Source organism: Aphelocoma coerulescens, unplaced genomic scaffold (assembly GCF_041296385.1).
Source record: "Aphelocoma coerulescens isolate FSJ_1873_10779 unplaced genomic scaffold, UR_Acoe_1.0 HiC_scaffold_64, whole genome shotgun sequence".
Classification (NCBI taxonomy): domain Eukaryota; kingdom Metazoa; phylum Chordata; class Aves; order Passeriformes; family Corvidae; genus Aphelocoma; species Aphelocoma coerulescens.
The window spans coordinates 1023881-2167209 of NW_027183992.1; positions in this window are offsets into that span (position 1 = coordinate 1023881).

Sequence of the window (1143329 nt, forward strand, 5' to 3'; positions counted from 1 at the left end):
TGGATGTGGAGTATCACAAAGGCTCCTTGGTTCCACCAGGTCCTGCTGTGTCACAATGGGTCCTGTGGTCCCTGAGGCCCTCCAAAACCATCGTGGAGGCTTGCTTCCATGAGGTTCCATTATGTGCCAGTGGTCATCTTGGTTCCAGGAGTTTCCTTAGTGTCACAATGCTCTCCATGCTTCCATTAGGCCCTGCTTTGCCACAATGGTCCCCTTGTTTCCATGAGGCCCCGCTGTGTCACAATGGACCTATGGTTCCATGATGTTGCGTGGTGTCACCGTCCTCTTCTTGAATCCGCCGTGTAACCATGGACCATTGGTTCCATGCGGCCTGGCTGTGTCACAATGGGCTCCTTGATTCCATGATTCCCCACGGTGTCACAATGGAGCCTTGTTTCTAGGAGGTTCTGTACTGTCACAATTGCCTCCTTGATGCCATCAGCCCCTGCAGTGTCACAATGGCTCCTTGGTTCCATGAGGAACACAATAGCTTGGCATAAGCATTGAGCAACAGCTGCTGAACACACCTGGCAACATCTGCTTGCATCAAAAGAGGGCTTCAAGCTGACAATGGCACCAGCAGCTTCCATCTGCAACAGAGACCCAGGAAAGGACAGGCTGTGCCGGTTTGGACAAATGTGGAGGAAAATATCCTCTGATAGAAGGCAGGTTACACCCAGCCCTCCCCCACCAGGTTTTTGGAAAAAAGAACTTTCCTGGGAAGAAAGTGAAAGAGATAAAAACTATTTTTTTAACAAACACACAGGAAAAGGATAGCAATGCTAAATATTAAAAGCTCTCGCTGTGCAGAGAAAGCCGGGATAATTTGAGAGTCCTTCTGTGTTTCGGTGGGGTCTCCTGAAACATCCATAGACAGCGAGGCCCGTGCAAAGAAACAGGGAGCGATTCTTGAGAGAAGTTGCAGAGCTCTTTCTTCTCCAGCCACATGGGCGGGGCACTGCCAAAGAACTGAGCAATCACAGCACAACCAGGGCCCTCCTCGCACAAGGCAACACAAAATAAGCAGTGCTGAACAGGGTTAGGGCACATGTGAGCAGGGAGCAGGGAGACCCCCGTGCCCAGGCCATGCCTCTACCCCAGGGTCCCCTCTCCCATGACCTCATGGCAGGGGGGAGGAACCCCAACACTTCCGTAGGTGCAGTCTCTCTCCTCCTCCTTGCAGCTGGCTCATGGGCCCACATTCAGGGCCCCCACCTCGGGAGAAAATTCTCCCAATGTGCTCTGATGTTGAAAGAGTCAAGAAGAGAAGAAGGGAAAAAAAACCCCCGAAGTCCCAGGAAAACAAAGTTCAACTCTCCATCTCCCCCCAGAGAAAAGGAGCTGAAAACTGGCTAAAAAGAAACAAAGTTGCTTCCTCTGCTCTTGCTGCAAGCAGGATGCAGAGGAGTGTGTATGTGTGTCCTTGAACAAACGCTCTGAGAAGTTTGTCCGGTTTTTTTTCCTCTCCCCCCTCTCAGGCTCAGTTGAAAGGCACAGAAATGCACAAAGTTCACTTCTGGGCATAGAGCAGCAATAGGGGATACACACGATAAAGTCACCCCAAGACACAGGGACAGAGAATTCAGTGGAAAGACTCCGAGAATTCTGCTCCCAGAGATCATTCATTCCTGCTCACACTGACCCTTGTAGAAAGGGGACATCGTTCCAGGCAGCCTGTACTGAGCATGTGGCTCCTGAGTGGGGTTTGTTGTTTAGGAAACCTGCTCCGGCTTTTCCGTTCTTTCCTTCCAAACAGGAAAACTTCTCCTGGGGCTGTGTGCAGGCAGAGCCCTGAGGAGAGCAGGTGGCACATGGTGCGCTGGGCTGGGACAGCCAGCTGCAGAGCTCAAGGGAAGAAGCCCAAAGTGTCACAATGGCTCCTTGCCTTCCCATGCAACACCTGGGTCACAATGGTCTCCTTGATTCCATGAGGCCCCACTGTGTCACAATGGCTCCTTGGTTCCATCAGGTTCCGCAGTGTCACCATGGTCTCCTTTGATCCGCACTGTCATCATGGACAATTGGTTCCATGAGGCCCCGCAGTGTCACAATGGTCCCTTGCTTCCATAGCTTTTACGTTGTAACAATGGACTCCTTGCTTCTATGAGCTAGCCTGCTTTTTGCAGAGGTGTCTTTGGTTCCAACAAGGCCCCGCTGTGTCTCAGTGCACCCTGGCTTCCATGTGGATGTGGAGTATCACAAAGGCTCCTTGGTTCCACCAGGTCCTGCTGTGTCACAATGGGTCCTGTGGTCCCTGAGGCCCTCCAAAACCATCGTGGAGGCTTGCTTCCATGAGGTTCCATTATGTGCCAGTGGTCATCTTGGTTCCAGGAGTTTCCTTAGTGTCACAATGCCCTCCATGCTTCCATTAGGCCCTGCTTTGCCACAATGGTCCCCTTGTTTCCATGAGGCCCCGCTGTGTCACAATGGACCTATGGTTCCGTGATGTTGCGTGGTGTCACCGTGCTCTTCTTGAATCCGCCGTGTAACCATGGACCATTGGTTCCATGCAGCCGTGTCACAATGGGCTCCTTGATTCCATGATTCCCCACGGTGTCACAATGGAGCCTTGTTTCTAGGAGGTTCTGTACTGTCACAATTGCCTCCTTGATGCCATCAGCCCCTGCAGTGTCACAATGGCTCCTTGGTTCCATGAGGAACACAATAGCTTTGCATAAGCATTGAGCAACAGCTGCTGAACACACCTGGCAACATCTGCTTGCATCAAAAGAGGGCTTCAAGCTGACAATGGCACCAGCAGCTTCCATCTGCAACAGAGACCCAGGAAAGGACAGGCTGTGCCGGTTTGGACAAATGTGGAGGAAAAGATCCTCTGATAGAAGGCAGGTTACACCCAGCCCTCCCCCACCAGGTTTTTGGAAAAAAGAACTTTCCTGGGAAGAAAGTGAAAGAGATAAAAACTATTTTTTTAACAAACACACAGGAAAAGGATAGCAATGCTAAATATTAAAAGCTCTCGCTGTGCAGAGAAAGCTGGGATAATTTGAGAGTCCTTCTGTGTTTCGGTGGGGTCTCCTGAAACATCCATAGACAGCGAGGCCCGTGCAAAGAAACAGGGAGCGATTCTTGAGAGAAGTTGCAGAGCTCTTTCTTCTCCAGCCACACGGGCGGGGCACTGCCAAAGAACTGAGCAATCACAGCACAACCAGGGCCCTCCTGGAACAGGGCAACACAAAATAAGCAGTGCTGAACAGGATTAGGGCACATGTGAGCAGGGAGCAGGGAGACCCCGTGCCCAGGCCATGCCTCTACCCCAGGGTCCCCTCTCCCATGACCTCATTGCAGGAGGGAGGAACCCCAACACTTCCGGAGGTGTAGTCTCTCTCCTCCTCCTTGCAGCTGGCTCATGGGCCCACATTCAGGGCCCCCACCTCGGGAGAAAATTCTCCCAATGTGCTCTGATGTTGAAAGAGTCAAGAAGAGAAGAAGGGGAAAAAACCCCCAAAGTCCCAGGAAAACAAAGTTCAACTCTCCATCTCCCCCCAGAGAAAAGGAGCTGAAAACTGGCTAAAAAGAAACAAAGTTGCTTCCTCTGCTCTTGCTGCAAGCAGGATGCAGAGGAGTGTGTATGTGTGTCCTTGAAAAAACGCTCTGAGAAGTTTGTCCGGTTTTTTTCCTCTCCCCACTCTCAGGCTCAGTTGAAAGGCACAGAAACGCACAAAGTTCACTTCTGGGCATAGAGCAGCAATAGGGGATACACACAATAAAGTCACCCCAAGACACAGGGACAGAGAATTCAGTGGAAAGACTCCGAGAATTCTGCTCCCAGAGATCATTCATTCCTGCTCACACTGACCCTTGTAGAAAGGGGACATCGTTCCAGGCAGCCTGTACTGAGCATGTGGCTCCTGAGTGGGGTTTGTTGTTTAGGAAACCTGCTCCGGCTTTTCCATTCTTTCCTTGCAAACAGGAAAACTTCTCCTGGGGCTGTGTGCAGGCAGAGCCCTGAGGAGAGCAGGTGGCACATGGTGCGCTGGGCTGGGACAGCCAGCTGCAGAGCTCAAGGGAAGAAGCCCAAAGTGTCACAATGGCTCCTTGCCTTCCCATGCAACACCTGGGTCACAATGGTCTCCTTGATTCCATGAGGCCCCACTGTGTCACAATGGCTCCTTGGTTCCATCAGGTTCCGCAGTGTCACCATGGTCTCCTTTGATCCGCATTGTCATCATGGACAATTGGTTCCATGAGGCCCCGCAGTGTCACAATGGTCCCTTGCTTCCATAGCTTTTTCGTTGTAACAATGGACTCCTTGCTTCTATGAGCTAGCCTGCTTTTTGCAGAAGTGTCTTTGGTTCCAACAAGGCCCCGCTGTGTCTCAGTGCACCCTGGCTTCCATGTGGATGTGGAGTATCACAAAGGCTCCTTGGTTCCACCAGGTCCTGCTGTGTCACAATGGGTCCTGTGGTCCCTGAGGCCCTCCAAAACCATCGTGGAGGCTTGCTTCCATGAGGTTCCATTATGTGCCAGTGGTCATCTTGGTTCCAGGAGTTTCCTTAGTGTCACAATGCTCTCCATGCTTCCATTAGGCCCTGCTTTGCCACAATGGTCCCCTTGTTTCCATGAGGCCCCGCTGTGTCACAATGGACCTATGGTTCCGTGATGTTGCGTGGTGTCACCGTGCTCTTCTTGAATCCGCCGTGTAACCATGGACCATTGGTTCCATGCAGCCGTGTCACAATGGGCTCCTTGATTCCATGATTCCCCACGGTGTCACAATGGAGCCTTGTTTCTAGGAGGTTCTGTACTGTCACAATTGCCTCCTTGATGCCATCAGCCCCTGCAGTGTCACAATGGCTCCTTGGTTCCATGAGGAACACAATAGCTTGGCATAAGCATTGAGCAACAGCTGCTGAACACACCTGGCAACATCTGCTTGCATCAAAAGAGGGCTTCAAGCTGACAATGGCACCAGCAGCTTCCATCTGCAACAGAGACCCAGGAAAGGACAGGCTGTGCCGGTTTGGACAAATGTGGAGGAAAAGATCCTCTGATAGAAGGCAGGTTACACCCAGCCCTCCCCCACCAGGTTTTTGGAAAAAAGAACTTTCCTGGGAAGAAAGTGAAAGAGATAAAAACTATTTTTTTAACAAACACACAGGAAAAGGATAACAATGCTAAATATTAAAAGCTCTCGCTGTGCAGAGAAAGCCGGGATAATTTGAGAGTCCTTCTGTGTTTCGGTGGGGTCTCCTGAAACATCCATAGACAGCGAGGCCCGTGCAAAGAAACAGGGAGCGATTCTTGAGAGAAGTTGCAGAGCTCTTTCTTCTCCAGCCACATGGGCGGGGCACTGCCAAAGAACTGAGCAATCACAGCACAACCAGGGCCCTCCTCGCACAGGGCAACACAAAATAAGCAGTGCTGAACAGGATTAGGGCACATGTGAGCAGGGAGCAGGGAGACCCCGTGCCCAGGCCATGCCTCTACCCCAGGGTCCCCTCTCCCATGACCTCATGGCAGGGGGGAGGAACCCCAACACTTCCGTAGGTGTAGTCTCTCTCCTCCTCCTTGCAGCTGGCTCATGGGCCCACATTCAGGGCCCCCACCTCGGGAGAAAATTCTCCCAATGTGCTCTGATGTTGAAAGAGTCAAGAAGAGAAGAAGGGGAAAAAACCCCCAAAGTCCCAGGAAAACAAAGTTCAACTCTCCATCTCCCCCCAGAGAAAAGGAGCTGAAAACTGGCTAAAAAGAAACAAAGTTGCTTCCCTCTGCTCTTGCTGCAAGCAGGATGCAGAGGAGTGTGTATGTGTGTCCTTGAACAAACGCTCTGAGAAGTTTGTCCGGTTTTTTTTCCTCTCCCCCCTCTCAGGCTCAGTTGAAAGGCACAGAAATGCACAAAGTTCACTTCTGGGCATAGAGCAGCAATAGGGGATACACACAATAAAGTCACCCCAAGACACAGGGACAGAGAATTCAGTGGAAAGACTCCGAGCATTCTGCTCCCAGAGATCATTCATTCCTGCTCACACTGACCCTTGTAGAAAGGGGACATCGTTCCAGGCAGCCTGTACTGAGCATGTGGCTCCTGAGTGGGGTTTGTTGTTTAGGAAACCTGCTCCGGCTTTTCCATTCTTTCCTTGCAAACAGGAAAACTTCTCCTGGGGCTGTGTGCAGGCAGAGCCCTGAGGAGAGCAGGTGGCACATGGTGCGCTGGGCTGGGACAGCCAGCTGCAGAGCTCAAGGGAAGAAGCCCAAAGTGTCACAATGGCTCCTTGCCTTCACATGCAACACCTGGGTCACAATGGTCTCCTTGATTCCATGAGGCCCCACTGTGTCACAATGGCTCCTTGGTTCCATCAGGTTCCGCAGTGTCACCATGGTCTCCTTTGATCCGCACTGTCATCATGGACAATTGGTTCCATGAGGCCCCGCAGTGTCACAATGGTCCCTTGGTTCCATAGGTTTGATGTTGTAACAAAGGACTCCTTGCTTCTATGAGCTAGCCTGTTTTTTTCAGAGGTGTCTTTGGTTCCAACAAGGCCCCGCTGTGTCTCAGTGCACCCTGGCTTCCATGTGGATGTGGAGTATCACAAAGGCTCCTTGGTTCCACCAGGTCCTGCTGTGTCACAATGGGTCCTGTGGTCCCTGAGGCCCTCCAAAACCATCGTGGAGGCTTGCTTCCATGAGGTTCCATTATGTGCCAGTGGTCATCTTGGTTCCAGGAGTTTCCTTAGTGTCACAATGCCCTCCATGCTTCCATTAGGCCCTGCTTTGCCACAATGGTCCCCTTGTTTCCATGAGGCCCCGCTGTGTCACAATGGACCTATGGTTCCATGATGTTGCGTGGTGTCACCGTGCTCTTCTTGAATCCGCCGTGTAACCATGGACCATTGGTTCCATGCAGCTGTGTCACAATGGGCTCCTTGATTCCATGATTCTCCACGGTGTCACAATGGAGCCTTGTTTCTAGGAGGTTCTGTACTGTCACAATTGCCTCCTTGATGCCATCAGCCCCTGCAGTGTCACAATGGCTCCTTGGTTCCATGAGGAACACAATAGCTTGGCATAAGCATTGAGCAACAGCTGCTGAACACACCTGGCAACATCTGCTTGCATCAAAAGAGGGCTTCAAGCTGACAATGGCACCAGCAGCTTCCATCTGCAACAGAGACCCAGGAAAGGACAGGCTGTGCCGGTTTGGACAAATTTGGAGGAAAATATCCTCTGATAGAAGGCAGGTTACACCCAGCCCTCCCCCACCAGGTTTTTGGAAAAAAGAACTTTCCTGGGAAGAAAGTGAAAGAGATAAAAACTATTTTTTTAACAAACACACAGGAAAAGGATAGCAATGCTAAATATTAAAAGCTCTCGCTGTGCAGAGAAAGCTGGGATAATTTGAGAGTCCTTCTGTGTTTCGGTGGGGTCTCCTGAAACATCCATAGACAGCGAGGCCCGTGCAAAGAAACAGGGAGCCATTCTTGAGAGAAGTTTCAGAGCTCTTTCTTCTCCAGCCACATGGGCGGGGCACTGCCAAAGAACTGAGCAATCACAGCACAACCAGGGCCCTCCTCGCACAGGGCAACACAAAATAAGCAGTGCTGAACAGGATTAGGGCACATGTGAGCAGGGAGCAGGGAGACCCCCGTGCCCAGGCCATGCCTCTACCCCAGGGTCCCCTCTCCCATGACCTCATGGCAGGGGGGAGGAACCCCAACACTTCCGTAGGTGTAGTCTCTCTCCTCCTCCTTGCAGCTGGCTCATGGGCCCACATTCAGGGCCCCCACCTCGGGAGAAAATTCTCCCAATGTGGTCTGATGTTGAAAGAGTCAAGAAGAGAAGAAGGGGAAAAAACCCCCAAAGTCCCAGGAAAACAAAGTTCAACTCTCCATCTCCCCCCAGAGAAAAGGAGCTGAAAACTGGCTAAAAAGAAACCAAGTTGCTTCCTCTGCTCTTGCTGCAAGCAGGATGCAGAGGAGTGTGTATGTGTGTCCTTGAACAAACGCTCTGAGAAGTTTATCCGGTTTTTTTTCCTCTCCCCCCTCTCAGGCTCAGTTGAAAGGCACAGAAATGCACAAAGTTCACTTCTGGGCATAGAGCAGCAATAGGGGATACACACAATAAAGTCACCCCAAGACACAGGGAGAGAGAATTCAGTGGAAAGACTCCGAGCATTCTGCTCCCAGAGATCATTCATTCCTGCTCACACTGACCCTTGTAGAAAGGGGACATCGTTCCAGGCAGCCCGTACTGAGCATGTGGCTCCTGAGTGGGGTTTGTTGTTTAGGAAACCTGCTCCGGCTTTTCCATTCTTTCCTTGCAAACAGGAAAACTTCTCCTGGGGCTGTGTGCAGGCAGAGCCCTGAGGAGAGCAGGTGGCACATGGTGCGCTGGGCTGGGACAGCCAGCTGCAGAGCTCAAGGGAAGAAGCCCAAAGTGTCACAATGGCTCCTTGCCTTCACATGCAACACCTGGGTCACAATGGTCTCCTTGATTCCATGAGGCCCCACTGTGTCACAATGGCTCCTTGGTTCCATCAGGTTCCGCAGTGTCACCATGGTCTCCTTTGATCCGCATTGTCATCATGGACAATTGGTTCCATGAGGCCCCGCAGTGTCACAATGGTCCCTTGCTTCCATAGCTTTTACGTTGTAACAATGGACTCCTTGCTTCTATGAGCTAGCCTGCTTTTTGCAGAGGTGTCTTTGGTTCCAACAAGGCCCCGCTGTGTCTCAGTGCACCCTGGCTTCCATGTGGATCTGGAGTATCACAAAGGCTCCTTGGTTCCACCAGGTCCTGCTGTGTCACAATGGGTCCTGTGGTCCCTGAGGCCCTCTAAAACAATCGTGGAGGCTTGCTTCCATGAGGTTCCATTATGTGCCAGTGGTCATCTTGGTTCCAGGAGTTTCCTTAGTGTCACAATGCCCTCCATGCTTCCATTAGGCCCTGCTTTGCCACAATGGTCCCCTTGTTTCCATGAGGCCCCGCTGTGTCACAATGGACCTATGGTTCCGTGATGTTGCGTGGTGTCACCGTGCTCTTCTTGAATCCGCCGTGTAACCATGGACCATTGGTTCCATGCAGCCGTGTCACAATGGGCTCCTTGATTCCATGATTCCCCACGGTGTCACAATGGAGCCTTGTTTCTAGGAGGTTCTGTACTGTCACAATTGCCTCCTTGATGCCATCAGCCCCTGCAGTGTCACAATGGCTCCTTGGTTCCATGAGGAACACAATAGCTTTGCATAAGCATTGAGCAACAGCTGCTGAACACACCTGGCAACATCTGCTTGCATCAAAAGAGGGCTTCAAGCTGACAATGGCACCAGCAGCTTCCATCTGCAACAGAGACCCAGGAAAGGACAGGCTGTGCCGGTTTGGACAAATGTGGAGGAAAATATCCTCTGATAGAAGGCAGGTTACACCCAGCCCTCCCCCACCAGGTTTTTGGAAAAAAGAACTTTCCTGGGAAGAAAGTGAAAGAGATAAAAACTATTTTTTTAACAAACACACAGGAAAAGGATAGCAATGCTAAATATTAAAAGCTCTCGCTGTGCAGAGAAAGCTGGGATAATTTGAGAGTCCTTCTGTGTTTCGGTGGGGTCTCCTGAAACATCCATAGACAGCGAGGCCCGTGCAAAGAAACAGGGAGCGATTCTTGAGAGAAGTTTCAGAGCTCTTTCTTCTCCAGCCACACGGGCGGGGCACTGCCAAAGAACTGAGCAATCACAGCACAACCAGGGCCCTCCTCGCACAGGGCAACACAAAATAAGCAGTGCTGAACAGGATTAGGGCACATGTGAGCAGGGAGCAGGGAGACCCCGTGCCCAGGCCATGCCTCTACCCCAGGGTCCCCTCTCCCATGACCTCATGGCAGGGGGGAGGAACCCCAACACTTCCGTAGGTGTAGTCTCTCTCCTCCTCCTTGCAGCTGGCTCATGGGCCCACATTCAGGGCCCCCACCTCGGGAGAAAATTCTCCCAATGTGCTCTGATGTTGAAAGAGTCAAGAAGAGAAGAAGGGGAAAAAACCCCCAAAGTCCCAGGAAAACAAAGTTCAACTCTCCATCTCCCCCCAGAGAAAAGGAGCTGAAAACTGGCTAAAAAGAAACAAAGTTGCTTCCTCTGCTCTTGCTGCAAGCAGGATGCAGAGGAGTGTGTATGTGTGTCCTTGAAAAAACGCTCTGAGAAGTTTGTCCGGATTTTTTCCTCTCCCCCCTCTCAGGCTCAGTTGAAAGGCACAGAAACGCACAAAGTTCACTTCTGGGCATAGAGCAGCAATAGGGGATACACACAATAAAGTCACCCCAAGACACAGGGACAGAGAATTCAGTGGAAAGACTCCGAGAATTCTGCTCCCAGAGATCATTCATTCCTGCTCACACTGACCCTTGTAGAAAGGGGACATCGTTCCAGGCAGCCTGTACTGAGCATGTGTCTCCTGAGTGGGGTTTGTTGTTTAGGAAACCTGCTCCGGCTTTTCCATTCTTTCCTTGCAAACAGGAAAACTTCTCCTGGGGCTGTGTGCAGGCAGAGCCCTGAGGAGAGCAGGTGGCACATGGTGCGCTGGGCTGGGACAGCCAGCTGCAGAGCTCAAGGGAAGAAGCCCAAAGTGTCACAATGGCTCCTTGCCTTCACATGCAACACCTGGGTCACAATGGTCTCCTTGATTCCATGAGGCCCCACTGTGTCACAATGGCTCCTTGGTTCCATCAGGTTCCGCAGTGTCACCATGGTCTCCTTTGATCCGCACTGTCATCATGGACAATTGGTTCCATGAGGCCCCGCAGTGTCACAATGGTCCCTTGCTTCCATAGCTTTTACGTTGTAACAATGGACTCCTTGCTTCTATGAGCTAGCCTGCTTTTTGCAGAGGTGTCTTTGGTTCCAACAAGGCCCCGCTGTGTCTCAGTGCACCCTGGCTTCCATGTGGATGTGGAGTATCACAAAGGCTCCTTGGTTCCACCAGGTCCTGCTGTGTCACAATGGGTCCTGTGGTCCCTGAGGCCCTCCAAAACCATCGTGGAGGCTTGCTTCCATGAGGTTCCATTATGTGCCAGTGGTCATCTTGGTTCCAGGAGTTTCCTTAGTGTCACAATGCTCTCCAGGCTTCCATTAGGCCCTGCTTTGCCACAATGGTCCCCTTGTTTCCATGAGGCCCCGCTGTGTCACAATGGACGTACGGTTCCATGATGTTGCGTGGTGTCACCGTGCTCTTCTTGAATCTGCAGTGTAACCATGGACCATTGGTTCCATGCGGCCTGGCTGTGTCACAATGGGCTCCTTGATTCCATGATTCCCCACGGTGTCACAATGGAGCCTTGTTTCTAGGAGGTTCTGTACTGTCACAATTGTCTCCTTGATGCCATCAGCCCCTGCAGTGTCACAATGGCTCCTTGGTTCCATGAGGAACACAATAGCTTGGCATAAGCATTGAGCAACAGCTGCTGAACACACCTGGCAACATCTGCTTGCATCAAAAGAGGGCTTCAAGCTGACAATGGCACCAGCAGCTTCCATCTGCAACAGAGACCCAGGAAAGGACAGGCTGTGCCGGTTTGGACAAATGTGGAGGAAAAGATCCTCTGATAGAAGGCAGGTTACACCCAGCCCTCCCCCACCAGGTTTTTGGAAAAAAGAACTTTCCTGGGAAGAAAGTGAAAGAGATAAAAACTATTTTTTTAACAAACACACAGGAAAAGGATAGCAATGCTAAATATTAAAAGCTCTCGCTGTGCAGAGAAAGCTGGGATAATTTGAGAGTCCTTCTGTGTTTCGGTGGGGTCTCCTGAAACATCCATAGACAGCGAGGCCCGTGCAAAGAAACAGGGAGCGATTCTTGAGAGAAGTTGCAGAGCTCTTTCTTCTCCAGCCACATGGGCGGGGCACTGCCAAAGAACTGAGCAATCACAGCACAACCAGGGCCCTCCTCGCACAGGGCAACACAAAATAAGCAGTGCTGAACAGGATTAGGGCACATGTGAGCAGGGAGCAGGGAGACCCCCGTGCCCAGGCCATGCCTCTACCCCAGGGTCCCCTCTCCCATGACCTCATGGCAGGGGGGAGGAACCCCAACACTTCCGTAGGTGTAGTCTCTCTCCTCCTCCTTGCAGCTGGCTCATGGGCCCACATTCAGGGCCCCCACCTCGGGAGAAAATTCTCCCAATGTGCTCTGATGTTGAAAGAGTCAAGAAGAGAAGAAGGGGAAAAAACCCCCAAAGTCCCAGGAAAACAAAGTTCAACTCTCCATCTCCCCCCAGAGAAAAGGAGCTGAAAACTGGCTAAAAAGAAACCAAGTTGCTTCCTCTGCTCTTGCTGCAAGCAGGATGCAGAGGAGTGTGTATGTGTGTCCTTGAACAAACGCTCTGAGAAGTTTATCCGGTTTTTTTTCCTCTCCCCCCTCTCAGGCTCAGTTGAAAGGCACAGAAATGCACAAAGTTCACTTCTGGGCATAGAGCAGCAATAGGGGATACACACAATAAAGTCACCCCAAGACACAGGGACAGAGAATTCAGTGGAAAGACTCCGAGCATTCTGCTCCCAGAGATCATTCATTCCTGCTCACACTGACCCTTGTAGAAAGGGGACATCGTTCCAGGCAGCCCGTACTGAGCATGTGGCTCCTGAGTGGGGTTTGTTGTTTAGGAAACCTGCTCCGGCTTTTCCATTCTTTCCTTGCAAACAGGAAAACTTCTCCTGGGGCTGTGTGCAGGCAGAGCCCTGAGGAGAGCAGGTGGCACATGGTGCGCTGGGCTGGGACAGCCAGCTGCAGAGCTCAAGGGAAGAAGCCCAAAGTGTCACAATGGCTCCTTGCCTTCACATGCAACACCTGGGTCACAATGGTCTCCTTGATTCCATGAGGCCCCACTGTGTCACAATGGCTCCTTGGTTCCATCAGGTTCCGCAGTGTCACCATGGTCTCCTTTGATCCGCATTGTCATCATGGACAATTGGTTCCATGAGGCCCCGCAGTGTCACAATGGTCCCTTGCTTCCATAGCTTTTACGTTGTAACAATGGACTCCTTGCTTCTATGAGCTAGCCTGCTTTTTGCAGAGGTGTCTTTGGTTCCAACAAGGCCCCGCTGTGTCTCAGTGCACCCTGGCTTCCATGTGGATGTGGAGTATCACAAAGGCTCCTTGGTTCCACCAGGTCCTGCTGTGTCACAATGGGTCCTGTGGTCCCTGAGGCCCTCTAAAACAATCGTGGAGGCTTGCTTCCATGAGGTTCCATTATGTGCCAGTGGTCATCTTGGTTCCAGGAGTTTCCTTAGTGTCACAATGCCCTCCATGCTTCCATTAGGCCCTGCTTTGCCACAATGGTCCCCTTGTTTCCATGAGGCCCCGCTGTGTCACAATGGACCTATGGTTCCGTGATGTTGCGTGGTGTCACCGTGCTCTTCTTGAATCCGCCGTGTAACCATGGACCATTGGTTCCATGCAGCCGTGTCACAATGGGCTCCTTGATTCCATGATTCCCCACGGTGTCACAATGGAGCCTTGTTTCTAGGAGGTTCTGTACTGTCACAATTGACTCCTTGATGCCATCAGCCCCTGCAGTGTCACAATGGCTCCTTGGTTCCATGAGGAACACAATAGCTTTGCATAAGCATTGAGCAACAGCTGCTGAACACACCTGGCAACATCTGCTTGCATCAAAAGAGGGCTTCAAGCTGACAATGGCACCAGCAGCTTCCATCTGCAACAGAGACCCAGGAAAGGACAGGCTGTGCCGGTTTGGACAAATGTGGAGGAAAAGATCCTCTGATAGAAGGCAGGTTACACCCAGCCCTCCCCCACCAGGTTTTTGGAAAAAAGAACTTTCCTGGGAAGAAAGTGAAAGAGATAAAAACTATTTTTTTAACAAACACACAGGAAAAGGATAGCAATGCTAAATATTAAAAGCTCTCGCTGTGCAGAGAAAGCTGGGATAATTTGAGAGTCCTTCTGTGTTTCGGTGGGGTCTCCTGAAACATCCATAGACAGCGAGGCCCGTGCAAAGAAACAGGGAGCGATTCTTGAGAGAAGTTTCAGAGCTCTTTCTTCTCCAGCCACACGGGCGGGGCACTGCCAAAGAACTGAGCAATCACAGCACAACCAGGGCCCTCCTCGCACAGGGCAACACAAAATAAGCAGTGCTGAACAGGATTAGGGCACATGTGAGCAGGGAGCAGGGAGACCCCGTGCCCAGGCCATGCCTCTACCCCAGGGTCCCCTCTCCCATGACCTCATGGCAGGGGGGAGGAACCCCAACACTTCCGTAGGTGTAGTCTCTCTCCTCCTCCTTGCAGCTGGCTCATGGGCCCACATTCAGGGCCCCCACCTCGGGAGAAAATTCTCCCAATGTGCTCTGATGTTGAAAGAGTCAAGAAGAGAAGAAGGGGAAAAAACCCCCAAAGTCCCAGGAAAACAAAGTTCAACTCTCCATCTCCCCCCAGAGAAAAGGAGCTGAAAACTGGCTAAAAAGAAACAAAGTTGCTTCCTCTGCTCTTGCTGCAAGCAGGATGCAGAGGAGTGTGTATGTGTGTCCTTGAAAAAACGCTCTGAGAAGTTTGTCCGGTTTTTTTCCTCTCCCCCCTCTCAGGCTCAGTTGAAAGGCACAGAAACGCACAAAGTTCACTTCTGGGCATAGAGCAGCAATAGGGGATACACACAATAAAGTCACCCCAAGACACAGGGAGAGAGAATTCAGTGGAAAGACTCCGAGAATTCTGCTCCCAGAGATCATTCATTCCTGCTCACACTGACCCTTGTAGAAAGGGGACATCGTTCCAGGCAGCCTGTACTGAGCATGTGTCTCCTGAGTGGGGTTTGTTGTTTAGGAAACCTGCTCCGGCTTTTCCATTCTTTCCTTGCAAACAGGAAAACTTCTCCTGGGGCTGTGTGCAGGCAGAGCCCTGAGGAGAGCAGGTGGCACATGGTGCGCTGGGCTGGGACAGCCAGCTGCAGAGCTCAAGGGAAGAAGCCCAAAGTGTCACAATGGCTCCTTGCCTTCACATGCAACACCTGGGTCACAATGGTCTCCTTGATTCCATGAGGCCCCACTGTGTCACAATGGCTCCTTGGTTCCATCAGGTTCCGCAGTGTCACCATGGTCTCCTTTGATCCGCACTGTCATCATGGACAATTGGTTCCATGAGGCCCCGCAGTGTCACAATGGTCCCTTGCTTCCATAGCTTTTACGTTGTAACAATGGACTCCTTGCTTCTATGAGCTAGCCTGCTTTTTGCAGAGGTGTCTTTGGTTCCAACAAGGCCCCGCTGTGTCTCAGTGCACCCTGGCTTCCATGTGGATGTGGAGTATCACAAAGGCTCCTTGGTTCCACCAGGTCCTGCTGTGTCACAATGGGTCCTGTGGTCCCTGAGGCCCTCCAAAACCATCGTGGAGGCTTGCTTCCATGAGGTTCCATTATGTGCCAGTGGTCATCTTGGTTCCAGGAGTTTCCTTAGTGTCACAATGCTCTCCAGGCTTCCATTAGGCCCTGCTTTGCCACAATGGTCCCCTTGTTTCCATGAGGCCCCGCTGTGTCACAATGGACCTATGGTTCCATGATGTTGCGTGGTGTCACCGTGCTCTTCTTGAATCCGCCGTGTAACCATGGACCATTGGTTCCATGCGGCCTGGCTGTGTCACAATGGGCTCCTTGATTCCATGATTCCCCACGGTGTCACAATGGAGCCTTGTTTCTAGGAGGTTCTGTACTGTCACAATTGTCTCCTTGATGCCATCAGCCCCTGCAGTGTCACAATGGCTCCTTGGTTCCATGAGGAACACAATAGCTTTGCATAAGCATTGAGCAACAGCTGCTGAACACACCTGGCAACATCTGCTTGCATCAAAAGAGGGCTTCAAGCTGACAATGGCACCAGCAGCTTCCATCTGCAACAGAGACCCAGGAAAGGACAGGCTGTGCCGGTTTGGACAAATGTGGAGGAAAAGATCCTCTGATAGAAGGCAGGTTACACCCAGCCCTCCCCCACCAGGTTTTTGGAAAAAAGAACTTTCCTGGGAAGAAAGTGAAAGAGATAAAAACTATTTTTTTAACAAACACACAGGAAAAGGATAGCAATGCTAAATATTAAAAGCTCTCGCTGTGCAGAGAAAGCTGGGATAATTTGAGAGTCCTTCTGTGTTTCGGTGGGGTCTCCTGAAACATCCATAGACAGCGAGGCCCGTGCAAAGAAACAGGGAGCGATTCTTGAGAGAAGTTGCAGAGCTCTTTCTTCTCCAGCCACATGGGCGGGGCACTGCCAAAGAACTGAGCAATCACAGCACAACCAGGGCCCTCCTCGCACAGGGCAACACAAAATAAGCAGTGCTGAACAGGATTAGGGCACATGTGAGCAGGGAGCAGGGAGACCCCGTGCCCAGGCCATGCCTCTACCCCAGGGTCCCCTCTCCCATGACCTCATGGCAGGGGGGAGGAACCCCAACACTTCCGTAGGTGTAGTCTCTCTCCTCCTCCTTGCAGCTGGCTCATGGGCCCACATTCAGGGCCCCCACCTCGGGAGAAAATTCTCCCAATGTGCTCTGATGTTGAAAGAGTCAAGAAGAGAAGAAGGGGAAAAAACCCCCAAAGTCCCAGGAAAACAAAGTTCAACTCTCCATCTCCCCCCAGAGAAAAGGAGCTGAAAACTGGCTAAAAAGAAACAAAGTTGCTTCCTCTGCTCTTGCTGCAAGCAGGATGCAGAGGAGTGTGTATGTGTGTCCTTGAACAAACGCTCTGAGAAGTTTGTCCGGTTTTTTTCCTCTCCCCCCTCTCAGGCTCAGTTGAAAGGCACAGAAACGCACAAAGTTCACTTCTGGGCATAGAGCAGCAATAGGGGATACACACAATAAAGTCACCCCAAGACACAGGGACAGAGAATTCAGTGGAAAGACTCCGAGAATTCTGCTCCCAGAGATCATTCATTCCTGCTCACACTGACCCTTGTAGAAAGGGGACATCGTTCCAGGCAGCCTGTACTGAGCATGTGGCTCCTGAGTGGGGTTTGTTGTTTAGGAAACCTGCTCCGGCTTTTCCATTCTTTCCTTGCAAACAGGAAAACTTCTCCTGGGGCTGTGTGCAGGCAGAGCCCTGAGGAGAGCAGGTGGCACATGGTGCGCTGGGCTGGGACAGCCAGCTGCAGAGCTCAAGGGAAGAAGCCCAAAGTGTCACAATGGCTCCTTGCCTTCACATGCAACACCTGGGTCACAATGGTCTCCTTGATTCCATGAGGCCCCACTGTGTCACAATGGCTCCTTGGTTCCATCAGGTTCCGCAGTGTCACCATGGTCTCCTTTGATCCGCACTGTCATCATGGACAATTGGTTCCATGAGGCCCCGCAGTGTCACAATGGTCCCTTGCTTCCATAGCTTTTACGTTGTAACAATGGACTCCTTGCTTCTATGAGCTAGCCTGCTTTTTGCAGAGGTGTCTTTGGTTCCAACAAGGCCCCGCTGTGTCTCAGTGCACCCTGGCTTCCATGTGGATGTGGAGTATCACAAAGGCTCCTTGGTTCCACCAGGTCCTGCTGTGTCACAATGGGTCCTGTGGTCCCTGAGGCCCTCCAAAACCATCGTGGAGGCTTGCTTCCATGAGGTTCCATTATGTGCCAGTGGTCATCTTGGTTCCAGGAGTTTCCTTAGTGTCACAATGCTCTCCAGGCTTCCATTAGGCCCTGCTTTGCCACAATGGTCCCCTTGTTTCCATGAGGCCCCGCTGTGTCACAATGGACGTACGGTTCCATGATGTTGCGTGGTGTCACCGTGCTCTTCTTGAATCTGCAGTGTAACCATGGACCATTGGTTCCATGCGGCCTGGCTGTGTCACAATGGGCTCCTTGATTCCATGATTCCCCACGGTGTCACAATGGAGCCTTGTTTCTAGGAGGTTCTGTACTGTCACAATTGTCTCCTTGATGCCATCAGCCCCTGCAGTGTCACAATGGCTCCTTGGTTCCATGAGGAACACAATAGCTTGGCATAAGCATTGAGCAACAGCTGCTGAACACACCTGGCAACATCTGCTTGCATCAAAAGAGGGCTTCAAGCTGACAATGGCACCAGCAGCTTCCATCTGCAACAGAGACCCAGGAAAGGACAGGCTGTGCCGGTTTGGACAAATGTGGAGGAAAAGATCCTCTGATAGAAGGCAGGTTACACCCAGCCCTCCCCCACCAGGTTTTTGGAAAAAAGAACTTTCCTGGGAAGAAAGTGAAAGAGATAAAAACTATTTTTTTAACAAACACACAGGAAAAGGATAGCAATGCTAAATATTAAAAGCTCTCGCTGTGCAGAGAAAGCTGGGATAATTTGAGAGTCCTTCTGTGTTTCGGTGGGGTCTCCGGAAACATCCATAGACAGCGAGGCCCGTGCAAAGAAACAGGGAGCGATTCTTGAGAGAAGTTGCAGAGCTCTTTCTTCTCCAGCCACATGGGCGGGGCACTGCCAAAGAACTGGGCAATCACAGCACAACCAGGGCCCTCCTCGCACAGGGCAACACAAAATAAGCAGTGCTGAACAGGATTAGGGCACATGTGAGCAGGGAGCAGGGAGACCCCCGTGCCCAGGCCATGCCTCTACCCCAGGGTCCCCTCTCCCATGACCTCATGGCAGGGGGGAGGAACCCCAACACTTCCGTAGGTGTAGTCTCTCTCCTCCTCCTTGCAGCTGGCTCATGGGCCCACATTCAGGGCCCCCACCTCGGGAGAAAATTCTCCCAATGTGCTCTGATGTTGAAAGAGTCAAGAAGAGAAGAAGGGGAAAAAACCCCCAAAGTCCCAGGAAAACAAAGTTCAACTCTCCATCTCCCCCCAGAGAAAAGGAGCTGAAAACTGGCTAAAAAGAAACAAAGTTGCTTCCCTCTGCTCTTGCTGCAAGCAGGATGCAGAGGAGTGTGTATGTGTGTCCTTGAACAAACGCTCTGAGAAGTTTGTCCGGTTTTTTTTCCTCTCCCCCCTCTCAGGCTCAGTTGAAAGGCACAGAAATGCACAAAGTTCACTTCTGGGCATAGAGCAGCAATAGGGGATACACACAATAAAGTCACCCCAAGACACAGGGAGAGAGAATTCAGTGGAAAGACTCCGAGAATTCTGCTCCCAGAGATCATTCATTCCTGCTCACACTGACCCTTGTAGAAAGGGGACATCGTTCCAGGCAGCCTGTACTGAGCATGTGGCTCCTGAGTGGGGTTTGTTGTTTAGGAAACCTGCTCCGGCTTTTCCATTCTTTCCTTGCAAACAGGAAAACTTCTCCTGGGGCTGTGTGCAGGCAGAGCCCTGAGGAGAGCAGTGGCACATGGTGCGCTGGGCTGGGACAGCCAGCTGCAGAGCTCAAGGGAAGAAGCCCAAAGTGTCACAATGGCTCCTTGCCTTCCCATGCAACACCTGGGTCACAATGGTCTCCTTGATTCCATGAGGCCCCACTGTGTCACAATGGCTCCTTGGTTCCATCAGGTTCCGCAGTGTCACCATGGTCTCCTTTGATCCGCACTGTCATCATGGACAATTGGTTCCATGAGGCCCCGCAGTGTCACAATGGTCCCTTGCTTCCATAGGTTTGATGTTGTAACAAAGGACTCCTTGCTTCTATGAGCTAGCCTGTTTTTTTCAGAGGTGTCTTTGGTTCCAACAAGGCCCCGCTGTGTCTCAGTGCACCCTGGCTTCCATGTGGATGTGGAGTATCACAAAGGCTCCTTGGTTCCACCAGGTCCTGCTGTGTCACAATGGGTCCTGTGGTCCCTGAGGCCCTCCAAAACCATCGTGGAGGCTTGCTTCCATGAGGTTCCATTATGTGCCAGTGGTCATCTTGGTTCCAGGAGTTTCCTTAGTGTCACAATGCTCTCCATGCTTCCATTAGGCCCTGCTTTGCCACAATGGTCCCCTTGTTTCCATGAGGCCCCGCTGTGTCACAATGGACCTATGGTTCCATGATGTTGCGTGGTGTCACCGTGCTCTTCTTGAATCCGCCGTGTAACCATGGACCATTGGTTCCATGCGGCCTGGCTGTGTCACAATGGGCTCCTTGATTCCATGATTCCCCACGGTGTCACAATGGAGCCTTGTTTCTAGGAGGTTCTGTACTGTCACAATTGTCTCCTTGATGCCATCAGCCCCTGCAGTGTCACAATGGCTCCTTGGTTCCATGAGGAACACAATAGCTTGGCATAAGCATTGAGCAACAGCTGCTGAACACACCTGGCAACATCTGCTTGCATCAAAAGAGGGCTTCAAGCTGACAATGGCACCAGCAGCTTCCATCTGCAACAGAGACCCAGGAAAGGACAGGCTGTGCCGGTTTGGACAAATGTGGAGGAAAAGATCCTCTGATAGAAGGCAGGTTACACCCAGCCCTCCCCCACCAGGTTTTTGGAAAAAAGAACTTTCCTGGGAAGAAAGTGAAAGAGATAAAAACTATTTTTTTAACAAACACACAGGAAAAGGATAGCAATGCTAAATATTAAAAGCTCTCGCTGTGCAGAGAAAGCTGGGATAATTTGAGAGTCCTTCTGTGTTTCGGTGGGGTCTCCTGAAACATCCATAGACAGCGAGGCCCGTGCAAAGAAACAGGGAGCGATTCTTGAGAGAAGTTGCAGAGCTCTTTCTTCTCCAGCCACATGGGCGGGGCACTGCCAAAGAACTGAGCAATCACAGCACAACCAGGGCCCTCCTCGCACAGGGCAACACAAAATAAGCAGTGCTGAACAGGATTAGGGCACATGTGAGCAGGGAGCAGGGAGACCCCCGTGCCCAGGCCATGCCTCTACCCCAGGGTCCCCTCTCCCATGACCTCATGGCAGGGGGGAGGAACCCCAACACTTCCGTAGGTGTAGTCTCTCTCCTCCTCCTTGCAGCTGGCTCATGGGCCCACATTCAGGGCCCCCACCTCGGGAGAAAATTCTCCCAATGTGCTCTGATGTTGAAAGAGTCAAGAAGAGAAGAAGGGGAAAAAACCCCCAAAGTCCCAGGAAAACAAAGTTCAACTCTCCATCTCCCCCCAGAGAAAAGGAGCTGAAAACTGGCTAAAAAGAAACCAAGTTGCTTCCTCTGCTCTTGCTGCAAGCAGGATGCAGAGGAGTGTGTATGTGTGTCCTTGAACAAACGCTCTGAGAAGTTTATCCGGTTTTTTTTCCTCTCCCCCCTCTCAGGCTCAGTTGAAAGGCACAGAAATGCACAAAGTTCACTTCTGGGCATAGAGCAGCAATAGGGGATACACACAATAAAGTCACCCCAAGACACAGGGACAGAGAATTCAGTGGAAAGACTCCGAGCATTCTGCTCCCAGAGATCATTCATTCCTGCTCACACTGACCCTTGTAGAAAGGGGACATCGTTCCAGGCAGCCCGTACTGAGCATGTGGCTCCTGAGTGGGGTTTGTTGTTTAGGAAACCTGCTCCGGCTTTTCCATTCTTTCCTTGCAAACAGGAAAACTTCTCCTGGGGCTGTGTGCAGGCAGAGCCCTGAGGAGAGCAGGTGGCACATGGTGCGCTGGGCTGGGACAGCCAGCTGCAGAGCTCAAGGGAAGAAGCCCAAAGTGTCACAATGGCTCCTTGCCTTCACATGCAACACCTGGGTCACAATGGTCTCCTTGATTCCATGAGGCCCCACTGTGTCACAATGGCTCCTTGGTTCCATCAGGTTCCGCAGTGTCACCATGGTCTCCTTTGATCCGCACTGTCATCATGGACAATTGGTTCCATGAGGCCCCGCAGTGTCACAATGGTCCCTTGCTTCCATAGCTTTTACGTTGTAACAATGGACTCCTTGCTTCTATGAGCTAGCCTGCTTTTTGCAGAGGTGTCTTTGGTTCCAACAAGGCCCCGCTGTGTCTCAGTGCACCCTGGCTTCCATGTGGATCTGGAGTATCACAAAGGCTCCTTGGTTCCACCAGGTCCTGCTGTGTCACAATGGGTCCTGTGGTCCCTGAGGCCCTCTAAAACAATCGTGGAGGCTTGCTTCCATGAGGTTCCATTATGTGCCAGTGGTCATCTTGGTTCCAGGAGTTTCCTTAGTGTCACAATGCCCTCCATGCTTCCATTAGGCCCTGCTTTGCCACAATGGTCCCCTTGTTTCCATGAGGCCCCGCTGTGTCACAATGGACCTATGGTTCCGTGATGTTGCGTGGTGTCACCGTGCTCTTCTTGAATCCGCCGTGTAACCATGGACCATTGGTTCCATGCAGCCGTGTCACAATGGGCTCCTTGATTCCATGATTCCCCACGGTGTCACAATGGAGCCTTGTTTCTAGGAGGTTCTGTACTGTCACAATTGCCTCCTTGATGCCATCAGCCCCTGCAGTGTCACAATGGCTCCTTGGTTCCATGAGGAACACAATAGCTTTGCATAAGCATTGAGCAACAGCTGCTGAACACACCTGGCAACATCTGCTTGCATCAAAAGAGGGCTTCAAGCTGACAATGGCACCAGCAGCTTCCATCTGCAACAGAGACCCAGGAAAGGACAGGCTGTGCCGGTTTGGACAAATGTGGAGGAAAATATCCTCTGATAGAAGGCAGGTTACACCCAGCCCTCCCCCACCAGGTTTTTGGAAAAAAGAACTTTCCTGGGAAGAAAGTGAAAGAGATAAAAACTATTTTTTTAACAAACACACAGGAAAAGGATAGCAATGCTAAATATTAAAAGCTCTCGCTGTGCAGAGAAAGCTGGGATAATTTGAGAGTCCTTCTGTGTTTCGGTGGGGTCTCCTGAAACATCCATAGACAGCGAGGCCCGTGCAAAGAAACAGGGAGCGATTCTTGAGAGAAGTTTCAGAGCTCTTTCTTCTCCAGCCACATGGGCGGGGCACTGCCAAAGAACTGAGCAATCACAGCACAACCAGGGCCCTCCTCGCACAGGGCAACACAAAATAAGCAGTGCTGAACAGGATTAGGGCACATGTGAGCAGGGAGCAGGGAGACCCCGTGCCCAGGCCATGCCTCTACCCCAGGGTCCCCTCTCCCATGACCTCATGGCAGGGGGGAGGAACCCCAACACTTCCGTAGGTGTAGTCTCTCTCCTCCTCCTTGCAGCTGGCTCATGGGCCCACATTCAGGGCCCCCACCTCGGGAGAAAATTCTCCCAATGTGCTCTGATGTTGAAAGAGTCAAGAAGAGAAGAAGGGGAAAAAACCCCCAAAGTCCCAGGAAAACAAAGTTCAACTCTCCATCTCCCCCCAGAGAAAAGGAGCTGAAAACTGGCTAAAAAGAAACAAAGTTGCTTCCTCTGCTCTTGCTGCAAGCAGGATGCAGAGGAGTGTGTATGTGTGTCCTTGAAAAAACGCTCTGAGAAGTTTGTCCGGTTTTTTTCCTCTCCCCCCTCTCAGGCTCAGTTGAAAGGCACAGAAACGCACAAAGTTCACTTCTGGGCATAGAGCAGCAATAGGGGATACACACAATAAAGTCACCCCAAGACACAGGGACAGAGAATTCAGTGGAAAGACTCCGAGAATTCTGCTCCCAGAGATCATTCATTCCTGCTCACACTGACCCTTGTAGAAAGGGGACATCGTTCCAGGCAGCCTGTACTGAGCATGTGTCTCCTGAGTGGGGTTTGTTGTTTAGGAAACCTGCTCCGGCTTTTCCATTCTTTCCTTCCAAACAGGAAAACTTCTCCTGGGGCTGTGTGCAGGCAGAGCCCTGAGGAGAGCAGGTGGCACATGGTGCGCTGGGCTGGGACAGCCAGCTGCAGAGCTCAAGGGAAGAAGCCCAAAGTGTCACAATGGCTCCTTGCCTTCACATGCAACACCTGGGTCACAATGGTCTCCTTGATTCCATGAGGCCCCACTGTGTCACAATGGCTCCTTGGTTCCATCAGGTTCCGCAGTGTCACCATGGTCTCCTTTGATCCGCACTGTCATCATGGACAATTGGTTCCATGAGGCCCCGCAGTGTCACAATGGTCCCTTGCTTCCATAGCTTTTACGTTGTAACAATGGACTCCTTGCTTCTATGAGCTAGCCTGCTTTTTGCAGAGGTGTCTTTGGTTCCAACAAGGCCCCGCTGTGTCTCAGTGCACCCTGGCTTCCATGTGGATCTGGAGTATCACAAAGGCTCCTTGGTTCCACCAGGTCCTGCTGTGTCACAATGGGTCCTGTGGTCCCTGAGGCCCTCCAAAACCATCGTGGAGGCTTGCTTCCATGAGGTTCCATTATGTGCCAGTGGTCATCTTGGTTCCAGGAGTTTCCTTAGTGTCACAATGCTCTCCAGGCTTCCATTAGGCCCTGCTTTGCCACAATGGTCCCCTTGTTTCCATGAGGCCCCGCTGTGTCACAATGGACGTACGGTTCCATGATGTTGCGTGGTGTCACCGTGCTCTTCTTGAATCTGCAGTGTAACCATGGACCATTGGTTCCATGCGGCCTGGCTGTGTCACAATGGGCTCCTTGATTCCATGATTCCCCACGGTGTCACAATGGAGCCTTGTTTCTAGGAGGTTCTGTACTGTCACAATTGTCTCCTTGATGCCATCAGCCCCTGCAGTGTCACAATGGCTCCTTGGTTCCATGAGGAACACAATAGCTTGGCATAAGCATTGAGCAACAGCTGCTGAACACACCTGGCAACATCTGCTTGCATCAAAAGAGGGCTTCAAGCTGACAATGGCACCAGCAGCTTCCATCTGCAACAGAGACCCAGGAAAGGACAGGCTGTGCCGGTTTGGACAAATGTGGAGGAAAAGATCCTCTGATAGAAGGCAGGTTACACCCAGCCCTCCCCCACCAGGTTTTTGGAAAAAAGAACTTTCCTGGGAAGAAAGTGAAAGAGATAAAAACTATTTTTTTAACAAACACACAGGAAAAGGATAGCAATGCTAAATATTAAAAGCTCTCGCTGTGCAGAGAAAGCTGGGATAATTTGAGAGTCCTTCTGTGTTTCGGTGGGGTCTCCTGAAACATCCATAGACAGCGAGGCCCGTGCAAAGAAACAGGGAGCGATTCTTGAGAGAAGTTGCAGAGCTCTTTCTTCTCCAGCCACATGGGCGGGGCACTGCCAAAGAACTGAGCAATCACAGCACAACCAGGGCCCTCCTCGCACAGGGCAACACAAAATAAGCAGTGCTGAACAGGATTAGGGCACATGTGAGCAGGGAGCAGGGAGACCCCCGTGCCCAGGCCATGCCTCTACCCCAGGGTCCCCTCTCCCATGACCTCATGGCAGGGGGGAGGAACCCCAACACTTCCGTAGGTGTAGTCTCTCTCCTCCTCCTTGCAGCTGGCTCATGGGCCCACATTCAGGGCCCCCACCTCGGGAGAAAATTCTCCCAATGTGCTCTGATGTTGAAAGAGTCAAGAAGAGAAGAAGGGGAAAAAACCCCCAAAGTCCCAGGAAAACAAAGTTCAACTCTCCATCTCCCCCCAGAGAAAAGGAGCTGAAAACTGGCTAAAAAGAAACCAAGTTGCTTCCTCTGCTCTTGCTGCAAGCAGGATGCAGAGGAGTGTGTATGTGTGTCCTTGAACAAACGCTCTGAGAAGTTTATCCGGTTTTTTTTCCTCTCCCCCCTCTCAGGCTCAGTTGAAAGGCACAGAAATGCACAAAGTTCACTTCTGGGCATAGAGCAGCAATAGGGGATACACACAATAAAGTCACCCCAAGACACAGGGACAGAGAATTCAGTGGAAAGACTCCGAGAATTCTGCTCCCAGAGATCATTCATTCCTGCTCACACTGACCCTTGTAGAAAGGGGACATCGTTCCAGGCAGCCCGTACTGAGCATGTGGCTCCTGAGTGGGGTTTGTTGTTTAGGAAACCTGCTCCGGCTTTTCCATTCTTTCCTTGCAAACAGGAAAACTTCTCCTGGGGCTGTGTGCAGGCAGAGCCCTGAGGAGAGCAGGTGGCACATGGTGCGCTGGGCTGGGACAGCCAGCTGCAGAGCTCAAGGGAAGAAGCCCAAAGTGTCACAATGGCTCCTTGCCTTCACATGCAACACCTGGGTCACAATGGTCTCCTTGATTCCATGAGGCCCCACTGTGTCACAATGGCTCCTTGGTTCCATCAGGTTCCGCAGTGTCACCATGGTCTCCTTTGATCCGCATTGTCATCATGGACAATTGGTTCCATGAGGCCCCGCAGTGTCACAATGGTCCCTTGCTTCCATAGCTTTTACGTTGTAACAATGGACTCCTTGCTTCTATGAGCTAGCCTGCTTTTTGCAGAGGTGTCTTTGGTTCCAACAAGGCCCCGCTGTGTCTCAGTGCACCCTGGCTTCCATGTGGATGTGGAGTATCACAAAGGCTCCTTGGTTCCACCAGGTCCTGCTGTGTCACAATGGGTCCTGTGGTCCCTGAGGCCCTCTAAAACAATCGTGGAGGCTTGCTTCCATGAGGTTCCATTATGTGCCAGTGGTCATCTTGGTTCCAGGAGTTTCCTTAGTGTCACAATGCCCTCCATGCTTCCATTAGGCCCTGCTTTGCCACAATGGTCCCCTTGTTTCCATGAGGCCCCGCTGTGTCACAATGGACCTATGGTTCCATGATGTTGCGTGGTGTCACCGTGCTCTTCTTGAATCCGCCGTGTAACCATGGACCATTGGTTCCATGCAGCCGTGTCACAATGGGCTCCTTGATTCCATGATTCCCCACGGTGTCACAATGGAGCCTTGTTTCTAGGAGGTTCTGTACTGTCACAATTGCCTCCTTGATGCCATCAGCCCCTGCAGTGTCACAATGGCTCCTTGGTTCCATGAGGAACACAATAGCTTTGCATAAGCATTGAGCAACAGCTGCTGAACACACCTGGCAACATCTGCTTGCATCAAAAGAGGGCTTCAAGCTGACAATGGCACCAGCAGCTTCCATCTGCAACAGAGACCCAGGAAAGGACAGGCTGTGCCGGTTTGGACAAATGTGGAGGAAAATATCCTCTGATAGAAGGCAGGTTACACCCAGCCCTCCCCCACCAGGTTTTTGGAAAAAAGAACTTTCCTGGGAAGAAAGTGAAAGAGATAAAAACTATTTTTTTAACAAACACACAGGAAAAGGATAGCAATGCTAAATATTAAAAGCTCTCGCTGTGCAGAGAAAGCTGGGATAATTTGAGAGTCCTTCTGTGTTTCGGTGGGGTCTCCTGAAACATCCATAGACAGCGAGGCCCGTGCAAAGAAACAGGGAGCGATTCTTGAGAGAAGTTTCAGAGCTCTTTCTTCTCCAGCCACACGGGCGGGGCACTGCCAAAGAACTGAGCAATCACAGCACAACCAGGGCCCTCCTCGCACAGGGCAACACAAAATAAGCAGTGCTGAACAGGATTAGGGCACATGTGAGCAGGGAGCAGGGAGACCCCGTGCCCAGGCCATGCCTCTACCCCAGGGTCCCCTCTCCCATGACCTCATGGCAGGGGGGAGGAACCCCAACACTTCCGTAGGTGTAGTCTCTCTCCTCCTCCTTGCAGCTGGCTCATGGGCCCACATTCAGGGCCCCCACCTCGGGAGAAAATTCTCCCAATGTGCTCTGATGTTGAAAGAGTCAAGAAGAGAAGAAGGGGAAAAAACCCCCAAAGTCCCAGGAAAACAAAGTTCAACTCTCCATCTCCCCCCAGAGAAAAGGAGCTGAAAACTGGCTAAAAAGAAACAAAGTTGCTTCCTCTGCTCTTGCTGCAAGCAGGATGCAGAGGAGTGTGTATGTGTGTCCTTGAAAAAACGCTCTGAGAAGTTTGTCCGGTTTTTTTCCTCTCCCCCCTCTCAGGCTCAGTTGAAAGGCACAGAAACGCACAAAGTTCACTTCTGGGCATAGAGCAGCAATAGGGGATACACACAATAAAGTCACCCCAAGACACAGGGAGAGAGAATTCAGTGGAAAGACTCCGAGAATTCTGCTCCCAGAGATCATTCATTCCTGCTCACACTGACCCTTGTAGAAAGGGGACATCGTTCCAGGCAGCCTGTACTGAGCATGTGGCTCCTGAGTGGGGTTTGTTGTTTAGGAAACCTGCTCCGGCTTTTCCATTCTTTCCTTGCAAACAGGAAAACTTCTCCTGGGGCTGTGTGCAGGCAGAGCCCTGAGGAGAGCAGGTGGCACATGGTGCGCTGGGCTGGGACAGCCAGCTGCAGAGCTCAAGGGAAGAAGCCCAAAGTGTCACAATGGCTCCTTGCCTTCACATGCAACACCTGGGTCACAATGGTCTCCTTGATTCCATGAGGCCCCACTGTGTCACAATGGCTCCTTGGTTCCATCAGGTTCCGCAGTGTCACCATGGTCTCCTTTGATCCGCACTGTCATCATGGACAATTGGTTCCATGAGGCCCCGCAGTGTCACAATGGTCCCTTGCTTCCATAGCTTTTACGTTGTAACAATGGACTCCTTGCTTCTATGAGCTAGCCTGCTTTTTGCAGAGGTGTCTTTGGTTCCAACAAGGCCCCGCTGTGTCTCAGTGCACCCTGGCTTCCATGTGGATGTGGAGTATCACAAAGGCTCCTTGGTTCCACCAGGTCCTGCTGTGTCACAATGGGTCCTGTGGTCCCTGAGGCCCTCCAAAACCATCGTGGAGGCTTGCTTCCATGAGGTTCCATTATGTGCCAGTGGTCATCTTGGTTCCAGGAGTTTCCTTAGTGTCACAATGCTCTCCAGGCTTCCATTAGGCCCTGCTTTGCCACAATGGTCCCCTTGTTTCCATGAGGCCCCGCTGTGTCACAATGGACGTACGGTTCCATGATGTTGCGTGGTGTCACCGTGCTCTTCTTGAATCTGCAGTGTAACCATGGACCATTGGTTCCATGCGGCCTGGCTGTGTCACAATGGGCTCCTTGATTCCATGATTCTCCACGGTGTCACAATGGAGCCTTGTTTCTAGGAGGTTCTGTACTGTCACAATTGTCTCCTTGATGCCATCAGCCCCTGCAGTGTCACAATGGCTCCTTGGTTCCATGAGGAACACAATAGCTTGGCATAAGCATTGAGCAACAGCTGCTGAACACACCTGGCAACATCTGCTTGCATCAAAAGAGGGCTTCAAGCTGACAATGGCACCAGCAGCTTCCATCTGCAACAGAGACCCAGGAAAGGACAGGCTGTGCCGGTTTGGACAAATGTGGAGGAAAAGATCCTCTGATAGAAGGCAGGTTACACCCAGCCCTCCCCCACCAGGTTTTTGGAAAAAAGAACTTTCCTGGGAAGAAAGTGAAAGAGATAAAAACTATTTTTTTAACAAACACACAGGAAAAGGATAGCAATGCTAAATATTAAAAGCTCTCGCTGTGCAGAGAAAGCTGGGATAATTTGAGAGTCCTTCTGTGTTTCGGTGGGGTCTCCGGAAACATCCATAGACAGCGAGGCCCGTGCAAAGAAACAGGGAGCCATTCTTGAGAGAAGTTTCAGAGCTCTTTCTTCTCCAGCCACACGGGCGGGGCACTGCCAAAGAACTGAGCAATCACAGCACAACCAGGGCCCTCCTCGCACAGGGCAACACAAAATAAGCAGTGCTGAACAGGATTAGGGCACATGTGAGCAGGGAGCAGGGAGACCCCGTGCCCAGGCCATGCCTCTACCCCAGGGTCCCCTCTCCCATGACCTCATGGCAGGGGGGAGGAACCCCAACACTTCCGTAGGTGTAGTCTCTCTCCTCCTCCTTGCAGCTGGCTCATGGGCCCACATTCAGGGCCCCCACCTCGGGAGAAAATTCTCCCAATGTGGTCTGATGTTGAAAGAGTCAAGAAGAGAAGAAGGGGAAAAAACCCCCAAAGTCCCAGGAAAACAAAGTTCAACTCTCCATCTCCCCCCAGAGAAAAGGAGCTGAAAACTGGCTAAAAAGAAACCAAGTTGCTTCCTCTGCTCTTGCTGCAAGCAGGATGCAGAGGAGTGTGTATGTGTGTCCTTGAACAAACGCTCTGAGAAGTTTATCCGGTTTTTTTTCCTCTCCCCCCTCTCAGGCTCAGTTGAAAGGCACAGAAATGCACAAAGTTCACTTCTGGGCATAGAGCAGCAATAGGGGATACACACAATAAAGTCACCCCAAGACACAGGGACAGAGAATTCAGTGGAAAGACTCCGAGAATTCTGCTCCCAGAGATCATTCATTCCTGCTCACACTGACCCTTGTAGAAAGGGGACATCGTTCCAGGCAGCCCGTACTGAGCATGTGGCTCCTGAGTGGGGTTTGTTGTTTAGGAAACCTGCTCCGGCTTTTCCATTCTTTCCTTGCAAACAGGAAAACTTCTCCTGGGGCTGTGTGCAGGCAGAGCCCTGAGGAGAGCAGGTGGCACATGGTGCGCTGGGCTGGGACAGCCAGCTGCAGAGCTCAAGGGAAGAAGCCCAAAGTGTCACAATGGCTCCTTGCCTTCACATGCAACACCTGGGTCACAATGGTCTCCTTGATTCCATGAGGCCCCACTGTGTCACAATGGCTCCTTGGTTCCATCAGGTTCCGCAGTGTCACCATGGTCTCCTTTGATCCGCATTGTCATCATGGACAATTGGTTCCATGAGGCCCCGCAGTGTCACAATGGTCCCTTGCTTCCATAGGTTTGATGTTGTAACAAAGGACTCCTTGCTTCTATGAGCTAGCCTGCTTTTTGCAGAGGTGTCTTTGGTTCCAACAAGGCCCCGCTGTGTCTCAGTGCACCCTGGCTTCCATGTGGATCTGGAGTATCACAAAGGCTCCTTGGTTCCACCAGGTCCTGCTGTGTCACAATGGGTCCTGTGGTCCCTGAGGCCCTCTAAAACAATCGTGGAGGCTTGCTTCCATGAGGTTCCATTATGTGCCAGTGGTCATCTTGGTTCCAGGAGTTTCCTTAGTGTCACAATGCCCTCCATGCTTCCATTAGGCCCTGCTTTGCCACAATGGTCCCCTTGTTTCCATGAGGCCCCGCTGTGTCACAATGGACCTATGGTTCCATGATGTTGCGTGGTGTCACCGTGCTCTTCTTGAATCCGCCGTGTAACCATGGACCATTGGTTCCATGCAGCCGTGTCACAATGGGCTCCTTGATTCCATGATTCCCCACGGTGTCACAATGGAGCCTTGTTTCTAGGAGGTTCTGTACTGTCACAATTGCCTCCTTGATGCCATCAGCCCCTGCAGTGTCACAATGGCTCCTTGGTTCCATGAGGAACACAATAGCTTTGCATAAGCATTGAGCAACAGCTGCTGAACACACCTGGCAACATCTGCTTGCATCAAAAGAGGGCTTCAAGCTGACAATGGCACCAGCAGCTTCCATCTGCAACAGAGACCCAGGAAAGGACAGGCTGTGCCGGTTTGGACAAATGTGGAGGAAAATATCCTCTGATAGAAGGCAGGTTACACCCAGCCCTCCCCCACCAGGTTTTTGGAAAAAAGAACTTTCCTGGGAAGAAAGTGAAAGAGATAAAAACTATTTTTTTAACAAACACACAGGAAAAGGATAGCAATGCTAAATATTAAAAGCTCTCGCTGTGCAGAGAAAGCTGGGATAATTTGAGAGTCCTTCTGTGTTTCGGTGGGGTCTCCTGAAACATCCATAGACAGCGAGGCCCGTGCAAAGAAACAGGGAGCGATTCTTGAGAGAAGTTTCAGAGCTCTTTCTTCTCCAGCCACACGGGCGGGGCACTGCCAAAGAACTGAGCAATCACAGCACAACCAGGGCCCTCCTCGCACAGGGCAACACAAAATAAGCAGTGCTGAACAGGATTAGGGCACATGTGAGCAGGGAGCAGGGAGACCCCGTGCCCAGGCCATGCCTCTACCCCAGGGTCCCCTCTCCCATGACCTCATGGCAGGGGGGAGGAACCCCAACACTTCCGTAGGTGTAGTCTCTCTCCTCCTCCTTGCAGCTGGCTCATGGGCCCACATTCAGGGCCCCCACCTCGGGAGAAAATTCTCCCAATGTGCTCTGATGTTGAAAGAGTCAAGAAGAGAAGAAGGGGAAAAAACCCCCAAAGTCCCAGGAAAACAAAGTTCAACTCTCCATCTCCCCCCAGAGAAAAGGAGCTGAAAACTGGCTAAAAAGAAACAAAGTTGCTTCCTCTGCTCTTGCTGCAAGCAGGATGCAGAGGAGTGTGTATGTGTGTCCTTGAAAAAACGCTCTGAGAAGTTTGTCCGGTTTTTTTCCTCTCCCCCCTCTCAGGCTCAGTTGAAAGGCACAGAAACGCACAAAGTTCACTTCTGGGCATAGAGCAGCAATAGGGGATACACACAATAAAGTCACCCCAAGACACAGGGACAGAGAATTCAGTGGAAAGACTCCGAGAATTCTGCTCCCAGAGATCATTCATTCCTGCTCACACTGACCCTTGTAGAAAGGGGACATCGTTCCAGGCAGCCCGTACTGAGCATGTGGCTCCTGAGTGGGGTTTGTTGTTTAGGAAACCTGCTCCGGCTTTTCCATTCTTTCCTTGCAAACAGGAAAACTTCTCCTGGGGCTGTGTGCAGGCAGAGCCCTGAGGAGAGCAGGTGGCACATGGTGCGCTGGGCTGGGACAGCCAGCTGCAGAGCTCAAGGGAAGAAGCCCAAAGTGTCACAATGGCTCCTTGCCTTCACATGCAACACCTGGGTCACAATGGTCTCCTTGATTCCATGAGGCCCCACTGTGTCACAATGGCTCCTTGGTTCCATCAGGTTCCGCAGTGTCACCATGGTCTCCTTTGATCCGCATTGTCATCATGGACAATTGGTTCCATGAGGCCCCGCAGTGTCACAATGGTCCCTTGCTTCCATAGCTTTTTCGTTGTAACAATGGACTCCTTGCTTCTATGAGCTAGCCTGCTTTTTGCAGAAGTGTCTTTGGTTCCAACAAGGCCCCGCTGTGTCTCAGTGCACCCTGGCTTCCATGTGGATGTGGAGTATCACAAAGGCTCCTTGGTTCCACCAGGTCCTGCTGTGTCACAATGGGTCCTGTGGTCCCTGAGGCCCTCCAAAACCATCGTGGAGGCTTGCTTCCATGAGGTTCCATTATGTGCCAGTGGTCATCTTGGTTCCAGGAGTTTCCTTAGTGTCACAATGCTCTCCATGCTTCCATTAGGCCCTGCTTTGCCACAATGGTCCCCTTGTTTCCATGAGGCCCCGCTGTGTCACAATGGACCTATGGTTCCGTGATGTTGCGTGGTGTCACCGTGCTCTTCTTGAATCCGCCGTGTAACCATGGACCATTGGTTCCATGCAGCCGTGTCACAATGGGCTCCTTGATTCCATGATTCCCCACGGTGTCACAATGGAGCCTTGTTTCTAGGAGGTTCTGTACTGTCACAATTGCCTCCTTGATGCCATCAGCCCCTGCAGTGTCACAATGGCTCCTTGGTTCCATGAGGAACACAATAGCTTGGCATAAGCATTGAGCAACAGCTGCTGAACACACCTGGCAACATCTGCTTGCATCAAAAGAGGGCTTCAAGCTGACAATGGCACCAGCAGCTTCCATCTGCAACAGAGACCCAGGAAAGGACAGGCTGTGCCGGTTTGGACAAATGTGGAGGAAAAGATCCTCTGATAGAAGGCAGGTTACACCCAGCCCTCCCCCACCAGGTTTTTGGAAAAAAGAACTTTCCTGGGAAGAAAGTGAAAGAGATAAAAACTATTTTTTTAACAAACACACAGGAAAAGGATAACAATGCTAAATATTAAAAGCTCTCGCTGTGCAGAGAAAGCTGGGATAATTTGAGAGTCCTTCTGTGTTTCGGTGGGGTCTCCTGAAACATCCATAGACAGCGAGGCCCGTGCAAAGAAACAGGGAGCGATTCTTGAGAGAAGTTTCAGAGCTCTTTCTTCTCCAGCCACATGGGCGGGGCACTGCCAAAGAACTGAGCAATCACAGCACAACCAGGGCCCTCCTCGCACAGGGCAACACAAAATAAGCAGTGCTGAACAGGATTAGGGCACATGTGAGCAGGGAGCAGGGAGACCCCCATGCCCAGGCCATGCCTCTACCCCAGGGTCCCCTCTCCCATGACCTCATGGCAGGGGGGAGGAACCCCAACACTTCCGTAGGTGTAGTCTCTCTCCTCCTCCTTGCAGCTGGCTCATGGGCCCACATTCAGGGCCCCCACCTCGGGAGAAAATTCTCCCAATGTGCTCTGATGTTGAAAGAGTCAAGAAGAGAAGAAGGGGAAAAAACCCCCAAAGTCCCAGGAAAACAAAGTTCAACTCTCCATCTCCCCCCAGAGAAAAGGAGCTGAAAACTGGCTAAAAAGAAACAAAGTTGCTTCCCTCTGCTCTTGCTGCAAGCAGGATGCAGAGGAGTGTGTATGTGTGTCCTTGAACAAACGCTCTGAGAAGTTTGTCCGGTTTTTTTTCCTCTCCCCCCTCTCAGGCTCAGTTGAAAGGCACAGAAATGCACAAAGTTCACTTCTGGGCATAGAGCAGCAATAGGGGATACACACAATAAAGTCACCCCAAGACACAGGGACAGAGAATTCAGTGGAAAGACTCCGAGAATTCTGCTCCCAGAGATCATTCATTCCTGCTCACACTGACCCTTGTAGAAAGGGGACATCGTTCCAGGCAGCCTGTACTGAGCATGTGGCTCCTGAGTGGGGTTTGTTGTTTAGGAAACCTGCTCCGGCTTTTCCATTCTTTCCTTGCAAACAGGAAAACTTCTCCTGGGGCTGTGTGCAGGCAGAGCCCTGAGGAGAGCAGGTGGCACATGGTGCGCTGGGCTGGGACAGCCAGCTGCAGAGCTCAAGGGAAGAAGCCCAAAGTGTCACAATGGCTCCTTGCCTTCACATGCAACACCTGGGTCACAATGGTCTCCTTGATTCCATGAGGCCCCACTGTGTCACAATGGCTCCTTGGTTCCATCAGGTTCCGCAGTGTCACCATGGTCTCCTTTGATCCGCACTGTCATCATGGACAATTGGTTCCATGAGGCCCCGCAGTGTCACAATGGTCCCTTGGTTCCATAGGTTTGATGTTGTAACAAAGGACTCCTTGCTTCTATGAGCTAGCCTGTTTTTTTCAGAGGTGTCTTTGGTTCCAACAAGGCCCCGCTGTGTCTCAGTGCACCCTGGCTTCCATGTGGATGTGGAGTATCACAAAGGCTCCTTGGTTCCACCAGGTCCTGCTGTGTCACAATGGGTCCTGTGGTCCCTGAGGCCCTCCAAAACCATCGTGGAGGCTTGCTTCCATGAGGTTCCATTATGTGCCAGTGGTCATCTTGGTTCCAGGAGTTTCCTTAGTGTCACAATGCCCTCCATGCTTCCATTAGGCCCTGCTTTGCCACAATGGTCCCCTTGTTTCCATGAGGCCCCGCTGTGTCACAATGGACCTATGGTTCCATGATGTTGCGTGGTGTCACCGTGCTCTTCTTGAATCCGCCGTGTAACCATGGACCATTGGTTCCATGCAGCTGTGTCACAATGGGCTCCTTGATTCCATGATTCTCCACGGTGTCACAATGGAGCCTTGTTTCTAGGAGGTTCTGTACTGTCACAATTGCCTCCTTGATGCCATCAGCCCCTGCAGTGTCACAATGGCTCCTTGGTTCCATGAGGAACACAATAGCTTGGCATAAGCATTGAGCAACAGCTGCTGAACACACCTGGCAACATCTGCTTGCATCAAAAGAGGGCTTCAAGCTGACAATGGCACCAGCAGCTTCCATCTGCAACAGAGACCCAGGAAAGGACAGGCTGTGCCGGTTTGGACAAATTTGGAGGAAAATATCCTCTGATAGAAGGCAGGTTACACCCAGCCCTCCCCCACCAGGTTTTTGGAAAAAAGAACTTTCCTGGGAAGAAAGTGAAAGAGATAAAAACTATTTTTTTAACAAACACACAGGAAAAGGATAGCAATGCTAAATATTAAAAGCTCTCGCTGTGCAGAGAAAGCTGGGATAATTTGAGAGTCCTTCTGTGTTTCGGTGGGGTCTCCGGAAACATCCATAGACAGCGAGGCCCGTGCAAAGAAACAGGGAGCGATTCTTGAGAGAAGTTGCAGAGCTCTTTCTTCTCCAGCCACATGGGCGGGGCACTGCCAAAGAACTGGGCAATCACAGCACAACCAGGGCCCTCCTCGCACAGGGCAACACAAAATAAGCAGTGCTGAACAGGATTAGGGCACATGTGAGCAGGGAGCAGGGAGACCCCCGTGCCCAGGCCATGCCTCTACCCCAGGGTCCCCTCTCCCATGACCTCATGGCAGGGGGGAGGAACCCCAACACTTCCGTAGGTGTAGTCTCTCTCCTCCTCCTTGCAGCTGGCTCATGGGCCCACATTCAGGGCCCCCACCTCGGGAGAAAATTCTCCCAATGTGCTCTGATGTTGAAAGAGTCAAGAAGAGAAGAAGGGGAAAAAACCCCCAAAGTCCCAGGAAAACAAAGTTCAACTCTCCATCTCCCCCCAGAGAAAAGGAGCTGAAAACTGGCTAAAAAGAAACCAAGTTGCTTCCTCTGCTCTTGCTGCAAGCAGGATGCAGAGGAGTGTGTATGTGTGTCCTTGAACAAACGCTCTGAGAAGTTTATCCGGTTTTTTTTCCTCTCCCCCCTCTCAGGCTCAGTTGAAAGGCACAGAAATGCACAAAGTTCACTTCTGGGCATAGAGCAGCAATAGGGGATACACACAATAAAGTCACCCCAAGACACAGGGACAGAGAATTCAGTGGAAAGACTCCGAGAATTCTGCTCCCAGAGATCATTCATTCCTGCTCACACTGACCCTTGTAGAAAGGGGACATCGTTCCAGGCAGCCCGTACTGAGCATGTGGCTCCTGAGTGGGGTTTGTTGTTTAGGAAACCTGCTCCGGCTTTTCCATTCTTTCCTTGCAAACAGGAAAACTTCTCCTGGGGCTGTGTGCAGGCAGAGCCCTGAGGAGAGCAGGTGGCACATGGTGCGCTGGGCTGGGACAGCCAGCTGCAGAGCTCAAGGGAAGAAGCCCAAAGTGTCACAATGGCTCCTTGCCTTCACATGCAACACCTGGGTCACAATGGTCTCCTTGATTCCATGAGGCCCCACTGTGTCACAATGGCTCCTTGGTTCCATCAGGTTCCGCAGTGTCACCATGGTCTCCTTTGATCCGCACTGTCATCATGGACAATTGGTTCCATGAGGCCCCGCAGTGTCACAATGGTCCCTTGCTTCCATAGCTTTTACGTTGTAACAATGGACTCCTTGCTTCTATGAGCTAGCCTGCTTTTTGCAGAGGTGTCTTTGGTTCCAACAAGGCCCCGCTGTGTCTCAGTGCACCCTGGCTTCCATGTGGATGTGGAGTATCACAAAGGCTCCTTGGTTCCACCAGGTCCTGCTGTGTCACAATGGGTCCTGTGGTCCCTGAGGCCCTCCAAAACCATCGTGGAGGCTTGCTTCCATGAGGTTCCATTATGTGCCAGTGGTCATCTTGGTTCCAGGAGTTTCCTTAGTGTCACAATGCTCTCCAGGCTTCCATTAGGCCCTGCTTTGCCACAATGGTCCCCTTGTTTCCATGAGGCCCCGCTGTGTCACAATGGACGTACGGTTCCATGATGTTGCGTGGTGTCACCGTGCTCTTCTTGAATCTGCAGTGTAACCATGGACCATTGGTTCCATGCGGCCTGGCTGTGTCACAATGGGCTCCTTGATTCCATGATTCCCCACGGTGTCACAATGGAGCCTTGTTTCTAGGAGGTTCTGTACTGTCACAATTGTCTCCTTGATGCCATCAGCCCCTGCAGTGTCACAATGGCTCCTTGGTTCCATGAGGAACACAATAGCTTGGCATAAGCATTGAGCAACAGCTGCTGAACACACCTGGCAACATCTGCTTGCATCAAAAGAGGGCTTCAAGCTGACAATGGCACCAGCAGCTTCCATCTGCAACAGAGACCCAGGAAAGGACAGGCTGTGCCGGTTTGGACAAATGTGGAGGAAAAGATCCTCTGATAGAAGGCAGGTTACACCCAGCCCTCCCCCACCAGGTTTTTGGAAAAAAGAACTTTCCTGGGAAGAAAGTGAAAGAGATAAAAACTATTTTTTTAACAAACACACAGGAAAAGGATAGCAATGCTAAATATTAAAAGCTCTCGCTGTGCAGAGAAAGCTGGGATAATTTGAGAGTCCTTCTGTGTTTCGGTGGGGTCTCCGGAAACATCCATAGACAGCGAGGCCCGTGCAAAGAAACAGGGAGCGATTCTTGAGAGAAGTTGCAGAGCTCTTTCTTCTCCAGCCACATGGGCGGGGCACTGCCAAAGAACTGGGCAATCACAGCACAACCAGGGCCCTCCTCGCACAGGGCAACACAAAATAAGTAGTGCTGAACAGGATTAGGGCACATGTGAGCAGGGAGCAGGGAGACCCCCGTGCCCAGGCCATGCCTCTACCCCAGGGTCCCCTCTCCCATGACCTCATGGCAGGGGGGAGGAACCCCAACACTTCCGTAGGTGTAGTCTCTCTCCTCCTCCTTGCAGCTGGCTCATGGGCCCACATTCAGGGCCCCCACCTCGGGAGAAAATTCTCCCAATGTGCTCTGATGTTGAAAGAGTCAAGAAGAGAAGAAGGGGAAAAAACCCCCAAAGTCCCAGGAAAACAAAGTTCAACTCTCCATCTCCCCCCAGAGAAAAGGAGCTGAAAACTGGCTAAAAAGAAACAAAGTTGCTTCCTCTGCTCTTGCTGCAAGCAGGATGCAGAGGAGTGTGTATGTGTGTCCTTGAACAAACGCTCTGAGAAGTTTGTCCGGTTTTTTTTCCTCTCCCCCCTCTCAGGCTCAGTTGAAAGGCACAGAAATGCACAAAGTTCACTTCTGGGCATAGAGCAGCAATAGGGGATACACACAATAAAGTCACCCCAAGACACAGGGAGAGAGAATTCAGTGGAAAGACTCCGAGAATTCTGCTCCCAGAGATCATTCATTCCTGCTCACACTGACCCTTGTAGAAAGGGGACATCGTTCCAGGCAGCCTGTACTGAGCATGTGGCTCCTGAGTGGGGTTTGTTGTTTAGGAAACCTGCTCCGGCTTTTCCATTCTTTCCTTGCAAACAGGAAAACTTCTCCTGGGGCTGTGTGCAGGCAGAGCCCTGAGGAGAGCAGTGGCACATGGTGCGCTGGGCTGGGACAGCCAGCTGCAGAGCTCAAGGGAAGAAGCCCAAAGTGTCACAATGGCTCCTTGCCTTCCCATGCAACACCTGGGTCACAATGGTCTCCTTGATTCCATGAGGCCCCACTGTGTCACAATGGCTCCTTGGTTCCATCAGGTTCCGCAGTGTCACCATGGTCTCCTTTGATCCGCACTGTCATCATGGACAATTGGTTCCATGAGGCCCCGCAGTGTCACAATGGTCCCTTGCTTCCATAGCTTTTACGTTGTAACAATGGACTCCTTGCTTCTATGAGCTAGCCTGCTTTTTGCAGAGGTGTCTTTGGTTCCAACAAGGCCCCGCTGTGTCTCAGTGCACCCTGGCTTCCATGTGGATCTGGAGTATCACAAAGGCTCCTTGGTTCCACCAGGTCCTGCTGTGTCACAATGGGTCCTGTGGTCCCTGAGGCCCTCCAAAACCATCGTGGAGGCTTGCTTCCATGAGGTTCCATTATGTGCCAGTGGTCATCTTGGTTCCAGGAGTTTCCTTAGTGTCACAATGCTCTCCAGGCTTCCATTAGGCCCTGCTTTGCCACAATGGTCCCCTTGTTTCCATGAGGCCCCGCTGTGTCACAATGGACGTACGGTTCCATGATGTTGCGTGGTGTCACCGTGCTCTTCTTGAATCTGCAGTGTAACCATGGACCATTGGTTCCATGCGGCCTGGCTGTGTCACAATGGGCTCCTTGATTCCATGATTCCCCACGGTGTCACAATGGAGCCTTGTTTCTAGGAGGTTCTGTACTGTCACAATTGTCTCCTTGATGCCATCAGCCCCTGCAGTGTCACAATGGCTCCTTGGTTCCATGAGGAACACAATAGCTTGGCATAAGCATTGAGCAACAGCTGCTGAACACACCTGGCAACATCTGCTTGCATCAAAAGAGGGCTTCAAGCTGACAATGGCACCAGCAGCTTCCATCTGCAACAGAGACCCAGGAAAGGACAGGCTGTGCCGGTTTGGACAAATGTGGAGGAAAAGATCCTCTGATAGAAGGCAGGTTACACCCAGCCCTCCCCCACCAGGTTTTTGGAAAAAAGAACTTTCCTGGGAAGAAAGTGAAAGAGATAAAAACTATTTTTTTAACAAACACACAGGAAAAGGATAGCAATGCTAAATATTAAAAGCTCTCGCTGTGCAGAGAAAGCTGGGATAATTTGAGAGTCCTTCTGTGTTTCGGTGGGGTCTCCTGAAACATCCATAGACAGCGAGGCCCGTGCAAAGAAACAGGGAGCGATTCTTGAGAGAAGTTGCAGAGCTCTTTCTTCTCCAGCCACATGGGCGGGGCACTGCCAAAGAACTGAGCAATCACAGCACAACCAGGGCCCTCCTCGCACAGGGCAACACAAAATAAGCAGTGCTGAACAGGATTAGGGCACATGTGAGCAGGGAGCAGGGAGACCCCCGTGCCCAGGCCATGCCTCTACCCCAGGGTCCCCTCTCCCATGACCTCATGGCAGGGGGGAGGAACCCCAACACTTCCGTAGGTGTAGTCTCTCTCCTCCTCCTTGCAGCTGGCTCATGGGCCCACATTCAGGGCCCCCACCTCGGGAGAAAATTCTCCCAATGTGCTCTGATGTTGAAAGAGTCAAGAAGAGAAGAAGGGGAAAAAACCCCCAAAGTCCCAGGAAAACAAAGTTCAACTCTCCATCTCCCCCCAGAGAAAAGGAGCTGAAAACTGGCTAAAAAGAAACCAAGTTGCTTCCTCTGCTCTTGCTGCAAGCAGGATGCAGAGGAGTGTGTATGTGTGTCCTTGAACAAACGCTCTGAGAAGTTTATCCGGTTTTTTTTCCTCTCCCCCCTCTCAGGCTCAGTTGAAAGGCACAGAAATGCACAAAGTTCACTTCTGGGCATAGAGCAGCAATAGGGGATACACACAATAAAGTCACCCCAAGACACAGGGACAGAGAATTCAGTGGAAAGACTCCGAGCATTCTGCTCCCAGAGATCATTCATTCCTGCTCACACTGACCCTTGTAGAAAGGGGACATCGTTCCAGGCAGCCCGTACTGAGCATGTGGCTCCTGAGTGGGGTTTGTTGTTTAGGAAACCTGCTCCGGCTTTTCCATTCTTTCCTTGCAAACAGGAAAACTTCTCCTGGGGCTGTGTGCAGGCAGAGCCCTGAGGAGAGCAGGTGGCACATGGTGCGCTGGGCTGGGACAGCCAGCTGCAGAGCTCAAGGGAAGAAGCCCAAAGTGTCACAATGGCTCCTTGCCTTCCCATGCAACACCTGGGTCACAATGGTCTCCTTGATTCCATGAGGCCCCACTGTGTCACAATGGCTCCTTGGTTCCATCAGGTTCCGCAGTGTCACCATGGTCTCCTTTGATCCGCATTGTCATCATGGACAATTGGTTCCATGAGGCCCCGCAGTGTCACAATGGTCCCTTGCTTCCATAGCTTTTACGTTGTAACAATGGACTCCTTGCTTCTATGAGCTAGCCTGCTTTTTGCAGAGGTGTCTTTGGTTCCAACAAGGCCCCGCTGTGTCTCAGTGCACCCTGGCTTCCATGTGGATCTGGAGTATCACAAAGGCTCCTTGGTTCCACCAGGTCCTGCTGTGTCACAATGGGTCCTGTGGTCCCTGAGGCCCTCTAAAACAATCGTGGAGGCTTGCTTCCATGAGGTTCCATTATGTGCCAGTGGTCATCTTGGTTCCAGGAGTTTCCTTAGTGTCACAATGCCCTCCATGCTTCCATTAGGCCCTGCTTTGCCACAATGGTCCCCTTGTTTCCATGAGGCCCCGCTGTGTCACAATGGACCTATGGTTCCGTGATGTTGCGTGGTGTCACCGTGCTCTTCTTGAATCCGCCGTGTAACCATGGACCATTGGTTCCATGCAGCCGTGTCACAATGGGCTCCTTGATTCCATGATTCCCCACGGTGTCACAATGGAGCCTTGTTTCTAGGAGGTTCTGTACTGTCACAATTGCCTCCTTGATGCCATCAGCCCCTGCAGTGTCACAATGGCTCCTTGGTTCCATGAGGAACACAATAGCTTTGCATAAGCATTGAGCAACAGCTGCTGAACACACCTGGCAACATCTGCTTGCATCAAAAGAGGGCTTCAAGCTGACAATGGCACCAGCAGCTTCCATCTGCAACAGAGACCCAGGAAAGGACAGGCTGTGCCGGTTTGGACAAATGTGGAGGAAAATATCCTCTGATAGAAGGCAGGTTACACCCAGCCCTCCCCCACCAGGTTTTTGGAAAAAAGAACTTTCCTGGGAAGAAAGTGAAAGAGATAAAAACTATTTTTTTAACAAACACACAGGAAAAGGATAGCAATGCTAAATATTAAAAGCTCTCGCTGTGCAGAGAAAGCTGGGATAATTTGAGAGTCCTTCTGTGTTTCGGTGGGGTCTCCTGAAACATCCATAGACAGCGAGGCCCGTGCAAAGAAACAGGGAGCGATTCTTGAGAGAAGTTTCAGAGCTCTTTCTTCTCCAGCCACACGGGCGGGGCACTGCCAAAGAACTGAGCAATCACAGCACAACCAGGGCCCTCCTCGCACAGGGCAACACAAAATAAGCAGTGCTGAACAGGATTAGGGCACATGTGAGCAGGGAGCAGGGAGACCCCGTGCCCAGGCCATGCCTCTACCCCAGGGTCCCCTCTCCCATGACCTCATGGCAGGGGGGAGGAACCCCAACACTTCCGTAGGTGTAGTCTCTCTCCTCCTCCTTGCAGCTGGCTCATGGGCCCACATTCAGGGCCCCCACCTCGGGAGAAAATTCTCCCAATGTGCTCTGATGTTGAAAGAGTCAAGAAGAGAAGAAGGGGAAAAAACCCCCAAAGTCCCAGGAAAACAAAGTTCAACTCTCCATCTCCCCCCAGAGAAAAGGAGCTGAAAACTGGCTAAAAAGAAACAAAGTTGCTTCCTCTGCTCTTGCTGCAAGCAGGATGCAGAGGAGTGTGTATGTGTGTCCTTGAAAAAACGCTCTGAGAAGTTTGTCCGGTTTTTTTCCTCTCCCCCCTCTCAGGCTCAGTTGAAAGGCACAGAAACGCACAAAGTTCACTTCTGGGCATAGAGCAGCAATAGGGGATACACACAATAAAGTCACCCCAAGACACAGGGACAGAGAATTCAGTGGAAAGACTCCGAGAATTCTGCTCCCAGAGATCATTCATTCCTGCTCACACTGACCCTTGTAGAAAGGGGACATCGTTCCAGGCAGCCTGTACTGAGCATGTGTCTCCTGAGTGGGGTTTGTTGTTTAGGAAACCTGCTCCGGCTTTTCCATTCTTTCCTTGCAAACAGGAAAACTTCTCCTGGGGCTGTGTGCAGGCAGAGCCCTGAGGAGAGCAGGTGGCACATGGTGCGCTGGGCTGGGACAGCCAGCTGCAGAGCTCAAGGGAAGAAGCCCAAAGTGTCACAATGGCTCCTTGCCTTCACATGCAACACCTGGGTCACAATGGTCTCCTTGATTCCATGAGGCCCCACTGTGTCACAATGGCTCCTTGGTTCCATCAGGTTCCGCAGTGTCACCATGGTCTCCTTTGATCCGCACTGTCATCATGGACAATTGGTTCCATGAGGCCCCGCAGTGTCACAATGGTCCCTTGCTTCCATAGCTTTTACGTTGTAACAATGGACTCCTTGCTTCTATGAGCTAGCCTGCTTTTTGCAGAGGTGTCTTTGGTTCCAACAAGGCCCCGCTGTGTCTCAGTGCACCCTGGCTTCCATGTGGATGTGGAGTATCACAAAGGCTCCTTGGTTCCACCAGGTCCTGCTGTGTCACAATGGGTCCTGTGGTCCCTGAGGCCCTCCAAAACCATCGTGGAGGCTTGCTTCCATGAGGTTCCATTATGTGCCAGTGGTCATCTTGGTTCCAGGAGTTTCCTTAGTGTCACAATGCTCTCCAGGCTTCCATTAGGCCCTGCTTTGCCACAATGGTCCCCTTGTTTCCATGAGGCCCCGCTGTGTCACAATGGACGTACGGTTCCATGATGTTGCGTGGTGTCACCGTGCTCTTCTTGAATCTGCAGTGTAACCATGGACCATTGGTTCCATGCGGCCTGGCTGTGTCACAATGGGCTCCTTGATTCCATGATTCCCCACGGTGTCACAATGGAGCCTTGTTTCTAGGAGGTTCTGTACTGTCACAATTGTCTCCTTGATGCCATCAGCCCCTGCAGTGTCACAATGGCTCCTTGGTTCCATGAGGAACACAATAGCTTGGCATAAGCATTGAGCAACAGCTGCTGAACACACCTGGCAACATCTGCTTGCATCAAAAGAGGGCTTCAAGCTGACAATGGCACCAGCAGCTTCCATCTGCAACAGAGACCCAGGAAAGGACAGGCTGTGCCGGTTTGGACAAATGTGGAGGAAAATATCCTCTGATAGAAGGCAGGTTACACCCAGCCCTCCCCCACCAGGTTTTTGGAAAAAAGAACTTTCCTGGGAAGAAAGTGAAAGAGATAAAAACTATTTTTTTAACAAACACACAGGAAAAGGATAGCAATGCTAAATATTAAAAGCTCTCGCTGTGCAGAGAAAGCTGGGATAATTTGAGAGTCCTTCTGTGTTTCGGTGGGGTCTCCTGAAACATCCATAGACAGCGAGGCCCGTGCAAAGAAACAGGGAGCGATTCTTGAGAGAAGTTTCAGAGCTCTTTCTTCTCCAGCCACACGGGCGGGGCACTGCCAAAGAACTGAGCAATCACAGCACAACCAGGGCCCTCCTCGCACAGGGCAACACAAAATAAGCAGTGCTGAACAGGATTAGGGCACATGTGAGCAGGGAGCAGGGAGACCCCGTGCCCAGGCCATGCCTCTACCCCAGGGTCCCCTCTCCCATGACCTCATGGCAGGGGGGAGGAACCCCAACACTTCCGTAGGTGTAGTCTCTCTCCTCCTCCTTGCAGCTGGCTCATGGGCCCACATTCAGGGCCCCCACCTCGGGAGAAAATTCTCCCAATGTGCTCTGATGTTGAAAGAGTCAAGAAGAGAAGAAGGGGAAAAAACCCCCAAAGTCCCAGGAAAACAAAGTTCAACTCTCCATCTCCCCCCAGAGAAAAGGAGCTGAAAACTGGCTAAAAAGAAACAAAGTTGCTTCCTCTGCTCTTGCTGCAAGCAGGATGCAGAGGAGTGTGTATGTGTGTCCTTGAAAAAACGCTCTGAGAAGTTTGTCCGGTTTTTTTCCTCTCCCCCCTCTCAGGCTCAGTTGAAAGGCACAGAAACGCACAAAGTTCACTTCTGGGCATAGAGCAGCAATAGGGGATACACACAATAAAGTCACCCCAAGACACAGGGACAGAGAATTCAGTGGAAAGACTCCGAGAATTCTGCTCCCAGAGATCATTCATTCCTGCTCACACTGACCCTTGTAGAAAGGGGACATCGTTCCAGGCAGCCTGTACTGAGCATGTGGCTCCTGAGTGGGGTTTGTTGTTTAGGAAACCTGCTCCGGCTTTTCCATTCTTTCCTTGCAAACAGGAAAACTTCTCCTGGGGCTGTGTGCAGGCAGAGCCCTGAGGAGAGCAGGTGGCACATGGTGCGCTGGGCTGGGACAGCCAGCTGCAGAGCTCAAGGGAAGAAGCCCAAAGTGTCACAATGGCTCCTTGCCTTCACATGCAACACCTGGGTCACAATGGTCTCCTTGATTCCATGAGGCCCCACTGTGTCACAATGGCTCCTTGGTTCCATCAGGTTCCGCAGTGTCACCATGGTCTCCTTTGATCCGCACTGTCATCATGGACAATTGGTTCCATGAGGCCCCGCAGTGTCACAATGGTCCCTTGCTTCCATAGCTTTTACGTTGTAACAATGGACTCCTTGCTTCTATGAGCTAGCCTGCTTTTTGCAGAGGTGTCTTTGGTTCCAACAAGGCCCCGCTGTGTCTCAGTGCACCCTGGCTTCCATGTGGATGTGGAGTATCACAAAGGCTCCTTGGTTCCACCAGGTCCTGCTGTGTCACAATGGGTCCTGTGGTCCCTGAGGCCCTCCAAAACCATCGTGGAGGCTTGCTTCCATGAGGTTCCATTATGTGCCAGTGGTCATCTTGGTTCCAGGAGTTTCCTTAGTGTCACAATGCTCTCCAGGCTTCCATTAGGCCCTGCTTTGCCACAATGGTCCCCTTGTTTCCATGAGGCCCCGCTGTGTCACAATGGACGTACGGTTCCATGATGTTGCGTGGTGTCACCGTGCTCTTCTTGAATCTGCAGTGTAACCATGGACCATTGGTTCCATGCGGCCTGGCTGTGTCACAATGGGCTCCTTGATTCCATGATTCCCCACGGTGTCACAATGGAGCCTTGTTTCTAGGAGGTTCTGTACTGTCACAATTGTCTCCTTGATGCCATCAGCCCCTGCAGTGTCACAATGGCTCCTTGGTTCCATGAGGAACACAATAGCTTGGCATAAGCATTGAGCAACAGCTGCTGAACACACCTGGCAACATCTGCTTGCATCAAAAGAGGGCTTCAAGCTGACAATGGCACCAGCAGCTTCCATCTGCAACAGAGACCCAGGAAAGGACAGGCTGTGCCGGTTTGGACAAATGTGGAGGAAAAGATCCTCTGATAGAAGGCAGGTTACACCCAGCCCTCCCCCACCAGGTTTTTGGAAAAAAGAACTTTCCTGGGAAGAAAGTGAAAGAGATAAAAACTATTTTTTTAACAAACACACAGGAAAAGGATAGCAATGCTAAATATTAAAAGCTCTCGCTGTGCAGAGAAAGCTGGGATAATTTGAGAGTCCTTCTGTGTTTCGGTGGGGTCTCCGGAAACATCCATAGACAGCGAGGCCCGTGCAAAGAAACAGGGAGCGATTCTTGAGAGAAGTTGCAGAGCTCTTTCTTCTCCAGCCACATGGGCGGGGCACTGCCAAAGAACTGGGCAATCACAGCACAACCAGGGCCCTCCTCGCACAGGGCAACACAAAATAAGCAGTGCTGAACAGGATTAGGGCACATGTGAGCAGGGAGCAGGGAGACCCCCGTGCCCAGGCCATGCCTCTACCCCAGGGTCCCCTCTCCCATGACCTCATGGCAGGGGGGAGGAACCCCAACACTTCCGTAGGTGTAGTCTCTCTCCTCCTCCTTGCAGCTGGCTCATGGGCCCACATTCAGGGCCCCCACCTCGGGAGAAAATTCTCCCAATGTGCTCTGATGTTGAAAGAGTCAAGAAGAGAAGAAGGGGAAAAAACCCCCAAAGTCCCAGGAAAACAAAGTTCAACTCTCCATCTCCCCCCAGAGAAAAGGAGCTGAAAACTGGCTAAAAAGAAACCAAGTTGCTTCCTCTGCTCTTGCTGCAAGCAGGATGCAGAGGAGTGTGTATGTGTGTCCTTGAACAAACGCTCTGAGAAGTTTATCCGGTTTTTTTTCCTCTCCCCCCTCTCAGGCTCAGTTGAAAGGCACAGAAATGCACAAAGTTCACTTCTGGGCATAGAGCAGCAATAGGGGATACACACAATAAAGTCACCCCAAGACACAGGGACAGAGAATTCAGTGGAAAGACTCCGAGCATTCTGCTCCCAGAGATCATTCATTCCTGCTCACACTGACCCTTGTAGAAAGGGGACATCGTTCCAGGCAGCCCGTACTGAGCATGTGGCTCCTGAGTGGGGTTTGTTGTTTAGGAAACCTGCTCCGGCTTTTCCATTCTTTCCTTGCAAACAGGAAAACTTCTCCTGGGGCTGTGTGCAGGCAGAGCCCTGAGGAGAGCAGGTGGCACATGGTGCGCTGGGCTGGGACAGCCAGCTGCAGAGCTCAAGGGAAGAAGCCCAAAGTGTCACAATGGCTCCTTGCCTTCACATGCAACACCTGGGTCACAATGGTCTCCTTGATTCCATGAGGCCCCACTGTGTCACAATGGCTCCTTGGTTCCATCAGGTTCCGCAGTGTCACCATGGTCTCCTTTGATCCGCATTGTCATCATGGACAATTGGTTCCATGAGGCCCCGCAGTGTCACAATGGTCCCTTGCTTCCATAGCTTTTACGTTGTAACAATGGACTCCTTGCTTCTATGAGCTAGCCTGCTTTTTGCAGAGGTGTCTTTGGTTCCAACAAGGCCCCGCTGTGTCTCAGTGCACCCTGGCTTCCATGTGGATGTGGAGTATCACAAAGGCTCCTTGGTTCCACCAGGTCCTGCTGTGTCACAATGGGTCCTGTGGTCCCTGAGGCCCTCTAAAACAATCGTGGAGGCTTGCTTCCATGAGGTTCCATTATGTGCCAGTGGTCATCTTGGTTCCAGGAGTTTCCTTAGTGTCACAATGCCCTCCATGCTTCCATTAGGCCCTGCTTTGCCACAATGGTCCCCTTGTTTCCATGAGGCCCCGCTGTGTCACAATGGACCTATGGTTCCGTGATGTTGCGTGGTGTCACCGTGCTCTTCTTGAATCCGCCGTGTAACCATGGACCATTGGTTCCATGCAGCCGTGTCACAATGGGCTCCTTGATTCCATGATTCCCCACGGTGTCACAATGGAGCCTTGTTTCTAGGAGGTTCTGTACTGTCACAATTGCCTCCTTGATGCCATCAGCCCCTGCAGTGTCACAATGGCTCCTTGGTTCCATGAGGAACACAATAGCTTGGCATAAGCATTGAGCAACAGCTGCTGAACACACCTGGCAACATCTGCTTGCATCAAAAGAGGGCTTCAAGCTGACAATGGCACCAGCAGCTTCCATCTGCAACAGAGACCCAGGAAAGGACAGGCTGTGCCGGTTTGGACAAATGTGGAGGAAAATATCCTCTGATAGAAGGCAGGTTACACCCAGCCCTCCCCCACCAGGTTTTTGGAAAAAAGAACTTTCCTGGGAAGAAAGTGAAAGAGATAAAAACTATTTTTTTAACAAACACACAGGAAAAGGATAGCAATGCTAAATATTAAAAGCTCTCGCTGTGCAGAGAAAGCTGGGATAATTTGAGAGTCCTTCTGTGTTTCGGTGGGGTCTCCTGAAACATCCATAGACAGCGAGGCCCGTGCAAAGAAACAGGGAGCGATTCTTGAGAGAAGTTTCAGAGCTCTTTCTTCTCCAGCCACACGGGCGGGGCACTGCCAAAGAACTGAGCAATCACAGCACAACCAGGGCCCTCCTCGCACAGGGCAACACAAAATAAGCAGTGCTGAACAGGATTAGGGCACATGTGAGCAGGGAGCAGGGAGACCCCGTGCCCAGGCCATGCCTCTACCCCAGGGTCCCCTCTCCCATGACCTCATGGCAGGGGGGAGGAACCCCAACACTTCCGTAGGTGTAGTCTCTCTCCTCCTCCTTGCAGCTGGCTCATGGGCCCACATTCAGGGCCCCCACCTCGGGAGAAAATTCTCCCAATGTGCTCTGATGTTGAAAGAGTCAAGAAGAGAAGAAGGGGAAAAAACCCCCAAAGTCCCAGGAAAACAAAGTTCAACTCTCCATCTCCCCCCAGAGAAAAGGAGCTGAAAACTGGCTAAAAAGAAACCAAGTTGCTTCCTCTGCTCTTGCTGCAAGCAGGATGCAGAGGAGTGTGTATGTGTGTCCTTGAACAAACGCTCTGAGAAGTTTATCCGGTTTTTTTTCCTCTCCCCCCTCTCAGGCTCAGTTGAAAGGCACAGAAATGCACAAAGTTCACTTCTGGGCATAGAGCAGCAATAGGGGATACACACAATAAAGTCACCCCAAGACACAGGGACAGAGAATTCAGTGGAAAGACTCCGAGCATTCTGCTCCCAGAGATCATTCATTCCTGCTCACACTGACCCTTGTAGAAAGGGGACATCGTTCCAGGCAGCCCGTACTGAGCATGTGGCTCCTGAGTGGGGTTTGTTGTTTAGGAAACCTGCTCCGGCTTTTCCATTCTTTCCTTGCAAACAGGAAAACTTCTCCTGGGGCTGTGTGCAGGCAGAGCCCTGAGGAGAGCAGGTGGCACATGGTGCGCTGGGCTGGGACAGCCAGCTGCAGAGCTCAAGGGAAGAAGCCCAAAGTGTCACAATGGCTCCTTGCCTTCACATGCAACACCTGGGTCACAATGGTCTCCTTGATTCCATGAGGCCCCACTGTGTCACAATGGCTCCTTGGTTCCATCAGGTTCCGCAGTGTCACCATGGTCTCCTTTGATCCGCATTGTCATCATGGACAATTGGTTCCATGAGGCCCCGCAGTGTCACAATGGTCCCTTGCTTCCATAGCTTTTACGTTGTAACAATGGACTCCTTGCTTCTATGAGCTAGCCTGCTTTTTGCAGAGGTGTCTTTGGTTCCAACAAGGCCCCGCTGTGTCTCAGTGCACCCTGGCTTCCATGTGGATGTGGAGTATCACAAAGGCTCCTTGGTTCCACCAGGTCCTGCTGTGTCACAATGGGTCCTGTGGTCCCTGAGGCCCTCTAAAACAATCGTGGAGGCTTGCTTCCATGAGGTTCCATTATGTGCCAGTGGTCATCTTGGTTCCAGGAGTTTCCTTAGTGTCACAATGCCCTCCATGCTTCCATTAGGCCCTGCTTTGCCACAATGGTCCCCTTGTTTCCATGAGGCCCCGCTGTGTCACAATGGACCTATGGTTCCGTGATGTTGCGTGGTGTCACCGTGCTCTTCTTGAATCCGCCGTGTAACCATGGACCATTGGTTCCATGCAGCCGTGTCACAATGGGCTCCTTGATTCCATGATTCCCCACGGTGTCACAATGGAGCCTTGTTTCTAGGAGGTTCTGTACTGTCACAATTGCCTCCTTGATGCCATCAGCCCCTGCAGTGTCACAATGGCTCCTTGGTTCCATGAGGAACACAATAGCTTTGCATAAGCATTGAGCAACAGCTGCTGAACACACCTGGCAACATCTGCTTGCATCAAAAGAGGGCTTCAAGCTGACAATGGCACCAGCAGCTTCCATCTGCAACAGAGACCCAGGAAAGGACAGGCTGTGCCGGTTTGGACAAATGTGGAGGAAAATATCCTCTGATAGAAGGCAGGTTACACCCAGCCCTCCCCCACCAGGTTTTTGGAAAAAAGAACTTTCCTGGGAAGAAAGTGAAAGAGATAAAAACTATTTTTTTAACAAACACACAGGAAAAGGATAGCAATGCTAAATATTAAAAGCTCTCGCTGTGCAGAGAAAGCTGGGATAATTTGAGAGTCCTTCTGTGTTTCGGTGGGGTCTCCTGAAACATCCATAGACAGCGAGGCCCGTGCAAAGAAACAGGGAGCGATTCTTGAGAGAAGTTTCAGAGCTCTTTCTTCTCCAGCCACACGGGCGGGGCACTGCCAAAGAACTGAGCAATCACAGCACAACCAGGGCCCTCCTCGCACAGGGCAACACAAAATAAGCAGTGCTGAACAGGATTAGGGCACATGTGAGCAGGGAGCAGGGAGACCCCGTGCCCAGGCCATGCCTCTACCCCAGGGTCCCCTCTCCCATGACCTCATGGCAGGGGGGAGGAACCCCAACACTTCCGTAGGTGTAGTCTCTCTCCTCCTCCTTGCAGCTGGCTCATGGGCCCACATTCAGGGCCCCCACCTCGGGAGAAAATTCTCCCAATGTGCTCTGATGTTGAAAGAGTCAAGAAGAGAAGAAGGGGAAAAAACCCCCAAAGTCCCAGGAAAACAAAGTTCAACTCTCCATCTCCCCCCAGAGAAAAGGAGCTGAAAACTGGCTAAAAAGAAACAAAGTTGCTTCCTCTGCTCTTGCTGCAAGCAGGATGCAGAGGAGTGTGTATGTGTGTCCTTGAAAAAACGCTCTGAGAAGTTTGTCCGGTTTTTTTCCTCTCCCCCCTCTCAGGCTCAGTTGAAAGGCACAGAAACGCACAAAGTTCACTTCTGGGCATAGAGCAGCAATAGGGGATACACACAATAAAGTCACCCCAAGACACAGGGACAGAGAATTCAGTGGAAAGACTCCGAGAATTCTGCTCCCAGAGATCATTCATTCCTGCTCACACTGACCCTTGTAGAAAGGGGACATCGTTCCAGGCAGCCTGTACTGAGCATGTGGCTCCTGAGTGGGGTTTGTTGTTTAGGAAACCTGCTCCGGCTTTTCCATTCTTTCCTTGCAAACAGGAAAACTTCTCCTGGGGCTGTGTGCAGGCAGAGCCCTGAGGAGAGCAGGTGGCACATGGTGCGCTGGGCTGGGACAGCCAGCTGCAGAGCTCAAGGGAAGAAGCCCAAAGTGTCACAATGGCTCCTTGCCTTCACATGCAACACCTGGGTCACAATGGTCTCCTTGATTCCATGAGGCCCCACTGTGTCACAATGGCTCCTTGGTTCCATCAGGTTCCGCAGTGTCACCATGGTCTCCTTTGATCCGCACTGTCATCATGGACAATTGGTTCCATGAGGCCCCGCAGTGTCACAATGGTCCCTTGCTTCCATAGCTTTTACGTTGTAACAATGGACTCCTTGCTTCTATGAGCTAGCCTGCTTTTTGCAGAGGTGTCTTTGGTTCCAACAAGGCCCCGCTGTGTCTCAGTGCACCCTGGCTTCCATGTGGATGTGGAGTATCACAAAGGCTCCTTGGTTCCACCAGGTCCTGCTGTGTCACAATGGGTCCTGTGGTCCCTGAGGCCCTCCAAAACCATCGTGGAGGCTTGCTTCCATGAGGTTCCATTATGTGCCAGTGGTCATCTTGGTTCCAGGAGTTTCCTTAGTGTCACAATGCTCTCCAGGCTTCCATTAGGCCCTGCTTTGCCACAATGGTCCCCTTGTTTCCATGAGGCCCCGCTGTGTCACAATGGACGTACGGTTCCATGATGTTGCGTGGTGTCACCGTGCTCTTCTTGAATCTGCAGTGTAACCATGGACCATTGGTTCCATGCGGCCTGGCTGTGTCACAATGGGCTCCTTGATTCCATGATTCCCCACGGTGTCACAATGGAGCCTTGTTTCTAGGAGGTTCTGTACTGTCACAATTGTCTCCTTGATGCCATCAGCCCCTGCAGTGTCACAATGGCTCCTTGGTTCCATGAGGAACACAATAGCTTGGCATAAGCATTGAGCAACAGCTGCTGAACACACCTGGCAACATCTGCTTGCATCAAAAGAGGGCTTCAAGCTGACAATGGCACCAGCAGCTTCCATCTGCAACAGAGACCCAGGAAAGGACAGGCTGTGCCGGTTTGGACAAATGTGGAGGAAAAGATCCTCTGATAGAAGGCAGGTTACACCCAGCCCTCCCCCACCAGGTTTTTGGAAAAAAGAACTTTCCTGGGAAGAAAGTGAAAGAGATAAAAACTATTTTTTTAACAAACACACAGGAAAAGGATAGCAATGCTAAATATTAAAAGCTCTCGCTGTGCAGAGAAAGCTGGGATAATTTGAGAGTCCTTCTGTGTTTCGGTGGGGTCTCCGGAAACATCCATAGACAGCGAGGCCCGTGCAAAGAAACAGGGAGCGATTCTTGAGAGAAGTTTCAGAGCTCTTTCTTCTCCAGCCACATGGGCGGGGCACTGCCAAAGAACTGGGCAATCACAGCACAACCAGGGCCCTCCTCGCACAGGGCAACACAAAATAAGCAGTGCTGAACAGGATTAGGGCACATGTGAGCAGGGAGCAGGGAGACCCCCGTGCCCAGGCCATGCCTCTACCCCAGGGTCCCCTCTCCCATGACCTCATGGCAGGGGGGAGGAACCCCAACACTTCCGTAGGTGTAGTCTCTCTCCTCCTCCTTGCAGCTGGCTCATGGGCCCACATTCAGGGCCCCCACCTCGGGAGAAAATTCTCCCAATGTGCTCTGATGTTGAAAGAGTCAAGAAGAGAAGAAGGGGAAAAAACCCCCAAAGTCCCAGGAAAACAAAGTTCAACTCTCCATCTCCCCCCAGAGAAAAGGAGCTGAAAACTGGCTAAAAAGAAACCAAGTTGCTTCCTCTGCTCTTGCTGCAAGCAGGATGCAGAGGAGTGTGTATGTGTGTCCTTGAACAAACGCTCTGAGAAGTTTATCCGGTTTTTTTTCCTCTCCCCCCTCTCAGGCTCAGTTGAAAGGCACAGAAATGCACAAAGTTCACTTCTGGGCATAGAGCAGCAATAGGGGATACACACAATAAAGTCACCCCAAGACACAGGGACAGAGAATTCAGTGGAAAGACTCCGAGAATTCTGCTCCCAGAGATCATTCATTCCTGCTCACACTGACCCTTGTAGAAAGGGGACATCGTTCCAGGCAGCCCGTACTGAGCATGTGGCTCCTGAGTGGGGTTTGTTGTTTAGGAAACCTGCTCCGGCTTTTCCATTCTTTCCTTGCAAACAGGAAAACTTCTCCTGGGGCTGTGTGCAGGCAGAGCCCTGAGGAGAGCAGGTGGCACATGGTGCGCTGGGCTGGGACAGCCAGCTGCAGAGCTCAAGGGAAGAAGCCCAAAGTGTCACAATGGCTCCTTGCCTTCACATGCAACACCTGGGTCACAATGGTCTCCTTGATTCCATGAGGCCCCACTGTGTCACAATGGCTCCTTGGTTCCATCAGGTTCCGCAGTGTCACCATGGTCTCCTTTGATCCGCATTGTCATCATGGACAATTGGTTCCATGAGGCCCCGCAGTGTCACAATGGTCCCTTGCTTCCATAGCTTTTACGTTGTAACAATGGACTCCTTGCTTCTATGAGCTAGCCTGCTTTTTGCAGAGGTGTCTTTGGTTCCAACAAGGCCCCGCTGTGTCTCAGTGCACCCTGGCTTCCATGTGGATCTGGAGTATCACAAAGGCTCCTTGGTTCCACCAGGTCCTGCTGTGTCACAATGGGTCCTGTGGTCCCTGAGGCCCTCTAAAACAATCGTGGAGGCTTGCTTCCATGAGGTTCCATTATGTGCCAGTGGTCATCTTGGTTCCAGGAGTTTCCTTAGTGTCACAATGCCCTCCATGCTTCCATTAGGCCCTGCTTTGCCACAATGGTCCCCTTGTTTCCATGAGGCCCCGCTGTGTCACAATGGACCTATGGTTCCGTGATGTTGCGTGGTGTCACCGTGCTCTTCTTGAATCCGCCGTGTAACCATGGACCATTGGTTCCATGCAGCCGTGTCACAATGGGCTCCTTGATTCCATGATTCCCCACGGTGTCACAATGGAGCCTTGTTTCTAGGAGGTTCTGTACTGTCACAATTGCCTCCTTGATGCCATCAGCCCCTGCAGTGTCACAATGGCTCCTTGGTTCCATGAGGAACACAATAGCTTGGCATAAGCATTGAGCAACAGCTGCTGAACACACCTGGCAACATCTGCTTGCATCAAAAGAGGGCTTCAAGCTGACAATGGCACCAGCAGCTTCCATCTGCAACAGAGACCCAGGAAAGGACAGGCTGTGCCGGTTTGGACAAATGTGGAGGAAAATATCCTCTGATAGAAGGCAGGTTACACCCAGCCCTCCCCCACCAGGTTTTTGGAAAAAAGAACTTTCCTGGGAAGAAAGTGAAAGAGATAAAAACTATTTTTTTAACAAACACACAGGAAAAGGATAGCAATGCTAAATATTAAAAGCTCTCGCTGTGCAGAGAAAGCTGGGATAATTTGAGAGTCCTTCTGTGTTTCGGTGGGGTCTCCTGAAACATCCATAGACAGCGAGGCCCGTGCAAAGAAACAGGGAGCGATTCTTGAGAGAAGTTTCAGAGCTCTTTCTTCTCCAGCCACACGGGCGGGGCACTGCCAAAGAACTGAGCAATCACAGCACAACCAGGGCCCTCCTCGCACAGGGCAACACAAAATAAGCAGTGCTGAACAGGATTAGGGCACATGTGAGCAGGGAGCAGGGAGACCCCGTGCCCAGGCCATGCCTCTACCCCAGGGTCCCCTCTCCCATGACCTCATGGCAGGGGGGAGGAACCCCAACACTTCCGTAGGTGTAGTCTCTCTCCTCCTCCTTGCAGCTGGCTCATGGGCCCACATTCAGGGCCCCCACCTCGGGAGAAAATTCTCCCAATGTGCTCTGATGTTGAAAGAGTCAAGAAGAGAAGAAGGGGAAAAAACCCCCAAAGTCCCAGGAAAACAAAGTTCAACTCTCCATCTCCCCCCAGAGAAAAGGAGCTGAAAACTGGCTAAAAAGAAACCAAGTTGCTTCCTCTGCTCTTGCTGCAAGCAGGATGCAGAGGAGTGTGTATGTGTGTCCTTGAACAAACGCTCTGAGAAGTTTATCCGGTTTTTTTTCCTCTCCCCCCTCTCAGGCTCAGTTGAAAGGCACAGAAATGCACAAAGTTCACTTCTGGGCATAGAGCAGCAATAGGGGATACACACAATAAAGTCACCCCAAGACACAGGGACAGAGAATTCAGTGGAAAGACTCCGAGCATTCTGCTCCCAGAGATCATTCATTCCTGCTCACACTGACCCTTGTAGAAAGGGGACATCGTTCCAGGCAGCCCGTACTGAGCATGTGGCTCCTGAGTGGGGTTTGTTGTTTAGGAAACCTGCTCCGGCTTTTCCATTCTTTCCTTGCAAACAGGAAAACTTCTCCTGGGGCTGTGTGCAGGCAGAGCCCTGAGGAGAGCAGGTGGCACATGGTGCGCTGGGCTGGGACAGCCAGCTGCAGAGCTCAAGGGAAGAAGCCCAAAGTGTCACAATGGCTCCTTGCCTTCACATGCAACACCTGGGTCACAATGGTCTCCTTGATTCCATGAGGCCCCACTGTGTCACAATGGCTCCTTGGTTCCATCAGGTTCCGCAGTGTCACCATGGTCTCCTTTGATCCGCATTGTCATCATGGACAATTGGTTCCATGAGGCCCCGCAGTGTCACAATGGTCCCTTGCTTCCATAGCTTTTACGTTGTAACAATGGACTCCTTGCTTCTATGAGCTAGCCTGCTTTTTGCAGAGGTGTCTTTGGTTCCAACAAGGCCCCGCTGTGTCTCAGTGCACCCTGGCTTCCATGTGGATCTGGAGTATCACAAAGGCTCCTTGGTTCCACCAGGTCCTGCTGTGTCACAATGGGTCCTGTGGTCCCTGAGGCCCTCTAAAACAATCGTGGAGGCTTGCTTCCATGAGGTTCCATTATGTGCCAGTGGTCATCTTGGTTCCAGGAGTTTCCTTAGTGTCACAATGCCCTCCATGCTTCCATTAGGCCCTGCTTTGCCACAATGGTCCCCTTGTTTCCATGAGGCCCCGCTGTGTCACAATGGACCTATGGTTCCGTGATGTTGCGTGGTGTCACCGTGCTCTTCTTGAATCCGCCGTGTAACCATGGACCATTGGTTCCATGCAGCCGTGTCACAATGGGCTCCTTGATTCCATGATTCCCCACGGTGTCACAATGGAGCCTTGTTTCTAGGAGGTTCTGTACTGTCACAATTGCCTCCTTGATGCCATCAGCCCCTGCAGTGTCACAATGGCTCCTTGGTTCCATGAGGAACACAATAGCTTTGCATAAGCATTGAGCAACAGCTGCTGAACACACCTGGCAACATCTGCTTGCATCAAAAGAGGGCTTCAAGCTGACAATGGCACCAGCAGCTTCCATCTGCAACAGAGACCCAGGAAAGGACAGGCTGTGCCGGTTTGGACAAATGTGGAGGAAAAGATCCTCTGATAGAAGGCAGGTTACACCCAGCCCTCCCCCACCAGGTTTTTGGAAAAAAGAACTTTCCTGGGAAGAAAGTGAAAGAGATAAAAACTATTTTTTTAACAAACACACAGGAAAAGGATAGCAATGCTAAATATTAAAAGCTCTCGCTGTGCAGAGAAAGCTGGGATAATTTGAGAGTCCTTCTGTGTTTCGGTGGGGTCTCCTGAAACATCCATAGACAGCGAGGCCCGTGCAAAGAAACAGGGAGCGATTCTTGAGAGAAGTTTCAGAGCTCTTTCTTCTCCAGCCACACGGGCGGGGCACTGCCAAAGAACTGAGCAATCACAGCACAACCAGGGCCCTCCTCGCACAGGGCAACACAAAATAAGCAGTGCTGAACAGGATTAGGGCACATGTGAGCAGGGAGCAGGGAGACCCCGTGCCCAGGCCATGCCTCTACCCCAGGGTCCCCTCTCCCATGACCTCATGGCAGGGGGGAGGAACCCCAACACTTCCGTAGGTGTAGTCTCTCTCCTCCTCCTTGCAGCTGGCTCATGGGCCCACATTCAGGGCCCCCACCTCGGGAGAAAATTCTCCCAATGTGCTCTGATGTTGAAAGAGTCAAGAAGAGAAGAAGGGGAAAAAACCCCCAAAGTCCCAGGAAAACAAAGTTCAACTCTCCATCTCCCCCCAGAGAAAAGGAGCTGAAAACTGGCTAAAAAGAAACCAAGTTGCTTCCTCTGCTCTTGCTGCAAGCAGGATGCAGAGGAGTGTGTATGTGTGTCCTTGAAAAAACGCTCTGAGAAGTTTGTCCGGTTTTTTTCCTCTCCCCCCTCTCAGGCTCAGTTGAAAGGCACAGAAACGCACAAAGTTCACTTCTGGGCATAGAGCAGCAATAGGGGATACACACAATAAAGTCACCCCAAGACACAGGGACAGAGAATTCAGTGGAAAGACTCCGAGAATTCTGCTCCCAGAGATCATTCATTCCTGCTCACACTGACCCTTGTAGAAAGGGGACATCGTTCCAGGCAGCCTGTACTGAGCATGTGGCTCCTGAGTGGGGTTTGTTGTTTAGGAAACCTGCTCCGGCTTTTCCATTCTTTCCTTGCAAACAGGAAAACTTCTCCTGGGGCTGTGTGCAGGCAGAGCCCTGAGGAGAGCAGGTGGCACATGGTGCGCTGGGCTGGGACAGCCAGCTGCAGAGCTCAAGGGAAGAAGCCCAAAGTGTCACAATGGCTCCTTGCCTTCACATGCAACACCTGGGTCACAATGGTCTCCTTGATTCCATGAGGCCCCACTGTGTCACAATGGCTCCTTGGTTCCATCAGGTTCCGCAGTGTCACCATGGTCTCCTTTGATCCGCACTGTCATCATGGACAATTGGTTCCATGAGGCCCCGCAGTGTCACAATGGTCCCTTGCTTCCATAGCTTTTACGTTGTAACAATGGACTCCTTGCTTCTATGAGCTAGCCTGCTTTTTGCAGAGGTGTCTTTGGTTCCAACAAGGCCCCGCTGTGTCTCAGTGCACCCTGGCTTCCATGTGGATGTGGAGTATCACAAAGGCTCCTTGGTTCCACCAGGTCCTGCTGTGTCACAATGGGTCCTGTGGTCCCTGAGGCCCTCCAAAACCATCGTGGAGGCTTGCTTCCATGAGGTTCCATTATGTGCCAGTGGTCATCTTGGTTCCAGGAGTTTCCTTAGTGTCACAATGCTCTCCAGGCTTCCATTAGGCCCTGCTTTGCCACAATGGTCCCCTTGTTTCCATGAGGCCCCGCTGTGTCACAATGGACGTACGGTTCCATGATGTTGCGTGGTGTCACCGTGCTCTTCTTGAATCTGCAGTGTAACCATGGACCATTGGTTCCATGCGGCCTGGCTGTGTCACAATGGGCTCCTTGATTCCATGATTCCCCACGGTGTCACAATGGAGCCTTGTTTCTAGGAGGTTCTGTACTGTCACAATTGTCTCCTTGATGCCATCAGCCCCTGCAGTGTCACAATGGCTCCTTGGTTCCATGAGGAACACAATAGCTTGGCATAAGCATTGAGCAACAGCTGCTGAACACACCTGGCAACATCTGCTTGCATCAAAAGAGGGCTTCAAGCTGACAATGGCACCAGCAGCTTCCATCTGCAACAGAGACCCAGGAAAGGACAGGCTGTGCCGGTTTGGACAAATGTGGAGGAAAAGATCCTCTGATAGAAGGCAGGTTACACCCAGCCCTCCCCCACCAGGTTTTTGGAAAAAAGAACTTTCCTGGGAAGAAAGTGAAAGAGATAAAAACTATTTTTTTAACAAACACACAGGAAAAGGATAGCAATGCTAAATATTAAAAGCTCTCGCTGTGCAGAGAAAGCTGGGATAATTTGAGAGTCCTTCTGTGTTTCGGTGGGGTCTCCGGAAACATCCATAGACAGCGAGGCCCGTGCAAAGAAACAGGGAGCGATTCTTGAGAGAAGTTGCAGAGCTCTTTCTTCTCCAGCCACATGGGCGGGGCACTGCCAAAGAACTGGGCAATCACAGCACAACCAGGGCCCTCCTCGCACAGGGCAACACAAAATAAGCAGTGCTGAACAGGATTAGGGCACATGTGAGCAGGGAGCAGGGAGACCCCCGTGCCCAGGCCATGCCTCTACCCCAGGGTCCCCTCTCCCATGACCTCATGGCAGGGGGGAGGAACCCCAACACTTCCGTAGGTGTAGTCTCTCTCCTCCTCCTTGCAGCTGGCTCATGGGCCCACATTCAGGGCCCCCACCTCGGGAGAAAATTCTCCCAATGTGCTCTGATGTTGAAAGAGTCAAGAAGAGAAGAAGGGGAAAAAACCCCCAAAGTCCCAGGAAAACAAAGTTCAACTCTCCATCTCCCCCCAGAGAAAAGGAGCTGAAAACTGGCTAAAAAGAAACCAAGTTGCTTCCTCTGCTCTTGCTGCAAGCAGGATGCAGAGGAGTGTGTATGTGTGTCCTTGAACAAACGCTCTGAGAAGTTTATCCGGTTTTTTTTCCTCTCCCCCCTCTCAGGCTCAGTTGAAAGGCACAGAAATGCACAAAGTTCACTTCTGGGCATAGAGCAGCAATAGGGGATACACACAATAAAGTCACCCCAAGACACAGGGACAGAGAATTCAGTGGAAAGACTCCGAGAATTCTGCTCCCAGAGATCATTCATTCCTGCTCACACTGACCCTTGTAGAAAGGGGACATCGTTCCAGGCAGCCCGTACTGAGCATGTGGCTCCTGAGTGGGGTTTGTTGTTTAGGAAACCTGCTCCGGCTTTTCCATTCTTTCCTTGCAAACAGGAAAACTTCTCCTGGGGCTGTGTGCAGGCAGAGCCCTGAGGAGAGCAGGTGGCACATGGTGCGCTGGGCTGGGACAGCCAGCTGCAGAGCTCAAGGGAAGAAGCCCAAAGTGTCACAATGGCTCCTTGCCTTCACATGCAACACCTGGGTCACAATGGTCTCCTTGATTCCATGAGGCCCCACTGTGTCACAATGGCTCCTTGGTTCCATCAGGTTCCGCAGTGTCACCATGGTCTCCTTTGATCCGCATTGTCATCATGGACAATTGGTTCCATGAGGCCCCGCAGTGTCACAATGGTCCCTTGCTTCCATAGCTTTTACGTTGTAACAATGGACTCCTTGCTTCTATGAGCTAGCCTGCTTTTTGCAGAGGTGTCTTTGGTTCCAACAAGGCCCCGCTGTGTCTCAGTGCACCCTGGCTTCCATGTGGATCTGGAGTATCACAAAGGCTCCTTGGTTCCACCAGGTCCTGCTGTGTCACAATGGGTCCTGTGGTCCCTGAGGCCCTCTAAAACAATCGTGGAGGCTTGCTTCCATGAGGTTCCATTATGTGCCAGTGGTCATCTTGGTTCCAGGAGTTTCCTTAGTGTCACAATGCCCTCCATGCTTCCATTAGGCCCTGCTTTGCCACAATGGTCCCCTTGTTTCCATGAGGCCCCGCTGTGTCACAATGGACCTATGGTTCCGTGATGTTGCGTGGTGTCACCGTGCTCTTCTTGAATCCGCCGTGTAACCATGGACCATTGGTTCCATGCAGCCGTGTCACAATGGGCTCCTTGATTCCATGATTCCCCACGGTGTCACAATGGAGCCTTGTTTCTAGGAGGTTCTGTACTGTCACAATTGCCTCCTTGATGCCATCAGCCCCTGCAGTGTCACAATGGCTCCTTGGTTCCATGAGGAACACAATAGCTTGGCATAAGCATTGAGCAACAGCTGCTGAACACACCTGGCAACATCTGCTTGCATCAAAAGAGGGCTTCAAGCTGACAATGGCACCAGCAGCTTCCATCTGCAACAGAGACCCAGGAAAGGACAGGCTGTGCCGGTTTGGACAAATGTGGAGGAAAATATCCTCTGATAGAAGGCAGGTTACACCCAGCCCTCCCCCACCAGGTTTTTGGAAAAAAGAACTTTCCTGGGAAGAAAGTGAAAGAGATAAAAACTATTTTTTTAACAAACACACAGGAAAAGGATAGCAATGCTAAATATTAAAAGCTCTCGCTGTGCAGAGAAAGCTGGGATAATTTGAGAGTCCTTCTGTGTTTCGGTGGGGTCTCCTGAAACATCCATAGACAGCGAGGCCCGTGCAAAGAAACAGGGAGCGATTCTTGAGAGAAGTTTCAGAGCTCTTTCTTCTCCAGCCACACGGGCGGGGCACTGCCAAAGAACTGAGCAATCACAGCACAACCAGGGCCCTCCTCGCACAGGGCAACACAAAATAAGCAGTGCTGAACAGGATTAGGGCACATGTGAGCAGGGAGCAGGGAGACCCCGTGCCCAGGCCATGCCTCTACCCCAGGGTCCCCTCTCCCATGACCTCATGGCAGGGGGGAGGAACCCCAACACTTCCGTAGGTGTAGTCTCTCTCCTCCTCCTTGCAGCTGGCTCATGGGCCCACATTCAGGGCCCCCACCTCGGGAGAAAATTCTCCCAATGTGGTCTGATGTTGAAAGAGTCAAGAAGAGAAGAAGGGGAAAAAACCCCCAAAGTCCCAGGAAAACAAAGTTCAACTCTCCATCTCCCCCCAGAGAAAAGGAGCTGAAAACTGGCTAAAAAGAAACCAAGTTGCTTCCTCTGCTCTTGCTGCAAGCAGGATGCAGAGGAGTGTGTATGTGTGTCCTTGAACAAACGCTCTGAGAAGTTTATCCGGTTTTTTTTCCTCTCCCCCCTCTCAGGCTCAGTTGAAAGGCACAGAAATGCACAAAGTTCACTTCTGGGCATAGAGCAGCAATAGGGGATACACACAATAAAGTCACCCCAAGACACAGGGACAGAGAATTCAGTGGAAAGACTCCGAGAATTCTGCTCCCAGAGATCATTCATTCCTGCTCACACTGACCCTTGTAGAAAGGGGACATCGTTCCAGGCAGCCCGTACTGAGCATGTGGCTCCTGAGTGGGGTTTGTTGTTTAGGAAACCTGCTCCGGCTTTTCCATTCTTTCCTTGCAAACAGGAAAACTTCTCCTGGGGCTGTGTGCAGGCAGAGCCCTGAGGAGAGCAGGTGGCACATGGTGCGCTGGGCTGGGACAGCCAGCTGCAGAGCTCAAGGGAAGAAGCCCAAAGTGTCACAATGGCTCCTTGCCTTCACATGCAACACCTGGGTCACAATGGTCTCCTTGATTCCATGAGGCCCCACTGTGTCACAATGGCTCCTTGGTTCCATCAGGTTCCGCAGTGTCACCATGGTCTCCTTTGATCCGCATTGTCATCATGGACAATTGGTTCCATGAGGCCCCGCAGTGTCACAATGGTCCCTTGCTTCCATAGGTTTGATGTTGTAACAAAGGACTCCTTGCTTCTATGAGCTAGCCTGCTTTTTGCAGAGGTGTCTTTGGTTCCAACAAGGCCCCGCTGTGTCTCAGTGCACCCTGGCTTCCATGTGGATGTGGAGTATCACAAAGGCTCCTTGGTTCCACCAGGTCCTGCTGTGTCACAATGGGTCCTGTGGTCCCTGAGGCCCTCTAAAACAATCGTGGAGGCTTGCTTCCATGAGGTTCCATTATGTGCCAGTGGTCATCTTGGTTCCAGGAGTTTCCTTAGTGTCACAATGCCCTCCATGCTTCCATTAGGCCCTGCTTTGCCACAATGGTCCCCTTGTTTCCATGAGGCCCCGCTGTGTCACAATGGACCTATGGTTCCATGATGTTGCGTGGTGTCACCGTGCTCTTCTTGAATCCGCCGTGTAACCATGGACCATTGGTTCCATGCAGCCGTGTCACAATGGGCTCCTTGATTCCATGATTCCCCACGGTGTCACAATGGAGCCTTGTTTCTAGGAGGTTCTGTACTGTCACAATTGCCTCCTTGATGCCATCAGCCCCTGCAGTGTCACAATGGCTCCTTGGTTCCATGAGGAACACAATAGCTTTGCATAAGCATTGAGCAACAGCTGCTGAACACACCTGGCAACATCTGCTTGCATCAAAAGAGGGCTTCAAGCTGACAATGGCACCAGCAGCTTCCATCTGCAACAGAGACCCAGGAAAGGACAGGCTGTGCCGGTTTGGACAAATGTGGAGGAAAATATCCTCTGATAGAAGGCAGGTTACACCCAGCCCTCCCCCACCAGGTTTTTGGAAAAAAGAACTTTCCTGGGAAGAAAGTGAAAGAGATAAAAACTATTTTTTTAACAAACACACAGGAAAAGGATAGCAATGCTAAATATTAAAAGCTCTCGCTGTGCAGAGAAAGCTGGGATAATTTGAGAGTCCTTCTGTGTTTCGGTGGGGTCTCCTGAAACATCCATAGACAGCGAGGCCCGTGCAAAGAAACAGGGAGCGATTCTTGAGAGAAGTTTCAGAGCTCTTTCTTCTCCAGCCACACGGGCGGGGCACTGCCAAAGAACTGAGCAATCACAGCACAACCAGGGCCCTCCTCGCACAGGGCAACACAAAATAAGCAGTGCTGAACAGGATTAGGGCACATGTGAGCAGGGAGCAGGGAGACCCCGTGCCCAGGCCATGCCTCTACCCCAGGGTCCCCTCTCCCATGACCTCATGGCAGGGGGGAGGAACCCCAACACTTCCGTAGGTGTAGTCTCTCTCCTCCTCCTTGCAGCTGGCTCATGGGCCCACATTCAGGGCCCCCACCTCGGGAGAAAATTCTCCCAATGTGCTCTGATGTTGAAAGAGTCAAGAAGAGAAGAAGGGGAAAAAACCCCCAAAGTCCCAGGAAAACAAAGTTCAACTCTCCATCTCCCCCCAGAGAAAAGGAGCTGAAAACTGGCTAAAAAGAAACAAAGTTGCTTCCTCTGCTCTTGCTGCAAGCAGGATGCAGAGGAGTGTGTATGTGTGTCCTTGAAAAAACGCTCTGAGAAGTTTGTCCGGTTTTTTTCCTCTCCCCCCTCTCAGGCTCAGTTGAAAGGCACAGAAATGCACAAAGTTCACTTCTGGGCATAGAGCAGCAATAGGGGATACACACAATAAAGTCACCCCAAGACACAGGGACAGAGAATTCAGTGGAAAGACTCCGAGAATTCTGCTCCCAGAGATCATTCATTCCTGCTCACACTGACCCTTGTAGAAAGGGGACATCGTTCCAGGCAGCCCGTACTGAGCATGTGGCTCCTGAGTGGGGTTTGTTGTTTAGGAAACCTGCTCCGGCTTTTCCATTCTTTCCTTGCAAACAGGAAAACTTCTCCTGGGGCTGTGTGCAGGCAGAGCCCTGAGGAGAGCAGGTGGCACATGGTGCGCTGGGCTGGGACAGCCAGCTGCAGAGCTCAAGGGAAGAAGCCCAAAGTGTCACAATGGCTCCTTGCCTTCACATGCAACACCTGGGTCACAATGGTCTCCTTGATTCCATGAGGCCCCCTCCTTGGTTCCATCAGGTTCCGCAGTGTCACCATGGTCTCCTTTGATCCGCACTGTCATCATGGACAATTGGTTCCATGAGGCCCCGCAGTGTCACAATGGTCCCTTGCTTCCATAGGTTTGATGTTGTAACAAAGGACTCCTTGCTTCTATGAGCTAGCCTGCTTTTTGCAGAGGTGTCTTTGGTTCCAACAAGGCCCCGCTGTGTCTCAGTGCACCCTGGCTTCCATGTGGATGTGGAGTATCACAAAGGCTCCTTGGTTCCACCAGGTCCTGCTGTGTCACAATGGGTCCTGTGGTCCCTGAGGCCCTCCAAAACCATCGTGGAGGCTTGCTTCCATGAGGTTCCATTATGTGCCAGTGGTCATCTTGGTTCCAGGAGTTTCCTTAGTGTCACAATGCCCTCCATGCTTCCATTAGGCCCTGCTTTGCCACAATGGTCCCCTTGTTTCCATGAGGCCCCGCTGTGTCACAATGGACCTATGGTTCCATGATGTTGCGTGGTGTCACCGTGCTCTTCTTGAATCCGCCGTGTAACCATGGACCATTGGTTCCATGCGGCCTGGCTGTGTCACAATGGGCTCCTTGATTCCATGATTCCCCACGGTGTCACAATGGAGCCTTGTTTCTAGGAGGTTCTGTACTGTCACAATTGCCTCCTTGATGCCATCAGCCCCTGCAGTGTCACAATGGCTCCTTGGTTCCATGAGGAACACAATAGCTTGGCATAAGCATTGAGCAACAGCTGCTGAACACACCTGGCAACATCTGCTTGCATCAAAAGAGGGCTTCAAGCTGACAATGGCACCAGCAGCTTCCATCTGCAACAGAGACCCAGGAAAGGACAGGCTGTGCCGGTTTGGACAAATGTGGAGGAAAAGATCCTCTGATAGAAGGCAGGTTACACCCAGCCCTCCCCCACCAGGTTTTTGGAAAAAAGAACTTTCCTGGGAAGAAAGTGAAAGAGATAAAAACTATTTTTTTAACAAACACACAGGAAAAGGATAACAATGCTAAATATTAAAAGCTCTCGCTGTGCAGAGAAAGCTGGGATAATTTGAGAGTCCTTCCGTGTTTCGGTGGGGTCTCCTGAAACATCCATAGACAGCGAGGCCCGTGCAAAGAAACAGGGAGCGATTCTTGAGAGAAGTTTCAGAGCTCTTTCTTCTCCAGCCACATGGGCGGGGCACTGCCAAAGAACTGAGCAATCACAGCACAACCAGGGCCCTCCTCGCACAAGGCAACACAAAATAAGCAGTGCTGAACAGGGTTAGGGCACATGTGAGCAGGGAGCAGGGAGACCCCGTGCCCAGGCCATGCCTCTACCCCAGGGTCCCCTCTCCCATGACCTCATGGCAGGGGGGAGGAACCCCAACACTTCCGTAGGTGCAGTCTCTCTCCTCCTCCTTGCAGCTGGCTCATGGGCCCACATTCAGGGCCCCCACCTCGGGAGAAAATTCTCCCAATGTGCTCTGATGTTGAAAGAGTCAAGAAGAGAAGAAGGGAAAAAAAACCCCCGAAGTCCCAGGAAAACAAAGTTCAACTCTCCATCTCCCCCCAGAGAAAAGGAGCTGAAAACTGGCTAAAAAGAAACAAAGTTGCTTCCTCTGCTCTTGCTGCAAGCAGGATGCAGAGGAGTGTGTATGTGTGTCCTTGAACAAACGCTCTGAGAAGTTTGTCCGGTTTTTTTTCCTCTCCCCCCTCTCAGGCTCAGTTGAAAGGCACAGAAATGCACAAAGTTCACTTCTGGGCATAGAGCAGCAATAGGGGATACACACAATAAAGTCACCCCAAGACACAGGGACAGAGAATTCAGTGGAAAGACTCCGAGAATTCTGCTCCCAGAGATCATTCATTCCTGCTCACACTGACCCTTGTAGAAAGGGGACATCGTTCCAGGCAGCCTGTACTGAGCATGTGGCTCCTGAGTGGGGTTTGTTGTTTAGGAAACCTGCTCCGGCTTTTCCGTTCTTTCCTTCCAAACAGGAAAACTTCTCCTGGGGCTGTGTGCAGGCAGAGCCCTGAGGAGAGCAGGTGGCACATGGTGCGCTGGGCTGGGACAGCCAGCTGCAGAGCTCAAGGGAAGAAGCCCAAAGTGTCACAATGGCTCCTTGCCTTCACATGCAACACCTGGGTCACAATGGTCTCCTTGATTCCATGAGGCCCCACTGTGTCACAATGGCTCCTTGGTTCCATCAGGTTCCGCAGTGTCACCATGGTCTCCTTTGATCCGCACTGTCATCATGGACAATTGGTTCCATGAGGCCCCGCAGTGTCACAATGGTCCCTTGCTTCCATAGCTTTTACGTTGTAACAATGGACTCCTTGCTTCTATGAGCTAGCCTGCTTTTTGCAGAGGTGTCTTTGGTTCCAACAAGGCCCCGCTGTGTCTCAGTGCACCCTGGCTTCCATGTGGATGTGGAGTATCACAAAGGCTCCTTGGTTCCACCAGGTCCTGCTGTGTCACAATGGGTCCTGTGGTCCCTGAGGCCCTCCAAAACCATCGTGGAGGCTTGCTTCCATGAGGTTCCATTATGTGCCAGTGGTCATCTTGGTTCCAGGAGTTTCCTTAGTGTCACAATGCCCTCCATGCTTCCATTAGGCCCTGCTTTGCCACAATGGTCCCCTTGTTTCCATGAGGCCCCGCTGTGTCACAATGGACCTATGGTTCCGTGATGTTGCGTGGTGTCACCGTGCTCTTCTTGAATCCGCCGTGTAACCATGGACCATTGGTTCCATGCAGCCGTGTCACAATGGGCTCCTTGATTCCATGATTCCCCACGGTGTCACAATGGAGCCTTGTTTCTAGGAGGTTCTGTACTGTCACAATTGCCTCCTTGATGCCATCAGCCCCTGCAGTGTCACAATGGCTCCTTGGTTCCATGAGGAACACAATAGCTTTGCATAAGCATTGAGCAACAGCTGCTGAACACACCTGGCAACATCTGCTTGCATCAAAAGAGGGCTTCAAGCTGACAATGGCACCAGCAGCTTCCATCTGCAACAGAGACCCAGGAAAGGACAGGCTGTGCCGGTTTGGACAAATGTGGAGGAAAAGATCCTCTGATAGAAGGCAGGTTACACCCAGCCCTCCCCCACCAGGTTTTTGGAAAAAAGAACTTTCCTGGGAAGAAAGTGAAAGAGATAAAAACTATTTTTTTAACAAACACACAGGAAAAGGATAACAATGCTAAATATTAAAAGCTCTCGCTGTGCAGAGAAAGCTGGGATAATTTGAGAGTCCTTCTGTGTTTCGGTGGGGTCTCCTGAAACATCCATAGACAGCGAGGCCCGTGCAAAGAAACAGGGAGCGATTCTTGAGAGAAGTTTCAGAGCTCTTTCTTCTCCAGCCACATGGGCGGGGCACTGCCAAAGAACTGAGCAATCACAGCACAACCAGGGCCCTCCTCGCACAGGGCAACACAAAATAAGCAGTGCTGAACAGGATTAGGGCACATGTGAGCAGGGAGCACGGAGACCCCCATGCCCAGGCCATGCCTCTACCCCAGGGTCCCCTCTCCCATGACCTCATGGCAGGGGGGAGGAACCCCAACACTTCCGTAGGTGTAGTCTCTCTCCTCCTCCTTGCAGCTGGCTCATGGGCCCACATTCAGGGCCCCCACCTCGGGAGAAAATTCTCCCAATGTGCTCTGATGTTGAAAGAGTCAAGAAGAGAAGAAGGGGAAAAAACCCCCAAAGTCCCAGGAAAACAAAGTTCAACTCTCCATCTCCCCCCAGAGAAAAGGAGCTGAAAACTGGCTAAAAAGAAACCAAGTTGCTTCCTCTGCTCTTGCTGCAAGCAGGATGCAGAGGAGTGTGTATGTGTGTCCTTGAACAAACGCTCTGAGAAGTTTATCCGGTTTTTTTTCCTCTCCCCCCTCTCAGGCTCAGTTGAAAGGCACAGAAATGCACAAAGTTCACTTCTGGGCATAGAGCAGCAATAGGGGATACACACAATAAAGTCACCCCAAGACACAGGGACAGAGAATTCAGTGGAAAGACTCCGAGAATTCTGCTCCCAGAGATCATTCATTCCTGCTCACACTGACCCTTGTAGAAAGGGGACATCGTTCCAGGCAGCCCGTACTGAGCATGTGGCTCCTGAGTGGGGTTTGTTGTTTAGGAAACCTGCTCCGGCTTTTCCATTCTTTCCTTGCAAACAGGAAAACTTCTCCTGGGGCTGTGTGCAGGCAGAGCCCTGAGGAGAGCAGGTGGCACATGGTGCGCTGGGCTGGGACAGCCAGCTGCAGAGCTCAAGGGAAGAAGCCCAAAGTGTCACAATGGCTCCTTGCCTTCACATGCAACACCTGGGTCACAATGGTCTCCTTGATTCCATGAGGCCCCACTGTGTCACAATGGCTCCTTGGTTCCATCAGGTTCCGCAGTGTCACCATGGTCTCCTTTGATCCGCACTGTCATCATGGACAATTGGTTCCATGAGGCCCCGCAGTGTCACAATGGTCCCTTGGTTCCATAGGTTTGATGTTGTAACAAAGGACTCCTTGCTTCTATGAGCTAGCCTGTTTTTTTCAGAGGTGTCTTTGGTTCCAACAAGGCCCCGCTGTGTCTCAGTGCACCCTGGCTTCCATGTGGATGTGGAGTATCACAAAGGCTCCTTGGTTCCACCAGGTCCTGCTGTGTCACAATGGGTCCTGTGGTCCCTGAGGCCCTCCAAAACCATCGTGGAGGCTTGCTTCCATGAGGTTCCATTATGTGCCAGTGGTCATCTTGGTTCCAGGAGTTTCCTTAGTGTCACAATGCCCTCCATGCTTCCATTAGGCCCTGCTTTGCCACAATGGTCCCCTTGTTTCCATGAGGCCCCGCTGTGTCACAATGGACCTATGGTTCCATGATGTTGCGTGGTGTCACCGTGCTCTTCTTGAATCCGCCGTGTAACCATGGACCATTGGTTCCATGCAGCTGTGTCACAATGGGCTCCTTGATTCCATGATTCTCCACGGTGTCACAATGGAGCCTTGTTTCTAGGAGGTTCTGTACTGTCACAATTGCCTCCTTGATGCCATCAGCCCCTGCAGTGTCACAATGGCTCCTTGGTTCCATGAGGAACACAATAGCTTGGCATAAGCATTGAGCAACAGCTGCTGAACACACCTGGCAACATCTGCTTGCATCAAAAGAGGGCTTCAAGCTGACAATGGCACCAGCAGCTTCCATCTGCAACAGAGACCCAGGAAAGGACAGGCTGTGCCGGTTTGGACAAATTTGGAGGAAAATATCCTCTGATAGAAGGCAGGTTACACCCAGCCCTCCCCCACCAGGTTTTTGGAAAAAAGAACTTTCCTGGGAAGAAAGTGAAAGAGATAAAAACTATTTTTTTAACAAACACACAGGAAAAGGATAGCAATGCTAAATATTAAAAGCTCTCGCTGTGCAGAGAAAGCTGGGATAATTTGAGAGTCCTTCTGTGTTTCGGTGGGGTCTCCTGAAACATCCATAGACAGCGAGGCCCGTGCAAAGAAACAGGGAGCGATTCTTGAGAGAAGTTTCAGAGCTCTTTCTTCTCCAGCCACATGGGCGGGGCACTGCCAAAGAACTGAGCAATCACAGCACAACCAGGGCCCTCCTCGCACAGGGCAACACAAAATAAGCAGTGCTGAACAGGATTAGGGCACATGTGAGCAGGGAGCAGGGAGACCCCCGTGCCCAGGCCATGCCTCTACCCCAGGGTCCCCTCTCCCATGACCTCATGGCAGGGGGGAGGAACCCCAACACTTCCGTAGGTGTAGTCTCTCTCCTCCTCCTTGCAGCTGGCTCATGGGCCCACATTCAGGGCCCCCACCTCGGGAGAAAATTCTCCCAATGTGCTCTGATGTTGAAAGAGTCAAGAAGAGAAGAAGGGGAAAAAACCCCCAAAGTCCCAGGAAAACAAAGTTCAACTCTCCATCTCCCCCCAGAGAAAAGGAGCTGAAAACTGGCTAAAAAGAAACAAAGTTGCTTCCCTCTGCTCTTGCTGCAAGCAGGATGCAGAGGAGTGTGTATGTGTGTCCTTGAACAAACGCTCTGAGAAGTTTGTCCGGTTTTTTTTCCTCTCCCCCCTCTCAGGCTCAGTTGAAAGGCACAGAAATGCACAAAGTTCACTTCTGGGCATAGAGCAGCAATAGGGGATACACACAATAAAGTCACCCCAAGACACAGGGAGAGAGAATTCAGTGGAAAGACTCCGAGAATTCTGCTCCCAGAGATCATTCATTCCTGCTCACACTGACCCTTGTAGAAAGGGGACATCGTTCCAGGCAGCCTGTACTGAGCATGTGGCTCCTGAGTGGGGTTTGTTGTTTAGGAAACCTGCTCCGGCTTTTCCATTCTTTCCTTGCAAACAGGAAAACTTCTCCTGGGGCTGTGTGCAGGCAGAGCCCTGAGGAGAGCAGGTGGCACATGGTGCGCTGGGCTGGGACAGCCAGCTGCAGAGCTCAAGGGAAGAAGCCCAAAGTGTCACAATGGCTCCTTGCCTTCACATGCAACACCTGGGTCACAATGGTCTCCTTGATTCCATGAGGCCCCACTGTGTCACAATGGCTCCTTGGTTCCATCAGGTTCCGCAGTGTCACCATGGTCTCCTTTGATCCGCACTGTCATCATGGACAATTGGTTCCATGAGGCCCCGCAGTGTCACAATGGTCCCTTGCTTCCATAGCTTTTACGTTGTAACAATGGACTCCTTGCTTCTATGAGCTAGCCTGCTTTTTGCAGAGGTGTCTTTGGTTCCAACAAGGCCCCGCTGTGTCTCAGTGCACCCTGGCTTCCATGTGGATGTGGAGTATCACAAAGGCTCCTTGGTTCCACCAGGTCCTGCTGTGTCACAATGGGTCCTGTGGTCCCTGAGGCCCTCCAAAACCATCGTGGAGGCTTGCTTCCATGAGGTTCCATTATGTGCCAGTGGTCATCTTGGTTCCAGGAGTTTCCTTAGTGTCACAATGCCCTCCATGCTTCCATTAGGCCCTGCTTTGCCACAATGGTCCCCTTGTTTCCATGAGGCCCCGCTGTGTCACAATGGACCTATGGTTCCGTGATGTTGCGTGGTGTCACCGTGCTCTTCTTGAATCCGCCGTGTAACCATGGACCATTGGTTCCATGCAGCCGTGTCACAATGGGCTCCTTGATTCCATGATTCCCCACGGTGTCACAATGGAGCCTTGTTTCTAGGAGGTTCTGTACTGTCACAATTGCCTCCTTGATGCCATCAGCCCCTGCAGTGTCACAATGGCTCCTTGGTTCCATGAGGAACACAATAGCTTTGCATAAGCATTGAGCAACAGCTGCTGAACACACCTGGCAACATCTGCTTGCATCAAAAGAGGGCTTCAAGCTGACAATGGCACCAGCAGCTTCCATCTGCAACAGAGACCCAGGAAAGGACAGGCTGTGCCGGTTTGGACAAATGTGGAGGAAAATATCCTCTGATAGAAGGCAGGTTACACCCAGCCCTCCCCCACCAGGTTTTTGGAAAAAAGAACTTTCCTGGGAAGAAAGTGAAAGAGATAAAAACTATTTTTTTAACAAACACACAGGAAAAGGATAGCAATGCTAAATATTAAAAGCTCTCGCTGTGCAGAGAAAGCTGGGATAATTTGAGAGTCCTTCTGTGTTTCGGTGGGGTCTCCTGAAACATCCATAGACAGCGAGGCCCGTGCAAAGAAACAGGGAGCGATTCTTGAGAGAAGTTTCAGAGCTCTTTCTTCTCCAGCCACACGGGCGGGGCACTGCCAAAGAACTGAGCAATCACAGCACAACCAGGGCCCTCCTCGCACAGGGCAACACAAAATAAGCAGTGCTGAACAGGATTAGGGCACATGTGAGCAGGGAGCAGGGAGACCCCGTGCCCAGGCCATGCCTCTACCCCAGGGTCCCCTCTCCCATGACCTCATGGCAGGGGGGAGGAACCCCAACACTTCCGTAGGTGTAGTCTCTCTCCTCCTCCTTGCAGCTGGCTCATGGGCCCACATTCAGGGCCCCCACCTCGGGAGAAAATTCTCCCAATGTGCTCTGATGTTGAAAGAGTCAAGAAGAGAAGAAGGGGAAAAAACCCCCAAAGTCCCAGGAAAACAAAGTTCAACTCTCCATCTCCCCCCAGAGAAAAGGAGCTGAAAACTGGCTAAAAAGAAACAAAGTTGCTTCCTCTGCTCTTGCTGCAAGCAGGATGCAGAGGAGTGTGTATGTGTGTCCTTGAAAAAACGCTCTGAGAAGTTTGTCCGGTTTTTTTCCTCTCCCCCCTCTCAGGCTCAGTTGAAAGGCACAGAAACGCACAAAGTTCACTTCTGGGCATAGAGCAGCAATAGGGGATACACACAATAAAGTCACCCCAAGACACAGGGACAGAGAATTCAGTGGAAAGACTCCGAGAATTCTGCTCCCAGAGATCATTCATTCCTGCTCACACTGACCCTTGTAGAAAGGGGACATCGTTCCAGGCAGCCTGTACTGAGCATGTGGCTCCTGAGTGGGGTTTGTTGTTTAGGAAACCTGCTCCGGCTTTTCCATTCTTTCCTTGCAAACAGGAAAACTTCTCCTGGGGCTGTGTGCAGGCAGAGCCCTGAGGAGAGCAGGTGGCACATGGTGCGCTGGGCTGGGACAGCCAGCTGCAGAGCTCAAGGGAAGAAGCCCAAAGTGTCACAATGGCTCCTTGCCTTCCCATGCAACACCTGGGTCACAATGGTCTCCTTGATTCCATGAGGCCCCACTGTGTCACAATGGCTCCTTGGTTCCATCAGGTTCCGCAGTGTCACCATGGTCTCCTTTGATCCGCATTGTCATCATGGACAATTGGTTCCATGAGGCCCCGCAGTGTCACAATGGTCCCTTGCTTCCATAGCTTTGATGTTGTAACAATGGACTCCTTGCTTCTATGAGCTAGCCTGCTTTTTGCAGAAGTGTCTTTGGTTCCAACAAGGCCCCGCTGTGTCTCAGTGCACCCTGGCTTCCATGTGGATGTGGAGTATCACAAAGGCTCCTTGGTTCCACCAGGTCCTGCTGTGTCACAATGGGTCCTGTGGTCCCTGAGGCCCTCCAAAACCATCGTGGAGGCTTGCTTCCATGAGGTTCCATTATGTGCCAGTGGTCATCTTGGTTCCAGGAGTTTCCTTAGTGTCACAATGCTCTCCATGCTTCCATTAGGCCCTGCTTTGCCACAATGGTCCCCTTGTTTCCATGAGGCCCCGCTGTGTCACAATGGACCTATGGTTCCGTGATGTTGCGTGGTGTCACCGTGCTCTTCTTGAATCCGCCGTGTAACCATGGACCATTGGTTCCATGCAGCCGTGTCACAATGGGCTCCTTGATTCCATGATTCCCCACGGTGTCACAATGGAGCCTTGTTTCTAGGAGGTTCTGTACTGTCACAATTGCCTCCTTGATGCCATCAGCCCCTGCAGTGTCACAATGGCTCCTTGGTTCCATGAGGAACACAATAGCTTGGCATAAGCATTGAGCAACAGCTGCTGAACACACCTGGCAACATCTGCTTGCATCAAAAGAGGGCTTCAAGCTGACAATGGCACCAGCAGCTTCCATCTGCAACAGAGACCCAGGAAAGGACAGGCTGTGCCGGTTTGGACAAATGTGGAGGAAAATATCCTCTGATAGAAGGCAGGTTACACCCAGCCCTCCCCCACCAGGTTTTTGGAAAAAAGAACTTTCCTGGGAAGAAAGTGAAAGAGATAAAAACTATTTTTTTAACAAACACACAGGAAAAGGATAACAATGCTAAATATTAAAAGCTCTCGCTGTGCAGAGAAAGCTGGGATAATTTGAGAGTCCTTCTGTGTTTCGGTGGGGTCTCCTGAAACATCCATAGACAGCGAGGCCCGTGCAAAGAAACAGGGAGCGATTCTTGAGAGAAGTTTCAGAGCTCTTTCTTCTCCAGCCACATGGGCGGGGCACTGCCAAAGAACTGAGCAATCAAGGGACAACCAGGGCCCTCCTCGCACAGGGCAACACAAAATAAGCAGTGCTGAACAGGATTAGGGCACATGTGAGCAGGGAGCAGGGAGACCCCCATGCCCAGGCCATGCCTCTACCCCAGGGTCCCCTCTCCCATGACCTCATGGCAGGGGGGAGGAACCCCAACACTTCCGTAGGTGTAGTCTCTCTCCTCCTCCTTGCAGCTGGCTCATGGGCCCACATTCAGGGCCCCCACCTCGGGAGAAAATTCTCCCAATGTGCTCTGATGTTGAAAGAGTCAAGAAGAGAAGAAGGGGAAAAAACCCCCAAAGTCCCAGGAAAACAAAGTTCAACTCTCCATCTCCCCCCAGAGAAAAGGAGCTGAAAACTGGCTAAAAAGAAACAAAGTTGCTTCCCTCTGCTCTTGCTGCAAGCAGGATGCAGAGGAGTGTGTATGTGTGTCCTTGAACAAACGCTCTGAGAAGTTTATCCGGTTTTTTTTCCTCTCCCCCCTCTCAGGCTCAGTTGAAAGGCACAGAAATGCACAAAGTTCACTTCTGGGCATAGAGCAGCAATAGGGGATACACACAATAAAGTCACCCCAAGACACAGGGACAGAGAATTCAGTGGAAAGACTCCGAGAATTCTGCTCCCAGAGATCATTCATTCCTGCTCACACTGACCCTTGTAGAAAGGGGACATCGTTCCAGGCAGCCTGTACTGAGCATGTGGCTCCTGAGTGGGGTTTGTTGTTTAGGAAACCTGCTCCGGCTTTTCCATTCTTTCCTTGCAAACAGGAAAACTTCTCCTGGGGCTGTGTGCAGGCAGAGCCCTGAGGAGAGCAGGTGGCACATGGTGCGCTGGGCTGGGACAGCCAGCTGCAGAGCTCAAGGGAAGAAGCCCAAAGTGTCACAATGGCTCCTTGCCTTCACATGCAACACCTGGGTCACAATGGTCTCCTTGATTCCATGAGGCCCCACTGTGTCACAATGGCTCCTTGGTTCCATCAGGTTCCGCAGTGTCACCATGGTCTCCTTTGATCCGCACTGTCATCATGGACAATTGGTTCCATGAGGCCCCGCAGTGTCACAATGGTCCCTTGGTTCCATAGGTTTGATGTTGTAACAAAGGACTCCTTGCTTCTATGAGCTAGCCTGTTTTTTTCAGAGGTGTCTTTGGTTCCAACAAGGCCCCGCTGTGTCTCAGTGCACCCTGGCTTCCATGTGGATGTGGAGTATCACAAAGGCTCCTTGGTTCCACCAGGTCCTGCTGTGTCACAATGGGTCCTGTGGTCCCTGAGGCCCTCCAAAACCATCGTGGAGGCTTGCTTCCATGAGGTTCCATTATGTGCCAGTGGTCATCTTGGTTCCAGGAGTTTCCTTAGTGTCACAATGCCCTCCATGCTTCCATTAGGCCCTGCTTTGCCACAATGGTCCCCTTGTTTCCATGAGGCCCCGCTGTGTCACAATGGACCTATGGTTCCATGATGTTGCGTGGTGTCACCGTGCTCTTCTTGAATCCGCCGTGTAACCATGGACCATTGGTTCCATGCAGCTGTGTCACAATGGGCTCCTTGATTCCATGATTCTCCACGGTGTCACAATGGAGCCTTGTTTCTAGGAGGTTCTGTACTGTCACAATTGCCTCCTTGATGCCATCAGCCCCTGCAGTGTCACAATGGCTCCTTGGTTCCATGAGGAACACAATAGCTTGGCATAAGCATTGAGCAACAGCTGCTGAACACACCTGGCAACATCTGCTTGCATCAAAAGAGGGCTTCAAGCTGACAATGGCACCAGCAGCTTCCATCTGCAACAGAGACCCAGGAAAGGACAGGCTGTGCCGGTTTGGACAAATTTGGAGGAAAATATCCTCTGATAGAAGGCAGGTTACACCCAGCCCTCCCCCACCAGGTTTTTGGAAAAAAGAACTTTCCTGGGAAGAAAGTGAAAGAGATAAAAACTATTTTTTTAACAAACACACAGGAAAAGGATAGCAATGCTAAATATTAAAAGCTCTCGCTGTGCAGAGAAAGCTGGGATAATTTGAGAGTCCTTCCGTGTTTCGGTGGGGTCTCCTGAAACATCCATAGACAGCGAGGCCCGTGCAAAGAAACAGGGAGCGATTCTTGAGAGAAGTTTCAGAGCTCTTTCTTCTCCAGCCACATGGGCGGGGCACTGCCAAAGAACTGAGCAATCACAGCACAACCAGGGCCCTCCTCGCACAGGGCAACACAAAATAAGCAGTGCTGAACAGGATTAGGGCACATGTGAGCAGGGAGCAGGGAGACCCCCGTGCCCAGGCCATGCCTCTACCCCAGGGTCCCCTCTCCCATGACCTCATGGCAGGGGGGAGGAACCCCAACACTTCCGTAGGTGTAGTCTCTCTCCTCCTCCTTGCAGCTGGCTCATGGGCCCACATTCAGGGCCCCCACCTCGGGAGAAAATTCTCCCAATGTGCTCTGATGTTGAAAGAGTCAAGAAGAGAAGAAGGGGAAAAAACCCCCAAAGTCCCAGGAAAACAAAGTTCAACTCTCCATCTCCCCCCAGAGAAAAGGAGCTGAAAACTGGCTAAAAAGAAACAAAGTTGCTTCCCTCTGCTCTTGCTGCAAGCAGGATGCAGAGGAGTGTGTATGTGTGTCCTTGAACAAACGCTCTGAGAAGTTTGTCCGGTTTTTTTTCCTCTCCCCCCTCTCAGGCTCAGTTGAAAGGCACAGAAATGCACAAAGTTCACTTCTGGGCATAGAGCAGCAATAGGGGATACACACAATAAAGTCACCCCAAGACACAGGGAGAGAGAATTCAGTGGAAAGACTCCGAGAATTCTGCTCCCAGAGATCATTCATTCCTGCTCACACTGACCCTTGTAGAAAGGGGACATCGTTCCAGGCAGCCTGTACTGAGCATGTGGCTCCTGAGTGGGGTTTGTTGTTTAGGAAACCTGCTCCGGCTTTTCCATTCTTTCCTTCCAAACAGGAAAACTTCTCCTGGGGCTGTGTGCAGGCAGAGCCCTGAGGAGAGCAGGTGGCACATGGTGCGCTGGGCTGGGACAGCCAGCTGCAGAGCTCAAGGGAAGAAGCCCAAAGTGTCACAATGGCTCCTTGCCTTCACATGCAACACCTGGGTCACAATGGTCTCCTTGATTCCATGAGGCCCCACTGTGTCACAATGGCTCCTTGGTTCCATCAGGTTCCGCAGTGTCACCATGGTCTCCTTTGATCCGCACTGTCATCATGGACAATTGGTTCCATGAGGCCCCGCAGTGTCACAATGGTCCCTTGCTTCCATAGCTTTTACGTTGTAACAATGGACTCCTTGCTTCTATGAGCTAGCCTGCTTTTTGCAGAGGTGTCTTTGGTTCCAACAAGGCCCCGCTGTGTCTCAGTGCACCCTGGCTTCCATGTGGATGTGGAGTATCACAAAGGCTCCTTGGTTCCACCAGGTCCTGCTGTGTCACAATGGGTCCTGTGGTCCCTGAGGCCCTCCAAAACCATCGTGGAGGCTTGCTTCCATGAGGTTCCATTATGTGCCAGTGGTCATCTTGGTTCCAGGAGTTTCCTTAGTGTCACAATGCCCTCCATGCTTCCATTAGGCCCTGCTTTGCCACAATGGTCCCCTTGTTTCCATGAGGCCCCGCTGTGTCACAATGGACCTATGGTTCCGTGATGTTGCGTGGTGTCACCGTGCTCTTCTTGAATCCGCCGTGTAACCATGGACCATTGGTTCCATGCAGCCGTGTCACAATGGGCTCCTTGATTCCATGATTCCCCACGGTGTCACAATGGAGCCTTGTTTCTAGGAGGTTCTGTACTGTCACAATTGCCTCCTTGATGCCATCAGCCCCTGCAGTGTCACAATGGCTCCTTGGTTCCATGAGGAACACAATAGCTTTGCATAAGCATTGAGCAACAGCTGCTGAACACACCTGGCAACATCTGCTTGCATCAAAAGAGGGCTTCAAGCTGACAATGGCACCAGCAGCTTCCATCTGCAACAGAGACCCAGGAAAGGACAGGCTGTGCCGGTTTGGACAAATGTGGAGGAAAAGATCCTCTGATAGAAGGCAGGTTACACCCAGCCCTCCCCCACCAGGTTTTTGGAAAAAAGAACTTTCCTGGGAAGAAAGTGAAAGAGATAAAAACTATTTTTTTAACAAACACACAGGAAAAGGATAACAATGCTAAATATTAAAAGCTCTCGCTGTGCAGAGAAAGCTGGGATAATTTGAGAGTCCTTCCGTGTTTCGGTGGGGTCTCCTGAAACATCCATAGACAGCGAGGCCCGTGCAAAGAAACAGGGAGCGATTCTTGAGAGAAGTTTCAGAGCTCTTTCTTCTCCAGCCACATGGGCGGGGCACTGCCAAAGAACTGAGCAATCACAGCACAACCAGGGCCCTCCTCGCACAGGGCAACACAAAATAAGCAGTGCTGAACAGGATTAGGGCACATGTGAGCAGGGAGCAGGGAGACCCCCATGCCCAGGCCATGCCTCTACCCCAGGGTCCCCTCTCCCATGACCTCATGGCAGGGGGGAGGAACCCCAACACTTCCGTAGGTGTAGTCTCTCTCCTCCTCCTTGCAGCTGGCTCATGGGCCCACATTCAGGGCCCCCACCTCGGGAGAAAATTCTCCCAATGTGCTCTGATGTTGAAAGAGTCAAGAAGAGAAGAAGGGGAAAAAACCCCCAAAGTCCCAGGAAAACAAAGTTCAACTCTCCATCTCCCCCCAGAGAAAAGGAGCTGAAAACTGGCTAAAAAGAAACAAAGTTGCTTCCCTCTGCTCTTGCTGCAAGCAGGATGCAGAGGAGTGTGTATGTGTGTCCTTGAACAAACGCTCTGAGAAGTTTGTCCGGTTTTTTTTCCTCTCCCCCCTCTCAGGCTCAGTTGAAAGGCACAGAAATGCACAAAGTTCACTTCTGGGCATAGAGCAGCAATAGGGGATACACACAATAAAGTCACCCCAAGACACAGGGAGAGAGAATTCAGTGGAAAGACTCCGAGAATTCTGCTCCCAGAGATCATTCATTCCTGCTCACACTGACCCTTGTAGAAAGGGGACATCGTTCCAGGCAGCCTGTACTGAGCATGTGGCTCCTGAGTGGGGTTTGTTGTTTAGGAAACCTGCTCCGGCTTTTCCATTCTTTCCTTCCAAACAGGAAAACTTCTCCTGGGGCTGTGTGCAGGCAGAGCCCTGAGGAGAGCAGGTGGCACATGGTGCGCTGGGCTGGGACAGCCAGCTGCAGAGCTCAAGGGAAGAAGCCCAAAGTGTCACAATGGCTCCTTGCCTTCACATGCAACACCTGGGTCACAATGGTCTCCTTGATTCCATGAGGCCCCACTGTGTCACAATGGCTCCTTGGTTCCATCAGGTTCCGCAGTGTCACCATGGTCTCCTTTGATCCGCACTGTCATCATGGACAATTGGTTCCATGAGGCCCCGCAGTGTCACAATGGTCCCTTGCTTCCATAGCTTTTACGTTGTAACAATGGACTCCTTGCTTCTATGAGCTAGCCTGCTTTTTGCAGAGGTGTCTTTGGTTCCAACAAGGCCCCGCTGTGTCTCAGTGCACCCTGGCTTCCATGTGGATGTGGAGTATCACAAAGGCTCCTTGGTTCCACCAGGTCCTGCTGTGTCACAATGGGTCCTGTGGTCCCTGAGGCCCTCCAAAACCATCGTGGAGGCTTGCTTCCATGAGGTTCCATTATGTGCCAGTGGTCATCTTGGTTCCAGGAGTTTCCTTAGTGTCACAATGCTCTCCAGGCTTCCATTAGGCCCTGCTTTGCCACAATGGTCCCCTTGTTTCCATGAGGCCCCGCTGTGTCACAATGGACCTATGGTTCCATGATGTTGCGTGGTGTCACCGTGCTCTTCTTGAATCCGCCGTGTAACCATGGACCATTGGTTCCATGCAGCCGTGTCACAATGGGCTCCTTGATTCCATGATTCCCCACGGTGTCACAATGGAGCCTTGTTTCTAGGAGGTTCTGTACTGTCACAATTGCCTCCTTGATGCCATCAGCCCCTGCAGTGTCACAATGGCTCCTTGGTTCCATGAGGAACACAATAGCTTTGCATAAGCATTGAGCAACAGCTGCTGAACACACCTGGCAACATCTGCTTGCATCAAAAGAGGGCTTCAAGCTGACAATGGCACCAGCAGCTTCCATCTGCAACAGAGACCCAGGAAAGGACAGGCTGTGCCGGTTTGGACAAATGTGGAGGAAAAGATCCTCTGATAGAAGGCAGGTTACACCCAGCCCTCCCCCACCAGGTTTTTGGAAAAAAGAACTTTCCTGGGAAGAAAGTGAAAGAGATAAAAACTATTTTTTTAACAAACACACAGGAAAAGGATAGCAATGCTAAATATTAAAAGCTCTCGCTGTGCAGAGAAAGCTGGGATAATTTGAGAGTCCTTCTGTGTTTCGGTGGGGTCTCCTGAAACATCCATAGACAGCGAGGCCCGTGCAAAGAAACAGGGAGCGATTCTTGAGAGAAGTTTCAGAGCTCTTTCTTCTCCAGCCACACGGGCGGGGCACTGCCAAAGAACTGAGCAATCACAGCACAACCAGGGCCCTCCTCGCACAGGGCAACACAAAATAAGCAGTGCTGAACAGGATTAGGGCACATGTGAGCAGGGAGCAGGGAGACCCCGTGCCCAGGCCATGCCTCTACCCCAGGGTCCCCTCTCCCATGACCTCATGGCAGGGGGGAGGAACCCCAACACTTCCGTAGGTGTAGTCTCTCTCCTCCTCCTTGCAGCTGGCTCATGGGCCCACATTCAGGGCCCCCACCTCGGGAGAAAATTCTCCCAATGTGCTCTGATGTTGAAAGAGTCAAGAAGAGAAGAAGGGGAAAAAACCCCCAAAGTCCCAGGAAAACAAAGTTCAACTCTCCATCTCCCCCCAGAGAAAAGGAGCTGAAAACTGGCTAAAAAGAAACCAAGTTGCTTCCTCTGCTCTTGCTGCAAGCAGGATGCAGAGGAGTGTGTATGTGTGTCCTTGAAAAAACGCTCTGAGAAGTTTGTCCGGTTTTTTTCCTCTCCCCCCTCTCAGGCTCAGTTGAAAGGCACAGAAACGCACAAAGTTCACTTCTGGGCATAGAGCAGCAATAGGGGATACACACAATAAAGTCACCCCAAGACACAGGGACAGAGAATTCAGTGGAAAGACTCCGAGAATTCTGCTCCCAGAGATCATTCATTCCTGCTCACACTGACCCTTGTAGAAAGGGGACATCGTTCCAGGCAGCCTGTACTGAGCATGTGGCTCCTGAGTGGGGTTTGTTGTTTAGGAAACCTGCTCCGGCTTTTCCATTCTTTCCTTGCAAACAGGAAAACTTCTCCTGGGGCTGTGTGCAGGCAGAGCCCTGAGGAGAGCAGGTGGCACATGGTGCGCTGGGCTGGGACAGCCAGCTGCAGAGCTCAAGGGAAGAAGCCCAAAGTGTCACAATGGCTCCTTGCCTTCACATGCAACACCTGGGTCACAATGGTCTCCTTGATTCCATGAGGCCCCACTGTGTCACAATGGCTCCTTGGTTCCATCAGGTTCCGCAGTGTCACCATGGTCTCCTTTGATCCGCACTGTCATCATGGACAATTGGTTCCATGAGGCCCCGCAGTGTCACAATGGTCCCTTGCTTCCATAGCTTTTACGTTGTAACAATGGACTCCTTGCTTCTATGAGCTAGCCTGCTTTTTGCAGAGGTGTCTTTGGTTCCAACAAGGCCCCGCTGTGTCTCAGTGCACCCTGGCTTCCATGTGGATGTGGAGTATCACAAAGGCTCCTTGGTTCCACCAGGTCCTGCTGTGTCACAATGGGTCCTGTGGTCCCTGAGGCCCTCCAAAACCATCGTGGAGGCTTGCTTCCATGAGGTTCCATTATGTGCCAGTGGTCATCTTGGTTCCAGGAGTTTCCTTAGTGTCACAATGCTCTCCAGGCTTCCATTAGGCCCTGCTTTGCCACAATGGTCCCCTTGTTTCCATGAGGCCCCGCTGTGTCACAATGGACGTACGGTTCCATGATGTTGCGTGGTGTCACCGTGCTCTTCTTGAATCTGCAGTGTAACCATGGACCATTGGTTCCATGCGGCCTGGCTGTGTCACAATGGGCTCCTTGATTCCATGATTCCCCACGGTGTCACAATGGAGCCTTGTTTCTAGGAGGTTCTGTACTGTCACAATTGTCTCCTTGATGCCATCAGCCCCTGCAGTGTCACAATGGCTCCTTGGTTCCATGAGGAACACAATAGCTTGGCATAAGCATTGAGCAACAGCTGCTGAACACACCTGGCAACATCTGCTTGCATCAAAAGAGGGCTTCAAGCTGACAATGGCACCAGCAGCTTCCATCTGCAACAGAGACCCAGGAAAGGACAGGCTGTGCCGGTTTGGACAAATGTGGAGGAAAAGATCCTCTGATAGAAGGCAGGTTACACCCAGCCCTCCCCCACCAGGTTTTTGGAAAAAAGAACTTTCCTGGGAAGAAAGTGAAAGAGATAAAAACTATTTTTTTAACAAACACACAGGAAAAGGATAGCAATGCTAAATATTAAAAGCTCTCGCTGTGCAGAGAAAGCTGGGATAATTTGAGAGTCCTTCTGTGTTTCGGTGGGGTCTCCGGAAACATCCATAGACAGCGAGGCCCGTGCAAAGAAACAGGGAGCGATTCTTGAGAGAAGTTGCAGAGCTCTTTCTTCTCCAGCCACATGGGCGGGGCACTGCCAAAGAACTGGGCAATCACAGCACAACCAGGGCCCTCCTCGCACAGGGCAACACAAAATAAGCAGTGCTGAACAGGATTAGGGCACATGTGAGCAGGGAGCAGGGAGACCCCCGTGCCCAGGCCATGCCTCTACCCCAGGGTCCCCTCTCCCATGACCTCATGGCAGGGGGGAGGAACCCCAACACTTCCGTAGGTGTAGTCTCTCTCCTCCTCCTTGCAGCTGGCTCATGGGCCCACATTCAGGGCCCCCACCTCGGGAGAAAATTCTCCCAATGTGCTCTGATGTTGAAAGAGTCAAGAAGAGAAGAAGGGGAAAAAACCCCCAAAGTCCCAGGAAAACAAAGTTCAACTCTCCATCTCCCCCCAGAGAAAAGGAGCTGAAAACTGGCTAAAAAGAAACCAAGTTGCTTCCTCTGCTCTTGCTGCAAGCAGGATGCAGAGGAGTGTGTATGTGTGTCCTTGAACAAACGCTCTGAGAAGTTTATCCGGTTTTTTTTCCTCTCCCCCCTCTCAGGCTCAGTTGAAAGGCACAGAAATGCACAAAGTTCACTTCTGGGCATAGAGCAGCAATAGGGGATACACACAATAAAGTCACCCCAAGACACAGGGACAGAGAATTCAGTGGAAAGACTCCGAGAATTCTGCTCCCAGAGATCATTCATTCCTGCTCACACTGACCCTTGTAGAAAGGGGACATCGTTCCAGGCAGCCCGTACTGAGCATGTGGCTCCTGAGTGGGGTTTGTTGTTTAGGAAACCTGCTCCGGCTTTTCCATTCTTTCCTTGCAAACAGGAAAACTTCTCCTGGGGCTGTGTGCAGGCAGAGCCCTGAGGAGAGCAGGTGGCACATGGTGCGCTGGGCTGGGACAGCCAGCTGCAGAGCTCAAGGGAAGAAGCCCAAAGTGTCACAATGGCTCCTTGCCTTCACATGCAACACCTGGGTCACAATGGTCTCCTTGATTCCATGAGGCCCCACTGTGTCACAATGGCTCCTTGGTTCCATCAGGTTCCGCAGTGTCACCATGGTCTCCTTTGATCCGCATTGTCATCATGGACAATTGGTTCCATGAGGCCCCGCAGTGTCACAATGGTCCCTTGCTTCCATAGCTTTTACGTTGTAACAATGGACTCCTTGCTTCTATGAGCTAGCCTGCTTTTTGCAGAGGTGTCTTTGGTTCCAACAAGGCCCCGCTGTGTCTCAGTGCACCCTGGCTTCCATGTGGATCTGGAGTATCACAAAGGCTCCTTGGTTCCACCAGGTCCTGCTGTGTCACAATGGGTCCTGTGGTCCCTGAGGCCCTCTAAAACAATCGTGGAGGCTTGCTTCCATGAGGTTCCATTATGTGCCAGTGGTCATCTTGGTTCCAGGAGTTTCCTTAGTGTCACAATGCCCTCCATGCTTCCATTAGGCCCTGCTTTGCCACAATGGTCCCCTTGTTTCCATGAGGCCCCGCTGTGTCACAATGGACCTATGGTTCCGTGATGTTGCGTGGTGTCACCGTGCTCTTCTTGAATCCGCCGTGTAACCATGGACCATTGGTTCCATGCAGCCGTGTCACAATGGGCTCCTTGATTCCATGATTCCCCACGGTGTCACAATGGAGCCTTGTTTCTAGGAGGTTCTGTACTGTCACAATTGCCTCCTTGATGCCATCAGCCCCTGCAGTGTCACAATGGCTCCTTGGTTCCATGAGGAACACAATAGCTTGGCATAAGCATTGAGCAACAGCTGCTGAACACACCTGGCAACATCTGCTTGCATCAAAAGAGGGCTTCAAGCTGACAATGGCACCAGCAGCTTCCATCTGCAACAGAGACCCAGGAAAGGACAGGCTGTGCCGGTTTGGACAAATGTGGAGGAAAATATCCTCTGATAGAAGGCAGGTTACACCCAGCCCTCCCCCACCAGGTTTTTGGAAAAAAGAACTTTCCTGGGAAGAAAGTGAAAGAGATAAAAACTATTTTTTTAACAAACACACAGGAAAAGGATAGCAATGCTAAATATTAAAAGCTCTCGCTGTGCAGAGAAAGCTGGGATAATTTGAGAGTCCTTCTGTGTTTCGGTGGGGTCTCCTGAAACATCCATAGACAGCGAGGCCCGTGCAAAGAAACAGGGAGCGATTCTTGAGAGAAGTTTCAGAGCTCTTTCTTCTCCAGCCACACGGGCGGGGCACTGCCAAAGAACTGAGCAATCACAGCACAACCAGGGCCCTCCTCGCACAGGGCAACACAAAATAAGCAGTGCTGAACAGGATTAGGGCACATGTGAGCAGGGAGCAGGGAGACCCCGTGCCCAGGCCATGCCTCTACCCCAGGGTCCCCTCTCCCATGACCTCATGGCAGGGGGGAGGAACCCCAACACTTCCGTAGGTGTAGTCTCTCTCCTCCTCCTTGCAGCTGGCTCATGGGCCCACATTCAGGGCCCCCACCTCGGGAGAAAATTCTCCCAATGTGGTCTGATGTTGAAAGAGTCAAGAAGAGAAGAAGGGGAAAAAACCCCCAAAGTCCCAGGAAAACAAAGTTCAACTCTCCATCTCCCCCCAGAGAAAAGGAGCTGAAAACTGGCTAAAAAGAAACCAAGTTGCTTCCTCTGCTCTTGCTGCAAGCAGGATGCAGAGGAGTGTGTATGTGTGTCCTTGAACAAACGCTCTGAGAAGTTTATCCGGTTTTTTTTCCTCTCCCCCCTCTCAGGCTCAGTTGAAAGGCACAGAAATGCACAAAGTTCACTTCTGGGCATAGAGCAGCAATAGGGGATACACACAATAAAGTCACCCCAAGACACAGGGACAGAGAATTCAGTGGAAAGACTCCGAGAATTCTGCTCCCAGAGATCATTCATTCCTGCTCACACTGACCCTTGTAGAAAGGGGACATCGTTCCAGGCAGCCCGTACTGAGCATGTGGCTCCTGAGTGGGGTTTGTTGTTTAGGAAACCTGCTCCGGCTTTTCCATTCTTTCCTTGCAAACAGGAAAACTTCTCCTGGGGCTGTGTGCAGGCAGAGCCCTGAGGAGAGCAGGTGGCACATGGTGCGCTGGGCTGGGACAGCCAGCTGCAGAGCTCAAGGGAAGAAGCCCAAAGTGTCACAATGGCTCCTTGCCTTCACATGCAACACCTGGGTCACAATGGTCTCCTTGATTCCATGAGGCCCCACTGTGTCACAATGGCTCCTTGGTTCCATCAGGTTCCGCAGTGTCACCATGGTCTCCTTTGATCCGCATTGTCATCATGGACAATTGGTTCCATGAGGCCCCGCAGTGTCACAATGGTCCCTTGCTTCCATAGGTTTGATGTTGTAACAAAGGACTCCTTGCTTCTATGAGCTAGCCTGCTTTTTGCAGAGGTGTCTTTGGTTCCAACAAGGCCCCGCTGTGTCTCAGTGCACCCTGGCTTCCATGTGGATGTGGAGTATCACAAAGGCTCCTTGGTTCCACCAGGTCCTGCTGTGTCACAATGGGTCCTGTGGTCCCTGAGGCCCTCTAAAACAATCGTGGAGGCTTGCTTCCATGAGGTTCCATTATGTGCCAGTGGTCATCTTGGTTCCAGGAGTTTCCTTAGTGTCACAATGCCCTCCATGCTTCCATTAGGCCCTGCTTTGCCACAATGGTCCCCTTGTTTCCATGAGGCCCCGCTGTGTCACAATGGACCTATGGTTCCATGATGTTGCGTGGTGTCACCGTGCTCTTCTTGAATCCGCCGTGTAACCATGGACCATTGGTTCCATGCAGCCGTGTCACAATGGGCTCCTTGATTCCATGATTCCCCACGGTGTCACAATGGAGCCTTGTTTCTAGGAGGTTCTGTACTGTCACAATTGCCTCCTTGATGCCATCAGCCCCTGCAGTGTCACAATGGCTCCTTGGTTCCATGAGGAACACAATAGCTTTGCATAAGCATTGAGCAACAGCTGCTGAACACACCTGGCAACATCTGCTTGCATCAAAAGAGGGCTTCAAGCTGACAATGGCACCAGCAGCTTCCATCTGCAACAGAGACCCAGGAAAGGACAGGCTGTGCCGGTTTGGACAAATGTGGAGGAAAATATCCTCTGATAGAAGGCAGGTTACACCCAGCCCTCCCCCACCAGGTTTTTGGAAAAAAGAACTTTCCTGGGAAGAAAGTGAAAGAGATAAAAACTATTTTTTTAACAAACACACAGGAAAAGGATAGCAATGCTAAATATTAAAAGCTCTCGCTGTGCAGAGAAAGCTGGGATAATTTGAGAGTCCTTCTGTGTTTCGGTGGGGTCTCCTGAAACATCCATAGACAGCGAGGCCCGTGCAAAGAAACAGGGAGCGATTCTTGAGAGAAGTTTCAGAGCTCTTTCTTCTCCAGCCACACGGGCGGGGCACTGCCAAAGAACTGAGCAATCACAGCACAACCAGGGCCCTCCTCGCACAGGGCAACACAAAATAAGCAGTGCTGAACAGGATTAGGGCACATGTGAGCAGGGAGCAGGGAGACCCCGTGCCCAGGCCATGCCTCTACCCCAGGGTCCCCTCTCCCATGACCTCATGGCAGGGGGGAGGAACCCCAACACTTCCGTAGGTGTAGTCTCTCTCCTCCTCCTTGCAGCTGGCTCATGGGCCCACATTCAGGGCCCCCACCTCGGGAGAAAATTCTCCCAATGTGCTCTGATGTTGAAAGAGTCAAGAAGAGAAGAAGGGGAAAAAACCCCCAAAGTCCCAGGAAAACAAAGTTCAACTCTCCATCTCCCCCCAGAGAAAAGGAGCTGAAAACTGGCTAAAAAGAAACAAAGTTGCTTCCTCTGCTCTTGCTGCAAGCAGGATGCAGAGGAGTGTGTATGTGTGTCCTTGAAAAAACGCTCTGAGAAGTTTGTCCGGTTTTTTTCCTCTCCCCCCTCTCAGGCTCAGTTGAAAGGCACAGAAATGCACAAAGTTCACTTCTGGGCATAGAGCAGCAATAGGGGATACACACAATAAAGTCACCCCAAGACACAGGGACAGAGAATTCAGTGGAAAGACTCCGAGAATTCTGCTCCCAGAGATCATTCATTCCTGCTCACACTGACCCTTGTAGAAAGGGGACATCGTTCCAGGCAGCCCGTACTGAGCATGTGGCTCCTGAGTGGGGTTTGTTGTTTAGGAAACCTGCTCCGGCTTTTCCATTCTTTCCTTGCAAACAGGAAAACTTCTCCTGGGGCTGTGTGCAGGCAGAGCCCTGAGGAGAGCAGGTGGCACATGGTGCGCTGGGCTGGGACAGCCAGCTGCAGAGCTCAAGGGAAGAAGCCCAAAGTGTCACAATGGCTCCTTGCCTTCACATGCAACACCTGGGTCACAATGGTCTCCTTGATTCCATGAGGCCCCCTCCTTGGTTCCATCAGGTTCCGCAGTGTCACCATGGTCTCCTTTGATCCGCACTGTCATCATGGACAATTGGTTCCATGAGGCCCCGCAGTGTCACAATGGTCCCTTGCTTCCATAGGTTTGATGTTGTAACAAAGGACTCCTTGCTTCTATGAGCTAGCCTGCTTTTTGCAGAGGTGTCTTTGGTTCCAACAAGGCCCCGCTGTGTCTCAGTGCACCCTGGCTTCCATGTGGATGTGGAGTATCACAAAGGCTCCTTGGTTCCACCAGGTCCTGCTGTGTCACAATGGGTCCTGTGGTCCCTGAGGCCCTCCAAAACCATCGTGGAGGCTTGCTTCCATGAGGTTCCATTATGTGCCAGTGGTCATCTTGGTTCCAGGAGTTTCCTTAGTGTCACAATGCCCTCCATGCTTCCATTAGGCCCTGCTTTGCCACAATGGTCCCCTTGTTTCCATGAGGCCCCGCTGTGTCACAATGGACCTATGGTTCCATGATGTTGCGTGGTGTCACCGTGCTCTTCTTGAATCCGCCGTGTAACCATGGACCATTGGTTCCATGCGGCCTGGCTGTGTCACAATGGGCTCCTTGATTCCATGATTCCCCACGGTGTCACAATGGAGCCTTGTTTCTAGGAGGTTCTGTACTGTCACAATTGCCTCCTTGATGCCATCAGCCCCTGCAGTGTCACAATGGCTCCTTGGTTCCATGAGGAACACAATAGCTTGGCATAAGCATTGAGCAACAGCTGCTGAACACACCTGGCAACATCTGCTTGCATCAAAAGAGGGCTTCAAGCTGACAATGGCACCAGCAGCTTCCATCTGCAACAGAGACCCAGGAAAGGACAGGCTGTGCCGGTTTGGACAAATGTGGAGGAAAAGATCCTCTGATAGAAGGCAGGTTACACCCAGCCCTCCCCCACCAGGTTTTTGGAAAAAAGAACTTTCCTGGGAAGAAAGTGAAAGAGATAAAAACTATTTTTTTAACAAACACACAGGAAAAGGATAACAATGCTAAATATTAAAAGCTCTCGCTGTGCAGAGAAAGCTGGGATAATTTGAGAGTCCTTCCGTGTTTCGGTGGGGTCTCCTGAAACATCCATAGACAGCGAGGCCCGTGCAAAGAAACAGGGAGCGATTCTTGAGAGAAGTTTCAGAGCTCTTTCTTCTCCAGCCACATGGGCGGGGCACTGCCAAAGAACTGAGCAATCACAGCACAACCAGGGCCCTCCTCGCACAAGGCAACACAAAATAAGCAGTGCTGAACAGGGTTAGGGCACATGTGAGCAGGGAGCAGGGAGACCCCGTGCCCAGGCCATGCCTCTACCCCAGGGTCCCCTCTCCCATGACCTCATGGCAGGGGGGAGGAACCCCAACACTTCCGTAGGTGCAGTCTCTCTCCTCCTCCTTGCAGCTGGCTCATGGGCCCACATTCAGGGCCCCCACCTCGGGAGAAAATTCTCCCAATGTGCTCTGATGTTGAAAGAGTCAAGAAGAGAAGAAGGGAAAAAAAACCCCCGAAGTCCCAGGAAAACAAAGTTCAACTCTCCATCTCCCCCCAGAGAAAAGGAGCTGAAAACTGGCTAAAAAGAAACAAAGTTGCTTCCTCTGCTCTTGCTGCAAGCAGGATGCAGAGGAGTGTGTATGTGTGTCCTTGAACAAACGCTCTGAGAAGTTTGTCCGGTTTTTTTTCCTCTCCCCCCTCTCAGGCTCAGTTGAAAGGCACAGAAATGCACAAAGTTCACTTCTGGGCATAGAGCAGCAATAGGGGATACACACAATAAAGTCACCCCAAGACACAGGGACAGAGAATTCAGTGGAAAGACTCCGAGAATTCTGCTCCCAGAGATCATTCATTCCTGCTCACACTGACCCTTGTAGAAAGGGGACATCGTTCCAGGCAGCCTGTACTGAGCATGTGGCTCCTGAGTGGGGTTTGTTGTTTAGGAAACCTGCTCCGGCTTTTCCGTTCTTTCCTTCCAAACAGGAAAACTTCTCCTGGGGCTGTGTGCAGGCAGAGCCCTGAGGAGAGCAGGTGGCACATGGTGCGCTGGGCTGGGACAGCCAGCTGCAGAGCTCAAGGGAAGAAGCCCAAAGTGTCACAATGGCTCCTTGCCTTCACATGCAACACCTGGGTCACAATGGTCTCCTTGATTCCATGAGGCCCCACTGTGTCACAATGGCTCCTTGGTTCCATCAGGTTCCGCAGTGTCACCATGGTCTCCTTTGATCCGCACTGTCATCATGGACAATTGGTTCCATGAGGCCCCGCAGTGTCACAATGGTCCCTTGCTTCCATAGCTTTTACGTTGTAACAATGGACTCCTTGCTTCTATGAGCTAGCCTGCTTTTTGCAGAGGTGTCTTTGGTTCCAACAAGGCCCCGCTGTGTCTCAGTGCACCCTGGCTTCCATGTGGATGTGGAGTATCACAAAGGCTCCTTGGTTCCACCAGGTCCTGCTGTGTCACAATGGGTCCTGTGGTCCCTGAGGCCCTCCAAAACCATCGTGGAGGCTTGCTTCCATGAGGTTCCATTATGTGCCAGTGGTCATCTTGGTTCCAGGAGTTTCCTTAGTGTCACAATGCCCTCCATGCTTCCATTAGGCCCTGCTTTGCCACAATGGTCCCCTTGTTTCCATGAGGCCCCGCTGTGTCACAATGGACCTATGGTTCCGTGATGTTGCGTGGTGTCACCGTGCTCTTCTTGAATCCGCCGTGTAACCATGGACCATTGGTTCCATGCAGCCGTGTCACAATGGGCTCCTTGATTCCATGATTCCCCACGGTGTCACAATGGAGCCTTGTTTCTAGGAGGTTCTGTACTGTCACAATTGCCTCCTTGATGCCATCAGCCCCTGCAGTGTCACAATGGCTCCTTGGTTCCATGAGGAACACAATAGCTTTGCATAAGCATTGAGCAACAGCTGCTGAACACACCTGGCAACATCTGCTTGCATCAAAAGAGGGCTTCAAGCTGACAATGGCACCAGCAGCTTCCATCTGCAACAGAGACCCAGGAAAGGACAGGCTGTGCCGGTTTGGACAAATGTGGAGGAAAAGATCCTCTGATAGAAGGCAGGTTACACCCAGCCCTCCCCCACCAGGTTTTTGGAAAAAAGAACTTTCCTGGGAAGAAAGTGAAAGAGATAAAAACTATTTTTTTAACAAACACACAGGAAAAGGATAACAATGCTAAATATTAAAAGCTCTCGCTGTGCAGAGAAAGCTGGGATAATTTGAGAGTCCTTCTGTGTTTCGGTGGGGTCTCCTGAAACATCCATAGACAGCGAGGCCCGTGCAAAGAAACAGGGAGCGATTCTTGAGAGAAGTTTCAGAGCTCTTTCTTCTCCAGCCACATGGGCGGGGCACTGCCAAAGAACTGAGCAATCACAGCACAACCAGGGCCCTCCTCGCACAGGGCAACACAAAATAAGCAGTGCTGAACAGGATTAGGGCACATGTGAGCAGGGAGCACGGAGACCCCCATGCCCAGGCCATGCCTCTACCCCAGGGTCCCCTCTCCCATGACCTCATGGCAGGGGGGAGGAACCCCAACACTTCCGTAGGTGTAGTCTCTCTCCTCCTCCTTGCAGCTGGCTCATGGGCCCACATTCAGGGCCCCCACCTCGGGAGAAAATTCTCCCAATGTGCTCTGATGTTGAAAGAGTCAAGAAGAGAAGAAGGGGAAAAAACCCCCAAAGTCCCAGGAAAACAAAGTTCAACTCTCCATCTCCCCCCAGAGAAAAGGAGCTGAAAACTGGCTAAAAAGAAACCAAGTTGCTTCCTCTGCTCTTGCTGCAAGCAGGATGCAGAGGAGTGTGTATGTGTGTCCTTGAACAAACGCTCTGAGAAGTTTATCCGGTTTTTTTTCCTCTCCCCCCTCTCAGGCTCAGTTGAAAGGCACAGAAATGCACAAAGTTCACTTCTGGGCATAGAGCAGCAATAGGGGATACACACAATAAAGTCACCCCAAGACACAGGGACAGAGAATTCAGTGGAAAGACTCCGAGAATTCTGCTCCCAGAGATCATTCATTCCTGCTCACACTGACCCTTGTAGAAAGGGGACATCGTTCCAGGCAGCCCGTACTGAGCATGTGGCTCCTGAGTGGGGTTTGTTGTTTAGGAAACCTGCTCCGGCTTTTCCATTCTTTCCTTGCAAACAGGAAAACTTCTCCTGGGGCTGTGTGCAGGCAGAGCCCTGAGGAGAGCAGGTGGCACATGGTGCGCTGGGCTGGGACAGCCAGCTGCAGAGCTCAAGGGAAGAAGCCCAAAGTGTCACAATGGCTCCTTGCCTTCACATGCAACACCTGGGTCACAATGGTCTCCTTGATTCCATGAGGCCCCACTGTGTCACAATGGCTCCTTGGTTCCATCAGGTTCCGCAGTGTCACCATGGTCTCCTTTGATCCGCACTGTCATCATGGACAATTGGTTCCATGAGGCCCCGCAGTGTCACAATGGTCCCTTGGTTCCATAGGTTTGATGTTGTAACAAAGGACTCCTTGCTTCTATGAGCTAGCCTGTTTTTTTCAGAGGTGTCTTTGGTTCCAACAAGGCCCCGCTGTGTCTCAGTGCACCCTGGCTTCCATGTGGATGTGGAGTATCACAAAGGCTCCTTGGTTCCACCAGGTCCTGCTGTGTCACAATGGGTCCTGTGGTCCCTGAGGCCCTCCAAAACCATCGTGGAGGCTTGCTTCCATGAGGTTCCATTATGTGCCAGTGGTCATCTTGGTTCCAGGAGTTTCCTTAGTGTCACAATGCCCTCCATGCTTCCATTAGGCCCTGCTTTGCCACAATGGTCCCCTTGTTTCCATGAGGCCCCGCTGTGTCACAATGGACCTATGGTTCCATGATGTTGCGTGGTGTCACCGTGCTCTTCTTGAATCCGCCGTGTAACCATGGACCATTGGTTCCATGCAGCTGTGTCACAATGGGCTCCTTGATTCCATGATTCTCCACGGTGTCACAATGGAGCCTTGTTTCTAGGAGGTTCTGTACTGTCACAATTGCCTCCTTGATGCCATCAGCCCCTGCAGTGTCACAATGGCTCCTTGGTTCCATGAGGAACACAATAGCTTGGCATAAGCATTGAGCAACAGCTGCTGAACACACCTGGCAACATCTGCTTGCATCAAAAGAGGGCTTCAAGCTGACAATGGCACCAGCAGCTTCCATCTGCAACAGAGACCCAGGAAAGGACAGGCTGTGCCGGTTTGGACAAATTTGGAGGAAAATATCCTCTGATAGAAGGCAGGTTACACCCAGCCCTCCCCCACCAGGTTTTTGGAAAAAAGAACTTTCCTGGGAAGAAAGTGAAAGAGATAAAAACTATTTTTTTAACAAACACACAGGAAAAGGATAGCAATGCTAAATATTAAAAGCTCTCGCTGTGCAGAGAAAGCTGGGATAATTTGAGAGTCCTTCTGTGTTTCGGTGGGGTCTCCTGAAACATCCATAGACAGCGAGGCCCGTGCAAAGAAACAGGGAGCGATTCTTGAGAGAAGTTTCAGAGCTCTTTCTTCTCCAGCCACATGGGCGGGGCACTGCCAAAGAACTGAGCAATCACAGCACAACCAGGGCCCTCCTCGCACAGGGCAACACAAAATAAGCAGTGCTGAACAGGATTAGGGCACATGTGAGCAGGGAGCAGGGAGACCCCCGTGCCCAGGCCATGCCTCTACCCCAGGGTCCCCTCTCCCATGACCTCATGGCAGGGGGGAGGAACCCCAACACTTCCGTAGGTGTAGTCTCTCTCCTCCTCCTTGCAGCTGGCTCATGGGCCCACATTCAGGGCCCCCACCTCGGGAGAAAATTCTCCCAATGTGCTCTGATGTTGAAAGAGTCAAGAAGAGAAGAAGGGGAAAAAACCCCCAAAGTCCCAGGAAAACAAAGTTCAACTCTCCATCTCCCCCCAGAGAAAAGGAGCTGAAAACTGGCTAAAAAGAAACAAAGTTGCTTCCCTCTGCTCTTGCTGCAAGCAGGATGCAGAGGAGTGTGTATGTGTGTCCTTGAACAAACGCTCTGAGAAGTTTGTCCGGTTTTTTTTCCTCTCCCCCCTCTCAGGCTCAGTTGAAAGGCACAGAAATGCACAAAGTTCACTTCTGGGCATAGAGCAGCAATAGGGGATACACACAATAAAGTCACCCCAAGACACAGGGAGAGAGAATTCAGTGGAAAGACTCCGAGAATTCTGCTCCCAGAGATCATTCATTCCTGCTCACACTGACCCTTGTAGAAAGGGGACATCGTTCCAGGCAGCCTGTACTGAGCATGTGGCTCCTGAGTGGGGTTTGTTGTTTAGGAAACCTGCTCCGGCTTTTCCATTCTTTCCTTGCAAACAGGAAAACTTCTCCTGGGGCTGTGTGCAGGCAGAGCCCTGAGGAGAGCAGGTGGCACATGGTGCGCTGGGCTGGGACAGCCAGCTGCAGAGCTCAAGGGAAGAAGCCCAAAGTGTCACAATGGCTCCTTGCCTTCACATGCAACACCTGGGTCACAATGGTCTCCTTGATTCCATGAGGCCCCACTGTGTCACAATGGCTCCTTGGTTCCATCAGGTTCCGCAGTGTCACCATGGTCTCCTTTGATCCGCACTGTCATCATGGACAATTGGTTCCATGAGGCCCCGCAGTGTCACAATGGTCCCTTGCTTCCATAGCTTTTACGTTGTAACAATGGACTCCTTGCTTCTATGAGCTAGCCTGCTTTTTGCAGAGGTGTCTTTGGTTCCAACAAGGCCCCGCTGTGTCTCAGTGCACCCTGGCTTCCATGTGGATGTGGAGTATCACAAAGGCTCCTTGGTTCCACCAGGTCCTGCTGTGTCACAATGGGTCCTGTGGTCCCTGAGGCCCTCCAAAACCATCGTGGAGGCTTGCTTCCATGAGGTTCCATTATGTGCCAGTGGTCATCTTGGTTCCAGGAGTTTCCTTAGTGTCACAATGCCCTCCATGCTTCCATTAGGCCCTGCTTTGCCACAATGGTCCCCTTGTTTCCATGAGGCCCCGCTGTGTCACAATGGACCTATGGTTCCGTGATGTTGCGTGGTGTCACCGTGCTCTTCTTGAATCCGCCGTGTAACCATGGACCATTGGTTCCATGCAGCCGTGTCACAATGGGCTCCTTGATTCCATGATTCCCCACGGTGTCACAATGGAGCCTTGTTTCTAGGAGGTTCTGTACTGTCACAATTGCCTCCTTGATGCCATCAGCCCCTGCAGTGTCACAATGGCTCCTTGGTTCCATGAGGAACACAATAGCTTTGCATAAGCATTGAGCAACAGCTGCTGAACACACCTGGCAACATCTGCTTGCATCAAAAGAGGGCTTCAAGCTGACAATGGCACCAGCAGCTTCCATCTGCAACAGAGACCCAGGAAAGGACAGGCTGTGCCGGTTTGGACAAATGTGGAGGAAAATATCCTCTGATAGAAGGCAGGTTACACCCAGCCCTCCCCCACCAGGTTTTTGGAAAAAAGAACTTTCCTGGGAAGAAAGTGAAAGAGATAAAAACTATTTTTTTAACAAACACACAGGAAAAGGATAGCAATGCTAAATATTAAAAGCTCTCGCTGTGCAGAGAAAGCTGGGATAATTTGAGAGTCCTTCTGTGTTTCGGTGGGGTCTCCTGAAACATCCATAGACAGCGAGGCCCGTGCAAAGAAACAGGGAGCGATTCTTGAGAGAAGTTTCAGAGCTCTTTCTTCTCCAGCCACACGGGCGGGGCACTGCCAAAGAACTGAGCAATCACAGCACAACCAGGGCCCTCCTCGCACAGGGCAACACAAAATAAGCAGTGCTGAACAGGATTAGGGCACATGTGAGCAGGGAGCAGGGAGACCCCGTGCCCAGGCCATGCCTCTACCCCAGGGTCCCCTCTCCCATGACCTCATGGCAGGGGGGAGGAACCCCAACACTTCCGTAGGTGTAGTCTCTCTCCTCCTCCTTGCAGCTGGCTCATGGGCCCACATTCAGGGCCCCCACCTCGGGAGAAAATTCTCCCAATGTGCTCTGATGTTGAAAGAGTCAAGAAGAGAAGAAGGGGAAAAAACCCCCAAAGTCCCAGGAAAACAAAGTTCAACTCTCCATCTCCCCCCAGAGAAAAGGAGCTGAAAACTGGCTAAAAAGAAACAAAGTTGCTTCCTCTGCTCTTGCTGCAAGCAGGATGCAGAGGAGTGTGTATGTGTGTCCTTGAAAAAACGCTCTGAGAAGTTTGTCCGGTTTTTTTCCTCTCCCCCCTCTCAGGCTCAGTTGAAAGGCACAGAAACGCACAAAGTTCACTTCTGGGCATAGAGCAGCAATAGGGGATACACACAATAAAGTCACCCCAAGACACAGGGACAGAGAATTCAGTGGAAAGACTCCGAGAATTCTGCTCCCAGAGATCATTCATTCCTGCTCACACTGACCCTTGTAGAAAGGGGACATCGTTCCAGGCAGCCTGTACTGAGCATGTGGCTCCTGAGTGGGGTTTGTTGTTTAGGAAACCTGCTCCGGCTTTTCCATTCTTTCCTTGCAAACAGGAAAACTTCTCCTGGGGCTGTGTGCAGGCAGAGCCCTGAGGAGAGCAGGTGGCACATGGTGCGCTGGGCTGGGACAGCCAGCTGCAGAGCTCAAGGGAAGAAGCCCAAAGTGTCACAATGGCTCCTTGCCTTCCCATGCAACACCTGGGTCACAATGGTCTCCTTGATTCCATGAGGCCCCACTGTGTCACAATGGCTCCTTGGTTCCATCAGGTTCCGCAGTGTCACCATGGTCTCCTTTGATCCGCATTGTCATCATGGACAATTGGTTCCATGAGGCCCCGCAGTGTCACAATGGTCCCTTGCTTCCATAGCTTTGATGTTGTAACAATGGACTCCTTGCTTCTATGAGCTAGCCTGCTTTTTGCAGAAGTGTCTTTGGTTCCAACAAGGCCCCGCTGTGTCTCAGTGCACCCTGGCTTCCATGTGGATGTGGAGTATCACAAAGGCTCCTTGGTTCCACCAGGTCCTGCTGTGTCACAATGGGTCCTGTGGTCCCTGAGGCCCTCCAAAACCATCGTGGAGGCTTGCTTCCATGAGGTTCCATTATGTGCCAGTGGTCATCTTGGTTCCAGGAGTTTCCTTAGTGTCACAATGCTCTCCATGCTTCCATTAGGCCCTGCTTTGCCACAATGGTCCCCTTGTTTCCATGAGGCCCCGCTGTGTCACAATGGACCTATGGTTCCGTGATGTTGCGTGGTGTCACCGTGCTCTTCTTGAATCCGCCGTGTAACCATGGACCATTGGTTCCATGCAGCCGTGTCACAATGGGCTCCTTGATTCCATGATTCCCCACGGTGTCACAATGGAGCCTTGTTTCTAGGAGGTTCTGTACTGTCACAATTGCCTCCTTGATGCCATCAGCCCCTGCAGTGTCACAATGGCTCCTTGGTTCCATGAGGAACACAATAGCTTGGCATAAGCATTGAGCAACAGCTGCTGAACACACCTGGCAACATCTGCTTGCATCAAAAGAGGGCTTCAAGCTGACAATGGCACCAGCAGCTTCCATCTGCAACAGAGACCCAGGAAAGGACAGGCTGTGCCGGTTTGGACAAATGTGGAGGAAAATATCCTCTGATAGAAGGCAGGTTACACCCAGCCCTCCCCCACCAGGTTTTTGGAAAAAAGAACTTTCCTGGGAAGAAAGTGAAAGAGATAAAAACTATTTTTTTAACAAACACACAGGAAAAGGATAACAATGCTAAATATTAAAAGCTCTCGCTGTGCAGAGAAAGCTGGGATAATTTGAGAGTCCTTCTGTGTTTCGGTGGGGTCTCCTGAAACATCCATAGACAGCGAGGCCCGTGCAAAGAAACAGGGAGCGATTCTTGAGAGAAGTTTCAGAGCTCTTTCTTCTCCAGCCACATGGGCGGGGCACTGCCAAAGAACTGAGCAATCAAGGGACAACCAGGGCCCTCCTCGCACAGGGCAACACAAAATAAGCAGTGCTGAACAGGATTAGGGCACATGTGAGCAGGGAGCAGGGAGACCCCCATGCCCAGGCCATGCCTCTACCCCAGGGTCCCCTCTCCCATGACCTCATGGCAGGGGGGAGGAACCCCAACACTTCCGTAGGTGTAGTCTCTCTCCTCCTCCTTGCAGCTGGCTCATGGGCCCACATTCAGGGCCCCCACCTCGGGAGAAAATTCTCCCAATGTGCTCTGATGTTGAAAGAGTCAAGAAGAGAAGAAGGGGAAAAAACCCCCAAAGTCCCAGGAAAACAAAGTTCAACTCTCCATCTCCCCCCAGAGAAAAGGAGCTGAAAACTGGCTAAAAAGAAACAAAGTTGCTTCCCTCTGCTCTTGCTGCAAGCAGGATGCAGAGGAGTGTGTATGTGTGTCCTTGAACAAACGCTCTGAGAAGTTTATCCGGTTTTTTTTCCTCTCCCCCCTCTCAGGCTCAGTTGAAAGGCACAGAAATGCACAAAGTTCACTTCTGGGCATAGAGCAGCAATAGGGGATACACACAATAAAGTCACCCCAAGACACAGGGACAGAGAATTCAGTGGAAAGACTCCGAGAATTCTGCTCCCAGAGATCATTCATTCCTGCTCACACTGACCCTTGTAGAAAGGGGACATCGTTCCAGGCAGCCTGTACTGAGCATGTGGCTCCTGAGTGGGGTTTGTTGTTTAGGAAACCTGCTCCGGCTTTTCCATTCTTTCCTTGCAAACAGGAAAACTTCTCCTGGGGCTGTGTGCAGGCAGAGCCCTGAGGAGAGCAGGTGGCACATGGTGCGCTGGGCTGGGACAGCCAGCTGCAGAGCTCAAGGGAAGAAGCCCAAAGTGTCACAATGGCTCCTTGCCTTCACATGCAACACCTGGGTCACAATGGTCTCCTTGATTCCATGAGGCCCCACTGTGTCACAATGGCTCCTTGGTTCCATCAGGTTCCGCAGTGTCACCATGGTCTCCTTTGATCCGCACTGTCATCATGGACAATTGGTTCCATGAGGCCCCGCAGTGTCACAATGGTCCCTTGGTTCCATAGGTTTGATGTTGTAACAAAGGACTCCTTGCTTCTATGAGCTAGCCTGTTTTTTTCAGAGGTGTCTTTGGTTCCAACAAGGCCCCGCTGTGTCTCAGTGCACCCTGGCTTCCATGTGGATGTGGAGTATCACAAAGGCTCCTTGGTTCCACCAGGTCCTGCTGTGTCACAATGGGTCCTGTGGTCCCTGAGGCCCTCCAAAACCATCGTGGAGGCTTGCTTCCATGAGGTTCCATTATGTGCCAGTGGTCATCTTGGTTCCAGGAGTTTCCTTAGTGTCACAATGCCCTCCATGCTTCCATTAGGCCCTGCTTTGCCACAATGGTCCCCTTGTTTCCATGAGGCCCCGCTGTGTCACAATGGACCTATGGTTCCATGATGTTGCGTGGTGTCACCGTGCTCTTCTTGAATCCGCCGTGTAACCATGGACCATTGGTTCCATGCAGCTGTGTCACAATGGGCTCCTTGATTCCATGATTCTCCACGGTGTCACAATGGAGCCTTGTTTCTAGGAGGTTCTGTACTGTCACAATTGCCTCCTTGATGCCATCAGCCCCTGCAGTGTCACAATGGCTCCTTGGTTCCATGAGGAACACAATAGCTTGGCATAAGCATTGAGCAACAGCTGCTGAACACACCTGGCAACATCTGCTTGCATCAAAAGAGGGCTTCAAGCTGACAATGGCACCAGCAGCTTCCATCTGCAACAGAGACCCAGGAAAGGACAGGCTGTGCCGGTTTGGACAAATTTGGAGGAAAATATCCTCTGATAGAAGGCAGGTTACACCCAGCCCTCCCCCACCAGGTTTTTGGAAAAAAGAACTTTCCTGGGAAGAAAGTGAAAGAGATAAAAACTATTTTTTTAACAAACACACAGGAAAAGGATAGCAATGCTAAATATTAAAAGCTCTCGCTGTGCAGAGAAAGCTGGGATAATTTGAGAGTCCTTCCGTGTTTCGGTGGGGTCTCCTGAAACATCCATAGACAGCGAGGCCCGTGCAAAGAAACAGGGAGCGATTCTTGAGAGAAGTTTCAGAGCTCTTTCTTCTCCAGCCACATGGGCGGGGCACTGCCAAAGAACTGAGCAATCACAGCACAACCAGGGCCCTCCTCGCACAGGGCAACACAAAATAAGCAGTGCTGAACAGGATTAGGGCACATGTGAGCAGGGAGCAGGGAGACCCCCGTGCCCAGGCCATGCCTCTACCCCAGGGTCCCCTCTCCCATGACCTCATGGCAGGGGGGAGGAACCCCAACACTTCCGTAGGTGTAGTCTCTCTCCTCCTCCTTGCAGCTGGCTCATGGGCCCACATTCAGGGCCCCCACCTCGGGAGAAAATTCTCCCAATGTGCTCTGATGTTGAAAGAGTCAAGAAGAGAAGAAGGGGAAAAAACCCCCAAAGTCCCAGGAAAACAAAGTTCAACTCTCCATCTCCCCCCAGAGAAAAGGAGCTGAAAACTGGCTAAAAAGAAACAAAGTTGCTTCCCTCTGCTCTTGCTGCAAGCAGGATGCAGAGGAGTGTGTATGTGTGTCCTTGAACAAACGCTCTGAGAAGTTTGTCCGGTTTTTTTTCCTCTCCCCCCTCTCAGGCTCAGTTGAAAGGCACAGAAATGCACAAAGTTCACTTCTGGGCATAGAGCAGCAATAGGGGATACACACAATAAAGTCACCCCAAGACACAGGGAGAGAGAATTCAGTGGAAAGACTCCGAGAATTCTGCTCCCAGAGATCATTCATTCCTGCTCACACTGACCCTTGTAGAAAGGGGACATCGTTCCAGGCAGCCTGTACTGAGCATGTGGCTCCTGAGTGGGGTTTGTTGTTTAGGAAACCTGCTCCGGCTTTTCCATTCTTTCCTTCCAAACAGGAAAACTTCTCCTGGGGCTGTGTGCAGGCAGAGCCCTGAGGAGAGCAGGTGGCACATGGTGCGCTGGGCTGGGACAGCCAGCTGCAGAGCTCAAGGGAAGAAGCCCAAAGTGTCACAATGGCTCCTTGCCTTCACATGCAACACCTGGGTCACAATGGTCTCCTTGATTCCATGAGGCCCCACTGTGTCACAATGGCTCCTTGGTTCCATCAGGTTCCGCAGTGTCACCATGGTCTCCTTTGATCCGCACTGTCATCATGGACAATTGGTTCCATGAGGCCCCGCAGTGTCACAATGGTCCCTTGCTTCCATAGCTTTTACGTTGTAACAATGGACTCCTTGCTTCTATGAGCTAGCCTGCTTTTTGCAGAGGTGTCTTTGGTTCCAACAAGGCCCCGCTGTGTCTCAGTGCACCCTGGCTTCCATGTGGATGTGGAGTATCACAAAGGCTCCTTGGTTCCACCAGGTCCTGCTGTGTCACAATGGGTCCTGTGGTCCCTGAGGCCCTCCAAAACCATCGTGGAGGCTTGCTTCCATGAGGTTCCATTATGTGCCAGTGGTCATCTTGGTTCCAGGAGTTTCCTTAGTGTCACAATGCCCTCCATGCTTCCATTAGGCCCTGCTTTGCCACAATGGTCCCCTTGTTTCCATGAGGCCCCGCTGTGTCACAATGGACCTATGGTTCCGTGATGTTGCGTGGTGTCACCGTGCTCTTCTTGAATCCGCCGTGTAACCATGGACCATTGGTTCCATGCAGCCGTGTCACAATGGGCTCCTTGATTCCATGATTCCCCACGGTGTCACAATGGAGCCTTGTTTCTAGGAGGTTCTGTACTGTCACAATTGCCTCCTTGATGCCATCAGCCCCTGCAGTGTCACAATGGCTCCTTGGTTCCATGAGGAACACAATAGCTTTGCATAAGCATTGAGCAACAGCTGCTGAACACACCTGGCAACATCTGCTTGCATCAAAAGAGGGCTTCAAGCTGACAATGGCACCAGCAGCTTCCATCTGCAACAGAGACCCAGGAAAGGACAGGCTGTGCCGGTTTGGACAAATGTGGAGGAAAAGATCCTCTGATAGAAGGCAGGTTACACCCAGCCCTCCCCCACCAGGTTTTTGGAAAAAAGAACTTTCCTGGGAAGAAAGTGAAAGAGATAAAAACTATTTTTTTAACAAACACACAGGAAAAGGATAACAATGCTAAATATTAAAAGCTCTCGCTGTGCAGAGAAAGCTGGGATAATTTGAGAGTCCTTCCGTGTTTCGGTGGGGTCTCCTGAAACATCCATAGACAGCGAGGCCCGTGCAAAGAAACAGGGAGCGATTCTTGAGAGAAGTTTCAGAGCTCTTTCTTCTCCAGCCACATGGGCGGGGCACTGCCAAAGAACTGAGCAATCACAGCACAACCAGGGCCCTCCTCGCACAGGGCAACACAAAATAAGCAGTGCTGAACAGGATTAGGGCACATGTGAGCAGGGAGCAGGGAGACCCCCATGCCCAGGCCATGCCTCTACCCCAGGGTCCCCTCTCCCATGACCTCATGGCAGGGGGGAGGAACCCCAACACTTCCGTAGGTGTAGTCTCTCTCCTCCTCCTTGCAGCTGGCTCATGGGCCCACATTCAGGGCCCCCACCTCGGGAGAAAATTCTCCCAATGTGCTCTGATGTTGAAAGAGTCAAGAAGAGAAGAAGGGGAAAAAACCCCCAAAGTCCCAGGAAAACAAAGTTCAACTCTCCATCTCCCCCCAGAGAAAAGGAGCTGAAAACTGGCTAAAAAGAAACAAAGTTGCTTCCCTCTGCTCTTGCTGCAAGCAGGATGCAGAGGAGTGTGTATGTGTGTCCTTGAACAAACGCTCTGAGAAGTTTGTCCGGTTTTTTTTCCTCTCCCCCCTCTCAGGCTCAGTTGAAAGGCACAGAAATGCACAAAGTTCACTTCTGGGCATAGAGCAGCAATAGGGGATACACACAATAAAGTCACCCCAAGACACAGGGAGAGAGAATTCAGTGGAAAGACTCCGAGAATTCTGCTCCCAGAGATCATTCATTCCTGCTCACACTGACCCTTGTAGAAAGGGGACATCGTTCCAGGCAGCCTGTACTGAGCATGTGGCTCCTGAGTGGGGTTTGTTGTTTAGGAAACCTGCTCCGGCTTTTCCATTCTTTCCTTCCAAACAGGAAAACTTCTCCTGGGGCTGTGTGCAGGCAGAGCCCTGAGGAGAGCAGGTGGCACATGGTGCGCTGGGCTGGGACAGCCAGCTGCAGAGCTCAAGGGAAGAAGCCCAAAGTGTCACAATGGCTCCTTGCCTTCACATGCAACACCTGGGTCACAATGGTCTCCTTGATTCCATGAGGCCCCACTGTGTCACAATGGCTCCTTGGTTCCATCAGGTTCCGCAGTGTCACCATGGTCTCCTTTGATCCGCACTGTCATCATGGACAATTGGTTCCATGAGGCCCCGCAGTGTCACAATGGTCCCTTGCTTCCATAGCTTTTACGTTGTAACAATGGACTCCTTGCTTCTATGAGCTAGCCTGCTTTTTGCAGAGGTGTCTTTGGTTCCAACAAGGCCCCGCTGTGTCTCAGTGCACCCTGGCTTCCATGTGGATGTGGAGTATCACAAAGGCTCCTTGGTTCCACCAGGTCCTGCTGTGTCACAATGGGTCCTGTGGTCCCTGAGGCCCTCCAAAACCATCGTGGAGGCTTGCTTCCATGAGGTTCCATTATGTGCCAGTGGTCATCTTGGTTCCAGGAGTTTCCTTAGTGTCACAATGCCCTCCATGCTTCCATTAGGCCCTGCTTTGCCACAATGGTCCCCTTGTTTCCATGAGGCCCCGCTGTGTCACAATGGACCTATGGTTCCGTGATGTTGCGTGGTGTCACCGTGCTCTTCTTGAATCCGCCGTGTAACCATGGACCATTGGTTCCATGCAGCCGTGTCACAATGGGCTCCTTGATTCCATGATTCCCCACGGTGTCACAATGGAGCCTTGTTTCTAGGAGGTTCTGTACTGTCACAATTGCCTCCTTGATGCCATCAGCCCCTGCAGTGTCACAATGGCTCCTTGGTTCCATGAGGAACACAATAGCTTTGCATAAGCATTGAGCAACAGCTGCTGAACACACCTGGCAACATCTGCTTGCATCAAAAGAGGGCTTCAAGCTGACAATGGCACCAGCAGCTTCCATCTGCAACAGAGACCCAGGAAAGGACAGGCTGTGCCGGTTTGGACAAATGTGGAGGAAAAGATCCTCTGATAGAAGGCAGGTTACACCCAGCCCTCCCCCACCAGGTTTTTGGAAAAAAGAACTTTCCTGGGAAGAAAGTGAAAGAGATAAAAACTATTTTTTTAACAAACACACAGGAAAAGGATAACAATGCTAAATATTAAAAGCTCTCGCTGTGCAGAGAAAGCTGGGATAATTTGAGAGTCCTTCCGTGTTTCGGTGGGGTCTCCTGAAACATCCATAGACAGCGAGGCCCGTGCAAAGAAACAGGGAGCGATTCTTGAGAGAAGTTTCAGAGCTCTTTCTTCTCCAGCCACATGGGCGGGGCACTGCCAAAGAACTGAGCAATCACAGCACAACCAGGGCCCTCCTCGCACAGGGCAACACAAAATAAGCAGTGCTGAACAGGATTAGGGCACATGTGAGCAGGGAGCAGGGAGACCCCCATGCCCAGGCCATGCCTCTACCCCAGGGTCCCCTCTCCCATGACCTCATGGCAGGGGGGAGGAACCCCAACACTTCCGTAGGTGTAGTCTCTCTCCTCCTCCTTGCAGCTGGCTCATGGGCCCACATTCAGGGCCCCCACCTCGGGAGAAAATTCTCCCAATGTGCTCTGATGTTGAAAGAGTCAAGAAGAGAAGAAGGGGAAAAAACCCCCAAAGTCCCAGGAAAACAAAGTTCAACTCTCCATCTCCCCCCAGAGAAAAGGAGCTGAAAACTGGCTAAAAAGAAACAAAGTTGCTTCCCTCTGCTCTTGCTGCAAGCAGGATGCAGAGGAGTGTGTATGTGTGTCCTTGAACAAACGCTCTGAGAAGTTTGTCCGGTTTTTTTTCCTCTCCCCCCTCTCAGGCTCAGTTGAAAGGCACAGAAATGCACAAAGTTCACTTCTGGGCATAGAGCAGCAATAGGGGATACACACAATAAAGTCACCCCAAGACACAGGGACAGAGAATTCAGTGGAAAGACTCCGAGAATTCTGCTCCCAGAGATCATTCATTCCTGCTCACACTGACCCTTGTAGAAAGGGGACATCGTTCCAGGCAGCCTGTACTGAGCATGTGGCTCCTGAGTGGGGTTTGTTGTTTAGGAAACCTGCTCCGGCTTTTCCATTCTTTCCTTGCAAACAGGAAAACTTCTCCTGGGGCTGTGTGCAGGCAGAGCCCTGAGGAGAGCAGGTGGCACATGGTGCGCTGGGCTGGGACAGCCAGCTGCAGAGCTCAAGGGAAGAAGCCCAAAGTGTCACAATGGCTCCTTGCCTTCACATGCAACACCTGGGTCACAATGGTCTCCTTGATTCCATGAGGCCCCACTGTGTCACAATGGCTCCTTGGTTCCATCAGGTTCCGCAGTGTCACCATGGTCTCCTTTGATCCGCACTGTCATCATGGACAATTGGTTCCATGAGGCCCCGCAGTGTCACAATGGTCCCTTGGTTCCATAGGTTTGATGTTGTAACAAAGGACTCCTTGCTTCTATGAGCTAGCCTGTTTTTTTCAGAGGTGTCTTTGGTTCCAACAAGGCCCCGCTGTGTCTCAGTGCACCCTGGCTTCCATGTGGATGTGGAGTATCACAAAGGCTCCTTGGTTCCACCAGGTCCTGCTGTGTCACAATGGGTCCTGTGGTCCCTGAGGCCCTCCAAAACCATCGTGGAGGCTTGCTTCCATGAGGTTCCATTATGTGCCAGTGGTCATCTTGGTTCCAGGAGTTTCCTTAGTGTCACAATGCCCTCCATGCTTCCATTAGGCCCTGCTTTGCCACAATGGTCCCCTTGTTTCCATGAGGCCCCGCTGTGTCACAATGGACCTATGGTTCCATGATGTTGCGTGGTGTCACCGTGCTCTTCTTGAATCCGCCGTGTAACCATGGACCATTGGTTCCATGCAGCTGTGTCACAATGGGCTCCTTGATTCCATGATTCTCCACGGTGTCACAATGGAGCCTTGTTTCTAGGAGGTTCTGTACTGTCACAATTGCCTCCTTGATGCCATCAGCCCCTGCAGTGTCACAATGGCTCCTTGGTTCCATGAGGAACACAATAGCTTGGCATAAGCATTGAGCAACAGCTGCTGAACACACCTGGCAACATCTGCTTGCATCAAAAGAGGGCTTCAAGCTGACAATGGCACCAGCAGCTTCCATCTGCAACAGAGACCCAGGAAAGGACAGGCTGTGCCGGTTTGGACAAATTTGGAGGAAAATATCCTCTGATAGAAGGCAGGTTACACCCAGCCCTCCCCCACCAGGTTTTTGGAAAAAAGAACTTTCCTGGGAAGAAAGTGAAAGAGATAAAAACTATTTTTTTAACAAACACACAGGAAAAGGATAGCAATGCTAAATATTAAAAGCTCTCGCTGTGCAGAGAAAGCTGGGATAATTTGAGAGTCCTTCTGTGTTTCGGTGGGGTCTCCTGAAACATCCATAGACAGCGAGGCCCGTGCAAAGAAACAGGGAGCGATTCTTGAGAGAAGTTTCAGAGCTCTTTCTTCTCCAGCCACATGGGCGGGGCACTGCCAAAGAACTGAGCAATCACAGCACAACCAGGGCCCTCCTCGCACAGGGCAACACAAAATAAGCAGTGCTGAACAGGATTAGGGCACATGTGAGCAGGGAGCAGGGAGACCCCCGTGCCCAGGCCATGCCTCTACCCCAGGGTCCCCTCTCCCATGACCTCATGGCAGGGGGGAGGAACCCCAACACTTCCGTAGGTGTAGTCTCTCTCCTCCTCCTTGCAGCTGGCTCATGGGCCCACATTCAGGGCCCCCACCTCGGGAGAAAATTCTCCCAATGTGCTCTGATGTTGAAAGAGTCAAGAAGAGAAGAAGGGGAAAAAACCCCCAAAGTCCCAGGAAAACAAAGTTCAACTCTCCATCTCCCCCCAGAGAAAAGGAGCTGAAAACTGGCTAAAAAGAAACAAAGTTGCTTCCCTCTGCTCTTGCTGCAAGCAGGATGCAGAGGAGTGTGTATGTGTGTCCTTGAACAAACGCTCTGAGAAGTTTGTCCGGTTTTTTTTCCTCTCCCCCCTCTCAGGCTCAGTTGAAAGGCACAGAAATGCACAAAGTTCACTTCTGGGCATAGAGCAGCAATAGGGGATACACACAATAAAGTCACCCCAAGACACAGGGACAGAGAATTCAGTGGAAAGACTCCGAGAATTCTGCTCCCAGAGATCATTCATTCCTGCTCACACTGACCCTTGTAGAAAGGGGACATCGTTCCAGGCAGCCTGTACTGAGCATGTGGCTCCTGAGTGGGGTTTGTTGTTTAGGAAACCTGCTCCGGCTTTTCCATTCTTTCCTTGCAAACAGGAAAACTTCTCCTGGGGCTGTGTGCAGGCAGAGCCCTGAGGAGAGCAGGTGGCACATGGTGCGCTGGGCTGGGACAGCCAGCTGCAGAGCTCAAGGGAAGAAGCCCAAAGTGTCACAATGGCTCCTTGCCTTCACATGCAACACCTGGGTCACAATGGTCTCCTTGATTCCATGAGGCCCCACTGTGTCACAATGGCTCCTTGGTTCCATCAGGTTCCGCAGTGTCACCATGGTCTCCTTTGATCCGCACTGTCATCATGGACAATTGGTTCCATGAGGCCCCGCAGTGTCACAATGGTCCCTTGGTTCCATAGGTTTGATGTTGTAACAAAGGACTCCTTGCTTCTATGAGCTAGCCTGTTTTTTTCAGAGGTGTCTTTGGTTCCAACAAGGCCCCGCTGTGTCTCAGTGCACCCTGGCTTCCATGTGGATGTGGAGTATCACAAAGGCTCCTTGGTTCCACCAGGTCCTGCTGTGTCACAATGGGTCCTGTGGTCCCTGAGGCCCTCCAAAACCATCGTGGAGGCTTGCTTCCATGAGGTTCCATTATGTGCCAGTGGTCATCTTGGTTCCAGGAGTTTCCTTAGTGTCACAATGCCCTCCATGCTTCCATTAGGCCCTGCTTTGCCACAATGGTCCCCTTGTTTCCATGAGGCCCCGCTGTGTCACAATGGACCTATGGTTCCATGATGTTGCGTGGTGTCACCGTGCTCTTCTTGAATCCGCCGTGTAACCATGGACCATTGGTTCCATGCAGCTGTGTCACAATGGGCTCCTTGATTCCATGATTCTCCACGGTGTCACAATGGAGCCTTGTTTCTAGGAGGTTCTGTACTGTCACAATTGCCTCCTTGATGCCATCAGCCCCTGCAGTGTCACAATGGCTCCTTGGTTCCATGAGGAACACAATAGCTTGGCATAAGCATTGAGCAACAGCTGCTGAACACACCTGGCAACATCTGCTTGCATCAAAAGAGGGCTTCAAGCTGACAATGGCACCAGCAGCTTCCATCTGCAACAGAGACCCAGGAAAGGACAGGCTGTGCCGGTTTGGACAAATTTGGAGGAAAATATCCTCTGATAGAAGGCAGGTTACACCCAGCCCTCCCCCACCAGGTTTTTGGAAAAAAGAACTTTCCTGGGAAGAAAGTGAAAGAGATAAAAACTATTTTTTTAACAAACACACAGGAAAAGGATAGCAATGCTAAATATTAAAAGCTCTCGCTGTGCAGAGAAAGCTGGGATAATTTGAGAGTCCTTCCGTGTTTCGGTGGGGTCTCCTGAAACATCCATAGACAGCGAGGCCCGTGCAAAGAAACAGGGAGCGATTCTTGAGAGAAGTTTCAGAGCTCTTTCTTCTCCAGCCACATGGGCGGGGCACTGCCAAAGAACTGAGCAATCACAGCACAACCAGGGCCCTCCTCGCACAGGGCAACACAAAATAAGCAGTGCTGAACAGGATTAGGGCACATGTGAGCAGGGAGCAGGGAGACCCCCGTGCCCAGGCCATGCCTCTACCCCAGGGTCCCCTCTCCCATGACCTCATGGCAGGGGGGAGGAACCCCAACACTTCCGTAGGTGTAGTCTCTCTCCTCCTCCTTGCAGCTGGCTCATGGGCCCACATTCAGGGCCCCCACCTCGGGAGAAAATTCTCCCAATGTGCTCTGATGTTGAAAGAGTCAAGAAGAGAAGAAGGGGAAAAAACCCCCAAAGTCCCAGGAAAACAAAGTTCAACTCTCCATCTCCCCCCAGAGAAAAGGAGCTGAAAACTGGCTAAAAAGAAACAAAGTTGCTTCCCTCTGCTCTTGCTGCAAGCAGGATGCAGAGGAGTGTGTATGTGTGTCCTTGAACAAACGCTCTGAGAAGTTTGTCCGGTTTTTTTTCCTCTCCCCCCTCTCAGGCTCAGTTGAAAGGCACAGAAATGCACAAAGTTCACTTCTGGGCATAGAGCAGCAATAGGGGATACACACAATAAAGTCACCCCAAGACACAGGGACAGAGAATTCAGTGGAAAGACTCCGAGAATTCTGCTCCCAGAGATCATTCATTCCTGCTCACACTGACCCTTGTAGAAAGGGGACATCGTTCCAGGCAGCCTGTACTGAGCATGTGGCTCCTGAGTGGGGTTTGTTGTTTAGGAAACCTGCTCCGGCTTTTCCATTCTTTCCTTGCAAACAGGAAAACTTCTCCTGGGGCTGTGTGCAGGCAGAGCCCTGAGGAGAGCAGGTGGCACATGGTGCGCTGGGCTGGGACAGCCAGCTGCAGAGCTCAAGGGAAGAAGCCCAAAGTGTCACAATGGCTCCTTGCCTTCACATGCAACACCTGGGTCACAATGGTCTCCTTGATTCCATGAGGCCCCACTGTGTCACAATGGCTCCTTGGTTCCATCAGGTTCCGCAGTGTCACCATGGTCTCCTTTGATCCGCACTGTCATCATGGACAATTGGTTCCATGAGGCCCCGCAGTGTCACAATGGTCCCTTGGTTCCATAGGTTTGATGTTGTAACAAAGGACTCCTTGCTTCTATGAGCTAGCCTGTTTTTTTCAGAGGTGTCTTTGGTTCCAACAAGGCCCCGCTGTGTCTCAGTGCACCCTGGCTTCCATGTGGATGTGGAGTATCACAAAGGCTCCTTGGTTCCACCAGGTCCTGCTGTGTCACAATGGGTCCTGTGGTCCCTGAGGCCCTCCAAAACCATCGTGGAGGCTTGCTTCCATGAGGTTCCATTATGTGCCAGTGGTCATCTTGGTTCCAGGAGTTTCCTTAGTGTCACAATGCCCTCCATGCTTCCATTAGGCCCTGCTTTGCCACAATGGTCCCCTTGTTTCCATGAGGCCCCGCTGTGTCACAATGGACCTATGGTTCCATGATGTTGCGTGGTGTCACCGTGCTCTTCTTGAATCCGCCGTGTAACCATGGACCATTGGTTCCATGCAGCTGTGTCACAATGGGCTCCTTGATTCCATGATTCTCCACGGTGTCACAATGGAGCCTTGTTTCTAGGAGGTTCTGTACTGTCACAATTGCCTCCTTGATGCCATCAGCCCCTGCAGTGTCACAATGGCTCCTTGGTTCCATGAGGAACACAATAGCTTGGCATAAGCATTGAGCAACAGCTGCTGAACACACCTGGCAACATCTGCTTGCATCAAAAGAGGGCTTCAAGCTGACAATGGCACCAGCAGCTTCCATCTGCAACAGAGACCCAGGAAAGGACAGGCTGTGCCGGTTTGGACAAATTTGGAGGAAAATATCCTCTGATAGAAGGCAGGTTACACCCAGCCCTCCCCCACCAGGTTTTTGGAAAAAAGAACTTTCCTGGGAAGAAAGTGAAAGAGATAAAAACTATTTTTTTAACAAACACACAGGAAAAGGATAGCAATGCTAAATATTAAAAGCTCTCGCTGTGCAGAGAAAGCTGGGATAATTTGAGAGTCCTTCCGTGTTTCGGTGGGGTCTCCTGAAACATCCATAGACAGCGAGGCCCGTGCAAAGAAACAGGGAGCGATTCTTGAGAGAAGTTTCAGAGCTCTTTCTTCTCCAGCCACATGGGCGGGGCACTGCCAAAGAACTGAGCAATCACAGCACAACCAGGGCCCTCCTCGCACAGGGCAACACAAAATAAGCAGTGCTGAACAGGATTAGGGCACATGTGAGCAGGGAGCAGGGAGACCCCCGTGCCCAGGCCATGCCTCTACCCCAGGGTCCCCTCTCCCATGACCTCATGGCAGGGGGGAGGAACCCCAACACTTCCGTAGGTGTAGTCTCTCTCCTCCTCCTTGCAGCTGGCTCATGGGCCCACATTCAGGGCCCCCACCTCGGGAGAAAATTCTCCCAATGTGCTCTGATGTTGAAAGAGTCAAGAAGAGAAGAAGGGGAAAAAACCCCCAAAGTCCCAGGAAAACAAAGTTCAACTCTCCATCTCCCCCCAGAGAAAAGGAGCTGAAAACTGGCTAAAAAGAAACAAAGTTGCTTCCCTCTGCTCTTGCTGCAAGCAGGATGCAGAGGAGTGTGTATGTGTGTCCTTGAACAAACGCTCTGAGAAGTTTGTCCGGTTTTTTTTCCTCTCCCCCCTCTCAGGCTCAGTTGAAAGGCACAGAAATGCACAAAGTTCACTTCTGGGCATAGAGCAGCAATAGGGGATACACACAATAAAGTCACCCCAAGACACAGGGAGAGAGAATTCAGTGGAAAGACTCCGAGAATTCTGCTCCCAGAGATCATTCATTCCTGCTCACACTGACCCTTGTAGAAAGGGGACATCGTTCCAGGCAGCCTGTACTGAGCATGTGGCTCCTGAGTGGGGTTTGTTGTTTAGGAAACCTGCTCCGGCTTTTCCATTCTTTCCTTCCAAACAGGAAAACTTCTCCTGGGGCTGTGTGCAGGCAGAGCCCTGAGGAGAGCAGGTGGCACATGGTGCGCTGGGCTGGGACAGCCAGCTGCAGAGCTCAAGGGAAGAAGCCCAAAGTGTCACAATGGCTCCTTGCCTTCACATGCAACACCTGGGTCACAATGGTCTCCTTGATTCCATGAGGCCCCACTGTGTCACAATGGCTCCTTGGTTCCATCAGGTTCCGCAGTGTCACCATGGTCTCCTTTGATCCGCACTGTCATCATGGACAATTGGTTCCATGAGGCCCCGCAGTGTCACAATGGTCCCTTGGTTCCATAGGTTTGATGTTGTAACAAAGGACTCCTTGCTTCTATGAGCTAGCCTGTTTTTTTCAGAGGTGTCTTTGGTTCCAACAAGGCCCCGCTGTGTCTCAGTGCACCCTGGCTTCCATGTGGATGTGGAGTATCACAAAGGCTCCTTGGTTCCACCAGGTCCTGCTGTGTCACAATGGGTCCTGTGGTCCCTGAGGCCCTCCAAAACCATCGTGGAGGCTTGCTTCCATGAGGTTCCATTATGTGCCAGTGGTCATCTTGGTTCCAGGAGTTTCCTTAGTGTCACAATGCCCTCCATGCTTCCATTAGGCCCTGCTTTGCCACAATGGTCCCCTTGTTTCCATGAGGCCCCGCTGTGTCACAATGGACCTATGGTTCCATGATGTTGCGTGGTGTCACCGTGCTCTTCTTGAATCCGCCGTGTAACCATGGACCATTGGTTCCATGCAGCTGTGTCACAATGGGCTCCTTGATTCCATGATTCTCCACGGTGTCACAATGGAGCCTTGTTTCTAGGAGGTTCTGTACTGTCACAATTGCCTCCTTGATGCCATCAGCCCCTGCAGTGTCACAATGGCTCCTTGGTTCCATGAGGAACACAATAGCTTGGCATAAGCATTGAGCAACAGCTGCTGAACACACCTGGCAACATCTGCTTGCATCAAAAGAGGGCTTCAAGCTGACAATGGCACCAGCAGCTTCCATCTGCAACAGAGACCCAGGAAAGGACAGGCTGTGCCGGTTTGGACAAATTTGGAGGAAAATATCCTCTGATAGAAGGCAGGTTACACCCAGCCCTCCCCCACCAGGTTTTTGGAAAAAAGAACTTTCCTGGGAAGAAAGTGAAAGAGATAAAAACTATTTTTTTAACAAACACACAGGAAAAGGATAGCAATGCTAAATATTAAAAGCTCTCGCTGTGCAGAGAAAGCTGGGATAATTTGAGAGTCCTTCCGTGTTTCGGTGGGGTCTCCTGAAACATCCATAGACAGCGAGGCCCGTGCAAAGAAACAGGGAGCGATTCTTGAGAGAAGTTTCAGAGCTCTTTCTTCTCCAGCCACATGGGCGGGGCACTGCCAAAGAACTGAGCAATCACAGCACAACCAGGGCCCTCCTCGCACAGGGCAACACAAAATAAGCAGTGCTGAACAGGATTAGGGCACATGTGAGCAGGGAGCAGGGAGACCCCCGTGCCCAGGCCATGCCTCTACCCCAGGGTCCCCTCTCCCATGACCTCATGGCAGGGGGGAGGAACCCCAACACTTCCGTAGGTGTAGTCTCTCTCCTCCTCCTTGCAGCTGGCTCATGGGCCCACATTCAGGGCCCCCACCTCGGGAGAAAATTCTCCCAATGTGCTCTGATGTTGAAAGAGTCAAGAAGAGAAGAAGGGGAAAAAAACCCCAAAGTCCCAGGAAAACAAAGTTCAACTCTCCATCTCCCCCCAGAGAAAAGGAGCTGAAAACTGGCTAAAAAGAAACAAAGTTGCTTCCCTCTGCTCTTGCTGCAAGCAGGATGCAGAGGAGTGTGTATGTGTGTCCTTGAACAAACGCTCTGAGAAGTTTGTCCGGTTTTTTTTCCTCTCCCCCCTCTCAGGCTCAGTTGAAAGGCACAGAAATGCACAAAGTTCACTTCTGGGCATAGAGCAGCAATAGGGGATACACACAATAAAGTCACCCCAAGACACAGGGACAGAGAATTCAGTGGAAAGACTCCGAGAATTCTGCTCCCAGAGATCATTCATTCCTGCTCACACTGACCCTTGTAGAAAGGGGACATCGTTCCAGGCAGCCTGTACTGAGCATGTGGCTCCTGAGTGGGGTTTGTTGTTTAGGAAACCTGCTCCGGCTTTTCCATTCTTTCCTTGCAAACAGGAAAACTTCTCCTGGGGCTGTGTGCAGGCAGAGCCCTGAGGAGAGCAGGTGGCACATGGTGCGCTGGGCTGGGACAGCCAGCTGCAGAGCTCAAGGGAAGAAGCCCAAAGTGTCACAATGGCTCCTTGCCTTCACATGCAACACCTGGGTCACAATGGTCTCCTTGATTCCATGAGGCCCCACTGTGTCACAATGGCTCCTTGGTTCCATCAGGTTCCGCAGTGTCACCATGGTCTCCTTTGATCCGCACTGTCATCATGGACAATTGGTTCCATGAGGCCCCGCAGTGTCACAATGGTCCCTTGGTTCCATAGGTTTGATGTTGTAACAAAGGACTCCTTGCTTCTATGAGCTAGCCTGTTTTTTTCAGAGGTGTCTTTGGTTCCAACAAGGCCCCGCTGTGTCTCAGTGCACCCTGGCTTCCATGTGGATGTGGAGTATCACAAAGGCTCCTTGGTTCCACCAGGTCCTGCTGTGTCACAATGGGTCCTGTGGTCCCTGAGGCCCTCCAAAACCATCGTGGAGGCTTGCTTCCATGAGGTTCCATTATGTGCCAGTGGTCATCTTGGTTCCAGGAGTTTCCTTAGTGTCACAATGCCCTCCATGCTTCCATTAGGCCCTGCTTTGCCACAATGGTCCCCTTGTTTCCATGAGGCCCCGCTGTGTCACAATGGACCTATGGTTCCGTGATGTTGCGTGGTGTCACCGTGCTCTTCTTGAATCCGCCGTGTAACCATGGACCATTGGTTCCATGCAGCTGTGTCACAATGGGCTCCTTGATTCCATGATTCTCCACGGTGTCACAATGGAGCCTTGTTTCTAGGAGGTTCTGTACTGTCACAATTGCCTCCTTGATGCCATCAGCCCCTGCAGTGTCACAATGGCTCCTTGGTTCCATGAGGAACACAATAGCTTGGCATAAGCATTGAGCAACAGCTGCTGAACACACCTGGCAACATCTGCTTGCATCAAAAGAGGGCTTCAAGCTGACAATGGCACCAGCAGCTTCCATCTGCAACAGAGACCCAGGAAAGGACAGGCTGTGCCGGTTTGGACAAATTTGGAGGAAAATATCCTCTGATAGAAGGCAGGTTACACCCAGCCCTCCCCCACCAGGTTTTTGGAAAAAAGAACTTTCCTGGGAAGAAAGTGAAAGAGATAAAAACTATTTTTTTAACAAACACACAGGAAAAGGATAGCAATGCTAAATATTAAAAGCTCTCGCTGTGCAGAGAAAGCTGGGATAATTTGAGAGTCCTTCTGTGTTTCGGTGGGGTCTCCTGAAACATCCATAGACAGCGAGGCCCGTGCAAAGAAACAGGGAGCGATTCTTGAGAGAAGTTTCAGAGCTCTTTCTTCTCCAGCCACATGGGCGGGGCACTGCCAAAGAACTGAGCAATCACAGCACAACCAGGGCCCTCCTCGCACAGGGCAACACAAAATAAGCAGTGCTGAACAGGATTAGGGCACATGTGAGCAGGGAGCAGGGAGACCCCCGTGCCCAGGCCATGCCTCTACCCCAGGGTCCCCTCTCCCATGACCTCATGGCAGGGGGGAGGAACCCCAACACTTCCGTAGGTGTAGTCTCTCTCCTCCTCCTTGCAGCTGGCTCATGGGCCCACATTCAGGGCCCCCACCTCGGGAGAAAATTCTCCCAATGTGCTCTGATGTTGAAAGAGTCAAGAAGAGAAGAAGGGGAAAAAACCCCCAAAGTCCCAGGAAAACAAAGTTCAACTCTCCATCTCCCCCCAGAGAAAAGGAGCTGAAAACTGGCTAAAAAGAAACAAAGTTGCTTCCCTCTGCTCTTGCTGCAAGCAGGATGCAGAGGAGTGTGTATGTGTGTCCTTGAACAAACGCTCTGAGAAGTTTGTCCGGTTTTTTTTCCTCTCCCCCCTCTCAGGCTCAGTTGAAAGGCACAGAAATGCACAAAGTTCACTTCTGGGCATAGAGCAGCAATAGGGGATACACACAATAAAGTCACCCCAAGACACAGGGACAGAGAATTCAGTGGAAAGACTCCGAGAATTCTGCTCCCAGAGATCATTCATTCCTGCTCACACTGACCCTTGTAGAAAGGGGACATCGTTCCAGGCAGCCTGTACTGAGCATGTGGCTCCTGAGTGGGGTTTGTTGTTTAGGAAACCTGCTCCGGCTTTTCCATTCTTTCCTTGCAAACAGGAAAACTTCTCCTGGGGCTGTGTGCAGGCAGAGCCCTGAGGAGAGCAGGTGGCACATGGTGCGCTGGGCTGGGACAGCCAGCTGCAGAGCTCAAGGGAAGAAGCCCAAAGTGTCACAATGGCTCCTTGCCTTCACATGCAACACCTGGGTCACAATGGTCTCCTTGATTCCATGAGGCCCCACTGTGTCACAATGGCTCCTTGGTTCCATCAGGTTCCGCAGTGTCACCATGGTCTCCTTTGATCCGCACTGTCATCATGGACAATTGGTTCCATGAGGCCCCGCAGTGTCACAATGGTCCCTTGCTTCCATAGCTTTTACGTTGTAACAATGGACTCCTTGCTTCTATGAGCTAGCCTGCTTTTTGCAGAGGTGTCTTTGGTTCCAACAAGGCCCCGCTGTGTCTCAGTGCACCCTGGCTTCCATGTGGATGTGGAGTATCACAAAGGCTCCTTGGTTCCACCAGGTCCTGCTGTGTCACAATGGGTCCTGTGGTCCCTGAGGCCCTCCAAAACCATCGTGGAGGCTTGCTTCCATGAGGTTCCATTATGTGCCAGTGGTCATCTTGGTTCCAGGAGTTTCCTTAGTGTCACAATGCCCTCCATGCTTCCATTAGGCCCTGCTTTGCCACAATGGTCCCCTTGTTTCCATGAGGCCCCGCTGTGTCACAATGGACCTATGGTTCCGTGATGTTGCGTGGTGTCACCGTGCTCTTCTTGAATCCGCCGTGTAACCATGGACCATTGGTTCCATGCAGCCGTGTCACAATGGGCTCCTTGATTCCATGATTCCCCACGGTGTCACAATGGAGCCTTGTTTCTAGGAGGTTCTGTACTGTCACAATTGCCTCCTTGATGCCATCAGCCCCTGCAGTGTCACAATGGCTCCTTGGTTCCATGAGGAACACAATAGCTTTGCATAAGCATTGAGCAACAGCTGCTGAACACACCTGGCAACATCTGCTTGCATCAAAAGAGGGCTTCAAGCTGACAATGGCACCAGCAGCTTCCATCTGCAACAGAGACCCAGGAAAGGACAGGCTGTGCCGGTTTGGACAAATGTGGAGGAAAAGATCCTCTGATAGAAGGCAGGTTACACCCAGCCCTCCCCCACCAGGTTTTTGGAAAAAAGAACTTTCCTGGGAAGAAAGTGAAAGAGATAAAAACTATTTTTTTAACAAACACACAGGAAAAGGATAACAATGCTAAATATTAAAAGCTCTCGCTGTGCAGAGAAAGCTGGGATAATTTGAGAGTCCTTCCGTGTTTCGGTGGGGTCTCCTGAAACATCCATAGACAGCGAGGCCCGTGCAAAGAAACAGGGAGCGATTCTTGAGAGAAGTTTCAGAGCTCTTTCTTCTCCAGCCACATGGGCGGGGCACTGCCAAAGAACTGAGCAATCACAGCACAACCAGGGCCCTCCTCGCACAGGGCAACACAAAATAAGCAGTGCTGAACAGGATTAGGGCACATGTGAGCAGGGAGCAGGGAGACCCCCATGCCCAGGCCATGCCTCTACCCCAGGGTCCCCTCTCCCATGACCTCATGGCAGGGGGGAGGAACCCCAACACTTCCGTAGGTGTAGTCTCTCTCCTCCTCCTTGCAGCTGGCTCATGGGCCCACATTCAGGGCCCCCACCTCGGGAGAAAATTCTCCCAATGTGCTCTGATGTTGAAAGAGTCAAGAAGAGAAGAAGGGGAAAAAACCCCCAAAGTCCCAGGAAAACAAAGTTCAACTCTCCATCTCCCCCCAGAGAAAAGGAGCTGAAAACTGGCTAAAAAGAAACAAAGTTGCTTCCCTCTGCTCTTGCTGCAAGCAGGATGCAGAGGAGTGTGTATGTGTGTCCTTGAACAAACGCTCTGAGAAGTTTGTCCGGTTTTTTTTCCTCTCCCCCCTCTCAGGCTCAGTTGAAAGGCACAGAAATGCACAAAGTTCACTTCTGGGCATAGAGCAGCAATAGGGGATACACACAATAAAGTCACCCCAAGACACAGGGACAGAGAATTCAGTGGAAAGACTCCGAGAATTCTGCTCCCAGAGATCATTCATTCCTGCTCACACTGACCCTTGTAGAAAGGGGACATCGTTCCAGGCAGCCTGTACTGAGCATGTGGCTCCTGAGTGGGGTTTGTTGTTTAGGAAACCTGCTCCGGCTTTTCCATTCTTTCCTTGCAAACAGGAAAACTTCTCCTGGGGCTGTGTGCAGGCAGAGCCCTGAGGAGAGCAGGTGGCACATGGTGCGCTGGGCTGGGACAGCCAGCTGCAGAGCTCAAGGGAAGAAGCCCAAAGTGTCACAATGGCTCCTTGCCTTCACATGCAACACCTGGGTCACAATGGTCTCCTTGATTCCATGAGGCCCCACTGTGTCACAATGGCTCCTTGGTTCCATCAGGTTCCGCAGTGTCACCATGGTCTCCTTTGATCCGCACTGTCATCATGGACAATTGGTTCCATGAGGCCCCGCAGTGTCACAATGGTCCCTTGGTTCCATAGGTTTGATGTTGTAACAAAGGACTCCTTGCTTCTATGAGCTAGCCTGTTTTTTTCAGAGGTGTCTTTGGTTCCAACAAGGCCCCGCTGTGTCTCAGTGCACCCTGGCTTCCATGTGGATGTGGAGTATCACAAAGGCTCCTTGGTTCCACCAGGTCCTGCTGTGTCACAATGGGTCCTGTGGTCCCTGAGGCCCTCCAAAACCATCGTGGAGGCTTGCTTCCATGAGGTTCCATTATGTGCCAGTGGTCATCTTGGTTCCAGGAGTTTCCTTAGTGTCACAATGCCCTCCATGCTTCCATTAGGCCCTGCTTTGCCACAATGGTCCCCTTGTTTCCATGAGGCCCCGCTGTGTCACAATGGACCTATGGTTCCATGATGTTGCGTGGTGTCACCGTGCTCTTCTTGAATCCGCCGTGTAACCATGGACCATTGGTTCCATGCAGCTGTGTCACAATGGGCTCCTTGATTCCATGATTCTCCACGGTGTCACAATGGAGCCTTGTTTCTAGGAGGTTCTGTACTGTCACAATTGCCTCCTTGATGCCATCAGCCCCTGCAGTGTCACAATGGCTCCTTGGTTCCATGAGGAACACAATAGCTTGGCATAAGCATTGAGCAACAGCTGCTGAACACACCTGGCAACATCTGCTTGCATCAAAAGAGGGCTTCAAGCTGACAATGGCACCAGCAGCTTCCATCTGCAACAGAGACCCAGGAAAGGACAGGCTGTGCCGGTTTGGACAAATTTGGAGGAAAATATCCTCTGATAGAAGGCAGGTTACACCCAGCCCTCCCCCACCAGGTTTTTGGAAAAAAGAACTTTCCTGGGAAGAAAGTGAAAGAGATAAAAACTATTTTTTTAACAAACACACAGGAAAAGGATAGCAATGCTAAATATTAAAAGCTCTCGCTGTGCAGAGAAAGCTGGGATAATTTGAGAGTCCTTCTGTGTTTCGGTGGGGTCTCCTGAAACATCCATAGACAGCGAGGCCCGTGCAAAGAAACAGGGAGCGATTCTTGAGAGAAGTTTCAGAGCTCTTTCTTCTCCAGCCACATGGGCGGGGCACTGCCAAAGAACTGAGCAATCACAGCACAACCAGGGCCCTCCTCGCACAGGGCAACACAAAATAAGCAGTGCTGAACAGGATTAGGGCACATGTGAGCAGGGAGCAGGGAGACCCCCGTGCCCAGGCCATGCCTCTACCCCAGGGTCCCCTCTCCCATGACCTCATGGCAGGGGGGAGGAACCCCAACACTTCCGTAGGTGTAGTCTCTCTCCTCCTCCTTGCAGCTGGCTCATGGGCCCACATTCAGGGCCCCCACCTCGGGAGAAAATTCTCCCAATGTGCTCTGATGTTGAAAGAGTCAAGAAGAGAAGAAGGGGAAAAAACCCCCAAAGTCCCAGGAAAACAAAGTTCAACTCTCCATCTCCCCCCAGAGAAAAGGAGCTGAAAACTGGCTAAAAAGAAACAAAGTTGCTTCCCTCTGCTCTTGCTGCAAGCAGGATGCAGAGGAGTGTGTATGTGTGTCCTTGAACAAACGCTCTGAGAAGTTTGTCCGGTTTTTTTTCCTCTCCCCCCTCTCAGGCTCAGTTGAAAGGCACAGAAATGCACAAAGTTCACTTCTGGGCATAGAGCAGCAATAGGGGATACACACAATAAAGTCACCCCAAGACACAGGGAGAGAGAATTCAGTGGAAAGACTCCGAGAATTCTGCTCCCAGAGATCATTCATTCCTGCTCACACTGACCCTTGTAGAAAGGGGACATCGTTCCAGGCAGCCTGTACTGAGCATGTGGCTCCTGAGTGGGGTTTGTTGTTTAGGAAACCTGCTCCGGCTTTTCCATTCTTTCCTTGCAAACAGGAAAACTTCTCCTGGGGCTGTGTGCAGGCAGAGCCCTGAGGAGAGCAGGTGGCACATGGTGCGCTGGGCTGGGACAGCCAGCTGCAGAGCTCAAGGGAAGAAGCCCAAAGTGTCACAATGGCTCCTTGCCTTCACATGCAACACCTGGGTCACAATGGTCTCCTTGATTCCATGAGGCCCCACTGTGTCACAATGGCTCCTTGGTTCCATCAGGTTCCGCAGTGTCACCATGGTCTCCTTTGATCCGCACTGTCATCATGGACAATTGGTTCCATGAGGCCCCGCAGTGTCACAATGGTCCCTTGGTTCCATAGGTTTGATGTTGTAACAAAGGACTCCTTGCTTCTATGAGCTAGCCTGTTTTTTTCAGAGGTGTCTTTGGTTCCAACAAGGCCCCGCTGTGTCTCAGTGCACCCTGGCTTCCATGTGGATGTGGAGTATCACAAAGGCTCCTTGGTTCCACCAGGTCCTGCTGTGTCACAATGGGTCCTGTGGTCCCTGAGGCCCTCCAAAACCATCGTGGAGGCTTGCTTCCATGAGGTTCCATTATGTGCCAGTGGTCATCTTGGTTCCAGGAGTTTCCTTAGTGTCACAATGCCCTCCATGCTTCCATTAGGCCCTGCTTTGCCACAATGGTCCCCTTGTTTCCATGAGGCCCCGCTGTGTCACAATGGACCTATGGTTCCATGATGTTGCGTGGTGTCACCGTGCTCTTCTTGAATCCGCCGTGTAACCATGGACCATTGGTTCCATGCAGCTGTGTCACAATGGGCTCCTTGATTCCATGATTCTCCACGGTGTCACAATGGAGCCTTGTTTCTAGGAGGTTCTGTACTGTCACAATTGCCTCCTTGATGCCATCAGCCCCTGCAGTGTCACAATGGCTCCTTGGTTCCATGAGGAACACAATAGCTTGGCATAAGCATTGAGCAACAGCTGCTGAACACACCTGGCAACATCTGCTTGCATCAAAAGAGGGCTTCAAGCTGACAATGGCACCAGCAGCTTCCATCTGCAACAGAGACCCAGGAAAGGACAGGCTGTGCCGGTTTGGACAAATTTGGAGGAAAATATCCTCTGATAGAAGGCAGGTTACACCCAGCCCTCCCCCACCAGGTTTTTGGAAAAAAGAACTTTCCTGGGAAGAAAGTGAAAGAGATAAAAACTATTTTTTTAACAAACACACAGGAAAAGGATAGCAATGCTAAATATTAAAAGCTCTCGCTGTGCAGAGAAAGCTGGGATAATTTGAGAGTCCTTCCGTGTTTCGGTGGGGTCTCCTGAAACATCCATAGACAGCGAGGCCCGTGCAAAGAAACAGGGAGCGATTCTTGAGAGAAGTTTCAGAGCTCTTTCTTCTCCAGCCACATGGGCGGGGCACTGCCAAAGAACTGAGCAATCACAGCACAACCAGGGCCCTCCTCGCACAGGGCAACACAAAATAAGCAGTGCTGAACAGGATTAGGGCACATGTGAGCAGGGAGCAGGGAGACCCCCGTGCCCAGGCCATGCCTCTACCCCAGGGTCCCCTCTCCCATGACCTCATGGCAGGGGGGAGGAACCCCAACACTTCCGTAGGTGTAGTCTCTCTCCTCCTCCTTGCAGCTGGCTCATGGGCCCACATTCAGGGCCCCCACCTCGGGAGAAAATTCTCCCAATGTGCTCTGATGTTGAAAGAGTCAAGAAGAGAAGAAGGGGAAAAAACCCCCAAAGTCCCAGGAAAACAAAGTTCAACTCTCCATCTCCCCCCAGAGAAAAGGAGCTGAAAACTGGCTAAAAAGAAACAAAGTTGCTTCCCTCTGCTCTTGCTGCAAGCAGGATGCAGAGGAGTGTGTATGTGTGTCCTTGAACAAACGCTCTGAGAAGTTTGTCCGGTTTTTTTTCCTCTCCCCCCTCTCAGGCTCAGTTGAAAGGCACAGAAATGCACAAAGTTCACTTCTGGGCATAGAGCAGCAATAGGGGATACACACAATAAAGTCACCCCAAGACACAGGGAGAGAGAATTCAGTGGAAAGACTCCGAGAATTCTGCTCCCAGAGATCATTCATTCCTGCTCACACTGACCCTTGTAGAAAGGGGACATCGTTCCAGGCAGCCTGTACTGAGCATGTGGCTCCTGAGTGGGGTTTGTTGTTTAGGAAACCTGCTCCGGCTTTTCCATTCTTTCCTTCCAAACAGGAAAACTTCTCCTGGGGCTGTGTGCAGGCAGAGCCCTGAGGAGAGCAGGTGGCACATGGTGCGCTGGGCTGGGACAGCCAGCTGCAGAGCTCAAGGGAAGAAGCCCAAAGTGTCACAATGGCTCCTTGCCTTCACATGCAACACCTGGGTCACAATGGTCTCCTTGATTCCATGAGGCCCCACTGTGTCACAATGGCTCCTTGGTTCCATCAGGTTCCGCAGTGTCACCATGGTCTCCTTTGATCCGCACTGTCATCATGGACAATTGGTTCCATGAGGCCCCGCAGTGTCACAATGGTCCCTTGCTTCCATAGCTTTTACGTTGTAACAATGGACTCCTTGCTTCTATGAGCTAGCCTGCTTTTTGCAGAGGTGTCTTTGGTTCCAACAAGGCCCCGCTGTGTCTCAGTGCACCCTGGCTTCCATGTGGATGTGGAGTATCACAAAGGCTCCTTGGTTCCACCAGGTCCTGCTGTGTCACAATGGGTCCTGTGGTCCCTGAGGCCCTCCAAAACCATCGTGGAGGCTTGCTTCCATGAGGTTCCATTATGTGCCAGTGGTCATCTTGGTTCCAGGAGTTTCCTTAGTGTCACAATGCCCTCCATGCTTCCATTAGGCCCTGCTTTGCCACAATGGTCCCCTTGTTTCCATGAGGCCCCGCTGTGTCACAATGGACCTATGGTTCCGTGATGTTGCGTGGTGTCACCGTGCTCTTCTTGAATCCGCCGTGTAACCATGGACCATTGGTTCCATGCAGCCGTGTCACAATGGGCTCCTTGATTCCATGATTCCCCACGGTGTCACAATGGAGCCTTGTTTCTAGGAGGTTCTGTACTGTCACAATTGCCTCCTTGATGCCATCAGCCCCTGCAGTGTCACAATGGCTCCTTGGTTCCATGAGGAACACAATAGCTTTGCATAAACATTGAGCAACAGCTGCTGAACACACCTGGCAACATCTGCTTGCATCAAAAGAGGGCTTCAAGCTGACAATGGCACCAGCAGCTTCCATCTGCAACAGAGACCCAGGAAAGGACAGGCTGTGCCGGTTTGGACAAATGTGGAGGAAAAGATCCTCTGATAGAAGGCAGGTTACACCCAGCCCTCCCCCACCAGGTTTTTGGAAAAAAGAACTTTCCTGGGAAGAAAGTGAAAGAGATAAAAACTATTTTTTTAACAAACACACAGGAAAAGGATAACAATGCTAAATATTAAAAGCTCTCGCTGTGCAGAGAAAGCTGGGATAATTTGAGAGTCCTTCTGTGTTTCGGTGGGGTCTCCTGAAACATCCATAGACAGCGAGGCCCGTGCAAAGAAACAGGGAGCGATTCTTGAGAGAAGTTTCAGAGCTCTTTCTTCTCCAGCCACATGGGCGGGGCACTGCCAAAGAACTGAGCAATCACAGCACAACCAGGGCCCTCCTCGCACAGGGCAACACAAAATAAGCAGTGCTGAACAGGATTAGGGCACATGTGAGCAGGGAGCAGGGAGACCCCCATGCCCAGGCCATGCCTCTACCCCAGGGTCCCCTCTCCCATGACCTCATGGCAGGGGGGAGGAACCCCAACACTTCCGTAGGTGCAGTCTCTCTCCTCCTCCTTGCAGCTGGCTCATGGGCCCACATTCAGGGCCCCCACCTCGGGAGAAAATTCTCCCAATGTGCTCTGATGTTGAAAGAGTCAAGAAGAGAAGAAGGGGAAAAAACCCCCAAAGTCCCAGGAAAACAAAGTTCAACTCTCCATCTCCCCCCAGAGAAAAGGAGCTGAAAACTGGCTAAAAAGAAACAAAGTTGCTTCCCTCTGCTCTTGCTGCAAGCAGGATGCAGAGGAGTGTGTATGTGTGTCCTTGAACAAACGCTCTGAGAAGTTTGTCCGGTTTTTTTTCCTCTCCCCCCTCTCAGGCTCAGTTGAAAGGCACAGAAATGCACAAAGTTCACTTCTGGGCATAGAGCAGCAATAGGGGATACACACAATAAAGTCACCCCAAGACACAGGGACAGAGAATTCAGTGGAAAAGACTCCGAGAATTCTGCTCCCAGAGATCATTCATTCCTGCTCACACTGACCCTTGTAGAAAGGGGACATCGTTCCAGGCAGCCTGTACTGAGCATGTGGCTCCTGAGTGGGGTTTGTTGTTTAGGAAACCTGCTCCGGCTTTTCCATTCTTTCCTTGCAAACAGGAAAACTTCTCCTGGGGCTGTGTGCAGGCAGAGCCCTGAGGAGAGCAGGTGGCACATGGTGCGCTGGGCTGGGACAGCCAGCTGCAGAGCTCAAGGGAAGAAGCCCAAAGTGTCACAATGGCTCCTTGCCTTCACATGCAACACCTGGGTCACAATGGTCTCCTTGATTCCATGAGGCCCCACTGTGTCACAATGGCTCCTTGGTTCCATCAGGTTCCGCAGTGTCACCATGGTCTCCTTTGATCCGCACTGTCATCATGGACAATTGGTTCCATGAGGCCCCGCAGTGTCACAATGGTCCCTTGGTTCCATAGGTTTGATGTTGTAACAAAGGACTCCTTGCTTCTATGAGCTAGCCTGTTTTTTTCAGAGGTGTCTTTGGTTCCAACAAGGCCCCGCTGTGTCTCAGTGCACCCTGGCTTCCATGTGGATGTGGAGTATCACAAAGGCTCCTTGGTTCCACCAGGTCCTGCTGTGTCACAATGGGTCCTGTGGTCCCTGAGGCCCTCCAAAACCATCGTGGAGGCTTGCTTCCATGAGGTTCCATTATGTGCCAGTGGTCATCTTGGTTCCAGGAGTTTCCTTAGTGTCACAATGCCCTCCATGCTTCCATTAGGCCCTGCTTTGCCACAATGGTCCCCTTGTTTCCATGAGGCCCCGCTGTGTCACAATGGACCTATGGTTCCATGATGTTGCGTGGTGTCACCGTGCTCTTCTTGAATCCGCCGTGTAACCATGGACCATTGGTTCCATGCAGCTGTGTCACAATGGGCTCCTTGATTCCATGATTCTCCACGGTGTCACAATGGAGCCTTGTTTCTAGGAGGTTCTGTACTGTCACAATTGCCTCCTTGATGCCATCAGCCCCTGCAGTGTCACAATGGCTCCTTGGTTCCATGAGGAACACAATAGCTTGGCATAAGCATTGAGCAACAGCTGCTGAACACACCTGGCAACATCTGCTTGCATCAAAAGAGGGCTTCAAGCTGACAATGGCACCAGCAGCTTCCATCTGCAACAGAGACCCAGGAAAGGACAGGCTGTGCCGGTTTGGACAAATGTGGAGGAAAAGATCCTCTGATAGAAGGCAGGTTACACCCAGCCCTCCCCCACCAGGTTTTTGGAAAAAAGAACTTTCCTGGGAAGAAAGTGAAAGAGATAAAAACTATTTTTTTAACAAACACACAGGAAAAGGATAGCAATGCTAAATATTAAAAGCTCTCGCTGTGCAGAGAAAGCTGGGATAATTTGAGAGTCCTTCCGTGTTTCGGTGGGGTCTCCTGAAACATCCATAGACAGCGAGGCCCGTGCAAAGAAACAGGGAGCGATTCTTGAGAGAAGTTTCAGAGCTCTTTCTTCTCCAGCCACATGGGCGGGGCACTGCCAAAGAACTGAGCAATCACAGCACAACCAGGGCCCTCCTCGCACAGGGCAACACAAAATAAGCAGTGCTGAACAGGATTAGGGCACATGTGAGCAGGGAGCAGGGAGACCCCCGTGCCCAGGCCATGCCTCTACCCCAGGGTCCCCTCTCCCATGACCTCATGGCAGGGGGGAGGAACCCCAACACTTCCGTAGGTGTAGTCTCTCTCCTCCTCCTTGCAGCTGGCTCATGGGCCCACATTCAGGGCCCCCACCTCGGGAGAAAATTCTCCCAATGTGCTCTGATGTTGAAAGAGTCAAGAAGAGAAGAAGGGGAAAAAACCCCCAAAGTCCCAGGAAAACAAAGTTCAACTCTCCATCTCCCCCCAGAGAAAAGGAGCTGAAAACTGGCTAAAAAGAAACAAAGTTGCTTCCCTCTGCTCTTGCTGCAAGCAGGATGCAGAGGAGTGTGTATGTGTGTCCTTGAACAAACGCTCTGAGAAGTTTGTCCGGTTTTTTTTCCTCTCCCCCCTCTCAGGCTCAGTTGAAAGGCACAGAAATGCACAAAGTTCACTTCTGGGCATAGAGCAGCAATAGGGGATACACACAATAAAGTCACCCCAAGACACAGGGACAGAGAATTCAGTGGAAAGACTCCGAGAATTCTGCTCCCAGAGATCATTCATTCCTGCTCACACTGACCCTTGTAGAAAGGGGACATCGTTCCAGGCAGCCTGTACTGAGCATGTGGCTCCTGAGTGGGGTTTGTTGTTTAGGAAACCTGCTCCGGCTTTTCCATTCTTTCCTTCCAAACAGGAAAACTTCTCCTGGGGCTGTGTGCAGGCAGAGCCCTGAGGAGAGCAGGTGGCACATGGTGCGCTGGGCTGGGACAGCCAGCTGCAGAGCTCAAGGGAAGAAGCCCAAAGTGTCACAATGGCTCCTTGCCTTCACATGCAACACCTGGGTCACAATGGTCTCCTTGATTCCATGAGGCCCCACTGTGTCACAATGGCTCCTTGGTTCCATCAGGTTCCGCAGTGTCACCATGGTCTCCTTTGATCCGCACTGTCATCATGGACAATTGGTTCCATGAGGCCCCGCAGTGTCACAATGGTCCCTTGGTTCCATAGGTTTGATGTTGTAACAAAGGACTCCTTGCTTCTATGAGCTAGCCTGTTTTTTTCAGAGGTGTCTTTGGTTCCAACAAGGCCCCGCTGTGTCTCAGTGCACCCTGGCTTCCATGTGGATGTGGAGTATCACAAAGGCTCCTTGGTTCCACCAGGTCCTGCTGTGTCACAATGGGTCCTGTGGTCCCTGAGGCCCTCCAAAACCATCGTGGAGGCTTGCTTCCATGAGGTTCCATTATGTGCCAGTGGTCATCTTGGTTCCAGGAGTTTCCTTAGTGTCACAATGCCCTCCATGCTTCCATTAGGCCCTGCTTTGCCACAATGGTCCCCTTGTTTCCATGAGGCCCCGCTGTGTCACAATGGACCTATGGTTCCATGATGTTGCGTGGTGTCACCGTGCTCTTCTTGAATCCGCCGTGTAACCATGGACCATTGGTTCCATGCAGCTGTGTCACAATGGGCTCCTTGATTCCATGATTCTCCACGGTGTCACAATGGAGCCTTGTTTCTAGGAGGTTCTGTACTGTCACAATTGCCTCCTTGATGCCATCAGCCCCTGCAGTGTCACAATGGCTCCTTGGTTCCATGAGGAACACAATAGCTTGGCATAAGCATTGAGCAACAGCTGCTGAACACACCTGGCAACATCTGCTTGCATCAAAAGAGGGCTTCAAGCTGACAATGGCACCAGCAGCTTCCATCTGCAACAGAGACCCAGGAAAGGACAGGCTGTGCCGGTTTGGACAAATTTGGAGGAAAATATCCTCTGATAGAAGGCAGGTTACACCCAGCCCTCCCCCACCAGGTTTTTGGAAAAAAGAACTTTCCTGGGAAGAAAGTGAAAGAGATAAAAACTATTTTTTTAACAAACACACAGGAAAAGGATAGCAATGCTAAATATTAAAAGCTCTCGCTGTGCAGAGAAAGCTGGGATAATTTGAGAGTCCTTCTGTGTTTCGGTGGGGTCTCCTGAAACATCCATAGACAGCGAGGCCCGTGCAAAGAAACAGGGAGCGATTCTTGAGAGAAGTTTCAGAGCTCTTTCTTCTCCAGCCACATGGGCAGGGCACTGCCAAAGAACTGAGCAATCACAGCACAACCAGGGCCCTCCTCGCACAGGGCAACACAAAATAAGCAGTGCTGAACAGGATTAGGGCACATGTGAGCAGGGAGCAGGGAGACCCCCGTGCCCAGGCCATGCCTCTACCCCAGGGTCCCCTCTCCCATGACCTCATGGCAGGGGGGAGGAACCCCAACACTTCCGTAGGTGTAGTCTCTCTCCTCCTCCTTGCAGCTGGCTCATGGGCCCACATTCAGGGCCCCCACCTCGGGAGAAAATTCTCCCAATGTGCTCTGATGTTGAAAGAGTCAAGAAGAGAAGAAGGGGAAAAAACCCCCAAAGTCCCAGGAAAACAAAGTTCAACTCTCCATCTCCCCCCAGAGAAAAGGAGCTGAAAACTGGCTAAAAAGAAACAAAGTTGCTTCCCTCTGCTCTTGCTGCAAGCAGGATGCAGAGGAGTGTGTATGTGTGTCCTTGAACAAACGCTCTGAGAAGTTTGTCCGGTTTTTTTTCCTCTCCCCCCTCTCAGGCTCAGTTGAAAGGCACAGAAATGCACAAAGTTCACTTCTGGGCATAGAGCAGCAATAGGGGATACACACAATAAAGTCACCCCAAGACACAGGGAGAGAGAATTCAGTGGAAAGACTCCGAGAATTCTGCTCCCAGAGATCATTCATTCCTGCTCACACTGACCCTTGTAGAAAGGGGACATCGTTCCAGGCAGCCTGTACTGAGCATGTGGCTCCTGAGTGGGGTTTGTTGTTTAGGAAACCTGCTCCGGCTTTTCCATTCTTTCCTTCCAAACAGGAAAACTTCTCCTGGGGCTGTGTGCAGGCAGAGCCCTGAGGAGAGCAGGTGGCACATGGTGCGCTGGGCTGGGACAGCCAGCTGCAGAGCTCAAGGGAAGAAGCCCAAAGTGTCACAATGGCTCCTTGCCTTCACATGCAACACCTGGGTCACAATGGTCTCCTTGATTCCATGAGGCCCCACTGTGTCACAATGGCTCCTTGGTTCCATCAGGTTCCGCAGTGTCACCATGGTCTCCTTTGATCCGCACTGTCATCATGGACAATTGGTTCCATGAGGCCCCGCAGTGTCACAATGGTCCCTTGGTTCCATAGGTTTGATGTTGTAACAAAGGACTCCTTGCTTCTATGAGCTAGCCTGTTTTTTTCAGAGGTGTCTTTGGTTCCAACAAGGCCCCGCTGTGTCTCAGTGCACCCTGGCTTCCATGTGGATGTGGAGTATCACAAAGGCTCCTTGGTTCCACCAGGTCCTGCTGTGTCACAATGGGTCCTGTGGTCCCTGAGGCCCTCCAAAACCATCGTGGAGGCTTGCTTCCATGAGGTTCCATTATGTGCCAGTGGTCATCTTGGTTCCAGGAGTTTCCTTAGTGTCACAATGCCCTCCATGCTTCCATTAGGCCCTGCTTTGCCACAATGGTCCCCTTGTTTCCATGAGGCCCCGCTGTGTCACAATGGACCTATGGTTCCATGATGTTGCGTGGTGTCACCGTGCTCTTCTTGAATCCGCCGTGTAACCATGGACCATTGGTTCCATGCAGCTGTGTCACAATGGGCTCCTTGATTCCATGATTCTCCACGGTGTCACAATGGAGCCTTGTTTCTAGGAGGTTCTGTACTGTCACAATTGCCTCCTTGATGCCATCAGCCCCTGCAGTGTCACAATGGCTCCTTGGTTCCATGAGGAACACAATAGCTTGGCATAAGCATTGAGCAACAGCTGCTGAACACACCTGGCAACATCTGCTTGCATCAAAAGAGGGCTTCAAGCTGACAATGGCACCAGCAGCTTCCATCTGCAACAGAGACCCAGGAAAGGACAGGCTGTGCCGGTTTGGACAAATTTGGAGGAAAATATCCTCTGATAGAAGGCAGGTTACACCCAGCCCTCCCCCACCAGGTTTTTGGAAAAAAGAACTTTCCTGGGAAGAAAGTGAAAGAGATAAAAACTATTTTTTTAACAAACACACAGGAAAAGGATAGCAATGCTAAATATTAAAAGCTCTCGCTGTGCAGAGAAAGCTGGGATAATTTGAGAGTCCTTCCGTGTTTCGGTGGGGTCTCCTGAAACATCCATAGACAGCGAGGCCCGTGCAAAGAAACAGGGAGCGATTCTTGAGAGAAGTTTCAGAGCTCTTTCTTCTCCAGCCACATGGGCGGGGCACTGCCAAAGAACTGAGCAATCACAGCACAACCAGGGCCCTCCTCGCACAGGGCAACACAAAATAAGCAGTGCTGAACAGGATTAGGGCACATGTGAGCAGGGAGCAGGGAGACCCCCATGCCCAGGCCATGCCTCTACCCCAGGGTCCCCTCTCCCATGACCTCATGGCAGGGGGGAGGAACCCCAACACTTCCGTAGGTGTAGTCTCTCTCCTCCTCCTTGCAGCTGGCTCATGGGCCCACATTCAGGGCCCCCACCTCGGGAGAAAATTCTCCCAATGTGCTCTGATGTTGAAAGAGTCAAGAAGAGAAGAAGGGGAAAAAACCCCCAAAGTCCCAGGAAAACAAAGTTCAACTCTCCATCTCCCCCCAGAGAAAAGGAGCTGAAAACTGGCTAAAAAGAAACAAAGTTGCTTCCCTCTGCTCTTGCTGCAAGCAGGATGCAGAGGAGTGTGTATGTGTGTCCTTGAACAAACGCTCTGAGAAGTTTGTCCGGTTTTTTTTCCTCTCCCCCCTCTCAGGCTCAGTTGAAAGGCACAGAAATGCACAAAGTTCACTTCTGGGCATAGAGCAGCAATAGGGGATACACACAATAAAGTCACCCCAAGACACAGGGAGAGAGAATTCAGTGGAAAGACTCCGAGAATTCTGCTCCCAGAGATCATTCATTCCTGCTCACACTGACCCTTGTAGAAAGGGGACATCGTTCCAGGCAGCCTGTACTGAGCATGTGGCTCCTGAGTGGGGTTTGTTGTTTAGGAAACCTGCTCCGGCTTTTCCATTCTTTCCTTCCAAACAGGAAAACTTCTCCTGGGGCTGTGTGCAGGCAGAGCCCTGAGGAGAGCAGGTGGCACATGGTGCGCTGGGCTGGGACAGCCAGCTGCAGAGCTCAAGGGAAGAAGCCCAAAGTGTCACAATGGCTCCTTGCCTTCACATGCAACACCTGGGTCACAATGGTCTCCTTGATTCCATGAGGCCCCACTGTGTCACAATGGCTCCTTGGTTCCATCAGGTTCCGCAGTGTCACCATGGTCTCCTTTGATCCGCACTGTCATCATGGACAATTGGTTCCATGAGGCCCCGCAGTGTCACAATGGTCCCTTGCTTCCATAGCTTTTACGTTGTAACAATGGACTCCTTGCTTCTATGAGCTAGCCTGCTTTTTGCAGAGGTGTCTTTGGTTCCAACAAGGCCCCGCTGTGTCTCAGTGCACCCTGGCTTCCATGTGGATGTGGAGTATCACAAAGGCTCCTTGGTTCCACCAGGTCCTGCTGTGTCACAATGGGTCCTGTGGTCCCTGAGGCCCTCCAAAACCATCGTGGAGGCTTGCTTCCATGAGGTTCCATTATGTGCCAGTGGTCATCTTGGTTCCAGGAGTTTCCTTAGTGTCACAATGCCCTCCATGCTTCCATTAGGCCCTGCTTTGCCACAATGGTCCCCTTGTTTCCATGAGGCCCCGCTGTGTCACAATGGACCTATGGTTCCATGATGTTGCGTGGTGTCACCGTGCTCTTCTTGAATCCGCCGTGTAACCATGGACCATTGGTTCCATGCAGCTGTGTCACAATGGGCTCCTTGATTCCATGATTCTCCACGGTGTCACAATGGAGCCTTGTTTCTAGGAGGTCCTGTACTGTCACAATTGCCTCCTTGATGCCATCAGCCCCTGCAGTGTCACAATGGCTCCTTGGTTCCATGAGGAACACAATAGCTTGGCATAAGCATTGAGCAACAGCTGCTGAACACACCTGGCAACATCTGCTTGCATCAAAAGAGGGCTTCAAGCTGACAATGGCACCAGCAGCTTCCATCTGCAACAGAGACCCAGGAAAGGACAGGCTGTGCCGGTTTGGACAAATTTGGAGGAAAATATCCTCTGATAGAAGGCAGGTTACACCCAGCCCTCCCCCACCAGGTTTTTGGAAAAAAGAACTTTCCTGGGAAGAAAGTGAAAGAGATAAAAACTATTTTTTTAACAAACACACAGGAAAAGGATAGCAATGCTAAATATTAAAAGCTCTCGCTGTGCAGAGAAAGCTGGGATAATTTGAGAGTCCTTCCGTGTTTCGGTGGGGTCTCCTGAAACATCCATAGACAGCGAGGCCCGTGCAAAGAAACAGGGAGCGATTCTTGAGAGAAGTTTCAGAGCTCTTTCTTCTCCAGCCACATGGGCGGGGCACTGCCAAAGAACTGAGCAATCACAGCACAACCAGGGCCCTCCTCGCACAGGGCAACACAAAATAAGCAGTGCTGAACAGGATTAGGGCACATGTGAGCAGGGAGCAGGGAGACCCCGTGCCCAGGCCATGCCTCTACCCCAGGGTCCCCTCTCCCATGACCTCATGGCAGGGGGGAGGAACCCCAACACTTCCGTAGGTGTAGTCTCTCTCCTCCTCCTTGCAGCTGGCTCATGGGCCCACATTCAGGGCCCCCACCTCGGGAGAAAATTCTCCCAATGTGCTCTGATGTTGAAAGAGTCAAGAAGAGAAGAAGGGGAAAAAACCCCCAAAGTCCCAGGAAAACAAAGTTCAACTCTCCATCTCCCCCCAGAGAAAAGGAGCTGAAAACTGGCTAAAAAGAAACAAAGTTGCTTCCCTCTGCTCTTGCTGCAAGCAGGATGCAGAGGAGTGTGTATGTGTGTCCTTGAACAAACGCTCTGAGAAGTTTGTCCGGTTTTTTTTCCTCTCCCCCCTCTCAGGCTCAGTTGAAAGGCACAGAAATGCACAAAGTTCACTTCTGGGCATAGAGCAGCAATAGGGGATACACACAATAAAGTCACCCCAAGACACAGGGAGAGAGAATTCAGTGGAAAGACTCCGAGAATTCTGCTCCCAGAGATCATTCATTCCTGCTCACACTGACCCTTGTAGAAAGGGGACATCGTTCCAGGCAGCCTGTACTGAGCATGTGGCTCCTGAGTGGGGTTTGTTGTTTAGGAAACCTGCTCCGGCTTTTCCATTCTTTCCTTGCAAACAGGAAAACTTCTCCTGGGGCTGTGTGCAGGCAGAGCCCTGAGGAGAGCAGGTGGCACATGGTGCGCTGGGCTGGGACAGCCAGCTGCAGAGCTCAAGGGAAGAAGCCCAAAGTGTCACAATGGCTCCTTGCCTTCACATGCAACACCTGGGTCACAATGGTCTCCTTGATTCCATGAGGCCCCACTGTGTCACAATGGCTCCTTGGTTCCATCAGGTTCCGCAGTGTCACCATGGTCTCCTTTGATCCGCACTGTCATCATGGACAATTGGTTCCATGAGGCCCCGCAGTGTCACAATGGTCCCTTGGTTCCATAGGTTTGATGTTGTAACAAAGGACTCCTTGCTTCTATGAGCTAGCCTGTTTTTTTCAGAGGTGTCTTTGGTTCCAACAAGGCCCCGCTGTGTCTCAGTGCACCCTGGCTTCCATGTGGATGTGGAGTATCACAAAGGCTCCTTGGTTCCACCAGGTCCTGCTGTGTCACAATGGGTCCTGTGGTCCCTGAGGCCCTCCAAAACCATCGTGGAGGCTTGCTTCCATGAGGTTCCATTATGTGCCAGTGGTCATCTTGGTTCCAGGAGTTTCCTTAGTGTCACAATGCCCTCCATGCTTCCATTAGGCCCTGCTTTGCCACAATGGTCCCCTTGTTTCCATGAGGCCCCGCTGTGTCACAATGGACCTATGGTTCCATGATGTTGCGTGGTGTCACCGTGCTCTTCTTGAATCCGCCGTGTAACCATGGACCATTGGTTCCATGCAGCTGTGTCACAATGGGCTCCTTGATTCCATGATTCTCCACGGTGTCACAATGGAGCCTTGTTTCTAGGAGGTTCTGTACTGTCACAATTGCCTCCTTGATGCCATCAGCCCCTGCAGTGTCACAATGGCTCCTTGGTTCCATGAGGAACACAATAGCTTGGCATAAGCATTGAGCAACAGCTGCTGAACACACCTGGCAACATCTGCTTGCATCAAAAGAGGGCTTCAAGCTGACAATGGCACCAGCAGCTTCCATCTGCAACAGAGACCCAGGAAAGGACAGGCTGTGCCGGTTTGGACAAATGTGGAGGAAAATATCCTCTGATAGAAGGCAGGTTACACCCAGCCCTCCCCCACCAGGTTTTTGGAAAAAAGAACTTTCCTGGGAAGAAAGTGAAAGAGATAAAAACTATTTTTTTAACAAACACACAGGAAAAGGATAGCAATGCTAAATATTAAAAGCTCTCGCTGTGCAGAGAAAGCTGGGATAATTTGAGAGTCCTTCTGTGTTTCGGTGGGGTCTCCTGAAACATCCATAGACAGCGAGGCCCGTGCAAAGAAACAGGGAGCGATTCTTGAGAGAAGTTTCAGAGCTCTTTCTTCTCCAGCCACATGGGCGGGGCACTGCCAAAGAACTGAGCAATCACAGCACAACCAGGGCCCTCCTCGCACAGGGCAACACAAAATAAGCAGTGCTGAACAGGATTAGGGCACATGTGAGCAGGGAGCAGGGAGACCCCCGTGCCCAGGCCATGCCTCTACCCCAGGGTCCCCTCTCCCATGACCTCATGGCAGGGGGGAGGAACCCCAACACTTCCGTAGGTGTAGTCTCTCTCCTCCTCCTTGCAGCTGGCTCATGGGCCCACATTCAGGGCCCCCACCTCGGGAGAAAATTCTCCCAATGTGCTCTGATGTTGAAAGAGTCAAGAAGAGAAGAAGGGGAAAAAACCCCCAAAGTCCCAGGAAAACAAAGTTCAACTCTCCATCTCCCCCCAGAGAAAAGGAGCTGAAAACTGGCTAAAAAGAAACCAAGTTGCTTCCTCTGCTCTTGCTGCAAGCAGGATGCAGAGGAGTGTGTATGTGTGTCCTTGAACAAACGCTCTGAGAAGTTTATCCGGTTTTTTTTCCTCTCCCCCCTCTCAGGCTCAGTTGAAAGGCACAGAAATGCACAAAGTTCACTTCTGGGCATAGAGCAGCAATAGGGGATACACACAATAAAGTCACCCCAAGACACAGGGACAGAGAATTCAGTGGAAAGACTCCGAGCATTCTGCTCCCAGAGATCATTCATTCCTGCTCACACTGACCCTTGTAGAAAGGGGACATCGTTCCAGGCAGCCCGTACTGAGCATGTGGCTCCTGAGTGGGGTTTGTTGTTTAGGAAACCTGCTCCGGCTTTTCCATTCTTTCCTTGCAAACAGGAAAACTTCTCCTGGGGCTGTGTGCAGGCAGAGCCCTGAGGAGAGCAGGTGGCACATGGTGCGCTGGGCTGGGACAGCCAGCTGCAGAGCTCAAGGGAAGAAGCCCAAAGTGTCACAATGGCTCCTTGCCTTCACATGCAACACCTGGGTCACAATGGTCTCCTTGATTCCATGAGGCCCCACTGTGTCACAATGGCTCCTTGGTTCCATCAGGTTCCGCAGTGTCACCATGGTCTCCTTTGATCCGCATTGTCATCATGGACAATTGGTTCCATGAGGCCCCGCAGTGTCACAATGGTCCCTTGCTTCCATAGCTTTTACGTTGTAACAATGGACTCCTTGCTTCTATGAGCTAGCCTGCTTTTTGCAGAGGTGTCTTTGGTTCCAACAAGGCCCCGCTGTGTCTCAGTGCACCCTGGCTTCCATGTGGATCTGGAGTATCACAAAGGCTCCTTGGTTCCACCAGGTCCTGCTGTGTCACAATGGGTCCTGTGGTCCCTGAGGCCCTCTAAAACAATCGTGGAGGCTTGCTTCCATGAGGTTCCATTATGTGCCAGTGGTCATCTTGGTTCCAGGAGTTTCCTTAGTGTCACAATGCCCTCCATGCTTCCATTAGGCCCTGCTTTGCCACAATGGTCCCCTTGTTTCCATGAGGCCCCGCTGTGTCACAATGGACCTATGGTTCCGTGATGTTGCGTGGTGTCACCGTGCTCTTCTTGAATCCGCCGTGTAACCATGGACCATTGGTTCCATGCAGCCGTGTCACAATGGGCTCCTTGATTCCATGATTCCCCACGGTGTCACAATGGAGCCTTGTTTCTAGGAGGTTCTGTACTGTCACAATTGCCTCCTTGATGCCATCAGCCCCTGCAGTGTCACAATGGCTCCTTGGTTCCATGAGGAACACAATAGCTTTGCATAAGCATTGAGCAACAGCTGCTGAACACACCTGGCAACATCTGCTTGCATCAAAAGAGGGCTTCAAGCTGACAATGGCACCAGCAGCTTCCATCTGCAACAGAGACCCAGGAAAGGACAGGCTGTGCCGGTTTGGACAAATGTGGAGGAAAAGATCCTCTGATAGAAGGCAGGTTACACCCAGCCCTCCCCCACCAGGTTTTTGGAAAAAAGAACTTTCCTGGGAAGAAAGTGAAAGAGATAAAAACTATTTTTTTAACAAACACACAGGAAAAGGATAGCAATGCTAAATATTAAAAGCTCTCGCTGTGCAGAGAAAGCTGGGATAATTTGAGAGTCCTTCTGTGTTTCGGTGGGGTCTCCTGAAACATCCATAGACAGCGAGGCCCGTGCAAAGAAACAGGGAGCGATTCTTGAGAGAAGTTTCAGAGCTCTTTCTTCTCCAGCCACACGGGCGGGGCACTGCCAAAGAACTGAGCAATCACAGCACAACCAGGGCCCTCCTCGCACAGGGCAACACAAAATAAGCAGTGCTGAACAGGATTAGGGCACATGTGAGCAGGGAGCAGGGAGACCCCGTGCCCAGGCCATGCCTCTACCCCAGGGTCCCCTCTCCCATGACCTCATGGCAGGGGGGAGGAACTCCAACACTTCCGTAGGTGTAGTCTCTCTCCTCCTCCTTGCAGCTGGCTCATGGGCCCACATTCAGGGCCCCCACCTCGGGAGAAAATTCTCCCAATGTGCTCTGATGTTGAAAGAGTCAAGAAGAGAAGAAGGGGAAAAAACCCCCAAAGTCCCAGGAAAACAAAGTTCAACTCTCCATCTCTCCCCAGAGAAAAGGAGCTGAAAACTGGCTAAAAAGAAACAAAGTTGCTTCCTCTGCTCTTGCTGCAAGCAGGATGCAGAGGAGTGTGTATGTGTGTCCTTGAAAAAACGCTCTGAGAAGTTTGTCCGGTTTTTTTCCTCTCCCCCCTCTCAGGCTCAGTTGAAAGGCACAGAAACGCACAAAGTTCACTTCTGGGCATAGAGCAGCAATAGGGGATACACACAATAAAGTCACCCCAAGACACAGGGACAGAGAATTCAGTGGAAAGACTCCGAGAATTCTGCTCCCAGAGATCATTCATTCCTGCTCACACTGACCCTTGTAGAAAGGGGACATCGTTCCAGGCAGCCTGTACTGAGCATGTGGCTCCTGAGTGGGGTTTGTTGTTTAGGAAACCTGCTCCGGCTTTTCCATTCTTTCCTTGCAAACAGGAAAACTTCTCCTGGGGCTGTGTGCAGGCAGAGCCCTGAGGAGAGCAGGTGGCACATGGTGCGCTGGGCTGGGACAGCCAGCTGCAGAGCTCAAGGGAAGAAGCCCAAAGTGTCACAATGGCTCCTTGCCTTCACATGCAACACCTGGGTCACAATGGTCTCCTTGATTCCATGAGGCCCCACTGTGTCACAATGGCTCCTTGGTTCCATCAGGTTCCGCAGTGTCACCATGGTCTCCTTTGATCCGCACTGTCATCATGGACAATTGGTTCCATGAGGCCCCGCAGTGTCACAATGGTCCCTTGGTTCCATAGGTTTGATGTTGTAACAAAGGACTCCTTGCTTCTATGAGCTAGCCTGTTTTTTTCAGAGGTGTCTTTGGTTCCAACAAGGCCCCGCTGTGTCTCAGTGCACCCTGGCTTCCATGTGGATCTGGAGTATCACAAAGGCTCCTTGGTTCCACCAGGTCCTGCTGTGTCACAATGGGTCCTGTGGTCCCTGAGGCCCTCCAAAACCATCGTGGAGGCTTGCTTCCATGAGGTTCCATTATGTGCCAGTGGTCATCTTGGTTCCAGGAGTTTCCTTAGTGTCACAATGCCCTCCATGCTTCCATTAGGCCCTGCTTTGCCACAATGGTCCCCTTGTTTCCATGAGGCCCCGCTGTGTCACAATGGACCTATGGTTCCATGATGTTGCGTGGTGTCACCGTGCTCTTCTTGAATCCGCCGTGTAACCATGGACCATTGGTTCCATGCAGCTGTGTCACAATGGGCTCCTTGATTCCATGATTCTCCACGGTGTCACAATGGAGCCTTGTTTCTAGGAGGTTCTGTACTGTCACAATTGCCTCCTTGATGCCATCAGCCCCTGCAGTGTCACAATGGCTCCTTGGTTCCATGAGGAACACAATAGCTTGGCATAAGCATTGAGCAACAGCTGCTGAACACACCTGGCAACATCTGCTTGCATCAAAAGAGGGCTTCAAGCTGACAATGGCACCAGCAGCTTCCATCTGCAACAGAGACCCAGGAAAGGACAGGCTGTGCCGGTTTGGACAAATTTGGAGGAAAATATCCTCTGATAGAAGGCAGGTTACACCCAGCCCTCCCCCACCAGGTTTTTGGAAAAAAGAACTTTCCTGGGAAGAAAGTGAAAGAGATAAAAACTATTTTTTTAACAAACACACAGGAAAAGGATAGCAATGCTAAATATTAAAAGCTCTCGCTGTGCAGAGAAAGCTGGGATAATTTGAGAGTCCTTCCGTGTTTCGGTGGGGTCTCCTGAAACATCCATAGACAGCGAGGCCCGTGCAAAGAAACAGGGAGCGATTCTTGAGAGAAGTTTCAGAGCTCTTTCTTCTCCAGCCACATGGGCGGGGCACTGCCAAAGAACTGAGCAATCACAGCACAACCAGGGCCCTCCTCGCACAGGGCAACACAAAATAAGCAGTGCTGAACAGGATTAGGGCACATGTGAGCAGGGAGCAGGGAGACCCCCGTGCCCAGGCCATGCCTCTACCCCAGGGTCCCCTCTCCCATGACCTCATGGCAGGGGGGAGGAACCCCAACACTTCCGTAGGTGTAGTCTCTCTCCTCCTCCTTGCAGCTGGCTCATGGGCCCACATTCAGGGCCCCCACCTCGGGAGAAAATTCTCCCAATGTGCTCTGATGTTGAAAGAGTCAAGAAGAGAAGAAGGGGAAAAAACCCCCAAAGTCCCAGGAAAACAAAGTTCAACTCTCCATCTCCCCCCAGAGAAAAGGAGCTGAAAACTGGCTAAAAAGAAACAAAGTTGCTTCCCTCTGCTCTTGCTGCAAGCAGGATGCAGAGGAGTGTGTATGTGTGTCCTTGAACAAACGCTCTGAGAAGTTTGTCCGGTTTTTTTTCCTCTCCCCCCTCTCAGGCTCAGTTGAAAGGCACAGAAATGCACAAAGTTCACTTCTGGGCATAGAGCAGCAATAGGGGATACACACAATAAAGTCACCCCAAGACACAGGGACAGAGAATTCAGTGGAAAGACTCCGAGAATTCTGCTCCCAGAGATCATTCATTCCTGCTCACACTGACCCTTGTAGAAAGGGGACATCGTTCCAGGCAGCCTGTACTGAGCATGTGGCTCCTGAGTGAGGTTTGTTGTTTAGGAAACCTGCTCCGGCTTTTCCATTCTTTCCTTGCAAACAGGAAAACTTCTCCTGGGGCTGTGTGCAGGCAGAGCCCTGAGGAGAGCAGGTGGCACATGGTGCGCTGGGCTGGGACAGCCAGCTGCAGAGCTCAAGGGAAGAAGCCCAAAGTGTCACAATGGCTCCTTGCCTTCACATGCAACACCTGGGTCACAATGGTCTCCTTGATTCCATGAGGCCCCACTGTGTCACAATGGCTCCTTGGTTCCATCAGGTTCCGCAGTGTCACCATGGTCTCCTTTGATCCGCACTGTCATCATGGACAATTGGTTCCATGAGGCCCCGCAGTGTCACAATGGTCCCTTGCTTCCATAGGTTTGATGTTGTAACAAAGGACTCCTTGCTTCTATGAGCTAGCCTGTTTTTTTCAGAGGTGTCTTTGGTTCCAACAAGGCCCCGCTGTGTCTCAGTGCACCCTGGCTTCCATGTGGATGTGGAGTATCACAAAGGCTCCTTGGTTCCACCAGGTCCTGCTGTGTCACAATGGGTCCTGTGGTCCCTGAGGCCCTCCAAAACCATCGTGGAGGCTTGCTTCCATGAGGTTCCATTATGTGCCAGTGGTCATCTTGGTTCCAGGAGTTTCCTTAGTGTCACAATGCTCTCCATGCTTCCATTAGGCCCTGCTTTGCCACAATGGTCCCCTTGTTTCCATGAGGCCCCGCTGTGTCACAATGGACCTATGGTTCCATGATGTTGCGTGGTGTCACCGTGCTCTTCTTGAATCCGCCGTGTAACCATGGACCATTGGTTCCATGCGGCCTGGCTGTGTCACAATGGGCTCCTTGATTCCATGATTCCCCACGGTGTCACAATGGAGCCTTGTTTCTAGGAGGTTCTGTACTGTCACAATTGCCTCCTTGATGCCATCAGCCCCTGCAGTGTCACAATGGCTCCTTGGTTCCATGAGGAACACAATAGCTTGGCATAAGCATTGAGCAACAGCTGCTGAACACACCTGGCAACATCTGCTTGCATCAAAAGAGGGCTTCAAGCTGACAATGGCACCAGCAGCTTCCATCTGCAACAGAGACCCAGGAAAGGACAGGCTGTGCCGGTTTGGACAAATGTGGAGGAAAATATCCTCTGATAGAAGGCAGGTTACACCCAGCCCTCCCCCACCAGGTTTTTGGAAAAAAGAACTTTCCTGGGAAGAAAGTGAAAGAGATAAAAACTATTTTTTTAACAAACACACAGGAAAAGGATAGCAATGCTAAATATTAAAAGCTCTCGCTGTGCAGAGAAAGCTGGGATAATTTGAGAGTCCTTCCGTGTTTCGGTGGGGTCTCCTGAAACATCCATAGACAGCGAGGCCCGTGCAAAGAAACAGGGAGCGATTCTTGAGAGAAGTTTCAGAGCTCTTTCTTCTCCAGCCACATGGGCGGGGCACTGCCAAAGAACTGAGCAATCACAGCACAACCAGGGCCCTCCTCGCACAAGGCAACACAAAATAAGCAGTGCTGAACAGGGTTAGGGCACATGTGAGCAGGGAGCAGGGAGACCCCCATGCCCAGGCCATGCCTCTACCCCAGGGTCCCCTCTCCCATGACCTCATGGCAGGGGGGAGGAACCCCAACACTTCCGTAGGTGCAGTCTCTCTCCTCCTCCTTGCAGCTGGCTCATGGGCCCACATTCAGGGCCCCCACCTCGGGAGAAAATTCTCCCAATGTGCTCTGATGTTGAAAGAGTCAAGAAGAGAAGAAGGGAAAAAAAACCCCCGAAGTCCCAGGAAAACAAAGTTCAACTCTCCATCTCCCCCCAGAGAAAAGGAGCTGAAAACTGGCTAAAAAGAAACAAAGTTGCTTCCTCTGCTCTTGCTGCAAGCAGGATGCAGAGGAGTGTGTATGTGTGTCCTTGAACAAACGCTCTGAGAAGTTTGTCCGGTTTTTTTCCTCTCCCCCCTCTCAGGCTCAGTTGAAAGGCACAGAAATGCACAAAGTTCACTTCTGGGCATAGAGCAGCAATAGGGGATACACACAATAAAGTCACCCCAAGACACAGGGACAGAGAATTCAGTGGAAAGACTCCGAGAATTCTGCTCCCAGAGATCATTCATTCCTGCTCACACTGACCCTTGTAGAAAGGGGACATCGTTCCAGGCAGCCTGTACTGAGCATGTGGCTCCTGAGTGGGGTTTGTTGTTTAGGAAACCTGCTCCGGCTTTTCCGTTCTTTCCTTCCAAACAGGAAAACTTCTCCTGGGGCTGTGTGCAGGCAGAGCCCTGAGGAGAGCAGGTGGCACATGGTGCGCTGGGCTGGGACAGCCAGCTGCAGAGCTCAAGGGAAGAAGCCCAAAGTGTCACAATGGCTCCTTGCCTTCACATGCAACACCTGGGTCACAATGGTCTCCTTGATTCCATGAGGCCCCACTGTGTCACAATGGCTCCTTGGTTCCATCAGGTTCCGCAGTGTCACCATGGTCTCCTTTGATCCGCACTGTCATCATGGACAATTGGTTCCATGAGGCCCCGCAGTGTCACAATGGTCCCTTGCTTCCATAGCTTTTACGTTGTAACAATGGACTCCTTGCTTCTATGAGCTAGCCTGCTTTTTGCAGAGGTGTCTTTGGTTCCAACAAGGCCCCGCTGTGTCTCAGTGCACCCTGGCTTCCATGTGGATGTGGAGTATCACAAAGGCTCCTTGGTTCCACCAGGTCCTGCTGTGTCACAATGGGTCCTGTGGTCCCTGAGGCCCTCCAAAACCATCGTGGAGGCTTGCTTCCATGAGGTTCCATTATGTGCCAGTGGTCATCTTGGTTCCAGGAGTTTCCTTAGTGTCACAATGCTCTCCATGCTTCCATTAGGCCCTGCTTTGCCACAATGGTCCCCTTGTTTCCATGAGGCCCCGCTGTGTCACAATGGACGTACGGTTCCATGATGTTGCGTGGTGTCACCGTGCTCTTCTTGAATCTGCAGTGTAACCATGGACCATTGGTTCCATGCGGCCTGGCTGTGTCACAATGGGCTCCTTGATTCCATGATTCCCCACGGTGTCACAATGGAGCCTTGTTTCTAGGAGGTTCTGTACTGTCACAATTGTCTCCTTGATGCCATCAGCCCCTGCAGTGTCACAATGGCTCCTTGGTTCCATGAGGAACACAATAGCTTGGCATAAGCATTGAGCAACAGCTGCTGAACACACCTGGCAACATCTGCTTGCATCAAAAGAGGGCTTCAAGCTGACAATGGCACCAGCAGCTTCCATCTGCAACAGAGACCCAGGAAAGGACAGGCTGTGCCGGTTTGGACAAATGTGGAGGAAAAGATCCTCTGATAGAAGGCAGGTTACACCCAGCCCTCCCCCACCAGGTTTTTGGAAAAAAGAACTTTCCTGGGAAGAAAGTGAAAGAGATAAAAACTATTTTTTTAACAAACACACAGGAAAAGGATAGCAATGCTAAATATTAAAAGCTCTCGCTGTGCAGAGAAAGCTGGGATAATTTGAGAGTCCTTCTGTGTTTCGGTGGGGTCTCCTGAAACATCCATAGACAGCGAGGCCCGTGCAAAGAAACAGGGAGCGATTCTTGAGAGAAGTTGCAGAGCTCTTTCTTCTCCAGCCACATGGGCGGGGCACTGCCAAAGAACTGAGCAATCACAGCACAACCAGGGCCCTCCTCGCACAGGGCAACACAAAATAAGCAGTGCTGAACAGGATTAGGGCACATGTGAGCAGGGAGCAGGGAGACCCCCGTGCCCAGGCCATGCCTCTACCCCAGGGTCCCCTCTCCCATGACCTCATGGCAGGGGGGAGGAACCCCAACACTTCCGTAGGTGTAGTCTCTCTCCTCCTCCTTGCAGCTGGCTCATGGGCCCACATTCAGGGCCCCCACCTCGGGAGAAAATTCTCCCAATGTGCTCTGATGTTGAAAGAGTCAAGAAGAGAAGAAGGGGAAAAAACCCCCAAAGTCCCAGGAAAACAAAGTTCAACTCTCCATCTCCCCCCAGAGAAAAGGAGCTGAAAACTGGCTAAAAAGAAACCAAGTTGCTTCCTCTGCTCTTGCTGCAAGCAGGATGCAGAGGAGTGTGTATGTGTGTCCTTGAACAAACGCTCTGAGAAGTTTATCCGGTTTTTTTTCCTCTCCCCCCTCTCAGGCTCAGTTGAAAGGCACAGAAATGCACAAAGTTCACTTCTGGGCATAGAGCAGCAATAGGGGATACACACAATAAAGTCACCCCAAGACACAGGGACAGAGAATTCAGTGGAAAGACTCCGAGAATTCTGCTCCCAGAGATCATTCATTCCTGCTCACACTGACCCTTGTAGAAAGGGGACATCGTTCCAGGCAGCCCGTACTGAGCATGTGGCTCCTGAGTGGGGTTTGTTGTTTAGGAAACCTGCTCCGGCTTTTCCATTCTTTCCTTGCAAACAGGAAAACTTCTCCTGGGGCTGTGTGCAGGCAGAGCCCTGAGGAGAGCAGGTGGCACATGGTGCGCTGGGCTGGGACAGCCAGCTGCAGAGCTCAAGGGAAGAAGCCCAAAGTGTCACAATGGCTCCTTGCCTTCCCATGCAACACCTGGGTCACAATGGTCTCCTTGATTCCATGAGGCCCCACTGTGTCACAATGGCTCCTTGGTTCCATCAGGTTCCGCAGTGTCACCATGGTCTCCTTTGATCCGCATTGTCATCATGGACAATTGGTTCCATGAGGCCCCGCAGTGTCACAATGGTCCCTTGCTTCCATAGCTTTTACGTTGTAACAATGGACTCCTTGCTTCTATGAGCTAGCCTGCTTTTTGCAGAGGTGTCTTTGGTTCCAACAAGGCCCCGCTGTGTCTCAGTGCACCCTGGCTTCCATGTGGATGTGGAGTATCACAAAGGCTCCTTGGTTCCACCAGGTCCTGCTGTGTCACAATGGGTCCTGTGGTCCCTGAGGCCCTCTAAAACAATCGTGGAGGCTTGCTTCCATGAGGTTCCATTATGTGCCAGTGGTCATCTTGGTTCCAGGAGTTTCCTTAGTGTCACAATGCCCTCCATGCTTCCATTAGGCCCTGCTTTGCCACAATGGTCCCCTTGTTTCCATGAGGCCCCGCTGTGTCACAATGGACCTATGGTTCCGTGATGTTGCGTGGTGTCACCGTGCTCTTCTTGAATCCGCCGTGTAACCATGGACCATTGGTTCCATGCAGCCGTGTCACAATGGGCTCCTTGATTCCATGATTCCCCACGGTGTCACAATGGAGCCTTGTTTCTAGGAGGTTCTGTACTGTCACAATTGTCTCCTTGATGCCATCAGCCCCTGCAGTGTCACAATGGCTCCTTGGTTCCATGAGGAACACAATAGCTTGGCATAAGCATTGAGCAACAGCTGCTGAACACACCTGGCAACATCTGCTTGCATCAAAAGAGGGCTTCAAGCTGACAATGGCACCAGCAGCTTCCATCTGCAACAGAGACCCAGGAAAGGACAGGCTGTGCCGGTTTGGACAAATGTGGAGGAAAAGATCCTCTGATAGAAGGCAGGTTACACCCAGCCCTCCCCCACCAGGTTTTTGGAAAAAAGAACTTTCCTGGGAAGAAAGTGAAAGAGATAAAAACTATTTTTTTAACAAACACACAGGAAAAGGATAGCAATGCTAAATATTAAAAGCTCTCGCTGTGCAGAGAAAGCTGGGATAATTTGAGAGTCCTTCTGTGTTTCGGTGGGGTCTCCTGAAACATCCATAGACAGCGAGGCCCGTGCAAAGAAACAGGGAGCGATTCTTGAGAGAAGTTGCAGAGCTCTTTCTTCTCCAGCCACATGGGCGGGGCACTGCCAAAGAACTGAGCAATCACAGCACAACCAGGGCCCTCCTCGCACAGGGCAACACAAAATAAGCAGTGCTGAACAGGATTAGGGCACATGTGAGCAGGGAGCAGGGAGACCCCCGTGCCCAGGCCATGCCTCTACCCCAGGGTCCCCTCTCCCATGACCTCATGGCAGGGGGGAGGAACCCCAACACTTCCGTAGGTGTAGTCTCTCTCCTCCTCCTTGCAGCTGGCTCATGGGCCCACATTCAGGGCCCCCACCTCGGGAGAAAATTCTCCCAATGTGCTCTGATGTTGAAAGAGTCAAGAAGAGAAGAAGGGGAAAAAACCCCCAAAGTCCCAGGAAAACAAAGTTCAACTCTCCATCTCCCCCCAGAGAAAAGGAGCTGAAAACTGGCTAAAAAGAAACCAAGTTGCTTCCTCTGCTCTTGCTGCAAGCAGGATGCAGAGGAGTGTGTATGTGTGTCCTTGAACAAACGCTCTGAGAAGTTTATCCGGTTTTTTTTCCTCTCCCCCCTCTCAGGCTCAGTTGAAAGGCACAGAAATGCACAAAGTTCACTTCTGGGCATAGAGCAGCAATAGGGGATACACACAATAAAGTCACCCCAAGACACAGGGACAGAGAATTCAGTGGAAAGACTCCGAGAATTCTGCTCCCAGAGATCATTCATTCCTGCTCACACTGACCCTTGTAGAAAGGGGACATCGTTCCAGGCAGCCCGTACTGAGCATGTGGCTCCTGAGTGGGGTTTGTTGTTTAGGAAACCTGCTCCGGCTTTTCCATTCTTTCCTTGCAAACAGGAAAACTTCTCCTGGGGCTGTGTGCAGGCAGAGCCCTGAGGAGAGCAGGTGGCACATGGTGCGCTGGGCTGGGACAGCCAGCTGCAGAGCTCAAGGGAAGAAGCCCAAAGTGTCACAATGGCTCCTTGCCTTCCCATGCAACACCTGGGTCACAATGGTCTCCTTGATTCCATGAGGCCCCACTGTGTCACAATGGCTCCTTGGTTCCATCAGGTTCCGCAGTGTCACCATGGTCTCCTTTGATCCGCATTGTCATCATGGACAATTGGTTCCATGAGGCCCCGCAGTGTCACAATGGTCCCTTGCTTCCATAGCTTTTACGTTGTAACAATGGACTCCTTGCTTCTATGAGCTAGCCTGCTTTTTGCAGAGGTGTCTTTGGTTCCAACAAGGCCCCGCTGTGTCTCAGTGCACCCTGGCTTCCATGTGGATGTGGAGTATCACAAAGGCTCCTTGGTTCCACCAGGTCCTGCTGTGTCACAATGGGTCCTGTGGTCCCTGAGGCCCTCTAAAACAATCGTGGAGGCTTGCTTCCATGAGGTTCCATTATGTGCCAGTGGTCATCTTGGTTCCAGGAGTTTCCTTAGTGTCACAATGCCCTCCATGCTTCCATTAGGCCCTGCTTTGCCACAATGGTCCCCTTGTTTCCATGAGGCCCCGCTGTGTCACAATGGACCTATGGTTCCGTGATGTTGCGTGGTGTCACCGTGCTCTTCTTGAATCCGCCGTGTAACCATGGACCATTGGTTCCATGCAGCCGTGTCACAATGGGCTCCTTGATTCCATGATTCCCCACGGTGTCACAATGGAGCCTTGTTTCTAGGAGGTTCTGTACTGTCACAATTGCCTCCTTGATGCCATCAGCCCCTGCAGTGTCACAATGGCTCCTTGGTTCCATGAGGAACACAATAGCTTTGCATAAGCATTGAGCAACAGCTGCTGAACACACCTGGCAACATCTGCTTGCATCAAAAGAGGGCTTCAAGCTGACAATGGCACCAGCAGCTTCCATCTGCAACAGAGACCCAGGAAAGGACAGGCTGTGCCGGTTTGGACAAATGTGGAGGAAAATATCCTCTGATAGAAGGCAGGTTACACCCAGCCCTCCCCCACCAGGTTTTTGGAAAAAAGAACTTTCCTGGGAAGAAAGTGAAAGAGATAAAAACTATTTTTTTAACAAACACACAGGAAAAGGATAGCAATGCTAAATATTAAAAGCTCTCGCTGTGCAGAGAAAGCTGGGATAATTTGAGAGTCCTTCTGTGTTTCGGTGGGGTCTCCTGAAACATCCATAGACAGCGAGGCCCGTGCAAAGAAACAGGGAGCGATTCTTGAGAGAAGTTGCAGAGCTCTTTCTTCTCCAGCCACACGGGCGGGGCACTGCCAAAGAACTGAGCAATCACAGCACAACCAGGGCCCTCCTCGCACAGGGCAACACAAAATAAGCAGTGCTGAACAGGATTAGGGCACATGTGAGCAGGGAGCAGGGAGACCCCGTGCCCAGGCCATGCCTCTACCCCAGGGTCCCCTCTCCCATGACCTCATGGCAGGGGGGAGGAACCCCAACACTTCCGTAGGTGTAGTCTCTCTCCTCCTCCTTGCAGCTGGCTCATGGGCCCACATTCAGGGCCCCCACCTCGGGAGAAAATTCTCCCAATGTGCTCTGATGTTGAAAGAGTCAAGAAGAGAAGAAGGGGAAAAAACCCCCAAAGTCCCAGGAAAACAAAGTTCAACTCTCCATCTCCCCCCAGAGAAAAGGAGCTGAAAACTGGCTAAAAAGAAACAAAGTTGCTTCCTCTGCTCTTGCTGCAAGCAGGATGCAGAGGAGTGTGTATGTGTGTCCTTGAACAAACGCTCTGAGAAGTTTGTCCGGTTTTTTTTCCTCTCCCCCCTCTCAGGCTCAGTTGAAAGGCACAGAAACGCACAAAGTTCACTTCTGGGCATAGAGCAGCAATAGGGGATACACACAATAAAGTCACCCCAAGACACAGGGACAGAGAATTCAGTGGAAAGACTCCGAGAATTCTGCTCCCAGAGATCATTCATTCCTGCTCACACTGACCCTTGTAGAAAGGGGACATCGTTCCAGGCAGCCTGTACTGAGCATGTGGCTCCTGAGTGGGGTTTGTTGTTTAGGAAACCTGCTCCGGCTTTTCCATTCTTTCCTTCCAAACAGGAAAACTTCTCCTGGGGCTGTGTGCAGGCAGAGCCCTGAGGAGAGCAGGTGGCACATGGTGCGCTGGGCTGGGACAGCCAGCTGCAGAGCTCAAGGGAAGAAGCCCAAAGTGTCACAATGGCTCCTTGCCTTCACATGCAACACCTGGGTCACAATGGTCTCCTTGATTCCATGAGGCCCCACTGTGTCACAATGGCTCCTTGGTTCCATCAGGTTCCGCAGTGTCACCATGGTCTCCTTTGATCCGCATTGTCATCATGGACAATTGGTTCCATGAGGCCCCGCAGTGTCACAATGGTCCCTTGCTTCCATAGCTTTTACGTTGTAACAATGGACTCCTTGCTTCTATGAGCTAGCCTGCTTTTTGCAGAGGTGTCTTTGGTTCCAACAAGGCCCCGCTGTGTCTCAGTGCACCCTGGCTTCCATGTGGATCTGGAGTATCACAAAGGCTCCTTGGTTCCACCAGGTCCTGCTGTGTCACAATGGGTCCTGTGGTCCCTGAGGCCCTCTAAAACAATCGTGGAGGCTTGCTTCCATGAGGTTCCATTATGTGCCAGTGGTCATCTTGGTTCCAGGAGTTTCCTTAGTGTCACAATGCCCTCCATGCTTCCATTAGGCCCTGCTTTGCCACAATGGTCCCCTTGTTTCCATGAGGCCCCGCTGTGTCACAATGGACCTATGGTTCCGTGATGTTGCATGGTGTCACCGTGCTCTTCTTGAATCCGCCGTGTAACCATGGACCATTGGTTCCATGCAGCCGTGTCACAATGGGCTCCTTGATTCCATGATTCCCCACGGTGTCACAATGGAGCCTTGTTTCTAGGAGGTTCTGTACTGTCACAATTGCCTCCTTGATGCCATCAGCCCCTGCAGTGTCACAATGGCTCCTTGGTTCCATGAGGAACACAATAGCTTTGCATAAGCATTGAGCAACAGCTGCTGAACACACCTGGCAACATCTGCTTGCATCAAAAGAGGGCTTCAAGCTGACAATGGCACCAGCAGCTTCCATCTGCAACAGAGACCCAGGAAAGGACAGGCTGTGCCGGTTTGGACAAATGTGGAGGAAAAGATCCTCTGATAGAAGGCAGGTTACACCCAGCCCTCCCCCACCAGGTTTTTGGAAAAAAGAACTTTCCTGGGAAGAAAGTGAAAGAGATAAAAACTATTTTTTTAACAAACACACAGGAAAAGGATAGCAATGCTAAATATTAAAAGCTCTCGCTGTGCAGAGAAAGCTGGGATAATTTGAGAGTCCTTCTGTGTTTCGGTGGGGTCTCCTGAAACATCCATAGACAGCGAGGCCCGTGCAAAGAAACAGGGAGCGATTCTTGAGAGAAGTTTCAGAGCTCTTTCTTCTCCAGCCACACGGGCGGGGCACTGCCAAAGAACTGAGCAATCACAGCACAACCAGGGCCCTCCTCGCACAGGGCAACACAAAATAAGCAGTGCTGAACAGGATTAGGGCACATGTGAGCAGGGAGCAGGGAGACCCCGTGCCCAGGCCATGCCTCTACCCCAGGGTCCCCTCTCCCATGACCTCATGGCAGGGGGGAGGAACCCCAACACTTCCGTAGGTGTAGTCTCTCTCCTCCTCCTTGCAGCTGGCTCATGGGCCCACATTCAGGGCCCCCACCTCGGGAGAAAATTCTCCCAATGTGGTCTGATGTTGAAAGAGTCAAGAAGAGAAGAAGGGGAAAAAACCCCCAAAGTCCCAGGAAAACAAAGTTCAACTCTCCATCTCCCCCCAGAGAAAAGGAGCTGAAAACTGGCTAAAAAGAAACCAAGTTGCTTCCTCTGCTCTTGCTGCAAGCAGGATGCAGAGGAGTGTGTATGTGTGTCCTTGAAAAAACGCTCTGAGAAGTTTGTCCGGTTTTTTTCCTCTCCCCCCTCTCAGGCTCAGTTGAAAGGCACAGAAACGCACAAAGTTCACTTCTGGGCATAGAGCAGCAATAGGGGATACACACGATAAAGTCACCCCAAGACACAGGGACAGAGAATTCAGTGGAAAGACTCCGAGAATTCTGCTCCCAGAGATCATTCATTCCTGCTCACACTGACCCTTGTAGAAAGGGGACATCGTTCCAGGCAGCCTGTACTGAGCATGTGGCTCCTGAGTGGGGTTTGTTGTTTAGGAAACCTGCTCCGGCTTTTCCATTCTTTCCTTGCAAACAGGAAAACTTCTCCTGGGGCTGTGTGCAGGCAGAGCCCTGAGGAGAGCAGGTGGCACATGGTGCGCTGGGCTGGGACAGCCAGCTGCAGAGCTCAAGGGAAGAAGCCCAAAGTGTCACAATGGCTCCTTGCCTTCCCATGCAACACCTGGGTCACAATGGTCTCCTTGATTCCATGAGGCCCCACTGTGTCACAATGGCTCCTTGGTTCCATCAGGTTCCGCAGTGTCACCATGGTCTCCTTTGATCCGCATTGTCATCATGGACAATTGGTTCCATGAGGCCCCGCAGTGTCACAATGGTCCCTTGCTTCCAAAGCTTTTTCGTTGTAACAATGGACTCCTTGCTTCTATGAGCTAGCCTGCTTTTTGCAGAAGTGTCTTTGGTTCCAACAAGGCCCCGCTGTGTCTCAGTGCACCCTGGCTTCCATGTGGATCTGGAGTATCACAAAGGCTCCTTGGTTCCACCAGGTCCTGCTGTGTCACAATGGGTCCTGTGGTCCCTGAGGCCCTCCAAAACCATCGTGGAGGCTTGCTTCCATGAGGTTCCATTATGTGCCAGTGGTCATCTTGGTTCCAGGAGTTTCCTTAGTGTCACAATGCCCTCCATGCTTCCATTAGGCCCTGCTTTGCCACAATGGTCCCCTTGTTTCCATGAGGCCCCGCTGTGTCACAATGGACGTACGGTTCCATGATGTTGCGTGGTGTCACCGTGCTCTTCTTGAATCCGCCGTGTAACCATGGACCATTGGTTCCATGCAGCTGTGTCACAATGGGCTCCTTGATTCCATGATTCTCCACGGTGTCACAATGGAGCCTTGTTTCTAGGAGGTTCTGTACTGTCACAATTGCCTCCTTGATGCCATCAGCCCCTGCAGTGTCACAATGGCTCCTTGGTTCCATGAGGAACACAATAGCTTGGCATAAGCATTGAGCAACAGCTGCTGAACACACCTGGCAACATCTGCTTGCATCAAAAGAGGGCTTCAAGCTGACAATGGCACCAGCAGCTTCCATCTGCAACAGAGACCCAGGAAAGGACAGGCTGTGCCGGTTTGGACAAATTTGGAGGAAAATATCCTCTGATAGAAGGCAGGTTACACCCAGCCCTCCCCCACCAGGTTTTTGGAAAAAAGAACTTTCCTGGGAAGAAAGTGAAAGAGATAAAAACTATTTTTTTAACAAACACACAGGAAAAGGATAGCAATGCTAAATATTAAAAGCTCTCGCTGTGCAGAGAAAGCTGGGATAATTTGAGAGTCCTTCCGTGTTTCGGTGGGGTCTCCTGAAACATCCATAGACAGCGAGGCCCGTGCAAAGAAACAGGGAGCGATTCTTGAGAGAAGTTTCAGAGCTCTTTCTTCTCCAGCCACATGGGCGGGGCACTGCCAAAGAACTGAGCAATCACAGCACAACCAGGGCCCTCCTCGCACAGGGCAACACAAAATAAGCAGTGCTGAACAGGATTAGGGCACATGTGAGCAGGGAGCAGGGAGACCCCCGTGCCCAGGCCATGCCTCTACCCCAGGGTCCCCTCTCCCATGACCTCATGGCAGGGGGGAGGAACCCCAACACTTCCGTAGGTGTAGTCTCTCTCCTCCTCCTTGCAGCTGGCTCATGGGCCCACATTCAGGGCCCCCACCTCGGGAGAAAATTCTCCCAATGTGCTCTGATGTTGAAAGAGTCAAGAAGAGAAGAAGGGGAAAAAACCCCCGAAGTCCCAGGAAAACAAAGTTCAACTCTCCATCTCCCCCCAGAGAAAAGGAGCTGAAAACTGGCTAAAAAGAAACAAAGTTGCTTCCCTCTGCTCTTGCTGCAAGCAGGATGCAGAGGAGTGTGTATGTGTGTCCTTGAACAAACGCTCTGAGAAGTTTGTCCGGTTTTTTTTCCTCTCCCCCCTCTCAGGCTCAGTTGAAAGGCACAGAAATGCACAAAGTTCACTTCTGGGCATAGAGCAGCAATAGGGGATACACACAATAAAGTCACCCCAAGACACAGGGAGAGAGAATTCAGTGGAAAGACTCCGAGAATTCTGCTCCCAGAGATCATTCATTCCTGCTCACACTGACCCTTGTAGAAAGGGGACATCGTTCCAGGCAGCCTGTACTGAGCATGTGGCTCCTGAGTGGGGTTTGTTGTTTAGGAAACCTGCTCCGGCTTTTCCATTCTTTCCTTGCAAACAGGAAAACTTCTCCTGGGGCTGTGTGCAGGCAGAGCCCTGAGGAGAGCAGGTGGCACATGGTGCGCTGGGCTGGGACAGCCAGCTGCAGAGCTCAAGGGAAGAAGCCCAAAGTGTCACAATGGCTCCTTGCCTTCACATGCAACACCTGGGTCACAATGGTCTCCTTGATTCCATGAGGCCCCACTGTGTCACAATGGCTCCTTGGTTCCATCAGGTTCCGCAGTGTCACCATGGTCTCCTTTGATCCGCACTGTCATCATGGACAATTGGTTCCATGAGGCCCCGCAGTGTCACAATGGTCCCTTGCTTCCATAGGTTTGATGTTGTAACAAAGGACTCCTTGCTTCTATGAGCTAGCCTGTTTTTTTCAGAGGTGTCTTTGGTTCCAACAAGGCCCCGCTGTGTCTCAGTGCACCCTGGCTTCCATGTGGATGTGGAGTATCACAAAGGCTCCTTGGTTCCACCAGGTCCTGCTGTGTCACAATGGGTCCTGTGGTCCCTGAGGCCCTCCAAAACCATCGTGGAGGCTTGCTTCCATGAGGTTCCATTATGTGCCAGTGGTCATCTTGGTTCCAGGAGTTTCCTTAGTGTCACAATGCTCTCCATGCTTCCATTAGGCCCTGCTTTGCCACAATGGTCCCCTTGTTTCCATGAGGCCCCGCTGTGTCACAATGGACCTATGGTTCCATGATGTTGCGTGGTGTCACCGTGCTCTTCTTGAATCCGCCGTGTAACCATGGACCATTGGTTCCATGCGGCCTGGCTGTGTCACAATGGGCTCCTTGATTCCATGATTCCCCACGGTGTCACAATGGAGCCTTGTTTCTAGGAGGTTCTGTACTGTCACAATTGCCTCCTTGATGCCATCAGCCCCTGCAGTGTCACAATGGCTCCTTGGTTCCATGAGGAACACAATAGCTTGGCATAAGCATTGAGCAACAGCTGCTGAACACACCTGGCAACATCTGCTTGCATCAAAAGAGGGCTTCAAGCTGACAATGGCACCAGCAGCTTCCATCTGCAACAGAGACCCAGGAAAGGACAGGCTGTGCCGGTTTGGACAAATGTGGAGGAAAATATCCTCTGATAGAAGGCAGGTTACACCCAGCCCTCCCCCACCAGGTTTTTGGAAAAAAGAACTTTCCTGGGAAGAAAGTGAAAGAGATAAAAACTATTTTTTTAACAAACACACAGGAAAAGGATAGCAATGCTAAATATTAAAAGCTCTCGCTGTGCAGAGAAAGCTGGGATAATTTGAGAGTCCTTCCGTGTTTCGGTGGGGTCTCCTGAAACATCCATAGACAGCGAGGCCCGTGCAAAGAAACAGGGAGCGATTCTTGAGAGAAGTTTCAGAGCTCTTTCTTCTCCAGCCACATGGGCGGGGCACTGCCAAAGAACTGAGCAATCACAGCACAACCAGGGCCCTCCTCGCACAAGGCAACACAAAATAAGCAGTGCTGAACAGGGTTAGGGCACATGTGAGCAGGGAGCAGGGAGACCCCCATGCCCAGGCCATGCCTCTACCCCAGGGTCCCCTCTCCCATGACCTCATGGCAGGGGGGAGGAACCCCAACACTTCCGTAGGTGCAGTCTCTCTCCTCCTCCTTGCAGCTGGCTCATGGGCCCACATTCAGGGCCCCCACCTCGGGAGAAAATTCTCCCAATGTGCTCTGATGTTGAAAGAGTCAAGAAGAGAAGAAGGGAAAAAAAACCCCCGAAGTCCCAGGAAAACAAAGTTCAACTCTCCATCTCCCCCCAGAGAAAAGGAGCTGAAAACTGGCTAAAAAGAAACAAAGTTGCTTCCTCTGCTCTTGCTGCAAGCAGGATGCAGAGGAGTGTGTATGTGTGTCCTTGAACAAACGCTCTGAGAAGTTTGTCCGGTTTTTTTCCTCTCCCCCCTCTCAGGCTCAGTTGAAAGGCACAGAAATGCACAAAGTTCACTTCTGGGCATAGAGCAGCAATAGGGGATACACACAATAAAGTCACCCCAAGACACAGGGACAGAGAATTCAGTGGAAAGACTCCGAGAATTCTGCTCCCAGAGATCATTCATTCCTGCTCACACTGACCCTTGTAGAAAGGGGACATCGTTCCAGGCAGCCTGTACTGAGCATGTGGCTCCTGAGTGGGGTTTGTTGTTTAGGAAACCTGCTCCGGCTTTTCCGTTCTTTCCTTCCAAACAGGAAAACTTCTCCTGGGGCTGTGTGCAGGCAGAGCCCTGAGGAGAGCAGGTGGCACATGGTGCGCTGGGCTGGGACAGCCAGCTGCAGAGCTCAAGGGAAGAAGCCCAAAGTGTCACAATGGCTCCTTGCCTTCACATGCAACACCTGGGTCACAATGGTCTCCTTGATTCCATGAGGCCCCACTGTGTCACAATGGCTCCTTGGTTCCATCAGGTTCCGCAGTGTCACCATGGTCTCCTTTGATCCGCACTGTCATCATGGACAATTGGTTCCATGAGGCCCCGCAGTGTCACAATGGTCCCTTGCTTCCATAGGTTTGATGTTGTAACAAAGGACTCCTTGCTTCTATGAGCTAGCCTGTTTTTTTCAGAGGTGTCTTTGGTTCCAACAAGGCCCCGCTGTGTCTCAGTGCACCCTGGCTTCCATGTGGATGTGGAGTATCACAAAGGCTCCTTGGTTCCACCAGGTCCTGCTGTGTCACAATGGGTCCTGTGGTCCCTGAGGCCCTCCAAAACCATCGTGGAGGCTTGCTTCCATGAGGTTCCATTATGTGCCAGTGGTCATCTTGGTTCCAGGAGTTTCCTTAGTGTCACAATGCTCTCCATGCTTCCATTAGGCCCTGCTTTGCCACAATGGTCCCCTTGTTTCCATGAGGCCCCGCTGTGTCACAATGGACCTATGGTTCCATGATGTTGCGTGGTGTCACCGTGCTCTTCTTGAATCCGCCGTGTAACCATGGACCATTGGTTCCATGCGGCCTGGCTGTGTCACAATGGGCTCCTTGATTCCATGATTCCCCACGGTGTCACAATGGAGCCTTGTTTCTAGGAGGTTCTGTACTGTCACAATTGCCTCCTTGATGCCATCAGCCCCTGCAGTGTCACAATGGCTCCTTGGTTCCATGAGGAACACAATAGCTTGGCATAAGCATTGAGCAACAGCTGCTGAACACACCTGGCAACATCTGCTTGCATCAAAAGAGGGCTTCAAGCTGACAATGGCACCAGCAGCTTCCATCTGCAACAGAGACCCAGGAAAGGACAGGCTGTGCCGGTTTGGACAAATGTGGAGGAAAATATCCTCTGATAGAAGGCAGGTTACACCCAGCCCTCCCCCACCAGGTTTTTGGAAAAAAGAACTTTCCTGGGAAGAAAGTGAAAGAGATAAAAACTATTTTTTTAACAAACACACAGGAAAAGGATAGCAATGCTAAATATTAAAAGCTCTCGCTGTGCAGAGAAAGCTGGGATAATTTGAGAGTCCTTCCGTGTTTCGGTGGGGTCTCCTGAAACATCCATAGACAGCGAGGCCCGTGCAAAGAAACAGGGAGCGATTCTTGAGAGAAGTTGCAGAGCTCTTTCTTCTCCAGCCACATGGGCGGGGCACTGCCAAAGAACTGAGCAATCACAGCACAACCAGGGCCCTCCTCGCACAAGGCAACACAAAATAAGCAGTGCTGAACAGGGTTAGGGCACATGTGAGCAGGGAGCAGGGAGACCCCCATGCCCAGGCCATGCCTCTACCCCAGGGTCCCCTCTCCCATGACCTCATGGCAGGGGGGAGGAACCCCAACACTTCCGTAGGTGCAGTCTCTCTCCTCCTCCTTGCAGCTGGCTCATGGGCCCACATTCAGGGCCCCCACCTCGGGAGAAAATTCTCCCAATGTGCTCTGATGTTGAAAGAGTCAAGAAGAGAAGAAGGGAAAAAAAACCCCCGAAGTCCCAGGAAAACAAAGTTCAACTCTCCATCTCCCCCCAGAGAAAAGGAGCTGAAAACTGGCTAAAAAGAAACAAAGTTGCTTCCTCTGCTCTTGCTGCAAGCAGGATGCAGAGGAGTGTGTATGTGTGTCCTTGAACAAACGCTCTGAGAAGTTTGTCCGGTTTTTTTCCTCTCCCCCCTCTCAGGCTCAGTTGAAAGGCACAGAAATGCACAAAGTTCACTTCTGGGCATAGAGCAGCAATAGGGGATACACACAATAAAGTCACCCCAAGACACAGGGACAGAGAATTCAGTGGAAAGACTCCGAGAATTCTGCTCCCAGAGATCATTCATTCCTGCTCACACTGACCCTTGTAGAAAGGGGACATCGTTCCAGGCAGCCTGTACTGAGCATGTGGCTCCTGAGTGGGGTTTGTTGTTTAGGAAACCTGCTCCGGCTTTTCCGTTCTTTCCTTCCAAACAGGAAAACTTCTCCTGGGGCTGTGTGCAGGCAGAGCCCTGAGGAGAGCAGGTGGCACATGGTGCGCTGGGCTGGGACAGCCAGCTGCAGAGCTCAAGGGAAGAAGCCCAAAGTGTCACAATGGCTCCTTGCCTTCACATGCAACACCTGGGTCACAATGGTCTCCTTGATTCCATGAGGCCCCACTGTGTCACAATGGCTCCTTGGTTCCATCAGGTTCCGCAGTGTCACCATGGTCTCCTTTGATCCGCACTGTCATCATGGACAATTGGTTCCATGAGGCCCCGCAGTGTCACAATGGTCCCTTGCTTCCATAGCTTTTACGTTGTAACAATGGACTCCTTGCTTCTATGAGCTAGCCTGCTTTTTGCAGAGGTGTCTTTGGTTCCAACAAGGCCCCGCTGTGTCTCAGTGCACCCTGGCTTCCATGTGGATGTGGAGTATCACAAAGGCTCCTTGGTTCCACCAGGTCCTGCTGTGTCACAATGGGTCCTGTGGTCCCTGAGGCCCTCCAAAACCATCGTGGAGGCTTGCTTCCATGAGGTTCCATTATGTGCCAGTGGTCATCTTGGTTCCAGGAGTTTCCTTAGTGTCACAATGCTCTCCATGCTTCCATTAGGCCCTGCTTTGCCACAATGGTCCCCTTGTTTCCATGAGGCCCCGCTGTGTCACAATGGACGTACGGTTCCATGATGTTGCGTGGTGTCACCGTGCTCTTCTTGAATCTGCAGTGTAACCATGGACCATTGGTTCCATGCGGCCTGGCTGTGTCACAATGGGCTCCTTGATTCCATGATTCCCCACGGTGTCACAATGGAGCCTTGTTTCTAGGAGGTTCTGTACTGTCACAATTGTCTCCTTGATGCCATCAGCCCCTGCAGTGTCACAATGGCTCCTTGGTTCCATGAGGAACACAATAGCTTGGCATAAGCATTGAGCAACAGCTGCTGAACACACCTGGCAACATCTGCTTGCATCAAAAGAGGGCTTCAAGCTGACAATGGCACCAGCAGCTTCCATCTGCAACAGAGACCCAGGAAAGGACAGGCTGTGCCGGTTTGGACAAATGTGGAGGAAAAGATCCTCTGATAGAAGGCAGGTTACACCCAGCCCTCCCCCACCAGGTTTTTGGAAAAAAGAACTTTCCTGGGAAGAAAGTGAAAGAGATAAAAACTATTTTTTTAACAAACACACAGGAAAAGGATAGCAATGCTAAATATTAAAAGCTCTCGCTGTGCAGAGAAAGCTGGGATAATTTGAGAGTCCTTCTGTGTTTCGGTGGGGTCTCCTGAAACATCCATAGACAGCGAGGCCCGTGCAAAGAAACAGGGAGCGATTCTTGAGAGAAGTTGCAGAGCTCTTTCTTCTCCAGCCACATGGGCGGGGCACTGCCAAAGAACTGAGCAATCACAGCACAACCAGGGCCCTCCTCGCACAGGGCAACACAAAATAAGCAGTGCTGAACAGGATTAGGGCACATGTGAGCAGGGAGACCCCCGTGCCCAGGCCATGCCTCTACCCCAGGGTCCCCTCTCCCATGACCTCATGGCAGGGGGGAGGAACCCCAACACTTCCGTAGGTGTAGTCTCTCTCCTCCTCCTTGCAGCTGGCTCATGGGCCCACATTCAGGGCCCCCACCTCGGGAGAAAATTCTCCCAATGTGCTCTGATGTTGAAAGAGTCAAGAAGAGAAGAAGGGGAAAAAACCCCCAAAGTCCCAGGAAAACAAAGTTCAACTCTCCATCTCCCCCCAGAGAAAAGGAGCTGAAAACTGGCTAAAAAGAAACCAAGTTGCTTCCTCTGCTCTTGCTGCAAGCAGGATGCAGAGGAGTGTGTATGTGTGTCCTTGAACAAACGCTCTGAGAAGTTTATCCGGTTTTTTTTCCTCTCCCCCCTCTCAGGCTCAGTTGAAAGGCACAGAAATGCACAAAGTTCACTTCTGGGCATAGAGCAGCAATAGGGGATACACACAATAAAGTCACCCCAAGACACAGGGACAGAGAATTCAGTGGAAAGACTCCGAGAATTCTGCTCCCAGAGATCATTCATTCCTGCTCACACTGACCCTTGTAGAAAGGGGACATCGTTCCAGGCAGCCTGTACTGAGCATGTGGCTCCTGAGTGGGGTTTGTTGTTTAGGAAACCTGCTCCGGCTTTTCCATTCTTTCCTTGCAAACAGGAAAACTTCTCCTGGGGCTGTGTGCAGGCAGAGCCCTGAGGAGAGCAGGTGGCACATGGTGCGCTGGGCTGGGACAGCCAGCTGCAGAGCTCAAGGGAAGAAGCCCAAAGTGTCACAATGGCTCCTTGCCTTCCCATGCAACACCTGGGTCACAATGGTCTCCTTGATTCCATGAGGCCCCACTGTGTCACAATGGCTCCTTGGTTCCATCAGGTTCCGCAGTGTCACCATGGTCTCCTTTGATCCGCATTGTCATCATGGACAATTGGTTCCATGAGGCCCCGCAGTGTCACAATGGTCCCTTGCTTCCATAGCTTTTACGTTGTAACAATGGACTCCTTGCTTCTATGAGCTAGCCTGCTTTTTGCAGAGGTGTCTTTGGTTCCAACAAGGCCCCGCTGTGTCTCAGTGCACCCTGGCTTCCATGTGGATGTGGAGTATCACAAAGGCTCCTTGGTTCCACCAGGTCCTGCTGTGTCACAATGGGTCCTGTGGTCCCTGAGGCCCTCTAAAACAATCGTGGAGGCTTGCTTCCATGAGGTTCCATTATGTGCCAGTGGTCATCTTGGTTCCAGGAGTTTCCTTAGTGTCACAATGCCCTCCATGCTTCCATTAGGCCCTGCTTTGCCACAATGGTCCCCTTGTTTCCATGAGGCCCCGCTGTGTCACAATGGACCTATGGTTCCGTGATGTTGCGTGGTGTCACCGTGCTCTTCTTGAATCCGCCGTGTAACCATGGACCATTGGTTCCATGCAGCCGTGTCACAATGGGCTCCTTGATTCCATGATTCCCCACGGTGTCACAATGGAGCCTTGTTTCTAGGAGGTTCTGTACTGTCACAATTGCCTCCTTGATGCCATCAGCCCCTGCAGTGTCACAATGGCTCCTTGGTTCCATGAGGAACACAATAGCTTTGCATAAGCATTGAGCAACAGCTGCTGAACACACCTGGCAACATCTGCTTGCATCAAAAGAGGGCTTCAAGCTGACAATGGCACCAGCAGCTTCCATCTGCAACAGAGACCCAGGAAAGGACAGGCTGTGCCGGTTTGGACAAATGTGGAGGAAAAGATCCTCTGATAGAAGGCAGGTTACACCCAGCCCTCCCCCACCAGGTTTTTGGAAAAAAGAACTTTCCTGGGAAGAAAGTGAAAGAGATAAAAACTATTTTTTTAACAAACACACAGGAAAAGGATAGCAATGCTAAATATTAAAAGCTCTCGCTGTGCAGAGAAAGCTGGGATAATTTGAGAGTCCTTCTGTGTTTCGGTGGGGTCTCCTGAAACATCCATAGACAGCGAGGCCCGTGCAAAGAAACAGGGAGCGATTCTTGAGAGAAGTTGCAGAGCTCTTTCTTCTCCAGCCACACGGGCGGGGCACTGCCAAAGAACTGAGCAATCACAGCACAACCAGGGCCCTCCTCGCACAGGGCAACACAAAATAAGCAGTGCTGAACAGGATTAGGGCACATGTGAGCAGGGAGCAGGGAGACCCCGTGCCCAGGCCATGCCTCTACCCCAGGGTCCCCTCTCCCATGACCTCATGGCAGGGGGGAGGAACCCCAACACTTCCGTAGGTGTAGTCTCTCTCCTCCTCCTTGCAGCTGGCTCATGGGCCCACATTCAGGGCCCCCACCTCGGGAGAAAATTCTCCCAATGTGCTCTGATGTTGAAAGAGTCAAGAAGAGAAGAAGGGGAAAAAACCCCCAAAGTCCCAGGAAAACAAAGTTCAACTCTCCATCTCCCCCCAGAGAAAAGGAGCTGAAAACTGGCTAAAAAGAAACAAAGTTGCTTCCTCTGCTCTTGCTGCAAGCAGGATGCAGAGGAGTGTGTATGTGTGTCCTTGAACAAACGCTCTGAGAAGTTTGTCCGGTTTTTTTTCCTCTCCCCCCTCTCAGGCTCAGTTGAAAGGCACAGAAACGCACAAAGTTCACTTCTGGGCATAGAGCAGCAATAGGGGATACACACAATAAAGTCACCCCAAGACACAGGGACAGAGAATTCAGTGGAAAGACTCCGAGAATTCTGCTCCCAGAGATCATTCATTCCTGCTCACACTGACCCTTGTAGAAAGGGGACATCGTTCCAGGCAGCCTGTACTGAGCATGTGGCTCCTGAGTGGGGTTTGTTGTTTAGGAAACCTGCTCCGGCTTTTCCATTCTTTCCTTCCAAACAGGAAAACTTCTCCTGGGGCTGTGTGCAGGCAGAGCCCTGAGGAGAGCAGGTGGCACATGGTGCGCTGGGCTGGGACAGCCAGCTGCAGAGCTCAAGGGAAGAAGCCCAAAGTGTCACAATGGCTCCTTGCCTTCACATGCAACACCTGGGTCACAATGGTCTCCTTGATTCCATGAGGCCCCACTGTGTCACAATGGCTCCTTGGTTCCATCAGGTTCCGCAGTGTCACCATGGTCTCCTTTGATCCGCACTGTCATCATGGACAATTGGTTCCATGAGGCCCCGCAGTGTCACAATGGTCCCTTGCTTCCATAGCTTTTACGTTGTAACAATGGACTCCTTGCTTCTATGAGCTAGCCTGCTTTTTGCAGAGGTGTCTTTGGTTCCAACAAGGCCCCGCTGTGTCTCAGTGCACCCTGGCTTCCATGTGGATGTGGAGTATCACAAAGGCTCCTTGGTTCCACCAGGTCCTGCTGTGTCACAATGGGTCCTGTGGTCCCTGAGGCCCTCCAAAACCATCGTGGAGGCTTGCTTCCATGAGGTTCCATTATGTGCCAGTGGTCATCTTGGTTCCAGGAGTTTCCTTAGTGTCACAATGCTCTCCAGGCTTCCATTAGGCCCTGCTTTGCCACAATGGTCCCCTTGTTTCCATGAGGCCCCGCTGTGTCACAATGGACGTACGGTTCCATGATGTTGCGTGGTGTCACCGTGCTCTTCTTGAATCTGCAGTGTAACCATGGACCATTGGTTCCATGCGGCCTGGCTGTGTCACAATGGGCTCCTTGATTCCATGATTCCCCACGGTGTCACAATGGAGCCTTGTTTCTAGGAGGTTCTGTACTGTCACAATTGTCTCCTTGATGCCATCAGCCCCTGCAGTGTCACAATGGCTCCTTGGTTCCATGAGGAACACAATAGCTTGGCATAAGCATTGAGCAACAGCTGCTGAACACACCTGGCAACATCTGCTTGCATCAAAAGAGGGCTTCAAGCTGACAATGGCACCAGCAGCTTCCATCTGCAACAGAGACCCAGGAAAGGACAGGCTGTGCCGGTTTGGACAAATGTGGAGGAAAAGATCCTCTGATAGAAGGCAGGTTACACCCAGCCCTCCCCCACCAGGTTTTTGGAAAAAAGAACTTTCCTGGGAAGAAAGTGAAAGAGATAAAAACTATTTTTTTAACAAACACACAGGAAAAGGATAGCAATGCTAAATATTAAAAGCTCTCGCTGTGCAGAGAAAGCTGGGATAATTTGAGAGTCCTTCTGTGTTTCGGTGGGGTCTCCTGAAACATCCATAGACAGCGAGGCCCGTGCAAAGAAACAGGGAGCGATTCTTGAGAGAAGTTGCAGAGCTCTTTCTTCTCCAGCCACATGGGCGGGGCACTGCCAAAGAACTGAGCAATCACGGCACAACCAGGGCCCTCCTCACACAGGGCAACACAAAATAAGCAGTGCTGAACAGGGTTAGGGCACATGTGAGCAGGGAGCAGGGAGACCCCCCGTGCCCAGGCCATGCCTCTACCCCAGGGTCCCCTCTCCCATGACCGCATGGCAGGGGGGAGGAACCCCAACACTTCCGTAGGTGTAGTCTCTCCCCTCCTCCTAGCAGCTGGCTCATGGGCCCACATTCAGGGCCCCCACCTCGGGAGAAAATTCTCCCAATGTGCTCTGATGTTGAAAGAGTCAAGAAGAGGAGAAGGGAAAAAAACCCCCAAAGTCCCAGGAAAACAAAGTTCAACTCTCCATCTCCCCCCAGAGAAAAAGAGCTGAAAACTGGCTAAAAAGAAACAAGGTTGCTTCCTCCACTCTTGCTGCAAGCAGGATGCAGAGGAGTGTGTATGTGTGTCCTTGAAAAAACGCTCTGAGAAGTTTGTCCGGTTTTTTTTCCTCTCCCCCCTCTCAGGCTCAGTTGAAAGGCACAGAAATGCACAAAGTTCACTTCTGGGCATAGAGCAGCAATAGGGGATACACATGATAAAGTCACCCCAAGACACAGGGAGAGAGAATTCAGTGGAAAGACTCCGAGAATTCTGCTCCCAGAGATCATTCATTCCTGCTCACACTGACCCTTGTAGAAAGGGGACATCGTTCCAGGCAGCCTGTACTGAGCATGTGGCTCCTGAGTGGGGTTTGTTGTTTAGGAAACCTGCTCCGGCTTTTCCATTCTTTCCTTGCAAACAGGAAAACTTCTCCTGGGGCTGTGTGCAGGCAGAGCCCTGAGGAGAGCAGGTGGCACATGGTGCGCTGGGCTGGGACAGCCAGCTGCAGAGCTCAAGGGAAGAAGCCCAAAGTGTCACAATGGCTCCTTGCCTTCCCATGCAACACCTGGGTCACAATGGTCTCCTTGATTCCATGAGGCCCCACTGTGTCACAATGGCTCCTTGGTTCCATCAGGTTCCGCAGTGTCACCATGGTCTCCTTTGATCCGCACTGTCATCATGGACAATTGGTTCCATGAGGCCCCGCAGTGTCACAATGGTCCCTTGGTTGCATAGCTTTTACGTTGTATCAATGGACTCCTTGCTTCTATGAGCTAGCCTGCTTTTTGCAGAGGTGTCTTTGGTTCCAACAAGGCCCCGCTGTGTCTCAGTGCACCCTGGCTTCCATGTGGATCTGGAGTATCACAAAGGCTCCTTGGTTCCACCAGGTCCTGCTGTGTCACAATGGGTCCTGTGGTCCCTGAGGCCCTCTAAAACAATCGTGGAGGCTTGCTTCCATGAGGTTCCATTATGTGCCAGTGGTCATCTTGGTTCCAGGAGTTTCCTTAGTGTCACAATGCCCTCCATGCTTCCATTAGGCCCTGCTTTGCCACAATGGTCCCCTTGTTTCCATGAGGCCCCGCTGTGTCACAATGGACCTATGGTTCCGTGATGTTGCGTGGTGTCACCGTGCTCTTCTTGAATCCGCCGTGTAACCATGGACCATTGGTTCCATGCAGCCGTGTCACAATGGGCTCCTTGATTCCATGATTCCCCACGGTGTCACAATGGAGCCTTGTTTCTAGGAGGTTCTGTACTGTCACAATTGCCTCCTTGATGCCATCAGCCCCTGCAGTGTCACAATGGCTCCTTGGTTCCATGAGGAACACAATAGCTTTGCATAAGCATTGAGCAACAGCTGCTGAACACACCTGGCAACATCTGCTTGCATCAAAAGAGGGCTTCAAGCTGACAATGGCACCAGCAGCTTCCATCTGCAACAGAGACCCAGGAAAGGACAGGCTGTGCCGGTTTGGACAAATGTGGAGGAAAATATCCTCTGATAGAAGGCAGGTTACACCCAGCCCTCCCCCACCAGGTTTTTGGAAAAAAGAACTTTCCTGGGAAGAAAGTGAAAGAGATAAAAACTATTTTTTTAACAAACACACAGGAAAAGGATAGCAATGCTAAATATTAAAACCTCTCGCTGTGCAGAGAAAGCTGGGATAATTTGAGAGTCCTTCTGTGTTTCGGTGGGGTCTCCTGAAACATCCATAGACAGCGAGGCCCGTGCAAAGAAACAGGGAGCGATTCTTGAGAGAAGTTTCAGAGCTCTTTCTTCTCCAGCCACACGGGCGGGGCACTGCCAAAGAACTGAGCAATCACAGCACAACCAGGGCCCTCCTCGCACAGGGCAACACAAAATAAGCAGTGCTGAACAGGATTAGGGCACATGTGAGCAGGGAGCAGGGAGACCCCGTGCCCAGGCCATGCCTCTACCCCAGGGTCCCCTCTCCCATGACCTCATGGCAGGGGGGAGGAACCCCAACACTTCCGTAGGTGTAGTCTCTCTCCTCCTCCTTGCAGCTGGCTCATGGGCCCACATTCAGGGCCCCCACCTCGGGAGAAAATTCTCCCAATGTGGTCTGATGTTGAAAGAGTCAAGAAGAGAAGAAGGGGAAAAAACCCCCAAAGTCCCAGGAAAACAAAGTTCAACTCTCCATCTCCCCCCAGAGAAAAGGAGCTGAAAACTGGCTAAAAAGAAACCAAGTTGCTTCCTCTGCTCTTGCTGCAAGCAGGATGCAGAGGAGTGTGTATGTGTGTCCTTGAAAAAACGCTCTGAGAAGTTTGTCCGGTTTTTTTCCTCTCCCCCCTCTCAGGCTCAGTTGAAAGGCACAGAAACGCACAAAGTTCACTTCTGGGCATAGAGCAGCAATAGGGGATACACACGATAAAGTCACCCCAAGACACAGGGACAGAGAATTCAGTGGAAAGACTCCGAGAATTCTGCTCCCAGAGATCATTCATTCCTGCTCACACTGACCCTTGTAGAAAGGGGACATCGTTCCAGGCAGCCTGTACTGAGCATGTGGCTCCTGAGTGGGGTTTGTTGTTTAGGAAACCTGCTCCGGCTTTTCCATTCTTTCCTTCCAAACAGGAAAACTTCTCCTGGGGCTGTGTGCAGGCAGAGCCCTGAGGAGAGCAGGTGGCACATGGTGCGCTGGGCTGGGACAGCCAGCTGCAGAGCTCAAGGGAAGAAGCCCAAAGTGTCACAATGGCTCCTTGCCTTCCCATGCAACACCTGGGTCACAATGGTCTCCTTGATTCCATGAGGCCCCACTGTGTCACAATGGCTCCTTGGTTCCATCAGGTTCCGCAGTGTCACCATGGTCTCCTTTGATCCGCATTGTCATCATGGACAATTGGTTCCATGAGGCCCCGCAGTGTCACAATGGTCCCTTGCTTCCAAAGCTTTTTCGTTGTAACAATGGACTCCTTGCTTCTATGAGCTAGCCTGCTTTTTGCAGAAGTGTCTTTGGTTCCAACAAGGCCCCGCTGTGTCTCAGTGCACCCTGGCTTCCATGTGGATCTGGAGTATCACAAAGGCTCCTTGGTTCCACCAGGTCCTGCTGTGTCACAATGGGTCCTGTGGTCCCTGAGGCCCTCTAAAACAATCGTGGAGGCTTGCTTCCATGAGGTTCCATTATGTGCCAGTGGTCATCTTGGTTCCAGGAGTTTCCTTAGTGTCACAATGCCCTCCATGCTTCCATTAGGCCCTGCTTTGCCACAATGGTCCCCTTGTTTCCATGAGGCCCCGCTGTGTCACAATGGACCTATGGTTCCGTGATGTTGCGTGGTGTCACCGTGCTCTTCTTGAATCCGCCGTGTAACCATGGACCATTGGTTCCATGCAGCCGTGTCACAATGGGCTCCTTGATTCCATGATTCCCCACGGTGTCACAATGGAGCCTTGTTTCTAGGAGGTTCTGTACTGTCACAATTGCCTCCTTGATGCCATCAGCCCCTGCAGTGTCACAATGGCTCCTTGGTTCCATGAGGAACACAATAGCTTTGCATAAGCATTGAGCAACAGCTGCTGAACACACCTGGCAACATCTGCTTGCATCAAAAGAGGGCTTCAAGCTGACAATGGCACCAGCAGCTTCCATCTGCAACAGAGACCCAGGAAAGGACAGGCTGTGCCGGTTTGGACAAATGTGGAGGAAAATATCCTCTGATAGAAGGCAGGTTACACCCAGCCCTCCCCCACCAGGTTTTTGGAAAAAAGAACTTTCCTGGGAAGAAAGTGAAAGAGATAAAAACTATTTTTTTAACAAACACACAGGAAAAGGATAGCAATGCTAAATATTAAAAGCTCTCGCTGTGCAGAGAAAGCTGGGATAATTTGAGAGTCCTTCTGTGTTTCGGTGGGGTCTCCTGAAACATCCATAGACAGCGAGGCCCGTGCAAAGAAACAGGGAGCGATTCTTGAGAGAAGTTGCAGAGCTCTTTCTTCTCCAGCCACATGGGCGGGGCACTGCCAAAGAACTGAGCAATCACAGCACAACCAGGGCCCTCCTCGCACAGGGCAACACAAAATAAGCAGTGCCGAACAGGATTAGGGCACATGTGAGCAGGGAGCAGGGAGACCCCGTGCCCAGGCCATGCCTCTACCCCAGGGTCCCCTCTCCCATGACCTCATGGCAGGGGGGAGGAACCCCAACACTTCCGTAGGTGTAGTCTCTCTCCTCCTCCTTGCAGCTGGCTCATGGGCCCACATTCAGGGCCCCCACCTCGGGAGAAAATTCTCCCAATGTGCTCTGATGTTGAAAGAGTCAAGAAGAGAAGAAGGGGAAAAAACCCCCAAAGTCCCAGGAAAACAAAGTTCAACTCTCCATCTCCCCCCAGAGAAAAGGAGCTGAAAACTGGCTAAAAAGAAACAAAGTTGCTTCCTCTGCTCTTGCTGCAAGCAGGATGCAGAGGAGTGTGTATGTGTGTCCTTGAACAAACGCTCTGAGAAGTTTGTCCGGTTTTTTTCCTCTCCCCCCTCTCAGGCTCAGTTGAAAGGCACAGAAACGCACAAAGTTCACTTCTGGGCATAGAGCAGCAATAGGGGATACACACAATAAAGTCACCCCAAGACACAGGGACAGAGAATTCAGTGGAAAGACTCCGAGAATTCTGCTCCCAGAGATCATTCATTCCTGCTCACACTGACCCTTGTAGAAAGGGGACATCGTTCCAGGCAGCCCGTACTGAGCATGTGGCTCCTGAGTGGGGTTTGTTGTTTAGGAAACCTGCTCCGGCTTTTCCATTCTTTCCTTGCAAACAGGAAAACTTCTCCTGGGGCTGTGTGCAGGCAGAGCCCTGAGGAGAGCAGGTGGCACATGGTGCGCTGGGCTGGGACAGCCAGCTGCAGAGCTCAAGGGAAGAAGCCCAAAGTGTCACAATGGCTCCTTGCCTTCCCATGCAACACCTGGGTCACAATGGTCTCCTTGATTCCATGAGGCCCCACTGTGTCACAATGGCTCCTTGGTTCCATCAGGTTCCGCAGTGTCACCATGGTCTCCTTTGATCCGCATTGTCATCATGGACAATTGGTTCCATGAGGCCCCGCAGTGTCACAATGGTCCCTTGCTTCCATAGCTTTTACGTTGTAACAATGGACTCCTTGCTTCTATGAGCTAGCCTGCTTTTTGCAGAGGTGTCTTTGGTTCCAACAAGGCCCCGCTGTGTCTCAGTGCACCCTGGCTTCCATGTGGATCTGGAGTATCACAAAGGCTCCTTGGTTCCACCAGGTCCTGCTGTGTCACAATGGGTCCTGTGGTCCCTGAGGCCCTCTAAAACAATCGTGGAGGCTTGCTTCCATGAGGTTCCATTATGTGCCAGTGGTCATCTTGGTTCCAGGAGTTTCCTTAGTGTCACAATGCCCTCCATGCTTCCATTAGGCCCTGCTTTGCCACAATGGTCCCCTTGTTTCCATGAGGCCCCGCTGTGTCACAATGGACCTATGGTTCCGTGATGTTGCGTGGTGTCACCGTGCTCTTCTTGAATCCGCCGTGTAACCATGGACCATTGGTTCCATGCAGCCGTGTCACAATGGGCTCCTTGATTCCATGATTCCCCACGGTGTCACAATGGAGCCTTGTTTCTAGGAGGTTCTGTACTGTCACAATTGCCTCCTTGATGCCATCAGCCCCTGCAGTGTCACAATGGCTCCTTGGTTCCATGAGGAACACAATAGCTTGGCATAAGCATTGAGCAACAGCTGCTGAACACACCTGGCAACATCTGCTTGCATCAAAAGAGGGCTTCAAGCTGACAATGGCACCAGCAGCTTCCATCTGCAACAGAGACCCAGGAAAGGACAGGCTGTGCCGGTTTGGACAAATGTGGAGGAAAATATCCTCTGATAGAAGGCAGGTTACACCCAGCCCTCCCCCACCAGGTTTTTGGAAAAAAGAACTTTCCTGGGAAGAAAGTGAAAGAGATAAAAACTATTTTTTTAACAAACACACAGGAAAAGGATAGCAATGCTAAATATTAAAAGCTCTCGCTGTGCAGAGAAAGCTGGGATAATTTGAGAGTCCTTCTGTGTTTCGGTGGGGTCTCCTGAAACATCCATAGACAGCGAGGCCCGTGCAAAGAAACAGGGAGCGATTCTTGAGAGAAGTTTCAGAGCTCTTTCTTCTCCAGCCACACGGGCGGGGCACTGCCAAAGAACTGAGCAATCACAGCACAACCAGGGCCCTCCTCGCACAGGGCAACACAAAATAAGCAGTGCTGAACAGGATTAGGGCACATGTGAGCAGGGAGCAGGGAGACCCCGTGCCCAGGCCATGCCTCTACCCCAGGGTCCCCTCTCCCATGACCTCATGGCAGGGGGGAGGAACCCCAACACTTCCGTAGGTGTAGTCTCTCTCCTCCTCCTTGCAGCTGGCTCATGGGCCCACATTCAGGGCCCCCACCTCGGGAGAAAATTCTCCCAATGTGGTCTGATGTTGAAAGAGTCAAGAAGAGAAGAAGGGGAAAAAACCCCCAAAGTCCCAGGAAAACAAAGTTCAACTCTCCATCTCCCCCCAGAGAAAAGGAGCTGAAAACTGGCTAAAAAGAAACAAAGTTGCTTCCTCTGCTCTTGCTGCAAGCAGGATGCAGAGGAGTGTGTATGTGTGTCCTTGAAAAAACGCTCTGAGAAGTTTGTCCGGTTTTTTTCCTCTCCCCCCTCTCAGGCTCAGTTGAAAGGCACAGAAACGCACAAAGTTCACTTCTGGGCATAGAGCAGCAATAGGGGATACACACAATAAAGTCACCCCAAGACACAGGGACAGAGAATTCAGTGGAAAGACTCCGAGAATTCTGCTCCCAGAGATCATTCATTCCTGCTCACACTGACCCTTGTAGAAAGGGGACATCGTTCCAGGCAGCCTGTACTGAGCATGTGGCTCCTGAGTGGGGTTTGTTGTTTAGGAAACCTGCTCCGGCTTTTCCATTCTTTCCTTGCAAACAGGAAAACTTCTCCTGGGGCTGTGTGCAGGCAGAGCCCTGAGGAGAGCAGGTGGCACATGGTGCGCTGGGCTGGGACAGCCAGCTGCAGAGCTCAAGGGAAGAAGCCCAAAGTGTCACAATGGCTCCTTGCCTTCCCATGCAACACCTGGGTCACAATGGTCTCCTTGATTCCATGAGGCCCCACTGTGTCACAATGGCTCCTTGGTTCCATCAGGTTCCGCAGTGTCACCATGGTCTCCTTTGATCCGCATTGTCATCATGGACAATTGGTTCCATGAGGCCCCGCAGTGTCACAATGGTCCCTTGCTTCCAAAGCTTTTTCGTTGTAACAATGGACTCCTTGCTTCTATGAGCTAGCCTGCTTTTTGCAGAAGTGTCTTTGGTTCCAACAAGGCCCCGCTGTGTCTCAGTGCACCCTGGCTTCCATGTGGATGTGGAGTATCACAAAGGCTCCTTGGTTCCACCAGGTCCTGCTGTGTCACAATGGGTCCTGTGGTCCCTGAGGCCCTCCAAAACCATCGTGGAGGCTTGCTTCCATGAGGTTCCATTATGTGCCAGTGGTCATCTTGGTTCCAGGAGTTTCCTTAGTGTCCCAATGCTCTCCAGGCTTCCATTAGGCCCTGCTTTGCCACAATGGTCCCCTTGTTTCCATGAGGCCCCGCTGTGTCACAATGGACGTACGGTTCCATGATGTTGCGTGGTGTCACCGTGCTCTTCTTGAATCTGCAGTGTAACCATGGACCATTGGTTCCATGCGGCCTGGCTGTGTCACAATGGGCTCCTTGATTCCATGATTCCCCACGGTGTCACAATGGAGCCTTGTTTCTAGGAGGTTCTGTACTGTCACAATTGTCTCCTTGATGCCATCAGCCCCTGCAGTGTCACAATGGCTCCTTGGTTCCATGAGGAACACAATAGCTTGGCATAAGCATTGAGCAACAGCTGCTGAACACACCTGGCAACATCTGCTTGCATCAAAAGAGGGCTTCAAGCTGACAATGGCACCAGCAGCTTCCATCTGCAACAGAGACCCAGGAAAGGACAGGCTGTGCCGGTTTGGACAAATGTGGAGGAAAAGATCCTCTGATAGAAGGCAGGTTACACCCAGCCCTCCCCCACCAGGTTTTTGGAAAAAAGAACTTTCCTGGGAAGAAAGTGAAAGAGATAAAAACTATTTTTTTAACAAACACACAGGAAAAGGATAGCAATGCTAAATATTAAAAGCTCTCGCTGTGCAGAGAAAGCTGGGATAATTTGAGAGTCCTTCTGTGTTTCGGTGGGGTCTCCTGAAACATCCATAGACAGCGAGGCCCGTGCAAAGAAACAGGGAGCGATTCTTGAGAGAAGTTGCAGAGCTCTTTCTTCTCCAGCCACATGGGCGGGGCACTGCCAAAGAACTGAGCAATCACAGCACAACCAGGGCCCTCCTCGCACAGGGCAACACAAAATAAGCAGTGCTGAACAGGATTAGGGCACATGTGAGCAGGGAGCAGGGAGACCCCCGTGCCCAGGCCATGCCTCTACCCCAGGGTCCCCTCTCCCATGACCTCATGGCAGGGGGGAGGAACCCCAACACTTCCGTAGGTGTAGTCTCTCTCCTCCTCCTTGCAGCTGGCTCATGGGCCCACATTCAGGGCCCCCACCTCGGGAGAAAATTCTCCCAATGTGCTCTGATGTTGAAAGAGTCAAGAAGAGAAGAAGGGGAAAAAACCCCCAAAGTCCCAGGAAAACAAAGTTCAACTCTCCATCTCCCCCCAGAGAAAAGGAGCTGAAAACTGGCTAAAAAGAAACCAAGTTGCTTCCTCTGCTCTTGCTGCAAGCAGGATGCAGAGGAGTGTGTATGTGTGTCCTTGAACAAACGCTCTGAGAAGTTTATCCGGTTTTTTTTCCTCTCCCCCCTCTCAGGCTCAGTTGAAAGGCACAGAAATGCACAAAGTTCACTTCTGGGCATAGAGCAGCAATAGGGGATACACACAATAAAGTCACCCCAAGACACAGGGACAGAGAATTCAGTGGAAAGACTCCGAGAATTCTGCTCCCAGAGATCATTCATTCCTGCTCACACTGACCCTTGTAGAAAGGGGACATCGTTCCAGGCAGCCCGTACTGAGCATGTGGCTCCTGAGTGGGGTTTGTTGTTTAGGAAACCTGCTCCGGCTTTTCCATTCTTTCCTTGCAAACAGGAAAACTTCTCCTGGGGCTGTGTGCAGGCAGAGCCCTGAGGAGAGCAGGTGGCACATGGTGCGCTGGGCTGGGACAGCCAGCTGCAGAGCTCAAGGGAAGAAGCCCAAAGTGTCACAATGGCTCCTTGCCTTCCCATGCAACACCTGGGTCACAATGGTCTCCTTGATTCCATGAGGCCCCACTGTGTCACAATGGCTCCTTGGTTCCATCAGGTTCCGCAGTGTCACCATGGTCTCCTTTGATCCGCATTGTCATCATGGACAATTGGTTCCATGAGGCCCCGCAGTGTCACAATGGTCCCTTGCTTCCATAGCTTTTACGTTGTAACAATGGACTCCTTGCTTCTATGAGCTAGCCTGCTTTTTGCAGAGGTGTCTTTGGTTCCAACAAGGCCCCGCTGTGTCTCAGTGCACCCTGGCTTCCATGTGGATCTGGAGTATCACAAAGGCTCCTTGGTTCCACCAGGTCCTGCTGTGTCACAATGGGTCCTGTGGTCCCTGAGGCCCTCTAAAACAATCGTGGAGGCTTGCTTCCATGAGGTTCCATTATGTGCCAGTGGTCATCTTGGTTCCAGGAGTTTCCTTAGTGTCACAATGCCCTCCATGCTTCCATTAGGCCCTGCTTTGCCACAATGGTCCCCTTGTTTCCATGAGGCCCCGCTGTGTCACAATGGACCTATGGTTCCGTGATGTTGCGTGGTGTCACCGTGCTCTTCTTGAATCCGCCGTGTAACCATGGACCATTGGTTCCATGCAGCCGTGTCACAATGGGCTCCTTGATTCCATGATTCCCCACGGTGTCACAATGGAGCCTTGTTTCTAGGAGGTTCTGTACTGTCACAATTGCCTCCTTGATGCCATCAGCCCCTGCAGTGTCACAATGGCTCCTTGGTTCCATGAGGAACACAATAGCTTGGCATAAGCATTGAGCAACAGCTGCTGAACACACCTGGCAACATCTGCTTGCATCAAAAGAGGGCTTCAAGCTGACAATGGCACCAGCAGCTTCCATCTGCAACAGAGACCCAGGAAAGGACAGGCTGTGCCGGTTTGGACAAATGTGGAGGAAAATATCCTCTGATAGAAGGCAGGTTACACCCAGCCCTCCCCCACCAGGTTTTTGGAAAAAAGAACTTTCCTGGGAAGAAAGTGAAAGAGATAAAAACTATTTTTTTAACAAACACACAGGAAAAGGATAGCAATGCTAAATATTAAAAGCTCTCGCTGTGCAGAGAAAGCTGGGATAATTTGAGAGTCCTTCTGTGTTTCGGTGGGGTCTCCTGAAACATCCATAGACAGCGAGGCCCGTGCAAAGAAACAGGGAGCGATTCTTGAGAGAAGTTTCAGAGCTCTTTCTTCTCCAGCCACATGGGCGGGGCACTGCCAAAGAACTGAGCAATCACAGCACAACCAGGGCCCTCCTCGCACAGGGCAACACAAAATAAGCAGTGCTGAACAGGATTAGGGCACATGTGAGCAGGGAGCAGGGAGACCCCGTGCCCAGGCCATGCCTCTACCCCAGGGTCCCCTCTCCCATGACCTCATGGCAGGGGGGAGGAACCCCAACACTTCCGTAGGTGTAGTCTCTCTCCTCCTCCTTGCAGCTGGCTCATGGGCCCACATTCAGGGCCCCCACCTCGGGAGAAAATTCTCCCAATGTGGTCTGATGTTGAAAGAGTCAAGAAGAGAAGAAGGGGAAAAAACCCCCAAAGTCCCAGGAAAACAAAGTTCAACTCTCCATCTCCCCCCAGAGAAAAGGAGCTGAAAACTGGCTAAAAAGAAACAAAGTTGCTTCCTCTGCTCTTGCTGCAAGCAGGATGCAGAGGAGTGTGTATGTGTGTCCTTGAAAAAACGCTCTGAGAAGTTTGTCCGGTTTTTTTCCTCTCCCCCCTCTCAGGCTCAGTTGAAAGGCACAGAAACGCACAAAGTTCACTTCTGGGCATAGAGCAGCAATAGGGGATACACACAATAAAGTCACCCCAAGACACAGGGACAGAGAATTCAGTGGAAAGACTCCGAGAATTCTGCTCCCAGAGATCATTCATTCCTGCTCACACTGACCCTTGTAGAAAGGGGACATCGTTCCAGGCAGCCTGTACTGAGCATGTGGCTCCTGAGTGGGGTTTGTTGTTTAGGAAACCTGCTCCGGCTTTTCCATTCTTTCCTTGCAAACAGGAAAACTTCTCCTGGGGCTGTGTGCAGGCAGAGCCCTGAGGAGAGCAGGTGGCACATGGTGCGCTGGGCTGGGACAGCCAGCTGCAGAGCTCAAGGGAAGAAGCCCAAAGTGTCACAATGGCTCCTTGCCTTCCCATGCAACACCTGGGTCACAATGGTCTCCTTGATTCCATGAGGCCCCACTGTGTCACAATGGCTCCTTGGTTCCATCAGGTTCCGCAGTGTCACCATGGTCTCCTTTGATCCGCATTGTCATCATGGACAATTGGTTCCATGAGGCCCCGCAGTGTCACAATGGTCCCTTGCTTCCATAGCTTTTTCGTTGTAACAATGGACTCCTTGCTTCTATGAGCTAGCCTGCTTTTTGCAGAAGTGTCTTTGGTTCCAACAAGGCCCCGCTGTGTCTCAGTGCACCCTGGCTTCCATGTGGATGTGGAGTATCACAAAGGCTCCTTGGTTCCACCAGGTCCTGCTGTGTCACAATGGGTCCTGTGGTCCCTGAGGCCCTCCAAAACCATCGTGGAGGCTTGCTTCCATGAGGTTCCATTATGTGCCAGTGGTCATCTTGGTTCCAGGAGTTTCCTTAGTGTCACAATGCTCTCCATGCTTCCATTAGGCCCTGCTTTGCCACAATGGTCCCCTTGTTTCCATGAGGCCCCGCTGTGTCACAATGGACCTATGGTTCCGTGATGTTGCGTGGTGTCACCGTGCTCTTCTTGAATCCGCCGTGTAACCATGGACCATTGGTTCCATGCAGCCGTGTCACAATGGGCTCCTTGATTCCATGATTCCCCACGGTGTCACAATGGAGCCTTGTTTCTAGGAGGTTCTGTACTGTCACAATTGCCTCCTTGATGCCATCAGCCCCTGCAGTGTCACAATGGCTCCTTGGTTCCATGAGGAACACAATAGCTTGGCATAAGCATTGAGCAACAGCTGCTGAACACACCTGGCAACATCTGCTTGCATCAAAAGAGGGCTTCAAGCTGACAATGGCACCAGCAGCTTCCATCTGCAACAGAGACCCAGGAAAGGACAGGCTGTGCCGGTTTGGACAAATGTGGAGGAAAAGATCCTCTGATAGAAGGCAGGTTACACCCAGCCCTCCCCCACCAGGTTTTTGGAAAAAAGAACTTTCCTGGGAAGAAAGTGAAAGAGATAAAAACTATTTTTTTAACAAACACACAGGAAAAGGATAGCAATGCTAAATATTAAAAGCTCTCGCTGTGCAGAGAAAGCTGGGATAATTTGAGAGTCCTTCTGTGTTTCGGTGGGGTCTCCTGAAACATCCATAGACAGCGAGGCCCGTGCAAAGAAACAGGGAGCGATTCTTGAGAGAAGTTGCAGAGCTCTTTCTTCTCCAGCCACATGGGCGGGGCACTGCCAAAGAACTGAGCAATCACAGCACAACCAGGGCCCTCCTCGCACAGGGCAACACAAAATAAGCAGTGCTGAACAGGATTAGGGCACATGTGAGCAGGGAGCAGGGAGACCCCCGTGCCCAGGCCATGCCTCTACCCCAGGGTCCCCTCTCCCATGACCTCATGGCAGGGGGGAGGAACCCCAACACTTCCGTAGGTGTAGTCTCTCTCCTCCTCCTTGCAGCTGGCTCATGGGCCCACATTCAGGGCCCCCACCTCGGGAGAAAATTCTCCCAATGTGCTCTGATGTTGAAAGAGTCAAGAAGAGAAGAAGGGGAAAAAACCCCCAAAGTCCCAGGAAAACAAAGTTCAACTCTCCATCTCCCCCCAGAGAAAAGGAGCTGAAAACTGGCTAAAAAGAAACCAAGTTGCTTCCTCTGCTCTTGCTGCAAGCAGGATGCAGAGGAGTGTGTATGTGTGTCCTTGAACAAACGCTCTGAGAAGTTTATCTGGTTTTTTTTCCTCTCCCCCCTCTCAGGCTCAGTTGAAAGGCACAGAAATGCACAAAGTTCACTTCTGGGCATAGAGCAGCAATAGGGGATACACACAATAAAGTCACCCCAAGACACAGGGACAGAGAATTCAGTGGAAAGACTCCGAGAATTCTGCTCCCAGAGATCATTCATTCCTGCTCACACTGACCCTTGTAGAAAGGGGACATCGTTCCAGGCAGCCCGTACTGAGCATGTGGCTCCTGAGTGGGGTTTGTTGTTTAGGAAACCTGCTCCGGCTTTTCCATTCTTTCCTTGCAAACAGGAAAACTTCTCCTGGGGCTGTGTGCAGGCAGAGCCCTGAGGAGAGCAGGTGGCACATGGTGCGCTGGGCTGGGACAGCCAGCTGCAGAGCTCAAGGGAAGAAGCCCAAAGTGTCACAATGGCTCCTTGCCTTCCCATGCAACACCTGGGTCACAATGGTCTCCTTGATTCCATGAGGCCCCACTGTGTCACAATGGCTCCTTGGTTCCATCAGGTTCCGCAGTGTCACCATGGTCTCCTTTGATCCGCATTGTCATCATGGACAATTGGTTCCATGAGGCCCCGCAGTGTCACAATGGTCCCTTGCTTCCATAGGTTTGATGTTGTAACAAAGGACTCCTTGCTTCTATGAGCTAGCCTGCTTTTTGCAGAGGTGTCTTTGGTTCCAACAAGGCCCCGCTGTGTCTCAGTGCACCCTGGCTTCCATGTGGATCTGGAGTATCACAAAGGCTCCTTGGTTCCACCAGGTCCTGCTGTGTCACAATGGGTCCTGTGGTCCCTGAGGCCCTCTAAAACAATCGTGGAGGCTTGCTTCCATGAGGTTCCATTATGTGCCAGTGGTCATCTTGGTTCCAGGAGTTTCCTTAGTGTCACAATGCCCTCCATGCTTCCATTAGGCCCTGCTTTGCCACAATGGTCCCCTTGTTTCCATGAGGCCCCGCTGTGTCACAATGGACCTATGGTTCCATGATGTTGCGTGGTGTCACCGTGCTCTTCTTGAATCCGCCGTGTAACCATGGACCATTGGTTCCATGCAGCCGTGTCACAATGGGCTCCTTGATTCCATGATTCCCCACGGTGTCACAATGGAGCCTTGTTTCTAGGAGGTTCTGTACTGTCACAATTGCCTCCTTGATGCCATCAGCCCCTGCAGTGTCACAATGGCTCCTTGGTTCCATGAGGAACACAATAGCTTTGCATAAGCATTGAGCAACAGCTGCTGAACACACCTGGCAACATCTGCTTGCATCAAAAGAGTGCTTCAAGCTGACAATGGCACCAGCAGCTTCCATCTGCAACAGAGACCCAGGAAAGGACAGGCTGTGCCGGTTTGGACAAATGTGGAGGAAAATATCCTCTGATAGAAGGCAGGTTACACCCAGCCCTCCCCCACCAGGTTTTTGGAAAAAAGAACTTTCCTGGGAAGAAAGTGAAAGAGATAAAAACTATTTTTTTAACAAACACACAGGAAAAGGATAGCAATGCTAAATATTAAAAGCTCTCGCTGTGCAGAGAAAGCTGGGATAATTTGAGAGTCTTTCTGTGTTTCGGTGGGGTCTCCTGAAACATCCATAGACAGCGAGGCCCGTGCAAAGAAACAGGGAGCGATTCTTGAGAGAAGTTTCAGAGCTCTTTCTTCTCCAGCCACACGGGCGGGGCACTGCCAAAGAACTGAGCAATCACAGCACAACCAGGGCCCTCCTCGCACAGGGCAACACAAAATAAGCAGTGCTGAACAGGATTAGGGCACATGTGAGCAGGGAGCAGGGAGACCCCGTGCCCAGGCCATGCCTCTACCCCAGGGTCCCCTCTCCCATGACCTCATGGCAGGGGGGAGGAACCCCAACACTTCCGTAGGTGTAGTCTCTCTCCTCCTCCTTGCAGCTGGCTCATGGGCCCACATTCAGGGCCCCCACCTCGGGAGAAAATTCTCCCAATGTGCTCTGATGTTGAAAGAGTCAAGAAGAGAAGAAGGGGAAAAAACCCCCAAAGTCCCAGGAAAACAAAGTTCAACTCTCCATCTCCCCCCAGAGAAAAGGAGCTGAAAACTGGCTAAAAAGAAACCAAGTTGCTTCCTCTGCTCTTGCTGCAAGCAGGATGCAGAGGAGTGTGTATGTGTGTCCTTGAAAAAACGCTCTGAGAAGTTTGTCCGGTTTTTTTCCTCTCCCCCCTCTCAGGCTCAGTTGAAAGGCACAGAAACGCACAAAGTTCACTTCTGGGCATAGAGCAGCAATAGGGGATACACACAATAAAGTCACCCCAAGACACAGGGACAGAGAATTCAGTGGAAAGACTCCGAGAATTCTGCTCCCAGAGATCATTCATTCCTGCTCACACTGACCCTTGTAGAAAGGGGACATCGTTCCAGGCAGCCTGTACTGAGCATGTGGCTCCTGAGTGGGGTTTGTTGTTTAGGAAACCTGCTCCGGCTTTTCCATTCTTTCCTTGCAAACAGGAAAACTTCTCCTGGGGCTGTGTGCAGGCAGAGCCCTGAGGAGAGCAGGTGGCACATGGTGCGCTGGGCTGGGACAGCCAGCTGCAGAGCTCAAGGGAAGAAGCCCAAAGTGTCACAATGGCTCCTTGCCTTCCCATGCAACACCTGGGTCACAATGGTCTCCTTGATTCCATGAGGCCCCACTGTGTCACAATGGCTCCTTGGTTCCATCAGGTTCCGCAGTGTCACCATGGTCTCCTTTGATCCGCATTGTCATCATGGACAATTGGTTCCATGAGGCCCTGCAGTGTCACAATGGTCCCTTGCTTCCATAGCTTTTTCGTTGTAACAATGGACTCCTTGCTTCTATGAGCTAGCCTGCTTTTTGCAGAAGTGTCTTTGGTTCCAACAAGGCCCCGCTGTGTCTCAGTGCACCCTGGCTTCCATGTGGATGTGGAGTATCACAAAGGCTCCTTGGTTCCACCAGGTCCTGCTGTGTCACAATGGGTCCTGTGGTCCCTGAGGCCCTCCAAAACCATCGTGGAGGCTTGCTTCCATGAGGTTCCATTATGTGCCAGTGGTCATCTTGGTTCCAGGAGTTTCCTTAGTGTCACAATGCTCTCCATGCTTCCATTAGGCCCTGCTTTGCCACAATGGTCCCCTTGTTTCCATGAGGCCCCGCTGTGTCACAATGGACCTATGGTTCCGTGATGTTGCGTGGTGTCACCGTGCTCTTCTTGAATCCGCCGTGTAACCATGGACCATTGGTTCCATGCAGCCGTGTCACAATGGGCTCCTTGATTCCATGATTCCCCACGGTGTCACAATGGAGCCTTGTTTCTAGGAGGTTCTGTACTGTCACAATTGCCTCCTTGATGCCATCAGCCCCTGCAGTGTCACAATGGCTCCTTGGTTCCATGAGGAACACAATAGCTTGGCATAAGCATTGAGCAACAGCTGCTGAACACACCTGGCAACATCTGCTTGCATCAAAAGAGGGCTTCAAGCTGACAATGGCACCAGCAGCTTCCATCTGCAACAGAGACCCAGGAAAGGACAGGCTGTGCCGGTTTGGACAAATGTGGAGGAAAAGATCCTCTGATAGAAGGCAGGTTACACCCAGCCCTCCCCCACCAGGTTTTTGGAAAAAAGAACTTTCCTGGGAAGAAAGTGAAAGAGATAAAAACTATTTTTTTAACAAACACACAGGAAAAGGATAACAATGCTAAATATTAAAAGCTCTCGCTGTGCAGAGAAAGCTGGGATAATTTGAGAGTCCTTCTGTGTTTCGGTGGGGTCTCCTGAAACATCCATAGACAGCGAGGCCCGTGCAAAGAAACAGGGAGCGATTCTTGAGAGAAGTTTCAGAGCTCTTTCTTCTCCAGCCACATGGGCGGGGCACTGCCAAAGAACTGAGCAATCACAGCACAACCAGGGCCCTCCTCGCACAGGGCAACACAAAATAAGCAGTGCTGAACAGGATTAGGGCACATGTGAGCAGGGAGCAGGGAGACCCCCATGCCCAGGCCATGCCTCTACCCCAGGGTCCCCTCTCCCATGACCTCATGGCAGGGGGGAGGAACCCCAACACTTCCGTAGGTGTAGTCTCTCTCCTCCTCCTTGCAGCTGGCTCATGGGCCCACATTCAGGGCCCCCACCTCGGGAGAAAATTCTCCCAATGTGGTCTGATGTTGAAAGAGTCAAGAAGAGAAGAAGGGAAAAAAAACCCCCGAAGTCCCAGGAAAACAAAGTTCAACTCTCCATCTCCCCCCAGAGAAAAGGAGCTGAAAACTGGCTAAAAAGAAACAAAGTTGCTTCCCTCTGCTCTTGCTGCAAGCAGGATGCAGAGGAGTGTGTATGTGTGTCCTTGAACAAACGCTCTGAGAAGTTTGTCCGGTTTTTTTTCCTCTCCCCCCTCTCAGGCTCAGTTGAAAGGCACAGAAATGCACAAAGTTCACTTCTGGGCATAGAGCAGCAATAGGGGATACACACAATAAAGTCACCCCAAGACACAGGGACAGAGAATTCAGTGGAAAGACTCCGAGAATTCTGCTCCCAGAGATCATTCATTCCTGCTCACACTGACCCTTGTAGAAAGGGGACATCGTTCCAGGCAGCCTGTACTGAGCATGTGGCTCCTGAGTGGGGTTTGTTGTTTAGGAAACCTGCTCCGGCTTTTCCATTCTTTCCTTCCAAACAGGAAAACTTCTCCTGGGGCTGTGTGCAGGCAGAGCCCTGAGGAGAGCAGGTGGCACATGGTGCGCTGGGCTGGGACAGCCAGCTGCAGAGCTCAAGGGAAGAAGCCCAAAGTGTCACAATGGCTCCTTGCCTTCCCATGCAACACCTGGGTCACAATGGTCTCCTTGATTCCATGAGGCCCCACTGTGTCACAATGGCTCCTTGGTTCCATCAGGTTCCGCAGTGTCACCATGGTCTCCTTTGATCCGCATTGTCATCATGGACAATTGGTTCCATGAGGCCCCGCAGTGTCACAATGGTCCCTTGCTTCCATAGCTTTTTCGTTGTAACAATGGACTCCTTGCTTCTATGAGCTAGCCTGCTTTTTGCAGAAGTGTCTTTGGTTCCAACAAGGCCCCGCTGTGTCTCAGTGCACCCTGGCTTCCATGTGGATGTGGAGTATCACAAAGGCTCCTTGGTTCCACCAGGTCCTGCTGTGTCACAATGGGTCCTGTGGTCCCTGAGGCCCTCCAAAACCATCGTGGAGGCTTGCTTCCATGAGGTTCCATTATGTGCCAGTGGTCATCTTGGTTCCAGGAGTTTCCTTAGTGTCACAATGCCCTCCATGCTTCCATTAGGCCCTGCTTTGCCACAATGGTCCCCTTGTTTCCATGAGGCCCCGCTGTGTCACAATGGACCTATGGTTCCATGATGTTGCGTGGTGTCACCGTGCTCTTCTTGAATCTGCAGTGTAACCATGGACCATTGGTTCCATGCGGCCTGGCTGTGTCACAATGGGCTCCTTGATTCCATGATTCCCCACGGTGTCACAATGGAGCCTTGTTTCTAGGAGGTTCTGTACTGTCACAATTGCCTCCTTGATGCCATCAGCCCCTGCAGTGTCACAATGGCTCCTTGGTTCCATGAGGAACACAATAGCTTGGCATAAGCATTGAGCAACAGCTGCTGAACACACCTGGCAACATCTGCTTGCATCAAAAGAGGGCTTCAAGCTGACAATGGCACCAGCAGCTTCCATCTGCAACAGAGACCCAGGAAAGGACAGGCTGTGCCGGTTTGGACAAATGTGGAGGAAAAGATCCTCTGATAGAAGGCAGGTTACACCCAGCCCTCCCCCACCAGGTTTTTGGAAAAAAGAACTTTCCTGGGAAGAAAGTGAAAGAGATAAAAACTATTTTTTTAACAAACACACAGGAAAAGGATAACAATGCTAAATATTAAAAGCTCTCGCTGTGCAGAGAAAGCTGGGATAATTTGAGAGTCCTTCTGTGTTTCGGTGGGGTCTCCTGAAACATCCATAGACAGCGAGGCCCGTGCAAAGAAACAGGGAGCGATTCTTGAGAGAAGTTTCAGAGCTCTTTCTTCTCCAGCCACATGGGCGGGGCACTGCCAAAGAACTGAGCAATCACAGCACAACCAGGGCCCTCCTCGCACAGGGCAACACAAAATAAGCAGTGCTGAACAGGATTAGGGCACATGTGAGCAGGGAGCAGGGAGACCCCCATGCCCAGGCCATGCCTCTACCCCAGGGTCCCCTCTCCCATGACCTCATGGCAGGGGGGAGGAACCCCAACACTTCCGTAGGTGTAGTCTCTCTCCTCCTCCTTGCAGCTGGCTCATGGGCCCACATTCAGGGCCCCCACCTCGGGAGAAAATTCTCCCAATGTGGTCTGATGTTGAAAGAGTCAAGAAGAGAAGAAGGGGAAAAAACCCCCAAAGTCCCAGGAAAACAAAGTTCAACTCTCCATCTCCCCCCAGAGAAAAGGAGCTGAAAACTGGCTAAAAAGAAACAAAGTTGCTTCCCTCTGCTCTTGCTGCAAGCAGGATGCAGAGGAGTGTGTATGTGTGTCCTTGAACAAACGCTCTGAGAAGTTTGTCCGGTTTTTTTTCCTCTCCCCCCTCTCAGGCTCAGTTGAAAGGCACAGAAATGCACAAAGTTCACTTCTGGGCATAGAGCAGCAATAGGGGATACACATGATAAAGTCACCCCAAGACACAGGGACAGAGAATTCAGTGGAAAGACTCCGAGAATTCTGCTCCCAGAGATCATTCATTCCTGCTCACACTGACCCTTGTAGAAAGGGGACATCGTTCCAGGCAGCCTGTACTGAGCATGTGGCTCCTGAGTGGGGTTTGTTGTTTAGGAAACCTGCTCCGGCTTTTCCATTCTTTCCTTGCAAACAGGAAAACTTCTCCTGGGGCTGTGTGCAGGCAGAGCCCTGAGGAGAGCAGGTGGCACATGGTGCGCTGGGCTGGGACAGCCAGCTGCAGAGCTCAAGGGAAGAAGCCCAAAGTGTCACAATGGCTCCTTGCCTTCCCATGCAACACCTGGGTCACAATGGTCTCCTTGATTCCATGAGGCCCCACTGTGTCACAATGGCTCCTTGGTTCCATCAGGTTCCGCAGTGTCACCATGGTCTCCTTTGATCCGCATTGTCATCATGGACAATTGGTTCCATGAGGCCCCGCAGTGTCACAATGGTCCCTTGCTTCCATAGCTTTTTCGTTGTAACAATGGACTCCTTGCTTCTATGAGCTAGCCTGCTTTTTGCAGAAGTGTCTTTGGTTCCAACAAGGCCCCGCTGTGTCTCAGTGCACCCTGGCTTCCATGTGGATCTGGAGTATCACAAAGGCTCCTTGGTTCCACCAGGTCCTGCTGTGTCACAATGGGTCCTGTGGTCCCTGAGGCCCTCCAAAACCATCGTGGAGGCTTGCTTCCATGAGGTTCCATTATGTGCCAGTGGTCATCTTGGTTCCAGGAGTTTCCTTAGTGTCCCAATGCTCTCCAGGCTTCCATTAGGCCCTGCTTTGCCACAATGGTCCCCTTGTTTCCATGAGGCCCCGCTGTGTCACAATGGACGTACGGTTCCATGATGTTGCGTGGTGTCACCGTGCTCTTCTTGAATCTGCAGTGTAACCATGGACCATTGGTTCCATGCGGCCTGGCTGTGTCACAATGGGCTCCTTGATTCCATGATTCCCCACGGTGTCACAATGGAGCCTTGTTTCTAGGAGGTTCTGTACTGTCACAATTGTCTCCTTGATGCCATCAGCCCCTGCAGTGTCACAATGGCTCCTTGGTTCCATGAGGAACACAATAGCTTTGCATAAGCATTGAGCAACAGCTGCTGAACACACCTGGCAACATCTGCTTGCATCAAAAGAGGGCTTCAAGCTGACAATGGCACCAGCAGCTTCCATCTGCAACAGAGACCCAGGAAAGGACAGGCTGTGCCGGTTTGGACAAATGTGGAGGAAAATATCCTCTGATAGAAGGCAGGTTACACCCAGCCCTCCCCCACCAGGTTTTTGGAAAAAAGAACTTTCCTGGGAAGAAAGTGAAAGAGATAAAAACTATTTTTTTAACAAACACACAGGAAAAGGATAGCAATGCTAAATATTAAAAGCTCTCGCTGTGCAGAGAAAGCTGGGATAATTTGAGAGTCCTTCTGTGTTTCGGTGGGGTCTCCTGAAACATCCATAGACAGCGAGGCCCGTGCAAAGAAACAGGGAGCGATTCTTGAGAGAAGTTTCAGAGCTCTTTCTTCTCCAGCCACACGGGCGGGGCACTGCCAAAGAACTGAGCAATCACAGCACAACCAGGGCCCTCCTCGCACAGGGCAACACAAAATAAGCAGTGCTGAACAGGATTAGGGCACATGTGAGCAGGGAGCAGGGAGACCCCGTGCCCAGGCCATGCCTCTACCCCAGGGTCCCCTCTCCCATGACCTCATGGCAGGGGGGAGGAACCCCAACACTTCCGTAGGTGTAGTCTCTCTCCTCCTCCTTGCAGCTGGCTCATGGGCCCACATTCAGGGCCCCCACCTCGGGAGAAAATTCTCCCAATGTGCTCTGATGTTGAAAGAGTCAAGAAGAGAAGAAGGGGAAAAAACCCCCAAAGTCCCAGGAAAACAAAGTTCAACTCTCCATCTCCCCCCAGAGAAAAGGAGCTGAAAACTGGCTAAAAAGAAACCAAGTTGCTTCCTCTGCTCTTGCTGCAAGCAGGATGCAGAGGAGTGTGTATGTGTGTCCTTGAACAAACGCTCTGAGAAGTTTGTCCGGTTTTTTTTCCTCTCCCCCCTCTCAGGCTCAGTTGAAAGGCACAGAAATGCACAAAGTTCACTTCTGGGCATAGAGCAGCAATAGGGGATACACACAATAAAGTCACCCCAAGACACAGGGACAGAGAATTCAGTGGAAAGACTCCGAGAATTCTGCTCCCAGAGATCATTCATTCCTGCTCACACTGACCCTTGTAGAAAGGGGACATCGTTCCAGGCAGCCCGTACTGAGCATGTGGCTCCTGAGTGGGGTTTGTTGTTTAGGAAACCTGCTCCGGCTTTTCCATTCTTTCCTTGCAAACAGGAAAACTTCTCCTGGGGCTGTGTGCAGGCAGAGCCCTGAGGAGAGCAGGTGGCACATGGTGCGCTGGGCTGGGACAGCCAGCTGCAGAGCTCAAGGGAAGAAGCCCAAAGTGTCACAATGGCTCCTTGCCTTCACATGCAACACCTGGGTCACAATGGTCTCCTTGATTCCATGAGGCCCCACTGTGTCACAATGGCTCCTTGGTTCCATCAGGTTCCGCAGTGTCACCATGGTCTCCTTTGATCCGCATTGTCATCATGGACAATTGGTTCCATGAGGCCCCGCAGTGTCACAATGGTCCCTTGCTTCCATAGCTTTTTCGTTGTAACAATGGACTCCTTGCTTCTATGAGCTAGCCTGCTTTTTGCAGAAGTGTCTTTGGTTCCAACAAGGCCCCGCTGTGTCTCAGTGCACCCTGGCTTCCATGTGGATCTGGAGTATCACAAAGGCTCCTTGGTTCCACCAGGTCCTGCTGTGTCACAATGGGTCCTGTGGTCCCTGAGGCCCTCCAAAACCATCGTGGAGGCTTGCTTCCATGAGGTTCCATTATGTGCCAGTGGTCATCTTGGTTCCAGGAGTTTCCTTAGTGTCCCAATGCTCTCCAGGCTTCCATTAGGCCCTGCTTTGCCACAATGGTCCCCTTGTTTCCATGAGGCCCCGCTGTGTCACAATGGACGTACGGTTCCATGATGTTGCGTGGTGTCACCGTGCTCTTCTTGAATCTGCAGTGTAACCATGGACCATTGGTTCCATGCGGCCTGGCTGTGTCACAATGGGCTCCTTGATTCCATGATTCCCCACGGTGTCACAATGGAGCCTTGTTTCTAGGAGGTTCTGTACTGTCACAATTGTCTCCTTGATGCCATCAGCCCCTGCAGTGTCACAATGGCTCCTTGGTTCCATGAGGAACACAATAGCTTGGCATAAGCATTGAGCAACAGCTGCTGAACACACCTGGCAACATCTGCTTGCATCAAAAGAGGGCTTCAAGCTGACAATGGCACCAGCAGCTTCCATCTGCAACAGAGACCCAGGAAAGGACAGGCTGTGCCGGTTTGGACAAATGTGGAGGAAAATATCCTCTGATAGAAGGCAGGTTACACCCAGCCCTCCCCCACCAGGTTTTTGGAAAAAAGAACTTTCCTGGGAAGAAAGTGAAAGAGATAAAACCTATTTTTTTAACAAACACACAGGAAAAGGATAACAATGCTAAATATTAAAAGCTCTCGCTGTGCAGAGAAAGCTGGGATAATTTGAGAGTCCTTCTGTGTTTCGGTGGGGTCTCCTGAAACATCCATAGACAGCGAGGCCCGTGCAAAGAAACAGGGAGCGATTCTTGAGAGAAGTTTCAGAGCTCTTTCTTCTCCAGCCACATGGGCGGGGCACTGCCAAAGAACTGAGCAATCACGGCACAACCAGGGCCCTCCTCACACAGGGCAACACAAAATAAGCAGTGCTGAACAGGGTTAGGGCACATGTGAGCAGGGAGCAGGGAGACCCCCCGTGCCCAGGCCATGCCTCTACCCCAGGGTCCCCTCTCCCATGACCGCATGGCAGGGGGGAGGAACCCCAACACTTCCGTAGGTGTAGTCTCTCCCCTCCTCCTAGCAGCTGGCTCATGGGCCCACATTCAGGGCCCCCACCTCGGGAGAAAATTCTCCCAATGTGCTCTGATGTTGAAAGAGTCAAGAAGAGGAGAAGGGAAAAAAACCCCCAAAGTCCCAGGAAAACAAAGTTCAACTCTCCATCTCCCCCCAGAGAAAAAGAGCTGAAAACTGGCTAAAAAGAAACAAGGTTGCTTCCTCCACTCTTGCTGCAAGCAGGATGCAGAGGAGTGTGTATGTGTGTCCTTGAAAAAACGCTCTGAGAAGTTTGTCCGGTTTTTTTTCCTCTCCCCCCTCTCAGGCTCAGTTGAAAGGCACAGAAATGCACAAAGTTCACTTCTGGGCATAGAGCAGCAATAGGGGATACACATGATAAAGTCACCCCAAGACACAGGGACAGAGAATTCAGTGGAAAGACTCCGAGAATTCTGCTCCCAGAGATCATTCATTCCTGCTCACACTGACCCTTGTAGAAAGGGGACATCGTTCCAGGCAGCCTGTACTGAGCATGTGGCTCCTGAGTGGGGTTTGTTGTTTAGGAAACCTGCTCCGGCTTTTCCATTCTTTCCTTGCAAACAGGAAAACTTCTCCTGGGGCTGTGTGCAGGCAGAGCCCTGAGGAGAGCAGGTGGCACATGGTGCGCTGGGCTGGGACAGCCAGCTGCAGAGCTCAAGGGAAGAAGCCCAAAGTGTCACAATGGCTCCTTGCCTTCCCATGCAACACCTGGGTCACAATGGTCTCCTTGATTCCATGAGGCCCCACTGTGTCACAATGGCTCCTTGGTTCCATCAGGTTCCGCAGTGTCACCATGGTCTCCTTTGATCCGCACTGTCATCATGGACAATTGGTTCCATGAGGCCCCGCAGTGTCACAATGGTCCCTTGGTTGCATAGCTTTTACGTTGTATCAATGGACTCCTTGCTTCTATGAGCTAGCCTGCTTTTTGCAGAGGTGTCTTTGGTTCCAACAAGGCCCCGCTGTGTCTCAGTGCACCCTGGCTTCCATGTGGATCTGGAGTATCACAAAGGCTCCTTGGTTCCACCAGGTCCTGCTGTGTCACAATGGGTCCTGTGGTCCCTGAGGCCCTCCAAAGTCATCATGGATGCTTGCTTCCATGAGGTTCCATTATGTGCCAGTGGTCATCTTGGTTCCAGGAGTTTCCTTAGTGTCACAATGCTCTCCATGTTTCCATGATTCCCCACAATGTCACAATGCTCTCCAGGCTTCCATTAGGCCCTGCTTTGCCACAATGGTCCCCTTGTTTCCATGCGGCCTTGCTGTGTCACAATGGACGTACGGTTCCATGATGTTGCGTGGTGTCACCGTGCTCTTCTTGAATCCGCCGTGTAACCATGGACCATTGGTTCCATGCAGCCGTGTCACAATGGGCTCCTTGATTCCATGATTCCCCACGGTGTCACAATGGAGCCTTGTTTCTAGGAGGTTCTGTACTGTCACAATTGCCTCCTTGATGCCATCAGCCCCTGCAGTGTCACAATGGCTCCTTGGTTCCATGAGGAACACAATAGCTTGGCATAAGCATTGAGCAACAGCTGCTGAACACACCTGGCAACATCTGCTTGCATCAAAAGAGGGCTTCAAGCTGACAATGGCACCAGCAGCTTCCATCTGCAACAGACACCCAGGGAAAGGACAGGCTGTGCCGGTTTGGACAAATGTGGAGGAAAATATCCTCTGATAGAAGGCAGGTTACACCCAGCCCTCCCCCACCAGCTTCGGGAAAAAAGAATTTTCCTGGGAAGAAAGTGAAAGAGATAAAAACTACTTTTTTAACAAACACACAGGAAAAGGATAACAATGCTAAATATTAAAACCTCTCGCTGTGCAGAGAAAGCTGGGATAATTTGAGAGTCCTTCCGTGTTTCGGTGGGGTCTCCTGAAACATCCATAGACAGCGAGGCCCGTGCAAAGAAACAGGGAGCGATTCTTGAGAGAAGTTTCAGAGCTCTTTCTTCTCCAGCCACATGGGCGGGGCACTGCCAAAGAACTGAGCAATCACAGCACAACCAGGGCCCTCCTGGCACAGGGCAACACAAAATAAGCAGTGCTGAACAGGATTAGGGCACATGTGAGCAGGGAGCAGGGAGACCCCGTGCCCAGGCCATGCCTCTACCCCAGGGTCCCCTCTCCCATGACCTCATGGCAGGGGGGAGGAACCCCAACACTTCCGTAGGTGTAGTCTCTCTCCTCCTCCTTGCAGCTGGCTCATGGGCCCACATTCAGGGCCCCCACCTCGGGAGAAAATTCTCCCAATGTGCTCTGATGTTGAAAGAGTCAAGAAGAGAAGAAGGGAAAAAAAACCCCCGAAGTCCCAGGAAAACAAAGTTCAACTCTCCATCTCCCTCCAGAGAAAAGGAGCTGAAAACTGGCTAAAAAGAAACAAAGTTGCTTCCTCTGCTCTTGCTGCAAGCAGGATGCAGAGGAGTGTGTATGTGTGTCCTTGAACAAACGCTCTGAGAAGTTTGTCTGGCTTTTTTTTCCTCTCCCCCCTCTCAGGCTCAGTTGAAAGGCACAGAAATGCACAAAGTTCACTTCTGGGCATAGAGCAGCAATAGGGGATACACACAATAAAGTCACCCCAAGACACAGGGACAGAGAATTCAGTGGAAAGACTCCGAGAATTCTGCTCCCAGAGATCATTCATTCCTGCTCACACTGACCCTTGTAGAAAGGGGACATCGTTCCCGGCAGCCTGTACTGAGCATGTGGCTCCTGAGTGGGGTTTGTTGTTTAGGAAACCTGCTCCGGCTTTTCCATTCTTTCCTTGCAAACAGGAAAACTTCTCCTGGGGCTGTGTGCAGGCAGAGCCCTGAGGAGAGCAGGTGGCACATGGTGCGCTGGGCTGGGACAGCTATTTGCAGAGCTCAAGGGAAGAAGCCCAAAGTGTCACAATGGCTCCTTGCCTTCACATGCAACACCTGGGTCACAATGGTCTCCTTGATTCCATGAGGCCCCACTGTGTCACAATGGCTCCTTGGTTCCATCAGGTTCCGCAGTGTCACCATGGTCTCTTTTGATCCGCACTGTCATCATGGACAATTGGTTCCATGAGGCCCCGCAGTGTCACAATGGTCCCTTGCTTCCATAGGTTTGATGTTGTATCAATGGACTCCTTGCTTCTATGAGCTAGCCTGCTTTTTGCAGAGGTGTCTTTGGTTCCAACAAGGCCCCGCTGTGTCTCAGTGCACCCTGGCTTCCATGTGGATCTGGAGTATCACAAAGGCTCCTTGGTTCCACCAGGTCCTGCTGTGTCACAATGGGTCCTGTGGTCCCTGAGGCCCTCCAAAACCATCGTGGAGGCTTGCTTCCATGAGGTTCCATTATGTGCCAGTGGTCATCTTGGTTCCAGGAGTTTCCTTAGTGTCACAATGCTCTCCATGCTTCCATTAGGCCCTGCTTTGCCACAATGGTCCCCTTGTTTCCATGAGGCCCCGCTGTGTCACAATGGACCTATGGTTCCATGATGTTGCGTGGTGTCACCGTGCTCTTCTTGAATCCGCCGTGTAACCATGGACCATTGGTTCCATGCAGCCGTGTCACAATGGGCTCCTTGATTCCATGATTCCCCACGGTGTCACAATGGAGCCTTGTTTCTAGGAGGTTCTGTACTGTCACAATTGCCTCCTTGATGCCATCAGCCCCTGCAGTGTCACAATGGCTCCTTGGTTCCATGAGGAACACAATAGCTTGGCATAAGCATTGAGCAACAGCTGCTGAACACACCTGGCAACATCTGCTTGCATCAAAAGAGGGCTTCAAGCTGACAATGGCACCAGCAGCTTCCATCTGCAACAGACACCCAGGAAAGGACAGGCTGTGCCGGTTTGGACAAATGTGGAGGAAAATATCCTCTGATAGAAGGCAGGTTACACCCAGCCCTCCCCCACCAGGTTTTTGGAAAAAAGAACTTTCCTGGGAAGAAAGTGAAAGAGATAAAACCTATTTTTTTAACAAACACACAGGAAAAGGATAACAATGCTAAATATTAAAAGCTCTCGCTGTGCAGAGAAAGCTGGGATAATTTGAGAGTCCTTCTGTGTTTTGGTGGGGTCTCCTGAAACATCCATAGACAGCGAGGACCGTGCAAAGAAACAGGGAGCGATTCTTGAGAGAAGTTTCAGAGCTCTTTCTTCTCCAGCCACATGGGCGGGGCACTGCCAAAGAACTGAGCAATCACAGCACAACCAGGGCCCTCCTGGCACAGGGCAACACAAAATAAGCAGTGCTGAACAGGATTAGGGCACATGTGAGCAGGGAGCAGGGAGACCCCGTGCCCAGGCCATGCCTCTACCCCAGGGTCCCCTCTCCCATGACCTCATGGCAGGGGGGAGGAACCCCAACACTTCCGTAGGTGCAGTCTCTCTCCTCCTCCTTGCAGCTGGCTCATGGGCCCACATTCAGGGCCCCCACCTCGGGAGAAAAATCTCCCAATGTGCTCTGATGTTGAAAGAGTCAAGAAGAGAAGAAGGGAAAAAAAACCCCCGAAGTCCCAGGAAAACAAAGTTCAACTCTCCATCTCCCCCCAGAGAAAAGGAGCTGAAAACTGGCTAAAAAGAAACAAAGTTGCTTCCCTCTGCTCTTGCTGCAAGCAGGATGCAGAGGAGTGTGTATGTGTGTCCTTGAACAAACGCTCTGAGAAGTTTGTCCAGTTTTTTTTCCTCTCCCCCCTCTCAGGCTCAGTTGAAAGGCACAGAAATGCACAAAGATCACTTCTGGGCATAGAGCAGCAATAGGGGGATACACATGATAAAGTCACCCCAAGACACAGGGAGAGAGAATTCAGTGGAAAGACTCCGAGAATTCTGCTCCCAGAGATCATTCATTCCTGCTCACACTGACCCTTGTAGAAAGGGGACATCGTTCCAGGCAGCCTGTACTGAGCATGTGGCTCCTGAGTGGGGTTTGTTGTTTAGGAAACCTGCTCCGGCTTTTCCATTCTTTCCTTGCAAACAGGAAAACTTCTCCTGGGGCTGTGTGCAGGCAGAGCCCTGAGGAGAGCAGGTGGCACATGGTGCGCTGGGCTGGGACAGCCAGCTGCAGAGCTCAAGGGAAGAAGCCCAAAGTGTCACAATGGCTCCTTGCCTTCCCATGCAACACCTGGGTCACAATGGTCTCCTTGATTCCATGAGGCCCCACTGTGTCACAATGGCTCCTTGGTTCCATCAGGTTCCGCAGTGTCACCATGGTCTCCTTTGATCCGCACTGTCATCATGGACAATTGGTTCCATGAGGCCCCGCAGTGTCACAATGGTCCCTTGGTTGCATAGCTTTTACGTTGTAACAATGGACTCCTTGCTTCTATGAGCTAGCCTGCTTTTTGCAGAGGTGTCTTTGGTTCCAACAAGGCCCCACTGTGTCTCAGTGCACCCTGGCTTCCATGTGGATCTGGAGTATCACAAAGCCTCTTTGGTTCCACCAGGTCCTGCTGTGTCACAATGGGTCCTGTGGTCCCTGAGGCCCTCCAAAGTCATCATGGATGCTTGCTTCCATGAGGTTCCATTATGTGCCAGTGGTCATCTTGGTTCCAGGAGTTTCCTTAGTGTCACAATGCTCTCCATGTTTCCATGATTCCCCACAATGTCACAATGCTCTCCAGGCTTCCATTAGGCCCTGCTTTGCCACAATGGTCCCCTTGTTTCCATGCGGCCTTGCTGTGTCACAATGGACGTACGGTTCCGTGATGTTGCGTGGTGTCACCGTGCTCTTCTTGAATCCGCCGTGTAACCATGGACCATTGGTTCCATGCAGCCGTGTCACAATGGGCTCCTTGATTCCATGATTCCCCACGGTGTCACAATGGAGCCTTGTTTCTAGGAGGTTCTGTACTGTCACAATTGCCTCCTTGATGCCATCAGCCCCTGCAGTGTCACAATGGCTCCTTGGTTCCATGAGGAACACAATAGCTTGGCATAAGCATTGAGCAACAGCTGCTGAACACACCTGGCAACATCTGCTTGCATCAAAAGAGGGCTTCAAGCTGACAATGGCACCAGCAGCTTCCATCTGCAACAGAGACCCAGGAAAGGACAGGCTGTGCCGGTTTGGACAAATGTGGAGGAAAATATCCTCTGATAGAAGGCAGGTTACACCCAGCCCTCCCCCACCAGGTTTTTGGAAGAAAGAACTTTCCTGGGAAGAAAGTGAAAGAGATAAAAACTATTTTTTTAACAAACACACAGGAAAAGGATAACAATGCTAAATATTAAAAGCTCTCGCTGTGCAGAGAAAGCTGGGATAATTTGAGAGTCCTTCTGTGTTTCGGTGGGGTCTCCTGAAACATCCATAGACAGCGAGGCCCGTGCAAAGAAACAGGGAGCGATTCTTGAGAGAAGTTTCAGAGCTCTTTCTTCTCCAGCCACATGGGCGGGGCACTGCCAAAGAACTGAGCAATCACGGCACAACCAGGGCCCTCCTGGCACAGGGCAACACAAAATAAGCAGTGCTGAACAGGGTTAGGGCACATGTGAGCAGGGAGCAGGGAGACCCCCCGTGCCCAGGCCATGCCTCTACCCCAGGGTCCCCTCTCCCATGACCGCATGGCAGGGGGGAGGAACCCCAACACTTCCGTAGGTGTAGTCTCTCTCCTCCTCCTTGCAGCTGGCTCATGGGCCCACATTCAGGGCCCCAACCTCGGGAGAAAATTCTCCCAATGTTGTCTGATGTTGAAAGGGTCAAGAAGAGGAGAAGGGAAAAAAACCCCCAAAGTCCCAGGAAAACAAAGTTCAACTCTCCATCTCCCCCCAGAGAAAAAGAGCTGAAAACTGGCTAAAAAGAAACAAGGTTGCTTCCTCCACTCTTGCTGCAAGCAGGATGCAGAGGAGTGTGTATGTGTGTCCTTGAACAAACGCTCTGAGAAGTTTGTCCGGTTTTTTTTCCTCTCCCCCCTCTCAGGCTCAGTTGAAAGGCACAGAAATGCACAAAGTTCACTTCTGGGCATAGAGCAGCAATAGGGGATACACATGATAAAGTCACCCCAAGACACAGGGAGAGAGAATTCAGTGGAAAGACTCCGAGAATTCTGCTCCCAGAGATCATTCATTCCTGCTCACACTGACCCTTGTAGAAAGGGGACATCGTTCCAGGCAGCCTGTACTGAGCATGTGGCTCCTGAGTGGGGTTTGTTGTTTAGGAAACCTGCTCCGGCTTTTCCATTCTTTCCTTGCAAACAGGAAAACTTCTCCTGGGGCTGTGTGCAGGCAGAGCCCTGAGGAGAGCAGGTGGCACATGGTGCGCTGGGCTGGGACAGCCAGCTGCAGAGCTCAAGGGAAGAAGCCCAAAGTGTCACAATGGCTCCTTGCCTTCACATACAACACCTGGGTCACAATGGTCTCCTTGATTCCATGAGGCCCCACTGTGTCACAATGGCTCCTTGGTTCCATCAGGTTCCGCAGTGTCACCATGGTCTCCTTTGATCCGCACTGTCATCATGGACAATTGGTTCCATGAGGCCCCGCAGTGTCACAATGGTCCCTTGCTTCCATAGGTTTGATGTTGTAACAAAGGACTCCTTGCTTCTATGAGCTAGCCTGCTTTTTGCAGAGGTGTCTTTGGTTCCAACAAGGCCCCGCTGTGTCTCAGTGCACCCTGGCTTCCATGTGGATGTGGAGTATCACAAAGGCTCCTTGGTTCCACCAGGTCCTGCTGTGTCACAATGGGTCCTGTGGTCCCTGAGGCCCTCCAAAACCATCGTGGAGGCTTGCTTCCATGAGGTTCCATTATGTGCCAGTGGTCATCTTGGTTCCAGGAGTTTCCTTAGTGTCACAATGCTCTCCATGCTTCCATTAGGCCCTGCTTTGCCACAATGGTCCCCTTGTTTCCATGAGGCCCCGCTGTGTCACAATGGACCTATGGTTCCGTGATGTTGCGTGGTGTCACCGTGCTCTTCTTGAATCCGCCGTGTAACCATGGACCATTGGTTCCATGCAGCCGTGTCACAATGGGCTCCTTGATTCCATGATTCCCCACGGTGTCACAATGGAGCCTTGTTTCTAGGAGGTTCTGTACTGTCACAATTGCCTCCTTGATGCCATCAGCCCCTGCAGTGTCACAATGGCTCCTTGGTTCCATGAGGAACACAATAGCTTGGCATAAGCATTGAGCAACAGCTGCTGAACACACCTGGCAACATCTGCTTGCATCAAAAGAGGGCTTCAAGCTGACAATGGCACCAGCAGCTTCCATCTGCAACAGAGACCCAGGAAAGGACAGGCTGTGCCGGTTTGGACAAATGTGGAGGAAAATATCCTCTGATAGAAGGCAGGTTACACCCAGCCCTCCCCCACCAGGTTTTTGGAAAAAAGAACTTTCCTGGGAAGAAAGTGAAAGAGATAAAACCTATTTTTTTAACAAACACACAGGAAAAGGATAACAATGCTAAATATTAAAAGCTCTCGCTGTGCAGAGAAAGCTGGGATAATTTGAGAGTCCTTCTGTGTTTCGGTGGGGTCTCCTGAAACATCCATAGACAGCGAGGCCCGTGCAAAGAAACAGGGAGCGATTCTTGAGAGAAGTTTCAGAGCTCTTTCTTCTCCAGCCACATGGGCGGGGCACTGCCAAAGAACTGAGCAATCACAGCACAACCAGGGCCCTCCTGGCACAGGGCAACACAAAATAAGCAGTGCTGAACAGGATTAGGGCACATGTGAGCAGGGAGCAGGGAGACCCCGTGCCCAGGCCATGCCTCTACCCCAGGGTCCCCTCTCCCATGACCTCATGGCAGGGGGGAGGAACCCCAACACTTCCGTAGGTGCAGTCTCTCTCCTCCTCCTTGCAGCTGGCTCATGGGCCCACATTCAGGGCCCCCACCTCGGGAGAAAATTCTCCCAATGTGCTCTGATGTTGAAAGAGTCAAGAAGAGAAGAAGGGAAAAAAAACCCCCGAAGTCCCAGGAAAACAAAGTTCAACTCTCCATCTCCCCCCAGAGAAAAGGAGCTGAAAACTGGCTAAAAAGAAACAAAGTTGCTTCCCTCTGCTCTTGCTGCAAGCAGGATGCAGAGGAGTGTGTATGTGTGTCCTTGAACAAACGCTCTGAGAAGTTTGTCCAGTTTTTTTTCCTCTCCCCCCTCTCAGGCTCAGTTGAAAGGCACAGAAATGCACAAAGTTCACTTCTGGGCATAGAGCAGCAATAGGGGGATACACATGATAAAGTCACCCCAAGACACAGGGAGAGAGAATTCAGTGGAAAGACTCCGAGAATTCTGCTCCCAGAGATCATTCCTGCTCACACTGACCCTTGTAGAAAGGGGACATCGTTCCAGGCAGCCTGTACTGAGCATGTGGCTCCTGAGTGGGGTTTGTTGTTTAGGAAACCTGCTCCGGCTTTTCCATTCTTTCCTTGCAAACAGGAAAACTTCTCCTGGGGCTGTGTGCAGGCAGAGCCCTGAGGAGAGCAGGTGGCACATGGTGCGCTGGGCTGGGACAGCCAGCTGCAGAGCTCAAGGGAAGAAGCCCAAAGTGTCACAATGGCTCCTTGCCTTCACATGCAACACCTGGGTCACAATGGTCTCCTTGATTCCATGAGGCCCCACTGTGTCACAATGGCTCCTTGGTTCCATCAGGTTCCGCAGTGTCACCATGGTCTCCTTTGATCCGCACTGTCATCATGGACAATTGGTTCCATGAGGCCCCGCAGTGTCACAATGGTCCCTTGGTTGCATAGCTTTTACGTTGTAACAATGGACTCCTTGCTTCTATGAGCTAGCCTGCTTTTTGCAGAGGTGTCTTTGGTTCCAACAAGGCCCCACTGTGTCTCAGTGCACCCTGGCTTCCATGTGGATGTGGAGTATCACAAAGCCTCTTTGGTTCCACCAGGTCCTGCTGTGTCACAATGGGTCCTGTGGTCCCTGAGGCCCTCCAAAGTCATCATGGATGCTTGCTTCCATGAGGTTCCATTATGTGCCAGTGGTCATCTTGGTTCCAGGAGTTTCCTTAGTGTCACAATGCTCTCCATGTTTCCATGATTCCCCACAATGTCACAATGCTCTCCAGGCTTCCATTAGGCCCTGCTTTGCCACAATGGTCCCCTTGTTTCCATGAGGCCCCGCTGTGTCACAATGGACCTATGGTTCCGTGATGTTGCGTGGTGTCACCGTGCTCTTCTTGAATCCGCCGTGTAACCATGGACCATTGGTTCCATGCAGCCGTGTCACAATGGGCTCCTTGATTCCATGATTCCCCACGGTGTCACAATGGAGCCTTGTTTCTAGGAGGTTCTGTACTGTCACAATTGCCTCCTTGATGCCATCAGCCCCTGCAGTGTCACAATGGCTCCTTGGTTCCATGAGGAACACAATAGCTTGGCATAAGCATTGAGCAACAGCTGCTGAACACACCTGGCAACATCTGCTTGCATCAAAAGAGGGCTTCAAGCTGACAATGGCACCAGCAGCTTCCATCTGCAACAGAGACCCAGGAAAGGACAGGCTGTGCCGGTTTGGACAAATGTGGAGGAAAATATCCTCTGATAGAAGGCAGGTTACACCCAGCCCTCCCCCACCAGGTTTTTGGAAAAAAGAACTTTCCTGGGAAGAAAGTGAAAGAGATAAAAACTATTTTTTTAACAAACACACAGGAAAAGGATAACAATGCTAAATATTAAAAGCTCTCGCTGTGCAGAGAAAGCTGGGATAATTTGAGAGTCCTTCTGTGTTTCGGTGGGGTCTCCTGAAACATCCATAGACAGCGAGGCCCGTGCAAAGAAACAGGGAGCGATTCTTGAGAGAAGTTTCAGAGCTCTTTCTTCTCCAGCCACATGGGCGGGGCACTGCCAAAGAACTGAGCAATCACGGCACAACCAGGGCCCTCCTGGCACAGGGCAACACAAAATAAGCAGTGCTGAACAGGGTTAGGGCACATGTGAGCAGGGAGCAGGGAGACCCCCCGTGCCCAGGCCATGCCTCTACCCCAGGGTCCCCTCTCCCATGACCGCATGGCAGGGGGGAGGAACCCCAACACTTCCGTAGGTGTAGTCTCTCTCCTCCTCCTTGCAGCTGGCTCATGGGCCCACATTCAGGGCCCCCACCTCGGGAGAAAATTCTCCCAATGTTGTCTGATGTTGAAAGAGTCAAGAAGAGGAGAAGGGAAAAAAACCCCCAAAGTCCCAGGAAAACAAAGTTCAACTCTCCATCTCCCCCCAGAGAAAAAGAGCTGAAAACTGGCTAAAAAGAAACAAGGTTGCTTCCTCCACTCTTGCTGCAAGCAGGATGCAGAGGAGTGTGTATGTGTGTCCTTGAACAAACGCTCTGAGAAGTTTGTCCGGTTTTTTTTCCTCTCCCCCCTCTCAGGCTCAGTTGAAAGGCACAGAAATGCACAAAGTTCACTTCTGGGCATAGAGCAGCAATAGGGGATACACATGATAAAGTCACCCCAAGACACAGGGACAGAGAATTCAGTGGAAAGACTCCGAGAATTCTGCTCCCAGAGATCATTCATTCCTGCTCACACTGACCCTTGTAGAAAGGGGACATCGTTCCAGGCAGCCTGTACTGAGCATGTGGCTCCTGAGTGGGGTTTGTTGTTTAGGAAACCTGCTCCGGCTTTTCCATTCTTTCCTTGCAAACAGGAAAACTTCTCCTGGGGCTGTGTGCAGGCAGAGCCCTGAGGAGAGCAGGTGGCACATGGTGCGCTGGGCTGGGACAGCCAGCTGCAGAGCTCAAGGGAAGAAGCCCAAAGTGTCACAATGGCTCCTTGCCTTCCCATGCAACACCTGGGTCACAATGGTCTCCTTGATTCCATGAGGCCCCACTGTGTCACAATGGCTCCTTGGTTCCATCAGGTTCCGCAGTGTCACCATGGTCTCCTTTGATCCGCACTGTCATCATGGACAATTGGTTCCATGAGGCCCCGCAGTGTCACAATGGTCCCTTGCTTCCATAGCTTTTACGTTGTAACAATGGACTCCTTGCTTCTATGAGCTAGCCTGCTTTTTGCAGAGGTGTCTTTGGTTCCAACAAGGCCCCGCTGTGTCTCAGTGCACCCTGGCTTCCATGTGGATCTGGAGTATCACAAAGGCTCCTTGGTTCCACCAGGTCCTGCTGTGTCACAATGGGTCCTGTGGTCCCTGAGGCCCTCCAAAGTCATCATGGATGCTTGCTTCCATGAGGTTCCATTATGTGCCAGTGGTCATCTTGGTTCCAGGAGTTTCCTTAGTGTCACAATGCTCTCCATGTTTCCATGATTCCCCACAATGTCACAATGCTCTCCAGGCTTCCATTAGGCCCTGCTTTGCCACAATGGTCCCCTTGTTTCCATGCGGCCTTGCTGTGTCACAATGGACGTACGGTTCCGTGATGTTGCGTGGTGTCACCGTGCTCTTCTTGAATCCGCCGTGTAACCATGGACCATTGGTTCCATGCAGCCGTGTCACAATGGGCTCCTTGATTCCATGATTCCCCACGGTGTCACAATGGAGCCTTGTTTCTAGGAGGTTCTGTACTGTCACAATTGCCTCCTTGATGCCATCAGCCCCTGCAGTGTCACAATGGCTCCTTGGTTCCATGAGGAACACAATAGCTTGGCATAAGCATTGAGCAACAGCTGCTGAACACACCTGGCAACATCTGCTTGCATCAAAAGAGGGCTTCAAGCTGACAATGGCACCAGCAGCTTCCATCTGCAACAGAGACCCAGGAAAGGACAGGCTGTGCCGGTTTGGACAAATGTGGAGGAAAATATCCTCTGATAGAAGGCAGGTTACACCCAGCCCTCCCCCACCAGGTTTTTGGAAGAAAGAACTTTCCTGGGAAGAAAGTGAAAGAGATAAAAACTATTTTTTTAACAAACACACAGGAAAAGGATAACAATGCTAAATATTAAAAGCTCTCGCTGTGCAGAGAAAGCTGGGATAATTTGAGAGTCCTTCTGTGTTTCGGTGGGGTCTCCTGAAACATCCATAGACAGCGAGGCCCGTGCAAAGAAATAGGGAGCGATTCTTGAGAGAAGTTTCAGAGCTCTTTCTTCTCCAGCCACATGGGCGGGGCACTGCCAAAGAACTGAGCAATCAAGGGACAACCAGGGCCCTCCTCGCACAGGGCAACACCAATAAGCAGTGCTGAACAGGATTAGGGCACATGTGAGCAGGGAGCAGGGAGACCCCGTGCCCAGGCCATGCCTCTACCCCAGGGTCCCCTCTCCCATGACCTCATGGCAGGAGGGAGGAACCCCAACACTTCCGTAGGTGTAGTCTCTCTCCTCCTCCTTGCAGCTGGCTCATGGGCCCACATTCAGGGCCCCCACCTCGGGAGAAAATTCTCCCAATGTGCTCTGATGTTGAAAGAGTCAAGAAGAGAAGAAGGGAAAAAAAACCCCCGAAGTCCCAGGAAAACAAAGTTCAACTCTCCATCTCCCTCCAGAGAAAAGGAGCTGAAAACTGGCTAAAAAGAAACAAAGTTGCTTCCCTCTGCTCTTGCTGCAAGCAGGATGCAGAGGAGTGTGTATGTGTGTCCTTGAACAAACGCTCTGAGAAGTTTGTCCAGTTTTTTTTCCTCTCCCCCCTCTCAGGCTCAGTTGAAAGGCACAGAAATGCACAAAGTTCACTTCTGGGCATAGAGCAGCAATAGGGGATACACATGATAAAGTCACCCCAAGACACAGGGACAGAGAATTCAGTGGAAAGACTCCGAGAATTCTGCTCCCAGAGATCATTCCTGCTCACACTGACCCTTGTAGAAAGGGGACATCGTTCCAGGCAGCCTGTACTGAGCATGTGGCTCCTGAGTGGGGTTTGTTGTTTAGGAAACCTGCTCCGGCTTTTCCATTCTTTCCTTGCAAACAGGAAAACTTCTCCTGGGGCTGTGTGCAGGCAGAGCCCTGAGGAGAGCAGGTGGCACATGGTGCGCTGGGCTGGGACAGCCAGCTGCAGAGCTCAAGGGAAGAAGCCCAAAGTGTCACAATGGCTCCTTGCCTTCACATGCAACACCTGGGTCACAATGGTCTCCTTGATTCCATGAGGCCCCACTGTGTCACAATGGCTCCTTGGTTCCATCAGGTTCCGCAGTGTCACCATGGTCTCCTTTGATCCGCACTGTCATCATGGACAATTGGTTCCATGAGGCCCCGCAGTGTCACAATGGTCCCTTGGTTGCATAGCTTTTACGTTGTAACAATGGACTCCTTGCTTCTATGAGCTAGCCTGCTTTTTGCAGAGGTGTCTTTGGTTCCAACAAGGCCCCACTGTGTCTCAGTGCACCCTGGCTTCCATGTGGATCTGGAGTATCACAAAGGCTCCTTGGTTCCACCAGGTCCTGCTGTGTCACAATGGGTCCTGTGGTCCCTGAGGCCCTCCAAAGTCATCATGGATGCTTGCTTCCATGAGGTTCCATTATGTGCCAGTGGTCATCTTGGTTCCAGGAGTTTCCTTAGTGTCACAATGCTCTCCATGTTTCCATGATTCCCCACAATGTCACAATGCTCTCCAGGCTTCCATTAGGCCCTGCTTTGCCACAATGGTCCCCTTGTTTCCATGCGGCCTTGCTGTGTCACAATGGACGTACGGTTCCATGATGTTGCGTGGTGTCACCGTGCTCTTCTTGAATCCGCCGTGTAACCATGGACCATTGGTTCCATGCAGCCGTGTCACAATGGGCTCCTTGATTCCATGATTCCCCACGGTGTCACAATGGAGCCTTGTTTCTAGGAGGTTCTGTACTGTCACAATTGCCTCCTTGATGCCATCAGCCCCTGCAGTGTCACAATGGCTCCTTGGTTCCATGAGGAACACAATAGCTTGGCATAAGCATTGAGCAACAGCTGCTGAACACACCTGGCAACATCTGCTTGCATCAAAAGAGGGCTTCAAGCTGACAATGGCACCAGCAGCTTCCATCTGCAACAGACACCCAGGGAAAGGACAGGCTGTGCCGGTTTGGACAAATGTGGAGGAAAATATCCTCTGATAGAAGGCAGGTTACACCCAGCCCTCCCCCACCAGCTTCGGGAAAAAAGAATTTTCCTGGGAAGAAAGTGAAAGAGATAAAAACTACTTTTTTAACAAACACACAGGAAAAGGATAACAATGCTAAATATTAAAACCTCTCGCTGTGCAGAGAAAGCTGGGATAATTTGAGAGTCCTTCCGTGTTTCGGTGGGGTCTCCTGAAACATCCATAGACAGCGAGGCCCGTGCAAAGAAACAGGGAGCGATTCTTGAGAGAAGTTTCAGAGCTCTTTCTTCTCCAGCCACATGGGCGGGGCACTGCCAAAGAACTGAGCAATCACGGCACAACCAGGGCCCTCCTGGCACAGGGCAACACAAAATAAGCAGTGCTGAACAGGATTAGGGCACATGTGAGCAGGGAGCAGGGAGACCCCGTGCCCAGGCCATGCCTCTACCCCAGGGTCCCCTCTCCCATGACCTCATGGCAGGGGGGAGGAACCCCAACACTTCCGTAGGTGTAGTCTCTCTCCTCCTCCTTGCAGCTGGCTCATGGGCCCACATTCAGGGCCCCCACCTCGGGAGAAAATTCTCCCAATGTGCTCTGATGTTGAAAGAGTCAAGAAGAGAAGAAGGGAAAAAAAACCCCCGAAGTCCCAGGAAAACAAAGTTCAACTCTCCATCTCCCTCCAGAGAAAAGGAGCTGAAAACTGGCTAAAAAGAAACAAAGTTGCTTCCTCTGCTCTTGCTGCAAGCAGGATGCAGAGGAGTGTGTATGTGTGTCCTTGAACAAACGCTCTGAGAAGTTTGTCTGGCTTTTTTTTCCTCTCCCCCCTCTCAGGCTCAGTTGAAAGGCACAGAAATGCACAAAGTTCACTTCTGGGCATAGAGCAGCAATAGGGGGATACACATGATAAAGTCACCCCAAGACACAGGGACAGAGAATTCAGTGGAAAGACTCCGAGAATTCTGCTCCCAGAGATCATTCCTGCTCACACTGACCCTTGTAGAAAGGGGACATCGTTCCCGGCAGCCTGTACTGAGCATGTGGCTCCTGAGTGGGGTTTGTTGTTTAGGAAACCTGCTCCGGCTTTTCCATTCTTTCCTTGCAAACAGGAAAACTTCTCCTGGGGCTGTGTGCAGGCAGAGCCCTGAGGAGAGCAGGTGGCACATGGTGCGCTGGGCTGGGACAGCCAGCTGCAGAGCTCAAGGGAAGAAGCCCAAAGTGTCACAATGGCTCCTTGCCTTCCCATGCAACACCTGGGTCACAATGGTCTCCTTGATTCCATGAGGCCCCACTGTGTCACAATGGCTCCTTGGTTCCATCAGGTTCCGCAGTGTCACCATGGTCTCTTTTGATCCGCACTGTCATCATGGACAATTGGTTCCATGAGGCCCCGCAGTGTCACAATGGTCCCTTGCTTCCATAGGTTTGATGTTGTAACAAAGGACTCCTTGCTTCTATGAGCTAGCCTGCTTTTTGCAGAGGTGTCTTTGGTTCCAACAAGGCCCCGCTGTGTCTCAGTGCACCCTGGCTTCCATGTGGATCTGGAGTATCACAAAGGCTCCTTGGTTCCACCAGGTCCTGCTGTGTCACAATGGGTCCTGTGGTCCCTGAGGCCCTCCAAAACCATCGTGGAGGCTTGCTTCCATGAGGTTCCATTATGTGCCAGTGGTCATCTTGGTTCCAGGAGTTTCCTTAGTGTCACAATGCTCTCCATGCTTCCATTAGGCCCTGCTTTGCCACAATGGTCCCCTTGTTTCCATGAGGCCCCGCTGTGTCACAATGGACCTATGGTTCCATGATGTTGCGTGGTGTCACCGTGCTCTTCTTGAATCCGCCGTGTAACCATGGACCATTGGTTCCATGCAGCCGTGTCACAATGGGCTCCGTGATTCCATGATTCCCCACGGTGTCACAATGGAGCCTTGTTTCTAGGAGGTTCTGTACTGTCACAATTGCCTCCTTGATGCCATCAGCCCCTGCAGTGTCACAATGGCTCCTTGGTTCCATGAGGAACACAATAGCTTGGCATAAGCATTGAGCAACAGCTGCTGAACACACCTGGCAACATCTGCTTGCATCAAAAGAGGGCTTCAAGCTGACAATGGCACCAGCAGCTTCCATCTGCAACAGAGACCCAGGAAAGGACAGGCTGTGCCGGTTTGGACAAATGTGGAGGAAAATATCCTCTTATAGAAGGCAGGTTACACCCAGCCCTCCCCCACCAGGTTTTTGGAAAAAAGAACTTTCCTGGGAAGAAAGTGAAAGAGATAAAACCTATTTTTTTAACAAACACACAGGAAAAGGATAACAATGCTAAATATTAAAACCTCTCGCTGTGCAGAGAAAGCTGGGATAATTTGAGAGTCCTTCTGTGTTTCGGTGGGGTCTCCTGAAACATCCATAGACAGCGAGGCCCGTGCAAAGAAACAGAGAGCGATTCTTGAGAGAAGTTTCAGAGCTCTTTCTTCTCCAGCCACATGGGCGGGGCACTGCCAAAGAACTGAGCAATCACAGCACAACCAGGGCCCTCCTGGCACAGGGCAACACAAAATAAGCAGTGCTGAACAGGATTAGGGCACATGTGAGCAGGGAGCAGGGAGATCCCCCGTGCCCAGGCCATGCCTCTACCCCAGGGTCCCCTCTCCCATGACCGCATGGCAGGAGGGAGGAACCCCAACACTTCCGTAGGTGTAGTCTCTCTCCTCCTCCTTGCAGCTGGCTCATGGGCCCACATTCAGGGCCCCCACCTCGGGAGAAAATTCTCCCAATGTGCTCTGATGTTGAAAGAGTCAAGAAGAGAAGAAGGGAAAAAAAACCCCCGAAGTCCCAGGAAAACAAAGTTCAACTCTCCATCTCCCTCCAGAGAAAAGGAGCTGAAAACTGGCTAAAAAGAAACAAAGTTGCTTCCCTCTGCTCTTGCTGCAAGCAGGATGCAGAGGAGTGTGTATGTGTGTCCTTGAACAAACGCTCTGAGAAGTTTGTCCGGTTTTTTTTCCTCTCCCCCCTCTCAGGCTCAGTTGAAAGGCACAGAAATGCACAAAGTTCACTTCTGGGCATAGAGCAGCAATAGGGGATACACATGATAAAGTCACCCCAAGACACAGGGAGAGTGAATTCAGTGGAAAGACTCCGAGAATTCTGCTCCCAGAGATCATTCATTCCTGCTCACACTGACCCTTGTAGAAAGGGGACATCGTTCCAGGCAGCCTGTACTGAGCATGTGGCTCCTGAGTGGGGTTTGTTGTTTAGGAAACCTGCTCCGGCTTTTCCATTCTTTCCTTGCAAACAGGAAAACTTCTCCTGGGGCTGTGTGCAGGCAGAGCCCTGAGGAGAGCAGGTGGCACATGGTGCGCTGGGCTGGGACAGCCAGCTGCAGAGCTCAAGGGAAGAAGCCCAAAGTGTCACAATGGCTCCTTGCCTTCACATACAACACCTGGGTCACAATGGTCTCCTTGATTCCATGAGGCCCCACTGTGTCACAATGGCTCCTTGGTTCCATCAGGTTCCGCAGTGTCACCATGGTCTCCTTTGATCCGCACTGTCATCATGGACAATTGGTTCCATGAGGCCCCGCAGTGTCACAATGGTCCCTTGGTTGCATAGCTTTTACGTTGTAACAATGGACTCCTTGCTTCTATGAGCTAGCCTGCTTTTTGCAGAGGTGTCTTTGGTTCCAACAAGGCCCCACTGTGTCTCAGTGCACCCTGGCTTCCATGTGGATCTGGAGTATCACAAAGGCTCCTTGGTTCCACCAGGTCCTGCTGTGTCACAATGGGTCCTGTGGTCCCTGAGGCCCTCCAAAGTCATCATGGATGCTTGCTTCCATGAGGTTCCATTATGTGCCAGTGGTCATCTTGGTTCCAGGAGTTTCCTTAGTGTCACAATGCTCTCCATGTTTCCATGATTCCCCACAATGTCACAATGCTCTCCAGGCTTCCATTAGGCCCTGCTTTGCCACAATGGTCCCCTTGTTTCCATGCGGCCTTGCTGTGTCACAATGGACCTATGGTTCCGTGATGTTGCGTGGTGTCACCGTGCTCTTCTTGAATCCGCCGTGTAACCATGGACCATTGGTTCCATGCAGCCGTGTCACAATGGGCTCCTTGATTCCATGATTCCCCACGGTGTCACAATGGAGCCTTGTTTCTAGGAGGTTCTGTACTGTCACAATTGCCTCCTTGATGCCATCAGCCCCTGCAGTGTCACAATGGCTCCTTGGTTCCATGAGGAACACAATAGCTTGGCATAAGCATTGAGCAACAGCTGCTGAACACACCTGGCAACATCTGCTTGCATCAAAAGAGGGCTTCAAGCTGACAATGGCACCAGCAGCTTCCATCTGCAACAGACACCCAGGGAAAGGACAGGCTGTGCCGGTTTGGACAAATGTGGAGGAAAATATCCTCTGATAGAAGGCAGGTTACACCCAGCCCTCCCCCACCAGGTTTTTGGAAAAAAGAATTTTCCTGGGAAGAAAGTGAAAGAGATAAAAACTACTTTTTTAACAAACACACGGGAAAAGGATAACAATGCTAAATATTAAAACCTCTCGCTGTGCAGAGAAAGCTGGGATAATTTGAGAGTCCTTCCGTGTTTCGGTGGGGTCTCCTGAAACATCCATAGACAGCGAGGCCCGTGCAAAGAAATAGGGAGCGATTCTTGAGAGAAGTTTCAGAGCTCTTTCTTCTCCAGCCACATGGGCGGGGCACTGCCAAAGAACTGAGCAATCACGGCACAACCAGGGCCCTCCTGGCACAGGGCAACACAAAATAAGCAGTGCTGAACAGGGTTAGGGCACATGTGAGCAGGGAGCAGGGAGACCCCGTGCCCAGGCCATGCCTCTACCCCAGGGTCCCCTCTCCCATGACCTCATGGCAGGGGGGAGGAACCCCAACACTTCCGTAGGTGTAGTCTCTCTCCTTCTCCTTGCAGCTGGCTCATGGGCCCACATTCAGGGCCCCCACCTCGGGAGAAAATTCTCCCAATGTGCTCTGATGTTGAAAGAGTCAAGAAGAGAAGAAGGGAAAAAAAACCCCCGAAGTCCCAGGAAAACAAAGTTCAACTCTCCATCTCCCCCCAGAGAAAAGGAGCTGAAAACTGGCTAAAAAGAAACCAAGTTGCTTCCTCTGCTCTTGCTGCAAGCAGGATGCAGAGGAGTGTGTATGTGTGTCCTTGAACAAACGCTCTGAGAAGTTTGTCTGGCTTTTTTTTCCTCTCCCCCCTCTCAGGCTCAGTTGAAAGGCACAGAAATGCACAAAGTTCACTTCTGGGCATAGAGCAGCAATAGGGGGATACACATGATAAAGTCACCCCAAGACACAGGGACAGAGAATTCAGTGGAAAGACTCCGAGAATTCTGCTCCCAGAGATCATTCCTGCTCACACTGACCCTTGTAGAAAGGGGACATCGTTCCAGGCAGCCTGTACTGAGCATGTGGCTCCTGAGTGGGGTTTGTTGTTTAGGAAACCTGCTCCGGCTTTTCCATTCTTTCCTTGCAAACAGGAAAACTTCTCCTGGGGCTGTGTGCAGGCAGAGCCCTGAGGAGAGCAGTGGCACATGGTGCGCTGGGCTGGGACAGCCAGCTGCAGAGCTCAAGGGAAGAAGCCCAAAGTGTCACAATGGCTCCTTGCCTTCCCATGCAACACCTGGGTCACAATGGTCTCCTTGATTCCATGAGGCCCCACTGTGTCACAATGGCTCCTTGGTTCCATCAGGTTCCACAGTGTCACCATGGTCTCCTTTGATCCGCACTGTCATCATGGACAATTGGTTCCATGAGGCCCCGCAGTGTCACAATGGTCCCTTGGTTGCATAGCTTTTACGTTGTAACAATGGACTCCTTGCTTCTATGAGCTAGCCTGCTTTTTGCAGAGGTGTCTTTGGTTCCAACAAGGCCCCACTGTGTCTCAGTGCACCCTGGCTTCCATGTGGATGTGGAGTATCACAAAGGCTCCTTGGTTCCACCAGGTCCTGCTGTGTCACAATGGGTCCTGTGGTCCCTGAGGCCCTCCAAAACCATCGTGGAGGCTTGCTTCTATGAGGTTCCATTATGTGCCAGTGGTCATCTTGGTTCCAGGAGTTTCCTTAGTGTCACAATGCTCTCCATGCTTCCATTAGGCCCTGCTTTGCCACAATGGTCCCCTTGTTTCCATGAGGCCCCGCTGTGTCACAATGGACCTATGGTTCCGTGATGTTGCGTGGTGTCACCGTGCTCTTCTTGAATCCGCCGTGTAACCATGGACCATTGGTTCCATGCAGCCGTGTCACAATGGGCTCCTTGATTCCATGATTCCCCACGGTGTCACAATGGAGCCTTGTTTCTAGGAGGTTCTGTACTATCACAATTGCCTCCTTGATGCCATCAGCCCCTGCAGTGTCACAATGGCTCCTTGGTTCCATGAGGAACACAATATCTTGGCATAAGCATTGAGCAACAGCTGCTGAACGCACCTGGCAACATCTGCTTGCATCAAAAGAGGGCTTCAAGCTGACAATGGCACCAGCAGCTTCCATCTGCAACAGAGACCCAGGAAAGGACAGGCTGTGCCGGTTTGGACAAATGTGGAGGAAAATATCCTCTGATAGAAGGCAGGTTACACCCAGCCCTCCCCCACCAGGTTTTTGGAAAAAAGAACTTTCCTGGGAAGAAAGTGAAAGAGATAAAAACTATTTTTTTAACAAACACACAGGAAAAGGATAACAATGCTAAATATTAAAAGCTCTCGCTGTGCAGAGAAAGCTGGGATAATTTGAGAGTCCTTCTGTGTTTCGGTGGGGTCTCCTGAAACATCCATAGACAGCGAGGCCCGTGCAAAGAAACAGGGAGCGATTCTTGAGAGAAGTTTCAGAGCTCTTTCTTCTCCAGCCACATGGGCGGGGCACTGCCAAAGAACTGAGCAATCACGGCACAACCAGGGCCCTCCTCGCACAGGGCAACACCAATAAGCAGTGCTGAACAGGATTAGGGCACATGTGAGCAGGGAGCAGGGAGACCCCGTGCCCAGGCCATGCCTCTACCCCAGGGTCCCCTCTCCCATGACCTCATGGCAGGAGGGAGGAACCCCAACACTTCCGGAGGTGTAGTCTCTCTCCTCCTCCTTGCAGCTGGCTCATGGGCCCACATTCAGGGCCCCCACCTCGGGAGAAAATTCTCCCAATGTGCTCTGATGTTGAAAGAGTCAAGAAGAGAAGAAGGGAAAAAAAACCCCCGAAGTCCCAGGAAAACAAAGTTCAACTCTCCATCTCCCTCCAGAGAAAAGGAGCTGAAAACTGGCTAAAAAGAAACCAAGTTGCTTCCTCTGCTCTTGCTGCAAGCAGGATGCAGAGGAGTGTGTATGTGTGTCCTTGAACAAACGCTCTGAGAAGTTTGTCCGGTTTTTTTTCCTCTCCCCCCTCTCAGGCTCAGTTGAAAGGCACAGAAATGCACAAAGTTCACTTCTGGGCATAGAGCAGCAATAGGGGATACACATGATAAAGTCACCCCAAGACACAGGGAGAGAGAATTCAGTGGAAAGACTCCGAGAATTCTGCTCCCAGAGATCATTCATTCCTGCTCACACTGACCCTTGTAGAAAGGGGACATCGTTCCAGGCAGCCTGTACTGAGCATGTGGCTCCTGAGTGGGGTTTGTTGTTTAGGAAACCTGCTCCGGCTTTTCCATTCTTTCCTTGCAAACAGGAAAACTTCTCCTGGGGCTGTGTGCAGGCAGAGCCCTGAGGAGAGCAGGTGGCACATGGTGCGCTGGGCTGGGACAGCCAGCTGCAGAGCTCAAGGGAAGAAGCCCAAAGTGTCACAATGGCTCCTTGCCTTCCCATGCAACACCTGGGTCACAATGGTCTCCTTGATTCCATGAGGCCCCACTGTGTCACAATGGCTCCTTGGTTCCATCAGGTTCCGCAGTGTCACCATGGTCTCCTTTGATCCGCACTGTCATCATGGACAATTGGTTCCATGAGGCCCCGCAGTGTCACAATGGTCCCTTGCTTCCATAGGTTTGATGTTGTAACAAAGGACTCCTTGCTTCTATGAGCTAGCCTGCTTTTTGCAGAGGTGTCTTTGGTTCCAACAAGGCCCCGCTGTGTCTCAGTGCACCCTGGCTTCCATGTGGATGTGGAGTATCACAAAGGCTCCTTGGTTCCACCAGGTCCTGCTGTGTCACAATGGGTCCTGTGGTCCCTGAGGCCCTCCAAAACCATCGTGGAGGCTTGCTTCCATGAGGTTCCATTATGTGCCAGTGGTCATCTTGGTTCCAGGAGTTTCCTTAGTGTCACAATGCTCTCCATGCTTCCATTAGGCCCTGCTTTGCCACAATGGTCCCCTTGTTTCCATGCGGCCTTGCTGTGTCACAATGGACGTACGGTTCCATGATGTTGCGTGGTGTCACCGTGCTCTTCTTGAATCCGCCGTGTAACCATGGACCATTGGTTCCATGCAGCCGTGTCACAATGGGCTCCGTGATTCCATGATTCCCCACGGTGTCACAATGGAGCCTTGTTTCTAGGAGGTTCTGTACTGTCACAATTGCCTCCTTGATGCCATCAGCCCCTGCAGTGTCACAATGGCTCCTTGGTTCCATGAGGAACACAATAGCTTGGCATAAGCATTGAGCAACAGCTGCTGAACACACCTGGCAACATCTGCTTGCATCAAAAGAGGGCTTCAAGCTGACAATGGCACCAGCAGCTTCCATCTGCAACAGACACCCAGGAAAGGACAGGCTGTGCCGGTTTGGACAAATGTGGAGGAAAATATCCTCTGATAGAAGGCAGGTTACACCCAGCCCTCCCCCACCAGGTTTTTGGAAAAAAGAACTTTCCTGGGAAGAAAGTGAAAGAGATAAAAACTATTTTTTTAACAAACACACAGGAAAAGGATAACAATGCTAAATATTAAAACCTCTCGCTGTGCAGAGAAAGCTGGGATAATTTGAGAGTCCTTCTGTGTTTCGGTGGGGTCTCCTGAAACATCCATAGACAGCGAGGCCCGTGCAAAGAAACAGGGAGCGATTCTTGAGAGAAGTTTCAGAGCTCTTTCTTCTCCAGCCACATGGGCGGGGCACTGCCAAAGAACTGAGCAATCAAGGGACAACCAGGGCCCTCCTCGCACAGGGCAACACCAATAAGCAGTGCTGAACAGGATTAGGGCACATGTGAGCAGGGAGCAGGGAGACCCCGTGCCCAGGCCATGCCTCTACCCCAGGGTCCCCTCTCCCATGACCTCATGGCAGGAGGGAGGAACCCCAACACTTCCGTAGGTGTAGTCTCTCTCCTCCTCCTTGCAGCTGGCTCATGGGCCCACATTCAGGGCCCCCACCTCGGGAGAAAATTCTCCCAATGTGCTCTGATGTTGAAAGAGTCAAGAAGAGAAGAAGGGAAAAAAAACCCCCGAAGTCCCAGGAAAACAAAGTTCAACTCTCCATCTCCCTCCAGAGAAAAGGAGCTGAAAACTGGCTAAAAAGAAACCAAGTTGCTTCCTCTGCTCTTGCTGCAAGCAGGATGCAGAGGAGTGTGTATGTGTGTCCTTGAACAAACGCTCTGAGAAGTTTGTCCGGTTTTTTTTCCTCTCCCCCCTCTCAGGCTCAGTTGAAAGGCACAGAAATGCACAAAGTTCACTTCTGGGCATAGAGCAGCAATAGGGGATACACATGATAAAGTCACCCCAAGACACAGGGAGAGAGAATTCAGTGGAAAGACTCCGAGAATTCTGCTCCCAGAGATCATTCATTCCTGCTCACACTGACCCTTGTAGAAAGGGGACATCGTTCCAGGCAGCCTGTACTGAGCATGTGGCTCCTGAGTGGGGTTTGTTGTTTAGGAAACCTGCTCCGGCTTTTCCATTCTTTCCTTGCAAACAGGAAAACTTCTCCTGGGGCTGTGTGCAGGCAGAGCCCTGAAGAGAGCAGGTGGCACATGGTGCGCTGGGCTGGGACAGCCAGCTGCAGAGCTCAAGGGAAGAAGCCCAAAGTGTCACAATGGCTCCTTGCCTTCCCATGCAACACCTGGGTCACAATGGTCTCCTTGATTCCATGAGGCCCCACTGTGTCACAATGGCTCCTTGGTTCCATCAGGTTCCGCAGTGTCACCATGGTCTCCTTTGATCCGCACTGTCATCATGGACAATTGGTTCCATGAGGCCCCGCAGTGTCACAATGGTCCCTTGCTTCCATAGGTTTGATGTTGTAACAAAGGACTCCTTGCTTCTATGAGCTAGCCTGCTTTTTGCAGAGGTGTCTTTGGTTCCAACAAGGCCCCGCTGTGTCTCAGTGCACCCTGGCTTCCATGTGGATGTGGAGTATCACAAAGGCTCCTTGGTTCCACCAGGTCCTGCTGTGTCACAATGGGTCCTGTGGTCCCTGAGGCCCTCCAAAACCATCGTGGAGGCTTGCTTCCATGAGGTTCCATTATGTGCCAGTGGTCATCTTGGTTCCAGGAGTTTCCTTAGTGTCACAATGCTCTCCATGCTTCCATTAGGCCCTGCTTTGCCACAATGGTCCCCTTGTTTCCATGCGGCCTTGCTGTGTCACAATGGACGTACGGTTCCATGATGTTGCGTGGTGTCACCGTGCTCTTCTTGAATCCGCCGTGTAACCATGGACCATTGGTTCCATGCAGCCGTGTCACAATGGGCTCCGTGATTCCATGATTCCCCACGGTGTCACAATGGAGCCTTGTTTCTAGGAGGTTCTGTACTGTCACAATTGCCTCCTTGATGCCATCAGCCCCTGCAGTGTCACAATGGCTCCTTGGTTCCATGAGGAACACAATAGCTTGGCATAAGCATTGAGCAACAGCTGCTGAACACACCTGGCAACATCTGCTTGCATCAAAAGAGGGCTTCAAGCTGACAATGGCACCAGCAGCTTCCATCTGCAACAGACACCCAGGAAAGGACAGGCTGTGCCGGTTTGGACAAATGTGGAGGAAAATATCCTCTGATAGAAGGCAGGTTACACCCAGCCCTCCCCCACCAGGTTTTTGGAAAAAAGAACTTTCCTGGGAAGAAAGTGAAAGAGATAAAAACTATTTTTTTAACAAACACACAGGAAAAGGATAACAATGCTAAATATTAAAACCTCTCGCTGTGCAGAGAAAGCTGGGATAATTTGAGAGTCCTTCTGTGTTTCGGTGGGGTCTCCTGAAACATCCATAGACAGCGAGGCCCGTGCAAAGAAACAGGGAGCGATTCTTGAGAGAAGTTTCAGAGCTCTTTCTTCTCCAGCCACATGGGCGGGGCACTGCCAAAGAACTGAGCAATCACAGCACAACCAGGGCCCTCCTGGCACAGGGCAACACAAAATAAGCAGTGCTGAACAGGATTAGGGCACATGTGAGCAGGGAGCAGGGAGACCCCCCGTGCCCAGGCCATGCCTCTACCCCAGGGTCCCCTCTCCCATGACCTCATGGCAGGGGGGAGGAACCCCAACACTTCCGTAGGTGTAGTCTCTCTCCTCCTCCTTGCAGCTGGCTCATGGGCCCACATTCAGGGCCCCCACCTCGGGAGAAAATTCTCCCAATGTGCTCTGATGTTGAAAGAGTCAAGAAGAGAAGAAGGGAAAAAAAACCCCCGAAGTCCCAGGAAAACAAAGTTCAACTCTCCATCTCCCTCCAGAGAAAAGGAGCTGAAAACTGGCTAAAAAGAAACCAAGTTGCTTCCTCTGCTCTTGCTGCAAGCAGGATGCAGAGGAGTGTGTATGTGTGTCCTTGAACAAACGCTCTGAGAAGTTTGTCCGGTTTTTTTTCCTCTCCCCCCTCTCAGGCTCAGTTGAAAGGCACAGAAATGCACAAAGTTCACTTCTGGGCATAGAGCAGCAATAGGGGATACACATGATAAAGTCACCCCAAGACACAGGGAGAGAGAATTCAGTGGAAAGACTCCGAGAATTCTGCTCCCAGAGATCATTCATTCCTGCTCACACTGACCCTTGTAGAAAGGGGACATCGTTCCAGGCAGCCTGTACTGAGCATGTGGCTCCTGAGTGGGGTTTGTTGTTTAGGAAACCTGCTCCGGCTTTTCCATTCTTTCCTTGCAAACAGGAAAACTTCTCCTGGGGCTGTGTGCAGGCAGAGCCCTGAGGAGAGCAGTGGCACATGGTGCGCTGGGCTGGGACAGCCAGCTGCAGAGCTCAAGGGAAGAAGCCCAAAGTGTCACAATGGCTCCTTGCCTTCCCATGCAACACCTGGGTCACAATGGTCTCCTTGATTCCATGAGGCCCCACTGTGTCACAATGGCTCCTTGGTTCCATCAGGTTCCACAGTGTCACCATGGTCTCCTTTGATCCGCACTGTCATCATGGACAATTGGTTCCATGAGGCCCCGCAGTGTCACAATGGTCCCTTGGTTGCATAGCTTTTACGTTGTAACAATGGACTCCTTGCTTCTATGAGCTAGCCTGCTTTTTGCAGAGGTGTCTTTGGTTCCAACAAGGCCCCACTGTGTCTCAGTGCACCCTGGCTTCCATGTGGATGTGGAGTATCACAAAGGCTCCTTGGTTCCACCAGGTCCTGCTGTGTCACAATGGGTCCTGTGGTCCCTGAGGCCCTCCAAAACCATCGTGGAGGCTTGCTTCTATGAGGTTCCATTATGTGCCAGTGGTCATCTTGGTTCCAGGAGTTTCCTTAGTGTCACAATGCTCTCCATGCTTCCATTAGGCCCTGCTTTGCCACAATGGTCCCCTTGTTTCCATGAGGCCCCGCTGTGTCACAATGGACCTATGGTTCCGTGATGTTGCGTGGTGTCACCGTGCTCTTCTTGAATCCGCCGTGTAACCATGGACCATTGGTTCCATGCAGCCGTGTCACAATGGGCTCCTTGATTCCATGATTCCCCACGGTGTCACAATGGAGCCTTGTTTCTAGGAGGTTCTGTACTATCACAATTGCCTCCTTGATGCCATCAGCCCCTGCAGTGTCACAATGGCTCCTTGGTTCCATGAGGAACACAATATCTTGGCATAAGCATTGAGCAACAGCTGCTGAACGCACCTGGCAACATCTGCTTGCATCAAAAGAGGGCTTCAAGCTGACAATGGCACCAGCAGCTTCCATCTGCAACAGAGACCCAGGAAAGGACAGGCTGTGCCGGTTTGGACAAATGTGGAGGAAAATATCCTCTGATAGAAGGCAGGTTACACCCAGCCCTCCCCCACCAGGTTTTTGGAAAAAAGAACTTTCCTGGGAAGAAAGTGAAAGAGATAAAAACTATTTTTTTAACAAACACACAGGAAAAGGATAACAATGCTAAATATTAAAAGCTCTCGCTGTGCAGAGAAAGCTGGGATAATTTGAGAGTCCTTCTGTGTTTCGGTGGGGTCTCCTGAAACATCCATAGACAGCGAGGCCCGTGCAAAGAAACAGGGAGCGATTCTTGAGAGAAGTTTCAGAGCTCTTTCTTCTCCAGCCACATGGGCGGGGCACTGCCAAAGAACTGAGCAATCACGGCACAACCAGGGCCCTCCTCGCACAGGGCAACACCAATAAGCAGTGCTGAACAGGATTAGGGCACATGTGAGCAGGGAGCAGGGAGACCCCGTGCCCAGGCCATGCCTCTACCCCAGGGTCCCCTCTCCCATGACCTCATGGCAGGAGGGAGGAACCCCAACACTTCCGGAGGTGTAGTCTCTCTCCTCCTCCTTGCAGCTGGCTCATGGGCCCACATTCAGGGCCCCCACCTCGGGAGAAAATTCTCCCAATGTGCTCTGATGTTGAAAGAGTCAAGAAGAGAAGAAGGGAAAAAAAACCCCCGAAGTCCCAGGAAAACAAAGTTCAACTCTCCATCTCCCTCCAGAGAAAAGGAGCTGAAAACTGGCTAAAAAGAAACCAAGTTGCTTCCTCTGCTCTTGCTGCAAGCAGGATGCAGAGGAGTGTGTATGTGTGTCCTTGAACAAACGCTCTGAGAAGTTTGTCCGGTTTTTTTTCCTCTCCCCCCTCTCAGGCTCAGTTGAAAGGCACAGAAATGCACAAAGTTCACTTCTGGGCATAGAGCAGCAATAGGGGATACACATGATAAAGTCACCCCAAGACACAGGGAGAGAGAATTCAGTGGAAAGACTCCGAGAATTCTGCTCCCAGAGATCATTCATTCCTGCTCACACTGACCCTTGTAGAAAGGGGACATCGTTCCAGGCAGCCTGTACTGAGCATGTGGCTCCTGAGTGGGGTTTGTTGTTTAGGAAACCTGCTCCGGCTTTTCCATTCTTTCCTTGCAAACAGGAAAACTTCTCCTGGGGCTGTGTGCAGGCAGAGCCCTGAGGAGAGCAGGTGGCACATGGTGCGCTGGGCTGGGACAGCCAGCTGCAGAGCTCAAGGGAAGAAGCCCAAAGTGTCACAATGGCTCCTTGCCTTCCCATGCAACACCTGGGTCACAATGGTCTCCTTGATTCCATGAGGCCCCACTGTGTCACAATGGCTCCTTGGTTCCATCAGGTTCCGCAGTGTCACCATGGTCTCCTTTGATCCGCACTGTCATCATGGACAATTGGTTCCATGAGGCCCCGCAGTGTCACAATGGTCCCTTGCTTCCATAGGTTTGATGTTGTAACAAAGGACTCCTTGCTTCTATGAGCTAGCCTGCTTTTTGCAGAGGTGTCTTTGGTTCCAACAAGGCCCCGCTGTGTCTCAGTGCACCCTGGCTTCCATGTGGATGTGGAGTATCACAAAGGCTCCTTGGTTCCACCAGGTCCTGCTGTGTCACAATGGGTCCTGTGGTCCCTGAGGCCCTCCAAAACCATCGTGGAGGCTTGCTTCCATGAGGTTCCATTATGTGCCAGTGGTCATCTTGGTTCCAGGAGTTTCCTTAGTGTCACAATGCTCTCCATGCTTCCATTAGGCCCTGCTTTGCCACAATGGTCCCCTTGTTTCCATGCGGCCTTGCTGTGTCACAATGGACGTACGGTTCCATGATGTTGCGTGGTGTCACCGTGCTCTTCTTGAATCCGCCGTGTAACCATGGACCATTGGTTCCATGCAGCCGTGTCACAATGGGCTCCGTGATTCCATGATTCCCCACGGTGTCACAATGGAGCCTTGTTTCTAGGAGGTTCTGTACTGTCACAATTGCCTCCTTGATGCCATCAGCCCCTGCAGTGTCACAATGGCTCCTTGGTTCCATGAGGAACACAATAGCTTGGCATAAGCATTGAGCAACAGCTGCTGAACACACCTGGCAACATCTGCTTGCATCAAAAGAGGGCTTCAAGCTGACAATGGCACCAGCAGCTTCCATCTGCAACAGACACCCAGGAAAGGACAGGCTGTGCCGGTTTGGACAAATGTGGAGGAAAATATCCTCTGATAGAAGGCAGGTTACACCCAGCCCTCCCCCACCAGGTTTTTGGAAAAAAGAACTTTCCTGGGAAGAAAGTGAAAGAGATAAAAACTATTTTTTTAACAAACACACAGGAAAAGGATAACAATGCTAAATATTAAAAGCTCTCGCTGTGCAGAGAAAGCTGGGATAATTTGAGAGTCCTTCTGTGTTTCGGTGGGGTCTCCTGAAACATCCATAGACAGCGAGGCCCGTGCAAAGAAACAGGGAGCGATTCTTGAGAGAAGTTTCAGAGCTCTTTCTTCTCCAGCCACATGGGCGGGGCACTGCCAAAGAACTGAGCAATCAAGGGACAACCAGGGCCCTCCTCGCACAGGGCAACACCAATAAGCAGTGCTGAACAGGATTAGGGCACATGTGAGCAGGGAGCAGGGAGACCCCGTGCCCAGGCCATGCCTCTACCCCAGGGTCCCCTCTCCCATGACCTCATGGCAGGAGGGAGGAACCCCAACACTTCCGTAGGTGTAGTCTCTCTCCTCCTCCTTGCAGCTGGCTCATGGGCCCACATTCAGGGCCCCCACCTCGGGAGAAAATTCTCCCAATGTGCTCTGATGTTGAAAGAGTCAAGAAGAGAAGAAGGGAAAAAAAACCCCCGAAGTCCCAGGAAAACAAAGTTCAACTCTCCATCTCCCTCCAGAGAAAAGGAGCTGAAAACTGGCTAAAAAGAAACCAAGTTGCTTCCTCTGCTCTTGCTGCAAGCAGGATGCAGAGGAGTGTGTATGTGTGTCCTTGAACAAACGCTCTGAGAAGTTTGTCCGGTTTTTTTTCCTCTCCCCCCTCTCAGGCTCAGTTGAAAGGCACAGAAATGCACAAAGTTCACTTCTGGGCATAGAGCAGCAATAGGGGATACACATGATAAAGTCACCCCAAGACACAGGGAGAGAGAATTCAGTGGAAAGACTCCGAGAATTCTGCTCCCAGAGATCATTCATTCCTGCTCACACTGACCCTTGTAGAAAGGGGACATCGTTCCAGGCAGCCTGTACTGAGCATGTGGCTCCTGAGTGGGGTTTGTTGTTTAGGAAACCTGCTCCGGCTTTTCCATTCTTTCCTTGCAAACAGGAAAACTTCTCCTGGGGCTGTGTGCAGGCAGAGCCCTGAAGAGAGCAGGTGGCACATGGTGCGCTGGGCTGGGACAGCCAGCTGCAGAGCTCAAGGGAAGAAGCCCAAAGTGTCACAATGGCTCCTTGCCTTCCCATGCAACACCTGGGTCACAATGGTCTCCTTGATTCCATGAGGCCCCACTGTGTCACAATGGCTCCTTGGTTCCATCAGGTTCCGCAGTGTCACCATGGTCTCCTTTGATCCGCACTGTCATCATGGACAATTGGTTCCATGAGGCCCCGCAGTGTCACAATGGTCCCTTGCTTCCATAGGTTTGATGTTGTAACAAAGGACTCCTTGCTTCTATGAGCTAGCCTGCTTTTTGCAGAGGTGTCTTTGGTTCCAACAAGGCCCCGCTGTGTCTCAGTGCACCCTGGCTTCCATGTGGATGTGGAGTATCACAAAGGCTCCTTGGTTCCACCAGGTCCTGCTGTGTCACAATGGGTCCTGTGGTCCCTGAGGCCCTCCAAAACCATCGTGGAGGCTTGCTTCCATGAGGTTCCATTATGTGCCAGTGGTCATCTTGGTTCCAGGAGTTTCCTTAGTGTCACAATGCTCTCCATGCTTCCATTAGGCCCTGCTTTGCCACAATGGTCCCCTTGTTTCCATGCGGCCTTGCTGTGTCACAATGGACGTACGGTTCCATGATGTTGCGTGGTGTCACCGTGCTCTTCTTGAATCCGCCGTGTAACCATGGACCATTGGTTCCATGCAGCCGTGTCACAATGGGCTCCGTGATTCCATGATTCCCCACGGTGTCACAATGGAGCCTTGTTTCTAGGAGGTTCTGTACTGTCACAATTGCCTCCTTGATGCCATCAGCCCCTGCAGTGTCACAATGGCTCCTTGGTTCCATGAGGAACACAATAGCTTGGCATAAGCATTGAGCAACAGCTGCTGAACACACCTGGCAACATCTGCTTGCATCAAAAGAGGGCTTCAAGCTGACAATGGCACCAGCAGCTTCCATCTGCAACAGACACCCAGGAAAGGACAGGCTGTGCCGGTTTGGACAAATGTGGAGGAAAATATCCTCTGATAGAAGGCAGGTTACACCCAGCCCTCCCCCACCAGGTTTTTGGAAAAAAGAACTTTCCTGGGAAGAAAGTGAAAGAGATAAAAACTATTTTTTTAACAAACACACAGGAAAAGGATAACAATGCTAAATATTAAAACCTCTCGCTGTGCAGAGAAAGCTGGGATAATTTGAGAGTCCTTCTGTGTTTCGGTGGGGTCTCCTGAAACATCCATAGACAGCGAGGCCCGTGCAAAGAAACAGGGAGCGATTCTTGAGAGAAGTTTCAGAGCTCTTTCTTCTCCAGCCACATGGGCGGGGCACTGCCAAAGAACTGAGCAATCACAGCACAACCAGGGCCCTCCTGGCACAGGGCAACACAAAATAAGCAGTGCTGAACAGGATTAGGGCACATGTGAGCAGGGAGCAGGGAGACCCCCCGTGCCCAGGCCATGCCTCTACCCCAGGGTCCCCTCTCCCATGACCTCATGGCAGGGGGGAGGAACCCCAACACTTCCGTAGGTGTAGTCTCTCTCCTCCTCCTTGCAGCTGGCTCATGGGCCCACATTCAGGGCCCCCACCTCGGGAGAAAATTCTCCCAATGTGCTCTGATGTTGAAAGAGTCAAGAAGAGAAGAAGGGAAAAAAAACCCCCGAAGTCCCAGGAAAACAAAGTTCAACTCTCCATCTCCCTCCAGAGAAAAGGAGCTGAAAACTGGCTAAAAAGAAACCAAGTTGCTTCCTCTGCTCTTGCTGCAAGCAGGATGCAGAGGAGTGTGTATGTGTGTCCTTGAACAAACGCTCTGAGAAGTTTGTCCGGTTTTTTTTCCTCTCCCCCCTCTCAGGCTCAGTTGAAAGGCACAGAAATGCACAAAGTTCACTTCTGGGCATAGAGCAGCAATAGGGGATACACATGATAAAGTCACCCCAAGACACAGGGAGAGAGAATTCAGTGGAAAGACTCCGAGAATTCTGCTCCCAGAGATCATTCATTCCTGCTCACACTGACCCTTGTAGAAAGGGGACATCGTTCCAGGCAGCCTGTACTGAGCATGTGGCTCCTGAGTGGGGTTTGTTGTTTAGGAAACCTGCTCCGGCTTTTCCATTCTTTCCTTGCAAACAGGAAAACTTCTCCTGGGGCTGTGTGCAGGCAGAGCCCTGAGGAGAGCAGGTGGCACATGGTGCGCTGGGCTGGGACAGCCAGCTGCAGAGCTCAAGGGAAGAAGCCCAAAGTGTCACAATGGCTCCTTGCCTTCCCATGCAACACCTGGGTCACAATGGTCTCCTTGATTCCATGAGGCCCCACTGTGTCACAATGGCTCCTTGGTTCCATCAGGTTCCGCAGTGTCACCATGGTCTCCTTTGATCCGCACTGTCATCATGGACAATTGGTTCCATGAGGCCCCGCAGTGTCACAATGGTCCCTTGCTTCCATAGGTTTGATGTTGTAACAAAGGACTCCTTGCTTCTATGAGCTAGCCTGCTTTTTGCAGAGGTGTCTTTGGTTCCAACAAGGCCCCGCTGTGTCTCAGTGCACCCTGGCTTCCATGTGGATGTGGAGTATCACAAAGGCTCCTTGGTTCCACCAGGTCCTGCTGTGTCACAATGGGTCCTGTGGTCCCTGAGGCCCTCCAAAACCATCGTGGAGGCTTGCTTCCATGAGGTTCCATTATGTGCCAGTGGTCATCTTGGTTCCAGGAGTTTCCTTAGTGTCACAATGCTCTCCATGCTTCCATTAGGCCCTGCTTTGCCACAATGGTCCCCTTGTTTCCATGCGGCCTTGCTGTGTCACAATGGACGTACGGTTCCATGATGTTGCGTGGTGTCACCGTGCTCTTCTTGAATCCGCCGTGTAACCATGGACCATTGGTTCCATGCAGCCGTGTCACAATGGGCTCCGTGATTCCATGATTCCCCACGGTGTCACAATGGAGCCTTGTTTCTAGGAGGTTCTGTACTGTCACAATTGCCTCCTTGATGCCATCAGCCCCTGCAGTGTCACAATGGCTCCTTGGTTCCATGAGGAACACAATAGCTTGGCATAAGCATTGAGCAACAGCTGCTGAACACACCTGGCAACATCTGCTTGCATCAAAAGAGGGCTTCAAGCTGACAATGGCACCAGCAGCTTCCATCTGCAACAGACACCCAGGAAAGGACAGGCTGTGCCGGTTTGGACAAATGTGGAGGAAAATATCCTCTGATAGAAGGCAGGTTACACCCAGCCCTCCCCCACCAGGTTTTTGGAAAAAAGAACTTTCCTGGGAAGAAAGTGAAAGAGATAAAAACTATTTTTTTAACAAACACACAGGAAAAGGATAACAATGCTAAATATTAAAACCTCTCGCTGTGCAGAGAAAGCTGGGATAATTTGAGAGTCCTTCTGTGTTTCGGTGGGGTCTCCTGAAACATCCATAGACAGCGAGGCCCGTGCAAAGAAACAGGGAGCGATTCTTGAGAGAAGTTTCAGAGCTCTTTCTTCTCCAGCCACATGGGCGGGGCACTGCCAAAGAACTGAGCAATCACAGCACAACCAGGGCCCTCCTGGCACAGGGCAACACAAAATAAGCAGTGCTGAACAGGATTAGGGCACATGTGAGCAGGGAGCAGGGAGACCCCCCGTGCCCAGGCCATGCCTCTACCCCAGGGTCCCCTCTCCCATGACCTCATGGCAGGGGGGAGGAACCCCAACACTTCCGTAGGTGTAGTCTCTCTCCTCCTCCTTGCAGCTGGCTCATGGGCCCACATTCAGGGCCCCCACCTCGGGAGAAAATTCTCCCAATGTGCTCTGATGTTGAAAGAGTCAAGAAGAGAAGAAGGGAAAAAAAACCCCCGAAGTCCCAGGAAAACAAAGTTCAACTCTCCATCTCCCTCCAGAGAAAAGGAGCTGAAAACTGGCTAAAAAGAAACCAAGTTGCTTCCTCTGCTCTTGCTGCAAGCAGGATGCAGAGGAGTGTGTATGTGTGTCCTTGAACAAACGCTCTGAGAAGTTTGTCCGTTTTTTTTTCCTCTCCCCCCTCTCAGGCTCAGTTGAAAGGCACAGAAATGCACAAAGTTCACTTCTGGGCATAGAGCAGCAATAGGGGATACACATGATAAAGTCACCCCAAGACACAGGGAGAGAGAATTCAGTGGAAAGACTCCGAGAATTCTGCTCCCAGAGATCATTCCTGCTCACACTGACCCTTGTAGAAAGGGGACATCGTTCCAGGCAGCCTGTACTGAGCATGTGGCTCCTGAGTGGGGTTTGTTGTTTAGGAAACCTGCTCCGGCTTTTCCATTCTTTCCTTGCAAACAGGAAAACTTCTCCTGGGGCTGTGTGCAGGCAGAGCCCTGAGGAGAGCAGGTGGCACATGGTGCGCTGGGCTGGGACAGCCAGCTGCAGAGCTCAAGGGAAGAAGCCCAAAGTGTCACAATGGCTCCTTGCCTTCCCATGCAACACCTGGGTCACAATGGTCTCCTTGATTCCATGAGGCCCCACTGTGTCACAATGGCTCCTTGGTTCCATCAGGTTCCGCAGTGTCACCATGGTCTCCTTTGATCCGCACTGTCATCATGGACAATTGGTTCCATGAGGCCCCGCAGTGTCACAATGGTCCCTTGCTTCCATAGGTTTGATGTTGTAACAAAGGACTCCTTGCTTCTATGAGCTAGCCTGCTTTTTGCAGAGGTGTCTTTGGTTCCAACAAGGCCCCGCTGTGTCTCAGTGCACCCTGGCTTCCATGTGGATGTGGAGTATCACAAAGGCTCCTTGGTTCCACCAGGTCCTGCTGTGTCACAATGGGTCCTGTGGTCCCTGAGGCCCTCCAAAACCATCGTGGAGGCTTGCTTCCATGAGGTTCCATTATGTGCCAGTGGTCATCTTGGTTCCAGGAGTTTCCTTAGTGTCACAATGCTCTCCATGCTTCCATTAGGCCCTGCTTTGCCACAATGGTCCCCTTGTTTCCATGAGGCCCCGCTGTGTCACAATGGACCTATGGTTCCATGATGTTGCGTGGTGTCACCGTGCTCTTCTTGAATCCGCCGTGTAACCATGGACCATTGGTTCCATGCAGCCGTGTCACAATGGGCTCCGTGATTCCATGATTCCCCACGGTGTCACAATGGAGCCTTGTTTCTAGGAGGTTCTGTACTGTCACAATTGCCTCCTTGATGCCATCAGCCCCTGCAGTGTCACAATGGCTCCTTGGTTCCATGAGGAACACAATAGCTTGGCATAAGCATTGAGCAACAGCTGCTGAACACACCTGGCAACATCTGCTTGCATCAAAAGAGGGCTTCAAGCTGACAATGGCACCAGCAGCTTCCATCTGCAACAGAGACCCAGGAAAGGACAGGCTGTGCCGGTTTGGACAAATGTGGAGGAAAATATCCTCTGATAGAAGGCAGGTTACACCCAGCCCTCCCCCACCAGGTTTTTGGAAAAAAGAACTTTCCTGGGAAGAAAGTGAAAGAGATAAAAACTATTTTTTTAACAAACACACAGGAAAAGGATAACAGTGCTAAATATTAAAACCTCTCGCTGTGCAGAGAAAGCTGGGATAATTTGAGAGTCCTTCTGTGTTTCGGTGGGGTCTCCTGAAACATCCATAGACAGCGAGGCCCGTGCAAAGAAATAGGGAGCGATTCTTGAGAGAAGTTTCAGAGCTCTTTCTTCTCCAGCCACATGGGCGGGGCACTGCCAAAGAACTGAGCAATCAAGGGACAACCAGGGCCCTCCTCGCACAGGGCAACACCAATAAGCAGTGCTGAACAGGATTAGGGCACATGTGAGCAGGGAGCAGGGAGACCCCGTGCCCAGGCCATGCCTCTACCCCAGGGTCCCCTCTCCCATGACCTCATGGCAGGAGGGAGGAACCCCAACACTTCCGGAGGTGTAGTCTCTCTCCTCCTCCTTGCAGCTGGCTCATGGGCCCACATTCAGGGCCCCCACCTCGGGAGAAAATTCTCCCAATGTGCTCTGATGTTGAAAGAGTCAAGAAGAGAAGAAGGGAAAAAAAACCCCCGAAGTCCCAGGAAAACAAAGTTCAACTCTCCATCTCCCTCCAGAGAAAAGGAGCTGAAAACTGGCTAAAAAGAAACCAAGTTGCTTCCTCTGCTCTTGCTGCAAGCAGGATGCAGAGGAGTGTGTATGTGTGTCCTTGAACAAACGCTCTGAGAAGTTTGTCCGGTTTTTTTTCCTCTCCCCCCTCTCAGGCTCAGTTGAAAGGCACAGAAATGCACAAAGTTCACTTCTGGGCATAGAGCAGCAATAGGGGATACACATGATAAAGTCACCCCAAGACACAGGGAGAGAGAATTCAGTGGAAAGACTCCGAGAATTCTGCTCCCAGAGATCATTCATTCCTGCTCACACTGACCCTTGTAGAAAGGGGACATCGTTCCAGGCAGCCTGTACTGAGCATGTGGCTCCTGAGTGGGGTTTGTTGTTTAGGAAACCTGCTCCGGCTTTTCCATTCTTTCCTTGCAAACAGGAAAACTTCTCCTGGGGCTGTGTGCAGGCAGAGCCCTGAGGAGAGCAGGTGGCACATGGTGCGCTGGGCTGGGACAGCCAGCTGCAGAGCTCAAGGGAAGAAGCCCAAAGTGTCACAATGGCTCCTTGCCTTCACATGCAACACCTGGGTCACAATGGTCTCCTTGATTCCATGAGGCCCCACTGTGTCACAATGGCTCCTTGGTTCCATCAGGTTCCGCAGTGTCACCATGGTCTCTTTTGATCCGCACTGTCATCATGGACAATTGGTTCCATGAGGCCCCGCAGTGTCACAATGGTCCCTTGCTTCCATAGGTTTGATGTTGTAACAAAGGACTCCTTGCTTCTATGAGCTAGCCTGCTTTTTGCAGAGGTGTCTTTGGTTCCAACAAGGCCCCGCTGTGTCTCAGTGCACCCTGGCTTCCATGTGGATCTGGAGTATCACAAAGGCTCCTTGGTTCCACCAGGTCCTGCTGTGTCACAATGGGTCCTGTGGTCCCTGAGGCCCTCCAAAACCATCGTGGAGGCTTGCTTCCATGAGGTTCCATTATGTGCCAGTGGTCATCTTGGTTCCAGGAGTTTCCTTAGTGTCACAATGCTCTCCATGCTTCCATTAGGCCCTGCTTTGCCACAATGGTCCCCTTGTTTCCATGCGGCCTTGCTGTGTCACAATGGACGTACGGTTCCATGATGTTGCGTGGTGTCACCGTGCTCTTCTTGAATCCGCCGTGTAACCATGGACCATTGGTTCCATGCAGCCGTGTCACAATGGGCTCCGTGATTCCATGATTCCCCACGGTGTCACAATGGAGCCTTGTTTCTAGGAGGTTCTGTACTGTCACAATTGCCTCCTTGATGCCATCAGCCCCTGCAGTGTCACAATGGCTCCTTGGTTCCATGAGGAACACAATAGCTTGGCATAAGCATTGAGCAACAGCTGCTGAACACACCTGGCAACATCTGCTTGCATCAAAAGAGGGCTTCAAGCTGACAATGGCACCAGCAGCTTCCATCTGCAACAGACACCCAGGAAAGGACAGGCTGTGCCGGTTTGGACAAATGTGGAGGAAAATATCCTCTGATAGAAGGCAGGTTACACCCAGCCCTCCCCCACCAGGTTTTTGGAAAAAAGAACTTTCCTGGGAAGAAAGTGAAAGAGATAAAAACTATTTTTTTAACAAACACACAGGAAAAGGATAACAATGCTAAATATTAAAACCTCTCGCTGTGCAGAGAAAGCTGGGATAATTTGAGAGTCCTTCTGTGTTTCGGTGGGGTCTCCTGAAACATCCATAGACAGCGAGGCCCGTGCAAAGAAACAGGGAGCGATTCTTGAGAGAAGTTTCAGAGCTCTTTCTTCTCCAGCCACATGGGCGGGGCACTGCCAAAGAACTGAGCAATCACAGCACAACCAGGGCCCTCCTGGCACAGGGCAACACAAAATAAGCAGTGCTGAACAGGATTAGGGCACATGTGAGCAGGGAGCAGGGAGACCCCCCGTGCCCAGGCCATGCCTCTACCCCAGGGTCCCCTCTCCCATGACCTCATGGCAGGGGGGAGGAACCCCAACACTTCCGTAGGTGTAGTCTCTCTCCTCCTCCTTGCAGCTGGCTCATGGGCCCACATTCAGGGCCCCCACCTCGGGAGAAAATTCTCCCAATGTGCTCTGATGTTGAAAGAGTCAAGAAGAGAAGAAGGGAAAAAAAACCCCCGAAGTCCCAGGAAAACAAAGTTCAACTCTCCATCTCCCTCCAGAGAAAAGGAGCTGAAAACTGGCTAAAAAGAAACCAAGTTGCTTCCTCTGCTCTTGCTGCAAGCAGGGTGCAGAGGAGTGTGTATGTGTGTCCTTGAACAAACGCTCTGAGAAGTTTGTCCGGTTTTTTTTCCTCTCCCCCCTCTCAGGCTCAGTTGAAAGGCACAGAAATGCACAAAGTTCACTTCTGGGCATAGAGCAGCAATAGGGGATACACATGATAAAGTCACCCCAAGACACAGGGAGAGAGAATTCAGTGGAAAGACTCCGAGAATTCTGCTCCCAGAGATCATTCCTGCTCACACTGACCCTTGTAGAAAGGGGACATCGTTCCAGGCAGCCTGTACTGAGCATGTGGCTCCTGAGTGGGGTTTGTTGTTTAGGAAACCTGCTCCGGCTTTTCCATTCTTTCCTTGCAAACAGGAAAACTTCTCCTGGGGCTGTGTGCAGGCAGAGCCCTGAGGAGAGCAGGTGGCACATGGTGCGCTGGGCTGGGACAGCCAGCTGCAGAGCTCAAGGGAAGAAGCCCAAAGTGTCACAATGGCTCCTTGCCTTCCCATGCAACACCTGGGTCACAATGGTCTCCTTGATTCCATGAGGCCCCACTGTGTCACAATGGCTCCTTGGTTCCATCAGGTTCCGCAGTGTCACCATGGTCTCCTTTGATCCGCACTGTCATCATGGACAATTGGTTCCATGAGGCCCCGCAGTGTCACAATGGTCCCTTGCTTCCATAGGTTTGATGTTGTAACAAAGGACTCCTTGCTTCTATGAGCTAGCCTGCTTTTTGCAGAGGTGTCTTTGGTTCCAACAAGGCCCCGCTGTGTCTCAGTGCACCCTGGCTTCCATGTGGATGTGGAGTATCACAAAGGCTCCTTGGTTCCACCAGGTCCTGCTGTGTCACAATGGGTCCTGTGGTCCCTGAGGCCCTCCAAAACCATCGTGGAGGCTTGCTTCCATGAGGTTCCATTATGTGCCAGTGGTCATCTTGGTTCCAGGAGTTTCCTTAGTGTCACAATGCTCTCCATGCTTCCATTAGGCCCTGCTTTGCCACAATGGTCCCCTTGTTTCCATGCGGCCTTGCTGTGTCACAATGGACGTACGGTTCCATGATGTTGCGTGGTGTCACCGTGCTCTTCTTGAATCCGCCGTGTAACCATGGACCATTGGTTCCATGCAGCCGTGTCACAATGGGCTCCGTGATTCCATGATTCCCCACGGTGTCACAATGGAGCCTTGTTTCTAGGAGGTTCTGTACTGTCACAATTGCCTCCTTGATGCCATCAGCCCCTGCAGTGTCACAATGGCTCCTTGGTTCCATGAGGAACACAATAGCTTGGCATAAGCATTGAGCAACAGCTGCTGAACACACCTGGCAACATCTGCTTGCATCAAAAGAGGGCTTCAAGCTGACAATGGCACCAGCAGCTTCCATCTGCAACAGACACCCAGGAAAGGACAGGCTGTGCCGGTTTGGACAAATGTGGAGGAAAATATCCTCTGATAGAAGGCAGGTTACACCCAGCCCTCCCCCACCAGGTTTTTGGAAAAAAGAACTTTCCTGGGAAGAAAGTGAAAGAGATAAAAACTATTTTTTTAACAAACACACAGGAAAAGGATAACAATGCTAAATATTAAAACCTCTCGCTGTGCAGAGAAAGCTGGGATAATTTGAGAGTCCTTCTGTGTTTCGGTGGGGTCTCCTGAAACATCCATAGACAGCGAGGCCCGTGCAAAGAAACAGGGAGCGATTCTTGAGAGAAGTTTCAGAGCTCTTTCTTCTCCAGCCACATGGGCGGGGCACTGCCAAAGAACTGAGCAATCAAGGGACAACCAGGGCCCTCCTCGCACAGGGCAACACCAATAAGCAGTGCTGAACAGGATTAGGGCACATGTGAGCAGGGAGCAGGGAGACCCCGTGCCCAGGCCATGCCTCTACCCCAGGGTCCCCTCTCCCATGACCTCATGGCAGGAGGGAGGAACCCCAACACTTCCGTAGGTGTAGTCTCTCTCCTCCTCCTTGCAGCTGGCTCATGGGCCCACATTCAGGGCCCCCACCTCGGGAGAAAATTCTCCCAATGTGCTCTGATGTTGAAAGAGTCAAGAAGAGAAGAAGGGAAAAAAAACCCCCGAAGTCCCAGGAAAACAAAGTTCAACTCTCCATCTCCCTCCAGAGAAAAGGAGCTGAAAACTGGCTAAAAAGAAACCAAGTTGCTTCCTCTGCTCTTGCTGCAAGCAGGATGCAGAGGAGTGTGTATGTGTGTCCTTGAACAAACGCTCTGAGAAGTTTGTCCGGTTTTTTTTCCTCTCCCCCCTCTCAGGCTCAGTTGAAAGGCACAGAAATGCACAAAGTTCACTTCTGGGCATAGAGCAGCAATAGGGGATACACATGATAAAGTCACCCCAAGACACAGGGAGAGAGAATTCAGTGGAAAGACTCCGAGAATTCTGCTCCCAGAGATCATTCATTCCTGCTCACACTGACCCTTGTAGAAAGGGGACATCGTTCCAGGCAGCCTGTACTGAGCATGTGGCTCCTGAGTGGGGTTTGTTGTTTAGGAAACCTGCTCCGGCTTTTCCATTCTTTCCTTGCAAACAGGAAAACTTCTCCTGGGGCTGTGTGCAGGCAGAGCCCTGAGGAGAGCAGGTGGCACATGGTGCGCTGGGCTGGGACAGCCAGCTGCAGAGCTCAAGGGAAGAAGCCCAAAGTGTCACAATGGCTCCTTGCCTTCCCATGCAACACCTGGGTCACAATGGTCTCCTTGATTCCATGAGGCCCCACTGTGTCACAATGGCTCCTTGGTTCCATCAGGTTCCGCAGTGTCACCATGGTCTCCTTTGATCCGCACTGTCATCATGGACAATTGGTTCCATGAGGCCCCGCAGTGTCACAATGGTCCCTTGCTTCCATAGGTTTGATGTTGTAACAAAGGACTCCTTGCTTCTATGAGCTAGCCTGCTTTTTGCAGAGGTGTCTTTGGTTCCAACAAGGCCCCGCTGTGTCTCAGTGCACCCTGGCTTCCATGTGGATGTGGAGTATCACAAAGGCTCCTTGGTTCCACCAGGTCCTGCTGTGTCACAATGGGTCCTGTGGTCCCTGAGGCCCTCCAAAACCATCGTGGAGGCTTGCTTCCATGAGGTTCCATTATGTGCCAGTGGTCATCTTGGTTCCAGGAGTTTCCTTAGTGTCACAATGCTCTCCATGCTTCCATTAGGCCCTGCTTTGCCACAATGGTCCCCTTGTTTCCATGCAGCCTTGCTGTGTCACAATGGACGTACGGTTCCATGATGTTGCGTGGTGTCACCGTGCTCTTCTTGAATCCGCCGTGTAACCATGGACCATTGGTTCCATGCAGCCGTGTCACAATGGGCTCCGTGATTCCATGATTCCCCACGGTGTCACAATGGAGCCTTGTTTCTAGGAGGTTCTGTACTGTCACAATTGCCTCCTTGATGCCATCAGCCCCTGCAGTGTCACAATGGCTCCTTGGTTCCATGAGGAACACAATAGCTTGGCATAAGCATTGAGCAACAGCTGCTGAACACACCTGGCAACATCTGCTTGCATCAAAAGAGGGCTTCAAGCTGACAATGGCACCAGCAGCTTCCATCTGCAACAGACACCCAGGAAAGGACAGGCTGTGCCGGTTTGGACAAATGTGGAGGAAAATATCCTCTGATAGAAGGCAGGTTACACCCAGCCCTCCCCCACCAGGTTTTTGGAAAAAAGAACTTTCCTGGGAAGAAAGTGAAAGAGATAAAAACTATTTTTTTAACAAACACACAGGAAAAGGATAACAATGCTAAATATTAAAACCTCTCGCTGTGCAGAGAAAGCTGGGATAATTTGAGAGTCCTTCTGTGTTTCGGTGGGGTCTCCTGAAACATCCATAGACAGCGAGGCCCGTGCAAAGAAATAGGGAGCGATTCTTGAGAGAAGTTTCAGAGCTCTTTCTTCTCCAGCCACATGGGCGGGGCACTGCCAAAGAACTGAGCAATCACGGCACAACCAGGGCCCTCCTGGCACAGGGCAACACAAAATAAGCAGTGCTGAACAGGATTAGGGCACATGTGAGCAGGGAGCAGGGAGACCCCGTGCCCAGGCCATGCCTCTACCCCAGGGTCCCCTCTCCCATGACCTCATGGCAGGAGGGAGGAACCCCAACACTTCCGGAGGTGTAGTCTCTCTCCTCCTCCTTGCAGCTGGCTCATGGGCCCACATTCAGGGCCCCCACCTCGGGAGAAAATTCTCCCAATGTGCTCTGATGTTGAAAGAGTCAAGAAGAGAAGAAGGGAAAAAAAACCCCCGAAGTCCCAGGAAAACAAAGTTCAACTCTCCATCTCCCTCCAGAGAAAAGGAGCTGAAAACTGGCTAAAAAGAAACCAAGTTGCTTCCTCTGCTCTTGCTGCAAGCAGGATGCAGAGGAGTGTGTATGTGTGTCCTTGAACAAACGCTCTGAGAAGTTTGTCCGGTTTTTTTCCTCTCCCCCCTCTCAGGCTCAGTTGAAAGGCACAGAAACGCACAAAGTTCACTTCTGGGCATAGAGCAGCAATAGGGGATACACACAATAAAGTCACCCCAAGACACAGGGACAGAGAATTCAGTGGAAAGACTCCGAGAATTCTGCTCCCAGAGATCATTCATTCCTGCTCACACTGACCCTTGTAGAAAGGGGACATCGTTCCAGGCAGCCTGTACTGAGCATGTGGCTCCTGAGTGGGGTTTGTTGTTTAGGAAACCTGCTCCGGCTTTTCCATTCTTTCCTTGCAAACAGGAAAACTTCTCCTGGGGCTGTGTGCAGGCAGAGCCCTGAGGAGAGCAGGTGGCACATGGTGCGCTGGGCTGGGACAGCCAGCTGCAGAGCTCAAGGGAAGAAGCCCAAAGTGTCACAATGGCTCCTTGCCTTCCCATGCAACACCTGGGTCACAATGGTCTCCTTGATTCCATGAGGCCCCACTGTGTCACAATGGCTCCTTGGTTCCATCAGGTTCCGCAGTGTCACCATGGTCTCCTTTGATCCGCACTGTCATCATGGACAATTGGTTCCATGAGGCCCCGCAGTGTCACAATGGTCCCTTGGTTGCATAGCTTTTACGTTGTAACAATGGACTCCTTGCTTCTATGAGCTAGCCTGCTTTTTGCAGAGGTGTCTTTGGTTCAAACAAGGCCCCACTGTGTCTCAGTGCACCCTGGCTTCCATGTGGATCTGGAGTATCACAAAGGCTCCTTGGTTCCACCAGGTCCTGCTGTGTCACAATGGGTCCTGTGGTCCCTGAGGCCCTCCAAAGTCATCATGGATGCTTGCTTCCATGAGGTTCCATTATGTGCCAGTGGTCATCTTGGTTCCAGGAGTTTCCTTAGTGTCACAATGCTCTCCATGTTTCCATGATTCCCCACAATGTCACAATGCTCTCCATGCTTCCATTAGGCCCTGCTTTGCCACAATGGTCCCCTTGTTTCCATGCGGCCTTGCTGTGTCACAATGGACGTACGGTTCCATGATGTTGCGTGGTGTCACCGTGCTCTTCTTGAATCCGCCGTGTAACCATGGACCATTGGTTCCATGCAGCCGTGTCACAATGGGCTCCGTGATTCCATGATTCCCCACGGTGTCACAATGGAGCCTTGTTTCTAGGAGGTTCTGTACTGTCACAATTGCCTCCTTGATGCCATCAGCCCCTGCAGTGTCACAATGGCTCCTTGGTTCCATGAGGAACACAATAGCTTGGCATAAGCATTGAGCAACAGCTGCTGAACACACCTGGCAACATCTGCTTGCATCAAAAGAGGGCTTCAAGCTGACAATGGCACCAGCAGCTTCCATCTGCAACAGACACCCAGGAAAGGACAGGCTGTGCCGGTTTGGACAAATGTGGAGGAAAATATCCTCTGATAGAAGGCAGGTTACACCCAGCCCTCCCCCACCAGGTTTTTGGAAAAAAGAACTTTCCTGGGAAGAAAGTGAAAGAGATAAAAACTATTTTTTTAACAAACACACAGGAAAAGGATAACAATGCTAAATATTAAAACCTCTCGCTGTGCAGAGAAAGCTGGGATAATTTGAGAGTCCTTCTGTGTTTCGGTGGGGTCTCCTGAAACATCCATAGACAGCGAGGCCCGTGCAAAGAAACAGGGAGCGATTCTTGAGAGAAGTTTCAGAGCTCTTTCTTCTCCAGCCACATGGGCGGGGCACTGCCAAAGAACTGAGCAATCACAGCACAACCAGGGCCCTCCTGGCACAGGGCAACACAAAATAAGCAGTGCTGAACAGGATTAGGGCACATGTGAGCAGGGAGCAGGGAGACCCCCCGTGCCCAGGCCATGCCTCTACCCCAGGGTCCCCTCTCCCATGACCTCATGGCAGGGGGGAGGAACCCCAACACTTCCGTAGGTGTAGTCTCTCTCCTCCTCCTTGCAGCTGGCTCATGGGCCCACATTCAGGGCCCCCACCTCGGGAGAAAATTCTCCCAATGTGCTCTGATGTTGAAAGAGTCAAGAAGAGAAGAAGGGAAAAAAAACCCCCGAAGTCCCAGGAAAACAAAGTTCAACTCTCCATCTCCCTCCAGAGAAAAGGAGCTGAAAACTGGCTAAAAAGAAACAAAGTTGCTTCCTCTGCTCTTGCTGCAAGCAGGATGCAGAGGAGTGTGTATGTGTGTCCTTGAACAAACGCTCTGAGAAGTTTGTCCGGTTTTTTTTCCTCTCCCCCCTCTCAGGCTCAGTTGAAAGGCACAGAAATGCACAAAGTTCACTTCTGGGCATAGAGCAGCAATAGGGGATACACATGATAAAGTCACCCCAAGACACAGGGAGAGAGAATTCAGTGGAAAGACTCCGAGAATTCTGCTCCCAGAGATCATTCCTGCTCACACTGACCCTTGTAGAAAGGGGACATCGTTCCAGGCAGCCTGTACTGAGCATGTGGCTCCTGAGTGGGGTTTGTTGTTTAGGAAACCTGCTCCGGCTTTTCCATTCTTTCCTTGCAAACAGGAAAACTTCTCCTGGGGCTGTGTGCAGGCAGAGCCCTGAGGAGAGCAGGTGGCACATGGTGCGCTGGGCTGGGACAGCCAGCTGCAGAGCTCAAGGGAAGAAGCCCAAAGTGTCACAATGGCTCCTTGCCTTCCCATGCAACACCTGGGTCACAATGGTCTCCTTGATTCCATGAGGCCCCACTGTGTCACAATGGCTCCTTGGTTCCATCAGGTTCCGCAGTGTCACCATGGTCTCCTTTGATCCGCACTGTCATCATGGACAATTGGTTCCATGAGGCCCCGCAGTGTCACAATGGTCCCTTGGTTGCATAGCTTTTACGTTGTAACAATGGACTCCTTGCTTCTATGAGCTAGCCTGCTTTTTGCAGAGGTGTCTTTGGTTCAAACAAGGCCCCACTGTGTCTCAGTGCACCCTGGCTTCCATGTGGATCTGGAGTATCACAAAGGCTCCTTGGTTCCACCAGGTCCTGCTGTGTCACAATGGGTCCTGTGGTCCCTGAGGCCCTCCAAAGTCATCATGGATGCTTGCTTCCATGAGGTTCCATTATGTGCCAGTGGTCATCTTGGTTCCAGGAGTTTCCTTAGTGTCACAATGCTCTCCATGTTTCCATGATTCCCCACAATGTCACAATGCTCTCCATGCTTCCATTAGGCCCTGCTTTGCCACAATGGTCCCCTTGTTTCCATGCGGCCTTGCTGTGTCACAATGGACGTACGGTTCCATGATGTTGCGTGGTGTCACCGTGCTCTTCTTGAATCCGCCGTGTAACCATGGACCATTGGTTCCATGCAGCCGTGTCACAATGGGCTCCGTGATTCCATGATTCCCCACGGTGTCACAATGGAGCCTTGTTTCTAGGAGGTTCTGTACTGTCACAATTGCCTCCTTGATGCCATCAGCCCCTGCAGTGTCACAATGGCTCCTTGGTTCCATGAGGAACACAATAGCTTGGCATAAGCATTGAGCAACAGCTGCTGAACACACCTGGCAACATCTGCTTGCATCAAAAGAGGGCTTCAAGCTGACAATGGCACCAGCAGCTTCCATCTGCAACAGACACCCAGGAAAGGACAGGCTGTGCCGGTTTGGACAAATGTGGAGGAAAATATCCTCTGATAGAAGGCAGGTTACACCCAGCCCTCCCCCACCAGGTTTTTGGAAAAAAGAACTTTCCTGGGAAGAAAGTGAAAGAGATAAAAACTATTTTTTTAACAAACACACAGGAAAAGGATAACAATGCTAAATATTAAAAGCTCTCGCTGTGCAGAGAAAGCTGGGATAATTTGAGAGTCCTTCTGTGTTTCGGTGGGGTCTCCTGAAACATCCATAGACAGCGAGGCCCGTGCAAAGAAACAGGGAGCGATTCTTGAGAGAAGTTTCAGAGCTCTTTCTTCTCCAGCCACATGGGCGGGGCACTGCCAAAGAACTGAGCAATCACAGCACAACCAGGGCCCTCCTGGCACAGGGCAACACAAAATAAGCAGTGCTGAACAGGATTAGGGCACATGTGAGCAGGGAGCAGGGAGACCCCCCGTGCCCAGGCCATGCCTCTACCCCAGGGTCCCCTCTCCCATGACCTCATGGCAGGGGGGAGGAACCCCAACACTTCCGTAGGTGTAGTCTCTCTCCTCCTCCTTGCAGCTGGCTCATGGGCCCACATTCAGGGCCCCCACCTCGGGAGAAAATTCTCCCAATGTGCTCTGATGTTGAAAGAGTCAAGAAGAGAAGAAGGGAAAAAAAACCCCCGAAGTCCCAGGAAAACAAAGTTCAACTCTCCATCTCCCTCCAGAGAAAAGGAGCTGAAAACTGGCTAAAAAGAAACCAAGTTGCTTCCTCTGCTCTTGCTGCAAGCAGGATGCAGAGGAGTGTGTATGTGTGTCCTTGAACAAACGCTCTGAGAAGTTTGTCCGGTTTTTTTTCCTCTCCCCCCTCTCAGGCTCAGTTGAAAGGCACAGAAATGCACAAAGTTCACTTCTGGGCATAGAGCAGCAATAGGGGATACACATGATAAAGTCACCCCAAGACACAGGGAGAGAGAATTCAGTGGAAAGACTCCGAGAATTCTGCTCCCAGAGATCATTCCTGCTCACACTGACCCTTGTAGAAAGGGGACATCGTTCCAGGCAGCCTGTACTGAGCATGTGGCTCCTGAGTGGGGTTTGTTGTTTAGGAAACCTGCTCCGGCTTTTCCATTCTTTCCTTGCAAACAGGAAAACTTCTCCTGGGGCTGTGTGCAGGCAGAGCCCTGAGGAGAGCAGGTGGCACATGGTGCGCTGGGCTGGGACAGCCAGCTGCAGAGCTCAAGGGAAGAAGCCCAAAGTGTCACAATGGCTCCTTGCCTTCCCATGCAACACCTGGGTCACAATGGTCTCCTTGATTCCATGAGGCCCCACTGTGTCACAATGGCTCCTTGGTTCCATCAGGTTCCGCAGTGTCACCATGGTCTCCTTTGATCCGCACTGTCATCATGGACAATTGGTTCCATGAGGCCCCGCAGTGTCACAATGGTCCCTTGCTTCCATAGGTTTGATGTTGTAACAAAGGACTCCTTGCTTCTATGAGCTAGCCTGCTTTTTGCAGAGGTGTCTTTGGTTCCAACAAGGCCCCGCTGTGTCTCAGTGCACCCTGGCTTCCATGTGGATGTGGAGTATCACAAAGGCTCCTTGGTTCCACCAGGTCCTGCTGTGTCACAATGGGTCCTGTGGTCCCTGAGGCCCTCCAAAACCATCGTGGAGGCTTGCTTCCATGAGGTTCCATTATGTGCCAGTGGTCATCTTGGTTCCAGGAGTTTCCTTAGTGTCACAATGCTCTCCATGCTTCCATTAGGCCCTGCTTTGCCACAATGGTCCCCTTGTTTCCATGCGGCCTTGCTGTGTCACAATGGACGTACGGTTCCATGATGTTGCGTGGTGTCACCGTGCTCTTCTTGAATCCGCCGTGTAACCATGGACCATTGGTTCCATGCAGCCGTGTCACAATGGGCTCCGTGATTCCATGATTCCCCACGGTGTCACAATGGAGCCTTGTTTCTAGGAGGTTCTGTACTGTCACAATTGCCTCCTTGATGCCATCAGCCCCTGCAGTGTCACAATGGCTCCTTGGTTCCATGAGGAACACAATAGCTTGGCATAAGCATTGAGCAACAGCTGCTGAACACACCTGGCAACATCTGCTTGCATCAAAAGAGGGCTTCAAGCTGACAATGGCACCAGCAGCTTCCATCTGCAACAGACACCCAGGAAAGGACAGGCTGTGCCGGTTTGGACAAATGTGGAGGAAAATATCCTCTGATAGAAGGCAGGTTACACCCAGCCCTCCCCCACCAGGTTTTTGGAAAAAAGAACTTTCCTGGGAAGAAAGTGAAAGAGATAAAAACTATTTTTTTAACAAACACACAGGAAAAGGATAACAATGCTAAATATTAAAACCTCTCGCTGTGCAGAGAAAGCTGGGATAATTTGAGAGTCCTTCTGTGTTCCGGTGGGGTCTCCTGAAACATCCATAGACAGCGAGGCCCGTGCAAAGAAACAGGGAGCGATTCTTGAGAGAAGTTTCAGAGCTCTTTCTTCTCCAGCCACATGGGCGGGGCACTGCCAAAGAACTGAGCAATCACAGCACAACCAGGGCCCTCCTCGCACAGGGCAACACAAAATAAGCAGTGCTGAACAGGATTAGGGCACATGTGAGCAGGGAGCAGGGAGACCCCCCGTGCCCAGGCCATGCCTCTACCCCAGGGTCCCCTCTCCCATGACCTCATGGCAGGGGGGAGGAACCCCAACACTTCCGTAGGTGTAGTCTCTCTCCTCCTCCTTGCAGCTGGCTCATGGGCCCACATTCAGGGCCCCCACCTCGGGAGAAAATTCTCCCAATGTGCTCTGATGTTGAAAGAGTCAAGAAGAGAAGAAGGGAAAAAAAACCCCCGAAGTCCCAGGAAAACAAAGTTCAACTCTCCATCTCCCTCCAGAGAAAAGGAGCTGAAAACTGGCTAAAAAGAAACCAAGTTGCTTCCTCTGCTCTTGCTGCAAGCAGGATGCAGAGGAGTGTGTATGTGTGTCCTTGAACAAACGCTCTGAGAAGTTTGTCCGGTTTTTTTTCCTCTCCCCCCTCTCAGGCTCAGTTGAAAGGCACAGAAATGCACAAAGTTCACTTCTGGGCATAGAGCAGCAATAGGGGATACACATGATAAAGTCACCCCAAGACACAGGGAGAGAGAATTCAGTGGAAAGACTCCGAGAATTCTGCTCCCAGAGATCATTCCTGCTCACACTGACCCTTGTAGAAAGGGGACATCGTTCCAGGCAGCCTGTACTGAGCATGTGGCTCCTGAGTGGGGTTTGTTGTTTAGGAAACCTGCTCCGGCTTTTCCATTCTTTCCTTGCAAACAGGAAAACTTCTCCTGGGGCTGTGTGCAGGCAGAGCCCTGAGGAGAGCAGGTGGCACATGGTGCGCTGGGCTGGGACAGCCAGCTGCAGAGCTCAAGGGAAGAAGCCCAAAGTGTCACAATGGCTCCTTGCCTTCCCATGCAACACCTGGGTCACAATGGTCTCCTTGATTCCATGAGGCCCCACTGTGTCACAATGGCTCCTTGGTTCCATCAGGTTCCGCAGTGTCACCATGGTCTCCTTTGATCCGCACTGTCATCATGGACAATTGGTTCCATGAGGCCCCACAGTGTCACAATGGTCCCTTGCTTCCATAGGTTTGATGTTGTAACAAAGGACTCCTTGCTTCTATGAGCTAGCCTGCTTTTTGCAGAGGTGTCTTTGGTTCCAACAAGGCCCCGCTGTGTCTCAGTGCACCCTGGCTTCCATGTGGATGTGGAGTATCACAAAGGCTCCTTGGTTCCACCAGGTCCTGCTGTGTCACAATGGGTCCTGTGGTCCCTGAGGCCCTCCAAAACCATCGTGGAGGCTTGCTTCCATGAGGTTCCATTATGTGCCAGTGGTCATCTTGGTTCCAGGAGTTTCCTTAGTGTCACAATGCTCTCCATGCTTCCATTAGGCCCTGCTTTGCCACAATGGTCCCCTTGTTTCCATGCGGCCTTGCTGTGTCACAATGGACGTACGGTTCCATGATGTTGCGTGGTGTCACCGTGCTCTTCTTGAATCCGCCGTGTAACCATGGACCATTGGTTCCATGCAGCCGTGTCACAATGGGCTCCGTGATTCCATGATTCCCCACGGTGTCACAATGGAGCCTTGTTTCTAGGAGGTTCTGTACTGTCACAATTGCCTCCTTGATGCCATCAGCCCCTGCAGTGTCACAATGGCTCCTTGGTTCCATGAGGAACACAATAGCTTGGCATAAGCATTGAGCAACAGCTGCTGAACACACCTGGCAACATCTGCTTGCATCAAAAGAGGGCTTCAAGCTGACAATGGCACCAGCAGCTTCCATCTGCAACAGACACCCAGGAAAGGACAGGCTGTGCCGGTTTGGACAAATGTGGAGGAAAATATCCTCTGATAGAAGGCAGGTTACACCCAGCCCTCCCCCACCAGGTTTTTGGAAAAAAGAACTTTCCTGGGAAGAAAGTGAAAGAGATAAAAACTATTTTTTTAACAAACACACAGGAAAAGGATAACAATGCTAAATATTAAAACCTCTCGCTGTGCAGAGAAAGCTGGGATAATTTGAGAGTCCTTCTGTGTTTCGGTGGGGTCTCCTGAAACATCCATAGACAGCGAGGCCCGTGCAAAGAAACAGGGAGCGATTCTTGAGAGAAGTTTCAGAGCTCTTTCTTCTCCAGCCACATGGGCGGGGCACTGCCAAAGAACTGAGCAATCACGGCACAACCAGGGCCCTCCTGGCACAGGGCAACACAAAATAAGCAGTGCTGAACAGGATTAGGGCACATGTGAGCAGGGAGCAGGGAGACCCCGTGCCCAGGCCATGCCTCTACCCCAGGGTCCCCTCTCCCATGACCTCATGGCAGGAGGGAGGAACCCCAACACTTCCGGAGGTGTAGTCTCTCTCCTCCTCCTTGCAGCTGGCTCATGGGCCCACATTCAGGGCCCCCACCTCGGGAGAAAATTCTCCCAATGTGCTCTGATGTTGAAAGAGTCAAGAAGAGAAGAAGGGAAAAAAAACCCCCGAAGTCCCAGGAAAACAAAGTTCAACTCTCCATCTCCCTCCAGAGAAAAGGAGCTGAAAACTGGCTAAAAAGAAACCAAGTTGCTTCCTCTGCTCTTGCTGCAAGCAGGATGCAGAGGAGTGTGTATGTGTGTCCTTGAACAAACGCTCTGAGAAGTTTGTCCGTTTTTTTTTCCTCTCCCCCCTCTCAGGCTCAGTTGAAAGGCACAGAAATGCACAAAGTTCACTTCTGGGCATAGAGCAGCAATAGGGGATACACATGATAAAGTCACCCCAAGACACAGGGAGAGAGAATTCAGTGGAAAGACTCCGAGAATTCTGCTCCCAGAGATCATTCATTCCTGCTCACACTGACCCTTGTAGAAAGGGGACATCGTTCCAGGCAGCCTGTACTGAGCATGTGGCTCCTGAGTGGGGTTTGTTGTTTAGGAAACCTGCTCCGGCTTTTCCATTCTTTCCTTGCAAACAGGAAAACTTCTCCTGGGGCTGTGTGCAGGCAGAGCCCTGAGGAGAGCAGGTGGCACATGGTGCGCTGGGCTGGGACAGCCAGCTGCAGAGCTCAAGGGAAGAAGCCCAAAGTGTCACAATGGCTCCTTGCCTTCCCATGCAACACCTGGGTCACAATGGTCTCCTTGATTCCATGAGGCCCCACTGTGTCACAATGGCTCCTTGGTTCCATCAGGTTCCGCAGTGTCACCATGGTCTCTTTTGATCCGCACTGTCATCATGGACAATTGGTTCCATGAGGCCCCGCAGTGTCACAATGGTCCCTTGCTTCCATAGGTTTGATGTTGTAACAAAGGACTCCTTGCTTCTATGAGCTAGCCTGCTTTTTGCAGAGGTGTCTTTGGTTCCAACAAGGCCCCGCTGTGTCTCAGTGCACCCTGGCTTCCATGTGGATGTGGAGTATCACAAAGGCTCCTTGGTTCCACCAGGTCCTGCTGTGTCACAATGGGTCCTGTGGTCCCTGAGGCCCTCCAAAACCATCGTGGAGGCTTGCTTCCATGAGGTTCCATTATGTGCCAGTGGTCATCTTGGTTCCAGGAGTTTCCTTAGTGTCACAATGCTCTCCATGCTTCCATTAGGCCCTGCTTTGCCACAATGGTCCCCTTGTTTCCATGCGGCCCCGCTGTGTCACAATGGACCTATGGTTCCATGATGTTGCGTGGTGTCACCGTGCTCTTCTTGAATCCGCCGTGTAACCATGGACCATTGGTTCCATGCAGCCGTGTCACAATGGGCTCCGTGATTCCATGATTCCCCACGGTGTCACAATGGAGCCTTGTTTCTAGGAGGTTCTGTACTGTCACAATTGCCTCCTTGATGCCATCAGCCCCTGCAGTGTCACAATGGCTCCTTGGTTCCATGAGGAACACAATAGCTTGGCATAAGCATTGAGCAACAGCTGCTGAACACACCTGGCAACATCTGCTTGCATCAAAAGAGGGCTTCAAGCTGACAATGGCACCAGCAGCTTCCATCTGCAACAGACACCCAGGAAAGGACAGGCTGTGCCGGTTTGGACAAATGTGGAGGAAAATATCCTCTGATAGAAGGCAGGTTACACCCAGCCCTCCCCCACCAGGTTTTTGGAAAAAAGAACTTTCCTGGGAAGAAAGTGAAAGAGATAAAAACTATTTTTTTAACAAACACACAGGAAAAGGATAACAATGCTAAATATTAAAACCTCTCGCTGTGCAGAGAAAGCTGGGATAATTTGAGAGTCCTTCCGTGTTTCGGTGGGGTCTCCTGAAACATCCATAGACAGCGAGGCCCGTGCAAAGAAACAGGGAGCGATTCTTGAGAGAAGTTTCAGAGCTCTTTCTTCTCCAGCCACATGGGCGGGGCACTGCCAAAGAACTGAGCAATCACAGCACAACCAGGGCCCTCCTGGCACAGGGCAACACAAAATAAGCAGTGCTGAACAGGATTAGGGCACATGTGAGCAGGGAGCAGGGAGACCCCCCGTGCCCAGGCCATGCCTCTACCCCAGGGTCCCCTCTCCCATGACCTCATGGCAGGGGGGAGGAACCCCAACACTTCCGTAGGTGTAGTCTCTCTCCTCCTCCTTGCAGCTGGCTCATGGGCCCACATTCAGGGCCCCCACCTCGGGAGAAAATTCTCCCAATGTGCTCTGATGTTGAAAGAGTCAAGAAGAGAAGAAGGGAAAAAAAACCCCCGAAGTCCCAGGAAAACAAAGTTCAACTCTCCATCTCCCTCCAGAGAAAAGGAGCTGAAAACTGGCTAAAAAGAAACCAAGTTGCTTCCTCTGCTCTTGCTGCAAGCAGGATGCAGAGGAGTGTGTATGTGTGTCCTTGAACAAACGCTCTGAGAAGTTTGTCCGGTTTTTTTTCCTCTCCCCCCTCTCAGGCTCAGTTGAAAGGCACAGAAATGCACAAAGTTCACTTCTGGGCATAGAGCAGCAATAGGGGATACACATGATAAAGTCACCCCAAGACACAGGGAGAGAGAATTCAGTGGAAAGACTCCGAGAATTCTGCTCCCAGAGATCATTCCTGCTCACACTGACCCTTGTAGAAAGGGGACATCGTTCCAGGCAGCCTGTACTGAGCATGTGGCTCCTGAGTGGGGTTTGTTGTTTAGGAAACCTGCTCCGGCTTTTCCATTCTTTCCTTGCAAACAGGAAAACTTCTCCTGGGGCTGTGTGCAGGCAGAGCCCTGAGGAGAGCAGGTGGCACATGGTGCGCTGGGCTGGGACAGCCAGCTGCAGAGCTCAAGGGAAGAAGCCCAAAGTGTCACAATGGCTCCTTGCCTTCCCATGCAACACCTGGGTCACAATGGTCTCCTTGATTCCATGAGGCCCCACTGTGTCACAATGGCTCCTTGGTTCCATCAGGTTCCGCAGTGTCACCATGGTCTCCTTTGATCCGCACTGTCATCATGGACAATTGGTTCCATGAGGCCCCGCAGTGTCACAATGGTCCCTTGCTTCCATAGGTTTGATGTTGTAACAAAGGACTCCTTGCTTCTATGAGCTAGCCTGCTTTTTGCAGAGGTGTCTTTGGTTCCAACAAGGCCCCGCTGTGTCTCAGTGCACCCTGGCTTCCATGTGGATGTGGAGTATCACAAAGGCTCCTTGGTTCCACCAGGTCCTGCTGTGTCACAATGGGTCCTGTGGTCCCTGAGGCCCTCCAAAACCATCGTGGAGGCTTGCTTCCATGAGGTTCCATTATGTGCCAGTGGTCATCTTGGTTCCAGGAGTTTCCTTAGTGTCACAATGCTCTCCATGCTTCCATTAGGCCCTGCTTTGCCACAATGGTCCCCTTGTTTCCATGCGGCCTTGCTGTGTCACAATGGACGTACGGTTCCATGATGTTGCGTGGTGTCACCGTGCTCTTCTTGAATCCGCCGTGTAACCATGGACCATTGGTTCCATGCAGCCGTGTCACAATGGGCTCCGTGATTCCATGATTCCCCACGGTGTCACAATGGAGCCTTGTTTCTAGGAGGTTCTGTACTGTCACAATTGCCTCCTTGATGCCATCAGCCCCTGCAGTGTCACAATGGCTCCTTGGTTCCATGAGGAACACAATAGCTTGGCATAAGCATTGAGCAACAGCTGCTGAACACACCTGGCAACATCTGCTTGCATCAAAAGAGGGCTTCAAGCTGACAATGGCACCAGCAGCTTCCATCTGCAACAGACACCCAGGAAAGGACAGGCTGTGCCGGTTTGGACAAATGTGGAGGAAAATATCCTCTGATAGAAGGCAGGTTACACCCAGCCCTCCCCCACCAGGTTTTTGGAAAAAAGAACTTTCCTGGGAAGAAAGTGAAAGAGATAAAAACTATTTTTTTAACAAACACACAGGAAAAGGATAACAATGCTAAATATTAAAAGCTCTCGCTGTGCAGAGAAAGCTGGGATAATTTGAGAGTCCTTCTGTGTTTCGGTGGGGTCTCCTGAAACATCCATAGACAGCGAGGCCCGTGCAAAGAAACAGGGAGCGATTCTTGAGAGAAGTTTCAGAGCTCTTTCTTCTCCAGCCACATGGGCGGGGCACTGCCAAAGAACTGAGCAATCAAGGGACAACCAGGGCCCTCCTCGCACAGGGCAACACCAATAAGCAGTGCTGAACAGGATTAGGGCACATGTGAGCAGGGAGCAGGGAGACCCCGTGCCCAGGCCATGCCTCTACCCCAGGGTCCCCTCTCCCATGACCTCATGGCAGGAGGGAGGAACCCCAACACTTCCGGAGGTGTAGTCTCTCTCCTCCTCCTTGCAGCTGGCTCATGGGCCCACATTCAGGGCCCCCACCTCGGGAGAAAATTCTCCCAATGTGCTCTGATGTTGAAAGAGTCAAGAAGAGAAGAAGGGAAAAAAAACCCCCGAAGTCCCAGGAAAACAAAGTTCAACTCTCCATCTCCCTCCAGAGAAAAGGAGCTGAAAACTGGCTAAAAAGAAACCAAGTTGCTTCGTCTGCTCTTGCTGCAAGCAGGATGCAGAGGAGTGTGTATGTGTGTCCTTGAACAAACGCTCTGAGAAGTTTGTCCGGTTTTTTTTCCTCTCCCCCCTCTCAGGCTCAGTTGAAAGGCACAGAAATGCACAAAGTTCACTTCTGGGCATAGAGCAGCAATAGGGGATACACATGATAAAGTCACCCCAAGACACAGGGAGAGAGAATTCAGTGGAAAGACTCCGAGAATTCTGCTCCCAGAGATCATTCCTGCTCACACTGACCCTTGTAGAAAGGGGACATCGTTCCCGGCAGCCTGTACTGAGCATGTGGCTCCTGAGTGGGGTTTGTTGTTTAGGAAACCTGCTCCGGCTTTTCCATTCTTTCCTTGCAAACAGGAAAACTTCTCCTGGGGCTGTGTGCAGGCAGAGCCCTGAGGAGAGCAGGTGGCACATGGTGCGCTGGGCTGGGACAGCCAGCTGCAGAGCTCAAGGGAAGAAGCCCAAAGTGTCACAATGGCTCCTTGCCTTCCCATGCAACACCTGGGTCACAATGGTCTCCTTGATTCCATGAGGCCCCACTGTGTCACAATGGCTCCTTGGTTCCATCAGGTTCCGCAGTGTCACCATGGTCTCCTTTGATCCGCACTGTCATCATGGACAATTGGTTCCATGAGGCCCCGCAGTGTCACAATGGTCCCTTGCTTCCATAGGTTTGATGTTGTAACAAAGGACTCCTTGCTTCTATGAGCTAGCCTGCTTTTTGCAGAGGTGTCTTTGGTTCCAACAAGGCCCCGCTGTGTCTCAGTGCACCCTGGCTTCCATGTGGATGTGGAGTATCACAAAGGCTCCTTGGTTCCACCAGGTCCTGCTGTGTCACAATGGGTCCTGTGGTCCCTGAGGCCCTCCAAAACCATCGTGGAGGCTTGCTTCCATGAGGTTCCATTATGTGCCAGTGGTCATCTTGGTTCCAGGAGTTTCCTTAGTGTCACAATGCTCTCCATGCTTCCATTAGGCCCTGCTTTGCCACAATGGTCCCCTTGTTTCCATGCGGCCTTGCTGTGTCACAATGGACGTACGGTTCCATGATGTTGCGTGGTGTCACCGTGCTCTTCTTGAATCCGCCGTGTAACCATGGACCATTGGTTCCATGCAGCCGTGTCACAATGGGCTCCTTGATTCCATGATTCCCCACGGTGTCACAATGGAGCCTTGTTTCTAGGAGGTTCTGTACTGTCACAATTGCCTCCTTGATGCCATCAGCCCCTGCAGTGTCACAATGGCTCCTTGGTTCCATGAGGAACACAATAGCTTGGCATAAGCATTGAGCAACAGCTGCTGAACACACCTGGCAACATCTGCTTGCATCAAAAGAGGGCTTCAAGCTGACAATGGCACCAGCAGCTTCCATCTGCAACAGACACCCAGGGAAAGGACAGGCTGTGCCGGTTTGGACAAATGTGGAGGAAAATATCCTCTGATAGAAGGCAGGTTACACCCAGCCCTCCCCCACCAGCTTCGGGAAAAAAGAATTTTCCTGGGAAGAAAGTGAAAGAGATAAAAACTACTTTTTTAACAAACACACAGGAAAAGGATAACAATGCTAAATATTAAAACCTCTCGCTGTGCAGAGAAAGCTGGGATAATTTGAGAGTCCTTCCGTGTTTCGGTGGGGTCTCCTGAAACATCCATAGACAGCGAGGCCCGTGCAAAGAAACAGGGAGCGATTCTTGAGAGAAGTTGCAGAGCTCTTTCTTCTCCAGCCACATGGGCGGGGCACTGCCAAAGAACTGAGCAATCACGGCACAACCAGGGCCCTCCTCGCACAGGGCAACCCAAAATAAGCAGTGCTGAACAGGGTTAGGGCACATGTGAGCAGGGAGCAGGGAGACCCCCCGTGCCCAGGCCATGCCTCTACCCCAGGGTCCCCTCTCCCATGACCTCATGGCAGGGGGGAGGAACCCCAACACTTCCGTAGGTGTAGTCTCTCTCCTCCTCCTTGCAGCTGGCTCATGGGCCCACATTCAGGGCCCCCACCTCGGGAGAAAATTCTCCCAATGTGCTCTGATGTTGAAAGAGTCAAGAAGAGAAGAAGGGAAAAAAAACCCCCGAAGTCCCAGGAAAACAAAGTTCAACTCTCCATCTCCCCCCAGAGAAAAGGAGCTGAAAACTGGCTAAAAAGAAACAAAGTTGCTTCCCTCTGCTCTTGCTGCAAGCAGGATGCAGAGGAGTGTGTATGTGTGTCCTTGAACAAACGCTCTGAGAAGTTTGTCCGGTTTTTTTTCCTCTCCCCCCTCTCAGGCTCAGTTGAAAGGCACAGAAATGCACAAAGTTCACTTCTGGGCATAGAGCAGCAATAGGGGATACACACAATAAAGTCACCCCAAGACACAGGGAGAGAGAATTCAGTGGAAAGACTCCGAGAATTCTGCTCCCAGAGATCATTCCTGCTCACACTGACCCTTGTAGAAAGGGGACATCGTTCCAGGCAGCCTGTACTGAGCATGTGGCTCCTGAGTGGGGTTTGTTGTTTAGGAAACCTGCTCCGGCTTTTCCATTCTTTCCTTGCAAACAGGAAAACTTCTCCTGGGGCTGTGTGCAGGCAGAGCCCTGAGGAGAGCAGGTGGCACATGGTGCGCTGGGCTGGGACAGCCAGCTGCAGAGCTCAAGGGAAGAAGCCCAAAGTGTCACAATGGCTCCTTGCCTTCCCATGCAACACCTGGGTCACAATGGTCTCCTTGATTCCATGAGGCCCCACTGTGTCACAATGGCTCCTTGGTTCCATCAGGTTCCGCAGTGTCACCATGGTCTCTTTTGATCCGCACTGTCATCATGGACAATTGGTTCCATGAGGCCCCGCAGTGTCACAATGGTCCCTTGGTTGCATAGCTTTTACGTTGTAACAATGGACTCCTTGCTTCTATGAGCTAGCCTGCTTTTTGCAGAGGTGTCTTTGGTTCCAACAAGGCCCCACTGTGTCTCAGTGCACCCTGGCTTCCATGTGGATGTGGAGTATCACAAAGGCTCCTTGGTTCCACCAGGTCCTGCTGTGTCACAATGGGTCCTGTGGTCCCTGAGGCCCTCCAAAGTCATCATGGATGCTTGCTTCCATGAGGTTCCATTATGTGCCAGTGGTCATCTTGGTTCCAGGAGTTTCCTTAGTGTCACAATGCTCTCCATGTTTCCATGATTCCCCACAATGTCACAATGCTCTCCATGCTTCCATTAGGCCCTGCTTTGCCACAATGGTCCCCTTGTTTCCATGAGGCCCCGCTGTGTCACAATGGACCTATGGTTCCATGATGTTGCGTGGTGTCACCGTGCTCTTCTTGAATCCGCAGTGTAACCATGGACCATTGGTTCCATGCAGCCGTGTCACAATGGGCTCCTTGATTCCATGATTCCCCACGGTGTCACAATGGAGCCTTGTTTCTAGGAGGTTCTGTACTGTCACAATTGCCTCCTTGATGCCATCAGCCCCTGCAGTGTCACAATGGCTCCTTGGTTCCATGAGGAACACAATAGCTTGGCATAAGCATTGAGCAACAGCTGCTGAACACACCTGGCAACATCTGCTTGCATCAAAAGAGGGCTTCAAGCTGACAATGGCACCAGCAGCTTCCATCTGCAACAGAGACCCAGGAAAGGACAGGCTGTGCCGGTTTGGACAAATGTGGAGGAAAATATCCTCTGATAGAAGGCAGGTTACACCCAGCCCTCCCCCACCAGCTTCGGGAAAAAAGAATTTTCCTGGGAAGAAAGTGAAAGAGATAAAAACTACTTTTTTAACAAACACACAGGAAAAGGATAACAATGCTAAATATTAAAACCTCTCGCTGTGCAGAGAAAGCTGGGATAATTTGAGAGTCCTTCCGTGTTTCGGTGGGGTCTCCTGAAACATCCATAGACAGCGAGGCCCGTGCAAAGAAACAGGGAGCGATTCTTGAGAGAAGTTTCAGAGCTCTTTCTTCTCCAGCCACATGGGCGGGGCACTGCCAAAGAACTGAGCAATCACGGCACAACCAGGGCCCTCCTGGCACAGGGCAACACAAAATAAGCAGTGCTGAACAGGATTAGGGCACATGTGAGCAGGGAGCAGGGAGACCCCCCGTGCCCAGGCCATGCCTCTACCCCAGGGTCCCCTCTCCCATGACCGCATGGCAGGAGGGAGGAACCCCAACACTTCCGTAGGTGCAGTCTCTCTCCTCCTCCTTGCAGCTGGCTCATGGGCCCACATTCAGGGCCCCCACCTCGGGAGAAAATTCTCCCAATGTGCTCTGATGTTGAAAGAGTCAAGAAGAGAAGAAGGGAAAAAAAACCCCCGAAGTCCCAGGAAAACAAAGTTCAACTCTCCATCTCCCCCCAGAGAAAAGGAGCTGAAAACTGGCTAAAAAGAAACAAAGTTGCTTCCCTCTGCTCTTGCTGCAAGCAGGATGCAGAGGAGTGTGTATGTGTGTCCTTGAACAAACGCTCTGAGAAGTTTGTCCGGTTTTTTTTCCTCTCCCCCCTCTCAGGCTCAGTTGAAAGGCACAGAAATGCACAAAGTTCACTTCTGGGCATAGAGCAGCAATAGGGGATACACATGATAAAGTCACCCCAAGACACAGGGAGAGAGAATTCAGTGGAAAGACTCCGAGAATTCTGCTCCCAGAGATCATTCATTCCTGCTCACACTGACCCTTGTAGAAAGGGGACATCGTTCCCGGCAGCCTGTACTGAGCATGTGGCTCCTGAGTGGGGTTTGTTGTTTAGGAAACCTGCTCCGGCTTTTCCATTCTTTCCTTGCAAACAGGAAAACTTCTCCTGGGGCTGTGTGCAGGCAGAGCCCTGAGGAGAGCAGGTGGCACATGGTGCGCTGGGCTGGGACAGCCAGCTGCAGAGCTCAAGGGAAGAAGCCCAAAGTGTCACAATGGCTCCTTGCCTTCCCATGCAACACCTGGGTCACAATGGTCTCCTTGATTCCATGAGGCCCCACTGTGTCACAATGGCTCCTTGGTTCCATCAGGTTCCGCAGTGTCACCATGGTCTCCTTTGATCCGCACTGTCATCATGGACAATTGGTTCCATGAGGCCCCACAGTGTCACAATGGTCCCTTGCTTCCATAGGTTTGATGTTGTAACAAAGGACTCCTTGCTTCTATGAGCTAGCCTGCTTTTTGCAGAGGTGTCTTTGGTTCCAACAAGGCCCCGCTGTGTCTCAGTGCACCCTGGCTTCCATGTGGATGTGGAGTATCACAAAGGCTCCTTGGTTCCACCAGGTCCTGCTGTGTCACAATGGGTCCTGTGGTCCCTGAGGCCCTCCAAAACCATCGTGGAGGCTTGCTTCCATGAGGTTCCATTATGTGCCAGTGGTCATCTTGGTTCCAGGAGTTTCCTTAGTGTCACAATGCTCTCCATGCTTCCATTAGGCCCTGCTTTGCCACAATGGTCCCCTTGTTTCCATGCGGCCTTGCTGTGTCACAATGGACGTACGGTTCCATGATGTTGCGTGGTGTCACCGTGCTCTTCTTGAATCCGCCGTGTAACCATGGACCATTGGTTCCATGCAGCCGTGTCACAATGGGCTCCGTGATTCCATGATTCCCCACGGTGTCACAATGGAGCCTTGTTTCTAGGAGGTTCTGTACTGTCACAATTGCCTCCTTGATGCCATCAGCCCCTGCAGTGTCACAATGGCTCCTTGGTTCCATGAGGAACACAATAGCTTGGCATAAGCATTGAGCAACAGCTGCTGAACACACCTGGCAACATCTGCTTGCATCAAAAGAGGGCTTCAAGCTGACAATGGCACCAGCAGCTTCCATCTGCAACAGACACCCAGGAAAGGACAGGCTGTGCCGGTTTGGACAAATGTGGAGGAAAATATCCTCTGATAGAAGGCAGGTTACACCCAGCCCTCCCCCACCAGGTTTTTGGAAAAAAGAACTTTCCTGGGAAGAAAGTGAAAGAGATAAAAACTATTTTTTTAACAAACACACAGGAAAAGGATAACAATGCTAAATATTAAAACCTCTCGCTGTGCAGAGAAAGCTGGGATAATTTGAGAGTCCTTCTGTGTTTCGGTGGGGTCTCCTGAAACATCCATAGACAGCGAGGCCCGTGCAAAGAAACAGGGAGCGATTCTTGAGAGAAGTTTCAGAGCTCTTTCTTCTCCAGCCACATGGGCGGGGCACTGCCAAAGAACTGAGCAATCACGGCACAACCAGGGCCCTCCTGGCACAGGGCAACACAAAATAAGCAGTGCTGAACAGGATTAGGGCACATGTGAGCAGGGAGCAGGGAGACCCCGTGCCCAGGCCATGCCTCTACCCCAGGGTCCCCTCTCCCATGACCTCATGGCAGGAGGGAGGAACCCCAACACTTCCGGAGGTGTAGTCTCTCTCCTCCTCCTTGCAGCTGGCTCATGGGCCCACATTCAGGGCCCCCACCTCGGGAGAAAATTCTCCCAATGTGCTCTGATGTTGAAAGAGTCAAGAAGAGAAGAAGGGAAAAAAAACCCCCGAAGTCCCAGGAAAACAAAGTTCAACTCTCCATCTCCCTCCAGAGAAAAGGAGCTGAAAACTGGCTAAAAAGAAACCAAGTTGCTTCCTCTGCTCTTGCTGCAAGCAGGATGCAGAGGAGTGTGTATGTGTGTCCTTGAACAAACGCTCTGAGAAGTTTGTCCGTTTTTTTTTCCTCTCCCCCCTCTCAGGCTCAGTTGAAAGGCACAGAAATGCACAAAGTTCACTTCTGGGCATAGAGCAGCAATAGGGGATACACATGATAAAGTCACCCCAAGACACAGGGAGAGAGAATTCAGTGGAAAGACTCCGAGAATTCTGCTCCCAGAGATCATTCATTCCTGCTCACACTGACCCTTGTAGAAAGGGGACATCGTTCCAGGCAGCCTGTACTGAGCATGTGGCTCCTGAGTGGGGTTTGTTGTTTAGGAAACCTGCTCCGGCTTTTCCATTCTTTCCTTGCAAACAGGAAAACTTCTCCTGGGGCTGTGTGCAGGCAGAGCCCTGAGGAGAGCAGGTGGCACATGGTGCGCTGGGCTGGGACAGCCAGCTGCAGAGCTCAAGGGAAGAAGCCCAAAGTGTCACAATGGCTCCTTGCCTTCCCATGCAACACCTGGGTCACAATGGTCTCCTTGATTCCATGAGGCCCCACTGTGTCACAATGGCTCCTTGGTTCCATCAGGTTCCGCAGTGTCACCATGGTCTCTTTTGATCCGCACTGTCATCATGGACAATTGGTTCCATGAGGCCCCGCAGTGTCACAATGGTCCCTTGCTTCCATAGGTTTGATGTTGTAACAAAGGACTCCTTGCTTCTATGAGCTAGCCTGCTTTTTGCAGAGGTGTCTTTGGTTCCAACAAGGCCCCGCTGTGTCTCAGTGCACCCTGGCTTCCATGTGGATGTGGAGTATCACAAAGGCTCCTTGGTTCCACCAGGTCCTGCTGTGTCACAATGGGTCCTGTGGTCCCTGAGGCCCTCCAAAACCATCGTGGAGGCTTGCTTCCATGAGGTTCCATTATGTGCCAGTGGTCATCTTGGTTCCAGGAGTTTCCTTAGTGTCACAATGCTCTCCATGCTTCCATTAGGCCCTGCTTTGCCACAATGGTCCCCTTGTTTCCATGCGGCCCCGCTGTGTCACAATGGACCTATGGTTCCATGATGTTGCGTGGTGTCACCGTGCTCTTCTTGAATCCGCCGTGTAACCATGGACCATTGGTTCCATGCAGCCGTGTCACAATGGGCTCCGTGATTCCATGATTCCCCACGGTGTCACAATGGAGCCTTGTTTCTAGGAGGTTCTGTACTGTCACAATTGCCTCCTTGATGCCATCAGCCCCTGCAGTGTCACAATGGCTCCTTGGTTCCATGAGGAACACAATAGCTTGGCATAAGCATTGAGCAACAGCTGCTGAACACACCTGGCAACATCTGCTTGCATCAAAAGAGGGCTTCAAGCTGACAATGGCACCAGCAGCTTCCATCTGCAACAGACACCCAGGAAAGGACAGGCTGTGCCGGTTTGGACAAATGTGGAGGAAAATATCCTCTGATAGAAGGCAGGTTACACCCAGCCCTCCCCCACCAGGTTTTTGGAAAAAAGAACTTTCCTGGGAAGAAAGTGAAAGAGATAAAAACTATTTTTTTAACAAACACACAGGAAAAGGATAACAATGCTAAATATTAAAACCTCTCGCTGTGCAGAGAAAGCTGGGATAATTTGAGAGTCCTTCCGTGTTTCGGTGGGGTCTCCTGAAACATCCATAGACAGCGAGGCCCGTGCAAAGAAACAGGGAGCGATTCTTGAGAGAAGTTTCAGAGCTCTTTCTTCTCCAGCCACATGGGCGGGGCACTGCCAAAGAACTGAGCAATCACAGCACAACCAGGGCCCTCCTGGCACAGGGCAACACAAAATAAGCAGTGCTGAACAGGATTAGGGCACATGTGAGCAGGGAGCAGGGAGACCCCCCGTGCCCAGGCCATGCCTCTACCCCAGGGTCCCCTCTCCCATGACCTCATGGCAGGGGGGAGGAACCCCAACACTTCCGTAGGTGCAGTCTCTCTCCTCCTCCTTGCAGCTGGCTCATGGGCCCACATTCAGGGCCCCCACCTCGGGAGAAAATTCTCCCAATGTGCTCTGATGTTGAAAGAGTCAAGAAGAGAAGAAGGGAAAAAAAACCCCCGAAGTCCCAGGAAAACAAAGTTCAACTCTCCATCTCCCTCCAGAGAAAAGGAGCTGAAAACTGGCTAAAAAGAAACCAAGTTGCTTCCTCTGCTCTTGCTGCAAGCAGGATGCAGAGGAGTGTGTATGTGTGTCCTTGAACAAACGCTCTGAGAAGTTTGTCCGGTTTTTTTTCCTCTCCCCCCTCTCAGGCTCAGTTGAAAGGCACAGAAATGCACAAAGTTCACTTCTGGGCATAGAGCAGCAATAGGGGATACACATGATAAAGTCACCCCAAGACACAGGGAGAGAGAATTCAGTGGAAAGACTCCGAGAATTCTGCTCCCAGAGATCATTCCTGCTCACACTGACCCTTGTAGAAAGGGGACATCGTTCCAGGCAGCCTGTACTGAGCATGTGGCTCCTGAGTGGGGTTTGTTGTTTAGGAAACCTGCTCCGGCTTTTCCATTCTTTCCTTGCAAACAGGAAAACTTCTCCTGGGGCTGTGTGCAGGCAGAGCCCTGAGGAGAGCAGGTGGCACATGGTGCGCTGGGCTGGGACAGCCAGCTGCAGAGCTCAAGGGAAGAAGCCCAAAGTGTCACAATGGCTCCTTGCCTTCCCATGCAACACCTGGGTCACAATGGTCTCCTTGATTCCATGAGGCCCCACTGTGTCACAATGGCTCCTTGGTTCCATCAGGTTCCGCAGTGTCACCATGGTCTCCTTTGATCCGCACTGTCATCATGGACAATTGGTTCCATGAGGCCCCGCAGTGTCACAATGGTCCCTTGCTTCCATAGGTTTGATGTTGTAACAAAGGACTCCTTGCTTCTATGAGCTAGCCTGCTTTTTGCAGAGGTGTCTTTGGTTCCAACAAGGCCCCGCTGTGTCTCAGTGCACCCTGGCTTCCATGTGGATGTGGAGTATCACAAAGGCTCCTTGGTTCCACCAGGTCCTGCTGTGTCACAATGGGTCCTGTGGTCCCTGAGGCCCTCCAAAACCATCGTGGAGGCTTGCTTCCATGAGGTTCCATTATGTGCCAGTGGTCATCTTGGTTCCAGGAGTTTCCTTAGTGTCACAATGCTCTCCATGCTTCCATTAGGCCCTGCTTTGCCACAATGGTCCCCTTGTTTCCATGCGGCCTTGCTGTGTCACAATGGACGTACGGTTCCATGATGTTGCGTGGTGTCACCGTGCTCTTCTTGAATCCGCCGTGTAACCATGGACCATTGGTTCCATGCAGCCGTGTCACAATGGGCTCCGTGATTCCATGATTCCCCACGGTGTCACAATGGAGCCTTGTTTCTAGGAGGTTCTGTACTGTCACAATTGCCTCCTTGATGCCATCAGCCCCTGCAGTGTCACAATGGCTCCTTGGTTCCATGAGGAACACAATAGCTTGGCATAAGCATTGAGCAACAGCTGCTGAACACACCTGGCAACATCTGCTTGCATCAAAAGAGGGCTTCAAGCTGACAATGGCACCAGCAGCTTCCATCTGCAACAGACACCCAGGAAAGGACAGGCTGTGCCGGTTTGGACAAATGTGGAGGAAAATATCCTCTGATAGAAGGCAGGTTACACCCAGCCCTCCCCCACCAGGTTTTTGGAAAAAAGAACTTTCCTGGGAAGAAAGTGAAAGAGATAAAAACTATTTTTTTAACAAACACACAGGAAAAGGATAACAATGCTAAATATTAAAAGCTCTCGCTGTGCAGAGAAAGCTGGGATAATTTGAGAGTCCTTCTGTGTTTCGGTGGGGTCTCCTGAAACATCCATAGACAGCGAGGCCCGTGCAAAGAAACAGGGAGCGATTCTTGAGAGAAGTTTCAGAGCTCTTTCTTCTCCAGCCACATGGGCGGGGCACTGCCAAAGAACTGAGCAATCAAGGGACAACCAGGGCCCTCCTCGCACAGGGCAACACCAATAAGCAGTGCTGAACAGGATTAGGGCACATGTGAGCAGGGAGCAGGGAGACCCCGTGCCCAGGCCATGCCTCTACCCCAGGGTCCCCTCTCCCATGACCTCATGGCAGGAGGGAGGAACCCCAACACTTCCGGAGGTGTAGTCTCTCTCCTCCTCCTTGCAGCTGGCTCATGGGCCCACATTCAGGGCCCCCACCTCGGGAGAAAATTCTCCCAATGTGCTCTGATGTTGAAAGAGTCAAGAAGAGAAGAAGGGAAAAAAAACCCCCGAAGTCCCAGGAAAACAAAGTTCAACTCTCCATCTCCCTCCAGAGAAAAGGAGCTGAAAACTGGCTAAAAAGAAACCAAGTTGCTTCGTCTGCTCTTGCTGCAAGCAGGATGCAGAGGAGTGTGTATGTGTGTCCTTGAACAAACGCTCTGAGAAGTTTGTCCGGTTTTTTTTCCTCTCCCCCCTCTCAGGCTCAGTTGAAAGGCACAGAAATGCACAAAGTTCACTTCTGGGCATAGAGCAGCAATAGGGGATACACATGATAAAGTCACCCCAAGACACAGGGAGAGAGAATTCAGTGGAAAGACTCCGAGAATTCTGCTCCCAGAGATCATTCCTGCTCACACTGACCCTTGTAGAAAGGGGACATCGTTCCCGGCAGCCTGTACTGAGCATGTGGCTCCTGAGTGGGGTTTGTTGTTTAGGAAACCTGCTCCGGCTTTTCCATTCTTTCCTTGCAAACAGGAAAACTTCTCCTGGGGCTGTGTGCAGGCAGAGCCCTGAGGAGAGCAGGTGGCACATGGTGCGCTGGGCTGGGACAGCCAGCTGCAGAGCTCAAGGGAAGAAGCCCAAAGTGTCACAATGGCTCCTTGCCTTCCCATGCAACACCTGGGTCACAATGGTCTCCTTGATTCCATGAGGCCCCACTGTGTCACAATGGCTCCTTGGTTCCATCAGGTTCCGCAGTGTCACCATGGTCTCCTTTGATCCGCACTGTCATCATGGACAATTGGTTCCATGAGGCCCCGCAGTGTCACAATGGTCCCTTGCTTCCATAGGTTTGATGTTGTAACAAAGGACTCCTTGCTTCTATGAGCTAGCCTGCTTTTTGCAGAGGTGTCTTTGGTTCCAACAAGGCCCCGCTGTGTCTCAGTGCACCCTGGCTTCCATGTGGATGTGGAGTATCACAAAGGCTCCTTGGTTCCACCAGGTCCTGCTGTGTCACAATGGGTCCTGTGGTCCCTGAGGCCCTCCAAAACCATCGTGGAGGCTTGCTTCCATGAGGTTCCATTATGTGCCAGTGGTCATCTTGGTTCCAGGAGTTTCCTTAGTGTCACAATGCTCTCCATGCTTCCATTAGGCCCTGCTTTGCCACAATGGTCCCCTTGTTTCCATGCGGCCTTGCTGTGTCACAATGGACGTACGGTTCCATGATGTTGCGTGGTGTCACCGTGCTCTTCTTGAATCCGCCGTGTAACCATGGACCATTGGTTCCATGCAGCCGTGTCACAATGGGCTCCTTGATTCCATGATTCCCCACGGTGTCACAATGGAGCCTTGTTTCTAGGAGGTTCTGTACTGTCACAATTGCCTCCTTGATGCCATCAGCCCCTGCAGTGTCACAATGGCTCCTTGGTTCCATGAGGAACACAATAGCTTGGCATAAGCATTGAGCAACAGCTGCTGAACACACCTGGCAACATCTGCTTGCATCAAAAGAGGGCTTCAAGCTGACAATGGCACCAGCAGCTTCCATCTGCAACAGACACCCAGGGAAAGGACAGGCTGTGCCGGTTTGGACAAATGTGGAGGAAAATATCCTCTGATAGAAGGCAGGTTACACCCAGCCCTCCCCCACCAGCTTCGGGAAAAAAGAATTTTCCTGGGAAGAAAGTGAAAGAGATAAAAACTACTTTTTTAACAAACACACAGGAAAAGGATAACAATGCTAAATATTAAAACCTCTCGCTGTGCAGAGAAAGCTGGGATAATTTGAGAGTCCTTCCGTGTTTCGGTGGGGTCTCCTGAAACATCCATAGACAGCGAGGCCCGTGCAAAGAAACAGGGAGCGATTCTTGAGAGAAGTTGCAGAGCTCTTTCTTCTCCAGCCACATGGGCGGGGCACTGCCAAAGAACTGAGCAATCACGGCACAACCAGGGCCCTCCTCGCACAGGGCAACCCAAAATAAGCAGTGCTGAACAGGGTTAGGGCACATGTGAGCAGGGAGCAGGGAGACCCCCCGTGCCCAGGCCATGCCTCTACCCCAGGGTCCCCTCTCCCATGACCTCATGGCAGGGGGGAGGAACCCCAACACTTCCGTAGGTGTAGTCTCTCTCCTCCTCCTTGCAGCTGGCTCATGGGCCCACATTCAGGGCCCCCACCTCGGGAGAAAATTCTCCCAATGTGCTCTGATGTTGAAAGAGTCAAGAAGAGAAGAAGGGAAAAAAAACCCCCGAAGTCCCAGGAAAACAAAGTTCAACTCTCCATCTCCCCCCAGAGAAAAGGAGCTGAAAACTGGCTAAAAAGAAACAAAGTTGCTTCCCTCTGCTCTTGCTGCAAGCAGGATGCAGAGGAGTGTGTATGTGTGTCCTTGAACAAACGCTCTGAGAAGTTTGTCCGGTTTTTTTTCCTCTCCCCCCTCTCAGGCTCAGTTGAAAGGCACAGAAATGCACAAAGTTCACTTCTGGGCATAGAGCAGCAATAGGGGATACACACAATAAAGTCACCCCAAGACACAGGGAGAGAGAATTCAGTGGAAAGACTCCGAGAATTCTGCTCCCAGAGATCATTCCTGCTCACACTGACCCTTGTAGAAAGGGGACATCGTTCCAGGCAGCCTGTACTGAGCATGTGGCTCCTGAGTGGGGTTTGTTGTTTAGGAAACCTGCTCCGGCTTTTCCATTCTTTCCTTGCAAACAGGAAAACTTCTCCTGGGGCTGTGTGCAGGCAGAGCCCTGAGGAGAGCAGGTGGCACATGGTGCGCTGGGCTGGGACAGCCAGCTGCAGAGCTCAAGGGAAGAAGCCCAAAGTGTCACAATGGCTCCTTGCCTTCCCATGCAACACCTGGGTCACAATGGTCTCCTTGATTCCATGAGGCCCCACTGTGTCACAATGGCTCCTTGGTTCCATCAGGTTCCGCAGTGTCACCATGGTCTCTTTTGATCCGCACTGTCATCATGGACAATTGGTTCCATGAGGCCCCGCAGTGTCACAATGGTCCCTTGCTTCCATAGCTTTTACGTTGTAACAATGGACTCCTTGCTTCTATGAGCTAGCCTGCTTTTTGCAGAGGTGTCTTTGGTTCCAACAAGGCCCCACTGTGTCTCAGTGCACCCTGGCTTCCATGTGGATCTGGAGTATCACAAAGGCTCCTTGGTTCCACCAGGTCCTGCTGTGTCACAATGGGTCCTGTGGTCCCTGAGGCCCTCCAAAGTCATCATGGATGCTTGCTTCCATGAGGTTCCATTATGTGCCAGTGGTCATCTTGGTTCCAGGAGTTTCCTTAGTGTCACAATGCTCTCCATGTTTCCATGATTCCCCACAATGTCACAATGCTCTCCATGCTTCCATTAGGCCCTGCTTTGCCACAATGGTCCCCTTGTTTCCATGAGGCCCCGCTGTGTCACAATGGACCTATGGTTCCATGATGTTGCGTGGTGTCACCGTGCTCTTCTTGAATCCGCAGTGTAACCATGGACCATTGGTTCCATGCAGCCGTGTCACAATGGGCTCCTTGATTCCATGATTCCCCACGGTGTCACAATGGAGCCTTGTTTCTAGGAGGTTCTGTACTGTCACAATTGCCTCCTTGATGCCATCAGCCCCTGCAGTGTCACAATGGCTCCTTGGTTCCATGAGGAACACAATAGCTTGGCATAAGCATTGAGCAACAGCTGCTGAACACACCTGGCAACATCTGCTTGCATCAAAAGAGGGCTTCAAGCTGACAATGGCACCAGCAGCTTCCATCTGCAACAGAGACCCAGGAAAGGACAGGCTGTGCCGGTTTGGACAAATGTGGAGGAAAATATCCTCTGATAGAAGGCAGGTTACACCCAGCCCTCCCCCACCAGCTTCGGGAAAAAAGAATTTTCCTGGGAAGAAAGTGAAAGAGATAAAAACTACTTTTTTAACAAACACACAGGAAAAGGATAACAATGCTAAATATTAAAACCTCTCGCTGTGCAGAGAAAGCTGGGATAATTTGAGAGTCCTTCCGTGTTTCGGTGGGGTCTCCTGAAACATCCATAGACAGCGAGGCCCGTGCAAAGAAACAGGGAGCGATTCTTGAGAGAAGTTTCAGAGCTCTTTCTTCTCCAGCCACATGGGCGGGGCACTGCCAAAGAACTGAGCAATCACGGCACAACCAGGGCCCTCCTGGCACAGGGCAACACAAAATAAGCAGTGCTGAACAGGATTAGGGCACATGTGAGCAGGGAGCAGGGAGACCCCCCGTGCCCAGGCCATGCCTCTACCCCAGGGTCCCCTCTCCCATGACCGCATGGCAGGAGGGAGGAACCCCAACACTTCCGTAGGTGCAGTCTCTCTCCTCCTCCTTGCAGCTGGCTCATGGGCCCACATTCAGGGCCCCCACCTCGGGAGAAAATTCTCCCAATGTGCTCTGATGTTGAAAGAGTCAAGAAGAGAAGAAGGGAAAAAAAACCCCCGAAGTCCCAGGAAAACAAAGTTCAACTCTCCATCTCCCCCCAGAGAAAAGGAGCTGAAAACTGGCTAAAAAGAAACAAAGTTGCTTCCCTCTGCTCTTGCTGCAAGCAGGATGCAGAGGAGTGTGTATGTGTGTCCTTGAACAAACGCTCTGAGAAGTTTGTCCGGTTTTTTTTCCTCTCCCCCCTCTCAGGCTCAGTTGAAAGGCACAGAAATGCACAAAGTTCACTTCTGGGCATAGAGCAGCAATAGGGGATACACATGATAAAGTCACCCCAAGACACAGGGAGAGAGAATTCAGTGGAAAGACTCCGAGAATTCTGCTCCCAGAGATCATTCATTCCTGCTCACACTGACCCTTGTAGAAAGGGGACATCGTTCCAGGCAGCCTGTACTGAGCATGTGGCTCCTGAGTGGGGTTTGTTGTTTAGGAAACCTGCTCCGGCTTTTCCATTCTTTCCTTGCAAACAGGAAAACTTCTCCTGGGGCTGTGTGCAGGCAGAGCCCTGAGGAGAGCAGGTGGCACATGGTGCGCTGGGCTGGGACAGCCAGCTGCAGAGCTCAAGGGAAGAAGCCCAAAGTGTCACAATGGCTCCTTGCCTTCCCATGCAACACCTGGGTCACAATGGTCTCCTTGATTCCATGAGGCCCCACTGTGTCACAATGGCTCCTTGGTTCCATCAGGTTCCGCAGTGTCACCATGGTCTCTTTTGATCCGCACTGTCATCATGGACAATTGGTTCCATGAGGCCCCGCAGTGTCACAATGGTCCCTTGCTTCCATAGGTTTGATGTTGTAACAAAGGACTCCTTGCTTCTATGAGCTAGCCTGCTTTTTGCAGAGGTGTCTTTGGTTCCAACAAGGCCCCGCTGTGTCTCAGTGCACCCTGGCTTCCATGTGGATGTGGAGTATCACAAAGGCTCCTTGGTTCCACCAGGTCCTGCTGTGTCACAATGGGTCCTGTGGTCCCTGAGGCCCTCCAAAACCATCGTGGAGGCTTGCTTCCATGAGGTTCCATTATGTGCCAGTGGTCATCTTGGTTCCAGGAGTTTCCTTAGTGTCACAATGCTCTCCATGCTTCCATTAGGCCCTGCTTTGCCACAATGGTCCCCTTGTTTCCATGAGGCCCCGCTGTGTCACAATGGACCTATGGTTCCGTGATGTTGCGTGGTGTCACCGTGCTCTTCTTGAATCCGCCGTGTAACCATGGACCATTGGTTCCATGCAGCCGTGTCACAATGGGCTCCTTGATTCCATGATTCCCCACGGTGTCACAATGGAGCCTTGTTTCTAGGAGGTTCTGTACTGTCACAATTGCCTCCTTGATGCCATCAGCCCCTGCAGTGTCACAATGGCTCCTTGGTTCCATGAGGAACACAATAGCTTGGCATAAGCATTGAGCAACAGCTGCTGAACACACCTGGCAACATCTGCTTGCATCAAAAGAGGGCTTCAAGCTGACAATGGCACCAGCAGCTTCCATCTGCAACAGAGACCCAGGAAAGGACAGGCTGTGCCGGTTTGGACAAATGTGGAGGAAAATATCCTCTGATAGAAGGCAGGTTACACCCAGCCCTCCCCCACCAGGTTTTTGGAAAAAAGAACTTTCCTGGGAAGAAAGTGAAAGAGATAAAAACTATTTTTTTAACAAACACACAGGAAAAGGATAACAATGCTAAATATTAAAAGCTCTCGCTGTGCAGAGAAAGCTGGGATAATTTGAGAGTCCTTCTGTGTTTCGGTGGGGTCTCCTGAAACATCCATAGACAGCGAGGCCCGTGCAAAGAAACAGGGAGCGATTCTTGAGAGAAGTTGCAGAGCTCTTTCTTCTCCAGCCACATGGGCGGGGCACTGCCAAAGAACTGAGCAATCACGGCACAACCAGGGCCCTCCTCACACAGGGCAACACAAAATAAGCAGTGCTGAACAGGGTTAGGGCACATGTGAGCAGGGAGCAGGGAGACCCCCCGTGCCCAGGCCATGCCTCTACCCCAGGGTCCCCTCTCCCATGACCGCATGGCAGGAGGGAGGAACCCCAACACTTCCGTAGGTGTAGTCTCTCTCCTCCTCCTTGCAGCTGGCTCATGGGCCCACATTCAGGGCCCCCACCTCGGGAGAAAATTCTCCCAATGTGCTCTGATGTTGAAAGAGTCAAGAAGAGAAGAAGGGAAAAAAAACCCCCGAAGTCCCAGGAAAACAAAGTTCAACTCTCCATCTCCCCCCAGAGAAAAGGAGCTGAAAACTGGCTAAAAAGAAACAAAGTTGCTTCCCTCTGCTCTTGCTGCAAGCAGGATGCAGAGGAGTGTGTATGTGTGTCCTTGAACAAACGCTCTGAGAAGTTTGTCCGGTTTTTTTTCCTCTCCCCCCTCTCAGGCTCAGTTGAAAGGCACAGAAATGCACAAAGTTCACTTCTGGGCATAGAGCAGCAATAGGGGATACACATGATAAAGTCACCCCAAGACACAGGGAGAGAGAATTCAGTGGAAAGACTCCGAGAATTCTGCTCCCAGAGATCATTCCTGCTCACACTGACCCTTGTAGAAAGGGGACATCGTTCCAGGCAGCCTGTACTGAGCATGTGGCTCCTGAGTGGGGTTTGTTGTTTAGGAAACCTGCTCCGGCTTTTCCATTCTTTCCTTGCAAACAGGAAAACTTCTCCTGGGGCTGTGTGCAGGCAGAGCCCTGAGGAGAGCAGGTGGCACATGGTGCGCTGGGCTGGGACAGCCAGCTGCAGAGCTCAAGGGAAGAAGCCCAAAGTGTCACAATGGCTCCTTGCCTTCCCATGCAACATCTGGGTCACAATGGTCTCCTTGATTCCATGAGGCCCCACTGTGTCACAATGGCTCCTTGGTTCCATCAGGTTCCGCAGTGTCACCATGGTCTCTTTTGATCCGCACTGTCATCATGGACAATTGGTTCCATGAGGCCCCGCAGTGTCACAATGGTCCCTTGGTTGCATAGCTTTTACGTTGTAACAATGGACTCCTTGCTTCTATGAGCTAGCCTGCTTTTTGCAGAGGTGTCTTTGGTTCCAACAAGGCCCCACTGTGTCTCAGTGCACCCTGGCTTCCATGTGGATCTGGAGTATCACAAAGGCTCCTTGGTTCCACCAGGTCCTGCTGTGTCACAATGGGTCCTGTGGTCCCTGAGGCCCTCCAAAGTCATCATGGATGCTTGCTTCCATGAGGTTCCATTATGTGCCAGTGGTCATCTTGGTTCCAGGAGTTTCCTTAGTGTCACAATGCTCTCCATGTTTCCATGATTCCCCACAATGTCACAATGCTCTCCAGGCTTCCATTAGGCCCTGCTTTGCCACAATGGTCCCCTTGTTTCCATGCGGCCTTGCTGTGTCACAATGGACGTACGGTTCCATGATGTTGCGTGGTGTCGCCGTGCTCTTCTTGAATCCGCCGTGTAACCATGGACCATTGGTTCCATGCAGCCGTGTCACAATGGGCTCCGTGATTCCATGATTCCCCATGGTGTCACAATGGAGCCTTGTTTCTAGGAGGTTCTGTACTGTCACAATTGCCTCCTTGATGCCATCAGCCCCTGCAGTGTCACAATGGCTCCTTGGTTCCATGAGGAACACAATAGCTTGGCATAAGCATTGAGCAACAGCTGCTGAACACACCTGGCAACATCTGCTTGCATCAAAAGAGGGCTTCAAGCTGACAATGGCACCAGCAGCTTCCATCTGCAACAGACACCCAGGAAAGGACAGGCTGTGCCGGTTTGGACAAATGTGGAGGAAAATATCCTCTGATAGAAGGCAGGTTACACCCAGCCCTCCCCCACCAGGTTTTTGGAAAAAAGAACTTTCCTGGGAAGAAAGTGAAAGAGATAAAAACTATTTTTTTAACAAACACACAGGAAAAGGATAACAATGCTAAATATTAAAAGCTCTCGCTGTGCAGAGAAAGCTGGGATAATTTGAGAGTCCTTCTGTGTTTCGGTGGGGTCTCCTGAAACATCCATAGACAGCGAGGCCCGTGCAAAGAAACAGGGAGCGATTCTTGAGAGAAGTTTCAGAGCTCTTTCTTCTCCAGCCACATGGGCGGGGCACTGCCAAAGAACTGAGCAATCAAGGGACAACCAGGGACCTCCTTGCACAGGGCAACACCAATAAGCAGTGCTGAACAGGATTAGGGCACATGTGAGCAGGGAGCAGGGAGACCCCGTGCCCAGGCCATGCCTCTACCCCAGGGTCCCCTCTCCCATGACCTCATGGCAGGAGGGAGGAACCCCAACACTTCCGGAGGTGTAGTCTCTCTCCTCCTCCTTGCAGCTGGCTCATGGGCCCACATTCAGGGCCCCCACCTCGGGAGAAAATTCTCCCAATGTGCTCTGATGTTGAAAGAGTCAAGAAGAGAAGAAGGGAAAAAAAACCCCCGAAGTCCCAGGAAAACAAAGTTCAACTCTCCATCTCCCTCCAGAGAAAAGGAGCTGAAAACTGGCTAAAAAGAAACCAAGTTGCTTCCTCTGCTCTTGCTGCAAGCAGGATGCAGAGGAGTGTGTATGTGTGTCCTTGAACAAACGCTCTGAGAAGTTTGTCCGGTTTTTTTTCCTCTCCCCCCTCTCAGGCTCAGTTGAAAGGCACAGAAATGCACAAAGTTCACTTCTGGGCATAGAGCAGCAATAGGGGATACACATGATAAAGTCACCCCAAGACACAGGGAGAGAGAATTCAGTGGAAAGACTCCGAGAATTCTGCTCCCAGAGATCATTCATTCCTGCTCACACTGACCCTTGTAGAAAGGGGACATCGTTCCAGGCAGCCTGTACTGAGCATGTGGCTCCTGAGTGGGGTTTGTTGTTTAGGAAACCTGCTCCGGCTTTTCCATTCTTTCCTTGCAAACAGGAAAACTTCTCCTGGGGCTGTGTGCAGGCAGAGCCCTGAGGAGAGCAGGTGGCACATGGTGCGCTGGGCTGGGACAGCCAGCTGCAGAGCTCAAGGGAAGAAGCCCAAAGTGTCACAATGGCTCCTTGCCTTCCCATGCAACACCTGGGTCACAATGGTCTCCTTGATTCCATGAGGCCCCACTGTGTCACAATGGCTCCTTGGTTCCATCAGGTTCCGCAGTGTCACCATGGTCTCTTTTGATCCGCACTGTCATCATGGACAATTGGTTCCATGAGGCCCCGCAGTGTCACAATGGTCCCTTGCTTCCATAGGTTTGATGTTGTAACAAAGGACTCCTTGCTTCTATGAGCTAGCCTGCTTTTTGCAGAGGTGTCTTTGGTTCCAACAAGGCCCCGCTGTGTCTCAGTGCACCCTGGCTTCCATGTGGATGTGGAGTATCACAAAGGCTCCTTGGTTCCACCAGGTCCTGCTGTGTCACAATGGGTCCTGTGGTCCCTGAGGCCCTCCAAAACCATCGTGGAGGCTTGCTTCCATGAGGTTCCATTATGTGCCAGTGGTCATCTTGGTTCCAGGAGTTTCCTTAGTGTCACAATGCTCTCCATGCTTCCATTAGGCCCTGCTTTGCCACAATGGTCCCCTTGTTTCCATGCGGCCTTGCTGTGTCACAATGGACGTACGGTTCCATGATGTTGCGTGGTGTCACCGTGCTCTTCTTGAATCCGCCGTGTAACCATGGACCATTGGTTCCATGCAGCCGTGTCACAATGGGCTCCTTGATTCCATGATTCCCCACGGTGTCACAATGGAGCCTTGTTTCTAGGAGGTTCTGTACTGTCACAATTGCCTCCTTGATGCCATCAGCCCCTGCAGTGTCACAATGGCTCCTTGGTTCCATGAGGAACACAATAGCTTGGCATAAGCATTGAGCAACAGCTGCTGAACACACCTGGCAACATCTGCTTGCATCAAAAGAGGGCTTCAAGCTGACAATGGCACCAGCAGCTTCCATCTGCAACAGACACCCAGGGAAAGGACAGGCTGTGCCGGTTTGGACAAATGTGGAGGAAAATATCCTCTGATAGAAGGCAGGTTACACCCAGCCCTCCCCCACCAGGTTTTTGGAAAAAAGAACTTTCCTGGGAAGAAAGTGAAAGAGATAAAAACTATTTTTTTAACAAACACACAGGAAAAGGATAACAATGCTAAATATTAAAACCTCTCGCTGTGCAGAGAAAGCTGGGATAATTTGAGAGTCCTTCTGTGTTTCGGTGGGGTCTCCTGAAACATCCATAGACAGCGAGGCCCGTGCAAAGAAACAGGGAGCGATTCTTGAGAGAAGTTTCAGAGCTCTTTCTTCTCCAGCCACATGGGCGGGGCACTGCCAAAGAACTGAGCAATCAAGGGACAACCAGGGACCTCCTTGCACAGGGCAACACCAATAAGCAGTGCTGAACAGGATTAGGGCACATGTGAGCAGGGAGCAGGGAGACCCCGTGCCCAGGCCATGCCTCTACCCCAGGGTCCCCTCTCCCATGACCTCATGGCAGGGGGGAGGAACCCCAACACTTCCGTAGGTGTAGTCTCTCTCCTCCTCCTTGCAGCTGGCTCATGGGCCCACATTCAGGGCCCCCACCTCGGGAGAAAATTCTCCCAATGTGCTCTGATGTTGAAAGAGTCAAGAAGAGAAGAAGGGAAAAAAAACCCCCGAAGTCCCAGGAAAACAAAGTTCAACTCTCCATCTCCCTCCAGAGAAAAGGAGCTGAAAACTGGCTAAAAAGAAACCAAGTTGCTTCCTCTGCTCTTGCTGCAAGCAGGATGCAGAGGAGTGTGTATGTGTGTCCTTGAACAAACGCTCTGAGAAGTTTGTCCGTTTTTTTTTCCTCTCCCCCCTCTCAGGCTCAGTTGAAAGGCACAGAAATGCACAAAGTTCACTTCTGGGCATAGAGCAGCAATAGGGGATACACATGATAAAGTCACCCCAAGACACAGGGAGAGAGAATTCAGTGGAAAGACTCCGAGAATTCTGCTCCCAGAGATCATTCATTCCTGCTCACACTGACCCTTGTAGAAAGGGGACATCGTTCCAGGCAGCCTGTACTGAGCATGTGGCTCCTGAGTGGGGTTTGTTGTTTAGGAAACCTGCTCCGGCTTTTCCATTCTTTCCTTGCAAACAGGAAAACTTCTCCTGGGGCTGTGTGCAGGCAGAGCCCTGAGGAGAGCAGGTGGCACATGGTGCGCTGGGCTGGGACAGCCAGCTGCAGAGCTCAAGGGAAGAAGCCCAAAGTGTCACAATGGCTCCTTGCCTTCCCATGCAACACCTGGGTCACAATGGTCTCCTTGATTCCATGAGGCCCCACTGTGTCACAATGGCTCCTTGGTTCCATCAGGTTCCGCAGTGTCACCATGGTCTCTTTTGATCCGCACTGTCATCATGGACAATTGGTTCCATGAGGCCCCGCAGTGTCACAATGGTCCCTTGCTTCCATAGGTTTGATGTTGTAACAAAGGACTCCTTGCTTCTATGAGCTAGCCTGCTTTTTGCAGAGGTGTCTTTGGTTCCAACAAGGCCCCGCTGTGTCTCAGTGCACCCTGGCTTCCATGTGGATCTGGAGTATCACAAAGGCTCCTTGGTTCCACCAGGTCCTGCTGTGTCACAATGGGTCCTGTGGTCCCTGAGGCCCTCCAAAACCATCGTGGAGGCTTGCTTCCATGAGGTTCCATTATGTGCCAGTGGTCATCTTGGTTCCAGGAGTTTCCTTAGTGTCACAATGCTCTCCATGCTTCCATTAGGCCCTGCTTTGCCACAATGGTCCCCTTGTTTCCATGCGGCCTTGCTGTGTCACAATGGACGTACGGTTCCATGATGTTGCGTGGTGTCACCGTGCTCTTCTTGAATCCGCCGTGTAACCATGGACCATTGGTTCCATGCAGCCGTGTCACAATGGGCTCCTTGATTCCATGATTCCCCACGGTGTCACAATGGAGCCTTGTTTCTAGGAGGTTCTGTACTGTCACAATTGCCTCCTTGATGCCATCAGCCCCTGCAGTGTCACAATGGCTCCTTGGTTCCATGAGGAACACAATAGCTTGGCATAAGCATTGAGCAACAGCTGCTGAACACACCTGGCAACATCTGCTTGCATCAAAAGAGGGCTTCAAGCTGACAATGGCACCAGCAGCTTCCATCTGCAACAGACACCCAGGGAAAGGACAGGCTGTGCCGGTTTGGACAAATGTGGAGGAAAATATCCTCTGATAGAAGGCAGGTTACACCCAGCCCTCCCCCACCAGCTTCGGGAAAAAAGAATTTTCCTGGGAAGAAAGTGAAAGAGATAAAAACTATTTTTTTAACAAACACACAGGAAAAGGATAACAATGCTAAATATTAAAACCTCTCGCTGTGCAGAGAAAGCTGGGATAATTTGAGAGTCCTTCCGTGTTTCGGTGGGGTCTCCTGAAACATCCATAGACAGCGAGGCCCGTGCAAAGAAACAGGGAGCGATTCTTGAGAGAAGTTTCAGAGCTCTTTCTTCTCCAGCCACATGGGCGGGGCACTGCCAAAGAACTGAGCAATCACGGCACAACCAGGGCCCTCCTGGCACAGGGCAACACAAAATAAGCAGTGCTGAACAGGATTAGGGCACATGTGAGCAGGGAGCAGGGAGACCCCCCGTGCCCAGGCCATGCCTCTACCCCAGGGTCCCCTCTCCCATGACCTCATGGCAGGAGGGAGGAACCCCAACACTTCCGTAGGTGCAGTCTCTCTCCTCCTCCTTGCAGCTGGCTCATGGGCCCACATTCAGGGCCCCCACCTCGGGAGAAAATTCTCCCAATGTGCTCTGATGTTGAAAGAGTCAAGAAGAGAAGAAGGGAAAAAAAACCCCCGAAGTCCCAGGAAAACAAAGTTCAACTCTCCATCTCCCTCCAGAGAAAAGGAGCTGAAAACTGGCTAAAAAGAAACCAAGTTGCTTCCTCTGCTCTTGCTGCAAGCAGGATGCAGAGGAGTGTGTATGTGTGTCCTTGAACAAACGCTCTGAGAAGTTTGTCCGGTTTTTTTTCCTCTCCCCCCTCTCAGGCTCAGTTGAAAGGCACAGAAATGCACAAAGTTCACTTCTGGGCATAGAGCAGCAATAGGGGATACACATGATAAAGTCACCCCAAGACACAGGGAGAGAGAATTCAGTGGAAAGACTCCGAGAATTCTGCTCCCAGAGATCATTCCTGCTCACACTGACCCTTGTAGAAAGGGGACATCGTTCCAGGCAGCCTGTACTGAGCATGTGGCTCCTGAGTGGGGTTTGTTGTTTAGGAAACCTGCTCCGGCTTTTCCATTCTTTCCTTGCAAACAGGAAAACTTCTCCTGGGGCTGTGTGCAGGCAGAGCCCTGAGGAGAGCAGGTGGCACATGGTGCGCTGGGCTGGGACAGCCAGCTGCAGAGCTCAAGGGAAGAAGCCCAAAGTGTCACAATGGCTCCTTGCCTTCCCATGCAACACCTGGGTCACAATGGTCTCCTTGATTCCATGAGGCCCCACTGTGTCACAATGGCTCCTTGGTTCCATCAGGTTCCGCAGTGTCACCATGGTCTCCTTTGATCCGCACTGTCATCATGGACAATTGGTTCCATGAGGCCCCGCAGTGTCACAATGGTCCCTTGCTTCCATAGGTTTGATGTTGTAACAAAGGACTCCTTGCTTCTATGAGCTAGCCTGCTTTTTGCAGAGGTGTCTTTGGTTCCAACAAGGCCCCGCTGTGTCTCAGTGCACCCTGGCTTCCATGTGGATGTGGAGTATCACAAAGGCTCCTTGGTTCCACCAGGTCCTGCTGTGTCACAATGGGTCCTGTGGTCCCTGAGGCCCTCCAAAACCATCGTGGAGGCTTGCTTCCATGAGGTTCCATTATGTGCCAGTGGTCATCTTGGTTCCAGGAGTTTCCTTAGTGTCACAATGCTCTCCATGCTTCCATTAGGCCCTGCTTTGCCACAATGGTCCCCTTGTTTCCATGCGGCCTTGCTGTGTCACAATGGACGTACGGTTCCATGATGTTGCGTGGTGTCACCGTGCTCTTCTTGAATCCGCCGTGTAACCATGGACCATTGGTTCCATGCAGCCGTGTCACAATGGGCTCCGTGATTCCATGATTCCCCACGGTGTCACAATGGAGCCTTGTTTCTAGGAGGTTCTGTACTGTCACAATTGCCTCCTTGATGCCATCAGCCCCTGCAGTGTCACAATGGCTCCTTGGTTCCATGAGGAACACAATAGCTTGGCATAAGCATTGAGCAACAGCTGCTGAACACACCTGGCAACATCTGCTTGCATCAAAAGAGGGCTTCAAGCTGACAATGGCACCAGCAGCTTCCATCTGCAACAGACACCCAGGAAAGGACAGGCTGTGCCGGTTTGGACAAATGTGGAGGAAAATATCCTCTGATAGAAGGCAGGTTACACCCAGCCCTCCCCCACCAGGTTTTTGGAAAAAAGAACTTTCCTGGGAAGAAAGTGAAAGAGATAAAAACTATTTTTTTAACAAACACACAGGAAAAGGATAACAATGCTAAATATTAAAAGCTCTCGCTGTGCAGAGAAAGCTGGGATAATTTGAGAGTCCTTCTGTGTTTCGGTGGGGTCTCCTGAAACATCCATAGACAGCGAGGCCCGTGCAAAGAAACAGGGAGCGATTCTTGAGAGAAGTTTCAGAGCTCTTTCTTCTCCAGCCACATGGGCGGGGCACTGCCAAAGAACTGAGCAATCAAGGGACAACCAGGGCCCTCCTCGCACAGGGCAACACCAATAAGCAGTGCTGAACAGGATTAGGGCACATGTGAGCAGGGAGCAGGGAGACCCCGTGCCCAGGCCATGCCTCTACCCCAGGGTCCCCTCTCCCATGACCTCATGGCAGGAGGGAGGAACCCCAACACTTCCGGAGGTGTAGTCTCTCTCCTCCTCCTTGCAGCTGGCTCATGGGCCCACATTCAGGGCCCCCACCTCGGGAGAAAATTCTCCCAATGTGCTCTGATGTTGAAAGAGTCAAGAAGAGAAGAAGGGAAAAAAAACCCCCGAAGTCCCAGGAAAACAAAGTTCAACTCTCCATCTCCCTCCAGAGAAAAGGAGCTGAAAACTGGCTAAAAAGAAACCAAGTTGCTTCGTCTGCTCTTGCTGCAAGCAGGATGCAGAGGAGTGTGTATGTGTGTCCTTGAACAAACGCTCTGAGAAGTTTGTCCGGTTTTTTTTCCTCTCCCCCCTCTCAGGCTCAGTTGAAAGGCACAGAAATGCACAAAGTTCACTTCTGGGCATAGAGCAGCAATAGGGGATACACATGATAAAGTCACCCCAAGACACAGGGAGAGAGAATTCAGTGGAAAGACTCCGAGAATTCTGCTCCCAGAGATCATTCCTGCTCACACTGACCCTTGTAGAAAGGGGACATCGTTCCCGGCAGCCTGTACTGAGCATGTGGCTCCTGAGTGGGGTTTGTTGTTTAGGAAACCTGCTCCGGCTTTTCCATTCTTTCCTTGCAAACAGGAAAACTTCTCCTGGGGCTGTGTGCAGGCAGAGCCCTGAGGAGAGCAGGTGGCACATGGTGCGCTGGGCTGGGACAGCCAGCTGCAGAGCTCAAGGGAAGAAGCCCAAAGTGTCACAATGGCTCCTTGCCTTCCCATGCAACACCTGGGTCACAATGGTCTCCTTGATTCCATGAGGCCCCACTGTGTCACAATGGCTCCTTGGTTCCATCAGGTTCCGCAGTGTCACCATGGTCTCCTTTGATCCGCACTGTCATCATGGACAATTGGTTCCATGAGGCCCCGCAGTGTCACAATGGTCCCTTGCTTCCATAGCTTTGATGTTGTAACAATGGACTCCTTGCTTCTATGAGCTAGCCTGCTTTTTGCAGAGGTGTCTTTGGTTCCCACAAGGCCCCGCTGTGTCTCAGTGCACCCTGGCTTCCATGTGGATCTGGAGTATCACAAAGGCTCCTTGGTTCCACCAGGTCCTGCTGTGTCACAATGGGTCCTGTGGTCCCTGAGGCCCTCCAAAGTCATTGTGGAGGCTTGCTTCCATGAGGTTCCATTATGTGCCAGTGGTCATCTTGGTTCCAGGAGTTTCCTTAGTGTCACAATGCTCTCCATGCTTCCATTAGGCCCTGCTTTGCCACAATGGTCCCCTTGTTTCCATGAGGCCCCGCTGTGTCACAATGGACCTATGGTTCCGTGATGTTGCGTGGTGTCACCGTGCTCTTCTTGAATCCGCAGTGTAACCATGGACCATTGGTTCCATGCAGCCGTGTCACAATGGGCTCCTTGATTCCATGATTCCCCACGGTGTCACAATGGAGCCTTGTTTCTAGGAGGTTCTGTACTGTCACAATTGCCTCCTTGATGCCATCAGCCCCTGCAGTGTCACAATGGCTCCTTGGTTCCATGAGGAACACAATAGCTTGGCATAAGCATTGAGCAACAGCTGCTGAACACACCTGGCAACATCTGCTTGCATCAAAAGAGTGCTTCAAGCTGACAATGGCACCAGCAGCTTCCATCTGCAACAGAGACCCAGGAAAGGACAGGCTGTGCCGGTTTGGACAAATGTGGAGGAAAATATCCTCTGATAGAAGGCAGGTTACACCCAGCCCTCCCCCACCAGGTTTTTGGAAAAAAGAACTTTCCTGGGAAGAAAGTGAAAGAGATAAAAACTATTTTTTTAACAAACACACAGGAAAAGGATAGCAATGCTAAATATTAAAAGCTCTCGCTGTGCAGAGAAAGCTGGGATAATTTGAGAGTCCTTCCGTGTTTCGGTGGGGTCTCCTGAAACATCCATAGACAGCGAGGCCCGTGCAAAGAAACAGGGAGCGATTCTTGAGAGAAGTTGCAGAGCTCTTTCTTCTCCAGCCACATGGGCGGGGCACTGCCAAAGAACTGAGCAATCACGGCACAACCAGGGCCCTCCTCGCACAGGGCAACACAAAATAAGCAGTGCTGAACAGGATTAGGGCACATGTGAGCAGGGAGCAGGGAGACCCCGTGCCCAGGCCATGCCTCTACCCCAGGGTCCCCTCTCCCATGACCTCATGGCAGGGGGGAGGAACCCCAACACTTCCGTAGGTGTAGTCTCTCTCCTCCTCCTTGCAGCTGGCTCATGGGCCCACATTCAGGGCCCCCACCTCGGGAGAAAATTCTCCCAATGTGCTCTGATGTTGAAAGAGTCAAGAAGAGAAGGGGAAAAAACCCCCAAAGTCCCAGGAAAACAAAGTTCAACTCTCCATCTCCCCCCAGAGAAAAGGAGCTGAAAACTGGCTAAAAAGAAACAAAGTTGCTTCCTCTGCTCTTGCTGCAAGCAGGATGCAGAGGAGTGTGTATGTGTGTCCTTGAACAAACGCTCTGAGAAGTTTGTCTGGCTTTTTTTTCCTCTCCCCCCTCTCAGGCTCAGTTGAAAGGCACAGAAACGCACAAAGTTCACTTCTGGGCATAGAGCAGCAATAGGGGATACACACGATAAAGTCACCCCAAGACACAGGGACAGAGAATTCAGTGGAAAGACTCCGAGAATTCTGCTCCCAGAGATCATTCCTGCTCACACTGACCCTTGTAGAAAGGGGACATCGTTCCAGGCAGCCCGTACTGAGCATGTGGCTCCTGAGTGGGGTTTGTTGTTTAGGAAACCTGCTCCGGCTTTTCCATTCTTTCCTTCCAAACAGGAAAACTTCTCCTGGGGCTGTGTGCAGGCAGAGCCCTGAGGAGAGCAGGTGGCACATGGTGCGCTGGGCTGGGACAGCCAGCTGCAGAGCTCAAGGGAAGAAGCCCAAAGTGTCACAATGGCTCCTTGCCTTCCCATGCAACACCTGGGTCACAATGGTCTCCTTGATTCCATGAGGCCCCACTGTGTCACAATGGCTCCTTGGTTCCATCAGGTTCCGCAGTGTCACCATGGTCTCCTTTGATCCGCATTGTCATCATGGACAATTGGTTCCATGAGGCCCCGCAGTGTCACAATGGTCCCTTGCTTCCATAGCTTTTACGTTGTAACAATGGACTCCTTGCTTCTATGAGCTAGCCTGCTTTTTGCAGAGGTGTCTTTGGTTCCCACAAGGCCCCGCTGTGTCTCAGTGCACCCTGGCTTCCATGTGGATCTGGAGTATCACAAAGGCTCCTTGGTTCCACCAGGTCCTGCTGTGTCACAATGGGTCCTGTGGTCCCTGAGGCCCTCCAAAGTCATTGTGGAGGCTTGCTTCCATGAGGTTCCATTATGTGCCAGTGGTCATCTTGGTTCCAGGAGTTTCCTTAGTGTCACAATGCTCTCCATGCTTCCATTAGGCCCTGCTTTGCCACAATGGTCCCCTTGTTTCCATGAGGCCCCGCTGTGTCACAATGGACCTATGGTTCCATGATGTTGCGTGGTGTCACCGTGCTCTTCTTGAATCCGCAGTGTAACCATGGACCATTGGTTCCATGCAGCCGTGTCACAATGGGCTCCTTGATTCCATGATTCCCCACGGTGTCACAATGGAGCCTTGTTTCTAGGAGGTTCTGTACTGTCACAATTGCCTCCTTGATGCCATCAGCCCCTGCAGTGTCACAATGGCTCCTTGGTTCCATGAGGAACACAATAGCTTGGCATAAGCATTGAGCAACAGCTGCTGAACACACCTGGCAACATCTGCTTGCATCAAAAGAGTGCTTCAAGCTGACAATGGCACCAGCAGCTTCCATCTGCAACAGAGACCCAGGAAAGGACAGGCTGTGCCGGTTTGGACAAATGTGGAGGAAAATATCCTCTGATAGAAGGCAGGTTACACCCAGCCCTCCCCCACCAGGTTTTTGGAAAAAAGAACTTTCTTGGGAAGAAAGTGAAAGAGATAAAAACTATTTTTTTAACAAACACACAGGAAAAGGATAGCAATGCTAAATATTAAAAGCTCTCGCTGTGCAGAGAAAGCTGGGATAATTTGAGAGTCCTTCCGTGTTTCGGTGGGGTCTCCTGAAACATCCATAGACAGCGAGGCCCGTGCAAAGAAACAGGGAGCGATTCTTGAGAGAAGTTGCAGAGCTCTTTCTTCTCCAGCCACATGGGCGGGGCACTGCCAAAGAACTGAGCAATCACAGCACAACCAGGGCCCTCCTCGCACAGGGCAACACAAAATAAGCAGTGCTGAACAGGATTAGGGCACATGTGAGCAGGGAGCAGGGAGACCCCGTGCCCAGGCCATGCCTCTACCCCAGGGTCCCCTCTCCCATGACCTCATGGCAGGGGGGAGGAACCCCAACACTTCTGTAGGTGTAGTCTCTCTCCTCCTCCTTGCAGCTGGCTCATGGGCCCACATTCAGGGCCCCCACCTCGGGAGAAAATTCTCCCAATGTGGTCTGATGTTGAAAGAGTCAAGAAGAGAAGGGGAAAAAACCCCCAAAGTCCCAGGAAAACAAAGTTCAACTCTCCATCTCCCCCCAGAGAAAAGGAGCTGAAAACTGGCTAAAAAGAAACAAAGTTGCTTCCTCTGCTCTTGCTGCAAGCAGGATGCAGAGGAGTGTGTATGTGTGTCCTTGAACAAACGCTCTGAGAAGTTTGTCTGGCTTTTTTTTCCTCTCCCCCCTCTCAGGCTCAGTTGAAAGGCACAGAAACGCACAAAGTTCACTTCTGGGCATAGAGCAGCAATAGGGGATACACACGATAAAGTCACCCCAAGACACAGGGACAGAGAATTCAGTGGAAAGACTCCGAGAATTCTGCTCCCAGAGATCATTCATTCCTGCTCACACTGACCCTTGTAGAAAGGGGACATCGTTCCAGGCAGCCTGTACTGAGCATGTGGCTCCTGAGTGGGCTTTGTTGTTTAGGAAACCTGCTCCGGCTTTTCCATTCTTTCCTTCCAAACAGGAAAACTTCTCCTGGGGCTGTGTGCAGGCAGAGCCCTGAGGAGAGCAGGTGGCACATGGTGCGCTGGGCTGGGACAGCCAGCTGCAGAGCTCAAGGGAAGAAGCCCAAAGTGTCACAATGGCTCCTTGCCTTCACATGCAACACCTGGGTCACAATGGTCTCCTTGATTCCATGAGGCCCCACTGTGTCACAATGGCTCCTTGGTTCCATCAGGTTCCGCAGTGTCACCATGGTCTCCTTTGATCCGCACTGTCATCATGGACAATTGGTTCCATGAGGCCCCGCAGTGTCACAATGGTCCCTTGCTTCCATAGCTTTTACGTTGTAACAATGGACTCCTTGCTTCTATGAGCTAGCCTGCTTTTTGCAGAGGTGTCTTTGGTTCCCACAAGGCCCCGCTGTGTCTCAGTGCACCCTGGCTTCCATGTGGATGTGGAGTATCACAAAGGCTCCTTGGTTCCACCAGGTCCTGCTGTGTCACAATGGGTCCTGTGGTCCCTGAGGCCCTCCAAAGTCATTGTGGAGGCTTGCTTCCATGAGGTTCCATTATGTGCCAGTGGTCATCTTGGTTCCAGGAGTTTCCTTAGTGTCACAATGCTCTCCATGCTTCCATTAGGCCCTGCTTTGCCACAATGGTCCCCTTGTTTCCATGAGGCCCCGCTGTGTCACAATGGACCTATGGTTCCATGATGTTGCGTGGTGTCACCGTGCTCTTCTTGAATCCGCAGTGTAACCATGGACCATTGGTTCCATGCAGCCGTGTCACAATGGGCTCCTTGATTCCATGATTCCCCACGGTGTCACAATGGAGCCTTGTTTCTAGGAGGTTCTGTACTGTCACAATTGCCTCCTTGATGCCATCAGCCCCTGCAGTGTCACAATGGCTCCTTGGTTCCATGAGGAACACAATAGCTTGGCATAAGCATTGAGCAACAGCTGCTGAACACACCTGGCAACATCTGCTTGCATCAAAAGAGTGCTTCAAGCTGACAATGGCACCAGCAGCTTCCATCTGCAACAGAGACCCAGGAAAGGACAGGCTGTGCCGGTTTGGACAAATGTGGAGGAAAATATCCTCTGATAGAAGGCAGGTTACACCCAGCCCTCCCCCACCAGGTTTTTGGAAAAAAGAACTTTCTTGGGAAGAAAGTGAAAGAGATAAAAACTATTTTTTTAACAAACACACAGGAAAAGGATAGCAATGCTAAATATTAAAAGCTCTCGCTGTGCAGAGAAAGCTGGGATAATTTGAGAGTCCTTCCGTGTTTCGGTGGGGTCTCCTGAAACATCCATAGACAGCGAGGCCCGTGCAAAGAAACAGGGAGCGATTCTTGAGAGAAGTTGCAGAGCTCTTTCTTCTCCAGCCACATGGGCGGGGCACTGCCAAAGAACTGAGCAATCACAGCACAACCAGGGCCCTCCTCGCACAGGGCAACACAAAATAAGCAGTGCTGAACAGGATTAGGGCACATGTGAGCAGGGAGCAGGGAGACCCCGTGCCCAGGCCATGCCTCTACCCCAGGGTCCCCTCTCCCATGACCTCATGGCAGGGGGGAGGAACCCCAACACTTCTGTAGGTGTAGTCTCTCTCCTCCTCCTTGCAGCTGGCTCATGGGCCCACATTCAGGGCCCCCACCTCGGGAGAAAATTCTCCCAATGTGGTCTGATGTTGAAAGAGTCAAGAAGAGAAGGGGAAAAAACCCCCAAAGTCCCAGGAAAACAAAGTTCAACTCTCCATCTCCCCCCAGAGAAAAGGAGCTGAAAACTGGCTAAAAAGAAACAAAGTTGCTTCCTCTGCTCTTGCTGCAAGCAGGATGCAGAGGAGTGTGTATGTGTGTCCTTGAACAAACGCTCTGAGAAGTTTGTCTGGCTTTTTTTTCCTCTCCCCCCTCTCAGGCTCAGTTGAAAGGCACAGAAACGCACAAAGTTCACTTCTGGGCATAGAGCAGCAATAGGGGATACACACGATAAAGTCACCCCAAGACACAGGGACAGAGAATTCAGTGGAAAGACTCCGAGAATTCTGCTCCCAGAGATCATTCATTCCTGCTCACACTGACCCTTGTAGAAAGGGGACATCGTTCCAGGCAGCCTGTACTGAGCATGTGGCTCCTGAGTGGGCTTTGTTGTTTAGGAAACCTGCTCCGGCTTTTCCATTCTTTCCTTCCAAACAGGAAAACTTCTCCTGGGGCTGTGTGCAGGCAGAGCCCTGAGGAGAGCAGGTGGCACATGGTGCGCTGGGCTGGGACAGCCAGCTGCAGAGCTCAAGGGAAGAAGCCCAAAGTGTCACAATGGCTCCTTGCCTTCACATGCAACACCTGGGTCACAATGGTCTCCTTGATTCCATGAGGCCCCACTGTGTCACAATGGCTCCTTGGTTCCATCAGGTTCCGCAGTGTCACCATGGTCTCCTTTGATCCGCACTGTCATCATGGACAATTGGTTCCATGAGGCCCCGCAGTGTCACAATGGTCCCTTGCTTCCATAGCTTTTACGTTGTAACAATGGACTCCTTGCTTCTATGAGCTAGCCTGCTTTTTGCAGAGGTGTCTTTGGTTCCCACAAGGCCCCGCTGTGTCTCAGTGCACCCTGGCTTCCATGTGGATGTGGAGTATCACAAAGGCTCCTTGGTTCCACCAGGTCCTGCTGTGTCACAATGGGTCCTGTGGTCCCTGAGGCCCTCCAAAGTCATTGTGGAGGCTTGCTTCCATGAGGTTCCATTATGTGCCAGTGGTCATCTTGGTTCCAGGAGTTTCCTTAGTGTCACAATGCTCTCCATGCTTCCATTAGGCCCTGCTTTGCCACAATGGTCCCCTTGTTTCCATGAGGCCCCGCTGTGTCACAATGGACCTATGGTTCCATGATGTTGCGTGGTGTCACCGTGCTCTTCTTGAATCCGCAGTGTAACCATGGACCATTGGTTCCATGCAGCCGTGTCACAATGGGCTCCTTGATTCCATGATTCCCCACGGTGTCACAATGGAGCCTTGTTTCTAGGAGGTTCTGTACTGTCACAATTGCCTCCTTGATGCCATCAGCCCCTGCAGTGTCACAATGGCTCCTTGGTTCCATGAGGAACACAATAGCTTGGCATAAGCATTGAGCAACAGCTGCTGAACACACCTGGCAACATCTGCTTGCATCAAAAGAGTGCTTCAAGCTGACAATGGCACCAGCAGCTTCCATCTGCAACAGAGACCCAGGAAAGGACAGGCTGTGCCGGTTTGGACAAATGTGGAGGAAAATATCCTCTGATAGAAGGCAGGTTACACCCAGCCCTCCCCCACCAGGTTTTTGGAAAAAAGAACTTTCCTGGGAAGAAAGTGAAAGAGATAAAAACTATTTTTTTAACAAACACACAGGAAAAGGATAGCAATGCTAAATATTAAAAGCTCTCGCTGTGCAGAGAAAGCTGGGATAATTTGAGAGTCCTTCCGTGTTTCGGTGGGGTCTCCTGAAACATCCATAGACAGCGAGGCCCGTGCAAAGAAACAGGGAGCGATTCTTGAGAGAAGTTGCAGAGCTCTTTCTTCTCCAGCCACATGGGCGGGGCACTGCCAAAGAACTGAGCAATCACGGCACAACCAGGGCCCTCCTGGCACAGGGCAACACAAAATAAGCAGTGCTGAACAGGATTAGGGCACATGTGAGCAGGGAGCAGGGAGACCCCGTGCCCAGGCCATACCTCTACCCCAGGGTCCCCTCTCCCATGACCTCATGGCAGGGGGGAGGAACCCCAACACTTCCGTAGGTGTAGTCTCTCTCCTCCTCCTTGCAGCTGGCTCATGGGCCCACATTCAGGGCCCCCACCTCGGGAGAAAATTCTCCCAATGTGCTCTGATGTTGAAAGAGTCAAGAAGAGAAGGGGAAAAAACCCCCAAAGTCCCAGGAAAACAAAGTTCAACTCTCCATCTCCCCCCAGAGAAAAGGAGCTGAAAACTGGCTAAAAAGAAACAAAGTTGCTTCCTCTGCTCTTGCTGCAAGCAGGATGCAGAGGAGTGTGTATGTGTGTCCTTGAACAAACGCTCTGAGAAGTTTGTCTGGCTTTTTTTTCCTCTCCCCCCTCTCAGGCTCAGTTGAAAGGCACAGAAATGCACAAAGTTCACTTCTGGGCATAGAGCAGCAATAGGGGATACACACAATAAAGTCACCCCAAGACACAGGGACAGAGAATTCAGTGGAAAGACTCCGAGAATTCTGCTCCCAGAGATCATTCATTCCTGCTCACACTGACCCTTGTAGAAAGGGGACATCGTTCCAGGCAGCCTGTACTGAGCATGTGGCTCCTGAGTGGGGTTTGTTGTTTAGGAAACCTGCTCCGGCTTTTCCATTCTTTCCTTCCAAACAGGAAAACTTCTCCTGGGGCTGTGTGCAGGCAGAGCCCTGAGGAGAGCAGGTGGCACATGGTGCGCTGGGCTGGGACAGCCAGCTGCAGAGCTCAAGGGAAGAAGCCCAAAGTGTCACAATGGCTCCTTGCCTTCACATGCAACACCTGGGTCACAATGGTCTCCTTGATTCCATGAGGCCCCACTGTGTCACAATGGCTCCTTGGTTCCATCAGGTTCCGCAGTGTCACCATGGTCTCCTTTGATCCGCACTGTCATCATGGACAATTGGTTCCATGAGGCCCTGCAGTGTCACAATGGTCCCTTGCTTCCATAGCTTTTACGTTGTAACAATGGACTCCTTGCTTCTATGAGCTAGCATTCTTTTTGCAGAGGTGTCTTTGGTTCCAACAAGGCCCCGCTGTGTCTCAGTGCACCCTGGCTTCCATGTGGATGTGGAGTATCACAAAGGCTCCTTGGTTCCACCAGGTCCTGCTGTGTCACAATGGGTCCTGTGGTCCCTGAGGCCCTCCAAAGTCATTGTGGAGGCTTGCTTCCATGAGGTTCCATTATGTGCCAGTGGTCATCTTGGTTCCAGGAGTTTCCTTAGTGTCACAATGCTCTCCATGCTTCCATTAGGCCCTGCTTTGCCACAATGGTCCCCTTGTTTCCATGAGGCCCCGCTGTGTCACAATGGACCTATGGTTCCATGATGTTGCGTGGTGTCACCGTGCTCTTCTTGAATCCGCAGTGTAACCATGGACCATTGGTTCCATGCAGCCGTGTCACAATGGGCTCCTTGATTCCATGATTCCCCACGGTGTCACAATGGAGCCTTGTTTCTAGGAGGTTCTGTACTGTCACAATTGCCTCCTTGATGCCATCAGCCCCTGCAGTGTCACAATGGCTCCTTGGTTCCATGAGGAACACAATAGCTTGGCATAAGCATTGAGCAACAGCTGCTGAACACACCTGGCAACATCTGCTTGCATCAAAAGAGTGCTTCAAGCTGACAATAGCACCAGCAGCTTCCATCTGCAACAGAGACCCAGGAAAGGACAGGCTGTGCCGGTTTGGACAAATGTGGAGGAAAATATCCTCTGATAGAAGGCAGGTTACACCCAGCCCTCCCCCACCAGGTTTTTGGAAAAAAGAACTTTCCTGGGAAGAAAGTGAAAGAGATAAAAACTATTTTTTTAACAAACACACAGGAAAAGGATAGCAATGCTAAATATTAAAAGCTCTCGCTGTGCAGAGAAAGCTGGGATAATTTGAGAGTCCTTCCGTGTTTCGGTGGGGTCTCCTGAAACATCCATAGACAGCGAGGCCCGTGCAAAGAAACAGGGAGCGATTCTTGAGAGAAGTTTCAGAGCTCTTTCTTCTCCAGCCACATGGGCGGGGCACTGCCAAAGAACTGAGCAATCACAGCACAACCAGGGCCCTCCTCGCACAGGGCAACACAAAATAAGCAGTGCTGAACAGGATTAGGGCACATGTGAGCAGGGAGCAGGGAGACCCCGTGCCCAGGCCATGCCTCTACCCCAGGGTCCCCTCTCCCATGACCTCATGGCAGGGGGGAGGAACCCCAACACTTCCGTAGGTGTAGTCTCTCTCCTCCTCCTTGCAGCTGGCTCATGGGCCCACATTCAGGGCCCCCACCTCGGGAGAAAATTCTCCCAATGTGCTCTGATGTTGAAAGAGTCAAGAAGAGAAGAAGGGAAAAAAACCCCCAAAGTCCCAGGAAAACAAAGTTCAACTCTCCATCTCCCCCCAGAGAAAAGGAGCTGAAAACTGGCTAAAAAGAAACAAAGTTGCTTCCTCTGCTCTTGCTGCAAGCAGGATGCAGAGGAGTGTGTATGTGTGTCCTTGAACAAACGCTCTGAGAAGTTTGTCTGGCTTTTTTTTCCTCTCCCCCCTCTCAGGCTCAGTTGAAAGGCACAGAAATGCACAAAGTTCACTTCTGGGCATAGAGCAGCAATAGGGGATACACATGATAAAGTCACCCCAAGACACAGGGACAGAGAATTCAGTGGAAAGACTCCGAGAATTCTGCTCCCAGAGATCATTCATTCCTGCTCACACTGACCCTTGTAGAAAGGGGACATCGTTCCAGGCAGCCTGTACTGAGCATGTGGCTCCTGAGTGGGGTTTGTTGTTTAGGAAACCTGCTCCGGCTTTTCCATTCTTTCCTTCCAAACAGGAAAACTTCTCCTGGGGCTGTGTGCAGGCAGAGCCCTGAGGAGAGCAGGTGGCACATGGTGCGCTGGGCTGGGACAGCCAGCTGCAGAGCTCAAGGGAAGAAGCCCAAAGTGTCACAATGGCTCCTTGCCTTCACATGCAACACCTGGGTCACAATGGTCTCCTTGATTCCATGAGGCCCCACTGTGTCACAATGGCTCCTTGGTTCCATCGGGTTCCGCAGTGTCACCATGGTCTCCTTTGATCCGCATTGTCATCATGGACAATTGGTTCCATGAGGCCCCGCAGTGTCACAATGGTCCCTTGCTTCCATAGCTTTTACGTTGTAACAATGGACTCCTTGCTTCTATGAGCTAGCCTGCTTTTTGCAGAGGTGTCTTTGGTTCCCACAAGGCCCCGCTGTGTCTCAGTGCACCCTGGCTTCCATGTGGATCTGGAGTATCACAAAGGCTCCTTGGTTCCACCAGGTCCTGCTGTGTCACAATGGGTCCTGTGGTCCCTGAGGCCCTCCAAAGTCATTGTGGAGGCTTGCTTCCATGAGGTTCCATTATGTGCCAGTGGTCATCTTGGTTCCAGGAGTTTCCTTAGTGTCACAATGCTCTCCATGCTTCCATTAGGCCCTGCTTTCCCACAATGGTCCCCTTGTTTCCATGAGGCCCCGCTGTGTCACAATGGACCTATGGTTCCGTGATGTTGCGTGGTGTCACCGTGCTCTTCTTGAATCCGCAGTGTAACCATGGACCATTGGTTCCATGCAGCCGTGTCACAATGGGCTCCTTGATTCCATGATTCCCCACGGTGTCACAATGGAGCCTTGTTTCTAGGAGGTTCTGTACTGTCACAATTGCCTCCTTGATGCCATCAGCCCCTGCAGTGTCACAATGGCTCCTTGGTTCCATGAGGAACACAATAGCTTGGCATAAGCATTGAGCAACAGCTGCTGAACACACCTGGCAACATCTGCTTGCATCAAAAGAGTGCTTCAAGCTGACAATGGCACCAGCAGCTTCCATCTGCAACAGACACCCAGGGAAAGGACAGGCTGTGCCGGTTTGGACAAATGTGGAGGAAAATATCCTCTGATAGAAGGCAGGTTACACCCAGCCCTCCCCCACCAGCTTCGGGAAAAAAGAATTTTCCTGGGAAGAAAGTGAAAGAGATAAAAACTACTTTTTTAACAAACACACAGGAAAAGGATAACAATGCTAAATATTAAAACCTCTCGCTGTGCAGAGAAAGCCGGGATAATTTGAGAGTCCTTCTGTGTTTCGGTGGGGTCTCCTGAAACATCCATAGACAGCGAGGCCCGTGCAAAGAAACAGGGAGCCATTCTTGAGAGAAGTTTCAGAGCTCTTTCTTCTCCAGCCACATGGGCGGGGCACTGCCAAAGAACTGAGCAATCACGGCACAACCAGGGCCCTCCTCGCACAGGGCAACACAAAATAAGCAGTGCTGAACAGGATTAGGGCACATGTGAGCAGGGAGCAGGGAGACCCCGTGCCCAGGCCATGCCTCTACCCCAGGGTCCCCTCTCCCATGACCTCATGGCAGGGGGGAGGAACCCCAACACTTCCGTAGGTGTAGTCTCTCTCCTCCTCCTTGCAGCTGGCTCATGGGCCCACATTCAGGGCCCCCACCTCGGGAGAAAATTCTCCCAATGTGGTCTGATGTTGAAAGAGTCAAGAAGAGAAGGGGAAAAAACCCCCAAAGTCCCAGGAAAACAAAGTTCAACTCTCCATCTCCCCCCAGAGAAAAGGAGCTGAAAACTGGCTAAAAAGAAACAAAGTTGCTTCCTCTGCTCTTGCTGCAAGCAGGATGCAGAGGAGTGTGTATGTGTGTCCTTGAACAAACGCTCTGAGAAGTTTGTCTGGCTTTTTTTTCCTCTCCCCCCTCTCAGGCTCAGTTGAAAGGCACAGAAATGCACAAAGTTCACTTCTGGGCATAGAGCAGCAATAGGGGATACACACGATAAAGTCACCCCAAGACACAGGGACAGAGAATTCAGTGGAAAGACTCCGAGAATTCTGCTCCCAGAGATCATTCATTCCTGCTCACACTGACCCTTGTAGAAAGGGGACATCGTTCCAGGCAGCCTGTACTGAGCATGTGGCTCCTGAGTGGGGTTTGTTGTTTAGGAAACCTGCTCCGGCTTTTCCATTCTTTCCTTCCAAACAGGAAAACTTCTCCTGGGGCTGTGTGCAGGCAGAGCCCTGAGGAGAGCAGGTGGCACATGGTGCGCTGGGCTGGGACAGCCAGCTGCAGAGCTCAAGGGAAGAAGCCCAAAGTGTCACAATGGCTCCTTGCCTTCACATGCAACACCTGGGTCACAATGGTCTCCTTGATTCCATGAGGCCCCACTGTGTCACAATGGCTCCTTGGTTCCATCAGGTTCCGCAGTGTCACCATGGTCTCCTTTGATCCGCACTGTCATCATGGACAATTGGTTCCATGAGGCCCTGCAGTGTCACAATGGTCCCTTGCTTCCATAGCTTTTACGTTGTAACAATGGACTCCTTGCTTCTATGAGCTAGCCTGCTTTTTGCAGAGGTGTCTTTGGTTCCAACAAGGCCCCGCTGTGTCTCAGTGCACCCTGGCTTCCATGTGGATCTGGAGTATCACAAAGGCTCCTTGGTTCCACCAGGTCCTGCTGTGTCACAATGGGTCCTGTGGTCCCTGAGGCCCTCCAAAGTCATTGTGGAGGCTTGCTTCCATGAGGTTCCATTATGTGCCAGTGGTCATCTTGGTTCCAGGAGTTTCCTTAGTGTCACAATGCTCTCCATGCTTCCATTAGGCCCTGCTTTGCCACAATGGTCCCCTTGTTTCCATGAGGCCCCGCTGTGTCACAATGGACCTATGGTTCCATGATGTTGCGTGGTGTCACCGTGCTCTTCTTGAATCCGCAGTGTAACCATGGACCATTGGTTCCATGCAGCCGTGTCACAATGGGCTCCTTGATTCCATGATTCCCCACGGTGTCACAATGGAGCCTTGTTTCTAGGAGGTTCTGTACTGTCACAATTGCCTCCTTGATGCCATCAGCCCCTGCAGTGTCACAATGGCTCCTTGGTTCCATGAGGAACACAATAGCTTGGCATAAGCATTGAGCAACAGCTGCTGAACACACCTGGCAACATCTGCTTGCATCAAAAGAGTGCTTCAAGCTGACAATGGCACCAGCAGCTTCCATCTGCAACAGAGACCCAGGAAAGGACAGGCTGTGCCGGTTTGGACAAATGTGGAGGAAAATATCCTCTGATAGAAGGCAGGTTACACCCAGCCCTCCCCCACCAGGTTTTTGGAAAAAAGAACTTTCCTGGGAAGAAAGTGAAAGAGATAAAAACTATTTTTTTAACAAACACACAGGAAAAGGATAGCAATGCTAAATATTAAAAGCTCTCGCTGTGCAGAGAAAGCTGGGATAATTTGAGAGTCCTTCCGTGTTTCGGTGGGGTCTCCTGAAACATCCATAGACAGCGAGGCCCGTGCAAAGAAACAGGGAGCGATTCTTGAGAGAAGTTTCAGAGCTCTTTCTTCTCCAGCCACATGGGCGGGGCACTGCCAAAGAACTGAGCAATCACAGCACAACCAGGGCCCTCCTGGCACAGGGCAACACAAAATAAGCAGTGCTGAACAGGATTAGGGCACATGTGAGCAGGGAGCAGGGAGACCCCGTGCCCAGGCCATGCCTCTACCCCAGGGTCCCCTCTCCCATGACCTCATGGCAGGGGGGAGGAACCCCAACACTTCCGTAGGTGTAGTCTCTCTCCTCCTCCTTGCAGCTGGCTCATGGGCCCACATTCAGGGCCCCCACCTCGGGAGAAAATTCTCCCAATGTGCTCTGATGTTGAAAGAGTCAAGAAGAGAAGGGGAAAAAACCCCCAAAGTCCCAGGAAAACAAAGTTCAACTCTCCATCTCCCCTCAGAGAAAAGGAGCTGAAAACTGGCTAAAAAGAAACAAAGTTGCTTCCTCTGCTCTTGCTGCAAGCAGGATGCAGAGGAGCGTGTATGTGTGTCCTTGAAAAAACGCTCTGAGAAGTTTGTCCGGTTTTTTTCCTCTCCCCCCTCTCAGGCTCAGTTGAAAGGCACAGAAATGCACAAAGTTCACTTCTGGGCATAGAGCAGCAATAGGGGATACACATGATAAAGTCACCCCAAGACACAGGGACAGAGAATTCAGTGGAAAGACTCCGAGAATTCTGCTCCCAGAGATCATTCCTGCTCACACTGACCCTTGTAGAAAGGGGACATCGTTCCAGGCAGCCTGTACTGAGCATGTGGCTCCTGAGTGGGCTTTGTTGTTTAGGAAACCTGCTCCGGCTTTTCCATTCTTTCCTTCCAAACAGGAAAACTTCTCCTGGGGCTGTGTGCAGGCAGAGCCCTGAGGAGAGCAGGTGGCACATGGTGCGCTGGGCTGGGACAGCCAGCTGCAGAGCTCAAGGGAAGAAGCCCAAAGTGTCACAATGGCTCCTTGCCTTCACATGCAACACCTGGGTCACAATGGTCTCCTTGATTCCATGAGGCCCCACTGTGTCACAATGGCTCCTTGGTTCCATCAGGTTCCGCAGTGTCACCATGGTCTCCTTTGATCCGCATTGTCATCATGGACAATTGGTTCCATGAGGCCCCGCAGTGTCACAATGGTCCCTTGCTTCCATAGCTTTTACGTTGTAACAATGGACTCCTTGCTTCTATGAGCTAGCCTGCTTTTTGCAGAGGTGTCTTTGGTTCCAACAAGGCCCCGCTGTGTCTCAGTGCACCCTGGCTTCCATGTGGATCTGGAGTATCACAAAGGCTCCTTGGTTCCACCAGGTCCTGCTGTGTCACAATGGGTCCTGTGGTCCCTGAGGCCCTCCAAAGTCATTGTGGAGGCTTGCTTCCATGAGGTTCCATTATGTGCCAGTGGTCATCTTGGTTCCAGGAGTTTCCTTAGTGTCACAATGCTCTCCATGCTTCCATTAGGCCCTGCTTTCCCACAATGGTCCCCTTGTTTCCATGAGGCCCCGCTGTGTCACAATGGACCTATGGTTCCATGATGTTGCGTGGTGTCACCGTGCTCTTCTTGAATCCGCCGTGTAACCATGGACCATTGGTTCCATGCAGCCGTGTCACAATGGGCTCCTTGATTCCATGATTCCCCACGGTGTCACAATGGAGCCTTGTTTCTAGGAGGTTCTGTACTGTCACAATTGCCTCCTTGATGCCATCAGCCCCTGCAGTGTCACAATGGCTCCTTGGTTCCATGAGGAACACAATAGCTTGGCATAAGCATTGAGCAACAGCTGCTGAACACACCTGGCAACATCTGCTTGCATCAAAAGAGTGCTTCAAGCTGACAATGGCACCAGCAGCTTCCATCTGCAACAGAGACCCAGGAAAGGACAGGCTGTGCCGGTTTGGACAAATGTGGAGGAAAATATCCTCTGATAGAAGGCAGGTTACACCCAGCCCTCCCCCACCAGGTTTTTGGAAAAAAAAACTTTCCTGGGAAGAAAGTGAAAGAGATAAAAACTATTTTTTTAACAAACACACAGGAAAAGGATAGCAATGCTAAATATTAAAAGCTCTCGCTGTGCAGAGAAAGCTGGGATAATTTGAGAGTCCTTCCGTGTTTCGGTGGGGTCTCCTGAAACATCCATAGACAGCGAGGCCCGTGCAAAGAAACAGGGAGCCATTCTTGAGAGAAGTTGCAGAGCTCTTTCTTCTCCAGCCACATGGGCGGGGCACTGCCAAAGAACTGAGCAATCAAGGGACAACCAGGGCCCTCCTCACACAGGGCAACACAAAATAAGCAGTGCTGAACAGGATTAGGGCACATGTGAGCAGGGAGCAGGGAGACCCCGTGCCCAGGCCATGCCTCTACCCCAGGGTCCCCTCTCCCATGACCTCATGGCAGGGGGGAGGAACCCCAACACTTCCGTAGGTGTAGTCTCTCTCCTCCTCCTTGCAGCTGGCTCATGGGCCCACATTCAGGGCCCCCACCTCGGGAGAAAATTCTCCCAATGTGGTCTGATGTTGAAAGAGTCAAGAAGAGAAGGGGAAAAAACCCCCAAAGTCCCAGGAAAACAAAGTTCAACTCTCCATCTCCCCCCAGAGAAAAGGAGCTGAAAACTGGCTAAAAAGAAACAAAGTTGCTTCCTCTGCTCTTGCTGCAAGCAGGATGCAGAGGAGTGTGTATGTGTGTCCTTGAACAAACGCTCTGAGAAGTTTGTCTGGCTTTTTTTTCCTCTCCCCCCTCTCAGGCTCAGTTGAAAGGCACAGAAATGCACAAAGTTCACTTCTGGGCATAGAGCAGCAATAGGGGATACACATGATAAAGTCACCCCAAGACACAGGGACAGAGAATTCAGTGGAAAGACTCCGAGAATTCTGCTCCCAGAGATCATTCATTCCTGCTCACACTGACCCTTGTAGAAAGGGGACATCGTTCCAGGCAGCCTGTACTGAGCATGTGGCTCCTGAGTGGGGTTTGTTGTTTAGGAAACCTGCTCCGGCTTTTCCATTCTTTCCTTCCAAACAGGAAAACTTCTCCTGGGGCTGTGTGCAGGCAGAGCCCTGAGGAGAGCAGGTGGCACATGGTGCGCTGGGCTGGGACAGCCAGCTGCAGAGCTCAAGGGAAGAAGCCCAAAGTGTCACAATGGCTCCTTGCCTTCACATGCAACACCTGGGTCACAATGGTCTCCTTGATTCCATGAGGCCCCACTGTGTCACAATGGCTCCTTGGTTCCATCGGGTTCCGCAGTGTCACCATGGTCTCCTTTGATCCGCATTGTCATCATGGACAATTGGTTCCATGAGGCCCCGCAGTGTCACAATGGTCCCTTGCTTCCATAGCTTTTACGTTGTAACAATGGACTCCTTGCTTCTATGAGCTAGCCTGCTTTTTGCAGAGGTGTCTTTGGTTCCCACAAGGCCCCGCTGTGTCTCAGTGCACCCTGGCTTCCATGTGGATCTGGAGTATCACAAAGGCTCCTTGGTTCCACCAGGTCCTGCTGTGTCACAATGGGTCCTGTGGTCCCTGAGGCCCTCCAAAGTCATTGTGGAGGCTTGCTTCCATGAGGTTCCATTATGTGCCAGTGGTCATCTTGGTTCCAGGAGTTTCCTTAGTGTCACAATGCTCTCCATGCTTCCATTAGGCCCTGCTTTCCCACAATGGTCCCCTTGTTTCCATGAGGCCCCGCTGTGTCACAATGGACCTATGGTTCCGTGATGTTGCGTGGTGTCACCGTGCTCTTCTTGAATCCGCAGTGTAACCATGGACCATTGGTTCCATGCAGCCGTGTCACAATGGGCTCCTTGATTCCATGATTCCCCACGGTGTCACAATGGAGCCTTGTTTCTAGGAGGTTCTGTACTGTCACAATTGCCTCCTTGATGCCATCAGCCCCTGCAGTGTCACAATGGCTCCTTGGTTCCATGAGGAACACAATAGCTTGGCATAAGCATTGAGCAACAGCTGCTGAACACACCTGGCAACATCTGCTTGCATCAAAAGAGTGCTTCAAGCTGACAATGGCACCAGCAGCTTCCATCTGCAACAGACACCCAGGGAAAGGACAGGCTGTGCCGGTTTGGACAAATGTGGAGGAAAATATCCTCTGATAGAAGGCAGGTTACACCCAGCCCTCCCCCACCAGCTTCGGGAAAAAAGAATTTTCCTGGGAAGAAAGTGAAAGAGATAAAAACTACTTTTTTAACAAACACACAGGAAAAGGATAACAATGCTAAATATTAAAACCTCTCGCTGTGCAGAGAAAGCCGGGATAATTTGAGAGTCCTTCTGTGTTTCGGTGGGGTCTCCTGAAACATCCATAGACAGCGAGGCCCGTGCAAAGAAACAGGGAGCCATTCTTGAGAGAAGTTTCAGAGCTCTTTCTTCTCCAGCCACATGGGCGGGGCACTGCCAAAGAACTGAGCAATCACGGCACAACCAGGGCCCTCCTCGCACAGGGCAACACAAAATAAGCAGTGCTGAACAGGATTAGGGCACATGTGAGCAGGGAGCAGGGAGACCCCGTGCCCAGGCCATGCCTCTACCCCAGGGTCCCCTCTCCCATGACCTCATGGCAGGGGGGAGGAACCCCAACACTTCCGTAGGTGTAGTCTCTCTCCTCCTCCTTGCAGCTGGCTCATGGGCCCACATTCAGGGCCCCCACCTCGGGAGAAAATTCTCCCAATGTGGTCTGATGTTGAAAGAGTCAAGAAGAGAAGGGGAAAAAACCCCCAAAGTCCCAGGAAAACAAAGTTCAACTCTCCATCTCCCCCCAGAGAAAAGGAGCTGAAAACTGGCTAAAAAGAAACAAAGTTGCTTCCTCTGCTCTTGCTGCAAGCAGGATGCAGAGGAGTGTGTATGTGTGTCCTTGAACAAACGCTCTGAGAAGTTTGTCTGGCTTTTTTTTCCTCTCCCCCCTCTCAGGCTCAGTTGAAAGGCACAGAAATGCACAAAGTTCACTTCTGGGCATAGAGCAGCAATAGGGGATACACACGATAAAGTCACCCCAAGACACAGGGACAGAGAATTCAGTGGAAAGACTCCGAGAATTCTGCTCCCAGAGATCATTCATTCCTGCTCACACTGACCCTTGTAGAAAGGGGACATCGTTCCAGGCAGCCTGTACTGAGCATGTGGCTCCTGAGTGGGGTTTGTTGTTTAGGAAACCTGCTCCGGCTTTTCCATTCTTTCCTTCCAAACAGGAAAACTTCTCCTGGGGCTGTGTGCAGGCAGAGCCCTGAGGAGAGCAGGTGGCACATGGTGCGCTGGGCTGGGACAGCCAGCTGCAGAGCTCAAGGGAAGAAGCCCAAAGTGTCACAATGGCTCCTTGCCTTCACATGCAACACCTGGGTCACAATGGTCTCCTTGATTCCATGAGGCCCCACTGTGTCACAATGGCTCCTTGGTTCCATCAGGTTCCGCAGTGTCACCATGGTCTCCTTTGATCCGCACTGTCATCATGGACAATTGGTTCCATGAGGCCCTGCAGTGTCACAATGGTCCCTTGCTTCCATAGCTTTTACGTTGTAACAATGGACTCCTTGCTTCTATGAGCTAGCCTGCTTTTTGCAGAGGTGTCTTTGGTTCCAACAAGGCCCCGCTGTGTCTCAGTGCACCCTGGCTTCCATGTGGATCTGGAGTATCACAAAGGCTCCTTGGTTCCACCAGGTCCTGCTGTGTCACAATGGGTCCTGTGGTCCCTGAGGCCCTCCAAAGTCATTGTGGAGGCTTGCTTCCATGAGGTTCCATTATGTGCCAGTGGTCATCTTGGTTCCAGGAGTTTCCTTAGTGTCACAATGCTCTCCATGCTTCCATTAGGCCCTGCTTTGCCACAATGGTCCCCTTGTTTCCATGAGGCCCCGCTGTGTCACAATGGACCTATGGTTCCATGATGTTGCGTGGTGTCACCGTGCTCTTCTTGAATCCGCAGTGTAACCATGGACCATTGGTTCCATGCAGCCGTGTCACAATGGGCTCCTTGATTCCATGATTCCCCACGGTGTCACAATGGAGCCTTGTTTCTAGGAGGTTCTGTACTGTCACAATTGCCTCCTTGATGCCATCAGCCCCTGCAGTGTCACAATGGCTCCTTGGTTCCATGAGGAACACAATAGCTTGGCATAAGCATTGAGCAACAGCTGCTGAACACACCTGGCAACATCTGCTTGCATCAAAAGAGTGCTTCAAGCTGACAATGGCACCAGCAGCTTCCATCTGCAACAGAGACCCAGGAAAGGACAGGCTGTGCCGGTTTGGACAAATGTGGAGGAAAATATCCTCTGATAGAAGGCAGGTTACACCCAGCCCTCCCCCACCAGGTTTTTGGAAAAAAGAACTTTCCTGGGAAGAAAGTGAAAGAGATAAAAACTATTTTTTTAACAAACACACAGGAAAAGGATAGCAATGCTAAATATTAAAAGCTCTCGCTGTGCAGAGAAAGCTGGGATAATTTGAGAGTCCTTCCGTGTTTCGGTGGGGTCTCCTGAAACATCCATAGACAGCGAGGCCCGTGCAAAGAAACAGGGAGCCATTCTTGAGAGAAGTTTCAGAGCTCTTTCTTCTCCAGCCACATGGGCGGGGCACTGCCAAAGAACTGAGCAATCACAGCACAACCAGGGCCCTCCTGGCACAGGGCAACACAAAATAAGCAGTGCTGAACAGGATTAGGGCACATGTGAGCAGGGAGCAGGGAGACCCCGTGCCCAGGCCATGCCTCTACCCCAGGGTCCCCTCTCCCATGACCTCATGGCAGGGGGGAGGAACCCCAACACTTCCGTAGGTGTAGTCTCTCTCCTCCTCCTTGCAGCTGGCTCATGGGCCCACATTCAGGGCCCCCACCTCGGGAGAAAATTCTCCCAATGTGCTCTGATGTTGAAAGAGTCAAGAAGAGAAGGGGAAAAAACCCCCAAAGTCCCAGGAAAACAAAGTTCAACTCTCCATCTCCCCTCAGAGAAAAGGAGCTGAAAACTGGCTAAAAAGAAACAAAGTTGCTTCCTCTGCTCTTGCTGCAAGCAGGATGCAGAGGAGCGTGTATGTGTGTCCTTGAAAAAACGCTCTGAGAAGTTTGTCCGGTTTTTTTCCTCTCCCCCCTCTCAGGCTCAGTTGAAAGGCACAGAAATGCACAAAGTTCACTTCTGGGCATAGAGCAGCAATAGGGGATACACATGATAAAGTCACCCCAAGACACAGGGACAGAGAATTCAGTGGAAAGACTCCGAGAATTCTGCTCCCAGAGATCATTCCTGCTCACACTGACCCTTGTAGAAAGGGGACATCGTTCCAGGCAGCCTGTACTGAGCATGTGGCTCCTGAGTGGGCTTTGTTGTTTAGGAAACCTGCTCCGGCTTTTCCATTCTTTCCTTCCAAACAGGAAAACTTCTCCTGGGGCTGTGTGCAGGCAGAGCCCTGAGGAGAGCAGGTGGCACATGGTGCGCTGGGCTGGGACAGCCAGCTGCAGAGCTCAAGGGAAGAAGCCCAAAGTGTCACAATGGCTCCTTGCCTTCACATGCAACACCTGGGTCACAATGGTCTCCTTGATTCCATGAGGCCCCACTGTGTCACAATGGCTCCTTGGTTCCATCAGGTTCCGCAGTGTCACCATGGTCTCCTTTGATCCGCATTGTCATCATGGACAATTGGTTCCATGAGGCCCCGCAGTGTCACAATGGTCCCTTGCTTCCATAGCTTTTACGTTGTAACAATGGACTCCTTGCTTCTATGAGCTAGCCTGCTTTTTGCAGAGGTGTCTTTGGTTCCAACAAGGCCCCGCTGTGTCTCAGTGCACCCTGGCTTCCATGTGGATCTGGAGTATCACAAAGGCTCCTTGGTTCCACCAGGTCCTGCTGTGTCACAATGGGTCCTGTGGTCCCTGAGGCCCTCCAAAGTCATTGTGGAGGCTTGCTTCCATGAGGTTCCATTATGTGCCAGTGGTCATCTTGGTTCCAGGAGTTTCCTTAGTGTCACAATGCTCTCCATGCTTCCATTAGGCCCTGCTTTCCCACAATGGTCCCCTTGTTTCCATGAGGCCCCGCTGTGTCACAATGGACCTATGGTTCCATGATGTTGCGTGGTGTCACCGTGCTCTTCTTGAATCCGCCGTGTAACCATGGACCATTGGTTCCATGCAGCCGTGTCACAATGGGCTCCTTGATTCCATGATTCCCCACGGTGTCACAATGGAGCCTTGTTTCTAGGAGGTTCTGTACTGTCACAATTGCCTCCTTGATGCCATCAGCCCCTGCAGTGTCACAATGGCTCCTTGGTTCCATGAGGAACACAATAGCTTGGCATAAGCATTGAGCAACAGCTGCTGAACACACCTGGCAACATCTGCTTGCATCAAAAGAGTGCTTCAAGCTGACAATGGCACCAGCAGCTTCCATCTGCAACAGAGACCCAGGAAAGGACAGGCTGTGCCGGTTTGGACAAATGTGGAGGAAAATATCCTCTGATAGAAGGCAGGTTACACCCAGCCCTCCCCCACCAGGTTTTTGGAAAAAAAAACTTTCCTGGGAAGAAAGTGAAAGAGATAAAAACTATTTTTTTAACAAACACACAGGAAAAGGATAGCAATGCTAAATATTAAAAGCTCTCGCTGTGCAGAGAAAGCTGGGATAATTTGAGAGTCCTTCCGTGTTTCGGTGGGGTCTCCTGAAACATCCATAGACAGCGAGGCCCGTGCAAAGAAACAGGGAGCCATTCTTGAGAGAAGTTGCAGAGCTCTTTCTTCTCCAGCCACATGGGCGGGGCACTGCCAAAGAACTGAGCAATCAAGGGACAACCAGGGCCCTCCTCACACAGGGCAACACAAAATAAGCAGTGCTGAACAGGATTAGGGCACATGTGAGCAGGGAGCAGGGAGACCCCGTGCCCAGGCCATGCCTCTACCCCAGGGTCCCCTCTCCCATGACCTCATGGCAGGGGGGAGGAACCCCAACACTTCCGTAGGTGTAGTCTCTCTCCTCCTCCTTGCAGCTGGCTCATGGGCCCACATTCAGGGCCCCCACCTCGGGAGAAAATTCTCCCAATGTGCTCTGATGTTGAAAGAGTCAAGAAGAGAAGAAGGGAAAAAAAACCCCCGAAGTCCCAGGAAAACAAAGTTCAACTCTCCATCTCCCCCCAGAGAAAAGGAACTGAAAACTGGCAAAAAAGAAACCAAGTTGCTTCCTCTGCTCTTGCTGCAAGCAGGATGCAGAGGAGTGTGTATGTGTGTCCTTGAAAAAACGCTCTGAGAAGTTTGTCCGGTTTTTTTCCTCTCCCCCCTCTCAGGCTCAGTTGAAAGGCACAGAAACGCACAAAGTTCACTTCTGGGCATAGAGCAGCAATAGGGGATACACATGATAAAGTCACCCCAAGACACAGGGACAGAGAATTCAGTGGAAAGACTCCGAGAATTCTGCTCCCAGAGATCATTCATTCCTGCTCACACTGACCCTTGTAGAAAGGGGACATCGTTCCAGGCAGCCTGTACTGAGCATGTGGCTCCTGAGTGGGGTTTGTTGTTTAGGAAACCTGCTCCGGCTTTTCCATTCTTTCCTTCCAAACAGGAAAACTTCTCCTGGGGCTGTGTGCAGGCAGAGCCCTGAGGAGAGCAGGTGGCACATGGTGCGCTGGGCTGGGACAGCCAGCTGCAGAGCTCAAGGGAAGAAGCCCAAAGTGTCACAATGGCTCCTTGCCTTCACATGCAACACCTGGGTCACAATGGTCTCCTTGATTCCATGAGGCCCCACTGTGTCACAATGGCTCCTTGGTTCCATCGGGTTCCGCAGTGTCACCATGGTCTCCTTTGATCCGCACTGTCATCATGGACAATTGGTTCCATGAGGCCCCGCAGTGTCACAATGGTCCCTTGCTTCCATAGCTTTTACATTGTAACAATGGACTCCTTGCTTCTATGAGCTAGCCTGCTTTTTGCAGAGGTGTCTTTGGTTCCCACAAGGCCCCGCTGTGTCTCAGTGCACCCTGGCTTCCATGTGGATGTGGAGTATCACAAAGGCTCCTTGGTTCCACCAGGTCCTGCTGTGTCACAATGGGTCCTGTGGTCCCTGAGGCCCTCCAAAGTCATTGTGGAGGCTTGCTTCCATGAGGTTCCATTATGTGCCAGTGGTCATCTTGGTTCCAGGAGTTTCCTTAGTGTCACAATGCTCTCCATGCTTCCATTAGGCCCTGCTTTGCCACAATGGTCCCCTTGTTTCCATGAGGCCCCGCTGTGTCACAATGGACCTATGGTTCCATGATGTTGCGTGGTGTCACCGTGCTCTTCTTGAATCCGCAGTGTAACCATGGACCATTGGTTCCATGCAGCCGTGTCACAATGGGCTCCTTGATTCCATGATTCCCCACGGTGTCACAATGGAGCCTTGTTTCTAGGAGGTTCTGTACTGTCACAATTGCCTCCTTGATGCCATCAGCCCCTGCAGTGTCACAATGGCTCCTTGGTTCCATGAGGAACACAATAGCTTGGCATAAGCATTGAGCAACAGCTGCTGAACACACCTGGCAACATCTGCTTGCATCAAAAGAGTGCTTCAAGCTGACAATGGCACCAGCAGCTTCCATCTGCAACAGAGACCCAGGAAAGGACAGGCTGTGCCGGTTTGGACAAATGTGGAGGAAAATATCCTCTGATAGAAGGCAGGTTACACCCAGCCCTCCCCCACCAGGTTTTTGGAAAAAAGAACTTTCCTGGGAAGAAAGTGAAAGAGATAAAAACTATTTTTTTAACAAACACACAGGAAAAGGATAGCAATGCTAAATATTAAAAGCTCTCGCTGTGCAGAGAAAGCTGGGATAATTTAAGAGTCCTTCTGTGTTTCGGTGGGGTCTCCTGAAACATCCATAGACAGCGAGGCCCGTGCAAAGAAACAGGGAGCCATTCTTGAGAGAAGTTGCAGAGCTCTTTCTTCTCCAGCCACATGGGCGGGGCACTGCCAAAGAACTGAGCAATCACAGCACAACCAGGGCCCTCCTCGCACAGGGCAACACAAAATAAGCAGTGCTGAACAGGATTAGGGCACATGTGAGCAGGGAGCAGGGAGACCCCGTGCCCAGGCCATGCCTCTACCCCAGGGTCCCCTCTCCCATGACCTCATGGCAGGGGGGAGGAACCCCAACACTTCCGTAGGTGTAGTCTCTCTCCTCCTCCTTGCAGCTGGCTCATGGGCCCACATTCAGGGCCCCCACCTCGGGAGAAAATTCTCCCAATGTGCTCTGATGTTGAAAGAGTCAAGAAGAGAAGGGGAAAAAACCCCCGAAGTCCCAGGAAAACAAAGTTCAACTCTCCATCTCCCCCCAGAGAAAAGGAACTGAAAACTGGCAAAAAAGAAACCAAGTTGCTTCCTCTGCTCTTGCTGCAAGCAGGATGCAGAGGAGCGTGTATGTGTGTCCTTGAAAAAACGCTCTGAGAAGTTTGTCCGGTTTTTTTCCTCTCCCCCCTCTCAGGCTCAGTTGAAAGGCACAGAAACGCACAAAGTTCACTTCTGGGCATAGAGCAGCAATAGGGGATACACACGATAAAGTCACCCCAAGACACAGGGACAGAGAATTCAGTGGAAAGACTCCGAGAATTCTGCTCCCAGAGATCATTCATTCCTGCTCACACTGACCCTTGTAGAAAGGGGACATTGTTCCAGGCAGCCTGTACTGAGCATGTGGCTCCTGAGTGGGGTTTGTTGTTTAGGAAACCTGCTCTGGCTTTTCCATTCTTTCCTTCCAAACAGGAAAACTTCTCCTGGGGCTGTGTGCAGGCAGAGCCCTGAGGAGAGCAGGTGGCACATGGTGCGCTGGGCTGGGACAGCCAGCTGCAGAGCTCAAGGGAAGAAGCCCAAAGTGTCACAATGGCTCCTTGCCTTCACATGCAACACCTGGGTCACAATGGTCTCCTTGATTCCATGAGGCCCCACTGTGTCACAATGGCTCCTTGGTTCCATCAGGTTCCGCAGTGTCACCATGGTCTCCTTTGATCCGCATTGTCATCATGGACAATTGGTTCCATGAGGCCCCGCAGTGTCACAATGGTCCCTTGGTTCCATAGCTTTTACGTTGTAACAATGGACTCCTTGCTTCTATGAGCTAGCCTGCTTTTTGCAGAGGTGTCTTTGGTTCCAACAAGGCCCCGCTGTGTCTCAGTGCACCCTGGCTTCCATGTGGATCTGGAGTATCACAAAGGCTCCTTGGTTCCACCAGGTCCTGCTGTGTCACAATGGGTCCTGTGGTCCCTGAGGCCCTCCAAAGTCATTGTGGAGGCTTGCTTCCATGAGGTTCCATTATGTGCCAGTGGTCATCTTGGTTCCAGGAGTTTCCTTAGTGTCACAATGCTCTCCATGCTTCCATTAGGCCCTGCTTTCCCACAATGGTCCCCTTGTTTCCATGAGGCCCCGCTGTGTCACAATGGACCTATGGTTCCATGATGTTGCGTGGTGTCACCGTGCTCTTCTTGAATCCGCCGTGTAACCATGGACCATTGGTTCCATGCAGCCGTGTCACAATGGGCTCCTTGATTCCATGATTCCCCACGGTGTCACAATGGAGCCTTGTTTCTAGGAGGTTCTGTACTGTCACAATTGCCTCCTTGATGCCATCAGCCCCTGCAGTGTCACAATGGCTCCTTGGTTCCATGAGGAACACAATAGCTTGGCATAAGCATTGAGCAACAGCTGCTGAACACACCTGGCAACATCTGCTTGCATCAAAAGAGTGCTTCAAGCTGACAATGGCACCAGCAGCTTCCATCTGCAACAGAGACCCAGGAAAGGACAGGCTGTGCCAGTTTGGACAAATGTGGAGGAAAATATCCTCTGATAGAAGGCAGGTTACACCCAGCCCTCCCCCACCAGGTTTTTGGAAAAAAAAACTTTCCTGGGAAGAAAGTGAAAGAGATAAAAACTATTTTTTTAACAAACACACAGGAAAAGGATAGCAATGCTAAATATTAAAAGCTCTCGCTGTGCAGAGAAAGCTGGGATAATTTGAGAGTCCTTCCGTGTTTCGGTGGGGTCTCCTGAAACATCCATAGACAGCGAGGCCCGTGCAAAGAAACAGGGAGCCATTCTTGAGAGAAGTTGCAGAGCTCTTTCTTCTCCAGCCACATGGGCGGGGCACTGCCAAAGAACTGAGCAATCAAGGGACAACCAGGGCCCTCCTCACACAGGGCAACACAAAATAAGCAGTGCTGAACAGGATTAGGGCACATGTGAGCAGGGAGCAGGGAGACCCCGTGCCCAGGCCATGCCTCTACCCCAGGGTCCCCTCTCCCATGACCTCATGGCAGGGGGGAGGAACCCCAACACTTCCGTAGGTGTAGTCTCTCTCCTCCTCCTTGCAGCTGGCTCATGGGCCCACATTCAGGGCCCCCACCTCGGGAGAAAATTCTCCCAATGTGCTCTGATGTTGAAAGAGTCAAGAAGAGAAGAAGGGAAAAAAAACCCCCGAAGTCCCAGGAAAACAAAGTTCAACTCTCCATCTCCCCCCAGAGAAAAGGAACTGAAAACTGGCAAAAAAGAAACCAAGTTGCTTCCTCTGCTCTTGCTGCAAGCAGGATGCAGAGGAGTGTGTATGTGTGTCCTTGAAAAAACGCTCTGAGAAGTTTGTCCGGTTTTTTTCCTCTCCCCCCTCTCAGGCTCAGTTGAAAGGCACAGAAACGCACAAAGTTCACTTCTGGGCATAGAGCAGCAATAGGGGATACACATGATAAAGTCACCCCAAGACACAGGGACAGAGAATTCAGTGGAAAGACTCCGAGAATTCTGCTCCCAGAGATCATTCATTCCTGCTCACACTGACCCTTGTAGAAAGGGGACATCGTTCCAGGCAGCCTGTACTGAGCATGTGGCTCCTGAGTGGGGTTTGTTGTTTAGGAAACCTGCTCCGGCTTTTCCATTCTTTCCTTCCAAACAGGAAAACTTCTCCTGGGGCTGTGTGCAGGCAGAGCCCTGAGGAGAGCAGGTGGCACATGGTGCGCTGGGCTGGGACAGCCAGCTGCAGAGCTCAAGGGAAGAAGCCCAAAGTGTCACAATGGCTCCTTGCCTTCACATGCAACACCTGGGTCACAATGGTCTCCTTGATTCCATGAGGCCCCACTGTGTCACAATGGCTCCTTGGTTCCATCGGGTTCCGCAGTGTCACCATGGTCTCCTTTGATCCGCACTGTCATCATGGACAATTGGTTCCATGAGGCCCCGCAGTGTCACAATGGTCCCTTGCTTCCATAGCTTTTACATTGTAACAATGGACTCCTTGCTTCTATGAGCTAGCCTGCTTTTTGCAGAGGTGTCTTTGGTTCCCACAAGGCCCCGCTGTGTCTCAGTGCACCCTGGCTTCCATGTGGATGTGGAGTATCACAAAGGCTCCTTGGTTCCACCAGGTCCTGCTGTGTCACAATGGGTCCTGTGGTCCCTGAGGCCCTCCAAAGTCATTGTGGAGGCTTGCTTCCATGAGGTTCCATTATGTGCCAGTGGTCATCTTGGTTCCAGGAGTTTCCTTAGTGTCACAATGCTCTCCATGCTTCCATTAGGCCCTGCTTTGCCACAATGGTCCCCTTGTTTCCATGAGGCCCCGCTGTGTCACAATGGACCTATGGTTCCATGATGTTGCGTGGTGTCACCGTGCTCTTCTTGAATCCGCAGTGTAACCATGGACCATTGGTTCCATGCAGCCGTGTCACAATGGGCTCCTTGATTCCATGATTCCCCACGGTGTCACAATGGAGCCTTGTTTCTAGGAGGTTCTGTACTGTCACAATTGCCTCCTTGATGCCATCAGCCCCTGCAGTGTCACAATGGCTCCTTGGTTCCATGAGGAACACAATAGCTTGGCATAAGCATTGAGCAACAGCTGCTGAACACACCTGGCAACATCTGCTTGCATCAAAAGAGTGCTTCAAGCTGACAATGGCACCAGCAGCTTCCATCTGCAACAGAGACCCAGGAAAGGACAGGCTGTGCCGGTTTGGACAAATGTGGAGGAAAATATCCTCTGATAGAAGGCAGGTTACACCCAGCCCTCCCCCACCAGGTTTTTGGAAAAAAGAACTTTCCTGGGAAGAAAGTGAAAGAGATAAAAACTATTTTTTTAACAAACACACAGGAAAAGGATAGCAATGCTAAATATTAAAAGCTCTCGCTGTGCAGAGAAAGCTGGGATAATTTAAGAGTCCTTCTGTGTTTCGGTGGGGTCTCCTGAAACATCCATAGACAGCGAGGCCCGTGCAAAGAAACAGGGAGCCATTCTTGAGAGAAGTTGCAGAGCTCTTTCTTCTCCAGCCACATGGGCGGGGCACTGCCAAAGAACTGAGCAATCACGGCACAACCAGGGCCCTCCTCGCACAGGGCAACACAAAATAAGCAGTGCTGAACAGGATTAGGGCACATGTGAGCAGGGAGCAGGGAGACCCCGTGCCCAGGCCATACCTCTACCCCAGGGTCCCCTCTCCCATGACCTCATGGCAGGGGGGAGGAACCCCAACACTTCCGTAGGTGTAGTCTCTCTCCTCCTCCTTGCAGCTGGCTCATGGGCCCACATTCAGGGCCCCCACCTCGGGAGAAAATTCTCCCAATGTGCTCTGATGTTGAAAGAGTCAAGAAGAGAAGGGGAAAAAACCCCCAAAGTCCCAGGAAAACAAAGTTCAACTCTCCATCTCCCCCCAGAGAAAAGGAGCTGAAAACTGGCTAAAAAGAAACAAAGTTGCTTCCTCTGCTCTTGCTGCAAGCAGGATGCAGAGGAGTGTGTATGTGTGTCCTTGAACAAACGCTCTGAGAAGTTTGTCCGGTTTTTTTCCTCTCCCCCCTCTCAGGCTCAGTTGAAAGGCACAGAAATGCACAAAGTTCACTTCTGGGCATAGAGCAGCAATAGGGGATACACACGATAAAGTCACCCCAAGCCACAGGGACAGAGAATTCAGTGGAAAGACTCCGAGAATTCTGCTCCCAGAGATCATTCATTCCTGCTCACACTGACCCTTGTAGAAAGGGGACATCGTTCCAGGCAGCCTGTACTGAGCATGTGGCTCCTGAGTGGGGTTTGTTGTTTAGGAAACCTGCTCCGGCTTTTCCATTCTTTCCTTCCAAACAGGAAAACTTCTCCTGGGGCTGTGTGCAGGCAGAGCCCTGAGGAGAGCAGGTGGCACATGGTGCGCTGGGCTGGGACAGCCAGCTGCAGAGCTCAAGGGAAGAAGCCCAAAGTGTCACAATGGCTCCTTGCCTTCACATGCAACACCTGGGTCACAATGGTCTCCTTGATTCCATGAGGCCCCACTGTGTCACAATGGCTCCTTGGTTCCATCAGGTTCCGCAGTGTCACCATGGTCTCCTTTGATCCGCATTGTCATCATGGACAATTGGTTCCATGAGGCCCCGCAGTGTCACAATGGTCCCTTGGTTCCATAGCTTTTACGTTGTAACAATGGACTCCTTGCTTCTATGAGCTAGCCTGCTTTTTGCAGAGGTGTCTTTGGTTCCAACAAGGCCCCGCTGTGTCTCAGTGCACCCTGGCTTCCATGTGGATGTGGAGTATCACAAAGGCTCCTTGGTTCCACCAGGTCCTGCTGTGTCACAATGGGTCCTGTGGTCCCTGAGGCCCTCCAAAGTCATTGTGGAGGCTTGCTTCCATGAGGTTCCATTATGTGCCAGTGGTCATCTTGGTTCCAGGAGTTTCCTTAGTGTCACAATGCTCTCCATGCTTCCATTAGGCCCTGCTTTGCCACAATGGTCCCCTTGTTTCCATGAGGCCCCGCTGTGTCACAATGGACCTATGGTTCCATGATGTTGCGTGGTGTCACCGTGCTCTTCTTGAATCCGCAGTGTAACCATGGACCATTGGTTCCATGCAGCCGTGTCACAATGGGCTCCTTGATTCCATGATTCCCCACGGTGTCACAATGGAGCCTTGTTTCTAGGAGGTTCTGTACTGTCACAATTGCCTCCTTGATGCCATCAGCCCCTGCAGTGTCACAATGGCTCCTTGGTTCCATGAGGAACACAATAGCTTGGCATAAGCATTGAGCAACAGCTGCTGAACACACCTGGCAACATCTGCTTGCATCAAAAGAGTGCTTCAAGCTGACAATGGCACCAGCAGCTTCCATCTGCAACAGAGACCCAGGAAAGGACAGGCTGTGCCGGTTTGGACAAATGTGGAGGAAAATATCCTCTGATAGAAGGCAGGTTACACCCAGCCCTCCCCCACCAGGTTTTTGGAAAAAAGAACTTTCCTGGGAAGAAAGTGAAAGAGATAAAAACTATTTTTTTAACAAACACACAGGAAAAGGATAGCAATGCTAAATATTAAAAGCTCTCGCTGTGCAGAGAAAGCTGGGATAATTTGAGAGTCCTTCCGTGTTTCGGTGGGGTCTCCTGAAACATCCATAGACAGCGAGGCCCGTGCAAAGAAACAGGGAGCGATTCTTGAGAGAAGTTGCAGAGCTCTTTCTTCTCCAGCCACATGGGCGGGGCACTGCCAAAGAACTGAGCAATCACGGCACAACCAGGGCCCTCCTGGCACAGGGCAACACAAAATAAGCAGTGCTGAACAGGATTAGGGCACATGTGAGCAGGGAGCAGGGAGACCCCGTGCCCAGGCCATACCTCTACCCCAGGGTCCCCTCTCCCATGACCTCATGGCAGGGGGGAGGAACCCCAACACTTCCGTAGGTGTAGTCTCTCTCCTCCTCCTTGCAGCTGGCTCATGGGCCCACATTCAGGGCCCCCACCTCGGGAGAAAATTCTCCCAATGTGCTCTGATGTTGAAAGAGTCAAGAAGAGAAGGGGAAAAAACCCCCAAAGTCCCAGGAAAACAAAGTTCAACTCTCCATCTCCCCCCAGAGAAAAGGAGCTGAAAACTGGCTAAAAAGAAACAAAGTTGCTTCCTCTGCTCTTGCTGCAAGCAGGATGCAGAGGAGTGTGTATGTGTGTCCTTGAACAAACGCTCTGAGAAGTTTGTCTGGCTTTTTTTTCCTCTCCCCCCTCTCAGGCTCAGTTGAAAGGCACAGAAATGCACAAAGTTCACTTCTGGGCATAGAGCAGCAATAGGGGATACACACAATAAAGTCACCCCAAGACACAGGGACAGAGAATTCAGTGGAAAGACTCCGAGAATTCTGCTCCCAGAGATCATTCATTCCTGCTCACACTGACCCTTGTAGAAAGGGGACATCGTTCCAGGCAGCCTGTACTGAGCATGTGGCTCCTGAGTGGGCTTTGTTGTTTAGGAAACCTGCTCCGGCTTTTCCATTCTTTCCTTCCAAACAGGAAAACTTCTCCTGGGGCTGTGTGCAGGCAGAGCCCTGAGGAGAGCAGGTGGCACATGGTGCGCTGGGCTGGGACAGCCAGCTGCAGAGCTCAAGGGAAGAAGCCCAAAGTGTCACAATGGCTCCTTGCCTTCACATGCAACACCTGGGTCACAATGGTCTCCTTGATTCCATGAGGCCCCACTGTGTCACAATGGCTCCTTGGTTCCATCAGGTTTCGCAGTGTCACCATGGTCTCCTTTGATCCGCACTGTCATCATGGACAATTGGTTCCATGAGGCCCTGCAGTGTCACAATGGTCCCTTGCTTCCATAGCTTTTACGTTGTAACAATGGACTCCTTGCTTCTATGAGCTAGCCTGCTTTTTGCAGAGGTGTCTTTGGTTCCAACAAGGCCCCGCTGTGTCTCAGTGCACCCTGGCTTCCATGTGGATCTGGAGTATCACAAAGGCTCCTTGGTTCCACCAGGTCCTGCTGTGTCACAATGGGTCCTGTGGTCCCTGAGGCCCTCCAAAGTCATTGTGGAGGCTTGCTTCCATGAGGTTCCATTATGTGCCAGTGGTCATCTTGGTTCCAGGAGTTTCCTTAGTGTCACAATTCTCTCCATGCTTCCATTAGGCCCTGCTTTGCCACAATGGTCCCCTTGTTTCCATGAGGCCCCGCTGTGTCACAATGGACCTATGGTTCCATGATGTTGCGTGGTGTCACCGTGCTCTTCTTGAATCCGCAGTGTAACCATGGACCATTGGTTCCATGCAGCCGTGTCACAATGGGCTCCTTGATTCCATGATTCCCCACGGTGTCACAATGGAGCCTTGTTTCTAGGAGGTTCTGTACTGTCACAATTGCCTCCTTGATGCCATCAGCCCCTGCAGTGTCACAATGGCTCCTTGGTTCCATGAGGAACACAATAGCTTGGCATAAGCATTGAGCAACAGCTGCTGAACACACCTGGCAACATCTGCTTGCATCAAAAGAGTGCTTCAAGCTGACAATGGCACCAGCAGCTTCCATCTGCAACAGAGACCCAGGAAAGGACAGGCTGTGCCGGTTTGGACAAATGTGGAGGAAAATATCCTCTGATAGAAGGCAGGTTACACCCAGCCCTCCCCCACCAGGTTTTTGGAAAAAAGAACTTTCCTGGGAAGAAAGTGAAAGAGATAAAAACTATTTTTTTAACAAACACACAGGAAAAGGATAGCAATGCTAAATATTAAAAGCTCTCGCTGTGCAGAGAAAGCTGGGATAATTTGAGAGTCCTTCCGTGTTTCAGTGGGGTCTCCTGAAACATCCATAGACAGCGAGGCCCGTGCAAAGAAACAGGGAGCGATTCTTGAGAGAAGTTGCAGAGCTCTTTCTTCTCCAGCCACATGGGCGGGGCACTGCCAAAGAACTGAGCAATCACAGCACAACCAGGGCCCTCCTCGCACAGGGCAACACAAAATAAGCAGTGCTGAACAGGATTAGGGCACATGTGAGCAGGGAGCAGGGAGACCCCGTGCCCAGGCCATGCCTCTACCCCAGGGTCCCCTCTCCCATGACCTCATGGCAGGGGGGAGGAACCCCAACACTTCCGTAGGTGTAGTCTCTCTCCTCCTCCTTGCAGCTGGCTCATGGGCCCACATTCAGGGCCCCCACCTCGGGAGAAAATTCTCCCAATGTGCTCTGATGTTGAAAGAGTCAAGAAGAGAAGGGGAAAAAACCCCCGAAGTCCCAGGAAAACAAAGTTCAACTCTCCATCTCCCCCCAGAGAAAAGGAGCTGAAAACTGGCTAAAAAGAAACAAAGTTGCTTCCTCTGCTCTTGCTGCAAGCAGGATGCAGAGGAGTGTGTATGTGTGTCCTTGAACAAACGCTCTGAGAAGTTTGTCCGGTTTTTTTCCTCTCCCCCCTCTCAGGCTCAGTTGAAAGGCACAGAAATGCACAAAGTTCACTTCTGGGCATAGAGCAGCAATAGGGGATACACACGATAAAGTCACCCCAAGCCACAGGGACAGAGAATTCAGTGGAAAGACTCCGAGAATTCTGCTCCCAGAGATCATTCATTCCTGCTCACACTGACCCTTGTAGAAAGGGGACATCGTTCCAGGCAGCCTGTACTGAGCATGTGGCTCCTGAGTGGGGTTTGTTGTTTAGGAAACCTGCTCCGGCTTTTCCATTCTTTCCTTCCAAACAGGAAAACTTCTCCTGGGGCTGTGTGCAGGCAGAGCCCTGAGGAGAGCAGGTGGCACATGGTGCGCTGGGCTGGGACAGCCAGCTGCAGAGCTCAAGGGAAGAAGCCCAAAGTGTCACAATGGCTCCTTGCCTTCACATGCAACACCTGGGTCACAATGGTCTCCTTGATTCCATGAGGCCCCACTGTGTCACAATGGCTCCTTGGTTCCATCAGGTTCCGCAGTGTCACCATGGTCTCCTTTGATCCGCATTGTCATCATGGACAATTGGTTCCATGAGGCCCCGCAGTGTCACAATGGTCCCTTGGTTCCATAGCTTTTACGTTGTAACAATGGACTCCTTGCTTCTATGAGCTAGCCTGCTTTTTGCAGAGGTGTCTTTGGTTCCAACAAGGCCCCGCTGTGTCTCAGTGCACCCTGGCTTCCATGTGGATGTGGAGTATCACAAAGGCTCCTTGGTTCCACCAGGTCCTGCTGTGTCACAATGGGTCCTGTGGTCCCTGAGGCCCTCCAAAGTCATTGTGGAGGCTTGCTTCCATGAGGTTCCATTATGTGCCAGTGGTCATCTTGGTTCCAGGAGTTTCCTTAGTGTCACAATGCTCTCCATGCTTCCATTAGGCCCTGCTTTGCCACAATGGTCCCCTTGTTTCCATGAGGCCCCGCTGTGTCACAATGGACCTATGGTTCCATGATGTTGCGTGGTGTCACCGTGCTCTTCTTGAATCCGCAGTGTAACCATGGACCATTGGTTCCATGCAGCCGTGTCACAATGGGCTCCTTGATTCCATGATTCCCCACGGTGTCACAATGGAGCCTTGTTTCTAGGAGGTTCTGTACTGTCACAATTGCCTCCTTGATGCCATCAGCCCCTGCAGTGTCACAATGGCTCCTTGGTTCCATGAGGAACACAATAGCTTGGCATAAGCATTGAGCAACAGCTGCTGAACACACCTGGCAACATCTGCTTGCATCAAAAGAGTGCTTCAAGCTGACAATGGCACCAGCAGCTTCCATCTGCAACAGAGACCCAGGAAAGGACAGGCTGTGCCGGTTTGGACAAATGTGGAGGAAAATATCCTCTGATAGAAGGCAGGTTACACCCAGCCCTCCCCCACCAGGTTTTTGGAAAAAAGAACTTTCTTGGGAAGAAAGTGAAAGAGATAAAAACTATTTTTTTAACAAACACACAGGAAAAGGATAGCAATGCTAAATATTAAAAGCTCTCGCTGTGCAGAGAAAGCTGGGATAATTTGAGAGTCCTTCCGTGTTTCGGTGGGGTCTCCTGAAACATCCATAGACAGCGAGGCCCGTGCAAAGAAACAGGGAGCGATTCTTGAGAGAAGTTGCAGAGCTCTTTCTTCTCCAGCCACATGGGCGGGGCACTGCCAAAGAACTGAGCAATCACAGCACAACCAGGGCCCTCCTCGCACAGGGCAACACAAAATAAGCAGTGCTGAACAGGATTAGGGCACATGTGAGCAGGGAGCAGGGAGACCCCGTGCCCAGGCCATGCCTCTACCCCAGGGTCCCCTCTCCCATGACCTCATGGCAGGGGGGAGGAACCCCAACACTTCTGTAGGTGTAGTCTCTCTCCTCCTCCTTGCAGCTGGCTCATGGGCCCACATTCAGGGCCCCCACCTCGGGAGAAAATTCTCCCAATGTGGTCTGATGTTGAAAGAGTCAAGAAGAGAAGGGGAAAAAACCCCCAAAGTCCCAGGAAAACAAAGTTCAACTCTCCATCTCCCCCCAGAGAAAAGGAGCTGAAAACTGGCTAAAAAGAAACAAAGTTGCTTCCTCTGCTCTTGCTGCAAGCAGGATGCAGAGGAGTGTGTATGTGTGTCCTTGAACAAACGCTCTGAGAAGTTTGTCTGGCTTTTTTTTCCTCTCCCCCCTCTCAGGCTCAGTTGAAAGGCACAGAAACGCACAAAGTTCACTTCTGGGCATAGAGCAGCAATAGGGGATACACACGATAAAGTCACCCCAAGCCACAGGGACAGAGAATTCAGTGGAAAGACTCCGAGAATTCTGCTCCCAGAGATCATTCATTCCTGCTCACACTGACCCTTGTAGAAAGGGGACATCGTTCCAGGCAGCCTGTACTGAGCATGTGGCTCCTGAGTGGGGTTTGTTGTTTAGGAAACCTGCTCCGGCTTTTCCATTCTTTCCTTCCAAACAGGAAAACTTCTCCTGGGGCTGTGTGCAGGCAGAGCCCTGAGGAGAGCAGGTGGCACATGGTGCGCTGGGCTGGGACAGCCAGCTGCAGAGCTCAAGGGAAGAAGCCCAAAGTGTCACAATGGCTCCTTGCCTTCACATGCAACACCTGGGTCACAATGGTCTCCTTGATTCCATGAGGCCCCACTGTGTCACAATGGCTCCTTGGTTCCATCAGGTTTCGCAGTGTCACCATGGTCTCCTTTGATCCGCACTGTCATCATGGACAATTGGTTCCATGAGGCCCTGCAGTGTCACAATGGTCCCTTGCTTCCATAGCTTTTACGTTGTAACAATGGACTCCTTGCTTCTATGAGCTAGCCTGCTTTTTGCAGAGGTGTCTTTGGTTCCAACAAGGCCCCGCTGTGTCTCAGTGCACCCTGGCTTCCATGTGGATCTGGAGTATCACAAAGGCTCCTTGGTTCCACCAGGTCCTGCTGTGTCACAATGGGTCCTGTGGTCCCTGAGGCCCTCCAAAGTCATTGTGGAGGCTTGCTTCCATGAGGTTCCATTATGTGCCAGTGGTCATCTTGGTTCCAGGAGTTTCCTTAGTGTCACAATTCTCTCCATGCTTCCATTAGGCCCTGCTTTGCCACAATGGTCCCCTTGTTTCCATGAGGCCCCGCTGTGTCACAATGGACCTATGGTTCCATGATGTTGCGTGGTGTCACCGTGCTCTTCTTGAATCCGCAGTGTAACCATGGACCATTGGTTCCATGCAGCCGTGTCACAATGGGCTCCTTGATTCCATGATTCCCCACGGTGTCACAATGGAGCCTTGTTTCTAGGAGGTTCTGTACTGTCACAATTGCCTCCTTGATGCCATCAGCCCCTGCAGTGTCACAATGGCTCCTTGGTTCCATGAGGAACACAATAGCTTGGCATAAGCATTGAGCAACAGCTGCTGAACACACCTGGCAACATCTGCTTGCATCAAAAGAGTGCTTCAAGCTGACAATGGCACCAGCAGCTTCCATCTGCAACAGAGACCCAGGAAAGGACAGGCTGTGCCGGTTTGGACAAATGTGGAGGAAAATATCCTCTGATAGAAGGCAGGTTACACCCAGCCCTCCCCCACCAGGTTTTTGGAAAAAAGAACTTTCCTGGGAAGAAAGTGAAAGAGATAAAAACTATTTTTTTAACAAACACACAGGAAAAGGATAGCAATGCTAAATATTAAAAGCTCTCGCTGTGCAGAGAAAGCTGGGATAATTTGAGAGTCCTTCCGTGTTTCAGTGGGGTCTCCTGAAACATCCATAGACAGCGAGGCCCGTGCAAAGAAACAGGGAGCGATTCTTGAGAGAAGTTGCAGAGCTCTTTCTTCTCCAGCCACATGGGCGGGGCACTGCCAAAGAACTGAGCAATCACAGCACAACCAGGGCCCTCCTCGCACAGGGCAACACAAAATAAGCAGTGCTGAACAGGATTAGGGCACATGTGAGCAGGGAGCAGGGAGACCCCGTGCCCAGGCCATGCCTCTACCCCAGGGTCCCCTCTCCCATGACCTCATGGCAGGGGGGAGGAACCCCAACACTTCCGTAGGTGTAGTCTCTCTCCTCCTCCTTGCAGCTGGCTCATGGGCCCACATTCAGGGCCCCCACCTCGGGAGAAAATTCTCCCAATGTGCTCTGATGTTGAAAGAGTCAAGAAGAGAAGGGGAAAAAACCCCCGAAGTCCCAGGAAAACAAAGTTCAACTCTCCATCTCCCCCCAGAGAAAAGGAGCTGAAAACTGGCTAAAAAGAAACAAAGTTGCTTCCTCTGCTCTTGCTGCAAGCAGGATGCAGAGGAGTGTGTATGTGTGTCCTTGAACAAACGCTCTGAGAAGTTTGTCCGGTTTTTTTCCTCTCCCCCCTCTCAGGCTCAGTTGAAAGGCACAGAAATGCACAAAGTTCACTTCTGGGCATAGAGCAGCAATAGGGGATACACACGATAAAGTCACCCCAAGCCACAGGGACAGAGAATTCAGTGGAAAGACTCCGAGAATTCTGCTCCCAGAGATCATTCATTCCTGCTCACACTGACCCTTGTAGAAAGGGGACATCGTTCCAGGCAGCCTGTACTGAGCATGTGGCTCCTGAGTGGGGTTTGTTGTTTAGGAAACCTGCTCCGGCTTTTCCATTCTTTCCTTCCAAACAGGAAAACTTCTCCTGGGGCTGTGTGCAGGCAGAGCCCTGAGGAGAGCAGGTGGCACATGGTGCGCTGGGCTGGGACAGCCAGCTGGAGAGCTCAAGGGAAGAAGCCCAAAGTGTCACAATGGCTCCTTGCCTTCACATGCAACACCTGGGTCACAATGGTCTCCTTGATTCCATGAGGCCCCACTGTGTCACAATGGCTCCTTGGTTCCATCAGGTTCCGCAGTGTCACCATGGTCTCCTTTGATCCGCATTGTCATCATGGACAATTGGTTCCATGAGGCCCCGCAGTGTCACAATGGTCCCTTGGTTCCATAGCTTTTACGTTGTAACAATGGACTCCTTGCTTCTATGAGCTAGCCTGCTTTTTGCAGAGGTGTCTTTGGTTCCAACAAGGCCCCGCTGTGTCTCAGTGCACCCTGGCTTCCATGTGGATGTGGAGTATCACAAAGGCTCCTTGGTTCCACCAGGTCCTGCTGTGTCACAATGGGTCCTGTGGTCCCTGAGGCCCTCCAAAGTCATTGTGGAGGCTTGCTTCCATGAGGTTCCATTATGTGCCAGTGGTCATCTTGGTTCCAGGAGTTTCCTTAGTGTCACAATGCTCTCCATGCTTCCATTAGGCCCTGCTTTGCCACAATGGTCCCCTTGTTTCCATGAGGCCCCGCTGTGTCACAATGGACCTATGGTTCCATGATGTTGCGTGGTGTCACCGTGCTCTTCTTGAATCCGCAGTGTAACCATGGACCATTGGTTCCATGCAGCCGTGTCACAATGGGCTCCTTGATTCCATGATTCCCCACGGTGTCACAATGGAGCCTTGTTTCTAGGAGGTTCTGTACTGTCACAATTGCCTCCTTGATGCCATCAGCCCCTGCAGTGTCACAATGGCTCCTTGGTTCCATGAGGAACACAATAGCTTGGCATAAGCATTGAGCAACAGCTGCTGAACACACCTGGCAACATCTGCTTGCATCAAAAGAGTGCTTCAAGCTGACAATGGCACCAGCAGCTTCCATCTGCAACAGAGACCCAGGAAAGGACAGGCTGTGCCGGTTTGGACAAATGTGGAGGAAAATATCCTCTGATAGAAGGCAGGTTACACCCAGCCCTCCCCCACCAGGTTTTTGGAAGAAAGAACTTTCCTGGGAAGAAAGTGAAAGAGATAAAAACTATTTTTTTAACAAACACACAGGAAAAGGATAGCAATGCTAAATATTAAAAGCTCTCGCTGTGCAGAGAAAGCTGGGATAATTTGAGAGTCCTTCCGTGTTTCGGTGGGGTCTCCTGAAACATCCATAGACAGCGAGGCCCGTGCAAAGAAACAGGGAGCGATTCTTGAGAGAAGTTGCAGAGCTCTTTCTTCTCCAGCCACATGGGCGGGGCACTGCCAAAGAACTGAGCAATCACAGCACAACCAGGGCCCTCCTCGCACAGGGCAACACAAAATAAGCAGTGCTGAACAGGATTAGGGCACATGTGAGCAGGGAGCAGGGAGACCCCGTGCCCAGGCCATGCCTCTACCCCAGGGTCCCCTCTCCCATGACCTCATGGCAGGGGGGAGGAACCCCAACACTTCTGTAGGTGTAGTCTCTCTCCTCCTCCTTGCAGCTGGCTCATGGGCCCACATTCAGGGCCCCCACCTCGGGAGAAAATTCTCCCAATGTGGTCTGATGTTGAAAGAGTCAAGAAGAGAAGGGGAAAAAACCCCCAAAGTCCCAGGAAAACAAAGTTCAACTCTCCATCTCCCCCCAGAGAAAAGGAGCTGAAAACTGGCTAAAAAGAAACAAAGTTGCTTCCTCTGCTCTTGCTGCAAGCAGGATGCAGAGGAGTGTGTATGTGTGTCCTTGAACAAACGCTCTGAGAAGTTTGTCTGGCTTTTTTTTCCTCTCCCCCCTCTCAGGCTCAGTTGAAAGGCACAGAAACGCACAAAGTTCACTTCTGGGCATAGAGCAGCAATAGGGGATACACACGATAAAGTCACCCCAAGACACAGGGACAGAGAATTCAGTGGAAAGACTCCGAGAATTCTGCTCCCAGAGATCATTCATTCCTGCTCACACTGACCCTTGTAGAAAGGGGACATCGTTCCAGGCAGCCTGTACTGAGCATGTGGCTCCTGAGTGGGCTTTGTTGTTTAGGAAACCTGCTCCGGCTTTTCCATTCTTTCCTTCCAAACAGGAAAACTTCTCCTGGGGCTGTGTGCAGGCAGAGCCCTGAGGAGAGCAGGTGGCACATGGTGCGCTGGGCTGGGACAGCCAGCTGCAGAGCTCAAGGGAAGAAGCCCAAAGTGTCACAATGGCTCCTTGCCTTCACATGCAACACCTGGGTCACAATGGTCTCCTTGATTCCATGAGGCCCCACTGTGTCACAATGGCTCCTTGGTTCCATCAGGTTCCGCAGTGTCACCATGGTCTCCTTTGATCCGCACTGTCATCATGGACAATTGGTTCCATGAGGCCCCGCAGTGTCACAATGGTCCCTTGCTTCCATAGCTTTTACGTTGTAACAATGGACTCCTTGCTTCTATGAGCTAGCCTGCTTTTTGCAGAGGTGTCTTTGGTTCCCACAAGGCCCCGCTGTGTCTCAGTGCACCCTGGCTTCCATGTGGATGTGGAGTATCACAAAGGCTCCTTGGTTCCACCAGGTCCTGCTGTGTCACAATGGGTCCTGTGGTCCCTGAGGCCCTCCAAAGTCATTGTGGAGGCTTGCTTCCATGAGGTTCCATTATGTGCCAGTGGTCATCTTGGTTCCAGGAGTTTCCTTAGTGTCACAATGCTCTCCATGCTTCCATTAGGCCCTGCTTTGCCACAATGGTCCCCTTGTTTCCATGAGGCCCCGCTGTGTCACAATGGACCTATGGTTCCATGATGTTGCGTGGTGTCACCGTGCTCTTCTTGAATCCGCAGTGTAACCATGGACCATTGGTTCCATGCAGCCGTGTCACAATGGGCTCCTTGATTCCATGATTCCCCACGGTGTCACAATGGAGCCTTGTTTCTAGGAGGTTCTGTACTGTCACAATTGCCTCCTTGATGCCATCAGCCCCTGCAGTGTCACAATGGCTCCTTGGTTCCATGAGGAACACAATAGCTTGGCATAAGCATTGAGCAACAGCTGCTGAACACACCTGGCAACATCTGCTTGCATCAAAAGAGTGCTTCAAGCTGACAATGGCACCAGCAGCTTCCATCTGCAACAGAGACCCAGGAAAGGACAGGCTGTGCCGGTTTGGACAAATGTGGAGGAAAATATCCTCTGATAGAAGGCAGGTTACACCCAGCCCTCCCCCACCAGGTTTTTGGAAAAAAGAACTTTCCTGGGAAGAAAGTGAAAGAGATAAAAACTATTTTTTTAACAAACACACAGGAAAAGGATAGCAATGCTAAATATTAAAAGCTCTCGCTGTGCAGAGAAAGCTGGGATAATTTGAGAGTCCTTCCGTGTTTCGGTGGGGTCTCCTGAAACATCCATAGACAGCGAGGCCCGTGCAAAGAAACAGGGAGCGATTCTTGAGAGAAGTTGCAGAGCTCTTTCTTCTCCAGCCACATGGGCGGGGCACTGCCAAAGAACTGAGCAATCACGGCACAACCAGGGCCCTCCTGGCACAGGGCAACACAAAATAAGCAGTGCTGAACAGGATTAGGGCACATGTGAGCAGGGAGCAGGGAGACCCCGTGCCCAGGCCATACCTCTACCCCAGGGTCCCCTCTCCCATGACCTCATGGCAGGGGGGAGGAACCCCAACACTTCCGTAGGTGTAGTCTCTCTCCTCCTCCTTGCAGCTGGCTCATGGGCCCACATTCAGGGCCCCCACCTCGGGAGAAAATTCTCCCAATGTGGTCTGATGTTGAAAGAGTCAAGAAGAGAAGGGGAAAAAACCCCCAAAGTCCCAGGAAAACAAAGTTCAACTCTCCATCTCCCCCCAGAGAAAAGGAGCTGAAAACTGGCTAAAAAGAAACAAAGTTGCTTCCTCTGCTCTTGCTGCAAGCAGGATGCAGAGGAGTGTGTATGTGTGTCCTTGAACAAACGCTCTGAGAAGTTTGTCTGGCTTTTTTTTCCTCTCCCCCCTCTCAGGCTCAGTTGAAAGGCACAGAAATGCACAAAGTTCACTTCTGGGCATAGAGCAGCAATAGGGGATACACACAATAAAGTCACCCCAAGACACAGGGACAGAGAATTCAGTGGAAAGACTCCGAGAATTCTGCTCCCAGAGATCATTCATTCCTGCTCACACTGACCCTTGTAGAAAGGGGACATCGTTCCAGGCAGCCTGTACTGAGCATGTGGCTCCTGAGTGGGGTTTGTTGTTTAGGAAACCTGCTCAGGCTTTTCCATTCTTTCCTTCCAAACAGGAAAACTTCTCCTGGGGCTGTGTGCAGGCAGAGCCCTGAGGAGAGCAGGTGGCACATGGTGCGCTGGGCTGGGACAGCCAGCTGCAGAGCTCAAGGGAAGAAGCCCAAAGTGTCACAATGGCTCCTTGCCTTCACATGCAACACCTGGGTCACAATGGTCTCCTTGATTCCATGAGGCCCCACTGTGTCACAATGGCTCCTTGGTTCCATCAGGTTCCGCAGTGTCACCATGGTCTCCTTTGATCCGCACTGTCATCATGGACAATTGGTTCCATGAGGCCCTGCAGTGTCACAATGGTCCCTTGCTTCCATAGCTTTTACGTTGTAACAATGGACTCCTTGCTTCTATGAGCTAGCATTCTTTTTGCAGAGGTGTCTTTGGTTCCAACAAGGCCCCGCTGTGTCTCAGTGCACCCTGGCTTCCATGTGGATGTGGAGTATCACAAAGGCTCCTTGGTTCCACCAGGTCCTGCTGTGTCACAATGGGTCCTGTGGTCCCTGAGGCCCTCCAAAGTCATTGTGGAGGCTTGCTTCCATGAGGTTCCATTATGTGCCAGTGGTCATCTTGGTTCCAGGAGTTTCCTTAGTGTCACAATGCTCTCCATGCTTCCATTAGGCCCTGCTTTGCCACAATGGTCCCCTTGTTTCCATGAGGCCCCGCTGTGTCACAATGGACCTATGGTTCCATGATGTTGCGTGGTGTCACCGTGCTCTTCTTGAATCCGCAGTGTAACCATGGACCATTGGTTCCATGCAGCCGTGTCACAATGGGCTCCTTGATTCCATGATTCCCCACGGTGTCACAATGGAGCCTTGTTTCTAGGAGGTTCTGTACTGTCACAATTGCCTCCTTGATGCCATCAGCCCCTGCAGTGTCACAATGGCTCCTTGGTTCCATGAGGAACACAATAGCTTGGCATAAGCATTGAGCAACAGCTGCTGAACACACCTGGCAACATCTGCTTGCATCAAAAGAGTGCTTCAAGCTGACAATAGCACCAGCAGCTTCCATCTGCAACAGAGACCCAGGAAAGGACAGGCTGTGCCGGTTTGGACAAATGTGGAGGAAAATATCCTCTGATAGAAGGCAGGTTACACCCAGCCCTCCCCCACCAGGTTTTTGGAAAAAAGAACTTTCCTGGGAAGAAAGTGAAAGAGATAAAAACTATTTTTTTAACAAACACACAGGAAAAGGATAGCAATGCTAAATATTAAAAGCTCTCGCTGTGCAGAGAAAGCTGGGATAATTTGAGAGTCCTTCCGTGTTTCGGTGGGGTCTCCTGAAACATCCATAGACAGCGAGGCCCGTGCAAAGAAACAGGGAGCGATTCTTGAGAGAAGTTTCAGAGCTCTTTCTTCTCCAGCCACATGGGCGGGGCACTGCCAAAGAACTGAGCAATCACAGCACAACCAGGGCCCTCCTCGCACAGGGCAACACAAAATAAGCAGTGCTGAACAGGATTAGGGCACATGTGAGCAGGGAGCAGGGAGACCCCGTGCCCAGGCCATGCCTCTACCCCAGGGTCCCCTCTCCCATGACCTCATGGCAGGGGGGAGGAACCCCAACACTTCCGTAGGTGTAGTCTCTCTCCTCCTCCTTGCAGCTGGCTCATGGGCCCACATTCAGGGCCCCCACCTCGGGAGAAAATTCTCCCAATGTGCTCTGATGTTGAAAGAGTCAAGAAGAGAAGAAGGGAAAAAAACCCCCAAAGTCCCAGGAAAACAAAGTTCAACTCTCCATCTCCCCCCAGAGAAAAGGAGCTGAAAACTGGCTAAAAAGAAACAAAGTTGCTTCCTCTGCTCTTGCTGCAAGCAGGATGCAGAGGAGTGTGTATGTGTGTCCTTGAACAAACGCTCTGAGAAGTTTGTCTGGCTTTTTTTTCCTCTCCCCCCTCTCAGGCTCAGTTGAAAGGCACAGAAATGCACAAAGTTCACTTCTGGGCATAGAGCAGCAATAGGGGATACACATGATAAAGTCACCCCAAGACACAGGGACAGAGAATTCAGTGGAAAGACTCCGAGAATTCTGCTCCCAGAGATCATTCATTCCTGCTCACACTGACCCTTGTAGAAAGGGGACATCGTTCCAGGCAGCCTGTACTGAGCATGTGGCTCCTGAGTGGGGTTTGTTGTTTAGGAAACCTGCTCCGGCTTTTCCATTCTTTCCTTCCAAACAGGAAAACTTCTCCTGGGGCTGTGTGCAGGCAGAGCCCTGAGGAGAGCAGGTGGCACATGGTGCGCTGGGCTGGGACAGCCAGCTGCAGAGCTCAAGGGAAGAAGCCCAAAGTGTCACAATGGCTCCTTGCCTTCACATGCAACACCTGGGTCACAATGGTCTCCTTGATTCCATGAGGCCCCACTGTGTCACAATGGCTCCTTGGTTCCATCGGGTTCCGCAGTGTCACCATGGTCTCCTTTGATCCGCATTGTCATCATGGACAATTGGTTCCATGAGGCCCCGCAGTGTCACAATGGTCCCTTGCTTCCATAGCTTTTACGTTGTAACAATGGACTCCTTGCTTCTATGAGCTAGCCTGCTTTTTGCAGAGGTGTCTTTGGTTCCCACAAGGCCCCGCTGTGTCTCAGTGCACCCTGGCTTCCATGTGGATCTGGAGTATCACAAAGGCTCCTTGGTTCCACCAGGTCCTGCTGTGTCACAATGGGTCCTGTGGTCCCTGAGGCCCTCCAAAGTCATTGTGGAGGCTTGCTTCCATGAGGTTCCATTATGTGCCAGTGGTCATCTTGGTTCCAGGAGTTTCCTTAGTGTCACAATGCTCTCCATGCTTCCATTAGGCCCTGCTTTCCCACAATGGTCCCCTTGTTTCCATGAGGCCCCGCTGTGTCACAATGGACCTATGGTTCCGTGATGTTGCGTGGTGTCACCGTGCTCTTCTTGAATCCGCAGTGTAACCATGGACCATTGGTTCCATGCAGCCGTGTCACAATGGGCTCCTTGATTCCATGATTCCCCACGGTGTCACAATGGAGCCTTGTTTCTAGGAGGTTCTGTACTGTCACAATTGCCTCCTTGATGCCATCAGCCCCTGCAGTGTCACAATGGCTCCTTGGTTCCATGAGGAACACAATAGCTTGGCATAAGCATTGAGCAACAGCTGCTGAACACACCTGGCAACATCTGCTTGCATCAAAAGAGGGCTTCAAGCTGACAATGGCACCAGCAGCTTCCATCTGCAACAGACACCCAGGGAAAGGACAGGCTGTGCCGGTTTGGACAAATGTGGAGGAAAATATCCTCTGATAGAAGGCAGGTTACACCCAGCCCTCCCCCACCAGCTTCGGGAAAAAAGAATTTTCCTGGGAAGAAAGTGAAAGAGATAAAAACTACTTTTTTAACAAACACACAGGAAAAGGATAACAATGCTAAATATTAAAACCTCTCGCTGTGCAGAGAAAGCCGGGATAATTTGAGAGTCCTTCTGTGTTTCGGTGGGGTCTCCTGAAACATCCATAGACAGCGAGGCCCGTGCAAAGAAACAGGGAGCCATTCTTGAGAGAAGTTTCAGAGCTCTTTCTTCTCCAGCCACATGGGCGGGGCACTGCCAAAGAACTGAGCAATCACGGCACAACCAGGGCCCTCCTCGCACAGGGCAACACAAAATAAGCAGTGCTGAACAGGATTAGGGCACATGTGAGCAGGGAGCAGGGAGACCCCGTGCCCAGGCCATGCCTCTACCCCAGGGTCCCCTCTCCCATGACCTCATGGCAGGGGGGAGGAACCCCAACACTTCCGTAGGTGTAGTCTCTCTCCTCCTCCTTGCAGCTGGCTCATGGGCCCACATTCAGGGCCCCCACCTCGGGAGAAAATTCTCCCAATGTGGTCTGATGTTGAAAGAGTCAAGAAGAGAAGGGGAAAAAACCCCCAAAGTCCCAGGAAAACAAAGTTCAACTCTCCATCTCCCCCCAGAGAAAAGGAGCTGAAAACTGGCTAAAAAGAAACAAAGTTGCTTCCTCTGCTCTTGCTGCAAGCAGGATGCAGAGGAGTGTGTATGTGTGTCCTTGAACAAACGCTCTGAGAAGTTTGTCTGGCTTTTTTTTCCTCTCCCCCCTCTCAGGCTCAGTTGAAAGGCACAGAAATGCACAAAGTTCACTTCTGGGCATAGAGCAGCAATAGGGGATACACACGATAAAGTCACCCCAAGACACAGGGACAGAGAATTCAGTGGAAAGACTCCGAGAATTCTGCTCCCAGAGATCATTCATTCCTGCTCACACTGACCCTTGTAGAAAGGGGACATCGTTCCAGGCAGCCTGTACTGAGCATGTGGCTCCTGAGTGGGGTTTGTTGTTTAGGAAACCTGCTCCGGCTTTTCCATTCTTTCCTTCCAAACAGGAAAACTTCTCCTGGGGCTGTGTGCAGGCAGAGCCCTGAGGAGAGCAGGTGGCACATGGTGCGCTGGGCTGGGACAGCCAGCTGCAGAGCTCAAGGGAAGAAGCCCAAAGTGTCACAATGGCTCCTTGCCTTCACATGCAACACCTGGGTCACAATGGTCTCCTTGATTCCATGAGGCCCCACTGTGTCACAATGGCTCCTTGGTTCCATCAGGTTCCGCAGTGTCACCATGGTCTCCTTTGATCCGCACTGTCATCATGGACAATTGGTTCCATGAGGCCCTGCAGTGTCACAATGGTCCCTTGCTTCCATAGCTTTTACGTTGTAACAATGGACTCCTTGCTTCTATGAGCTAGCCTGCTTTTTGCAGAGGTGTCTTTGGTTCCAACAAGGCCCCGCTGTGTCTCAGTGCACCCTGGCTTCCATGTGGATGTGGAGTATCACAAAGGCTCCTTGGTTCCACCAGGTCCTGCTGTGTCACAATGGGTCCTGTGGTCCCTGAGGCCCTCCAAAGTCATTGTGGAGGCTTGCTTCCATGAGGTTCCATTATGTGCCAGTGGTCATCTTGGTTCCAGGAGTTTCCTTAGTGTCACAATGCTCTCCATGCTTCCATTAGGCCCTGCTTTGCCACAATGGTCCCCTTGTTTCCATGAGGCCCCGCTGTGTCACAATGGACCTATGGTTCCATGATGTTGCGTGGTGTCACCGTGCTCTTCTTGAATCCGCAGTGTAACCATGGACCATTGGTTCCATGCAGCCGTGTCACAATGGGCTCCTTGATTCCATGATTCCCCACGGTGTCACAATGGAGCCTTGTTTCTAGGAGGTTCTGTACTGTCACAATTGCCTCCTTGATGCCATCAGCCCCTGCAGTGTCACAATGGCTCCTTGGTTCCATGAGGAACACAATAGCTTGGCATAAGCATTGAGCAACAGCTGCTGAACACACCTGGCAACATCTGCTTGCATCAAAAGAGTGCTTCAAGCTGACAATGGCACCAGCAGCTTCCATCTGCAACAGAGACCCAGGAAAGGACAGGCTGTGCCGGTTTGGACAAATGTGGAGGAAAATATCCTCTGATAGAAGGCAGGTTACACCCAGCCCTCCCCCACCAGGTTTTTGGAAAAAAGAACTTTCCTGGGAAGAAAGTGAAAGAGATAAAAACTATTTTTTTAACAAACACACAGGAAAAGGATAGCAATGCTAAATATTAAAAGCTCTCGCTGTGCAGAGAAAGCTGGGATAATTTGAGAGTCCTTCCGTGTTTCGGTGGGGTCTCCTGAAACATCCATAGACAGCGAGGCCCGTGCAAAGAAACAGGGAGCGATTCTTGAGAGAAGTTTCAGAGCTCTTTCTTCTCCAGCCACATGGGCGGGGCACTGCCAAAGAACTGAGCAATCACAGCACAACCAGGGCCCTCCTGGCACAGGGCAACACAAAATAAGCAGTGCTGAACAGGATTAGGGCACATGTGAGCAGGGAGCAGGGAGACCCCGTGCCCAGGCCATGCCTCTACCCCAGGGTCCCCTCTCCCATGACCTCATGGCAGGGGGGAGGAACCCCAACACTTCCGTAGGTGTAGTCTCTCTCCTCCTCCTTGCAGCTGGCTCATGGGCCCACATTCAGGGCCCCCACCTCGGGAGAAAATTCTCCCAATGTGCTCTGATGTTGAAAGAGTCAAGAAGAGAAGGGGAAAAAACCCCCAAAGTCCCAGGAAAACAAAGTTCAACTCTCCATCTCCCCTCAGAGAAAAGGAGCTGAAAACTGGCTAAAAAGAAACAAAGTTGCTTCCTCTGCTCTTGCTGCAAGCAGGATGCAGAGGAGCGTGTATGTGTGTCCTTGAAAAAACGCTCTGAGAAGTTTGTCCGGTTTTTTTCCTCTCCCCCCTCTCAGGCTCAGTTGAAAGGCACAGAAATGCACAAAGTTCACTTCTGGGCATAGAGCAGCAATAGGGGATACACATGATAAAGTCACCCCAAGACACAGGGACAGAGAATTCAGTGGAAAGACTCCGAGAATTCTGCTCCCAGAGATCATTCCTGCTCACACTGACCCTTGTAGAAAGGGGACATCGTTCCAGGCAGCCTGTACTGAGCATGTGGCTCCTGAGTGGGCTTTGTTGTTTAGGAAACCTGCTCCGGCTTTTCCATTCTTTCCTTCCAAACAGGAAAACTTCTCCTGGGGCTGTGTGCAGGCAGAGCCCTGAGGAGAGCAGGTGGCACATGGTGCGCTGGGCTGGGACAGCCAGCTGCAGAGCTCAAGGGAAGAAGCCCAAAGTGTCACAATGGCTCCTTGCCTTCACATGCAACACCTGGGTCACAATGGTCTCCTTGATTCCATGAGGCCCCACTGTGTCACAATGGCTCCTTGGTTCCATCAGGTTCCGCAGTGTCACCATGGTCTCCTTTGATCCGCATTGTCATCATGGACAATTGGTTCCATGAGGCCCCGCAGTGTCACAATGGTCCCTTGCTTCCATAGCTTTTACGTTGTAACAATGGACTCCTTGCTTCTATGAGCTAGCCTGCTTTTTGCAGAGGTGTCTTTGGTTCCAACAAGGCCCCGCTGTGTCTCAGTGCACCCTGGCTTCCATGTGGATCTGGAGTATCACAAAGGCTCCTTGGTTCCACCAGGTCCTGCTGTGTCACAATGGGTCCTGTGGTCCCTGAGGCCCTCCAAAGTCATTGTGGAGGCTTGCTTCCATGAGGTTCCATTATGTGCCAGTGGTCATCTTGGTTCCAGGAGTTTCCTTAGTGTCACAATGCTCTCCATGCTTCCATTAGGCCCTGCTTTGCCACAATGGTCCCCTTGTTTCCATGAGGCCCCGCTGTGTCACAATGGACGCACGGTTCCATGATGTTGCGTGGTGTCACCGTGCTCTTCTTGAATCCGCCGTGTAACCATGGACCATTGGTTCCATGCAGCCTGGCTGTGTCACAATGGGCTCCTTGATTCCATGATTCCCCACGGTGTCACAATGGAGCCTTGTTTCTAGGAGGTTCTGTACTGTCACAATTGCCTCCTTGATGCCATCAGCCCCTGCAGTGTCACAATGGCTCCTTGGTTCCATGAGGAACACAATAGCTTGGCATAAGCATTGAGCAACAGCTGCTGAACACACCTGGCAACATCTGCTTGCATCAAAAGAGTGCTTCAAGCTGACAATGGCACCAGCAGCTTCCATCTGCAACAGAGACCCAGGAAAAGACAGGCTGTGCCAGTTTGGACAAATGTGGAGGAAAATATCCTCTGATAGAAGGCAGGTTACACCCAGCCCTCCCCCACCAGGTTTTTGGAAAAAAGAACTTTCCTGGGAAGAAAGTGAAAGAGATAAAAACTATTTTTTTAACAAACACACAGGAAAAGGATAGCAATGCTAAATATTAAAAGCTCTCGCTGTGCAGAGAAAGCTGGGATAATTTAAGAGTCCTTCTGTGTTTCGGTGGGGTCTCCTGAAACATCCATAGACAGCGAGGCCCGTGCAAAGAAACAGGGAGCCATTCTTGAGAGAAGTTGCAGAGCTCTTTCTTCTCCAGCCACATGGGCGGGGCACTGCCAAAGAACTGAGCAATCAAGGGACAACCAGGGCCCTCCTCACACAGGGCAACACAAAATAAGCAGTGCTGAACAGGATTAGGGCACATGTGAGCAGGGAGCAGGGAGACCCCGTGCCCAGGCCATGCCTCTACCCCAGGGTCCCCTCTCCCATGACCTCATGGCAGGGGGGAGGAACCCCAACACTTCCGTAGGTGTAGTCTCTCTCCTCCTCCTTGCAGCTGGCTCATGGGCCCACATTCAGGGCCCCCACCTCGGGAGAAAATTCTCCCAATGTGCTCTGATGTTGAAAGAGTCAAGAAGAGAAGAAGGGAAAAAAAACCCCCGAAGTCCCAGGAAAACAAAGTTCAACTCTCCATCTCCCCCCAGAGAAAAGGAACTGAAAACTGGCAAAAAAGAAACCAAGTTGCTTCCTCTGCTCTTGCTGCAAGCAGGATGCAGAGGAGCGTGTATGTGTGTCCTTGAAAAAATGCTCTGAGAAGTTTGTCCGGTTTTTTTCCTCTCCCCCCTCTCAGGCTCAGTTGAAAGGCACAGAAACGCACAAAGTTCACTTCTGGGCATAGAGCAGCAATAGGGGATACACACGATAAAGTCACCCCAAGACACAGGGAGAGAGAATTCAGTGGAAAGACTCCGAGAATTCTGCTCCCAGAGATCATTCATTCCTGCTCACACTGACCCTTGTAGAAAGGGGACATTGTTCCAGGCAGCCTGTACTGAGCATGTGGCTCCTGAGTGGGGTTTGTTGTTTAGGAAACCTGCTCTGGCTTTTCCATTCTTTCCTTCCAAACAGGAAAACTTCTCCTGGGGCTGTGTGCAGGCAGAGCCCTGAGGAGAGCAGGTGGCACATGGTGCGCTGGGCTGGGACAGCCAGCTGCAGAGCTCAAGGGAAGAAGCCCAAAGTGTCACAATGGCTCCTTGCCTTCACATGCAACACCTGGGTCACAATGGTCTCCTTGATTCCATGAGGCCCCACTGTGTCACAATGGCTCCTTGGTTCCATCAGGTTCCGCAGTGTCACCATGGTCTCCTTTGATCCGCATTGTCATCATGGACAATTGGTTCCATGAGGCCCCGCAGTGTCACAATGGTCCCTTGGTTCCATAGCTTTTACGTTGTAACAATGGACTCCTTGCTTCTATGAGCTAGCCTGCTTTTTGCAGAGGTGTCTTTGGTTCCAACAAGGCCCCGCTGTGTCTCAGTGCACCCTGGCTTCCATGTGGATCTGGAGTATCACAAAGGCTCCTTGGTTCCACCAGGTCCTGCTGTGTCACAATGGGTCCTGTGGTCCCTGAGGCCCTCCAAAGTCATTGTGGAGGCTTGCTTCCATGAGGTTCCATTATGTGCCAGTGGTCATCTTGGTTCCAGGAGTTTCCTTAGTGTCACAATGCTCTCCATGCTTCCATTAGGCCCTGCTTTCCCACAATGGTCCCCTTGTTTCCATGAGGCCCCGCTGTGTCACAATGGACCTATGGTTCCATGATGTTGCGTGGTGTCACCGTGCTCTTCTTGAATCCGCCGTGTAACCATGGACCATTGGTTCCATGCAGCCGTGTCACAATGGGCTCCTTGATTCCATGATTCCCCACGGTGTCACAATGGAGCCTTGTTTCTAGGAGGTTCTGTACTGTCACAATTGCCTCCTTGATGCCATCAGCCCCTGCAGTGTCACAATGGCTCCTTGGTTCCATGAGGAACACAATAGCTTGGCATAAGCATTGAGCAACAGCTGCTGAACACACCTGGCAACATCTGCTTGCATCAAAAGAGTGCTTCAAGCTGACAATGGCACCAGCAGCTTCCATCTGCAACAGAGACCCAGGAAAGGACAGGCTGTGCCAGTTTGGACAAATGTGGAGGAAAATATCCTCTGATAGAAGGCAGGTTACACCCAGCCCTCCCCCACCAGGTTTTTGGAAAAAAAAACTTTCCTGGGAAGAAAGTGAAAGAGATAAAAACTATTTTTTTAACAAACACACAGGAAAAGGATAGCAATGCTAAATATTAAAAGCTCTCGCTGTGCAGAGAAAGCTGGGATAATTTGAGAGTCCTTCCGTGTTTCGGTGGGGTCTCCTGAAACATCCATAGACAGCGAGGCCCGTGCAAAGAAACAGGGAGCCATTCTTGAGAGAAGTTGCAGAGCTCTTTCTTCTCCAGCCACATGGGCGGGGCACTGCCAAAGAACTGAGCAATCAAGGGACAACCAGGGCCCTCCTCACACAGGGCAACACAAAATAAGCAGTGCTGAACAGGATTAGGGCACATGTGAGCAGGGAGCAGGGAGACCCCGTGCCCAGGCCATGCCTCTACCCCAGGGTCCCCTCTCCCATGACCTCATGGCAGGGGGGAGGAACCCCAACACTTCCGTAGGTGTAGTCTCTCTCCTCCTCCTTGCAGCTGGCTCATGGGCCCACATTCAGGGCCCCCACCTCGGGAGAAAATTCTCCCAATGTGCTCTGATGTTGAAAGAGTCAAGAAGAGAAGAAGGGAAAAAAAACCCCCGAAGTCCCAGGAAAACAAAGTTCAACTCTCCATCTCCCCCCAGAGAAAAGGAACTGAAAACTGGCAAAAAAGAAACCAAGTTGCTTCCTCTGCTCTTGCTGCAAGCAGGATGCAGAGGAGTGTGTATGTGTGTCCTTGAAAAAACGCTCTGAGAAGTTTGTCCGGTTTTTTTCCTCTCCCCCCTCTCAGGCTCAGTTGAAAGGCACAGAAACGCACAAAGTTCACTTCTGGGCATAGAGCAGCAATAGGGGATACACACGATAAAGTCACCCCAAGACACAGGGACAGAGAATTCAGTGGAAAGACTCCGAGAATTCTGCTCCCAGAGATCATTCATTCCTGCTCACACTGACCCTTGTAGAAAGGGGACATCGTTCCAGGCAGCCTGTACTGAGCATGTGGCTCCTGAGTGGGGTTTGTTGTTTAGGAAACCTGCTCAGGCTTTTCCATTCTTTCCTTCCAAACAGGAAAACTTCTCCTGGGGCTGTGTGCAGGCAGAGCCCTGAGGAGAGCAGGTGGCACATGGTGCGCTGGGCTGGGACAGCCAGCTGCAGAGCTCAAGGGAAGAAGCCCAAAGTGTCACAATGGCTCCTTGCCTTCACATGCAACACCTGGGTCACAATGGTCTCCTTGATTCCATGAGGCCCCACTGTGTCACAATGGCTCCTTGGTTCCATCGGGTTCCGCAGTGTCACCATGGTCTCCTTTGATCCGCACTGTCATCATGGACAATTGGTTCCATGAGGCCCCGCAGTGTCACAATGGTCCCTTGCTTCCATAGCTTTTACATTGTAACAATGGACTCCTTGCTTCTATGAGCTAGCCTGCTTTTTGCAGAGGTGTCTTTGGTTCCAACAAGGCCCCGCTGTGTCTCAGTGCACCCTGGCTTCCATGTGGATCTGGAGTATCACAAAGGCTCCTTGGTTCCACCAGGTCCTGCTGTGTCACAATGGGTCCTGTGGTCCCTGAGGCCCTCCAAAGTCATTGTGGAGGCTTGCTTCCATGAGGTTCCATTATGTGCCAGTGGTCATCTTGGTTCCAGGAGTTTCCTTAGTGTCACAATGCTCTCCATGCTTCCATTAGGCCCTGCTTTGCCACAATGGTCCCCTTGTTTCCATGAGGCCCCGCTGTGTCACAATGGACCTATGGTTCCATGATGTTGCGTGGTGTCACCGTGCTCTTCTTGAATCCGCAGTGTAACCATGGACCATTGGTTCCATGCAGCCGTGTCACAATGGGCTCCTTGATTCCATGATTCCCCACGGTGTCACAATGGAGCCTTGTTTCTAGGAGGTTCTGTACTGTCACAATTGCCTCCTTGATGCCATCAGCCCCTGCAGTGTCACAATGGCTCCTTGGTTCCATGAGGAACACAATAGCTTGGCATAAGCATTGAGCAACAGCTGCTGAACACACCTGGCAACATCTGCTTGCATCAAAAGAGTGCTTCAAGCTGACAATGGCACCAGCAGCTTCCATCTGCAACAGAGACCCAGGAAAGGACAGGCTGTGCCGGTTTGGACAAATGTGGAGGAAAATATCCTCTGATAGAAGGCAGGTTACACCCAGCCCTCCCCCACCAGGTTTTTGGAAAAAAGAACTTTCCTGGGAAGAAAGTGAAAGAGATAAAAACTATTTTTTTAACAAACACACAGGAAAAGGATAGCAATGCTAAATATTAAAAGCTCTCGCTGTGCAGAGAAAGCTGGGATAATTTGAGAGTCCTTCTGTGTTTCGGTGGGGTCTCCTGAAACATCCATAGACAGCGAGGCCCGTGCAAAGAAACAGGGAGCCATTCTTGAGAGAAGTTGCAGAGCTCTTTCTTCTCCAGCCACATGGGCGGGGCACTGCCAAAGAACTGAGCAATCAAGGGACAACCAGGGCCCTCCTCACACAGGGCAACACAAAATAAGCAGTGCTGAACAGGATTAGGGCACATGTGAGCAGGGAGCAGGGAGACCCCGTGCCCAGGCCATGCCTCTACCCCAGGGTCCCCTCTCCCATGACCTCATGGCAGGGGGGAGGAACCCCAACACTTCCGTAGGTGTAGTCTCTCTCCTCCTCCTTGCAGCTGGCTCATGGGCCCACATTCAGGGCCCCCACCTCGGGAGAAAATTCTCCCAATGTGCTCTGATGTTGAAAGAGTCAAGAAGAGAAGAAGGGAAAAAAAACCCCCGAAGTCCCAGGAAAACAAAGTTCAACTCTCCATCTCCCCCCAGAGAAAAGGAACTGAAAACTGGCAAAAAAGAAACCAAGTTGCTTCCTCTGCTCTTGCTGCAAGCAGGATGCAGAGGAGCGTGTATGTGTGTCCTTGAACAAACGCTCTGAGAAGTTTGTCCGGTTTTTTTCCTCTCCCCTCTCTCAGGCTCAGTTGAAAGGCACAGAAACGCACAAAGTTCACTTCTGGGCATAGAGCAGCAATAGGGGATACACACGATAAAGTCACCCCAAGACACAGGGACAGAGAATTCAGTGGAAAGACTCCGAGAATTCTGCTCCCAGAGATCATTCATTCCTGCTCACACTGACCCTTGTAGAAAGGGGACATCGTTCCAGGCAGCCTGTACTGAGCATGTGGCTCCTGAGTGGGGTTTGTTGTTTAGGAAACCTGCTCCGGCTTTTCCATTCTTTCCTTCCAAACAGGAAAACTTCTCCTGGGGCTGTGTGCAGGCAGAGCCCTGAGGAGAGCAGGTGGCACATGGTGCGCTGGGCTGGGACAGCCAGCTGCAGAGCTCAAGGGAAGAAGCCCAAAGTGTCACAATGGCTCCTTGCCTTCACATGCAACACCTGGGTCACAATGGTCTCCTTGATTCCATGAGGCCCCACTGTGTCACAATGGCTCCTTGGTTCCATCAGGTTTCGCAGTGTCACCATGGTCTCCTTTGATCCGCACTGTCATCATGGACAATTGGTTCCATGAGGCCCTGCAGTGTCACAATGGTCCCTTGCTTCCATAGCTTTTACGTTGTAACAATGGACTCCTTGCTTCTATGAGCTAGCCTGCTTTTTGCAGAGGTGTCTTTGGTTCCAACAAGGCCCCGCTGTGTCTCAGTGCACCCTGGCTTCCATGTGGATCTGGAGTATCACAAAGGCTCCTTGGTTCCACCAGGTCCTGCTGTGTCACAATGGGTCCTGTGGTCCCTGAGGCCCTCCAAAGTCATTGTGGAGGCTTGCTTCCATGAGGTTCCATTATGTGCCAGTGGTCATCTTGGTTCCAGGAGTTTCCTTAGTGTCACAATTCTCTCCATGCTTCCATTAGGCCCTGCTTTGCCACAATGGTCCCCTTGTTTCCATGAGGCCCCGCTGTGTCACAATGGACCTATGGTTCCATGATGTTGCGTGGTGTCACCGTGCTCTTCTTGAATCCGCAGTGTAACCATGGACCATTGGTTCCATGCAGCCGTGTCACAATGGGCTCCTTGATTCCATGATTCCCCACGGTGTCACAATGGAGCCTTGTTTCTAGGAGGTTCTGTACTGTCACAATTGCCTCCTTGATGCCATCAGCCCCTGCAGTGTCACAATGGCTCCTTGGTTCCATGAGGAACACAATAGCTTGGCATAAGCATTGAGCAACAGCTGCTGAACACACCTGGCAACATCTGCTTGCATCAAAAGAGTGCTTCAAGCTGACAATGGCACCAGCAGCTTCCATCTGCAACAGAGACCCAGGAAAGGACAGGCTGTGCCGGTTTGGACAAATGTGGAGGAAAATATCCTCTGATAGAAGGCAGGTTACACCCAGCCCTCCCCCACCAGGTTTTTGGAAAAAAGAACTTTCCTGGGAAGAAAGTGAAAGAGATAAAAACTATTTTTTTAACAAACACACAGGAAAAGGATAGCAATGCTAAATATTAAAAGCTCTCGCTGTGCAGAGAAAGCTGGGATAATTTGAGAGTCCTTCCGTGTTTTGGTGGGGTCTCCTGAAACATCCATAGACAGCGAGGCCCGTGCAAAGAAACAGGGAGCGATTCTTGAGAGAAGTTGCAGAGCTCTTTCTTCTCCAGCCACATGGGCGGGGCACTGCCAAAGAACTGAGCAATCACAGCACAACCAGGGCCCTCCTCGCACAGGGCAACACAAAATAAGCAGTGCTGAACAGGATTAGGGCACATGTGAGCAGGGAGCAGGGAGACCCCGTGCCCAGGCCATGCCTCTACCCCAGGGTCCCCTCTCCCATGACCTCATGGCAGGGGGGAGGAACCCCAACACTTCCGTAGGTGTAGTCTCTCTCCTCCTCCTTGCAGCTGGCTCATGGGCCCACATTCAGGGCCCCCACCTCGGGAGAAAATTCTCCCAATGTGCTCTGATGTTGAAAGAGTCAAGAAGAGAAGGGGAAAAAACCCCCGAAGTCCCAGGAAAACAAAGTTCAACTCTCCATCTCCCCCCAGAGAAAAGGAGCTGAAAACTGGCTAAAAAGAAACAAAGTTGCTTCCTCTGCTCTTGCTGCAAGCAGGATGCAGAGGAGTGTGTATGTGTGTCCTTGAACAAACGCTCTGAGAAGTTTGTCCGGTTTTTTTCCTCTCCCCCCTCTCAGGCTCAGTTGAAAGGCACAGAAATGCACAAAGTTCACTTCTGGGCATAGAGCAGCAATAGGGGATACACACGATAAAGTCACCCCAAGCCACAGGGACAGAGAATTCAGTGGAAAGACTCCGAGAATTCTGCTCCCAGAGATCATTCATTCCTGCTCACACTGACCCTTGTAGAAAGGGGACATCGTTCCAGGCAGCCTGTACTGAGCATGTGGCTCCTGAGTGGGGTTTGTTGTTTAGGAAACCTGCTCCGGCTTTTCCATTCTTTCCTTGCAAACAGGAAAACTTCTCCTGGGGCTGTGTGCAGGCAGAGCCCTGAGGAGAGCAGGTGGCACATGGTGCGCTGGGCTGGGACAGCCAGCTGCAGAGCTCAAGGGAAGAAGCCCAAAGTGTCACAATGGCTCCTTGCCTTCACATGCAACACCTGGGTCACAATGGTCTCCTTGATTCCATGAGGCCCCACTGTGTCACAATGGCTCCTTGGTTCCATCAGGTTCCGCAGTGTCACCATGGTCTCCTTTGATCCGCATTGTCATCATGGACAATTGGTTCCATGAGGCCCCGCAGTGTCACAATGGTCCCTTGCTTCCATAGCTTTTACGTTGTAACAATGGACTCCTTGCTTCTATGAGCTAGCCTGCTTTTTGCAGAGGTGTCTTTGGTTCCAACAAGGCCCCGCTGTGTCTCAGTGCACCCTGGCTTCCATGTGGATGTGGAGTATCACAAAGGCTCCTTGGTTCCACCAGGTCCTGCTGTGTCACAATGGGTCCTGTGGTCCCTGAGGCCCTCCAAAGTCATTGTGGAGGCTTGCTTCCATGAGGTTCCATTATGTGCCAGTGGTCATCTTGGTTCCAGGAGTTTCCTTAGTGTCACAATGCTCTCCATGCTTCCATTAGGCCCTGCTTTGCCACAATGGTCCCCTTGTTTCCATGAGGCCCCGCTGTGTCACAATGGACCTATGGTTCCATGATGTTGCGTGGTGTCACCGTGCTCTTCTTGAATCCGCAGTGTAACCATGGACCATTGGTTCCATGCAGCCGTGTCACAATGGGCTCCTTGATTCCATGATTCCCCACGGTGTCACAATGGAGCCTTGTTTCTAGGAGGTTCTGTACTGTCACAATTGCCTCCTTGATGCCATCAGCCCCTGCAGTGTCACAATGGCTCCTTGGTTCCATGAGGAACACAATAGCTTGGCATAAGCATTGAGCAACAGCTGCTGAACACACCTGGCAACATCTGCTTGCATCAAAAGAGTGCTTCAAGCTGACAATGGCACCAGCAGCTTCCATCTGCAACAGAGACCCAGGAAAGGACAGGCTGTGCCGGTTTGGACAAATGTGGAGGAAAATATCCTCTGATAGAAGGCAGGTTACACCCAGCCCTCCCCCACCAGGTTTTTGGAAAAAAGAACTTTCCTGGGAAGAAAGTGAAAGAGATAAAAACTATTTTTTTAACAAACACACAGGAAAAGGATAACAATGCTAAATATTAAAAGCTCTCGCTGTGCAGAGAAAGCTGGGATAATTTAAGAGTCCTTCTGTGTTTCGGTGGGGTCTCCTGAAACATCCATAGACAGCGAGGCCCGTGCAAAGAAACAGGGAGCCATTCTTGAGAGAAGTTGCAGAGCTCTTTCTTCTCCAGCCACATGGGCGGGGCACTGCCAAAGAACTGAGCAATCAAGGGACAACCAGGGCCCTCCTCACACAGGGCAACACAAAATAAGCAGTGCTGAACAGGATTAGGGCACATGTGAGCAGGGAGCAGGGAGACCCCGTGCCCAGGCCATGCCTCTACCCCAGGGTCCCCTCTCCCATGACCTCATGGCAGGGGGGAGGAACCCCAACACTTCCGTAGGTGTAGTCTCTCTCCTCCTCCTTGCAGCTGGCTCATGGGCCCACATTCAGGGCCCCCACCTCGGGAGAAAATTCTCCCAATGTGCTCTGATGTTGAAAGAGTCAAGAAGAGAAGAAGGGAAAAAAAACCCCCGAAGTCCCAGGAAAACAAAGTTCAACTCTCCATCTCCCCCCAGAGAAAAGGAACTGAAAACTGGCAAAAAAGAAACCAAGTTGCTTCCTCTGCTCTTGCTGCAAGCAGGATGCAGAGGAGCGTGTATGTGTGTCCTTGAAAAAACGCTCTGAGAAGTTTGTCCGTTTTTTTTCCTCTCCCCTCTCTCAGGCTCAGTTGAAAGGCACAGAAACGCACAAAGTTCACTTCTGGGCATAGAGCAGCAATAGGGGATACACACGATAAAGTCACCCCAAGACACAGGGACAGAGAATTCAGTGGAAAGACTCCGAGAATTCTGCTCCCAGAGATCATTCATTCCTGCTCACACTGACCCTTGTAGAAAGGGGACATCGTTCCAGGCAGCCTGTACTGAGCATGTGGCTCCTGAGTGGGGTTTGTTGTTTAGGAAACCTGCTCCGGCTTTTCCATTCTTTCCTTCCAAACAGGAAAACTTCTCCTGGGGCTGTGTGCAGGCAGAGCCCTGAGGAGAGCAGGTGGCACATGGTGCGCTGGGCTGGGACAGCCAGCTGCAGAGCTCAAGGGAAGAAGCCCAAAGTGTCACAATGGCTCCTTGCCTTCCCATGCAACACCTGGGTCACAATGGTCTCCTTGATTCCATGAGGCCCCACTGTGTCACAATGGCTCCTTGGTTCCATCGGGTTCCGCAGTGTCACCATGGTCTCCTTTGATCCGCATTGTCATCATGGACAATTGGTTCCATGAGGCCCCGCAGTGTCACAATGGTCCCTTGCTTCCATAGCTTTTACGTTGTAACAATGGACTCCTTGCTTCTATGAGCTAGCCTGCTTTTTGCAGAGGTGTCTTTGGTTCCCACAAGGCCCCGCTGTGTCTCACTGCACCCTGGCTTCCATGTGGATGTGGAGTATCACAAAGGCTCCTTGGTTCCACCAGGTCCTGCTGTGTCACAATGGGTCCTGTGGTCCCTGAGGCCCTCCAAAGTCATTGTGGAGGCTTGCTTCCATGAGGTTCCATTATGTGCCAGTGGTCATCTTGGTTCCAGGAGTTTCCTTAGTGTCACAATGCTCTCCATGCTTCCATTAGGCCCTGCTTTGCCACAATGGTCCCCTTGTTTCCATGAGGCCCCGCTGTGTCACAATGGACCTATGGTTCCATGATGTTGCGTGGTGTCACCGTGCTCTTCTTGAATCCGCCGTGTAACCATGGACCATTGGTTCCATGCAGCCGTGTCACAATGGGCTCCTTGATTCCATGATTCCCCACGGTGTCACAATGGAGCCTTGTTTCTAGGAGGTTCTGTACTGTCACAATTGCCTCCTTGATGCCATCAGCCCCTGCAGTGTCACAATGGCTCCTTGGTTCCATGAGGAACACAATAGCTTGGCATAAGCATTGAGCAACAGCTGCTGAACACACCTGGCAACATCTGCTTGCATCAAAAGAGGGCTTCAAGCTGACAATGGCACCAGCAGCTTCCATCTGCAACAGACACCCAGGGAAAGGACAGGCTGTGCCGGTTTGGACAAATGTGGAGGAAAATATCCTCTGATAGAAGGCAGGTTACACCCAGCCCTCCCCCACCAGCTTCGGGAAAAAAGAATTTTCCTGGGAAGAAAGTGAAAGAGATAAAAACTACTTTTTTAACAAACACACAGGAAAAGGATAACAATGCTAAATATTAAAACCTCTCGCTGTGCAGAGAAAGCCGGGATAATTTGAGAGTCCTTCTGTGTTTCGGTGGGGTCTCCTGAAACATCCATAGACAGCGAGGCCCGTGCAAAGAAACAGGGAGCCATTCTTGAGAGAAGTTTCAGAGCTCTTTCTTCTCCAGCCACATGGGCGGGGCACTGCCAAAGAACTGAGCAATCACGGCACAACCAGGGCCCTCCTGGCACAGGGCAACACAAAATAAGCAGTGCTGAACAGGATTAGGGCACATGTGAGCAGGGAGCAGGGAGACCCCCCGTGCCCAGGCCATGCCTCTACCCCAGGGTCCCCTCTCCCATGACCTCATGGCAGGGGGGAGGAACCCCAACACTTCCGTAGGTGTAGTCTCTCTCCTCCTCCTTGCAGCTGGCTCATGGGCCCACATTCAGGGCCCCCACCTCGGGAGAAAATTCTCCCAATGTGCTCTGATGTTGAAAGAGTCAAGAAGAGAAGAAGGGAAAAAAAACCCCCGAAGTCCCAGGAAAACAAAGTTCAACTCTCCATCTCCCCCCAGAGAAAAGGAGCTGAAAACTGGCTAAAAAGAAACAAAGTTGCTTCCTCTGCTCTTGCTGCAAGCAGGATGCAGAGGAGTGTGTATGTGTGTCCTTGAACAAACGCTCTGAGAAGTTTGTCTGGCTTTTTTTTCCTCTCCCCCCTCTCAGGCTCAGTTGAAAGGCACAGAAATGCACAAAGTTCACTTCTGGGCATAGAGCAGCAATAGGGGATACACACAATAAAGTCACCCCAAGACACAGGGACAGAGAATTCAGTGGAAAGACTCCGAGAATTCTGCTCCCAGAGATCATTCATTCCTGCTCACACTGACCCTTGTAGAAAGGGGACATCGTTCCAGGCAGCCTGTACTGAGCATGTGGCTCCTGAGTGGGGTTTGTTGTTTAGGAAACCTGCTCCGGCTTTTCCATTCTTTCCTTCCAAACAGGAAAACTTCTCCTGGGGCTGTGTGCAGGCAGAGCCCTGAGGAGAGCAGGTGGCACATGGTGCGCTGGGCTGGGACAGCCAGCTGCAGAGCTCAAGGGAAGAAGCCCAAAGTGTCACAATGGCTCCTTGCCTTCACATGCAACACCTGGGTCACAATGGTCTCCTTGATTCCATGAGGCCCCACTGTGTCACAATGGCTCCTTGGTTCCATCGGGTTCCGCAGTGTCACCATGGTCTCCTTTGATCCGCATTGTCATCATGGACAATTGGTTCCATGAGGCCCCGCAGTGTCACAATGGTCCCTTGCTTCCATAGCTTTTACGTTGTAACAATGGACTCCTTGCTTCTATGAGCTAGCCTGCTTTTTGCAGAGGTGTCTTTGGTTCCCACAAGGCCCCGCTGTGTCTCAGTGCACCCTGGCTTCCATGTGGATCTGGAGTATCACAAAGGCTCCTTGGTTCCACCAGGTCCTGCTGTGTCACAATGGGTCCTGTGGTCCCTGAGGCCCTCCAAAGTCATTGTGGAGGCTTGCTTCCATGAGGTTCCATTATGTGCCAGTGGTCATCTTGGTTCCAGGAGTTTCCTTAGTGTCACAATGCTCTCCATGCTTCCATTAGGCCCTGCTTTCCCACAATGGTCCCCTTGTTTCCATGAGGCCCCGCTGTGTCACAATGGACCTATGGTTCCATGATGTTGCGTGGTGTCACCGTGCTCTTCTTGAATCCGCAGTGTAACCATGGACCATTGGTTCCATGCAGCCGTGTCACAATGGGCTCCTTGATCCCATGATTCCCCACGGTGTCACAATGGAGCCTTGTTTCTAGGAGGTTCTGTACTGTCACAATTGCCTCCTTGATGCCATCAGCCCCTGCAGTGTCACAATGGCTCCTTGGTTCCATGAGGAACACAATAGCTTGGCATAAGCATTGAGCAACAGCTGCTGAACACACCTGGCAACATCTGCTTGCATCAAAAGAGTGCTTCAAGCTGACAATGGCACCAGCAGCTTCCATCTGCAACAGAGACCCAGGAAAGGACAGGCTGTGCCGGTTTGGACAAATGTGGAGGAAAATATCCTCTGATAGAAGGCAGGTTACACCCAGCCCTCCCCCACCAGGTTTTTGGAAAAAAGAACTTTCCTGGGAAGAAAGTGAAAGAGATAAAAACTATTTTTTTAACAAACACACAGGAAAAGGATAGCAATGCTAAATATTAAAAGCTCTCGCTGTGCAGAGAAAGCTGGGATAATTTGAGAGTCCTTCCGTGTTTCGGTGGGGTCTCCTGAAACATCCATAGACAGCGAGGCCCGTGCAAAGAAACAGGGAGCGATTCTTGAGAGAAGTTGCAGAGCTCTTTCTTCTCCAGCCACATGGGCGGGGCACTGCCAAAGAACTGAGCAATCACAGCACAACCAGGGCCCTCCTCGCACAGGGCAACACAAAATAAGCAGTGCTGAACAGGATTAGGGCACATGTGAGCAGGGAGCAGGGAGACCCCGTGCCCAGGCCATGCCTCTACCCCAGGGTCCCCTCTCCCATGACCTCATGGCAGGGGGGAGGAACCCCAACACTTCCGTAGGTGTAGTCTCTCTCCTCCTCCTTGCAGCTGGCTCATGGGCCCACATTCAGGGCCCCCACCTCGGGAGAAAATTCTCCCAATGTGCTCTGATGTTGAAAGAGTCAAGAAGAGAAGGGGAAAAAACCCCCAAAGTCCCAGGAAAACAAAGTTCAACTCTCCATCTCCCCCCAGAGAAAAGGAGCTGAAAACTGGCTAAAAAGAAACAAAGTTGCTTCCTCTGCTCTTGCTGCAAGCAGGATGCAGAGGAGTGTGTATGTGTGTCCTTGAACAAACGCTCTGAGAAGTTTGTCCGGTTTTTTTTCCTCTCCCCCCTCTCAGGCTCAGTTGAAAGGCACAGAAATGCACAAAGTTCACTTCTGGGCATAGAGCAGCAATAGGGGATACACACGATAAAGTCACCCCAAGACACAGGGACAGAGAATTCAGTGGAAAGACTCCGAGAATTCTGCTCCCAGAGATCATTCATTCCTGCTCACACTGACCCTTGTAGAAAGGGGACATCGTTCCAGGCAGCCTGTACTGAGCATGTGGCTCCTGAGTGGGGTTTGTTGTTTAGGAAACCTGCTCCGGCTTTTCCATTCTTTCCTTCCAAACAGGAAAACTTCTCCTGGGGCTGTGTGCAGGCAGAGCCCTGAGGAGAGCAGGTGGCACATGGTGCGCTGGGCTGGGACAGCCAGCTGCAGAGCTCAAGGGAAGAAGCCCAAAGTGTCACAATGGCTCCTTGCCTTCCCATGCAACACCTGGGTCACAATGGTCTCCTTGATTCCATGAGGCCCCACTGTGTCACAATGGCTCCTTGGTTCCATCAGGTTCCGCAGTGTCACCATGGTCTCCTTTGATCCGCATTGTCATCATGGACAATTGGTTCCATGAGGCCCCGCAGTGTCACAATGGTCCCTTGCTTCCATAGCTTTTACGTTGTAACAATGGACTCCTTGCTTCTATGAGCTAGCCTGCTTTTTGCAGAGGTGTCTTTGGTTCCAACAAGGCCCCGCTGTGTCTCAGTGCACCCTGGCTTCCATGTGGATCTGGAGTATCACAAAGGCTCCTTGGTTCCACCAGGTCCTGCTGTGTCACAATGGGTCCTGTGGTCCCTGAGGCCCTCCAAAGTCATTGTGGAGGCTTGCTTCCATGAGGTTCCATTATGTGCCAGTGGTCATCTTGGTTCCAGGAGTTTCCTTAGTGTCACAATGCTCTCCATGCTTCCATTAGGCCCTGCTTTGCCACAATGGTCCCCTTGTTTCCATGAGGCCCCGCTGTGTCACAATGGACCTATGGTTCCATGATGTTGCGTGGTGTCACCGTGCTCTTCTTGAATCCGCAGTGTAACCATGGACCATTGGTTCCATGCAGCCGTGTCACAATGGGCTCCTTGATTCCATGATTCCCCACGGTGTCACAATGGAGCCTTGTTTCTAGGAGGTTCTGTACTGTCACAATTGCCTCCTTGATGCCATCAGCCCCTGCAGTGTCACAATGGCTCCTTGGTTCCATGAGGAACACAATAGCTTGGCATAAGCATTGAGCAACAGCTGCTGAACACACCTGGCAACATCTGCTTGCATCAAAAGAGGGCTTCAAGCTGACAATGGCACCAGCAGCTTCCATCTGCAACAGAGACCCAGGAAAGGACAGGCTGTGCCGGTTTGGACAAATGTGGAGGAAAATATCCTCTGATAGAAGGCAGGTTACACCCAGCCCTCCCCCACCAGGTTTTTGGAAAAAAGAACTTTCCTGGGAAGAAAGTGAAAGAGATAAAAACTATTTTTTTAACAAACACACAGGAAAAGGATAGCAATGCTAAATATTAAAGGTCTCGCTGTGCAGAGAAAGCTGGGATAATTTGAGAGTCCTTCCGTGTTTCGGTGGGGTCTCCTGAAACATCCATAGACAGCGAGGCCCGTGCAAAGAAACAGGGAGCGATTCTTGAGAGAAGTTTCAGAGCTCTTTCTTCTCCAGCCACATGGGCGGGGCACTGCCAAAGAACTGAGCAATCATAGCACAACCAGGGCCCTCCTCGCACAGGGCAACACAAAATAAGCAGTGCTGAACAGGATTAGGGCACATGTGAGCAGGGAGCAGGGAGACCCCGTGCCCAGGCCATGCCTCTACCCCAGGGTCCCCTCTCCTATGACCTCATGGCAGGGGGGAGGAACCCCAACACTTCCGTAGGTGTAGTCTCTCTCCTCCTCCTTGCAGCTGGCTCATGGGCCCACATTCAGGGCCCCCACCTCGGGAGAAAATTCTCCCAATGTGCTCTGATGTTGAAAGAGTCAAGAAGAGAAGGGGAAAAAACCCCCAAAGTCCCAGGAAAACAAAGTTCAACTCTCCATCTCCCCCCAGAGAAAAGGAGCTGAAAACTGGCTAAAAAGAAACAAAGTTGCTTCCTCTGCTCTTGCTGCAAGCAGGATGCAGAGGAGTGTGTATGTGTGTCCTTGAACAAACACTCTGAGAAGTTTGTCCGGTTTTTTTTCCTCTCCCCCCTCTCAGGCTCAGTTGAAAGGCACAGAAATGCACAAAGTTCACTTCTGGGCATAGAGCAGCAATAGGGGATACACATGATAAAGTCACCCCAAGACACAGGGACAGAGAATTCAGTGGAAAGACTCCGAGAATTCTGCTCCCAGAGATCATTCATTCCTGCTCACACTGACCCTTGTAGAAAGGGGACATCGTTCCAGGCAGCCTGTACTGAGCATGTGGCTCCTGAGTGGGGTTTGTTGTTTAGGAAACCTGCTCCGGCTTTTCCATTCTTTCCTTCCAAACAGGAAAACTTCTCCTGGGGCTGTGTGCAGGCAGAGCCCTGAGGAGAGCAGGTGGCACATGGTGCGCTGGGCTGGGACAGCCAGCTGCAGAGCTCAAGGGAAGAAGCCCAAAGTGTCACAATGGCTCCTTGCCTTCCCATGCAACACCTGGGTCACAATGGTCTCCTTGATTCCATGAGGCCCCACTGTGTCACAATGGCTCCTTGGTTCCATCAGGTTCCGCAGTGTCACCATGGTCTCCTTTGATCCGCATTGTCATCATGGACAATTGGTTCCATGAGGCCCCGCAGTGTCACAATGGTCCCTTGGTTCCATAGCTTTTACGTTGTAACAATGGACTCCTTGCTTCTATGAGCTAGCCTGCTTTTTGCAGAGGTGTCTTTGGTTCCCACAAGGCCCCGCTGTGTCTCAGTGCACCCTGGCTTCCATGTGGATCTGGAGTATCACAAAGGCTCCTTGGTTCCACCAGGTCCTGCTGTGTCACAATGGGTCCTGTGGTCCCTGAGGCCCTCCAAAGTCATTGTGGAGGCTTGCTTCCATGAGGTTCCATTATGTGCCAGTGGTCATCTTGGTTCCAGGAGTTTCCTTAGTGTCACAATGCTCTCCATGCTTCCATTAGGCCCTGCTTTGCCACAATGGTCCCCTTGTTTCCATGAGGCCCCGCTGTGTCACAATGGACCTATGGTTCCGTGATGTTGCGTGGTGTCACCGTGCTCTTCTTGAATCCGCAGTGTAACCATGGACCATTGGTTCCATGCAGCCGTGTCACAATGGGCTCCTTGATTCCATGATTCCCCACGGTGTCACAATGGAGCCTTGTTTCTAGGAGGTTCTGTACTGTCACAATTGCCTCCTTGATGCCATCAGCCCCTGCAGTGTCACAATGGCTCCTTGGTTCCATGAGGAACACAATAGCTTGGCATAAGCATTGAGCAACAGCTGCTGAACACACCTGGCAACATCTGCTTGCATCAAAAGAGGGCTTCAAGCTGACAATGGCACCAGCAGCTTCCATCTGCAACAGAGACCCAGGAAAGGACAGGCTGTGCCAGTTTGGACAAATGTGGAGGAAAATATCCTCTGATAGAAGGCAGGTTACACCCAGCCCTCCCCCACCAGGTTTTTGGAAAAAAGAACTTTCCTGGGAAGAAAGTGAAAGAGATAAAAACTATTTTTTTAACAAACACACAGGAAAAGGATAACAATGCTAAATATTAAAAGCTCTCGCTGTGCAGAGAAAGCTGGGATAATTTGAGAGTCCTTCCGTGTTTCGGTGGGGTCTCCTGAAACATCCATAGACAGCGAGGCCCGTGCAAAGAAACAGGGAGCGATTCTTGAGAGAAGTTTCAGAGCTCTTTCTTCTCCAGCCACATGGGCGGGGCACTGCCAAAGAACTGAGCAATCACGGCACAACCAGGGCCCTCCTGGCACAGGGCAACACAAAATAAGCAGTGCTGAACAGGATTAGGGCACATGTGAGCAGGGAGCAGGGAGACCCCGTGCCCAGGCCATGCCTCTACCCCAGGGTCCCCTCTCCCATGACCTCATGGCAGGGGGGAGGAACCCCAACACTTCCGTAGGTGTAGTCTCTCTCCTCCTCCTTGCAGCTGGCTCATGGGCCCACATTCAGGGCCCCCACCTCGGGAGAAAAATCTCCCAATGTGCTCTGATGTTGAAAGAGTCAAGAAGAGAAGGGGAAAAAACCCCCAAAGTCCCAGGAAAACAAAGTTCAACTCTCCATCTCCCCCCAGAGAAAAGGAGCTGAAAACTGGCTAAAAAGAAACAAAGTTGCTTCCTCTGCTCTTGCTGCAAGCAGGATGCAGAGGAGTGTGTATGTGTGTCCTTGAACAAACGCTCTGAGAAGTTTGTCCGGTTTTTTTTCCTCTCCCCCCTCTCAGGCTCAGTTGAAAGGCACAGAAATGCACAAAGTTCACTTCTGGGCATAGAGCAGCAATAGGGGATACACACAATAAAGTCACCCCAAGACACAGGGACAGAGAATTCAGTGGAAAGACTCCGAGAATTCTGCTCCCAGAGATCATTCATTCCTGCTCACACTGACCCTTGTAGAAAGGGGACATCGTTCCAGGCAGCCTGTACTGAGTATGTGGCTCCTGAGTGGGGTTTGTTGTTTAGGAAACCTGCTCCGGCTTTTCCATTCTTTCCTTCCAAACAGGAAAACTTCTCCTGGGGCTGTGTGCAGGCAGAGCCCTGAGGAGAGCAGGTGGCACATGGTGCGCTGGGCTGGGACAGCCAGCTGCAGAGCTCAAGGGAAGAAGCCCAAAGTGTCACAATGGCTCCTTGCCTTCCCATGCAACACCTGGGTCACAATGGTCTCCTTGATTCCATGAGGCCCCACTGTGTCACAATGGCTCCTTGGTTCCATCAGGTTCCGCAGTGTCACCATGGTCTCCTTTGATCCGCATTGTCATCATGGACAATTGGTTCCATGAGGCCCCGCAGTGTCACAATGGTCCCTTGCTTCCATAGCTTTTACGTTGTAACAATGGACTCCTTGCTTCTATGAGCTAGCCTGCTTTTTGCAGAGGTGTCTTTGGTTCCAACAAGGCCCCGCTGTGTCTCAGTGCACCCTGGCTTCCATGTGGATCTGGAGTATCACAAAGGCTCCTTGGTTCCACCAGGTCCTGCTGTGTCACAATGGGTCCTGTGGTCCCTGAGGCCCTCCAAAGTCATTGTGGAGGCTTGCTTCCATGAGGTTCCATTATGTGCCAGTGGTCATCTTGGTTCCAGGAGTTTCCTTAGTGTCACAATGCTCTCCATGCTTCCATTAGGCCCTGCTTTGCCACAATGGTCCCCTTGTTTCCATGAGGCCCCGCTGTGTCACAATGGACCTATGGTTCCATGATGTTGCGTGGTGTCACCGTGCTCTTCTTGAATCCGCAGTGTAACCATGGACCATTGGTTCCATGCAGCCGTGTCACAATGGGCTCCTTGATTCCATGATTCCCCACGGTGTCACAATGGAGCCTTGTTTCTAGGAGGTTCTGTACTGTCACAATTGCCTCCTTGATGCCATCAGCCCCTGCAGTGTCACAATGGCTCCTTGGTTCCATGAGGAACACAATAGCTTGGCATAAGCATTGAGCAACAGCTGCTGAACACACCTGGCAACATCTGCTTGCATCAAAAGAGGGCTTCAAGCTGACAATGGCACCAGCAGCTTCCATCTGCAACAGAGACCCAGGAAAGGACAGGCTGTGCCGGTTTGGACAAATGTGGAGGAAAATATCCTCCGATAGAAGGCAGGTTACACCCAGCCCTCCCCCACCAGGTTTTTGGAAAAAAGAACTTTCCTGGGAAGAAAGTGAAAGAGATAAAAACTATTTTTTTAACAAACACACAGGAAAAGGATAGCAATGCTAAATATTAAAGGTCTCGCTGTGCAGAGAAAGCTGGGATAATTTGAGAGTCCTTCCGTGTTTCGGTGGGGTCTCCTGAAACATCCATAGACAGCGAGGCCCGTGCAAAGAAACAGGGAGCGATTCTTGAGAGAAGTTGCAGAGCTCTTTCTTCTCCAGCCACATGGGCGGGGCACTGCCAAAGAACTGAGCAATCATAGCACAACCAGGGCCCTCCTCGCACAGGGCAACACAAAATAAGCAGTGCTGAACAGGATTAGGGCACATGTGAGCAGGGAGCAGGGAGACCCCGTGCCCAGGCCATGCCTCTACCCCAGGGTCCCCTCTCCCATGACCTCATGGCAGGGGGGAGGAACCCCAACACTTCCGTAGGTGTAGTCTCTCTCCTCCTCCTTGCAGCTGGCTCATGGGCCCACATTCAGGGCCCCCACCTCGGGAGAAAATTCTCCCAATGTGCTCTGATGTTGAAAGAGTCAAGAAGAGAAGAAGGGGAAAAAACCCCCAAAGTCCCAGGAAAACAAAGTTCAACTCTCCATCTCCCCCCAGAGAAAAGGAGCTGAAAACTGGCTAAAAAGAAACAAAGTTGCTTCCTCTGCTCTTGCTGCAAGCAGGATGCAGAGGAGTGTGTATGTGTGTCCTTGAACAAACACTCTGAGAAGTTTGTCCGGTTTTTTTTCCTCTCCCCCCTCTCAGGCTCAGTTGAAAGGCACAGAAATGCACAAAGTTCACTTCTGGGCATAGAGCAGCAATAGGGGATACACATGATAAAGTCACCCCAAGACACAGGGACAGAGAATTCAGTGGAAAGACTCCGAGAATTCTGCTCCCAGAGATCATTCATTCCTGCTCACACTGACCCTTGTAGAAAGGGGACATCGTTCCAGGCAGCCTGTACTGAGCATGTGGCTCCTGAGTGGGGTTTGTTGTTTAGGAAACCTGCTCCGGCTTTTCCATTCTTTCCTTCCAAACAGGAAAACTTCTCCTGGGGCTGTGTGCAGGCAGAGCCCTGAGGAGAGCAGGTGGCACATGGTGCGCTGGGCTGGGACAGCCAGCTGCAGAGCTCAAGGGAAGAAGCCCAAAGTGTCACAATGGCTCCTTGCCTTCCCATGCAACACCTGGGTCACAATGGTCTCCTTGATTCCATGAGGCCCCGCTGTGTCACAATGGCTCCTTGGTTCCATCAGGTTCCGCAGTGTCACCATGGTCTCCTTTGATCCGCATTGTCATCATGGACAATTGGTTCCATGAGGCCCCGCAGTGTCACAATGGTCCCTTTGTTCCATAGCTTTTACGTTGTAACAATGGACTCCTTGCTTCTATGAGCTAGCCTGCTTTTTGCAGAGGTGTCTTTGGTTCCCACAAGGCCCCGCTGTGTCTCAGTGCACCCTGGCTTCCATGTGGATCTGGAGTATCACAAAGGCTCCTTGGTTCCACCAGGTCCTGCTGTGTCACAATGGGTCCTGTGGTCCCTGAGGCCCTCCAAAGTCATTGTGGAGGCTTGCTTCCATGAGGTTCCATTATGTGCCAGTGGTCATCTTGGTTCCAGGAGTTTCCTTAGTGTCACAATGCTCTCCATGCTTCCATTAGGCCCTGCTTTGCCACAATGGTCCCCTTGTTTCCATGAGGCCCCGCTGTGTCACAATGGACCTATGGTTCCGTGATGTTGCGTGGTGTCACCGTGCTCTTCTTGAATCCGCAGTGTAACCATGGACCATTGGTTCCATGCGGCCTGGCTGTGTCACAATGGGCTCCTTGATTCCATGATTCCCCACGGTGTCACAATGGAGCCTTGTTTCTAGGAGGTTCTGTACTGTCACAATTGTCTCCTTGATGCCATCAGCCCCTGCAGTGTCACAATGGCTCCTTGGTTCCATGAGGAACACAATAGCTTGGCATAAGCATTGAGCAACAGCTGCTGAACACACCTGGCAACATCTGCTTGCATCAAAAGAGGGCTTCAAGCTGACAATGGCACCAGCAGCTTCCATCTGCAACAGAGACCCAGGAAAGGACAGGCTGTGCCGGTTTGGACAAATGTGGAGGAAAAGATCCTCTGATAGAAGGCAGGTTACACCCAGCCCTCCCCCACCAGGTTTTTGGAAAAAAGAACTTTCCTGGGAAGAAAGTGAAAGAGATAAAAACTATTTTTTTAACAAACACACAGGAAAAGGATAGCAATGCTAAATATTAAAAGCTCTCGCTGTGCAGAGAAAGCTGGGATAATTTGAGAGTCCTTCTGTGTTTCGGTGGGGTCTCCTGAAACATCCATAGACAGCGAGGCCCGTGCAAAGAAACAGGGAGCGATTCTTGAGAGAAGTTGCAGAGCTCTTTCTTCTCCAGCCACATGGGCGGGGCACTGCCAAAGAACTGAGCAATCACAGCACAACCAGGGCCCTCCTCGCACAGGGCAACACAAAATAAGCAGTGCTGAACAGGATTAGGGCACATGTGAGCAGGGAGCAGGGAGACCCCCGTGCCCAGGCCATGCCTCTACCCCAGGGTCCCCTCTCCCATGACCTCATGGCAGGGGGGAGGAACCCCAACACTTCCGTAGGTGTAGTCTCTCTCCTCCTCCTTGCAGCTGGCTCATGGGCCCACATTCAGGGCCCCCACCTCGGGAGAAAATTCTCCCAATGTGCTCTGATGTTGAAAGAGTCAAGAAGAGAAGAAGGGGAAAAAACCCCCAAAGTCCCAGGAAAACAAAGTTCAACTCTCCATCTCCCCCCAGAGAAAAGGAGCTGAAAACTGGCTAAAAAGAAACCAAGTTGCTTCCTCTGCTCTTGCTGCAAGCAGGATGCAGAGGAGTGTGTATGTGTGTCCTTGAACAAACGCTCTGAGAAGTTTATCCGGTTTTTTTTCCTCTCCCCCCTCTCAGGCTCAGTTGAAAGGCACAGAAATGCACAAAGTTCACTTCTGGGCATAGAGCAGCAATAGGGGATACACACAATAAAGTCACCCCAAGACACAGGGACAGAGAATTCAGTGGAAAGACTCCGAGCATTCTGCTCCCAGAGATCATTCATTCCTGCTCACACTGACCCTTGTAGAAAGGGGACATCGTTCCAGGCAGCCCGTACTGAGCATGTGGCTCCTGAGTGGGGTTTGTTGTTTAGGAAACCTGCTCCGGCTTTTCCATTCTTTCCTTGCAAACAGGAAAACTTCTCCTGGGGCTGTGTGCAGGCAGAGCCCTGAGGAGAGCAGGTGGCACATGGTGCGCTGGGCTGGGACAGCCAGCTGCAGAGCTCAAGGGAAGAAGCCCAAAGTGTCACAATGGCTCCTTGCCTTCACATGCAACACCTGGGTCACAATGGTCTCCTTGATTCCATGAGGCCCCACTGTGTCACAATGGCTCCTTGGTTCCATCAGGTTCCGCAGTGTCACCATGGTCTCCTTTGATCCGCATTGTCATCATGGACAATTGGTTCCATGAGGCCCCGCAGTGTCACAATGGTCCCTTGCTTCCATAGCTTTTACGTTGTAACAATGGACTCCTTGCTTCTATGAGCTAGCCTGCTTTTTGCAGAGGTGTCTTTGGTTCCAACAAGGCCCCGCTGTGTCTCAGTGCACCCTGGCTTCCATGTGGATCTGGAGTATCACAAAGGCTCCTTGGTTCCACCAGGTCCTGCTGTGTCACAATGGGTCCTGTGGTCCCTGAGGCCCTCCAAAACCATCGTGGAGGCTTGCTTCCATGAGGTTCCATTATGTGCCAGTGGTCATCTTGGTTCCAGGAGTTTCCTTAGTGTCACAATGCCCTCCATGCTTCCATTAGGCCCTGCTTTGCCACAATGGTCCCCTTGTTTCCATGAGGCCCCGCTGTGTCACAATGGACCTATGGTTCCGTGATGTTGCGTGGTGTCACCGTGCTCTTCTTGAATCCGCCGTGTAACCATGGACCATTGGTTCCATGCAGCCGTGTCACAATGGGCTCCTTGATTCCATGATTCCCCACGGTGTCACAATGGAGCCTTGTTTCTAGGAGGTTCTGTACTGTCACAATTGCCTCCTTGATGCCATCAGCCCCTGCAGTGTCACAATGGCTCCTTGGTTCCATGAGGAACACAATAGCTTTGCATAAGCATTGAGCAACAGCTGCTGAACACACCTGGCAACATCTGCTTGCATCAAAAGAGGGCTTCAAGCTGACAATGGCACCAGCAGCTTCCATCTGCAACAGAGACCCAGGAAAGGACAGGCTGTGCCGGTTTGGACAAATGTGGAGGAAAATATCCTCTGATAGAAGGCAGGTTACACCCAGCCCTCCCCCACCAGGTTTTTGGAAAAAAGAACTTTCCTGGGAAGAAAGTGAAAGAGATAAAAACTATTTTTTTAACAAACACACAGGAAAAGGATAGCAATGCTAAATATTAAAAGCTCTCGCTGTGCAGAGAAAGCTGGGATAATTTGAGAGTCCTTCTGTGTTTCGGTGGGGTCTCCTGAAACATCCATAGACAGCGAGGCCCGTGCAAAGAAACAGGGAGCGATTCTTGAGAGAAGTTTCAGAGCTCTTTCTTCTCCAGCCACACGGGCGGGGCACTGCCAAAGAACTGAGCAATCACAGCACAACCAGGGCCCTCCTCGCACAGGGCAACACAAAATAAGCAGTGCTGAACAGGATTAGGGCACATGTGAGCAGGGAGCAGGGAGACCCCGTGCCCAGGCCATGCCTCTACCCCAGGGTCCCCTCTCCCATGACCTCATGGCAGGGGGGAGGAACCCCAACACTTCCGTAGGTGTAGTCTCTCTCCTCCTCCTTGCAGCTGGCTCATGGGCCCACATTCAGGGCCCCCACCTCGGGAGAAAATTCTCCCAATGTGCTCTGATGTTGAAAGAGTCAAGAAGAGAAGAAGGGGAAAAAACCCCCAAAGTCCCAGGAAAACAAAGTTCAACTCTCCATCTCCCCCCAGAGAAAAGGAGCTGAAAACTGGCTAAAAAGAAACAAAGTTGCTTCCTCTGCTCTTGCTGCAAGCAGGATGCAGAGGAGTGTGTATGTGTGTCCTTGAAAAAACGCTCTGAGAAGTTTGTCCGGTTTTTTTCCTCTCCCCCCTCTCAGGCTCAGTTGAAAGGCACAGAAACGCACAAAGTTCACTTCTGGGCATAGAGCAGCAATAGGGGATACACACAATAAAGTCACCCCAAGACACAGGGACAGAGAATTCAGTGGAAAGACTCCGAGAATTCTGCTCCCAGAGATCATTCATTCCTGCTCACACTGACCCTTGTAGAAAGGGGACATCGTTCCAGGCAGCCTGTACTGAGCATGTGGCTCCTGAGTGGGGTTTGTTGTTTAGGAAACCTGCTCCGGCTTTTCCATTCTTTCCTTCCAAACAGGAAAACTTCTCCTGGGGCTGTGTGCAGGCAGAGCCCTGAGGAGAGCAGGTGGCACATGGTGCGCTGGGCTGGGACAGCCAGCTGCAGAGCTCAAGGGAAGAAGCCCAAAGTGTCACAATGGCTCCTTGCCTTCACATGCAACACCTGGGTCACAATGGTCTCCTTGATTCCATGAGGCCCCACTGTGTCACAATGGCTCCTTGGTTCCATCAGGTTCCGCAGTGTCACCATGGTCTCCTTTGATCCGCACTGTCATCATGGACAATTGGTTCCATGAGGCCCCGCAGTGTCACAATGGTCCCTTGCTTCCATAGCTTTTACGTTGTAACAATGGACTCCTTGCTTCTATGAGCTAGCCTGCTTTTTGCAGAGGTGTCTTTGGTTCCAACAAGGCCCCGCTGTGTCTCAGTGCACCCTGGCTTCCATGTGGATGTGGAGTATCACAAAGGCTCCTTGGTTCCACCAGGTCCTGCTGTGTCACAATGGGTCCTGTGGTCCCTGAGGCCCTCCAAAACCATCGTGGAGGCTTGCTTCCATGAGGTTCCATTATGTGCCAGTGGTCATCTTGGTTCCAGGAGTTTCCTTAGTGTCACAATGCTCTCCAGGCTTCCATTAGGCCCTGCTTTGCCACAATGGTCCCCTTGTTTCCATGAGGCCCCGCTGTGTCACAATGGACGTACGGTTCCATGATGTTGCGTGGTGTCACCGTGCTCTTCTTGAATCTGCAGTGTAACCATGGACCATTGGTTCCATGCGGCCTGGCTGTGTCACAATGGGCTCCTTGATTCCATGATTCCCCACGGTGTCACAATGGAGCCTTGTTTCTAGGAGGTTCTGTACTGTCACAATTGTCTCCTTGATGCCATCAGCCCCTGCAGTGTCACAATGGCTCCTTGGTTCCATGAGGAACACAATAGCTTGGCATAAGCATTGAGCAACAGCTGCTGAACACACCTGGCAACATCTGCTTGCATCAAAAGAGGGCTTCAAGCTGACAATGGCACCAGCAGCTTCCATCTGCAACAGAGACCCAGGAAAGGACAGGCTGTGCCGGTTTGGACAAATGTGGAGGAAAAGATCCTCTGATAGAAGGCAGGTTACACCCAGCCCTCCCCCACCAGGTTTTTGGAAAAAAGAACTTTCCTGGGAAGAAAGTGAAAGAGATAAAAACTATTTTTTTAACAAACACACAGGAAAAGGATAGCAATGCTAAATATTAAAAGCTCTCGCTGTGCAGAGAAAGCTGGGATAATTTGAGAGTCCTTCTGTGTTTCGGTGGGGTCTCCTGAAACATCCATAGACAGCGAGGCCCGTGCAAAGAAACAGGGAGCGATTCTTGAGAGAAGTTGCAGAGCTCTTTCTTCTCCAGCCACATGGGCGGGGCACTGCCAAAGAACTGAGCAATCACAGCACAACCAGGGCCCTCCTCGCACAGGGCAACACAAAATAAGCAGTGCTGAACAGGATTAGGGCACATGTGAGCAGGGAGCAGGGAGACCCCCGTGCCCAGGCCATGCCTCTACCCCAGGGTCCCCTCTCCCATGACCTCATGGCAGGGGGGAGGAACCCCAACACTTCCGTAGGTGTAGTCTCTCTCCTCCTCCTTGCAGCTGGCTCATGGGCCCACATTCAGGGCCCCCACCTCGGGAGAAAATTCTCCCAATGTGGTCTGATGTTGAAAGAGTCAAGAAGAGAAGAAGGGGAAAAAACCCCCAAAGTCCCAGGAAAACAAAGTTCAACTCTCCATCTCCCCCCAGAGAAAAGGAGCTGAAAACTGGCTAAAAAGAAACCAAGTTGCTTCCTCTGCTCTTGCTGCAAGCAGGATGCAGAGGAGTGTGTATGTGTGTCCTTGAACAAACGCTCTGAGAAGTTTATCCGGTTTTTTTTCCTCTCCCCCCTCTCAGGCTCAGTTGAAAGGCACAGAAATGCACAAAGTTCACTTCTGGGCATAGAGCAGCAATAGGGGATACACACAATAAAGTCACCCCAAGACACAGGGACAGAGAATTCAGTGGAAAGACTCCGAGCATTCTGCTCCCAGAGATCATTCATTCCTGCTCACACTGACCCTTGTAGAAAGGGGACATCGTTCCAGGCAGCCCGTACTGAGCATGTGGCTCCTGAGTGGGGTTTGTTGTTTAGGAAACCTGCTCCGGCTTTTCCATTCTTTCCTTGCAAACAGGAAAACTTCTCCTGGGGCTGTGTGCAGGCAGAGCCCTGAGGAGAGCAGGTGGCACATGGTGCGCTGGGCTGGGACAGCCAGCTGCAGAGCTCAAGGGAAGAAGCCCAAAGTGTCACAATGGCTCCTTGCCTTCACATGCAACACCTGGGTCACAATGGTCTCCTTGATTCCATGAGGCCCCACTGTGTCACAATGGCTCCTTGGTTCCATCAGGTTCCGCAGTGTCACCATGGTCTCCTTTGATCCGCATTGTCATCATGGACAATTGGTTCCATGAGGCCCCGCAGTGTCACAATGGTCCCTTGCTTCCATAGCTTTTACGTTGTAACAATGGACTCCTTGCTTCTATGAGCTAGCCTGCTTTTTGCAGAGGTGTCTTTGGTTCCAACAAGGCCCCGCTGTGTCTCAGTGCACCCTGGCTTCCATGTGGATCTGGAGTATCACAAAGGCTCCTTGGTTCCACCAGGTCCTGCTGTGTCACAATGGGTCCTGTGGTCCCTGAGGCCCTCTAAAACAATCGTGGAGGCTTGCTTCCATGAGGTTCCATTATGTGCCAGTGGTCATCTTGGTTCCAGGAGTTTCCTTAGTGTCACAATGCCCTCCATGCTTCCATTAGGCCCTGCTTTGCCACAATGGTCCCCTTGTTTCCATGAGGCCCCGCTGTGTCACAATGGACCTATGGTTCCGTGATGTTGCGTGGTGTCACCGTGCTCTTCTTGAATCCGCCGTGTAACCATGGACCATTGGTTCCATGCAGCCGTGTCACAATGGGCTCCTTGATTCCATGATTCCCCACGGTGTCACAATGGAGCCTTGTTTCTAGGAGGTTCTGTACTGTCAATATTGCCTCCTTGATGCCATCAGCCCCTGCAGTGTCACAATGGCTCCTTGGTTCCATGAGGAACACAATAGCTTTGCATAAGCATTGAGCAACAGCTGCTGAACACACCTGGCAACATCTGCTTGCATCAAAAGAGGGCTTCAAGCTGACAATGGCACCAGCAGCTTCCATCTGCAACAGAGACCCAGGAAAGGACAGGCTGTGCCGGTTTGGACAAATGTGGAGGAAAATATCCTCTGATAGAAGGCAGGTTACACCCAGCCCTCCCCCACCAGGTTTTTGGAAAAAAGAACTTTCCTGGGAAGAAAGTGAAAGAGATAAAAACTATTTTTTTAACAAACACACAGGAAAAGGATAGCAATGCTAAATATTAAAAGCTCTCGCTGTGCAGAGAAAGCTGGGATAATTTGAGAGTCCTTCTGTGTTTCGGTGGGGTCTCCTGAAACATCCATAGACAGCGAGGCCCGTGCAAAGAAACAGGGAGCGATTCTTGAGAGAAGTTTCAGAGCTCTTTCTTCTCCAGCCACACGGGCGGGGCACTGCCAAAGAACTGAGCAATCACAGCACAACCAGGGCCCTCCTCGCACAGGGCAACACAAAATAAGCAGTGCTGAACAGGATTAGGGCACATGTGAGCAGGGAGCAGGGAGACCCCGTGCCCAGGCCATGCCTCTACCCCAGGGTCCCCTCTCCCATGACCTCATGGCAGGGGGGAGGAACCCCAACACTTCCGTAGGTGTAGTCTCTCTCCTCCTCCTTGCAGCTGGCTCATGGGCCCACATTCAGGGCCCCCACCTCGGGAGAAAATTCTCCCAATGTGGTCTGATGTTGAAAGAGTCAAGAAGAGAAGAAGGGGAAAAAACCCCCAAAGTCCCAGGAAAACAAAGTTCAACTCTCCATCTCCCCCCAGAGAAAAGGAGCTGAAAACTGGCTAAAAAGAAACCAAGTTGCTTCCTCTGCTCTTGCTGCAAGCAGGATGCAGAGGAGTGTGTATGTGTGTCCTTGAACAAACGCTCTGAGAAGTTTATCCGTTTTTTTTTCCTCTCCCCCCTCTCAGGCTCAGTTGAAAGGCACAGAAATGCACAAAGTTCACTTCTGGGCATAGAGCAGCAATAGGGGATACACACAATAAAGTCACCCCAAGACACAGGGACAGAGAATTCAGTGGAAAGACTCCGAGAATTCTGCTCCCAGAGATCATTCATTCCTGCTCACACTGACCCTTGTAGAAAGGGGACATCGTTCCAGGCAGCCCGTACTGAGCATGTGGCTCCTGAGTGGGGTTTGTTGTTTAGGAAACCTGCTCCGGCTTTTCCATTCTTTCCTTCCAAACAGGAAAACTTCTCCTGGGGCTGTGTGCAGGCAGAGCCCTGAGGAGAGCAGGTGGCACATGGTGCGCTGGGCTGGGACAGCCAGCTGCAGAGCTCAAGGGAAGAAGCCCAAAGTGTCACAATGGCTCCTTGCCTTCACATGCAACACCTGGGTCACAATGGTCTCCTTGATTCCATGAGGCCCCACTGTGTCACAATGGCTCCTTGGTTCCATCAGGTTCCGCAGTGTCACCATGGTCTCCTTTGATCCGCATTGTCATCATGGACAATTGGTTCCATGAGGCCCCGCAGTGTCACAATGGTCCCTTGCTTCCATAGGTTTGATGTTGTAACAAAGGACTCCTTGCTTCTATGAGCTAGCCTGCTTTTTGCAGAGGTGTCTTTGGTTCCAACAAAGCCCCGCTGTGTCTCAGTGCACCCTGGCTTCCATGTGGATCTGGAGTATCACAAAGGCTCCTTGGTTCCACCAGGTCCTGCTGTGTCACAATGGGTCCTGTGGTCCCTGAGGCCCTCCAAAACCATCGTGGAGGCTTGCTTCCATGAGGTTCCATTATGTGCCAGTGGTCATCTTGGTTCCAGGAGTTTCCTTAGTGTCACAATGCCCTCCATGCTTCCATTAGGCCCTGCTTTGCCACAATGGTCCCCTTGTTTCCATGAGGCCCCGCTGTGTCACAATGGACCTATGGTTCCGTGATGTTGCGTGGTGTCACCGTGCTCTTCTTGAATCCGCCGTGTAACCATGGACCATTGGTTCCATGCAGCCGTGTCACAATGGGCTCCTTGATTCCATGATTCCCCACGGTGTCACAATGGAGCCTTGTTTCTAGGAGGTTCTGTACTGTCACAATTGCCTCCTTGATGCCATCAGCCCCTGCAGTGTCACAATGGCTCCTTGGTTCCATGAGGAACACAATAGCTTTGCATAAGCATTGAGCAACAGCTGCTGAACACACCTGGCAACATCTGCTTGCATCAAAAGAGGGCTTCAAGCTGACAATGGCACCAGCAGCTTCCATCTGCAACAGAGACCCAGGAAAGGACAGGCTGTGCCGGTTTGGACAAATGTGGAGGAAAATATCCTCTGATAGAAGGCAGGTTACACCCAGCCCTCCCCCACCAGGTTTTTGGAAAAAAGAACTTTCCTGGGAAGAAAGTGAAAGAGATAAAAACTATTTTTTTAACAAACACACAGGAAAAGGATAGCAATGCTAAATATTAAAAGCTCTCGCTGTGCAGAGAAAGCTGGGATAATTTGAGAGTCCTTCTGTGTTTCGGTGGGGTCTCCTGAAACATCCATAGACAGCGAGGCCCGTGCAAAGAAACAGGGAGCGATTCTTGAGAGAAGTTTCAGAGCTCTTTCTTCTCCAGCCACACGGGCGGGGCACTGCCAAAGAACTGAGCAATCACAGCACAACCAGGGCCCTCCTCGCACAGGGCAACACAAAATAAGCAGTGCTGAACAGGATTAGGGCACATGTGAGCAGGGAGCAGGGAGACCCCGTGCCCAGGCCATGCCTCTACCCCAGGGTCCCCTCTCCCATGACCTCATGGCAGGGGGGAGGAACCCCAACACTTCCGTAGGTGTAGTCTCTCTCCTCCTCCTTGCAGCTGGCTCATGGGCCCACATTCAGGGCCCCCACCTCGGGAGAAAATTCTCCCAATGTGCTCTGATGTTGAAAGAGTCAAGAAGAGAAGAAGGGGAAAAAACCCCCAAAGTCCCAGGAAAACAAAGTTCAACTCTCCATCTCCCCCCAGAGAAAAGGAGCTGAAAACTGGCTAAAAAGAAACAAAGTTGCTTCCTCTGCTCTTGCTGCAAGCAGGATGCAGAGGAGTGTGTATGTGTGTCCTTGAAAAAACGCTCTGAGAAGTTTGTCCGGTTTTTTTCCTCTCCCCCCTCTCAGGCTCAGTTGAAAGGCACAGAAACGCACAAAGTTCACTTCTGGGCATAGAGCAGCAATAGGGGATACACACAATAAAGTCACCCCAAGACACAGGGACAGAGAATTCAGTGGAAAGACTCCGAGAATTCTGCTCCCAGAGATCATTCATTCCTGCTCACACTGACCCTTGTAGAAAGGGGACATCGTTCCAGGCAGCCTGTACTGAGCATGTGGCTCCTGAGTGGGGTTTGTTGTTTAGGAAACCTGCTCCGGCTTTTCCATTCTTTCCTTGCAAACAGGAAAACTTCTCCTGGGGCTGTGTGCAGGCAGAGCCCTGAGGAGAGCAGGTGGCACATGGTGCGCTGGGCTGGGACAGCCAGCTGCAGAGCTCAAGGGAAGAAGCCCAAAGTGTCACAATGGCTCCTTGCCTTCCCATGCAACACCTGGGTCACAATGGTCTCCTTGATTCCATGAGGCCCCACTGTGTCACAATGGCTCCTTGGTTCCATCAGGTTCCGCAGTGTCACCATGGTCTCCTTTGATCCGCATTGTCATCATGGACAATTGGTTCCATGAGGCCCCGCAGTGTCACAATGGTCCCTTGCTTCCATAGCTTTTTCGTTGTAACAATGGACTCCTTGCTTCTATGAGCTAGCCTGCTTTTTGCAGAAGTGTCTTTGGTTCCAACAAGGCCCCGCTGTGTCTCAGTGCACCCTGGCTTCCATGTGGATCTGGAGTATCACAAAGGCTCCTTGGTTCCACCAGGTCCTGCTGTGTCACAATGGGTCCTGTGGTCCCTGAGGCCCTCCAAAACCATCGTGGAGGCTTGCTTCCATGAGGTTCCATTATGTGCCAGTGGTCATCTTGGTTCCAGGAGTTTCCTTAGTGTCACAATGCTCTCCATGCTTCCATTAGGCCCTGCTTTGCCACAATGGTCCCCTTGTTTCCATGAGGCCCCGCTGTGTCACAATGGACCTATGGTTCCGTGATGTTGCGTGGTGTCACCGTGCTCTTCTTGAATCCGCCGTGTAACCATGGACCATTGGTTCCATGCAGCCGTGTCACAATGGGCTCCTTGATTCCATGATTCCCCACGGTGTCACAATGGAGCCTTGTTTCTAGGAGGTTCTGTACTGTCACAATTGCCTCCTTGATGCCATCAGCCCCTGCAGTGTCACAATGGCTCCTTGGTTCCATGAGGAACACAATAGCTTGGCATAAGCATTGAGCAACAGCTGCTGAACACACCTGGCAACATCTGCTTGCATCAAAAGAGGGCTTCAAGCTGACAATGGCACCAGCAGCTTCCATCTGCAACAGAGACCCAGGAAAGGACAGGCTGTGCCGGTTTGGACAAATGTGGAGGAAAAGATCCTCTGATAGAAGGCAGGTTACACCCAGCCCTCCCCCACCAGGTTTTTGGAAAAAAGAACTTTCCTGGGAAGAAAGTGAAAGAGATAAAAACTATTTTTTTAACAAACACACAGGAAAAGGATAACAATGCTAAATATTAAAAGCTCTCGCTGTGCAGAGAAAGCTGGGATAATTTGAGAGTCCTTCTGTGTTTCGGTGGGGTCTCCTGAAACATCCATAGACAGCGAGGCCCGTGCAAAGAAACAGGGAGCGATTCTTGAGAGAAGTTTCAGAGCTCTTTCTTCTCCAGCCACATGGGCGGGGCACTGCCAAAGAACTGAGCAATCACAGCACAACCAGGGCCCTCCTCGCACAGGGCAACACAAAATAAGCAGTGCTGAACAGGATTAGGGCACATGTGAGCAGGGAGCAGGGAGACCCCCATGCCCAGGCCATGCCTCTACCCCAGGGTCCCCTCTCCCATGACCTCATGGCAGGGGGGAGGAACCCCAACACTTCCGTAGGTGTAGTCTCTCTCCTCCTCCTTGCAGCTGGCTCATGGGCCCACATTCAGGGCCCCCACCTCGGGAGAAAATTCTCCCAATGTGCTCTGATGTTGAAAGAGTCAAGAAGAGAAGAAGGGGAAAAAACCCCCAAAGTCCCAGGAAAACAAAGTTCAACTCTCCATCTCCCCCCAGAGAAAAGGAGCTGAAAACTGGCTAAAAAGAAACAAAGTTGCTTCCCTCTGCTCTTGCTGCAAGCAGGATGCAGAGGAGTGTGTATGTGTGTCCTTGAACAAACGCTCTGAGAAGTTTGTCCGGTTTTTTTTCCTCTCCCCCCTCTCAGGCTCAGTTGAAAGGCACAGAAATGCACAAAGTTCACTTCTGGGCATAGAGCAGCAATAGGGGATACACACAATAAAGTCACCCCAAGACACAGGGACAGAGAATTCAGTGGAAAGACTCCGAGAATTCTGCTCCCAGAGATCATTCATTCCTGCTCACACTGACCCTTGTAGAAAGGGGACATCGTTCCAGGCAGCCTGTACTGAGCATGTGGCTCCTGAGTGGGGTTTGTTGTTTAGGAAACCTGCTCCGGCTTTTCCATTCTTTCCTTGCAAACAGGAAAACTTCTCCTGGGGCTGTGTGCAGGCAGAGCCCTGAGGAGAGCAGGTGGCACATGGTGCGCTGGGCTGGGACAGCCAGCTGCAGAGCTCAAGGGAAGAAGCCCAAAGTGTCACAATGGCTCCTTGCCTTCACATGCAACACCTGGGTCACAATGGTCTCCTTGATTCCATGAGGCCCCACTGTGTCACAATGGCTCCTTGGTTCCATCAGGTTCCGCAGTGTCACCATGGTCTCCTTTGATCCGCACTGTCATCATGGACAATTGGTTCCATGAGGCCCCGCAGTGTCACAATGGTCCCTTGGTTCCATAGGTTTGATGTTGTAACAAAGGACTCCTTGCTTCTATGAGCTAGCCTGTTTTTTTCAGAGGTGTCTTTGGTTCCAACAAGGCCCCGCTGTGTCTCAGTGCACCCTGGCTTCCATGTGGATGTGGAGTATCACAAAGGCTCCTTGGTTCCACCAGGTCCTGCTGTGTCACAATGGGTCCTGTGGTCCCTGAGGCCCTCCAAAACCATCGTGGAGGCTTGCTTCCATGAGGTTCCATTATGTGCCAGTGGTCATCTTGGTTCCAGGAGTTTCCTTAGTGTCACAATGCCCTCCATGCTTCCATTAGGCCCTGCTTTGCCACAATGGTCCCCTTGTTTCCATGAGGCCCCGCTGTGTCACAATGGACCTATGGTTCCATGATGTTGCGTGGTGTCACCGTGCTCTTCTTGAATCCGCCGTGTAACCATGGACCATTGGTTCCATGCAGCCTGGCTGTGTCACAATGGGCTCCTTGATTCCATGATTCCCCACGGTGTCACAATGGAGCCTTGTTTCTAGGAGGTTCTGTACTGTCACAATTGCCTCCTTGATGCCATCAGCCCCTGCAGTGTCACAATGGCTCCTTGGTTCCATGAGGAACACAATAGCTTGGCATAAGCATTGAGCAACAGCTGCTGAACACACCTGGCAACATCTGCTTGCATCAAAAGAGGGCTTCAAGCTGACAATGGCACCAGCAGCTTCCATCTGCAACAGAGACCCAGGAAAGGACAGGCTGTGCCGGTTTGGACAAATGTGGAGGAAAAGATCCTCTGATAGAAGGCAGGTTACACCCAGCCCTCCCCCACCAGGTTTTTGGAAAAAAGAACTTTCCTGGGAAGAAAGTGAAAGAGATAAAAACTATTTTTTTAACAAACACACAGGAAAAGGATAACAATGCTAAATATTAAAAGCTCTCGCTGTGCAGAGAAAGCTGGGATAATTTGAGAGTCCTTCTGTGTTTCGGTGGGGTCTCCTGAAACATCCATAGACAGCGAGGCCCGTGCAAAGAAACAGGGAGCGATTCTTGAGAGAAGTTTCAGAGCTCTTTCTTCTCCAGCCACATGGGCGGGGCACTGCCAAAGAACTGAGCAATCACAGCACAACCAGGGCCCTCCTCGCACAGGGCAACACAAAATAAGCAGTGCTGAACAGGGTTAGGGCACATGTGAGCAGGGAGCAGGGAGACCCCGTGCCCAGGCCATGCCTCTACCCCAGGGTCCCCTCTCCCATGACCTCATGGCAGGGGGGAGGAACCCCAACACTTCCGTAGGTGTAGTCTCTCTCCTCCTCCTTGCAGCTGGCTCATGGGCCCACATTCAGGGCCCCCACCTCGGGAGAAAATTCTCCCAATGTGCTCTGATGTTGAAAGAGTCAAGAAGAGAAGAAGGGGAAAAAACCCCCAAAGTCCCAGGAAAACAAAGTTCAACTCTCCATCTCCCCCCAGAGAAAAGGAGCTGAAAACTGGCTAAAAAGAAACCAAGTTGCTTCCTCTGCTCTTGCTGCAAGCAGGATGCAGAGGAGTGTGTATGTGTGTCCTTGAACAAACGCTCTGAGAAGTTTATCCGGTTTTTTTTCCTCTCCCCCCTCTCAGGCTCAGTTGAAAGGCACAGAAATGCACAAAGTTCACTTCTGGGCATAGAGCAGCAATAGGGGATACACACAATAAAGTCACCCCAAGACACAGGGACAGAGAATTCAGTGGAAAGACTCCGAGCATTCTGCTCCCAGAGATCATTCATTCCTGCTCACACTGACCCTTGTAGAAAGGGGACATCGTTCCAGGCAGCCTGTACTGAGCATGTGGCTCCTGAGTGGGGTTTGTTGTTTAGGAAACCTGCTCCGGCTTTTCCATTCTTTCCTTGCAAACAGGAAAACTTCTCCTGGGGCTGTGTGCAGGCAGAGCCCTGAGGAGAGCAGTGGCACATGGTGCGCTGGGCTGGGACAGCCAGCTGCAGAGCTCAAGGGAAGAAGCCCAAAGTGTCACAATGGCTCCTTGCCTTCCCATGCAACACCTGGGTCACAATGGTCTCCTTGATTCCATGAGGCCCCACTGTGTCACAATGGCTCCTTGGTTCCATCAGGTTCCGCAGTGTCACCATGGTCTCCTTTGATCCGCACTGTCATCATGGACAATTGGTTCCATGAGGCCCCGCAGTGTCACAATGGTCCCTTGCTTCCATAGGTTTGATGTTGTAACAAAGGACTCCTTGCTTCTATGAGCTAGCCTGCTTTTTGCAGAGGTGTCTTTGGTTCCAACAAGGCCCCGCTGTGTCTCAGTGCACCCTGGCTTCCATGTGGATGTGGAGTATCACAAAGGCTCCTTGGTTCCACCAGGTCCTGCTGTGTCACAATGGGTCCTGTGGTCCCTGAGGCCCTCCAAAACCATCGTGGAGGCTTGCTTCCATGAGGTTCCATTATGTGCCAGTGGTCATCTTGGTTCCAGGAGTTTCCTTAGTGTCACAATGCTCTCCATGCTTCCATTAGGCCCTGCTTTGCCACAATGGTCCCCTTGTTTCCATGAGGCCCCGCTGTGTCACAATGGACCTATGGTTCCATGATGTTGCGTGGTGTCACCGTGCTCTTCTTGAATCCGCCGTGTAACCATGGACCATTGGTTCCATGCGGCCTGGCTGTGTCACAATGGGCTCCTTGATTCCATGATTCCCCACGGTGTCACAATGGAGCCTTGTTTCTAGGAGGTTCTGTACTGTCACAATTGTCTCCTTGATGCCATCAGCCCCTGCAGTGTCACAATGGCTCCTTGGTTCCATGAGGAACACAATAGCTTTGCATAAGCATTGAGCAACAGCTGCTGAACACACCTGGCAACATCTGCTTGCATCAAAAGAGGGCTTCAAGCTGACAATGGCACCAGCAGCTTCCATCTGCAACAGAGACCCAGGAAAGGACAGGCTGTGCCGGTTTGGACAAATGTGGAGGAAAAGATCCTCTGATAGAAGGCAGGTTACACCCAGCCCTCCCCCACCAGGTTTTTGGAAAAAAGAACTTTCCTGGGAAGAAAGTGAAAGAGATAAAAACTATTTTTTTAACAAACACACAGGAAAAGGATAGCAATGCTAAATATTAAAAGCTCTCGCTGTGCAGAGAAAGCTGGGATAATTTGAGAGTCCTTCTGTGTTTCGGTGGGGTCTCCTGAAACATCCATAGACAGCGAGGCCCGTGCAAAGAAACAGGGAGCGATTCTTGAGAGAAGTTGCAGAGCTCTTTCTTCTCCAGCCACATGGGCGGGGCACTGCCAAAGAACTGAGCAATCACAGCACAACCAGGGCCCTCCTCGCACAGGGCAACACAAAATAAGCAGTGCTGAACAGGATTAGGGCACATGTGAGCAGGGAGCAGGGAGACCCCCGTGCCCAGGCCATGCCTCTACCCCAGGGTCCCCTCTCCCATGACCTCATGGCAGGGGGGAGGAACCCCAACACTTCCGTAGGTGTAGTCTCTCTCCTCCTCCTTGCAGCTGGCTCATGGGCCCACATTCAGGGCCCCCACCTCGGGAGAAAATTCTCCCAATGTGCTCTGATGTTGAAAGAGTCAAGAAGAGAAGAAGGGGAAAAAACCCCCAAAGTCCCAGGAAAACAAAGTTCAACTCTCCATCTCCCCCCAGAGAAAAGGAGCTGAAAACTGGCTAAAAAGAAACCAAGTTGCTTCCTCTGCTCTTGCTGCAAGCAGGATGCAGAGGAGTGTGTATGTGTGTCCTTGAACAAACGCTCTGAGAAGTTTATCCGGTTTTTTTTCCTCTCCCCCCTCTCAGGCTCAGTTGAAAGGCACAGAAATGCACAAAGTTCACTTCTGGGCATAGAGCAGCAATAGGGGATACACACAATAAAGTCACCCCAAGACACAGGGACAGAGAATTCAGTGGAAAGACTCCGAGCATTCTGCTCCCAGAGATCATTCATTCCTGCTCACACTGACCCTTGTAGAAAGGGGACATCGTTCCAGGCAGCCCGTACTGAGCATGTGGCTCCTGAGTGGGGTTTGTTGTTTAGGAAACCTGCTCCGGCTTTTCCATTCTTTCCTTGCAAACAGGAAAACTTCTCCTGGGGCTGTGTGCAGGCAGAGCCCTGAGGAGAGCAGGTGGCACATGGTGCGCTGGGCTGGGACAGCCAGCTGCAGAGCTCAAGGGAAGAAGCCCAAAGTGTCACAATGGCTCCTTGCCTTCACATGCAACACCTGGGTCACAATGGTCTCCTTGATTCCATGAGGCCCCACTGTGTCACAATGGCTCCTTGGTTCCATCAGGTTCCGCAGTGTCACCATGGTCTCCTTTGATCCGCATTGTCATCATGGACAATTGGTTCCATGAGGCCCCGCAGTGTCACAATGGTCCCTTGCTTCCATAGCTTTTACGTTGTAACAATGGACTCCTTGCTTCTATGAGCTAGCCTGCTTTTTGCAGAGGTGTCTTTGGTTCCAACAAGGCCCCGCTGTGTCTCAGTGCACCCTGGCTTCCATGTGGATCTGGAGTATCACAAAGGCTCCTTGGTTCCACCAGGTCCTGCTGTGTCACAATGGGTCCTGTGGTCCCTGAGGCCCTCTAAAACAATCGTGGAGGCTTGCTTCCATGAGGTTCCATTATGTGCCAGTGGTCATCTTGGTTCCAGGAGTTTCCTTAGTGTCACAATGCCCTCCATGCTTCCATTAGGCCCTGCTTTGCCACAATGGTCCCCTTGTTTCCATGAGGCCCCGCTGTGTCACAATGGACCTATGGTTCCGTGATGTTGCGTGGTGTCACCGTGCTCTTCTTGAATCCGCCGTGTAACCATGGACCATTGGTTCCATGCAGCCGTGTCACAATGGGCTCCTTGATTCCATGATTCCCCACGGTGTCACAATGGAGCCTTGTTTCTAGGAGGTTCTGTACTGTCACAATTGCCTCCTTGATGCCATCAGCCCCTGCAGTGTCACAATGGCTCCTTGGTTCCATGAGGAACACAATAGCTTTGCATAAGCATTGAGCAACAGCTGCTGAACACACCTGGCAACATCTGCTTGCATCAAAAGAGGGCTTCAAGCTGACAATGGCACCAGCAGCTTCCATCTGCAACAGACACCCAGGAAAGGACAGGCTGTGCCGGTTTGGACAAATGTGGAGGAAAATATCCTCTGATAGAAGGCAGGTTACACCCAGCCCTCCCCCACCAGGTTTTTGGAAAAAAGAACTTTCCTGGGAAGAAAGTGAAAGAGATAAAAACTATTTTTTTAACAAACACACAGGAAAAGGATAGCAATGCTAAATATTAAAAGCTCTCGCTGTGCAGAGAAAGCTGGGATAATTTGAGAGTCCTTCTGTGTTTCGGTGGGGTCTCCTGAAACATCCATAGACAGCGAGGCCCGTGCAAAGAAACAGGGAGCGATTCTTGAGAGAAGTTTCAGAGCTCTTTCTTCTCCAGCCACACGGGCGGGGCACTGCCAAAGAACTGAGCAATCACAGCACAACCAGGGCCCTCCTCGCACAGGGCAACACAAAATAAGCAGTGCTGAACAGGATTAGGGCACATGTGAGCAGGGAGCAGGGAGACCCCGTGCCCAGGCCATGCCTCTACCCCAGGGTCCCCTCTCCCATGACCTCATGGCAGGGGGGAGGAACCCCAACACTTCCGTAGGTGTAGTCTCTCTCCTCCTCCTTGCAGCTGGCTCATGGGCCCACATTCAGGGCCCCCACCTCGGGAGAAAATTCTCCCAATGTGCTCTGATGTTGAAAGAGTCAAGAAGAGAAGAAGGGGAAAAAACCCCCAAAGTCCCAGGAAAACAAAGTTCAACTCTCCATCTCCCCCCAGAGAAAAGGAGCTGAAAACTGGCTAAAAAGAAACAAAGTTGCTTCCTCTGCTCTTGCTGCAAGCAGGATGCAGAGGAGTGTGTATGTGTGTCCTTGAAAAAACGCTCTGAGAAGTTTGTCCGGTTTTTTTCCTCTCCCCCCTCTCAGGCTCAGTTGAAAGGCACAGAAACGCACAAAGTTCACTTCTGGGCATAGAGCAGCAATAGGGGATACACACAATAAAGTCACCCCAAGACACAGGGACAGAGAATTCAGTGGAAAGACTCCGAGAATTCTGCTCCCAGAGATCATTCATTCCTGCTCACACTGACCCTTGTAGAAAGGGGACATCGTTCCAGGCAGCCTGTACTGAGCATGTGTCTCCTGAGTGGGGTTTGTTGTTTAGGAAACCTGCTCCGGCTTTTCCATTCTTTCCTTCCAAACAGGAAAACTTCTCCTGGGGCTGTGTGCAGGCAGAGCCCTGAGGAGAGCAGGTGGCACATGGTGCGCTGGGCTGGGACAGCCAGCTGCAGAGCTCAAGGGAAGAAGCCCAAAGTGTCACAATGGCTCCTTGCCTTCACATGCAACACCTGGGTCACAATGGTCTCCTTGATTCCATGAGGCCCCACTGTGTCACAATGGCTCCTTGGTTCCATCAGGTTCCGCAGTGTCACCATGGTCTCCTTTGATCCGCACTGTCATCATGGACAATTGGTTCCATGAGGCCCCGCAGTGTCACAATGGTCCCTTGCTTCCATAGCTTTTACGTTGTAACAATGGACTCCTTGCTTCTATGAGCTAGCCTGCTTTTTGCAGAGGTGTCTTTGGTTCCAACAAGGCCCCGCTGTGTCTCAGTGCACCCTGGCTTCCATGTGGATGTGGAGTATCACAAAGGCTCCTTGGTTCCACCAGGTCCTGCTGTGTCACAATGGGTCCTGTGGTCCCTGAGGCCCTCCAAAACCATCGTGGAGGCTTGCTTCCATGAGGTTCCATTATGTGCCAGTGGTCATCTTGGTTCCAGGAGTTTCCTTAGTGTCACAATGCTCTCCAGGCTTCCATTAGGCCCTGCTTTGCCACAATGGTCCCCTTGTTTCCATGAGGCCCCGCTGTGTCACAATGGACGTACGGTTCCATGATGTTGCGTGGTGTCACCGTGCTCTTCTTGAATCTGCAGTGTAACCATGGACCATTGGTTCCATGCGGCCTGGCTGTGTCACAATGGGCTCCTTGATTCCATGATTCCCCACGGTGTCACAATGGAGCCTTGTTTCTAGGAGGTTCTGTACTGTCACAATTGTCTCCTTGATGCCATCAGCCCCTGCAGTGTCACAATGGCTCCTTGGTTCCATGAGGAACACAATAGCTTGGCATAAGCATTGAGCAACAGCTGCTGAACACACCTGGCAACATCTGCTTGCATCAAAAGAGGGCTTCAAGCTGACAATGGCACCAGCAGCTTCCATCTGCAACAGAGACCCAGGAAAGGACAGGCTGTGCCGGTTTGGACAAATGTGGAGGAAAATATCCTCTGATAGAAGGCAGGTTACACCCAGCCCTCCCCCACCAGGTTTTTGGAAAAAAGAACTTTCCTGGGAAGAAAGTGAAAGAGATAAAAACTATTTTTTTAACAAACACACAGGAAAAGGATAGCAATGCTAAATATTAAAAGCTCTCGCTGTGCAGAGAAAGCTGGGATAATTTGAGAGTCCTTCTGTGTTTCGGTGGGGTCTCCTGAAACATCCATAGACAGCGAGGCCCGTGCAAAGAAACAGGGAGCGATTCTTGAGAGAAGTTGCAGAGCTCTTTCTTCTCCAGCCACATGGGCGGGGCACTGCCAAAGAACTGAGCAATCACAGCACAACCAGGGCCCTCCTCGCACAGGGCAACACAAAATAAGCAGTGCTGAACAGGATTAGGGCACATGTGAGCAGGGAGCAGGGAGACCCCCGTGCCCAGGCCATGCCTCTACCCCAGGGTCCCCTCTCCCATGACCTCATGGCAGGGGGGAGGAACCCCAACACTTCCGTAGGTGTAGTCTCTCTCCTCCTCCTTGCAGCTGGCTCATGGGCCCACATTCAGGGCCCCCACCTCGGGAGAAAATTCTCCCAATGTGCTCTGATGTTGAAAGAGTCAAGAAGAGAAGAAGGGGAAAAAACCCCCAAAGTCCCAGGAAAACAAAGTTCAACTCTCCATCTCCCCCCAGAGAAAAGGAGCTGAAAACTGGCTAAAAAGAAACCAAGTTGCTTCCTCTGCTCTTGCTGCAAGCAGGATGCAGAGGAGTGTGTATGTGTGTCCTTGAACAAACGCTCTGAGAAGTTTATCCGGTTTTTTTTCCTCTCCCCCCTCTCAGGCTCAGTTGAAAGGCACAGAAATGCACAAAGTTCACTTCTGGGCATAGAGCAGCAATAGGGGATACACACAATAAAGTCACCCCAAGACACAGGGACAGAGAATTCAGTGGAAAGACTCCGAGCATTCTGCTCCCAGAGATCATTCATTCCTGCTCACACTGACCCTTGTAGAAAGGGGACATCGTTCCAGGCAGCCCGTACTGAGCATGTGGCTCCTGAGTGGGGTTTGTTGTTTAGGAAACCTGCTCCGGCTTTTCCATTCTTTCCTTGCAAACAGGAAAACTTCTCCTGGGGCTGTGTGCAGGCAGAGCCCTGAGGAGAGCAGGTGGCACATGGTGCGCTGGGCTGGGACAGCCAGCTGCAGAGCTCAAGGGAAGAAGCCCAAAGTGTCACAATGGCTCCTTGCCTTCACATGCAACACCTGGGTCACAATGGTCTCCTTGATTCCATGAGGCCCCACTGTGTCACAATGGCTCCTTGGTTCCATCAGGTTCCGCAGTGTCACCATGGTCTCCTTTGATCCGCATTGTCATCATGGACAATTGGTTCCATGAGGCCCCGCAGTGTCACAATGGTCCCTTGCTTCCATAGCTTTTACGTTGTAACAATGGACTCCTTGCTTCTATGAGCTAGCCTGCTTTTTGCAGAGGTGTCTTTGGTTCCAACAAGGCCCCGCTGTGTCTCAGTGCACCCTGGCTTCCATGTGGATGTGGAGTATCACAAAGGCTCCTTGGTTCCACCAGGTCCTGCTGTGTCACAATGGGTCCTGTGGTCCCTGAGGCCCTCTAAAACAATCGTGGAGGCTTGCTTCCATGAGGTTCCATTATGTGCCAGTGGTCATCTTGGTTCCAGGAGTTTCCTTAGTGTCACAATGCCCTCCATGCTTCCATTAGGCCCTGCTTTGCCACAATGGTCCCCTTGTTTCCATGAGGCCCCGCTGTGTCACAATGGACCTATGGTTCCGTGATGTTGCGTGGTGTCACCGTGCTCTTCTTGAATCCGCCGTGTAACCATGGACCATTGGTTCCATGCAGCCGTGTCACAATGGGCTCCTTGATTCCATGATTCCCCACGGTGTCACAATGGAGCCTTGTTTCTAGGAGGTTCTGTACTGTCACAATTGCCTCCTTGATGCCATCAGCCCCTGCAGTGTCACAATGGCTCCTTGGTTCCATGAGGAACACAATAGCTTTGCATAAGCATTGAGCAACAGCTGCTGAACACACCTGGCAACATCTGCTTGCATCAAAAGAGGGCTTCAAGCTGACAATGGCACCAGCAGCTTCCATCTGCAACAGAGACCCAGGAAAGGACAGGCTGTGCCGGTTTGGACAAATGTGGAGGAAAAGATCCTCTGATAGAAGGCAGGTTACACCCAGCCCTCCCCCACCAGGTTTTTGGAAAAAAGAACTTTCCTGGGAAGAAAGTGAAAGAGATAAAAACTATTTTTTTAACAAACACACAGGAAAAGGATAGCAATGCTAAATATTAAAAGCTCTCGCTGTGCAGAGAAAGCTGGGATAATTTGAGAGTCCTTCTGTGTTTCGGTGGGGTCTCCTGAAACATCCATAGACAGCGAGGCCCGTGCAAAGAAACAGGGAGCGATTCTTGAGAGAAGTTTCAGAGCTCTTTCTTCTCCAGCCACACGGGCGGGGCACTGCCAAAGAACTGAGCAATCACAGCACAACCAGGGCCCTCCTCGCACAGGGCAACACAAAATAAGCAGTGCTGAACAGGATTAGGGCACATGTGAGCAGGGAGCAGGGAGACCCCGTGCCCAGGCCATGCCTCTACCCCAGGGTCCCCTCTCCCATGACCTCATGGCAGGGGGGAGGAACCCCAACACTTCCGTAGGTGTAGTCTCTCTCCTCCTCCTTGCAGCTGGCTCATGGGCCCACATTCAGGGCCCCCACCTCGGGAGAAAATTCTCCCAATGTGGTCTGATGTTGAAAGAGTCAAGAAGAGAAGAAGGGGAAAAAACCCCCAAAGTCCCAGGAAAACAAAGTTCAACTCTCCATCTCCCCCCAGAGAAAAGGAGCTGAAAACTGGCTAAAAAGAAACAAAGTTGCTTCCTCTGCTCTTGCTGCAAGCAGGATGCAGAGGAGTGTGTATGTGTGTCCTTGAAAAAACGCTCTGAGAAGTTTGTCCGGTTTTTTTCCTCTCCCCCCTCTCAGGCTCAGTTGAAAGGCACAGAAACGCACAAAGTTCACTTCTGGGCATAGAGCAGCAATAGGGGATACACACGATAAAGTCACCCCAAGACACAGGGACAGAGAATTCAGTGGAAAGACTCCGAGAATTCTGCTCCCAGAGATCATTCCTGCTCACACTGATCCTTGTAGAAAGGGGACATCGTTCCAGGCAGCCTGTACTGAGCATGTGGCTCCTGAGTGGGGTTTGTTGTTTAGGAAACCTGCTCCGGCTTTTCCATTCTTTCCTTGCAAACAGGAAAACTTCTCCTGGGGCTGTGTGCAGGCAGAGCCCTGAGGAGAGCAGGTGGCACATGGTGCGCTGGGCTGGGACAGCCAGCTGCAGAGCTCAAGGGAAGAAGCCCAAAGTGTCACAATGGCTCCTTGCCTTCACATGCAACACCTGGGTCACAATGGTCTCCTTGATTCCATGAGGCCCCACTGTGTCACAATGGCTCCTTGGTTCCATCAGGTTCCGCAGTGTCACCATGGTCTCCTTTGATCCGCACTGTCATCATGGACAATTGGTTCCATGAGGCCCCGCAGTGTCACAATGGTCCCTTGCTTCCATAGCTTTTACGTTGTAACAATGGACTCCTTGCTTCTATGAGCTAGCCTGCTTTTTGCAGAGGTGTCTTTGGTTCCAACAAGGCCCCGCTGTGTCTCAGTGCACCCTGGCTTCCATGTGGATGTGGAGTATCACAAAGGCTCCTTGGTTCCACCAGGTCCTGCTGTGTCACAATGGGTCCTGTGGTCCCTGAGGCCCTCCAAAACCATCGTGGAGGCTTGCTTCCATGAGGTTCCATTATGTGCCAGTGGTCATCTTGGTTCCAGGAGTTTCCTTAGTGTCACAATGCTCTCCAGGCTTCCATTAGGCCCTGCTTTGCCACAATGGTCCCCTTGTTTCCATGAGGCCCCGCTGTGTCACAATGGACGTACGGTTCCATGATGTTGCGTGGTGTCACCGTGCTCTTCTTGAATCTGCAGTGTAACCATGGACCATTGGTTCCATGCGGCCTGGCTGTGTCACAATGGGCTCCTTGATTCCATGATTCCCCACGGTGTCACAATGGAGCCTTGTTTCTAGGAGGTTCTGTACTGTCACAATTGTCTCCTTGATGCCATCAGCCCCTGCAGTGTCACAATGGCTCCTTGGTTCCATGAGGAACACAATAGCTTGGCATAAGCATTGAGCAACAGCTGCTGAACACACCTGGCAACATCTGCTTGCATCAAAAGAGGGCTTCAAGCTGACAATGGCACCAGCAGCTTCCATCTGCAACAGAGACCCAGGAAAGGACAGGCTGTGCCGGTTTGGACAAATGTGGAGGAAAATATCCTCTGATAGAAGGCAGGTTACACCCAGCCCTCCCCCACCAGGTTTTTGGAAAAAAGAACTTTCCTGGGAAGAAAGTGAAAGAGATAAAAACTATTTTTTTAACAAACACACAGGAAAAGGATAGCAATGCTAAATATTAAAAGCTCTCGCTGTGCAGAGAAAGCTGGGATAATTTGAGAGTCCTTCTGTGTTTCGGTGGGGTCTCCTGAAACATCCATAGACAGCGAGGCCCGTGCAAAGAAACAGGGAGCGATTCTTGAGAGAAGTTGCAGAGCTCTTTCTTCTCCAGCCACATGGGCGGGGCACTGCCAAAGAACTGAGCAATCACAGCACAACCAGGGCCCTCCTCGCACAGGGCAACACAAAATAAGCAGTGCTGAACAGGATTAGGGCACATGTGAGCAGGGAGCAGGGAGACCCCCGTGCCCAGGCCATGCCTCTACCCCAGGGTCCCCTCTCCCATGACCTCATGGCAGGGGGGAGGAACCCCAACACTTCCGTAGGTGTAGTCTCTCTCCTCCTCCTTGCAGCTGGCTCATGGGCCCACATTCAGGGCCCCCACCTCGGGAGAAAATTCTCCCAATGTGCTCTGATGTTGAAAGAGTCAAGAAGAGAAGAAGGGGAAAAAACCCCCAAAGTCCCAGGAAAACAAAGTTCAACTCTCCATCTCCCCCCAGAGAAAAGGAGCTGAAAACTGGCTAAAAAGAAACCAAGTTGCTTCCTCTGCTCTTGCTGCAAGCAGGATGCAGAGGAGTGTGTATGTGTGTCCTTGAACAAACGCTCTGAGAAGTTTATCCGGTTTTTTTTCCTCTCCCCCCTCTCAGGCTCAGTTGAAAGGCACAGAAATGCACAAAGTTCACTTCTGGGCATAGAGCAGCAATAGGGGATACACACAATAAAGTCACCCCAAGACACAGGGACAGAGAATTCAGTGGAAAGACTCCGAGCATTCTGCTCCCAGAGATCATTCATTCCTGCTCACACTGACCCTTGTAGAAAGGGGACATCGTTCCAGGCAGCCCGTACTGAGCATGTGGCTCCTGAGTGGGGTTTGTTGTTTAGGAAACCTGCTCCGGCTTTTCCATTCTTTCCTTGCAAACAGGAAAACTTCTCCTGGGGCTGTGTGCAGGCAGAGCCCTGAGGAGAGCAGGTGGCACATGGTGCGCTGGGCTGGGACAGCCAGCTGCAGAGCTCAAGGGAAGAAGCCCAAAGTGTCACAATGGCTCCTTGCCTTCACATGCAACACCTGGGTCACAATGGTCTCCTTGATTCCATGAGGCCCCACTGTGTCACAATGGCTCCTTGGTTCCATCAGGTTCCGCAGTGTCACCATGGTCTCCTTTGATCCGCATTGTCATCATGGACAATTGGTTCCATGAGGCCCCGCAGTGTCACAATGGTCCCTTGCTTCCATAGCTTTTACGTTGTAACAATGGACTCCTTGCTTCTATGAGCTAGCCTGCTTTTTGCAGAGGTGTCTTTGGTTCCAACAAGGCCCCGCTGTGTCTCAGTGCACCCTGGCTTCCATGTGGATGTGGAGTATCACAAAGGCTCCTTGGTTCCACCAGGTCCTGCTGTGTCACAATGGGTCCTGTGGTCCCTGAGGCCCTCTAAAACAATCGTGGAGGCTTGCTTCCATGAGGTTCCATTATGTGCCAGTGGTCATCTTGGTTCCAGGAGTTTCCTTAGTGTCACAATGCCCTCCATGCTTCCATTAGGCCCTGCTTTGCCACAATGGTCCCCTTGTTTCCATGAGGCCCCGCTGTGTCACAATGGACCTATGGTTCCGTGATGTTGCGTGGTGTCACCGTGCTCTTCTTGAATCCGCCGTGTAACCATGGACCATTGGTTCCATGCAGCCGTGTCACAATGGGCTCCTTGATTCCATGATTCCCCACGGTGTCACAATGGAGCCTTGTTTCTAGGAGGTTCTGTACTGTCACAATTGCCTCCTTGATGCCATCAGCCCCTGCAGTGTCACAATGGCTCCTTGGTTCCATGAGGAACACAATAGCTTTGCATAAGCATTGAGCAACAGCTGCTGAACACACCTGGCAACATCTGCTTGCATCAAAAGAGGGCTTCAAGCTGACAATGGCACCAGCAGCTTCCATCTGCAACAGAGACCCAGGAAAGGACAGGCTGTGCCGGTTTGGACAAATGTGGAGGAAAAGATCCTCTGATAGAAGGCAGGTTACACCCAGCCCTCCCCCACCAGGTTTTTGGAAAAAAGAACTTTCCTGGGAAGAAAGTGAAAGAGATAAAAACTATTTTTTTAACAAACACACAGGAAAAGGATAGCAATGCTAAATATTAAAAGCTCTCGCTGTGCAGAGAAAGCTGGGATAATTTGAGAGTCCTTCTGTGTTTCGGTGGGGTCTCCTGAAACATCCATAGACAGCGAGGCCCGTGCAAAGAAACAGGGAGCGATTCTTGAGAGAAGTTTCAGAGCTCTTTCTTCTCCAGCCACACGGGCGGGGCACTGCCAAAGAACTGAGCAATCACAGCACAACCAGGGCCCTCCTCGCACAGGGCAACACAAAATAAGCAGTGCTGAACAGGATTAGGGCACATGTGAGCAGGGAGCAGGGAGACCCCGTGCCCAGGCCATGCCTCTACCCCAGGGTCCCCTCTCCCATGACCTCATGGCAGGGGGGAGGAACCCCAACACTTCTGTAGGTGTAGTCTCTCTCCTCCTCCTTGCAGCTGGCTCATGGGCCCACATTCAGGGCCCCCACCTCGGGAGAAAATTCTCCCAATGTGGTCTGATGTTGAAAGAGTCAAGAAGAGAAGAAGGGGAAAAAACCCCCAAAGTCCCAGGAAAACAAAGTTCAACTCTCCATCTCCCCCCAGAGAAAAGGAGCTGAAAACTGGCTAAAAAGAAACAAAGTTGCTTCCTCTGCTCTTGCTGCAAGCAGGATGCAGAGGAGTGTGTATGTGTGTCCTTGAACAAACGCTCTGAGAAGTTTATCCGGTTTTTTTTCCTCTCCCCCCTCTCAGGCTCAGTTGAAAGGCACAGAAATGCACAAAGTTCACTTCTGGGCATAGAGCAGCAATAGGGGATACACACAATAAAGTCACCCCAAGACACAGGGACAGAGAATTCAGTGGAAAGACTCCGAGAATTCTGCTCCCAGAGATCATTCATTCCTGCTCACACTGACCCTTGTAGAAAGGGGACATCGTTCCAGGCAGCCTGTACTGAGCATGTGGCTCCTGAGTGGGGTTTGTTGTTTAGGAAACCTGCTCCGGCTTTTCCATTCTTTCCTTGCAAACAGGAAAACTTCTCCTGGGGCTGTGTGCAGGCAGAGCCCTGAGGAGAGCAGGTGGCACATGGTGCGCTGGGCTGGGACAGCCAGCTGCAGAGCTCAAGGGAAGAAGCCCAAAGTGTCACAATGGCTCCTTGCCTTCACATGCAACACCTGGGTCACAATGGTCTCCTTGATTCCATGAGGCCCCACTGTGTCACAATGGCTCCTTGGTTCCATCAGGTTCCGCAGTGTCACCATGGTCTCCTTTGATCCGCATTGTCATCATGGACAATTGGTTCCATGAGGCCCCGCAGTGTCACAATGGTCCCTTGCTTCCATAGCTTTTACGTTGTAACAATGGACTCCTTGCTTCTATGAGCTAGCCTGCTTTTTGCAGAGGTGTCTTTGGTTCCAACAAGGCCCCGCTGTGTCTCAGTGCACCCTGGCTTCCATGTGGATCTGGAGTATCACAAAGGCTCCTTGGTTCCACCAGGTCCTGCTGTGTCACAATGGGTCCTGTGGTCCCTGAGGCCCTCCAAAACCATCGTGGAGGCTTGCTTCCATGAGGTTCCATTATGTGCCAGTGGTCATCTTGGTTCCAGGAGTTTCCTTAGTGTCACAATGCTCTCCAGGCTTCCATTAGGCCCTGCTTTGCCACAATGGTCCCCTTGTTTCCATGAGGCCCCGCTGTGTCACAATGGACCTATGGTTCCATGATGTTGCGTGGTGTCACCGTGCTCTTCTTGAATCCGCCGTGTAACCATGGACCATTGGTTCCATGCAGCCGTGTCACAATGGGCTCCTTGATTCCATGATTCCCCACGGTGTCACAATGGAGCCTTGTTTCTAGGAGGTTCTGTACTGTCACAATTGCCTCCTTGATGCCATCAGCCCCTGCAGTGTCACAATGGCTCCTTGGTTCCATGAGGAACACAATAGCTTTGCATAAGCATTGAGCAACAGCTGCTGAACACACCTGGCAACATCTGCTTGCATCAAAAGAGGGCTTCAAGCTGACAATGGCACCAGCAGCTTCCATCTGCAACAGAGACCCAGGAAAGGACAGGCTGTGCCGGTTTGGACAAATGTGGAGGAAAATATCCTCTGATAGAAGGCAGGTTACACCCAGCCCTCCCCCACCAGGTTTTTGGAAAAAAGAACTTTCCTGGGAAGAAAGTGAAAGAGATAAAAACTATTTTTTTAACAAACACACAGGAAAAGGATAGCAATGCTAAATATTAAAAGCTCTCGCTGTGCAGAGAAAGCTGGGATAATTTGAGAGTCCTTCTGTGTTTCGGTGGGGTCTCCTGAAACATCCATAGACAGCGAGGCCCGTGCAAAGAAACAGGGAGCGATTCTTGAGAGAAGTTTCAGAGCTCTTTCTTCTCCAGCCACACGGGCGGGGCACTGCCAAAGAACTGAGCAATCACAGCACAACCAGGGCCCTCCTCGCACAGGGCAACACAAAATAAGCAGTGCTGAACAGGATTAGGGCACATGTGAGCAGGGAGCAGGGAGACCCCGTGCCCAGGCCATGCCTCTACCCCAGGGTCCCCTCTCCCATGACCTCATGGCAGGGGGGAGGAACCCCAACACTTCCGTAGGTGTAGTCTCTCTCCTCCTCCTTGCAGCTGGCTCATGGGCCCACATTCAGGGCCCCCACCTCGGGAGAAAATTCTCCCAATGTGCTCTGATGTTGAAAGAGTCAAGAAGAGAAGAAGGGGAAAAAACCCCCAAAGTCCCAGGAAAACAAAGTTCAACTCTCCATCTCCCCCCAGAGAAAAGGAGCTGAAAACTGGCTAAAAAGAAACAAAGTTGCTTCCCTCTGCTCTTGCTGCAAGCAGGATGCAGAGGAGTGTGTATGTGTGTCCTTGAACAAACGCTCTGAGAAGTTTGTCCGGTTTTTTTTCCTCTCCCCCCTCTCAGGCTCAGTTGAAAGGCACAGAAATGCACAAAGTTCACTTCTGGGCATAGAGCAGCAATAGGGGATACACACAATAAAGTCACCCCAAGACACAGGGACAGAGAATTCAGTGGAAAGACTCCGAGAATTCTGCTCCCAGAGATCATTCATTCCTGCTCACACTGACCCTTGTAGAAAGGGGACATCGTTCCAGGCAGCCTGTACTGAGCATGTGGCTCCTGAGTGGGGTTTGTTGTTTAGGAAACCTGCTCCGGCTTTTCCATTCTTTCCTTGCAAACAGGAAAACTTCTCCTGGGGCTGTGTGCAGGCAGAGCCCTGAGGAGAGCAGGTGGCACATGGTGCGCTGGGCTGGGACAGCCAGCTGCAGAGCTCAAGGGAAGAAGCCCAAAGTGTCACAATGGCTCCTTGCCTTCACATGCAACACCTGGGTCACAATGGTCTCCTTGATTCCATGAGGCCCCACTGTGTCACAATGGCTCCTTGGTTCCATCAGGTTCCGCAGTGTCACCATGGTCTCCTTTGATCCGCACTGTCATCATGGACAATTGGTTCCATGAGGCCCCGCAGTGTCACAATGGTCCCTTGGTTCCATAGGTTTGATGTTGTAACAAAGGACTCCTTGCTTCTATGAGCTAGCCTGTTTTTTTCTGAGGTGTCTTTGGTTCCAACAAGGCCCCGCTGTGTCTCAGTGCACCCTGGCTTCCATGTGGATGTGGAGTATCACAAAGGCTCCTTGGTTCCACCAGGTCCTGCTGTGTCACAATGGGTCCTGTGGTCCCTGAGGCCCTCCAAAACCATCGTGGAGGCTTGCTTCCATGAGGTTCCATTATGTGCCAGTGGTCATCTTGGTTCCAGGAGTTTCCTTAGTGTCACAATGCCCTCCATGCTTCCATTAGGCCCTGCTTTGCCACAATGGTCCCCTTGTTTCCATGAGGCCCCGCTGTGTCACAATGGACCTATGGTTCCATGATGTTGCGTGGTGTCACCGTGCTCTTCTTGAATCCGCCGTGTAACCATGGACCATTGGTTCCATGCAGCTGTGTCACAATGGGCTCCTTGATTCCATGATTCTCCACGGTGTCACAATGGAGCCTTGTTTCTAGGAGGTTCTGTACTGTCACAATTGCCTCCTTGATGCCATCAGCCCCTGCAGTGTCACAATGGCTCCTTGGTTCCATGAGGAACACAATAGCTTGGCATAAGCATTGAGCAACAGCTGCTGAACACACCTGGCAACATCTGCTTGCATCAAAAGAGGGCTTCAAGCTGACAATGGCACCAGCAGCTTCCATCTGCAACAGAGACCCAGGAAAGGACAGGCTGTGCCGGTTTGGACAAATTTGGAGGAAAATATCCTCTGATAGAAGGCAGGTTACACCCAGCCCTCCCCCACCAGGTTTTTGGAAAAAAGAACTTTCCTGGGAAGAAAGTGAAAGAGATAAAAACTATTTTTTTAACAAACACACAGGAAAAGGATAGCAATGCTAAATATTAAAAGCTCTCGCTGTGCAGAGAAAGCTGGGATAATTTGAGAGTCCTTCCGTGTTTCGGTGGGGTCTCCTGAAACATCCATAGACAGCGAGGCCCGTGCAAAGAAACAGGGAGCGATTCTTGAGAGAAGTTTCAGAGCTCTTTCTTCTCCAGCCACATGGGCGGGGCACTGCCAAAGAACTGAGCAATCACAGCACAACCAGGGCCCTCCTCGCACAGGGCAACACAAAATAAGCAGTGCTGAACAGGATTAGGGCACATGTGAGCAGGGAGCAGGGAGACCCCCGTGCCCAGGCCATGCCTCTACCCCAGGGTCCCCTCTCCCATGACCTCATGGCAGGGGGGAGGAACCCCAACACTTCCGTAGGTGTAGTCTCTCTCCTCCTCCTTGCAGCTGGCTCATGGGCCCACATTCAGGGCCCCCACCTCGGGAGAAAATTCTCCCAATGTGCTCTGATGTTGAAAGAGTCAAGAAGAGAAGAAGGGGAAAAAACCCCCAAAGTCCCAGGAAAACAAAGTTCAACTCTCCATCTCCCCCCAGAGAAAAGGAGCTGAAAACTGGCTAAAAAGAAACAAAGTTGCTTCCCTCTGCTCTTGCTGCAAGCAGGATGCAGAGGAGTGTGTATGTGTGTCCTTGAACAAACGCTCTGAGAAGTTTGTCCGGTTTTTTTTTTCCTCTCCCCCCTCTCAGGCTCAGTTGAAAGGCACAGAAATGCACAAAGTTCACTTCTGGGCATAGAGCAGCAATAGGGGATACACACAATAAAGTCACCCCAAGACACAGGGACAGAGAATTCAGTGGAAAGACTCCGAGAATTCTGCTCCCAGAGATCATTCATTCCTGCTCACACTGACCCTTGTAGAAAGGGGACATCGTTCCAGGCAGCCTGTACTGAGCATGTGGCTCCTGAGTGGGGTTTGTTGTTTAGGAAACCTGCTCCGGCTTTTCCATTCTTTCCTTGCAAACAGGAAAACTTCTCCTGGGGCTGTGTGCAGGCAGAGCCCTGAGGAGAGCAGGTGGCACATGGTGCGCTGGGCTGGGACAGCCAGCTGCAGAGCTCAAGGGAAGAAGCCCAAAGTGTCACAATGGCTCCTTGCCTTCACATGCAACACCTGGGTCACAATGGTCTCCTTGATTCCATGAGGCCCCACTGTGTCACAATGGCTCCTTGGTTCCATCAGGTTCCGCAGTGTCACCATGGTCTCCTTTGATCCGCACTGTCATCATGGACAATTGGTTCCATGAGGCCCCGCAGTGTCACAATGGTCCCTTGCTTCCATAGCTTTTTCGTTGTAACAATGGACTCCTTGCTTCTATGAGCTAGCCTGCTTTTTGCAGAAGTGTCTTTGGTTCCAACAAGGCCCCGCTGTGTCTCAGTGCACCCTGGCTTCCATGTGGATGTGGAGTATCACAAAGGCTCCTTGGTTCCACCAGGTCCTGCTGTGTCACAATGGGTCCTGTGGTCCCTGAGGCCCTCCAAAACCATCGTGGAGGCTTGCTTCCATGAGGTTCCATTATGTGCCAGTGGTCATCTTGGTTCCAGGAGTTTCCTTAGTGTCACAATGCTCTCCATGCTTCCATTAGGCCCTGCTTTGCCACAATGGTCCCCTTGTTTCCATGAGGCCCCGCTGTGTCACAATGGACCTATGGTTCCGTGATGTTGCGTGGTGTCACCGTGCTCTTCTTGAATCCGCCGTGTAACCATGGACCATTGGTTCCATGCAGCCGTGTCACAATGGGCTCCTTGATTCCATGATTCCCCACGGTGTCACAATGGAGCCTTGTTTCTAGGAGGTTCTGTACTGTCACAATTGCCTCCTTGATGCCATCAGCCCCTGCAGTGTCACAATGGCTCCTTGGTTCCATGAGGAACACAATAGCTTGGCATAAGCATTGAGCAACAGCTGCTGAACACACCTGGCAACATCTGCTTGCATCAAAAGAGGGCTTCAAGCTGACAATGGCACCAGCAGCTTCCATCTGCAACAGAGACCCAGGAAAGGACAGGCTGTGCCGGTTTGGACAAATGTGGAGGAAAAGATCCTCTGATAGAAGGCAGGTTACACCCAGCCCTCCCCCACCAGGTTTTTGGAAAAAAGAACTTTCCTGGGAAGAAAGTGAAAGAGATAAAAACTATTTTTTTAACAAACACACAGGAAAAGGATAACAATGCTAAATATTAAAAGCTCTCGCTGTGCAGAGAAAGCTGGGATAATTTGAGAGTCCTTCTGTGTTTCGGTGGGGTCTCCTGAAACATCCATAGACAGCGAGGCCCGTGCAAAGAAACAGGGAGCGATTCTTGAGAGAAGTTTCAGAGCTCTTTCTTCTCCAGCCACATGGGCGGGGCACTGCCAAAGAACTGAGCAATCACAGCACAACCAGGGCCCTCCTCGCACAGGGCAACACAAAATAAGCAGTGCTGAACAGGATTAGGGCACATGTGAGCAGGGAGCAGGGAGACCCCCATGCCCAGGCCATGCCTCTACCCCAGGGTCCCCTCTCCCATGACCTCATGGCAGGGGGGAGGAACCCCAACACTTCCGTAGGTGTAGTCTCTCTCCTCCTCCTTGCAGCTGGCTCATGGGCCCACATTCAGGGCCCCCACCTCGGGAGAAAATTCTCCCAATGTGCTCTGATGTTGAAAGAGTCAAGAAGAGAAGAAGGGGAAAAAACCCCCAAAGTCCCAGGAAAACAAAGTTCAACTCTCCATCTCCCCCCAGAGAAAAGGAGCTGAAAACTGGCTAAAAAGAAACAAAGTTGCTTCCCTCTGCTCTTGCTGCAAGCAGGATGCAGAGGAGTGTGTATGTGTGTCCTTGAACAAACGCTCTGAGAAGTTTGTCCGGTTTTTTTTCCTCTCCCCCCTCTCAGGCTCAGTTGAAAGGCACAGAAATGCACAAAGTTCACTTCTGGGCATAGAGCAGCAATAGGGGATACACACAATAAAGTCACCCCAAGACACAGGGACAGAGAATTCAGTGGAAAGACTCCGAGAATTCTGCTCCCAGAGATCATTCATTCCTGCTCACACTGACCCTTGTAGAAAGGGGACATCGTTCCAGGCAGCCTGTACTGAGCATGTGGCTCCTGAGTGGGGTTTGTTGTTTAGGAAACCTGCTCCGGCTTTTCCATTCTTTCCTTGCAAACAGGAAAACTTCTCCTGGGGCTGTGTGCAGGCAGAGCCCTGAGGAGAGCAGGTGGCACATGGTGCGCTGGGCTGGGACAGCCAGCTGCAGAGCTCAAGGGAAGAAGCCCAAAGTGTCACAATGGCTCCTTGCCTTCACATGCAACACCTGGGTCACAATGGTCTCCTTGATTCCATGAGGCCCCACTGTGTCACAATGGCTCCTTGGTTCCATCAGGTTCCGCAGTGTCACCATGGTCTCCTTTGATCCGCATTGTCATCATGGACAATTGGTTCCATGAGGCCCCGCAGTGTCACAATGGTCCCTTGCTTCCATAGGTTTGATGTTGTAACAAAGGACTCCTTGCTTCTATGAGCTAGCCTGCTTTTTGCAGAGGTGTCTTTGGTTCCAACAAGGCCCCGCTGTGTCTCAGTGCACCCTGGCTTCCATGTGGATCTGGAGTATCACAAAGGCTCCTTGGTTCCACCAGGTCCTGCTGTGTCACAATGGGTCCTGTGGTCCCTGAGGCCCTCTAAAACAATCGTGGAGGCTTGCTTCCATGAGGTTCCATTATGTGCCAGTGGTCATCTTGGTTCCAGGAGTTTCCTTAGTGTCACAATGCCCTCCATGCTTCCATTAGGCCCTGCTTTGCCACAATGGTCCCCTTGTTTCCATGAGGCCCCGCTGTGTCACAATGGACCTATGGTTCCATGATGTTGCGTGGTGTCACCGTGCTCTTCTTGAATCCGCCGTGTAACCATGGACCATTGGTTCCATGCAGCCGTGTCACAATGGGCTCCTTGATTCCATGATTCCCCACGGTGTCACAATGGAGCCTTGTTTCTAGGAGGTTCTGTACTGTCACAATTGCCTCCTTGATGCCATCAGCCCCTGCAGTGTCACAATGGCTCCTTGGTTCCATGAGGAACACAATAGCTTTGCATAAGCATTGAGCAACAGCTGCTGAACACACCTGGCAACATCTGCTTGCATCAAAAGAGGGCTTCAAGCTGACAATGGCACCAGCAGCTTCCATCTGCAACAGAGACCCAGGAAAGGACAGGCTGTGCCGGTTTGGACAAATGTGGAGGAAAATATCCTCTGATAGAAGGCAGGTTACACCCAGCCCTCCCCCACCAGGTTTTTGGAAAAAAGAACTTTCCTGGGAAGAAAGTGAAAGAGATAAAAACTATTTTTTTAACAAACACACAGGAAAAGGATAGCAATGCTAAATATTAAAAGCTCTCGCTGTGCAGAGAAAGCTGGGATAATTTGAGAGTCCTTCTGTGTTTCGGTGGGGTCTCCTGAAACATCCATAGACAGCGAGGCCCGTGCAAAGAAACAGGGAGCGATTCTTGAGAGAAGTTTCAGAGCTCTTTCTTCTCCAGCCACACGGGCGGGGCACTGCCAAAGAACTGAGCAATCACAGCACAACCAGGGCCCTCCTCGCACAGGGCAACACAAAATAAGCAGTGCTGAACAGGATTAGGGCACATGTGAGCAGGGAGCAGGGAGACCCCGTGCCCAGGCCATGCCTCTACCCCAGGGTCCCCTCTCCCATGACCTCATGGCAGGGGGGAGGAACCCCAACACTTCCGTAGGTGTAGTCTCTCTCCTCCTCCTTGCAGCTGGCTCATGGGCCCACATTCAGGGCCCCCACCTCGGGAGAAAATTCTCCCAATGTGCTCTGATGTTGAAAGAGTCAAGAAGAGAAGAAGGGGAAAAAACCCCCAAAGTCCCAGGAAAACAAAGTTCAACTCTCCATCTCCCCCCAGAGAAAAGGAGCTGAAAACTGGCTAAAAAGAAACAAAGTTGCTTCCTCTGCTCTTGCTGCAAGCAGGATGCAGAGGAGTGTGTATGTGTGTCCTTGAAAAAACGCTCTGAGAAGTTTGTCCGGTTTTTTTCCTCTCCCCCCTCTCAGGCTCAGTTGAAAGGCACAGAAACGCACAAAGTTCACTTCTGGGCATAGAGCAGCAATAGGGGATACACACAATAAAGTCACCCCAAGACACAGGGACAGAGAATTCAGTGGAAAGACTCCGAGAATTCTGCTCCCAGAGATCATTCATTCCTGCTCACACTGACCCTTGTAGAAAGGGGACATCGTTCCAGGCAGCCTGTACTGAGCATGTGGCTCCTGAGTGGGGTTTGTTGTTTAGGAAACCTGCTCCGGCTTTTCCATTCTTTCCTTGCAAACAGGAAAACTTCTCCTGGGGCTGTGTGCAGGCAGAGCCCTGAGGAGAGCAGGTGGCACATGGTGCGCTGGGCTGGGACAGCCAGCTGCAGAGCTCAAGGGAAGAAGCCCAAAGTGTCACAATGGCTCCTTGCCTTCCCATGCAACACCTGGGTCACAATGGTCTCCTTGATTCCATGAGGCCCCACTGTGTCACAATGGCTCCTTGGTTCCATCAGGTTCCGCAGTGTCACCATGGTCTCCTTTGATCCGCATTGTCATCATGGACAATTGGTTCCATGAGGCCCCGCAGTGTCACAATGGTCCCTTGCTTCCATAGCTTTTTCGTTGTAACAATGGACTCCTTGCTTCTATGAGCTAGCCTGCTTTTTGCAGAAGTGTCTTTGGTTCCAACAAGGCCCCGCTGTGTCTCAGTGCACCCTGGCTTCCATGTGGATGTGGAGTATCACAAAGGCTCCTTGGTTCCACCAGGTCCTGCTGTGTCACAATGGGTCCTGTGGTCCCTGAGGCCCTCCAAAACCATCGTGGAGGCTTGCTTCCATGAGGTTCCATTATGTGCCAGTGGTCATCTTGGTTCCAGGAGTTTCCTTAGTGTCACAATGCTCTCCATGCTTCCATTAGGCCCTGCTTTGCCACAATGGTCCCCTTGTTTCCATGAGGCCCCGCTGTGTCACAATGGACCTATGGTTCCGTGATGTTGCGTGGTGTCACCGTGCTCTTCTTGAATCCGCCGTGTAACCATGGACCATTGGTTCCATGCAGCCGTGTCACAATGGGCTCCTTGATTCCATGATTCCCCACGGTGTCACAATGGAGCCTTGTTTCTAGGAGGTTCTGTACTGTCACAATTGCCTCCTTGATGCCATCAGCCCCTGCAGTGTCACAATGGCTCCTTGGTTCCATGAGGAACACAATAGCTTGGCATAAGCATTGAGCAACAGCTGCTGAACACACCTGGCAACATCTGCTTGCATCAAAAGAGGGCTTCAAGCTGACAATGGCACCAGCAGCTTCCATCTGCAACAGAGACCCAGGAAAGGACAGGCTGTGCCGGTTTGGACAAATGTGGAGGAAAAGATCCTCTGATAGAAGGCAGGTTACACCCAGCCCTCCCCCACCAGGTTTTTGGAAAAAAGAACTTTCCTGGGAAGAAGGTGAAAGAGATAAAAACTATTTTTTTAACAAACACACAGGAAAAGGATAACAATGCTAAATATTAAAAGCTCTCGCTGTGCAGAGAAAGCTGGGATAATTTGAGAGTCCTTCTGTGTTTCGGTGGGGTCTCCTGAAACATCCATAGACAGCGAGGCCCGTGCAAAGAAACAGGGAGCGATTCTTGAGAGAAGTTTCAGAGCTCTTTCTTCTCCAGCCACATGGGCGGGGCACTGCCAAAGAACTGAGCAATCACAGCACAACCAGGGCCCTCCTCGCACAGGGCAACACAAAATAAGCAGTGCTGAACAGGATTAGGGCACATGTGAGCAGGGAGCAGGGAGACCCCCATGCCCAGGCCATGCCTCTACCCCAGGGTCCCCTCTCCCATGACCTCATGGCAGGGGGGAGGAACCCCAACACTTCCGTAGGTGTAGTCTCTCTCCTCCTCCTTGCAGCTGGCTCATGGGCCCACATTCAGGGCCCCCACCTCGGGAGAAAATTCTCCCAATGTGCTCTGATGTTGAAAGAGTCAAGAAGAGAAGAAGGGGAAAAAACCCCCAAAGTCCCAGGAAAACAAAGTTCAACTCTCCATCTCCCCCCAGAGAAAAGGAGCTGAAAACTGGCTAAAAAGAAACAAAGTTGCTTCCCTCTGCTCTTGCTGCAAGCAGGATGCAGAGGAGTGTGTATGTGTGTCCTTGAACAAACGCTCTGAGAAGTTTGTCCGGTTTTTTTTCCTCTCCCCCCTCTCAGGCTCAGTTGAAAGGCACAGAAATGCACAAAGTTCACTTCTGGGCATAGAGCAGCAATAGGGGATACACACAATAAAGTCACCCCAAGACACAGGGACAGAGAATTCAGTGGAAAGACTCCGAGCATTCTGCTCCCAGAGATCATTCATTCCTGCTCACACTGACCCTTGTAGAAAGGGGACATCGTTCCAGGCAGCCTGTACTGAGCATGTGGCTCCTGAGTGGGGTTTGTTGTTTAGGAAACCTGCTCCGGCTTTTCCATTCTTTCCTTGCAAACAGGAAAACTTCTCCTGGGGCTGTGTGCAGGCAGAGCCCTGAGGAGAGCAGGTGGCACATGGTGCGCTGGGCTGGGACAGCCAGCTGCAGAGCTCAAGGGAAGAAGCCCAAAGTGTCACAATGGCTCCTTGCCTTCACATGCAACACCTGGGTCACAATGGTCTCCTTGATTCCATGAGGCCCCACTGTGTCACAATGGCTCCTTGGTTCCATCAGGTTCCGCAGTGTCACCATGGTCTCCTTTGATCCGCACTGTCATCATGGACAATTGGTTCCATGAGGCCCCGCAGTGTCACAATGGTCCCTTGGTTCCATAGGTTTGATGTTGTAACAAAGGACTCCTTGCTTCTATGAGCTAGCCTGTTTTTTTCAGAGGTGTCTTTGGTTCCAACAAGGCCCCGCTGTGTCTCAGTGCACCCTGGCTTCCATGTGGATGTGGAGTATCACAAAGGCTCCTTGGTTCCACCAGGTCCTGCTGTGTCACAATGGGTCCTGTGGTCCCTGAGGCCCTCCAAAACCATCGTGGAGGCTTGCTTCCATGAGGTTCCATTATGTGCCAGTGGTCATCTTGGTTCCAGGAGTTTCCTTAGTGTCACAATGCCCTCCATGCTTCCATTAGGCCCTGCTTTGCCACAATGGTCCCCTTGTTTCCATGAGGCCCCGCTGTGTCACAATGGACCTATGGTTCCATGATGTTGCGTGGTGTCACCGTGCTCTTCTTGAATCCGCCGTGTAACCATGGACCATTGGTTCCATGCAGCTGTGTCACAATGGGCTCCTTGATTCCATGATTCTCCACGGTGTCACAATGGAGCCTTGTTTCTAGGAGGTTCTGTACTGTCACAATTGCCTCCTTGATGCCATCAGCCCCTGCAGTGTCACAATGGCTCCTTGGTTCCATGAGGAACACAATAGCTTGGCATAAGCATTGAGCAACAGCTGCTGAACACACCTGGCAACATCTGCTTGCATCAAAAGAGGGCTTCAAGCTGACAATGGCACCAGCAGCTTCCATCTGCAACAGAGACCCAGGAAAGGACAGGCTGTGCCGGTTTGGACAAATTTGGAGGAAAATATCCTCTGATAGAAGGCAGGTTACACCCAGCCCTCCCCCACCAGGTTTTTGGAAAAAAGAACTTTCCTGGGAAGAAAGTGAAAGAGATAAAAACTATTTTTTTAACAAACACACAGGAAAAGGATAGCAATGCTAAATATTAAAAGCTCTCGCTGTGCAGAGAAAGCTGGGATAATTTGAGAGTCCTTCCGTGTTTCGGTGGGGTCTCCTGAAACATCCATAGACAGCGAGGCCCGTGCAAAGAAACAGGGAGCGATTCTTGAGAGAAGTTTCAGAGCTCTTTCTTCTCCAGCCACATGGGCGGGGCACTGCCAAAGAACTGAGCAATCACAGCACAACCAGGGCCCTCCTCGCACAGGGCAACACAAAATAAGCAGTGCTGAACAGGATTAGGGCACATGTGAGCAGGGAGCAGGGAGACCCCCGTGCCCAGGCCATGCCTCTACCCCAGGGTCCCCTCTCCCATGACCTCATGGCAGGGGGGAGGAACCCCAACACTTCCGTAGGTGTAGTCTCTCTCCTCCTCCTTGCAGCTGGCTCATGGGCCCACATTCAGGGCCCCCACCTCGGGAGAAAATTCTCCCAATGTGCTCTGATGTTGAAAGAGTCAAGAAGAGAAGAAGGGGAAAAAACCCCCAAAGTCCCAGGAAAACAAAGTTCAACTCTCCATCTCCCCCCAGAGAAAAGGAGCTGAAAACTGGCTAAAAAGAAACAAAGTTGCTTCCCTCTGCTCTTGCTGCAAGCAGGATGCAGAGGAGTGTGTATGTGTGTCCTTGAACAAACGCTCTGAGAAGTTTGTCCGGTTTTTTTTTTCCTCTCCCCCCTCTCAGGCTCAGTTGAAAGGCACAGAAATGCACAAAGTTCACTTCTGGGCATAGAGCAGCAATAGGGGATACACACAATAAAGTCACCCCAAGACACAGGGACAGAGAATTCAGTGGAAAGACTCCGAGAATTCTGCTCCCAGAGATCATTCATTCCTGCTCACACTGACCCTTGTAGAAAGGGGACATCGTTCCAGGCAGCCTGTACTGAGCATGTGGCTCCTGAGTGGGGTTTGTTGTTTAGGAAACCTGCTCCGGCTTTTCCATTCTTTCCTTGCAAACAGGAAAACTTCTCCTGGGGCTGTGTGCAGGCAGAGCCCTGAGGAGAGCAGGTGGCACATGGTGCGCTGGGCTGGGACAGCCAGCTGCAGAGCTCAAGGGAAGAAGCCCAAAGTGTCACAATGGCTCCTTGCCTTCACATGCAACACCTGGGTCACAATGGTCTCCTTGATTCCATGAGGCCCCACTGTGTCACAATGGCTCCTTGGTTCCATCAGGTTCCGCAGTGTCACCATGGTCTCCTTTGATCCGCACTGTCATCATGGACAATTGGTTCCATGAGGCCCCGCAGTGTCACAATGGTCCCTTGCTTCCATAGCTTTTTCGTTGTAACAATGGACTCCTTGCTTCTATGAGCTAGCCTGCTTTTTGCAGAAGTGTCTTTGGTTCCAACAAGGCCCCGCTGTGTCTCAGTGCACCCTGGCTTCCATGTGGATGTGGAGTATCACAAAGGCTCCTTGGTTCCACCAGGTCCTGCTGTGTCACAATGGGTCCTGTGGTCCCTGAGGCCCTCCAAAACCATCGTGGAGGCTTGCTTCCATGAGGTTCCATTATGTGCCAGTGGTCATCTTGGTTCCAGGAGTTTCCTTAGTGTCACAATGCTCTCCATGCTTCCATTAGGCCCTGCTTTGCCACAATGGTCCCCTTGTTTCCATGAGGCCCCGCTGTGTCACAATGGACCTATGGTTCCGTGATGTTGCGTGGTGTCACCGTGCTCTTCTTGAATCCGCCGTGTAACCATGGACCATTGGTTCCATGCAGCCGTGTCACAATGGGCTCCTTGATTCCATGATTCCCCACGGTGTCACAATGGAGCCTTGTTTCTAGGAGGTTCTGTACTGTCACAATTGCCTCCTTGATGCCATCAGCCCCTGCAGTGTCACAATGGCTCCTTGGTTCCATGAGGAACACAATAGCTTGGCATAAGCATTGAGCAACAGCTGCTGAACACACCTGGCAACATCTGCTTGCATCAAAAGAGGGCTTCAAGCTGACAATGGCACCAGCAGCTTCCATCTGCAACAGAGACCCAGGAAAGGACAGGCTGTGCCGGTTTGGACAAATGTGGAGGAAAAGATCCTCTGATAGAAGGCAGGTTACACCCAGCCCTCCCCCACCAGGTTTTTGGAAAAAAGAACTTTCCTGGGAAGAAAGTGAAAGAGATAAAAACTATTTTTTTAACAAACACACAGGAAAAGGATAACAATGCTAAATATTAAAAGCTCTCGCTGTGCAGAGAAAGCTGGGATAATTTGAGAGTCCTTCTGTGTTTCGGTGGGGTCTCCTGAAACATCCATAGACAGCGAGGCCCGTGCAAAGAAACAGGGAGCGATTCTTGAGAGAAGTTTCAGAGCTCTTTCTTCTCCAGCCACATGGGCGGGGCACTGCCAAAGAACTGAGCAATCACAGCACAACCAGGGCCCTCCTCGCACAGGGCAACACAAAATAAGCAGTGCTGAACAGGATTAGGGCACATGTGAGCAGGGAGCAGGGAGACCCCCATGCCCAGGCCATGCCTCTACCCCAGGGTCCCCTCTCCCATGACCTCATGGCAGGGGGGAGGAACCCCAACACTTCCGTAGGTGTAGTCTCTCTCCTCCTCCTTGCAGCTGGCTCATGGGCCCACATTCAGGGCCCCCACCTCGGGAGAAAATTCTCCCAATGTGCTCTGATGTTGAAAGAGTCAAGAAGAGAAGAAGGGGAAAAAACCCCCAAAGTCCCAGGAAAACAAAGTTCAACTCTCCATCTCCCCCCAGAGAAAAGGAGCTGAAAACTGGCTAAAAAGAAACAAAGTTGCTTCCCTCTGCTCTTGCTGCAAGCAGGATGCAGAGGAGTGTGTATGTGTGTCCTTGAACAAACGCTCTGAGAAGTTTGTCCGGTTTTTTTTCCTCTCCCCCCTCTCAGGCTCAGTTGAAAGGCACAGAAATGCACAAAGTTCACTTCTGGGCATAGAGCAGCAATAGGGGATACACACAATAAAGTCACCCCAAGACACAGGGACAGAGAATTCAGTGGAAAGACTCCGAGAATTCTGCTCCCAGAGATCATTCATTCCTGCTCACACTGACCCTTGTAGAAAGGGGACATCGTTCCAGGCAGCCTGTACTGAGCATGTGGCTCCTGAGTGGGGTTTGTTGTTTAGGAAACCTGCTCCGGCTTTTCCATTCTTTCCTTGCAAACAGGAAAACTTCTCCTGGGGCTGTGTGCAGGCAGAGCCCTGAGGAGAGCAGGTGGCACATGGTGCGCTGGGCTGGGACAGCCAGCTGCAGAGCTCAAGGGAAGAAGCCCAAAGTGTCACAATGGCTCCTTGCCTTCACATGCAACACCTGGGTCACAATGGTCTCCTTGATTCCATGAGGCCCCACTGTGTCACAATGGCTCCTTGGTTCCATCAGGTTCCGCAGTGTCACCATGGTCTCCTTTGATCCGCACTGTCATCATGGACAATTGGTTCCATGAGGCCCCGCAGTGTCACAATGGTCCCTTGCTTCCATAGGTTTGATGTTGTAACAAAGGACTCCTTGCTTCTATGAGCTAGCCTGTTTTTTTCAGAGGTGTCTTTGGTTCCAACAAGGCCCCGCTGTGTCTCAGTGCACCCTGGCTTCCATGTGGATGTGGAGTATCACAAAGGCTCCTTGGTTCCACCAGGTCCTGCTGTGTCACAATGGGTCCTGTGGTCCCTGAGGCCCTCCAAAACCATCGTGGAGGCTTGCTTCCATGAGGTTCCATTATGTGCCAGTGGTCATCTTGGTTCCAGGAGTTTCCTTAGTGTCACAATGCCCTCCATGCTTCCATTAGGCCCTGCTTTGCCACAATGGTCCCCTTGTTTCCATGAGGCCCCGCTGTGTCACAATGGACCTATGGTTCCATGATGTTGCGTGGTGTCACCGTGCTCTTCTTGAATCCGCCGTGTAACCATGGACCATTGGTTCCATGCAGCTGTGTCACAATGGGCTCCTTGATTCCATGATTCTCCACGGTGTCACAATGGAGCCTTGTTTCTAGGAGGTTCTGTACTGTCACAATTGCCTCCTTGATGCCATCAGCCCCTGCAGTGTCACAATGGCTCCTTGGTTCCATGAGGAACACAATAGCTTGGCATAAGCATTGAGCAACAGCTGCTGAACACACCTGGCAACATCTGCTTGCATCAAAAGAGGGCTTCAAGCTGACAATGGCACCAGCAGCTTCCATCTGCAACAGAGACCCAGGAAAGGACAGGCTGTGCCGGTTTGGACAAATTTGGAGGAAAATATCCTCTGATAGAAGGCAGGTTACACCCAGCCCTCCCCCACCAGGTTTTTGGAAAAAAGAACTTTCCTGGGAAGAAAGTGAAAGAGATAAAAACTATTTTTTTAACAAACACACAGGAAAAGGATAGCAATGCTAAATATTAAAAGCTCTCGCTGTGCAGAGAAAGCTGGGATAATTTGAGAGTCCTTCCGTGTTTCGGTGGGGTCTCCTGAAACATCCATAGACAGCGAGGCCCGTGCAAAGAAACAGGGAGCGATTCTTGAGAGAAGTTTCAGAGCTCTTTCTTCTCCAGCCACATGGGCGGGGCACTGCCAAAGAACTGAGCAATCACAGCACAACCAGGGCCCTCCTCGCACAGGGCAACACAAAATAAGCAGTGCTGAACAGGATTAGGGCACATGTGAGCAGGGAGCAGGGAGACCCCCGTGCCCAGGCCATGCCTCTACCCCAGGGTCCCCTCTCCCATGACCTCATGGCAGGGGGGAGGAACCCCAACACTTCCATAGGTGTAGTCTCTCTCCTCCTCCTTGCAGCTGGCTCATGGGCCCACATTCAGGGCCCCCACCTCGGGAGAAAATTCTCCCAATGTGCTCTGATGTTGAAAGAGTCAAGAAGAGAAGAAGGGGAAAAAACCCCCAAAGTCCCAGGAAAACAAAGTTCAACTCTCCATCTCCCCCCAGAGAAAAGGAGCTGAAAACTGGCTAAAAAGAAACAAAGTTGCTTCCTCTGCTCTTGCTGCAAGCAGGATGCAGAGGAGTGTGTATGTGTGTCCTTGAAAAAACGCTCTGAGAAGTTTGTCCGGTTTTTTTCCTCTCCCCCCTCTCAGGCTCAGTTGAAAGGCACAGAAATGCACAAAGTTCACTTCTGGGCATAGAGCAGCAATAGGGGATACACACAATAAAGTCACCCCAAGACACAGGGACAGAGAATTCAGTGGAAAGACTCCGAGAATTCTGCTCCCAGAGATCATTCATTCCTGCTCACACTGACCCTTGTAGAAAGGGGACATCGTTCCAGGCAGCCTGTACTGAGCATGTGGCTCCTGAGTGGGGTTTGTTGTTTAGGAAACCTGCTCCGGCTTTTCCATTCTTTCCTTGCAAACAGGAAAACTTCTCCTGGGGCTGTGTGCAGGCAGAGCCCTGAGGAGAGCAGGTGGCACATGGTGCGCTGGGCTGGGACAGCCAGCTGCAGAGCTCAAGGGAAGAAGCCCAAAGTGTCACAATGGCTCCTTGCCTTCACATGCAACACCTGGGTCACAATGGTCTCCTTGATTCCATGAGGCCCCACTGTGTCACAATGGCTCCTTGGTTCCATCAGGTTCCGCAGTGTCACCATGGTCTCCTTTGATCCGCACTGTCATCATGGACAATTGGTTCCATGAGGCCCCGCAGTGTCACAATGGTCCCTTGCTTCCATAGGTTTGATGTTGTAACAAAGGACTCCTTGCTTCTATGAGCTAGCCTGTTTTTTTCAGAGGTGTCTTTGGTTCCAACAAGGCCCCGCTGTGTCTCAGTGCACCCTGGCTTCCATGTGGATGTGGAGTATCACAAAGGCTCCTTGGTTCCACCAGGTCCTGCTGTGTCACAATGGGTCCTGTGGTCCCTGAGGCCCTCCAAAACCATCGTGGAGGCTTGCTTCCATGAGGTTCCATTATGTGCCAGTGGTCATCTTGGTTCCAGGAGTTTCCTTAGTGTCACAATGCTCTCCATGCTTCCATTAGGCCCTGCTTTCCCACAATGGTCCCCTTGTTTCCATGAGGCCCCGCTGTGTCACAATGGACCTATGGTTCCATGATGTTGCGTGGTGTCACCGTGCTCTTCTTGAATCCGCCGTGTAACCATGGACCATTGGTTCCATGCGGCCTGGCTGTGTCACAATGGGCTCCTTGATTCCATGATTCCCCACGGTGTCACAATGGAGCCTTGTTTCTAGGAGGTTCTGTACTGTCACAATTGCCTCCTTGATGCCATCAGCCCCTGCAGTGTCACAATGGCTCCTTGGTTCCATGAGGAACACAATAGCTTGGCATAAGCATTGAGCAACAGCTGCTGAACACACCTGGCAACATCTGCTTGCATCAAAAGAGGGCTTCAAGCTGACAATGGCACCAGCAGCTTCCATCTGCAACAGAGACCCAGGAAAGGACAGGCTGTGCCGGTTTGGACAAATGTGGAGGAAAATATCCTCTGATAGAAGGCAGGTTACACCCAGCCCTCCCCCACCAGGTTTTTGGAAAAAAGAACTTTCCTGGGAAGAAAGTGAAAGAGATAAAAACTATTTTTTTAACAAACACACAGGAAAAGGATAGCAATGCTAAATATTAAAAGCTCTCGCTGTGCAGAGAAAGCTGGGATAATTTGAGAGTCCTTCCGTGTTTCGGTGGGGTCTCCTGAAACATCCATAGACAGCGAGGCCCGTGCAAAGAAACAGGGAGCGATTCTTGAGAGAAGTTTCAGAGCTCTTTCTTCTCCAGCCACATGGGCGGGGCACTGCCAAAGAACTGAGCAATCACAGCACAACCAGGGCCCTCCTCGCACAAGGCAACACAAAATAAGCAGTGCTGAACAGGGTTAGGGCACATGTGAGCAGGGAGCAGGGAGACCCCGTGCCCAGGCCATGCCTCTACCCCAGGGTCCCCTCTCCCATGACCTCATGGCAGGGGGGAGGAACCCCAACACTTCCGTAGGTGCAGTCTCTCTCCTCCTCCTTGCAGCTGGCTCATGGGCCCACATTCAGGGCCCCCACCTCGGGAGAAAATTCTCCCAATGTGCTCTGATGTTGAAAGAGTCAAGAAGAGAAGAAGGGAAAAAAAACCCCCGAAGTCCCAGGAAAACAAAGTTCAACTCTCCATCTCCCCCCAGAGAAAAGGAGCTGAAAACTGGCTAAAAAGAAACAAAGTTGCTTCCTCTGCTCTTGCTGCAAGCAGGATGCAGAGGAGTGTGTATGTGTGTCCTTGAACAAACGCTCTGAGAAGTTTGTCCGGTTTTTTTTCCTCTCCCCCCTCTCAGGCTCAGTTGAAAGGCACAGAAATGCACAAAGTTCACTTCTGGGCATAGAGCAGCAATAGGGGATACACACAATAAAGTCACCCCAAGACACAGGGACAGAGAATTCAGTGGAAAGACTCCGAGAATTCTGCTCCCAGAGATCATTCATTCCTGCTCACACTGACCCTTGTAGAAAGGGGACATCGTTCCAGGCAGCCTGTACTGAGCATGTGGCTCCTGAGTGGGGTTTGTTGTTTAGGAAACCTGCTCCGGCTTTTCCGTTCTTTCCTTCCAAACAGGAAAACTTCTCCTGGGGCTGTGTGCAGGCAGAGCCCTGAGGAGAGCAGGTGGCACATGGTGCGCTGGGCTGGGACAGCCAGCTGCAGAGCTCAAGGGAAGAAGCCCAAAGTGTCACAATGGCTCCTTGCCTTCACATGCAACACCTGGGTCACAATGGTCTCCTTGATTCCATGAGGCCCCACTGTGTCACAATGGCTCCTTGGTTCCATCAGGTTCCGCAGTGTCACCATGGTCTCCTTTGATCCGCACTGTCATCATGGACAATTGGTTCCATGAGGCCCCGCAGTGTCACAATGGTCCCTTGCTTCCATAGCTTTTACGTTGTAACAATGGACTCCTTGCTTCTATGAGCTAGCCTGCTTTTTGCAGAGGTGTCTTTGGTTCCAACAAGGCCCCGCTGTGTCTCAGTGCACCCTGGCTTCCATGTGGATGTGGAGTATCACAAAGGCTCCTTGGTTCCACCAGGTCCTGCTGTGTCACAATGGGTCCTGTGGTCCCTGAGGCCCTCCAAAACCATCGTGGAGGCTTGCTTCCATGAGGTTCCATTATGTGCCAGTGGTCATCTTGGTTCCAGGAGTTTCCTTAGTGTCACAATGCCCTCCATGCTTCCATTAGGCCCTGCTTTGCCACAATGGTCCCCTTGTTTCCATGAGGCCCCGCTGTGTCACAATGGACCTATGGTTCCATGATGTTGCGTGGTGTCACCGTGCTCTTCTTGAATCCGCCGTGTAACCATGGACCATTGGTTCCATGCAGCTGTGTCACAATGGGCTCCTTGATTCCATGATTCTCCACGGTGTCACAATGGAGCCTTGTTTCTAGGAGGTTCTGTACTGTCACAATTGCCTCCTTGATGCCATCAGCCCCTGCAGTGTCACAATGGCTCCTTGGTTCCATGAGGAACACAATAGCTTGGCATAAGCATTGAGCAACAGCTGCTGAACACACCTGGCAACATCTGCTTGCATCAAAAGAGGGCTTCAAGCTGACAATGGCACCAGCAGCTTCCATCTGCAACAGAGACCCAGGAAAGGACAGGCTGTGCCGGTTTGGACAAATGTGGAGGAAAAGATCCTCTGATAGAAGGCAGGTTACACCCAGCCCTCCCCCACCAGGTTTTTGGAAAAAAGAACTTTCCTGGGAAGAAAGTGAAAGAGATAAAAACTATTTTTTTAACAAACACACAGGAAAAGGATAACAATGCTAAATATTAAAAGCTCTCGCTGTGCAGAGAAAGCTGGGATAATTTGAGAGTCCTTCTGTGTTTCGGTGGGGTCTCCTGAAACATCCATAGACAGCGAGGCCCGTGCAAAGAAACAGGGAGCGATTCTTGAGAGAAGTTTCAGAGCTCTTTCTTCTCCAGCCACATGGGCGGGGCACTGCCAAAGAACTGAGCAATCACAGCACAACCAGGGCCCTCCTCGCACAGGGCAACACAAAATAAGCAGTGCTGAACAGGATTAGGGCACATGTGAGCAGGGAGCAGGGAGACCCCCATGCCCAGGCCATGCCTCTACCCCAGGGTCCCCTCTCCCATGACCTCATGGCAGGGGGGAGGAACCCCAACACTTCCGTAGGTGTAGTCTCTCTCCTCCTCCTTGCAGCTGGCTCATGGGCCCACATTCAGGGCCCCCACCTCGGGAGAAAATTCTCCCAATGTGCTCTGATGTTGAAAGAGTCAAGAAGAGAAGAAGGGGAAAAAACCCCCAAAGTCCCAGGAAAACAAAGTTCAACTCTCCATCTCCCCCCAGAGAAAAGGAGCTGAAAACTGGCTAAAAAGAAACAAAGTTGCTTCCCTCTGCTCTTGCTGCAAGCAGGATGCAGAGGAGTGTGTATGTGTGTCCTTGAACAAACGCTCTGAGAAGTTTGTCCGGTTTTTTTTCCTCTCCCCCCTCTCAGGCTCAGTTGAAAGGCACAGAAATGCACAAAGTTCACTTCTGGGCATAGAGCAGCAATAGGGGATACACACAATAAAGTCACCCCAAGACACAGGGACAGAGAATTCAGTGGAAAGACTCCGAGAATTCTGCTCCCAGAGATCATTCATTCCTGCTCACACTGACCCTTGTAGAAAGGGGACATCGTTCCAGGCAGCCTGTACTGAGCATGTGGCTCCTGAGTGGGGTTTGTTGTTTAGGAAACCTGCTCCGGCTTTTCCATTCTTTCCTTGCAAACAGGAAAACTTCTCCTGGGGCTGTGTGCAGGCAGAGCCCTGAGGAGAGCAGGTGGCACATGGTGCGCTGGGCTGGGACAGCCAGCTGCAGAGCTCAAGGGAAGAAGCCCAAAGTGTCACAATGGCTCCTTGCCTTCACATGCAACACCTGGGTCACAATGGTCTCCTTGATTCCATGAGGCCCCACTGTGTCACAATGGCTCCTTGGTTCCATCAGGTTCCGCAGTGTCACCATGGTCTCCTTTGATCCGCACTGTCATCATGGACAATTGGTTCCATGAGGCCCCGCAGTGTCACAATGGTCCCTTGCTTCCATAGGTTTGATGTTGTAACAAAGGACTCCTTGCTTCTATGAGCTAGCCTGTTTTTTTCAGAGGTGTCTTTGGTTCCAACAAGGCCCCGCTGTGTCTCAGTGCACCCTGGCTTCCATGTGGATGTGGAGTATCACAAAGGCTCCTTGGTTCCACCAGGTCCTGCTGTGTCACAATGGGTCCTGTGGTCCCTGAGGCCCTCCAAAACCATCGTGGAGGCTTGCTTCCATGAGGTTCCATTATGTGCCAGTGGTCATCTTGGTTCCAGGAGTTTCCTTAGTGTCACAATGCCCTCCATGCTTCCATTAGGCCCTGCTTTGCCACAATGGTCCCCTTGTTTCCATGAGGCCCCGCTGTGTCACAATGGACCTATGGTTCCATGATGTTGCGTGGTGTCACCGTGCTCTTCTTGAATCCGCCGTGTAACCATGGACCATTGGTTCCATGCAGCTGTGTCACAATGGGCTCCTTGATTCCATGATTCTCCACGGTGTCACAATGGAGCCTTGTTTCTAGGAGGTTCTGTACTGTCACAATTGCCTCCTTGATGCCATCAGCCCCTGCAGTGTCACAATGGCTCCTTGGTTCCATGAGGAACACAATAGCTTGGCATAAGCATTGAGCAACAGCTGCTGAACACACCTGGCAACATCTGCTTGCATCAAAAGAGGGCTTCAAGCTGACAATGGCACCAGCAGCTTCCATCTGCAACAGAGACCCAGGAAAGGACAGGCTGTGCCGGTTTGGACAAATTTGGAGGAAAATATCCTCTGATAGAAGGCAGGTTACACCCAGCCCTCCCCCACCAGGTTTTTGGAAAAAAGAACTTTCCTGGGAAGAAAGTGAAAGAGATAAAAACTATTTTTTTAACAAACACACAGGAAAAGGATAGCAATGCTAAATATTAAAAGCTCTCGCTGTGCAGAGAAAGCTGGGATAATTTGAGAGTCCTTCCGTGTTTCGGTGGGGTCTCCTGAAACATCCATAGACAGCGAGGCCCGTGCAAAGAAACAGGGAGCGATTCTTGAGAGAAGTTTCAGAGCTCTTTCTTCTCCAGCCACATGGGCGGGGCACTGCCAAAGAACTGAGCAATCACAGCACAACCAGGGCCCTCCTCGCACAGGGCAACACAAAATAAGCAGTGCTGAACAGGATTAGGGCACATGTGAGCAGGGAGCAGGGAGACCCCCGTGCCCAGGCCATGCCTCTACCCCAGGGTCCCCTCTCCCATGACCTCATGGCAGGGGGGAGGAACCCCAACACTTCCATAGGTGTAGTCTCTCTCCTCCTCCTTGCAGCTGGCTCATGGGCCCACATTCAGGGCCCCCACCTCGGGAGAAAATTCTCCCAATGTGCTCTGATGTTGAAAGAGTCAAGAAGAGAAGAAGGGGAAAAAACCCCCAAAGTCCCAGGAAAACAAAGTTCAACTCTCCATCTCCCCCCAGAGAAAAGGAGCTGAAAACTGGCTAAAAAGAAACAAAGTTGCTTCCTCTGCTCTTGCTGCAAGCAGGATGCAGAGGAGTGTGTATGTGTGTCCTTGAAAAAACGCTCTGAGAAGTTTGTCCGGTTTTTTTCCTCTCCCCCCTCTCAGGCTCAGTTGAAAGGCACAGAAATGCACAAAGTTCACTTCTGGGCATAGAGCAGCAATAGGGGATACACACAATAAAGTCACCCCAAGACACAGGGACAGAGAATTCAGTGGAAAGACTCCGAGAATTCTGCTCCCAGAGATCATTCATTCCTGCTCACACTGACCCTTGTAGAAAGGGGACATCGTTCCAGGCAGCCTGTACTGAGCATGTGGCTCCTGAGTGGGGTTTGTTGTTTAGGAAACCTGCTCCGGCTTTTCCATTCTTTCCTTGCAAACAGGAAAACTTCTCCTGGGGCTGTGTGCAGGCAGAGCCCTGAGGAGAGCAGGTGGCACATGGTGCGCTGGGCTGGGACAGCCAGCTGCAGAGCTCAAGGGAAGAAGCCCAAAGTGTCACAATGGCTCCTTGCCTTCACATGCAACACCTGGGTCACAATGGTCTCCTTGATTCCATGAGGCCCCACTGTGTCACAATGGCTCCTTGGTTCCATCAGGTTCCGCAGTGTCACCATGGTCTCCTTTGATCCGCACTGTCATCATGGACAATTGGTTCCATGAGGCCCCGCAGTGTCACAATGGTCCCTTGCTTCCATAGGTTTGATGTTGTAACAAAGGACTCCTTGCTTCTATGAGCTAGCCTGTTTTTTTCAGAGGTGTCTTTGGTTCCAACAAGGCCCCGCTGTGTCTCAGTGCACCCTGGCTTCCATGTGGATGTGGAGTATCACAAAGGCTCCTTGGTTCCACCAGGTCCTGCTGTGTCACAATGGGTCCTGTGGTCCCTGAGGCCCTCCAAAACCATCGTGGAGGCTTGCTTCCATGAGGTTCCATTATGTGCCAGTGGTCATCTTGGTTCCAGGAGTTTCCTTAGTGTCACAATGCTCTCCATGCTTCCATTAGGCCCTGCTTTCCCACAATGGTCCCCTTGTTTCCATGAGGCCCCGCTGTGTCACAATGGACCTATGGTTCCATGATGTTGCGTGGTGTCACCGTGCTCTTCTTGAATCCGCCGTGTAACCATGGACCATTGGTTCCATGCGGCCTGGCTGTGTCACAATGGGCTCCTTGATTCCATGATTCCCCACGGTGTCACAATGGAGCCTTGTTTCTAGGAGGTTCTGTACTGTCACAATTGCCTCCTTGATGCCATCAGCCCCTGCAGTGTCACAATGGCTCCTTGGTTCCATGAGGAACACAATAGCTTGGCATAAGCATTGAGCAACAGCTGCTGAACACACCTGGCAACATCTGCTTGCATCAAAAGAGGGCTTCAAGCTGACAATGGCACCAGCAGCTTCCATCTGCAACAGAGACCCAGGAAAGGACAGGCTGTGCCGGTTTGGACAAATGTGGAGGAAAATATCCTCTGATAGAAGGCAGGTTACACCCAGCCCTCCCCCACCAGGTTTTTGGAAAAAAGAACTTTCCTGGGAAGAAAGTGAAAGAGATAAAAACTATTTTTTTAACAAACACACAGGAAAAGGATAGCAATGCTAAATATTAAAAGCTCTCGCTGTGCAGAGAAAGCTGGGATAATTTGAGAGTCCTTCCGTGTTTCGGTGGGGTCTCCTGAAACATCCATAGACAGCGAGGCCCGTGCAAAGAAACAGGGAGCGATTCTTGAGAGAAGTTTCAGAGCTCTTTCTTCTCCAGCCACATGGGCGGGGCACTGCCAAAGAACTGAGCAATCACAGCACAACCAGGGCCCTCCTCGCACAAGGCAACACAAAATAAGCAGTGCTGAACAGGGTTAGGGCACATGTGAGCAGGGAGCAGGGAGACCCCGTGCCCAGGCCATGCCTCTACCCCAGGGTCCCCTCTCCCATGACCTCATGGCAGGGGGGAGGAACCCCAACACTTCCGTAGGTGCAGTCTCTCTCCTCCTCCTTGCAGCTGGCTCATGGGCCCACATTCAGGGCCCCCACCTCGGGAGAAAATTCTCCCAATGTGCTCTGATGTTGAAAGAGTCAAGAAGAGAAGAAGGGAAAAAAAACCCCCGAAGTCCCAGGAAAACAAAGTTCAACTCTCCATCTCCCCCCAGAGAAAAGGAGCTGAAAACTGGCTAAAAAGAAACAAAGTTGCTTCCTCTGCTCTTGCTGCAAGCAGGATGCAGAGGAGTGTGTATGTGTGTCCTTGAACAAACGCTCTGAGAAGTTTGTCCGGTTTTTTTTCCTCTCCCCCCTCTCAGGCTCAGTTGAAAGGCACAGAAATGCACAAAGTTCACTTCTGGGCATAGAGCAGCAATAGGGGATACACACAATAAAGTCACCCCAAGACACAGGGACAGAGAATTCAGTGGAAAGACTCCGAGAATTCTGCTCCCAGAGATCATTCATTCCTGCTCACACTGACCCTTGTAGAAAGGGGACATCGTTCCAGGCAGCCTGTACTGAGCATGTGGCTCCTGAGTGGGGTTTGTTGTTTAGGAAACCTGCTCCGGCTTTTCCGTTCTTTCCTTCCAAACAGGAAAACTTCTCCTGGGGCTGTGTGCAGGCAGAGCCCTGAGGAGAGCAGGTGGCACATGGTGCGCTGGGCTGGGACAGCCAGCTGCAGAGCTCAAGGGAAGAAGCCCAAAGTGTCACAATGGCTCCTTGCCTTCACATGCAACACCTGGGTCACAATGGTCTCCTTGATTCCATGAGGCCCCACTGTGTCACAATGGCTCCTTGGTTCCATCAGGTTCCGCAGTGTCACCATGGTCTCCTTTGATCCGCACTGTCATCATGGACAATTGGTTCCATGAGGCCCCGCAGTGTCACAATGGTCCCTTGCTTCCATAGCTTTTACGTTGTAACAATGGACTCCTTGCTTCTATGAGCTAGCCTGCTTTTTGCAGAGGTGTCTTTGGTTCCAACAAGGCCCCGCTGTGTCTCAGTGCACCCTGGCTTCCATGTGGATGTGGAGTATCACAAAGGCTCCTTGGTTCCACCAGGTCCTGCTGTGTCACAATGGGTCCTGTGGTCCCTGAGGCCCTCCAAAACCATCGTGGAGGCTTGCTTCCATGAGGTTCCATTATGTGCCAGTGGTCATCTTGGTTCCAGGAGTTTCCTTAGTGTCACAATGCCCTCCATGCTTCCATTAGGCCCTGCTTTGCCACAATGGTCCCCTTGTTTCCATGAGGCCCCGCTGTGTCACAATGGACCTATGGTTCCATGATGTTGCGTGGTGTCACCGTGCTCTTCTTGAATCCGCCGTGTAACCATGGACCATTGGTTCCATGCAGCTGTGTCACAATGGGCTCCTTGATTCCATGATTCTCCACGGTGTCACAATGGAGCCTTGTTTCTAGGAGGTTCTGTACTGTCACAATTGCCTCCTTGATGCCATCAGCCCCTGCAGTGTCACAATGGCTCCTTGGTTCCATGAGGAACACAATAGCTTGGCATAAGCATTGAGCAACAGCTGCTGAACACACCTGGCAACATCTGCTTGCATCAAAAGAGGGCTTCAAGCTGACAATGGCACCAGCAGCTTCCATCTGCAACAGAGACCCAGGAAAGGACAGGCTGTGCCGGTTTGGACAAATTTGGAGGAAAATATCCTCTGATAGAAGGCAGGTTACACCCAGCCCTCCCCCACCAGGTTTTTGGAAAAAAGAACTTTCCTGGGAAGAAAGTGAAAGAGATAAAAACTATTTTTTTAACAAACACACAGGAAAAGGATAGCAATGCTAAATATTAAAAGCTCTCGCTGTGCAGAGAAAGCTGGGATAATTTGAGAGTCCTTCCGTGTTTCGGTGGGGTCTCCTGAAACATCCATAGACAGCGAGGCCCGTGCAAAGAAACAGGGAGCGATTCTTGAGAGAAGTTTCAGAGCTCTTTCTTCTCCAGCCACATGGGCGGGGCACTGCCAAAGAACTGAGCAATCACAGCACAACCAGGGCCCTCCTCGCACAGGGCAACACAAAATAAGCAGTGCTGAACAGGATTAGGGCACATGTGAGCAGGGAGCAGGGAGACCCCCGTGCCCAGGCCATGCCTCTACCCCAGGGTCCCCTCTCCCATGACCTCATGGCAGGGGGGAGGAACCCCAACACTTCCGTAGGTGTAGTCTCTCTCCTCCTCCTTGCAGCTGGCTCATGGGCCCACATTCAGGGCCCCCACCTCGGGAGAAAATTCTCCCAATGTGCTCTGATGTTGAAAGAGTCAAGAAGAGAAGAAGGGGAAAAAACCCCCAAAGTCCCAGGAAAACAAAGTTCAACTCTCCATCTCCCCCCAGAGAAAAGGAGCTGAAAACTGGCTAAAAAGAAACAAAGTTGCTTCCCTCTGCTCTTGCTGCAAGCAGGATGCAGAGGAGTGTGTATGTGTGTCCTTGAACAAACGCTCTGAGAAGTTTGTCCGGTTTTTTTTTTCCTCTCCCCCCTCTCAGGCTCAGTTGAAAGGCACAGAAATGCACAAAGTTCACTTCTGGGCATAGAGCAGCAATAGGGGATACACACAATAAAGTCACCCCAAGACACAGGGACAGAGAATTCAGTGGAAAGACTCCGAGAATTCTGCTCCCAGAGATCATTCATTCCTGCTCACACTGACCCTTGTAGAAAGGGGACATCGTTCCAGGCAGCCTGTACTGAGCATGTGGCTCCTGAGTGGGGTTTGTTGTTTAGGAAACCTGCTCCGGCTTTTCCATTCTTTCCTTGCAAACAGGAAAACTTCTCCTGGGGCTGTGTGCAGGCAGAGCCCTGAGGAGAGCAGGTGGCACATGGTGCGCTGGGCTGGGACAGCCAGCTGCAGAGCTCAAGGGAAGAAGCCCAAAGTGTCACAATGGCTCCTTGCCTTCACATGCAACACCTGGGTCACAATGGTCTCCTTGATTCCATGAGGCCCCACTGTGTCACAATGGCTCCTTGGTTCCATCAGGTTCCGCAGTGTCACCATGGTCTCCTTTGATCCGCACTGTCATCATGGACAATTGGTTCCATGAGGCCCCGCAGTGTCACAATGGTCCCTTGCTTCCATAGCTTTTTCGTTGTAACAATGGACTCCTTGCTTCTATGAGCTAGCCTGCTTTTTGCAGAGGTGTCTTTGGTTCCAACAAGGCCCCGCTGTGTCTCAGTGCACCCTGGCTTCCATGTGGATGTGGAGTATCACAAAGGCTCCTTGGTTCCACCAGGTCCTGCTGTGTCACAATGGGTCCTGTGGTCCCTGAGGCCCTCCAAAACCATCGTGGAGGCTTGCTTCCATGAGGTTCCATTATGTGCCAGTGGTCATCTTGGTTCCAGGAGTTTCCTTAGTGTCACAATGCTCTCCATGCTTCCATTAGGCCCTGCTTTGCCACAATGGTCCCCTTGTTTCCATGAGGCCCCGCTGTGTCACAATGGACCTATGGTTCCGTGATGTTGCGTGGTGTCACCGTGCTCTTCTTGAATCCGCCGTGTAACCATGGACCATTGGTTCCATGCAGCCGTGTCACAATGGGCTCCTTGATTCCATGATTCCCCACGGTGTCACAATGGAGCCTTGTTTCTAGGAGGTTCTGTACTGTCACAATTGCCTCCTTGATGCCATCAGCCCCTGCAGTGTCACAATGGCTCCTTGGTTCCATGAGGAACACAATAGCTTGGCATAAGCATTGAGCAACAGCTGCTGAACACACCTGGCAACATCTGCTTGCATCAAAAGAGGGCTTCAAGCTGACAATGGCACCAGCAGCTTCCATCTGCAACAGAGACCCAGGAAAGGACAGGCTGTGCCGGTTTGGACAAATGTGGAGGAAAAGATCCTCTGATAGAAGGCAGGTTACACCCAGCCCTCCCCCACCAGGTTTTTGGAAAAAAGAACTTTCCTGGGAAGAAAGTGAAAGAGATAAAAACTATTTTTTTAACAAACACACAGGAAAAGGATAGCAATGCTAAATATTAAAAGCTCTCGCTGTGCAGAGAAAGCTGGGATAATTTGAGAGTCCTTCCGTGTTTCGGTGGGGTCTCCTGAAACATCCATAGACAGCGAGGCCCGTGCAAAGAAACAGGGAGCGATTCTTGAGAGAAGTTTCAGAGCTCTTTCTTCTCCAGCCACATGGGCGGGGCACTGCCAAAGAACTGAGCAATCACAGCACAACCAGGGCCCTCCTCGCACAGGGCAACACAAAATAAGCAGTGCTGAACAGGATTAGGGCACATGTGAGCAGGGAGCAGGGAGACCCCCGTGCCCAGGCCATGCCTCTACCCCAGGGTCCCCTCTCCCATGACCTCATGGCAGGGGGGAGGAACCCCAACACTTCCATAGGTGTAGTCTCTCTCCTCCTCCTTGCAGCTGGCTCATGGGCCCACATTCAGGGCCCCCACCTCGGGAGAAAATTCTCCCAATGTGCTCTGATGTTGAAAGAGTCAAGAAGAGAAGAAGGGGAAAAAACCCCCAAAGTCCCAGGAAAACAAAGTTCAACTCTCCATCTCCCCCCAGAGAAAAGGAGCTGAAAACTGGCTAAAAAGAAACAAAGTTGCTTCCTCTGCTCTTGCTGCAAGCAGGATGCAGAGGAGTGTGTATGTGTGTCCTTGAAAAAACGCTCTGAGAAGTTTGTCCGGTTTTTTTCCTCTCCCCCCTCTCAGGCTCAGTTGAAAGGCACAGAAATGCACAAAGTTCACTTCTGGGCATAGAGCAGCAATAGGGGATACACACAATAAAGTCACCCCAAGACACAGGGACAGAGAATTCAGTGGAAAGACTCCGAGAATTCTGCTCCCAGAGATCATTCATTCCTGCTCACACTGACCCTTGTAGAAAGGGGACATCGTTCCAGGCAGCCTGTACTGAGCATGTGGCTCCTGAGTGGGGTTTGTTGTTTAGGAAACCTGCTCCGGCTTTTCCGTTCTTTCCTTCCAAACAGGAAAACTTCTCCTGGGGCTGTGTGCAGGCAGAGCCCTGAGGAGAGCAGGTGGCACATGGTGCGCTGGGCTGGGACAGCCAGCTGCAGAGCTCAAGGGAAGAAGCCCAAAGTGTCACAATGGCTCCTTGCCTTCACATGCAACACCTGGGTCACAATGGTCTCCTTGATTCCATGAGGCCCCACTGTGTCACAATGGCTCCTTGGTTCCATCAGGTTCCGCAGTGTCACCATGGTCTCCTTTGATCCGCACTGTCATCATGGACAATTGGTTCCATGAGGCCCCGCAGTGTCACAATGGTCCCTTGCTTCCATAGCTTTTACGTTGTAACAATGGACTCCTTGCTTCTATGAGCTAGCCTGCTTTTTGCAGAGGTGTCTTTGGTTCCAACAAGGCCCCGCTGTGTCTCAGTGCACCCTGGCTTCCATGTGGATGTGGAGTATCACAAAGGCTCCTTGGTTCCACCAGGTCCTGCTGTGTCACAATGGGTCCTGTGGTCCCTGAGGCCCTCCAAAACCATCGTGGAGGCTTGCTTCCATGAGGTTCCATTATGTGCCAGTGGTCATCTTGGTTCCAGGAGTTTCCTTAGTGTCACAATGCTCTCCATGCTTCCATTAGGCCCTGCTTTCCCACAATGGTCCCCTTGTTTCCATGAGGCCCCGCTGTGTCACAATGGACCTATGGTTCCATGATGTTGCGTGGTGTCACCGTGCTCTTCTTGAATCCGCCGTGTAACCATGGACCATTGGTTCCATGCGGCCTGGCTGTGTCACAATGGGCTCCTTGATTCCATGATTCCCCACGGTGTCACAATGGAGCCTTGTTTCTAGGAGGTTCTGTACTGTCACAATTGCCTCCTTGATGCCATCAGCCCCTGCAGTGTCACAATGGCTCCTTGGTTCCATGAGGAACACAATAGCTTGGCATAAGCATTGAGCAACAGCTGCTGAACACACCTGGCAACATCTGCTTGCATCAAAAGAGGGCTTCAAGCTGACAATGGCACCAGCAGCTTCCATCTGCAACAGAGACCCAGGAAAGGACAGGCTGTGCCGGTTTGGACAAATGTGGAGGAAAATATCCTCTGATAGAAGGCAGGTTACACCCAGCCCTCCCCCACCAGGTTTTTGGAAAAAAGAACTTTCCTGGGAAGAAAGTGAAAGAGATAAAAACTATTTTTTTAACAAACACACAGGAAAAGGATAGCAATGCTAAATATTAAAAGCTCTCGCTGTGCAGAGAAAGCTGGGATAATTTGAGAGTCCTTCCGTGTTTCGGTGGGGTCTCCTGAAACATCCATAGACAGCGAGGCCCGTGCAAAGAAACAGGGAGCGATTCTTGAGAGAAGTTTCAGAGCTCTTTCTTCTCCAGCCACATGGGCGGGGCACTGCCAAAGAACTGAGCAATCACAGCACAACCAGGGCCCTCCTCGCACAAGGCAACACAAAATAAGCAGTGCTGAACAGGGTTAGGGCACATGTGAGCAGGGAGCAGGGAGACCCCGTGCCCAGGCCATGCCTCTACCCCAGGGTCCCCTCTCCCATGACCTCATGGCAGGGGGGAGGAACCCCAACACTTCCGTAGGTGCAGTCTCTCTCCTCCTCCTTGCAGCTGGCTCATGGGCCCACATTCAGGGCCCCCACCTCGGGAGAAAATTCTCCCAATGTGCTCTGATGTTGAAAGAGTCAAGAAGAGAAGAAGGGAAAAAAAACCCCCGAAGTCCCAGGAAAACAAAGTTCAACTCTCCATCTCCCCCCAGAGAAAAGGAGCTGAAAACTGGCTAAAAAGAAACAAAGTTGCTTCCTCTGCTCTTGCTGCAAGCAGGATGCAGAGGAGTGTGTATGTGTGTCCTTGAACAAACGCTCTGAGAAGTTTGTCCGGTTTTTTTTCCTCTCCCCCCTCTCAGGCTCAGTTGAAAGGCACAGAAATGCACAAAGTTCACTTCTGGGCATAGAGCAGCAATAGGGGATACACACAATAAAGTCACCCCAAGACACAGGGACAGAGAATTCAGTGGAAAGACTCCGAGAATTCTGCTCCCAGAGATCATTCATTCCTGCTCACACTGACCCTTGTAGAAAGGGGACATCGTTCCAGGCAGCCTGTACTGAGCATGTGGCTCCTGAGTGGGGTTTGTTGTTTAGGAAACCTGCTCCGGCTTTTCCGTTCTTTCCTTCCAAACAGGAAAACTTCTCCTGGGGCTGTGTGCAGGCAGAGCCCTGAGGAGAGCAGGTGGCACATGGTGCGCTGGGCTGGGACAGCCAGCTGCAGAGCTCAAGGGAAGAAGCCCAAAGTGTCACAATGGCTCCTTGCCTTCACATGCAACACCTGGGTCACAATGGTCTCCTTGATTCCATGAGGCCCCACTGTGTCACAATGGCTCCTTGGTTCCATCAGGTTCCGCAGTGTCACCATGGTCTCCTTTGATCCGCACTGTCATCATGGACAATTGGTTCCATGAGGCCCCGCAGTGTCACAATGGTCCCTTGCTTCCATAGCTTTTACGTTGTAACAATGGACTCCTTGCTTCTATGAGCTAGCCTGCTTTTTGCAGAGGTGTCTTTGGTTCCAACAAGGCCCCGCTGTGTCTCAGTGCACCCTGGCTTCCATGTGGATGTGGAGTATCACAAAGGCTCCTTGGTTCCACCAGGTCCTGCTGTGTCACAATGGGTCCTGTGGTCCCTGAGGCCCTCCAAAACCATCGTGGAGGCTTGCTTCCATGAGGTTCCATTATGTGCCAGTGGTCATCTTGGTTCCAGGAGTTTCCTTAGTGTCACAATGCCCTCCATGCTTCCATTAGGCCCTGCTTTGCCACAATGGTCCCCTTGTTTCCATGAGGCCCCGCTGTGTCACAATGGACCTATGGTTCCGTGATGTTGCGTGGTGTCACCGTGCTCTTCTTGAATCCGCAGTGTAACCATGGACCATTGGTTCCATGCAGCCGTGTCACAATGGGCTCCTTGATTCCATGATTCCCCACGGTGTCACAATGGAGCCTTGTTTCTAGGAGGTTCTGTACTGTCACAATTGCCTCCTTGATGCCATCAGCCCCTGCAGTGTCACAATGGCTCCTTGGTTCCATGAGGAACACAATAGCTTTGCATAAGCATTGAGCAACAGCTGCTGAACACACCTGGCAACATCTGCTTGCATCAAAAGAGGGCTTCAAGCTGACAATGGCACCAGCAGCTTCCATCTGCAACAGAGACCCAGGAAAGGACAGGCTGTGCCGGTTTGGACAAATGTGGAGGAAAATATCCTCTGATAGAAGGCAGGTTACACCCAGCCCTCCCCCACCAGGTTTTTGGAAAAAAGAACTTTCCTGGGAAGAAAGTGAAAGAGATAAAAACTATTTTTTTAACAAACACACAGGAAAAGGATAGCAATGCTAAATATTAAAAGCTCTCGCTGTGCAGAGAAAGCTGGGATAATTTGAGAGTCCTTCTGTGTTTCGGTGGGGTCTCCTGAAACATCCATAGACAGCGAGGCCCGTGCAAAGAAACAGGGAGCGATTCTTGAGAGAAGTTTCAGAGCTCTTTCTTCTCCAGCCACACGGGCGGGGCACTGCCAAAGAACTGAGCAATCACAGCACAACCAGGGCCCTCCTCGCACAGGGCAACACAAAATAAGCAGTGCTGAACAGGATTAGGGCCCATGTGAGCAGGGAGCAGGGAGACCCCCGTGCCCAGGCCATGCCTCTACCCCAGGGTCCCCTCTCCCATGACCTCATGGCAGGGGGGAGGAACCCCAACACTTCCGTAGGTGTAGTCTCTCTCCTCCTCCTTGCAGCTGGCTCATGGGCCCACATTCAGGGCCCCCACCTCGGGAGAAAATTCTCCCAATGTGCTCTGATGTTGAAAGAGTCAAGAAGAGAAGAAGGGGAAAAAACCCCCAAAGTCCCAGGAAAACAAAGTTCAACTCTCCATCTCCCCCCAGAGAAAAGGAGCTGAAAACTGGCTAAAAAGAAACAAAGTTGCTTCCTCTGCTCTTGCTGCAAGCAGGATGCAGAGGAGTGTGTATGTGTGTCCTTGAAAAAACGCTCTGAGAAGTTTGTCCGGTTTTTTTCCTCTCCCCCCTCTCAGGCTCAGTTGAAAGGCACAGAAACGCACAAAGTTCACTTCTGGGCATAGAGCAGCAATAGGGGATACACACAATAAAGTCACCCCAAGACACAGGGACAGAGAATTCAGTGGAAAGACTCCGAGAATTCTGCTCCCAGAGATCATTCATTCCTGCTCACACTGACCCTTGTAGAAAGGGGACATCGTTCCAGGCAGCCTGTACTGAGCATGTGGCTCCTGAGTGGGGTTTGTTGTTTAGGAAACCTGCTCCGGCTTTTCCATTCTTTCCTTGCAAACAGGAAAACTTCTCCTGGGGCTGTGTGCAGGCAGAGCCCTGAGGAGAGCAGGTGGCACATGGTGCGCTGGGCTGGGACAGCCAGCTGCAGAGCTCAAGGGAAGAAGCCCAAAGTGTCACAATGGCTCCTTGCCTTCCCATGCAACACCTGGGTCACAATGGTCTCCTTGATTCCATGAGGCCCCACTGTGTCACAATGGCTCCTTGGTTCCATCAGGTTCCGCAGTGTCACCATGGTCTCCTTTGATCCGCATTGTCATCATGGACAATTGGTTCCATGAGGCCCCGCAGTGTCACAATGGTCCCTTGCTTCCATAGCTTTGATGTTGTAACAATGGACTCCTTGCTTCTATGAGCTAGCCTGCTTTTTGCAGAAGTGTCTTTGGTTCCAACAAGGCCCCGCTGTGTCTCAGTGCACCCTGGCTTCCATGTGGATGTGGAGTATCACAAAGGCTCCTTGGTTCCACCAGGTCCTGCTGTGTCACAATGGGTCCTGTGGTCCCTGAGGCCCTCCAAAACCATCGTGGAGGCTTGCTTCCATGAGGTTCCATTATGTGCCAGTGGTCATCTTGGTTCCAGGAGTTTCCTTAGTGTCACAATGCTCTCCATGCTTCCATTAGGCCCTGCTTTGCCACAATGGTCCCCTTGTTTCCATGAGGCCCCGCTGTGTCACAATGGACCTATGGTTCCGTGATGTTGCGTGGTGTCACCGTGCTCTTCTTGAATCCGCCGTGTAACCATGGACCATTGGTTCCATGCAGCCGTGTCACAATGGGCTCCTTGATTCCATGATTCCCCACGGTGTCACAATGGAGCCTTGTTTCTTGGAGGTTCTGTACTGTCACAATTGCCTCCTTGATGCCATCAGCCCCTGCAGTGTCACAATGGCTCCTTGGTTCCATGAGGAACACAATAGCTTGGCATAAGCATTGAGCAACAGCTGCTGAACACACCTGGCAACATCTGCTTGCATCAAAAGAGGGCTTCAAGCTGACAATGGCACCAGCAGCTTCCATCTGCAACAGAGACCCAGGAAAGGACAGGCTGTGCCGGTTTGGACAAATGTGGAGGAAAAGATCCTCTGATAGAAGGCAGGTTACACCCAGCCCTCCCCCACCAGGTTTTTGGAAAAAAGAACTTTCCTGGGAAGAAAGTGAAAGAGATAAAAACTATTTTTTTAACAAACACACAGGAAAAGGATAACAATGCTAAATATTAAAAGCTCTCGCTGTGCAGAGAAAGCTGGGATAATTTGAGAGTCCTTCTGTGTTTCGGTGGGGTCTCCTGAAACATCCATAGACAGCGAGGCCCGTGCAAAGAAACAGGGAGCGATTCTTGAGAGAAGTTTCAGAGCTCTTTCTTCTCCAGCCACATGGGCGGGGCACTGCCAAAGAACTGAGCAATCACAGCACAACCAGGGCCCTCCTCGCACAGGGCAACACAAAATAAGCAGTGCTGAACAGGATTAGGGCACATGTGAGCAGGGAGCAGGGAGACCCCCATGCCCAGGCCATGCCTCTACCCCAGGGTCCCCTCTCCCATGACCTCATGGCAGGGGGGAGGAACCCCAACACTTCCGTAGGTGTAGTCTCTCTCCTCCTCCTTGCAGCTGGCTCATGGGCCCACATTCAGGGCCCCCACCTCGGGAGAAAATTCTCCCAATGTGCTCTGATGTTGAAAGAGTCAAGAAGAGAAGAAGGGGAAAAAACCCCCAAAGTCCCAGGAAAACAAAGTTCAACTCTCCATCTCCCCCCAGAGAAAAGGAGCTGAAAACTGGCTAAAAAGAAACAAAGTTGCTTCCCTCTGCTCTTGCTGCAAGCAGGATGCAGAGGAGTGTGTATGTGTGTCCTTGAACAAACGCTCTGAGAAGTTTGTCCGGTTTTTTTTCCTCTCCCCCCTCTCAGGCTCAGTTGAAAGGCACAGAAATGCACAAAGTTCACTTCTGGGCATAGAGCAGCAATAGGGGATACACACGATAAAGTCACCCCAAGACACAGGGACAGAGAATTCAGTGGAAAGACTCCGAGAATTCTGCTCCCAGAGATCATTCATTCCTGCTCACACTGACCCTTGTAGAAAGGGGACATCGTTCCAGGCAGCCTGTACTGAGCATGTGGCTCCTGAGTGGGGTTTGTTGTTTAGGAAACCTGCTCCGGCTTTTCCATTCTTTCCTTGCAAACAGGAAAACTTCTCCTGGGGCTGTGTGCAGGCAGAGCCCTGAGGAGAGCAGGTGGCACATGGTGCGCTGGGCTGGGACAGCCAGCTGCAGAGCTCAAGGGAAGAAGCCCAAAGTGTCACAATGGCTCCTTGCCTTCACATGCAACACCTGGGTCACAATGGTCTCCTTGATTCCATGAGGCCCCACTGTGTCACAATGGCTCCTTGGTTCCATCAGGTTCCGCAGTGTCACCATGGTCTCCTTTGATCCGCACTGTCATCATGGACAATTGGTTCCATGAGGCCCCGCAGTGTCACAATGGTCCCTTGGTTCCATAGGTTTGATGTTGTAACAAAGGACTCCTTGCTTCTATGAGCTAGCCTGTTTTTTTCAGAGGTGTCTTTGGTTCCAACAAGGCCCCGCTGTGTCTCAGTGCACCCTGGCTTCCATGTGGATGTGGAGTATCACAAAGGCTCCTTGGTTCCACCAGGTCCTGCTGTGTCACAATGGGTCCTGTGGTCCCTGAGGCCCTCCAAAACCATCGTGGAGGCTTGCTTCCATGAGGTTCCATTATGTGCCAGTGGTCATCTTGGTTCCAGGAGTTTCCTTAGTGTCACAATGCCCTCCATGCTTCCATTAGGCCCTGCTTTGCCACAATGGTCCCCTTGTTTCCATGAGGCCCCGCTGTGTCACAATGGACCTATGGTTCCATGATGTTGCGTGGTGTCACCGTGCTCTTCTTGAATCCGCCGTGTAACCATGGACCATTGGTTCCATGCAGCTGTGTCACAATGGGCTCCTTGATTCCATGATTCTCCACGGTGTCACAATGGAGCCTTGTTTCTAGGAGGTTCTGTACTGTCACAATTGCCTCCTTGATGCCATCAGCCCCTGCAGTGTCACAATGGCTCCTTGGTTCCATGAGGAACACAATAGCTTGGCATAAGCATTGAGCAACAGCTGCTGAACACACCTGGCAACATCTGCTTGCATCAAAAGAGGGCTTCAAGCTGACAATGGCACCAGCAGCTTCCATCTGCAACAGAGACCCAGGAAAGGACAGGCTGTGCCGGTTTGGACAAATTTGGAGGAAAATATCCTCTGATAGAAGGCAGGTTACACCCAGCCCTCCCCCACCAGGTTTTTGGAAAAAAGAACTTTCCTGGGAAGAAAGTGAAAGAGATAAAAACTATTTTTTTAACAAACACACAGGAAAAGGATAGCAATGCTAAATATTAAAAGCTCTCGCTGTGCAGAGAAAGCTGGGATAATTTGAGAGTCCTTCTGTGTTTCGGTGGGGTCTCCTGAAACATCCATAGACAGCGAGGCCCGTGCAAAGAAACAGGGAGCGATTCTTGAGAGAAGTTTCAGAGCTCTTTCTTCTCCAGCCACATGGGCGGGGCACTGCCAAAGAACTGAGCAATCACAGCACAACCAGGGCCCTCCTCGCACAGGGCAACACAAAATAAGCAGTGCTGAACAGGATTAGGGCACATGTGAGCAGGGAGCAGGGAGACCCCCGTGCCCAGGCCATGCCTCTACCCCAGGGTCCCCTCTCCCATGACCTCATGGCAGGGGGGAGGAACCCCAACACTTCCGTAGGTGTAGTCTCTCTCCTCCTCCTTGCAGCTGGCTCATGGGCCCACATTCAGGGCCCCCACCTCGGGAGAAAATTCTCCCAATGTGCTCTGATGTTGAAAGAGTCAAGAAGAGAAGAAGGGGAAAAAACCCCCAAAGTCCCAGGAAAACAAAGTTCAACTCTCCATCTCCCCCCAGAGAAAAGGAGCTGAAAACTGGCTAAAAAGAAACAAAGTTGCTTCCCTCTGCTCTTGCTGCAAGCAGGATGCAGAGGAGTGTGTATGTGTGTCCTTGAACAAACGCTCTGAGAAGTTTGTCCGGTTTTTTTTCCTCTCCCCCCTCTCAGGCTCAGTTGAAAGGCACAGAAATGCACAAAGTTCACTTCTGGGCATAGAGCAGCAATAGGGGATACACACAATAAAGTCACCCCAAGACACAGGGAGAGAGAATTCAGTGGAAAGACTCCGAGAATTCTGCTCCCAGAGATCATTCATTCCTGCTCACACTGACCCTTGTAGAAAGGGGACATCGTTCCAGGCAGCCTGTACTGAGCATGTGGCTCCTGAGTGGGGTTTGTTGTTTAGGAAACCTGCTCCGGCTTTTCCATTCTTTCCTTGCAAACAGGAAAACTTCTCCTGGGGCTGTGTGCAGGCAGAGCCCTGAGGAGAGCAGGTGGCACATGGTGCGCTGGGCTGGGACAGCCAGCTGCAGAGCTCAAGGGAAGAAGCCCAAAGTGTCACAATGGCTCCTTGCCTTCACATGCAACACCTGGGTCACAATGGTCTCCTTGATTCCATGAGGCCCCACTGTGTCACAATGGCTCCTTGGTTCCATCAGGTTCCGCAGTGTCACCATGGTCTCCTTTGATCCGCACTGTCATCATGGACAATTGGTTCCATGAGGCCCCGCAGTGTCACAATGGTCCCTTGCTTCCATAGGTTTGATGTTGTAACAAAGGACTCCTTGCTTCTATGAGCTAGCCTGTTTTTTTCAGAGGTGTCTTTGGTTCCAACAAGGCCCCGCTGTGTCTCAGTGCACCCTGGCTTCCATGTGGATGTGGAGTATCACAAAGGCTCCTTGGTTCCACCAGGTCCTGCTGTGTCACAATGGGTCCTGTGGTCCCTGAGGCCCTCCAAAACCATCGTGGAGGCTTGCTTCCATGAGGTTCCATTATGTGCCAGTGGTCATCTTGGTTCCAGGAGTTTCCTTAGTGTCACAATGCTCTCCATGCTTCCATTAGGCCCTGCTTTGCCACAATGGTCCCCTTGTTTCCATGAGGCCCCGCTGTGTCACAATGGACCTATGGTTCCATGATGTTGCGTGGTGTCACCGTGCTCTTCTTGAATCCGCCGTGTAACCATGGACCATTGGTTCCATGCGGCCTGGCTGTGTCACAATGGGCTCCTTGATTCCATGATTCCCCACGGTGTCACAATGGAGCCTTGTTTCTAGGAGGTTCTGTACTGTCACAATTGCCTCCTTGATGCCATCAGCCCCTGCAGTGTCACAATGGCTCCTTGGTTCCATGAGGAACACAATAGCTTGGCATAAGCATTGAGCAACAGCTGCTGAACACACCTGGCAACATCTGCTTGCATCAAAAGAGGGCTTCAAGCTGACAATGGCACCAGCAGCTTCCATCTGCAACAGAGACCCAGGAAAGGACAGGCTGTGCCGGTTTGGACAAATGTGGAGGAAAATATCCTCTGATAGAAGGCAGGTTACACCCAGCCCTCCCCCACCAGGTTTTTGGAAAAAAGAACTTTCCTGGGAAGAAAGTGAAAGAGATAAAAACTATTTTTTTAACAAACACACAGGAAAAGGATAGCAATGCTAAATATTAAAAGCTCTCGCTGTGCAGAGAAAGCTGGGATAATTTGAGAGTCCTTCCGTGTTTCGGTGGGGTCTCCTGAAACATCCATAGACAGCGAGGCCCGTGCAAAGAAACAGGGAGCGATTCTTGAGAGAAGTTTCAGAGCTCTTTCTTCTCCAGCCACATGGGCGGGGCACTGCCAAAGAACTGAGCAATCACAGCACAACCAGGGCCCTCCTCGCACAAGGCAACACAAAATAAGCAGTGCTGAACAGGGTTAGGGCACATGTGAGCAGGGAGCAGGGAGACCCCCGTGCCCAGGCCATGCCTCTACCCCAGGGTCCCCTCTCCCATGACCTCATGGCAGGGGGGAGGAACCCCAACACTTCCGTAGGTGCAGTCTCTCTCCTCCTCCTTGCAGCTGGCTCATGGGCCCACATTCAGGGCCCCCACCTCGGGAGAAAATTCTCCCAATGTGCTCTGATGTTGAAAGAGTCAAGAAGAGAAGAAGGGAAAAAAAACCCCCGAAGTCCCAGGAAAACAAAGTTCAACTCTCCATCTCCCCCCAGAGAAAAGGAGCTGAAAACTGGCTAAAAAGAAACAAAGTTGCTTCCTCTGCTCTTGCTGCAAGCAGGATGCAGAGGAGTGTGTATGTGTGTCCTTGAACAAACGCTCTGAGAAGTTTGTCCGGTTTTTTTTCCTCTCCCCCCTCTCAGGCTCAGTTGAAAGGCACAGAAATGCACAAAGTTCACTTCTGGGCATAGAGCAGCAATAGGGGATACACACAATAAAGTCACCCCAAGACACAGGGACAGAGAATTCAGTGGAAAGACTCCGAGAATTCTGCTCCCAGAGATCATTCATTCCTGCTCACACTGACCCTTGTAGAAAGGGGACATCGTTCCAGGCAGCCTGTACTGAGCATGTGGCTCCTGAGTGGGGTTTGTTGTTTAGGAAACCTGCTCCGGCTTTTCCGTTCTTTCCTTCCAAACAGGAAAACTTCTCCTGGGGCTGTGTGCAGGCAGAGCCCTGAGGAGAGCAGGTGGCACATGGTGCGCTGGGCTGGGACAGCCAGCTGCAGAGCTCAAGGGAAGAAGCCCAAAGTGTCACAATGGCTCCTTGCCTTCACATGCAACACCTGGGTCACAATGGTCTCCTTGATTCCATGAGGCCCCACTGTGTCACAATGGCTCCTTGGTTCCATCAGGTTCCGCAGTGTCACCATGGTCTCCTTTGATCCGCACTGTCATCATGGACAATTGGTTCCATGAGGCCCCGCAGTGTCACAATGGTCCCTTGCTTCCATAGCTTTTACGTTGTAACAATGGACTCCTTGCTTCTATGAGCTAGCCTGCTTTTTGCAGAGGTGTCTTTGGTTCCAACAAGGCCCCGCTGTGTCTCAGTGCACCCTGGCTTCCATGTGGATGTGGAGTATCACAAAGGCTCCTTGGTTCCACCAGGTCCTGCTGTGTCACAATGGGTCCTGTGGTCCCTGAGGCCCTCCAAAACCATCGTGGAGGCTTGCTTCCATGAGGTTCCATTATGTGCCAGTGGTCATCTTGGTTCCAGGAGTTTCCTTAGTGTCACAATGCCCTCCATGCTTCCATTAGGCCCTGCTTTGCCACAATGGTCCCCTTGTTTCCATGAGGCCCCGCTGTGTCACAATGGACCTATGGTTCCGTGATGTTGCGTGGTGTCACCGTGCTCTTCTTGAATCCGCCGTGTAACCATGGACCATTGGTTCCATGCAGCCGTGTCACAATGGGCTCCTTGATTCCATGATTCCCCACGGTGTCACAATGGAGCCTTGTTTCTAGGAGGTTCTGTACTGTCACAATTGCCTCCTTGATGCCATCAGCCCCTGCAGTGTCACAATGGCTCCTTGGTTCCATGAGGAACACAATAGCTTTGCATAAGCATTGAGCAACAGCTGCTGAACACACCTGGCAACATCTGCTTGCATCAAAAGAGGGCTTCAAGCTGACAATGGCACCAGCAGCTTCCATCTGCAACAGAGACCCAGGAAAGGACAGGCTGTGCCGGTTTGGACAAATGTGGAGGAAAATATCCTCTGATAGAAGGCAGGTTACACCCAGCCCTCCCCCACCAGGTTTTTGGAAAAAAGAACTTTCCTGGGAAGAAAGTGAAAGAGATAAAAACTATTTTTTTAACAAACACACAGGAAAAGGATAGCAATGCTAAATATTAAAAGCTCTCGCTGTGCAGAGAAAGCTGGGATAATTTGAGAGTCCTTCTGTGTTTCGGTGGGGTCTCCTGAAACATCCATAGACAGCGAGGCCCGTGCAAAGAAACAGGGAGCGATTCTTGAGAGAAGTTTCAGAGCTCTTTCTTCTCCAGCCACACGGGCGGGGCACTGCCAAAGAACTGAGCAATCACAGCACAACCAGGGCCCTCCTCGCACAGGGCAACACAAAATAAGCAGTGCTGAACAGGATTAGGGCACATGTGAGCAGGGAGCAGGGAGACCCCGTGCCCAGGCCATGCCTCTACCCCAGGGTCCCCTCTCCCATGACCTCATGGCAGGGGGGAGGAACCCCAACACTTCCGTAGGTGTAGTCTCTCTCCTCCTCCTTGCAGCTGGCTCATGGGCCCACATTCAGGGCCCCCACCTCGGGAGAAAATTCTCCCAATGTGCTCTGATGTTGAAAGAGTCAAGAAGAGAAGAAGGGGAAAAAACCCCCAAAGTCCCAGGAAAACAAAGTTCAACTCTCCATCTCCCCCCAGAGAAAAGGAGCTGAAAACTGGCTAAAAAGAAACAAAGTTGCTTCCTCTGCTCTTGCTGCAAGCAGGATGCAGAGGAGTGTGTATGTGTGTCCTTGAACAAACGCTCTGAGAAGTTTGTCCGGTTTTTTTCCTCTCCCCCCTCTCAGGCTCAGTTGAAAGGCACAGAAACGCACAAAGTTCACTTCTGGGCATAGAGCAGCAATAGGGGATACACACAATAAAGTCACCCCAAGACACAGGGACAGAGAATTCAGTGGAAAGACTCCGAGAATTCTGCTCCCAGAGATCATTCATTCCTGCTCACACTGACCCTTGTAGAAAGGGGACATCGTTCCAGGCAGCCTGTACTGAGCATGTGGCTCCTGAGTGGGGTTTGTTGTTTAGGAAACCTGCTCCGGCTTTTCCATTCTTTCCTTGCAAACAGGAAAACTTCTCCTGGGGCTGTGTGCAGGCAGAGCCCTGAGGAGAGCAGGTGGCACATGGTGCGCTGGGCTGGGACAGCCAGCTGCAGAGCTCAAGGGAAGAAGCCCAAAGTGTCACAATGGCTCCTTGCCTTCCCATGCAACACCTGGGTCACAATGGTCTCCTTGATTCCATGAGGCCCCACTGTGTCACAATGGCTCCTTGGTTCCATCAGGTTCCGCAGTGTCACCATGGTCTCCTTTGATCCGCATTGTCATCATGGACAATTGGTTCCATGAGGCCCCGCAGTGTCACAATGGTCCCTTGCTTCCATAGGTTTGATGTTGTAACAATGGACTCCTTGCTTCTATGAGCTAGCCTGCTTTTTGCAGAAGTGTCTTTGGTTCCAACAAGGCCCCGCTGTGTCTCAGTGCACCCTGGCTTCCATGTGGATGTGGAGTATCACAAAGGCTCCTTGGTTCCACCAGGTCCTGCTGTGTCACAATGGGTCCTGTGGTCCCTGAGGCCCTCCAAAACCATCGTGGAGGCTTGCTTCCATGAGGTTCCATTATGTGCCAGTGGTCATCTTGGTTCCAGGAGTTTCCTTAGTGTCACAATGCTCTCCATGCTTCCATTAGGCCCTGCTTTGCCACAATGGTCCCCTTGTTTCCATGAGGCCCCGCTGTGTCACAATGGACCTATGGTTCCGTGATGTTGCGTGGTGTCACCGTGCTCTTCTTGAATCCGCCGTGTAACCATGGACCATTGGTTCCATGCAGCCGTGTCACAATGGGCTCCTTGATTCCATGATTCCCCACGGTGTCACAATGGAGCCTTGTTTCTAGGAGGTTCTGTACTGTCACAATTGCCTCCTTGATGCCATCAGCCCCTGCAGTGTCACAATGGCTCCTTGGTTCCATGAGGAACACAATAGCTTGGCATAAGCATTGAGCAACAGCTGCTGAACACACCTGGCAACATCTGCTTGCATCAAAAGAGGGCTTCAAGCTGACAATGGCACCAGCAGCTTCCATCTGCAACAGAGACCCAGGAAAGGACAGGCTGTGCCGGTTTGGACAAATGTGGAGGAAAAGATCCTCTGATAGAAGGCAGGTTACACCCAGCCCTCCCCCACCAGGTTTTTGGAAAAAAGAACTTTCCTGGGAAGAAAGTGAAAGAGATAAAAACTATTTTTTTAACAAACACACAGGAAAAGGATAACAATGCTAAATATTAAAAGCTCTCGCTGTGCAGAGAAAGCTGGGATAATTTGAGAGTCCTTCTGTGTTTCGGTGGGGTCTCCTGAAACATCCATAGACAGCGAGGCCCGTGCAAAGAAACAGGGAGCGATTCTTGAGAGAAGTTTCAGAGCTCTTTCTTCTCCAGCCACATGGGCGGGGCACTGCCAAAGAACTGAGCAATCACAGCACAACCAGGGCCCTCCTCGCACAGGGCAACACAAAATAAGCAGTGCTGAACAGGATTAGGGCACATGTGAGCAGGGAGCAGGGAGACCCCCATGCCCAGGCCATGCCTCTACCCCAGGGTCCCCTCTCCCATGACCTCATGGCAGGGGGGAGGAACCCCAACACTTCCGTAGGTGTAGTCTCTCTCCTCCTCCTTGCAGCTGGCTCATGGGCCCACATTCAGGGCCCCCACCTCGGGAGAAAATTCTCCCAATGTGCTCTGATGTTGAAAGAGTCAAGAAGAGAAGAAGGGGAAAAAACCCCCAAAGTCCCAGGAAAACAAAGTTCAACTCTCCATCTCCCCCCAGAGAAAAGGAGCTGAAAACTGGCTAAAAAGAAACAAAGTTGCTTCCCTCTGCTCTTGCTGCAAGCAGGATGCAGAGGAGTGTGTATGTGTGTCCTTGAACAAACGCTCTGAGAAGTTTGTCCGGTTTTTTTTCCTCTCCCCCCTCTCAGGCTCAGTTGAAAGGCACAGAAATGCACAAAGTTCACTTCTGGGCATAGAGCAGCAATAGGGGATACACACAATAAAGTCACCCCAAGACACAGGGACAGAGAATTCAGTGGAAAGACTCCGAGAATTCTGCTCCCAGAGATCATTCATTCCTGCTCACACTGACCCTTGTAGAAAGGGGACATCGTTCCAGGCAGCCTGTACTGAGCATGTGGCTCCTGAGTGGGGTTTGTTGTTTAGGAAACCTGCTCCGGCTTTTCCATTCTTTCCTTGCAAACAGGAAAACTTCTCCTGGGGCTGTGTGCAGGCAGAGCCCTGAGGAGAGCAGGTGGCACATGGTGCGCTGGGCTGGGACAGCCAGCTGCAGAGCTCAAGGGAAGAAGCCCAAAGTGTCACAATGGCTCCTTGCCTTCACATGCAACACCTGGGTCACAATGGTCTCCTTGATTCCATGAGGCCCCACTGTGTCACAATGGCTCCTTGGTTCCATCAGGTTCCGCAGTGTCACCATGGTCTCCTTTGATCCGCACTGTCATCATGGACAATTGGTTCCATGAGGCCCCGCAGTGTCACAATGGTCCCTTGGTTCCATAGGTTTGATGTTGTAACAAAGGACTCCTTGCTTCTATGAGCTAGCCTGTTTTTTTCAGAGGTGTCTTTGGTTCCAACAAGGCCCCGCTGTGTCTCAGTGCACCCTGGCTTCCATGTGGATGTGGAGTATCACAAAGGCTCCTTGGTTCCACCAGGTCCTGCTGTGTCACAATGGGTCCTGTGGTCCCTGAGGCCCTCCAAAACCATCGTGGAGGCTTGCTTCCATGAGGTTCCATTATGTGCCAGTGGTCATCTTGGTTCCAGGAGTTTCCTTAGTGTCACAATGCCCTCCATGCTTCCATTAGGCCCTGCTTTGCCACAATGGTCCCCTTGTTTCCATGAGGCCCCGCTGTGTCACAATGGACCTATGGTTCCATGATGTTGCGTGGTGTCACCGTGCTCTTCTTGAATCCGCCGTGTAACCATGGACCATTGGTTCCATGCAGCTGTGTCACAATGGGCTCCTTGATTCCATGATTCTCCACGGTGTCACAATGGAGCCTTGTTTCTAGGAGGTTCTGTACTGTCACAATTGCCTCCTTGATGCCATCAGCCCCTGCAGTGTCACAATGGCTCCTTGGTTCCATGAGGAACACAATAGCTTGGCATAAGCATTGAGCAACAGCTGCTGAACACACCTGGCAACATCTGCTTGCATCAAAAGAGGGCTTCAAGCTGACAATGGCACCAGCAGCTTCCATCTGCAACAGAGACCCAGGAAAGGACAGGCTGTGCCGGTTTGGACAAATTTGGAGGAAAATATCCTCTGATAGAAGGCAGGTTACACCCAGCCCTCCCCCACCAGGTTTTTGGAAAAAAGAACTTTCCTGGGAAGAAAGTGAAAGAGATAAAAACTATTTTTTTAACAAACACACAGGAAAAGGATAGCAATGCTAAATATTAAAAGCTCTCGCTGTGCAGAGAAAGCTGGGATAATTTGAGAGTCCTTCCGTGTTTCGGTGGGGTCTCCTGAAACATCCATAGACAGCGAGGCCCGTGCAAAGAAACAGGGAGCGATTCTTGAGAGAAGTTTCAGAGCTCTTTCTTCTCCAGCCACATGGGCGGGGCACTGCCAAAGAACTGAGCAATCACAGCACAACCAGGGCCCTCCTCGCACAGGGCAACACAAAATAAGCAGTGCTGAACAGGATTAGGGCACATGTGAGCAGGGAGCAGGGAGACCCCCGTGCCCAGGCCATGCCTCTACCCCAGGGTCCCCTCTCCCATGACCTCATGGCAGGGGGGAGGAACCCCAACACTTCCGTAGGTGTAGTCTCTCTCCTCCTCCTTGCAGCTGGCTCATGGGCCCACATTCAGGGCCCCCACCTCGGGAGAAAATTCTCCCAATGTGCTCTGATGTTGAAAGAGTCAAGAAGAGAAGAAGGGGAAAAAACCCCCAAAGTCCCAGGAAAACAAAGTTCAACTCTCCATCTCCCCCCAGAGAAAAGGAGCTGAAAACTGGCTAAAAAGAAACAAAGTTGCTTCCCTCTGCTCTTGCTGCAAGCAGGATGCAGAGGAGTGTGTATGTGTGTCCTTGAACAAACGCTCTGAGAAGTTTGTCCGGTTTTTTTTCCTCTCCCCCCTCTCAGGCTCAGTTGAAAGGCACAGAAATGCACAAAGTTCACTTCTGGGCATAGAGCAGCAATAGGGGATACACACAATAAAGTCACCCCAAGACACAGGGAGAGAGAATTCAGTGGAAAGACTCCGAGAATTCTGCTCCCAGAGATCATTCATTCCTGCTCACACTGACCCTTGTAGAAAGGGGACATCGTTCCAGGCAGCCTGTACTGAGCATGTGGCTCCTGAGTGGGGTTTGTTGTTTAGGAAACCTGCTCCGGCTTTTCCATTCTTTCCTTGCAAACAGGAAAACTTCTCCTGGGGCTGTGTGCAGGCAGAGCCCTGAGGAGAGCAGGTGGCACATGGTGCGCTGGGCTGGGACAGCCAGCTGCAGAGCTCAAGGGAAGAAGCCCAAAGTGTCACAATGGCTCCTTGCCTTCACATGCAACACCTGGGTCACAATGGTCTCCTTGATTCCATGAGGCCCCACTGTGTCACAATGGCTCCTTGGTTCCATCAGGTTCCGCAGTGTCACCATGGTCTCCTTTGATCCGCACTGTCATCATGGACAATTGGTTCCATGAGGCCCCGCAGTGTCACAATGGTCCCTTGCTTCCATAGGTTTGATGTTGTAACAAAGGACTCCTTGCTTCTATGAGCTAGCCTGCTTTTTGCAGAGGTGTCTTTGGTTCCAACAAGGCCCCGCTGTGTCTCAGTGCACCCTGGCTTCCATGTGGATGTGGAGTATCACAAAGGCTCCTTGGTTCCACCAGGTCCTGCTGTGTCACAATGGGTCCTGTGGTCCCTGAGGCCCTCCAAAACCATCGTGGAGGCTTGCTTCCATGAGGTTCCATTATGTGCCAGTGGTCATCTTGGTTCCAGGAGTTTCCTTAGTGTCACAATGCTCTCCATGCTTCCATTAGGCCCTGCTTTGCCACAATGGTCCCCTTGTTTCCATGAGGCCCCGCTGTGTCACAATGGACCTATGGTTCCATGATGTTGCGTGGTGTCACCGTGCTCTTCTTGAATCCGCCGTGTAACCATGGACCATTGGTTCCATGCGGCCTGGCTGTGTCACAATGGGCTCCTTGATTCCATGATTCCCCACGGTGTCACAATGGAGCCTTGTTTCTAGGAGGTTCTGTACTGTCACAATTGCCTCCTTGATGCCATCAGCCCCTGCAGTGTCACAATGGCTCCTTGGTTCCATGAGGAACACAATAGCTTGGCATAAGCATTGAGCAACAGCTGCTGAACACACCTGGCAACATCTGCTTGCATCAAAAGAGGGCTTCAAGCTGACAATGGCACCAGCAGCTTCCATCTGCAACAGAGACCCAGGAAAGGACAGGCTGTGCCGGTTTGGACAAATGTGGAGGAAAATATCCTCTGATAGAAGGCAGGTTACACCCAGCCCTCCCCCACCAGGTTTTTGGAAAAAAGAACTTTCCTGGGAAGAAAGTGAAAGAGATAAAAACTATTTTTTTAACAAACACACAGGAAAAGGATAGCAATGCTAAATATTAAAAGCTCTCGCTGTGCAGAGAAAGCTGGGATAATTTGAGAGTCCTTCCGTGTTTCGGTGGGGTCTCCTGAAACATCCATAGACAGCGAGGCCCGTGCAAAGAAACAGGGAGCGATTCTTGAGAGAAGTTTCAGAGCTCTTTCTTCTCCAGCCACATGGGCGGGGCACTGCCAAAGAACTGAGCAATCACAGCACAACCAGGGCCCTCCTCGCACAAGGCAACACAAAATAAGCAGTGCTGAACAGGGTTAGGGCACATGTGAGCAGGGAGCAGGGAGACCCCCGTGCCCAGGCCATGCCTCTACCCCAGGGTCCCCTCTCCCATGACCTCATGGCAGGGGGGAGGAACCCCAACACTTCCGTAGGTGCAGTCTCTCTCCTCCTCCTTGCAGCTGGCTCATGGGCCCACATTCAGGGCCCCCACCTCGGGAGAAAATTCTCCCAATGTGCTCTGATGTTGAAAGAGTCAAGAAGAGAAGAAGGGAAAAAAAACCCCCAAAGTCCCAGGAAAACAAAGTTCAACTCTCCATCTCCCCCCAGAGAAAAGGAGCTGAAAACTGGCTAAAAAGAAACAAAGTTGCTTCCTCTGCTCTTGCTGCAAGCAGGATGCAGAGGAGTGTGTATGTGTGTCCTTGAACAAACGCTCTGAGAAGTTTGTCCGGTTTTTTTTCCTCTCCCCCCTCTCAGGCTCAGTTGAAAGGCACAGAAATGCACAAAGTTCACTTCTGGGCATAGAGCAGCAATAGGGGATACACACAATAAAGTCACCCCAAGACACAGGGACAGAGAATTCAGTGGAAAGACTCCGAGAATTCTGCTCCCAGAGATCATTCATTCCTGCTCACACTGACCCTTGTAGAAAGGGGACATCGTTCCAGGCAGCCTGTACTGAGCATGTGGCTCCTGAGTGGGGTTTGTTGTTTAGGAAACCTGCTCCGGCTTTTCCGTTCTTTCCTTCCAAACAGGAAAACTTCTCCTGGGGCTGTGTGCAGGCAGAGCCCTGAGGAGAGCAGGTGGCACATGGTGCGCTGGGCTGGGACAGCCAGCTGCAGAGCTCAAGGGAAGAAGCCCAAAGTGTCACAATGGCTCCTTGCCTTCCCATGCAACACCTGGGTCACAATGGTCTCCTTGATTCCATGAGGCCCCACTGTGTCACAATGGCTCCTTGGTTCCATCAGGTTCCGCAGTGTCACCATGGTCTCCTTTGATCCGCACTGTCATCATGGACAATTGGTTCCATGAGGCCCCGCAGTGTCACAATGGTCCCTTGCTTCCATAGCTTTTACGTTGTAACAATGGACTCCTTGCTTCTATGAGCTAGCCTGCTTTTTGCAGAGGTGTCTTTGGTTCCAACAAGGCCCCGCTGTGTCTCAGTGCACCCTGGCTTCCATGTGGATCTGGAGTATCACAAAGGCTCCTTGGTTCCACCAGGTCCTGCTGTGTCACAATGGGTCCTGTGGTCCCTGAGGCCCTCCAAAACCATCGTGGAGGCTTGCTTCCATGAGGTTCCATTATGTGCCAGTGGTCATCTTGGTTCCAGGAGTTTCCTTAGTGTCACAATGCCCTCCATGCTTCCATTAGGCCCTGCTTTGCCACAATGGTCCCCTTGTTTCCATGAGGCCCCGCTGTGTCACAATGGACCTATGGTTCCGTGATGTTGCGTGGTGTCACCGTGCTCTTCTTGAATCCGCCGTGTAACCATGGACCATTGGTTCCATGCAGCCGTGTCACAATGGGCTCCTTGATTCCATGATTCCCCACGGTGTCACAATGGAGCCTTGTTTCTAGGAGGTTCTGTACTGTCACAATTGCCTCCTTGATGCCATCAGCCCCTGCAGTGTCACAATGGCTCCTTGGTTCCATGAGGAACACAATAGCTTTGCATAAGCATTGAGCAACAGCTGCTGAACACACCTGGCAACATCTGCTTGCATCAAAAGAGGGCTTCAAGCTGACAATGGCACCAGCAGCTTCCATCTGCAACAGAGACCCAGGAAAGGACAGGCTGTGCCGGTTTGGACAAATGTGGAGGAAAATATCCTCTGATAGAAGGCAGGTTACACCCAGCCCTCCCCCACCAGGTTTTTGGAAAAAAGAACTTTCCTGGGAAGAAAGTGAAAGAGATAAAAACTATTTTTTTAACAAACACACAGGAAAAGGATAGCAATGCTAAATATTAAAAGCTCTCGCTGTGCAGAGAAAGCTGGGATAATTTGAGAGTCCTTCTGTGTTTCGGTGGGGTCTCCTGAAACATCCATAGACAGCGAGGCCCGTGCAAAGAAACAGGGAGCGATTCTTGAGAGAAGTTTCAGAGCTCTTTCTTCTCCAGCCACACGGGCGGGGCACTGCCAAAGAACTGAGCAATCACAGCACAACCAGGGCCCTCCTCGCACAGGGCAACACAAAATAAGCAGTGCTGAACAGGATTAGGGCACATGTGAGCAGGGAGCAGGGAGACCCCGTGCCCAGGCCATGCCTCTACCCCAGGGTCCCCTCTCCCATGACCTCATGGCAGGGGGGAGGAACCCCAACACTTCCGTAGGTGTAGTCTCTCTCCTCCTCCTTGCAGCTGGCTCATGGGCCCACATTCAGGGCCCCCACCTCGGGAGAAAATTCTCCCAATGTGCTCTGATGTTGAAAGAGTCAAGAAGAGAAGAAGGGGAAAAAACCCCCAAAGTCCCAGGAAAACAAAGTTCAACTCTCCATCTCCCCCCAGAGAAAAGGAGCTGAAAACTGGCTAAAAAGAAACCAAGTTGCTTCCTCTGCTCTTGCTGCAAGCAGGATGCAGAGGAGTGTGTATGTGTGTCCTTGAAAAAACGCTCTGAGAAGTTTGTCCGGTTTTTTTCCTCTCCCCCCTCTCAGGCTCAGTTGAAAGGCACAGAAACGCACAAAGTTCACTTCTGGGCATAGAGCAGCAATAGGGGATACACACAATAAAGTCACCCCAAGACACAGGGACAGAGAATTCAGTGGAAAGACTCCGAGAATTCTGCTCCCAGAGATCATTCATTCCTGCTCACACTGACCCTTGTAGAAAGGGGACATCGTTCCAGGCAGCCTGTACTGAGCATGTGGCTCCTGAGTGGGGTTTGTTGTTTAGGAAACCTGCTCCGGCTTTTCCATTCTTTCCTTGCAAACAGGAAAACTTCTCCTGGGGCTGTGTGCAGGCAGAGCCCTGAGGAGAGCAGGTGGCACATGGTGCGCTGGGCTGGGACAGCCAGCTGCAGAGCTCAAGGGAAGAAGCCCAAAGTGTCACAATGGCTCCTTGCCTTCCCATGCAACACCTGGGTCACAATGGTCTCCTTGATTCCATGAGGCCCCACTGTGTCACAATGGCTCCTTGGTTCCATCAGGTTCCGCAGTGTCACCATGGTCTCCTTTGATCCGCATTGTCATCATGGACAATTGGTTCCATGAGGCCCCGCAGTGTCACAATGGTCCCTTGCTTCCATAGCTTTTTCGTTGTAACAATGGACTCCTTGCTTCTATGAGCTAGCCTGCTTTTTGCAGAAGTGTCTTTGGTTCCAACAAGGCCCCGCTGTGTCTCAGTGCACCCTGGCTTCCATGTGGATGTGGAGTATCACAAAGGCTCCTTGGTTCCACCAGGTCCTGCTGTGTCACAATGGGTCCTGTGGTCCCTGAGGCCCTCCAAAACCATCGTGGAGGCTTGCTTCCATGAGGTTCCATTATGTGCCAGTGGTCATCTTGGTTCCAGGAGTTTCCTTAGTGTCACAATGCTCTCCAGGCTTCCATTAGGCCCTGCTTTGCCACAATGGTCCCCTTGTTTCCATGAGGCCCCGCTGTGTCACAATGGACCTATGGTTCCGTGATGTTGCGTGGTGTCACCGTGCTCTTCTTGAATCCGCCGTGTAACCATGGACCATTGGTTCCATGCAGCCGTGTCACAATGGGCTCCTTGATTCCATGATTCCCCACGGTGTCACAATGGAGCCTTGTTTCTAGGAGGTTCTGTACTGTCACAATTGCCTCCTTGATGCCATCAGCCCCTGCAGTGTCACAATGGCTCCTTGGTTCCATGAGGAACACAATAGCTTGGCATAAGCATTGAGCAACAGCTGCTGAACACACCTGGCAACATCTGCTTGCATCAAAAGAGGGCTTCAAGCTGACAATGGCACCAGCAGCTTCCATCTGCAACAGAGACCCAGGAAAGGACAGGCTGTGCCGGTTTGGACAAATGTGGAGGAAAAGATCCTCTGATAGAAGGCAGGTTACACCCAGCCCTCCCCCACCAGGTTTTTGGAAAAAAGAACTTTCCTGGGAAGAAAGTGAAAGAGATAAAAACTATTTTTTTAACAAACACACAGGAAAAGGATAACAATGCTAAATATTAAAAGCTCTCGCTGTGCAGAGAAAGCTGGGATAATTTGAGAGTCCTTCTGTGTTTCGGTGGGGTCTCCTGAAACATCCATAGACAGCGAGGCCCGTGCAAAGAAACAGGGAGCGATTCTTGAGAGAAGTTTCAGAGCTCTTTCTTCTCCAGCCACATGGGCGGGGCACTGCCAAAGAACTGAGCAATCACAGCACAACCAGGGCCCTCCTCGCACAGGGCAACACAAAATAAGCAGTGCTGAACAGGATTAGGGCACATGTGAGCAGGGAGCAGGGAGACCCCCATGCCCAGGCCATGCCTCTACCCCAGGGTCCCCTCTCCCATGACCTCATGGCAGGGGGGAGGAACCCCAACACTTCCGTAGGTGTAGTCTCTCTCCTCCTCCTTGCAGCTGGCTCATGGGCCCACATTCAGGGCCCCCACCTCGGGAGAAAATTCTCCCAATGTGCTCTGATGTTGAAAGAGTCAAGAAGAGAAGAAGGGGAAAAAACCCCCAAAGTCCCAGGAAAACAAAGTTCAACTCTCCATCTCCCCCCAGAGAAAAGGAGCTGAAAACTGGCTAAAAAGAAACAAAGTTGCTTCCCTCTGCTCTTGCTGCAAGCAGGATGCAGAGGAGTGTGTATGTGTGTCCTTGAACAAACGCTCTGAGAAGTTTGTCCGGTTTTTTTTCCTCTCCCCCCTCTCAGGCTCAGTTGAAAGGCACAGAAATGCACAAAGTTCACTTCTGGGCATAGAGCAGCAATAGGGGATACACACAATAAAGTCACCCCAAGACACAGGGACAGAGAATTCAGTGGAAAGACTCCGAGAATTCTGCTCCCAGAGATCATTCATTCCTGCTCACACTGACCCTTGTAGAAAGGGGACATCGTTCCAGGCAGCCTGTACTGAGCATGTGGCTCCTGAGTGGGGTTTGTTGTTTAGGAAACCTGCTCCGGCTTTTCCATTCTTTCCTTGCAAACAGGAAAACTTCTCCTGGGGCTGTGTGCAGGCAGAGCCCTGAGGAGAGCAGGTGGCACATGGTGCGCTGGGCTGGGACAGCCAGCTGCAGAGCTCAAGGGAAGAAGCCCAAAGTGTCACAATGGCTCCTTGCCTTCACATGCAACACCTGGGTCACAATGGTCTCCTTGATTCCATGAGGCCCCACTGTGTCACAATGGCTCCTTGGTTCCATCAGGTTCCGCAGTGTCACCATGGTCTCCTTTGATCCGCACTGTCATCATGGACAATTGGTTCCATGAGGCCCCGCAGTGTCACAATGGTCCCTTGGTTCCATAGGTTTGATGTTGTAACAAAGGACTCCTTGCTTCTATGAGCTAGCCTGTTTTTTTCAGAGGTGTCTTTGGTTCCAACAAGGCCCCGCTGTGTCTCAGTGCACCCTGGCTTCCATGTGGATGTGGAGTATCACAAAGGCTCCTTGGTTCCACCAGGTCCTGCTGTGTCACAATGGGTCCTGTGGTCCCTGAGGCCCTCCAAAACCATCGTGGAGGCTTGCTTCCATGAGGTTCCATTATGTGCCAGTGGTCATCTTGGTTCCAGGAGTTTCCTTAGTGTCACAATGCCCTCCATGCTTCCATTAGGCCCTGCTTTGCCACAATGGTCCCCTTGTTTCCATGAGGCCCCGCTGTGTCACAATGGACCTATGGTTCCATGATGTTGCGTGGTGTCACCGTGCTCTTCTTGAATCCGCCGTGTAACCATGGACCATTGGTTCCATGCAGCTGTGTCACAATGGGCTCCTTGATTCCATGATTCTCCACGGTGTCACAATGGAGCCTTGTTTCTAGGAGGTTCTGTACTGTCACAATTGCCTCCTTGATGCCATCAGCCCCTGCAGTGTCACAATGGCTCCTTGGTTCCATGAGGAACACAATAGCTTGGCATAAGCATTGAGCAACAGCTGCTGAACACACCTGGCAACATCTGCTTGCATCAAAAGAGGGCTTCAAGCTGACAATGGCACCAGCAGCTTCCATCTGCAACAGAGACCCAGGAAAGGACAGGCTGTGCCGGTTTGGACAAATGTGGAGGAAAATATCCTCTGATAGAAGGCAGGTTACACCCAGCCCTCCCCCACCAGGTTTTTGGAAAAAAGAACTTTCCTGGGAAGAAAGTGAAAGAGATAAAAACTATTTTTTTAACAAACACACAGGAAAAGGATAGCAATGCTAAATATTAAAAGCTCTCGCTGTGCAGAGAAAGCTGGGATAATTTGAGAGTCCTTCCGTGTTTCGGTGGGGTCTCCTGAAACATCCATAGACAGCGAGGCCCGTGCAAAGAAACAGGGAGCGATTCTTGAGAGAAGTTGCAGAGCTCTTTCTTCTCCAGCCACATGGGCGGGGCACTGCCAAAGAACTGAGCAATCACAGCACAACCAGGGCCCTCCTCGCACAGGGCAACACAAAATAAGCAGTGCTGAACAGGATTAGGGCACATGTGAGCAGGGAGCAGGGAGACCCCCGTGCCCAGGCCATGCCTCTACCCCAGGGTCCCCTCTCCCATGACCTCATGGCAGGGGGGAGGAACCCCAACACTTCCGTAGGTGTAGTCTCTCTCCTCCTCCTTGCAGCTGGCTCATGGGCCCACATTCAGGGCCCCCACCTCGGGAGAAAATTCTCCCAATGTGCTCTGATGTTGAAAGAGTCAAGAAGAGAAGAAGGGGAAAAAACCCCCAAAGTCCCAGGAAAACAAAGTTCAACTCTCCATCTCCCCCCAGAGAAAAGGAGCTGAAAACTGGCTAAAAAGAAACAAAGTTGCTTCCCTCTGCTCTTGCTGCAAGCAGGATGCAGAGGAGTGTGTATGTGTGTCCTTGAACAAACGCTCTGAGAAGTTTGTCCGGTTTTTTTTCCTCTCCCCCCTCTCAGGCTCAGTTGAAAGGCACAGAAATGCACAAAGTTCACTTCTGGGCATAGAGCAGCAATAGGGGATACACACAATAAAGTCACCCCAAGACACAGGGAGAGAGAATTCAGTGGAAAGACTCCGAGAATTCTGCTCCCAGAGATCATTCATTCCTGCTCACACTGACCCTTGTAGAAAGGGGACATCGTTCCAGGCAGCCTGTACTGAGCATGTGGCTCCTGAGTGGGGTTTGTTGTTTAGGAAACCTGCTCCGGCTTTTCCATTCTTTCCTTGCAAACAGGAAAACTTCTCCTGGGGCTGTGTGCAGGCAGAGCCCTGAGGAGAGCAGGTGGCACATGGTGCGCTGGGCTGGGACAGCCAGCTGCAGAGCTCAAGGGAAGAAGCCCAAAGTGTCACAATGGCTCCTTGCCTTCACATGCAACACCTGGGTCACAATGGTCTCCTTGATTCCATGAGGCCCCACTGTGTCACAATGGCTCCTTGGTTCCATCAGGTTCCGCAGTGTCACCATGGTCTCCTTTGATCCGCACTGTCATCATGGACAATTGGTTCCATGAGGCCCCGCAGTGTCACAATGGTCCCTTGCTTCCATAGGTTTGATGTTGTAACAAAGGACTCCTTGCTTCTATGAGCTAGCCTGTTTTTTTCAGAGGTGTCTTTGGTTCCAACAAGGCCCCGCTGTGTCTCAGTGCACCCTGGCTTCCATGTGGATGTGGAGTATCACAAAGGCTCCTTGGTTCCACCAGGTCCTGCTGTGTCACAATGGGTCCTGTGGTCCCTGAGGCCCTCCAAAACCATCGTGGAGGCTTGCTTCCATGAGGTTCCATTATGTGCCAGTGGTCATCTTGGTTCCAGGAGTTTCCTTAGTGTCACAATGCTCTCCATGCTTCCATTAGGCCCTGCTTTGCCACAATGGTCCCCTTGTTTCCATGAGGCCCCGCTGTGTCACAATGGACCTATGGTTCCATGATGTTGCGTGGTGTCACCGTGCTCTTCTTGAATCCGCCGTGTAACCATGGACCATTGGTTCCATGCGGCCTGGCTGTGTCACAATGGGCTCCTTGATTCCATGATTCCCCACGGTGTCACAATGGAGCCTTGTTTCTAGGAGGTTCTGTACTGTCACAATTGCCTCCTTGATGCCATCAGCCCCTGCAGTGTCACAATGGCTCCTTGGTTCCATGAGGAACACAATAGCTTGGCATAAGCATTGAGCAACAGCTGCTGAACACACCTGGCAACATCTGCTTGCATCAAAAGAGGGCTTCAAGCTGACAATGGCACCAGCAGCTTCCATCTGCAACAGAGACCCAGGAAAGGACAGGCTGTGCCGGTTTGGACAAATGTGGAGGAAAATATCCTCTGATAGAAGGCAGGTTACACCCAGCCCTCCCCCACCAGGTTTTTGGAAAAAAGAACTTTCCTGGGAAGAAAGTGAAAGAGATAAAAACTATTTTTTTAACAAACACACAGGAAAAGGATAGCAATGCTAAATATTAAAAGCTCTCGCTGTGCAGAGAAAGCTGGGATAATTTGAGAGTCCTTCCGTGTTTCGGTGGGGTCTCCTGAAACATCCATAGACAGCGAGGCCCATGCAAAGAAACAGGGAGCGATTCTTGAGAGAAGTTTCAGAGCTCTTTCTTCTCCAGCCACATGGGCGGGGCACTGCCAAAGAACTGAGCAATCACAGCACAACCAGGGCCCTCCTCGCACAAGGCAACACAAAATAAGCAGTGCTGAACAGGGTTAGGGCACATGTGAGCAGGGAGCAGGGAGACCCCCGTGCCCAGGCCATGCCTCTACCCCAGGGTCCCCTCTCCCATGACCTCATGGCAGGGGGGAGGAACCCCAACACTTCCGTAGGTGTAGTCTCTCTCCTCCTCCTTGCAGCTGGCTCATGGGCCCACATTCAGGGCCCCCACCTCGGGAGAAAATTCTCCCAATGTGCTCTGATGTTGAAAGAGTCAAGAAGAGAAGAAGGGAAAAAAAACCCCCGAAGTCCCAGGAAAACAAAGTTCAACTCTCCATCTCCCCCCAGAGAAAAGGAGCTGAAAACTGGCTAAAAAGAAACAAAGTTGCTTCCTCTGCTCTTGCTGCAAGCAGGATGCAGAGGAGTGTGTATGTGTGTCCTTGAACAAACGCTCTGAGAAGTTTGTCCGGTTTTTTTTCCTCTCCCCCCTCTCAGGCTCAGTTGAAAGGCACAGAAATGCACAAAGTTCACTTCTGGGCATAGAGCAGCAATAGGGGATACACACGATAAAGTCACCCCAAGACACAGGGACAGAGAATTCAGTGGAAAGACTCCGAGAATTCTGCTCCCAGAGATCATTCATTCCTGCTCACACTGACCCTTGTAGAAAGGGGACATCGTTCCAGGCAGCCTGTACTGAGCATGTGGCTCCTGAGTGGGGTTTGTTGTTTAGGAAACCTGCTCCGGCTTTTCCGTTCTTTCCTTCCAAACAGGAAAACTTCTCCTGGGGCTGTGTGCAGGCAGAGCCCTGAGGAGAGCAGGTGGCACATGGTGCGCTGGGCTGGGACAGCCAGCTGCAGAGCTCAAGGGAAGAAGCCCAAAGTGTCACAATGGCTCCTTGCCTTCACATGCAACACCTGGGTCACAATGGTCTCCTTGATTCCATGAGGCCCCACTGTGTCACAATGGCTCCTTGGTTCCATCAGGTTCCGCAGTGTCACCATGGTCTCCTTTGATCCGCACTGTCATCATGGACAATTGGTTCCATGAGGCCCCGCAGTGTCACAATGGTCCCTTGCTTCCATAGCTTTTACGTTGTAACAATGGACTCCTTGCTTCTATGAGCTAGCCTGCTTTTTGCAGAGGTGTCTTTGGTTCCAACAAGGCCCCGCTGTGTCTCAGTGCACCCTGGCTTCCATGTGGATGTGGAGTATCACAAAGGCTCCTTGGTTCCACCAGGTCCTGCTGTGTCACAATGGGTCCTGTGGTCCCTGAGGCCCTCCAAAACCATCGTGGAGGCTTGCTTCCATGAGGTTCCATTATGTGCCAGTGGTCATCTTGGTTCCAGGAGTTTCCTTAGTGTCACAATGCTCTCCAGGCTTCCATTAGGCCCTGCTTTGCCACAATGGTCCCCTTGTTTCCATGAGGCCCCGCTGTGTCACAATGGACCTATGGTTCCGTGATGTTGCGTGGTGTCACCGTGCTCTTCTTGAATCCGCCGTGTAACCATGGACCATTGGTTCCATGCAGCCGTGTCACAATGGGCTCCTTGATTCCATGATTCCCCACGGTGTCACAATGGAGCCTTGTTTCTAGGAGGTTCTGTACTGTCACAATTGCCTCCTTGATGCCATCAGCCCCTGCAGTGTCACAATGGCTCCTTGGTTCCATGAGGAACACAATAGCTTGGCATAAGCATTGAGCAACAGCTGCTGAACACACCTGGCAACATCTGCTTGCATCAAAAGAGGGCTTCAAGCTGACAATGGCACCAGCAGCTTCCATCTGCAACAGAGACCCAGGAAAGGACAGGCTGTGCCGGTTTGGACAAATGTGGAGGAAAAGATCCTCTGATAGAAGGCAGGTTACACCCAGCCCTCCCCCACCAGGTTTTTGGAAAAAAGAACTTTCCTGGGAAGAAAGTGAAAGAGATAAAAACTATTTTTTTAACAAACACACAGGAAAAGGATAACAATGCTAAATATTAAAAGCTCTCGCTGTGCAGAGAAAGCTGGGATAATTTGAGAGTCCTTCTGTGTTTCGGTGGGGTCTCCTGAAACATCCATAGACAGCGAGGCCCGTGCAAAGAAACAGGGAGCGATTCTTGAGAGAAGTTTCAGAGCTCTTTCTTCTCCAGCCACATGGGCGGGGCACTGCCAAAGAACTGAGCAATCACAGCACAACCAGGGCCCTCCTCGCACAGGGCAACACAAAATAAGCAGTGCTGAACAGGATTAGGGCACATGTGAGCAGGGAGCAGGGAGACCCCCATGCCCAGGCCATGCCTCTACCCCAGGGTCCCCTCTCCCATGACCTCATGGCAGGGGGGAGGAACCCCAACACTTCCGTAGGTGTAGTCTCTCTCCTCCTCCTTGCAGCTGGCTCATGGGCCCACATTCAGGGCCCCCACCTCGGGAGAAAATTCTCCCAATGTGCTCTGATGTTGAAAGAGTCAAGAAGAGAAGAAGGGGAAAAAACCCCCAAAGTCCCAGGAAAACAAAGTTCAACTCTCCATCTCCCCCCAGAGAAAAGGAGCTGAAAACTGGCTAAAAAGAAACAAAGTTGCTTCCCTCTGCTCTTGCTGCAAGCAGGATGCAGAGGAGTGTGTATGTGTGTCCTTGAACAAACGCTCTGAGAAGTTTGTCCGGTTTTTTTTCCTCTCCCCCCTCTCAGGCTCAGTTGAAAGGCACAGAAATGCACAAAGTTCACTTCTGGGCATAGAGCAGCAATAGGGGATACACACAATAAAGTCACCCCAAGACACAGGGACAGAGAATTCAGTGGAAAGACTCCGAGAATTCTGCTCCCAGAGATCATTCATTCCTGCTCACACTGACCCTTGTAGAAAGGGGACATCGTTCCAGGCAGCCTGTACTGAGCATGTGGCTCCTGAGTGGGGTTTGTTGTTTAGGAAACCTGCTCCGGCTTTTCCATTCTTTCCTTGCAAACAGGAAAACTTCTCCTGGGGCTGTGTGCAGGCAGAGCCCTGAGGAGAGCAGGTGGCACATGGTGCGCTGGGCTGGGACAGCCAGCTGCAGAGCTCAAGGGAAGAAGCCCAAAGTGTCACAATGGCTCCTTGCCTTCACATGCAACACCTGGGTCACAATGGTCTCCTTGATTCCATGAGGCCCCACTGTGTCACAATGGCTCCTTGGTTCCATCAGGTTCCGCAGTGTCACCATGGTCTCCTTTGATCCGCACTGTCATCATGGACAATTGGTTCCATGAGGCCCCGCAGTGTCACAATGGTCCCTTGGTTCCATAGGTTTGATGTTGTAACAAAGGACTCCTTGCTTCTATGAGCTAGCCTGTTTTTTTCAGAGGTGTCTTTGGTTCCAACAAGGCCCCGCTGTGTCTCAGTGCACCCTGGCTTCCATGTGGATGTGGAGTATCACAAAGGCTCCTTGGTTCCACCAGGTCCTGCTGTGTCACAATGGGTCCTGTGGTCCCTGAGGCCCTCCAAAACCATCGTGGAGGCTTGCTTCCATGAGGTTCCATTATGTGCCAGTGGTCATCTTGGTTCCAGGAGTTTCCTTAGTGTCACAATGCCCTCCATGCTTCCATTAGGCCCTGCTTTGCCACAATGGTCCCCTTGTTTCCATGAGGCCCCGCTGTGTCACAATGGACCTATGGTTCCATGATGTTGCGTGGTGTCACCGTGCTCTTCTTGAATCCGCCGTGTAACCATGGACCATTGGTTCCATGCAGCTGTGTCACAATGGGCTCCTTGATTCCATGATTCTCCACGGTGTCACAATGGAGCCTTGTTTCTAGGAGGTTCTGTACTGTCACAATTGCCTCCTTGATGCCATCAGCCCCTGCAGTGTCACAATGGCTCCTTGGTTCCATGAGGAACACAATAGCTTGGCATAAGCATTGAGCAACAGCTGCTGAACACACCTGGCAACATCTGCTTGCATCAAAAGAGGGCTTCAAGCTGACAATGGCACCAGCAGCTTCCATCTGCAACAGAGACCCAGGAAAGGACAGGCTGTGCCGGTTTGGACAAATGTGGAGGAAAATATCCTCTGATAGAAGGCAGGTTACACCCAGCCCTCCCCCACCAGGTTTTTGGAAAAAAGAACTTTCCTGGGAAGAAAGTGAAAGAGATAAAAACTATTTTTTTAACAAACACACAGGAAAAGGATAGCAATGCTAAATATTAAAAGCTCTCGCTGTGCAGAGAAAGCTGGGATAATTTGAGAGTCCTTCCGTGTTTCGGTGGGGTCTCCTGAAACATCCATAGACAGCGAGGCCCGTGCAAAGAAACAGGGAGCGATTCTTGAGAGAAGTTTCAGAGCTCTTTCTTCTCCAGCCACATGGGCGGGGCACTGCCAAAGAACTGAGCAATCACAGCACAACCAGGGCCCTCCTCGCACAGGGCAACACAAAATAAGCAGTGCTGAACAGGATTAGGGCACATGTGAGCAGGGAGCAGGGAGACCCCCGTGCCCAGGCCATGCCTCTACCCCAGGGTCCCCTCTCCCATGACCTCATGGCAGGGGGGAGGAACCCCAACACTTCCGTAGGTGTAGTCTCTCTCCTCCTCCTTGCAGCTGGCTCATGGGCCCACATTCAGGGCCCCCACCTCGGGAGAAAATTCTCCCAATGTGCTCTGATGTTGAAAGAGTCAAGAAGAGAAGAAGGGGAAAAAACCCCCAAAGTCCCAGGAAAACAAAGTTCAACTCTCCATCTCCCCCCAGAGAAAAGGAGCTGAAAACTGGCTAAAAAGAAACAAAGTTGCTTCCCTCTGCTCTTGCTGCAAGCAGGATGCAGAGGAGTGTGTATGTGTGTCCTTGAACAAACGCTCTGAGAAGTTTGTCCGGTTTTTTTTCCTCTCCCCCCTCTCAGGCTCAGTTGAAAGGCACAGAAATGCACAAAGTTCACTTCTGGGCATAGAGCAGCAATAGGGGATACACACAATAAAGTCACCCCAAGACACAGGGAGAGAGAATTCAGTGGAAAGACTCCGAGAATTCTGCTCCCAGAGATCATTCATTCCTGCTCACACTGACCCTTGTAGAAAGGGGACATCGTTCCAGGCAGCCTGTACTGAGCATGTGGCTCCTGAGTGGGGTTTGTTGTTTAGGAAACCTGCTCCGGCTTTTCCATTCTTTCCTTGCAAACAGGAAAACTTCTCCTGGGGCTGTGTGCAGGCAGAGCCCTGAGGAGAGCAGGTGGCACATGGTGCGCTGGGCTGGGACAGCCAGCTGCAGAGCTCAAGGGAAGAAGCCCAAAGTGTCACAATGGCTCCTTGCCTTCACATGCAACACCTGGGTCACAATGGTCTCCTTGATTCCATGAGGCCCCACTGTGTCACAATGGCTCCTTGGTTCCATCAGGTTCCGCAGTGTCACCATGGTCTCCTTTGATCCGCACTGTCATCATGGACAATTGGTTCCATGAGGCCCCGCAGTGTCACAATGGTCCCTTGCTTCCATAGGTTTGATGTTGTAACAAAGGACTCCTTGCTTCTATGAGCTAGCCTGTTTTTTTCAGAGGTGTCTTTGGTTCCAACAAGGCCCCGCTGTGTCTCAGTGCACCCTGGCTTCCATGTGGATGTGGAGTATCACAAAGGCTCCTTGGTTCCACCAGGTCCTGCTGTGTCACAATGGGTCCTGTGGTCCCTGAGGCCCTCCAAAACCATCGTGGAGGCTTGCTTCCATGAGGTTCCATTATGTGCCAGTGGTCATCTTGGTTCCAGGAGTTTCCTTAGTGTCACAATGCTCTCCATGCTTCCATTAGGCCCTGCTTTGCCACAATGGTCCCCTTGTTTCCATGAGGCCCCGCTGTGTCACAATGGACCTATGGTTCCATGATGTTGCGTGGTGTCACCGTGCTCTTCTTGAATCCGCCGTGTAACCATGGACCATTGGTTCCATGCGGCCTGGCTGTGTCACAATGGGCTCCTTGATTCCATGATTCCCCACGGTGTCACAATGGAGCCTTGTTTCTAGGAGGTTCTGTACTGTCACAATTGCCTCCTTGATGCCATCAGCCCCTGCAGTGTCACAATGGCTCCTTGGTTCCATGAGGAACACAATAGCTTGGCATAAGCATTGAGCAACAGCTGCTGAACACACCTGGCAACATCTGCTTGCATCAAAAGAGGGCTTCAAGCTGACAATGGCACCAGCAGCTTCCATCTGCAACAGAGACCCAGGAAAGGACAGGCTGTGCCGGTTTGGACAAATGTGGAGGAAAATATCCTCTGATAGAAGGCAGGTTACACCCAGCCCTCCCCCACCAGGTTTTTGGAAAAAAGAACTTTCCTGGGAAGAAAGTGAAAGAGATAAAAACTATTTTTTTAACAAACACACAGGAAAAGGATAGCAATGCTAAATATTAAAAGCTCTCGCTGTGCAGAGAAAGCTGGGATAATTTGAGAGTCCTTCCGTGTTTCGGTGGGGTCTCCTGAAACATCCATAGACAGCGAGGCCCATGCAAAGAAACAGGGAGCGATTCTTGAGAGAAGTTTCAGAGCTCTTTCTTCTCCAGCCACATGGGCGGGGCACTGCCAAAGAACTGAGCAATCACAGCACAACCAGGGCCCTCCTCGCACAAGGCAACACAAAATAAGCAGTGCTGAACAGGGTTAGGGCACATGTGAGCAGGGAGCAGGGAGACCCCCGTGCCCAGGCCATGCCTCTACCCCAGGGTCCCCTCTCCCATGACCTCATGGCAGGGGGGAGGAACCCCAACACTTCCGTAGGTGTAGTCTCTCTCCTCCTCCTTGCAGCTGGCTCATGGGCCCACATTCAGGGCCCCCACCTCGGGAGAAAATTCTCCCAATGTGCTCTGATGTTGAAAGAGTCAAGAAGAGAAGAAGGGAAAAAAAACCCCCGAAGTCCCAGGAAAACAAAGTTCAACTCTCCATCTCCCCCCAGAGAAAAGGAGCTGAAAACTGGCTAAAAAGAAACAAAGTTGCTTCCTCTGCTCTTGCTGCAAGCAGGATGCAGAGGAGTGTGTATGTGTGTCCTTGAACAAACGCTCTGAGAAGTTTGTCCGGTTTTTTTTCCTCTCCCCCCTCTCAGGCTCAGTTGAAAGGCACAGAAATGCACAAAGTTCACTTCTGGGCATAGAGCAGCAATAGGGGATACACACGATAAAGTCACCCCAAGACACAGGGACAGAGAATTCAGTGGAAAGACTCCGAGAATTCTGCTCCCAGAGATCATTCATTCCTGCTCACACTGACCCTTGTAGAAAGGGGACATCGTTCCAGGCAGCCTGTACTGAGCATGTGGCTCCTGAGTGGGGTTTGTTGTTTAGGAAACCTGCTCCGGCTTTTCCGTTCTTTCCTTCCAAACAGGAAAACTTCTCCTGGGGCTGTGTGCAGGCAGAGCCCTGAGGAGAGCAGGTGGCACATGGTGCGCTGGGCTGGGACAGCCAGCTGCAGAGCTCAAGGGAAGAAGCCCAAAGTGTCACAATGGCTCCTTGCCTTCACATGCAACACCTGGGTCACAATGGTCTCCTTGATTCCATGAGGCCCCACTGTGTCACAATGGCTCCTTGGTTCCATCAGGTTCCGCAGTGTCACCATGGTCTCCTTTGATCCGCACTGTCATCATGGACAATTGGTTCCATGAGGCCCCGCAGTGTCACAATGGTCCCTTGCTTCCATAGCTTTTACGTTGTAACAATGGACTCCTTGCTTCTATGAGCTAGCCTGCTTTTTGCAGAGGTGTCTTTGGTTCCAACAAGGCCCCGCTGTGTCTCAGTGCACCCTGGCTTCCATGTGGATGTGGAGTATCACAAAGGCTCCTTGGTTCCACCAGGTCCTGCTGTGTCACAATGGGTCCTGTGGTCCCTGAGGCCCTCCAAAACCATCGTGGAGGCTTGCTTCCATGAGGTTCCATTATGTGCCAGTGGTCATCTTGGTTCCAGGAGTTTCCTTAGTGTCACAATGCTCTCCAGGCTTCCATTAGGCCCTGCTTTGCCACAATGGTCCCCTTGTTTCCATGAGGCCCCGCTGTGTCACAATGGACGTACGGTTCCATGATGTTGCGTGGTGTCACCGTGCTCTTCTTGAATCTGCAGTGTAACCATGGACCATTGGTTCCATGCGGCCTGGCTGTGTCACAATGGGCTCCTTGATTCCATGATTCCCCACGGTGTCACAATGGAGCCTTGTTTCTAGGAGGTTCTGTACTGTCACAATTGTCTCCTTGATGCCATCAGCCCCTGCAGTGTCACAATGGCTCCTTGGTTCCATGAGGAACACAATAGCTTGGCATAAGCATTGAGCAACAGCTGCTGAACACACCTGGCAACATCTGCTTGCATCAAAAGAGGGCTTCAAGCTGACAATGGCACCAGCAGCTTCCATCTGCAACAGAGACCCAGGAAAGGACAGGCTGTGCCGGTTTGGACAAATGTGGAGGAAAAGATCCTCTGATAGAAGGCAGGTTACACCCAGCCCTCCCCCACCAGGTTTTTGGAAAAAAGAACTTTCCTGGGAAGAAAGTGAAAGAGATAAAAACTATTTTTTTAACAAACACACAGGAAAAGGATAGCAATGCTAAATATTAAAAGCTCTCGCTGTGCAGAGAAAGCTGGGATAATTTGAGAGTCCTTCTGTGTTTCGGTGGGGTCTCCTGAAACATCCATAGACAGCGAGGCCCGTGCAAAGAAACAGGGAGCGATTCTTGAGAGAAGTTTCAGAGCTCTTTCTTCTCCAGCCACATGGGCGGGGCACTGCCAAAGAACTGAGCAATCACAGCACAACCAGGGCCCTCCTCGCACAGGGCAACACAAAATAAGCAGTGCTGAACAGGATTAGGGCACATGTGAGCAGGGAGCAGGGAGACCCCCGTGCCCAGGCCATGCCTCTACCCCAGGGTCCCCTCTCCCATGACCTCATGGCAGGGGGGAGGAACCCCAACACTTCCGTAGGTGTAGTCTCTCTCCTCCTCCTTGCAGCTGGCTCATGGGCCCACATTCAGGGCCCCCACCTCGGGAGAAAATTCTCCCAATGTGCTCTGATGTTGAAAGAGTCAAGAAGAGAAGAAGGGGAAAAAACCCCCAAAGTCCCAGGAAAACAAAGTTCAACTCTCCATCTCCCCCCAGAGAAAAGGAGCTGAAAACTGGCTAAAAAGAAACCAAGTTGCTTCCTCTGCTCTTGCTGCAAGCAGGATGCAGAGGAGTGTGTATGTGTGTCCTTGAACAAACGCTCTGAGAAGTTTATCCGGTTTTTTTTCCTCTCCCCCCTCTCAGGCTCAGTTGAAAGGCACAGAAATGCACAAAGTTCACTTCTGGGCATAGAGCAGCAATAGGGGATACACACAATAAAGTCACCCCAAGACACAGGGACAGAGAATTCAGTGGAAAGACTCCGAGAATTCTGCTCCCAGAGATCATTCATTCCTGCTCACACTGACCCTTGTAGAAAGGGGACATCGTTCCAGGCAGCCCGTACTGAGCATGTGGCTCCTGAGTGGGGTTTGTTGTTTAGGAAACCTGCTCCGGCTTTTCCATTCTTTCCTTGCAAACAGGAAAACTTCTCCTGGGGCTGTGTGCAGGCAGAGCCCTGAGGAGAGCAGGTGGCACATGGTGCGCTGGGCTGGGACAGCCAGCTGCAGAGCTCAAGGGAAGAAGCCCAAAGTGTCACAATGGCTCCTTGCCTTCACATGCAACACCTGGGTCACAATGGTCTCCTTGATTCCATGAGGCCCCACTGTGTCACAATGGCTCCTTGGTTCCATCAGGTTCCGCAGTGTCACCATGGTCTCCTTTGATCCGCATTGTCATCATGGACAATTGGTTCCATGAGGCCCCGCAGTGTCACAATGGTCCCTTGCTTCCATAGCTTTTACGTTGTAACAATGGACTCCTTGCTTCTATGAGCTAGCCTGCTTTTTGCAGAGGTGTCTTTGGTTCCAACAAGGCCCCGCTGTGTCTCAGTGCACCCTGGCTTCCATGTGGATCTGGAGTATCACAAAGGCTCCTTGGTTCCACCAGGTCCTGCTGTGTCACAATGGGTCCTGTGGTCCCTGAGGCCCTCTAAAACAATCGTGGAGGCTTGCTTCCATGAGGTTCCATTATGTGCCAGTGGTCATCTTGGTTCCAGGAGTTTCCTTAGTGTCACAATGCCCTCCATGCTTCCATTAGGCCCTGCTTTGCCACAATGGTCCCCTTGTTTCCATGAGGCCCCGCTGTGTCACAATGGACCTATGGTTCCGTGATGTTGCGTGGTGTCACCGTGCTCTTCTTGAATCCGCCGTGTAACCATGGACCATTGGTTCCATGCAGCCGTGTCACAATGGGCTCCTTGATTCCATGATTCCCCACGGTGTCACAATGGAGCCTTGTTTCTAGGAGGTTCTGTACTGTCACAATTGCCTCCTTGATGCCATCAGCCCCTGCAGTGTCACAATGGCTCCTTGGTTCCATGAGGAACACAATAGCTTTGCATAAGCATTGAGCAACAGCTGCTGAACACACCTGGCAACATCTGCTTGCATCAAAAGAGGGCTTCAAGCTGACAATGGCACCAGCAGCTTCCATCTGCAACAGAGACCCAGGAAAGGACAGGCTGTGCCGGTTTGGACAAATGTGGAGGAAAATATCCTCTGATAGAAGGCAGGTTACACCCAGCCCTCCCCCACCAGGTTTTTGGAAAAAAGAACTTTCCTGGGAAGAAAGTGAAAGAGATAAAAACTATTTTTTTAACAAACACACAGGAAAAGGATAGCAATGCTAAATATTAAAAGCTCTCGCTGTGCAGAGAAAGCTGGGATAATTTGAGAGTCCTTCTGTGTTTCGGTGGGGTCTCCTGAAACATCCATAGACAGCGAGGCCCGTGCAAAGAAACAGGGAGCGATTCTTGAGAGAAGTTTCAGAGCTCTTTCTTCTCCAGCCACACGGGCGGGGCACTGCCAAAGAACTGAGCAATCACAGCACAACCAGGGCCCTCCTCGCACAGGGCAACACAAAATAAGCAGTGCTGAACAGGATTAGGGCACATGTGAGCAGGGAGCAGGGAGACCCCGTGCCCAGGCCATGCCTCTACCCCAGGGTCCCCTCTCCCATGACCTCATGGCAGGGGGGAGGAACTCCAACACTTCCGTAGGTGTAGTCTCTCTCCTCCTCCTTGCAGCTGGCTCATGGGCCCACATTCAGGGCCCCCACCTCGGGAGAAAATTCTCCCAATGTGCTCTGATGTTGAAAGAGTCAAGAAGAGAAGAAGGGGAAAAAACCCCCAAAGTCCCAGGAAAACAAAGTTCAACTCTCCATCTCTCCCCAGAGAAAAGGAGCTGAAAACTGGCTAAAAAGAAACAAAGTTGCTTCCTCTGCTCTTGCTGCAAGCAGGATGCAGAGGAGTGTGTATGTGTGTCCTTGAACAAACGCTCTGAGAAGTTTGTCCGGTTTTTTTCCTCTCCCCCCTCTCAGGCTCAGTTGAAAGGCACAGAAACGCACAAAGTTCACTTCTGGGCATAGAGCAGCAATAGGGGATACACACAATAAAGTCACCCCAAGACACAGGGACAGAGAATTCAGTGGAAAGACTCCGAGAATTCTGCTCCCAGAGATCATTCATTCCTGCTCACACTGACCCTTGTAGAAAGGGGACATCGTTCCAGGCAGCCTGTACTGAGCATGTGGCTCCTGAGTGGGGTTTGTTGTTTAGGAAACCTGCTCCGGCTTTTCCATTCTTTCCTTGCAAACAGGAAAACTTCTCCTGGGGCTGTGTGCAGGCAGAGCCCTGAGGAGAGCAGGTGGCACATGGTGCGCTGGGCTGGGACAGCCAGCTGCAGAGCTCAAGGGAAGAAGCCCAAAGTGTCACAATGGCTCCTTGCCTTCACATGCAACACCTGGGTCACAATGGTCTCCTTGATTCCATGAGGCCCCACTGTGTCACAATGGCTCCTTGGTTCCATCAGGTTCCGCAGTGTCACCATGGTCTCCTTTGATCCGCACTGTCATCATGGACAATTGGTTCCATGAGGCCCCGCAGTGTCACAATGGTCCCTTGGTTCCATAGGTTTGATGTTGTAACAAAGGACTCCTTGCTTCTATGAGCTAGCCTGTTTTTTTCAGAGGTGTCTTTGGTTCCAACAAGGCCCCGCTGTGTCTCAGTGCACCCTGGCTTCCATGTGGATGTGGAGTATCACAAAGGCTCCTTGGTTCCACCAGGTCCTGCTGTGTCACAATGAGTCCTGTGGTCCCTGAGGCCCTCCAAAACCATCGTGGAGGCTTGCTTCCATGAGGTTCCATTATGTGCCAGTGGTCATCTTGGTTCCAGGAGTTTCCTTAGTGTCACAATGCCCTCCATGCTTCCATTAGGCCCTGCTTTGCCACAATGGTCCCCTTGTTTCCATGAGGCCCCGCTGTGTCACAATGGACCTATGGTTCCATGATGTTGCGTGGTGTCACCGTGCTCTTCTTGAATCCGCCGTGTAACCATGGACCATTGGTTCCATGCAGCTGTGTCACAATGGGCTCCTTGATTCCATGATTCTCCACGGTGTCACAATGGAGCCTTGTTTCTAGGAGGTTCTGTACTGTCACAATTGCCTCCTTGATGCCATCAGCCCCTGCAGTGTCACAATGGCTCCTTGGTTCCATGAGGAACACAATAGCTTGGCATAAGCATTGAGCAACAGCTGCTGAACACACCTGGCAACATCTGCTTGCATCAAAAGAGGGCTTCAAGCTGACAATGGCACCAGCAGCTTCCATCTGCAACAGAGACCCAGGAAAGGACAGGCTGTGCCGGTTTGGACAAATTTGGAGGAAAATATCCTCTGATAGAAGGCAGGTTACACCCAGCCCTCCCCCACCAGGTTTTTGGAAAAAAGAACTTTCCTGGGAAGAAAGTGAAAGAGATAAAAACTATTTTTTTAACAAACACACAGGAAAAGGATAGCAATGCTAAATATTAAAAGCTCTCGCTGTGCAGAGAAAGCTGGGATAATTTGAGAGTCCTTCCGTGTTTCGGTGGGGTCTCCTGAAACATCCATAGACAGCGAGGCCCGTGCAAAGAAACAGGGAGCGATTCTTGAGAGAAGTTTCAGAGCTCTTTCTTCTCCAGCCACATGGGCGGGGCACTGCCAAAGAACTGAGCAATCACAGCACAACCAGGGCCCTCCTCGCACAGGGCAACACAAAATAAGCAGTGCTGAACAGGATTAGGGCACATGTGAACAGGGAGCAGGGAGACCCCCGTGCCCAGGCCATGCCTCTACCCCAGGGTCCCCTCTCCCATGACCTCATGGCAGGGGGGAGGAACCCCAACACTTCCGTAGGTGTAGTCTCTCTCCTCCTCCTTGCAGCTGGCTCATGGGCCCACATTCAGGGCCCCCACCTCGGGAGAAAATTCTCCCAATGTGCTCTGATGTTGAAAGAGTCAAGAAGAGAAGAAGGGGAAAAAACCCCCAAAGTCCCAGGAAAACAAAGTTCAACTCTCCATCTCCCCCCAGAGAAAAGGAGCTGAAAACTGGCTAAAAAGAAACAAAGTTGCTTCCCTCTGCTCTTGCTGCAAGCAGGATGCAGAGGAGTGTGTATGTGTGTCCTTGAACAAACGCTCTGAGAAGTTTGTCCGGTTTTTTTTCCTCTCCCCCCTCTCAGGCTCAGTTGAAAGGCACAGAAATGCACAAAGTTCACTTCTGGGCATAGAGCAGCAATAGGGGATACACACAATAAAGTCACCCCAAGACACAGGGAGAGAGAATTCAGTGGAAAGACTCCGAGAATTCTGCTCCCAGAGATCATTCATTCCTGCTCACACTGACCCTTGTAGAAAGGGGACATCGTTCCAGGCAGCCTGTACTGAGCATGTGGCTCCTGAGTGGGGTTTGTTGTTTAGGAAACCTGCTCCGGCTTTTCCATTCTTTCCTTGCAAACAGGAAAACTTCTCCTGGGGCTGTGTGCAGGCAGAGCCCTGAGGAGAGCAGGTGGCACATGGTGCGCTGGGCTGGGACAGCCAGCTGCAGAGCTCAAGGGAAGAAGCCCAAAGTGTCACAATGGCTCCTTGCCTTCACATGCAACACCTGGGTCACAATGGTCTCCTTGATTCCATGAGGCCCCACTGTGTCACAATGGCTCCTTGGTTCCATCAGGTTCCGCAGTGTCACCATGGTCTCCTTTGATCCGCACTGTCATCATGGACAATTGGTTCCATGAGGCCCCGCAGTGTCACAATGGTCCCTTGCTTCCATAGGTTTGATGTTGTAACAAAGGACTCCTTGCTTCTATGAGCTAGCCTGTTTTTTTCAGAGGTGTCTTTGGTTCCAACAAGGCCCCGCTGTGTCTCAGTGCACCCTGGCTTCCATGTGGATGTGGAGTATCACAAAGGCTCCTTGGTTCCACCAGGTCCTGCTGTGTCACAATGGGTCCTGTGGTCCCTGAGGCCCTCCAAAACCATCGTGGAGGCTTGCTTCCATGAGGTTCCATTATGTGCCAGTGGTCATCTTGGTTCCAGGAGTTTCCTTAGTGTCACAATGCTCTCCATGCTTCCATTAGGCCCTGCTTTGCCACAATGGTCCCCTTGTTTCCATGAGGCCCCGCTGTGTCACAATGGACCTATGGTTCCATGATGTTGCGTGGTGTCACCGTGCTCTTCTTGAATCCGCCGTGTAACCATGGACCATTGGTTCCATGCGGCCTGGCTGTGTCACAATGGGCTCCTTGATTCCATGATTCCCCACGGTGTCACAATGGAGCCTTGTTTCTAGGAGGTTCTGTACTGTCACAATTGCCTCCTTGATGCCATCAGCCCCTGCAGTGTCACAATGGCTCCTTGGTTCCATGAGGAACACAATAGCTTGGCATAAGCATTGAGCCACAGCTGCTGAACACACCTGGCAACATCTGCTTGCATCAAAAGAGGGCTTCAAGCTGACAATGGCACCAGCAGCTTCCATCTGCAACAGAGACCCAGGAAAGGACAGGCTGTGCCGGTTTGGACAAATGTGGAGGAAAATATCCTCTGATAGAAGGCAGGTTACACCCAGCCCTCCCCCACCAGGTTTTTGGAAAAAAGAACTTTCCTGGGAAGAAAGTGAAAGAGATAAAAACTATTTTTTTAACAAACACACAGGAAAAGGATAGCAATGCTAAATATTAAAAGCTCTCGCTGTGCAGAGAAAGCTGGGATAATTTGAGAGTCCTTCCGTGTTTCGGTGGGGTCTCCTGAAACATCCATAGACAGCGAGGCCCGTGCAAAGAAACAGGGAGCGATTCTTGAGAGAAGTTTCAGAGCTCTTTCTTCTCCAGCCACATGGGCGGGGCACTGCCAAAGAACTGAGCAATCACAGCACAACCAGGGCCCTCCTCGCACAAGGCAACACAAAATAAGCAGTGCTGAACAGGGTTAGGGCACATGTGAGCAGGGAGCAGGGAGACCCCCATGCCCAGGCCATGCCTCTACCCCAGGGTCCCCTCTCCCATGACCTCATGGCAGGGGGGAGGAACCCCAACACTTCCGTAGGTGCAGTCTCTCTCCTCCTCCTTGCAGCTGGCTCATGGGCCCACATTCAGGGCCCCCACCTCGGGAGAAAATTCTCCCAATGTGCTCTGATGTTGAAAGAGTCAAGAAGAGAAGAAGGGAAAAAAAACCCCCGAAGTCCCAGGAAAACAAAGTTCAACTCTCCATCTCCCCCCAGAGAAAAGGAGCTGAAAACTGGCTAAAAAGAAACAAAGTTGCTTCCTCTGCTCTTGCTGCAAGCAGGATGCAGAGGAGTGTGTATGTGTGTCCTTGAACAAACGCTCTGAGAAGTTTGTCCGGTTTTTTTTCCTCTCCCCCCTCTCAGGCTCAGTTGAAAGGCACAGAAATGCACAAAGTTCACTTCTGGGCATAGAGCAGCAATAGGGGATACACACAATAAAGTCACCCCAAGACACAGGGACAGAGAATTCAGTGGAAAGACTCCGAGAATTCTGCTCCCAGAGATCATTCATTCCTGCTCACACTGACCCTTGTAGAAAGGGGACATCGTTCCAGGCAGCCTGTACTGAGCATGTGGCTCCTGAGTGGGGTTTGTTGTTTAGGAAACCTGCTCCGGCTTTTCCGTTCTTTCCTTCCAAACAGGAAAACTTCTCCTGGGGCTGTGTGCAGGCAGAGCCCTGAGGAGAGCAGGTGGCACATGGTGCGCTGGGCTGGGACAGCCAGCTGCAGAGCTCAAGGGAAGAAGCCCAAAGTGTCACAATGGCTCCTTGCCTTCACATGCAACACCTGGGTCACAATGGTCTCCTTGATTCCATGAGGCCCCACTGTGTCACAATGGCTCCTTGGTTCCATCAGGTTCCGCAGTGTCACCATGGTCTCCTTTGATCCGCACTGTCATCATGGACAATTGGTTCCATGAGGCCCCGCAGTGTCACAATGGTCCCTTGCTTCCATAGCTTTTACGTTGTAACAATGGACTCCTTGCTTCTATGAGCTAGCCTGCTTTTTGCAGAGGTGTCTTTGGTTCCAACAAGGCCCCGCTGTGTCTCAGTGCACCCTGGCTTCCATGTGGATGTGGAGTATCACAAAGGCTCCTTGGTTCCACCAGGTCCTGCTGTGTCACAATGGGTCCTGTGGTCCCTGAGGCCCTCCAAAACCATCGTGGAGGCTTGCTTCCATGAGGTTCCATTATGTGCCAGTGGTCATCTTGGTTCCAGGAGTTTCCTTAGTGTCACAATGCTCTCCAGGCTTCCATTAGGCCCTGCTTTGCCACAATGGTCCCCTTGTTTCCATGAGGCCCCGCTGTGTCACAATGGACGTACGGTTCCATGATGTTGCGTGGTGTCACCGTGCTCTTCTTGAATCTGCAGTGTAACCATGGACCATTGGTTCCATGCGGCCTGGCTGTGTCACAATGGGCTCCTTGATTCCATGATTCCCCACGGTGTCACAATGGAGCCTTGTTTCTAGGAGGTTCTGTACTGTCACAATTGTCTCCTTGATGCCATCAGCCCCTGCAGTGTCACAATGGCTCCTTGGTTCCATGAGGAACACAATAGCTTGGCATAAGCATTGAGCAACAGCTGCTGAACACACCTGGCAACATCTGCTTGCATCAAAAGAGGGCTTCAAGCTGACAATGGCACCAGCAGCTTCCATCTGCAACAGAGACCCAGGAAAGGACAGGCTGTGCCGGTTTGGACAAATGTGGAGGAAAAGATCCTCTGATAGAAGGCAGGTTACACCCAGCCCTCCCCCACCAGGTTTTTGGAAAAAAGAACTTTCCTGGGAAGAAAGTGAAAGAGATAAAAACTATTTTTTTAACAAACACACAGGAAAAGGATAGCAATGCTAAATATTAAAAGCTCTCGCTGTGCAGAGAAAGCTGGGATAATTTGAGAGTCCTTCTGTGTTTCGGTGGGGTCTCCTGAAACATCCATAGACAGCGAGGCCCGTGCAAAGAAACAGGGAGCGATTCTTGAGAGAAGTTGCAGAGCTCTTTCTTCTCCAGCCACATGGGCGGGGCACTGCCAAAGAACTGAGCAATCACAGCACAACCAGGGCCCTCCTCGCACAGGGCAACACAAAATAAGCAGTGCTGAACAGGATTAGGGCACATGTGAGCAGGGAGCAGGGAGACCCCCGTGCCCAGGCCATGCCTCTACCCCAGGGTCCCCTCTCCCATGACCTCATGGCAGGGGGGAGGAACCCCAACACTTCCGTAGGTGTAGTCTCTCTCCTCCTCCTTGCAGCTGGCTCATGGGCCCACATTCAGGGCCCCCACCTCGGGAGAAAATTCTCCCAATGTGCTCTGATGTTGAAAGAGTCAAGAAGAGAAGAAGGGGAAAAAACCCCCAAAGTCCCAGGAAAACAAAGTTCAACTCTCCATCTCCCCCCAGAGAAAAGGAGCTGAAAACTGGCTAAAAAGAAACAAAGTTGCTTCCTCTGCTCTTGCTGCAAGCAGGATGCAGAGGAGTGTGTATGTGTGTCCTTGAAAAAACGCTCTGAGAAGTTTGTCCGGTTTTTTTCCTCTCCCCCCTCTCAGGCTCAGTTGAAAGGCACAGAAACGCACAAAGTTCACTTCTGGGCATAGAGCAGCAATAGGGGATACACACAATAAAGTCACCCCAAGACACAGGGACAGAGAATTCAGTGGAAAGACTCCGAGAATTCTGCTCCCAGAGATCATTCATTCCTGCTCACACTGACCCTTGTAGAAAGGGGACATCGTTCCAGGCAGCCTGTACTGAGCATGTGGCTCCTGAGTGGGGTTTGTTGTTTAGGAAACCTGCTCCGGCTTTTCCATTCTTTCCTTGCAAACAGGAAAACTTCTCCTGGGGCTGTGTGCAGGCAGAGCCCTGAGGAGAGCAGGTGGCACATGGTGCGCTGGGCTGGGACAGCCAGCTGCAGAGCTCAAGGGAAGAAGCCCAAAGTGTCACAATGGCTCCTTGCCTTCACATGCAACACCTGGGTCACAATGGTCTCCTTGATTCCATGAGGCCCCACTGTGTCACAATGGCTCCTTGGTTCCATCAGGTTCCGCAGTGTCACCATGGTCTCCTTTGATCCGCACTGTCATCATGGACAATTGGTTCCATGAGGCCCCGCAGTGTCACAATGGTCCCTTGGTTCCATAGGTTTGATGTTGTAACAAAGGACTCCTTGCTTCTATGAGCTAGCCTGTTTTTTTCAGAGGTGTCTTTGGTTCCAACAAGGCCCCGCTGTGTCTCAGTGCACCCTGGCTTCCATGTGGATGTGGAGTATCACAAAGGCTCCTTGGTTCCACCAGGTCCTGCTGTGTCACAATGAGTCCTGTGGTCCCTGAGGCCCTCCAAAACCATCGTGGAGGCTTGCTTCCATGAGGTTCCATTATGTGCCAGTGGTCATCTTGGTTCCAGGAGTTTCCTTAGTGTCACAATGCCCTCCATGCTTCCATTAGGCCCTGCTTTGCCACAATGGTCCCCTTGTTTCCATGAGGCCCCGCTGTGTCACAATGGACCTATGGTTCCATGATGTTGCGTGGTGTCACCGTGCTCTTCTTGAATCCGCCGTGTAACCATGGACCATTGGTTCCATGCAGCTGTGTCACAATGGGCTCCTTGATTCCATGATTCTCCACGGTGTCACAATGGAGCCTTGTTTCTAGGAGGTTCTGTACTGTCACAATTGCCTCCTTGATGCCATCAGCCCCTGCAGTGTCACAATGGCTCCTTGGTTCCATGAGGAACACAATAGCTTGGCATAAGCATTGAGCAACAGCTGCTGAACACACCTGGCAACATCTGCTTGCATCAAAAGAGGGCTTCAAGCTGACAATGGCACCAGCAGCTTCCATCTGCAACAGAGACCCAGGAAAGGACAGGCTGTGCCGGTTTGGACAAATGTGGAGGAAAATATCCTCTGATAGAAGGCAGGTTACACCCAGCCCTCCCCCACCAGGTTTTTGGAAAAAAGAACTTTCCTGGGAAGAAAGTGAAAGAGATAAAAACTATTTTTTTAACAAACACACAGGAAAAGGATAGCAATGCTAAATATTAAAAGCTCTCGCTGTGCAGAGAAAGCTGGGATAATTTGAGAGTCCTTCCGTGTTTCGGTGGGGTCTCCTGAAACATCCATAGACAGCGAGGCCCGTGCAAAGAAACAGGGAGCGATTCTTGAGAGAAGTTTCAGAGCTCTTTCTTCTCCAGCCACATGGGCGGGGCACTGCCAAAGAACTGAGCAATCACAGCACAACCAGGGCCCTCCTCGCACAGGGCAACACAAAATAAGCAGTGCTGAACAGGATTAGGGCACATGTGAACAGGGAGCAGGGAGACCCCCGTGCCCAGGCCATGCCTCTACCCCAGGGTCCCCTCTCCCATGACCTCATGGCAGGGGGGAGGAACCCCAACACTTCCGTAGGTGTAGTCTCTCTCCTCCTCCTTGCAGCTGGCTCATGGGCCCACATTCAGGGCCCCCACCTCGGGAGAAAATTCTCCCAATGTGCTCTGATGTTGAAAGAGTCAAGAAGAGAAGAAGGGGAAAAAACCCCCAAAGTCCCAGGAAAACAAAGTTCAACTCTCCATCTCCCCCCAGAGAAAAGGAGCTGAAAACTGGCTAAAAAGAAACAAAGTTGCTTCCCTCTGCTCTTGCTGCAAGCAGGATGCAGAGGAGTGTGTATGTGTGTCCTTGAACAAACGCTCTGAGAAGTTTGTCCGGTTTTTTTTCCTCTCCCCCCTCTCAGGCTCAGTTGAAAGGCACAGAAATGCACAAAGTTCACTTCTGGGCATAGAGCAGCAATAGGGGATACACACAATAAAGTCACCCCAAGACACAGGGAGAGAGAATTCAGTGGAAAGACTCCGAGAATTCTGCTCCCAGAGATCATTCATTCCTGCTCACACTGACCCTTGTAGAAAGGGGACATCGTTCCAGGCAGCCTGTACTGAGCATGTGGCTCCTGAGTGGGGTTTGTTGTTTAGGAAACCTGCTCCGGCTTTTCCATTCTTTCCTTGCAAACAGGAAAACTTCTCCTGGGGCTGTGTGCAGGCAGAGCCCTGAGGAGAGCAGGTGGCACATGGTGCGCTGGGCTGGGACAGCCAGCTGCAGAGCTCAAGGGAAGAAGCCCAAAGTGTCACAATGGCTCCTTGCCTTCACATGCAACACCTGGGTCACAATGGTCTCCTTGATTCCATGAGGCCCCACTGTGTCACAATGGCTCCTTGGTTCCATCAGGTTCCGCAGTGTCACCATGGTCTCCTTTGATCCGCACTGTCATCATGGACAATTGGTTCCATGAGGCCCCGCAGTGTCACAATGGTCCCTTGCTTCCATAGGTTTGATGTTGTAACAAAGGACTCCTTGCTTCTATGAGCTAGCCTGTTTTTTTCAGAGGTGTCTTTGGTTCCAACAAGGCCCCGCTGTGTCTCAGTGCACCCTGGCTTCCATGTGGATGTGGAGTATCACAAAGGCTCCTTGGTTCCACCAGGTCCTGCTGTGTCACAATGGGTCCTGTGGTCCCTGAGGCCCTCCAAAACCATCGTGGAGGCTTGCTTCCATGAGGTTCCATTATGTGCCAGTGGTCATCTTGGTTCCAGGAGTTTCCTTAGTGTCACAATGCTCTCCATGCTTCCATTAGGCCCTGCTTTGCCACAATGGTCCCCTTGTTTCCATGAGGCCCCGCTGTGTCACAATGGACCTATGGTTCCATGATGTTGCGTGGTGTCACCGTGCTCTTCTTGAATCCGCCGTGTAACCATGGACCATTGGTTCCATGCGGCCTGGCTGTGTCACAATGGGCTCCTTGATTCCATGATTCCCCACGGTGTCACAATGGAGCCTTGTTTCTAGGAGGTTCTGTACTGTCACAATTGCCTCCTTGATGCCATCAGCCCCTGCAGTGTCACAATGGCTCCTTGGTTCCATGAGGAACACAATAGCTTGGCATAAGCATTGAGCCACAGCTGCTGAACACACCTGGCAACATCTGCTTGCATCAAAAGAGGGCTTCAAGCTGACAATGGCACCAGCAGCTTCCATCTGCAACAGAGACCCAGGAAAGGACAGGCTGTGCCGGTTTGGACAAATGTGGAGGAAAATATCCTCTGATAGAAGGCAGGTTACACCCAGCCCTCCCCCACCAGGTTTTTGGAAAAAAGAACTTTCCTGGGAAGAAAGTGAAAGAGATAAAAACTATTTTTTTAACAAACACACAGGAAAAGGATAGCAATGCTAAATATTAAAAGCTCTCGCTGTGCAGAGAAAGCTGGGATAATTTGAGAGTCCTTCCGTGTTTCGGTGGGGTCTCCTGAAACATCCATAGACAGCGAGGCCCGTGCAAAGAAACAGGGAGCGATTCTTGAGAGAAGTTTCAGAGCTCTTTCTTCTCCAGCCACATGGGCGGGGCACTGCCAAAGAACTGAGCAATCACAGCACAACCAGGGCCCTCCTCGCACAAGGCAACACAAAATAAGCAGTGCTGAACAGGGTTAGGGCACATGTGAGCAGGGAGCAGGGAGACCCCCATGCCCAGGCCATGCCTCTACCCCAGGGTCCCCTCTCCCATGACCTCATGGCAGGGGGGAGGAACCCCAACACTTCCGTAGGTGCAGTCTCTCTCCTCCTCCTTGCAGCTGGCTCATGGGCCCACATTCAGGGCCCCCACCTCGGGAGAAAATTCTCCCAATGTGCTCTGATGTTGAAAGAGTCAAGAAGAGAAGAAGGGAAAAAAAACCCCCGAAGTCCCAGGAAAACAAAGTTCAACTCTCCATCTCCCCCCAGAGAAAAGGAGCTGAAAACTGGCTAAAAAGAAACAAAGTTGCTTCCTCTGCTCTTGCTGCAAGCAGGATGCAGAGGAGTGTGTATGTGTGTCCTTGAACAAACGCTCTGAGAAGTTTGTCCGGTTTTTTTTCCTCTCCCCCCTCTCAGGCTCAGTTGAAAGGCACAGAAATGCACAAAGTTCACTTCTGGGCATAGAGCAGCAATAGGGGATACACACAATAAAGTCACCCCAAGACACAGGGACAGAGAATTCAGTGGAAAGACTCCGAGAATTCTGCTCCCAGAGATCATTCATTCCTGCTCACACTGACCCTTGTAGAAAGGGGACATCGTTCCAGGCAGCCTGTACTGAGCATGTGGCTCCTGAGTGGGGTTTGTTGTTTAGGAAACCTGCTCCGGCTTTTCCGTTCTTTCCTTCCAAACAGGAAAACTTCTCCTGGGGCTGTGTGCAGGCAGAGCCCTGAGGAGAGCAGGTGGCACATGGTGCGCTGGGCTGGGACAGCCAGCTGCAGAGCTCAAGGGAAGAAGCCCAAAGTGTCACAATGGCTCCTTGCCTTCACATGCAACACCTGGGTCACAATGGTCTCCTTGATTCCATGAGGCCCCACTGTGTCACAATGGCTCCTTGGTTCCATCAGGTTCCGCAGTGTCACCATGGTCTCCTTTGATCCGCACTGTCATCATGGACAATTGGTTCCATGAGGCCCCGCAGTGTCACAATGGTCCCTTGCTTCCATAGCTTTTACGTTGTAACAATGGACTCCTTGCTTCTATGAGCTAGCCTGCTTTTTGCAGAGGTGTCTTTGGTTCCAACAAGGCCCCGCTGTGTCTCAGTGCACCCTGGCTTCCATGTGGATGTGGAGTATCACAAAGGCTCCTTGGTTCCACCAGGTCCTGCTGTGTCACAATGGGTCCTGTGGTCCCTGAGGCCCTCCAAAACCATCGTGGAGGCTTGCTTCCATGAGGTTCCATTATGTGCCAGTGGTCATCTTGGTTCCAGGAGTTTCCTTAGTGTCACAATGCTCTCCAGGCTTCCATTAGGCCCTGCTTTGCCACAATGGTCCCCTTGTTTCCATGAGGCCCCGCTGTGTCACAATGGACGTACGGTTCCATGATGTTGCGTGGTGTCACCGTGCTCTTCTTGAATCTGCAGTGTAACCATGGACCATTGGTTCCATGCGGCCTGGCTGTGTCACAATGGGCTCCTTGATTCCATGATTCCCCACGGTGTCACAATGGAGCCTTGTTTCTAGGAGGTTCTGTACTGTCACAATTGTCTCCTTGATGCCATCAGCCCCTGCAGTGTCACAATGGCTCCTTGGTTCCATGAGGAACACAATAGCTTGGCATAAGCATTGAGCAACAGCTGCTGAACACACCTGGCAACATCTGCTTGCATCAAAAGAGGGCTTCAAGCTGACAATGGCACCAGCAGCTTCCATCTGCAACAGAGACCCAGGAAAGGACAGGCTGTGCCGGTTTGGACAAATGTGGAGGAAAAGATCCTCTGATAGAAGGCAGGTTACACCCAGCCCTCCCCCACCAGGTTTTTGGAAAAAAGAACTTTCCTGGGAAGAAAGTGAAAGAGATAAAAACTATTTTTTTAACAAACACACAGGAAAAGGATAGCAATGCTAAATATTAAAAGCTCTCGCTGTGCAGAGAAAGCTGGGATAATTTGAGAGTCCTTCTGTGTTTCGGTGGGGTCTCCTGAAACATCCATAGACAGCGAGGCCCGTGCAAAGAAACAGGGAGCGATTCTTGAGAGAAGTTGCAGAGCTCTTTCTTCTCCAGCCACATGGGCGGGGCACTGCCAAAGAACTGAGCAATCACAGCACAACCAGGGCCCTCCTCGCACAGGGCAACACAAAATAAGCAGTGCTGAACAGGATTAGGGCACATGTGAGCAGGGAGCAGGGAGACCCCCGTGCCCAGGCCATGCCTCTACCCCAGGGTCCCCTCTCCCATGACCTCATGGCAGGGGGGAGGAACCCCAACACTTCCGTAGGTGTAGTCTCTCTCCTCCTCCTTGCAGCTGGCTCATGGGCCCACATTCAGGGCCCCCACCTCGGGAGAAAATTCTCCCAATGTGCTCTGATGTTGAAAGAGTCAAGAAGAGAAGAAGGGGAAAAAACCCCCAAAGTCCCAGGAAAACAAAGTTCAACTCTCCATCTCCCCCCAGAGAAAAGGAGCTGAAAACTGGCTAAAAAGAAACCAAGTTGCTTCCTCTGCTCTTGCTGCAAGCAGGATGCAGAGGAGTGTGTATGTGTGTCCTTGAACAAACGCTCTGAGAAGTTTATCCGGTTTTTTTTCCTCTCCCCCCTCTCAGGCTCAGTTGAAAGGCACAGAAATGCACAAAGTTCACTTCTGGGCATAGAGCAGCAATAGGGGATACACACAATAAAGTCACCCCAAGACACAGGGACAGAGAATTCAGTGGAAAGACTCCGAGAATTCTGCTCCCAGAGATCATTCATTCCTGCTCACACTGACCCTTGTAGAAAGGGGACATCGTTCCAGGCAGCCCGTACTGAGCATGTGGCTCCTGAGTGGGGTTTGTTGTTTAGGAAACCTGCTCCGGCTTTTCCATTCTTTCCTTGCAAACAGGAAAACTTCTCCTGGGGCTGTGTGCAGGCAGAGCCCTGAGGAGAGCAGGTGGCACATGGTGCGCTGGGCTGGGACAGCCAGCTGCAGAGCTCAAGGGAAGAAGCCCAAAGTGTCACAATGGCTCCTTGCCTTCACATGCAACACCTGGGTCACAATGGTCTCCTTGATTCCATGAGGCCCCACTGTGTCACAATGGCTCCTTGGTTCCATCAGGTTCCGCAGTGTCACCATGGTCTCCTTTGATCCGCATTGTCATCATGGACAATTGGTTCCATGAGGCCCCGCAGTGTCACAATGGTCCCTTGCTTCCATAGCTTTTACGTTGTAACAATGGACTCCTTGCTTCTATGAGCTAGCCTGCTTTTTGCAGAGGTGTCTTTGGTTCCAACAAGGCCCCACTGTGTCTCAGTGCACCCTGGCTTCCATGTGGATGTGGAGTATCACAAAGGCTCCTTGGTTCCACCAGGTCCTGCTGTGTCACAATGGGTCCTGTGGTCCCTGAGGCCCTCTAAAACAATCGTGGAGGCTTGCTTCCATGAGGTTCCATTATGTGCCAGTGGTCATCTTGGTTCCAGGAGTTTCCTTAGTGTCACAATGCCCTCCATGCTTCCATTAGGCCCTGCTTTGCCACAATGGTCCCCTTGTTTCCATGAGGCCCCGCTGTGTCACAATGGACCTATGGTTCCGTGATGTTGCGTGGTGTCACCGTGCTCTTCTTGAATCCGCCGTGTAACCATGGACCATTGGTTCCATGCAGCCGTGTCACAATGGGCTCCTTGATTCCATGATTCCCCACGGTGTCACAATGGAGCCTTGTTTCTAGGAGGTTCTGTACTGTCACAATTGCCTCCTTGATGCCATCAGCCCCTGCAGTGTCACAATGGCTCCTTGGTTCCATGAGGAACACAATAGCTTTGCATAAGCATTGAGCAACAGCTGCTGAACACACCTGGCAACATCTGCTTGCATCAAAAGAGGGCTTCAAGCTGACAATGGCACCAGCAGCTTCCATCTGCAACAGAGACCCAGGAAAGGACAGGCTGTGCCGGTTTGGACAAATGTGGAGGAAAATATCCTCTGATAGAAGGCAGGTTACACCCAGCCCTCCCCCACCAGGTTTTTGGAAAAAAGAACTTTCCTGGGAAGAAAGTGAAAGAGATAAAAACTATTTTTTTAACAAACACACAGGAAAAGGATAGCAATGCTAAATATTAAAAGCTCTCGCTGTGCAGAGAAAGCTGGGATAATTTGAGAGTCCTTCTGTGTTTCGGTGGGGTCTCCTGAAACATCCATAGACAGCGAGGCCCGTGCAAAGAAACAGGGAGCGATTCTTGAGAGAAGTTGCAGAGCTCTTTCTTCTCCAGCCACACGGGCGGGGCACTGCCAAAGAACTGAGCAATCACAGCACAACCAGGGCCCTCCTCGCACAGGGCAACACAAAATAAGCAGTGCTGAACAGGATTAGGGCACATGTGAGCAGGGAGCAGGGAGACCCCGTGCCCAGGCCATGCCTCTACCCCAGGGTCCCCTCTCCCATGACCTCATGGCAGGGGGGAGGAACCCCAACACTTCCGTAGGTGTAGTCTCTCTCCTCCTCCTTGCAGCTGGCTCATGGGCCCACATTCAGGGCCCCCACCTCGGGAGAAAATTCTCCCAATGTGCTCTGATGTTGAAAGAGTCAAGAAGAGAAGAAGGGGAAAAAACCCCCAAAGTCCCAGGAAAACAAAGTTCAACTCTCCATCTCCCCCCAGAGAAAAGGAGCTGAAAACTGGCTAAAAAGAAACAAAGTTGCTTCCTCTGCTCTTGCTGCAAGCAGGATGCAGAGGAGTGTGTATGTGTGTCCTTGAACAAACGCTCTGAGAAGTTTGTCCGGTTTTTTTTCCTCTCCCCCCTCTCAGGCTCAGTTGAAAGGCACAGAAACGCACAAAGTTCACTTCTGGGCATAGAGCAGCAATAGGGGATACACACAATAAAGTCACCCCAAGACACAGGGACAGAGAATTCAGTGGAAAGACTCCGAGAATTCTGCTCCCAGAGATCATTCATTCCTGCTCACACTGACCCTTGTAGAAAGGGGACATCGTTCCAGGCAGCCTGTACTGAGCATGTGGCTCCTGAGTGGGGTTTGTTGTTTAGGAAACCTGCTCCGGCTTTTCCATTCTTTCCTTGCAAACAGGAAAACTTCTCCTGGGGCTGTGTGCAGGCAGAGCCCTGAGGAGAGCAGGTGGCACATGGTGCGCTGGGCTGGGACAGCCAGCTGCAGAGCTCAAGGGAAGAAGCCCAAAGTGTCACAATGGCTCCTTGCCTTCACATGCAACACCTGGGTCACAATGGTCTCCTTGATTCCATGAGGCCCCACTGTGTCACAATGGCTCCTTGGTTCCATCAGGTTCCGCAGTGTCACCATGGTCTCCTTTGATCCGCATTGTCATCATGGACAATTGGTTCCATGAGGCCCCGCAGTGTCACAATGGTCCCTTGCTTCCATAGCTTTTACGTTGTAACAATGGACTCCTTGCTTCTATGAGCTAGCCTGCTTTTTGCAGAGGTGTCTTTGGTTCCCACAAGGCCCCGCTGTGTCTCAGTGCACCCTGGCTTCCATGTGGATGTGGAGTATCACAAAGGCTCCTTGGTTCCACCAGGTCCTGCTGTGTCACAATGGGTCCTGTGGTCCCTGAGGCCCTCCAAAACCATCGTGGAGGCTTGCTTCCATGAGGTTCCATTATGTGCCAGTGGTCATCTTGGTTCCAGGAGTTTCCTTAGTGTCACAATGCTCTCCATGCTTCCATTAGGCCCTGCTTTGCCACAATGGTCCCCTTGTTTCCATGCGGCCCCGCTGTGTCACAATGGACGTACGGTTCCATGATGTTGCGTGGTGTCACCGTGCTCTTCTTGAATCCGCCGTGTAACCATGGACCATTGGTTCCATGCAGCCGTGTCACAATGGGCTCCGTGATTCCATGATTCCCCACGGTGTCACAATGGAGCCTTGTTTCTAGGAGGTTCTGTACTGTCACAATTGCCTCCTTGATGCCATCAGCCCCTGCAGTGTCACAATGGCTCCTTGGTTCCATGAGGAACACAATAGCTTGGCATAAGCATTGAGCAACAGCTGCTGAACACACCTGGCAACATCTGCTTGCATCAAAAGAGGGCTTCAAGCTGACAATGGCACCAGCAGCTTCCATCTGCAACAGAGACCCAGGAAAGGACAGGCTGTGCCGGTTTGGACAAATTTGGAGGAAAATATCCTCTGATAGAAGGCAGGTTACACCCAGCCCTCCCCCACCAGGTTTTTGGAAAAAAGAACTTTCCTGGGAAGAAAGTGAAAGAGATAAAAACTATTTTTTTAACAAACACACAGGAAAAGGATAGCAATGCTAAATATTAAAAGCTCTCGCTGTGCAGAGAAAGCTGGGATAATTTGAGAGTCCTTCCGTGTTTCGGTGGGGTCTCCTGAAACATCCATAGACAGCGAGGCCCGTGCAAAGAAACAGGGAGCGATTCTTGAGAGAAGTTTCAGAGCTCTTTCTTCTCCAGCCACATGGGCGGGGCACTGCCAAAGAACTGAGCAATCACAGCACAACCAGGGCCCTCCTCGCACAGGGCAACACAAAATAAGCAGTGCTGAACAGGATTAGGGCACATGTGAACAGGGAGCAGGGAGACCCCCGTGCCCAGGCCATGCCTCTACCCCAGGGTCCCCTCTCCCATGACCTCATGGCAGGGGGGAGGAACCCCAACACTTCCGTAGGTGTAGTCTCTCTCCTCCTCCTTGCAGCTGGCTCATGGGCCCACATTCAGGGCCCCCACCTCGGGAGAAAATTCTCCCAATGTGCTCTGATGTTGAAAGAGTCAAGAAGAGAAGAAGGGGAAAAAACCCCCAAAGTCCCAGGAAAACAAAGTTCAACTCTCCATCTCCCCCCAGAGAAAAGGAGCTGAAAACTGGCTAAAAAGAAACAAAGTTGCTTCCCTCTGCTCTTGCTGCAAGCAGGATGCAGAGGAGTGTGTATGTGTGTCCTTGAACAAACGCTCTGAGAAGTTTGTCCGGTTTTTTTTCCTCTCCCCCCTCTCAGGCTCAGTTGAAAGGCACAGAAATGCACAAAGTTCACTTCTGGGCATAGAGCAGCAATAGGGGATACACACAATAAAGTCACCCCAAGACACAGGGAGAGAGAATTCAGTGGAAAGACTCCGAGAATTCTGCTCCCAGAGATCATTCATTCCTGCTCACACTGACCCTTGTAGAAAGGGGACATCGTTCCAGGCAGCCTGTACTGAGCATGTGGCTCCTGAGTGGGGTTTGTTGTTTAGGAAACCTGCTCCGGCTTTTCCATTCTTTCCTTCCAAACAGGAAAACTTCTCCTGGGGCTGTGTGCAGGCAGAGCCCTGAGGAGAGCAGGTGGCACATGGTGCGCTGGGCTGGGACAGCCAGCTGCAGAGCTCAAGGGAAGAAGCCCAAAGTGTCACAATGGCTCCTTGCCTTCACATGCAACACCTGGGTCACAATGGTCTCCTTGATTCCATGAGGCCCCACTGTGTCACAATGGCTCCTTGGTTCCATCAGGTTCCGCAGTGTCACCATGGTCTCCTTTGATCCGCACTGTCATCATGGACAATTGGTTCCATGAGGCCCCGCAGTGTCACAATGGTCCCTTGCTTCCATAGGTTTGATGTTGTAACAAAGGACTCCTTGCTTCTATGAGCTAGCCTGTTTTTTTCAGAGGTGTCTTTGGTTCCAACAAGGCCCCGCTGTGTCTCAGTGCACCCTGGCTTCCATGTGGATGTGGAGTATCACAAAGGCTCCTTGGTTCCACCAGGTCCTGCTGTGTCACAATGGGTCCTGTGGTCCCTGAGGCCCTCCAAAACCATCGTGGAGGCTTGCTTCCATGAGGTTCCATTATGTGCCAGTGGTCATCTTGGTTCCAGGAGTTTCCTTAGTGTCACAATGCTCTCCATGCTTCCATTAGGCCCTGCTTTGCCACAATGGTCCCCTTGTTTCCATGAGGCCCCGCTGTGTCACAATGGACCTATGGTTCCATGATGTTGCGTGGTGTCACCGTGCTCTTCTTGAATCCGCCGTGTAACCATGGACCATTGGTTCCATGCGGCCTGGCTGTGTCACAATGGGCTCCTTGATTCCATGATTCCCCACGGTGTCACAATGGAGCCTTGTTTCTAGGAGGTTCTGTACTGTCACAATTGCCTCCTTGATGCCATCAGCCCCTGCAGTGTCACAATGGCTCCTTGGTTCCATGAGGAACACAATAGCTTGGCATAAGCATTGAGCCACAGCTGCTGAACACACCTGGCAACATCTGCTTGCATCAAAAGAGGGCTTCAAGCTGACAATGGCACCAGCAGCTTCCATCTGCAACAGAGACCCAGGAAAGGACAGGCTGTGCCGGTTTGGACAAATGTGGAGGAAAATATCCTCTGATAGAAGGCAGGTTACACCCAGCCCTCCCCCACCAGGTTTTTGGAAAAAAGAACTTTCCTGGGAAGAAAGTGAAAGAGATAAAAACTATTTTTTTAACAAACACACAGGAAAAGGATAGCAATGCTAAATATTAAAAGCTCTCGCTGTGCAGAGAAAGCTGGGATAATTTGAGAGTCCTTCCGTGTTTCGGTGGGGTCTCCTGAAACATCCATAGACAGCGAGGCCCGTGCAAAGAAACAGGGAGCGATTCTTGAGAGAAGTTTCAGAGCTCTTTCTTCTCCAGCCACATGGGCGGGGCACTGCCAAAGAACTGAGCAATCACAGCACAACCAGGGCCCTCCTCGCACAAGGCAACACAAAATAAGCAGTGCTGAACAGGGTTAGGGCACATGTGAGCAGGGAGCAGGGAGACCCCCATGCCCAGGCCATGCCTCTACCCCAGGGTCCCCTCTCCCATGACCTCATGGCAGGGGGGAGGAACCCCAACACTTCCGTAGGTGCAGTCTCTCTCCTCCTCCTTGCAGCTGGCTCATGGGCCCACATTCAGGGCCCCCACCTCGGGAGAAAATTCTCCCAATGTGCTCTGATGTTGAAAGAGTCAAGAAGAGAAGAAGGGAAAAAAAACCCCCGAAGTCCCAGGAAAACAAAGTTCAACTCTCCATCTCCCCCCAGAGAAAAGGAGCTGAAAACTGGCTAAAAAGAAACAAAGTTGCTTCCTCTGCTCTTGCTGCAAGCAGGATGCAGAGGAGTGTGTATGTGTGTCCTTGAACAAACGCTCTGAGAAGTTTGTCCGGTTTTTTTTCCTCTCCCCCCTCTCAGGCTCAGTTGAAAGGCACAGAAATGCACAAAGTTCACTTCTGGGCATAGAGCAGCAATAGGGGATACACACAATAAAGTCACCCCAAGACACAGGGACAGAGAATTCAGTGGAAAGACTCCGAGAATTCTGCTCCCAGAGATCATTCATTCCTGCTCACACTGACCCTTGTAGAAAGGGGACATCGTTCCAGGCAGCCTGTACTGAGCATGTGGCTCCTGAGTGGGGTTTGTTGTTTAGGAAACCTGCTCCGGCTTTTCCGTTCTTTCCTTCCAAACAGGAAAACTTCTCCTGGGGCTGTGTGCAGGCAGAGCCCTGAGGAGAGCAGGTGGCACATGGTGCGCTGGGCTGGGACAGCCAGCTGCAGAGCTCAAGGGAAGAAGCCCAAAGTGTCACAATGGCTCCTTGCCTTCACATGCAACACCTGGGTCACAATGGTCTCCTTGATTCCATGAGGCCCCACTGTGTCACAATGGCTCCTTGGTTCCATCAGGTTCCGCAGTGTCACCATGGTCTCCTTTGATCCGCACTGTCATCATGGACAATTGGTTCCATGAGGCCCCGCAGTGTCACAATGGTCCCTTGCTTCCATAGCTTTTACGTTGTAACAATGGACTCCTTGCTTCTATGAGCTAGCCTGCTTTTTGCAGAGGTGTCTTTGGTTCCAACAAGGCCCCGCTGTGTCTCAGTGCACCCTGGCTTCCATGTGGATGTGGAGTATCACAAAGGCTCCTTGGTTCCACCAGGTCCTGCTGTGTCACAATGGGTCCTGTGGTCCCTGAGGCCCTCCAAAACCATCGTGGAGGCTTGCTTCCATGAGGTTCCATTATGTGCCAGTGGTCATCTTGGTTCCAGGAGTTTCCTTAGTGTCACAATGCTCTCCAGGCTTCCATTAGGCCCTGCTTTGCCACAATGGTCCCCTTGTTTCCATGAGGCCCCGCTGTGTCACAATGGACGTACGGTTCCATGATGTTGCGTGGTGTCACCGTGCTCTTCTTGAATCTGCAGTGTAACCATGGACCATTGGTTCCATGCGGCCTGGCTGTGTCACAATGGGCTCCTTGATTCCATGATTCCCCACGGTGTCACAATGGAGCCTTGTTTCTAGGAGGTTCTGTACTGTCACAATTGTCTCCTTGATGCCATCAGCCCCTGCAGTGTCACAATGGCTCCTTGGTTCCATGAGGAACACAATAGCTTGGCATAAGCATTGAGCAACAGCTGCTGAACACACCTGGCAACATCTGCTTGCATCAAAAGAGGGCTTCAAGCTGACAATGGCACCAGCAGCTTCCATCTGCAACAGAGACCCAGGAAAGGACAGGCTGTGCCGGTTTGGACAAATGTGGAGGAAAAGATCCTCTGATAGAAGGCAGGTTACACCCAGCCCTCCCCCACCAGGTTTTTGGAAAAAAGAACTTTCCTGGGAAGAAAGTGAAAGAGATAAAAACTATTTTTTTAACAAACACACAGGAAAAGGATAGCAATGCTAAATATTAAAAGCTCTCGCTGTGCAGAGAAAGCTGGGATAATTTGAGAGTCCTTCTGTGTTTCGGTGGGGTCTCCTGAAACATCCATAGACAGCGAGGCCCGTGCAAAGAAACAGGGAGCGATTCTTGAGAGAAGTTGCAGAGCTCTTTCTTCTCCAGCCACATGGGCGGGGCACTGCCAAAGAACTGAGCAATCACAGCACAACCAGGGCCCTCCTCGCACAGGGCAACACAAAATAAGCAGTGCTGAACAGGATTAGGGCACATGTGAGCAGGGAGCAGGGAGACCCCCGTGCCCAGGCCATGCCTCTACCCCAGGGTCCCCTCTCCCATGACCTCATGGCAGGGGGGAGGAACCCCAACACTTCCGTAGGTGTAGTCTCTCTCCTCCTCCTTGCAGCTGGCTCATGGGCCCACATTCAGGGCCCCCACCTCGGGAGAAAATTCTCCCAATGTGCTCTGATGTTGAAAGAGTCAAGAAGAGAAGAAGGGGAAAAAACCCCCAAAGTCCCAGGAAAACAAAGTTCAACTCTCCATCTCCCCCCAGAGAAAAGGAGCTGAAAACTGGCTAAAAAGAAACCAAGTTGCTTCCTCTGCTCTTGCTGCAAGCAGGATGCAGAGGAGTGTGTATGTGTGTCCTTGAACAAACGCTCTGAGAAGTTTATCCGGTTTTTTTTCCTCTCCCCCCTCTCAGGCTCAGTTGAAAGGCACAGAAATGCACAAAGTTCACTTCTGGGCATAGAGCAGCAATAGGGGATACACACAATAAAGTCACCCCAAGACACAGGGACAGAGAATTCAGTGGAAAGACTCCGAGAATTCTGCTCCCAGAGATCATTCATTCCTGCTCACACTGACCCTTGTAGAAAGGGGACATCGTTCCAGGCAGCCCGTACTGAGCATGTGGCTCCTGAGTGGGGTTTGTTGTTTAGGAAACCTGCTCCGGCTTTTCCATTCTTTCCTTGCAAACAGGAAAACTTCTCCTGGGGCTGTGTGCAGGCAGAGCCCTGAGGAGAGCAGGTGGCACATGGTGCGCTGGGCTGGGACAGCCAGCTGCAGAGCTCAAGGGAAGAAGCCCAAAGTGTCACAATGGCTCCTTGCCTTCACATGCAACACCTGGGTCACAATGGTCTCCTTGATTCCATGAGGCCCCACTGTGTCACAATGGCTCCTTGGTTCCATCAGGTTCCGCAGTGTCACCATGGTCTCCTTTGATCCGCATTGTCATCATGGACAATTGGTTCCATGAGGCCCCGCAGTGTCACAATGGTCCCTTGCTTCCATAGCTTTTACGTTGTAACAATGGACTCCTTGCTTCTATGAGCTAGCCTGCTTTTTGCAGAGGTGTCTTTGGTTCCAACAAGGCCCCACTGTGTCTCAGTGCACCCTGGCTTCCATGTGGATGTGGAGTATCACAAAGGCTCCTTGGTTCCACCAGGTCCTGCTGTGTCACAATGGGTCCTGTGGTCCCTGAGGCCCTCTAAAACAATCGTGGAGGCTTGCTTCCATGAGGTTCCATTATGTGCCAGTGGTCATCTTGGTTCCAGGAGTTTCCTTAGTGTCACAATGCCCTCCATGCTTCCATTAGGCCCTGCTTTGCCACAATGGTCCCCTTGTTTCCATGAGGCCCCGCTGTGTCACAATGGACCTATGGTTCCGTGATGTTGCGTGGTGTCACCGTGCTCTTCTTGAATCCGCCGTGTAACCATGGACCATTGGTTCCATGCAGCCGTGTCACAATGGGCTCCTTGATTCCATGATTCCCCACGGTGTCACAATGGAGCCTTGTTTCTAGGAGGTTCTGTACTGTCACAATTGCCTCCTTGATGCCATCAGCCCCTGCAGTGTCACAATGGCTCCTTGGTTCCATGAGGAACACAATAGCTTTGCATAAGCATTGAGCAACAGCTGCTGAACACACCTGGCAACATCTGCTTGCATCAAAAGAGGGCTTCAAGCTGACAATGGCACCAGCAGCTTCCATCTGCAACAGAGACCCAGGAAAGGACAGGCTGTGCCGGTTTGGACAAATGTGGAGGAAAATATCCTCTGATAGAAGGCAGGTTACACCCAGCCCTCCCCCACCAGGTTTTTGGAAAAAAGAACTTTCCTGGGAAGAAAGTGAAAGAGATAAAAACTATTTTTTTAACAAACACACAGGAAAAGGATAGCAATGCTAAATATTAAAAGCTCTCGCTGTGCAGAGAAAGCTGGGATAATTTGAGAGTCCTTCTGTGTTTCGGTGGGGTCTCCTGAAACATCCATAGACAGCGAGGCCCGTGCAAAGAAACAGGGAGCGATTCTTGAGAGAAGTTGCAGAGCTCTTTCTTCTCCAGCCACACGGGCGGGGCACTGCCAAAGAACTGAGCAATCACAGCACAACCAGGGCCCTCCTCGCACAGGGCAACACAAAATAAGCAGTGCTGAACAGGATTAGGGCACATGTGAGCAGGGAGCAGGGAGACCCCGTGCCCAGGCCATGCCTCTACCCCAGGGTCCCCTCTCCCATGACCTCATGGCAGGGGGGAGGAACCCCAACACTTCCGTAGGTGTAGTCTCTCTCCTCCTCCTTGCAGCTGGCTCATGGGCCCACATTCAGGGCCCCCACCTCGGGAGAAAATTCTCCCAATGTGCTCTGATGTTGAAAGAGTCAAGAAGAGAAGAAGGGGAAAAAACCCCCAAAGTCCCAGGAAAACAAAGTTCAACTCTCCATCTCCCCCCAGAGAAAAGGAGCTGAAAACTGGCTAAAAAGAAACAAAGTTGCTTCCTCTGCTCTTGCTGCAAGCAGGATGCAGAGGAGTGTGTATGTGTGTCCTTGAACAAACGCTCTGAGAAGTTTGTCCGGTTTTTTTTCCTCTCCCCCCTCTCAGGCTCAGTTGAAAGGCACAGAAACGCACAAAGTTCACTTCTGGGCATAGAGCAGCAATAGGGGATACACACAATAAAGTCACCCCAAGACACAGGGACAGAGAATTCAGTGGAAAGACTCCGAGAATTCTGCTCCCAGAGATCATTCATTCCTGCTCACACTGACCCTTGTAGAAAGGGGACATCGTTCCAGGCAGCCTGTACTGAGCATGTGGCTCCTGAGTGGGGTTTGTTGTTTAGGAAACCTGCTCCGGCTTTTCCATTCTTTCCTTGCAAACAGGAAAACTTCTCCTGGGGCTGTGTGCAGGCAGAGCCCTGAGGAGAGCAGGTGGCACATGGTGCGCTGGGCTGGGACAGCCAGCTGCAGAGCTCAAGGGAAGAAGCCCAAAGTGTCACAATGGCTCCTTGCCTTCACATGCAACACCTGGGTCACAATGGTCTCCTTGATTCCATGAGGCCCCACTGTGTCACAATGGCTCCTTGGTTCCATCAGGTTCCGCAGTGTCACCATGGTCTCCTTTGATCCGCATTGTCATCATGGACAATTGGTTCCATGAGGCCCCGCAGTGTCACAATGGTCCCTTGCTTCCATAGCTTTTACGTTGTAACAATGGACTCCTTGCTTCTATGAGCTAGCCTGCTTTTTGCAGAGGTGTCTTTGGTTCCCACAAGGCCCCGCTGTGTCTCAGTGCACCCTGGCTTCCATGTGGATGTGGAGTATCACAAAGGCTCCTTGGTTCCACCAGGTCCTGCTGTGTCACAATGGGTCCTGTGGTCCCTGAGGCCCTCCAAAACCATCGTGGAGGCTTGCTTCCATGAGGTTCCATTATGTGCCAGTGGTCATCTTGGTTCCAGGAGTTTCCTTAGTGTCACAATGCTCTCCAGGCTTCCATTAGGCCCTGCTTTGCCACAATGGTCCCCTTGTTTCCATGAGGCCCCGCTGTGTCACGAAGGACGTACGGTTCCATGATGTTGCGTGGTGTCACCGTGCTCTTCTTGAATCTGCAGTGTAACCATGGACCATTGGTTCCATGTGGCCTGGCTGTGTCACAATGGGCTCCTTGATTCCATGATTCCCCACGGTGTCACAATGGAGCCTTGTTTCTAGGAGGTTCTGTACTGTCACAATTGTCTCCTTGATGCCATCAGCCCCTGCAGTGTCACAATGGCTCCTTGGTTCCATGAGGAACACAATAGCTTGGCATAAGCATTGAGCAACAGCTGCTGAACACACCTGGCAACATCTGCTTGCATCAAAAGAGGGCTTCAAGCTGACAATGGCACCAGCAGCTTCCATCTGCAACAGAGACCCAGGAAAGGACAGGCTGTGCCGGTTTGGACAAATGTGGAGGAAAAGATCCTCTGATAGAAGGCAGGTTACACCCAGCCCTCCCCCACCAGGTTTTTGGAAAAAAGAACTTTCCTGGGAAGAAAGTGAAAGAGATAAAAACTATTTTTTTAACAAACACACAGGAAAAGGATAGCAATGCTAAATATTAAAAGCTCTCGCTGTGCAGAGAAAGCTGGGATAATTTGAGAGTCCTTCTGTGTTTCGGTGGGGTCTCCTGAAACATCCATAGACAGCGAGGCCCGTGCAAAGAAACAGGGAGCGATTCTTGAGAGAAGTTGCAGAGCTCTTTCTTCTCCAGCCACATGGGCGGGGCACTGCCAAAGAACTGAGCAATCACAGCACAACCAGGGCCCTCCTCGCACAGGGCAACACAAAATAAGCAGTGCTGAACAGGATTAGGGCACATGTGAGCAGGGAGCAGGGAGACCCCCGTGCCCAGGCCATGCCTCTACCCCAGGGTCCCCTCTCCCATGACCTCATGGCAGGGGGGAGGAACCCCAACACTTCCGTAGGTGTAGTCTCTCTCCTCCTCCTTGCAGCTGGCTCATGGGCCCACATTCAGGGCCCCCACCTCGGGAGAAAATTCTCCCAATGTGGTCTGATGTTGAAAGAGTCAAGAAGAGAAGAAGGGGAAAAAACCCCCAAAGTCCCAGGAAAACAAAGTTCAACTCTCCATCTCCCCCCAGAGAAAAGGAGCTGAAAACTGGCTAAAAAGAAACCAAGTTGCTTCCTCTGCTCTTGCTGCAAGCAGGATGCAGAGGAGTGTGTATGTGTGTCCTTGAACAAACGCTCTGAGAAGTTTATCCGGTTTTTTTTCCTCTCCCCCCTCTCAGGCTCAGTTGAAAGGCACAGAAATGCACAAAGTTCACTTCTGGGCATAGAGCAGCAATAGGGGATACACACAATAAAGTCACCCCAAGACACAGGGACAGAGAATTCAGTGGAAAGACTCCGAGAATTCTGCTCCCAGAGATCATTCATTCCTGCTCACACTGACCCTTGTAGAAAGGGGACATCGTTCCAGGCAGCCCGTACTGAGCATGTGGCTCCTGAGTGGGGTTTGTTGTTTAGGAAACCTGCTCCGGCTTTTCCATTCTTTCCTTGCAAACAGGAAAACTTCTCCTGGGGCTGTGTGCAGGCAGAGCCCTGAGGAGAGCAGGTGGCACATGGTGCGCTGGGCTGGGACAGCCAGCTGCAGAGCTCAAGGGAAGAAGCCCAAAGTGTCACAATGGCTCCTTGCCTTCCCATGCAACACCTGGGTCACAATGGTCTCCTTGATTCCATGAGGCCCCACTGTGTCACAATGGCTCCTTGGTTCCATCAGGTTCCGCAGTGTCACCATGGTCTCCTTTGATCCGCATTGTCATCATGGACAATTGGTTCCATGAGGCCCCGCAGTGTCACAATGGTCCCTTGCTTCCATAGCTTTTACGTTGTAACAATGGACTCCTTGCTTCTATGAGCTAGCCTGCTTTTTGCAGAGGTGTCTTTGGTTCCAACAAGGCCCCGCTGTGTCTCAGTGCACCCTGGCTTCCATGTGGATCTGGAGTATCACAAAGGCTCCTTGGTTCCACCAGGTCCTGCTGTGTCACAATGGGTCCTGTGGTCCCTGAGGCCCTCTAAAACAATCGTGGAGGCTTGCTTCCATGAGGTTCCATTATGTGCCAGTGGTCATCTTGGTTCCAGGAGTTTCCTTAGTGTCACAATGCCCTCCATGCTTCCATTAGGCCCTGCTTTGCCACAATGGTCCCCTTGTTTCCATGAGGCCCCGCTGTGTCACAATGGACCTATGGTTCCGTGATGTTGCGTGGTGTCACCGTGCTCTTCTTGAATCCGCCGTGTAACCATGGACCATTGGTTCCATGCAGCCGTGTCACAATGGGCTCCTTGATTCCATGATTCCCCACGGTGTCACAATGGAGCCTTGTTTCTAGGAGGTTCTGTACTGTCACAATTGCCTCCTTGATGCCATCAGCCCCTGCAGTGTCACAATGGCTCCTTGGTTCCATGAGGAACACAATAGCTTTGCATAAGCATTGAGCAACAGCTGCTGAACACACCTGGCAACATCTGCTTGCATCAAAAGAGGGCTTCAAGCTGACAATGGCACCAGCAGCTTCCATCTGCAACAGAGACCCAGGAAAGGACAGGCTGTGCCGGTTTGGACAAATGTGGAGGAAAATATCCTCTGATAGAAGGCAGGTTACACCCAGCCCTCCCCCACCAGGTTTTTGGAAAAAAGAACTTTCCTGGGAAGAAAGTGAAAGAGATAAAAACTATTTTTTTAACAAACACACAGGAAAAGGATAGCAATGCTAAATATTAAAAGCTCTCGCTGTGCAGAGAAAGCTGGGATAATTTGAGAGTCCTTCTGTGTTTCGGTGGGGTCTCCTGAAACATCCATAGACAGCGAGGCCCGTGCAAAGAAACAGGGAGCGATTCTTGAGAGAAGTTGCAGAGCTCTTTCTTCTCCAGCCACACGGGCGGGGCACTGCCAAAGAACTGAGCAATCACAGCACAACCAGGGCCCTCCTCGCACAGGGCAACACAAAATAAGCAGTGCTGAACAGGATTAGGGCACATGTGAGCAGGGAGCAGGGAGACCCCGTGCCCAGGCCATGCCTCTACCCCAGGGTCCCCTCTCCCATGACCTCATGGCAGGGGGGAGGAACCCCAACACTTCCGTAGGTGTAGTCTCTCTCCTCCTCCTTGCAGCTGGCTCATGGGCCCACATTCAGGGCCCCCACCTCGGGAGAAAATTCTCCCAATGTGCTCTGATGTTGAAAGAGTCAAGAAGAGAAGAAGGGGAAAAAACCCCCAAAGTCCCAGGAAAACAAAGTTCAACTCTCCATCTCCCCCCAGAGAAAAGGAGCTGAAAACTGGCTAAAAAGAAACAAAGTTGCTTCCTCTGCTCTTGCTGCAAGCAGGATGCAGAGGAGTGTGTATGTGTGTCCTTGAACAAACGCTCTGAGAAGTTTGTCCGGTTTTTTTTCCTCTCCCCCCTCTCAGGCTCAGTTGAAAGGCACAGAAACGCACAAAGTTCACTTCTGGGCATAGAGCAGCAATAGGGGATACACACAATAAAGTCACCCCAAGACACAGGGACAGAGAATTCAGTGGAAAGACTCCGAGAATTCTGCTCCCAGAGATCATTCATTCCTGCTCACACTGACCCTTGTAGAAAGGGGACATCGTTCCAGGCAGCCTGTACTGAGCATGTGGCTCCTGAGTGGGGTTTGTTGTTTAGGAAACCTGCTCCGGCTTTTCCATTCTTTCCTTGCAAACAGGAAAACTTCTCCTGGGGCTGTGTGCAGGCAGAGCCCTGAGGAGAGCAGGTGGCACATGGTGCGCTGGGCTGGGACAGCCAGCTGCAGAGCTCAAGGGAAGAAGCCCAAAGTGTCACAATGGCTCCTTGCCTTCACATGCAACACCTGGGTCACAATGGTCTCCTTGATTCCATGAGGCCCCACTGTGTCACAATGGCTCCTTGGTTCCATCAGGTTCCGCAGTGTCACCATGGTCTCCTTTGATCCGCATTGTCATCATGGACAATTGGTTCCATGAGGCCCCGCAGTGTCACAATGGTCCCTTGCTTCCATAGCTTTTACGTTGTAACAATGGACTCCTTGCTTCTATGAGCTAGCCTGCTTTTTGCAGAGGTGTCTTTGGTTCCCACAAGGCCCCGCTGTGTCTCAGTGCACCCTGGCTTCCATGTGGATGTGGAGTATCACAAAGGCTCCTTGGTTCCACCAGGTCCTGCTGTGTCACAATGGGTCCTGTGGTCCCTGAGGCCCTCCAAAACCATCGTGGAGGCTTGCTTCCATGAGGTTCCATTATGTGCCAGTGGTCATCTTGGTTCCAGGAGTTTCCTTAGTGTCACAATGCTCTCCAGGCTTCCATTAGGCCCTGCTTTGCCACAATGGTCCCCTTGTTTCCATGAGGCCCCGCTGTGTCACGAAGGACGTACGGTTCCATGATGTTGCGTGGTGTCACCGTGCTCTTCTTGAATCTGCAGTGTAACCATGGACCATTGGTTCCATGTGGCCTGGCTGTGTCACAATGGGCTCCTTGATTCCATGATTCCCCACGGTGTCACAATGGAGCCTTGTTTCTAGGAGGTTCTGTACTGTCACAATTGTCTCCTTGATGCCATCAGCCCCTGCAGTGTCACAATGGCTCCTTGGTTCCATGAGGAACACAATAGCTTGGCATAAGCATTGAGCAACAGCTGCTGAACACACCTGGCAACATCTGCTTGCATCAAAAGAGGGCTTCAAGCTGACAATGGCACCAGCAGCTTCCATCTGCAACAGAGACCCAGGAAAGGACAGGCTGTGCCGGTTTGGACAAATGTGGAGGAAAAGATCCTCTGATAGAAGGCAGGTTACACCCAGCCCTCCCCCACCAGGTTTTTGGAAAAAAGAACTTTCCTGGGAAGAAAGTGAAAGAGATAAAAACTATTTTTTTAACAAACACACAGGAAAAGGATAGCAATGCTAAATATTAAAAGCTCTCGCTGTGCAGAGAAAGCTGGGATAATTTGAGAGTCCTTCTGTGTTTCGGTGGGGTCTCCTGAAACATCCATAGACAGCGAGGCCCGTGCAAAGAAACAGGGAGCGATTCTTGAGAGAAGTTGCAGAGCTCTTTCTTCTCCAGCCACATGGGCGGGGCACTGCCAAAGAACTGAGCAATCACAGCACAACCAGGGCCCTCCTCGCACAGGGCAACACAAAATAAGCAGTGCTGAACAGGATTAGGGCACATGTGAGCAGGGAGCAGGGAGACCCCCGTGCCCAGGCCATGCCTCTACCCCAGGGTCCCCTCTCCCATGACCTCATGGCAGGGGGGAGGAACCCCAACACTTCCGTAGGTGTAGTCTCTCTCCTCCTCCTTGCAGCTGGCTCATGGGCCCACATTCAGGGCCCCCACCTCGGGAGAAAATTCTCCCAATGTGGTCTGATGTTGAAAGAGTCAAGAAGAGAAGAAGGGGAAAAAACCCCCAAAGTCCCAGGAAAACAAAGTTCAACTCTCCATCTCCCCCCAGAGAAAAGGAGCTGAAAACTGGCTAAAAAGAAACCAAGTTGCTTCCTCTGCTCTTGCTGCAAGCAGGATGCAGAGGAGTGTGTATGTGTGTCCTTGAACAAACGCTCTGAGAAGTTTATCCGGTTTTTTTTCCTCTCCCCCCTCTCAGGCTCAGTTGAAAGGCACAGAAATGCACAAAGTTCACTTCTGGGCATAGAGCAGCAATAGGGGATACACACAATAAAGTCACCCCAAGACACAGGGACAGAGAATTCAGTGGAAAGACTCCGAGAATTCTGCTCCCAGAGATCATTCATTCCTGCTCACACTGACCCTTGTAGAAAGGGGACATCGTTCCAGGCAGCCCGTACTGAGCATGTGGCTCCTGAGTGGGGTTTGTTGTTTAGGAAACCTGCTCCGGCTTTTCCATTCTTTCCTTGCAAACAGGAAAACTTCTCCTGGGGCTGTGTGCAGGCAGAGCCCTGAGGAGAGCAGGTGGCACATGGTGCGCTGGGCTGGGACAGCCAGCTGCAGAGCTCAAGGGAAGAAGCCCAAAGTGTCACAATGGCTCCTTGCCTTCCCATGCAACACCTGGGTCACAATGGTCTCCTTGATTCCATGAGGCCCCACTGTGTCACAATGGCTCCTTGGTTCCATCAGGTTCCGCAGTGTCACCATGGTCTCCTTTGATCCGCATTGTCATCATGGACAATTGGTTCCATGAGGCCCCGCAGTGTCACAATGGTCCCTTGCTTCCATAGCTTTTACGTTGTAACAATGGACTCCTTGCTTCTATGAGCTAGCCTGCTTTTTGCAGAGGTGTCTTTGGTTCCAACAAGGCCCCGCTGTGTCTCAGTGCACCCTGGCTTCCATGTGGATCTGGAGTATCACAAAGGCTCCTTGGTTCCACCAGGTCCTGCTGTGTCACAATGGGTCCTGTGGTCCCTGAGGCCCTCTAAAACAATCGTGGAGGCTTGCTTCCATGAGGTTCCATTATGTGCCAGTGGTCATCTTGGTTCCAGGAGTTTCCTTAGTGTCACAATGCCCTCCATGCTTCCATTAGGCCCTGCTTTGCCACAATGGTCCCCTTGTTTCCATGAGGCCCCGCTGTGTCACAATGGACCTATGGTTCCGTGATGTTGCGTGGTGTCACCGTGCTCTTCTTGAATCCGCCGTGTAACCATGGACCATTGGTTCCATGCAGCCGTGTCACAATGGGCTCCTTGATTCCATGATTCCCCACGGTGTCACAATGGAGCCTTGTTTCTAGGAGGTTCTGTACTGTCACAATTGCCTCCTTGATGCCATCAGCCCCTGCAGTGTCACAATGGCTCCTTGGTTCCATGAGGAACACAATAGCTTTGCATAAGCATTGAGCAACAGCTGCTGAACACACCTGGCAACATCTGCTTGCATCAAAAGAGGGCTTCAAGCTGACAATGGCACCAGCAGCTTCCATCTGCAACAGAGACCCAGGAAAGGACAGGCTGTGCCGGTTTGGACAAATGTGGAGGAAAATATCCTCTGATAGAAGGCAGGTTACACCCAGCCCTCCCCCACCAGGTTTTTGGAAAAAAGAACTTTCCTGGGAAGAAAGTGAAAGAGATAAAAACTATTTTTTTAACAAACACACAGGAAAAGGATAGCAATGCTAAATATTAAAAGCTCTCGCTGTGCAGAGAAAGCTGGGATAATTTGAGAGTCCTTCTGTGTTTCGGTGGGGTCTCCTGAAACATCCATAGACAGCGAGGCCCGTGCAAAGAAACAGGGAGCGATTCTTGAGAGAAGTTGCAGAGCTCTTTCTTCTCCAGCCACACGGGCGGGGCACTGCCAAAGAACTGAGCAATCACAGCACAACCAGGGCCCTCCTCGCACAGGGCAACACAAAATAAGCAGTGCTGAACAGGATTAGGGCACATGTGAGCAGGGAGCAGGGAGACCCCGTGCCCAGGCCATGCCTCTACCCCAGGGTCCCCTCTCCCATGACCTCATGGCAGGGGGGAGGAACCCCAACACTTCCGTAGGTGTAGTCTCTCTCCTCCTCCTTGCAGCTGGCTCATGGGCCCACATTCAGGGCCCCCACCTCGGGAGAAAATTCTCCCAATGTGCTCTGATGTTGAAAGAGTCAAGAAGAGAAGAAGGGGAAAAAACCCCCAAAGTCCCAGGAAAACAAAGTTCAACTCTCCATCTCCCCCCAGAGAAAAGGAGCTGAAAACTGGCTAAAAAGAAACAAAGTTGCTTCCTCTGCTCTTGCTGCAAGCAGGATGCAGAGGAGTGTGTATGTGTGTCCTTGAACAAACGCTCTGAGAAGTTTGTCCGGTTTTTTTTCCTCTCCCCCCTCTCAGGCTCAGTTGAAAGGCACAGAAACGCACAAAGTTCACTTCTGGGCATAGAGCAGCAATAGGGGATACACACAATAAAGTCACCCCAAGACACAGGGACAGAGAATTCAGTGGAAAGACTCCGAGAATTCTGCTCCCAGAGATCATTCATTCCTGCTCACACTGACCCTTGTAGAAAGGGGACATCGTTCCAGGCAGCCTGTACTGAGCATGTGGCTCCTGAGTGGGGTTTGTTGTTTAGGAAACCTGCTCCGGCTTTTCCATTCTTTCCTTGCAAACAGGAAAACTTCTCCTGGGGCTGTGTGCAGGCAGAGCCCTGAGGAGAGCAGGTGGCACATGGTGCGCTGGGCTGGGACAGCCAGCTGCAGAGCTCAAGGGAAGAAGCCCAAAGTGTCACAATGGCTCCTTGCCTTCACATGCAACACCTGGGTCACAATGGTCTCCTTGATTCCATGAGGCCCCACTGTGTCACAATGGCTCCTTGGTTCCATCAGGTTCCGCAGTGTCACCATGGTCTCCTTTGATCCGCATTGTCATCATGGACAATTGGTTCCATGAGGCCCCGCAGTGTCACAATGGTCCCTTGCTTCCATAGCTTTTACGTTGTAACAATGGACTCCTTGCTTCTATGAGCTAGCCTGCTTTTTGCAGAGGTGTCTTTGGTTCCCACAAGGCCCCGCTGTGTCTCAGTGCACCCTGGCTTCCATGTGGATGTGGAGTATCACAAAGGCTCCTTGGTTCCACCAGGTCCTGCTGTGTCACAATGGGTCCTGTGGTCCCTGAGGCCCTCCAAAACCATCGTGGAGGCTTGCTTCCATGAGGTTCCATTATGTGCCAGTGCTCATCTTGGTTCCAGGAGTTTCCTTAGTGTCACAATGCTCTCCAGGCTTCCATTAGGCCCTGCTTTGCCACAATGGTCCCCTTGTTTCCATGAGGCCCCGCTGTGTCACGAAGGACGTACGGTTCCATGATGTTGCGTGGTGTCACCGTGCTCTTCTTGAATCTGCAGTGTAACCATGGACCATTGGTTCCATGCGGCCTGGCTGTGTCACAATGGGCTCCTTGATTCCATGATTCCCCACGGTGTCACAATGGAGCCTTGTTTCTAGGAGGTTCTGTACTGTCACAATTGTCTCCTTGATGCCATCAGCCCCTGCAGTGTCACAATGGCTCCTTGGTTCCATGAGGAACACAATAGCTTGGCATAAGCATTGAGCAACAGCTGCTGAACACACCTGGCAACATCTGCTTGCATCAAAAGAGGGCTTCAAGCTGACAATGGCACCAGCAGCTTCCATCTGCAACAGAGACCCAGGAAAGGACAGGCTGTGCCGGTTTGGACAAATGTGGAGGAAAAGATCCTCTGATAGAAGGCAGGTTACACCCAGCCCTCCCCCACCAGGTTTTTGGAAAAAAGAACTTTCCTGGGAAGAAAGTGAAAGAGATAAAAACTATTTTTTTAACAAACACACAGGAAAAGGATAGCAATGCTAAATATTAAAAGCTCTCGCTGTGCAGAGAAAGCTGGGATAATTTGAGAGTCCTTCTGTGTTTCGGTGGGGTCTCCTGAAACATCCATAGACAGCGAGGCCCGTGCAAAGAAACAGGGAGCGATTCTTGAGAGAAGTTGCAGAGCTCTTTCTTCTCCAGCCACATGGGCGGGGCACTGCCAAAGAACTGAGCAATCACAGCACAACCAGGGCCCTCCTCGCACAGGGCAACACAAAATAAGCAGTGCTGAACAGGATTAGGGCACATGTGAGCAGGGAGCAGGGAGACCCCCGTGCCCAGGCCATGCCTCTACCCCAGGGTCCCCTCTCCCATGACCTCATGGCAGGGGGGAGGAACCCCAACACTTCCGTAGGTGTAGTCTCTCTCCTCCTCCTTGCAGCTGGCTCATGGGCCCACATTCAGGGCCCCCACCTCGGGAGAAAATTCTCCCAATGTGGTCTGATGTTGAAAGAGTCAAGAAGAGAAGAAGGGGAAAAAACCCCCAAAGTCCCAGGAAAACAAAGTTCAACTCTCCATCTCCCCCCAGAGAAAAGGAGCTGAAAACTGGCTAAAAAGAAACCAAGTTGCTTCCTCTGCTCTTGCTGCAAGCAGGATGCAGAGGAGTGTGTATGTGTGTCCTTGAACAAACGCTCTGAGAAGTTTATCCGGTTTTTTTTCCTCTCCCCCCTCTCAGGCTCAGTTGAAAGGCACAGAAATGCACAAAGTTCACTTCTGGGCATAGAGCAGCAATAGGGGATACACACAATAAAGTCACCCCAAGACACAGGGACAGAGAATTCAGTGGAAAGACTCCGAGAATTCTGCTCCCAGAGATCATTCATTCCTGCTCACACTGACCCTTGTAGAAAGGGGACATCGTTCCAGGCAGCCCGTACTGAGCATGTGGCTCCTGAGTGGGGTTTGTTGTTTAGGAAACCTGCTCCGGCTTTTCCATTCTTTCCTTGCAAACAGGAAAACTTCTCCTGGGGCTGTGTGCAGGCAGAGCCCTGAGGAGAGCAGGTGGCACATGGTGCGCTGGGCTGGGACAGCCAGCTGCAGAGCTCAAGGGAAGAAGCCCAAAGTGTCACAATGGCTCCTTGCCTTCCCATGCAACACCTGGGTCACAATGGTCTCCTTGATTCCATGAGGCCCCACTGTGTCACAATGGCTCCTTGGTTCCATCAGGTTCCGCAGTGTCACCATGGTCTCCTTTGATCCGCATTGTCATCATGGACAATTGGTTCCATGAGGCCCCGCAGTGTCACAATGGTCCCTTGCTTCCATAGCTTTTACGTTGTAACAATGGACTCCTTGCTTCTATGAGCTAGCCTGCTTTTTGCAGAGGTGTCTTTGGTTCCAACAAGGCCCCGCTGTGTCTCAGTGCACCCTGGCTTCCATGTGGATCTGGAGTATCACAAAGGCTCCTTGGTTCCACCAGGTCCTGCTGTGTCACAATGGGTCCTGTGGTCCCTGAGGCCCTCTAAAACAATCGTGGAGGCTTGCTTCCATGAGGTTCCATTATGTGCCAGTGGTCATCTTGGTTCCAGGAGTTTCCTTAGTGTCACAATGCCCTCCATGCTTCCATTAGGCCCTGCTTTGCCACAATGGTCCCCTTGTTTCCATGAGGCCCCGCTGTGTCACAATGGACCTATGGTTCCGTGATGTTGCGTGGTGTCACCGTGCTCTTCTTGAATCCGCCGTGTAACCATGGACCATTGGTTCCATGCAGCCGTGTCACAATGGGCTCCTTGATTCCATGATTCCCCACGGTGTCACAATGGAGCCTTGTTTCTAGGAGGTTCTGTACTGTCACAATTGCCTCCTTGATGCCATCAGCCCCTGCAGTGTCACAATGGCTCCTTGGTTCCATGAGGAACACAATAGCTTTGCATAAGCATTGAGCAACAGCTGCTGAACACACCTGGCAACATCTGCTTGCATCAAAAGAGGGCTTCAAGCTGACAATGGCACCAGCAGCTTCCATCTGCAACAGAGACCCAGGAAAGGACAGGCTGTGCCGGTTTGGACAAATGTGGAGGAAAATATCCTCTGATAGAAGGCAGGTTACACCCAGCCCTCCCCCACCAGGTTTTTGGAAAAAAGAACTTTCCTGGGAAGAAAGTGAAAGAGATAAAAACTATTTTTTTAACAAACACACAGGAAAAGGATAGCAATGCTAAATATTAAAAGCTCTCGCTGTGCAGAGAAAGCTGGGATAATTTGAGAGTCCTTCTGTGTTTCGGTGGGGTCTCCTGAAACATCCATAGACAGCGAGGCCCGTGCAAAGAAACAGGGAGCGATTCTTGAGAGAAGTTTCAGAGCTCTTTCTTCTCCAGCCACACGGGCGGGGCACTGCCAAAGAACTGAGCAATCACAGCACAACCAGGGCCCTCCTCGCACAGGGCAACACAAAATAAGCAGTGCTGAACAGGATTAGGGCACATGTGAGCAGGGAGCAGGGAGACCCCGTGCCCAGGCCATGCCTCTACCCCAGGGTCCCCTCTCCCATGACCTCATGGCAGGGGGGAGGAACCCCAACACTTCCGTAGGTGTAGTCTCTCTCCTCCTCCTTGCAGCTGGCTCATGGGCCCACATTCAGGGCCCCCACCTCGGGAGAAAATTCTCCCAATGTGGTCTGATGTTGAAAGAGTCAAGAAGAGAAGAAGGGGAAAAAACCCCCAAAGTCCCAGGAAAACAAAGTTCAACTCTCCATCTCCCCCCAGAGAAAAGGAGCTGAAAACTGGCTAAAAAGAAACCAAGTTGCTTCCTCTGCTCTTGCTGCAAGCAGGATGCAGAGGAGTGTGTATGTGTGTCCTTGAAAAAACGCTCTGAGAAGTTTGTCCGGTTTTTTTCCTCTCCCCCCTCTCAGGCTCAGTTGAAAGGCACAGAAACGCACAAAGTTCACTTCTGGGCATAGAGCAGCAATAGGGGATACACACGATAAAGTCACCCCAAGACACAGGGACAGAGAATTCAGTGGAAAGACTCCGAGAATTCTGCTCCCAGAGATCATTCATTCCTGCTCACACTGACCCTTGTAGAAAGGGGACATCGTTCCAGGCAGCCTGTACTGAGCATGTGGCTCCTGAGTGGGGTTTGTTGTTTAGGAAACCTGCTCCGGCTTTTCCATTCTTTCCTTCCAAACAGGAAAACTTCTCCTGGGGCTGTGTGCAGGCAGAGCCCTGAGGAGAGCAGGTGGCACATGGTGCGCTGGGCTGGGACAGCCAGCTGCAGAGCTCAAGGGAAGAAGCCCAAAGTGTCACAATGGCTCCTTGCCTTCCCATGCAACACCTGGGTCACAATGGTCTCCTTGATTCCATGAGGCCCCACTGTGTCACAATGGCTCCTTGGTTCCATCAGGTTCCGCAGTGTCACCATGGTCTCCTTTGATCCGCATTGTCATCATGGACAATTGGTTCCATGAGGCCCCGCAGTGTCACAATGGTCCCTTGCTTCCAAAGCTTTTTCGTTGTAACAATGGACTCCTTGCTTCTATGAGCTAGCCTGCTTTTTGCAGAAGTGTCTTTGGTTCCAACAAGGCCCCGCTGTGTCTCAGTGCACCCTGGCTTCCATGTGGATCTGGAGTATCACAAAGGCTCCTTGGTTCCACCAGGTCCTGCTGTGTCACAATGGGTCCTGTGGTCCCTGAGGCCCTCTAAAACAATCGTGGAGGCTTGCTTCCATGAGGTTCCATTATGTGCCAGTGGTCATCTTGGTTCCAGGAGTTTCCTTAGTGTCACAATGCCCTCCATGCTTCCATTAGGCCCTGCTTTGCCACAATGGTCCCCTTGTTTCCATGAGGCCCCGCTGTGTCACAATGGACCTATGGTTCCGTGATGTTGCGTGGTGTCACCGTGCTCTTCTTGAATCCGCCGTGTAACCATGGACCATTGGTTCCATGCAGCCGTGTCACAATGGGCTCCTTGATTCCATGATTCCCCACGGTGTCACAATGGAGCCTTGTTTCTAGGAGGTTCTGTACTGTCACAATTGCCTCCTTGATGCCATCAGCCCCTGCAGTGTCACAATGGCTCCTTGGTTCCATGAGGAACACAATAGCTTTGCATAAGCATTGAGCAACAGCTGCTGAACACACCTGGCAACATCTGCTTGCATCAAAAGAGGGCTTCAAGCTGACAATGGCACCAGCAGCTTCCATCTGCAACAGAGACCCAGGAAAGGACAGGCTGTGCCGGTTTGGACAAATGTGGAGGAAAATATCCTCTGATAGAAGGCAGGTTACACCCAGCCCTCCCCCACCAGGTTTTTGGAAAAAAGAACTTTCCTGGGAAGAAAGTGAAAGAGATAAAAACTATTTTTTTAACAAACACACAGGAAAAGGATAGCAATGCTAAATATTAAAAGCTCTCGCTGTGCAGAGAAAGCTGGGATAATTTGAGAGTCCTTCTGTGTTTCGGTGGGGTCTCCTGAAACATCCATAGACAGCGAGGCCCGTGCAAAGAAACAGGGAGCGATTCTTGAGAGAAGTTGCAGAGCTCTTTCTTCTCCAGCCACACGGGCGGGGCACTGCCAAAGAACTGAGCAATCACAGCACAACCAGGGCCCTCCTCGCACAGGGCAACACAAAATAAGCAGTGCTGAACAGGATTAGGGCACATGTGAGCAGGGAGCAGGGAGACCCCGTGCCCAGGCCATGCCTCTACCCCAGGGTCCCCTCTCCCATGACCTCATGGCAGGGGGGAGGAACCCCAACACTTCCGTAGGTGTAGTCTCTCTCCTCCTCCTTGCAGCTGGCTCATGGGCCCACATTCAGGGCCCCCACCTCGGGAGAAAATTCTCCCAATGTGCTCTGATGTTGAAAGAGTCAAGAAGAGAAGAAGGGGAAAAAACCCCCAAAGTCCCAGGAAAACAAAGTTCAACTCTCCATCTCCCCCCAGAGAAAAGGAGCTGAAAACTGGCTAAAAAGAAACAAAGTTGCTTCCTCTGCTCTTGCTGCAAGCAGGATGCAGAGGAGTGTGTATGTGTGTCCTTGAACAAACGCTCTGAGAAGTTTGTCCGGTTTTTTTCCTCTCCCCCCTCTCAGGCTCAGTTGAAAGGCACAGAAACGCACAAAGTTCACTTCTGGGCATAGAGCAGCAATAGGGGATACACACAATAAAGTCACCCCAAGACACAGGGACAGAGAATTCAGTGGAAAGACTCCGAGAATTCTGCTCCCAGAGATCATTCATTCCTGCTCACACTGACCCTTGTAGAAAGGGGACATCGTTCCAGGCAGCCCGTACTGAGCATGTGGCTCCTGAGTGGGGTTTGTTGTTTAGGAAACCTGCTCCGGCTTTTCCATTCTTTCCTTGCAAACAGGAAAACTTCTCCTGGGGCTGTGTGCAGGCAGAGCCCTGAGGAGAGCAGGTGGCACATGGTGCGCTGGGCTGGGACAGCCAGCTGCAGAGCTCAAGGGAAGAAGCCCAAAGTGTCACAATGGCTCCTTGCCTTCCCATGCAACACCTGGGTCACAATGGTCTCCTTGATTCCATGAGGCCCCACTGTGTCACAATGGCTCCTTGGTTCCATCAGGTTCCGCAGTGTCACCATGGTCTCCTTTGATCCGCATTGTCATCATGGACAATTGGTTCCATGAGGCCCCGCAGTGTCACAATGGTCCCTTGCTTCCATAGCTTTTACGTTGTAACAATGGACTCCTTGCTTCTATGAGCTAGCCTGCTTTTTGCAGAGGTGTCTTTGGTTCCAACAAGGCCCCGCTGTGTCTCAGTGCACCCTGGCTTCCATGTGGATCTGGAGTATCACAAAGGCTCCTTGGTTCCACCAGGTCCTGCTGTGTCACAATGGGTCCTGTGGTCCCTGAGGCCCTCTAAAACAATCGTGGAGGCTTGCTTCCATGAGGTTCCATTATGTGCCAGTGGTCATCTTGGTTCCAGGAGTTTCCTTAGTGTCACAATGCCCTCCATGCTTCCATTAGGCCCTGCTTTGCCACAATGGTCCCCTTGTTTCCATGAGGCCCCGCTGTGTCACAATGGACCTATGGTTCCGTGATGTTGCGTGGTGTCACCGTGCTCTTCTTGAATCCGCCGTGTAACCATGGACCATTGGTTCCATGCAGCCGTGTCACAATGGGCTCCTTGATTCCATGATTCCCCACGGTGTCACAATGGAGCCTTGTTTCTAGGAGGTTCTGTACTGTCACAATTGCCTCCTTGATGCCATCAGCCCCTGCAGTGTCACAATGGCTCCTTGGTTCCATGAGGAACACAATAGCTTTGCATAAGCATTGAGCAACAGCTGCTGAACACACCTGGCAACATCTGCTTGCATCAAAAGAGGGCTTCAAGCTGACAATGGCACCAGCAGCTTCCATCTGCAACAGAGACCCAGGAAAGGACAGGCTGTGCCGGTTTGGACAAATGTGGAGGAAAATATCCTCTGATAGAAGGCAGGTTACACCCAGCCCTCCCCCACCAGGTTTTTGGAAAAAAGAACTTTCCTGGGAAGAAAGTGAAAGAGATAAAAACTATTTTTTTAACAAACACACAGGAAAAGGATAGCAATGCTAAATATTAAAAGCTCTCGCTGTGCAGAGAAAGCTGGGATAATTTGAGAGTCCTTCTGTGTTTCGGTGGGGTCTCCTGAAACATCCATAGACAGCGAGGCCCGTGCAAAGAAACAGGGAGCGATTCTTGAGAGAAGTTTCAGAGCTCTTTCTTCTCCAGCCACACGGGCGGGGCACTGCCAAAGAACTGAGCAATCACAGCACAACCAGGGCCCTCCTCGCACAGGGCAACACAAAATAAGCAGTGCTGAACAGGATTAGGGCACATGTGAGCAGGGAGCAGGGAGACCCCGTGCCCAGGCCATGCCTCTACCCCAGGGTCCCCTCTCCCATGACCTCATGGCAGGGGGGAGGAACCCCAACACTTCCGTAGGTGTAGTCTCTCTCCTCCTCCTTGCAGCTGGCTCATGGGCCCACATTCAGGGCCCCCACCTCGGGAGAAAATTCTCCCAATGTGGTCTGATGTTGAAAGAGTCAAGAAGAGAAGAAGGGGAAAAAACCCCCAAAGTCCCAGGAAAACAAAGTTCAACTCTCCATCTCCCCCCAGAGAAAAGGAGCTGAAAACTGGCTAAAAAGAAACAAAGTTGCTTCCTCTGCTCTTGCTGCAAGCAGGATGCAGAGGAGTGTGTATGTGTGTCCTTGAAAAAACGCTCTGAGAAGTTTGTCCGGTTTTTTTCCTCTCCCCCCTCTCAGGCTCAGTTGAAAGGCACAGAAACGCACAAAGTTCACTTCTGGGCATAGAGCAGCAATAGGGGATACACACAATAAAGTCACCCCAAGACACAGGGACAGAGAATTCAGTGGAAAGACTCCGAGAATTCTGCTCCCAGAGATCATTCATTCCTGCTCACACTGACCCTTGTAGAAAGGGGACATCGTTCCAGGCAGCCTGTACTGAGCATGTGGCTCCTGAGTGGGGTTTGTTGTTTAGGAAACCTGCTCCGGCTTTTCCATTCTTTCCTTCCAAACAGGAAAACTTCTCCTGGGGCTGTGTGCAGGCAGAGCCCTGAGGAGAGCAGGTGGCACATGGTGCGCTGGGCTGGGACAGCCAGCTGCAGAGCTCAAGGGAAGAAGCCCAAAGTGTCACAATGGCTCCTTGCCTTCCCATGCAACACCTGGGTCACAATGGTCTCCTTGATTCCATGAGGCCCCACTGTGTCACAATGGCTCCTTGGTTCCATCAGGTTCCGCAGTGTCACCATGGTCTCCTTTGATCCGCATTGTCATCATGGACAATTGGTTCCATGAGGCCCCGCAGTGTCACAATGGTCCCTTGCTTCCAAAGCTTTTTCGTTGTAACAATGGACTCCTTGCTTCTATGAGCTAGCCTGCTTTTTGCAGAAGTGTCTTTGGTTCCAACAAGGCCCCGCTGTGTCTCAGTGCACCCTGGCTTCCATGTGGATGTGGAGTATCACAAAGGCTCCTTGGTTCCACCAGGTCCTGCTGTGTCACAATGGGTCCTGTGGTCCCTGAGGCCCTCCAAAACCATCGTGGAGGCTTGCTTCCATGAGGTTCCATTATGTGCCAGTGGTCATCTTGGTTCCAGGAGTTTCCTTAGTGTCCCAATGCTCTCCAGGCTTCCATTAGGCCCTGCTTTGCCACAATGGTCCCCTTGTTTCCATGAGGCCCCGCTGTGTCACAATGGACGTACGGTTCCATGATGTTGCGTGGTGTCACCGTGCTCTTCTTGAATCTGCAGTGTAACCATGGACCATTGGTTCCATGCGGCCTGGCTGTGTCACAATGGGCTCCTTGATTCCATGATTCCCCACGGTGTCACAATGGAGCCTTGTTTCTAGGAGGTTCTGTACTGTCACAATTGTCTCCTTGATGCCATCAGCCCCTGCAGTGTCACAATGGCTCCTTGGTTCCATGAGGAACACAATAGCTTGGCATAAGCATTGAGCAACAGCTGCTGAACACACCTGGCAACATCTGCTTGCATCAAAAGAGGGCTTCAAGCTGACAATGGCACCAGCAGCTTCCATCTGCAACAGAGACCCAGGAAAGGACAGGCTGTGCCGGTTTGGACAAATGTGGAGGAAAAGATCCTCTGATAGAAGGCAGGTTACACCCAGCCCTCCCCCACCAGGTTTTTGGAAAAAAGAACTTTCCTGGGAAGAAAGTGAAAGAGATAAAAACTATTTTTTTAACAAACACACAGGAAAAGGATAGCAATGCTAAATATTAAAAGCTCTCGCTGTGCAGAGAAAGCTGGGATAATTTGAGAGTCCTTCTGTGTTTCGGTGGGGTCTCCTGAAACATCCATAGACAGCGAGGCCCGTGCAAAGAAACAGGGAGCGATTCTTGAGAGAAGTTGCAGAGCTCTTTCTTCTCCAGCCACATGGGCGGGGCACTGCCAAAGAACTGAGCAATCACAGCACAACCAGGGCCCTCCTCGCACAGGGCAACACAAAATAAGCAGTGCTGAACAGGATTAGGGCACATGTGAGCAGGGAGCAGGGAGACCCCCGTGCCCAGGCCATGCCTCTACCCCAGGGTCCCCTCTCCCATGACCTCATGGCAGGGGGGAGGAACCCCAACACTTCCGTAGGTGTAGTCTCTCTCCTCCTCCTTGCAGCTGGCTCATGGGCCCACATTCAGGGCCCCCACCTCGGGAGAAAATTCTCCCAATGTGCTCTGATGTTGAAAGAGTCAAGAAGAGAAGAAGGGGAAAAAACCCCCAAAGTCCCAGGAAAACAAAGTTCAACTCTCCATCTCCCCCCAGAGAAAAGGAGCTGAAAACTGGCTAAAAAGAAACCAAGTTGCTTCCTCTGCTCTTGCTGCAAGCAGGATGCAGAGGAGTGTGTATGTGTGTCCTTGAACAAACGCTCTGAGAAGTTTATCCGGTTTTTTTTCCTCTCCCCCCTCTCAGGCTCAGTTGAAAGGCACAGAAATGCACAAAGTTCACTTCTGGGCATAGAGCAGCAATAGGGGATACACACAATAAAGTCACCCCAAGACACAGGGACAGAGAATTCAGTGGAAAGACTCCGAGAATTCTGCTCCCAGAGATCATTCATTCCTGCTCACACTGACCCTTGTAGAAAGGGGACATCGTTCCAGGCAGCCCGTACTGAGCATGTGGCTCCTGAGTGGGGTTTGTTGTTTAGGAAACCTGCTCCGGCTTTTCCATTCTTTCCTTGCAAACAGGAAAACTTCTCCTGGGGCTGTGTGCAGGCAGAGCCCTGAGGAGAGCAGGTGGCACATGGTGCGCTGGGCTGGGACAGCCAGCTGCAGAGCTCAAGGGAAGAAGCCCAAAGTGTCACAATGGCTCCTTGCCTTCCCATGCAACACCTGGGTCACAATGGTCTCCTTGATTCCATGAGGCCCCACTGTGTCACAATGGCTCCTTGGTTCCATCAGGTTCCGCAGTGTCACCATGGTCTCCTTTGATCCGCATTGTCATCATGGACAATTGGTTCCATGAGGCCCCGCAGTGTCACAATGGTCCCTTGCTTCCATAGCTTTTACGTTGTAACAATGGACTCCTTGCTTCTATGAGCTAGCCTGCTTTTTGCAGAGGTGTCTTTGGTTCCAACAAGGCCCCGCTGTGTCTCAGTGCACCCTGGCTTCCATGTGGATCTGGAGTATCACAAAGGCTCCTTGGTTCCACCAGGTCCTGCTGTGTCACAATGGGTCCTGTGGTCCCTGAGGCCCTCCAAAACCATCGTGGAGGCTTGCTTCCATGAGGTTCCATTATGTGCCAGTGGTCATCTTGGTTCCAGGAGTTTCCTTAGTGTCACAATGCCCTCCATGCTTCCATTAGGCCCTGCTTTGCCACAATGGTCCCCTTGTTTCCATGAGGCCCCGCTGTGTCACAATGGACCTATGGTTCCGTGATGTTGCGTGGTGTCACCGTGCTCTTCTTGAATCCGCCGTGTAACCATGGACCATTGGTTCCATGCAGCCGTGTCACAATGGGCTCCTTGATTCCATGATTCCCCACGGTGTCACAATGGAGCCTTGTTTCTAGGAGGTTCTGTACTGTCACAATTGCCTCCTTGATGCCATCAGCCCCTGCAGTGTCACAATGGCTCCTTGGTTCCATGAGGAACACAATAGCTTGGCATAAGCATTGAGCAACAGCTGCTGAACACACCTGGCAACATCTGCTTGCATCAAAAGAGGGCTTCAAGCTGACAATGGCACCAGCAGCTTCCATCTGCAACAGAGACCCAGGAAAGGACAGGCTGTGCCGGTTTGGACAAATGTGGAGGAAAATATCCTCTGATAGAAGGCAGGTTACACCCAGCCCTCCCCCACCAGGTTTTTGGAAAAAAGAACTTTCCTGGGAAGAAAGTGAAAGAGATAAAAACTATTTTTTTAACAAACACACAGGAAAAGGATAGCAATGCTAAATATTAAAAGCTCTCGCTGTGCAGAGAAAGCTGGGATAATTTGAGAGTCCTTCTGTGTTTCGGTGGGGTCTCCTGAAACATCCATAGACAGCGAGGCCCGTGCAAAGAAACAGGGAGCGATTCTTGAGAGAAGTTTCAGAGCTCTTTCTTCTCCAGCCACATGGGCGGGGCACTGCCAAAGAACTGAGCAATCACAGCACAACCAGGGCCCTCCTCGCACAGGGCAACACAAAATAAGCAGTGCTGAACAGGATTAGGGCACATGTGAGCAGGGAGCAGGGAGACCCCGTGCCCAGGCCATGCCTCTACCCCAGGGTCCCCTCTCCCATGACCTCATGGCAGGGGGGAGGAACCCCAACACTTCCGTAGGTGTAGTCTCTCTCCTCCTCCTTGCAGCTGGCTCATGGGCCCACATTCAGGGCCCCCACCTCGGGAGAAAATTCTCCCAATGTGGTCTGATGTTGAAAGAGTCAAGAAGAGAAGAAGGGGAAAAAACCCCCAAAGTCCCAGGAAAACAAAGTTCAACTCTCCATCTCCCCCCAGAGAAAAGGAGCTGAAAACTGGCTAAAAAGAAACAAAGTTGCTTCCTCTGCTCTTGCTGCAAGCAGGATGCAGAGGAGTGTGTATGTGTGTCCTTGAAAAAACGCTCTGAGAAGTTTGTCCGGTTTTTTTCCTCTCCCCCCTCTCAGGCTCAGTTGAAAGGCACAGAAACGCACAAAGTTCACTTCTGGGCATAGAGCAGCAATAGGGGATACACACAATAAAGTCACCCCAAGACACAGGGACAGAGAATTCAGTGGAAAGACTCCGAGAATTCTGCTCCCAGAGATCATTCATTCCTGCTCACACTGACCCTTGTAGAAAGGGGACATCGTTCCAGGCAGCCTGTACTGAGCATGTGGCTCCTGAGTGGGGTTTGTTGTTTAGGAAACCTGCTCCGGCTTTTCCATTCTTTCCTTGCAAACAGGAAAACTTCTCCTGGGGCTGTGTGCAGGCAGAGCCCTGAGGAGAGCAGGTGGCACATGGTGCGCTGGGCTGGGACAGCCAGCTGCAGAGCTCAAGGGAAGAAGCCCAAAGTGTCACAATGGCTCCTTGCCTTCCCATGCAACACCTGGGTCACAATGGTCTCCTTGATTCCATGAGGCCCCACTGTGTCACAATGGCTCCTTGGTTCCATCAGGTTCCGCAGTGTCACCATGGTCTCCTTTGATCCGCATTGTCATCATGGACAATTGGTTCCATGAGGCCCCGCAGTGTCACAATGGTCCCTTGCTTCCATAGCTTTTTCGTTGTAACAATGGACTCCTTGCTTCTATGAGCTAGCCTGCTTTTTGCAGAAGTGTCTTTGGTTCCAACAAGGCCCCGCTGTGTCTCAGTGCACCCTGGCTTCCATGTGGATGTGGAGTATCACAAAGGCTCCTTGGTTCCACCAGGTCCTGCTGTGTCACAATGGGTCCTGTGGTCCCTGAGGCCCTCCAAAACCATCGTGGAGGCTTGCTTCCATGAGGTTCCATTATGTGCCAGTGGTCATCTTGGTTCCAGGAGTTTCCTTAGTGTCACAATGCTCTCCATGCTTCCATTAGGCCCTGCTTTGCCACAATGGTCCCCTTGTTTCCATGAGGCCCCGCTGTGTCACAATGGACCTATGGTTCCGTGATGTTGCGTGGTGTCACCGTGCTCTTCTTGAATCCGCCGTGTAACCATGGACCATTGGTTCCATGCAGCCGTGTCACAATGGGCTCCTTGATTCCATGATTCCCCACGGTGTCACAATGGAGCCTTGTTTCTAGGAGGTTCTGTACTGTCACAATTGCCTCCTTGATGCCATCAGCCCCTGCAGTGTCACAATGGCTCCTTGGTTCCATGAGGAACACAATAGCTTGGCATAAGCATTGAGCAACAGCTGCTGAACACACCTGGCAACATCTGCTTGCATCAAAAGAGGGCTTCAAGCTGACAATGGCACCAGCAGCTTCCATCTGCAACAGAGACCCAGGAAAGGACAGGCTGTGCCGGTTTGGACAAATGTGGAGGAAAAGATCCTCTGATAGAAGGCAGGTTACACCCAGCCCTCCCCCACCAGGTTTTTGGAAAAAAGAACTTTCCTGGGAAGAAAGTGAAAGAGATAAAAACTATTTTTTTAACAAACACACAGGAAAAGGATAACAATGCTAAATATTAAAAGCTCTCGCTGTGCAGAGAAAGCTGGGATAATTTGAGAGTCCTTCTGTGTTTCGGTGGGGTCTCCTGAAACATCCATAGACAGCGAGGCCCGTGCAAAGAAACAGGGAGCGATTCTTGAGAGAAGTTTCAGAGCTCTTTCTTCTCCAGCCACATGGGCGGGGCACTGCCAAAGAACTGAGCAATCACAGCACAACCAGGGCCCTCCTCGCACAGGGCAACACAAAATAAGCAGTGCTGAACAGGATTAGGGCACATGTGAGCAGGGAGCAGGGAGACCCCCATGCCCAGGCCATGCCTCTACCCCAGGGTCCCCTCTCCCATGACCTCATGGCAGGGGGGAGGAACCCCAACACTTCCGTAGGTGTAGTCTCTCTCCTCCTCCTTGCAGCTGGCTCATGGGCCCACATTCAGGGCCCCCACCTCGGGAGAAAATTCTCCCAATGTGGTCTGATGTTGAAAGAGTCAAGAAGAGAAGAAGGGGAAAAAACCCCCAAAGTCCCAGGAAAACAAAGTTCAACTCTCCATCTCCCTCCAGAGAAAAGGAGCTGAAAACTGGCTAAAAAGAAACAAAGTTGCTTCCCTCTGCTCTTGCTGCAAGCAGGATGCAGAGGAGTGTGTATGTGTGTCCTTGAACAAACGCTCTGAGAAGTTTGTCCGGTTTTTTTTCCTCTCCCCCCTCTCAGGCTCAGTTGAAAGGCACAGAAATGCACAAAGTTCACTTCTGGGCATAGAGCAGCAATAGGGGATACACACAATAAAGTCACCCCAAGACACAGGGACAGAGAATTCAGTGGAAAGACTCCGAGAATTCTGCTCCCAGAGATCATTCATTCCTGCTCACACTGACCCTTGTAGAAAGGGGACATCGTTCCAGGCAGCCTGTACTGAGCATGTGGCTCCTGAGTGGGGTTTGTTGTTTAGGAAACCTGCTCCGGCTTTTCCATTCTTTCCTTCCAAACAGGAAAACTTCTCCTGGGGCTGTGTGCAGGCAGAGCCCTGAGGAGAGCAGGTGGCACATGGTGCGCTGGGCTGGGACAGCCAGCTGCAGAGCTCAAGGGAAGAAGCCCAAAGTGTCACAATGGCTCCTTGCCTTCCCATGCAACACCTGGGTCACAATGGTCTCCTTGATTCCATGAGGCCCCACTGTGTCACAATGGCTCCTTGGTTCCATCAGGTTCCGCAGTGTCACCATGGTCTCCTTTGATCCGCATTGTCATCATGGACAATTGGTTCCATGAGGCCCCGCAGTGTCACAATGGTCCCTTGCTTCCATAGCTTTTTCGTTGTAACAATGGACTCCTTGCTTCTATGAGCTAGCCTGCTTTTTGCAGAAGTGTCTTTGGTTCCAACAAGGCCCCGCTGTGTCTCAGTGCACCCTGGCTTCCATGTGGATCTGGAGTATCACAAAGGCTCCTTGGTTCCACCAGGTCCTGCTGTGTCACAATGGGTCCTGTGGTCCCTGAGGCCCTCCAAAACCATCGTGGAGGCTTGCTTCCATGAGGTTCCATTATGTGCCAGTGGTCATCTTGGTTCCAGGAGTTTCCTTAGTGTCCCAATGCCCTCCATGCTTCCATTAGGCCCTGCTTTGCCACAATGGTCCCCTTGTTTCCATGAGGCCCCGCTGTGTCACAATGGACCTATGGTTCCATGATGTTGCGTGGTGTCACCGTGCTCTTCTTGAATCTGCAGTGTAACCATGGACCATTGGTTCCATGCGGCCTGGCTGTGTCACAATGGGCTCCTTGATTCCATGATTCCCCACGGTGTCACAATGGAGCCTTGTTTCTAGGAGGTTCTGTACTGTCACAATTGCCTCCTTGATGCCATCAGCCCCTGCAGTGTCACAATGGCTCCTTGGTTCCATGAGGAACACAATAGCTTGGCATAAGCATTGAGCAACAGCTGCTGAACACACCTGGCAACATCTGCTTGCATCAAAAGAGGGCTTCAAGCTGACAATGGCACCAGCAGCTTCCATCTGCAACAGAGACCCAGGAAAGGACAGGCTGTGCCGGTTTGGACAAATGTGGAGGAAAAGATCCTCTGATAGAAGGCAGGTTACACCCAGCCCTCCCCCACCAGGTTTTTGGAAAAAAGAACTTTCCTGGGAAGAAAGTGAAAGAGATAAAAACTATTTTTTTAACAAACACACAGGAAAAGGATAGCAATGCTAAATATTAAAAGCTCTCGCTGTGCAGAGAAAGCTGGGATAATTTGAGAGTCCTTCTGTGTTTCGGTGGGGTCTCCTGAAACATCCATAGACAGCGAGGCCCGTGCAAAGAAACAGGGAGCGATTCTTGAGAGAAGTTGCAGAGCTCTTTCTTCTCCAGCCACATGGGCGGGGCACTGCCAAAGAACTGAGCAATCACAGCACAACCAGGGCCCTCCTCGCACAGGGCAACACAAAATAAGCAGTGCTGAACAGGATTAGGGCACATGTGAGCAGGGAGCAGGGAGACCCCCGTGCCCAGGCCATGCCTCTACCCCAGGGTCCCCTCTCCCATGACCTCATGGCAGGGGGGAGGAACCCCAACACTTCCGTAGGTGTAGTCTCTCTCCTCCTCCTTGCAGCTGGCTCATGGGCCCACATTCAGGGCCCCCACCTCGGGAGAAAATTCTCCCAATGTGCTCTGATGTTGAAAGAGTCAAGAAGAGAAGAAGGGGAAAAAACCCCCAAAGTCCCAGGAAAACAAAGTTCAACTCTCCATCTCCCTCCAGAGAAAAGGAGCTGAAAACTGGCTAAAAAGAAACCAAGTTGCTTCCTCTGCTCTTGCTGCAAGCAGGATGCAGAGGAGTGTGTATGTGTGTCCTTGAACAAACGCTCTGAGAAGTTTATCCGGTTTTTTTTCCTCTCCCCCCTCTCAGGCTCAGTTGAAAGGCACAGAAATGCACAAAGTTCACTTCTGGGCATAGAGCAGCAATAGGGGATACACACAATAAAGTCACCCCAAGACACAGGGACAGAGAATTCAGTGGAAAGACTCCGAGAATTCTGCTCCCAGAGATCATTCATTCCTGCTCACACTGACCCTTGTAGAAAGGGGACATCGTTCCAGGCAGCCCGTACTGAGCATGTGGCTCCTGAGTGGGGTTTGTTGTTTAGGAAACCTGCTCCGGCTTTTCCATTCTTTCCTTGCAAACAGGAAAACTTCTCCTGGGGCTGTGTGCAGGCAGAGCCCTGAGGAGAGCAGGTGGCACATGGTGCGCTGGGCTGGGACAGCCAGCTGCAGAGCTCAAGGGAAGAAGCCCAAAGTGTCACAATGGCTCCTTGCCTTCCCATGCAACACCTGGGTCACAATGGTCTCCTTGATTCCATGAGGCCCCACTGTGTCACAATGGCTCCTTGGTTCCATCAGGTTCCGCAGTGTCACCATGGTCTCCTTTGATCCGCATTGTCATCATGGACAATTGGTTCCATGAGGCCCCGCAGTGTCACAATGGTCCCTTGCTTCCATAGGTTTGATGTTGTAACAAAGGACTCCTTGCTTCTATGAGCTAGCCTGCTTTTTGCAGAGGTGTCTTTGGTTCCAACAAGGCCCCGCTGTGTCTCAGTGCACCCTGGCTTCCATGTGGATGTGGAGTATCACAAAGGCTCCTTGGTTCCACCAGGTCCTGCTGTGTCACAATGGGTCCTGTGGTCCCTGAGGCCCTCTAAAACAATCGTGGAGGCTTGCTTCCATGAGGTTCCATTATGTGCCAGTGGTCATCTTGGTTCCAGGAGTTTCCTTAGTGTCACAATGCCCTCCATGCTTCCATTAGGCCCTGCTTTGCCACAATGGTCCCCTTGTTTCCATGAGGCCCCGCTGTGTCACAATGGACCTATGGTTCCATGATGTTGCGTGGTGTCACCGTGCTCTTCTTGAATCCGCCGTGTAACCATGGACCATTGGTTCCATGCAGCCGTGTCACAATGGGCTCCTTGATTCCATGATTCCCCACGGTGTCACAATGGAGCCTTGTTTCTAGGAGGTTCTGTACTGTCACAATTGCCTCCTTGATGCCATCAGCCCCTGCAGTGTCACAATGGCTCCTTGGTTCCATGAGGAACACAATAGCTTTGCATAAGCATTGAGCAACAGCTGCTGAACACACCTGGCAACATCTGCTTGCATCAAAAGAGTGCTTCAAGCTGACAATGGCACCAGCAGCTTCCATCTGCAACAGAGACCCAGGAAAGGACAGGCTGTGCCGGTTTGGACAAATGTGGAGGAAAATATCCTCTGATAGAAGGCAGGTTACACCCAGCCCTCCCCCACCAGGTTTTTGGAAAAAAGAACTTTCCTGGGAAGAAAGTGAAAGAGATAAAAACTATTTTTTTAACAAACACACAGGAAAAGGATAGCAATGCTAAATATTAAAAGCTCTCGCTGTGCAGAGAAAGCTGGGATAATTTGAGAGTCCTTCTGTGTTTCGGTGGGGTCTCCTGAAACATCCATAGACAGCGAGGCCCGTGCAAAGAAACAGGGAGCGATTCTTGAGAGAAGTTTCAGAGCTCTTTCTTCTCCAGCCACACGGGCGGGGCACTGCCAAAGAACTGAGCAATCACAGCACAACCAGGGCCCTCCTCGCACAGGGCAACACAAAATAAGCAGTGCTGAACAGGATTAGGGCACATGTGAGCAGGGAGCAGGGAGACCCCGTGCCCAGGCCATGCCTCTACCCCAGGGTCCCCTCTCCCATGACCTCATGGCAGGGGGGAGGAACCCCAACACTTCCGTAGGTGTAGTCTCTCTCCTCCTCCTTGCAGCTGGCTCATGGGCCCACATTCAGGGCCCCCACCTCGGGAGAAAATTCTCCCAATGTGGTCTGATGTTGAAAGAGTCAAGAAGAGAAGAAGGGGAAAAAACCCCCAAAGTCCCAGGAAAACAAAGTTCAACTCTCCATCTCCCCCCAGAGAAAAGGAGCTGAAAACTGGCTAAAAAGAAACAAAGTTGCTTCCTCTGCTCTTGCTGCAAGCAGGATGCAGAGGAGTGTGTATGTGTGTCCTTGAAAAAACGCTCTGAGAAGTTTGTCCGGTTTTTTTCCTCTCCCCCCTCTCAGGCTCAGTTGAAAGGCACAGAAACGCACAAAGTTCACTTCTGGGCATAGAGCAGCAATAGGGGATACACACAATAAAGTCACCCCAAGACACAGGGACAGAGAATTCAGTGGAAAGACTCCGAGAATTCTGCTCCCAGAGATCATTCATTCCTGCTCACACTGACCCTTGTAGAAAGGGGACATCGTTCCAGGCAGCCTGTACTGAGCATGTGGCTCCTGAGTGGGGTTTGTTGTTTAGGAAACCTGCTCCGGCTTTTCCATTCTTTCCTTGCAAACAGGAAAACTTCTCCTGGGGCTGTGTGCAGGCAGAGCCCTGAGGAGAGCAGGTGGCACATGGTGCGCTGGGCTGGGACAGCCAGCTGCAGAGCTCAAGGGAAGAAGCCCAAAGTGTCACAATGGCTCCTTGCCTTCCCATGCAACACCTGGGTCACAATGGTCTCCTTGATTCCATGAGGCCCCACTGTGTCACAATGGCTCCTTGGTTCCATCAGGTTCCGCAGTGTCACCATGGTCTCCTTTGATCCGCATTGTCATCATGGACAATTGGTTCCATGAGGCCCCGCAGTGTCACAATGGTCCCTTGCTTCCATAGCTTTTTCGTTGTAACAATGGACTCCTTGCTTCTATGAGCTAGCCTGCTTTTTGCAGAAGTGTCTTTGGTTCCAACAAGGCCCCGCTGTGTCTCAGTGCACCCTGGCTTCCATGTGGATGTGGAGTATCACAAAGGCTCCTTGGTTCCACCAGGTCCTGCTGTGTCACAATGGGTCCTGTGGTCCCTGAGGCCCTCCAAAACCATCGTGGAGGCTTGCTTCCATGAGGTTCCATTATGTGCCAGTGGTCATCTTGGTTCCAGGAGTTTCCTTAGTGTCACAATGCTCTCCATGCTTCCATTAGGCCCTGCTTTGCCACAATGGTCCCCTTGTTTCCATGAGGCCCCGCTGTGTCACAATGGACCTATGGTTCCGTGATGTTGCGTGGTGTCACCGTGCTCTTCTTGAATCCGCCGTGTAACCATGGACCATTGGTTCCATGCAGCCGTGTCACAATGGGCTCCTTGATTCCATGATTCCCCACGGTGTCACAATGGAGCCTTGTTTCTAGGAGGTTCTGTACTGTCACAATTGCCTCCTTGATGCCATCAGCCCCTGCAGTGTCACAATGGCTCCTTGGTTCCATGAGGAACACAATAGCTTGGCATAAGCATTGAGCAACAGCTGCTGAACACACCTGGCAACATCTGCTTGCATCAAAAGAGGGCTTCAAGCTGACAATGGCACCAGCAGCTTCCATCTGCAACAGAGACCCAGGAAAGGACAGGCTGTGCCGGTTTGGACAAATGTGGAGGAAAAGATCCTCTGATAGAAGGCAGGTTACACCCAGCCCTCCCCCACCAGGTTTTTGGAAAAAAGAACTTTCCTGGGAAGAAAGTGAAAGAGATAAAAACTATTTTTTTAACAAACACACAGGAAAAGGATAACAATGCTAAATATTAAAAGCTCTCGCTGTGCAGAGAAAGCTGGGATAATTTGAGAGTCCTTCTGTGTTTCGGTGGGGTCTCCTGAAACATCCATAGACAGCGAGGCCCGTGCAAAGAAACAGGGAGCGATTCTTGAGAGAAGTTTCAGAGCTCTTTCTTCTCCAGCCACATGGGCGGGGCACTGCCAAAGAACTGAGCAATCACAGCACAACCAGGGCCCTCCTCGCACAGGGCAACACAAAATAAGCAGTGCTGAACAGGATTAGGGCACATGTGAGCAGGGAGCAGGGAGACCCCCATGCCCAGGCCATGCCTCTACCCCAGGGTCCCCTCTCCCATGACCTCATGGCAGGGGGGAGGAACCCCAACACTTCCGTAGGTGTAGTCTCTCTCCTCCTCCTTGCAGCTGGCTCATGGGCCCACATTCAGGGCCCCCACCTCGGGAGAAAATTCTCCCAATGTGGTCTGATGTTGAAAGAGTCAAGAAGAGAAGAAGGGGAAAAAAACCCCAAAGTCCCAGGAAAACAAAGTTCAACTCTCCATCTCCCCCCAGAGAAAAGGAGCTGAAAACTGGCTAAAAAGAAACAAAGTTGCTTCCCTCTGCTCTTGCTGCAAGCAGGATGCAGAGGAGTGTGTATGTGTGTCCTTGAACAAACGCTCTGAGAAGTTTGTCCGGTTTTTTTTCCTCTCCCCCCTCTCAGGCTCAGTTGAAAGGCACAGAAATGCACAAAGTTCACTTCTGGGCATAGAGCAGCAATAGGGGATACACACAATAAAGTCACCCCAAGACACAGGGACAGAGAATTCAGTGGAAAGACTCCGAGAATTCTGCTCCCAGAGATCATTCATTCCTGCTCACACTGACCCTTGTAGAAAGGGGACATCGTTCCAGGCAGCCTGTACTGAGCATGTGGCTCCTGAGTGGGGTTTGTTGTTTAGGAAACCTGCTCCGGCTTTTCCATTCTTTCCTTCCAAACAGGAAAACTTCTCCTGGGGCTGTGTGCAGGCAGAGCCCTGAGGAGAGCAGGTGGCACATGGTGCGCTGGGCTGGGACAGCCAGCTGCAGAGCTCAAGGGAAGAAGCCCAAAGTGTCACAATGGCTCCTTGCCTTCCCATGCAACACCTGGGTCACAATGGTCTCCTTGATTCCATGAGGCCCCACTGTGTCACAATGGCTCCTTGGTTCCATCAGGTTCCGCAGTGTCACCATGGTCTCCTTTGATCCGCATTGTCATCATGGACAATTGGTTCCATGAGGCCCCGCAGTGTCACAATGGTCCCTTGCTTCCATAGCTTTTTCGTTGTAACAATGGACTCCTTGCTTCTATGAGCTAGCCTGCTTTTTGCAGAAGTGTCTTTGGTTCCAACAAGGCCCCGCTGTGTCTCAGTGCACCCTGGCTTCCATGTGGATCTGGAGTATCACAAAGGCTCCTTGGTTCCACCAGGTCCTGCTGTGTCACAATGGGTCCTGTGGTCCCTGAGGCCCTCCAAAACAATCATGGAGGCTTGCTTCCATGAGGTTCCATTATGTGCCAGTGGTCATCTTGGTTCCAGGAGTTTCCTTAGTGTCACAATGCCCTCCATGCTTCCATTAGGCCCTGCTTTGCCACAATGGTCCCCTTGTTTCCATGAGGCCCCGCTGTGTCACAATGGACCTATGGTTCCATGATGTTGCGTGGTGTCACCGTGCTCTTCTTGAATCTGCAGTGTAACCATGGACCATTGGTTCCATGCGGCCTGGCTGTGTCACAATGGGCTCCTTGATTCCATGATTCCCCACGGTGTCACAATGGAGCCTTGTTTCTAGGAGGTTCTGTACTGTCACAATTGCCTCCTTGATGCCATCAGCCCCTGCAGTGTCACAATGGCTCCTTGGTTCCATGAGGAACACAATAGCTTGGCATAAGCATTGAGCAACAGCTGCTGAACACACCTGGCAACATCTGCTTGCATCAAAAGAGGGCTTCAAGCTGACAATGGCACCAGCAGCTTCCATCTGCAACAGAGACCCAGGAAAGGACAGGCTGTGCCGGTTTGGACAAATGTGGAGGAAAAGATCCTCTGATAGAAGGCAGGTTACACCCAGCCCTCCCCCACCAGGTTTTTGGAAAAAAGAACTTTCCTGGGAAGAAAGTGAAAGAGATAAAAACTATTTTTTTAACAAACACACAGGAAAAGGATAACAATGCTAAATATTAAAAGCTCTCGCTGTGCAGAGAAAGCTGGGATAATTTGAGAGTCCTTCTGTGTTTCGGTGGGGTCTCCTGAAACATCCATAGACAGCGAGGCCCGTGCAAAGAAACAGGGAGCGATTCTTGAGAGAAGTTTCAGAGCTCTTTCTTCTCCAGCCACATGGGCGGGGCACTGCCAAAGAACTGAGCAATCACAGCACAACCAGGGCCCTCCTCGCACAGGGCAACACAAAATAAGCAGTGCTGAACAGGATTAGGGCACATGTGAGCAGGGAGCAGGGAGACCCCCATGCCCAGGCCATGCCTCTACCCCAGGGTCCCCTCTCCCATGACCTCATGGCAGGGGGGAGGAACCCCAACACTTCCGTAGGTGTAGTCTCTCTCCTCCTCCTTGCAGCTGGCTCATGGGCCCACATTCAGGGCCCCCACCTCGGGAGAAAATTCTCCCAATGTGGTCTGATGTTGAAAGAGTCAAGAAGAGAAGAAGGGGAAAAAACCCCCAAAGTCCCAGGAAAACAAAGTTCAACTCTCCATCTCCCCCCAGAGAAAAGGAGCTGAAAACTGGCTAAAAAGAAACAAAGTTGCTTCCCTCTGCTCTTGCTGCAAGCAGGATGCAGAGGAGTGTGTATGTGTGTCCTTGAACAAACGCTCTGAGAAGTTTGTCCGGTTTTTTTTCCTCTCCCCCCTCTCAGGCTCAGTTGAAAGGCACAGAAATGCACAAAGTTCACTTCTGGGCATAGAGCAGCAATAGGGGATACACACAATAAAGTCACCCCAAGACACAGGGACAGAGAATTCAGTGGAAAGACTCCGAGAATTCTGCTCCCAGAGATCATTCATTCCTGCTCACACTGACCCTTGTAGAAAGGGGACATCGTTCCAGGCAGCCTGTACTGAGCATGTGGCTCCTGAGTGGGGTTTGTTGTTTAGGAAACCTGCTCCGGCTTTTCCATTCTTTCCTTCCAAACAGGAAAACTTCTCCTGGGGCTGTGTGCAGGCAGAGCCCTGAGGAGAGCAGGTGGCACATGGTGCGCTGGGCTGGGACAGCCAGCTGCAGAGCTCAAGGGAAGAAGCCCAAAGTGTCACAATGGCTCCTTGCCTTCCCATGCAACACCTGGGTCACAATGGTCTCCTTGATTCCATGAGGCCCCACTGTGTCACAATGGCTCCTTGGTTCCATCAGGTTCCGCAGTGTCACCATGGTCTCCTTTGATCCGCATTGTCATCATGGACAATTGGTTCCATGAGGCCCCGCAGTGTCACAATGGTCCCTTGCTTCCATAGCTTTTTCGTTGTAACAATGGACTCCTTGCTTCTATGAGCTAGCCTGCTTTTTGCAGAAGTGTCTTTGGTTCCAACAAGGCCCCGCTGTGTCTCAGTGCACCCTGGCTTCCATGTGGATCTGGAGTATCACAAAGGCTCCTTGGTTCCACCAGGTCCTGCTGTGTCACAATGGGTCCTGTGGTCCCTGAGGCCCTCCAAAACAATCATGGAGGCTTGCTTCCATGAGGTTCCATTATGTGCCAGTGGTCATCTTGGTTCCAGGAGTTTCCTTAGTGTCACAATGCCCTCCATGCTTCCATTAGGCCCTGCTTTGCCACAATGGTCCCCTTGTTTCCATGAGGCCCCGCTGTGTCACAATGGACCTATGGTTCCATGATGTTGCGTGGTGTCACCGTGCTCTTCTTGAATCTGCAGTGTAACCATGGACCATTGGTTCCATGCGGCCTGGCTGTGTCACAATGGGCTCCTTGATTCCATGATTCCCCACGGTGTCACAATGGAGCCTTGTTTCTAGGAGGTTCTGTACTGTCACAATTGCCTCCTTGATGCCATCAGCCCCTGCAGTGTCACAATGGCTCCTTGGTTCCATGAGGAACACAATAGCTTGGCATAAGCATTGAGCAACAGCTGCTGAACACACCTGGCAACATCTGCTTGCATCAAAAGAGGGCTTCAAGCTGACAATGGCACCAGCAGCTTCCATCTGCAACAGAGACCCAGGAAAGGACAGGCTGTGCCGGTTTGGACAAATGTGGAGGAAAAGATCCTCTGATAGAAGGCAGGTTACACCCAGCCCTCCCCCACCAGGTTTTTGGAAAAAAGAACTTTCCTGGGAAGAAAGTGAAAGAGATAAAAACTATTTTTTTAACAAACACACAGGAAAAGGATAACAATGCTAAATATTAAAAGCTCTCGCTGTGCAGAGAAAGCTGGGATAATTTGAGAGTCCTTCTGTGTTTCGGTGGGGTCTCCTGAAACATCCATAGACAGCGAGGCCCGTGCAAAGAAACAGGGAGCGATTCTTGAGAGAAGTTTCAGAGCTCTTTCTTCTCCAGCCACATGGGCGGGGCACTGCCAAAGAACTGAGCAATCACAGCACAACCAGGGCCCTCCTCGCACAGGGCAACACAAAATAAGCAGTGCTGAACAGGATTAGGGCACATGTGAGCAGGGAGCAGGGAGACCCCCATGCCCAGGCCATGCCTCTACCCCAGGGTCCCCTCTCCCATGACCTCATGGCAGGGGGGAGGAACCCCAACACTTCCGTAGGTGTAGTCTCTCTCCTCCTCCTTGCAGCTGGCTCATGGGCCCACATTCAGGGCCCCCACCTCGGGAGAAAATTCTCCCAATGTGGTCTGATGTTGAAAGAGTCAAGAAGAGAAGAAGGGGAAAAAACCCCCAAAGTCCCAGGAAAACAAAGTTCAACTCTCCATCTCCCCCCAGAGAAAAGGAGCTGAAAACTGGCTAAAAAGAAACAAAGTTGCTTCCCTCTGCTCTTGCTGCAAGCAGGATGCAGAGGAGTGTGTATGTGTGTCCTTGAACAAACGCTCTGAGAAGTTTGTCCGGTTTTTTTTCCTCTCCCCCCTCTCAGGCTCAGTTGAAAGGCACAGAAATGCACAAAGTTCACTTCTGGGCATAGAGCAGCAATAGGGGATACACACAATAAAGTCACCCCAAGACACAGGGACAGAGAATTCAGTGGAAAGACTCCGAGAATTCTGCTCCCAGAGATCATTCATTCCTGCTCACACTGACCCTTGTAGAAAGGGGACATCGTTCCAGGCAGCCTGTACTGAGCATGTGGCTCCTGAGTGGGGTTTGTTGTTTAGGAAACCTGCTCCGGCTTTTCCATTCTTTCCTTGCAAACAAGAAAACTTCTCCTGGGGCTGTGTGCAGGCAGAGCCCTGAGGAGAGCAGGTGGCACATGGTGCGCTGGGCTGGGACAGCCAGCTGCAGAGCTCAAGGGAAGAAGCCCAAAGTGTCACAATGGCTCCTTGCCTTCCCATGCAACACCTGGGTCACAATGGTCTCCTTGATTCCATGAGGCCCCACTGTGTCACAATGGCTCCTTGGTTCCATCAGGTTCCGCAGTGTCACCATGGTCTCCTTTGATCCGCATTGTCATCATGGACAATTGGTTCCATGAGGCCCCGCAGTGTCACAATGGTCCCTTGCTTCCATAGCTTTTTCGTTGTAACAATGGACTCCTTGCTTCTATGAGCTAGCCTGCTTTTTGCAGAAGTGTCTTTGGTTCCAACAAGGCCCCGCTGTGTCTCAGTGCACCCTGGCTTCCATGTGGATCTGGAGTATCACAAAGGCTCCTTGGTTCCACCAGGTCCTGCTGTGTCACAATGGGTCCTGTGGTCCCTGAGGCCCTCCAAAACCATCGTGGAGGCTTGCTTCCATGAGGTTCCATTATGTGCCAGTGGTCATCTTGGTTCCAGGAGTTTCCTTAGTGTCCCAATGCTCTCCAGGCTTCCATTAGGCCCTGTTTTGCCACAATGGTCCCCTTGTTTCCATGAGGCCCCGCTGTGTCACAATGGACGTACGGTTCCATGATGTTGCGTGGTGTCACCGTGCTCTTCTTGAATCTGCAGTGTAACCATGGACCATTGGTTCCATGCGGCCTGGCTGTGTCACAATGGGCTCCTTGATTCCATGATTCCCCACGGTGTCACAATGGAGCCTTGTTTCTAGGAGGTTCTGTACTGTCACAATTGTCTCCTTGATGCCATCAGCCCCTGCAGTGTCACAATGGCTCCTTGGTTCCATGAGGAACACAATAGCTTTGCATAAGCATTGAGCAACAGCTGCTGAACACACCTGGCAACATCTGCTTGCATCAAAAGAGGGCTTCAAGCTGACAATGGCACCAGCAGCTTCCATCTGCAACAGAGACCCAGGAAAGGACAGGCTGTGCCGGTTTGGACAAATGTGGAGGAAAAGATCCTCTGATAGAAGGCAGGTTACACCCAGCCCTCCCCCACCAGGTTTTTGGAAAAAAGAACTTTCCTGGGAAGAAAGTGAAAGAGATAAAAACTATTTTTTTAACAAACACACAGGAAAAGGATAGCAATGCTAAATATTAAAAGCTCTCGCTGTGCAGAGAAAGCTGGGATAATTTGAGAGTCCTTCTGTGTTTCGGTGGGGTCTCCTGAAACATCCATAGACAGCGAGGCCCGTGCAAAGAAACAGGGAGCGATTCTTGAGAGAAGTTTCAGAGCTCTTTCTTCTCCAGCCACATGGGCGGGGCACTGCCAAAGAACTGAGCAATCACAGCACAACCAGGGCCCTCCTCGCACAGGGCAACACAAAATAAGCAGTGCTGAACAGGATTAGGGCACATGTGAGCAGGGAGCAGGGAGACCCCCGTGCCCAGGCCATGCCTCTACCCCAGGGTCCCCTCTCCCATGACCTCATGGCAGGGGGGAGGAACCCCAACACTTCCGTAGGTGCAGTCTCTCTCCTCCTCCTTGCAGCTGGCTCATGGGCCCACATTCAGGGCCCCCACCTCGGGAGAAAATTCTCCCAATGTGCTCTGATGTTGAAAGAGTCAAGAAGAGAAGAAGGGGAAAAAACCCCCAAAGTCCCAGGAAAACAAAGTTCAACTCTCCATCTCCCCCCAGAGAAAAGGAGCTGAAAACTGGCTAAAAAGAAACCAAGTTGCTTCCTCTGCTCTTGCTGCAAGCAGGATGCAGAGGAGTGTGTATGTGTGTCCTTGAACAAACGCTCTGAGAAGTTTATCCGGTTTTTTTTCCTCTCCCCCCTCTCAGGCTCAGTTGAAAGGCACAGAAATGCACAAAGTTCACTTCTGGGCATAGAGCAGCAATAGGGGATACACACAATAAAGTCACCCCAAGACACAGGGACAGAGAATTCAGTGGAAAGACTCCGAGAATTCTGCTCCCAGAGATCATTCATTCCTGCTCACACTGACCCTTGTAGAAAGGGGACATCGTTCCAGGCAGCCCGTACTGAGCATGTGGCTCCTGAGTGGGGTTTGTTGTTTAGGAAACCTGCTCCGGCTTTTCCATTCTTTCCTTGCAAACAGGAAAACTTCTCCTGGGGCTGTGTGCAGGCAGAGCCCTGAGGAGAGCAGGTGGCACATGGTGCGCTGGGCTGGGACAGCCAGCTGCAGAGCTCAAGGGAAGAAGCCCAAAGTGTCACAATGGCTCCTTGCCTTCCCATGCAACACCTGGGTCACAATGGTCTCCTTGATTCCATGAGGCCCCACTGTGTCACAATGGCTCCTTGGTTCCATCAGGTTCCGCAGTGTCACCATGGTCTCCTTTGATCCGCATTGTCATCATGGACAATTGGTTCCATGAGGCCCCGCAGTGTCACAATGGTCCCTTGCTTCCATAGCTTTTACGTTGTAACAAAGGACTCCTTGCTTCTATGAGCTAGCCTGCTTTTTGCAGAGGTGTCTTTGGTTCCAACAAGGCCCCGCTGTGTCTCAGTGCACCCTGGCTTCCATGTGGATCTGGAGTATCACAAAGGCTCCTTGGTTCCACCAGGTCCTGCTGTGTCACAATGGGTCCTGTGGTCCCTGAGGCCCTCTAAAACAATCGTGGAGGCTTGCTTCCATGAGGTTCCATTATGTGCCAGTGGTCATCTTGGTTCCAGGAGTTTCCTTAGTGTCACAATGCCCTCCATGCTTCCATTAGGCCCTGCTTTGCCACAATGGTCCCCTTGTTTCCATGAGGCCCCGCTGTGTCACAATGGACCTATGGTTCCGTGATGTTGCGTGGTGTCACCGTGCTCTTCTTGAATCCGCCGTGTAACCATGGACCATTGGTTCCATGCAGCCGTGTCACAATGGGCTCCTTGATTCCATGATTCCCCACGGTGTCACAATGGAGCCTTGTTTCTAGGAGGTTCTGTACTGTCACAATTGCCTCCTTGATGCCATCAGCCCCTGCAGTGTCACAATGGCTCCTTGGTTCCATGAGGAACACAATAGCTTTGCATAAGCATTGAGCAACAGCTGCTGAACACACCTGGCAACATCTGCTTGCATCAAAAGAGGGCTTCAAGCTGACAATGGCACCAGCAGCTTCCATCTGCAACAGAGACCCAGGAAAGGACAGGCTGTGCCGGTTTGGACAAATGTGGAGGAAAATATCCTCTGATAGAAGGCAGGTTACACCCAGCCCTCCCCCACCAGGTTTTTGGAAAAAAGAACTTTCCTGGGAAGAAAGTGAAAGAGATAAAAACTATTTTTTTAACAAACACACAGGAAAAGGATAGCAATGCTAAATATTAAAAGCTCTCGCTGTGCAGAGAAAGCTGGGATAATTTGAGAGTCCTTCTGTGTTTCGGTGGGGTCTCCTGAAACATCCATAGACAGCGAGGCCCGTGCAAAGAAACAGGGAGCGATTCTTGAGAGAAGTTTCAGAGCTCTTTCTTCTCCAGCCACACGGGCGGGGCACTGCCAAAGAACTGAGCAATCACAGCACAACCAGGGCCCTCCTCGCACAGGGCAACACAAAATAAGCAGTGCTGAACAGGATTAGGGCACATGTGAGCAGGGAGCAGGGAGACCCCGTGCCCAGGCCATGCCTCTACCCCAGGGTCCCCTCTCCCATGACCTCATGGCAGGGGGGAGGAACCCCAACACTTCCGTAGGTGTAGTCTCTCTCCTCCTCCTTGCAGCTGGCTCATGGGCCCACATTCAGGGCCCCCACCTCGGGAGAAAATTCTCCCAATGTGCTCTGATGTTGAAAGAGTCAAGAAGAGAAGAAGGGGAAAAAACCCCCAAAGTCCCAGGAAAACAAAGTTCAACTCTCCATCTCCCCCCAGAGAAAAGGAGCTGAAAACTGGCTAAAAAGAAACCAAGTTGCTTCCTCTGCTCTTGCTGCAAGCAGGATGCAGAGGAGTGTGTATGTGTGTCCTTGAACAAACGCTCTGAGAAGTTTATCCGGTTTTTTTTCCTCTCCCCCCTCTCAGGCTCAGTTGAAAGGCACAGAAATGCACAAAGTTCACTTCTGGGCATAGAGCAGCAATAGGGGATACACACAATAAAGTCACCCCAAGACACAGGGACAGAGAATTCAGTGGAAAGACTCCGAGAATTCTGCTCCCAGAGATCATTCATTCCTGCTCACACTGACCCTTGTAGAAAGGGGACATCGTTCCAGGCAGCCCGTACTGAGCATGTGGCTCCTGAGTGGGGTTTGTTGTTTAGGAAACCTGCTCCGGCTTTTCCATTCTTTCCTTGCAAACAGGAAAACTTCTCCTGGGGCTGTGTGCAGGCAGAGCCCTGAGGAGAGCAGGTGGCACATGGTGCGCTGGGCTGGGACAGCCAGCTGCAGAGCTCAAGGGAAGAAGCCCAAAGTGTCACAATGGCTCCTTGCCTTCACATGCAACACCTGGGTCACAATGGTCTCCTTGATTCCATGAGGCCCCACTGTGTCACAATGGCTCCTTGGTTCCATCAGGTTCCGCAGTGTCACCATGGTCTCCTTTGATCCGCATTGTCATCATGGACAATTGGTTCCATGAGGCCCCGCAGTGTCACAATGGTCCCTTGCTTCCATAGCTTTTTCGTTGTAACAATGGACTCCTTGCTTCTATGAGCTAGCCTGCTTTTTGCAGAAGTGTCTTTGGTTCCAACAAGGCCCCGCTGTGTCTCAGTGCACCCTGGCTTCCATGTGGATCTGGAGTATCACAAAGGCTCCTTGGTTCCACCAGGTCCTGCTGTGTCACAATGGGTCCTGTGGTCCCTGAGGCCCTCCAAAACCATCGTGGAGGCTTGCTTCCATGAGGTTCCATTATGTGCCAGTGGTCATCTTGGTTCCAGGAGTTTCCTTAGTGTCCCAATGCTCTCCAGGCTTCCATTAGGCCCTGCTTTGCCACAATGGTCCCCTTGTTTCCATGAGGCCCCGCTGTGTCACAATGGACGTACGGTTCCATGATGTTGCGTGGTGTCACCGTGCTCTTCTTGAATCTGCAGTGTAACCATGGACCATTGGTTCCATGCGGCCTGGCTGTGTCACAATGGGCTCCTTGATTCCATGATTCCCCACGGTGTCACAATGGAGCCTTGTTTCTAGGAGGTTCTGTACTGTCACAATTGTCTCCTTGATGCCATCAGCCCCTGCAGTGTCACAATGGCTCCTTGGTTCCATGAGGAACACAATAGCTTGGCATAAGCATTGAGCAACAGCTGCTGAACACACCTGGCAACATCTGCTTGCATCAAAAGAGGGCTTCAAGCTGACAATGGCACCAGCAGCTTCCATCTGCAACAGAGACCCAGGAAAGGACAGGCTGTGCCGGTTTGGACAAATGTGGAGGAAAATATCCTCTGATAGAAGGCAGGTTACACCCAGCCCTCCCCCACCAGGTTTTTGGAAAAAAGAACTTTCCTGGGAAGAAAGTGAAAGAGATAAAACCTATTTTTTTAACAAACACACAGGAAAAGGATAACAATGCTAAATATTAAAAGCTCTCGCTGTGCAGAGAAAGCTGGGATAATTTGAGAGTCCTTCTGTGTTTCGGTGGGGTCTCCTGAAACATCCATAGACAGCGAGGCCCGTGCAAAGAAACAGGGAGCGATTCTTGAGAGAAGTTTCAGAGCTCTTTCTTCTCCAGCCACATGGGCGGGGCACTGCCAAAGAACTGAGCAATCACGGCACAACCAGGGCCCTCCTCACACAGGGCAACACAAAATAAGCAGTGCTGAACAGGGTTAGGGCACATGTGAGCAGGGAGCAGGGAGACCCCCCGTGCCCAGGCCATGCCTCTACCCCAGGGTCCCCTCTCCCATGACCGCATGGCAGGGGGGAGGAACCCCAACACTTCCGTAGGTGTAGTCTCTCCCCTCCTCCTAGCAGCTGGCTCATGGGCCCACATTCAGGGCCCCCACCTCGGGAGAAAATTCTCCCAATGTTGTCTGATGTTGAAAGAGTCAAGAAGAGGAGAAGGGAAAAAAACCCCCAAAGTCCCAGGAAAACAAAGTTCAACTCTCCATCTCCCCCCAGAGAAAAAGAGCTGAAAACTGGCTAAAAAGAAACAAGGTTGCTTCCTCCACTCTTGCTGCAAGCAGGATGCAGAGGAGTGTGTATGTGTGTCCTTGAACAAACGCTCTGAGAAGTTTGTCCGGTTTTTTTTCCTCTCCCCCCTCTCAGGCTCAGTTGAAAGGCACAGAAATGCACAAAGTTCACTTCTGGGCATAGAGCAGCAATAGGGGATACACATGATAAAGTCACCCCAAGACACAGGGACAGAGAATTCAGTGGAAAGACTCCGAGAATTCTGCTCCCAGAGATCATTCATTCCTGCTCACACTGACCCTTGTAGAAAGGGGACATCGTTCCAGGCAGCCTGTACTGAGCATGTGGCTCCTGAGTGGGGTTTGTTGTTTAGGAAACCTGCTCCGGCTTTTCCATTCTTTCCTTGCAAACAGGAAAACTTCTCCTGGGGCTGTGTGCAGGCAGAGCCCTGAGGAGAGCAGGTGGCACATGGTGCGCTGGGCTGGGACAGCCAGCTGCAGAGCTCAAGGGAAGAAGCCCAAAGTGTCACAATGGCTCCTTGCCTTCCCATGCAACACCTGGGTCACAATGGTCTCCTTGATTCCATGAGGCCCCACTGTGTCACAATGGCTCCTTGGTTCCATCAGGTTCCGCAGTGTCACCATGGTCTCCTTTGATCCGCACTGTCATCATGGACAATTGGTTCCATGAGGCCCCGCAGTGTCACAATGGTCCCTTGGTTGCATAGCTTTTACGTTGTATCAATGGACTCCTTGCTTCTATGAGCTAGCCTGCTTTTTGCAGAGGTGTCTTTGGTTCCAACAAGGCCCCGCTGTGTCTCAGTGCACCCTGGCTTCCATGTGGATGTGGAGTATCACAAAGGCTCCTTGGTTCCACCAGGTCCTGCTGTGTCACAATGGGTCCTGTGGTCCCTGAGGCCCTCCAAAGTCATCATGGATGCTTGCTTCCATGAGGTTCCATTATGTGCCAGTGGTCATCTTGGTTCCAGGAGTTTCCTTAGTGTCACAATGCTCTCTATGTTTCCATGATTCCCCACAATGTCACAATGCTCTCCAGGCTTCCATTAGGCCCTGCTTTGCCACAATGGTCCCCTTGTTTCCATGAGGCCCCGCTGTGTCACAATGGACCTATGGTTCCGTGATGTTGCGTGGTGTCACCGTGCTCTTCTTGAATCCGCCGTGTAACCATGGACCATTGGTTCCATGCAGCCGTGTCACAATGGGCTCCTTGATTCCATGATTCCCCACGGTGTCACAATGGAGCCTTGTTTCTAGGAGGTTCTGTACTGTCACAATTGCCTCCTTGATGCCATCAGCCCCTGCAGTGTCACAATGGCTCCTTGGTTCCATGAGGAACACAATAGCTTGGCATAAGCATTGAGCAACAGCTGCTGAACACACCTGGCAACATCTGCTTGCATCAAAAGAGGGCTTCAAGCTGACAATGGCACCAGCAGCTTCCATCTGCAACAGACACCCAGGGAAAGGACAGGCTGTGCCGGTTTGGACAAATGTGGAGGAAAATATCCTCTGATAGAAGGCAGGTTACACCCAGCCCTCCCCCACCAGCTTCGGGAAAAAAGAATTTTCCTGGGAAGAAAGTGAAAGAGATAAAAACTACTTTTTTAACAAACACACAGGAAAAGGATAACAATGCTAAATATTAAAACCTCTCGCTGTGCAGAGAAAGCTGGGATAATTTGAGAGTCCTTCCGTGTTTCGGTGGGGTCTCCTGAAACATCCATAGACAGCGAGGCCCGTGCAAAGAAACAGGGAGCGATTCTTGAGAGAAGTTTCAGAGCTCTTTCTTCTCCAGCCACATGGGCGGGGCACTGCCAAAGAACTGAGCAATCACAGCACAACCAGGGCCCTCCTCGCACAGGGCAACACAAAATAAGCAGTGCTGAACAGGATTAGGGCACATGTGAGCAGGGAGCAGGGAGACCCCGTGCCCAGGCCATGCCTCTACCCCAGGGTCCCCTCTCCCATGACCTCATGGCAGGGGGGAGGAACCCCAACACTTCCGTAGGTGTAGTCTCTCTCCTCCTCCTTGCAGCTGGCTCATGGGCCCACATTCAGGGCCCCCACCTCGGGAGAAAATTCTCCCAATGTGCTCTGATGTTGAAAGAGTCAAGAAGAGAAGAAGGGAAAAAAAACCCCCGAAGTCCCAGGAAAACAAAGTTCAACTCTCCATCTCCCTCCAGAGAAAAGGAGCTGAAAACTGGCTAAAAAGAAACAAAGTTGCTTCCTCTGCTCTTGCTGCAAGCAGGATGCAGAGGAGTGTGTATGTGTGTCCTTGAACAAACGCTCTGAGAAGTTTGTCTGGCTTTTTTTTCCTCTCCCCCCTCTCAGGCTCAGTTGAAAGGCACAGAAATGCACAAAGTTCACTTCTGGGCATAGAGCAGCAATAGGGGATACACACAATAAAGTCACCCCAAGACACAGGGACAGAGAATTCAGTGGAAAGACTCCGAGAATTCTGCTCCCAGAGATCATTCATTCCTGCTCACACTGACCCTTGTAGAAAGGGGACATCGTTCCCGGCAGCCTGTACTGAGCATGTGGCTCCTGAGTGGGGTTTGTTGTTTAGGAAACCTGCTCCGGCTTTTCCATTCTTTCCTTCCAAACAGGAAAACTTCTCCTGGGGCTGTGTGCAGGCAGAGCCCTGAGGAGAGCAGGTGGCACATGGTGCGCTGGGCTGGGACAGCCAGCTGCAGAGCTCAAGGGAAGAAGCCCAAAGTGTCACAATGGCTCCTTGCCTTCACATGCAACACCTGGGTCACAATGGTCTCCTTGATTCCATGAGGCCCCACTGTGTCACAATGGCTCCTTGGTTCCATCAGGTTCCGCAGTGTCACCATGGTCTCTTTTGATCCGCACTGTCATCATGGACAATTGGTTCCATGAGGCCCCGCAGTGTCACAATGGTCCCTTGCTTCCATAGGTTTGATGTTGTAACAAAGGACTCCTTGCTTCTATGAGCTAGCCTGCTTTTTGCAGAGGTGTCTTTGGTTCCAACAAGGCCCCGCTGTGTCTCAGTGCACCCTGGCTTCCATGTGGATGTGGAGTATCACAAAGGCTCCTTGGTTCCACCAGGTCCTGCTGTGTCACAATGGGTCCTGTGGTCCCTGAGGCCCTCCAAAACCATCGTGGAGGCTTGCTTCCATGAGGTTCCATTATGTGCCAGTGGTCATCTTGGTTCCAGGAGTTTCCTTAGTGTCACAATGCTCTCCATGCTTCCATTAGGCCCTGCTTTGCCACAATGGTCCCCTTGTTTCCATGAGGCCCCGCTGTGTCACAATGGACCTATGGTTCCGTGATGTTGCGTGGTGTCACCGTGCTCTTCTTGAATCCGCCGTGTAACCATGGACCATTGGTTCCATGCAGCCGTGTCACAATGGGCTCCTTGATTCCATGATTCCCCACGGTGTCACAATGGAGCCTTGTTTCTAGGAGGTTCTGTACTGTCACAATTGCCTCCTTGATGCCATCAGCCCCTGCAGTGTCACAATGGCTCCTTGGTTCCATGAGGAACACAATAGCTTGGCATAAGCATTGAGCAACAGCTGCTGAACACACCTGGCAACATCTGCTTGCATCAAAAGAGGGCTTCAAGCTGACAATGGCACCAGCAGCTTCCATCTGCAACAGAGACCCAGGAAAGGACAGGCTGTGCCGGTTTGGACAAATGTGGAGGAAAATATCCTCTGATAGAAGGCAGGTTACACCCAGCCCTCCCCCACCAGGTTTTTGGAAAAAAGAACTTTCCTGGGAAGAAAGTGAAAGAGATAAAACCTATTTTTTTAACAAACACACAGGAAAAGGATAACAATGCTAAATATTAAAAGCTCTCGCTGTGCAGAGAAAGCTGGGATAATTTGAGAGTCCTTCTGTGTTTCGGTGGGGTCTCCTGAAACATCCATAGACAGCGAGGCCCGTGCAAAGAAACAGGGAGCGATTCTTGAGAGAAGTTTCAGAGCTCTTTCTTCTCCAGCCACATGGGCGGGGCACTGCCAAAGAACTGAGCAATCACGGCACAACCAGGGCCCTCCTCACACAGGGCAACACAAAATAAGCAGTGCTGAACAGGGTTAGGGCACATGTGAGCAGGGAGCAGGGAGACCCCCGTGCCCAGGCCATGCCTCTACCCCAGGGTCCCCTCTCCCATGACCTCATGGCAGGAGGGAGGAACCCCAACACTTCCGGAGGTGTAGTCTCTCTCCTCCTCCTTGCAGCTGGCTCATGGGCCCACATTCAGGGCCCCAACCTCGGGAGAAAATTCTCCCAATGTTGTCTGATGTTGAAAGAGTCAAGAAGAGGAGAAGGGAAAAAAACCCCCAAAGTCCCAGGAAAACAAAGTTCAACTCTCCATCTCCCCCCAGAGAAAAAGAGCTGAAAACTGGCTAAAAAGAAACAAGGTTGCTTCCTCCACTCTTGCTGCAAGCAGGATGCAGAGGAGTGTGTATGTGTGTCCTTGAACAAACGCTCTGAGAAGTTTGTCCGGTTTTTTTTCCTCTCCCCCCTCTCAGGCTCAGTTGAAAGGCACAGAAATGCACAAAGTTCACTTCTGGGCATAGAGCAGCAATAGGGGATACACATGATAAAGTCACCCCAAGACACAGGGACAGAGAATTCAGTGGAAAGACTCCGAGAATTCTGCTCCCAGAGATCATTCATTCCTGCTCACACTGACCCTTGTAGAAAGGGGACATCGTTCCAGGCAGCCTGTACTGAGCATGTGGCTCCTGAGTGGGGTTTGTTGTTTAGGAAACCTGCTCCGGCTTTTCCATTCTTTCCTTGCAAACAGGAAAACTTCTCCTGGGGCTGTGTGCAGGCAGAGCCCTGAGGAGAGCAGGTGGCACATGGTGCGCTGGGCTGGGACAGCCAGCTGCAGAGCTCAAGGGAAGAAGCCCAAAGTGTCACAATGGCTCCTTGCCTTCCCATGCAACACCTGGGTCACAATGGTCTCCTTGATTCCATGAGGCCCCACTGTGTCACAATGGCTCCTTGGTTCCATCAGGTTCCGCAGTGTCACCATGGTCTCCTTTGATCCGCACTGTCATCATGGACAATTGGTTCCATGAGGCCCCGCAGTGTCACAATGGTCCCTTGCTTCCATAGCTTTTACGTTGTAACAATGGACTCCTTGCTTCTATGAGCTAGCCTGCTTTTTGCAGAGGTGTCTTTGGTTCCAACAAGGCCCCGCTGTGTCTCAGTGCACCCTGGCTTCCATGTGGATCTGGAGTATCACAAAGGCTCCTTGGTTCCACCAGGTCCTGCTGTGTCACAATGGGTCCTGTGGTCCCTGAGGCCCTCCAAAGTCATCATGGATGCTTGCTTCCATGAGGTTCCATTATGTGCCAGTGGTCATCTTGGTTCCAGGAGTTTCCTTAGTGTCACAATGCTCTCCATGTTTCCATGATTCCCCACAATGTCACAATGCTCTCCAGGCTTCCATTAGGCCCTGCTTTGCCACAATGGTCCCCTTGTTTCCATGCGGCCTTGCTGTGTCACAATGGACGTACGGTTCCGTGATGTTGCGTGGTGTCACCGTGCTCTTCTTGAATCCGCCGTGTAACCATGGACCATTGGTTCCATGCAGCCGTGTCACAATGGGCTCCTTGATTCCATGATTCCCCACGGTGTCACAATGGAGCCTTGTTTCTAGGAGGTTCTGTACTGTCACAATTGCCTCCTTGATGCCATCAGCCCCTGCAGTGTCACAATGGCTCCTTGGTTCCATGAGGAACACAATAGCTTGGCATAAGCATTGAGCAACAGCTGCTGAACACACCTGGCAACATCTGCTTGCATCAAAAGAGGGCTTCAAGCTGACAATGGCACCAGCAGCTTCCATCTGCAACAGACACCCAGGAAAGGACAGGCTGTGCCGGTTTGGACAAATGTGGAGGAAAATATCCTCTGATAGAAGGCAGGTTACACCCAGCCCTCCCCCACCAGGTTTTTGGAAAAAAGAACTTTCCTGGGAAGAAAGTGAAAGAGATAAAAACTATTTTTTTAACAAACACACAGGAAAAGGATAACAATGCTAAATATTAAAACCTCTCGCTGTGCAGAGAAAGCTGGGATAATTTGAGAGTCCTTCTGTGTTTCGGTGGGGTCTCCTGAAACATCCATAGACAGCGAGGCCCGTGCAAAGAAATAGGGAGCGATTCTTGAGAGAAGTTTCAGAGCTCTTTCTTCTCCAGCCACATGGGCGGGGCACTGCCAAAGAACTGAGCAATCACAGCACAACCAGGGCCCTCCTCGCACAGGGCAACACCAATAAGCAGTGCTGAACAGGATTAGGGCACATGTGAGCAGGGAGCAGGGAGACCCCGTGCCCAGGCCATGCCTCTACCCCAGGGTCCCCTCTCCCATGACCTCATGGCAGGAGGGAGGAACCCCAACACTTCCGTAGGTGTAGTCTCTCTCCTCCTCCTTGCAGCTGGCTCATGGGCCCACATTCAGGGCCCCCACCTCGGGAGAAAATTCTCCCAATGTGCTCTGATGTTGAAAGAGTCAAGAAGAGAAGAAGGGAAAAAAAACCCCCGAAGTCCCAGGAAAACAAAGTTCAACTCTCCATCTCCCTCCAGAGAAAAGGAGCTGAAAACTGGCTAAAAAGAAACAAAGTTGCTTCCCTCTGCTCTTGCTGCAAGCAGGATGCAGAGGAGTGTGTATGTGTGTCCTTGAACAAACGCTCTGAGAAGTTTGTCCAGTTTTTTTTCCTCTCCCCCCTCTCAGGCTCAGTTGAAAGGCACAGAAATGCACAAAGTTCACTTCTGGGCATAGAGCAGCAATAGGGGATACACATGATAAAGTCACCCCAAGACACAGGGACAGAGAATTCAGTGGAAAGACTCCGAGAATTCTGCTCCCAGAGATCATTCCTGCTCACACTGACCCTTGTAGAAAGGGGACATCGTTTCAGGCAGCCTGTACTGAGCATGTGGCTCCTGAGTGGGGTTTGTTGTTTAGGAAACCTGCTCCGGCTTTTCCATTCTTTCCTTGCAAACAGGAAAACTTCTCCTGGGGCTGTGTGCAGGCAGAGCCCTGAGGAGAGCAGGTGGCACATGGTGCGCTGGGCTGGGACAGCCAGCTTCAGAGCTCAAGGGAAGAAGCCCAAAGTGTCACAATGGCTCCTTGCCTTCACATGCAACACCTGGGTCACAATGGTCTCCTTGATTCCATGAGGCCCCACTGTGTCACAATGGCTCCTTGGTTCCATCAGGTTCCGCAGTGTCACCATGGTCTCCTTTGATCCGCACTGTCATCATGGACAATTGGTTCCATGAGGCCCCGCAGTGTCACAATGGTCCCTTGGTTGCATAGCTTTTACGTTGTAACAATGGACTCCTTGCTTCTATGAGCTAGCCTGCTTTTTGCAGAGGTGTCTTTGGTTCCAACAAGGCCCCACTGTGTCTCAGTGCACCCTGGCTTCCATGTGGATCTGGAGTATCACAAAGGCTCCTTGGTTCCACCAGGTCCTGCTGTGTCACAATGGGTCCTGTGGTCCCTGAGGCCCTCCAAAGTCATCATGGATGCTTGCTTCCATGAGGTTCCATTATGTGCCAGTGGTCATCTTGGTTCCAGGAGTTTCCTTAGTGTCACAATGCTCTCCATGTTTCCATGATTCCCCACAATGTCACAATGCTCTCCAGGCTTCCATTAGGCCCTGCTTTGCCACAATGGTCCCCTTGTTTCCATGCGGCCTTGCTGTGTCACAATGGACGTACGGTTCCATGATGTTGCGTGGTGTCACCGTGCTCTTCTTGAATCCGCCGTGTAACCATGGACCATTGGTTCCATGCAGCCGTGTCACAATGGGCTCCTTGATTCCATGATTCCCCACGGTGTCACAATGGAGCCTTGTTTCTAGGAGGTTCTGTACTGTCACAATTGCCTCCTTGATGCCATCAGCCCCTGCAGTGTCACAATGGCTCCTTGGTTCCATGAGGAACACAATAGCTTGGCATAAGCATTGAGCAACAGCTGCTGAACACACCTGGCAACATCTGCTTGCATCAAAAGAGGGCTTCAAGCTGACAATGGCACCAGCAGCTTCCATCTGCAACAGACACCCAGGGAAAGGACAGGCTGTGCCGGTTTGGACAAATGTGGAGGAAAATATCCTCTGATAGAAGGCAGGTTACACCCAGCCCTCCCCCACCAGCTTCGGGAAAAAAGAATTTTCCTGGGAAGAAAGTGAAAGAGATAAAAACTACTTTTTTAACAAACACACAGGAAAAGGATAACAATGCTAAATATTAAAACCTCTCGCTGTGCAGAGAAAGCTGGGATAATTTGAGAGTCCTTCCGTGTTTCGGTGGGGTCTCCTGAAACATCCATAGACAGCGAGGCCCGTGCAAAGAAACAGGGAGCGATTCTTGAGAGAAGTTTCAGAGCTCTTTCTTCTCCAGCCACATGGGCGGGGCACTGCCAAAGAACTGAGCAATCACGGCACAACCAGGGCCCTCCTGGCACAGGGCAACACAAAATAAGCAGTGCTGAACAGGATTAGGGCACATGTGAGCAGGGAGCAGGGAGACCCCGTGCCCAGGCCATGCCTCTACCCCAGGGTCCCCTCTCCCATGACCTCATGGCAGGGGGGAGGAACCCCAACACTTCCGTAGGTGTAGTCTCTCTCCTCCTCCTTGCAGCTGGCTCATGGGCCCACATTCAGGGCCCCCACCTCGGGAGAAAATTCTCCCAATGTGCTCTGATGTTGAAAGAGTCAAGAAGAGAAGAAGGGAAAAAAAAACCCCGAAGTCCCAGGAAAACAAAGTTCAACTCTCCATCTCCCTCCAGAGAAAAGGAGCTGAAAACTGGCTAAAAAGAAACAAAGTTGCTTCCTCTGCTCTTGCTGCAAGCAGGATGCAGAGGAGTGTGTATGTGTGTCCTTGAACAAACGCTCTGAGAAGTTTGTCTGGCTTTTTTTTCCTCTCCCCCCTCTCAGGCTCAGTTGAAAGGCACAGAAATGCACAAAGTTCACTTCTGGGCATAGAGCAGCAATAGGGGGATACACATGATAAAGTCACCCCAAGACACAGGGACAGAGAATTCAGTGGAAAGACTCCGAGAATTCTGCTCCCAGAGATCATTCCTGCTCACACTGACCCTTGTAGAAAGGGGACATCGTTCCCGGCAGCCTGTACTGAGCATGTGGCTCCTGAGTGGGGTTTGTTGTTTAGGAAACCTGCTCCGGCTTTTCCATTCTTTCCTTGCAAACAGGAAAACTTCTCCTGGGGCTGTGTGCAGGCAGAGCCCTGAGGAGAGCAGGTGGCACATGGTGCGCTGGGCTGGGACAGCCAGCTGCAGAGCTCAAGGGAAGAAGCCCAAAGTGTCACAATGGCTCCTTGCCTTCCCATGCAACACCTGGGTCACAATGGTCTCCTTGATTCCATGAGGCCCCACTGTGTCACAATGGCTCCTTGGTTCCATCAGGTTCCGCAGTGTCACCATGGTCTCTTTTGATCCGCACTGTCATCATGGACAATTGGTTCCATGAGGCCCCGCAGTGTCACAATGGTCCCTTGCTTCCATAGGTTTGATGTTGTAACAAAGGACTCCTTGCTTCTATGAGCTAGCCTGCTTTTTGCAGAGGTGTCTTTGGTTCCAACAAGGCCCCGCTGTGTCTCAGTGCACCCTGGCTTCCATGTGGATGTGGAGTATCACAAAGGCTCCTTGGTTCCACCAGGTCCTGCTGTGTCACAATGGGTCCTGTGGTCCCTGAGGCCCTCCAAAACCATCGTGGAGGCTTGCTTCCATGAGGTTCCATTATGTGCCAGTGCTCATCTTGGTTCCAGGAGTTTCCTTAGTGTCACAATGCTCTCCATGCTTCCATTAGGCCCTGCTTTGCCACAATGGTCCCCTTGTTTCCATGAGGCCCCGCTGTGTCACAATGGACCTATGGTTCCATGATGTTGCGTGGTGTCACCGTGCTCTTCTTGAATCCGCCGTGTAACCATGGACCATTGGTTCCATGCAGCCGTGTCACAATGGGCTCCTTGATTCCATGATTCCCCACGGTGTCACAATGGAGCCTTGTTTCTAGGAGGTTCTGTACTGTCACAATTGCCTCCTTGATGCCATCAGCCCCTGCAGTGTCACAATGGCTCCTTGGTTCCATGAGGAACACAATAGCTTGGCATAAGCATTGAGCAACAGCTGCTGAACACACCTGGCAACATCTGCTTGCATCAAAAGAGGGCTTCAAGCTGACAATGGCACCAGCAGCTTCCATCTGCAACAGACACCCAGGAAAGGACAGGCTGTGCCGGTTTGGACAAATGTGGAGGAAAATATCCTCTTATAGAAGGCAGGTTACACCCAGCCCTCCCCCACCAGGTTTTTGGAAAAAAGAACTTTCCTGGGAAGAAAGTGAAAGAGATAAAACCTATTTTTTTAACAAACACACGGGAAAAGGATAACAATGCTAAATATTAAAACCTCTCGCTGTGCAGAGAAAGCTGGGATAATTTGAGAGTCCTTCTGTGTTTCGGTGGGGTCTCCTGAAACATCCATAGACAGCGAGGCCCGTGCAAAGAAACAGAGAGCGATTCTTGAGAGAAGTTTCAGAGCTCTTTCTTCTCCAGCCACATGGGCGGGGCACTGCCAAAGAACTGAGCAATCACAGCACAACCAGGGCCCTCCTGGCACAGGGCAACACAAAATAAGCAGTGCTGAACAGGATTAGGGCACATGTGAGCAGGGAGCAGGGAGACCCCGTGCCCAGGCCATGCCTCTACCCCAGGGTCCCCTCTCCCATGACCGCATGGCAGGAGGGAGGAACCCCAACACTTCCGTAGGTGCAGTCTCTCTCCTCCTCCTTGCAGCTGGCTCATGGGCCCACATTCAGGGCCCCCACCTCGGGAGAAAATTCTCCCAATGTGCTCTGATGTTGAAAGAGTCAAGAAGAGAAGAAGGGAAAAAAAACCCCCGAAGTCCCAGGAAAACAAAGTTCAACTCTCCATCTCCCTCCAGAGAAAAGGAGCTGAAAACTGGCTAAAAAGAAACAAAGTTGCTTCCCTCTGCTCTTGCTGCAAGCAGGATGCAGAGGAGTGTGTATGTGTGTCCTTGAACAAACGCTCTGAGAAGTTTGTCCGGTTTTTTTTCCTCTCCCCCCTCTCAGGCTCAGTTGAAAGGCACAGAAATGCACAAAGTTCACTTCTGGGCATAGAGCAGCAATAGGGGATACACATGATAAAGTCACCCCAAGACACAGGGAGAGTGAATTCAGTGGAAAGACTCCGAGAATTCTGCTCCCAGAGATCATTCCTGCTCACACTGACCCTTGTAGAAAGGGGACATCGTTCCAGGCAGCCTGTACTGAGCATGTGGCTCCTGAGTGGGGTTTGTTGTTTAGGAAACCTGCTCCGGCTTTTCCATTCTTTCCTTGCAAACAGGAAAACTTCTCCTGGGGCTGTGTGCAGGCAGAGCCCTGAGGAGAGCAGGTGGCACATGGTGCGCTGGGCTGGGACAGCCAGCTGCAGAGCTCAAGGGAAGAAGCCCAAAGTGTCACAATGGCTCCTTGCCTTCACATACAACACCTGGGTCACAATGGTCTCCTTGATTCCATGAGGCCCCACTGTGTCACAATGGCTCCTTGGTTCCATCAGGTTCCGCAGTGTCACCATGGTCTCCTTTGATCCGCACTGTCATCATGGACAATTGGTTCCATGAGGCCCCGCAGTGTCACAATGGTCCCTTGGTTGCATAGCTTTTACGTTGTAACAATGGACTCCTTGCTTCTATGAGCTAGCCTGCTTTTTGCAGAGGTGTCTTTGGTTCCAACAAGGCCCCACTGTGTCTCAGTGCACCCTGGCTTCCATGTGGATCTGGAGTATCACAAAGGCTCCTTGGTTCCACCAGGTCCTGCTGTGTCACAATGGGTCCTGTGGTCCCTGAGGCCCTCCAAAGTCATCATGGATGCTTGCTTCCATGAGGTTCCATTATGTGCCAGTGGTCATCTTGGTTCCAGGAGTTTCCTTAGTGTCACAATGCTCTCCATGTTTCCATGATTCCCCACAATGTCACAATGCTCTCCAGGCTTCCATTAGGCCCTGCTTTGCCACAATGGTCCCCTTGTTTCCATGCGGCCTTGCTGTGTCACAATGGACCTATGGTTCCGTGATGTTGCGTGGTGTCACCGTGCTCTTCTTGAATCCGCCGTGTAACCATGGACCATTGGTTCCATGCAGCCGTGTCACAATGGGCTCCTTGATTCCATGATTCCCCACGGTGTCACAATGGAGCCTTGTTTCTAGGAGGTTCTGTACTGTCACAATTGCCTCCTTGATGCCATCAGCCCCTGCAGTGTCACAATGGCTCCTTGGTTCCATGAGGAACACAATAGCTTGGCATAAGCATTGAGCAACAGCTGCTGAACACACCTGGCAACATCTGCTTGCATCAAAAGAGGGCTTCAAGCTGACAATGGCACCAGCAGCTTCCATCTGCAACAGACACCCAGGGAAAGGACAGGCTGTGCCGGTTTGGACAAATGTGGAGGAAAATATCCTCTGATAGAAGGCAGGTTACACCCAGCCCTCCCCCACCAGGTTTTTGGAAAAAAGAATTTTCCTGGGAAGAAAGTGAAAGAGATAAAAACTACTTTTTTAACAAACACACGGGAAAAGGATAACAATGCTAAATATTAAAACCTCTCGCTGTGCAGAGAAAGCTGGGATAATTTGAGAGTCCTTCCGTGTTTCGGTGGGGTCTCCTGAAACATCCATAGACAGCGAGGCCCGTGCAAAGAAATAGGGAGCGATTCTTGAGAGAAGTTTCAGAGCTCTTTCTTCTCCAGCCACATGGGCGGGGCACTGCCAAAGAACTGAGCAATCACGGCACAACCAGGGCCCTCCTGGCACAGGGCAACACAAAATAAGCAGTGCTGAACAGGGTTCGGGCACATGTGAGCAGGGAGCAGGGAGACCCCGTGCCCAGGCCATGCCTCTACCCCAGGGTCCCCTCTCCCATGACCTCATGGCAGGGGGGAGGAACCCCAACACTTCCGTAGGTGTAGTCTCTCTCCTTCTCCTTGCAGCTGGCTCATGGGCCCACATTCAGGGCCCCCACCTCGGGAGAAAATTCTCCCAATGTGCTCTGATGTTGAAAGAGTCAAGAAGAGAAGAAGGGAAAAAAAACCCCCGAAGTCCCAGGAAAACAAAGTTCAACTCTCCATCTCCCTCCAGAGAAAAGGAGCTGAAAACTGGCTAAAAAGAAACCAAGTTGCTTCCTCTGCTCTTGCTGCAAGCAGGATGCAGAGGAGTGTGTATGTGTGTCCTTGAACAAACGCTCTGAGAAGTTTGTCTGGCTTTTTTTTCCTCTCCCCCCTCTCAGGCTCAGTTGAAAGGCACAGAAATGCACAAAGTTCACTTCTGGGCATAGAGCAGCAATAGGGGGATACACATGATAAAGTCACCCCAAGACACAGGGACAGAGAATTCAGTGGAAAGACTCCGAGAATTCTGCTCCCAGAGATCATTCATTCCTGCTCACACTGACCCTTGTAGAAAGGGGACATCGTTCCAGGCAGCCTGTACTGAGCATGTGGCTCCTGAGTGGGGTTTGTTGTTTAGGAAACCTGCTCCGGCTTTTCCATTCTTTCCTTGCAAACAGGAAAACTTCTCCTGGGGCTGTGTGCAGGCAGAGCCCTGAGGAGAGCAGTGGCACATGGTGCGCTGGGCTGGGACAGCCAGCTGCAGAGCTCAAGGGAAGAAGCCCAAAGTGTCACAATGGCTCCTTGCCTTCCCATGCAACACCTGGGTCACAATGGTCTCCTTGATTCCATGAGGCCCCACTGTGTCACAATGGCTCCTTGGTTCCATCAGGTTCCACAGTGTCACCATGGTCTCTTTTGATCCGCACTGTCATCATGGACAATTGGTTCCATGAGGCCCCGCAGTGTCACAATGGTCCCTTGGTTGCATAGCTTTTACGTTGTAACAATGGACTCCTTGCTTCTATGAGCTAGCCTGCTTTTTGCAGAGGTGTCTTTGGTTCCAACAAGGCCCCACTGTGTCTCAGTGCACCCTGGCTTCCATGTGGATCTGGAGTATCACAAAGGCTCCTTGGTTCCACCAGGTCCTGCTGTGTCACAATGGGTCCTGTGGTCCCTGAGGCCCTCCAAAACCATCGTGGAGGCTTGCTTCTATGAGGTTCCATTATGTGCCAGTGGTCATCTTGGTTCCAGGAGTTTCCTTAGTGTCACAATGCTCTCCATGCTTCCATTAGGCCCTGCTTTGCCACAATGGTCCCCTTGTTTCCATGAGGCCCCGCTGTGTCACAATGGACCTATGGTTCCGTGATGTTGCGTGGTGTCACCGTGCTCTTCTTGAATCCGCCGTGTAACCATGGACCATTGGTTCCATGCAGCCGTGTCACAATGGGCTCCTTGATTCCATGATTCCCCACGGTGTCACAATGGAGCCTTGTTTCTAGGAGGTTCTGTACTATCACAATTGCCTCCTTGATGCCATCAGCCCCTGCAGTGTCACAATGGCTCCTTGGTTCCATGAGGAACACAATATCTTGGCATAAGCATTGAGCAACAGCTGCTGAACGCACCTGGCAACATCTGCTTGCATCAAAAGAGGGCTTCAAGCTGACAATGGCACCAGCAGCTTCCATCTGCAACAGAGACCCAGGAAAGGACAGGCTGTGCCGGTTTGGACAAATGTGGAGGAAAATATCCTCTGATAGAAGGCAGGTTACACCCAGCCCTCCCCCACCAGGTTTTTGGAAAAAAGAACTTTCCTGGGAAGAAAGTGAAAGAGATAAAAACTATTTTTTTAACAAACACACAGGAAAAGGATAACAATGCTAAATATTAAAAGCTCTCGCTGTGCAGAGAAAGCTGGGATAATTTGAGAGTCCTTCTGTGTTTCGGTGGGGTCTCCTGAAACATCCATAGACAGCGAGGCCCGTGCAAAGAAACAGGGAGCGATTCTTGAGAGAAGTTTCAGAGCTCTTTCTTCTCCAGCCACATGGGCGGGGCACTGCCAAAGAACTGAGCAATCACGGCACAACCAGGGCCCTCCTGGCACAGGGCAACACAAAATAAGCAGTGCTGAACAGGGTTAGGGCACATGTGAGCAGGGAGCAGGGAGACCCCCGTGCCCAGGCCATGCCTCTACCCCAGGGTCCCCTCTCCCATGACCTCATGGCAGGAGGGAGGAACCCCAACACTTCCGGAGGTGTAGTCTCTCTCCTCCTCCTTGCAGCTGGCTCATGGGCCCACATTCAGGGCCCCAACCTCGGGAGAAAATTCTCCCAATGTTGTCTGATGTTGAAAGAGTCAAGAAGAGGAGAAGGGAAAAAAACCCCCAAAGTCCCAGGAAAACAAAGTTCAACTCTCCATCTCCCCCCAGAGAAAAAGAGCTGAAAACTGGCTAAAAAGAAACAAGGTTGCTTCCTCCACTCTTGCTGCAAGCAGGATGCAGAGGAGTGTGTATGTGTGTCCTTGAACAAACGCTCTGAGAAGTTTGTCCGGTTTTTTTTCCTCTCCCCCCTCTCAGGCTCAGTTGAAAGGCACAGAAATGCACAAAGTTCACTTCTGGGCATAGAGCAGCAATAGGGGATACACATGATAAAGTCACCCCAAGACACAGGGACAGAGAATTCAGTGGAAAGACTCCGAGAATTCTGCTCCCAGAGATCATTCATTCCTGCTCACACTGACCCTTGTAGAAAGGGGACATCGTTCCAGGCAGCCTGTACTGAGCATGTGGCTCCTGAGTGGGGTTTGTTGTTTAGGAAACCTGCTCCGGCTTTTCCATTCTTTCCTTGCAAACAGGAAAACTTCTCCTGGGGCTGTGTGCAGGCAGAGCCCTGAGGAGAGCAGGTGGCACATGGTGCGCTGGGCTGGGACAGCCAGCTGCAGAGCTCAAGGGAAGAAGCCCAAAGTGTCACAATGGCTCCTTGCCTTCCCATGCAACACCTGGGTCACAATGGTCTCCTTGATTCCATGAGGCCCCACTGTGTCACAATGGCTCCTTGGTTCCATCAGGTTCCGCAGTGTCACCATGGTCTCCTTTGATCCGCACTGTCATCATGGACAATTGGTTCCATGAGGCCCCGCAGTGTCACAATGGTCCCTTGGTTGCATAGCTTTTACGTTGTAACAATGGACTCCTTGCTTCTATGAGCTAGCCTGCTTTTTGCAGAGGTGTCTTTGGTTCCAACAAGGCCCCGCTGTGTCTCAGTGCACCCTGGCTTCCATGTGGATGTGGAGTATCACAAAGGCTCCTTGGTTCCACCAGGTCCTGCTGTGTCACAATGGGTCCTGTGGTCCCTGAGGCCCTCCAAAGTCATCATGGATGCTTGCTTCCATGAGGTTCCATTATGTGCCAGTGGTCATCTTGGTTCCAGGAGTTTCCTTAGTGTCACAATGCTCTCCATGTTTCCATGATTCCCCACAATGTCACAATGCTCTCCAGGCTTCCATTAGGCCCTGCTTTGCCACAATGGTCCCCTTGTTTCCATGCGGCCTTGCTGTGTCACAATGGACGTACGGTTCCATGATGTTGCGTGGTGTCACCGTGCTCTTCTTGAATCCGCCGTGTAACCATGGACCATTGGTTCCATGCAGCCGTGTCACAATGGGCTCCGTGATTCCATGATTCCCCACGGTGTCACAATGGAGCCTTGTTTCTAGGAGGTTCTGTACTGTCACAATTGCCTCCTTGATGCCATCAGCCCCTGCAGTGTCACAATGGCTCCTTGGTTCCATGAGGAACACAATAGCTTGGCATAAGCATTGAGCAACAGCTGCTGAACACACCTGGCAACATCTGCTTGCATCAAAAGAGGGCTTCAAGCTGACAATGGCACCAGCAGCTTCCATCTGCAACAGACACCCAGGAAAGGACAGGCTGTGCCGGTTTGGACAAATGTGGAGGAAAATATCCTCTGACAGAAGGCAGGTTACACCCAGCCCTCCCCCACCAGGTTTTTGGAAAAAAGAACTTTCCTGGGAAGAAAGTGAAAGAGATAAAAACTATTTTTTTAACAAACACACAGGAAAAGGATAACAATGCTAAATATTAAAACCTCTCGCTGTGCAGAGAAAGCTGGGATAATTTGAGAGTCCTTCTGTGTTTCGGTGGGGTCTCCTGAAACATCCATAGACAGCGAGGCCCGTGCAAAGAAATAGGGAGCGATTCTTGAGAGAAGTTTCAGAGCTCTTTCTTCTCCAGCCACATGGGCGGGGCACTGCCAAAGAACTGAGCAATCAAGGGACAACCAGGGCCCTCCTCGCACAGGGCAACACCAATAAGCAGTGCTGAACAGGATTAGGGCACATGTGAGCAGGGAGCAGGGAGACCCCGTGCCCAGGCCATGCCTCTACCCCAGGGTCCCCTCTCCCATGACCTCATGGCAGGAGGGAGGAACCCCAACACTTCCGGAGGTGTAGTCTCTCTCCTCCTCCTTGCAGCTGGCTCATGGGCCCACATTCAGGGCCCCCACCTCGGGAGAAAATTCTCCCAATGTGCTCTGATGTTGAAAGAGTCAAGAAGAGAAGAAGGGAAAAAAAACCCCCGAAGTCCCAGGAAAACAAAGTTCAACTCTCCATCTCCCTCCAGAGAAAAGGAGCTGAAAACTGGCTAAAAAGAAACCAAGTTGCTTCCTCTGCTCTTGCTGCAAGCAGGATGCAGAGGAGTGTGTATGTGTGTCCTTGAACAAACGCTCTGAGAAGTTTGTCCGGTTTTTTTTCCTCTCCCCCCTCTCAGGCTCAGTTGAAAGGCACAGAAATGCACAAAGTTCACTTCTGGGCATAGAGCAGCAATAGGGGATACACATGATAAAGTCACCCCAAGACACAGGGAGAGAGAATTCAGTGGAAAGACTCCGAGAATTCTGCTCCCAGAGATCATTCATTCCTGCTCACACTGACCCTTGTAGAAAGGGGACATCGTTCCAGGCAGCCCGTACTGAGCATGTGGCTCCTGAGTGGGGTTTGTTGTTTAGGAAACCTGCTCCGGCTTTTCCATTCTTTCCTTGCAAACAGGAAAACTTCTCCTGGGGCTGTGTGCAGGCAGAGCCCTGAGGAGAGCAGGTGGCACATGGTGCGCTGGGCTGGGACAGCCAGCTGCAGAGCTCAAGGGAAGAAGCCCAAAGTGTCACAATGGCTCCTTGCCTTCACATGCAACACCTGGGTCACAATGGTCTCCTTGATTCCATGAGGCCCCACTGTGTCACAATGGCTCCTTGGTTCCATCAGGTTCCGCAGTGTCACCATGGTCTCCTTTGATCCGCACTGTCATCATGGACAATTGGTTCCATGAGGCCCCGCAGTGTCACAATGGTCCCTTGCTTCCATAGGTTTGATGTTGTAACAAAGGACTCCTTGCTTCTATGAGCTAGCCTGCTTTTTGCAGAGGTGTCTTTGGTTCCAACAAGGCCCCGCTGTGTCTCAGTGCACCCTGGCTTCCATGTGGATGTGGAGTATCACAAAGGCTCCTTGGTTCCACCAGGTCCTGCTGTGTCACAATGGGTCCTGTGGTCCCTGAGGCCCTCCAAAACCATCGTGGAGGCTTGCTTCCATGAGGTTCCATTATGTGCCAGTGGTCATCTTGGTTCCAGGAGTTTCCTTAGTGTCACAATGCTCTCCATGCTTCCATTAGGCCCTGCTTTGCCACAATGGTCCCCTTGTTTCCATGCGGCCTTGCTGTGTCACAATGGACGTACGGTTCCATGATGTTGCGTGGTGTCACCGTGTTCTTCTTGAATCCGCCGTGTAACCATGGACCATTGGTTCCATGCAGCCGTGTCACAATGGGCTCCGTGATTCCATGATTCCCCACGGTGTCACAATGGAGCCTTGTTTCTAGGAGGTTCTGTACTGTCACAATTGCCTCCTTGATGCCATCAGCCCCTGCAGTGTCACAATGGCTCCTTGGTTCCATGAGGAACACAATAGCTTGGCATAAGCATTGAGCAACAGCTGCTGAACACACCTGGCAACATCTGCTTGCATCAAAAGAGGGCTTCAAGCTGACAATGGCACCAGCAGCTTCCATCTGCAACAGACACCCAGGAAAGGACAGGCTGTGCCGGTTTGGACAAATGTGGAGGAAAATATCCTCTGATAGAAGGCAGGTTACACCCAGCCCTCCCCCACCAGGTTTTTGGAAAAAAGAACTTTCCTGGGAAGAAAGTGAAAGAGATAAAAACTATTTTTTTAACAAACACACAGGAAAAGGATAACAATGCTAAATATTAAAACCTCTCGCTGTGCAGAGAAAGCTGGGATAATTTGAGAGTCCTTCTGTGTTTCGGTGGGGTCTCCTGAAACATCCATAGACAGCGAGGCCCGTGCAAAGAAATAGGGAGCGATTCTTGAGAGAAGTTTCAGAGCTCTTTCTTCTCCAGCCACATGGGCGGGGCACTGCCAAAGAACTGAGCAATCAAGGGACAACCAGGGCCCTCCTCGCACAGGGCAACACCAATAAGCAGTGCTGAACAGGATTAGGGCACATGTGAGCAGGGAGCAGGGAGACCCCGTGCCCAGGCCATGCCTCTACCCCAGGGTCCCCTCTCCCATGACCTCATGGCAGGAGGGAGGAACCCCAACACTTCCGTAGGTGTAGTCTCTCTCCTCCTCCTTGCAGCTGGCTCATGGGCCCACATTCAGGGCCCCCACCTCGGGAGAAAATTCTCCCAATGTGCTCTGATGTTGAAAGAGTCAAGAAGAGAAGAAGGGAAAAAAAACCCCCGAAGTCCCAGGAAAACAAAGTTCAACTCTCCATCTCCCTCCAGAGAAAAGGAGCTGAAAACTGGCTAAAAAGAAACCAAGTTGCTTCCTCTGCTCTTGCTGCAAGCAGGATGCAGAGGAGTGTGTATGTGTGTCCTTGAACAAACGCTCTGAGAAGTTTGTCCGGTTTTTTTTCCTCTCCCCCCTCTCAGGCTCAGTTGAAAGGCACAGAAATGCACAAAGTTCACTTCTGGGCATAGAGCAGCAATAGGGGATACACATGATAAAGTCACCCCAAGACACAGGGAGAGAGAATTCAGTGGAAAGACTCCGAGAATTCTGCTCCCAGAGATCATTCATTCCTGCTCACACTGACCCTTGTAGAAAGGGGACATCGTTCCAGGCAGCCTGTACTGAGCATGTGGCTCCTGAGTGGGGTTTGTTGTTTAGGAAACCTGCTCCGGCTTTTCCATTCTTTCCTTGCAAACAGGAAAACTTCTCCTGGGGCTGTGTGCAGGCAGAGCCCTGAGGAGAGCAGGTGGCACATGGTGCGCTGGGCTGGGACAGCCAGCTGCAGAGCTCAAGGGAAGAAGCCCAAAGTGTCACAATGGCTCCTTGCCTTCACATGCAACACCTGGGTCACAATGGTCTCCTTGATTCCATGAGGCCCCACTGTGTCACAATGGCTCCTTGGTTCCATCAGGTTCCGCAGTGTCACCATGGTCTCCTTTGATCCGCACTGTCATCATGGACAATTGGTTCCATGAGGCCCCGCAGTGTCACAATGGTCCCTTGCTTCCATAGGTTTGATGTTGTAACAAAGGACTCCTTGCTTCTATGAGCTAGCCTGCTTTTTGCAGAGGTGTCTTTGGTTCCAACAAGGCCCCGCTGTGTCTCAGTGCACCCTGGCTTCCATGTGGATGTGGAGTATCACAAAGGCTCCTTGGTTCCACCAGGTCCTGCTGTGTCACAATGGGTCCTGTGGTCCCTGAGGCCCTCCAAAACCATCGTGGAGGCTTGCTTCCATGAGGTTCCATTATGTGCCAGTGGTCATCTTGGTTCCAGGAGTTTCCTTAGTGTCACAATGCTCTCCATGCTTCCATTAGGCCCTGCTTTGCCACAATGGTCCCCTTGTTTCCATGCGGCCTTGCTGTGTCACAATGGACGTACGGTTCCATGATGTTGCGTGGTGTCACCGTGCTCTTCTTGAATCCGCCGTGTAACCATGGACCATTGGTTCCATGCAGCCGTGTCACAATGGGCTCCGTGATTCCATGATTCCCCACGGTGTCACAATGGAGCCTTGTTTCTAGGAGGTTCTGTACTGTCACAATTGCCTCCTTGATGCCATCAGCCCCTGCAGTGTCACAATGGCTCCTTGGTTCCATGAGGAACACAATAGCTTGGCATAAGCATTGAGCAACAGCTGCTGAACACACCTGGCAACATCTGCTTGCATCAAAAGAGGGCTTCAAGCTGACAATGGCACCAGCAGCTTCCATCTGCAACAGACACCCAGGAAAGGACAGGCTGTGCCGGTTTGGACAAATGTGGAGGAAAATATCCTCTGATAGAAGGCAGGTTACACCCAGCCCTCCCCCACCAGGTTTTTGGAAAAAAGAACTTTCCTGGGAAGAAAGTGAAAGAGATAAAAACTATTTTTTTAACAAACACACAGGAAAAGGATAACAATGCTAAATATTAAAACCTCTCGCTGTGCAGAGAAAGCTGGGATAATTTGAGAGTCCTTCTGTGTTTCGGTGGGGTCTCCTGAAACATCCATAGACAGCGAGGCCCGTGCAAAGAAACAGGGAGCGATTCTTGAGAGAAGTTTCAGAGCTCTTTCTTCTCCAGCCACATGGGCGGGGCACTGCCAAAGAACTGAGCAATCACAGCACAACCAGGGCCCTCCTGGCACAGGGCAACACAAAATAAGCAGTGCTGAACAGGATTAGGGCACATGTGAGCAGGGAGCAGGGAGACCCCCCGTGCCCAGGCCATGCCTCTACCCCAGGGTCCCCTCTCCCATGACCTCATGGCAGGGGGGAGGAACCCCAACACTTCCGTAGGTGTAGTCTCTCTCCTCCTCCTTGCAGCTGGCTCATGGGCCCACATTCAGGGCCCCCACCTCGGGAGAAAATTCTCCCAATGTGCTCTGATGTTGAAAGAGTCAAGAAGAGAAGAAGGGAAAAAAAACCCCCGAAGTCCCAGGAAAACAAAGTTCAACTCTCCATCTCCCTCCAGAGAAAAGGAGCTGAAAACTGGCTAAAAAGAAACCAAGTTGCTTCCTCTGCTCTTGCTGCAAGCAGGATGCAGAGGAGTGTGTATGTGTGTCCTTGAACAAACGCTCTGAGAAGTTTGTCCGGTTTTTTTTCCTCTCCCCCCTCTCAGGCTCAGTTGAAAGGCACAGAAATGCACAAAGTTCACTTCTGGGCATAGAGCAGCAATAGGGGATACACATGATAAAGTCACCCCAAGACACAGGGAGAGAGAATTCAGTGGAAAGACTCCGAGAATTCTGCTCCCAGAGATCATTCCTGCTCACACTGACCCTTGTAGAAAGGGGACATCGTTCCAGGCAGCCTGTACTGAGCATGTGGCTCCTGAGTGGGGTTTGTTGTTTAGGAAACCTGCTCCGGCTTTTCCATTCTTTCCTTGCAAACAGGAAAACTTCTCCTGGGGCTGTGTGCAGGCAGAGCCCTGAGGAGAGCAGGTGGCACATGGTGCGCTGGGCTGGGACAGCCAGCTGCAGAGCTCAAGGGAAGAAGCCCAAAGTGTCACAATGGCTCCTTGCCTTCCCATGCAACACCTGGGTCACAATGGTCTCCTTGATTCCATGAGGCCCCACTGTGTCACAATGGCTCCTTGGTTCCATCAGGTTCCGCAGTGTCACCATGGTCTCCTTTGATCCGCACTGTCATCATGGACAATTGGTTCCATGAGGCCCCGCAGTGTCACAATGGTCCCTTGCTTCCATAGGTTTGATGTTGTAACAAAGGACTCCTTGCTTCTATGAGCTAGCCTGCTTTTTGCAGAGGTGTCTTTGGTTCCAACAAGGCCCCGCTGTGTCTCAGTGCACCCTGGCTTCCATGTGGATGTGGAGTATCACAAAGGCTCCTTGGTTCCACCAGGTCCTGCTGTGTCACAATGGGTCCTGTGGTCCCTGAGGCCCTCCAAAACCATCGTGGAGGCTTGCTTCCATGAGGTTCCATTATGTGCCAGTGGTCATCTTGGTTCCAGGAGTTTCCTTAGTGTCACAATGCTCTCCATGCTTCCATTAGGCCCTGCTTTGCCACAATGGTCCCCTTGTTTCCATGCGGCCTTGCTGTGTCACAATGGACGTACGGTTCCATGATGTTGCGTGGTGTCACCGTGCTCTTCTTGAATCCGCCGTGTAACCATGGACCATTGGTTCCATGCAGCCGTGTCACAATGGGCTCCGTGATTCCATGATTCCCCACGGTGTCACAATGGAGCCTTGTTTCTAGGAGGTTCTGTACTGTCACAATTGCCTCCTTGATGCCATCAGCCCCTGCAGTGTCACAATGGCTCCTTGGTTCCATGAGGAACACAATAGCTTGGCATAAGCATTGAGCAACAGCTGCTGAACACACCTGGCAACATCTGCTTGCATCAAAAGAGGGCTTCAAGCTGACAATGGCACCAGCAGCTTCCATCTGCAACAGACACCCAGGAAAGGACAGGCTGTGCCGGTTTGGACAAATGTGGAGGAAAATATCCTCTGATAGAAGGCAGGTTACACCCAGCCCTCCCCCACCAGGTTTTTGGAAAAAAGAACTTTCCTGGGAAGAAAGTGAAAGAGATAAAAACTATTTTTTTAACAAACACACAGGAAAAGGATAACAATGCTAAATATTAAAACCTCTCGCTGTGCAGAGAAAGCTGGGATAATTTGAGAGTCCTTCTGTGTTTCGGTGGGGTCTCCTGAAACATCCATAGACAGCGAGGCCCGTGCAAAGAAATAGGGAGCGATTCTTGAGAGAAGTTTCAGAGCTCTTTCTTCTCCAGCCACATGGGCGGGGCACTGCCAAAGAACTGAGCAATCAAGGGACAACCAGGGCCCTCCTCGCACAGGGCAACACCAATAAGCAGTGCTGAACAGGATTAGGGCACATGTGAGCAGGGAGCAGGGAGACCCCGTGCCCAGGCCATGCCTCTACCCCAGGGTCCCCTCTCCCATGACCTCATGGCAGGAGGGAGGAACCCCAACACTTCCGGAGGTGTAGTCTCTCTCCTCCTCCTTGCAGCTGGCTCATGGGCCCACATTCAGGGCCCCCACCTCGGGAGAAAATTCTCCCAATGTGCTCTGATGTTGAAAGAGTCAAGAAGAGAAGAAGGGAAAAAAAACCCCCGAAGTCCCAGGAAAACAAAGTTCAACTCTCCATCTCCCTCCAGAGAAAAGGAGCTGAAAACTGGCTAAAAAGAAACCAAGTTGCTTCCTCTGCTCTTGCTGCAAGCAGGATGCAGAGGAGTGTGTATGTGTGTCCTTGAACAAACGCTCTGAGAAGTTTGTCCGGTTTTTTTTCCTCTCCCCCCTCTCAGGCTCAGTTGAAAGGCACAGAAATGCACAAAGTTCACTTCTGGGCATAGAGCAGCAATAGGGGATACACATGATAAAGTCACCCCAAGACACAGGGAGAGAGAATTCAGTGGAAAGACTCCGAGAATTCTGCTCCCAGAGATCATTCATTCCTGCTCACACTGACCCTTGTAGAAAGGGGACATCGTTCCAGGCAGCCTGTACTGAGCATGTGGCTCCTGAGTGGGGTTTGTTGTTTAGGAAACCTGCTCCGGCTTTTCCATTCTTTCCTTGCAAACAGGAAAACTTCTCCTGGGGCTGTGTGCAGGCAGAGCCCTGAGGAGAGCAGGTGGCACATGGTGCGCTGGGCTGGGACAGCCAGCTGCAGAGCTCAAGGGAAGAAGCCCAAAGTGTCACAATGGCTCCTTGCCTTCACATGCAACACCTGGGTCACAATGGTCTCCTTGATTCCATGAGGCCCCACTGTGTCACAATGGCTCCTTGGTTCCATCAGGTTCCGCAGTGTCACCATGGTCTCTTTTGATCCGCACTGTCATCATGGACAATTGGTTCCATGAGGCCCCGCAGTGTCACAATGGTCCCTTGCTTCCATAGGTTTGATGTTGTAACAAAGGACTCCTTGCTTCTATGAGCTAGCCTGCTTTTTGCAGAGGTGTCTTTGGTTCCAACAAGGCCCCGCTGTGTCTCAGTGCACCCTGGCTTCCATGTGGATGTGGAGTATCACAAAGGCTCCTTGGTTCCACCAGGTCCTGCTGTGTCACAATGGGTCCTGTGGTCCCTGAGGCCCTCCAAAACCATCGTGGAGGCTTGCTTCCATGAGGTTCCATTATGTGCCAGTGGTCATCTTGGTTCCAGGAGTTTCCTTAGTGTCACAATGCTCTCCATGCTTCCATTAGGCCCTGCTTTGCCACAATGGTCCCCTTGTTTCCATGCGGCCTTGCTGTGTCACAATGGACGTACGGTTCCATGATGTTGCGTGGTGTCACCGTGCTCTTCTTGAATCCGCCGTGTAACCATGGACCATTGGTTCCATGCAGCCGTGTCACAATGGGCTCCGTGATTCCATGATTCCCCACGGTGTCACAATGGAGCCTTGTTTCTAGGAGGTTCTGTACTGTCACAATTGCCTCCTTGATGCCATCAGCCCCTGCAGTGTCACAATGGCTCCTTGGTTCCATGAGGAACACAATAGCTTGGCATAAGCATTGAGCAACAGCTGCTGAACACACCTGGCAACATCTGCTTGCATCAAAAGAGGGCTTCAAGCTGACAATGGCACCAGCAGCTTCCATCTGCAACAGACACCCAGGAAAGGACAGGCTGTGCCGGTTTGGACAAATGTGGAGGAAAATATCCTCTGATAGAAGGCAGGTTACACCCAGCCCTCCCCCACCAGGTTTTTGGAAAAAAGAACTTTCCTGGGAAGAAAGTGAAAGAGATAAAAACTATTTTTTTAACAAACACACAGGAAAAGGATAACAATGCTAAATATTAAAACCTCTCGCTGTGCAGAGAAAGCTGGGATAATTTGAGAGTCCTTCTGTGTTTCGGTGGGGTCTCCTGAAACATCCATAGACAGCGAGGCCCGTGCAAAGAAACAGGGAGCGATTCTTGAGAGAAGTTTCAGAGCTCTTTCTTCTCCAGCCACATGGGCGGGGCACTGCCAAAGAACTGAGCAATCACAGCACAACCAGGGCCCTCCTGGCACAGGGCAACACAAAATAAGCAGTGCTGAACAGGATTAGGGCACATGTGAGCAGGGAGCAGGGAGACCCCCCGTGCCCAGGCCATGCCTCTACCCCAGGGTCCCCTCTCCCATGACCTCATGGCAGGGGGGAGGAACCCCAACACTTCCGTAGGTGTAGTCTCTCTCCTCCTCCTTGCAGCTGGCTCATGGGCCCACATTCAGGGCCCCCACCTCGGGAGAAAATTCTCCCAATGTGCTCTGATGTTGAAAGAGTCAAGAAGAGAAGAAGGGAAAAAAAACCCCCGAAGTCCCAGGAAAACAAAGTTCAACTCTCCATCTCCCTCCAGAGAAAAGGAGCTGAAAACTGGCTAAAAAGAAACCAAGTTGCTTCCTCTGCTCTTGCTGCAAGCAGGGTGCAGAGGAGTGTGTATGTGTGTCCTTGAACAAACGCTCTGAGAAGTTTGTCCGGTTTTTTTTCCTCTCCCCCCTCTCAGGCTCAGTTGAAAGGCACAGAAATGCACAAAGTTCACTTCTGGGCATAGAGCAGCAATAGGGGATACACATGATAAAGTCACCCCAAGACACAGGGAGAGAGAATTCAGTGGAAAGACTCCGAGAATTCTGCTCCCAGAGATCATTCCTGCTCACACTGACCCTTGTAGAAAGGGGACATCGTTCCAGGCAGCCTGTACTGAGCATGTGGCTCCTGAGTGGGGTTTGTTGTTTAGGAAACCTGCTCCGGCTTTTCCATTCTTTCCTTGCAAACAGGAAAACTTCTCCTGGGGCTGTGTGCAGGCAGAGCCCTGAGGAGAGCAGGTGGCACATGGTGCGCTGGGCTGGGACAGCCAGCTGCAGAGCTCAAGGGAAGAAGCCCAAAGTGTCACAATGGCTCCTTGCCTTCCCATGCAACACCTGGGTCACAATGGTCTCCTTGATTCCATGAGGCCCCACTGTGTCACAATGGCTCCTTGGTTCCATCAGGTTCCGCAGTGTCACCATGGTCTCCTTTGATCCGCACTGTCATCATGGACAATTGGTTCCATGAGGCCCCGCAGTGTCACAATGGTCCCTTGCTTCCATAGGTTTGATGTTGTAACAAAGGACTCCTTGCTTCTATGAGCTAGCCTGCTTTTTGCAGAGGTGTCTTTGGTTCCAACAAGGCCCCGCTGTGTCTCAGTGCACCCTGGCTTCCATGTGGATGTGGAGTATCACAAAGGCTCCTTGGTTCCACCAGGTCCTGCTGTGTCACAATGGGTCCTGTGGTCCCTGAGGCCCTCCAAAACCATCGTGGAGGCTTGCTTCCATGAGGTTCCATTATGTGCCAGTGGTCATCTTGGTTCCAGGAGTTTCCTTAGTGTCACAATGCTCTCCATGCTTCCATTAGGCCCTGCTTTGCCACAATGGTCCCCTTGTTTCCATGCGGCCTTGCTGTGTCACAATGGACGTACGGTTCCATGATGTTGCGTGGTGTCACCGTGCTCTTCTTGAATCCGCCGTGTAACCATGGACCATTGGTTCCATGCAGCCGTGTCACAATGGGCTCCGTGATTCCATGATTCCCCACGGTGTCACAATGGAGCCTTGTTTCTAGGAGGTTCTGTACTGTCACAATTGCCTCCTTGATGCCATCAGCCCCTGCAGTGTCACAATGGCTCCTTGGTTCCATGAGGAACACAATAGCTTGGCATAAGCATTGAGCAACAGCTGCTGAACACACCTGGCAACATCTGCTTGCATCAAAAGAGGGCTTCAAGCTGACAATGGCACCAGCAGCTTCCATCTGCAACAGACACCCAGGAAAGGACAGGCTGTGCCGGTTTGGACAAATGTGGAGGAAAATATCCTCTGATAGAAGGCAGGTTACACCCAGCCCTCCCCCACCAGGTTTTTGGAAAAAAGAACTTTCCTGGGAAGAAAGTGAAAGAGATAAAAACTATTTTTTTAACAAACACACAGGAAAAGGATAACAATGCTAAATATTAAAACCTCTCGCTGTGCAGAGAAAGCTGGGATAATTTGAGAGTCCTTCTGTGTTTCGGTGGGGTCTCCTGAAACATCCATAGACAGCGAGGCCCGTGCAAAGAAATAGGGAGCGATTCTTGAGAGAAGTTTCAGAGCTCTTTCTTCTCCAGCCACATGGGCGGGGCACTGCCAAAGAACTGAGCAATCAAGGGACAACCAGGGCCCTCCTCGCACAGGGCAACACCAATAAGCAGTGCTGAACAGGATTAGGGCACATGTGAGCAGGGAGCAGGGAGACCCCGTGCCCAGGCCATGCCTCTACCCCAGGGTCCCCTCTCCCATGACCTCATGGCAGGAGGGAGGAACCCCAACACTTCCGTAGGTGTAGTCTCTCTCCTCCTCCTTGCAGCTGGCTCATGGGCCCACATTCAGGGCCCCCACCTCGGGAGAAAATTCTCCCAATGTGCTCTGATGTTGAAAGAGTCAAGAAGAGAAGAAGGGAAAAAAAACCCCCGAAGTCCCAGGAAAACAAAGTTCAACTCTCCATCTCCCTCCAGAGAAAAGGAGCTGAAAACTGGCTAAAAAGAAACCAAGTTGCTTCCTCTGCTCTTGCTGCAAGCAGGATGCAGAGGAGTGTGTATGTGTGTCCTTGAACAAACGCTCTGAGAAGTTTGTCCGGTTTTTTTTCCTCTCCCCCCTCTCAGGCTCAGTTGAAAGGCACAGAAATGCACAAAGTTCACTTCTGGGCATAGAGCAGCAATAGGGGATACACATGATAAAGTCACCCCAAGACACAGGGAGAGAGAATTCAGTGGAAAGACTCCGAGAATTCTGCTCCCAGAGATCATTCATTCCTGCTCACACTGACCCTTGTAGAAAGGGGACATCGTTCCAGGCAGCCTGTACTGAGCATGTGGCTCCTGAGTGGGGTTTGTTGTTTAGGAAACCTGCTCCGGCTTTTCCATTCTTTCCTTGCAAACAGGAAAACTTCTCCTGGGGCTGTGTGCAGGCAGAGCCCTGAGGAGAGCAGGTGGCACATGGTGCGCTGGGCTGGGACAGCCAGCTGCAGAGCTCAAGGGAAGAAGCCCAAAGTGTCACAATGGCTCCTTGCCTTCACATGCAACACCTGGGTCACAATGGTCTCCTTGATTCCATGAGGCCCCACTGTGTCACAATGGCTCCTTGGTTCCATCAGGTTCCGCAGTGTCACCATGGTCTCTTTTGATCCGCACTGTCATCATGGACAATTGGTTCCATGAGGCCCCGCAGTGTCACAATGGTCCCTTGCTTCCATAGGTTTGATGTTGTAACAAAGGACTCCTTGCTTCTATGAGCTAGCCTGCTTTTTGCAGAGGTGTCTTTGGTTCCAACAAGGCCCCGCTGTGTCTCAGTGCACCCTGGCTTCCATGTGGATGTGGAGTATCACAAAGGCTCCTTGGTTCCACCAGGTCCTGCTGTGTCACAATGGGTCCTGTGGTCCCTGAGGCCCTCCAAAACCATCGTGGAGGCTTGCTTCCATGAGGTTCCATTATGTGCCAGTGGTCATCTTGGTTCCAGGAGTTTCCTTAGTGTCACAATGCTCTCCATGCTTCCATTAGGCCCTGCTTTGCCACAATGGTCCCCTTGTTTCCATGCGGCCTTGCTGTGTCACAATGGACGTACGGTTCCATGATGTTGCGTGGTGTCACCGTGCTCTTCTTGAATCCGCCGTGTAACCATGGACCATTGGTTCCATGCAGCCGTGTCACAATGGGCTCCGTGATTCCATGATTCCCCACGGTGTCACAATGGAGCCTTGTTTCTAGGAGGTTCTGTACTGTCACAATTGCCTCCTTGATGCCATCAGCCCCTGCAGTGTCACAATGGCTCCTTGGTTCCATGAGGAACACAATAGCTTGGCATAAGCATTGAGCAACAGCTGCTGAACACACCTGGCAACATCTGCTTGCATCAAAAGAGGGCTTCAAGCTGACAATGGCACCAGCAGCTTCCATCTGCAACAGACACCCAGGAAAGGACAGGCTGTGCCGGTTTGGACAAATGTGGAGGAAAATATCCTCTGATAGAAGGCAGGTTACACCCAGCCCTCCCCCACCAGGTTTTTGGAAAAAAGAACTTTCCTGGGAAGAAAGTGAAAGAGATAAAAACTATTTTTTTAACAAACACACAGGAAAAGGATAACAATGCTAAATATTAAAACCTCTCGCTGTGCAGAGAAAGCTGGGATAATTTGAGAGTCCTTCTGTGTTTCGGTGGGGTCTCCTGAAACATCCATAGACAGCGAGGCCCGTGCAAAGAAACAGGGAGCGATTCTTGAGAGAAGTTTCAGAGCTCTTTCTTCTCCAGCCACATGGGCGGGGCACTGCCAAAGAACTGAGCAATCACAGCACAACCAGGGCCCTCCTGGCACAGGGCAACACAAAATAAGCAGTGCTGAACAGGATTAGGGCACATGTGAGCAGGGAGCAGGGAGACCCCCCGTGCCCAGGCCATGCCTCTACCCCAGGGTCCCCTCTCCCATGACCTCATGGCAGGGGGGAGGAACCCCAACACTTCCGTAGGTGTAGTCTCTCTCCTCCTCCTTGCAGCTGGCTCATGGGCCCACATTCAGGGCCCCCACCTCGGGAGAAAATTCTCCCAATGTGCTCTGATGTTGAAAGAGTCAAGAAGAGAAGAAGGGAAAAAAAACCCCCGAAGTCCCAGGAAAACAAAGTTCAACTCTCCATCTCCCTCCAGAGAAAAGGAGCTGAAAACTGGCTAAAAAGAAACCAAGTTGCTTCCTCTGCTCTTGCTGCAAGCAGGGTGCAGAGGAGTGTGTATGTGTGTCCTTGAACAAACGCTCTGAGAAGTTTGTCCGGTTTTTTTTCCTCTCCCCCCTCTCAGGCTCAGTTGAAAGGCACAGAAATGCACAAAGTTCACTTCTGGGCATAGAGCAGCAATAGGGGATACACATGATAAAGTCACCCCAAGACACAGGGAGAGAGAATTCAGTGGAAAGACTCCGAGAATTCTGCTCCCAGAGATCATTCCTGCTCACACTGACCCTTGTAGAAAGGGGACATCGTTCCAGGCAGCCTGTACTGAGCATGTGGCTCCTGAGTGGGGTTTGTTGTTTAGGAAACCTGCTCCGGCTTTTCCATTCTTTCCTTGCAAACAGGAAAACTTCTCCTGGGGCTGTGTGCAGGCAGAGCCCTGAGGAGAGCAGGTGGCACATGGTGCGCTGGGCTGGGACAGCCAGCTGCAGAGCTCAAGGGAAGAAGCCCAAAGTGTCACAATGGCTCCTTGCCTTCCCATGCAACACCTGGGTCACAATGGTCTCCTTGATTCCATGAGGCCCCACTGTGTCACAATGGCTCCTTGGTTCCATCAGGTTCCGCAGTGTCACCATGGTCTCCTTTGATCCGCACTGTCATCATGGACAATTGGTTCCATGAGGCCCCGCAGTGTCACAATGGTCCCTTGCTTCCATAGGTTTGATGTTGTAACAAAGGACTCCTTGCTTCTATGAGCTAGCCTGCTTTTTGCAGAGGTGTCTTTGGTTCCAACAAGGCCCCGCTGTGTCTCAGTGCACCCTGGCTTCCATGTGGATGTGGAGTATCACAAAGGCTCCTTGGTTCCACCAGGTCCTGCTGTGTCACAATGGGTCCTGTGGTCCCTGAGGCCCTCCAAAACCATCGTGGAGGCTTGCTTCCATGAGGTTCCATTATGTGCCAGTGGTCATCTTGGTTCCAGGAGTTTCCTTAGTGTCACAATGCTCTCCATGCTTCCATTAGGCCCTGCTTTGCCACAATGGTCCCCTTGTTTCCATGCGGCCTTGCTGTGTCACAATGGACGTACGGTTCCATGATGTTGCGTGGTGTCACCGTGCTCTTCTTGAATCCGCCGTGTAACCATGGACCATTGGTTCCATGCAGCCGTGTCACAATGGGCTCCGTGATTCCATGATTCCCCACGGTGTCACAATGGAGCCTTGTTTCTAGGAGGTTCTGTACTGTCACAATTGCCTCCTTGATGCCATCAGCCCCTGCAGTGTCACAATGGCTCCTTGGTTCCATGAGGAACACAATAGCTTGGCATAAGCATTGAGCAACAGCTGCTGAACACACCTGGCAACATCTGCTTGCATCAAAAGAGGGCTTCAAGCTGACAATGGCACCAGCAGCTTCCATCTGCAACAGAGACCCAGGAAAGGACAGGCTGTGCCGGTTTGGACAAATGTGGAGGAAAATATCCTCTGATAGAAGGCAGGTTACACCCAGCCCTCCCCCACCAGGTTTTTGGAAAAAAGAACTTTCCTGGGAAGAAAGTGAAAGAGATAAAACCTATTTTTTTAACAAACACACAGGAAAAGGATAACAATGCTAAATATTAAAACCTCTCGCTGTGCAGAGAAAGCTGGGATAATTTGAGAGTCCTTCTGTGTTTCGGTGGGGTCTCCTGAAACATCCATAGACAGCGAGGCCCGTGCAAAGAAACAGGGAGCGATTCTTGAGAGAAGTTTCAGAGCTCTTTCTTCTCCAGCCACATGGGCGGGGCACTGCCAAAGAACTGAGCAATCAAGGGACAACCAGGGCCCTCCTCGCACAGGGCAACACCAATAAGCAGTGCTGAACAGGATTAGGGCACATGTGAGCAGGGAGCAGGGAGACCCCGTGCCCAGGCCATGCCTCTACCCCAGGGTCCCCTCTCCCATGACCTCATGGCAGGAGGGAGGAACCCCAACACTTCCGGAGGTGTAGTCTCTCTCCTCCTCCTTGCAGCTGGCTCATGGGCCCACATTCAGGGCCCCCACCTCGGGAGAAAATTCTCCCAATGTGCTCTGATGTTGAAAGAGTCAAGAAGAGAAGAAGGGAAAAAAAACCCCCGAAGTCCCAGGAAAACAAAGTTCAACTCTCCATCTCCCTCCAGAGAAAAGGAGCTGAAAACTGGCTAAAAAGAAACCAAGTTGCTTCCTCTGCTCTTGCTGCAAGCAGGATGCAGAGGAGTGTGTATGTGTGTCCTTGAACAAACGCTCTGAGAAGTTTGTCCGGTTTTTTTTCCTCTCCCCCCTCTCAGGCTCAGTTGAAAGGCACAGAAATGCACAAAGTTCACTTCTGGGCATAGAGCAGCAATAGGGGATACACATGATAAAGTCACCCCAAGACACAGGGAGAGAGAATTCAGTGGAAAGACTCCGAGAATTCTGCTCCCAGAGATCATTCATTCCTGCTCACACTGACCCTTGTAGAAAGGGGACATCGTTCCAGGCAGCCTGTACTGAGCATGTGGCTCCTGAGTGGGGTTTGTTGTTTAGGAAACCTGCTCCGGCTTTTCCATTCTTTCCTTGCAAACAGGAAAACTTCTCCTGGGGCTGTGTGCAGGCAGAGCCCTGAGGAGAGCAGGTGGCACATGGTGCGCTGGGCTGGGACAGCCAGCTGCAGAGCTCAAGGGAAGAAGCCCAAAGTGTCACAATGGCTCCTTGCCTTCCCATGCAACACCTGGGTCACAATGGTCTCCTTGATTCCATGAGGCCCCACTGTGTCACAATGGCTCCTTGGTTCCATCAGGTTCCGCAGTGTCACCATGGTCTCCTTTGATCCGCACTGTCATCATGGACAATTGGTTCCATGAGGCCCCGCAGTGTCACAATGGTCCCTTGCTTCCATAGGTTTGATGTTGTAACAAAGGACTCCTTGCTTCTATGAGCTAGCCTGCTTTTTGCAGAGGTGTCTTTGGTTCCAACAAGGCCCCGCTGTGTCTCAGTGCACCCTGGCTTCCATGTGGATGTGGAGTATCACAAAGGCTCCTTGGTTCCACCAGGTCCTGCTGTGTCACAATGGGTCCTGTGGTCCCTGAGGCCCTCCAAAACCATCGTGGAGGCTTGCTTCCATGAGGTTCCATTATGTGCCAGTGGTCATCTTGGTTCCAGGAGTTTCCTTAGTGTCACAATGCTCTCCATGCTTCCATTAGGCCCTGCTTTGCCACAATGGTCCCCTTGTTTCCATGCAGCCTTGCTGTGTCACAATGGACGTACGGTTCCATGATGTTGCGTGGTGTCACCGTGCTCTTCTTGAATCCGCCGTGTAACCATGGACCATTGGTTCCATGCAGCCGTGTCACAATGGGCTCCGTGATTCCATGATTCCCCACGGTGTCACAATGGAGCCTTGTTTCTAGGAGGTTCTGTACTGTCACAATTGCCTCCTTGATGCCATCAGCCCCTGCAGTGTCACAATGGCTCCTTGGTTCCATGAGGAACACAATAGCTTGGCATAAGCATTGAGCAACAGCTGCTGAACACACCTGGCAACATCTGCTTGCATCAAAAGAGGGCTTCAAGCTGACAATGGCACCAGCAGCTTCCATCTGCAACAGACACCCAGGAAAGGACAGGCTGTGCCGGTTTGGACAAATGTGGAGGAAAATATCCTCTGATAGAAGGCAGGTTACACCCAGCCCTCCCCCACCAGGTTTTTGGAAAAAAGAACTTTCCTGGGAAGAAAGTGAAAGAGATAAAAACTATTTTTTTAACAAACACACAGGAAAAGGATAACAATGCTAAATATTAAAACCTCTCGCTGTGCAGAGAAAGCTGGGATAATTTGAGAGTCCTTCTGTGTTTCGGTGGGGTCTCCTGAAACATCCATAGACAGCGAGGCCCGTGCAAAGAAATAGGGAGCGATTCTTGAGAGAAGTTTCAGAGCTCTTTCTTCTCCAGCCACATGGGCGGGGCACTGCCAAAGAACTGAGCAATCACGGCACAACCAGGGCCCTCCTGGCACAGGGCAACACAAAATAAGCAGTGCTGAACAGGATTAGGGCACATGTGAGCAGGGAGCAGGGAGACCCCGTGCCCAGGCCATGCCTCTACCCCAGGGTCCCCTCTCCCATGACCTCATGGCAGGAGGGAGGAACCCCAACACTTCCGGAGGTGTAGTCTCTCTCCTCCTCCTTGCAGCTGGCTCATGGGCCCACATTCAGGGCCCCCACCTCGGGAGAAAATTCTCCCAATGTGCTCTGATGTTGAAAGAGTCAAGAAGAGAAGAAGGGAAAAAAAACCCCCGAAGTCCCAGGAAAACAAAGTTCAACTCTCCATCTCCCTCCAGAGAAAAGGAGCTGAAAACTGGCTAAAAAGAAACCAAGTTGCTTCCTCTGCTCTTGCTGCAAGCAGGATGCAGAGGAGTGTGTATGTGTGTCCTTGAACAAACGCTCTGAGAAGTTTGTCCGGTTTTTTTCCTCTCCCCCCTCTCAGGCTCAGTTGAAAGGCACAGAAACGCACAAAGTTCACTTCTGGGCATAGAGCAGCAATAGGGGATACACACAATAAAGTCACCCCAAGACACAGGGACAGAGAATTCAGTGGAAAGACTCCGAGAATTCTGCTCCCAGAGATCATTCATTCCTGCTCACACTGACCCTTGTAGAAAGGGGACATCGTTCCAGGCAGCCTGTACTGAGCATGTGGCTCCTGAGTGGGGTTTGTTGTTTAGGAAACCTGCTCCGGCTTTTCCATTCTTTCCTTGCAAACAGGAAAACTTCTCCTGGGGCTGTGTGCAGGCAGAGCCCTGAGGAGAGCAGGTGGCACATGGTGCGCTGGGCTGGGACAGCCAGCTGCAGAGCTCAAGGGAAGAAGCCCAAAGTGTCACAATGGCTCCTTGCCTTCCCATGCAACACCTGGGTCACAATGGTCTCCTTGATTCCATGAGGCCCCACTGTGTCACAATGGCTCCTTGGTTCCATCAGGTTCCGCAGTGTCACCATGGTCTCCTTTGATCCGCACTGTCATCATGGACAATTGGTTCCATGAGGCCCCGCAGTGTCACAATGGTCCCTTGGTTGCATAGCTTTTACGTTGTAACAATGGACTCCTTGCTTCTATGAGCTAGCCTGCTTTTTGCAGAGGTGTCTTTGGTTCCAACAAGGCCCCACTGTGTCTCAGTGCACCCTGGCTTCCATGTGGATCTGGAGTATCACAAAGGCTCCTTGGTTCCACCAGGTCCTGCTGTGTCACAATGGGTCCTGTGGTCCCTGAGGCCCTCCAAAGTCATCATGGATGCTTGCTTCCATGAGGTTCCATTATGTGCCAGTGGTCATCTTGGTTCCAGGAGTTTCCTTAGTGTCACAATGCTCTCCATGTTTCCATGATTCCCCACAATGTCACAATGCTCTCCATGCTTCCATTAGGCCCTGCTTTGCCACAATGGTCCCCTTGTTTCCATGCGGCCCCGCTGTGTCACAATGGACGTACGGTTCCATGATGTTGCGTGGTGTCACCGTGCTCTTCTTGAATCCGCCGTGTAACCATGGACCATTGGTTCCATGCAGCCGTGTCACAATGGGCTCCGTGATTCCATGATTCCCCACGGTGTCACAATGGAGCCTTGTTTCTAGGAGGTTCTGTACTGTCACAATTGCCTCCTTGATGCCATCAGCCCCTGCAGTGTCACAATGGCTCCTTGGTTCCATGAGGAACACAATAGCTTGGCATAAGCATTGAGCAACAGCTGCTGAACACACCTGGCAACATCTGCTTGCATCAAAAGAGGGCTTCAAGCTGACAATGGCACCAGCAGCTTCCATCTGCAACAGACACCCAGGAAAGGACAGGCTGTGCCGGTTTGGACAAATGTGGAGGAAAATATCCTCTGATAGAAGGCAGGTTACACCCAGCCCTCCCCCACCAGGTTTTTGGAAAAAAGAACTTTCCTGGGAAGAAAGTGAAAGAGATAAAAACTATTTTTTTAACAAACACACAGGAAAAGGATAACAATGCTAAATATTAAAACCTCTCGCTGTGCAGAGAAAGCTGGGATAATTTGAGAGTCCTTCTGTGTTTCGGTGGGGTCTCCTGAAACATCCATAGACAGCGAGGCCCGTGCAAAGAAACAGGGAGCGATTCTTGAGAGAAGTTTCAGAGCTCTTTCTTCTCCAGCCACATGGGCGGGGCACTGCCAAAGAACTGAGCAATCACAGCACAACCAGGGCCCTCCTGGCACAGGGCAACACAAAATAAGCAGTGCTGAACAGGATTAGGGCACATGTGAGCAGGGAGCAGGGAGACCCCCCGTGCCCAGGCCATGCCTCTACCCCAGGGTCCCCTCTCCCATGACCTCATGGCAGGGGGGAGGAACCCCAACACTTCCGTAGGTGTAGTCTCTCTCCTCCTCCTTGCAGCTGGCTCATGGGCCCACATTCAGGGCCCCCACCTCGGGAGAAAATTCTCCCAATGTGCTCTGATGTTGAAAGAGTCAAGAAGAGAAGAAGGGAAAAAAAACCCCCGAAGTCCCAGGAAAACAAAGTTCAACTCTCCATCTCCCTCCAGAGAAAAGGAGCTGAAAACTGGCTAAAAAGAAACCAAGTTGCTTCCTCTGCTCTTGCTGCAAGCAGGATGCAGAGGAGTGTGTATGTGTGTCCTTGAACAAACGCTCTGAGAAGTTTGTCCGGTTTTTTTTCCTCTCCCCCCTCTCAGGCTCAGTTGAAAGGCACAGAAATGCACAAAGTTCACTTCTGGGCATAGAGCAGCAATAGGGGATACACATGATAAAGTCACCCCAAGACACAGGGAGAGAGAATTCAGTGGAAAGACTCCGAGAATTCTGCTCCCAGAGATCATTCCTGCTCACACTGACCCTTGTAGAAAGGGGACATCGTTCCAGGCAGCCTGTACTGAGCATGTGGCTCCTGAGTGGGGTTTGTTGTTTAGGAAACCTGCTCCGGCTTTTCCATTCTTTCCTTGCAAACAGGAAAACTTCTCCTGGGGCTGTGTGCAGGCAGAGCCCTGAGGAGAGCAGGTGGCACATGGTGCGCTGGGCTGGGACAGCCAGCTGCAGAGCTCAAGGGAAGAAGCCCAAAGTGTCACAATGGCTCCTTGCCTTCCCATGCAACACCTGGGTCACAATGGTCTCCTTGATTCCATGAGGCCCCACTGTGTCACAATGGCTCCTTGGTTCCATCAGGTTCCGCAGTGTCACCATGGTCTCCTTTGATCCGCACTGTCATCATGGACAATTGGTTCCATGAGGCCCCGCAGTGTCACAATGGTCCCTTGGTTGCATAGCTTTTACGTTGTAACAATGGACTCCTTGCTTCTATGAGCTAGCCTGCTTTTTGCAGAGGTGTCTTTGGTTCAAACAAGGCCCCACTGTGTCTCAGTGCACCCTGGCTTCCATGTGGATCTGGAGTATCACAAAGGCTCCTTGGTTCCACCAGGTCCTGCTGTGTCACAATGTGTCCTGTGGTCCCTGAGGCCCTCCAAAGTCATCATGGATGCTTGCTTCCATGAGGTTCCATTATGTGCCAGTGGTCATCTTGGTTCCAGGAGTTTCCTTAGTGTCACAATGCTCTCCATGTTTCCATGATTCCCCACAATGTCACAATGCTCTCCATGCTTCCATTAGGCCCTGCTTTGCCACAATGGTCCCCTTGTTTCCATGCGGCCTTGCTGTGTCACAATGGACGTACGGTTCCATGATGTTGCGTGGTGTCACCGTGCTCTTCTTGAATCCGCCGTGTAACCATGGACCATTGGTTCCATGCAGTCGTGTCACAATGGGCTCCGTGATTCCATGATTCCCCACGGTGTCACAATGGAGCCTTGTTTCTAGGAGGTTCTGTACTGTCACAATTGCCTCCTTGATGCCATCAGCCCCTGCAGTGTCACAATGGCTCCTTGGTTCCATGAGGAACACAATAGCTTGGCATAAGCATTGAGCAACAGCTGCTGAACACACCTGGCAACATCTGCTTGCATCAAAAGAGGGCTTCAAGCTGACAATGGCACCAGCAGCTTCCATCTGCAACAGACACCCAGGAAAGGACAGGCTGTGCCGGTTTGGACAAATGTGGAGGAAAATATCCTCTGATAGAAGGCAGGTTACACCCAGCCCTCCCCCACCAGGTTTTTGGAAAAAAGAACTTTCCTGGGAAGAAAGTGAAAGAGATAAAAACTATTTTTTTAACAAACACACAGGAAAAGGATAACAATGCTAAATATTAAAACCTCTCGCTGTGCAGAGAAAGCTGGGATAATTTGAGAGTCCTTCTGTGTTTCGGTGGGGTCTCCTGAAACATCCATAGACAGCGAGGCCCGTGCAAAGAAACAGGGAGCGATTCTTGAGAGAAGTTTCAGAGCTCTTTCTTCTCCAGCCACATGGGCGGGGCACTGCCAAAGAACTGAGCAATCACAGCACAACCAGGGCCCTCCTGGCACAGGGCAACACAAAATAAGCAGTGCTGAACAGGATTAGGGCACATGTGAGCAGGGAGCAGGGAGACCCCCCGTGCCCAGGCCATGCCTCTACCCCAGGGTCCCCTCTCCCATGACCTCATGGCAGGGGGGAGGAACCCCAACACTTCCGTAGGTGTAGTCTCTCTCCTCCTCCTTGCAGCTGGCTCATGGGCCCACATTCAGGGCCCCCACCTCGGGAGAAAATTCTCCCAATGTGCTCTGATGTTGAAAGAGTCAAGAAGAGAAGAAGGGAAAAAAAACCCCCGAAGTCCCAGGAAAACAAAGTTCAACTCTCCATCTCCCTCCAGAGAAAAGGAGCTGAAAACTGGCTAAAAAGAAACCAAGTTGCTTCCTCTGCTCTTGCTGCAAGCAGGATGCAGAGGAGTGTGTATGTGTGTCCTTGAACAAACGCTCTGAGAAGTTTGTCCGGTTTTTTTTCCTCTCCCCCCTCTCAGGCTCAGTTGAAAGGCACAGAAATGCACAAAGTTCACTTCTGGGCATAGAGCAGCAATAGGGGATACACATGATAAAGTCACCCCAAGACACAGGGAGAGAGAATTCAGTGGAAAGACTCCGAGAATTCTGCTCCCAGAGATCATTCCTGCTCACACTGACCCTTGTAGAAAGGGGACATCGTTCCAGGCAGCCTGTACTGAGCATGTGGCTCCTGAGTGGGGTTTGTTGTTTAGGAAACCTGCTCCGGCTTTTCCATTCTTTCCTTGCAAACAGGAAAACTTCTCCTGGGGCTGTGTGCAGGCAGAGCCCTGAGGAGAGCAGGTGGCACATGGTGCGCTGGGCTGGGACAGCCAGCTGCAGAGCTCAAGGGAAGAAGCCCAAAGTGTCACAATGGCTCCTTGCCTTCCCATGCAACACCTGGGTCACAATGGTCTCCTTGATTCCATGAGGCCCCACTGTGTCACAATGGCTCCTTGGTTCCATCAGGTTCCGCAGTGTCACCATGGTCTCCTTTGATCCGCACTGTCATCATGGACAATTGGTTCCATGAGGCCCCGCAGTGTCACAATGGTCCCTTGCTTCCATAGGTTTGATGTTGTAACAAAGGACTCCTTGCTTCTATGAGCTAGCCTGCTTTTTGCAGAGGTGTCTTTGGTTCCAACAAGGCCCCGCTGTGTCTCAGTGCACCCTGGCTTCCATGTGGATGTGGAGTATCACAAAGGCTCCTTGGTTCCACCAGGTCCTGCTGTGTCACAATGGGTCCTGTGGTCCCTGAGGCCCTCCAAAACCATCGTGGAGGCTTGCTTCCATGAGGTTCCATTATGTGCCAGTGGTCATCTTGGTTCCAGGAGTTTCCTTAGTGTCACAATGCTCTCCATGCTTCCATTAGGCCCTGCTTTGCCACAATGGTCCCCTTGTTTCCATGCGGCCTTGCTGTGTCACAATGGACCTATGGTTCCATGATGTTGCGTGGTGTCACCGTGCTCTTCTTGAATCCGCCGTGTAACCATGGACCATTGGTTCCATGCAGCCGTGTCACAATGGGCTCCGTGATTCCATGATTCCCCACGGTGTCACAATGGAGCCTTGTTTCTAGGAGGTTCTGTACTGTCACAATTGCCTCCTTGATGCCATCAGCCCCTGCAGTGTCACAATGGCTCCTTGGTTCCATGAGGAACACAATAGCTTGGCATAAGCATTGAGCAACAGCTGCTGAACACACCTGGCAACATCTGCTTGCATCAAAAGAGGGCTTCAAGCTGACAATGGCACCAGCAGCTTCCATCTGCAACAGACACCCAGGAAAGGACAGGCTGTGCCGGTTTGGACAAATGTGGAGGAAAATATCCTCTGATAGAAGGCAGGTTACACCCAGCCCTCCCCCACCAGGTTTTTGGAAAAAAGAACTTTCCTGGGAAGAAAGTGAAAGAGATAAAAACTATTTTTTTAACAAACACACAGGAAAAGGATAACAATGCTAAATATTAAAACCTCTCGCTGTGCAGAGAAAGCTGGGATAATTTGAGAGTCCTTCTGTGTTTCGGTGGGGTCTCCTGAAACATCCATAGACAGCGAGGCCCGTGCAAAGAAATAGGGAGCGATTCTTGAGAGAAGTTTCAGAGCTCTTTCTTCTCCAGCCACATGGGCGGGGCACTGCCAAAGAACTGAGCAATCAAGGGACAACCAGGGCCCTCCTCGCACAGGGCAACACCAATAAGCAGTGCTGAACAGGATTAGGGCACATGAGAGCAGGGAGCAGGGAGACCCCGTGCCCAGGCCATGCCTCTACCCCAGGGTCCCCTCTCCCATGACCTCATGGCAGGAGGGAGGAACCCCAACACTTCCGGAGGTGTAGTCTCTCTCCTCCTCCTTGCAGCTGGCTCATGGGCCCACATTCAGGGCCCCCACCTCGGGAGAAAATTCTCCCAATGTGCTCTGATGTTGAAAGAGTCAAGAAGAGAAGAAGGGAAAAAAAACCCCCGAAGTCCCAGGAAAACAAAGTTCAACTCTCCATCTCCCTCCAGAGAAAAGGAGCTGAAAACTGGCTAAAAAGAAACCAAGTTGCTTCCTCTGCTCTTGCTGCAAGCAGGATGCAGAGGAGTGTGTATGTGTGTCCTTGAACAAACGCTCTGAGAAGTTTGTCCGGTTTTTTTTCCTCTCCCCCCTCTCAGGCTCAGTTGAAAGGCACAGAAATGCACAAAGTTCACTTCTGGGCATAGAGCAGCAATAGGGGATACACATGATAAAGTCACCCCAAGACACAGGGAGAGAGAATTCAGTGGAAAGACTCCGAGAATTCTGCTCCCAGAGATCATTCATTCCTGCTCACACTGACCCTTGTAGAAAGGGGACATCGTTCCAGGCAGCCTGTACTGAGCATGTGGCTCCTGAGTGGGGTTTGTTGTTTAGGAAACCTGCTCCGGCTTTTCCATTCTTTCCTTGCAAACAGGAAAACTTCTCCTGGGGCTGTGTGCAGGCAGAGCCCTGAGGAGAGCAGGTGGCACATGGTGCGCTGGGCTGGGACAGCCAGCTGCAGAGCTCAAGGGAAGAAGCCCAAAGTGTCACAATGGCTCCTTGCCTTCACATGCAACACCTGGGTCACAATGGTCTCCTTGATTCCATGAGGCCCCACTGTGTCACAATGGCTCCTTGGTTCCATCAGGTTCCGCAGTGTCACCATGGTCTCTTTTGATCCGCACTGTCATCATGGACAATTGGTTCCATGAGGCCCCGCAGTGTCACAATGGTCCCTTGCTTCCATAGGTTTGATGTTGTAACAAAGGACTCCTTGCTTCTATGAGCTAGCCTGCTTTTTGCAGAGGTGTCTTTGGTTCCAACAAGGCCCCGCTGTGTCTCAGTGCACCCTGGCTTCCATGTGGATGTGGAGTATCACAAAGGCTCCTTGGTTCCACCAGGTCCTGCTGTGTCACAATGGGTCCTGTGGTCCCTGAGGCCCTCCAAAACCATCGTGGAGGCTTGCTTCCATGAGGTTCCATTATGTGCCAGTGGTCATCTTGGTTCCAGGAGTTTCCTTAGTGTCACAATGCTCTCCATGCTTCCATTAGGCCCTGCTTTGCCACAATGGTCCCCTTGTTTCCATGCGGCCTTGCTGTGTCACAATGGACGTACGGTTCCATGATGTTGCGTGGTGTCACCGTGCTCTTCTTGAATCCGCCGTGTAACCATGGACCATTGGTTCCATGCAGCCGTGTCACAATGGGCTCCGTGATTCCATGATTCCCCACGGTGTCACAATGGAGCCTTGTTTCTAGGAGGTTCTGTACTGTCACAATTGCCTCCTTGATGCCATCAGCCCCTGCAGTGTCACAATGGCTCCTTGGTTCCATGAGGAACACAATAGCTTGGCATAAGCATTGAGCAACAGCTGCTGAACACACCTGGCAACATCTGCTTGCATCAAAAGAGGGCTTCAAGCTGACAATGGCACCAGCAGCTTCCATCTGCAACAGACACCCAGGAAAGGACAGGCTGTGCCGGTTTGGACAAATGTGGAGGAAAATATCCTCTGATAGAAGGCAGGTTACACCCAGCCCTCCCCCACCAGGTTTTTGGAAAAAAGAACTTTCCTGGGAAGAAAGTGAAAGAGATAAAAACTATTTTTTTAACAAACACACAGGAAAAGGATAACAATGCTAAATATTAAAACCTCTCGCTGTGCAGAGAAAGCTGGGATAATTTGAGAGTCCTTCTGTGTTTCGGTGGGGTCTCCTGAAACATCCATAGACAGCGAGGCCCGTGCAAAGAAACAGGGAGCGATTCTTGAGAGAAGTTTCAGAGCTCTTTCTTCTCCAGCCACATGGGCGGGGCACTGCCAAAGAACTGAGCAATCACAGCACAACCAGGGCCCTCCTGGCACAGGGCAACACAAAATAAGCAGTGCTGAACAGGATTAGGGCACATGTGAGCAGGGAGCAGGGAGACCCCCCGTGCCCAGGCCATGCCTCTACCCCAGGGTCCCCTCTCCCATGACCTCATGGCAGGGGGGAGGAACCCCAACACTTCCGTAGGTGTAGTCTCTCTCCTCCTCCTTGCAGCTGGCTCATGGGCCCACATTCAGGGCCCCCACCTCGGGAGAAAATTCTCCCAATGTGCTCTGATGTTGAAAGAGTCAAGAAGAGAAGAAGGGAAAAAAAACCCCCGAAGTCCCAGGAAAACAAAGTTCAACTCTCCATCTCCCTCCAGAGAAAAGGAGCTGAAAACTGGCTAAAAAGAAACCAAGTTGCTTCCTCTGCTCTTGCTGCAAGCAGGATGCAGAGGAGTGTGTATGTGTGTCCTTGAACAAACGCTCTGAGAAGTTTGTCCGGTTTTTTTTCCTCTCCCCCCTCTCAGGCTCAGTTGAAAGGCACAGAAATGCACAAAGTTCACTTCTGGGCATAGAGCAGCAATAGGGGATACACATGATAAAGTCACCCCAAGACACAGGGAGAGAGAATTCAGTGGAAAGACTCCGAGAATTCTGCTCCCAGAGATCATTCCTGCTCACACTGACCCTTGTAGAAAGGGGACATCGTTCCAGGCAGCCTGTACTGAGCATGTGGCTCCTGAGTGGGGTTTGTTGTTTAGGAAACCTGCTCCGGCTTTTCCATTCTTTCCTTGCAAACAGGAAAACTTCTCCTGGGGCTGTGTGCAGGCAGAGCCCTGAGGAGAGCAGGTGGCACATGGTGCGCTGGGCTGGGACAGCCAGCTGCAGAGCTCAAGGGAAGAAGCCCAAAGTGTCACAATGGCTCCTTGCCTTCCCATGCAACACCTGGGTCACAATGGTCTCCTTGATTCCATGAGGCCCCACTGTGTCACAATGGCTCCTTGGTTCCATCAGGTTCCGCAGTGTCACCATGGTCTCCTTTGATCCGCACTGTCATCATGGACAATTGGTTCCATGAGGCCCCGCAGTGTCACAATGGTCCCTTGCTTCCATAGGTTTGATGTTGTAACAAAGGACTCCTTGCTTCTATGAGCTAGCCTGCTTTTTGCAGAGGTGTCTTTGGTTCCAACAAGGCCCCGCTGTGTCTCAGTGCACCCTGGCTTCCATGTGGATGTGGAGTATCACAAAGGCTCCTTGGTTCCACCAGGTCCTGCTGTGTCACAATGGGTCCTGTGGTCCCTGAGGCCCTCCAAAACCATCGTGGAGGCTTGCTTCCATGAGGTTCCATTATGTGCCAGTGGTCATCTTGGTTCCAGGAGTTTCCTTAGTGTCACAATGCTCTCCATGCTTCCATTAGGCCCTGCTTTGCCACAATGGTCCCCTTGTTTCCATGCGGCCTTGCTGTGTCACAATGGACGTACGGTTCCATGATGTTGCGTGGTGTCACCGTGCTCTTCTTGAATCCGCCGTGTAACCATGGACCATTGGTTCCATGCAGCCGTGTCACAATGGGCTCCGTGATTCCATGATTCCCCACGGTGTCACAATGGAGCCTTGTTTCTAGGAGGTTCTGTACTGTCACAATTGCCTCCTTGATGCCATCAGCCCCTGCAGTGTCACAATGGCTCCTTGGTTCCATGAGGAACACAATAGCTTGGCATAAGCATTGAGCAACAGCTGCTGAACACACCTGGCAACATCTGCTTGCATCAAAAGAGGGCTTCAAGCTGACAATGGCACCAGCAGCTTCCATCTGCAACAGAGACCCAGGAAAGGACAGGCTGTGCCGGTTTGGACAAATGTGGAGGAAAATATCCTCTGATAGAAGGCAGGTTACACCCAGCCCTCCCCCACCAGGTTTTTGGAAAAAAGAACTTTCCTGGGAAGAAAGTGAAAGAGATAAAAACTATTTTTTTAACAAACACACAGGAAAAGGATAGCAATGCTAAATATTAAAAGCTCTCGCTGTGCAGAGAAAGCTGGGATAATTTGAGAGTCCTTCTGTGTTTCGGTGGGGTCTCCTGAAACATCCATAGACAGCGAGGCCCGTGCAAAGAAATAGGGAGCGATTCTTGAGAGAAGTTTCAGAGCTCTTTCTTCTCCAGCCACATGGGCGGGGCACTGCCAAAGAACTGAGCAATCAAGGGACAACCAGGGCCCTCCTCGCACAGGGCAACACCAATAAGCAGTGCTGAACAGGATTAGGGCACATGTGAGCAGGGAGCAGGGAGACCCCGTGCCCAGGCCATGCCTCTACCCCAGGGTCCCCTCTCCCATGACCTCATGGCAGGAGGGAGGAACCCCAACACTTCCGGAGGTGTAGTCTCTCTCCTCCTCCTTGCAGCTGGCTCATGGGCCCACATTCAGGGCCCCCACCTCGGGAGAAAATTCTCCCAATGTGCTCTGATGTTGAAAGAGTCAAGAAGAGAAGAAGGGAAAAAAAACCCCCGAAGTCCCAGGAAAACAAAGTTCAACTCTCCATCTCCCTCCAGAGAAAAGGAGCTGAAAACTGGCTAAAAAGAAACCAAGTTGCTTCCTCTGCTCTTGCTGCAAGCAGGATGCAGAGGAGTGTGTATGTGTGTCCTTGAACAAACGCTCTGAGAAGTTTGTCTGTTTTTTTTTCCTCTCCCCCCTCTCAGGCTCAGTTGAAAGGCACAGAAATGCACAAAGTTCACTTCTGGGCATAGAGCAGCAATAGGGGATACACATGATAAAGTCACCCCAAGACACAGGGAGAGAGAATTCAGTGGAAAGACTCCGAGAATTCTGCTCCCAGAGATCATTCATTCCTGCTCACACTGACCCTTGTAGAAAGGGGACATCGTTCCAGGCAGCCTGTACTGAGCATGTGGCTCCTGAGTGGGGTTTGTTGTTTAGGAAACCTGCTCCGGCTTTTCCATTCTTTCCTTGCAAACAGGAAAACTTCTCCTGGGGCTGTGTGCAGGCAGAGCCCTGAGGAGAGCAGGTGGCACATGGTGCGCTGGGCTGGGACAGCCAGCTGCAGAGCTCAAGGGAAGAAGCCCAAAGTGTCACAATGGCTCCTTGCCTTCCCATGCAACACCTGGGTCACAATGGTCTCCTTGATTCCATGAGGCCCCACTGTGTCACAATGGCTCCTTGGTTCCATCAGGTTCCGCAGTGTCACCATGGTCTCTTTTGATCCGCACTGTCATCATGGACAATTGGTTCCATGAGGCCCCGCAGTGTCACAATGGTCCCTTGCTTCCATAGGTTTGATGTTGTAACAAAGGACTCCTTGCTTCTATGAGCTAGCCTGCTTTTTGCAGAGGTGTCTTTGGTTCCAACAAGGCCCCGCTGTGTCTCAGTGCACCCTGGCTTCCATGTGGATGTGGAGTATCACAAAGGCTCCTTGGTTCCACCAGGTCCTGCTGTGTCACAATGGGTCCTGTGGTCCCTGAGGCCCTCCAAAACCATCGTGGAGGCTTGCTTCCATGAGGTTCCATTATGTGCCAGTGGTCATCTTGGTTCCAGGAGTTTCCTTAGTGTCACAATGCTCTCCATGCTTCCATTAGGCCCTGCTTTGCCACAATGGTCCCCTTGTTTCCATGCGGCCCCGCTGTGTCACAATGGACCTATGGTTCCATGATGTTGCGTGGTGTCACCGTGCTCTTCTTGAATCCGCCGTGTAACCATGGACCATTGGTTCCATGCAGCCGTGTCACAATGGGCTCCGTGATTCCATGATTCCCCACGGTGTCACAATGGAGCCTTGTTTCTAGGAGGTTCTGTACTGTCACAATTGCCTCCTTGATGCCATCAGCCCCTGCAGTGTCACAATGGCTCCTTGGTTCCATGAGGAACACAATAGCTTGGCATAAGCATTGAGCAACAGCTGCTGAACACACCTGGCAACATCTGCTTGCATCAAAAGAGGGCTTCAAGCTGACAATGGCACCAGCAGCTTCCATCTGCAACAGACACCCAGGAAAGGACAGGCTGTGCCGGTTTGGACAAATGTGGAGGAAAATATCCTCTGATAGAAGGCAGGTTACACCCAGCCCTCCCCCACCAGGTTTTTGGAAAAAAGAACTTTCCTGGGAAGAAAGTGAAAGAGATAAAAACTATTTTTTTAACAAACACACAGGAAAAGGATAACAATGCTAAATATTAAAACCTCTCGCTGTGCAGAGAAAGCTGGGATAATTTGAGAGTCCTTCTGTGTTTCGGTGGGGTCTCCTGAAACATCCATAGACAGCGAGGCCCGTGCAAAGAAACAGGGAGCGATTCTTGAGAGAAGTTTCAGAGCTCTTTCTTCTCCAGCCACATGGGCGGGGCACTGCCAAAGAACTGAGCAATCACAGCACAACCAGGGCCCTCCTGGCACAGGGCAACACAAAATAAGCAGTGCTGAACAGGATTAGGGCACATGTGAGCAGGGAGCAGGGAGACCCCCCGTGCCCAGGCCATGCCTCTACCCCAGGGTCCCCTCTCCCATGACCTCATGGCAGGGGGGAGGAACCCCAACACTTCCGTAGGTGTAGTCTCTCTCCTCCTCCTTGCAGCTGGCTCATGGGCCCACATTCAGGGCCCCCACCTCGGGAGAAAATTCTCCCAATGTGCTCTGATGTTGAAAGAGTCAAGAAGAGAAGAAGGGAAAAAAAACCCCCGAAGTCCCAGGAAAACAAAGTTCAACTCTCCATCTCCCTCCAGAGAAAAGGAGCTGAAAACTGGCTAAAAAGAAACCAAGTTGCTTCCTCTGCTCTTGCTGCAAGCAGGATGCAGAGGAGTGTGTATGTGTGTCCTTGAACAAACGCTCTGAGAAGTTTGTCCGGTTTTTTTTCCTCTCCCCCCTCTCAGGCTCAGTTGAAAGGCACAGAAATGCACAAAGTTCACTTCTGGGCATAGAGCAGCAATAGGGGATACACATGATAAAGTCACCCCAAGACACAGGGAGAGAGAATTCAGTGGAAAGACTCCGAGAATTCTGCTCCCAGAGATCATTCCTGCTCACACTGACCCTTGTAGAAAGGGGACATCGTTCCAGGCAGCCTGTACTGAGCATGTGGCTCCTGAGTGGGGTTTGTTGTTTAGGAAACCTGCTCCGGCTTTTCCATTCTTTCCTTGCAAACAGGAAAACTTCTCCTGGGGCTGTGTGCAGGCAGAGCCCTGAGGAGAGCAGGTGGCACATGGTGCGCTGGGCTGGGACAGCCAGCTGCAGAGCTCAAGGGAAGAAGCCCAAAGTGTCACAATGGCTCCTTGCCTTCCCATGCAACACCTGGGTCACAATGGTCTCCTTGATTCCATGAGGCCCCACTGTGTCACAATGGCTCCTTGGTTCCATCAGGTTCCGCAGTGTCACCATGGTCTCCTTTGATCCGCACTGTCATCATGGACAATTGGTTCCATGAGGCCCCGCAGTGTCACAATGGTCCCTTGGTTGCATAGCTTTTACGTTGTAACAATGGACTCCTTGCTTCTATGAGCTAGCCTGCTTTTTGCAGAGGTGTCTTTGGTTCAAACAAGGCCCCACTGTGTCTCAGTGCACCCTGGCTTCCATGTGGATCTGGAGTATCACAAAGGCTCCTTGGTTCCACCAGGTCCTGCTGTGTCACAATGTGTCCTGTGGTCCCTGAGGCCCTCCAAAGTCATCATGGATGCTTGCTTCCATGAGGTTCCATTATGTGCCAGTGGTCATCTTGGTTCCAGGAGTTTCCTTAGTGTCACAATGCTCTCCATGTTTCCATGATTCCCCACAATGTCACAATGCTCTCCATGCTTCCATTAGGCCCTGCTTTGCCACAATGGTCCCCTTGTTTCCATGCGGCCTTGCTGTGTCACAATGGACGTACGGTTCCATGATGTTGCGTGGTGTCACCGTGCTCTTCTTGAATCCGCCGTGTAACCATGGACCATTGGTTCCATGCAGTCGTGTCACAATGGGCTCCGTGATTCCATGATTCCCCACGGTGTCACAATGGAGCCTTGTTTCTAGGAGGTTCTGTACTGTCACAATTGCCTCCTTGATGCCATCAGCCCCTGCAGTGTCACAATGGCTCCTTGGTTCCATGAGGAACACAATAGCTTGGCATAAGCATTGAGCAACAGCTGCTGAACACACCTGGCAACATCTGCTTGCATCAAAAGAGGGCTTCAAGCTGACAATGGCACCAGCAGCTTCCATCTGCAACAGACACCCAGGAAAGGACAGGCTGTGCCGGTTTGGACAAATGTGGAGGAAAATATCCTCTGATAGAAGGCAGGTTACACCCAGCCCTCCCCCACCAGGTTTTTGGAAAAAAGAACTTTCCTGGGAAGAAAGTGAAAGAGATAAAAACTATTTTTTTAACAAACACACAGGAAAAGGATAACAATGCTAAATATTAAAACCTCTCGCTGTGCAGAGAAAGCTGGGATAATTTGAGAGTCCTTCTGTGTTTCGGTGGGGTCTCCTGAAACATCCATAGACAGCGAGGCCCGTGCAAAGAAACAGGGAGCGATTCTTGAGAGAAGTTTCAGAGCTCTTTCTTCTCCAGCCACATGGGCGGGGCACTGCCAAAGAACTGAGCAATCACAGCACAACCAGGGCCCTCCTGGCACAGGGCAACACAAAATAAGCAGTGCTGAACAGGATTAGGGCACATGTGAGCAGGGAGCAGGGAGACCCCCCGTGCCCAGGCCATGCCTCTACCCCAGGGTCCCCTCTCCCATGACCTCATGGCAGGGGGGAGGAACCCCAACACTTCCGTAGGTGTAGTCTCTCTCCTCCTCCTTGCAGCTGGCTCATGGGCCCACATTCAGGGCCCCCACCTCGGGAGAAAATTCTCCCAATGTGCTCTGATGTTGAAAGAGTCAAGAAGAGAAGAAGGGAAAAAAAACCCCCGAAGTCCCAGGAAAACAAAGTTCAACTCTCCATCTCCCTCCAGAGAAAAGGAGCTGAAAACTGGCTAAAAAGAAACCAAGTTGCTTCCTCTGCTCTTGCTGCAAGCAGGATGCAGAGGAGTGTGTATGTGTGTCCTTGAACAAACGCTCTGAGAAGTTTGTCCGGTTTTTTTTCCTCTCCCCCCTCTCAGGCTCAGTTGAAAGGCACAGAAATGCACAAAGTTCACTTCTGGGCATAGAGCAGCAATAGGGGATACACATGATAAAGTCACCCCAAGACACAGGGAGAGAGAATTCAGTGGAAAGACTCCGAGAATTCTGCTCCCAGAGATCATTCCTGCTCACACTGACCCTTGTAGAAAGGGGACATCGTTCCAGGCAGCCTGTACTGAGCATGTGGCTCCTGAGTGGGGTTTGTTGTTTAGGAAACCTGCTCCGGCTTTTCCATTCTTTCCTTGCAAACAGGAAAACTTCTCCTGGGGCTGTGTGCAGGCAGAGCCCTGAGGAGAGCAGGTGGCACATGGTGCGCTGGGCTGGGACAGCCAGCTGCAGAGCTCAAGGGAAGAAGCCCAAAGTGTCACAATGGCTCCTTGCCTTCCCATGCAACACCTGGGTCACAATGGTCTCCTTGATTCCATGAGGCCCCACTGTGTCACAATGGCTCCTTGGTTCCATCAGGTTCCGCAGTGTCACCATGGTCTCCTTTGATCCGCACTGTCATCATGGACAATTGGTTCCATGAGGCCCCGCAGTGTCACAATGGTCCCTTGCTTCCATAGGTTTGATGTTGTAACAAAGGACTCCTTGCTTCTATGAGCTAGCCTGCTTTTTGCAGAGGTGTCTTTGGTTCCAACAAGGCCCCGCTGTGTCTCAGTGCACCCTGGCTTCCATGTGGATGTGGAGTATCACAAAGGCTCCTTGGTTCCACCAGGTCCTGCTGTGTCACAATGGGTCCTGTGGTCCCTGAGGCCCTCCAAAACCATCGTGGAGGCTTGCTTCCATGAGGTTCCATTATGTGCCAGTGGTCATCTTGGTTCCAGGAGTTTCCTTAGTGTCACAATGCTCTCCATGCTTCCATTAGGCCCTGCTTTGCCACAATGGTCCCCTTGTTTCCATGCGGCCTTGCTGTGTCACAATGGACCTATGGTTCCATGATGTTGCGTGGTGTCACCGTGCTCTTCTTGAATCCGCCGTGTAACCATGGACCATTGGTTCCATGCAGCCGTGTCACAATGGGCTCCGTGATTCCATGATTCCCCACGGTGTCACAATGGAGCCTTGTTTCTAGGAGGTTCTGTACTGTCACAATTGCCTCCTTGATGCCATCAGCCCCTGCAGTGTCACAATGGCTCCTTGGTTCCATGAGGAACACAATAGCTTGGCATAAGCATTGAGCAACAGCTGCTGAACACACCTGGCAACATCTGCTTGCATCAAAAGAGGGCTTCAAGCTGACAATGGCACCAGCAGCTTCCATCTGCAACAGACACCCAGGAAAGGACAGGCTGTGCCGGTTTGGACAAATGTGGAGGAAAATATCCTCTGATAGAAGGCAGGTTACACCCAGCCCTCCCCCACCAGGTTTTTGGAAAAAAGAACTTTCCTGGGAAGAAAGTGAAAGAGATAAAAACTATTTTTTTAACAAACACACAGGAAAAGGATAACAATGCTAAATATTAAAACCTCTCGCTGTGCAGAGAAAGCTGGGATAATTTGAGAGTCCTTCTGTGTTTCGGTGGGGTCTCCTGAAACATCCATAGACAGCGAGGCCCGTGCAAAGAAATAGGGAGCGATTCTTGAGAGAAGTTTCAGAGCTCTTTCTTCTCCAGCCACATGGGCGGGGCACTGCCAAAGAACTGAGCAATCAAGGGACAACCAGGGCCCTCCTCGCACAGGGCAACACCAATAAGCAGTGCTGAACAGGATTAGGGCACATGAGAGCAGGGAGCAGGGAGACCCCGTGCCCAGGCCATGCCTCTACCCCAGGGTCCCCTCTCCCATGACCTCATGGCAGGAGGGAGGAACCCCAACACTTCCGGAGGTGTAGTCTCTCTCCTCCTCCTTGCAGCTGGCTCATGGGCCCACATTCAGGGCCCCCACCTCGGGAGAAAATTCTCCCAATGTGCTCTGATGTTGAAAGAGTCAAGAAGAGAAGAAGGGAAAAAAAACCCCCGAAGTCCCAGGAAAACAAAGTTCAACTCTCCATCTCCCTCCAGAGAAAAGGAGCTGAAAACTGGCTAAAAAGAAACCAAGTTGCTTCCTCTGCTCTTGCTGCAAGCAGGATGCAGAGGAGTGTGTATGTGTGTCCTTGAACAAACGCTCTGAGAAGTTTGTCCGGTTTTTTTTCCTCTCCCCCCTCTCAGGCTCAGTTGAAAGGCACAGAAATGCACAAAGTTCACTTCTGGGCATAGAGCAGCAATAGGGGATACACATGATAAAGTCACCCCAAGACACAGGGAGAGAGAATTCAGTGGAAAGACTCCGAGAATTCTGCTCCCAGAGATCATTCATTCCTGCTCACACTGACCCTTGTAGAAAGGGGACATCGTTCCAGGCAGCCTGTACTGAGCATGTGGCTCCTGAGTGGGGTTTGTTGTTTAGGAAACCTGCTCCGGCTTTTCCATTCTTTCCTTGCAAACAGGAAAACTTCTCCTGGGGCTGTGTGCAGGCAGAGCCCTGAGGAGAGCAGGTGGCACATGGTGCGCTGGGCTGGGACAGCCAGCTGCAGAGCTCAAGGGAAGAAGCCCAAAGTGTCACAATGGCTCCTTGCCTTCCCATGCAACACCTGGGTCACAATGGTCTCCTTGATTCCATGAGGCCCCACTGTGTCACAATGGCTCCTTGGTTCCATCAGGTTCCGCAGTGTCACCATGGTCTCCTTTGATCCGCACTGTCATCATGGACAATTGGTTCCATGAGGCCCCGCAGTGTCACAATGGTCCCTTGCTTCCATAGGTTTGATGTTGTAACAAAGGACTCCTTGCTTCTATGAGCTAGCCTGCTTTTTGCAGAGGTGTCTTTGGTTCCAACAAGGCCCCGCTGTGTCTCAGTGCACCCTGGCTTCCATGTGGATGTGGAGTATCACAAAGGCTCCTTGGTTCCACCAGGTCCTGCTGTGTCACAATGGGTCCTGTGGTCCCTGAGGCCCTCCAAAACCATCGTGGAGGCTTGCTTCCATGAGGTTCCATTATGTGCCAGTGGTCATCTTGGTTCCAGGAGTTTCCTTAGTGTCACAATGCTCTCCATGCTTCCATTAGGCCCTGCTTTGCCACAATGGTCCCCTTGTTTCCATGCGGCCTTGCTGTGTCACAATGGACGTACGGTTCCATGATGTTGCGTGGTGTCACCGTGCTCTTCTTGAATCCGCCGTGTAACCATGGACCATTGGTTCCATGCAGCCGTGTCACAATGGGCTCCGTGATTCCATGATTCCCCACGGTGTCACAATGGAGCCTTGTTTCTAGGAGGTTCTGTACTGTCACAATTGCCTCCTTGATGCCATCAGCCCCTGCAGTGTCACAATGGCTCCTTGGTTCCATGAGGAACACAATAGCTTGGCATAAGCATTGAGCAACAGCTGCTGAACACACCTGGCAACATCTGCTTGCATCAAAAGAGGGCTTCAAGCTGACAATGGCACCAGCAGCTTCCATCTGCAACAGACACCCAGGAAAGGACAGGCTGTGCCGGTTTGGACAAATGTGGAGGAAAATATCCTCTGATAGAAGGCAGGTTACACCCAGCCCTCCCCCACCAGGTTTTTGGAAAAAAGAACTTTCCTGGGAAGAAAGTGAAAGAGATAAAAACTATTTTTTTAACAAACACACAGGAAAAGGATAACAATGCTAAATATTAAAACCTCTCGCTGTGCAGAGAAAGCTGGGATAATTTGAGAGTCCTTCTGTGTTTCGGTGGGGTCTCCTGAAACATCCATAGACAGCGAGGCCCGTGCAAAGAAACAGGGAGCGATTCTTGAGAGAAGTTTCAGAGCTCTTTCTTCTCCAGCCACATGGGCGGGGCACTGCCAAAGAACTGAGCAATCACAGCACAACCAGGGCCCTCCTGGCACAGGGCAACACAAAATAAGCAGTGCTGAACAGGATTAGGGCACATGTGAGCAGGGAGCAGGGAGACCCCCCGTGCCCAGGCCATGCCTCTACCCCAGGGTCCCCTCTCCCATGACCTCATGGCAGGGGGGAGGAACCCCAACACTTCCGTAGGTGTAGTCTCTCTCCTCCTCCTTGCAGCTGGCTCATGGGCCCACATTCAGGGCCCCCACCTCGGGAGAAAATTCTCCCAATGTGCTCTGATGTTGAAAGAGTCAAGAAGAGAAGAAGGGAAAAAAAACCCCCGAAGTCCCAGGAAAACAAAGTTCAACTCTCCATCTCCCTCCAGAGAAAAGGAGCTGAAAACTGGCTAAAAAGAAACCAAGTTGCTTCCTCTGCTCTTGCTGCAAGCAGGATGCAGAGGAGTGTGTATGTGTGTCCTTGAACAAACGCTCTGAGAAGTTTGTCCGGTTTTTTTTCCTCTCCCCCCTCTCAGGCTCAGTTGAAAGGCACAGAAATGCACAAAGTTCACTTCTGGGCATAGAGCAGCAATAGGGGATACACATGATAAAGTCACCCCAAGACACAGGGAGAGAGAATTCAGTGGAAAGACTCCGAGAATTCTGCTCCCAGAGATCATTCCTGCTCACACTGACCCTTGTAGAAAGGGGACATCGTTCCAGGCAGCCTGTACTGAGCATGTGGCTCCTGAGTGGGGTTTGTTGTTTAGGAAACCTGCTCCGGCTTTTCCATTCTTTCCTTGCAAACAGGAAAACTTCTCCTGGGGCTGTGTGCAGGCAGAGCCCTGAGGAGAGCAGGTGGCACATGGTGCGCTGGGCTGGGACAGCCAGCTGCAGAGCTCAAGGGAAGAAGCCCAAAGTGTCACAATGGCTCCTTGCCTTCCCATGCAACACCTGGGTCACAATGGTCTCCTTGATTCCATGAGGCCCCACTGTGTCACAATGGCTCCTTGGTTCCATCAGGTTCCGCAGTGTCACCATGGTCTCCTTTGATCCGCACTGTCATCATGGACAATTGGTTCCATGAGGCCCCGCAGTGTCACAATGGTCCCTTGCTTCCATAGGTTTGATGTTGTAACAAAGGACTCCTTGCTTCTATGAGCTAGCCTGCTTTTTGCAGAGGTGTCTTTGGTTCCAACAAGGCCCCGCTGTGTCTCAGTGCACCCTGGCTTCCATGTGGATGTGGAGTATCACAAAGGCTCCTTGGTTCCACCAGGTCCTGCTGTGTCACAATGGGTCCTGTGGTCCCTGAGGCCCTCCAAAACCATCGTGGAGGCTTGCTTCCATGAGGTTCCATTATGTGCCAGTGGTCATCTTGGTTCCAGGAGTTTCCTTAGTGTCACAATGCTCTCCATGCTTCCATTAGGCCCTGCTTTGCCACAATGGTCCCCTTGTTTCCATGCGGCCTTGCTGTGTCACAATGGACGTACGGTTCCATGATGTTGCGTGGTGTCACCGTGCTCTTCTTGAATCCGCCGTGTAACCATGGACCATTGGTTCCATGCAGCCGTGTCACAATGGGCTCCGTGATTCCATGATTCCCCACGGTGTCACAATGGAGCCTTGTTTCTAGGAGGTTCTGTACTGTCACAATTGCCTCCTTGATGCCATCAGCCCCTGCAGTGTCACAATGGCTCCTTGGTTCCATGAGGAACACAATAGCTTGGCATAAGCATTGAGCAACAGCTGCTGAACACACCTGGCAACATCTGCTTGCATCAAAAGAGGGCTTCAAGCTGACAATGGCACCAGCAGCTTCCATCTGCAACAGACACCCAGGAAAGGACAGGCTGTGCCGGTTTGGACAAATGTGGAGGAAAATATCCTCTGATAGAAGGCAGGTTACACCCAGCCCTCCCCCACCAGGTTTTTGGAAAAAAGAACTTTCCTGGGAAGAAAGTGAAAGAGATAAAAACTATTTTTTTAACAAACACACAGGAAAAGGATAGCAATGCTAAATATTAAAAGCTCTCGCTGTGCAGAGAAAGCTGGGATAATTTGAGAGTCCTTCTGTGTTTCGGTGGGGTCTCCTGAAACATCCATAGACAGCGAGGCCCGTGCAAAGAAATAGGGAGCGATTCTTGAGAGAAGTTTCAGAGCTCTTTCTTCTCCAGCCACATGGGCGGGGCACTGCCAAAGAACTGAGCAATCAAGGGACAACCAGGGCCCTCCTCGCACAGGGCAACACCAATAAGCAGTGCTGAACAGGATTAGGGCACATGTGAGCAGGGAGCAGGGAGACCCCGTGCCCAGGCCATGCCTCTACCCCAGGGTCCCCTCTCCCATGACCTCATGGCAGGAGGGAGGAACCCCAACACTTCCGGAGGTGTAGTCTCTCTCCTCCTCCTTGCAGCTGGCTCATGGGCCCACATTCAGGGCCCCCACCTCGGGAGAAAATTCTCCCAATGTGCTCTGATGTTGAAAGAGTCAAGAAGAGAAGAAGGGAAAAAAAACCCCCGAAGTCCCAGGAAAACAAAGTTCAACTCTCCATCTCCCTCCAGAGAAAAGGAGCTGAAAACTGGCTAAAAAGAAACCAAGTTGCTTCCTCTGCTCTTGCTGCAAGCAGGATGCAGAGGAGTGTGTATGTGTGTCCTTGAACAAACGCTCTGAGAAGTTTGTCCGTTTTTTTTTCCTCTCCCCCCTCTCAGGCTCAGTTGAAAGGCACAGAAATGCACAAAGTTCACTTCTGGGCATAGAGCAGCAATAGGGGATACACATGATAAAGTCACCCCAAGACACAGGGAGAGAGAATTCAGTGGAAAGACTCCGAGAATTCTGCTCCCAGAGATCATTCATTCCTGCTCACACTGACCCTTGTAGAAAGGGGACATCGTTCCAGGCAGCCTGTACTGAGCATGTGGCTCCTGAGTGGGGTTTGTTGTTTAGGAAACCTGCTCCGGCTTTTCCATTCTTTCCTTGCAAACAGGAAAACTTCTCCTGGGGCTGTGTGCAGGCAGAGCCCTGAGGAGAGCAGGTGGCACATGGTGCGCTGGGCTGGGACAGCCAGCTGCAGAGCTCAAGGGAAGAAGCCCAAAGTGTCACAATGGCTCCTTGCCTTCCCATGCAACACCTGGGTCACAATGGTCTCCTTGATTCCATGAGGCCCCACTGTGTCACAATGGCTCCTTGGTTCCATCAGGTTCCGCAGTGTCACCATGGTCTCTTTTGATCCGCACTGTCATCATGGACAATTGGTTCCATGAGGCCCCGCAGTGTCACAATGGTCCCTTGCTTCCATAGGTTTGATGTTGTAACAAAGGACTCCTTGCTTCTATGAGCTAGCCTGCTTTTTGCAGAGGTGTCTTTGGTTCCAACAAGGCCCCGCTGTGTCTCAGTGCACCCTGGCTTCCATGTGGATGTGGAGTATCACAAAGGCTCCTTGGTTCCACCAGGTCCTGCTGTGTCACAATGGGTCCTGTGGTCCCTGAGGCCCTCCAAAACCATCGTGGAGGCTTGCTTCCATGAGGTTCCATTATGTGCCAGTGGTCATCTTGGTTCCAGGAGTTTCCTTAGTGTCACAATGCTCTCCATGCTTCCATTAGGCCCTGCTTTGCCACAATGGTCCCCTTGTTTCCATGCGGCCCCGCTGTGTCACAATGGACCTATGGTTCCATGATGTTGCGTGGTGTCACCGTGCTCTTCTTGAATCCGCCGTGTAACCATGGACCATTGGTTCCATGCAGCCGTGTCACAATGGGCTCCGTGATTCCATGATTCCCCACGGTGTCACAATGGAGCCTTGTTTCTAGGAGGTTCTGTACTGTCACAATTGCCTCCTTGATGCCATCAGCCCCTGCAGTGTCACAATGGCTCCTTGGTTCCATGAGGAACACAATAGCTTGGCATAAGCATTGAGCAACAGCTGCTGAACACACCTGGCAACATCTGCTTGCATCAAAAGAGGGCTTCAAGCTGACAATGGCACCAGCAGCTTCCATCTGCAACAGACACCCAGGAAAGGACAGGCTGTGCCGGTTTGGACAAATGTGGAGGAAAATATCCTCTGATAGAAGGCAGGTTACACCCAGCCCTCCCCCACCAGGTTTTTGGAAAAAAGAACTTTCCTGGGAAGAAAGTGAAAGAGATAAAAACTATTTTTTTAACAAACACACAGGAAAAGGATAACAATGCTAAATATTAAAACCTCTCGCTGTGCAGAGAAAGCTGGGATAATTTGAGAGTCCTTCTGTGTTTCGGTGGGGTCTCCTGAAACATCCATAGACAGCGAGGCCCGTGCAAAGAAACAGGGAGCGATTCTTGAGAGAAGTTTCAGAGCTCTTTCTTCTCCAGCCACATGGGCGGGGCACTGCCAAAGAACTGAGCAATCACAGCACAACCAGGGCCCTCCTGGCACAGGGCAACACAAAATAAGCAGTGCTGAACAGGATTAGGGCACATGTGAGCAGGGAGCAGGGAGACCCCCCGTGCCCAGGCCATGCCTCTACCCCAGGGTCCCCTCTCCCATGACCTCATGGCAGGGGGGAGGAACCCCAACACTTCCGTAGGTGTAGTCTCTCTCCTCCTCCTTGCAGCTGGCTCATGGGCCCACATTCAGGGCCCCCACCTCGGGAGAAAATTCTCCCAATGTGCTCTGATGTTGAAAGAGTCAAGAAGAGAAGAAGGGAAAAAAAACCCCCGAAGTCCCAGGAAAACAAAGTTCAACTCTCCATCTCCCTCCAGAGAAAAGGAGCTGAAAACTGGCTAAAAAGAAACCAAGTTGCTTCCTCTGCTCTTGCTGCAAGCAGGATGCAGAGGAGTGTGTATGTGTGTCCTTGAACAAACGCTCTGAGAAGTTTGTCCGGTTTTTTTTCCTCTCCCCCCTCTCAGGCTCAGTTGAAAGGCACAGAAATGCACAAAGTTCACTTCTGGGCATAGAGCAGCAATAGGGGATACACATGATAAAGTCACCCCAAGACACAGGGAGAGAGAATTCAGTGGAAAGACTCCGAGAATTCTGCTCCCAGAGATCATTCCTGCTCACACTGACCCTTGTAGAAAGGGGACATCGTTCCAGGCAGCCTGTACTGAGCATGTGGCTCCTGAGTGGGGTTTGTTGTTTAGGAAACCTGCTCCGGCTTTTCCATTCTTTCCTTGCAAACAGGAAAACTTCTCCTGGGGCTGTGTGCAGGCAGAGCCCTGAGGAGAGCAGGTGGCACATGGTGCGCTGGGCTGGGACAGCCAGCTGCAGAGCTCAAGGGAAGAAGCCCAAAGTGTCACAATGGCTCCTTGCCTTCCCATGCAACACCTGGGTCACAATGGTCTCCTTGATTCCATGAGGCCCCACTGTGTCACAATGGCTCCTTGGTTCCATCAGGTTCCGCAGTGTCACCATGGTCTCCTTTGATCCGCACTGTCATCATGGACAATTGGTTCCATGAGGCCCCGCAGTGTCACAATGGTCCCTTGCTTCCATAGGTTTGATGTTGTAACAAAGGACTCCTTGCTTCTATGAGCTAGCCTGCTTTTTGCAGAGGTGTCTTTGGTTCCAACAAGGCCCCGCTGTGTCTCAGTGCACCCTGGCTTCCATGTGGATGTGGAGTATCACAAAGGCTCCTTGGTTCCACCAGGTCCTGCTGTGTCACAATGGGTCCTGTGGTCCCTGAGGCCCTCCAAAACCATCGTGGAGGCTTGCTTCCATGAGGTTCCATTATGTGCCAGTGGTCATCTTGGTTCCAGGAGTTTCCTTAGTGTCACAATGCTCTCCATGCTTCCATTAGGCCCTGCTTTGCCACAATGGTCCCCTTGTTTCCATGCGGCCTTGCTGTGTCACAATGGACGTACGGTTCCATGATGTTGCGTGGTGTCACCGTGCTCTTCTTGAATCCGCCGTGTAACCATGGACCATTGGTTCCATGCAGCCGTGTCACAATGGGCTCCGTGATTCCATGATTCCCCACGGTGTCACAATGGAGCCTTGTTTCTAGGAGGTTCTGTACTGTCACAATTGCCTCCTTGATGCCATCAGCCCCTGCAGTGTCACAATGGCTCCTTGGTTCCATGAGGAACACAATAGCTTGGCATAAGCATTGAGCAACAGCTGCTGAACACACCTGGCAACATCTGCTTGCATCAAAAGAGGGCTTCAAGCTGACAATGGCACCAGCAGCTTCCATCTGCAACAGACACCCAGGAAAGGACAGGCTGTGCCGGTTTGGACAAATGTGGAGGAAAATATCCTCTGATAGAAGGCAGGTTACACCCAGCCCTCCCCCACCAGGTTTTTGGAAAAAAGAACTTTCCTGGGAAGAAAGTGAAAGAGATAAAAACTATTTTTTTAACAAACACACAGGAAAAGGATAACAATGCTAAATATTAAAACCTCTCGCTGTGCAGAGAAAGCTGGGATAATTTGAGAGTCCTTCTGTGTTTCGGTGGGGTCTCCTGAAACATCCATAGACAGCGAGGCCCGTGCAAAGAAACAGGGAGCGATTCTTGAGAGAAGTTTCAGAGCTCTTTCTTCTCCAGCCACATGGGCGGGGCACTGCCAAAGAACTGAGCAATCAAGGGACAACCAGGGCCCTCCTCGCACAGGGCAACACCAATAAGCAGTGCTGAACAGGATTAGGGCACATGTGAGCAGGGAGCAGGGAGACCCCGTGCCCAGGCCATGCCTCTACCCCAGGGTCCCCTCTCCCATGACCTCATGGCAGGAGGGAGGAACCCCAACACTTCCGGAGGTGTAGTCTCTCTCCTCCTCCTTGCAGCTGGCTCATGGGCCCACATTCAGGGCCCCCACCTCGGGAGAAAATTCTCCCAATGTGCTCTGATGTTGAAAGAGTCAAGAAGAGAAGAAGGGAAAAAAAACCCCCGAAGTCCCAGGAAAACAAAGTTCAACTCTCCATCTCCCTCCAGAGAAAAGGAGCTGAAAACTGGCTAAAAAGAAACCAAGTTGCTTCCTCTGCTCTTGCTGCAAGCAGGATGCAGAGGAGTGTGTATGTGTGTCCTTGAACAAACGCTCTGAGAAGTTTGTCCGGTTTTTTTTCCTCTCCCCCCTCTCAGGCTCAGTTGAAAGGCACAGAAATGCACAAAGTTCACTTCTGGGCATAGAGCAGCAATAGGGGATACACATGATAAAGTCACCCCAAGACACAGGGAGAGAGAATTCAGTGGAAAGACTCCGAGAATTCTGCTCCCAGAGATCATTCCTGCTCACACTGACCCTTGTAGAAAGGGGACATCGTTCCAGGCAGCCTGTACTGAGCATGTGGCTCCTGAGTGGGGTTTGTTGTTTAGGAAACCTGCTCCGGCTTTTCCATTCTTTCCTTGCAAACAGGAAAACTTCTCCTGGGGCTGTGTGCAGGCAGAGCCCTGAGGAGAGCAGGTGGCACATGGTGCGCTGGGCTGGGACAGCCAGCTGCAGAGCTCAAGGGAAGAAGCCCAAAGTGTCACAATGGCTCCTTGCCTTCCCATGCAACACCTGGGTCACAATGGTCTCCTTGATTCCATGAGGCCCCACTGTGTCACAATGGCTCCTTGGTTCCATCAGGTTCCGCAGTGTCACCATGGTCTCCTTTGATCCGCACTGTCATCATGGACAATTGGTTCCATGAGGCCCCGCAGTGTCACAATGGTCCCTTGCTTCCATAGGTTTGATGTTGTAACAAAGGACTCCTTGCTTCTATGAGCTAGCCTGCTTTTTGCAGAGGTGTCTTTGGTTCCAACAAGGCCCCGCTGTGTCTCAGTGCACCCTGGCTTCCATGTGGATCTGGAGTATCACAAAGGCTCCTTGGTTCCACCAGGTCCTGCTGTGTCACAATGGGTCCTGTGGTCCCTGAGGCCCTCCAAAACCATCGTGGAGGCTTGCTTCCATGAGGTTCCATTATGTGCCAGTGGTCATCTTGGTTCCAGGAGTTTCCTTAGTGTCACAATGCTCTCCATGCTTCCATTAGGCCCTGCTTTGCCACAATGGTCCCCTTGTTTCCATGCGGCCTTGCTGTGTCACAATGGACGTACGGTTCCATGATGTTGCGTGGTGTCACCGTGCTCTTCTTGAATCCGCCGTGTAACCATGGACCATTGGTTCCATGCAGCCGTGTCACAATGGGCTCCTTGATTCCATGATTCCCCACGGTGTCACAATGGAGCCTTGTTTCTAGGAGGTTCTGTACTGTCACAATTGCCTCCTTGATGCCATCAGCCCCTGCAGTGTCACAATGGCTCCTTGGTTCCATGAGGAACACAATAGCTTGGCATAAGCATTGAGCAACAGCTGCTGAACACACCTGGCAACATCTGCTTGCATCAAAAGAGGGCTTCAAGCTGACAATGGCACCAGCAGCTTCCATCTGCAACAGACACCCAGGGAAAGGACAGGCTGTGCCGGTTTGGACAAATGTGGAGGAAAATATCCTCTGATAGAAGGCAGGTTACACCCAGCCCTCCCCCACCAGCTTCGGGAAAAAAGAATTTTCCTGGGAAGAAAGTGAAAGAGATAAAAACTACTTTTTTAACAAACACACAGGAAAAGGATAACAATGCTAAATATTAAAACCTCTCGCTGTGCAGAGAAAGCTGGGATAATTTGAGAGTCCTTCCGTGTTTCGGTGGGGTCTCCTGAAACATCCATAGACAGCGAGGCCCGTGCAAAGAAACAGGGAGCGATTCTTGAGAGAAGTTGCAGAGCTCTTTCTTCTCCAGCCACATGGGCGGGGCACTGCCAAAGAACTGAGCAATCACGGCACAACCAGGGCCCTCCTCGCACAGGGCAACCCAAAATAAGCAGTGCTGAACAGGGTTAGGGCACATGTGAGCAGGGAGCAGGGAGACCCCCCGTGCCCAGGCCATGCCTCTACCCCAGGGTCCCCTCTCCCATGACCTCATGGCAGGGGGGAGGAACCCCAACACTTCCGTAGGTGTAGTCTCTCTCCTCCTCCTTGCAGCTGGCTCATGGGCCCACATTCAGGGCCCCCACCTCGGGAGAAAATTCTCCCAATGTGCTCTGATGTTGAAAGAGTCAAGAAGAGAAGAAGGGAAAAAAAACCCCCGAAGTCCCAGGAAAACAAAGTTCAACTCTCCATCTCCCCCCAGAGAAAAGGAGCTGAAAACTGGCTAAAAAGAAACAAAGTTGCTTCCCTCTGCTCTTGCTGCAAGCAGGATGCAGAGGAGTGTGTATGTGTGTCCTTGAACAAACGCTCTGAGAAGTTTGTCCGGTTTTTTTTCCTCTCCCCCCTCTCAGGCTCAGTTGAAAGGCACAGAAATGCACAAAGTTCACTTCTGGGCATAGAGCAGCAATAGGGGATACACATGATAAAGTCACCCCAAGACACAGGGAGAGAGAATTCAGTGGAAAGACTCCGAGAATTCTGCTCCCAGAGATCATTCCTGCTCACACTGACCCTTGTAGAAAGGGGACATCGTTCCAGGCAGCCTGTACTGAGCATGTGGCTCCTGAGTGGGGTTTGTTGTTTAGGAAACCTGCTCCGGCTTTTCCATTCTTTCCTTGCAAACAGGAAAACTTCTCCTGGGGCTGTGTGCAGGCAGAGCCCTGAGGAGAGCAGGTGGCACATGGTGCGCTGGGCTGGGACAGCCAGCTGCAGAGCTCAAGGGAAGAAGCCCAAAGTGTCACAATGGCTCCTTGCCTTCCCATGCAACACCTGGGTCACAATGGTCTCCTTGATTCCATGAGGCCCCACTGTGTCACAATGGCTCCTTGGTTCCATCAGGTTCCGCAGTGTCACCATGGTCTCCTTTGATCCGCACTGTCATCATGGACAATTGGTTCCATGAGGCCCCGCAGTGTCACAATGGTCCCTTGCTTCCATAGGTTTGATGTTGTAACAAAGGACTCCTTGCTTCTATGAGCTAGCCTGCTTTTTGCAGAGGTGTCTTTGGTTCCAACAAGGCCCCGCTGTGTCTCAGTGCACCCTGGCTTCCATGTGGATGTGGAGTATCACAAAGGCTCCTTGGTTCCACCAGGTCCTGCTGTGTCACAATGGGTCCTGTGGTCCCTGAGGCCCTCCAAAACCATCGTGGAGGCTTGCTTCCATGAGGTTCCATTATGTGCCAGTGGTCATCTTGGTTCCAGGAGTTTCCTTAGTGTCACAATGCTCTCCATGCTTCCATTAGGCCCTGCTTTGCCACAATGGTCCCCTTGTTTCCATGCGGCCTTGCTGTGTCACAATGGACGTACGGTTCCATGATGTTGCGTGGTGTCACCGTGCTCTTCTTGAATCCGCCGTGTAACCATGGACCATTGGTTCCATGCAGCCGTGTCACAATGGGCTCCTTGATTCCATGATTCCCCACGGTGTCACAATGGAGCCTTGTTTCTAGGAGGTTCTGTACTGTCACAATTGCCTCCTTGATGCCATCAGCCCCTGCAGTGTCACAATGGCTCCTTGGTTCCATGAGGAACACAATAGCTTGGCATAAGCATTGAGCAACAGCTGCTGAACACACCTGGCAACATCTGCTTGCATCAAAAGAGGGCTTCAAGCTGACAATGGCACCAGCAGCTTCCATCTGCAACAGACACCCAGGGAAAGGACAGGCTGTGCCGGTTTGGACAAATGTGGAGGAAAATATCCTCTGATAGAAGGCAGGTTACACCCAGCCCTCCCCCACCAGCTTCGGGAAAAAAGAATTTTCCTGGGAAGAAAGTGAAAGAGATAAAAACTACTTTTTTAACAAACACACAGGAAAAGGATAACAATGCTAAATATTAAAACCTCTCGCTGTGCAGAGAAAGCTGGGATAATTTGAGAGTCCTTCCGTGTTTCGGTGGGGTCTCCTGAAACATCCATAGACAGCGAGGCCCGTGCAAAGAAACAGGGAGCGATTCTTGAGAGAAGTTTCAGAGCTCTTTCTTCTCCAGCCACATGGGCGGGGCACTGCCAAAGAACTGAGCAATCACGGCACAACCAGGGCCCTCCTCGCACAGGGCAACCCAAAATAAGCAGTGCTGAACAGGGTTAGGGCACATGTGAGCAGGGAGCAGGGAGACCCCCCGTGCCCAGGCCATGCCTCTACCCCAGGGTCCCCTCTCCCATGACCTCATGGCAGGGGGGAGGAACCCCAACACTTCGGTAGGTGTAGTCTCTCTCCTCCTCCTTGCAGCTGGCTCATGGGCCCACATTCAGGGCCCCCACCTCGGGAGAAAATTCTCCCAATGTGCTCTGATGTTGAAAGAGTCAAGAAGAGAAGAAGGGAAAAAAAACCCCCGAAGTCCCAGGAAAACAAAGTTCAACTCTCCATCTCCCCCCAGAGAAAAGGAGCTGAAAACTGGCTAAAAAGAAACAAAGTTGCTTCCCTCTGCTCTTGCTGCAAGCAGGATGCAGAGGAGTGTGTATGTGTGTCCTTGAACAAACGCTCTGAGAAGTTTGTCCGGTTTTTTTTCCTCTCCCCCCTCTCAGGCTCAGTTGAAAGGCACAGAAATGCACAAAGTTCACTTCTGGGCATAGAGCAGCAATAGGGGATACACATGATAAAGTCACCCCAAGACACAGGGAGAGAGAATTCAGTGGAAAGACTCCGAGAATTCTGCTCCCAGAGATCATTCCTGCTCACACTGACCCTTGTAGAAAGGGGACATCGTTCCAGGCAGCCTGTACTGAGCATGTGGCTCCTGAGTGGGGTTTGTTGTTTAGGAAACCTGCTCCGGCTTTTCCATTCTTTCCTTGCAAACAGGAAAACTTCTCCTGGGGCTGTGTGCAGGCAGAGCCCTGAGGAGAGCAGGTGGCACATGGTGCGCTGGGCTGGGACAGCCAGCTGCAGAGCTCAAGGGAAGAAGCCCAAAGTGTCACAATGGCTCCTTGCCTTCCCATGCAACACCTGGGTCACAATGGTCTCCTTGATTCCATGAGGCCCCACTGTGTCACAATGGCTCCTTGGTTCCATCAGGTTCCGCAGTGTCACCATGGTCTCTTTTGATCCGCACTGTCATCATGGACAATTGGTTCCATGAGGCCCCGCAGTGTCACAATGGTCCCTTGGTTGCATAGCTTTTACGTTGTAACAATGGACTCCTTGCTTCTATGAGCTAGCCTGCTTTTTGCAGAGGTGTCTTTGGTTCCAACAAGGCCCCACTGTGTCTCAGTGCACCCTGGCTTCCATGTGGATCTGGAGTATCACAAAGGCTCCTTGGTTCCACCAGGTCCTGCTGTGTCACAATGGGTCCTGTGGTCCCTGAGGCCCTCCAAAGTCATCATGGATGCTTGCTTCCATGAGGTTCCATTATGTGCCAGTGGTCATCTTGGTTCCAGGAGTTTCCTTAGTGTCACAATGCTCTCCATGTTTCCATGATTCCCCACAATGTCACAATGCTCTCCATGCTTCCATTAGGCCCTGCTTTGCCACAATGGTCCCCTTGTTTCCATGAGGCCCCGCTGTGTCACAATGGACCTATGGTTCCGTGATGTTGCGTGGTGTCACCGTGCTCTTCTTGAATCCGCCGTGTAACCATGGACCATTGGTTCCATGCAGCCGTGTCACAATGGGCTCCTTGATTCCATGATTCCCCACGGTGTCACAATGGAGCCTTGTTTCTAGGAGGTTCTGTACTGTCACAATTGCCTCCTTGATGCCATCAGCCCCTGCAGTGTCACAATGGCTCCTTGGTTCCATGAGGAACACAATAGCTTGGCATAAGCATTGAGCAACAGCTGCTGAACACACCTGGCAACATCTGCTTGCATCAAAAGAGTGCTTCAAGCTGACAATGGCACCAGCAGCTTCCATCTGCAACAGAGACCCAGGAAAGGACAGGCTGTGCCGGTTTGGACAAATGTGGAGGAAAATATCCTCTGATAGAAGGCAGGTTACACCCAGCCCTCCCCCACCAGGTTTTTGGAAAAAAGAACTTTCCTGGGAAGAAAGTGAAAGAGATAAAAACTATTTTTTTAACAAACACACAGGAAAAGGATAACAATGCTAAATATTAAAAGCTCTCGCTGTGCAGAGAAAGCTGGGATAATTTGAGAGTCCTTCTGTGTTTCGGTGGGGTCTCCTGAAACATCCATAGACAGCGAGGCCCGTGCAAAGAAACAGGGAGCGATTCTTGAGAGAAGTTGCAGAGCTCTTTCTTCTCCAGCCACATGGGCGGGGCACTGCCAAAGAACTGAGCAATCACGGCACAACCAGGGCCCTCCTCGCACAGGGCAACACAAAATAAGCAGTGCTGAACAGGATTAGGGCACATGTGAGCAGGGAGCAGGGAGACCCCCCGTGCCCAGGCCATGCCTCTACCCCAGGGTCCCCTCTCCCATGACCGCATGGCAGGAGGGAGGAACCCCAACACTTCCGGAGGTGTAGTCTCTCTCCTCCTCCTTGCAGCTGGCTCATGGGCCCACATTCAGGGCCCCCACCTCGGGAGAAAATTCTCCCAATGTGCTCTGATGTTGAAAGAGTCAAGAAGAGAAGAAGGGAAAAAAAACCCCCGAAGTCCCAGGAAAACAAAGTTCAACTCTCCATCTCCCCCCAGAGAAAAATGAGCTGAAAACTGGCTAAAAAGAAACAAAGTTGCTTCCCTCTGCTCTTGCTGCAAGCAGGATGCAGAGGAGTGTGTATGTGTGTCCTTGAACAAACGCTCTGAGAAGTTTGTCCGGTTTTTTTTCCTCTCCCCCCTCTCAGGCTCAGTTGAAAGGCACAGAAATGCACAAAGTTCACTTCTGGGCATAGAGCAGCAATAGGGGATACACATGATAAAGTCACCCCAAGACACAGGGAGAGAGAATTCAGTGGAAAGACTCCGAGAATTCTGCTCCCAGAGATCATTCCTGCTCACACTGACCCTTGTAGAAAGGGGACATCGTTCCAGGCAGCCTGTACTGAGCATGTGGCTCCTGAGTGGGGTTTGTTGTTTAGGAAACCTGCTCCGGCTTTTCCATTCTTTCCTTGCAAACAGGAAAACTTCTCCTGGGGCTGTGTGCAGGCAGAGCCCTGAGGAGAGCAGGTGGCACATGGTGCGCTGGGCTGGGACAGCCAGCTGCAGAGCTCAAGGGAAGAAGCCCAAAGTGTCACAATGGCTCCTTGCCTTCCCATGCAACATCTGGGTCACAATGGTCTCCTTGATTCCATGAGGCCCCACTGTGTCACAATGGCTCCTTGGTTCCATCAGGTTCCGCAGTGTCACCATGGTCTCTTTTGATCCGCACTGTCATCATGGACAATTGGTTCCATGAGGCCCCGCAGTGTCACAATGGTCCCTTGGTTGCATAGCTTTTACGTTGTAACAATGGACTCCTTGCTTCTATGAGCTAGCCTGCTTTTTGCAGAGGTGTCTTTGGTTCCAACAAGGCCCCACTGTGTCTCAGTGCACCCTGGCTTCCATGTGGATCTGGAGTATCACAAAGGCTCCTTGGTTCCACCAGGTCCTGCTGTGTCACAATGGGTCCTGTGGTCCCTGAGGCCCTCCAAAGTCATCATGGATGCTTGCTTCCATGAGGTTCCATTATGTGCCAGTGGTCATCTTGGTTCCAGGAGTTTCCTTAGTGTCACAATGCTCTCCATGTTTCCATGATTCCCCACAATGTCACAATGCTCTCCAGGCTTCCATTAGGCCCTGCTTTGCCACAATGGTCCCCTTGTTTCCATGCGGCCTTGCTGTGTCACAATGGACGTACGGTTCCATGATGTTGCGTGGTGTCGCCGTGCTCTTCTTGAATCCGCCGTGTAACCATGGACCATTGGTTCCATGCAGCCGTGTCACAATGGGCTCCGTGATTCCATGATTCCCCACGGTGTCACAATGGAGCCTTGTTTCTAGGAGGTTCTGTACTGTCACAATTGCCTCCTTGATGCCATCAGCCCCTGCAGTGTCACAATGGCTCCTTGGTTCCATGAGGAACACAATAGCTTGGCATAAGCATTGAGCAACAGCTGCTGAACACACCTGGCAACATCTGCTTGCATCAAAAGAGGGCTTCAAGCTGACAATGGCACCAGCAGCTTCCATCTGCAACAGACACCCAGGAAAGGACAGGCTGTGCCGGTTTGGACAAATGTGGAGGAAAATATCCTCTGATAGAAGGCAGGTTACACCCAGCCCTCCCCCACCAGGTTTTTGGAAAAAAGAACTTTCCTGGGAAGAAAGTGAAAGAGATAAAAACTATTTTTTTAACAAACACACAGGAAAAGGATAACAATGCTAAATATTAAAAGCTCTCGCTGTGCAGAGAAAGCTGGGATAATTTGAGAGTCCTTCTGTGTTTCGGTGGGGTCTCCTGAAACATCCATAGACAGCGAGGCCCGTGCAAAGAAATAGGGAGCGATTCTTGAGAGAAGTTTCAGAGCTCTTTCTTCTCCAGCCACATGGGCGGGGCACTGCCAAAGAACTGAGCAATCAAGGGACAACCAGGGCCCTCCTCGCACAGGGCAACACAAAATAAGCAGTGCTGAACAGGATTAGGGCACATGTGAGCAGGGAGCAGGGAGACCCCGTGCCCAGGCCATGCCTCTACCCCAGGGTCCCCTCTCCCATGACCTCATGGCAGGAGGGAGGAACCCCAACACTTCCGGAGGTGTAGTCTCTCTCCTCCTCCTTGCAGCTGGCTCATGGGCCCACATTCAGGGCCCCCACCTCGGGAGAAAATTCTCCCAATGTGCTCTGATGTTGAAAGAGTCAAGAAGAGAAGAAGGGAAAAAAAACCCCCGAAGTCCCAGGAAAACAAAGTTCAACTCTCCATCTCCCTCCAGAGAAAAGGAGCTGAAAACTGGCTAAAAAGAAACCAAGTTGCTTCCTCTGCTCTTGCTGCAAGCAGGATGCAGAGGAGTGTGTATGTGTGTCCTTGAACAAACGCTCTGAGAAGTTTGTCCGGTTTTTTTTCCTCTCCCCCCTCTCAGGCTCAGTTGAAAGGCACAGAAATGCACAAAGTTCACTTCTGGGCATAGAGCAGCAATAGGGGATACACATGATAAAGTCACCCCAAGACACAGGGAGAGAGAATTCAGTGGAAAGACTCCGAGAATTCTGCTCCCAGAGATCATTCCTGCTCACACTGACCCTTGTAGAAAGGGGACATCGTTCCAGGCAGCCTGTACTGAGCATGTGGCTCCTGAGTGGGGTTTGTTGTTTAGGAAACCTGCTCCGGCTTTTCCATTCTTTCCTTGCAAACAGGAAAACTTCTCCTGGGGCTGTGTGCAGGCAGAGCCCTGAGGAGAGCAGGTGGCACATGGTGCGCTGGGCTGGGACAGCCAGCTGCAGAGCTCAAGGGAAGAAGCCCAAAGTGTCACAATGGCTCCTTGCCTTCCCATGCAACACCTGGGTCACAATGGTCTCCTTGATTCCATGAGGCCCCACTGTGTCACAATGGCTCCTTGGTTCCATCAGGTTCCGCAGTGTCACCATGGTCTCCTTTGATCCGCACTGTCATCATGGACAATTGGTTCCATGAGGCCCCGCAGTGTCACAATGGTCCCTTGGTTGCATAGCTTTTACGTTGTAACAATGGACTCCTTGCTTCTATGAGCTAGCCTGCTTTTTGCAGAGGTGTCTTTGGTTCCAACAAGGCCCCGCTGTGTCTCAGTGCACCCTGGCTTCCATGTGGATGTGGAGTATCACAAAGGCTCCTTGGTTCCACCAGGTCCTGCTGTGTCACAATGGGTCCTGTGGTCCCTGAGGCCCTCCAAAACCATCGTGGAGGCTTGCTTCCATGAGGTTCCATTATGTGCCAGTGGTCATCTTGGTTCCAGGAGTTTCCTTAGTGTCACAATGCTCTCCATGCTTCCATTAGGCCCTGCTTTGCCACAATGGTCCCCTTGTTTCCATGCGGCCCCGTTGTGTCACAATGGACGTACGGTTCCATGATGTTGCGTGGTGTCACCGTGCTCTTCTTGAATCCGCCGTGTAACCATGGACCATTGGTTCCATGCAGCCGTGTCACAATGGGCTCCGTGATTCCATGATTCCCCACGGTGTCACAATGGAGCCTTGTTTCTAGGAGGTTCTGTACTGTCACAATTGCCTCCTTGATGCCATCAGCCCCTGCAGTGTCACAATGGCTCCTTGGTTCCATGAGGAACACAATAGCTTGGCATAAGCATTGAGCAACAGCTGCTGAACACACCTGGCAACATCTGCTTGCATCAAAAGAGGGCTTCAAGCTGACAATGGCACCAGCAGCTTCCATCTGCAACAGAGACCCAGGAAAGGACAGGCTGTGCCGGTTTGGACAAATGTGGAGGAAAATATCCTCTGATAGAAGGCAGGTTACACCCAGCCCTCCCCCACCAGGTTTTTGGAAAAAAGAACTTTCCTGGGAAGAAAGTGAAAGAGATAAAAACTATTTTTTTAACAAACACACAGGAAAAGGATAACAATGCTAAATATTAAAACCTCTCGCTGTGCAGAGAAAGCTGGGATAATTTGAGAGTCCTTCTGTGTTTCGGTGGGGTCTCCTGAAACATCCATAGACAGCGAGGCCCGTGCAAAGAAACAGGGAGCGATTCTTGAGAGAAGTTTCAGAGCTCTTTCTTCTCCAGCCACATGGGCGGGGCACTGCCAAAGAACTGAGCAATCAAGGGACAACCAGGGCCCTCCTCGCACAGGGCAACACAAAATAAGCAGTGCTGAACAGGATTAGGGCACATGTGAGCAGGGAGCAGGGAGACCCCCGTGCCCAGGCCATGCCTCTACCCCAGGGTCCCCTCTCCCATGACCTCATGGCAGGAGGGAGGAACCCCAACACTTCCGGAGGTGTAGTCTCTCTCCTCCTCCTTGCAGCTGGCTCATGGGCCCACATTCAGGGCCCCCACCTCGGGAGAAAATTCTCCCAATGTGCTCTGATGTTGAAAGAGTCAAGAAGAGAAGAAGGGAAAAAAAACCCCCGAAGTCCCAGGAAAACAAAGTTCAACTCTCCATCTCCCTCCAGAGAAAAGGAGCTGAAAACTGGCTAAAAAGAAACCAAGTTGCTTCCTCTGCTCTTGCTGCAAGCAGGATGCAGAGGAGTGTGTATGTGTGTCCTTGAACAAACGCTCTGAGAAGTTTGTCCGGTTTTTTTTCCTCTCCCCCCTCTCAGGCTCAGTTGAAAGGCACAGAAATGCACAAAGTTCACTTCTGGGCATAGAGCAGCAATAGGGGATACACATGATAAAGTCACCCCAAGACACAGGGACAGAGAATTCAGTGGAAAGACTCCGAGAATTCTGCTCCCAGAGATCATTCATTCCTGCTCACACTGACCCTTGTAGAAAGGGGACATCGTTCCAGGCAGCCTGTACTGAGCATGTGGCTCCTGAGTGGGGTTTGTTGTTTAGGAAACCTGCTCCGGCTTTTCCATTCTTTCCTTGCAAACAGGAAAACTTCTCCTGGGGCTGTGTGCAGGCAGAGCCCTGAGGAGAGCAGGTGGCACATGGTGCGCTGGGCTGGGACAGCCAGCTGCAGAGCTCAAGGGAAGAAGCCCAAAGTGTCACAATGGCTCCTTGCCTTCCCATGCAACACCTGGGTCACAATGGTCTCCTTGATTCCATGAGGCCCCACTGTGTCACAATGGCTCCTTGGTTCCATCAGGTTCCGCAGTGTCACCATGGTCTCTTTTGATCCGCACTGTCATCATGGACAATTGGTTCCATGAGGCCCCGCAGTGTCACAATGGTCCCTTGCTTCCATAGGTTTGATGTTGTAACAAAGGACTCCTTGCTTCTATGAGCTAGCCTGCTTTTTGCAGAGGTGTCTTTGGTTCCAACAAGGCCCCGCTGTGTCTCAGTGCACCCTGGCTTCCATGTGGATGTGGAGTATCACAAAGGCTCCTTGGTTCCACCAGGTCCTGCTGTGTCACAATGGGTCCTGTGGTCCCTGAGGCCCTCCAAAACCATCGTGGAGGCTTGCTTCCATGAGGTTCCATTATGTGCCAGTGGTCATCTTGGTTCCAGGAGTTTCCTTAGTGTCACAATGCTCTCCATGCTTCCATTAGGCCCTGCTTTGCCACAATGGTCCCCTTGTTTCCATGCGGCCTTGCTGTGTCACAATGGACGTACGGTTCCATGATGTTGCGTGGTGTCACCGTGCTCTTCTTGAATCCGCCGTGTAACCATGGACCATTGGTTCCATGCAGCCGTGTCACAATGGGCTCCTTGATTCCATGATTCCCCACGGTGTCACAATGGAGCCTTGTTTCTAGGAGGTTCTGTACTGTCACAATTGCCTCCTTGATGCCATCAGCCCCTGCAGTGTCACAATGGCTCCTTGGTTCCATGAGGAACACAATAGCTTGGCATAAGCATTGAGCAACAGCTGCTGAACACACCTGGCAACATCTGCTTGCATCAAAAGAGGGCTTCAAGCTGACAATGGCACCAGCAGCTTCCATCTGCAACAGACACCCAGGGAAAGGACAGGCTGTGCCGGTTTGGACAAATGTGGAGGAAAATATCCTCTGATAGAAGGCAGGTTACACCCAGCCCTCCCCCACCAGCTTCGGGAAAAAAGAATTTTCCTGGGAAGAAAGTGAAAGAGATAAAAACTATTTTTTTAACAAACACACAGGAAAAGGATAACAATGCTAAATATTAAAACCTCTCGCTGTGCAGAGAAAGCTGGGATAATTTGAGAGTCCTTCCGTGTTTCGGTGGGGTCTCCTGAAACATCCATAGACAGCGAGGCCCGTGCAAAGAAACAGGGAGCGATTCTTGAGAGAAGTTTCAGAGCTCTTTCTTCTCCAGCCACATGGGCGGGGCACTGCCAAAGAACTGAGCAATCACGGCACAACCAGGGCCCTCCTGGCACAGGGCAACACAAAATAAGCAGTGCTGAACAGGATTAGGGCACATGTGAGCAGGGAGCAGGGAGACCCCCCGTGCCCAGGCCATGCCTCTACCCCAGGGTCCCCTCTCCCATGACCGCATGGCAGGAGGGAGGAACCCCAACACTTCCGTAGGTGCAGTCTCTCTCCTCCTCCTTGCAGCTGGCTCATGGGCCCACATTCAGGGCCCCCACCTCGGGAGAAAATTCTCCCAATGTGCTCTGATGTTGAAAGAGTCAAGAAGAGAAGAAGGGAAAAAAAACCCCCGAAGTCCCAGGAAAACAAAGTTCAACTCTCCATCTCCCCCCAGAGAAAAGGAGCTGAAAACTGGCTAAAAAGAAACAAAGTTGCTTCCCTCTGCTCTTGCTGCAAGCAGGATGCAGAGGAGTGTGTATGTGTGTCCTTGAACAAACGCTCTGAGAAGTTTGTCCGGTTTTTTTTCCTCTCCCCCCTCTCAGGCTCAGTTGAAAGGCACAGAAATGCACAAAGTTCACTTCTGGGCATAGAGCAGCAATAGGGGATACACATGATAAAGTCACCCCAAGACACAGGGACAGAGAATTCAGTGGAAAGACTCCGAGAATTCTGCTCCCAGAGATCATTCCTGCTCACACTGACCCTTGTAGAAAGGGGACATCGTTCCAGGCAGCCTGTACTGAGCATGTGGCTCCTGAGTGGGGTTTGTTGTTTAGGAAACCTGCTCCGGCTTTTCCATTCTTTCCTTGCAAACAGGAAAACTTCTCCTGGGGCTGTGTGCAGGCAGAGCCCTGAGGAGAGCAGGTGGCACATGGTGCGCTGGGCTGGGACAGCCAGCTGCAGAGCTCAAGGGAAGAAGCCCAAAGTGTCACAATGGCTCCTTGCCTTCCCATGCAACACCTGGGTCACAATGGTCTCCTTGATTCCATGAGGCCCCACTGTGTCACAATGGCTCCTTGGTTCCATCAGGTTCCGCAGTGTCACCATGGTCTCTTTTGATCCGCACTGTCATCATGGACAATTGGTTCCATGAGGCCCCGCAGTGTCACAATGGTCCCTTGCTTCCATAGGTTTGATGTTGTAACAAAGGACTCCTTGCTTCTATGAGCTAGCCTGCTTTTTGCAGAGGTGTCTTTGGTTCCAACAAGGCCCCGCTGTGTCTCAGTGCACCCTGGCTTCCATGTGGATCTGGAGTATCACAAAGGCTCCTTGGTTCCACCAGGTCCTGCTGTGTCACAATGGGTCCTGTGGTCCCTGAGGCCCTCCAAAACCATCGTGGAGGCTTGCTTCCATGAGGTTCCATTATGTGCCAGTGGTCATCTTGGTTCCAGGAGTTTCCTTAGTGTCACAATGCTCTCCATGCTTCCATTAGGCCCTGCTTTGCCACAATGGTCCCCTTGTTTCCATGCGGCCCCGCTGTGTCACAATGGACGTACGGTTCCATGATGTTGCGTGGTGTCACCGTGCTCTTCTTGAATCCGCCGTGTAACCATGGACCATTGGTTCCATGCAGCCGTGTCACAATGGGCTCCGTGATTCCATGATTCCCCACGGTGTCACAATGGAGCCTTGTTTCTAGGAGGTTCTGTACTGTCACAATTGCCTCCTTGATGCCATCAGCCCCTGCAGTGTCACAATGGCTCCTTGGTTCCATGAGGAACACAATAGCTTGGCATAAGCATTGAGCAACAGCTGCTGAACACACCTGGCAACATCTGCTTGCATCAAAAGAGGGCTTCAAGCTGACAATGGCACCAGCAGCTTCCATCTGCAACAGACACCCAGGAAAGGACAGGCTGTGCCGGTTTGGACAAATGTGGAGGAAAATATCCTCTGATAGAAGGCAGGTTACACCCAGCCCTCCCCCACCAGGTTTTTGGAAAAAAGAACTTTCCTGGGAAGAAAGTGAAAGAGATAAAAACTATTTTTTTAACAAACACACAGGAAAAGGATAACAATGCTAAATATTAAAACCTCTCGCTGTGCAGAGAAAGCTGGGATAATTTGAGAGTCCTTCTGTGTTTCGGTGGGGTCTCCTGAAACATCCATAGACAGCGAGGCCCGTGCAAAGAAACAGGGAGCGATTCTTGAGAGAAGTTTCAGAGCTCTTTCTTCTCCAGCCACATGGGCGGGGCACTGCCAAAGAACTGAGCAATCAAGGGACAACCAGGGCCCTCCTCGCACAGGGCAACACAAAATAAGCAGTGCTGAACAGGATTAGGGCACATGTGAGCAGGGAGCAGGGAGACCCCCGTGCCCAGGCCATGCCTCTACCCCAGGGTCCCCTCTCCCATGACCTCATGGCAGGAGGGAGGAACCCCAACACTTCCGGAGGTGTAGTCTCTCTCCTCCTCCTTGCAGCTGGCTCATGGGCCCACATTCAGGGCCCCCACCTCGGGAGAAAATTCTCCCAATGTGCTCTGATGTTGAAAGAGTCAAGAAGAGAAGAAGGGAAAAAAAACCCCCGAAGTCCCAGGAAAACAAAGTTCAACTCTCCATCTCCCTCCAGAGAAAAGGAGCTGAAAACTGGCTAAAAAGAAACCAAGTTGCTTCCTCTGCTCTTGCTGCAAGCAGGATGCAGAGGAGTGTGTATGTGTGTCCTTGAACAAACGCTCTGAGAAGTTTGTCCGGTTTTTTTTCCTCTCCCCCCTCTCAGGCTCAGTTGAAAGGCACAGAAATGCACAAAGTTCACTTCTGGGCATAGAGCAGCAATAGGGGATACACATGATAAAGTCACCCCAAGACACAGGGAGAGAGAATTCAGTGGAAAGACTCCGAGAATTCTGCTCCCAGAGATCATTCATTCCTGCTCACACTGACCCTTGTAGAAAGGGGACATCGTTCCAGGCAGCCTGTACTGAGCATGTGGCTCCTGAGTGGGGTTTGTTGTTTAGGAAACCTGCTCCGGCTTTTCCATTCTTTCCTTGCAAACAGGAAAACTTCTCCTGGGGCTGTGTGCAGGCAGAGCCCTGAGGAGAGCAGGTGGCACATGGTGCGCTGGGCTGGGACAGCCAGCTGCAGAGCTCAAGGGAAGAAGCCCAAAGTGTCACAATGGCTCCTTGCCTTCCCATGCAACACCTGGGTCACAATGGTCTCCTTGATTCCATGAGGCCCCACTGTGTCACAATGGCTCCTTGGTTCCATCAGGTTCCGCAGTGTCACCATGGTCTCTTTTGATCCGCACTGTCATCATGGACAATTGGTTCCATGAGGCCCCGCAGTGTCACAATGGTCCCTTGCTTCCATAGGTTTGATGTTGTAACAAAGGACTCCTTGCTTCTATGAGCTAGCCTGCTTTTTGCAGAGGTGTCTTTGGTTCCAACAAGGCCCCGCTGTGTCTCAGTGCACCCTGGCTTCCATGTGGATGTGGAGTATCACAAAGGCTCCTTGGTTCCACCAGGTCCTGCTGTGTCACAATGGGTCCTGTGGTCCCTGAGGCCCTCCAAAACCATCGTGGAGGCTTGCTTCCATGAGGTTCCATTATGTGCCAGTGGTCATCTTGGTTCCAGGAGTTTCCTTAGTGTCACAATGCTCTCCATGCTTCCATTAGGCCCTGCTTTGCCACAATGGTCCCCTTGTTTCCATGCGGCCTTGCTGTGTCACAATGGACGTACGGTTCCATGATGTTGCGTGGTGTCACCGTGCTCTTCTTGAATCCGCCGTGTAACCATGGACCATTGGTTCCATGCAGCCGTGTCACAATGGGCTCCTTGATTCCATGATTCCCCACGGTGTCACAATGGAGCCTTGTTTCTAGGAGGTTCTGTACTGTCACAATTGCCTCCTTGATGCCATCAGCCCCTGCAGTGTCACAATGGCTCCTTGGTTCCATGAGGAACACAATAGCTTGGCATAAGCATTGAGCAACAGCTGCTGAACACACCTGGCAACATCTGCTTGCATCAAAAGAGGGCTTCAAGCTGACAATGGCACCAGCAGCTTCCATCTGCAACAGACACCCAGGGAAAGGACAGGCTGTGCCGGTTTGGACAAATGTGGAGGAAAATATCCTCTGATAGAAGGCAGGTTACACCCAGCCCTCCCCCACCAGCTTCGGGAAAAAAGAATTTTCCTGGGAAGAAAGTGAAAGAGATAAAAACTATTTTTTTAACAAACACACAGGAAAAGGATAACAATGCTAAATATTAAAACCTCTCGCTGTGCAGAGAAAGCTGGGATAATTTGAGAGTCCTTCCGTGTTTCGGTGGGGTCTCCTGAAACATCCATAGACAGCGAGGCCCGTGCAAAGAAACAGGGAGCGATTCTTGAGAGAAGTTTCAGAGCTCTTTCTTCTCCAGCCACATGGGCGGGGCACTGCCAAAGAACTGAGCAATCACGGCACAACCAGGGCCCTCCTGGCACAGGGCAACACAAAATAAGCAGTGCTGAACAGGATTAGGGCACATGTGAGCAGGGAGCAGGGAGACCCCCCGTGCCCAGGCCATGCCTCTACCCCAGGGTCCCCTCTCCCATGACCGCATGGCAGGAGGGAGGAACCCCAACACTTCCGTAGGTGCAGTCTCTCTCCTCCTCCTTGCAGCTGGCTCATGGGCCCACATTCAGGGCCCCCACCTCGGGAGAAAATTCTCCCAATGTGCTCTGATGTTGAAAGAGTCAAGAAGAGAAGAAGGGAAAAAAAACCCCCGAAGTCCCAGGAAAACAAAGTTCAACTCTCCATCTCCCCCCAGAGAAAAGGAGCTGAAAACTGGCTAAAAAGAAACAAAGTTGCTTCCCTCTGCTCTTGCTGCAAGCAGGATGCAGAGGAGTGTGTATGTGTGTCCTTGAACAAACGCTCTGAGAAGTTTGTCCGGTTTTTTTTCCTCTCCCCCCTCTCAGGCTCAGTTGAAAGGCACAGAAATGCACAAAGTTCACTTCTGGGCATAGAGCAGCAATAGGGGATACACATGATAAAGTCACCCCAAGACACAGGGACAGAGAATTCAGTGGAAAGACTCCGAGAATTCTGCTCCCAGAGATCATTCCTGCTCACACTGACCCTTGTAGAAAGGGGACATCGTTCCAGGCAGCCTGTACTGAGCATGTGGCTCCTGAGTGGGGTTTGTTGTTTAGGAAACCTGCTCCGGCTTTTCCATTCTTTCCTTGCAAACAGGAAAACTTCTCCTGGGGCTGTGTGCAGGCAGAGCCCTGAGGAGAGCAGGTGGCACATGGTGCGCTGGGCTGGGACAGCCAGCTGCAGAGCTCAAGGGAAGAAGCCCAAAGTGTCACAATGGCTCCTTGCCTTCCCATGCAACACCTGGGTCACAATGGTCTCCTTGATTCCATGAGGCCCCACTGTGTCACAATGGCTCCTTGGTTCCATCAGGTTCCGCAGTGTCACCATGGTCTCTTTTGATCCGCACTGTCATCATGGACAATTGGTTCCATGAGGCCCCGCAGTGTCACAATGGTCCCTTGCTTCCATAGGTTTGATGTTGTAACAAAGGACTCCTTGCTTCTATGAGCTAGCCTGCTTTTTGCAGAGGTGTCTTTGGTTCCAACAAGGCCCCGCTGTGTCTCAGTGCACCCTGGCTTCCATGTGGATCTGGAGTATCACAAAGGCTCCTTGGTTCCACCAGGTCCTGCTGTGTCACAATGGGTCCTGTGGTCCCTGAGGCCCTCCAAAACCATCGTGGAGGCTTGCTTCCATGAGGTTCCATTATGTGCCAGTGGTCATCTTGGTTCCAGGAGTTTCCTTAGTGTCACAATGCTCTCCATGCTTCCATGATTCCCCACAATGTCACAATGCTCTCCAGGCTTCCATTAGGCCCTGCTTTGCCACAATGGTCCCCTTGTTTCCATGCGGCCTTGCTGTGTCACAATGGACGTACGGTTCCATGATGTTGCGTGGTGTCACCGTGCTCTTCTTGAATCCGCCGTGTAACCATGGACCATTGGTTCCATGCAGCCGTGTCACAATGGGCTCCTTGATTCCATGATTCCCCACGGTGTCACAATGGAGCCTTGTTTCTAGGAGGTTCTGTACTGTCACAATTGCCTCCTTGATGCCATCAGCCCCTGCAGTGTCACAATGGCTCCTTGGTTCCATGAGGAACACAATAGCTTGGCATAAGCATTGAGCAACAGCTGCTGAACACACCTGGCAACATCTGCTTGCATCAAAAGAGGGCTTCAAGCTGACAATGGCACCAGCAGCTTCCATCTGCAACAGACACCCAGGGAAAGGACAGGCTGTGCCGGTTTGGACAAATGTGGAGGAAAATATCCTCTGATAGAAGGCAGGTTACACCCAGCCCTCCCCCACCAGGTTTTTGGAAAAAAGAACTTTCCTGGGAAGAAAGTGAAAGAGATAAAACCTATTTTTTTAACAAACACACAGGAAAAGGATAACAATGCTAAATATTAAAAGCTCTCGCTGTGCAGAGAAAGCTGGGATAATTTGAGAGTCCTTCCGTGTTTCGGTGGGGTCTCCTGAAACATCCATAGACAGCGAGGCCCGTGCAAAGAAACAGGGAGCGATTCTTGAGAGAAGTTGCAGAGCTCTTTCTTCTCCAGCCACATGGGCGGGGCACTGCCAAAGAACTGAGCAATCACGGCACAACCAGGGCCCTCCTGGCACAGGGCAACACAAAATAAGCAGTGCTGAACAGGATTAGGGCACATGTGAGCAGGGAGCAGGGAGACCCCGTGCCCAGGCCATGCCTCTACCCCAGGGTCCCCTCTCCCATGACCTCATGGCAGGGGGGAGGAACCCCAACACTTCCGTAGGTGTAGTCTCTCTCCTCCTCCTTGCAGCTGGCTCATGGGCCCACATTCAGGGCCCCCACCTCGGGAGAAAATTCTCCCAATGTGCTCTGATGTTGAAAGAGTCAAGAAGAGAAGAAGGGAAAAAAAACCCCCGAAGTCCCAGGAAAACAAAGTTCAACTCTCCATCTCCCTCCAGAGAAAAGGAGCTGAAAACTGGCTAAAAAGAAACCAAGTTGCTTCCTCTGCTCTTGCTGCAAGCAGGATGCAGAGGAGTGTGTATGTGTGTCCTTGAACAAACGCTCTGAGAAGTTTGTCTGGCTTTTTTTTCCTCTCCCCCCTCTCAGGCTCAGTTGAAAGGCACAGAAATGCACAAAGTTCACTTCTGGGCATAGAGCAGCAATAGGGGGATACACATGATAAAGTCACCCCAAGACACAGGGACAGAGAATTCAGTGGAAAGACTCCGAGAATTCTGCTCCCAGAGATCATTCATTCCTGCTCACACTGACCCTTGTAGAAAGGGGACATCGTTCCAGGCAGCCTGTACTGAGCATGTGGCTCCTGAGTGGGGTTTGTTGTTTAGGAAACCTGCTCCGGCTTTTCCATTCTTTCCTTGCAAACAGGAAAACTTCTCCTGGGGCTGTGTGCAGGCAGAGCCCTGAGGAGAGCAGGTGGCACATGGTGCGCTGGGCTGGGACAGCCAGCTGCAGAGCTCAAGGGAAGAAGCCCAAAGTGTCACAATGGCTCCTTGCCTTCCCATGCAACACCTGGGTCACAATGGTCTCCTTGATTCCATGAGGCCCCACTGTGTCACAATGGCTCCTTGGTTCCATCAGGTTCCGCAGTGTCACCATGGTCTCTTTTGATCCGCACTGTCATCATGGACAATTGGTTCCATGAGGCCCCGCAGTGTCACAATGGTCCCTTGCTTCCATAGGTTTGATGTTGTAACAAAGGACTCCTTGCTTCTATGAGCTAGCCTGCTTTTTGCAGAGGTGTCTTTGGTTCCAACAAGGCCCCGCTGTGTCTCAGTGCACCCTGGCTTCCATGTGGATGTGGAGTATCACAAAGGCTCCTTGGTTCCACCAGGTCCTGCTGTGTCACAATGGGTCCTGTGGTCCCTGAGGCCCTCCAAAACCATCGTGGAGGCTTGCTTCCATGAGGTTCCATTATGTGCCAGTGGTCATCTTGGTTCCAGGAGTTTCCTTAGTGTCACAATGCTCTCCATGCTTCCATTAGGCCCTGCTTTGCCACAATGGTCCCCTTGTTTCCATGAGGCCCCGCTGTGTCACAATGGACCTATGGTTCCGTGATGTTGCGTGGTGTCACCGTGCTCTTCTTGAATCCGCCGTGTAACCATGGACCATTGGTTCCATGCAGCCGTGTCACAATGGGCTCCTTGATTCCATGATTCCCCACGGTGTCACAATGGAGCCTTGTTTCTAGGAGGTTCTGTACTGTCACAATTGCCTCCTTGATGCCATCAGCCCCTGCAGTGTCACAATGGCTCCTTGGTTCCATGAGGAACACAAGAGCTTGGCATAAGCATTGAGCAACAGCTGCTGAACACACCTGGCAACATCTGCTTGCATCAAAAGAGGGCTTCAAGCTGACAATGGCACCAGCAGCTTCCATCTGCAACAGAGACCCAGGAAAGGACAGGCTGTGCCGGTTTGGACAAATGTGGAGGAAAATATCCTCTGATAGAAGGCAGGTTACACCCAGCCCTCCCCCACCAGGTTTTTGGAAGAAAGAACTTTCCTGGGAAGAAAGTGAAAGAGATAAAACCTATTTTTTTAACAAACACACAGGAAAAGGATAACAATGCTAAATATTAAAACCTCTCGCTGTGCAGAGAAAGCTGGGATAATTTGAGAGTCCTTCTGTGTTTCGGTGGGGTCTCCTGAAACATCCATAGACAGCGAGGCCCGTGCAAAGAAACAGGGAGCGATTCTTGAGAGAAGTTTCAGAGCTCTTTCTTCTCCAGCCACATGGGCGGGGCACTGCCAAAGAACTGAGCAATCACAGCACAACCAGGGCCCTCCTCGCACAGGGCAACACAAAATAAGCAGTGCTGAACAGGATTAGGGCACATGTGAGCAGGGAGCAGGGAGACCCCGTGCCCAGGCCATGCCTCTACCCCAGGGTCCCCTCTCCCATGACCTCATGGCAGGGGGGAGGAACCCCAACACTTCCGTAGGTGTAGTCTCTCTCCTCCTCCTTGCAGCTGGCTCATGGGCCCACATTCAGGGCCCCCACCTCGGGAGAAAATTCTCCCAATGTGCTCTGATGTTGAAAGAGTCAAGAAGAGAAGAAGGGAAAAAAAACCCCCGAAGTCCCAGGAAAACAAAGTTCAACTCTCCATCTCCCTCCAGAGAAAAGGAGCTGAAAACTGGCTAAAAAGAAACCAAGTTGCTTCCTCTGCTCTTGCTGCAAGCAGGATGCAGAGGAGTGTGTATGTGTGTCCTTGAACAAACGCTCTGAGAAGTTTGTCTGGCTTTTTTTTCCTCTCCCCCCTCTCAGGCTCAGTTGAAAGGCACAGAAATGCACAAAGTTCACTTCTGGGCATAGAGCAGCAATAGGGGGATACACATGATAAAGTCACCCCAAGACACAGGGAGAGAGAATTCAGTGGAAAGACTCCGAGAATTCTGCTCCCAGAGATCATTCATTCCTGCTCACACTGACCCTTGTAGAAAGGGGACATCGTTCCAGGCAGCCTGTACTGAGCATGTGGCTCCTGAGTGGGGTTTGTTGTTTAGGAAACCTGCTCCGGCTTTTCCATTCTTTCCTTGCAAACAGGAAAACTTCTCCTGGGGCTGTGTGCAGGCAGAGCCCTGAGGAGAGCAGGTGGCACATGGTGCGCTGGGCTGGGACAGCCAGCTGCAGAGCTCAAGGGAAGAAGCCCAAAGTGTCACAATGGCTCCTTGCCTTCCCATGCAACACCTGGGTCACAATGGTCTCCTTGATTCCATGAGGCCCCACTGTGTCACAATGGCTCCTTGGTTCCATCAGGTTCCGCAGTGTCACCATGGTCTCTTTTGATCCGCACTGTCATCATGGACAATTGGTTCCATGAGGCCCCGCAGTGTCACAATGGTCCCTTGCTTCCATAGGTTTGATGTTGTAACAAAGGACTCCTTGCTTCTATGAGCTAGCCTGCTTTTTGCAGAGGTGTCTTTGGTTCCAACAAGGCCCCGCTGTGTCTCAGTGCACCCTGGCTTCCATGTGGATGTGGAGTATCACAAAGGCTCCTTGGTTCCACCAGGTCCTGCTGTGTCACAATGGGTCCTGTGGTCCCTGAGGCCCTCCAAAACCATCGTGGAGGCTTGCTTCCATGAGGTTCCATTATGTGCCAGTGGTCATCTTGGTTCCAGGAGTTTCCTTAGTGTCACAATGCTCTCCATGCTTCCATGATTCCCCACAATGTCACAATGCTCTCCAGGCTTCCATTAGGCCCTGCTTTGCCACAATGGTCCCCTTGTTTCCATGCGGCCTTGCTGTGTCACAATGGACGTACGGTTCCATGATGTTGCGTGGTGTCACCGTGCTCTTCTTGAATCCGCCGTGTAACCATGGACCATTGGTTCCATGCAGCCGTGTCACAATGGGCTCCTTGATTCCATGATTCCCCACGGTGTCACAATGGAGCCTTGTTTCTAGGAGGTTCTGTACTGTCACAATTGCCTCCTTGATGCCATCAGCCCCTGCAGTGTCACAATGGCTCCTTGGTTCCATGAGGAACACAATAGCTTGGCATAAGCATTGAGCAACAGCTGCTGAACACACCTGGCAACATCTGCTTGCATCAAAAGAGGGCTTCAAGCTGACAATGGCACCAGCAGCTTCCATCTGCAACAGACACCCAGGGAAAGGACAGGCTGTGCCGGTTTGGACAAATGTGGAGGAAAATATCCTCTGATAGAAGGCAGGTTACACCCAGCCCTCCCCCACCAGGTTTTTGGAAAAAAGAACTTTCCTGGGAAGAAAGTGAAAGAGATAAAACCTATTTTTTTAACAAACACACAGGAAAAGGATAACAATGCTAAATATTAAAAGCTCTCGCTGTGCAGAGAAAGCTGGGATAATTTGAGAGTCCTTCCGTGTTTCGGTGGGGTCTCCTGAAACATCCATAGACAGCGAGGCCCGTGCAAAGAAACAGGGAGCGATTCTTGAGAGAAGTTGCAGAGCTCTTTCTTCTCCAGCCACATGGGCGGGGCACTGCCAAAGAACTGAGCAATCACGGCACAACCAGGGCCCTCCTGGCACAGGGCAACACAAAATAAGCAGTGCTGAACAGGATTAGGGCACATGTGAGCAGGGAGCAGGGAGACCCCGTGCCCAGGCCATGCCTCTACCCCAGGGTCCCCTCTCCCATGACCTCATGGCAGGGGGGAGGAACCCCAACACTTCCGTAGGTGTAGTCTCTCTCCTCCTCCTTGCAGCTGGCTCATGGGCCCACATTCAGGGCCCCCACCTCGGGAGAAAATTCTCCCAATGTGCTCTGATGTTGAAAGAGTCAAGAAGAGAAGAAGGGAAAAAAAACCCCCGAAGTCCCAGGAAAACAAAGTTCAACTCTCCATCTCCCTCCAGAGAAAAGGAGCTGAAAACTGGCTAAAAAGAAACCAAGTTGCTTCCTCTGCTCTTGCTGCAAGCAGGATGCAGAGGAGTGTGTATGTGTGTCCTTGAACAAACGCTCTGAGAAGTTTGTCTGGCTTTTTTTTCCTCTCCCCCCTCTCAGGCTCAGTTGAAAGGCACAGAAATGCACAAAGTTCACTTCTGGGCATAGAGCAGCAATAGGGGGATACACATGATAAAGTCACCCCAAGACACAGGGAGAGAGAATTCAGTGGAAAGACTCCGAGAATTCTGCTCCCAGAGATCATTCATTCCTGCTCACACTGACCCTTGTAGAAAGGGGACATCGTTCCAGGCAGCCTGTACTGAGCATGTGGCTCCTGAGTGGGGTTTGTTGTTTAGGAAACCTGCTCCGGCTTTTCCATTCTTTCCTTGCAAACAGGAAAACTTCTCCTGGGGCTGTGTGCAGGCAGAGCCCTGAGGAGAGCAGGTGGCACATGGTGCGCTGGGCTGGGACAGCCAGCTGCAGAGCTCAAGGGAAGAAGCCCAAAGTGTCACAATGGCTCCTTGCCTTCCCATGCAACACCTGGGTCACAATGGTCTCCTTGATTCCATGAGGCCCCACTGTGTCACAATGGCTCCTTGGTTCCATCAGGTTCCGCAGTGTCACCATGGTCTCTTTTGATCCGCACTGTCATCATGGACAATTGGTTCCATGAGGCCCCGCAGTGTCACAATGGTCCCTTGCTTCCATAGGTTTGATGTTGTAACAAAGGACTCCTTGCTTCTATGAGCTAGCCTGCTTTTTGCAGAGGTGTCTTTGGTTCCAACAAGGCCCCGCTGTGTCTCAGTGCACCCTGGCTTCCATGTGGATGTGGAGTATCACAAAGGCTCCTTGGTTCCACCAGGTCCTGCTGTGTCACAATGGGTCCTGTGGTCCCTGAGGCCCTCCAAAACCATCGTGGAGGCTTGCTTCCATGAGGTTCCATTATGTGCCAGTGGTCATCTTGGTTCCAGGAGTTTCCTTAGTGTCACAATGCTCTCCATGCTTCCATTAGGCCCTGCTTTGCCACAATGGTCCCCTTGTTTCCATGAGGCCCCGCTGTGTCACAATGGACCTATGGTTCCGTGATGTTGCGTGGTGTCACCGTGCTCTTCTTGAATCCGCCGTGTAACCATGGACCATTGGTTCCATGCAGCCGTGTCACAATGGGCTCCTTGATTCCATGATTCCCCACGGTGTCACAATGGAGCCTTGTTTCTAGGAGGTTCTGTACTGTCACAATTGCCTCCTTGATGCCATCAGCCCCTGCAGTGTCACAATGGCTCCTTGGTTCCATGAGGAACACAAGAGCTTGGCATAAGCATTGAGCAACAGCTGCTGAACACACCTGGCAACATCTGCTTGCATCAAAAGAGGGCTTCAAGCTGACAATGGCACCAGCAGCTTCCATCTGCAACAGAGACCCAGGAAAGGACAGGCTGTGCCGGTTTGGACAAATGTGGAGGAAAATATCCTCTGATAGAAGGCAGGTTACACCCAGCCCTCCCCCACCAGGTTTTTGGAAGAAAGAACTTTCCTGGGAAGAAAGTGAAAGAGATAAAACCTATTTTTTTAACAAACACACAGGAAAAGGATAACAATGCTAAATATTAAAACCTCTCGCTGTGCAGAGAAAGCTGGGATAATTTGAGAGTCCTTCTGTGTTTCGGTGGGGTCTCCTGAAACATCCATAGACAGCGAGGCCCGTGCAAAGAAACAGGGAGCGATTCTTGAGAGAAGTTTCAGAGCTCTTTCTTCTCCAGCCACATGGGCGGGGCACTGCCAAAGAACTGAGCAATCACAGCACAACCAGGGCCCTCCTCGCACAGGGCAACACAAAATAAGCAGTGCTGAACAGGATTAGGGCACATGTGAGCAGGGAGCAGGGAGACCCCGTGCCCAGGCCATGCCTCTACCCCAGGGTCCCCTCTCCCATGACCTCATGGCAGGGGGGAGGAACCCCAACACTTCCGTAGGTGTAGTCTCTCTCCTCCTCCTTGCAGCTGGCTCATGGGCCCACATTCAGGGCCCCCACCTCGGGAGAAAATTCTCCCAATGTGCTCTGATGTTGAAAGAGTCAAGAAGAGAAGAAGGGAAAAAAAACCCCCGAAGTCCCAGGAAAACAAAGTTCAACTCTCCATCTCCCTCCAGAGAAAAGGAGCTGAAAACTGGCTAAAAAGAAACCAAGTTGCTTCCTCTGCTCTTGCTGCAAGCAGGATGCAGAGGAGTGTGTATGTGTGTCCTTGAACAAACGCTCTGAGAAGTTTGTCTGGCTTTTTTTTCCTCTCCCCCCTCTCAGGCTCAGTTGAAAGGCACAGAAATGCACAAAGTTCACTTCTGGGCATAGAGCAGCAATAGGGGGATACACATGATAAAGTCACCCCAAGACACAGGGAGAGAGAATTCAGTGGAAAGACTCCGAGAATTCTGCTCCCAGAGATCATTCATTCCTGCTCACACTGACCCTTGTAGAAAGGGGACATCGTTCCAGGCAGCCTGTACTGAGCATGTGGCTCCTGAGTGGGGTTTGTTGTTTAGGAAACCTGCTCCGGCTTTTCCATTCTTTCCTTGCAAACAGGAAAACTTCTCCTGGGGCTGTGTGCAGGCAGAGCCCTGAGGAGAGCAGGTGGCACATGGTGCGCTGGGCTGGGACAGCCAGCTGCAGAGCTCAAGGGAAGAAGCCCAAAGTGTCACAATGGCTCCTTGCCTTCCCATGCAACACCTGGGTCACAATGGTCTCCTTGATTCCATGAGGCCCCACTGTGTCACAATGGCTCCTTGGTTCCATCAGGTTCCGCAGTGTCACCATGGTCTCTTTTGATCCGCACTGTCATCATGGACAATTGGTTCCATGAGGCCCCGCAGTGTCACAATGGTCCCTTGCTTCCATAGGTTTGATGTTGTAACAAAGGACTCCTTGCTTCTATGAGCTAGCCTGCTTTTTGCAGAGGTGTCTTTGGTTCCAACAAGGCCCCGCTGTGTCTCAGTGCACCCTGGCTTCCATGTGGATGTGGAGTATCACAAAGGCTCCTTGGTTCCACCAGGTCCTGCTGTGTCACAATGGGTCCTGTGGTCCCTGAGGCCCTCCAAAACCATCGTGGAGGCTTGCTTCCATGAGGTTCCATTATGTGCCAGTGGTCATCTTGGTTCCAGGAGTTTCCTTAGTGTCACAATGCTCTCCATGCTTCCATTAGGCCCTGCTTTGCCACAATGGTCCCCTTGTTTCCATGAGGCCCCGCTGTGTCACAATGGACCTATGGTTCCGTGATGTTGCGTGGTGTCACCGTGCTCTTCTTGAATCCGCCGTGTAACCATGGACCATTGGTTCCATGCAGCCGTGTCACAATGGGCTCCTTGATTCCATGATTCCCCACGGTGTCACAATGGAGCCTTGTTTCTAGGAGGTTCTGTACTGTCACAATTGCCTCCTTGATGCCATCAGCCCCTGCAGTGTCACAATGGCTCCTTGGTTCCATGAGGAACACAAGAGCTTGGCATAAGCATTGAGCAACAGCTGCTGAACACACCTGGCAACATCTGCTTGCATCAAAAGAGGGCTTCAAGCTGACAATGGCACCAGCAGCTTCCATCTGCAACAGAGACCCAGGAAAGGACAGGCTGTGCCGGTTTGGACAAATGTGGAGGAAAATATCCTCTGATAGAAGGCAGGTTACACCCAGCCCTCCCCCACCAGGTTTTTGGAAAAAAGAACTTTCCTGGGAAGAAAGTGAAAGAGATAAAACCTATTTTTTTAACAAACACACAGGAAAAGGATAACAATGCTAAATATTAAAACCTCTCGCTGTGCAGAGAAAGCTGGGATAATTTGAGAGTCCTTCTGTGTTTCGGTGGGGTCTCCTGAAACATCCATAGACAGCGAGGCCCGTGCAAAGAAACAGGGAGCGATTCTTGAGAGAAGTTTCAGAGCTCTTTCTTCTCCAGCCACATGGGCGGGGCACTGCCAAAGAACTGAGCAATCACAGCACAACCAGGGCCCTCCTCGCACAGGGCAACACAAAATAAGCAGTGCTGAACAGGATTAGGGCACATGTGAGCAGGGAGCAGGGAGACCCCGTGCCCAGGCCATGCCTCTACCCCAGGGTCCCCTCTCCCATGACCTCATGGCAGGGGGGAGGAACCCCAACACTTCCGTAGGTGTAGTCTCTCTCCTCCTCCTTGCAGCTGGCTCATGGGCCCACATTCAGGGCCCCCACCTCGGGAGAAAATTCTCCCAATGTGCTCTGATGTTGAAAGAGTCAAGAAGAGAAGAAGGGAAAAAAAACCCCCGAAGTCCCAGGAAAACAAAGTTCAACTCTCCATCTCCCCCCAGAGAAAAGGAGCTGAAAACTGGCTAAAAAGAAACAAAGTTGCTTCCCTCTGCTCTTGCTGCAAGCAGGATGCAGAGGAGTGTGTATGTGTGTCCTTGAACAAACGCTCTGAGAAGTTTGTCCGGTTTTTTTTCCTCTCCCCCCTCTCAGGCTCAGTTGAAAGGCACAGAAATGCACAAAGTTCACTTCTGGGCATAGAGCAGCAATAGGGGATACACATGATAAAGTCACCCCAAGACACAGGGACAGAGAATTCAGTGGAAAGACTCCGAGAATTCTGCTCCCAGAGATCATTCATTCCTGCTCACACTGACCCTTGTAGAAAGGGGACATCGTTCCAGGCAGCCTGTACTGAGCATGTGGCTCCTGAGTGGGGTTTGTTGTTTAGGAAACCTGCTCCGGCTTTTCCATTCTTTCCTTGCAAACAGGAAAACTTCTCCTGGGGCTGTGTGCAGGCAGAGCCCTGAGGAGAGCAGGTGGCACATGGTGCGCTGGGCTGGGACAGCCAGCTGCAGAGCTCAAGGGAAGAAGCCCAAAGTGTCACAATGGCTCCTTGCCTTCCCATGCAACACCTGGGTCACAATGGTCTCCTTGATTCCATGAGGCCCCACTGTGTCACAATGGCTCCTTGGTTCCATCAGGTTCCGCAGTGTCACCATGGTCTCCTTTGATCCGCACTGTCATCATGGACAATTGGTTCCATGAGGCCCCGCAGTGTCACAATGGTCCCTTGCTTCCATAGCTTTTACGTTGTAACAATGGACTCCTTGCTTCTATGAGCTAGCCTGCTTTTTGCAGAGGTGTCTTTGGTTCCAACAAGGCCCCACTGTGTCTCAGTGCACCCTGGCTTCCATGTGGATCTGGAGTATCACAAAGGCTCCTTGGTTCCACCAGGTCCTGCTGTGTCACAATGGGTCCTGTGGTCCCTGAGGCCCTCCAAAGTCATTGTGGAGGCTTGCTTCCATGAGGTTCCATTATGTGCCAGTGGTCATCTTGGTTCCAGGAGTTTCCTTAGTGTCACAATGCTCTCCATGCTTCCATTAGGCCCTGCTTTCCCACAATGGTCCCCTTGTTTCCATGAGGCCCCGCTGTGTCACAATGGACCTATGGTTCCGTGATGTTGCTCTTCTTGAATCCGCCGTGTAACCATGGACCATTGGTTCCATGCAGCCGTGTCACAATGGGCTCCTTGATTCCATGATTCCCCACGGTGTCACAATGGAGCCTTGTTTCTAGGAGGTTCTGTACTGTCACAATTGCCTCCTTGATGCCATCAGCCCCTGCAGTGTCACAATGGCTCCTTGGTTCCATGAGGAACACAATAGCTTGGCATAAGCATTGAGCAACAGCTGCTGAACACACCTGGCAACATCTGCTTGCATCAAAAGAGGGCTTCAAGCTGACAATGGCACCAGCAGCTTCCATCTGCAACAGACACCCAGGGAAAGGACAGGCTGTGCCGGTTTGGACAAATGTGGAGGAAAATATCCTCTGATAGAAGGCAGGTTACACCCAGCCCTCCCCCACCAGGTTTTTGGAAAAAAGAACTTTCCTGGGAAGAAAGTGAAAGAGATAAAACCTATTTTTTTAACAAACACACAGGAAAAGGATAACAATGCTAAATATTAAAAGCTCTCGCTGTGCAGAGAAAGCTGGGATAATTTGAGAGTCCTTCCGTGTTTCGGTGGGGTCTCCTGAAACATCCATAGACAGCGAGGCCCGTGCAAAGAAACAGGGAGCGATTCTTGAGAGAAGTTTCAGAGCTCTTTCTTCTCCAGCCACATGGGCGGGGCACTGCCAAAGAACTGAGCAATCACGGCACAACCAGGGCCCTCCTGGCACAGGGCAACACAAAATAAGCAGTGCTGAACAGGATTAGGGCACATGTGAGCAGGGAGACCCCGTGCCCAGGCCATGCCTCTACCCCAGGGTCCCCTCTCCCATGACCTCATGGCAGGGGGGAGGAACCCCAACACTTCCGTAGGTGTAGTCTCTCTCCTCCTCCTTGCAGCTGGCTCATGGGCCCACATTCAGGGCTCCCACCTCGGGAGAAAATTCTCCCAATGTGCTCTGATGTTGAAAGAGTCAAGAAGAGAAGAAGGGAAAAAAAACCCCCGAAGTCCCAGGAAAACAAAGTTCAACTCTCCATCTCCCTCCAGAGAAAAGGAGCTGAAAACTGGCTAAAAAGAAACAAAGTTGCTTCCTCTGCTCTTGCTGCAAGCAGGATGCAGAGGAGTGTGTATGTGTGTCCTTGAACAAACGCTCTGAGAAGTTTGTCTGGCTTTTTTTTCCTCTCCCCCCTCTCAGGCTCAGTTGAAAGGCACAGAAATGCACAAAGTTCACTTCTGGGCATAGAGCAGCAATAGGGGATACACACAATAAAGTCACCCCAAGACACAGGGACAGAGAATTCAGTGGAAAGACTCCGAGAATTCTGCTCCCAGAGATCATTCCTGCTCACACTGACCCTTGTAGAAAGGGGACATCGTTCCCGGCAGCCCGTACTGAGCATGTGGCTCCTGAGTGGGGTTTGTTGTTTAGGAAACCTGCTCCGGCTTTTCCATTCTTTCCTTGCAAACAGGAAAACTTCTCCTGGGGCTGTGTGCAGGCAGAGCCCTGAGGAGAGCAGGTGGCACATGGTGCGCTGGGCTGGGACAGCCAGCTGCAGAGCTCAAGGGAAGAAGCCCAAAGTGTCACAATGGCTCCTTGCCTTCCCATGCAACACCTGGGTCACAATGGTCTCCTTGATTCCATGAGGCCCCACTGTGTCACAATGGCTCCTTGGTTCCATCAGGTTCCGCAGTGTCACCATGGTCTCTTTTGATCCGCACTGTCATCATGGACAATTGGTTCCATGAGGCCCCGCAGTGTCACAATGGTCCCTTGGTTCCATAGCTTTGATGTTGTAACAAAGGACTCCTTGCTTCTATGAGCTAGCCTGCTTTTTGCAGAGGTGTCTTTGGTTCCAACAAGGCCCCGCTGTGTCTCAGTGCACCCTGGCTTCCATGTGGATGTGGAGTATCACAAAGGCTCCTTGGTTCCACCAGGTCCTGCTGTGTCACAATGGGTCCTGTGGTCCCTGAGGCCCTCCAAAACCATCGTGGAGGCTTGCTTCCATGAGGTTCCATTATGTGCCAGTGGTCATCTTGGTTCCAGGAGTTTCCTTAGTGTCACAATGCTCTCCATGCTTCCATGATTCCCCACAATGTCACAATGCTCTCCAGGCTTCCATTAGGCCCTGCTTTGCCACAATGGTCCCCTTGTTTCCATGCGGCCTTGCTGTGTCACAATGGACGTACGGTTCCATGATGTTGCGTGGTGTCACCGTGCTCTTCTTGAATCCGCCGTGTAACCATGGACCATTGGTTCCATGCAGCCGTGTCACAATGGGCTCCTTGATTCCATGATTCCCCACGGTGTCACAATGGAGCCTTGTTTCTAGGAGGTTCTGTACTGTCACAATTGCCTCCTTGATGCCATCAGCCCCTGCAGTGTCACAATGGCTCCTTGGTTCCATGAGGAACACAATAGCTTGGCATAAGCATTGAGCAACAGCTGCTGAACACACCTGGCAACATCTGCTTGCATCAAAAGAGGGCTTCAAGCTGACAATGGCACCAGCAGCTTCCATCTGCAACAGACACCCAGGGAAAGGACAGGCTGTGCCGGTTTGGACAAATGTGGAGGAAAATATCCTCTGATAGAAGGCAGGTTACACCCAGCCCTCCCCCACCAGGTTTTTGGAAAAAAGAACTTTCCTGGGAAGAAAGTGAAAGAGATAAAACCTATTTTTTTAACAAACACACAGGAAAAGGATAACAATGCTAAATATTAAAAGCTCTCGCTGTGCAGAGAAAGCTGGGATAATTTGAGAGTCCTTCCGTGTTTCGGTGGGGTCTCCTGAAACATCCATAGACAGCGAGGCCCGTGCAAAGAAACAGGGAGCGATTCTTGAGAGAAGTTGCAGAGCTCTTTCTTCTCCAGCCACATGGGCGGGGCACTGCCAAAGAACTGAGCAATCACGGCACAACCAGGGCCCTCCTGGCACAGGGCAACACAAAATAAGCAGTGCTGAACAGGATTAGGGCACATGTGAGCAGGGAGCAGGGAGACCCCGTGCCCAGGCCATGCCTCTACCCCAGGGTCCCCTCTCCCATGACCTCATGGCAGGGGGGAGGAACCCCAACACTTCCGTAGGTGTAGTCTCTCTCCTCCTCCTTGCAGCTGGCTCATGGGCCCACATTCAGGGCCCCCACCTCGGGAGAAAATTCTCCCAATGTGCTCTGATGTTGAAAGAGTCAAGAAGAGAAGAAGGGAAAAAAAACCCCCGAAGTCCCAGGAAAACAAAGTTCAACTCTCCATCTCCCTCCAGAGAAAAGGAGCTGAAAACTGGCTAAAAAGAAACCAAGTTGCTTCCTCTGCTCTTGCTGCAAGCAGGATGCAGAGGAGTGTGTATGTGTGTCCTTGAACAAACGCTCTGAGAAGTTTGTCTGGCTTTTTTTTCCTCTCCCCCCTCTCAGGCTCAGTTGAAAGGCACAGAAATGCACAAAGTTCACTTCTGGGCATAGAGCAGCAATAGGGGGATACACATGATAAAGTCACCCCAAGACACAGGGAGAGAGAATTCAGTGGAAAGACTCCGAGAATTCTGCTCCCAGAGATCATTCATTCCTGCTCACACTGACCCTTGTAGAAAGGGGACATCGTTCCAGGCAGCCTGTACTGAGCATGTGGCTCCTGAGTGGGGTTTGTTGTTTAGGAAACCTGCTCCGGCTTTTCCATTCTTTCCTTGCAAACAGGAAAACTTCTCCTGGGGCTGTGTGCAGGCAGAGCCCTGAGGAGAGCAGGTGGCACATGGTGCGCTGGGCTGGGACAGCCAGCTGCAGAGCTCAAGGGAAGAAGCCCAAAGTGTCACAATGGCTCCTTGCCTTCCCATGCAACACCTGGGTCACAATGGTCTCCTTGATTCCATGAGGCCCCACTGTGTCACAATGGCTCCTTGGTTCCATCAGGTTCCGCAGTGTCACCATGGTCTCTTTTGATCCGCACTGTCATCGTGGACAATTGGTTCCATGAGGCCCCGCAGTGTCACAATGGTCCCTTGCTTCCATAGGTTTGATGTTGTAACAAAGGACTCCTTGCTTCTATGAGCTAGCCTGCTTTTTGCAGAGGTGTCTTTGGTTCCAACAAGGCCCCGCTGTGTCTCAGTGCACCCTGGCTTCCATGTGGATGTGGAGTATCACAAAGGCTCCTTGGTTCCACCAGGTCCTGCTGTGTCACAATGGGTCCTGTGGTCCCTGAGGCCCTCCAAAACCATCGTGGAGGCTTGCTTCCATGAGGTTCCATTATGTGCCAGTGGTCATCTTGGTTCCAGGAGTTTCCTTAGTGTCACAATGCTCTCCATGCTTCCATTAGGCCCTGCTTTGCCACAATGGTCCCCTTGTTTCCATGAGGCCCCGCTGTGTCACAATGGACCTATGGTTCCGTGATGTTGCGTGGTGTCACCGTGCTCTTCTTGAATCCGCCGTGTAACCATGGACCATTGGTTCCATGCAGCCGTGTCACAATGGGCTCCTTGATTCCATGATTCCCCACGGTGTCACAATGGAGCCTTGTTTCTAGGAGGTTCTGTACTGTCACAATTGCCTCCTTGATGCCATCAGCCCCTGCAGTGTCACAATGGCTCCTTGGTTCCATGAGGAACACAAGAGCTTGGCATAAGCATTGAGCAACAGCTGCTGAACACACCTGGCAACATCTGCTTGCATCAAAAGAGGGCTTCAAGCTGACAATGGCACCAGCAGCTTCCATCTGCAACAGAGACCCAGGAAAGGACAGGCTGTGCCGGTTTGGACAAATGTGGAGGAAAATATCCTCTGATAGAAGGCAGGTTACACCCAGCCCTCCCCCACCAGGTTTCTGCAAGAAAGAACTTTCCTGGGAAGAAAGTGAAAGAGATAAAACCTATTTTTTTAACAAACACACAGGAAAAGGATAACAATGCTAAATATTAAAACCTCTCGCTGTGCAGAGAAAGCTGGGATAATTTGAGAGTCCTTCTGTGTTTCGGTGGGGTCTCCTGAAACATCCATAGACAGCGAGGCCCGTGCAAAGAAACAGGGAGCGATTCTTGAGAGAAGTTTCAGAGCTCTTTCTTCTCCAGCCACATGGGCGGGGCACTGCCAAAGAACTGAGCAATCACAGCACAACCAGGGCCCTCCTGGCACAGGGCAACACAAAATAAGCAGTGCTGAACAGGATTAGGGCACATGTGAGCAGGGAGCAGGGAGACCCCGTGCCCAGGCCATGCCTCTACCCCAGGGTCCCCTCTCCCATGACCTCATGGCAGGGGGGAGGAACCCCAACACTTCCGTAGGTGTAGTCTCTCTCCTCCTCCTTGCAGCTGGCTCATGGGCCCACATTCAGGGCCCCCACCTCGGGAGAAAATTCTCCCAATGTGCTCTGATGTTGAAAGAGTCAAGAAGAGAAGAAGGGAAAAAAAACCCCCGAAGTCCCAGGAAAACAAAGTTCAACTCTCCATCTCCCCCCAGAGAAAAGGAGCTGAAAACTGGCTAAAAAGAAACAAAGTTGCTTCCCTCTGCTCTTGCTGCAAGCAGGATGCAGAGGAGTGTGTATGTGTGTCCTTGAACAAACGCTCTGAGAAGTTTGTCCGGTTTTTTTTCCTCTCCCCCCTCTCAGGCTCAGTTGAAAGGCACAGAAATGCACAAAGTTCACTTCTGGGCATAGAGCAGCAATAGGGGATACACATGATAAAGTCACCCCAAGACACAGGGACAGAGAATTCAGTGGAAAGACTCCGAGAATTCTGCTCCCAGAGATCATTCATTCCTGCTCACACTGACCCTTGTAGAAAGGGGACATCGTTCCAGGCAGCCTGTACTGAGCATGTGGCTCCTGAGTGGGGTTTGTTGTTTAGGAAACCTGCTCCGGCTTTTCCATTCTTTCCTTGCAAACAGGAAAACTTCTCCTGGGGCTGTGTGCAGGCAGAGCCCTGAGGAGAGCAGGTGGCACATGGTGCGCTGGGCTGGGACAGCCAGCTGCAGAGCTCAAGGGAAGAAGCCCAAAGTGTCACAATGGCTCCTTGCCTTCCCATGCAACACCTGGGTCACAATGGTCTCCTTGATTCCATGAGGCCCCACTGTGTCACAATGGCTCCTTGGTTCCATCAGGTTCCGCAGTGTCACCATGGTCTCCTTTGATCCGCACTGTCATCATGGACAATTGGTTCCATGAGGCCCCGCAGTGTCACAATGGTCCCTTGGTTGCATAGCTTTTACGTTGTAACAATGGACTCCTTGCTTCTATGAGCTAGCCTGCTTTTTGCAGAGGTGTCTTTGGTTCCAACAAGGCCCCACTGTGTCTCAGTGCACCCTGGCTTCCATGTGGATCTGGAGTATCACAAAGGCTCCTTGGTTCCACCAGGTCCTGCTGTGTCACAATGGGTCCTGTGGTCCCTGAGGCCCTCCAAAGTCATTGTGGAGGCTTGCTTCCATGAGGTTCCATTATGTGCCAGTGGTCATCTTGGTTCCAGGAGTTTCCTTAGTGTCACAATGCTCTCCATGCTTCCATTAGGCCCTGCTTTCCCACAATGGTCCCCTTGTTTCCATGAGGCCCCGCTGTGTCACAATGGACCTATGGTTCCGTGATGTTGCTCTTCTTGAATCCGCCGTGTAACCATGGACCATTGGTTCCATGCAGCCGTGTCACAATGGGCTCCTTGATTCCATGATTCCCCACGGTGTCACAATGGAGCCTTGTTTCTAGGAGGTTCTGTACTGTCACAATTGCCTCCTTGATGCCATCAGCCCCTGCAGTGTCACAATGGCTCCTTGGTTCCATGAGGAACACAATAGCTTGGCATAAGCATTGAGCAACAGCTGCTGAACACACCTGGCAACATCTGCTTGCATCAAAAGAGGGCTTCAAGCTGACAATGGCACCAGCAGCTTCCATCTGCAACAGACACCCAGGGAAAGGACAGGCTGTGCCGGTTTGGACAAATGTGGAGGAAAATATCCTCTGATAGAAGGCAGGTTACACCCAGCCCTCCCCCACCAGGTTTTTGGAAAAAAGAACTTTCCTGGGAAGAAAGTGAAAGAGATAAAACCTATTTTTTTAACAAACACACAGGAAAAGGATAACAATGCTAAATATTAAAAGCTCTCGCTGTGCAGAGAAAGCTGGGATAATTTGAGAGTCCTTCCGTGTTTCGGTGGGGTCTCCTGAAACATCCATAGACAGCGAGGCCCGTGCAAAGAAACAGGGAGCGATTCTTGAGAGAAGTTTCAGAGCTCTTTCTTCTCCAGCCACATGGGCGGGGCACTGCCAAAGAACTGAGCAATCACGGCACAACCAGGGCCCTCCTGGCACAGGGCAACACAAAATAAGCAGTGCTGAACAGGATTAGGGCACATGTGAGCAGGGAGACCCCGTGCCCAGGCCATGCCTCTACCCCAGGGTCCCCTCTCCCATGACCTCATGGCAGGGGGGAGGAACCCCAACACTTCCGTAGGTGTAGTCTCTCTCCTCCTCCTTGCAGCTGGCTCATGGGCCCACATTCAGGGCCCCCACCTCGGGAGAAAATTCTCCCAATGTGCTCTGATGTTGAAAGAGTCAAGAAGAGAAGAAGGGAAAAAAAACCCCCGAAGTCCCAGGAAAACAAAGTTCAACTCTCCATCTCCCTCCAGAGAAAAGGAGCTGAAAACTGGCTAAAAAGAAACAAAGTTGCTTCCTCTGCTCTTGCTGCAAGCAGGATGCAGAGGAGTGTGTATGTGTGTCCTTGAACAAACGCTCTGAGAAGTTTGTCCGGTTTTTTTCCTCTCCCCCCTCTCAGGCTCAGTTGAAAGGCACAGAAACGCACAAAGTTCACTTCTGGGCATAGAGCAGCAATAGGGGATACACATGATAAAGTCACCCCAAGACACAGGGACAGAGAATTCAGTGGAAAGACTCCGAGAATTCTGCTCCCAGAGATCATTCATTCCTGCTCACACTGACCCTTGTAGAAAGGGGACATCGTTCCAGGCAGCCTGTACTGAGCATGTGGCTCCTGAGTGGGGTTTGTTGTTTAGGAAACCTGCTCCGGCTTTTCCATTCTTTCCTTCCAAACAGGAAAACTTCTCCTGGGGCTGTGTGCAGGCAGAGCCCTGAGGAGAGCAGGTGGCACATGGTGCACTGGGCTGGGACAGCCAGCTGCAGAGCTCAAGGGAAGAAGCCCAAAGTGTCACAATGGCTCCTTGCCTTCCCATGCAACACCTGGGTCACAATGGTCTCCTTGATTCCATGAGGCCCCACTGTGTCACAATGGCTCCTTGGTTCCATCAGGTTCCGCAGTGTCACCATGGTCTCCTTTGATCCGCACTGTCATCATGGACAATTGGTTCCATGAGGCCCCGCAGTGTCACAATGGTCCCTTGGTTCCATAGCTTTGATGTTGTAACAAAGGACTCCTTGCTTCTATGAGCTAGCCTGCTTTTTGCAGAGGTGTCTTTGGTTCCAACAAGGCCCCACTGTGTCTCAGTGCACCCTGGCTTCCATGTGGATCTGGAGTATCACAAAGGCTCCTTGGTTCCACCAGGTCCTGCTGTGTCACAATGGGTCCTGTGGTCCCCGAGGCCCTCCAAAACCATCGTGGAGGCTTGCTTCCATGAGGTTCCATTATGTGCCAGTGGTCATCTTGGTTCCAGGAGTTTCCTTAGTGTCACAATGCTCTCCATGCTTCCATGATTCCCCACAATGTCACAATGCTCTCCAGGCTTCCATTAGGCCCTGCTTTGCCACAATGGTCCCCTTGTTTCCATGCGGCCTTGCTGTGTCACAATGGACGTACGGTTCCATGATGTTGCGTGGTGTCACCGTGCTCTTCTTGAATCCGCCGTGTAACCATGGACCATTGGTTCCATGCAGCCGTGTCACAATGGGCTCCTTGATTCCATGATTCCCCACGGTGTCACAATGGAGCCTTGTTTCTAGGAGGTTCTGTACTGTCACAATTGCCTCCTTGATGCCATCAGCCCCTGCAGTGTCACAATGGCTCCTTGGTTCCATGAGGAACACAATAGCTTGGCATAAGCATTGAGCAACAGCTGCTGAACACACCTGGCAACATCTGCTTGCATCAAAAGAGGGCTTCAAGCTGACAATGGCACCAGCAGCTTCCATCTGCAACAGACACCCAGGGAAAGGACAGGCTGTGCCGGTTTGGACAAATGTGGAGGAAAATATCCTCTGATAGAAGGCAGGTTACACCCAGCCCTCCCCCACCAGGTTTTTGGAAAAAAGAACTTTCCTGGGAAGAAAGTGAAAGAGATAAAACCTATTTTTTTAACAAACACACAGGAAAAGGATAACAATGCTAAATATTAAAAGCTCTCGCTGTGCAGAGAAAGCTGGGATAATTTGAGAGTCCTTCCGTGTTTCGGTGGGGTCTCCTGAAACATCCATAGACAGCGAGGCCCGTGCAAAGAAACAGGGAGCGATTCTTGAGAGAAGTTGCAGAGCTCTTTCTTCTCCAGCCACATGGGCGGGGCACTGCCAAAGAACTGAGCAATCACGGCACAACCAGGGCCCTCCTGGCACAGGGCAACACAAAATAAGCAGTGCTGAACAGGATTAGGGCACATGTGAGCAGGGAGCAGGGAGACCCCGTGCCCAGGCCATGCCTCTACCCCAGGGTCCCCTCTCCCATGACCTCATGGCAGGGGGGAGGAACCCCAACACTTCCGTAGGTGTAGTCTCTCTCCTCCTCCTTGCAGCTGGCTCATGGGCCCACATTCAGGGCCCCCACCTCGGGAGAAAATTCTCCCAATGTGCTCTGATGTTGAAAGAGTCAAGAAGAGAAGAAGGGAAAAAAAACCCCCGAAGTCCCAGGAAAACAAAGTTCAACTCTCCATCTCCCTCCAGAGAAAAGGAGCTGAAAACTGGCTAAAAAGAAACAAAGTTGCTTCCTCTGCTCTTGCTGCAAGCAGGATGCAGAGGAGTGTGTATGTGTGTCCTTGAACAAACGCTCTGAGAAGTTTGTCTGGCTTTTTTTTCCTCTCCCCCCTCTCAGGCTCAGTTGAAAGGCACAGAAATGCACAAAGTTCACTTCTGGGCATAGAGCAGCAATAGGGGGATACACATGATAAAGTCACCCCAAGACACAGGGACAGAGAATTCAGTGGAAAGACTCCGAGAATTCTGCTCCCAGAGATCATTCCTGCTCACCCTGACCCTTGTAGAAAGGGGACATCGTTCCCGGCAGCCTGTACTGAGCATGTGGCTCCTGAGTGGGGTTTGTTGTTTAGGAAACCTGCTCCGGCTTTTCCATTCTTTCCTTCCAAACAGGAAAACTTCTCCTGGGGCTGTGTGCAGGCAGAGCCCTGAGGAGAGCAGGTGGCACATGGTGCGCTGGGCTGGGACAGCCAGCTGCAGAGCTCAAGGGAAGAAGCCCAAAGTGTCACAATGGCTCCTTGCCTTCACATGCAACACCTGGGTCACAATGGTCTCCTTGATTCCATGAGGCCCCACTGTGTCACAATGGCTCCTTGGTTCCATCAGGTTCCGCAGTGTCACCATGGTCTCCTTTGATCCGCATTGTCATCATGGACAATTGGTTCCATGAGGCCCCGCAGTGTCACAATGGTCCCTTGCTTCCATAGCTTTTACGTTGTAACAATGGACTCCTTGCTTCTATGAGCTAGCCTGCTTTTTGCAGAGGTGTCTTTGGTTCCCACAAGGCCCCGCTGTGTCTCAGTGCACCCTGGCTTCCATGTGGATCTGGAGTATCACAAAGGCTCCTTGGTTCCACCAGGTCCTGCTGTGTCACAATGGGTCCTGTGGTCCCTGAGGCCCTCCAAAGTCATTGTGGAGGCTTGCTTCCATGAGGTTCCATTATGTGCCAGTGGTCATCTTGGTTCCAGGAGTTTCCTTAGTGTCACAATGCTCTCCATGCTTCCATTAGGCCCTGCTTTCCCACAATGGTCCCCTTGTTTCCATGAGGCCCCGCTGTGTCACAATGGACCTATGGTTCCATGATGTTGCGTGGTGTCACCGTGCTCTTCTTGAATCCGCCGTGTAACCATGGACCATTGGTTCCATGCAGCCGTGTCACAATGGGCTCCTTGATTCCATGATTCCCCACGGTGTCACAATGGAGCCTTGTTTCTAGGAGGTTCTGTACTGTCACAATTGCCTCCTTGATGCCATCAGCCCCTGCAGTGTCACAATGGCTCCTTGGTTCCATGAGGAACACAATAGCTTGGCATAAGCATTGAGCAACAGCTGCTGAACACACCTGGCAACATCTGCTTGCATCAAAAGAGTGCTTCAAGCTGACAATGGCACCAGCAGCTTCCATCTGCAACAGAGACCCAGGAAAGGACAGGCTGTGCCGGTTTGGACAAATGTGGAGGAAAATATCCTCTGATAGAAGGCAGGTTACACCCAGCCCTCCCCCACCAGGTTTTTGGAAGAAAGAACTTTCCTGGGAAGAAAGTGAAAGAGATAAAAACTATTTTTTTAACAAACACACAGGAAAAGGATAGCAATGCTAAATATTAAAAGCTCTCGCTGTGCAGAGAAAGCTGGGATAATTTGAGAGTCCTTCCGTGTTTCGGTGGGGTCTCCTGAAACATCCATAGACAGCGAGGCCCGTGCAAAGAAACAGGGAGCGATTCTTGAGAGAAGTTGCAGAGCTCTTTCTTCTCCAGCCACATGGGCAGGGCACTGCCAAAGAACTGAGCAATCACAGCACAACCAGGGCCCTCCTCGCACAGGGCAACACAAAATAAGCAGTGCTGAACAGGATTAGGGCACATGTGAGCAGGGAGCAGGGAGACCCCGTGCCCAGGCCATGCCTCTACCCCAGGGTCCCCTCTCCCATGACCTCATGGCAGGGGGGAGGAACCCCAACACTTCCGTAGGTGTAGTCTCTCTCCTCCTCCTTGCAGCTGGCTCATGGGCCCACATTCAGGGCCCCCACCTCGGGAGAAAATTCTCCCAATGTGCTCTGATGTTGAAAGAGTCAAGAAGAGAAGGGGAAAAAACCCCCGAAGTCCCAGGAAAACAAAGTTCAACTCTCCATCTCCCCCCAGAGAAAAGGAGCTGAAAACTGGCTAAAAAGAAACAAAGTTGCTTCCTCTGCTCTTGCTGCAAGCAGGATGCAGAGGAGTGTGTATGTGTGTCCTTGAACAAACGCTCTGAGAAGTTTGTCTGGCTTTTTTTTCCTCTCCCCCCTCTCAGGCTCAGTTGAAAGGCACAGAAATGCACAAAGTTCACTTCTGGGCATAGAGCAGCAATAGGGGATACACACAATAAAGTCACCCCAAGACACAGGGACAGAGAATTCAGTGGAAAGACTCCGAGAATTCTGCTCCCAGAGATCATTCATTCCTGCTCACACTGACCCTTGTAGAAAGGGGACATCGTTCCAGGCAGCCTGTACTGAGCATGTGGCTCCTGAGTGGGGTTTGTTGTTTAGGAAACCTGCTCCGGCTTTTCCATTCTTTCCTTCCAAACAGGAAAACTTCTCCTGGGGCTGTGTGCAGGCAGAGCCCTGAGGAGAGCAGGTGGCACATGGTGCGCTGGGCTGGGACAGCCAGCTGCAGAGCTCAAGGGAAGAAGCCCAAAGTGTCACAATGGCTCCTTGCCTTCACATGCAACACCTGGGTCACAATGGTCTCCTTGATTCCATGAGGCCCCACTGTGTCACAATGGCTCCTTGGTTCCATCAGGTTCCGCAGTGTCACCATGGTCTCCTTTGATCCGCATTGTCATCATGGACAATTGGTTCCATGAGGCCCCGCAGTGTCACAATGGTCCCTTGCTTCCATAGCTTTTACGTTGTAACAATGGACTCCTTGCTTCTATGAGCTAGCCTGCTTTTTGCAGAGGTGTCTTTGGTTCCCACAAGGCCCCGCTGTGTCTCAGTGCACCCTGGCTTCCATGTGGATCTGGAGTATCACAAAGGCTCCTTGGTTCCACCAGGTCCTGCTGTGTCACAATGGGTCCTGTGGTCCCTGAGGCCCTCCAAAGTCATTGTGGAGGCTTGCTTCCATGAGGTTCCATTATGTGCCAGTGGTCATCTTGGTTCCAGGAGTTTCCTTAGTGTCACAATGCTCTCCATGCTTCCATTAGGCCCTGCTTTGCCACAATGGTCCCCTTGTTTCCATGAGGCCCCGCTGTGTCACAATGGACCTATGGTTCCATGATGTTGCGTGGTGTCACCGTGCTCTTCTTGAATCCGCCGTGTAACCATGGACCATTGGTTCCATGCAGCCTGGCTGTGTCACAATGGGCTCCTTGATTCCATGATTCCCCACGGTGTCACAATGGAGCCTTGTTTCTAGGAGGTTCTGTACTGTCACAATTGCCTCCTTGATGCCATCAGCCCCTGCAGTGTCACAATGGCTCCTTGGTTCCATGAGGAACACAATAGCTTGGCATAAGCATTGAGCAACAGCTGCTGAACACACCTGGCAACATCTGCTTGCATCAAAAGAGTGCTTCAAGCTGACAATGGCACCAGCAGCTTCCATCTGCAACAGAGACCCAGGAAAGGACAGGCTGTGCCGGTTTGGACAAATGTGGAGGAAAATATCCTCTGATAGAAGGCAGGTTACACCCAGCCCTCCCCCACCAGGTTTTTGGAAAAAAGAACTTTCCTGGGAAGAAAGTGAAAGAGATAAAAACTATTTTTTTAACAAACACACAGGAAAAGGATAGCAATGCTAAATATTAAAAGCTCTCGCTGTGCAGAGAAAGCTGGGATAATTTGAGAGTCCTTCTGTGTTTCGGTGGGGTCTCCTGAAACATCCATAGACAGCGAGGCCCGTGCAAAGAAACAGGGAGCCATTCTTGAGAGAAGTTTCAGAGCTCTTTCTTCTCCAGCCACATGGGCGGGGCACTGCCAAAGAACTGAGCAATCACAGCACAACCAGGGCCCTCCTCGCACAGGGCAACACAAAATAAGCAGTGCTGAACAGGATTAGGGCACATGTGAGCAGGGAGCAGGGAGACCCCGTGCCCAGGCCATGCCTCTACCCCAGGGTCCCCTCTCCCATGACCTCATGGCAGGGGGGAGGAACCCCAACACTTCCGTAGGTGTAGTCTCTCTCCTCCTCCTTGCAGCTGGCTCATGGGCCCACATTCAGGGCCCCCACCTCGGGAGAAAATTCTCCCAATGTGCTCTGATGTTGAAAGAGTCAAGAAGAGAAGAAGGGAAAAAAAACCCCCGAAGTCCCAGGAAAACAAAGTTCAACTCTCCATCTCCCCCCAGAGAAAAGGAGCTGAAAACTGGCTAAAAAGAAACAAAGTTGCTTCCTCTGCTCTTGCTGCAAGCAGGATGCAGAGGAGTGTGTATGTGTGTCCTTGAACAAACGCTCTGAGAAGTTTGTCCGGTTTTTTTCCTCTCCCCCCTCTCAGGCTCAGTTGAAAGGCACAGAAACGCACAAAGTTCACTTCTGGGCATAGAGCAGCAATAAGGGATACACACGATAAAGTCACCCCAAGACACAGGGACAGAGAATTCAGTGGAAAGACTCCGAGAATTCTGCTCCCAGAGATCATTCATTCCTGCTCACACTGACCCTTGTAGAAAGGGGACATCGTTCCAGGCAGCCTGTACTGAGCATGTGGCTCCTGAGTGGCGTTTGTTGTTTAGGAAACCTGCTCAGGCTTTTCCATTCTTTCCTTCCAAACAGGAAAACTTCTCCTGGGGCTGTGTGCAGGCAGAGCCCTGAGGAGAGCAGGTGGCACATGGTGCGCTGGGCTGGGACAGCCAGCTGCAGAGCTCAAGGGAAGAAGCCCAAAGTGTCACAATGGCTCCTTGCCTTCACATGCAACACCTGGGTCACAATGGTCTCCTTGATTCCATGAGGCCCCACTGTGTCACAATGGCTCCTTGGTTCCATCAGGTTCCGCAGTGTCACCATGGTCTCCTTTGATCCGCACTGTCATCATGGACAATTGGTTCCATGAGGCCCCGCAGTGTCACAATGGTCCCTTGCTTCCATAGCTTTTACGTTGTAACAATGGACTCCTTGCTTCTATGAGCTAGCCTGCTTTTTGCAGAGGTGTCTTTGGTTCCCACAAGGCCCCGCTGTGTCTCAGTGCACCCTGGCTTCCATGTGGATCTGGAGTATCACAAAGGCTCCTTGGTTCCACCAGGTCCTGCTGTGTCACAATGGGTCCTGTGGTCCCTGAGGCCCTCCAAAGTCATTGTGGAGGCTTGCTTCCATGAGGTTCCATTATGTGCCAGTGGTCATCTTGGTTCCAGGAGTTTCCTTAGTGTCACAATGCTCTCCATGCTTCCATTAGGCCCTGCTTTGCCACAATGGTCCCCTTGTTTCCATGAGGCCCCGCTGTGTCACAATGGACCTATGGTTCCATGATGTTGCGTGGTGTCACCGTGCTCTTCTTGAATCCGCCGTGTAACCATGGACCATTGGTTCCATGCAGCCTGGCTGTGTCACAATGGGCTCCTTGATTCCATGATTCCCCACGGTGTCACAATGGAGCCTTGTTTCTAGGAGGTTCTGTACTGTCACAATTGCCTCCTTGATGCCATCAGCCCCTGCAGTGTCACAATGGCTCCTTGGTTCCATGAGGAACACAATAGCTTGGCATAAGCATTGAGCAACAGCTGCTGAACACACCTGGCAACATCTGCTTGCATCAAAAGAGTGCTTCAAGTTGACAATGGCACCAGCAGCTTCCATCTGCAACAGACACCCAGGAAAGGACAGGCTGTGCCGGTTTGGACAAATGTGGAGGAAAATATCCTCTGATAGAAGGCAGGTTACACCCAGCCCTCCCCCACCTGGTTTTTGGAAAAAAGAACTTTCCTGGGAAGAAAGTGAAAGAGATAAAAACTATTTTTTTAACAAACACACAGGAAAAGGATAGCAATGCTAAATATTAAAAGCTCTCGCTGTGCAGAGAAAGCTGGGATAATTTGAGAGTCCTTCCGTGTTTCGGTGGGGTCTCCTGAAACATCCATAGACAGCGAGGCCCGTGCAAAGAAACAGGGAGCCATTCTTGAGAGAAGTTTCAGAGCTCTTTCTTCTCCAGCCACATGGGCGGGGCACTGCCAAAGAACTGAGCAATCACAGCACAACCAGGGCCCTCCTCGCACAGGGCAACACAAAATAAGCAGTGCTGAACAGGATTAGGGCACATGTGAGCAGGGAGCAGGGAGACCCCGTGCCCAGGCCATGCCTCTACCCCAGGGTCCCCTCTCCCATGACCTCATGGCAGGGGGGAGGAACCCCAACACTTCCGTAGGTGTAGTCTCTCTCCTCCTCCTTGCAGCTGGCTCATGGGCCCACATTCAGGGCCCCCACCTCGGGAGAAAATTCTCCCAATGTGCTCTGATGTTGAAAGAGTCAAGAAGGGAAGGGGAAAAAACCCCCGAAGTCCCAGGAAAACAAAGTTCAACTCTCCATCTCCCCCCAGAGAAAAGGAGCTGAAAACTGGCTAAAAAGAAACAAAGTTGCTTCCTCTGCTCTTGCTGCAAGCAGGATGCAGAGGAGTGTGTATGTGTGTCCTTGAACAAACGCTCTGAGAAGTTTGTCTGGCTTTTTTTTCCTCTCCCCCCTCTCAGGCTCAGTTGAAAGGCACAGAAATGCACAAAGTTCACTTCTGGGCATAGAGCAGCAATAGGGGATACACACAATAAAGTCACCCCAAGACACAGGGACAGAGAATTCAGTGGAAAGACTCCGAGAATTCTGCTCCCAGAGATCATTCATTCCTGCTCACACTGACCCTTGTAGAAAGGGGACATCGTTCCAGGCAGCCTGTACTGAGCATGTGGCTCCTGAGTGGGGTTTGTTGTTTAGGAAACCTGCTCCGGCTTTTCCATTCTTTCCTTCCAAACAGGAAAACTTCTCCTGGGGCTGTGTGCAGGCAGAGCCCTGAGGAGAGCAGGTGGCACATGGTGCGCTGGGCTGGGACAGCCAGCTGCAGAGCTCAAGGGAAGAAGCCCAAAGTGTCACAATGGCTCCTTGCCTTCACATGCAACACCTGGGTCACAATGGTCTCCTTGATTCCATGAGGCCCCACTGTGTCACAATGGCTCCTTGGTTCCATCAGGTTCCGCAGTGTCACCATGGTCTCCTTTGATCCGCATTGTCATCATGGACAATTGGTTCCATGAGGCCCCGCAGTGTCACAATGGTCCCTTGCTTCCATAGCTTTTACGTTGTAACAATGGACTCCTTGCTTCTATGAGCTAGCCTGCTTTTTGCAGAGGTGTCTTTGGTTCCCACAAGGCCCCGCTGTGTCTCAGTGCACCCTGGCTTCCATGTGGATCTGGAGTATCACAAAGGCTCCTTGGTTCCACCAGGTCCTGCTGTGTCACAATGGGTCCTGTGGTCCCTGAGGCCCTCCAAAGTCATTGTGGAGGCTTGCTTCCATGAGGTTCCATTATGTGCCAGTGGTCATCTTGGTTCCAGGAGTTTCCTTAGTGTCACAATGCTCTCCATGCTTCCATTAGGCCCTGCTTTGCCACAATGGTCCCCTTGTTTCCATGAGGCCCCGCTGTGTCACAATGGACCTATGGTTCCATGATGTTGCGTGGTGTCACCGTGCTCTTCTTGAATCCGCCGTGTAACCATGGACCATTGGTTCCATGCAGCCTGGCTGTGTCACAATGGGCTCCTTGATTCCATGATTCCCCACGGTGTCACAATGGAGCCTTGTTTCTAGGAGGTTCTGTACTGTCACAATTGCCTCCTTGATGCCATCAGCCCCTGCAGTGTCACAATGGCTCCTTGGTTCCATGAGGAACACAATAGCTTGGCATAAGCATTGAGCAACAGCTGCTGAACACACCTGGCAACATCTGCTTGCATCAAAAGAGTGCTTCAAGCTGACAATGGCACCAGCAGCTTCCATCTGCAACAGAGACCCAGGAAAGGACAGGCTGTGCCGGTTTGGACAAATGTGGAGGAAAATATCCTCTGATAGAAGGCAGGTTACACCCAGCCCTCCCCCACCAGGTTTTTGGAAAAAAGAACTTTCCTGGGAAGAAAGTGAAAGAGATAAAAACTATTTTTTTAACAAACACACAGGAAAAGGATAGCAATGCTAAATATTAAAAGCTCTCGCTGTGCAGAGAAAGCTGGGATAATTTGAGAGTCCTTCTGTGTTTCGGTGGGGTCTCCTGAAACATCCATAGACAGCGAGGCCCGTGCAAAGAAACAGGGAGCCATTCTTGAGAGAAGTTTCAGAGCTCTTTCTTCTCCAGCCACATGGGCGGGGCACTGCCAAAGAACTGAGCAATCACAGCACAACCAGGGCCCTCCTCGCACAGGGCAACACAAAATAAGCAGTGCTGAACAGGATTAGGGCACATGTGAGCAGGGAGCAGGGAGACCCCGTGCCCAGGCCATGCCTCTACCCCAGGGTCCCCTCTCCCATGACCTCATGGCAGGGGGGAGGAACCCCAACACTTCCGTAGGTGTAGTCTCTCTCCTCCTCCTTGCAGCTGGCTCATGGGCCCACATTCAGGGCCCCCACCTCGGGAGAAAATTCTCCCAATGTGCTCTGATGTTGAAAGAGTCAAGAAGAGAAGAAGGGAAAAAAAACCCCCGAAGTCCCAGGAAAACAAAGTTCAACTCTCCATCTCCCCCCAGAGAAAAGGAGCTGAAAACTGGCTAAAAAGAAACAAAGTTGCTTCCTCTGCTCTTGCTGCAAGCAGGATGCAGAGGAGTGTGTATGTGTGTCCTTGAACAAACGCTCTGAGAAGTTTGTCCGGTTTTTTTCCTCTCCCCCCTCTCAGGCTCAGTTGAAAGGCACAGAAACGCACAAAGTTCACTTCTGGGCATAGAGCAGCAATAAGGGATACACACGATAAAGTCACCCCAAGACACAGGGACAGAGAATTCAGTGGAAAGACTCCGAGAATTCTGCTCCCAGAGATCATTCATTCCTGCTCACACTGACCCTTGTAGAAAGGGGACATCGTTCCAGGCAGCCTGTACTGAGCATGTGGCTCCTGAGTGGCGTTTGTTGTTTAGGAAACCTGCTCAGGCTTTTCCATTCTTTCCTTCCAAACAGGAAAACTTCTCCTGGGGCTGTGTGCAGGCAGAGCCCTGAGGAGAGCAGGTGGCACATGGTGCGCTGGGCTGGGACAGCCAGCTGCAGAGCTCAAGGGAAGAAGCCCAAAGTGTCACAATGGCTCCTTGCCTTCACATGCAACACCTGGGTCACAATGGTCTCCTTGATTCCATGAGGCCCCACTGTGTCACAATGGCTCCTTGGTTCCATCAGGTTCCGCAGTGTCACCATGGTCTCCTTTGATCCGCATTGTCATCATGGACAATTGGTTCCATGAGGCCCCGCAGTGTCACAATGGTCCCTTGCTTCCATAGCTTTTACGTTGTAACAATGGACTCCTTGCTTCTATGAGCTAGCCTGCTTTTTGCAGAGGTGTCTTTGGTTCCCACAAGGCCCCGCTGTGTCTCAGTGCACCCTGGCTTCCATGTGGATCTGGAGTATCACAAAGGCTCCTTGGTTCCACCAGGTCCTGCTGTGTCACAATGGGTCCTGTGGTCCCTGAGGCCCTCCAAAGTCATTGTGGAGGCTTGCTTCCATGAGGTTCCATTATGTGCCAGTGGTCATCTTGGTTCCAGGAGTTTCCTTAGTGTCACAATGCTCTCCATGCTTCCATTAGGCCCTGCTTTCCCACAATGGTCCCCTTGTTTCCATGAGGCCCCGCTGTGTCACAATGGACCTATGGTTCCATGATGTTGCGTGGTGTCACCGTGCTCTTCTTGAATCCGCCGTGTAACCATGGACCATTGGTTCCATGCAGCCTGGCTGTGTCACAATGGGCTCCTTGATTCCATGATTCCCCACGGTGTCACAATGGAGCCTTGTTTCTAGGAGGTTCTGTACTGTCACAATTGCCTCCTTGATGCCATCAGCCCCTGCAGTGTCACAATGGCTCCTTGGTTCCATGAGGAACACAATAGCTTGGCATAAGCATTGAGCAACAGCTGCTGAACACACCTGGCAACATCTGCTTGCATCAAAAGAGTGCTTCAAGCTGACAATGGCACCAGCAGCTTCCATCTGCAACAGAGACCCAGGAAAGGACAGGCTGTGCCGGTTTGGACAAATGTGGAGGAAAATATCCTCTGATAGAAGGCAGGTTACACCCAGCCCTCCCCCACCTGGTTTTTGGAAAAAAGAACTTTCCTGGGAAGAAAGTGAAAGAGATAAAAACTATTTTTTTAACAAACACACAGGAAAAGGATAGCAATGCTAAATATTAAAAGCTCTCGCTGTGCAGAGAAAGCTGGGATAATTTGAGAGTCCTTCCGTGTTTCGGTGGGGTCTCCTGAAACATCCATAGACAGCGAGGCCCGTGCAAAGAAACAGGGAGCCATTCTTGAGAGAAGTTTCAGAGCTCTTTCTTCTCCAGCCACATGGGCGGGGCACTGCCAAAGAACTGAGCAATCACAGCACAACCAGGGCCCTCCTCGCACAGGGCAACACAAAATAAGCAGTGCTGAACAGGATTAGGGCACATGTGAGCAGGGAGCAGGGAGACCCCGTGCCCAGGCCATGCCTCTACCCCAGGGTCCCCTCTCCCATGACCTCATGGCAGGGGGGAGGAACCCCAACACTTCCGTAGGTGTAGTCTCTCTCCTCCTCCTTGCAGCTGGCTCATGGGCCCACATTCAGGGCCCCCACCTCGGGAGAAAATTCTCCCAATGTGCTCTGATGTTGAAAGAGTCAAGAAGAGAAGGGGAAAAAACCCCCGAAGTCCCAGGAAAACAAAGTTCAACTCTCCATCTCCCCCCAGAGAAAAGGAGCTGAAAACTGGCTAAAAAGAAACCAAGTTGCTTCCTTCGCTCTTGCTGCAAGCAGGATGCAGAGGAGCGTGTATGTGTGTCCTTGAAAAAACGCTCTGAGAAGTTTGTCCGGTTTTTTTCCTCTCCCCCCTCTCAGGCTCAGTTGAAAGGCACAGAAACGCACAAAGTTCACTTCTGGGCATAGAGCAGCAATAGGGGATACACACGATAAAGTCACCCCAAGACACAGGGACAGAGAATTCAGTGGAAAGACTCCGAGAATTCTGCTCCCAGAGATCATTCCTGCTCACACTGACCCTTGTAGAAAGGGGACATCGTTCCAGGCAGCCTGTACTGAGCATGTGGCTCCTGAGTGGCGTTTGTTGTTTAGGAAACCTGCTCCGGCTTTTCCATTCTTTCCTTCCAAACAGGAAAACTTCTCCTGGGGCTGTGTGCAGGCAGAGCCCTGAGGAGAGCAGGTGGCACATGGTGCGCTGGGCTGGGACAGCCAGCTGCAGAGCTCAAGGGAAGAAGCCCAAAGTGTCACAATGGCTCCTTGCCTTCACATGCAACACCTGGGTCACAATGGTCTCCTTGATTCCATGAGGCCCCACTGTGTCACAATGGCTCCTTGGTTCCATCAGGTTCCGCAGTGTCACCATGGTCTCCTTTGATCCGCATTGTCATCATGGACAATTGGTTCCATGAGGCCCCGCAGTGTCACAATGGTCCCTTGCTTCCATAGCTTTTACGTTGTAACAATGGACTCCTTGCTTCTATGAGCTAGCCTGCTTTTTGCAGAGGTGTCTTTGGTTCCCACAAGGCCCCGCTGTGTCTCAGTGCACCCTGGCTTCCATGTGGATGTGGAGTATCACAAAGGCTCCTTGGTTCCACCAGGTCCTGCTGTGTCACAATGGGTCCTGTGGTCCCTGAGGCCCTCCAAAGTCATTGTGGAGGCTTGCTTCCATGAGGTTCCATTATGTGCCAGTGGTCATCTTGGTTCCAGGAGTTTCCTTAGTGTCACAATGCTCTCCATGCTTCCATTAGGCCCTGCTTTCCCACAATGGTCCCCTTGTTTCCATGAGGCCCCGCTGTGTCACAATGGACCTATGGTTCCATGATGTTGCGTGGTGTCACCGTGCTCTTCTTGAATCCGCCGTGTAACCATGGACCATTGGTTCCATGCAGCCGTGTCACAATGGGCTCCTTGATTCCATGATTCCCCACGGTGTCACAATGGAGCCTTGTTTCTAGGAGGTTCTGTACTGTCACAATTGCCTCCTTGATGCCATCAGCCCCTGCAGTGTCACAATGGCTCCTTGGTTCCATGAGGAACACAATAGCTTGGCATAAGCATTGAGCAACAGCTGCTGAACACACCTGGCAACATCTGCTTGCATCAAAAGAGTGCTTCAAGCTGACAATGGCACCAGCAGCTTCCATCTGCAACAGAGACCCAGGAAAGGACAGGCTGTGCCGGTTTGGACAAATGTGGAGGAAAATATCCTCTGATAGAAGGCAGGTTACACCCAGCCCTCCCCCACCAGGTTTTTGGAAGAAAGAACTTTCCTGGGAAGAAAGTGAAAGAGATAAAAACTATTTTTTTAACAAACACACAGGAAAAGGATAGCAATGCTAAATATTAAAAGCTCTCGCTGTGCAGAGAAAGCTGGGATAATTTGAGAGTCCTTCCGTGTTTCGGTGGGGTCTCCTGAAACATCCATAGACAGCGAGGCCCGTGCAAAGAAACAGGGAGCGATTCTTGAGAGAAGTTGCAGAGCTCTTTCTTCTCCAGCCACATGGGCGGGGCACTGCCAAAGAACTGAGCAATCACAGCACAACCAGGGCCCTCCTCGCACAGGGCAACACAAAATAAGCAGTGCTGAACAGGATTAGGGCACATGTGAGCAGGGAGCAGGGAGACCCCGTGCCCAGGCCATGCCTCTACCCCAGGGTCCCCTCTCCCATGACCTCATGGCAGGGGGGAGGAACCCCAACACTTCCGTAGGTGTAGTCTCTCTCCTCCTCCTTGCAGCTGGCTCATGGGCCCACATTCAGGGCCCCCACCTCGGGAGAAAATTCTCCCAATGTGCTCTGATGTTGAAAGAGTCAAGAAGAGAAGGGGAAAAAACCCCCAAAGTCCCAGGAAAACAAAGTTCAACTCTCCATCTCCCCCCAGAGAAAAGGAGCTGAAAACTGGCTAAAAAGAAACAAAGTTGCTTCCTCTGCTCTTGCTGCAAGCAGGATGCAGAGGAGTGTGTATGTGTGTCCTTGAACAAACGCTCTGAGAAGTTTGTCTGGCTTTTTTTTCCTCTCCCCCCTCTCAGGCTCAGTTGAAAGGCACAGAAATGCACAAAGTTAACTTCTGGGCATAGAGCAGCAATAGGGGATACACACAATAAAGTCACCCCAAGACACAGGGACAGAGAATTCAGTGGAAAGACTCCGAGAATTCTGCTCCCAGAGATCATTCATTCCTGCTCACACTGACCCTTGTAGAAAGGGGACATCGTTCCAGGCAGCCTGTACTGAGCATGTGGCTCCTGAGTGGGGTTTGTTGTTTAGGAAACCTGCTCCGGCTTTTCCATTCTTTCCTTCCAAACAGGAAAACTTCTCCTGGGGCTGTGTGCAGGCAGAGCCCTGAGGAGAGCAGGTGGCACATGGTGCGCTGGGCTGGGACAGCCAGCTGCAGAGCTCAAGGGAAGAAGCCCAAAGTGTCACAATGGCTCCTTGCCTTCACATGCAACACCTGGGTCACAATGGTCTCCTTGATTCCATGAGGCCCCACTGTGTCACAATGGCTCCTTGGTTCCATCAGGTTCCGCAGTGTCACCATGGTCTCCTTTGATCCGCATTGTCATCATGGACAATTGGTTCCATGAGGCCCCGCAGTGTCACAATGGTCCCTTGCTTCCATAGCTTTTACGTTGTAACAATGGACTCCTTGCTTCTATGAGCTAGCCTGCTTTTTGCAGAGGTGTCTTTGGTTCCCACAAGGCCCCGCTGTGTCTCAGTGCACCCTGGCTTCCATGTGGATCTGGAGTATCACAAAGGCTCCTTGGTTCCACCAGGTCCTGCTGTGTCACAATGGGTCCTGTGGTCCCTGAGGCCCTCCAAAGTCATTGTGGAGGCTTGCTTCCATGAGGTTCCATTATGTGCCAGTGGTCATCTTGGTTCCAGGAGTTTCCTTAGTGTCACAATGCTCTCCATGCTTCCATTAGGCCCTGCTTTGCCACAATGGTCCCCTTGTTTCCATGAGGCCCCGCTGTGTCACAATGGACCTATGGTTCCATGATGTTGCGTGGTGTCACCGTGCTCTTCTTGAATCCGCCGTGTAACCATGGACCATTGGTTCCATGCAGCCTGGCTGTGTCACAATGGGCTCCTTGATTCCATGATTCCCCACGGTGTCACAATGGAGCCTTGTTTCTAGGAGGTTCTGTACTGTCACAATTGCCTCCTTGATGCCATCAGCCCCTGCAGTGTCACAATGGCTCCTTGGTTCCATGAGGAACACAATAGCTTGGCATAAGCATTGAGCAACAGCTGCTGAACACACCTGGCAACATCTGCTTGCATCAAAAGAGTGCTTCAAGCTGACAATGGCACCAGCAGCTTCCATCTGCAACAGAGACCCAGGAAAGGACAGGCTGTGCCGGTTTGGACAAATGTGGAGGAAAATATCCTCTGATAGAAGGCAGGTTACACCCAGCCCTCCCCCACCAGGTTTTTGGAAAAAAGAACTTTCCTGGGAAGAAAGTGAAAGAGATAAAAACTATTTTTTTAACAAACACACAGGAAAAGGATAGCAATGCTAAATATTAAAAGCTCTCGCTGTGCAGAGAAAGCTGGGATAATTTGAGAGTCCTTCTGTGTTTCGGTGGGGTCTCCTGAAACATCCATAGACAGCGAGGCCCGTGCAAAGAAACAGGGAGCCATTCTTGAGAGAAGTTTCAGAGCTCTTTCTTCTCCAGCCACATGGGCGGGGCACTGCCAAAGAACTGAGCAATCACAGCACAACCAGGGCCCTCCTCGCACAGGGCAACACAAAATAAGCAGTGCTGAACAGGATTAGGGCACATGTGAGCAGGGAGCAGGGAGACCCCGTGCCCAGGCCATGCCTCTACCCCAGGGTCCCCTCTCCCATGACCTCATGGCAGGGGGGAGGAACCCCAACACTTCCGTAGGTGTAGTCTCTCTCCTCCTCCTTGCAGCTGGCTCATGGGCCCACATTCAGGGCCCCCACCTCGGGAGAAAATTCTCCCAATGTGCTCTGATGTTGAAAGAGTCAAGAAGAGAAGAAGGGAAAAAAAACCCCCGAAGTCCCAGGAAAACAAAGTTCAACTCTCCATCTCCCCCCAGAGAAAAGGAGCTGAAAACTGGCTAAAAAGAAACAAAGTTGCTTCCTCTGCTCTTGCTGCAAGCAGGATGCAGAGGAGTGTGTATGTGTGTCCTTGAACAAACGCTCTGAGAAGTTTGTCCGGTTTTTTTCCTCTCCCCCCTCTCAGGCTCAGTTGAAAGGCACAGAAACGCACAAAGTTCACTTCTGGGCATAGAGCAGCAATAAGGGATACACACGATAAAGTCACCCCAAGACACAGGGACAGAGAATTCAGTGGAAAGACTCCGAGAATTCTGCTCCCAGAGATCATTCATTCCTGCTCACACTGACCCTTGTAGAAAGGGGACATCGTTCCAGGCAGCCTGTACTGAGCATGTGGCTCCTGAGTGGCGTTTGTTGTTTAGGAAACCTGCTCCGGCTTTTCCATTCTTTCCTTCCAAACAGGAAAACTTCTCCTGGGGCTGTGTGCAGGCAGAGCCCTGAGGAGAGCAGGTGGCACATGGTGCGCTGGGCTGGGACAGCCAGCTGCAGAGCTCAAGGGAAGAAGCCCAAAGTGTCACAATGGCTCCTTGCCTTCACATGCAACACCTGGGTCACAATGGTCTCCTTGATTCCATGAGGCCCCACTGTGTCACAATGGCTCCTTGGTTCCATCAGGTTCCGCAGTGTCACCATGGTCTCCTTTGATCCGCATTGTCATCATGGACAATTGGTTCCATGAGGCCCCGCAGTGTCACAATGGTCCCTTGCTTCCATAGCTTTTACGTTGTAACAATGGACTCCTTGCTTCTATGAGCTAGCCTGCTTTTTGCAGAGGTGTCTTTGGTTCCCACAAGGCCCCGCTGTGTCTCAGTGCACCCTGGCTTCCATGTGGATCTGGAGTATCACAAAGGCTCCTTGGTTCCACCAGGTCCTGCTGTGTCACAATGGGTCCTGTGGTCCCTGAGGCCCTCCAAAGTCATTGTGGAGGCTTGCTTCCATGAGGTTCCATTATGTGCCAGTGGTCATCTTGGTTCCAGGAGTTTCCTTAGTGTCACAATGCTCTCCATGCTTCCATTAGGCCCTGCTTTCCCACAATGGTCCCCTTGTTTCCATGAGGCCCCGCTGTGTCACAATGGACCTATGGTTCCATGATGTTGCGTGGTGTCACCGTGCTCTTCTTGAATCCGCAGTGTAACCATGGACCATTGGTTCCATGCAGCCGTGTCACAATGGGCTCCTTGATTCCATGATTCCCCACGGTGTCACAATGGAGCCTTGTTTCTAGGAGGTTCTGTACTGTCACAATTGCCTCCTTGATGCCATCAGCCCCTGCAGTGTCACAATGGCTCCTTGGTTCCATGAGGAACACAATAGCTTGGCATAAGCATTGAGCAACAGCTGCTGAACACACCTGGCAACATCTGCTTGCATCAAAAGAGTGCTTCAAGCTGACAATGGCACCAGCAGCTTCCATCTGCAACAGAGACCCAGGAAAGGACAGGCTGTGCCGGTTTGGACAAATGTGGAGGAAAATATCCTCTGATAGAAGGCAGGTTACACCCAGCCCTCCCCCACCAGGTTTTTGGAAGAAAGAACTTTCCTGGGAAGAAAGTGAAAGAGATAAAAACTATTTTTTTAACAAACACACAGGAAAAGGATAGCAATGCTAAATATTAAAAGCTCTCGCTGTGCAGAGAAAGCTGGGATAATTTGAGAGCCATTCTGTGTTTCGGTGGGGTCTCCTGAAACATCCATAGACAGCGAGGCCCGTGCAAAGAAACAGGGAGCCATTCTTGAGAGAAGTTTCAGAGCTCTTTCTTCTCCAGCCACATGGGCGGGGCACTGCCAAAGAACTGAGCAATCACAGCACAACCAGGGCCCTCCTCGCACAGGGCAACACAAAATAAGCAGTGCTGAACAGGGTTAGGGCACATGTGAGCAGGGAGCAGGGAGACCCCGTGCCCAGGCCATGCCTCTACCCCAGGGTCCCCTCTCCCATGACCTCATGGCAGGGGGGAGGAACCCCAACACTTCCGTAGGTGTAGTCTCTCTCCTCCTCCTTGCAGCTGGCTCATGGGCCCACATTCAGGGCCCCCACCTCGGGAGAAAATTCTCCCAATGTGCTCTGATGTTGAAAGAGTCAAGAAGAGAAGAAGGGAAAAAAAACCCCCGAAGTCCCAGGAAAACAAAGTTCAACTCTCCATCTCCCCCCAGAGAAAAGGAGCTGAAAACTGGCTAAAAAGAAACAAAGTTGCTTCCTCTGCTCTTGCTGCAAGCAGGATGCAGAGGAGTGTGTATGTGTGTCCTTGAACAAACGCTCTGAGAAGTTTGTCCGGTTTTTTTCCTCTCCCCCCTCTCAGGCTCAGTTGAAAGGCACAGAAACGCACAAAGTTCACTTCTGGGCATAGAGCAGCAATAGGGGATACACACAATAAAGTCACCCCAAGACACAGGGACAGAGAATTCAGTGGAAAGACTCCGAGAATTCTGCTCCCAGAGATCATTCATTCCTGCTCACACTGACCCTTGTAGAAAGGGGACATCGTTCCAGGCAGCCTGTACTGAGCATGTGGCTCCTGAGTGGCGTTTGTTGTTTAGGAAACCTGCTCAGGCTTTTCCATTCTTTCCTTCCAAACAGGAAAACTTCTCCTGGGGCTGTGTGCAGGCAGAGCCCTGAGGAGAGCAGGTGGCACATGGTGCGCTGGGCTGGGACAGCCAGCTGCAGAGCTCAAGGGAAGAAGCCCAAAGTGTCACAATGGCTCCTTGCCTTCACATGCAACACCTGGGTCACAATGGTCTCCTTGATTCCATGAGGCCCCACTGTGTCACAATGGCTCCTTGGTTCCATCAGGTTCCGCAGTGTCACCATGGTCTCCTTTGATCCGCATTGTCATCATGGACAATTGGTTCCATGAGGCCCCGCAGTGTCACAATGGTCCCTTGCTTCCATAGCTTTTACGTTGTAACAATGGACTCCTTGCTTCTATGAGCTAGCCTGCTTTTTGCAGAGGTGTCTTTGGTTCCCACAAGGCCCCGCTGTGTCTCAGTGCACCCTGGCTTCCATGTGGATCTGGAGTATCACAAAGGCTCCTTGGTTCCACCAGGTCCTGCTGTGTCACAATGGGTCCTGTGGTCCCTGAGGCCCTCCAAAGTCATTGTGGAGGCTTGCTTCCATGAGGTTCCATTATGTGCCAGTGGTCATCTTGGTTCCAGGAGTTTCCTTAGTGTCACAATGCTCTCCATGCTTCCATTAGGCCCTGCTTTCCCACAATGGTCCCCTTGTTTCCATGAGGCCCCGCTGTGTCACAATGGACCTATGGTTCCATGATGTTGCGTGGTGTCACCGTGCTCTTCTTGAATCCGCCGTGTAACCATGGACCATTGGTTCCATGCAGCCTGGCTGTGTCACAATGGGCTCCTTGATTCCATGATTCCCCACGGTGTCACAATGGAGCCTTGTTTCTAGGAGGTTCTGTACTGTCACAATTGCCTCCTTGATGCCATCAGCCCCTGCAGTGTCACAATGGCTCCTTGGTTCCATGAGGAACACAATAGCTTGGCATAAGCATTGAGCAACAGCTGCTGAACACACCTGGCAACATCTGCTTGCATCAAAAGAGTGCTTCAAGCTGACAATGGCACCAGCAGCTTCCATCTGCAACAGAGACCCAGGAAAGGACAGGCTGTGCCGGTTTGGACAAATGTGGAGGAAAATATCCTCTGATAGAAGGCAGGTTACACCCAGCCCTCCCCCACCAGGTTTTTGGAAAAAAGAACTTTCCTGGGAAGAAAGTGAAAGAGATAAAAACTATTTTTTTAACAAACACACAGGAAAAGGATAGCAATGCTAAATATTAAAAGCTCTCGCTGTGCAGAGAAAGCTGGGATAATTTGAGAGTCCTTCTGTGTTTCGGTGGGGTCTCCTGAAACATCCATAGACAGCGAGGCCCGTGCAAAGAAACAGGGAGCCATTCTTGAGAGAAGTTTCAGAGCTCTTTCTTCTCCAGCCACATGGGCGGGGCACTGCCAAAGAACTGAGCAATCACAGCACAACCAGGGCCCTCCTGGCACAGGGCAACACAAAATAAGCAGTGCTGAACAGGATTAGGGCACATGTGAGCAGGGAGCAGGGAGACCCCGTGCCCAGGCCATGCCTCTACCCCAGGGTCCCCTCTCCCATGACCTCATGGCAGGGGGGAGGAACCCCAACACTTCCGTAGGTGTAGTCTCTCTCCTCCTCCTTGCAGCTGGCTCATGGGCCCACATTCAGGGCCCCCACCTCGGGAGAAAATTCTCCCAATGTGCTCTGATGTTGAAAGAGTCAAGAAGAGAAGAAGGGAAAAAAAACCCCCGAAGTCCCAGGAAAACAAAGTTCAACTCTCCATCTCCCCCCAGAGAAAAGGAGCTGAAAACTGGCTAAAAAGAAACCAAGTTGCTTCCTCTGCTCTTGCTGCAAGCAGGATGCAGAGGAGTGTGTATGTGTGTCCTTGAACAAACGCTCTGAGAAGTTTGTCCGGTTTTTTTCCTCTCCCCCCTCTCAGGCTCAGTTGAAAGGCACAGAAACGCACAAAGTTCACTTCTGGGCATAGAGCAGCAATAGGGGATACACACGATAAAGTCACCCCAAGACACAGGGACAGAGAATTCAGTGGAAAGACTCCGAGAATTCTGCTCCCAGAGATCATTCATTCCTGCTCACACTGACCCTTGTAGAAAGGGGACATCGTTCCAGGCAGCCTGTACTGAGCATGTGGCTCCTGAGTGGGGTTTGTTGTTTAGGAAACCTGCTCAGGCTTTTCCATTCTTTCCTTCCAAACAGGAAAACTTCTCCTGGGGCTGTGTGCAGGCAGAGCCCTGAGGAGAGCAGGTGGCACATGGTGCGCTGGGCTGGGACAGCCAGCTGCAGAGCTCAAGGGAAGAAGCCCAAAGTGTCACAATGGCTCCTTGCCTTCCCATGCAACACCTGGGTCACAATGGTCTCCTTGATTCCATGAGGCCCCACTGTGTCACAATGGCTCCTTGGTTCCATCAGGTTCCGCAGTGTCACCATGGTCTCCTTTGATCCGCATTGTCATCATGGACAATTGGTTCCATGAGGCCCCGCAGTGTCACAATGGTCCCTTGCTTCCATAGCTTTTATGTTGTAACAATGGACTCCTTGCTTCTATGAGCTAGCCTGCTTTTTGCAGAGGTGTCTTTGGTTCCCACAAGGCCCCGCTGTGTCTCAGTGCACCCTGGCTTCCATGTGGATGTGGAGTATCACAAAGGCTCCTTGGTTCCACCAGGTCCTGCTGTGTCACAATGGGTCCTGTGGTCCCTGAGGCCCTCCAAAGTCATTGTGGAGGCTTGCTTCCATGAGGTTCCATTATGTGCCAGTGGTCATCTTGGTTCCAGGAGTTTCCTTAGTGTCACAATGCTCTCCATGCTTCCATTAGGCCCTGCTTTCCCACAATGGTCCCCTTGTTTCCATGAGGCCCCGCTGTGTCACAATGGACCTATGGTTCCATGATGTTGCGTGGTGTCACCGTGCTCTTCTTGAATCCGCAGTGTAACCATGGACCATTGGTTCCATGCAGCCGTGTCACAATGGGCTCCTTGATTCCATGATTCCCCACGGTGTCACAATGGAGCCTTGTTTCTAGGAGGTTCTGTACTGTCACAATTGCCTCCTTGATGCCATCAGCCCCTGCAGTGTCACAATGGCTCCTTGGTTCCATGAGGAACACAATAGCTTGGCATAAGCATTGAGCAACAGCTGCTGAACACACCTGGCAACATCTGCTTGCATCAAAAGAGGGCTTCAAGCTGACAATGGCACCAGCAGCTTCCATCTGCAACAGAGACCCAGGAAAGGACAGGCTGTGCCGGTTTGGACAAATGTGGAGGAAAATATCCTCTGATAGAAGGCAGGTTACACCCAGCCCTCCCCCACCAGGTTTTTGGAAGAAAGAACTTTCCTGGGAAGAAAGTGAAAGAGATAAAAACTATTTTTTTAACAAACACACAGGAAAAGGATAGCAATGCTAAATATTAAAAGCTCTCGCTGTGCAGAGAAAGCTGGGATAATTTGAGAGCCATTCTGTGTTTCGGTGGGGTCTCCTGAAACATCCATAGACAGCGAGGCCCGTGCAAAGAAACAGGGAGCCATTCTTGAGAGAAGTTGCAGAGCTCTTTCTTCTCCAGCCACATGGGCGGGGCACTGCCAAAGAACTGAGCAATCACAGCACAACCAGGGCCCTCCTGGCACAGGGCAACACAAAATAAGCAGTGCTGAACAGGATTAGGGCACATGTGAGCAGGGAGCAGGGAGACCCCGTGCCCAGGCCATGCCTCTACCCCAGGGTCCCCTCTCCCATGACCTCATGGCAGGGGGGAGGAACCCCAACACTTCCGTAGGTGTAGTCTCTCTCCTCCTCCTTGCAGCTGGCTCATGGGCCCACATTCAGGGCCCCCACCTCGGGAGAAAATTCTCCCAATGTGCTCTGATGTTGAAAGAGTCAAGAAGAGAAGAAGGGAAAAAAAACCCCCGAAGTCCCAGGAAAACAAAGTTCAACTCTCCATCTCCCCCCAGAGAAAAGGAGCTGAAAACTGGCTAAAAAGAAACAAAGTTGCTTCCTCTGCTCTTGCTGCAAGCAGGATGCAGAGGAGTGTGTATGTGTGTCCTTGAACAAACGCTCTGAGAAGTTTGTCCGGTTTTTTTCCTCTCCCCCCTCTCAGGCTCAGTTGAAAGGCACAGAAACGCACAAAGTTCACTTCTGGGCATAGAGCAGCAATAGGGGATACACACGATAAAGTCACCCCAAGACACAGGGACAGAGAATTCAGTGGAAAGACTCCGAGAATTCTGCTCCCAGAGATCATTCATTCCTGCTCACACTGACCCTTGTAGAAAGGGGACATCGTTCCAGGCAGCCTGTACTGAGCATGTGGCTCCTGAGTGGGGTTTGTTGTTTAGGAAACCTGCTCAGGCTTTTCCATTCTTTCCTTCCAAACAGGAAAACTTCTCCTGGGGCTGTGTGCAGGCAGAGCCCTGAGGAGAGCAGGTGGCACATGGTGCGCTGGGCTGGGACAGCCAGCTGCAGAGCTCAAGGGAAGAAGCCCAAAGTGTCACAATGGCTCCTTGCCTTCCCATGCAACACCTGGGTCACAATGGTCTCCTTGATTCCATGAGGCCCCACTGTGTCACAATGGCTCCTTGGTTCCATCAGGTTCCGCAGTGTCACCATGGTCTCCTTTGATCCGCACTGTCATCATGGACAATTGGTTCCATGAGGCCCCGCAGTGTCACAATGGTCCCTTGCTTCCATAGCTTTTACGTTGTAACAATGGACTCCTTGCTTCTATGAGCTAGCCTGCTTTTTGCAGAGGTGTCTTTGGTTCCCACAAGGCCCCGCTGTGTCTCAGTGCACCCTGGCTTCCATGTGGATCTGGAGTATCACAAAGGCTCCTTGGTTCCACCAGGTCCTGCTGTGTCACAATGGGTCCTGTGGTCCCTGAGGCCCTCCAAAGTCATTGTGGAGGCTTGCTTCCATGAGGTTCCATTATGTGCCAGTGGTCATCTTGGTTCCAGGAGTTTCCTTAGTGTCACAATGCTCTCCATGCTTCCATTAGGCCCTGCTTTCCCACAATGGTCCCCTTGTTTCCATGAGGCCCCGCTGTGTCACAATGGACCTATGGTTCCATGATGTTGCGTGGTGTCACCGTGCTCTTCTTGAATCCGCCGTGTAACCATGGACCATTGGTTCCATGCAGCCTGGCTGTGTCACAATGGGCTCCTTGATTCCATGATTCCCCACGGTGTCACAATGGAGCCTTGTTTCTAGGAGGTTCTGTACTGTCACAATTGCCTCCTTGATGCCATCAGCCCCTGCAGTGTCACAATGGCTCCTTGGTTCCATGAGGAACACAATAGCTTGGCATAAGCATTGAGCAACAGCTGCTGAACACACCTGGCAACATCTGCTTGCATCAAAAGAGTGCTTCAAGCTGACAATGGCACCAGCAGCTTCCATCTGCAACAGAGACCCAGGAAAGGACAGGCTGTGCCGGTTTGGACAAATGTGGAGGAAAATATCCTCTGATAGAAGGCAGGTTACACCCAGCCCTCCCCCACCAGGTTTTTGGAAAAAAGAACTTTCCTGGGAAGAAAGTGAAAGAGATAAAAACTATTTTTTTAACAAACACACAGGAAAAGGATAGCAATGCTAAATATTAAAAGCTCTCGCTGTGCAGAGAAAGCTGGGATAATTTGAGAGTCCTTCTGTGTTTCGGTGGGGTCTCCTGAAACATCCATAGACAGCGAGGCCCGTGCAAAGAAACAGGGAGCCATTCTTGAGAGAAGTTTCAGAGCTCTTTCTTCTCCAGCCACATGGGCGGGGCACTGCCAAAGAACTGAGCAATCACAGCACAACCAGGGCCCTCCTCGCACAGGGCAACACAAAATAAGCAGTGCTGAACAGGATTAGGGCACATGTGAGCAGGGAGCAGGGAGACCCCGTGCCCAGGCCATGCCTCTACCCCAGGGTCCCCTCTCCCATGACCTCATGGCAGGGGGGAGGAACCCCAACACTTCCGTAGGTGTAGTCTCTCTCCTCCTCCTTGCAGCTGGCTCATGGGCCCACATTCAGGGCCCCCACCTCGGGAGAAAATTCTCCCAATGTGCTCTGATGTTGAAAGAGTCAAGAAGAGAAGGGGAAAAAACCCCCGAAGTCCCAGGAAAACAAAGTTCAACTCTCCATCTCCCCCCAGAGAAAAGGAGCTGAAAACTGGCTAAAAAGAAACAAAGTTGCTTCCTCTGCTCTTGCTGCAAGCAGGATGCAGAGGAGCGTGTATGTGTGTCCTTGAAAAAACGCTCTGAGAAGTTTGTCCGGTTTTTTTCCTCTCCCCCCTCTCAGGCTCAGTTGAAAGGCACAGAAACGCACAAAGTTCACTTCTGGGCATAGAGCAGCAATAGGGGATACACACGATAAAGTCACCCCAAGACACAGGGACAGAGAATTCAGTGGAAAGACTCCGAGAATTCTGCTCCCAGAGATCATTCCTGCTCACACTGACCCTTGTAGAAAGGGGACATCGTTCCAGGCAGCCTGTACTGAGCATGTGGCTCCTGAGTGGCGTTTGTTGTTTAGGAAACCTGCTCAGGCTTTTCCATTCTTTCCTTGCAAACAGGAAAACTTCTCCTGGGGCTGTGTGCAGGCAGAGCCCTGAGGAGAGCAGGTGGCACATGGTGCGCTGGGCTGGGACAGCCAGCTGCAGAGCTCAAGGGAAGAAGCCCAAAGTGTCACAATGGCTCCTTGCCTTCACATGCAACACCTGGGTCACAATGGTCTCCTTGATTCCATGAGGCCCCACTGTGTCACAATGGCTCCTTGGTTCCATCAGGTTCCGCAGTGTCACCATGGTCTCCTTTGATCCGCATTGTCATCATGGACAATTGGTTCCATGAGGCCCCGCAGTGTCACAATGGTCCCTTGCTTCCATAGCTTTTACGTTGTAACAATGGACTCCTTGCTTCTATGAGCTAGCCTGCTTTTTGCAGAGGTGTCTTTGGTTCCCACAAGGCCCCGCTGTGTCTCAGTGCACCCTGGCTTCCATGTGGATCTGGAGTATCACAAAGGCTCCTTGGTTCCACCAGGTCCTGCTGTGTCACAATGGGTCCTGTGGTCCCTGAGGCCCTCCAAAGTCATTGTGGAGGCTTGCTTCCATGAGGTTCCATTATGTGCCAGTGGTCATCTTGGTTCCAGGAGTTTCCTTAGTGTCACAATGCTCTCCATGCTTCCATTAGGCCCTGCTTTCCCACAATGGTCCCCTTGTTTCCATGAGGCCCCGCTGTGTCACAATGGACCTATGGTTCCATGATGTTGCGTGGTGTCACCGTGCTCTTCTTGAATCCGCCGTGTAACCATGGACCATTGGTTCCATGCAGCCTGGCTGTGTCACAATGGGCTCCTTGATTCCATGATTCCCCACGGTGTCACAATGGAGCCTTGTTTCTAGGAGGTTCTGTACTGTCACAATTGCCTCCTTGATGCCATCAGCCCCTGCAGTGTCACAATGGCTCCTTGGTTCCATGAGGAACACAATAGCTTGGCATAAGCATTGAGCAACAGCTGCTGAACACACCTGGCAACATCTGCTTGCATCAAAAGAGTGCTTCAAGCTGACAATGGCACCAGCAGCTTCCATCTGCAACAGAGACCCAGGAAAGGACAGGCTGTGCCGGTTTGGACAAATGTGGAGGAAAATATCCTCTGATAGAAGGCAGGTTACACCCAGCCCTCTCCCACCAGGTTTTTGGAAAAAAGAACTTTCCTGGGAAGAAAGTGAAAGAGATAAAAACTATTTTTTTAACAAACACACAGGAAAAGGATAGCAATGCTAAATATTAAAAGCTCTCGCTGTGCAGAGAAAGCTGGGATAATTTGAGAGTCCTTCTGTGTTTCGGTGGGGTCTCCTGAAACATCCATAGACAGCGAGGCCCGTGCAAAGAAACAGGGAGCCATTCTTGAGAGAAGTTTCAGAGCTCTTTCTTCTCCAGCCACATGGGCGGGGCACTGCCAAAGAACTGAGCAATCACAGCACAACCAGGGCCCTCCTGGCACAGGGCAACACAAAATAAGCAGTGCTGAACAGGATTAGGGCACATGTGAGCAGGGAGCAGGGAGACCCCGTGCCCAGGCCATGCCTCTACCCCAGGGTCCCCTCTCCCATGACCTCATGGCAGGGGGGAGGAACCCCAACACTTCCGTAGGTGTAGTCTCTCTCCTCCTCCTTGCAGCTGGCTCATGGGCCCACATTCAGGGCCCCCACCTCGGGAGAAAATTCTCCCAATGTGGTCTGATGTTGAAAGAGTCAAGAAGAGAAGGGGAAAAAACCCCCAAAGTCCCAGGAAAACAAAGTTCAACTCTCCATCTCCCCCCAGAGAAAAGGAGCTGAAAACTGGCTAAAAAGAAACAAAGTTGCTTCCTCTGCTCTTGCTGCAAGCAGGATGCAGAGGAGCGTGTATGTGTGTCCTTGAAAAAACGCTCTGAGAAGTTTGTCCGGTTTTTTTCCTCTCCCCCCTCTCAGGCTCAGTTGAAAGGCACAGAAACGCACAAAGTTCACTTCTGGGCATAGAGCAGCAATAGGGGATACACACGATAAAGTCACCCCAAGACACAGGGACAGAGAATTCAGTGGAAAGACTCCGAGAATTCTGCTCCCAGAGATCATTCATTCCTGCTCACACTGACCCTTGTAGAAAGGGGACATCGTTCCAGGCAGCCTGTACTGAGCATGTGGCTCCTGAGTGGGCTTTGTTGTTTAGGAAACCTGCTCCGGCTTTTCCATTCTTTCCTTCCAAACAGGAAAACTTCTCCTGGGGCTGTGTGCAGGCAGAGCCCTGAGGAGAGCAGGTGGCACATGGTGCGCTGGGCTGGGACAGCCAGCTGCAGAGCTCAAGGGAAGAAGCCCAAAGTGTCACAATGGCTCCTTGCCTTCACATGCAACACCTGGGTCACAATGGTCTCCTTGATTCCATGAGGCCCCACTGTGTCACAATGGCTCCTTGGTTCCATCAGGTTCCGCAGTGTCACCATGGTCTCCTTTGATCCGCATTGTCATCATGGACAATTGGTTCCATGAGGCCCCGCAGTGTCACAATGGTCCCTTGCTTCCATAGCTTTTACGTTGTAACAATGGACTCCTTGCTTCTATGAGCTAGCCTGCTTTTTGCAGAGGTGTCTTTGGTTCCCACAAGGCCCCGCTGTGTCTCAGTGCACCCTGGCTTCCATGTGGATCTGGAGTATCACAAAGGCTCCTTGGTTCCACCAGGTCCTGCTGTGTCACAATGGGTCCTGTGGTCCCTGAGGCCCTCCAAAGTCATTGTGGAGGCTTGCTTCCATGAGGTTCCATTATGTGCCAGTGGTCATCTTGGTTCCAGGAGTTTCCTTAGTGTCACAATGCTCTCCATGCTTCCATTAGGCCCTGCTTTGCCACAATGGTCCCCTTGTTTCCATGAGGCCCCGCTGTGTCACAATGGACCTATGGTTCCATGATGTTGCGTGGTGTCACCGTGCTCTTCTTGAATCCGCAGTGTAACCATGGACCATTGGTTCCATGCAGCCGTGTCACAATGGGCTCCTTGATTCCATGATTCCCCACGGTGTCACAATGGAGCCTTGTTTCTAGGAGGTTCTGTACTGTCACAATTGCCTCCTTGATGCCATCAGCCCCTGCAGTGTCACAATGGCTCCTTGGTTCCATGAGGAACACAATAGCTTGGCATAAGCATTGAGCAACAGCTGCTGAACACACCTGGCAACATCTGCTTGCATCAAAAGAGTGCTTCAAGCTGACAATGGCACCAGCAGCTTCCATCTGCAACAGAGACCCAGGAAAGGACAGGCTGTGCCGGTTTGGACAAATGTGGAGGAAAATATCCTCTGATAGAAGGCAGGTTACACCCAGCCCTCCCCCACCAGGTTTTTGGAAGAAAGAACTTTCCTGGGAAGAAAGTGAAAGAGATAAAAACTATTTTTTTAACAAACACACAGGAAAAGGATAGCAATGCTAAATATTAAAAGCTCTCGCTGTGCAGAGAAAGCTGGGATAATTTGAGAGCCATTCTGTGTTTCGGTGGGGTCTCCTGAAACATCCATAGACAGCGAGGCCCGTGCAAAGAAACAGGGAGCCATTCTTGAGAGAAGTTTCAGAGCTCTTTCTTCTCCAGCCACATGGGCGGGGCACTGCCAAAGAACTGAGCAATCACAGCACAACCAGGGCCCTCCTCGCACAGGGCAACACAAAATAAGCAGTGCTGAACAGGGTTAGGGCACATGTGAGCAGGGAGCAGGGAGACCCCGTGCCCAGGCCATGCCTCTACCCCAGGGTCCCCTCTCCCATGACCTCATGGCAGGGGGGAGGAACCCCAACACTTCCGTAGGTGTAGTCTCTCTCCTCCTCCTTGCAGCTGGCTCATGGGCCCACATTCAGGGCCCCCACCTCGGGAGAAAATTCTCCCAATGTGCTCTGATGTTGAAAGAGTCAAGAAGAGAAGGGGAAAAAACCCCCGAAGTCCCAGGAAAACAAAGTTCAACTCTCCATCTCCCCCCAGAGAAAAGGAGCTGAAAACTGGCTAAAAAGAAACAAAGTTGCTTCCTCTGCTCTTGCTGCAAGCAGGATGCAGAGGAGCGTGTATGTGTGTCCTTGAAAAAACGCTCTGAGAAGTTTGTCCGGTTTTTTTCCTCTCCCCCCTCTCAGGCTCAGTTGAAAGGCACAGAAACGCACAAAGTTCACTTCTGGGCATAGAGCAGCAATAGGGGATACACACGATAAAGTCACCCCAAGACACAGGGACAGAGAATTCAGTGGAAAGACTCCGAGAATTCTGCTCCCAGAGATCATTCCTGCTCACACTGACCCTTGTAGAAAGGGGACATCGTTCCAGGCAGCCTGTACTGAGCATGTGGCTCCTGAGTGGCGTTTGTTGTTTAGGAAACCTGCTCCGGCTTTTCCATTCTTTCCTTCCAAACAGGAAAACTTCTCCTGGGGCTGTGTGCAGGCAGAGCCCTGAGGAGAGCAGGTGGCACATGGTGCGCTGGGCTGGGACAGCCAGCTGCAGAGCTCAAGGGAAGAAGCCCAAAGTGTCACAATGGCTCCTTGCCTTCACATGCAACACCTGGGTCACAATGGTCTCCTTGATTCCATGAGGCCCCACTGTGTCACAATGGCTCCTTGGTTCCATCAGGTTCCGCAGTGTCACCATGGTCTCCTTTGATCCGCATTGTCATCATGGACAATTGGTTCCATGAGGCCCCGCAGTGTCACAATGGTCCCTTGGTTCCATAGCTTTTACGTTGTAACAATGGACTCCTTGCTTCTATGAGCTAGCCTGCTTTTTGCAGAGGTGTCTTTGGTTCCCACAAGGCCCCGCTGTGTCTCAGTGCACCCTGGCTTCCATGTGGATGTGGAGTATCACAAAGGCTCCTTGGTTCCACCAGGTCCTGCTGTGTCACAATGGGTCCTGTGGTCCCTGAGGCCCTCCAAAGTCATTGTGGAGGCTTGCTTCCATGAGGTTCCATTATGTGCCAGTGGTCATCTTGGTTCCAGGAGTTTCCTTAGTGTCACAATGCTCTCCATGCTTCCATTAGGCCCTGCTTTCCCACAATGGTCCCCTTGTTTCCATGAGGCCCCGCTGTGTCACAATGGACCTATGGTTCCATGATGTTGCGTGGTGTCACCGTGCTCTTCTTGAATCCGCCGTGTAACCATGGACCATTGGTTCCATGCAGCCTGGCTGTGTCACAATGGGCTCCTTGATTCCATGATTCCCCACGGTGTCACAATGGAGCCTTGTTTCTAGGAGGTTCTGTACTGTCACAATTGCCTCCTTGATGCCATCAGCCCCTGCAGTGTCACAATGGCTCCTTGGTTCCATGAGGAACACAATAGCTTGGCATAAGCATTGAGCAACAGCTGCTGAACACACCTGGCAACATCTGCTTGCATCAAAAGAGTGCTTCAAGCTGACAATGGCACCAGCAGCTTCCATCTGCAACAGAGACCCAGGAAAGGACAGGCTGTGCCGGTTTGGACAAATGTGGAGGAAAATATCCTCTGATAGAAGGCAGGTTACACCCAGCCCTCCCCCACCAGGTTTTTGGAAAAAAGAACTTTCCTGGGAAGAAAGTGAAAGAGATAAAAACTATTTTTTTAACAAACACACAGGAAAAGGATAGCAATGCTAAATATTAAAAGCTCTCGCTGTGCAGAGAAAGCTGGGATAATTTGAGAGTCCTTCTGTGTTTCGGTGGGGTCTCCTGAAACATCCATAGACAGCGAGGCCCGTGCAAAGAAACAGGGAGCCATTCTTGAGAGAAGTTTCAGAGCTCTTTCTTCTCCAGCCACATGGGCGGGGCACTGCCAAAGAACTGAGCAATCACAGCACAACCAGGGCCCTCCTCGCACAGGGCAACACAAAATAAGCAGTGCTGAACAGGATTAGGGCACATGTGAGCAGGGAGCAGGGAGACCCCGTGCCCAGGCCATGCCTCTACCCCAGGGTCCCCTCTCCCATGACCTCATGGCAGGGGGGAGGAACCCCAACACTTCCGTAGGTGTAGTCTCTCTCCTCCTCCTTGCAGCTGGCTCATGGGCCCACATTCAGGGCCCCCACCTCGGGAGAAAATTCTCCCAATGTGCTCTGATGTTGAAAGAGTCAAGAAGAGAAGGGGAAAAAACCCCCGAAGTCCCAGGAAAACAAAGTTCAACTCTCCATCTCCCCCCAGAGAAAAGGAGCTGAAAACTGGCTAAAAAGAAACAAAGTTGCTTCCTCTGCTCTTGCTGCAAGCAGGATGCAGAGGAGCGTGTATGTGTGTCCTTGAAAAAACGCTCTGAGAAGTTTGTCCGGTTTTTTTCCTCTCCCCCCTCTCAGGCTCAGTTGAAAGGCACAGAAACGCACAAAGTTCACTTCTGGGCATAGAGCAGCAATAGGGGATACACACGATAAAGTCACCCCAAGACACAGGGACAGAGAATTCAGTGGAAAGACTCCGAGAATTCTGCTCCCAGAGATCATTCCTGCTCACACTGACCCTTGTAGAAAGGGGACATCGTTCCAGGCAGCCTGTACTGAGCATGTGGCTCCTGAGTGGCGTTTGTTGTTTAGGAAACCTGCTCCGGCTTTTCCATTCTTTCCTTCCAAACAGGAAAACTTCTCCTGGGGCTGTGTGCAGGCAGAGCCCTGAGGAGAGCAGGTGGCACATGGTGCGCTGGGCTGGGACAGCCAGCTGCAGAGCTCAAGGGAAGAAGCCCAAAGTGTCACAATGGCTCCTTGCCTTCACATGCAACACCTGGGTCACAATGGTCTCCTTGATTCCATGAGGCCCCACTGTGTCACAATGGCTCCTTGGTTCCATCAGGTTCCGCAGTGTCACCATGGTCTCCTTTGATCCGCATTGTCATCATGGACAATTGGTTCCATGAGGCCCCGCAGTGTCACAATGGTCCCTTGCTTCCATAGCTTTTACGTTGTAACAATGGACTCCTTGCTTCTATGAGCTAGCCTGCTTTTTGCAGAGGTGTCTTTGGTTCCCACAAGGCCCCGCTGTGTCTCAGTGCACCCTGGCTTCCATGTGGATCTGGAGTATCACAAAGGCTCCTTGGTTCCACCAGGTCCTGCTGTGTCACAATGGGTCCTGTGGTCCCTGAGGCCCTCCAAAGTCATTGTGGAGGCTTGCTTCCATGAGGTTCCATTATGTGCCAGTGGTCATCTTGGTTCCAGGAGTTTCCTTAGTGTCACAATGCTCTCCATGCTTCCATTAGGCCCTGCTTTCCCACAATGGTCCCCTTGTTTCCATGAGGCCCCGCTGTGTCACAATGGACCTATGGTTCCATGATGTTGCGTGGTGTCACCGTGCTCTTCTTGAATCCGCAGTGTAACCATGGACCATTGGTTCCATGCAGCCGTGTCACAATGGGCTCCTTGATTCCATGATTCCCCACGGTGTCACAATGGAGCCTTGTTTCTAGGAGGTTCTGTACTGTCACAATTGCCTCCTTGATGCCATCAGCCCCTGCAGTGTCACAATGGCTCCTTGGTTCCATGAGGAACACAATAGCTTGGCATAAGCATTGAGCAACAGCTGCTGAACACACCTGGCAACATCTGCTTGCATCAAAAGAGGGCTTCAAGCTGACAATGGCACCAGCAGCTTCCATCTGCAACAGAGACCCAGGAAAGGACAGGCTGTGCCGGTTTGGACAAATGTGGAGGAAAATATCCTCTGATAGAAGGCAGGTTACACCCAGCCCTCCCCCACCAGGTTTTTGGAAGAAAGAACTTTCCTGGGAAGAAAGTGAAAGAGATAAAAACTATTTTTTTAACAAACACACAGGAAAAGGATAGCAATGCTAAATATTAAAAGCTCTCGCTGTGCAGAGAAAGCTGGGATAATTTGAGAGCCATTCTGTGTTTCGGTGGGGTCTCCTGAAACATCCATAGACAGCGAGGCCCGTGCAAAGAAACAGGGAGCCATTCTTGAGAGAAGTTTCAGAGCTCTTTCTTCTCCAGCCACATGGGCGGGGCACTGCCAAAGAACTGAGCAATCACAGCACAACCAGGGCCCTCCTCGCACAGGGCAACACAAAATAAGCAGTGCTGAACAGGATTAGGGCACATGTGAGCAGGGAGCAGGGAGACCCCGTGCCCAGGCCATGCCTCTACCCCAGGGTCCCCTCTCCCATGACCTCATGGCAGGGGGGAGGAACCCCAACACTTCCGGAGGTGTAGTCTCTCTCCTCCTCCTTGCAGCTGGCTCATGGGCCCACATTCAGGGCCCCCACCTCGGGAGAAAATTCTCCCAATGTGCTCTGATGTTGAAAGAGTCAAGAAGAGAAGAAGGGAAAAAAAACCCCCGAAGTCCCAGGAAAACAAAGTTCAACTCTCCATCTCCCCCCAGAGAAAAGGAGCTGAAAACTGGCTAAAAAGAAACAAAGTTGCTTCCTCTGCTCTTGCTGCAAGCAGGATGCAGAGGAGTGTGTATGTGTGTCCTTGAACAAACGCTCTGAGAAGTTTGTCCGGTTTTTTTCCTCTCCCCCCTCTCAGGCTCAGTTGAAAGGCACAGAAACGCACAAAGTTCACTTCTGGGCATAGAGCAGCAATAGGGGATACACACGATAAAGTCACCCCAAGACACAGGGACAGAGAATTCAGTGGAAAGACTCCGAGAATTCTGCTCCCAGAGATCATTCCTGCTCACACTGACCCTTGTAGAAAGGGGACATCGTTCCAGGCAGCCTGTACTGAGCATGTGGCTCCTGAGTGGCGTTTGTTGTTTAGGAAACCTGCTCCGGCTTTTCCATTCTTTCCTTCCAAACAGGAAAACTTCTCCTGGGGCTGTGTGCAGGCAGAGCCCTGAGGAGAGCAGGTGGCACATGGTGCGCTGGGCTGGGACAGCCAGCTGCAGAGCTCAAGGGAAGAAGCCCAAAGTGTCACAATGGCTCCTTGCCTTCACATGCAACACCTGGGTCACAATGGTCTCCTTGATTCCATGAGGCCCCACTGTGTCACAATGGCTCCTTGGTTCCATCAGGTTCCGCAGTGTCACCATGGTCTCCTTTGATCCGCATTGTCATCATGGACAATTGGTTCCATGAGGCCCCGCAGTGTCACAATGGTCCCTTGCTTCCATAGCTTTTACGTTGTAACAATGGACTCCTTGCTTCTATGAGCTAGCCTGCTTTTTGCAGAGGTGTCTTTGGTTCCCACAAGGCCCCGCTGTGTCTCAGTGCACCCTGGCTTCCATGTGGATGTGGAGTATCACAAAGGCTCCTTGGTTCCACCAGGTCCTGCTGTGTCACAATGGGTCCTGTGGTCCCTGAGGCCCTCCAAAGTCATTGTGGAGGCTTGCTTCCATGAGGTTCCATTATGTGCCAGTGGTCATCTTGGTTCCAGGAGTTTCCTTAGTGTCACAATGCTCTCCATGCTTCCATTAGGCCCTGCTTTGCCACAATGGTCCCCTTGTTTCCATGAGGCCCCGCTGTGTCACAATGGACCTATGGTTCCATGATGTTGCGTGGTGTCACCGTGCTCTTCTTGAATCCGCCGTGTAACCATGGACCATTGGTTCCATGCAGCCGTGTCACAATGGGCTCCTTGATTCCATGATTCCCCACGGTGTCACAATGGAGCCTTGTTTCTAGGAGGTTCTGTACTGTCACAATTGCCTCCTTGATGCCATCAGCCCCTGCAGTGTCACAATGGCTCCTTGGTTCCATGAGGAACACAATAGCTTGGCATAAGCATTGAGCAACAGCTGCTGAACACACCTGGCAACATCTGCTTGCATCAAAAGAGTGCTTCAAGCTGACAATGGCACCAGCAGCTTCCATCTGCAACAGAGACCCAGGAAAGGACAGGCTGTGCCGGTTTGGACAAATGTGGAGGAAAATATCCTCTGATAGAAGGCAGGTTACACCCAGCCCTCCCCCACCAGGTTTTTGGAAAAAAGAACTTTCCTGGGAAGAAAGTGAAAGAGATAAAAACTATTTTTTTAACAAACACACAGGAAAAGGATAGCAATGCTAAATATTAAAAGCTCTCGCTGTGCAGAGAAAGCTGGGATAATTTGAGAGTCCTTCCGTGTTTCGGTGGGGTCTCCTGAAACATCCATAGACAGCGAGGCCCGTGCAAAGAAACAGGGAGCGATTCTTGAGAGAAGTTGCAGAGCTCTTTCTTCTCCAGCCACATGGGCGGGGCACTGCCAAAGAACTGAGCAATCACGGCACAACCAGGGCCCTCCTGGCACAGGGCAACACAAAATAAGCAGTGCTGAACAGGATTAGGGCACATGTGAGCAGGGAGCAGGGAGACCCCGTGCCCAGGCCATGCCTCTACCCCAGGGTCCCCTCTCCCATGACCTCATGGCAGGGGGGAGGAACCCCAACACTTCCGTAGGTGTAGTCTCTCTCCTCCTCCTTGCAGCTGGCTCATGGGCCCACATTCAGGGCCCCCACCTCGGGAGAAAATTCTCCCAATGTGCTCTGATGTTGAAAGAGTCAAGAAGAGAAGGGGAAAAAAACCCCAAAGTCCCAGGAAAACAAAGTTCAACTCTCCATCTCCCCCCAGAGAAAAGGAGCTGAAAACTGGCTAAAAAGAAACAAAGTTGCTTCCTCTGCTCTTGCTGCAAGCAGGATGCAGAGGAGTGTGTATGTGTGTCCTTGAACAAACGCTCTGAGAAGTTTGTCTGGCTTTTTTTTCCTCTCCCCCCTCTCAGGCTCAGTTGAAAGGCACAGAAATGCACAAAGTTCACTTCTGGGCATAGAGCAGCAATAGGGGATACACACAATAAAGTCACCCCAAGACACAGGGACAGAGAATTCAGTGGAAAGACTCCGAGAATTCTGCTCCCAGAGATCATTCATTCCTGCTCACACTGACCCTTGTAGAAAGGGGACATCGTTCCAGGCAGCCTGTACTGAGCATGTGGCTCCTGAGTGGCGTTTGTTGTTTAGGAAACCTGCTCAGGCTTTTCCATTCTTTCCTTCCAAACAGGAAAACTTCTCCTGGGGCTGTGTGCAGGCAGAGCCCTGAGGAGAGCAGGTGGCACATGGTGCGCTGGGCTGGGACAGCCAGCTGCAGAGCTCAAGGGAAGAAGCCCAAAGTGTCACAATGGCTCCTTGCCTTCACATGCAACACCTGGGTCACAATGGTCTCCTTGATTCCATGAGGCCCCACTGTGTCACAATGGCTCCTTGGTTCCATCAGGTTCCGCAGTGTCACCATGGTCTCCTTTGATCCGCACTGTCATCATGGACAATTGGTTCCATGAGGCCCCGCAGTGTCACAATGGTCCCTTGCTTCCATAGCTTTTACGTTGTAACAATGGACTCCTTGCTTCTATGAGCTAGCCTGCTTTTTGCAGAGGTGTCTTTGGTTCCAACAAGGCCCCGCTGTGTCTCAGTGCACCCTGGCTTCCATGTGGATCTGGAGTATCACAAAGGCTCCTTGGTTCCACCAGGTCCTGCTGTGTCACAATGGGTCCTGTGGTCCCTGAGGCCCTCCAAAGTCATTGTGGAGGCTTGCTTCCATGAGGTTCCATTATGTGCCAGTGGTCATCTTGGTTCCAGGAGTTTCCTTAGTGTCACAATGCTCTCCATGCTTCCATTAGGCCCTGCTTTGCCACAATGGTCCCCTTGTTTCCATGAGGCCCCGCTGTGTCACAATGGACCTATGGTTCCATGATGTTGCGTGGTGTCACCGTGCTCTTCTTGAATCCGCCGTGTAACCATGGACCATTGGTTCCATGCAGCCTGGCTGTGTCACAATGGGCTCCTTGATTCCATGATTCCCCACGGTGTCACAATGGAGCCTTGTTTCTAGGAGGTTCTGTACTGTCACAATTGCCTCCTTGATGCCATCAGCCCCTGCAGTGTCACAATGGCTCCTTGGTTCCATGAGGAACACAATAGCTTGGCATAAGCATTGAGCAACAGCTGCTGAACACACCTGGCAACATCTGCTTGCATCAAAAGAGTGCTTCAAGCTGACAATGGCACCAGCAGCTTCCATCTGCAACAGAGACCCAGGAAAGGACAGGCTGTGCCGGTTTGGACAAATGTGGAGGAAAATATCCTCTGATAGAAGGCAGGTTACACCCAGCCCTCCCCCACCAGGTTTTTGGAAAAAAGAACTTTCCTGGGAAGAAAGTGAAAGAGATAAAAACTATTTTTTTAACAAACACACAGGAAAAGGATAGCAATGCTAAATATTAAAAGCTCTCGCTGTGCAGAGAAAGCTGGGATAATTTGAGAGTCCTTCCGTGTTTCGGTGGGGTCTCCTGAAACATCCATAGACAGCGAGGCCCGTGCAAAGAAACAGGGAGCGATTCTTGAGAGAAGTTGCAGAGCTCTTTCTTCTCCAGCCACATGGGCGGGGCACTGCCAAAGAACTGAGCAATCACAGCACAACCAGGGCCCTCCTCGCACAAGGCAACACAAAATAAGCAGTGCTGAACAGGATTAGGGCACATGTGAGCAGGGAGCAGGGAGACCCCGTGCCCAGGCCATGCCTCTACCCCAGGGTCCCCTCTCCCATGACCTCATGGCAGGGGGGAGGAACCCCAACACTTCCGTAGGTGTAGTCTCTCTCCTCCTCCTTGCAGCTGGCTCATGGGCCCACATTCAGGGCCCCCACCTCGGGAGAAAATTCTCCCAATGTGCTCTGATGTTGAAAGAGTCAAGAAGAGAAGGGGAAAAAACCCCCAAAGTCCCAGGAAAACAAAGTTCAACTCTCCATCTCCCCCCAGAGAAAAGGAGCTGAAAACTGGCTAAAAAGAAACAAAGTTGCTTCCTCTGCTCTTGCTGCAAGCAGGATGCAGAGGAGTGTGTATGTGTGTCCTTGAACAAACGCTCTGAGAAGTTTGTCTGGCTTTTTTTTCCTCTCCCCCCTCTCAGGCTCAGTTGAAAGGCACAGAAATGCACAAAGTTCACTTCTGGGCATAGAGCAGCAATAGGGGATACACACAATAAAGTCACCCCAAGACACAGGGACAGAGAATTCAGTGGAAAGACTCCGAGAATTCTGCTCCCAGAGATCATTCATTCCTGCTCACACTGACCCTTGTAGAAAGGGGACATCGTTCCAGGCAGCCTGTACTGAGTATGTGGCTCCTGAGTGGGGTTTGTTGTTTAGGAAACCTGCTCAGGCTTTTCCATTCTTTCCTTCCAAACAGGAAAACTTCTCCTGGGGCTGTGTGCAGGCAGAGCCCTGAGGAGAGCAGGTGGCACATGGTGCGCTGGGCTGGGACAGCCAGCTGCAGAGCTCAAGGGAAGAAGCCCAAAGTGTCACAATGGCTCCTTGCCTTCCCATGCAACACCTGGGTCACAATGGTCTCCTTGATTCCATGAGGCCCCACTGTGTCACAATGGCTCCTTGGTTCCATCAGGTTCCGCAGTGTCACCATGGTCTCCTTTGATCCGCATTGTCATCATGGACAATTGGTTCCATGAGGCCCCGCAGTGTCACAATGGTCCCTTGCTTCCATAGCTTTTACGTTGTAACAATGGACTCCTTGCTTCTATGAGCTAGCCTGCTTTTTGCAGAGGTGTCTTTGGTTCCCACAAGGCCCCGCTGTGTCTCAGTGCACCCTGGCTTCCATGTGGATCTGGAGTATCACAAAGGCTCCTTGGTTCCACCAGGTCCTGCTGTGTCACAATGGGTCCTGTGGTCCCTGAGGCCCTCCAAAGTCATTGTGGAGGCTTGCTTCCATGAGGTTCCATTATGTGCCAGTGGTCATCTTGGTTCCAGGAGTTTCCTTAGTGTCACAATGCTCTCCATGCTTCCATTAGGCCCTGCTTTCCCACAATGGTCCCCTTGTTTCCATGAGGCCCCGCTGTGTCACAATGGACCTATGGTTCCATGATGTTGCGTGGTGTCACCGTGCTCTTCTTGAATCCGCCGTGTAACCATGGACCATTGGTTCCATGCAGCCTGGCTGTGTCACAATGGGCTCCTTGATTCCATGATTCCCCATGGTGTCACAATGGAGCCTTGTTTCTAGGAGGTTCTGTACTGTCACAATTGCCTCCTTGATGCCATCAGCCCCTGCAGTGTCACAATGGCTCCTTGGTTCCATGAGGAACACAATAGCTTGGCATAAGCATTGAGCAACAGCTGCTGAACACACCTGGCAACATCTGCTTGCATCAAAAGAGTGCTTCAAGCTGACAATGGCACCAGCAGCTTCCATCTGCAACAGAGACCCAGGAAAGGACAGGCTGTGCCGGTTTGGACAAATGTGGAGGAAAATATCCTCTGATAGAAGGCAGGTTACACCCAGCCCTCCCCCACCAGGTTTTTGGAAAAAAGAACTTTCCTGGGAAGAAAGTGAAAGAGATAAAAACTATTTTTTTAACAAACACACAGGAAAAGGATAGCAATGCTAAATATTAAAAGCTCTCGCTGTGCAGAGAAAGCTGGGATAATTTGAGAGTCCTTCCGTGTTTCGGTGGGGTCTCCTGAAACATCCATAGACAGCGAGGCCCGTGCAAAGAAACAGGGAGCGATTCTTGAGAGAAGTTGCAGAGCTCTTTCTTCTCCAGCCACATGGGCGGGGCACTGCCAAAGAACTGAGCAATCACAGCACAACCAGGGCCCTCCTCGCACAAGGCAACACAAAATAAGCAGTGCTGAACAGGATTAGGGCACATGTGAGCAGGGAGCAGGGAGACCCCGTGCCCAGGCCATGCCTCTACCCCAGGGTCCCCTCTCCCATGACCTCATGGCAGGGGGGAGGAACCCCAACACTTCCGTAGGTGTAGTCTCTCTCCTCCTCCTTGCAGCTGGCTCATGGGCCCACATTCAGGGCCCCCACCTCGGGAGAAAATTCTCCCAATGTGCTCTGATGTTGAAAGAGTCAAGAAGAGAAGGGGAAAAAACCCCCAAAGTCCCAGGAAAACAAAGTTCAACTCTCCATCTCCCCCCAGAGAAAAGGAGCTGAAAACTGGCTAAAAAGAAACAAAGTTGCTTCCTCTGCTCTTGCTGCAAGCAGGATGCAGAGGAGTGTGTATGTGTGTCCTTGAACAAACGCTCTGAGAAGTTTGTCTGGCTTTTTTTTCCTCTCCCCCCTCTCAGGCTCAGTTGAAAGGCACAGAAATGCACAAAGTTCACTTCTGGGCATAGAGCAGCAATAGGGGATACACACAATAAAGTCACCCCAAGACACAGGGACAGAGAATTCAGTGGAAAGACTCCGAGAATTCTGCTCCCAGAGATCATTCATTCCTGCTCACACTGACCCTTGTAGAAAGGGGACATCGTTCCAGGCAGCCTGTACTGAGTATGTGGCTCCTGAGTGGGGTTTGTTGTTTAGGAAACCTGCTCAGGCTTTTCCATTCTTTCCTTCCAAACAGGAAAACTTCTCCTGGGGCTGTGTGCAGGCAGAGCCCTGAGGAGAGCAGGTGGCACATGGTGCGCTGGGCTGGGACAGCCAGCTGCAGAGCTCAAGGGAAGAAGCCCAAAGTGTCACAATGGCTCCTTGCCTTCCCATGCAACACCTGGGTCACAATGGTCTCCTTGATTCCATGAGGCCCCACTGTGTCACAATGGCTCCTTGGTTCCATCAGGTTCCGCAGTGTCACCATGGTCTCCTTTGATCCGCATTGTCATCATGGACAATTGGTTCCATGAGGCCCCGCAGTGTCACAATGGTCCCTTGCTTCCATAGCTTTTACGTTGTAACAATGGACTCCTTGCTTCTATGAGCTAGCCTGCTTTTTGCAGAGGTGTCTTTGGTTCCCACAAGGCCCCGCTGTGTCTCAGTGCACCCTGGCTTCCATGTGGATCTGGAGTATCACAAAGGCTCCTTGGTTCCACCAGGTCCTGCTGTGTCACAATGGGTCCTGTGGTCCCTGAGGCCCTCCAAAGTCATTGTGGAGGCTTGCTTCCATGAGGTTCCATTATGTGCCAGTGGTCATCTTGGTTCCAGGAGTTTCCTTAGTGTCACAATGCTCTCCATGCTTCCATTAGGCCCTGCTTTCCCACAATGGTCCCCTTGTTTCCATGAGGCCCCGCTGTGTCACAATGGACCTATGGTTCCATGATGTTGCGTGGTGTCACCGTGCTCTTCTTGAATCCGCCGTGTAACCATGGACCATTGGTTCCATGCAGCCTGGCTGTGTCACAATGGGCTCCTTGATTCCATGATTCCCCATGGTGTCACAATGGAGCCTTGTTTCTAGGAGGTTCTGTACTGTCACAATTGCCTCCTTGATGCCATCAGCCCCTGCAGTGTCACAATGGCTCCTTGGTTCCATGAGGAACACAATAGCTTGGCATAAGCATTGAGCAACAGCTGCTGAACACACCTGGCAACATCTGCTTGCATCAAAAGAGTGCTTCAAGCTGACAATGGCACCAGCAGCTTCCATCTGCAACAGAGACCCAGGAAAGGACAGGCTGTGCCGGTTTGGACAAATGTGGAGGAAAATATCCTCTGATAGAAGGCAGGTTACACCCAGCCCTCCCCCACCAGGTTTTTGGAAAAAAGAACTTTCCTGGGAAGAAAGTGAAAGAGATAAAAACTATTTTTTTAACAAACACACAGGAAAAGGATAGCAATGCTAAATATTAAAAGCTCTCGCTGTGCAGAGAAAGCTGGGATAATTTGAGAGTCCTTCCGTGTTTCGGTGGGGTCTCCTGAAACATCCATAGACAGCGAGGCCCGTGCAAAGAAACAGGGAGCGATTCTTGAGAGAAGTTGCAGAGCTCTTTCTTCTCCAGCCACATGGGCGGGGCACTGCCAAAGAACTGAGCAATCACAGCACAACCAGGGCCCTCCTCGCACAAGGCAACACAAAATAAGCAGTGCTGAACAGGATTAGGGCACATGTGAGCAGGGAGCAGGGAGACCCCGTGCCCAGGCCATGCCTCTACCCCAGGGTCCCCTCTCCCATGACCTCATGGCAGGGGGGAGGAACCCCAACACTTCCGTAGGTGTAGTCTCTCTCCTCCTCCTTGCAGCTGGCTCATGGGCCCACATTCAGGGCCCCCACCTCGGGAGAAAATTCTCCCAATGTGCTCTGATGTTGAAAGAGTCAAGAAGAGAAGGGGAAAAAACCCCCAAAGTCCCAGGAAAACAAAGTTCAACTCTCCATCTCCCCCCAGAGAAAAGGAGCTGAAAACTGGCTAAAAAGAAACAAAGTTGCTTCCTCTGCTCTTGCTGCAAGCAGGATGCAGAGGAGTGTGTATGTGTGTCCTTGAACAAACGCTCTGAGAAGTTTGTCTGGCTTTTTTTTCCTCTCCCCCCTCTCAGGCTCAGTTGAAAGGCACAGAAATGCACAAAGTTCACTTCTGGGCATAGAGCAGCAATAGGGGATACACACAATAAAGTCACCCCAAGACACAGGGACAGAGAATTCAGTGGAAAGACTCCGAGAATTCTGCTCCCAGAGATCATTCATTCCTGCTCACACTGACCCTTGTAGAAAGGGGACATCGTTCCAGGCAGCCTGTACTGAGTATGTGGCTCCTGAGTGGGGTTTGTTGTTTAGGAAACCTGCTCAGGCTTTTCCATTCTTTCCTTCCAAACAGGAAAACTTCTCCTGGGGCTGTGTGCAGGCAGAGCCCTGAGGAGAGCAGGTGGCACATGGTGCGCTGGGCTGGGACAGCCAGCTGCAGAGCTCAAGGGAAGAAGCCCAAAGTGTCACAATGGCTCCTTGCCTTCCCATGCAACACCTGGGTCACAATGGTCTCCTTGATTCCATGAGGCCCCACTGTGTCACAATGGCTCCTTGGTTCCATCAGGTTCCGCAGTGTCACCATGGTCTCCTTTGATCCGCATTGTCATCATGGACAATTGGTTCCATGAGGCCCCGCAGTGTCACAATGGTCCCTTGCTTCCATAGCTTTTACGTTGTAACAATGGACTCCTTGCTTCTATGAGCTAGCCTGCTTTTTGCAGAGGTGTCTTTGGTTCCCACAAGGCCCCGCTGTGTCTCAGTGCACCCTGGCTTCCATGTGGATCTGGAGTATCACAAAGGCTCCTTGGTTCCACCAGGTCCTGCTGTGTCACAATGGGTCCTGTGGTCCCTGAGGCCCTCCAAAGTCATTGTGGAGGCTTGCTTCCATGAGGTTCCATTATGTGCCAGTGGTCATCTTGGTTCCAGGAGTTTCCTTAGTGTCACAATGCTCTCCATGCTTCCATTAGGCCCTGCTTTCCCACAATGGTCCCCTTGTTTCCATGAGGCCCCGCTGTGTCACAATGGACCTATGGTTCCATGATGTTGCGTGGTGTCACCGTGCTCTTCTTGAATCCGCCGTGTAACCATGGACCATTGGTTCCATGCAGCCTGGCTGTGTCACAATGGGCTCCTTGATTCCATGATTCCCCACGGTGTCACAATGGAGCCTTGTTTCTAGGAGGTTCTGTACTGTCACAATTGCCTCCTTGATGCCATCAGCCCCTGCAGTGTCACAATGGCTCCTTGGTTCCATGAGGAACACAATAGCTTGGCATAAGCATTGAGCAACAGCTGCTGAACACACCTGGCAACATCTGCTTGCATCAAAAGAGTGCTTCAAGCTGACAATGGCACCAGCAGCTTCCATCTGCAACAGAGACCCAGGAAAGGACAGGCTGTGCCGGTTTGGACAAATGTGGAGGAAAATATCCTCTGATAGAAGGCAGGTTACACCCAGCCCTCCCCCACCAGGTTTTTGGAAAAAAGAACTTTCCTGGGAAGAAAGTGAAAGAGATAAAAACTATTTTTTTAACAAACACACAGGAAAAGGATAGCAATGCTAAATATTAAAAGCTCTCGCTGTGCAGAGAAAGCTGGGATAATTTGAGAGTCCTTCCGTGTTTTGGTGGGGTCTCCTGAAACATCCATAGACAGCGAGGCCCGTGCAAAGAAACAGGGAGCGATTCTTGAGAGAAGTTGCAGAGCTCTTTCTTCTCCAGCCACATGGGCGGGGCACTGCCAAAGAACTGAGCAATCACGGCACAACCAGGGCCCTCCTCGCACAGGGCAACACAAAATAAGCAGTGCTGAACAGGATTAGGGCACATGTGAGCAGGGAGCAGGGAGACCCCGTGCCCAGGCCATGCCTCTACCCCAGGGTCCCCTCTCCCATGACCTCATGGCAGGGGGGAGGAACCCCAACACTTCCGTAGGTGTAGTCTCTCTCCTCCTCCTTGCAGCTGGCTCATGGGCCCACATTCAGGGCCCCCACCTCGGGAGAAAATTCTCCCAATGTGCTCTGATGTTGAAAGAGTCAAGAAGAGAAGGGGAAAAAACCCCCAAAGTCCCAGGAAAACAAAGTTCAACTCTCCATCTCCCCCCAGAGAAAAGGAGCTGAAAACTGGCTAAAAAGAAACAAAGTTGCTTCCTCTGCTCTTGCTGCAAGCAGGATGCAGAGGAGCGTGTATGTGTGTCCTTGAAAAAACGCTCTGAGAAGTTTGTCCGGTTTTTTTCCTCTCCCCCCTCTCAGGCTCAGTTGAAAGGCACAGAAATGCACAAAGTTCACTTCTGGGCATAGAGCAGCAATAGGGGATACACACGATAAAGTCACCCCAAGACACAGGGACAGAGAATTCAGTGGAAAGACTCCGAGAATTCTGCTCCCAGAGATCATTCCTGCTCACACTGACCCTTGTAGAAAGGGGACATCGTTCCAGGCAGCCTGTACTGAGCATGTGGCTCCTGAGTGGGGTTTGTTGTTTAGGAAACCTGCTCCGGCTTTTCCATTCTTTCCTTCCAAACAGGAAAACTTCTCCTGGGGCTGTGTGCAGGCAGAGCCCTGAGGAGAGCAGGTGGCACATGGTGCGCTGGGCTGGGACAGCCAGCTGCAGAGCTCAAGGGAAGAAGCCCAAAGTGTCACAATGGCTCCTTGCCTTCCCATGCAACACCTGGGTCACAATGGTCTCCTTGATTCCATGAGGCCCCACTGTGTCACAATGGCTCCTTGGTTCCATCAGGTTCCGCAGTGTCACCATGGTCTCCTTTGATCCGCATTGTCATCATGGACAATTGGTTCCATGAGGCCCCGCAGTGTCACAATGGTCCCTTGCTTCCATAGCTTTTACGTTGTAACAATGGACTCCTTGCTTCTATGAGCTAGCCTGCTTTTTGCAGAGGTGTCTTTGGTTCCCACAAGGCCCCGCTGTGTCTCAGTGCACCCTGGCTTCCATGTGGATCTGGAGTATCACAAAGGCTCCTTGGTTCCACCAGGTCCTGCTGTGTCACAATGGGTCCTGTGGTCCCTGAGGCCCTCCAAAGTCATTGTGGAGGCTTGCTTCCATGAGGTTCCATTATGTGCCAGTGGTCATCTTGGTTCCAGGAGTTTCCTTAGTGTCACAATGCTCTCCATGCTTCCATTAGGCCCTGCTTTGCCACAATGGTCCCCTTGTTTCCATGAGGCCCCGCTGTGTCACAATGGACCTATGGTTCCGTGATGTTGCGTGGTGTCACCGTGCTCTTCTTGAATCCGCAGTGTAACCATGGACCATTGGTTCCATGCAGCCGTGTCACAATGGGCTCCTTGATTCCATGATTCCCCACGGTGTCACAATGGAGCCTTGTTTCTAGGAGGTTCTGTACTGTCACAATTGCCTCCTTGATGCCATCAGCCCCTGCAGTGTCACAATGGCTCCTTGGTTCCATGAGGAACACAATAGCTTGGCATAAGCATTGAGCAACAGCTGCTGAACACACCTGGCAACATCTGCTTGCATCAAAAGAGTGCTTCAAGCTGACAATGGCACCAGCAGCTTCCATCTGCAACAGAGACCCAGGAAAGGACAGGCTGTGCCGGTTTGGACAAATGTGGAGGAAAATATCCTCTGATAGAAGGCAGGTTACACCCAGCCCTCCCCCACCAGGTTTTTGGAAAAAAGAACTTTCCTGGGAAGAAAGTGAAAGAGATAAAAACTATTTTTTTAACAAACACACAGGAAAAGGATAGCAATGCTAAATATTAAAAGCTCTCGCTGTGCAGAGAAAGCTGGGATAATTTGAGAGTCCTTCCGTGTTTCGGTGGGGTCTCCTGAAACATCCATAGACAGCGAGGCCCGTGCAAAGAAACAGGGAGCGATTCTTGAGAGAAGTTGCAGAGCTCTTTCTTCTCCAGCCACATGGGCGGGGCACTGCCAAAGAACTGAGCAATCACGGCACAACCAGGGCCCTCCTGGCACAGGGCAACACAAAATAAGCAGTGCTGAACAGGATTAGGGCACATGTGAGCAGGGAGCAGGGAGACCCCGTGCCCAGGCCATGCCTCTACCCCAGGGTCCCCTCTCCCATGACCTCATGGCAGGGGGGAGGAACCCCAACACTTCCGTAGGTGTAGTCTCTCTCCTCCTCCTTGCAGCTGGCTCATGGGCCCACATTCAGGGCCCCCACCTCGGGAGAAAATTCTCCCAATGTGCTCTGATGTTGAAAGAGTCAAGAAGAGAAGGGGAAAAAACCCCCAAAGTCCCAGGAAAACAAAGTTCAACTCTCCATCTCCCCCCAGAGAAAAGGAGCTGAAAACTGGCTAAAAAGAAACAAAGTTGCTTCCTCTGCTCTTGCTGCAAGCAGGATGCAGAGGAGTGTGTATGTGTGTCCTTGAACAAACGCTCTGAGAAGTTTGTCTGGCTTTTTTTTCCTCTCCCCCCTCTCAGGCTCAGTTGAAAGGCACAGAAATGCACAAAGTTCACTTCTGGGCATAGAGCAGCAATAGGGGATACACACAATAAAGTCACCCCAAGACACAGGGACAGAGAATTCAGTGGAAAGACTCCGAGAATTCTGCTCCCAGAGATCATTCATTCCTGCTCACACTGACCCTTGTAGAAAGGGGACATCGTTCCAGGCAGCCTGTACTGAGTATGTGGCTCCTGAGTGGGGTTTGTTGTTTAGGAAACCTGCTCCGGCTTTTCCATTCTTTCCTTGCAAACAGGAAAACTTCTCCTGGGGCTGTGTGCAGGCAGAGCCCTGAGGAGAGCAGGTGGCACATGGTGCGCTGGGCTGGGACAGCCAGCTGCAGAGCTCAAGGGAAGAAGCCCAAAGTGTCACAATGGCTCCTTGCCTTCACATGCAACACCTGGGTCACAATGGTCTCCTTGATTCCATGAGGCCCCACTGTGTCACAATGGCTCCTTGGTTCCATCAGGTTCCGCAGTGTCACCATGGTCTCCTTTGATCCGCACTGTCATCATGGACAATTGGTTCCATGAGGCCCCGCAGTGTCACAATGGTCCCTTGCTTCCATAGCTTTTACGTTGTAACAATGGACTCCTTGCTTCTATGAGCTAGCCTGCTTTTTGCAGAGGTGTCTTTGGTTCCAACAAGGCCCCGCTGTGTCTCAGTGCACCCTGGCTTCCATGTGGATCTGGAGTATCACAAAGGCTCCTTGGTTCCACCAGGTCCTGCTGTGTCACAATGGGTCCTGTGGTCCCTGAGGCCCTCCAAAGTCATTGTGGAGGCTTGCTTCCATGAGGTTCCATTATGTGCCAGTGGTCATCTTGGTTCCAGGAGTTTCCTTAGTGTCACAATGCTCTCCATGCTTCCATTAGGCCCTGCTTTGCCACAATGGTCCCCTTGTTTCCATGAGGCCCCGCTGTGTCACAATGGACGCACGGTTCCATGATGTTGCGTGGTGTCACCGTGCTCTTCTTGAATCCGCCGTGTAACCATGGACCATTGGTTCCATGCAGCCTGGCTGTGTCACAATGGGCTCCTTGATTCCATGATTCCCCACGGTGTCACAATGGAGCCTTGTTTCTAGGAGGTTCTGTACTGTCACAATTGCCTCCTTGATGCCATCAGCCCCTGCAGTGTCACAATGGCTCCTTGGTTCCATGAGGAACACAATAGCTTGGCATAAGCATTGAGCAACAGCTGCTGAACACACCTAGCAACATCTGCTTGCATCAAAAGAGTGCTTCAAGCTGACAATGGCACCAGCAGCTTCCATCTGCAACAGAGACCCAGGAAAAGACAGGCTGTGCCAGTTTGGACAAATGTGGAGGAAAATATCCTCTGATAGAAGGCAGGTTACACCCAGCCCTCCCCCACCAGGTTTTTGGAAAAAAGAACTTTCCTGGGAAGAAAGTGAAAGAGATAAAAACTATTTTTTTAACAAACACACAGGAAAAGGATAGCAATGCTAAATATTAAAAGCTCTCGCTGTGCAGAGAAAGCTGGGATAATTTGAGAGTCCTTCTGTGTTTCGGTGGGGTCTCCTGAAACATCCATAGACAGCGAGGCCCGTGCAAAGAAACAGGGAGCCATTCTTGAGAGAAGTTGCAGAGCTCTTTCTTCTCCAGCCACATGGGCGGGGCACTGCCAAAGAACTGAGCAATCACGGCACAACCAGGGCCCTCCTGGCACAGGGCAACACAAAATAAGCAGTGCTGAACAGGATTAGGGCACATGTGAGCAGGGAGCAGGGAGACCCCGTGCCCAGGCCATGCCTCTACCCCAGGGTCCCCTCTCCCATGACCTCATGGCAGGGGGGAGGAACCCCAACACTTCCGTAGGTGTAGTCTCTCTCCTCCTCCTTGCAGCTGGCTCATGGGCCCACATTCAGGGCCCCCACCTCGGGAGAAAATTCTCCCAATGTGCTCTGATGTTGAAAGAGTCAAGAAGAGAAGGGGAAAAAACCCCCAAAGTCCCAGGAAAACAAAGTTCAACTCTCCATCTCCCCCCAGAGAAAAGGAGCTGAAAACTGGCTAAAAAGAAACAAAGTTGCTTCCTCTGCTCTTGCTGCAAGCAGGATGCAGAGGAGTGTGTATGTGTGTCCTTGAACAAACGCTCTGAGAAGTTTGTCTGGCTTTTTTTTCCTCTCCCCCCTCTCAGGCTCAGTTGAAAGGCACAGAAATGCACAAAGTTCACTTCTGGGCATAGAGCAGCAATAGGGGATACACACAATAAAGTCACCCCAAGACACAGGGACAGAGAATTCAGTGGAAAGACTCCGAGAATTCTGCTCCCAGAGATCATTCATTCCTGCTCACACTGACCCTTGTAGAAAGGGGACATCGTTCCAGGCAGCCTGTACTGAGTATGTGGCTCCTGAGTGGGGTTTGTTGTTTAGGAAACCTGCTCAGGCTTTTCCATTCTTTCCTTCCAAACAGGAAAACTTCTCCTGGGGCTGTGTGCAGGCAGAGCCCTGAGGAGAGCAGGTGGCACATGGTGCGCTGGGCTGGGACAGCCAGCTGCAGAGCTCAAGGGAAGAAGCCCAAAGTGTCACAATGGCTCCTTGCCTTCCCATGCAACACCTGGGTCACAATGGTCTCCTTGATTCCATGAGGCCCCACTGTGTCACAATGGCTCCTTGGTTCCATCAGGTTCCGCAGTGTCACCATGGTCTCCTTTGATCCGCATTGTCATCATGGACAATTGGTTCCATGAGGCCCCGCAGTGTCACAATGGTCCCTTGGTTCCATAGCTTTTACGTTGTAACAATGGACTCCTTGCTTCTATGAGCTAGCCTGCTTTTTGCAGAGGTGTCTTTGGTTCCCACAAGGCCCCGCTGTGTCTCAGTGCACCCTGGCTTCCATGTGGATCTGGAGTATCACAAAGGCTCCTTGGTTCCACCAGGTCCTGCTGTGTCACAATGGGTCCTGTGGTCCCTGAGGCCCTCCAAAGTCATTGTGGAGGCTTGCTTCCATGAGGTTCCATTATGTGCCAGTGGTCATCTTGGTTCCAGGAGTTTCCTTAGTGTCACAATGCTCTCCATGCTTCCATTAGGCCCTGCTTTGCCACAATGGTCCCCTTGTTTCCATGAGGCCCCGCTGTGTCACAATGGACCTATGGTTCCGTGATGTTGCGTGGTGTCACCGTGCTCTTCTTGAATCCGCAGTGTAACCATGGACCATTGGTTCCATGCAGCCGTGTCACAATGGGCTCCTTGATTCCATGATTCCCCACGGTGTCACAATGGAGCCTTGTTTCTAGGAGGTTCTGTACTGTCACAATTGCCTCCTTGATGCCATCAGCCCCTGCAGTGTCACAATGGCTCCTTGGTTCCATGAGGAACACAATAGCTTGGCATAAGCATTGAGCAACAGCTGCTGAACACACCTGGCAACATCTGCTTGCATCAAAAGAGGGCTTCAAGCTGACAATGGCACCAGCAGCTTCCATCTGCAACAGAGACCCAGGAAAGGACAGGCTGTGCCGGTTTGGACAAATGTGGAGGAAAATATCCTCTGATAGAAGGCAGGTTACACCCAGCCCTCCCCCACCAGGTTTTTGGAAAAAAGAACTTTCCTGGGAAGAAAGTGAAAGAGATAAAAACTATTTTTTTAACAAACACACAGGAAAAGGATAGCAATGCTAAATATTAAAAGCTCTCGCTGTGCAGAGAAAGCTGGGATAATTTGAGAGTCCTTCCGTGTTTCGGTGGGGTCTCCTGAAACATCCATAGACAGCGAGGCCCGTGCAAAGAAACAGGGAGCGATTCTTGAGAGAAGTTGCAGAGCTCTTTCTTCTCCAGCCACATGGGCGGGGCACTGCCAAAGAACTGAGCAATCACGGCACAACCAGGGCCCTCCTCGCACAGGGCAACACAAAATAAGCAGTGCTGAACAGGATTAGGGCACATGTGAGCAGGGAGCAGGGAGACCCCGTGCCCAGGCCATGCCCCTACCCCAGGGTCCCCTCTCCCATGACCTCATGGCAGGGGGGAGGAACCCCAACACTTCCGTAGGTGCAGTCTCTCTCCTCCTCCTTGCAGCTGGCTCATGGGCCCACATTCAGGGCCCCCACCTCGGGAGAAAATTCTCCCAATGTGCTCTGATGTTGAAAGAGTCAAGAAGAGAAGGGGAAAAAACCCCCAAAGTCCCAGGAAAACAAAGTTCAACTCTCCATCTCCCCCCAGAGAAAAGGAGCTGAAAACTGGCTAAAAAGAAACAAAGTTGCTTCCTCTGCTCTTGCTGCAAGCAGGATGCAGAGGAGTGTGTATGTGTGTCCTTGAACAAACGCTCTGAGAAGTTTGTCCGGTTTTTTTTCCTCTCCCCCCTCTCAGGCTCAGTTGAAAGGCACAGAAATGCACAAAGTTCACTTCTGGGCATAGAGCAGCAATAGGGGATACACACAATAAAGTCACCCCAAGACACAGGGACAGAGAATTCAGTGGAAAGACTCCGAGAATTCTGCTCCCAGAGATCATTCATTCCTGCTCACACTGACCCTTGTAGAAAGGGGACATCGTTCCAGGCAGCCTGTACTGAGCATGTGGCTCCTGAGTGGGGTTTGTTGTTTAGGAAACCTGCTCCGGCTTTTCCATTCTTTCCTTGCAAACAGGAAAACTTCTCCTGGGGCTGTGTGCAGGCAGAGCCCTGAGGAGAGCAGGTGGCACATGGTGCGCTGGGCTGGGACAGCCAGCTGCAGAGCTCAAGGGAAGAAGCCCAAAGTGTCACAATGGCTCCTTGCCTTCACATGCAACACCTGGGTCACAATGGTCTCCTTGATTCCATGAGGCCCCACTGTGTCACAATGGCTCCTTGGTTCCATCAGGTTCCGCAGTGTCACCATGGTCTCCTTTGATCCGCACTGTCATCATGGACAATTGGTTCCATGAGGCCCCGCAGTGTCACAATGGTCCCTTGCTTCCATAGCTTTTACGTTGTAACAATGGACTCCTTGCTTCTATGAGCTAGCCTGCTTTTTGCAGAGGTGTCTTTGGTTCCAACAAGGCCCCGCTGTGTCTCAGTGCACCCTGGCTTCCATGTGGATGTGGAGTATCACAAAGGCTCCTTGGTTCCACCAGGTCCTGCTGTGTCACAATGGGTCCTGTGGTCCCTGAGGCCCTCCAAAGTCATTGTGGAGGCTTGCTTCCATGAGGTTCCATTATGTGCCAGTGGTCATCTTGGTTCCAGGAGTTTCCTTAGTGTCACAATGCTCTCCATGCTTCCATTAGGCCCTGCTTTGCCACAATGGTCCCCTTGTTTCCATGAGGCCCCGCTGTGTCACAATGGACCTATGGTTCCATGATGTTGCGTGGTGTCACCGTGCTCTTCTTGAATCCGCCGTGTAACCATGGACCATTGGTTCCATGCAGCCGTGTCACAATGGGCTCCTTGATTCCATGATTCCCCACGGTGTCACAATGGAGCCTTGTTTCTAGGAGGTTCTGTACTGTCACAATTGCCTCCTTGATGCCATCAGCCCCTGCAGTGTCACAATGGCTCCTTGGTTCCATGAGGAACACAATAGCTTGGCATAAGCATTGAGCAACAGCTGCTGAACACACCTGGCAACATCTGCTTGCATCAAAAGAGGGCTTCAAGCTGACAATGGCACCAGCAGCTTCCATCTGCAACAGAGACCCAGGAAAGGACAGGCTGTGCCAGTTTGGACAAATGTGGAGGAAAATATCCTCTGATAGAAGGCAGGTTACGCCCAGCCCTCCCCCACCAGGTTTTTGGAAAAAAGAACTTTCCTGGGAAGAAAGTGAAAGAGATAAAAACTATTTTTTTAACAAACACACAGGAAAAGGATAGCAATGCTAAATATTAAAAGCTCTCGCTGTGCAGAGAAAGCTGGGATAATTTGAGAGTCCTTCCGTGTTTCGGTGGGGTCTCCTGAAACATCCATAGACAGCGAGGCCTGTGCAAAGAAACAGGGAGCGATTCTTGAGAGAAGTTGCAGAGCTCTTTCTTCTCCAGCCACATGGGCGGGGCACTGCCAAAGAACTGAGCAATCACGGCACAACCAGGGCCCTCCTGGCACAGGGCAACACAAAATAAGCAGTGCTGAACAGGATTAGGGCACATGTGAGCAGGGAGCAGGGAGACCCCGTGCCCAGGCCATGCCTCTACCCCAGGGTCCCCTCTCCCATGACCTCATGGCAGGGGGGAGGAACCCCAACACTTCCGTAGGTGTAGTCTCTCTCCTCCTCCTTGCAGCTGGCTCATGGGCCCACATTCAGGGCCCCCACCTCGGGAGAAAATTCTCCCAATGTGCTCTGATGTTGAAAGAGTCAAGAAGAGAAGAAGGGAAAAAAAACCCCCGAAGTCCCAGGAAAACAAAGTTCAACTCTCCATCTCCTCCCAGAGAAAAGGAGCTGAAAACTGGCTAAAAAGAAACAAAGTTGCTTCCTCTGCTCTTGCTGCAAGCAGGATGCAGAGGAGTGTGTATGTGTGTCCTTGAAAAAACGCTCTGAGAAGTTTGTCCGGTTTTTTTCCTCTCCCCCCTCTCAGGCTCAGTTGAAAGGCACAGAAACGCACAAAGTTCACTTCTGGGCATAGAGCAGCAATAGGGGATACACACGATAAAGTCACCCCAAGACACAGGGACAGAGAATTCAGTGGAAAGACTCCGAGAATTCTGCTCCCAGAGATCATTCCTGCTCACACTGACCCTTGTAGAAAGGGGACATCGTTCCAGGCAGCCTGTACTGAGCATGTGGCTCCTGAGTGGGGTTTGTTGTTTAGGAAACCTGCTCCGGCTTTTCCATTCTTTCCTTGCAAACAGGAAAACTTCTCCTGGGGCTGTGTGCAGGCAGAGCCCTGAGGAGAGCAGGTGGCACATGGTGCGCTGGGCTGGGACAGCCAGCTGCAGAGCTCAAGGGAAGAAGCCCAAAGTGTCACAATGGCTCCTTGCCTTCCCATGCAACACCTGGGTCACAATGGTCTCCTTGATTCCATGAGGCCCCACTGTGTCACAATGGCTCCTTGGTTCCATCAGGTTCCGCAGTGTCACCATGGTCTCCTTTGATCCGCATTGTCATCATGGACAATTGGTTCCATGAGGCCCCGCAGTGTCACAATGGTCCCTTGCTTCCATAGCTTTTACGTTGTAACAATGGACTCCTTGCTTCTATGAGCTAGCCTGCTTTTTGCAGAGGTGTCTTTGGTTCCCACAAGGCCCCGCTGTGTCTCAGTGCACCCTGGCTTCCATGTGGATCTGGAGTATCACAAAGGCTCCTTGGTTCCACCAGGTCCTGCTGTGTCACAATGGGTCCTGTGGTCCCTGAGGCCCTCCAAAGTCATTGTGGAGGCTTGCTTCCATGAGGTTCCATTATGTGCCAGTGGTCATCTTGGTTCCAGGAGTTTCCTTAGTGTCACAATGCTCTCCATGCTTCCATTAGGCCCTGCTTTGCCACAATGGTCCCCTTGTTTCCATGAGGCCCCGCTGTGTCACAATGGACCTATGGTTCCGTGATGTTGCGTGGTGTCACCGTGCTCTTCTTGAATCCGCAGTGTAACCATGGACCATTGGTTCCATGCAGCCGTGTCACAATGGGCTCCTTGATTCCATGATTCCCCACGGTGTCACAATGGAGCCTTGTTTCTAGGAGGTTCTGTACTGTCACAATTGCCTCCTTGATGCCATCAGCCCCTGCAGTGTCACAATGGCTCCTTGGTTCCATGAGGAACACAATAGCTTGGCATAAGCATTGAGCAACAGCTGCTGAACACACCTGGCAACATCTGCTTGCATCAAAAGAGGGCTTCAAGCTGACAATGGCACCAGCAGCTTCCATCTGCAACAGAGACCCAGGAAAGGACAGGCTGTGCCGGTTTGGACAAATGTGGAGGAAAATATCCTCTGATAGAAGGCAGGTTACACCCAGCCCTCCCCCACCAGGTTTTTGGAAAAAAGAACTTTCCTGGGAAGAAAGTGAAAGAGATAAAAACTATTTTTTTAACAAACACACAGGAAAAGGATAGCAATGCTAAATATTAAAAGCTCTCGCTGTGCAGAGAAAGCTGGGATAATTTGAGAGTCCTTCCGTGTTTCGGTGGGGTCTCCTGAAACATCCATAGACAGCGAGGCCCGTGCAAAGAAACAGGGAGCGATTCTTGAGAGAAGTTGCAGAGCTCTTTCTTCTCCAGCCACATGGGCGGGGCACTGCCAAAGAACTGAGCAATCACGGCACAACCAGGGCCCTCCTCACACAGGGCAACACAAAATAAGCAGTGCTGAACAGGATTAGGGCACATGTGAGCAGGGAGCAGGGAGACCCCGTGCCCAGGCCATGCCCCTACCCCAGGGTCCCCTCTCCCATGACCTCATGGCAGGGGGGAGGAACCCCAACACTTCCGTAGGTGTAGTCTCTCTCCTCCTCCTTGCAGCTGGCTCATGGGCCCACATTCAGGGCCCCCACCTCGGGAGAAAATTCTCCCAATGTGCTCTGATGTTGAAAGAGTCAAGAAGAGAAGGGGAAAAAACCCCCAAAGTCCCAGGAAAACAAAGTTCAACTCTCCATCTCCCCCCAGAGAAAAGGAGCTGAAAACTGGCTAAAAAGAAACAAAGTTGCTTCCTCTGCTCTTGCTGCAAGCAGGATGCAGAGGAGTGTGTATGTGTGTCCTTGAACAAACGCTCTAAGAAGTTTGTCCGGTTTTTTTTCCTCTCCCCCCTCTCAGGCTCAGTTGAAAGGCACAGAAATGCACAAAGTTCACTTCTGGGCATAGAGCAGCAATAGGGGATACACACAATAAAGTCACCCCAAGACACAGGGACAGAGAATTCAGTGGAAAGACTCCGAGAATTCTGCTCCCAGAGATCATTCATTCCTGCTCACACTGACCCTTGTAGAAAGGGGACATCGTTCCAGGCAGCCTGTACTGAGCATGTGGCTCCTGAGTGGCGTTTGTTGTTTAGGAAACCTGCTCCGGCTTTTCCATTCTTTCCTTGCAAACAGGAAAACTTCTCCTGGGGCTGTGTGCAGGCAGAGCCCTGAGGAGAGCAGGTGGCACATGGTGCGCTGGGCTGGGACAGCCAGCTGCAGAGCTCAAGGGAAGAAGCCCAAAGTGTCACAATGGCTCCTTGCCTTCACATGCAACACCTGGGTCACAATGGTCTCCTTGATTCCATGAGGCCCCACTGTGTCACAATGGCTCCTTGGTTCCATCAGGTTCCGCAGTGTCACCATGGTCTCCTTTGATCCGCACTGTCATCATGGACAATTGGTTCCATGAGGCCCCGCAGTGTCACAATGGTCCCTTGCTTCCATAGCTTTTACGTTGTAACAATGGACTCCTTGCTTCTATGAGCTAGCCTGCTTTTTGCAGAGGTGTCTTTGGTTCCAACAAGGCCCCGCTGTGTCTCAGTGCACCCTGGCTTCCATGTGGATGTGGAGTATCACAAAGGCTCCTTGGTTCCACCAGGTCCTGCTGTGTCACAATGGGTCCTGTGGTCCCTGAGGCCCTCCAAAGTCATTGTGGAGGCTTGCTTCCATGAGGTTCCATTATGTGCCAGTGGTCATCTTGGTTCCAGGAGTTTCCTTAGTGTCACAATGCTCTCCATGCTTCCATTAGGCCCTGCTTTGCCACAATGGTCCCCTTGTTTCCATGAGGCCCCGCTGTGTCACAATGGACCTATGGTTCCATGATGTTGCGTGGTGTCACCGTGCTCTTCTTGAATCCGCAGTGTAACCATGGACCATTGGTTCCATGCAGCCGTGTCACAATGGGCTCCTTGATTCCATGATTCCCCACGGTGTCACAATGGAGCCTTGTTTCTAGGAGGTTCTGTACTGTCACAATTGCCTCCTTGATGCCATCAGCCCCTGCAGTGTCACAATGGCTCCTTGGTTCCATGAGGAACACAATAGCTTGGCATAAGCATTGAGCAACAGCTGCTGAACACACCTGGCAACATCTGCTTGCATCAAAAGAGGGCTTCAAGCTGACAATGGCACCAGCAGCTTCCATCTGCAACAGAGACCCAGGAAAGGACAGGCTGTGCCAGTTTGGACAAATGTGGAGGAAAATATCCTCTGATAGAAGGCAGGTTACACCCAGCCCTCCCCCACCAGGTTTTTGGAAAAAAGAACTTTCCTGGGAAGAAAGTGAAAGAGATAAAAACTATTTTTTTAACAAACACACAGGAAAAGGATAGCAATGCTAAATATTAAAAGCTCTCGCTGTGCAGAGAAAGCTGGGATAATTTGAGAGTCCTTCCGTGTTTCGGTGGGGTCTCCTGAAACATCCATAGACAGCGAGGCCTGTGCAAAGAAACAGGGAGCGATTCTTGAGAGAAGTTTCAGAGCTCTTTCTTCTCCAGCCACATGGGCGGGGCACTGCCAAAGAACTGAGCAATCACGGCACAACCAGGGCCCTCCTCGCACAGGGCAACACAAAATAAGCAGTGCTGAACAGGATTAGGGCACATGTGAGCAGGGAGCAGGGAGACCCCGTGCCCAGGCCATGCCTCTACCCCAGGGTCCCCTCTCCCATGACCTCATGGCAGGGGGGAGGAACCCCAACACTTCCGTAGGTGTAGTCTCTCTCCTCCTCCTTGCAGCTGGCTCATGGGCCCACATTCAGGGCCCCCACCTCGGGAGAAAATTCTCCCAATGTGGTCTGATGTTGAAAGAGTCAAGAAGAGAAGAAGGGAAAAAAAACCCCCGAAGTCCCAGGAAAACAAAGTTCAACTCTCCATCTCCTCCCAGAGAAAAGGAGCTGAAAACTGGCAAAAAAGAAACAAAGTTGCTTCCTCTGCTCTTGCTGCAAGCAGGATGCAGAGGAGTGTGTATGTGTGTCCTTGAAAAAACGCTCTGAGAAGTTTGTCCGGTTTTTTTCCTCTCCCCCCTCTCAGGCTCAGTTGAAAGGCACAGAAACGCACAAAGTTCACTTCTGGGCATAGAGCAGCAATAGGGGATACACACGATAAAGTCACCCCAAGACACAGGGACAGAGAATTCAGTGGAAAGACTCCGAGAATTCTGCTCCCAGAGATCATTCCTGCTCACACTGATCCTTGTAGAAAGGGGACATCGTTCCAGGCAGCCTGTACTGAGCATGTGGCTCCTGAGTGGGGTTTGTTGTTTAGGAAACCTGCTCCGGCTTTTCCATTCTTTCCTTCCAAACAGGAAAACTTCTCCTGGGGCTGTGTGCAGGCAGAGCCCTGAGGAGAGCAGGTGGCACATGGTGCGCTGGGCTGGGACAGCCAGCTGCAGAGCTCAAGGGAAGAAGCCCAAAGTGTCACAATGGCTCCTTGCCTTCACATGCAACACCTGGGTCACAATGGTCTCCTTGATTCCATGAGGCCCCACTGTGTCACAATGGCTCCTTGGTTCCATCAGGTTCCGCAGTGTCACCATGGTCTCCTTTGATCCGCATTGTCATCATGGACAATTGGTTCCATGAGGCCCCGCAGTGTCACAATGGTCCCTTGGTTCCATAGCTTTTACGTTGTAACAATGGACTCCTTGCTTCTATGAGCTAGCCTGCTTTTTGCAGAGGTGTCTTTGGTTCCCACAAGGCCCCGCTGTGTCTCAGTGCACCCTGGCTTCCATGTGGATCTGGAGTATCACAAAGGCTCCTTGGTTCCACCAGGTCCTGCTGTGTCACAATGGGTCCTGTGGTCCCTGAGGCCCTCCAAAGTCATTGTGGAGGCTTGCTTCCATGAGGTTCCATTATGTGCCAGTGGTCATCTTGGTTCCAGGAGTTTCCTTAGTGTCACAATGCTCTCCATGCTTCCATTAGGCCCTGCTTTGCCACAATGGTCCCCTTGTTTCCATGAGGCCCCGCTGTGTCACAATGGACCTATGGTTCCATGATGTTGCGTGGTGTCACCGTGCTCTTCTTGAATCCGCCGTGTAACCATGGACCATTGGTTCCATGCAGCCGTGTCACAATGGGCTCCTTGATTCCATGATTCCCCACGGTGTCACAATGGAGCCTTGTTTCTAGGAGGTTCTGTACTGTCACAATTGCCTCCTTGATGCCATCAGCCCCTGCAGTGTCACAATGGCTCCTTGGTTCCATGAGGAACACAATAGCTTGGCATAAGCATTGAGCAACAGCTGCTGAACACACCTGGCAACATCTGCTTGCATCAAAAGAGTGCTTCAAGCTGACAATGGCACCAGCAGCTTCCATCTGCAACAGAGACCCAGGAAAGGACAGGCTGTGCCGGTTTGGACAAATGTGGAGGAAAATATCCTCTGATAGAAGGCAGGTTACACCCAGCCCTCCCCCACCAGGTTTTTGGAAAAAAGAACTTTCCTGGGAAGAAAGTGAAAGAGATAAAAACTATTTTTTTAACAAACACACAGGAAAAGGATAGCAATGCTAAATATTAAAAGCTCTCGCTGTGCAGAGAAAGCTGGGATAATTTGAGAGTCCTTCCATGTTTCGGTGGGGTCTCCTGAAACATCCATAGACAGCGAGGCCCGTGCAAAGAAACAGGGAGCGATTCTTGAGAGAAGTTTCAGAGCTCTTTCTTCTCCAGCCACATGGGCGGGGCACTGCCAAAGAACTGAGCAATCACGGCACAACCAGGGCCCTCCTCACACAGGGCAACACAAAATAAGCAGTGCTGAACAGGATTAGGGCACATGTGAGCAGGGAGCAGGGAGACCCCGTGCCCAGGCCATGCCTCTACCCCAGGGTCCCCTCTCCCATGACCTCATGGCAGGGGGGAGGAACCCCAACACTTCCGTAGGTGTAGTCTCTCTCCTCCTCCTTGCAGCTGGCTCATGGGCCCACATTCAGGGCCCCCACCTCGGGAGAAAATTCTCCCAATGTGGTCTGATGTTGAAAGAGTCAAGAAGAGAAGAAGGGAAAAAAAACCCCCGAAGTCCCAGGAAAACAAAGTTCAACTCTCCATCTCCTCCCAGAGAAAAGGAGCTGAAAACTGGCTAAAAAGAAACAAAGTTGCTTCCTCTGCTCTTGCTGCAAGCAGGATGCAGAGGAGTGTGTATGTGTGTCCTTGAACAAACGCTCTGAGAAGTTTGTCCGGTTTTTTTTCCTCTCCCCCCTCTCAGGCTCAGTTGAAAGGCACAGAAATGCACAAAGTTCACTTCTGGGCATAGAGCAGCAATAGGGGATACACACAATAAAGTCACCCCAAGACACAGGGACAGAGAATTCAGTGGAAAGACTCCGAGAATTCTGCTCCCAGAGATCATTCATTCCTGCTCACACTGACCCTTGTAGAAAGGGGACATCGTTCCAGGCAGCCTGTACTGAGCATGTGGCTCCTGAGTGGGGTTTGTTGTTTAGGAAACCTGCTCCGGCTTTTCCATTCTTTCCTTGCAAACAGGAAAACTTCTTCTGGGGCTGTGTGCAGGCAGAGCCCTGAGGAGAGCAGGTGGCACATGGTGCGCTGGGCTGGGACAGCCAGCTGCAGAGCTCAAGGGAAGAAGCCCAAAGTGTCACAATGGCTCCTTGCCTTCACATGCAACACCTGGGTCACAATGGTCTCCTTGATTCCATGAGGCCCCACTGTGTCACAATGGCTCCTTGGTTCCATCAGGTTCCGCAGTGTCACCATGGTCTCCTTTGATCCACACTGTCATCATGGACAATTGGTTCCATGAGGCCCCGCAGTGTCACAATGGTCCCTTGCTTCCATAGGTTTGATGTTGTAACAAAGGACTCCTTGCTTCTATGAGCTAGCCTGCTTTTTGCAGAGGTGTCTTTGGTTCCAACAAGGCCCCGCTGTGTCTCAGTGCACCCTGGCTTCCATGTGGATCTGGAGTATCACAAAGGCTCCTTGGTTCCACCAGGTCCTGCTGTGTCACAATGGGTCCTGTGGTCCCTGAGGCCCTCCAAAACCATCGTGGAGGCTTGCTTCCATGAGGTTCCATTATGTGCCAGTGGTCATCTTGGTTCCAGGAGTTTCCTTAGTGTCACAATGCTCTCCATGCTTCCATTAGGCCCTGCTTTGCCACAATGGTCCCCTTGTTTCCATGAGGCCCCGCTGTGTCACAATGGACCTATGGTTCCATGATGTTGCGTGGTGTCACCGTGCTCTTCTTGAATCCGCAGTGTAACCATGGACCATTGGTTCCATGCAGCCGTGTCACAATGGGCTCCTTGATTCCATGATTCCCCACGGTGTCACAATGGAGCCTTGTTTCTAGGAGGTTCTGTACTGTCACAATTGCCTCCTTGATGCCATCAGCCCCTGCAGTGTCACAATGGCTCCTTGGTTCCATGAGGAACACAATAGCTTGGCATAAGCATTGAGCAACAGCTGCTGAACACACCTGGCAACATCTGCTTGCATCAAAAGAGGGCTTCAAGCTGACAATGGCACCAGCAGCTTCCATCTGCAACAGAGACCCAGGAAAGGACAGGCTGTGCCGGTTTGGACAAATGTGGAGGAAAATATCCTCTGATAGAAGGCAGGTTACACCCAGCCCTCCCCCACCAGGTTTTTGGAAAAAAGAACTTTCCTGGGAAGAAAGTGAAAGAGATAAAAACTATTTTTTTAACAAACACACAGGAAAAGGATAGCAATGCTAAATATTAAAAGCTCTCGCTGTGCAGAGAAAGCTGGGATAATTTGAGAGTCCTTCCGTGTTTCGGTGGGGTCTCCTGAAACATCCATAGACAGCGAGGCCCGTGCAAAGAAACAGGGAGCGATTCTTGAGAGAAGTTGCAGAGCTCTTTCTTCTCCAGCCACATGGGCGGGGCACTGCCAAAGAACTGAGCAATCACGGCACAACCAGGGCCCTCCTGGCACAGGGCAACACAAAATAAGCAGTGCTGAACAGGATTAGGGCACATGTGAGCAGGGAGCAGGGAGACCCCGTGCCCAGGCCATGCCTCTACCCCAGGGTCCCCTCTCCCATGACCTCATGGCAGGGGGGAGGAACCCCAACACTTCCGTAGGTGTAGTCTCTCTCCTCCTCCTTGCAGCTGGCTCATGGGCCCACATTCAGGGCCCCCACCTCGGGAGAAAATTCTCCCAATGTGCTCTGATGTTGAAAGAGTCAAGAAGAGAAGGGGAAAAAACCCCCAAAGTCCCAGGAAAACAAAGTTCAACTCTCCATCTCCCCCCAGAGAAAAGGAGCTGAAAACTGGCTAAAAAGAAACAAAGTTGCTTCCTCTGCTCTTGCTGCAAGCAGGATGCAGAGGAGTGTGTATGTGTGTCCTTGAACAAACGCTCTGAGAAGTTTGTCTGGCTTTTTTTTCCTCTCCCCCCTCTCAGGCTCAGTTGAAAGGCACAGAAATGCACAAAGTTCACTTCTGGGCATAGAGCAGCAATAGGGGATACACACAATAAAGTCACCCCAAGACACAGGGACAGAGAATTCAGTGGAAAGACTCCGAGAATTCTGCTCCCAGAGATCATTCATTCCTGCTCACACTGACCCTTGTAGAAAGGGGACATCGTTCCAGGCAGCCTGTACTGAGTATGTGGCTCCTGAGTGGGGTTTGTTGTTTAGGAAACCTGCTCCGGCTTTTCCATTCTTTCCTTGCAAACAGGAAAACTTCTCCTGGGGCTGTGTGCAGGCAGAGCCCTGAGGAGAGCAGGTGGCACATGGTGCGCTGGGCTGGGACAGCCAGCTGCAGAGCTCAAGGGAAGAAGCCCAAAGTGTCACAATGGCTCCTTGCCTTCACATGCAACACCTGGGTCACAATGGTCTCCTTGATTCCATGAGGCCCCACTGTGTCACAATGGCTCCTTGGTTCCATCAGGTTCCGCAGTGTCACCATGGTCTCCTTTGATCCGCACTGTCATCATGGACAATTGGTTCCATGAGGCCCCGCAGTGTCACAATGGTCCCTTGCTTCCATAGCTTTTACGTTGTAACAATGGACTCCTTGCTTCTATGAGCTAGCCTGCTTTTTGCAGAGGTGTCTTTGGTTCCAACAAGGCCCCGCTGTGTCTCAGTGCACCCTGGCTTCCATGTGGATCTGGAGTATCACAAAGGCTCCTTGGTTCCACCAGGTCCTGCTGTGTCACAATGGGTCCTGTGGTCCCTGAGGCCCTCCAAAGTCATTGTGGAGGCTTGCTTCCATGAGGTTCCATTATGTGCCAGTGGTCATCTTGGTTCCAGGAGTTTCCTTAGTGTCACAATGCTCTCCATGCTTCCATTAGGCCCTGCTTTGCCACAATGGTCCCCTTGTTTCCATGAGGCCCCGCTGTGTCACAATGGACGCACGGTTCCATGATGTTGCGTGGTGTCACCGTGCTCTTCTTGAATCCGCCGTGTAACCATGGACCATTGGTTCCATGCAGCCTGGCTGTGTCACAATGGGCTCCTTGATTCCATGATTCCCCACGGTGTCACAATGGAGCCTTGTTTCTAGGAGGTTCTGTACTGTCACAATTGCCTCCTTGATGCCATCAGCCCCTGCAGTGTCACAATGGCTCCTTGGTTCCATGAGGAACACAATAGCTTGGCATAAGCATTGAGCAACAGCTGCTGAACACACCTAGCAACATCTGCTTGCATCAAAAGAGTGCTTCAAGCTGACAATGGCACCAGCAGCTTCCATCTGCAACAGAGACCCAGGAAAAGACAGGCTGTGCCAGTTTGGACAAATGTGGAGGAAAATATCCTCTGATAGAAGGCAGGTTACACCCAGCCCTCCCCCACCAGGTTTTTGGAAAAAAGAACTTTCCTGGGAAGAAAGTGAAAGAGATAAAAACTATTTTTTTAACAAACACACAGGAAAAGGATAGCAATGCTAAATATTAAAAGCTCTCGCTGTGCAGAGAAAGCTGGGATAATTTGAGAGTCCTTCTGTGTTTCGGTGGGGTCTCCTGAAACATCCATAGACAGCGAGGCCCGTGCAAAGAAACAGGGAGCCATTCTTGAGAGAAGTTGCAGAGCTCTTTCTTCTCCAGCCACATGGGCGGGGCACTGCCAAAGAACTGAGCAATCACGGCACAACCAGGGCCCTCCTGGCACAGGGCAACACAAAATAAGCAGTGCTGAACAGGATTAGGGCACATGTGAGCAGGGAGCAGGGAGACCCCGTGCCCAGGCCATGCCTCTACCCCAGGGTCCCCTCTCCCATGACCTCATGGCAGGGGGGAGGAACCCCAACACTTCCGTAGGTGTAGTCTCTCTCCTCCTCCTTGCAGCTGGCTCATGGGCCCACATTCAGGGCCCCCACCTCGGGAGAAAATTCTCCCAATGTGCTCTGATGTTGAAAGAGTCAAGAAGAGAAGGGGAAAAAACCCCCAAAGTCCCAGGAAAACAAAGTTCAACTCTCCATCTCCCCCCAGAGAAAAGGAGCTGAAAACTGGCTAAAAAGAAACAAAGTTGCTTCCTCTGCTCTTGCTGCAAGCAGGATGCAGAGGAGTGTGTATGTGTGTCCTTGAACAAACGCTCTGAGAAGTTTGTCTGGCTTTTTTTTCCTCTCCCCCCTCTCAGGCTCAGTTGAAAGGCACAGAAATGCACAAAGTTCACTTCTGGGCATAGAGCAGCAATAGGGGATACACACAATAAAGTCACCCCAAGACACAGGGACAGAGAATTCAGTGGAAAGACTCCGAGAATTCTGCTCCCAGAGATCATTCATTCCTGCTCACACTGACCCTTGTAGAAAGGGGACATCGTTCCAGGCAGCCTGTACTGAGTATGTGGCTCCTGAGTGGGGTTTGTTGTTTAGGAAACCTGCTCAGGCTTTTCCATTCTTTCCTTCCAAACAGGAAAACTTCTCCTGGGGCTGTGTGCAGGCAGAGCCCTGAGGAGAGCAGGTGGCACATGGTGCGCTGGGCTGGGACAGCCAGCTGCAGAGCTCAAGGGAAGAAGCCCAAAGTGTCACAATGGCTCCTTGCCTTCCCATGCAACACCTGGGTCACAATGGTCTCCTTGATTCCATGAGGCCCCACTGTGTCACAATGGCTCCTTGGTTCCATCAGGTTCCGCAGTGTCACCATGGTCTCCTTTGATCCGCATTGTCATCATGGACAATTGGTTCCATGAGGCCCCGCAGTGTCACAATGGTCCCTTGGTTCCATAGCTTTTACGTTGTAACAATGGACTCCTTGCTTCTATGAGCTAGCCTGCTTTTTGCAGAGGTGTCTTTGGTTCCCACAAGGCCCCGCTGTGTCTCAGTGCACCCTGGCTTCCATGTGGATCTGGAGTATCACAAAGGCTCCTTGGTTCCACCAGGTCCTGCTGTGTCACAATGGGTCCTGTGGTCCCTGAGGCCCTCCAAAGTCATTGTGGAGGCTTGCTTCCATGAGGTTCCATTATGTGCCAGTGGTCATCTTGGTTCCAGGAGTTTCCTTAGTGTCACAATGCTCTCCATGCTTCCATTAGGCCCTGCTTTGCCACAATGGTCCCCTTGTTTCCATGAGGCCCCGCTGTGTCACAATGGACCTATGGTTCCGTGATGTTGCGTGGTGTCACCGTGCTCTTCTTGAATCCGCAGTGTAACCATGGACCATTGGTTCCATGCAGCCGTGTCACAATGGGCTCCTTGATTCCATGATTCCCCACGGTGTCACAATGGAGCCTTGTTTCTAGGAGGTTCTGTACTGTCACAATTGCCTCCTTGATGCCATCAGCCCCTGCAGTGTCACAATGGCTCCTTGGTTCCATGAGGAACACAATAGCTTGGCATAAGCATTGAGCAACAGCTGCTGAACACACCTGGCAACATCTGCTTGCATCAAAAGAGGGCTTCAAGCTGACAATGGCACCAGCAGCTTCCATCTGCAACAGAGACCCAGGAAAGGACAGGCTGTGCCGGTTTGGACAAATGTGGAGGAAAATATCCTCTGATAGAAGGCAGGTTACACCCAGCCCTCCCCCACCAGGTTTTTGGAAAAAAGAACTTTCCTGGGAAGAAAGTGAAAGAGATAAAAACTATTTTTTTAACAAACACACAGGAAAAGGATAGCAATGCTAAATATTAAAAGCTCTCGCTGTGCAGAGAAAGCTGGGATAATTTGAGAGTCCTTCCGTGTTTCGGTGGGGTCTCCTGAAACATCCATAGACAGCGAGGCCCGTGCAAAGAAACAGGGAGCGATTCTTGAGAGAAGTTGCAGAGCTCTTTCTTCTCCAGCCACATGGGCGGGGCACTGCCAAAGAACTGAGCAATCACGGCACAACCAGGGCCCTCCTCGCACAGGGCAACACAAAATAAGCAGTGCTGAACAGGATTAGGGCACATGTGAGCAGGGAGCAGGGAGACCCCGTGCCCAGGCCATGCCCCTACCCCAGGGTCCCCTCTCCCATGACCTCATGGCAGGGGGGAGGAACCCCAACACTTCCGTAGGTGCAGTCTCTCTCCTCCTCCTTGCAGCTGGCTCATGGGCCCACATTCAGGGCCCCCACCTCGGGAGAAAATTCTCCCAATGTGCTCTGATGTTGAAAGAGTCAAGAAGAGAAGGGGAAAAAACCCCCAAAGTCCCAGGAAAACAAAGTTCAACTCTCCATCTCCCCCCAGAGAAAAGGAGCTGAAAACTGGCTAAAAAGAAACAAAGTTGCTTCCTCTGCTCTTGCTGCAAGCAGGATGCAGAGGAGTGTGTATGTGTGTCCTTGAACAAACGCTCTGAGAAGTTTGTCCGGTTTTTTTTCCTCTCCCCCCTCTCAGGCTCAGTTGAAAGGCACAGAAATGCACAAAGTTCACTTCTGGGCATAGAGCAGCAATAGGGGATACACACAATAAAGTCACCCCAAGACACAGGGACAGAGAATTCAGTGGAAAGACTCCGAGAATTCTGCTCCCAGAGATCATTCATTCCTGCTCACACTGACCCTTGTAGAAAGGGGACATCGTTCCAGGCAGCCTGTACTGAGCATGTGGCTCCTGAGTGGGGTTTGTTGTTTAGGAAACCTGCTCCGGCTTTTCCATTCTTTCCTTGCAAACAGGAAAACTTCTCCTGGGGCTGTGTGCAGGCAGAGCCCTGAGGAGAGCAGGTGGCACATGGTGCGCTGGGCTGGGACAGCCAGCTGCAGAGCTCAAGGGAAGAAGCCCAAAGTGTCACAATGGCTCCTTGCCTTCACATGCAACACCTGGGTCACAATGGTCTCCTTGATTCCATGAGGCCCCACTGTGTCACAATGGCTCCTTGGTTCCATCAGGTTCCGCAGTGTCACCATGGTCTCCTTTGATCCGCACTGTCATCATGGACAATTGGTTCCATGAGGCCCCGCAGTGTCACAATGGTCCCTTGCTTCCATAGCTTTTACGTTGTAACAATGGACTCCTTGCTTCTATGAGCTAGCCTGCTTTTTGCAGAGGTGTCTTTGGTTCCAACAAGGCCCCGCTGTGTCTCAGTGCACCCTGGCTTCCATGTGGATGTGGAGTATCACAAAGGCTCCTTGGTTCCACCAGGTCCTGCTGTGTCACAATGGGTCCTGTGGTCCCTGAGGCCCTCCAAAGTCATTGTGGAGGCTTGCTTCCATGAGGTTCCATTATGTGCCAGTGGTCATCTTGGTTCCAGGAGTTTCCTTAGTGTCACAATGCTCTCCATGCTTCCATTAGGCCCTGCTTTGCCACAATGGTCCCCTTGTTTCCATGAGGCCCCGCTGTGTCACAATGGACCTATGGTTCCATGATGTTGCGTGGTGTCACCGTGCTCTTCTTGAATCCGCCGTGTAACCATGGACCATTGGTTCCATGCAGCCGTGTCACAATGGGCTCCTTGATTCCATGATTCCCCACGGTGTCACAATGGAGCCTTGTTTCTAGGAGGTTCTGTACTGTCACAATTGCCTCCTTGATGCCATCAGCCCCTGCAGTGTCACAATGGCTCCTTGGTTCCATGAGGAACACAATAGCTTGGCATAAGCATTGAGCAACAGCTGCTGAACACACCTGGCAACATCTGCTTGCATCAAAAGAGGGCTTCAAGCTGACAATGGCACCAGCAGCTTCCATCTGCAACAGAGACCCAGGAAAGGACAGGCTGTGCCAGTTTGGACAAATGTGGAGGAAAATATCCTCTGATAGAAGGCAGGTTACGCCCAGCCCTCCCCCACCAGGTTTTTGGAAAAAAGAACTTTCCTGGGAAGAAAGTGAAAGAGATAAAAACTATTTTTTTAACAAACACACAGGAAAAGGATAGCAATGCTAAATATTAAAAGCTCTCGCTGTGCAGAGAAAGCTGGGATAATTTGAGAGTCCTTCCGTGTTTCGGTGGGGTCTCCTGAAACATCCATAGACAGCGAGGCCTGTGCAAAGAAACAGGGAGCGATTCTTGAGAGAAGTTGCAGAGCTCTTTCTTCTCCAGCCACATGGGCGGGGCACTGCCAAAGAACTGAGCAATCACGGCACAACCAGGGCCCTCCTGGCACAGGGCAACACAAAATAAGCAGTGCTGAACAGGATTAGGGCACATGTGAGCAGGGAGCAGGGAGACCCCGTGCCCAGGCCATGCCTCTACCCCAGGGTCCCCTCTCCCATGACCTCATGGCAGGGGGGAGGAACCCCAACACTTCCGTAGGTGTAGTCTCTCTCCTCCTCCTTGCAGCTGGCTCATGGGCCCACATTCAGGGCCCCCACCTCGGGAGAAAATTCTCCCAATGTGCTCTGATGTTGAAAGAGTCAAGAAGAGAAGAAGGGAAAAAAAACCCCCGAAGTCCCAGGAAAACAAAGTTCAACTCTCCATCTCCTCCCAGAGAAAAGGAGCTGAAAACTGGCTAAAAAGAAACAAAGTTGCTTCCTCTGCTCTTGCTGCAAGCAGGATGCAGAGGAGTGTGTATGTGTGTCCTTGAAAAAACGCTCTGAGAAGTTTGTCCGGTTTTTTTCCTCTCCCCCCTCTCAGGCTCAGTTGAAAGGCACAGAAACGCACAAAGTTCACTTCTGGGCATAGAGCAGCAATAGGGGATACACACGATAAAGTCACCCCAAGACACAGGGACAGAGAATTCAGTGGAAAGACTCCGAGAATTCTGCTCCCAGAGATCATTCCTGCTCACACTGACCCTTGTAGAAAGGGGACATCGTTCCAGGCAGCCTGTACTGAGCATGTGGCTCCTGAGTGGGGTTTGTTGTTTAGGAAACCTGCTCCGGCTTTTCCATTCTTTCCTTGCAAACAGGAAAACTTCTCCTGGGGCTGTGTGCAGGCAGAGCCCTGAGGAGAGCAGGTGGCACATGGTGCGCTGGGCTGGGACAGCCAGCTGCAGAGCTCAAGGGAAGAAGCCCAAAGTGTCACAATGGCTCCTTGCCTTCCCATGCAACACCTGGGTCACAATGGTCTCCTTGATTCCATGAGGCCCCACTGTGTCACAATGGCTCCTTGGTTCCATCAGGTTCCGCAGTGTCACCATGGTCTCCTTTGATCCGCATTGTCATCATGGACAATTGGTTCCATGAGGCCCCGCAGTGTCACAATGGTCCCTTGCTTCCATAGCTTTTACGTTGTAACAATGGACTCCTTGCTTCTATGAGCTAGCCTGCTTTTTGCAGAGGTGTCTTTGGTTCCCACAAGGCCCCGCTGTGTCTCAGTGCACCCTGGCTTCCATGTGGATCTGGAGTATCACAAAGGCTCCTTGGTTCCACCAGGTCCTGCTGTGTCACAATGGGTCCTGTGGTCCCTGAGGCCCTCCAAAGTCATTGTGGAGGCTTGCTTCCATGAGGTTCCATTATGTGCCAGTGGTCATCTTGGTTCCAGGAGTTTCCTTAGTGTCACAATGCTCTCCATGCTTCCATTAGGCCCTGCTTTGCCACAATGGTCCCCTTGTTTCCATGAGGCCCCGCTGTGTCACAATGGACCTATGGTTCCGTGATGTTGCGTGGTGTCACCGTGCTCTTCTTGAATCCGCAGTGTAACCATGGACCATTGGTTCCATGCAGCCGTGTCACAATGGGCTCCTTGATTCCATGATTCCCCACGGTGTCACAATGGAGCCTTGTTTCTAGGAGGTTCTGTACTGTCACAATTGCCTCCTTGATGCCATCAGCCCCTGCAGTGTCACAATGGCTCCTTGGTTCCATGAGGAACACAATAGCTTGGCATAAGCATTGAGCAACAGCTGCTGAACACACCTGGCAACATCTGCTTGCATCAAAAGAGGGCTTCAAGCTGACAATGGCACCAGCAGCTTCCATCTGCAACAGAGACCCAGGAAAGGACAGGCTGTGCCGGTTTGGACAAATGTGGAGGAAAATATCCTCTGATAGAAGGCAGGTTACACCCAGCCCTCCCCCACCAGGTTTTTGGAAAAAAGAACTTTCCTGGGAAGAAAGTGAAAGAGATAAAAACTATTTTTTTAACAAACACACAGGAAAAGGATAGCAATGCTAAATATTAAAAGCTCTCGCTGTGCAGAGAAAGCTGGGATAATTTGAGAGTCCTTCCGTGTTTCGGTGGGGTCTCCTGAAACATCCATAGACAGCGAGGCCCGTGCAAAGAAACAGGGAGCGATTCTTGAGAGAAGTTGCAGAGCTCTTTCTTCTCCAGCCACATGGGCGGGGCACTGCCAAAGAACTGAGCAATCACGGCACAACCAGGGCCCTCCTCACACAGGGCAACACAAAATAAGCAGTGCTGAACAGGATTAGGGCACATGTGAGCAGGGAGCAGGGAGACCCCGTGCCCAGGCCATGCCCCTACCCCAGGGTCCCCTCTCCCATGACCTCATGGCAGGGGGGAGGAACCCCAACACTTCCGTAGGTGTAGTCTCTCTCCTCCTCCTTGCAGCTGGCTCATGGGCCCACATTCAGGGCCCCCACCTCGGGAGAAAATTCTCCCAATGTGCTCTGATGTTGAAAGAGTCAAGAAGAGAAGGGGAAAAAACCCCCAAAGTCCCAGGAAAACAAAGTTCAACTCTCCATCTCCCCCCAGAGAAAAGGAGCTGAAAACTGGCTAAAAAGAAACAAAGTTGCTTCCTCTGCTCTTGCTGCAAGCAGGATGCAGAGGAGTGTGTATGTGTGTCCTTGAACAAACGCTCTAAGAAGTTTGTCCGGTTTTTTTTCCTCTCCCCCCTCTCAGGCTCAGTTGAAAGGCACAGAAATGCACAAAGTTCACTTCTGGGCATAGAGCAGCAATAGGGGATACACACAATAAAGTCACCCCAAGACACAGGGACAGAGAATTCAGTGGAAAGACTCCGAGAATTCTGCTCCCAGAGATCATTCATTCCTGCTCACACTGACCCTTGTAGAAAGGGGACATCGTTCCAGGCAGCCTGTACTGAGCATGTGGCTCCTGAGTGGCGTTTGTTGTTTAGGAAACCTGCTCCGGCTTTTCCATTCTTTCCTTGCAAACAGGAAAACTTCTCCTGGGGCTGTGTGCAGGCAGAGCCCTGAGGAGAGCAGGTGGCACATGGTGCGCTGGGCTGGGACAGCCAGCTGCAGAGCTCAAGGGAAGAAGCCCAAAGTGTCACAATGGCTCCTTGCCTTCACATGCAACACCTGGGTCACAATGGTCTCCTTGATTCCATGAGGCCCCACTGTGTCACAATGGCTCCTTGGTTCCATCAGGTTCCGCAGTGTCACCATGGTCTCCTTTGATCCGCACTGTCATCATGGACAATTGGTTCCATGAGGCCCCGCAGTGTCACAATGGTCCCTTGCTTCCATAGCTTTTACGTTGTAACAATGGACTCCTTGCTTCTATGAGCTAGCCTGCTTTTTGCAGAGGTGTCTTTGGTTCCAACAAGGCCCCGCTGTGTCTCAGTGCACCCTGGCTTCCATGTGGATGTGGAGTATCACAAAGGCTCCTTGGTTCCACCAGGTCCTGCTGTGTCACAATGGGTCCTGTGGTCCCTGAGGCCCTCCAAAGTCATTGTGGAGGCTTGCTTCCATGAGGTTCCATTATGTGCCAGTGGTCATCTTGGTTCCAGGAGTTTCCTTAGTGTCACAATGCTCTCCATGCTTCCATTAGGCCCTGCTTTGCCACAATGGTCCCCTTGTTTCCATGAGGCCCCGCTGTGTCACAATGGACCTATGGTTCCATGATGTTGCGTGGTGTCACCGTGCTCTTCTTGAATCCGCAGTGTAACCATGGACCATTGGTTCCATGCAGCCGTGTCACAATGGGCTCCTTGATTCCATGATTCCCCACGGTGTCACAATGGAGCCTTGTTTCTAGGAGGTTCTGTACTGTCACAATTGCCTCCTTGATGCCATCAGCCCCTGCAGTGTCACAATGGCTCCTTGGTTCCATGAGGAACACAATAGCTTGGCATAAGCATTGAGCAACAGCTGCTGAACACACCTGGCAACATCTGCTTGCATCAAAAGAGGGCTTCAAGCTGACAATGGCACCAGCAGCTTCCATCTGCAACAGAGACCCAGGAAAGGACAGGCTGTGCCAGTTTGGACAAATGTGGAGGAAAATATCCTCTGATAGAAGGCAGGTTACACCCAGCCCTCCCCCACCAGGTTTTTGGAAAAAAGAACTTTCCTGGGAAGAAAGTGAAAGAGATAAAAACTATTTTTTTAACAAACACACAGGAAAAGGATAGCAATGCTAAATATTAAAAGCTCTCGCTGTGCAGAGAAAGCTGGGATAATTTGAGAGTCCTTCCGTGTTTCGGTGGGGTCTCCTGAAACATCCATAGACAGCGAGGCCTGTGCAAAGAAACAGGGAGCGATTCTTGAGAGAAGTTTCAGAGCTCTTTCTTCTCCAGCCACATGGGCGGGGCACTGCCAAAGAACTGAGCAATCACGGCACAACCAGGGCCCTCCTCGCACAGGGCAACACAAAATAAGCAGTGCTGAACAGGATTAGGGCACATGTGAGCAGGGAGCAGGGAGACCCCGTGCCCAGGCCATGCCTCTACCCCAGGGTCCCCTCTCCCATGACCTCATGGCAGGGGGGAGGAACCCCAACACTTCCGTAGGTGTAGTCTCTCTCCTCCTCCTTGCAGCTGGCTCATGGGCCCACATTCAGGGCCCCCACCTCGGGAGAAAATTCTCCCAATGTGGTCTGATGTTGAAAGAGTCAAGAAGAGAAGAAGGGAAAAAAAACCCCCGAAGTCCCAGGAAAACAAAGTTCAACTCTCCATCTCCTCCCAGAGAAAAGGAGCTGAAAACTGGCAAAAAAGAAACAAAGTTGCTTCCTCTGCTCTTGCTGCAAGCAGGATGCAGAGGAGTGTGTATGTGTGTCCTTGAAAAAACGCTCTGAGAAGTTTGTCCGGTTTTTTTCCTCTCCCCCCTCTCAGGCTCAGTTGAAAGGCACAGAAACGCACAAAGTTCACTTCTGGGCATAGAGCAGCAATAGGGGATACACACGATAAAGTCACCCCAAGACACAGGGACAGAGAATTCAGTGGAAAGACTCCGAGAATTCTGCTCCCAGAGATCATTCCTGCTCACACTGATCCTTGTAGAAAGGGGACATCGTTCCAGGCAGCCTGTACTGAGCATGTGGCTCCTGAGTGGGGTTTGTTGTTTAGGAAACCTGCTCCGGCTTTTCCATTCTTTCCTTCCAAACAGGAAAACTTCTCCTGGGGCTGTGTGCAGGCAGAGCCCTGAGGAGAGCAGGTGGCACATGGTGCGCTGGGCTGGGACAGCCAGCTGCAGAGCTCAAGGGAAGAAGCCCAAAGTGTCACAATGGCTCCTTGCCTTCACATGCAACACCTGGGTCACAATGGTCTCCTTGATTCCATGAGGCCCCACTGTGTCACAATGGCTCCTTGGTTCCATCAGGTTCCGCAGTGTCACCATGGTCTCCTTTGATCCGCATTGTCATCATGGACAATTGGTTCCATGAGGCCCCGCAGTGTCACAATGGTCCCTTGGTTCCATAGCTTTTACGTTGTAACAATGGACTCCTTGCTTCTATGAGCTAGCCTGCTTTTTGCAGAGGTGTCTTTGGTTCCCACAAGGCCCCGCTGTGTCTCAGTGCACCCTGGCTTCCATGTGGATCTGGAGTATCACAAAGGCTCCTTGGTTCCACCAGGTCCTGCTGTGTCACAATGGGTCCTGTGGTCCCTGAGGCCCTCCAAAGTCATTGTGGAGGCTTGCTTCCATGAGGTTCCATTATGTGCCAGTGGTCATCTTGGTTCCAGGAGTTTCCTTAGTGTCACAATGCTCTCCATGCTTCCATTAGGCCCTGCTTTGCCACAATGGTCCCCTTGTTTCCATGAGGCCCCGCTGTGTCACAATGGACCTATGGTTCCATGATGTTGCGTGGTGTCACCGTGCTCTTCTTGAATCCGCCGTGTAACCATGGACCATTGGTTCCATGCAGCCGTGTCACAATGGGCTCCTTGATTCCATGATTCCCCACGGTGTCACAATGGAGCCTTGTTTCTAGGAGGTTCTGTACTGTCACAATTGCCTCCTTGATGCCATCAGCCCCTGCAGTGTCACAATGGCTCCTTGGTTCCATGAGGAACACAATAGCTTGGCATAAGCATTGAGCAACAGCTGCTGAACACACCTGGCAACATCTGCTTGCATCAAAAGAGTGCTTCAAGCTGACAATGGCACCAGCAGCTTCCATCTGCAACAGAGACCCAGGAAAGGACAGGCTGTGCCGGTTTGGACAAATGTGGAGGAAAATATCCTCTGATAGAAGGCAGGTTACACCCAGCCCTCCCCCACCAGGTTTTTGGAAAAAAGAACTTTCCTGGGAAGAAAGTGAAAGAGATAAAAACTATTTTTTTAACAAACACACAGGAAAAGGATAGCAATGCTAAATATTAAAAGCTCTCGCTGTGCAGAGAAAGCTGGGATAATTTGAGAGTCCTTCCATGTTTCGGTGGGGTCTCCTGAAACATCCATAGACAGCGAGGCCCGTGCAAAGAAACAGGGAGCGATTCTTGAGAGAAGTTTCAGAGCTCTTTCTTCTCCAGCCACATGGGCGGGGCACTGCCAAAGAACTGAGCAATCACGGCACAACCAGGGCCCTCCTCACACAGGGCAACACAAAATAAGCAGTGCTGAACAGGATTAGGGCACATGTGAGCAGGGAGCAGGGAGACCCCGTGCCCAGGCCATGCCTCTACCCCAGGGTCCCCTCTCCCATGACCTCATGGCAGGGGGGAGGAACCCCAACACTTCCGTAGGTGTAGTCTCTCTCCTCCTCCTTGCAGCTGGCTCATGGGCCCACATTCAGGGCCCCCACCTCGGGAGAAAATTCTCCCAATGTGGTCTGATGTTGAAAGAGTCAAGAAGAGAAGAAGGGAAAAAAAACCCCCGAAGTCCCAGGAAAACAAAGTTCAACTCTCCATCTCCTCCCAGAGAAAAGGAGCTGAAAACTGGCTAAAAAGAAACAAAGTTGCTTCCTCTGCTCTTGCTGCAAGCAGGATGCAGAGGAGTGTGTATGTGTGTCCTTGAACAAACGCTCTGAGAAGTTTGTCCGGTTTTTTTTCCTCTCCCCCCTCTCAGGCTCAGTTGAAAGGCACAGAAATGCACAAAGTTCACTTCTGGGCATAGAGCAGCAATAGGGGATACACACAATAAAGTCACCCCAAGACACAGGGACAGAGAATTCAGTGGAAAGACTCCGAGAATTCTGCTCCCAGAGATCATTCATTCCTGCTCACACTGACCCTTGTAGAAAGGGGACATCGTTCCAGGCAGCCTGTACTGAGCATGTGGCTCCTGAGTGGGGTTTGTTGTTTAGGAAACCTGCTCCGGCTTTTCCATTCTTTCCTTGCAAACAGGAAAACTTCTTCTGGGGCTGTGTGCAGGCAGAGCCCTGAGGAGAGCAGGTGGCACATGGTGCGCTGGGCTGGGACAGCCAGCTGCAGAGCTCAAGGGAAGAAGCCCAAAGTGTCACAATGGCTCCTTGCCTTCACATGCAACACCTGGGTCACAATGGTCTCCTTGATTCCATGAGGCCCCACTGTGTCACAATGGCTCCTTGGTTCCATCAGGTTCCGCAGTGTCACCATGGTCTCCTTTGATCCACACTGTCATCATGGACAATTGGTTCCATGAGGCCCCGCAGTGTCACAATGGTCCCTTGCTTCCATAGGTTTGATGTTGTAACAAAGGACTCCTTGCTTCTATGAGCTAGCCTGCTTTTTGCAGAGGTGTCTTTGGTTCCAACAAGGCCCCGCTGTGTCTCAGTGCACCCTGGCTTCCATGTGGATCTGGAGTATCACAAAGGCTCCTTGGTTCCACCAGGTCCTGCTGTGTCACAATGGGTCCTGTGGTCCCTGAGGCCCTCCAAAACCATCGTGGAGGCTTGCTTCCATGAGGTTCCATTATGTGCCAGTGGTCATCTTGGTTCCAGGAGTTTCCTTAGTGTCACAATGCTCTCCATGCTTCCATTAGGCCCTGCTTTGCCACAATGGTCCCCTTGTTTCCATGAGGCCCCGCTGTGTCACAATGGACCTATGGTTCCATGATGTTGCGTGGTGTCACCGTGCTCTTCTTGAATCCGCCGTGTAACCATGGACCATTGGTTCCATGCAGCCGTGTCACAATGGGCTCCTTGATTCCATGATTCCCCACGGTGTCACAATGGAGCCTTGTTTCTAGGAGGTTCTGTACTGTCACAATTGCCTCCTTGATGCCATCAGCCCCTGCAGTGTCACAATGGCTCCTTGGTTCCATGAGGAACACAATAGCTTGGCATAAGCATTGAGCAACAGCTGCTGAACACACCTGGCAACATCTGCTTGCATCAAAAGAGGGCTTCAAGCTGACAATGGCACCAGCAGCTTCCATCTGCAACAGAGACCCAGGAAAGGACAGGCTGTGCCAGTTTGGACAAATGTGGAGGAAAATATCCTCTGATAGAAGGCAGGTTACACCCAGCCCTCCCCCACCAGGTTTTTGGAAAAAAGAACTTTCCTGGGAAGAAAGTGAAAGAGATAAAAACTATTTTTTTAACAAACACACAGGAAAAGGATAGCAATGCTAAATATTAAAAGCTCTCGCTGTGCAGAGAAAGCTGGGATAATTTGAGAGTCCTTCCGTGTTTCGGTGGGGTCTCCTGAAACATCCATAGACAGCGAGGCCCGTGCAAAGAAACAGGGAGCGATTCTTGAGAGAAGTTGCAGAGCTCTTTCTTCTCCAGCCACATGGGCGGGGCACTGCCAAAGAACTGAGCAATCACGGCACAACCAGGGCCCTCCTCGCACAGGGCAACACAAAATAAGCAGTGCTGAACAGGATTAGGGCACATGTGAGCAGGGAGCAGGGAGACCCCGTGCCCAGGCCATGCCCCTACCCCAGGGTCCCCTCTCCCATGACCTCATGGCAGGGGGGAGGAACCCCAACACTTCCGTAGGTGTAGTCTCTCTCCTCCTCCTTGCAGCTGGCTCATGGGCCCACATTCAGGGCCCCCACCTCGGGAGAAAATTCTCCCAATGTGCTCTGATGTTGAAAGAGTCAAGAAGAGAAGGGGAAAAAACCCCCAAAGTCCCAGGAAAACAAAGTTCAACTCTCCATCTCCCCCCAGAGAAAAGGAGCTGAAAACTGGCTAAAAAGAAACAAAGTTGCTTCCTCTGCTCTTGCTGCAAGCAGGATGCAGAGGAGTGTGTATGTGTGTCCTTGAACAAACACTCTGAGAAGTTTGTCCGGTTTTTTTTCCTCTCCCCCCTCTCAGGCTCAGTTGAAAGGCACAGAAATGCACAAAGTTCACTTCTGGGCATAGAGCAGCAATAGGGGATACACACAATAAAGTCACCCCAAGACACAGGGACAGAGAATTCAGTGGAAAGACTCCGAGAATTCTGCTCCCAGAGATCATTCATTCCTGCTCACACTGACCCTTGTAGAAAGGGGACATCGTTCCAGGCAGCCTGTACTGAGCATGTGGCTCCTGAGTGGGGTTTGTTGTTTAGGAAACCTGCTCCGGCTTTTCCATTCTTTCCTTCCAAACAGGAAAACTTCTCCTGGGGCTGTGTGCAGGCAGAGCCCTGAGGAGAGCAGGTGGCACATGGTGCGCTGGGCTGGGACAGCCAGCTGCAGAGCTCAAGGGAAGAAGCCCAAAGTGTCACAATGGCTCCTTGCCTTCCCATGCAACACCTGGGTCACAATGGTCTCCTTGATTCCATGAGGCCCCACTGTGTCACAATGGCTCCTTGGTTCCATCAGGTTCCGCAGTGCCACCATGGTCTCCTTTGATCCGCATTGTCATCATGGACAATTGGTTCCATGAGGCCCCGCAGTGTCACAATGGTCCCTTGGTTCCATAGCTTTTACGTTGTAACAATGGACTCCTTGCTTCTATTAGCTAGCCTGCTTTTTGCAGAGGTGTCTTTGGTTCCCACAAGGCCCCGCTGTGTCTCAGTGCACCCTGGCTTCCATGTGGATCTGGAGAATCACAAAGGCTCCTTGGTTCCACCAGGTCCTGCTGTGTCACAATGGGTCCTGTGGTCCCTGAGGCCCTCCAAAGTCATTGTGGAGGCTTGCTTCCATGAGGTTCCATTATGTGCCAGTGGTCATCTTGGTTCCAGGAGTTTCCTTAGTGTCACAATGCTCTCCATGCTTCCATTAGGCCCTGCTTTGCCACAATGGTCCCCTTGTTTCCATGAGGCCCCGCTGTGTCACAATGGACCTATGGTTCCATGATGTTGCGTGGTGTCACCGTGCTCTTCTTGAATCCGCAGTGTAACCATGGACCATTGGTTCCATGCAGCCGTGTCACAATGGGCTCCTTGATTCCATGATTCCCCACGGTGTCACAATGGAGCCTTGTTTCTAGGAGGTTCTGTACTGTCACAATTGCCTCCTTGATGCCATCAGCCCCTGCAGTGTCACAATGGCTCCTTGGTTCCATGAGGAACACAATAGCTTGGCATAAGCATTGAGCAACAGCTGCTGAACACACCTGGCAACATCTGCTTGCATCAAAAGAGGGCTTCAAGCTGACAATGGCACCAGCAGCTTCCATCTGCAACAGAGACCCAGGAAAGGACAGGCTGTGCCAGTTTGGACAAATGTGGAGGAAAATATCCTCTGATAGAAGGCAGGTTACACCCAGCCCTCCCCCACCAGGTTTTTGGAAAAAAGAACTTTCCTGGGAAGAAAGTGAAAGAGATAAAAACTATTTTTTTAACAAACACACAGGAAAAGGATAGCAATGCTAAATATTAAAAGCTCTCGCTGTGCAGAGAAAGCTGGGATAATTTGAGAGTCCTTCCGTGTTTCGGTGGGGTCTCCTGAAACATCCATAGACAGCGAGGCCCGTGCAAAGAAACAGGGAGCGATTCTTGAGAGAAGTTGCAGAGCTCTTTCTTCTCCAGCCACATGGGCGGGGCACTGCCAAAGAACTGAGCAATCACGGCACAACCAGGGCCCTCCTCGCACAGGGCAACACAAAATAAGCAGTGCTGAACAGGATTAGGGCACATGTGAGCAGGGAGCAGGGAGACCCCGTGCCCAGGCCATGCCCCTACCCCAGGGTCCCCTCTCCCATGACCTCATGGCAGGGGGGAGGAACCCCAACACTTCCGGAGGTGTAGTCTCTCTCCTCCTCCTTGCAGCTGGCTCATGGGCCCACATTCAGGGCCCCCACCTCGGGAGAAAATTCTCCCAATGTGCTCTGATGTTGAAAGAGTCAAGAAGAGAAGGGGAAAAAACCCCCAAAGTCCCAGGAAAACAAAGTTCAACTCTCCATCTCCCCCCAGAGAAAAGGAGCTGAAAACTGGCTAAAAAGAAACAAAGTTGCTTCCTCTGCTCTTGCTGCAAGCAGGATGCAGAGGAGTGTGTATGTGTGTCCTTGAACAAACACTCTGAGAAGTTTGTCCGGTTTTTTTTCCTCTCCCCCCTCTCAGGCTCAGTTGAAAGGCACAGAAATGCACAAAGTTCACTTCTGGGCATAGAGCAGCAATAGGGGATACACACAATAAAGTCACCCCAAGACACAGGGACAGAGAATTCAGTGGAAAGACTCCGAGAATTCTGCTCCCAGAGATCATTCATTCCTGCTCACACTGACCCTTGTAGAAAGGGGACATCGTTCCAGGCAGCCTGTACTGAGCATGTGGCTCCTGAGTGGGGTTTGTTGTTTAGGAAACCTGCTCCGGCTTTTCCATTCTTTCCTTCCAAACAGGAAAACTTCTCCTGGGGCTGTGTGCAGGCAGAGCCCTGAGGAGAGCAGGTGGCACATGGTGCGCTGGGCTGGGACAGCCAGCTGCAGAGCTCAAGGGAAGAAGCCCAAAGTGTCACAATGGCTCCTTGCCTTCCCATGCAACACCTGGGTCACAATGGTCTCCTTGATTCCATGAGGCCCCACTGTGTCACAATGGCTCCTTGGTTCCATCAGGTTCCGCAGTGCCACCATGGTCTCCTTTGATCCGCATTGTCATCATGGACAATTGGTTCCATGAGGCCCCGCAGTGTCACAATGGTCCCTTGGTTCCATAGCTTTTACGTTGTAACAATGGACTCCTTGCTTCTATGAGCTAGCCTGCTTTTTGCAGAGGTGTCTTTGGTTCCCACAAGGCCCCGCTGTGTCTCAGTGCACCCTGGCTTCCATGTGGATCTGGAGAATCACAAAGGCTCCTTGGTTCCACCAGGTCCTGCTGTGTCACAATGGGTCCTGTGGTCCCTGAGGCCCTCCAAAGTCATTGTGGAGGCTTGCTTCCATGAGGTTCCATTATGTGCCAGTGGTCATCTTGGTTCCAGGAGTTTCCTTAGTGTCACAATGCTCTCCATGCTTCCATTAGGCCCTGCTTTGCCACAATGGTCCCCTTGTTTCCATGAGGCCCCGCTGTGTCACAATGGACCTATGGTTCCATGATGTTGCGTGGTGTCACCGTGCTCTTCTTGAATCCGCAGTGTAACCATGGACCATTGGTTCCATGCAGCCGTGTCACAATGGGCTCCTTGATTCCATGATTCCCCACGGTGTCACAATGGAGCCTTGTTTCTAGGAGGTTCTGTACTGTCACAATTGCCTCCTTGATGCCATCAGCCCCTGCAGTGTCACAATGGCTCCTTGGTTCCATGAGGAACACAATAGCTTGGCATAAGCATTGAGCAACAGCTGCTGAACACACCTGGCAACATCTGCTTGCATCAAAAGAGGGCTTCAAGCTGACAATGGCACCAGCAGCTTCCATCTGCAACAGAGACCCAGGAAAGGACAGGCTGTGCCAGTTTGGACAAATGTGGAGGAAAATATCCTCTGATAGAAGGCAGGTTACACCCAGCCCTCCCCCACCAGGTTTTTGGAAAAAAGAACTTTCCTGGGAAGAAAGTGAAAGAGATAAAAACTATTTTTTTAACAAACACACAGGAAAAGGATAGCAATGCTAAATATTAAAAGCTCTCGCTGTGCAGAGAAAGCTGGGATAATTTGAGAGTCCTTCCGTGTTTCGGTGGGGTCTCCTGAAACATCCATAGACAGCGAGGCCCGTGCAAAGAAACAGGGAGCGATTCTTGAGAGAAGTTGCAGAGCTCTTTCTTCTCCAGCCACATGGGCGGGGCACTGCCAAAGAACTGAGCAATCACGGCACAACCAGGGCCCTCCTGGCACAGGGCAACACAAAATAAGCAGTGCTGAACAGGATTAGGGCACATGTGAGCAGGGAGCAGGGAGACCCCGTGCCCAGGCCATGCCTCTACCCCAGGGTCCCCTCTCCCATGACCTCATGGCAGGGGGGAGGAACCCCAACACTTCCGTAGGTGTAGTCTCTCTCCTCCTCCTTGCAGCTGGCTCATGGGCCCACATTCAGGGCCCCCACCTCGGGAGAAAATTCTCCCAATGTGCTCTGATGTTGAAAGAGTCAAGAAGAGAAGAAGGGAAAAAAAACCCCCGAAGTCCCAGGAAAACAAAGTTCAACTCTCCATCTCCTCCCAGAGAAAAGGAGCTGAAAACTGGCAAAAAAGAAACAAAGTTGCTTCCTCTGCTCTTGCTGCAAGCAGGATGCAGAGGAGTGTGTATGTGTGTCCTTGAAAAAACGCTCTGAGAAGTTTGTCCGGTTTTTTTCCTCTCCCCCCTCTCAGGCTCAGTTGAAAGGCACAGAAACGCACAAAGTTCACTTCTGGGCATAGAGCAGCAATAGGGGATACACACGATAAAGTCACCCCAAGACACAGGGACAGAGAATTCAGTGGAAAGACTCCGAGAATTCTGCTCCCAGAGATCATTCCTGCTCACACTGACCCTTGTAGAAAGGGGACATCGTTCCAGGCAGCCTGTACTGAGCATGTGGCTCCTGAGTGGGGTTTGTTGTTTAGGAAACCTGCTCCGGCTTTTCCATTCTTTCCTTCCAAACAGGAAAACTTCTCCTGGGGCTGTGTGCAGGCAGAGCCCTGAGGAGAGCAGGTGGCACATGGTGCGCTGGGCTGGGACAGCCAGCTGCAGAGCTCAAGGGAAGAAGCCCAAAGTGTCACAATGGCTCCTTGCCTTCCCATGCAACACCTGGGTCACAATGGTCTCCTTGATTCCATGAGGCCCCACTGTGTCACAATGGCTCCTTGGTTCCATCAGGTTCCGCAGTGTCACCATGGTCTCCTTTGATCCGCATTGTCATCATGGACAATTGGTTCCATGAGGCCCCGCAGTGTCACAATGGTCCCTTGGTTCCATAGCTTTTACGTTGTAACAATGGACTCCTTGCTTCTATGAGCTAGCCTGCTTTTTGCAGAGGTGTCTTTGGTTCCCACAAGGCCCCACTGTGTCTCAGTGCACCCTGGCTTCCATGTGGATCTGGAGTATCACAAAGGCTCCTTGGTTCCACCAGGTCCTGCTGTGTCACAATGGGTCCTGTGGTCCCTGAGGCCCTCCAAAGTCATTGTGGAGGCTTGCTTCCATGAGGTTCCATTATGTGCCAGTGGTCATCTTGGTTCCAGGAGTTTCCTTAGTGTCACAATGCTCTCCATGCTTCCATTAGGCCCTGCTTTGCCACAATGGTCCCCTTGTTTCCATGAGGCCCCGCTGTGTCACAATGGACCTATGGTTCCGTGATGTTGCGTGGTGTCACCGTGCTCTTCTTGAATCCGCAGTGTAACCATGGACCATTGGTTCCATGCAGCCGTGTCACAATGGGCTCCTTGATTCCATGATTCCCCACGGTGTCACAATGGAGCCTTGTTTCTAGGAGGTTCTGTACTGTCACAATTGCCTCCTTGATGCCATCAGCCCCTGCAGTGTCACAATGGCTCCTTGGTTCCATGAGGAACACAATAGCTTGGCATAAGCATTGAGCAACAGCTGCTGAACACACCTGGCAACATCTGCTTGCATCAAAAGAGGGCTTCAAGCTGACAATGGCACCAGCAGCTTCCATCTGCAACAGAGACCCAGGAAAGGACAGGCTGTGCCGGTTTGGACAAATGTGGAGGAAAATATCCTCTGATAGAAGGCAGGTTACACCCAGCCCTCCCCCACCAGGTTTTTGGAAAAAAGAACTTTCCTGGGAAGAAAGTGAAAGAGATAAAAACTATTTTTTTAACAAACACACAGGAAAAGGATAGCAATGCTAAATATTAAAAGCTCTCGCTGTGCAGAGAAAGCTGGGATAATTTGAGAGTCCTTCCGTGTTTCGGTGGGGTCTCCTGAAACATCCATAGACAGCGAGGCCCGTGCAAAGAAACAGGGAGCGATTCTTGAGAGAAGTTGCAGAGCTCTTTCTTCTCCAGCCACATGGGCGGGGCACTGCCAAAGAACTGAGCAATCACGGCACAACCAGGGCCCTCCTCGCACAGGGCAACACAAAATAAGCAGTGCTGAACAGGATTAGGGCACATGTGAGCAGGGAGCAGGGAGACCCCGTGCCCAGGCCATGCCCCTACCCCAGGGTCCCCTCTCCCATGACCTCATGGCAGGGGGGAGGAACCCCAACACTTCCGTAGGTGTAGTCTCTCTCCTCCTCCTTGCAGCTGGCTCATGGGCCCACATTCAGGGCCCCCACCTCGGGAGAAAATTCTCCCAATGTGCTCTGATGTTGAAAGAGTCAAGAAGAGAAGGGGAAAAAACCCCCAAAGTCCCAGGAAAACAAAGTTCAACTCTCCATCTCCCCCCAGAGAAAAGGAGCTGAAAACTGGCTAAAAAGAAACAAAGTTGCTTCCTCTGCTCTTGCTGCAAGCAGGATGCAGAGGAGTGTGTATGTGTGTCCTTGAACAAACGCTCTGAGAAGTTTGTCCGGTTTTTTTTCCTCTCCCCCCTCTCAGGCTCAGTTGAAAGGCACAGAAATGCACAAAGTTCACTTCTGGGCATAGAGCAGCAATAGGGGATACACACAATAAAGTCACCCCAAGACACAGGGACAGAGAATTCAGTGGAAAGACTCCGAGAATTCTGCTCCCAGAGATCATTCATTCCTGCTCACACTGACCCTTGTAGAAAGGGGACATCGTTCCAGGCAGCCTGTACTGAGCATGTGGCTCCTGAGTGGGGTTTGTTGTTTAGGAAACCTGCTCCGGCTTTTCCATTCTTTCCTTGCAAACAGGAAAACTTCTCCTGGGGCTGTGTGCAGGCAGAGCCCTGAGGAGAGCAGGTGGCACATGGTGCGCTGGGCTGGGACAGCCAGCTGCAGAGCTCAAGGGAAGAAGCCCAAAGTGTCACAATGGCTCCTTGCCTTCCCATGCAACACCTGGGTCACAATGGTCTCCTTGATTCCATGAGGCCCCACTGTGTCACAATGGCTCCTTGGTTCCATCAGGTTCCGCAGTGCCACCATGGTCTCCTTTGATCCGCATTGTCATCATGGACAATTGGTTCCATGAGGCCCCGCAGTGTCACAATGGTCCCTTGCTTCCATAGCTTTTACGTTGTAACAATGGACTCCTTGCTTCTATTAGCTAGCCTGCTTTTTGCAGAGGTGTCTTTGGTTCCCACAAGGCCCCGCTGTGTCTCAGTGCACCCTGGCTTCCATGTGGATCTGGAGAATCACAAAGGCTCCTTGGTTCCACCAGGTCCTGCTGTGTCACAATGGGTCCTGTGGTCCCTGAGGCCCTCCAAAGTCATTGTGGAGGCTTGCTTCCATGAGGTTCCATTATGTGCCAGTGGTCATCTTGGTTCCAGGAGTTTCCTTAGTGTCACAATGCTCTCCATGCTTCCATTAGGCCCTGCTTTGCCACAATGGTCCCCTTGTTTCCATGAGGCCCCGCTGTGTCACAATGGACCTATGGTTCCGTGATGTTGCGTGGTGTCACCGTGCTCTTCTTGAATCCGCAGTGTAACCATGGACCATTGGTTCCATGCAGCCGTGTCACAATGGGCTCCTTGATTCCATGATTCCCCACGGTGTCACAATGGAGCCTTGTTTCTAGGAGGTTCTGTACTGTCACAATTGCCTCCTTGATGCCATCAGCCCCTGCAGTGTCACAATGGCTCCTTGGTTCCATGAGGAACACAATAGCTTGGCATAAGCATTGAGCAACAGCTGCTGAACACACCTGGCAACATCTGCTTGCATCAAAAGAGGGCTTCAAGCTGACAATGGCACCAGCAGCTTCCATCTGCAACAGAGACCCAGGAAAGGACAGGCTGTGCCGGTTTGGACAAATGTGGAGGAAAATATCCTCTGATAGAAGGCAGGTTACACCCAGCCCTCCCCCACCAGGTTTTTGGAAAAAAGAACTTTCCTGGGAAGAAAGTGAAAGAGATAAAAACTATTTTTTTAACAAACACACAGGAAAAGGATAGCAATGCTAAATATTAAAAGCTCTCGCTGTGCAGAGAAAGCTGGGATAATTTGAGAGTCCTTCCGTGTTTCGGTGGGGTCTCCTGAAACATCCATAGACAGCGAGGCCCGTGCAAAGAAACAGGGAGCGATTCTTGAGAGAAGTTTCAGAGCTCTTTCTTCTCCAGCCACATGGGCGGGGCACTGCCAAAGAACTGAGCAATCACGGCACAACCAGGGCCCTCCTCGCACAGGGCAACACAAAATAAGCAGTGCTGAACAGGATTAGGGCACATGTGAGCAGGGAGCAGGGAGACCCCGTGCCCAGGCCATGCCCCTACCCCAGGGTCCCCTCTCCCATGACCTCATGGCAGGGGGGAGGAACCCCAACACTTCCGTAGGTGTAGTCTCTCTCCTCCTCCTTGCAGCTGGCTCATGGGCCCACATTCAGGGCCCCCACCTCGGGAGAAAATTCTCCCAATGTGCTCTGATGTTGAAAGAGTCAAGAAGAGAAGGGGAAAAAACCCCCAAAGTCCCAGGAAAACAAAGTTCAACTCTCCATCTCCCCCCAGAGAAAAGGAGCTGAAAACTGGCTAAAAAGAAACAAAGTTGCTTCCTCTGCTCTTGCTGCAAGCAGGATGCAGAGGAGTGTGTATGTGTGTCCTTGAACAAACGCTCTGAGAAGTTTGTCCGGTTTTTTTTCCTCTCCCTCCTCTCAGGCTCAGTTGAAAGGCACAGAAATGCACAAAGTTCACTTCTGGGCATAGAGCAGCAATAGGGGATACACACAATAAAGTCACCCCAAGACACAGGGACAGAGAATTCAGTGGAAAGACTCCGAGAATTCTGCTCCCAGAGATCATTCATTCCTGCTCACACTGACCCTTGTAGAAAGGGGACATCGTTCCAGGCAGCCTGTACTGAGCATGTGGCTCCTGAGTGGGGTTTGTTGTTTAGGAAACCTGCTCCGGCTTTTCCATTCTTTCCTTCCAAACAGGAAAACTTCTCCTGGGGCTGTGTGCAGGCAGAGCCCTGAGGAGAGCAGGTGGCACATGGTGCGCTGGGCTGGGACAGCCAGCTGCAGAGCTCAAGGGAAGAAGCCCAAAGTGTCACAATGGCTCCTTGCCTTCACATGCAACACCTGGGTCACAATGGTCTCCTTGATTCCATGAGGCCCCACTGTGTCACAATGGCTCCTTGGTTCCATCAGGTTCCGCAGTGTCACCATGGTCTCCTTTGATCCGCACTGTCATCATGGACAATTGGTTCCATGAGGCCCCGCAGTGTCACAATGGTCCCTTGCTTCCATAGCTTTTACGTTGTAACAATGGACTCCTTGCTTCTATGAGCTAGCCTGCTTTTTGCAGAGGTGTCTTTGGTTCCAACAAGGCCCCGCTGTGTCTCAGTGCACCCTGGCTTCCATGTGGATGTGGAGTATCACAAAGGCTCCTTGGTTCCACCAGGTCCTGCTGTGTCACAATGGGTCCTGTGGTCCCTGAGGCCCTCCAAAGTCATTGTGGAGGCTTGCTTCCATGAGGTTCCATTATGTGCCAGTGGTCATCTTGGTTCCAGGAGTTTCCTTAGTGTCACAATGCTCTCCATGCTTCCATTAGGCCCTGCTTTGCCACAATGGTCCCCTTGTTTCCATGAGGCCCCGCTGTGTCACAATGGACCTATGGTTCCATGATGTTGCGTGGTGTCACCGTGCTCTTCTTGAATCCGCCGTGTAACCATGGACCATTGGTTCCATGCAGCCGTGTCACAATGGGCTCCTTGATTCCATGATTCCCCACGGTGTCACAATGGAGCCTTGTTTCTAGGAGGTTCTGTACTGTCACAATTGCCTCCTTGATGCCATCAGCCCCTGCAGTGTCACAATGGCTCCTTGGTTCCATGAGGAACACAATAGCTTGGCATAAGCATTGAGCAACAGCTGCTGAACACACCTGGCAACATCTGCTTGCATCAAAAGAGGGCTTCAAGCTGACAATGGCACCAGCAGCTTCCATCTGCAACAGAGACCCAGGAAAGGACAGGCTGTGCCAGTTTGGACAAATGTGGAGGAAAATATCCTCTGATAGAAGGCAGGTTACACCCAGCCCTCCCCCACCAGGTTTTTGGAAAAAAGAACTTTCCTGGGAAGAAAGTGAAAGAGATAAAAACTATTTTTTTAACAAACACACAGGAAAAGGATAGCAATGCTAAATATTAAAAGCTCTCGCTGTGCAGAGAAAGCTGGGATAATTTGAGAGTCCTTCCGTGTTTCGGTGGGGTCTCCTGAAACATCCATAGACAGCGAGGCCTGTGCAAAGAAACAGGGAGCGATTCTTGAGAGAAGTTGCAGAGCTCTTTCTTCTCCAGCCACATGGGCGGGGCACTGCCAAAGAACTGAGCAATCACGGCACAACCAGGGCCCTCCTCGCACAGGGCAACACAAAATAAGCAGTGCTGAACAGGATTAGGGCACATGTGAGCAGGGAGCAGGGAGACCCCGTGCCCAGGCCATGCCTCTACCCCAGGGTCCCCTCTCCCATGACCTCATGGCAGGGGGGAGGAACCCCAACACTTCCGTAGGTGTAGTCTCTCTCCTCCTCCTTGCAGCTGGCTCATGGGCCCACATTCAGGGCCCCCACCTCGGGAGAAAATTCTCCCAATGTGCTCTGATGTTGAAAGAGTCAAGAAGAGAAGAAGGGAAAAAAAACCCCCGAAGTCCCAGGAAAACAAAGTTCAACTCTCCATCTCCTCCCAGAGAAAAGGAGCTGAAAACTGGCTAAAAAGAAACAAAGTTGCTTCCTCTGCTCTTGCTGCAAGCAGGATGCAGAGGAGTGTGTATGTGTGTCCTTGAAAAAACGCTCTGAGAAGTTTGTCCGGTTTTTTTCCTCTCCCCCCTCTCAGGCTCAGTTGAAAGGCACAGAAACGCACAAAGTTCACTTCTGGGCATAGAGCAGCAATAGGGGATACACACGATAAAGTCACCCCAAGACACAGGGACAGAGAATTCAGTGGAAAGACTCCGAGAATTCTGCTCCCAGAGATCATTCATTCCTGCTCACACTGACCCTTGTAGAAAGGGGACATCGTTCCAGGCAGCCTGTACTGAGCATGTGGCTCCTGAGTGGGGTTTGTTGTTTAGGAAACCTGCTCCGGCTTTTCCATTCTTTCCTTCCAAACAGGAAAACTTCTCCTGGGGCTGTGTGCAGGCAGAGCCCTGAGGAGAGCAGGTGGCACATGGTGCGCTGGGCTGGGACAGCCAGCTGCAGAGCTCAAGGGAAGAAGCCCAAAGTGTCACAATGGCTCCTTGCCTTCCCATGCAACACCTGGGTCACAATGGTCTCCTTGATTCCATGAGGCCCCACTGTGTCACAATGGCTCCTTGGTTCCATCAGGTTCCGCAGTGTCACCATGGTCTCCTTTGATCCGCATTGTCATCATGGACAATTGGTTCCATGAGGCCCCGCAGTGTCACAATGGTCCCTTGGTTCCATAGCTTTTACGTTGTAACAATGGACTCCTTGCTTCTATGAGCTAGCCTGCTTTTTGCAGAGGTGTCTTTGGTTCCCACAAGGCCCCGCTGTGTCTCAGTGCACCCTGGCTTCCATGTGGATCTGGAGTATCACAAAGGCTCCTTGGTTCCACCAGGTCCTGCTGTGTCACAATGGGTCCTGTGGTCCCTGAGGCCCTCCAAAGTCATTGTGGAGGCTTGCTTCCATGAGGTTCCATTATGTGCCAGTGGTCATCTTGGTTCCAGGAGTTTCCTTAGTGTCACAATGCTCTCCATGCTTCCATTAGGCCCTGCTTTGCCACAATGGTCCCCTTGTTTCCATGAGGCCCCGCTGTGTCACAATGGACCTATGGTTCCGTGATGTTGCGTGGTGTCACCGTGCTCTTCTTGAATCCGCAGTGTAACCATGGACCATTGGTTCCATGCAGCCGTGTCACAATGGGCTCCTTGATTCCATGATTCCCCACGGTGTCACAATGGAGCCTTGTTTCTAGGAGGTTCTGTACTGTCACAATTGCCTCCTTGATGCCATCAGCCCCTGCAGTGTCACAATGGCTCCTTGGTTCCATGAGGAACACAATAGCTTGGCATAAGCATTGAGCAACAGCTGCTGAACACACCTGGCAACATCTGCTTGCATCAAAAGAGGGCTTCAAGCTGACAATGGCACCAGCAGCTTCCATCTGCAACAGAGACCCAGGAAAGGACAGGCTGTGCCAGTTTGGACAAATGTGGAGGAAAATATCCTCTGATAGAAGGCAGGTTACACCCAGCCCTCCCCCACCAGGTTTTTGGAAAAAAGAACTTTCCTGGGAAGAAAGTGAAAGAGATAAAAACTATTTTTTTAACAAACACACAGGAAAAGGATAGCAATGCTAAATATTAAAAGCTCTCGCTGTGCAGAGAAAGCTGGGATAATTTGAGAGTCCTTCCGTGTTTCGGTGGGGTCTCCTGAAACATCCATAGACAGCGAGGCCTGTGCAAAGAAACAGGGAGCGATTCTTGAGAGAAGTTGCAGAGCTCTTTCTTCTCCAGCCACATGGGCGGGGCACTGCCAAAGAACTGAGCAATCACGGCACAACCAGGGCCCTCCTGGCACAGGGCAACACAAAATAAGCAGTGCTGAACAGGATTAGGGCACATGTGAGCAGGGAGCAGGGAGACCCCGTGCCCAGGCCATGCCTCTACCCCAGGGTCCCCTCTCCCATGACCTCATGGCAGGGGGGAGGAACCCCAACACTTCCGTAGGTGTAGTCTCTCTCCTCCTCCTTGCAGCTGGCTCATGGGCCCACATTCAGGGCCCCCACCTCGGGAGAAAATTCTCCCAATGTGCTCTGATGTTGAAAGAGTCAAGAAGAGAAGAAGGGAAAAAAAACCCCCGAAGTCCCAGGAAAACAAAGTTCAACTCTCCATCTCCTCCCAGAGAAAAGGAGCTGAAAACTGGCTAAAAAGAAACAAAGTTGCTTCCTCTGCTCTTGCTGCAAGCAGGATGCAGAGGAGTGTGTATGTGTGTCCTTGAAAAAACGCTCTGAGAAGTTTGTCCGGTTTTTTTCCTCTCCCCCCTCTCAGGCTCAGTTGAAAGGCACAGAAACGCACAAAGTTCACTTCTGGGCATAGAGCAGCAATAGGGGATACACACGATAAAGTCACCCCAAGACACAGGGACAGAGAATTCAGTGGAAAGACTCCGAGAATTCTGCTCCCAGAGATCATTCCTGCTCACACTGACCCTTGTAGAAAGGGGACATCGTTCCAGGCAGCCTGTACTGAGCATGTGGCTCCTGAGTGGGGTTTGTTGTTTAGGAAACCTGCTCCGGCTTTTCCATTCTTTCCTTCCAAACAGGAAAACTTCTCCTGGGGCTGTGTGCAGGCAGAGCCCTGAGGAGAGCAGGTGGCACATGGTGCGCTGGGCTGGGACAGCCAGCTGCAGAGCTCAAGGGAAGAAGCCCAAAGTGTCACAATGGCTCCTTGCCTTCCCATGCAACACCTGGGTCACAATGGTCTCCTTGATTCCATGAGGCCCCACTGTGTCACAATGGCTCCTTGGTTCCATCAGGTTCCGCAGTGTCACCATGGTCTCCTTTGATCCGCATTGTCATCATGGACAATTGGTTCCATGAGGCCCCGCAGTGTCACAATGGTCCCTTGCTTCCATAGCTTTTACGTTGTAACAATGGACTCCTTGCTTCTATGAGCTAGCCTGCTTTTTGCAGAGGTGTCTTTGGTTCCCACAAGGCCCCGCTGTGTCTCAGTGCACCCTGGCTTCCATGTGGATCTGGAGTATCACAAAGGCTCCTTGGTTCCACCAGGTCCTGCTGTGTCACAATGGGTCCTGTGGTCCCTGAGGCCCTCCAAAGTCATTGTGGAGGCTTGCTTCCATGAGGTTCCATTATGTGCCAGTGGTCATCTTGGTTCCAGGAGTTTCCTTAGTGTCACAATGCTCTCCATGCTTCCATTAGGCCCTGCTTTGCCACAATGGTCCCCTTGTTTCCATGAGGCCCCGCTGTGTCACAATGGACCTATGGTTCCGTGATGTTGCGTGGTGTCACCGTGCTCTTCTTGAATCCGCAGTGTAACCATGGACCATTGGTTCCATGCAGCCGTGTCACAATGGGCTCCTTGATTCCATGATTCCCCACGGTGTCACAATGGAGCCTTGTTTCTAGGAGGTTCTGTACTGTCACAATTGCCTCCTTGATGCCATCAGCCCCTGCAGTGTCACAATGGCTCCTTGGTTCCATGAGGAACACAATAGCTTGGCATAAGCATTGAGCAACAGCTGCTGAACACACCTGGCAACATCTGCTTGCATCAAAAGAGGGCTTCAAGCTGACAATGGCACCAGCAGCTTCCATCTGCAACAGAGACCCAGGAAAGGACAGGCTGTGCCGGTTTGGACAAATGTGGAGGAAAATATCCTCTGATAGAAGGCAGGTTACACCCAGCCCTCCCCCACCAGGTTTTTGGAAAAAAGAACTTTCCTGGGAAGAAAGTGAAAGAGATAAAAACTATTTTTTTAACAAACACACAGGAAAAGGATAGCAATGCTAAATATTAAAAGCTCTCGCTGTGCAGAGAAAGCTGGGATAATTTGAGAGTCCTTCCGTGTTTCGGTGGGGTCTCCTGAAACATCCATAGACAGCGAGGCCCGTGCAAAGAAACAGGGAGCGATTCTTGAGAGAAGTTGCAGAGCTCTTTCTTCTCCAGCCACATGGGCGGGGCACTGCCAAAGAACTGAGCAATCACGGCACAACCAGGGCCCTCCTCGCACAGGGCAACACAAAATAAGCAGTGCTGAACAGGATTAGGGCACATGTGAGCAGGGAGCAGGGAGACCCCGTGCCCAGGCCATGCCCCTACCCCAGGGTCCCCTCTCCCATGACCTCATGGCAGGGGGGAGGAACCCCAACACTTCCGTAGGTGTAGTCTCTCTCCTCCTCCTTGCAGCTGGCTCATGGGCCCACATTCAGGGCCCCCACCTCGGGAGAAAATTCTCCCAATGTGCTCTGATGTTGAAAGAGTCAAGAAGAGAAGGGGAAAAAACCCCCAAAGTCCCAGGAAAACAAAGTTCAACTCTCCATCTCCCCCCAGAGAAAAGGAGCTGAAAACTGGCTAAAAAGAAACAAAGTTGCTTCCTCTGCTCTTGCTGCAAGCAGGATGCAGAGGAGTGTGTATGTGTGTCCTTGAACAAACGCTCTGAGAAGTTTGTCCGGTTTTTTTTCCTCTCCCCCCTCTCAGGCTCAGTTGAAAGGCACAGAAATGCACAAAGTTCACTTCTGGGCATAGAGCAGCAATAGGGGATACACACAATAAAGTCACCCCAAGACACAGGGACAGAGAATTCAGTGGAAAGACTCCGAGAATTCTGCTCCCAGAGATCATTCATTCCTGCTCACACTGACCCTTGTAGAAAGGGGACATCGTTCCAGGCAGCCTGTACTGAGCATGTGGCTCCTGAGTGGGGTTTGTTGTTTAGGAAACCTGCTCCGGCTTTTCCATTCTTTCCTTGCAAACAGGAAAACTTCTCCTGGGGCTGTGTGCAGGCAGAGCCCTGAGGAGAGCAGGTGGCACATGGTGCGCTGGGCTGGGACAGCCAGCTGCAGAGCTCAAGGGAAGAAGCCCAAAGTGTCACAATGGCTCCTTGCCTTCACATGCAACACCTGGGTCACAATGGTCTCCTTGATTCCATGAGGCCCCACTGTGTCACAATGGCTCCTTGGTTCCATCAGGTTCCGCAGTGTCACCATGGTCTCCTTTGATCCGCACTGTCATCATGGACAATTGGTTCCATGAGGCCCCGCAGTGTCACAATGGTCCCTTGCTTCCATAGCTTTTACGTTGTAACAATGGACTCCTTGCTTCTATGAGCTAGCCTGCTTTTTGCAGAGGTGTCTTTGGTTCCAACAAGGCCCCGCTGTGTCTCAGTGCACCCTGGCTTCCATGTGGATGTGGAGTATCACAAAGGCTCCTTGGTTCCACCAGGTCCTGCTGTGTCACAATGGGTCCTGTGGTCCCTGAGGCCCTCCAAAGTCATTGTGGAGGCTTGCTTCCATGAGGTTCCATTATGTGCCAGTGGTCATCTTGGTTCCAGGAGTTTCCTTAGTGTCACAATGCTCTCCATGCTTCCATTAGGCCCTGCTTTGCCACAATGGTCCCCTTGTTTCCATGAGGCCCCGCTGTGTCACAATGGACCTATGGTTCCATGATGTTGCGTGGTGTCACCGTGCTCTTCTTGAATCCGCAGTGTAACCATGGACCATTGGTTCCATGCAGCCGTGTCACAATGGGCTCCTTGATTCCATGATTCCCCACGGTGTCACAATGGAGCCTTGTTTCTAGGAGGTTCTGTACTGTCACAATTGCCTCCTTGATGCCATCAGCCCCTGCAGTGTCACAATGGCTCCTTGGTTCCATGAGGAACACAATAGCTTGGCATAAGCATTGAGCAACAGCTGCTGAACACACCTGGCAACATCTGCTTGCATCAAAAGAGGGCTTCAAGCTGACAATGGCACCAGCAGCTTCCATCTGCAACAGAGACCCAGGAAAGGACAGGCTGTGCCAGTTTGGACAAATGTGGAGGAAAATATCCTCTGATAGAAGGCAGGTTACACCCAGCCCTCCCCCACCAGGTTTTTGGAAAAAAGAACTTTCCTGGGAAGAAAGTGAAAGAGATAAAAACTATTTTTTTAACAAACACACAGGAAAAGGATAGCAATGCTAAATATTAAAAGCTCTCGCTGTGCAGAGAAAGCTGGGATAATTTGAGAGTCCTTCCGTGTTTCGGTGGGGTCTCCTGAAACATCCATAGACAGCGAGGCCTGTGCAAAGAAACAGGGAGCGATTCTTGAGAGAAGTTTCAGAGCTCTTTCTTCTCCAGCCACATGGGCGGGGCACTGCCAAAGAACTGAGCAATCACGGCACAACCAGGGCCCTCCTCGCACAGGGCAACACAAAATAAGCAGTGCTGAACAGGATTAGGGCACATGTGAGCAGGGAGCAGGGAGACCCCGTGCCCAGGCCATGCCTCTACCCCAGGGTCCCCTCTCCCATGACCTCATGGCAGGGGGGAGGAACCCCAACACTTCCGTAGGTGTAGTCTCTCTCCTCCTCCTTGCAGCTGGCTCATGGGCCCACATTCAGGGCCCCCACCTCGGGAGAAAATTCTCCCAATGTGCTCTGATGTTGAAAGAGTCAAGAAGAGAAGAAGGGAAAAAAAACCCCCGAAGTCCCAGGAAAACAAAGTTCAACTCTCCATCTCCTCCCAGAGAAAAGGAGCTGAAAACTGGCAAAAAAGAAACAAAGTTGCTTCCTCTGCTCTTGCTGCAAGCAGGATGCAGAGGAGTGTGTATGTGTGTCCTTGAAAAAACGCTCTGAGAAGTTTGTCCGGTTTTTTTCCTCTCCCCCCTCTCAGGCTCAGTTGAAAGGCACAGAAACGCACAAAGTTCACTTCTGGGCATAGAGCAGCAATAGGGGATACACACGATAAAGTCACCCCAAGACACAGGGACAGAGAATTCAGTGGAAAGACTCCGAGAATTCTGCTCCCAGAGATCATTCCTGCTCACACTGATCCTTGTAGAAAGGGGACATCGTTCCAGGCAGCCTGTACTGAGCATGTGGCTCCTGAGTGGGGTTTGTTGTTTAGGAAACCTGCTCCGGCTTTTCCATTCTTTCCTTCCAAACAGGAAAACTTCTCCTGGGGCTGTGTGCAGGCAGAGCCCTGAGGAGAGCAGGTGGCACATGGTGCGCTGGGCTGGGACAGCCAGCTGCAGAGCTCAAGGGAAGAAGCCCAAAGTGTCACAATGGCTCCTTGCCTTCACATGCAACACCTGGGTCACAATGGTCTCCTTGATTCCATGAGGCCCCACTGTGTCACAATGGCTCCTTGGTTCCATCAGGTTCCGCAGTGTCACCATGGTCTCCTTTGATCCACACTGTCATCATGGACAATTGGTTCCATGAGGCCCCGCAGTGTCACAATGGTCCCTTGCTTCCATAGGTTTGATGTTGTAACAAAGGACTCCTTGCTTCTATGAGCTAGCCTGCTTTTTGCAGAGGTGTCTTTGGTTCCAACAAGGCCCCGCTGTGTCTCAGTGCACCCTGGCTTCCATGTGGATCTGGAGTATCACAAAGGCTCCTTGGTTCCACCAGGTCCTGCTGTGTCACAATGGGTCCTGTGGTCCCTGAGGCCCTCCAAAACCATCGTGGAGGCTTGCTTCCATGAGGTTCCATTATGTGCCAGTGGTCATCTTGGTTCCAGGAGTTTCCTTAGTGTCACAATGCTCTCCATGCTTCCATTAGGCCCTGCTTTGCCACAATGGTCCCCTTGTTTCCATGAGGCCCCGCTGTGTCACAATGGACCTATGGTTCCATGATGTTGCGTGGTGTCACCGTGCTCTTCTTGAATCCGCAGTGTAACCATGGACCATTGGTTCCATGCAGCCGTGTCACAATGGGCTCCTTGATTCCATGATTCCCCACGGTGTCACAATGGAGCCTTGTTTCTAGGAGGTTCTGTACTGTCACAATTGCCTCCTTGATGCCATCAGCCCCTGCAGTGTCACAATGGCTCCTTGGTTCCATGAGGAACACAATAGCTTGGCATAAGCATTGAGCAACAGCTGCTGAACACACCTGGCAACATCTGCTTGCATCAAAAGAGGGCTTCAAGCTGACAATGGCACCAGCAGCTTCCATCTGCAACAGAGACCCAGGAAAGGACAGGCTGTGCCAGTTTGGACAAATGTGGAGGAAAATATCCTCTGATAGAAGGCAGGTTACACCCAGCCCTCCCCCACCAGGTTTTTGGAAAAAAGAACTTTCCTGGGAAGAAAGTGAAAGAGATAAAAACTATTTTTTTAACAAACACACAGGAAAAGGATAGCAATGCTAAATATTAAAAGCTCTCGCTGTGCAGAGAAAGCTGGGATAATTTGAGAGTCCTTCCGTGTTTCGGTGGGGTCTCCTGAAACATCCATAGACAGCGAGGCCCGTGCAAAGAAACAGGGAGCGATTCTTGAGAGAAGTTGCAGAGCTCTTTCTTCTCCAGCCACATGGGCGGGGCACTGCCAAAGAACTGAGCAATCACGGCACAACCAGGGCCCTCCTCGCACAGGGCAACACAAAATAAGCAGTGCTGAACAGGATTAGGGCACATGTGAGCAGGGAGCAGGGAGACCCCGTGCCCAGGCCATGCCCCTACCCCAGGGTCCCCTCTCCCATGACCTCATGGCAGGGGGGAGGAACCCCAACACTTCCGGAGGTGTAGTCTCTCTCCTCCTCCTTGCAGCTGGCTCATGGGCCCACATTCAGGGCCCCCACCTCGGGAGAAAATTCTCCCAATGTGCTCTGATGTTGAAAGAGTCAAGAAGAGAAGGGGAAAAAACCCCCAAAGTCCCAGGAAAACAAAGTTCAACTCTCCATCTCCCCCCAGAGAAAAGGAGCTGAAAACTGGCTAAAAAGAAACAAAGTTGCTTCCTCTGCTCTTGCTGCAAGCAGGATGCAGAGGAGTGTGTATGTGTGTCCTTGAACAAACACTCTGAGAAGTTTGTCCGGTTTTTTTTCCTCTCCCCCCTCTCAGGCTCAGTTGAAAGGCACAGAAATGCACAAAGTTCACTTCTGGGCATAGAGCAGCAATAGGGGATACACACAATAAAGTCACCCCAAGACACAGGGACAGAGAATTCAGTGGAAAGACTCCGAGAATTCTGCTCCCAGAGATCATTCATTCCTGCTCACACTGACCCTTGTAGAAAGGGGACATCGTTCCAGGCAGCCTGTACTGAGCATGTGGCTCCTGAGTGGGGTTTGTTGTTTAGGAAACCTGCTCCGGCTTTTCCATTCTTTCCTTCCAAACAGGAAAACTTCTCCTGGGGCTGTGTGCAGGCAGAGCCCTGAGGAGAGCAGGTGGCACATGGTGCGCTGGGCTGGGACAGCCAGCTGCAGAGCTCAAGGGAAGAAGCCCAAAGTGTCACAATGGCTCCTTGCCTTCCCATGCAACACCTGGGTCACAATGGTCTCCTTGATTCCATGAGGCCCCACTGTGTCACAATGGCTCCTTGGTTCCATCAGGTTCCGCAGTGCCACCATGGTCTCCTTTGATCCGCATTGTCATCATGGACAATTGGTTCCATGAGGCCCCGCAGTGTCACAATGGTCCCTTGGTTCCATAGCTTTTACGTTGTAACAATGGACTCCTTGCTTCTATTAGCTAGCCTGCTTTTTGCAGAGGTGTCTTTGGTTCCCACAAGGCCCCGCTGTGTCTCAGTGCACCCTGGCTTCCATGTGGATCTGGAGAATCACAAAGGCTCCTTGGTTCCACCAGGTCCTGCTGTGTCACAATGGGTCCTGTGGTCCCTGAGGCCCTCCAAAGTCATTGTGGAGGCTTGCTTCCATGAGGTTCCATTATGTGCCAGTGGTCATCTTGGTTCCAGGAGTTTCCTTAGTGTCACAATGCTCTCCATGCTTCCATTAGGCCCTGCTTTGCCACAATGGTCCCCTTGTTTCCATGAGGCCCCGCTGTGTCACAATGGACCTATGGTTCCATGATGTTGCGTGGTGTCACCGTGCTCTTCTTGAATCCGCAGTGTAACCATGGACCATTGGTTCCATGCAGCCGTGTCACAATGGGCTCCTTGATTCCATGATTCCCCACGGTGTCACAATGGAGCCTTGTTTCTAGGAGGTTCTGTACTGTCACAATTGCCTCCTTGATGCCATCAGCCCCTGCAGTGTCACAATGGCTCCTTGGTTCCATGAGGAACACAATAGCTTGGCATAAGCATTGAGCAACAGCTGCTGAACACACCTGGCAACATCTGCTTGCATCAAAAGAGTGCTTCAAGCTGACAATGGCACCAGCAGCTTCCATCTGCAACAGAGACCCAGGAAAGGACAGGCTGTGCCAGTTTGGACAAATGTGGAGGAAAATATCCTCTGATAGAAGGCAGGTTACACCCAGCCCTCCCCCACCAGGTTTTTGGAAAAAAGAACTTTCCTGGGAAGAAAGTGAAAGAGATAAAAACTATTTTTTTAACAAACACACAGGAAAAGGATAGCAATGCTAAATATTAAAAGCTCTCGCTGTGCAGAGAAAGCTGGGATAATTTGAGAGTCCTTCCGTGTTTCGGTGGGGTCTCCTGAAACATCCATAGACAGCGAGGCCCGTGCAAAGAAACAGGGAGCGATTCTTGAGAGAAGTTGCAGAGCTCTTTCTTCTCCAGCCACATGGGCGGGGCACTGCCAAAGAACTGAGCAATCACGGCACAACCAGGGCCCTCCTCGCACAGGGCAACACAAAATAAGCAGTGCTGAACAGGATTAGGGCACATGTGAGCAGGGAGCAGGGAGACCCCGTGCCCAGGCCATGCCCCTACCCCAGGGTCCCCTCTCCCATGACCTCATGGCAGGGGGGAGGAACCCCAACACTTCCGTAGGTGTAGTCTCTCTCCTCCTCCTTGCAGCTGGCTCACGGGCCCACATTCAGGGCCCCCACCTCGGGAGAAAATTCTCCCAATGTGCTCTGATGTTGAAAGAGTCAAGAAGAGAAGGGGAAAAAACCCCCAAAGTCCCAGGAAAACAAAGTTCAACTCTCCATCTCCCCCCAGAGAAAAGGAGCTGAAAACTGGCTAAAAAGAAACAAAGTTGCTTCCTCTGCTCTTGCTGCAAGCAGGATGCAGAGGAGTGTGTATGTGTGTCCTTGAACAAACACTCTGAGAAGTTTGTCCGGTTTTTTTTCCTCTCCCCCCTCTCAGGCTCAGTTGAAAGGCACAGAAATGCACAAAGTTCACTTCTGGGCATAGAGCAGCAATAGGGGATACACACAATAAAGTCACCCCAAGACACAGGGACAGAGAATTCAGTGGAAAGACTCCGAGAATTCTGCTCCCAGAGATCATTCATTCCTGCTCACACTGACCCTTGTAGAAAGGGGACATCGTTCCAGGCAGCCTGTACTGAGCATGTGGCTCCTGAGTGGGGTTTGTTGTTTAGGAAACCTGCTCCGGCTTTTCCATTCTTTCCTTCCAAACAGGAAAACTTCTCCTGGGGCTGTGTGCAGGCAGAGCCCTGAGGAGAGCAGGTGGCACATGGTGCGCTGGGCTGGGACAGCCAGCTGCAGAGCTCAAGGGAAGAAGCCCAAAGTGTCACAATGGCTCCTTGCCTTCACATGCAACACCTGGGTCACAATGGTCTCCTTGATTCCATGAGGCCCCACTGTGTCACAATGGCTCCTTGGTTCCATCAGGTTCCGCAGTGTCACCATGGTCTCCTTTGATCCGCACTGTCATCATGGACAATTGGTTCCATGAGGCCCCGCAGTGTCACAATGGTCCCTTGCTTCCATAGCTTTTACGTTGTAACAATGGACTCCTTGCTTCTATGAGCTAGCCTGCTTTTTGCAGAGGTGTCTTTGGTTCCAACAAGGCCCCGCTGTGTCTCAGTGCACCCTGGCTTCCATGTGGATGTGGAGTATCACAAAGGCTCCTTGGTTCCACCAGGTCCTGCTGTGTCACAATGGGTCCTGTGGTCCCTGAGGCCCTCCAAAGTCATTGTGGAGGCTTGCTTCCATGAGGTTCCATTATGTGCCAGTGGTCATCTTGGTTCCAGGAGTTTCCTTAGTGTCACAATGCTCTCCATGCTTCCATTAGGCCCTGCTTTGCCACAATGGTCCCCTTGTTTCCATGAGGCCCCGCTGTGTCACAATGGACCTATGGTTCCATGATGTTGCGTGGTGTCACCGTGCTCTTCTTGAATCCGCCGTGTAACCATGGACCATTGGTTCCATGCAGCCGTGTCACAATGGGCTCCTTGATTCCATGATTCCCCACGGTGTCACAATGGAGCCTTGTTTCTAGGAGGTTCTGTACTGTCACAATTGCCTCCTTGATGCCATCAGCCCCTGCAGTGTCACAATGGCTCCTTGGTTCCATGAGGAACACAATAGCTTGGCATAAGCATTGAGCAACAGCTGCTGAACACACCTGGCAACATCTGCTTGCATCAAAAGAGGGCTTCAAGCTGACAATGGCACCAGCAGCTTCCATCTGCAACAGAGACCCAGGAAAGGACAGGCTGTGCCAGTTTGGGCAAATGTGGAGGAAAATATCCTCTGATAGAAGGCAGGTTACACCCAGCCCTCCCCCACCAGGTTTTTGGAAAAAAGAACTTTCCTGGGAAGAAAGTGAAAGAGATAAAAACTATTTTTTTAACAAACACACAGGAAAAGGATAGCAATGCTAAATATTAAAAGCTCTCGCTGTGCAGAGAAAGCTGGGATAATTTGAGAGTCCTTCCGTGTTTCGGTGGGGTCTCCTGAAACATCCATAGACAGCGAGGCCTGTGCAAAGAAACAGGGAGTGATTCTTGAGAGAAGTTGCAGAGCTCTTTCTTCTCCAGCCACATGGGCGGGGCACTGCCAAAGAACTGAGCAATCACGGCACAACCAGGGCCCTCCTCGCACAGGGCAACACAAAATAAGCAGTGCTGAACAGGATTAGGGCACATGTGAGCAGGGAGCAGGGAGACCCCGTGCCCAGGCCATGCCTCTACCCCAGGGTCCCCTCTCCCATGACCTCATGGCAGGGGGGAGGAACCCCAACACTTCCGTAGGTGTAGTCTCTCTCCTCCTCCTTGCAGCTGGCTCATGGGCCCACATTCAGGGCCCCCACCTCGGGAGAAAATTCTCCCAATGTGCTCTGATGTTGAAAGAGTCAAGAAGAGAAGAAGGGAAAAAAAACCCCCGAAGTCCCAGGAAAACAAAGTTCAACTCTCCATCTCCTCCCAGAGAAAAGGAGCTGAAAACTGGCTAAAAAGAAACAAAGTTGCTTCCTCTGCTCTTGCTGCAAGCAGGATGCAGAGGAGTGTGTATGTGTGTCCTTGAAAAAACGCTCTGAGAAGTTTGTCCGGTTTTTTTCCTCTCCCCCCTCTCAGGCTCAGTTGAAAGGCACAGAAACGCACAAAGTTCACTTCTGGGCATAGAGCAGCAATAGGGGATACACACGATAAAGTCACCCCAAGACACAGGGACAGAGAATTCAGTGGAAAGACTCCGAGAATTCTGCTCCCAGAGATCATTCATTCCTGCTCACACTGACCCTTGTAGAAAGGGGACATCGTTCCAGGCAGCCTGTACTGAGCATGTGGCTCCTGAGTGGGGTTTGTTGTTTAGGAAACCTGCTCCGGCTTTTCCATTCTTTCCTTCCAAACAGGAAAACTTCTCCTGGGGCTGTGTGCAGGCAGAGCCCTGAGGAGAGCAGGTGGCACATGGTGCGCTGGGCTGGGACAGCCAGCTGCAGAGCTCAAGGGAAGAAGCCCAAAGTGTCACAATGGCTCCTTGCCTTCCCATGCAACACCTGGGTCACAATGGTCTCCTTGATTCCATGAGGCCCCACTGTGTCACAATGGCTCCTTGGTTCCATCAGGTTCCGCAGTGTCACCATGGTCTCCTTTGATCCGCATTGTCATCATGGACAATTGGTTCCATGAGGCCCCGCAGTGTCACAATGGTCCCTTGGTTCCATAGCTTTTACGTTGTAACAATGGACTCCTTGCTTCTATGAGCTAGCCTGCTTTTTGCAGAGGTGTCTTTGGTTCCCACAAGGCCCCGCTGTGTCTCAGTGCACCCTGGCTTCCATGTGGATCTGGAGTATCACAAAGGCTCCTTGGTTCCACCAGGTCCTGCTGTGTCACAATGGGTCCTGTGGTCCCTGAGGCCCTCCAAAGTCATTGTGGAGGCTTGCTTCCATGAGGTTCCATTATGTGCCAGTGGTCATCTTGGTTCCAGGAGTTTCCTTAGTGTCACAATGCTCTCCATGCTTCCATTAGGCCCTGCTTTGCCACAATGGTCCCCTTGTTTCCATGAGGCCCCGCTGTGTCACAATGGACCTATGGTTCCGTGATGTTGCGTGGTGTCACCGTGCTCTTCTTGAATCCGCAGTGTAACCATGGACCATTGGTTCCATGCAGCCGTGTCACAATGGGCTCCTTGATTCCATGATTCCCCACGGTGTCACAATGGAGCCTTGTTTCTAGGAGGTTCTGTACTGTCACAATTGCCTCCTTGATGCCATCAGCCCCTGCAGTGTCACAATGGCTCCTTGGTTCCATGAGGAACACAATAGCTTGGCATAAGCATTGAGCAACAGCTGCTGAACACACCTGGCAACATCTGCTTGCATCAAAAGAGGGCTTCAAGCTGACAATGGCACCAGCAGCTTCCATCTGCAACAGAGACCCAGGAAAGGACAGGCTGTGCCAGTTTGGACAAATGTGGAGGAAAATATCCTCTGATAGAAGGCAGGTTACACCCAGCCCTCCCCCACCAGGTTTTTGGAAAAAAGAACTTTCCTGGGAAGAAAGTGAAAGAGATAAAAACTATTTTTTTAACAAACACACAGGAAAAGGATAGCAATGCTAAATATTAAAAGCTCTCGCTGTGCAGAGAAAGCTGGGATAATTTGAGAGTCCTTCCGTGTTTCGGTGGGGTCTCCTGAAACATCCATAGACAGCGAGGCCTGTGCAAAGAAACAGGGAGCGATTCTTGAGAGAAGTTGCAGAGCTCTTTCTTCTCCAGCCACATGGGCGGGGCACTGCCAAAGAACTGAGCAATCACGGCACAACCAGGGCCCTCCTGGCACAGGGCAACACAAAATAAGCAGTGCTGAACAGGATTAGGGCACATGTGAGCAGGGAGCAGGGAGACCCCGTGCCCAGGCCATGCCTCTACCCCAGGGTCCCCTCTCCCATGACCTCATGGCAGGGGGGAGGAACCCCAACACTTCCGTAGGTGTAGTCTCTCTCCTCCTCCTTGCAGCTGGCTCATGGGCCCACATTCAGGGCCCCCACCTCGGGAGAAAATTCTCCCAATGTGCTCTGATGTTGAAAGAGTCAAGAAGAGAAGAAGGGAAAAAAAACCCCCGAAGTCCCAGGAAAACAAAGTTCAACTCTCCATCTCCTCCCAGAGAAAAGGAGCTGAAAACTGGCTAAAAAGAAACAAAGTTGCTTCCTCTGCTCTTGCTGCAAGCAGGATGCAGAGGAGTGTGTATGTGTGTCCTTGAAAAAACGCTCTGAGAAGTTTGTCCGGTTTTTTTCCTCTCCCCCCTCTCAGGCTCAGTTGAAAGGCACAGAAACGCACAAAGTTCACTTCTGGGCATAGAGCAGCAATAGGGGATACACACGATAAAGTCACCCCAAGACACAGGGACAGAGAATTCAGTGGAAAGACTCCGAGAATTCTGCTCCCAGAGATCATTCCTGCTCACACTGACCCTTGTAGAAAGGGGACATCGTTCCAGGCAGCCTGTACTGAGCATGTGGCTCCTGAGTGGGGTTTGTTGTTTAGGAAACCTGCTCCGGCTTTTCCATTCTTTCCTTCCAAACAGGAAAACTTCTCCTGGGGCTGTGTGCAGGCAGAGCCCTGAGGAGAGCAGGTGGCACATGGTGCGCTGGGCTGGGACAGCCAGCTGCAGAGCTCAAGGGAAGAAGCCCAAAGTGTCACAATGGCTCCTTGCCTTCCCATGCAACACCTGGGTCACAATGGTCTCCTTGATTCCATGAGGCCCCACTGTGTCACAATGGCTCCTTGGTTCCATCAGGTTCCGCAGTGTCACCATGGTCTCCTTTGATCCGCATTGTCATCATGGACAATTGGTTCCATGAGGCCCCGCAGTGTCACAATGGTCCCTTGGTTCCATAGCTTTTACGTTGTAACAATGGACTCCTTGCTTCTATGAGCTAGCCTGCTTTTTGCAGAGGTGTCTTTGGTTCCCACAAGGCCCCGCTGTGTCTCAGTGCACCCTGGCTTCCATGTGGATCTGGAGTATCACAAAGGCTCCTTGGTTCCACCAGGTCCTGCTGTGTCACAATGGGTCCTGTGGTCCCTGAGGCCCTCCAAAGTCATTGTGGAGGCTTGCTTCCATGAGGTTCCATTATGTGCCAGTGGTCATCTTGGTTCCAGGAGTTTCCTTAGTGTCACAATGCTCTCCATGCTTCCATTAGGCCCTGCTTTGCCACAATGGTCCCCTTGTTTCCATGAGGCCCCGCTGTGTCACAATGGACCTATGGTTCCGTGATGTTGCGTGGTGTCACCGTGCTCTTCTTGAATCCGCAGTGTAACCATGGACCATTGGTTCCATGCAGCCGTGTCACAATGGGCTCCTTGATTCCATGATTCCCCACGGTGTCACAATGGAGCCTTGTTTCTAGGAGGTTCTGTACTGTCACAATTGCCTCCTTGATGCCATCAGCCCCTGCAGTGTCACAATGGCTCCTTGGTTCCATGAGGAACACAATAGCTTGGCATAAGCATTGAGCAACAGCTGCTGAACACACCTGGCAACATCTGCTTGCATCAAAAGAGGGCTTCAAGCTGACAATGGCACCAGCAGCTTCCATCTGCAACAGAGACCCAGGAAAGGACAGGCTGTGCCGGTTTGGACAAATGTGGAGGAAAATATCCTCTGATAGAAGGCAGGTTACACCCAGCCCTCCCCCACCAGGTTTTTGGAAAAAAGAACTTTCCTGGGAAGAAAGTGAAAGAGATAAAAACTATTTTTTTAACAAACACACAGGAAAAGGATAGCAATGCTAAATATTAAAAGCTCTCGCTGTGCAGAGAAAGCTGGGATAATTTGAGAGTCCTTCCGTGTTTCGGTGGGGTCTCCTGAAACATCCATAGACAGCGAGGCCCGTGCAAAGAAACAGGGAGCGATTCTTGAGAGAAGTTGCAGAGCTCTTTCTTCTCCAGCCACATGGGCGGGGCACTGCCAAAGAACTGAGCAATCACGGCACAACCAGGGCCCTCCTCGCACAGGGCAACACAAAATAAGCAGTGCTGAACAGGATTAGGGCACATGTGAGCAGGGAGCAGGGAGACCCCGTGCCCAGGCCATGCCCCTACCCCAGGGTCCCCTCTCCCATGACCTCATGGCAGGGGGGAGGAACCCCAACACTTCCGTAGGTGTAGTCTCTCTCCTCCTCCTTGCAGCTGGCTCATGGGCCCACATTCAGGGCCCCCACCTCGGGAGAAAATTCTCCCAATGTGCTCTGATGTTGAAAGAGTCAAGAAGAGAAGGGGAAAAAACCCCCAAAGTCCCAGGAAAACAAAGTTCAACTCTCCATCTCCCCCCAGAGAAAAGGAGCTGAAAACTGGCTAAAAAGAAACAAAGTTGCTTCCTCTGCTCTTGCTGCAAGCAGGATGCAGAGGAGTGTGTATGTGTGTCCTTGAACAAACGCTCTGAGAAGTTTGTCCGGTTTTTTTTCCTCTCCCCCCTCTCAGGCTCAGTTGAAAGGCACAGAAATGCACAAAGTTCACTTCTGGGCATAGAGCAGCAATAGGGGATACACACAATAAAGTCACCCCAAGACACAGGGACAGAGAATTCAGTGGAAAGACTCCGAGAATTCTGCTCCCAGAGATCATTCATTCCTGCTCACACTGACCCTTGTAGAAAGGGGACATCGTTCCAGGCAGCCTGTACTGAGCATGTGGCTCCTGAGTGGGGTTTGTTGTTTAGGAAACCTGCTCCGGCTTTTCCATTCTTTCCTTGCAAACAGGAAAACTTCTCCTGGGGCTGTGTGCAGGCAGAGCCCTGAGGAGAGCAGGTGGCACATGGTGCGCTGGGCTGGGACAGCCAGCTGCAGAGCTCAAGGGAAGAAGCCCAAAGTGTCACAATGGCTCCTTGCCTTCACATGCAACACCTGGGTCACAATGGTCTCCTTGATTCCATGAGGCCCCACTGTGTCACAATGGCTCCTTGGTTCCATCAGGTTCCGCAGTGTCACCATGGTCTCCTTTGATCCGCACTGTCATCATGGACAATTGGTTCCATGAGGCCCCGCAGTGTCACAATGGTCCCTTGCTTCCATAGCTTTTACGTTGTAACAATGGACTCCTTGCTTCTATGAGCTAGCCTGCTTTTTGCAGAGGTGTCTTTGGTTCCAACAAGGCCCCGCTGTGTCTCAGTGCACCCTGGCTTCCATGTGGATCTGGAGTATCACAAAGGCTCCTTGGTTCCACCAGGTCCTGCTGTGTCACAATGGGTCCTGTGGTCCCTGAGGCCCTCCAAAACCATCGTGGAGGCTTGCTTCCATGAGGTTCCATTATGTGCCAGTGGTCATCTTGGTTCCAGGAGTTTCCTTAGTGTCACAATGCTCTCCATGCTTCCATTAGGCCCTGCTTTGCCACAATGGTCCCCTTGTTTCCATGAGGCCCCGCTGTGTCACAATGGACCTATGGTTCCATGATGTTGCGTGGTGTCACCGTGCTCTTCTTGAATCCGCAGTGTAACCATGGACCATTGGTTCCATGCAGCCGTGTCACAATGGGCTCCTTGATTCCATGATTCCCCACGGTGTCACAATGGAGCCTTGTTTCTAGGAGGTTCTGTACTGTCACAATTGCCTCCTTGATGCCATCAGCCCCTGCAGTGTCACAATGGCTCCTTGGTTCCATGAGGAACACAATAGCTTGGCATAAGCATTGAGCAACAGCTGCTGAACACACCTGGCAACATCTGCTTGCATCAAAAGAGGGCTTCAAGCTGACAATGGCACCAGCAGCTTCCATCTGCAACAGAGACCCAGGAAAGGACAGGCTGTGCCAGTTTGGACAAATGTGGAGGAAAATATCCTCTGATAGAAGGCAGGTTACACCCAGCCCTCCCCCACCAGGTTTTTGGAAAAAAGAACTTTCCTGGGAAGAAAGTGAAAGAGATAAAAACTATTTTTTTAACAAACACACAGGAAAAGGATAGCAATGCTAAATATTAAAAGCTCTCGCTGTGCAGAGAAAGCTGGGATAATTTGAGAGTCCTTCCGTGTTTCGGTGGGGTCTCCTGAAACATCCATAGACAGCGAGGCCCGTGCAAAGAAACAGGGAGCGATTCTTGAGAGAAGTTGCAGAGCTCTTTCTTCTCCAGCCACATGGGCGGGGCACTGCCAAAGAACTGAGCAATCACGGCACAACCAGGGCCCTCCTCGCACAGGGCAACACAAAATAAGCAGTGCTGAACAGGATTAGGGCACATGTGAGCAGGGAGCAGGGAGACCCCGTGCCCAGGCCATGCCCCTACCCCAGGGTCCCCTCTCCCATGACCTCATGGCAGGGGGGAGGAACCCCAACACTTCCGGAGGTGTAGTCTCTCTCCTCCTCCTTGCAGCTGGCTCATGGGCCCACATTCAGGGCCCCCACCTCGGGAGAAAATTCTCCCAATGTGCTCTGATGTTGAAAGAGTCAAGAAGAGAAGGGGAAAAAACCCCCAAAGTCCCAGGAAAACAAAGTTCAACTCTCCATCTCCCCCCAGAGAAAAGGAGCTGAAAACTGGCTAAAAAGAAACAAAGTTGCTTCCTCTGCTCTTGCTGCAAGCAGGATGCAGAGGAGTGTGTATGTGTGTCCTTGAACAAACACTCTGAGAAGTTTGTCCGGTTTTTTTTCCTCTCCCCCCTCTCAGGCTCAGTTGAAAGGCACAGAAATGCACAAAGTTCACTTCTGGGCATAGAGCAGCAATAGGGGATACACACAATAAAGTCACCCCAAGACACAGGGACAGAGAATTCAGTGGAAAGACTCCGAGAATTCTGCTCCCAGAGATCATTCATTCCTGCTCACACTGACCCTTGTAGAAAGGGGACATCGTTCCAGGCAGCCTGTACTGAGCATGTGGCTCCTGAGTGGGGTTTGTTGTTTAGGAAACCTGCTCCGGCTTTTCCATTCTTTCCTTGCAAACAGGAAAACTTCTCCTGGGGCTGTGTGCAGGCAGAGCCCTGAGGAGAGCAGGTGGCACATGGTGCGCTGGGCTGGGACAGCCAGCTGCAGAGCTCAAGGGAAGAAGCCCAAAGTGTCACAATGGCTCCTTGCCTTCCCATGCAACACCTGGGTCACAATGGTCTCCTTGATTCCATGAGGCCCCACTGTGTCACAATGGCTCCTTGGTTCCATCAGGTTCCGCAGTGCCACCATGGTCTCCTTTGATCCGCATTGTCATCATGGACAATTGGTTCCATGAGGCCCCGCAGTGTCACAATGGTCCCTTGGTTCCATAGCTTTTACGTTGTAACAATGGACTCCTTGCTTCTATGAGCTAGCCTGCTTTTTGCAGAGGTGTCTTTGGTTCCCACAAGGCCCCGCTGTGTCTCAGTGCACCCTGGCTTCCATGTGGATCTGGAGAATCACAAAGGCTCCTTGGTTCCACCAGGTCCTGCTGTGTCACAATGGGTCCTGTGGTCCCTGAGGCCCTCCAAAGTCATTGTGGAGGCTTGCTTCCATGAGGTTCCATTATGTGCCAGTGGTCATCTTGGTTCCAGGAGTTTCCTTAGTGTCACAATGCTCTCCATGCTTCCATTAGGCCCTGCTTTGCCACAATGGTCCCCTTGTTTCCATGAGGCCCCGCTGTGTCACAATGGACCTATGGTTCCATGATGTTGCGTGGTGTCACCGTGCTCTTCTTGAATCCGCCGTGTAACCATGGACCATTGGTTCCATGCAGCCGTGTCACAATGGGCTCCTTGATTCCATGATTCCCCACGGTGTCACAATGGAGCCTTGTTTCTAGGAGGTTCTGTACTGTCACAATTGCCTCCTTGATGCCATCAGCCCCTGCAGTGTCACAATGGCTCCTTGGTTCCATGAGGAACACAATAGCTTGGCATAAGCATTGAGCAACAGCTGCTGAACACACCTGGCAACATCTGCTTGCATCAAAAGAGGGCTTCAAGCTGACAATGGCACCAGCAGCTTCCATCTGCAACAGAGACCCAGGAAAGGACAGGCTGTGCCAGTTTGGACAAATGTGGAGGAAAATATCCTCTGATAGAAGGCAGGTTACACCCAGCCCTCCCCCACCAGGTTTTTGGAAAAAAGAACTTTCCTGGGAAGAAAGTGAAAGAGATAAAAACTATTTTTTTAACAAACACACAGGAAAAGGATAGCAATGCTAAATATTAAAAGCTCTCGCTGTGCAGAGAAAGCTGGGATAATTTGAGAGTCCTTCCGTGTTTCGGTGGGGTCTCCTGAAACATCCATAGACAGCGAGGCCCGTGCAAAGAAACAGGGAGCGATTCTTGAGAGAAGTTGCAGAGCTCTTTCTTCTCCAGCCACATGGGCGGGGCACTGCCAAAGAACTGAGCAATCACGGCACAACCAGGGCCCTCCTCGCACAGGGCAACACAAAATAAGCAGTGCTGAACAGGATTAGGGCACATGTGAGCAGGGAGCAGGGAGACCCCGTGCCCAGGCCATGCCCCTACCCCAGGGTCCCCTCTCCCATGACCTCATGGCAGGGGGGAGGAACCCCAACACTTCCGTAGGTGTAGTCTCTCTCCTCCTCCTTGCAGCTGGCTCATGGGCCCACATTCAGGGCCCCCACCTCGGGAGAAAATTCTCCCAATGTGCTCTGATGTTGAAAGAGTCAAGAAGAGAAGGGGAAAAAACCCCCAAAGTCCCAGGAAAACAAAGTTCAACTCTCCATCTCCCCCCAGAGAAAAGGAGCTGAAAACTGGCTAAAAAGAAACAAAGTTGCTTCCTCTGCTCTTGCTGCAAGCAGGATGCAGAGGAGTGTGTATGTGTGTCCTTGAACAAACACTCTGAGAAGTTTGTCCGGTTTTTTTTCCTCTCCCCCCTCTCAGGCTCAGTTGAAAGGCACAGAAATGCACAAAGTTCACTTCTGGGCATAGAGCAGCAATAGGGGATACACACAATAAAGTCACCCCAAGACACAGGGACAGAGAATTCAGTGGAAAGACTCCGAGAATTCTGCTCCCAGAGATCATTCATTCCTGCTCACACTGACCCTTGTAGAAAGGGGACATCGTTCCAGGCAGCCTGTACTGAGCATGTGGCTCCTGAGTGGGGTTTGTTGTTTAGGAAACCTGCTCCGGCTTTTCCATTCTTTCCTTCCAAACAGGAAAACTTCTCCTGGGGCTGTGTGCAGGCAGAGCCCTGAGGAGAGCAGGTGGCACATGGTGCGCTGGGCTGGGACAGCCAGCTGCAGAGCTCAAGGGAAGAAGCCCAAAGTGTCACAATGGCTCCTTGCCTTCACATGCAACACCTGGGTCACAATGGTCTCCTTGATTCCATGAGGCCCCACTGTGTCACAATGGCTCCTTGGTTCCATCAGGTTCCGCAGTGCCACCATGGTCTCCTTTGATCCGCATTGTCATCATGGACAATTGGTTCCATGAGGCCCCGCAGTGTCACAATGGTCCCTTGGTTCCATAGCTTTTACGTTGTAACAATGGACTCCTTGCTTCTATGAGCTAGCCTGCTTTTTGCAGAGGTGTCTTTGGTTCCCACAAGGCCCCGCTGTGTCTCAGTGCACCCTGGCTTCCATGTGGATCTGGAGAATCACAAAGGCTCCTTGGTTCCACCAGGTCCTGCTGTGTCACAATGGGTCCTGTGGTCCCTGAGGCCCTCCAAAGTCATTGTGGAGGCTTGCTTCCATGAGGTTCCATTATGTGCCAGTGGTCATCTTGGTTCCAGGAGTTTCCTTAGTGTCACAATGCTCTCCATGCTTCCATTAGGCCCTGCTTTGCCACAATGGTCCCCTTGTTTCCATGAGGCCCCGCTGTGTCACAATGGACCTATGGTTCCATGATGTTGCGTGGTGTCACCGTGCTCTTCTTGAATCCGCAGTGTAACCATGGACCATTGGTTCCATGCAGCCGTGTCACAATGGGCTCCTTGATTCCATGATTCCCCACGGTGTCACAATGGAGCCTTGTTTCTAGGAGGTTCTGTACTGTCACAATTGCCTCCTTGATGCCATCAGCCCCTGCAGTGTCACAATGGCTCCTTGGTTCCATGAGGAACACAATAGCTTGGCATAAGCATTGAGCAACAGCTGCTGAACACACCTGGCAACATCTGCTTGCATCAAAAGAGGGCTTCAAGCTGACAATGGCACCAGCAGCTTCCATCTGCAACAGAGACCCAGGAAAGGACAGGCTGTGCCAGTTTGGACAAATGTGGAGGAAAATATCCTCTGATAGAAGGCAGGTTACACCCAGCCCTCCCCCACCAGGTTTTTGGAAAAAAGAACTTTCCTGGGAAGAAAGTGAAAGAGATAAAAACTATTTTTTTAACAAACACACAGGAAAAGGATAGCAATGCTAAATATTAAAAGCTCTCGCTGTGCAGAGAAAGCTGGGATAATTTGAGAGTCCTTCCGTGTTTCGGTGGGGTCTCCTGAAACATCCATAGACAGCGAGGCCCGTGCAAAGAAACAGGGAGCGATTCTTGAGAGAAGTTGCAGAGCTCTTTCTTCTCCAGCCACATGGGCGGGGCACTGCCAAAGAACTGAGCAATCACGGCACAACCAGGGCCCTCCTCGCACAGGGCAACACAAAATAAGCAGTGCTGAACAGGATTAGGGCACATGTGAGCAGGGAGCAGGGAGACCCCGTGCCCAGGCCATGCCCCTACCCCAGGGTCCCCTCTCCCATGACCTCATGGCAGGGGGGAGGAACCCCAACACTTCCGTAGGTGTAGTCTCTCTCCTCCTCCTTGCAGCTGGCTCATGGGCCCACATTCAGGGCCCCCACCTCGGGAGAAAATTCTCCCAATGTGCTCTGATGTTGAAAGAGTCAAGAAGAGAAGGGGAAAAAACCCCCAAAGTCCCAGGAAAACAAAGTTCAACTCTCCATCTCCCCCCAGAGAAAAGGAGCTGAAAACTGGCTAAAAAGAAACAAAGTTGCTTCCTCTGCTCTTGCTGCAAGCAGGATGCAGAGGAGTGTGTATGTGTGTCCTTGAACAAACGCTCTGAGAAGTTTGTCCGGTTTTTTTTCCTCTCCCCCCTCTCAGGCTCAGTTGAAAGGCACAGAAATGCACAAAGTTCACTTCTGGGCATAGAGCAGCAATAGGGGATACACACAATAAAGTCACCCCAAGACACAGGGACAGAGAATTCAGTGGAAAGACTCCGAGAATTCTGCTCCCAGAGATCATTCATTCCTGCTCACACTGACCCTTGTAGAAAGGGGACATCGTTCCAGGCAGCCTGTACTGAGCATGTGGCTCCTGAGTGGGGTTTGTTGTTTAGGAAACCTGCTCCGGCTTTTCCATTCTTTCCTTGCAAACAGGAAAACTTCTCCTGGGGCTGTGTGCAGGCAGAGCCCTGAGGAGAGCAGGTGGCACATGGTGCGCTGGGCTGGGACAGCCAGCTGCAGAGCTCAAGGGAAGAAGCCCAAAGTGTCACAATGGCTCCTTGCCTTCACATGCAACACCTGGGTCACAATGGTCTCCTTGATTCCATGAGGCCCCACTGTGTCACAATGGCTCCTTGGTTCCATCAGGTTCCGCAGTGTCACCATGGTCTCCTTTGATCCGCACTGTCATCATGGACAATTGGTTCCATGAGGCCCCGCAGTGTCACAATGGTCCCTTGCTTCCATAGCTTTTACGTTGTAACAATGGACTCCTTGCTTCTATGAGCTAGCCTGCTTTTTGCAGAGGTGTCTTTGGTTCCAACAAGGCCCCGCTGTGTCTCAGTGCACCCTGGCTTCCATGTGGATGTGGAGTATCACAAAGGCTCCTTGGTTCCACCAGGTCCTGCTGTGTCACAATGGGTCCTGTGGTCCCTGAGGCCCTCCAAAGTCATTGTGGAGGCTTGCTTCCATGAGGTTCCATTATGTGCCAGTGGTCATCTTGGTTCCAGGAGTTTCCTTAGTGTCACAATGCTCTCCATGCTTCCATTAGGCCCTGCTTTGCCACAATGGTCCCCTTGTTTCCATGAGGCCCCGCTGTGTCACAATGGACCTATGGTTCCATGATGTTGCGTGGTGTCACCGTGCTCTTCTTGAATCCGCCGTGTAACCATGGACCATTGGTTCCATGCAGCCGTGTCACAATGGGCTCCTTGATTCCATGATTCCCCACGGTGTCACAATGGAGCCTTGTTTCTAGGAGGTTCTGTACTGTCACAATTGCCTCCTTGATGCCATCAGCCCCTGCAGTGTCACAATGGCTCCTTGGTTCCATGAGGAACACAATAGCTTGGCATAAGCATTGAGCAACAGCTGCTGAACACACCTGGCAACATCTGCTTGCATCAAAAGAGGGCTTCAAGCTGACAATGGCACCAGCAGCTTCCATCTGCAACAGAGACCCAGGAAAGGACAGGCTGTGCCAGTTTGGACAAATGTGGAGGAAAATATCCTCTGATAGAAGGCAGGTTACACCCAGCCCTCCCCCACCAGGTTTTTGGAAAAAAGAACTTTCCTGGGAAGAAAGTGAAAGAGATAAAAACTATTTTTTTAACAAACACACAGGAAAAGGATAGCAATGCTAAATATTAAAAGCTCTCGCTGTGCAGAGAAAGCTGGGATAATTTGAGAGTCCTTCCGTGTTTCGGTGGGGTCTCCTGAAACATCCATAGACAGCGAGGCCCGTGCAAAGAAACAGGGAGCGATTCTTGAGAGAAGTTGCAGAGCTCTTTCTTCTCCAGCCACATGGGCGGGGCACTGCCAAAGAACTGAGCAATCACGGCACAACCAGGGCCCTCCTCGCACAGGGCAACACAAAATAAGCAGTGCTGAACAGGATTAGGGCACATGTGAGCAGGGAGCAGGGAGACCCCGTGCCCAGGCCATGCCTCTACCCCAGGGTCCCCTCTCCCATGACCTCATGGCAGGGGGGAGGAACCCCAACACTTCCGTAGGTGTAGTCTCTCTCCTCCTCCTTGCAGCTGGCTCATGGGCCCACATTCAGGGCCCCCACCTCGGGAGAAAATTCTCCCAATGTGGTCTGATGTTGAAAGAGTCAAGAAGAGAAGAAGGGAAAAAAAACCCCCGAAGTCCCAGGAAAACAAAGTTCAACTCTCCATCTCCTCCCAGAGAAAAGGAGCTGAAAACTGGCAAAAAAGAAACAAAGTTGCTTCCTCTGCTCTTGCTGCAAGCAGGATGCAGAGGAGTGTGTATGTGTGTCCTTGAAAAAACGCTCTGAGAAGTTTGTCCGGTTTTTTTCCTCTCCCCCCTCTCAGGCTCAGTTGAAAGGCACAGAAACGCACAAAGTTCACTTCTGGGCATAGAGCAGCAATAGGGGATACACACGATAAAGTCACCCCAAGACACAGGGACAGAGAATTCAGTGGAAAGACTCCGAGAATTCTGCTCCCAGAGATCATTCCTGCTCACACTGACCCTTGTAGAAAGGGGACATCGTTCCAGGCAGCCTGTACTGAGCATGTGGCTCCTGAGTGGGGTTTGTTGTTTAGGAAACCTGCTCCGGCTTTTCCATTCTTTCCTTCCAAACAGGAAAACTTCTCCTGGGGCTGTGTGCAGGCAGAGCCCTGAGGAGAGCAGGTGGCACATGGTGCGCTGGGCTGGGACAGCCAGCTGCAGAGCTCAAGGGAAGAAGCCCAAAGTGTCACAATGGCTCCTTGCCTTCCCATGCAACACCTGGGTCACAATGGTCTCCTTGATTCCATGAGGCCCCACTGTGTCACAATGGCTCCTTGGTTCCATCAGGTTCCGCAGTGTCACCATGGTCTCCTTTGATCCGCATTGTCATCATGGACAATTGGTTCCATGAGGCCCCGCAGTGTCACAATGGTCCCTTGGTTCCATAGCTTTTACGTTGTAACAATGGACTCCTTGCTTCTATGAGCTAGCCTGCTTTTTGCAGAGGTGTCTTTGGTTCCCACAAGGCCCCACTGTGTCTCAGTGCACCCTGGCTTCCATGTGGATCTGGAGTATCACAAAGGCTCCTTGGTTCCACCAGGTCCTGCTGTGTCACAATGGGTCCTGTGGTCCCTGAGGCCCTCCAAAGTCATTGTGGAGGCTTGCTTCCATGAGGTTCCATTATGTGCCAGTGGTCATCTTGGTTCCAGGAGTTTCCTTAGTGTCACAATGCTCTCCATGCTTCCATTAGGCCCTGCTTTGCCACAATGGTCCCCTTGTTTCCATGAGGCCCCGCTGTGTCACAATGGACCTATGGTTCCGTGATGTTGCGTGGTGTCACCGTGCTCTTCTTGAATCCGCCGTGTAACCATGGACCATTGGTTCCATGCAGCCGTGTCACAATGGGCTCCTTGATTCCATGATTCCCCACGGTGTCACAATGGAGCCTTGTTTCTAGGAGGTTCTGTACTGTCACAATTGCCTCCTTGATGCCATCAGCCCCTGCAGTGTCACAATGGCTCCTTGGTTCCATGAGGAACACAATAGCTTGGCATAAGCATTGAGCAACAGCTGCTGAACACACCTGGCAACATCTGCTTGCATCAAAAGAGGGCTTCAAGCTGACAATGGCACCAGCAGCTTCCATCTGCAACAGAGACCCAGGAAAGGACAGGCTGTGCCGGTTTGGACAAATGTGGAGGAAAATATCCTCTGATAGAAGGCAGGTTACACCCAGCCCTCCCCCACCAGGTTTTTGGAAAAAAGAACTTTCCTGGGAAGAAAGTGAAAGAGATAAAAACTATTTTTTTAACAAACACACAGGAAAAGGATAGCAATGCTAAATATTAAAAGCTCTCGCTGTGCAGAGAAAGCTGGGATAATTTGAGAGTCCTTCCGTGTTTCGGTGGGGTCTCCTGAAACATCCATAGACAGCGAGGCCCGTGCAAAGAAACAGGGAGCGATTCTTGAGAGAAGTTGCAGAGCTCTTTCTTCTCCAGCCACATGGGCGGGGCACTGCCAAAGAACTGAGCAATCACGGCACAACCAGGGCCCTCCTCGCACAGGGCAACACAAAATAAGCAGTGCTGAACAGGATTAGGGCACATGTGAGCAGGGAGCAGGGAGACCCCGTGCCCAGGCCATGCCCCTACCCCAGGGTCCCCTCTCCCATGACCTCATGGCAGGGGGGAGGAACCCCAACACTTCCGTAGGTGTAGTCTCTCTCCTCCTCCTTGCAGCTGGCTCATGGGCCCACATTCAGGGCCCCCACCTCGGGAGAAAATTCTCCCAATGTGCTCTGATGTTGAAAGAGTCAAGAAGAGAAGGGGAAAAAACCCCCAAAGTCCCAGGAAAACAAAGTTCAACTCTCCATCTCCCCCCAGAGAAAAGGAGCTGAAAACTGGCTAAAAAGAAACAAAGTTGCTTCCTCTGCTCTTGCTGCAAGCAGGATGCAGAGGAGTGTGTATGTGTGTCCTTGAACAAACGCTCTGAGAAGTTTGTCCGGTTTTTTTTCCTCTCCCCCCTCTCAGGCTCAGTTGAAAGGCACAGAAATGCACAAAGTTCACTTCTGGGCATAGAGCAGCAATAGGGGATACACACAATAAAGTCACCCCAAGACACAGGGACAGAGAATTCAGTGGAAAGACTCCGAGAATTCTGCTCCCAGAGATCATTCATTCCTGCTCACACTGACCCTTGTAGAAAGGGGACATCGTTCCAGGCAGCCTGTACTGAGCATGTGGCTCCTGAGTGGGGTTTGTTGTTTAGGAAACCTGCTCCGGCTTTTCCATTCTTTCCTTCCAAACAGGAAAACTTCTCCTGGGGCTGTGTGCAGGCAGAGCCCTGAGGAGAGCAGGTGGCACATGGTGCGCTGGGCTGGGACAGCCAGCTGCAGAGCTCAAGGGAAGAAGCCCAAAGTGTCACAATGGCTCCTTGCCTTCCCATGCAACACCTGGGTCACAATGGTCTCCTTGATTCCATGAGGCCCCACTGTGTCACAATGGCTCCTTGGTTCCATCAGGTTCCGCAGTGCCACCATGGTCTCCTTTGATCCGCATTGTCATCATGGACAATTGGTTCCATGAGGCCCCGCAGTGTCACAATGGTCCCTTGCTTCCATAGCTTTTACGTTGTAACAATGGACTCCTTGCTTCTATGAGCTAGCCTGCTTTTTGCAGAGGTGTCTTTGGTTCCCACAAGGCCCCGCTGTGTCTCAGTGCACCCTGGCTTCCATGTGGATGTGGAGTATCACAAAGGCTCCTTGGTTCCACCAGGTCCTGCTGTGTCACAATGGGTCCTGTGGTCCCTGAGGCCCTCCAAAGTCATTGTGGAGGCTTGCTTCCATGAGGTTCCATTATGTGCCAGTGGTCATCTTGGTTCCAGGAGTTTCCTTAGTGTCACAATGCTCTCCATGCTTCCATTAGGCCCTGCTTTGCCACAATGGTCCCCTTGTTTCCATGAGGCCCCGCTGTGTCACAATGGACCTATGGTTCCATGATGTTGCGTGGTGTCACCGTGCTCTTCTTGAATCCGCCGTGTAACCATGGACCATTGGTTCCATGCAGCCGTGTCACAATGGGCTCCTTGATTCCATGATTCCCCACGGTGTCACAATGGAGCCTTGTTTCTAGGAGGTTCTGTACTGTCACAATTGCCTCCTTGATGCCATCAGCCCCTGCAGTGTCACAATGGCTCCTTGGTTCCATGAGGAACACAATAGCTTGGCATAAGCATTGAGCAACAGCTGCTGAACACACCTGGCAACATCTGCTTGCATCAAAAGAGGGCTTCAAGCTGACAATGGCACCAGCAGCTTCCATCTGCAACAGAGACCCAGGAAAGGACAGGCTGTGCCGGTTTGGACAAATGTGGAGGAAAATATCCTCTGATAGAAGGCAGGTTACACCCAGCCCTCCCCCACCAGGTTTTTGGAAAAAAGAACTTTCCTGGGAAGAAAGTGAAAGAGATAAAAACTATTTTTTTAACAAACACACAGGAAAAGGATAGCAATGCTAAATATTAAAAGCTCTCGCTGTGCAGAGAAAGCTAGGATAATTTGAGAGTCCTTCCGTGTTTCGGTGGGGTCTCCTGAAACATCCATAGACAGCGAGGCCCGTGCAAAGAAACAGGGAGCGATTCTTGAGAGAAGTTGCAGAGCTCTTTCTTCTCCAGCCACATGGGCGGGGCACTGCCAAAGAACTGAGCAATCACGGCACAACCAGGGCCCTCCTCGCACAGGGCAACACAAAATAAGCAGTGCTGAACAGGATTAGGGCACATGTGAGCAGGGAGCAGGGAGACCCCGTGCCCAGGCCATGCCCCTACCCCAGGGTCCCCTCTCCCATGACCTCATGGCAGGGGGGAGGAACCCCAACACTTCCGTAGGTGTAGTCTCTCTCCTCCTCCTTGCAGCTGGCTCATGGGCCCACATTCAGGGCCCCCACCTCGGGAGAAAATTCTCCCAATGTGCTCTGATGTTGAAAGAGTCAAGAAGAGAAGGGGAAAAAACCCCCAAAGTCCCAGGAAAACAAAGTTCAACTCTCCATCTCCCCCCAGAGAAAAGGAGCTGAAAACTGGCTAAAAAGAAACAAAGTTGCTTCCTCTGCTCTTGCTGCAAGCAGGATGCAGAGGAGTGTGTATGTGTGTCCTTGAACAAACGCTCTGAGAAGTTTGTCCGGTTTTTTTTCCTCTCCCCCCTCTCAGGCTCAGTTGAAAGGCACAGAAATGCACAAAGTTCACTTCTGGGCATAGAGCAGCAATAGGGGATACACACAATAAAGTCACCCCAAGACACAGGGACAGAGAATTCAGTGGAAAGACTCCGAGAATTCTGCTCCCAGAGATCATTCATTCCTGCTCACACTGACCCTTGTAGAAAGGGGACATCGTTCCAGGCAGCCTGTACTGAGCATGTGGCTCCTGAGTGGCGTTTGTTGTTTAGGAAACCTGCTCAGGCTTTTCCATTCTTTCCTTCCAAACAGGAAAACTTCTCCTGGGGCTGTGTGCAGGCAGAGCCCTGAGGAGAGCAGGTGGCACATGGTGCGCTGGGCTGGGACAGCCAGCTGCAGAGCTCAAGGGAAGAAGCCCAAAGTGTCACAATGGCTCCTTGCCTTCACATGCAACACCTGGGTCACAATGGTCTCCTTGATTCCATGAGGCCCCACTGTGTCACAATGGCTCCTTGGTTCCATCAGGTTCCGCAGTGTCACCATGGTCTCCTTTGATCCGCACTGTCATCATGGACAATTGGTTCCATGAGGCCCCGCAGTGTCACAATGGTCCCTTGCTTCCATAGCTTTTACGTTGTAACAATGGACTCCTTGCTTCTATGAGCTAGCCTGCTTTTTGCAGAGGTGTCTTTGGTTCCAACAAGGCCCCGCTGTGTCTCAGTGCACCCTGGCTTCCATGTGGATGTGGAGTATCACAAAGGCTCCTTGGTTCCACCAGGTCCTGCTGTGTCACAATGGGTCCTGTGGTCCCTGAGGCCCTCCAAAGTCATTGTGGAGGCTTGCTTCCATGAGGTTCCATTATGTGCCAGTGGTCATCTTGGTTCCAGGAGTTTCCTTAGTGTCACAATGCTCTCCATGCTTCCATTAGGCCCTGCTTTGCCACAATGGTCCCCTTGTTTCCATGAGGCCCCGCTGTGTCACAATGGACCTATGGTTCCATGATGTTGCGTGGTGTCACCGTGCTCTTCTTGAATCCGCCGTGTAACCATGGACCATTGGTTCCATGCAGCCGTGTCACAATGGGCTCCTTGATTCCATGATTCCCCACGGTGTCACAATGGAGCCTTGTTTCTAGGAGGTTCTGTACTGTCACAATTGCCTCCTTGATGCCATCAGCCCCTGCAGTGTCACAATGGCTCCTTGGTTCCATGAGGAACACAATAGCTTGGCATAAGCATTGAGCAACAGCTGCTGAACACACCTGGCAACATCTGCTTGCATCAAAAGAGGGCTTCAAGCTGACAATGGCACCAGCAGCTTCCATCTGCAACAGAGACCCAGGAAAGGACAGGCTGTGCCAGTTTGGACAAATGTGGAGGAAAATATCCTCTGATAGAAGGCAGGTTACACCCAGCCCTCCCCCACCAGGTTTTTGGAAAAAAGAACTTTCCTGGGAAGAAAGTGAAAGAGATAAAAACTATTTTTTTAACAAACACACAGGAAAAGGATAGCAATGCTAAATATTAAAAGCTCTCGCTGTGCAGAGAAAGCTGGGATAATTTGAGAGTCCTTCCGTGTTTCGGTGGGGTCTCCTGAAACATCCATAGACAGCGAGGCCTGTGCAAAGAAACAGGGAGCGATTCTTGAGAGAAGTTGCAGAGCTCTTTCTTCTCCAGCCACATGGGCGGGGCACTGCCAAAGAACTGAGCAATCACGGCACAACCAGGGCCCTCCTCGCACAGGGCAACACAAAATAAGCAGTGCTGAACAGGATTAGGGCACATGTGAGCAGGGAGCAGGGAGACCCCGTGCCCAGGCCATGCCTCTACCCCAGGGTCCCCTCTCCCATGACCTCATGGCAGGGGGGAGGAACCCCAACACTTCCGTAGGTGTAGTCTCTCTCCTCCTCCTTGCAGCTGGCTCATGGGCCCACATTCAGGGCCCCCACCTCGGGAGAAAATTCTCCCAATGTGGTCTGATGTTGAAAGAGTCAAGAAGAGAAGAAGGGAAAAAAAACCCCCGAAGTCCCAGGAAAACAAAGTTCAACTCTCCATCTCCTCCCAGAGAAAAGGAGCTGAAAACTGGCAAAAAAGAAACAAAGTTGCTTCCTCTGCTCTTGCTGCAAGCAGGATGCAGAGGAGTGTGTATGTGTGTCCTTGAACAAACGCTCTGAGAAGTTTGTCCGGTTTTTTTTCCTCTCCCCCCTCTCAGGCTCAGTTGAAAGGCACAGAAACGCACAAAGTTCACTTCTGGGCATAGAGCAGCAATAGGGGATACACACGATAAAGTCACCCCAAGACACAGGGACAGAGAATTCAGTGGAAAGACTCCGAGAATTCTGCTCCCAGAGATCATTCCTGCTCACACTGATCCTTGTAGAAAGGGGACATCGTTCCAGGCAGCCTGTACTGAGCATGTGGCTCCTGAGTGGGGTTTGTTGTTTAGGAAACCTGCTCCGGCTTTTCCATTCTTTCCTTCCAAACAGGAAAACTTCTCCTGGGGCTGTGTGCAGGCAGAGCCCTGAGGAGAGCAGGTGGCACATGGTGCGCTGGGCTGGGACAGCCAGCTGCAGAGCTCAAGGGAAGAAGCCCAAAGTGTCACAATGGCTCCTTGCCTTCACATGCAACACCTGGGTCACAATGGTCTCCTTGATTCCATGAGGCCCCACTGTGTCACAATGGCTCCTTGGTTCCATCAGGTTCCGCAGTGTCACCATGGTCTCCTTTGATCCGCATTGTCATCATGGACAATTGGTTCCATGAGGCCCCGCAGTGTCACAATGGTCCCTTGGTTCCATAGCTTTTACGTTGTAACAATGGACTCCTTGCTTCTATGAGCTAGCCTGCTTTTTGCAGAGGTGTCTTTGGTTCCCACAAGGCCCCGCTGTGTCTCAGTGCACCCTGGCTTCCATGTGGATCTGGAGTATCACAAAGGCTCCTTGGTTCCACCAGGTCCTGCTGTGTCACAATGGGTCCTGTGGTCCCTGAGGCCCTCCAAAGTCATTGTGGAGGCTTGCTTCCATGAGGTTCCATTATGTGCCAGTGGTCATCTTGGTTCCAGGAGTTTCCTTAGTGTCACAATGCTCTCCATGCTTCCATTAGGCCCTGCTTTGCCACAATGGTCCCCTTGTTTCCATGAGGCCCCGCTGTGTCACAATGGACCTATGGTTCCATGATGTTGCGTGGTGTCACCGTGCTCTTCTTGAATCCGCCGTGTAACCATGGACCATTGGTTCCATGCAGCCGTGTCACAATGGGCTCCTTGATTCCATGATTCCCCACGGTGTCACAATGGAGCCTTGTTTCTAGGAGGTTCTGTACTGTCACAATTGCCTCCTTGATGCCATCAGCCCCTGCAGTGTCACAATGGCTCCTTGGTTCCATGAGGAACACAATAGCTTGGCATAAGCATTGAGCAACAGCTGCTGAACACACCTGGCAACATCTGCTTGCATCAAAAGAGTGCTTCAAGCTGACAATGGCACCAGCAGCTTCCATCTGCAACAGAGACCCAGGAAAGGACAGGCTGTGCCGGTTTGGACAAATGTGGAGGAAAATATCCTCTGATAGAAGGCAGGTTACACCCAGCCCTCCCCCACCAGGTTTTTGGAAAAAAGAACTTTCCTGGGAAGAAAGTGAAAGAGATAAAAACTATTTTTTTAACAAACACACAGGAAAAGGATAGCAATGCTAAATATTAAAAGCTCTCGCTGTGCAGAGAAAGCTGGGATAATTTGAGAGTCCTTCCATGTTTCGGTGGGGTCTCCTGAAACATCCATAGACAGCGAGGCCCGTGCAAAGAAACAGGGAGCGATTCTTGAGAGAAGTTTCAGAGCTCTTTCTTCTCCAGCCACATGGGCGGGGCACTGCCAAAGAACTGAGCAATCACGGCACAAGCAGGGCCCTCCTCGCACAGGGCAACACAAAATAAGCAGTGCTGAACAGGATTAGGGCACATGTGAGCAGGGAGACCCCGTGCCCAGGCCATGCCTCTACCCCAGGGTCCCCTCTCCCATGACCTCATGGCAGGGGGGAGGAACCCCAACACTTCCGTAGGTGTAGTCTCTCTCCTCCTCCTTGCAGCTGGCTCATGGGCCCACATTCAGGGCCCCCACCTCGGGAGAAAATTCTCCCAATGTGCTCTGATGTTGAAAGAGTCAAGAAGAGAAGGGGAAAAAACCCCCAAAGTCCCAGGAAAACAAAGTTCAACTCTCCATCTCCCCCCAGAGAAAAGGAGCTGAAAACTGGCTAAAAAGAAACAAAGTTGCTTCCTCTGCTCTTGCTGCAAGCAGGATGCAGAGGAGTGTGTATGTGTGTCCTTGAACAAACGCTCTGAGAAGTTTGTCTGGCTTTTTTTTCCTCTCCCCCCTCTCAGGCTCAGTTGAAAGGCACAGAAATGCACAAAGTTCACTTCTGGGCATAGAGCAGCAATAGGGGATACACACAATAAAGTCACCCCAAGACACAGGGACAGAGAATTCAGTGGAAAGACTCCGAGAATTCTGCTCCCAGAGATCATTCATTCCTGCTCACACTGACCCTTGTAGAAAGGGGACATCGTTCCAGGCAGCCTGTACTGAGCATGTGGCTCCTGAGTGGGGTTTGTTGTTTAGGAAACCTGCTCCGGCTTTTCCATTCTTTCCTTCCAAACAGGAAAACTTCTCCTGGGGCTGTGTGCAGGCAGAGCCCTGAGGAGAGCAGGTGGCACATGGTGCGCTGGGCTGGGACAGCCAGCTGCAGAGCTCAAGGGAAGAAGCCCAAAGTGTCACAATGGCTCCTTGCCTTCACATGCAACACCTGGGTCACAATGGTCTCCTTGATTCCATGAGGCCCCACTGTGTCACAATGGCTCCTTGGTTCCATCAGGTTCCGCAGTGTCACCATGGTCTCCTTTGATCCGCATTGTCATCATGGACAATTGGTTCCATGAGGCCCCGCAGTGTCACAATGGTCCCTTGGTTCCATAGCTTTTACGTTGTAACAATGGACTCCTTGCTTCTATGAGCTAGCCTGCTTTTTGCAGAGGTGTCTTTGGTTCCCACAAGGCCCCGCTGTGTCTCAGTGCACCCTGGCTTCCATGTGGATCTGGAGTATCACAAAGGCTCCTTGGTTCCACCAGGTCCTGCTGTGTCACAATGGGTCCTGTGGTCCCTGAGGCCCTCCAAAGTCATTGTGGAGGCTTGCTTCCATGAGGTTCCATTATGTGCCAGTGGTCATCTTGGTTCCAGGAGTTTCCTTAGTGTCACAATGCTCTCCATGCTTCCATTAGGCCCTGCTTTGCCACAATGGTCCCCTTGTTTCCATGAGGCCCCGCTGTGTCACAATGGACCTATGGTTCCATGATGTTGCGTGGTGTCACCGTGCTCTTCTTGAATCCGCCGTGTAACCATGGACCATTGGTTCCATGCAGCCGTGTCACAATGGGCTCCTTGATTCCATGATTCCCCACGGTGTCACAATGGAGCCTTGTTTCTAGGAGGTTCTGTACTGTCACAATTGCCTCCTTGATGCCATCAGCCCCTGCAGTGTCACAATGGCTCCTTGGTTCCATGAGGAACACAATAGCTTGGCATAAGCATTGAGCAACAGCTGCTGAACACACCTGGCAACATCTGCTTGCATCAAAAGAGTGCTTCAAGCTGACAATGGCACCAGCAGCTTCCATCTGCAACAGAGACCCAGGAAAGGACAGGCTGTGCCGGTTTGGACAAATGTGGAGGAAAATATCCTCTGATAGAAGGCAGGTTACACCCAGCCCTCCCCCACCAGGTTTTTGGAAAAAAGAACTTTCCTGGGAAGAAAGTGAAAGAGATAAAAACTATTTTTTTAACAAACACACAGGAAAAGGATAGCAATGCTAAATATTAAAAGCTCTCGCTGTGCAGAGAAAGCTGGGATAATTTGAGAGTCCTTCCGTGTTTCGGTGGGGTCTCCTGAAACATCCATAGACAGCGAGGCCCGTGCAAAGAAACAGGGAGCGATTCTTGAGAGAAGTTGCAGAGCTCTTTCTTCTCCAGCCACATGGGCGGGGCACTGCCAAAGAACTGAGCAATCACAGCACAACCAGGGCCCTCCTCGCACAGGGCAACACAAAATAAGCAGTGCTGAACAGGATTAGGGCACATGTGAGCAGGGAGCAGGGAGACCCCGTGCCCAGGCCATGCCTCTACCCCAGGGTCCCCTCTCCCATGACCTCATGGCAGGGGGGAGGAACCCCAACACTTCCGTAGGTGTAGTCTCTCTCCTCCTCCTTGCAGCTGGCTCATGGGCCCACATTCAGGGCCCCCACCTCGGGAGAAAATTCTCCCAATGTGCTCTGATGTTGAAAGAGTCAAGAAGAGAAGGGGAAAAAACCCCCAAAGTCCCAGGAAAACAAAGTTCAACTCTCCATCTCCCCCCAGAGAAAAGGAGCTGAAAACTGGCTAAAAAGAAACAAAGTTGCTTCCTCTGCTCTTGCTGCAAGCAGGATGCAGAGGAGCGTGTATGTGTGTCCTTGAAAAAACGCTCTGAGAAGTTTGTCCGGTTTTTTTTCCTCTCCCCCCTCTCAGGCTCAGTTGAAAGGCACAGAAACGCACAAAGTTCACTTCTGGGCATAGAGCAGCAATAGGGGATACACACAATAAAGTCACCCCAAGACACAGGGACAGAGAATTCAGTGGAAAGACTCCGAGAATTCTGCTCCCAGAGATCATTCCTGCTCACACTGACCCTTGTAGAAAGGGGACATCGTTCCAGGCAGCCTGTACTGAGCATGTGGCTCCTGAGTGGGGTTTGTTGTTTAGGAAACCTGCTCCGGCTTTTCCATTCTTTCCTTCCAAACAGGAAAACTTCTCCTGGGGCTGTGTGCAGGCAGAGCCCTGAGGAGAGCAGGTGGCACATGGTGCGCTGGGCTGGGACAGCCAGCTGCAGAGCTCAAGGGAAGAAGCCCAAAGTGTCACAATGGCTCCTTGCCTTCACATGCAACACCTGGGTCACAATGGTCTCCTTGATTCCATGAGGCCCCACTGTGTCACAATGGCTCCTTGGTTCCATCAGGTTCCGCAGTGTCACCATGGTCTCCTTTGATCCGCATTGTCATCATGGACAATTGGTTCCATGAGGCCCCGCAGTGTCACAATGGTCCTTTGGTTCCATAGCTTTTACGTTGTAACAATGGACTCCTTGCTTCTATGAGCTAGCCTGCTTTTTGCAGAGGTGTCTTTGGTTCCAACAAGGCCCCGCTGTGTCTCAGTGCACCCTGGCTTCCATGTGGATCTGGAGTATCACAAAGGCTCCTTGGTTCCACCAGGTCCTGCTGTGTCACAATGGGTCCTGTGGTCCCTGAGGCCCTCCAAAGTCATTGTGGAGGCTTGCTTCCATGAGGTTCCATTATGTGCCAGTGGTCATCTTGGTTCCAGGAGTTTCCTTAGTGTCACAATGCTCTCCATGCTTCCATTAGGCCCTGCTTTGCCACAATGGTCCCCTTGTTTCCATGAGGCCCCGCTGTGTCACAATGGACCTATGGTTCCATGATGTTGCGTGGTGTCACCGTGCTCTTCTTGAATCCGCAGTGTAACCATGGACCATTGGTTCCATGCAGCCGTGTCACAATGGGCTCCTTGATTCCATGATTCCCCACGGTGTCACAATGGAGCCTTGTTTCTAGGAGGTTCTGTACTGTCACAATTGCCTCCTTGATGCCATCAGCCCCTGCAGTGTCACAATGGCTCCTTGGTTCCATGAGGAACACAATAGCTTGGCATAAGCATTGAGCAACAGCTGCTGAACACACCTGGCAACATCTGCTTGCATCAAAAGAGGGCTTCAAGCTGACAATGGCACCAGCAGCTTCCATCTGCAACAGAGACCCAGGAAAGGACAGGCTGTGCCAGTTTGGACAAATGTGGAGGAAAATATCCTCTGATAGAAGGCAGGTTACACCCAGCCCTCCCCCACCAGGTTTTTGGAAAAAAGAACTTTCCTGGGAAGAAAGTGAAAGAGATAAAAACTATTTTTTTAACAAACACACAGGAAAAGGATAGCAATGCTAAATATTAAAAGCTCTCGCTGTGCAGAGAAAGCTGGGATAATTTGAGAGTCCTTCCGTGTTTCGGTGGGGTCTCCTGAAACATCCATAGACAGCGAGGCCCGTGCAAAGAAACAGGGAGCGATTCTTGAGAGAAGTTGCAGAGCTCTTTCTTCTCCTACCACATGGGCAGGGCACTGCCAAAGAACTGAGCAATCAGGGCACAACCAGGGCCCTCCTCGCACAGGGCAACACAAAATAAGCAGTGCTGAACAGGATTAGGGCACATGTGAGCAGGGAGCAGGGAGACCCCGTGCCCAGGCCATGCCTCTACCCCAGGGTCCCCTCTCCCATGACCTCATGGCAGGGGGGAGGAACCCCAACACTTCCGTAGGTGTAGTCTCTCTCCTCCTCCTTGCAGCTGGCTCATGGGCCCACATTCAGGGCCCCCACCTCGGGAGAAAATTCTCCCAATGTGCTCTGATGTTGAAAGAGTCAAGAAGAGAAGGGGAAAAAACCCCCAAAGTCCCAGGAAAACAAAGTTCAACTCTCCATCTCCCCCCAGAGAAAAGGAGCTGAAAACTGGCTAAAAAGAAACAAAGTTGCTTCCTCTGCTCTTGCTGCAAGCAGGATGCAGAGGAGTGTGTATGTGTGTCCTTGAACAAACGCTCTGAGAAGTTTGTCTGGCTTTTTTTTCCTCTCCCCCCTCTCAGGCTCAGTTGAAAGGCACAGAAATGCACAAAGTTCACTTCTGGGCATAGAGCAGCAATAGGGGATACACACAATAAAGTCACCCCAAGACACAGGGAGAGAGAATTCAGTGGAAAGACTCCGAGAATTCTGCTCCCAGAGATCATTCATTCCTGCTCACACTGACCCTTGTAGAAAGGGGACATCGTTCCAGGCAGCCTGTACTGAGCATGTGGCTCCTGAGTGGGGTTTGTTGTTTAGGAAACCTGCTCAGGCTTTTCCATTCTTTCCTTCCAAACAGGAAAACTTCTCCTGGGGCTGTGTGCAGGCAGAGCCCTGAGGAGAGCAGGTGGCACATGGTGCGCTGGGCTGGGACAGCCAGCTGCAGAGCTCAAGGGAAGAAGCCCAAAGTGTCACAATGGCTCCTTGCCTTCACATGCAACACCTGGGTCACAATGGTCTCCTTGATTCCATGAGGCCCCACTGTGTCACAATGGCTCCTTGGTTCCATCAGGTTCCGCAGTGTCACCATGGTCTCCTTTGATCCGCACTGTCATCATGGACAATTGGTTCCATGAGGCCCCGCAGTGTCACAATGGTCCCTTGGTTCCATAGCTTTTACGTTGTAACAATGGACTCCTTGCTTCTATGAGCTAGCCTGCTTTTTGCAGAGGTGTCTTTGGTTCCAACAAGGCCCCGCTGTGTCTCAGTGCACCCTGGCTTCCATGTGGATGTGGAGTATCACAAAGGCTCCTTGGTTCCACCAGGTCCTGCTGTGTCACAATGGGTCCTGTGGTCCCTGAGGCCCTCCAAAGTCATTGTGGAGGCTTGCTTCCATGAGGTTCCATTATGTGCCAGTGGTCATCTTGGTTCCAGGAGTTTCCTTAGTGTCACAATGCTCTCCATGCTTCCATTAGGCCCTGCTTTGCCACAATGGTCCCCTTGTTTCCATGAGGCCCCGCTGTGTCACAATGGACCTATGGTTCCATGATGTTGCGTGGTGTCACCGTGCTCTTCTTGAATCCGCAGTGTAACCATGGACCATTGGTTCCATGCAGCCGTGTCACAATGGGCTCCTTGATTCCATGATTCCCCACGGTGTCACAATGGAGCCTTGTTTCTAGGAGGTTCTGTACTGTCACAATTGCCTCCTTGATGCCATCAGCCCCTGCAGTGTCACAATGGCTCCTTGGTTCCATGAGGAACACAATAGCTTGGCATAAGCATTGAGCAACAGCTGCTGAACACACCTGGCAACATCTGCTTGCATCAAAAGAGTGCTTCAAGCTGACAATGGCACCAGCAGCTTCCATCTGCAACAGAGACCCAGGAAAGGACAGGCTGTGCCGGTTTGGACAAATTTGGAGGAAAATATCCTCTGATAGAAGGCAGGTTACACCCAGCCCTCCCCCACCAGGTTTTTGGAAAAAAGAACTTTCCTGGGAAGAAAGTGAAAGAGATAAAAACTATTTTTTTAACAAACACACAGGAAAAGGATAGCAATGCTAAATATTAAAAGCTCTCGCTGTGCAGAGAAAGCTGGGATAATTTGAGAGTCCTTCCGTGTTTCGGTGGGGTCTCCTGAAACATCCATAGACAGCGAGGCCCGTGCAAAGAAACAGGGAGCGATTCTTGAGAGAAGTTGCAGAGCTCTTTCTTCTCCAGCCACATGGGCGGGGCACTGCCAAAGAACTGAGCAATCACAGCACAACCAGGGCCCTCCTCGCACAGGGCAACACAAAATAAGCAGTGCTGAACAGGATTAGGGCACATGTGAGCAGGGAGCAGGGAGACCCCGTGCCCAGGCCATGCCTCTACCCCAGGGTCCCCTCTCCCATGACCTCATGGCAGGGGGGAGGAACCCCAACACTTCCGTAGGTGTAGTCTCTCTCCTCCTCCTTGCAGCTGGCTCATGGGCCCACATTCAGGGCCCCCACCTCGGGAGAAAATTCTCCCAATGTGGTCTGATGTTGAAAGAGTCAAGAAGAGAAGGGGAAAAAACCCCCAAAGTCCCAGGAAAACAAAGTTCAACTCTCCATCTCCCCCCAGAGAAAAGGAGCTGAAAACTGGCTAAAAAGAAACAAAGTTGCTTCCTCTGCTCTTGCTGCAAGCAGGATGCAGAGGAGCGTGTATGTGTGTCCTTGAAAAAACGCTCTGAGAAGTTTGTCCGGATTTTTTCCTCTCCCCCCTCTCAGGCTCAGTTGAAAGGCACAGAAACGCACAAAGTTCACTTCTGGGCATAGAGCAGCAATAGGGGATACACACGATAAAGTCACCCCAAGACACAGGGACAGAGAATTCAGTGGAAAGACTCCGAGAATTCTGCTCCCAGAGATCATTCCTGCTCACACTGACCCTTGTAGAAAGGGGACATCGTTCCAGGCAGCCTGTACTGAGCATGTGGCTCCTGAGTGGGGTTTGTTGTTTAGGAAACCTGCTCCGGCTTTTCCATTCTTTCCTTCCAAACAGGAAAACTTCTCCTGGGGCTGTGTGCAGGCAGAGCCCTGAGGAGAGCAGGTGGCACATGGTGCGCTGGGCTGGGACAGCCAGCTGCAGAGCTCAAGGGAAGAAGCCCAAAGTGTCACAATGGCTCCTTGCCTTCACATGCAACACCTGGGTCACAATGGTCTCCTTGATTCCATGAGGCCCCACTGTGTCACAATGGCTCCTTGGTTCCATCAGGTTCCGCAGTGTCACCATGGTCTCCTTTGATCCGCATTGTCATCATGGACAATTGGTTCCATGAGGCCCCGCAGTGTCACAATGGTCCCTTGGTTCCATAGCTTTTACGTTGTAACAATGGACTCCTTGCTTCTATGAGCTAGCCTGCTTTTTGCAGAGGTGTCTTTGGTTCCCACAAGGCCCCGCTGTGTCTCAGTGCACCCTGGCTTCCATGTGGATCTGGAGTATCACAAAGGCTCCTTGGTTCCACCAGGTCCTGCTGTGTCACAATGGGTCCTGTGGTCCCTGAGGCCCTCCAAAGTCATTGTGGAGGCTTGCTTCCATGAGGTTCCATTATGTGCCAGTGGTCATCTTGGTTCCAGGAGTTTCCTTAGTGTCACAATGCTCTCCATGCTTCCATTAGGCCCTGCTTTGCCACAATGGTCCCCTTGTTTCCATGAGGCCCCGCTGTGTCACAATGGACCTATGGTTCCGTGATGTTGCGTGGTGTCACCGTGCTCTTCTTGAATCCGCAGTGTAACCATGGACCATTGGTTCCATGCAGCCGTGTCACAATGGGCTCCTTGATTCCATGATTCCCCACGGTGTCACAATGGAGCCTTGTTTCTAGGAGGTTCTGTACTGTCACAATTGCCTCCTTGATGCCATCAGCCCCTGCAGTGTCACAATGGCTCCTTGGTTCCATGAGGAACACAATAGCTTGGCATAAGCATTGAGCAACAGCTGCTGAACACACCTGGCAACATCTGCTTGCATCAAAAGAGTGCTTCAAGCTGACAATGGCACCAGCAGCTTCCATCTGCAACAGAGACCCAGGAAAGGACAGGCTGTGCCGGTTTGGACAAATGTGGAGGAAAATATCCTCTGATAGAAGGCAGGTTACACCCAGCCCTCCCCCACCAGGTTTTTGGAAAAAAGAACTTTCCTGGGAAGAAAGTGAAAGAGATAAAAACTATTTTTTTAACAAACACACAGGAAAAGGATAGCAATGCTAAATATTAAAAGCTCTCGCTGTGCAGAGAAAGCTGGGATAATTTGAGAGTCCTTCCATGTTTCGGTGGGGTCTCCTGAAACATCCATAGACAGCGAGGCCCGTGCAAAGAAACAGGGAGCGATTCTTGAGAGAAGTTTCAGAGCTCTTTCTTCTCCAGCCACATGGGCGGGGCACTGCCAAAGAACTGAGCAATCACGGCACAAGCAGGGCCCTCCTCGCACAGGGCAACACAAAATAAGCAGTGCTGAACAGGATTAGGGCACATGTGAGCAGGGAGACCCCGTGCCCAGGCCATGCCTCTACCCCAGGGTCCCCTCTCCCATGACCTCATGGCAGGGGGGAGGAACCCCAACACTTCCGTAGGTGTAGTCTCTCTCCTCCTCCTTGCAGCTGGCTCATGGGCCCACATTCAGGGCCCCCACCTCGGGAGAAAATTCTCCCAATGTGCTCTGATGTTGAAAGAGTCAAGAAGAGAAGGGGAAAAAACCCCCAAAGTCCCAGGAAAACAAAGTTCAACTCTCCATCTCCCCCCAGAGAAAAGGAGCTGAAAACTGGCTAAAAAGAAACAAAGTTGCTTCCTCTGCTCTTGCTGCAAGCAGGATGCAGAGGAGTGTGTATGTGTGTCCTTGAACAAACACTCTGAGAAGTTTGTCCGGTTTTTTTTCCTCTCCCCCCTCTCAGGCTCAGTTGAAAGGCACAGAAATGCACAAAGTTCACTTCTGGGCATAGAGCAGCAATAGGGGATACACACAATAAAGTCACCCCAAGACACAGGGACAGAGAATTCAGTGGAAAGACTCCGAGAATTCTGCTCCCAGAGATCATTCCTGCTCACACTGACCCTTGTAGAAAGGGGACATCGTTCCAGGCAGCCTGTACTGAGCATGTGGCTCCTGAGTGGCGTTTGTTGTTTAGGAAACCTGCTCAGGCTTTTCCATTCTTTCCTTCCAAACAGGAAAACTTCTCCTGGGGCTGTGTGCAGGCAGAGCCCTGAGGAGAGCAGGTGGCACATGGTGCGCTGGGCTGGGACAGCCAGCTGCAGAGCTCAAGGGAAGAAGCCCAAAGTGTCACAATGGCTCCTTGCCTTCACATGCAACACCTGGGTCACAATGGTCTCCTTGATTCCATGAGGCCCCACTGTGTCACAATGGCTCCTTGGTTCCATCAGGTTCCGCAGTGTCACCATGGTCTCCTTTGATCCGCACTGTCATCATGGACAATTGGTTCCATGAGGCCCCGCAGTGTCACAATGGTCCCTTGCTTCCATAGCTTTTACGTTGTAACAATGGACTCCTTGCTTCTATGAGCTAGCCTGCTTTTTGCAGAGGTGTCTTTGGTTCCAACAAGGCCCCGCTGTGTCTCAGTGCACCCTGGCTTCCATGTGGATGTGGAGTATCACAAAGGCTCCTTGGTTCCACCAGGTCCTGCTGTGTCACAATGGGTCCTGTGGTCCCTGAGGCCCTCCAAAGTCATTGTGGAGGCTTGCTTCCATGAGGTTCCATTATGTGCCAGTGGTCATCTTGGTTCCAGGAGTTTCCTTAGTGTCACAATGCTCTCCATGCTTCCATTAGGCCCTGCTTTGCCACAATGGTCCCCTTGTTTCCATGAGGCCCCGCTGTGTCACAATGGACCTATGGTTCCATGATGTTGCGTGGTGTCACCGTGCTCTTCTTGAATCCGCCGTGTAACCATGGACCATTGGTTCCATGCAGCCGTGTCACAATGGGCTCCTTGATTCCATGATTCCCCACGGTGTCACAATGGAGCCTTGTTTCTAGGAGGTTCTGTACTGTCACAATTGCCTCCTTGATGCCATCAGCCCCTGCAGTGTCACAATGGCTCCTTGGTTCCATGAGGAACACAATAGCTTGGCATAAGCATTGAGCAACAGCTGCTGAACACACCTGGCAACATCTGCTTGCATCAAAAGAGTGCTTCAAGCTGACAATGGCACCAGCAGCTTCCATCTGCAACAGAGACCCAGGAAAGGACAGGCTGTGCCGGTTTGGACAAATGTGGAGGAAAATATCCTCTGATAGAAGGCAGGTTACACCCAGCCCTCCCCCACCAGGTTTTTGGAAAAAAGAACTTTCCTGGGAAGAAAGTGAAAGAGATAAAAACTATTTTTTTAACAAACACACAGGAAAAGGATAGCAATGCTAAATATTAAAAGCTCTCGCTGTGCAGAGAAAGCTGGGATAATTTGAGAGTCCTTCCATGTTTCGGTGGGGTCTCCTGAAACATCCATAGACAGCGAGGCCCGTGCAAAGAAACAGGGAGCGATTCTTGAGAGAAGTTTCAGAGCTCTTTCTTCTCCAGCCACATGGGCGGGGCACTGCCAAAGAACTGAGCAATCACGGCACAAGCAGGGCCCTCCTCGCACAGGGCAACACAAAATAAGCAGTGCTGAACAGGATTAGGGCACATGTGAGCAGGGAGACCCCGTGCCCAGGCCATGCCTCTACCCCAGGGTCCCCTCTCCCATGACCTCATGGCAGGAGGGAGGAACCCCAACACTTCCGTAGGTGTAGTCTCTCTCCTCCTCCTTGCAGCTGGCTCATGGGCCCACATTCAGGGCCCCCACCTCGGGAGAAAATTCTCCCAATGTGCTCTGATGTTGAAAGAGTCAAGAAGAGAAGGGGAAAAAACCCCCAAAGTCCCAGGAAAACAAAGTTCAACTCTCCATCTCCCCCCAGAGAAAAGGAGCTGAAAACTGGCTAAAAAGAAACAAAGTTGCTTCCTCTGCTCTTGCTGCAAGCAGGATGCAGAGGAGTGTGTATGTGTGTCCTTGAACAAACGCTCTGAGAAGTTTGTCTGGCTTTTTTTTCCTCTCCCCCCTCTCAGGCTCAGTTGAAAGGCACAGAAATGCACAAAGTTCACTTCTGGGCATAGAGCAGCAATAGGGGATACACACAATAAAGTCACCCCAAGACACAGGGAGAGAGAATTCAGTGGAAAGACTCCGAGAATTCTGCTCCCAGAGATCATTCATTCCTGCTCACACTGACCCTTGTAGAAAGGGGACATCGTTCCAGGCAGCCTGTACTGAGCATGTGGCTCCTGAGTGGGGTTTGTTGTTTAGGAAACCTGCTCCGGCTTTTCCATTCTTTCCTTCCAAACAGGAAAACTTCTCCTGGGGCTGTGTGCAGGCAGAGCCCTGAGGAGAGCAGGTGGCACATGGTGCGCTGGGCTGGGACAGCCAGCTGCAGAGCTCAAGGGAAGAAGCCCAAAGTGTCACAATGGCTCCTTGCCTTCACATGCAACACCTGGGTCACAATGGTCTCCTTGATTCCATGAGGCCCCACTGTGTCACAATGGCTCCTTGGTTCCATCAGGTTCCGCAGTGTCACCATGGTCTCCTTTGATCCGCACTGTCATCATGGACAATTGGTTCCATGAGGCCCCGCAGTGTCACAATGGTCCCTTGCTTCCATAGCTTTTACGTTGTAACAATGGACTCCTTGCTTCTATGAGCTAGCCTGCTTTTTGCAGAGGTGTCTTTGGTTCCAACAAGGCCCCGCTGTGTCTCAGTGCACCCTGGCTTCCATGTGGATCTGGAGTATCACAAAGGCTCCTTGGTTCCACCAGGTCCTGCTGTGTCACAATGGGTCCTGTGGTCCCTGAGGCCCTCCAAAGTCATTGTGGAGGCTTGCTTCCATGAGGTTCCATTATGTGCCAGTGGTCATCTTGGTTCCAGGAGTTTCCTTAGTGTCACAATGCTCTCCATGCTTCCATTAGGCCCTGCTTTGCCACAATGGTCCCCTTGTTTCCATGAGGCCCCGCTGTGTCACAATGGACCTATGGTTCCATGATGTTGCGTGGTGTCACCGTGCTCTTCTTGAATCCGCAGTGTAACCATGGACCATTGGTTCCATGCAGCCGTGTCACAATGGGCTCCTTGATTCCATGATTCCCCACGGTGTCACAATGGAGCCTTGTTTCTAGGAGGTTCTGTACTGTCACAATTGCCTCCTTGATGCCATCAGCCCCTGCAGTGTCACAATGGCTCCTTGGTTCCATGAGGAACACAATAGCTTGGCATAAGCATTGAGCAACAGCTGCTGAACACACCTGGCAACATCTGCTTGCATCAAAAGAGTGCTTCAAGCTGACAATGGCACCAGCAGCTTCCATCTGCAACAGAGACCCAGGAAAGGACAGGCTGTGCCGGTTTGGACAAATGTGGAGGAAAATATCCTCTGATAGAAGGCAGGTTACACCCAGCCCTCCCCCACCAGGTTTTTGGAAAAAAGAACTTTCCTGGGAAGAAAGTGAAAGAGATAAAAACTATTTTTTTAACAAACACACAGGAAAAGGATAGCAATGCTAAATATTAAAAGCTCTCGCTGTGCAGAGAAAGCTGGGATAATTTGAGAGTCCTTCCGTGTTTCGGTGGGGTCTCCTGAAACATCCATAGACAGCGAGGCCCGTGCAAAGAAACAGGGAGCGATTCTTGAGAGAAGTTTCAGAGCTCTTTCTTCTCCAGCCACATGGGCGGGGCACTGCCAAAGAACTGAGCAATCACGGCACAAGCAGGGCCCTCCTCGCACAGGGCAACACAAAATAAGCAGTGCTGAACAGGATTAGGGCACATGTGAGCAGGGAGACCCCGTGCCCAGGCCATGCCTCTACCCCAGGGTCCCCTCTCCCATGACCTCATGGCAGGGGGGAGGAACCCCAACACTTCCGTAGGTGTAGTCTCTCTCCTCCTCCTTGCAGCTGGCTCATGGGCCCACATTCAGGGCCCCCACCTCGGGAGAAAATTCTCCCAATGTGCTCTGATGTTGAAAGAGTCAAGAAGAGAAGGGGAAAAAACCCCCAAAGTCCCAGGAAAACAAAGTTCAACTCTCCATCTCCCCCCAGAGAAAAGGAGCTGAAAACTGGCTAAAAAGAAACAAAGTTGCTTCCTCTGCTCTTGCTGCAAGCAGGATGCAGAGGAGCGTGTATGTGTGTCCTTGAAAAAACGCTCTGAGAAGTTTGTCCGGTTTTTTTTCCTCTCCCCCCTCTCAGGCTCAGTTGAAAGGCACAGAAATGCACAAAGTTCACTTCTGGGCATAGAGCAGCAATAGGGGATACACACAATAAAGTCACCCCAAGACACAGGGACAGAGAATTCAGTGGAAAGACTCCGAGAATTCTGCTCCCAGAGATCATTCATTCCTGCTCACACTGACCCTTGTAGAAAGGGGACATCGTTCCAGGCAGCCTGTACTGAGCATGTGGCTCCTGAGTGGGGTTTGTTGTTTAGGAAACCTGCTCCGGCTTTTCCATTCTTTCCTTCCAAACAGGAAAACTTCTCCTGGGGCTGTGTGCAGGCAGAGCCCTGAGGAGAGCAGGTGGCACATGGTGCGCTGGGCTGGGACAGCCAGCTGCAGAGCTCAAGGGAAGAAGCCCAAAGTGTCACAATGGCTCCTTGCCTTCCCATGCAACACCTGGGTCACAATGGTCTCCTTGATTCCATGAGGCCCCACTGTGTCACAATGGCTCCTTGGTTCCATCAGGTTCCGCAGTGTCACCATGGTCTCCTTTGATCCGCATTGTCATCATGGACAATTGGTTCCATGAGGCCCCGCAGTGTCACAATGGTCCCTTGCTTCCATAGCTTTTACGTTGTAACAATGGACTCCTTGCTTCTATGAGCTAGCCTGCTTTTTGCAGAGGTGTCTTTGGTTCCCACAAGGCCCCACTGTGTCTCAGTGCACCCTGGCTTCCATGTGGATGTAGAGTATCACAAAGGCTCCTTGGTTCCACCAGGTCCTGCTGTGTCACAATGGGTCCTGTGGTCCCTGAGGCCCTCCAAAGTCATTGTGGAGGCTTGCTTCCATGAGGTTCCATTATGTGCCAGTGGTCATCTTGGTTCCAGGAGTTTCCTTAGTGTCACAATGCTCTCCATGCTTCCATTAGGCCCTGCTTTGCCACAATGGTCCCCTTGTTTCCATGAGGCCCCGCTGTGTCACAATGGACCTATGGTTCCGTGATGTTGCGTGGTGTCACCGTGCTCTTCTTGAATCCGCAGTGTAACCATGGACCATTGGTTCCATGCAGCCGTGTCACAATGGGCTCCTTGATTCCATGATTCCCCACGGTGTCACAATGGAGCCTTGTTTCTAGGAGGTTCTGTACTGTCACAATTGCCTCCTTGATGCCATCAGCCCCTGCAGTGTCACAATGGCTCCTTGGTTCCATGAGGAACACAATAGCTTGGCATAAGCATTGAGCAACAGCTGCTGAACACACCTGGCAACATCTGCTTGCATCAAAAGAGGGCTTCAAGCTGACAATGGCACCAGCAGCTTCCATCTGCAACAGAGACCCAGGAAAGGACAGGCTGTGCCAGTTTGGACAAATGTGGAGGAAAATATCCTCTGATAGAAGGCAGGTTACACCCAGCCCTCCCCCACCAGGTTTTTGGAAAAAAGAACTTTCCTGGGAAGAAAGTGAAAGAGATAAAAACTATTTTTTTAACAAACACACAGGAAAAGGATAGCAATGCTAAATATTAAAAGCTCTCGCTGTGCAGAGAAAGCTGGGATAATTTGAGAGTCCTTCCGTGTTTCGGTGGGGTCTCCTGAAACATCCATAGACAGCGAGGCCCGTGCAAAGAAACAGGGAGCGATTCTTGAGAGAAGTTTCAGAGCTCTTTCTTCTCCAGCCACATGGGCGGGGCACTGCCAAAGAACTGAGCAATCACGGCACAACCAGGGCCCTCCTCGCACAGGGCAACACAAAATAAGCAGTGCTGAACAGGATTAGGGCACATGTGAGCAGGGAGCAGGGAGACCCCGTGCCCAGGCCATGCCCCTACCCCAGGGTCCCCTCTCCCATGACCTCATGGCAGGGGGGAGGAACCCCAACACTTCCGTAGGTGTAGTCTCTCTCCTCCTCCTTGCAGCTGGCTCATGGGCCCACATTCAGGGCCCCCACCTCGGGAGAAAATTCTCCCAATGTGCTCTGATGTTGAAAGAGTCAAGAAGAGAAGGGGAAAAAACCCCCAAAGTCCCAGGAAAACAAAGTTCAACTCTCCATCTCCCCCCAGAGAAAAGGAGCTGAAAACTGGCTAAAAAGAAACAAAGTTGCTTCCTCTGCTCTTGCTGCAAGCAGGATGCAGAGGAGCGTGTATGTGTGTCCTTGAAAAAACGCTCTGAGAAGTTTGTCCGGTTTTTTTTCCTCTCCCCCCTCTCAGGCTCAGTTGAAAGGCACAGAAATGCACAAAGTTCACTTCTGGGCATAGAGCAGCAATAGGGGATACACACAATAAAGTCACCCCAAGACACAGGGACAGAGAATTCAGTGGAAAGACTCCGAGAATTCTGCTCCCAGAGATCATTCATTCCTGCTCACACTGACCCTTGTAGAAAGGGGACATCGTTCCAGGCAGCCTGTACTGAGCATGTGGCTCCTGAGTGGGGTTTGTTGTTTAGGAAACCTGCTCCGGCTTTTCCATTCTTTCCTTCCAAACAGGAAAACTTCTCCTGGGGCTGTGTGCAGGCAGAGCCCTGAGGAGAGCAGGTGGCACATGGTGCGCTGGGCTGGGACAGCCAGCTGCAGAGCTCAAGGGAAGAAGCCCAAAGTGTCACAATGGCTCCTTGCCTTCCCATGCAACACCTGGGTCACAATGGTCTCCTTGATTCCATGAGGCCCCACTGTGTCACAATGGCTCCTTGGTTCCATCAGGTTCCGCAGTGTCACCATGGTCTCCTTTGATCCGCATTGTCATCATGGACAATTGGTTCCATGAGGCCCCGCAGTGTCACAATGGTCCCTTGCTTCCATAGCTTTTACGTTGTAACAATGGACTCCTTGCTTCTATGAGCTAGCCTGCTTTTTGCAGAGGTGTCTTTGGTTCCCACAAGGCCCCACTGTGTCTCAGTGCACCCTGGCTTCCATGTGGATGTAGAGTATCACAAAGGCTCCTTGGTTCCACCAGGTCCTGCTGTGTCACAATGGGTCCTGTGGTCCCTGAGGCCCTCCAAAGTCATTGTGGAGGCTTGCTTCCATGAGGTTCCATTATGTGCCAGTGGTCATCTTGGTTCCAGGAGTTTCCTTAGTGTCACAATGCTCTCCATGCTTCCATTAGGCCCTGCTTTGCCACAATGGTCCCCTTGTTTCCATGAGGCCCCGCTGTGTCACAATGGACCTATGGTTCCGTGATGTTGCGTGGTGTCACCGTGCTCTTCTTGAATCCGCAGTGTAACCATGGACCATTGGTTCCATGCAGCCGTGTCACAATGGGCTCCTTGATTCCATGATTCCCCACGGTGTCACAATGGAGCCTTGTTTCTAGGAGGTTCTGTACTGTCACAATTGCCTCCTTGATGCCATCAGCCCCTGCAGTGTCACAATGGCTCCTTGGTTCCATGAGGAACACAATAGCTTGGCATAAGCATTGAGCAACAGCTGCTGAACACACCTGGCAACATCTGCTTGCATCAAAAGAGGGCTTCAAGCTGACAATGGCACCAGCAGCTTCCATCTGCAACAGAGACCCAGGAAAGGACAGGCTGTGCCAGTTTGGACAAATGTGGAGGAAAATATCCTCTGATAGAAGGCAGGTTACACCCAGCCCTCCCCCACCAGGTTTTTGGAAAAAAGAACTTTCCTGGGAAGAAAGTGAAAGAGATAAAAACTATTTTTTTAACAAACACACAGGAAAAGGATAGCAATGCTAAATATTAAAAGCTCTCGCTGTGCAGAGAAAGCTGGGATAATTTGAGAGTCCTTCCGTGTTTCGGTGGGGTCTCCTGAAACATCCATAGACAGCGAGGCCCGTGCAAAGAAACAGGGAGCGATTCTTGAGAGAAGTTGCAGAGCTCTTTCTTCTCCAGCCACATGGGCGGGGCACTGCCAAAGAACTGAGCAATCACGGCACAACCAGGGCCCTCCTCGCACAGGGCAACACAAAATAAGCAGTGCTGAACAGGATTAGGGCACATGTGAGCAGGGAGCAGGGAGACCCCGTGCCCAGGCCATGCCCCTACCCCAGGGTCCCCTCTCCCATGACCTCATGGCAGGGGGGAGGAACCCCAACACTTCCGTAGGTGTAGTCTCTCTCCTCCTCCTTGCAGCTGGCTCATGGGCCCACATTCAGGGCCCCCACCTCGGGAGAAAATTCTCCCAATGTGCTCTGATGTTGAAAGAGTCAAGAAGAGAAGGGGAAAAAACCCCCAAAGTCCCAGGAAAACAAAGTTCAACTCTCCATCTCCCCCCAGAGAAAAGGAGCTGAAAACTGGCTAAAAAGAAACAAAGTTGCTTCCTCTGCTCTTGCTGCAAGCAGGATGCAGAGGAGTGTGTATGTGTGTCCTTGAACAAACGCTCTGAGAAGTTTGTCCGGTTTTTTTTCCTCTCCCCCCTCTCAGGCTCAGTTGAAAGGCACAGAAATGCACAAAGTTCACTTCTGGGCATAGAGCAGCAATAGGGGATACACACAATAAAGTCACCCCAAGACACAGGGAGAGAGAATTCAGTGGAAAGACTCCGAGAATTCTGCTCCCAGAGATCATTCATTCCTGCTCACACTGACCCTTGTAGAAAGGGGACATCGTTCCAGGCAGCCTGTACTGAGCATGTGGCTCCTGAGTGGCGTTTGTTGTTTAGGAAACCTGCTCAGGCTTTTCCATTCTTTCCTTCCAAACAGGAAAACTTCTCCTGGGGCTGTGTGCAGGCAGAGCCCTGAGGAGAGCAGGTGGCACATGGTGCGCTGGGCTGGGACAGCCAGCTGCAGAGCTCAAGGGAAGAAGCCCAAAGTGTCACAATGGCTCCTTGCCTTCACATGCAACACCTGGGTCACAATGGTCTCCTTGATTCCATGAGGCCCCACTGTGTCACAATGGCTCCTTGGTTCCATCAGGTTCCGCAGTGTCACCATGGTCTCCTTTGATCCGCACTGTCATCATGGACAATTGGTTCCATGAGGCCCCGCAGTGTCACAATGGTCCCTTGCTTCCATAGCTTTTACGTTGTAACAATGGACTCCTTGCTTCTATGAGCTAGCCTGCTTTTTGCAGAGGTGTCTTTGGTTCCAACAAGGCCCCGCTGTGTCTCAGTGCACCCTGGCTTCCATGTGGATGTGGAGTATCACAAAGGCTCCTTGGTTCCACCAGGTCCTGCTGTGTCACAATGGGTCCTGTGGTCCCTGAGGCCCTCCAAAGTCATTGTGGAGGCTTGCTTCCATGAGGTTCCATTATGTGCCAGTGGTCATCTTGGTTCCAGGAGTTTCCTTAGTGTCACAATGCTCTCCATGCTTCCATTAGGCCCTGCTTTGCCACAATGGTCCCCTTGTTTCCATGAGGCCCCGCTGTGTCACAATGGACCTATGGTTCCATGATGTTGCGTGGTGTCACCGTGCTCTTCTTGAATCCGCCGTGTAACCATGGACCATTGGTTCCATGCAGCCGTGTCACAATGGGCTCCTTGATTCCATGATTCCCCACGGTGTCACAATGGAGCCTTGTTTCTAGGAGGTTCTGTACTGTCACAATTGCCTCCTTGATGCCATCAGCCCCTGCAGTGTCACAATGGCTCCTTGGTTCCATGAGGAACACAATAGCTTGGCATAAGCATTGAGCAACAGCTGCTGAACACACCTGGCAACATCTGCTTGCATCAAAAGAGGGCTTCAAGCTGACAATGGCACCAGCAGCTTCCATCTGCAACAGAGACCCAGGAAAGGACAGGCTGTGCCAGTTTGGACAAATGTGGAGGAAAATATCCTCTGATAGAAGGCAGGTTACACCCAGCCCTCCCCCACCAGGTTTTTGGAAAAAAGAACTTTCCTGGGAAGAAAGTGAAAGAGATAAAAACTATTTTTTTAACAAACACACAGGAAAAGGATAGCAATGCTAAATATTAAAAGCTCTCGCTGTGCAGAGAAAGCTGGGATAATTTGAGAGTCCTTCCGTGTTTCGGTGGGGTCTCCTGAAACATCCATAGACAGCGAGGCCTGTGCAAAGAAACAGGGAGCGATTCTTGAGAGAAGTTGCAGAGCTCTTTCTTCTCCAGCCACATGGGCGGGGCACTGCCAAAGAACTGAGCAATCACGGCACAACCAGGGCCCTCCTCGCACAGGGCAACACAAAATAAGCAGTGCTGAACAGGATTAGGGCACATGTGAGCAGGGAGCAGGGAGACCCCGTGCCCAGGCCATGCCTCTACCCCAGGGTCCCCTCTCCCATGACCTCATGGCAGGGGGGAGGAACCCCAACACTTCCGTAGGTGTAGTCTCTCTCCTCCTCCTTGCAGCTGGCTCATGGGCCCACATTCAGGGCCCCCACCTCGGGAGAAAATTCTCCCAATGTGCTCTGATGTTGAAAGAGTCAAGAAGAGAAGAAGGGAAAAAAAACCCCCGAAGTCCCAGGAAAACAAAGTTCAACTCTCCATCTCCTCCCAGAGAAAAGGAGCTGAAAACTGGCAAAAAAGAAACAAAGTTGCTTCCTCTGCTCTTGCTGCAAGCAGGATGCAGAGGAGTGTGTATGTGTGTCCTTGAACAAACGCTCTGAGAAGTTTGTGCGGTTTTTTTCCTCTCCCCCCTCTCAGGCTCAGTTGAAAGGCACAGAAACGCACAAAGTTCACTTCTGGGCATAGAGCAGCAATAGGGGATACACACGATAAAGTCACCCCAAGACACAGGGACAGAGAATTCAGTGGAAAGACTCCGAGAATTCTGCTCCCAGAGATCATTCATTCCTGCTCACACTGACCCTTGTAGAAAGGGGACATCGTTCCAGGCAGCCTGTACTGAGCATGTGGCTCCTGAGTGGGGTTTGTTGTTTAGGAAACCTGCTCAGGCTTTTCCATTCTTTCCTTCCAAACAGGAAAACTTCTCCTGGGGCTGTGTGCAGGCAGAGCCCTGAGGAGAGCAGGTGGCACATGGTGCGCTGGGCTGGGACAGCCAGCTGCAGAGCTCAAGGGAAGAAGCCCAAAGTGTCACAATGGCTCCTTGCCTTCACATGCAACACCTGGGTCACAATGGTCTCCTTGATTCCATGAGGCCCCACTGTGTCACAATGGCTCCTTGGTTCCATCAGGTTCCGCAGTGTCACCATGGTCTCCTTTGATCCGCACTGTCATCATGGACAATTGGTTCCATGAGGCCCCGCAGTGTCACAATGGTCCCTTGCTTCCATAGCTTTTACGTTGTAACAATGGACTCCTTGCTTCTATGAGCTAGCCTGCTTTTTGCAGAGGTGTCTTTGGTTCCAACAAGGCCCCGCTGTGTCTCAGTGCACCCTGGCTTCCATGTGGATGTGGAGTATCACAAAGGCTCCTTGGTTCCACCAGGTCCTGCTGTGTCACAATGGGTCCTGTGGTCCCTGAGGCCCTCCAAAGTCATTGTGGAGGCTTGCTTCCATGAGGTTCCATTATGTGCCAGTGGTCATCTTGGTTCCAGGAGTTTCCTTAGTGTCACAATGCTCTCCATGCTTCCATTAGGCCCTGCTTTGCCACAATGGTCCCCTTGTTTCCATGAGGCCCCGCTGTGTCACAATGGACCTATGGTTCCATGATGTTGCGTGGTGTCACCGTGCTCTTCTTGAATCCGCCGTGTAACCATGGACCATTGGTTCCATGCAGCCGTGTCACAATGGGCTCCTTGATTCCATGATTCCCCACGGTGTCACAATGGAGCCTTGTTTCTAGGAGGTTCTGTACTGTCACAATTGCCTCCTTGATGCCATCAGCCCCTGCAGTGTCACAATGGCTCCTTGGTTCCATGAGGAACACAAGAGCTTGGCATAAGCATTGAGCAACAGCTGCTGAACACACCTGGCAACATCTGCTTGCATCAAAAGAGGGCTTCAAGCTGACAATGGCACCAGCAGCTTCCATCTGCAACAGAGACCCAGGAAAGGACAGGCTGTGCCAGTTTGGACAAATGTGGAGGAAAATATCCTCTGATAGAAGGCAGGTTACACCCAGCCCTCCCCCACCAGGTTTTTGGAAAAAAGAACTTTCCTGGGAAGAAAGTGAAAGAGATAAAAACTATTTTTTTAACAAACACACAGGAAAAGGATAGCAATGCTAAATATTAAAAGCTCTCGCTGTGCAGAGAAAGCTGGGATAATTTGAGAGTCCTTCCGTGTTTCGGTGGGGTCTCCTGAAACATCCATAGACAGCGAGGCCTGTGCAAAGAAACAGGGAGCGATTCTTGAGAGAAGTTGCAGAGCTCTTTCTTCTCCAGCCACATGGGCGGGGCACTGCCAAAGAACTGAGCAATCACGGCACAACCAGGGCCCTCCTCGCACAGGGCAACACAAAATAAGCAGTGCTGAACAGGATTAGGGCACATGTGAGCAGGGAGCAGGGAGACCCCGTGCCCAGGCCATGCCTCTACCCCAGGGTCCCCTCTCCCATGACCTCATGGCAGGGGGGAGGAACCCCAACACTTCCGTAGGTGTAGTCTCTCTCCTCCTCCTTGCAGCTGGCTCATGGGCCCACATTCAGGGCCCCCACCTCGGGAGAAAATTCTCCCAATGTGGTCTGATGTTGAAAGAGTCAAGAAGAGAAGAAGGGAAAAAAAACCCCCGAAGTCCCAGGAAAACAAAGTTCAACTCTCCATCTCCTCCCAGAGAAAAGGAGCTGAAAACTGGCAAAAAAGAAACAAAGTTGCTTCCTCTGCTCTTGCTGCAAGCAGGATGCAGAGGAGTGTGTATGTGTGTCCTTGAAAAAACGCTCTGAGAAGTTTGTCCGGTTTTTTTCCTCTCCCCCCTCTCAGGCTCAGTTGAAAGGCACAGAAACGCACAAAGTTCACTTCTGGGCATAGAGCAGCAATAGGGGATACACACGATAAAGTCACCCCAAGACACAGGGACAGAGAATTCAGTGGAAAGACTCCGAGAATTCTGCTCCCAGAGATCATTCCTGCTCACACTGATCCTTGTAGAAAGGGGACATCGTTCCAGGCAGCCTGTACTGAGCATGTGGCTCCTGAGTGGGGTTTGTTGTTTAGGAAACCTGCTCCGGCTTTTCCATTCTTTCCTTCCAAACAGGAAAACTTCTCCTGGGGCTGTGTGCAGGCAGAGCCCTGAGGAGAGCAGGTGGCACATGGTGCGCTGGGCTGGGACAGCCAGCTGCAGAGCTCAAGGGAAGAAGCCCAAAGTGTCACAATGGCTCCTTGCCTTCACATGCAACACCTGGGTCACAATGGTCTCCTTGATTCCATGAGGCCCCACTGTGTCACAATGGCTCCTTGGTTCCATCAGGTTCCGCAGTGTCACCATGGTCTCCTTTGATCCGCATTGTCATCATGGACAATTGGTTCCATGAGGCCCCGCAGTGTCACAATGGTCCCTTGGTTCCATAGCTTTTACGTTGTAACAATGGACTCCTTGCTTCTATGAGCTAGCCTGCTTTTTGCAGAGGTGTCTTTGGTTCCCACAAGGCCCCGCTGTGTCTCAGTGCACCCTGGCTTCCATGTGGATCTGGAGTATCACAAAGGCTCCTTGGTTCCACCAGGTCCTGCTGTGTCACAATGGGTCCTGTGGTCCCTGAGGCCCTCCAAAGTCATTGTGGAGGCTTGCTTCCATGAGGTTCCATTATGTGCCAGTGGTCATCTTGGTTCCAGGAGTTTCCTTAGTGTCACAATGCTCTCCATGCTTCCATTAGGCCCTGCTTTCCCACAATGGTCCCCTTGTTTCCATGAGGCCCCGCTGTGTCACAATGGACCTATGGTTCCATGATGTTGCGTGGTGTCACCGTGCTCTTCTTGAATCCGCCGTGTAACCATGGACCATTGGTTCCATGCAGCCGTGTCACAATGGGCTCCTTGATTCCATGATTCCCCACGGTGTCACAATGGAGCCTTGTTTCTAGGAGGTTCTGTACTGTCACAATTGCCTCCTTGATGCCATCAGCCCCTGCAGTGTCACAATGGCTCCTTGGTTCCATGAGGAACACAATAGCTTGGCATAAGCATTGAGCAACAGCTGCTGAACACACCTGGCAACATCTGCTTGCATCAAAAGAGTGCTTCAAGCTGACAATGGCACCAGCAGCTTCCATCTGCAACAGAGACCCAGGAAAGGACAGGCTGTGCCGGTTTGGACAAATGTGGAGGAAAATATCCTCTGATAGAAGGCAGGTTACACCCAGCCCTCCCCCACCAGGTTTTTGGAAAAAAGAACTTTCCTGGGAAGAAAGTGAAAGAGATAAAAACTATTTTTTTAACAAACACACAGGAAAAGGATAGCAATGCTAAATATTAAAAGCTCTCGCTGTGCAGAGAAAGCTGGGATAATTTGAGAGTCCTTCCATGTTTCGGTGGGGTCTCCTGAAACATCCATAGACAGCGAGGCCCGTGCAAAGAAACAGGGAGCGATTCTTGAGAGAAGTTTCAGAGCTCTTTCTTCTCCAGCCACATGGGCGGGGCACTGCCAAAGAACTGAGCAATCACGGCACAAGCAGGGCCCTCCTCGCACAGGGCAACACAAAATAAGCAGTGCTGAACAGGATTAGGGCACATGTGAGCAGGGAGACCCCGTGCCCAGGCCATGCCTCTACCCCAGGGTCCCCTCTCCCATGACCTCATGGCAGGGGGGAGGAACCCCAACACTTCCGTAGGTGTAGTCTCTCTCCTCCTCCTTGCAGCTGGCTCATGGGCCCACATTCAGGGCCCCCACCTCGGGAGAAAATTCTCCCAATGTGCTCTGATGTTGAAAGAGTCAAGAAGAGAAGGGGAAAAAACCCCCAAAGTCCCAGGAAAACAAAGTTCAACTCTCCATCTCCCCCCAGAGAAAAGGAGCTGAAAACTGGCTAAAAAGAAACAAAGTTGCTTCCTCTGCTCTTGCTGCAAGCAGGATGCAGAGGAGTGTGTATGTGTGTCCTTGAACAAACGCTCTGAGAAGTTTGTCTGGCTTTTTTTTCCTCTCCCCCCTCTCAGGCTCAGTTGAAAGGCACAGAAATGCACAAAGTTCACTTCTGGGCATAGAGCAGCAATAGGGGATACACACAATAAAGTCACCCCAAGACACAGGGAGAGAGAATTCAGTGGAAAGACTCCGAGAATTCTGCTCCCAGAGATCATTCATTCCTGCTCACACTGACCCTTGTAGAAAGGGGACATCGTTCCAGGCAGCCTGTACTGAGCATGTGGCTCCTGAGTGGGGTTTGTTGTTTAGGAAACCTGCTCCGGCTTTTCCATTCTTTCCTTCCAAACAGGAAAACTTCTCCTGGGGCTGTGTGCAGGCAGAGCCCTGAGGAGAGCAGGTGGCACATGGTGCGCTGGGCTGGGACAGCCAGCTGCAGAGCTCAAGGGAAGAAGCCCAAAGTGTCACAATGGCTCCTTGCCTTCACATGCAACACCTGGGTCACAATGGTCTCCTTGATTCCATGAGGCCCCACTGTGTCACAATGGCTCCTTGGTTCCATCAGGTTCCGCAGTGTCACCATGGTCTCCTTTGATCCGCACTGTCATCATGGACAATTGGTTCCATGAGGCCCCGCAGTGTCACAATGGTCCCTTGCTTCCATAGCTTTTACGTTGTAACAATGGACTCCTTGCTTCTATGAGCTAGCCTGCTTTTTGCAGAGGTGTCTTTGGTTCCAACAAGGCCCCGCTGTGTCTCAGTGCACCCTGGCTTCCATGTGGATCTGGAGTATCACAAAGGCTCCTTGGTTCCACCAGGTCCTGCTGTGTCACAATGGGTCCTGTGGTCCCTGAGGCCCTCCAAAGTCATTGTGGAGGCTTGCTTCCATGAGGTTCCATTATGTGCCAGTGGTCATCTTGGTTCCAGGAGTTTCCTTAGTGTCACAATGCTCTCCATGCTTCCATTAGGCCCTGCTTTGCCACAATGGTCCCCTTGTTTCCATGAGGCCCCGCTGTGTCACAATGGACCTATGGTTCCATGATGTTGCGTGGTGTCACCGTGCTCTTCTTGAATCCGCAGTGTAACCATGGACCATTGGTTCCATGCAGCCGTGTCACAATGGGCTCCTTGATTCCATGATTCCCCACGGTGTCACAATGGAGCCTTGTTTCTAGGAGGTTCTGTACTGTCACAATTGCCTCCTTGATGCCATCAGCCCCTGCAGTGTCACAATGGCTCCTTGGTTCCATGAGGAACACAATAGCTTGGCATAAGCATTGAGCAACAGCTGCTGAACACACCTGGCAACATCTGCTTGCATCAAAAGAGTGCTTCAAGCTGACAATGGCACCAGCAGCTTCCATCTGCAACAGAGACCCAGGAAAGGACAGGCTGTGCCGGTTTGGACAAATGTGGAGGAAAATATCCTCTGATAGAAGGCAGGTTACACCCAGCCCTCCCCCACCAGGTTTTTGGAAAAAAGAACTTTCCTGGGAAGAAAGTGAAAGAGATAAAAACTATTTTTTTAACAAACACACAGGAAAAGGATAGCAATGCTAAATATTAAAAGCTCTCGCTGTGCAGAGAAAGCTGGGATAATTTGAGAGTCCTTCCGTGTTTCGGTGGGGTCTCCTGAAACATCCATAGACAGCGAGGCCCGTGCAAAGAAACAGGGAGCGATTCTTGAGAGAAGTTGCAGAGCTCTTTCTTCTCCAGCCACATGGGCGGGGCACTGCCAAAGAACTGAGCAATCACAGCACAACCAGGGCCCTCCTCGCACAGGGCAACACAAAATAAGCAGTGCTGAACAGGATTAGGGCACATGTGAGCAGGGAGCAGGGAGACCCCGTGCCCAGGCCATGCCTCTACCCCAGGGTCCCCTCTCCCATGACCTCATGGCAGGGGGTAGGAACCCCAACACTTCCGTAGGTGTAGTCTCTCTCCTCCTCCTTGCAGCTGGCTCATGGGCCCACATTCAGGGCCCCCACCTCGGGAGAAAATTCTCCCAATGTGCTCTGATGTTGAAAGAGTCAAGAAGAGAAGGGGAAAAAACCCCCAAAGTCCCAGGAAAACAAAGTTCAACTCTCCATCTCCCCCCAGAGAAAAGGAGCTGAAAACTGGCTAAAAAGAAACAAAGTTGCTTCCTCTGCTCTTGCTGCAAGCAGGATGCAGAGGAGTGTGTATGTGTGTCCTTGAACAAACGCTCTGAGAAGTTTGTCCGGTTTTTTTTCCTCTCCCCCCTCTCAGGCTCAGTTGAAAGGCACAGAAATGCACAAAGTTCACTTCTGGGCATAGAGCAGCAATAGGGGATACACACAATAAAGTCACCCCAAGACACAGGGAGAGAGAATTCAGTGGAAAGACTCCGAGAATTCTGCTCCCAGAGATCATTCATTCCTGCTCACACTGACCCTTGTAGAAAGGGGACATCGTTCCAGGCAGCCTGTACTGAGCATGTGGCTCCTGAGTGGGGTTTGTTGTTTAGGAAACCTGCTCAGGCTTTTCCATTCTTTCCTTCCAAACAGGAAAACTTCTCCTGGGGCTGTGTGCAGGCAGAGCCCTGAGGAGAGCAGGTGGCACATGGTGCGCTGGGCTGGGACAGCCAGCTGCAGAGCTCAAGGGAAGAAGCCCAAAGTGTCACAATGGCTCCTTGCCTTCACATGCAACACCTGGGTCACAATGGTCTCCTTGATTCCATGAGGCCCCACTGTGTCACAATGGCTCCTTGGTTCCATCAGGTTCCGCAGTGTCACCATGGTCTCCTTTGATCCGCACTGTCATCATGGACAATTGGTTCCATGAGGCCCCGCAGTGTCACAATGGTCCCTTGCTTCCATAGCTTTTACGTTGTAACAATGGACTCCTTGCTTCTATGAGCTAGCCTGCTTTTTGCAGAGGTGTCTTTGGTTCCAACAAGGCCCCGCTGTGTCTCAGTGCACCCTGGCTTCCATGTGGATGTGGAGTATCACAAAGGCTCCTTGGTTCCACCAGGTCCTGCTGTGTCACAATGGGTCCTGTGGTCCCTGAGGCCCTCCAAAGTCATTGTGGAGGCTTGCTTCCATGAGGTTCCATTATGTGCCAGTGGTCATCTTGGTTCCAGGAGTTTCCTTAGTGTCACAATGCTCTCCATGCTTCCATTAGGCCCTGCTTTGCCACAATGGTCCCCTTGTTTCCATGAGGCCCCGCTGTGTCACAATGGACCTATGGTTCCATGATGTTGCGTGGTGTCACCGTGCTCTTCTTGAATCCGCCGTGTAACCATGGACCATTGGTTCCATGCAGCCGTGTCACAATGGGCTCCTTGATTCCATGATTCCCCACGGTGTCACAATGGAGCCTTGTTTCTAGGAGGTTCTGTACTGTCACAATTGCCTCCTTGATGCCATCAGCCCCTGCAGTGTCACAATGGCTCCTTGGTTCCATGAGGAACACAATAGCTTGGCATAACCATTGAGCAACAGCTGCTGAACACACCTGGCAACATCTGCTTGCATCAAAAGAGGGCTTCAAGCTGACAATGGCACCAGCAGCTTCCATCTGCAACAGAGACCCAGGAAAGGACAGGCTGTGCCAGTTTGGACAAATGTGGAGGAAAATATCCTCTGATAGAAGGCAGGTTACACCCAGCCCTCCCCCACCAGGTTTTTGGAAAAAAGAACTTTCCTGGGAAGAAAGTGAAAGAGATAAAAACTATTTTTTTAACAAACACACAGGAAAAGGATAGCAATGCTAAATATTAAAAGCTCTCGCTGTGCAGAGAAAGCTGGGATAATTTGAGAGTCCTTCCGTGTTTCGGTGGGGTCTCCTGAAACATCCATAGACAGCGAGGCCTGTGCAAAGAAACAGGGAGCGATTCTTGAGAGAAGTTGCAGAGCTCTTTCTTCTCCAGCCACATGGGCGGGGCACTGCCAAAGAACTGAGCAATCACGGCACAACCAGGGCCCTCCTCGCACAGGGCAACACAAAATAAGCAGTGCTGAACAGGATTAGGGCACATGTGAGCAGGGAGCAGGGAGACCCCGTGCCCAGGCCATGCCTCTACCCCAGGGTCCCCTCTCCCATGACCTCATGGCAGGAGGGAGGAACCCCAACACTTCCGTAGGTGTAGTCTCTCTCCTCCTCCTTGCAGCTGGCTCATGGGCCCACATTCAGGGCCCCCACCTCGGGAGAAAATTCTCCCAATGTGCTCTGATGTTGAAAGAGTCAAGAAGAGAAGAAGGGAAAAAAAACCCCCGAAGTCCCAGGAAAACAAAGTTCAACTCTCCATCTCCTCCCAGAGAAAAGGAGCTGAAAACTGGCAAAAAAGAAACAAAGTTGCTTCCTCTGCTCTTGCTGCAAGCAGGATGCAGAGGAGTGTGTATGTGTGTCCTTGAAAAAACGCTCTGAGAAGTTTGTCCGGTTTTTTTCCTCTCCCCCCTCTCAGGCTCAGTTGAAAGGCACAGAAACGCACAAAGTTCACTTCTGGGCATAGAGCAGCAATAGGGGATACACACGATAAAGTCACCCCAAGACACAGGGACAGAGAATTCAGTGGAAAGACTCCGAGAATTCTGCTCCCAGAGATCATTCCTGCTCACACTGATCCTTGTAGAAAGGGGACATCGTTCCAGGCAGCCTGTACTGAGCATGTGGCTCCTGAGTGGGGTTTGTTGTTTAGGAAACCTGCTCCGGCTTTTCCATTCTTTCCTTCCAAACAGGAAAACTTCTCCTGGGGCTGTGTGCAGGCAGAGCCCTGAGGAGAGCAGGTGGCACATGGTGCGCTGGGCTGGGACAGCCAGCTGCAGAGCTCAAGGGAAGAAGCCCAAAGTGTCACAATGGCTCCTTGCCTTCACATGCAACACCTGGGTCACAATGGTCTCCTTGATTCCATGAGGCCCCACTGTGTCACAATGGCTCCTTGGTTCCATCAGGTTCCGCAGTGTCACCATGGTCTCCTTTGATCCGCATTGTCATCATGGACAATTGGTTCCATGAGGCCCCGCAGTGTCACAATGGTCCCTTGGTTCCATAGCTTTTACGTTGTAACAATGGACTCCTTGCTTCTATGAGCTAGCCTGCTTTTTGCAGAGGTGTCTTTGGTTCCCACAAGGCCCCGCTGTGTCTCAGTGCACCCTGGCTTCCATGTGGATGTGGAGTATCACAAAGGCTCCTTGGTTCCACCAGGTCCTGCTGTGTCACAATGGGTCCTGTGGTCCCTGAGGCCCTCCAAAGTCATTGTGGAGGCTTGCTTCCATGAGGTTCCATTATGTGCCAGTGGTCATCTTGGTTCCAGGAGTTTCCTTAGTGTCACAATGCTCTCCATGCTTCCATTAGGCCCTGCTTTCCCACAATGGTCCCCTTGTTTCCATGAGGCCCCGCTGTGTCACAATGGACCTATGGTTCCATGATGTTGCGTGGTGTCACCGTGCTCTTCTTGAATCCGCCGTGTAACCATGGACCATTGGTTCCATGCAGCCGTGTCACAATGGGCTCCTTGATTCCATGATTCCCCACGGTGTCACAATGGAGCCTTGTTTCTAGGAGGTTCTGTACTGTCACAATTGCCTCCTTGATGCCATCAGCCCCTGCAGTGTCACAATGGCTCCTTGGTTCCATGAGGAACACAATAGCTTGGCATAAGCATTGAGCAACAGCTGCTGAACACACCTGGCAACATCTGCTTGCATCAAAAGAGTGCTTCAAGCTGACAATGGCACCAGCAGCTTCCATCTGCAACAGAGACCCAGGAAAGGACAGGCTGTGCCGGTTTGGACAAATGTGGAGGAAAATATCCTCTGATAGAAGGCAGGTTACACCCAGCCCTCCCCCACCAGGTTTTTGGAAAAAAGAACTTTCCTGGGAAGAAAGTGAAAGAGATAAAAACTATTTTTTTAACAAACACACAGGAAAAGGATAGCAATGCTAAATATTAAAAGCTCTCGCTGTGCAGAGAAAGCTGGGATAATTTGAGAGTCCTTCCATGTTTCGGTGGGGTCTCCTGAAACATCCATAGACAGCGAGGCCCGTGCAAAGAAACAGGGAGCGATTCTTGAGAGAAGTTTCAGAGCTCTTTCTTCTCCAGCCACATGGGCGGGGCACTGCCAAAGAACTGAGCAATCACGGCACAAGCAGGGCCCTCCTCGCACAGGGCAACACAAAATAAGCAGTGCTGAACAGGATTAGGGCACATGTGAGCAGGGAGACCCCGTGCCCAGGCCATGCCTCTACCCCAGGGTCCCCTCTCCCATGACCTCATGGCAGGGGGGAGGAACCCCAACACTTCCGTAGGTGTAGTCTCTCTCCTCCTCCTTGCAGCTGGCTCATGGGCCCACATTCAGGGCCCCCACCTCGGGAGAAAATTCTCCCAATGTGCTCTGATGTTGAAAGAGTCAAGAAGAGAAGGGGAAAAAACCCCCAAAGTCCCAGGAAAACAAAGTTCAACTCTCCATCTCCCCCCAGAGAAAAGGAGCTGAAAACTGGCTAAAAAGAAACAAAGTTGCTTCCTCTGCTCTTGCTGCAAGCAGGATGCAGAGGAGTGTGTATGTGTGTCCTTGAACAAACGCTCTGAGAAGTTTGTCTGGCTTTTTTTTCCTCTCCCCCCTCTCAGGCTCAGTTGAAAGGCACAGAAATGCACAAAGTTCACTTCTGGGCATAGAGCAGCAATAGGGGATACACACAATAAAGTCACCCCAAGACACAGGGACAGAGAATTCAGTGGAAAGACTCCGAGAATTCTGCTCCCAGAGATCATTCATTCCTGCTCACACTGACCCTTGTAGAAAGGGGACATCGTTCCAGGCAGCCTGTACTGAGCATGTGGCTCCTGAGTGGGGTTTGTTGTTTAGGAAACCTGCTCCGGCTTTTCCATTCTTTCCTTCCAAACAGGAAAACTTCTCCTGGGGCTGTGTGCAGGCAGAGCCCTGAGGAGAGCAGGTGGCACATGGTGCGCTGGGCTGGGACAGCCAGCTGCAGAGCTCAAGGGAAGAAGCCCAAAGTGTCACAATGGCTCCTTGCCTTCACATGCAACACCTGGGTCACAATGGTCTCCTTGATTCCATGAGGCCCCACTGTGTCACAATGGCTCCTTGGTTCCATCAGGTTCCGCAGTGTCACCATGGTCTCCTTTGATCCGCACTGTCATCATGGACAATTGGTTCCATGAGGCCCCGCAGTGTCACAATGGTCCCTTGCTTCCATAGCTTTTACGTTGTAACAATGGACTCCTTGCTTCTATGAGCTAGCCTGCTTTTTGCAGAGGTGTCTTTGGTTCCAACAAGGCCCCGCTGTGTCTCAGTGCACCCTGGCTTCCATGTGGATCTGGAGTATCACAAAGGCTCCTTGGTTCCACCAGGTCCTGCTGTGTCACAATGGGTCCTGTGGTCCCTGAGGCCCTCCAAAGTCATTGTGGAGGCTTGCTTCCATGAGGTTCCATTATGTGCCAGTGGTCATCTTGGTTCCAGGAGTTTCCTTAGTGTCACAATGCTCTCCATGCTTCCATTAGGCCCTGCTTTGCCACAATGGTCCCCTTGTTTCCATGAGGCCCCGCTGTGTCACAATGGACCTATGGTTCCATGATGTTGCGTGGTGTCACCGTGCTCTTCTTGAATCCGCAGTGTAACCATGGACCATTGGTTCCATGCAGCCGTGTCACAATGGGCTCCTTGATTCCATGATTCCCCACGGTGTCACAATGGAGCCTTGTTTCTAGGAGGTTCTGTACTGTCACAATTGCCTCCTTGATGCCATCAGCCCCTGCAGTGTCACAATGGCTCCTTGGTTCCATGAGGAACACAATAGCTTGGCATAAGCATTGAGCAACAGCTGCTGAACACACCTGGCAACATCTGCTTGCATCAAAAGAGTGCTTCAAGCTGACAATGGCACCAGCAGCTTCCATCTGCAACAGAGACCCAGGAAAGGACAGGCTGTGCCGGTTTGGACAAATGTGGAGGAAAATATCCTCTGATAGAAGGCAGGTTACACCCAGCCCTCCCCCACCAGGTTTTTGGAAAAAAGAACTTTCCTGGGAAGAAAGTGAAAGAGATAAAAACTATTTTTTTAACAAACACACAGGAAAAGGATAGCAATGCTAAATATTAAAAGCTCTCGCTGTGCAGAGAAAGCTGGGATAATTTGAGAGTCCTTCCGTGTTTCGGTGGGGTCTCCTGAAACATCCATAGACAGCGAGGCCCGTGCAAAGAAACAGGGAGCGATTCTTGAGAGAAGTTGCAGAGCTCTTTCTTCTCCAGCCACATGGGCGGGGCACTGCCAAAGAACTGAGCAATCACGGCACAACCAGGGCCCTCCTCGCACAGGGCAACACAAAATAAGCAGTGCTGAACAGGATTAGGGCACATGTGAGCAGGGAGCAGGGAGACCCCGTGCCCAGGCCATGCCCCTACCCCAGGGTCCCCTCTCCCATGACCTCATGGCAGGGGGGAGGAACCCCAACACTTCCGTAGGTGTAGTCTCTCTCCTCCTCCTTGCAGCTGGCTCATGGGCCCACATTCAGGGCCCCCACCTCGGGAGAAAATTCTCCCAATGTGCTCTGATGTTGAAAGAGTCAAGAAGAGAAGGGGAAAAAACCCCCAAAGTCCCAGGAAAACAAAGTTCAACTCTCCATCTCCCCCCAGAGAAAAGGAGCTGAAAACTGGCTAAAAAGAAACAAAGTTGCTTCCTCTGCTCTTGCTGCAAGCAGGATGCAGAGGAGTGTGTATGTGTGTCCTTGAACAAACGCTCTGAGAAGTTTGTCCGGTTTTTTTTCCTCTCCCCCCTCTCAGGCTCAGTTGAAAGGCACAGAAATGCACAAAGTTCACTTCTGGGCATAGAGCAGCAATAGGGGATACACACAATAAAGTCACCCCAAGACACAGGGAGAGAGAATTCAGTGGAAAGACTCCGAGAATTCTGCTCCCAGAGATCATTCATTCCTGCTCACACTGACCCTTGTAGAAAGGGGACATCGTTCCAGGCAGCCTGTACTGAGCATGTGGCTCCTGAGTGGCGTTTGTTGTTTAGGAAACCTGCTCAGGCTTTTCCATTCTTTCCTTCCAAACAGGAAAACTTCTCCTGGGGCTGTGTGCAGGCAGAGCCCTGAGGAGAGCAGGTGGCACATGGTGCGCTGGGCTGGGACAGCCAGCTGCAGAGCTCAAGGGAAGAAGCCCAAAGTGTCACAATGGCTCCTTGCCTTCACATGCAACACCTGGGTCACAATGGTCTCCTTGATTCCATGAGGCCCCACTGTGTCACAATGGCTCCTTGGTTCCATCAGGTTCCGCAGTGTCACCATGGTCTCCTTTGATCCGCATTGTCATCATGGACAATTGGTTCCATGAGGCCCCGCAGTGTCACAATGGTCCCTTGGTTCCATAGCTTTTACGTTGTAACAATGGACTCCTTGCTTCTATGAGCTAGCCTGCTTTTTGCAGAGGTGTCTTTGGTTCCCACAAGGCCCCGCTGTGTCTCAGTGCACCCTGGCTTCCATGTGGATCTGGAGTATCACAAAGGCTCCTTGGTTCCACCAGGTCCTGCTGTGTCACAATGGGTCCTGTGGTCCCTGAGGCCCTCCAAAGTCATTGTGGAGGCTTGCTTCCATGAGGTTCCATTATGTGCCAGTGGTCATCTTGGTTCCAGGAGTTTCCTTAGTGTCACAATGCTCTCCATGCTTCCATTAGGCCCTGCTTTGCCACAATGGTCCCCTTGTTTCCATGAGGCCCCGCTGTGTCACAATGGACCTATGGTTCCATGATGTTGCGTGGTGTCACCGTGCTCTTCTTGAATCCGCCGTGTAACCATGGACCATTGGTTCCATGCAGCCGTGTCACAATGGGCTCCTTGATTCCATGATTCCCCACGGTGTCACAATGGAGCCTTGTTTCTAGGAGGTTCTGTACTGTCACAATTGCCTCCTTGATGCCATCAGCCCCTGCAGTGTCACAATGGCTCCTTGGTTCCATGAGGAACACAATAGCTTGGCATAAGCATTGAGCAACAGCTGCTGAACACACCTGGCAACATCTGCTTGCATCAAAAGAGTGCTTCAAGCTGACAATGGCACCAGCAGCTTCCATCTGCAACAGAGACCCAGGAAAGGACAGGCTGTGCCGGTTTGGACAAATGTGGAGGAAAATATCCTCTGATAGAAGGCAGGTTACACCCAGCCCTCCCCCACCAGGTTTTTGGAAAAAAGAACTTTCCTGGGAAGAAAGTGAAAGAGATAAAAACTATTTTTTTAACAAACACACAGGAAAAGGATAGCAATGCTAAATATTAAAAGCTCTCGCTGTGCAGAGAAAGCTGGGATAATTTGAGAGTCCTTCCATGTTTCGGTGGGGTCTCCTGAAACATCCATAGACAGCGAGGCCCGTGCAAAGAAACAGGGAGCGATTCTTGAGAGAAGTTGCAGAGCTCTTTCTTCTCCAGCCACATGGGCGGGGCACTGCCAAAGAACTGAGCAATCACGGCACAAGCAGGGCCCTCCTCGCACAGGGCAACACAAAATAAGCAGTGCTGAACAGGATTAGGGCACATGTGAGCAGGGAGACCCCGTGCCCAGGCCATGCCTCTACCCCAGGGTCCCCTCTCCCATGACCTCATGGCAGGGGGGAGGAACCCCAACACTTCCGTAGGTGTAGTCTCTCTCCTCCTCCTTGCAGCTGGCTCATGGGCCCACATTCAGGGCCCCCACCTCGGGAGAAAATTCTCCCAATGTGGTCTGATGTTGAAAGAGTCAAGAAGAGAAGGGGAAAAAACCCCCAAAGTCCCAGGAAAACAAAGTTCAACTCTCCATCTCCCCCCAGAGAAAAGGAGCTGAAAACTGGCTAAAAAGAAACAAAGTTGCTTCCTCTGCTCTTGCTGCAAGCAGGATGCAGAGGAGCGTGTATGTGTGTCCTTGAAAAAACGCTCTGAGAAGTTTGTCCGGTTTTTTTTCCTCTCCCCCCTCTCAGGCTCAGTTGAAAGGCACAGAAACGCACAAAGTTCACTTCTGGGCATAGAGCAGCAATAGGGGATACACACGATAAAGTCACCCCAAGACACAGGGACAGAGAATTCAGTGGAAAGACTCCGAGAATTCTGCTCCCAGAGATCATTCCTGCTCACACTGACCCTTGTAGAAAGGGGACATCGTTCCAGGCAGCCTGTACTGAGCATGTGGCTCCTGAGTGGGGTTTGTTGTTTAGGAAACCTGCTCCGGCTTTTCCATTCTTTCCTTCCAAACAGGAAAACTTCTCCTGGGGCTGTGTGCAGGCAGAGCCCTGAGGAGAGCAGGTGGCACATGGTGCGCTGGGCTGGGACAGCCAGCTGCAGAGCTCAAGGGAAGAAGCCCAAAGTGTCACAATGGCTCCTTGCCTTCACATGCAACACCTGGGTCACAATGGTCTCCTTGATTCCATGAGGCCCCACTGTGTCACAATGGCTCCTTGGTTCCATCAGGTTCCGCAGTGTCACCATGGTCTCCTTTGATCCGCATTGTCATCATGGACAATTGGTTCCATGAGGCCCCGCAGTGTCACAATGGTCCCTTGGTTCCATAGCTTTTACGTTGTAACAATGGACTCCTTGCTTCTATGAGCTAGCCTGCTTTTTGCAGAGGTGTCTTTGGTTCCAACAAGGCCCCGCTGTGTCTCAGTGCACCCTGGCTTCCATGTGGATCTGGAGTATCACAAAGGCTCCTTGGTTCCACCAGGTCCTGCTGTGTCACAATGGGTCCTGTGGTCCCTGAGGCCCTCCAAAGTCATTGTGGAGGCTTGCTTCCATGAGGTTCCATTATGTGCCAGTGGTCATCTTGGTTCCAGGAGTTTCCTTAGTGTCACAATGCTCTCCATGCTTCCATTAGGCCCTGCTTTGCCACAATGGTCCCCTTGTTTCCATGAGGCCCCGCTGTGTCACAATGGACCTATGGTTCCATGATGTTGCGTGGTGTCACCGTGCTCTTCTTGAATCCGCAGTGTAACCATGGACCATTGGTTCCATGCAGCCGTGTCACAATGGGCTCCTTGATTCCATGATTCCCCACGGTGTCACAATGGAGCCTTGTTTCTAGGAGGTTCTGTACTGTCACAATTGCCTCCTTGATGCCATCAGCCCCTGCAGTGTCACAATGGCTCCTTGGTTCCATGAGGAACACAATAGCTTGGCATAAGCATTGAGCAACAGCTGCTGAACACACCTGGCAACATCTGCTTGCATCAAAAGAGGGCTTCAAGCTGACAATGGCACCAGCAGCTTCCATCTGCAACAGAGACCCAGGAAAGGACAGGCTGTGCCAGTTTGGACAAATGTGGAGGAAAATATCCTCTGATAGAAGGCAGGTTACACCCAGCCCTCCCCCACCAGGTTTTTGGAAAAAAGAACTTTCCTGGGAAGAAAGTGAAAGAGATAAAAACTATTTTTTTAACAAACACACAGGAAAAGGATAGCAATGCTAAATATTAAAAGCTCTCGCTGTGCAGAGAAAGCTGGGATAATTTGAGAGTCCTTCCGTGTTTCGGTGGGGTCTCCTGAAACATCCATAGACAGCGAGGCCTGTGCAAAGAAACAGGGAGCGATTCTTGAGAGAAGTTGCAGAGCTCTTTCTTCTCCAGCCACATGGGCGGGGCACTGCCAAAGAACTGAGCAATCACGGCACAACCAGGGCCCTCCTCGCACAGGGCAACACAAAATAAGCAGTGCTGAACAGGATTAGGGCACATGTGAGCAGGGAGCAGGGAGACCCCGTGCCCAGGCCATGCCTCTACCCCAGGGTCCCCTCTCCCATGACCTCATGGCAGGGGGGAGGAACCCCAACACTTCCGTAGGTGTAGTCTCTCTCCTCCTCCTTGCAGCTGGCTCATGGGCCCACATTCAGGGCCCCCACCTCGGGAGAAAATTCTCCCAATGTGCTCTGATGTTGAAAGAGTCAAGAAGAGAAGAAGGGAAAAAAAACCCCCGAAGTCCCAGGAAAACAAAGTTCAACTCTCCATCTCCTCCCAGAGAAAAGGAGCTGAAAACTGGCAAAAAAGAAACAAAGTTGCTTCCTCTGCTCTTGCTGCAAGCAGGATGCAGAGGAGTGTGTATGTGTGTCCTTGAAAAAACGCTCTGAGAAGTTTGTCCGGTTTTTTTCCTCTCCCCCCTCTCAGGCTCAGTTGAAAGGCACAGAAACGCACAAAGTTCACTTCTGGGCATAGAGCAGCAATAGGGGATACACACGATAAAGTCACCCCAAGACACAGGGACAGAGAATTCAGTGGAAAGACTCCGAGAATTCTGCTCCCAGAGATCATTCCTGCTCACACTGACCCTTGTAGAAAGGGGACATCGTTCCAGGCAGCCTGTACTGAGCATGTGGCTCCTGAGTGGGGTTTGTTGTTTAGGAAACCTGCTCAGGCTTTTCCATTCTTTCCTTCCAAACAGGAAAACTTCTCCTGGGGCTGTGTGCAGGCAGAGCCCTGAGGAGAGCAGGTGGCACATGGTGCGCTGGGCTGGGACAGCCAGCTGCAGAGCTCAAGGGAAGAAGCCCAAAGTGTCACAATGGCTCCTTGCCTTCACATGCAACACCTGGGTCACAATGGTCTCCTTGATTCCATGAGGCCCCACTGTGTCACAATGGCTCCTTGGTTCCATCAGGTTCCGCAGTGTCACCATGGTCTCCTTTGATCCGCATTGTCATCATGGACAATTGGTTCCATGAGGCCCCGCAGTGTCACAATGGTCCCTTGGTTCCATAGCTTTTACGTTGTAACAATGGACTCCTTGCTTCTATGAGCTAGCCTGCTTTTTGCAGAGGTGTCTTTGGTTCCCACAAGGCCCCGCTGTGTCTCAGTGCACCCTGGCTTCCATGTGGATGTGGAGTATCACAAAGGCTCCTTGGTTCCACCAGGTCCTGCTGTGTCACAATGGGTCCTGTGGTCCCTGAGGCCCTCCAAAGTCATTGTGGAGGCTTGCTTCCATGAGGTTCCATTATGTGCCAGTGGTCATCTTGGTTCCAGGAGTTTCCTTAGTGTCACAATGCTCTCCATGCTTCCATTAGGCCCTGCTTTGCCACAATGGTCCCCTTGTTTCCATGAGGCCCCGCTGTGTCACAATGGACCTATGGTTCCATGATGTTGCGTGGTGTCACCGTGCTCTTCTTGAATCCGCCGTGTAACCATGGACCATTGGTTCCATGCAGCCGTGTCACAATGGGCTCCTTGATTCCATGATTCCCCACGGTGTCACAATGGAGCCTTGTTTCTAGGAGGTTCTGTACTGTCACAATTGCCTCCTTGATGCCATCAGCCCCTGCAGTGTCACAATGGCTCCTTGGTTCCATGAGGAACACAATAGCTTGGCATAAGCATTGAGCAACAGCTGCTGAACACACCTGGCAACATCTGCTTGCATCAAAAGAGTGCTTCAAGCTGACAATGGCACCAGCAGCTTCCATCTGCAACAGAGACCCAGGAAAGGACAGGCTGTGCTGGTTTGGACAAATGTGGAGGAAAATATCCTCTGATAGAAGGCAGGTTACACCCAGCCCTCCCCCACCAGGTTTTTGGAAAAAAGAACTTTCCTGGGAAGAAAGTGAAAGAGATAAAAACTATTTTTTTAACAAACACACAGGAAAAGGATAGCAATGCTAAATATTAAAAGCTCTCGCTGTGCAGAGAAAGCTGGGATAATTTGAGAGTCCTTCCATGTTTCGGTGGGGTCTCCTGAAACATCCATAGACAGCGAGGCCCGTGCAAAGAAACAGGGAGCGATTCTTGAGAGAAGTTGCAGAGCTCTTTCTTCTCCAGCCACATGGGCAGGGCACTGCCAAAGAACTGAGCAATCAGGGCACAACCAGGGCCCTCCTCGCACAGGGCAACACAAAATAAGCAGTGCTGAACAGGATTAGGGCACATGTGAGCAGGGAGCAGGGAGACCCCGTGCCCAGGCCATGCCTCTACCCCAGGGTCCCCTCTCCCATGACCTCATGGCAGGGGGGAGGAACCCCAACACTTCCGTAGGTGTAGTCTCTCTCCTCCTCCTTGCAGCTGGCTCATGGGCCCACATTCAGGGCCCCCACCTCGGGAGAAAATTCTCCCAATGTGCTCTGATGTTGAAAGAGTCAAGAAGAGAAGGGGAAAAAACCCCCAAAGTCCCAGGAAAACAAAGTTCAACTCTCCATCTCCCCCCAGAGAAAAGGAGCTGAAAACTGGCTAAAAAGAAACAAAGTTGCTTCCTCTGCTCTTGCTGCAAGCAGGATGCAGAGGAGTGTGTATGTGTGTCCTTGAACAAACGCTCTGAGAAGTTTGTCTGGCTTTTTTTTCCTCTCCCCCCTCTCAGGCTCAGTTGAAAGGCACAGAAATGCACAAAGTTCACTTCTGGGCATAGAGCAGCAATAGGGGATACACACAATAAAGTCACCCCAAGACACAGGGAGAGAGAATTCAGTGGAAAGACTCCGAGAATTCTGCTCCCAGAGATCATTCATTCCTGCTCACACTGACCCTTGTAGAAAGGGGACATCGTTCCAGGCAGCCTGTACTGAGCATGTGGCTCCTGAGTGGGGTTTGTTGTTTAGGAAACCTGCTCCGGCTTTTCCATTCTTTCCTTCCAAACAGGAAAACTTCTCCTGGGGCTGTGTGCAGGCAGAGCCCTGAGGAGAGCAGGTGGCACATGGTGCGCTGGGCTGGGACAGCCAGCTGCAGAGCTCAAGGGAAGAAGCCCAAAGTGTCACAATGGCTCCTTGCCTTCACATGCAACACCTGGGTCACAATGGTCTCCTTGATTCCATGAGGCCCCACTGTGTCACAATGGCTCCTTGGTTCCATCAGGTTCCGCAGTGTCACCATGGTCTCCTTTGATCCGCATTGTCATCATGGACAATTGGTTCCATGAGGCCCCGCAGTGTCACAATGGTCCCTTGGTTCCATAGCTTTTACGTTGTAACAATGGACTCCTTGCTTCTATGAGCTAGCCTGCTTTTTGCAGAGGTGTCTTTGGTTCCCACAAGGCCCCGCTGTGTCTCAGTGCACCCTGGCTTCCATGTGGATCTGGAGTATCACAAAGGCTCCTTGGTTCCACCAGGTCCTGCTGTGTCACAATGGGTCCTGTGGTCCCTGAGGCCCTCCAAAGTCATTGTGGAGGCTTGCTTCCATGAGGTTCCATTATGTGCCAGTGGTCATCTTGGTTCCAGGAGTTTCCTTAGTGTCACAATGCTCTCCATGCTTCCATTAGGCCCTGCTTTGCCACAATGGTCCCCTTGTTTCCATGAGGCCCCGCTGTGTCACAATGGACCTATGGTTCCGTGATGTTGCGTGGTGTCACTGTGCTCTTCTTGAATCCGCAGTGTAACCATGGACCATTGGTTCCATGCAGCCGTGTCACAATGGGCTCCTTGATTCCATGATTCCCCACGGTGTCACAATGGAGCCTTGTTTCTAGGAGGTTCTGTACTGTCACAATTGCCTCCTTGATGCCATCAGCCCCTGCAGTGTCACAATGGCTCCTTGGTTCCATGAGGAACACAATAGCTTGGCATAAGCATTGAGCAACAGCTGCTGAACACACCTGGCAACATCTGCTTGCATCAAAAGAGTGCTTCAAGCTGACAATGGCACCAGCAGCTTCCATCTGCAACAGAGACCCAGGAAAGGACAGGCTGTGCCGGTTTGGACAAATGTGGAGGAAAATATCCTCTGATAGAAGGCAGGTTACACCCAGCCCTCCCCCACCAGGTTTTTGGAAAAAAGAACTTTCCTGGGAAGAAAGTGAAAGAGATAAAAACTATTTTTTTAACAAACACACAGGAAAAGGATAGCAATGCTAAATATTAAAAGCTCTCGCTGTGCAGAGAAAGCTGGGATAATTTGAGAGTCCTTCCGTGTTTCGGTGGGGTCTCCTGAAACATCCATAGACAGCGAGGCCCGTGCAAAGAAACAGGGAGCGATTCTTGAGAGAAGTTTCAGAGCTCTTTCTTCTCCAGCCACATGGGCGGGGCACTGCCAAAGAACTGAGCAATCACGGCACAAGCAGGGCCCTCCTCGCACAGGGCAACACAAAATAAGCAGTGCTGAACAGGATTAGGGCACATGTGAGCAGGGAGACCCCGTGCCCAGGCCATGCCTCTACCCCAGGGTCCCCTCTCCCATGACCTCATGGCAGGGGGGAGGAACCCCAACACTTCCGTAGGTGTAGTCTCTCTCCTCCTCCTTGCAGCTGGCTCATGGGCCCACATTCAGGGCCCCCACCTCGGGAGAAAATTCTCCCAATGTGCTCTGATGTTGAAAGAGTCAAGAAGAGAAGGGGAAAAAACCCCCAAAGTCCCAGGAAAACAAAGTTCAACTCTCCATCTCCCCCCAGAGAAAAGGAGCTGAAAACTGGCTAAAAAGAAACAAAGTTGCTTCCTCTGCTCTTGCTGCAAGCAGGATGCAGAGGAGCGTGTATGTGTGTCCTTGAAAAAACGCTCTGAGAAGTTTGTCCGGTTTTTTTTCCTCTCCCCCCTCTCAGGCTCAGTTGAAAGGCACAGAAATGCACAAAGTTCACTTCTGGGCATAGAGCAGCAATAGGGGATACACACAATAAAGTCACCCCAAGACACAGGGACAGAGAATTCAGTGGAAAGACTCCGAGAATTCTGCTCCCAGAGATCATTCATTCCTGCTCACACTGACCCTTGTAGAAAGGGGACATCGTTCCAGGCAGCCTGTACTGAGCATGTGGCTCCTGAGTGGGGTTTGTTGTTTAGGAAACCTGCTCCGGCTTTTCCATTCTTTCCTTCCAAACAGGAAAACTTCTCCTGGGGCTGTGTGCAGGCAGAGCCCTGAGGAGAGCAGGTGGCACATGGTGCGCTGGGCTGGGACAGCCAGCTGCAGAGCTCAAGGGAAGAAGCCCAAAGTGTCACAATGGCTCCTTGCCTTCACATGCAACACCTGGGTCACAATGGTCTCCTTGATTCCATGAGGCCCCACTGTGTCACAATGGCTCCTTGGTTCCATCAGGTTCCGCAGTGTCACCATGGTCTCCTTTGATCCGCACTGTCATCATGGACAATTGGTTCCATGAGGCCCCGCAGTGTCACAATGGTCCCTTGGTTCCATAGCTTTTACGTTGTAACAATGGACTCCTTGCTTCTATGAGCTAGCCTGCTTTTTGCAGAGGTGTCTTTGGTTCCCACAAGGCCCCACTGTGTCTCAGTGCACCCTGGCTTCCATGTGGATCTGGAGTATCACAAAGGCTCCTTGGTTCCACCAGGTCCTGCTGTGTCACAATGGGTCCTGTGGTCCCTGAGGCCCTCCAAAGTCATTGTGGAGGCTTGCTTCCATGAGGTTCCATTATGTGCCAGTGGTCATCTTGGTTCCAGGAGTTTCCTTAGTGTCACAATGCTCTCCATGCTTCCATTAGGCCCTGCTTTGCCACAATGGTCCCCTTGTTTCCATGAGGCCCCGCTGTGTCACAATGGACCTATGGTTCCGTGATGTTGCGTGGTGTCACCGTGCTCTTCTTGAATCCGCAGTGTAACCATGGACCATTGGTTCCATGCAGCCGTGTCACAATGGGCTCCTTGATTCCATGATTCCCCACGGTGTCACAATGGAGCCTTGTTTCTAGGAGGTTCTGTACTGTCACAATTGCCTCCTTGATGCCATCAGCCCCTGCAGTGTCACAATGGCTCCTTGGTTCCATGAGGAACACAATAGCTTGGCATAAGCATTGAGCAACAGCTGCTGAACACACCTGGCAACATCTGCTTGCATCAAAAGAGGGCTTCAAGCTGACAATGGCACCAGCAGCTTCCATCTGCAACAGAGACCCAGGAAAGGACAGGCTGTGCCGGTTTGGACAAATGTGGAGGAAAATATCCTCTGATAGAAGGCAGGTTACACCCAGCCCTCCCCCACCAGGTTTTTGGAAAAAAGAACTTTCCTGGGAAGAAAGTGAAAGAGATAAAAACTATTTTTTTAACAAACACACAGGAAAAGGATAGCAATGCTAAATATTAAAAGCTCTCGCTGTGCAGAGAAAGCTGGGATAATTTGAGAGTCCTTCCGTGTTTCGGTGGGGTCTCCTGAAACATCCATAGACAGCGAGGCCCGTGCAAAGAAACAGGGAGCGATTCTTGAGAGAAGTTGCAGAGCTCTTTCTTCTCCAGCCACATGGGCGGGGCACTGCCAAAGAACTGAGCAATCACAGCACAACCAGGGCCCTCCTCGCACAGGGCAACACAAAATAAGCAGTGCTGAACAGGATTAGGGCACATGTGAGCAGGGAGCAGGGAGACCCCGTGCCCAGGCCATGCCCCTACCCCAGGGTCCCCTCTCCCATGACCTCATGGCAGGGGGGAGGAACCCCAACACTTCCGTAGGTGTAGTCTCTCTCCTCCTCCTTGCAGCTGGCTCATGGGCCCACATTCAGGGCCCCCACCTCGGGAGAAAATTCTCCCAATGTGCTCTGATGTTGAAAGAGTCAAGAAGAGAAGGGGAAAAAACCCCCAAAGTCCCAGGAAAACAAAGTTCAACTCTCCATCTCCCCCCAGAGAAAAGGAGCTGAAAACTGGCTAAAAAGAAACAAAGTTGCTTCCTCTGCTCTTGCTGCAAGCAGGATGCAGAGGAGTGTGTATGTGTGTCCTTGAACAAACGCTCTGAGAAGTTTGTCTGGCTTTTTTTTCCTCTCCCCCCTCTCAGGCTCAGTTGAAAGGCACAGAAATGCACAAAGTTCACTTCTGGGCATAGAGCAGCAATAGGGGATACACACAATAAAGTCACCCCAAGACACAGGGACAGAGAATTCAGTGGAAAGACTCCGAGAATTCTGCTCCCAGAGATCATTCATTCCTGCTCACACTGACCCTTGTAGAAAGGGGACATCGTTCCAGGCAGCCTGTACTGAGCATGTGGCTCCTGAGTGGGGTTTGTTGTTTAGGAAACCTGCTCCGGCTTTTCCATTCTTTCCTTCCAAACAGGAAAACTTCTCCTGGGGCTGTGTGCAGGCAGAGCCCTGAGGAGAGCAGGTGGCACATGGTGCGCTGGGCTGGGACAGCCAGCTGCAGAGCTCAAGGGAAGAAGCCCAAAGTGTCACAATGGCTCCTTGCCTTCCCATGCAACACCTGGGTCACAATGGTCTCCTTGATTCCATGAGGCCCCACTGTGTCACAATGGCTCCTTGGTTCCATCAGGTTCCGCAGTGTCACCATGGTCTCCTTTGATCCGCACTGTCATCATGGACAATTGGTTCCATGAGGCCCCGCAGTGTCACAATGGTCCCTTGCTTCCATAGCTTTTACGTTGTAACAATGGACTCCTTGCTTCTATGAGCTAGCCTGCTTTTTGCAGAGGTGTCTTTGGTTCCAACAAGGCCCCGCTGTGTCTCAGTGCACCCTGGCTTCCATGTGGATCTGGAGTATCACAAAGGCTCCTTGGTTCCACCAGGTCCTGCTGTGTCACAATGGGTCCTGTGGTCCCTGAGGCCCTCCAAAGTCATTGTGGAGGCTTGCTTCCATGAGGTTCCATTATGTGCCAGTGGTCATCTTGGTTCCAGGAGTTTCCTTAGTGTCACAATGCTCTCCATGCTTCCATTAGGCCCTGCTTTGCCACAATGGTCCCCTTGTTTCCATGAGGCCCCGCTGTGTCACAATGGACCTATGGTTCCATGATGTTGCGTGGTGTCACCGTGCTCTTCTTGAATCCGCAGTGTAACCATGGACCATTGGTTCCATGCAGCCGTGTCACAATGGGCTCCTTGATTCCATGATTCCCCACGGTGTCACAATGGAGCCTTGTTTCTAGGAGGTTCTGTACTGTCACAATTGCCTCCTTGATGCCATCAGCCCCTGCAGTGTCACAATGGCTCCTTGGTTCCATGAGGAACACAATAGCTTGGCATAAGCATTGAGCAACAGCTGCTGAACACACCTGGCAACATCTGCTTGCATCAAAAGAGTGCTTCAAGCTGACAATGGCACCAGCAGCTTCCATCTGCAACAGAGACCCAGGAAAGGACAGGCTGTGCCGGTTTGGACAAATGTGGAGGAAAATATCCTCTGATAGAAGGCAGGTTACACCCAGCCCTCCCCCACCAGGTTTTTGGAAAAAAGAACTTTCCTGGGAAGAAAGTGAAAGAGATAAAAACTATTTTTTTAACAAACACACAGGAAAAGGATAGCAATGCTAAATATTAAAAGCTCTCGCTGTGCAGAGAAAGCTGGGATAATTTGAGAGTCCTTCCGTGTTTCGGTGGGGTCTCCTGAAACATCCATAGACAGCGAGGCCTGTGCAAAGAAACAGGGAGCGATTCTTGAGAGAAGTTGCAGAGCTCTTTCTTCTCCAGCCACATGGGCGGGGCACTGCCAAAGAACTGAGCAATCACGGCACAACCAGGGCCCTCCTCGCACAGGGCAACACAAAATAAGCAGTGCTGAACAGGATTAGGGCACATGTGAGCAGGGAGCAGGGAGACCCCGTGCCCAGGCCATGCCTCTACCCCAGGGTCCCCTCTCCCATGACCTCATGGCAGGGGGGAGGAACCCCAACACTTCCGTAGGTGTAGTCTCTCTCCTCCTCCTTGCAGCTGGCTCATGGGCCCACATTCAGGGCCCCCACCTCGGGAGAAAATTCTCCCAATGTGCTCTGATGTTGAAAGAGTCAAGAAGAGAAGAAGGGAAAAAAAACCCCCAAAGTCCCAGGAAAACAAAGTTCAACTCTCCATCTCCTCGCAGAGAAAAGGAGCTGAAAACTGGCAAAAAAGAAACAAAGTTGCTTCCTCTGCTCTTGCTGCAAGCAGGATGCAGAGGAGTGTGTATGTGTGTCCTTGAAAAAACGCTCTGAGAAGTTTGTCCGGTTTTTTTCCTCTCCCCCCTCTCAGGCTCAGTTGAAAGGCACAGAAACGCACAAAGTTCACTTCTGGGCATAGAGCAGCAATAGGGGATACACACGATAAAGTCACCCCAAGACACAGGGACAGAGAATTCAGTGGAAAGACTCCGAGAATTCTGCTCCCAGAGATCATTCCTGCTCACACTGACCCTTGTAGAAAGGGGACATCGTTCCAGGCAGCCTGTACTGAGCATGTGGCTCCTGAGTGGGGTTTGTTGTTTAGGAAACCTGCTCAGGCTTTTCCATTCTTTCCTTCCAAACAGGAAAACTTCTCCTGGGGCTGTGTGCAGGCAGAGCCCTGAGGAGAGCAGGTGGCACATGGTGCGCTGGGCTGGGACAGCCAGCTGCAGAGCTCAAGGGAAGAAGCCCAAAGTGTCACAATGGCTCCTTGCCTTCACATGCAACACCTGGGTCACAATGGTCTCCTTGATTCCATGAGGCCCCACTGTGTCACAATGGCTCCTTGGTTCCATCAGGTTCCGCAGTGTCACCATGGTCTCCTTTGATCCGCACTGTCATCATGGACAATTGGTTCCATGAGGCCCCGCAGTGTCACAATGGTCCCTTGGTTCCATAGCTTTTACGTTGTAACAATGGACTCCTTGCTTCTATGAGCTAGCCTGCTTTTTGCAGAGGTGTCTTTGGTTCCCACAAGGCCCCGCTGTGTCTCAGTGCACCCTGGCTTCCATGTGGATGTGGAGTATCACAAAGGCTCCTTGGTTCCACCAGGTCCTGCTGTGTCACAATGGGTCCTGTGGTCCCTGAGGCCCTCCAAAGTCATTGTGGAGGCTTGCTTCCATGAGGTTCCATTATGTGCCAGTGGTCATCTTGGTTCCAGGAGTTTCCTTAGTGTCACAATGCTCTCCATGCTTCCATTAGGCCCTGCTTTGCCACAATGGTCCCCTTGTTTCCATGAGGCCCCGCTGTGTCACAATGGACCTATGGTTCCATGATGTTGCGTGGTGTCACCGTGCTCTTCTTGAATCCGCCGTGTAACCATGGACCATTGGTTCCATGCAGCCGTGTCACAATGGGCTCCTTGATTCCATGATTCCCCACGGTGTCACAATGGAGCCTTGTTTCTAGGAGGTTCTGTACTGTCACAATTGCCTCCTTGATGCCATCAGCCCCTGCAGTGTCACAATGGCTCCTTGGTTCCATGAGGAACACAATAGCTTGGCATAAGCATTGAGCAACAGCTGCTGAACACACCTGGCAACATCTGCTTGCATCAAAAGAGTGCTTCAAGCTGACAATGGCACCAGCAGCTTCCATCTGCAACAGAGACCCAGGAAAGGACAGGCTGTGCCGGTTTGGACAAATGTGGAGGAAAATATCCTCTGATAGAAGGCAGGTTACACCCAGCCCTCCCCCACCAGGTTTTTGGAAGAAAGAACTTTCCTGGGAAGAAAGTGAAAGAGATAAAAACTATTTTTTTAACAAACACACAGGAAAAGGATAGCAATGCTAAATATTAAAAGCTCTCGCTGTGCAGAGAAAGCTGGGATAATTTGAGAGTCCTTCCGTGTTTCGGTGGGGTCTCCTGAAACATCCATAGACAGCGAGGCCCGTGCAAAGAAACAGGGAGCGATTCTTGAGAGAAGTTGCAGAGCTCTTTCTTCTCCAGCCACATGGGCGGGGCACTGCCAAAGAACTGAGCAATCACAGCACAACCAGGGCCCTCCTCGCACAGGGCAACACAAAATAAGCAGTGCTGAACAGGATTAGGGCACATGTGAGCAGGGAGCAGGGAGACCCCGTGCCCAGGCCATGCCTCTACCCCAGGGTCCCCTCTCCCATGACCTCATGGCAGGGGGGAGGAACCCCAACACTTCCGTAGGTGTAGTCTCTCTCCTCCTCCTTGCAGCTGGCTCATGGGCCCACATTCAGGGCCCCCACCTCGGGAGAAAATTCTCCCAATGTGCTCTGATGTTGAAAGAGTCAAGAAGAGAAGGGGAAAAAACCCCCAAAGTCCCAGGAAAACAAAGTTCAACTCTCCATCTCCCCCCAGAGAAAAGGAGCTGAAAACTGGCTAAAAAGAAACAAAGTTGCTTCCTCTGCTCTTGCTGCAAGCAGGATGCAGAGGAGCGTGTATGTGTGTCCTTGAAAAAACGCTCTGAGAAGTTTGTCCGGTTTTTTTCCTCTCCCCCCTCTCAGGCTCAGTTGAAAGGCACAGAAACGCACAAAGTTCACTTCTGGGCATAGAGCAGCAATAGGGGATACACACGATAAAGTCACCCCAAGACACAGGGACAGAGAATTCAGTGGAAAGACTCCGAGAATTCTGCTCCCAGAGATCATTCCTGCTCACACTGACCCTTGTAGAAAGGGGACATCGTTCCAGGCAGCCTGTACTGAGCATGTGGCTCCTGAGTGGGGTTTGTTGTTTAGGAAACCTGCTCCGGCTTTTCCATTCTTTCCTTCCAAACAGGAAAACTTCTCCTGGGGCTGTGTGCAGGCAGAGCCCTGAGGAGAGCAGGTGGCACATGGTGCGCTGGGCTGGGACAGCCAGCTGCAGAGCTCAAGGGAAGAAGCCCAAAGTGTCACAATGGCTCCTTGCCTTCACATGCAACACCTGGGTCACAATGGTCTCCTTGATTCCATGAGGCCCCACTGTGTCACAATGGCTCCTTGGTTCCATCAGGTTCCGCAGTGTCACCATGGTCTCCTTTGATCCGCATTGTCATCATGGACAATTGGTTCCATGAGGCCCCGCAGTGTCACAATGGTCCCTTGGTTCCATAGCTTTTACGTTGTAACAATGGACTCCTTGCTTCTATGAGCTAGCCTGCTTTTTGCAGAGGTGTCTTTGGTTCCAACAAGGCCCCGCTGTGTCTCAGTGCACCCTGGCTTCCATGTGGATCTGGAGTATCACAAAGGCTCCTTGGTTCCACCAGGTCCTGCTGTGTCACAATGGGTCCTGTGGTCCCTGAGGCCCTCCAAAGTCATTGTGGAGGCTTGCTTCCATGAGGTTCCATTATGTGCCAGTGGTCATCTTGGTTCCAGGAGTTTCCTTAGTGTCACAATGCTCTCCATGCTTCCATTAGGCCCTGCTTTGCCACAATGGTCCCCTTGTTTCCATGAGGCCCCGCTGTGTCACAATGGACCTATGGTTCCATGATGTTGCGTGGTGTCACCGTGCTCTTCTTGAATCCGCAGTGTAACCATGGACCATTGGTTCCATGCAGCCGTGTCACAATGGGCTCCTTGATTCCATGATTCCCCACGGTGTCACAATGGAGCCTTGTTTCTAGGAGGTTCTGTACTGTCACAATTGCCTCCTTGATGCCATCAGCCCCTGCAGTGTCACAATGGCTCCTTGGTTCCATGAGGAACACAATAGCTTGGCATAAGCATTGAGCAACAGCTGCTGAACACACCTGGCAACATCTGCTTGCATCAAAAGAGGGCTTCAAGCTGACAATGGCACCAGCAGCTTCCATCTGCAACAGAGACCCAGGAAAGGACAGGCTGTGCCAGTTTGGACAAATGTGGAGGAAAATATCCTCTGATAGAAGGCAGGTTACACCCAGCCCTCCCCCACCAGGTTTTTGGAAAAAAGAACTTTCCTGGGAAGAAAGTGAAAGAGATAAAAACTATTTTTTTAACAAACACACAGGAAAAGGATAGCAATGCTAAATATTAAAAGCTCTCGCTGTGCAGAGAAAGCTGGGATAATTTGAGAGTCCTTCCGTGTTTCGGTGGGGTCTCCTGAAACATCCATAGACAGCGAGGCCTGTGCAAAGAAACAGGGAGCGATTCTTGAGAGAAGTTGCAGAGCTCTTTCTTCTCCAGCCACATGGGCGGGGCACTGCCAAAGAACTGAGCAATCAGGGCACAACCAGGGCCCTCCTCGCACAGGGCAACACAAAATAAGCAGTGCTGAACAGGATTAGGGCACATGTGAGCAGGGAGCAGGGAGACCCCGTGCCCAGGCCATGCCTCTACCCCAGGGTCCCCTCTCCCATGACCTCATGGCAGGGGGGAGGAACCCCAACACTTCCGTAGGTGTAGTCTCTCTCCTCCTCCTTGCAGCTGGCTCATGGGCCCACATTCAGGGCCCCCACCTCGGGAGAAAATTCTCCCAATGTGCTCTGATGTTGAAAGAGTCAAGAAGAGAAGGGGAAAAAACCCCCAAAGTCCCAGGAAAACAAAGTTCAACTCTCCATCTCCCCCCAGAGAAAAGGAGCTGAAAACTGGCTAAAAAGAAACAAAGTTGCTTCCTCTGCTCTTGCTGCAAGCAGGATGCAGAGGAGTGTGTATGTGTGTCCTTGAACAAACGCTCTGAGAAGTTTGTCTGGCTTTTTTTTCCTCTCCCCCCTCTCAGGCTCAGTTGAAAGGCACAGAAATGCACAAAGTTCACTTCTGGGCATAGAGCAGCAATAGGGGATACACACAATAAAGTCACCCCAAGACACAGGGAGAGAGAATTCAGTGGAAAGACTCCGAGAATTCTGCTCCCAGAGATCATTCATTCCTGCTCACACTGACCCTTGTAGAAAGGGGACATCGTTCCAGGCAGCCTGTACTGAGCATGTGGCTCCTGAGTGGGGTTTGTTGTTTAGGAAACCTGCTCAGGCTTTTCCATTCTTTCCTTCCAAACAGGAAAACTTCTCCTGGGGCTGTGTGCAGGCAGAGCCCTGAGGAGAGCAGGTGGCACATGGTGCGCTGGGCTGGGACAGCCAGCTGCAGAGCTCAAGGGAAGAAGCCCAAAGTGTCACAATGGCTCCTTGCCTTCACATGCAACACCTGGGTCACAATGGTCTCCTTGATTCCATGAGGCCCCACTGTGTCACAATGGCTCCTTGGTTCCATCAGGTTCCGCAGTGTCACCATGGTCTCCTTTGATCCGCACTGTCATCATGGACAATTGGTTCCATGAGGCCCCGCAGTGTCACAATGGTCCCTTGCTTCCATAGCTTTTACGTTGTAACAATGGACTCCTTGCTTCTATGAGCTAGCCTGCTTTTTGCAGAGGTGTCTTTGGTTCCAACAAGGCCCCGCTGTGTCTCAGTGCACCCTGGCTTCCATGTGGATCTGGAGTATCACAAAGGCTCCTTGGTTCCACCAGGTCCTGCTGTGTCACAATGGGTCCTGTGGTCCCTGAGGCCCTCCAAAGTCATTGTGGAGGCTTGCTTCCATGAGGTTCCATTATGTGCCAGTGGTCATCTTGGTTCCAGGAGTTTCCTTAGTGTCACAATGCTCTCCATGCTTCCATTAGGCCCTGCTTTGCCACAATGGTCCCCTTGTTTCCATGAGGCCCCGCTGTGTCACAATGGACCTATGGTTCCATGATGTTGCGTGGTGTCACCGTGCTCTTCTTGAATCCGCAGTGTAACCATGGACCATTGGTTCCATGCAGCCGTGTCACAATGGGCTCCTTGATTCCATGATTCCCCACGGTGTCACAATGGAGCCTTGTTTCTAGGAGGTTCTGTACTGTCACAATTGCCTCCTTGATGCCATCAGCCCCTGCAGTGTCACAATGGCTCCTTGGTTCCATGAGGAACACAATAGCTTGGCATAAGCATTGAGCAACAGCTGCTGAACACACCTGGCAACATCTGCTTGCATCAAAAGAGTGCTTCAAGCTGACAATGGCACCAGCAGCTTCCATCTGCAACAGAGACCCAGGAAAGGACAGGCTGTGCCGGTTTGGACAAATGTGGAGGAAAATATCCTCTGATAGAAGGCAGGTTACACCCAGCCCTCCCCCACCAGGTTTTTGGAAAAAAGAACTTTCCTGGGAAGAAAGTGAAAGAGATAAAAACTATTTTTTTAACAAACACACAGGAAAAGGATAGCAATGCTAAATATTAAAAGCTCTCGCTGTGCAGAGAAAGCTGGGATAATTTGAGAGTCCTTCCGTGTTTCGGTGGGGTCTCCTGAAACATCCATAGACAGCGAGGCCCGTGCAAAGAAACAGGGAGCGATTCTTGAGAGAAGTTGCAGAGCTCTTTCTTCTCCAGCCACATGGGCGGGGCACTGCCAAAGAACTGAGCAATCACGGCACAACCAGGGCCCTCCTCGCACAGGGCAACACAAAATAAGCAGTGCTGAACAGGATTAGGGCACATGTGAGCAGGGAGCAGGGAGACCCCGTGCCCAGGCCATGCCTCTACCCCAGGGTCCCCTCTCCCATGACCTCATGGCAGGGGGGAGGAACCCCAACACTTCCGTAGGTGTAGTCTCTCTCCTCCTCCTTGCAGCTGGCTCATGGGCCCACATTCAGGGCCCCCACCTCGGGAGAAAATTCTCCCAATGTGCTCTGATGTTGAAAGAGTCAAGAAGAGAAGGGGAAAAAACCCCCAAAGTCCCAGGAAAACAAAGTTCAACTCTCCATCTCCCCCCAGAGAAAAGGAGCTGAAAACTGGCTAAAAAGAAACAAAGTTGCTTCCTCTGCTCTTGCTGCAAGCAGGATGCAGAGGAGTGTGTATGTGTGTCCTTGAACAAACGCTCTGAGAAGTTTGTCTGGCTTTTTTTTCCTCTCCCCCCTCTCAGGCTCAGTTGAAAGGCACAGAAATGCACAAAGTTCACTTCTGGGCATAGAGCAGCAATAGGGGATACACACAATAAAGTCACCCCAAGACACAGGGAGAGAGAATTCAGTGGAAAGACTCCGAGAATTCTGCTCCCAGAGATCATTCATTCCTGCTCACACTGACCCTTGTAGAAAGGGGACATCGTTCCAGGCAGCCTGTACTGAGCATGTGGCTCCTGAGTGGGGTTTGTTGTTTAGGAAACCTGCTCCGGCTTTTCCATTCTTTCCTTCCAAACAGGAAAACTTCTCCTGGGGCTGTGTGCAGGCAGAGCCCTGAGGAGAGCAGGTGGCACATGGTGCGCTGGGCTGGGACAGCCAGCTGCAGAGCTCAAGGGAAGAAGCCCAAAGTGTCACAATGGCTCCTTGCCTTCCCATGCAACACCTGGGTCACAATGGTCTCCTTGATTCCATGAGGCCCCACTGTGTCACAATGGCTCCTTGGTTCCATCAGGTTCCGCAGTGTCACCATGGTCTCCTTTGATCCGCACTGTCATCATGGACAATTGGTTCCATGAGGCCCCGCAGTGTCACAATGGTCCCTTGCTTCCATAGCTTTTACGTTGTAACAATGGACTCCTTGCTTCTATGAGCTAGCCTGCTTTTTGCAGAGGTGTCTTTGGTTCCAACAAGGCCCCGCTGTGTCTCAGTGCACCCTGGCTTCCATGTGGATCTGGAGTATCACAAAGGCTCCTTGGTTCCACCAGGTCCTGCTGTGTCACAATGGGTCCTGTGGTCCCTGAGGCCCTCCAAAGTCATTGTGGAGGCTTGCTTCCATGAGGTTCCATTATGTGCCAGTGGTCATCTTGGTTCCAGGAGTTTCCTTAGTGTCACAATGCTCTCCATGCTTCCATTAGGCCCTGCTTTGCCACAATGGTCCCCTTGTTTCCATGAGGCCCCGCTGTGTCACAATGGACCTATGGTTCCATGATGTTGCGTGGTGTCACCGTGCTCTTCTTGAATCCGCAGTGTAACCATGGACCATTGGTTCCATGCAGCCGTGTCACAATGGGCTCCTTGATTCCATGATTCCCCACGGTGTCACAATGGAGCCTTGTTTCTAGGAGGTTCTGTACTGTCACAATTGCCTCCTTGATGCCATCAGCCCCTGCAGTGTCACAATGGCTCCTTGGTTCCATGAGGAACACAATAGCTTGGCATAAGCATTGAGCAACAGCTGCTGAACACACCTGGCAACATCTGCTTGCATCAAAAGAGTGCTTCAAGCTGACAATGGCACCAGCAGCTTCCATCTGCAACAGAGACCCAGGAAAGGACAGGCTGTGCCGGTTTGGACAAATGTGGAGGAAAATATCCTCTGATAGAAGGCAGGTTACACCCAGCCCTCCCCCACCAGGTTTTTGGAAAAAAGAACTTTCCTGGGAAGAAAGTGAAAGAGATAAAAACTATTTTTTTAACAAACACACAGGAAAAGGATAGCAATGCTAAATATTAAAAGCTCTCGCTGTGCAGAGAAAGCTGGGATAATTTGAGAGTCCTTCCGTGTTTCGGTGGGGTCTCCTGAAACATCCATAGACAGCGAGGCCCGTGCAAAGAAACAGGGAGCGATTCTTGAGAGAAGTTGCAGAGCTCTTTCTTCTCCAGCCACATGGGCGGGGCACTGCCAAAGAACTGAGCAATCACAGCACAACCAGGGCCCTCCTCGCACAGGGCAACACAAAATAAGCAGTGCTGAACAGGATTAGGGCACATGTGAGCAGGGAGCAGGGAGACCCCGTGCCCAGGCCATGCCTCTACCCCAGGGTCCCCTCTCCCATGACCTCATGGCAGGGGGGAGGAACCCCAACACTTCCGTAGGTGTAGTCTCTCTCCTCCTCCTTGCAGCTGGCTCATGGGCCCACATTCAGGGCCCCCACCTCGGGAGAAAATTCTCCCAATGTGCTCTGATGTTGAAAGAGTCAAGAAGAGAAGGGGAAAAAACCCCCAAAGTCCCAGGAAAACAAAGTTCAACTCTCCATCTCCCCCCAGAGAAAAGGAGCTGAAAACTGGCTAAAAAGAAACAAAGTTGCTTCCTCTGCTCTTGCTGCAAGCAGGATGCAGAGGAGTGTGTATGTGTGTCCTTGAACAAACGCTCTGAGAAGTTTGTCTGGCTTTTTTTTCCTCTCCCCCCTCTCAGGCTCAGTTGAAAGGCACAGAAATGCACAAAGTTCACTTCTGGGCATAGAGCAGCAATAGGGGATACACACAATAAAGTCACCCCAAGACACAGGGAGAGAGAATTCAGTGGAAAGACTCCGAGAATTCTGCTCCCAGAGATCATTCATTCCTGCTCACACTGACCCTTGTAGAAAGGGGACATCGTTCCAGGCAGCCTGTACTGAGCATGTGGCTCCTGAGTGGGGTTTGTTGTTTAGGAAACCTGCTCCGGCTTTTCCATTCTTTCCTTCCAAACAGGAAAACTTCTCCTGGGGCTGTGTGCAGGCAGAGCCCTGAGGAGAGCAGGTGGCACATGGTGCGCTGGGCTGGGACAGCCAGCTGCAGAGCTCAAGGGAAGAAGCCCAAAGTGTCACAATGGCTCCTTGCCTTCCCATGCAACACCTGGGTCACAATGGTCTCCTTGATTCCATGAGGCCCCACTGTGTCACAATGGCTCCTTGGTTCCATCAGGTTCCGCAGTGTCACCATGGTCTCCTTTGATCCGCACTGTCATCATGGACAATTGGTTCCATGAGGCCCCGCAGTGTCACAATGGTCCCTTGCTTCCATAGCTTTTACGTTGTAACAATGGACTCCTTGCTTCTATGAGCTAGCCTGCTTTTTGCAGAGGTGTCTTTGGTTCCAACAAGGCCCCGCTGTGTCTCAGTGCACCCTGGCTTCCATGTGGATCTGGAGTATCACAAAGGCTCCTTGGTTCCACCAGGTCCTGCTGTGTCACAATGGGTCCTGTGGTCCCTGAGGCCCTCCAAAGTCATTGTGGAGGCTTGCTTCCATGAGGTTCCATTATGTGCCAGTGGTCATCTTGGTTCCAGGAGTTTCCTTAGTGTCACAATGCTCTCCATGCTTCCATTAGGCCCTGCTTTGCCACAATGGTCCCCTTGTTTCCATGAGGCCCCGCTGTGTCACAATGGACCTATGGTTCCATGATGTTGCGTGGTGTCACCGTGCTCTTCTTGAATCCACAGTGTAACCATGGACCATTGGTTCCATGCAGCCGTGTCACAATGGGCTCCTTGATTCCATGATTCCCCACGGTGTCACAATGGAGCCTTGTTTCTAGGAGGTTCTGTACTGTCACAATTGCCTCCTTGATGCCATCAGCCCCTGCAGTGTCACAATGGCTCCTTGGTTCCATGAGGAACACAATAGCTTGGCATAAGCATTGAGCAACAGCTGCTGAACACACCTGGCAACATCTGCTTGCATCAAAAGAGTGCTTCAAGCTGACAATGGCACCAGCAGCTTCCATCTGCAACAGAGACCCAGGAAAGGACAGGCTGTGCCGGTTTGGACAAATGTGGAGGAAAATATCCTCTGATAGAAGGCAGGTTACACCCAGCCCTCCCCCACCAGGTTTTTGGAAAAAAGAACTTTCCTGGGAAGAAAGTGAAAGAGATAAAAACTATTTTTTTAACAAACACACAGGAAAAGGATAGCAATGCTAAATATTAAAAGCTCTCGCTGTGCAGAGAAAGCTGGGATAATTTGAGAGTCCTTCCGTGTTTCGGTGGGGTCTCCTGAAACATCCATAGACAGCGAGGCCCGTGCAAAGAAACAGGGAGCGATTCTTGAGAGAAGTTGCAGAGCTCTTTCTTCTCCAGCCACATGGGCGGGGCACTGCCAAAGAACTGAGCAATCACAGCACAACCAGGGCCCTCCTCGCACAGGGCAACACAAAATAAGCAGTGCTGAACAGGATTAGGGCACATGTGAGCAGGGAGCAGGGAGACCCCGTGCCCAGGCCATGCCTCTACCCCAGGGTCCCCTCTCCCATGACCTCATGGCAGGGGGGAGGAACCCCAACACTTCCGTAGGTGTAGTCTCTCTCCTCCTCCTTGCAGCTGGCTCATGGGCCCACATTCAGGGCCCCCACCTCGGGAGAAAATTCTCCCAATGTGCTCTGATGTTGAAAGAGTCAAGAAGAGAAGGGGAAAAAACCCCCAAAGTCCCAGGAAAACAAAGTTCAACTCTCCATCTCCCCCCAGAGAAAAGGAGCTGAAAACTGGCTAAAAAGAAACAAAGTTGCTTCCTCTGCTCTTGCTGCAAGCAGGATGCAGAGGAGCGTGTATGTGTGTCCTTGAAAAAACGCTCTGAGAAGTTTGTCCGGTTTTTTTCCTCTCCCCCCTCTCAGGCTCAGTTGAAAGGCACAGAAACGCACAAAGTTCACTTCTGGGCATAGAGCAGCAATAGGGGATACACACGATAAAGTCACCCCAAGACACAGGGACAGAGAATTCAGTGGAAAGACTCCGAGAATTCTGCTCCCAGAGATCATTCCTGCTCACACTGACCCTTGTAGAAAGGGGACATCGTTCCAGGCAGCCTGTACTGAGCATGTGGCTCCTGAGTGGGGTTTGTTGTTTAGGAAACCTGCTCCGGCTTTTCCATTCTTTCCTTCCAAACAGGAAAACTTCTCCTGGGGCTGTGTGCAGGCAGAGCCCTGAGGAGAGCAGGTGGCACATGGTGCGCTGGGCTGGGACAGCCAGCTGCAGAGCTCAAGGGAAGAAGCCCAAAGTGTCACAATGGCTCCTTGCCTTCACATGCAACACCTGGGTCACAATGGTCTCCTTGATTCCATGAGGCCCCACTGTGTCACAATGGCTCCTTGGTTCCATCAGGTTCCGCAGTGTCACCATGGTCTCCTTTGATCCGCATTGTCATCATGGACAATTGGTTCCATGAGGCCCCGCAGTGTCACAATGGTCCCTTGGTTCCATAGCTTTTACGTTGTAACAATGGACTCCTTGCTTCTATGAGCTAGCCTGCTTTTTGCAGAGGTGTCTTTGGTTCCAACAAGGCCCCGCTGTGTCTCAGTGCACCCTGGCTTCCATGTGGATCTGGAGTATCACAAAGGCTCCTTGGTTCCACCAGGTCCTGCTGTGTCACAATGGGTCCTGTGGTCCCTGAGGCCCTCCAAAGTCATTGTGGAGGCTTGCTTCCATGAGGTTCCATTATGTGCCAGTGGTCATCTTGGTTCCAGGAGTTTCCTTAGTGTCACAATGCTCTCCATGCTTCCATTAGGCCCTGCTTTGCCACAATGGTCCCCTTGTTTCCATGAGGCCCCGCTGTGTCACAATGGACCTATGGTTCCATGATGTTGCGTGGTGTCACCGTGCTCTTCTTGAATCCGCAGTGTAACCATGGACCATTGGTTCCATGCAGCCGTGTCACAATGGGCTCCTTGATTCCATGATTCCCCACGGTGTCACAATGGAGCCTTGTTTCTAGGAGGTTCTGTACTGTCACAATTGCCTCCTTGATGCCATCAGCCCCTGCAGTGTCACAATGGCTCCTTGGTTCCATGAGGAACACAATAGCTTGGCATAAGCATTGAGCAACAGCTGCTGAACACACCTGGCAACATCTGCTTGCATCAAAAGAGGGCTTCAAGCTGACAATGGCACCAGCAGCTTCCATCTGCAACAGAGACCCAGGAAAGGACAGGCTGTGCCAGTTTGGACAAATGTGGAGGAAAATATCCTCTGATAGAAGGCAGGTTACACCCAGCCCTCCCCCACCAGGTTTTTGGAAAAAAGAACTTTCCTGGGAAGAAAGTGAAAGAGATAAAAACTATTTTTTTAACAAACACACAGGAAAAGGATAGCAATGCTAAATATTAAAAGCTCTCGCTGTGCAGAGAAAGCTGGGATAATTTGAGAGTCCTTCCGTGTTTCGGTGGGGTCTCCTGAAACATCCATAGACAGCGAGGCCTGTGCAAAGAAACAGGGAGCGATTCTTGAGAGAAGTTGCAGAGCTCTTTCTTCTCCAGCCACATGGGCGGGGCACTGCCAAAGAACTGAGCAATCACGGCACAACCAGGGCCCTCCTCGCACAGGGCAACACAAAATAAGCAGTGCTGAACAGGATTAGGGCACATGTGAGCAGGGAGCAGGGAGACCCCGTGCCCAGGCCATGCCTCTACCCCAGGGTCCCCTCTCCCATGACCTCATGGCAGGGGGGAGGAACCCCAACACTTCCGTAGGTGTAGTCTCTCTCCTCCTCCTTGCAGCTGGCTCATGGGCCCACATTCAGGGCCCCCACCTCGGGAGAAAATTCTCCCAATGTGCTCTGATGTTGAAAGAGTCAAGAAGAGAAGAAGGGAAAAAAAACCCCCGAAGTCCCAGGAAAACAAAGTTCAACTCTCCATCTCCCCCCAGAGAAAAGGAGCTGAAAACTGGCAAAAAAGAAACAAAGTTGCTTCCTCTGCTCTTGCTGCAAGCAGGATGCAGAGGAGTGTGTATGTGTGTCCTTGAACAAACGCTCTGAGAAGTTTGTCCGGTTTTTTTCCTCTCCCCCCTCTCAGGCTCAGTTGAAAGGCACAGAAACGCACAAAGTTCACTTCTGGGCATAGAGCAGCAATAGGGGATACACACGATAAAGTCACCCCAAGACACAGGGACAGAGAATTCAGTGGAAAGACTCCGAGAATTCTGCTCCCAGAGATCATTCCTGCTCACACTGACCCTTGTAGAAAGGGGACATCGTTCCAGGCAGCCTGTACTGAGCATGTGGCTCCTGAGTGGCGTTTGTTGTTTAGGAAACCTGCTCCGGCTTTTCCATTCTTTCCTTCCAAACAGGAAAACTTCTCCTGGGGCTGTGTGCAGGCAGAGCCCTGAGGAGAGCAGGTGGCACATGGTGCGCTGGGCTGGGACAGCCAGCTGCAGAGCTCAAGGGAAGAAGCCCAAAGTGTCACAATGGCTCCTTGCCTTCACATGCAACACCTGGGTCACAATGGTCTCCTTGATTCCATGAGGCCCCACTGTGTCACAATGGCTCCTTGGTTCCATCAGGTTCCGCAGTGTCACCATGGTCTCCTTTGATCCGCATTGTCATCATGGACAATTGGTTCCATGAGGCCCCGCAGTGTCACAATGGTCCCTTGGTTCCATAGCTTTTACGTTGTAACAATGGACTCCTTGCTTCTATGAGCTAGCCTGCTTTTTGCAGAGGTGTCTTTGGTTCCCACAAGGCCCCGCTGTGTCTCAGTGCACCCTGGCTTCCATGTGGATGTGGAGTATCACAAAGGCTCCTTGGTTCCACCAGGTCCTGCTGTGTCACAATGGGTCCTGTGGTCCCTGAGGCCCTCCAAAGTCATTGTGGAGGCTTGCTTCCATGAGGTTCCATTATGTGCCAGTGGTCATCTTGGTTCCAGGAGTTTCCTTAGTGTCACAATGCTCTCCATGCTTCCATTAGGCCCTGCTTTGCCACAATGGTCCCCTTGTTTCCATGAGGCCCCGCTGTGTCACAATGGACCTATGGTTCCATGATGTTGCGTGGTGTCACCGTGCTCTTCTTGAATCCGCCGTGTAACCATGGACCATTGGTTCCATGCAGCCGTGTCACAATGGGCTCCTTGATTCCATGATTCCCCACGGTGTCACAATGGAGCCTTGTTTCTAGGAGGTTCTGTACTGTCACAATTGCCTCCTTGATGCCATCAGCCCCTGCAGTGTCACAATGGCTCCTTGGTTCCATGAGGAACACAATAGCTTGGCATAAGCATTGAGCAACAGCTGCTGAACACACCTGGCAACATCTGCTTGCATCAAAAGAGTGCTTCAAGCTGACAATGGCACCAGCAGCTTCCATCTGCAACAGAGACCCAGGAAAGGACAGGCTGTGCTGGTTTGGACAAATGTGGAGGAAAATATCCTCTGATAGAAGGCAGGTTACACCCAGCCCTCCCCCACCAGGTTTTTGGAAAAAAGAACTTTCCTGGGAAGAAAGTGAAAGAGATAAAAACTATTTTTTTAACAAACACACAGGAAAAGGATAGCAATGCTAAATATTAAAAGCTCTCGCTGTGCAGAGAAAGCTGGGATAATTTGAGAGTCCTTCCATGTTTCGGTGGGGTCTCCTGAAACATCCATAGACAGCGAGGCCCGTGCAAAGAAACAGGGAGCGATTCTTGAGAGAAGTTGCAGAGCTCTTTCTTCTCCAGCCACATGGGCAGGGCACTGCCAAAGAACTGAGCAATCAGGGCACAACCAGGGCCCTCCTCGCACAGGGCAACACAAAATAAGCAGTGCTGAACAGGATTAGGGCACATGTGAGCAGGGAGCAGGGAGACCCCGTGCCCAGGCCATGCCTCTACCCCAGGGTCCCCTCTCCCATGACCTCATGGCAGGGGGGAGGAACCCCAACACTTCCGTAGGTGTAGTCTCTCTCCTCCTCCTTGCAGCTGGCTCATGGGCCCACATTCAGGGCCCCCACCTCGGGAGAAAATTCTCCCAATGTGCTCTGATGTTGAAAGAGTCAAGAAGAGAAGGGGAAAAAACCCCCAAAGTCCCAGGAAAACAAAGTTCAACTCTCCATCTCCCCCCAGAGAAAAGGAGCTGAAAACTGGCTAAAAAGAAACAAAGTTGCTTCCTCTGCTCTTGCTGCAAGCAGGATGCAGAGGAGCGTGTATGTGTGTCCTTGAAAAAACGCTCTGAGAAGTTTGTCCGGATTTTTTCCTCTCCCCCCTCTCAGGCTCAGTTGAAAGGCACAGAAACGCACAAAGTTCACTTCTGGGCATAGAGCAGCAATAGGGGATACACACGATAAAGTCACCCCAAGACACAGGGACAGAGAATTCAGTGGAAAGACTCCGAGAATTCTGCTCCCAGAGATCATTCCTGCTCACACTGACCCTTGTAGAAAGGGGACATCGTTCCAGGCAGCCTGTACTGAGCATGTGGCTCCTGAGTGGGGTTTGTTGTTTAGGAAACCTGCTCCGGCTTTTCCATTCTTTCCTTCCAAACAGGAAAACTTCTCCTGGGGCTGTGTGCAGGCAGAGCCCTGAGGAGAGCAGGTGGCACATGGTGCGCTGGGCTGGGACAGCCAGCTGCAGAGCTCAAGGGAAGAAGCCCAAAGTGTCACAATGGCTCCTTGCCTTCACATGCAACACCTGGGTCACAATGGTCTCCTTGATTCCATGAGGCCCCACTGTGTCACAATGGCTCCTTGGTTCCATCAGGTTCCGCAGTGTCACCATGGTCTCCTTTGATCCGCATTGTCATCATGGACAATTGGTTCCATGAGGCCCCGCAGTGTCACAATGGTCCCTTGGTTCCATAGCTTTTACGTTGTAACAATGGACTCCTTGCTTCTATGAGCTAGCCTGCTTTTTGCAGAGGTGTCTTTGGTTCCCACAAGGCCCCGCTGTGTCTCAGTGCACCCTGGCTTCCATGTGGATCTGGAGTATCACAAAGGCTCCTTGGTTCCACCAGGTCCTGCTGTGTCACAATGGGTCCTGTGGTCCCTGAGGCCCTCCAAAGTCATTGTGGAGGCTTGCTTCCATGAGGTTCCATTATGTGCCAGTGGTCATCTTGGTTCCAGGAGTTTCCTTAGTGTCACAATGCTCTCCATGCTTCCATTAGGCCCTGCTTTGCCACAATGGTCCCCTTGTTTCCATGAGGCCCCGCTGTGTCACAATGGACCTATGGTTCCGTGATGTTGCGTGGTGTCACCGTGCTCTTCTTGAATCCGCAGTGTAACCATGGACCATTGGTTCCATGCAGCCGTGTCACAATGGGCTCCTTGATTCCATGATTCCCCACGGTGTCACAATGGAGCCTTGTTTCTAGGAGGTTCTGTACTGTCACAATTGCCTCCTTGATGCCATCAGCCCCTGCAGTGTCACAATGGCTCCTTGGTTCCATGAGGAACACAATAGCTTGGCATAAGCATTGAGCAACAGCTGCTGAACACACCTGGCAACATCTGCTTGCATCAAAAGAGTGCTTCAAGCTGACAATGGCACCAGCAGCTTCCATCTGCAACAGAGACCCAGGAAAGGACAGGCTGTGCCGGTTTGGACAAATGTGGAGGAAAATATCCTCTGATAGAAGGCAGGTTACACCCAGCCCTCCCCCACCAGGTTTTTGGAAAAAAGAACTTTCCTGGGAAGAAAGTGAAAGAGATAAAAACTATTTTTTTAACAAACACACAGGAAAAGGATAGCAATGCTAAATATTAAAAGCTCTCGCTGTGCAGAGAAAGCTGGGATAATTTGAGAGTCCTTCTGTGTTTCGGTGGGGTCTCCTGAAACATCCATAGACAGCGAGGCCCGTGCAAAGAAACAGGGAGCGATTCTTGAGAGAAGTTGCAGAGCTCTTTCTTCTCCAGCCACATGGGCGGGGCACTGCCAAAGAACTGAGCAATCACGGCACAACCAGGGCCCTCCTCGCACAGGGCAACACAAAATAAGCAGTGCTGAACAGGATTAGGGCACATGTGAGCAGGGAGCAGGGAGACCCCGTGCCCAGGCCATGCCTCTACCCCAGGGTCCCCTCTCCCATGACCTCATGGCAGGGGGGAGGAACCCCAACACTTCCGTAGGTGTAGTCTCTCTCCTCCTCCTTGCAGCTGGCTCATGGGCCCACATTCAGGGCCCCCACCTCGGGAGAAAATTCTCCCAATGTGCTCTGATGTTGAAAGAGTCAAGAAGAGAAGGGGAAAAAACCCCCAAAGTCCCAGGAAAACAAAGTTCAACTCTCCATCTCCCCCCAGAGAAAAGGAGCTGAAAACTGGCTAAAAAGAAACCAAGTTGCTTCCTCTGCTCTTGCTGCAAGCAGGATGCAGAGGAGTGTGTATGTGTGTCCTTGAACAAACGCTCTGAGAAGTTTGTCCGGTTTTTTTTCCTCTCCCCCCTCTCAGGCTCAGTTGAAAGGCACAGAAATGCACAAAGTTCACTTCTGGGCATAGAGCAGCAATAGGGGATACACACAATAAAGTCACCCCAAGACACAGGGACAGAGAATTCAGTGGAAAGACTCCGAGAATTCTGCTCCCAGAGATCATTCATTCCTGCTCACACTGACCCTTGTAGAAAGGGGACATCGTTCCAGGCAGCCTGTACTGAGCATGTGGCTCCTGAGTGGGGTTTGTTGTTTAGGAAACCTGCTCCGGCTTTTCCATTCTTTCCTTCCAAACAGGAAAACTTCTCCTGGGGCTGTGTGCAGGCAGAGCCCTGAGGAGAGCAGGTGGCACATGGTGCGCTGGGCTGGGACAGCCAGCTGCAGAGCTCAAGGGAAGAAGCCCAAAGTGTCACAATGGCTCCTTGCCTTCACATGCAACACCTGGGTCACAATGGTCTCCTTGATTCCATGAGGCCCCACTGTGTCACAATGGCTCCTTGGTTCCATCAGGTTCCGCAGTGTCACCATGGTCTCCTTTGATCCGCACTGTCATCATGGACAATTGGTTCCATGAGGCCCCGCAGTGTCACAATGGTCCCTTGGTTCCATAGCTTTTACGTTGTAACAATGGACTCCTTGCTTCTATGAGCTAGCCTGCTTTTTGCAGAGGTGTCTTTGGTTCCAACAAGGCCCCGCTGTGTCTCAGTGCACCCTGGCTTCCATGTGGATCTGGAGTATCACAAAGGCTCCTTGGTTCCACCAGGTCCTGCTGTGTCACAATGGGTCCTGTGGTCCCTGAGGCCCTCCAAAGTCATTGTGGAGGCTTGCTTCCATGAGGTTCCATTATGTGCCAGTGGTCATCTTGGTTCCAGGAGTTTCCTTAGTGTCACAATGCTCTCCATGCTTCCATTAGGCCCTGCTTTCCCACAATGGTCCCCTTGTTTCCATGAGGCCCCGCTGTGTCACAATGGACCTATGGTTCCGTGATGTTGCGTGGTGTCACCGTGCTCTTCTTGAATCCGCAGTGTAACCATGGACCATTGGTTCCATGCAGCCGTGTCACAATGGGCTCCTTGATTCCATGATTCCCCACGGTGTCACAATGGAGCCTTGTTTCTAGGAGGTTCTGTACTGTCACAATTGCCTCCTTGATGCCATCAGCCCCTGCAGTGTCACAATGGCTCCTTGGTTCCATGAGGAACACAATAGCTTGGCATAAGCATTGAGCAACAGCTGCTGAACACACCTGGCAACATCTGCTTGCATCAAAAGAGTGCTTCAAGCTGACAATGGCACCAGCAGCTTCCATCTGCAACAGAGACCCAGGAAAGGACAGGCTGTGCCGGTTTGGACAAATGTGGAGGAAAATATCCTCTGATAGAAGGCAGGTTACACCCAGCCCTCCCCCACCAGGTTTTTGGAAAAAAGAACTTTCCTGGGAAGAAAGTGAAAGAGATAAAAACTATTTTTTTAACAAACACACAGGAAAAGGATAGCAATGCTAAATATTAAAAGCTCTCGCTGTGCAGAGAAAGCTGGGATAATTTGAGAGTCCTTCCGTGTTTCGGTGGGGTCTCCTGAAACATCCATAGACAGCGAGGCCCGTGCAAAGAAACAGGGAGCGATTCTTGAGAGAAGTTGCAGAGCTCTTTCTTCTCCAGCCACATGGGCGGGGCACTGCCAAAGAACTGAGCAATCACGGCACAACCAGGGCCCTCCTCGCACAGGGCAACACAAAATAAGCAGTGCTGAACAGGATTAGGGCACATGTGAGCAGGGAGCAGGGAGACCCCGTGCCCAGGCCATGCCTCTACCCCAGGGTCCCCTCTCCCATGACCTCATGGCAGGGGGGAGGAACCCCAACACTTCCGTAGGTGTAGTCTCTCTCCTCCTCCTTGCAGCTGGCTCATGGGCCCACATTCAGGGCCCCCACCTCGGGAGAAAATTCTCCCAATGTGCTCTGATGTTGAAAGAGTCAAGAAGAGAAGGGGAAAAAACCCCCAAAGTCCCAGGAAAACAAAGTTCAACTCTCCATCTCCCCCCAGAGAAAAGGAGCTGAAAACTGGCTAAAAAGAAACCAAGTTGCTTCCTCTGCTCTTGCTGCAAGCAGGATGCAGAGGAGTGTGTATGTGTGTCCTTGAACAAACGCTCTGAGAAGTTTGTCCGGTTTTTTTTCCTCTCCCCCCTCTCAGGCTCAGTTGAAAGGCACAGAAATGCACAAAGTTCACTTCTGGGCATAGAGCAGCAATAGGGGATACACACAATAAAGTCACCCCAAGACACAGGGACAGAGAATTCAGTGGAAAGACTCCGAGAATTCTGCTCCCAGAGATCATTCATTCCTGCTCACACTGACCCTTGTAGAAAGGGGACATCGTTCCAGGCAGCCTGTACTGAGCATGTGGCTCCTGAGTGGGGTTTGTTGTTTAGGAAACCTGCTCCGGCTTTTCCATTCTTTCCTTCCAAACAGGAAAACTTCTCCTGGGGCTGTGTGCAGGCAGAGCCCTGAGGAGAGCAGGTGGCACATGGTGCGCTGGGCTGGGACAGCCAGCTGCAGAGCTCAAGGGAAGAAGCCCAAAGTGTCACAATGGCTCCTTGCCTTCACATGCAACACCTGGGTCACAATGGTCTCCTTGATTCCATGAGGCCCCACTGTGTCACAATGGCTCCTTGGTTCCATCAGGTTCCGCAGTGTCACCATGGTCTCCTTTGATCCGCACTGTCATCATGGACAATTGGTTCCATGAGGCCCCGCAGTGTCACAATGGTCCCTTGCTTCCATAGCTTTTACGTTGTAACAATGGACTCCTTGCTTCTATGAGCTAGCCTGCTTTTTGCAGAGGTGTCTTTGGTTCCAACAAGGCCCCGCTGTGTCTCAGTGCACCCTGGCTTCCATGTGGATCTGGAGTATCACAAAGGCTCCTTGGTTCCACCAGGTCCTGCTGTGTCACAATGGGTCCTGTGGTCCCTGAGGCCCTCCAAAGTCATTGTGGAGGCTTGCTTCCATGAGGTTCCATTATGTGCCAGTGGTCATCTTGGTTCCAGGAGTTTCCTTAGTGTCACAATGCTCTCCATGCTTCCATTAGGCCCTGCTTTGCCACAATGGTCCCCTTGTTTCCATGAGGCCCCGCTGTGTCACAATGGACCTATGGTTCCATGATGTTGCGTGGTGTCACCGTGCTCTTCTTGAATCCGCAGTGTAACCATGGACCATTGGTTCCATGCAGCCGTGTCACAATGGGCTCCTTGATTCCATGATTCCCCACGGTGTCACAATGGAGCCTTGTTTCTAGGAGGTTCTGTACTGTCACAATTGCCTCCTTGATGCCATCAGCCCCTGCAGTGTCACAATGGCTCCTTGGTTCCATGAGGAACACAATAGCTTGGCATAAGCATTGAGCAACAGCTGCTGAACACACCTGGCAACATCTGCTTGCATCAAAAGAGTGCTTCAAGCTGACAATGGCACCAGCAGCTTCCATCTGCAACAGAGACCCAGGAAAGGACAGGCTGTGCTGGTTTGGACAAATGTGGAGGAAAATATCCTCTGATAGAAGGCAGGTTACACCCAGCCCTCCCCCACCAGGTTTTTGGAAAAAAGAACTTTCCTGGGAAGAAAGTGAAAGAGATAAAAACTATTTTTTTAACAAACACACAGGAAAAGGATAGCAATGCTAAATATTAAAAGCTCTCGCTGTGCAGAGAAAGCTGGGATAATTTGAGAGTCCTTCCATGTTTCGGTGGGGTCTCCTGAAACATCCATAGACAGCGAGGCCCGTGCAAAGAAACAGGGAGCGATTCTTGAGAGAAGTTGCAGAGCTCTTTCTTCTCCAGCCACATGGGCGGGGCACTGCCAAAGAACTGAGCAATCACGGCACAACCAGGGCCCTCCTCGCACAGGGCAACACAAAATAAGCAGTGCTGAACAGGATTAGGGCACATGTGAGCAGGGAGCAGGGAGACCCCGTGCCCAGGCCATGCCTCTACCCCAGGGTCCCCTCTCCCATGACCTCATGGCAGGGGGGAGGAACCCCAACACTTCCGTAGGTGTAGTCTCTCTCCTCCTCCTTGCAGCTGGCTCATGGGCCCACATTCAGGGCCCCCACCTCGGGAGAAAATTCTCCCAATGTGCTCTGATGTTGAAAGAGTCAAGAAGAGAAGGGGAAAAAACCCCCAAAGTCCCAGGAAAACAAAGTTCAACTCTCCATCTCCCCCCAGAGAAAAGGAGCTGAAAACTGGCTAAAAAGAAACCAAGTTGCTTCCTCTGCTCTTGCTGCAAGCAGGATGCAGAGGAGTGTGTATGTGTGTCCTTGAACAAACGCTCTGAGAAGTTTGTCTGGCTTTTTTTTCCTCTCCCCCCTCTCAGGCTCAGTTGAAAGGCACAGAAATGCACAAAGTTCACTTCTGGGCATAGAGCAGCAATAGGGGATACACACAATAAAGTCACCCCAAGACACAGGGACAGAGAATTCAGTGGAAAGACTCCGAGAATTCTGCTCCCAGAGATCATTCATTCCTGCTCACACTGACCCTTGTAGAAAGGGGACATCGTTCCAGGCAGCCTGTACTGAGCATGTGGCTCCTGAGTGGGGTTTGTTGTTTAGGAAACCTGCTCCGGCTTTTCCATTCTTTCCTTCCAAACAGGAAAACTTCTCCTGGGGCTGTGTGCAGGCAGAGCCCTGAGGAGAGCAGGTGGCACATGGTGCGCTGGGCTGGGACAGCCAGCTGCAGAGCTCAAGGGAAGAAGCCCAAAGTGTCACAATGGCTCCTTGCCTTCCCATGCAACACCTGGGTCACAATGGTCTCCTTGATTCCATGAGGCCCCACTGTGTCACAATGGCTCCTTGGTTCCATCAGGTTCCGCAGTGTCACCATGGTCTCCTTTGATCCGCATTGTCATCATGGACAATTGGTTCCATGAGGCCCCGCAGTGTCACAATGGTCCCTTGCTTCCATAGCTTTTACGTTGTAACAATGGACTCCTTGCTTCTATGAGCTAGCCTGCTTTTTGCAGAGGTGTCTTTGGTTCCCACAAGGCCCCGCTGTGTCTCAGTGCACCCTGGCTTCCATGTGGATGTGGAGTATCACAAAGGCTCCTTGGTTCCACCAGGTCCTGCTGTGTCACAATGGGTCCTGTGGTCCCTGAGGCCCTCCAAAGTCATTGTGGAGGCTTGCTTCCATGAGGTTCCATTATGTGCCAGTGGTCATCTTGGTTCCAGGAGTTTCCTTAGTGTCACAATGCTCTCCATGCTTCCATTAGGCCCTGCTTTGCCACAATGGTCCCCTTGTTTCCATGAGGCCCCGCTGTGTCACAATGGACCTATGGTTCCATGATGTTGCGTGGTGTCACCGTGCTCTTCTTGAATCCGCCGTGTAACCATGGACCATTGGTTCCATGCAGCCTGGCTGTGTCACAATGGGCTCCTTGATTCCATGATTCCCCACGGTGTCACAATGGAGCCTTGTTTCTAGGAGGTTCTGTACTGTCACAATTGCCTCCTTGATGCCATCAGCCCCTGCAGTGTCACAATGGCTCCTTGGTTCCATGAGGAACACAATAGCTTGGCATAAGCATTGAGCAACAGCTGCTGAACACACCTGGCAACATCTGCTTGCATCAAAAGAGTGCTTCAAGCTGACAATGGCACCAGCAGCTTCCATCTGCAACAGAGACCCAGGAAAGGACAGGCTGTGCCGGTTTGGACAAATGTGGAGGAAAATATCCTCTGATAGAAGGCAGGTTACACCCAGCCCTCCCCCACCAGGTTTTTGGAAGAAAGAACTTTCCTGGGAAGAAAGTGAAAGAGATAAAAACTATTTTTTTAACAAACACACAGGAAAAGGATAGCAATGCTAAATATTAAAAGCTCTCGCTGTGCAGAGAAAGCTGGGATAATTTGAGAGTCCTTCCGTGTTTCGGTGGGGTCTCCTGAAACATCCATAGACAGCGAGGCCCGTGCAAAGAAACAGGGAGCGATTCTTGAGAGAAGTTTCAGAGCTCTTTCTTCTCCAGCCACATGGGCGGGGCACTGCCAAAGAACTGAGCAATCACGGCACAACCAGGGCCCTCCTCGCACAGGGCAACACAAAATAAGCAGTGCTGAACAGGATTAGGGCACATGTGAGCAGGGAGCAGGGAGACCCCGTGCCCAGGCCATGCCTCTACCCCAGGGTCCCCTCTCCCATGACCTCATGGCAGGGGGGAGGAACCCCAACACTTCCGTAGGTGTAGTCTCTCTCCTCCTCCTTGCAGCTGGCTCATGGGCCCACATTCAGGGCCCCCACCTCGGGAGAAAATTCTCCCAATGTGCTCTGATGTTGAAAGAGTCAAGAAGAGAAGGGGAAAAAACCCCCAAAGTCCCAGGAAAACAAAGTTCAACTCTCCATCTCCCCCCAGAGAAAAGGAGCTGAAAACTGGCTAAAAAGAAACCAAGTTGCTTCCTCTGCTCTTGCTGCAAGCAGGATGCAGAGGAGTGTGTATGTGTGTCCTTGAACAAACGCTCTGAGAAGTTTGTCTGGCTTTTTTTTCCTCTCCCCCCTCTCAGGCTCAGTTGAAAGGCACAGAAATGCACAAAGTTCACTTCTGGGCATAGAGCAGCAATAGGGGATACACACAATAAAGTCACCCCAAGACACAGGGACAGAGAATTCAGTGGAAAGACTCCGAGAATTCTGCTCCCAGAGATCATTCATTCCTGCTCACACTGACCCTTGTAGAAAGGGGACATCGTTCCAGGCAGCCTGTACTGAGCATGTGGCTCCTGAGTGGGGTTTGTTGTTTAGGAAACCTGCTCCGGCTTTTCCATTCTTTCCTTCCAAACAGGAAAACTTCTCCTGGGGCTGTGTGCAGGCAGAGCCCTGAGGAGAGCAGGTGGCACATGGTGCGCTGGGCTGGGACAGCCAGCTGCAGAGCTCAAGGGAAGAAGCCCAAAGTGTCACAATGGCTCCTTGCCTTCCCATGCAACACCTGGGTCACAATGGTCTCCTTGATTCCATGAGGCCCCACTGTGTCACAATGGCTCCTTGGTTCCATCAGGTTCCGCAGTGTCACCATGGTCTCCTTTGATCCGCACTGTCATCATGGACAATTGGTTCCATGAGGCCCCGCAGTGTCACAATGGTCCCTTGCTTCCATAGCTTTTACGTTGTAACAATGGACTCCTTGCTTCTATGAGCTAGCCTGCTTTTTGCAGAGGTGTCTTTGGTTCCAACAAGGCCCCGCTGTGTCTCAGTGCACCCTGGCTTCCATGTGGATCTGGAGTATCACAAAGGCTCCTTGGTTCCACCAGGTCCTGCTGTGTCACAATGGGTCCTGTGGTCCCTGAGGCCCTCCAAAGTCATTGTGGAGGCTTGCTTCCATGAGGTTCCATTATGTGCCAGTGGTCATCTTGGTTCCAGGAGTTTCCTTAGTGTCACAATGCTCTCCATGCTTCCATTAGGCCCTGCTTTGCCACAATGGTCCCCTTGTTTCCATGAGGCCCCGCTGTGTCACAATGGACCTATGGTTCCATGATGTTGCGTGGTGTCACCGTGCTCTTCTTGAATCCGCAGTGTAACCATGGACCATTGGTTCCATGCAGCCGTGTCACAATGGGCTCCTTGATTCCATGATTCCCCACGGTGTCACAATGGAGCCTTGTTTCTAGGAGGTTCTGTACTGTCACAATTGCCTCCTTGATGCCATCAGCCCCTGCAGTGTCACAATGGCTCCTTGGTTCCATGAGGAACACAATAGCTTGGCATAAGCATTGAGCAACAGCTGCTGAACACACCTGGCAACATCTGCTTGCATCAAAAGAGTGCTTCAAGCTGACAATGGCACCAGCAGCTTCCATCTGCAACAGAGACCCAGGAAAGGACAGGCTGTGCCGGTTTGGACAAATGTGGAGGAAAATATCCTCTGATAGAAGGCAGGTTACACCCAGCCCTCCCCCACCAGGTTTTTGGAAAAAAGAACTTTCCTGGGAAGAAAGTGAAAGAGATAAAAACTATTTTTTTAACAAACACACAGGAAAAGGATAGCAATGCTAAATATTAAAAGCTCTCGCTGTGCAGAGAAAGCTGGGATAATTTGAGAGTCCTTCCGTGTTTCGGTGGGGTCTCCTGAAACATCCATAGACAGCGAGGCCCGTGCAAAGAAACAGGGAGCGATTCTTGAGAGAAGTTGCAGAGCTCTTTCTTCTCCAGCCACATGGGCGGGGCACTGCCAAAGAACTGAGCAATCACGGCACAACCAGGGCCCTCCTCGCACAGGGCAACACAAAATAAGCAGTGCTGAACAGGATTAGGGCACATGTGAGCAGGGAGCAGGGAGACCCCGTGCCCAGGCCATGCCTCTACCCCAGGGTCCCCTCTCCCATGACCTCATGGCAGGGGGGAGGAACCCCAACACTTCCGTAGGTGTAGTCTCTCTCCTCCTCCTTGCAGCTGGCTCATGGGCCCACATTCAGGGCCCCCACCTCGGGAGAAAATTCTCCCAATGTGCTCTGATGTTGAAAGAGTCAAGAAGAGAAGGGGAAAAAACCCCCGAAGTCCCAGGAAAACAAAGTTCAACTCTCCATCTCCCCCCAGAGAAAAGGAGCTGAAAACTGGCTAAAAAGAAACAAAGTTGCTTCCTCTGCTCTTGCTGCAAGCAGGATGCAGAGGAGCGTGTATGTGTGTCCTTGAAAAAACGCTCTGAGAAGTTTGTCCGGTTTTTTTCCTCTCCCCCCTCTCAGGCTCAGTTGAAAGGCACAGAAACGCACAAAGTTCACTTCTGGGCATAGAGCAGCAATAGGGGATACACACGATAAAGTCACCCCAAGACACAGGGACAGAGAATTCAGTGGAAAGACTCCGAGAATTCTGCTCCCAGAGATCATTCCTGCTCACACTGACCCTTGTAGAAAGGGGACATCGTTCCAGGCAGCCTGTACTGAGCATGTGGCTCCTGAGTGGGGTTTGTTGTTTAGGAAACCTGCTCCGGCTTTTCCATTCTTTCCTTCCAAACAGGAAAACTTCTCCTGGGGCTGTGTGCAGGCAGAGCCCTGAGGAGAGCAGGTGGCACATGGTGCGCTGGGCTGGGACAGCCAGCTGCAGAGCTCAAGGGAAGAAGCCCAAAGTGTCACAATGGCTCCTTGCCTTCCCATGCAACACCTGGGTCACAATGGTCTCCTTGATTCCATGAGGCCCCACTGTGTCACAATGGCTCCTTGGTTCCATCAGGTTCCGCAGTGTCACCATGGTCTCCTTTGATCCACATTGTCATCATGGACAATTGGTTCCATGAGGCCCCGCAGTGTCACAATGGTCCCTTGCTTCCATAGCTTTTACGTTGTAACAATGGACTCCTTGCTTCTATGAGCTAGCCTGCTTTTTGCAGAGGTGTCTTTGGTTCCAACAAGGCCCCGCTGTGTCTCAGTGCACCCTGGCTTCCATGTGGATCTGGAGTATCACAAAGGCTCCTTGGTTCCACCAGGTCCTGCTGTGTCACAATGGGTCCTGTGGTCCCTGAGGCCCTCCAAAGTCATTGTGGAGGCTTGCTTCCATGAGGTTCCATTATGTGCCAGTGGTCATCTTGGTTCCAGGAGTTTCCTTAGTGTCACAATGCTCTCCATGCTTCCATTAGGCCCTGCTTTGCCACAATGGTCCCCTTGTTTCCATGAGGCCCCGCTGTGTCACAATGGACCTATGGTTCCGTGATGTTGCGTGGTGTCACCGTGCTCTTCTTGAATCCGCAGTGTAACCATGGACCATTGGTTCCATGCAGCCGTGTCACAATGGGCTCCTTGATTCCATGATTCCCCACGGTGTCACAATGGAGCCTTGTTTCTAGGAGGTTCTGTACTGTCACAATTGCCTCCTTGATGCCATCAGCCCCTGCAGTGTCACAATGGCTCCTTGGTTCCATGAGGAACACAATAGCTTGGCATAAGCATTGAGCAACAGCTGCTGAACACACCTGGCAACATCTGCTTGCATCAAAAGAGTGCTTCAAGCTGACAATGGCACCAGCAGCTTCCATCTGCAACAGAGACCCAGGAAAGGACAGGCTGTGCCGGTTTGGACAAATGTGGAGGAAAATATCCTCTGATAGAAGGCAGGTTACACCCAGCCCTCCCCCACCAGGTTTTTGGAAAAAAGAACTTTCCTGGGAAGAAAGTGAAAGAGATAAAAACTATTTTTTTAACAAACACACAGGAAAAGGATAGCAATGCTAAATATTAAAAGCTCTCGCTGTGCAGAGAAAGCTGGGATAATTTGAGAGTCCTTCCGTGTTTCGGTGGGGTCTCCTGAAACATCCATAGACAGCGAGGCCCGTGCAAAGAAACAGGGAGCGATTCTTGAGAGAAGTTGCAGAGCTCTTTCTTCTCCAGCCACATGGGCGGGGCACTGCCAAAGAACTGAGCAATCACGGCACAACCAGGGCCCTCCTCGCACAGGGCAACACAAAATAAGCAGTGCTGAACAGGATTAGGGCACATGTGAGCAGGGAGCAGGGAGACCCCGTGCCCAGGCCATGCCTCTACCCCAGGGTCCCCTCTCCCATGACCTCATGGCAGGGGGGAGGAACCCCAACACTTCCGTAGGTGTAGTCTCTCTCCTCCTCCTTGCAGCTGGCTCATGGGCCCACATTCAGGGCCCCCACCTCGGGAGAAAATTCTCCCAATGTGCTCTGATGTTGAAAGAGTCAAGAAGAGAAGGGGAAAAAACCCCCAAAGTCCCAGGAAAACAAAGTTCAACTCTCCATCTCCCCCCAGAGAAAAGGAGCTGAAAACTGGCTAAAAAGAAACAAAGTTGCTTCCTCTGCTCTTGCTGCAAGCAGGATGCAGAGGAGTGTGTATGTGTGTCCTTGAACAAACGCTCTGAGAAGTTTGTCTGGCTTTTTTTTCCTCTCCCCCCTCTCAGGCTCAGTTGAAAGGCACAGAAATGCACAAAGTTCACTTCTGGGCATAGAGCAGCAATAGGGGATACACACAATAAAGTCACCCCAAGACACAGGGACAGAGAATTCAGTGGAAAGACTCCGAGAATTCTGCTCCCAGAGATCATTCATTCCTGCTCACACTGACCCTTGTAGAAAGGGGACGTCGTTCCAGGCAGCCTGTACTGAGCATGTGGCTCCTGAGTGGGGTTTGTTGTTTAGGAAACCTGCTCAGGCTTTTCCATTCTTTCCTTCCAAACAGGAAAACTTCTCCTGGGGCTGTGTGCAGGCAGAGCCCTGAGGAGAGCAGGTGGCACATGGTGCGCTGGGCTGGGACAGCCAGCTGCAGAGCTCAAGGGAAGAAGCCCAAAGTGTCACAATGGCTCCTTGCCTTCACATGCAACACCTGGGTCACAATGGTCTCCTTGATTCCATGAGGCCCCACTGTGTCACAATGGCTCCTTGGTTCCATCAGGTTCCGCAGTGTCACCATGGTCTCCTTTGATCCGCACTGTCATCATGGACAATTGGTTCCATGAGGCCCCGCAGTGTCACAATGGTCCCTTGCTTCCATAGCTTTTACGTTGTAACAATGGACTCCTTGCTTCTATGAGCTAGCCTGCTTTTTGCAGAGGTGTCTTTGGTTCCAACAAGGCCCCGCTGTGTCTCAGTGCACCCTGGCTTCCATGTGGATGTGGAGTATCACAAAGGCTCCTTGGTTCCACCAGGTCCTGCTGTGTCACAATGGGTCCTGTGGTCCCTGAGGCCCTCCAAAGTCATTGTGGAGGCTTGCTTCCATGAGGTTCCATTATGTGCCAGTGGTCATCTTGGTTCCAGGAGTTTCCTTAGTGTCACAATGCTCTCCATGCTTCCATTAGGCCCTGCTTTCCCACAATGGTCCCCTTGTTTCCATGAGGCCCCGCTGTGTCACAATGGACCTATGGTTCCATGATGTTGCGTGGTGTCACCGTGCTCTTCTTGAATCCGCCGTGTAACCATGGACCATTGGTTCCATGCAGCCGTGTCACAATGGGCTCCTTGATTCCATGATTCCCCACGGTGTCACAATGGAGCCTTGTTTCTAGGAGGTTCTGTACTGTCACAATTGCCTCCTTGATGCCATCAGCCCCTGCAGTGTCACAATGGCTCCTTGGTTCCATGAGGAACACAATAGCTTGGCATAAGCATTGAGCAACAGCTGCTGAACACACCTGGCAACATCTGCTTGCATCAAAAGAGTGCTTCAAGCTGACAATGGCACCAGCAGCTTCCATCTGCAACAGAGACCCAGGAAAGGACAGGCTGTGCCGGTTTGGACAAATGTGGAGGAAAATATCCTCTGATAGAAGGCAGGTTACACCCAGCCCTCCCCCACCAGGTTTTTGGAAAAAAGAACTTTCCTGGGAAGAAAGTGAAAGAGATAAAAACTATTTTTTTAACAAACACACAGGAAAAGGATAGCAATGCTAAATATTAAAAGCTCTCGCTGTGCAGAGAAAGCTGGGATAATTTGAGAGTCCTTCCGTGTTTCGGTGGGGTCTCCTGAAACATCCATAGACAGCGAGGCCCGTGCAAAGAAACAGGGAGCCATTCTTGAGAGAAGTTGCAGAGCTCTTTCTTCTCCAGCCACATGGGCGGGGCACTGCCAAAGAACTGAGCAATCACAGCACAACCAGGGCCCTCCTCGCACAGGGCAACACAAAATAAGCAGTGCTGAACAGGATTAGGGCACATGTGAGCAGGGAGCAGGGAGACCCCGTGCCCAGGCCATGCCTCTACCCCAGGGTCCCCTCTCCCATGACCTCATGGCAGGGGGGAGGAACCCCAACACTTCCGTAGGTGTAGTCTCTCTCCTCCTCCTTGCAGCTGGCTCATGGGCCCACATTCAGGGCCCCCACCTCGGGAGAAAATTCTCCCAATGTGCTCTGATGTTGAAAGAGTCAAGAAGAGAAGGGGAAAAAACCCCCGAAGTCCCAGGAAAACAAAGTTCAACTCTCCATCTCCCCCCAGAGAAAAGGAGCTGAAAACTGGCTAAAAAGAAACAAAGTTGCTTCCTCTGCTCTTGCTGCAAGCAGGATGCAGAGGAGTGTGTATGTGTGTCCTTGAACAAACGCTCTGAGAAGTTTGTCTGGCTTTTTTTTCCTCTCCCCCCTCTCAGGCTCAGTTGAAAGGCACAGAAATGCACAAAGTTCACTTCTGGGCATAGAGCAGCAATAGGGGATACACACAATAAAGTCACCCCAAGACACAGGGACAGAGAATTCAGTGGAAAGACTCCGAGAATTCTGCTCCCAGAGATCATTCATTCCTGCTCACACTGACCCTTGTAGAAAGGGGACGTCGTTCCAGGCAGCCTGTACTGAGCATGTGGCTCCTGAGTGGGGTTTGTTGTTTAGGAAACCTGCTCAGGCTTTTCCATTCTTTCCTTCCAAACAGGAAAACTTCTCCTGGGGCTGTGTGCAGGCAGAGCCCTGAGGAGAGCAGGTGGCACATGGTGCGCTGGGCTGGGACAGCCAGCTGCAGAGCTCAAGGGAAGAAGCCCAAAGTGTCACAATGGCTCCTTGCCTTCACATGCAACACCTGGGTCACAATGGTCTCCTTGATTCCATGAGGCCCCACTGTGTCACAATGGCTCCTTGGTTCCATCAGGTTCCGCAGTGTCACCATGGTCTCCTTTGATCCGCATTGTCATCATGGACAATTGGTTCCATGAGGCCCCGCAGTGTCACAATGGTCCCTTGCTTCCATAGCTTTTACGTTGTAACAATGGACTCCTTGCTTCTATGAGCTAGCCTGCTTTTTGCAGAGGTGTCTTTGGTTCCCACAAGGCCCCGCTGTGTCTCAGTGCACCCTGGCTTCCATGTGGATCTGGAGTATCACAAAGGCTCCTTGGTTCCACCAGGTCCTGCTGTGTCACAATGGGTCCTGTGGTCCCTGAGGCCCTCCAAAGTCATTGTGGAGGCTTGCTTCCATGAGGTTCCATTATGTGCCAGTGGTCATCTTGGTTCCAGGAGTTTCCTTAGTGTCACAATGCTCTCCATGCTTCCATTAGGCCCTGCTTTGCCACAATGGTCCCCTTGTTTCCATGAGGCCCCGCTGTGTCACAATGGACCTATGGTTCCGTGATGTTGCGTGGTGTCACCGTGCTCTTCTTGAATCCGCAGTGTAACCATGGACCATTGGTTCCATGCAGCCGTGTCACAATGGGCTCCTTGATTCCATGATTCCCCACGGTGTCACAATGGAGCCTTGTTTCTAGGAGGTTCTGTACTGTCACAATTGCCTCCTTGATGCCATCAGCCCCTGCAGTGTCACAATGGCTCCTTGGTTCCATGAGGAACACAATAGCTTGGCATAAGCATTGAGCAACAGCTGCTGAACACACCTGGCAACATCTGCTTGCATCAAAAGAGTGCTTCAAGCTGACAATGGCACCAGCAGCTTCCATCTGCAACAGAGACCCAGGAAAGGACAGGCTGTGCCGGTTTGGACAAATGTGGAGGAAAATATCCTCTGATAGAAGGCAGGTTACACCCAGCCCTCCCCCACCAGGTTTTTGGAAAAAAGAACTTTCCTGGGAAGAAAGTGAAAGAGATAAAAACTATTTTTTTAACAAACACACAGGAAAAGGATAGCAATGCTAAATATTAAAAGCTCTCGCTGTGCAGAGAAAGCTGGGATAATTTGAGAGTCCTTCCGTGTTTCGGTGGGGTCTCCTGAAACATCCATAGACAGCGAGGCCCGTGCAAAGAAACAGGGAGCGATTCTTGAGAGAAGTTGCAGAGCTCTTTCTTCTCCAGCCACATGGGCGGGGCACTGCCAAAGAACTGAGCAATCACGGCACAACCAGGGCCCTCCTCGCACAGGGCAACACAAAATAAGCAGTGCTGAACAGGATTAGGGCACATGTGAGCAGGGAGCAGGGAGACCCCGTGCCCAGGCCATGCCTCTACCCCAGGGTCCCCTCTCCCATGACCTCATGGCAGGGGGGAGGAACCCCAACACTTCCGTAGGTGTAGTCTCTCTCCTCCTCCTTGCAGCTGGCTCATGGGCCCACATTCAGGGCCCCCACCTCGGGAGAAAATTCTCCCAATGTGCTCTGATGTTGAAAGAGTCAAGAAGAGAAGGGGAAAAAACCCCCAAAGTCCCAGGAAAACAAAGTTCAACTCTCCATCTCCCCCCAGAGAAAAGGAGCTGAAAACTGGCTAAAAAGAAACCAAGTTGCTTCCTCTGCTCTTGCTGCAAGCAGGATGCAGAGGAGTGTGTATGTGTGTCCTTGAACAAACGCTCTGAGAAGTTTGTCCGGTTTTTTTTCCTCTCCCCCCTCTCAGGCTCAGTTGAAAGGCACAGAAATGCACAAAGTTCACTTCTGGGCATAGAGCAGCAATAGGGGATACACACAATAAAGTCACCCCAAGACACAGGGACAGAGAATTCAGTGGAAAGACTCCGAGAATTCTGCTCCCAGAGATCATTCATTCCTGCTCACACTGACCCTTGTAGAAAGGGGACATCGTTCCAGGCAGCCTGTACTGAGCATGTGGCTCCTGAGTGGGGTTTGTTGTTTAGGAAACCTGCTCCGGCTTTTCCATTCTTTCCTTCCAAACAGGAAAACTTCTCCTGGGGCTGTGTGCAGGCAGAGCCCTGAGGAGAGCAGGTGGCACATGGTGCGCTGGGCTGGGACAGCCAGCTGCAGAGCTCAAGGGAAGAAGCCCAAAGTGTCACAATGGCTCCTTGCCTTCACATGCAACACCTGGGTCACAATGGTCTCCTTGATTCCATGAGGCCCCACTGTGTCACAATGGCTCCTTGGTTCCATCAGGTTCCGCAGTGTCACCATGGTCTCCTTTGATCCGCACTGTCATCATGGACAATTGGTTCCATGAGGCCCCGCAGTGTCACAATGGTCCCTTGGTTCCATAGCTTTTACGTTGTAACAATGGACTCCTTGCTTCTATGAGCTAGCCTGCTTTTTGCAGAGGTGTCTTTGGTTCCAACAAGGCCCCGCTGTGTCTCAGTGCACCCTGGCTTCCATGTGGATCTGGAGTATCACAAAGGCTCCTTGGTTCCACCAGGTCCTGCTGTGTCACAATGGGTCCTGTGGTCCCTGAGGCCCTCCAAAGTCATTGTGGAGGCTTGCTTCCATGAGGTTCCATTATGTGCCAGTGGTCATCTTGGTTCCAGGAGTTTCCTTAGTGTCACAATGCTCTCCATGCTTCCATTAGGCCCTGCTTTGCCACAATGGTCCCCTTGTTTCCATGAGGCCCCGCTGTGTCACAATGGACCTATGGTTCCATGATGTTGCGTGGTGTCACCGTGCTCTTCTTGAATCCGCAGTGTAACCATGGACCATTGGTTCCATGCAGCCGTGTCACAATGGGCTCCTTGATTCCATGATTCCCCACGGTGTCACAATGGAGCCTTGTTTCTAGGAGGTTCTGTACTGTCACAATTGCCTCCTTGATGCCATCAGCCCCTGCAGTGTCACAATGGCTCCTTGGTTCCATGAGGAACACAATAGCTTGGCATAAGCATTGAGCAACAGCTGCTGAACACACCTGGCAACATCTGCTTGCATCAAAAGAGTGCTTCAAGCTGACAATGGCACCAGCAGCTTCCATCTGCAACAGAGACCCAGGAAAGGACAGGCTGTGCTGGTTTGGACAAATGTGGAGGAAAATATCCTCTGATAGAAGGCAGGTTACACCCAGCCCTCCCCCACCAGGTTTTTGGAAAAAAGAACTTTCCTGGGAAGAAAGTGAAAGAGATAAAAACTATTTTTTTAACAAACACACAGGAAAAGGATAGCAATGCTAAATATTAAAAGCTCTCGCTGTGCAGAGAAAGCTGGGATAATTTGAGAGTCCTTCCATGTTTCGGTGGGGTCTCCTGAAACATCCATAGACAGCGAGGCCCGTGCAAAGAAACAGGGAGCGATTCTTGAGAGAAGTTGCAGAGCTCTTTCTTCTCCAGCCACATGGGCGGGGCACTGCCAAAGAACTGAGCAATCACGGCACAACCAGGGCCCTCCTCGCACAGGGCAACACAAAATAAGCAGTGCTGAACAGGATTAGGGCACATGTGAGCAGGGAGCAGGGAGACCCCGTGCCCAGGCCATGCCTCTACCCCAGGGTCCCCTCTCCCATGACCTCATGGCAGGGGGGAGGAACCCCAACACTTCCGTAGGTGTAGTCTCTCTCCTCCTCCTTGCAGCTGGCTCATGGGCCCACATTCAGGGCCCCCACCTCGGGAGAAAATTCTCCCAATGTGGTCTGATGTTGAAAGAGTCAAGAAGAGAAGGGGAAAAAACCCCCAAAGTCCCAGGAAAACAAAGTTCAACTCTCCATCTCCCCCCAGAGAAAAGGAGCTGAAAACTGGCTAAAAAGAAACCAAGTTGCTTCCTCTGCTCTTGCTGCAAGCAGGATGCAGAGGAGTGTGTATGTGTGTCCTTGAACAAACGCTCTGAGAAGTTTGTCTGGCTTTTTTTTCCTCTCCCCCCTCTCAGGCTCAGTTGAAAGGCACAGAAATGCACAAAGTTCACTTCTGGGCATAGAGCAGCAATAGGGGATACACACAATAAAGTCACCCCAAGACACAGGGACAGAGAATTCAGTGGAAAGACTCCGAGAATTCTGCTCCCAGAGATCATTCATTCCTGCTCACACTGACCCTTGTAGAAAGGGGACATCGTTCCAGGCAGCCTGTACTGAGCATGTGGCTCCTGAGTGGGGTTTGTTGTTTAGGAAACCTGCTCCGGCTTTTCCATTCTTTCCTTCCAAACAGGAAAACTTCTCCTGGGGCTGTGTGCAGGCAGAGCCCTGAGGAGAGCAGGTGGCACATGGTGCGCTGGGCTGGGACAGCCAGCTGCAGAGCTCAAGGGAAGAAGCCCAAAGTGTCACAATGGCTCCTTGCCTTCCCATGCAACACCTGGGTCACAATGGTCTCCTTGATTCCATGAGGCCCCACTGTGTCACAATGGCTCCTTGGTTCCATCAGGTTCCGCAGTGTCACCATGGTCTCCTTTGATCCGCATTGTCATCATGGACAATTGGTTCCATGAGGCCCCGCAGTGTCACAATGGTCCCTTGCTTCCATAGCTTTTACGTTGTAACAATGGACTCCTTGCTTCTATGAGCTAGCCTGCTTTTTGCAGAGGTGTCTTTGGTTCCCACAAGGCCCCGCTGTGTCTCAGTGCACCCTGGCTTCCATGTGGATCTGGAGTATCACAAAGGCTCCTTGGTTCCACCAGGTCCTGCTGTGTCACAATGGGTCCTGTGGTCCCTGAGGCCCTCCAAAGTCATTGTGGAGGCTTGCTTCCATGAGGTTCCATTATGTGCCAGTGGTCATCTTGGTTCCAGGAGTTTCCTTAGTGTCACAATGCTCTCCATGCTTCCATTAGGCCCTGCTTTGCCACAATGGTCCCCTTGTTTCCATGAGGCCCCGCTGTGTCACAATGGACCTATGGTTCCATGATGTTGCGTGGTGTCACCGTGCTCTTCTTGAATCCGCCGTGTAACCATGGACCATTGGTTCCATGCAGCCTGGCTGTGTCACAATGGGCTCCTTGATTCCATGATTCCCCACGGTGTCACAATGGAGCCTTGTTTCTAGGAGGTTCTGTACTGTCACAATTGCCTCCTTGATGCCATCAGCCCCTGCAGTGTCACAATGGCTCCTTGGTTCCATGAGGAACACAATAGCTTGGCATAAGCATTGAGCAACAGCTGCTGAACACACCTGGCAACATCTGCTTGCATCAAAAGAGTGCTTCAAGCTGACAATGGCACCAGCAGCTTCCATCTGCAACAGAGACCCAGGAAAGGACAGGCTGTGCCGGTTTGGACAAATGTGGAGGAAAATATCCTCTGATAGAAGGCAGGTTACACCCAGCCCTCCCCCACCAGGTTTTTGGAAGAAAGAACTTTCCTGGGAAGAAAGTGAAAGAGATAAAAACTATTTTTTTAACAAACACACAGGAAAAGGATAGCAATGCTAAATATTAAAAGCTCTCGCTGTGCAGAGAAAGCTGGGATAATTTGAGAGTCCTTCCGTGTTTCGGTGGGGTCTCCTGAAACATCCATAGACAGCGAGGCCCGTGCAAAGAAACAGGGAGCGATTCTTGAGAGAAGTTTCAGAGCTCTTTCTTCTCCAGCCACATGGGCGGGGCACTGCCAAAGAACTGAGCAATCACGGCACAACCAGGGCCCTCCTCGCACAGGGCAACACAAAATAAGCAGTGCTGAACAGGATTAGGGCACATGTGAGCAGGGAGCAGGGAGACCCCGTGCCCAGGCCATGCCTCTACCCCAGGGTCCCCTCTCCCATGACCTCATGGCAGGGGGGAGGAACCCCAACACTTCCGTAGGTGTAGTCTCTCTCCTCCTCCTTGCAGCTGGCTCATGGGCCCACATTCAGGGCCCCCACCTCGGGAGAAAATTCTCCCAATGTGCTCTGATGTTGAAAGAGTCAAGAAGAGAAGGGGAAAAAACCCCCAAAGTCCCAGGAAAACAAAGTTCAACTCTCCATCTCCCCCCAGAGAAAAGGAGCTGAAAACTGGCTAAAAAGAAACAAAGTTGCTTCCTCTGCTCTTGCTGCAAGCAGGATGCAGAGGAGTGTGTATGTGTGTCCTTGAACAAACGCTCTGAGAAGTTTGTCTGGCTTTTTTTTCCTCTCCCCCCTCTCAGGCTCAGTTGAAAGGCACAGAAATGCACAAAGTTCACTTCTGGGCATAGAGCAGCAATAGGGGATACACACAATAAAGTCACCCCAAGACACAGGGACAGAGAATTCAGTGGAAAGACTCCGAGAATTCTGCTCCCAGAGATCATTCATTCCTGCTCACACTGACCCTTGTAGAAAGGGGACATCGTTCCAGGCAGCCTGTACTGAGCATGTGGCTCCTGAGTGGGGTTTGTTGTTTAGGAAACCTGCTCCGGCTTTTCCATTCTTTCCTTCCAAACAGGAAAACTTCTCCTGGGGCTGTGTGCAGGCAGAGCCCTGAGGAGAGCAGGTGGCACATGGTGCGCTGGGCTGGGACAGCCAGCTGCAGAGCTCAAGGGAAGAAGCCCAAAGTGTCACAATGGCTCCTTGCCTTCCCATGCAACACCTGGGTCACAATGGTCTCCTTGATTCCATGAGGCCCCACTGTGTCACAATGGCTCCTTGGTTCCATCAGGTTCCGCAGTGTCACCATGGTCTCCTTTGATCCGCACTGTCATCATGGACAATTGGTTCCATGAGGCCCCGCAGTGTCACAATGGTCCCTTGCTTCCATAGCTTTTACGTTGTAACAATGGACTCCTTGCTTCTATGAGCTAGCCTGCTTTTTGCAGAGGTGTCTTTGGTTCCAACAAGGCCCCGCTGTGTCTCAGTGCACCCTGGCTTCCATGTGGATCTGGAGTATCACAAAGGCTCCTTGGTTCCACCAGGTCCTGCTGTGTCACAATGGGTCCTGTGGTCCCTGAGGCCCTCCAAAGTCATTGTGGAGGCTTGCTTCCATGAGGTTCCATTATGTGCCAGTGGTCATCTTGGTTCCAGGAGTTTCCTTAGTGTCACAATGCTCTCCATGCTTCCATTAGGCCCTGCTTTGCCACAATGGTCCCCTTGTTTCCATGAGGCCCCGCTGTGTCACAATGGACCTATGGTTCCATGATGTTGCGTGGTGTCACCGTGCTCTTCTTGAATCCGCAGTGTAACCATGGACCATTGGTTCCATGCAGCCGTGTCACAATGGGCTCCTTGATTCCATGATTCCCCACGGTGTCACAATGGAGCCTTGTTTCTAGGAGGTTCTGTACTGTCACAATTGCCTCCTTGATGCCATCAGCCCCTGCAGTGTCACAATGGCTCCTTGGTTCCATGAGGAACACAATAGCTTGGCATAAGCATTGAGCAACAGCTGCTGAACACACCTGGCAACATCTGCTTGCATCAAAAGAGTGCTTCAAGCTGACAATGGCACCAGCAGCTTCCATCTGCAACAGAGACCCAGGAAAGGACAGGCTGTGCCGGTTTGGACAAATGTGGAGGAAAATATCCTCTGATAGAAGGCAGGTTACACCCAGCCCTCCCCCACCAGGTTTTTGGAAAAAAGAACTTTCCTGGGAAGAAAGTGAAAGAGATAAAAACTATTTTTTTAACAAACACACAGGAAAAGGATAGCAATGCTAAATATTAAAAGCTCTCGCTGTGCAGAGAAAGCTGGGATAATTTGAGAGTCCTTCCGTGTTTCGGTGGGGTCTCCTGAAACATCCATAGACAGCGAGGCCCGTGCAAAGAAACAGGGAGCGATTCTTGAGAGAAGTTGCAGAGCTCTTTCTTCTCCAGCCACATGGGCGGGGCACTGCCAAAGAACTGAGCAATCACGGCACAACCAGGGCCCTCCTCGCACAGGGCAACACAAAATAAGCAGTGCTGAACAGGATTAGGGCACATGTGAGCAGGGAGCAGGGAGACCCCGTGCCCAGGCCATGCCTCTACCCCAGGGTCCCCTCTCCCATGACCTCATGGCAGGGGGGAGGAACCCCAACACTTCCGTAGGTGTAGTCTCTCTCCTCCTCCTTGCAGCTGGCTCATGGGCCCACATTCAGGGCCCCCACCTCGGGAGAAAATTCTCCCAATGTGCTCTGATGTTGAAAGAGTCAAGAAGAGAAGGGGAAAAAACCCCCGAAGTCCCAGGAAAACAAAGTTCAACTCTCCATCTCCCCCCAGAGAAAAGGAGCTGAAAACTGGCTAAAAAGAAACAAAGTTGCTTCCTCTGCTCTTGCTGCAAGCAGGATGCAGAGGAGCGTGTATGTGTGTCCTTGAAAAAACGCTCTGAGAAGTTTGTCCGGTTTTTTTCCTCTCCCCCCTCTCAGGCTCAGTTGAAAGGCACAGAAACGCACAAAGTTCACTTCTGGGCATAGAGCAGCAATAGGGGATACACACGATAAAGTCACCCCAAGACACAGGGACAGAGAATTCAGTGGAAAGACTCCGAGAATTCTGCTCCCAGAGATCATTCCTGCTCACACTGACCCTTGTAGAAAGGGGACATCGTTCCAGGCAGCCTGTACTGAGCATGTGGCTCCTGAGTGGGGTTTGTTGTTTAGGAAACCTGCTCCGGCTTTTCCATTCTTTCCTTCCAAACAGGAAAACTTCTCCTGGGGCTGTGTGCAGGCAGAGCCCTGAGGAGAGCAGGTGGCACATGGTGCGCTGGGCTGGGACAGCCAGCTGCAGAGCTCAAGGGAAGAAGCCCAAAGTGTCACAATGGCTCCTTGCCTTCCCATGCAACACCTGGGTCACAATGGTCTCCTTGATTCCATGAGGCCCCACTGTGTCACAATGGCTCCTTGGTTCCATCAGGTTCCGCAGTGTCACCATGGTCTCCTTTGATCCACATTGTCATCATGGACAATTGGTTCCATGAGGCCCCGCAGTGTCACAATGGTCCCTTGCTTCCATAGCTTTTACGTTGTAACAATGGACTCCTTGCTTCTATGAGCTAGCCTGCTTTTTGCAGAGGTGTCTTTGGTTCCAACAAGGCCCCGCTGTGTCTCAGTGCACCCTGGCTTCCATGTGGATCTGGAGTATCACAAAGGCTCCTTGGTTCCACCAGGTCCTGCTGTGTCACAATGGGTCCTGTGGTCCCTGAGGCCCTCCAAAGTCATTGTGGAGGCTTGCTTCCATGAGGTTCCATTATGTGCCAGTGGTCATCTTGGTTCCAGGAGTTTCCTTAGTGTCACAATGCTCTCCATGCTTCCATTAGGCCCTGCTTTCCCACAATGGTCCCCTTGTTTCCATGAGGCCCCGCTGTGTCACAATGGACCTATGGTTCCGTGATGTTGCGTGGTGTCACCGTGCTCTTCTTGAATCCGCAGTGTAACCATGGACCATTGGTTCCATGCAGCCGTGTCACAATGGGCTCCTTGATTCCATGATTCCCCACGGTGTCACAATGGAGCCTTGTTTCTAGGAGGTTCTGTACTGTCACAATTGCCTCCTTGATGCCATCAGCCCCTGCAGTGTCACAATGGCTCCTTGGTTCCATGAGGAACACAATAGCTTGGCATAAGCATTGAGCAACAGCTGCTGAACACACCTGGCAACATCTGCTTGCATCAAAAGAGTGCTTCAAGCTGACAATGGCACCAGCAGCTTCCATCTGCAACAGAGACCCAGGAAAGGACAGGCTGTGCCGGTTTGGACAAATGTGGAGGAAAATATCCTCTGATAGAAGGCAGGTTACACCCAGCCCTCCCCCACCAGGTTTTTGGAAAAAAGAACTTTCCTGGGAAGAAAGTGAAAGAGATAAAAACTATTTTTTTAACAAACACACAGGAAAAGGATAGCAATGCTAAATATTAAAAGCTCTCGCTGTGCAGAGAAAGCTGGGATAATTTGAGAGTCCTTCCGTGTTTCGGTGGGGTCTCCTGAAACATCCATAGACAGCGAGGCCCGTGCAAAGAAACAGGGAGCGATTCTTGAGAGAAGTTTCAGAGCTCTTTCTTCTCCAGCCACATGGGCGGGGCACTGCCAAAGAACTGAGCAATCACGGCACAACCAGGGCCCTCCTCGCACAGGGCAACACAAAATAAGCAGTGCTGAACAGGATTAGGGCACATGTGAGCAGGGAGCAGGGAGACCCCGTGCCCAGGCCATGCCTCTACCCCAGGGTCCCCTCTCCCATGACCTCATGGCAGGGGGGAGGAACCCCAACACTTCCGTAGGTGTAGTCTCTCTCCTCCTCCTTGCAGCTGGCTCATGGGCCCACATTCAGGGCCCCCACCTCGGGAGAAAATTCTCCCAATGTGCTCTGATGTTGAAAGAGTCAAGAAGAGAAGGGGAAAAAACCCCCAAAGTCCCAGGAAAACAAAGTTCAACTCTCCATCTCCCCCCAGAGAAAAGGAGCTGAAAACTGGCTAAAAAGAAACAAAGTTGCTTCCTCTGCTCTTGCTGCAAGCAGGATGCAGAGGAGTGTGTATGTGTGTCCTTGAACAAACGCTCTGAGAAGTTTGTCTGGCTTTTTTTTCCTCTCCCCCCTCTCAGGCTCAGTTGAAAGGCACAGAAATGCACAAAGTTCACTTCTGGGCATAGAGCAGCAATAGGGGATACACACAATAAAGTCACCCCAAGACACAGGGACAGAGAATTCAGTGGAAAGACTCCGAGAATTCTGCTCCCAGAGATCATTCATTCCTGCTCACACTGACCCTTGTAGAAAGGGGACGTCGTTCCAGGCAGCCTGTACTGAGCATGTGGCTCCTGAGTGGGGTTTGTTGTTTAGGAAACCTGCTCAGGCTTTTCCATTCTTTCCTTCCAAACAGGAAAACTTCTCCTGGGGCTGTGTGCAGGCAGAGCCCTGAGGAGAGCAGGTGGCACATGGTGCGCTGGGCTGGGACAGCCAGCTGCAGAGCTCAAGGGAAGAAGCCCAAAGTGTCACAATGGCTCCTTGCCTTCACATGCAACACCTGGGTCACAATGGTCTCCTTGATTCCATGAGGCCCCACTGTGTCACAATGGCTCCTTGGTTCCATCAGGTTCCGCAGTGTCACCATGGTCTCCTTTGATCCGCACTGTCATCATGGACAATTGGTTCCATGAGGCCCCGCAGTGTCACAATGGTCCCTTGCTTCCATAGCTTTTACGTTGTAACAATGGACTCCTTGCTTCTATGAGCTAGCCTGCTTTTTGCAGAGGTGTCTTTGGTTCCAACAAGGCCCCGCTGTGTCTCAGTGCACCCTGGCTTCCATGTGGATGTGGAGTATCACAAAGGCTCCTTGGTTCCACCAGGTCCTGCTGTGTCACAATGGGTCCTGTGGTCCCTGAGGCCCTCCAAAGTCATTGTGGAGGCTTGCTTCCATGAGGTTCCATTATGTGCCAGTGGTCATCTTGGTTCCAGGAGTTTCCTTAGTGTCACAATGCTCTCCATGCTTCCATTAGGCCCTGCTTTCCCACAATGGTCCCCTTGTTTCCATGAGGCCCCGCTGTGTCACAATGGACCTATGGTTCCATGATGTTGCGTGGTGTCACCGTGCTCTTCTTGAATCCGCCGTGTAACCATGGACCATTGGTTCCATGCAGCCGTGTCACAATGGGCTCCTTGATTCCATGATTCCCCACGGTGTCACAATGGAGCCTTGTTTCTAGGAGGTTCTGTACTGTCACAATTGCCTCCTTGATGCCATCAGCCCCTGCAGTGTCACAATGGCTCCTTGGTTCCATGAGGAACACAATAGCTTGGCATAAGCATTGAGCAACAGCTGCTGAACACACCTGGCAACATCTGCTTGCATCAAAAGAGTGCTTCAAGCTGACAATGGCACCAGCAGCTTCCATCTGCAACAGAGACCCAGGAAAGGACAGGCTGTGCCGGTTTGGACAAATGTGGAGGAAAATATCCTCTGATAGAAGGCAGGTTACACCCAGCCCTCCCCCACCAGGTTTTTGGAAAAAAGAACTTTCCTGGGAAGAAAGTGAAAGAGATAAAAACTATTTTTTTAACAAACACACAGGAAAAGGATAGCAATGCTAAATATTAAAAGCTCTCGCTGTGCAGAGAAAGCTGGGATAATTTGAGAGTCCTTCCGTGTTTCGGTGGGGTCTCCTGAAACATCCATAGACAGCGAGGCCCGTGCAAAGAAACAGGGAGCCATTCTTGAGAGAAGTTGCAGAGCTCTTTCTTCTCCAGCCACATGGGCGGGGCACTGCCAAAGAACTGAGCAATCACAGCACAACCAGGGCCCTCCTCGCACAGGGCAACACAAAATAAGCAGTGCTGAACAGGATTAGGGCACATGTGAGCAGGGAGCAGGGAGACCCCGTGCCCAGGCCATGCCTCTACCCCAGGGTCCCCTCTCCCATGACCTCATGGCAGGGGGGAGGAACCCCAACACTTCCGTAGGTGTAGTCTCTCTCCTCCTCCTTGCAGCTGGCTCATGGGCCCACATTCAGGGCCCCCACCTCGGGAGAAAATTCTCCCAATGTGCTCTGATGTTGAAAGAGTCAAGAAGAGAAGGGGAAAAAACCCCCGAAGTCCCAGGAAAACAAAGTTCAACTCTCCATCTCCCCCCAGAGAAAAGGAGCTGAAAACTGGCTAAAAAGAAACAAAGTTGCTTCCTCTGCTCTTGCTGCAAGCAGGATGCAGAGGAGTGTGTATGTGTGTCCTTGAACAAACGCTCTGAGAAGTTTGTCTGGCTTTTTTTTCCTCTCCCCCCTCTCAGGCTCAGTTGAAAGGCACAGAAATGCACAAAGTTCACTTCTGGGCATAGAGCAGCAATAGGGGATACACACAATAAAGTCACCCCAAGACACAGGGACAGAGAATTCAGTGGAAAGACTCCGAGAATTCTGCTCCCAGAGATCATTCATTCCTGCTCACACTGACCCTTGTAGAAAGGGGACGTCGTTCCAGGCAGCCTGTACTGAGCATGTGGCTCCTGAGTGGGGTTTGTTGTTTAGGAAACCTGCTCAGGCTTTTCCATTCTTTCCTTCCAAACAGGAAAACTTCTCCTGGGGCTGTGTGCAGGCAGAGCCCTGAGGAGAGCAGGTGGCACATGGTGCGCTGGGCTGGGACAGCCAGCTGCAGAGCTCAAGGGAAGAAGCCCAAAGTGTCACAATGGCTCCTTGCCTTCACATGCAACACCTGGGTCACAATGGTCTCCTTGATTCCATGAGGCCCCACTGTGTCACAATGGCTCCTTGGTTCCATCAGGTTCCGCAGTGTCACCATGGTCTCCTTTGATCCGCATTGTCATCATGGACAATTGGTTCCATGAGGCCCCGCAGTGTCACAATGGTCCCTTGCTTCCATAGCTTTTACGTTGTAACAATGGACTCCTTGCTTCTATGAGCTAGCCTGCTTTTTGCAGAGGTGTCTTTGGTTCCCACAAGGCCCCGCTGTGTCTCAGTGCACCCTGGCTTCCATGTGGATGTGGAGTATCACAAAGGCTCCTTGGTTCCACCAGGTCCTGCTGTGTCACAATGGGTCCTGTGGTCCCTGAGGCCCTCCAAAGTCATTGTGGAGGCTTGCTTCCATGAGGTTCCATTATGTGCCAGTGGTCATCTTGGTTCCAGGAGTTTCCTTAGTGTCACAATGCTCTCCATGCTTCCATTAGGCCCTGCTTTGCCACAATGGTCCCCTTGTTTCCATGAGGCCCCGCTGTGTCACAATGGACCTATGGTTCCATGATGTTGCGTGGTGTCACCGTGCTCTTCTTGAATCCGCAGTGTAACCATGGACCATTGGTTCCATGCAGCCGTGTCACAATGGGCTCCTTGATTCCATGATTCCCCACGGTGTCACAATGGAGCCTTGTTTCTAGGAGGTTCTGTACTGTCACAATTGCCTCCTTGATGCCATCAGCCCCTGCAGTGTCACAATGGCTCCTTGGTTCCATGAGGAACACAATAGCTTGGCATAAGCATTGAGCAACAGCTGCTGAACACACCTGGCAACATCTGCTTGCATCAAAAGAGGGCTTCAAGCTGACAATGGCACCAGCAGCTTCCATCTGCAACAGACACCCAGGGAAAGGACAGGCTGTGCCGGTTTGGACAAATGTGGAGGAAAATATCCTCTGATAGAAGGCAGGTTACACCCAGCCCTCCCCCACCAGGTTTTTGGAAAGAAGAACTTTCCTGGGAAGAAAGTGAAAGAGATAAAAACTATTTTTTTAACAAACACACAGGAAAAGGATAGCAATGCTAAATATTAAAAGCTCTCGCTGTGCAGAGAAAGCTGGGATAATTTGAGAGTCCTTCCGTGTTTCGGTGGGGTCTCCTGAAACATCCATAGACAGCGAGGCCCGTGCAAAGAAACAGGGAGCCATTCTTGAGAGAAGTTGCAGAGCTCTTTCTTCTCCAGCCACATGGGCGGGGCACTGCCAAAGAACTGAGCAATCACAGCACAACCAGGGCCCTCCTCGCACAGGGCAACACAAAATAAGCAGTGCTGAACAGGATTAGGGCACATGTGAGCAGGGAGCAGGGAGACCCCGTGCCCAGGCCATGCCTCTACCCCAGGGTCCCCTCTCCCATGACCTCATGGCAGGGGGGAGGAACCCCAACACTTCCGTAGGTGTAGTCTCTCTCCTCCTCCTTGCAGCTGGCTCATGGGCCCACATTCAGGGCCCCCACCTTGGGAGAAAATTCTCCCAATGTGCTCTGATGTTGAAAGAGTCAAGAAGAGAAGGGGAAAAAACCCCCGAAGTCCCAGGAAAACAAAGTTCAACTCTCCATCTCCCCCCAGAGAAAAGGAGCTGAAAACTGGCTAAAAAGAAACAAAGTTGCTTCCTCTGCTCTTGCTGCAAGCAGGATGCAGAGGAGTGTGTATGTGTGTCCTTGAACAAACGCTCTGAGAAGTTTGTCTGGCTTTTTTTTCCTCTCCCCCCTCTCAGGCTCAGTTGAAAGGCACAGAAATGCACAAAGTTCACTTCTGGGCATAGAGCAGCAATAGGGGATACACACAATAAAGTCACCCCAAGACACAGGGACAGAGAATTCAGTGGAAAGACTCCGAGAATTCTGCTCCCAGAGATCATTCATTCCTGCTCACACTGACCCTTGTAGAAAGGGGACGTCGTTCCAGGCAGCCTGTACTGAGCATGTGGCTCCTGAGTGGGGTTTGTTGTTTAGGAAACCTGCTCAGGCTTTTCCATTCTTTCCTTCCAAACAGGAAAACTTCTCCTGGGGCTGTGTGCAGGCAGAGCCCTGAGGAGAGCAGGTGGCACATGGTGCGCTGGGCTGGGACAGCCAGCTGCAGAGCTCAAGGGAAGAAGCCCAAAGTGTCACAATGGCTCCTTGCCTTCACATGCAACACCTGGGTCACAATGGTCTCCTTGATTCCATGAGGCCCCACTGTGTCACAATGGCTCCTTGGTTCCATCAGGTTCCGCAGTGTCACCATGGTCTCCTTTGATCCGCATTGTCATCATGGACAATTGGTTCCATGAGGCCCCGCAGTGTCACAATGGTCCCTTGCTTCCATAGCTTTTACGTTGTAACAATGGACTCCTTGCTTCTATGAGCTAGCCTGCTTTTTGCAGAGGTGTCTTTGGTTCCCACAAGGCCCCGCTGTGTCTCAGTGCACCCTGGCTTCCATGTGGATGTGGAGTATCACAAAGGCTCCTTGGTTCCACCAGGTCCTGCTGTGTCACAATGGGTCCTGTGGTCCCTGAGGCCCTCCAAAGTCATTGTGGAGGCTTGCTTCCATGAGGTTCCATTATGTGCCAGTGGTCATCTTGGTTCCAGGAGTTTCCTTAGTGTCACAATGCTCTCCATGCTTCCATTAGGCCCTGCTTTGCCACAATGGTCCCCTTGTTTCCATGAGGCCCCGCTGTGTCACAATGGACCTATGGTTCCATGATGTTGCGTGGTGTCACCGTGCTCTTCTTGAATCCGCAGTGTAACCATGGACCATTGGTTCCATGCAGCCGTGTCACAATGGGCTCCTTGATTCCATGATTCCCCACGGTGTCACAATGGAGCCTTGTTTCTAGGAGGTTCTGTACTGTCACAATTGCCTCCTTGATGCCATCAGCCCCTGCAGTGTCACAATGGCTCCTTGGTTCCATGAGGAACACAATAGCTTGGCATAAGCATTGAGCAACAGCTGCTGAACACACCTGGCAACATCTGCTTGCATCAAAAGAGGGCTTCAAGCTGACAATGGCACCAGCAGCTTCCATCTGCAACAGACACCCAGGGAAAGGACAGGCTGTGCCGGTTTGGACAAATGTGGAGGAAAATATCCTCTGATAGAAGGCAGGTTACACCCAGCCCTCCCCCACCAGGTTTTTGGAAAGAAGAACTTTCCTGGGAAGAAAGTGAAAGAGATAAAAACTATTTTTTTAACAAACACACAGGAAAAGGATAACAATGCTAAATATTAAAAGCTCTCGCTGTGCAGAGAAAGCTGGGATAATTTGAGAGTCCTTCTGTGTTTCGGTGGGGTCTCCTGAAACATCCATAGACAGCGAGGCCCGTGCAAAGAAACAGGGAGCGATTCTTGAGAGAAGTTTCAGAGCTCTTTCTTCTCCAGCCACATGGGCGGGGCACTGCCAAAGAACTGAGCAATCACAGCACAACCAGGGCCCTCCTCGCACAGGGCAACACAAAATAAGCAGTGCTGAACAGGATTAGGGCACATGTGAGCAGGGAGCAGGGAGACCCTGTGCCCAGGCCATGCCTCTACCCCAGGGTCCCCTCTCCCATGACCTCATGGCAGGGGGGAGGAACCCCAACACTTCCGTAGGTGTAGTCTCTCTCCTCCTCCTTGCAGCTGGCTCATGGGCCCACATTCAGGGCCCCCACCTCGGGAGAAAATTCTCCCAATGTGCTCTGATGTTGAAAGAGTCAAGAAGAGAAGGGGAAAAAACCCCCAAAGTCCCAGGAAAACAAAGTTCAACTCTCCATCTCCCCCCAGAGAAAAGGAGCTGAAAACTGGCTAAAAAGAAACAAAGTTGCTTCCTCTGCTCTTGCTGCAAGCAGGATGCAGAGGAGTGTGTATGTGTGTCCTTGAAAAAACGCTCTGAGAAGTTTGTCTGGCTTTTTTTTCCTCTCCCCCCTCTCAGGCTCAGTTGAAAGGCACAGAAATGCACAAAGTTCACTTCTGGGCATAGAGCAGCAATAGGGGATACACACAATAAAGTCACCCCAAGACACAGGGACAGAGAATTCAGTGGAAAGACTCCGAGAATTCTGCTCCCAGAGATCATTCATTCCTGCTCACACTGACCCTTGTAGAAAGGGGACATCGTTCCAGGCAGCCTGTACTGAGCATGTGGCTCCTGAGTGGGGTTTGTTGTTTAGGAAACCTGCTCCGGCTTTTCCATTCTTTCCTTGCAAACAGGAAAACTTCTCCTGGGGCTGTGTGCAGGCAGAGCCCTGAGGAGAGCAGGTGGCACATGGTGCGCTGGGCTGGGACAGCCAGCTGCAGAGCTCAAGGGAAGAAGCCCAAAGTGTCACAATGGCTCCTTGCCTTCACATGCAACACCTGGGTCACAATGGTCTCCTTGATTCCATGAGGCCCCACTGTGTCACAATGGCTCCTTGGTTCCATCAGGTTCCGCAGTGTCACCATGGTCTCCTTTGATCCGCACTGTCATCATGGACAATTGGTTCCATGAGGCCCCGCAGTGTCACAATGGTCCCTTGCTTCCATAGCTTTTACGTTGTAACAATGGACTCCTTGCTTCTATGAGCTAGCCTGCTTTTTGCAGAGGTGTCTTTGGTTCCCACAAGGCCCCGCTGTGTCTCAGTGCACCCTGGCTTCCATGTGGATGTGGAGTATCACAAAGGCTCCTTGGTTCCACCAGGTCCTGCTGTGTCACAATGGGTCCTGTGGTCCCTGAGGCCCTCCAAAGTCATTGTGGAGGCTTGCTTCCATGAGGTTCCATTATGTGCCAGTGGTCATCTTGGTTCCAGGAGTTTCCTTAGTGTCACAATGCTCTCCATGCTTCCATTAGGCCCTGCTTTCCCACAATGGTCCCCTTGTTTCCATGAGGCCCCGCTGTGTCACAATGGACCTATGGTTCCATGATGTTGCGTGGTGTCACCGTGCTCTTCTTGAATCCGCAGTGTAACCATGGACCATTGGTTCCATGCAGCCGTGTCACAATGGGCTCCTTGATTCCATGATTCCCCACGGTGTCACAATGGAGCCTTGTTTCTAGGAGGTTCTGTACTGTCACAATTGCCTCCTTGATGCCATCAGCCCCTGCAGTGTCACAATGGCTCCTTGGTTCCATGAGGAACACAATAGCTTGGCATAAGCATTGAGCAACAGCTGCTGAACACACCTGGCAACATCTGCTTGCATCAAAAGAGGGCTTCAAGCTGACAATGGCACCAGCAGCTTCCATCTGCAACAGACACCCAGGGAAAGGACAGGCTGTGCCGGTTTGGACAAATGTGGAGGAAAATATCCTCTGATAGAAGGCAGGTTACACCCAGCCCTCCCCCACCAGGTTTTTGGAAAGAAGAACTTTCCTGGGAAGAAAGTGAAAGAGATAAAAACTATTTTTTTAACAAACACACAGGAAAAGGATAACAATGCTAAATATTAAAAGCTCTCGCTGTGCAGAGAAAGCTGGGATAATTTGAGAGTCCTTCTGTGTTTCGGTGGGGTCTCCTGAAACATCCATAGACAGCGAGGCCCGTGCAAAGAAACAGGGAGCGATTCTTGAGAGAAGTTTCAGAGCTCTTTCTTCTCCAGCCACATGGGCGGGGCACTGCCAAAGAACTGAGCAATCACAGCACAACCAGGGCCCTCCTCGCACAGGGCAACACAAAATAAGCAGTGCTGAACAGGATTAGGGCACATGTGAGCAGGGAGCAGGGAGACCCTGTGCCCAGGCCATGCCTCTACCCCAGGGTCCCCTCTCCCATGACCTCATGGCAGGGGGGAGGAACCCCAACACTTCCGTAGGTGTAGTCTCTCTCCTCCTCCTTGCAGCTGGCTCATGGGCCCACATTCAGGGCCCCCACCTCGGGAGAAAATTCTCCCAATGTGGTCTGATGTTGAAAGAGTCAAGAAGAGAAGGGGAAAAAACCCCCGAAGTCCCAGGAAAACAAAGTTCAACTCTCCATCTCCCCCCAGAGAAAAGGAGCTGAAAACTGGCTAAAAAGAAACAAAGTTGCTTCCTCTGCTCTTGCTGCAAGCAGGATGCAGAGGAGTGTGTATGTGTGTCCTTGAACAAACGCTCTGAGAAGTTTGTCTGGCTTTTTTTTCCTCTCCCCCCTCTCAGGCTCAGTTGAAAGGCACAGAAATGCACAAAGTTCACTTCTGGGCATAGAGCAGCAATAGGGGATACACACAATAAAGTCACCCCAAGACACAGGGACAGAGAATTCAGTGGAAAGACTCCGAGAATTCTGCTCCCAGAGATCATTCATTCCTGCTCACACTGACCCTTGTAGAAAGGGGACATCGTTCCAGGCAGCCTGTACTGAGCATGTGGCTCCTGAGTGGGGTTTGTTGTTTAGGAAACCTGCTCAGGCTTTTCCATTCTTTCCTTCCAAACAGGAAAACTTCTCCTGGGGCTGTGTGCAGGCAGAGCCCTGAGGAGAGCAGGTGGCACATGGTGCGCTGGGCTGGGACAGCCAGCTGCAGAGCTCAAGGGAAGAAGCCCAAAGTGTCACAATGGCTCCTTGCCTTCACATGCAACACCTGGGTCACAATGGTCTCCTTGATTCCATGAGGCCCCACTGTGTCACAATGGCTCCTTGGTTCCATCAGGTTCCGCAGTGTCACCATGGTCTCCTTTGATCCGCACTGTCATCATGGACAATTGGTTCCATGAGGCCCCGCAGTGTCACAATGGTCCCTTGCTTCCATAGCTTTTACGTTGTAACAATGGACTCCTTGCTTCTATGAGCTAGCCTGCTTTTTGCAGAGGTGTCTTTGGTTCCAACAAGGCCCCGCTGTGTCTCAGTGCACCCTGGCTTCCATGTGGATGTGGAGTATCACAAAGGCTCCTTGGTTCCACCAGGTCCTGCTGTGTCACAATGGGTCCTGTGGTCCCTGAGGCCCTCCAAAGTCATTGTGGAGGCTTGCTTCCATGAGGTTCCATTATGTGCCAGTGGTCATCTTGGTTCCAGGAGTTTCCTTAGTGTCACAATGCTCTCCATGCTTCCATTAGGCCCTGCTTTGCCACAATGGTCCCCTTGTTTCCATGAGGCCCCGCTGTGTCACAATGGACCTATGGTTCCATGATGTTGCGTGGTGTCACCGTGCTCTTCTTGAATCCGCAGTGTAACCATGGACCATTGGTTCCATGCAGCCGTGTCACAATGGGCTCCTTGATTCCATGATTCCCCACGGTGTCACAATGGAGCCTTGTTTCTAGGAGGTTCTGTACTGTCACAATTGCCTCCTTGATGCCATCAGCCCCTGCAGTGTCACAATGGCTCCTTGGTTCCATGAGGAACACAATAGCTTGGCATAAGCATTGAGCAACAGCTGCTGAACACACCTGGCAACATCTGCTTGCATCAAAAGAGGGCTTCAAGCTGACAATGGCACCAGCAGCTTCCATCTGCAACAGACACCCAGGGAAAGGACAGGCTGTGCCGGTTTGGACAAATGTGGAGGAAAATATCCTCTGATAGAAGGCAGGTTACACCCAGCCCTCCCCCACCAGGTTTTTGGAAAAAAGAACTTTCCTGGGAAGAAAGTGAAAGAGATAAAAACTATTTTTTTAACAAACACACAGGAAAAGGATAACAATGCTAAATATTAAAAGCTCTCGCTGTGCAGAGAAAGCTGGGATAATTTGAGAGTCCTTCTGTGTTTCGGTGGGGTCTCCTGAAACATCCATAGACAGCGAGGCCCGTGCAAAGAAACAGGGAGCGATTCTTGAGAGAAGTTTCAGAGCTCTTTCTTCTCCAGCCACATGGGCGGGGCACTGCCAAAGAACTGAGCAATCACAGCACAACCAGGGCCCTCCTGGCACAGGGCAACACAAAATAAGCAGTGCTGAACAGGATTAGGGCACATGTGAGCAGGGAGCAGGGAGACCCCGTGCCCAGGCCATGCCTCTACCCCAGGGTCCCCTCTCCCATGACCTCATGGCAGGGGGGAGGAACCCCAACACTTCCGTAGGTGTAGTCTCTCTCCTCCTCCTTGCAGCTGGCTCATGGGCCCACATTCAGGGCCCCCACCTCGGGAGAAAATTCTCCCAATGTGGTCTGATGTTGAAAGAGTCAAGAAGAGAAGGGGAAAAAACCCCCGAAGTCCCAGGAAAACAAAGTTCAACTCTCCATCTCCCCCCAGAGAAAAGGAGCTGAAAACTGGCAAAAAAGAAACCAAGTTGCTTCCTCTGCTCTTGCTGCAAGCAGGATGCAGAGGAGTGTGTATGTGTGTCCTTGAACAAACGCTCTGAGAAGTTTGTCTGGCTTTTTTTTCCTCTCCCCCCTCTCAGGCTCAGTTGAAAGGCACAGAAATGCACAAAGTTCACTTCTGGGCATAGAGCAGCAATAGGGGATACACACAATAAAGTCACCCCAAGACACAGGGACAGAGAATTCAGTGGAAAGACTCCGAGAATTCTGCTCCCAGAGATCATTCATTCCTGCTCACACTGACCCTTGTAGAAAGGGGACATCGTTCCAGGCAGCCTGTACTGAGCATGTGGCTCCTGAGTGGGGTTTGTTGTTTAGGAAACCTGCTCAGGCTTTTCCATTCTTTCCTTCCAAACAGGAAAACTTCTCCTGGGGCTGTGTGCAGGCAGAGCCCTGAGGAGAGCAGGTGGCACATGGTGCGCTGGGCTGGGACAGCCAGCTGCAGAGCTCAAGGGAAGAAGCCCAAAGTGTCACAATGGCTCCTTGCCTTCACATGCAACACCTGGGTCACAATGGTCTCCTTGATTCCATGAGGCCCCACTGTGTCACAATGGCTCCTTGGTTCCATCAGGTTCCGCAGTGTCACCATGGTCTCCTTTGATCCGCACTGTCATCATGGACAATTGGTTCCATGAGGCCCCGCAGTGTCACAATGGTCCCTTGCTTCCATAGCTTTTACGTTGTAACAATGGACTCCTTGCTTCTATGAGCTAGCCTGCTTTTTGCAGAGGTGTCTTTGGTTCCAACAAGGCCCCGCTGTGTCTCAGTGCACCCTGGCTTCCATGTGGATCTGGAGTATCACAAAGGCTCCTTGGTTCCACCAGGTCCTGCTGTGTCACAATGGGTCCTGTGGTCCCTGAGGCCCTCCAAAGTCATTGTGGAGGCTTGCTTCCATGAGGTTCCATTATGTGCCAGTGGTCATCTTGGTTCCAGGAGTTTCCTTAGTGTCACAATGCTCTCCATGCTTCCATTAGGCCCTGCTTTGCCACAATGGTCCCCTTGTTTCCATGAGGCCCCGCTGTGTCACAATGGACCTATGGTTCCATGATGTTGCGTGGTGTCACCGTGCTCTTCTTGAATCCGCAGTGTAACCATGGACCATTGGTTCCATGCAGCCGTGTCACAATGGGCTCCTTGATTCCATGATTCCCCACGGTGTCACAATGGAGCCTTGTTTCTAGGAGGTTCTGTACTGTCACAATTGCCTCCTTGATGCCATCAGCCCCTGCAGTGTCACAATGGCTCCTTGGTTCCATGAGGAACACAATAGCTTGGCATAAGCATTGAGCAACAGCTGCTGAACACACCTGGCAACATCTGCTTGCATCAAAAGAGGGCTTCAAGCTGACAATGGCACCAGCAGCTTCCATCTGCAACAGAGACCCAGGAAAGGACAGGCTGTGCCAGTTTGGACAAATGTGGAGGAAAATATCCTCTGATAGAAGGCAGGTTACACCCAGCCCTCCCCCACCAGGTTTTTGGAAAAAAGAACTTTCCTGGGAAGAAAGTGAAAGAGATAAAAACTATTTTTTTAACAAACACACAGGAAAAGGATAGCAATGCTAAATATTAAAAGCTCTCGCTGTGCAGAGAAAGCTGGGATAATTTGAGAGTCCTTCCGTGTTTCGGTGGGGTCTCCTGAAACATCCATAGACAGCGAGGCCTGTGCAAAGAAACAGGGAGCGATTCTTGAGAGAAGTTTCAGAGCTCTTTCTTCTCCAGCCACATGGGCGGGGCACTGCCAAAGAACTGAGCAATCACGGCACAACCAGGGCCCTCCTCGCACAGGGCAACACAAAATAAGCAGTGCTGAACAGGATTAGGGCACATGTGAGCAGGGAGCAGGGAGACCCCGTGCCCAGGCCATGCCTCTACCCCAGGGTCCCCTCTCCCATGACCTCATGGCAGGGGGGAGGAACCCCAACACTTCCGTAGGTGTAGTCTCTCTCCTCCTCCTTGCAGCTGGCTCATGGGCCCACATTCAGGGCCCCCACCTCGGGAGAAAATTCTCCCAATGTGCTCTGATGTTGAAAGAGTCAAGAAGAGAAGAAGGGAAAAAAAACCCCCGAAGTCCCAGGAAAACAAAGTTCAACTCTCCATCTCCTCCCAGAGAAAAGGAGCTGAAAACTGGCAAAAAAGAAACAAAGTTGCTTCCTCTGCTCTTGCTGCAAGCAGGATGCAGAGGAGTGTGTATGTGTGTCCTTGAAAAAACGCTCTGAGAAGTTTGTCCGGTTTTTTTCCTCTCCCCCCTCTCAGGCTCAGTTGAAAGGCACAGAAACGCACAAAGTTCACTTCTGGGCATAGAGCAGCAATAGGGGATACACACGATAAAGTCACCCCAAGACACAGGGACAGAGAATTCAGTGGAAAGACTCCGAGAATTCTGCTCCCAGAGATCATTCCTGCTCACACTGATCCTTGTAGAAAGGGGACATCGTTCCAGGCAGCCTGTACTGAGCATGTGGCTCCTGAGTGGGGTTTGTTGTTTAGGAAACCTGCTCAGGCTTTTCCATTCTTTCCTTCCAAACAGGAAAACTTCTCCTGGGGCTGTGTGCAGGCAGAGCCCTGAGGAGAGCAGGTGGCACATGGTGCGCTGGGCTGGGACAGCCAGCTGCAGAGCTCAAGGGAAGAAGCCCAAAGTGTCACAATGGCTCCTTGCCTTCACATGCAACACCTGGGTCACAATGGTCTCCTTGATTCCATGAGGCCCCACTGTGTCACAATGGCTCCTTGGTTCCATCAGGTTCCGCAGTGTCACCATGGTCTCCTTTGATCCGCATTGTCATCATGGACAATTGGTTCCATGAGGCCCCGCAGTGTCACAATGGTCCCTTGGTTCCATAGCTTTTACGTTGTAACAATGGACTCCTTGCTTCTATGAGCTAGCCTGCTTTTTGCAGAGGTGTCTTTGGTTCCCACAAGGCCCCGCTGTGTCTCAGTGCACCCTGGCTTCCATGTGGATCTGGAGTATCACAAAGGCTCCTTGGTTCCACCAGGTCCTGCTGTGTCACAATGGGTCCTGTGGTCCCTGAGGCCCTCCAAAGTCATTGTGGAGGCTTGCTTCCATGAGGTTCCATTATGTGCCAGTGGTCATCTTGGTTCCAGGAGTTTCCTTAGTGTCACAATGCTCTCCATGCTTCCATTAGGCCCTGCTTTGCCACAATGGTCCCCTTGTTTCCATGAGGCCCCGCTGTGTCACAATGGACCTATGGTTCCATGATGTTGCGTGGTGTCACCGTGCTCTTCTTGAATCCGCCGTGTAACCATGGACCATTGGTTCCATGCAGCCGTGTCACAATGGGCTCCTTGATTCCATGATTCCCCACGGTGTCACAATGGAGCCTTGTTTCTAGGAGGTTCTGTACTGTCACAATTGCCTCCTTGATGCCATCAGCCCCTGCAGTGTCACAATGGCTCCTTGGTTCCATGAGGAACACAATAGCTTGGCATAAGCATTGAGCAACAGCTGCTGAACACACCTGGCAACATCTGCTTGCATCAAAAGAGTGCTTCAAGCTGACAATGGCACCAGCAGCTTCCATCTGCAACAGAGACCCAGGAAAGGACAGGCTGTGCCGGTTTGGACAAATGTGGAGGAAAATATCCTCTGATAGAAGGCAGGTTACACCCAGCCCTCCCCCACCAGGTTTTTGGAAAAAAGAACTTTCCTGGGAAGAAAGTGAAAGAGATAAAAACTATTTTTTTAACAAACACACAGGAAAAGGATAACAATGCTAAATATTAAAAGCTCTCGCTGTGCAGAGAAAGCTGGGATAATTTGAGAGTCCTTCTGTGTTTCGGTGGGGTCTCCTGAAACATCCATAGACAGCGAGGCCCGTGCAAAGAAACAGGGAGCGATTCTTGAGAGAAGTTTCAGAGCTCTTTCTTCTCCAGCCACATGGGCGGGGCACTGCCAAAGAACTGAGCAATCACAGCACAACCAGGGCCCTCCTCGCACAGGGCAACACAAAATAAGCAGTGCTGAACAGGATTAGGGCACATGTGAGCAGGGAGCAGGGAGACCCCGTGCCCAGGCCATGCCTCTACCCCAGGGTCCCCTCTCCCATGACCTCATGGCAGGGGGGAGGAACCCCAACACTTCCGTAGGTGTAGTCTCTCTCCTCCTCCTTGCAGCTGGCTCATGGGCCCACATTCAGGGCCCCCACCTCGGGAGAAAATTCTCCCAATGTGCTCTGATGTTGAAAGAGTCAAGAAGAGAAGGGGAAAAAACCCCCGAAGTCCCAGGAAAACAAAGTTCAACTCTCCATCTCCCCCCAGAGAAAAGGAGCTGAAAACTGGCAAAAAAGAAACCAAGTTGCTTCCTCTGCTCTTGCTGCAAGCAGGATGCAGAGGAGTGTGTATGTGTGTCCTTGAACAAACGCTCTGAGAAGTTTGTCTGGCTTTTTTTTCCTCTCCCCCCTCTCAGGCTCAGTTGAAAGGCACAGAAATGCACAAAGTTCACTTCTGGGCATAGAGCAGCAATAGGGGATACACACAATAAAGTCACCCCAAGACACAGGGACAGAGAATTCAGTGGAAAGACTCCGAGAATTCTGCTCCCAGAGATCATTCATTCCTGCTCACACTGACCCTTGTAGAAAGGGGACATCGTTCCAGGCAGCCTGTACTGAGCATGTGGCTCCTGAGTGGGGTTTGTTGTTTAGGAAACCTGCTCAGGCTTTTCCATTCTTTCCTTCCAAACAGGAAAACTTCTCCTGGGGCTGTGTGCAGGCAGAGCCCTGAGGAGAGCAGGTGGCACATGGTGCGCTGGGCTGGGACAGCCAGCTGCAGAGCTCAAGGGAAGAAGCCCAAAGTGTCACAATGGCTCCTTGCCTTCACATGCAACACCTGGGTCACAATGGTCTCCTTGATTCCATGAGGCCCCACTGTGTCACAATGGCTCCTTGGTTCCATCAGGTTCCGCAGTGTCACCATGGTCTCCTTTGATCCGCATTGTCATCATGGACAATTGGTTCCATGAGGCCCCGCAGTGTCACAATGGTCCCTTGCTTCCATAGCTTTTACGTTGTAACAATGGACTCCTTGCTTCTATGAGCTAGCCTGCTTTTTGCAGAGGTGTCTTTGGTTCCAACAAGGCCCCGCTGTGTCTCAGTGCACCCTGGCTTCCATGTGGATGTGGAGTATCACAAAGGCTCCTTGGTTCCACCAGGTCCTGCTGTGTCACAATGGGTCCTGTGGTCCCTGAGGCCCTCCAAAGTCATTGTGGAGGCTTGCTTCCATGAGGTTCCATTATGTGCCAGTGGTCATCTTGGTTCCAGGAGTTTCCTTAGTGTCACAATGCTCTCCATGCTTCCATTAGGCCCTGCTTTGCCACAATGGTCCCCTTGTTTCCATGAGGCCCCGCTGTGTCACAATGGACCTATGGTTCCATGATGTTGCGTGGTGTCACCGTGCTCTTCTTGAATCCGCAGTGTAACCATGGACCATTGGTTCCATGCAGCCGTGTCATAATGGGCTCCTTGATTCCATGATTCCCCACGGTGTCACAATGGAGCCTTGTTTCTAGGAGGTTCTGTACTGTCACAATTGCCTCCTTGATGCCATCAGCCCCTGCAGTGTCACAATGGCTCCTTGGTTCCATGAGGAACACAATAGCTTGGCATAAGCATTGAGCAACAGCTGCTGAACACACCTGGCAACATCTGCTTGCATCAAAAGAGGGCTTCAAGCTGACAATGGCACCAGCAGCTTCCATCTGCAACAGACACCCAGGGAAAGGACAGGCTGTGCCGGTTTGGACAAATGTGGAGGAAAATATCCTCTGATAGAAGGCAGGTTACACCCAGCCCTCCCCCACCAGGTTTTTGGAAAGAAGAACTTTCCTGGGAAGAAAGTGAAAGAGATAAAAACTATTTTTTTAACAAACACACAGGAAAAGGATAACAATGCTAAATATTAAAAGCTCTCGCTGTGCAGAGAAAGCTGGGATAATTTGAGAGTCCTTCTGTGTTTCGGTGGGGTCTCCTGAAACATCCATAGACAGCGAGGCCCGTGCAAAGAAACAGGGAGCGATTCTTGAGAGAAGTTTCAGAGCTCTTTCTTCTCCAGCCACATGGGCGGGGCACTGCCAAAGAACTGAGCAATCACAGCACAACCAGGGCCCTCCTCGCACAGGGCAACACAAAATAAGCAGTGCTGAACAGGATTAGGGCACATGTGAGCAGGGAGCAGGGAGACCCTGTGCCCAGGCCATGCCTCTACCCCAGGGTCCCCTCTCCCATGACCTCATGGCAGGGGGGAGGAACCCCAACACTTCCGTAGGTGTAGTCTCTCTCCTCCTCCTTGCAGCTGGCTCATGGGCCCACATTCAGGGCCCCCACCTCGGGAGAAAATTCTCCCAATGTGCTCTGATGTTGAAAGAGTCAAGAAGAGAAGGGGAAAAAACCCCCAAAGTCCCAGGAAAACAAAGTTAAACTCTCCATCTCCCCCCAGAGAAAAGGAGCTGAAAACTGGCTAAAAAGAAACAAAGTTGCTTCCTCTGCTCTTGCTGCAAGCAGGATGCAGAGGAGTGTGTATGTGTGTCCTTGAAAAAACGCTCTGAGAAGTTTGTCTGGCTTTTTTTTCCTCTCCCCCCTCTCAGGCTCAGTTGAAAGGCACAGAAATGCACAAAGTTCACTTCTGGGCATAGAGCAGCAATAGGGGATACACACAATAAAGTCACCCCAAGACACAGGGACAGAGAATTCAGTGGAAAGACTCCGAGAATTCTGCTCCCAGAGATCATTCATTCCTGCTCACACTGACCCTTGTAGAAAGGGGACATCGTTCCAGGCAGCCTGTACTGAGCATGTGGCTCCTGAGTGGGGTTTGTTGTTTAGGAAACCTGCTCCGGCTTTTCCATTCTTTCCTTGCAAACAGGAAAACTTCTCCTGGGGCTGTGTGCAGGCAGAGCCCTGAGGAGAGCAGGTGGCACATGGTGCGCTGGGCTGGGACAGCCAGCTGCAGAGCTCAAGGGAAGAAGCCCAAAGTGTCACAATGGCTCCTTGCCTTCACATGCAACACCTGGGTCACAATGGTCTCCTTGATTCCATGAGGCCCCACTGTGTCACAATGGCTCCTTGGTTCCATCAGGTTCCGCAGTGTCACCATGGTCTCCTTTGATCCGCACTGTCATCATGGACAATTGGTTCCATGAGGCCCCGCAGTGTCACAATGGTCCCTTGCTTCCATAGCTTTTACGTTGTAACAATGGACTCCTTGCTTCTATGAGCTAGCCTGCTTTTTGCAGAGGTGTCTTTGGTTCCCACAAGGCCCCGCTGTGTCTCAGTGCACCCTGGCTTCCATGTGGATGTGGAGTATCACAAAGGCTCCTTGGTTCCACCAGGTCCTGCTGTGTCACAATGGGTCCTGTGGTCCCTGAGGCCCTCCAAAGTCATTGTGGAGGCTTGCTTCCATGAGGTTCCATTATGTGCCAGTGGTCATCTTGGTTCCAGGAGTTTCCTTAGTGTCACAATGCTCTCCATGCTTCCATTAGGCCCTGCTTTCCCACAATGGTCCCCTTGTTTCCATGAGGCCCCGCTGTGTCACAATGGACCTATGGTTCCATGATGTTGCGTGGTGTCACCGTGCTCTTCTTGAATCCGCAGTGTAACCATGGACCATTGGTTCCATGCAGCCGTGTCACAATGGGCTCCTTGATTCCATGATTCCCCACGGTGTCACAATGGAGCCTTGTTTCTAGGAGGTTCTGTACTGTCACAATTGCCTCCTTGATGCCATCAGCCCCTGCAGTGTCACAATGGCTCCTTGGTTCCATGAGGAACACAATAGCTTGGCATAAGCATTGAGCAACAGCTGCTGAACACACCTGGCAACATCTGCTTGCATCAAAAGAGGGCTTCAAGCTGACAATGGCACCAGCAGCTTCCATCTGCAACAGACACCCAGGGAAAGGACAGGCTGTGCCGGTTTGGACAAATGTGGAGGAAAATATCCTCTGATAGAAGGCAGGTTACACCCAGCCCTCCCCCACCAGGTTTTTGGAAAGAAGAACTTTCCTGGGAAGAAAGTGAAAGAGATAAAAACTATTTTTTTAACAAACACACAGGAAAAGGATAACAATGCTAAATATTAAAAGCTCTCGCTGTGCAGAGAAAGCTGGGATAATTTGAGAGTCCTTCTGTGTTTCGGTGGGGTCTCCTGAAACATCCATAGACAGCGAGGCCCGTGCAAAGAAACAGGGAGCGATTCTTGAGAGAAGTTTCAGAGCTCTTTCTTCTCCAGCCACATGGGCGGGGCACTGCCAAAGAACTGAGCAATCACAGCACAACCAGGGCCCTCCTCGCACAGGGCAACACAAAATAAGCAGTGCTGAACAGGATTAGGGCACATGTGAGCAGGGAGCAGGGAGACCCTGTGCCCAGGCCATGCCTCTACCCCAGGGTCCCCTCTCCCATGACCTCATGGCAGGGGGGAGGAACCCCAACACTTCCGTAGGTGTAGTCTCTCTCCTCCTCCTTGCAGCTGGCTCATGGGCCCACATTCAGGGCCCCCACCTCGGGAGAAAATTCTCCCAATGTGGTCTGATGTTGAAAGAGTCAAGAAGAGAAGGGGAAAAAACCCCCGAAGTCCCAGGAAAACAAAGTTCAACTCTCCATCTCCCCCCAGAGAAAAGGAGCTGAAAACTGGCTAAAAAGAAACAAAGTTGCTTCCTCTGCTCTTGCTGCAAGCAGGATGCAGAGGAGTGTGTATGTGTGTCCTTGAACAAACGCTCTGAGAAGTTTGTCTGGCTTTTTTTTCCTCTCCCCCCTCTCAGGCTCAGTTGAAAGGCACAGAAATGCACAAAGTTCACTTCTGGGCATAGAGCAGCAATAGGGGATACACACAATAAAGTCACCCCAAGACACAGGGACAGAGAATTCAGTGGAAAGACTCCGAGAATTCTGCTCCCAGAGATCATTCATTCCTGCTCACACTGACCCTTGTAGAAAGGGGACATCGTTCCAGGCAGCCTGTACTGAGCATGTGGCTCCTGAGTGGGGTTTGTTGTTTAGGAAACCTGCTCAGGCTTTTCCATTCTTTCCTTCCAAACAGGAAAACTTCTCCTGGGGCTGTGTGCAGGCAGAGCCCTGAGGAGAGCAGGTGGCACATGGTGCGCTGGGCTGGGACAGCCAGCTGCAGAGCTCAAGGGAAGAAGCCCAAAGTGTCACAATGGCTCCTTGCCTTCACATGCAACACCTGGGTCACAATGGTCTCCTTGATTCCATGAGGCCCCACTGTGTCACAATGGCTCCTTGGTTCCATCAGGTTCCGCAGTGTCACCATGGTCTCCTTTGATCCGCACTGTCATCATGGACAATTGGTTCCATGAGGCCCCGCAGTGTCACAATGGTCCCTTGCTTCCATAGCTTTTACGTTGTAACAATGGACTCCTTGCTTCTATGAGCTAGCCTGCTTTTTGCAGAGGTGTCTTTGGTTCCAACAAGGCCCCGCTGTGTCTCAGTGCACCCTGGCTTCCATGTGGATCTGGAGTATCACAAAGGCTCCTTGGTTCCACCAGGTCCTGCTGTGTCACAATGGGTCCTGTGGTCCCTGAGGCCCTCCAAAGTCATTGTGGAGGCTTGCTTCCATGAGGTTCCATTATGTGCCAGTGGTCATCTTGGTTCCAGGAGTTTCCTTAGTGTCACAATGCTCTCCATGCTTCCATTAGGCCCTGCTTTGCCACAATGGTCCCCTTGTTTCCATGAGGCCCCGCTGTGTCACAATGGACCTATGGTTCCATGATGTTGCGTGGTGTCACCGTGCTCTTCTTGAATCCGCAGTGTAACCATGGACCATTGGTTCCATGCAGCCGTGTCACAATGGGCTCCTTGATTCCATGATTCCCCACGGTGTCACAATGGAGCCTTGTTTCTAGGAGGTTCTGTACTGTCACAATTGCCTCCTTGATGCCATCAGCCCCTGCAGTGTCACAATGGCTCCTTGGTTCCATGAGGAACACAATAGCTTGGCATAAGCATTGAGCAACAGCTGCTGAACACACCTGGCAACATCTGCTTGCATCAAAAGAGGGCTTCAAGCTGACAATGGCACCAGCAGCTTCCATCTGCAACAGAGACCCAGGAAAGGACAGGCTGTGCCAGTTTGGACAAATGTGGAGGAAAATATCCTCTGATAGAAGGCAGGTTACACCCAGCCCTCCCCCACCAGGTTTTTGGAAAAAAGAACTTTCCTGGGAAGAAAGTGAAAGAGATAAAAACTATTTTTTTAACAAACACACAGGAAAAGGATAGCAATGCTAAATATTAAAAGCTCTCGCTGTGCAGAGAAAGCTGGGATAATTTGAGAGTCCTTCCGTGTTTCGGTGGGGTCTCCTGAAACATCCATAGACAGCGAGGCCTGTGCAAAGAAACAGGGAGCGATTCTTGAGAGAAGTTTCAGAGCTCTTTCTTCTCCAGCCACATGGGCGGGGCACTGCCAAAGAACTGAGCAATCACGGCACAACCAGGGCCCTCCTCGCACAGGGCAACACAAAATAAGCAGTGCTGAACAGGATTAGGGCACATGTGAGCAGGGAGCAGGGAGACCCCGTGCCCAGGCCATGCCTCTACCCCAGGGTCCCCTCTCCCATGACCTCATGGCAGGGGGGAGGAACCCCAACACTTCCGTAGGTGTAGTCTCTCTCCTCCTCCTTGCAGCTGGCTCATGGGCCCACATTCAGGGCCCCCACCTCGGGAGAAAATTCTCCCAATGTGCTCTGATGTTGAAAGAGTCAAGAAGAGAAGAAGGGAAAAAAAACCCCCGAAGTCCCAGGAAAACAAAGTTCAACTCTCCATCTCCCCCCAGAGAAAAGGAGCTGAAAACTGGCTAAAAAGAAACCAAGTTGCTTCCTCTGCTCTTGCTGCAAGCAGGATGCAGAGGAGTGTGTATGTGTGTCCTTGAAAAAACGCTCTGAGAAGTTTGTCCGGTTTTTTTCCTCTCCCCCCTCTCAGGCTCAGTTGAAAGGCACAGAAACGCACAAAGTTCACTTCTGGGCATAGAGCAGCAATAGGGGATACACACGATAAAGTCACCCCAAGACACAGGGACAGAGAATTCAGTGGAAAGACTCCGAGAATTCTGCTCCCAGAGATCATTCCTGCTCACACTGATCCTTGTAGAAAGGGGACATCGTTCCAGGCAGCCTGTACTGAGCATGTGGCTCCTGAGTGGGGTTTGTTGTTTAGGAAACCTGCTCAGGCTTTTCCATTCTTTCCTTCCAAACAGGAAAACTTCTCCTGGGGCTGTGTGCAGGCAGAGCCCTGAGGAGAGCAGGTGGCACATGGTGCGCTGGGCTGGGACAGCCAGCTGCAGAGCTCAAGGGAAGAAGCCCAAAGTGTCACAATGGCTCCTTGCCTTCACATGCAACACCTGGGTCACAATGGTCTCCTTGATTCCATGAGGCCCCACTGTGTCACAATGGCTCCTTGGTTCCATCAGGTTCCGCAGTGTCACCATGGTCTCCTTTGATCCGCATTGTCATCATGGACAATTGGTTCCATGAGGCCCCGCAGTGTCACAATGGTCCCTTGGTTCCATAGCTTTTACGTTGTAACAATGGACTCCTTGCTTCTATGAGCTAGCCTGCTTTTTGCAGAGGTGTCTTTGGTTCCCACAAGGCCCCGCTGTGTCTCAGTGCACCCTGGCTTCCATGTGGATCTGGAGTATCACAAAGGCTCCTTGGTTCCACCAGGTCCTGCTGTGTCACAATGGGTCCTGTGGTCCCTGAGGCCCTCCAAAGTCATTGTGGAGGCTTGCTTCCATGAGGTTCCATTATGTGCCAGTGGTCATCTTGGTTCCAGGAGTTTCCTTAGTGTCACAATGCTCTCCATGCTTCCATTAGGCCCTGCTTTGCCACAATGGTCCCCTTGTTTCCATGAGGCCCCGCTGTGTCACAATGGACCTATGGTTCCATGATGTTGCGTGGTGTCACCGTGCTCTTCTTGAATCCGCCGTGTAACCATGGACCATTGGTTCCATGCAGCCGTGTCACAATGGGCTCCTTGATTCCATGATTCCCCACGGTGTCACAATGGAGCCTTGTTTCTAGGAGGTTCTGTACTGTCACAATTGCCTCCTTGATGCCATCAGCCCCTGCAGTGTCACAATGGCTCCTTGGTTCCATGAGGAACACAATAGCTTGGCATAAGCATTGAGCAACAGCTGCTGAACACACCTGGCAACATCTGCTTGCATCAAAAGAGTGCTTCAAGCTGACAATGGCACCAGCAGCTTCCATCTGCAACAGAGACCCAGGAAAGGACAGGCTGTGCCGGTTTGGACAAATGTGGAGGAAAATATCCTCTGATAGAAGGCAGGTTACACCCAGCCCTCCCCCACCAGGTTTTTGGAAAAAAGAACTTTCCTGGGAAGAAAGTGAAAGAGATAAAAACTATTTTTTTAACAAACACACAGGAAAAGGATAACAATGCTAAATATTAAAAGCTCTCGCTGTGCAGAGAAAGCTGGGATAATTTGAGAGTCCTTCTGTGTTTCGGTGGGGTCTCCTGAAACATCCATAGACAGCGAGGCCCGTGCAAAGAAACAGGGAGCGATTCTTGAGAGAAGTTTCAGAGCTCTTTCTTCTCCAGCCACATGGGCGGGGCACTGCCAAAGAACTGAGCAATCACAGCACAACCAGGGCCCTCCTCGCACAGGGCAACACAAAATAAGCAGTGCTGAACAGGATTAGGGCACATGTGAGCAGGGAGCAGGGAGACCCCGTGCCCAGGCCATGCCTCTACCCCAGGGTCCCCTCTCCCATGACCTCATGGCAGGGGGGAGGAACCCCAACACTTCCGTAGGTGTAGTCTCTCTCCTCCTCCTTGCAGCTGGCTCATGGGCCCACATTCAGGGCCCCCACCTCGGGAGAAAATTCTCCCAATGTGCTCTGATGTTGAAAGAGTCAAGAAGAGAAGGGGAAAAAACCCCCGAAGTCCCAGGAAAACAAAGTTCAACTCTCCATCTCCCCCCAGAGAAAAGGAGCTGAAAACTGGCAAAAAAGAAACCAAGTTGCTTCCTCTGCTCTTGCTGCAAGCAGGATGCAGAGGAGTGTGTATGTGTGTCCTTGAACAAACGCTCTGAGAAGTTTGTCTGGCTTTTTTTTCCTCTCCCCCCTCTCAGGCTCAGTTGAAAGGCACAGAAATGCACAAAGTTCACTTCTGGGCATAGAGCAGCAATAGGGGATACACACAATAAAGTCACCCCAAGACACAGGGACAGAGAATTCAGTGGAAAGACTCCGAGAATTCTGCTCCCAGAGATCATTCATTCCTGCTCACACTGACCCTTGTAGAAAGGGGACATCGTTCCAGGCAGCCTGTACTGAGCATGTGGCTCCTGAGTGGGGTTTGTTGTTTAGGAAACCTGCTCAGGCTTTTCCATTCTTTCCTTCCAAACAGGAAAACTTCTCCTGGGGCTGTGTGCAGGCAGAGCCCTGAGGAGAGCAGGTGGCACATGGTGCGCTGGGCTGGGACAGCCAGCTGCAGAGCTCAAGGGAAGAAGCCCAAAGTGTCACAATGGCTCCTTGCCTTCACATGCAACACCTGGGTCACAATGGTCTCCTTGATTCCATGAGGCCCCACTGTGTCACAATGGCTCCTTGGTTCCATCAGGTTCCGCAGTGTCACCATGGTCTCCTTTGATCCGCATTGTCATCATGGACAATTGGTTCCATGAGGCCCCGCAGTGTCACAATGGTCCCTTGCTTCCATAGCTTTTACGTTGTAACAATGGACTCCTTGCTTCTATGAGCTAGCCTGCTTTTTGCAGAGGTGTCTTTGGTTCCAACAAGGCCCCGCTGTGTCTCAGTGCACCCTGGCTTCCATGTGGATGTGGAGTATCACAAAGGCTCCTTGGTTCCACCAGGTCCTGCTGTGTCACAATGGGTCCTGTGGTCCCTGAGGCCCTCCAAAGTCATTGTGGAGGCTTGCTTCCATGAGGTTCCATTATGTGCCAGTGGTCATCTTGGTTCCAGGAGTTTCCTTAGTGTCACAATGCTCTCCATGCTTCCATTAGGCCCTGCTTTGCCACAATGGTCCCCTTGTTTCCATGAGGCCCCGCTGTGTCACAATGGACCTATGGTTCCATGATGTTGCGTGGTGTCACCGTGCTCTTCTTGAATCCGCAGTGTAACCATGGACCATTGGTTCCATGCAGCCGTGTCATAATGGGCTCCTTGATTCCATGATTCCCCACGGTGTCACAATGGAGCCTTGTTTCTAGGAGGTTCTGTACTGTCACAATTGCCTCCTTGATGCCATCAGCCCCTGCAGTGTCACAATGGCTCCTTGGTTCCATGAGGAACACAATAGCTTGGCATAAGCATTGAGCAACAGCTGCTGAACACACCTGGCAACATCTGCTTGCATCAAAAGAGGGCTTCAAGCTGACAATGGCACCAGCAGCTTCCATCTGCAACAGACACCCAGGGAAAGGACAGGCTGTGCCGGTTTGGACAAATGTGGAGGAAAATATCCTCTGATAGAAGGCAGGTTACACCCAGCCCTCCCCCACCAGGTTTTTGGAAAGAAGAACTTTCCTGGGAAGAAAGTGAAAGAGATAAAAACTATTTTTTTAACAAACACACAGGAAAAGGATAACAATGCTAAATATTAAAAGCTCTCGCTGTGCAGAGAAAGCTGGGATAATTTGAGAGTCCTTCTGTGTTTCGGTGGGGTCTCCTGAAACATCCATAGACAGCGAGGCCCGTGCAAAGAAACAGGGAGCGATTCTTGAGAGAAGTTTCAGAGCTCTTTCTTCTCCAGCCACATGGGCGGGGCACTGCCAAAGAACTGAGCAATCACAGCACAACCAGGGCCCTCCTCGCACAGGGCAACACAAAATAAGCAGTGCTGAACAGGATTAGGGCACATGTGAGCAGGGAGCAGGGAGACCCTGTGCCCAGGCCATGCCTCTACCCCAGGGTCCCCTCTCCCATGACCTCATGGCAGGGGGGAGGAACCCCAACACTTCCGTAGGTGTAGTCTCTCTCCTCCTCCTTGCAGCTGGCTCATGGGCCCACATTCAGGGCCCCCACCTCGGGAGAAAATTCTCCCAATGTGCTCTGATGTTGAAAGAGTCAAGAAGAGAAGGGGAAAAAACCCCCAAAGTCCCAGGAAAACAAAGTTAAACTCTCCATCTCCCCCCAGAGAAAAGGAGCTGAAAACTGGCTAAAAAGAAACAAAGTTGCTTCCTCTGCTCTTGCTGCAAGCAGGATGCAGAGGAGTGTGTATGTGTGTCCTTGAAAAAACGCTCTGAGAAGTTTGTCTGGCTTTTTTTTCCTCTCCCCCCTCTCAGGCTCAGTTGAAAGGCACAGAAATGCACAAAGTTCACTTCTGGGCATAGAGCAGCAATAGGGGATACACACAATAAAGTCACCCCAAGACACAGGGACAGAGAATTCAGTGGAAAGACTCCGAGAATTCTGCTCCCAGAGATCATTCATTCCTGCTCACACTGACCCTTGTAGAAAGGGGACATCGTTCCAGGCAGCCTGTACTGAGCATGTGGCTCCTGAGTGGGGTTTGTTGTTTAGGAAACCTGCTCCGGCTTTTCCATTCTTTCCTTGCAAACAGGAAAACTTCTCCTGGGGCTGTGTGCAGGCAGAGCCCTGAGGAGAGCAGGTGGCACATGGTGCGCTGGGCTGGGACAGCCAGCTGCAGAGCTCAAGGGAAGAAGCCCAAAGTGTCACAATGGCTCCTTGCCTTCACATGCAACACCTGGGTCACAATGGTCTCCTTGATTCCATGAGGCCCCACTGTGTCACAATGGCTCCTTGGTTCCATCAGGTTCCGCAGTGTCACCATGGTCTCCTTTGATCCGCACTGTCATCATGGACAATTGGTTCCATGAGGCCCCGCAGTGTCACAATGGTCCCTTGCTTCCATAGCTTTTACGTTGTAACAATGGACTCCTTGCTTCTATGAGCTAGCCTGCTTTTTGCAGAGGTGTCTTTGGTTCCCACAAGGCCCCGCTGTGTCTCAGTGCACCCTGGCTTCCATGTGGATGTGGAGTATCACAAAGGCTCCTTGGTTCCACCAGGTCCTGCTGTGTCACAATGGGTCCTGTGGTCCCTGAGGCCCTCCAAAGTCATTGTGGAGGCTTGCTTCCATGAGGTTCCATTATGTGCCAGTGGTCATCTTGGTTCCAGGAGTTTCCTTAGTGTCACAATGCTCTCCATGCTTCCATTAGGCCCTGCTTTCCCACAATGGTCCCCTTGTTTCCATGAGGCCCCGCTGTGTCACAATGGACCTATGGTTCCATGATGTTGCGTGGTGTCACCGTGCTCTTCTTGAATCCGCAGTGTAACCATGGACCATTGGTTCCATGCAGCCGTGTCACAATGGGCTCCTTGATTCCATGATTCCCCACGGTGTCACAATGGAGCCTTGTTTCTAGGAGGTTCTGTACTGTCACAATTGCCTCCTTGATGCCATCAGCCCCTGCAGTGTCACAATGGCTCCTTGGTTCCATGAGGAACACAATAGCTTGGCATAAGCATTGAGCAACAGCTGCTGAACACACCTGGCAACATCTGCTTGCATCAAAAGAGGGCTTCAAGCTGACAATGGCACCAGCAGCTTCCATCTGCAACAGACACCCAGGGAAAGGACAGGCTGTGCCGGTTTGGACAAATGTGGAGGAAAATATCCTCTGATAGAAGGCAGGTTACACCCAGCCCTCCCCCACCAGGTTTTTGGAAAGAAGAACTTTCCTGGGAAGAAAGTGAAAGAGATAAAAACTATTTTTTTAACAAACACACAGGAAAAGGATAACAATGCTAAATATTAAAAGCTCTCGCTGTGCAGAGAAAGCTGGGATAATTTGAGAGTCCTTCTGTGTTTCGGTGGGGTCTCCTGAAACATCCATAGACAGCGAGGCCCGTGCAAAGAAACAGGGAGCGATTCTTGAGAGAAGTTTCAGAGCTCTTTCTTCTCCAGCCACATGGGCGGGGCACTGCCAAAGAACTGAGCAATCACAGCACAACCAGGGCCCTCCTCGCACAGGGCAACACAAAATAAGCAGTGCTGAACAGGATTAGGGCACATGTGAGCAGGGAGCAGGGAGACCCTGTGCCCAGGCCATGCCTCTACCCCAGGGTCCCCTCTCCCATGACCTCATGGCAGGGGGGAGGAACCCCAACACTTCCGTAGGTGTAGTCTCTCTCCTCCTCCTTGCAGCTGGCTCATGGGCCCACATTCAGGGCCCCCACCTCGGGAGAAAATTCTCCCAATGTGGTCTGATGTTGAAAGAGTCAAGAAGAGAAGGGGAAAAAACCCCCGAAGTCCCAGGAAAACAAAGTTCAACTCTCCATCTCCCCCCAGAGAAAAGGAGCTGAAAACTGGCTAAAAAGAAACAAAGTTGCTTCCTCTGCTCTTGCTGCAAGCAGGATGCAGAGGAGTGTGTATGTGTGTCCTTGAACAAACGCTCTGAGAAGTTTGTCTGGCTTTTTTTTCCTCTCCCCCCTCTCAGGCTCAGTTGAAAGGCACAGAAATGCACAAAGTTCACTTCTGGGCATAGAGCAGCAATAGGGGATACACACAATAAAGTCACCCCAAGACACAGGGACAGAGAATTCAGTGGAAAGACTCCGAGAATTCTGCTCCCAGAGATCATTCATTCCTGCTCACACTGACCCTTGTAGAAAGGGGACATCGTTCCAGGCAGCCTGTACTGAGCATGTGGCTCCTGAGTGGGGTTTGTTGTTTAGGAAACCTGCTCAGGCTTTTCCATTCTTTCCTTCCAAACAGGAAAACTTCTCCTGGGGCTGTGTGCAGGCAGAGCCCTGAGGAGAGCAGGTGGCACATGGTGCGCTGGGCTGGGACAGCCAGCTGCAGAGCTCAAGGGAAGAAGCCCAAAGTGTCACAATGGCTCCTTGCCTTCACATGCAACACCTGGGTCACAATGGTCTCCTTGATTCCATGAGGCCCCACTGTGTCACAATGGCTCCTTGGTTCCATCAGGTTCCGCAGTGTCACCATGGTCTCCTTTGATCCGCACTGTCATCATGGACAATTGGTTCCATGAGGCCCCGCAGTGTCACAATGGTCCCTTGCTTCCATAGCTTTTACGTTGTAACAATGGACTCCTTGCTTCTATGAGCTAGCCTGCTTTTTGCAGAGGTGTCTTTGGTTCCAACAAGGCCCCGCTGTGTCTCAGTGCACCCTGGCTTCCATGTGGATGTGGAGTATCACAAAGGCTCCTTGGTTCCACCAGGTCCTGCTGTGTCACAATGGGTCCTGTGGTCCCTGAGGCCCTCCAAAGTCATTGTGGAGGCTTGCTTCCATGAGGTTCCATTATGTGCCAGTGGTCATCTTGGTTCCAGGAGTTTCCTTAGTGTCACAATGCTCTCCATGCTTCCATTAGGCCCTGCTTTGCCACAATGGTCCCCTTGTTTCCATGAGGCCCCGCTGTGTCACAATGGACCTATGGTTCCATGATGTTGCGTGGTGTCACCGTGCTCTTCTTGAATCCGCAGTGTAACCATGGACCATTGGTTCCATGCAGCCGTGTCACAATGGGCTCCTTGATTCCATGATTCCCCACGGTGTCACAATGGAGCCTTGTTTCTAGGAGGTTCTGTACTGTCACAATTGCCTCCTTGATGCCATCAGCCCCTGCAGTGTCACAATGGCTCCTTGGTTCCATGAGGAACACAATAGCTTGGCATAAGCATTGAGCAACAGCTGCTGAACACACCTGGCAACATCTGCTTGCATCAAAAGAGGGCTTCAAGCTGACAATGGCACCAGCAGCTTCCATCTGCAACAGACACCCAGGGAAAGGACAGGCTGTGCCGGTTTGGACAAATGTGGAGGAAAATATCCTCTGATAGAAGGCAGGTTACACCCAGCCCTCCCCCACCAGGTTTTTGGAAAAAAGAACTTTCCTGGGAAGAAAGTGAAAGAGATAAAAACTATTTTTTTAACAAACACACAGGAAAAGGATAACAATGCTAAATATTAAAAGCTCTCGCTGTGCAGAGAAAGCTGGGATAATTTGAGAGTCCTTCTGTGTTTCGGTGGGGTCTCCTGAAACATCCATAGACAGCGAGGCCCGTGCAAAGAAACAGGGAGCGATTCTTGAGAGAAGTTGCAGAGCTCTTTCTTCTCCAGCCACATGGGCGGGGCACTGCCAAAGAACTGAGCAATCACAGCACAACCAGGGCCCTCCTCGCACAGGGCAACACAAAATAAGCAGTGCTGAACAGGATTAGGGCACATGTGAGCAGGGAGCAGGGAGACCCCGTGCCCAGGCCATGCCTCTACCCCAGGGTCCCCTCTCCCATGACCTCATGGCAGGGGGGAGGAACCCCAACACTTCCGTAGGTGTAGTCTCTCTCCTCCTCCTTGCAGCTGGCTCATGGGCCCACATTCAGGGCCCCCACCTCGGGAGAAAATTCTCCCAATGTGGTCTGATGTTGAAAGAGTCAAGAAGAGAAGGGGAAAAAACCCCCGAAGTCCCAGGAAAACAAAGTTCAACTCTCCATCTCCCCCCAGAGAAAAGGAGCTGAAAACTGGCAAAAAAGAAACCAAGTTGCTTCCTCTGCTCTTGCTGCAAGCAGGATGCAGAGGAGTGTGTATGTGTGTCCTTGAACAAACGCTCTGAGAAGTTTGTCTGGCTTTTTTTTCCTCTCCCCCCTCTCAGGCTCAGTTGAAAGGCACAGAAATGCACAAAGTTCACTTCTGGGCATAGAGCAGCAATAGGGGATACACACAATAAAGTCACCCCAAGACACAGGGACAGAGAATTCAGTGGAAAGACTCCGAGAATTCTGCTCCCAGAGATCATTCATTCCTGCTCACACTGACCCTTGTAGAAAGGGGACATCGTTCCAGGCAGCCTGTACTGAGCATGTGGCTCCTGAGTGGGGTTTGTTGTTTAGGAAACCTGCTCAGGCTTTTCCATTCTTTCCTTCCAAACAGGAAAACTTCTCCTGGGGCTGTGTGCAGGCAGAGCCCTGAGGAGAGCAGGTGGCACATGGTGCGCTGGGCTGGGACAGCCAGCTGCAGAGCTCAAGGGAAGAAGCCCAAAGTGTCACAATGGCTCCTTGCCTTCACATGCAACACCTGGGTCACAATGGTCTCCTTGATTCCATGAGGCCCCACTGTGTCACAATGGCTCCTTGGTTCCATCAGGTTCCGCAGTGTCACCATGGTCTCCTTTGATCCGCACTGTCATCATGGACAATTGGTTCCATGAGGCCCCGCAGTGTCACAATGGTCCCTTGCTTCCATAGCTTTTACGTTGTAACAATGGACTCCTTGCTTCTATGAGCTAGCCTGCTTTTTGCAGAGGTGTCTTTGGTTCCAACAAGGCCCCGCTGTGTCTCAGTGCACCCTGGCTTCCATGTGGATGTGGAGTATCACAAAGGCTCCTTGGTTCCACCAGGTCCTGCTGTGTCACAATGGGTCCTGTGGTCCCTGAGGCCCTCCAAAGTCATTGTGGAGGCTTGCTTCCATGAGGTTCCATTATGTGCCAGTGGTCATCTTGGTTCCAGGAGTTTCCTTAGTGTCACAATGCTCTCCATGCTTCCATTAGGCCCTGCTTTGCCACAATGGTCCCCTTGTTTCCATGAGGCCCCGCTGTGTCACAATGGACCTATGGTTCCATGATGTTGCGTGGTGTCACCGTGCTCTTCTTGAATCCGCAGTGTAACCATGGACCATTGGTTCCATGCAGCCGTGTCACAATGGGCTCCTTGATTCCATGATTCCCCACGGTGTCACAATGGAGCCTTGTTTCTAGGAGGTTCTGTACTGTCACAATTGCCTCCTTGATGCCATCAGCCCCTGCAGTGTCACAATGGCTCCTTGGTTCCATGAGGAACACAATAGCTTGGCATAAGCATTGAGCAACAGCTGCTGAACACACCTGGCAACATCTGCTTGCATCAAAAGAGGGCTTCAAGCTGACAATGGCACCAGCAGCTTCCATCTGCAACAGAGACCCAGGAAAGGACAGGCTGTGCCAGTTTGGACAAATGTGGAGGAAAATATCCTCTGATAGAAGGCAGGTTACACCCAGCCCTCCCCCACCAGGTTTTTGGAAAAAAGAACTTTCCTGGGAAGAAAGTGAAAGAGATAAAAACTATTTTTTTAACAAACACACAGGAAAAGGATAGCAATGCTAAATATTAAAAGCTCTCGCTGTGCAGAGAAAGCTGGGATAATTTGAGAGTCCTTCCGTGTTTCGGTGGGGTCTCCTGAAACATCCATAGACAGCGAGGCCTGTGCAAAGAAACAGGGAGCGATTCTTGAGAGAAGTTTCAGAGCTCTTTCTTCTCCAGCCACATGGGCGGGGCACTGCCAAAGAACTGAGCAATCACGGCACAACCAGGGCCCTCCTCGCACAGGGCAACACAAAATAAGCAGTGCTGAACAGGATTAGGGCACATGTGAGCAGGGAGCAGGGAGACCCCGTGCCCAGGCCATGCCTCTACCCCAGGGTCCCCTCTCCCATGACCTCATGGCAGGGGGGAGGAACCCCAACACTTCCGTAGGTGTAGTCTCTCTCCTCCTCCTTGCAGCTGGCTCATGGGCCCACATTCAGGGCCCCCACCTCGGGAGAAAATTCTCCCAATGTGCTCTGATGTTGAAAGAGTCAAGAAGAGAAGAAGGGAAAAAAACCCCCCGAAGTCCCAGGAAAACAAAGTTCAACTCTCCATCTCCTCCCAGAGAAAAGGAGCTGAAAACTGGCAAAAAAGAAACAAAGTTGCTTCCTCTGCTCTTGCTGCAAGCAGGATGCAGAGGAGTGTGTATGTGTGTCCTTGAAAAAACGCTCTGAGAAGTTTGTCCGGTTTTTTTCCTCTCCCCCCTCTCAGGCTCAGTTGAAAGGCACAGAAACGCACAAAGTTCACTTCTGGGCATAGAGCAGCAATAGGGGATACACACGATAAAGTCACCCCAAGACACAGGGACAGAGAATTCAGTGGAAAGACTCCGAGAATTCTGCTCCCAGAGATCATTCCTGCTCACACTGATCCTTGTAGAAAGGGGACATCGTTCCAGGCAGCCTGTACTGAGCATGTGGCTCCTGAGTGGGGTTTGTTGTTTAGGAAACCTGCTCAGGCTTTTCCATTCTTTCCTTCCAAACAGGAAAACTTCTCCTGGGGCTGTGTGCAGGCAGAGCCCTGAGGAGAGCAGGTGGCACATGGTGCGCTGGGCTGGGACAGCCAGCTGCAGAGCTCAAGGGAAGAAGCCCAAAGTGTCACAATGGCTCCTTGCCTTCACATGCAACACCTGGGTCACAATGGTCTCCTTGATTCCATGAGGCCCCACTGTGTCACAATGGCTCCTTGGTTCCATCAGGTTCCGCAGTGTCACCATGGTCTCCTTTGATCCGCACTGTCATCATGGACAATTGGTTCCATGAGGCCCCGCAGTGTCACAATGGTCCCTTGCTTCCATAGCTTTTACGTTGTAACAATGGACTCCTTGCTTCTATGAGCTAGCCTGCTTTTTGCAGAGGTGTCTTTGGTTCCAACAAGGCCCCGCTGTGTCTCAGTGCACCCTGGCTTCCATGTGGATGTGGAGTATCACAAAGGCTCCTTGGTTCCACCAGGTCCTGCTGTGTCACAATGGGTCCTGTGGTCCCTGAGGCCCTCCAAAGTCATTGTGGAGGCTTGCTTCCATGAGGTTCCATTATGTGCCAGTGGTCATCTTGGTTCCAGGAGTTTCCTTAGTGTCACAATGCTCTCCATGCTTCCATTAGGCCCTGCTTTGCCACAATGGTCCCCTTGTTTCCATGAGGCCCCGCTGTGTCACAATGGACCTATGGTTCCATGATGTTGCGTGGTGTCACCGTGCTCTTCTTGAATCCGCAGTGTAACCATGGACCATTGGTTCCATGCAGCCGTGTCACAATGGGCTCCTTGATTCCATGATTCCCCACGGTGTCACAATGGAGCCTTGTTTCTAGGAGGTTCTGTACTGTCACAATTGCCTCCTTGATGCCATCAGCCCCTGCAGTGTCACAATGGCTCCTTGGTTCCATGAGGAACACAATAGCTTGGCATAAGCATTGAGCAACAGCTGCTGAACACACCTGGCAACATCTGCTTGCATCAAAAGAGGGCTTCAAGCTGACAATGGCACCAGCAGCTTCCATCTGCAACAGAGACCCAGGAAAGGACAGGCTGTGCCAGTTTGGACAAATGTGGAGGAAAATATCCTCTGATAGAAGGCAGGTTACACCCAGCCCTCCCCCACCAGGTTTTTGGAAAAAAGAACTTTCCTGGGAAGAAAGTGAAAGAGATAAAAACTATTTTTTTAACAAACACACAGGAAAAGGATAGCAATGCTAAATATTAAAAGCTCTCGCTGTGCAGAGAAAGCTGGGATAATTTGAGAGTCCTTCCGTGTTTCGGTGGGGTCTCCTGAAACATCCATAGACAGCGAGGCCTGTGCAAAGAAACAGGGAGCGATTCTTGAGAGAAGTTTCAGAGCTCTTTCTTCTCCAGCCACATGGGCGGGGCACTGCCAAAGAACTGAGCAATCACGGCACAACCAGGGCCCTCCTCGCACAGGGCAACACAAAATAAGCAGTGCTGAACAGGATTAGGGCACATGTGAGCAGGGAGCAGGGAGACCCCGTGCCCAGGCCATGCCTCTACCCCAGGGTCCCCTCTCCCATGACCTCATGGCAGGGGGGAGGAACCCCAACACTTCCGTAGGTGTAGTCTCTCTCCTCCTCCTTGCAGCTGGCTCATGGGCCCACATTCAGGGCCCCCACCTCGGGAGAAAATTCTCCCAATGTGCTCTGATGTTGAAAGAGTCAAGAAGAGAAGAAGGGAAAAAAAACCCCCGAAGTCCCAGGAAAACAAAGTTCAACTCTCCATCTCCTCCCAGAGAAAAGGAGCTGAAAACTGGCAAAAAAGAAACAAAGTTGCTTCCTCTGCTCTTGCTGCAAGCAGGATGCAGAGGAGTGTGTATGTGTGTCCTTGAAAAAACGCTCTGAGAAGTTTGTCCGGTTTTTTTCCTCTCCCCCCTCTCAGGCTCAGTTGAAAGGCACAGAAACGCACAAAGTTCACTTCTGGGCATAGAGCAGCAATAGGGGATACACACGATAAAGTCACCCCAAGACACAGGGACAGAGAATTCAGTGGAAAGACTCCGAGAATTCTGCTCCCAGAGATCATTCCTGCTCACACTGATCCTTGTAGAAAGGGGACATCGTTCCAGGCAGCCTGTACTGAGCATGTGGCTCCTGAGTGGGGTTTGTTGTTTAGGAAACCTGCTCAGGCTTTTCCATTCTTTCCTTCCAAACAGGAAAACTTCTCCTGGGGCTGTGTGCAGGCAGAGCCCTGAGGAGAGCAGGTGGCACATGGTGCGCTGGGCTGGGACAGCCAGCTGCAGAGCTCAAGGGAAGAAGCCCAAAGTGTCACAATGGCTCCTTGCCTTCACATGCAACACCTGGGTCACAATGGTCTCCTTGATTCCATGAGGCCCCACTGTGTCACAATGGCTCCTTGGTTCCATCAGGTTCCGCAGTGTCACCATGGTCTCCTTTGATCCGCATTGTCATCATGGACAATTGGTTCCATGAGGCCCCGCAGTGTCACAATGGTCCCTTGGTTCCATAGCTTTTACGTTGTAACAATGGACTCCTTGCTTCTATGAGCTAGCCTGCTTTTTGCAGAGGTGTCTTTGGTTCCCACAAGGCCCCGCTGTGTCTCAGTGCACCCTGGCTTCCATGTGGATCTGGAGTATCACAAAGGCTCCTTGGTTCCACCAGGTCCTGCTGTGTCACAATGGGTCCTGTGGTCCCTGAGGCCCTCCAAAGTCATTGTGGAGGCTTGCTTCCATGAGGTTCCATTATGTGCCAGTGGTCATCTTGGTTCCAGGAGTTTCCTTAGTGTCACAATGCTCTCCATGCTTCCATTAGGCCCTGCTTTGCCACAATGGTCCCCTTGTTTCCATGAGGCCCCGCTGTGTCACAATGGACCTATGGTTCCATGATGTTGCGTGGTGTCACCGTGCTCTTCTTGAATCCGCCGTGTAACCATGGACCATTGGTTCCATGCAGCCGTGTCACAATGGGCTCCTTGATTCCATGATTCCCCACGGTGTCACAATGGAGCCTTGTTTCTAGGAGGTTCTGTACTGTCACAATTGCCTCCTTGATGCCATCAGCCCCTGCAGTGTCACAATGGCTCCTTGGTTCCATGAGGAACACAATAGCTTGGCATAAGCATTGAGCAACAGCTGCTGAACACACCTGGCAACATCTGCTTGCATCAAAAGAGTGCTTCAAGCTGACAATGGCACCAGCAGCTTCCATCTGCAACAGAGACCCAGGAAAGGACAGGCTGTGCCGGTTTGGACAAATGTGGAGGAAAATATCCTCTGATAGAAGGCAGGTTACACCCAGCCCTCCCCCACCAGGTTTTTGGAAAAAAGAACTTTCCTGGGAAGAAAGTGAAAGAGATAAAAACTATTTTTTTAACAAACACACAGGAAAAGGATAACAATGCTAAATATTAAAAGCTCTCGCTGTGCAGAGAAAGCTGGGATAATTTGAGAGTCCTTCTGTGTTTCGGTGGGGTCTCCTGAAACATCCATAGACAGCGAGGCCCGTGCAAAGAAACAGGGAGCGATTCTTGAGAGAAGTTTCAGAGCTCTTTCTTCTCCAGCCACATGGGCGGGGCACTGCCAAAGAACTGAGCAATCACAGCACAACCAGGGCCCTCCTCGCACAGGGCAACACAAAATAAGCAGTGCTGAACAGGATTAGGGCACATGTGAGCAGGGAGCAGGGAGACCCCGTGCCCAGGCCATGCCTCTACCCCAGGGTCCCCTCTCCCATGACCTCATGGCAGGGGGGAGGAACCCCAGCACTTCCGTAGGTGTAGTCTCTCTCCTCCTCCTTGCAGCTGGCTCATGGGCCCACATTCAGGGCCCCCACCTCGGGAGAAAATTCTCCCAATGTGGTCTGATGTTGAAAGAGTCAAGAAGAGAAGGGGAAAAAACCCCCGAAGTCCCAGGAAAACAAAGTTCAACTCTCCATCTCCCCCCAGAGAAAAGGAGCTGAAAACTGGCAAAAAAGAAACCAAGTTGCTTCCTCTGCTCTTGCTGCAAGCAGGATGCAGAGGAGCGTGTATGTGTGTCCTTGAACAAACGCTCTGAGAAGTTTGTCTGGCTTTTTTTTCCTCTCCCCCCTCTCAGGCTCAGTTGAAAGGCACAGAAATGCACAAAGTTCACTTCTGGGCATAGAGCAGCAATAGGGGATACACACAATAAAGTCACCCCAAGACACAGGGACAGAGAATTCAGTGGAAAGACTCCGAGAATTCTGCTCCCAGAGATCATTCATTCCTGCTCACACTGACCCTTGTAGAAAGGGGACATCGTTCCAGGCAGCCTGTACTGAGCATGTGGCTCCTGAGTGGGGTTTGTTGTTTAGGAAACCTGCTCAGGCTTTTCCATTCTTTCCTTCCAAACAGGAAAACTTCTCCTGGGGCTGTGTGCAGGCAGAGCCCTGAGGAGAGCAGGTGGCACATGGTGCGCTGGGCTGGGACAGCCAGCTGCAGAGCTCAAGGGAAGAAGCCCAAAGTGTCACAATGGCTCCTTGCCTTCACATGCAACACCTGGGTCACAATGGTCTCCTTGATTCCATGAGGCCCCACTGTGTCACAATGGCTCCTTGGTTCCATCAGGTTCCGCAGTGTCACCATGGTCTCCTTTGATCCGCACTGTCATCATGGACAATTGGTTCCATGAGGCCCCGCAGTGTCACAATGGTCCCTTGCTTCCATAGCTTTTACGTTGTAACAATGGACTCCTTGCTTCTATGAGCTAGCCTGCTTTTTGCAGAGGTGTCTTTGGTTCCAACAAGGCCCCGCTGTGTCTCAGTGCACCCTGGCTTCCATGTGGATCTGGAGTATCACAAAGGCTCCTTGGTTCCACCAGGTCCTGCTGTGTCACAATGGGTCCTGTGGTCCCTGAGGCCCTCCAAAGTCATTGTGGAGGCTTGCTTCCATGAGGTTCCATTATGTGCCAGTGGTCATCTTGGTTCCAGGAGTTTCCTTAGTGTCACAATGCTCTCCATGCTTCCATTAGGCCCTGCTTTGCCACAATGGTCCCCTTGTTTCCATGAGGCCCCGCTGTGTCACAATGGACCTATGGTTCCATGATGTTGCGTGGTGTCACCGTGCTCTTCTTGAATCCGCAGTGTAACCATGGACCATTGGTTCCATGCAGCCGTGTCATAATGGGCTCCTTGATTCCATGATTCCCCACGGTGTCACAATGGAGCCTTGTTTCTAGGAGGTTCTGTACTGTCACAATTGCCTCCTTGATGCCATCAGCCCCTGCAGTGTCACAATGGCTCCTTGGTTCCATGAGGAACACAATAGCTTGGCATAAGCATTGAGCAACAGCTGCTGAACACACCTGGCAACATCTGCTTGCATCAAAAGAGGGCTTCAAGCTGACAATGGCACCAGCAGCTTCCATCTGCAACAGAGACCCAGGAAAGGACAGGCTGTGCCAGTTTGGACAAATGTGGAGGAAAATATCCTCTGATAGAAGGCAGGTTACACCCAGCCCTCCCCCACCAGGTTTTTGGAAAAAAGAACTTTCCTGGGAAGAAAGTGAAAGAGATAAAAACTATTTTTTTAACAAACACACAGGAAAAGGATAGCAATGCTAAATATTAAAAGCTCTCGCTGTGCAGAGAAAGCTGGGATAATTTGAGAGTCCTTCCGTGTTTCGGTGGGGTCTCCTGAAACATCCATAGACAGCGAGGCCTGTGCAAAGAAACAGGGAGCGATTCTTGAGAGAAGTTTCAGAGCTCTTTCTTCTCCAGCCACATGGGCGGGGCACTGCCAAAGAACTGAGCAATCACGGCACAACCAGGGCCCTCCTCGCACAGGGCAACACAAAATAAGCAGTGCTGAACAGGATTAGGGCACATGTGAGCAGGGAGCAGGGAGACCCCGTGCCCAGGCCATGCCTCTACCCCAGGGTCCCCTCTCCCATGACCTCATGGCAGGGGGGAGGAACCCCAACACTTCCGTAGGTGTAGTCTCTCTCCTCCTCCTTGCAGCTGGCTCATGGGCCCACATTCAGGGCCCCCACCTCGGGAGAAAATTCTCCCAATGTGGTCTGATGTTGAAAGAGTCAAGAAGAGAAGAAGGGAAAAAAAACCCCCGAAGTCCCAGGAAAACAAAGTTCAACTCTCCATCTCCTCCCAGAGAAAAGGAGCTGAAAACTGGCAAAAAAGAAACAAAGTTGCTTCCTCTGCTCTTGCTGCAAGCAGGATGCAGAGGAGTGTGTATGTGTGTCCTTGAAAAAACGCTCTGAGAAGTTTGTCCGGTTTTTTTCCTCTCCCCCCTCTCAGGCTCAGTTGAAAGGCACAGAAACGCACAAAGTTCACTTCTGGGCATAGAGCAGCAATAGGGGATACACACGATAAAGTCACCCCAAGACACAGGGACAGAGAATTCAGTGGAAAGACTCCGAGAATTCTGCTCCCAGAGATCATTCCTGCTCACACTGATCCTTGTAGAAAGGGGACATCGTTCCAGGCAGCCTGTACTGAGCATGTGGCTCCTGAGTGGGGTTTGTTGTTTAGGAAACCTGCTCAGGCTTTTCCATTCTTTCCTTCCAAACAGGAAAACTTCTCCTGGGGCTGTGTGCAGGCAGAGCCCTGAGGAGAGCAGGTGGCACATGGTGCGCTGGGCTGGGACAGCCAGCTGCAGAGCTCAAGGGAAGAAGCCCAAAGTGTCACAATGGCTCCTTGCCTTCACATGCAACACCTGGGTCACAATGGTCTCCTTGATTCCATGAGGCCCCACTGTGTCACAATGGCTCCTTGGTTCCATCAGGTTCCGCAGTGTCACCATGGTCTCCTTTGATCCGCATTGTCATCATGGACAATTGGTTCCATGAGGCCCCGCAGTGTCACAATGGTCCCTTGCTTCCATAGCTTTTACGTTGTAACAATGGACTCCTTGCTTCTATGAGCTAGCCTGCTTTTTGCAGAGGTGTCTTTGGTTCCCACAAGGCCCCGCTGTGTCTCAGTGCACCCTGGCTTCCATGTGGATCTGGAGTATCACAAAGGCTCCTTGGTTCCACCAGGTCCTGCTGTGTCACAATGGGTCCTGTGGTCCCTGAGGCCCTCCAAAGTCATTGTGGAGGCTTGCTTCCATGAGGTTCCATTATGTGCCAGTGGTCATCTTGGTTCCAGGAGTTTCCTTAGTGTCACAATGCTCTCCATGCTTCCATTAGGCCCTGCTTTGCCACAATGGTCCCCTTGTTTCCATGAGGCCCCGCTGTGTCACAATGGACCTATGGTTCCATGATGTTGCGTGGTGTCACCGTGCTCTTCTTGAATCCGCCGTGTAACCATGGACCATTGGTTCCATGCAGCCGTGTCACAATGGGCTCCTTGATTCCATGATTCCCCACGGTGTCACAATGGAGCCTTGTTTCTAGGAGGTTCTGTACTGTCACAATTGCCTCCTTGATGCCATCAGCCCCTGCAGTGTCACAATGGCTCCTTGGTTCCATGAGGAACACAATAGCTTGGCATAAGCATTGAGCAACAGCTGCTGAACACACCTGGCAACATCTGCTTGCATCAAAAGAGTGCTTCAAGCTGACAATGGCACCAGCAGCTTCCATCTGCAACAGAGACCCAGGAAAGGACAGGCTGTGCCGGTTTGGACAAATGTGGAGGAAAATATCCTCTGATAGAAGGCAGGTTACACCCAGCCCTCCCCCACCAGGTTTTTGGAAAAAAGAACTTTCCTGGGAAGAAAGTGAAAGAGATAAAAACTATTTTTTTAACAAACACACAGGAAAAGGATAGCAATGCTAAATATTAAAAGCTCTCGCTGTGCAGAGAAAGCTGGGATAATTTGAGAGTCCTTCCATGTTTCGGTGGGGTCTCCTGAAACATCCATAGACAGCGAGGCCCGTGCAAAGAAACAGGGAGCGATTCTTGAGAGAAGTTTCAGAGCTCTTTCTTCTCCAGCCACATGGGCGGGGCACTGCCAAAGAACTGAGCAATCACGGCACAAGCAGGGCCCTCCTCGCACAGGGCAACACAAAATAAGCAGTGCTGAACAGGATTAGGGCACATGTGAGCAGGGAGCAGGGAGACCCCGTGCCCAGGCCATGCCTCTACCCCAGGGTCCCCTCTCCCATGACCTCATGGCAGGGGGGAGGAACCCCAACACTTCCGTAGGTGTAGTCTCTCTCCTCCTCCTTGCAGCTGGCTCATGGGCCCACATTCAGGGCCCCCACCTCGGGAGAAAATTCTCCCAATGTGGTCTGATGTTGAAAGAGTCAAGAAGAGAAGAAGGGAAAAAAAACCCCCGAAGTCCCAGGAAAACAAAGTTCAACTCTCCATCTCCTCCCAGAGAAAAGGAGCTGAAAACTGGCAAAAAAGAAACAAAGTTGCTTCCTCTGCTCTTGCTGCAAGCAGGATGCAGAGGAGTGTGTATGTGTGTCCTTGAACAAACGCTCTGAGAAGTTTGACCGGTTTTTTTTCCTCTCCCCCCTCTCAGGCTCAGTTGAAAGGCACAGAAATGCACAAAGTTCACTTCTGGGCATAGAGCAGCAATAGGGGATACACACAATAAAGTCACCCCAAGACACAGGGACAGAGAATTCAGTGGAAAGACTCCGAGAATTCTGCTCCCAGAGATCATTCATTCCTGCTCACACTGACCCTTGTAGAAAGGGGACATCGTTCCAGGCAGCCTGTACTGAGTATGTGGCTCCTGAGTGGCGTTTGTTGTTTAGGAAACCTGCTCCGGCTTTTCCATTCTTTCCTTCCAAACAGGAAAACTTCTCCTGGGGCTGTGTGCAGGCAGAGCCCTGAGGAGAGCAGGTGGCACATGGTGCGCTGGGCTGGGACAGCCAGCTGCAGAGCTCAAGGGAAGAAGCCCAAAGTGTCACAATGGCTCCTTGCCTTCACATGCAACACCTGGGTCACAATGGTCTCCTTGATTCCATGAGGCCCCACTGTGTCACAATGGCTCCTTGGTTCCATCAGGTTCCGCAGTGTCACCATGGTCTCCTTTGATCCGCATTGTCATCATGGACAATTGGTTCCATGAGGCCCCGCAGTGTCACAATGGTCCCTTGCTTCCATAGCTTTTACGTTGTAACAATGGACTCCTTGCTTCTATGAGCTAGCCTGCTTTTTGCAGAGGTGTCTTTGGTTCCCACAAGGCCCCGCTGTGTCTCAGTGCACCCTGGCTTCCATGTGGATGTGGAGTATCACAAAGGCTCCTTGGTTCCACCAGGTCCTGCTGTGTCACAATGGGTCCTGTGGTCCCTGAGGCCCTCCAAAGTCATTGTGGAGGCTTGCTTCCATGAGGTTCCATTATGTGCCAGTGGTCATCTTGGTTCCAGGAGTTTCCTTAGTGTCACAATGCTCTCCATGCTTCCATTAGGCCCTGCTTTGCCACAATGGTCCCCTTGTTTCCATGAGGCCCCGCTGTGTCACAATGGACCTATGGTTCCATGATGTTGCGTGGTGTCACCGTGCTCTTCTTGAATCCGCAGTGTAACCATGGACCATTGGTTCCATGCAGCCGTGTCACAATGGGCTCCTTGATTCCATGATTCCCCACGGTGTCACAATGGAGCCTTGTTTCTAGGAGGTTCTGTACTGTCACAATTGCCTCCTTGATGCCATCAGCCCCTGCAGTGTCACAATGGCTCCTTGGTTCCATGAGGAACACAATAGCTTGGCATAAGCATTGAGCAACAGCTGCTGAACACACCTGGCAACATCTGCTTGCATCAAAAGAGTGCTTCAAGCTGACAATGGCACCAGCAGCTTCCATCTGCAACAGAGACCCAGGAAAGGACAGGCTGTGCCGGTTTGGACAAATGTGGAGGAAAATATCCTCTGATAGAAGGCAGGTTACACCCAGCCCTCCCCCACCAGGTTTTTGGAAAAAAGAACTTTCCTGGGAAGAAAGTGAAAGAGATAAAAACTATTTTTTTAACAAACACACAGGAAAAGGATAGCAATGCTAAATATTAAAAGCTCTCGCTGTGCAGAGAAAGCTGGGATAATTTGAGAGTCCTTCCGTGTTTCGGTGGGGTCTCCTGAAACATCCATAGACAGCGAGGCCCGTGCAAAGAAACAGGGAGCGATTCTTGAGAGAAGTTTCAGAGCTCTTTCTTCTCCAGCCACATGGGCGGGGCACTGCCAAAGAACTGAGCAATCACAGCACAACCAGGGCCCTCCTCGCACAGGGCAACACAAAATAAGCAGTGCTGAACAGGATTAGGGCACATGTGAGCAGGGAGCAGGGAGACCCCGTGCCCAGGCCATGCCTCTACCCCAGGGTCCCCTCTCCCATGACCTCATGGCAGGGGGGAGGAACCCCAACACTTCCGTAGGTGTAGTCTCTCTCCTCCTCCTTGCAGCTGGCTCATGGGCCCACATTCAGGGCCCCCACCTCGGGAGAAAATTCTCCCAATGTGCTCTGATGTTGAAAGAGTCAAGAAGAGAAGGGGAAAAAACCCCCAAAGTCCCAGGAAAACAAAGTTCAACTCTCCATCTCCCCCCAGAGAAAAGGAGCTGAAAACTGGCTAAAAAGAAACAAAGTTGCTTCCTCTGCTCTTGCTGCAAGCAGGATGCAGAGGAGTGTGTATGTGTGTCCTTGAACAAACGCTCTGAGAAGTTTGTCTGGCTTTTTTTTCCTCTCCCCCCTCTCAGGCTCAGTTGAAAGGCACAGAAATGCACAAAGTTCACTTCTGGGCATAGAGCAGCAATAGGGGATACACACAATAAAGTCACCCCAAGACACAGGGACAGAGAATTCAGTGGAAAGACTCCGAGAATTCTGCTCCCAGAGATCATTCATTCCTGCTCACACTGACCCTTGTAGAAAGGGGACATCGTTCCAGGCAGCCTGTACTGAGCATGTGGCTCCTGAGTGGGGTTTGTTGTTTAGGAAACCTGCTCCGGCTTTTCCATTCTTTCCTTCCAAACAGGAAAACTTCTCCTGGGGCTGTGTGCAGGCAGAGCCCTGAGGAGAGCAGGTGGCACATGGTGCGCTGGGCTGGGACAGCCAGCTGCAGAGCTCAAGGGAAGAAGCCCAAAGTGTCACAATGGCTCCTTGCCTTCACATGCAACACCTGGGTCACAATGGTCTCCTTGATTCCATGAGGCCCCACTGTGTCACAATGGCTCCTTGGTTCCATCAGGTTCCGCAGTGTCACCATGGTCTCCTTTGATCCGCACTGTCATCATGGACAATTGGTTCCATGAGGCCCCGCAGTGTCACAATGGTCCCTTGCTTCCATAGCTTTTACGTTGTAACAATGGACTCCTTGCTTCTATGAGCTAGCCTGCTTTTTGCAGAGGTGTCTTTGGTTCCAACAAGGCCCCGCTGTGTCTCAGTGCACCCTGGCTTCCATGTGGATCTGGAGTATCACAAAGGCTCCTTGGTTCCACCAGGTCCTGCTGTGTCACAATGGGTCCTGTGGTCCCTGAGGCCCTCCAAAGTCATTGTGGAGGCTTGCTTCCATGAGGTTCCATTATGTGCCAGTGGTCATCTTGGTTCCAGGAGTTTCCTTAGTGTCACAATGCTCTCCATGCTTCCATTAGGCCCTGCTTTCCCACAATGGTCCCCTTGTTTCCATGAGGCCCCGCTGTGTCACAATGGACCTATGGTTCCATGATGTTGCGTGGTGTCACCGTGCTCTTCTTGAATCCGCCGTGTAACCATGGACCATTGGTTCCATGCAGCCGTGTCACAATGGGCTCCTTGATTCCATGATTCCCCACGGTGTCACAATGGAGCCTTGTTTCTAGGAGGTTCTGTACTGTCACAATTGCCTCCTTGATGCCATCAGCCCCTGCAGTGTCACAATGGCTCCTTGGTTCCATGAGGAACACAATAGCTTGGCATAAGCATTGAGCAACAGCTGCTGAACACACCTGGCAACATCTGCTTGCATCAAAAGAGTGCTTCAAGCTGACAATGGCACCAGCAGCTTCCATCTGCAACAGAGACCCAGGAAAGGACAGGCTGTGCCGGTTTGGACAAATGTGGAGGAAAATATCCTCTGATAGAAGGCAGGTTACACCCAGCCCTCCCCCACCAGGTTTTTGGAAAAAAGAACTTTCCTGGGAAGAAAGTGAAAGAGATAAAAACTATTTTTTTAACAAACACACAGGAAAAGGATAGCAATGCTAAATATTAAAAGCTCTCGCTGTGCAGAGAAAGCTGGGATAATTTGAGAGTCCTTCTGTGTTTCGGTGGGGTCTCCTGAAACATCCATAGACAGCGAGGCCCGTGCAAAGAAACAGGGAGCGATTCTTGAGAGAAGTTTCAGAGCTCTTTCTTCTCCAGCCACATGGGCGGGGCACTGCCAAAGAACTGAGCAATCACAGCACAACCAGGGCCCTCCTCGCACAGGGCAACACAAAATAAGCAGTGCTGAACAGGATTAGGGCACATGTGAGCAGGGAGCAGGGAGACCCCGTGCCCAGGCCATGCCTCTACCCCAGGGTCCCCTCTCCCATGACCTCATGGCAGGGGGGAGGAACCCCAACACTTCCGTAGGTGTAGTCTCTCTCCTCCTCCTTGCAGCTGGCTCATGGGCCCACATTCAGGGCCCCCACCTCGGGAGAAAATTCTCCCAATGTGCTCTGATGTTGAAAGAGTCAAGAAGAGAAGGGGAAAAAACCCCCAAAGTCCCAGGAAAACAAAGTTCAACTCTCCATCTCCCCCCAGAGAAAAGGAGCTGAAAACTGGCTAAAAAGAAACAAAGTTGCTTCCTCTGCTCTTGCTGCAAGCAGGATGCAGAGGAGTGTGTATGTGTGTCCTTGAAAAAACGCTCTGAGAAGTTTGTCCGGTTTTTTTCCTCTCCCCCCTCTCAGGCTCAGTTGAAAGGCACAGAAACGCACAAAGTTCACTTCTGGGCATAGAGCAGCAATAGGGGATACACACGATAAAGTCACCCCAAGACACAGGGACAGAGAATTCAGTGGAAAGACTCCGAGAATTCTGCTCCCAGAGATCATTCCTGCTCACACTGACCCTTGTAGAAAGGGGACATCGTTCCAGGCAGCCTGTACTGAGCATGTGGCTCCTGAGTGGGGTTTGTTGTTTAGGAAACCTGCTCCGGCTTTTCCATTCTTTCCTTCCAAACAGGAAAACTTCTCCTGGGGCTGTGTGCAGGCAGAGCCCTGAGGAGAGCAGGTGGCACATGGTGCGCTGGGCTGGGACAGCCAGCTGCAGAGCTCAAGGGAAGAAGCCCAAAGTGTCACAATGGCTCCTTGCCTTCACATGCAACACCTGGGTCACAATGGTCTCCTTGATTCCATGAGGCCCCACTGTGTCACAATGGCTCCTTGGTTCCATCAGGTTCCGCAGTGTCACCATGGTCTCCTTTGATCCGCATTGTCATCATGGACAATTGGTTCCATGAGGCCCCGCAGTGTCACAATGGTCCCTTGCTTCCATAGCTTTTACGTTGTAACAATGGACTCCTTGCTTCTATGAGCTAGCCTGCTTTTTGCAGAGGTGTCTTTGGTTCCCACAAGGCCCCGCTGTGTCTCAGTGCACCCTGGCTTCCATGTGGATCTGGAGTATCACAAAGGCTCCTTGGTTCCACCAGGTCCTGCTGTGTCACAATGGGTCCTGTGGTCCCTGAGGCCCTCCAAAGTCATTGTGGAGGCTTGCTTCCATGAGGTTCCATTATGTGCCAGTGGTCATCTTGGTTCCAGGAGTTTCCTTAGTGTCACAATGCTCTCCATGCTTCCATTAGGCCCTGCTTTGCCACAATGGTCCCCTTGTTTCCATGAGGCCCCGCTGTGTCACAATGGACCTATGGTTCCATGATGTTGCGTGGTGTCACCGTGCTCTTCTTGAATCCGCCGTGTAACCATGGACCATTGGTTCCATGCAGCCGTGTCACAATGGGCTCCTTGATTCCATGATTCCCCACGGTGTCACAATGGAGCCTTGTTTCTAGGAGGTTCTGTACTGTCACAATTGCCTCCTTGATGCCATCAGCCCCTGCAGTGTCACAATGGCTCCTTGGTTCCATGAGGAACACAATAGCTTGGCATAAGCATTGAGCAACAGCTGCTGAACACACCTGGCAACATCTGCTTGCATCAAAAGAGTGCTTCAAGCTGACAATGGCACCAGCAGCTTCCATCTGCAACAGAGACCCAGGAAAGGACAGGCTGTGCCGGTTTGGACAAATGTGGAGGAAAATATCCTCTGATAGAAGGCAGGTTACACCCAGCCCTCCCCCACCAGGTTTTTGGAAAAAAGAACTTTCCTGGGAAGAAAGTGAAAGAGATAAAAACTATTTTTTTAACAAACACACAGGAAAAGGATAGCAATGCTAAATATTAAAAGCTCTCGCTGTGCAGAGAAAGCTGGGATAATTTGAGAGTCCTTCCATGTTTCGGTGGGGTCTCCTGAAACATCCATAGACAGCGAGGCCCGTGCAAAGAAACAGGGAGCGATTCTTGAGAGAAGTTTCAGAGCTCTTTCTTCTCCAGCCACATGGGCGGGGCACTGCCAAAGAACTGAGCAATCACGGCACAAGCAGGGCCCTCCTCGCACAGGGCAACACAAAATAAGCAGTGCTGAACAGGATTAGGGCACATGTGAGCAGGGAGCAGGGAGACCCCGTGCCCAGGCCATGCCTCTACCCCAGGGTCCCCTCTCCCATGACCTCATGGCAGGGGGGAGGAACCCCAACACTTCCGTAGGTGTAGTCTCTCTCCTCCTCCTTGCAGCTGGCTCATGGGCCCACATTCAGGGCCCCCACCTCGGGAGAAAATTCTCCCAATGTGGTCTGATGTTGAAAGAGTCAAGAAGAGAAGAAGGGAAAAAAAACCCCCGAAGTCCCAGGAAAACAAAGTTCAACTCTCCATCTCCTCCCAGAGAAAAGGAGCTGAAAACTGGCAAAAAAGAAACAAAGTTGCTTCCTCTGCTCTTGCTGCAAGCAGGATGCAGAGGAGTGTGTATGTGTGTCCTTGAACAAACGCTCTGAGAAGTTTGACCGGTTTTTTTTCCTCTCCCCCCTCTCAGGCTCAGTTGAAAGGCACAGAAATGCACAAAGTTCACTTCTGGGCATAGAGCAGCAATAGGGGATACACACAATAAAGTCACCCCAAGACACAGGGACAGAGAATTCAGTGGAAAGACTCCGAGAATTCTGCTCCCAGAGATCATTCATTCCTGCTCACACTGACCCTTGTAGAAAGGGGACATCGTTCCAGGCAGCCTGTACTGAGTATGTGGCTCCTGAGTGGCGTTTGTTGTTTAGGAAACCTGCTCCGGCTTTTCCATTCTTTCCTTCCAAACAGGAAAACTTCTCCTGGGGCTGTGTGCAGGCAGAGCCCTGAGGAGAGCAGGTGGCACATGGTGCGCTGGGCTGGGACAGCCAGCTGCAGAGCTCAAGGGAAGAAGCCCAAAGTGTCACAATGGCTCCTTGCCTTCACATGCAACACCTGGGTCACAATGGTCTCCTTGATTCCATGAGGCCCCACTGTGTCACAATGGCTCCTTGGTTCCATCAGGTTCCGCAGTGTCACCATGGTCTCCTTTGATCCGCATTGTCATCATGGACAATTGGTTCCATGAGGCCCCGCAGTGTCACAATGGTCCCTTGCTTCCATAGCTTTTACGTTGTAACAATGGACTCCTTGCTTCTATGAGCTAGCCTGCTTTTTGCAGAGGTGTCTTTGGTTCCCACAAGGCCCCGCTGTGTCTCAGTGCACCCTGGCTTCCATGTGGATGTGGAGTATCACAAAGGCTCCTTGGTTCCACCAGGTCCTGCTGTGTCACAATGGGTCCTGTGGTCCCTGAGGCCCTCCAAAGTCATTGTGGAGGCTTGCTTCCATGAGGTTCCATTATGTGCCAGTGGTCATCTTGGTTCCAGGAGTTTCCTTAGTGTCACAATGCTCTCCATGCTTCCATTAGGCCCTGCTTTGCCACAATGGTCCCCTTGTTTCCATGAGGCCCCGCTGTGTCACAATGGACCTATGGTTCCATGATGTTGCGTGGTGTCACCGTGCTCTTCTTGAATCCGCAGTGTAACCATGGACCATTGGTTCCATGCAGCCGTGTCACAATGGGCTCCTTGATTCCATGATTCCCCACGGTGTCACAATGGAGCCTTGTTTCTAGGAGGTTCTGTACTGTCACAATTGCCTCCTTGATGCCATCAGCCCCTGCAGTGTCACAATGGCTCCTTGGTTCCATGAGGAACACAATAGCTTGGCATAAGCATTGAGCAACAGCTGCTGAACACACCTGGCAACATCTGCTTGCATCAAAAGAGTGCTTCAAGCTGACAATGGCACCAGCAGCTTCCATCTGCAACAGAGACCCAGGAAAGGACAGGCTGTGCCGGTTTGGACAAATGTGGAGGAAAATATCCTCTGATAGAAGGCAGGTTACACCCAGCCCTCCCCCACCAGGTTTTTGGAAAAAAGAACTTTCCTGGGAAGAAAGTGAAAGAGATAAAAACTATTTTTTTAACAAACACACAGGAAAAGGATAGCAATGCTAAATATTAAAAGCTCTCGCTGTGCAGAGAAAGCTGGGATAATTTGAGAGTCCTTCCGTGTTTCGGTGGGGTCTCCTGAAACATCCATAGACAGCGAGGCCCGTGCAAAGAAACAGGGAGCGATTCTTGAGAGAAGTTTCAGAGCTCTTTCTTCTCCAGCCACATGGGCGGGGCACTGCCAAAGAACTGAGCAATCACAGCACAACCAGGGCCCTCCTCGCACAGGGCAACACAAAATAAGCAGTGCTGAACAGGATTAGGGCACATGTGAGCAGGGAGCAGGGAGACCCCGTGCCCAGGCCATGCCTCTACCCCAGGGTCCCCTCTCCCATGACCTCATGGCAGGGGGGAGGAACCCCAACACTTCCGTAGGTGTAGTCTCTCTCCTCCTCCTTGCAGCTGGCTCATGGGCCCACATTCAGGGCCCCCACCTCGGGAGAAAATTCTCCCAATGTGCTCTGATGTTGAAAGAGTCAAGAAGAGAAGGGGAAAAAACCCCCAAAGTCCCAGGAAAACAAAGTTCAACTCTCCATCTCCCCCCAGAGAAAAGGAGCTGAAAACTGGCTAAAAAGAAACAAAGTTGCTTCCTCTGCTCTTGCTGCAAGCAGGATGCAGAGGAGTGTGTATGTGTGTCCTTGAACAAACGCTCTGAGAAGTTTGTCTGGCTTTTTTTTCCTCTCCCCCCTCTCAGGCTCAGTTGAAAGGCACAGAAATGCACAAAGTTCACTTCTGGGCATAGAGCAGCAATAGGGGATACACACAATAAAGTCACCCCAAGACACAGGGACAGAGAATTCAGTGGAAAGACTCCGAGAATTCTGCTCCCAGAGATCATTCATTCCTGCTCACACTGACCCTTGTAGAAAGGGGACATCGTTCCAGGCAGCCTGTACTGAGCATGTGGCTCCTGAGTGGGGTTTGTTGTTTAGGAAACCTGCTCCGGCTTTTCCATTCTTTCCTTCCAAACAGGAAAACTTCTCCTGGGGCTGTGTGCAGGCAGAGCCCTGAGGAGAGCAGGTGGCACATGGTGCGCTGGGCTGGGACAGCCAGCTGCAGAGCTCAAGGGAAGAAGCCCAAAGTGTCACAATGGCTCCTTGCCTTCACATGCAACACCTGGGTCACAATGGTCTCCTTGATTCCATGAGGCCCCACTGTGTCACAATGGCTCCTTGGTTCCATCAGGTTCCGCAGTGTCACCATGGTCTCCTTTGATCCGCACTGTCATCATGGACAATTGGTTCCATGAGGCCCCGCAGTGTCACAATGGTCCCTTGCTTCCATAGCTTTTACGTTGTAACAATGGACTCCTTGCTTCTATGAGCTAGCCTGCTTTTTGCAGAGGTGTCTTTGGTTCCAACAAGGCCCCGCTGTGTCTCAGTGCACCCTGGCTTCCATGTGGATCTGGAGTATCACAAAGGCTCCTTGGTTCCACCAGGTCCTGCTGTGTCACAATGGGTCCTGTGGTCCCTGAGGCCCTCCAAAGTCATTGTGGAGGCTTGCTTCCATGAGGTTCCATTATGTGCCAGTGGTCATCTTGGTTCCAGGAGTTTCCTTAGTGTCACAATGCTCTCCATGCTTCCATTAGGCCCTGCTTTCCCACAATGGTCCCCTTGTTTCCATGAGGCCCCGCTGTGTCACAATGGACCTATGGTTCCATGATGTTGCGTGGTGTCACCGTGCTCTTCTTGAATCCGCCGTGTAACCATGGACCATTGGTTCCATGCAGCCGTGTCACAATGGGCTCCTTGATTCCATGATTCCCCACGGTGTCACAATGGAGCCTTGTTTCTAGGAGGTTCTGTACTGTCACAATTGCCTCCTTGATGCCATCAGCCCCTGCAGTGTCACAATGGCTCCTTGGTTCCATGAGGAACACAATAGCTTGGCATAAGCATTGAGCAACAGCTGCTGAACACACCTGGCAACATCTGCTTGCATCAAAAGAGTGCTTCAAGCTGACAATGGCACCAGCAGCTTCCATCTGCAACAGAGACCCAGGAAAGGACAGGCTGTGCCGGTTTGGACAAATGTGGAGGAAAATATCCTCTGATAGAAGGCAGGTTACACCCAGCCCTCCCCCACCAGGTTTTTGGAAAAAAGAACTTTCCTGGGAAGAAAGTGAAAGAGATAAAAACTATTTTTTTAACAAACACACAGGAAAAGGATAGCAATGCTAAATATTAAAAGCTCTCGCTGTGCAGAGAAAGCTGGGATAATTTGAGAGTCCTTCTGTGTTTCGGTGGGGTCTCCTGAAACATCCATAGACAGCGAGGCCCGTGCAAAGAAACAGGGAGCGATTCTTGAGAGAAGTTTCAGAGCTCTTTCTTCTCCAGCCACATGGGCGGGGCACTGCCAAAGAACTGAGCAATCACAGCACAACCAGGGCCCTCCTCGCACAGGGCAACACAAAATAAGCAGTGCTGAACAGGATTAGGGCACATGTGAGCAGGGAGCAGGGAGACCCCGTGCCCAGGCCATGCCTCTACCCCAGGGTCCCCTCTCCCATGACCTCATGGCAGGGGGGAGGAACCCCAACACTTCCGTAGGTGTAGTCTCTCTCCTCCTCCTTGCAGCTGGCTCATGGGCCCACATTCAGGGCCCCCACCTCGGGAGAAAATTCTCCCAATGTGCTCTGATGTTGAAAGAGTCAAGAAGAGAAGGGGAAAAAACCCCCAAAGTCCCAGGAAAACAAAGTTCAACTCTCCATCTCCCCCCAGAGAAAAGGAGCTGAAAACTGGCTAAAAAGAAACAAAGTTGCTTCCTCTGCTCTTGCTGCAAGCAGGATGCAGAGGAGTGTGTATGTGTGTCCTTGAAAAAACGCTCTGAGAAGTTTGTCCGGTTTTTTTCCTCTCCCCCCTCTCAGGCTCAGTTGAAAGGCACAGAAACGCACAAAGTTCACTTCTGGGCATAGAGCAGCAATAGGGGATACACACGATAAAGTCACCCCAAGACACAGGGACAGAGAATTCAGTGGAAAGACTCCGAGAATTCTGCTCCCAGAGATCATTCCTGCTCACACTGACCCTTGTAGAAAGGGGACATCGTTCCAGGCAGCCTGTACTGAGCATGTGGCTCCTGAGTGGGGTTTGTTGTTTAGGAAACCTGCTCCGGCTTTTCCATTCTTTCCTTCCAAACAGGAAAACTTCTCCTGGGGCTGTGTGCAGGCAGAGCCCTGAGGAGAGCAGGTGGCACATGGTGCGCTGGGCTGGGACAGCCAGCTGCAGAGCTCAAGGGAAGAAGCCCAAAGTGTCACAATGGCTCCTTGCCTTCACATGCAACACCTGGGTCACAATGGTCTCCTTGATTCCATGAGGCCCCACTGTGTCACAATGGCTCCTTGGTTCCATCAGGTTCCGCAGTGTCACCATGGTCTCCTTTGATCCGCATTGTCATCATGGACAATTGGTTCCATGAGGCCCCGCAGTGTCACAATGGTCCCTTGCTTCCATAGCTTTTACGTTGTAACAATGGACTCCTTGCTTCTATGAGCTAGCCTGCTTTTTGCAGAGGTGTCTTTGGTTCCCACAAGGCCCCGCTGTGTCTCAGTGCACCCTGGCTTCCATGTGGATCTGGAGTATCACAAAGGCTCCTTGGTTCCACCAGGTCCTGCTGTGTCACAATGGGTCCTGTGGTCCCTGAGGCCCTCCAAAGTCATTGTGGAGGCTTGCTTCCATGAGGTTCCATTATGTGCCAGTGGTCATCTTGGTTCCAGGAGTTTCCTTAGTGTCACAATGCTCTCCATGCTTCCATTAGGCCCTGCTTTGCCACAATGGTCCCCTTGTTTCCATGAGGCCCCGCTGTGTCACAATGGACCTATGGTTCCATGATGTTGCGTGGTGTCACCGTGCTCTTCTTGAATCCGCCGTGTAACCATGGACCATTGGTTCCATGCAGCCGTGTCACAATGGGCTCCTTGATTCCATGATTCCCCACGGTGTCACAATGGAGCCTTGTTTCTAGGAGGTTCTGTACTGTCACAATTGCCTCCTTGATGCCATCAGCCCCTGCAGTGTCACAATGGCTCCTTGGTTCCATGAGGAACACAATAGCTTGGCATAAGCATTGAGCAACAGCTGCTGAACACACCTGGCAACATCTGCTTGCATCAAAAGAGTGCTTCAAGCTGACAATGGCACCAGCAGCTTCCATCTGCAACAGAGACCCAGGAAAGGACAGGCTGTGCCGGTTTGGACAAATGTGGAGGAAAATATCCTCTGATAGAAGGCAGGTTACACCCAGCCCTCCCCCACCAGGTTTTTGGAAAAAAGAACTTTCCTGGGAAGAAAGTGAAAGAGATAAAAACTATTTTTTTAACAAACACACAGGAAAAGGATAGCAATGCTAAATATTAAAAGCTCTCGCTGTGCAGAGAAAGCTGGGATAATTTGAGAGTCCTTCCATGTTTCGGTGGGGTCTCCTGAAACATCCATAGACAGCGAGGCCCGTGCAAAGAAACAGGGAGCGATTCTTGAGAGAAGTTTCAGAGCTCTTTCTTCTCCAGCCACATGGGCGGGGCACTGCCAAAGAACTGAGCAATCACGGCACAAGCAGGGCCCTCCTCGCACAGGGCAACACAAAATAAGCAGTGCTGAACAGGATTAGGGCACATGTGAGCAGGGAGCAGGGAGACCCCGTGCCCAGGCCATGCCTCTACCCCAGGGTCCCCTCTCCCATGACCTCATGGCAGGGGGGAGGAACCCCAACACTTCCGTAGGTGTAGTCTCTCTCCTCCTCCTTGCAGCTGGCTCATGGGCCCACATTCAGGGCCCCCACCTCGGGAGAAAATTCTCCCAATGTGGTCTGATGTTGAAAGAGTCAAGAAGAGAAGAAGGGAAAAAAAACCCCCGAAGTCCCAGGAAAACAAAGTTCAACTCTCCATCTCCTCCCAGAGAAAAGGAGCTGAAAACTGGCAAAAAAGAAACAAAGTTGCTTCCTCTGCTCTTGCTGCAAGCAGGATGCAGAGGAGTGTGTATGTGTGTCCTTGAACAAACGCTCTGAGAAGTTTGACCGGTTTTTTTTCCTCTCCCCCCTCTCAGGCTCAGTTGAAAGGCACAGAAATGCACAAAGTTCACTTCTGGGCATAGAGCAGCAATAGGGGATACACACAATAAAGTCACCCCAAGACACAGGGACAGAGAATTCAGTGGAAAGACTCCGAGAATTCTGCTCCCAGAGATCATTCATTCCTGCTCACACTGACCCTTGTAGAAAGGGGACATCGTTCCAGGCAGCCTGTACTGAGTATGTGGCTCCTGAGTGGCGTTTGTTGTTTAGGAAACCTGCTCCGGCTTTTCCATTCTTTCCTTCCAAACAGGAAAACTTCTCCTGGGGCTGTGTGCAGGCAGAGCCCTGAGGAGAGCAGGTGGCACATGGTGCGCTGGGCTGGGACAGCCAGCTGCAGAGCTCAAGGGAAGAAGCCCAAAGTGTCACAATGGCTCCTTGCCTTCACATGCAACACCTGGGTCACAATGGTCTCCTTGATTCCATGAGGCCCCACTGTGTCACAATGGCTCCTTGGTTCCATCAGGTTCCGCAGTGTCACCATGGTCTCCTTTGATCCGCATTGTCATCATGGACAATTGGTTCCATGAGGCCCCGCAGTGTCACAATGGTCCCTTGCTTCCATAGCTTTTACGTTGTAACAATGGACTCCTTGCTTCTATGAGCTAGCCTGCTTTTTGCAGAGGTGTCTTTGGTTCCCACAAGGCCCCGCTGTGTCTCAGTGCACCCTGGCTTCCATGTGGATGTGGAGTATCACAAAGGCTCCTTGGTTCCACCAGGTCCTGCTGTGTCACAATGGGTCCTGTGGTCCCTGAGGCCCTCCAAAGTCATTGTGGAGGCTTGCTTCCATGAGGTTCCATTATGTGCCAGTGGTCATCTTGGTTCCAGGAGTTTCCTTAGTGTCACAATGCTCTCCATGCTTCCATTAGGCCCTGCTTTGCCACAATGGTCCCCTTGTTTCCATGAGGCCCCGCTGTGTCACAATGGACCTATGGTTCCATGATGTTGCGTGGTGTCACCGTGCTCTTCTTGAATCCGCAGTGTAACCATGGACCATTGGTTCCATGCAGCCGTGTCACAATGGGCTCCTTGATTCCATGATTCCCCACGGTGTCACAATGGAGCCTTGTTTCTAGGAGGTTCTGTACTGTCACAATTGCCTCCTTGATGCCATCAGCCCCTGCAGTGTCACAATGGCTCCTTGGTTCCATGAGGAACACAATAGCTTGGCATAAGCATTGAGCAACAGCTGCTGAACACACCTGGCAACATCTGCTTGCATCAAAAGAGTGCTTCAAGCTGACAATGGCACCAGCAGCTTCCATCTGCAACAGAGACCCAGGAAAGGACAGGCTGTGCCGGTTTGGACAAATGTGGAGGAAAATATCCTCTGATAGAAGGCAGGTTACACCCAGCCCTCCCCCACCAGGTTTTTGGAAAAAAGAACTTTCCTGGGAAGAAAGTGAAAGAGATAAAAACTATTTTTTTAACAAACACACAGGAAAAGGATAGCAATGCTAAATATTAAAAGCTCTCGCTGTGCAGAGAAAGCTGGGATAATTTGAGAGTCCTTCCGTGTTTCGGTGGGGTCTCCTGAAACATCCATAGACAGCGAGGCCCGTGCAAAGAAACAGGGAGCGATTCTTGAGAGAAGTTTCAGAGCTCTTTCTTCTCCAGCCACATGGGCGGGGCACTGCCAAAGAACTGAGCAATCACAGCACAACCAGGGCCCTCCTCGCACAGGGCAACACAAAATAAGCAGTGCTGAACAGGATTAGGGCACATGTGAGCAGGGAGCAGGGAGACCCCGTGCCCAGGCCATGCCTCTACCCCAGGGTCCCCTCTCCCATGACCTCATGGCAGGGGGGAGGAACCCCAACACTTCCGTAGGTGTAGTCTCTCTCCTCCTCCTTGCAGCTGGCTCATGGGCCCACATTCAGGGCCCCCACCTCGGGAGAAAATTCTCCCAATGTGCTCTGATGTTGAAAGAGTCAAGAAGAGAAGGGGAAAAAACCCCCAAAGTCCCAGGAAAACAAAGTTCAACTCTCCATCTCCCCCCAGAGAAAAGGAGCTGAAAACTGGCTAAAAAGAAACAAAGTTGCTTCCTCTGCTCTTGCTGCAAGCAGGATGCAGAGGAGTGTGTATGTGTGTCCTTGAACAAACGCTCTGAGAAGTTTGTCTGGCTTTTTTTTCCTCTCCCCCCTCTCAGGCTCAGTTGAAAGGCACAGAAATGCACAAAGTTCACTTCTGGGCATAGAGCAGCAATAGGGGATACACACAATAAAGTCACCCCAAGACACAGGGACAGAGAATTCAGTGGAAAGACTCCGAGAATTCTGCTCCCAGAGATCATTCATTCCTGCTCACACTGACCCTTGTAGAAAGGGGACATCGTTCCAGGCAGCCTGTACTGAGCATGTGGCTCCTGAGTGGGGTTTGTTGTTTAGGAAACCTGCTCCGGCTTTTCCATTCTTTCCTTCCAAACAGGAAAACTTCTCCTGGGGCTGTGTGCAGGCAGAGCCCTGAGGAGAGCAGGTGGCACATGGTGCGCTGGGCTGGGACAGCCAGCTGCAGAGCTCAAGGGAAGAAGCCCAAAGTGTCACAATGGCTCCTTGCCTTCACATGCAACACCTGGGTCACAATGGTCTCCTTGATTCCATGAGGCCCCACTGTGTCACAATGGCTCCTTGGTTCCATCAGGTTCCGCAGTGTCACCATGGTCTCCTTTGATCCGCACTGTCATCATGGACAATTGGTTCCATGAGGCCCCGCAGTGTCACAATGGTCCCTTGCTTCCATAGCTTTTACGTTGTAACAATGGACTCCTTGCTTCTATGAGCTAGCCTGCTTTTTGCAGAGGTGTCTTTGGTTCCAACAAGGCCCCGCTGTGTCTCAGTGCACCCTGGCTTCCATGTGGATCTGGAGTATCACAAAGGCTCCTTGGTTCCACCAGGTCCTGCTGTGTCACAATGGGTCCTGTGGTCCCTGAGGCCCTCCAAAGTCATTGTGGAGGCTTGCTTCCATGAGGTTCCATTATGTGCCAGTGGTCATCTTGGTTCCAGGAGTTTCCTTAGTGTCACAATGCTCTCCATGCTTCCATTAGGCCCTGCTTTCCCACAATGGTCCCCTTGTTTCCATGAGGCCCCGCTGTGTCACAATGGACCTATGGTTCCATGATGTTGCGTGGTGTCACCGTGCTCTTCTTGAATCCGCCGTGTAACCATGGACCATTGGTTCCATGCAGCCGTGTCACAATGGGCTCCTTGATTCCATGATTCCCCACGGTGTCACAATGGAGCCTTGTTTCTAGGAGGTTCTGTACTGTCACAATTGCCTCCTTGATGCCATCAGCCCCTGCAGTGTCACAATGGCTCCTTGGTTCCATGAGGAACACAATAGCTTGGCATAAGCATTGAGCAACAGCTGCTGAACACACCTGGCAACATCTGCTTGCATCAAAAGAGTGCTTCAAGCTGACAATGGCACCAGCAGCTTCCATCTGCAACAGAGACCCAGGAAAGGACAGGCTGTGCCGGTTTGGACAAATGTGGAGGAAAATATCCTCTGATAGAAGGCAGGTTACACCCAGCCCTCCCCCACCAGGTTTTTGGAAAAAAGAACTTTCCTGGGAAGAAAGTGAAAGAGATAAAAACTATTTTTTTAACAAACACACAGGAAAAGGATAGCAATGCTAAATATTAAAAGCTCTCGCTGTGCAGAGAAAGCTGGGATAATTTGAGAGTCCTTCTGTGTTTCGGTGGGGTCTCCTGAAACATCCATAGACAGCGAGGCCCGTGCAAAGAAACAGGGAGCGATTCTTGAGAGAAGTTTCAGAGCTCTTTCTTCTCCAGCCACATGGGCGGGGCACTGCCAAAGAACTGAGCAATCACAGCACAACCAGGGCCCTCCTCGCACAGGGCAACACAAAATAAGCAGTGCTGAACAGGATTAGGACACATGTGAGCAGGGAGCAGGGAGACCCCGTGCCCAGGCCATGCCTCTACCCCAGGGTCCCCTCTCCCATGACCTCATGGCAGGGGGGAGGAACCCCAACACTTCCGTAGGTGTAGTCTCTCTCCTCCTCCTTGCAGCTGGCTCATGGGCCCACATTCAGGGCCCCCACCTCGGGAGAAAATTCTCCCAATGTGCTCTGATGTTGAAAGAGTCAAGAAGAGAAGGGGAAAAAACCCCCAAAGTCCCAGGAAAACAAAGTTCAACTCTCCATCTCCCCCCAGAGAAAAGGAGCTGAAAACTGGCTAAAAAGAAACAAAGTTGCTTCCTCTGCTCTTGCTGCAAGCAGGATGCAGAGGAGTGTGTATGTGTGTCCTTGAAAAAACGCTCTGAGAAGTTTGTCCGGTTTTTTTCCTCTCCCCCCTCTCAGGCTCAGTTGAAAGGCACAGAAACGCACAAAGTTCACTTCTGGGCATAGAGCAGCAATAGGGGATACACACGATAAAGTCACCCCAAGACACAGGGACAGAGAATTCAGTGGAAAGACTCCGAGAATTCTGCTCCCAGAGATCATTCCTGCTCACACTGACCCTTGTAGAAAGGGGACATCGTTCCAGGCAGCCTGTACTGAGCATGTGGCTCCTGAGTGGGGTTTGTTGTTTAGGAAACCTGCTCCGGCTTTTCCATTCTTTCCTTCCAAACAGGAAAACTTCTCCTGGGGCTGTGTGCAGGCAGAGCCCTGAGGAGAGCAGGTGGCACATGGTGCGCTGGGCTGGGACAGCCAGCTGCAGAGCTCAAGGGAAGAAGCCCAAAGTGTCACAATGGCTCCTTGCCTTCACATGCAACACCTGGGTCACAATGGTCTCCTTGATTCCATGAGGCCCCACTGTGTCACAATGGCTCCTTGGTTCCATCAGGTTCCGCAGTGTCACCATGGTCTCCTTTGATCCGCATTGTCATCATGGACAATTGGTTCCATGAGGCCCCGCAGTGTCACAATGGTCCCTTGCTTCCATAGCTTTTACATTGTAACAATGGACTCCTTGCTTCTATGAGCTAGCCTGCTTTTTGCAGAGGTGTCTTTGGTTCCAACAAGGCCCCGCTGTGTCTCAGTGCACCCTGGCTTCCATGTGGATCTGGAGTATCACAAAGGCTCCTTGGTTCCACCAGGTCCTGCTGTGTCACAATGGGTCCTGTGGTCCCTGAGGCCCTCCAAAGTCATTGTGGAGGCTTGCTTCCATGAGGTTCCATTATGTGCCAGTGGTCATCTTGGTTCCAGGAGTTTCCTTAGTGTCACAATGCTCTCCATGCTTCCATTAGGCCCTGCTTTGCCACAATGGTCCCCTTGTTTCCATGAGGCCCCGCTGTGTCACAATGGACCTATGGTTCCATGATGTTGCGTGGTGTCACCGTGCTCTTCTTGAATCCGCAGTGTAACCATGGACCATTGGTTCCATGCAGCCGTGTCACAATGGGCTCCTTGATTCCATGATTCCCCACGGTGTCACAATGGAGCCTTGTTTCTAGGAGGTTCTGTACTGTCACAATTGCCTCCTTGATGCCATCAGCCCCTGCAGTGTCACAATGGCTCCTTGGTTCCATGAGGAACACAATAGCTTGGCATAAGCATTGAGCAACAGCTGCTGAACACACCTGGCAACATCTGCTTGCATCAAAAGAGTGCTTCAAGCTGACAATGGCACCAGCAGCTTCCATCTGCAACAGAGACCCAGGAAAGGACAGGCTGTGCCGGTTTGGACAAATGTGGAGGAAAATATCCTCTGATAGAAGGCAGGTTACACCCAGCCCTCCCCCACCAGGTTTTTGGAAAAAAGAACTTTCCTGGGAAGAAAGTGAAAGAGATAAAAACTATTTTTTTAACAAACACACAGGAAAAGGATAGCAATGCTAAATATTAAAAGCTCTCGCTGTGCAGAGAAAGCTGGGATAATTTGAGAGTCCTTCCGTGTTTCGGTGGGGTCTCCTGAAACATCCATAGACAGCGAGGCCCATGCAAAGAAACAGGGAGCCATTCTTGAGAGAAGTTTCAGAGCTCTTTCTTCTCCAGCCACATGGGCGGGGCACTGCCAAAGAACTGAGCAATCACAGCACAACCAGGGCCCTCCTCGCACAGGGCAACACAAAATAAGCAGTGCTGAACAGGATTAGGGCACATGTGAGCAGGGAGCAGGGAGACCCCGTGCCCAGGCCATGCCTCTACCCCAGGGTCCCCTCTCCCATGACCTCATGGCAGGGGGGAGGAACCCCAACACTTCCGTAGGTGTAGTCTCTCTCCTCCTCCTTGCAGCTGGCTCATGGGCCCACATTCAGGGCCCCCACCTCGGGAGAAAATTCTCCCAATGTGCTCTGATGTTGAAAGAGTCAAGAAGAGAAGAAGGGAAAAAAAACCCCCGAAGTCCCAGGAAAACAAAGTTCAACTCTCCATCTCCCCCCAGAGAAAAGGAGCTGAAAACTGGCTAAAAAGAAACAAAGTTGCTTCCTCTGCTCTTGCTGCAAGCAGGATGCAGAGGAGTGTGTATGTGTGTCCTTGAACAAACGCTCTGAGAAGTTTGTCCGGTTTTTTTCCTTTCCCCCCTCTCAGGCTCAGTTGAAAGGCACAGAAACGCACAAAGTTCACTTCTGGGCATAGAGCAGCAATAGGGGATACACACGATAAAGTCACCCCAAGACACAGGGACAGAGAATTCAGTGGAAAGACTCCGAGAATTCTGCTCCCAGAGATCATTCATTCCTGCTCACACTGACCCTTGTAGAAAGGGGACATCGTTCCAGGCAGCCTGTACTGAGCATGTGGCTCCTGAGTGGCGTTTGTTGTTTAGGAAACCTGCTCAGGCTTTTCCATTCTTTCCTTCCAAACAGGAAAACTTCTCCTGGGGCTGTGTGCAGGCAGAGCCCTGAGGAGAGCAGGTGGCACATGGTGCGCTGGGCTGGGACAGCCAGCTGCAGAGCTCAAGGGAAGAAGCCCAAAGTGTCACAATGGCTCCTTGCCTTCCCATGCAACACCTGGGTCACAATGGTCTCCTTGATTCCATGAGGCCCCACTGTGTCACAATGGCTCCTTGGTTCCATCAGGTTCCGCAGTGTCACCATGGTCTCCTTTGATCCGCATTGTCATCATGGACAATTGGTTCCATGAGGCCCCGCAGTGTCACAATGGTCCCTTGCTTCCATAGCTTTTACGTTGTAACAATGGACTCCTTGCTTCTATGAGCTAGCCTGCTTTTTGCAGAGGTGTCTTTGGTTCCAACAAGGCCCCGCTGTGTCTCAGTGCACCCTGGCTTCCATGTGGATGTGGAGTATCACAAAGGCTCCTTGGTTCCACCAGGTCCTGCTGTGTCACAATGGGTCCTGTGGTCCCTGAGGCCCTCCAAAGTCATTGTGGAGGCTTGCTTCCATGAGGTTCCATTATGTGCCAGTGGTCATCTTGGTTCCAGGAGTTTCCTTAGTGTCACAATGCTCTCCATGCTTCCATTAGGCCCTGCTTTCCCACAATGGTCCCCTTGTTTCCATGAGGCCCCGCTGTGTCACAATGGACCTATGGTTCCGTGATGTTGCGTGGTGTCACCGTGCTCTTCTTGAATCCGCAGTGTAACCATGGACCATTGGTTCCATGCAGCCTGGCTGTGTCACAATGGGCTCCTTGATTCCATGATTCCCCACGGTGTCACAATGGAGCCTTGTTTCTAGGAGGTTCTGTACTGTCACAATTGCCTCCTTGATGCCATCAGCCCCTGCAGTGTCACAATGGCTCCTTGGTTCCATGAGGAACACAATAGCTTGGCATAAGCATTGAGCAACAGCTGCTGAACACACCTGGCAACATCTGCTTGCATCAAAAGAGTGCTTCAAGCTGACAATGGCACCAGCAGCTTCCATCTGCAACAGAGACCCAGGAAAGGACAGGCTGTGCCGGTTTGGACAAATGTGGAGGAAAATATCCTCTGATAGAAGGCAGGTTACACCCAGCCCTCCCCCACCAGGTTTTTGGAAGAAAGAACTTTCCTGGGAAGAAAGTGAAAGAGATAAAAACTATTTTTTTAACAAACACACAGGAAAAGGATAGCAATGCTAAATATTAAAAGCTCTCGCTGTGCAGAGAAAGCTGGGATAATTTGAGAGTCCTTCTGTGTTTCGGTGGGGTCTCCTGAAACATCCATAGACAGCGAGGCCCGTGCAAAGAAACAGGGAGCCATTCTTGAGAGAAGTTTCAGAGCTCTTTCTTCTCCAGCCACATGGGCGGGGCACTGCCAAAGAACTGAGCAATCACGGCACAACCAAGGCCCTCCTGGCACAGGGCAACACAAAATAAGCAGTGCTGAACAGGATTAGGGCACATGTGAGCAGGGAGCAGGGAGACCCCGTGCCCAGGCCATGCCTCTACCCCAGGGTCCCCTCTCCCATGACCTCATGGCAGGGGGGAGGAACCCCAACACTTCCGTAGGTGTAGTCTCTCTCCTCCTCCTTGCAGCTGGCTCATGGGCCCACATTCAGGGCCCCCACCTCGGGAGAAAATTCTCCCAATGTGCTCTGATGTTGAAAGAGTCAAGAAGAGAAGGGGAAAAAACCCCCAAAGTCCCAGGAAAACAAAGTTCAACTCTCCATCTCCCCCCAGAGAAAAGGAGCTGAAAACTGGCTAAAAAGAAACAAAGTTGCTTCCTCTGCTCTTGCTGCAAGCAGGATGCAGAGGAGTGTGTATGTGTGTCCTTGAACAAACGCTCTGAGAAGTTTGTCTGGCTTTTTTTTCCTCTCCCCCCTCTCAGGCTCAGTTGAAAGGCACAGAAACGCACAAAGTTCACTTCTGGGCATAGAGCAGCAATAGGGGATACACACAATAAAGTCACCCCAAGACACAGGGACAGAGAATTCAGTGGAAAGACTCCGAGAATTCTGCTCCCAGAGATCATTCATTCCTGCTCACACTGACCCTTGTAGAAAGGGGACATCGTTCCAGGCAGCCTGTACTGAGCATGTGGCTCCTGAGTGGGGTTTGTTGTTTAGGAAACCTGCTCCGGCTTTTCCATTCTTTCCTTCCAAACAGGAAAACTTCTCCTGGGGCTGTGTGCAGGCAGAGCCCTGAGGAGAGCAGGTGGCACATGGTGCGCTGGGCTGGGACAGCCAGCTGCAGAGCTCAAGGGAAGAAGCCCAAAGTGTCACAATGGCTCCTTGCCTTCACATGCAAGACCTGGGTCACAATGGTCTCCTTGATTCCATGAGGCCCCACTGTGTCACAATGGCTCCTTGGTTCCATCAGGTTCCGCAGTGTCACCATGGTCTCCTTTGATCCGCACTGTCATCATGGACAATTGGTTCCATGAGGCCCCGCAGTGTCACAATGGTCCCTTGCTTCCATAGCTTTTACGTTGTAACAATGGACTCCTTGCTTCTATGAGCTAGCCTGCTTTTTGCAGAGGTGTCTTTGGTTCCAACAAGGCCCCGCTGTGTCTCAGTGCACCCTGGCTTCCATGTGGATCTGGAGTATCACAAAGGCTCCTTGGTTCCACCAGGTCCTGCTGTGTCACAATGGGTCCTGTGGTCCCTGAGGCCCTCCAAAGTCATTGTGGAGGCTTGCTTCCATGAGGTTCCATTATGTGCCAGTGGTCATCTTGGTTCCAGGAGTTTCCTTAGTGTCACAATGCTCTCCATGCTTCCATTAGGCCCTGCTTTCCCACAATGGTCCCCTTGTTTCCATGAGGCCCCGCTGTGTCACAATGGACCTATGGTTCCATGATGTTGCGTGGTGTCACCGTGCTCTTCTTGAATCCGCAGTGTAACCATGGACCATTGGTTCCATGCAGCCGTGTCACAATGGGCTCCTTGATTCCATGATTCCCCACGGTGTCACAATGGAGCCTTGTTTCTAGGAGGTTCTGTACTGTCACAATTGCCTCCTTGATGCCATCAGCCCCTGCAGTGTCACAATGGCTCCTTGGTTCCATGAGGAACACAATAGCTTGGCATAAGCATTGAGCAACAGCTGCTGAACACACCTGGCAACATCTGCTTGCATCAAAAGAGTGCTTCAAGCTGACAATGGCACCAGCAGCTTCCATCTGCAACAGAGACCCAGGAAAGGACAGGCTGTGCCGGTTTGGACAAATGTGGAGGAAAATATCCTCTGATAGAAGGCAGGTTACACCCAGCCCTCCCCCACCAGGTTTTTGGAAAAAAGAACTTTCCTGGGAAGAAAGTGAAAGAGATAAAAACTATTTTTTTAACAAACACACAGGAAAAGGATAGCAATGCTAAATATTAAAAGCTCTCGCTGTGCAGAGAAAGCTGGGATAATTTGAGAGTCCTTCTGTGTTTCGGTGGGGTCTCCTGAAACATCCATAGACAGCGAGGCCCGTGCAAAGAAACAGGGAGCGATTCTTGAGAGAAGTTTCAGAGCTCTTTCTTCTCCAGCCACATGGGCGGGGCACTGCCAAAGAACTGAGCAATCACAGCACAACCAGGGCCCTCCTCGCACAGGGCAACACAAAATAAGCAGTGCTGAACAGGATTAGGACACATGTGAGCAGGGAGCAGGGAGACCCCGTGCCCAGGCCATGCCTCTACCCCAGGGTCCCCTCTCCCATGACCTCATGGCAGGGGGGAGGAACCCCAACACTTCCGTAGGTGTAGTCTCTCTCCTCCTCCTTGCAGCTGGCTCATGGGCCCACATTCAGGGCCCCCACCTCGGGAGAAAATTCTCCCAATGTGCTCTGATGTTGAAAGAGTCAAGAAGAGAAGGGGAAAAAACCCCCAAAGTCCCAGGAAAACAAAGTTCAACTCTCCATCTCCCCCCAGAGAAAAGGAGCTGAAAACTGGCTAAAAAGAAACAAAGTTGCTTCCTCTGCTCTTGCTGCAAGCAGGATGCAGAGGAGTGTGTATGTGTGTCCTTGAAAAAACGCTCTGAGAAGTTTGTCCGTTTTTTTTCCTCTCCCCCCTCTCAGGCTCAGTTGAAAGGCACAGAAACGCACAAAGTTCACTTCTGGGCATAGAGCAGCAATAGGGGATACACACGATAAAGTCACCCCAAGACACAGGGACAGAGAATTCAGTGGAAAGACTCCGAGAATTCTGCTCCCAGAGATCATTCCTGCTCACACTGACCCTTGTAGAAAGGGGACATCGTTCCAGGCAGCCTGTACTGAGCATGTGGCTCCTGAGTGGGGTTTGTTGTTTAGGAAACCTGCTCCGGCTTTTCCATTCTTTCCTTCCAAACAGGAAAACTTCTCCTGGGGCTGTGTGCAGGCAGAGCCCTGAGGAGAGCAGGTGGCACATGGTGCGCTGGGCTGGGACAGCCAGCTGCAGAGCTCAAGGGAAGAAGCCCAAAGTGTCACAATGGCTCCTTGCCTTCACATGCAACACCTGGGTCACAATGGTCTCCTTGATTCCATGAGGCCCCACTGTGTCACAATGGCTCCTTGGTTCCATCAGGTTCCGCAGTGTCACCATGGTCTCCTTTGATCCGCATTGTCATCATGGACAATTGGTTCCATGAGGCCCCGCAGTGTCACAATGGTCCCTTGCTTCCATAGCTTTTACATTGTAACAATGGACTCCTTGCTTCTATGAGCTAGCCTGCTTTTTGCAGAGGTGTCTTTGGTTCCAACAAGGCCCCGCTGTGTCTCAGTGCACCCTGGCTTCCATGTGGATCTGGAGTATCACAAAGGCTCCTTGGTTCCACCAGGTCCTGCTGTGTCACAATGGGTCCTGTGGTCCCTGAGGCCCTCCAAAGTCATTGTGGAGGCTTGCTTCCATGAGGTTCCATTATGTGCCAGTGGTCATCTTGGTTCCAGGAGTTTCCTTAGTGTCACAATGCTCTCCATGCTTCCATTAGGCCCTGCTTTGCCACAATGGTCCCCTTGTTTCCATGAGGCCCCGCTGTGTCACAATGGACCTATGGTTCCATGATGTTGCGTGGTGTCACCGTGCTCTTCTTGAATCCGCAGTGTAACCATGGACCATTGGTTCCATGCAGCCGTGTCACAATGGGCTCCTTGATTCCATGATTCCCCACGGTGTCACAATGGAGCCTTGTTTCTAGGAGGTTCTGTACTGTCACAATTGCCTCCTTGATGCCATCAGCCCCTGCAGTGTCACAATGGCTCCTTGGTTCCATGAGGAACACAATAGCTTGGCATAAGCATTGAGCAACAGCTGCTGAACACACCTGGCAACATCTGCTTGCATCAAAAGAGTGCTTCAAGCTGACAATGGCACCAGCAGCTTCCATCTGCAACAGAGACCCAGGAAAGGACAGGCTGTGCCGGTTTGGACAAATGTGGAGGAAAATATCCTCTGATAGAAGGCAGGTTACACCCAGCCCTCCCCCACCAGGTTTTTGGAAAAAAGAACTTTCCTGGGAAGAAAGTGAAAGAGATAAAAACTATTTTTTTAACAAACACACAGGAAAAGGATAGCAATGCTAAATATTAAAAGCTCTCGCTGTGCAGAGAAAGCTGGGATAATTTGAGAGTCCTTCCGTGTTTCGGTGGGGTCTCCTGAAACATCCATAGACAGCGAGGCCCATGCAAAGAAACAGGGAGCCATTCTTGAGAGAAGTTTCAGAGCTCTTTCTTCTCCAGCCACATGGGCGGGGCACTGCCAAAGAACTGAGCAATCACAGCACAACCAGGGCCCTCCTCGCACAGGGCAACACAAAATAAGCAGTGCTGAACAGGATTAGGGCACATGTGAGCAGGGAGCAGGGAGACCCCGTGCCCAGGCCATGCCTCTACCCCAGGGTCCCCTCTCCCATGACCTCATGGCAGGGGGGAGGAACCCCAACACTTCCGTAGGTGTAGTCTCTCTCCTCCTCCTTGCAGCTGGCTCATGGGCCCACATTCAGGGCCCCCACCTCGGGAGAAAATTCTCCCAATGTGCTCTGATGTTGAAAGAGTCAAGAAGAGAAGAAGGGAAAAAAAACCCCCGAAGTCCCAGGAAAACAAAGTTCAACTCTCCATCTCCCCCCAGAGAAAAGGAGCTGAAAACTGGCTAAAAAGAAACAAAGTTGCTTCCTCTGCTCTTGCTGCAAGCAGGATGCAGAGGAGTGTGTATGTGTGTCCTTGAACAAACGCTCTGAGAAGTTTGTCCGGTTTTTTTCCTTTCCCCCCTCTCAGGCTCAGTTGAAAGGCACAGAAACGCACAAAGTTCACTTCTGGGCATAGAGCAGCAATAGGGGATACACACGATAAAGTCACCCCAAGACACAGGGACAGAGAATTCAGTGGAAAGACTCCGAGAATTCTGCTCCCAGAGATCATTCATTCCTGCTCACACTGACCCTTGTAGAAAGGGGACATCGTTCCAGGCAGCCTGTACTGAGCATGTGGCTCCTGAGTGGCGTTTGTTGTTTAGGAAACCTGCTCCGGCTTTTCCATTCTTTCCTTCCAAACAGGAAAACTTCTCCTGGGGCTGTGTGCAGGCAGAGCCCTGAGGAGAGCAGGTGGCACATGGTGCGCTGGGCTGGGACAGCCAGCTGCAGAGCTCAAGGGAAGAAGCCCAAAGTGTCACAATGGCTCCTTGCCTTCCCATGCAACACCTGGGTCACAATGGTCTCCTTGATTCCATGAGGCCCCACTGTGTCACAATGGCTCCTTGGTTCCATCAGGTTCCGCAGTGTCACCATGGTCTCCTTTGATCCGCATTGTCATCATGGACAATTGGTTCCATGAGGCCCCGCAGTGTCACAATGGTCCCTTGCTTCCATAGCTTTTACGTTGTAACAATGGACTCCTTGCTTCTATGAGCTAGCCTGCTTTTTGCAGAGGTGTCTTTGGTTCCAACAAGGCCCCGCTGTGTCTCAGTGCACCCTGGCTTCCATGTGGATGTGGAGTATCACAAAGGCTCCTTGGTTCCACCAGGTCCTGCTGTGTCACAATGGGTCCTGTGGTCCCTGAGGCCCTCCAAAGTCATTGTGGAGGCTTGCTTCCATGAGGTTCCATTATGTGCCAGTGGTCATCTTGGTTCCAGGAGTTTCCTTAGTGTCACAATGCTCTCCATGCTTCCATTAGGCCCTGCTTTCCCACAATGGTCCCCTTGTTTCCATGAGGCCCCGCTGTGTCACAATGGACCTATGGTTCCATGATGTTGCGTGGTGTCACCGTGCTCTTCTTGAATCCGCAGTGTAACCATGGACCATTGGTTCCATGCAGCCTGGCTGTGTCACAATGGGCTCCTTGATTCCATGATTCCCCACGGTGTCACAATGGAGCCTTGTTTCTAGGAGGTTCTGTACTGTCACAATTGCCTCCTTGATGCCATCAGCCCCTGCAGTGTCACAATGGCTCCTTGGTTCCATGAGGAACACAATAGCTTGGCATAAGCATTGAGCAACAGCTGCTGAACACACCTGGCAACATCTGCTTGCATCAAAAGAGTGCTTCAAGCTGACAATGGCACCAGCAGCTTCCATCTGCAACAGAGACCCAGGAAAGGACAGGCTGTGCCGGTTTGGACAAATGTGGAGGAAAATATCCTCTGATAGAAGGCAGGTTACACCCAGCCCTCCCCCACCAGGTTTTTGGAAGAAAGAACTTTCCTGGGAAGAAAGTGAAAGAGATAAAAACTATTTTTTTAACAAACACACAGGAAAAGGATAGCAATGCTAAATATTAAAAGCTCTCGCTGTGCAGAGAAAGCTGGGATAATTTGAGAGTCCTTCTGTGTTTCGGTGGGGTCTCCTGAAACATCCATAGACAGCGAGGCCCGTGCAAAGAAACAGGGAGCCATTCTTGAGAGAAGTTTCAGAGCTCTTTCTTCTCCAGCCACATGGGCGGGGCACTGCCAAAGAACTGAGCAATCACGGCACAACCAAGGCCCTCCTGGCACAGGGCAACACAAAATAAGCAGTGCTGAACAGGATTAGGGCACATGTGAGCAGGGAGCAGGGAGACCCCGTGCCCAGGCCATGCCTCTACCCCAGGGTCCCCTCTCCCATGACCTCATGGCAGGGGGGAGGAACCCCAACACTTCCGTAGGTGTAGTCTCTCTCCTCCTCCTTGCAGCTGGCTCATGGGCCCACATTCAGGGCCCCCACCTCGGGAGAAAATTCTCCCAATGTGCTCTGATGTTGAAAGAGTCAAGAAGAGAAGGGGAAAAAACCCCCAAAGTCCCAGGAAAACAAAGTTCAACTCTCCATCTCCCCCCAGAGAAAAGGAGCTGAAAACTGGCTAAAAAGAAACAAAGTTGCTTCCTCTGCTCTTGCTGCAAGCAGGATGCAGAGGAGTGTGTATGTGTGTCCTTGAACAAACGCTCTGAGAAGTTTGTCTGGCTTTTTTTTCCTCTCCCCCCTCTCAGGCTCAGTTGAAAGGCACAGAAACGCACAAAGTTCACTTCTGGGCATAGAGCAGCAATAGGGGATACACACAATAAAGTCACCCCAAGACACAGGGACAGAGAATTCAGTGGAAAGACTCCGAGAATTCTGCTCCCAGAGATCATTCATTCCTGCTCACACTGACCCTTGTAGAAAGGGGACATCGTTCCCGGCAGCCTGTACTGAGCATGTGGCTCCTGAGTGGGGTTTGTTGTTTAGGAAACCTGCTCCGGCTTTTCCATTCTTTCCTTCCAAACAGGAAAACTTCTCCTGGGGCTGTGTGCAGGCAGAGCCCTGAGGAGAGCAGGTGGCACATGGTGCGCTGGGCTGGGACAGCCAGCTGCAGAGCTCAAGGGAAGAAGCCCAAAGTGTCACAATGGCTCCTTGCCTTCACATGCAACACCTGGGTCACAATGGTCTCCTTGATTCCATGAGGCCCCACTGTGTCACAATGGCTCCTTGGTTCCATCAGGTTCCGCAGTGTCACCATGGTCTCCTTTGATCCGCACTGTCATCATGGACAATTGGTTCCATGAGGCCCCGCAGTGTCACAATGGTCCCTTGCTTCCATAGCTTTTACGTTGTAACAATGGACTCCTTGCTTCTATGAGCTAGCCTGCTTTTTGCAGAGGTGTCTTTGGTTCCAACAAGGCCCCGCTGTGTCTCAGTGCACCCTGGCTTCCATGTGGATCTGGAGTATCACAAAGGCTCCTTGGTTCCACCAGGTCCTGCTGTGTCACAATGGGTCCTGTGGTCCCTGAGGCCCTCCAAAGTCATTGTGGAGGCTTGCTTCCATGAGGTTCCATTATGTGCCAGTGGTCATCTTGGTTCCAGGAGTTTCCTTAGTGTCACAATGCTCTCCATGCTTCCATTAGGCCCTGCTTTCCCACAATGGTCCCCTTGTTTCCATGAGGCCCCGCTGTGTCACAATGGACCTATGGTTCCATGATGTTGCGTGGTGTCACCGTGCTCTTCTTGAATCCGCAGTGTAACCATGGACCATTGGTTCCATGCAGCCGTGTCACAATGGGCTCCTTGATTCCATGATTCCCCACGGTGTCACAATGGAGCCTTGTTTCTAGGAGGTTCTGTACTGTCACAATTGCCTCCTTGATGCCATCAGCCCCTGCAGTGTCACAATGGCTCCTTGGTTCCATGAGGAACACAATAGCTTGGCATAAGCATTGAGCAACAGCTGCTGAACACACCTGGCAACATCTGCTTGCATCAAAAGAGTGCTTCAAGCTGACAATGGCACCAGCAGCTTCCATCTGCAACAGAGACCCAGGAAAGGACAGGCTGTGCCGGTTTGGACAAATGTGGAGGAAAATATCCTCTGATAGAAGGCAGGTTACACCCAGCCCTCCCCCACCAGGTTTTTGGAAAAAAGAACTTTCCTGGGAAGAAAGTGAAAGAGATAAAAACTATTTTTTTAACAAACACACAGGAAAAGGATAGCAATGCTAAATATTAAAAGCTCTCGCTGTGCAGAGAAAGCTGGGATAATTTGAGAGTCCTTCTGTGTTTCGGTGGGGTCTCCTGAAACATCCATAGACAGCGAGGCCCGTGCAAAGAAACAGGGAGCCATTCTTGAGAGAAGTTGCAGAGCTCTTTCTTCTCCAGCCACATGGGCGGGGCACTGCCAAAGAACTGAGCAATCACAGCACAACCAGGGCCCTCCTGGCACAGGGCAACACAAAATAAGCAGTGCTGAACAGGATTAGGACACATGTGAGCAGGGAGCAGGGAGACCCCGTGCCCAGGCCATGCCTCTACCCCAGGGTCCCCTCTCCCATGACCTCATGGCAGGGGGGAGGAACCCCAACACTTCCGTAGGTGTAGTCTCTCTCCTCCTCCTTGCAGCTGGCTCATGGGCCCACATTCAGGGCCCCCACCTCGGGAGAAAATTCTCCCAATGTGCTCTGATGTTGAAAGAGTCAAGAAGAGAAGGGGAAAAAACCCCCAAAGTCCCAGGAAAACAAAGTTCAACTCTCCATCTCCCCCCAGAGAAAAGGAGCTGAAAACTGGCTAAAAAGAAACAAAGTTGCTTCCTCTGCTCTTGCTGCAAGCAGGATGCAGAGGAGCGTGTATGTGTGTCCTTGAAAAAACGCTCTGAGAAGTTTGTCCGGTTTTTTTCCTCTCCCCCCTCTCAGGCTCAGTTGAAAGGCACAGAAACGCACAAAGTTCACTTCTGGGCATAGAGCAGCAATAGGGGATACACACGATAAAGTCACCCCAAGACACAGGGACAGAGAATTCAGTGGAAAGACTCCGAGAATTCTGCTCCCAGAGATCATTCCTGCTCACACTGACCCTTGTAGAAAGGGGACATCGTTCCAGGCAGCCTGTACTGAGCATGTGGCTCCTGAGTGGGGTTTGTTGTTTAGGAAACCTGCTCCGGCTTTTCCATTCTTTCCTTCCAAACAGGAAAACTTCTCCTGGGGCTGTGTGCAGGCAGAGCCCTGAGGAGAGCAGGTGGCACATGGTGCGCTGGGCTGGGACAGCCAGCTGCAGAGCTCAAGGGAAGAAGCCCAAAGTGTCACAATGGCTCCTTGCCTTCACATGCAACACCTGGGTCACAATGGTCTCCTTGATTCCATGAGGCCCCACTGTGTCACAATGGCTCCTTGGTTCCATCAGGTTCCGCAGTGTCACCATGGTCTCCTTTGATCCGCATTGTCATCATGGACAATTGGTTCCATGAGGCCCCGCAGTGTCACAATGGTCCCTTGCTTCCATAGCTTTTACATTGTAACAATGGACTCCTTGCTTCTATGAGCTAGCCTGCTTTTTGCAGAGGTGTCTTTGGTTCCCACAAGGCCCCGCTGTGTCTCAGTGCACCCTGGCTTCCATGTGGATGTGGAGTATCACAAAGGCTCCTTGGTTCCACCAGGTCCTGCTGTGTCACAATGGGTCCTGTGGTCCCTGAGGCCCTCCAAAGTCATTGTGGAGGCTTGCTTCCATGAGGTTCCATTATGTGCCAGTGGTCATCTTGGTTCCAGGAGTTTCCTTAGTGTCACAATGCTCTCCATGCTTCCATTAGGCCCTGCTTTCCCACAATGGTCCCCTTGTTTCCATGAGGCCCCGCTGTGTCACAATGGACCTATGGTTCCATGATGTTGCGTGGTGTCACCGTGCTCTTCTTGAATCCGCAGTGTAACCATGGACCATTGGTTCCATGCAGCCGTGTCACAATGGGCTCCTTGATTCCATGATTCCCCACGGTGTCACAATGGAGCCTTGTTTCTAGGAGGTTCTGTACTGTCACAATTGCCTCCTTGATGCCATCAGCCCCTGCAGTGTCACAATGGCTCCTTGGTTCCATGAGGAACACAATAGCTTGGCATAAGCATTGAGCAACAGCTGCTGAACACACCTGGCAACATCTGCTTGCATCAAAAGAGTGCTTCAAGCTGACAATGGCACCAGCAGCTTCCATCTGCAACAGAGACCCAGGAAAGGACAGGCTGTGCCGGTTTGGACAAATGTGGAGGAAAATATCCTCTGATAGAAGGCAGGTTACACCCAGCCCTCCCCCACCAGGTTTTTGGAAGAAAGAACTTTCCTGGGAAGAAAGTGAAAGAGATAAAAACTATTTTTTTAACAAACACACAGGAAAAGGATAGCAATGCTAAATATTAAAAGCTCTCGCTGTGCAGAGAAAGCTGGGATAATTTGAGAGTCCTTCCGTGTTTCGGTGGGGTCTCCTGAAACATCCATAGACAGCGAGGCCCGTGCAAAGAAACAGGGAGCGATTCTTGAGAGAAGTTTCAGAGCTCTTTCTTCTCCAGCCACATGGGCGGGGCACTGCCAAAGAACTGAGCAATCACAGCACAACCAGGGCCCTCCTCGCACAGGGCAACACAAAATAAGCAGTGCTGAACAGGATTAGGGCACATGTGAGCAGGGAGCAGGGAGACCCCGTGCCCAGGCCATGCCTCTACCCCAGGGTCCCCTCTCCCATGACCTCATGGCAGGGGGGAGGAACCCCAACACTTCCGTAGGTGTAGTCTCTCTCCTCCTCCTTGCAGCTGGCTCATGGGCCCACATTCAGGGCCCCCACCTCGGGAGAAAATTCTCCCAATGTGCTCTGATGTTGAAAGAGTCAAGAAGAGAAGGGGAAAAAACCCCCAAAGTCCCAGGAAAACAAAGTTCAACTCTCCATCTCCCCCCAGAGAAAAGGAGCTGAAAACTGGCTAAAAAGAAACAAAGTTGCTTCCTCTGCTCTTGCTGCAAGCAGGATGCAGAGGAGTGTGTATGTGTGTCCTTGAACAAACGCTCTGAGAAGTTTGTCTGGCTTTTTTTTCCTCTCCCCCCTCTCAGGCTCAGTTGAAAGGCACAGAAATGCACAAAGTTCACTTCTGGGCATAGAGCAGCAATAGGGGATACACACAATAAAGTCACCCCAAGACACAGGGACAGAGAATTCAGTGGAAAGACTCCGAGAATTCTGCTCCCAGAGATCATTCATTCCTGCTCACACTGACCCTTGTAGAAAGGGGACATCGTTCCAGGCAGCCTGTACTGAGCATGTGGCTCCTGAGTGGGGTTTGTTGTTTAGGAAACCTGCTCCGGCTTTTCCATTCTTTCCTTCCAAACAGGAAAACTTCTCCTGGGGCTGTGTGCAGGCAGAGCCCTGAGGAGAGCAGGTGGCACATGGTGCGCTGGGCTGGGACAGCCAGCTGCAGAGCTCAAGGGAAGAAGCCCAAAGTGTCACAATGGCTCCTTGCCTTCCCATGCAACACCTGGGTCACAATGGTCTCCTTGATTCCATGAGGCCCCACTGTGTCACAATGGCTCCTTGGTTCCATCAGGTTCCGCAGTGTCACCATGGTCTCCTTTGATCCGCACTGTCATCATGGACAATTGGTTCCATGAGGCCCCGCAGTGTCACAATGGTCCCTTGCTTCCATAGCTTTTACGTTGTAACAATGGACTCCTTGCTTCTATGAGCTAGCCTGCTTTTTGCAGAGGTGTCTTTGGTTCCCACAAGGCCCCGCTGTGTCTCAGTGCACCCTGGCTTCCATGTGGATCTGGAGTATCACAAAGGCTCCTTGGTTCCACCAGGTCCTGCTGTGTCACAATGGGTCCTGTGGTCCCTGAGGCCCTCCAAAGTCATTGTGGAGGCTTGCTTCCATGAGGTTCCATTATGTGCCAGTGGTCATCTTGGTTCCAGGAGTTTCCTTAGTGTCACAATGCTCTCCATGCTTCCATTAGGCCCTGCTTTGCCACAATGGTCCCCTTGTTTCCATGAGGCCCCGCTGTGTCACAATGGACCTATGGTTCCATGATGTTGCGTGGTGTCACCGTGCTCTTCTTGAATCCGCAGTGTAACCATGGACCATTGGTTCCATGCAGCCGTGTCACAATGGGCTCCTTGATTCCATGATTCCCCACGGTGTCACAATGGAGCCTTGTTTCTAGGAGGTTCTGTACTGTCACAATTGCCTCCTTGATGCCATCAGCCCCTGCAGTGTCACAATGGCTCCTTGGTTCCATGAGGAACACAATAGCTTGGCATAAGCATTGAGCAACAGCTGCTGAACACACCTGGCAACATCTGCTTGCATCAAAAGAGTGCTTCAAGCTGACAATGGCACCAGCAGCTTCCATCTGCAACAGAGACCCAGGAAAGGACAGGCTGTGCCGGTTTGGACAAATGTGGAGGAAAATATCCTCTGATAGAAGGCAGGTTACACCCAGCCCTCCCCCACCAGGTTTTTGGAAAAAAGAACTTTCCTGGGAAGAAAGTGAAAGAGATAAAAACTATTTTTTTAACAAACACACAGGAAAAGGATAGCAATGCTAAATATTAAAAGCTCTCGCTGTGCAGAGAAAGCTGGGATAATTTGAGAGTCCTTCCGTGTTTCGGTGGGGTCTCCTGAAACATCCATAGACAGCGAGGCCCATGCAAAGAAACAGGGAGCCATTCTTGAGAGAAGTTTCAGAGCTCTTTCTTCTCCAGCCACATGGGCGGGGCACTGCCAAAGAACTGAGCAATCACAGCACAACCAGGGCCCTCCTCGCACAGGGCAACACAAAATAAGCAGTGCTGAACAGGATTAGGGCACATGTGAGCAGGGAGCAGGGAGACCCCGTGCCCAGGCCATGCCTCTACCCCAGGGTCCCCTCTCCCATGACCTCATGGCAGGGGGGAGGAACCCCAACACTTCCGTAGGTGTAGTCTCTCTCCTCCTCCTTGCAGCTGGCTCATGGGCCCACATTCAGGGCCCCCACCTCGGGAGAAAATTCTCCCAATGTGCTCTGATGTTGAAAGAGTCAAGAAGAGAAGAAGGGAAAAAAAACCCCCGAAGTCCCAGGAAAACAAAGTTCAACTCTCCATCTCCCCCCAGAGAAAAGGAGCTGAAAACTGGCTAAAAAGAAACAAAGTTGCTTCCTCTGCTCTTGCTGCAAGCAGGATGCAGAGGAGTGTGTATGTGTGTCCTTGAACAAACGCTCTGAGAAGTTTGTCCGGTTTTTTTCCTCTCCCCCCTCTCAGGCTCAGTTGAAAGGCACAGAAACGCACAAAGTTCACTTCTGGGCATAGAGCAGCAATAGGGGATACACACGATAAAGTCACCCCAAGACACAGGGACAGAGAATTCAGTGGAAAGACTCCGAGAATTCTGCTCCCAGAGATCATTCATTCCTGCTCACACTGACCCTTGTAGAAAGGGGACATCGTTCCAGGCAGCCTGTACTGAGCATGTGGCTCCTGAGTGGCGTTTGTTGTTTAGGAAACCTGCTCAGGCTTTTCCATTCTTTCCTTCCAAACAGGAAAACTTCTCCTGGGGCTGTGTGCAGGCAGAGCCCTGAGGAGAGCAGGTGGCACATGGTGCGCTGGGCTGGGACAGCCAGCTGCAGAGCTCAAGGGAAGAAGCCCAAAGTGTCACAATGGCTCCTTGCCTTCCCATGCAACACCTGGGTCACAATGGTCTCCTTGATTCCATGAGGCCCCACTGTGTCACAATGGCTCCTTGGTTCCATCAGGTTCCGCAGTGTCACCATGGTCTCCTTTGATCCGCATTGTCATCATGGACAATTGGTTCCATGAGGCCCCGCAGTGTCACAATGGTCCCTTGCTTCCATAGCTTTTACGTTGTAACAATGGACTCCTTGCTTCTATGAGCTAGCCTGCTTTTTGCAGAGGTGTCTTTGGTTCCCACAAGGCCCCGCTGTGTCTCAGTGCACCCTGGCTTCCATGTGGATGTGGAGTATCACAAAGGCTCCTTGGTTCCACCAGGTCCTGCTGTGTCACAATGGGTCCTGTGGTCCCTGAGGCCCTCCAAAGTCATTGTGGAGGCTTGCTTCCATGAGGTTCCATTATGTGCCAGTGGTCATCTTGGTTCCAGGAGTTTCCTTAGTGTCACAATGCTCTCCATGCTTCCATTAGGCCCTGCTTTGCCACAATGGTCCCCTTGTTTCCATGAGGCCCCGCTGTGTCACAATGGACCTATGGTTCCATGATGTTGCGTGGTGTCACCGTGCTCTTCTTGAATCCGCCGTGTAACCATGGACCATTGGTTCCATGCAGCCTGGCTGTGTCACAATGGGCTCCTTGATTCCATGATTCCCCACGGTGTCACAATGGAGCCTTGTTTCTAGGAGGTTCTGTACTGTCACAATTGCCTCCTTGATGCCATCAGCCCCTGCAGTGTCACAATGGCTCCTTGGTTCCATGAGGAACACAATAGCTTGGCATAAGCATTGAGCAACAGCTGCTGAACACACCTGGCAACATCTGCTTGCATCAAAAGAGTGCTTCAAGCTGACAATGGCACCAGCAGCTTCCATCTGCAACAGAGACCCAGGAAAGGACAGGCTGTGCCGGTTTGGACAAATGTGGAGGAAAATATCCTCTGATAGAAGGCAGGTTACACCCAGCCCTCCCCCACCAGGTTTTTGGAAAAAAGAACTTTCCTGGGAAGAAAGTGAAAGAGATAAAAACTATTTTTTTAACAAACACACAGGAAAAGGATAGCAATGCTAAATATTAAAAGCTCTCGCTGTGCAGAGAAAGCTGGGATAATTTGAGAGTCCTTCTGTGTTTCGGTGGGGTCTCCTGAAACATCCATAGACAGCGAGGCCCGTGCAAAGAAACAGGGAGCCATTCTTGAGAGAAGTTTCAGAGCTCTTTCTTCTCCAGCCACATGGGCGGGGCACTGCCAAAGAACTGAGCAATCACGGCACAACCAGGGCCCTCCTGGCACAGGGCAACACAAAATAAGCAGTGCTGAACAGGATTAGGGCACATGTGAGCAGGGAGCAGGGAGACCCCGTGCCCAGGCCATGCCTCTACCCCAGGGTCCCCTCTCCCATGACCTCATGGCAGGGGGGAGGAACCCCAACACTTCCGTAGGTGTAGTCTCTCTCCTCCTCCTTGCAGCTGGCTCATGGGCCCACATTCAGGGCCCCCACCTCGGGAGAAAATTCTCCCAATGTGCTCTGATGTTGAAAGAGTCAAGAAGAGAAGGGGAAAAAACCCCCAAAGTCCCAGGAAAACAAAGTTCAACTCTCCATCTCCCCCCAGAGAAAAGGAGCTGAAAACTGGCTAAAAAGAAACAAAGTTGCTTCCTCTGCTCTTGCTGCAAGCAGGATGCAGAGGAGCGTGTATGTGTGTCCTTGAACAAACGCTCTGAGAAGTTTGTCCGGTTTTTTTCCTCTCCCCCCTCTCAGGCTCAGTTGAAAGGCACAGAAACGCACAAAGTTCACTTCTGGGCATAGAGCAGCAATAGGGGATACACACGATAAAGTCACCCCAAGACACAGGGACAGAGAATTCAGTGGAAAGACTCCGAGAATTCTGCTCCCAGAGATCATTCCTGCTCACACTGACCCTTGTAGAAAGGGGACATCGTTCCAGGCAGCCTGTACTGAGCATGTGGCTCCTGAGTGGGGTTTGTTGTTTAGGAAACCTGCTCCGGCTTTTCCATTCTTTCCTTCCAAACAGGAAAACTTCTCCTGGGGCTGTGTGCAGGCAGAGCCCTGAGGAGAGCAGGTGGCACATGGTGCGCTGGGCTGGGACAGCCAGCTGCAGAGCTCAAGGGAAGAAGCCCAAAGTGTCACAATGGCTCCTTGCCTTCACATGCAACACCTGGGTCACAATGGTCTCCTTGATTCCATGAGGCCCCACTGTGTCACAATGGCTCCTTGGTTCCATCAGGTTCCGCAGTGTCACCATGGTCTCCTTTGATCCGCACTGTCATCATGGACAATTGGTTCCATGAGGCCCCGCAGTGTCACAATGGTCCCTTGCTTCCATAGCTTTTACGTTGTAACAATGGACTCCTTGCTTCTATGAGCTAGCCTGCTTTTTGCAGAGGTGTCTTTGGTTCCCACAAGGCCCCGCTGTGTCTCAGTGCACCCTGGCTTCCATGTGGATGTGGAGTATCACAAAGGCTCCTTGGTTCCACCAGGTCCTGCTGTGTCACAATGGGTCCTGTGGTCCCTGAGGCCCTCCAAAGTCATTGTGGAGGCTTGCTTCCATGAGGTTCCATTATGTGCCAGTGGTCATCTTGGTTCCAGGAGTTTCCTTAGTGTCACAATGCTCTCCATGCTTCCATTAGGCCCTGCTTTGCCACAATGGTCCCCTTGTTTCCATGAGGCCCCGCTGTGTCACAATGGACCTATGGTTCCATGATGTTGCGTGGTGTCACCGTGCTCTTCTTGAATCCGCCGTGTAACCATGGACCATTGGTTCCATGCAGCCTGGCTGTGTCACAATGGGCTCCTTGATTCCATGATTCCCCACGGTGTCACAATGGAGCCTTGTTTCTAGGAGGTTCTGTACTGTCACAATTGCCTCCTTGATGCCATCAGCCCCTGCAGTGTCACAATGGCTCCTTGGTTCCATGAGGAACACAATAGCTTGGCATAAGCATTGAGCAACAGCTGCTGAACACACCTGGCAACATCTGCTTGCATCAAAAGAGTGCTTCAAGCTGACAATGGCACCAGCAGCTTCCATCTGCAACAGAGACCCAGGAAAGGACAGGCTGTGCCGGTTTGGACAAATGTGGAGGAAAATATCCTCTGATAGAAGGCAGGTTACACCCAGCCCTCCCCCACCAGGTTTTTGGAAAAAAGAACTTTCCTGGGAAGAAAGTGAAAGAGATAAAAACTATTTTTTTAACAAACACACAGGAAAAGGATAGCAATGCTAAATATTAAAAGCTCTCGCTGTGCAGAGAAAGCTGGGATAATTTGAGAGTCCTTCTGTGTTTCGGTGGGGTCTCCTGAAACATCCATAGACAGCGAGGCCCGTGCAAAGAAACAGGGAGCCATTCTTGAGAGAAGTTTCAGAGCTCTTTCTTCTCCAGCCACATGGGCGGGGCACTGCCAAAGAACTGAGCAATCACGGCACAACCAGGGCCCTCCTGGCACAGGGCAACACAAAATAAGCAGTGCTGAACAGGATTAGGGCACATGTGAGCAGGGAGCAGGGAGACCCCGTGCCCAGGCCATGCCTCTACCCCAGGGTCCCCTCTCCCATGACCTCATGGCAGGGGGGAGGAACCCCAACACTTCCGTAGGTGTAGTCTCTCTCCTCCTCCTTGCAGCTGGCTCATGGGCCCACATTCAGGGCCCCCACCTCGGGAGAAAATTCTCCCAATGTGCTCTGATGTTGAAAGAGTCAAGAAGAGAAGGGGAAAAAACCCCCAAAGTCCCAGGAAAACAAAGTTCAACTCTCCATCTCCCCCCAGAGAAAAGGAGCTGAAAACTGGCTAAAAAGAAACAAAGTTGCTTCCTCTGCTCTTGCTGCAAGCAGGATGCAGAGGAGCGTGTATGTGTGTCCTTGAACAAACGCTCTGAGAAGTTTGTCCGGTTTTTTTCCTCTCCCCCCTCTCAGGCTCAGTTGAAAGGCACAGAAACGCACAAAGTTCACTTCTGGGCATAGAGCAGCAATAGGGGATACACACGATAAAGTCACCCCAAGACACAGGGACAGAGAATTCAGTGGAAAGACTCCGAGAATTCTGCTCCCAGAGATCATTCCTGCTCACACTGACCCTTGTAGAAAGGGGACATCGTTCCAGGCAGCCTGTACTGAGCATGTGGCTCCTGAGTGGGGTTTGTTGTTTAGGAAACCTGCTCCGGCTTTTCCATTCTTTCCTTCCAAACAGGAAAACTTCTCCTGGGGCTGTGTGCAGGCAGAGCCCTGAGGAGAGCAGGTGGCACATGGTGCGCTGGGCTGGGACAGCCAGCTGCAGAGCTCAAGGGAAGAAGCCCAAAGTGTCACAATGGCTCCTTGCCTTCACATGCAACACCTGGGTCACAATGGTCTCCTTGATTCCATGAGGCCCCACTGTGTCACAATGGCTCCTTGGTTCCATCAGGTTCCGCAGTGTCACCATGGTCTCCTTTGATCCGCATTGTCATCATGGACAATTGGTTCCATGAGGCCCCGCAGTGTCACAATGGTCCCTTGCTTCCATAGCTTTTACGTTGTAACAATGGACTCCTTGCTTCTATGAGCTAGCCTGCTTTTTGCAGAGGTGTCTTTGGTTCCCACAAGGCCCCGCTGTGTCTCAGTGCACCCTGGCTTCCATGTGGATGTGGAGTATCACAAAGGCTCCTTGGTTCCACCAGGTCCTGCTGTGTCACAATGGGTCCTGTGGTCCCTGAGGCCCTCCAAAGTCATTGTGGAGGCTTGCTTCCATGAGGTTCCATTATGTGCCAGTGGTCATCTTGGTTCCAGGAGTTTCCTTAGTGTCACAATGCTCTCCATGCTTCCATTAGGCCCTGCTTTGCCACAATGGTCCCCTTGTTTCCATGAGGCCCCGCTGTGTCACAATGGACCTATGGTTCCATGATGTTGCGTGGTGTCACCGTGCTCTTCTTGAATCCGCAGTGTAACCATGGACCATTGGTTCCATGCAGCCGTGTCACAATGGGCTCCTTGATTCCATGATTCCCCACGGTGTCACAATGGAGCCTTGTTTCTAGGAGGTTCTGTACTGTCACAATTGCCTCCTTGATGCCATCAGCCCCTGCAGTGTCACAATGGCTCCTTGGTTCCATGAGGAACACAATAGCTTGGCATAAGCATTGAGCAACAGCTGCTGAACACACCTGGCAACATCTGCTTGCATCAAAAGAGTGCTTCAAGCTGACAATGGCACCAGCAGCTTCCATCTGCAACAGAGACCCAGGAAAGGACAGGCTGTGCCGGTTTGGACAAATGTGGAGGAAAATATCCTCTGATAGAAGGCAGGTTACACCCAGCCCTCCCCCACCAGGTTTTTGGAAAAAAGAACTTTCCTGGGAAGAAAGTGAAAGAGATAAAAACTATTTTTTTAACAAACACACAGGAAAAGGATAGCAATGCTAAATATTAAAAGCTCTCGCTGTGCAGAGAAAGCTGGGATAATTTGAGAGTCCTTCTGTGTTTCGGTGGGGTCTCCTGAAACATCCATAGACAGCGAGGCCCGTGCAAAGAAACAGGGAGCCATTCTTGAGAGAAGTTTCAGAGCTCTTTCTTCTCCAGCCACATGGGCGGGGCACTGCCAAAGAACTGAGCAATCACAGCACAACCAGGGCCCTCCTGGCACAGGGCAACACAAAATAAGCAGTGCTGAACAGGATTAGGGCACATGTGAGCAGGGAGCAGGGAGACCCCGTGCCCAGGCCATGCCTCTACCCCAGGGTCCCCTCTCCCATGACCTCATGGCAGGGGGGAGGAACCCCAACACTTCCGTAGGTGTAGTCTCTCTCCTCCTCCTTGCAGCTGGCTCATGGGCCCACATTCAGGGCCCCCACCTCGGGAGAAAATTCTCCCAATGTGGTCTGATGTTGAAAGAGTCAAGAAGAGAAGAAGGGAAAAAAAACCCCCGAAGTCCCAGGAAAACAAAGTTCAACTCTCCATCTCCCCCCAGAGAAAAGGAGCTGAAAACTGGCTAAAAAGAAACAAAGTTGCTTCCTCTGCTCTTGCTGCAAGCAGGATGCAGAGGAGTGTGTATGTGTGTCCTTGAACAAACGCTCTGAGAAGTTTGTCTGGCTTTTTTTTCCTCTCCCCCCTCTCAGGCTCAGTTGAAAGGCACAGAAACGCACAAAGTTCACTTCTGGGCATAGAGCAGCAATAGGGGATACACACGATAAAGTCACCCCAAGACACAGGGACAGAGAATTCAGTGGAAAGACTCCGAGAATTCTGCTCCCAGAGATCATTCATTCCTGCTCACACTGACCCTTGTAGAAAGGGGACATCGTTCCAGGCAGCCTGTACTGAGCATGTGGCTCCTGAGTGGCGTTTGTTGTTTAGGAAACCTGCTCAGGCTTTTCCATTCTTTCCTTGCAAACAGGAAAACTTCTCCTGGGGCTGTGTGCAGGCAGAGCCCTGAGGAGAGCAGGTGGCACATGGTGCGCTGGGCTGGGACAGCCAGCTGCAGAGCTCAAGGGAAGAAGCCCAAAGTGTCACAATGGCTCCTTGCCTTCCCATGCAACACCTGGGTCACAATGGTCTCCTTGATTCCATGAGGCCCCACTGTGTCACAATGGCTCCTTGGTTCCATCAGGTTCCGCAGTGTCACCATGGTCTCCTTTGATCCGCACTGTCATCATGGACAATTGGTTCCATGAGGCCCCGCAGTGTCACAATGGTCCCTTGCTTCCATAGCTTTTACGTTGTAACAATGGACTCCTTGCTTCTATGAGCTAGCCTGCTTTTTGCAGAGGTGTCTTTGGTTCCAACAAGGCCCCGCTGTGTCTCAGTGCACCCTGGCTTCCATGTGGATGTGGAGTATCACAAAGGCTCCTTGGTTCCACCAGGTCCTGCTGTGTCACAATGGGTCCTGTGGTCCCTGAGGCCCTCCAAAGTCATTGTGGAGGCTTGCTTCCATGAGGTTCCATTATGTGCCAGTGGTCATCTTGGTTCCAGGAGTTTCCTTAGTGTCACAATGCTCTCCATGCTTCCATTAGGCCCTGCTTTCCCACAATGGTCCCCTTGTTTCCATGAGGCCCCGCTGTGTCACAATGGACCTATGGTTCCATGATGTTGCGTGGTGTCACCGTGCTCTTCTTGAATCCGCCGTGTAACCATGGACCATTGGTTCCATGCAGCCTGGCTGTGTCACAATGGGCTCCTTGATTCCATGATTCCCCACGGTGTCACAATGGAGCCTTGTTTCTAGGAGGTTCTGTACTGTCACAATTGCCTCCTTGATGCCATCAGCCCCTGCAGTGTCACAATGGCTCCTTGGTTCCATGAGGAACACAATAGCTTGGCATAAGCATTGAGCAACAGCTGCTGAACACACCTGGCAACATCTGCTTGCATCAAAAGAGTGCTTCAAGCTGACAATGGCACCAGCAGCTTCCATCTGCAACAGAGACCCAGGAAAGGACAGGCTGTGCCGGTTTGGACAAATGTGGAGGAAAATATCCTCTGATAGAAGGCAGGTTACACCCAGCCCTCCCCCACCAGGTTTTTGGAAAAAAGAACTTTCCTGGGAAGAAAGTGAAAGAGATAAAAACTATTTTTTTAACAAACACACAGGAAAAGGATAGCAATGCTAAATATTAAAAGCTCTCGCTGTGCAGAGAAAGCTGGGATAATTTGAGAGTCCTTCCGTGTTTCGGTGGGGTCTCCTGAAACATCCATAGACAGCGAGGCCCGTGCAAAGAAACAGGGAGCCATTCTTGAGAGAAGTTTCAGAGCTCTTTCTTCTCCAGCCACATGGGCGGGGCACTGCCAAAGAACTGAGCAATCACGGCACAACCAGGGCCCTCCTCGCACAGGGCAACACAAAATAAGCAGTGCTGAACAGGATTAGGGCACATGTGAGCAGGGAGCAGGGAGACCCCGTGCCCAGGCCATGCCTCTACCCCAGGGTCCCCTCTCCCATGACCTCATGGCAGGGGGGAGGAACCCCAACACTTCCGTAGGTGTAGTCTCTCTCCTCCTCCTTGCAGCTGGCTCATGGGCCCACATTCAGGGCCCCCACCTCGGGAGAAAATTCTCCCAATGTGCTCTGATGTTGAAAGAGTCAAGAAGAGAAGGGGAAAAAACCCCCAAAGTCCCAGGAAAACAAAGTTCAACTCTCCATCTCCCCCCAGAGAAAAGGAGCTGAAAACTGGCTAAAAAGAAACAAAGTTGCTTCCTCTGCTCTTGCTGCAAGCAGGATGCAGAGGAGCGTGTATGTGTGTCCTTGAAAAAACGCTCTGAGAAGTTTGTCCGGTTTTTTTCCTCTCCCCCCTCTCAGGCTCAGTTGAAAGGCACAGAAACGCACAAAGTTCACTTCTGGGCATAGAGCAGCAATAGGGGATACACACGATAAAGTCACCCCAAGACACAGGGACAGAGAATTCAGTGGAAAGACTCCGAGAATTCTGCTCCCAGAGATCATTCCTGCTCACACTGACCCTTGTAGAAAGGGGACATCGTTCCAGGCAGCCTGTACTGAGCATGTGGCTCCTGAGTGGGGTTTGTTGTTTAGGAAACCTGCTCCGGCTTTTCCATTCTTTCCTTCCAAACAGGAAAACTTCTCCTGGGGCTGTGTGCAGGCAGAGCCCTGAGGAGAGCAGGTGGCACATGGTGCGCTGGGCTGGGACAGCCAGCTGCAGAGCTCAAGGGAAGAAGCCCAAAGTGTCACAATGGCTCCTTGCCTTCACATGCAACACCTGGGTCACAATGGTCTCCTTGATTCCATGAGGCCCCACTGTGTCACAATGGCTCCTTGGTTCCATCAGGTTCCGCAGTGTCACCATGGTCTCCTTTGATCCGCATTGTCATCATGGACAATTGGTTCCATGAGGCCCCGCAGTGTCACAATGGTCCCTTGCTTCCATAGCTTTTACGTTGTAACAATGGACTCCTTGCTTCTATGAGCTAGCCTGCTTTTTGCAGAGGTGTCTTTGGTTCCAACAAGGCCCCGCTGTGTCTCAGTGCACCCTGGCTTCCATGTGGATGTGGAGTATCACAAAGGCTCCTTGGTTCCACCAGGTCCTGCTGTGTCACAATGGGTCCTGTGGTCCCTGAGGCCCTCCAAAGTCATTGTGGAGGCTTGCTTCCATGAGGTTCCATTATGTGCCAGTGGTCATCTTGGTTCCAGGAGTTTCCTTAGTGTCACAATGCTCTCCATGCTTCCATTAGGCCCTGCTTTCCCACAATGGTCCCCTTGTTTCCATGAGGCCCCGCTGTGTCACAATGGACCTATGGTTCCATGATGTTGCGTGGTGTCACCGTGCTCTTCTTGAATCCGCAGTGTAACCATGGACCATTGGTTCCATGCAGCCGTGTCACAATGGGCTCCTTGATTCCATGATTCCCCACGGTGTCACAATGGAGCCTTGTTTCTAGGAGGTTCTGTACTGTCACAATTGCCTCCTTGATGCCATCAGCCCCTGCAGTGTCACAATGGCTCCTTGGTTCCATGAGGAACACAATAGCTTGGCATAAGCATTGAGCAACAGCTGCTGAACACACCTGGCAACATCTGCTTGCATCAAAAGAGTGCTTCAAGCTGACAATGGCACCAGCAGCTTCCATCTGCAACAGAGACCCAGGAAAGGACAGGCTGTGCCGGTTTGGACAAATGTGGAGGAAAATATCCTCTGATAGAAGGCAGGTTACACCCAGCCCTCCCCCACCAGGTTTTTGGAAAAAAGAACTTTCCTGGGAAGAAAGTGAAAGAGATAAAAACTATTTTTTTAACAAACACACAGGAAAAGGATAGCAATGCTAAATATTAAAAGCTCTCGCTGTGCAGAGAAAGCTGGGATAATTTGAGAGTCCTTCTGTGTTTCGGTGGGGTCTCCTGAAACATCCATAGACAGCGAGGCCCGTGCAAAGAAACAGGGAGCGATTCTTGAGAGAAGTTTCAGAGCTCTTTCTTCTCCAGCCACATGGGCGGGGCACTGCCAAAGAACTGAGCAATCACAGCACAACCAGGGCCCTCCTGGCACAGGGCAACACAAAATAAGCAGTGCTGAACAGGATTAGGGCACATGTGAGCAGGGAGCAGGGAGACCCCGTGCCCAGGCCATGCCTCTACCCCAGGGTCCCCTCTCCCATGACCTCATGGCAGGGGGGAGGAACCCCAACACTTCCGTAGGTGTAGTCTCTCTCCTCCTCCTTGCAGCTGGCTCATGGGCCCACATTCAGGGCCCCCACCTCGGGAGAAAATTCTCCCAATGTGCTCTGATGTTGAAAGAGTCAAGAAGAGAAGGGGAAAAAACCCCCAAAGTCCCAGGAAAACAAAGTTCAACTCTCCATCTCCCCCCAGAGAAAAGGAGCTGAAAACTGGCTAAAAAGAAACAAAGTTGCTTCCTCTGCTCTTGCTGCAAGCAGGATGCAGAGGAGCGTGTATGTGTGTCCTTGAACAAACGCTCTGAGAAGTTTGTCCGGTTTTTTTCCTCTCCCCCCTCTCAGGCTCAGTTGAAAGGCACAGAAACGCACAAAGTTCACTTCTGGGCATAGAGCAGCAATAGGGGATACACACGATAAAGTCACCCCAAGACACAGGGACAGAGAATTCAGTGGAAAGACTCCGAGAATTCTGCTCCCAGAGATCATTCCTGCTCACACTGACCCTTGTAGAAAGGGGACATCGTTCCAGGCAGCCTGTACTGAGCATGTGGCTCCTGAGTGGGGTTTGTTGTTTAGGAAACCTGCTCCGGCTTTTCCATTCTTTCCTTCCAAACAGGAAAACTTCTCCTGGGGCTGTGTGCAGGCAGAGCCCTGAGGAGAGCAGGTGGCACATGGTGCGCTGGGCTGGGACAGCCAGCTGCAGAGCTCAAGGGAAGAAGCCCAAAGTGTCACAATGGCTCCTTGCCTTCACATGCAACACCTGGGTCACAATGGTCTCCTTGATTCCATGAGGCCCCACTGTGTCACAATGGCTCCTTGGTTCCATCAGGTTCCGCAGTGTCACCATGGTCTCCTTTGATCCGCACTGTCATCATGGACAATTGGTTCCATGAGGCCCCGCAGTGTCACAATGGTCCCTTGCTTCCATAGCTTTTACGTTGTAACAATGGACTCCTTGCTTCTATGAGCTAGCCTGCTTTTTGCAGAGGTGTCTTTGGTTCCCACAAGGCCCCGCTGTGTCTCAGTGCACCCTGGCTTCCATGTGGATGTGGAGTATCACAAAGGCTCCTTGGTTCCACCAGGTCCTGCTGTGTCACAATGGGTCCTGTGGTCCCTGAGGCCCTCCAAAGTCATTGTGGAGGCTTGCTTCCATGAGGTTCCATTATGTGCCAGTGGTCATCTTGGTTCCAGGAGTTTCCTTAGTGTCACAATGCTCTCCATGCTTCCATTAGGCCCTGCTTTGCCACAATGGTCCCCTTGTTTCCATGAGGCCCCGCTGTGTCACAATGGACCTATGGTTCCATGATGTTGCGTGGTGTCACCGTGCTCTTCTTGAATCCGCCGTGTAACCATGGACCATTGGTTCCATGCAGCCTGGCTGTGTCACAATGGGCTCCTTGATTCCATGATTCCCCACGGTGTCACAATGGAGCCTTGTTTCTAGGAGGTTCTGTACTGTCACAATTGCCTCCTTGATGCCATCAGCCCCTGCAGTGTCACAATGGCTCCTTGGTTCCATGAGGAACACAATAGCTTGGCATAAGCATTGAGCAACAGCTGCTGAACACACCTGGCAACATCTGCTTGCATCAAAAGAGTGCTTCAAGCTGACAATGGCACCAGCAGCTTCCATCTGCAACAGAGACCCAGGAAAGGACAGGCTGTGCCGGTTTGGACAAATGTGGAGGAAAATATCCTCTGATAGAAGGCAGGTTACACCCAGCCCTCCCCCACCAGGTTTTTGGAAAAAAGAACTTTCCTGGGAAGAAAGTGAAAGAGATAAAAACTATTTTTTTAACAAACACACAGGAAAAGGATAGCAATGCTAAATATTAAAAGCTCTCGCTGTGCAGAGAAAGCTGGGATAATTTGAGAGTCCTTCTGTGTTTCGGTGGGGTCTCCTGAAACATCCATAGACAGCGAGGCCCGTGCAAAGAAACAGGGAGCCATTCTTGAGAGAAGTTTCAGAGCTCTTTCTTCTCCAGCCACATGGGCGGGGCACTGCCAAAGAACTGAGCAATCACAGCACAACCAGGGCCCTCCTGGCACAGGGCAACACAAAATAAGCAGTGCTGAACAGGATTAGGGCACATGTGAGCAGGGAGCAGGGAGACCCCGTGCCCAGGCCATGCCTCTACCCCAGGGTCCCCTCTCCCATGACCTCATGGCAGGGGGGAGGAACCCCAACACTTCCGTAGGTGTAGTCTCTCTCCTCCTCCTTGCAGCTGGCTCATGGGCCCACATTCAGGGCCCCCACCTCGGGAGAAAATTCTCCCAATGTGCTCTGATGTTGAAAGAGTCAAGAAGAGAAGGGGAAAAAACCCCCAAAGTCCCAGGAAAACAAAGTTCAACTCTCCATCTCCCCCCAGAGAAAAGGAGCTGAAAACTGGCTAAAAAGAAACAAAGTTGCTTCCTCTGCTCTTGCTGCAAGCAGGATGCAGAGGAGCGTGTATGTGTGTCCTTGAACAAACGCTCTGAGAAGTTTGTCCGGTTTTTTTCCTCTCCCCCCTCTCAGGCTCAGTTGAAAGGCACAGAAACGCACAAAGTTCACTTCTGGGCATAGAGCAGCAATAGGGGATACACACGATAAAGTCACCCCAAGACACAGGGACAGAGAATTCAGTGGAAAGACTCCGAGAATTCTGCTCCCAGAGATCATTCCTGCTCACACTGACCCTTGTAGAAAGGGGACATCGTTCCAGGCAGCCTGTACTGAGCATGTGGCTCCTGAGTGGGGTTTGTTGTTTAGGAAACCTGCTCCGGCTTTTCCATTCTTTCCTTCCAAACAGGAAAACTTCTCCTGGGGCTGTGTGCAGGCAGAGCCCTGAGGAGAGCAGGTGGCACATGGTGCGCTGGGCTGGGACAGCCAGCTGCAGAGCTCAAGGGAAGAAGCCCAAAGTGTCACAATGGCTCCTTGCCTTCACATGCAACACCTGGGTCACAATGGTCTCCTTGATTCCATGAGGCCCCACTGTGTCACAATGGCTCCTTGGTTCCATCAGGTTCCGCAGTGTCACCATGGTCTCCTTTGATCCGCATTGTCATCATGGACAATTGGTTCCATGAGGCCCCGCAGTGTCACAATGGTCCCTTGCTTCCATAGCTTTTACGTTGTAACAATGGACTCCTTGCTTCTATGAGCTAGCCTGCTTTTTGCAGAGGTGTCTTTGGTTCCCACAAGGCCCCGCTGTGTCTCAGTGCACCCTGGCTTCCATGTGGATGTGGAGTATCACAAAGGCTCCTTGGTTCCACCAGGTCCTGCTGTGTCACAATGGGTCCTGTGGTCCCTGAGGCCCTCCAAAGTCATTGTGGAGGCTTGCTTCCATGAGGTTCCATTATGTGCCAGTGGTCATCTTGGTTCCAGGAGTTTCCTTAGTGTCACAATGCTCTCCATGCTTCCATTAGGCCCTGCTTTGCCACAATGGTCCCCTTGTTTCCATGAGGCCCCGCTGTGTCACAATGGACCTATGGTTCCATGATGTTGCGTGGTGTCACCGTGCTCTTCTTGAATCCGCAGTGTAACCATGGACCATTGGTTCCATGCAGCCGTGTCACAATGGGCTCCTTGATTCCATGATTCCCCACGGTGTCACAATGGAGCCTTGTTTCTAGGAGGTTCTGTACTGTCACAATTGCCTCCTTGATGCCATCAGCCCCTGCAGTGTCACAATGGCTCCTTGGTTCCATGAGGAACACAATAGCTTGGCATAAGCATTGAGCAACAGCTGCTGAACACACCTGGCAACATCTGCTTGCATCAAAAGAGTGCTTCAAGCTGACAATGGCACCAGCAGCTTCCATCTGCAACAGAGACCCAGGAAAGGACAGGCTGTGCCGGTTTGGACAAATGTGGAGGAAAATATCCTCTGATAGAAGGCAGGTTACACCCAGCCCTCCCCCACCAGGTTTTTGGAAAAAAGAACTTTCCTGGGAAGAAAGTGAAAGAGATAAAAACTATTTTTTTAACAAACACACAGGAAAAGGATAGCAATGCTAAATATTAAAAGCTCTCGCTGTGCAGAGAAAGCTGGGATAATTTGAGAGTCCTTCTGTGTTTCGGTGGGGTCTCCTGAAACATCCATAGACAGCGAGGCCCGTGCAAAGAAACAGGGAGCCATTCTTGAGAGAAGTTTCAGAGCTCTTTCTTCTCCAGCCACATGGGCGGGGCACTGCCAAAGAACTGAGCAATCACAGCACAACCAGGGCCCTCCTCGCACAGGGCAACACAAAATAAGCAGTGCTGAACAGGATTAGGGCACATGTGAGCAGGGAGCAGGGAGACCCCGTGCCCAGGCCATGCCTCTACCCCAGGGTCCCCTCTCCCATGACCTCATGGCAGGGGGGAGGAACCCCAACACTTCCGTAGGTGTAGTCTCTCTCCTCCTCCTTGCAGCTGGCTCATGGGCCCACATTCAGGGCCCCCACCTCGGGAGAAAATTCTCCCAATGTGGTCTGATGTTGAAAGAGTCAAGAAGAGAAGAAGGGAAAAAAAACCCCCGAAGTCCCAGGAAAACAAAGTTCAACTCTCCATCTCCCCCCAGAGAAAAGGAGCTGAAAACTGGCTAAAAAGAAACAAAGTTGCTTCCTCTGCTCTTGCTGCAAGCAGGATGCAGAGGAGTGTGTATGTGTGTCCTTGAACAAACGCTCTGAGAAGTTTGTCTGGCTTTTTTTTCCTCTCCCCCCTCTCAGGCTCAGTTGAAAGGCACAGAAACGCACAAAGTTCACTTCTGGGCATAGAGCAGCAATAGGGGATACACACGATAAAGTCACCCCAAGACACAGGGACAGAGAATTCAGTGGAAAGACTCCGAGAATTCTGCTCCCAGAGATCATTCATTCCTGCTCACACTGACCCTTGTAGAAAGGGGACATCGTTCCAGGCAGCCTGTACTGAGCATGTGGCTCCTGAGTGGGGTTTGTTGTTTAGGAAACCTGCTCCGGCTTTTCCATTCTTTCCTTGCAAACAGGAAAACTTCTCCTGGGGCTGTGTGCAGGCAGAGCCCTGAGGAGAGCAGGTGGCACATGGTGCGCTGGGCTGGGACAGCCAGCTGCAGAGCTCAAGGGAAGAAGCCCAAAGTGTCACAATGGCTCCTTGCCTTCCCATGCAACACCTGGGTCACAATGGTCTCCTTGATTCCATGAGGCCCCACTGTGTCACAATGGCTCCTTGGTTCCATCAGGTTCCGCAGTGTCACCATGGTCTCCTTTGATCCGCACTGTCATCATGGACAATTGGTTCCATGAGGCCCCGCAGTGTCACAATGGTCCCTTGCTTCCATAGCTTTTACATTGTAACAATGGACTCCTTGCTTCTATGAGCTAGCCTGCTTTTTGCAGAGGTGTCTTTGGTTCCAACAAGGCCCCGCTGTGTCTCAGTGCACCCTGGCTTCCATGTGGATGTGGAGTATCACAAAGGCTCCTTGGTTCCACCAGGTCCTGCTGTGTCACAATGGGTCCTGTGGTCCCTGAGGCCCTCCAAAGTCATTGTGGAGGCTTGCTTCCATGAGGTTCCATTATGTGCCAGTGGTCATCTTGGTTCCAGGAGTTTCCTTAGTGTCACAATGCTCTCCATGCTTCCATTAGGCCCTGCTTTCCCACAATGGTCCCCTTGTTTCCATGAGGCCCCGCTGTGTCACAATGGACCTATGGTTCCATGATGTTGCGTGGTGTCACCGTGCTCTTCTTGAATCCGCCGTGTAACCATGGACCATTGGTTCCATGCAGCCTGGCTGTGTCACAATGGGCTCCTTGATTCCATGATTCCCCACGGTGTCACAATGGAGCCTTGTTTCTAGGAGGTTCTGTACTGTCACAATTGCCTCCTTGATGCCATCAGCCCCTGCAGTGTCACAATGGCTCCTTGGTTCCATGAGGAACACAATAGCTTGGCATAAGCATTGAGCAACAGCTGCTGAACACACCTGGCAACATCTGCTTGCATCAAAAGAGTGCTTCAAGCTGACAATGGCACCAGCAGCTTCCATCTGCAACAGAGACCCAGGAAAGGACAGGCTGTGCCGGTTTGGACAAATGTGGAGGAAAATATCCTCTGATAGAAGGCAGGTTACACCCAGCCCTCCCCCACCAGGTTTTTGGAAAAAAGAACTTTCCTGGGAAGAAAGTGAAAGAGATAAAAACTATTTTTTTAACAAACACACAGGAAAAGGATAGCAATGCTAAATATTAAAAGCTCTCGCTGTGCAGAGAAAGCTGGGATAATTTGAGAGTCCTTCCGTGTTTCGGTGGGGTCTCCTGAAACATCCATAGACAGCGAGGCCCGTGCAAAGAAACAGGGAGCGATTCTTGAGAGAAGTTTCAGAGCTCTTTCTTCTCCAGCCACATGGGCGGGGCACTGCCAAAGAACTGAGCAATCACGGCACAACCAGGGCCCTCCTCGCACAGGGCAACACAAAATAAGCAGTGCTGAACAGGATTAGGGCACATGTGAGCAGGGAGCAGGGAGACCCCGTGCCCAGGCCATGCCTCTACCCCAGGGTCCCCTCTCCCATGACCTCATGGCAGGGGGGAGGAACCCCAACACTTCCGTAGGTGTAGTCTCTCTCCTCCTCCTTGCAGCTGGCTCATGGGCCCACATTCAGGGCCCCCACCTCGGGAGAAAATTCTCCCAATGTGCTCTGATGTTGAAAGAGTCAAGAAGAGAAGGGGAAAAAACCCCCAAAGTCCCAGGAAAACAAAGTTCAACTCTCCATCTCCCCCCAGAGAAAAGGAGCTGAAAACTGGCTAAAAAGAAACAAAGTTGCTTCCTCTGCTCTTGCTGCAAGCAGGATGCAGAGGAGTGTGTATGTGTGTCCTTGAAAAAACGCTCTGAGAAGTTTGTCCGGTTTTTTTCCTCTCCCCCCTCTCAGGCTCAGTTGAAAGGCACAGAAACGCACAAAGTTCACTTCTGGGCATAGAGCAGCAATAGGGGATACACACGATAAAGTCACCCCAAGACACAGGGACAGAGAATTCAGTGGAAAGACTCCGAGAATTCTGCTCCCAGAGATCATTCCTGCTCACACTGACCCTTGTAGAAAGGGGACATCGTTCCAGGCAGCCTGTACTGAGCATGTGGCTCCTGAGTGGGGTTTGTTGTTTAGGAAACCTGCTCCGGCTTTTCCATTCTTTCCTTGCAAACAGGAAAACTTCTCCTGGGGCTGTGTGCAGGCAGAGCCCTGAGGAGAGCAGGTGGCACATGGTGCGCTGGGCTGGGACAGCCAGCTGCAGAGCTCAAGGGAAGAAGCCCAAAGTGTCACAATGGCTCCTTGCCTTCACATGCAACACCTGGGTCACAATGGTCTCCTTGATTCCATGAGGCCCCACTGTGTCACAATGGCTCCTTGGTTCCATCAGGTTCCGCAGTGTCACCATGGTCTCCTTTGATCCGCATTGTCATCATGGACAATTGGTTCCATGAGGCCCCGCAGTGTCACAATGGTCCCTTGCTTCCATAGCTTTTACACTGTAACAATGGACTCCTTGCTTCTATGAGCTAGCCTGCTTTTTGCAGAGGTGTCTTTGGTTCCCACAAGGCCCCGCTGTGTCTCAGTGCACCCTGGCTTCCATGTGGATCTGGAGTATCACAAAGGCTCCTTGGTTCCACCAGGTCCTGCTGTGTCACAATGGGTCCTGTGGTCCCTGAGGCCCTCCAAAGTCATTGTGGAGGCTTGCTTCCATGAGGTTCCATTATGTGCCAGTGGTCATCTTGGTTCCAGGAGTTTCCTTAGTGTCACAATGCTCTCCATGCTTCCATTAGGCCCTGCTTTCCCACAATGGTCCCCTTGTTTCCATGAGGCCCCGCTGTGTCACAATGGACCTATGGTTCCATGATGTTGCGTGGTGTCACCGTGCTCTTCTTGAATCCGCAGTGTAACCATGGACCATTGGTTCCATGCAGCCGTGTCACAATGGGCTCCTTGATTCCATGATTCCCCACGGTGTCACAATGGAGCCTTGTTTCTAGGAGGTTCTGTACTGTCACAATTGCCTCCTTGATGCCATCAGCCCCTGCAGTGTCACAATGGCTCCTTGGTTCCATGAGGAACACAATAGCTTGGCATAAGCATTGAGCAACAGCTGCTGAACACACCTGGCAACATCTGCTTGCATCAAAAGAGTGCTTCAAGCTGACAATGGCACCAGCAGCTTCCATCTGCAACAGAGACCCAGGAAAGGACAGGCTGTGCCGGTTTGGACAAATGTGGAGGAAAATATCCTCTGATAGAAGGCAGGTTACACCCAGCCCTCCCCCACCAGGTTTTTGGAAAAAAGAACTTTCCTGGGAAGAAAGTGAAAGAGATAAAAACTATTTTTTTAACAAACACACAGGAAAAGGATAGCAATGCTAAATATTAAAAGCTCTCGCTGTGCAGAGAAAGCTGGGATAATTTGAGAGTCCTTCTGTGTTTCGGTGGGGTCTCCTGAAACATCCATAGACAGCGAGGCCCGTGCAAAGAAACAGGGAGCCATTCTTGAGAGAAGTTTCAGAGCTCTTTCTTCTCCAGCCACATGGGCGGGGCACTGCCAAAGAACTGAGCAATCACAGCACAACCAGGGCCCTCCTCGCACAGGGCAACACAAAATAAGCAGTGCTGAACAGGATTAGGGCACATGTGAGCAGGGAGCAGGGAGACCCCGTGCCCAGGCCATGCCTCTACCCCAGGGTCCCCTCTCCCATGACCTCATGGCAGGGGGGAGGAACCCCAACACTTCCGTAGGTGTAGTCTCTCTCCTCCTCCTTGCAGCTGGCTCATGGGCCCACATTCAGGGCCCCCACCTCGGGAGAAAATTCTCCCAATGTGCTCTGATGTTGAAAGAGTCAAGAAGAGAAGGGGAAAAAACCCCCAAAGTCCCAGGAAAACAAAGTTCAACTCTCCATCTCCCCCCAGAGAAAAGGAGCTGAAAACTGGCTAAAAAGAAACAAAGTTGCTTCCTCTGCTCTTGCTGCAAGCAGGATGCAGAGGAGTGTGTATGTGTGTCCTTGAACAAACGCTCTGAGAAGTTTGTCTGGCTTTTTTTTCCTCTCCCCCCTCTCAGGCTCAGTTGAAAGGCACAGAAATGCACAAAGTTCACTTCTGGGCATAGAGCAGCAATAGGGGATACACACGATAAAGTCACCCCAAGACACAGGGACAGAGAATTCAGTGGAAAGACTCCGAGAATTCTGCTCCCAGAGATCATTCATTCCTGCTCACACTGACCCTTGTAGAAAGGGGACATCGTTCCAGGCAGCCTGTACTGAGCATGTGGCTCCTGAGTGGGGTTTGTTGTTTAGGAAACCTGCTCCGGCTTTTCCATTCTTTCCTTGCAAACAGGAAAACTTCTCCTGGGGCTGTGTGCAGGCAGAGCCCTGAGGAGAGCAGGTGGCACATGGTGCGCTGGGCTGGGACAGCCAGCTGCAGAGCTCAAGGGAAGAAGCCCAAAGTGTCACAATGGCTCCTTGCCTTCCCATGCAACACCTGGGTCACAATGGTCTCCTTGATTCCATGAGGCCCCACTGTGTCACAATGGCTCCTTGGTTCCATCAGGTTCCGCAGTGTCACCATGGTCTCCTTTGATCCGCATTGTCATCATGGACAATTGGTTCCATGAGGCCCCGCAGTGTCACAATGGTCCCTTGCTTCCATAGCTTTTACGTTGTAACAATGGACTCCTTGCTTCTATGAGCTAGCCTGCTTTTTGCAGAGGTGTCTTTGGTTCCCACAAGGCCCCGCTGTGTCTCAGTGCACCCTGGCTTCCATGTGGATGTGGAGTATCACAAAGGCTCCTTGGTTCCACCAGGTCCTGCTGTGTCACAATGGGTCCTGTGGTCCCTGAGGCCCTCCAAAGTCATTGTGGAGGCTTGCTTCCATGAGGTTCCATTATGTGCCAGTGGTCATCTTGGTTCCAGGAGTTTCCTTAGTGTCACAATGCTCTCCATGCTTCCATTAGGCCCTGCTTTCCCACAATGGTCCCCTTGTTTCCATGAGGCCCCGCTGTGTCACAATGGACCTATGGTTCCATGATGTTGCGTGGTGTCACCGTGCTCTTCTTGAATCCGCAGTGTAACCATGGACCATTGGTTCCATGCAGCCGTGTCACAATGGGCTCCTTGATTCCATGATTCCCCACGGTGTCACAATGGAGCCTTGTTTCTAGGAGGTTCTGTACTGTCACAATTGCCTCCTTGATGCCATCAGCCCCTGCAGTGTCACAATGGCTCCTTGGTTCCATGAGGAACACAATAGCTTGGCATAAGCATTGAGCAACAGCTGCTGAACACACCTGGCAACATCTGCTTGCATCAAAAGAGTGCTTCAAGCTGACAATGGCACCAGCAGCTTCCATCTGCAACAGAGACCCAGGAAAGGACAGGCTGTGCCGGTTTGGACAAATGTGGAGGAAAATATCCTCTGATAGAAGGCAGGTTACACCCAGCCCTCCCCCACCAGGTTTTTGGAAAAAAGAACTTTCCTGGGAAGAAAGTGAAAGAGATAAAAACTATTTTTTTAACAAACACACAGGAAAAGGATAGCAATGCTAAATATTAAAAGCTCTCGCTGTGCAGAGAAAGCTGGGATAATTTGAGAGTCCTTCTGTGTTTCGGTGGGGTCTCCTGAAACATCCATAGACAGCGAGGCCCGTGCAAAGAAACAGGGAGCCATTCTTGAGAGAAGTTTCAGAGCTCTTTCTTCTCCAGCCACATGGGCGGGGCACTGCCAAAGAACTGAGCAATCACGGCACAACCAGGGCCCTCCTCGCACAGGGCAACACAAAATAAGCAGTGCTGAACAGGATTAGGGCACATGTGAGCAGGGAGCAGGGAGACCCCGTGCCCAGGCCATGCCTCTACCCCAGGGTCCCCTCTCCCATGACCTCATGGCAGGGGGGAGGAACCCCAACACTTCCGTAGGTGTAGTCTCTCTCCTCCTCCTTGCAGCTGGCTCATGGGCCCACATTCAGGGCCCCCACCTCGGGAGAAAATTCTCCCAATGTGGTCTGATGTTGAAAGAGTCAAGAAGAGAAGAAGGGAAAAAAAACCCCCAAAGTCCCAGGAAAACAAAGTTCAACTCTCCATCTCCCCCCAGAGAAAAGGAGCTGAAAACTGGCTAAAAAGAAACAAAGTTGCTTCCTCTGCTCTTGCTGCAAGCAGGATGCAGAGGAGTGTGTATGTGTGTCCTTGAACAAACGCTCTGAGAAGTTTGTCTGGCTTTTTTTTCCTCTCCCCCCTCTCAGGCTCAGTTGAAAGGCACAGAAACGCACAAAGTTCACTTCTGGGCATAGAGCAGCAATAGGGGATACACACAATAAAGTCACCCCAAGACACAGGGACAGAGAATTCAGTGGAAAGACTCCGAGAATTCTGCTCCCAGAGATCATTCATTCCTGCTCACACTGACCCTTGTAGAAAGGGGACATCGTTCCAGGCAGCCTGTACTGAGCATGTGGCTCCTGAGTGGGGTTTGTTGTTTAGGAAACCTGCTCCGGCTTTTCCATTCTTTCCTTCCAAACAGGAAAACTTCTCCTGGGGCTGTGTGCAGGCAGAGCCCTGAGGAGAGCAGGTGGCACATGGTGCGCTGGGCTGGGACAGCCAGCTGCAGAGCTCAAGGGAAGAAGCCCAAAGTGTCACAATGGCTCCTTGCCTTCCCATGCAACACCTGGGTCACAATGGTCTCCTTGATTCCATGAGGCCCCACTGTGTCACAATGGCTCCTTGGTTCCATCAGGTTCCGCAGTGTCACCATGGTCTCCTTTGATCCGCACTGTCATCATGGACAATTGGTTCCATGAGGCCCCGCAGTGTCACAATGGTCCCTTGCTTCCATAGCTTTTACGTTGTAACAATGGACTCCTTGCTTCTATGAGCTAGCCTGCTTTTTGCAGAGGTGTCTTTGGTTCCAACAAGGCCCCGCTGTGTCTCAGTGCACCCTGGCTTCCATGTGGATGTGGAGTATCACAAAGGCTCCTTGGTTCCACCAGGTCCTGCTGTGTCACAATGGGTCCTGTGGTCCCTGAGGCCCTCCAAAGTCATTGTGGAGGCTTGCTTCCATGAGGTTCCATTATGTGCCAGTGGTCATCTTGGTTCCAGGAGTTTCCTTAGTGTCACAATGCTCTCCATGCTTCCATTAGGCCCTGCTTTGCCACAATGGTCCCCTTGTTTCCATGAGGCCCCGCTGTGTCACAATGGACCTATGGTTCCATGATGTTGCGTGGTGTCACCGTGCTCTTCTTGAATCCGCCGTGTAACCATGGACCATTGGTTCCATGCAGCCTGGCTGTGTCACAATGGGCTCCTTGATTCCATGATTCCCCACGGTGTCACAATGGAGCCTTGTTTCTAGGAGGTTCTGTACTGTCACAATTGCCTCCTTGATGCCATCAGCCCCTGCAGTGTCACAATGGCTCCTTGGTTCCATGAGGAACACAATAGCTTGGCATAAGCATTGAGCAACAGCTGCTGAACACACCTGGCAACATCTGCTTGCATCAAAAGAGTGCTTCAAGCTGACAATGGCACCAGCAGCTTCCATCTGCAACAGAGACCCAGGAAAGGACAGGCTGTGCCGGTTTGGACAAATGTGGAGGAAAATATCCTCTGATAGAAGGCAGGTTACACCCAGCCCTCCCCCACCAGGTTTTTGGAAAAAAGAACTTTCCTGGGAAGAAAGTGAAAGAGATAAAAACTATTTTTTTAACAAACACACAGGAAAAGGATAGCAATGCTAAATATTAAAAGCTCTCGCTGTGCAGAGAAAGCTGGGATAATTTGAGAGTCCTTCTGTGTTTCGGTGGGGTCTCCTGAAACATCCATAGACAGCGAGGCCCGTGCAAAGAAACAGGGAGCCATTCTTGAGAGAAGTTTCAGAGCTCTTTCTTCTCCAGCCACATGGGCGGGGCACTGCCAAAGAACTGAGCAATCACGGCACAACCAGGGCCCTCCTCGCACAGGGCAACACAAAATAAGCAGTGCTGAACAGGATTAGGGCACATGTGAGCAGGGAGCAGGGAGACCCCGTGCCCAGGCCATGCCTCTACCCCAGGGTCCCCTCTCCCATGACCTCATGGCAGGGGGGAGGAACCCCAACACTTCCGTAGGTGTAGTCTCTCTCCTCCTCCTTGCAGCTGGCTCATGGGCCCACATTCAGGGCCCCCACCTCGGGAGAAAATTCTCCCAATGTGCTCTGATGTTGAAAGAGTCAAGAAGAGAAGGGGAAAAAACCCCCAAAGTCCCAGGAAAACAAAGTTCAACTCTCCATCTCCCCCCAGAGAAAAGGAGCTGAAAACTGGCTAAAAAGAAACAAAGTTGCTTCCTCTGCTCTTGCTGCAAGCAGGATGCAGAGGAGTGTGTATGTGTGTCCTTGAAAAAACGCTCTGAGAAGTTTGTCCGGTTTTTTTCCTCTCCCCCCTCTCAGGCTCAGTTGAAAGGCACAGAAACGCACAAAGTTCACTTCTGGGCATAGAGCAGCAATAGGGGATACACACGATAAAGTCACCCCAAGACACAGGGACAGAGAATTCAGTGGAAAGACTCCGAGAATTCTGCTCCCAGAGATCATTCCTGCTCACACTGACCCTTGTAGAAAGGGGACATCGTTCCAGGCAGCCTGTACTGAGCATGTGGCTCCTGAGTGGGGTTTGTTGTTTAGGAAACCTGCTCCGGCTTTTCCATTCTTTCCTTCCAAACAGGAAAACTTCTCCTGGGGCTGTGTGCAGGCAGAGCCCTGAGGAGAGCAGGTGGCACATGGTGCGCTGGGCTGGGACAGCCAGCTGCAGAGCTCAAGGGAAGAAGCCCAAAGTGTCACAATGGCTCCTTGCCTTCACATGCAACACCTGGGTCACAATGGTCTCCTTGATTCCATGAGGCCCCACTGTGTCACAATGGCTCCTTGGTTCCATCAGGTTCCGCAGTGTCACCATGGTCTCCTTTGATCTGCACTGTCATCATGGACAATTGGTTCCATGAGGCCCCGCAGTGTCACAATGGTCCCTTGCTTCCATAGCTTTTACGTTGTAACAATGGACTCCTTGCTTCTATGAGCTAGCCTGCTTTTTGCAGAGGTGTCTTTGGTTCCAACAAGGCCCCGCTGTGTCTCAGTGCACCCTGGCTTCCATGTGGATGTGGAGTATCACAAAGGCTCCTTGGTTCCACCAGGTCCTGCTGTGTCACAATGGGTCCTGTGGTCCCTGAGGCCCTCCAAAGTCATTGTGGAGGCTTGCTTCCATGAGGTTCCATTATGTGCCAGTGGTCATCTTGGTTCCAGGAGTTTCCTTAGTGTCACAATGCTCTCCATGCTTCCATTAGGCCCTGCTTTGCCACAATGGTCCCCTTGTTTCCATGAGGCCCCGCTGTGTCACAATGGACCTATGGTTTCATGATGTTGCGTGGTGTCACTGTGCTCTTCTTGAATCCGCCGTGTAACCATGGACCATTGGTTCCATGCAGCCTGGCTGTGTCACAATGGGCTCCTTGATTCCATGATTCCCCACGGTGTCACAATGGAGCCTTGTTTCTAGGAGGTTCTGTACTGTCACAATTGCCTCCTTGATGCCATCAGCCCCTGCAGTGTCACAATGGCTCCTTGGTTCCATGAGGAACACAATAGCTTGGCATAAGCATTGAGCAACAGCTGCTGAACACACCTGGCAACATCTGCTTGCATCAAAAGAGTGCTTCAAGCTGACAATGGCACCAGCAGCTTCCATCTGCAACAGAGACCCAGGAAAGGACAGGCTGTGCCGGTTTGGACAAATGTGGAGGAAAATATCCTCTGATAGAAGGCAGGTTACACCCAGCCCTCCCCCACCAGGTTTTTGGAAAAAAGAACTTTCCTGGGAAGAAAGTGAAAGAGATAAAAACTATTTTTTTAACAAACACACAGGAAAAGGATAGCAATGCTAAATATTAAAAGCTCTCGCTGTGCAGAGAAAGCTGGGATAATTTGAGAGTCCTTCTGTGTTTCGGTGGGGTCTCCTGAAACATCCATAGACAGCGAGGCCCGTGCAAAGAAACAGGGAGCGATTCTTGAGAGAAGTTTCAGAGCTCTTTCTTCTCCAGCCACATGGGCGGGGCACTGCCAAAGAACTGAGCAATCACGGCACAACCAGGGCCCTCCTGGCACAGGGCAACACAAAATAAGCAGTGCTGAACAGGATTAGGGCACATGTGAGCAGGGAGCAGGGAGACCCCGTGCCCAGGCCATGCCTCTACCCCAGGGTCCCCTCTCCCATGACCTCATGGCAGGGGGGAGGAACCCCAACACTTCCGTAGGTGTAGTCTCTCTCCTCCTCCTTGCAGCTGGCTCATGGGCCCACATTCAGGGCCCCCACCTCGGGAGAAAATTCTCCCAATGTGCTCTGATGTTGAAAGAGTCAAGAAGAGAAGGGGAAAAAACCCCCAAAGCCCCAGGAAAACAAAGTTCAACTCTCCATCTCCCCCCAGAGAAAAGGAGCTGAAAACTGGCTAAAAAGAAACAAAGTTGCTTCCTCTGCTCTTGCTGCAAGCAGGATGCAGAGGAGCGTGTATGTGTGTCCTTGAAAAAACGCTCTGAGAAGTTTGTCCGGTTTTTTTCCTCTCCCCCCTCTCAGGCTCAGTTGAAAGGCACAGAAACGCACAAAGTTCACTTCTGGGCATAGAGCAGCAATAGGGGATACACACGATAAAGTCACCCCAAGACACAGGGACAGAGAATTCAGTGGAAAGACTCCGAGAATTCTGCTCCCAGAGATCATTCATTCCTGCTCACACTGACCCTTGTAGAAAGGGGACATCGTTCCAGGCAGCCTGTACTGAGCATGTGGCTCCTGAGTGGGGTTTGTTGTTTAGGAAACCTGCTCCGGCTTTTCCATTCTTTCCTTCCAAACAGGAAAACTTCTCCTGGGGCTGTGTGCAGGCAGAGCCCTGAGGAGAGCAGGTGGCACATGGTGCGCTGGGCTGGGACAGCCAGCTGCAGAGCTCAAGGGAAGAAGCCCAAAGTGTCACAATGGCTCCTTGCCTTCACATGCAACACCTGGGTCACAATGGTCTCCTTGATTCCATGAGGCCCCACTGTGTCACAATGGCTCCTTGGTTCCATCAGGTTCCGTAGTGTCACCATGGTCTCCTTTGATCCGCACTGTCATCATGGACAATTGGTTCCATGAGGCCCCGCAGTGTCACAATGGTCCCTTGCTTCCATAGCTTTTACGTTGTAACAATGGACTCCTTGCTTCTATGAGCTAGCCTGCTTTTTGCAGAGGTGTCTTTGGTTCCAACAAGGCCCCGCTGTGTCTCAGTGCACCCTGGCTTCCATGTGGATGTGGAGTATCACAAAGGCTCCTTGGTTCCACCAGGTCCTGCTGTGTCACAATGGGTCCTGTGGTCCCTGAGGCCCTCCAAAGTCATTGTGGAGGCTTGCTTCCATGAGGTTCCATTATGTGCCAGTGGTCATCTTGGTTCCAGGAGTTTCCTTAGTGTCACAATGCTCTCCATGCTTCCATTAGGCCCTGCTTTGCCACAATGGTCCCCTTGTTTCCATGAGGCCCCGCTGTGTCACAATGGACCTATGGTTTCATGATGTTGCGTGGTGTCACTGTGCTCTTCTTGAATCCGCCGTGTAACCATGGACCATTGGTTCCATGCAGCCTGGCTGTGTCACAATGGGCTCCTTGATTCCATGATTCCCCACGGTGTCACAATGGAGCCTTGTTTCTAGGAGGTTCTGTACTGTCACAATTGCCTCCTTGATGCCATCAGCCCCTGCAGTGTCACAATGGCTCCTTGGTTCCATGAGGAACACAATAGCTTGGCATAAGCATTGAGCAACAGCTGCTGAACACACCTGGCAACATCTGCTTGCATCAAAAGAGTGCTTCAAGCTGACAATGGCACCAGCAGCTTCCATCTGCAACAGAGACCCAGGAAAGGACAGGCTGTGCCGGTTTGGACAAATGTGGAGGAAAATATCCTCTGATAGAAGGCAGGTTACACCCAGCCCTCCCCCACCAGGTTTTTGGAAAAAAGAACTTTCCTGGGAAGAAAGTGAAAGAGATAAAAACTATTTTTTTAACAAACACACAGGAAAAGGATAGCAATGCTAAATATTAAAAGCTCTCGCTGTGCAGAGAAAGCTGGGATAATTTGAGAGTCCTTCTGTGTTTCGGTGGGGTCTCCTGAAACATCCATAGACAGCGAGGCCCGTGCAAAGAAACAGGGAGCGATTCTTGAGAGAAGTTTCAGAGCTCTTTCTTCTCCAGCCACATGGGCGGGGCACTGCCAAAGAACTGAGCAATCACGGCACAACCAGGGCCCTCCTGGCACAGGGCAACACAAAATAAGCAGTGCTGAACAGGATTAGGGCACATGTGAGCAGGGAGCAGGGAGACCCCGTGCCCAGGCCATGCCTCTACCCCAGGGTCCCCTCTCCCATGACCTCATGGCAGGGGGGAGGAACCCCAACACTTCCGTAGGTGTAGTCTCTCTCCTCCTCCTTGCAGCTGGCTCATGGGCCCACATTCAGGGCCCCCACCTCGGGAGAAAATTCTCCCAATGTGCTCTGATGTTGAAAGAGTCAAGAAGAGAAGGGGAAAAAACCCCCAAAGCCCCAGGAAAACAAAGTTCAACTCTCCATCTCCCCCCAGAGAAAAGGAGCTGAAAACTGGCTAAAAAGAAACAAAGTTGCTTCCTCTGCTCTTGCTGCAAGCAGGATGCAGAGGAGCGTGTATGTGTGTCCTTGAAAAAACGCTCTGAGAAGTTTGTCCGGTTTTTTTCCTCTCCCCCCTCTCAGGCTCAGTTGAAAGGCACAGAAACGCACAAAGTTCACTTCTGGGCATAGAGCAGCAATAGGGGATACACACGATAAAGTCACCCCAAGACACAGGGACAGAGAATTCAGTGGAAAGACTCCGAGAATTCTGCTCCCAGAGATCATTCATTCCTGCTCACACTGACCCTTGTAGAAAGGGGACATCGTTCCAGGCAGCCTGTACTGAGCATGTGGCTCCTGAGTGGGGTTTGTTGTTTAGGAAACCTGCTCCGGCTTTTCCATTCTTTCCTTCCAAACAGGAAAACTTCTCCTGGGGCTGTGTGCAGGCAGAGCCCTGAGGAGAGCAGGTGGCACATGGTGCGCTGGGCTGGGACAGCCAGCTGCAGAGCTCAAGGGAAGAAGCCCAAAGTGTCACAATGGCTCCTTGCCTTCACATGCAACACCTGGGTCACAATGGTCTCCTTGATTCCATGAGGCCCCACTGTGTCACAATGGCTCCTTGGTTCCATCAGGTTCCGTAGTGTCACCATGGTCTCCTTTGATCCGCACTGTCATCATGGACAATTGGTTCCATGAGGCCCCGCAGTGTCACAATGGTCCCTTGCTTCCATAGCTTTTACGTTGTAACAATGGACTCCTTGCTTCTATGAGCTAGCCTGCTTTTTGCAGAGGTGTCTTTGGTTCCAACAAGGCCCCGCTGTGTCTCAGTGCACCCTGGCTTCCATGTGGATGTGGAGTATCACAAAGGCTCCTTGGTTCCACCAGGTCCTGCTGTGTCACAATGGGTCCTGTGGTCCCTGAGGCCCTCCAAAGTCATTGTGGAGGCTTGCTTCCATGAGGTTCCATTATGTGCCAGTGGTCATCTTGGTTCCAGGAGTTTCCTTAGTGTCACAATGCTCTCCATGCTTCCATTAGGCCCTGCTTTCCCACAATGGTCCCCTTGTTTCCATGAGGCCCCGCTGTGTCACAATGGACCTATGGTTCCATGATGTTGCGTGGTGTCACCGTGCTCTTCTTGAATCCGCAGTGTAACCATGGACCATTGGTTCCATGCAGCCGTGTCACAATGGGCTCCTTGATTCCATGATTCCCCACGGTGTCACAATGGAGCCTTGTTTCTAGGAGGTTCTGTACTGTCACAATTGCCTCCTTGATGCCATCAGCCCCTGCAGTGTCACAATGGCTCCTTGGTTCCATGAGGAACACAATAGCTTGGCATAAGCATTGAGCAACAGCTGCTGAACACACCTGGCAACATCTGCTTGCATCAAAAGAGTGCTTCAAGCTGACAATGGCACCAGCAGCTTCCATCTGCAACAGAGACCCAGGAAAGGACAGGCTGTGCCGGTTTGGACAAATGTGGAGGAAAATATCCTCTGATAGAAGGCAGGTTACACCCAGCCCTCCCCCACCAGGTTTTTGGAAAAAAGAACTTTCCTGGGAAGAAAGTGAAAGAGATAAAAACTATTTTTTTAACAAACACACAGGAAAAGGATAGCAATGCTAAATATTAAAAGCTCTCGCTGTGCAGAGAAAGCTGGGATAATTTGAGAGTCCTTCCGTGTTTCGGTGGGGTCTCCTGAAACATCCATAGACAGCGAGGCCCGTGCAAAGAAACAGGGAGCGATTCTTGAGAGAAGTTTCAGAGCTCTTTCTTCTCCAGCCACATGGGCGGGGCACTGCCAAAGAACTGAGCAATCACGGCACAACCAGGGCCCTCCTGGCACAGGGCAACACAAAATAAGCAGTGCTGAACAGGATTAGGGCACATGTGAGCAGGGAGCAGGGAGACCCCGTGCCCAGGCCATGCCTCTACCCCAGGGTCCCCTCTCCCATGACCTCATGGCAGGGGGGAGGAACCCCAACACTTCCGTAGGTGTAGTCTCTCTCCTCCTCCTTGCAGCTGGCTCATGGGCCCACATTCAGGGCCCCCACCTCGGGAGAAAATTCTCCCAATGTGCTCTGATGTTGAAAGAGTCAAGAAGAGAAGGGGAAAAAACCCCCAAAGCCCCAGGAAAACAAAGTTCAACTCTCCATCTCCCCCCAGAGAAAAGGAGCTGAAAACTGGCTAAAAAGAAACAAAGTTGCTTCCTCTGCTCTTGCTGCAAGCAGGATGCAGAGGAGCGTGTATGTGTGTCCTTGAAAAAACGCTCTGAGAAGTTTGTCCGGTTTTTTTCCTCTCCCCCCTCTCAGGCTCAGTTGAAAGGCACAGAAACGCACAAAGTTCACTTCTGGGCATAGAGCAGCAATAGGGGATACACACGATAAAGTCACCCCAAGACACAGGGACAGAGAATTCAGTGGAAAGACTCCGAGAATTCTGCTCCCAGAGATCATTCATTCCTGCTCACACTGACCCTTGTAGAAAGGGGACATCGTTCCAGGCAGCCTGTACTGAGCATGTGGCTCCTGAGTGGGGTTTGTTGTTTAGGAAACCTGCTCCGGCTTTTCCATTCTTTCCTTCCAAACAGGAAAACTTCTCCTGGGGCTGTGTGCAGGCAGAGCCCTGAGGAGAGCAGGTGGCACATGGTGCGCTGGGCTGGGACAGCCAGCTGCAGAGCTCAAGGGAAGAAGCCCAAAGTGTCACAATGGCTCCTTGCCTTCCCATGCAACACCTGGGTCACAATGGTCTCCTTGATTCCATGAGGCCCCACTGTGTCACAATGGCTCCTTGGTTCCATCAGGTTCCGTAGTGTCACCATGGTCTCCTTTGATCCGCACTGTCATCATGGACAATTGGTTCCATGAGGCCCCGCAGTGTCACAATGGTCCCTTGCTTCCATAGCTTTTACGTTGTAACAATGGACTCCTTGCTTCTATGAGCTAGCCTGCTTTTTGCAGAGGTGTCTTTGGTTCCAACAAGGCCCCGCTGTGTCTCAGTGCACCCTGGCTTCCATGTGGATGTGGAGTATCACAAAGGCTCCTTGGTTCCACCAGGTCCTGCTGTGTCACAATGGGTCCTGTGGTCCCTGAGGCCCTCCAAAGTCATTGTGGAGGCTTGCTTCCATGAGGTTCCATTATGTGCCAGTGGTCATCTTGGTTCCAGGAGTTTCCTTAGTGTCACAATGCTCTCCATGCTTCCATTAGGCCCTGCTTTCCCACAATGGTCCCCTTGTTTCCATGAGGCCCCGCTGTGTCACAATGGACCTATGGTTCCATGATGTTGCGTGGTGTCACCGTGCTCTTCTTGAATCCGCAGTGTAACCATGGACCATTGGTTCCATGCAGCCGTGTCACAATGGGCTCCTTGATTCCATGATTCCCCACGGTGTCACAATGGAGCCTTGTTTCTAGGAGGTTCTGTACTGTCACAATTGCCTCCTTGATGCCATCAGCCCCTGCAGTGTCACAATGGCTCCTTGGTTCCATGAGGAACACAATAGCTTGGCATAAGCATTGAGCAACAGCTGCTGAACACACCTGGCAACATCTGCTTGCATCAAAAGAGTGCTTCAAGCTGACAATGGCACCAGCAGCTTCCATCTGCAACAGAGACCCAGGAAAGGACAGGCTGTGCCGGTTTGGACAAATGTGGAGGAAAATATCCTCTGATAGAAGGCAGGTTACACCCAGCCCTCCCCCACCAGGTTTTTGGAAAAAAGAACTTTCCTGGGAAAAAAGTGAAAGAGATAAAAACTATTTTTTTAACAAACACACAGGAAAAGGATAGCAATGCTAAATATTAAAAGCTCTCGCTGTGCAGAGAAAGCTGGGATAATTTGAGAGTCCTTCCGTGTTTCGGTGGGGTCTCCTGAAACATCCATAGACAGCGAGGCCTGTGCAAAGAAACAGGGAGCCATTCTTGAGAGAAGTTTCAGAGCTCTTTCTTCTCCAGCCACATGGGCGGGGCACTGCCAAAGAACTGAGCAATCACAGCACAACCAGGGCCCTCCTGGCACAGGGCAACACAAAATAAGCAGTGCTGAACAGGATTAGGGCACATGTGAGCAGGGAGCAGGGAGACCCCGTGCCCAGGCCATGCCTCTACCCCAGGGTCCCCTCTCCCATGACCTCATGGCAGGGGGGAGGAACCCCAACACTTCCGTAGGTGTAGTCTCTCTCCTCCTCCTTGCAGCTGGCTCATGGGCCCACATTCAGGGCCCCCACCTCGGGAGAAAATTCTCCCAATGTGCTCTGATGTTGAAAGAGTCAAGAAGAGAAGGGGAAAAAACCCCCAAAGTCCCAGGAAAACAAAGTTCAACTCTCCATCTCCCCCCAGAGAAAAGGAGCTGAAAACTGGCTAAAAAGAAACAAAGTTGCTTCCTCTGCTCTTGCTGCAAGCAGGATGCAGAGGAGCGTGTATGTGTGTCCTTGAAAAAACGCTCTGAGAAGTTTGTCCGGTTTTTTTCCTCTCCCCCCTCTCAGGCTCAGTTGAAAGGCACAGAAACGCACAAAGTTCACTTCTGGGCATAGAGCAGCAATAGGGGATACACACGATAAAGTCACCCCAAGACACAGGGACAGAGAATTCAGTGGAAAGACTCCGAGAATTCTGCTCCCAGAGATCATTCCTGCTCACACTGACCCTTGTAGAAAGGGGACATCGTTCCAGGCAGCCTGTACTGAGCATGTGGCTCCTGAGTGGGGTTTGTTGTTTAGGAAACCTGCTCCGGCTTTTCCATTCTTTCCTTCCAAACAGGAAAACTTCTCCTGGGGCTGTGTGCAGGCAGAGCCCTGAGGAGAGCAGGTGGCACATGGTGCGCTGGGCTGGGACAGCCAGCTGCAGAGCTCAAGGGAAGAAGCCCAAAGTGTCACAATGGCTCCTTGCCTTCACATGCAACACCTGGGTCACAATGGTCTCCTTGATTCCATGAGGCCCCACTGTGTCACAATGGCTCCTTGGTTCCATCAGGTTCCGCAGTGTCACCATGGTCTCCTTTGATCCGCATTGTCATCATGGACAATTGGTTCCATGAGGCCCCGCAGTGTCACAATGGTCCCTTGCTTCCATAGCTTTTACGTTGTAACAATGGACTCCTTGCTTCTATGAGCTAGCCTGCTTTTTGCAGAGGTGTCTTTGGTTCCCACAAGGCCCCGCTGTGTCTCAGTGCACCCTGGCTTCCATGTGGATCTGGAGTATCACAAAGGCTCCTTGGTTCCACCAGGTCCTGCTGTGTCACAATGGGTCCTGTGGTCCCTGAGGCCCTCCAAAGTCATTGTGGAGGCTTGCTTCCATGAGGTTCCATTATGTGCCAGTGGTCATCTTGGTTCCAGGAGTTTCCTTAGTGTCACAATGCTCTCCATGCTTCCATTAGGCCCTGCTTTGCCACAATGGTCCCCTTGTTTCCATGAGGCCCCGCTGTGTCACAATGGACCTATGGTTCCATGATGTTGCGTGGTGTCACCGTGCTCTTCTTGAATCCGCAGTGTAACCATGGACCATTGGTTCCATGCAGCCGTGTCACAATGGGCTCCTTGATTCCATGATTCCCCACGGTGTCACAATGGAGCCTTGTTTCTAGGAGGTTCTGTACTGTCACAATTGCCTCCTTGATGCCATCAGCCCCTGCAGTGTCACAATGGCTCCTTGGTTCCATGAGGAACACAATAGCTTGGCATAAGCATTGAGCAACAGCTGCTGAACACACCTGGCAACATCTGCTTGCATCAAAAGAGTGCTTCAAGCTGACAATGGCACCAGCAGCTTCCATCTGCAACAGAGACCCAGGAAAGGACAGGCTGTGCCGGTTTGGACAAATGTGGAGGAAAATATCCTCTGATAGAAGGCAGGTTACACCCAGCCCTCCCCCACCAGGTTTTTGGAAGAAAGAACTTTCCTGGGAAGAAAGTGAAAGAGATAAAAACTATTTTTTTAACAAACACACAGGAAAAGGATAGCAATGCTAAATATTAAAAGCTCTCGCTGTGCAGAGAAAGCTGGGATAATTTGAGAGTCCTTCCGTGTTTCGGTGGGGTCTCCTGAAACATCCATAGACAGCGAGGCCCGTGCAAAGAAACAGGGAGCGATTCTTGAGAGAAGTTGCAGAGCTCTTTCTTCTCCAGCCACATGGGCGGGGCACTGCCAAAGAACTGAGCAATCACGGCACAACCAGGGCCCTCCTCGCACAGGGCAACACAAAATAAGCAGTGCTGAACAGGATTAGGGCACATGTGAGCAGGGAGCAGGGAGACCCCGTGCCCAGGCCATGCCTCTACCCCAGGGTCCCCTCTCCCATGACCTCATGGCAGGGGGGAGGAACCCCAACACTTCCGTAGGTGTAGTCTCTCTCCTCCTCCTTGCAGCTGGCTCATGGGCCCACATTCAGGGCCCCCACCTCGGGAGAAAATTCTCCCAATGTGCTCTGATGTTGAAAGAGTCAAGAAGAGAAGGGGAAAAAACCCCCAAAGTCCCAGGAAAACAAAGTTCAACTCTCCATCTCCCCCCAGAGAAAAGGAGCTGAAAACTGGCTAAAAAGAAACAAAGTTGCTTCCTCTGCTCTTGCTGCAAGCAGGATGCAGAGGAGCGTGTATGTGTGTCCTTGAAAAAACGCTCTGAGAAGTTTGTCTGGCTTTTTTTTCCTCTCCCCCCTCTCAGGCTCAGTTGAAAGGCACAGAAATGCACAAAGTTCACTTCTGGGCATAGAGCAGCAATAGGGGATACACACGATAAAGTCACCCCAAGACACAGGGACAGAGAATTCAGTGGAAAGACTCCGAGAATTCTGCTCCCAGAGATCATTCCTGCTCACACTGACCCTTGTAGAAAGGGGACATCGTTCCAGGCAGCCTGTACTGAGCATGTGGCTCCTGAGTGGGGTTTGTTGTTTAGGAAACCTGCTCCGGCTTTTCCATTCTTTCCTTCCAAACAGGAAAACTTCTCCTGGGGCTGTGTGCAGGCAGAGCCCTGAGGAGAGCAGGTGGCACATGGTGCGCTGGGCTGGGACAGCCAGCTGCAGAGCTCAAGGGAAGAAGCCCAAAGTGTCACAATGGCTCCTTGCCTTCCCATGCAACACCTGGGTCACAATGGTCTCCTTGATTCCATGAGGCCCCACTGTGTCACAATGGCTCCTTGGTTCCATCAGGTTCCGCAGTGTCACCATGGTCTCCTTTGATCCGCACTGTCATCATGGACAATTGGTTCCATGAGGCCCCGCAGTGTCACAATGGTCCCTTGCTTCCATAGCTTTTACGTTGTAACAATGGACTCCTTGCTTCTATGAGCTAGCCTGCTTTTTGCAGAGGTGTCTTTGGTTCCAACAAGGCCCCGCTGTGTCTCAGTGCACCCTGGCTTCCATGTGGATGTGGAGTATCACAAAGGCTCCTTGGTTCCACCAGGTCCTGCTGTGTCACAATGGGTCCTGTGGTCCCTGAGGCCCTCCAAAGTCATTGTGGAGGCTTGCTTCCATGAGGTTCCATTATGTGCCAGTGGTCATCTTGGTTCCAGGAGTTTCCTTAGTGTCACAATGCTCTCCATGCTTCCATTAGGCCCTGCTTTCCCACAATGGTCCCCTTGTTTCCATGAGGCCCCGCTGTGTCACAATGGACCTATGGTTCCATGATGTTGCGTGGTGTCACCGTGCTCTTCTTGAATCCGCAGTGTAACCATGGACCATTGGTTCCATGCAGCCGTGTCACAATGGGCTCCTTGATTCCATGATTCCCCACGGTGTCACAATGGAGCCTTGTTTCTAGGAGGTTCTGTACTGTCACAATTGCCTCCTTGATGCCATCAGCCCCTGCAGTGTCACAATGGCTCCTTGGTTCCATGAGGAACACAATAGCTTGGCATAAGCATTGAGCAACAGCTGCTGAACACACCTGGCAACATCTGCTTGCATCAAAAGAGTGCTTCAAGCTGACAATGGCACCAGCAGCTTCCATCTGCAACAGAGACCCAGGAAAGGACAGGCTGTGCCGGTTTGGACAAATGTGGAGGAAAATATCCTCTGATAGAAGGCAGGTTACACCCAGCCCTCCCCCACCAGGTTTTTGGAAAAAAGAACTTTCCTGGGAAGAAAGTGAAAGAGATAAAAACTATTTTTTTAACAAACACACAGGAAAAGGATAGCAATGCTAAATATTAAAAGCTCTCGCTGTGCAGAGAAAGCTGGGATAATTTGAGAGTCCTTCTGTGTTTCGGTGGGGTCTCCTGAAACATCCATAGACAGCGAGGCCCGTGCAAAGAAACAGGGAGCCATTCTTGAGAGAAGTTTCAGAGCTCTTTCTTCTCCAGCCACATGGGCGGGGCACTGCCAAAGAACTGAGCAATCACGGCACAACCAGGGCCCTCCTGGCACAGGGCAACACAAAATAAGCAGTGCTGAACAGGATTAGGGCACATGTGAGCAGGGAGCAGGGAGACCCCGTGCCCAGGCCATGCCTCTACCCCAGGGTCCCCTCTCCCATGACCTCATGGCAGGGGGGAGGAACCCCAACACTTCCGTAGGTGTAGTCTCTCTCCTCCTCCTTGCAGCTGGCTCATGGGCCCACATTCAGGGCCCCCACCTCGGGAGAAAATTCTCCCAATGTGCTCTGATGTTGAAAGAGTCAAGAAGAGAAGGGGAAAAAACCCCCAAAGTCCCAGGAAAACAAAGTTCAACTCTCCATCTCCCCCCAGAGAAAAGGAGCTGAAAACTGGCTAAAAAGAAACAAAGTTGCTTCCTCTGCTCTTGCTGCAAGCAGGATGCAGAGGAGTGTGTATGTGTGTCCTTGAAAAAACGCTCTGAGAAGTTTGTCCGGTTTTTTTCCTCTCCCCCCTCTCAGGCTCAGTTGAAAGGCACAGAAACGCACAAAGTTCACTTCTGGGCATAGAGCAGCAATAGGGGATACACACGATAAAGTCACCCCAAGACACAGGGACAGAGAATTCAGTGGAAAGACTCCGAGAATTCTGCTCCCAGAGATCATTCCTGCTCACACTGACCCTTGTAGAAAGGGGACATCGTTCCAGGCAGCCTGTACTGAGCATGTGGCTCCTGAGTGGGGTTTGTTGTTTAGGAAACCTGCTCCGGCTTTTCCATTCTTTCCTTCCAAACAGGAAAACTTCTCCTGGGGCTGTGTGCAGGCAGAGCCCTGAGGAGAGCAGGTGGCACATGGTGCGCTGGGCTGGGACAGCCAGCTGCAGAGCTCAAGGGAAGAAGCCCAAAGTGTCACAATGGCTCCTTGCCTTCCCATGCAACACCTGGGTCACAATGGTCTCCTTGATTCCATGAGGCCCCACTGTGTCACAATGGCTCCTTGGTTCCATCAGGTTCCGCAGTGTCACCATGGTCTCCTTTGATCTGCACTGTCATCATGGACAATTGGTTCCATGAGGCCCCGCAGTGTCACAATGGTCCCTTGCTTCCATAGCTTTTACGTTGTAACAATGGACTCCTTGCTTCTATGAGCTAGCCTGCTTTTTGCAGAGGTGTCTTTGGTTCCAACAAGGCCCCGCTGTGTCTCAGTGCACCCTGGCTTCCATGTGGATGTGGAGTATCACAAAGGCTCCTTGGTTCCACCAGGTCCTGCTGTGTCACAATGGGTCCTGTGGTCCCTGAGGCCCTCCAAAGTCATTGTGGAGGCTTGCTTCCATGAGGTTCCATTATGTGCCAGTGGTCATCTTGGTTCCAGGAGTTTCCTTAGTGTCACAATGCTCTCCATGCTTCCATTAGGCCCTGCTTTGCCACAATGGTCCCCTTGTTTCCATGAGGCCCCGCTGTGTCACAATGGACCTATGGTTTCATGATGTTGCGTGGTGTCACTGTGCTCTTCTTGAATCCGCCGTGTAACCATGGACCATTGGTTCCATGCAGCCTGGCTGTGTCACAATGGGCTCCTTGATTCCATGATTCCCCACGGTGTCACAATGGAGCCTTGTTTCTAGGAGGTTCTGTACTGTCACAATTGCCTCCTTGATGCCATCAGCCCCTGCAGTGTCACAATGGCTCCTTGGTTCCATGAGGAACACAATAGCTTGGCATAAGCATTGAGCAACAGCTGCTGAACACACCTGGCAACATCTGCTTGCATCAAAAGAGTGCTTCAAGCTGACAATGGCACCAGCAGCTTCCATCTGCAACAGAGACCCAGGAAAGGACAGGCTGTGCCGGTTTGGACAAATGTGGAGGAAAATATCCTCTGATAGAAGGCAGGTTACACCCAGCCCTCCCCCACCAGGTTTTTGGAAAAAAGAACTTTCCTGGGAAGAAAGTGAAAGAGATAAAAACTATTTTTTTAACAAACACACAGGAAAAGGATAGCAATGCTAAATATTAAAAGCTCTCGCTGTGCAGAGAAAGCTGGGATAATTTGAGAGTCCTTCCGTGTTTCGGTGGGGTCTCCTGAAACATCCATAGACAGCGAGGCCCGTGCAAAGAAACAGGGAGCGATTCTTGAGAGAAGTTGCAGAGCTCTTTCTTCTCCAGCCACATGGGCGGGGCACTGCCAAAGAACTGAGCAATCACGGCACAACCAGGGCCCTCCTGGCACAGGGCAACACAAAATAAGCAGTGCTGAACAGGATTAGGGCACATGTGAGCAGGGAGCAGGGAGACCCCGTGCCCAGGCCATGCCTCTACCCCAGGGTCCCCTCTCCCATGACCTCATGGCAGGGGGGAGGAACCCCAACACTTCCGTAGGTGTAGTCTCTCTCCTCCTCCTTGCAGCTGGCTCATGGGCCCACATTCAGGGCCCCCACCTCGGGAGAAAATTCTCCCAATGTGCTCTGATGTTGAAAGAGTCAAGAAGAGAAGGGGAAAAAACCCCCAAAGCCCCAGGAAAACAAAGTTCAACTCTCCATCTCCCCCCAGAGAAAAGGAGCTGAAAACTGGCTAAAAAGAAACAAAGTTGCTTCCTCTGCTCTTGCTGCAAGCAGGATGCAGAGGAGTGTGTATGTGTGTCCTTGAACAAACGCTCTGAGAAGTTTGTCCGGTTTTTTTCCTCTCCCCCCTCTCAGGCTCAGTTGAAAGGCACAGAAACGCACAAAGTTCACTTCTGGGCATAGAGCAGCAATAGGGGATACACACAATAAAGTCACCCCAAGACACAGGGACAGAGAATTCAGTGGAAAGACTCCGAGAATTCTGCTCCCAGAGATCATTCATTCCTGCTCACACTGACCCTTGTAGAAAGGGGACATCGTTCCAGGCAGCCTGTACTGAGCATGTGGCTCCTGAGTGGGGTTTGTTGTTTAGGAAACCTGCTCCGGCTTTTCCATTCTTTCCTTCCAAACAGGAAAACTTCTCCTGGGGCTGTGTGCAGGCAGAGCCCTGAGGAGAGCAGGTGGCACATGGTGCGCTGGGCTGGGACAGCCAGCTGCAGAGCTCAAGGGAAGAAGCCCAAAGTGTCACAATGGCTCCTTGCCTTCCCATGCAACACCTGGGTCACAATGGTCTCCTTGATTCCATGAGGCCCCACTGTGTCACAATGGCTCCTTGGTTCCATCAGGTTCCGCAGTGTCACCATGGTCTCCTTTGATCCGCATTGTCATCATGGACAATTGGTTCCATGAGGCCCCGCAGTGTCACAATGGTCCCTTGCTTCCATAGCTTTTACGTTGTAACAATGGACTCCTTGCTTCTATGAGCTAGCCTGCTTTTTGCAGAGGTGTCTTTGGTTCCAACAAGGCCCCGCTGTGTCTCAGTGCACCCTGGCTTCCATGTGGATGTGGAGTATCACAAAGGCTCCTTGGTTCCACCAGGTCCTGCTGTGTCACAATGGGTCCTGTGGTCCCTGAGGCCCTCCAAAGTCATTGTGGAGGCTTGCTTCCATGAGGTTCCATTATGTGCCAGTGGTCATCTTGGTTCCAGGAGTTTCCTTAGTGTCACAATGCTCTCCATGCTTCCATTAGGCCCTGCTTTGCCACAATGGTCCCCTTGTTTCCATGAGGCCCCGCTGTGTCACAATGGACCTATGGTTCCATGATGTTGCGTGGTGTCACCGTGCTCTTCTTGAATCCGCCGTGTAACCATGGACCATTGGTTCCATGCAGCCTGGCTGTGTCACAATGGGCTCCTTGATTCCATGATTCCCCACGGTGTCACAATGGAGCCTTGTTTCTAGGAGGTTCTGTACTGTCACAATTGCCTCCTTGATGCCATCAGCCCCTGCAGTGTCACAATGGCTCCTTGGTTCCATGAGGAACACAATAGCTTGGCATAAGCATTGAGCAACAGCTGCTGAACACACCTGGCAACATCTGCTTGCATCAAAAGAGTGCTTCAAGCTGACAATGGCACCAGCAGCTTCCATCTGCAACAGAGACCCAGGAAAGGACAGGCTGTGCCGGTTTGGACAAATGTGGAGGAAAATATCCTCTGATAGAAGGCAGGTTACACCCAGCCCTCCCCCACCAGGTTTTTGGAAAAAAGAACTTTCCTGGGAAGAAAGTGAAAGAGATAAAAACTATTTTTTTAACAAACACACAGGAAAAGGATAGCAATGCTAAATATTAAAAGCTCTCGCTGTGCAGAGAAAGCTGGGATAATTTGAGAGTCCTTCTGTGTTTCGGTGGGGTCTCCTGAAACATCCATAGACAGCGAGGCCCGTGCAAAGAAACAGGGAGCCATTCTTGAGAGAAGTTTCAGAGCTCTTTCTTCTCCAGCCACATGGGCGGGGCACTGCCAAAGAACTGAGCAATCACGGCACAACCAGGGCCCTCCTCGCACAGGGCAACACAAAATAAGCAGTGCTGAACAGGATTAGGGCACATGTGAGCAGGGAGCAGGGAGACCCCGTGCCCAGGCCATGCCTCTACCCCAGGGTCCCCTCTCCCATGACCTCATGGCAGGGGGGAGGAACCCCAACACTTCCGTAGGTGTAGTCTCTCTCCTCCTCCTTGCAGCTGGCTCATGGGCCCACATTCAGGGCCCCCACCTCGGGAGAAAATTCTCCCAATGTGCTCTGATGTTGAAAGAGTCAAGAAGAGAAGGGGAAAAAACCCCCAAAGTCCCAGGAAAACAAAGTTCAACTCTCCATCTCCCCCCAGAGAAAAGGAGCTGAAAACTGGCTAAAAAGAAACAAAGTTGCTTCCTCTGCTCTTGCTGCAAGCAGGATGCAGAGGAGTGTGTATGTGTGTCCTTGAAAAAACGCTCTGAGAAGTTTGTCCGGTTTTTTTCCTCTCCCCCCTCTCAGGCTCAGTTGAAAGGCACAGAAACGCACAAAGTTCACTTCTGGGCATAGAGCAGCAATAGGGGATACACACGATAAAGTCACCCCAAGACACAGGGACAGAGAATTCAGTGGAAAGACTCCGAGAATTCTGCTCCCAGAGATCATTCCTGCTCACACTGACCCTTGTAGAAAGGGGACATCGTTCCAGGCAGCCTGTACTGAGCATGTGGCTCCTGAGTGGGGTTTGTTGTTTAGGAAACCTGCTCCGGCTTTTCCATTCTTTCCTTCCAAACAGGAAAACTTCTCCTGGGGCTGTGTGCAGGCAGAGCCCTGAGGAGAGCAGGTGGCACATGGTGCGCTGGGCTGGGACAGCCAGCTGCAGAGCTCAAGGGAAGAAGCCCAAAGTGTCACAATGGCTCCTTGCCTTCCCATGCAACACCTGGGTCACAATGGTCTCCTTGATTCCATGAGGCCCCACTGTGTCACAATGGCTCCTTGGTTCCATCAGGTTCCGCAGTGTCACCATGGTCTCCTTTGATCTGCACTGTCATCATGGACAATTGGTTCCATGAGGCCCCGCAGTGTCACAATGGTCCCTTGCTTCCATAGCTTTTACGTTGTAACAATGGACTCCTTGCTTCTATGAGCTAGCCTGCTTTTTGCAGAGGTGTCTTTGGTTCCAACAAGGCCCCGCTGTGTCTCAGTGCACCCTGGCTTCCATGTGGATGTGGAGTATCACAAAGGCTCCTTGGTTCCACCAGGTCCTGCTGTGTCACAATGGGTCCTGTGGTCCCTGAGGCCCTCCAAAGTCATTGTGGAGGCTTGCTTCCATGAGGTTCCATTATGTGCCAGTGGTCATCTTGGTTCCAGGAGTTTCCTTAGTGTCACAATGCTCTCCATGCTTCCATTAGGCCCTGCTTTGCCACAATGGTCCCCTTGTTTCCATGAGGCCCCGCTGTGTCACAATGGACCTATGGTTTCATGATGTTGCGTGGTGTCACTGTGCTCTTCTTGAATCCGCCGTGTAACCATGGACCATTGGTTCCATGCAGCCTGGCTGTGTCACAATGGGCTCCTTGATTCCATGATTCCCCACGGTGTCACAATGGAGCCTTGTTTCTAGGAGGTTCTGTACTGTCACAATTGCCTCCTTGATGCCATCAGCCCCTGCAGTGTCACAATGGCTCCTTGGTTCCATGAGGAACACAATAGCTTGGCATAAGCATTGAGCAACAGCTGCTGAACACACCTGGCAACATCTGCTTGCATCAAAAGAGTGCTTCAAGCTGACAATGGCACCAGCAGCTTCCATCTGCAACAGAGACCCAGGAAAGGACAGGCTGTGCCGGTTTGGACAAATGTGGAGGAAAATATCCTCTGATAGAAGGCAGGTTACACCCAGCCCTCCCCCACCAGGTTTTTGGAAAAAAGAACTTTCCTGGGAAGAAAGTGAAAGAGATAAAAACTATTTTTTTAACAAACACACAGGAAAAGGATAGCAATGCTAAATATTAAAAGCTCTCGCTGTGCAGAGAAAGCTGGGATAATTTGAGAGTCCTTCCGTGTTTCGGTGGGGTCTCCTGAAACATCCATAGACAGCGAGGCCCGTGCAAAGAAACAGGGAGCGATTCTTGAGAGAAGTTGCAGAGCTCTTTCTTCTCCAGCCACATGGGCGGGGCACTGCCAAAGAACTGAGCAATCACGGCACAACCAGGGCCCTCCTGGCACAGGGCAACACAAAATAAGCAGTGCTGAACAGGATTAGGGCACATGTGAGCAGGGAGCAGGGAGACCCCGTGCCCAGGCCATGCCTCTACCCCAGGGTCCCCTCTCCCATGACCTCATGGCAGGGGGGAGGAACCCCAACACTTCCGTAGGTGTAGTCTCTCTCCTCCTCCTTGCAGCTGGCTCATGGGCCCACATTCAGGGCCCCCACCTCGGGAGAAAATTCTCCCAATGTGCTCTGATGTTGAAAGAGTCAAGAAGAGAAGGGGAAAAAACCCCCAAAGCCCCAGGAAAACAAAGTTCAACTCTCCATCTCCCCCCAGAGAAAAGGAGCTGAAAACTGGCTAAAAAGAAACAAAGTTGCTTCCTCTGCTCTTGCTGCAAGCAGGATGCAGAGGAGCGTGTATGTGTGTCCTTGAAAAAACGCTCTGAGAAGTTTGTCCGGTTTTTTTCCTCTCCCCCCTCTCAGGCTCAGTTGAAAGGCACAGAAACGCACAAAGTTCACTTCTGGGCATAGAGCAGCAATAGGGGATACACACGATAAAGTCACCCCAAGACACAGGGACAGAGAATTCAGTGGAAAGACTCCGAGAATTCTGCTCCCAGAGATCATTCATTCCTGCTCACACTGACCCTTGTAGAAAGGGGACATCGTTCCAGGCAGCCTGTACTGAGCATGTGGCTCCTGAGTGGGGTTTGTTGTTTAGGAAACCTGCTCCGGCTTTTCCATTCTTTCCTTCCAAACAGGAAAACTTCTCCTGGGGCTGTGTGCAGGCAGAGCCCTGAGGAGAGCAGGTGGCACATGGTGCGCTGGGCTGGGACAGCCAGCTGCAGAGCTCAAGGGAAGAAGCCCAAAGTGTCACAATGGCTCCTTGCCTTCCCATGCAACACCTGGGTCACAATGGTCTCCTTGATTCCATGAGGCCCCACTGTGTCACAATGGCTCCTTGGTTCCATCAGGTTCCGCAGTGTCACCATGGTCTCCTTTGATCCGCATTGTCATCATGGACAATTGGTTCCATGAGGCCCCGCAGTGTCACAATGGTCCCTTGCTTCCATAGCTTTTACGTTGTAACAATGGACTCCTTGCTTCTATGAGCTAGCCTGCTTTTTGCAGAGGTGTCTTTGGTTCCAACAAGGCCCCGCTGTGTCTCAGTGCACCCTGGCTTCCATGTGGATCTGGAGTATCACAAAGGCTCCTTGGTTCCACCAGGTCCTGCTGTGTCACAATGGGTCCTGTGGTCCCTGAGGCCCTCCAAAGTCATTGTGGAGGCTTGCTTCCATGAGGTTCCATTATGTGCCAGTGGTCATCTTGGTTCCAGGAGTTTCCTTAGTGTCACAATGCTCTCCATGCTTCCATTAGGCCCTGCTTTGCCACAATGGTCCCCTTGTTTCCATGAGGCCCCGCTGTGTCACAATGGACCTATGGTTCCATGATGTTGCGTGGTGTCACCGTGCTCTTCTTGAATCCGCCGTGTAACCATGGACCATTGGTTCCATGCAGCCTGGCTGTGTCACAATGGGCTCCTTGATTCCATGATTCCCCACGGTGTCACAATGGAGCCTTGTTTCTAGGAGGTTCTGTACTGTCACAATTGCCTCCTTGATGCCATCAGCCCCTGCAGTGTCACAATGGCTCCTTGGTTCCATGAGGAACACAATAGCTTGGCATAAGCATTGAGCAACAGCTGCTGAACACACCTGGCAACATCTGCTTGCATCAAAAGAGTGCTTCAAGCTGACAATGGCACCAGCAGCTTCCATCTGCAACAGAGACCCAGGAAAGGACAGGCTGTGCCGGTTTGGACAAATGTGGAGGAAAATATCCTCTGATAGAAGGCAGGTTACACCCAGCCCTCCCCCACCAGGTTTTTGGAAAAAAGAACTTTCCTGGGAAGAAAGTGAAAGAGATAAAAACTATTTTTTTAACAAACACACAGGAAAAGGATAGCAATGCTAAATATTAAAAGCTCTCGCTGTGCAGAGAAAGCTGGGATAATTTGAGAGTCCTTCTGTGTTTCGGTGGGGTCTCCTGAAACATCCATAGACAGCGAGGCCCGTGCAAAGAAACAGGGAGCCATTCTTGAGAGAAGTTTCAGAGCTCTTTCTTCTCCAGCCACATGGGCGGGGCACTGCCAAAGAACTGAGCAATCACGGCACAACCAGGGCCCTCCTCGCACAGGGCAACACAAAATAAGCAGTGCTGAACAGGATTAGGGCACATGTGAGCAGGGAGCAGGGAGACCCCGTGCCCAGGCCATGCCTCTACCCCAGGGTCCCCTCTCCCATGACCTCATGGCAGGGGGGAGGAACCCCAACACTTCCGTAGGTGTAGTCTCTCTCCTCCTCCTTGCAGCTGGCTCATGGGCCCACATTCAGGGCCCCCACCTCGGGAGAAAATTCTCCCAATGTGCTCTGATGTTGAAAGAGTCAAGAAGAGAAGGGGAAAAAACCCCCAAAGTCCCAGGAAAACAAAGTTCAACTCTCCATCTCCCCCCAGAGAAAAGGAGCTGAAAACTGGCTAAAAAGAAACAAAGTTGCTTCCTCTGCTCTTGCTGCAAGCAGGATGCAGAGGAGTGTGTATGTGTGTCCTTGAAAAAACGCTCTGAGAAGTTTGTCCGGTTTTTTTCCTCTCCCCCCTCTCAGGCTCAGTTGAAAGGCACAGAAACGCACAAAGTTCACTTCTGGGCATAGAGCAGCAATAGGGGATACACACGATAAAGTCACCCCAAGACACAGGGACAGAGAATTCAGTGGAAAGACTCCGAGAATTCTGCTCCCAGAGATCATTCCTGCTCACACTGACCCTTGTAGAAAGGGGACATCGTTCCAGGCAGCCTGTACTGAGCATGTGGCTCCTGAGTGGGGTTTGTTGTTTAGGAAACCTGCTCCGGCTTTTCCATTCTTTCCTTCCAAACAGGAAAACTTCTCCTGGGGCTGTGTGCAGGCAGAGCCCTGAGGAGAGCAGGTGGCACATGGTGCGCTGGGCTGGGACAGCCAGCTGCAGAGCTCAAGGGAAGAAGCCCAAAGTGTCACAATGGCTCCTTGCCTTCACATGCAACACCTGGGTCACAATGGTCTCCTTGATTCCATGAGGCCCCACTGTGTCACAATGGCTCCTTGGTTCCATCAGGTTCCGCAGTGTCACCATGGTCTCCTTTGATCTGCACTGTCATCATGGACAATTGGTTCCATGAGGCCCCGCAGTGTCACAATGGTCCCTTGCTTCCATAGCTTTTACGTTGTAACAATGGACTCCTTGCTTCTATGAGCTAGCCTGCTTTTTGCAGAGGTGTCTTTGGTTCCAACAAGGCCCCGCTGTGTCTCAGTGCACCCTGGCTTCCATGTGGATGTGGAGTATCACAAAGGCTCCTTGGTTCCACCAGGTCCTGCTGTGTCACAATGGGTCCTGTGGTCCCTGAGGCCCTCCAAAGTCATTGTGGAGGCTTGCTTCCATGAGGTTCCATTATGTGCCAGTGGTCATCTTGGTTCCAGGAGTTTCCTTAGTGTCACAATGCTCTCCATGCTTCCATTAGGCCCTGCTTTGCCACAATGGTCCCCTTGTTTCCATGAGGCCCCGCTGTGTCACAATGGACCTATGGTTTCATGATGTTGCGTGGTGTCACTGTGCTCTTCTTGAATCCGCCGTGTAACCATGGACCATTGGTTCCATGCAGCCTGGCTGTGTCACAATGGGCTCCTTGATTCCATGATTCCCCACGGTGTCACAATGGAGCCTTGTTTCTAGGAGGTTCTGTACTGTCACAATTGCCTCCTTGATGCCATCAGCCCCTGCAGTGTCACAATGGCTCCTTGGTTCCATGAGGAACACAATAGCTTGGCATAAGCATTGAGCAACAGCTGCTGAACACACCTGGCAACATCTGCTTGCATCAAAAGAGTGCTTCAAGCTGACAATGGCACCAGCAGCTTCCATCTGCAACAGAGACCCAGGAAAGGACAGGCTGTGCCGGTTTGGACAAATGTGGAGGAAAATATCCTCTGATAGAAGGCAGGTTACACCCAGCCCTCCCCCACCAGGTTTTTGGAAGAAAGAACTTTCCTGGGAAGAAAGTGAAAGAGATAAAAACTATTTTTTTAACAAACACACAGGAAAAGGATAGCAATGCTAAATATTAAAAGCTCTCGCTGTGCAGAGAAAGCTGGGATAATTTGAGAGTCCTTCCGTGTTTCGGTGGGGTCTCCTGAAACATCCATAGACAGCGAGGCCCGTGCAAAGAAACAGGGAGCGATTCTTGAGAGAAGTTTCAGAGCTCTTTCTTCTCCAGCCACATGGGCGGGGCACTGCCAAAGAACTGAGCAATCACGGCACAACCAGGGCCCTCCTGGCACAGGGCAACACAAAATAAGCAGTGCTGAACAGGATTAGGGCACATGTGAGCAGGGAGCAGGGAGACCCCGTGCCCAGGCCATGCCTCTACCCCAGGGTCCCCTCTCCCATGACCTCATGGCAGGGGGGAGGAACCCCAACACTTCCGTAGGTGTAGTCTCTCTCCTCCTCCTTGCAGCTGGCTCATGGGCCCACATTCAGGGCCCCCACCTCGGGAGAAAATTCTCCCAATGTGCTCTGATGTTGAAAGAGTCAAGAAGAGAAGGGGAAAAAACCCCCAAAGCCCCAGGAAAACAAAGTTCAACTCTCCATCTCCCCCCAGAGAAAAGGAGCTGAAAACTGGCTAAAAAGAAACAAAGTTGCTTCCTCTGCTCTTGCTGCAAGCAGGATGCAGAGGAGCGTGTATGTGTGTCCTTGAAAAAACGCTCTGAGAAGTTTGTCCGGTTTTTTTCCTCTCCCCCCTCTCAGGCTCAGTTGAAAGGCACAGAAACGCACAAAGTTCACTTCTGGGCATAGAGCAGCAATAGGGGATACACACGATAAAGTCACCCCAAGACACAGGGACAGAGAATTCAGTGGAAAGACTCCGAGAATTCTGCTCCCAGAGATCATTCATTCCTGCTCACACTGACCCTTGTAGAAAGGGGACATCGTTCCAGGCAGCCTGTACTGAGCATGTGGCTCCTGAGTGGGGTTTGTTGTTTAGGAAACCTGCTCCGGCTTTTCCATTCTTTCCTTCCAAACAGGAAAACTTCTCCTGGGGCTGTGTGCAGGCAGAGCCCTGAGGAGAGCAGGTGGCACATGGTGCGCTGGGCTGGGACAGCCAGCTGCAGAGCTCAAGGGAAGAAGCCCAAAGTGTCACAATGGCTCCTTGCCTTCCCATGCAACACCTGGGTCACAATGGTCTCCTTGATTCCATGAGGCCCCACTGTGTCACAATGGCTCCTTGGTTCCATCAGGTTCCGCAGTGTCACCATGGTCTCCTTTGATCCGCATTGTCATCATGGACAATTGGTTCCATGAGGCCCCGCAGTGTCACAATGGTCCCTTGCTTCCATAGCTTTTACGTTGTAACAATGGACTCCTTGCTTCTATGAGCTAGCCTGCTTTTTGCAGAGGTGTCTTTGGTTCCAACAAGGCCCCGCTGTGTCTCAGTGCACCCTGGCTTCCATGTGGATGTGGAGTATCACAAAGGCTCCTTGGTTCCACCAGGTCCTGCTGTGTCACAATGGGTCCTGTGGTCCCTGAGGCCCTCCAAAGTCATTGTGGAGGCTTGCTTCCATGAGGTTCCATTATGTGCCAGTGGTCATCTTGGTTCCAGGAGTTTCCTTAGTGTCACAATGCTCTCCATGCTTCCATTAGGCCCTGCTTTGCCACAATGGTCCCCTTGTTTCCATGAGGCCCCGCTGTGTCACAATGGACCTATGGTTCCATGATGTTGCGTGGTGTCACCGTGCTCTTCTTGAATCCGCCGTGTAACCATGGACCATTGGTTCCATGCAGCCTGGCTGTGTCACAATGGGCTCCTTGATTCCATGATTCCCCATGGTGTCACAATGGAGCCTTGTTTCTAGGAGGTTCTGTACTGTCACAATTGCCTCCTTGATGCCATCAGCCCCTGCAGTGTCACAATGGCTCCTTGGTTCCATGAGGAACACAATAGCTTGGCATAAGCATTGAGCAACAGCTGCTGAACACACCTGGCAACATCTGCTTGCATCAAAAGAGTGCTTCAAGCTGACAATGGCACCAGCAGCTTCCATCTGCAACAGAGACCCAGGAAAGGACAGGCTGTGCCGGTTTGGACAAATGTGGAGGAAAATATCCTCTGATAGAAGGCAGGTTACACCCAGCCCTCCCCCACCAGGTTTTTGGAAAAAAGAACTTTCCTGGGAAGAAAGTGAAAGAGATAAAAACTATTTTTTTAACAAACACACAGGAAAAGGATAGCAATGCTAAATATTAAAAGCTCTCGCTGTGCAGAGAAAGCTGGGATAATTTGAGAGTCCTTCCGTGTTTCGGTGGGGTCTCCTGAAACATCCATAGACAGCGAGGCCCGTGCAAAGAAACAGGGAGCCATTCTTGAGAGAAGTTTCAGAGCTCTTTCTTCTCCAGCCACATGGGCGGGGCACTGCCAAAGAACTGAGCAATCACGGCACAACCAGGGCCCTCCTCGCACAGGGCAACACAAAATAAGCAGTGCTGAACAGGATTAGGGCACATGTGAGCAGGGAGCAGGGAGACCCCGTGCCCAGGCCATGCCTCTACCCCAGGGTCCCCTCTCCCATGACCTCATGGCAGGGGGGAGGAACCCCAACACTTCCGTAGGTGTAGTCTCTCTCCTCCTCCTTGCAGCTGGCTCATGGGCCCACATTCAGGGCCCCCACCTCGGGAGAAAATTCTCCCAATGTGCTCTGATGTTGAAAGAGTCAAGAAGAGAAGGGGAAAAAACCCCCAAAGTCCCAGGAAAACAAAGTTCAACTCTCCATCTCCCCCCAGAGAAAAGGAGCTGAAAACTGGCTAAAAAGAAACAAAGTTGCTTCCTCTGCTCTTGCTGCAAGCAGGATGCAGAGGAGCGTGTATGTGTGTCCTTGAAAAAACGCTCTGAGAAGTTTGTCCGGTTTTTTTCCTCTCCCCCCTCTCAGGCTCAGTTGAAAGGCACAGAAACGCACAAAGTTCACTTCTGGGCATAGAGCAGCAATAGGGGATACACACGATAAAGTCACCCCAAGACACAGGGACAGAGAATTCAGTGGAAAGACTCCGAGAATTCTGCTCCCAGAGATCATTCCTGCTCACACTGACCCTTGTAGAAAGGGGACATCGTTCCAGGCAGCCTGTACTGAGCATGTGGCTCCTGAGTGGGGTTTGTTGTTTAGGAAACCTGCTCCGGCTTTTCCATTCTTTCCTTCCAAACAGGAAAACTTCTCCTGGGGCTGTGTGCAGGCAGAGCCCTGAGGAGAGCAGGTGGCACATGGTGCGCTGGGCTGGGACAGCCAGCTGCAGAGCTCAAGGGAAGAAGCCCAAAGTGTCACAATGGCTCCTTGCCTTCACATGCAACACCTGGGTCACAATGGTCTCCTTGATTCCATGAGGCCCCACTGTGTCACAATGGCTCCTTGGTTCCATCAGGTTCCGCAGTGTCACCATGGTCTCCTTTGATCCGCATTGTCATCATGGACAATTGGTTCCATGAGGCCCCGCAGTGTCACAATGGTCCCTTGCTTCCATAGCTTTTACGTTGTAACAATGGACTCCTTGCTTCTATGAGCTAGCCTGCTTTTTGCAGAGGTGTCTTTGGTTCCCACAAGGCCCCGCTGTGTCTCAGTGCACCCTGGCTTCCATGTGGATCTGGAGTATCACAAAGGCTCCTTGGTTCCACCAGGTCCTGCTGTGTCACAATGGGTCCTGTGGTCCCTGAGGCCCTCCAAAGTCATTGTGGAGGCTTGCTTCCATGAGGTTCCATTATGTGCCAGTGGTCATCTTGGTTCCAGGAGTTTCCTTAGTGTCACAATGCTCTCCATGCTTCCATTAGGCCCTGCTTTGCCACAATGGTCCCCTTGTTTCCATGAGGCCCCGCTGTGTCACAATGGACCTATGGTTCCATGATGTTGCGTGGTGTCACCGTGCTCTTCTTGAATCCGCAGTGTAACCATGGACCATTGGTTCCATGCAGCCGTGTCACAATGGGCTCCTTGATTCCATGATTCCCCACGGTGTCACAATGGAGCCTTGTTTCTAGGAGGTTCTGTACTGTCACAATTGCCTCCTTGATGCCATCAGCCCCTGCAGTGTCACAATGGCTCCTTGGTTCCATGAGGAACACAATAGCTTGGCATAAGCATTGAGCAACAGCTGCTGAACACACCTGGCAACATCTGCTTGCATCAAAAGAGTGCTTCAAGCTGACAATGGCACCAGCAGCTTCCATCTGCAACAGAGACCCAGGAAAGGACAGGCTGTGCCGGTTTGGACAAATGTGGAGGAAAATATCCTCTGATAGAAGGCAGGTTACACCCAGCCCTCCCCCACCAGGTTTTTGGAAAAAAGAACTTTCCTGGGAAGAAAGTGAAAGAGATAAAAACTATTTTTTTAACAAACACACAGGAAAAGGATAGCAATGCTAAATATTAAAAGCTCTCGCTGTGCAGAGAAAGCTGGGATAATTTGAGAGTCCTTCCGTGTTTCGGTGGGGTCTCCTGAAACATCCATAGACAGCGAGGCCTGTGCAAAGAAACAGGGAGCCATTCTTGAGAGAAGTTTCAGAGCTCTTTCTTCTCCAGCCACATGGGCGGGGCACTGCCAAAGAACTGAGCAATCACGGCACAACCAGGGCCCTCCTGGCACAGGGCAACACAAAATAAGCAGTGCTGAACAGGATTAGGGCACATGTGAGCAGGGAGCAGGGAGACCCCGTGCCCAGGCCATGCCTCTACCCCAGGGTCCCCTCTCCCATGACCTCATGGCAGGGGGGAGGAACCCCAACACTTCCGTAGGTGTAGTCTCTCTCCTCCTCCTTGCAGCTGGCTCATGGGCCCACATTCAGGGCCCCCACCTCGGGAGAAAATTCTCCCAATGTGCTCTGATGTTGAAAGAGTCAAGAAGAGAAGGGGAAAAAACCCCCAAAGTCCCAGGAAAACAAAGTTCAACTCTCCATCTCCCCCCAGAGAAAAGGAGCTGAAAACTGGCTAAAAAGAAACAAAGTTGCTTCCTCTGCTCTTGCTGCAAGCAGGATGCAGAGGAGCGTGTATGTGTGTCCTTGAAAAAACGCTCTGAGAAGTTTGTCCGGTTTTTTTCCTCTCCCCCCTCTCAGGCTCAGTTGAAAGGCACAGAAACGCACAAAGTTCACTTCTGGGCATAGAGCAGCAATAGGGGATACACACGATAAAGTCACCCCAAGACACAGGGACAGAGAATTCAGTGGAAAGACTCCGAGAATTCTGCTCCCAGAGATCATTCCTGCTCACACTGACCCTTGTAGAAAGGGGACATCGTTCCAGGCAGCCTGTACTGAGCATGTGGCTCCTGAGTGGGGTTTGTTGTTTAGGAAACCTGCTCCGGCTTTTCCATTCTTTCCTTCCAAACAGGAAAACTTCTCCTGGGGCTGTGTGCAGGCAGAGCCCTGAGGAGAGCAGGTGGCACATGGTGCGCTGGGCTGGGACAGCCAGCTGCAGAGCTCAAGGGAAGAAGCCCAAAGTGTCACAATGGCTCCTTGCCTTCACATGCAACACCTGGGTCACAATGGTCTCCTTGATTCCATGAGGCCCCACTGTGTCACAATGGCTCCTTGGTTCCATCAGGTTCCGCAGTGTCACCATGGTCTCCTTTGATCCGCATTGTCATCATGGACAATTGGTTCCATGAGGCCCCGCAGTGTCACAATGGTCCCTTGCTTCCATAGCTTTTACGTTGTAACAATGGACTCCTTGCTTCTATGAGCTAGCCTGCTTTTTGCAGAGGTGTCTTTGGTTCCCACAAGGCCCCGCTGTGTCTCAGTGCACCCTGGCTTCCATGTGGATGTGGAGTATCACAAAGGCTCCTTGGTTCCACCAGGTCCTGCTGTGTCACAATGGGTCCTGTGGTCCCTGAGGCCCTCCAAAGTCATTGTGGAGGCTTGCTTCCATGAGGTTCCATTATGTGCCAGTGGTCATCTTGGTTCCAGGAGTTTCCTTAGTGTCACAATGCTCTCCATGCTTCCATTAGGCCCTGCTTTCCCACAATGGTCCCCTTGTTTCCATGAGGCCCCGCTGTGTCACAATGGACCTATGGTTCCATGATGTTGCGTGGTGTCACCGTGCTCTTCTTGAATCCGCAGTGTAACCATGGACCATTGGTTCCATGCAGCCGTGTCACAATGGGCTCCTTGATTCCATGATTCCCCACGGTGTCACAATGGAGCCTTGTTTCTAGGAGGTTCTGTACTGTCACAATTGCCTCCTTGATGCCATCAGCCCCTGCAGTGTCACAATGGCTCCTTGGTTCCATGAGGAACACAATAGCTTGGCATAAGCATTGAGCAACAGCTGCTGAACACACCTGGCAACATCTGCTTGCATCAAAAGAGTGCTTCAAGCTGACAATGGCACCAGCAGCTTCCATCTGCAACAGAGACCCAGGAAAGGACAGGCTGTGCCGGTTTGGACAAATGTGGAGGAAAATATCCTCTGATAGAAGGCAGGTTACACCCAGCCCTCCCCCACCAGGTTTTTGGAAGAAAGAACTTTCCTGGGAAGAAAGTGAAAGAGATAAAAACTATTTTTTTAACAAACACACAGGAAAAGGATAGCAATGCTAAATATTAAAAGCTCTCGCTGTGCAGAGAAAGCTGGGATAATTTGAGAGTCCTTCCGTGTTTCGGTGGGGTCTCCTGAAACATCCATAGACAGCGAGGCCCGTGCAAAGAAACAGGGAGCGATTCTTGAGAGAAGTTGCAGAGCTCTTTCTTCTCCAGCCACATGGGCGGGGCACTGCCAAAGAACTGAGCAATCACGGCACAACCAGGGCCCTCCTCGCACAGGGCAACACAAAATAAGCAGTGCTGAACAGGATTAGGGCACATGTGAGCAGGGAGCAGGGAGACCCCGTGCCCAGGCCATGCCTCTACCCCAGGGTCCCCTCTCCCATGACCTCATGGCAGGGGGGAGGAACCCCAACACTTCCGTAGGTGTAGTCTCTCTCCTCCTCCTTGCAGCTGGCTCATGGGCCCACATTCAGGGCCCCCACCTCGGGAGAAAATTCTCCCAATGTGGTCTGATGTTGAAAGAGTCAAGAAGAGAAGGGGAAAAAACCCCCAAAGTCCCAGGAAAACAAAGTTCAACTCTCCATCTCCCCCCAGAGAAAAGGAGCTGAAAACTGGCTAAAAAGAAACAAAGTTGCTTCCTCTGCTCTTGCTGCAAGCAGGATGCAGAGGAGTGTGTATGTGTGTCCTTGAACAAACGCTCTGAGAAGTTTGTCTGGCTTTTTTTTCCTCTCCCCCCTCTCAGGCTCAGTTGAAAGGCACAGAAATGCACAAAGTTCACTTCTGGGCATAGAGCAGCAATAGGGGATACACACAATAAAGTCACCCCAAGACACAGGGACAGAGAATTCAGTGGAAAGACTCCGAGAATTCTGCTCCCAGAGATCATTCATTCCTGCTCACACTGACCCTTGTAGAAAGGGGACATCGTTCCAGGCAGCCTGTACTGAGCATGTGGCTCCTGAGTGGGGTTTGTTGTTTAGGAAACCTGCTCCGGCTTTTCCATTCTTTCCTTCCAAACAGGAAAACTTCTCCTGGGGCTGTGTGCAGGCAGAGCCCTGAGGAGAGCAGGTGGCACATGGTGCGCTGGGCTGGGACAGCCAGCTGCAGAGCTCAAGGGAAGAAGCCCAAAGTGTCACAATGGCTCCTTGCCTTCACATGCAACACCTGGGTCACAATGGTCTCCTTGATTCCATGAGGCCCCACTGTGTCACAATGGCTCCTTGGTTCCATCAGGTTCCGCAGTGTCACCATGGTCTCCTTTGATCCGCATTGTCATCATGGACAATTGGTTCCATGAGGCCCCGCAGTGTCACAATGGTCCCTTGCTTCCATAGCTTTTACACTGTAACAATGGACTCCTTGCTTCTATGAGCTAGCCTGCTTTTTGCAGAGGTGTCTTTGGTTCCCACAAGGCCCCGCTGTGTCTCAGTGCACCCTGGCTTCCATGTGGATGTGGAGTATCACAAAGGCTCCTTGGTTCCACCAGGTCCTGCTGTGTCACAATGGGTCCTGTGGTCCCTGAGGCCCTCCAAAGTCATTGTGGAGGCTTGCTTCCATGAGGTTCCATTATGTGCCAGTGGTCATCTTGGTTCCAGGAGTTTCCTTAGTGTCACAATGCTCTCCATGCTTCCATTAGGCCCTGCTTTCCCACAATGGTCCCCTTGTTTCCATGAGGCCCCGCTGTGTCACAATGGACCTATGGTTCCATGATGTTGCGTGGTGTCACCGTGCTCTTCTTGAATCCGCAGTGTAACCATGGACCATTGGTTCCATGCAGCCGTGTCACAATGGGCTCCTTGATTCCATGATTCCCCACGGTGTCACAATGGAGCCTTGTTTCTAGGAGGTTCTGTACTGTCACAATTGCCTCCTTGATGCCATCAGCCCCTGCAGTGTCACAATGGCTCCTTGGTTCCATGAGGAACACAATAGCTTGGCATAAGCATTGAGCAACAGCTGCTGAACACACCTGGCAACATCTGCTTGCATCAAAAGAGTGCTTCAAGCTGACAATGGCACCAGCAGCTTCCATCTGCAACAGAGACCCAGGAAAGGACAGGCTGTGCCGGTTTGGACAAATGTGGAGGAAAATATCCTCTGATAGAAGGCAGGTTACACCCAGCCCTCCCCCACCAGGTTTTTGGAAAAAAGAACTTTCCTGGGAAGAAAGTGAAAGAGATAAAAACTATTTTTTTAACAAACACACAGGAAAAGGATAGCAATGCTAAATATTAAAAGCTCTCGCTGTGCAGAGAAAGCTGGGATAATTTGAGAGTCCTTCTGTGTTTCGGTGGGGTCTCCTGAAACATCCATAGACAGCGAGGCCCGTGCAAAGAAACAGGGAGCCATTCTTGAGAGAAGTTTCAGAGCTCTTTCTTCTCCAGCCACATGGGCGGGGCACTGCCAAAGAACTGAGCAATCACAGCACAACCAGGGCCCTCCTGGCACAGGGCAACACAAAATAAGCAGTGCTGAACAGGATTAGGGCACATGTGAGCAGGGAGCAGGGAGACCCCGTGCCCAGGCCATGCCTCTACCCCAGGGTCCCCTCTCCCATGACCTCATGGCAGGGGGGAGGAACCCCAACACTTCCGTAGGTGTAGTCTCTCTCCTCCTCCTTGCAGCTGGCTCATGGGCCCACATTCAGGGCCCCCACCTCGGGAGAAAATTCTCCCAATGTGGTCTGATGTTGAAAGAGTCAAGAAGAGAAGAAGGGAAAAAAAACCCCCAAAGTCCCAGGAAAACAAAGTTCAACTCTCCATCTCCCCCCAGAGAAAAGGAGCTGAAAACTGGCTAAAAAGAAACAAAGTTGCTTCCTCTGCTCTTGCTGCAAGCAGGATGCAGAGGAGTGTGTATGTGTGTCCTTGAACAAACGCTCTGAGAAGTTTGTCCGGTTTTTTTCCTCTCCCCCCTCTCAGGCTCAGTTGAAAGGCACAGAAACGCACAAAGTTCACTTCTGGGCATAGAGCAGCAATAGGGGATACACACAATAAAGTCACCCCAAGACACAGGGACAGAGAATTCAGTGGAAAGACTCCGAGAATTCTGCTCCCAGAGATCATTCATTCCTGCTCACACTGACCCTTGTAGAAAGGGGACATCGTTCCAGGCAGCCTGTACTGAGCATGTGGCTCCTGAGTGGCGTTTGTTGTTTAGGAAACCTGCTCCGGCTTTTCCATTCTTTCCTTCCAAACAGGAAAACTTCTCCTGGGGCTGTGTGCAGGCAGAGCCCTGAGGAGAGCAGGTGGCACATGGTGCGCTGGGCTGGGACAGCCAGCTGCAGAGCTCAAGGGAAGAAGCCCAAAGTGTCACAATGGCTCCTTGCCTTCCCATGCAACACCTGGGTCACAATGGTCTCCTTGATTCCATGAGGCCCCACTGTGTCACAATGGCTCCTTGGTTCCATCAGGTTCCGCAGTGTCACCATGGTCTCCTTTGATCCGCACTGTCATCATGGACAATTGGTTCCATGAGGCCCCGCAGTGTCACAATGGTCCCTTGCTTCCATAGCTTTTACGTTGTAACAATGGACTCCTTGCTTCTATGAGCTAGCCTGCTTTTTGCAGAGGTGTCTTTGGTTCCAACAAGGCCCCGCTGTGTCTCAGTGCACCCTGGCTTCCATGTGGATGTGGAGTATCACAAAGGCTCCTTGGTTCCACCAGGTCCTGCTGTGTCACAATGGGTCCTGTGGTCCCTGAGGCCCTCCAAAGTCATTGTGGAGGCTTGCTTCCATGAGGTTCCATTATGTGCCAGTGGTCATCTTGGTTCCAGGAGTTTCCTTAGTGTCACAATGCTCTCCATGCTTCCATTAGGCCCTGCTTTGCCACAATGGTCCCCTTGTTTCCATGAGGCCCCGCTGTGTCACAATGGACCTATGGTTCCATGATGTTGCGTGGTGTCACCGTGCTCTTCTTGAATCCGCCGTGTAACCATGGACCATTGGTTCCATGCAGCCTGGCTGTGTCACAATGGGCTCCTTGATTCCATGATTCCCCACGGTGTCACAATGGAGCCTTGTTTCTAGGAGGTTCTGTACTGTCACAATTGCCTCCTTGATGCCATCAGCCCCTGCAGTGTCACAATGGCTCCTTGGTTCCATGAGGAACACAATAGCTTGGCATAAGCATTGAGCAACAGCTGCTGAACACACCTGGCAACATCTGCTTGCATCAAAAGAGTGCTTCAAGCTGACAATGGCACCAGCAGCTTCCATCTGCAACAGAGACCCAGGAAAGGACAGGCTGTGCCGGTTTGGACAAATGTGGAGGAAAATATCCTCTGATAGAAGGCAGGTTACACCCAGCCCTCCCCCACCAGGTTTTTGGAAAAAAGAACTTTCCTGGGAAGAAAGTGAAAGAGATAAAAACTATTTTTTTAACAAACACACAGGAAAAGGATAGCAATGCTAAATATTAAAAGCTCTCGCTGTGCAGAGAAAGCTGGGATAATTTGAGAGTCCTTCTGTGTTTCGGTGGGGTCTCCTGAAACATCCATAGACAGCGAGGCCCGTGCAAAGAAACAGGGAGCCATTCTTGAGAGAAGTTTCAGAGCTCTTTCTTCTCCAGCCACATGGGCGGGGCACTGCCAAAGAACTGAGCAATCACGGCACAACCAGGGCCCTCCTCGCACAGGGCAACACAAAATAAGCAGTGCTGAACAGGATTAGGGCACATGTGAGCAGGGAGCAGGGAGACCCCGTGCCCAGGCCATGCCTCTACCCCAGGGTCCCCTCTCCCATGACCTCATGGCAGGGGGGAGGAACCCCAACACTTCCGTAGGTGTAGTCTCTCTCCTCCTCCTTGCAGCTGGCTCATGGGCCCACATTCAGGGCCCCCACCTCGGGAGAAAATTCTCCCAATGTGCTCTGATGTTGAAAGAGTCAAGAAGAGAAGGGGAAAAAACCCCCGAAGTCCCAGGAAAACAAAGTTCAACTCTCCATCTCCCCCCAGAGAAAAGGAGCTGAAAACTGGCTAAAAAGAAACAAAGTTGCTTCCTCTGCTCTTGCTGCAAGCAGGATGCAGAGGAGTGTGTATGTGTGTCCTTGAAAAAACGCTCTGAGAAGTTTGTCCGGTTTTTTTCCTCTCCCCCCTCTCAGGCTCAGTTGAAAGGCACAGAAACGCACAAAGTTCACTTCTGGGCATAGAGCAGCAATAGGGGATACACACGATAAAGTCACCCCAAGACACAGGGACAGAGAATTCAGTGGAAAGACTCCGAGAATTCTGCTCCCAGAGATCATTCCTGCTCACACTGACCCTTGTAGAAAGGGGACATCGTTCCAGGCAGCCTGTACTGAGCATGTGGCTCCTGAGTGGGGTTTGTTGTTTAGGAAACCTGCTCCGGCTTTTCCATTCTTTCCTTCCAAACAGGAAAACTTCTCCTGGGGCTGTGTGCAGGCAGAGCCCTGAGGAGAGCAGGTGGCACATGGTGCGCTGGGCTGGGACAGCCAGCTGCAGAGCTCAAGGGAAGAAGCCCAAAGTGTCACAATGGCTCCTTGCCTTCACATGCAACACCTGGGTCACAATGGTCTCCTTGATTCCATGAGGCCCCACTGTGTCACAATGGCTCCTTGGTTCCATCAGGTTCCGCAGTGTCACCATGGTCTCCTTTGATCTGCACTGTCATCATGGACAATTGGTTCCATGAGGCCCCGCAGTGTCACAATGGTCCCTTGCTTCCATAGCTTTTACGTTGTAACAATGGACTCCTTGCTTCTATGAGCTAGCCTGCTTTTTGCAGAGGTGTCTTTGGTTCCAACAAGGCCCCGCTGTGTCTCAGTGCACCCTGGCTTCCATGTGGATGTGGAGTATCACAAAGGCTCCTTGGTTCCACCAGGTCCTGCTGTGTCACAATGGGTCCTGTGGTCCCTGAGGCCCTCCAAAGTCATTGTGGAGGCTTGCTTCCATGAGGTTCCATTATGTGCCAGTGGTCATCTTGGTTCCAGGAGTTTCCTTAGTGTCACAATGCTCTCCATGCTTCCATTAGGCCCTGCTTTGCCACAATGGTCCCCTTGTTTCCATGAGGCCCCGCTGTGTCACAATGGACCTATGGTTTCATGATGTTGCGTGGTGTCACTGTGCTCTTCTTGAATCCGCCGTGTAACCATGGACCATTGGTTCCATGCAGCCTGGCTGTGTCACAATGGGCTCCTTGATTCCATGATTCCCCACGGTGTCACAATGGAGCCTTGTTTCTAGGAGGTTCTGTACTGTCACAATTGCCTCCTTGATGCCATCAGCCCCTGCAGTGTCACAATGGCTCCTTGGTTCCATGAGGAACACAATAGCTTGGCATAAGCATTGAGCAACAGCTGCTGAACACACCTGGCAACATCTGCTTGCATCAAAAGAGTGCTTCAAGCTGACAATGGCACCAGCAGCTTCCATCTGCAACAGAGACCCAGGAAAGGACAGGCTGTGCCGGTTTGGACAAATGTGGAGGAAAATATCCTCTGATAGAAGGCAGGTTACACCCAGCCCTCCCCCACCAGGTTTTTGGAAGAAAGAACTTTCCTGGGAAGAAAGTGAAAGAGATAAAAACTATTTTTTTAACAAACACACAGGAAAAGGATAGCAATGCTAAATATTAAAAGCTCTCGCTGTGCAGAGAAAGCTGGGATAATTTGAGAGTCCTTCCGTGTTTCGGTGGGGTCTCCTGAAACATCCATAGACAGCGAGGCCCGTGCAAAGAAACAGGGAGCGATTCTTGAGAGAAGTTGCAGAGCTCTTTCTTCTCCAGCCACATGGGCGGGGCACTGCCAAAGAACTGAGCAATCACGGCACAACCAGGGCCCTCCTCGCACAGGGCAACACAAAATAAGCAGTGCTGAACAGGATTAGGGCACATGTGAGCAGGGAGCAGGGAGACCCCGTGCCCAGGCCATGCCTCTACCCCAGGGTCCCCTCTCCCATGACCTCATGGCAGGGGGGAGGAACCCCAACACTTCCGTAGGTGTAGTCTCTCTCCTCCTCCTTGCAGCTGGCTCATGGGCCCACATTCAGGGCCCCCACCTCGGGAGAAAATTCTCCCAATGTGGTCTGATGTTGAAAGAGTCAAGAAGAGAAGGGGAAAAAACCCCCAAAGTCCCAGGAAAACAAAGTTCAACTCTCCATCTCCCCCCAGAGAAAAGGAGCTGAAAACTGGCTAAAAAGAAACAAAGTTGCTTCCTCTGCTCTTGCTGCAAGCAGGATGCAGAGGAGTGTGTATGTGTGTCCTTGAACAAACGCTCTGAGAAGTTTGTCTGGCTTTTTTTTCCTCTCCCCCCTCTCAGGCTCAGTTGAAAGGCACAGAAATGCACAAAGTTCACTTCTGGGCATAGAGCAGCAATAGGGGATACACACGATAAAGTCACCCCAAGACACAGGGACAGAGAATTCAGTGGAAAGACTCCGAGAATTCTGCTCCCAGAGATCATTCATTCCTGCTCACACTGACCCTTGTAGAAAGGGGACATCGTTCCAGGCAGCCTGTACTGAGCATGTGGCTCCTGAGTGGGGTTTGTTGTTTAGGAAACCTGCTCCGGCTTTTCCATTCTTTCCTTCCAAACAGGAAAACTTCTCCTGGGGCTGTGTGCAGGCAGAGCCCTGAGGAGAGCAGGTGGCACATGGTGCGCTGGGCTGGGACAGCCAGCTGCAGAGCTCAAGGGAAGAAGCCCAAAGTGTCACAATGGCTCCTTGCCTTCACATGCAACACCTGGGTCACAATGGTCTCCTTGATTCCATGAGGCCCCACTGTGTCACAATGGCTCCTTGGTTCCATCAGGTTCCGCAGTGTCACCATGGTCTCCTTTGATCCGCATTGTCATCATGGACAATTGGTTCCATGAGGCCCCGCAGTGTCACAATGGTCCCTTGCTTCCATAGCTTTTACACTGTAACAATGGACTCCTTGCTTCTATGAGCTAGCCTGCTTTTTGCAGAGGTGTCTTTGGTTCCCACAAGGCCCCGCTGTGTCTCAGTGCACCCTGGCTTCCATGTGGATGTGGAGTATCACAAAGGCTCCTTGGTTCCACCAGGTCCTGCTGTGTCACAATGGGTCCTGTGGTCCCTGAGGCCCTCCAAAGTCATTGTGGAGGCTTGCTTCCATGAGGTTCCATTATGTGCCAGTGGTCATCTTGGTTCCAGGAGTTTCCTTAGTGTCACAATGCTCTCCATGCTTCCATTAGGCCCTGCTTTCCCACAATGGTCCCCTTGTTTCCATGAGGCCCCGCTGTGTCACAATGGACCTATGGTTCCATGATGTTGCGTGGTGTCACCGTGCTCTTCTTGAATCCGCAGTGTAACCATGGACCATTGGTTCCATGCAGCCGTGTCACAATGGGCTCCTTGATTCCATGATTCCCCACGGTGTCACAATGGAGCCTTGTTTCTAGGAGGTTCTGTACTGTCACAATTGCCTCCTTGATGCCATCAGCCCCTGCAGTGTCACAATGGCTCCTTGGTTCCATGAGGAACACAATAGCTTGGCATAAGCATTGAGCAACAGCTGCTGAACACACCTGGCAACATCTGCTTGCATCAAAAGAGTGCTTCAAGCTGACAATGGCACCAGCAGCTTCCATCTGCAACAGAGACCCAGGAAAGGACAGGCTGTGCCGGTTTGGACAAATGTGGAGGAAAATATCCTCTGATAGAAGGCAGGTTACACCCAGCCCTCCCCCACCAGGTTTTTGGAAAAAAGAACTTTCCTGGGAAGAAAGTGAAAGAGATAAAAACTATTTTTTTAACAAACACACAGGAAAAGGATAGCAATGCTAAATATTAAAAGCTCTCGCTGTGCAGAGAAAGCTGGGATAATTTGAGAGTCCTTCTGTGTTTCGGTGGGGTCTCCTGAAACATCCATAGACAGCGAGGCCCGTGCAAAGAAACAGGGAGCCATTCTTGAGAGAAGTTTCAGAGCTCTTTCTTCTCCAGCCACATGGGCGGGGCACTGCCAAAGAACTGAGCAATCACAGCACAACCAGGGCCCTCCTGGCACAGGGCAACACAAAATAAGCAGTGCTGAACAGGATTAGGGCACATGTGAGCAGGGAGCAGGGAGACCCCGTGCCCAGGCCATGCCTCTACCCCAGGGTCCCCTCTCCCATGACCTCATGGCAGGGGGGAGGAACCCCAACACTTCCGTAGGTGTAGTCTCTCTCCTCCTCCTTGCAGCTGGCTCATGGGCCCACATTCAGGGCCCCCACCTCGGGAGAAAATTCTCCCAATGTGCTCTGATGTTGAAAGAGTCAAGAAGAGAAGAAGGGAAAAAAAACCCCCAAAGTCCCAGGAAAACAAAGTTCAACTCTCCATCTCCCCCCAGAGAAAAGGAGCTGAAAACTGGCTAAAAAGAAACAAAGTTGCTTCCTCTGCTCTTGCTGCAAGCAGGATGCAGAGGAGTGTGTATGTGTGTCCTTGAACAAACGCTCTGAGAAGTTTGTCCGGTTTTTTTCCTCTCCCCCCTCTCAGGCTCAGTTGAAAGGCACAGAAACGCACAAAGTTCACTTCTGGGCATAGAGCAGCAATAGGGGATACACACAATAAAGTCACCCCAAGACACAGGGACAGAGAATTCAGTGGAAAGACTCCGAGAATTCTGCTCCCAGAGATCATTCATTCCTGCTCACACTGACCCTTGTAGAAAGGGGACATCGTTCCAGGCAGCCTGTACTGAGCATGTGGCTCCTGAGTGGCGTTTGTTGTTTAGGAAACCTGCTCCGGCTTTTCCATTCTTTCCTTCCAAACAGGAAAACTTCTCCTGGGGCTGTGTGCAGGCAGAGCCCTGAGGAGAGCAGGTGGCACATGGTGCGCTGGGCTGGGACAGCCAGCTGCAGAGCTCAAGGGAAGAAGCCCAAAGTGTCACAATGGCTCCTTGCCTTCCCATGCAACACCTGGGTCACAATGGTCTCCTTGATTCCATGAGGCCCCACTGTGTCACAATGGCTCCTTGGTTCCATCAGGTTCCGCAGTGTCACCATGGTCTCCTTTGATCCGCACTGTCATCATGGACAATTGGTTCCATGAGGCCCCGCAGTGTCACAATGGTCCCTTGCTTCCATAGCTTTTACGTTGTAACAATGGACTCCTTGCTTCTATGAGCTAGCCTGCTTTTTGCAGAGGTGTCTTTGGTTCCAACAAGGCCCCGCTGTGTCTCAGTGCACCCTGGCTTCCATGTGGATGTGGAGTATCACAAAGGCTCCTTGGTTCCACCAGGTCCTGCTGTGTCACAATGGGTCCTGTGGTCCCTGAGGCCCTCCAAAGTCATTGTGGAGGCTTGCTTCCATGAGGTTCCATTATGTGCCAGTGGTCATCTTGGTTCCAGGAGTTTCCTTAGTGTCACAATGCTCTCCATGCTTCCATTAGGCCCTGCTTTGCCACAATGGTCCCCTTGTTTCCATGAGGCCCCGCTGTGTCACAATGGACCTATGGTTCCATGATGTTGCGTGGTGTCACCGTGCTCTTCTTGAATCCGCCGTGTAACCATGGACCATTGGTTCCATGCAGCCTGGCTGTGTCACAATGGGCTCCTTGATTCCATGATTCCCCACGGTGTCACAATGGAGCCTTGTTTCTAGGAGGTTCTGTACTGTCACAATTGCCTCCTTGATGCCATCAGCCCCTGCAGTGTCACAATGGCTCCTTGGTTCCATGAGGAACACAATAGCTTGGCATAAGCATTGAGCAACAGCTGCTGAACACACCTGGCAACATCTGCTTGCATCAAAAGAGTGCTTCAAGCTGACAATGGCACCAGCAGCTTCCATCTGCAACAGAGACCCAGGAAAGGACAGGCTGTGCCGGTTTGGACAAATGTGGAGGAAAATATCCTCTGATAGAAGGCAGGTTACACCCAGCCCTCCCCCACCAGGTTTTTGGAAAAAAGAACTTTCCTGGGAAGAAAGTGAAAGAGATAAAAACTATTTTTTTAACAAACACACAGGAAAAGGATAGCAATGCTAAATATTAAAAGCTCTCGCTGTGCAGAGAAAGCTGGGATAATTTGAGAGTCCTTCTGTGTTTCGGTGGGGTCTCCTGAAACATCCATAGACAGCGAGGCCCGTGCAAAGAAACAGGGAGCCATTCTTGAGAGAAGTTTCAGAGCTCTTTCTTCTCCAGCCACATGGGCGGGGCACTGCCAAAGAACTGAGCAATCACGGCACAACCAGGGCCCTCCTCGCACAGGGCAACACAAAATAAGCAGTGCTGAACAGGATTAGGGCACATGTGAGCAGGGAGCAGGGAGACCCCGTGCCCAGGCCATGCCTCTACCCCAGGGTCCCCTCTCCCATGACCTCATGGCAGGGGGGAGGAACCCCAACACTTCCGTAGGTGTAGTCTCTCTCCTCCTCCTTGCAGCTGGCTCATGGGCCCACATTCAGGGCCCCCACCTCGGGAGAAAATTCTCCCAATGTGCTCTGATGTTGAAAGAGTCAAGAAGAGAAGGGGAAAAAACCCCCAAAGTCCCAGGAAAACAAAGTTCAACTCTCCATCTCCCCCCAGAGAAAAGGAGCTGAAAACTGGCTAAAAAGAAACAAAGTTGCTTCCTCTGCTCTTGCTGCAAGCAGGATGCAGAGGAGTGTGTATGTGTGTCCTTGAAAAAACGCTCTGAGAAGTTTGTCCGGTTTTTTTCCTCTCCCCCCTCTCAGGCTCAGTTGAAAGGCACAGAAACGCACAAAGTTCACTTCTGGGCATAGAGCAGCAATAGGGGATACACACGATAAAGTCACCCCAAGACACAGGGACAGAGAATTCAGTGGAAAGACTCCGAGAATTCTGCTCCCAGAGATCATTCATTCCTGCTCACACTGACCCTTGTAGAAAGGGGACATCGTTCCAGGCAGCCTGTACTGAGCATGTGGCTCCTGAGTGGGGTTTGTTGTTTAGGAAACCTGCTCCGGCTTTTCCATTCTTTCCTTCCAAACAGGAAAACTTCTCCTGGGGCTGTGTGCAGGCAGAGCCCTGAGGAGAGCAGGTGGCACATGGTGCGCTGGGCTGGGACAGCCAGCTGCAGAGCTCAAGGGAAGAAGCCCAAAGTGTCACAATGGCTCCTTGCCTTCACATGCAACACCTGGGTCACAATGGTCTCCTTGATTCCATGAGGCCCCACTGTGTCACAATGGCTCCTTGGTTCCATCAGGTTCCGCAGTGTCACCATGGTCTCCTTTGATCTGCACTGTCATCATGGACAATTGGTTCCATGAGGCCCCGCAGTGTCACAATGGTCCCTTGCTTCCATAGCTTTTACGTTGTAACAATGGACTCCTTGCTTCTATGAGCTAGCCTGCTTTTTGCAGAGGTGTCTTTGGTTCCAACAAGGCCCCGCTGTGTCTCAGTGCACCCTGGCTTCCATGTGGATGTGGAGTATCACAAAGGCTCCTTGGTTCCACCAGGTCCTGCTGTGTCACAATGGGTCCTGTGGTCCCTGAGGCCCTCCAAAGTCATTGTGGAGGCTTGCTTCCATGAGGTTCCATTATGTGCCAGTGGTCATCTTGGTTCCAGGAGTTTCCTTAGTGTCACAATGCTCTCCATGCTTCCATTAGGCCCTGCTTTGCCACAATGGTCCCCTTGTTTCCATGAGGCCCCGCTGTGTCACAATGGACCTATGGTTTCATGATGTTGCGTGGTGTCACTGTGCTCTTCTTGAATCCGCCGTGTAACCATGGACCATTGGTTCCATGCAGCCTGGCTGTGTCACAATGGGCTCCTTGATTCCATGATTCCCCACGGTGTCACAATGGAGCCTTGTTTCTAGGAGGTTCTGTACTGTCACAATTGCCTCCTTGATGCCATCAGCCCCTGCAGTGTCACAATGGCTCCTTGGTTCCATGAGGAACACAATAGCTTGGCATAAGCATTGAGCAACAGCTGCTGAACACACCTGGCAACATCTGCTTGCATCAAAAGAGTGCTTCAAGCTGACAATGGCACCAGCAGCTTCCATCTGCAACAGAGACCCAGGAAAGGACAGGCTGTGCCGGTTTGGACAAATGTGGAGGAAAATATCCTCTGATAGAAGGCAGGTTACACCCAGCCCTCCCCCACCAGGTTTTTGGAAAAAAGAACTTTCCTGGGAAGAAAGTGAAAGAGATAAAAACTATTTTTTTAACAAACACACAGGAAAAGGATAGCAATGCTAAATATTAAAAGCTCTCGCTGTGCAGAGAAAGCTGGGATAATTTGAGAGTCCTTCCGTGTTTCGGTGGGGTCTCCTGAAACATCCATAGACAGCGAGGCCCGTGCAAAGAAACAGGGAGCGATTCTTGAGAGAAGTTTCAGAGCTCTTTCTTCTCCAGCCACATGGGCGGGGCACTGCCAAAGAACTGAGCAATCACGGCACAACCAGGGCCCTCCTGGCACAGGGCAACACAAAATAAGCAGTGCTGAACAGGATTAGGGCACATGTGAGCAGGGAGCAGGGAGACCCCGTGCCCAGGCCATGCCTCTACCCCAGGGTCCCCTCTCCCATGACCTCATGGCAGGGGGGAGGAACCCCAACACTTCCGTAGGTGTAGTCTCTCTCCTCCTCCTTGCAGCTGGCTCATGGGCCCACATTCAGGGCCCCCACCTCGGGAGAAAATTCTCCCAATGTGCTCTGATGTTGAAAGAGTCAAGAAGAGAAGGGGAAAAAACCCCCAAAGCCCCAGGAAAACAAAGTTCAACTCTCCATCTCCCCCCAGAGAAAAGGAGCTGAAAACTGGCTAAAAAGAAACAAAGTTGCTTCCTCTGCTCTTGCTGCAAGCAGGATGCAGAGGAGCGTGTATGTGTGTCCTTGAAAAAACGCTCTGAGAAGTTTGTCCGGTTTTTTTCCTCTCCCCCCTCTCAGGCTCAGTTGAAAGGCACAGAAACGCACAAAGTTCACTTCTGGGCATAGAGCAGCAATAGGGGATACACACGATAAAGTCACCCCAAGACACAGGGACAGAGAATTCAGTGGAAAGACTCCGAGAATTCTGCTCCCAGAGATCATTCATTCCTGCTCACACTGACCCTTGTAGAAAGGGGACATCGTTCCAGGCAGCCTGTACTGAGCATGTGGCTCCTGAGTGGGGTTTGTTGTTTAGGAAACCTGCTCCGGCTTTTCCATTCTTTCCTTCCAAACAGGAAAACTTCTCCTGGGGCTGTGTGCAGGCAGAGCCCTGAGGAGAGCAGGTGGCACATGGTGCGCTGGGCTGGGACAGCCAGCTGCAGAGCTCAAGGGAAGAAGCCCAAAGTGTCACAATGGCTCCTTGCCTTCCCATGCAACACCTGGGTCACAATGGTCTCCTTGATTCCATGAGGCCCCACTGTGTCACAATGGCTCCTTGGTTCCATCAGGTTCCGCAGTGTCACCATGGTCTCCTTTGATCCGCATTGTCATCATGGACAATTGGTTCCATGAGGCCCCGCAGTGTCACAATGGTCCCTTGCTTCCATAGCTTTTACGTTGTAACAATGGACTCCTTGCTTCTATGAGCTAGCCTGCTTTTTGCAGAGGTGTCTTTGGTTCCAACAAGGCCCCGCTGTGTCTCAGTGCACCCTGGCTTCCATGTGGATCTGGAGTATCACAAAGGCTCCTTGGTTCCACCAGGTCCTGCTGTGTCACAATGGGTCCTGTGGTCCCTGAGGCCCTCCAAAGTCATTGTGGAGGCTTGCTTCCATGAGGTTCCATTATGTGCCAGTGGTCATCTTGGTTCCAGGAGTTTCCTTAGTGTCACAATGCTCTCCATGCTTCCATTAGGCCCTGCTTTGCCACAATGGTCCCCTTGTTTCCATGAGGCCCCGCTGTGTCACAATGGACCTATGGTTTCATGATGTTGCGTGGTGTCACCGTGCTCTTCTTGAATCCGCCGTGTAACCATGGACCATTGGTTCCATGCAGCCTGGCTGTGTCACAATGGGCTCCTTGATTCTATGATTCCCCACGGTGTCACAATGGAGCCTTGTTTCTAGGAGGTTCTGTACTGTCACAATTGCCTCCTTGATGCCATCAGCCCCTGCAGTGTCACAATGGCTCCTTGGTTCCATGAGGAACACAATAGCTTGGCATAAGCATTGAGCAACAGCTGCTGAACACACCTGGCAACATCTGCTTGCATCAAAAGAGTGCTTCAAGCTGACAATGGCACCAGCAGCTTCCATCTGCAACAGAGACCCAGGAAAGGACAGGCTGTGCCGGTTTGGACAAATGTGGAGGAAAATATCCTCTGATAGAAGGCAGGTTACACCCAGCCCTCCCCCACCAGGTTTTTGGAAAAAAGAACTTTCCTGGGAAGAAAGTGAAAGAGATAAAAACTATTTTTTTAACAAACACACAGGAAAAGGATAGCAATGCTAAATATTAAAAGCTCTCGCTGTGCAGAGAAAGCTGGGATAATTTGAGAGTCCTTCCGTGTTTCGGTGGGGTCTCCTGAAACATCCATAGACAGCGAGGCCCGTGCAAAGAAACAGGGAGCGATTCTTGAGAGAAGTTTCAGAGCTCTTTCTTCTCCAGCCACATGGGCGGGGCACTGCCAAAGAACTGAGCAATCACGGCACAACCAGGGCCCTCCTGGCACAGGGCAACACAAAATAAGCAGTGCTGAACAGGATTAGGGCACATGTGAGCAGGGAGCAGGGAGACCCCGTGCCCGGGCCATGCCTCTACCCCAGGGTCCCCTCTCCCATGACCTCATGGCAGGGGGGAGGAACCCCAACACTTCCGTAGGTGTAGTCTCTCTCCTCCTCCTTGCAGCTGGCTCATGGGCCCACATTCAGGGCCCCCACCTCGGGAGAAAATTCTCCCAATGTGCTCTGATGTTGAAAGAGTCAAGAAGAGAAGGGGAAAAAACCCCCAAAGCCCCAGGAAAACAAAGTTCAACTCTCCATCTCCCCCCAGAGAAAAGGAGCTGAAAACTGGCTAAAAAGAAACAAAGTTGCTTCCTCTGCTCTTGCTGCAAGCAGGATGCAGAGGAGCGTGTATGTGTGTCCTTGAACAAACGCTCTGAGAAGTTTGTCCGGTTTTTTTCCTCTCCCCCCTCTCAGGCTCAGTTGAAAGGCACAGAAACGCACAAAGTTCACTTCTGGGCATAGAGCAGCAATAGGGGATACACACGATAAAGTCACCCCAAGACACAGGGACAGAGAATTCAGTGGAAAGACTCCGAGAATTCTGCTCCCAGAGATCATTCATTCCTGCTCACACTGACCCTTGTAGAAAGGGGACATCGTTCCAGGCAGCCTGTACTGAGCATGTGGCTCCTGAGTGGGGTTTGTTGTTTAGGAAACCTGCTCCGGCTTTTCCATTCTTTCCTTCCAAACAGGAAAACTTCTCCTGGGGCTGTGTGCAGGCAGAGCCCTGAGGAGAGCAGGTGGCACATGGTGCGCTGGGCTGGGACAGCCAGCTGCAGAGCTCAAGGGAAGAAGCCCAAAGTGTCACAATGGCTCCTTGCCTTCACATGCAACACCTGGGTCACAATGGTCTCCTTGATTCCATGAGGCCCCACTGTGTCACAATGGCTCCTTGGTTCCATCAGGTTCCGCAGTGTCACCATGGTCTCCTTTGATCCGCATTGTCATCATGGACAATTGGTTCCATGAGGCCCCGCAGTGTCACAATGGTCCCTTGCTTCCATAGCTTTTACGTTGTAACAATGGACTCCTTGCTTCTATGAGCTAGCCTGCTTTTTGCAGAGGTGTCTTTGGTTCCAACAAGGCCCCGCTGTGTCTCAGTGCACCCTGGCTTCCATGTGGATGTGGAGTATCACAAAGGCTCCTTGGTTCCACCAGGTCCTGCTGTGTCACAATGGGTCCTGTGGTCCCTGAGGCCCTCCAAAGTCATTGTGGAGGCTTGCTTCCATGAGGTTCCATTATGTGCCAGTGGTCATCTTGGTTCCAGGAGTTTCCTTAGTGTCACAATGCTCTCCATGCTTCCATTAGGCCCTGCTTTGCCACAATGGTCCCCTTGTTTCCATGAGGCCCCGCTGTGTCACAATGGACCTATGGTTCCATGATGTTGCGTGGTGTCACCGTGCTCTTCTTGAATCCGCAGTGTAACCATGGACCATTGGTTCCATGCAGCCTGTTGGGGTTTCAGTTCAGTCCTAGTTTTTTTCTGTTAAAGGAATTTTTTCCCATAGCATGTTGCTAGGAGATAAATGGCCATACTTGAGAGGAGATAGCCATACTTAAGAAAGACAAAAGGGCCCGTCCAGGCTTTTGTTCTCACCTGGCGGGCAGTTCAGTTCGCTCTCAGCGTCTGGAGGGAGAAGGTGCAGAGAGAGGAGCTGCTGGTTCCCGTTTTCGGCGTCTTTCCTTTCTGCTGGAAACACCACCGGGGATCCCAAAGCTGCTTTCCCTGCCCTGCTGGAGCGTGGGCTGCGGCCGCCCCACCCCGCTGCTGCTTCGAGCCTTCGCTGCATTGTAGCTGTGCTTACCCTGCCTGCCTGGAGCCCCGGGGGGTTCCCCTTTGGGATACATCTCGTCTGCCACCCGGGATTTGTGTTTGTGCCTGCCGCTCCAGCCTACCAGTCCAGCCTGCTGTTTCCGAGAACCCGGGACCAGCTGCCCACCGGTTTCTGAAGCTCCTTTGTTCCATCCTTCCCCGGGATCCCAGGGCATCAGAGCAGCCGCGTGCTTCCCGAGCTCGCTCCGGAGCGCCCCCTGCAGCCGCGGGGGAACCATCGCACCTGCCGTGCTCACCGGGAGCCACCAGCGATCCCTGCCGGCTGCGAGCGGAACTGCACCCGAGGGGAAATAGCCTGACAGCCGAGAAGGCTGGGACTGGGTTTGTGTTTGCTGTTACTGTCATAGTTGTTGTTGTTTTGTTTGACTAGTTATATATATATATATATATATATATAGTAAAGAACTGTTATTCCTATTTTCCCACATCTCTGCCTAAAGACCCTTGATTTCAAAATTATAATAACTCAGAGGGAAAGGGGTTACATCTGCCACTCCAAGGGAGGCTTCTGCCTTCCTTAGCAGACACCTGTCTTTCAAACCGAGACAGATCTTGGCGCCCAACGTGGGGCCTGAGGGCATTAAGAGAGAGAGGTGAAAAAGGAATAACAGTTTCTGAATAACTTAAGTTTGTGTGTTGGATATAGGAACCTTGGTAGGCAGCACTATGTGGTCTACTTTGCCCTGGTTCGGGTGGCATGTGGCCGTGGCTATATTCTTCCCCTTTGCAGCTCCCTACTTGAATATGGGTCCTCTCACTAAGGCTACCATTGCTGTTATCCAGCTTGTGCTATGGGTCGAGAAGGTGAGGAATTCATGGGTTTTTAACTTCCTCCGGAATGTGAGCACGTGGATAAACGGCTATCACACACTGAGCTCATGTTTTTGGGGTTATGTTAACAATGGTACCTTCTGTGAGGAAATGACACCAGGGGAAGTTTTCCCCCAACCCCTCAACCAGTTATTTGGACCCACCCCATCAATTTTTGAAGGGTTTAGATTCCCTCTGAATACTAACCACCTGCTGCTGGTAGGCCTACTCTATTTAGCATTCAAAGATAAGTTGAGATTGGCTTGGATAACTACCCAGACACCAGCCCCAGAGACTAGAGATCCTGCCCCAGAGCCTGACCCTGCCCCAGAACCTGACATGGCCCCAGAGAGTAGAGTTCCTACCCCAGAGCCTGATCCTGCCCTGGAACCTGACTCAGCCCCAGACACTAGAGATCCTACCCCAGAGCCTGATTCAGCCCCAGAGCCTGACACAGCCCCAGACACTAGAGACCCTGCCCCACAGCCTGATACCGCCCAACAGCCCACCTCAGAAATGGACTACCCGAAATGGGTGGGGGTACTGGCGAAAGGGATGCAGGAGATGTGCCAGGAGATGGGCCAGGTGCGCAAGGAGATGGGCCAGGTGCACCAGGGGATATGCCAATTGCTAAGGGAATACACCTCCTCAGCTAGTGAAAAAACCTCTCCCTGCCCCAAAGAGGGTGAGTCCGATGGTGCAGCAGTGGAACCCACAGATGTTACAACCGCCCAGGTTTCAGCTGAACCCCAAGGACAAGTACAGCCAGCAGCAGTCGCCCCTGTGCAAAGGAGGAAGTGTAAGACCAAATCAGTACGACCAGTTAATGATGATGGGGAACCAGGGCCCTCACAACCAGCAGGGGAGCCAGAGCCAGAAATCATCATTGAGTCCCTGTCGTACGACAGTCTCCGTGGTATGCGAGACGACATTGTGCGAAGGGGGCGTGAGCCTTATACCACCTGGCTGCTTCGGGTTTGGGACCTTATGGGCACAAGTGTGCAACTGGATAGTGGTGAGGCAAGGTATCTGGGATCGTTGACCCAGGACCCAGGTGTGAACCAGGTATTTGTGAGGGAGCCAGGACCCCTTTCTCTCTGGGACCGGCTCTTAATGAGTGTGAGAGAAAGGTTCATTCACAAAGAGAGAATGCAGGAGTACCATCATAGAATGCAGTGGAAGACACTTGAGGAAGGGATCCAACAGCTAAGAGAGGTGGCAGTATTAGAGGTACTCTTTGGGAGGGATGGACAGCACGGTAATGACCCCGATAAGGTCAGGTGCACAGGACAGATGATGTGGAACCTGGCAAGACTAGGGCCATCGCAATACACCACCTTCATTGCAACCATTGATGCTGACAATAACCGAGAAACAGTGGGCTCTGTTGCCAACAAGCTCAGGAATTATGACAGTATGGTCAATGGTCCACTGAAAACTCATGTCTCTGCTGTGGTCCAGGACCTCAAAGAGGAGATAAAGGAGATAAGGGAGGAGATGAGGAAGGTCAGTGTGGCACCAGTGCGAGTCACAGGCCCCCAGGTCAGAGCCCGTCGTCCCCCTGCTAGAGAGAGAGGGTACACCCCACGAGCTGAGCTGTGGTTTTTCCTGTGTGAGCATGGGGAAGACATGAGAAGGTGGGATGGGAAACCTACCTCTGTCCTGGCAGCGCGGGTGCGTGAACTCAAGGAGGGAGGCACTAACCGAGGGGGTTCCGCTAAGGTGAAAGTAGCCTCAGCCTCCCGTGACCGAGCTGCCAGGTATTACAGACAGGAGGATGATATGTCAGATCCCCTCGAAGGTACCTCTAGTATGTATGCCCAGGGAAAGAATGATAACCAGGGCTAGAGGGGCCCTGCCTCTAGCCAGGAAGAGGCACGGGAGAACCGGGTTTTCTGGACAGTGTGGATCCGATGGCCTGGCACATCAGAGCCACAAAAATATGATGCATTGGTTGATACTGGGGCACAGTGTACTTTAATGCCATCGGGACATGTGGGGGCAGAACCTGTATCTATTGCTGGGGTGACCGGGGGATCACAGCAGTTGACCCTTTTGGAAGCTGAGGTGAGCCTGACTGGGAAGGAGTGGCAAAAGCATCCGATTGTGACCGGCCCAGAGGCCCCGTGTATTCTGGGCATAGACTTCCTCCGGAATGGCTACTACAAAGACCCAAAGGGACTCAGGTGGGCATTTGGGATTGCTGCTGTGGAGGCAGAGGGCATTAGGCAGTTGAACACCCTGTCCGGACTGTCTGAGAATCCTTCTGCAGTTGGGCTCCTGAAAGTGGAAGAGCAACGAGTGCCAATTGCCACCTCGACAGTGCACCGCCGGCAGTACCGGACAAATCGAGATGCTGTGATTCCCATCCACAAGATGATTCGTGAGCTGGAGAGCCAAGGGGTGGTCAGCAAGACCCACTCACCCTTCAACAGCCCCATTTGGCCTGTGCGCAAGTCTGATGGGGAATGGAGATTGACTGTGGACTATCGTGCCTTGAATGAAGTGACTCCACCGCTGAGCGCTGCTGTGCCGGACATGTTGGAGCTCCAGTATGAGCTGGAGTCCAAAGCAGCGAAGTGGTATGCCACTATTGACATTGCCAATGCATTTTTCTCCATTCCTCTGGCAGCAGAGTGCAGGCCTCAGTTTGCTTTCACCTGGAGGGGTGTGCAGTACACCTGGAACCGACTGCCCCAGGGGTGGAAGCACAGTCCCACCATCTGCCATGGACTGATCCAGGCTGCACTGGAAAAGGGTGAGGCCCCAGAACATCTGCAGTACATTGATGACATCATTGTGTGGGGGAACACCGCAACAGAAGTGTTTGAGAAGGGAGAGAGAATAATCCAAATTCTCCTAAAAGCTGGTTTCGCCATCAAGAAGAGCAAAGTCAAGGGGCCTGCCCGAGAGATCCAGTTCCTGGGAGTGAAGTGGCAAGATGGACGGCGTCAGATTCCCACTGAGGTCATCAATAAGATCACTGCGATGCCTCCACCAACCAACAAGAAGGAAACACAAGCTTTCCTAGGCGCCATAGGTTTCTGGAGGATGCACATTCCTGAGTACAGCCAGATTGTGAGCCCTCTCTACCTGGTTACCCGCAAGAAGAACGATTTCCACTGGGGCCCAGAACAACAGCAAGCCTTTGCCCAGATCAAGCAGGAAATCGCTCACGCCGTAGCCCTTGGCCCAGTCAGGACAGGACCAGAGGTGAAGAACGTGCTCTACTCTGCAGCCGGGAACAATGGTCTGTCCTGGAGCCTCTGGCAGAAGGTGCCTGGTGAGACTCGTGGCCGACCGCTGGGATTCTGGAGCCGAAGCTACAGAGGGTCCGAAGCCAACTACACTCCCACAGAGAAAGAAATCTTGGCAGCTTATGAAGGAGTCCAAGCTGCCTCAGAGGTAATTGGAACTGAGGCACAACTCCTCCTGGCACCCCGACTACCGGTGCTGGGGTGGATGTTCAAAGGAAAGGTTCCCTCCACGCATCACGCCACCGATGCTACTTGGAGCAAATGGATCGCCCTCATCACGCAGCGCGCCCGAATTGGAAACCCAAGTCGCCCTGGGATCTTGGAAATAATTACGAACTGGCCAGAAGGTGAGACTTTTGGGTTATCTTCTGAAGAAGAAGAGGAGCAGGTGACGCGTGCCGAAGAAGCCCCACCGTATAACGAGCTACCAGAGAGTGAAAAACAATATGCCCTCTTCACTGATGGTTCCTGCCGAATTGTAGGCGCTAGCCGGAAATGGAAAGCCGCTGTATGGAGCCCCACACGACAAGTTGCACAGGCTACGGAAGGAGAAGGTGGATCGAGCCAATTTGCTGAACTCAAAGCCGTTCAATTAGCTCTGGACATTGCTGAAAGAGAGAAGTGGCCAAAGCTCTACCTTTACACTGATTCATGGATGGTAGCCAATGCTCTGTGGGGTTGGCTGGAAAGGTGGAATAAGGCAAAATGGCAGCGCAGAGGAAAACCAATCTGGGCTGCTGAGGAGTGGAAAGACATTGCCGCTCGAGTAGAGAAGCTATCTGTGAAGGTCCGTCATGTAGATGCTCACATTCCCAAGAGCCGGGCTAATGAAGAACATCGTAATAACAAGCAGGTAGATCAGGCTGCGAAAATAGAGGTGTCCCAGATAGACCTGGATTGGCAACATAAAGGAGAGTTGTTCCTAGCTCGATGGGCCCATGATGCCTCAGGCCATCAGGGCAGAGATGCCACCTATAAGTGGGCACGAGACCGAGGGGTGGATCTGACCATGGACAGTATCTCCCAGGTCATCCATGACTGTGAGACATGCGCTGCGATCAAGCAGGCCAAGCGGGTGAAGCCCCTGTGGTATGGTGGGCGGTGGTCCAAATACAAGTATGGGGAGGCCTGGCAGGTTGATTACATCACACTGCCTCAAACCCGCCAAGGCAAGCGCCATGTGCTCACAATGGTAGAAGCCACCACAGGATGGCTGGAGACCTACCCTGTGCCTCACGCTACTGCCCGGAACACCATCCTGGGCCTTGAAAAGCAAGTCCTTTGGAGGCATGGTACCCCTGAGAGGATTGAATCTGACAATGGGACTCACTTCAAGAACAGCCTTATAAACACCTGGGCTAGAGAACATGGCATTGAGTGGGTGTACCACATCCCTTACCATGCACCAGCAGCTGGGAAGGTTGAGCGGTGTAATGGACTGCTTAAAACCACCTTGAAGGCACTGGGTGGGGGGACTTTCAAAAACTGGGAGGTGCATTTAGCAAAAGCCACCTGGTTAGTTAACACCCGAGGCTCCACCAGCCGAGCCGGCCCTGCCCAATCCGAACCCCTACAAACAACAGATGGGGATAAGGTTCCAGTGGTGCACATGAGAGGTATGCTTGGAAAAACTGTTTGGGTAAGGTCTGCCTTGAGCAAAGGCAAACCCATCCGTGGGGTTGTTTTTGCTCAGGGACCAGGTTGTACCTGGTGGGTGATGCAAAGGGATGGAGAGACCCGATGCATACCGGAAGGGGACCTTGTTTTAGGGTGAACTACCCATGGCTCTGTACTTGTATCAGTATCAGCATGTACATATGTATATAATTTAGGTGATGCTTGTATTTATATGGTTAAAAAGTTAAGTTTCATGTAACATGTTAGTATGGAAAAAAATTCGGGGTGGATAATGTTGGGGTTTCAGTTCAGTCCTAGTTTTTTTCTGTTAAAGGAATTTTTTCCCATAGCATGTTGCTAGGAGATAAATGGCCATACTTGAGAGGAGATAGCCATACTTAAGAAAGACAAAAGGGCCCGTCCAGGCTTTTGTTCTCACCTGGCGGGCAGTTCAGTTCGCTCTCAGCGTCTGGAGGGAGAAGGTGCAGAGAGAGGAGCTGCTGGTTCCCGTTTTCGGCGTCTTTCCTTTCTGCTGGAAACACCACCGGGGATCCCAAAGCTGCTTTCCCTGCCCTGCTGGAGCGTGGGCTGCGGCCGCCCCACCCCGCTGCTGCTTCGAGCCTTCGCTGCATTGTAGCTGTGCTTACCCTGCCTGCCTGGAGCCCCGGGGGGTTCCCCTTTGGGATACATCTCGTCTGCCACCCGGGATTTGTGTTTGTGCCTGCCGCTCCAGCCTACCAGTCCAGCCTGCTGTTTCCGAGAACCCGGGACCAGCTGCCCACCGGTTTCTGAAGCTCCTTTGTTCCATCCTTCCCCGGGATCCCAGGGCATCAGAGCAGCCGCGTGCTTCCCGAGCTCGCTCCGGAGCGCCCCCTGCAGCCGCGGGGGAACCATCGCACCTGCCGTGCTCACCGGGAGCCACCAGCGATCCCTGCCGGCTGCGAGCGGAACTGCACCCGAGGGGAAATAGCCTGACAGCCGAGAAGGCTGGGACTGGGTTTGTGTTTGCTGTTACTGTCATAGTTGTTGTTGTTTTGTTTGACTAGTTATATATATATATATATATATATATAGTAAAGAACTGTTATTCCTATTTTCCCACATCTCTGCCTAAAGACCCTTGATTTCAAAATTATAATAACTCAGAGGGAAAGGGGTTACATCTGCCACTCCAAGGGAGGCTTCTGCCTTCCTTAGCAGACACCTGTCTTTCAAACCGAGACACAGCCGTGTCACAATGGGCTCCTTGATTCCATGATTCCCCACGGTGTCACAATGGAGCCTTGTTTCTAGGAGGTTCTGTACTGTCACAATTGCCTCCTTGATGCCATCAGCCCCTGCAGTGTCACAATGGCTCCTTGGTTCCATGAGGAACACAATAGCTTGGCATAAGCATTGAGCAACAGCTGCTGAACACACCTGGCAACATCTGCTTGCATCAAAAGAGTGCTTCAAGCTGACAATGGCACCAGCAGCTTCCATCTGCAACAGAGACCCAGGAAAGGACAGGCTGTGCCGGTTTGGACAAATGTGGAGGAAAATATCCTCTGATAGAAGGCAGGTTACACCCAGCCCTCCCCCACCAGGTTTTTGGAAAAAAGAACTTTCCTGGGAAGAAAGTGAAAGAGATAAAAACTATTTTTTTAACAAACACACAGGAAAAGGATAGCAATGCTAAATATTAAAAGCTCTCGCTGTGCAGAGAAAGCTGGGATAATTTGAGAGTCCTTCCGTGTTTCGGTGGGGTCTCCTGAAACATCCATAGACAGCGAGGCCTGTGCAAAGAAACAGGGAGCCATTCTTGAGAGAAGTTTCAGAGCTCTTTCTTCTCCAGCCACATGGGCGGGGCACTGCCAAAGAACTGAGCAATCACGGCACAACCAGGGCCCTCCTCGCACAGGGCAACACAAAATAAGCAGTGCTGAACAGGATTAGGGCACATGTGAGCAGGGAGCAGGGAGACCCCGTGCCCAGGCCATGCCTCTACCCCAGGGTCCCCTCTCCCATGACCTCATGGCAGGGGGGAGGAACCCCAACACTTCCGTAGGTGTAGTCTCTCTCCTCCTCCTTGCAGCTGGCTCATGGGCCCACATTCAGGGCCCCCACCTCGGGAGAAAATTCTCCCAATGTGCTCTGATGTTGAAAGAGTCAAGAAGAGAAGGGGAAAAAACCCCCAAAGTCCCAGGAAAACAAAGTTCAACTCTCCATCTCCCCCCAGAGAAAAGGAGCTGAAAACTGGCTAAAAAGAAACAAAGTTGCTTCCTCTGCTCTTGCTGCAAGCAGGATGCAGAGGAGCGTGTATGTGTGTCCTTGAAAAAACGCTCTGAGAAGTTTGTCCGGTTTTTTTCCTTTCCCCCCTCTCAGGCTCAGTTGAAAGGCACAGAAACGCACAAAGTTCACTTCTGGGCATAGAGCAGCAATAGGGGATACACACGATAAAGTCACCCCAAGACACAGGGACAGAGAATTCAGTGGAAAGACTCCGAGAATTCTGCTCCCAGAGATCATTCCTGCTCACACTGACCCTTGTAGAAAGGGGACATCGTTCCAGGCAGCCTGTACTGAGCATGTGGCTCCTGAGTGGGGTTTGTTGTTTAGGAAACCTGCTCCGGCTTTTCCATTCTTTCCTTCCAAACAGGAAAACTTCTCCTGGGGCTGTGTGCAGGCAGAGCCCTGAGGAGAGCAGGTGGCACATGGTGCGCTGGGCTGGGACAGCCAGCTGCAGAGCTCAAGGGAAGAAGCCCAAAGTGTCACAATGGCTCCTTGCCTTCACATGCAACACCTGGGTCACAATGGTCTCCTTGATTCCATGAGGCCCCACTGTGTCACAATGGCTCCTTGGTTCCATCAGGTTCCGCAGTGTCACCATGGTCTCCTTTGATCCGCATTGTCATCATGGACAATTGGTTCCATGAGGCCCCGCAGTGTCACAATGGTCCCTTGCTTCCATAGCTTTTACGTTGTAACAATGGACTCCTTGCTTCTATGAGCTAGCCTGCTTTTTGCAGAGGTGTCTTTGGTTCCCACAAGGCCCCGCTGTGTCTCAGTGCACCCTGGCTTCCATGTGGATGTGGAGTATCACAAAGGCTCCTTGGTTCCACCAGGTCCTGCTGTGTCACAATGGGTCCTGTGGTCCCTGAGGCCCTCCAAAGTCATTGTGGAGGCTTGCTTCCATGAGGTTCCATTATGTGCCAGTGGTCATCTTGGTTCCAGGAGTTTCCTTAGTGTCACAATGCTCTCCATGCTTCCATTAGGCCCTGCTTTGCCACAATGGTCCCCTTGTTTCCATGAGGCCCCGCTGTGTCACAATGGACCTATGGTTCCATGATGTTGCGTGGTGTCACCGTGCTCTTCTTGAATCCGCAGTGTAACCATGGACCATTGGTTCCATGCAGCCGTGTCACAATGGGCTCCTTGATTCCATGATTCCCCACGGTGTCACAATGGAGCCTTGTTTCTAGGAGGTTCTGTACTGTCACAATTGCCTCCTTGATGCCATCAGCCCCTGCAGTGTCACAATGGCTCCTTGGTTCCATGAGGAACACAATAGCTTGGCATAAGCATTGAGCAACAGCTGCTGAACACACCTGGCAACATCTGCTTGCATCAAAAGAGTGCTTCAAGCTGACAATGGCACCAGCAGCTTCCATCTGCAACAGAGACCCAGGAAAGGACAGGCTGTGCCGGTTTGGACAAATGTGGAGGAAAATATCCTCTGATAGAAGGCAGGTTACACCCAGCCCTCCCCCACCAGGTTTTTGGAAGAAAGAACTTTCCTGGGAAGAAAGTGAAAGAGATAAAAACTATTTTTTTAACAAACACACAGGAAAAGGATAGCAATGCTAAATATTAAAAGCTCTCGCTGTGCAGAGAAAGCTGGGATAATTTGAGAGTCCTTCCGTGTTTCGGTGGGGTCTCCTGAAACATCCATAGACAGCGAGGCCCGTGCAAAGAAACAGGGAGCGATTCTTGAGAGAAGTTGCAGAGCTCTTTCTTCTCCAGCCACATGGGCGGGGCACTGCCAAAGAACTGAGCAATCACGGCACAACCAGGGCCCTCCTCGCACAGGGCAACACAAAATAAGCAGTGCTGAACAGGATTAGGGCACATGTGAGCAGGGAGCAGGGAGACCCCGTGCCCAGGCCATGCCTCTACCCCAGGGTCCCCTCTCCCATGACCTCATGGCAGGGGGGAGGAACCCCAACACTTCCGTAGGTGTAGTCTCTCTCCTCCTCCTTGCAGCTGGCTCATGGGCCCACATTCAGGGCCCCCACCTCGGGAGAAAATTCTCCCAATGTGGTCTGATGTTGAAAGAGTCAAGAAGAGAAGGGGAAAAAACCCCCAAAGTCCCAGGAAAACAAAGTTCAACTCTCCATCTCCCCCCAGAGAAAAGGAGCTGAAAACTGGCTAAAAAGAAACAAAGTTGCTTCCTCTGCTCTTGCTGCAAGCAGGATGCAGAGGAGTGTGTATGTGTGTCCTTGAACAAACGCTCTGAGAAGTTTGTCTGGCTTTTTTTTCCTCTCCCCCCTCTCAGGCTCAGTTGAAAGGCACAGAAATGCACAAAGTTCACTTCTGGGCATAGAGCAGCAATAGGGGATACACACGATAAAGTCACCCCAAGACACAGGGACAGAGAATTCAGTGGAAAGACTCCGAGAATTCTGCTCCCAGAGATCATTCATTCCTGCTCACACTGACCCTTGTAGAAAGGGGACATCGTTCCAGGCAGCCTGTACTGAGCATGTGGCTCCTGAGTGGGGTTTGTTGTTTAGGAAACCTGCTCCGGCTTTTCCATTCTTTCCTTCCAAACAGGAAAACTTCTCCTGGGGCTGTGTGCAGGCAGAGCCCTGAGGAGAGCAGGTGGCACATGGTGCGCTGGGCTGGGACAGCCAGCTGCAGAGCTCAAGGGAAGAAGCCCAAAGTGTCACAATGGCTCCTTGCCTTCACATGCAACACCTGGGTCACAATGGTCTCCTTGATTCCATGAGGCCCCACTGTGTCACAATGGCTCCTTGGTTCCATCAGGTTCCGCAGTGTCACCATGGTCTCCTTTGATCCGCACTGTCATCATGGACAATTGGTTCCATGAGGCCCCGCAGTGTCACAATGGTCCCTTGCTTCCATAGCTTTTACGTTGTAACAATGGACTCCTTGCTTCTATGAGCAAGCCTGCTTTTTGCAGAGGTGTCTTTGGTTCCAACAAGGCCCCGCTGTGTCTCAGTGCACCCTGGCTTCCATGTGGATGTGGAGTATCACAAAGGCTCCTTGGTTCCACCAGGTCCTGCTGTGTCACAATGGGTCCTGTGGTCCCTGAGGCCCTCCAAAGTCATTGTGGAGGCTTGCTTCCATGAGGTTCCATTATGTGCCAGTGGTCATCTTGGTTCCAGGAGTTTCCTTAGTGTCACAATGCTCTCCATGCTTCCATTAGGCCCTGCTTTGCCACAATGGTCCCCTTGTTTCCATGAGGCCCCGCTGTGTCACAATGGACCTATGGTTCCATGATGTTGCGTGGTGTCACCGTGCTCTTCTTGAATCCGCAGTGTAACCATGGACCATTGGTTCCATGCAGCCGTGTCACAATGGGCTCCTTGATTCCATGATTCCCCACGGTGTCACAATGGAGCCTTGTTTCTAGGAGGTTCTGTACTGTCACAATTGCCTCCTTGATGCCATCAGCCCCTGCAGTGTCACAATGGCTCCTTGGTTCCATGAGGAACACAATAGCTTGGCATAAGCATTGAGCAACAGCTGCTGAACACACCTGGCAACATCTGCTTGCATCAAAAGAGTGCTTCAAGCTGACAATGGCACCAGCAGCTTCCATCTGCAACAGAGACCCAGGAAAGGACAGGCTGTGCCGGTTTGGACAAATGTGGAGGAAAATATCCTCTGATAGAAGGCAGGTTACACCCAGCCCTCCCCCACCAGGTTTTTGGAAAAAAGAACTTTCCTGGGAAGAAAGTGAAAGAGATAAAAACTATTTTTTTAACAAACACACAGGAAAAGGATAGCAATGCTAAATATTAAAAGCTCTCGCTGTGCAGAGAAAGCTGGGATAATTTGAGAGTCCTTCCGTGTTTCGGTGGGGTCTCCTGAAACATCCATAGACAGCGAGGCCCGTGCAAAGAAACAGGGAGCGATTCTTGAGAGAAGTTTCAGAGCTCTTTCTTCTCCAGCCACATGGGCGGGGCACTGCCAAAGAACTGAGCAATCACGGCACAACCAGGGCCCTCCTGGCACAGGGCAACACAAAATAAGCAGTGCTGAACAGGATTAGGGCACATGTGAGCAGGGAGCAGGGAGACCCCCGTGCCCAGGCCATGCCTCTACCCCAGGGTCCCCTCTCCCATGACCTCATGGCAGGGGGGAGGAACCCCAACACTTCCGTAGGTGTAGTCTCTCTCCTCCTCCTTGCAGCTGGCTCATGGGCCCACATTCAGGGCCCCCACCTCGGGAGAAAATTCTCCCAATGTGCTCTGATGTTGAAAGAGTCAAGAAGAGAAGGGGAAAAAACCCCCAAAGTCCCAGGAAAACAAAGTTCAACTCTCCATCTCCCCCCAGAGAAAAGGAGCTGAAAACTGGCTAAAAAGAAACAAAGTTGCTTCCTCTGCTCTTGCTGCAAGCAGGATGCAGAGGAGTGTGTATGTGTGTCCTTGAACAAACGCTCTGAGAAGTTTGTCTGGCTTTTTTTTCCTCTCCCCCCTCTCAGGCTCAGTTGAAAGGCACAGAAATGCACAAAGTTCACTTCTGGGCATAGAGCAGCAATAGGGGATACACACAATAAAGTCACCCCAAGACACAGGGACAGAGAATTCAGTGGAAAGACTCCGAGAATTCTGCTCCCAGAGATCATTCATTCCTGCTCACACTGACCCTTGTAGAAAGGGGACATCGTTCCAGGCAGCCTGTACTGAGCATGTGGCTCCTGAGTGGGGTTTGTTGTTTAGGAAACCTGCTCCGGCTTTTCCATTCTTTCCTTCCAAACAGGAAAACTTCTCCTGGGGCTGTGTGCAGGCAGAGCCCTGAGGAGAGCAGGTGGCACATGGTGCGCTGGGCTGGGACAGCCAGCTGCAGAGCTCAAGGGAAGAAGCCCAAAGTGTCACAATGGCTCCTTGCCTTCACATGCAACACCTGGGTCACAATGGTCTCCTTGATTCCATGAGGCCCCACTGTGTCACAATGGCTCCTTGGTTCCATCAGGTTCCGCAGTGTCACCATGGTCTCCTTTGATCCGCACTGTCATCATGGACAATTGGTTCCATGAGGCCCCGCAGTGTCACAATGGTCCCTTGCTTCCATAGCTTTTACGTTGTAACAATGGACTCCTTGCTTCTATGAGCAAGCCTGCTTTTTGCAGAGGTGTCTTTGGTTCCAACAAGGCCCCGCTGTGTCTCAGTGCACCCTGGCTTCCATGTGGATGTGGAGTATCACAAAGGCTCCTTGGTTCCACCAGGTCCTGCTGTGTCACAATGGGTCCTGTGGTCCCTGAGGCCCTCCAAAGTCATTGTGGAGGCTTGCTTCCATGAGGTTCCATTATGTGCCAGTGGTCATCTTGGTTCCAGGAGTTTCCTTAGTGTCACAATACTCTCCATGCTTCCATTAGGCCCTGCTTTGCCACAATGGTCCCCTTGTTTCCATGAGGCCCCGCTGTGTCACAATGGACCTATGGTTCCATGATGTTGCGTGGTGTCACCGTGCTCTTCTTGAATCCGCAGTGTAACCATGGACCATTGGTTCCATGCAGCCGTGTCACAATGGGCTCCTTGATTCCATGATTCCCCACGGTGTCACAATGGAGCCTTGTTTCTAGGAGGTTCTGTACTGTCACAATTGCCTCCTTGATGCCATCAGCCCCTGCAGTGTCACAATGGCTCCTTGGTTCCATGAGGAACACAATAGCTTGGCATAAGCATTGAGCAACAGCTGCTGAACACACCTGGCAACATCTGCTTGCATCAAAAGAGTGCTTCAAGCTGACAATGGCACCAGCAGCTTCCATCTGCAACAGAGACCCAGGAAAGGACAGGCTGTGCCGGTTTGGACAAATGTGGAGGAAAATATCCTCTGATAGAAGGCAGGTTACACCCAGCCCTCCCCCACCAGGTTTTTGGAAAAAAGAACTTTCCTGGGAAGAAAGTGAAAGAGATAAAAACTATTTTTTTAACAAACACACAGGAAAAGGATAGCAATGCTAAATATTAAAAGCTCTCGCTGTGCAGAGAAAGCTGGGATAATTTGAGAGTCCTTCCGTGTTTCGGTGGGGTCTCCTGAAACATCCATAGACAGCGAGGCCCGTGCAAAGAAACAGGGAGCGATTCTTGAGAGAAGTTTCAGAGCTCTTTCTTCTCCAGCCACATGGGCGGGGCACTGCCAAAGAACTGAGCAATCACGGCACAACCAGGGCCCTCCTGGCACAGGGCAACACAAAATAAGCAGTGCTGAACAGGATTAGGGCACATGTGAGCAGGGAGCAGGGAGACCCCGTGCCCAGGCCATGCCTCTACCCCAGGGTCCCCTCTCCCATGACCTCATGGCAGGGGGGAGGAACCCCAACACTTCCGTAGGTGTAGTCTCTCTCCTCCTCCTTGCAGCTGGCTCATGGGCCCACATTCAGGGCCCCCACCTCGGGAGAAAATTCTCCCAATGTGGTCTGATGTTGAAAGAGTCAAGAAGAGAAGAAGGGAAAAAAAACCCCCGAAGTCCCAGGAAAACAAAGTTCAACTCTCCATCTCCCCCCAGAGAAAAGGAGCTGAAAACTGGCTAAAAAGAAACAAAGTTGCTTCCTCTGCTCTTGCTGCAAGCAGGATGCAGAGGAGTGTGTATGTGTGTCCTTGAACAAACGCTCTGAGAAGTTTGTCCGGTTTTTTTCCTCTCCCCCCTCTCAGGCTCAGTTGAAAGGCACAGAAACGCACAAAGTTCACTTCTGGGCATAGAGCAGCAATAGGGGATACACACGATAAAGTCACCCCAAGACACAGGGACAGAGAATTCAGTGGAAAGACTCCGAGAATTCTGCTCCCAGAGATCATTCATTCCTGCTCACACTGACCCTTGTAGAAAGGGGACATCGTTCCAGGCAGCCTGTACTGAGTATGTGGCTCCTGAGTGGCGTTTGTTGTTTAGGAAACCTGCTCCGGCTTTTCCATTCTTTCCTTCCAAACAGGAAAACTTCTCCTGGGGCTGTGTGCAGGCAGAGCCCTGAGGAGAGCAGGTGGCACATGGTGCGCTGGGCTGGGACAGCCAGCTGCAGAGCTCAAGGGAAGAAGCCCAAAGTGTCACAATGGCTCCTTGCCTTCCCATGCAACACCTGGGTCACAATGGTCTCCTTGATTCCATGAGGCCCCACTGTGTCACAATGGCTCCTTGGTTCCATCAGGTTCCGCAGTGTCACCATGGTCTCCTTTGATCCGCATTGTCATCATGGACAATTGGTTCCATGAGGCCCCGCAGTGTCACAATGGTCCCTTGGTTCCATAGCTTTTACGTTGTAACAATGGACTCCTTGCTTCTATGAGCTAGCCTGCTTTTTGCAGAGGTGTCTTTGGTTCCCACAAGGCCCCGCTGTGTCTCAGTGCACCCTGGCTTCCATGTGGATGTGGAGTATCACAAAGGCTCCTTGGTTCCACCAGGTCCTGCTGTGTCACAATGGGTCCTGTGGTCCCTGAGGCCCTCCAAAGTCATTGTGGAGGCTTGCTTCCATGAGGTTCCATTATGTGCCAGTGGTCATCTTGGTTCCAGGAGTTTCCTTAGTGTCACAATGCTCTCCATGCTTCCATTAGGCCCTGCTTTGCCACAATGGTCCCCTTGTTTCCATGAGGCCCCGCTGTGTCACAATGGACCTATGGTTCCATGATGTTGCGTGGTGTCACCGTGCTCTTCTTGAATCCGCCGTGTAACCATGGACCATTGGTTCCATGCAGCCTGGCTGTGTCACAATGGGCTCCTTGATTCCATGATTCCCCACGGTGTCACAATGGAGCCTTGTTTCTAGGAGGTTCTGTACTGTCACAATTGCCTCCTTGATGCCATCAGCCCCTGCAGTGTCACAATGGCTCCTTGGTTCCATGAGGAACACAATAGCTTGGCATAAGCATTGAGCAACAGCTGCTGAACACACCTGGCAACATCTGCTTGCATCAAAAGAGTGCTTCAAGCTGACAATGGCACCAGCAGCTTCCATCTGCAACAGAGACCCAGGAAAGGACAGGCTGTGCCGGTTTGGACAAATGTGGAGGAAAATATCCTCTGATAGAAGGCAGGTTACACCCAGCCCTCCCCCACCAGGTTTTTGGAAAAAAGAACTTTCCTGGGAAGAAAGTGAAAGAGATAAAAACTATTTTTTTAACAAACACACAGGAAAAGGATAGCAATGCTAAATATTAAAAGCTCTCGCTGTGCAGAGAAAGCTGGGATAATTTGAGAGTCCTTCTGTGTTTCGGTGGGGTCTCCTGAAACATCCATAGACAGCGAGGCCCGTGCAAAGAAACAGGGAGCGATTCTTGAGAGAAGTTTCAGAGCTCTTTCTTCTCCAGCCACATGGGCGGGGCACTGCCAAAGAACTGAGCAATCACGGCACAACCAGGGCCCTCCTCGCACAGGGCAACACAAAATAAGCAGTGCTGAACAGGATTAGGGCACATGTGAGCAGGGAGCAGGGAGACCCCGTGCCCAGGCCATGCCTCTACCCCAGGGTCCCCTCTCCCATGACCTCATGGCAGGGGGGAGGAACCCCAACACTTCCGTAGGTGTAGTCTCTCTCCTCCTCCTTGCAGCTGGCTCATGGGCCCACATTCAGGGCCCCCACCTCGGGAGAAAATTCTCCCAATGTGGTCTGATGTTGAAAGAGTCAAGAAGAGAAGAAGGGAAAAAAAACCCCCGAAGTCCCAGGAAAACAAAGTTCAACTCTCCATCTCCCCCCAGAGAAAAGGAGCTGAAAACTGGCTAAAAAGAAACAAAGTTGCTTCCTCTGCTCTTGCTGCAAGCAGGATGCAGAGGAGTGTGTATGTGTGTCCTTGAACAAACGCTCTGAGAAGTTTGTCCGGTTTTTTTCCTCTCCCCCCTCTCAGGCTCAGTTGAAAGGCACAGAAACGCACAAAGTTCACTTCTGGGCATAGAGCAGCAATAGGGGATACACACGATAAAGTCACCCCAAGACACAGGGACAGAGAATTCAGTGGAAAGACTCCGAGAATTCTGCTCCCAGAGATCATTCATTCCTGCTCACACTGACCCTTGTAGAAAGGGGACATCGTTCCAGGCAGCCTGTACTGAGCATGTGGCTCCTGAGTGGGGTTTGTTGTTTAGGAAACCTGCTCAGGCTTTTCCATTCTTTCCTTCCAAACAGGAAAACTTCTCCTGGGGCTGTGTGCAGGCAGAGCCCTGAGGAGAGCAGGTGGCACATGGTGCGCTGGGCTGGGACAGCCAGCTGCAGAGCTCAAGGGAAGAAGCCCAAAGTGTCACAATGGCTCCTTGCCTTCACATGCAACACCTGGGTCACAATGGTCTCCTTGATTCCATGAGGCCCCACTGTGTCACAATGGCTCCTTGGTTCCATCAGGTTCCGCAGTGTCACCATGGTCTCCTTTGATCCGCACTGTCATCATGGACAATTGGTTCCATGAGGCCCCGCAGTGTCACAATGGTCCCTTGCTTCCATAGCTTTTACGTTGTAACAATGGACTCCTTGCTTCTATGAGCAAGCCTGCTTTTTGCAGAGGTGTCTTTGGTTCCAACAAGGCCCCGCTGTGTCTCAGTGCACCCTGGCTTCCATGTGGATGTGGAGTATCACAAAGGCTCCTTGGTTCCACCAGGTCCTGCTGTGTCACAATGGGTCCTGTGGTCCCTGAGGCCCTCCAAAGTCATTGTGGAGGCTTGCTTCCATGAGGTTCCATTATGTGCCAGTGGTCGTCTTGGTTCCAGGAGTTTCCTTAGTGTCACAATGCTCTCCATGCTTCCATTAGGCCCTGCTTTGCCACAATGGTCCCCTTGTTTCCATGAGGCCCCGCTGTGTCACAATGGACCTATGGTTCCATGATGTTGCGTGGTGTCACCGTGCTCTTCTTGAATCCGCAGTGTAACCATGGACCATTGGTTCCATGCAGCCGTGTCACAATGGGCTCCTTGATTCCATGATTCCCCACGGTGTCACAATGGAGCCTTGTTTCTAGGAGGTTCTGTACTGTCACAATTGCCTCCTTGATGCCATCAGCCCCTGCAGTGTCACAATAGCTCCTTGGTTCCATGAGGAACACAATAGCTTGGCATAAGCATTGAGCAACAGCTGCTGAACACACCTGGCAACATCTGCTTGCATCAAAAGAGTGCTTCAAGCTGACAATGGCACCAGCAGCTTCCATCTGCAACAGAGACCCAGGAAAGGACAGGCTGTGCCGGTTTGGACAAATGTGGAGGAAAATATCCTCTGATAGAAGGCAGGTTACACCCAGCCCTCCCCCACCAGGTTTTTGGAAAAAAGAACTTTCCTGGGAAGAAAGTGAAAGAGATAAAAACTATTTTTTTAACAAACACACAGGAAAAGGATAGCAATGCTAAATATTAAAAGCTCTCGCTGTGCAGAGAAAGCTGGGATAATTTGAGAGTCCTTCCGTGTTTCGGTGGGGTCTCCTGAAACATCCATAGACAGCGAGGCCCGTGCAAAGAAACAGGGAGCGATTCTTGAGAGAAGTTTCAGAGCTCTTTCTTCTCCAGCCACATGGGCGGGGCACTGCCAAAGAACTGAGCAATCACGGCACAACCAGGGCCCTCCTGGCACAGGGCAACACAAAATAAGCAGTGCTGAACAGGATTAGGGCACATGTGAGCAGGGAGCAGGGAGACCCCGTGCCCAGGCCATGCCTCTACCCCAGGGTCCCCTCTCCCATGACCTCATGGCAGGGGGGAGGAACCCCAACACTTCCGTAGGTGTAGTCTCTCTCCTCCTCCTTGCAGCTGGCTCATGGGCCCACATTCAGGGCCCCCACCTCGGGAGAAAATTCTCCCAATGTGGTCTGATGTTGAAAGAGTCAAGAAGAGAAGAAGGGAAAAAAAACCCCCGAAGTCCCAGGAAAACAAAGTTCAACTCTCCATCTCCCCCCAGAGAAAAGGAGCTGAAAACTGGCTAAAAAGAAACCAAGTTGCTTCCTCTGCTCTTGCTGCAAGCAGGATGCAGAGGAGTGTGTATGTGTGTCCTTGAACAAACGCTCTGAGAAGTTTGTCTGGCTTTTTTTTCCTCTCCCCCCTCTCAGGCTCAGTTGAAAGGCACAGAAATGCACAAAGTTCACTTCTGGGCATAGAGCAGCAATAGGGGATACACACGATAAAGTCACCCCAAGACACAGGGACAGAGAATTCAGTGGAAAGACTCCGAGAATTCTGCTCCCAGAGATCATTCATTCCTGCTCACACTGACCCTTGTAGAAAGGGGACATCGTTCCAGGCAGCCTGTACTGAGTATGTGGCTCCTGAGTGGCGTTTGTTGTTTAGGAAACCTGCTCAGGCTTTTCCATTCTTTCCTTCCAAACAGGAAAACTTCTCCTGGGGCTGTGTGCAGGCAGAGCCCTGAGGAGAGCAGGTGGCACATGGTGCGCTGGGCTGGGACAGCCAGCTGCAGAGCTCAAGGGAAGAAGCCCAAAGTGTCACAATGGCTCCTTGCCTTCCCATGCAACACCTGGGTCACAATGGTCTCCTTGATTCCATGAGGCCCCACTGTGTCACAATGGCTCCTTGGTTCCATCAGGTTCCGCAGTGTCACCATGGTCTCCTTTGATCCGCATTGTCATCATGGACAATTGGTTCCATGAGGCCCCGCAGTGTCACAATGGTCCCTTGCTTCCATAGCTTTTACGTTGTAACAATGGACTCCTTGCTTCTATGAGCTAGACTGCTTTTTGCAGAGGTGTCTTTGGTTCCCACAAGGCCCCGCTGTGTCTCAGTGCACCCTGGCTTCCATGTGGATCTGGAGTATCACAAAGGCTCCTTGGTTCCACCAGGTCCTGCTGTGTCACAATGGGTCCTGTGGTCCCTGAGGCCCTCCAAAGTCATTGTGGAGGCTTGCTTCCATGAGGTTCCATTATGTGCCAGTGGTCATCTTGGTTCCAGGAGTTTCCTTAGTGTCACAATGCTCTCCATGCTTCCATTAGGCCCTGCTTTGCCACAATGGTCCCCTTGTTTCCATGAGGCCCCGCTGTGTCACAATGGACCTATGGTTCCATGATGTTGCGTGGTGTCACCGTGCTCTTCTTGAATCCGCAGTGTAACCATGGACCATTGGTTCCATGCAGCCGTGTCACAATGGGCTCCTTGATTCCATGATTCCCCACGGTGTCACAATGGAGCCTTGTTTCTAGGAGGTTCTGTACTGTCACAATTGCCTCCTTGATGCCATCAGCCCCTGCAGTGTCACAATGGCTCCTTGGTTCCATGAGGAACACAATAGCTTGGCATAAGCATTGAGCAACAGCTGCTGAACACACCTGGCAACATCTGCTTGCATCAAAAGAGGGCTTCAAGCTGACAATGGCACCAGCAGCTTCCATCTGCAACAGAGACCCAGGAAAGGACAGGCTGTGCCGGTTTGGACAAATGTGGAGGAAAATATCCTCTGATAGAAGGCAGGTTACACCCAGCCCTCCCCCACCAGGTTTTTGGAAAAAAGAACTTTCCTGGGAAGAAAGTGAAAGAGATAAAAACTATTTTTTTAACAAACACACAGGAAAAGGATAGCAATGCTAAATATTAAAAGCTCTCGCTGTGCAGAGAAAGCTGGGATAATTTGAGAGTCCTTCCGTGTTTCGGTGGGGTCTCCTGAAACATCCATAGACAGCGAGGCCCGTGCAAAGAAACAGGGAGCGATTCTTGAGAGAAGTTTCAGAGCTCTTTCTTCTCCAGCCACATGGGCGGGGCACTGCCAAAGAACTGAGCAATCACGGCACAACCAGGGCCCTCCTGGCACAGGGCAACACAAAATAAGCAGTGCTGAACAGGATTAGGGCACATGTGAGCAGGGAGCAGGGAGACCCCGTGCCCAGGCCATGCCTCTACCCCAGGGTCCCCTCTCCCATGACCTCATGGCAGGGGGGAGGAACCCCAACACTTCCGTAGGTGTAGTCTCTCTCCTCCTCCTTGCAGCTGGCTCATGGGCCCACATTCAGGGCCCCCACCTCGGGAGAAAATTCTCCCAATGTGGTCTGATGTTGAAAGAGTCAAGAAGAGAAGAAGGGAAAAAAAACCCCCGAAGTCCCAGGAAAACAAAGTTCAACTCTCCATCTCCCCCCAGAGAAAAGGAGCTGAAAACTGGCTAAAAAGAAACAAAGTTGCTTCCTCTGCTCTTGCTGCAAGCAGGATGCAGAGGAGTGTGTATGTGTGTCCTTGAACAAACGCTCTGAGAAGTTTGTCCGGTTTTTTTCCTCTCCCCCCTCTCAGGCTCAGTTGAAAGGCACAGAAACGCACAAAGTTCACTTCTGGGCATAGAGCAGCAATAGGGGATACACACGATAAAGTCACCCCAAGACACAGGGACAGAGAATTCAGTGGAAAGACTCCGAGAATTCTGCTCCCAGAGATCATTCATTCCTGCTCACACTGACCCTTGTAGAAAGGGGACATCGTTCCAGGCAGCCTGTACTGAGTATGTGGCTCCTGAGTGGCGTTTGTTGTTTAGGAAACCTGCTCCGGCTTTTCCATTCTTTCCTTCCAAACAGGAAAACTTCTCCTGGGGCTGTGTGCAGGCAGAGCCCTGAGGAGAGCAGGTGGCACATGGTGCGCTGGGCTGGGACAGCCAGCTGCAGAGCTCAAGGGAAGAAGCCCAAAGTGTCACAATGGCTCCTTGCCTTCCCATGCAACACCTGGGTCACAATGGTCTCCTTGATTCCATGAGGCCCCACTGTGTCACAATGGCTCCTTGGTTCCATCAGGTTCCGCAGTGTCACCATGGTCTCCTTTGATCCGCATTGTCATCATGGACAATTGGTTCCATGAGGCCCCGCAGTGTCACAATGGTCCCTTGCTTCCATAGCTTTTACGTTGTAACAATGGACTCCCTTGCTTCTATGAGCTAGCCTGCTTTTTGCAGAGGTGTCTTTGGTTCCCACAAGGCCCCGCTGTGTCTCAGTGCACCCTGGCTTCCATGTGGATGTGGAGTATCACAAAGGCTCCTTGGTTCCACCAGGTCCTGCTGTGTCACAATGGGTCCTGTGGTCCCTGAGGCCCTCCAAAGTCATTGTGGAGGCTTGCTTCCATGAGGTTCCATTATGTGCCAGTGGTCATCTTGGTTCCAGGAGTTTCCTTAGTGTCACAATGCTCTCCATGCTTCCATTAGGCCCTGCTTTGCCACAATGGTCCCCTTGTTTCCATGAGGCCCCGCTGTGTCACAATGGACCTATGGTTCCATGATGTTGCGTGGTGTCACCGTGCTCTTCTTGAATCCGCCGTGTAACCATGGACCATTGGTTCCATGCAGCCTGGCTGTGTCACAATGGGCTCCTTGATTCCATGATTCCCCACGGTGTCACAATGGAGCCTTGTTTCTAGGAGGTTCTGTACTGTCACAATTGCCTCCTTGATGCCATCAGCCCCTGCAGTGTCACAATGGCTCCTTGGTTCCATGAGGAACACAATAGCTTGGCATAAGCATTGAGCAACAGCTGCTGAACACACCTGGCAACATCTGCTTGCATCAAAAGAGTGCTTCAAGCTGACAATGGCACCAGCAGCTTCCATCTGCAACAGAGACCCAGGAAAGGACAGGCTGTGCCGGTTTGGACAAATGTGGAGGAAAATATCCTCTGATAGAAGGCAGGTTACACCCAGCCCTCCCCCACCAGGTTTTTGGAAAAAAGAACTTTCCTGGGAAGAAAGTGAAAGAGATAAAAACTATTTTTTTAACAAACACACAGGAAAAGGATAGCAATGCTAAATATTAAAAGCTCTCGCTGTGCAGAGAAAGCTGGGATAATTTGAGAGTCCTTCTGTGTTTCGGTGGGGTCTCCTGAAACATCCATAGACAGCGAGGCCCGTGCAAAGAAACAGGGAGCCATTCTTGAGAGAAGTTTCAGAGCTCTTTCTTCTCCAGCCACATGGGCGGGGCACTGCCAAAGAACTGAGCAATCACAGCACAACCAGGGCCCTCCTGGCACAGGGCAACACAAAATAAGCAGTGCTGAACAGGATTAGGGCACATGTGAGCAGGGAGCAGGGAGACCCCGTGCCCAGGCCATGCCTCTACCCCAGGGTCCCCTCTCCCATGACCTCATGGCAGGGGGGAGGAACCCCAACACTTCCGTAGGTGTAGTCTCTCTCCTCCTCCTTGCAGCTGGCTCATGGGCCCACATTCAGGGCCCCCACCTCGGGAGAAAATTCTCCCAATGTGCTCTGATGTTGAAAGAGTCAAGAAGAGAAGGGGAAAAAACCCCCAAAGTCCCAGGAAAACAAAGTTCAACTCTCCATCTCCCCCCAGAGAAAAGGAGCTGAAAACTGGCTAAAAAGAAACAAAGTTGCTTCCTCTGCTCTTGCTGCAAGCAGGATGCAGAGGAGTGTGTATGTGTGTCCTTGAACAAACGCTCTGAGAAGTTTGTCTGGCTTTTTTTTCCTCTCCCCCCTCTCAGGCTCAGTTGAAAGGCACAGAAATGCACAAAGTTCACTTCTGGGCATAGAGCAGCAATAGGGGATACACACAATAAAGTCACCCCAAGACACAGGGACAGAGAATTCAGTGGAAAGACTCCGAGAATTCTGCTCCCAGAGATCATTCATTCCTGCTCACACTGACCCTTGTAGAAAGGGGACATCGTTCCAGGCAGCCTGTACTGAGTATGTGGCTCCTGAGTGGCGTTTGTTGTTTAGGAAACCTGCTCAGGCTTTTCCATTCTTTCCTTCCAAACAGGAAAACTTCTCCTGGGGCTGTGTGCAGGCAGAGCCCTGAGGAGAGCAGGTGGCACATGGTGCGCTGGGCTGGGACAGCCAGCTGCAGAGCTCAAGGGAAGAAGCCCAAAGTGTCACAATGGCTCCTTGCCTTCCCATGCAACACCTGGGTCACAATGGTCTCCTTGATTCCATGAGGCCCCACTGTGTCACAATGGCTCCTTGGTTCCATCAGGTTCCGCAGTGTCACCATGGTCTCCTTTGATCCGCATTGTCATCATGGACAATTGGTTCCATGAGGCCCCGCAGTGTCACAATGGTCCCTTGCTTCCATAGCTTTTACGTTGTAACAATGGACTCCTTGCTTCTATGAGCTAGCCTGCTTTTTGCAGAGGTGTCTTTGGTTCCCACAAGGCCCCGCTGTGTCTCAGTGCACCCTGGCTTCCATGTGGATCTGGAGTATCACAAAGACTCCTTGGTTCCACCAGGTCCTGCTGTGTCACAATGGGTCCTGTGGTCCCTGAGGCCCTCCAAAGTCATTGTGGAGGCTTGCTTCCATGAGGTTCCATTATGTGCCAGTGGTCATCTTGGTTCCAGGAGTTTCCTTAGTGTCACAATGCTCTCCATGCTTCCATTAGGCCCTGCTTTGCCACAATGGTCCCCTTGTTTCCATGAGGCCCCGCTGTGTCACAATGGACCTATGGTTCCATGATGTTGCGTGGTGTCACCGTGCTCTTCTTGAATCCGCAGTGTAACCATGGACCATTGGTTCCATGCAGCCGTGTCACAATGGGCTCCTTGATTCCATGATTCCCCACGGTGTCACAATGGAGCCTTGTTTCTAGGAGGTTCTGTACTGTCACAATTGCCTCCTTGATGCCATCAGCCCCTGCAGTGTCACAATGGCTCCTTGGTTCCATGAGGAACACAATAGCTTGGCATAAGCATTGAGCAACAGCTGCTGAACACACCTGGCAACATCTGCTTGCATCAAAAGAGGGCTTCAAGCTGACAATGGCACCAGCAGCTTCCATCTGCAACAGAGACCCAGGAAAGGACAGGCTGTGCCGGTTTGGACAAATGTGGAGGAAAATATCCTCTGATAGAAGGCAGGTTACACCCAGCCCTCCCCCACCAGGTTTTTGGAAGAAAGAACTTTCCTGGGAAGAAAGTGAAAGAGATAAAAACTATTTTTTTAACAAACACACAGGAAAAGGATAGCAATGCTAAATATTAAAAGCTCTCGCTGTGCAGAGAAAGCTGGGATAATTTGAGAGTCCTTCCGTGTTTCGGTGGGGTCTCCTGAAACATCCATAGACAGCGAGGCCCGTGCAAAGAAACAGGGAGCGATTCTTGAGAGAAGTTGCAGAGCTCTTTCTTCTCCAGCCACATGGGCGGGGCACTGCCAAAGAACTGAGCAATCACGGCACAACCAGGGCCCTCCTCGCACAGGGCAACACAAAATAAGCAGTGCTGAACAGGATTAGGGCACATGTGAGCAGGGAGCAGGGAGACCCCGTGCCCAGGCCATGCCTCTACCCCAGGGTCCCCTCTCCCATGACCTCATGGCAGGGGGGAGGAACCCCAACACTTCCGTAGGTGTAGTCTCTCTCCTCCTCCTTGCAGCTGGCTCATGGGCCCACATTCAGGGCCCCCACCTCGGGAGAAAATTCTCCCAATGTGCTCTGATGTTGAAAGAGTCAAGAAGAGAAGGGGAAAAAACCCCCGAAGTCCCAGGAAAACAAAGTTCAACTCTCCATCTCCCCCCAGAGAAAAGGAGCTGAAAACTGGCTAAAAAGAAACAAAGTTGCTTCCTCTGCTCTTGCTGCAAGCAGGATGCAGAGGAGTGTGTATGTGTGTCCTTGAACAAACGCTCTGAGAAGTTTGTCTGGCTTTTTTTTCCTCTCCCCCCTCTCAGGCTCAGTTGAAAGGCACAGAAATGCACAAAGTTCACTTCTGGGCATAGAGCAGCAATAGGGGATACACACAATAAAGTCACCCCAAGACACAGGGACAGAGAATTCAGTGGAAAGACTCCGAGAATTCTGCTCCCAGAGATCATTCATTCCTGCTCACACTGACCCTTGTAGAAAGGGGACATCGTTCCAGGCAGCCTGTACTGAGTATGTGGCTCCTGAGTGGCGTTTGTTGTTTAGGAAACCTGCTCAGGCTTTTCCATTCTTTCCTTCCAAACAGGAAAACTTCTCCTGGGGCTGTGTGCAGGCAGAGCCCTGAGGAGAGCAGGTGGCACATGGTGCGCTGGGCTGGGACAGCCAGCTGCAGAGCTCAAGGGAAGAAGCCCAAAGTGTCACAATGGCTCCTTGCCTTCACATGCAACACCTGGGTCACAATGGTCTCCTTGATTCCATGAGGCCCCACTGTGTCACAATGGCTCCTTGGTTCCATCAGGTTCCGCAGTGTCACCATGGTCTCCTTTGATCCGCATTGTCATCATGGACAATTGGTTCCATGAGGCCCCGCAGTGTCACAATGGTCCCTTGCTTCCATAGCTTTTACGTTGTAACAATGGACTCCTTGCTTCTATGAGCTAGCCTGCTTTTTGCAGAGGTGTCTTTGGTTCCCACAAGGCCCCGCTGTGTCTCAGTGCACCCTGGCTTCCATGTGGATGTGGAGTATCACAAAGGCTCCTTGGTTCCACCAGGTCCTGCTGTGTCACAATGGGTCCTGTGGTCCCTGAGGCCCTCCAAAGTCATTGTGGAGGCTTGCTTCCATGAGGTTCCATTATGTGCCAGTGGTCGTCTTGGTTCCAGGAGTTTCCTTAGTGTCACAATGCTCTCCATGCTTCCATTAGGCCCTGCTTTGCCACAATGGTCCCCTTGTTTCCATGAGGCCCCGCTGTGTCACAATGGACCTATGGTTCCATGATGTTGCGTGGTGTCACCGTGCTCTTCTTGAATCCGCAGTGTAACCATGGACCATTGGTTCCATGCAGCCGTGTCACAATGGGCTCCTTGATTCCATGATTCCCCACGGTGTCACAATGGAGCCTTGTTTCTAGGAGGTTCTGTACTGTCACAATTGCCTCCTTGATGCCATCAGCCCCTGCAGTGTCACAATGGCTCCTTGGTTCCATGAGGAACACAATAGCTTGGCATAAGCATTGAGCAACAGCTGCTGAACACACCTGGCAACATCTGCTTGCATCAAAAGAGTGCTTCAAGCTGACAATGGCACCAGCAGCTTCCATCTGCAACAGAGACCCAGGAAAGGACAGGCTGTGCCGGTTTGGACAAATGTGGAGGAAAATATCCTCTGATAGAAGGCAGGTTACACCCAGCCCTCCCCCACCAGGTTTTTGGAAAAAAGAACTTTCCTGGGAAGAAAGTGAAAGAGATAAAAACTATTTTTTTAACAAACACACAGGAAAAGGATAGCAATGCTAAATATTAAAAGCTCTCGCTGTGCAGAGAAAGCTGGGATAATTTGAGAGTCCTTCCGTGTTTCGGTGGGGTCTCCTGAAACATCCATAGACAGCGAGGCCCGTGCAAAGAAACAGGGAGCGATTCTTGAGAGAAGTTGCAGAGCTCTTTCTTCTCCAGCCACATGGGCAGGGCACTGCCAAAGAACTGAGCAATCACGGCACAACCAGGGCCCTCCTCGCACAGGGCAACACAAAATAAGCAGTGCTGAACAGGATTAGGGCACATGTGAGCAGGGAGCAGGGAGACCCCGTGCCCAGGCCATGCCTCTACCCCAGGGTCCCCTCTCCCATGACCTCATGGCAGGGGGGAGGAACCCCAACACTTCCGTAGGTGTAGTCTCTCTCCTCCTCCTTGCAGCTGGCTCATGGGCCCACATTCAGGGCCCCCACCTCGGGAGAAAATTCTCCCAATGTGGTCTGATGTTGAAAGAGTCAAGAAGAGAAGGGGAAAAAACCCCCAAAGTCCCAGGAAAACAAAGTTCAACTCTCCATCTCCCCCCAGAGAAAAGGAGCTGAAAACTGGCTAAAAAGAAACAAAGTTGCTTCCTCTGCTCTTGCTGCAAGCAGGATGCAGAGGAGCGTGTATGTGTGTCCTTGAAAAAACGCTCTGAGAAGTTTGTCCGGTTTTTTTCCTCTCCCCCCTCTCAGGCTCAGTTGAAAGGCACAGAAATGCACAAAGTTCACTTCTGGGCATAGAGCAGCAATAGGGGATACACACGATAAAGTCACCCCAAGACACAGGGACAGAGAATTCAGTGGAAAGACTCCGAGAATTCTGCTCCCAGAGATCATTCCTGCTCACACTGACCCTTGTAGAAAGGGGACATCGTTCCAGGCAGCCTGTACTGAGCATGTGGCTCCTGAGTGGGGTTTGTTGTTTAGGAAACCTGCTCCGGCTTTTCCATTCTTTCCTTCCAAACAGGAAAACTTCTCCTGGGGCTGTGTGCAGGCAGAGCCCTGAGGAGAGCAGGTGGCACATGGTGCGCTGGGCTGGGACAGCCAGCTGCAGAGCTCAAGGGAAGAAGCCCAAAGTGTCACAATGGCTCCTTGCCTTCACATGCAACACCTGGGTCACAATGGTCTCCTTGATTCCATGAGGCCCCACTGTGTCACAATGGCTCCTTGGTTCCATCAGGTTCCGCAGTGTCACCATGGTCTCCTTTGATCCGCATTGTCATCATGGACAATTGGTTCCATGAGGCCCCGCAGTGTCACAATGGTCCCTTGCTTCCATAGCTTTTACGTTGTAACAATGGACTCCTTGCTTCTATGAGCTAGCCTGCTTTTTGCAGAGGTGTCTTTGGTTCCAACAAGGCCCCGCTGTGTCTCAGTGCACCCTGGCTTCCATGTGGATCTGGAGTATCACAAAGGCTCCTTGGTTCCACCAGGTCCTGCTGTGTCACAATGGGTCCTGTGGTCCCTGAGGCCCTCCAAAGTCATTGTGGAGGCTTGCTTCCATGAGGTTCCATTATGTGCCAGTGGTCATCTTGGTTCCAGGAGTTTCCTTAGTGTCACAATGCTCTCCATGCTTCCATTAGGCCCTGCTTTCCCACAATGGTCCCCTTGTTTCCATGAGGCCCCGCTGTGTCACAATGGACCTATGGTTCCATGATGTTGCGTGGTGTCACCGTGCTCTTCTTGAATCCGCCGTGTAACCATGGACCATTGGTTCCATGCAGCCGTGTCACAATGGGCTCCTTGATTCCATGATTCCCCACGGTGTCACAATGGAGCCTTGTTTCTAGGAGGTTCTGTACTGTCACAATTGCCTCCTTGATGCCATCAGCCCCTGCAGTGTCACAATGGCTCCTTGGTTCCATGAGGAACACAATAGCTTGGCATAAGCATTGAGCAACAGCTGCTGAACACACCTGGCAACATCTGCTTGCATCAAAAGAGTGCTTCAAGCTGACAATGGCACCAGCAGCTTCCATCTGCAACAGAGACCCAGGAAAGGACAGGCTGTGCCGGTTTGGACAAATGTGGAGGAAAATATCCTCTGATAGAAGGCAGGTTACACCCAGCCCTCCCCCACCAGGTTTTTGGAAAAAAGAACTTTCCTGGGAAGAAAGTGAAAGAGATAAAAACTATTTTTTTAACAAACACACAGGAAAAGGATAGCAATGCTAAATATTAAAAGCTCTCGCTGTGCAGAGAAAGCTGGGATAATTTGAGAGTCCTTCCGTGTTTCGGTGGGGTCTCCTGAAACATCCATAGACAGCGAGGCCCCTGCAAAGAAACAGGGAGCGATTCTTGAGAGAAGTTGCAGAGCTCTTTCTTCTCCAGCCACATGGGCGGGGCACTGCCAAAGAACTGAGCAATCACGGCACAACCAGGGCCCTCCTCGCACAGGGCAACACAAAATAAGCAGTGCTGAACAGGATTAGGGCACATGTGAGCAGGGAGCAGGGAGACCCCGTGCCCAGGCCATACCTCTACCCCAGGGTCCCCTCTCCCATGACCTCATGGCAGGGGGGAGGAACCCCAACACTTCCGTAGGTGTAGTCTCTCTCCTCCTCCTTGCAGCTGGCTCATGGGCCCACATTCAGGGCCCCCACCTCGGGAGAAAATTCTCCCAATGTGCTCTGATGTTGAAAGAGTCAAGAAGAGAAGGGGAAAAAACCCCCAAAGTCCCAGGAAAACAAAGTTCAACTCTCCATCTCCCCCCAGAGAAAAGGAGCTGAAAACTGGCTAAAAAGAAACAAAGTTGCTTCCTCTGCTCTTGCTGCAAGCAGGATGCAGAGGAGTGTGTATGTGTGTCCTTGAACAAACGCTCTGAGAAGTTTGTCTGGCTTTTTTTTCCTCTCCCCCCTCTCAGGCTCAGTTGAAAGGCACAGAAATGCACAAAGTTCACTTCTGGGCATAGAGCAGCAATAGGGGATACACACAATAAAGTCACCCCAAGACACAGGGACAGAGAATTCAGTGGAAAGACTCCGAGAATTCTGCTCCCAGAGATCATTCATTCCTGCTCACACTGACCCTTGTAGAAAGGGGACATCGTTCCAGGCAGCCTGTACTGAGTATGTGGCTCCTGAGTGGGGTTTGTTGTTTAGGAAACCTGCTCAGGCTTTTCCATTCTTTCCTTCCAAACAGGAAAACTTCTCCTGGGGCTGTGTGCAGGCAGAGCCCTGAGGAGAGCAGGTGGCACATGGTGCGCTGGGCTGGGACAGCCAGCTGCAGAGCTCAAGGGAAGAAGCCCAAAGTGTCACAATGGCTCCTTGCCTTCACATGCAACACCTGGGTCACAATGGTCTCCTTGATTCCATGAGGCCCCACTGTGTCACAATGGCTCCTTGGTTCCATCAGGTTCCGCAGTGTCACCATGGTCTCCTTTGATCCGCATTGTCATCATGGACAATTGGTTCCATGAGGCCCCGCAGTGTCACAATGGTCCCTTGCTTCCATAGCTTTTACGTTGTAACAATGGACTCCTTGCTTCTATGAGCTAGCCTGCTTTTTGCAGAGGTGTCTTTGGTTCCCACAAGGCCCCGCTGTGTCTCAGTGCACCCTGGCTTCCATGTGGATCTGGAGTATCACAAAGGCTCCTTGGTTCCACCAGGTCCTGCTGTGTCACAATGGGTCCTGTGGTCCCTGAGGCCCTCCAAAGTCATTGTGGAGGCTTGCTTCCATGAGGTTCCATTATGTGCCAGTGGTCATCTTGGTTCCAGGAGTTTCCTTAGTGTCACAATGCTCTCCATGCTTCCATTAGGCCCTGCTTTGCCACAATGGTCCCCTTGTTTCCATGAGGCCCCGCTGTGTCACAATGGACCTATGGTTCCGTGATGTTGCGTGGTGTCACCGTGCTCTTCTTGAATCCGCCGTGTAACCATGGACCATTGGTTCCATGCAGCCGTGTCACAATGGGCTCCTTGATTCCATGATTCCCCACGGTGTCACAATGGAGCCTTGTTTCTAGGAGGTTCTGTACTGTCACAATTGCCTCCTTGATGCCATCAGCCCCTGCAGTGTCACAATGCTCCTTGGTTCCATGAGGAACACAATAGCTTGGCATAAGCATTGAGCAACAGCTGCTGAACACACCTGGCAACATCTGCTTGCATCAAAAGAGTGCTTCAAGCTGACAATGGCACCAGCAGCTTCCATCTGCAACAGAGACCCAGGAAAGGACAGGCTGTGCCGGTTTGGACAAATGTGGAGGAAAATATCCTCTGATAGAAGGCAGGTTACACCCAGCCCTCCCCCACCAGGTTTTTGGAAGAAAGAACTTTCCTGGGAAGAAAGTGAAAGAGATAAAAACTATTTTTTTAACAAACACACAGGAAAAGGATAGCAATGCTAAATATTAAAAGCTCTCGCTGTGCAGAGAAAGCTGGGATAATTTGAGAGTCCTTCCGTGTTTCGGTGGGGTCTCCTGAAACATCCATAGACAGCGAGGCCCGTGCAAAGAAACAGGGAGCGATTCTTGAGAGAAGTTTCAGAGCTCTTTCTTCTCCAGCCACATGGGCGGGGCACTGCCAAAGAACTGAGCAATCACGGCACAACCAGGGCCCTCCTGGCACAGGGCAACACAAAATAAGCAGTGCTGAACAGGATTAGGGCACATGTGAGCAGGGAGCAGGGAGACCCCGTGCCCAGGCCATGCCTCTACCCCAGGGTCCCCTCTCCCATGACCTCATGGCAGGGGGGAGGAACCCCAACACTTCCGTAGGTGTAGTCTCTCTCCTCCTCCTTGCAGCTGGCTCATGGGCCCACATTCAGGGCCCCCACCTCGGGAGAAAATTCTCCCAATGTGCTCTGATGTTGAAAGAGTCAAGAAGAGAAGAAGGGAAAAAAAACCCCCGAAGTCCCAGGAAAACAAAGTTCAACTCTCCATCTCCCCCCAGAGAAAAGGAGCTGAAAACTGGCTAAAAAGAAACAAAGTTGCTTCCTCTGCTCTTGCTGCAAGCAGGATGCAGAGGAGTGTGTATGTGTGTCCTTGAACAAACGCTCTGAGAAGTTTGTCCGGTTTTTTTCCTCTCCCCCCTCTCAGGCTCAGTTGAAAGGCACAGAAACGCACAAAGTTCACTTCTGGGCATAGAGCAGCAATAGGGGATACACACGATAAAGTCACCCCAAGACACAGGGACAGAGAATTCAGTGGAAAGACTCCGAGAATTCTGCTCCCAGAGATCATTCATTCCTGCTCACACTGACCCTTGTAGAAAGGGGACATCGTTCCAGGCAGCCTGTACTGAGTATGTGGCTCCTGAGTGGCGTTTGTTGTTTAGGAAACCTGCTCCGGCTTTTCCATTCTTTCCTTCCAAACAGGAAAACTTCTCCTGGGGCTGTGTGCAGGCAGAGCCCTGAGGAGAGCAGGTGGCACATGGTGCGCTGGGCTGGGACAGCCAGCTGCAGAGCTCAAGGGAAGAAGCCCAAAGTGTCACAATGGCTCCTTGCCTTCCCATGCAACACCTGGGTCACAATGGTCTCCTTGATTCCATGAGGCCCCACTGTGTCACAATGGCTCCTTGGTTCCATCAGGTTCCGCAGTGTCACCATGGTCTCCTTTGATCCGCATTGTCATCATGGACAATTGGTTCCATGAGGCCCCGCAGTGTCACAATGGTCCCTTGCTTCCATAGCTTTTACGTTGTAACAATGGACTCCCTTGCTTCTATGAGCTAGCCTGCTTTTTGCAGAGGTGTCTTTGGTTCCCACAAGGCCCCGCTGTGTCTCAGTGCACCCTGGCTTCCATGTGGATGTGGAGTATCACAAAGGCTCCTTGGTTCCACCAGGTCCTGCTGTGTCACAATGGGTCCTGTGGTCCCTGAGGCCCTCCAAAGTCATTGTGGAGGCTTGCTTCCATGAGGTTCCATTATGTGCCAGTGGTCATCTTGGTTCCAGGAGTTTCCTTAGTGTCACAATGCTCTCCATGCTTCCATTAGGCCCTGCTTTGCCACAATGGTCCCCTTGTTTCCATGAGGCCCCGCTGTGTCACAATGGACCTATGGTTCCATGATGTTGCGTGGTGTCACCGTGCTCTTCTTGAATCCGCCGTGTAACCATGGACCATTGGTTCCATGCAGCCTGGCTGTGTCACAATGGGCTCCTTGATTCCATGATTCCCCACGGTGTCACAATGGAGCCTTGTTTCTAGGAGGTTCTGTACTGTCACAATTGCCTCCTTGATGCCATCAGCCCCTGCAGTGTCACAATGGCTCCTTGGTTCCATGAGGAACACAATAGCTTGGCATAAGCATTGAGCAACAGCTGCTGAACACACCTGGCAACATCTGCTTGCATCAAAAGAGTGCTTCAAGCTGACAATGGCACCAGCAGCTTCCATCTGCAACAGAGACCCAGGAAAGGACAGGCTGTGCCGGTTTGGACAAATGTGGAGGAAAATATCCTCTGATAGAAGGCAGGTTACACCCAGCCCTCCCCCACCAGGTTTTTGGAAAAAAGAACTTTCCTGGGAAGAAAGTGAAAGAGATAAAAACTATTTTTTTAACAAACACACAGGAAAAGGATAGCAATGCTAAATATTAAAAGCTCTCGCTGTGCAGAGAAAGCTGGGATAATTTGAGAGTCCTTCTGTGTTTCGGTGGGGTCTCCTGAAACATCCATAGACAGCGAGGCCCGTGCAAAGAAACAGGGAGCGATTCTTGAGAGAAGTTTCAGAGCTCTTTCTTCTCCAGCCACATGGGCGGGGCACTGCCAAAGAACTGAGCAACCACAGCACAACCAGGGCCCTCCTCGCACAGGGCAACACAAAATAAGCAGTGCTGAACAGGATTAGGGCACATGTGAGCAGGGAGCAGGGAGACCCCGTGCCCAGGCCATGCCTCTACCCCAGGGTCCCCTCTCCCATGACCTCATGGCAGGGGGGAGGAACCCCAACACTTCCGTAGGTGTAGTCTCTCTCCTCCTCCTTGCAGCTGGCTCATGGGCCCACATTCAGGGCCCCCACCTCGGGAGAAAATTCTCCCAATGTGCTCTGATGTTGAAAGAGTCAAGAAGAGAAGGGGAAAAAACCCCCAAAGTCCCAGGAAAACAAAGTTCAACTCTCCATCTCCCCCCAGAGAAAAGGAGCTGAAAACTGGCTAAAAAGAAACAAAGTTGCTTCCTCTGCTCTTGCTGCAAGCAGGATGCAGAGGAGTGTGTATGTGTGTCCTTGAACAAACGCTCTGAGAAGTTTGTCTGGCTTTTTTTTCCTCTCCCCCCTCTCAGGCTCAGTTGAAAGGCACAGAAATGCACAAAGTTCACTTCTGGGCATAGAGCAGCAATAGGGGATACACACGATAAAGTCACCCCAAGACACAGGGACAGAGAATTCAGTGGAAAGACTCCGAGAATTCTGCTCCCAGAGATCATTCATTCCTGCTCACACTGACCCTTGTAGAAAGGGGACATCGTTCCAGGCAGCCTGTACTGAGTATGTGGCTCCTGAGTGGGGTTTGTTGTTTAGGAAACCTGCTCAGGCTTTTCCATTCTTTCCTTCCAAACAGGAAAACTTCTCCTGGGGCTGTGTGCAGGCAGAGCCCTGAGGAGAGCAGGTGGCACATGGTGCGCTGGGCTGGGACAGCCAGCTGCAGAGCTCAAGGGAAGAAGCCCAAAGTGTCACAATGGCTCCTTGCCTTCACATGCAACACCTGGGTCACAATGGTCTCCTTGATTCCATGAGGCCCCACTGTGTCACAATGGCTCCTTGGTTCCATCAGGTTCCGCAGTGTCACCATGGTCTCCTTTGATCCGCATTGTCATCATGGACAATTGGTTCCATGAGGCCCCGCAGTGTCACAATGGTCCCTTGCTTCCATAGCTTTTACGTTGTAACAATGGACTCCTTGCTTCTATGAGCTAGCCTGCTTTTTGCAGAGGTGTCTTTGGTTCCCACAAGGCCCCGCTGTGTCTCAGTGCACCCTGGCTTCCATGTGGATCTGGAGTATCACAAAGGCTCCTTGGTTCCACCAGGTCCTGCTGTGTCACAATGGGTCCTGTGGTCCCTGAGGCCCTCCAAAGTCATTGTGGAGGCTTGCTTCCATGAGGTTCCATTATGTGCCAGTGGTCATCTTGGTTCCAGGAGTTTCCTTAGTGTCACAATGCTCTCCATGCTTCCATTAGGCCCTGCTTTGCCACAATGGTCCCCTTGTTTCCATGAGGCCCCGCTGTGTCACAATGGACCTATGGTTCCGTGATGTTGCGTGGTGTCACCGTGCTCTTCTTGAATCCGCCGTGTAACCATGGACCATTGGTTCCATGCAGCCGTGTCACAATGGGCTCCTTGATTCCATGATTCCCCACGGTGTCACAATGGAGCCTTGTTTCTAGGAGGTTCTGTACTGTCACAATTGCCTCCTTGATGCCATCAGCCCCTGCAGTGTCACAATGCTCCTTGGTTCCATGAGGAACACAATAGCTTGGCATAAGCATTGAGCAACAGCTGCTGAACACACCTGGCAACATCTGCTTGCATCAAAAGAGTGCTTCAAGCTGACAATGGCACCAGCAGCTTCCATCTGCAACAGAGACCCAGGAAAGGACAGGCTGTGCCGGTTTGGACAAATGTGGAGGAAAATATCCTCTGATAGAAGGCAGGTTACACCCAGCCCTCCCCCACCAGGTTTTTGGAAGAAAGAACTTTCCTGGGAAGAAAGTGAAAGAGATAAAAACTATTTTTTTAACAAACACACAGGAAAAGGATAGCAATGCTAAATATTAAAAGCTCTCGCTGTGCAGAGAAAGCTGGGATAATTTGAGAGTCCTTCCGTGTTTCGGTGGGGTCTCCTGAAACATCCATAGACAGCGAGGCCCGTGCAAAGAAACAGGGAGCGATTCTTGAGAGAAGTTTCAGAGCTCTTTCTTCTCCAGCCACATGGGCGGGGCACTGCCAAAGAACTGAGCAATCACGGCACAACCAGGGCCCTCCTGGCACAGGGCAACACAAAATAAGCAGCGCTGAACAGGATTAGGGCACATGTGAGCAGGGAGCAGGGAGACCCCGTGCCCAGGCCATGCCTCTACCCCAGGGTCCCCTCTCCCATGACCTCATGGCAGGGGGGAGGAACCCCAACACTTCCGTAGGTGTAGTCTCTCTCCTCCTCCTTGCAGCTGGCTCATGGGCCCACATTCAGGGCCCCCACCTCGGGAGAAAATTCTCCCAATGTGCTCTGATGTTGAAAGAGTCAAGAAGAGAAGAAGGGAAAAAAAACCCCCGAAGTCCCAGGAAAACAAAGTTCAACTCTCCATCTCCCCCCAGAGAAAAGGAGCTGAAAACTGGCTAAAAAGAAACAAAGTTGCTTCCTCTGCTCTTGCTGCAAGCAGGATGCAGAGGAGTGTGTATGTGTGTCCTTGAACAAACGCTCTGAGAAGTTTGTCCGGTTTTTTTCCTCTCCCCCCTCTCAGGCTCAGTTGAAAGGCACAGAAACGCACAAAGTTCACTTCTGGGCATAGAGCAGCAATAGGGGATACACACGATAAAGTCACCCCAAGACACAGGGACAGAGAATTCAGTGGAAAGACTCCGAGAATTCTGCTCCCAGAGATCATTCATTCCTGCTCACACTGACCCTTGTAGAAAGGGGACATCGTTCCAGGCAGCCTGTACTGAGTATGTGGCTCCTGAGTGGCGTTTGTTGTTTAGGAAACCTGCTCCGGCTTTTCCATTCTTTCCTTCCAAACAGGAAAACTTCTCCTGGGGCTGTGTGCAGGCAGAGCCCTGAGGAGAGCAGGTGGCACATGGTGCGCTGGGCTGGGACAGCCAGCTGCAGAGCTCAAGGGAAGAAGCCCAAAGTGTCACAATGGCTCCTTGCCTTCCCATGCAACACCTGGGTCACAATGGTCTCCTTGATTCCATGAGGCCCCACTGTGTCACAATGGCTCCTTGGTTCCATCAGGTTCCGCAGTGTCACCATGGTCTCCTTTGATCCGCATTGTCATCATGGACAATTGGTTCCATGAGGCCCCGCAGTGTCACAATGGTCCCTTGCTTCCATAGCTTTTACGTTGTAACAATGGACTCCCTTGCTTCTATGAGCTAGCCTGCTTTTTGCAGAGGTGTCTTTGGTTCCCACAAGGCCCCGCTGTGTCTCAGTGCACCCTGGCTTCCATGTGGATGTGGAGTATCACAAAGGCTCCTTGGTTCCACCAGGTCCTGCTGTGTCACAATGGGTCCTGTGGTCCCTGAGGCCCTCCAAAGTCATTGTGGAGGCTTGCTTCCATGAGGTTCCATTATGTGCCAGTGGTCATCTTGGTTCCAGGAGTTTCCTTAGTGTCACAATGCTCTCCATGCTTCCATTAGGCCCTGCTTTGCCACAATGGTCCCCTTGTTTCCATGAGGCCCCGCTGTGTCACAATGGACCTATGGTTCCATGATGTTGCGTGGTGTCACCGTGCTCTTCTTGAATCCGCCGTGTAACCATGGACCATTGGTTCCATGCAGCCTGGCTGTGTCACAATGGGCTCCTTGATTCCATGATTCCCCACGGTGTCACAATGGAGCCTTGTTTCTAGGAGGTTCTGTACTGTCACAATTGCCTCCTTGATGCCATCAGCCCCTGCAGTGTCACAATGGCTCCTTGGTTCCATGAGGAACACAATAGCTTGGCATAAGCATTGAGCAACAGCTGCTGAACACACCTGGCAACATCTGCTTGCATCAAAAGAGTGCTTCAAGCTGACAATGGCACCAGCAGCTTCCATCTGCAACAGAGACCCAGGAAAGGACAGGCTGTGCCGGTTTGGACAAATGTGGAGGAAAATATCCTCTGATAGAAGGCAGGTTACACCCAGCCCTCCCCCACCAGGTTTTTGGAAAAAAGAACTTTCCTGGGAAGAAAGTGAAAGAGATAAAAACTATTTTTTTAACAAACACACAGGAAAAGGATAGCAATGCTAAATATTAAAAGCTCTCGCTGTGCAGAGAAAGCTGGGATAATTTGAGAGTCCTTCTGTGTTTCGGTGGGGTCTCCTGAAACATCCATAGACAGCGAGGCCCGTGCAAAGAAACAGGGAGCGATTCTTGAGAGAAGTTTCAGAGCTCTTTCTTCTCCAGCCACATGGGCGGGGCACTGCCAAAGAACTGAGCAACCACAGCACAACCAGGGCCCTCCTCGCACAGGGCAACACAAAATAAGCAGTGCTGAACAGGATTAGGGCACATGTGAGCAGGGAGCAGGGAGACCCCGTGCCCAGGCCATGCCTCTACCCCAGGGTCCCCTCTCCCATGACCTCATGGCAGGGGGGAGGAACCCCAACACTTCCGTAGGTGTAGTCTCTCTCCTCCTCCTTGCAGCTGGCTCATGGGCCCACATTCAGGGCCCCCACCTCGGGAGAAAATTCTCCCAATGTGCTCTGATGTTGAAAGAGTCAAGAAGAGAAGGGGAAAAAACCCCCAAAGTCCCAGGAAAACAAAGTTCAACTCTCCATCTCCCCCCAGAGAAAAGGAGCTGAAAACTGGCTAAAAAGAAACAAAGTTGCTTCCTCTGCTCTTGCTGCAAGCAGGATGCAGAGGAGTGTGTATGTGTGTCCTTGAACAAACGCTCTGAGAAGTTTGTCTGGCTTTTTTTTCCTCTCCCCCCTCTCAGGCTCAGTTGAAAGGCACAGAAATGCACAAAGTTCACTTCTGGGCATAGAGCAGCAATAGGGGATACACACAATAAAGTCACCCCAAGACACAGGGACAGAGAATTCAGTGGAAAGACTCCGAGAATTCTGCTCCCAGAGATCATTCATTCCTGCTCACACTGACCCTTGTAGAAAGGGGACATCGTTCCAGGCAGCCTGTACTGAGTATGTGGCTCCTGAGTGGGGTTTGTTGTTTAGGAAACCTGCTCAGGCTTTTCCATTCTTTCCTTCCAAACAGGAAAACTTCTCCTGGGGCTGTGTGCAGGCAGAGCCCTGAGGAGAGCAGGTGGCACATGGTGCGCTGGGCTGGGACAGCCAGCTGCAGAGCTCAAGGGAAGAAGCCCAAAGTGTCACAATGGCTCCTTGCCTTCCCATGCAACACCTGGGTCACAATGGTCTCCTTGATTCCATGAGGCCCCACTGTGTCACAATGGCTCCTTGGTTCCATCAGGTTCCGCAGTGTCACCATGGTCTCCTTTGATCCGCATTGTCATCATGGACAATTGGTTCCATGAGGCCCCGCAGTGTCACAATGGTCCCTTGCTTCCATAGCTTTTACGTTGTAACAATGGACTCCTTGCTTCTATGAGCTAGCCTGCTTTTTGCAGAGGTGTCTTTGGTTCCCACAAGGCCCCGCTGTGTCTCAGTGCACCCTGGCTTCCATGTGGATCTGGAGTATCACAAAGACTCCTTGGTTCCACCAGGTCCTGCTGTGTCACAATGGGTCCTGTGGTCCCTGAGGCCCTCCAAAGTCATTGTGGAGGCTTGCTTCCATGAGGTTCCATTATGTGCCAGTGGTCATCTTGGTTCCAGGAGTTTCCTTAGTGTCACAATGCTCTCCATGCTTCCATTAGGCCCTGCTTTCCCACAATGGTCCCCTTGTTTCCATGAGGCCCCGCTGTGTCACAATGGACCTATGGTTCCATGATGTTGCGTGGTGTCACCGTGCTCTTCTTGAATCCGCAGTGTAACCATGGACCATTGGTTCCATGCAGCCGTGTCACAATGGGCTCCTTGATTCCATGATTCCCCACGGTGTCACAATGGAGCCTTGTTTCTAGGAGGTTCTGTACTGTCACAATTGCCTCCTTGATGCCATCAGCCCCTGCAGTGTCACAATGGCTCCTTGGTTCCATGAGGAACACAATAGCTTGGCATAAGCATTGAGCAACAGCTGCTGAACACACCTGGCAACATCTGCTTGCATCAAAAGAGGGCTTCACGCTGACAATGGCACCAGCAGCTTCCATCTGCAACAGAGACCCAGGAAAGGACAGGCTGTGCCGGTTTGGACAAATGTGGAGGAAAATATCCTCTGATAGAAGGCAGGTTACACCCAGCCCTCCCCCACCAGGTTTTTGGAAGAAAGAACTTTCCTGGGAAGAAAGTGAAAGAGATAAAAACTATTTTTTTAACAAACACACAGGAAAAGGATAGCAATGCTAAATATTAAAAGCTCTCGCTGTGCAGAGAAAGCTGGGATAATTTGAGAGTCCTTCCGTGTTTCGGTGGGGTCTCCTGAAACATCCATAGACAGCGAGGCCCGTGCAAAGAAACAGGGAGCGATTCTTGAGAGAAGTTGCAGAGCTCTTTCTTCTCCAGCCACATGGGCGGGGCACTGCCAAAGAACTGAGCAACCACGGCACAACCAGGGCCCTCCTCGCACAGGGCAACACAAAATAAGCAGTGCTGAACAGGATTAGGGCACATGTGAGCAGGGAGCAGGGAGACCCCGTGCCCAGGCCATGCCTCTACCCCAGGGTCCCCTCTCCCATGACCTCATGGCAGGGGGGAGGAACCCCAACACTTCCGTAGGTGTAGTCTCTCTCCTCCTCCTTGCAGCTGGCTCATGGGCCCACATTCAGGGCCCCCACCTCGGGAGAAAATTCTCCCAATGTGCTCTGATGTTGAAAGAATCAAGAAGAGAAGGGGAAAAAACCCCCGAAGTCCCAGGAAAACAAAGTTCAACTCTCCATCTCCCCCCAGAGAAAAGGAGCTGAAAACTGGCTAAAAAGAAACAAAGTTGCTTCCTCTGCTCTTGCTGCAAGCAGGATGCAGAGGAGTGTGTATGTGTGTCCTTGAACAAACGCTCTGAGAAGTTTGTCTGGCTTTTTTTTCCTCTCCCCCCTCTCAGGCTCAGTTGAAAGGCACAGAAATGCACAAAGTTCACTTCTGGGCATAGAGCAGCAATAGGGGATACACACAATAAAGTCACCCCAAGACACAGGGACAGAGAATTCAGTGGAAAGACTCCGAGAATTCTGCTCCCAGAGATCATTCATTCCTGCTCACACTGACCCTTGTAGAAAGGGGACATCGTTCCAGGCAGCCTGTACTGAGTATGTGGCTCCTGAGTGGGGTTTGTTGTTTAGGAAACCTGCTCAGGCTTTTCCATTCTTTCCTTCCAAACAGGAAAACTTCTCCTGGGGCTGTGTGCAGGCAGAGCCCTGAGGAGAGCAGGTGGCACATGGTGCGCTGGGCTGGGACAGCCAGCTGCAGAGCTCAAGGGAAGAAGCCCAAAGTGTCACAATGGCTCCTTGCCTTCCCATGCAACACCTGGGTCACAATGGTCTCCTTGATTCCATGAGGCCCCACTGTGTCACAATGGCTCCTTGGTTCCATCAGGTTCCGCAGTGTCACCATGGTCTCCTTTGATCCGCATTGTCATCATGGACAATTGGTTCCATGAGGCCCCGCAGTGTCACAATGGTCCCTTGCTTCCATAGCTTTTACGTTGTAACAATGGACTCCTTGCTTCTATGAGCTAGCCTGCTTTTTGCAGAGGTGTCTTTGGTTCCCACAAGGCCCCGCTGTGTCTCAGTGCACCCTGGCTTCCATGTGGATCTGGAGTATCACAAAGACTCCTTGGTTCCACCAGGTCCTGCTGTGTCACAATGGGTCCTGTGGTCCCTGAGGCCCTCCAAAGTCATTGTGGAGGCTTGCTTCCATGAGGTTCCATTATGTGCCAGTGGTCATCTTGGTTCCAGGAGTTTCCTTAGTGTCACAATGCTCTCCATGCTTCCATTAGGCCCTGCTTTCCCACAATGGTCCCCTTGTTTCCATGAGGCCCCGCTGTGTCACAATGGACCTATGGTTCCATGATGTTGCGTGGTGTCACCGTGCTCTTCTTGAATCCGCAGTGTAACCATGGACCATTGGTTCCATGCAGCCGTGTCACAATGGGCTCCTTGATTCCATGATTCCCCACGGTGTCACAATGGAGCCTTGTTTCTAGGAGGTTCTGTACTGTCACAATTGCCTCCTTGATGCCATCAGCCCCTGCAGTGTCACAATGGCTCCTTGGTTCCATGAGGAACACAATAGCTTGGCATAAGCATTGAGCAACAGCTGCTGAACACACCTGGCAACATCTGCTTGCATCAAAAGAGGGCTTCACGCTGACAATGGCACCAGCAGCTTCCATCTGCAACAGAGACCCAGGAAAGGACAGGCTGTGCCGGTTTGGACAAATGTGGAGGAAAATATCCTCTGATAGAAGGCAGGTTACACCCAGCCCTCCCCCACCAGGTTTTTGGAAGAAAGAACTTTCCTGGGAAGAAAGTGAAAGAGATAAAAACTATTTTTTTAACAAACACACAGGAAAAGGATAGCAATGCTAAATATTAAAAGCTCTCGCTGTGCAGAGAAAGCTGGGATAATTTGAGAGTCCTTCCGTGTTTCGGTGGGGTCTCCTGAAACATCCATAGACAGCGAGGCCCGTGCAAAGAAACAGGGAGCGATTCTTGAGAGAAGTTGCAGAGCTCTTTCTTCTCCAGCCACATGGGCGGGGCACTGCCAAAGAACTGAGCAATCACGGCACAACCAGGGCCCTCCTCGCACAGGGCAACACAAAATAAGCAGTGCTGAACAGGATTAGGGCACATGTGAGCAGGGAGCAGGGAGACCCCGTGCCCAGGCCATGCCTCTACCCCAGGGTCCCCTCTCCCATGACCTCATGGCAGGGGGGAGGAACCCCAACACTTCCGTAGGTGTAGTCTCTCTCCTCCTCCTTGCAGCTGGCTCATGGGCCCACATTCAGGGCCCCCACCTCGGGAGAAAATTCTCCCAATGTGCTCTGATGTTGAAAGAATCAAGAAGAGAAGGGGAAAAAACCCCCGAAGTCCCAGGAAAACAAAGTTCAACTCTCCATCTCCCCCCAGAGAAAAGGAGCTGAAAACTGGCAAAAAAGAAACCAAGTTGCTTCCTCTGCTCTTGCTGCAAGCAGGATGCAGAGGAGTGTGTATGTGTGTCCTTGAACAAACGCTCTGAGAAGTTTGTCTGGCTTTTTTTTCCTCTCCCCCCTCTCAGGCTCAGTTGAAAGGCACAGAAATGCACAAAGTTCACTTCTGGGCATAGAGCAGCAATAGGGGATACACACAATAAAGTCACCCCAAGACACAGGGACAGAGAATTCAGTGGAAAGACTCCGAGAATTCTGCTCCCAGAGATCATTCATTCCTGCTCACACTGACCCTTGTAGAAAGGGGACATCGTTCCAGGCAGCCTGTACTGAGTATGTGGCTCCTGAGTGGCGTTTGTTGTTTAGGAAACCTGCTCAGGCTTTTCCATTCTTTCCTTCCAAACAGGAAAACTTCTCCTGGGGCTGTGTGCAGGCAGAGCCCTGAGGAGAGCAGGTGGCACATGGTGCGCTGGGCTGGGACAGCCAGCTGCAGAGCTCAAGGGAAGAAGCCCAAAGTGTCACAATGGCTCCTTGCCTTCACATGCAACACCTGGGTCACAATGGTCTCCTTGATTCCATGAGGCCCCACTGTGTCACAATGGCTCCTTGGTTCCATCAGGTTCCGCAGTGTCACCATGGTCTCCTTTGATCCGCATTGTCATCATGGACAATTGGTTCCATGAGGCCCCGCAGTGTCACAATGGTCCCTTGCTTCCATAGCTTTTACGTTGTAACAATGGACTCCTTGCTTCTATGAGCTAGCCTGCTTTTTGCAGGGGTGTCTTTGGTTCCCACAAGGCCCCGCTGTGTCTCAGTGCACCCTGGCTTCCATGTGGATGTGGAGTATCACAAAGGCTCCTTGGTTCCACCAGGTCCTGCTGTGTCACAATGGGTCCTGTGGTCCCTGAGGCCCTCCAAAGTCATTGTGGAGGCTTGCTTCCATGAGGTTCCATTATGTGCCAGTGGTCGTCTTGGTTCCAGGAGTTTCCTTAGTGTCACAATGCTCTCCATGCTTCCATTAGGCCCTGCTTTGCCACAATGGTCCCCTTGTTTCCATGAGGCCCCGCTGTGTCACAATGGACCTATGGTTCCATGATGTTGCGTGGTGTCACCGTGCTCTTCTTGAATCCGCAGTGTAACCATGGACCATTGGTTCCATGCAGCCGTGTCACAATGGGCTCCTTGATTCCATGATTCCCCACGGTGTCACAATGGAGCCTTGTTTCTAGGAGGTTCTGTACTGTCACAATTGCCTCCTTGATGCCATCAGCCCCTGCAGTGTCACAATGGCTCCTTGGTTCCATGAGGAACACAATAGCTTGGCATAAGCATTGAGCAACAGCTGCTGAACACACCTGGCAACATCTGCTTGCATCAAAAGAGTGCTTCAAGCTGACAATGGCACCAGCAGCTTCCATCTGCAACAGAGACCCAGGAAAGGACAGGCTGTGCCGGTTTGGACAAATGTGGAGGAAAATATCCTCTGATAGAAGGCAGGTTACACCCAGCCCTCCCCCACCAGGTTTTTGGAAAAAAGAACTTTCCTGGGAAGAAAGTGAAAGAGATAAAAACTATTTTTTTAACAAACACACAGGAAAAGGATAGCAATGCTAAATATTAAAAGCTCTCGCTGTGCAGAGAAAGCTGGGATAATTTGAGAGTCCTTCCGTGTTTCGGTGGGGTCTCCTGAAACATCCATAGACAGCGAGGCCCGTGCAAAGAAACAGGGAGCGATTCTTGAGAGAAGTTGCAGAGCTCTTTCTTCTCCAGCCACATGGGCGGGGCACTGCCAAAGAACTGAGCAATCACGGCACAACCAGGGCCCTCCTCGCACAGGGCAACACAAAATAAGCAGTGCTGAACAGGATTAGGGCACATGTGAGCAGGGAGCAGGGAGACCCCGTGCCCAGGCCATGCCTCTACCCCAGGGTCCCCTCTCCCATGACCTCATGGCAGGGGGGAGGAACCCCAACACTTCCGTAGGTGTAGTCTCTCTCCTCCTCCTTGCAGCTGGCTCATGGGCCCACATTCAGGGCCCCCACCTCGGGAGAAAATTCTCCCAATGTGCTCTGATGTTGAAAGAGTCAAGAAGAGAAGGGGAAAAAACCCCCAAAGTCCCAGGAAAACAAAGTTCAACTCTCCATCTCCCCCCAGAGAAAAGGAGCTGAAAACTGGCTAAAAAGAAACAAAGTTGCTTCCTCTGCTCTTGCTGCAAGCAGGATGCAGAGGAGCGTGTATGTGTGTCCTTGAAAAAACGCTCTGAGAAGTTTGTCCGGTTTTTTTCCTCTCCCCCCTCTCAGGCTCAGTTGAAAGGCACAGAAATGCACAAAGTTCACTTCTGGGCATAGAGCAGCAATAGGGGATACACACGATAAAGTCACCCCAAGACACAGGGACAGAGAATTCAGTGGAAAGACTCCGAGAATTCTGCTCCCAGAGATCATTCCTGCTCACACTGACCCTTGTAGAAAGGGGACATCGTTCCAGGCAGCCTGTACTGAGCATGTGGCTCCTGAGTGGGGTTTGTTGTTTAGGAAACCTGCTCCGGCTTTTCCATTCTTTCCTTCCAAACAGGAAAACTTCTCCTGGGGCTGTGTGCAGGCAGAGCCCTGAGGAGAGCAGGTGGCACATGGTGCGCTGGGCTGGGACAGCCAGCTGCAGAGCTCAAGGGAAGAAGCCCAAAGTGTCACAATGGCTCCTTGCCTTCACATGCAACACCTGGGTCACAATGGTCTCCTTGATTCCATGAGGCCCCACTGTGTCACAATGGCTCCTTGGTTCCATCAGGTTCCGCAGTGTCACCATGGTCTCCTTTGATCCGCATTGTCATCATGGACAATTGGTTCCATGAGGCCCCGCAGTGTCACAATGGTCCCTTGCTTCCATAGCTTTTACGTTGTAACAATGGACTCCTTGCTTCTATGAGCTAGCCTGCTTTTTGCAGAGGTGTCTTTGGTTCCAACAAGGCCCCGCTGTGTCTCAGTGCACCCTGGCTTCCATGTGGATCTGGAGTATCACAAAGGCTCCTTGGTTCCACCAGGTCCTGCTGTGTCACAATGGGTCCTGTGGTCCCTGAGGCCCTCCAAAGTCATTGTGGAGGCTTGCTTCCATGAGGTTCCATTATGTGCCAGTGGTCATCTTGGTTCCAGGAGTTTCCTTAGTGTCACAATGCTCTCCATGCTTCCATTAGGCCCTGCTTTCCCACAATGGTCCCCTTGTTTCCATGAGGCCCCGCTGTGTCACAATGGACCTATGGTTCCATGATGTTGCGTGGTGTCACCGTGCTCTTCTTGAATCCGCCGTGTAACCATGGACCATTGGTTCCATGCAGCCGTGTCACAATGGGCTCCTTGATTCCATGATTCCCCACGGTGTCACAATGGAGCCTTGTTTCTAGGAGGTTCTGTACTGTCACAATTGCCTCCTTGATGCCATCAGCCCCTGCAGTGTCACAATGGCTCCTTGGTTCCATGAGGAACACAATAGCTTGGCATAAGCATTGAGCAACAGCTGCTGAACACACCTGGCAACATCTGCTTGCATCAAAAGAGTGCTTCAAGCTGACAATGGCACCAGCAGCTTCCATCTGCAACAGAGACCCAGGAAAGGACAGGCTGTGCCGGTTTGGACAAATGTGGAGGAAAATATCCTCTGATAGAAGGCAGGTTACACCCAGCCCTCCCCCACCAGGTTTTTGGAAAAAAGAACTTTCCTGGGAAGAAAGTGAAAGAGATAAAAACTATTTTTTTAACAAACACACAGGAAAAGGATAGCAATGCTAAATATTAAAAGCTCTCGCTGTGCAGAGAAAGCTGGGATAATTTGAGAGTCCTTCCGTGTTTCGGTGGGGTCTCCTGAAACATCCATAGACAGCGAGGCCCGTGCAAAGAAACAGGGAGCGATTCTTGAGAGAAGTTGCAGAGCTCTTTCTTCTCCAGCCACATGGGCGGGGCACTGCCAAAGAACTGAGCAATCACGGCACAACCAGGGCCCTCCTCGCACAGGGCAACACAAAATAAGCAGTGCTGAACAGGATTAGGGCACATGTGAGCAGGGAGCAGGGAGACCCCGTGCCCAGGCCATACCTCTACCCCAGGGTCCCCTCTCCCATGACCTCATGGCAGGGGGGAGGAACCCCAACACTTCCGTAGGTGTAGTCTCTCTCCTCCTCCTTGCAGCTGGCTCATGGGCCCACATTCAGGGCCCCCACCTCGGGAGAAAATTCTCCCAATGTGCTCTGATGTTGAAAGAGTCAAGAAGAGAAGGGGAAAAAACCCCCAAAGTCCCAGGAAAACAAAGTTCAACTCTCCATCTCCCCCCAGAGAAAAGGAGCTGAAAACTGGCTAAAAAGAAACAAAGTTGCTTCCTCTGCTCTTGCTGCAAGCAGGATGCAGAGGAGTGTGTATGTGTGTCCTTGAACAAACGCTCTGAGAAGTTTGTCTGGCTTTTTTTTCCTCTCCCCCCTCTCAGGCTCAGTTGAAAGGCACAGAAATGCACAAAGTTCACTTCTGGGCATAGAGCAGCAATAGGGGATACACACAATAAAGTCACCCCAAGACACAGGGACAGAGAATTCAGTGGAAAGACTCCGAGAATTCTGCTCCCAGAGATCATTCATTCCTGCTCACACTGACCCTTGTAGAAAGGGGACATCGTTCCAGGCAGCCTGTACTGAGTATGTGGCTCCTGAGTGGGGTTTGTTGTTTAGGAAACCTGCTCAGGCTTTTCCATTCTTTCCTTCCAAACAGGAAAACTTCTCCTGGGGCTGTGTGCAGGCAGAGCCCTGAGGAGAGCAGGTGGCACATGGTGCGCTGGGCTGGGACAGCCAGCTGCAGAGCTCAAGGGAAGAAGCCCAAAGTGTCACAATGGCTCCTTGCCTTCACATGCAACACCTGGGTCACAATGGTCTCCTTGATTCCATGAGGCCCCACTGTGTCACAATGGCTCCTTGGTTCCATCAGGTTCCGCAGTGTCACCATGGTCTCCTTTGATCCGCATTGTCATCATGGACAATTGGTTCCATGAGGCCCCGCAGTGTCACAATGGTCCCTTGCTTCCATAGCTTTTACGTTGTAACAATGGACTCCTTGCTTCTATGAGCTAGCCTGCTTTTTGCAGAGGTGTCTTTGGTTCCCACAAGGCCCCGCTGTGTCTCAGTGCACCCTGGCTTCCATGTGGATCTGGAGTATCACAAAGGCTCCTTGGTTCCACCAGGTCCTGCTGTGTCACAATGGGTCCTGTGGTCCCTGAGGCCCTCCAAAGTCATTGTGGAGGCTTGCTTCCATGAGGTTCCATTATGTGCCAGTGGTCATCTTGGTTCCAGGAGTTTCCTTAGTGTCACAATGCTCTCCATGCTTCCATTAGGCCCTGCTTTGCCACAATGGTCCCCTTGTTTCCATGAGGCCCCGCTGTGTCACAATGGACCTATGGTTCCGTGATGTTGCGTGGTGTCACCGTGCTCTTCTTGAATCCGCAGTGTAACCATGGACCATTGGTTCCATGCAGCCGTGTCACAATGGGCTCCTTGATTCCATGATTCCCCACGGTGTCACAATGGAGCCTTGTTTCTAGGAGGTTCTGTACTGTCACAATTGCCTCCTTGATGCCATCAGCCCCTGCAGTGTCACAATGCTCCTTGGTTCCATGAGGAACACAATAGCTTGGCATAAGCATTGAGCAACAGCTGCTGAACACACCTGGCAACATCTGCTTGCATCAAAAGAGTGCTTCAAGCTGACAATGGCACCAGCAGCTTCCATCTGCAACAGAGACCCAGGAAAGGACAGGCTGTGCCGGTTTGGACAAATGTGGAGGAAAATATCCTCTGATAGAAGGCAGGTTACACCCAGCCCTCCCCCACCAGGTTTTTGGAAGAAAGAACTTTCCTGGGAAGAAAGTGAAAGAGATAAAAACTATTTTTTTAACAAACACACAGGAAAAGGATAGCAATGCTAAATATTAAAAGCTCTCGCTGTGCAGAGAAAGCTGGGATAATTTGAGAGTCCTTCCGTGTTTCGGTGGGGTCTCCTGAAACATCCATAGACAGCGAGGCCCGTGCAAAGAAACAGGGAGCGATTCTTGAGAGAAGTTGCAGAGCTCTTTCTTCTCCAGCCACATGGGCGGGGCACTGCCAAAGAACTGAGCAATCACGGCACAACCAGGGCCCTCCTGGCACAGGGCAACACAAAATAAGCAGTGCTGAACAGGATTAGGGCACATGTGAGCAGGGAGCAGGGAGACCCCGTGCCCAGGCCATGCCTCTACCCCAGGGTCCCCTCTCCCATGACCTCATGGCAGGGGGGAGGAACCCCAACACTTCCGTAGGTGTAGTCTCTCTCCTCCTCCTTGCAGCTGGCTCATGGGCCCACATTCAGGGCCCCCACCTCGGGAGAAAATTCTCCCAATGTGCTCTGATGTTGAAAGAGTCAAGAAGAGAAGGGGAAAAAACCCCCAAAGTCCCAGGAAAACAAAGTTCAACTCTCCATCTCCCCCCAGAGAAAAGGAGCTGAAAACTGGCTAAAAAGAAACAAAGTTGCTTCCTCTGCTCTTGCTGCAAGCAGGATGCAGAGGAGTGTGTATGTGTGTCCTTGAACAAACGCTCTGAGAAGTTTGTCTGGCTTTTTTTTCCTCTCCCCCCTCTCAGGCTCAGTTGAAAGGCACAGAAATGCACAAAGTTCACTTCTGGGCATAGAGCAGCAATAGGGGATACACACAATAAAGTCACCCCAAGACACAGGGACAGAGAATTCAGTGGAAAGACTCCGAGAATTCTGCTCCCAGAGATCATTCATTCCTGCTCACACTGACCCTTGTAGAAAGGGGACATCGTTCCAGGCAGCCTGTACTGAGTATGTGGCTCCTGAGTGGGGTTTGTTGTTTAGGAAACCTGCTCAGGCTTTTCCATTCTTTCCTTCCAAACAGGAAAACTTCTCCTGGGGCTGTGTGCAGGCAGAGCCCTGAGGAGAGCAGGTGGCACATGGTGCGCTGGGCTGGGACAGCCAGCTGCAGAGCTCAAGGGAAGAAGCCCAAAGTGTCACAATGGCTCCTTGCCTTCCCATGCAACACCTGGGTCACAATGGTCTCCTTGATTCCATGAGGCCCCACTGTGTCACAATGGCTCCTTGGTTCCATCAGGTTCCGCAGTGTCACCATGGTCTCCTTTGATCCGCATTGTCATCATGGACAATTGGTTCCATGAGGCCCCGCAGTGTCACAATGGTCCCTTGCTTCCATAGCTTTTACGTTGTAACAATGGACTCCTTGCTTCTATGAGCTAGCCTGCTTTTTGCAGAGGTGTCTTTGGTTCCCACAAGGCCCCGCTGTGTCTCAGTGCACCCTGGCTTCCATGTGGATCTGGAGTATCACAAAGGCTCCTTGGTTCCACCAGGTCCTGCTGTGTCACAATGGGTCCTGTGGTCCCTGAGGCCCTCCAAAGTCATTGTGGAGGCTTGCTTCCATGAGGTTCCATTATGTGCCAGTGGTCATCTTGGTTCCAGGAGTTTCCTTAGTGTCACAATGCTCTCCATGCTTCCATTAGGCCCTGCTTTCCACAATGGTCCCCTTGTTTCCATGAGGCCCCGCTGTGTCACAATGGACCTATGGTTCCATGATGTTGCGTGGTGTCACCGTGCTCTTCTTGAATCCGCCGTGTAACCATGGACCATTGGTTCCATGCAGCCTGGCTGTGTCACAATGGGCTCCTTGATTCCATGATTCCCCACGGTGTCACAATGGAGCCTTGTTTCTAGGAGGTTCTGTACTGTCACAATTGCCTCCTTGATGCCATCAGCCCCTGCAGTGTCACAATGGCTCCTTGGTTCCATGAGGAACACAATAGCTTGGCATAAGCATTGAGCAACAGCTGCTGAACACACCTGGCAACATCTGCTTGCATCAAAAGAGTGCTTCAAGCTGACAATGGCACCAGCAGCTTCCATCTGCAACAGAGACCCAGGAAAGGACAGGCTGTGCCGGTTTGGACAAATGTGGAGGAAAATATCCTCTGATAGAAGGCAGGTTACACCCAGCCCTCCCCCACCAGGTTTATGGAAGAAAGAACTTTCCTGGGAAGAAAGTGAAAGAGATAAAAACTATTTTTTTAACAAACACACAGGAAAAGGATAGCAATGCTAAATATTAAAAGCTCTCGCTGTGCAGAGAAAGCTGGGATAATTTGAGAGTCCTACTGTGTTTCGGTGGGGTCTCCTGAAACATCCATAGACAGCGAGGCCCGTGCAAAGAAACAGGGAGCCATTCTTGAGAGAAGTTGCAGAGCTCTTTCTTCTCCAGCCACATGGGCGGGGCACTGCCAAAGAATTGAGCAATCACAGCACAACCAGGGCCCTCCTCGCACAAGGCAACACAAAATAAGCAGTGCTGAACAGGATTAGGGCACATGTGAGCAGGGAGCAGGGAGACCCCGTGCCCAGGCCATGCCTCTACCCCAGGGTCCCCTCTCCCATGACCTCATGGCAGGGGGGAGGAACCCCAACACTTCCGTAGGTGTAGTCTCTCTCCTCCTCCTTGCAGCTGGCTCATGGGCCCACATTCAGGGCCCCCACCTCGGGAGAAAATTCTCCCAATGTGCTCTGATGTTGAAAGAGTCAAGAAGAGAAGGGGAAAAAACCCCCAAAGTCCCAGGAAAACAAAGTTCAACTCTCCATCTCCCCCCAGAGAAAAGGAGCTGAAAACTGGCTAAAAAGAAACAAAGTTGCTTCCTCTGCTCTTGCTGCAAGCAGGATGCAGAGGAGTGTGTATGTGTGTCCTTGAACAAACGCTCTGAGAAGTTTGTCTGGCTTTTTTTTCCTCTCCCCCCTCTCAGGCTCAGTTGAAAGGCACAGAAATGCACAAAGTTCACTTCTGGGCATAGAGCAGCAATAGGGGATACACACAATAAAGTCACCCCAAGACACAGGGACAGAGAATTCAGTGGAAAGACTCCGAGAATTCTGCTCCCAGAGATCATTCATTCCTGCTCACACTGACCCTTGTAGAAAGGGGACATCGTTCCAGGCAGCCTGTACTGAGCATGTGGCTCCTGAGTGGGGTTTGTTGTTTAGGAAACCTGCTCAGGCTTTTCCATTCTTTCCTTCCAAACAGGAAAACTTCTCCTGGGGCTGTGTGCAGGCAGAGCCCTGAGGAGAGCAGGTGGCACATGGTGTGCTGGGCTGGGACAGCCAGCTGCAGAGCTCAAGGGAAGAAGCCCAAAGTGTCACAATGGCTCCTTGCCTTCACATGCAACACCTGGGTCACAATGGTCTCCTTGATTCCATGAGGCCCCACTGTGTCACAATGGCTCCTTGGTTCCATCAGGTTCCGCAGTGTCACCATGGTCTCCTTTGATCCGCACTGTCATCATGGACAATTGGTTCCATGAGGCCCCGCAGTGTCACAATGGTCCCTTGCTTCCATAGCTTTTACGTTGTAACAATGGACTCCTTGCTTCTATGAGCTAGCCTGCTTTTTGCAGAGGTGTCTTTGGTTCCAACAAGGCCCCGCTGTGTCTCAGTGCACCCTGGCTTCCATGTGGATCTGGAGTATCACAAAGGCTCCTTGGTTCCACCAGGTCCTGCTGTGTCACAATGGGTCCTGTGGTCCCTGAGGCCCTCCAAAGTCATTGTGGAGGCTTGCTTCCATGAGGTTCCATTATGTGCCAGTGGTCATCTTGGTTCCAGGAGTTTCCTTAGTGTCACAATGCTCTCCATGCTTCCATTAGGCCCTGCTTTGCCACAATGGTCCCCTTGTTTCCATGAGGCCCCGCTGTGTCACAATGGACCTATGGTTCCATGATGTTGCGTGGTGTCACCGTGCTCTTCTTGAATCCGCCGTGTAACCATGGACCATTGGTTCCATGCAGCCGTGTCACAATGGGCTCCTTGATTCCATGATTCCCCACGGTGTCACAATGGAGCCTTGTTTCTAGGAGGTTCTGTACTGTCACAATTGCCTCCTTGATGCCATCAGCCCCTGCAGTGTCACAATGGCTCCTTGGTTCCATGAGGAACACAATAGCTTGGCATAAGCATTGAGCAACAGCTGCTGAACACACCTGGCAACATCTGCTTGCATCAAAAGAGGGCTTCAAGCTGACAATGGCACCAGCAGCTTCCATCTGCAACAGAGACCCAGGAAAGGACAGGCTGTGCCGGTTTGGACAAATGTGGAGGAAAATATCCTCTGATAGAAGGCAGGTTACACCCAGCCCTCCCCCACCAGGTTTTTGGAAGAAAGAACTTTCCTGGGAAGAAAGTGAAAGAGATAAAAACTATTTTTTTAACAAACACACAGGAAAAGGATAGCAATGCTAAATATTAAAAGCTCTCGCTGTGCAGAGAAAGCTGGGATAATTTGAGAGTCCTTCCGTGTTTCGGTGGGGTCTCCTGAAACATCCATAGACAGCGAGGCCCGTGCAAAGAAACAGGGAGCGATTCTTGAGAGAAGTTGCAGAGCTCTTTCTTCTCCAGCCACATGGGCGGGGCACTGCCAAAGAACTGAGCAATCACGGCACAACCAGGGCCCTCCTCGCACAGGGCAACACAAAATAAGCAGTGCTGAACAGGATTAGGGCACATGTGAGCAGGGAGCAGGGAGACCCCGTGCCCAGGCCATGCCTCTACCCCAGGGTCCCCTCTCCCATGACCTCATGGCAGGGGGGAGGAACCCCAACACTTCCGTAGGTGTAGTCTCTCTCCTCCTCCTTGCAGCTGGCTCATGGGCCCACATTCAGGGCCCCCACCTCGGGAGAAAATTCTCCCAATGTGCTCTGATGTTGAAAGAGTCAAGAAGAGAAGGGGAAAAAACCCCCAAAGTCCCAGGAAAACAAAGTTCAACTCTCCATCTCCCCCCAGAGAAAAGGAGCTGAAAACTGGCTAAAAAGAAACAAAGTTGCTTCCTCTGCTCTTGCTGCAAGCAGGATGCAGAGGAGTGTGTATGTGTGTCCTTGAACAAACGCTCTGAGAAGTTTGTCTGGCTTTTTTTTCCTCTCCCCCCTCTCAGGCTCAGTTGAAAGGCACAGAAATGCACAAAGTTCACTTCTGGGCATAGAGCAGCAATAGGGGATACACACAATAAAGTCACCCCAAGACACAGGGACAGAGAATTCAGTGGAAAGACTCCGAGAATTCTGCTCCCAGAGATCATTCATTCCTGCTCACACTGACCCTTGTAGAAAGGGGACATCGTTCCAGGCAGCCTGTACTGAGTATGTGGCTCCTGAGTGGCGTTTGTTGTTTAGGAAACCTGCTCAGGCTTTTCCATTCTTTCCTTCCAAACAGGAAAACTTCTCCTGGGGCTGTGTGCAGGCAGAGCCCTGAGGAGAGCAGGTGGCACATGGTGCGCTGGGCTGGGACAGCCAGCTGCAGAGCTCAAGGGAAGAAGCCCAAAGTGTCACAATGGCTCCTTGCCTTCACATGCAACACCTGGGTCACAATGGTCTCCTTGATTCCATGAGGCCCCACTGTGTCACAATGGCTCCTTGGTTCCATCAGGTTCCGCAGTGTCACCATGGTCTCCTTTGATCCGCATTGTCATCATGGACAATTGGTTCCATGAGGCCCCGCAGTGTCACAATGGTCCCTTGCTTCCATAGCTTTTACGTTGTAACAATGGACTCCTTGCTTCTATGAGCTAGCCTGCTTTTTGCAGAGGTGTCTTTGGTTCCCACAAGGCCCCGCTGTGTCTCAGTGCACCCTGGCTTCCATGTGGATGTGGAGTATCACAAAGGCTCCTTGGTTCCACCAGGTCCTGCTGTGTCACAATGGGTCCTGTGGTCCCTGAGGCCCTCCAAAGTCATTGTGGAGGCTTGCTTCCATGAGGTTCCATTATGTGCCAGTGGTCGTCTTGGTTCCAGGAGTTTCCTTAGTGTCACAATGCTCTCCATGCTTCCATTAGGCCCTGCTTTGCCACAATGGTCCCCTTGTTTCCATGAGGCCCCGCTGTGTCACAATGGACCTATGGTTCCATGATGTTGCGTGGTGTCACCGTGCTCTTCTTGAATCCGCAGTGTAACCATGGACCATTGGTTCCATGCAGCCGTGTCACAATGGGCTCCTTGATTCCATGATTCCCCACGGTGTCACAATGGAGCCTTGTTTCTAGGAGGTTCTGTACTGTCACAATTGCCTCCTTGATGCCATCAGCCCCTGCAGTGTCACAATGGCTCCTTGGTTCCATGAGGAACACAATAGCTTGGCATAAGCATTGAGCAACAGCTGCTGAACACACCTGGCAACATCTGCTTGCATCAAAAGAGTGCTTCAAGCTGACAATGGCACCAGCAGCTTCCATCTGCAACAGAGACCCAGGAAAGGACAGGCTGTGCCGGTTTGGACAAATGTGGAGGAAAATATCCTCTGATAGAAGGCAGGTTACACCCAGCCCTCCCCCACCAGGTTTTTGGAAAAAAGAACTTTCCTGGGAAGAAAGTGAAAGAGATAAAAACTATTTTTTTAACAAACACACAGGAAAAGGATAGCAATGCTAAATATTAAAAGCTCTCGCTGTGCAGAGAAAGCTGGGATAATTTGAGAGTCCTTCCGTGTTTCGGTGGGGTCTCCTGAAACATCCATAGACAGCGAGGCCCGTGCAAAGAAACAGGGAGCGATTCTTGAGAGAAGTTGCAGAGCTCTTTCTTCTCCAGCCACATGGGCAGGGCACTGCCAAAGAACTGAGCAATCACGGCACAACCAGGGCCCTCCTCGCACAGGGCAACACAAAATAAGCAGTGCTGAACAGGATTAGGGCACATGTGAGCAGGGAGCAGGGAGACCCCGTGCCCAGGCCATGCCTCTACCCCAGGGTCCCCTCTCCCATGACCTCATGGCAGGGGGGAGGAACCCCAACACTTCCGTAGGTGTAGTCTCTCTCCTCCTCCTTGCAGCTGGCTCATGGGCCCACATTCAGGGCCCCCACCTCGGGAGAAAATTCTCCCAATGTGGTCTGATGTTGAAAGAGTCAAGAAGAGAAGGGGAAAAAACCCCCAAAGTCCCAGGAAAACAAAGTTCAACTCTCCATCTCCCCCCAGAGAAAAGGAGCTGAAAACTGGCTAAAAAGAAACAAAGTTGCTTCCTCTGCTCTTGCTGCAAGCAGGATGCAGAGGAGCGTGTATGTGTGTCCTTGAAAAAACGCTCTGAGAAGTTTGTCCGGTTTTTTTCCTCTCCCCCCTCTCAGGCTCAGTTGAAAGGCACAGAAATGCACAAAGTTCACTTCTGGGCATAGAGCAGCAATAGGGGATACACACGATAAAGTCACCCCAAGACACAGGGACAGAGAATTCAGTGGAAAGACTCCGAGAATTCTGCTCCCAGAGATCATTCATTCCTGCTCACACTGACCCTTGTAGAAAGGGGACATCGTTCCAGGCAGCCTGTACTGAGCATGTGGCTCCTGAGTGGGGTTTGTTGTTTAGGAAACCTGCTCCGGCTTTTCCATTCTTTCCTTCCAAACAGGAAAACTTCTCCTGGGGCTGTGTGCAGGCAGAGCCCTGAGGAGAGCAGGTGGCACATGGTGTGCTGGGCTGGGACAGCCAGCTGCAGAGCTCAAGGGAAGAAGCCCAAAGTGTCACAATGGCTCCTTGCCTTCACATGCAACACCTGGGTCACAATGGTCTCCTTGATTCCATGAGGCCCCACTGTGTCACAATGGCTCCTTGGTTCCATCAGGTTCCGCAGTGTCACCATGGTCTCCTTTGATCCGCACTGTCATCATGGACAATTGGTTCCATGAGGCCCCGCAGTGTCACAATGGTCCCTTGCTTCCATAGCTTTTACGTTGTAACAATGGACTCCTTGCTTCTATGAGCTAGCCTGCTTTTTGCAGAGGTGTCTTTGGTTCCAACAAGGCCCCGCTGTGTCTCAGTGCACCCTGGCTTCCATGTGGATCTGGAGTATCACAAAGGCTCCTTGGTTCCACCAGGTCCTGCTGTGTCACAATGGGTCCTGTGGTCCCTGAGGCCCTCCAAAGTCATTGTGGAGGCTTGCTTCCATGAGGTTCCATTATGTGCCAGTGGTCATCTTGGTTCCAGGAGTTTCCTTAGTGTCACAATGCTCTCCATGCTTCCATTAGGCCCTGCTTTGCCACAATGGTCCCCTTGTTTCCATGAGGCCCCGCTGTGTCACAATGGACCTATGGTTCCATGATGTTGCGTGGTGTCACCGTGCTCTTCTTGAATCCGCCGTGTAACCATGGACCATTGGTTCCATGCAGCCGTGTCACAATGGGCTCCTTGATTCCATGATTCCCCACGGTGTCACAATGGAGCCTTGTTTCTAGGAGGTTCTGTACTGTCACAATTGCCTCCTTGATGCCATCAGCCCCTGCAGTGTCACAATGGCTCCTTGGTTCCATGAGGAACACAATAGCTTGGCATAAGCATTGAGCAACAGCTGCTGAACACACCTGGCAACATCTGCTTGCATCAAAAGAGGGCTTCAAGCTGACAATGGCACCAGCAGCTTCCATCTGCAACAGAGACCCAGGAAAGGACAGGCTGTGCCGGTTTGGACAAATGTGGAGGAAAATATCCTCTGATAGAAGGCAGGTTACACCCAGCCCTCCCCCACCAGGTTTTTGGAAGAAAGAACTTTCCTGGGAAGAAAGTGAAAGAGATAAAAACTATTTTTTTAACAAACACACAGGAAAAGGATAGCAATGCTAAATATTAAAAGCTCTCGCTGTGCAGAGAAAGCTGGGATAATTTGAGAGTCCTTCCGTGTTTCGGTGGGGTCTCCTGAAACATCCATAGACAGCGAGGCCCGTGCAAAGAAACAGGGAGCGATTCTTGAGAGAAGTTGCAGAGCTCTTTCTTCTCCAGCCACATGGGCGGGGCACTGCCAAAGAACTGAGCAATCACGGCACAACCAGGGCCCTCCTCGCACAGGGCAACACAAAATAAGCAGTGCTGAACAGGATTAGGGCACATGTGAGCAGGGAGCAGGGAGACCCCGTGCCCAGGCCATGCCTCTACCCCAGGGTCCCCTCTCCCATGACCTCATGGCAGGGGGGAGGAACCCCAACACTTCCGTAGGTGTAGTCTCTCTCCTCCTCCTTGCAGCTGGCTCATGGGCCCACATTCAGGGCCCCCACCTCGGGAGAAAATTCTCCCAATGTGCTCTGATGTTGAAAGAGTCAAGAAGAGAAGGGGAAAAAACCCCCGAAGTCCCAGGAAAACAAAGTTCAACTCTCCATCTCCCCCCAGAGAAAAGGAGCTGAAAACTGGCTAAAAAGAAACAAAGTTGCTTCCTCTGCTCTTGCTGCAAGCAGGATGCAGAGGAGTGTGTATGTGTGTCCTTGAACAAACGCTCTGAGAAGTTTGTCTGGCTTTTTTTTCCTCTCCCCCCTCTCAGGCTCAGTTGAAAGGCACAGAAATGCACAAAGTTCACTTCTGGGCATAGAGCAGCAATAGGGGATACACACAATAAAGTCACCCCAAGACACAGGGACAGAGAATTCAGTGGAAAGACTCCGAGAATTCTGCTCCCAGAGATCATTCATTCCTGCTCACACTGACCCTTGTAGAAAGGGGACATCGTTCCAGGCAGCCTGTACTGAGTATGTGGCTCCTGAGTGGCGTTTGTTGTTTAGGAAACCTGCTCAGGCTTTTCCATTCTTTCCTTCCAAACAGGAAAACTTCTCCTGGGGCTGTGTGCAGGCAGAGCCCTGAGGAGAGCAGGTGGCACATGGTGCGCTGGGCTGGGACAGCCAGCTGCAGAGCTCAAGGGAAGAAGCCCAAAGTGTCACAATGGCTCCTTGCCTTCACATGCAACACCTGGGTCACAATGGTCTCCTTGATTCCATGAGGCCCCACTGTGTCACAATGGCTCCTTGGTTCCATCAGGTTCCGCAGTGTCACCATGGTCTCCTTTGATCCGCATTGTCATCATGGACAATTGGTTCCATGAGGCCCCGCAGTGTCACAATGGTCCCTTGCTTCCATAGCTTTTACGTTGTAACAATGGACTCCTTGCTTCTATGAGCTAGCCTGCTTTTTGCAGAGGTGTCTTTGGTTCCCACAAGGCCCCGCTGTGTCTCAGTGCACCCTGGCTTCCATGTGGATGTGGAGTATCACAAAGGCTCCTTGGTTCCACCAGGTCCTGCTGTGTCACAATGGGTCCTGTGGTCCCTGAGGCCCTCCAAAGTCATTGTGGAGGCTTGCTTCCATGAGGTTCCATTATGTGCCAGTGGTCGTCTTGGTTCCAGGAGTTTCCTTAGTGTCACAATGCTCTCCATGCTTCCATTAGGCCCTGCTTTGCCACAATGGTCCCCTTGTTTCCATGAGGCCCCGCTGTGTCACAATGGACCTATGGTTCCATGATGTTGCGTGGTGTCACCGTGCTCTTCTTGAATCCGCAGTGTAACCATGGACCATTGGTTCCATGCAGCCGTGTCACAATGGGCTCCTTGATTCCATGATTCCCCACGGTGTCACAATGGAGCCTTGTTTCTAGGAGGTTCTGTACTGTCACAATTGCCTCCTTGATGCCATCAGCCCCTGCAGTGTCACAATGGCTCCTTGGTTCCATGAGGAACACAATAGCTTGGCATAAGCATTGAGCAACAGCTGCTGAACACACCTGGCAACATCTGCTTGCATCAAAAGAGTGCTTCAAGCTGACAATGGCACCAGCAGCTTCCATCTGCAACAGAGACCCAGGAAAGGACAGGCTGTGCCGGTTTGGACAAATGTGGAGGAAAATATCCTCTGATAGAAGGCAGGTTACACCCAGCCCTCCCCCACCAGGTTTTTGGAAAAAAGAACTTTCCTGGGAAGAAAGTGAAAGAGATAAAAACTATTTTTTTAACAAACACACAGGAAAAGGATAGCAATGCTAAATATTAAAAGCTCTCGCTGTGCAGAGAAAGCTGGGATAATTTGAGAGTCCTTCCGTGTTTCGGTGGGGTCTCCTGAAACATCCATAGACAGCGAGGCCCGTGCAAAGAAACAGGGAGCGATTCTTGAGAGAAGTTGCAGAGCTCTTTCTTCTCCAGCCACATGGGCAGGGCACTGCCAAAGAACTGAGCAATCACGGCACAACCAGGGCCCTCCTCGCACAGGGCAACACAAAATAAGCAGTGCTGAACAGGATTAGGGCACATGTGAGCAGGGAGCAGGGAGACCCCGTGCCCAGGCCATGCCTCTACCCCAGGGTCCCCTCTCCCATGACCTCATGGCAGGGGGGAGGAACCCCAACACTTCCGTAGGTGTAGTCTCTCTCCTCCTCCTTGCAGCTGGCTCATGGGCCCACATTCAGGGCCCCCACCTCGGGAGAAAATTCTCCCAATGTGGTCTGATGTTGAAAGAGTCAAGAAGAGAAGGGGAAAAAACCCCCAAAGTCCCAGGAAAACAAAGTTCAACTCTCCATCTCCCCCCAGAGAAAAGGAGCTGAAAACTGGCTAAAAAGAAACAAAGTTGCTTCCTCTGCTCTTGCTGCAAGCAGGATGCAGAGGAGCGTGTATGTGTGTCCTTGAAAAAACGCTCTGAGAAGTTTGTCCGGTTTTTTTCCTCTCCCCCCTCTCAGGCTCAGTTGAAAGGCACAGAAATGCACAAAGTTCACTTCTGGGCATAGAGCAGCAATAGGGGATACACACGATAAAGTCACCCCAAGACACAGGGACAGAGAATTCAGTGGAAAGACTCCGAGAATTCTGCTCCCAGAGATCATTCATTCCTGCTCACACTGACCCTTGTAGAAAGGGGACATCGTTCCAGGCAGCCTGTACTGAGCATGTGGCTCCTGAGTGGGGTTTGTTGTTTAGGAAACCTGCTCCGGCTTTTCCATTCTTTCCTTCCAAACAGGAAAACTTCTCCTGGGGCTGTGTGCAGGCAGAGCCCTGAGGAGAGCAGGTGGCACATGGTGCGCTGGGCTGGGACAGCCAGCTGCAGAGCTCAAGGGAAGAAGCCCAAAGTGTCACAATGGCTCCTTGCCTTCACATGCAACACCTGGGTCACAATGGTCTCCTTGATTCCATGAGGCCCCACTGTGTCACAATGGCTCCTTGGTTCCATCAGGTTCCGCAGTGTCACCATGGTCTCCTTTGATCCGCATTGTCATCATGGACAATTGGTTCCATGAGGCCCCGCAGTGTCACAATGGTCCCTTGCTTCCATAGCTTTTACGTTGTAACAATGGACTCCTTGCTTCTATGAGCTAGCCTGCTTTTTGCAGAGGTGTCTTTGGTTCCAACAAGGCCCCGCTGTGTCTCAGTGCACCCTGGCTTCCATGTGGATCTGGAGTATCACAAAGGCTCCTTGGTTCCACCAGGTCCTGCTGTGTCACAATGGGTCCTGTGGTCCCTGAGGCCCTCCAAAGTCATTGTGGAGGCTTGCTTCCATGAGGTTCCATTATGTGCCAGTGGTCATCTTGGTTCCAGGAGTTTCCTTAGTGTCACAATGCTCTCCATGCTTCCATTAGGCCCTGCTTTCCCACAATGGTCCCCTTGTTTCCATGAGGCCCCGCTGTGTCACAATGGACCTATGGTTCCATGATGTTGCGTGGTGTCACCGTGCTCTTCTTGAATCCGCCGTGTAACCATGGACCATTGGTTCCATGCAGCCGTGTCACAATGGGCTCCTTGATTCCATGATTCCCCACGGTGTCACAATGGAGCCTTGTTTCTAGGAGGTTCTGTACTGTCACAATTGCCTCCTTGATGCCATCAGCCCCTGCAGTGTCACAATGGCTCCTTGGTTCCATGAGGAACACAATAGCTTGGCATAAGCATTGAGCAACAGCTGCTGAACACACCTGGCAACATCTGCTTGCATCAAAAGAGTGCTTCAAGCTGACAATGGCACCAGCAGCTTCCATCTGCAACAGAGACCCAGGAAAGGACAGGCTGTGCCGGTTTGGACAAATGTGGAGGAAAATATCCTCTGATAGAAGGCAGGTTACACCCAGCCCTCCCCCACCAGGTTTTTGGAAAAAAGAACTTTCCTGGGAAGAAAGTGAAAGAGATAAAAACTATTTTTTTAACAAACACACAGGAAAAGGATAGCAATGCTAAATATTAAAAGCTCTCGCTGTGCAGAGAAAGCTGGGATAATTTGAGAGTCCTTCCGTGTTTCGGTGGGGTCTCCTGAAACATCCATAGACAGCGAGGCCCGTGCAAAGAAACAGGGAGCGATTCTTGAGAGAAGTTGCAGAGCTCTTTCTTCTCCAGCCACATGGGCGGGGCACTGCCAAAGAACTGAGCAATCACGGCACAACCAGGGCCCTCCTCGCACAGGGCAACACAAAATAAGCAGTGCTGAACAGGATTAGGGCACATGTGAGCAGGGAGCAGGGAGACCCCGTGCCCAGGCCATGCCTCTACCCCAGGGTCCCCTCTCCCATGACCTCATGGCAGGGGGGAGGAACCCCAACACTTCCGTAGGTGTAGTCTCTCTCCTCCTCCTTGCAGCTGGCTCATGGGCCCACATTCAGGGCCCCCACCTCGGGAGAAAATTCTCCCAATGTGGTCTGATGTTGAAAGAGTCAAGAAGAGAAGGGGAAAAAACCCCCAAAGTCCCAGGAAAACAAAGTTCAACTCTCCATCTCCCCCCAGAGAAAAGGAGCTGAAAACTGGCTAAAAAGAAACAAAGTTGCTTCCTCTGCTCTTGCTGCAAGCAGGATGCAGAGGAGTGTGTATGTGTGTCCTTGAACAAACGCTCTGAGAAGTTTGTCTGGCTTTTTTTTCCTCTCCCCCCTCTCAGGCTCAGTTGAAAGGCACAGAAATGCACAAAGTTCACTTCTGGGCATAGAGCAGCAATAGGGGATACACACAATAAAGTCACCCCAAGACACAGGGACAGAGAATTCAGTGGAAAGACTCCGAGAATTCTGCTCCCAGAGATCATTCATTCCTGCTCACACTGACCCTTGTAGAAAGGGGACATCGTTCCAGGCAGCCTGTACTGAGCATGTGGCTCCTGAGTGGCGTTTGTTGTTTAGGAAACCTGCTCAGGCTTTTCCATTCTTTCCTTCCAAACAGGAAAACTTCTCCTGGGGCTGTGTGCAGGCAGAGCCCTGAGGAGAGCAGGTGGCACATGGTGCGCTGGGCTGGGACAGCCAGCTGCAGAGCTCAAGGGAAGAAGCCCAAAGTGTCACAATGGCTCCTTGCCTTCACATGCAACACCTGGGTCACAATGGTCTCCTTGATTCCATGAGGCCCCACTGTGTCACAATGGCTCCTTGGTTCCATCAGGTTCCGCAGTGTCACCATGGTCTCCTTTGATCCGCACTGTCATCATGGACAATTGGTTCCATGAGGCCCCGCAGTGTCACAATGGTCCCTTGCTTCCATAGCTTTTACGTTGTAACAATGGACTCCTTGCTTCTATGAGCTAGCCTGCTTTTTGCAGAGGTGTCTTTGGTTCCAACAAGGCCCCGCTGTGTCTCAGTGCACCCTGGCTTCCATGTGGATGTGGAGTATCACAAAGGCTCCTTGGTTCCACCAGGTCCTGCTGTGTCACAATGGGTCCTGTGGTCCCTGAGGCCCTCCAAAGTCATTGTGGAGGCTTGCTTCCATGAGGTTCCATTATGTGCCAGTGGTCATCTTGGTTCCAGGAGTTTCCTTAGTGTCACAATGCTCTCCATGCTTCCATTAGGCCCTGCTTTGCCACAATGGTCCCCTTGTTTCCATGAGGCCCCGCTGTGTCACAATGGACCTATGGTTCCATGATGTTGCGTGGTGTCACCGTGCTCTTCTTGAATCCGCAGTGTAACCATGGACCATTGGTTCCATGCAGCCGTGTCACAATGGGCTCCTTGATTCCATGATTCCCCACGGTGTCACAATGGAGCCTTGTTTCTAGGAGGTTCTGTACTGTCACAATTGCCTCCTTGATGCCATCAGCCCCTGCAGTGTCACAATGGCTCCTTGGTTCCATGAGGAACACAATAGCTTGGCATAAGCATTGAGCAACAGCTGCTGAACACACCTGGCAACATCTGCTTGCATCAAAAGAGTGCTTCAAGCTGACAATGGCACCAGCAGCTTCCATCTGCAACAGAGACCCAGGAAAGGACAGGCTGTGCCGGTTTGGACAAATGTGGAGGAAAATATCCTCTGATAGAAGGCAGGTTACACCCAGCCCTCCCCCACCAGGTTTTTGGAAAAAAGAACTTTCCTGGGAAGAAAGTGAAAGAGATAAAAACTATTTTTTTAACAAACACACAGGAAAAGGATAGCAATGCTAAATATTAAAAGCTCTCGCTGTGCAGAGAAAGCTGGGATAATTTGAGAGTCCTTCCGTGTTTCGGTGGGGTCTCCTGAAACATCCATAGACAGCGAGGCCCGTGCAAAGAAACAGGGAGCGATTCTTGAGAGAAGTTGCAGAGCTCTTTCTTCTCCAGCCACATGGGCGGGGCACTGCCAAAGAACTGAGCAATCACGGCACAACCAGGGCCCTCCTCGCACAGGGCAACACAAAATAAGCAGTGCTGAACAGGATTAGGGCACATGTGAGCAGGGAGCAGGGAGACCCCGTGCCCAGGCCATACCTCTACCCCAGGGTCCCCTCTCCCATGACCTCATGGCAGGGGGGAGGAACCCCAACACTTCCGTAGGTGTAGTCTCTCTCCTCCTCCTTGCAGCTGGCTCATGGGCCCACATTCAGGGCCCCCACCTCGGGAGAAAATTCTCCCAATGTGCTCTGATGTTGAAAGAGTCAAGAAGAGAAGGGGAAAAAACCCCCAAAGTCCCAGGAAAACAAAGTTCAACTCTCCATCTCCCCCCAGAGAAAAGGAGCTGAAAACTGGCTAAAAAGAAACAAAGTTGCTTCCTCTGCTCTTGCTGCAAGCAGGATGCAGAGGAGTGTGTATGTGTGTCCTTGAACAAACGCTCTGAGAAGTTTGTCTGGCTTTTTTTTCCTCTCCCCCCTCTCAGGCTCAGTTGAAAGGCACAGAAATGCACAAAGTTCACTTCTGGGCATAGAGCAGCAATAGGGGATACACACAATAAAGTCACCCCAAGACACAGGGACAGAGAATTCAGTGGAAAGACTCCGAGAATTCTGCTCCCAGAGATCATTCATTCCTGCTCACACTGACCCTTGTAGAAAGGGGACATCGTTCCAGGCAGCCTGTACTGAGTATGTGGCTCCTGAGTGGCGTTTGTTGTTTAGGAAACCTGCTCAGGCTTTTCCATTCTTTCCTTCCAAACAGGAAAACTTCTCCTGGGGCTGTGTGCAGGCAGAGCCCTGAGGAGAGCAGGTGGCACATGGTGTGCTGGGCTGGGACAGCCAGCTGCAGAGCTCAAGGGAAGAAGCCCAAAGTGTCACAATGGCTCCTTGCCTTCCCATGCAACACCTGGGTCACAATGGTCTCCTTGATTCCATGAGGCCCCACTGTGTCACAATGGCTCCTTGGTTCCATCAGGTTCCGCAGTGTCACCATGGTCTCCTTTGATCCGCATTGTCATCATGGACAATTGGTTCCATGAGGCCCCGCAGTGTCACAATGGTCCCTTGCTTCCATAGCTTTTACGTTGTAACAATGGACTCCTTGCTTCTATGAGCTAGCCTGCTTTTTGCAGAGGTGTCTTTGGTTCCCACAAGGCCCCGCTGTGTCTCAGTGCACCCTGGCTTCCATGTGGATCTGGAGTATCACAAAGGCTCCTTGGTTCCACCAGGTCCTGCTGTGTCACAATGGGTCCTGTGGTCCCTGAGGCCCTCCAAAGTCATTGTGGAGGCTTGCTTCCATGAGGTTCCATTATGTGCCAGTGGTCATCTTGGTTCCAGGAGTTTCCTTAGTGTCACAATGCTCTCCATGCTTCCATTAGGCCCTGCTTTGCCACAATGGTCCCCTTGTTTCCATGAGGCCCCGCTGTGTCACAATGGACCTATGGTTCCGTGATGTTGCGTGGTGTCACCGTGCTCTTCTTGAATCCGCAGTGTAACCATGGACCATTGGTTCCATGCAGCCGTGTCACAATGGGCTCCTTGATTCCATGATTCCCCACGGTGTCACAATGGAGCCTTGTTTCTAGGAGGTTCTGTACTGTCACAATTGCCTCCTTGATGCCATCAGCCCCTGCAGTGTCACAATGCTCCTTGGTTCCATGAGGAACACAATAGCTTGGCATAAGCATTGAGCAACAGCTGCTGAACACACCTGGCAACATCTGCTTGCATCAAAAGAGTGCTTCAAGCTGACAATGGCACCAGCAGCTTCCATCTGCAACAGAGACCCAGGAAAGGACAGGCTGTGCCGGTTTGGACAAATGTGGAGGAAAATATCCTCTGATAGAAGGCAGGTTACACCCAGCCCTCCCCCACCAGGTTTTTGGAAGAAAGAACTTTCCTGGGAAGAAAGTGAAAGAGATAAAAACTATTTTTTTAACAAACACACAGGAAAAGGATAGCAATGCTAAATATTAAAAGCTCTCGCTGTGCAGAGAAAGCTGGGATAATTTGAGAGTCCTTCCGTGTTTCGGTGGGGTCTCCTGAAACATCCATAGACAGCGAGGCCCGTGCAAAGAAACAGGGAGCGATTCTTGAGAGAAGTTGCAGAGCTCTTTCTTCTCCAGCCACATGGGCGGGGCACTGCCAAAGAACTGAGCAATCACGGCACAACCAGGGCCCTCCTGGCACAGGGCAACACAAAATAAGCAGTGCTGAACAGGATTAGGGCACATGTGAGCAGGGAGCAGGGAGACCCCGTGCCCAGGCCATGCCTCTACCCCAGGGTCCCCTCTCCCATGACCTCATGGCAGGGGGGAGGAACCCCAACACTTCCGTAGGTGTAGTCTCTCTCCTCCTCCTTGCAGCTGGCTCATGGGCCCACATTCAGGGCCCCCACCTCGGGAGAAAATTCTCCCAATGTGCTCTGATGTTGAAAGAGTCAAGAAGAGAAGGGGAAAAAACCCCCAAAGTCCCAGGAAAACAAAGTTCAACTCTCCATCTCCCCCCAGAGAAAAGGAGCTGAAAACTGGCTAAAAAGAAACAAAGTTGCTTCCTCTGCTCTTGCTGCAAGCAGGATGCAGAGGAGTGTGTATGTGTGTCCTTGAACAAACGCTCTGAGAAGTTTGTCTGGCTTTTTTTTCCTCTCCCCCCTCTCAGGCTCAGTTGAAAGGCACAGAAATGCACAAAGTTCACTTCTGGGCATAGAGCAGCAATAGGGGATACACACAATAAAGTCACCCCAAGACACAGGGACAGAGAATTCAGTGGAAAGACTCCGAGAATTCTGCTCCCAGAGATCATTCATTCCTGCTCACACTGACCCTTGTAGAAAGGGGACATCGTTCCAGGCAGCCTGTACTGAGTATGTGGCTCCTGAGTGGGGTTTGTTGTTTAGGAAACCTGCTCAGGCTTTTCCATTCTTTCCTTCCAAACAGGAAAACTTCTCCTGGGGCTGTGTGCAGGCAGAGCCCTGAGGAGAGCAGGTGGCACATGGTGCGCTGGGCTGGGACAGCCAGCTGCAGAGCTCAAGGGAAGAAGCCCAAAGTGTCACAATGGCTCCTTGCCTTCCCATGCAACACCTGGGTCACAATGGTCTCCTTGATTCCATGAGGCCCCACTGTGTCACAATGGCTCCTTGGTTCCATCGGGTTCCGCAGTGTCACCATGGTCTCCTTTGATCCGCATTGTCATCATGGACAATTGGTTCCATGAGGCCCCGCAGTGTCACAATGGTCCCTTGCTTCCATAGCTTTTACGTTGTAACAATGGACTCCTTGCTTCTATGAGCTAGCCTGCTTTTTGCAGAGGTGTCTTTGGTTCCCACAAGGCCCCGCTGTGTCTCAGTGCACCCTGGCTTCCATGTGGATCTGGAGTATCACAAAGGCTCCTTGGTTCCACCAGGTCCTGCTGTGTCACAATGGGTCCTGTGGTCCCTGAGGCCCTCCAAAGTCATTGTGGAGGCTTGCTTCCATGAGGTTCCATTATGTGCCAGTGGTCATCTTGGTTCCAGGAGTTTCCTTAGTGTCACAATGCTCTCCATGCTTCCATTAGGCCCTGCTTTCCACAATGGTCCCCTTGTTTCCATGAGGCCCCGCTGTGTCACAATGGACCTATGGTTCCATGATGTTGCGTGGTGTCACCGTGCTCTTCTTGAATCCGCCGTGTAACCATGGACCATTGGTTCCATGCAGCCTGGCTGTGTCACAATGGGCTCCTTGATTCCATGATTCCCCACGGTGTCACAATGGAGCCTTGTTTCTAGGAGGTTCTGTACTGTCACAATTGCCTCCTTGATGCCATCAGCCCCTGCAGTGTCACAATGGCTCCTTGGTTCCATGAGGAACACAATAGCTTGGCATAAGCATTGAGCAACAGCTGCTGAACACACCTGGCAACATCTGCTTGCATCAAAAGAGTGCTTCAAGCTGACAATGGCACCAGCAGCTTCCATCTGCAACAGAGACCCAGGAAAGGACAGGCTGTGCCGGTTTGGACAAATGTGGAGGAAAATATCCTCTGATAGAAGGCAGGTTACACCCAGCCCTCCCCCACCAGGTTTATGGAAGAAAGAACTTTCCTGGGAAGAAAGTGAAAGAGATAAAAACTATTTTTTTAACAAACACACAGGAAAAGGATAGCAATGCTAAATATTAAAAGCTCTCGCTGTGCAGAGAAAGCTGGGATAATTTGAGAGTCCTACTGTGTTTCGGTGGGGTCTCCTGAAACATCCATAGACAGCGAGGCCCGTGCAAAGAAACAGGGAGCCATTCTTGAGAGAAGTTGCAGAGCTCTTTCTTCTCCAGCCACATGGGCGGGGCACTGCCAAAGAATTGAGCAATCACAGCACAACCAGGGCCCTCCTCGCACAAGGCAACACAAAATAAGCAGTGCTGAACAGGATTAGGGCACATGTGAGCAGGGAGCAGGGAGACCCCGTGCCCAGGCCATGCCTCTACCCCAGGGTCCCCTCTCCCATGACCTCATGGCAGGGGGGAGGAACCCCAACACTTCCGTAGGTGTAGTCTCTCTCCTCCTCCTTGCAGCTGGCTCATGGGCCCACATTCAGGGCCCCCACCTCGGGAGAAAATTCTCCCAATGTGCTCTGATGTTGAAAGAGTCAAGAAGAGAAGGGGAAAAAACCCCCAAAGTCCCAGGAAAACAAAGTTCAACTCTCCATCTCCCCCCAGAGAAAAGGAGCTGAAAACTGGCTAAAAAGAAACAAAGTTGCTTCCTCTGCTCTTGCTGCAAGCAGGATGCAGAGGAGTGTGTATGTGTGTCCTTGAACAAACGCTCTGAGAAGTTTGTCTGGCTTTTTTTTCCTCTCCCCCCTCTCAGGCTCAGTTGAAAGGCACAGAAATGCACAAAGTTCACTTCTGGGCATAGAGCAGCAATAGGGGATACACACAATAAAGTCACCCCAAGACACAGGGACAGAGAATTCAGTGGAAAGACTCCGAGAATTCTGCTCCCAGAGATCATTCATTCCTGCTCACACTGACCCTTGTAGAAAGGGGACATCGTTCCAGGCAGCCTGTACTGAGCATGTGGCTCCTGAGTGGGGTTTGTTGTTTAGGAAACCTGCTCAGGCTTTTCCATTCTTTCCTTCCAAACAGGAAAACTTCTCCTGGGGCTGTGTGCAGGCAGAGCCCTGAGGAGAGCAGGTGGCACATGGTGTGCTGGGCTGGGACAGCCAGCTGCAGAGCTCAAGGGAAGAAGCCCAAAGTGTCACAATGGCTCCTTGCCTTCACATGCAACACCTGGGTCACAATGGTCTCCTTGATTCCATGAGGCCCCACTGTGTCACAATGGCTCCTTGGTTCCATCAGGTTCCGCAGTGTCACCATGGTCTCCTTTGATCCGCACTGTCATCATGGACAATTGGTTCCATGAGGCCCCGCAGTGTCACAATGGTCCCTTGCTTCCATAGCTTTTACGTTGTAACAATGGACTCCTTGCTTCTATGAGCTAGCCTGCTTTTTGCAGAGGTGTCTTTGGTTCCAACAAGGCCCCGCTGTGTCTCAGTGCACCCTGGCTTCCATGTGGATCTGGAGTATCACAAAGGCTCCTTGGTTCCACCAGGTCCTGCTGTGTCACAATGGGTCCTGTGGTCCCTGAGGCCCTCCAAAGTCATTGTGGAGGCTTGCTTCCATGAGGTTCCATTATGTGCCAGTGGTCATCTTGGTTCCAGGAGTTTCCTTAGTGTCACAATGCTCTCCATGCTTCCATTAGGCCCTGCTTTGCCACAATGGTCCCCTTGTTTCCATGAGGCCCCGCTGTGTCACAATGGACCTATGGTTCCATGATGTTGCGTGGTGTCACCGTGCTCTTCTTGAATCCGCCGTGTAACCATGGACCATTGGTTCCATGCAGCCTGGCTGTGTCACAATGGGCTCCTTGATTCCATGATTCCCCACGGTGTCACAATGGAGCCTTGTTTCTAGGAGGTTCTGTACTGTCACAATTGCCTCCTTGATGCCATCAGCCCCTGCAGTGTCACAATGGCTCCTTGGTTCCATGAGGAACACAATAGCTTGGCATAAGCATTGAGCAACAGCTGCTGAACACACCTGGCAACATCTGCTTGCATCAAAAGAGTGCTTCAAGCTGACAATGGCACCAGCAGCTTCCATCTGCAACAGAGACCCAGGAAAGGACAGGCTGTGCCGGTTTGGACAAATGTGGAGGAAAATATCCTCTGATAGAAGGCAGGTTACACCCAGCCCTCCCCCACCAGGTTTATGGAAGAAAGAACTTTCCTGGGAAGAAAGTGAAAGAGATAAAAACTATTTTTTTAACAAACACACAGGAAAAGGATAGCAATGCTAAATATTAAAAGCTCTCGCTGTGCAGAGAAAGCTGGGATAATTTGAGAGTCCTTCCGTGTTTCGGTGGGGTCTCCTGAAACATCCATAGACAGCGAGGCCCGTGCAAAGAAACAGGGAGCGATTCTTGAGAGAAGTTGCAGAGCTCTTTCTTCTCCAGCCACATGGGCGGGGCACTGCCAAAGAACTGAGCAATCACGGCACAACCAGGGCCCTCCTGGCACAGGGCAACACAAAATAAGCAGTGCTGAACAGGATTAGGGCACATGTGAGCAGGGAGCAGGGAGACCCCGTGCCCAGGCCATGCCTCTACCCCAGGGTCCCCTCTCCCATGACCTCATGGCAGGGGGGAGGAACCCCAACACTTCCGTAGGTGTAGTCTCTCTCCTCCTCCTTGCAGCTGGCTCATGGGCCCACATTCAGGGCCCCCACCTCGGGAGAAAATTCTCCCAATGTGCTCTGATGTTGAAAGAGTCAAGAAGAGAAGGGGAAAAAACCCCCAAAGTCCCAGGAAAACAAAGTTCAACTCTCCATCTCCCCCCAGAGAAAAGGAGCTGAAAACTGGCTAAAAAGAAACAAAGTTGCTTCCTCTGCTCTTGCTGCAAGCAGGATGCAGAGGAGTGTGTATGTGTGTCCTTGAACAAACGCTCTGAGAAGTTTGTCTGGCTTTTTTTTCCTCTCCCCCCTCTCAGGCTCAGTTGAAAGGCACAGAAATGCACAAAGTTCACTTCTGGGCATAGAGCAGCAATAGGGGATACACACAATAAAGTCACCCCAAGACACAGGGACAGAGAATTCAGTGGAAAGACTCCGAGAATTCTGCTCCCAGAGATCATTCATTCCTGCTCACACTGACCCTTGTAGAAAGGGGACATCGTTCCAGGCAGCCTGTACTGAGTATGTGGCTCCTGAGTGGGGTTTGTTGTTTAGGAAACCTGCTCCGGCTTTTCCATTCTTTCCTTCCAAACAGGAAAACTTCTCCTGGGGCTGTGTGCAGGCAGAGCCCTGAGGAGAGCAGGTGGCACATGGTGCGCTGGGCTGGGACAGCCAGCTGCAGAGCTCAAGGGAAGAAGCCCAAAGTGTCACAATGGCTCCTTGCCTTCCCATGCAACACCTGGGTCACAATGGTCTCCTTGATTCCATGAGGCCCCACTGTGTCACAATGGCTCCTTGGTTCCATCAGGTTCCGCAGTGTCACCATGGTCTCCTTTGATCCGCATTGTCATCATGGACAATTGGTTCCATGAGGCCCCGCAGTGTCACAATGGTCCCTTGCTTCCATAGCTTTTACGTTGTAACAATGGACTCCTTGCTTCTATGAGCTAGCCTGCTTTTTGCAGAGGTGTCTTTGGTTCCCACAAGGCCCCGCTGTGTCTCAGTGCACCCTGGCTTCCATGTGGATCTGGAGTATCACAAAGGCTCCTTGGTTCCACCAGGTCCTGCTGTGTCACAATGGGTCCTGTGGTCCCTGAGGCCCTCCAAAGTCATTGTGGAGGCTTGCTTCCATGAGGTTCCATTATGTGCCAGTGGTCATCTTGGTTCCAGGAGTTTCCTTAGTGTCACAATGCTCTCCATGCTTCCATTAGGCCCTGCTTTCCACAATGGTCCCCTTGTTTCCATGAGGCCCCGCTGTGTCACAATGGACCTATGGTTCCATGATGTTGCGTGGTGTCACCGTGCTCTTCTTGAATCCGCCGTGTAACCATGGACCATTGGTTCCATGCAGCCTGGCTGTGTCACAATGGGCTCCTTGATTCCATGATTCCCCACGGTGTCACAATGGAGCCTTGTTTCTAGGAGGTTCTGTACTGTCACAATTGCCTCCTTGATGCCATCAGCCCCTGCAGTGTCACAATGGCTCCTTGGTTCCATGAGGAACACAATAGCTTGGCATAAGCATTGAGCAACAGCTGCTGAACACACCTGGCAACATCTGCTTGCATCAAAAGAGTGCTTCAAGCTGACAATGGCACCAGCAGCTTCCATCTGCAACAGAGACCCAGGAAAGGACAGGCTGTGCCGGTTTGGACAAATGTGGAGGAAAATATCCTCTGATAGAAGGCAGGTTACACCCAGCCCTCCCCCACCAGGTTTATGGAAGAAAGAACTTTCCTGGGAAGAAAGTGAAAGAGATAAAAACTATTTTTTTAACAAACACACAGGAAAAGGATAGCAATGCTAAATATTAAAAGCTCTCGCTGTGCAGAGAAAGCTGGGATAATTTGAGAGTCCTACTGTGTTTCGGTGGGGTCTCCTGAAACATCCATAGACAGCGAGGCCCGTGCAAAGAAACAGGGAGCCATTCTTGAGAGAAGTTGCAGAGCTCTTTCTTCTCCAGCCACATGGGCGGGGCACTGCCAAAGAATTGAGCAATCACAGCACAACCAGGGCCCTCCTCGCACAAGGCAACACAAAATAAGCAGTGCTGAACAGGATTAGGGCACATGTGAGCAGGGAGCAGGGAGACCCCGTGCCCAGGCCATGCCTCTACCCCAGGGTCCCCTCTCCCATGACCTCATGGCAGGGGGGAGGAACCCCAACACTTCCGTAGGTGTAGTCTCTCTCCTCCTCCTTGCAGCTGGCTCATGGGCCCACATTCAGGGCCCCCACCTCGGGAGAAAATTCTCCCAATGTGCTCTGATGTTGAAAGAGTCAAGAAGAGAAGGGGAAAAAACCCCCAAAGTCCCAGGAAAACAAAGTTCAACTCTCCATCTCCCCCCAGAGAAAAGGAGCTGAAAACTGGCTAAAAAGAAACAAAGTTGCTTCCTCTGCTCTTGCTGCAAGCAGGATGCAGAGGAGTGTGTATGTGTGTCCTTGAACAAACGCTCTGAGAAGTTTGTCTGGCTTTTTTTTCCTCTCCCCCCTCTCAGGCTCAGTTGAAAGGCACAGAAATGCACAAAGTTCACTTCTGGGCATAGAGCAGCAATAGGGGATACACACAATAAAGTCACCCCAAGACACAGGGACAGAGAATTCAGTGGAAAGACTCCGAGAATTCTGCTCCCAGAGATCATTCATTCCTGCTCACACTGACCCTTGTAGAAAGGGGACATCGTTCCAGGCAGCCTGTACTGAGCATGTGGCTCCTGAGTGGGGTTTGTTGTTTAGGAAACCTGCTCCGGCTTTTCCATTCTTTCCTTCCAAACAGGAAAACTTCTCCTGGGGCTGTGTGCAGGCAGAGCCCTGAGGAGAGCAGGTGGCACATGGTGTGCTGGGCTGGGACAGCCAGCTGCAGAGCTCAAGGGAAGAAGCCCAAAGTGTCACAATGGCTCCTTGCCTTCACATGCAACACCTGGGTCACAATGGTCTCCTTGATTCCATGAGGCCCCACTGTGTCACAATGGCTCCTTGGTTCCATCAGGTTCCGCAGTGTCACCATGGTCTCCTTTGATCCGCACTGTCATCATGGACAATTGGTTCCATGAGGCCCCGCAGTGTCACAATGGTCCCTTGCTTCCATAGCTTTTACGTTGTAACAATGGACTCCTTGCTTCTATGAGCTAGCCTGCTTTTTGCAGAGGTGTCTTTGGTTCCAACAAGGCCCCGCTGTGTCTCAGTGCACCCTGGCTTCCATGTGGATCTGGAGTATCACAAAGGCTCCTTGGTTCCACCAGGTCCTGCTGTGTCACAATGGGTCCTGTGGTCCCTGAGGCCCTCCAAAGTCATTGTGGAGGCTTGCTTCCATGAGGTTCCATTATGTGCCAGTGGTCATCTTGGTTCCAGGAGTTTCCTTAGTGTCACAATGCTCTCCATGCTTCCATTAGGCCCTGCTTTCCCACAATGGTCCCCTTGTTTCCATGAGGCCCCGCTGTGTCACAATGGACCTATGGTTCCATGATGTTGCGTGGTGTCACCGTGCTCTTCTTGAATCCGCCGTGTAACCATGGACCATTGGTTCCATGCAGCCTGGCTGTGTCACAATGGGCTCCTTGATTCCATGATTCCCCACGGTGTCACAATGGAGCCTTGTTTCTAGGAGGTTCTGTACTGTCACAATTGCCTCCTTGATGCCATCAGCCCCTGCAGTGTCACAATGGCTCCTTGGTTCCATGAGGAACACAATAGCTTGGCATAAGCATTGAGCAACAGCTGCTGAACACACCTGGCAACATCTGCTTGCATCAAAAGAGTGCTTCAAGCTGACAATGGCACCAGCAGCTTCCATCTGCAACAGAGACCCAGGAAAGGACAGGCTGTGCCGGTTTGGACAAATGTGGAGGAAAATATCCTCTGATAGAAGGCAGGTTACACCCAGCCCTCCCCCACCAGGTTTTTGGAAAAAAGAACTTTCCTGGGAAGAAAGTGAAAGAGATAAAAACTATTTTTTTAACAAACACACAGGAAAAGGATAGCAATGCTAAATATTAAAAGCTCTCGCTGTGCAGAGAAAGCTGGGATAATTTGAGAGTCCTTCTGTGTTTCGGTGGGGTCTCCTGAAACATCCATAGACAGCGAGGCCCGTGCAAAGAAACAGGGAGCCATTCTTGAGAGAAGTTGCAGAGCTCTTTCTTCTCCAGCCACATGGGCGGGGCACTGCCAAAGAACTGAGCAATCACGGCACAACCAGGGCCCTCCTGGCACAGGGCAACACAAAATAAGCAGTGCTGAACAGGGTTAGGGCACATGTGAGCAGGGAGCAGGGAGACCCCGTGCCCAGGCCATGCCTCTACCCCAGGGTCCCCTCTCCCATGACCTCATGGCAGGGGGGAGGAACCCCAACACTTCCGTAGGTGTAGTCTCTCTCCTCCTCCTTGCAGCTGGCTCATGGGCCCACATTCAGGGCCCCCACCTCGGGAGAAAATTCTCCCAATGTGCTCTGATGTTGAAAGAGTCAAGAAGAGAAGGGGAAAAAACCCCCAAAGTCCCAGGAAAACAAAGTTCAACTCTCCATCTCCCCCCAGAGAAAAGGAGCTGAAAACTGGCTAAAAAGAAACAAAGTTGCTTCCTCTGCTCTTGCTGCAAGCAGGATGCAGAGGAGTGTGTATGTGTGTCCTTGAACAAACGCTCTGAGAAGTTTGTCTGGCTTTTTTTTCCTCTCCCCCCTCTCAGGCTCAGTTGAAAGGCACAGAAATGCACAAAGTTCACTTCTGGGCATAGAGCAGCAATAGGGGATACACACAATAAAGTCACCCCAAGACACAGGGACAGAGAATTCAGTGGAAAGACTCCGAGAATTCTGCTCCCAGAGATCATTCATTCCTGCTCACACTGACCCTTGTAGAAAGGGGACATCGTTCCAGGCAGCCTGTACTGAGTATGTGGCTCCTGAGTGGGGTTTGTTGTTTAGGAAACCTGCTCAGGCTTTTCCATTCTTTCCTTCCAAACAGGAAAACTTCTCCTGGGGCTGTGTGCAGGCAGAGCCCTGAGGAGAGCAGGTGGCACATGGTGCGCTGGGCTGGGACAGCCAGCTGCAGAGCTCAAGGGAAGAAGCCCAAAGTGTCACAATGGCTCCTTGCCTTCCCATGCAACACCTGGGTCACAATGGTCTCCTTGATTCCATGAGGCCCCACTGTGTCACAATGGCTCCTTGGTTCCATCAGGTTCCGCAGTGTCACCATGGTCTCCTTTGATCCGCATTGTCATCATGGACAATTGGTTCCATGAGGCCCCGCAGTGTCACAATGGTCCCTTGCTTCCATAGCTTTTACGTTGTAACAATGGACTCCTTGCTTCTATGAGCTAGCCTGCTTTTTGCAGAGGTGTCTTTGGTTCCCACAAGGCCCCGCTGTGTCTCAGTGCACCCTGGCTTCCATGTGGATGTGGAGTATCACAAAGGCTCCTTGGTTCCACCAGGTCCTGCTGTGTCACAATGGGTCCTGTGGTCCCTGAGGCCCTCCAAAGTCATTGTGGAGGCTTGCTTCCATGAGGTTCCATTATGTGCCAGTGGTCATCTTGGTTCCAGGAGTTTCCTTAGTGTCACAATGCTCTCCATGCTTCCATTAGGCCCTGCTTTCCCACAATGGTCCCCTTGTTTCCATGAGGCCCCGCTGTGTCACAATGGACCTATGGTTCCATGATGTTGCGTGGTGTCACCGTGCTCTTCTTGAATCCGCCGTGTAACCATGGACCATTGGTTCCATGCAGCCTGGCTGTGTCACAATGGGCTCCTTGATTCCATGATTCCCCACGGTGTCACAATGGAGCCTTGTTTCTAGGAGGTTCTGTACTGTCACAATTGCCTCCTTGATGCCATCAGCCCCTGCAGTGTCACAATGGCTCCTTGGTTCCATGAGGAACACAATAGCTTGGCATAAGCATTGAGCAACAGCTGCTGAACACACCTGGCAACATCTGCTTGCATCAAAAGAGTGCTTCAAGCTGACAATGGCACCAGCAGCTTCCATCTGCAACAGAGACCCAGGAAAGGACAGGCTGTGCCGGTTTGGACAAATGTGGAGGAAAATATCCTCTGATAGAAGGCAGGTTACACCCAGCCCTCCCCCACCAGGTTTTTGGAAGAAAGAACTTTCCTGGGAAGAAAGTGAAAGAGATAAAAACTATTTTTTTAACAAACACACAGGAAAAGGATAGCAATGCTAAATATTAAAAGCTCTCGCTGTGCAGAGAAAGCTGGGATAATTTGAGAGTCCTACTGTGTTTCGGTGGGGTCTCCTGAAACATCCATAGACAGCGAGGCCCGTGCAAAGAAACAGGGAGCCATTCTTGAGAGAAGTTGCAGAGCTCTTTCTTCTCCAGCCACATGGGCGGGGCACTGCCAAAGAATTGAGCAATCACAGCACAACCAGGGCCCTCCTCGCACAAGGCAACACAAAATAAGCAGTGCTGAACAGGATTAGGGCACATGTGAGCAGGGAGCAGGGAGACCCCGTGCCCAGGCCATGCCTCTACCCCAGGGTCCCCTCTCCCATGACCTCATGGCAGGGGGGAGGAACCCCAACACTTCCGTAGGTGTAGTCTCTCTCCTCCTCCTTGCAGCTGGCTCATGGGCCCACATTCAGGGCCCCCACCTCGGGAGAAAATTCTCCCAATGTGCTCTGATGTTGAAAGAGTCAAGAAGAGAAGGGGAAAAAACCCCCAAAGTCCCAGGAAAACAAAGTTCAACTCTCCATCTCCCCCCAGAGAAAAGGAGCTGAAAACTGGCTAAAAAGAAACAAAGTTGCTTCCTCTGCTCTTGCTGCAAGCAGGATGCAGAGGAGTGTGTATGTGTGTCCTTGAACAAACGCTCTGAGAAGTTTGTCTGGCTTTTTTTTCCTCTCCCCCCTCTCAGGCTCAGTTGAAAGGCACAGAAATGCACAAAGTTCACTTCTGGGCATAGAGCAGCAATAGGGGATACACACAATAAAGTCACCCCAAGACACAGGGACAGAGAATTCAGTGGAAAGACTCCGAGAATTCTGCTCCCAGAGATCATTCATTCCTGCTCACACTGACCCTTGTAGAAAGGGGACATCGTTCCAGGCAGCCTGTACTGAGCATGTGGCTCCTGAGTGGGGTTTGTTGTTTAGGAAACCTGCTCAGGCTTTTCCATTCTTTCCTTCCAAACAGGAAAACTTCTCCTGGGGCTGTGTGCAGGCAGAGCCCTGAGGAGAGCAGGTGGCACATGGTGCGCTGGGCTGGGACAGCCAGCTGCAGAGCTCAAGGGAAGAAGCCCAAAGTGTCACAATGGCTCCTTGCCTTCACATGCAACACCTGGGTCACAATGGTCTCCTTGATTCCATGAGGCCCCACTGTGTCACAATGGCTCCTTGGTTCCATCAGGTTCCGCAGTGTCACCATGGTCTCCTTTGATCCGCACTGTCATCATGGACAATTGGTTTTATGAGGCCCCGCAGTGTCACAATGGTCCCTTGCTTCCATAGCTTTTACGTTGTAACAATGGACTCCTTGCTTCTATGAGCTAGCCTGCTTTTTGCAGAGGTGTCTTTGGTTCCAACAAGGCCCCGCTGTGTCTCAGTGCACCCTGGCTTCCATGTGGATCTGGAGTATCACAAAGGCTCCTTGGTTCCACCAGGTCCTGCTGTGTCACAATGGGTCCTGTGGTCCCTGAGGCCCTCCAAAGTCATTGTGGAGGCTTGCTTCCATGAGGTTCCATTATGTGCCAGTGGTCATCTTGGTTCCAGGAGTTTCCTTAGTGTCACAATGCTCTCCATGCTTCCATTAGGCCCTGCTTTGCCACAATGGTCCCCTTGTTTCCATGAGGCCCCGCTGTGTCACAATGGACCTATGGTTCCATGATGTTGCGTGGTGTCACCGTGCTCTTCTTGAATCCGCCGTGTAACCATGGACCATTGGTTCCATGCAGCCTGGCTGTGTCACAATGGGCTCCTTGATTCCATGATTCCCCACGGTGTCACAATGGAGCCTTGTTTCTAGGAGGTTCTGTACTGTCACAATTGCCTCCTTGATGCCATCAGCCCCTGCAGTGTCACAATGGCTCCTTGGTTCCATGAGGAACACAATAGCTTGGCATAAGCATTGAGCAACAGCTGCTGAACACACCTGGCAACATCTGCTTGCATCAAAAGAGTGCTTCAAGCTGACAATGGCACCAGCAGCTTCCATCTGCAACAGAGACCCAGGAAAGGACAGGCTGTGCCGGTTTGGACAAATGTGGAGGAAAATATCCTCTGATAGAAGGCAGGTTACACCCAGCCCTCCCCCACCAGGTTTTTGGAAAAAAGAACTTTCCTGGGAAGAAAGTGAAAGAGATAAAAACTATTTTTTTAACAAACACACAGGAAAAGGATAGCAATGCTAAATATTAAAAGCTCTCGCTGTGCAGAGAAAGCTGGGATAATTTGAGAGTCCTTCCGTGTTTCGGTGGGGTCTCCTGAAACATCCATAGACAGCGAGGCCCGTGCAAAGAAACAGGGAGCGATTCTTGAGAGAAGTTGCAGAGCTCTTTCTTCTCCAGCCACATGGGCGGGGCACTGCCAAAGAACTGAGCAATCACAGCACAACCAGGGCCCTCCTCGCACAGGGCAACACAAAATAAGCAGTGCTGAACAGGATTAGGGCACATGTGAGCAGGGAGCAGGGAGACCCCGTGCCCAGGCCATGCCTCTACCCCAGGGTCCCCTCTCCCATGACCTCATGGCAGGGGGGAGGAACCCCAACACTTCCGTAGGTGTAGTCTCTCTCCTCCTCCTTGCAGCTGGCTCATGGGCCCACATTCAGGGCCCCCACCTCGGGAGAAAATTCTCCCAATGTGCTCTGATGTTGAAAGAGTCAAGAAGAGAAGGGGAAAAAACCCCCAAAGTCCCAGGAAAACAAAGTTCAACTCTCCATCTCCCCCCAGAGAAAAGGAGCTGAAAACTGGCTAAAAAGAAACAAAGTTGCTTCCTCTGCTCTTGCTGCAAGCAGGATGCAGAGGAGTGTGTATGTGTGTCCTTGAACAAACGCTCTGAGAAGTTTGTCTGGCTTTTTTTTCCTCTCCCCCCTCTCAGGCTCAGTTGAAAGGCACAGAAATGCACAAAGTTCACTTCTGGGCATAGAGCAGCAATAGGGGATACACACAATAAAGTCACCCCAAGACACAGGGACAGAGAATTCAGTGGAAAGACTCCGAGAATTCTGCTCCCAGAGATCATTCATTCCTGCTCACACTGACCCTTGTAGAAAGGGGACATCGTTCCAGGCAGCCTGTACTGAGTATGTGGCTCCTGAGTGGCGTTTGTTGTTTAGGAAACCTGCTCAGGCTTTTCCATTCTTTCCTTCCAAACAGGAAAACTTCTCCTGGGGCTGTGTGCAGGCAGAGCCCTGAGGAGAGCAGGTGGCACATGGTGCGCTGGGCTGGGACAGCCAGCTGCAGAGCTCAAGGGAAGAAGCCCAAAGTGTCACAATGGCTCCTTGCCTTCCCATGCAACACCTGGGTCACAATGGTCTCCTTGATTCCATGAGGCCCCACTGTGTCACAATGGCTCCTTGGTTCCATCAGGTTCCGCAGTGTCACCATGGTCTCCTTTGATCCGCATTGTCATCATGGACAATTGGTTCCATGAGGCCCCGCAGTGTCACAATGGTCCCTTGGTTCCATAGCTTTTACGTTGTAACAATGGACTCCTTGCTTCTATGAGCTAGCCTGCTTTTTGCAGAGGTGTCTTTGGTTCCCACAAGGCCCCGCTGTGTCTCAGTGCACCCTGGCTTCCATGTGGATGTGGAGTATCACAAAGGCTCCTTGGTTCCACCAGGTCCTGCTGTGTCACAATGGGTCCTGTGGTCCCTGAGGCCCTCCAAAGTCATTGTGGAGGCTTGCTTCCATGAGGTTCCATTATGTGCCAGTGGTCATCTTGGTTCCAGGAGTTTCCTTAGTGTCACAATGCTCTCCATGCTTCCATTAGGCCCTGCTTTGCCACAATGGTCCCCTTGTTTCCATGAGGCCCCGCTGTGTCACAATGGACCTATGGTTCCATGATGTTGCGTGGTGTCACCGTGCTCTTCTTGAATCCGCCGTGTAACCATGGACCATTGGTTCCATGCAGCCTGGCTGTGTCACAATGGGCTCCTTGATTCCATGATTCCCCACGGTGTCACAATGGAGCCTTGTTTCTAGGAGGTTCTGTACTGTCACAATTGCCTCCTTGATGCCATCAGCCCCTGCAGTGTCACAATGGCTCCTTGGTTCCATGAGGAACACAATAGCTTGGCATAAGCATTGAGCAACAGCTGCTGAACACACCTGGCAACATCTGCTTGCATCAAAAGAGTGCTTCAAGCTGACAATGGCACCAGCAGCTTCCATCTGCAACAGAGACCCAGGAAAGGACAGGCTGTGCCGGTTTGGACAAATGTGGAGGAAAATATCCTCTGATAGAAGGCAGGTTACACCCAGCCCTCCCCCACCAGGTTTTTGGAAAAAAGAACTTTCCTGGGAAGAAAGTGAAAGAGATAAAAACTATTTTTTTAACAAACACACAGGAAAAGGATAGCAATGCTAAATATTAAAAGCTCTCGCTGTGCAGAGAAAGCTGGGATAATTTGAGAGTCCTTCCGTGTTTCGGTGGGGTCTCCTGAAACATCCATAGACAGCGAGGCCCGTGCAAAGAAACAGGGAGCGATTCTTGAGAGAAGTTGCAGAGCTCTTTCTTCTCCAGCCACATGGGCGGGGCACTGCCAAAGAACTGAGCAATCACGGCACAACCAGGGCCCTCCTCGCACAGGGCAACACAAAATAAGCAGTGCTGAACAGGATTAGGGCACATGTGAGCAGGGAGCAGGGAGACCCCGTGCCCAGGCCATACCTCTACCCCAGGGTCCCCTCTCCCATGACCTCATGGCAGGGGGGAGGAACCCCAACACTTCCGTAGGTGTAGTCTCTCTCCTCCTCCTTGCAGCTGGCTCATGGGCCCACATTCAGGGCCCCCACCTCGGGAGAAAATTCTCCCAATGTGCTCTGATGTTGAAAGAGTCAAGAAGAGAAGGGGAAAAAACCCCCAAAGTCCCAGGAAAACAAAGTTCAACTCTCCATCTCCCCCCAGAGAAAAGGAGCTGAAAACTGGCTAAAAAGAAACAAAGTTGCTTCCTCTGCTCTTGCTGCAAGCAGGATGCAGAGGAGTGTGTATGTGTGTCCTTGAACAAACGCTCTGAGAAGTTTGTCTGGCTTTTTTTTCCTCTCCCCCCTCTCAGGCTCAGTTGAAAGGCACAGAAATGCACAAAGTTCACTTCTGGGCATAGAGCAGCAATAGGGGATACACACAATAAAGTCACCCCAAGACACAGGGACAGAGAATTCAGTGGAAAGACTCCGAGAATTCTGCTCCCAGAGATCATTCATTCCTGCTCACACTGACCCTTGTAGAAAGGGGACATCGTTCCAGGCAGCCTGTACTGAGTATGTGGCTCCTGAGTGGCGTTTGTTGTTTAGGAAACCTGCTCAGGCTTTTCCATTCTTTCCTTCCAAACAGGAAAACTTCTCCTGGGGCTGTGTGCAGGCAGAGCCCTGAGGAGAGCAGGTGGCACATGGTGTGCTGGGCTGGGACAGCCAGCTGCAGAGCTCAAGGGAAGAAGCCCAAAGTGTCACAATGGCTCCTTGCCTTCCCATGCAACACCTGGGTCACAATGGTCTCCTTGATTCCATGAGGCCCCACTGTGTCACAATGGCTCCTTGGTTCCATCAGGTTCCGCAGTGTCACCATGGTCTCCTTTGATCCGCATTGTCATCATGGACAATTGGTTCCATGAGGCCCCGCAGTGTCACAATGGTCCCTTGCTTCCATAGCTTTTACGTTGTAACAATGGACTCCTTGCTTCTATGAGCTAGCCTGCTTTTTGCAGAGGTGTCTTTGGTTCCCACAAGGCCCCGCTGTGTCTCAGTGCACCCTGGCTTCCATGTGGATGTGGAGTATCACAAAGGCTCCTTGGTTCCACCAGGTCCTGCTGTGTCACAATGGGTCCTGTGGTCCCTGAGGCCCTCCAAAGTCATTGTGGAGGCTTGCTTCCATGAGGTTCCATTATGTGCCAGTGGTCATCTTGGTTCCAGGAGTTTCCTTAGTGTCACAATGCTCTCCATGCTTCCATTAGGCCCTGCTTTGCCACAATGGTCCCCTTGTTTCCATGAGGCCCCGCTGTGTCACAATGGACCTATGGTTCCGTGATGTTGCGTGGTGTCACCGTGCTCTTCTTGAATCCGCAGTGTAACCATGGACCATTGGTTCCATGCAGCCGTGTCACAATGGGCTCCTTGATTCCATGATTCCCCACGGTGTCACAATGGAGCCTTGTTTCTAGGAGGTTCTGTACTGTCACAATTGCCTCCTTGATGCCATCAGCCCCTGCAGTGTCACAATGCTCCTTGGTTCCATGAGGAACACAATAGCTTGGCATAAGCATTGAGCAACAGCTGCTGAACACACCTGGCAACATCTGCTTGCATCAAAAGAGTGCTTCAAGCTGACAATGGCACCAGCAGCTTCCATCTGCAACAGAGACCCAGGAAAGGACAGGCTGTGCCGGTTTGGACAAATGTGGAGGAAAATATCCTCTGATAGAAGGCAGGTTACACCCAGCCCTCCCCCACCAGGTTTTTGGAAGAAAGAACTTTCCTGGGAAGAAAGTGAAAGAGATAAAAACTATTTTTTTAACAAACACACAGGAAAAGGATAGCAATGCTAAATATTAAAAGCTCTCGCTGTGCAGAGAAAGCTGGGATAATTTGAGAGTCCTTCCGTGTTTCGGTGGGGTCTCCTGAAACATCCATAGACAGCGAGGCCCGTGCAAAGAAACAGGGAGCGATTCTTGAGAGAAGTTGCAGAGCTCTTTCTTCTCCAGCCACATGGGCGGGGCACTGCCAAAGAACTGAGCAATCACGGCACAACCAGGGCCCTCCTGGCACAGGGCAACACAAAATAAGCAGTGCTGAACAGGATTAGGGCACATGTGAGCAGGGAGCAGGGAGACCCCGTGCCCAGGCCATGCCTCTACCCCAGGGTCCCCTCTCCCATGACCTCATGGCAGGGGGGAGGAACCCCAACACTTCCGTAGGTGTAGTCTCTCTCCTCCTCCTTGCAGCTGGCTCATGGGCCCACATTCAGGGCCCCCACCTCGGGAGAAAATTCTCCCAATGTGCTCTGATGTTGAAAGAGTCAAGAAGAGAAGGGGAAAAAACCCCCAAAGTCCCAGGAAAACAAAGTTCAACTCTCCATCTCCCCCCAGAGAAAAGGAGCTGAAAACTGGCTAAAAAGAAACAAAGTTGCTTCCTCTGCTCTTGCTGCAAGCAGGATGCAGAGGAGTGTGTATGTGTGTCCTTGAACAAACGCTCTGAGAAGTTTGTCTGGCTTTTTTTTCCTCTCCCCCCTCTCAGGCTCAGTTGAAAGGCACAGAAATGCACAAAGTTCACTTCTGGGCATAGAGCAGCAATAGGGGATACACACAATAAAGTCACCCCAAGACACAGGGACAGAGAATTCAGTGGAAAGACTCCGAGAATTCTGCTCCCAGAGATCATTCATTCCTGCTCACACTGACCCTTGTAGAAAGGGGACATCGTTCCAGGCAGCCTGTACTGAGTATGTGGCTCCTGAGTGGGGTTTGTTGTTTAGGAAACCTGCTCAGGCTTTTCCATTCTTTCCTTCCAAACAGGAAAACTTCTCCTGGGGCTGTGTGCAGGCAGAGCCCTGAGGAGAGCAGGTGGCACATGGTGCGCTGGGCTGGGACAGCCAGCTGCAGAGCTCAAGGGAAGAAGCCCAAAGTGTCACAATGGCTCCTTGCCTTCCCATGCAACACCTGGGTCACAATGGTCTCCTTGATTCCATGAGGCCCCACTGTGTCACAATGGCTCCTTGGTTCCATCGGGTTCCGCAGTGTCACCATGGTCTCCTTTGATCCGCATTGTCATCATGGACAATTGGTTCCATGAGGCCCCGCAGTGTCACAATGGTCCCTTGCTTCCATAGCTTTTACGTTGTAACAATGGACTCCTTGCTTCTATGAGCTAGCCTGCTTTTTGCAGAGGTGTCTTTGGTTCCCACAAGGCCCCGCTGTGTCTCAGTGCACCCTGGCTTCCATGTGGATCTGGAGTATCACAAAGGCTCCTTGGTTCCACCAGGTCCTGCTGTGTCACAATGGGTCCTGTGGTCCCTGAGGCCCTCCAAAGTCATTGTGGAGGCTTGCTTCCATGAGGTTCCATTATGTGCCAGTGGTCATCTTGGTTCCAGGAGTTTCCTTAGTGTCACAATGCTCTCCATGCTTCCATTAGGCCCTGCTTTCCACAATGGTCCCCTTGTTTCCATGAGGCCCCGCTGTGTCACAATGGACCTATGGTTCCATGATGTTGCGTGGTGTCACCGTGCTCTTCTTGAATCCGCCGTGTAACCATGGACCATTGGTTCCATGCAGCCTGGCTGTGTCACAATGGGCTCCTTGATTCCATGATTCCCCACGGTGTCACAATGGAGCCTTGTTTCTAGGAGGTTCTGTACTGTCACAATTGCCTCCTTGATGCCATCAGCCCCTGCAGTGTCACAATGGCTCCTTGGTTCCATGAGGAACACAATAGCTTGGCATAAGCATTGAGCAACAGCTGCTGAACACACCTGGCAACATCTGCTTGCATCAAAAGAGTGCTTCAAGCTGACAATGGCACCAGCAGCTTCCATCTGCAACAGAGACCCAGGAAAGGACAGGCTGTGCCGGTTTGGACAAATGTGGAGGAAAATATCCTCTGATAGAAGGCAGGTTACACCCAGCCCTCCCCCACCAGGTTTATGGAAGAAAGAACTTTCCTGGGAAGAAAGTGAAAGAGATAAAAACTATTTTTTTAACAAACACACAGGAAAAGGATAGCAATGCTAAATATTAAAAGCTCTCGCTGTGCAGAGAAAGCTGGGATAATTTGAGAGTCCTACTGTGTTTCGGTGGGGTCTCCTGAAACATCCATAGACAGCGAGGCCCGTGCAAAGAAACAGGGAGCCATTCTTGAGAGAAGTTGCAGAGCTCTTTCTTCTCCAGCCACATGGGCGGGGCACTGCCAAAGAATTGAGCAATCACAGCACAACCAGGGCCCTCCTCGCACAAGGCAACACAAAATAAGCAGTGCTGAACAGGATTAGGGCACATGTGAGCAGGGAGCAGGGAGACCCCGTGCCCAGGCCATGCCTCTACCCCAGGGTCCCCTCTCCCATGACCTCATGGCAGGGGGGAGGAACCCCAACACTTCCGTAGGTGTAGTCTCTCTCCTCCTCCTTGCAGCTGGCTCATGGGCCCACATTCAGGGCCCCCACCTCGGGAGAAAATTCTCCCAATGTGCTCTGATGTTGAAAGAGTCAAGAAGAGAAGGGGAAAAAACCCCCAAAGTCCCAGGAAAACAAAGTTCAACTCTCCATCTCCCCCCAGAGAAAAGGAGCTGAAAACTGGCTAAAAAGAAACAAAGTTGCTTCCTCTGCTCTTGCTGCAAGCAGGATGCAGAGGAGTGTGTATGTGTGTCCTTGAACAAACGCTCTGAGAAGTTTGTCTGGCTTTTTTTTCCTCTCCCCCCTCTCAGGCTCAGTTGAAAGGCACAGAAATGCACAAAGTTCACTTCTGGGCATAGAGCAGCAATAGGGGATACACACAATAAAGTCACCCCAAGACACAGGGACAGAGAATTCAGTGGAAAGACTCCGAGAATTCTGCTCCCAGAGATCATTCATTCCTGCTCACACTGACCCTTGTAGAAAGGGGACATCGTTCCAGGCAGCCTGTACTGAGCATGTGGCTCCTGAGTGGGGTTTGTTGTTTAGGAAACCTGCTCAGGCTTTTCCATTCTTTCCTTCCAAACAGGAAAACTTCTCCTGGGGCTGTGTGCAGGCAGAGCCCTGAGGAGAGCAGGTGGCACATGGTGTGCTGGGCTGGGACAGCCAGCTGCAGAGCTCAAGGGAAGAAGCCCAAAGTGTCACAATGGCTCCTTGCCTTCACATGCAACACCTGGGTCACAATGGTCTCCTTGATTCCATGAGGCCCCACTGTGTCACAATGGCTCCTTGGTTCCATCAGGTTCCGCAGTGTCACCATGGTCTCCTTTGATCCGCACTGTCATCATGGACAATTGGTTCCATGAGGCCCCGCAGTGTCACAATGGTCCCTTGCTTCCATAGCTTTTACGTTGTAACAATGGACTCCTTGCTTCTATGAGCTAGCCTGCTTTTTGCAGAGGTGTCTTTGGTTCCAACAAGGCCCCGCTGTGTCTCAGTGCACCCTGGCTTCCATGTGGATCTGGAGTATCACAAAGGCTCCTTGGTTCCACCAGGTCCTGCTGTGTCACAATGGGTCCTGTGGTCCCTGAGGCCCTCCAAAGTCATTGTGGAGGCTTGCTTCCATGAGGTTCCATTATGTGCCAGTGGTCATCTTGGTTCCAGGAGTTTCCTTAGTGTCACAATGCTCTCCATGCTTCCATTAGGCCCTGCTTTGCCACAATGGTCCCCTTGTTTCCATGAGGCCCCGCTGTGTCACAATGGACCTATGGTTCCATGATGTTGCGTGGTGTCACCGTGCTCTTCTTGAATCCGCCGTGTAACCATGGACCATTGGTTCCATGCAGCCTGGCTGTGTCACAATGGGCTCCTTGATTCCATGATTCCCCACGGTGTCACAATGGAGCCTTGTTTCTAGGAGGTTCTGTACTGTCACAATTGCCTCCTTGATGCCATCAGCCCCTGCAGTGTCACAATGGCTCCTTGGTTCCATGAGGAACACAATAGCTTGGCATAAGCATTGAGCAACAGCTGCTGAACACACCTGGCAACATCTGCTTGCATCAAAAGAGTGCTTCAAGCTGACAATGGCACCAGCAGCTTCCATCTGCAACAGAGACCCAGGAAAGGACAGGCTGTGCCGGTTTGGACAAATGTGGAGGAAAATATCCTCTGATAGAAGGCAGGTTACACCCAGCCCTCCCCCACCAGGTTTATGGAAGAAAGAACTTTCCTGGGAAGAAAGTGAAAGAGATAAAAACTATTTTTTTAACAAACACACAGGAAAAGGATAGCAATGCTAAATATTAAAAGCTCTCGCTGTGCAGAGAAAGCTGGGATAATTTGAGAGTCCTTCCGTGTTTCGGTGGGGTCTCCTGAAACATCCATAGACAGCGAGGCCCGTGCAAAGAAACAGGGAGCGATTCTTGAGAGAAGTTGCAGAGCTCTTTCTTCTCCAGCCACATGGGCGGGGCACTGCCAAAGAACTGAGCAATCACGGCACAACCAGGGCCCTCCTGGCACAGGGCAACACAAAATAAGCAGTGCTGAACAGGATTAGGGCACATGTGAGCAGGGAGCAGGGAGACCCCGTGCCCAGGCCATGCCTCTACCCCAGGGTCCCCTCTCCCATGACCTCATGGCAGGGGGGAGGAACCCCAACACTTCCGTAGGTGTAGTCTCTCTCCTCCTCCTTGCAGCTGGCTCATGGGCCCACATTCAGGGCCCCCACCTCGGGAGAAAATTCTCCCAATGTGCTCTGATGTTGAAAGAGTCAAGAAGAGAAGGGGAAAAAACCCCCAAAGTCCCAGGAAAACAAAGTTCAACTCTCCATCTCCCCCCAGAGAAAAGGAGCTGAAAACTGGCTAAAAAGAAACAAAGTTGCTTCCTCTGCTCTTGCTGCAAGCAGGATGCAGAGGAGTGTGTATGTGTGTCCTTGAACAAACGCTCTGAGAAGTTTGTCTGGCTTTTTTTTCCTCTCCCCCCTCTCAGGCTCAGTTGAAAGGCACAGAAATGCACAAAGTTCACTTCTGGGCATAGAGCAGCAATAGGGGATACACACAATAAAGTCACCCCAAGACACAGGGACAGAGAATTCAGTGGAAAGACTCCGAGAATTCTGCTCCCAGAGATCATTCATTCCTGCTCACACTGACCCTTGTAGAAAGGGGACATCGTTCCAGGCAGCCTGTACTGAGTATGTGGCTCCTGAGTGGGGTTTGTTGTTTAGGAAACCTGCTCCGGCTTTTCCATTCTTTCCTTCCAAACAGGAAAACTTCTCCTGGGGCTGTGTGCAGGCAGAGCCCTGAGGAGAGCAGGTGGCACATGGTGCGCTGGGCTGGGACAGCCAGCTGCAGAGCTCAAGGGAAGAAGCCCAAAGTGTCACAATGGCTCCTTGCCTTCCCATGCAACACCTGGGTCACAATGGTCTCCTTGATTCCATGAGGCCCCACTGTGTCACAATGGCTCCTTGGTTCCATCAGGTTCCGCAGTGTCACCATGGTCTCCTTTGATCCGCATTGTCATCATGGACAATTGGTTCCATGAGGCCCCGCAGTGTCACAATGGTCCCTTGCTTCCATAGCTTTTACGTTGTAACAATGGACTCCTTGCTTCTATGAGCTAGCCTGCTTTTTGCAGAGGTGTCTTTGGTTCCCACAAGGCCCCGCTGTGTCTCAGTGCACCCTGGCTTCCATGTGGATCTGGAGTATCACAAAGGCTCCTTGGTTCCACCAGGTCCTGCTGTGTCACAATGGGTCCTGTGGTCCCTGAGGCCCTCCAAAGTCATTGTGGAGGCTTGCTTCCATGAGGTTCCATTATGTGCCAGTGGTCATCTTGGTTCCAGGAGTTTCCTTAGTGTCACAATGCTCTCCATGCTTCCATTAGGCCCTGCTTTCCACAATGGTCCCCTTGTTTCCATGAGGCCCCGCTGTGTCACAATGGACCTATGGTTCCATGATGTTGCGTGGTGTCACCGTGCTCTTCTTGAATCCGCCGTGTAACCATGGACCATTGGTTCCATGCAGCCTGGCTGTGTCACAATGGGCTCCTTGATTCCATGATTCCCCACGGTGTCACAATGGAGCCTTGTTTCTAGGAGGTTCTGTACTGTCACAATTGCCTCCTTGATGCCATCAGCCCCTGCAGTGTCACAATGGCTCCTTGGTTCCATGAGGAACACAATAGCTTGGCATAAGCATTGAGCAACAGCTGCTGAACACACCTGGCAACATCTGCTTGCATCAAAAGAGTGCTTCAAGCTGACAATGGCACCAGCAGCTTCCATCTGCAACAGAGACCCAGGAAAGGACAGGCTGTGCCGGTTTGGACAAATGTGGAGGAAAATATCCTCTGATAGAAGGCAGGTTACACCCAGCCCTCCCCCACCAGGTTTATGGAAGAAAGAACTTTCCTGGGAAGAAAGTGAAAGAGATAAAAACTATTTTTTTAACAAACACACAGGAAAAGGATAGCAATGCTAAATATTAAAAGCTCTCGCTGTGCAGAGAAAGCTGGGATAATTTGAGAGTCCTACTGTGTTTCGGTGGGGTCTCCTGAAACATCCATAGACAGCGAGGCCCGTGCAAAGAAACAGGGAGCCATTCTTGAGAGAAGTTGCAGAGCTCTTTCTTCTCCAGCCACATGGGCGGGGCACTGCCAAAGAATTGAGCAATCACAGCACAACCAGGGCCCTCCTCGCACAAGGCAACACAAAATAAGCAGTGCTGAACAGGATTAGGGCACATGTGAGCAGGGAGCAGGGAGACCCCGTGCCCAGGCCATGCCTCTACCCCAGGGTCCCCTCTCCCATGACCTCATGGCAGGGGGGAGGAACCCCAACACTTCCGTAGGTGTAGTCTCTCTCCTCCTCCTTGCAGCTGGCTCATGGGCCCACATTCAGGGCCCCCACCTCGGGAGAAAATTCTCCCAATGTGCTCTGATGTTGAAAGAGTCAAGAAGAGAAGGGGAAAAAACCCCCAAAGTCCCAGGAAAACAAAGTTCAACTCTCCATCTCCCCCCAGAGAAAAGGAGCTGAAAACTGGCTAAAAAGAAACAAAGTTGCTTCCTCTGCTCTTGCTGCAAGCAGGATGCAGAGGAGTGTGTATGTGTGTCCTTGAACAAACGCTCTGAGAAGTTTGTCTGGCTTTTTTTTCCTCTCCCCCCTCTCAGGCTCAGTTGAAAGGCACAGAAATGCACAAAGTTCACTTCTGGGCATAGAGCAGCAATAGGGGATACACACAATAAAGTCACCCCAAGACACAGGGACAGAGAATTCAGTGGAAAGACTCCGAGAATTCTGCTCCCAGAGATCATTCATTCCTGCTCACACTGACCCTTGTAGAAAGGGGACATCGTTCCAGGCAGCCTGTACTGAGCATGTGGCTCCTGAGTGGGGTTTGTTGTTTAGGAAACCTGCTCCGGCTTTTCCATTCTTTCCTTCCAAACAGGAAAACTTCTCCTGGGGCTGTGTGCAGGCAGAGCCCTGAGGAGAGCAGGTGGCACATGGTGTGCTGGGCTGGGACAGCCAGCTGCAGAGCTCAAGGGAAGAAGCCCAAAGTGTCACAATGGCTCCTTGCCTTCACATGCAACACCTGGGTCACAATGGTCTCCTTGATTCCATGAGGCCCCACTGTGTCACAATGGCTCCTTGGTTCCATCAGGTTCCGCAGTGTCACCATGGTCTCCTTTGATCCGCACTGTCATCATGGACAATTGGTTCCATGAGGCCCCGCAGTGTCACAATGGTCCCTTGCTTCCATAGCTTTTACGTTGTAACAATGGACTCCTTGCTTCTATGAGCTAGCCTGCTTTTTGCAGAGGTGTCTTTGGTTCCAACAAGGCCCCGCTGTGTCTCAGTGCACCCTGGCTTCCATGTGGATCTGGAGTATCACAAAGGCTCCTTGGTTCCACCAGGTCCTGCTGTGTCACAATGGGTCCTGTGGTCCCTGAGGCCCTCCAAAGTCATTGTGGAGGCTTGCTTCCATGAGGTTCCATTATGTGCCAGTGGTCATCTTGGTTCCAGGAGTTTCCTTAGTGTCACAATGCTCTCCATGCTTCCATTAGGCCCTGCTTTCCCACAATGGTCCCCTTGTTTCCATGAGGCCCCGCTGTGTCACAATGGACCTATGGTTCCATGATGTTGCGTGGTGTCACCGTGCTCTTCTTGAATCCGCCGTGTAACCATGGACCATTGGTTCCATGCAGCCTGGCTGTGTCACAATGGGCTCCTTGATTCCATGATTCCCCACGGTGTCACAATGGAGCCTTGTTTCTAGGAGGTTCTGTACTGTCACAATTGCCTCCTTGATGCCATCAGCCCCTGCAGTGTCACAATGGCTCCTTGGTTCCATGAGGAACACAATAGCTTGGCATAAGCATTGAGCAACAGCTGCTGAACACACCTGGCAACATCTGCTTGCATCAAAAGAGTGCTTCAAGCTGACAATGGCACCAGCAGCTTCCATCTGCAACAGAGACCCAGGAAAGGACAGGCTGTGCCGGTTTGGACAAATGTGGAGGAAAATATCCTCTGATAGAAGGCAGGTTACACCCAGCCCTCCCCCACCAGGTTTTTGGAAAAAAGAACTTTCCTGGGAAGAAAGTGAAAGAGATAAAAACTATTTTTTTAACAAACACACAGGAAAAGGATAGCAATGCTAAATATTAAAAGCTCTCGCTGTGCAGAGAAAGCTGGGATAATTTGAGAGTCCTTCTGTGTTTCGGTGGGGTCTCCTGAAACATCCATAGACAGCGAGGCCCGTGCAAAGAAACAGGGAGCCATTCTTGAGAGAAGTTGCAGAGCTCTTTCTTCTCCAGCCACATGGGCGGGGCACTGCCAAAGAACTGAGCAATCACGGCACAACCAGGGCCCTCCTGGCACAGGGCAACACAAAATAAGCAGTGCTGAACAGGGTTAGGGCACATGTGAGCAGGGAGCAGGGAGACCCCGTGCCCAGGCCATGCCTCTACCCCAGGGTCCCCTCTCCCATGACCTCATGGCAGGGGGGAGGAACCCCAACACTTCCGTAGGTGTAGTCTCTCTCCTCCTCCTTGCAGCTGGCTCATGGGCCCACATTCAGGGCCCCCACCTCGGGAGAAAATTCTCCCAATGTGCTCTGATGTTGAAAGAGTCAAGAAGAGAAGGGGAAAAAACCCCCAAAGTCCCAGGAAAACAAAGTTCAACTCTCCATCTCCCCCCAGAGAAAAGGAGCTGAAAACTGGCTAAAAAGAAACAAAGTTGCTTCCTCTGCTCTTGCTGCAAGCAGGATGCAGAGGAGTGTGTATGTGTGTCCTTGAACAAACGCTCTGAGAAGTTTGTCTGGCTTTTTTTTCCTCTCCCCCCTCTCAGGCTCAGTTGAAAGGCACAGAAATGCACAAAGTTCACTTCTGGGCATAGAGCAGCAATAGGGGATACACACAATAAAGTCACCCCAAGACACAGGGACAGAGAATTCAGTGGAAAGACTCCGAGAATTCTGCTCCCAGAGATCATTCATTCCTGCTCACACTGACCCTTGTAGAAAGGGGACATCGTTCCAGGCAGCCTGTACTGAGTATGTGGCTCCTGAGTGGGGTTTGTTGTTTAGGAAACCTGCTCAGGCTTTTCCATTCTTTCCTTCCAAACAGGAAAACTTCTCCTGGGGCTGTGTGCAGGCAGAGCCCTGAGGAGAGCAGGTGGCACATGGTGCGCTGGGCTGGGACAGCCAGCTGCAGAGCTCAAGGGAAGAAGCCCAAAGTGTCACAATGGCTCCTTGCCTTCCCATGCAACACCTGGGTCACAATGGTCTCCTTGATTCCATGAGGCCCCACTGTGTCACAATGGCTCCTTGGTTCCATCAGGTTCCGCAGTGTCACCATGGTCTCCTTTGATCCGCATTGTCATCATGGACAATTGGTTCCATGAGGCCCCGCAGTGTCACAATGGTCCCTTGCTTCCATAGCTTTTACGTTGTAACAATGGACTCCTTGCTTCTATGAGCTAGCCTGCTTTTTGCAGAGGTGTCTTTGGTTCCCACAAGGCCCCGCTGTGTCTCAGTGCACCCTGGCTTCCATGTGGATGTGGAGTATCACAAAGGCTCCTTGGTTCCACCAGGTCCTGCTGTGTCACAATGGGTCCTGTGGTCCCTGAGGCCCTCCAAAGTCATTGTGGAGGCTTGCTTCCATGAGGTTCCATTATGTGCCAGTGGTCATCTTGGTTCCAGGAGTTTCCTTAGTGTCACAATGCTCTCCATGCTTCCATTAGGCCCTGCTTTCCCACAATGGTCCCCTTGTTTCCATGAGGCCCCGCTGTGTCACAATGGACCTATGGTTCCATGATGTTGCGTGGTGTCACCGTGCTCTTCTTGAATCCGCCGTGTAACCATGGACCATTGGTTCCATGCAGCCTGGCTGTGTCACAATGGGCTCCTTGATTCCATGATTCCCCACGGTGTCACAATGGAGCCTTGTTTCTAGGAGGTTCTGTACTGTCACAATTGCCTCCTTGATGCCATCAGCCCCTGCAGTGTCACAATGGCTCCTTGGTTCCATGAGGAACACAATAGCTTGGCATAAGCATTGAGCAACAGCTGCTGAACACACCTGGCAACATCTGCTTGCATCAAAAGAGTGCTTCAAGCTGACAATGGCACCAGCAGCTTCCATCTGCAACAGAGACCCAGGAAAGGACAGGCTGTGCCGGTTTGGACAAATGTGGAGGAAAATATCCTCTGATAGAAGGCAGGTTACACCCAGCCCTCCCCCACCAGGTTTTTGGAAGAAAGAACTTTCCTGGGAAGAAAGTGAAAGAGATAAAAACTATTTTTTTAACAAACACACAGGAAAAGGATAGCAATGCTAAATATTAAAAGCTCTCGCTGTGCAGAGAAAGCTGGGATAATTTGAGAGTCCTACTGTGTTTCGGTGGGGTCTCCTGAAACATCCATAGACAGCGAGGCCCGTGCAAAGAAACAGGGAGCCATTCTTGAGAGAAGTTGCAGAGCTCTTTCTTCTCCAGCCACATGGGCGGGGCACTGCCAAAGAATTGAGCAATCACAGCACAACCAGGGCCCTCCTCGCACAAGGCAACACAAAATAAGCAGTGCTGAACAGGATTAGGGCACATGTGAGCAGGGAGCAGGGAGACCCCGTGCCCAGGCCATGCCTCTACCCCAGGGTCCCCTCTCCCATGACCTCATGGCAGGGGGGAGGAACCCCAACACTTCCGTAGGTGTAGTCTCTCTCCTCCTCCTTGCAGCTGGCTCATGGGCCCACATTCAGGGCCCCCACCTCGGGAGAAAATTCTCCCAATGTGCTCTGATGTTGAAAGAGTCAAGAAGAGAAGGGGAAAAAACCCCCAAAGTCCCAGGAAAACAAAGTTCAACTCTCCATCTCCCCCCAGAGAAAAGGAGCTGAAAACTGGCTAAAAAGAAACAAAGTTGCTTCCTCTGCTCTTGCTGCAAGCAGGATGCAGAGGAGTGTGTATGTGTGTCCTTGAACAAACGCTCTGAGAAGTTTGTCTGGCTTTTTTTTCCTCTCCCCCCTCTCAGGCTCAGTTGAAAGGCACAGAAATGCACAAAGTTCACTTCTGGGCATAGAGCAGCAATAGGGGATACACACAATAAAGTCACCCCAAGACACAGGGACAGAGAATTCAGTGGAAAGACTCCGAGAATTCTGCTCCCAGAGATCATTCATTCCTGCTCACACTGACCCTTGTAGAAAGGGGACATCGTTCCAGGCAGCCTGTACTGAGCATGTGGCTCCTGAGTGGGGTTTGTTGTTTAGGAAACCTGCTCAGGCTTTTCCATTCTTTCCTTCCAAACAGGAAAACTTCTCCTGGGGCTGTGTGCAGGCAGAGCCCTGAGGAGAGCAGGTGGCACATGGTGCGCTGGGCTGGGACAGCCAGCTGCAGAGCTCAAGGGAAGAAGCCCAAAGTGTCACAATGGCTCCTTGCCTTCACATGCAACACCTGGGTCACAATGGTCTCCTTGATTCCATGAGGCCCCACTGTGTCACAATGGCTCCTTGGTTCCATCAGGTTCCGCAGTGTCACCATGGTCTCCTTTGATCCGCACTGTCATCATGGACAATTGGTTTTATGAGGCCCCGCAGTGTCACAATGGTCCCTTGCTTCCATAGCTTTTACGTTGTAACAATGGACTCCTTGCTTCTATGAGCTAGCCTGCTTTTTGCAGAGGTGTCTTTGGTTCCAACAAGGCCCCGCTGTGTCTCAGTGCACCCTGGCTTCCATGTGGATCTGGAGTATCACAAAGGCTCCTTGGTTCCACCAGGTCCTGCTGTGTCACAATGGGTCCTGTGGTCCCTGAGGCCCTCCAAAGTCATTGTGGAGGCTTGCTTCCATGAGGTTCCATTATGTGCCAGTGGTCATCTTGGTTCCAGGAGTTTCCTTAGTGTCACAATGCTCTCCATGCTTCCATTAGGCCCTGCTTTGCCACAATGGTCCCCTTGTTTCCATGAGGCCCCGCTGTGTCACAATGGACCTATGGTTCCATGATGTTGCGTGGTGTCACCGTGCTCTTCTTGAATCCGCCGTGTAACCATGGACCATTGGTTCCATGCAGCCTGGCTGTGTCACAATGGGCTCCTTGATTCCATGATTCCCCACGGTGTCACAATGGAGCCTTGTTTCTAGGAGGTTCTGTACTGTCACAATTGCCTCCTTGATGCCATCAGCCCCTGCAGTGTCACAATGGCTCCTTGGTTCCATGAGGAACACAATAGCTTGGCATAAGCATTGAGCAACAGCTGCTGAACACACCTGGCAACATCTGCTTGCATCAAAAGAGTGCTTCAAGCTGACAATGGCACCAGCAGCTTCCATCTGCAACAGAGACCCAGGAAAGGACAGGCTGTGCCGGTTTGGACAAATGTGGAGGAAAATATCCTCTGATAGAAGGCAGGTTACACCCAGCCCTCCCCCACCAGGTTTTTGGAAAAAAGAACTTTCCTGGGAAGAAAGTGAAAGAGATAAAAACTATTTTTTTAACAAACACACAGGAAAAGGATAGCAATGCTAAATATTAAAAGCTCTCGCTGTGCAGAGAAAGCTGGGATAATTTGAGAGTCCTTCCGTGTTTCGGTGGGGTCTCCTGAAACATCCATAGACAGCGAGGCCCGTGCAAAGAAACAGGGAGCGATTCTTGAGAGAAGTTGCAGAGCTCTTTCTTCTCCAGCCACATGGGCGGGGCACTGCCAAAGAACTGAGCAATCACAGCACAACCAGGGCCCTCCTCGCACAGGGCAACACAAAATAAGCAGTGCTGAACAGGATTAGGGCACATGTGAGCAGGGAGCAGGGAGACCCCGTGCCCAGGCCATGCCTCTACCCCAGGGTCCCCTCTCCCATGACCTCATGGCAGGGGGGAGGAACCCCAACACTTCCGTAGGTGTAGTCTCTCTCCTCCTCCTTGCAGCTGGCTCATGGGCCCACATTCAGGGCCCCCACCTCGGGAGAAAATTCTCCCAATGTGCTCTGATGTTGAAAGAGTCAAGAAGAGAAGGGGAAAAAACCCCCAAAGTCCCAGGAAAACAAAGTTCAACTCTCCATCTCCCCCCAGAGAAAAGGAGCTGAAAACTGGCTAAAAAGAAACAAAGTTGCTTCCTCTGCTCTTGCTGCAAGCAGGATGCAGAGGAGTGTGTATGTGTGTCCTTGAACAAACGCTCTGAGAAGTTTGTCTGGCTTTTTTTTCCTCTCCCCCCTCTCAGGCTCAGTTGAAAGGCACAGAAATGCACAAAGTTCACTTCTGGGCATAGAGCAGCAATAGGGGATACACACAATAAAGTCACCCCAAGACACAGGGACAGAGAATTCAGTGGAAAGACTCCGAGAATTCTGCTCCCAGAGATCATTCATTCCTGCTCACACTGACCCTTGTAGAAAGGGGACATCGTTCCAGGCAGCCTGTACTGAGTATGTGGCTCCTGAGTGGCGTTTGTTGTTTAGGAAACCTGCTCAGGCTTTTCCATTCTTTCCTTCCAAACAGGAAAACTTCTCCTGGGGCTGTGTGCAGGCAGAGCCCTGAGGAGAGCAGGTGGCACATGGTGCGCTGGGCTGGGACAGCCAGCTGCAGAGCTCAAGGGAAGAAGCCCAAAGTGTCACAATGGCTCCTTGCCTTCCCATGCAACACCTGGGTCACAATGGTCTCCTTGATTCCATGAGGCCCCACTGTGTCACAATGGCTCCTTGGTTCCATCAGGTTCCGCAGTGTCACCATGGTCTCCTTTGATCCGCATTGTCATCATGGACAATTGGTTCCATGAGGCCCCGCAGTGTCACAATGGTCCCTTGGTTCCATAGCTTTTACGTTGTAACAATGGACTCCTTGCTTCTATGAGCTAGCCTGCTTTTTGCAGAGGTGTCTTTGGTTCCCACAAGGCCCCGCTGTGTCTCAGTGCACCCTGGCTTCCATGTGGATGTGGAGTATCACAAAGGCTCCTTGGTTCCACCAGGTCCTGCTGTGTCACAATGGGTCCTGTGGTCCCTGAGGCCCTCCAAAGTCATTGTGGAGGCTTGCTTCCATGAGGTTCCATTATGTGCCAGTGGTCATCTTGGTTCCAGGAGTTTCCTTAGTGTCACAATGCTCTCCATGCTTCCATTAGGCCCTGCTTTCCCACAATGGTCCCCTTGTTTCCATGAGGCCCCGCTGTGTCACAATGGACCTATGGTTCCATGATGTTGCGTGGTGTCACCGTGCTCTTCTTGAATCCGCCGTGTAACCATGGACCATTGGTTCCATGCAGCCTGGCTGTGTCACAATGGGCTCCTTGATTCCATGATTCCCCACGGTGTCACAATGGAGCCTTGTTTCTAGGAGGTTCTGTACTGTCACAATTGCCTCCTTGATGCCATCAGCCCCTGCAGTGTCACAATGGCTCCTTGGTTCCATGAGGAACACAATAGCTTGGCATAAGCATTGAGCAACAGCTGCTGAACACACCTGGCAACATCTGCTTGCATCAAAAGAGTGCTTCAAGCTGACAATGGCACCAGCAGCTTCCATCTGCAACAGAGACCCAGGAAAGGACAGGCTGTGCCGGTTTGGACAAATGTGGAGGAAAATATCCTCTGATAGAAGGCAGGTTACACCCAGCCCTCCCCCACCAGGTTTTTGGAAGAAAGAACTTTCCTGGGAAGAAAGTGAAAGAGATAAAAACTATTTTTTTAACAAACACACAGGAAAAGGATAGCAATGCTAAATATTAAAAGCTCTCGCTGTGCAGAGAAAGCTGGGATAATTTGAGAGTCCTTCTGTGTTTCGGTGGGGTCTCCTGAAACATCCATAGACAGCGAGGCCCGTGCAAAGAAACAGGGAGCCATTCTTGAGAGAAGTTGCAGAGCTCTTTCTTCTCCAGCCACATGGGCGGGGCACTGCCAAAGAACTGAGCAATCACGGCACAACCAGGGCCCTCCTGGCACAGGGCAACACAAAATAAGCAGTGCTGAACAGGGTTAGGGCACATGTGAGCAGGGAGCAGGGAGACCCCGTGCCCAGGCCATGCCTCTACCCCAGGGTCCCCTCTCCCATGACCTCATGGCAGGGGGGAGGAACCCCAACACTTCCGTAGGTGTAGTCTCTCTCCTCCTCCTTGCAGCTGGCTCATGGGCCCACATTCAGGGCCCCCACCTCGGGAGAAAATTCTCCCAATGTGCTCTGATGTTGAAAGAGTCAAGAAGAGAAGGGGAAAAAACCCCCAAAGTCCCAGGAAAACAAAGTTCAACTCTCCATCTCCCCCCAGAGAAAAGGAGCTGAAAACTGGCTAAAAAGAAACAAAGTTGCTTCCTCTGCTCTTGCTGCAAGCAGGATGCAGAGGAGTGTGTATGTGTGTCCTTGAACAAACGCTCTGAGAAGTTTGTCTGGCTTTTTTTTCCTCTCCCCCCTCTCAGGCTCAGTTGAAAGGCACAGAAATGCACAAAGTTCACTTCTGGGCATAGAGCAGCAATAGGGGATACACACAATAAAGTCACCCCAAGACACAGGGACAGAGAATTCAGTGGAAAGACTCCGAGAATTCTGCTCCCAGAGATCATTCATTCCTGCTCACACTGACCCTTGTAGAAAGGGGACATCGTTCCAGGCAGCCTGTACTGAGTATGTGGCTCCTGAGTGGGGTTTGTTGTTTAGGAAACCTGCTCAGGCTTTTCCATTCTTTCCTTCCAAACAGGAAAACTTCTCCTGGGGCTGTGTGCAGGCAGAGCCCTGAGGAGAGCAGGTGGCACATGGTGCGCTGGGCTGGGACAGCCAGCTGCAGAGCTCAAGGGAAGAAGCCCAAAGTGTCACAATGGCTCCTTGCCTTCCCATGCAACACCTGGGTCACAATGGTCTCCTTGATTCCATGAGGCCCCACTGTGTCACAATGGCTCCTTGGTTCCATCAGGTTCCGCAGTGTCACCATGGTCTCCTTTGATCCGCATTGTCATCATGGACAATTGGTTCCATGAGGCCCCGCAGTGTCACAATGGTCCCTTGCTTCCATAGCTTTTACGTTGTAACAATGGACTCCTTGCTTCTATGAGCTAGCCTGCTTTTTGCAGAGGTGTCTTTGGTTCCCACAAGGCCCCGCTGTGTCTCAGTGCACCCTGGCTTCCATGTGGATGTGGAGTATCACAAAGGCTCCTTGGTTCCACCAGGTCCTGCTGTGTCACAATGGGTCCTGTGGTCCCTGAGGCCCTCCAAAGTCATTGTGGAGGCTTGCTTCCATGAGGTTCCATTATGTGCCAGTGGTCATCTTGGTTCCAGGAGTTTCCTTAGTGTCACAATGCTCTCCATGCTTCCATTAGGCCCTGCTTTCCCACAATGGTCCCCTTGTTTCCATGAGGCCCCGCTGTGTCACAATGGACCTATGGTTCCATGATGTTGCGTGGTGTCACCGTGCTCTTCTTGAATCCGCCGTGTAACCATGGACCATTGGTTCCATGCAGCCTGGCTGTGTCACAATGGGCTCCTTGATTCCATGATTCCCCACGGTGTCACAATGGAGCCTTGTTTCTAGGAGGTTCTGTACTGTCACAATTGCCTCCTTGATGCCATCAGCCCCTGCAGTGTCACAATGGCTCCTTGGTTCCATGAGGAACACAATAGCTTGGCATAAGCATTGAGCAACAGCTGCTGAACACACCTGGCAACATCTGCTTGCATCAAAAGAGTGCTTCAAGCTGACAATGGCACCAGCAGCTTCCATCTGCAACAGAGACCCAGGAAAGGACAGGCTGTGCCGGTTTGGACAAATGTGGAGGAAAATATCCTCTGATAGAAGGCAGGTTACACCCAGCCCTCCCCCACCAGGTTTTTGGAAGAAAGAACTTTCCTGGGAAGAAAGTGAAAGAGATAAAAACTATTTTTTTAACAAACACACAGGAAAAGGATAGCAATGCTAAATATTAAAAGCTCTCGCTGTGCAGAGAAAGCTGGGATAATTTGAGAGTCCTACTGTGTTTCGGTGGGGTCTCCTGAAACATCCATAGACAGCGAGGCCCGTGCAAAGAAACAGGGAGCCATTCTTGAGAGAAGTTGCAGAGCTCTTTCTTCTCCAGCCACATGGGCGGGGCACTGCCAAAGAATTGAGCAATCACAGCACAACCAGGGCCCTCCTCGCACAAGGCAACACAAAATAAGCAGTGCTGAACAGGATTAGGGCACATGTGAGCAGGGAGCAGGGAGACCCCGTGCCCAGGCCATGCCTCTACCCCAGGGTCCCCTCTCCCATGACCTCATGGCAGGGGGGAGGAACCCCAACACTTCCGTAGGTGTAGTCTCTCTCCTCCTCCTTGCAGCTGGCTCATGGGCCCACATTCAGGGCCCCCACCTCGGGAGAAAATTCTCCCAATGTGCTCTGATGTTGAAAGAGTCAAGAAGAGAAGGGGAAAAAACCCCCAAAGTCCCAGGAAAACAAAGTTCAACTCTCCATCTCCCCCCAGAGAAAAGGAGCTGAAAACTGGCTAAAAAGAAACAAAGTTGCTTCCTCTGCTCTTGCTGCAAGCAGGATGCAGAGGAGTGTGTATGTGTGTCCTTGAACAAACGCTCTGAGAAGTTTGTCTGGCTTTTTTTTCCTCTCCCCCCTCTCAGGCTCAGTTGAAAGGCACAGAAATGCACAAAGTTCACTTCTGGGCATAGAGCAGCAATAGGGGATACACACAATAAAGTCACCCCAAGACACAGGGACAGAGAATTCAGTGGAAAGACTCCGAGAATTCTGCTCCCAGAGATCATTCATTCCTGCTCACACTGACCCTTGTAGAAAGGGGACATCGTTCCAGGCAGCCTGTACTGAGCATGTGGCTCCTGAGTGGGGTTTGTTGTTTAGGAAACCTGCTCAGGCTTTTCCATTCTTTCCTTCCAAACAGGAAAACTTCTCCTGGGGCTGTGTGCAGGCAGAGCCCTGAGGAGAGCAGGTGGCACATGGTGCGCTGGGCTGGGACAGCCAGCTGCAGAGCTCAAGGGAAGAAGCCCAAAGTGTCACAATGGCTCCTTGCCTTCACATGCAACACCTGGGTCACAATGGTCTCCTTGATTCCATGAGGCCCCACTGTGTCACAATGGCTCCTTGGTTCCATCAGGTTCCGCAGTGTCACCATGGTCTCCTTTGATCCGCACTGTCATCATGGACAATTGGTTTTATGAGGCCCCGCAGTGTCACAATGGTCCCTTGCTTCCATAGCTTTTACGTTGTAACAATGGACTCCTTGCTTCTATGAGCTAGCCTGCTTTTTGCAGAGGTGTCTTTGGTTCCAACAAGGCCCCGCTGTGTCTCAGTGCACCCTGGCTTCCATGTGGATCTGGAGTATCACAAAGGCTCCTTGGTTCCACCAGGTCCTGCTGTGTCACAATGGGTCCTGTGGTCCCTGAGGCCCTCCAAAGTCATTGTGGAGGCTTGCTTCCATGAGGTTCCATTATGTGCCAGTGGTCATCTTGGTTCCAGGAGTTTCCTTAGTGTCACAATGCTCTCCATGCTTCCATTAGGCCCTGCTTTGCCACAATGGTCCCCTTGTTTCCATGAGGCCCCGCTGTGTCACAATGGACCTATGGTTCCATGATGTTGCGTGGTGTCACCGTGCTCTTCTTGAATCCGCCGTGTAACCATGGACCATTGGTTCCATGCAGCCTGGCTGTGTCACAATGGGCTCCTTGATTCCATGATTCCCCACGGTGTCACAATGGAGCCTTGTTTCTAGGAGGTTCTGTACTGTCACAATTGCCTCCTTGATGCCATCAGCCCCTGCAGTGTCACAATGGCTCCTTGGTTCCATGAGGAACACAATAGCTTGGCATAAGCATTGAGCAACAGCTGCTGAACACACCTGGCAACATCTGCTTGCATCAAAAGAGTGCTTCAAGCTGACAATGGCACCAGCAGCTTCCATCTGCAACAGAGACCCAGGAAAGGACAGGCTGTGCCGGTTTGGACAAATGTGGAGGAAAATATCCTCTGATAGAAGGCAGGTTACACCCAGCCCTCCCCCACCAGGTTTTTGGAAAAAAGAACTTTCCTGGGAAGAAAGTGAAAGAGATAAAAACTATTTTTTTAACAAACACACAGGAAAAGGATAGCAATGCTAAATATTAAAAGCTCTCGCTGTGCAGAGAAAGCTGGGATAATTTGAGAGTCCTTCCGTGTTTCGGTGGGGTCTCCTGAAACATCCATAGACAGCGAGGCCCGTGCAAAGAAACAGGGAGCGATTCTTGAGAGAAGTTGCAGAGCTCTTTCTTCTCCAGCCACATGGGCGGGGCACTGCCAAAGAACTGAGCAATCACAGCACAACCAGGGCCCTCCTCGCACAGGGCAACACAAAATAAGCAGTGCTGAACAGGATTAGGGCACATGTGAGCAGGGAGCAGGGAGACCCCGTGCCCAGGCCATGCCTCTACCCCAGGGTCCCCTCTCCCATGACCTCATGGCAGGGGGGAGGAACCCCAACACTTCCGTAGGTGTAGTCTCTCTCCTCCTCCTTGCAGCTGGCTCATGGGCCCACATTCAGGGCCCCCACCTCGGGAGAAAATTCTCCCAATGTGCTCTGATGTTGAAAGAGTCAAGAAGAGAAGGGGAAAAAACCCCCAAAGTCCCAGGAAAACAAAGTTCAACTCTCCATCTCCCCCCAGAGAAAAGGAGCTGAAAACTGGCTAAAAAGAAACAAAGTTGCTTCCTCTGCTCTTGCTGCAAGCAGGATGCAGAGGAGTGTGTATGTGTGTCCTTGAACAAACGCTCTGAGAAGTTTGTCTGGCTTTTTTTTCCTCTCCCCCCTCTCAGGCTCAGTTGAAAGGCACAGAAATGCACAAAGTTCACTTCTGGGCATAGAGCAGCAATAGGGGATACACACAATAAAGTCACCCCAAGACACAGGGACAGAGAATTCAGTGGAAAGACTCCGAGAATTCTGCTCCCAGAGATCATTCATTCCTGCTCACACTGACCCTTGTAGAAAGGGGACATCGTTCCAGGCAGCCTGTACTGAGTATGTGGCTCCTGAGTGGGGTTTGTTGTTTAGGAAACCTGCTCAGGCTTTTCCATTCTTTCCTTCCAAACAGGAAAACTTCTCCTGGGGCTGTGTGCAGGCAGAGCCCTGAGGAGAGCAGGTGGCACATGGTGCGCTGGGCTGGGACAGCCAGCTGCAGAGCTCAAGGGAAGAAGCCCAAAGTGTCACAATGGCTCCTTGCCTTCCCATGCAACACCTGGGTCACAATGGTCTCCTTGATTCCATGAGGCCCCACTGTGTCACAATGGCTCCTTGGTTCCATCAGGTTCCGCAGTGTCACCATGGTCTCCTTTGATCCGCATTGTCATCATGGACAATTGGTTCCATGAGGCCCCGCAGTGTCACAATGGTCCCTTGCTTCCATAGCTTTTACGTTGTAACAATGGACTCCTTGCTTCTATGAGCTAGCCTGCTTTTTGCAGAGGTGTCTTTGGTTCCCACAAGGCCCCGCTGTGTCTCAGTGCACCCTGGCTTCCATGTGGATGTGGAGTATCACAAAGGCTCCTTGGTTCCACCAGGTCCTGCTGTGTCACAATGGGTCCTGTGGTCCCTGAGGCCCTCCAAAGTCATTGTGGAGGCTTGCTTCCATGAGGTTCCATTATGTGCCAGTGGTCATCTTGGTTCCAGGAGTTTCCTTAGTGTCACAATGCTCTCCATGCTTCCATTAGGCCCTGCTTTCCCACAATGGTCCCCTTGTTTCCATGAGGCCCCGCTGTGTCACAATGGACCTATGGTTCCATGATGTTGCGTGGTGTCACCGTGCTCTTCTTGAATCCGCCGTGTAACCATGGACCATTGGTTCCATGCAGCCTGGCTGTGTCACAATGGGCTCCTTGATTCCATGATTCCCCACGGTGTCACAATGGAGCCTTGTTTCTAGGAGGTTCTGTACTGTCACAATTGCCTCCTTGATGCCATCAGCCCCTGCAGTGTCACAATGGCTCCTTGGTTCCATGAGGAACACAATAGCTTGGCATAAGCATTGAGCAACAGCTGCTGAACACACCTGGCAACATCTGCTTGCATCAAAAGAGTGCTTCAAGCTGACAATGGCACCAGCAGCTTCCATCTGCAACAGAGACCCAGGAAAGGACAGGCTGTGCCGGTTTGGACAAATGTGGAGGAAAATATCCTCTGATAGAAGGCAGGTTACACCCAGCCCTCCCCCACCAGGTTTTTGGAAGAAAGAACTTTCCTGGGAAGAAAGTGAAAGAGATAAAAACTATTTTTTTAACAAACACACAGGAAAAGGATAGCAATGCTAAATATTAAAAGCTCTCGCTGTGCAGAGAAAGCTGGGATAATTTGAGAGTCCTACTGTGTTTCGGTGGGGTCTCCTGAAACATCCATAGACAGCGAGGCCCGTGCAAAGAAACAGGGAGCCATTCTTGAGAGAAGTTGCAGAGCTCTTTCTTCTCCAGCCACATGGGCGGGGCACTGCCAAAGAATTGAGCAATCACAGCACAACCAGGGCCCTCCTCGCACAAGGCAACACAAAATAAGCAGTGCTGAACAGGATTAGGGCACATGTGAGCAGGGAGCAGGGAGACCCCGTGCCCAGGCCATGCCTCTACCCCAGGGTCCCCTCTCCCATGACCTCATGGCAGGGGGGAGGAACCCCAACACTTCCGTAGGTGTAGTCTCTCTCCTCCTCCTTGCAGCTGGCTCATGGGCCCACATTCAGGGCCCCCACCTCGGGAGAAAATTCTCCCAATGTGCTCTGATGTTGAAAGAGTCAAGAAGAGAAGGGGAAAAAACCCCCAAAGTCCCAGGAAAACAAAGTTCAACTCTCCATCTCCCCCCAGAGAAAAGGAGCTGAAAACTGGCTAAAAAGAAACAAAGTTGCTTCCTCTGCTCTTGCTGCAAGCAGGATGCAGAGGAGTGTGTATGTGTGTCCTTGAACAAACGCTCTGAGAAGTTTGTCTGGCTTTTTTTTCCTCTCCCCCCTCTCAGGCTCAGTTGAAAGGCACAGAAATGCACAAAGTTCACTTCTGGGCATAGAGCAGCAATAGGGGATACACACAATAAAGTCACCCCAAGACACAGGGACAGAGAATTCAGTGGAAAGACTCCGAGAATTCTGCTCCCAGAGATCATTCATTCCTGCTCACACTGACCCTTGTAGAAAGGGGACATCGTTCCAGGCAGCCTGTACTGAGCATGTGGCTCCTGAGTGGGGTTTGTTGTTTAGGAAACCTGCTCAGGCTTTTCCATTCTTTCCTTCCAAACAGGAAAACTTCTCCTGGGGCTGTGTGCAGGCAGAGCCCTGAGGAGAGCAGGTGGCACATGGTGCGCTGGGCTGGGACAGCCAGCTGCAGAGCTCAAGGGAAGAAGCCCAAAGTGTCACAATGGCTCCTTGCCTTCACATGCAACACCTGGGTCACAATGGTCTCCTTGATTCCATGAGGCCCCACTGTGTCACAATGGCTCCTTGGTTCCATCAGGTTCCGCAGTGTCACCATGGTCTCCTTTGATCCGCACTGTCATCATGGACAATTGGTTTTATGAGGCCCCGCAGTGTCACAATGGTCCCTTGCTTCCATAGCTTTTACGTTGTAACAATGGACTCCTTGCTTCTATGAGCTAGCCTGCTTTTTGCAGAGGTGTCTTTGGTTCCAACAAGGCCCCGCTGTGTCTCAGTGCACCCTGGCTTCCATGTGGATCTGGAGTATCACAAAGGCTCCTTGGTTCCACCAGGTCCTGCTGTGTCACAATGGGTCCTGTGGTCCCTGAGGCCCTCCAAAGTCATTGTGGAGGCTTGCTTCCATGAGGTTCCATTATGTGCCAGTGGTCATCTTGGTTCCAGGAGTTTCCTTAGTGTCACAATGCTCTCCATGCTTCCATTAGGCCCTGCTTTGCCACAATGGTCCCCTTGTTTCCATGAGGCCCCGCTGTGTCACAATGGACCTATGGTTCCATGATGTTGCGTGGTGTCACCGTGCTCTTCTTGAATCCGCCGTGTAACCATGGACCATTGGTTCCATGCAGCCTGGCTGTGTCACAATGGGCTCCTTGATTCCATGATTCCCCACGGTGTCACAATGGAGCCTTGTTTCTAGGAGGTTCTGTACTGTCACAATTGCCTCCTTGATGCCATCAGCCCCTGCAGTGTCACAATGGCTCCTTGGTTCCATGAGGAACACAATAGCTTGGCATAAGCATTGAGCAACAGCTGCTGAACACACCTGGCAACATCTGCTTGCATCAAAAGAGTGCTTCAAGCTGACAATGGCACCAGCAGCTTCCATCTGCAACAGAGACCCAGGAAAGGACAGGCTGTGCCGGTTTGGACAAATGTGGAGGAAAATATCCTCTGATAGAAGGCAGGTTACACCCAGCCCTCCCCCACCAGGTTTTTGGAAAAAAGAACTTTCCTGGGAAGAAAGTGAAAGAGATAAAAACTATTTTTTTAACAAACACACAGGAAAAGGATAGCAATGCTAAATATTAAAAGCTCTCGCTGTGCAGAGAAAGCTGGGATAATTTGAGAGTCCTTCCGTGTTTCGGTGGGGTCTCCTGAAACATCCATAGACAGCGAGGCCCGTGCAAAGAAACAGGGAGCGATTCTTGAGAGAAGTTGCAGAGCTCTTTCTTCTCCAGCCACATGGGCGGGGCACTGCCAAAGAACTGAGCAATCACAGCACAACCAGGGCCCTCCTCGCACAGGGCAACACAAAATAAGCAGTGCTGAACAGGATTAGGGCACATGTGAGCAGGGAGCAGGGAGACCCCGTGCCCAGGCCATGCCTCTACCCCAGGGTCCCCTCTCCCATGACCTCATGGCAGGGGGGAGGAACCCCAACACTTCCGTAGGTGTAGTCTCTCTCCTCCTCCTTGCAGCTGGCTCATGGGCCCACATTCAGGGCCCCCACCTCGGGAGAAAATTCTCCCAATGTGCTCTGATGTTGAAAGAGTCAAGAAGAGAAGGGGAAAAAACCCCCAAAGTCCCAGGAAAACAAAGTTCAACTCTCCATCTCCCCCCAGAGAAAAGGAGCTGAAAACTGGCTAAAAAGAAACAAAGTTGCTTCCTCTGCTCTTGCTGCAAGCAGGATGCAGAGGAGTGTGTATGTGTGTCCTTGAACAAACGCTCTGAGAAGTTTGTCTGGCTTTTTTTTCCTCTCCCCCCTCTCAGGCTCAGTTGAAAGGCACAGAAATGCACAAAGTTCACTTCTGGGCATAGAGCAGCAATAGGGGATACACACAATAAAGTCACCCCAAGACACAGGGACAGAGAATTCAGTGGAAAGACTCCGAGAATTCTGCTCCCAGAGATCATTCATTCCTGCTCACACTGACCCTTGTAGAAAGGGGACATCGTTCCAGGCAGCCTGTACTGAGTATGTGGCTCCTGAGTGGGGTTTGTTGTTTAGGAAACCTGCTCAGGCTTTTCCATTCTTTCCTTCCAAACAGGAAAACTTCTCCTGGGGCTGTGTGCAGGCAGAGCCCTGAGGAGAGCAGGTGGCACATGGTGCGCTGGGCTGGGACAGCCAGCTGCAGAGCTCAAGGGAAGAAGCCCAAAGTGTCACAATGGCTCCTTGCCTTCACATGCAACACCTGGGTCACAATGGTCTCCTTGATTCCATGAGGCCCCACTGTGTCACAATGGCTCCTTGGTTCCATCAGGTTCCGCAGTGTCACCATGGTCTCCTTTGATCCGCATTGTCATCATGGACAATTGGTTCCATGAGGCCCCGCAGTGTCACAATGGTCCCTTGGTTCCATAGCTTTTACGTTGTAACAATGGACTCCTTGCTTCTATGAGCTAGCCTGCTTTTTGCAGAGGTGTCTTTGGTTCCCACAAGGCCCCGCTGTGTCTCAGTGCACCCTGGCTTCCATGTGGATGTGGAGTATCACAAAGGCTCCTTGGTTCCACCAGGTCCTGCTGTGTCACAATGGGTCCTGTGGTCCCTGAGGCCCTCCAAAGTCATTGTGGAGGCTTGCTTCCATGAGGTTCCATTATGTGCCAGTGGTCATCTTGGTTCCAGGAGTTTCCTTAGTGTCACAATGCTCTCCATGCTTCCATTAGGCCCTGCTTTCCCACAATGGTCCCCTTGTTTCCATGAGGCCCCGCTGTGTCACAATGGACCTATGGTTCCATGATGTTGCGTGGTGTCACCGTGCTCTTCTTGAATCCGCCGTGTAACCATGGACCATTGGTTCCATGCAGCCTGGCTGTGTCACAATGGGCTCCTTGATTCCATGATTCCCCACGGTGTCACAATGGAGCCTTGTTTCTAGGAGGTTCTGTACTGTCACAATTGCCTCCTTGATGCCATCAGCCCCTGCAGTGTCACAATGGCTCCTTGGTTCCATGAGGAACACAATAGCTTGGCATAAGCATTGAGCAACAGCTGCTGAACACACCTGGCAACATCTGCTTGCATCAAAAGAGTGCTTCAAGCTGACAATGGCACCAGCAGCTTCCATCTGCAACAGAGACCCAGGAAAGGACAGGCTGTGCCGGTTTGGACAAATGTGGAGGAAAATATCCTCTGATAGAAGGCAGGTTACACCCAGCCCTCCCCCACCAGGTTTTTGGAAGAAAGAACTTTCCTGGGAAGAAAGTGAAAGAGATAAAAACTATTTTTTTAACAAACACACAGGAAAAGGATAGCAATGCTAAATATTAAAAGCTCTCGCTGTGCAGAGAAAGCTGGGATAATTTGAGAGTCCTTCTGTGTTTCGGTGGGGTCTCCTGAAACATCCATAGACAGCGAGGCCCGTGCAAAGAAACAGGGAGCCATTCTTGAGAGAAGTTGCAGAGCTCTTTCTTCTCCAGCCACATGGGCGGGGCACTGCCAAAGAACTGAGCAATCACGGCACAACCAGGGCCCTCCTGGCACAGGGCAACACAAAATAAGCAGTGCTGAACAGGGTTAGGGCACATGTGAGCAGGGAGCAGGGAGACCCCGTGCCCAGGCCATGCCTCTACCCCAGGGTCCCCTCTCCCATGACCTCATGGCAGGGGGGAGGAACCCCAACACTTCCGTAGGTGTAGTCTCTCTCCTCCTCCTTGCAGCTGGCTCATGGGCCCACATTCAGGGCCCCCACCTCGGGAGAAAATTCTCCCAATGTGCTCTGATGTTGAAAGAGTCAAGAAGAGAAGGGGAAAAAACCCCCAAAGTCCCAGGAAAACAAAGTTCAACTCTCCATCTCCCCCCAGAGAAAAGGAGCTGAAAACTGGCTAAAAAGAAACAAAGTTGCTTCCTCTGCTCTTGCTGCAAGCAGGATGCAGAGGAGTGTGTATGTGTGTCCTTGAACAAACGCTCTGAGAAGTTTGTCTGGCTTTTTTTTCCTCTCCCCCCTCTCAGGCTCAGTTGAAAGGCACAGAAATGCACAAAGTTCACTTCTGGGCATAGAGCAGCAATAGGGGATACACACAATAAAGTCACCCCAAGACACAGGGACAGAGAATTCAGTGGAAAGACTCCGAGAATTCTGCTCCCAGAGATCATTCATTCCTGCTCACACTGACCCTTGTAGAAAGGGGACATCGTTCCAGGCAGCCTGTACTGAGTATGTGGCTCCTGAGTGGGGTTTGTTGTTTAGGAAACCTGCTCAGGCTTTTCCATTCTTTCCTTCCAAACAGGAAAACTTCTCCTGGGGCTGTGTGCAGGCAGAGCCCTGAGGAGAGCAGGTGGCACATGGTGCGCTGGGCTGGGACAGCCAGCTGCAGAGCTCAAGGGAAGAAGCCCAAAGTGTCACAATGGCTCCTTGCCTTCCCATGCAACACCTGGGTCACAATGGTCTCCTTGATTCCATGAGGCCCCACTGTGTCACAATGGCTCCTTGGTTCCATCAGGTTCCGCAGTGTCACCATGGTCTCCTTTGATCCGCATTGTCATCATGGACAATTGGTTCCATGAGGCCCCGCAGTGTCACAATGGTCCCTTGCTTCCATAGCTTTTACGTTGTAACAATGGACTCCTTGCTTCTATGAGCTAGCCTGCTTTTTGCAGAGGTGTCTTTGGTTCCCACAAGGCCCCGCTGTGTCTCAGTGCACCCTGGCTTCCATGTGGATGTGGAGTATCACAAAGGCTCCTTGGTTCCACCAGGTCCTGCTGTGTCACAATGGGTCCTGTGGTCCCTGAGGCCCTCCAAAGTCATTGTGGAGGCTTGCTTCCATGAGGTTCCATTATGTGCCAGTGGTCATCTTGGTTCCAGGAGTTTCCTTAGTGTCACAATGCTCTCCATGCTTCCATTAGGCCCTGCTTTCCCACAATGGTCCCCTTGTTTCCATGAGGCCCCGCTGTGTCACAATGGACCTATGGTTCCATGATGTTGCGTGGTGTCACCGTGCTCTTCTTGAATCCGCCGTGTAACCATGGACCATTGGTTCCATGCAGCCTGGCTGTGTCACAATGGGCTCCTTGATTCCATGATTCCCCACGGTGTCACAATGGAGCCTTGTTTCTAGGAGGTTCTGTACTGTCACAATTGCCTCCTTGATGCCATCAGCCCCTGCAGTGTCACAATGGCTCCTTGGTTCCATGAGGAACACAATAGCTTGGCATAAGCATTGAGCAACAGCTGCTGAACACACCTGGCAACATCTGCTTGCATCAAAAGAGTGCTTCAAGCTGACAATGGCACCAGCAGCTTCCATCTGCAACAGAGACCCAGGAAAGGACAGGCTGTGCCGGTTTGGACAAATGTGGAGGAAAATATCCTCTGATAGAAGGCAGGTTACACCCAGCCCTCCCCCACCAGGTTTTTGGAAGAAAGAACTTTCCTGGGAAGAAAGTGAAAGAGATAAAAACTATTTTTTTAACAAACACACAGGAAAAGGATAGCAATGCTAAATATTAAAAGCTCTCGCTGTGCAGAGAAAGCTGGGATAATTTGAGAGTCCTACTGTGTTTCGGTGGGGTCTCCTGAAACATCCATAGACAGCGAGGCCCGTGCAAAGAAACAGGGAGCCATTCTTGAGAGAAGTTGCAGAGCTCTTTCTTCTCCAGCCACATGGGCGGGGCACTGCCAAAGAATTGAGCAATCACAGCACAACCAGGGCCCTCCTCGCACAAGGCAACACAAAATAAGCAGTGCTGAACAGGATTAGGGCACATGTGAGCAGGGAGCAGGGAGACCCCGTGCCCAGGCCATGCCTCTACCCCAGGGTCCCCTCTCCCATGACCTCATGGCAGGGGGGAGGAACCCCAACACTTCCGTAGGTGTAGTCTCTCTCCTCCTCCTTGCAGCTGGCTCATGGGCCCACATTCAGGGCCCCCACCTCGGGAGAAAATTCTCCCAATGTGCTCTGATGTTGAAAGAGTCAAGAAGAGAAGGGGAAAAAACCCCCAAAGTCCCAGGAAAACAAAGTTCAACTCTCCATCTCCCCCCAGAGAAAAGGAGCTGAAAACTGGCTAAAAAGAAACAAAGTTGCTTCCTCTGCTCTTGCTGCAAGCAGGATGCAGAGGAGTGTGTATGTGTGTCCTTGAACAAACGCTCTGAGAAGTTTGTCTGGCTTTTTTTTCCTCTCCCCCCTCTCAGGCTCAGTTGAAAGGCACAGAAATGCACAAAGTTCACTTCTGGGCATAGAGCAGCAATAGGGGATACACACAATAAAGTCACCCCAAGACACAGGGACAGAGAATTCAGTGGAAAGACTCCGAGAATTCTGCTCCCAGAGATCATTCATTCCTGCTCACACTGACCCTTGTAGAAAGGGGACATCGTTCCAGGCAGCCTGTACTGAGCATGTGGCTCCTGAGTGGGGTTTGTTGTTTAGGAAACCTGCTCAGGCTTTTCCATTCTTTCCTTCCAAACAGGAAAACTTCTCCTGGGGCTGTGTGCAGGCAGAGCCCTGAGGAGAGCAGGTGGCACATGGTGCGCTGGGCTGGGACAGCCAGCTGCAGAGCTCAAGGGAAGAAGCCCAAAGTGTCACAATGGCTCCTTGCCTTCACATGCAACACCTGGGTCACAATGGTCTCCTTGATTCCATGAGGCCCCACTGTGTCACAATGGCTCCTTGGTTCCATCAGGTTCCGCAGTGTCACCATGGTCTCCTTTGATCCGCACTGTCATCATGGACAATTGGTTTTATGAGGCCCCGCAGTGTCACAATGGTCCCTTGCTTCCATAGCTTTTACGTTGTAACAATGGACTCCTTGCTTCTATGAGCTAGCCTGCTTTTTGCAGAGGTGTCTTTGGTTCCAACAAGGCCCCGCTGTGTCTCAGTGCACCCTGGCTTCCATGTGGATCTGGAGTATCACAAAGGCTCCTTGGTTCCACCAGGTCCTGCTGTGTCACAATGGGTCCTGTGGTCCCTGAGGCCCTCCAAAGTCATTGTGGAGGCTTGCTTCCATGAGGTTCCATTATGTGCCAGTGGTCATCTTGGTTCCAGGAGTTTCCTTAGTGTCACAATGCTCTCCATGCTTCCATTAGGCCCTGCTTTGCCACAATGGTCCCCTTGTTTCCATGAGGCCCCGCTGTGTCACAATGGACCTATGGTTCCATGATGTTGCGTGGTGTCACCGTGCTCTTCTTGAATCCGCCGTGTAACCATGGACCATTGGTTCCATGCAGCCTGGCTGTGTCACAATGGGCTCCTTGATTCCATGATTCCCCACGGTGTCACAATGGAGCCTTGTTTCTAGGAGGTTCTGTACTGTCACAATTGCCTCCTTGATGCCATCAGCCCCTGCAGTGTCACAATGGCTCCTTGGTTCCATGAGGAACACAATAGCTTGGCATAAGCATTGAGCAACAGCTGCTGAACACACCTGGCAACATCTGCTTGCATCAAAAGAGTGCTTCAAGCTGACAATGGCACCAGCAGCTTCCATCTGCAACAGAGACCCAGGAAAGGACAGGCTGTGCCGGTTTGGACAAATGTGGAGGAAAATATCCTCTGATAGAAGGCAGGTTACACCCAGCCCTCCCCCACCAGGTTTTTGGAAAAAAGAACTTTCCTGGGAAGAAAGTGAAAGAGATAAAAACTATTTTTTTAACAAACACACAGGAAAAGGATAGCAATGCTAAATATTAAAAGCTCTCGCTGTGCAGAGAAAGCTGGGATAATTTGAGAGTCCTTCCGTGTTTCGGTGGGGTCTCCTGAAACATCCATAGACAGCGAGGCCCGTGCAAAGAAACAGGGAGCCATTCTTGAGAGAAGTTGCAGAGCTCTTTCTTCTCCAGCCACATGGGCGGGGCACTGCCAAAGAACTGAGCAATCACAGCACAACCAGGGCCCTCCTCGCACAGGGCAACACAAAATAAGCAGTGCTGAACAGGATTAGGGCACATGTGAGCAGGGAGCAGGGAGACCCCGTGCCCAGGCCATGCCTCTACCCCAGGGTCCCCTCTCCCATGACCTCATGGCAGGGGGGAGGAACCCCAACACTTCCGTAGGTGTAGTCTCTCTCCTCCTCCTTGCAGCTGGCTCATGGGCCCACATTCAGGGCCCCCACCTCGGGAGAAAATTCTCCCAATGTGCTCTGATGTTGAAAGAGTCAAGAAGAGAAGGGGAAAAAACCCCCAAAGTCCCAGGAAAACAAAGTTCAACTCTCCATCTCCCCCCAGAGAAAAGGAGCTGAAAACTGGCTAAAAAGAAACAAAGTTGCTTCCTCTGCTCTTGCTGCAAGCAGGATGCAGAGGAGTGTGTATGTGTGTCCTTGAACAAACGCTCTGAGAAGTTTGTCTGGCTTTTTTTTCCTCTCCCCCCTCTCAGGCTCAGTTGAAAGGCACAGAAATGCACAAAGTTCACTTCTGGGCATAGAGCAGCAATAGGGGATACACACAATAAAGTCACCCCAAGACACAGGGACAGAGAATTCAGTGGAAAGACTCCGAGAATTCTGCTCCCAGAGATCATTCATTCCTGCTCACACTGACCCTTGTAGAAAGGGGACATCGTTCCAGGCAGCCTGTACTGAGTATGTGGCTCCTGAGTGGCGTTTGTTGTTTAGGAAACCTGCTCAGGCTTTTCCATTCTTTCCTTCCAAACAGGAAAACTTCTCCTGGGGCTGTGTGCAGGCAGAGCCCTGAGGAGAGCAGGTGGCACATGGTGCGCTGGGCTGGGACAGCCAGCTGCAGAGCTCAAGGGAAGAAGCCCAAAGTGTCACAATGGCTCCTTGCCTTCCCATGCAACACCTGGGTCACAATGGTCTCCTTGATTCCATGAGGCCCCACTGTGTCACAATGGCTCCTTGGTTCCATCAGGTTCCGCAGTGTCACCATGGTCTCCTTTGATCCGCATTGTCATCATGGACAATTGGTTCCATGAGGCCCCGCAGTGTCACAATGGTCCCTTGGTTCCATAGCTTTTACGTTGTAACAATGGACTCCTTGCTTCTATGAGCTAGCCTGCTTTTTGCAGAGGTGTCTTTGGTTCCCACAAGGCCCCGCTGTGTCTCAGTGCACCCTGGCTTCCATGTGGATGTGGAGTATCACAAAGGCTCCTTGGTTCCACCAGGTCCTGCTGTGTCACAATGGGTCCTGTGGTCCCTGAGGCCCTCCAAAGTCATTGTGGAGGCTTGCTTCCATGAGGTTCCATTATGTGCCAGTGGTCATCTTGGTTCCAGGAGTTTCCTTAGTGTCACAATGCTCTCCATGCTTCCATTAGGCCCTGCTTTCCCACAATGGTCCCCTTGTTTCCATGAGGCCCCGCTGTGTCACAATGGACCTATGGTTCCATGATGTTGCGTGGTGTCACCGTGCTCTTCTTGAATCCGCCGTGTAACCATGGACCATTGGTTCCATGCAGCCTGGCTGTGTCACAATGGGCTCCTTGATTCCATGATTCCCCACGGTGTCACAATGGAGCCTTGTTTCTAGGAGGTTCTGTACTGTCACAATTGCCTCCTTGATGCCATCAGCCCCTGCAGTGTCACAATGGCTCCTTGGTTCCATGAGGAACACAATAGCTTGGCATAAGCATTGAGCAACAGCTGCTGAACACACCTGGCAACATCTGCTTGCATCAAAAGAGTGCTTCAAGCTGACAATGGCACCAGCAGCTTCCATCTGCAACAGAGACCCAGGAAAGGACAGGCTGTGCCGGTTTGGACAAATGTGGAGGAAAATATCCTCTGATAGAAGGCAGGTTACACCCAGCCCTCCCCCACCAGGTTTTTGGAAGAAAGAACTTTCCTGGGAAGAAAGTGAAAGAGATAAAAACTATTTTTTTAACAAACACACAGGAAAAGGATAGCAATGCTAAATATTAAAAGCTCTCGCTGTGCAGAGAAAGCTGGGATAATTTGAGAGTCCTTCTGTGTTTCGGTGGGGTCTCCTGAAACATCCATAGACAGCGAGGCCCGTGCAAAGAAACAGGGAGCCATTCTTGAGAGAAGTTGCAGAGCTCTTTCTTCTCCAGCCACATGGGCGGGGCACTGCCAAAGAACTGAGCAATCACGGCACAACCAGGGCCCTCCTGGCACAGGGCAACACAAAATAAGCAGTGCTGAACAGGGTTAGGGCACATGTGAGCAGGGAGCAGGGAGACCCCGTGCCCAGGCCATGCCTCTACCCCAGGGTCCCCTCTCCCATGACCTCATGGCAGGGGGGAGGAACCCCAACACTTCCGTAGGTGTAGTCTCTCTCCTCCTCCTTGCAGCTGGCTCATGGGCCCACATTCAGGGCCCCCACCTCGGGAGAAAATTCTCCCAATGTGCTCTGATGTTGAAAGAGTCAAGAAGAGAAGGGGAAAAAACCCCCAAAGTCCCAGGAAAACAAAGTTCAACTCTCCATCTCCCCCCAGAGAAAAGGAGCTGAAAACTGGCTAAAAAGAAACAAAGTTGCTTCCTCTGCTCTTGCTGCAAGCAGGATGCAGAGGAGTGTGTATGTGTGTCCTTGAACAAACGCTCTGAGAAGTTTGTCTGGCTTTTTTTTCCTCTCCCCCCTCTCAGGCTCAGTTGAAAGGCACAGAAATGCACAAAGTTCACTTCTGGGCATAGAGCAGCAATAGGGGATACACACAATAAAGTCACCCCAAGACACAGGGACAGAGAATTCAGTGGAAAGACTCCGAGAATTCTGCTCCCAGAGATCATTCATTCCTGCTCACACTGACCCTTGTAGAAAGGGGACATCGTTCCAGGCAGCCTGTACTGAGTATGTGGCTCCTGAGTGGGGTTTGTTGTTTAGGAAACCTGCTCAGGCTTTTCCATTCTTTCCTTCCAAACAGGAAAACTTCTCCTGGGGCTGTGTGCAGGCAGAGCCCTGAGGAGAGCAGGTGGCACATGGTGCGCTGGGCTGGGACAGCCAGCTGCAGAGCTCAAGGGAAGAAGCCCAAAGTGTCACAATGGCTCCTTGCCTTCCCATGCAACACCTGGGTCACAATGGTCTCCTTGATTCCATGAGGCCCCACTGTGTCACAATGGCTCCTTGGTTCCATCAGGTTCCGCAGTGTCACCATGGTCTCCTTTGATCCGCATTGTCATCATGGACAATTGGTTCCATGAGGCCCCGCAGTGTCACAATGGTCCCTTGCTTCCATAGCTTTTACGTTGTAACAATGGACTCCTTGCTTCTATGAGCTAGCCTGCTTTTTGCAGAGGTGTCTTTGGTTCCCACAAGGCCCCGCTGTGTCTCAGTGCACCCTGGCTTCCATGTGGATGTGGAGTATCACAAAGGCTCCTTGGTTCCACCAGGTCCTGCTGTGTCACAATGGGTCCTGTGGTCCCTGAGGCCCTCCAAAGTCATTGTGGAGGCTTGCTTCCATGAGGTTCCATTATGTGCCAGTGGTCATCTTGGTTCCAGGAGTTTCCTTAGTGTCACAATGCTCTCCATGCTTCCATTAGGCCCTGCTTTCCCACAATGGTCCCCTTGTTTCCATGAGGCCCCGCTGTGTCACAATGGACCTATGGTTCCATGATGTTGCGTGGTGTCACCGTGCTCTTCTTGAATCCGCCGTGTAACCATGGACCATTGGTTCCATGCAGCCTGGCTGTGTCACAATGGGCTCCTTGATTCCATGATTCCCCACGGTGTCACAATGGAGCCTTGTTTCTAGGAGGTTCTGTACTGTCACAATTGCCTCCTTGATGCCATCAGCCCCTGCAGTGTCACAATGGCTCCTTGGTTCCATGAGGAACACAATAGCTTGGCATAAGCATTGAGCAACAGCTGCTGAACACACCTGGCAACATCTGCTTGCATCAAAAGAGTGCTTCAAGCTGACAATGGCACCAGCAGCTTCCATCTGCAACAGAGACCCAGGAAAGGACAGGCTGTGCCGGTTTGGACAAATGTGGAGGAAAATATCCTCTGATAGAAGGCAGGTTACACCCAGCCCTCCCCCACCAGGTTTTTGGAAGAAAGAACTTTCCTGGGAAGAAAGTGAAAGAGATAAAAACTATTTTTTTAACAAACACACAGGAAAAGGATAGCAATGCTAAATATTAAAAGCTCTCGCTGTGCAGAGAAAGCTGGGATAATTTGAGAGTCCTACTGTGTTTCGGTGGGGTCTCCTGAAACATCCATAGACAGCGAGGCCCGTGCAAAGAAACAGGGAGCCATTCTTGAGAGAAGTTGCAGAGCTCTTTCTTCTCCAGCCACATGGGCGGGGCACTGCCAAAGAATTGAGCAATCACAGCACAACCAGGGCCCTCCTCGCACAAGGCAACACAAAATAAGCAGTGCTGAACAGGATTAGGGCACATGTGAGCAGGGAGCAGGGAGACCCCGTGCCCAGGCCATGCCTCTACCCCAGGGTCCCCTCTCCCATGACCTCATGGCAGGGGGGAGGAACCCCAACACTTCCGTAGGTGTAGTCTCTCTCCTCCTCCTTGCAGCTGGCTCATGGGCCCACATTCAGGGCCCCCACCTCGGGAGAAAATTCTCCCAATGTGCTCTGATGTTGAAAGAGTCAAGAAGAGAAGGGGAAAAAACCCCCAAAGTCCCAGGAAAACAAAGTTCAACTCTCCATCTCCCCCCAGAGAAAAGGAGCTGAAAACTGGCTAAAAAGAAACAAAGTTGCTTCCTCTGCTCTTGCTGCAAGCAGGATGCAGAGGAGTGTGTATGTGTGTCCTTGAACAAACGCTCTGAGAAGTTTGTCTGGCTTTTTTTTCCTCTCCCCCCTCTCAGGCTCAGTTGAAAGGCACAGAAATGCACAAAGTTCACTTCTGGGCATAGAGCAGCAATAGGGGATACACACAATAAAGTCACCCCAAGACACAGGGACAGAGAATTCAGTGGAAAGACTCCGAGAATTCTGCTCCCAGAGATCATTCATTCCTGCTCACACTGACCCTTGTAGAAAGGGGACATCGTTCCAGGCAGCCTGTACTGAGCATGTGGCTCCTGAGTGGGGTTTGTTGTTTAGGAAACCTGCTCAGGCTTTTCCATTCTTTCCTTCCAAACAGGAAAACTTCTCCTGGGGCTGTGTGCAGGCAGAGCCCTGAGGAGAGCAGGTGGCACATGGTGCGCTGGGCTGGGACAGCCAGCTGCAGAGCTCAAGGGAAGAAGCCCAAAGTGTCACAATGGCTCCTTGCCTTCACATGCAACACCTGGGTCACAATGGTCTCCTTGATTCCATGAGGCCCCACTGTGTCACAATGGCTCCTTGGTTCCATCAGGTTCCGCAGTGTCACCATGGTCTCCTTTGATCCGCACTGTCATCATGGACAATTGGTTTTATGAGGCCCCGCAGTGTCACAATGGTCCCTTGCTTCCATAGCTTTTACGTTGTAACAATGGACTCCTTGCTTCTATGAGCTAGCCTGCTTTTTGCAGAGGTGTCTTTGGTTCCAACAAGGCCCCGCTGTGTCTCAGTGCACCCTGGCTTCCATGTGGATCTGGAGTATCACAAAGGCTCCTTGGTTCCACCAGGTCCTGCTGTGTCACAATGGGTCCTGTGGTCCCTGAGGCCCTCCAAAGTCATTGTGGAGGCTTGCTTCCATGAGGTTCCATTATGTGCCAGTGGTCATCTTGGTTCCAGGAGTTTCCTTAGTGTCACAATGCTCTCCATGCTTCCATTAGGCCCTGCTTTGCCACAATGGTCCCCTTGTTTCCATGAGGCCCCGCTGTGTCACAATGGACCTATGGTTCCATGATGTTGCGTGGTGTCACCGTGCTCTTCTTGAATCCGCCGTGTAACCATGGACCATTGGTTCCATGCAGCCTGGCTGTGTCACAATGGGCTCCTTGATTCCATGATTCCCCACGGTGTCACAATGGAGCCTTGTTTCTAGGAGGTTCTGTACTGTCACAATTGCCTCCTTGATGCCATCAGCCCCTGCAGTGTCACAATGGCTCCTTGGTTCCATGAGGAACACAATAGCTTGGCATAAGCATTGAGCAACAGCTGCTGAACACACCTGGCAACATCTGCTTGCATCAAAAGAGTGCTTCAAGCTGACAATGGCACCAGCAGCTTCCATCTGCAACAGAGACCCAGGAAAGGACAGGCTGTGCCGGTTTGGACAAATGTGGAGGAAAATATCCTCTGATAGAAGGCAGGTTACACCCAGCCCTCCCCCACCAGGTTTTTGGAAAAAAGAACTTTCCTGGGAAGAAAGTGAAAGAGATAAAAACTATTTTTTTAACAAACACACAGGAAAAGGATAGCAATGCTAAATATTAAAAGCTCTCGCTGTGCAGAGAAAGCTGGGATAATTTGAGAGTCCTTCCGTGTTTCGGTGGGGTCTCCTGAAACATCCATAGACAGCGAGGCCCGTGCAAAGAAACAGGGAGCGATTCTTGAGAGAAGTTGCAGAGCTCTTTCTTCTCCAGCCACATGGGCGGGGCACTGCCAAAGAACTGAGCAATCACAGCACAACCAGGGCCCTCCTCGCACAGGGCAACACAAAATAAGCAGTGCTGAACAGGATTAGGGCACATGTGAGCAGGGAGCAGGGAGACCCCGTGCCCAGGCCATGCCTCTACCCCAGGGTCCCCTCTCCCATGACCTCATGGCAGGGGGGAGGAACCCCAACACTTCCGTAGGTGTAGTCTCTCTCCTCCTCCTTGCAGCTGGCTCATGGGCCCACATTCAGGGCCCCCACCTCGGGAGAAAATTCTCCCAATGTGCTCTGATGTTGAAAGAGTCAAGAAGAGAAGGGGAAAAAACCCCCAAAGTCCCAGGAAAACAAAGTTCAACTCTCCATCTCCCCCCAGAGAAAAGGAGCTGAAAACTGGCTAAAAAGAAACAAAGTTGCTTCCTCTGCTCTTGCTGCAAGCAGGATGCAGAGGAGTGTGTATGTGTGTCCTTGAACAAACGCTCTGAGAAGTTTGTCTGGCTTTTTTTTCCTCTCCCCCCTCTCAGGCTCAGTTGAAAGGCACAGAAATGCACAAAGTTCACTTCTGGGCATAGAGCAGCAATAGGGGATACACACAATAAAGTCACCCCAAGACACAGGGACAGAGAATTCAGTGGAAAGACTCCGAGAATTCTGCTCCCAGAGATCATTCATTCCTGCTCACACTGACCCTTGTAGAAAGGGGACATCGTTCCAGGCAGCCTGTACTGAGTATGTGGCTCCTGAGTGGGGTTTGTTGTTTAGGAAACCTGCTCAGGCTTTTCCATTCTTTCCTTCCAAACAGGAAAACTTCTCCTGGGGCTGTGTGCAGGCAGAGCCCTGAGGAGAGCAGGTGGCACATGGTGCGCTGGGCTGGGACAGCCAGCTGCAGAGCTCAAGGGAAGAAGCCCAAAGTGTCACAATGGCTCCTTGCCTTCCCATGCAACACCTGGGTCACAATGGTCTCCTTGATTCCATGAGGCCCCACTGTGTCACAATGGCTCCTTGGTTCCATCAGGTTCCGCAGTGTCACCATGGTCTCCTTTGATCCGCATTGTCATCATGGACAATTGGTTCCATGAGGCCCCGCAGTGTCACAATGGTCCCTTGCTTCCATAGCTTTTACGTTGTAACAATGGACTCCTTGCTTCTATGAGCTAGCCTGCTTTTTGCAGAGGTGTCTTTGGTTCCCACAAGGCCCCGCTGTGTCTCAGTGCACCCTGGCTTCCATGTGGATGTGGAGTATCACAAAGGCTCCTTGGTTCCACCAGGTCCTGCTGTGTCACAATGGGTCCTGTGGTCCCTGAGGCCCTCCAAAGTCATTGTGGAGGCTTGCTTCCATGAGGTTCCATTATGTGCCAGTGGTCATCTTGGTTCCAGGAGTTTCCTTAGTGTCACAATGCTCTCCATGCTTCCATTAGGCCCTGCTTTCCCACAATGGTCCCCTTGTTTCCATGAGGCCCCGCTGTGTCACAATGGACCTATGGTTCCATGATGTTGCGTGGTGTCACCGTGCTCTTCTTGAATCCGCCGTGTAACCATGGACCATTGGTTCCATGCAGCCTGGCTGTGTCACAATGGGCTCCTTGATTCCATGATTCCCCACGGTGTCACAATGGAGCCTTGTTTCTAGGAGGTTCTGTACTGTCACAATTGCCTCCTTGATGCCATCAGCCCCTGCAGTGTCACAATGGCTCCTTGGTTCCATGAGGAACACAATAGCTTGGCATAAGCATTGAGCAACAGCTGCTGAACACACCTGGCAACATCTGCTTGCATCAAAAGAGTGCTTCAAGCTGACAATGGCACCAGCAGCTTCCATCTGCAACAGAGACCCAGGAAAGGACAGGCTGTGCCGGTTTGGACAAATGTGGAGGAAAATATCCTCTGATAGAAGGCAGGTTACACCCAGCCCTCCCCCACCAGGTTTTTGGAAGAAAGAACTTTCCTGGGAAGAAAGTGAAAGAGATAAAAACTATTTTTTTAACAAACACACAGGAAAAGGATAGCAATGCTAAATATTAAAAGCTCTCGCTGTGCAGAGAAAGCTGGGATAATTTGAGAGTCCTACTGTGTTTCGGTGGGGTCTCCTGAAACATCCATAGACAGCGAGGCCCGTGCAAAGAAACAGGGAGCCATTCTTGAGAGAAGTTGCAGAGCTCTTTCTTCTCCAGCCACATGGGCGGGGCACTGCCAAAGAATTGAGCAATCACAGCACAACCAGGGCCCTCCTCGCACAAGGCAACACAAAATAAGCAGTGCTGAACAGGATTAGGGCACATGTGAGCAGGGAGCAGGGAGACCCCGTGCCCAGGCCATGCCTCTACCCCAGGGTCCCCTCTCCCATGACCTCATGGCAGGGGGGAGGAACCCCAACACTTCCGTAGGTGTAGTCTCTCTCCTCCTCCTTGCAGCTGGCTCATGGGCCCACATTCAGGGCCCCCACCTCGGGAGAAAATTCTCCCAATGTGCTCTGATGTTGAAAGAGTCAAGAAGAGAAGGGGAAAAAACCCCCAAAGTCCCAGGAAAACAAAGTTCAACTCTCCATCTCCCCCCAGAGAAAAGGAGCTGAAAACTGGCTAAAAAGAAACAAAGTTGCTTCCTCTGCTCTTGCTGCAAGCAGGATGCAGAGGAGTGTGTATGTGTGTCCTTGAACAAACGCTCTGAGAAGTTTGTCTGGCTTTTTTTTCCTCTCCCCCCTCTCAGGCTCAGTTGAAAGGCACAGAAATGCACAAAGTTCACTTCTGGGCATAGAGCAGCAATAGGGGATACACACAATAAAGTCACCCCAAGACACAGGGACAGAGAATTCAGTGGAAAGACTCCGAGAATTCTGCTCCCAGAGATCATTCATTCCTGCTCACACTGACCCTTGTAGAAAGGGGACATCGTTCCAGGCAGCCTGTACTGAGCATGTGGCTCCTGAGTGGGGTTTGTTGTTTAGGAAACCTGCTCAGGCTTTTCCATTCTTTCCTTCCAAACAGGAAAACTTCTCCTGGGGCTGTGTGCAGGCAGAGCCCTGAGGAGAGCAGGTGGCACATGGTGCGCTGGGCTGGGACAGCCAGCTGCAGAGCTCAAGGGAAGAAGCCCAAAGTGTCACAATGGCTCCTTGCCTTCACATGCAACACCTGGGTCACAATGGTCTCCTTGATTCCATGAGGCCCCACTGTGTCACAATGGCTCCTTGGTTCCATCAGGTTCCGCAGTGTCACCATGGTCTCCTTTGATCCGCACTGTCATCATGGACAATTGGTTTTATGAGGCCCCGCAGTGTCACAATGGTCCCTTGCTTCCATAGCTTTTACGTTGTAACAATGGACTCCTTGCTTCTATGAGCTAGCCTGCTTTTTGCAGAGGTGTCTTTGGTTCCAACAAGGCCCCGCTGTGTCTCAGTGCACCCTGGCTTCCATGTGGATCTGGAGTATCACAAAGGCTCCTTGGTTCCACCAGGTCCTGCTGTGTCACAATGGGTCCTGTGGTCCCTGAGGCCCTCCAAAGTCATTGTGGAGGCTTGCTTCCATGAGGTTCCATTATGTGCCAGTGGTCATCTTGGTTCCAGGAGTTTCCTTAGTGTCACAATGCTCTCCATGCTTCCATTAGGCCCTGCTTTGCCACAATGGTCCCCTTGTTTCCATGAGGCCCCGCTGTGTCACAATGGACCTATGGTTCCATGATGTTGCGTGGTGTCACCGTGCTCTTCTTGAATCCGCCGTGTAACCATGGACCATTGGTTCCATGCAGCCTGGCTGTGTCACAATGGGCTCCTTGATTCCATGATTCCCCACGGTGTCACAATGGAGCCTTGTTTCTAGGAGGTTCTGTACTGTCACAATTGCCTCCTTGATGCCATCAGCCCCTGCAGTGTCACAATGGCTCCTTGGTTCCATGAGGAACACAATAGCTTGGCATAAGCATTGAGCAACAGCTGCTGAACACACCTGGCAACATCTGCTTGCATCAAAAGAGTGCTTCAAGCTGACAATGGCACCAGCAGCTTCCATCTGCAACAGAGACCCAGGAAAGGACAGGCTGTGCCGGTTTGGACAAATGTGGAGGAAAATATCCTCTGATAGAAGGCAGGTTACACCCAGCCCTCCCCCACCAGGTTTTTGGAAAAAAGAACTTTCCTGGGAAGAAAGTGAAAGAGATAAAAACTATTTTTTTAACAAACACACAGGAAAAGGATAGCAATGCTAAATATTAAAAGCTCTCGCTGTGCAGAGAAAGCTGGGATAATTTGAGAGTCCTTCCGTGTTTCGGTGGGGTCTCCTGAAACATCCATAGACAGCGAGGCCCGTGCAAAGAAACAGGGAGCGATTCTTGAGAGAAGTTGCAGAGCTCTTTCTTCTCCAGCCACATGGGCGGGGCACTGCCAAAGAACTGAGCAATCACAGCACAACCAGGGCCCTCCTCGCACAGGGCAACACAAAATAAGCAGTGCTGAACAGGATTAGGGCACATGTGAGCAGGGAGCAGGGAGACCCCGTGCCCAGGCCATGCCTCTACCCCAGGGTCCCCTCTCCCATGACCTCATGGCAGGGGGGAGGAACCCCAACACTTCCGTAGGTGTAGTCTCTCTCCTCCTCCTTGCAGCTGGCTCATGGGCCCACATTCAGGGCCCCCACCTCGGGAGAAAATTCTCCCAATGTGCTCTGATGTTGAAAGAGTCAAGAAGAGAAGGGGAAAAAACCCCCAAAGTCCCAGGAAAACAAAGTTCAACTCTCCATCTCCCCCCAGAGAAAAGGAGCTGAAAACTGGCTAAAAAGAAACAAAGTTGCTTCCTCTGCTCTTGCTGCAAGCAGGATGCAGAGGAGTGTGTATGTGTGTCCTTGAACAAACGCTCTGAGAAGTTTGTCTGGCTTTTTTTTCCTCTCCCCCCTCTCAGGCTCAGTTGAAAGGCACAGAAATGCACAAAGTTCACTTCTGGGCATAGAGCAGCAATAGGGGATACACACAATAAAGTCACCCCAAGACACAGGGACAGAGAATTCAGTGGAAAGACTCCGAGAATTCTGCTCCCAGAGATCATTCATTCCTGCTCACACTGACCCTTGTAGAAAGGGGACATCGTTCCAGGCAGCCTGTACTGAGTATGTGGCTCCTGAGTGGGGTTTGTTGTTTAGGAAACCTGCTCAGGCTTTTCCATTCTTTCCTTCCAAACAGGAAAACTTCTCCTGGGGCTGTGTGCAGGCAGAGCCCTGAGGAGAGCAGGTGGCACATGGTGCGCTGGGCTGGGACAGCCAGCTGCAGAGCTCAAGGGAAGAAGCCCAAAGTGTCACAATGGCTCCTTGCCTTCACATGCAACACCTGGGTCACAATGGTCTCCTTGATTCCATGAGGCCCCACTGTGTCACAATGGCTCCTTGGTTCCATCAGGTTCCGCAGTGTCACCATGGTCTCCTTTGATCCGCATTGTCATCATGGACAATTGGTTCCATGAGGCCCCGCAGTGTCACAATGGTCCCTTGGTTCCATAGCTTTTACGTTGTAACAATGGACTCCTTGCTTCTATGAGCTAGCCTGCTTTTTGCAGAGGTGTCTTTGGTTCCCACAAGGCCCCGCTGTGTCTCAGTGCACCCTGGCTTCCATGTGGATGTGGAGTATCACAAAGGCTCCTTGGTTCCACCAGGTCCTGCTGTGTCACAATGGGTCCTGTGGTCCCTGAGGCCCTCCAAAGTCATTGTGGAGGCTTGCTTCCATGAGGTTCCATTATGTGCCAGTGGTCATCTTGGTTCCAGGAGTTTCCTTAGTGTCACAATGCTCTCCATGCTTCCATTAGGCCCTGCTTTCCCACAATGGTCCCCTTGTTTCCATGAGGCCCCGCTGTGTCACAATGGACCTATGGTTCCATGATGTTGCGTGGTGTCACCGTGCTCTTCTTGAATCCGCCGTGTAACCATGGACCATTGGTTCCATGCAGCCTGGCTGTGTCACAATGGGCTCCTTGATTCCATGATTCCCCACGGTGTCACAATGGAGCCTTGTTTCTAGGAGGTTCTGTACTGTCACAATTGCCTCCTTGATGCCATCAGCCCCTGCAGTGTCACAATGGCTCCTTGGTTCCATGAGGAACACAATAGCTTGGCATAAGCATTGAGCAACAGCTGCTGAACACACCTGGCAACATCTGCTTGCATCAAAAGAGTGCTTCAAGCTGACAATGGCACCAGCAGCTTCCATCTGCAACAGAGACCCAGGAAAGGACAGGCTGTGCCGGTTTGGACAAATGTGGAGGAAAATATCCTCTGATAGAAGGCAGGTTACACCCAGCCCTCCCCCACCAGGTTTTTGGAAGAAAGAACTTTCCTGGGAAGAAAGTGAAAGAGATAAAAACTATTTTTTTAACAAACACACAGGAAAAGGATAGCAATGCTAAATATTAAAAGCTCTCGCTGTGCAGAGAAAGCTGGGATAATTTGAGAGTCCTTCTGTGTTTCGGTGGGGTCTCCTGAAACATCCATAGACAGCGAGGCCCGTGCAAAGAAACAGGGAGCCATTCTTGAGAGAAGTTGCAGAGCTCTTTCTTCTCCAGCCACATGGGCGGGGCACTGCCAAAGAACTGAGCAATCACGGCACAACCAGGGCCCTCCTGGCACAGGGCAACACAAAATAAGCAGTGCTGAACAGGGTTAGGGCACATGTGAGCAGGGAGCAGGGAGACCCCGTGCCCAGGCCATGCCTCTACCCCAGGGTCCCCTCTCCCATGACCTCATGGCAGGGGGGAGGAACCCCAACACTTCCGTAGGTGTAGTCTCTCTCCTCCTCCTTGCAGCTGGCTCATGGGCCCACATTCAGGGCCCCCACCTCGGGAGAAAATTCTCCCAATGTGCTCTGATGTTGAAAGAGTCAAGAAGAGAAGGGGAAAAAACCCCCAAAGTCCCAGGAAAACAAAGTTCAACTCTCCATCTCCCCCCAGAGAAAAGGAGCTGAAAACTGGCTAAAAAGAAACAAAGTTGCTTCCTCTGCTCTTGCTGCAAGCAGGATGCAGAGGAGTGTGTATGTGTGTCCTTGAACAAACGCTCTGAGAAGTTTGTCTGGCTTTTTTTTCCTCTCCCCCCTCTCAGGCTCAGTTGAAAGGCACAGAAATGCACAAAGTTCACTTCTGGGCATAGAGCAGCAATAGGGGATACACACAATAAAGTCACCCCAAGACACAGGGACAGAGAATTCAGTGGAAAGACTCCGAGAATTCTGCTCCCAGAGATCATTCATTCCTGCTCACACTGACCCTTGTAGAAAGGGGACATCGTTCCAGGCAGCCTGTACTGAGTATGTGGCTCCTGAGTGGGGTTTGTTGTTTAGGAAACCTGCTCAGGCTTTTCCATTCTTTCCTTCCAAACAGGAAAACTTCTCCTGGGGCTGTGTGCAGGCAGAGCCCTGAGGAGAGCAGGTGGCACATGGTGCGCTGGGCTGGGACAGCCAGCTGCAGAGCTCAAGGGAAGAAGCCCAAAGTGTCACAATGGCTCCTTGCCTTCCCATGCAACACCTGGGTCACAATGGTCTCCTTGATTCCATGAGGCCCCACTGTGTCACAATGGCTCCTTGGTTCCATCAGGTTCCGCAGTGTCACCATGGTCTCCTTTGATCCGCATTGTCATCATGGACAATTGGTTCCATGAGGCCCCGCAGTGTCACAATGGTCCCTTGCTTCCATAGCTTTTACGTTGTAACAATGGACTCCTTGCTTCTATGAGCTAGCCTGCTTTTTGCAGAGGTGTCTTTGGTTCCCACAAGGCCCCGCTGTGTCTCAGTGCACCCTGGCTTCCATGTGGATGTGGAGTATCACAAAGGCTCCTTGGTTCCACCAGGTCCTGCTGTGTCACAATGGGTCCTGTGGTCCCTGAGGCCCTCCAAAGTCATTGTGGAGGCTTGCTTCCATGAGGTTCCATTATGTGCCAGTGGTCATCTTGGTTCCAGGAGTTTCCTTAGTGTCACAATGCTCTCCATGCTTCCATTAGGCCCTGCTTTCCCACAATGGTCCCCTTGTTTCCATGAGGCCCCGCTGTGTCACAATGGACCTATGGTTCCATGATGTTGCGTGGTGTCACCGTGCTCTTCTTGAATCCGCCGTGTAACCATGGACCATTGGTTCCATGCAGCCTGGCTGTGTCACAATGGGCTCCTTGATTCCATGATTCCCCACGGTGTCACAATGGAGCCTTGTTTCTAGGAGGTTCTGTACTGTCACAATTGCCTCCTTGATGCCATCAGCCCCTGCAGTGTCACAATGGCTCCTTGGTTCCATGAGGAACACAATAGCTTGGCATAAGCATTGAGCAACAGCTGCTGAACACACCTGGCAACATCTGCTTGCATCAAAAGAGTGCTTCAAGCTGACAATGGCACCAGCAGCTTCCATCTGCAACAGAGACCCAGGAAAGGACAGGCTGTGCCGGTTTGGACAAATGTGGAGGAAAATATCCTCTGATAGAAGGCAGGTTACACCCAGCCCTCCCCCACCAGGTTTTTGGAAGAAAGAACTTTCCTGGGAAGAAAGTGAAAGAGATAAAAACTATTTTTTTAACAAACACACAGGAAAAGGATAGCAATGCTAAATATTAAAAGCTCTCGCTGTGCAGAGAAAGCTGGGATAATTTGAGAGTCCTACTGTGTTTCGGTGGGGTCTCCTGAAACATCCATAGACAGCGAGGCCCGTGCAAAGAAACAGGGAGCCATTCTTGAGAGAAGTTGCAGAGCTCTTTCTTCTCCAGCCACATGGGCGGGGCACTGCCAAAGAATTGAGCAATCACAGCACAACCAGGGCCCTCCTCGCACAAGGCAACACAAAATAAGCAGTGCTGAACAGGATTAGGGCACATGTGAGCAGGGAGCAGGGAGACCCCGTGCCCAGGCCATGCCTCTACCCCAGGGTCCCCTCTCCCATGACCTCATGGCAGGGGGGAGGAACCCCAACACTTCCGTAGGTGTAGTCTCTCTCCTCCTCCTTGCAGCTGGCTCATGGGCCCACATTCAGGGCCCCCACCTCGGGAGAAAATTCTCCCAATGTGCTCTGATGTTGAAAGAGTCAAGAAGAGAAGGGGAAAAAACCCCCAAAGTCCCAGGAAAACAAAGTTCAACTCTCCATCTCCCCCCAGAGAAAAGGAGCTGAAAACTGGCTAAAAAGAAACAAAGTTGCTTCCTCTGCTCTTGCTGCAAGCAGGATGCAGAGGAGTGTGTATGTGTGTCCTTGAACAAACGCTCTGAGAAGTTTGTCTGGCTTTTTTTTCCTCTCCCCCCTCTCAGGCTCAGTTGAAAGGCACAGAAATGCACAAAGTTCACTTCTGGGCATAGAGCAGCAATAGGGGATACACACAATAAAGTCACCCCAAGACACAGGGACAGAGAATTCAGTGGAAAGACTCCGAGAATTCTGCTCCCAGAGATCATTCATTCCTGCTCACACTGACCCTTGTAGAAAGGGGACATCGTTCCAGGCAGCCTGTACTGAGCATGTGGCTCCTGAGTGGGGTTTGTTGTTTAGGAAACCTGCTCAGGCTTTTCCATTCTTTCCTTCCAAACAGGAAAACTTCTCCTGGGGCTGTGTGCAGGCAGAGCCCTGAGGAGAGCAGGTGGCACATGGTGCGCTGGGCTGGGACAGCCAGCTGCAGAGCTCAAGGGAAGAAGCCCAAAGTGTCACAATGGCTCCTTGCCTTCACATGCAACACCTGGGTCACAATGGTCTCCTTGATTCCATGAGGCCCCACTGTGTCACAATGGCTCCTTGGTTCCATCAGGTTCCGCAGTGTCACCATGGTCTCCTTTGATCCGCACTGTCATCATGGACAATTGGTTTTATGAGGCCCCGCAGTGTCACAATGGTCCCTTGCTTCCATAGCTTTTACGTTGTAACAATGGACTCCTTGCTTCTATGAGCTAGCCTGCTTTTTGCAGAGGTGTCTTTGGTTCCAACAAGGCCCCGCTGTGTCTCAGTGCACCCTGGCTTCCATGTGGATCTGGAGTATCACAAAGGCTCCTTGGTTCCACCAGGTCCTGCTGTGTCACAATGGGTCCTGTGGTCCCTGAGGCCCTCCAAAGTCATTGTGGAGGCTTGCTTCCATGAGGTTCCATTATGTGCCAGTGGTCATCTTGGTTCCAGGAGTTTCCTTAGTGTCACAATGCTCTCCATGCTTCCATTAGGCCCTGCTTTGCCACAATGGTCCCCTTGTTTCCATGAGGCCCCGCTGTGTCACAATGGACCTATGGTTCCATGATGTTGCGTGGTGTCACCGTGCTCTTCTTGAATCCGCCGTGTAACCATGGACCATTGGTTCCATGCAGCCTGGCTGTGTCACAATGGGCTCCTTGATTCCATGATTCCCCACGGTGTCACAATGGAGCCTTGTTTCTAGGAGGTTCTGTACTGTCACAATTGCCTCCTTGATGCCATCAGCCCCTGCAGTGTCACAATGGCTCCTTGGTTCCATGAGGAACACAATAGCTTGGCATAAGCATTGAGCAACAGCTGCTGAACACACCTGGCAACATCTGCTTGCATCAAAAGAGTGCTTCAAGCTGACAATGGCACCAGCAGCTTCCATCTGCAACAGAGACCCAGGAAAGGACAGGCTGTGCCGGTTTGGACAAATGTGGAGGAAAATATCCTCTGATAGAAGGCAGGTTACACCCAGCCCTCCCCCACCAGGTTTTTGGAAAAAAGAACTTTCCTGGGAAGAAAGTGAAAGAGATAAAAACTATTTTTTTAACAAACACACAGGAAAAGGATAGCAATGCTAAATATTAAAAGCTCTCGCTGTGCAGAGAAAGCTGGGATAATTTGAGAGTCCTTCCGTGTTTCGGTGGGGTCTCCTGAAACATCCATAGACAGCGAGGCCCGTGCAAAGAAACAGGGAGCCATTCTTGAGAGAAGTTGCAGAGCTCTTTCTTCTCCAGCCACATGGGCGGGGCACTGCCAAAGAACTGAGCAATCACAGCACAACCAGGGCCCTCCTCGCACAGGGCAACACAAAATAAGCAGTGCTGAACAGGATTAGGGCACATGTGAGCAGGGAGCAGGGAGACCCCGTGCCCAGGCCATGCCTCTACCCCAGGGTCCCCTCTCCCATGACCTCATGGCAGGGGGGAGGAACCCCAACACTTCCGTAGGTGTAGTCTCTCTCCTCCTCCTTGCAGCTGGCTCATGGGCCCACATTCAGGGCCCCCACCTCGGGAGAAAATTCTCCCAATGTGCTCTGATGTTGAAAGAGTCAAGAAGAGAAGGGGAAAAAACCCCCAAAGTCCCAGGAAAACAAAGTTCAACTCTCCATCTCCCCCCAGAGAAAAGGAGCTGAAAACTGGCTAAAAAGAAACAAAGTTGCTTCCTCTGCTCTTGCTGCAAGCAGGATGCAGAGGAGTGTGTATGTGTGTCCTTGAACAAACGCTCTGAGAAGTTTGTCTGGCTTTTTTTTCCTCTCCCCCCTCTCAGGCTCAGTTGAAAGGCACAGAAATGCACAAAGTTCACTTCTGGGCATAGAGCAGCAATAGGGGATACACACAATAAAGTCACCCCAAGACACAGGGACAGAGAATTCAGTGGAAAGACTCCGAGAATTCTGCTCCCAGAGATCATTCATTCCTGCTCACACTGACCCTTGTAGAAAGGGGACATCGTTCCAGGCAGCCTGTACTGAGTATGTGGCTCCTGAGTGGCGTTTGTTGTTTAGGAAACCTGCTCAGGCTTTTCCATTCTTTCCTTCCAAACAGGAAAACTTCTCCTGGGGCTGTGTGCAGGCAGAGCCCTGAGGAGAGCAGGTGGCACATGGTGCGCTGGGCTGGGACAGCCAGCTGCAGAGCTCAAGGGAAGAAGCCCAAAGTGTCACAATGGCTCCTTGCCTTCCCATGCAACACCTGGGTCACAATGGTCTCCTTGATTCCATGAGGCCCCACTGTGTCACAATGGCTCCTTGGTTCCATCAGGTTCCGCAGTGTCACCATGGTCTCCTTTGATCCGCATTGTCATCATGGACAATTGGTTCCATGAGGCCCCGCAGTGTCACAATGGTCCCTTGGTTCCATAGCTTTTACGTTGTAACAATGGACTCCTTGCTTCTATGAGCTAGCCTGCTTTTTGCAGAGGTGTCTTTGGTTCCCACAAGGCCCCGCTGTGTCTCAGTGCACCCTGGCTTCCATGTGGATGTGGAGTATCACAAAGGCTCCTTGGTTCCACCAGGTCCTGCTGTGTCACAATGGGTCCTGTGGTCCCTGAGGCCCTCCAAAGTCATTGTGGAGGCTTGCTTCCATGAGGTTCCATTATGTGCCAGTGGTCATCTTGGTTCCAGGAGTTTCCTTAGTGTCACAATGCTCTCCATGCTTCCATTAGGCCCTGCTTTCCCACAATGGTCCCCTTGTTTCCATGAGGCCCCGCTGTGTCACAATGGACCTATGGTTCCATGATGTTGCGTGGTGTCACCGTGCTCTTCTTGAATCCGCCGTGTAACCATGGACCATTGGTTCCATGCAGCCTGGCTGTGTCACAATGGGCTCCTTGATTCCATGATTCCCCACGGTGTCACAATGGAGCCTTGTTTCTAGGAGGTTCTGTACTGTCACAATTGCCTCCTTGATGCCATCAGCCCCTGCAGTGTCACAATGGCTCCTTGGTTCCATGAGGAACACAATAGCTTGGCATAAGCATTGAGCAACAGCTGCTGAACACACCTGGCAACATCTGCTTGCATCAAAAGAGTGCTTCAAGCTGACAATGGCACCAGCAGCTTCCATCTGCAACAGAGACCCAGGAAAGGACAGGCTGTGCCGGTTTGGACAAATGTGGAGGAAAATATCCTCTGATAGAAGGCAGGTTACACCCAGCCCTCCCCCACCAGGTTTTTGGAAGAAAGAACTTTCCTGGGAAGAAAGTGAAAGAGATAAAAACTATTTTTTTAACAAACACACAGGAAAAGGATAGCAATGCTAAATATTAAAAGCTCTCGCTGTGCAGAGAAAGCTGGGATAATTTGAGAGTCCTTCTGTGTTTCGGTGGGGTCTCCTGAAACATCCATAGACAGCGAGGCCCGTGCAAAGAAACAGGGAGCCATTCTTGAGAGAAGTTGCAGAGCTCTTTCTTCTCCAGCCACATGGGCGGGGCACTGCCAAAGAACTGAGCAATCACGGCACAACCAGGGCCCTCCTGGCACAGGGCAACACAAAATAAGCAGTGCTGAACAGGGTTAGGGCACATGTGAGCAGGGAGCAGGGAGACCCCGTGCCCAGGCCATGCCTCTACCCCAGGGTCCCCTCTCCCATGACCTCATGGCAGGGGGGAGGAACCCCAACACTTCCGTAGGTGTAGTCTCTCTCCTCCTCCTTGCAGCTGGCTCATGGGCCCACATTCAGGGCCCCCACCTCGGGAGAAAATTCTCCCAATGTGCTCTGATGTTGAAAGAGTCAAGAAGAGAAGGGGAAAAAACCCCCAAAGTCCCAGGAAAACAAAGTTCAACTCTCCATCTCCCCCCAGAGAAAAGGAGCTGAAAACTGGCTAAAAAGAAACAAAGTTGCTTCCTCTGCTCTTGCTGCAAGCAGGATGCAGAGGAGTGTGTATGTGTGTCCTTGAACAAACGCTCTGAGAAGTTTGTCTGGCTTTTTTTTCCTCTCCCCCCTCTCAGGCTCAGTTGAAAGGCACAGAAATGCACAAAGTTCACTTCTGGGCATAGAGCAGCAATAGGGGATACACACAATAAAGTCACCCCAAGACACAGGGACAGAGAATTCAGTGGAAAGACTCCGAGAATTCTGCTCCCAGAGATCATTCATTCCTGCTCACACTGACCCTTGTAGAAAGGGGACATCGTTCCAGGCAGCCTGTACTGAGTATGTGGCTCCTGAGTGGGGTTTGTTGTTTAGGAAACCTGCTCAGGCTTTTCCATTCTTTCCTTCCAAACAGGAAAACTTCTCCTGGGGCTGTGTGCAGGCAGAGCCCTGAGGAGAGCAGGTGGCACATGGTGCGCTGGGCTGGGACAGCCAGCTGCAGAGCTCAAGGGAAGAAGCCCAAAGTGTCACAATGGCTCCTTGCCTTCCCATGCAACACCTGGGTCACAATGGTCTCCTTGATTCCATGAGGCCCCACTGTGTCACAATGGCTCCTTGGTTCCATCAGGTTCCGCAGTGTCACCATGGTCTCCTTTGATCCGCATTGTCATCATGGACAATTGGTTCCATGAGGCCCCGCAGTGTCACAATGGTCCCTTGCTTCCATAGCTTTTACGTTGTAACAATGGACTCCTTGCTTCTATGAGCTAGCCTGCTTTTTGCAGAGGTGTCTTTGGTTCCCACAAGGCCCCGCTGTGTCTCAGTGCACCCTGGCTTCCATGTGGATGTGGAGTATCACAAAGGCTCCTTGGTTCCACCAGGTCCTGCTGTGTCACAATGGGTCCTGTGGTCCCTGAGGCCCTCCAAAGTCATTGTGGAGGCTTGCTTCCATGAGGTTCCATTATGTGCCAGTGGTCATCTTGGTTCCAGGAGTTTCCTTAGTGTCACAATGCTCTCCATGCTTCCATTAGGCCCTGCTTTCCCACAATGGTCCCCTTGTTTCCATGAGGCCCCGCTGTGTCACAATGGACCTATGGTTCCATGATGTTGCGTGGTGTCACCGTGCTCTTCTTGAATCCGCCGTGTAACCATGGACCATTGGTTCCATGCAGCCTGGCTGTGTCACAATGGGCTCCTTGATTCCATGATTCCCCACGGTGTCACAATGGAGCCTTGTTTCTAGGAGGTTCTGTACTGTCACAATTGCCTCCTTGATGCCATCAGCCCCTGCAGTGTCACAATGGCTCCTTGGTTCCATGAGGAACACAATAGCTTGGCATAAGCATTGAGCAACAGCTGCTGAACACACCTGGCAACATCTGCTTGCATCAAAAGAGTGCTTCAAGCTGACAATGGCACCAGCAGCTTCCATCTGCAACAGAGACCCAGGAAAGGACAGGCTGTGCCGGTTTGGACAAATGTGGAGGAAAATATCCTCTGATAGAAGGCAGGTTACACCCAGCCCTCCCCCACCAGGTTTTTGGAAGAAAGAACTTTCCTGGGAAGAAAGTGAAAGAGATAAAAACTATTTTTTTAACAAACACACAGGAAAAGGATAGCAATGCTAAATATTAAAAGCTCTCGCTGTGCAGAGAAAGCTGGGATAATTTGAGAGTCCTACTGTGTTTCGGTGGGGTCTCCTGAAACATCCATAGACAGCGAGGCCCGTGCAAAGAAACAGGGAGCCATTCTTGAGAGAAGTTGCAGAGCTCTTTCTTCTCCAGCCACATGGGCGGGGCACTGCCAAAGAATTGAGCAATCACAGCACAACCAGGGCCCTCCTCGCACAAGGCAACACAAAATAAGCAGTGCTGAACAGGATTAGGGCACATGTGAGCAGGGAGCAGGGAGACCCCGTGCCCAGGCCATGCCTCTACCCCAGGGTCCCCTCTCCCATGACCTCATGGCAGGGGGGAGGAACCCCAACACTTCCGTAGGTGTAGTCTCTCTCCTCCTCCTTGCAGCTGGCTCATGGGCCCACATTCAGGGCCCCCACCTCGGGAGAAAATTCTCCCAATGTGCTCTGATGTTGAAAGAGTCAAGAAGAGAAGGGGAAAAAACCCCCAAAGTCCCAGGAAAACAAAGTTCAACTCTCCATCTCCCCCCAGAGAAAAGGAGCTGAAAACTGGCTAAAAAGAAACAAAGTTGCTTCCTCTGCTCTTGCTGCAAGCAGGATGCAGAGGAGTGTGTATGTGTGTCCTTGAACAAACGCTCTGAGAAGTTTGTCTGGCTTTTTTTTCCTCTCCCCCCTCTCAGGCTCAGTTGAAAGGCACAGAAATGCACAAAGTTCACTTCTGGGCATAGAGCAGCAATAGGGGATACACACAATAAAGTCACCCCAAGACACAGGGACAGAGAATTCAGTGGAAAGACTCCGAGAATTCTGCTCCCAGAGATCATTCATTCCTGCTCACACTGACCCTTGTAGAAAGGGGACATCGTTCCAGGCAGCCTGTACTGAGCATGTGGCTCCTGAGTGGGGTTTGTTGTTTAGGAAACCTGCTCAGGCTTTTCCATTCTTTCCTTCCAAACAGGAAAACTTCTCCTGGGGCTGTGTGCAGGCAGAGCCCTGAGGAGAGCAGGTGGCACATGGTGCGCTGGGCTGGGACAGCCAGCTGCAGAGCTCAAGGGAAGAAGCCCAAAGTGTCACAATGGCTCCTTGCCTTCACATGCAACACCTGGGTCACAATGGTCTCCTTGATTCCATGAGGCCCCACTGTGTCACAATGGCTCCTTGGTTCCATCAGGTTCCGCAGTGTCACCATGGTCTCCTTTGATCCGCACTGTCATCATGGACAATTGGTTTTATGAGGCCCCGCAGTGTCACAATGGTCCCTTGCTTCCATAGCTTTTACGTTGTAACAATGGACTCCTTGCTTCTATGAGCTAGCCTGCTTTTTGCAGAGGTGTCTTTGGTTCCAACAAGGCCCCGCTGTGTCTCAGTGCACCCTGGCTTCCATGTGGATCTGGAGTATCACAAAGGCTCCTTGGTTCCACCAGGTCCTGCTGTGTCACAATGGGTCCTGTGGTCCCTGAGGCCCTCCAAAGTCATTGTGGAGGCTTGCTTCCATGAGGTTCCATTATGTGCCAGTGGTCATCTTGGTTCCAGGAGTTTCCTTAGTGTCACAATGCTCTCCATGCTTCCATTAGGCCCTGCTTTGCCACAATGGTCCCCTTGTTTCCATGAGGCCCCGCTGTGTCACAATGGACCTATGGTTCCATGATGTTGCGTGGTGTCACCGTGCTCTTCTTGAATCCGCCGTGTAACCATGGACCATTGGTTCCATGCAGCCTGGCTGTGTCACAATGGGCTCCTTGATTCCATGATTCCCCACGGTGTCACAATGGAGCCTTGTTTCTAGGAGGTTCTGTACTGTCACAATTGCCTCCTTGATGCCATCAGCCCCTGCAGTGTCACAATGGCTCCTTGGTTCCATGAGGAACACAATAGCTTGGCATAAGCATTGAGCAACAGCTGCTGAACACACCTGGCAACATCTGCTTGCATCAAAAGAGTGCTTCAAGCTGACAATGGCACCAGCAGCTTCCATCTGCAACAGAGACCCAGGAAAGGACAGGCTGTGCCGGTTTGGACAAATGTGGAGGAAAATATCCTCTGATAGAAGGCAGGTTACACCCAGCCCTCCCCCACCAGGTTTTTGGAAAAAAGAACTTTCCTGGGAAGAAAGTGAAAGAGATAAAAACTATTTTTTTAACAAACACACAGGAAAAGGATAGCAATGCTAAATATTAAAAGCTCTCGCTGTGCAGAGAAAGCTGGGATAATTTGAGAGTCCTTCCGTGTTTCGGTGGGGTCTCCTGAAACATCCATAGACAGCGAGGCCCGTGCAAAGAAACAGGGAGCGATTCTTGAGAGAAGTTGCAGAGCTCTTTCTTCTCCAGCCACATGGGCGGGGCACTGCCAAAGAACTGAGCAATCACAGCACAACCAGGGCCCTCCTCGCACAGGGCAACACAAAATAAGCAGTGCTGAACAGGATTAGGGCACATGTGAGCAGGGAGCAGGGAGACCCCGTGCCCAGGCCATGCCTCTACCCCAGGGTCCCCTCTCCCATGACCTCATGGCAGGGGGGAGGAACCCCAACACTTCCGTAGGTGTAGTCTCTCTCCTCCTCCTTGCAGCTGGCTCATGGGCCCACATTCAGGGCCCCCACCTCGGGAGAAAATTCTCCCAATGTGCTCTGATGTTGAAAGAGTCAAGAAGAGAAGGGGAAAAAACCCCCAAAGTCCCAGGAAAACAAAGTTCAACTCTCCATCTCCCCCCAGAGAAAAGGAGCTGAAAACTGGCTAAAAAGAAACAAAGTTGCTTCCTCTGCTCTTGCTGCAAGCAGGATGCAGAGGAGTGTGTATGTGTGTCCTTGAACAAACGCTCTGAGAAGTTTGTCTGGCTTTTTTTTCCTCTCCCCCCTCTCAGGCTCAGTTGAAAGGCACAGAAATGCACAAAGTTCACTTCTGGGCATAGAGCAGCAATAGGGGATACACACAATAAAGTCACCCCAAGACACAGGGACAGAGAATTCAGTGGAAAGACTCCGAGAATTCTGCTCCCAGAGATCATTCATTCCTGCTCACACTGACCCTTGTAGAAAGGGGACATCGTTCCAGGCAGCCTGTACTGAGTATGTGGCTCCTGAGTGGGGTTTGTTGTTTAGGAAACCTGCTCAGGCTTTTCCATTCTTTCCTTCCAAACAGGAAAACTTCTCCTGGGGCTGTGTGCAGGCAGAGCCCTGAGGAGAGCAGGTGGCACATGGTGCGCTGGGCTGGGACAGCCAGCTGCAGAGCTCAAGGGAAGAAGCCCAAAGTGTCACAATGGCTCCTTGCCTTCCCATGCAACACCTGGGTCACAATGGTCTCCTTGATTCCATGAGGCCCCACTGTGTCACAATGGCTCCTTGGTTCCATCAGGTTCCGCAGTGTCACCATGGTCTCCTTTGATCCGCATTGTCATCATGGACAATTGGTTCCATGAGGCCCCGCAGTGTCACAATGGTCCCTTGCTTCCATAGCTTTTACGTTGTAACAATGGACTCCTTGCTTCTATGAGCTAGCCTGCTTTTTGCAGAGGTGTCTTTGGTTCCCACAAGGCCCCGCTGTGTCTCAGTGCACCCTGGCTTCCATGTGGATGTGGAGTATCACAAAGGCTCCTTGGTTCCACCAGGTCCTGCTGTGTCACAATGGGTCCTGTGGTCCCTGAGGCCCTCCAAAGTCATTGTGGAGGCTTGCTTCCATGAGGTTCCATTATGTGCCAGTGGTCATCTTGGTTCCAGGAGTTTCCTTAGTGTCACAATGCTCTCCATGCTTCCATTAGGCCCTGCTTTCCCACAATGGTCCCCTTGTTTCCATGAGGCCCCGCTGTGTCACAATGGACCTATGGTTCCATGATGTTGCGTGGTGTCACCGTGCTCTTCTTGAATCCGCCGTGTAACCATGGACCATTGGTTCCATGCAGCCTGGCTGTGTCACAATGGGCTCCTTGATTCCATGATTCCCCACGGTGTCACAATGGAGCCTTGTTTCTAGGAGGTTCTGTACTGTCACAATTGCCTCCTTGATGCCATCAGCCCCTGCAGTGTCACAATGGCTCCTTGGTTCCATGAGGAACACAATAGCTTGGCATAAGCATTGAGCAACAGCTGCTGAACACACCTGGCAACATCTGCTTGCATCAAAAGAGTGCTTCAAGCTGACAATGGCACCAGCAGCTTCCATCTGCAACAGAGACCCAGGAAAGGACAGGCTGTGCCGGTTTGGACAAATGTGGAGGAAAATATCCTCTGATAGAAGGCAGGTTACACCCAGCCCTCCCCCACCAGGTTTTTGGAAGAAAGAACTTTCCTGGGAAGAAAGTGAAAGAGATAAAAACTATTTTTTTAACAAACACACAGGAAAAGGATAGCAATGCTAAATATTAAAAGCTCTCGCTGTGCAGAGAAAGCTGGGATAATTTGAGAGTCCTACTGTGTTTCGGTGGGGTCTCCTGAAACATCCATAGACAGCGAGGCCCGTGCAAAGAAACAGGGAGCCATTCTTGAGAGAAGTTGCAGAGCTCTTTCTTCTCCAGCCACATGGGCGGGGCACTGCCAAAGAATTGAGCAATCACAGCACAACCAGGGCCCTCCTCGCACAAGGCAACACAAAATAAGCAGTGCTGAACAGGATTAGGGCACATGTGAGCAGGGAGCAGGGAGACCCCGTGCCCAGGCCATGCCTCTACCCCAGGGTCCCCTCTCCCATGACCTCATGGCAGGGGGGAGGAACCCCAACACTTCCGTAGGTGTAGTCTCTCTCCTCCTCCTTGCAGCTGGCTCATGGGCCCACATTCAGGGCCCCCACCTCGGGAGAAAATTCTCCCAATGTGCTCTGATGTTGAAAGAGTCAAGAAGAGAAGGGGAAAAAACCCCCAAAGTCCCAGGAAAACAAAGTTCAACTCTCCATCTCCCCCCAGAGAAAAGGAGCTGAAAACTGGCTAAAAAGAAACAAAGTTGCTTCCTCTGCTCTTGCTGCAAGCAGGATGCAGAGGAGTGTGTATGTGTGTCCTTGAACAAACGCTCTGAGAAGTTTGTCTGGCTTTTTTTTCCTCTCCCCCCTCTCAGGCTCAGTTGAAAGGCACAGAAATGCACAAAGTTCACTTCTGGGCATAGAGCAGCAATAGGGGATACACACAATAAAGTCACCCCAAGACACAGGGACAGAGAATTCAGTGGAAAGACTCCGAGAATTCTGCTCCCAGAGATCATTCATTCCTGCTCACACTGACCCTTGTAGAAAGGGGACATCGTTCCAGGCAGCCTGTACTGAGCATGTGGCTCCTGAGTGGGGTTTGTTGTTTAGGAAACCTGCTCAGGCTTTTCCATTCTTTCCTTCCAAACAGGAAAACTTCTCCTGGGGCTGTGTGCAGGCAGAGCCCTGAGGAGAGCAGGTGGCACATGGTGCGCTGGGCTGGGACAGCCAGCTGCAGAGCTCAAGGGAAGAAGCCCAAAGTGTCACAATGGCTCCTTGCCTTCACATGCAACACCTGGGTCACAATGGTCTCCTTGATTCCATGAGGCCCCACTGTGTCACAATGGCTCCTTGGTTCCATCAGGTTCCGCAGTGTCACCATGGTCTCCTTTGATCCGCACTGTCATCATGGACAATTGGTTTTATGAGGCCCCGCAGTGTCACAATGGTCCCTTGCTTCCATAGCTTTTACGTTGTAACAATGGACTCCTTGCTTCTATGAGCTAGCCTGCTTTTTGCAGAGGTGTCTTTGGTTCCAACAAGGCCCCGCTGTGTCTCAGTGCACCCTGGCTTCCATGTGGATCTGGAGTATCACAAAGGCTCCTTGGTTCCACCAGGTCCTGCTGTGTCACAATGGGTCCTGTGGTCCCTGAGGCCCTCCAAAGTCATTGTGGAGGCTTGCTTCCATGAGGTTCCATTATGTGCCAGTGGTCATCTTGGTTCCAGGAGTTTCCTTAGTGTCACAATGCTCTCCATGCTTCCATTAGGCCCTGCTTTGCCACAATGGTCCCCTTGTTTCCATGAGGCCCCGCTGTGTCACAATGGACCTATGGTTCCATGATGTTGCGTGGTGTCACCGTGCTCTTCTTGAATCCGCCGTGTAACCATGGACCATTGGTTCCATGCAGCCTGGCTGTGTCACAATGGGCTCCTTGATTCCATGATTCCCCACGGTGTCACAATGGAGCCTTGTTTCTAGGAGGTTCTGTACTGTCACAATTGCCTCCTTGATGCCATCAGCCCCTGCAGTGTCACAATGGCTCCTTGGTTCCATGAGGAACACAATAGCTTGGCATAAGCATTGAGCAACAGCTGCTGAACACACCTGGCAACATCTGCTTGCATCAAAAGAGTGCTTCAAGCTGACAATGGCACCAGCAGCTTCCATCTGCAACAGAGACCCAGGAAAGGACAGGCTGTGCCGGTTTGGACAAATGTGGAGGAAAATATCCTCTGATAGAAGGCAGGTTACACCCAGCCCTCCCCCACCAGGTTTTTGGAAAAAAGAACTTTCCTGGGAAGAAAGTGAAAGAGATAAAAACTATTTTTTTAACAAACACACAGGAAAAGGATAGCAATGCTAAATATTAAAAGCTCTCGCTGTGCAGAGAAAGCTGGGATAATTTGAGAGTCCTTCCGTGTTTCGGTGGGGTCTCCTGAAACATCCATAGACAGCGAGGCCCGTGCAAAGAAACAGGGAGCGATTCTTGAGAGAAGTTGCAGAGCTCTTTCTTCTCCAGCCACATGGGCGGGGCACTGCCAAAGAACTGAGCAATCACAGCACAACCAGGGCCCTCCTCGCACAGGGCAACACAAAATAAGCAGTGCTGAACAGGATTAGGGCACATGTGAGCAGGGAGCAGGGAGACCCCGTGCCCAGGCCATGCCTCTACCCCAGGGTCCCCTCTCCCATGACCTCATGGCAGGGGGGAGGAACCCCAACACTTCCGTAGGTGTAGTCTCTCTCCTCCTCCTTGCAGCTGGCTCATGGGCCCACATTCAGGGCCCCCACCTCGGGAGAAAATTCTCCCAATGTGCTCTGATGTTGAAAGAGTCAAGAAGAGAAGGGGAAAAAACCCCCAAAGTCCCAGGAAAACAAAGTTCAACTCTCCATCTCCCCCCAGAGAAAAGGAGCTGAAAACTGGCTAAAAAGAAACAAAGTTGCTTCCTCTGCTCTTGCTGCAAGCAGGATGCAGAGGAGTGTGTATGTGTGTCCTTGAACAAACGCTCTGAGAAGTTTGTCTGGCTTTTTTTTCCTCTCCCCCCTCTCAGGCTCAGTTGAAAGGCACAGAAATGCACAAAGTTCACTTCTGGGCATAGAGCAGCAATAGGGGATACACACAATAAAGTCACCCCAAGACACAGGGACAGAGAATTCAGTGGAAAGACTCCGAGAATTCTGCTCCCAGAGATCATTCATTCCTGCTCACACTGACCCTTGTAGAAAGGGGACATCGTTCCAGGCAGCCTGTACTGAGTATGTGGCTCCTGAGTGGGGTTTGTTGTTTAGGAAACCTGCTCAGGCTTTTCCATTCTTTCCTTCCAAACAGGAAAACTTCTCCTGGGGCTGTGTGCAGGCAGAGCCCTGAGGAGAGCAGGTGGCACATGGTGCGCTGGGCTGGGACAGCCAGCTGCAGAGCTCAAGGGAAGAAGCCCAAAGTGTCACAATGGCTCCTTGCCTTCACATGCAACACCTGGGTCACAATGGTCTCCTTGATTCCATGAGGCCCCACTGTGTCACAATGGCTCCTTGGTTCCATCAGGTTCCGCAGTGTCACCATGGTCTCCTTTGATCCGCATTGTCATCATGGACAATTGGTTCCATGAGGCCCCGCAGTGTCACAATGGTCCCTTGGTTCCATAGCTTTTACGTTGTAACAATGGACTCCTTGCTTCTATGAGCTAGCCTGCTTTTTGCAGAGGTGTCTTTGGTTCCCACAAGGCCCCGCTGTGTCTCAGTGCACCCTGGCTTCCATGTGGATGTGGAGTATCACAAAGGCTCCTTGGTTCCACCAGGTCCTGCTGTGTCACAATGGGTCCTGTGGTCCCTGAGGCCCTCCAAAGTCATTGTGGAGGCTTGCTTCCATGAGGTTCCATTATGTGCCAGTGGTCATCTTGGTTCCAGGAGTTTCCTTAGTGTCACAATGCTCTCCATGCTTCCATTAGGCCCTGCTTTCCCACAATGGTCCCCTTGTTTCCATGAGGCCCCGCTGTGTCACAATGGACCTATGGTTCCATGATGTTGCGTGGTGTCACCGTGCTCTTCTTGAATCCGCCGTGTAACCATGGACCATTGGTTCCATGCAGCCTGGCTGTGTCACAATGGGCTCCTTGATTCCATGATTCCCCACGGTGTCACAATGGAGCCTTGTTTCTAGGAGGTTCTGTACTGTCACAATTGCCTCCTTGATGCCATCAGCCCCTGCAGTGTCACAATGGCTCCTTGGTTCCATGAGGAACACAATAGCTTGGCATAAGCATTGAGCAACAGCTGCTGAACACACCTGGCAACATCTGCTTGCATCAAAAGAGTGCTTCAAGCTGACAATGGCACCAGCAGCTTCCATCTGCAACAGAGACCCAGGAAAGGACAGGCTGTGCCGGTTTGGACAAATGTGGAGGAAAATATCCTCTGATAGAAGGCAGGTTACACCCAGCCCTCCCCCACCAGGTTTTTGGAAGAAAGAACTTTCCTGGGAAGAAAGTGAAAGAGATAAAAACTATTTTTTTAACAAACACACAGGAAAAGGATAGCAATGCTAAATATTAAAAGCTCTCGCTGTGCAGAGAAAGCTGGGATAATTTGAGAGTCCTTCTGTGTTTCGGTGGGGTCTCCTGAAACATCCATAGACAGCGAGGCCCGTGCAAAGAAACAGGGAGCCATTCTTGAGAGAAGTTGCAGAGCTCTTTCTTCTCCAGCCACATGGGCGGGGCACTGCCAAAGAACTGAGCAATCACGGCACAACCAGGGCCCTCCTGGCACAGGGCAACACAAAATAAGCAGTGCTGAACAGGGTTAGGGCACATGTGAGCAGGGAGCAGGGAGACCCCGTGCCCAGGCCATGCCTCTACCCCAGGGTCCCCTCTCCCATGACCTCATGGCAGGGGGGAGGAACCCCAACACTTCCGTAGGTGTAGTCTCTCTCCTCCTCCTTGCAGCTGGCTCATGGGCCCACATTCAGGGCCCCCACCTCGGGAGAAAATTCTCCCAATGTGCTCTGATGTTGAAAGAGTCAAGAAGAGAAGGGGAAAAAACCCCCAAAGTCCCAGGAAAACAAAGTTCAACTCTCCATCTCCCCCCAGAGAAAAGGAGCTGAAAACTGGCTAAAAAGAAACAAAGTTGCTTCCTCTGCTCTTGCTGCAAGCAGGATGCAGAGGAGTGTGTATGTGTGTCCTTGAACAAACGCTCTGAGAAGTTTGTCTGGCTTTTTTTTCCTCTCCCCCCTCTCAGGCTCAGTTGAAAGGCACAGAAATGCACAAAGTTCACTTCTGGGCATAGAGCAGCAATAGGGGATACACACAATAAAGTCACCCCAAGACACAGGGACAGAGAATTCAGTGGAAAGACTCCGAGAATTCTGCTCCCAGAGATCATTCATTCCTGCTCACACTGACCCTTGTAGAAAGGGGACATCGTTCCAGGCAGCCTGTACTGAGTATGTGGCTCCTGAGTGGGGTTTGTTGTTTAGGAAACCTGCTCAGGCTTTTCCATTCTTTCCTTCCAAACAGGAAAACTTCTCCTGGGGCTGTGTGCAGGCAGAGCCCTGAGGAGAGCAGGTGGCACATGGTGCGCTGGGCTGGGACAGCCAGCTGCAGAGCTCAAGGGAAGAAGCCCAAAGTGTCACAATGGCTCCTTGCCTTCCCATGCAACACCTGGGTCACAATGGTCTCCTTGATTCCATGAGGCCCCACTGTGTCACAATGGCTCCTTGGTTCCATCAGGTTCCGCAGTGTCACCATGGTCTCCTTTGATCCGCATTGTCATCATGGACAATTGGTTCCATGAGGCCCCGCAGTGTCACAATGGTCCCTTGCTTCCATAGCTTTTACGTTGTAACAATGGACTCCTTGCTTCTATGAGCTAGCCTGCTTTTTGCAGAGGTGTCTTTGGTTCCCACAAGGCCCCGCTGTGTCTCAGTGCACCCTGGCTTCCATGTGGATGTGGAGTATCACAAAGGCTCCTTGGTTCCACCAGGTCCTGCTGTGTCACAATGGGTCCTGTGGTCCCTGAGGCCCTCCAAAGTCATTGTGGAGGCTTGCTTCCATGAGGTTCCATTATGTGCCAGTGGTCATCTTGGTTCCAGGAGTTTCCTTAGTGTCACAATGCTCTCCATGCTTCCATTAGGCCCTGCTTTCCCACAATGGTCCCCTTGTTTCCATGAGGCCCCGCTGTGTCACAATGGACCTATGGTTCCATGATGTTGCGTGGTGTCACCGTGCTCTTCTTGAATCCGCCGTGTAACCATGGACCATTGGTTCCATGCAGCCTGGCTGTGTCACAATGGGCTCCTTGATTCCATGATTCCCCACGGTGTCACAATGGAGCCTTGTTTCTAGGAGGTTCTGTACTGTCACAATTGCCTCCTTGATGCCATCAGCCCCTGCAGTGTCACAATGGCTCCTTGGTTCCATGAGGAACACAATAGCTTGGCATAAGCATTGAGCAACAGCTGCTGAACACACCTGGCAACATCTGCTTGCATCAAAAGAGTGCTTCAAGCTGACAATGGCACCAGCAGCTTCCATCTGCAACAGAGACCCAGGAAAGGACAGGCTGTGCCGGTTTGGACAAATGTGGAGGAAAATATCCTCTGATAGAAGGCAGGTTACACCCAGCCCTCCCCCACCAGGTTTTTGGAAGAAAGAACTTTCCTGGGAAGAAAGTGAAAGAGATAAAAACTATTTTTTTAACAAACACACAGGAAAAGGATAGCAATGCTAAATATTAAAAGCTCTCGCTGTGCAGAGAAAGCTGGGATAATTTGAGAGTCCTACTGTGTTTCGGTGGGGTCTCCTGAAACATCCATAGACAGCGAGGCCCGTGCAAAGAAACAGGGAGCCATTCTTGAGAGAAGTTGCAGAGCTCTTTCTTCTCCAGCCACATGGGCGGGGCACTGCCAAAGAATTGAGCAATCACAGCACAACCAGGGCCCTCCTCGCACAAGGCAACACAAAATAAGCAGTGCTGAACAGGATTAGGGCACATGTGAGCAGGGAGCAGGGAGACCCCGTGCCCAGGCCATGCCTCTACCCCAGGGTCCCCTCTCCCATGACCTCATGGCAGGGGGGAGGAACCCCAACACTTCCGTAGGTGTAGTCTCTCTCCTCCTCCTTGCAGCTGGCTCATGGGCCCACATTCAGGGCCCCCACCTCGGGAGAAAATTCTCCCAATGTGCTCTGATGTTGAAAGAGTCAAGAAGAGAAGGGGAAAAAACCCCCAAAGTCCCAGGAAAACAAAGTTCAACTCTCCATCTCCCCCCAGAGAAAAGGAGCTGAAAACTGGCTAAAAAGAAACAAAGTTGCTTCCTCTGCTCTTGCTGCAAGCAGGATGCAGAGGAGTGTGTATGTGTGTCCTTGAACAAACGCTCTGAGAAGTTTGTCTGGCTTTTTTTTCCTCTCCCCCCTCTCAGGCTCAGTTGAAAGGCACAGAAATGCACAAAGTTCACTTCTGGGCATAGAGCAGCAATAGGGGATACACACAATAAAGTCACCCCAAGACACAGGGACAGAGAATTCAGTGGAAAGACTCCGAGAATTCTGCTCCCAGAGATCATTCATTCCTGCTCACACTGACCCTTGTAGAAAGGGGACATCGTTCCAGGCAGCCTGTACTGAGCATGTGGCTCCTGAGTGGGGTTTGTTGTTTAGGAAACCTGCTCAGGCTTTTCCATTCTTTCCTTCCAAACAGGAAAACTTCTCCTGGGGCTGTGTGCAGGCAGAGCCCTGAGGAGAGCAGGTGGCACATGGTGCGCTGGGCTGGGACAGCCAGCTGCAGAGCTCAAGGGAAGAAGCCCAAAGTGTCACAATGGCTCCTTGCCTTCCCATGCAACACCTGGGTCACAATGGTCTCCTTGATTCCATGAGGCCCCACTGTGTCACAATGGCTCCTTGGTTCCATCAGGTTCCGCAGTGTCACCATGGTCTCCTTTGATCCGCACTGTCATCATGGACAATTGGTTTTATGAGGCCCCGCAGTGTCACAATGGTCCCTTGCTTCCATAGCTTTTACGTTGTAACAATGGACTCCTTGCTTCTATGAGCTAGCCTGCTTTTTGCAGAGGTGTCTTTGGTTCCAACAAGGCCCCGCTGTGTCTCAGTGCACCCTGGCTTCCATGTGGATCTGGAGTATCACAAAGGCTCCTTGGTTCCACCAGGTCCTGCTGTGTCACAATGGGTCCTGTGGTCCCTGAGGCCCTCCAAAGTCATTGTGGAGGCTTGCTTCCATGAGGTTCCATTATGTGCCAGTGGTCATCTTGGTTCCAGGAGTTTCCTTAGTGTCACAATGCTCTCCATGCTTCCATTAGGCCCTGCTTTGCCACAATGGTCCCCTTGTTTCCATGAGGCCCCGCTGTGTCACAATGGACCTATGGTTCCATGATGTTGCGTGGTGTCACCGTGCTCTTCTTGAATCCGCCGTGTAACCATGGACCATTGGTTCCATGCAGCCTGGCTGTGTCACAATGGGCTCCTTGATTCCATGATTCCCCACGGTGTCACAATGGAGCCTTGTTTCTAGGAGGTTCTGTACTGTCACAATTGCCTCCTTGATGCCATCAGCCCCTGCAGTGTCACAATGGCTCCTTGGTTCCATGAGGAACACAATAGCTTGGCATAAGCATTGAGCAACAGCTGCTGAACACACCTGGCAACATCTGCTTGCATCAAAAGAGTGCTTCAAGCTGACAATGGCACCAGCAGCTTCCATCTGCAACAGAGACCCAGGAAAGGACAGGCTGTGCCGGTTTGGACAAATGTGGAGGAAAATATCCTCTGATAGAAGGCAGGTTACACCCAGCCCTCCCCCACCAGGTTTTTGGAAAAAAGAACTTTCCTGGGAAGAAAGTGAAAGAGATAAAAACTATTTTTTTAACAAACACACAGGAAAAGGATAGCAATGCTAAATATTAAAAGCTCTCGCTGTGCAGAGAAAGCTGGGATAATTTGAGAGTCCTTCCGTGTTTCGGTGGGGTCTCCTGAAACATCCATAGACAGCGAGGCCCGTGCAAAGAAACAGGGAGCGATTCTTGAGAGAAGTTGCAGAGCTCTTTCTTCTCCAGCCACATGGGCGGGGCACTGCCAAAGAACTGAGCAATCACAGCACAACCAGGGCCCTCCTCGCACAGGGCAACACAAAATAAGCAGTGCTGAACAGGATTAGGGCACATGTGAGCAGGGAGCAGGGAGACCCCGTGCCCAGGCCATGCCTCTACCCCAGGGTCCCCTCTCCCATGACCTCATGGCAGGGGGGAGGAACCCCAACACTTCCGTAGGTGTAGTCTCTCTCCTCCTCCTTGCAGCTGGCTCATGGGCCCACATTCAGGGCCCCCACCTCGGGAGAAAATTCTCCCAATGTGCTCTGATGTTGAAAGAGTCAAGAAGAGAAGGGGAAAAAACCCCCAAAGTCCCAGGAAAACAAAGTTCAACTCTCCATCTCCCCCCAGAGAAAAGGAGCTGAAAACTGGCTAAAAAGAAACAAAGTTGCTTCCTCTGCTCTTGCTGCAAGCAGGATGCAGAGGAGTGTGTATGTGTGTCCTTGAACAAACGCTCTGAGAAGTTTGTCTGGCTTTTTTTTCCTCTCCCCCCTCTCAGGCTCAGTTGAAAGGCACAGAAATGCACAAAGTTCACTTCTGGGCATAGAGCAGCAATAGGGGATACACACAATAAAGTCACCCCAAGACACAGGGACAGAGAATTCAGTGGAAAGACTCCGAGAATTCTGCTCCCAGAGATCATTCATTCCTGCTCACACTGACCCTTGTAGAAAGGGGACATCGTTCCAGGCAGCCTGTACTGAGTATGTGGCTCCTGAGTGGGGTTTGTTGTTTAGGAAACCTGCTCAGGCTTTTCCATTCTTTCCTTCCAAACAGGAAAACTTCTCCTGGGGCTGTGTGCAGGCAGAGCCCTGAGGAGAGCAGGTGGCACATGGTGCGCTGGGCTGGGACAGCCAGCTGCAGAGCTCAAGGGAAGAAGCCCAAAGTGTCACAATGGCTCCTTGCCTTCCCATGCAACACCTGGGTCACAATGGTCTCCTTGATTCCATGAGGCCCCACTGTGTCACAATGGCTCCTTGGTTCCATCAGGTTCCGCAGTGTCACCATGGTCTCCTTTGATCCGCATTGTCATCATGGACAATTGGTTCCATGAGGCCCCGCAGTGTCACAATGGTCCCTTGGTTCCATAGCTTTTACGTTGTAACAATGGACTCCTTGCTTCTATGAGCTAGCCTGCTTTTTGCAGAGGTGTCTTTGGTTCCCACAAGGCCCCGCTGTGTCTCAGTGCACCCTGGCTTCCATGTGGATGTGGAGTATCACAAAGGCTCCTTGGTTCCACCAGGTCCTGCTGTGTCACAATGGGTCCTGTGGTCCCTGAGGCCCTCCAAAGTCATTGTGGAGGCTTGCTTCCATGAGGTTCCATTATGTGCCAGTGGTCATCTTGGTTCCAGGAGTTTCCTTAGTGTCACAATGCTCTCCATGCTTCCATTAGGCCCTGCTTTCCCACAATGGTCCCCTTGTTTCCATGAGGCCCCGCTGTGTCACAATGGACCTATGGTTCCATGATGTTGCGTGGTGTCACCGTGCTCTTCTTGAATCCGCCGTGTAACCATGGACCATTGGTTCCATGCAGCCTGGCTGTGTCACAATGGGCTCCTTGATTCCATGATTCCCCACGGTGTCACAATGGAGCCTTGTTTCTAGGAGGTTCTGTACTGTCACAATTGCCTCCTTGATGCCATCAGCCCCTGCAGTGTCACAATGGCTCCTTGGTTCCATGAGGAACACAATAGCTTGGCATAAGCATTGAGCAACAGCTGCTGAACACACCTGGCAACATCTGCTTGCATCAAAAGAGTGCTTCAAGCTGACAATGGCACCAGCAGCTTCCATCTGCAACAGAGACCCAGGAAAGGACAGGCTGTGCCGGTTTGGACAAATGTGGAGGAAAATATCCTCTGATAGAAGGCAGGTTACACCCAGCCCTCCCCCACCAGGTTTTTGGAAGAAAGAACTTTCCTGGGAAGAAAGTGAAAGAGATAAAAACTATTTTTTTAACAAACACACAGGAAAAGGATAGCAATGCTAAATATTAAAAGCTCTCGCTGTGCAGAGAAAGCTGGGATAATTTGAGAGTCCTTCCGTGTTTCGGTGGGGTCTCCTGAAACATCCATAGACAGCGAGGCCCGTGCAAAGAAACAGGGAGCGATTCTTGAGAGAAGTTGCAGAGCTCTTTCTTCTCCAGCCACATGGGCGGGGCACTGCCAAAGAACTGAGCAATCACAGCACAACCAGGGCCCTCCTCGCACAGGGCAACACAAAATAAGCAGTGCTGAACAGGATTAGGGCACATGTGAGCAGGGAGCAGGGAGACCCCGTGCCCAGGCCATGCCTCTACCCCAGGGTCCCCTCTCCCATGACCTCATGGCAGGGGGGAGGAACCCCAACACTTCCGTAGGTGTAGTCTCTCTCCTCCTCCTTGCAGCTGGCTCATGGGCCCACATTCAGGGCCCCCACCTCGGGAGAAAATTCTCCCAATGTGCTCTGATGTTGAAAGAGTCAAGAAGAGAAGGGGAAAAAACCCCCAAAGTCCCAGGAAAACAAAGTTCAACTCTCCATCTCCCCCCAGAGAAAAGGAGCTGAAAACTGGCTAAAAAGAAACAAAGTTGCTTCCTCTGCTCTTGCTGCAAGCAGGATGCAGAGGAGTGTGTATGTGTGTCCTTGAACAAACGCTCTGAGAAGTTTGTCTGGCTTTTTTTTCCTCTCCCCCCTCTCAGGCTCAGTTGAAAGGCACAGAAATGCACAAAGTTCACTTCTGGGCATAGAGCAGCAATAGGGGATACACACAATAAAGTCACCCCAAGACACAGGGACAGAGAATTCAGTGGAAAGACTCCGAGAATTCTGCTCCCAGAGATCATTCATTCCTGCTCACACTGACCCTTGTAGAAAGGGGACATCGTTCCAGGCAGCCTGTACTGAGTATGTGGCTCCTGAGTGGCGTTTGTTGTTTAGGAAACCTGCTCAGGCTTTTCCATTCTTTCCTTCCAAACAGGAAAACTTCTCCTGGGGCTGTGTGCAGGCAGAGCCCTGAGGAGAGCAGGTGGCACATGGTGCGCTGGGCTGGGACAGCCAGCTGCAGAGCTCAAGGGAAGAAGCCCAAAGTGTCACAATGGCTCCTTGCCTTCCCATGCAACACCTGGGTCACAATGGTCTCCTTGATTCCATGAGGCCCCACTGTGTCACAATGGCTCCTTGGTTCCATCAGGTTCCGCAGTGTCACCATGGTCTCCTTTGATCCGCATTGTCATCATGGACAATTGGTTCCATGAGGCCCCGCAGTGTCACAATGGTCCCTTGCTTCCATAGCTTTTACGTTGTAACAATGGACTCCTTGCTTCTATGAGCTAGCCTGCTTTTTGCAGAGGTGTCTTTGGTTCCCACAAGGCCCCGCTGTGTCTCAGTGCACCCTGGCTTCCATGTGGATGTGGAGTATCACAAAGGCTCCTTGGTTCCACCAGGTCCTGCTGTGTCACAATGGGTCCTGTGGTCCCTGAGGCCCTCCAAAGTCATTGTGGAGGCTTGCTTCCATGAGGTTCCATTATGTGCCAGTGGTCATCTTGGTTCCAGGAGTTTCCTTAGTGTCACAATGCTCTCCATGCTTCCATTAGGCCCTGCTTTCCCACAATGGTCCCCTTGTTTCCATGAGGCCCCGCTGTGTCACAATGGACCTATGGTTCCATGATGTTGCGTGGTGTCACCGTGCTCTTCTTGAATCCGCCGTGTAACCATGGACCATTGGTTCCATGCAGCCTGGCTGTGTCACAATGGGCTCCTTGATTCCATGATTCCCCACGGTGTCACAATGGAGCCTTGTTTCTAGGAGGTTCTGTACTGTCACAATTGCCTCCTTGATGCCATCAGCCCCTGCAGTGTCACAATGGCTCCTTGGTTCCATGAGGAACACAATAGCTTGGCATAAGCATTGAGCAACAGCTGCTGAACACACCTGGCAACATCTGCTTGCATCAAAAGAGTGCTTCAAGCTGACAATGGCACCAGCAGCTTCCATCTGCAACAGAGACCCAGGAAAGGACAGGCTGTGCCGGTTTGGACAAATGTGGAGGAAAATATCCTCTGATAGAAGGCAGGTTACACCCAGCCCTCCCCCACCAGGTTTTTGGAAGAAAGAACTTTCCTGGGAAGAAAGTGAAAGAGATAAAAACTATTTTTTTAACAAACACACAGGAAAAGGATAGCAATGCTAAATATTAAAAGCTCTCGCTGTGCAGAGAAAGCTGGGATAATTTGAGAGTCCTACTGTGTTTCGGTGGGGTCTCCTGAAACATCCATAGACAGCGAGGCCCGTGCAAAGAAACAGGGAGCCATTCTTGAGAGAAGTTGCAGAGCTCTTTCTTCTCCAGCCACATGGGCGGGGCACTGCCAAAGAATTGAGCAATCACAGCACAACCAGGGCCCTCCTCGCACAAGGCAACACAAAATAAGCAGTGCTGAACAGGATTAGGGCACATGTGAGCAGGGAGCAGGGAGACCCCGTGCCCAGGCCATGCCTCTACCCCAGGGTCCCCTCTCCCATGACCTCATGGCAGGGGGGAGGAACCCCAACACTTCCGTAGGTGTAGTCTCTCTCCTCCTCCTTGCAGCTGGCTCATGGGCCCACATTCAGGGCCCCCACCTCGGGAGAAAATTCTCCCAATGTGCTCTGATGTTGAAAGAGTCAAGAAGAGAAGGGGAAAAAACCCCCAAAGTCCCAGGAAAACAAAGTTCAACTCTCCATCTCCCCCCAGAGAAAAGGAGCTGAAAACTGGCTAAAAAGAAACAAAGTTGCTTCCTCTGCTCTTGCTGCAAGCAGGATGCAGAGGAGTGTGTATGTGTGTCCTTGAACAAACGCTCTGAGAAGTTTGTCTGGCTTTTTTTTCCTCTCCCCCCTCTCAGGCTCAGTTGAAAGGCACAGAAATGCACAAAGTTCACTTCTGGGCATAGAGCAGCAATAGGGGATACACACAATAAAGTCACCCCAAGACACAGGGACAGAGAATTCAGTGGAAAGACTCCGAGAATTCTGCTCCCAGAGATCATTCATTCCTGCTCACACTGACCCTTGTAGAAAGGGGACATCGTTCCAGGCAGCCTGTACTGAGCATGTGGCTCCTGAGTGGGGTTTGTTGTTTAGGAAACCTGCTCAGGCTTTTCCATTCTTTCCTTCCAAACAGGAAAACTTCTCCTGGGGCTGTGTGCAGGCAGAGCCCTGAGGAGAGCAGGTGGCACATGGTGCGCTGGGCTGGGACAGCCAGCTGCAGAGCTCAAGGGAAGAAGCCCAAAGTGTCACAATGGCTCCTTGCCTTCACATGCAACACCTGGGTCACAATGGTCTCCTTGATTCCATGAGGCCCCACTGTGTCACAATGGCTCCTTGGTTCCATCAGGTTCCGCAGTGTCACCATGGTCTCCTTTGATCCGCACTGTCATCATGGACAATTGGTTTTATGAGGCCCCGCAGTGTCACAATGGTCCCTTGCTTCCATAGCTTTTACGTTGTAACAATGGACTCCTTGCTTCTATGAGCTAGCCTGCTTTTTGCAGAGGTGTCTTTGGTTCCCACAAGGCCCCGCTGTGTCTCAGTGCACCCTGGCTTCCATGTGGATCTGGAGTATCACAAAGGCTCCTTGGTTCCACCAGGTCCTGCTGTGTCACAATGGGTCCTGTGGTCCCTGAGGCCCTCCAAAGTCATTGTGGAGGCTTGCTTCCATGAGGTTCCATTATGTGCCAGTGGTCATCTTGGTTCCAGGAGTTTCCTTAGTGTCACAATGCTCTCCATGCTTCCATTAGGCCCTGCTTTGCCACAATGGTCCCCTTGTTTCCATGAGGCCCCGCTGTGTCACAATGGACCTATGGTTCCATGATGTTGCGTGGTGTCACCGTGCTCTTCTTGAATCCGCCGTGTAACCATGGACCATTGGTTCCATGCAGCCTGGCTGTGTCACAATGGGCTCCTTGATTCCATGATTCCCCACGGTGTCACAATGGAGCCTTGTTTCTAGGAGGTTCTGTACTGTCACAATTGCCTCCTTGATGCCATCAGCCCCTGCAGTGTCACAATGGCTCCTTGGTTCCATGAGGAACACAATAGCTTGGCATAAGCATTGAGCAACAGCTGCTGAACACACCTGGCAACATCTGCTTGCATCAAAAGAGTGCTTCAAGCTGACAATGGCACCAGCAGCTTCCATCTGCAACAGAGACCCAGGAAAGGACAGGCTGTGCCGGTTTGGACAAATGTGGAGGAAAATATCCTCTGATAGAAGGCAGGTTACACCCAGCCCTCCCCCACCAGGTTTTTGGAAAAAAGAACTTTCCTGGGAAGAAAGTGAAAGAGATAAAAACTATTTTTTTAACAAACACACAGGAAAAGGATAGCAATGCTAAATATTAAAAGCTCTCGCTGTGCAGAGAAAGCTGGGATAATTTGAGAGTCCTTCCGTGTTTCGGTGGGGTCTCCTGAAACATCCATAGACAGCGAGGCCCGTGCAAAGAAACAGGGAGCGATTCTTGAGAGAAGTTGCAGAGCTCTTTCTTCTCCAGCCACATGGGCGGGGCACTGCCAAAGAACTGAGCAATCACAGCACAACCAGGGCCCTCCTCGCACAGGGCAACACAAAATAAGCAGTGCTGAACAGGATTAGGGCACATGTGAGCAGGGAGCAGGGAGACCCCGTGCCCAGGCCATGCCTCTACCCCAGGGTCCCCTCTCCCATGACCTCATGGCAGGGGGGAGGAACCCCAACACTTCCGTAGGTGTAGTCTCTCTCCTCCTCCTTGCAGCTGGCTCATGGGCCCACATTCAGGGCCCCCACCTCGGGAGAAAATTCTCCCAATGTGCTCTGATGTTGAAAGAGTCAAGAAGAGAAGGGGAAAAAACCCCCAAAGTCCCAGGAAAACAAAGTTCAACTCTCCATCTCCCCCCAGAGAAAAGGAGCTGAAAACTGGCTAAAAAGAAACAAAGTTGCTTCCTCTGCTCTTGCTGCAAGCAGGATGCAGAGGAGTGTGTATGTGTGTCCTTGAACAAACGCTCTGAGAAGTTTGTCTGGCTTTTTTTTCCTCTCCCCCCTCTCAGGCTCAGTTGAAAGGCACAGAAATGCACAAAGTTCACTTCTGGGCATAGAGCAGCAATAGGGGATACACACAATAAAGTCACCCCAAGACACAGGGACAGAGAATTCAGTGGAAAGACTCCGAGAATTCTGCTCCCAGAGATCATTCATTCCTGCTCACACTGACCCTTGTAGAAAGGGGACATCGTTCCAGGCAGCCTGTACTGAGTATGTGGCTCCTGAGTGGGGTTTGTTGTTTAGGAAACCTGCTCAGGCTTTTCCATTCTTTCCTTCCAAACAGGAAAACTTCTCCTGGGGCTGTGTGCAGGCAGAGCCCTGAGGAGAGCAGGTGGCACATGGTGCGCTGGGCTGGGACAGCCAGCTGCAGAGCTCAAGGGAAGAAGCCCAAAGTGTCACAATGGCTCCTTGCCTTCCCATGCAACACCTGGGTCACAATGGTCTCCTTGATTCCATGAGGCCCCACTGTGTCACAATGGCTCCTTGGTTCCATCAGGTTCCGCAGTGTCACCATGGTCTCCTTTGATCCGCATTGTCATCATGGACAATTGGTTCCATGAGGCCCCGCAGTGTCACAATGGTCCCTTGCTTCCATAGCTTTTACGTTGTAACAATGGACTCCTTGCTTCTATGAGCTAGCCTGCTTTTTGCAGAGGTGTCTTTGGTTCCCACAAGGCCCCGCTGTGTCTCAGTGCACCCTGGCTTCCATGTGGATGTGGAGTATCACAAAGGCTCCTTGGTTCCACCAGGTCCTGCTGTGTCACAATGGGTCCTGTGGTCCCTGAGGCCCTCCAAAGTCATTGTGGAGGCTTGCTTCCATGAGGTTCCATTATGTGCCAGTGGTCATCTTGGTTCCAGGAGTTTCCTTAGTGTCACAATGCTCTCCATGCTTCCATTAGGCCCTGCTTTGCCACAATGGTCCCCTTGTTTCCATGAGGCCCCGCTGTGTCACAATGGACCTATGGTTCCATGATGTTGCGTGGTGTCACCGTGCTCTTCTTGAATCCGCCGTGTAACCATGGACCATTGGTTCCATGCAGCCTGGCTGTGTCACAATGGGCTCCTTGATTCCATGATTCCCCACGGTGTCACAATGGAGCCTTGTTTCTAGGAGGTTCTGTACTGTCACAATTGCCTCCTTGATGCCATCAGCCCCTGCAGTGTCACAATGGCTCCTTGGTTCCATGAGGAACACAATAGCTTGGCATAAGCATTGAGCAACAGCTGCTGAACACACCTGGCAACATCTGCTTGCATCAAAAGAGTGCTTCAAGCTGACAATGGCACCAGCAGCTTCCATCTGCAACAGAGACCCAGGAAAGGACAGGCTGTGCCGGTTTGGACAAATGTGGAGGAAAATATCCTCTGATAGAAGGCAGGTTACACCCAGCCCTCCCCCACCAGGTTTTTGGAAAAAAGAACTTTCCTGGGAAGAAAGTGAAAGAGATAAAAACTATTTTTTTAACAAACACACAGGAAAAGGATAGCAATGCTAAATATTAAAAGCTCTCGCTGTGCAGAGAAAGCTGGGATAATTTGAGAGTCCTACTGTGTTTCGGTGGGGTCTCCTGAAACATCCATAGACAGCGAGGCCCGTGCAAAGAAACAGGGAGCCATTCTTGAGAGAAGTTGCAGAGCTCTTTCTTCTCCAGCCACATGGGCGGGGCACTGCCAAAGAACTGAGCAATCACAGCACAACCAGGGCCCTCCTCGCACAAGGCAACACAAAATAAGCAGTGCTGAACAGGATTAGGGCACATGTGAGCAGGGAGCAGGGAGACCCCGTGCCCAGGCCATGCCTCTACCCCAGGGTCCCCTCTCCCATGACCTCATGGCAGGGGGGAGGAACCCCAACACTTCCGTAGGTGTAGTCTCTCTCCTCCTCCTTGCAGCTGGCTCATGGGCCCACATTCAGGGCCCCCACCTCGGGAGAAAATTCTCCCAATGTGCTCTGATGTTGAAAGAGTCAAGAAGAGAAGGGGAAAAAACCCCCAAAGTCCCAGGAAAACAAAGTTCAACTCTCCATCTCCCCCCAGAGAAAAGGAGCTGAAAACTGGCTAAAAAGAAACAAAGTTGCTTCCTCTGCTCTTGCTGCAAGCAGGATGCAGAGGAGTGTGTATGTGTGTCCTTGAAAAAACGCTCTGAGAAGTTTGTCCGGTTTTTTTCCTCTCCCCCCTCTCAGGCTCAGTTGAAAGGCACAGAAACGCACAAAGTTCACTTCTGGGCATAGAGCAGCAATAGGGGATACACACGATAAAGTCACCCCAAGACACAGGGACAGAGAATTCAGTGGAAAGACTCCGAGAATTCTGCTCCCAGAGATCATTCCTGCTCACACTGACCCTTGTAGAAAGGGGACATCGTTCCAGGCAGCCTGTACTGAGCATGTGGCTCCTGAGTGGGGTTTGTTGTTTAGGAAACCTGCTCCGGCTTTTCCATTCTTTCCTTCCAAACAGGAAAACTTCTCCTGGGGCTGTGTGCAGGCAGAGCCCTGAGGAGAGCAGGTGGCACATGGTGCGCTGGGCTGGGACAGCCAGCTGCAGAGCTCAAGGGAAGAAGCCCAAAGTGTCACAATGGCTCCTTGCCTTCACATGCAACACCTGGGTCACAATGGTCTCCTTGATTCCATGAGGCCCCACTGTGTCACAATGGCTCCTTGGTTCCATCAGGTTCCGCAGTGTCACCATGGTCTCCTTTGATCCGCATTGTCATCATGGACAATTGGTTCCATGAGGCCCCGCAGTGTCACAATGGTCCCTTGCTTCCATAGCTTTTACGTTGTAACAATGGACTCCTTGCTTCTATGAGCTAGCCTGCTTTTTGCAGAGGTGTCTTTGGTTCCCACAAGGCCCCGCTGTGTCTCAGTGCACCCTGGCTTCCATGTGGATGTGGAGTATCACAAAGGCTCCTTGGTTCCACCAGGTCCTGCTGTGTCACAATGGGTCCTGTGGTCCCTGAGGCCCTCCAAAGTCATTGTGGAGGCTTGCTTCCATGAGGTTCCATTATGTGCCAGTGGTCATCTTGGTTCCAGGAGTTTCCTTAGTGTCACAATGCTCTCCATGCTTCCATTAGGCCCTGCTTTCCACAATGGTCCCCTTGTTTCCATGAGGCCCCGCTGTGTCACAATGGACCTATGGTTCCGTGATGTTGCGTGGTGTCACCGTGCTCTTCTTGAATCCGCAGTGTAACCATGGACCATTGGTTCCATGCAGCCGTGTCACAATGGGCTCCTTGATTCCATGATTCCCCACGGTGTCACAATGGAGCCTTGTTTCTAGGAGGTTCTGTACTGTCACAATTGCCTCCTTGATGCCATCAGCCCCTGCAGTGTCACAATGCTCCTTGGTTCCATGAGGAACACAATAGCTTGGCATAAGCATTGAGCAACAGCTGCTGAACACACCTGGCAACATCTGCTTGCATCAAAAGAGTGCTTCAAGCTGACAATGGCACCAGCAGCTTCCATCTGCAACAGAGACCCAGGAAAGGACAGGCTGTGCCGGTTTGGACAAATGTGGAGGAAAATATCCTCTGATAGAAGGCAGGTTACACCCAGCCCTCCCCCACCAGGTTTTTGGAAGAAAGAACTTTCCTGGGAAGAAAGTGAAAGAGATAAAAACTATTTTTTTAACAAACACACAGGAAAAGGATAGCAATGCTAAATATTAAAAGCTCTCGCTGTGCAGAGAAAGCTGGGATAATTTGAGAGTCCTTCCGTGTTTCGGTGGGGTCTCCTGAAACATCCATAGACAGCGAGGCCCGTGCAAAGAAACAGGGAGCGATTCTTGAGAGAAGTTGCAGAGCTCTTTCTTCTCCAGCCACATGGGCGGGGCACTGCCAAAGAACTGAGCAATCACGGCACAACCAGGGCCCTCCTGGCACAGGGCAACACAAAATAAGCAGTGCTGAACAGGATTAGGGCACATGTGAGCAGGGAGCAGGGAGACCCCGTGCCCAGGCCATGCCTCTACCCCAGGGTCCCCTCTCCCATGACCTCATGGCAGGGGGGAGGAACCCCAACACTTCCGTAGGTGTAGTCTCTCTCCTCCTCCTTGCAGCTGGCTCATGGGCCCACATTCAGGGCCCCCACCTCGGGAGAAAATTCTCCCAATGTGCTCTGATGTTGAAAGAGTCAAGAAGAGAAGGGGAAAAAACCCCCAAAGTCCCAGGAAAACAAAGTTCAACTCTCCATCTCCCCCCAGAGAAAAGGAGCTGAAAACTGGCTAAAAAGAAACAAAGTTGCTTCCTCTGCTCTTGCTGCAAGCAGGATGCAGAGGAGTGTGTATGTGTGTCCTTGAACAAACGCTCTGAGAAGTTTGTCTGGCTTTTTTTTCCTCTCCCCCCTCTCAGGCTCAGTTGAAAGGCACAGAAATGCACAAAGTTCACTTCTGGGCATAGAGCAGCAATAGGGGATACACACAATAAAGTCACCCCAAGACACAGGGACAGAGAATTCAGTGGAAAGACTCCGAGAATTCTGCTCCCAGAGATCATTCATTCCTGCTCACACTGACCCTTGTAGAAAGGGGACATCGTTCCAGGCAGCCTGTACTGAGTATGTGGCTCCTGAGTGGGGTTTGTTGTTTAGGAAACCTGCTCAGGCTTTTCCATTCTTTCCTTCCAAACAGGAAAACTTCTCCTGGGGCTGTGTGCAGGCAGAGCCCTGAGGAGAGCAGGTGGCACATGGTGCGCTGGGCTGGGACAGCCAGCTGCAGAGCTCAAGGGAAGAAGCCCAAAGTGTCACAATGGCTCCTTGCCTTCCCATGCAACACCTGGGTCACAATGGTCTCCTTGATTCCATGAGGCCCCACTGTGTCACAATGGCTCCTTGGTTCCATCAGGTTCCGCAGTGTCACCATGGTCTCCTTTGATCCGCATTGTCATCATGGACAATTGGTTCCATGAGGCCCCGCAGTGTCACAATGGTCCCTTGCTTCCATAGCTTTTACGTTGTAACAATGGACTCCTTGCTTCTATGAGCTAGCCTGCTTTTTGCAGAGGTGTCTTTGGTTCCCACAAGGCCCCGCTGTGTCTCAGTGCACCCTGGCTTCCATGTGGATCTGGAGTATCACAAAGGCTCCTTGGTTCCACCAGGTCCTGCTGTGTCACAATGGGTCCTGTGGTCCCTGAGGCCCTCCAAAGTCATTGTGGAGGCTTGCTTCCATGAGGTTCCATTATGTGCCAGTGGTCATCTTGGTTCCAGGAGTTTCCTTAGTGTCACAATGCTCTCCATGCTTCCATTAGGCCCTGCTTTGCCACAATGGTCCCCTTGTTTCCATGAGGCCCCGCTGTGTCACAATGGACCTATGGTTCCGTGATGTTGCGTGGTGTCACCGTGCTCTTCTTGAATCCGCAGTGTAACCATGGACCATTGGTTCCATGCAGCCGTGTCACAATGGGCTCCTTGATTCCATGATTCCCCACGGTGTCACAATGGAGCCTTGTTTCTAGGAGGTTCTGTACTGTCACAATTGCCTCCTTGATGCCATCAGCCCCTGCAGTGTCACAATGCTCCTTGGTTCCATGAGGAACACAATAGCTTGGCATAAGCATTGAGCAACAGCTGCTGAACACACCTGGCAACATCTGCTTGCATCAAAAGAGTGCTTCAAGCTGACAATGGCACCAGCAGCTTCCATCTGCAACAGAGACCCAGGAAAGGACAGGCTGTGCCGGTTTGGACAAATGTGGAGGAAAATATCCTCTGATAGAAGGCAGGTTACACCCAGCCCTCCCCCACCAGGTTTTTGGAAGAAAGAACTTTCCTGGGAAGAAAGTGAAAGAGATAAAAACTATTTTTTTAACAAACACACAGGAAAAGGATAGCAATGCTAAATATTAAAAGCTCTCGCTGTGCAGAGAAAGCTGGGATAATTTGAGAGTCCTTCCGTGTTTCGGTGGGGTCTCCTGAAACATCCATAGACAGCGAGGCCCGTGCAAAGAAACAGGGAGCGATTCTTGAGAGAAGTTGCAGAGCTCTTTCTTCTCCAGCCACATGGGCGGGGCACTGCCAAAGAACTGAGCAATCACAGCACAACCAGGGCCCTCCTCGCACAGGGCAACACAAAATAAGCAGTGCTGAACAGGATTAGGGCACATGTGAGCAGGGAGCAGGGAGACCCCGTGCCCAGGCCATGCCTCTACCCCAGGGTCCCCTCTCCCATGACCTCATGGCAGGGGGGAGGAACCCCAACACTTCCGTAGGTGTAGTCTCTCTCCTCCTCCTTGCAGCTGGCTCATGGGCCCACATTCAGGGCCCCCACCTCGGGAGAAAATTCTCCCAATGTGCTCTGATGTTGAAAGAGTCAAGAAGAGAAGGGGAAAAAACCCCCAAAGTCCCAGGAAAACAAAGTTCAACTCTCCATCTCCCCCCAGAGAAAAGGAGCTGAAAACTGGCTAAAAAGAAACAAAGTTGCTTCCTCTGCTCTTGCTGCAAGCAGGATGCAGAGGAGTGTGTATGTGTGTCCTTGAACAAACGCTCTGAGAAGTTTGTCTGGCTTTTTTTTCCTCTCCCCCCTCTCAGGCTCAGTTGAAAGGCACAGAAATGCACAAAGTTCACTTCTGGGCATAGAGCAGCAATAGGGGATACACACAATAAAGTCACCCCAAGACACAGGGACAGAGAATTCAGTGGAAAGACTCCGAGAATTCTGCTCCCAGAGATCATTCATTCCTGCTCACACTGACCCTTGTAGAAAGGGGACATCGTTCCAGGCAGCCTGTACTGAGTATGTGGCTCCTGAGTGGGGTTTGTTGTTTAGGAAACCTGCTCCGGCTTTTCCATTCTTTCCTTCCAAACAGGAAAACTTCTCCTGGGGCTGTGTGCAGGCAGAGCCCTGAGGAGAGCAGGTGGCACATGGTGCGCTGGGCTGGGACAGCCAGCTGCAGAGCTCAAGGGAAGAAGCCCAAAGTGTCACAATGGCTCCTTGCCTTCCCATGCAACACCTGGGTCACAATGGTCTCCTTGATTCCATGAGGCCCCACTGTGTCACAATGGCTCCTTGGTTCCATCAGGTTCCGCAGTGTCACCATGGTCTCCTTTGATCCGCATTGTCATCATGGACAATTGGTTCCATGAGGCCCCGCAGTGTCACAATGGTCCCTTGCTTCCATAGCTTTTACGTTGTAACAATGGACTCCTTGCTTCTATGAGCTAGCCTGCTTTTTGCAGAGGTGTCTTTGGTTCCCACAAGGCCCCGCTGTGTCTCAGTGCACCCTGGCTTCCATGTGGATGTGGAGTATCACAAAGGCTCCTTGGTTCCACCAGGTCCTGCTGTGTCACAATGGGTCCTGTGGTCCCTGAGGCCCTCCAAAGTCATTGTGGAGGCTTGCTTCCATGAGGTTCCATTATGTGCCAGTGGTCATCTTGGTTCCAGGAGTTTCCTTAGTGTCACAATGCTCTCCATGCTTCCATTAGGCCCTGCTTTCCACAATGGTCCCCTTGTTTCCATGAGGCCCCGCTGTGTCACAATGGACCTATGGTTCCATGATGTTGCGTGGTGTCACCGTGCTCTTCTTGAATCCGCAGTGTAACCATGGACCATTGGTTCCATGCAGCCTGGCTGTGTCACAATGGGCTCCTTGATTCCATGATTCCCCACGGTGTCACAATGGAGCCTTGTTTCTAGGAGGTTCTGTACTGTCACAATTGCCTCCTTGATGCCATCAGCCCCTGCAGTGTCACAATGGCTCCTTGGTTCCATGAGGAACACAATAGCTTGGCATAAGCATTGAGCAACAGCTGCTGAACACACCTGGCAACATCTGCTTGCATCAAAAGAGTGCTTCAAGCTGACAATGGCACCAGCAGCTTCCATCTGCAACAGAGACCCAGGAAAGGACAGGCTGTGCCGGTTTGGACAAATGTGGAGGAAAATATCCTCTGATAGAAGGCAGGTTACACCCAGCCCTCCCCCACCAGGTTTATGGAAGAAAGAACTTTCCTGGGAAGAAAGTGAAAGAGATAAAAACTATTTTTTTAACAAACACACAGGAAAAGGATAGCAATGCTAAATATTAAAAGCTCTCGCTGTGCAGAGAAAGCTGGGATAATTTGAGAGTCCTACTGTGTTTCGGTGGGGTCTCCTGAAACATCCATAGACAGCGAGGCCCGTGCAAAGAAACAGGGAGCCATTCTTGAGAGAAGTTGCAGAGCTCTTTCTTCTCCAGCCACATGGGCGGGGCACTGCCAAAGAATTGAGCAATCACAGCACAACCAGGGCCCTCCTCGCACAAGGCAACACAAAATAAGCAGTGCTGAACAGGATTAGGGCACATGTGAGCAGGGAGCAGGGAGACCCCGTGCCCAGGCCATGCCTCTACCCCAGGGTCCCCTCTCCCATGACCTCATGGCAGGGGGGAGGAACCCCAACACTTCCGTAGGTGTAGTCTCTCTCCTCCTCCTTGCAGCTGGCTCATGGGCCCACATTCAGGGCCCCCACCTCGGGAGAAAATTCTCCCAATGTGCTCTGATGTTGAAAGAGTCAAGAAGAGAAGGGGAAAAAACCCCCAAAGTCCCAGGAAAACAAAGTTCAACTCTCCATCTCCCCCCAGAGAAAAGGAGCTGAAAACTGGCTAAAAAGAAACAAAGTTGCTTCCTCTGCTCTTGCTGCAAGCAGGATGCAGAGGAGTGTGTATGTGTGTCCTTGAACAAACGCTCTGAGAAGTTTGTCTGGCTTTTTTTTCCTCTCCCCCCTCTCAGGCTCAGTTGAAAGGCACAGAAATGCACAAAGTTCACTTCTGGGCATAGAGCAGCAATAGGGGATACACACAATAAAGTCACCCCAAGACACAGGGACAGAGAATTCAGTGGAAAGACTCCGAGAATTCTGCTCCCAGAGATCATTCATTCCTGCTCACACTGACCCTTGTAGAAAGGGGACATCGTTCCAGGCAGCCTGTACTGAGCATGTGGCTCCTGAGTGGGGTTTGTTGTTTAGGAAACCTGCTCCGGCTTTTCCATTCTTTCCTTCCAAACAGGAAAACTTCTCCTGGGGCTGTGTGCAGGCAGAGCCCTGAGGAGAGCAGGTGGCACATGGTGTGCTGGGCTGGGACAGCCAGCTGCAGAGCTCAAGGGAAGAAGCCCAAAGTGTCACAATGGCTCCTTGCCTTCACATGCAACACCTGGGTCACAATGGTCTCCTTGATTCCATGAGGCCCCACTGTGTCACAATGGCTCCTTGGTTCCATCAGGTTCCGCAGTGTCACCATGGTCTCCTTTGATCCGCACTGTCATCATGGACAATTGGTTCCATGAGGCCCCGCAGTGTCACAATGGTCCCTTGCTTCCATAGCTTTTACGTTGTAACAATGGACTCCTTGCTTCTATGAGCTAGCCTGCTTTTTGCAGAGGTGTCTTTGGTTCCAACAAGGCCCCGCTGTGTCTCAGTGCACCCTGGCTTCCATGTGGATCTGGAGTATCACAAAGGCTCCTTGGTTCCACCAGGTCCTGCTGTGTCACAATGGGTCCTGTGGTCCCTGAGGCCCTCCAAAGTCATTGTGGAGGCTTGCTTCCATGAGGTTCCATTATGTGCCAGTGGTCATCTTGGTTCCAGGAGTTTCCTTAGTGTCACAATGCTCTCCATGCTTCCATTAGGCCCTGCTTTGCCACAATGGTCCCCTTGTTTCCATGAGGCCCCGCTGTGTCACAATGGACCTATGGTTCCATGATGTTGCGTGGTGTCACCGTGCTCTTCTTGAATCCGCCGTGTAACCATGGACCATTGGTTCCATGCAGCCTGGCTGTGTCACAATGGGCTCCTTGATTCCATGATTCCCCACGGTGTCACAATGGAGCCTTGTTTCTAGGAGGTTCTGTACTGTCACAATTGCCTCCTTGATGCCATCAGCCCCTGCAGTGTCACAATGGCTCCTTGGTTCCATGAGGAACACAATAGCTTGGCATAAGCATTGAGCAACAGCTGCTGAACACACCTGGCAACATCTGCTTGCATCAAAAGAGTGCTTCAAGCTGACAATGGCACCAGCAGCTTCCATCTGCAACAGAGACCCAGGAAAGGACAGGCTGTGCCGGTTTGGACAAATGTGGAGGAAAATATCCTCTGATAGAAGGCAGGTTACACCCAGCCCTCCCCCACCAGGTTTTTGGAAAAAAGAACTTTCCTGGGAAGAAAGTGAAAGAGATAAAAACTATTTTTTTAACAAACACACAGGAAAAGGATAGCAATGCTAAATATTAAAAGCTCTCGCTGTGCAGAGAAAGCTGGGATAATTTGAGAGTCCTTCTGTGTTTCGGTGGGGTCTCCTGAAACATCCATAGACAGCGAGGCCCGTGCAAAGAAACAGGGAGCCATTCTTGAGAGAAGTTTCAGAGCTCTTTCTTCTCCAGCCACATGGGCGGGGCACTGCCAAAGAACTGAGCAATCACGGCACAACCAGGGCCCTCCTGGCACAGGGCAACACAAAATAAGCAGTGCTGAACAGGGTTAGGGCACATGTGAGCAGGGAGCAGGGAGACCCCGTGCCCAGGCCATGCCTCTACCCCAGGGTCCCCTCTCCCATGACCTCATGGCAGGGGGGAGGAACCCCAACACTTCCGTAGGTGTAGTCTCTCTCCTCCTCCTTGCAGCTGGCTCATGGGCCCACATTCAGGGCCCCCACCTCGGGAGAAAATTCTCCCAATGTGCTCTGATGTTGAAAGAGTCAAGAAGAGAAGGGGAAAAAACCCCCAAAGTCCCAGGAAAACAAAGTTCAACTCTCCATCTCCCCCCAGAGAAAAGGAGCTGAAAACTGGCTAAAAAGAAACAAAGTTGCTTCCTCTGCTCTTGCTGCAAGCAGGATGCAGAGGAGTGTGTATGTGTGTCCTTGAACAAACGCTCTGAGAAGTTTGTCTGGCTTTTTTTTCCTCTCCCCCCTCTCAGGCTCAGTTGAAAGGCACAGAAATGCACAAAGTTCACTTCTGGGCATAGAGCAGCAATAGGGGATACACACAATAAAGTCACCCCAAGACACAGGGACAGAGAATTCAGTGGAAAGACTCCGAGAATTCTGCTCCCAGAGATCATTCATTCCTGCTCACACTGACCCTTGTAGAAAGGGGACATCGTTCCAGGCAGCCTGTACTGAGTATGTGGCTCCTGAGTGGGGTTTGTTGTTTAGGAAACCTGCTCAGGCTTTTCCATTCTTTCCTTCCAAACAGGAAAACTTCTCCTGGGGCTGTGTGCAGGCAGAGCCCTGAGGAGAGCAGGTGGCACATGGTGCGCTGGGCTGGGACAGCCAGCTGCAGAGCTCAAGGGAAGAAGCCCAAAGTGTCACAATGGCTCCTTGCCTTCCCATGCAACACCTGGGTCACAATGGTCTCCTTGATTCCATGAGGCCCCACTGTGTCACAATGGCTCCTTGGTTCCATCAGGTTCCGCAGTGTCACCATGGTCTCCTTTGATCCGCATTGTCATCATGGACAATTGGTTCCATGAGGCCCCGCAGTGTCACAATGGTCCCTTGCTTCCATAGCTTTTACGTTGTAACAATGGACTCCTTGCTTCTATGAGCTAGCCTGCTTTTTGCAGAGGTGTCTTTGGTTCCCACAAGGCCCCGCTGTGTCTCAGTGCACCCTGGCTTCCATGTGGATGTGGAGTATCACAAAGGCTCCTTGGTTCCACCAGGTCCTGCTGTGTCACAATGGGTCCTGTGGTCCCTGAGGCCCTCCAAAGTCATTGTGGAGGCTTGCTTCCATGAGGTTCCATTATGTGCCAGTGGTCATCTTGGTTCCAGGAGTTTCCTTAGTGTCACAATGCTCTCCATGCTTCCATTAGGCCCTGCTTTGCCACAATGGTCCCCTTGTTTCCATGAGGCCCCGCTGTGTCACAATGGACCTATGGTTCCATGATGTTGCGTGGTGTCACCGTGCTCTTCTTGAATCCGCCGTGTAACCATGGACCATTGGTTCCATGCAGCCTGGCTGTGTCACAATGGGCTCCTTGATTCCATGATTCCCCACGGTGTCACAATGGAGCCTTGTTTCTAGGAGGTTCTGTACTGTCACAATTGCCTCCTTGATGCCATCAGCCCCTGCAGTGTCACAATGGCTCCTTGGTTCCATGAGGAACACAATAGCTTGGCATAAGCATTGAGCAACAGCTGCTGAACACACCTGGCAACATCTGCTTGCATCAAAAGAGTGCTTCAAGCTGACAATGGCACCAGCAGCTTCCATCTGCAACAGAGACCCAGGAAAGGACAGGCTGTGCCGGTTTGGACAAATGTGGAGGAAAATATCCTCTGATAGAAGGCAGGTTACACCCAGCCCTCCCCCACCAGGTTTTTGGAAAAAAGAACTTTCCTGGGAAGAAAGTGAAAGAGATAAAAACTATTTTTTTAACAAACACACAGGAAAAGGATAGCAATGCTAAATATTAAAAGCTCTCGCTGTGCAGAGAAAGCTGGGATAATTTGAGAGTCCTTCTGTGTTTCGGTGGGGTCTCCTGAAACATCCATAGACAGCGAGGCCCGTGCAAAGAAACAGGGAGCCATTCTTGAGAGAAGTTTCAGAGCTCTTTCTTCTCCAGCCACATGGGCGGGGCACTGCCAAAGAACTGAGCAATCACGGCACAACCAGGGCCCTCCTGGCACAGGGCAACACAAAATAAGCAGTGCTGAACAGGGTTAGGGCACATGTGAGCAGGGAGCAGGGAGACCCCGTGCCCAGGCCATGCCTCTACCCCAGGGTCCCCTCTCCCATGACCTCATGGCAGGGGGGAGGAACCCCAACACTTCCGTAGGTGTAGTCTCTCTCCTCCTCCTTGCAGCTGGCTCATGGGCCCACATTCAGGGCCCCCACCTCGGGAGAAAATTCTCCCAATGTGCTCTGATGTTGAAAGAGTCAAGAAGAGAAGGGGAAAAAACCCCCAAAGTCCCAGGAAAACAAAGTTCAACTCTCCATCTCCCCCCAGAGAAAAGGAGCTGAAAACTGGCTAAAAAGAAACAAAGTTGCTTCCTCTGCTCTTGCTGCAAGCAGGATGCAGAGGAGTGTGTATGTGTGTCCTTGAACAAACGCTCTGAGAAGTTTGTCTGGCTTTTTTTTCCTCTCCCCCCTCTCAGGCTCAGTTGAAAGGCACAGAAATGCACAAAGTTCACTTCTGGGCATAGAGCAGCAATAGGGGATACACACAATAAAGTCACCCCAAGACACAGGGACAGAGAATTCAGTGGAAAGACTCCGAGAATTCTGCTCCCAGAGATCATTCATTCCTGCTCACACTGACCCTTGTAGAAAGGGGACATCGTTCCAGGCAGCCTGTACTGAGTATGTGGCTCCTGAGTGGGGTTTGTTGTTTAGGAAACCTGCTCAGGCTTTTCCATTCTTTCCTTCCAAACAGGAAAACTTCTCCTGGGGCTGTGTGCAGGCAGAGCCCTGAGGAGAGCAGGTGGCACATGGTGCGCTGGGCTGGGACAGCCAGCTGCAGAGCTCAAGGGAAGAAGCCCAAAGTGTCACAATGGCTCCTTGCCTTCCCATGCAACACCTGGGTCACAATGGTCTCCTTGATTCCATGAGGCCCCACTGTGTCACAATGGCTCCTTGGTTCCATCAGGTTCCGCAGTGTCACCATGGTCTCCTTTGATCCGCATTGTCATCATGGACAATTGGTTCCATGAGGCCCCGCAGTGTCACAATGGTCCCTTGCTTCCATAGCTTTTACGTTGTAACAATGGACTCCTTGCTTCTATGAGCTAGCCTGCTTTTTGCAGAGGTGTCTTTGGTTCCCACAAGGCCCCGCTGTGTCTCAGTGCACCCTGGCTTCCATGTGGATGTGGAGTATCACAAAGGCTCCTTGGTTCCACCAGGTCCTGCTGTGTCACAATGGGTCCTGTGGTCCCTGAGGCCCTCCAAAGTCATTGTGGAGGCTTGCTTCCATGAGGTTCCATTATGTGCCAGTGGTCATCTTGGTTCCAGGAGTTTCCTTAGTGTCACAATGCTCTCCATGCTTCCATTAGGCCCTGCTTTCCCACAATGGTCCCCTTGTTTCCATGAGGCCCCGCTGTGTCACAATGGACCTATGGTTCCATGATGTTGCGTGGTGTCACCGTGCTCTTCTTGAATCCGCCGTGTAACCATGGACCATTGGTTCCATGCAGCCTGGCTGTGTCACAATGGGCTCCTTGATTCCATGATTCCCCACGGTGTCACAATGGAGCCTTGTTTCTAGGAGGTTCTGTACTGTCACAATTGCCTCCTTGATGCCATCAGCCCCTGCAGTGTCACAATGGCTCCTTGGTTCCATGAGGAACACAATAGCTTGGCATAAGCATTGAGCAACAGCTGCTGAACACACCTGGCAACATCTGCTTGCATCAAAAGAGTGCTTCAAGCTGACAATGGCACCAGCAGCTTCCATCTGCAACAGAGACCCAGGAAAGGACAGGCTGTGCCGGTTTGGACAAATGTGGAGGAAAATATCCTCTGATAGAAGGCAGGTTACACCCAGCCCTCCCCCACCAGGTTTTTGGAAGAAAGAACTTTCCTGGGAAGAAAGTGAAAGAGATAAAAACTATTTTTTTAACAAACACACAGGAAAAGGATAGCAATGCTAAATATTAAAAGCTCTCGCTGTGCAGAGAAAGCTGGGATAATTTGAGAGTCCTACTGTGTTTCGGTGGGGTCTCCTGAAACATCCATAGACAGCGAGGCCCGTGCAAAGAAACAGGGAGCCATTCTTGAGAGAAGTTGCAGAGCTCTTTCTTCTCCAGCCACATGGGCGGGGCACTGCCAAAGAATTGAGCAATCACAGCACAACCAGGGCCCTCCTCGCACAGGGCAACACAAAATAAGCAGTGCTGAACAGGATTAGGGCACATGTGAGCAGGGAGCAGGGAGACCCCGTGCCCAGGCCATGCCTCTACCCCAGGGTCCCCTCTCCCATGACCTCATGGCAGGGGGGAGGAACCCCAACACTTCCGTAGGTGTAGTCTCTCTCCTCCTCCTTGCAGCTGGCTCATGGGCCCACATTCAGGGCCCCCACCTCGGGAGAAAATTCTCCCAATGTGCTCTGATGTTGAAAGAGTCAAGAAGAGAAGGGGAAAAAACCCCCGAAGTCCCAGGAAAACAAAGTTCAACTCTCCATCTCCCCCCAGAGAAAAGGAGCTGAAAACTGGCTAAAAAGAAACAAAGTTGCTTCCTCTGCTCTTGCTGCAAGCAGGATGCAGAGGAGTGTGTATGTGTGTCCTTGAACAAACGCTCTGAGAAGTTTGTCTGGCTTTTTTTTCCTCTCCCCCCTCTCAGGCTCAGTTGAAAGGCACAGAAATGCACAAAGTTCACTTCTGGGCATAGAGCAGCAATAGGGGATACACACAATAAAGTCACCCCAAGACACAGGGACAGAGAATTCAGTGGAAAGACTCCGAGAATTCTGCTCCCAGAGATCATTCATTCCTGCTCACACTGACCCTTGTAGAAAGGGGACATCGTTCCAGGCAGCCTGTACTGAGTATGTGGCTCCTGAGTGGGGTTTGTTGTTTAGGAAACCTGCTCCGGCTTTTCCATTCTTTCCTTCCAAACAGGAAAACTTCTCCTGGGGCTGTGTGCAGGCAGAGCCCTGAGGAGAGCAGGTGGCACATGGTGCGCTGGGCTGGGACAGCCAGCTGCAGAGCTCAAGGGAAGAAGCCCAAAGTGTCACAATGGCTCCTTGCCTTCCCATGCAACACCTGGGTCACAATGGTCTCCTTGATTCCATGAGGCCCCACTGTGTCACAATGGCTCCTTGGTTCCATCAGGTTCCGCAGTGTCACCATGGTCTCCTTTGATCCGCATTGTCATCATGGACAATTGGTTCCATGAGGCCCCGCAGTGTCACAATGGTCCCTTGCTTCCATAGCTTTTACGTTGTAACAATGGACTCCTTGCTTCTATGAGCTAGCCTGCTTTTTGCAGAGGTGTCTTTGGTTCCCACAAGGCCCCGCTGTGTCTCAGTGCACCCTGGCTTCCATGTGGATGTGGAGTATCACAAAGGCTCCTTGGTTCCACCAGGTCCTGCTGTGTCACAATGGGTCCTGTGGTCCCTGAGGCCCTCCAAAGTCATTGTGGAGGCTTGCTTCCATGAGGTTCCATTATGTGCCAGTGGTCATCTTGGTTCCAGGAGTTTCCTTAGTGTCACAATGCTCTCCATGCTTCCATTAGGCCCTGCTTTCCACAATGGTCCCCTTGTTTCCATGAGGCCCCGCTGTGTCACAATGGACCTATGGTTCCATGATGTTGCGTGGTGTCACCGTGCTCTTCTTGAATCCGCCGTGTAACCATGGACCATTGGTTCCATGCAGCCTGGCTGTGTCACAATGGGCTCCTTGATTCCATGATTCCCCACGGTGTCACAATGGAGCCTTGTTTCTAGGAGGTTCTGTACTGTCACAATTGCCTCCTTGATGCCATCAGCCCCTGCAGTGTCACAATGGCTCCTTGGTTCCATGAGGAACACAATAGCTTGGCATAAGCATTGAGCAACAGCTGCTGAACACACCTGGCAACATCTGCTTGCATCAAAAGAGTGCTTCAAGCTGACAATGGCACCAGCAGCTTCCATCTGCAACAGAGACCCAGGAAAGGACAGGCTGTGCCGGTTTGGACAAATGTGGAGGAAAATATCCTCTGATAGAAGGCAGGTTACACCCAGCCCTCCCCCACCAGGTTTATGGAAGAAAGAACTTTCCTGGGAAGAAAGTGAAAGAGATAAAAACTATTTTTTTAACAAACACACAGGAAAAGGATAGCAATGCTAAATATTAAAAGCTCTCGCTGTGCAGAGAAAGCTGGGATAATTTGAGAGTCCTACTGTGTTTCGGTGGGGTCTCCTGAAACATCCATAGACAGCGAGGCCCGTGCAAAGAAACAGGGAGCCATTCTTGAGAGAAGTTGCAGAGCTCTTTCTTCTCCAGCCACATGGGCGGGGCACTGCCAAAGAATTGAGCAATCACAGCACAACCAGGGCCCTCCTCGCACAAGGCAACACAAAATAAGCAGTGCTGAACAGGATTAGGGCACATGTGAGCAGGGAGCAGGGAGACCCCGTGCCCAGGCCATGCCTCTACCCCAGGGTCCCCTCTCCCATGACCTCATGGCAGGGGGGAGGAACCCCAACACTTCCGTAGGTGTAGTCTCTCTCCTCCTCCTTGCAGCTGGCTCATGGGCCCACATTCAGGGCCCCCACCTCGGGAGAAAATTCTCCCAATGTGCTCTGATGTTGAAAGAGTCAAGAAGAGAAGGGGAAAAAACCCCCAAAGTCCCAGGAAAACAAAGTTCAACTCTCCATCTCCCCCCAGAGAAAAGGAGCTGAAAACTGGCTAAAAAGAAACAAAGTTGCTTCCTCTGCTCTTGCTGCAAGCAGGATGCAGAGGAGTGTGTATGTGTGTCCTTGAACAAACGCTCTGAGAAGTTTGTCTGGCTTTTTTTTCCTCTCCCCCCTCTCAGGCTCAGTTGAAAGGCACAGAAATGCACAAAGTTCACTTCTGGGCATAGAGCAGCAATAGGGGATACACACAATAAAGTCACCCCAAGACACAGGGACAGAGAATTCAGTGGAAAGACTCCGAGAATTCTGCTCCCAGAGATCATTCATTCCTGCTCACACTGACCCTTGTAGAAAGGGGACATCGTTCCAGGCAGCCTGTACTGAGCATGTGGCTCCTGAGTGGGGTTTGTTGTTTAGGAAACCTGCTCCGGCTTTTCCATTCTTTCCTTCCAAACAGGAAAACTTCTCCTGGGGCTGTGTGCAGGCAGAGCCCTGAGGAGAGCAGGTGGCACATGGTGTGCTGGGCTGGGACAGCCAGCTGCAGAGCTCAAGGGAAGAAGCCCAAAGTGTCACAATGGCTCCTTGCCTTCACATGCAACACCTGGGTCACAATGGTCTCCTTGATTCCATGAGGCCCCACTGTGTCACAATGGCTCCTTGGTTCCATCAGGTTCCGCAGTGTCACCATGGTCTCCTTTGATCCGCACTGTCATCATGGACAATTGGTTCCATGAGGCCCCGCAGTGTCACAATGGTCCCTTGCTTCCATAGCTTTTACGTTGTAACAATGGACTCCTTGCTTCTATGAGCTAGCCTGCTTTTTGCAGAGGTGTCTTTGGTTCCAACAAGGCCCCGCTGTGTCTCAGTGCACCCTGGCTTCCATGTGGATCTGGAGTATCACAAAGGCTCCTTGGTTCCACCAGGTCCTGCTGTGTCACAATGGGTCCTGTGGTCCCTGAGGCCCTCCAAAGTCATTGTGGAGGCTTGCTTCCATGAGGTTCCATTATGTGCCAGTGGTCATCTTGGTTCCAGGAGTTTCCTTAGTGTCACAATGCTCTCCATGCTTCCATTAGGCCCTGCTTTGCCACAATGGTCCCCTTGTTTCCATGAGGCCCCGCTGTGTCACAATGGACCTATGGTTCCATGATGTTGCGTGGTGTCACCGTGCTCTTCTTGAATCCGCCGTGTAACCATGGACCATTGGTTCCATGCAGCCTGGCTGTGTCACAATGGGCTCCTTGATTCCATGATTCCCCACGGTGTCACAATGGAGCCTTGTTTCTAGGAGGTTCTGTACTGTCACAATTGCCTCCTTGATGCCATCAGCCCCTGCAGTGTCACAATGGCTCCTTGGTTCCATGAGGAACACAATAGCTTGGCATAAGCATTGAGCAACAGCTGCTGAACACACCTGGCAACATCTGCTTGCATCAAAAGAGTGCTTCAAGCTGACAATGGCACCAGCAGCTTCCATCTGCAACAGAGACCCAGGAAAGGACAGGCTGTGCCGGTTTGGACAAATGTGGAGGAAAATATCCTCTGATAGAAGGCAGGTTACACCCAGCCCTCCCCCACCAGGTTTTTGGAAAAAAGAACTTTCCTGGGAAGAAAGTGAAAGAGATAAAAACTATTTTTTTAACAAACACACAGGAAAAGGATAGCAATGCTAAATATTAAAAGCTCTCGCTGTGCAGAGAAAGCTGGGATAATTTGAGAGTCCTTCTGTGTTTCGGTGGGGTCTCCTGAAACATCCATAGACAGCGAGGCCCGTGCAAAGAAACAGGGAGCCATTCTTGAGAGAAGTTTCAGAGCTCTTTCTTCTCCAGCCACATGGGCGGGGCACTGCCAAAGAACTGAGCAATCACGGCACAACCAGGGCCCTCCTGGCACAGGGCAACACAAAATAAGCAGTGCTGAACAGGGTTAGGGCACATGTGAGCAGGGAGCAGGGAGACCCCGTGCCCAGGCCATGCCTCTACCCCAGGGTCCCCTCTCCCATGACCTCATGGCAGGGGGGAGGAACCCCAACACTTCCGTAGGTGTAGTCTCTCTCCTCCTCCTTGCAGCTGGCTCATGGGCCCACATTCAGGGCCCCCACCTCGGGAGAAAATTCTCCCAATGTGCTCTGATGTTGAAAGAGTCAAGAAGAGAAGGGGAAAAAACCCCCAAAGTCCCAGGAAAACAAAGTTCAACTCTCCATCTCCCCCCAGAGAAAAGGAGCTGAAAACTGGCTAAAAAGAAACAAAGTTGCTTCCTCTGCTCTTGCTGCAAGCAGGATGCAGAGGAGTGTGTATGTGTGTCCTTGAACAAACGCTCTGAGAAGTTTGTCTGGCTTTTTTTTCCTCTCCCCCCTCTCAGGCTCAGTTGAAAGGCACAGAAATGCACAAAGTTCACTTCTGGGCATAGAGCAGCAATAGGGGATACACACAATAAAGTCACCCCAAGACACAGGGACAGAGAATTCAGTGGAAAGACTCCGAGAATTCTGCTCCCAGAGATCATTCATTCCTGCTCACACTGACCCTTGTAGAAAGGGGACATCGTTCCAGGCAGCCTGTACTGAGTATGTGGCTCCTGAGTGGGGTTTGTTGTTTAGGAAACCTGCTCAGGCTTTTCCATTCTTTCCTTCCAAACAGGAAAACTTCTCCTGGGGCTGTGTGCAGGCAGAGCCCTGAGGAGAGCAGGTGGCACATGGTGCGCTGGGCTGGGACAGCCAGCTGCAGAGCTCAAGGGAAGAAGCCCAAAGTGTCACAATGGCTCCTTGCCTTCCCATGCAACACCTGGGTCACAATGGTCTCCTTGATTCCATGAGGCCCCACTGTGTCACAATGGCTCCTTGGTTCCATCAGGTTCCGCAGTGTCACCATGGTCTCCTTTGATCCGCATTGTCATCATGGACAATTGGTTCCATGAGGCCCCGCAGTGTCACAATGGTCCCTTGCTTCCATAGCTTTTACGTTGTAACAATGGACTCCTTGCTTCTATGAGCTAGCCTGCTTTTTGCAGAGGTGTCTTTGGTTCCCACAAGGCCCCGCTGTGTCTCAGTGCACCCTGGCTTCCATGTGGATGTGGAGTATCACAAAGGCTCCTTGGTTCCACCAGGTCCTGCTGTGTCACAATGGGTCCTGTGGTCCCTGAGGCCCTCCAAAGTCATTGTGGAGGCTTGCTTCCATGAGGTTCCATTATGTGCCAGTGGTCATCTTGGTTCCAGGAGTTTCCTTAGTGTCACAATGCTCTCCATGCTTCCATTAGGCCCTGCTTTCCACAATGGTCCCCTTGTTTCCATGAGGCCCCGCTGTGTCACAATGGACCTATGGTTCCATGATGTTGCGTGGTGTCACCGTGCTCTTCTTGAATCCGCCGTGTAACCATGGACCATTGGTTCCATGCAGCCTGGCTGTGTCACAATGGGCTCCTTGATTCCATGATTCCCCACGGTGTCACAATGGAGCCTTGTTTCTAGGAGGTTCTGTACTGTCACAATTGCCTCCTTGATGCCATCAGCCCCTGCAGTGTCACAATGGCTCCTTGGTTCCATGAGGAACACAATAGCTTGGCATAAGCATTGAGCAACAGCTGCTGAACACACCTGGCAACATCTGCTTGCATCAAAAGAGTGCTTCAAGCTGACAATGGCACCAGCAGCTTCCATCTGCAACAGAGACCCAGGAAAGGACAGGCTGTGCCGGTTTGGACAAATGTGGAGGAAAATATCCTCTGATAGAAGGCAGGTTACACCCAGCCCTCCCCCACCAGGTTTATGGAAGAAAGAACTTTCCTGGGAAGAAAGTGAAAGAGATAAAAACTATTTTTTTAACAAACACACAGGAAAAGGATAGCAATGCTAAATATTAAAAGCTCTCGCTGTGCAGAGAAAGCTGGGATAATTTGAGAGTCCTACTGTGTTTCGGTGGGGTCTCCTGAAACATCCATAGACAGCGAGGCCCGTGCAAAGAAACAGGGAGCCATTCTTGAGAGAAGTTGCAGAGCTCTTTCTTCTCCAGCCACATGGGCGGGGCACTGCCAAAGAATTGAGCAATCACAGCACAACCAGGGCCCTCCTCGCACAAGGCAACACAAAATAAGCAGTGCTGAACAGGATTAGGGCACATGTGAGCAGGGAGCAGGGAGACCCCGTGCCCAGGCCATGCCTCTACCCCAGGGTCCCCTCTCCCATGACCTCATGGCAGGGGGGAGGAACCCCAACACTTCCGTAGGTGTAGTCTCTCTCCTCCTCCTTGCAGCTGGCTCATGGGCCCACATTCAGGGCCCCCACCTCGGGAGAAAATTCTCCCAATGTGCTCTGATGTTGAAAGAGTCAAGAAGAGAAGGGGAAAAAACCCCCAAAGTCCCAGGAAAACAAAGTTCAACTCTCCATCTCCCCCCAGAGAAAAGGAGCTGAAAACTGGCTAAAAAGAAACAAAGTTGCTTCCTCTGCTCTTGCTGCAAGCAGGATGCAGAGGAGTGTGTATGTGTGTCCTTGAACAAACGCTCTGAGAAGTTTGTCTGGCTTTTTTTTCCTCTCCCCCCTCTCAGGCTCAGTTGAAAGGCACAGAAATGCACAAAGTTCACTTCTGGGCATAGAGCAGCAATAGGGGATACACACAATAAAGTCACCCCAAGACACAGGGACAGAGAATTCAGTGGAAAGACTCCGAGAATTCTGCTCCCAGAGATCATTCATTCCTGCTCACACTGACCCTTGTAGAAAGGGGACATCGTTCCAGGCAGCCTGTACTGAGCATGTGGCTCCTGAGTGGGGTTTGTTGTTTAGGAAACCTGCTCCGGCTTTTCCATTCTTTCCTTCCAAACAGGAAAACTTCTCCTGGGGCTGTGTGCAGGCAGAGCCCTGAGGAGAGCAGGTGGCACATGGTGTGCTGGGCTGGGACAGCCAGCTGCAGAGCTCAAGGGAAGAAGCCCAAAGTGTCACAATGGCTCCTTGCCTTCACATGCAACACCTGGGTCACAATGGTCTCCTTGATTCCATGAGGCCCCACTGTGTCACAATGGCTCCTTGGTTCCATCAGGTTCCGCAGTGTCACCATGGTCTCCTTTGATCCGCACTGTCATCATGGACAATTGGTTCCATGAGGCCCCGCAGTGTCACAATGGTCCCTTGCTTCCATAGCTTTTACGTTGTAACAATGGACTCCTTGCTTCTATGAGCTAGCCTGCTTTTTGCAGAGGTGTCTTTGGTTCCAACAAGGCCCCGCTGTGTCTCAGTGCACCCTGGCTTCCATGTGGATGTGGAGTATCACAAAGGCTCCTTGGTTCCACCAGGTCCTGCTGTGTCACAATGGGTCCTGTGGTCCCTGAGGCCCTCCAAAGTCATTGTGGAGGCTTGCTTCCATGAGGTTCCATTATGTGCCAGTGGTCATCTTGGTTCCAGGAGTTTCCTTAGTGTCACAATGCTCTCCATGCTTCCATTAGGCCCTGCTTTGCCACAATGGTCCCCTTGTTTCCATGAGGCCCCGCTGTGTCACAATGGACCTATGGTTCCATGATGTTGCGTGGTGTCACCGTGCTCTTCTTGAATCCGCCGTGTAACCATGGACCATTGGTTCCATGCAGCCTGGCTGTGTCACAATGGGCTCCTTGATTCCATGATTCCCCACGGTGTCACAATGGAGCCTTGTTTCTAGGAGGTTCTGTACTGTCACAATTGCCTCCTTGATGCCATCAGCCCCTGCAGTGTCACAATGGCTCCTTGGTTCCATGAGGAACACAATAGCTTGGCATAAGCATTGAGCAACAGCTGCTGAACACACCTGGCAACATCTGCTTGCATCAAAAGAGTGCTTCAAGCTGACAATGGCACCAGCAGCTTCCATCTGCAACAGAGACCCAGGAAAGGACAGGCTGTGCCGGTTTGGACAAATGTGGAGGAAAATATCCTCTGATAGAAGGCAGGTTACACCCAGCCCTCCCCCACCAGGTTTTTGGAAAAAAGAACTTTCCTGGGAAGAAAGTGAAAGAGATAAAAACTATTTTTTTAACAAACACACAGGAAAAGGATAGCAATGCTAAATATTAAAAGCTCTCGCTGTGCAGAGAAAGCTGGGATAATTTGAGAGTCCTTCTGTGTTTCGGTGGGGTCTCCTGAAACATCCATAGACAGCGAGGCCCGTGCAAAGAAACAGGGAGCCATTCTTGAGAGAAGTTTCAGAGCTCTTTCTTCTCCAGCCACATGGGCGGGGCACTGCCAAAGAACTGAGCAATCACGGCACAACCAGGGCCCTCCTGGCACAGGGCAACACAAAATAAGCAGTGCTGAACAGGGTTAGGGCACATGTGAGCAGGGAGCAGGGAGACCCCGTGCCCAGGCCATGCCTCTACCCCAGGGTCCCCTCTCCCATGACCTCATGGCAGGGGGGAGGAACCCCAACACTTCCGTAGGTGTAGTCTCTCTCCTCCTCCTTGCAGCTGGCTCATGGGCCCACATTCAGGGCCCCCACCTCGGGAGAAAATTCTCCCAATGTGCTCTGATGTTGAAAGAGTCAAGAAGAGAAGGGGAAAAAACCCCCAAAGTCCCAGGAAAACAAAGTTCAACTCTCCATCTCCCCCCAGAGAAAAGGAGCTGAAAACTGGCTAAAAAGAAACAAAGTTGCTTCCTCTGCTCTTGCTGCAAGCAGGATGCAGAGGAGTGTGTATGTGTGTCCTTGAACAAACGCTCTGAGAAGTTTGTCTGGCTTTTTT